This window comes from Rhinolophus sinicus, chromosome 16 (genome assembly GCF_057876585.1).
Source record: "Rhinolophus sinicus isolate RSI-liver-muscle chromosome 16, RSI-T2T, whole genome shotgun sequence".
NCBI classification, from domain to species: Eukaryota; Metazoa; Chordata; class Mammalia; order Chiroptera; family Rhinolophidae; genus Rhinolophus; species Rhinolophus sinicus.
In genome coordinates this window covers 147,090,889-148,194,415 of record NC_142516.1, presented here as the reverse complement: position 1 = coordinate 148,194,415, position 1,103,527 = coordinate 147,090,889, and the positions used below count along the sequence as shown (strand labels likewise).

The window sequence follows — 1,103,527 nt, the reverse complement described above, 5'->3', positions numbered from 1 at the left end:
AAGTATTTTACATTTTTGACCTATTTTTCAAAATACAACATTTTTTATTTTTTAAAAAGTCGGTTTTTGTGATTAGCAATGACTAGCAAGTCTTCCTCTTTATAATTACATTGTCTTAATTTGAATTTTATAAACAATTTTATTTCTTAAAGTTAAGAAATAACTTGCTCTTTCACACTCGTCTGACTAACTGCAATTCACTTATGTGAAATGTAGAAGTTTGAGATGATTTCAGAAACAGTCTGCTTACATCTCGGAGAATATTCATCTTGTATTTTAGGGGCTCAGTGCTTGCTGCTTACAAAAGCAAATCAGATACTGATACTGTCATTAAATTTAGAACTAAAATTACTAGCTGGTACTCATGATGTTGGTGAGTTCTTAACATTTTATGTTGATAAACTTTTTTTAAAAAGCAAAACTTGGTTTTAAAGAGAGACGGAACTCTGGTTATTTTTAATTTCTCACATAGAAGATTTAAGGTAGAAAAGTTTCTTGCAAATTTATTTTATATATCTTACAATATATTTAATTTTTTATATAGTATAATACTGGAAAGGTACCTTTGAGATAAGCTGGTTGACTACACAAAGAAAAAGTTTTATTAAAAAACTCCAGATTCAGACACTAAGCTAGTTTTGTTGGTCCAAATTAAGTTTCTTCAATTTTATTTTTCCTTCAGTGAACAGTTGGCTTAGTGATTAAAAGAGTCATAATATTGTTTTGATGTAAGTTTTCTTTACTCTTGGAAGTAACTATATTTCATACTTAAGCAATGAAGAGGCAATTTGAAAAATAAAATTATTAAGGGAAAAGACTTTAAGGGAGGAAAGATGGAGACTGAAAAGGAAGGCAAGACCAGTGGTGAGAAGGGTAGTGGAAGAAAAGGCCTTTTCTTTTTTTTCTTTTTTCTTTTTTTTTAAATTTTATTTTATTAAATTTATTGGGGTGACAATTGTTAGTAAAATTACACAGATTTCAGGTGTACAATTCTGTAATACATCATCTATAAATCCCATTGTGTGTTCATCACCCAGAGTCAGTTCTCCTTCCATCACCATATATTCGATCCCCCTTACCCTCATCTCCCACCCCCCACCCCCCACCCCCCTTACCCTCTGGCAACCACTAAACTATTGTCTGTGTCTATGAGTTTCTGTTTCTCATTTGTTTGTCTTGTTCTTTTGTTTTTGGTTTATATACCACATATCAGTGAAATCACATGGTTCTCTGCTTTTTCTGTCTGACTTGTTTCGCTCAGCATTACTCTCTCAAGATCCATCCATGTTGTCACAAATGTTCCTATATCATCTTGAAAAGGCCTTTTCTTCACGACTTTTATCGTGACTCCCTGACTCAGCTGCCATGATTTGTTTAGGAAGTTCTCCAGGGTAAAAGCACTGTGGTTAAATATGGCATGTGGAGGTGGTTGGTAGAATCTCAGGAGCCTTTTCCTTAGATTGAGTGTACCCCAGGAAAAGAACAGTTGGGTTACACTGTAATCTGAGCGCCATGACTGGGTTTCTCTGAGCCATTGTGGAAAATCACACCCCAGAGGATAAAGGGCTTCTGGGCTGGATGTGGAGAAGTTCTGCTTCTGATAAACCAGAATTGTTCAGAAAACCAATGAACCTCAGCTGTTTGGAAAGGGTTTTTAAAATCCTCATTAATAAAGATCTCTTCCTTCAGACTTTATAGCGCAGTTATTTACCAGGTGTCTGTCTGCCCTCTACTAAGATAACAGGTAAGCTCTTTGGGAATGGGTTCTATCTGACTTAACTTTGTTGCCATGATGCTGTGAACACAGAAGGCAACCCTGTGTTTTCTGAACTTTTTTTCTTGTCACTTCAGAATTTATCTAGTTATGACATTTTCCTCAGTGTCCCAACTCTTGGCTAATTTGTCAACATATAGTCTTAATGCTATTTAACACTCGAAATTTAAGTTTTTTATACAATCAGTGCTTTATAGGAAGGAGTGACTGGAAAGAGTGTCATTTAGGTAATCAGACATTTTGAGGAAGTAGTTGAATATAGACGTTTGTGTGTCTATCATAGCATATGAGGTACAAAGCTTGTACATACGAGTAGTCAGCCCAGAAGTTGCTATCGTCAGAAATGGGCATGTGATTCCTTTGTTCTATTTGCTATTTGACTTGAAAATTACCAATACCTTAAATCTGTGCTATCAATACCTCATACTTTTACATATACTGGCTGAAATAATGTGATACCATGATTCACACAGCAGTTTAAAAAGTATAAAGCATTACAGGTCGTAGTTAAAGATCTTTTTTAATCATTAACTTTAGAACTTTATAAAGGCCTGCTTTTGTTTTTTAATGAACAGAATAAATAAGCTGTTGACAGGATGAATTTCTCACCTTCTGCCTATGGATAGCAAGACATTCTGGTAGGTCATTAAAATGTAAATTTATGTCATTAAATATATTTCCATATTTGTATTTTTCTCCTACACCCAGAATAGATGTTGGCCAAAACATCATACCTACAATGAGATCTGTATGTTGAAAATAATGCTTTGCTTTCTCAGATATTTTTGCTTTCATAGAACCAAAGAACCTGTTTCCTTATACTGATTTGTTCTCTCCTTTAATGTGATTTGAAGTCTAAACACTAAAAGTCATTGTTCTGGCCATTTCCTCTGAAGCTTTTGAAATTCTATTGGACTTCTGCTCATTTGAACTTCATATTTTCATTTTCTCATTTAATTATCTTTTTTCCCTTTCATTCTTTGACCCACTGACATATTTGACATTCTCATTAATAGTGAATTATTTTGTAAAGAAGAAAACATGAGCTCCAAAAGGTCTTATCAATTTCCTTTGGATATTTTTAGAAAAAAAAAGAAAAAGTCTAGGCCACATGAATGGTATTGACCATGATAATAACACTGTCATTAATTTCTCTGAAAAGAGTTAAAACTATGATAGATACAAGTCAGAAATGATAGATTGCATTCACTTTTTAAAAGCTAGTTTTTATTTATACCTTACAATGACATTGTATGCATAAAATTCAAATCTGATTTTCTTAAATATAAGCTACTTTTTTTTTTTTTTTTTTTTTTTTGGTTGTTAGCAAAGAAAATCATAGGCATCATAGGCGGGTGGGTTAGAGTGAAGAAGTCTTGTCGCACGTACAGCAGTAAATGAAGGTGGTAGGGCCAGAGTTAGGCACACTTGGTTTTCTGCTTTGGCAGTGCTTAGGAAGGAGCTCGGGACGCAGAAGACAGGACACCTTCTGGACTTCTCTGCCCTGGATGATGTGGCTTTGAAGAACTTTGCCAACCCCTTGGCAAAGGAGAGGGGACCTGATGAGAAATCAATGAAGCTGCAGAACCGACATGGTAGAATCTTTCAGGACATCAAGTCACCAGGTGGTAAAGACTGGGAACACCTGAGTGCAGTAGCATTTGCTTTAATGCAGGAAATGTGAATCAGTTGTTAACTGGAACTCCACAAAATTGCAGCCATCAAAAATGACCCCTACTCACATGACTTCCTTGAGACCCATTGCATGACTCTTATCAAAGAATTGCACAATCAACCCCTGCAGCAAGAGGGCCAGGAATCTGGTGTCTGACAAACACCCTGGGAAGCAGTGGTAACTAGAGCCAAGGTTCAGGCTGGCTTCTCCAGAGCCGCACAAACGGGTGACTTTGGACCTTTGCCAATGCAGTGATGCATCTTTGGGTTATCCTTAATCATTCTAGAGACAGGACACCCACCTTTGTAAACCTGCATAGTGTGTACGAAGTCGGACAATTAAGTTCACGAGCTCATCCTAGAAAAAGGGCTACAAACCTCATTGCTGAATATCACTACAGTCACCTTCGAAGTACTCCCCTTCGGAAGCTATTCACTGACGCCAGAGCCTACTCCACCCTTCAAAGCAATGTTGGAACTTTTTTTTCTGGAATGGCTATCAGAGCTGTCATCGTATTACCCTTGATGTCCTGAATGTTATCAAAATGTCTTCCTTTCAAAATTTATCTTTGGGTAAAGAAAGAAGTCACTGGGGGCCAGATCAGGTGAGTAGGGAGGGTGTTCCGATACAGTTATGTGTTTACTGGCTAAAAACTCCCTCACAGACAGTGTTGTGTGATCTGGTGCGTTGTGATGCAAGAGCCATGAATTGTTGGCGAAAAGTTCAGGTCGTCTAACTTTTTCACGCAGCCTTTTCAGCACTTCCAAATAGTAAACTTGGTTAACTGTTTGTCCAGTTGGTACAAATTCGTAATGAATAATCCCTCTGATATCAAAAAAGTTTAGCAACATTGTTGCAACAAGTTCATGAACTTAATTGTCAGACCTCGTATCATTTTTGGTTCACGCTCAGGGCATAACAGTACTTTGCATGTATGTGCGACATGCAAACAGTACTTTGCATGTAGTAGACATATATTTGTTGATTGAAACTAGGAATTTAGAGGACAAGTGGTACTGATTTTAGATGTTTAAGTTGTTTGATAAAATGACTTAAAGATAACCTTTTCAATATTTTGTTTAGCTCTCAGATTCGAGAATGTGCTACTTTGATTCCGTAAAAATCACACATTTTAATGTGCATCCAGCAACATTGTCTTGTACACTTGTCCTATGTTCATTGACAGTTGTTCAAACAAATCAGCACTGGCACAACTTGGCCAGCTCCTCTCTACACTTCGTTTGAACTGTTACCCATGGAACCAGCTCAAACATAAAGCTACAAAGAGGCTAATTGAAATCAGAATGCTGGGTCATTTCTCATTCAAACAAAACAGATGGCTCTCCTTGCCACACTTCTGCCAAACTTGGGGGGGGATGATTAAATGCATTTTTAACTCCCACACATTCTCACTTGTTCCTTAAAGGAATTACACACAGCTACTGAAATGCAGGGGCTGGGATTTTTTGAAATAGAACTCCTTTCCCTTTATTTTGAAGGTTTAAGAAAAACACTAACAGGGATATTCGATATTGACAGTTTGAACTTACATTTGGAATATTTGTTTTAATTTTCACTTATTTTAATTCATTTTTTTACCTTTGGAGTAGGTAATCCACACATACGGTAAACAATTCAAAATGTACAAAAGACTATAGAGAAAAGTAAGTCTCCTTTCACCCTTCAGTCACTTGCGTTCCCTCCCCTCCAGACATCCACTGTTAACGGTTTTCTGTGTTATCTTCCCAGAAATGTAACCTTCATTTTAAATTTATCTACAGAAACCTCTTGTTTGGATACCTATGTAACTGACAGTATTAATAGTATTTGGATTCAAAATTGGCGTGATGGTTTTAAGAAAGCAACTGTGGAGGTTATGTCTTTATTGCACAGTGTGTTCTGCGTGTTAGTACAAAGCCACACTTTATTAAATGATACCTCAGCGATAGTAAATATGTAAAGTGGTATGAGCCACCTCTTAGGACCTGTTTGGGAAACAAAATTTGAAGGGAAAACGCTGCTCCAAAGCTCAACCACCTGTAGTCGCCTTGCCAGAGCCCATCTAATGTGTGTGTCATGTCATTCCTTACACACAAATGCGGCCCCGTATTACTGATCTTTGAAACACAACAAAAACAACCTGAGGCCTGGCTGAAATGTGCAGTTGGCAGGTTGTCTTGATGCTTGCACCCCCCAGTTTGCCTCAGGAGCCCACGGCTCCCTCGACTTTTCTCTCCACCTTCTCCACCCACCCACCAGTCTCATCAAAGCTTCATGTCAGGGAAATTCACAAAATGGTTTACTTCTACCTTACAGAATTTTGTGTTGTTTTTTTAAAATCTGTGTCAGGGCAGTTGCCTTTTTAACCATACAAGTAACTGGAATGAGCTTTGTGTCCTGGGAGGGAAAAACCCAAGGATGAGTGTGAACAGGTTGTGGGGGTACAGTTTCTTCTCAGGACCCTTGATACTGCCCCACTATGAAGCGGACAGTGCTTCTAGAGCAGGGGTGCCCAAATTTTTTTCAACGTTTTTTACCAAGGCCCATATGCGGTAAAATACACAAACAGCCGGGCCACTCACTCGAGGTGAAGTACATATTGCCTCACCTGGTTTATTTAAGTAAACTAAATATATTTTTGGAATTTGCTGCGGGCCAATTAACAATGGATTACAGACCGCAGTTGGCCCACGGGCCGCAGTTTTGGCACCCCTGTTCTAGAGCAACCCCACCGGGCTGGTTTGAAGGCAGCCCCTGTTCTCCTCACCTGTCCTCAGGACCATGGCCAGAAGCCCAGGGGTATGGGTGCCTCAGAGCACACTCCCAGCCTAGGCTCTAGGTGCCAGCAATTCCCCAAGCACATGCCCTGGCACCCAGCATGTCCCTGGGGCTGAGGAAACCTAGCCCAAAGTGGTGGTGGTTCAAGGCTCCCCTGAGGAAGGAGAAACGGGGCCTCACACAACGCCGAGTTGGCCTCTTCCACTGGAAGATGTAGCCTGTGTTCACAGCTGTGAAAAAATCGCGATCTTTTATCCTTTCTGACTTACGTCTACATGGAAATCTGTAATCTATAGGATGCGATAGTTACGTGTGAATGAGTACATGTGACATCCTCTTGGCAAGTGACAAAAAGCTGACAGGGGGTTGGGTAAAGATGTCATTTTATACTAAGCCACAATTACCTCGGATCCTCCCAATGTTCTAGTTGCACAGATACAATGGTTTGGCCTTTGCAATGTTTATTCTTATTTTACCAGATTTTCTATATATACATTATAAAGAATAACATCTTACTCTTTATTTTCTTAAAATCACGATGTGACCGCTGTGGGACTGTGTGTGAGCGTTATGAGGGGCATGGAGAGTGCCGTTTCCTAGTCTTGCTCCCAAGCAAGAGGGAACTGGCCTGTGCTCCATTCTGAGGGTTTGAGTTGCGACTGCACAGTGGGAGGTAAGCCACGTCCCTTCCAGTCCAGCACCAGCGGGAGGCTGACCAGTGCTCACTGACAGACCTGCTGGCTGACCAGCCGCAATCTACTGGTGTTCCGGTGAACAGAAAACACGCATCAAATACACAAGATGCAGCAACTGCGTGGTAACTGCCATGGAGACAAAATACAGAGAGGTAAAGGGAGGACAAGGGATTGGTCTCTGGGGAGCCTCACCCCACCCCCCCCGACCCCCATGCTGCTTCTCTGAGAATAAGGTAAGTGACCTCTTGACTGAAGTGGAGTTCCAAGTGTCACCCTTGGTTCATGCCTTTCATTTCCATGTCTGCACTGGGCAGGGCAGGAAGCCAAAGCTGCCAGAACCTGTGAGCTCCCCATAAACACTGATGGGGTAGATCCAAATGTCTGGGGTACCGCGGGATATAGTGGGAGGGAAGTTCCAGAACTCTCTCAGCCTGTGGGCAAGCAGCAGTCCTCAGGGAAATGAGCTATCAAAACCCCTTCCTGTCTTCAAATGGAATTTGGAGCTTCTCAGTCAAAGACAGGTTTTAGAAACTGCTTGGGGCCTACGTGCAAGGAAGGCCTGAGCCAGCCTGAGCCTCCTGGTGGAATGTGGCTGAAGCAACACCCCAGACTGACTTCTCCCACATCGGGAAACCAACTCAGTGCCCCATGGCCCATGTAAAGGACATCCTGCTGTCAAATGAGTTTCTGACATGTGGCGCCCATTGGGAACAAGATGTACCTGTAATTTCTTAGTCTTTCTGGCAGGTTCTGAGGTATGTGCTGCTTGGGCTTTGGTGACTAGTTATTTCCTGAGAAAGGATGGTCTAAGGGATTGTGTCTAGTTCGCACAGAAATATAGGACTTTCTAGAGAATAAATAAAAATTCTTCTATCTCCCTTCCCATTCCACACCCAGTGGCAGCAATCAGAACTCCAACTGTTACAGAATCAAAGCACATTTCTCTATGGGGACCAGGACAGCTCTCTCTCTCCCCACACCCCCACTCTGCCTCTCTTTTCTGATAATCATTTTTTTCTTTCTTTTTTTTTGAGAGACTGTAAATTTGTATGCAGTTATAAGAAATGAGAGAAAGCTCCTGTGTACACTTTGCCCAATTTCTCCTGATGTTATCATCCTGCAAAACCATAGCCCAACATCAAAATCAGGACGTGGACACTGATACAGTCAAGATACAGACATCTCCATCACCACAAGGATCCCTCAGGTTGCACTTGCATAGCTACCCCCACCTCTCTTACACCCCTCCCACCATTCATCTGTTCTCCATGTCTGTAATTTCGTCATTTCAAGAATGTTTTATAAATGGACCCTGGCAGTATGTGACCTTGGGGATTGGCTTTCTTCAGTCAGCATAAGTCTCTGGAGGCTGTTTTGTGCAGTGGTGGTCCACTGTTTTCCTGCTGAGTAGTATTCCACAGTATGGGTGGACCAGAGTTTGTTTCCCACACTAAAAGGGTTGTTTCCAGTTCGGGGCTATTGTGAATGAAGCCTCTGTGAACATTCTTATACAGATTGTCCTGTGAACGTGTCTTCATTTCTCTGGGATAAATGCCTACGAGTGATATTACAGAGTTACGGTACAGTCGTGACATGTTTAGTTTTATGAGAAACTGCAAACACTTGAGTGACCCAGTTTCTTTGCTTTCTCGTCAGCATTTGGCGGTGTCAGTATTTTTGTTAGCTGATCTGATAGGTATGCAATGACATCTTTTTGTGGTTTTAATTTGTATTTCCCTATGGTTAATGAGGTTGGACATATTTTCTGGTGCTTATTTGCCATCTGTATACTCTCTTTGGTGAAATGTCTGTTCATGTCTGTTGCCCATTTTCTAAATGGACTGTTTTTTACCATGGAGTACAGCTTTTTACAGATTTCACTGTGGAGGCCACGGTCATTTCTGAAATTAAGCCATTAATCCTTTGGGGTTTTGCTCATTCCCTAGATCTCTTAGCCAAGGACTATCAAGGTGTGGGGATACTTGCATATGAGTCCTTGTTTTCTGGTCCGAGTGGGGTGAGGGTGGGTCCCTGCAGGAAGGGAGGCTTTCCTGTGTATTTACAGCAGCTAAGAAGCAGGGACGGACATCTTTCTTCCACTTGGTATCTGAGGGGAGGAAAGGAGGGGTGGGAGAAATTAAATTTCATAGTGACTGGCTCCTTGGTCTTGCTGTTTCCAACCGCCTTGGTTTCTGACCACCAGACCGAATGAGTTAAATCTGTGCTTATCACACGTCCATGTGCACGTGAGTCACTTGGAGAGCGTAAGAAGCAGATTCGGATTCACTGGGTCTGGGAGGAGCCCAGAGATTCTGCAGACTCACCAGCTCCCGGGGATGCAGTGCTTCCTGCTCCCTGGCCCTGGCCCATGGTCCTGGCTGAGAGCCAAGGCCTACAGACCCCTGAAATCATCGAGCCCCTTCTGCTCACAGCGGGGGAAACTGAAACCCAGGTGAGTAAAGCAGTTGGGCCACAGTCACCCACGGTGCACACACCCAGCTCCCCTCCCGCCCCCTTCCCACCTTCACTGGCAGCAGCTCACAAACCCCACCACCTGCTTAGGGAAAATAAAATTCCTCTCAAAAAACAGCCAGAAAATCTTGTCCTAAGATGTATTTAAGTCAATGAGTTAATCTAATTTTCTCCCAGGGATTCCTACAGTTTGGGGCTTGTCTTAAATGGTTTTGTGTCCAATTAGCAGACTCCAGGCTACATTGATATAAGTGAGCACCTAGTCCATAAACCCAATTTCATCAAACCAGCAAACTGAAAACTTACAGGGTGTGTGAGAGTGATATGTTACCAAACTGGTACCGGCGGTTAGTGGCTGAATTGTGTCTTCCCAAAATTCATGTTGAAGTCCTAACCCTCGCACCTCAGAATATGACTATATTTGGAGATAGGACCTTTAAAGAAATAATAAAGTTAAAATAAGATTGTTAGGGTGGGCCCTAATCCAATATGACTGGCATCCTTATAAGAAGATGAGATCAGGCGCAGACACACCGAGGGAAGATGATGTGGAGACATGGGAATGAGACAGCCGTCTACAAGCCAAGGAGAGAAGCCTCAGGAGAAACCAAACCTGCCAACACCTTGATCTTGGACTTCCAGCCACCAGAACTGTGAGAAAATACATTTCTGTTGTTTAATCCACCCAGTTTGTGATACTTTGCTAAGGCAGCCCCAGCAAACTAATCCAGCAGCTAGCTGTTAGGACGGGGACTAACGGGAAGTAGCAAAACTCCTTGGCATATTCTGCAGTAGTGTGTACTAGAGGGTGGCCCTCTTTCTGCAGCAGGGTGCCAGGTTGTAGATCCTGGTTTCTGTGAAGACGAGGGCAAGGCAAAATAGAATTCCTGTTCTCCAAATTGCACTCACTGCCCCAATGAGAGATCTTTTTATGCTTCTCCTCACCAAGCTCATTCAAAAAGAAGAGAAAAAATTCCTAGCATTATTCATAGCAGCCAAAAGGTGGAAGCAACCCAAATGACCATCAACAAAATGAGTGGATAAATAAAATGTGATGTGTCCATACAATGGGATATTACTCAGCCTTAAAAAGGAATGATATTCTGACACACACTACAACACAGATCCACCTTGGAAACATGCTAAGTGGAATAAACCCATCACAGGACAAATATTGTATGATTCCACTAATATGAGGTACCTGGTGTACTCAAATTCATAGAGACAAAAAGTAGAATAAATCTTACCAGGGGGTGGGAGTTACTGTTTAATGGGCACAGAGTTCACATTTGGGATGAAGAAGAAGTTTTGGAGACGGTGGTGGTGGTTACACAACATTATGAATGTATGTAATGCCACTAAATTGCACACTTAAAATGAAAATTACATTGTATATTCCACCACAATTTTACAAATTTGGCATAAATCTAAAATTTTTAAATATTTCTTTTCAAAAGAAGAAAAAATAATGCCCTCGAGGAGTTATACTCAGTTTCAGCTTCTTAGTTGGGCACAGCGTCTTTCTGGGAAAGGAAGGAGGAATTTTGGATCTTGGGGGAGGGAGTGAGTTCAGACCCTGATGGGGTCTCTAAAAGAGGAGATTTGTAAGAGAATTGGAAAGGTCCAGTGATAGACTTCATATTTCCTGGTTTTTCCCCCAGCAGGCTACTTTCTCATCCATTGCCAACACCAGCTTGATTTTCTCCATAGTTACCTTTGTCTCTTTTAACCTCTGAGACCTCAAGCATCCACGTCTGTCTCACCTTACTCCTCTTTACCTCTTTACGTGTTAAAGTAGAATATTCCAAAAAGTAAAATCAGGACTCTCATAAAATATAAACTGCTTGCAGGTGAAAGATTTCATTTAATTCATTAACAGAGAACCAGTAAGATGTTCAAACCAGGTCCAATGAGAGTTAGACTTACAGAGATTTGTATTCTCTACCAGACAGAATTCTTTTGCATTGTTATGAAGAGGACTCAATGACATTGCTAGAAACAGGAAACGTTTGCATGACTGTCAGTTTATAAGGAAAAGCAGATAATTAGGAAATGAATGACCTGAAAAGTGCCATGACTGTACATGGCCTTCCGATGTCCCCATCTTTGAAATACATTGTTTTGCCTGGATTCCCCAGTGCTAGAAGCTCTTCAAGAATGGATCCTGGGAGTTACCCCCAAGCACCTCTTGTGCAGAAGGAATGACTTGTTGGGATAAGGGATAAGCCATTGCCACGTAGGCAGGATCTTCTCCATCTTAGCTCGGATATTTTTATTCACTGATACATTAGTTAATATGCTTTGGGACAAATCTGGGTTTGGTTTCAAAAGAGAAAGGGGTAAAGGGTCCTGGGTAGATGTTATGGACTAATTGTGTGCTCCCCCAAAAGGTATGTTGAAGTCCTAACCCCCAGCACCTCAGAATGTGACTTTATTTAAAAATAGGGTCGCTGCAGATGTAATTAGTTAAGATGAGTCCATACTAGAGTAGGATGGGCCTAAATCCAGTACGACTGGTGTATTATAAGAACTGGAGAACACCATATGAAGGCAGAGACACACATGCAACACACACATGTGACACAGAGATTGGAGTGCTACAGCTGCAAGCCAAGGAACACCGAGGACAGCCAGCAAACCACGAGAAGCCTGGAGAGGCAAGAAAGGAGTCTCCCCTACAGGTTTCAGAGGAAGCACGGCCCTGCTGACACCTCGATTTGAGACTTAAAGCTTACAAAACTGTGAGAGAACAAATTTCTGTTGTTTTAGTTCTTTTTATTAGTTTCGGGTATACAAAATAATGTAATAGTTAGACATTTACACCCCTCACAAAGTGATAACCCTCCTCCCCCAATCTACTACCCCTCTGACATCGAATGTAGCTGTTATAGTTCCACTGACTCTAGTCCCTATGCTGTACTCCACATCCTGTGACTATATATATATATATATATATATATATATATATATATATATATATAAAATTATAGTAGACAGTCAATATTATTGGAATCTAAAGAACAGAATAAATAAGCAAACTACGCAGACATAGTCTCAGAGATATACAGGATTTCTTTTTTCTAAGGTATGATTCTTTCTGCTAAAAACTGTGTATCGAAATGTGTTACCACAATAATGCAGCAGAGCAGAGCGCTCCAAAACCCAGGGGCTTGAATCATAGCTACTTATTATTGGTAAGTGTTTCTGTGGCTGCTGAGGTTTGGCTGCCTGGAGGCTCTGCTTCCAGCGGGGGCAACTTCGTTTCTCACTGTTTCTGTGGGCAGCTCTGCTCCATGGGCAGCTCTCCTCCTCACTAAGGGCTCTGCTTTTCTCAGGTGATGGCAGAAACATGGGAGACCTCTCTAGACCTAGAGCTGGAAGTGACGCACAGTCACTGGCCAACCTCCAAGCAAGGGTCAAGGAAATATACTCCAGCATACCGAGCCTATGGAAGGATGTGGATAAAGAGATGAGGGAAGAACTGGAGTCATCAACTAAATCTATCACAGAGTCAAGTCTAGTCGCCACTGCCTGGATTTCAAAGTCTTCCATGGTCTGATCTCACTCCATTCATCCAACCCAGGGCTCTCACTTTAGGCTATTCCTCTGGGATATAGTTCATAGACCTTGGGGATCTTACAGAAGCCAGACAGGATTGGGCAATTTCAGACAGCAAACTGCGTTCTAACTGCAGGCCACACTTCGCCTGCCCCTGTTTTCCCATCACACAAAAAAAGAGAAAGAAATTTTATGGGCCCACTTGTTATTGGTAATTTTTACAAAATAAACAAATGTTAAACAAATTGTCCTCTAGGAAACAAACTAAGCCAGAGATTGTCTTATGATTTTTTGAAAATATTTTTTTGGGAGGAAAAACTCTCAAGTAATTATTTTGTCAGTAAACAATGGCAACAGTTTATTTTTGTTGGATTGACTTAAATCCTCCCCCACTTTCTTTTTGTAGATTGAGAGCTTGAATACAGAAATGAGAAAGAGGTAGTTTTTTAAATTCTTTTTTTGTGTGTGTGGTTTCTCTGGCTGGAAAATAAAAGCTCTGCATTCTTTCTGTATTCAGTGCACTTCAAAGTTATAAAAATTTAGATAAAGTACATCAGGGTTATGGTTGTTCTAGATTTCAGTCTATTTATAACTTTCTCATATTTCACATTTGTTTGACCTCAGGTTAAAGGAATGCTTTTGAAAAGCATAATGATTTGATCCTAGCAATGGATGTAGCAAAAAACTTGGGTCAATAAGTTAAAATAAAAGGCTTAAAATAAAAGAAGAAGAAGAAAAAGAAGCAGCAAAAACTAGATTTTGCAAACTTTAAGCTTAGGACTGCATGACAATAGAATTTCCCAGCTGTAGTCCTATAAAAACGTTATGGTGTAATATTCTTCAAAGTTTACCAGAGTGAAAAAGTTTGAAGTAGAAGAAACTAATTTCCTGATACTCTGAACTCATTTTCACAGCTTACATAGGGCCTCTCCTTGTATTTGTCTTTAGTATTTTACATATGTGTTTTGTTTTGCTTTTGTCCACCAATGTCTGAATATCTCCATGTGTGTTGTAGTTTTACAATACAGTATTACCTAAAATATTTGTTTCAGTAATTTAAGAGGAAAAAGCAAGTTGCAAACCTGTATATATATATATATATATATATATATATATATATATATATATATATATATATATATATGGTGTTATTTTGTTGATGAATATGTGAGTGTGTGTATTTATTTACATGTATATTGATCATCTACCTAAGGAGAGAGGAAAAGAGATGCATACACACATACACACATATACGCAAACACAGAAAAATGCATAAGGACATGTCTATAAGGAAGATATCAGAATGTTAACAATCACCTTTGAGTTAACTTGCTCCCCATGCTCCTATGTGATTTATGCTCATATGTTTCAATTTGTCTACAATGAACATATATTATTACCAATATAATATTAAAAGGGATTGTAAAAGCAGAGAGAGAGATGTTTAACAGTTTGGCCTTTTAGTCTGAGTAATGCAAAAACTCCTCTAATTTTAAGGAAACTAACGGCAAAATCTTTAGTAGGGGCCTTGTTTGAACACTGGAAATTATATGGCTAGTTGTACTGTTTCATTAGGCAAAAAATTTGAATTAAGAAAATTAGAGATGAGAAGGGATGAATCCCAATGATTGCCTTCCTCACCTGGCTGGTCCTAGGGGATTCTTTGAGCAGAAGTAAAGCGGCCCAGAATACCCTCTGAGTCTGGGCTGCTGTATCAGAATTGCATCGGCAACCTACAGGGAAGTAATTGTATGACCAGGGGTCAAGCAGATCTTGCTAAGTGAGATATTAACTTACGCTGAGAAGATTTTGCTTGTGCAGTGATATTTCAAAAAACAATCACATTTGTTGTGATATGGACTTACCCATAATACTAACAATATGCATAGGTTTAGAATTTTCTAAAAAGATTTTCATTAAAATTATAGGTAATATACAATATTATATTAGTTTCATGGGTACACCATAGTTATTCAATGTTTATATACCTGAAGAAGTGATCACCACGATAAGTCCAGCAACCATCTGACACTGTACTATGCTATCACTATATTATTGACTATATTTCCCACACTGTATATTACATCCCCATGACTTATTTATTTTTTACCTGGAAATTTGGACCTCTTTTCCCCTTTTCCTTCCCCCCTTTTTTAAATGTATCAATTATAGCTGATGTTCAATATTATTTTATATTAATTTCAGGTGTACAGCATAGTGGTTAGACATTTATGTAATTGAAGAAGTGATCCCCTGACTAGCCTAGTACCCACCCGGCACTATACATAGCTATTAACATATCATTTACTATATTCCCTAAGCTTTACTTTACATCGCTGTGACTACTTTGTAATACCAATTTGTACTTTTAAATCCTGTCATTTTTCTCACCCTGTTCCCCAACCCCCTCCCATCTATCACCCCAATAAATCAAGTATCTGTATGACACCATACGTAGTTATTACAATATTATTGACTTTATTCCTTATGCTATACCCTAGATCCCCATAATTCCTTTTTAACAATCAATTTATACTTCTTAATCCCTTCCTCTTTTTTCATCCACACCCCAACCCCCCTTCCATCTGGCAACCATCAAAATGTTTTCTGTATCTATTAGTTTACTTCTGTTTTGTTTGTTAAATTTGTTCTTAAATTCCACATATAAGCGAAATCACATTGCATCTGTCTTTCTCTGTCTGACATACTACACTCAGCACAACACCCTCCAAGTCCATCCATGCTGCCTCAGATGGCAAGAACCCATTCCCTTCCCTGACCAAATAATATTCCATTGTATATATGTACCACCTCCTCTTTACCCATTCATCCATCGATGGACACCCAAGCTGCCTCCACATCTTGGCCATTGTAAACAATGCTACAATTGACATATGGATTCATATGTCTCCTTGAAGTAGTATTTTGGGTTTCTTCGGATAAACACCCTGAAGTGGGAATACTGAGCCCTTCATTGTCTCTTCTCATACCTTTATTTTAAAGTCTATTTTGTTTAGTATAAGTATTGCTACTCCAGTTTTTTGGTGTTTCTTTTTCATTTCCATTTTCATGAAATATCTTTTCCCATCCTTTTACTTTCTGTCTATGTGTGTCTTTCAATCTGAAGTGAGTCTCTTGAAGGCAGTATATGTAAGGGTCTTGTTTTCTTATCCATTCAGCCCTCCTATGTCTTTTGATTGAGTGTTTAATCCACTCATATTGAAAGTAATTTTTGATAGATGTGTAACTTTTGCCATTTTATTATTCATAGTTTTGATTTTTTTTTCCATCTTAAAAAAGTCTCTTTAACATTTCTTATAATACTGGTTTGGTGGTGATGAACTCCTTTAGCTTTTTCTTGTTGGGGAAGCTCTTTATCTTAAACTCCTTAGATTTTAAATGATAGCCTTGCTAGGTAGAGTAGTCTTGGTTGTAGGTCCTTGCTTTTCATCACTTTGAACATTTTGTGCCAATCCCTTCTGGCCTGAAGAGTTTTTGTTGAAAAATCATCTGACAGTCTTATGGGAGCTCCCTTACAAGTTACTAGTTGCCTTTCTTTTGCTGCTTTTAGGGTTCTCTCTGTCTTTAACCTTTGCTATTTTAATTATAATGTGTCTAGGTGTGGGCCTGTTTTGGTTCATCCTGTTTGGGACTCTCTGTGCTTCCTGGACTTGTATGTCTATTTTCTTCACCTGATTAGGAAAGTTTGCAGTCATTATTTCTTCAAATAGGTTCTCAATCCCTTGCTTTCACTCTTCTCCTTTTGGTACCCCTATGACATGAATGTTGTTACACTTGATGTTGTCCCAGAGGTCATTTAAACTATCTTCATTTTTTGGGTTATTTTTTCTTTTTGTTGTTCTAATTGGGTGTTTTCTCCTACCTTGTCTTCCAAATCACTGACCCAGTCCTGTGCTTCATCTAGTCTGCTGGTGATTCCTTCTAGTGCATTCTTCATTTCAGTTATTGTATTCTTCACTTCTGACTGGTTCTTTTTTATGGTTTCTATGTCCTTTTTAATGCTTGCTATCTCTTTGTTGAAGTTCTCACCAAGTTCCTTGAGCATTTTTATAACCATTGTTTTGAACTCTGTCTGGTAGGCTGCTTGCCTCCATTTTGTTTAGTTCTTTTTCTGGAGTTTTCTCCTGTTCTTTCATTTGGGACTCATTTCCTTGTTTCCTCATTTTGGCTGCCTCTCTGCATTTATTTCTATGTTTTATGTAGATATGCTATGTCTCCTAGTCTTGGTCAGGTGGCATTATATAGTATGTGTCCTGTGGGGCCCAGTGGCATAGTCTCCCTGGTCACCTGAGCCGGGTGCTCCATAAGTGTCCCTTGTGTGGGTTGTATGTGCCCTCCTATTATACTTGAGCTTTGATTGCTCTTAGCATGTCAGTGGTGGGATTGACCCTTAGGCTGACTGGCTGTGAGGTTTGGCCATGTCCACAGCTTATGGGTTGCTGTGTGGGAGGCTGATCCCACTGAGTGGGATTTGTCCAGCAGCATCTGGTGCCTGTTGAGACCACCCTTTGAGTGTGCCACTTTGTGGGGCTAATTCGGCAGTGCTCTGCTGTGGTCTGAAGCCAACCTCCCAATATGTTGATTCTGGGGCCTCTTGGAAGAGCCTCCTGTGCAGGTCCAAGTCATCCCCTGCCTGTGACTGGCCAGAAGCTACCTGGTAAAAGGTACAAAGCAATCTGTAGTTGTTTGTTGCCTGTGCTGGAACTGGAGGCGTATAGAGAGGACACACTGCAAACTGAGAATGGCTGCCTTCAGTACCAGATCTGGGGTAGCTCCGCAAAAAGCCAGAACACCCCAAGGCCTGCTGACACCTGCCAGCTCCCTTAAGTTTCATCCACTGATAATGCCTTATGTGGTATGTGAGTTGAGTGAGGCAGGGACTCAGGCAGTCACTAGAATGGGAAGAATTGTGGTCACAAGGTTAATGTAGACTCTGGTTTGGTTCCAGCGCTGAGCCTTGAGTGACTCAGCAAAAGTCTTAAAGCACACCGAGGCCAGTTGCCACCCACCTGGGGCCTGCCAGACTCCAACAGTTTTCCAAGAATGTGCAATGAGGGTGGGGTTGGCTGCTCACAGAGAAAGTGCCTGCAGTGGTGCATGAGTTGGGTGGGGCAGGGCCCCAGCTGAGTTAGCAGAGCAGAGCAGCAGAGCTCACCAGGCTAATCAGATTCAGATTTGGCCGGATAGGGCAGGCTCAACACAAGAAAGATGGCGCCTGCCTGCCAGCTGCATGGAAGGTGGACTCCTCACTGGAAAAATGCTGACTGTCCTCCAGTCCTCTCTTTGAAGCCACACACTTCAGTCTGCCACCCACCCGTACGTCTCCGAGGCCTCTGGAGTCACTGTCCCTCTGCTGGAACCCAAGGTGAATGCCTGCGAGCGAGTGAATCTGTGTGCAGGCTGTTTAAGAGGAGGTCTGGGTTTCCTTGCAGCCTTTTGTCCCACCCGAACGGCCAGAATCCCCACTATTTTTCACAGCCAGATGTTGTGGTGTCTCCTCTACTCGGCACCAGTAACTCTGGGCTGGGGAGTCTGGTGTGGGGCACTGGGGTCTTTCACTCTTCCAGGGGAACTAAGGCAATTCCTAATTCTCAATCACCACATTCAGATGTGGGGCCTTTTCCACATCTCCGCCCCTCCTTCCAGTCTTGAGGTGGCTTCTTCTTTATATTTTTAGTTAGGACTTCTGTTCGGCTAGACTTCAGATGGTTCTCCAGGTTGATTGTTCTATAATTTAGTTGCAATTTTAATGTGTTCACAGAAGGACACAAGTCAGACATGGTGTTTATCTACTCCACTATCTTGGCTCTCTCCTACTGTTTGCATAGGTTTAGAATTTGGCAGATGGCATTTTACTTCTTATAAATCAAAAGGAACTACAGGTCATTAATTAATCTCTATTTGTGTTTCTAAATGGAGTCTACTAAAATTTAGATATCTGAGAACATTTCACCAGAGAAATTATGATAGTTTATAAACAAGGCAATCCCACAACTGGTTTTAAGAACCTACTTTGTATTAGCTGTTGTACCTGTTGCTGGGAACACAAACACAAATGAAGAAATGGACTTTGCATGCAGGGAGTTGGGCTTCTCACAACAACAGGTTTAAGAGTTGCTGTGTCCTTTTATTTTAAGTAATTCTTAGAACAACAAATAAAAATGAAGAAGACTAACTAGCGAATCTCAGCCACATGAACAATTATGAGGCTATTTTGTAGATGAACCTAGTTGCCACCCAGGATCGAGGCCATTTACACCATTGTGGGCAGGGGTGCAAAGGTTTAGCAAACGGAGGTTAAGGAATAGCTCAGAGCAATTAGATTGCATGACACCCCAAATGCCCAGTTTGTCAGGATGAATCCAAGTTTGGCTCCTGTTGCTAAAAGAAAAAAAAAATTTAAAAAGCTATGCACGTTAGTCACAAGCAAACCTGAAGGCATGCCATCTATTATCAGCAATAAACAGATTTGATTCTTTCGTAAACGAGATTGTCAGGGCCTGGGGGATTTGTCAGTGCCGGAATAATCCTCAAATCATCTATCTGCCATACCATGGTAATAGGAAATTGTCAGTAATAAGGCTGGTTAACAATTTTCTTGTCTGGTGCATTAAAGATTATTCCACAAAACCCAGAGGGTCTTAACCAAGCAGTCTTCGTTATATGGTTCAACATTACACATCTTATCAAGTCTCACGTCCATAGAGGCTGTGAAGACTCTGTCAACTATGCAAGTTGCTGAGACCTCACTCTGCGTAACACTGGCTGGGACTTCAGAAGTTTTTAATCCAATGTGAGATATAGAACAGGTACAGAACTCAGCAGCCACAAAGTTGCAAAAATGCAAATGGTGTTCCACTCCCCATGTACAAAGATGGTGTTCAGGGGGGCAGGTCGATGATGATGAAACTGTGGTTTCTTTTTTCTTTACCTTATTGTGCATGTGATTTAGTTTTAATGTTTTGAATACGTAATACATATACGTGGTTCAAAAATTCTTTGACTTCCAAAAGGGATATAGTAAACATTTTTTCCCATTCCTTTCTTCACTTGCTCTGTTCCTACCTCCCCCTTGTCATCCACAGTATTATTTTATCCTTTCAGAGTTTTTAAATGATTGACTATAAGAAAATAAACACATATTTTTATTTTACTCTTTTTTTACACAAAATATAGCATATAATACAATTGTTCCATGCATTGTTTTTTCCCTTAACAATATATCTTCTATTATACATAACAAAATAGCTTCTATATTTGTATGTGGAAATCATCTTTATTCTTACAGTTGCATACTTTTCTGTTTCATGTACCATACTTTAAAAAATTGCTTTCCTGTTGATGGACATTTAGATTTATTTTCCAATATTTTGTGATAACAAACACTGATGCAGTGAATAACCTTACCCATGAGTTCTTTCACATGTTATTACTATTGCGTTTTTATAGGGCTACCTGGTAGTGGCCAAGACAGGGCCTCTCCCCCTGACTCTGTAAGGTAATAACCAAAATTCCTAGTAGATTCTGACAGTAAGCAAACATCCTCTTTTATTTCCCCAATACACGAATAGCCAAGGAATCATTTCTGAAGCCTGGTTATACTCCTCTGTCTCTTTCGGCCTCCCCCTTATCGTTAAATGTCTCCTTCTTTGTTTCCTCCTGTCACAACTAACAACCTGGCACTGGTTGCCTTGTGTGTGTGTGGTTTTTTTTTCAGTCTCATCATTTTAAACTGCATTTGGATTGCTATCATTTATTTCTTCTGAGAAGTAGGGCAAATGTTGCTAAATGATTTCTCGTCTCTTCTTAACAAGTCAGCTTCTCAGTCATTCACTTGACAAATATTTATTAGCATTTATTGTGTCTCCAGCATCATTTTAAGCGTTGATAAAATCGTAACAGACAAAGTAAACTTAGTTCCCACCCTCATGGGGCTTACATTCTAATGGAAAGTAACACATCATAAACAAATAAAATGACAGTAATGGCAGGCAATAAACAAATCAATGCATAATATAATATCAGGTAGTAGTAAGTTCTCTGTGTCATTAATTGGTTCAAGGGTGTAAGTCCTTTTCAAATGACACACAGAGAAAGTGTTCCAATTCTCTTGTGAAATTTCTCGGAAGCTGCTTCCTTTCGAAACTTTCATGCTCAAGGAAGTTCTGGCTAGAGAAAAAGCTTGTTGATTCTGTCTGACACTGACAGAGAGGCCTGTGGTCATCTGAGCCATATACTGTCACTTTGGACTTACAGATGGCTTTAAAGGCACTCTTTAAGAAGTGGTTTGTATGTGGAGGTGCTCATGGGAAGGTTTCTTTTACGAGGGGTATTAGTTTCTTATTGCCGCTGTAATAAATTACTACAACCTGGTGGCTTAAAACAACAGAGCTTTATTATCTCACAGCTCTGGAAGTCAGACATGCGAAATAGCTTTCATGGGGATAAAAACAAAGTGTCTGCAGGGACGCATTCATTGTGGAGGGAAGAAGCCATTTCCTCTCCTTTTCCACCCTCTAGAGGCCACCTGCTTTCCTTGACTGGTGGCCCCTCATCCCTCTAAGCTTTATTCCATGTCACATCTGGTTCTTCTGACTCTCACCCCCTAGTTTCCCTGTCTTAAGGACCCCAGGATTACACTGGGCCCTCCCAGGTAATCCAGGATAATTTCCTATCTCAAGATTTAGTCACCCCTGAAGTACCATATTCACAGGTTCTGGGGATTAGCAGGTAGACATCTTTGGGGGGAGGAGTTTGTCATTCAGCCCATCACACGGGTGATTAAGAAGCAGCAGATGGGGAGCAAGATAATTATTAGCATACAAAGTGAATTAAAATAATGGGAAATTATGTAAAGAATAATCTTGGCCTCAAAGATTCAGCACTTGGAGTTCAATGTATGTTTTGAGCATCTAAAGTGTGCCAGGCACTGTTCTAGGTGCATGGGATACGTCAGTGAACAAAACAGATAAAAAGCCCTACCCTCATGCGGCTTACATTCAACAAAGACATACAAATAAACCCGTTAACGAGTAATGGAGAAGTGGATAAGTGCTAGGGGGAAAAGGAAGAGTGGCTCAGGGGAAAGGTTGGAAGAACCAGGAGGGCGGCGTCAGAGAACTCTCTGCCTGCAGACACTAGGGGACGCTGTAGCACAGTTTGGGCGGCTGAGATTAGAAAGGGGCCTTAGTTTTTTTTATACAATTAGTATTGGGAAGCCTGAAAGAGTTTTAGAGGTTAGCTAGTCAAACTTCCTCAGTTTAGAGAAAAGCTAAGGCTCACGTCCACAATGTGGCCACTAGTTATTCTGCATTTGGCCTAAATTTGAAAGACAGTCTCCTCTCTCCCCAAGAAGGCCAGACATAGACGTCATGTTATCAAAGGCAGCTCCTGCCAGGAGGAGAGGCTGGGAGGGTTTTATATCAGAACAGCAGGAGGGAAGGATGATTTCAGAGTGTAGTTCTGTGTATGCCACTGTTGAAAAATCATTCCACAGAACTTCTAATGTGCCTCTTTCTAAGTGCAGTATTCTGAAGTCTTAAATCAGTGACTCTTCCCATCAGCCTTTGAGACTCAACTTTGGTGAAAATAACCTATATCGGTGAGACACCAAAAGGCAGGGAAAAATAGATTATGATAAAGAGCCTTTGGTGTTTATAACAAAAGAACAATGCAGCTTCATTTTCCTAATCGTTACTGCTTTAAATGGTTATTTAAGCTATTTAAGCTTTAAAAAGAAAAGTAAACCACATTTTTATCCAATATCTCCTTGGGTGTGACTATTTCCCAAAAGTGTAGTTGAGCCAATACTGTATTTCTAAAATTAACAGTGAGAGTTATTCGCGTTTCATGACAATTATAAGACCACGTGTAACATTTCTATTCAGACCTGTATTTTTTAAGGCACCAATTGGTTGACACTTGAGCATTCCAGTGGTTTACATTCTGGCCCCAGACAGTCCCTTCCAACTGCTGTGTTTTCTCTGCTTGTTTTACTCTTCCCTAACACTTTCAGACTCACTCTCCATGTCCTGGGTGGCTGTCCCTTTCTCAGCAAAACCCCAGGGTTTCCCTGCCCCTCTTACCCAGAGGGAGTTGTAGCATCCTTTCGGTTTCCATATCCCTTTTCCCCATATCACCAGACAGCCTCAGAACCCACCCATTTTTTCCTGTTTACCTGTCTGCCTCTTTCACTAGACTGATAGCTTCTTTTTAAAATCTTTTTTCTTGTTGTGGTAAAATACACATAACATCAAATTTACTCTTTTAACCGTGTGAAATGCATTAGTTGTATTACGTACATTCACATTGTTGTGCAACCATCACACCATCCATCTCCAGAACTTTTTCATCTTAGAATTGAAACACTGTACCCATTAAATAATAACTCCCCATCTCCCCCTCCAACCAGCCCCTGGCAACCTCTATTATCCTTCTGTCTCTGAACTTGACTACTGTAGGAAACTCAAATAAGTGGAATCATATCGTATTGTGTGTGTGTGCATGTGCGCGCCTGGCCGCTTTCACTTAGCATGATGTCCTGGAGGTTGTTCATCCATGCTGTAGCCTATGTCAGAATCATTCAATTAGCTTCTTGAGGTCAGGAGTCACGTCAATAAATGTTTAAGTCTGAGTTGAAAAAAATGGGTGGATATGAATGTAAAGTAATGAGATCTGTAAACAGTCTCAAAAGGAAGGTAAGTGTCCTGTACCACAGATCAAGAGGCCACAGTATCTAACTCCCTATGCCAACCTGCCACTTCACTTCCACCTTCCAGATCTTATGCAAATGTCTCTGGTGAACAATTCCAATTTGGACCCACACAGGCAAAGGGATTCTGGGAAAAGGGGTTCCATCTGAGCTGGGTCAACAATGTCAAAGCAACCACAATGCTATTAGAGTGTATTCCCAACAGGAGAAAGCTTCCATGTTGACCAGACATAGATAAGAACCAAACTCTCAGCTTGTAATTTTACATAGTGGATAACTAGAAGAATTGTCCACAGATGGTCTCTAGCTCCATATATTTCAAACTTTGTTTCTCTTCTATTAGCCACATACTTCTGGGGTTAGGTGCCCTAGGGGGCACATTGTTATTGGGATATGGCCTCTGCCCTTGTACCTTTATGCAGGTGAGTCAGTACAGTGGGTAGTAGTTATTTCTGGCAGCCATTTCTAACCCAGGACTGCTAATAATAACTAAAAACAGAAGTGACGGCAAATTACATGAACATATTCAACTAAACCTAAAAGAAATATGTCCCAGCTCAACTTCTCCTTATCTGGAGCCCCCCCAAAATGCTGCAGCCACTCCAGTGCCACTTAACACAAAGGAAGTCTGAGAGGGGGAAAGTTGGAGTAGGCAGAGAAAGGGTCTTAACCATTGATAGTTAGAACATCGTACTTTGTACAGTTTACAAAAACAAATGACCTTGTGAACACATTGGTGAGCACTTGGAAGAAGCCCGTGCAAGGCCCTAAAAATTAACTTCCACTGGCTCAGGGCAAATTCGCCTCCAGCTCTTTCTATACAAAGCATTAGTTGAATTTATTTTTGTTTTTAGTTTATTAAGAATATTTTCCAACATACACAAAATTGAAGAACACATAATAAACCCCACTCCTGATTCCATTTCACTCCTACCACCCTGATCTATGCCACCATTCCATTTCACCTGGACTGCTAAACTCACTAATTGCCCTAATTCCAATCTCACCCACCTATAACCATTTTTCCTATAATGGATAGAATGATTTTTTTCAAAACCTAAAATCAGATCATGTCTTGCCCCTGCTACAATCCTTCCAAGGCTTCTGTGGCTGAGACTGGTTTTAGCCTAACATCCTTTCTCTCCTTCTACCTCCATAATAGAACCTCTGAAGTTTAGGTGAGCACACGGAGGCCCCAAATAAAGAGTACATTCTCCAGAGTTCCTCCTTACACTTAAGTGTGGTCATATGACTGAGTTCTGACTAATGAGGTTGTGTACAGTTTCCTGGCTTGTCCTTAAAAAGAGCAGGTTCTTCCTGCTACTGTGACAGACACATGGCTGAAGCTATAATAGAATAGGTCATGAGGTAAACTTGGGAATGAAGGAAATGCATTATGGAGCAATAAGATAGAAGGGGCCTGGGTCCCTGACGTAACGGACCAACCTACCAGCCCTAGAACTCCTACGTAGACTTTTACATGAGAGAAACAAACTTCATCTTGTTTAAGCCCCATTTATTTTGGGTTTTCATCATAGTGAGACCTAATTCTAACTAATACTGCTTCTCATCACACTTAGAAGAAAATCCAAACTGCTTACCAAAGTCCAGAAGGTTTCACATGATGTGGTCCCACTCCAGTATAATCCCTCCACTTTCCCCTCGCTACGCTCCAATCACTCTGGCTTTCTTTTTTTGCTGCTTAAACACACACACACAAAAAAAGAAAGAAAAAAGGAGGAAAAAAAAACAACCCACTCCTGCCCCATGTACCTACCACCCAGCTTCAACAATTAATTACCAGTGTTGGTTGATTTTTCTAGTACCCATCACTACCACCCCAAATTCATTATTCTTTCGAGGTGTGATATTTCTGGTTCTTAGCCTTCTTTCTCAGATCTCTGCCAGGTTCTTACCCCACCAGATTGCTCAACTCAACAAGGTCATGGGTCTCATAGAATTATTCACCCTGATAAATTTCATATGTTTTTTTTTAATGCTCTTGGGGCAAACATACTTTATTTCCTTTCAGTTTTAGGGACTGTGAGTAAAGACAGATTTGACTAGCCTCAAAAGAAAAACTCTGGATCCTTTTCTCTATTATAATCTAGAAATACATCCTCCAGAAATCCACATTCTATGTAGATAAGGTTTTATAAAACTTTATTTAAAATATATCAAAATTCGAAAACAGTTCTTAAAACCTAATCTCATGAAGAAGCTCAGCAAAACCACAACAGTCCTGGTGAGAATGGGTACAGCTACAATTTCTTCAAGCAGAATCTGAAATAAATTGAATCCATTAGCAAGTAAGTCTTTGGAAGTCTTACTTTCCGTAATAAGCCTTAGGGTCGGGGCATTCTTAATAAGGATAACCACTCATATGGCAGTTCTCAGAGTTATAATGAGGCTGGTGGAACATTTTCATCTTGTATTTATTAAATATCTGCTGTTTACGAGTCGCTGAGCCAGGTGCTAGGGGCATACAGCCGTGACCGATATATCACGTTCTTGCTCTCAGAGTTCACTCTACTCCTATACTGGATGGTGTTTCTAAACCAGAGCACTAATAGCGAAGGTGGGACTGCCCGCACATCCCAAGCCCTGCCCCCTAAGTGATAAGGACTCATCCCAAAAGCTCACCTGATTGATAGGTTCCTTCCATGTTGTGAGCTACTATTTCTCCCATTGTGGGGAAGGGAACAATAAGAAAGTAAATTCACAAATACACGAGTAAACATTGTGATGAGGGCTGTGATTGAAATGATAAGGTTGCTGTGACAGTGAAATTGATCAGGATGTGGGGTGTGTGTGTGTGTGTGTGTGTGTGTGTGTGTGTGTGTGTGATACTCTAGTTTGGGTCATCTGCATAGGCCCCTTTGCACAGGTGGCAGGTAGGGTAAGTGTCCTGGAAGATGAGAAGGTGCAGCGGTGAGCTTTCTGGGGACTGCGAACAGACTGTGCAAAGGCTCTGAAGTGGCAGGGACTTAGTGAACATATAAAAACGTGGAAAGAAGACAGGGGGCTGAAATAAGATTGGAAAGACAGGCAGGGGCCAGATCATATAAAGCCTTCAGGGCTGCAGTACAGAATTTGGGTTTTACTCTGAATGCTTCCCATTAGAAGCCACCAAAAGGTTTTAAGAAGGGAATTGATGTGGTCATAATAATAAGTAACTATCACTCCTGAACACTTGCTCTGGGCCAAGTAAAGTTTTAAGCTATCTCTCTCTCTCTCTCTCTCTCTCTCTCTCTCTCTCTCTCTCTCTCTCTCTCTCTCTCTCTCTCTCTCTCAATCAATCATCTAAACTCAATATATCCTTATAACAACCCTATGAGGTGAGTACTATTTATAGTCTCATAGACAAGGAAACTAACTGTAGCACTGAGAGCTTAAGTAACTTGCCCAAGGTCACACAGCTGGTAAACTCTGTTTTAATACCTTAGCAGTCTTCCAACTGTGAAGTAGGAGTAATTTTATTTGCTGAAAGACTGGCAGGAGTTGCAGTGAAAGTTGTGTTTGCTGCAGGTGACATCAGCAAGCATTTCTCTGGCTCAGAAAACTGCCAGCAGCTGTTTTGATCCTATTACGGGCATAGGTATATGTCCCATAATGGATTAACTGTTAACCAAGCCGTGCACATGGTGAGGTTCACAAACTTTTGGCAGACAGTAATTTAACGACAAAAACAACAAATTCCTAGAAAATATGGTCTGTTCTGGTCTGGTCAATAGCCGCCTTCAAAAACCCACAAGCACGGGGAGAGTTGGATTCAGTCACCAGAAAAATCGCCCAAGAAGGAGCCATTCATTTGAACCCTCTGCTCTAAGGCCCCATGGCAGCCGGGAAGTTCCCAAGGGAGCAGGTATGCAGAGCAGAGAGGACGTGGCTTCAGGGACAGAGCGGGACGTGGAGAAAACTGCAAAACACGCATAGCGGAAGCCGGTCGTGAGAGGGGCGGGGTGAAGCTAGGGCGTTGTGGAATGAAGTAAGAGCATTGCGTTGCGGGGTGGTGTCGTGGGGGCGTGCCCCAGGGCGGGGCGAAGTGAAGATTGACATGGCGGGGGCGGGGCGCACGCGTTGGGAAGATGGCGCTACGTCTGTTGCGGAGGGCGGTGCGTGGAGCGGCGGCGACGCTGCCGAGGCTGTGAGTGCAAATCCCCAGTGCCCCGCCGCTCGGCGCGGCTCAGCCCCGCAAGCCGGGTGCATCCTCCGTGATTCCCGGCGGGAACCTTTACCGGCCCGGAGCACCGTGCGCCTTCTGCGCCTGCTCGACCTCTGTCTTCCAAGGTCGCAAACGCCCTGGGAGGGTCGCTTCCATTGCCTGTGCTTCCTTGTGAGAGGGCCCTTGCTTGGGCCCGGAAAATGGGTACAAACCTTAGATCTGTCAGCCCCAGAAAACAAAGCTGGCCTCCACAAATGGTAACTGTGAACCTGCAGATAGATGTTTTATAAAAGGGGTCCTGGAGCCAGCCGCAGAGGCTGCTTGCCTGATGAGTAAGAACACCCTCCATTCATTGGTTCAGCACAGCGGTTCCCAAACTTTTGTTCTTCGGACCCCTTCACAGGCGTGAAATTATGGAGGACTCCGAACAGCGTTTGCTCGTATCTGTTGGTTTTTACAGTATGAGGAATTAAAACAAATTTTAAAAGTAACAAACCCATTACATTTGAACACAAATGACATCTTTAATGAAAAATAACTTTTCAGAAAAAGTGAGAAGAGTTGCATGGTTTTATATTTTTGAAAATCTCTTTGGTTTAATAAAGGACAATTGGAGTTTCATGTCAGTTGTTCTGGAGGAAATTTACAAGGAAATTCTCGGCTCCTACAGACCCAGATACTAGTTGGAAAAGGGAGGAGGTCGGAGACCCTCTCCTCTGAAAGGGTGTCAGACCACACTTTGAGAACCACTGGTCTAGCATTTGTCTGTTTGCTAACTACATATACATACCATGTTTCCCCCAAAGTAAGACCTAGCCAGATAATCAGCTCTAATGCTTCTTTTGGAGTAAAATTCATATAAGACCCAGTCTTATAGTAAAATAAGACCGGGTCTTTATAATATAATAATATAATACTGGGTCTTATATTAATTTTTGCTCCAAAAGACGCATTAGAGCTGATTGTCTGGCTAGGTCTTATTTTCGGGGAAACGCAGTAAGTTACCTCATTTGATTCCCTGACCACCATGTGAAGTCTGGTGACTTGTTTATAAAGATGAGGAAACAAGCTCAGAAAGGCCAAGTGACTCTTTCAAAGCAGAGAACTGCAGGGTTACCTTCAGAAACCAAGTCTATGGCTGGGGAACTGTTTTATATCCCTGCTTCCTGAATCACCTGGTTTTTTGTATGCCACCTTCTCATTTCCTATACCCAGGCTCTGGGCTCGGGATCACCCCTGGCACCAGGGGAGCCATTGAGGTGTGCATGCAGACCCTTCCAGAAGGTTTCTTCTGGCCTGTGAAGGGTCAGCTTTTGTGGCCTGTTCAACAATGGGTCCAGTGCCCACACTCCATCACCTGCTTCTAAGACATTTGGGGCTCAGCAAACAATGCTCTTCACCTCCATTAGGACACTGTCTCATTCTCAACACACCTGCACACCCCACCAAGGCCATGGCAGTAGGCTTTTAGGCAGCGCGCTTTCCAGAGTGTATACCCTGTGTTAAATCCTCTGGTCCTGGCACCTTCAGAACACGGGGGGGGATGAGAGAAGTAAAGGTGCTGAATGTCACTTTAGAGATGCCTTCATTTGTACCCTCGCTGGGTTGCACTTCAGGGTCAGGCCAGCGGACCTGCTTCTGCTGGCTTTTTTCTTCTGTTTTTAGAGCGTATCAGCACCACTGCTGATAGCAGGGACCATTCTTGCCCCTCTTCCTGACCCTCCAACATTTCCCCGGATGCAGTGCTGTCCCAGATGCTTCCATGGCCATCCTGTCTCCAGTCCTGCTGCTCTTTGTGGCCACTGCTTATGTAAATACTCTGCCCTCAAGTTGGGGGAGCATAACTTTCCACTCTTTCGTGTGCTATTGCCAAGGGTGTCTTTTCTTTTAAGCCCTCTCAGCTGACAGAGCAAAGAAATATATGTATGAATAGTAACCCACGCATATACACACTTACAAATATTTCTATCTAAGTATCTATGTCTGCATTAAGCTAGACATGAATTCATACTGTCTCCAATTCTCGTCCATTATGAAAAGGATTATTCTAGCCTCTTCCCCTTCCTTATTTGTAAATTTTCACTTCAACAGTGAGAAACCTGGCTTTCACCATTCCCGTCCAGTTACTTAATTGTTCAGTTTCAACATACACATATAGTCTGACAATTAAGTTCACGAACTCATCCTAGAAAAGTGCTACGTACCTCATTGCTGAATATCACTATGGTCACCTTCGAAGTACTCCCCTTGGGAAGCTATGCACCAATGCCAGCGCCTACTCCACCCTTCAAAGCATTTTGGAACTCTTTTTCTGGAATGGCCATCACAGCTGCCATCGTATTACCCTTGATATCCTGAATGTCATCAAAATGTCTTCCTTTAATATTTCCTTTATCTTTGGGTAAAGAGAGAAGTCATTAGGGGCCAGATCAGGTGAATAGGGAGGGTGTTCCAATAAGGTTATTTGTTTACTGGCTAAAAACTCCCTCATAGACAGTGATGTGTGAGCTGGTGCATTGTCGTGATGCAAGAGCCATGAATTGTTGGCGAAAAGTTCAGGTCATTTTCATCTAACTTTTTCACGCAGCCTTTTCAGTACTTCCAAATAGTAAATTTGGTTAACATTTGTCCAGTTGATACAAATTCATAATGAGTAATCCCTCTGATATCAAAAAAGGTTAGCAACAAGTTCGGGAACTTAATTGTCAGATCTCGTATAGCAGTATCCAAATTGTTAGACCATACTCTTGGGAAAAAACCTTTATCAATGAGAGTGCAGTGCTTATGTAGAGTTTCTTTCCCTTTAGTCTTGCAAGCTCCCTCATTTCCAGAGTTACATGGGTTAACACGTTTTTCTCCGATCCCCTTCAGTGAGGTTGTTTCATACATTTGTAATACAGTTAGATTCTCCTGTGACAGTCTGCATTCTTTCCTGGGATCCATGTACCTTCCGAATGATTATTTTTTTAATTGCATATTTAAGGTTCACTCTTTTTGCTATAAAGTTCTGTGGGTTTTGACAAATGCATAATTTCATATATCTACCATAACAGTATCATACAGAATAGTTTTACTTTCCGAAAAATCCCCTCTGTGCTTCAATCTATTCATCCATTTCCCCTCCATCCAAACTGCTGGCAAGCACTGATCATTTTACTGTTTCTATAGTTTTGACCTTTCCAGAAGGTCATATAATTGGAGTTATACAGTATATAGTCTTTTTAGACTGCGTTCCTTCACTTAGCATTATGCATTAAGGATTTTCCATGTCTTTTTATGGTTGGTAACTCGTTTCCTTTTATTGCTGAATAATATTCCATTGTGTGGATGTACCATCGTTTGCTTATCCTTCACTTACTGAAGGACATTTTGGTGACTTCTAGTTTTTGTTGATTATAAATAAAGCTGCGATAAACATTCGTGTGCAGGTTTTGTATGGACATTAGTTTTCAAATCAGTTGGATAAATACCTACAAGTATGATTAGATTATATTTAGCTTTGTAGGAAACTACCAAACTGTCTTCCAAAGTGGCTGAACCATTTTTGATTCCAGCCATCAATGAATGAGAGTTCCCATTGCTCCACGTCTTTGTCAGCATTTAGTATTGTCGGTTGAAAATATTTTGTTTGATGTTCTAATAGGTGTGTAGTAGTATCTGTTGTTGTTTTAATATGTTAATTTGTTTTAACTTAAAATTCCCTGATGTCAAATGACATCAAGCATTCTTGTTATATGTTTATTTGCCATCTCTGTATCTTTGGTGAGATGTTTATTTAGATCTTTTGCCTATTTCTTAATTGGGTTGTTTTTTTATTGTAGAGTTTTAAGTATTATTTGTATATTTTAGATATAAGTCCTTTATTAGATACATATTTTACAAATATTTTCTCCCAGTCTGTGGCGTATCTTTTCATTCTCTTAACAGTATCTTTTATAGAGCAGATGTTTTTTATTTTCATGAAGTCAGGTTTATCAATTTTTTTCTTTCATGGATCATGCTTTTAGTGTTGTATTTAAAAACTCATTGCCAAATCCAAGGCTACATAGATTTTCTCCTATATTGTCTTCTAGAAGTTTTACAGTATTGTGTTTTATTCTTAGGTCTAGATTCATTTTGAGTTAATTTTAATGATAGGTATAAGGTCTGTGTCTAATTCATTTTTTTGCTTATTGATCCAGTTCCAGCCCATTTGTTGAAAAAGCTGTCCTGTCTCCATTAAATTTCCTTTGCCCTTTTGTCAAAATCAGTTGACTATATTTATGTGGATCTATTTCTGGACTTTCCATTCTGTTATATTGATCTGTGTATCTATTCTTTCCCCAATACTTTGCTGTCTTTATTATTATAGCTTTTATTTCTTTTTAATTTTATTGGGCAATATTGGGGAACAGTGTGTTTCTCCAGGGCCCATCAGCTCTAAGTCATTTTCCTTCAATGTAGTTGTGGAAGGTGCAGCTCAGCTCCAAGTCCAGTTGCTGTTTTTAGTCTTTAGTTGCAGGGGGCGCAACCCACCATCCCATGCGGGAATTGAACCAGCAACCTTCTTGAAAGCTCGTGCTCTAAGCAACTGAGCCATCTGACAGCCTGATTATTGTAGCTTTATATTAATCTAGAAGTCTGGAGGGTGTCAGTCCTCCAATGTAGGTCTTTTTTTGTATTATGTTGGCTATTCTGAGTCTTTTGATATCCACAGAATAGCTTGCTGACATGTGTTTGGGATTGCATTGCATCTACAGATTAAGTTGGGAAGAATTGACATCTTAACATATTGAGTCTTCTAATCCATGAACATGGCCTATCTCTCCACGATTCCAGGATTTATTAAAATCTTGGTTTCTTTCATCAGAGCATAATAGTTCTCTGCATATAGATCTTGAACATGTTTTGTTAGAGGTATACTTTAGTATTTCATTTTTGGGGTGCTATTGTAAATGATACTGTGTTTTAAATTTCAAATTCCAATTATTCTTTGCTGGTATATAGGAAAGCAATTGACTTCTTAATATTAATTTTGTTAATATCCTGAAAGTTTGCCAATCACTTATTCCATGAATTATTTTTTGTTAATTCTTTGGGGTTTTTTACATAGACAATCATGTCATTTGCAAACAAAGGCAGTTTTATTTCTTCCTTCCCAATATGTATACCTTTTATTTCTTTTCTTGTCTTATTGTATTTGGTAGTGGTTCCAGGAGGATGTTACATAGGAGTGATGAGAGGGGACATTCTTGCCTCATTCCCAATCTTAGGGAAAGCATCCAGTTTCCCACCATTAAGTCTATTAGCTGTGATGTTGTAGATGTTTTTTATTCCCCATTTGCTGACAGTTTTTTCATTGTTGTTGTTTGTTTTGTTTTGTTTTGTTTTGTCATAGTGGTGTTGGATTTTTGTCAAATTCTTTTTCTGCATCAATTGATATGATCTTTAGCCTGCTAACAAGGTGGATTACATTAATTGATTTTTGAATATTGAACCAGGCTTGTATACCGGGAATAAATGTTGGATTTAATCTGCTAATATTTTGTCGAAGGTTTTACATCTATGTTCATGAGAGATATTGGTCTTTAGTTTTCCTTTATTATAATGTGTTTATTGGTACTGATTTCTCACATATGTAGGTCTCATGTCTTTTCTGCTCCTGTAGTCCCTTTTTACTGCTTTCTTTTGCATTAAGTTAATATTTTCCAATGTAATATTTTTAATGTCTTTAATGATATTTTCACTATTTTTAAAGGTTTTCTCTAGGACTTACCATATATATTTTTTATATTGTGGTAAAATATATATAACATAAACCTTGACATTTTAACCATTTTCAGTGTACAATTCAGTGACATTATCACATTCGTACTGTTGTGCAATCATCACCACTATCTATTTCCAAAGTTTTTTCCTCACTCCAAACAGAAACTCTGTACCCATTAAGCAATTACTCCTCCTTCCCCAGCGCCTGGTAATCTAATCAACTTGCTATGTCTCTGAATTTGCCTTTTCTAGATACGTAAGTGGAATCATACAATGTCCTTTTGTTGCTGGCTTATTTCACTTAGCATAATGTTTTCAAGATTCATCCATGTTGTCGCACATGTCGGAACTTCAGTCCATTTATGACTGGATAATATTCCATTGTGTGCATATTACCATATACATCTTAAGTTATTAGAATCTACGTTTGATTTATACTAATTTAACTCCAAAGATAGAGAAATGTTACTTCTACATAGTTTTATTCTCTTATTTTTTTGGTGGTGTTATTGTTATACATACTATATTTATATAGATTTGTAAACCCAGTAATACATTGTTGTAGTTATTACTTATATAACTTTATGTCTTTTAAAGAAAGTTAGAGGAGATGTAAGCACACATACACACACACCACATATATAAATTGTTATAGTAACCTTCTTATTTACTATTTCTGGTTCTCTGCATTTGTTCCTGTGGATTTGAGTGACCATCTGGTGACATTTCTTTGCCCAGTATGTCTTTGCTCACACCCCTTCCTCAGTGCTGTTATTGACAAGTATAACACTTCTACATGTTGTAGGCCTAACAATACAGTGATATACTATTCTTTCATACAGTTGCTTTTTAAATTAGGTAAGAGAAGAAAGGAGCAGAAATGTGCATTTGCATTGTGTTTAATAATTGCATAATTACCTTTACCATTCATTGCTCTTTGTGTATGAATATGAATTATTGCCTGGGATCACTTACTTTCAACCTGAACTTCCTTTAGTATTTCTTGAAAGGTGGGTCTGCTACCATGTTTCCCCGAAAATAAGACCTAGCCGAACAATCCGCTCTAATGCATCGTTTGGAGCCAAAATTAATATAAGTCCGAAAATAAGACCGATAGTCTTATATTAATTTTGGCTCCAAAAGACGCATTAGAGCGGATTGTCCGGCTAGGTCTTATTTTTGGGGAAACACGGTAGTAGCAGCCCTGTACTTGTACATGGCCTTTTAGATTCCCAGGAATATGTCAGTGCTTTTCAAAACCCCCCATGGACATCCATTCTCCAGCTTTTCCTGTTAAGCTTTTTGGTTAACCCATTGTTTGCCCCATCTGTTATCCACCGTCTCAGGTAGCATGATTTTAGATAATTGCTTCTGATTGTTTTCAACAAAAGCCCTCAGGGGAAATGCTGTTTCCACTTTTTGAGCTCTCAGTCAGGTCAGCTTTGCAAGTGGGGTCTTCCAGGGAACCATCAGACAGGTCAGATAGTGACAATTCTCTGGGAATGGGGCTTTAAAGAGCTCTAATCCTGCCCTGCTTCCTCCAGTGGTTGCCAGCCTGCTGGTTTTCACATGACTGTGGCTGCTGACTTTCAAGGCTCCCACCAGCTGGGGCGAGGGTAGAGGGTAAGTTTTAAAAACCCACATAATTTGCTATTCTTACCAAGATTCATCCATGTTTCTTGAATAAATGCTCTCAGATTGCTGCAAGAATTTGGTTCATTTCTAGAGTTCTGCAAAAGTTGATTCTGACAATTTTGTCAATATTCTCATTGCTTTTATGGAGGAAAGGATTTTTGAAAGTCCTTTCTCTGCAATTTTGCTGAAGTCTCCCTGGCCTAGAGTTTTGATCAAGAATGGATTTGAATTTATAAAATATTTTTTCAATATCTATTGTGATGGTTATATGACTTTTCTTCTTTAGTGTGTTAATATGTTGAATTAGATTGATCTACTTTTTTTAAAATTTGAATCACTTAATATTTATTTATTTATTTTATTAGTTTCAGGTGTACAAAACAATGTACTAGTTAGACATTTATACCCCTCACAAAGTGATAACCCTCTTCCCCCAATCTGCTACCCCTCTGACATTGTATATAGCTGTTTCAATTCCATTGACTCTATTCCCTATGCTGTACGCCACATCCTGTGAATATATATATGTATATATATATATGTGAATATATATGTATATGTGTGTGTGTGTGTGTGTGTGTATATGAAATTATAGTTGACATTCATTATTATTCAGCTTCAGCTTTAGGTGTACACTGCAGTGGTCAGGCATCTACACCGTCCATGAAGTGGTCTCCCTAATAAGACATGTGCCCATCTGACACCCTACAAAATCTTTACAACAGTATTGATTATATTCCCCAAACTGTCTTTCATATCCCCGTGGCAATCTTGTGGTTACCAATTTGTGCTTTCTTATCCCCTCACTTTCTCCTTTATCCCCACCCCCCTCCCATCTAGCAACCTTCAGTTTTTTCTCTGTATCTCTAAGCTTGTTTCTGATTAGTTTGCTCATTTATTCTGTTCTTTAGATTCCATAGATTGATCAACTTTTCAAGTTAAGCTGAACTTGCAGTTCAGGAATAACCTCCACTTGATCGTGATATATTATTTTTATATACTGTTGGATTGAATGTGCTAACATTTACTTAAAAATACTTGCATCAATGCTTATAAAGAATTAGCCTGTAGTTTTCTTGTACTGTCTTGGTCTGGGTTTGGTATGGGGTAATGATGGCCACGTGGAATACAATGGAGAGTGTTCCCTTCTCTTTTATTTTCTGGAATGGTTTGTGTAGAATTGGTAATATTTTTCCTTAAATGTTTGTGCCTGGAGTTTTCTTTGTGGAAAAAAATTTGAACTACAAATTCATGATATCTGGTTCTTCTTGAGTAAGCATTGGTAGTTTGTATCTTTCAAGGAATTTGTCAATTTCATATAAGTTGTAAAATTTATGATAATCTCTTATCCTTTTTCTTACAGCTTTATGGAGGTATAATTTCCCACCATAAAATTCATCCTTTGCAAGTGTGAATTAAATAATCTTTAGTAAATTTATAGAGCTGTGCAGCCATTACCACAGTCCAGTTTTAGATCACCCCCCAAAGTTCCACTCTCCCCAAATTCTCTTGAGCCCATTTGCAGTTAAGCCTTAGTCCCACCTCCAGGCTTATCCTCTTACTGTTCATATTGCCCATAGTGCTGTGCCCTCTCTCCCTGATGTTGGGAATTCTTTCTTTCTTTTTCATTTGATCAGTCTGGCTGGCTTTATCAGTTTTATTGATCTTCTTAATGAATCATCTTGTAGTTTGGTTGATTTTTTTCCCCCCATTATTTTTCTGTTTTATATTTCATTGATTTCTTCTGTTCCTATTTTTATGATTTCCTATTTTCAGCTTACTTTGAGTTTAATTTGCCCTTTTGTTCTAGTTTCTAGACAATTGATTTTAGACCTTTCTACATTTTTAATATAAGCATTTCATAATACATTTCCCTCTCAGTGTTGTTTTAGCTGCTTCTAGCAAATGGTGCGAGATTTCTGATACTTGTAATCTCTTTTTCCTTCTTATCATGATACTCCATTTTTTAAAATAATTAGTAGTAAAACTCTAAAAGAAAAAGGGCGCAGTGACTGTGTTTAGACATAGCAGGAAGAAGTGTGCTGAATAGTTACTTCTTGCTTGATAGTGTCAAGTTAAAGAAGAACTTGGTACAGAAAAAAACAGGTAAAGACGACAGTTTAAAGAGATGACAAGTACAAGCTAAGGCACCTGAAACTCTGGGTGAGCAATAAGGAGCAGTATGTGAGGAGCCAGCAGGACTGTGTAAGAGTACTGGAGGGGCTGTGGGGGGTGACCTTTCAGAGGTCCCGATGGGCCCTTTTGTAGGGTTGGCCTCGTTTTTGAAGCCTCCTAAGGTTGTGGTGACAACCACTGCTGTCCCTCTGTACTACTGTGAGGTCATTAGGAGAAGAAGGAAGGGAAGGGACTCAAAGGGAGGATGGAAATGGGAGGAGAGGGGTGCAGAGGGGAGAGATTATAGAGTAGAGAAGAATGGAAACAGTGAGAAAGAAAGGGGAGAAACCTTTATAGAAAGAACAGTAAAAAGGAGGCAGGGGTTAAAAAAGACTGAGAAATTTTTAAATGATCATTTTGAAAATGATGTAGAATAAGAATCAACACGTGTACTTTGTCACTTGAACTGGTATTAATACGTCAATGTGTTTAAAAATGTTTACTGGTATCATTAAAAATTGACTTCGGTTGCCCAAACATATGAGAAGCTAAAAGGGATGCTGTAAACAAAAATCATATTTTGGGTTGTGAGGCAGAAATTAACTTTAAGTGGTCCAGGGAGGTAGGGGGACCAGCCTTCTCAGCTTGCCCGGGACTGTCCTGGTTTTAGCACCGGAAGTCCCACATTCCAGGAGGCCCGTCTGTTCCAGGCAAACAGGATGGTTATTCACCCTAGTGACAGAGAAGTGAAGGGCTGAAGGATGAGGTAAAGGTGATCTAAGGCGGTAGAACAGAGGTTCAAGAATTAGAGCTAGAGCCTCCTAGAATGGCTTCCTACAAGAATGGGATGGGAGAGTATTTCATGGAGAAAGAAGGGCCTCTGCTAGGAGTAGGGCTGAAGAGAAGAGCAAGAGGGAGGAGACTGAAGAATCAGGAAACACTACAAAGAGGTATACAGACCAGGAGATGCGTGGGGGCAGGGGCCACACCCTTGGGCTGCACAGACGAGCTGGTGGGAATGAGGTGTCCCAGAGGCTAGTGGGCGGCAGCCACGCTGGTGAGCAAGAACCGAAAATGACATCTGGGCCTGAATTGGAAGATGCAAATGCTCATGGATGGTTCCTCCTGGAGAAGAGAGCTGCAGGGGCAAGTCCCCAGCGAGGGACTGTTTGCTGATGCCAGGCTGTGCCTACCCTACTGAACAGCATAACCTTTGCTTGGGATCTATTCCTGATGCCTAGGCCTTCTGCTCCCACGATACCGTTACCCCGTTACAGAGTTTTGCTGCGGACTAGAAGCGCATGTGTGAGGATAAGCCGGCAGGAAGGACGTTGGGTAGCCCAAGTAATTTCCCTGGGAGAGGCCAAGGGGTCGGGAGGAAAGGCCAGAACCTGCAGATGAGCTCGACTGGAAAGTCCTCACCCCTGTACCTCCTTGGCTCCGGAGGGGGAGTTGAGGACAATCTTATCACACATGCTTTTCTCTACTCTAGTTTGAATAACTGGGGCCACCAACGTCTCCGTCCTTTCAAGGAACTTTCCTGAGTGCCCCTGCGTTGCAGAATGTTTGAGTGGCATATGCACTTCGTTATTCTGGACATGCTCCGTGGTGGTGTATGGAGGACGGAGTGTTCCCTGAGGCTTAGAAGGGGCGCGCGTGTGCTTGGTTGTGGGCGAGGCTGATGGATGACATCACACGTGGTCAGGGAGGTGCGTCCACGGAGTGGCTGGTGCCGCTCAGCATCGGCTCTTTCCAGAAGTGGCTGTTTTCTCCAGTGATGGCTTTGCAACAGCCAAGATCTGATTGACATAATTTCTGAAAACAGCCTTTGGCCATAGTTTTCTTAACCAAATATCGCAGAGGCTGCTCTGTAGGAGCTGCCATGTTATCATGACTCCTTGTGGGGTAGTCCCCAGGTGCATGTGGCTAAAATTTTAGGAAGGCAGGGAGAAGAAAGCAGAGCTCCTTGGGAAGTGATTCTTGGTAGGTTTGGTGAATATTCTTAAGATTGGAAGAGTTAGTGATGGTAAAAACAATATGCTTTCCTGCCCCTGAATGCAAGTAGAACTGTATTCTGTTGTTCCACGGTGCTTCTTTATCCCTCGTCACGTTGGTCATGATCTCGACAGGATAAGTTTAGAATTTTATTAGTCAATAAAGAAAATATCAAGGAAATGGTATTTGTGTTTTCATATAGGTCACTTGGGTATAAATTTAAATTCATTGTAATTCAAACAGGTTTAATTTATTTCTTATTGCTTGAATGTTTTATAGCTTATCAATTAAATAACTCACTTGAATGATGTAGATAATAAATGGGCCCCAGAATTATTTATTCCTTCTCATTCTTTTCCTTCCTTCCTCCCTTCCTCCCTCCATTCCTCCCTTCTTCCCTCCCTCCCTCCCTTCCTTCCTTTTTCCCCCCGCCTCTATAAGCCAGGTTTAAGGTGGCTTTTTATTTAGTTGCTTTGATTTTATGTTTTGGTTAAATTTTAGGATATTAACCTAATCTTGGCTCATTGATGTTCGCTACTGTTGCATGACTCTATCACATATATTTGTATGTATATAACCACAGTGCTCATTTAGCCTATGTCCACATTTTCTTTCTTGGGAAATGTGGGGATAAATGCCCCATACCCAAATCTGGCTACCTTACTTATGTACTTGGAGGTAGCTTCTATATGTGAACTTGCTAGGGCAAAGAGGATGGACATTTTAAGTCTTTTGAGGCTTGTTGTCAAATCACCCTCCAGAAAGGGTGATAGTTACCGGGATTGCAGTATGCTTTTTGGAGGCTTAGCTGCCCATTTTCCTTGGCTTCAATAGGCCCATGCACAGTAAAGTAAGCAGACTCTCTTGTTGATCACACAGCTGTTAGCGCCAGTCCTAGAAAGAACCCCACTGGTGGCTTTACCCTATGTGGTTTGGGCTGTCACACTGACCCAGCCTACAGGTGTTTCTGCAAATGGCCATAAATGTTCCCTCTCCTGCAAGTTCCCTTCAGGACTGGATCATATGTGACATCGTCCTCTTAGTCAGGCTTTTGCAACTGACAAAGGTGCCTGGTTTCATAATAAAGGAATCAAAGCCAACTTCCATGAGAAGCAAGGATTCTATTTTAATAGGCTGCAAGGCTGTCCTGTTTCTCTGTACTATGTTCTGACCGAGAAGACAGAGTGACTATAGTGCCCTGTAAATATTTGCAGGATATTGAAACATTTAAAAGATGACACTTTCTACTTTATTGTCCTACTTGCCACCCCCAGTAAAGCTGGGGTCACAATTTAGTGGTAGACTGTGTTCGCTTTTTAACTGAAAGTACTACGTTGGTAAAAAATTGTATGCTTTTAAAATACGGGCCTCTCTGAACCTTTTTAAAATTTATACGGTCATTTAAAAACGTCATTGCATATGTATACGTTATAACACTTTACTAGTAGTGCAGGCTTATTCTAAAGCATTTATACTTGACTTGTCTTCTTAATTAATCTCACAGTATTTTTTATGAGAAGGATGATACGCCCACTTTATTTGTTGACCAAATACAAATATTAAGGGGAGAAAAAAAAATCCGAGCCAAATGCTGTTTTCGTATGAAGACACTGGAGGGCGCTCTGGCAATGGGAGACGCATAAACTGTCTCCTTACAAGCATGCCTGTTCCAATGAGATATTTTCTGTTCATTTTTAAGACAAATGAAAGACACGTGATAGTAGAGGAAATATTTCTGCAATGATTTATAAATGGTTCCTTGAAAAGTTTATAAAATACTTAAGAAGTGGCTCTGTGCGCTGGGCCTCCTGACTACCTCCTCCTTCCTCTCGCCCCTTCCTGCCACGCTGCCTCCTTTGCAGGCCTGTCCCCTGCCCGGATCCCTCAGCCCCTTCTAGTCTCTGCTCAAATGTCACCCATCAGAGAGGTCTTTCCCGACCACCCTGGACAACATAGCACCCCCCGCACCCCCGCCCTCTGTACTCTCTTCTCCCTCACTCTGCCTAATGATTTTTCATTGCACTCACTTCCAACTGACATTTATCTGTTGTTGTCTGTCTGCACCCCGCCCAGCCCCAAATATTCATGAGAGCAAGGACAACAGTGCCTGGCCCATAGTAAGTGCCCAGTATAAATTTGCTGAATGAAAAAAGACCAGATTTAGGAAATTAAGTTTTTAAGATAGAGTTTTTTGGAGATGAGTGCCTTTTTTATTGTGGGAAAATATACATAACATAGATTTGCCAATTTAACCATTTTTAAGTGTACGGTTCAGTGGTATTACGTACATTCACAGTGTTGTGGCACCGTCACCGGCATCCATCTCCAGGACTTTTTCATCATCCCGAACGGAAACTGCACCCACTAAACAGTAACTCCCCATTGTCTCCACGCCCAAGCCCCAGGAACCACTGTTCTTTCTATCACTATGAATTTGACTCTTCTATATTCTCGTATCAGTGGAATCATGCAATATTTGTCTTTTGTGACTGGCTTATGTTACCTAGCATAATGTCCTCAAGGTTCATCCAGGCTGTTGGCGTGTGTCAGAATTTCCTTCCTTTTTTACGGTTGGATATTATTTAATTTTATGTATATACTTAATTTTGTTTATCTACTCATCCATCGATGCACATTTGGATCGTTTCTACCCTATGGTTATCGTTAGTGCATGGTTTTATATAGATCTTAGAACGTTAAGATTTTGAGTTTAAAGTAGGTTTATTTGAAATGGTGATAACATCTTTAAATTATACCAGTGAGTCACAGTTCCCCTTTGGGTGATTTCTGCCTTCAGGTAAATACTTTAAGTACAGATTAAAGTAGAAACTTAGTCAAGCTCCTAAATATCAGATTTGGTGTTTCTTACAAATGTCAAAAAAACAAAAACAAAAACAAAAAAACTCACTCAGTTCACAAGATCAAATTACGACCTCGCTGGTATAAGCAGGAAGATCCTGGATAGATCTAGATGGATACTCTGGGCTCTAATCCAGTGCTGACCCTGCATTTGGCCCTTGACCTTGTTCAAAGCCCTTGTCCAAACTGAACTTATTTTTCTCACAATTAAAACAAGGAGGGTGGACTAGATTCCTCCTGCCAGTTGATATTTTGTAATCTAGAAAGGAATTATTGGCCTAAAGTAAGAGGACTTTGGAGAATTCAGAAATACAAAATACAGCTTTTCTTCCTTCCTTCCTTCCTTCCTTCCTTCCTTCCTTCCTTCCTTCCTTCCTTCCTTCCTTCCTTCCTTCCTTCCTTTTGTTTCTCCTTATTAGTTTCAGGTGTACAAAGCAATATACTAGACATTTACACCGCTCACAAAGTGATACCCATCCCACCCCCACCCCCACCCCCAACAAAACATGACTCCTTGAGCTTTGAGTTACTTTGGTCCATTGTAGCCCAATCTGACCAGAGACTGAAGATCATAAAATCTCTGCCTCCCTGAGAATTATGGGTGTCGTCTGCACTCAGATGATGTGAATTCCCCCCGCCACCTTGGGAGGTGTTTCTGTCCATGTGTTGTTCATCCTCATCCTTTAGATCCTCGCGTCCGGAGGTGTCTCCATTGTTTCTCTCTGCAGCAAGGGACTGTGGCCATGTGCTCTGTTTAAGCCCTCAGTTCCAGTGGCTGCCGACTGCCACAGCACAGAGGGGCTGTGATTTTGAAATAATTTGGATGTGCTGGAAATACAGAAACTAGAGGGACTCAGGAGTAAGAAGAGGAGGGTCTACTCTGTAAGATGGACTTCGAAAAGTGGAGATGTGATGTCTGCCTAGACCCTGCGTCTTCTCCTGCCCTCCTGGTGACCTCATGCTGACTCACAAATGCCCCAGTACTTGCAGCAGTGCTCTTAGGCTCTACCTGTCCTGGGTCCCATAGTCGGCAGGCCACCTAGTGAGCCCAGTGAGTCTGAGACACCAGCACGTGCAAATGCCCTGTGTATAGGCTCTCTGAGGTATTGCACATTCTACCAAATGCCTTCTGCACATGCCTTACCTATAAAGGAGTTGGGCCAGTAAAGAGAATTTCTCCTTTACCAGGGAAGCAAATGTGGACATAGGAGAGGCTGGTGGTGCTTCTCCCACCCCACCCCCACCCCCAACCTCTGGCCAAGGGTCCAGGCTGTGAATTCAGGTCAGCATTGCCTCCCTGCGCTGCAGAACAGTCGGGTGACCAGTGGACCTGGCGAGAAGCCTTACCCTGAGGACCCCTACCCCCATCACCCACACACTCATACGTCCACTTCTTACTGACCTTACGCTCCCTAAGTGGACTCCAATCGTGTTACCCAGCCCCTTCCACAGCATAAATCCCCTGATGTTCTCCGACTGTTGGCGGCACAAAGTCCAGACCCCTTAGGGTAGCAGCACGGGCCTCCTCGTCCATTGCCTACATTTCCAACATGTCCCCCAGCTTGACTGGCACCAGAGTACTCAGTTCCTCACACCCACTCCACCCTCTCCCCCTCTGATTTGTTCACACTCTTCCTCCCACCCCTCATCCTTCCCCGGCCCTCTCAAACAGCAGCCCTCTGTCCCTTTCCCTCTGAAGCCCTGACCCCCTCTCATGACTCACGCCCCTTTTTTCCTCATGAAGGTTATCTAGGATCAGAACTGTGAGTCTTCTGTGATGCCGGCCTCTCCCTCTCCCACCTGCATCCCATCTGTTGTCAGGTTGGTTGAGTTTCCCCTTCAGTTATTAACTCTTCCCTGCTGTATTGGTTTTCTATTTCTGCTGTGACAGATTGACACAAACTTAGTCTTAAAATAACACAAATTTATTATTTGACACTTCTGGAAGTCAGGAATCTGAAATGGGTCTCAATGGGCTGGGACCAAGGTGTGGGCGGGGCTGCTTTCCTTTCTGGAGGCTCTAGGGGAGAGTCTGTTTTCTTGCCTTTTCCAGCTTCTAGAGGCTCATGGCCCCTTTTCTCTGTCTCCAAAGCCAGCAAAGTGGGTCGAATTTCTCTCCCCTGCCATCTCTTTGGTTCTCTTTCTTCTACCGCCCTCTTCCACTTATAAGAACACTTGTGATTATATTGAGCGCACCCAAATAATCCAGGTTAATCTCCCAATCCCAAGGGCAGCTGATTAGCTACCTTAATTCCATCTGCAACTTTAATTCCACTTTGCCATGTAACCTAAGGTATTCATCAGTTGTGGGGTTAGGACGTGGACATCTTTGGGGAGCCATTATTCTGCTTACCACACCCTGTCTTCTAGATTCAGGTTTGAGCTCTTGGAGTAGCTGTCTAATTTCTGCCCGCCTCACCTCCCTTATCACCTCCCATTTACCTGCCACCTGCATAGATATTGTCATGTAGATTCTGTTATCAAGACTTGTTGTGTCTGCCTCCAAAAATACCTCTTGCATCTGTCCCTTTCACTTTGTCTCCACTGCCACCACCCTAGTGGTCTTCTCTCTCATCTGGACCATTGGGGAAAAGGGTCTTTTACATCCCCATGTAGCCCTCCAAGCGATTTTTTAAAAAGTTAGGTAAAATTCACATAACAAAATTAACCGTGTTAAAGGGTACAATTTAGTACATTTACTCTGTGGTGCAACTATAACCTCTATCTAGTTCCGAAACGTTTTCATCACCCCCAAGCAAAACCCCGTACTTGTTAGCAGTCTCTCCCTGTCCTCTTCTCCCTCCAGCCCCTGGAAACCACTAGTCTGCTTTCAAAATGTCACTATGCATTTACATATTCTGGATAGCCATATGAATGGAATCATACAATATGTGGCCTTTTGTAACTGGCTTTTTTCACCTAGCATAATGTTTTCAAGGTTCATCCACTTTGTAGAATCTATTAGTATATCATTCCCTTGAATGGCTGAATAGTATTCCATTGTAGGTACATAGTATATTCTGTTTATCTATTCATCGGTTGATGAACATTTGGGTTGTTTCCACCATGGGCTTTGAGGCTCAACAGGGTTCAGACACTTCCCTGCCGTCACCCAGATGTGAGCCAGAGCCCTGGCCCTGCCAGTTACTAGCCGGCCCCCTTTAGTTTCCTCACCTGTACAAGGGGTTCAGGATCCTTCCCACAGAGAGTGGTTAGAAATAAAGGCGATGATGCACTGAATGCTGGGATAGTGCCTGGCTCATAGGAACACCAATAAGCAGTGGATGTAACAAAAGAAATATAGTAGCCTCCCCTTATCCATGGGGGGTACGTCCCAAGATCCCCTGTAGATGTCTGAAACTATAGATAATACTGAACCCTATCTATATCTATATCTATATCTATATCTATATCTATATCTATATCTATATCTATATCTATATCTATATTACGTTTGTTTCCAATACATAAAAATACGTGCCCGTGATACAATTTATAAATTAGGTACAGTAAGAGACTAACGACAACTAATCAAACAGAATAATGATAACAACATACTGTAATAAAATAATATGAATGGTGTCTGTTTCTCTCTCTCTCAAAATATCTTATTGTGCTGTACTCACCGTTCACCTTGTGACGCTGCGAGAGTGCAGTGCCGATGTGATGAGTGAGGTGAGGCGAATGGCCTGGGATGGTGATGTAGCATCCGCCTCCCTTGAACAAGCACCTCGGTGTCGCAGTGGATCCGATCACCGAGAGGATCCCTAAGGGACTAACGGGCGGGGAGCCTGCACAGCCTGCACACGCAGCACAGGGATGATTCACGTCCTGGGTGGGCTGGGCAGGATGCTGGCGAATGTCACCATGCTACTCAGACCAGCACACAATGCAAAGCTTGTGAATTGTTTGTCTATGGAATTTCCCATTTAATATTTTCAGACCACGGTTGACCACGGGTAACTGAAAGTATGGAAACAAAATAAGGATAAAGGGGGACTACTGTAAGATAAACACATACAAGCCACCTCCTCGGAAAAGGGGAAGATCATCTAAAGCGTGTCCTCCCTTCCACCCCCATTTTCCTCCCTCTGTCGGTTACACTGACAAATACAGCGGAACCACACGACACAGAGGGGTGCATTTCCCCCTTGTGTTTGGTCTCCCCCACCAGACTAGAAGCTCACATTCACCCGTTTATGCCCATGCCCCGCCCAGTGCCTGGCACATAATAGGCACTTATTTTTTTAAATTTTTGAATGAAAAAAATCATCATATGGTCACAATGAACAGAATTCATTACTAATTATTAACTTGACACGAGAGGGTGGAAAGGCAAACTTTCTATGTGTGAGTGTGGGTGTATGTATGTTTTCCTAGATTATAGATTTGTCTAAACATTCCTGCTAATTTAAGATGTCAAGTCTGAAGGTTCTTTCTTGGCTTGAGTTTTTGAACACAGTCCAGGGCTATTTTCAGATTCCTCAATATTCTCCTTTTTGCGGAAGAGTTTTCGAAAACATAAAGGGGTGTCTCCTATATATGCTTGTCTACATTGTTTGCCTAAACGAGTTGTGGGTAGAGGGGATACTTAATGGCAGAACCTGGCTTTACCCCCCAGCACTGAGGGGTCACTGCCAGTCTGAATCCATGCGGTTGAAAGCTCCTCCCCAGCCAGTGTTTCTGTCCCAGGCACATTCTGTTTATTTCGGCGTTTCTCATCTGTGGAACACGCTTCCTTCCCTCGACGCAGAATCAACTCAGCATCTGGAAGGTGTGTTAATTAAAAATCATGGTCTTTCAGTTCGATGGAGGCATCTTAGCAGGATCTGAAACAATATTCACTTTCCTTCTGAAATTTTCTGTTCTGTTTTTGTTTTCCCCCCACCTCTCTCACCCCCTCCCCCCGCCCCAGACACCCTGGTTATTGCTAGGGTGAGGTGTCATGGAGGGCATGAGTTCCTGAACCCAAAGGCTGATTTGGGGCGGAGATCTGCTGTTGCTCTGATGCCCGCTGAGCTGTACTCGCCTTGAGGACAAGGTACCATGTTGCCTCATCTGTGTCTCTGGGCTGTGCCTGGGTGGAACTGCTAACTAGCGAGCTTCTGAAACCAGCTGGATGACTTCACACGTTCTGTTGTGTGTGGGAACCGCTAAGCATTAGCAACTAGCCAGTGACCGGCAGCGGCGAGCAGTTTTTAGGCTTCACAGACATTTAATGTACTAAATGAGGACCCCAGGCATCAGCTGGAGAAACGACTTTTAAAGATAGAAACAGGATTGTTGACACAGGTGCATTTTGCTAATTAGTGTACTGCTTTTGAGGAATTAGTAAAAAGGTTAATATTTCCAGGATTATTGTTAATGAGGGATAAAATACTTATCTTTACAGCCATATGGTTTATTGCTTGATGTGGTTTTCTTTCTCTTTTAATGTTTTTAAATTTGGTTTTTATTTTAGCAAGGAGAAAACCGTTTTCTTGCAGGACTCATTATTGATTTTAATGGTGGTAAATGGGAAAAGAATTTACTTCGTAGAATATTTTTACAACAAGAAATTCTAGAACATATCAATGGTATTCTTTTAAAGTAAGAGGTACCTGTAACATATTTCTTTTTATTATTCAGTCATTCATTTATCCATTCTCCTGAAAAGAATGAGAATGCGCCCTTATAGGCAGCTCCTAAAAGTGAGAAGGGAAGAAAATTTCCCGAGGGCCTTTTTTAATAAATGTTTTAATTACAGTTGACATGCAACGTTCTATTAGTTTCAGGTGTATAGTGTAGTGACATTTATATAACTTATGAAGTGATCACCCCATTAAGTCTAGTACCCACCTGGCACCGTACACTGAGGGTCTTTTCTGTGCTGGGCCCCTGGAGGTTCTTTACTTGGTCCATTTCCTTTGAGATGTGTGCAGCCTAAGGTGACTGGGTCAGGGAAGAGAGCCCGAAAAGAGTAATTCTACCACTGTGGTATCTAATTCTTCAAGTAGTGAGCATAGTGCCTTGGCCAGTGGTGCGTTCTCAGTAAATGTTGACTAAACTGAATATACCAGGGGAAGTCGTAAAGCGGAGGTGGGAGTGAATGTTGGAGGGCGGTGGGGAGTATGCACAGTGTGGGGACAGAGTCCCGGAGAGCAGTTTCCAGGCTCTCGGCCTAACATGGAAAGGTGCTGGCTCGGTTATTAGATGGCCATCAGCTGTGATCCGATGGCCATCCGCTGTGGCTGGGCGGCCGTCAGCTGTTACATGTTAGCCATTGGCCACTGATATAACTGCGGTGGCTACGCTAGGGGATTAGTTGGTTGGTTGTCAGAGAAGCGGAGGCGGATTGCGGATCGTGTGGCTCCTGCTTCCTGTGTCTCCAACCCAGCTGCCAGCGAGACTATAGTGGTATGACTCCCCTATCTGTGGCTCCGTGGGTATTCCTTTTTGGCTTCACCATTTCCTGCGTTCTTGTGCAGGGAGCGGGACCAGAGACCCTGCGTGACACATAGGGGATTGACCTGTGAGCAGATTTGAAGGGCTAATGGGAGAGGGCCTGGCATACCTGGCCAAGGGAGCTCCGCATGTGCGAAGGCAGGGCAGGGCAGCTGTGAGCTGGCCATTGTGGATGGAGTGCAGGGTGCCTACTGGCAGGGGAGCTGGAAGCTGGACATGGAACTGAGTGGGGAGGTTGGCACCAGGCAGTGAATGGCCTCCAAGGTCAGCCCAGGATTTCAAATTTACACACTGTTGGCAACAGGGAGGTGGTGGAGACGTGTACTCTGTCTCGACCTCCATCGAGTGAGTTCTTCACTCTGTGCTCTGGTCTAGGGTCGTAGTCCCCTGTCATTTCAACCTCTTGTCTTTCTCTTTTCTTTCAATTACATTCAAAATGTGCTGGGAAACCTAATTGGAATAGAGAAAAAGTGAGGAAACTGCAGCCTCTGGGCAGGCTAGTTCATCCTTTCCTGCTAATGCACTTACTACATTTAAATACTTCTAGTTATTTGGAGCCTTCAGGTGACTTCATTTCTCTGAGTGCTATGCACGTAGTTTCCTACATCTGCAGTTAATTTCTTAAGAGACCTTAATGAGAAACTTCAAACAGTTTAAATGTCAATTACCAAAAAAGTGAGGTTTTCAAGTTCCAGTAATCTGCCCATATTGGTCATTGGAACATAATCCCAGGTGGATGTAATTTAAGACAGATGACATTCCAGAACTTCAGTTACAAAAACTTATACTGTATTTTTCAGGACTAACAAGCCGGGCCTATTGTTACTACACTTGTAGGACTGTCTCCAGTGCTGGTTTATCTGACAGGGGCTGGGTGCTCCCATCTTCAGTTCACTGCATTCACTCTGACCCTGTGTTTTGCTTGGTGCTTTTGAACCTGAAAAGATCCAGAAGATACTATGTGCATAAAAATGTGTTGAGACTATAGCAAATGTTGTAGTAATTCCAGTTTTGAACCCTACACTTTTGAGAGGATAAACGTATTCATGATGTACTTTATCACATATTTATTCTTAACAAATGGGTTAATCTTACATTTCTGACAGAGCAATCCTGATTTGTTTGTTTCTTGCCACTCCCACTCCCCCACCCCACCCCCGTGTTCCTTCCTTTGTCTCTATTTTTGATTAAGATAAAATGCATGAAGATAAGGAGTCAAATATGGTGATGAGTATTATTTTAACAGAAAGCAAAACCAAAAACATGCACAATAAATTAACCTTGCATTTTCTCTGCAGGTCACTTAGTGGGTGCTACATCCTTGGTCGTTTGTGCTACAAAGTAAATAATTTTTGGCAGCTGGTTTAGTTTTCACCACTTCTAAGCCTATGACAAATGATCTTAGGAGATCTTTGGTCTTAAAAGGAAAACTTTTTATGTGTGAGTTTTAAGTTCAGTTTGGTTGTTTTTGAAGGCTTTTTTTTATGTAAGCCATTTATGTGGAATTTTGTTTTATTTGAATTTGAAAATTTAAAAAAGTTTTTAAAGTAGAGTCTGCCATATTGAACTGTTTTTCACATATTTGACATTTAAAAGTTAATTTGCCTCTTCCATTTTTAAAAGATACTGAGAAACACCCCCTCTCTAAGCATTCATTATTTATTAGTCAACTGCTTTTGAAAATTGAGAAATTATTTTTAGTTTGTATGATTTTAGGTTGTTTTTTCCCCCCAGGAGAAATAATGTTACTAAACATTCTTAGACCTACTCTCTATATATTTGGCCTGCCCTATGTCACTTTCAAGGATAAGAAAATAGTCATACAAAGTTAGATCTATCTGAACATTGAATTTCATGTATTTTCTGGTAACCAGCCCTACTTTAAAGGTTTCTAGGAGTTCTTTCAAAAGCAGCTCGTTGGTACTGTATTTGGCAAGTTATGTGGTACTAGAAAAGCTTCATAGAAATGCAGAGATAGTGAATCGTGCAGTTTACAGAACCCATCAGGACATTTTTACTTGTATGCTGACGGTCACTTTTTCAAATACTTTTTCAAGTCTTTGTGTTGTGAGATACATGTGTTCTATCTCACATATGCAAAAATCACGTCTCGCTGGATTGGAATGTGAAATCGAACATTTTCCGGTAGTTACCTCTCAACATGCAAACCGACTGATACCCACTAAATTTATATGTAAGTCAGATAGAAAGGATCAGTTGCTTAATCAGCTTTATAGGTGTAACGTTGGGATGCGAATTCACGCCCCCTCTCCAGAGAGGTGCCTTGGCGCTTTTCTCCTTCTTTCTCTAAGGAACATAGTAGAGCCCCTTTGGCTTAATCAGCAGCCTTGAGAGTTGAAGCAATGATTTGACATATTAAGTGGAAAAGTTCCTTGCACTTTGAAAAGTCAGGAGGCCAGGAGTGAGAGACATATCCTCATCCTTTCCCTGGTGGCCCCTCACCTGCAAATTCGCACCAGGGTGGTAATAAAATCGTAGGAGCTCATTTTATGTGAAACCATTAGCAGCCTGAGAATTTGGGGCTAGCTGCCTCTCATACTTTAAGACACTGGAAGGTGTCATTTATAAGCATGGAGGGCCTGAAGGAAGGCAGAACAGGCTTGTAAACCTTAGCTTTAGGCTCTGGACGGTAATCAGTTTGTAATATAGTTTAAAGTCTTAGGTTATCAGCATCACAAATGTGCCGTTATGTGTTGCGGGCAAATCCCATGAAACATCTGACTGTAAAAGGGGGAAACAATGGCCAGTTATTTCCTCCTCATTATTGTGATATTATTTTCTTTTTCTGCCTCTGCAGATGAGGGTGGAGAGGAAGGGGGCCATGCTGCAAGTGGGACAAGTAGAACTGTGAATATTTTTGTTAGTTAAAAAAAAAAAAAAAAAAGGTGGCCATGATGAGCATTGTGTCACAACTAATATGGAAGTTTTTCTTTGAAACAGCTATTCCTGCACAGTCCCTGCTTCTCTGTGTGTGTGTCTGTGTGTGTTGTGTGTGGTTGAGTTGGCTCTGACTCCTGGCGACCCTGTGAGTGAGTGATGTCACCATGTCCTGTCCTCACCAGAGCTGCTCAGCTCCTGCAGACTCGTGCCTGTGGTCCTTTGTGGCGTCCATCCATCTCCTATTTAGTCTTCCTCTTTTCCTGCTGCCTTCTGTTTTTCCCAGCATCATTATCTTTTCCAAAGAAACTCCTTACAATGTGCCTGAAGTAGGACTGCAGCTTCAGTGTTGTCATTTTGGCCTCCAGCGATGTTTCAGCCTTCATTTGCTCTAGGACCCACTGGTACATCTTTCTGGTGCTCTGGGGTATCCATAGAGCTCTCCTCCAAACCGTATTTCAAGTTTCAAGCGAATCTTTTTTTTTTTCTCTTGTTCGCCTTCTTCACTGTCCGATTTTCACCTCAGGACATAGTCGTTGAGAACACGAGGCTGTGGGCGATCTTAACCTAGGTGATCGTTCCTCATTCTTCCACTGTTGTCCTTCCACGTCGCAGCCTTCTCTTGATTTCTTGGCTGCCGTCTCCATTTGAATTGATGGCTGATCCAAGGTGAGCATGACCTTGGACATTTTCAATGTCTTCACTGTCTATATTAAAGTTGTGTGTTTCTTCTGTAGTCATGATTTTTGTCTTCTTGGTATTCAAATGCAGTCCTGCTTTGGCACTTTCTCCTTTCACTTGCATCATTTAAAGTCATTCCCAATCACTGCTACTTTCTGCCAGTAAGATGGTGTCACCTGCATATGTTAAGTCATTGGTATTTCTTCTACCCATTTTCACTCCTCCTTCCTCTGAGTCTAGCCCAGTTTTTCGTACATGTTCTATGTACAGGTTAAACAAACAGGAAGTGTGTAGCTGACTCTGAATTCCCAGGCTAGAGCAGGTGACAGGCTGTGACTGTGTGACAGACAGAACCCTTGGGGTAGGGGAGTTGGGGAAGCGTTTCCAACTTCTGTTTGGCTCATAAGGTGGAGGGTTCCCTGACGTAGGAACAGGAGTCGGGTTCTTAGCCACCTGTGGGAATGACAGAGGGTCCTGACGATGGGGTAGCCCAGCTTCAGTATCTCTGCTGATGATTCCAAAAGTGGTTCCATGCCTAAAACCATGAAGAACACCAGAAGATTGGGTGAGAATTCGCGAACCCATTCTGTAGATCATGAACAGTCCATAGAATCGATCTAGGTGTAATGATGTGTGTACCAGGCTGCTCTGGGCTTTGCCTGCACACCAGATGTGACTTTAAATCCCAGTACTCCCAGTCTCTGTTGCTTCCCCTCTTTTGGGAATTCCTGTGTTATGCGAATTGCCCCTGGTCAGAACTGTCCCTCCTGCTCAGTGGTGGCCCTCCTGCTGCAGGGCTCTGTTGCAGTGAGGGACATGGGTTTGTCTGCCGCCCTCTTGCTTGTCTCTTTCTCTGGCCAGTAGGAAACATGCTTTCTGATTTCACAGGTGACCCAGAGGGGTTGCCAACCATCGTAGGCATTCAGTAATATTTCCAACCTTCATGTCAAGGTCCAGTTCTGTCCAGAGGACACATGGGATTGGTCTGGGCAGAGGAGGCCCCACACCGATAGACCAGTATTAGCTGAGGGAAACCACTATGCCCGCTGGGCCCTGCGTCCTCGTGCTCAGGTTCCTGTTTTAAGATTTCTTCCTTTCCCAAGGAGATTTTTTTTTTTTTTTTTTTTTTTTTTTTTTTTTTTTATTAATTAAAAATTATGGAACGCTTCACGAATTTGCGTGTCATCCTTGCGCAGGGGCCATGCTAATCTTCTCTGTATCGTTCCAATTTTAGTATATGTGCTGCCGAAGCGAGCACTCCCAAGGAGATTTTATGCTGACCCTCTCTTGAGGCTTTCAGACTGTTCCAGTACATGCCTGTCTGCTTGGAGCTGGTGTTTATTCATTTGAAGGCGATCACTTGTTGAGAGTTGCAAGGTGGTGGTCTCCAGTGGTGTGGCAGAAAGGCTCCACTCACCCCCGCTGGCTCTGCGAGGTGCCCAGAGATGGTTGGTGGTGGCTTCTCCACTTAGGTAGTCTTGCTTGCTGCCTCTGTGCTCTGTACCCCTGTGAGAATGGGACCCACGCTGGAAGTCGATGGTTCCCATCAAGCAGACGTGTGCTCAGATACTGGCCTCAAATCCCCATCCTCTTCTGCAGAAGCAACTTGGGGCATTCCTTGTTTAATAGTCATGTGGACCACTTAGGCAATGCTTTTCTGAGAGGGGACATAGGGGGTATTGTCCTGATAAATTGAAATGTCTCTTTCAGAGACCTCCTGTCCTTGTATGCTTCTTCCCCTTTCTTGACTCTGGAGCTTCTTCTTTTTTTTTTTTTAAAGATTTTATTGGGGAAGGGGAACAGGACTTTATTGGGGAACAATGGTCAAATTGTTGTCCTTTCAATCTTAGTTGTGGAGGGTGCTGTTCAGCTTCAAGTTGTTGTTCTTTCAGTCTTAGTTGTGGAGGGCGCAGCTCAGCTCCAGGTCCAGTTGCCGTTGCTAGTTGCAGGGGGCACAGCCCACCATCCCTTGTGGGAGTCGAACCGGCAACCTTGTGGTTGAGAGGACGCACTCCAACCAACTGAGCCATCCGGGAGCTCAGCGGCAGCTCAGCTCAAGGTGCCGTGTTCAATCTTAGTTGCAGGGGGCGCTGCCCACCATCCCTTGTGGGACTCGAGGAATTGAACTGGCAACCTTGTGGTTGAGAGCCCACTGGCCCATGTGGGAATCGAACCGGCAGCCTTTGGAGTTAGGAGCACAGAGCTCTGACCGCCTGAGCCACCGGGCCGGCCCGACTCTGGAGCTTCTTGTAACGCAAGTATGAATGTGTTTGTGAGGATGGCCTTCCGGGGGTTGAGGGAGGCTTTAGGGGGGCTGCTGCTGAGTACAGTCCCTGGAAAAATCCCTGCTTATGACGCAGGCCCCAGGCTGGTAGGTCCCAGGCTCCAGGTTCCGAGAGGTGCTGAACGTGAAGGGATTGCGGGCAGCGATGTCGCCTGTTTCACAAGTGCTGACCCGAGTTGTCCTGAACAAGTGTTTGATGGAGTCTGACTTCGCACGAAGACTTATTATTTTTGGCCTCTCTTTTCTTCACCTTTCCTTTTTGACATCCCATTCCAGCTGAGCTCTCTTGTCCCCAGTTGCCCTGGACTGTTCATCTGAGCCTCAGCACTGCCCTCTCCTGGATCCTGTTCTCATTCTTGGGGAGCAGGACACTCTGTTGAGCTCTTTCTATGCGCCAAGCACTGTGCTTTCTGTGCATGATATTAACATGAGGAAGGTATTCTTTTGCCTGTTTTATAGATGAAGAAAGTGAGATTCAGGGACGTTCGGTGACTTACCCAAATTTACACCCCTACTAAGGGATGGCGCAGGAGGGTAACCCCCATTTCTGAAGCCTGTTTGCTGACCACTACATTTCAGCCATCTAGTCTGGACACCTTTGGAAATGAAGATTCTTTTACTGTTACCAAAAGAGATAATATAACATGTCCATTAGTGGGGGATTTATTAAATAAATTATGGTATAGTCATACCGTAGTAATGATGTAGCTGTTAAAAAAAAAAAAAAAAAGGCAGTTTCTATGAATGCTGAAGTAACTTGATTACACTAATCCCCCTGTAGGAGACATTTATAAAATCTGCACCAAATATTTTTTAAAATGAACTGCTTTAAGGCACTGGAGAGCAAGCAAAATCAGGCAGAATCTGGAGCAGACTCTACCCTTGAAAGACAAAATGGGTAAAGCCTGCAAGTTTGTGGGTTTTTACTTACTCCTAAATCCTCCTAACTTAAGTGGCAAAAAGTCACAGCCTTACAGTATTGAGTGTTAGAAGGCAGAGGTGGAGACTGGCAGAACAGCCAGTTCTGCCAGAGGGGAGGAAGCTACAGGGGAGAAACCCCACAGTCTGTGTACAGAATGCCTAAAATCCTTGGCTAGCCACTAAACTAATGTGTGTAGGGAATATCCCAAGGGAACTGGTGAAAAAGCAGCAGCTGGAAGCTGAAAGAACTAAGCAGAGATCTTAGCTGCTGCCCACCACAGAGGAGACAGAGTTTAGTGTTTGTGTTTAGCCAGGTTAACTGTCTGATAGAACAAAACTCACTATACAGAATCCAGAGTCTCTGTAACATAGTAATCATGATGTCCAATGTCCTATCAAAAATCACTATATAACATATATCAAATCATTATGTTGTATACCTTAAAGTACCACAATGTTATATGTCAGTAAAACAGAAATCACTATATAGATGAAGAAACAGGGGGAAAAAGCAGTAATTAAAACCAAACTTAAGATGATTCAGATGTTGCAGTTAGCAGATTAAGATTTAAAAGCATCATAAGTATGTTCAAGAATTTAATGGAAAAATACAAGCAATGAATGAACAGAGAAAGAGAGTGAGGGCTTGCCGTATGGAAAGGGAGACTAAAGTTTTGTTTTGAATGTTTTTTTAATGTGCACATATCACTTTTATTTAAAAGAAAAAATTTTTTAATGTCATGAAATAGCCGGGAAAAATAGAGATAGGTGGTATGAGGTAGGAAAATAATATTGTCTTTGCCTTACAAAGAATTTGACAAAAATGAAGAAAATGTGGACTGGGAGTCAAGATTCTGGGTTTCTTTCCTATTCCATCAAGATGACACTATCCTTCGACAACAGCTGTGATGGAGGTGTCTGGCCTCTGATACTTTTCTCCCTTTCCTGATTCTTCTTCTCCATCCCCAGACTTCCCCTTTCATTCACAGGACAACTCCAGGGAAGCACTTCTTGCTCTAAAATTCTCTCCTCAACACTGCCATCTTCCCTGCAACCCTCATCTGGCTTAGTGCTTACTCAGATGCGAGCAGCTGATACCAGGGCCCCCGCACTGGATCTGCTCCTGGGTTCTGCATCTCAGGTAATGATGGTGCCATCACTTGTGCTGTCACCCAGTCCAGAAGCCTGGGAGTTTTCCTTCATCATCTTTTAAACAACCTAGACACAAGTAGTCACCAGGCCCTGACAGTTGACCTACATCTCAAATCGGTCTCTTCTCTCTGCCATCATTTTTGTAATCTCCCCTGCCTCCCCCAGGACCAAATTGGCACTTTCCCGTGGTTTACAGGATGAGGTCCACGTTCCTCAGAACGAGGCCTTCCTGGCCCAGCCCCTGCCTCATTTCCAGCCTTATCTTTCACACTTTAGGTTCCAGCCACACCGTTTCAGTTCTGCTTACCACACATTCACTCCAGGCTTTCTCCTGTTATATCTTAGTCTTGTATTCCCTTCTTATCTTCACCCAGCAAATTATCCTCACCTCAGCAATACTTTGTCCTAGAAGCCTTTTCTATTCCTTACCGTGCTGGACCAAGTGGTCCTCTACTCTCATAAATCTTGCTAATGCTTTTATCCTGCCCTTGGAGAGGTTGTGCAGGTTGGTGGGAAGATGACAAGCTCTAGAGTTGGACAGATTTGGTTTCAATTCTAGTCCTTCAATCCACTGTTGGTATGAACTCAGGCAAGTTATTTCATCTCCCCCAGCCTCAGTTTCCTTATCTGTCTGGTGGTGCTACTACTATTTGCCAAAACAGAAGGACTAAAGATAATATATATAAAGTGCTTAGCTTCATGCCGATTGTAGCTGTTATTCTGACAACATTTTTGGCATTGTATTGAATCTACCTGGTTAAATGTCTTTCTCTCTTACTAGACTATATATTCGCTGAGGCCAGCAGTGCTTAATAAATGTTTATGGAATTGAAATCTTGATGATAAGTATGAATTTTAAGAGAGTAGACTTGCTAAGATAAAGAAGTGATTGCCATTAACTCTAATTGTGGGACTTCATGTAATATAAAATTCAGAGCTTTATGAATGTTTTTACTACCATGTTTACCCAAAAATAAGACCTAACCGGAAAATAAGCCCTACCATGATTTTTCAGGATGACATGCCCTGAACATAAGCCTTAATAAGTCTTTTGAAGCAAAACTTAATATAAAACCCGATCTTATTTTTGGGGAAACACGGTATAAACTCCTCAAATTATATCTTCAAAGAAGCAATTTAATTTCCGCCAGCAAAACACTAACCCTACCTTTGATGAACACATTACTGTAGATCTCATTACTGTTGCTCACCCTGGCTGCAGATCATTAATTAAATGTATGGATAAGTAGGATTATTAAATTTTATCAAGGTCTTAAAGTCCTGTTAAGAAAATATCGGTTGAGTGTTCTACAGAAAAGATCACCTGTTAGTTCGTGATGCTTGAAAACAGGGGCAGGCCCTGCTGGGTCTGGCGACGCTTCAGCTGATGTAACGTCAGCAAAAGCCTGTGCCGGGCCGGCCAGGCCAGGCCGCAGTGGCCTTCTGGGCAGGGTGCGTGAGTCCCCTGATTCTCCCGGGGCGGTGTGAGCTCCTCCCCTGGACCTACGTGCCCCGCTGCCTGCTCCCCATTCCGGAATCCCGTGCCTCTTGCCAGGGTTGTTTGGACATGACTATCTACCCCCTTTTGGAGAGAGATGTCTGATTTTCAGGGCAAAGTTTAAAAGAAGACATTTTCTGGGCAGCAGCAGGTATGGTTAGCTTTGCTGTGCACGACACACCTTGAATCTTATTTTCTTGGCTAGTGTACAGACAAAATGATGGTTCTCCTGGCGAATGGGGGAAATCACGGTTCTGGATTCTCTGCATGCCCTAACCCACTGCGTTATGGTCACAGTGGCAATATGGATCATGAGTAGTAGGACAGGTGCTGAGTCTCATTGAAACCTTGTATCTTTGAAGTATCTGGGTAGTAGAAGCTGCCCAGGTTGCCATTGTGTTCATCTGAACGCCATGTACTAAGGCTGAGTGGAAGAATTCCCAAGTAGTAAGCTGCTCCTCCCTCTGCTTTGAAAATACTCCACGCAAACCCATCTTGGGAGGTGGGTCAAGCAGTGTTATCACAGCCCTCAGCCATTTCTCCCAAACCCGGCTTCTCCAATGCACTGTGCGTGTCCTGTCTTGTCAGTGAGATACGGAAAAGAAGAAATGACATTGCCACAGGATGTTACCATGTGAAAACTATAAAATTCCCGCATAGTGTATACAGGTATCTGTGAATGAGTGTGTGTGTTGTCTGTGTATCCATATACATGCACCTTCATTCATATTTCTGAACAACTTTAGAGAACAATTTCCACGCATAGTAGATACATTAACACAAGGAACACAAGGAAAGTTCATCATTCTCATCGAGCATTAAAGTCAGTTCGACAGGGCTACTAACCTGCACCTGTTAACCTCCTTCTACTTGCTTTTTGTCCTACAGAAGTCATCGTCATTGCATTTCTTTAAAGCTTTTTACTAATTCAAAGGGGCTTCTTTTTCTTACTTCATATTATTGAGATTTTTATTAATACATAATCACACGTATATATACACACCTACACAATATATGTGTGCCTTACACATTCCATAAAACCATCTGAACAAATATTTATTTACCACTTACTCTGTTGCAGATTCTGGCTAGATAGAAGGGACTTATCTGTGATCAAGGCAAAGCATCTGCCCTCCTGGAGCCAACAGTCCAGCAAAGGAATGTTAAGAAAGGAGAAAGTCTGTAGCCATACATGTGTGTGCATTTATTGAGAGCTGACTGTGTTCTGGGCACCGTGCTAACACTTTGAACATTTTTTCATTAGTCCTCTCAACAGCCTATGAGATAAGTTTTATTTATTATTTTATTATTTTATCCATTTTTCCAAGGAGGACTCTGAAGCACAAAGGTTTTTAGTTACCTGTTCACGGTTACTCAGCTACTAAGTGGAGGAGCCAGGATTTGATCCAGGTGGTATGACTCAGAGGCCCCCTTAGTGACTGTGGCGTCCATAGCTGGCTGTCATCGCACCAGGTAACCCTCCCCATTGCTAGATCAGGGAACCAAGGAGCAGAGGAAGACACATCCCCAATTTCAAAGGGGAAGAGCTGGGATCCCAACAAAGCCGGGGCTCTTTTGGCAAGGCTATGCCAGCCTGGAATCTTGTGTTTACTCTTTCACCTGAGGCTAAATTTTACATTCCAATCAATTGAATTTTGAAAAATAACTCACACGAAGACCCTGATGCTAGTGGTGATAAATGCTGTTAGAAAACCGGCAGTCTGTGAATCTTCACGTTGATGAACAGCGTGGCCTTAGAATTTATCATCCAAATATGGACATTTTTGAGAGTGAAAAGGGTGGGACAGGAGGCGTCAGCCAGGACCATCCAGGAAAACCAGGGCTATGGTCGCTGTATACACCCAGTGTGTGTGTATTGTTATTGGTAAATTGGTTACCCTTTGGAATGTAAGCTTCCCAATGCACAGAAATAACTCTACCATGCGTTAGTCATAGATTGTTTCATGAATGTTGGTAGCCATAAAAATAAATACTTGGCCAACTCCAGTTCTAGAGCATCAGCGTTTAGAGTCCTTAAAGGCGGTCTCCAAAGCTTTAGCAATCACTTAAATGCACTTACGTATGTAACAAATGAAAGCCAGAAACAAAAACCAAAACGAAATATAAACTCATCTTTTTTGCCTATACAAGGTGAGTATATTTTTAGAGCCACAAATTGGTGTACACAGTCTGAGCACATGATTTGAGTACATTTATGGAAGTAGGTAATGGGACAAAAAAATGGAAAATGAAATTATCTAGGAAAATCCCAGGCATGTGATTGCTATATAGTTAGTAGAAAATTTATATTCTTTATGTAGAGTAGAGTTTGATTAAACAAAATGATTGTAATCTGATTTTGATACTATAAAAGGAAGTTTTGAATTTTTAAAAAAGTTTTGGTGTTTGTTTTTTAAATCACGAAAACTAATGCTCAAAGTAACTACTAAGTTAAGACAATTTTCTTTTTTCACACAAGGCAATTTAGAGACTGGATAATTACATACTTAACTATTTAATATTTTTGCTCATCTCATTAAAGGTTTTAAGAACCATTTAGCTTGGAGCCAAATACATTTCACTATGGTTTTTCTGTGTTAATTGACATAAAATGTCTTTTTTAATGTTTCACTAGCTTCACCATATTAGGCTTACGGAATTTTTTTGCTGTATCAAATACCCTTTTGTGTTTTATTTAAACCCCTATCTATTAGGTTGGTGCAAAAGTAATTGCGGTTTTTGCAATTATTTTTAACCTTTTCAACTGCAGTTACTTTTGCACCAACCTAATACTTTCTTTAACTAGTTTAAATTATTGCTGAGGCTAGTGGAAAAATAGTTTAAGTGTAAAAATGTGGTTTTTCCACAGTGTTCTTTTAAGTAGTTGATAGATGTGAGAAACATTTAGCAGGTTCCCTCCCTTTCTCCCCTCTATTAAGCTGTGCTTTTGAAGAAATATTCCTAGCAGAACATACTGCAATATGTCAGAAACACTGCTATGTTACAAATGCAACATCATCTAAAAGGAAAAAGTGAGTGTGGGTTTGAAGTTGACAAGTGATGAAAGTAGACCTGAGTTGTCAATTAGAAAGTGAAGGCCTGGAACTGGTAACTTAATGGGCAGTGCCCCTGCTGTGTTGTCTGAAGGATGGTAGGATTTTTACTGCTTAGGAAACGTGTACGCATGTACCCCGATATGGACATGTACATAAATACACACATGTATGTGGGAGGTTCAAATCCAAACACTCATGCTGATACATTTCCTAAAAATGTGCCCTTTATGGGAGGACTTAGCAAAAACAATCAGTACCTGGTTTTACTTTGTTTCACATTTATTGTTTTTCTAACATAGAATTTTCATTTGTTGGTTTTATGAACCAAATTGCTAGATGACAACTGTGAAAAATATGTAATTTTTGACTGTGGAGTTTTCTCAAAATTCTTGCCCTCAGTTCCAGACTGGGAGTCTTTTCTCAGATCACCGTTGCAAGCCTACAATCATGCATTGTTTTTGCAGTTGATACAACCCTAATTGACATAGGATGCTTTTTGCTTATTTTAATATATAAGTCATGAATCATTTATAATGTGTATGTTAAAATGAACTGTAAATGGATAAAGGTAGGAACCCAAATGAACCAAATCCAATTATAGTGTGGTATTGATATTATATGCATCTTCCCATTATTTATTACACGAAAAAAATATTTCTTAAAAATAGACTTGTAACAGCAGGAAAGAAGGTACAGAAATAATAAGTCCAAGATGAACTCAGTGCAGTGAGATGTTTCTGAGATTGGTGCATTTTTTATTTTTTTTTTTGAAATGTCAAGTCATATTAAACCTTTTAAAATTAGATTTGAAAAATAACCCTCCCCAATCTTTTGAATGGAATTTTAAAATAAATGTGACAGAATGCAAAAAAAAAAGCATACCTATGGTATTGAAAACCCATAGGACACATCTCAAGGAGCAGCACCCCCCACCTCCCACCCCAGGAAGAAAGCCTGTAAGGGTCCCAAGTTTCAGACACAGTGCGAGGTGACTCTGAGGGATTGCTAGGAAGAATTCTAGGACCTCTGACTGTGGGTGGGTTTGGTTGGTAAGCCCCACACTCTCTCTTTGACAGTTCAGGACTGCTCCTTTGGCTGATGTATACTTCTTGTGAGGATGGCACTGGTCCCTGGGAATATTCAGTTATTGGCAGCCAAAGCCAGGTGTGGGAGGGCTGGCCACGGTCATGCGCAGGTTGCTAAAACCCACCCCCGGGGTGAAAACTGGAGGATTGCTCACTTCTACTCTGCTGAACTCACGTGCTCACTGGGCATGGCCTTAATGAGGAGTTTGCCCCTGGGCCATGGGTTACTCTCAGCGAGTTGTTTGTCCCTGGATTCACCAGAGTCATTCTTTTACCCAGAATCTTTGACTTTGGAGAGAAAATGCAGCAGGTCTGTATGAAAGGGCTAGGTTTGGGATACTGTGCTTCTGTCTGCCTCCCAAGGCAACTCCCAGTAGAGAGGAATTACTGCCGCCCACTTTCAGCCAGTTTGCACATTGCTCTGGGGTAGACGCCCAAGCACTGACTGCATTATACCCACGTATTCCGAATAACCAGAAACATTTTGTTTTTAAGCTTACAGATCGTCAGGCTTTTCATCCGCATGATTTGCAGCCTCTGCCTTTGTTATCTAGTATCTATAATTATCTGTATCCTCGGGTTTTCTGCCAACACCTACATCCTCACCAAGATAGAAAAGGAGGAGAAAGGAATTGCTTAAACAGGTGGGAGGCTGCACCAAGGGACACGTGCATTTCTGACAGCATTTGCAAGAAATTGTGTCATTTTAATCTTTTTATTCATAATTACATTAAAATTGAGGCATGCAATATAGAAGTTGAGTGAATATGCATCAGCAGACACCCTTTGCTCCTCAATCTGGATCATTCGGGACAATGGTGTTTTAGAACAGAGGTCCCAACACATTAATGAGCTGGAAATTAATTTATTGGGTCATGATGAGTACTTTAAAAAATGAGTTATAATAGGATAGAAACTATTCTATTCAGGAAACTTCAGAGTACATCACATATTGTTTTGTTTTATAAAATGTTTGTTTCTTTTAATATATGGGGGGGGGTTGCGTGTGTTTATAGGCTCTCAATATAAAATATGTTTCTTCCTGTGGGTTGCAGTAAAAAGAAAATTGGGAAAATGCTGCCTTAAAGGAATTTCTGATCCAGGGAGATGGCTTTCCTTAAGATGTGGGACCTTCCCAAAGCACTAGCGGTGTCTGGGTAGCTTTTGTCCTGTCGCTGTGGAGCTCCCTCAGTTTAAGTTCAGGATTCTCTCCCCATGAACACGATGTTACAGGGTAGTTGGCTGTTGTTAAAACATCAGTCTGGGACACTGTGGAGTTAAATGGCCTGTGTGAGATGTCATTTGAAACATCTTTTCCCTTTGGGAAAAATTCATTTTCTGTTCCAAAGAAGCAACGTCTTGGTGAATGTTTTTTGAGCAGACCCCTTTCATCAAGTAAGCGCTGCGTGTAGGCATTTCCTATATTATTGAATAGTAAAATCTATTTGTGCCTTAAGTTGTCTGTTGCGCTTCTTTACACTTTTTTCATTTCCGATGGAGAGTGACGCGTTCTAGAAGTTCAGCGTGGCCGGGTAAGTGGTGTTGCTGGCAGACAGCGCTTCTAAACACGGAGGCTGCTGAGTGCCAAGGTCAACGCATCTGTGTGTCTGCGCCCCCAGCAGACCTCACAAGGGTGTCTTCTTGCCCTTGCAATGATTTGTAACTTACCTAATCAGGTTCCTCGTACCACTGAAGCCACGTGGCCTCATACGATAAAATGTTCTATAGCAAGGCATGTGCACACAGGATCTGCCCAGCTATTCTCTCAGGAGGCATTTATTGAACCCCCTTTCTGTTCACGGCACTCTTCTAGGCCCAGGGATATGTGGTAAGCAAACGGGGAGAGGCCCTACCCAGGAGCTTCTCCAGCGAGGCTGCTCTTGAGCCATCTCACATCCTGGCCTTTTGGTCCATTGGGCTTGTTGGGGCTGATCTGTGCAATAGATTTACACTTTCAAAGGACAGCTGGGCCCAAGGACCACTCTGTCTTAAGTGGAGCCAGGTGTCGAGCGTGTGAACGGCTTGTAAGAGAGAAGGGACTTTCTTCTTGGGAAATGCTACAGATTCTTTAAAGAACAGAAACAGACTTTGAGAGCCCCAGCTCAATAACATATTAGTTGGGGCACACACTTGTTCATAGACAGCAGTCAGAGAGGACAACGTGCATCAAATCAAGACTTATTGCTCCGATCTCTGAAAAGTCTTCTTAGGGAAATACCCCACCCCCACCCACAGCCTCCCAATTCTATAGTATCTAAACCCTGGTGAAATCTATCCATGTCACACTGCTACCGCCAAGTACAACTCCATACTAGGAAGAACTTATTTCACTGCCTCATTTTTCTGAGGTTAAAACAGTGTGTGACGGGAATGTATGCCGATTCTCTTGGGACTAATTAAACAGATTCGGAAAAAGGAAGAAAATTTAGGATAGTTAAGATGTAAAAAACATAATTTGAGGGATAACAGCCGTCAATTTTTCCACTTGAGCGTTTTTCCAAAGGGCAGAGGGCAAGAAGCATCTTACGTCCTCTCAAAGCTGAGACACATTTCAGCATGGAGATATTAGAGGCAAATTTGGTGCCCAAGACAGGTGCCAAATTTTAATTACAGTTGGCATTTCTGAGCATGCTTTTGGCAGAGGTGGCCATCTTCTTGGAAAAGCCATAGATTTTGACACTAGCAGTATGGGTGCCCAGTTGAAAATGATTGAAAATAATTTCCTTCCTATTTTCATCATGTTGCTTGTGAGAGAAAACTTCAGTGGTTAGTACTTAAACAAGTCAGTCTCTGTTCAGAGAAAACAGTTGTTATTTGGAATTGTCTTGGTGGTTTGGTGTGTTAGCTCTGGGGTAATAATTTCTATCTCAGAGCCTTTGAAAAACCCCAGTTAAAACAATAAAATGGGATGTTTCATTACAAGAAATGAAGTTGGCATACACCAGGTTTTCCATTAAGTTCCAGGTCACAGACAAATAAAGAAAGTATGTTAGGGGGAAAAAAATCCTTTTTAAAAATAATTAGGGAGCTGTCTGTTTTGTTCACCAGATGGAAAATCTGTAGTTGTGGGTGGTCTGTGTTGAAGAGGGCATCTCACAATTGGCAGGACCATGTCTTTAGCTTTTCACGTCCTAGGACAGAAATCTGAACGCCACTGACTGTTCAGAAGGCTCTGAATATGTTTTAGCTCTTCTAGTTCTGCTGCCTGAATTTTGCCAGTTTTCTAAGAGTGTGTAGGTGAAATGATTATGGAATGCCAAAATAAGTAGTCCATTGTTCTCTGAATTCTGAAACAGTATTCCTGTCAGTCCTTGTTTTCTGTGACTTCTCTCACCGTCAATACATTATGCTGATAATCTGGTTAGCGGAACTGCCTGTGTTACTATTTAGAAGCCCTTTTTTATTACAGTAATATATTCCAGGGCAAATAGGATGGCCAAATGTGACCAAGGCATAAGAAATCATCATAAGATTATTTTTTAAAGAAGGATATTGTACTGTCATCGATGTTTAAGGTCTTTTATAAACTTGCTTTGATACGCTCATAAAATAAGTTCAGTTAAAAGGTAGGCTTTTCTTACTGCTTTCTTTGACTAGGAATAAAAAGTTACCATCCAGCTTCACTAGTACTTTTTAAAAAACCAGTAGTTTTTTATATGCATCAAAGTATCTTTTTTTTTTCAGCCCAGTCTTATGTGTTAGATGTCTTTACATTTGCCAATTGGACTTTGAAATGAATGTGTTTTATGTTTGAACATAAGGATGTATATATGTTTATATTAATATTTCATTCATAAATTTAATCCCCCAAATAAAAAGACTGTTAATGATTACAGGGGAGTTAAATTAATAAAATCATTTCAGATGCCTAAATGCATAAACTTTCAAACTGAGTGGAAAAAAAAACAAAAAAACCCTGGAACGTAAATCATTTTTCTCGGACAGCAAATGTTTGGCTGTGGATGTACTATGATATTCTGCCTATGCGTAGTAAAAATGGCAATGATTTATTAGTTCCATATCCCCCCAGCACAGATGCTTCACAGTCTGTCCCTTTTCTGGGCACTAAACAGTGGGTTTTAAAAAACATAATTTCACTCAAGTTTCCTGCTTGCGTTCTGTGTTGTACTATTAATAGCAACCCTTTGTTGCTCGTGCCAGCTCACTTCTTAGCATAAGACAGTGATATGCGGGAACCGGTTTTAACTAAAATACTTCTAATTGGCACCCATTTTTCATATGCTAGTCCAGGTGCAGTTCTGTGAAGAATCTAAACACCCTTCAAAATTATGTCATCAAGGTAAAAAAAGCTAAATGAGTGTAACAGTTAAGTAGACTTCAGTGCGATGTACCTTTGCAATGTCATGTTTCCTTTGGCAAATCTTAACTTATTTGCTGTTAAAAGTTGATTAAGGGTGAGGACAATTTGAAATAATGATGAAGGACCTAATGTGTTAAATGTTTTGCGATTCTTCATGAAAAAAATCTTTTTCAAGAGGGTAAGTCATAAAGAACCGTGTTAGAAAGCTCACTTCTTTGTCCACTTTCTCCCCCACTGCCCCAGAGGCAGAAACGACATCTCGAGATGCTCAGGTAGGGGTGCGGCTGAATCTTGCCTGGACCAAAAGTTAAGTGTGCTCTTCTGATGAGTCCGGTAGGCGAGGACGCCTCTGCGTTAAGGATGTTGTTTCAGTCGTTGCAGCGTGCAAGGCCACGGGCTCTGAAGCTCCATGTCTTGTGGCTGAAACCTTTGGAATTATCCTTGTTGTGATTCTGCCCATCTCTACCACGGCTCCCACCGTCTTCCCTCCCTGTTGTCCTCTTGCTTGTCCCTCCCCCCTATTGTCTGTCTTTCAGACGGAGTTTTTCAGAGCACAAAGCCCATAACTCTACTCTCTAAATGCTTCACTAGCTCCCAACACTGGAAAATGAAGACCTGACATGGCCATACCGTGTCCTTCATACCCTGATCCCAATCACCTTTCCAGAATCACTTCCTTCCTACTCCTTGTACCTGACCTCCAGTCACATTCAAATTCTGCCTGTGATGAATGCTGCCCTCTCCCACCCCTGACCCTTCCCATCTCCTTGCTGTTTCTCATGCTGTTCCTCTGCCTGTAATGCCCTCCTCCCCGTTTTCCACCTGCTGATCAAATACCACCTTCCTCTTATGACATCTTCCAATCAGCCACTCACCCTGGCCAACACACACCCTTCCTCTGCATCCCTCTAACTCTGTTCATGTGTGAGTACTGTTCTTTGCATCCTCTTCTGTCCCCCATATCAGATTAAACCTCCGGGAGGGTAGGGCCAGTCTTTCTGCCTGTTCGAAAGCCCAGCACTTGTCTTGGTGCGGAACGCATGGTGAGCCTTGAATACATTGTGTTTGAGTGAAATGGAATTCTGAGTTGGGGCTTTCTACCAGTTAGGCTTCTCGGTTGTAAGCAACAGACACCGGACCTGGCACTTTTAGGGAAAAGGAGATGTATTGGAAAGATATGCGCATGTCACAGAATCGATACGAAGGCAGCTCTGGGCATCTTGGTGTCAGCACCACTTCTCCCTCTTGTTTCAGCTCAGCTGCTCACTGGGCATGCGGCCAGCGTGTGCAGTCTCGGACTCTGCTCAAATGCAAGCTCCAGGTCTAAATGGGTCCGCCCAGTGGCTGTGGGAGAGCTGAGTGCTTTGGTGCCCATTCCAGCAGACTGTTAGCTGTGGCAGGATGAGACCTCAAGAGGTAGAGTGGGCCCAGTGACCGTGAGGTACCAGTACCTGTGCGCGAGAGACGGAACCTTCCGTTTCTAGTCCTCAGGCACCCTGGGGGGCCAGCTGGCGTGTCTTGCTCGGGATTCTGAGCACCCCTTTCTACCCTAAAGAGAAGGAAGTTCTCTGTCACAATGCAGTTTTCTCTAGCAGGGGTGATCATAGCCCCTGCTAATCAACATCGGTTTGCCCAAAGTGGAACCTGGGTGCAGGGGGCAGAGCAGGCACAGGCCGGTGAGGTGACAAAGGGCAGTGGGCACAGCTAACACCACCACAGCGCTCGGTGATGCCACGTCCTTTCACTTCAAAACTCATGGGCGAAGCCACGCAGAGGCCACCATTTGAGAACAGTCAGGTTCGTGGCTGGGCCCTGGAGGTGAGGATGCCCTGAAGCTTAGTTTTCCTTATACATCATCAAATTGCAATAAAGGCTAGCGCTCGAGCATGTGGAAAGGGCTGTGCTGGCACCTGGAGTGACAGAGGTGGGAGGAGTTGCAGTCACGAGCTGGGGGGACACCATCTAAATAATGACGAGCAGGTGGCGATAACATAACACTTCCACGATGAGTAAGCTTTGACCATGCGTGGTAGGAGGCCGGTGACACTGGGGGTTAGAATTACATGAGCAAAATCTCGGGAACCAGGACGGTGTGTAGTGTGCTGGGAAAAGGCAGACGAGCCGGTGAAGGCCAAGGTCTGTGCAGGGAGAGAGTGGTGGGAAACGAGGTGGAAAGTCACGTTTGGACCAGGTTGTGGGCAGCCTGGGCCTCTAGGGGAAGGATTTCAAACGTTGCTTTGTAGGAGCGCCTGTAGGTTTCAGAATGGGAGTATCGCGATGGATGTGCTGTTTTTAAAAGAGCAGGATTAGGTAACGGGCCACTAAGCATCCTCTGTCCTGGGGCTGAGAACCTGGGAACAAAGATGGCTGAAAAAAATTAAATCCTTTCTGGGAGGGAGCACCCAGGAGACTTGGATTCTGGGCTTCAAGCTACCAGCAACTCCTGGGCAAGTGTCGGTGCCTCAGTTTACTCACCTGAAAGGTAGTGGCTTATTCACCGGTATTATCAAATGAACTAACGATGTTTCATTTAAAGATGTCTGTTTAATCACCTACATCTATTTGAAAATTTAAAAATAGCACACAAGAACCTAAGATTATGTTCTTCTTTTTCTTGGTTTTCCCTTTGTTCTCCATTTTCTTTCCTCCTGGCTAGTTTTTATTAACCTTCCCTTATACTGTGGAACCCCATAATGGTCCAGATGTGTTGTGGGGGACCAACCATATAGCTTTGGTTTACTGTTCTTTCTCCTCGAAATTAGATGGATTCAGGTGATGATATGGTTGGCACAATGGGCGAGGGTACATTTCATTCAAACACATCCAGTAACTAGTAGATAAAGTGCCTTTATCAAAAATAATTTCTCTCTCACTTTCACTATGAATAGGTGGTGGAGGGCTCATGTGGTGGCTCAATGAGAACCCGGGTTCCTTTGATCGTGTGGCTCTTCCATCCTCAGCATCTTACCTAAGAAGGCTGCTTAGATCTGGCCCATCACACAAAGAATGGGAGAACACGCTCCCTCCTTTTATGGGCACTCCATACTTCTCACTGTGACCACGTCCCATCAACCAGAGCTTTGTCCCAGATGCTCCCAGACACAGGAGAGGCTGGGAAATGTCACTGTTAGCTGGGCATCCATGAATCTCTCCCCGGGTCCATCCTAGAGGACCTACACTGCCAATGTCAGTGTTTGCACCCCAGACCTGAGAGGTAGCTAACGAGTGGGCGGGGCTGGGGAGTGAGGCACAGAGCTTGATGTGCAGGACTGGGCAGGGGCGGGCCTGGCTGGGACGTGGGACCTCCACTGTGCCTAAGCCCTGAGCCCGCTGTGTGGCAGTGTGGGCCTGTCCACCCCACATGTTCTGATCGCCAGTCTGCTCTTTCTCACTGTATTATGTTGCTTTCATTTCACCATGGTCTTGCTCACTGCCAGTTTCCAAAGCAATCACATCAGAGCAATGGGTGAAAGTAAAAGTGGGCAGGGCACGGAGCCTCTAGCCTCCAAGCCAGCAGTGAGCCACATCGAGACAGGTCACAATGTTAAAATTAAGTAGTATTTCAACAAAATGTGAAGGTCTGAGGGTCCTCACTGCCAGTGCCCAACAGGCAAACCTGGGAGGCAGGAAGCTTGTCCAATTCATAATGAGTAATAACAGTGCTGCTATTAATCTTACAGGGTCAAACCCAGTGGTTAATATTTTAAACCTCACGCTGCCACATGTGTTCCAGACCCTGTACTCAGCTCATTACCTACTTTTACGCCTCAGAACAGTTCCATAGGTATGGTCCTGGTATCAGTCCCCTTTTATAGCTTAGGAAACGTGTGCACTGAGGTTTGAAAACTTGGCCAGGGTTACTGGAGAGCAGGTAGAGAAACCAGACCTGTGTACCTAGGTCTGCCCGACGGCAACCTGCGTTCTTAAGCATTAAGCTATGCTCAGCGGGCCCATCTAGCACGGGCAGGGGAATGTGTGCCCTGCCACAGAGGCCTCACGGCGTGTTCTCAGGGGGATGCCGTGCCATCACCCCTTGGCAGGCCCCTCCCTCCTGCTGTCAGTCAACGATTATGCACGAGCCCCACCCCAAGGTTGGTTCTGAGCTTCCTGAGTACGTCATCCTTTAACGCTGACACGAGCTCTGCAGGACAGGTGTGTGGTGCTTGTTTCACGTTGACGAGCACGAGACCCAGAGAGTTAAGTGTCTTGCTAGGATAACACGCTGATGCTTGGCAGAACCAGTATCCTGGTTCAGACCCACTCCAAAAGCCCGTTCTTTCCATGCACTGGCAGGTCTGTCTCAAGAACCCTCCTCCCTGCCAGGCCCAAGTAGATTGTAAACGTTCTCACTACACACACAAAGGTGGTAATTACGTAAGGTGATGAATATGTCAAGTAACCTTATTGTGGTAACCATTTTGCAATATATGTATGTACAGGAATACCTCGGAGATATTGTGGCTTTGGTTCCAGATCACCCCAATAAAGCAAGTAGCGCAGTAAAGCAAGTCAGACAATCTCTTTGGTTTCCCAGTGCATATAAAAGTTATGTTTACACTATACTGTAGCATATTAAGTGTGTGATAGCATTATATCTAAAAATACAATGCACATACCTTAATTTTAAAATATGTTATTGCTGAAAAATGCTAACCATCATCTGAGTCTCCAGCAAGTTGTAATCTTTTTGCTGGTGGAGGGTCTCACTTTCGATATGTAAAACACTCCACAATATCTGTGAGGTGCAGTAAAGTAAAGCATAATAAAATGTGGCATGCCTGTATATCAAATCACGACACTGTATACCGTAAATGTACACAATATTATATGTCAATTATATCTCAATAAAGCTGGGGGAAAAAGAATCCACAGGAGTATGGTGAGTGCTATAATATTACCTTTAGTTGCTGTCAGTATAGCTAAGTTCTTTCAGGTGCATATATGAGGCGTGATAAAAAAAAAATATGGTGAATGTTTAAATTTAAAAAATTTATTACAGTAAAAGACACATTGGCATTAATCCCCCTCAAAATACTCCCCGTCACTTTGAACACACTTATACCATTGTTATTGTCACTTTCTGAAGCAGTTCTGGAAGTTCTCTTTCGTGAGCGTCTTTAGTTGCGCTGGCATGGCTGCCTCGATGTCCTGAATCAATTCAAAACATTTACTTTTTCATGGTCATTTTGACTTTGGGGAAGAACTAGAAGTCGCACGGTGCCAGATCCAGTGAATAAGGTGGATGAGGACACACCATAATGTTTTTATTTGACAGAAATTGCTGTACCAGAATTGATGTGTGACATGGAGCCTTTCTGTTATGATCAAACAAGGTGGTGAATGCTCCTGCCAAATGCCATCCTATGGAAAGGCAGGGATCTTCAATACAGGAAGTGGTGTGTCAAACCTTAGTAACAGTGTGTGACAAGTTTCAGCTTGTTCGGTGCAGTCAGTTGGGTGTGAGCTACGGTTGAGAGAAGGTGTGTTTTGAAGTGTGCCGTAGGGGGCTGCTGGTTGGCTTAGCTGGTTAGAGCTCAGTGCTCATAACACCAAGGTCACCGGTTCGATTCCCACATGGGCCAGTGAGCTGCGCCCTCCACAACTAGACTGAAAACAATGACTTGATTTGGTCCTAGAAAAACACACTGTTCCCCAATAAAAATTTTAAAATAAATAATTATAGTGTGCCATAAATCATCCTCCATCATGACAACACTCTGTATCGTACATCACTCCTGGTATGGCAATTTCTGTCAAATAAAAATATTAGGGTGTGTCCTCATCCATCTTATTCAACAGATCTGGCACCGTGCGAATTCTGGCTCTTCCTGAAAGTCAAAATGACCATGAAAGGAAAACATTTTGAATTGATTCAGGACATCGAGGCAGCCACGACAGCACAACTAAAGACATTCATGAAAGAGGACTTCCAGAACTGCTTCAGAAAGTGGCAAGAACGATGGGATAAGTGTGTGTGAAGCGAGAGGGAGTATTTTGAGGGGGTATAAATGGCAATGTGTCTTTTATTGTAATAATTTTTTTAAAATTTAAATATTCACCATATTGTTTGATCACATCTCGTACACAAAGCGTGATTCACAGAGTGAAGCCAGGACAGTGGCCTCTCGTAGCTGGGACAGGTGGGTGAGCCAGTCAGCTCTGGGCGTCTCCCCTCCGTCCCAGGCCTCAGTGCACACATAAGTGCCTGGGCACTGCAGGATGACACCTCAGGTGGCCCAGAGGTGCTATGAGGAGGTACGCTTGAGACATTCACCTCTGTATTGGTCGCAGTAGGGATTAATATCAGCAGTATTAGTTCTCATTATTATTCATAAGACAAGCTTCCTAACTCCGTTTTGCCTGTTGCATCCTAGCAAAACGGGGTGGCATCCTCTCTCATCCCAGTAAACAACACATTGTGAGTTGATCCTCTGTGGAACTTACAATCAAAGTATATGAAGCACGGAAACTGTTGGCCTTTGCTTCTGGAGCCTGTTGGCTGCTCATTATATAGCCCTCCCTGACTGTCAGCTTCCAGGATGGCCTCACATGATAAAAACAAATACCATTTCCATCCCACTGGACTTGACTCTTTACAGAGCACACTTACACAATCTCATTTCGTTTTCGGCAACCCACTCTGAGATGTTCAGGCAGATATCATATTCCCATTTTATAGATGGGCAAACCGATGCTTTGACATTACATGGCTTACCCAAGGTCACATAGCTGGGGAGCACTTACTGCATGGCAGCCCTTGCTCTACGTATCCAAGGGCCAACCCTACTAGTCCCCAAACAGCTTTTACATGCTTTACGTGTTAAATGCTTTAAGTGTCCACATTTTCATACAGAGGGGAAAGATGCTTCTGTGAAGGCAGCACGGTCTCAAGTCAGACTCCAGCGCTTACGCCCAGCTCTGCCACCTGTTGTGAACTGGCAACACATCACCTCTCTCGTCGCATCCTCGTCTGTGAAATGGGGGGGATAGTAATAGTACCTCCCTCAGAGAATTTTTGTGAGGATTCAGTGAGATAAGTTTGGAAGAGCTTAGATGTGTGATGTAACCATTTACTATTATTATTAAAGTGAAAAGGGAGGGAGAAGGGTAAAGTGGTAATCGAAGGAAAATGAATCTCTCAGTTTACCACCACACATGAAAGACCCGGTGTGCTGGAGCTGCCTCTGATGAAGCCCTCTGAGTCCCCCATGTACCCTGGCAGGGGACTCATCCAGTACTGTCTGTAAAGGTGCCCCCACTCATTCTTCTGGGAGCCATCCATCCTCTGCTCGGTGACCCCTTCTCGGAGCAGGAGGAGATGATGAAATGAGTTCTTGTCTCCATGGGTCACCTGGGGAGAGGCCCTCACCTTTCTGAGTGAGTGAATCACTTGAGCTGGAAAGCGAAAGTTGGAATAGGTACTTGTGAGCTCACAAACTACCTCTCTTTCCTTCCTCTCAGTACCTATGGAGGAATACTGACGCTCAGTCACAGAGCTAATTATTTTCCCCCAGAAAGACTGACACCACAGAGTGGGCGTGTGTAGACAGCCAGGCTCCCTGTTTATTTAGTCTGGTCTTTCAGTGTGGTCACAATGTAGAAACATCCCCTTTAAGCTTCCCCACTTGGCTCAGAGGTAGTCTTCAGGGGGCACACCTGTGACAACATACTGGTGGTGTCCTGGCAGGCCCACCCCAACCTTTGGGATCACCCCTCTTATTTTTTATTTAAAAAAAAATTATTAAATTTATTGAGGTGACATTGGTTAGTAAAATTATATAGGTTTCAAGTGTACATTTATATAATACATCATATATATTTTTTAAATTTATTGGGGTGACAATTGTTACTAAACTTACATAGATTTCAGGTGTACAATTCTGTAATACATCATCTATATCTCACATGGTGTGTTCATCACCCAGAGTCAGTTCTCTTTCCATCACCACCCTTACCCTCTGGTAACCACTAAACTATTGTCTGTGTCTATGAGTTTTGTTTCTTCATTTGTTTGTCTTGTTCTTTTGTTGTTTTCAGTTTTATATCCCACATGTCAGTGAAATCATATGTTCTCAACTTTTTCTATTTCGCTTAGCATAATAATCTCAAGATCCATCCATGTTGTCACAAATGGTACTATTTCATCTTTTCTTATGGCAGAATAGTATTCCAGTGTGTGTATATACCACACCTTCTTTATCCATTCATCTATGGAAGGACACTTTGGTTGTTTCCATGTCTTAGCCACCATAAATAAAGCTGCATATTGCTTTGTTTTATGAGGATTTTTGTTTTCTTGGTTTATCTTATGATTATGGCAGAAAAGCTACCATTATGGGCAGGAGGGTAGGGAGACTGGAATGAGCAAACTGAGGTGGGGCAATGGGGGTAGGGAGCTGCACACAAGAGGATGGAGTGTGTCTAGGTGCTAGAATAGGGTGCAGTTCTAGGAAGACCACTAGATGGCACTCACACACAGCGTTAGGACCCTTCCCTGGCAGTTTCCACTTTGGGCTTTTGTAAAATCTCTCTAGGGACTAGCCAAAGCTTTGTATCTGCCATCTCCATCCATCCACCCCTCATCCCTCTAACCTCTCTTAATCTTCTACAGATAGGTAGACGCGCCTGCCTTTCTCTCTCTCTCCCTCTTTTTTCCTCCCCCTGAAAAACCTGCTAAAAATACCTTCAAAGCCTCCCACCTTTAGCTGCCCTGCTGTATTTTTACTGTCCTCCTAAGCAAATGTTTACATGGCAGTAAATCCATTTTTAGAGTCAGTAACAGAGGGAAACTTGTTTCTCACCAGTCATTCTGAGGGTATGTTCAATAAAAGCAATGGAAATTGAGGGGAAAGGAGTTATTTAAAAAGATAATAGGTAACAAATGTTTAAAAATGTTTCCATTAGAAATTATGGGTTAGTAACTTGTAACAAAATAAAAAAAATCACGTAAGATTAATGAGTTATTGTATCAAATCGTTTTCTATTGTTAGGGAATTTTCTGTAAGCCAAGATTCAAATGCAGCATGTCTGTGGCACGCTGCTGGACACAGGAGGGAGAAGTAATGGGCAGGAAATCACAGCTGACATGATTGTCTTTATCAGGGTGCAGGCTTGTGTAAAAGCAAAACCCCATCTTAAATTTTAATAATCTGTTCTGATATTTCAGAGAAATAAAAAATTAATTTCTATGTATCTAAAATGGATTCTGCGGCTGCCTGGTTCAATTCTCTCAGCTGCGTGGACATCTTGGCGAGCTGTTTGGCGCGTCATGCAGACGTGCACTTCTTCATCTGTGCATTTCTTAGCTGAGATAACAGTGCTCTGAGCCCCACCGCTAAGGTTAACCTGTGCGCTGCAGAAGGACAACAGATGGAAATTCTGGTTTGCAGCCACTGCAGAAAAATAAAAACATGGTCCAAAGGGAAAAGGATCTTGTATTTCTGCGTTTGAACCTTTGATCTGCATTCACATCTGAAGGGAAGGCTAGACCTTTTGGTGGAGACACATGGCTTTGCATCTGTGAAAACACAGCTGTATATAGCAAAACAAAACTAGTGGAAAATACAATGGTTTTGCTGTGTCAGGCTAGCTGCTAATGCTCAAATTCTATACAAATATTATCTTTTGATAGCACTTCCAAAAATCTTTCTTGGCTTTCTATATAATTGTTTAGCAATGTTTTATTCTTTTCAATTCAGATTTTGAGCTTTTTAGGATTAAAGCACATGGGTCTCTTTTCTTTAAAAAAGGCAGTAAAAGAAATGGCTTGTAGTTAGATCATAATGATGTTATCTAAATTCTGACCTAATTGGAGGTGATGGGGGGAAAAAAATCAAACCCTTAAGGAAAAGGTAAAGTTCTAACTTGATCCTTGATCCTGAAAAATCTTTTCGTTTTGAAGATAATATTGCACGGGCTTTGTGCTGCAAGTTACATTCTGAAAGGCCTCTTAAGCACTCTTGAAACTTAGCTGCTTTGTTTTGAGCAATTAAGATTAGTTATTGAGTGAATTAGCAGCCCCACTCTCCTTCATCTTTAAATAGTGGTCTTCAGCTAGTTTCTTTATCAGCGTTTCCCAGTAACGTAAGCCAAGTTTGTTTCATTAGGAGGCATTTGCCTTGAACCTCCATGTTTCCTTTCAGTCCCAAACACAGAGCCTAAGCTGTGTGCCTGCCTCATCCTGCCCGGTATGGTTGGTTTCCTACTATTGAATTGGCAGCCCTTTCCGTCCCTCCCCTTTCCGTTGAGGTGCTGGCCCCTCTCAGCCCTCCCCACTCCCTGGCAAACGAGTGGGGTTCCGAGAGGTGCTGGACAAGAGACGGAGATGGGTTTGATGTGTGCGCAGGAGGCCGCCTGTGAGCCCCCCCTCTGCAGAGTTGTTCCTTACAGTTTTCTGCAAGGGGCCCAGCGAAGGGAAACGATTGTGCTGTCACCCTCCCCACCCTCTCACACCGACAGCTTCGTCAGCGCGCCAGTCGGGGAAACGCAACGTGGTTTTCTGTAAGGGGGATACTTTTATTTTCATGAATAATAATAATAATAGCAGCCGTTAGTGTGCATCACGCTGCTGGGACGAGCCGGAGCTAGATCACACGTCCTTCCACGCCACAGAGAAAGTTTCCCTTTGAAGTGCTGGGTCCCGCCTCACCCTTCCAGGAGGGAAGAGGGGGAAAGAAAACAAGTGTGAAGATCTGAAGCCGCTGAAGAATGCTTAGCTGGTGTCTGTCCTCGGCCTCCCTGCCCCTCTCACGGTCCTCCCCTCCTTTCAATTCCCTGCCCTTTGAAACCGGGGGCTGGGGTGGCGCGGCCTCCCCCCGGCCCTGCTGTGGCTGCAGGCCCGTCTCCCTGCGACAGGCCGTTGGGAGGTGGCAGGCCGTGCGGAGAGGGAAGGAGAGGCACAAGAGGCCGGAGGAAGGCGGTGAGACCCTCGGTGGGGCTCGGCTGAAAGCGTTCTCCATTGTGAGGAGAGAAAAACAAACAAACACAAACCCCAAAAGCAACAAAAAAAAGCCCTCTCCCAACCCCAAACCCTCCTTCGCAGCTGCACTTTGTACCTGGGACGGTTGGTGTCACTAGAGCCTCTTCTTTTGCAATTCTAGAAGATATTGTCAAGGACTTGTCAAGCCTATTAATTTTTCAGGCAGAACAGATCAAACCTGGCTTTGATGCGGCTGTTTCCTGATTTAGTATTCAAAGGTAAAGAATCCTACCTTCTCCTCACGCTTTACATAATTAAAGAAGGTTGTTTTTTACCCCAGTGGCAAAGAGCTAGTCCTGTATAGTATATTTTTTTGAAGTAAAAGGTCTAACTTTTTAACTATAACATCTGTTCTTATGCTCTTTCCTAAATATTAATATAACCAATATTTACTTTTTGCTGGTGCTTAGTTGTATACCAGTCACCCTGCATTTCAGTTTCCGACAGATGGGGTTAGAAACAGTGTTTCCCCTCTAGCTCATTCCCCTAAATTTAAATATAGATATAATGTCTGTTCCAACAAACTGATAGTGCAATTAAAAACAAAACTCTAGAATCGTCGACTGCCCTAACTTGTTTATTACTCTCGATTTTATTTTACACTCGAGTATTCCGAAGTTCACTTACATGGACTTTCACTTGTTTCCATCTGCTGAGTTTATAGCAAATTGTGACCCTCACAACCACTTCGGGGCCTTTTGTGCCCTTATCTGTGCATTTCAATACCTTCTGGGGAAGTGCCTTGGGTTTCACTACATATGCAAAAAGCCCGGCTTGAATATTTTGACACCCACCCTCTCCATTTGTTGGTGGAGTCCTGTTTTCTATTGTCTGGTTGTTGATGTTGGCAGAAGTCATTTGTTTAACGATGCCCGGGATAGATACTATGCCTCATTCTTTATTGGAATGAAATCCGAAAATATCCCGGAGTATTTTAAATATTAATGAATGCTGTTGAAACTGTGACATATTTGCATAGTTTTATTTCCTCTTCATAAGGTGGATTATATTTTAAAGGTACTAGGTAGTAATAGTCACCAGAAGCCAATTAAAACTGCTACGATTTTATCAGAAACTTGTTTGGCAGTATAAATAATTGATATCTGGAAATAAAGCAGCCGCTCTGTGCACAGGGCCCTGCTGTATCAGACTGGCAATGTCAGCCGTCCCTGTAGCTCTGTGAATCTAGGGACGATTCCTGGGCATTATGTCGCCTGGGTTTTAAAAACTTGATAATAAGGCCACACACAAATAGATTTTTAGAAAAACATCTCCTCTGCCTAGCGATAGAGAGGAATAGTTGACATTGTTTTCAGGTGTTTGAGCTTCTTAGAGAAAAGGAACAATACCCAGGCTCCTTGTGAGCTAGGTGTGAACAGAATAAATTGAGGCACTGTCCCGACCCATCCAGCTTTTTTAAAATGATGTGATTAAAAAGGACATCTGAGAACAAATTTATGAAGTTGTTATGGCAACTGAAACACTTGGATTGAAATGTGTGTATCTGAAACATGAAAGATTGTAGGAAGCCCAGAAATAAGCGCGGCATTGTATTTGGGAAAGGCGATTGAACGGTGGTAGCCAAATACTATTCCTCTGTCGGTCGTCATTCAGGGTTACTGCCTTGATTTCCACTTTTTAAAGTGTGTGCTGATTGATGCTTTCCCAGACTGTGTCACGAAGTCACCATGCCTTGGAACAGCGTTGGCTCATTGGTGGTTTGACCTGTTGAGAACACACTCCTCGCGTTGTGCTTAATGTGGAGATTGCATTCAGAGTTGCCTCAGCATTTGCCCATAAGTTTACGCTTCTGTGTCCATATTAATAGCCTTGTTTGTGAATAGTTGCTATGGTCTTTTCATTCACTGTCTCCCTCAACCCAAGCCCACCAACAAACAGCAGCCCTCAAAGGAGTGAAAATATTTAAATATGCCCTAGAATTCTGTCCTGTCTTCTAAAAGCTGTATATCCCTTCCACGTAACTTGTTTTTACCTTAATTTCTTGTGCTTTTTTATTTTCCTTGCCAGTGCTGGCAAGAGTATGAAATAGCTTTTCTCTTAAATCACAGGGAAGGATTTTAAAAATCAACGCCTACAAATCTGTATTACAGTGTGCTAGATAATCAATACTTTAAGCCACATCCAGAATGCTTCAAATGTTTTCCGGTCATTAGATTTTGGATGGATACAGTATCCAGGAAATTGTTTTTAAAATATTATTACGATTCCTTGCAGTATGTTTGGGTTTTGTTTTTGTTTTTTATGCTTTAAAAAAAAATATAATTAAATGTCAATTATAATAATTTTAGTAGACTATCCCACAAGAAATATACTATTTTAATTGGAAAAAAGGTTGACACTGAAAAATACATTTACACTGAAAAAGTCAAATGAAATTTCTTCTTTACAAACATCGATTATTGAGTGTTGGTTACTGGTTATTTCACCTCTTTGATTTTAAGCATAATACTTTTTACTTTGAATAGTCTTAATTCCTAAAATTAAGCTAGGTGCAGCAAAGGAGAAACAAAAGTAAAATAATTTTTAGAGAATTTTATTTTCCGTAAGTCATGAATTAGTACTTTTTGCTCTTACTGAAATTACTCAACAATTTTTGGTTGGACATGAGGGTATAATATAAAAATTGCCGTTATATAAATGGAATGTTTTCCTAATCTTTAAAGCCTGAGATGAAAACATTTTTCTATTCTGTTGCAAAATTAACTGCTGTTCATCTGTCTGGCTAATTATTCATTTAAAATATTTGATTAAACCTGTGAGATTATGTGTTTTTAAATCCCTTTCTGCATATGCACATAGAAGTGATTCTATTTTGATTATAACTCCCTTGTTTGAAAATCCATAAATCTAAAATGGTATCAAAATGAAAAAGAATGTTTCAAGAGTATTAAACATAAGAATTTGGAATCTTTGCACACATTTTGCGGTAATAAATTCCCCTGTTCCTTTCTTTATTCTTTCCATTTTAAGGATTAAAAAAAAAAAAGTATGATTTTGATGCTTCCAAAATGGATACTATTTTATTTCAGGTGGGTCGTTTAATAGTTTGTTGATGTTTTCGAGGTCTCTAAACAAAGTCTATGTGTTAACAGTCTTATTAACGATGTTAAAATAGAATTAACAGCTTGTGGATGCCTCCAGAGCACAATAGCCTGTCAACCTCTCCTGCCCCCTTATAAATTGTACCCCCGCTGTCTTCCCTTTGTTTCATGCCCAATCAGCAAACTAAACTTTTGTGGAGAGAGAAGGCAGTTCAAGTGTTTCTGCGGCAGCTGAAGGGAGGAGCTAATGTGGAATTTACTGGGAGACCAATCAGTGCTGGAGGGAAGAATGACCCCAAATTGGGAAGAAGGACTTTGTTGACCTGCTTGGCTCCCTGACCTTTTCCTTGCTATTCTGTCGCTATAAAGAGGTTTACTCTGGTTGTCGGGTACTTTATGGTGCTTTTATTAAAGCTACAGAAATGTTAAAAGTTGGGGATTTTTAAAGATCCCTCTTAGCAAAGATTTAATTCTTCTGTGCGATCTTTAGTAATTTGACTACAATGTTAGCACTCAAAATCATTTTTATAAGTCTCACACAGTAATAGGTTTTTTTGGAAGGGGGAATAGAATTTCATCAATTATCTTGAGCCAAGATTGATTCTAAATCTTTTCTAGTGTCTCGTCCCCATAGCTGCTTTCATGGAGAGAGAATCTGATTAGCTACTGATGTTGGTCTTATTTTGTTGAATTTATGCTTTGAAAAAATAGATGTATACCTCCTAAGTCTGTAAAATGTTTTCTTTGTCAGGCAATGGTCATAATGAGTCGAAAATAAAGATTATTAGGAAAAGGTTTATTTTTTTCATTAGTATTGCTAATTTAACAAATTGTCACATTTTAAAGTACAGATTTATGGGCTAACCTGACACGTGGGTGATAGCATCTTATCCTTTGCCACTATGTGATTTAATAGCTTACAAAGTATAGCACATTTATAAAATATCTCCCAATTCTCCCTGAGCGTCACAGCAGCTTTGGTAAGGGATAATGAGACATCATGAAAAATTAAGTGTTTTTTAGATTGCACAAGCACTTTCCTTGTCATTTATTGGCATCATTCTCTCTTGTAATATTTTTTGTTTGCTTATGTTTACTTTTAAATGGGCCACTGTTTAGTGGCTCAAAATACAGTCCTGAGATACAAGATGCCCACTGTTAAGACAAAGAGAAAACATCACCTTGGATGCAGGACACGGAACATTTTCTTTAAACCAAAGTTACATAAAATTACTCAAGTATATCTGGCCACGGGGAATGAGATAGGGTCAAATGAACTGTGGTTTCAAAATATGATTATTTTGTCAAGGAGTCTGCTAGGAAACAGGGCAGTGTAAGCTCGTCACTTGTCTTAGCTAATGTTGTCTGCTTAGGTGAGCGCCAAGGGGACTATTTTCTTATACTTTCTAAACCCTGGAGATTTGCATCCATTGACTGAGCAATGTATGAAACTGGAGCAAGCCGGGCCTCATTTGATGCTAGCCACATGCCCTGGTGTAAATAATAACGTGTTCCAGGTGGCATCTTTTGAATGTGTGCGGCTTCATTTGGGTCATTTTACCTGGCCAAGGAAGAATATCTCTGCAGTAGTTCTCCCACAGCTGTAACTGCTTGTTATCTTTACCCTAATCACTCGTCGCTGCCCACCCCCATCCCATGGCCTCGTGAGTCCTCATCTTCCACTGCTGGACAGCAGAACCATCTCGCAACCAAGTGTAACTGACCTCTGTTTTGTGTGCCTGCGGAATGAGCACTCCTGGCCCTAGAGTTGGGGCTATGCCTAGGGATGAGTGCACCACGCTGCCATGGAGACCAAACGTCAGTAATGTGGTCACCTGATGCAAGTGTCCCGTGTATGTCTGCGTGACTTGGAGATGCTAAGAAAGCCAAAGGGATTAACAACAAACAAAAAAACTTGTCACCTTTGTGCAGAACCCAGCTGGCATCTCACAGGGACAACCGAGCTGCTTCCCTGTCACTAACGCTGGTTCCAGTGGATTCCTTTGGCTACTCTTCTTCCAGGAGCATCTGCAGGCTTGGTTACAATAGGGCAGGGGGGAGAATAAAATGGGAGCCCACTGCTGTGTCCCATTTCTTTTTTTCAAGTGATGCAGCGAGGGCTAAGACTGCAAATTTAATGACATTTTAATAATCAGTACAACTTTTCTCCTTAAAGACTCATGAATAGCATTTATTCTCCAAAAGTTCTCTCTTTCTCTTTTTTTCTGATGGATTTTTATAAACTTGAAGGAACAAGAGAAAAAGTCAGTGGTCCTAGCATTTGCCTTAGTTGGTGACCTAAGTGGATTATAACTCTTGCCTACTGACATTTACCGAGATAATCACGGTTATTGACATGGAGCTGATTTGGCTCTGAAACCAGTCCCCTAGGTGAAAAGTTTTCATGTGCTCTTAGAATTCTGAATTGGCCACAGCAACTATTAGGAAAGTAAAGTATTCAGATAAAGTCTCTGACAATTTGATTGTTTACTTCTGCATTTTAATACTTCTCAAATGTAGAAATATTTTTTTCTCTGAAACATTTTAATTCCTTTAAGTGGATACTTTGAAGCCAATTGTGAAATGCTGCTTTAGAGAGAATCCATATAAATGTGCTCCTTTAATTAATCATAAGGGAGATTTGGAGGATGTTTCATTTTTCAGTAGTTTTTGTTCCATAAAAATATGAAATTATTGTTATTATGATTACTAATGATACCTTACATTCGCACAGCACTTTAAAATTTTTAATGTACTTTTAGAAACATTATTAACTATAATCCTTGAAAGAGTTCTACAGGAAGATATTATCCTGGTTTTATAGATGAAGAAACAATAAATGCCTATACTCATAACATGACACATAGTACCATCTTGTATTTCCAGAGAATTCTATATTTTAGGAAATATATTTGGTGTGTAAAATGGTTGGAAAATACAAATCTAGGACTGACGTTATTTTGGTTCCACATAATAGCTATAAAAGATGACAAAAAAAAAAGTGAAATCATGTGAGAATGCGCAGTTTCCCTTTTAATGCATAATTACATGAATTTTGGGTTTGTGATTGCTATGTTTTCATGTTTTGTGTATAAAATGCCATAATATGCTACATAATAATAACAATAATAATAATAGAAAAATGTCTCCCCATATTTTTAAAGATAGAGATTATAAAAACAATATCATAGCAGAAGAATGTTTTTTAGTTAAAGAGTATTCTGATTTATAGTTTAAAATACGATTTTTTTCTTATGAAACTCAAAATGGGCAAAATATATTTACCCTTAACAATAATTTTTTTCTCCCACTCATTAAAGGCTAGGTAGACAGAGTATTTGTTTTGGGGCCATTTACTGCTGCCATTCAGAAACAGAACTATATTATCGAGTACAGGAAAATCTGATTAGTGTTTCTAAGAATTATTGTAGCACAGCAAGACAGGGAAGCACTCCAAGTGCTAAAGGTTAGAAACAATTTATAAAAACTAGAAAAGACTTTACTTGTTCAAAAAGAGAGAGATGTTTCTTAAGAATAATTAAAATTGTCAAGTGATAGTCTTGATTACTTTTCATTATAATACTTCCATATTATTTTCACAAAAAATATTTGGTTTTTGTGAGGGGACCAGAGGAGGAATAACTGAAATGAGAAAGAAGACAAAAAAATTTTTCTATTTTACAAGATCCAAAATCTTATCAATATAATTTTCAGTGAAAAACAAACCCATTAAAGTAAACTTTCATATGATGACTCTAAGAAAAGTCTCCACATATGCTCCCAAAGATTAAAAACAAAACAAAACAAAAACCTCTGGGGAGATAATCATTTTATGAAAAAAAGTCTATTTAGGATCTCACATCTCACTAGGGCCACTCTTAGAATCGAATCAAGCTTCATTTCCGTCTTTAATTGTGATAATCTAACATACATTTTGCGTTCTAGAAGTTTAGAGAAGGAGAAAAAACTATTAGTATTATATGTCCGGGGTTTTCGCTAAACAACTCTAACATCAAAATGGCCAAACTGTTGGACTGATTCATGTTACATAAAACAGATGGGATTCCCAGATCGTGCACCATTCAGCCGTTTGATGGAATTCGCGCCACCCTGACCAGCGAGCCCAGATGGCGCTTAAATCTGTCACTCTTTAACGACCCTACTGTTTTTAAAAAATATTTTTATATTTGAGCCCATTTGGTTAATCTGAGAGATTAATCATTTCCAAGATATGTCTGGGAAGGGACTTACTGCGGGTTTCATTTGGAGGAGTGGAGGGAGGATGAGAAGAATGAAGACACCTCCCACACACAGGTCTACCTGCTGGAAGAAACGTGGGGCAGGAGGCACGAGGGGTGTTGGGTTTGGGAACATTTTTCTAGGCTGCAAAGCTGAGAAGGCCACATGGAGAGTAGTAGGACTGGGCCTAAGGGAAGAGGGAGCAGACATTTGGGGAAGGTCTGGGGGCAGGGAGAGATGAATAGAACTCTCCCAGAGAAACTGCTACTTGCCAAGCCTAGACCCGTCCTGGCTGAGCGCTGACAACCACACCAGGGTGGTTCTGAGCAGTCGGACACTTACTGCCTCGGCATGACCCCAGAGATTGGGTCCAACATGATAAGACTTTCTGAGATGGTTCTAGAAAGAGCCATCACACATCCCACAGGGTTTTTCCCTGACGGTTTTGTTGTTGTTGTTGTTGTTTTCCTTCTTCTTTCTTAAATTATTATTCTGAGTCAGTCTACTGAAATGCTTCAGTGATTTGGGGCACGAGATACTGGCTGACTCTTCCCTCCAACATCTCTAACCTTGGATATATTTGCAGAGTGTCTGTCTTGGAATTGCTTTCTATTCCTGCTGGGACAGGAAAGGGAAAAAAAAAAAAATGAATGGGTTTGCATTATGCAGACTCGTTTTTTTTTCCATTTGAATCAGGTGTAGCAGGTGTCAAAGTACGGTGCAGAATTTACACCATTAATGTGAAAATTTCCACTGACCCAAAAAGCTACCAGGGATGGGCAAACCGACACTCATGAACCATTTAAAATGCCTTGCCAACTTTAAGGGTGTTCTTGGGTGTTAGGGCTGCTTTCAGAGGGCCTCAGCTTTGAACAGGGAGTGAGGGGTGACGGGCCCCAAGATACTGATAAGAACATGTGGTTTGTCTTGTTTTCCTTTCAGAGCCTTCTCCAACCATTTGCAGAAAATTCCACAGCCTCTTTTCACAGCACCCTTTAGAGTCAGGGAGGGGAAAGTCATAAGCCTTAAAAAAGTTGGGTATCTCCAGGAACCCTAGTTTTCCAAGTAGGAAATGTAACATTGGGTGGGGGTTTCAAATTATTGTTTCATTTTCTTCACCTCTGAAAGATTTCCTAGTTTACTGACAGCCTGCCTTCAACTGCATGGATATTATAAAGTTTCTTTTCATTCCCCATAAAGATCCCTATTTTTAGTTTTTAAGAGCTGTTACAACAGCGATAGAAATTGTATTCTGCACCCCACACAGTTACACATCTCAGGATTAGAGACAGAGTTTCTGGAACTGCAAGACAAGTTTGGTGTTAGTCAATCTGTTAAGTTTCCTTATAGGCATATTTTCTCATTCTATTATTTAATTTTAGTGAAAGGTCTGTTAGAAATTCTCGTGTGTAAATAATGCTTAAAAATAACCCACTCTCCAAAGGATTTCATGTGGAATTTTCCATGGCAGTCTAGCATTTCCTGAAATATAACTTGTTTGCAATTTCTAGACACATGCTCTAAAAATAGGCACACATCAACTCATCCTTAATGGGATGATACCTGCATCTTCTTTCAACTATTCAAATAAAACACAAAGGTGTTTGACTATTTCACATATATTAAACTGTCCTCTATTACTGACTTTCTACAATTTGTTTTTGGCCAAAACAACAGGAACAATAAAAACAAACCCTGATTCATTGCAAAAAGTAACCAACTGGTCTCTTCTAGGCCATGGTCCCTTTCTAACATTCAACCCCCAATCCTCCCATGGGAATGTAGTGCATCTCCACTCACTGAGGATGCTGAGCCATGAAAAATCTCAGTACTTGCAGTGCTTTTCATTTTGTTCTTGCTTCACCATTCTTGGAAGAATGGATCAAGGGATCCATTCTTTAAATAGCCACAGTCAGATCATGTCACTTTTCTGCTTATAATCTTTCCTGTTGAAGTTAGAATGAAATGCAGTCTTCACCATGACCTGTGAGGCCCTGCATTTCTGGCTCCTGCTGACCTCTCCAACTTTATCTTATTCTACTCTCCCCTTGCTCACTCTCCATAAGCCACACTGGTCTCCTTTCAGCACCTCTAATATGTGGTGAGCTATTTCCTACCTCAGGATCTTTGCACTAGCCGTCCCTCTGCCTGTTTCTGGCTCCTTGTTATCCTGAGGTCTTAAAAGCCCTCCCTAACATCCTAATTTTAGTATTCTAAAAAGTGAATTGATTGAAAGGAAAGAAAATTAATAGCACAGGCAGCATATGGTTATGGTAGATATTGCAAAGTGTGGCAAGTGTGGATTAATAGGAGATACAGTGGAAGACATAGGTAGGAGCCAGGCTCTAAAAGACTTTGGACTACCAGCCCCTACTGAGCACTGGGGAACCTCTGAAAGTTTGTTTTTTAAATTTTGGGGGTGACAACCTCTGAAAGTTTTAATTGGGGAGAGACACAATTGCATTTTAGGAAGATTAATCCGTATCGGTGGGCAAGATAAATTTAAGGGATCGGTTGGGGCTAGGAAGAGACTAGAAGCAGAAAAGTTAAAATTAGGAAATTATTGGAAAAGTCCTATTGGGTGGTGACAGGGGACCCAAACTTGTAGGTGGAAGCAATGTGTGAGAGAACCCCCCCCCTCCTGTCTGGATTCATTTCCTTGACTCGTGCATCCCACTAACTCACCCCCCACCCTGCGAGGCACACACTACTGACCTTACCTTCTCTCCACCTTCAGTTCTTAGCTTATCCCCTCAGACTCCCCCAAAGGGCTGTGGCATCAAGGTCAAGGACTGTGCCTTACTGTATTCTTATTTTCAGTGTCTGATAGATTAGCTGGCACATAGTAGGTGCTCAACAAATACTTCTGAATAAATGAATCAAACCTGAAAGCAACTTGCTATGCAAACTTTCAGTAATTTATGCTATAACCTTGGAGCAGTTAAGGCACACTCCTTCACTTTCTGGTCTAAATTTGGTGGCAGGAGAGCATAGTGGTTAAAGAGTATAGTCCCCAGAGGTTAGAATCCTGTCACCATATTTGTTGTTCTGTGACCCAAGCAAGTTATTTGGTTTTTCTGAGTCTCAGTTCTCTCATTTGAAAAATGAGGATACTGTTATAACAATCGAATGAGACCAAGTATCTAAACTTCTAAGGTCATTGATTGGTACAATGTTAGAGCTTTGGATACAAAGTTTACTAATAATAAGAGATACATTAGATCTTGAGATGATAAGCAATATTGTTTTATTCAGTCCCTCACAGACTATGGGGTAGCTCATCTTTTAAAATATTGGTGTATAAAATGAAACATCTGGACAACCATTACAATTTGCCCGATAGTGTATTATAAAGATAATATTGAATATATTAAGAGCTTTATAATGAGGTAGCACAAAACTCAGAAATGTTCGTGGGTGGGCTAGTTTTACCCAGCATAAACTGGAGTGGTTCCTGTGTAGCCTGGGCCAGTTCCAGCTCTCCTCTTAATCTAGTATTGGGACATGACGGGGACTTTTTGTAATTGAAAAAGAAAAACAGAATAAAAACAGTGCTTAGATGCAAACCATGCTGAAGGTCCAGAGGTAGAAATTATCATCGATCACCAATGTTTTTATTTTTAATTTTATCTCCAAGCACCACCTGTGGTAGCTACAGTTGTAAACAGGGATGGTGAGATGCTTCTTGTTGGCTCTGTCACCTCTGAAGCCGGCGCTGCTTGAGTGTCAGATCTGTCTCGTGTCCTTTAGAAGACAACATAGCTTTAATACAGAGCTATACGAGTATTAGATGTTAGCTATTATTAATGGCATTATTGTCAACGGTAACTATGTTATTAGCTGTTATTAGCCCCTTCTCAAGAGAAAGCAAATACAGTGTAGGTTACTATTTTAGATCCTTTTCTTTGGGAATTTACTTAGTCTTAATCAGAAAATGCTATAGCAATACATTTTCAAATACATAAAGTTTTGACTTAGAATATGGCGGTGCTTTCACAGTCTCACTGGCAAATTTCATATGACGTTTCTAAAATGACCTTGTCAGTGGGATTAGTGCCTTCTCCTTGTTTAAACCCAGCAAAGCATTTCGCTTCTAAGAAGACTGTGTTAGGCCGGTCACTGTAACTCCCCCCTTTTGTAGCACGGCTGTTTCCAGTTCCTCTCCCTATTTAAAGACCATCTCCACACGTCACTGCAGAGTCATGATGGACCTGTCTCTCTGATCTCCTATTTCCTGTCTGCTCCATGTGCTGGTGCTTCAGCTCTTGGGCAATCTAGAGCATATGCTCCTCCTTTACCTGCAAATTTTCGTTTGCTGGAAGAGCGTAAATATCTCAACATCCACAGTTGTATGGTAAGACTTGTGGAGCTGAGAGAATTTCTCCTGTGTCACCTAGCATGTTTCAGGGCTGTCATCAATATTCAATAGCAGCAGTCATTCTTTACCTCAAGTTTCTCCACTATTCATTTTATTCAAAAATCTGTATAGCAAAAGTTTATGCCCCTAGTTCAGAAGGTAGCCATTACACAATTGTTGGCAGGTGATGGATGGGTCCAGTGGGATCTCGGCAGTCATTCAGTCACCCAACAAACATATATCGGGGAACTGCCCTGTTCTAGGCACTTGAGAGCCATCAGTTGAACAGAACCAAGATCCACCCCGCTGGACCTTACATTTTAGCAGCCTGACAATAAACCGCAGAGATAATAAACACATAGGGCATGCATAATTTTAGGAGCTGGTGAAAGAAAAGGTGCAGCAGGGCAAAGGAAATGGGTGGGGGCGGGAGTCAGGTTGCAATTTTAAGTAGAGTGGTAAGGATATGCCCTATTGAGAAGACGAAATTTGAACAAAGGCTGAAAGGAGGGAGGGACTTACGTATCATCTGTATGCGTGTATTTTATATATGCCTCTATCTGGTAGAAGAGTGCTCTCGGCAGAGGGACCAACTCAGTGTGTCCAAGGATAGCAAGGAGGCCAGTGGGGTGAGAGGGCTGCAAAGCAGTGGGAGATGAGATGGGAGAGGTAATGGCGGGGACAGGGGAGGATGCAAAGCACTCTAAGGATTTCGACTTTTACTCCAAGTGAAGCAGAGAACCATTGCAGTTTTGAGCAAAGGAGAGATGTTAGGGATCATTTTAGGGAGGACAGAGTTTAAATAAAACTGTATTTGAGGTACCCATCAATCTTTATGGTTAACACCGCAGCTTACACTAGAACACACATTAAAGGGACCAAACATGTTAGTGATCTATACTTTTAAAAATATATGTATAACAGCTTTAGCGAAATATAATTTACATATCATACAATTTGCCCACTGCCCACATGCAATGCAGTGGTTTTCAGTCTATTCACAAAGTTGTGCAACCATCACCACAATCAATTTTAAAACATTTTCATCACCCCAAAAAGAAACCTCATGCCCATTAGCAGTCATTGTCCCCCCAAACTCCCCAGCCCTAGGCAGCCACTAGCGTTCTGTTTCTATATATTTGCCCATTCTGGATATTTGATATAAATGGAATCATATAACACGGTCTTTTGCAACTGGCTTCTTTCCCTTTGCATAATGTTTGCAAGGTTCATCCATGTTCTAGCCTCTGTCAGTACTTTATTCCTTTTTATGGCTGAATACTATTCCACTGTAGGGATAGACCACTTTTTATGTATCTGTTAATTCATGGGCTTTTGGGTTGGTTTTGCTTTTTAGCTATTATGAGTAATACTGCTATGAACATTAGTACACAAGTTTCTGTGTGGACATATGTTTTCTGGGGTATATACTTCGGAGTAGAATTAGACTTGTACATTCTCGCTAGTATTGCCAAATAGCCTATATCGTTATTGCCAAAATTTCAGGGCTAGCGTTTTAAAAATGAGACAAAGTTGAAAAGTAGGACCTAGCACACACGTTGTCTTCCTTTCTCTCCCAGGTCCCTAGGTTCCTAGAGCTATTTCAGCCATAGCTACTGTTGCGTTACTGCATTGCTAAATGAATGGATATTTTTCTTTGTTCTGTTTGGGAGCACAATACCGTAGTAAGCCGTATCAGAAAGAGCAGAGAAGGAGGGAGACTCCACCTGCCTTGGCTTGTGAAAAAAGAAGGTTATTTCAGAATCCAGGTCATCGTTTACTTCGAGCTGCATAAAAACCTTCAAGTAGATTTTCTTACAGCATCTCCAAAATAAAGATGCCAGGAAAGGCAGCCAAATAAATACAATGACTTTGGGAGGGAGGGGCAGCGGAGGAAAGACTTGTAGTTCCCTATCAGCCCTTGGATTTCCTGCTGGGAAGCACCAATTTCAAATCTCAAATGTGGAATTTTCAGTGGAATTATATTAATATGAAAGAGTTTTTATCAAATATGATCGTGTGTGTGCACTTGTGTGTGTGTGTGTGTGTGTGTGTGTGTGTGTGTGTGTGGTTTTAAACATTTCCATAATGAGTTCCCAAGTGCTTTTTTGGCCATGGCTATTAAAGCTTGTGTGTTTGCGATTTATTTGGCAAAATGCCTTTAGTGAAGAAAGGATATAGTGTTCTCTTGGTTCTTTGCCCAAAGTAATTTTGGAGAAGTCTGTGACTGTGTTTAGTTCATGTCATTCATTGGAGACAAGTCTTTGTAATTACATTTGATCACAATCAGTTTACAGTTGTTTTATCATGTTTTCATGCTGAATATCTACTCAGACATCATAGCAAAACTTAATGGCTACTGTTTTATTTGTACATAAAATGTTTTATAGCCTTTTTTTGCAGTACACATCGGGTTTCAATCATCACTGCTGCATAGTGAGGGGAAAGCGATGGATAAAGAACTATCAAAAATCCTTAACTACATAAAATTTTATTTCAGGTCACCTTGCCATAAACGATATTGAATGTATTTTGTGGCTCCGCCACCACCCGGCATGTTAACCATTGTAGAAGGGTTACAATATTTGGAGGAAACCATATGAAATGTGGGACTTAATTCACCTAAGATGGTTTACATGTGCATTCATTTTCCATTGGAAATGGGTATACCAGTATTTTGAATGGCTTCTAGGTAATAGAGGAAAAGGCAACATATTGTTTGGGGGATTTAAAAGCAGGTTATCTGCTTAACTGTAAGGCTAAACATTTTGTCATTGTTGTTTCAGCAAGTCTGCTCTAACAGCTGTGCTGTGGGGCAGAGTTACATTTCAGGATGTTATTTACAGCTACCAAATGCTGGAGACTGTCACGTAGCAGACAGTCCCTGATTCACTAATTGTGGAAGCCTTGCTTCACCAGTGAATTTGGATAAATTCACTAGTTATCTTCCAGGTGTCAATTCTCACCATTCCTTATTTTCCCCAAACGGTGGGTCCCAAGCCCCTCTGAAAACTGCTGTTGGTCTCTATAGCTGAGTCTTCCTGGTGGAAGAAGCTCCTGTTAGAAAAGTGTAATTAATGGGAAACTTTGACATCCAGCTGAGAAAATTAGTTTGCATCAAAAAAGGCAAGATCGAGGATTAAAGAAATTTTAGTCCTAATCTAATTAACACCAATTAAAAGATGCAGATGAATTTGCACCAACAAATTGTTAATTATGCACCAATTTGCCTTTTCTATGACCAAACCGAAATTAGGAAAATATTATTATCTTTTCTGTTTTTTGGAGACTTTCGAGTGGGTTTGTTACAATCATCTTTTATATAATTAAAGAAAAGGTAGGTGGTAAGAGTTAGTGTGAAATATTTCACTCTCCGGGGACTTTCATGTAGGTTAACTCTTTAAATGGAAAGTACAGGATAATTCTGCTAGCATTCATTCACTTATCAGACATTTAATGAGGGCCTACTATGTACTGGATCCTTACTCCATACAGTGAAAAAGCAAACATGGATGCAGCAACTGGTTTTTCTCACTCAGAATTTTTTAACGGTTTGTGTTGCTGATATTACTGCTCCTTAGAAAAAAGCTTGTGATCTAAATCGTCCAGCTAAGTAAACTCTGCTTTGGAGACATGGTACAAACGGAGAATTGAACTTTTTTTTAGGCCGCAAAACATGCTGTTTAATGTCCCAGAACTCCTCTTTAATAACGTGGACTTTTGGGGTATTCTGCTTGCGTCTTCCTCACTTGGCAGATCTGTGTTTCTGTTTACCAGAGTGTTACTCAGATGTCCACTGTGCGGGGACTGTCTTTTTACCTTTTGAATCGCTCTTATAGCTCCTCAGATGGTAATCTGAGTAATTGTGTAGGGGATGGTGAAGCGCAGACCTGTTATATCTGCAAATGACACATCTGTCCAAGTGTCATGTAATGAGTAATCACAACCCACTTTATAGAAACCATATTTCTTCTGTTTCTAAAATGGGAGACGGAGAGAAGAATGTCTGCTAGAAACTGGAAGAAAAGCGTATCTGTAGATTCCTCTAGCCATTAATTACATACAGAATTCAACAGCTTCCCTCAGATTTATAGGTACCTATAGTTAAATGTCATTCAAAGAAAATGTTTGGCCAACCAGATCCTGGTGTCAGAAGCAGCATTCTAAAGAGCCACATACTAAATTACTCGCTGGTCTGTGTACTTAGAATTTAAATAACAATGTCTAAATGACCATTTTTATTCTTGAGGCAATAGTTAATAAAAAAAAAAACTTAGGAGGCTCGGTTTACATTTTTCAGTAGTTGTGCTGAAAACTTTTGCATTCACAGCTTTGGCTGAAAGCAAATTGTGATAAAATAGCTTTTACTGGCTGGTGTTTTCATGGGTAATGGCAATTGGAAGTTGGCCTACTAATGGGAGAATTTCAAAATGGCAGTGAGTACAACAAATGGAAGGCATTCTTTAAAAATAATATCTTCCTCCACACATTCACAAGAGAATATCTGATGCCATCTTTGACTTCCAGAACACCTGTTGTACTTCCCTGCGCTCACACCAGCAGGTCTTAAGGATGCCGTGTGCTCTTCTGTAAAAACATATTCCCATTGCGTAGATTCCATGTAAACTATTTTGTGAATCAGGTTAGAAGGTGAGTAACGTGCCTGATGAAATGGCATTAGAAGGATTAGGATAACAGTTACCTGACCGATATTCTTGTTGCATTAAGATAAAGGGATGATACCTAAGTTGACCACGTCTTACAGAAGGCAATTTTTTATAAGGCGTCCAAAAATAATTGACAAGGACTGGTCAGCTAACAGACCAAACCTCTCACCCCTGATCCCAAACCTAGAATTTGTCACCGTTAGTAGCAAAGCTTTTTTTGTTTGTTTTCTGCCTAAGTAAGATCTTGAGTTCTTCATTGTGTTTCCATCGTTTATTGATGATTCTGCCAGAGTAGGTTTGGAATTTGGAGTGTGTTCTCTGCTGATACTACTGCGTGCTTACAGAATACCTGTGCTCCATACCCAGCCCTCCCTTTGGCCAGCAGCACGGACATGGGTGGCCGCTGAGATTAAGGGTCCAGTCTGTGGTCACTTGTGTTTCCCTCACTAGCCTGAGACCTTAGTCATATTGGTGTCAGGCTGGAACCAAATAAACAGCTTAGTTATGAAAATGCATCACAGTTCTCATGGTGGTTTACTGTGGCATGTCCTACATGCTCTCTCTTATCCCATTAAAGGAAGGAAAAAATAATTACATTTTTTTCTATAAATTTTAATTTTCCCTTGTGATTATTTTAGACCAGAACCATACCATCAGAAGATTATGAGGGGAGTCATTTGTCTGTGAACAGCGTCATTAAGAAGGCTCTAGTTTTGCAATTTACAGGATCTAAAGGGGCATTAAAACTAAATGCAATGAGTGATTCAGGGTTGGATCATGGACCAGAAAAAAAATGTACATAAGTCACATTATGGAGACAATTGATGAAATTTGAAGAAGTTCTGTGGAACAGATAATAGCATTGTATCAGTGTTATATTTTCTGGTTTTGATCACTATAATATAGTTGCAGAGTGTCCTTTGTCTGGGAAAGTAGGGGTAAAGGGGTGGAACGAATACAACTTACAAATGGTTCCAGAGACGAAAGTAAACATCTGTATAATATATGAACATCAACCAGTAAGTCAGTAGCGAGAAGGCAGCAATGACTGAGCAAATGTGGCAAAATGTTAACAGTTGATGAATCTGGGTGAGAGGTATTCAGGAGTTTTTTGTGCTACCCTTGCAGATTTTCTGTTTGAAATTACTTGAAATTTTAAAAAAATTAAAGTAGAAATGCTGGGTTCTTCCCCCAAATTAATAAACCTTCTTGTGCGTGATTCTGGAAAGAAGTCAGAGATTCTAGTATGACAGGGATTCTCAGACAGACGCTGTCACTGTGTCACAAGCAGAAGGTCAGTCGTCCTGACGCCGCCAGTCAGAACAGATTCTCCCGATGTCCATCGGCCAGGGCAGGTTTGTTATGTTCAACAGTGTAATGTGTTTCTTCAAAACCTACCAGCCTGATGGGACAGCGAACTAAATGTTCCCCTCCGAGTCTACAAATAATGAGATAAAATGTCCCCAAGTCCATTTATTTCTCACGCACACCTCCCCTGTAAGGTTGAGCTATGGGTTTAAGTGAATATGAGAACTGAATTTCGCTGTATTGTATGTTCCCTTTCAGACAGGACTTCACAAAGACCCTCTTTTATAAAGAAAACAACCAGCCAATAAAACAGTATTAGAGTACACTATATATGTGACCAATCATTTTATAAAATCTGATGTAAGCCTTCGGGCATAATTGGAGTGCTTAGCAAAATACTTTGGTTTTTAATATTTCTATGACCCTCTAAGGGGGACTTAGCAATTACTCTTAAATTTTCAAAGTGGTACATGGAGTTTTAGCTGTGTGACTTCCATTAAAGCCCATAGGAGTCTTGTTGCTAAAACATCACACAACTCATGAAAATGAGCTCCTTCTTGTGAAATTGTTAGAAGTAATGGGTGTGGAAGTGCAGTCGGTCTTCCTGGTACACTTACAGGCTTTCTGCACTTGTTTCAAATTTTATAATTTTATAAAAACGCAACAGTTCTATAGGAATTGAGAAGAAAAAAAAAGCCTATGATATGTAGTCCAAAAATGAAGGGTAGAAAAATATAGAATTGATGAAAAAAAATAAGTTCTAAAATAACTCAAGAAAATCTAAACGTTTAAAAATATGTATCTTCTTTATTTCAAAATTAATATACCAACTTCCAGATTTTTAAAGCATGCCTTAAAGTAATTCTGTTTTTTTTAAAATGACTTTTAATGACATACTTTTAGTATAATCACATATAAGGTTTTGGGTTTTCAGCTGCCTCTTCTATTGAAACCTACACAACTGAAGCATCTGAGCAAAACTTTATTCCTTCAGATCGGGTGGTCTTCCCAGGGGCTAAGCCTTCTATGTCTGGTGAGTCCCCTCTCGGCCAGGAACCTTACGCACATGCTCAGTTCGGTGGCCTGGCACAGCCTCAGCTGCTGGCCTTGCTCATGACTGAGCCCAAGGTTCTCAGGGTGCACCCCATTTCCTCTTAAGGCAGAAACATCCCAGGAGTTGTTTCCTTAGCCCTTTGGGGGACACTCGAGACCAGGAACTGCCTCAGACATAGATGCAGTTGTTTCAACATTCAGAGAGAGAGAAAGAGAAGGGGGTTGGTGAGAGAGGAAGTGAAGGAACTCAGTGACTACTTCTTGAGTTAATTACTGTTGGCTCAGTGTCAGTGGTGCTGTTTTGCTGTAGATTTTTTACTAAGCAGTATTGAATTATCATTTTTGTTCATTATTAAACGAACAAAAGATCCAATCTATAGGCCATTGTTTTCTCCTGAAATCTCTACAAATGTCTGGATAGTAGATTTTAGAATAGATTTTAAACGTAGAGAACTTACGTAAAACCAATTTTCCAACATAGCACTGAATGAATAGCATCAGTTAGGCGTGAACTGTGCCTCCAATTTGAAGTGTCCCAGCTGGAGTCAGAATTAGGGACTGTCTAAATAAGGGAATTTCAGAAAGGCAGGGGAGAATATCAAGGTACAAATGGGAGGAAATAAGCTATTGTTCCTTTAAAAAGCATAGTAACCTCGATAATGAGAGGCTATGAAATAGTTCTTTTTGTAACAGTAACTTCTTAACTTCACAGCCCTCAGAGCTCCTAGGGTCACTACTAGAGAGCCCCGGGGCTACACCTGCCTTGCATAGATTAGGGCCTGCTGCAGCTGTCTGCATTTGCAAGACTAAGGTGTAGCCCGATGAGGCCGTGGGTCTCAGCAGGGAGCGCTCCTTTGCGATCTGAATAGGCTGGCATTTCAGATTAAGATGGCCATTGCAAGCCAGCCTCAGAAATTGCAAGATGAGGCAGGTAACTATTTCCTGAGTTTTATGTATTAGACCTTATGAGGTATGAAGTGGGAACCCTTATATACGGCTGCCTTCAATTAGCCATGCCTTTCTCAATCAGCCCTGCCTAAACTATCTAGCATATCCAGGGGCCAGGCTTGCCTTTAGCTCACAAACATGTTTGTAAAGAGCGTGTGAATGTATAGGATGGTCTATTGATGAGGACAAAAGGGAATGCTCTTTGGAACCTATACCCGTTAGCATCGGTCTGTGGATTGGATACGCTTTCTCTGTAATGTGCATTCGTTTCACAGAAAATACAATTAGGATAATTCTTGTGTGTTCTCTACAGGAAGGAAGTAGTATACTGCTCGTGAATGGTAGGCTAAATGAGGGAATCATTAAAGGGTTTTTAATAGACTTTTGAACCAAAAGACGTAAGGGACTATAGTTATGTTGCCTTAATTGAGAAATATTTTGCAATATGAGGAGACGTAATCAAATTTTCATTACATACCTGGTCAGGGACTGAGCTGAATATTTCTTTAACCAATTTGATAAAATGCACATGGAAGACTTATTAGTTATGTGAGAATATGAATGAAGTGCTTATCGTCTCCTGTGGGTGCCTGAGTATCACATACTTGGTTTACTGTGTTGGGTTGAATGCTTCTGTTCCAATTTCTAATGAACTTTACCACCAGACTACTTGATCATGACTAAACCCAGGAACAATGCAAATGGAATTGCCCCCTGATGGGGAGGAATGGGCCCAGATGGCCCTTAAAAGGTGATAATTAGGAAATATAGCATATCTGAGTAGCTAGAAAGAGAGAAACTTGTTAAAGACAGTCAATCTGTTTGAAGCAATGGTCTTTCCCTTAATTATATGCATTTTTATGTAGAGTTGCTTTAAAGTAAACATTTCCCAGGAAAATTGTTTATTCGTAGCTAAAACCTCAAACTATACCTATTTTTTATTTTTCTCGTTGCTTTGTTTGAGATTATTTTGAAAATTCCTTTCCTCATGCATCTTTTGCTTTCTAGATCTGTGTAACAGACTTGCTGTGTGTGTTTTAGGGGCCGTTTTAGGTTAGTTTAGCTCTTATGCTAAAACAGTAGGGGAGAGATTAAAAGTGAGAAAAATATTGGTATATATTTGTAAACTGAGCTTTTAAAATTAAAATAGTTGCAGGATATTACAGTCTGTGATTTCATATACTTTGTAAGATTGCCTTAAATGTACTGCCTTCTTGGCATCGTAAGCTCCAGATTCCTCCTGAATATGTCATTAAAATAATTTTACATATGACAAGTTGGACTTTTTCAGCATTATATTTTTATCTTAATTAGCATATTTGCATTTGCTAATGATGTCATTCCTTTGGCTTTTCTTTAGTCAGATTTTTTTCTTAGTGTACAAACTTGGCATTACTAGGAGAATAACAAGTGAACTGAGAGTGAGAAAGTGGTGACATAAAGAGAGAGGAGAAATATGCTCAATATCCCTTCCAGCTTCTACGTGGAATGGAGGATGGTGAAGTTAGCTGTTCCTGGGAATGAAAGCAAAGCTCAAAAGCTGTAATGTCCGGAGGGCAACTTTTTCCTCGTTTGTAAAATCAGGAAGTAAAATCACACTGAAGTGCTAAATTACATTATTCCAACTATTTTGGCAGTCGTATTTTGGCAGATGAGTTGCTTTCCTGAAATTACCCAACACCATTTTTCATCCTGACAAAAGCCAGTGGTACAGACGCACCTTCGGGACTGTGGCCAAGTGAAGACCGACATTTTCCAGCTCTGCCCACGCAGATTTTGAAAGACTGTCCATAAAATAAGGCCTCACAGTCCAAGTATTGTCCCTCCCTTCCATAGCAAGCACACTGGCTGAGATGCAGGGGTTTGAGAAGCTAGGCCTTGGGGCTCAATACAAATTCACCAAGTAGCGTCTTCCACTCAAACGCCTCTGACAGAGTTTTTGATGCTTTAAGCCTAGTTACTGAAAAATAGATATTGTTCATTCTCAGTTTCAGGATTCCAGAAGCACATATCCCAAGACAGAATGGAGAAGCATCGTGCTTTCCTTCAGCACGCTTCAGGGGGAAATAGGATCAAAATGAACCCTGAGCACACCGTTTGCAGGATGTTTTGAATTGCGTTCTTGCAAATCATTGACAGGTGGTCTCAGAGGAAGTAATCTGGCCCAAACGTCTTGTTATCAATGGGAAAAAAAATTTTTTAGTGCAGGCATGCTGAAGGGAAGAAAAAGTCAAGAGGAAAATTGGAGATAAAAATCACTGCTGTCTTTAATGCCATGATTCACAGCAAGGAAGGAGTTTACATCTCATGTGCCCAACTACATCTGTAAATAAGAGTATGCTTTTTGAAGATTGTACTTAATTATTTCAACTTTAGTATTTGAGGGGAAAAAAAGATCTAGCACTGTTTACTGAACAGTTACATTTATTTACTATTACTTTCTAGATGTGACCTAACTTGAAATTTTTATCCATCCCAGAACAAGCTCTGAGGAGAAAAGCAGCTTCGATTTTTTTCAAGTGTTTCTTAAAGGAATTTAAATTGGACCAAAACCTAATTTGCCTTTTTTTTTTTTTTTTTTTTTTAACATAGCTAAAACATGATTGCTATAACAATATTTGGAATTTCATTTAACAGCAAATATAAAGAACCGGGTTGAAATAGCACAGAAGATGGAAGGCAATTAACTCTGCATTCTTTTTCAGACTGTTTTATTAATTAGCTCTCTACACTTAAATAGGTTATATCCTCTGAGCAGTAAATTGCATTGCATTTGCAAGCTTTGTGGATGAGATTTGCATGTGGCCTAAATGCTATCCACATTGTTGTGTTAAGTAGCATTTTCTCTCTCTGGACCCTCTGCCCACCCCAGTGGAAAGTTTTATTCACTTCTCTTGTTGGAAGGGAAGGTTGCATGTAGTTTGGCGCCATCTTCTTTTTTATTGTTAAATCCACTAAAGCCGATCATGCCTGGTACCAGGCAAGCTCTTTCCGGTGTTCTGGTCTGCTGAGCATTCTCAGTTCTTTGCGGTTTATTTACGTGGAATGTTGTCAGCTTCTGTCTTTGCTTTAAGAGCTGATTAAAAGGAATCTTAAAACAAATTAAAAGAAAATAGTTTTTGGTGTAAGCTTTTTCTTTCTGGAATCTTCCCTTGTCTTCCTGCCTGCCCCCCTTCATCACCACCTTTCCCCTATCCCCAGCAGCAGGTAATTTTTTTTTTTTTAACATTAAAAGTATTTTAGGAAGCACATGAATACCGCACAGCTCGGAGGATAAGAGAACTGGATTATTCCCTCATCACCAATTGATCAAATCATCAGTGTTCCAGCTCTACTGATCACAATTTGAGAGTGTCCCTGAGCAGCTGCCTTTCATAGGCTGTTGGTACTTCCACAAACCCTCCTGTCATTTCTCTAACTCATGAGCACAACTCTTGAGAGAATGAATATCAAACTTACTTATGAGAATCTACCATTTAATGGATTCCTTTTCAGGACACACTTTTCAATTCAACAGAGGGGACCCCATCTATTTAAAAAAATATAATTAATCACATACTTCTGACATTTTTCCTTTGAATTTGGAGGGGGGGAGTTATTTGAATAACAAACAAATAAACCCCCCTCATCCCAAATAGCTGTCAACCGCCCACTTTTAACAAAAGCTTTCTGTCATACTGAGTCCTCCAGTGTCCTGTTTGGTTAGAGGCAGCAGGGTGGTGTGGACACTGCAGGAAGGTTTGGGTGAATAAGTACTTTCTGGATTTACGGTCTCTCCTGATTAACTCTTAGATTGCTGCTTTGAGTTTCTCAGCACTGTGACTGCCCCACGCAGAATTTCCAACATGGTAGCCTCTTCTGCAGACGCCTCTCCCTTGGTGCCTTGACATAGCCGGCACCAACATTTGGAAGCACTCTGGCTTTCCAATGGGCTGAAAGCAGAAAGCTTAGGCATTACTGCTTGTTTCCTTGACCTAAGGCCATTTTCTTAACGAATATCTAAGTTGATCTCGAGGTGTAAGTAAGCTGTGCAAACTAATTTTTAGACACACATCTTTAGGATTGTAGTTCAAACCAACTCTTATATAAGGAACTCTGATTTATTGTTTGTGGAGGAGGTAGTCAGGGATCAGAGACCCTCCCTCTTGCTTCTCAGTTGATGTTCCCTGAAGGAGCTTTCAGAGCCCCAAGTTTAAAATGCATTTTTGTGTAATGAAATAGGACCAAAATGATCTTTTAGAGTGAACCAATGAAATTGCCACGGTTGGACCAATTTTGACCTATAAAAACGGCACCAGAGTACTGAAGATTTTTTAGTGTAATAACACCTGACAAGAAAATAGAGACATAAGAAAGCTTGAATAATTGAACTATAAGTTCATTATAAGCAAATAAGACCTCCTTCGTTCTTTCCTTCCTCCCTCCCTCCCTCCCTCCCTCCCACCCTCCTTTCTCAATCACCTGTTGAGTTCATTCTATGTGCTGCTGGTTCTAGGGATATAAAGATAAATGGCCTAAGGACAACTAAATAGAAGCTGCTCCATGTGATGGTGAGACAGACCCCAAGAGGTAATGGGAACACAGAACAGGAGTTTCTAGAATCCTCAAAACCTGAAATCCACACTGCACAGAGCTCCAAGTCCCTAGTTTTTATAAAACTGTTTCTATGGACTGTATCAAAGTATAATCGTTTCAGAAAGTGGAAACTTAGAGTCTGTTCTTCCTGGCCAGGAGGTACCAAAGTGAACAGTGAATCCAGGGACTTATTTGTTTTTTTCATTCATTAGTTCTTCGTTTTAAGAAAGTGCTTAGAATCCTTACTGTTCTTAATACAAGCAGGTGAATATAACATATTCATTTAGTCACATTACTCCCAACCTTAAGCTCCTGTAGCATTTTTAAATAATAGTTTTATTGAGATATTATTCAAATACCATAAAATTCACCCTCTTGAACTGTGCAATTTAAAGTTTTTTAGTCTATTCACAAAGTTGTGCAACAATCACTACTATCTAATTCGAGAACACTTTCCTCACCCCAGAAAGACACCCCACTCACTAGCAATCATTCTCCATGTTCCCCTGGCAGCCCCTGATCTACTTTCTGAACGTACAGATTTGCTGATTCTGGACATGTCATATAAATGTAATTGTATAATTGTGCGCTTTTGTGCCTGGCTTCTTTTATTTACCATAATGTTTCCAAGGCTCATTCCTGTTATAGCACCGATCAGCATTTTATTCGTTTTTATGACCAAATAATGTCCTGTTGTAGGAATATACATTTTACTTATCCATTCATTCGTTACGGATACTTGGGTTGTTTCCACTTTCTAGCTATCATGAATAATGCTGCTATGAGCATTAGCGTACCTTGTGGGCACACATTTTTCAGTTCTCTTGGGTATACCTGGGAGTAGAAGTACTGGGTCATGTGGTAATTCTGTGTGTATGTAACATTTTGAGGAACTAGGATGCATAACATCTTGTGCCTATGTTACAAAACTAATTATGAAGCAACTTACAGTCAGTTATCATTAGGCCTGTCTCTTCCACTAGGTTTTGAGTTTCTTGAGACAGGTTGTTCTTGTTCATCTTTGAACCTCTCTCCCCTGTCCAGCACCCACCAAGTCACATAGTAGGTTCCCAGGAGTTTGTGGAGAATGGAGCCGAGTAGTGCAATGTCCTGTTGCCTATGGCATCACCAACACTCCTGAGACTCAGATTCTGACTTTCTCCCTCTCTCTCTTCCCTGTAACAAGCAACAGCTTCTCAGCAATAGAAGAAGCTCCCTATTGTCCTTGGAGCATTCCAGCTGGTTGCTGCCTCCTTATCTGCTGTGGGGCCTTCATCTGGATCTTGGGATTTCTCCAGGCTGCAGCAGTTACGACTCCGCTCATTTATGCAGATGCTTCAGGAGAGATTATTTTAAGCACCAGTGAAGCCCAAGCAGAGGCAGGGCTGGTGGAAACCCAGGCATTTGGGTATCCGCTCTATGTTTGGCATGGTTCACATATCTGTGTGAGGGGGGTTTGGACAAGGAGGCCCTAAAATGCCTCACCAGGCTTTGACTTGGACATTGTGTGGGAAGTTGAAGAAAGCTGGTTTTAAGACCTTCTCAGACGGCAAGAGGAGTATCTTCATGATTTATCCTGCTACCTTTCACTTCGAGTCTGTGATTTCTAATAACATCTATTTCAGGTTGGATTTAAGAGACGGAGCTGACCTCTACTGAATTGGCCACCTTTGATGTTACAGTACTGAGGAGGGAAGGGACAGATGGGACAAAAGTCGTAATTGCCCAAATTTACAATAGCTTCCCAGTAGCAGCCGGCACAAAAGAAATGTTAATGCAATAAACTGCAAATGGAAGGAAGCTAAGCAGGATTTATGGCTGGTGCAAACCTGCATCAACTCGCTGGGTCCTCCTTCCTCTCTCCATGAGGCATTTCAATAGTCGCAGTAGAATCAGCTCATTTGAAAGTCAGTGACCGCTCTGCATCTTTCCCCCATTATATGCGTATGTCTTGCACCCCTGAAACAGATTCCTGCAAAAACCTGGGAAATCTGACAGAACATTTGGGGAGAGAAAAGATCAGTCATTTATGGCTCCAACCTGAAACCCTGGCCATGCCAAGAGCACACATCAGCTGTGAGCATATGCATTACAGCTGCAACCAAAGCACGCACTCTTCTTCTCCTCTGAGTTGGGGATTTCTGCAGATACAACAGATGGCCTGAGTGCTTCCGTGTTTCAACCACGAAGTGAGAGGGCAGTATGTCATTCTCCAGTCAGGCACTTACTCATCTGTCAGGGCCACTGCTATAAATGGCTGTTTTTCACATTTGGGTTCCTGCAGCTTTCATTTCCATTTAGACTCACACATACCTTTACCTGTGTTGTAACGTGTAGGTTTTCGTTGTCTCCTTGTCCAGACTGCTGGCCTGTTTGGTTTTTTAATTAGCCGAGGAGCACAATCTAAATGGAAAATTGCTTTCTGAGATCCCAGTGCTCTGGTTCCATGCTGTGAGGGGCTCCCTGTAATTAAACACGTTTTGAGTTGTTCTCTTGCCTATGTGCTGTGGCTGTCACTGCCTTTCCCACTGGCTGGAGAGTTCTGTTTCGGGCCTGAGACTTAATATCAATCAATTAAGTATGGGGATTTTTTCCCCCCTTTGGTAGTTGGGAGAAAGCAATTTTTATGCCTTTTAGGGCTAGGAAAATGGTCAAGCATTGTTAGGCACAGAGAAGAATCTGGACAGGAAGTCACAAGATGGGGAGCAAATTCAAAAAGTCCTTAGTCTCAGGTTCCTGGTCCCCACAGTGAGGAGAATGGAATCCCCTCACAGAGCTAGAATTCCTTCTAGAATTATAACTTTCAAAATAAATCGTCTATATTTAAAAGTTCCTGCTACTACTTCAAACGCTACACAAGCAGCCCCATAGAGCTGGCAGCGAAGGACACATTGTTGGGGCCCCTTCTTTGTAGGGGATCAGTTCAAAGTAATTAACAAAAGATGAAGGAAGCCTTTATGAAGTTTTGGCTTAGAGGTTGAAAATTTAAATTTAGAGAAATGGCCATTAGAGAAAGTCTGCCGTGCTATGTAGAATGGCAATCTCCCCTCTGCAATTGTTTCTAATAAACAAACACGTGGACAAAGTTATGGGGCATATAGATACCAAAACCATGTAATAAAGATAATTCGTTAGGAAAAATGATTGGAATTAAAATCCACTATTCAGGTCCTAATATAGAAGACACATGTCACACGGTAAAAATCAATTTGATCACTTCCTAGGAAGCCTAGACTCGGGAAAGAAAGAAAAAGATAAGAATGAAAAGCAAGATGAGAAGAAGGAAATACCTGTAGGCAAAAGAGCCACACATATTCAACCTTTACTTTTTTCAAAAGTACACAACTATGTTTTATGACCTACATCTTCTTCTGACACTATCTCCTCTGTGATTTGTAGCAGAGCTCATACTTTTCAATGTATTTCTACTGTTGGTACTTTCCCAAAACGTGGCCATTGCACCCCAATGCCCTGAACCATTTGGTCGAGCTCTTTGAGCTGCTTTCTTACTTTTGAATCTCAGTCTATATTGAAGGTGTGTGACCTAGAAAACAGAAGGGATTCGGATGTGGATTTGGAGAAGCCCTGAGTTGTAATTGCAGCACTCTGGTTTCCTTATCAATAAAATGAGTACAATCAGTTTTGGAGGTTATAGAAAACTGTACGGACAGTGGGGTTGTTTGCAGCAACCCTCCCATTGCATTTCACCTCAGAGGTCATAAGCTTGTGATTTACTCTCACTTGGATCCTGTTTTGTGCTTATGGTGCTTCTGCTTTACGCCCATCGGCTTTTGTATCTCAGGGTCAGCAGGCCACTGGGTCAGAAGGTGTATTTGGCGACATGCATTTGGTTTCATGTTAATAGGAAAGTGATTAATTAAGAATGTTAATGTGGTTTAACGAGAAATCTCATGAAGCCTCACAGGACTCATGAAACACCAATCCATACAGCACTTGTACAGTCATATGCTTCTGAACGTTTTGAAGATAATTTGTCTGGCTGTATTTTTTAAATTGTTGGTATCAGATGGACTCAGGATGGTCATGCCTTGATGGAGTTTCTAGGAGAGGGATTAGTGTCAGCTCTGCTCCCCCTCCCCAGAATTCCATTCAAGCTATAAGTAGTCATGCAAAGTCATAGGTTAAATGATTTGGGAATAAAATGTCATTTGACGTGACAGAAATGAACCCTCAGAGACCCACACTTCCTCTGGGACTTGCTCTCACTTACAGCTCTCATGTTAAGTAATTTTATGAGCCGAGGCAAGGAGGGGCATGAGGTGACAAGGGAAATATTTTTTGCTAACGTTTTAATCCTAATCACAAAATTGATTGTGTGCCTTTATATGCTTTTGTAGTTACAAAGCCCTGGAAGACGATGAAAGTAAAAATTAGAATGCATTGTTTTCCTTCCCAGGTGTTATTTAAAGCATTGTATGAATTGTCAAAAAGATTAATTGTTGTGCTTGCAGCTAAACAGATGATAAATTTTAAAATTATATTATTAGTGTGTGTCAGCATAAAAGCTCTGTGTCCCAAGTGTGTCACCTTTTTCTGTTGCTGTTGACAAGGTTCACATTTTATAGCACACCGCCAGAAGGTGTTGACATATATTCAGATCACTGATTAAATGTTTTTAAAACGTGCCACTCAGAAACTAACCCTGATGTTCTATGAAAGTCATTTTTAGGAGTAAGATATTTTTCTTCGCCGTTGACACAGAAGAGATTTTTTTAAATTGCCATTTTTTTCCAAAAAAAAACCCAAAAACACCTAATGTGGTTACATTTTCCTATTGTAAATTGCAGCATTCTTGTTTCTTCTCCTCTCTGTCACAGGAAGGGCAACAACACGGGTGTAAAAATATCACTAGGAAGGTGCTAAATGGCTACTTGTAACCCCCCTGGCTGGGCACAGGACGCATACATAGGAAAGTGAGGATGGTTCTGAGGTTGTAAAGTCTGCTGTGTGGCTCCTTCGTGGTTCAATGCTGCGACAGCCCTGGTGCCACAAAGTATAACAACAGACAACTTTTACACGGCAGAAGCCTCTGTATTCCTTTTCACTCTGTAATGCTTGAAGACGTCACTGCTCATGGCTCTTCGCATTTTGTGGATGAGATGGGCTGGTCTTTAGACCAAGGTTTCAGTGAATCCAGATGACTATTTGCTACAGTGATAAATGTAATGCCTCAATAATCAACATTTTAACACTTTTTGGTGTTAAGGTATTTGTGGGATACTTTCAATATGTCTTGTAACTTGGAGCCCAGCACGAATGAATTTTAAAGCAAATGATGTACCGTTCATTATGGAAAAGTCAGATTCCCCCCTCCCCCCGATGGTCAAGTTTCCCTTGTCGATGCCAGTTTTGGAGCGTGAATTTTCCCCTCGGTGCAGAGGAAGTTGACATTGCTTCAGTGATGTCGCAGAGGATGATGTAAAATAGCCATAAGCCCATGTCTAGTGTCACTTCACCCCTGCATGCTGCAAGCTTAGAGATGGTTCAGTGACAGCCTGGGGGGACCAAATTTCTAAATGATCTCTGTGACCAAAAGTATGTAGGAGGTGACTTATAGCTCATGGCAGCAATAATGATAGCAATCGTTTACAGAGCACTTAAAGCCTATCAGGAACTCTATTCACTGCATGTCTCATTTAATTCCAACAGCATAACAGCTATGCGAGGATGTATGTTTATCCCCATTCTCACAAGGCAGTGAAGCAAGACTCAGGCCCCCCCAGGTAGTGGGAGCCAGCATTTGAGCCCAGGTGTGTCCGATTTTAGCACCGCCTTCACAGTCATTCAACAACTACTTATTGATTATTGTTTTTCCATCACATTTGTCTTTTTAATCTGTTTTTAACTTGGTTGACTTATTTGGGGCTTAAAAAAATTGGCTCATCATTGAATAACAAAGCTTCATGGAGAATTCCCTGCAAGTTCAGGATAAAAGACTGTCTGAGAACCCTGAGGATGAAAGCAGGTGTGAGGGGCAAAAGATTAAGATGCTCCCTGGAAAATATCTCTGTATGGGTCCGTCTCATTTACTGGAGGCATCTGGAGATGCCTCTAGAGCGTCTGAATTTATAGCTGAACACTTGGCTCGGTTACACGAGGAGCTGATAACACTGGTTGACCCCACGGAGGTGAACTGGGGACAGAGGGATGGGGTGGATGAGAGGAATACCGTCCCCATGAACTCTCTGGTACCTTTCTGGAACCATGTGAACATAGTGGTTCTTTTTAAAAGCAAAGGACCCTTTCTTTTAAAAAGCCACTTCCGGTAATCCAGTTGAAAGGAAAATTTCACTGTATCCAGACTATCATGCAAATATCAGTAGTTCTAAATTTCCTCTTTTATTTTGTGGGTTGCTGTACCACCTAGCTTGTGTCTCCATTTGTACCTTTATCCTTTATTTCCTGGGCCACCATCTCCACAGTGCTTTCTCGATTTAATTAACCACAGCCTCTTAGAATGAACTCAGTGATTTTTTTTCTTCCTACTTCTCAACACTTGGTTATTTCCCCCCCTCCCCTGCACTACAATTCAAGCCGTTGTTCTCAGTCTAGTTGTGTAGGAAGTAGCTCCCTGGTCCATGCTGGTATTATGAGCTTCGTGCTCCACCCGGCTAAGGTAGTCGGCAGCCCACGGCAGCCCACGGCAGCCCACGGCAGCCCACGGCAGCCCACGGCAGCCCACGGCAGCCCACGGCAGCCCACGGCAGCCCACGGCAGCCCACGGCAGCCCAGCTCCAGGTGGAGCCCTTGTTCACAATCTTAGCTGTAGAGGGTGCAGCTCATTGGCCCATGTGGGAATCAAACCGGCTACCTGGGCATTAGGAGCACAGCGCTCCAACCACCTGAGCCACCAGGATGCTCCTCAACTCTTGTTTATTCATATGTGGATTTCTGTGGATAGCATTTGTTTCATAAATATGTTTTTTTTCCACATAGAAGATTTAGTCAGAAAAATCTCTCTCTCTCTCCATATATATAGAGGTTGCCAAAAAAATGTATACACATTTTAAGATAACATCTCTTCCCTCAAAAATGTATCTTCTAGATTTAGAGTAGAAAGGAGAATCTGGCTTATTCTTCTCCTATCCACTGGTTGGGAACTTTTCTACTTTTATGTCAACAGGCATAAAAACTTGTGCACGTATGAGAATGTCTAGCATTCATAAAGATATGTAGAATGCCTGTATGTTCCTTAAATTCTATCTTTATAAAACAAAACCAAAGCTTATGTATATAAATATACTCCGTGTTTACAATTGTCAATGACATATAGAGAATGTGGTTATCATAAAGGAGAAAAGCACTTGTTGATGTTTTTATGTCAATACAATAAGTGAGTAAACCTTCTTTAGCATTGATGACGTTCAGCTCTTTCCTTCTCTGTGTCATTCATTTCCTCCAAGCCTTCAGATGTCTTTTCCTTTATCTGACACATTCCAGAAAAGGGTAAAGGAAAGATTTATTCCAATTACTTTGATGTTTTCCTACTCTTTTTGGAAGTTCAATGACTCAGTTATAGGCATGTTCTTGGAACACTTAAAATCCAGTTCTGAATTTTAAAATAGGCTAATTGGCATAGGTTGGTTTCCTATAAATCTAAATCATGATTGTAAACTAATTTGGATGCTAATTAGGACTTACATAATCATATAGGTTCCTCAAAAAATTAAAAATGCAACTACCTTATGACCCAGCAATTCCACTTCTGGGTATTTATTCAAAGAAATCCAAAACACTAATTCAAAAAGACATATGCACCCCTATGTTCAGTGCAGTGCTATTTACTATAGCCAAGCTATGGAAACAACCTAATTGTCCATCAATAGACAATTGGACAAGGCAGCTGTGGTACATATATACAATGGAATAGTACTTGGCCATAAAAGTGAAATCTTACCACTTGTGACAACATGGATGGACCTAGAGGGTATTATGCTAAGTGAAAGAAGTCAGACAGAGAAAGACAAATACCATATGATCTCACTTATATGTGGAATCTAGAGAACAAAATAAATGAAAACACAAACAAAACAGAAACAGACTCATAGATACAGAGAACAAACTGATGGTTGCCAGATGGGAAGGGGATTAGGGACTGGGTGAAAAAGGTGACGGCATTAAGCAATACAAAGTAGTAGTTACAAAACAGTCACGGGGATGTAAAGTACAGCATAGAGAATATAGTCAATAATGTTGCAATACTATAGGTAGTGATACTAGACTAGTCAGGGGGATCGCTTTGTAAATTATATAAACATCTAACTACTATGCTATATGTCTGAAACTAATATAAAATAATATTGAATGTCAACTGTAATTGAAAAATTAAAAAAAATAACAATCCACTTACTGACTTGTTTGTCTAATGCAATGCATTTCCTTCTTCGCTAGGTTATGTATTCATATTGACCTGTGAACAGGGAAACCAACCAATGTGTTGAGCACTTTCTATGCACCAGGTGCTCAGCAATGTACAGACAATCCCAGGAGGAACAGGTCCACAGCCCAGGATTGGGGCCTGTTTGACAGTCAGCACTCAAATTTCTGTTGTTTAAATTTATGAAGTTAATGTAAAAGGAAGTAGCACACTACCATAGGACATTTCATTGTTCTAGATTATTAAATGCTTTGTTGTCAACAGACCTACTTCTTTCAGGTCACCCTAAGCTTAGTCTTATCTCCCTTGCATTGTCCACACAGCCAAACTCAGAAAACAGCGAGGTGACTCAGGTACCTAAGGCACAGCTGCCTTCGCAATATTCAGCACCTGCAAGAATGCATGTGCTCGCAGCATTATGTTTACAACATTTACAATGTTTACAACATTACATGTCAACAAAATACAATGAAGACATTAAACATAGAATTACCATATGATCAGCAATTCCAAATCCACTTCTGGGTATATACCCAAAGGAATTGGAAGTAGGGACTCAAACAGATATTTGCACACCCATGTTCGTAGCAGCATTAGTCGCAGTAGCCAAAAGGTGGAAGCAACCCACGTGTCCATTGATGAATGAATAGGTAAACAAAATATGGTATATCTATAAATGGAATATTATTCAGCCTTAAAAAGAAGGAAATTCCGACACATGCTACAACATTGGTGAACCTTGAAAACGATATGCTAAATGAAATAAGGCAGGAGGAAGAGGACAAATGTTATGTGATTTTACTTGCGTGAGGTAGCAAGAGTAGCCAAACTCATAGAAACAGAACATATAATAATGGTGACCAGGGGCTGGAGGACGTGGCGAATGCAAAGTTAGTGTTTAACAGGTAGGGAGTTTCAGTGTGGGAGGATGAAAAACTTTTGGAGATGGATGGTGGCGATGGATGCACAACAATGTGAATGTACTTAATGCCACAGAACTGTACACTTAACAGGGGTTAAAATGGTAAATTGTATGTTGTATCTATTTTAAGAACAAAAATGTAAACAAGGCAAAGCCACTGGAAAAGATATAATGTGCCCCTGAGCCAAACATACCCAGAAGAGCAAAAAATACAAAACCTGTTTCAAAACTTTGTGTCTATTTAGTCGACCGTCCTCTCGGTTTCTTGCCTGGTCTGCATCCTGAGCGACCTCTGTTGAATGGGCCCAGTTATGAGGAGCTCATTTTCAGTGAGGCACAAGGGCTGCACTATGACAGAGATGGCTTTTAGATTCTTAGTAAATTTGGATTATCAATGCCATGTATTTCTGAGACAAAAACTTATCAATAGAGTATCATGTGGAAGGTGATATGGAGTAACTGCATCTTTCTCGGGCATTCAGCACTAAGACAGTTGATAAAGGGAAAGTCACATATTCTCAAGTTCAAATCTCTGACAACGTTCTGTTAGACCGACATGTCACTAACTTGATCACAGATTTATTTTCTCTCCAGCACTGGAGCACATTTCCATTCCTTCCGCTTTGTGCCAGAAGGAGAAGGTGGCTACGTTCAGAGTCAGAGACTCCTGGAAAAATGTGTATTTTGAAATTTGATTTTAAACAAAGGCATTAAGTCACACTTAGCCCCCAAGACAGGATAAGAGGCACGGAGGATGTGGGAGACTTTCACAGACTCATTGATGTCTTTTTTTTCTGCTTAGTGAATTAAGGGGCAGGCAGAGCCACGCAAACTCTTTAACATATTTATGTGTGTCTTTCTCTTTTGACTTTTTTTTTTTCCCCAAGTGCAGTTAGCTGAATTGAGTACTTTAAGTGCAAATGCGAAATGCCCTTTTTTCAGGAGAGGTTTGGCCTTAATTTTTGGATTAATGATTTTGAATGATCATTTACAATGATGTGTTATAATAAAACACATTTGAAAGCTTGAAGCACTAGTTACTAAAAAAAGTTCTGTAATGGCAGCTAATCTTGTTGCTGCTGAGATGACAGTTGACCTTGGATTATTAGGGAGTTGATAAAACCTGGTGATTTGTGTAATTGCCCAAATTGTGTTTTTCTCAGGCTAGCTTCTCAAATCTCATCATTTCCCTCACCTTTGAAAATCATTTCAGAATTGTTTCATTATAGTTGGGGCACACACAAATCATTCATGCATGTGTCTCCTGCCACCAGCCCCATTCTGTCGGACCCCAACGCCTGCATGCTCTCTGATAGATGCCATTGGACACTCACCCTGGACCTAAACATGCTACTGGAAATCTGCTGTGTGCTTCGGACAAGGGCCCCACCTCACTGTACAGGAATCTTCAACCCACCCCCCCCTCAGTTTGTTCATTCCCCAATCGTGTACTTCATTCATTCACTTGGGCATTTCTTTATTGATTCTATTACAAAGATACCTGAAAGGGTAGAACCTCTTTTATTATATACAGAGTAAAGGATAGCGGTTAGCACGTTGGACCCATAGGGACCAGATTCTGAAATCCCAGCCCCTTTAATTACCACTGTTTGATCTTGGGCAAATAACTTCTCTGTGCCTCATCCTCATTTATAAAATGCCGATAATAGGTTAAGAGTGTCGCATGAAACGTGCACAGCACAGTGTCTGGCACCCACTAAGAGCCCAACAAATACTAGCTGTTGCAGGTTGAATTATGTCCCTCCTCAAAATTCATATGTTGAAGTCCTAACTCTTAGTACTCAGAATGGACCTTATTTGGAAGTAGGGTTGTTGCTGATGTAATTAGTTAAGATGATGCCATCAGAGTGTTCCGTCATCCAGTAGGACTGGTGTCCTTAAATAAAGGGGAAATTGGGCCACAGAGACAGACATGCGTAGAGGGGAGACTATGGGAAGAGACATGGGGAAAAGATGGCCAGCTGCAAGCCAAGGAAAGAGGGGCCCGGAAAAGGTCCTCCCCTCGAGCTGAGCCCTCAGAAAGAACCAACTCTGTCTTGATTTCAGACTTGTAGCTTCCAGAACTGTGAGGTAATACGTTTCTGTTGTTTAAGCCACTCAGTTTGTAGTAGTTTGTTATGGCGGCCCTCATAAATGAATACAGCTCACATTATCAGCCTCACCTGTATTCTCAGTGTTTCTCATTGACCTGAGAACCTTACTCTGCCTATTTCCTGGCCAACAGGAAATATATTTGCTCCTTTCCAGCTTGTATATTTTCTTTTCTTTCATATGAAATAGCAGGCAAAAAAATTCCTAGCAAAAGCAGGTGTTCAAGAAAATCCCCGTGCCCTTTCGTTCCCATGTCTTTTCCTAAAAAGTTGCAGTTGAAAAGTTTGTTTTCTTTCTTACCAGATTTCTTCTGTCTCAGCTTGATGTCTCTTTCTTTGAAAGATCATAACCCATTATACATTTTTAACTCATAGAGATTGCCCACTCCCAAAGTCCTGACGAGAGTTTATTTTGTAGGCTTTGATGTGTGAATTCTTTCAATAAAAAGGAAATGCACTGCACAGCTCTATGTAATGAAGCCATATGAAAGCTATGATGAGAAGGGAGCCCTCTTACTGCATGTCAGGAGCAGACTTCACTCTTACCTATCTTTAACTGGGTGGCTTGGGTTTTCCTTTGTTTGTTTTTAAAGAAACTTGAGGTTGGACGGTGTTTCTCCTTCCCCTCCAGAGGCCCAGAGCAATGTGGCCAGGTTGCATTCTGGACTGGGCAGCGCTAACATTTGTTCTTCCCGGGGACCGTCTGCTCCTTTTCTCTGCCCCAGTGGAGCTGGGAGAATAATAAAGCTGTTATTATTTATACTGCACAGCATTTTAGTCAGTGGTCTTTGTCATTGAGATGTATGAAGTCAACGTCAGATACAAGGACATTTGTGAGTTTTTATCCAGCCAGGGGAGAGAGGCAACAGGGGGTTATTTTTCCAGGAATGTTGCTTTTCCAGACCCCTTCAGCTTTCCCAGTCCTTTCCTTTGCGCTCTTCCTAGCCTGTCCTTTCTCGAGCTCTACAGTGACTGCTGAACTTGCCCTTGCCTCCCTGCTGCCTCCACCACCCTTCTGTTCTGCCTCTTCTCAGCCATGCTGTCACCATAGATGCCAAACAGTGTCCGGGCCACTGGGAGATCTGCTTAATGGTCAGATTTCTCCACAGTTTGTCTCTAACGTCTCTCTCATTTAAATATCCTTTTCTCTGAGCAAAAAGAGTCATCGTTGGTCCAATAGGGCAGGCCTTGACTCAAGCATCACGCCTCTCAATTGGATACCCGTCCACTGGGAAAGGAACCCTCTTCCTTCCACCCTAATGTTCTCAGATGAGGAAGCATTCTCCCTCTCCAGTGTGCCCCTCTTCATTTCTTCCTTCTTGGGGAATCTTGGCACACCAGTTTAGCCCCTCTCTCTCTTGTTTTCACTCTGTGCCCCTTTGTGGAGATCTCCCCCCTGCCCCCAGCCTACAAAGATATACTGCACACATCTCTGTCAAAAATGGAAATGAAGTAAAACATAAACTTTCGTAAGTTGCTGGCATGCCTCCCAAGTTCTCTTGATGCCTAACTTCTTGAAGAGTGGTCTGCATTCACCTACTGTATATTCCGTTAACGTCCCATTGAATTCTCTGCCCGTTGGGAACGTGTTCATCCCCTCTAACTCTGAAACTGGCCTCAAATGCTTCCAGAACTGCCAAATCCAAGCCGCTGTTTTTAATCCCCATACTAGTTGAGTCTTTCCAGCTCTTTGGTGCTATAGATCATGCCCTACTTCCCAAAACTCTCTCTTCCCTCTCCCCTCGTGGTATTACGGATGCTAATCTCCCTGGATTTCCATCCTGCTGTCTGGACATTCCTTCTTGGTTTCCTAAAAGGGGTTTTCATCCTTCCGTGGACCTTAAAATCCTGAGACTGCCCAGAGCAGTCTTTTCCCTCGATGATAACAAATTTTTCATTTATGATGGTCTCAGAATCTTATTTCAACCTGGATGTTTATATGGCTACTTAATTTAGTGTGTACCAAACTGACTTCATTAGATTTCTCAAAAATATCTTGTTCGTAAATAATGGCTTGGGGTCAGCACTTACCGTGTTGTGTTGTGATTTATCCCTTTGTATGTCTGTCAACCTAACTAAAATTTGAATGCCATGAAGATAGGACTTGTGTCTTTTTTACCCCCCACAAAATCTGTGCTTGATTGTTGCTGATGTACGGAAATGCTGCTTGATTTTTTAAAATGTAAATTAAAACTTTTATGGTATATAACAGGAGATACGGAGTTTGAAAAGTCAAGTAATTCTCTAAGGCCTCCCAAACTCCACGTCTGGCTCCTCCCTCCCCAAGGGAACTGCTGGGACCTCTTTTGGCTGTTTTATCTGCATGCACTTCTATTCTTATAAATAATATACTGTTATTCTTGATTTTTATTTTAATTTTAGATATTATCCCTTGACTTCTTCCTATAGAAGATGAAGACATAGTTCTCTTTTGTAATACTTTATCGCTGTGTAAACACTCTTCACACTTCTGTGTTTATACTGTGCCAATGAAAATACTGTCCACAATGGAGCCACAGAGTACATATCATTGTTTCCCTTCTTGTACAACATTTTTCCTGTTTCATACAACTTTTGTTCCCTTAGAGTTTGTCATTGACTCCATTTTATATTAACTGAATTTTCTATTTATTTATTTATTTATTTATTTATTTATTTATTTATTTATTTAGAGATTTTCAATTTTCTGTGGGAGGGGGAATGTTGGGAGACAGTGTATTTTTCCAAGGCCCATCAGCTCCAAATCGTTCTTTAATACAGTTGTGGTGGGTGCAGATCAACTCCATGTCCAGTCACCCTTTTGAATCATTAGTTGCAGGGGGTGCAGCCCACCATCCCATGCGGGAATTGAACCGGCAACCTTGTTGTTGAGAACTCGCGCTCTAACCAACTGAGCCGTCCGGCCGCCCCTGAATTTTACTAATTAATTTAAAATAAAACTAATTTTTTATCCAAGCCTGACAAAATCATCCATATTAAGCAATCTATCTATTCCACTTTGAAGAGAAATTTTTTTAGGAATCCCTTCTGGAGCCTTCTATCCTGAACTTTTTGCTTTCTAGACCAGCTGCATTTTTATGTTTCTAGGACTTCTCTTATTTCGAATCCTATTTTTTGCCCATTTTGTCACTGTGTCTCCAAACTATGCCTCCTTTCTTGCCTTATTCTTCATTTGTTGCATATCTTCTAAGTACTTATGTGAAAAGGGGTGCACAAAAGGTTAAAAAAAATTTGTAACTTTATGTATGTGAAAATGTCTTTGGTGTTCTTCAGACTTCGTGGAGAACGTTTCCCTTGGAAAATATGTTCCTTTAGAATGTTAAAGGCATTGATTCCTTATCTTCCTGATCCTTTTCTCAATATGATTTTTTTTCTCCCCACTTGGACATTCTAAGATCTCTGTATCTCTGGTCCTCTCAAACTTTGCAGTGGTACTTTGGTGGGGGACATTTTTTTTTTTAATTATGCTGGTGTTCGATAGGCCTTTCAGCCTGGAAACTCTTGTCTTTCAGTTCTGGGAGCTTTCCTTGTGTTTCTCTGATAAATTTATTTTCTCCATTTGTTTCTGACTCCTCTTTCTCAAACCCTCACTGTTTGAATGTTGGACCATTTTTATTCTCTCATTTTTTATCTTTTCTATTTTCTACCTTTTTATTCAACTTTTTTATCTTCCATTACTGTCAAAAATTTATTTTGCTTTTGTATTTTTATTTCTGACAGCTTTTCCACATTCTGTTTCTTTTATAAATAATTTATCTTTTTTTAGATGTAATATCTTATTTCTCTTAGAATATTAATAGTAGGTGTTTTGTTAGTTTCTGTCTGCTTTCTGCATGGTCTGTTTCTCTTGATGCTATGCATGGTTGTTTTGTTTATCTTTCATGTTAGTGCTTTTCATCAAATGTTGGATTTGTAGTTATCAGTCTATATTTAAGAACAAGGAACTTACGAATAGATAGAGTTCTTTGTGGGTGCTAATTGATGAACCTCATTGTAGGACTATCAGATGGCGACTTGACACCTTCACTAGGGGATCACCAAGCATCAGTGTCTGTCAGGCCATTCTCTTGGGAAAGGAATGCGCCAACCTCCGGCTTCCAGCTTCCGGGGATAAAACCTGGCTGCCAGCGTTCTGGAAGCCAAGGGGGAAGGGTCCTGAGGAATCCTCACCATTTCATATGCAAACTTTCACTTAATCCCAATTTTCACCTCCTTGACTCCCTCCTCCTCATTGCTTTTGCATCCACAAATTGGAAGCTGTTTTGGTTCAGTTTCTTTAATTATTTCCTTTGCCCTATTGGAATGGAGAAGTTGGTAGGGGGAGGGTCAAAGTGCTCTTTATACGGATTTTCAAACTATTGTTTAAACTCACAGCCCTGCCTGCAGAGAGGTACCAGGACCCCAGTTCCTAAGCTTTCCCAGAGTTTTGTTGTGGAAATAATTCTTTTTGGCTGGCCCACACCTCTTTGGCCCCAGTACTATGGGCAATTAGTAGTTAGGTGTTTCGCCTGTTGATTCACTTTCCATTTTCCAAATTGGTTGACATCTGTTTTAAGAGGTTTTCTTCCATTATGTCTGTTTCTGTGGATTTATACTCCTCCCCCCTTTAATGTGGGTTTTTGAAAGGAAGTGGAGATAAACATTTATTGATCGGCCATGTTTTAATTTTAGTGTTTTAATCTAGTATTCAGCCAACTTTATGAACTTTTATTAGTTTTTCAAAATTATGAATGATTGTTGACTTTATTTTTAGTTTCATTTATTGTGGTAAAATATGCATAACATAAACTTTACCATTTAAACAATTTTTAAATGTACACTTTGTTGGCATTTAAGTCCATTTACATTGTTGTGCAACCATCATCCATCTCCAGAACTTTTTTCGTCTTTCCAAACTGAAACTCTGTACTCATTAAATAATAACTCTCCATTCCACCCTCTCCCAGCTTTTGGCAACTACTGTTCTGCTTTCTGTTTCTATGATTTTGAGTACTCTAAGTACTTTACATAAGAGGAACAATTTGCCCTTTTGTGACTGGCTTATTTCACTGAGCATAATGTCCTCAAGGTTCATCCATGGTATAGCAGGTGTCAGAATTTCCTTCCTTTTAAAATCTGAATAATATTCCATTGTATGCATATACCACATTTTGCTTATCCATTTATCTATGATGGACACTTGGGTTGCTTTCACATTTTAGCTGTTGTGAACAATGCTGCTTTAATTGGCTGTACAAATCTCTCTTCAAGACCCTGCTTTCAATTCTTTTCAGTATCCCCAGAAATGGAATTGCTGCATCATATGGTAATTCTATTTTTAATATTTTGAGGAACTACCATACTCTTTTCTGTAGTAGCTCTACCATTTTTCATTCCCACCAACAGTACACAAGGGTTCCAGTTTCTCCACATCCTCGCCAGTGCTTGTTATTTTCTGATTTTTTGATAGTAGCCATCCAGTGGTGTGAGGTGGTATCTCACTGTAGTGTTGATTTGCTTTTTCCTAATGATTGGTGAGGTGAAGCATCTTTTAATATGCTATTGGCTATTTGTATATCATATTTGGAGAAATGTCTATGCCCATTTTTGAATTGTGTTATTTGTTTTTTTGTTGTGTTGAGTTTTAAGAGTTGTCTATATATTCTAGATGTTAATCCCTTATCGTATATACGATTTGCAAATATTTTCTCCCAATCTGTGAGTTGCCTTTTTGCTCTGTTGATACTGTCTTTTGATGCGTAACATTTTTAATTATTGAATTTTGCCAAATGTTTTTCCTACATATTTTGAGATGTTCAAAATGCTTTCCTTCTCTAATCTGTTAATCAAATGAACTATGCTATTATGTTGGTACGAAAGATATTGCAGTTTAAAAGGTTAAAAATAATTGCAAAAACTGTAATTGCTTTTGCGCCAACCTGATAATGCACAGATACAGAGAACGTTTTAATGGTTGCCAGATTAAGGTTAAATTATTCTTGCATTACTAGTATAAAACATAAGTTTTTTCCTGTGTCTGAATTTGGTCTGTTAAAATTCAGGAATTTTGCATTTGTAGTTATAAATGAGACTGGCCTATAATTTATTTTTCTTGTATCGTCCTCTTTGGTTTTTAAAGTCTCTTCAAAATAAATTGGGAAGAATTATTCGAGGAACTTTACCTCTTAGTTCTATTCTCTGGAACAGTTTGTATATGTAATAAATTACCTCTTCCTTAGAAGTTTGTCAAAACTTGTTAGAAATTAACTGTACAATTTGTGTGTGTGTGTGTGTGTGTGTGTATTTTGACTACCAATTCAATATGTTTAATAGCATGTAATCTCTTCAGGTTTCCTAGTTTTTATTGAATCATTTCTTTGTTTGTTATATTTAATTAGGAAATTATTCATATTGTTTTTTTCAAATTTATTGTCATAAAATTATTTCTAGCATTCTCCCATTACTTTTAATTTCTACTGCATCTGTAGTTTTAGTTTCTTTTTCATTCTTAATGTTATTTATTTGTGCTATCTTTTTCTTGACTTTGCCAGAGGTTTGCCAATTTTGTCTTCCCAAAGTATCAGTTTTTTTATTTTGATGTTCTTCCTTATCCTTTGTTAACTATTTCATTAATTTTCACTCTATTTTTCTTATTCTTTCTACTTTTTGGAAGTAGTCTTTTGCTCTTCTTTGAAAACAATGTCCAGAGTAGAAAACCTATCTTATTAATATTTCACCTTCTTTTATAATATATGCATTTAAACTTACTGATTGCCCCTAAGAACTACCTTAGGTAGTTTACAAATTTAGTTATGTAATATTTCGTTTTCACTATATTTTAAATATTTCCTTTCAATTATAATTTTTTTGATCCATGAATTATTTAAAAGTATGTGTTTAAATTTTCAAAATAACTGACTTCTGACCTCACTGCACTGTGTTGAGAGAATTTGGTTTGTACAAAATCCATTAGTATTTCTTGAGGCTTCCTTTCTGACCCTGTAAATGGTCACATTTTGTAAATATTCCATTTGTACTTGAAAAGAAAGTGTATTCTCTAATTATTGAGTGGACTAATCTTTGTATGTCGATTAGCTAGTGCTTATTAACATGCTGTTCAAATCTTACCAACTTTTTGTCTTTTAGACCTATCAGTTTCTGCATTTGACTGTGCATTTGTCAATTACTTCTGTAATTGTGATAATTTTGGCATGTATTTCTTGATTTTAATTTTAATTTTAGACATTATCCCTTGACTTCCTCCTATAGAGTTTGTCTACAATTTGAGGAATATTATTTCTTTCTGATAAAGTGTTCTTTTTATCATTAGATAATGATCTTCTTTATACCTAAGGATGTTTTTTACATTAATTTTATCTTATTTGATATTAACATTAATTAATTCAGTCATTCATTCTGCAGTGTCTACTGGGAACCTGGTCTATGTCTGGCACATTGTGACTAAAACAGGCAGCATCCCTTGATGATGTTTATCACCATATTATTTTTTTATTTTTAACCTTTCTGTGTCCTTATGTTTTAGCTGTGTCGCTTATAAACAGTATGTAATTGAATCATTTTTTCTTTACATTTATCCTGTCTTTTAACAGAGATATTTAATATTTATGTTTGTTTTGATAACTAATGTAATCAAATTTATGTTTTCCACCGTGATTTACTATTTTTATGTACTATGCTGTTTATTTGTTATATTTCCTCTTTTTCTGCTTTTTATTGGATTTACTTAGCTTTATTTCTTCCTTCTATTTAATTAATTTATTTCCTTATATTTATTTGGAAATTACACATTCTTTTTTTGTGATTATTACTTTATAAAGATTTTTATTAAAAATATAGCTAACATAGAATGTTATATTAGTTTCAGGTGCGTACCATAGTTATTCAACATTTATATACTGTGTTTCCCCGAAAATAAGACCTAGCCAGACAATCAGCTCGAATGTATCTTTTGGAGCAACAATTAATATAATTATATAAATAGTATAAGACCAGGTCTTATATTAATTGTTGCTCCAAAAGATGCATTAGAGCTGATTATCTGGGTAGGTCTTATTTTCAGGGAAACATGGTACCTAAAGAAGCGATCACCACAATAAGTCCAGCAACAATCGGACACCAATCACACTATTACAATATTATTGACTATATTCCCTATGCTGTACATTACATCCCCATGATTTATTGTTTTATACATGGAAATTTGGACCTCTTATTCCCCTTCACCTTTTCCTCCCTTTGTAATTTTTCAATTATAGTTAACATTATTTTATGTTAATTTTAGGGGTACAGCATAGTGGTTAGACATTTATATAATTTAAGATGTGATCCCCCTGACTAGTCTAGTACCCACCTGGCACTATACATAGTTATTACCATATCATTGACTATATTCCTTATGCTTTACTTTACATCCCCATGATTATTTTATAATTACCAGTTTGTACTTCTTAATGCCTTCATTTTTTCACCCTGCCACCCAACCCCCTCCTACCTGTCATTGCAGTAGACCTGGTACCCATCTGACACCACACATAGTTATTACAGTATTATTGAATATTATTATTCCTTATGCTGTACCCTGCATCCCTATGACTATTTTGTAACAGTCAATTTGTTTTTCTTAATCCCTTCCCCTTTTTCACATCCCCAAACCCCTCTTTTATCTGGCAACCATTAAAATGTTCTCTGTATCTATACATTTGATTCTGTTTGTTCATTTGTTTGCTTGTTCTTTAGATTCCACATATAAGCAAAATCATGTCGCATCTGTCTTTGTCTGACATAATCCTCTCAGCACAGTACCCTCCAGGTCCATCCATGCCGCTGCAGATGGCAAGAACCCATTCTCTTCCATGGCCGAGCAATATTCCATTGTATGTATGTACCACCTCATCTTTATCAATTCTTGCATCGACAGACACCCAGGCTGTCTGTATATCTTGGCCATTGTAAATAATGCTACAATGAACATATGGATGCACGTGTCCTCTCGAAGTAGCATTTTGGGTTTCTTTGGATAAATAAATACCTAAAAGTGGGATTACTGGGTCCTTCTTTGTCTCTTGTTATGTCCTTCATTTTAAAGTCTATTTTCTCTGGCATAAGTATTCCTACCCCAGGCTTTTGTTTGTTTGTTTCCATTTTCATGAAATATCTTTTTTCAGCCACCCTATGTCTTTTGATGGAGTATTTAATCCATTTACATTGAAAGTAATTGTTGATAGATATGTAATTATTGCCATTTTATTATTCATATATATATTTTTTTTCATCTTACAGCAGTCCCTCTAACATTCCTTATAATATTGGTTTGGTGGTTTAACTCCTTTAGCATTTTCTTGTCTGGGAAGCTCTTTGTCCTTAAATTTTAAATGATAGCCTTGCTGGGTAGAGTAGTCTGGTTGTAGGTTTTTGGTTTTCATCACTTTGAGTATTTTGTGCCAGTCCATTCTGCCCTGCAAAGTTTCTGTTGAGAAATCAGCTGACAATCTTATGGGAGCTCCCTTATAAGTATTAATAACTAGTTGCCTTTCTCTTGATGCTTTTAGGATTCTCTCTTTGTCTTTAACCTTTGCCATTGTAATTATTTTGTATATTGGTGTGGGCCTGTTCGGGTTCATCCTGTTTAGGCCTCTCTGCGCTTCCTGGGCTTGTATGTCTATTTCCTTCACCAAGTTAGGAAAATTTTCAGTCATTTCTTCAAATAGGTCCTCAATCCCTTGCTTTCTCTCTTCTCCTTCTGGTACCCCTATGATGCAAAGATGGTTAGGCTTGATGTTGTCCCAGAAGTCTCTTAAGCTATCTTCATTTTTAAAATTCTTTTTTTTTTTTTTTTTTTTTGCTGTTTCGATTGGATGTTTTCTGCTACCTTGTCTTCCAAATTGCTGATTTGATTCTCTGCTTCATCTAGTCTGCTGGTGATTCCTTCTAGTGCATTCTTCATTTCAATTATTATATTCTTCACTTCGGATTAGTTCTTTCTTATGGTTTCTGTGTCCTTTTTGTGCTTGCTATCTCGTTATTGAAGTTCTGACTAACTTCCTTAAGCATCCTGATAACCATTGTTTTGAACTCTGTATCTGGAAGGTTGCTTGCCTCCAAGTGACTTTTATTTTTTGTAGTTTGTTTTAAATGAGACATTATTATTGCTGCTGCTGGTATTCTTTTTCTAGTAAAGACTCCTTTATATTTACTTACCTATTTATACCCTCTTTGCTAATAATTGTTTCTTGGATCCCATTCCGTTCTTGATTCAGTCTCCTTTATTCTGAAATAATAATTCTTTGGTCACATCTCTCAGTAAAGTTCTGAGAGTAGTAACTTCTTTCAGCCTTTGTTTGTGTAGAAAATGCATTCATTGTGCCCCTATTTTGAATGATAAATTAGTTGAATTCAAGGCTAATGGTTATTTTTTTCAATATTTTGAAAATATTGTTTCATTATTTTGGGGTTTATTTTGCTACCTAGGAACATTATATTACACAGCACAATTGTTCTTTCTTCATGAGTAATCAGTCTTTTCTTTCTCTTCTTTTTTTAAATTAGGTATTCTATATATTCATTACTGTGTGTTTAGGTGTCGATTTGTCTTTATTTATCCAGCTCATGACTGGATAAATACTTCTTCAATCTGTGAACTTAAATATTTCTTTCAGTCCTGAAAACATCCCTGTTACAAATCCTCATTATTTCCATTCCCTCTTAGACATTTATTGCAATGTATCATTCCACCCGTTTCATTTCCTATCTTCATGACTTCCATCACCTACCTCTCTGTATCATGTTCTGGAGGTTTCCTTTCATTCATCCTGTAGTTCACGAATTCTTTTGTCAGCCATGTCTAAGCTACTGTTTTACTTATTAATTTCATGACGGTATATTTTTCCTTTTAAAAATGCTATTTGATTCTTTTTCAAATTAATTTTTATTTTCAGTGCTGTCCTATTTTTTCAGTGGTTACTATTCTTTCTTGTATCACTTTAATAACTTCCAACATATGTCAGATTCTTTCTTCCAACATATATCAGATTCCTTCTTAGGTTTTCACTTATTTCTAGTTCCCAGGTACCTAATCACCCTTACGTTGTACTTGCTGACCTTCCTGCCTGGTGGTTTATGTCCTCACCTGTTTGGGACTCATATTGTAAGCCCTCTTCACCAAGGGTTGTTTTTACCTCTAGGAGTCCATGTGCCCTGGCTTGTGGAGACATTTTTGCAGCACTGCTTTGCATGTTTCTTCTGCAAACCAAGACTCAGTTGTTTTAGACTCTTGAACTCAAGTTTTGCAATTATAATTTCTCTCTTTTTGACTTACAACGCTTCCAGGTGGTGTAATGCCTGCACTTGCTCTTAACACACACTCATGGTTTTCATGACTCCTACAGAAGGCTTTATTTATTTTCACAGAGGCCACGCCAGACCTCAGGCTGCCTTACTATTTCTTTGGTGAGCATAATTCTAGTTCCTACTCATGTATTAGACAGCTTTGTAAGGGGTCCAGTTTTGTCCAGTTCCTTCACCTTGCACAAACCCAAGCTGTGCCTCCTGTCCCGGGCAGGTGCTGACACTCAGGCCCCTAGTCCTCGTTCCAGGGCTCACACCCCTCTGTGAACACAGCACCAGCTCCAGCAGCACCAGCCCTTCCTGCTTTGTTTCAGCACTTGAAGATTTCCATTTACTTTTTCTTTCAAGTTCAGCTATACATTAAATCTTTTCAAACATATTTTTTGCTTTAGATAATCCAATATTTCTGTGTATGTTAAGCAGGAGTAAGGTCTGTATGGATTCAGCCTAAATCTTATTCATCTTTGTACTTCTCGGCCCAGAAGAGTAACTGGTACATACCCAATGCTGGATGACTGGCTGAATGAATGAATGATTTTTTTTTTTTTTAATCCAGAAGCAGATGGAAACAGTGTCCCAGTGAGTAATGCCTCTTATCTCTCCAGGGGCACTGGAGCAAGCAGAATTTAGTTTTCCATGAGGACATAAGTGAAGAGCGTTCTCAGTAAACAAAATGAAGAGAGAATAGGACTTTTTACATGCTTTTTCTTCAAGTCCTGGAACAATGGGAACGTTTGCTGCCTCACAATGCTTGCTCTCCAAAGGTGGGCAAAATGGACCGAGAAGTGAGTTCCTCGACCGTTTGCTGGTGGCTCCAACACAGCATCCTTACCAAGGGGAAAGATTAAAGCATCGCCGTGAACAGGACGCTAGGCCTGTTTATTTCCCTCTCTCTCCCCTATTTTGAGAAAAGTGTGCCTTTGATGAGATATAGCCATGGGCTCTTGTTTTACATTTTACGTCAACCACCTTTGTTAGAAGCTGGTTATTGATGCCGTGCCCTGTTTTAATTCACACTTCTCGGCTAATCAATTACAGCGTTTATCCATTAATCAGGCATTCTGACAGGGTCAATAACTGCTTTTTGGGTTTTGTGAGGGGCTGCACGTTATCAAGCAAGGAATAATGCCCAGGAGCTGACTTTAAAACAGTGTGACTTTCCCAGGCTGGTGGACTTCCGGAGCAATAAACATCTAGTGGGGATTTCATATGGTGGTTTTTTAATATATTTGGTTGATGGGATTTTCTCACTGAACACTTCATTAGCAGGGCTCAACATTAGTGAAGTGTGGACAGGTGTACCTCTGTTTAAGAAAAACAGAAACATCAAAAGGTAATTATTCCCATCACATACAAATGACTGCATTTACCTAAAAGCATTAAATCATGAGCTTCCTTCATTCAGATTAAGTGTTTACAAACAATGTCTTCTTGGCCGTGGGGTTTGAGAGCAAAGAAACTTCAAGTCAAAATGGTTGGAGCTACAGCTAGATGAAAACCAATCCAAAGTCTAGAGCAAATATCTCTATAATTATAACGTGAATCAAGCAGGAAATATTTTATAAACAAAAGCTGAGTTTACATACAAATTTCCCAAAGCCCATCTTTTACATAGAATGTTTTAAACCTTTGTGTCCATGTCCCCATGCATGCGTCCACACATTTTTTAGGACCCCTCAACCTTTATAATTTGTTACAACAGATTCAGATGTCGTAAAGTGTCATAGAAATGAAAACTTTTCATTTTAGCAAGGGTAAGAAACGGAGGGAATAACGTTGAATCGGAGAGTTGCTGTCTGGGTAGTTAAGTTTACCATTCATAATGGTGGCAACAGGTTTCAGTGATCTTTTTTATGACAGATGTACCAACATTTAATTGTTTTCCCTCAAGGGTGGAGAGAAAAGACACTTCTGTAGATTTTTCAATTCTCCTACATGTCATTTAGCTGTCCTCACCATTGTCTGAGCTCCTTTCTCTCATCCTTTTTGCTGCAATGAGTTGTGTCATTCCCTCATGATCAGCACTTTTGTTGTCTTTGTTTTTTGCTGTACCTCAGAAGTCCATCTTTTCTTTCATCTCCTTCCCATTCATGCATGAGGGAACAGTTGCGCCCTGTTGTGGGGATGTTCCGCTGGGTTTCAAACAGTAGGGTTTCTTTTTATTCTCTTCTAAGTCGTACAATGGGGCTGAATGTCTGTTGCAGAATGCACACACTAATATGCCAGGTTATTTGGTTTCTAAGAAGTCAATAAAAATACTACATTTAGGCTGAGTCCTTGGCTCGCTTTTTCCGTTTCCCTTTCAAGTCTTCTGTTATAAATCTGTTTGTTTCTGATCAGAAAATATAATCTTCCATATTAAATCAAAGCGTGGAATCAACAAACACTTAGAGAAAAATGTTCCTGGCGGTGGAGTATTTTTCACACTAGCAGATTTGGCAGGCTGTACCCTCCCTTGATAAGAGCTGCGAAACAGCCGCCAGAGCTCATTAATGGCAGCTACAGCTTGGAGCCGATGAGGAAAAGAATGGCTCCCAAGTTAGTCTTGGCAAAACTTTCCGGTGTAAGAAGCTAGTACATCTCTTCGTGTAGAAGTGTGCAACTCTGACTGTTTTCGTCCAGATCACCTTGCCCCATTCTTGTTTTTGGGGAAGGTGTGAGTATGAAGGTACCTAGTTATAAACACCGACCCTAAAGGCCGTCCCAGCAGTAAAAGGCTAAAGACATAAAAAGCTAGAGATGCCTTAAGACACTTTGTTCTCAGATTCAGGAACAATCTTCAAAATCCTCCTTAATGAGGTCATAAAAGAAAAAAATGGAACAAGTGTTCCTTGTGTATCTCACTGGGGCATGCCATCAGGGTCACTTGCCACCAGTATCCTATTTAAAAAGGGATTGGGGTAGTTCAATCAAGCATTGCATTAAGAGGGAGACTTTGATTAATTCCTTCTCTTTTCTTTTGTGCCACAGATAATTTCAGTAAATTTGTGATACTTTCTGCTTAGCCTTTGCTGAGGCTTAACGTTCTTGGTGCGTCATGCTGAGTGTTAGCATTTATCTGGCCTACTTGGCTATGGCGAAGAGGAGTGGATGCACAGACAGCTCTGTAATCTTTGACAAGCAGGGCCGGTCTTTAAACCTGACCGTTATCTGAGATCTTGGCTTAGGGAAGAGCCCACTCTCAGGTTGGTGGCAGAAAGAAATCTTGGTGTAAAAGAAGGAAAGACGTAACAGTAAGTAAGACTGTGATTTACCGTGGTTAACTTTTTTTAAAGGTACTGGATCTGCCTCCTACTCAGAAACTCACAGTTTGGGGAAGTTTCAGGAATGGCTCTCAAAGGCAACAAAAGCAAGTAAGGGACAAATGAGGGCTACCAGTGTGTGCTGTCACTGAGGCTTCTGTAGGAGAGTTGGAGATTGGCCCCGGGCTGGTCAGGTTCAGGTAGAACACTGGATTCTATTGTCTTTTTTTTGTTTGTTTATTTACCATCTTTGTTGAGAGGCCATCAGAGATATGAAGGTTTATTTTAGTTCTATGCTATAGAAACCCAGTGGTGAAAGTTAACTTTCTTGGTTAAAGCACTTAGTTAAAAAAAAAAAAAAAAAATTCAGTCACATACCAATTGGATTTCGGAGAGATATGTTTCCTTTTTTGCAAATGCCAGGTCTATTAGGTATCCATACATTTAGGTGTCATTGAAAAGTGGAACTTAGGTTCTGATGGACCAGAACGGCTCCCGGGGGGCATTGTGATGGTGTGTAAGTCCCCTTTTGTTTGTGGTTTAGTCGCTATATACACTTGATCGATTTTTAGGGCTGCTGTTTTCTGCGCCGTGAATTCAGCCACTACACATATGCATGGAGGCAACAGGTTAATAGTCCAGACTTAAGAAGATAGTTTTGGGTATGGATAGATAAAATCCCAGCTTTTCTAGTTGAAACACTTGTTTTTCAGTTGAAAGAGGCATAGTTGAGTTTATTATCATGAAATTATTCATCAGGTATGTTTATGTAAACCAGGCAAGATGTCAGAATTAATTTTAGAGTATGTTTCATGGTAATTAACTACTATCTTGCTAAAGGCGTAATAGCCGATCATAAGAGTGTTTTAAATTATTATTTTAAAATGAGTAAGATGTTAGACTTCTCTTGATTCTTTTCTGGTACTGTTCCCAGATTAAGGACCCAAAGATGAACCTGTTTATTCATTGAATGTTATTTATTAAACTCCGACTTTCTGCCAGGCTCATAGTATTATAACAATATTGTTATAACTGTCAGTGTAATTGGTTTTTAACTTATATGTGCAACTATTATTATACATAGTGGACACCCTAAATATCCTCGTTTTTGGTAATCAGCTTTACCTCTCGGTGGGGGTGATCGTATTTTCTCTGAAGCATGTCTGTGAATAGATTACTCAGACCTGACCATAGTTCTTGAAATGTTAACTGAAGTAGCGTGATTGATATATTTTTCCAGATTTGAAACTGGAGAGAGCCATGGAGGCAGAATGGGGTCATGGAAAGAACACAGGCTGTCACTTACTTTTCCTCGGCTAAAAGGGAAGAGCCGCTGCTCAGGGTTTCGTGTGAGAATTAAGTTCTCTGAATGTGCTAAAGCAAGAGCTTGGCCCACACGACGTCCCTTCCCCCACACCCTTATTCCTAAGTAATAGGTGTCTACAGGACATCAAGAGTTTACATTCTGATTCCCATCATGCACCCTGAAGGCCAAGGGAATTATCTGGTCAGTACTTCTCTGTGCCACCAAAAAGGGAGCAAGGTTGTATATTCAGACTTTTAGGTCCAAAGAGTATGCGCCTCACTTGCTTACTTGAAGCATAACGGCAGATATTTTAACTCTTTGCTCCAGTGGAAATCTTCCCAATGTTGCTTTTCTCACAAAATCAGCGTGGTGATTGCTGAGAAGAAAGAGGCTACAAGCCTAACTTCCTCAACAAAGTCAAGACTGCCATCGTGTTTCTTCCAGGGCTGCGGGTTCTGTTTCAGATAAAGGTTTCAGGGCAGGCCGGGTAGGAGGTCCTCCCATGAAATCAGAGGAGAGCATTCTTCCCGGCACCTCATCTTCTGAAGCCAAGTGGAGACAGGAATGACCACGAGCACATTTCACTCTCCCCCAAACCTCCTTCAGGTCAGGTCTAGGATCCAGAAAGTCAAAGTTTTCTTTTGAAACAGGCAAGTAAGAGATCTGGGCTTTAAAACTTACCTAGATCGCTCTTCCATAGCAAACGTAATAAATGCTAGCTGGAGGAAATTGTCCTTTATACCTCACACTAGAGCTCCCGGGACATACATTCTGGTCTTTATTTACAAAAAATGTTAATATGACAGATACCATTATACTGCTTTTAATGTTTTGTAATGAGTATTCCCCAAAACCCATTCAGTATAAACTGGGTCCTTCTCAATACTTAATTTAACTAGAGCAGTTTTTGGAAATATCCAAGACAGCTGTTCTGTTTTGGAATGCTGAATACTTCTTTGTGCATAATTATGTTCTAGAAGTTCTATAGGGCCTCGCTATGAGAGCCGATCATCCAACTGTCTTCCTGTAGCTCAGGTTGAAGCACTGCGTTGAAAGGTCTTTCTCATCTTAAGCTGGAAACAACTAGCACTGAAAAGAATGATCTGGATGGATTCCTCGTGTCTTTTAAGAAACGTGACCACTAAAGGAGGAAGAGAGTATCAGTGTGCTATGATATGCCTCACACGTTGCTGGTGACCAACAAAGGTACTCAGGCATTTCTGTGGAGATAATATATATGTGACCTCACCTCCACTTACAGGTCATTTACTAAGCCTTTCTTCCATGGCCTTTTCGATGGGACTCCTTTGTCAGCCCTCTGCCTGAGTATCAGTTGTGCTTAAGGAGATGACACAGGAAGTGGTGGTTGGAGTTGCTTGCCATAACTGTTTCTCTGAGGCGTGGTTCCATCTGGTCAGTCAGATGTGTGCCTTTGGACACGTGGGTCTGTTTGGGGCTGACTGTCTTCAGAGTTTGATGGGCTTTGGAAATGTACCTAAATGGAAGGAGGGGAAAGAGAGGCCAGGAGATACATCCTCACTCCTCTCCTCCAGAGGAGACCAAAGAAGTGGCAATGGCCCATGGGTGAGTTGCCCAAGAGCCATTGAATAGATTCTTTTTCTTTCTCAGTCAATTAACAAGTGTGATTTTCATCTGTTGATACATTTTAGGAAGAAGGCAGAAAGAGGGCCACTGCATCCTGGACCACTTTCAGCCTGTACTTAAGTGTTTTGCATGTGTGACAGTCCTGTCTACCAAGTGCCACTGCTCCTGACACCCCCCAATCAGTGATGTGTGAATATTGTTAGTGTCGTTGCCAGACCAGCCGTCAGCCAGAGGGTGGTGGGGGAGGTAGTGCTGTTGGGTCCCATCTTTCCAAGATCTTGTCACCTGGCTCTCCAGGTGCACCTGTGGGCACTCAGGAATTGGCCTCTTGGGTGGGCAGCTAAGGCCTCAGGGCCTGGGGTAATGTAGCCATTCCATATCTGGGTTTGCCTTTCAGAAACTGACCAGCAGAAGTGGTACAGCCAAATGCCACCACAGTCTGCCCGTGCATGGACAGCATGGCAGGCACCATGGCGGGGGAGGCACAGTGCATGGGCTTATTGGGGGCAGCCACGGCCCTGGCCGTGTCTAGGAAGAAAGCAGTTGGCTACCTTGCTGACCTCTGTCTTAGGGAGGGCCTGGGATGCCACATGAAGTACTTTCCCTCCATCCTTCTCAGGACAGGCCGTATGAAACCCAAGAGGAGGGATAAGATGATTCCACCCCTGTGCGGTGATGGGCAAAACGGGGCCAGGGTGCCACATACATGCCCCAAGGCCCAGGAGCAGGAAAACAGCCCAAGATGCTGCTGCAGGGACGCTAAGGGGCAGATGCCACAGCCTGGAAACCGTGGTTGGGAGGATGGCGGCACAGAGCCAGCCCGTGAGAGAACCCAGGAGCCGCTGAGCGAGCTTCCCTAGGAGGGAAGGAGGGTCGTGGGTTTGCTGTACTTTGTTAACACAGACCAGATATTGGCAGGTTATACTATATGAAGAAAAATAAATGTGGATGGAAAAGTTATATGGATTGGTACAGTCGAAACAGGGCTAGCAGAGTCTTACTTAAAAGCTGAAGATGACTGCAATTTCTTTACTTAAATAAAAAGCCTAGCAGAAGAATAAATGACTCTCTCACTTGCTTTAAAAACAAAAGGTAGAATGCCTCAAAGCATTTAAGTGAAACGTACTGATGATTCCACTGAACGAACAGAAACATTTACAATTGGTTAGGCTGTGATAGGTGATAAAGGCCCATTCACTTGCTCTTCTAATTTAAAAAAATGCTTTACAATGATTATTATCAATATCATACAATGAAGGAAGGGAACTTTATTTCAAGCTAACTTAAGATAGTTGGCTTTTGCATTCATTTATTTATGCATTGCTATATTTAATTAGCAGCTATTATATGCCAGGTATCGCACCAGAGTCGGCGAAAAGAATGCTTTCAAAAACCATGACTCCCTAAAATCATGGCTCTTAAAATCAATCCTTTGTCTCTATTGCCACCCCACCCTCCAACTATTATCTCCTGTTCTGTGCTATCATTGTGATCAGAGATTTAGATTAAATTTAAAATCTTGTAATCCCAATGATATGATATGCAGTAGGGATGGTTAGAGAAATGAAAATCTGTAAGAAATTTTAATTGCTAGGGAGTTGGCTCTATCAGGGAAATGAACAGACTTGTCCATGTAGACATGGAGGGCAGCTCAGACTGACCTGAACCCCTGTTGTAATTTGAATGCTTGAAACACTTTCCATTTTATTGTCAAAATTACTGCCTTAACTTCCTCCTTCTCCTCATTTGCCTATTTCCCTTGCTTTTTATCTCGTGCACCTCCAGTGTACGACACAGTGGTGTTTAACTACTTCCTGAAGGCATTATTAGTCCTCAGGAGCACTGGTTCGTTATAGATGCAGATAAATAGGGGGGTTCGCCCCATCAGCTGCAAGTTGGACTAATTTGGAAAACCTGGCTCCTCTCCTCAAAAGAAACAGCTCATGCTCCTTCAGACACTTCTACAACATAGCTGTGTGCATTTCCCTATTCATTCTGAACAACTAGAATCTGGGGGTCCTGCTTGATTAGCTAGAACTGGAATATACTTCACGAGGGCAAAGCAGCTTTACCTAGAATGTCTGTCCGTGAAAGGTGGGGGAAAGCTGAGTAAGTTCTGTCTTCCTTTCTGTTTCGGGCATGCTTTCGACTTTTCTTCTCTATGATTATTACTGAGTGGAATGTAAACTTGAGTCTTTCACCAGATGTTGTCTCGCCATCTTAAAGGGAAGAAGAAAGTTATAATGGCTGTTTTGAATGTGCTCGACTTTTATTTTGTTCAGACCCAAAGTGAATGAGGCAGAGAGGCTAAACTCTTTTCTTGTTCCATCTGAGTAAGCATGAAAACCTACAATCCTTAATCTTTTAAAAGAAAAATAACCCTCCTCTGTTTGTGGGATTTCTGATTCATTTCTTCCACCCTGCTCCCCTGGTCTGCATTTTTTTAGTCAAATACTGTCTGGACTTTTGTGAGCCAATAACCTCCCACCTCACCTCTCCCCTCCTCCTTCCCCACCCCCTTCCCTGTGGTCACACAAAGCAAGGAGCCCACAAAAGATGGCGTTTCTGGGTTTTGTGTTTAAAAGGAGGCTGAAATACTGGATATACTTAGGAACACAAAACTGATCTGTTAAAACTTTAACCAAAAAGAAATTTATTGGTGTCAGGATAGGGAGAATCAGTAAAGTAAGAGAAATTGAGATTAAAAAAAAAATACGACAGATAGAAGAAACCATAACATTGCTTTTTGTGATTCACACCAAACCGACTTTTCTTTAGTGCAGCACAAACTGGTAGGTGTGGCAGTGACTTCAAACCTCCCAAGTTAACAAGTGATGTGAAATAAAGAGAATCCCACAGGAGGGGAGCGGAGGCTGGAGGCTTCCTACTTGTTGCTGTCTCTGAATAATAACCAGGGCTGGTACACTCATCTGTGATTTAAGGCCGCACGCAGACCTGAGGCCTAACCATTTCGCCCTGTTGCCGTGATTGTGTTCAGGGCACTTCTCTGTGACTTGGGTCCTGTGTCTGCGAAACTGGCTCTCCGGGGTATACAGATTTATCCATGAGTAAACCCTCAGAGAAGAGTTTTAAACCGGGCCATGGGCCAAATCCTGCCCGCCATCTATTTTTGTATAGCCCTCAAACTAAGAATTTTTTTCTATTTTCAGATGAATGATTTGATGATAAGGATAGTTCATTAATTTTGAACTCCATTTAAGCAAAATGCTATCCCCCTCCAAAAAGGAATGCCATTTTTCTCACGAGTAGTACAGTATTACCAAAAAATTGTACTCAATTTAATTTTGAGTTCTGTCAGTACAAAATGTATGGAAATTTGCGTGCTCTCTTGTTGTACAATCCCTATTTAATATCCCCACGTTTGTCTCTCAGCTCACAAAAAATCTGAAGTATTTACTTATCTGGCCTGTTCAGAAAAGTTTGCTGAGCCATGTTCTAAACTGTTACATGTAGAGACAGTTTTGAAAGGGGGAAAAAGGCATTTTTGTTATCATTCTTTGCCTAAATCTGTCGATTTTCTTTTTAAGAGTTTTTCTGGCCAAGGAGTTGGTGTGCGTTGGCTTGTGCAATGCCCTGAGGAAACCGGTGTCAGTTGTGAAATGGGGCATAATGTAATCAGCAGCTGCCTGTTCGAAAATTTAAAATTGTAGAATAAAATAAACCTGTGTTTCCCTGTATAAAATGGGAGGCAATAATAGTACCTAGTTCGTAGGATGGTTGAAAGGATTTACTGAGATAATACAATTTAACAAATGTCAAAAAGAAATAAAACAAAGTCTGCCACTGAGAACTTGAGTTTGTTTGCCTTAGTATGAGTCCTGGTACCTTTATTTTAACATTTTGTATCTGTGTACAGACATACTATCCCTTGTACACTGGAGGTACCCAAATAATGCTCTCATAAGCTTCAGGAAATAACAAAATATAATCTGGTTGTGTCTCTTTTCAGCATAATTTTGATTTTAAAGGAAGACCCTATTTGTTTAAATTAAAATTACTACTTAAGTCCTATACATTTCTAAGATGATTTTTAAAACATAAATCAATCTTATCAGAGAGTAGAAAGGGAGGTGTTTTTTTTTTTTTGTTCGGAAAATGTTAGGATGTTGGCTGTCACTATTTTGGTCACCATCAGACTATGGGAGCAGAAAAAGGATCTTGGTATTTCAAGTAGCTAGATACCTGGGAATCTGCCCCACCCCCACCCCACCACCGCTGCCACCACCAAGCACGAAGCAACAGATAAGAATTAGAGGTAGGCATGACATTTGCAAAGAAAGGAACATCGCTGATGACAATTGAGAGGAAATCAGTGGGCTTAGGCCGCCTGTGCTCTTCTTCATTCTGCTGTGCTCACAGTGTCCTTTTTACCTCTGGAGTTTGTCCTCCCCCCTCCAAGGCCCTACGCATTGTCACCACCTCTGAGAAGCCTTCTGGGAATGCCTGCTTCAGCCCCTGAGTTCTGTGCCGTTGTTTTACAACCAGTGCTGCATTTGCTCTCTTGCCTTAGAGACCCCTGTCACTGCAGCTAGAGCCCTGCTTCCCCCAGGGCTGAGTCTTTCCTCATCTGCATAGCCTCAGGCCTGGCTTAGGTGTCCAATATCTATTTGTTGAATCAGTGAAATACCAAATAAAAATTTCTCTAACATTGAAATAAAGTGAATGGCAAAATCCTTTTGATTTTCCTCTCTTTTTAGATGGAGATTAATGTGCATAGGTAATCATGAAACATTATTGTAGAGCTGATTACAAATTCACAGATAAGGCAAAATTTATATATAGCTTGTCAAGCTATTAAATTCTCAAGACCTGGGGACATCAGAGAGGAGATATAAATCTGACTTCTTTATTTTCTGCTGTGCCAACCCTTCAAATGAAACATGGAAGCAGCTCCCCAGTCCCCTTGGTGGGTGTGTTCCCCAGATGTGGCAGAGTGCCTGCCACCATTTCTCTCTCTCTCTCTCTCTCTCTCTCTCTCTCTCTCTCTCTCTCTCTCTCTCATGCCTGAGTAGAGTCCTAGGCGACACACTTCCAGACCTACATGTTTAGCTCACAGAAGTCCGGGAAGGGTGGGGAGTGTCTTCTCCTTAATGGTCACTATCATTGATTGGGCTTCCTGTGTGTGAGGCACTTTATCAGGTGTGTTACACGCATCATTTCATTGACTTCTCACAACAATCCTGTTACATCCAACTCATAATAGGAATCTAAGATATAGAGAAGTTCAGTAACACACTTACGGTGTCACCAGATCCAGGGCTGCTGGATTCCAGAGCCCATGCCCTTCAGGGCTCCCCTTTCCTTACCATTCACCTCTTTTCCAGGGAAGTGGAAAAGGTCTCTGGAGCTGGCTAGTTTGGGAGTCATGACCATTGGTTTCTCCTCAAACACAGACTGGAGCCATCATGTGGGCAAGCTTATAATTAATTGCTGCCTTTGTTGCTTCTCTGAGCTCAAGAACAGCTGAACTCTCTCAGAATTAGGAATTGTCCTGGTCGCCAGGTGCCTCATTCCTCTCACAGTTCAGAGTGGAATCGTCACACACCTGTGGACATGGCTAGGCTGAAGGTGACAGGTGAGGCAAAGTGCAACTCAAGTAAGCCCTCCAACTTTTAGAAAAGGGTAGCTTCTGTATACTTCAATTTCTTCTAACATTTTTTTGGGGGGATCATATGGAATCACATGCCAGTAAAATCCATTGAGTGCCGCGTGCTAGAAGTTCCAGGCAATGAGAAATGAGCTTCGTGGTAATTGAGAATGAAGCTAAGGAAGAAAATTTTATTGTTAATCAAAGACTTAATTGCCTCTGGGACATTTTAAATAAATGTCATGCCGTACTTGAGGAGTGATGTTCTGCAAGTGAGATGCAAAATTCTTTAATTAAACCATCGTGGGTATTCCCTGATTGAAATATCTGCCTTTATCTTCATAGTTAAACCTTCATGATTCATGTAACAACTCAATCAGGGATTGAGTAAATGAAGGACTCCTTGAAAGAACAAAATCCATTGTATAAAATTGATTGAAATTATTTCTGGGACAGTCTTCATGGTACTTATTTGTATTGATCAGAGCATATTTTGGTGCATTTTCTATTTAGTGGTTTTGTAGAGTAAGCTATTTATCAGCCTGCAGGGGACAGATTGTGGCTATGGGATAGCACAGGGCAGAAAGTTCTTAAAAGAATTTGTCTTAGAAATGGAACAAAAGTAAGGCTTTCTTGGCCATCAAGAAACCCACTGGTGATGATTTGGGTGGTCCCTACAATTAACCAGGAAGGAAGTTGGTAAGTCGTTCAACAAACGTGAGTGTGACCATGTGCCAGACCTGTGCTAGATGCTGATTAACTTGTTTCAGTGTCCATGAGCCAGAGGGCCAAGTTCTTATTGCCAGCTAAACAGACCCAAGACTCAGACCCAGAGACTCTGATTCAGAAACAGACTAAAGAGCTTTGTTGGCTCTCTCACTGTGCTTGGAGAAAAACAAAAACAAAAAATGAAAACAGGTATTCAAAAGTTTTGACTTAATAGATGCTCATTTTTAGTGGCAAAAGAGGCTGACACGGAGCTCAGTGCATTTTTTGAGCGCAGGAATGGCTTGTTTTTCCAAGCTAATGCTGGGACTTCATTTAATTCTTAAAAAGAGAAAAATTGCCATCTGAAATTACCAAATCCTGAAACATACAGTCACACATTTAAAAATTTTTATTTAGATTGAGTAATCAGCAAATAAATAAGTCATCAAATAATGATGTTTTATAGAATGAGTTCATATTGAAACTTTTACCTTCCATTTTCAGGGTTCTTGAATTGAAAACAACCAAACCCTTTAAAAGCGGTTTCATATTCAAATAAACACACTTACAGACATACCTTGTGAACTGAGTACTTGAAAAAAGGAAATGAGAGAAGGAAAGAAAAATATTTGAAGTCATATTTTCATAAAGGCTCTGTGGTCTTCAACACGTGTTGGCCGATTCAGGCCAGGCTCGGAATGACAGGTCAGGCTTTTGCCTGCTGTCTTGGAACACCCAGCCAGTGTGTCCTGTGAAAAGCCTCTCTTTTTCCAGAACCCTTGTTACGGGCACATAGAAAACCTGTGTGGTGCCCACTACCTGTGATGGGTTACATGTGAAATCACACTCAGTTCTTCTGCAGTGTCTGGAAACCTAGCATTGTGGTGTCACTGTGAGGATAGAAATTCCTTTAGAATTCTACATGATGATTCAGAGCGATGAATTCTGTCCTAATTTTCATGCCCCAGGAAGAACTGTCTTTGTACAAACTTGGACAGGGACAAGCATATCTTCACATAGTCTGTGAAAAAAAGGAAAATGTGCCATGCACTCCCGAGCAAAACTAGCTGCCTTGCTCCTCAACCTATTTCCAAATGATTCAAACTTATTATTTAAAGAAATATTTGTGAGTCCAGGAAACTGAAATGATATTAAGTGTTCTCTCATCAACATTTTTTTTGATTCTTTATTGTCATATAAGACATATTTATGAAATCACTTTCTCAGACTCCCGTACATCTGCCTTTGGGAGCGCAGTGGTCAGAACACATCCCAGGAAACTCGCCCTCTGAGCTTCATGTTGCAGGACTCGGGTGTTTGCAATTTTTGCGGCTACATGGGTTCTGTTTGATCCTTTTCACTCTCTGTCTGTCTTGTACATTCTATGTTCTGGGCTTGCGCTAGTTCCTGCGTGGAGAGAAGGTATCGTGAATGACCTGACGTCCATATTATGACTTAACGAGCTGGAAAGTCCATGTGTATAGATTCTGCATCTCTCAGACTGAGATTTTTGATTCGGCGATGGGTTGCCTGTAGACACTTCCCGGAGGCTTTGGCTGCTTGAGACACAGATTGTAATCACAGTAATTAGCACTGAATTTTCAAGTCCTGCTCTCCAGCTTGACCTGGCAGCATTTAGCCAGCGTACACACAGCTGGATCAATGGCAGGAACGGGAGGGCCGGTTGTGGGGCAGCCTGTGGGGCGCCCCATGGGGGGGGGGAGGTCCAGGGAAGCGTCAGGGACAAGGGAGCAGTGCGGAGACCGGGGTGGGAGAGGAGAGAAATATGATATTGATAAAGCACCTGTTCGTGGGACTTGTTACAGGAGACAGATTGTAGGATAGACTTTTGCCTGAAATTCATCATCAATGAACTCGTTTTTCTCTCTCTTGCTTAGTTCAGTTTTGGGTATTCCTAAAATGTCCCGTTAAGAGAAAGTACCTGCCTATTTTAATCCAAGGTAATGAAAGAAATTGTAGGACACGAAACAAACGTTTTGATGGATCAAAAATGAAGTGTTGTTGTCATTGTTTTGAACTTAGCGCCTGACCTTCAGGTAGCTTACCTGGAGCAGCACCTTGTGGCAAAGAAGCCCCGATGCCCAATTATGAAGTAGATTATCTGGGAAGTTGTATGGTGATGGTGGTGCCCAGCCACAAGCTCAGGGCTACTTCTGGCACCCACTTCTCTTCTCAGTCCCACAGACTGTGTCACCTCATCAGGGCAGCTAGAAGGTAAGGGTGATAAAAATATATAATGTAGCAGTGGGGGGATGTCAGCCCCATGACCCCCACCCACTGAGGGTTAATGATATTGGATGGCTACTTGAAGGTGGACTGAGCGATGAATGATAATTAAACTTACAGGAAATACTTCAGTTTACAACACAAAACCATTTGAGCATATACAGTAGCTCTCATACTATGATCAATATAATTGAAAAAGCATGGACGGCAGATTTTCTTTAAAAATGACAGATTTTTAAAAAGTTTGATTCTACTAAATACAGAAACACAGTTGGTTCCATTTTACCGTTTTGCATCAGTAGTTTGGGTAAGGTTAAACTTTTGAGGGAGTACGTTGGCATTTTCAGTTGTAGGCTTTTGCACACACTTATAGTGCTAGAATATTTGTGTGGAAAAAGGACGATTCTGTGTTTAAATGAACTGTTGTTGGATATCTCACTTGACAAGCATTTTATGATTTGAGTGTTAAATCATATGCTCCTCACATACTCACACATAGTAGTTTTCAGGCCACAATGACATTGCCACTAATTTGTACCTTAGGAAGTATTTATAGATGCTGCTGTGAAATGCTGTATTTTAGTGATGTGGAGTGGAGCATTTCCACATGTCATCTGCTTCCAGAACGCACGTTATCCTGGGAGTAACCTGGTGTCTTTCCTGAAAAGTTCCTTAGTATATCCAGTAGCCCATTCAGGCACTCGCTTAGCATTTTTCCTGAAATTCTTTCGTAAATCAACAGGAAGACTTCTTTCCCGTTTTTTTTTTCTTTTTCGTTTTTTTTATAAAGAGGGGAAATGATGGTAAAACTTAAACACACATTGTTATTTTTACATCTAGTTTTACATCTGTTGAGGAGTTGTGTTTTTACTTTAAAATACTTTAGCCAAAAATCAAAACCAGAGAACTATGCCTGTTCCCAACCTTGTGTCTATGGTGGCTCTTTGTTAAAAGCACACAGCAGAAAACACTGTGTTAAACTCCTGTTGGCTTAAAAAGCCAAATATGAAGCCTAAACGGCTCAGGACTTAGTTTTTTTTTAATGATTTAAGTAAATTGCTTTAGAAATCTGGGCCAAACTTTAAAAAAGTACTTCTCACATCTTGCCTTTTTAAGTAACTGTGGAATTAGACACACCATAAATTTACTTTGTATTTTTGTAATAAGTTTGAATTTTCATATAGCCTCTACTTTTATGTTATAGATCCCACAAGGCGGTTTCATTTCATGTTAAAGAGACCCAGCCAGTAATTATTACACTTTTTTTCCCCTTATGTGCAAAAATTGGATTGGGACAGGGACTGATAAATTTGGAAAGCTCAGTTTTCTTTTTTTCCCCTCATTCCTTTCCTTCTGTTTATTTCATTTTGTAGCTGGGAATTGTGTGTGTGTGGGGGGGTTGTTGTTTTTATTTCTGACTTTTACTCGCCCTCTTTCTTTCTTTTGCCTTACAGTTTGCACTAGGAGAGCGTGGTGAGTTCTTTTTGTTTTGTTTTGGGTTGGTTTGTTGTTTTTTTGTTTTATTTGCATTTTCCTCCAGATATTGTTGCTGACCAAATTTAAAACAGTACAGTGTTTAGGAACCCTGCAGGGCCATTTTAAGTATTTGGACCTGTAAAGGGCCCCAAGCAGTAACTACCTGAATTGCTTTTAATTACACAATATCGCTGCATCATTTTACTTCAGATTCTTTTTTATTGATGCTGCAAGGCAATTGTAACCGCGGATGATGGGATTAAGTGCCTCTTGAAGTGACTTTAGCTTCTTGTGAGAACAAAGGGAAAGAGAAGAACACTTAGTCCTTTTTTGCCTGAGCTGCCTTTTTCTTCGCTTGCGTATAAAGAAATACAATTAACAAACATTATCCCCAGAGGTAAATTGAAATGTACATGCAGACAAGAACCACTCTTGACTGCAATTAGACATATATGATCCGAGGTATTCTGGCCATTCATTAGTGCTAATTGTTTGAGAAACAAGCCCAGAACAAATGATTAAAATGTAGGCGACATAACTGGGATTATTAGCATGTGTGATAAAATGTGCGCTCTGCAGCTGTACCAATAAAACGCTTTGGAAAGTGGCTCTGATTAGACAAATGCTTGGTTTGGCTCTGTGGTGAGCTCTTGGTGTTTGCTTAAGACCTGGTGGTGTTTATAACAAACAACTTCTATCTCTCTTTCTTAATTAGTGGGAATTACTATGCAAATGTTGGCATTTTGTAATTTAATATCCTATCGTTTTTCCCGGCTTTTGGGTTGTTATTGTAGTCTACTGGTCTTGCTGGGAATGAAATAAAATGAGTTCTTAGGTTTTTGCTTCTTTGCTTTGCTTTCTTTAAAATGCCGGATGCCATGGAGACCTACTGCAAAGTTTGCTCTCTTACTTGTTTTTGAATAGTCATTCATCAATCTAGATGAATAGTTCTGCTAGATGCTCTAGTATTTGGAATTTGTATCACGGTCACCGAGATCTGGCCAAGGTAACCTAGTCAAACATAAACTACGTGGGAACTGGTTGACCCATATGGACAGTCAGCATTTTGCTAAGTCTTCCAGCCTCCCTCAAGTTAAGTGACCGGAACCAGGGTGAAGGCAGAAGGGACCAGTGGAGTAAAAAGCAATTCACAGAGTTGGATGGCAATTGAACTCCCCTTGGGAACGCATCTAGGAGTCTGGGATTAGCAAAGAAATGGGAGCTCAGCTAAATGGGAGTCAGTGAGAGGTTTCAGAGGCACAAGTGGGAATGGAAAGAAAGAAGATATGAGACGGATGAATGGAACTCGGGGGCCAAAGAGGACTTGGGAAATGTGCCAGGGAGGTGGAAGCTGAAATCCAAGGTTGGCTCTGTCTAAGAATGGATGGTTTAGGTCTCCTAACTTGTAGCTCAGTGTTCCTCTGTCCCCTGCTTACATTTCTGAAACCAGAATCAGAGGAAGAACCATTTGGAGATTGTCCATTTGGTGCCATGAAAACCTGCAACAACTTTTCAATCTCAAGTGGCCTGTTCTTGTCACCCAACAGATTTCTGAGCCACCTACCTCTTAGCATATCATTAGCACTTTCCAAAGGAAGACAAGTATCAGTGTTAGTCTAGATAGAATATAAGATTAAATTAGCTTGTAAAACTAATTAATGCATTCCAAAGACAAATGCAAAAAATTGTCTGGTTATCTTGCTCTCTGGATAACCCATTTCATTTCTCTTGCAATTATCACAAAAAACTGTGAGTCAAGTCACAAATAAACCATGACATAGATTATTATGGACATACAGCTTGTGGGAAGGATTCTCCTCTTAATTTTAAATTTTATTCTCTTTGTATTTACATTAAAAATGCTACTCTGTGAGTCTGACTAGTTCATTCCACTGAAAACTAAATAATAATACATATTCAATAAAAGTGGATTGGGGGAGGGGACTAAAAAAGGAAAAAGAAGCGGCTTTTCCTTTTGAGCTGGTGTATTGCTAAGTGTGGCACCGAATTAAGAAAAAACCTTAAGGGGCCCTAAAATTAGAGCAAGTTCTAAGAAGTCTTGCCTTAAATAGATATTTAAAGGAATTAGTGGCAGTAACACATTAAACATACTTTAAAAAAACTATTAGAATAAGCCTTCATGATCATATCCATATGTTTAGTTTTAATTTTCATCACACTTAGCTCTGAATAATTAAAGAGTAAAAAAACAATCTAATCTTATTGTGGGTCCCACACAATCAAAGCCACATACACGTGATTTGTGATCACAGCTTGTATTCACAGCTTTCGTGTGTGTGGTATGGGTCTGGCAATTAGACTCAGAGTGTGTTTCTTCTAAAAATTGTTCAGCGTTAGAGAGAGATCAATATTAAATTCACCCAAAATCTACAAATCAGGATAATCAAGGGACTATGGCTAACAAAATATCAGAATTCTAAGCTATGTAACATTTGGCCTTATTTGATTGAGATTGACACTTGAAAGGAATTTTTGAGAGACTCTAGGAAGAAGAAAATGGAGATTCCATTAACTAGATTATTTTCATGACAGTTACTAAAAATAAAAAAAAAGCCCACAAAAAAACAAATTAAGAGAACTATTTTCTCAAAATTACAGTACCGTTTTCTGGAGGAAAAAAAAATTTTCCCATGATTACTTTCATATCAAAGAACCCCGTCATGGGGGAGATGCATTAATTTGACAAATTTAGCAGCCTTTGAGCTTTTGAAGAACTCTGTAAAAAAATCCATGGTTACATCTGTCAGGTTGACAGTCTTCTTTCATGACCTTTAAAAAAAGTTAAGGAGAAATTGATCTTTCCAGCTCACATTTGCTTAGTTACCTCTAAAGCGCTGTACAAGCCAGGAAATCATCATCTCAGCTTTAAATTTATTATTTTTTGAGATAGAATAACCCAGTACTAATGGAATCTCTAAATGGGGAAATGTTGTGAATTTCTCCTTTGTGAAACTTTCTGGTGGTGCTATGGTAATAATATTTCCTATACTCTCCACTGGCTGTTTCAATACATTAACTACTAAAGATTGTCTTTTCTGGTTTTAGAATCAATCTTAGGCAGGAATGCCAACAATGAACAATCTAAACAGAAGGCTGTGCTCCGAATGTTCACCTTTGGCCAGGAATGGAACAAGTATGCTCTTTATTCCTGCCACGCAGGATTTCACCATCAGAAATCCCAAATCATCTGCATAGAGGCCAGGGGAGGTTGGATGGCACGTCCTTTAGGTTTTAGTTACAATCCACCGAAGGCTCCATGTTCTGTGCTTGACAGGTATTATCTCTCACAGTTCCTGACGCTGGGATTATACTAGGAAATACATTGATCACATCTCTGAGGAGAGAGGGTCCTGAGTGTCCTTCCTGGATCAGGTTCTCAGCAGCGTCAACAGTTCACTATTAATGATCAACATCTTTGGGCTTCTTTGTGTTTCCAGGAGCCCTGGGTTGAAGCTGCCCAGAAACAGAGGAGAAGCTAATCGCATTGTGCTCTTCAACGTGTTCAGTGGAGGAGGGCAGGTTTCCCTCTTGACCTCGGTGTCACGCCAAGGAAAAAAAAATCCCTCCAGTTTTCCGTTTAGATAAAACCCCTGCTCCTCCTTCTCTCATTGAAAGAAGAGCAAGAAAGTGGGATTACGGTGAATACCCACCAACAGGCACATGCTCTATTGTCACCCTCTCTTCAACACAAAACAAGGAGCTTTGTTGAAAAACAAAGTTCCTCTCGCTCCGCTTCCCTTCCCTGTTCTCCCTTCTTTGCCCTCACCTTCCTTTCTTCCATCCCACTTTCTTATCCCCCACAACCTCACCTCCAGGACCCATCTCTCCCCTCCGTCCTTTCCTTTTCCTCATTATCTTCCTCTCCCTCACCTCCTCTCAAATATCCTCTCCTCTGCCGTCTCCCTCCTTAGTGTCCATTGGGCTGATTTAGGCTTAGCTTGTATAGAACTCTCCCCTTTGTCTTCCTTGCAGAAAAATGGCAATGTTTGCCATCAAAGATGCTACTAGGGGTAGAGTAACTCTGAATGGTGCCACTGTCACATTTATTAATAAAGACTAAGCCATATGGGATGTAAAGCTGGGTCTTTGTCTTCATGGAAAATTTGCCCTTTTTATGAGATCCATTAATGGTCACAGAGTTATCGGGACTTTCCCTGTTCCTGGAACGTACCCGACTCACAAACTGTGTGCCTACCTGGAGAACTGGACTTCTGTGGTCATACCAAGCGGACTCCTGAGTGGCAGTGAGGGCCTGCTGGCACACAGCTTCCTGTCCACGTTTGTACAGCCCACAGCCCGTACTGAGCAAAGGCCAGCTCATGGTAGACTCAGTATTTATTAGATGCGTGATCAGTACTGAATCTGGTCAATACATGTGTGTTTATGGAATGACAGCATGGATGTGACAAGGAAAACAGATTTGGTAACTTTAATTTTTTTTCATTGTGGAAAAATGTACATAATATACAATTTGCCATTTTAACTATTTTAAAGTGTACCGTTCAGTGGCATTAAGCGCATTCTCATTGTTGTGCAACCATCACCACCATCTCCAGAACTTTTTATCCTCTCAAACTGAAACTCTGTTCCCATGAAATAATAACTCCCCATTTCCCCCATCCCATTCTACTTCCTGTCTATGGATGTGACTGCTCTCGGTACCTCAGACAGGTGGAATCCTACAGTATTTGTCCTTTGTGTCTGGCTTATTTCACGGAGCGTAATGAGCAACTTTAATTTCTGACACGGATGTTTGTTCGCTTTCTCATTCTTTGTGCGAAAGGACCTCCATCATGGGGGTCACTTGCTTTGCCCCTTGGTATTCTGATGGTCTGAGGAGGCAGAGGTCTGCATGGAAATAGCATGACACTTTACCAAATTGGGCATAAATCAGGATTCTGTTTTTTTCTCTACTCCTGCTAAGTAATAGATGCCCTACCTTTTCCAGGAGTTCTATGGCAAGGATGGGCCAGGAGGAAATTCCCTCACCAGTGCCCCTCCTTGTACATGGAACCCCACAATGGCTGAAAGGCTGGTCCACAGCTTGTGGGGTTGTCTCATCCTATGTATGTTCTGGATCCTTCCTTAGAAGCAAACCCACAGTGGACCACAAACTGCTATCCTATGGGTGTCTACTTTGGACACTAAAGACTATTTTTTCATTTCAGTACAAAATAGAGCACTGGATGAAGGTGTGATGTAATTGCTTCATGAGCGAGTTTGCCCTGAAAATGTCTTCTGGGCTTTTCTGAAGCGGGCTGCACGCTTATTTGTGTTTGCACCACATGCTAATCTCACAAATGGCCCTGTTCTGCCAATGAGAGGACAAATAGCTGTTCTTTTGCTCTCGTGCCCAGGAAAGCTCCCCACTTCTCTGTGCACTGTTGCCATAGGAACTGAAACAGTTTTTCAAAATAGGGAAGGAATTTCTCTGGGTACTTGGGAACTTAGTAAAGTGAGAATATAAGTAAGCCTCAATTATTACAGATGCTGGCATAAATACCTAGTTATTAATAGTCATAGCATGGTTGAAATTTGTAGGTGAATTTTACTGTCTCTTGGGGTGGGGGATCAGGAAAGGATCAGTGAATGGGCTCTTACCTTCACTCTAGTTGCACAGATTCTTCTGTAAGCATCAGAATTGTCATGTGAGCTCAGACCCGTGGGCCATACCACATAGAACTCAGTTTTCTCAGCTTATAATCTTAGAAGAGGCTATGACAAGGCAGTTATGCTCCTTCAACTCCATCAAAGTATTGAAAATACAGCCCCAAATTGAGGAATCTGCCAGGAATCTGTCATATAGCTGTGGATCTATGCAAACCTTTCTGTAAAACTTTTTATTTTCAACCTGTATCAGCTCTTAGAATCAATTTCTTTACAAGAACTGAAAGGGACATATCATTTCTGTGTGGTATCCTAAATGGAAATTTATTGATGTATTATTTTAAAATGATGCTTTGTTTTCTTATTATTATTTCTTATTTTTATGAACAAATGGGAATTTACCAGAATTTATTTAAAGGCCAAGGACACATAAAAGATGATTTTTTTTTCTGGTTCCAAAATAGCCCTTTAGTCATAACTGGACTTGAATGCAGCATAAAATATTTCAAAATAATATTTAAATGGAAATGTAAAGTGATGTGGCTACTGTGGAAAGCAGCACGACAGTTTGTCAAAAAATTAAATATAGAATTACCATATGATCAGCAATCCATTTCTGGGTATATCTACCCAAAGGCATTGAAAGCAGAGTGTTCATAGCAACGTTATTCACAATAGTCCAAAGGTGGAAGTAACTGAAGTGTCCATTGATAGATGAATGAACAAGATGAAGCATATACATATGATGGAGTATTATTCAGCCTTAAAAAGGAAGGAAATTCCGAAATATGCTACAACGTGGATGACATTCTAAGTGAAATATGCCAGTCACAAAAAGACAACTACTGTATGATTCTACTTCTCTGAGGTACCTAGAGTAGTCAGATTCATAGAGGCAAAAAGTAGAATGGTGTTTGCCAGGGGCTGGGGGATGGGAGGGGAGAATGGCGAGTGATTGTTTAATGAGTACAGAGTTTCAGTTTGGAAAGATGAGAAGTTCTGGAGGTGAGTGGTGGTGATGGTTATACAACGATGCAAAAGTACTTAATGTCATTGAATTTCATGCTTCAAAATGGTTAAAATGGTGGAATTTATGTTATGTATATTTACCACAACAAAAAAATATTGGACATGGCAGGGGGATAAAATGATAGAATATATAGGTCAGCTCGAGGTGAGGAATGCTGATCTTGAAGGATTGACATGACTCATGGATTGTTTCATTATTGCTCACATAAGGCCGTCATAAAACTTCCCCAGGGCTTCAGATCTCTAGCTCCTTCCATGGCCACCTTCACTGACTCCCTCACCCCTCTTTTCCTTAGAAGGTCACTTCCTGAGAATTGCAGGGACTTCCCTTTACCTTCGCGCTTTTCTCAGAGATCTGACCCTCTTGCCATCACTGGTTGTCTGGTGATGACTAGAATCAGACCGATCTGGGATTGAAAGCAGCATCTTGCCACCAGGCCCACTTCCTGGCCTGTGTGTACCAACGTAAAGCCCTCCTTTCTTCCCAAGTCACCAATGTATTTTGAAAAGTCTGTTAAATTTTCTGACAAAAACATTATATACTATTACAAACTAATTGCTATTTTAAAACCTCCAGTTGCTACAAAAACACATTTTACCTGGATAAAAATACCTTCGTTAAATAGGCCAACAGTGCGTTAGCCTAGCACTTGTAAACGTTATATGTAAACAGGGATCTTCCTGGAATATGAGTGCATTACAACTTCCAAAGCAAGACAACATGAGCACTGACAGGCAAGATAGAGGCTGGATTGACTGATATTTGTTAACCTGGGATTCTGTCTGGACTGCCTGCAATGTAGTCCTTCTTTCTCAAGATTTGGGAGTTTCCCTTCAGATCTAGTTCATTGAATGTTTTTAATGGTAAAAGAGTTTGTCAAGTACCTTTTCTGCATCTATTGAGACAATTGTATAGTTTTGTGAAAACTGTAAATTTGAGTAAAATTGGCTCCAACTAAGGGGAAACGTGTTATTGGAAAATACGTAGAGTCAATAAGACTCAGCAGTTCACCCTCATGGGAGATGCTAGACTCGGCCACACTAAAACTCACTTGACGCAACTATTTTGTTACCTCAGAGTTTACGGGTCATGAGAAGCTACTAAGTTGTAGTAAAGGGTATGTCTTTCGTGCCTTGTAGCTGTATCCCTCACTGCATTGCGCTGAAGACAAATAGAAAGTTCCTGCAGTAGAGTCTGGGACATGAAAGAAAGACAGAGAAGGTAGAAGTGAGAGAGAAATGGCAGGAGTGGGCTCTCAGGGGCAGGGCAGGGCCCTGGGGACAGGGAGCCTACATTAGACCGCTCTAATTAAACATCGAGGTCTAGCTCCATAGATATCCTTCATACGCTGGGTGGAATGTAGGCAGCCGAAGTCAGAGGTGCCAAAAATATAGCTTCATTTTCTATAGTCAATCTCATTTTGACCTGAAATTTCCATTCCTACTCATTGGTAAGAAAAAAAAGTAACTACAAAGTTGACTATTCCAATGAGGGTTTCTTTCTCATGAGCACAGTCAATACTCAGTTCAGGACTTCTGCCTCCCCTCTTCTTTCCGGGGGCCAGGGGTCCAGGGGCGGCCTATAGAAGGACATCATGCAGCCTCCTCTTCAGGCACATCCTCATGGCCCTTGGCCACTTGTCTCTGGTGCAGTACTAATGGTTGGTGGACTCATGGTCTGTCCCCGGGGTATAGGTGATGCCCAGGGTTTGTCCCCAGGCTTTGGCCAAGGCACCTCTCTCACCGGTGCCGCTTAGGGTGACACAGCAGTGTCCATCATCCGGGCCCAGCCCTGGCTGTGGGCCCTGCCTCCTCTGATATGGGCACCTCACACCTGCACCGTGATGCCTCCCTTTCAGGGACACTGCAGACGGGTCAGGTAGAAATTTCTGGATTCCTTGCATATCCTGGGGGATGGGGAGCCTCCTGCTCTCACACCTCTTCCGCCTAAACAATCCTACTGCTTTATCTCCTCCACTGCCCCATATTAGAACAGAGCCTCCATGAAGTCTCCTTCCAGGGTTTGAAATGGGGAGTTGGCAAACTCCTTTTCTGCTCTCAGCGTCCACCCTCGCTGATCTTGGGTGTTTCATCCCTGCTCTAGCCACCTTTGCGACATGCATGTTCCTGGGATGGAGAGGGGGCCAGGCAGACTCCCGGGTCTCATCGCTCACACATCCCCCCCCCCCCCGCCCCCCAGCTTCTGTCAGCATCCAAAGGGACTTCCTTTACTTCAAGTCCCCCATCCTTTCTCACTTTGCCTCCTAGGAGCTCTCGGTTCAGGCCCACAAACTTGAAAATTAGACTGACTTCCTTCTCTGTTAAAAATGGCAAGTTTGTTATCTTACTATGGGCTTGATATAAGAATGTAGTTTGAAGCTCTAAGCCCAGCAAGGATTTCTTGGTGTTCACCTTCCACCCCCCAGCCCCAAACTTTTGCAGTGATTTAGTGGGTGGGAAATGTAAAGTATCATGATTTCCAAGTGAGGAAAACTACCACTCCTCTCAAAATTACCATTCCCGTCACTTGATTAGTAGAAAGTTGCATAATTGGCACCCAACTCCCCTGCCTAAATCTGGTAGGATTATTGGCAACTGTTAATGACCCACAACCTGAGTCCTTTCTAGGATCAATAAAACACTTTGGTTGTACTTGCAAACCCTGGTGCAGAGGTTCTCATCCTTGGCTGCACTTTGGGGTCTCCCTGGAGCTTTAAAGAAACACTGATGCCTGGAATAACCACAAGGCTCAGGTTTAATTGGTTTGGGGCGTGGCCTGGAGGTTTTCTTTTCCTAAGTTCCCCTGGTGATTGTAATGTGCAGCTGAAGTAGAGCCCCCTGTACTCGCTCTCAGCTAAGGAACCACTAACTTGCGGTTCCAAGTCACCTACCAAATTGCAGATCTGCAAATGGACATTAGCTTGATTATTATTCTATTTCTAATACGGTGAGCAGTTTGAGGGTTAATTTTTTTTTTTATCAGAAAGACTTTTCTTTAAACATGGGTTATTGTTTTTTCAAGTTTGCTGGATTTTCAGTTGTGATCTTACTACTGTCACGGCATCTATGTGTATATATTGGTTGCACGTGACTCACTTAAGAGAAGTTTTTGTTGGAGCAAAATTTCCTGCATTAGGGCAGTGGCTCCACATAGGGTTCATCTAGGGAGGTTGTTAGAAGGCCCAGGGCCTATGCCTCACCCCGGACCACGGACCATGGCTGGGGCCTTAGTGTCAGCGTCTTGAAAGCTCCCCAAGTGATTGCCATATGCCCCCAAGTTTGTCAGCCTAGAGCAGTTTCTCAACATTTCATGTGCGAAGCATCCCCTGGGGATTTGTTAATATGCAGCTTCTGATTCAGTGAGACAGGGCTGGGGGCTCAGATTCTGCATTTCTAACAAACTCCCACGTGACAGGAAATGCTCCTGTAAGAGATGGGCGATACTCACAGGAGAACAGATAAGAGGCCAGTGGTGCTGGCTTAGGTCGGAAGGACCTAGAGAGCGTAAAAATAACAAACAAACAAACAACGTGAGCCTGGGTCCTGTCCCGGTGAATTTAATTTGATTTCGCTGGGTGGGGTCCAGAAGTTGACAGTTTTTAAAAGCTCCCCTGGTGATGGTTTTATTGACTCCCAGATGGAGAACCCCTGCAGCACTGGGGATCAGCCTTGACTCCAGTTATAGAAATGATTAATAAATGGCATGAGAGGGAGGAGGAAAGGGTGATGACCAAACCAAGGCCAAGAGGGGGCCCCCTTCCAGCCAGAAGAACCGCTGGACCTGCTGAGGGATGTGTAATTGAACGAAAAGTTCCCCTCTGTAGCGAGAACTGAGAACTCGCCGCCCTAAGCCTACCAGGTTTTTTTCAACTCATCTTAAGCTCTTGTTTTGCATATTGTTTGAATACATTTACATGTTGACTATTAAGAGGCCCTAACTCCAAGTATGTAAGATAAAATAAGTCCGGATCTTGTCACCTACTGCAATGGTATTCATACACAGCAGTCGGTGCTTAACACAACTCAAGTAGGGAACAGATTTTGAAACAGCCGGAGATGGGGGGAAAGAGAACATACCAGGGAGGAGGGGGGTTTGGGGAAGCCATGGCAAGCCCCTGCCCCCTGCCCAGTGATAACAGCCCCCTTCTGGACCTCAAAGAGAAGAACAGAACCTGAGCCTGATCTCTCCACACCCTTCTTCTCTTTATTAGTCCAAACAGTTTGGCCATTTTCGATGTTTGTCACATTCAACGGTCGTCATGCACAGGCCTTTAGCCTTCCTGACCCGGCGTGGAGGCCATCCTTTGGTGTTCCTCCCTGAACTGTCTGGACATGTCCTGTTTCTTTTGAGCCGACTGCCCATAGTGCTCAGCATGGTGTGGGGCAGGGCCACTGCGTACATTGTTGTAGGGTGTACCCCTATTGGGTGCCTCCCGAGGGACATGAGGGGGGCTGAGTGTCAGCTCATCTCCACTCACCAAAGCATGCTAACTCAGGAGCAGGAGGCACCTTGTGTCCTGCTCCCTGCTGGAAGGCACGAGGGCCACCGTTTTCTGATTTGCACAAAGGTACCTGCCCTGTGTAGTACTGGAGGCCTGGTGCAGGTCACCCCGTGGATGCTTACTATGTGCTCAGTGAATGAATGAATGAATGAATGAATGAATGGCTTGGCGGCTACAGTGGCTGGATCCAAAATGGTGGTCAGAAGCTATTTCACACGGAGGAAATCTCAGTTTTCATGAAAGTCAGTTACCACTGCAACAGAGATGACCACACATTCAAGTTGGCAGAAAATGTGGAAAGAAAAGGTGAGACGAGAGCTGTAGGAAGGACCCTCTTTCCACGACAGCTGTTCTCATCCTCTCTTTGGTTATTACACGTGTGGTTACAACAAATCCTCATGAGAAGTGATTCTGTCCTACGCATTTCCTAGCAAATACAAATTTCATCTCTTTTAATTGCATTTTTGCCATTTTTAAGGAAATGTATACATTGCAAATTCTGGTTTACAGTATGAATGATAGGTGAAATGTGATTAATGCAGTTACATCATTATATTTTCTCCCTTTTTCTAAATAAATCAGGTATTTTCTGTCAATGCAAAATGATGACAGATAGTTCAGGCATTCTTCAATTAGCAGGCCATAGTATGCTTTATATCAAATAAAATGTTTTGTAAGACATGTATACTTTTAAAATCCATCATAACTCACCATACCTCACATAGCACAATGCTTATTTGTGGAAAAGTAAGACTCAGACTCAAATTTTAGGGTTTATGAAGATCGGCTGCAAGAAGGAATGTGGGGGCCCACCCAAAATTGGTAGGCTGCAAAGAAAGTGATTTTTCTTGCGATTCATTGTCACAAGGCACACTCGTCATGGCAAAATGCTACAACCATTCAAAAGATTTGATGGCATTAACTTGGTATAACTACCAAATAGAGCTTTCACTAAGAGTACAGCGGACATGTTTTTGAAAAGAGTGTTGTAGTTTAACCAGGGGAGAGTGAAGCAGTGCATTACCAGTTTGCTGGTGCCTTAACCTTTCCTTCACTGGAGTCTAATATTTAGCTCTGTCTTTTATGGACAAGGCCGGCTTCATGGATGTGCAACTGGGCTTAGAAGTGTCTAGTGCTTAGATGTTCTTCTATCACCATCTTGAAATTTGTAATAAATTTGAGCATGGGACTCTGCATTTTGAATTTTACACCGGGCACCACAACGTATGTAACTGATCCTGATTATGAAAACTGATTTCACCTTCCTTTACCATATATTATGGTTTTCCCAGGATCAAGCTATGGACCAGGTGAGGGGTGGGGTCTAGGGTGAGCCAAAGGAGCTTCTGGCCAACCCGTCTTGTTTCCTCAGGAGGGTGGACTGAGTACAATAGGAAAGAGAAGGAGAGCGCAGAGGTGAGGAGCAGGGAGCAGCTCCTGACAGCTCAAGTTTCTCAATTAGGGGAACCGTACCTGCTCCCGCTGCTGGCCCCACCCCCACATCAAGGAGCTAATATCTGCAGGCCGTCGCTAAGTGCTTTATGTGCGTTGTTTCCTTTAACTTCATCCTCTCAACAATGTGAACAATGTGTATAGTTTTTATAAATGTATGTAGACTCTGAAGTTTCCAGTAATTAAGTTCCCCACCATTACAGAGCTAGTAATGGCCCCACGCACTGTCCGTTCTACTCAAGAAGTGGCCAACCATCCTGGGCTTGTTAACACGGAACTTGAATCACTTATTTGTCAGGGAGAGGGCCACAGACTCGTGCTTAAATAGCTTGTTTATTCTCTACTTTTTATTTTACTTCTGTGTAATTGTAGATTGTCTTGTTATTTAGGATCTTTTGGATACAAATGTCTTCCCTTTTTCTCCACGGATGATATCTGGACAGTATTCTAAGACTGGAAGTGTTTTTCCAAAAAGAAACAGGGACACCCTCCTTCTTTTCCTAGAAGATTGTGTCAATAAACAGTGTTATATGTTTTCAAAATCTCAGCTGAAATGACAGTTTGTTTCTTGGTTATTTCTATTAGTACTGTTTTCCTAGTTTTATGTGATTATGTTCTGCCTCAATTAAAAAATATGATCTGTTTTCTATTTTAAGTTTGCATTAAAATCAGTGGATTTGACAAAAACTTTCAGTAAATTCTATGCTGGACTAACCCCAATTATGTCTCTTTCAGGAACGCATCTCTGGCAGCTGTGTCTGGGCATGGATATAGTTCCTCATCCAGTCACAAGTACATTCCCCGGAGGGCAGTGCTCTATGTACCTGGAAATGATGAAAAGAAAATAAAGAAGATTCCGTCCCTGCATGTAGATTGTGCGGTGCTCGATTGTGAGGATGGTGTGGCTGTGAACAAAAAGGTAATGGCATGATTTTTTTTCTTAGGATGGGAGAAAAAAATGGATCGAAATTTGGTGCTTTCTTAGTAGTATTGCTCACTATTTGGGAAGACTGCACTGTTCTCCCTTTTTGCTGAAGACTCCACTGTTCTCCCTTTTGCTTGACCCAGCCGTGGTATGGGTTCCTGATGTGTGTGTCTCTTTTCTCTCAGAGAAAAGAAGAATCCAACCAAAATGTATTTAAAATCATGACCTTCAATATATGACTGTGTGTACATAGAAAAGAGACATAGAAACAATCCATTTTGGCTGTGATATTTGCTAGTTTGGGAGAGTGACTTAATCCTAGAATTGTGGTATAAATTTTTCAGACCAGTAAGATGCAATTAGAAATGTATTTCTTCTTTTTTACTACCAGGTATATTGAGTAGTGGCCTTATCTTTTCTTGGGCAAGTGGCAAGAAAATACGGGATAGTCTTCTATGGATAAGTCACCATTTTCCTTACTTAATTAAAGGGAAACTATACACAGAACCTTAGGGTTGCAGGTTTGGCTGATTTCCTCATGGCCTGACCAGAGAAACGAGCCTTAGAAAACATCCACTTGTCAAAAGATACAAAAATTCTTGGTGGTGGCATCATGGATGCTTTTGTTTCATTTTGGTTTGCTTAACTTTATTTTCCAGGTTTTCATAATGAACATGGATGTTTTCTTTCCATAATTAGGTGAAATATGTAAATAATTATTAGGTTGGTGCAAAAGTAATTGTGGTTTTTGCAATTATTATTATTTATTATTATTATTTTTTAGGAGGGCACAGATCACAGTGGCCCATGCGGGGATAGAACTGCCAACCTTGGTGTTATTAGCACCACACTTTAACCAACTGAGCTAACCAGCCACCCCTTTGCAATCATTTTTAACCTTTTAAACCATAATTATTTTTGCACCAACCTAATGTAACAATAATTAATGTTTGCACGGGACTTTTTAAGTTAAAAACAAGCTTTCATTGGACCTTTATCTATCCAGTCCCTAGACAGTAAAGTTGGGCTGGGAATGGATTGAGGGGCTGGGGGTCCAAGCGAGTTGACCACCTGAATTTAGGCCTATTTGGATTATTCCTTGTCCTAAGTGACCTGATATAGCATGACTGTACTATACAGTTTTCTTGATTAATTGCTTTTCTTGGAGATTCTAGCAAACAGATATTTGCCTCAATTTAAAAAAAAAATTAATTTCTGCCATCTTCCTAATGGCCAAACCAAAGTTTTCTAAGTGTTTGGAAAAGGACTAGAATAAGCATGTGGAATCTAAAGAGTTGGTGTACTCAACGTCTTTGGCATGCCCTAAGGAAAATACAATTAATCTTCTTTCTCCCAGAGATTAAGGTAAATCAGCCTTTTCTTGCAGGATATAATGTGATTCCCGTATGCTCTCTTCCAAAACTCGTGTAGTGCACTCTAAGATTAGATAGTAAATTGTAATTTCAGTTGTTCGTGACCCAGGGCAATTCACTTTACTTCTTTGCCTCAATTTCTTATCTATTCTGTGAGATGACAAAATCTTTTGTCAGGCATAGGGATTATTACAAGGAAAAAATGATCAAACGCTTGGGAGTAGCTTCATTTACTATAGGAAATAGATTAGATAAATCCTGTAGTAATCATGATAGAGGGGAATTTATTTTAGCATTGTAGCAGTGAGCCATCAGGTAACCTGATAAACTTTTAATTACATTTCTTCACAAATCTTGAGGCTATCTTCCCATACCCACCTGAGGGTGTTTCCTGCCACCCAGATGAGTTAGAAATATGGTCTGTTCTTGCCTCACATTTCCTTCCTGTTCATCTGTGTCCTGAAGTTTATCTTTGAACCCAGAGCCACTACTTAGGAGGAACCTAAGGAGGGAAGGGGAGAGGAGAGTTTATGATGGGCCTGCCTTCTTGGTGTCTACTTATATGTTTTCATCGGGATACTCCAGTTCTTTTCATGCAATTAAACTTTGCATTAATTGCTAGACACACTGTTTTACGCATGCTGAATTTTCATTCAACTAAATTCCCCCCTTTCTTATCCACAGAAAGTTCTGGCAAGCCAGGCTAGTCCTGTAAACAAAAATTTATTCTTAAAATCTCTATCTAGGATTTATTTTATCTCATATATTTCATTTCATAGTCCTAGCCTGTCAAGGTCTTTTGGGACTTTTATTTCATCATCCAACATTTATGTTATTTGAGCATTTGACCGCATACTTTATGAAAATGTAACAAGTTTCTGATGGAAATATTGAAGAGGCTGGAGCCAAGTGCTGCACCAGCATGCCACTAGCAACTTCTATTCCACTTTATTTAACAAGCATTTATATAGTGCTCACTAAATGCTGGGCACTGCTGTAAGGGCTTTAATTTGCATAACAACCTAGTGAGGTGCTATTATGCTCTACAGATAAGGAAATTGAGGCATGGAGAGGTCAAGTTCATGAATCAATACTGTGAATATGGTTATTCAATCACCTAACTCCCTAAAACCCAATCTTTTCACAAGGATGCTGTAAGAGATTTTTATCTAATCCCATTTCAAAATGAAGATACCTTCTCTATCTACCTGTCTAGAAATACCTTCTCCCATCACACCTCCACCTGACCAGGAAAATGAGGTTAGGTAGATGAGGCTTGATCTTGAAGAACTCATGTCAGTACCCAGTTATTATCACCTCCTTTTAGAAGTGCTGGAGACACAAAAATGGGAAGAGCTACCATTACTGAGAGTTTTCAATGTAAGAAGTGCTATATTAAATGCTTTATATATCTTACTTCATTTAACCTCTGAAATACGTCCAAGATCTCAGTGCCATTAAATGGCAGAACCAAGATTTGTATCTTCTAGAATTACCACCAGAAATCAACCTCAAATTCATCTGTCAGCATATTCCATAATTAACCTTTCCCCCTTTGTTGCAAAGTTAGTTCCTGGGCTTCTCTTTATCTTTTGGTACATTTGTGTCCTCTATGGTTTCTCAAAAATTACTGACAGGAGCTCCGTGTTCACATTTGCAAATTCTTTCAGTGTCCTTGGATTGTAATCCATTTAGACCTAGGGACTTCAATTCATTTGAAAAGTCCAGATAAATCTGAAACTTCTCACCGTATCTCGTATTCTTATTCTTTTTTCTTTCTTAAAGTCAGCTCCTTGTCATGTTTCTTGTTTGAATATTATTCTTGATGGAGGAGATAAAATAGAGGCTATTTTTAGTGAGTTTATTTCTTACGAAGAAGAAATCCATGTTAAAATTCTCATTTCCAATGATCTAGTTATATATCTAGTTTATTAACTGAACTATTATTGCCTAATTCAACTTTGTTGGCATTATTAAAACTTCGTCACTTTATTTTGTATCCCATTTTATTTCATTTTTATTAGTAGACTACCCAGTACTCTGTGGAGTATAGGCTTATAATGAAAACAATAGTTTTCACACAGCAGTTTATAAGTATATAATACCTTCCAGCAGGTTCTAATCCTGTTCTGCTAATCCAATTTGTGTTTAAGTAGCTCCTTCATGTCAAGGAATGCAATACCAGCTCACCTCCCCAAGAGGGGATGATGAAAAGACCATCTCCACTCCCCTCTTATCTTCTCCTTTTCCGTTGTTAAATACATGAGGAGATGCAGGACTGTCTAAGCCCCTGCTTGCTGGGACACAGTGAAAATAAGCCAAATAATCAGATTTCTGGTGAATCTCCATGACACTTGGGTGAGGCCAAGAAGGTGGGAATGAAGTAAATAGAGTCAGGATTCTAGGGCTACTATTTTAGTTAGGTGAATATTTAAATAGATATTTAGATTTATTTAATATTTAAGTTCAAATATGTAAATTTAAACACTCAATATTTAAATAAGTATTGAATACCTGCTCAACCAGGCACCATGGCAAGCAGGACAGGAGCAGAGATGGTTGCATAGTCCCCAACCTGGAGGAGTCAAAGGCTGGTGTTGAGACAGGAAACAAAGTAAATAATTATAATCTAACAACACAGGTCTATAAGAATGCGTACTTTTTATTATCGTTTGGTTCTAAGTATTTTTTAATTTCCATTTTGAACTCTTGCTTGAGCCATGAGATCCATAAGAGTGCTTCCCAAACGCTACGATGAAGAACTAGTTTGGTTATTTTCAGTTGTTGTTGTTGTTACTTTATTTCAGTTTAAAACATTCCCAATCTGTTGTGGACTGATACTTTTGTAAAACACATAAACAAAAGCAAGCAAAAAAGAATTGCTAGAAAATTAAATGCTGTTTGGGTGTCAAGGCAATATCAAATGCTGTAAAAGTTTCTAAATTCACACTCCCCATTTCAGACTTACCTCCTAGTGGCGTGCTCATGGTCAGAGTTTGTGGACCAACAATGGTCCGCAGACCACAGTTCAAAAGTAGCAGGGACTTTGAATTTTTAAATGTCCAAGTGTATAGCAGATTTTTAATTTATTCTTTTGTTACTGACCTCTAGCTTAGTTGCATGATTGTTAGAAAATGTGATCTGAATGATGCTAATTTTTAGAAAGTTGTTGAGTCTCGCTTTATGGCCTACTACATGAGCTATTTTTGTAAATGTTCCATGTATGCTTAAGAAGAATGTATATTCTGTTTGCTAGATGTACAATTCTATATATTTTCCATTAGACCAAGCTTGTCAATTATGTTGTTCAAATATCCAAATCTTGACTGATTTTCATCAGTTTTATATGTCAGTTATTGAGGCTAGTTGAAATCTATCGTCCAATGGAAAATTTGCCAATTTGTCCCTGTAATACTATCAATTTCTGCTGCTCATAGTTTGAGCCTATACATAGATGTATACAAATTTAGAATTATCACCTCCTTCTGGTATATTGAATCATTTATTATTATGCACTGGCCCTCTTTATCCCATATAATGCCTTCTGCTTTCAAGTTTGTCTATGTGGTATGACATGAATACACCAACTTTCTTTTGGTTAGTGTTTTCCCAGTATATTGTTTTCAGCCTTGGCTTTCAACTTTTCCATATCTTTATGTTTTATACATGTCTGCTATTGTTTTTAAATTTTTTTATATCAATGTAGACAATCTCTGTCTTCTAACTGGAACATTAATCCACTTATTTTTAATGTAATTATTGAAAAATTAGACTTAAATATGCCATTATATTTGGCCTATTTTCCTTACCTATTCTATGTTTATTTTTCTCATCTTTCTTGCTTTTTAAAGATTATTTGACTTTTTTGTTTATTTTCTTAGTTTATTTTTTCCTCTCTTAGTTTAGAAGTTATGATTGTATTTCTAGCTTTTATTGGTTACTCTTGAAATTTTACCAAGTATACTTAACAAAGGCTAAAATTAACGTGTATCTTCTTCCTAGACACACAAGAATTTTAGAAAACTTTAAGTCCAATCATCTCCCTTGCAATTTATGTTATTTTTGTCCAATATTTTAGTCAACTCTTTTAAACCAATGAAATTTACATGTAAATATATGTATGTATAATATATGTATATATATTATATATAATATACCGTATACACACACACACACACACACACACACACACACACACACACACACGGAGGGTGCCAAAAAAATGTATATACATTTTAAGAAAGGAAAAAACTGTATTAAAATTGTAATGCTCAATATATACCAATAATGAAAGATGAATGGAAGTCACGTTTGACTTTTGCAATTACAAAAGGTGCTCAAAGTGGTTACCATCAGCATAATTTTAATAGTTTTTTCCTTTCTTAAAATGTGTATACATTTTTTTGGCACCCTCTCTATACAGTATTTATTTAGATTAACCTATGTATTTTACCACTTTCTCTGCTCATTATTCCTTTTTGCATCTCAGATCTTCTCTCTGAGGTCATTTTTCTTTCCCCTGATGTATATCCTTCAGAATTTCCGTGTAGCAAAGGCTTATTGATAGTGAACTCTTAGTTTTTGTTTATTTGAAAATGTCTTCATTGGCTGAGTAGATAAATCTAGACTGACAATTATATTTTCTGTCTCCTTGTCTCTCTGTGCTGCATTCTGGGTTAGTTCTTCATACCTAATTCTCTAATTATATATGTAATTCATATTTAATTCTCTAACACTTTTCTAATTCTCTTTTCAGTTGTGTCTAATCTGTTTAACTCATCCTCTGAGTTTTTAATTTTAGTGATTATATTTTTTCATATATGGAAGTTCTATTTGATTCTCTTCATATCTGCCTGGTATATTCTGAATCTGATAATTCCAAGATTTTTGCGTCTAAATTGCTTTTGTTGTTCACTGACTCATACTCATGGTATGAACCCATATTAATTGGAATTAATTCTTGGAAATTCTCTTTGGAGTGGGAAGTTTTTCCTCCAAAGAGAATTTGTGTTTGCTTCTGCTTTGAGTCAGGGATATTACTAATCTAGAGTCTCTCAGTTTATTCTCCCCACCTTTGTCGTCATCTAAGGCTTAGTACCCTGGTATCAGGTCTGATATAGGCATTTGGTTCCTAGCGTTCTCATTTTTCTGACCTCTCATAAATCAGAATTCAACTCATTTTTTTGTTATTGTTTTACGTTGGCCTCTGGAGAATTCCCTTAGCAATGCATTAAGAAGTACTTTTGTTGAAATGTATCCATTTTATAGTAAGATGGCCCTGGAGAGAATGTCATCTGCCATATTGTCAAAAGTAAAGTACCCATTATTTAAAAATTTTTTTATAAACATAAGTAAAATTAGTTCCTTCTTACACAAAGAGTCAAATAGGTATGAAATAAAGCAGCCCCCGAACCATTCCCCTCTCCAGAGACAATCCCTTTTACCTCTTTTAGCTTATTCTTGTGGAATTTACACACCCATCTCTCTAAATAATACATATCTTGAATGGTCTTTCCAATTTTAGACATAATATTGACTCTTTGCTATCGGATTTCTTTCTTTTCCCACTAGTATCACCCTATCCCCACTATGTGTAAGCCATCTCTCAGTTGTCCCAGTATAATTATACATAACTTTGATGAGATTTGTAGTGAGTGTAAAAGCTATTTAGAGATGAACTATGTAGTAATAAACTGATTACCTTTCCTTTTATGCCAACCTACTATTTTTCCTGGAATTCATAATTACCTTCTTTTTCTCTTTCTTTTTTCTGACTTATTTTCTAATCATTTGTCACTAATTTAACACCCACCTCTTCACTAATTGTCTAAATCTAAGTATGTTCAGAAGCATCCAGTGTTTTATCAGTTTCATCTTCTTGGAGAAATTTCTCTTTGACTCTTCCGATCCCTTCAAGTCTCGACTGAATTCCCTTCACTTCTCTCTTGTGTTGACTCTCCTGTTTTTTGTATCCTTTGGCTTTGTATATCTGGGTATGTTTCCTTGTTTGGGTGAGCATATCCTAGTAGTTCTGGAGAGAAGGTTTCCCTCGGAAGCACAGAAGTAACTCCTATAAACATAATCTCCTTTTTTTCTAATTTGATTTATAAAGAGTGGGGATAGATTAGGAGTATATGGTCATGAGGGGTCTTACACTGACCCTTTAAAAAGTCAAAGGAGGAACTCTAAATTGTGACTCCAGAAAAGCTTTTTTGTGGGAACCTAAACTAATAAAATCTGGGCTGTCGTTCATGGGCAACTCAATTTGATACCAGCAACCCAATTCAGTGAAAAGGGTAGAGCACTTGGCAACAAAAGACCCATTTAAATTTCCCATTTTAACAGTATCTAACCAGGGAACTTGCGTCCTATAATCTAATGAGCCTCTGTTTCTTTATCTGTCCCATGAGATTGGTGATAATGAAACCTGCGCTGCCCACCCTAGGACCAGCTGTGAGACTCCAATGGAAAAGCACTTCGTAAACTCTCGAGTACTATATAAATATTGCTTTTTTGCTTTTTTTTTTTTTTTTTTAAAGCAGTTTGTCATTTTTAAAGGAATAAAGCTTAGGAAATTTAGGAGAATGGGGAGGTAGCATGTTTCTTTAAGATGTCTCTTTCACATAAAGGAACATATTTGATGGTCAAGAACACAGACTTTAGAGCCAAACCGTCAGTGCCTCGATTCTGTTAACATCTCGTCCTAACGGTGTGACGTTGGGTAAATCACTCCCTCTCTGGGCCTTAGTTTCCTCTTCTGTAAAATAAGGGTAATAATGGTCATAATAGTATTTATTCCACAGAATTATATTAAATGTGCTGATATTTTTTAAGTACTTAGAACAGGGCTTGGCACATAATAAGTGTTTGATGGATACCTAAATAACTATTGCCAAAGGCCTGATGTATCAATTCAAGTCTCTGATGATTGCTTAGAATGCCAAGGTTTACTAGTATTGATTCATACCTTACATTCCTGACTGTCACAGGGTCACATATTGGCACAGGTAGCTTTTTGCTCCAAATGTCATAGAGTTTGCCAATTTTGCTATTTTTTTAACTTTTTCCCTCAAATACTGTAGACAAAGAAAAGACTCTAGAGACAGCAAAGTGTCACTTTTCCTCTCAAGCTTCCTCACAGATTTCTTAACACTATGGGGCTAGAAGCAGCTATCTTAGAAAGCTCTTACTTATTTTCTCCCCCTCAGGAAACCAGAGAGAAAAATTCTCTTTCTTAAGCAGTTAGGCAATAGCTGTTTACTTTGCATTTCTCTGCCAGGTACTTGAGCTATTCTCAGCAGGAAGGGAGTAAAAAGAAGGTAGAGGAAGGAAGGTGGCCAAATCTGCCTTTGAGCGCCTGGGCCACCTGAGAACAGTTCAGAGCAAGAGAGAGCTGGGCTGGGGTCTGGCTTCTGGGCAAGACCATGTATCATGGCTTTTTCCGTTATGGGAAACTGGAGCGGGTGGGAGGGCCCCCACAGGGGTTAGGGCTGGAGTATCTGAAGAGAGTGGCCCTCACCAGTGTGAGGGAAGCCCCTGACAGATGGGGGTTGCAGCAGTGGCTCCCTTCTCCACCACCTGCTCTGCCTGGCAGAGGACCTAGGGCTGCCAGGAGGGCTGTCTTGTCAAAACTGCCCTTCACTATGAAACGCAAGAGGAAGCTTTCGCCCTCTAAGCAGCAGTCCGTTCTTCAGGAGTTCCACAGGATCACTCACCGGGCTGTGTTCTCTGAGTGCTTCTGCTCCCTCCATCCATCTTGGATATCAGGACACATGTCGGGCCTTAAGGAAGTTAGTGGTTGTGGAGGAGACAACACTGTAGAGGCAAGGGGAGTGAGACTGTGGCCCTCCCCAGTAAGGAGTTCCAAAGTACCGCTTCACAAACAATAATTCGTACAAGGATTCCTAGACCTACCTGTCAGACTCTGCAGAACCTTCAGTCACTGCATTGGCGACTGTGACCTGCTCATTAAGAAACACCAAGTATCGATCAAAGTTGTTGGCTAATTATTAATCTTCAAGTAATATGAATATGATTTCCTGACACTCATCATTTTAAACCAGTTAACTCTTGAGTTCCTCTGTAATGCCTTTAATGCCGTACAGATAGAAGGTCCTTTTCTACCCCGAGCCTATGTAGTCTCTCTAATTTGTGCTCTCTCATTTGGCTTCCTTTTGCGCACACACTTGCACATACATAGACACTAAATCCCCATTTGTACTTACCATATGCATACACAAATCCATTTGGCTAAAATTTAAACACCTCAGTGCTGTCACTGTGGTTGAAATAAATTAGTAGACTAGCGAGGTGTACTCTCCCCACAGGGAGAAAGCTAACTGATGAGCAATGGCTGATCAAATGTGTGCAGGGGCGTGGGGCGCTAACTCCTCTTCAATAGGGGTGTGAAATTAGGATGGGAGGGTCCCTCTCCCAGGGGCTTTGCCTTTATTAAAAGACTTGAGAGGCTGGGAGATTTCTTCAATAGGAGCTAGGGTATCTGTAAGTCTTTTGGGAATAGTATGGAAAGCTGAACTGTGCTTAGAAACTCTGCAAGGTCTTTTTGATCCTTCAAGGTTCTGATATAAAAACCTATCCAGGTTTTCATAAAAGTAGTAAAATGTTTTCAGTCTTTTATCAGTCTTTTCATACCTTTAAATTACCTTTCCCCTTTTGTGTAGTAATTGTTTTAAAAACCCAGAAAACAAAACAAAACAAAACCCCTCCCCCCCCCTCATTGTTTTATTCTTCGCAACAGGCATCTCGAAGAATTCGAATATTTCTATCAGGGTCATAATAGTCCGCAATTTCCATTTAATGAGCTTAACAAAATTTCTTTACAAAGAGATGCAGGCTTCAAATTGCCACTTATTTCTTTTCCTGCAATTCCTAAGAATCCAATTAAGCAAGACTGAGTATGATCTCTGATACGATATACCTGACTACGGAACGCCGGCCGAAGCAATAAAACAGATCTTTGAGCTCCAGCTCAAAATTAAGATCGAAAGAAAGGAACCCAGCTTAAATGAACAAAAACTTTATAGAACTGGAAACTGTAGCCATTTCCCCTGAAATGAAGTAAGAAATAGCTTGGAGATTGTAGTGAAAATCATTAAGCTTACTTATTCCGGGTTTAGCTACCAATTAAAACCTCTTCTTTTTTTTATCTGGAGACCACAGGTGATTTTCACAAAATGAGCCCATGCGGTTTCAGTGTGCTAAATCTCTGTGACTAAAGAATCAAGCATACGTAGCCACCACCAAAATGAGGAGGAGACAGCAGGAAATCTTGCAGACCATCACGCTTGATATCAAAGGATAATATTGTTTTTCAACTTTTCTTATTTTGGTGGCCACAATTCATAGCAAAGTGTTTTCAATAATAAATGGGTGGGACTATTTTAAGGCATAATTCAACATTACAATTTAGAGAGATAATTAAGAAATAATATCATACTTTTGCCATGTATTTTTAAATGCATCAGAGCTTCTCAAGTTGGTGATGGTGGTGGTGGTGGTAGTTTAATTCTTATTCGGTACCTGCTGTGTAGGTTGGGGAAGATGATGTTTTAATAGGGAAAGAAAATTGTGGTTTGTCAGGGGCAAGTGTTAACCCAAGGCATAGCCTGTCTTTCTACTAGAGATATGCTATCTGTTTCAAATGTATTTTTGTAATTTTTCAAATGTGATGCAATTGTGCTAGCCATTCATTGATCAGAAATTAACCTCCAAAAGATAGCAGTTGGGCCCTGAATTCCCAGCCAAATCTAGTCTAAGAAGCAGTGTGTTGTTGGGTAAAGTATTGTTTAGCTCCAGCTAACTAGACCAATAAGATTTCCAAAGAGCAAAAGCCTAGAGAGAAGATGAACCAGGGGTTTGGCCTGAGATAAAAGTAAGTTCCCAAAGACTTCTCAAGTTTTTCCAATAGAGGGTGAATTCTTGGAGCCTCTCAGGGTAGAAGAACAAAGCTAGGGTTGAGCTCTGTTAGGCCTATTTCTCTAAGCCTAGCATCCATACTGTCTAATTGCCCTTCCCTAGTAGCAGGGGAAGGCTGATGGTCTGGCCCAACTGGTGTAGGTTTGCAGGGCACAGGGGGTGCCAAGACCTCTTTCCTGGAGCTGTGATGGATGGATGCATGGAAGAAGGCAAAGCAGACAGAACCAATAAATGGAAAAATAGTTTCAAAGAGGCTGTCAGAGCAAAGGGAGCCTGAAATGTGTACGAAGAGCCCAAGTCTGGAGTCAAGACATGAGAGGGTTGGGGAGAGCCAGACCAAGAGCTGCCATTGGTTAGGGCAGTCATGGCTCTCTGGGCTGGGAGCTGTGACTGGGCTTTTCCATATTTTCTCTGGAGACATACTGCATACAGGCCTTCAACTCTCAGGGTCCGATAGGGGACAGGCATTATCACACATATCCTCCTGGGTTGTCTGAAAGATGACAGCCTCCTTGAATTTTGGCCCATTCCTGGGCCAAAGGCAGTTCCCACAATCGTTCTTTCCAATGTCTGCGCTTTTCAAGAGGATGGACCTGGGAGCTGACCATGGTGCTGAAGGTATTCTAAGACTAATACAATACTAGAGACCGTTTAGTGAGTACTTCTTGTGTCTCAGCACTACAGTAAATCATTCCATTTACCCAGTGTATTCATGCTGTATATGCTACCTGCCCATTAGTCACTTAGTAGCCATCTAGATTATCAGATTGATTATCAGAGAGAGAAAGCGAGACCACATTCACATAACTTTTATTACAGTATATTATTATAATTGTTCTATTTTATTATTAGTTGTAAATCTCTTACTGTGCCTAATTTATAAATTAAACTTTATCATACGTATGTATGTATAGCAAGAACATAGTATATGTAGGGCTTAGTACTATCCCCATTTCAGGCATCTACTGGGGGACTTGGAACATATCCCCCACAGAAAAGGGGGGGCTACTGTATTTCTAAGTTCTTTGCACGCATTAATTCATTTCATGCTCACAACAACTCTATGAAAGAGGTGCTATTATTATTCCCATTGACAGGTAAAGAAAGAGGAATATACAAAGGTTAACAAACTTGCCCAAGGTCACATAGCTAACAAGTAGGAAGACAGGCAGTCCACACCCTAGAGCTGCACTTTTGGTCACTACACTTGCTAATGAGAATTATTAATGGAGCCATACCAGAACGTGTCAAATTTTCACTTGTCCAGGTATCATGCTAGCAAAAGTGAGCCACATTTCCCCATCTCAAATTGCCAGGGCAGGTTGCTGTGGGTTGGCATCTTGGAGAGCCAGACACCACAGTGAAGACTGGTTGGAGGCACATAAAAGTTAGTGGCCCAACTACTCCATCATAACAGCCATCACATCTTAATGTAATGACTTGTTGCATGTCTGTTTCCCTAGTGGACTGCCAGCTTTGTGACGAGGGTGCCATTGTATCCACCACCGCTTACCATAGTGCCTAGTACATAGTAGGTACTCAGTAAACATTTAATGAATAAGTGAGTCACATGTGATCAATATAATAACTGTTATAATGCATGTATTATTTAAATATTAATAGAAGCACCATCAATCTGTTAAAATGTAAAAAAAAAAAGCACCATGTTATAGAAATTATATTTCCTTTATAATTTCATATTTGTTAGGACAATCCTAGGAATTAGATGATGTTTGGAGTGCATCTTAATCTTTTATAGATGCATCTATACAGACAAAATGAAACAAAGCACTAAGGTCATGATTTAGACAACTTGAATGCCTGAACACATGTATGATTGAATTTTTGTTAATATGTTAGGTTTTAAATCTTGCCCTGTATTTTAGATTTGAGTCTTGTAGTATCTCAGGAAGGTAGCTTCACTGACATGAAAATAACTCTGAACATCTCTGTTAGAAGGTGTATAAGCATTCTGTGGTAATAGAGTATAAATGGCAATCATAGCACATTCCAATCAAATGTTCCATTTTGGAGCTGAGATGATTGCGTATGTGTTTTTTATTTTAATCAAACCATGTTTTTGTCATGTTGTATTAACATGTAGAAGATTTCCATATCTGCCATATTAACTCTTTTCCAGTGTGTGTGAGTGTGTGTGTTTTAAAACAACACTCCACAGCTGAGCTCTTGGAGCACCGGCCTATTTTGACAGGTCCCCTTAGTCCATGTATCACCAAGCTTGTTCTCTGCCAATCTGTTTCACATGATTCTGTGGACATGTGTCGCGCGCCTGTGCCACTTGCAAACACCCATACATTATTACAATAATAATTGGGTTTTGATGCGACTGGAACTCAGTACTACCAAGCTGCCAGCATTTCCTTTTGGCTACCAGTACTAGGCAGGAAAATTATAGTCTAACTGTCTTCCTGTTTATTGATAAACAAAGTGGCCAGCCCAGCAATGGAGACTGATTAGCAGTTTGCACCCTTTGTGAAAGGATAAACAGAACCCTACTGTTTTCTATGTTTGACTGCAATTTGCATCTTTAAAGAGGTTGGACTGCCCTGATATTCATGTTCAACTTCCTAGTGCTTGGGTATTCTTTGATATGTGTTACATGTCAGCTTCCTTGTTTTCCTCTCCATCTTGAAACAGTATTTGCCAGCCTATCTCTTTTCCCATCTAGCCTACCGTGAGCTTCCCAATAGTCCCCTGTCTGAAGCAGGAGGGGTGGGAGGGGCAGGAGAAGAAATATGTCTGTTTCACCGCGCTTGAATTTTACATCCAAAAAAGCCCTTCAATACTGACTCAACTCGATTTGTGAAGAGAAGGTGATACAGGAATGAAGAGCCAAAGACAAAAGGGAATCTGCTTACCACTCTCTTTGGCCCGTGGGATCATTTCCCAGCACGTTCTTCCCTTAACCTTCACCCACCCTCCAAAACATGCCCTCCTCCTTTGTAAAGTGAAATATGTTATTAGCCTTCTACCTTGAGTTTGGTGTAGTGTGTGTTCTATTCTGAAATTTACTCTAACCTAATTAGGTTCTTAAACTAAAAACAGACCAAATAGTTAACTCCCCCTATAATTATTTTCAAATGAAAGAAATGAAGATCATTTTAAGTTGAATTTGCATGATGGAAAGGGAGCATTAATACATGTAAACATGAATTAATCTGTTTAAATAAACTTTCCCCATAATCTTTACCGTATGTAAACAACATTTGTTCTGCCTTAGAGATATTGTATGATTGGACCCATGAGACTCCAGTTATCCCACTGAACAGTTTCCCTTTATAACTTCAAAAGAAATGTTATGTATTTATTGGAGGTTGTAGGGTGTTAAGTGTAGTTAGATGTAAATTGTACCACAGCTATTTTGTTAATGCCAATAGGGATTAAATTAGATTTTATAGCTGTTGTAGAAGTCTATTTGATAGCTAACAAGTGGGATTTTTAAATCCTGGAAAACATAATCCTATTATAAAACAGACAGCTGAATTAACATTACCCAGAAAAGGTTCTCTTCATGGATTAGCATTTTTTGACAATAACAAAGAAAATAATCAAATTCTATGGGGATATTACATGCTTTTCTCAAAAGTCAGAAGAGCAAATTGGGAAAAGGGAGTAAGATAAATGACCAAACGTGTTATTACTTAGACTGTTTCTTTTTAAGAAAGCATGGAGGCTGGGAAATGAAGCTGAGTGTGGCCTTGTCTAAATCCTGGCACAGGCTCTGGAGTTGGCAATGTGGCCGTGCTGATTTACATGCGGGCGCCCCACCTTCAGTCATACATAGTTATTTGCATCAGTAATTCCCTACTTCTGGTTTTTCATATGGTCACCAAAGCAGGGGGAAAAAAGTCACTAGGAACCAAAGTCTATGAGCTAAAACACAAGTTGATGGCGGAACAAACTTCTGCCACTTTCTATGAAATCAGTAATAATTTTCCAGTTATTGTTAGACCCTAGATCTGAGAACTTTAGAACTGGAAAGAGTGTTGACATTAATCTTATTTCATTTTTATAGTCCTATTCCAAATTTTACTCTAAACGCTATAGAAAGATGGATCTCTCAGTCTCTCTCACATATACACTCATGCACACATGTACAAATATACATATACACTTAGCATGTCTGGGTGGCCTTTTTATCTTTAGAGACTTAAGTCTTAGCCATTGGCTTTGGCTTGCTGGTGAGGGTTGTTATTAGAGCTTGCAGGACTTGCCAGTTTTCATTTGCACGGGTATCATCTTAGCAGTTAATCACATGGGTATCAATCACTGGCATATCATTGTGTAAGCTAATTGCACGGGCATCAATCACATGTGTATCGGGAGCAAGTCATCACCTGAGCCTCACCTCCATCTATACAGAGGACGGTAATTGCATTAGAAGCAAGGACGAGTGTGTCTTCGTGGCAGATAGTCACGTGGGTATCAATCAGGTTAGGTATGTTAGATAATCCTGTGTGTAGCCATCACATATACTAATGGGGATAATTAAGTGGAGAGCAATCATATCAACACCTTGGTTTTGTGGCAGAGGTTTACATGTGAAGCGATCACATCATGTGTTTGCTTATGTCAGAGAAGAGTCGGGGTGTCCCTGTGCACACACCAGGTCAGGGGTCACCTGATGCCCTGAAGGGCTGAAGAAGCCATGCTGCCCACGAGGCCTTCCTGCCATTTGAGCCTCTATTGTTTTAAGGCTTTGTCGCCTACAAGAGTGGAAATACTCCCGGGAACAGTGTGACTAGGTATAGAAGACATCTGTGGTTTGCCACGGAGCATCCTCTTGCCTTCAGGAGTCAGCTGCTGATTTCCATTCCCAGTCCATGTGGCCTGGGTGTGGCTTCAACCCTGATAGAGTCCGGGTTCAAGGCTAACCAATATCAGTGACTGGCATTCAGCGGGCCACATTGTAGCGTCCCCGGTGGTCTAGTGGTCAGGCTGCGGCACTCTCAGGTGGCCACAGTGACTGACTCAGGCCAGGACACATGACAGTAGCTGGTCCAATCAGAGTGAATCTCAGTACTGTTGTGGGAGACAGCGGCGAGGTTTGGTTTGTTTTGTTTTCTCACAGTACCCCATTGCTGCAACCATGGGTACCTGGGGAGTCCCGTGTGACCAGGGTCTACCACATGGAGCCAAAAAGGAAACCTCCACAGAGAAGTTGGGACTGAGGGATAGAGAGGAACCCACCCCACAGAGAAGTTGGGACTGAGGGATAGAGAGGAACCCACCCCAGAGAGCGTTGTCTGGACCCTATTCCAGCAGGCCCTGAAGCGAAATCCCTGACCTGAAAACAGTCCCTTGTGCCATTGAAATCCCTTTTGGCGTAAGCCGTTTGGAGGTGGGTTTCTGCCCCTTGCTTTAAAGAGAGTCCTAACTGATAGGATACATGTATCCGATCCTTTCCTGACAACAAGGTTTCATCAGAGCAGGTCTGTGAGAAGGAGCAGCTCCGAAGGAGGCAGTGAGGGCAGAGGGGAGGCTGGCCTTGGTTAAAGAATAATCACCATCGACCCCTGCCTGGGCCTGGAGCTGCACGTGGCCCTGTTGCAGTGCCCCAGTCTCCTGCCTCTAAACAGCTGAGCTCAAGCTGTGAGGAACGTTTACTAAAGACCTTTAAATGCAGTCTGAATGTTTTCTCTTTTCCCCCTGCCTATTCTTATTACTTTGATATTAAATACAATGTGTGAGTTATGCATCATCGTCAAAGTGCAGTTTCAATTACCAAAATAAATGAAAAAATATGTAAGTGTCTTCATGGCAAGAACCATACCTTTCTAAGGTATTCTTTTATTGACATTTCAGTGGACAGATTTTTTTGTTTTATAAGACTGAACGCTACATCTGATGATTATTGATTGGTTCGGAAAGAGCCAAAAGTTTTAGAAAAGAAGTAACAGAAAGAAATCTCCTTGACCTAAGTTCATAACAGTAGAACTTATGTCAAGGAGATTTCTTTAACCAAGGCCAGCCTCCCATCTGCCCTCACTTCCTCCTTCGGAGCTGCTCTTGAATAGAATGTTTCTTAGAAAAGCTAAGTGGAATTTATATGCTTTGTTTACCAAATTCTGTGTGTCAAGCAGCTTGTGCCTTTTCTCCTTCAGTTTGTATTTTTATTGATACTATCACTTGCTGCGTATGCTGACGTGAGAAGTCAGAGGTTAATGGGCGTATCATAGAAACTCCTAAGAAGAGAACACAGGTCATTGCAATTTACTTATAATCTTAAAACTTCATTTTAACTTAATAATTCTCTTTCTTTCAAGCTTAACTCAAACGTTAGAGATAGCAAAATGTACCACTTGTAGTTTGGCATTCAGCACTTTTTGGGGGGTCCAGACTCCAGTGGAAGTTCAAATAAGCAATAGGATGACCAGTAAGAAAGATAGACGTATTCACAGACGAATCATCTGTGAAGTCCCTTTCTCCAGTGATGCGCACACGTTCTCACCTGCTGCAGGAGGTATTTGTGAAACAAGTGCCTGCATGAATGAGTGGCTGAACAAATGACTGCTCTCTGGCTGAGAGGTGTCCCAGGGACTTACAGTCGGGTGTGAGAGTTGTACAATTGCCTCTCCACTCCAGTCTTCACATGTGCCCTCCCCTCTGCCCTGCGTCCTCTGAGACTCACCAGGAGGCTCCTTCCTCCGGAGGCCTTCCAGGGCACCTGAGAGCGGTTTCCCGGCTCTGTGTGCTCACTGGGCTTTCCCTTCTGGAGCATGCATCGCACCTGTAACGCTTGTGCAGTGGTTGTCTGCCTACGACCTGGAAAGCTCGTGAGGGCAGGGACTGGGTCTGGGTCCCAGCGCTCGGCACTGTCCTGCCTGTGCCACTTCGCTGCTCTCGGCAGAGGTGGGGGTGGCACAACTGTGCTGGAGCCCCCCCACCCCGCTCTGATATTGAGCATCAGGTCATGAGTTTGGGGAACATCCCAATTCGAGGGCTAAGTCTGACTAGGCCAAGGAAGGGTAATTCAGTCCTTGCCAGCAATCACTTTGTATAGCCTATGGGGTATGTGGAATGGCTTGCTGAACGTTTCTCCTAACGTGTTTTTTCCTCTTAAAAGAGAACATGGCAAATGAGTCTTTCTTTCCTGCTAACAATGACAAAGGGGCATGTCGCCATGGTTACTGCTAAGGACAGCCTGCCTTAGAACAAAGGCAACATTGTGGGTGGCAAAGTGGGTATAGAAAGAATGGGCATCCTTGACATTGTTGAGGGGCTGGCGAAGCCAGCCCAGAAGCTCCCCCACCACTGGATGTTGTCACATAAATGTCCCTAGTGTTTAATTAAGCCAGTCTGAATTGGGTTTTCCAGTCTCTGCAGCCTAACATATCCAAACTGAAATGGAATTTTTGTGGAAAACATATGGGCTTTGGTGTCAGATGTATTGGTTTTGATTCTCATTGGTGCAGACTTAGGCCTGACTTTCTTAATAGATAGAGTGGAGAGAGCAGTACTTCTCACATGCGTTTGATACGTGGATTAAATGATACTAGGTATTAAAACATCTTCCAGAATGCCTGAGACAGATTAAGTATTCAATAAATGTTGTTTCTTTTCATTTAGGAGATGTTTCAGGTGTTGATCGTGGGAGTCCAATGGGTTGAATTAATGAACAATGAAATGATTAAAACCCCAGGTCGTTTGCATATGAACTGGCAAGTAGTTTGCAATCTAGCATGGGAGTCAGACATAAACAGTCATAATTCCAGTGGGGTTCCACAGGAGCCCTAATTGGAGAACAAGTCCTGCTAAAGGAAGGTAAGAGTCCCGGTCGGACCCCATCTGAAGGCTGGAGTTCAAGTCTTGAAGCCATAGACTAGAGGACAGGACCAGGTGGAGATGCTGAGGCCGTTAATTCTGAAGGAGACTTGAAACCAGAAAAGACTTCAAGGAGGAGGGAGTAGAACTAGTACATGCAGCTTCAGAAGGACAGACCCCATCAGCACACGACTAGGTTATAGATTTTCACTCCACAGGAGAAAGAATTGTCAGAGAATTAGCAGTGCGCACATGGGAGAGAGGGCATCAGCAAAGCAGAGGCCTGCCTGAGCACCCACTCATCAGGAAGTGCCCCGCAGGAGCCTGGGCCATCTGTCCCCCAAGGGCTCTTGCATAGATCAGAATTTGACACTGAACTGTCAACTAGACTCTTGTTTGGACAATGGCAGGTGGGTTCAGAGAGCTTCTATTTGTTTTGTTTTCCCCACACTCCCTGGATGTCCAGAGTGATCTTGTACAGGCATGCAGAGTAACGGGATTTGTGTAGCTGCAGTGCAGTTCTTAGGGAACGGGAAGGCCTACCTGCCCTATCGTCCTTCTGTCTCACCTGCCATCATACCTGAAATTTTCCCATTTTCCTCATCTTTCACCTAAGGCATTGCCTCCAGAAAATACTTGATAAGATGTCAATATAGTGCTTCGTACGCTGTTCATACCCAGGTAAGTTGTTACCTGGGAAGGACACTAATACCATATGCTTTTCTAGAATTATGATAAAATATGCATAACATACAATTACCATTTTAACCATTTTTAAGTGTACAATCAGTGGCATTAAGTACATTCACATTGTTGTGCAACCATCACCACCATCCATCTCAAGAATTCTGTCGTCATCCCAAACTGACTCTGTATCCATTAAACATGAACTTCTTATTCTCCCCTTCCCCCCAGCCCTTGCTATCCGCTATTCTACTTTCTGTCTCTGCGAAGTTGGCAATTCTAGGCATGTCATATAAGTGGAATCATGAAGTATTTGTCCTTTTGTGATTGGCTGTTTCACTTAGCATAATGTCCTCAGGGTTCATTCATGTTGTAGCTGTCAGGATTTCCTTCCTTTTTAAAGATGAATCAATATTCTATCATATGTATATACCACATTTTGTTTACTCATTCATCTGTTGATGGACCCTTGAGTTGCTTCCACCTTTTGGCTGTTGTGAATAACGCTGCTCTGAATATTGGTGTGCAAGTATCGTTTTGCGTCCCTGCTTTCACTTGTTTTGAATATATGTGTCATATCCAGAAGTGTATTTGCTGGATCATATGGTAGCTCTATGTTTAATTTGGGGGGGAACTGCCATGCTTTTAATACTATACGCTTTTTAAAAACCATATATTATCCAAGGAGAAAAGAACAAGTTCATTTTGGTGAGAGTCAGAAAGAGTAGGTGTCCAGATCCTATTGATTAAAAACAATAAAAAGTGAAAGAAGCACCGTTACTGAGGAAGAGACTCGGGATCCTAAAGCTGGGAGGATGGAAAGGTGAGGTGCAGAGGGAGACCCTGTTGAGTACCGGCAGGGACTATTCCTCGGTGCTTTTGCATCCATTAACTTACTTAATCGTCAAAACAACCTAGCAGGTGCCTTTATTTTTATGGCCAAGTCTTATCAGTTATTTCAAAATTTTTAACTTTTATTGCTTTTAATGGCAATAAAGACTATTTTTAAAGGGGAAGCAGTCCTTCTTAATGCACCAATTTCATACAAAGTTTGCATCAGTTCTCCCTGTTCTTTTTCAGTCTTTGTCCCTTTGCAACCATAATTTTAACATGGTTGCATTGTTATAATTTTATATTCTGCTTTTTATTACTACAAAAGTCTATTATTTTAACAGATATGTAATATGCATCAAGTGATTTCATTTCAATTTAGTTAACCATTCTCTTACTGCTGAATATTTAAATTGCCTCCAGGTATTCACTATAATTTTGTAATAGTTATTATATAATTTTATTATAAAATTATTTAACTTAAAATTTTATAATTCTATCGATAAAGAGTTTTGTGTATATCACTTTTTCCTTCTTGGACTTATTTCTTTTTTTTAATTGAGGTATAATTGACATACAACATTATATTAGTTTCAGGTGCACAACAGAATGATTTGATATTTGTATATATTACAAAAAGATCACCACCCTACATAGTTCCAGAATTTTTTTTTTTTTTTAAGTTTAATGTATTTTAATAGCAAACTTACAGGAACAGCACAGAAGACAGACAACATTAAAAACATGTACTTGCATGTAGGACAACTCAGTTAGAAAAGTATAGCGAATGGATGGAATCTACTGTATGATAAAAATGCTACAAACACCATTTAGTTGCCATCAATAAGAAATTTACTTGTTTTTAAAAAATCCAAATGCTGGCATTGTCCAGAAAAATTTAACAGGTTTATTTATAATTGTTATAAAGTTGAACTGCTGAAACTTGTTCTCTGAAACTTTTGACTTGCATTAATGCTTTGTCCCCACATTTATATTAAAAATTCATACACAAATGAAAATGGGAAAACTGCCAATACCTGATTTCTGTCCCCTGTTTTTCCACTTGCAATCATATACTTAGGTACCTTTTGACCCCATGGAAAAAATAATAAAACTAACATTCAGGAATAACTAACATAACAGGAAGACCAGAAAACTTTCTTTTTTTTTAAAGAATGAAATGTTTCCCATCATAGTGGATTCTTAAGCACGTTCTCCACGTATGCGGCGTGCTAGCTGGATGTCTTTTGGCACAATTGTTACACGTTTGGCATAGCTAGCCCACAGTTGGTATCTTCAAAAAGGCCAACCAGCAAGGCCTCACTTGCCTCCTGCAAAGCACCAATAGCTGCACTCTGAAAGCGCAGATCTGTTTTGAAGTCCTGAGCAATTTCTCGCACCAGACGCTGGAAGGGAAGTTTGCGAATCAGAAGTTCAGTGGACTTCTGATAACGTCTAATTTCACGAGTGCCACAGTACCAGGCCTGTAACGATGAGGTTTCTTCACCCTTCCAGTAGAGGGCGCACTCTTGCGAGCGGCTTTTGTAGCCAGTTGCTTCCTGGGTGCTTTACCACCGGTAGGTTTGCGGGCAGTCTGCTTTGTACAAGCCATGGTATAGAGACCTCCTTACTTACCCCACTTCTCCTTCGGCTGGAGCTCCCAGAATTTTTTTTAATGAAAACTTTTAAGATTTACTCTCTTAGCAACTTTCAAATATCCAGTGCAGTGTTATTAACTATAGTCACCATGCTGTATTGTATGTTACAGCCCCATGACTTACTAATTGTAGAACTGCAAGTTTGTACCTTTTAACCCCCTTCACCCATTTGGCCCACCCCCACTCCCTTGTCTCTGGCAACTAGAGCGTGACTCAGCAGCAAAGATCTGATTTGGTACAGAATCCAGTGGGATAGCATTAAAATATCTATAAGAATTGGAACTCAACACGCCCATGTTCATATAGCAGCATTATTCACAATAACCAAAAGGTAGAAGCAGCCCAAGTGTCAATGATGGATGAATGGATAAACAACACGTGGTGTATCCATACCATGGAGTATTATTCAGCCTTAAAAAGAAAGGAAATTCTGACACATGCTACAATATGGATGAATCTTAAGACATTCTTAGCATGAATCTTAAGACATGCTAAGTGAAATGGCCAGCCAAAAAAGGGCATATATGATTCCACATATATGAGATACCTAGAATAGTCAGATTCATAGAGACGGAAAGTAGAATGCTGGTTGCCAAGTGCTGGGTGGAAGGGTGGAATGGAGAGTTATTATTTAATGGGTACAGAATTTCAGTTGGGGAAGATGAAAAAAGTTCTGGAGATGGATGGTAATGATGGTTGCACCACAGTGTAAACGTACTTGGTGCCACTAAATTGTACGCTAAAAAATGGTTAAAATGGTAAATATTATGTTAGGTAACATTTACCACAATAAAATATTATTAAAGAGGAAAACAATTGAGACCCAAGCAAGAATATGAATAATATAAAAAGAGGTTAGTTGAAAAAAGTTAGCAGCAATTTGGTTGAGAAAGTTACAACTCAAAGCAGAGGAAGGAATTTGGTTAGAGTGTAATTTAAAACCAACTCTATCTGAAGGGCATAAACTTTAAGTTCCCTGTTGCTGTGGCAACTGCAGGAGGGCTCAGGGTTCTTTCGGCAGAGGATGGGTCACTTAGGCCTGGCTGTGCATCGGGCAGAAATCTCAGTCCCTAATAAGGTATAGACTGGCAAGTATTTGAGAAGGTTTTGCTGGTTAGGTCAAGCATTTGAACCGCTTAAAAATAAAACGAATGTATTAAATTCATAAATGAAGCTTTAAAAATTTAAGGGAATTTAATAAAGTTGTAAATGGCACCAACTGAGATGTGAACTTACTTCAATCTATTCAACTTGAATTTAATCCATTTTATTTGTAAATAATGAGTGTAGGCTAAACACAAAGGCTCAAGGAAGATAGATTTTTGAGTTGGTTATTTTTAAAACCAAAGTAGCCTACTTGGTCTTTTCTGTGCACAAAAACTGCCCTCAGACATTGAAAAATAATTCATGTCGACAGCTCCAATCCTCGTCCTTTCTACTCCACAGGATAGTCGTGGATTTACTTGTTGGTTTCTCCCACCAGTACATAACTCCTTGAGGCCACAACCACGTTTGTATCCTAAGCACCTCCTACAGCGCTAGACACACCAAAGGCGCTCACCAGATGGTTGGGAGAAGTGGCTTGGGGGGAAGAGATATGCTGGACTTTATCCAGATGCTTGCTTGTCAGTGTTGTACACACATACCTTCCAGATACTACCTGTGACAACTTCTGTTTTGATATCTATGTGAACATTTGCTAGATAAAGCGATCCACTTATTTTAATGGATTATCATACACACATTTATGATAACTATAACTGACCTAAGAAATGATAAGCCCATGATTTATTTCATTGTTCTCCTAGGAACTTTATGCAGTAGTGTCTACACAATGAGTGACTCGTCCACGTACTCTCCGAAAAGCAAAATGTTACTTTTGTGAGACATCCTTCTGTGAATGGCCAGTGTCACACAGAAGACCATCCGCTACCATGCTGGGCCTCCATTCACATCTCTGAAGTCAAGAGGCACTGCATTTGGATAAAAGCATCAAGATTTCAAGCTTGGTAGCAAATAGAGAGCTCCTAAAGCATCTCGTGAAAGTTGGGAGGAGAAATGCCCTTTCCCTGAGATGGGAGCTTAATCTTCATGCATGGCTTCCACTTTTGGCACCTTTCCCCTCATGGTGGGACAGATCCTGAAGTGAGGAAAGGAATGGCTATAGGCCCTTGGCTGTCATGCTGTTAGTGATTAGCTGTTTGCAGCAATTATGCCCTTCCATCCAGGGTGTGACTGACGTCTGGCACCTCTGGTAATGAGATGATTTCCAGGGCTTGCATATTTAAGGCTCGGCTGGCTTCCTCTTGGCCTTCGCTTGCTGTTCTCCTTGGCAGCTTCAGAGTTTACTGACATTATTACCAAGGTGCCATGTTCCTCTTGGCCAACATGAAAACTCAGCGAAGACTTGCCAGTCTGCCATCAGACAGAGCCCTTGGAGCTTCAGGAGAGAAATGTGAAGCTCTGTAGCCACCGCTGACCTGCCCTCAGAAAGTGGAGATACTGGCTCACTCATCTGTACTGTCAAGAGTAACCCACGTCTGAGTTTTGCCAGCAAGTGGAAATTTCCATTCCACACTGAAGTAGCATATGAGTTGTTTTTCTTACGTAGGAGTAGCATTGTTTGTGAGGTTGTCATACCAGCTAGATAAATGATTCACTTCATAACTCATCAAAATAATTTTGAGGAACCACTCTCTGGTAACACAAGGCCGACCCTAGAGATGATGGTGGTGAGCAAATAAAATGGAGTCCCTCCTCTCACTGAGCTTGTGGGCTGATGAGAGAGACACTCAACAGCCCAACGGTCACTAACGTAAGTGTGTAGTTGTGAGTTGTGATAGGTGATAGGAAAGCAAAGTACAGAGTGTATGAGAGTATAAAGCAGGACTTCAGACTGGAGAAGAGTTCCTGTGGAAATGGGTTTTGAACTGGGATCTGAAAGGATGAAGGAGAGATAACTAGACTAAGGGTGTGGTACAGCGGGGGAGATGGAACAGAATCTTTGGGCAGGAGGAGAGGTGTGTACAAAGGACCAGGAGAAACAAGAAGCCTATGAGAAGGACACTGAGGCCAGAGTGCCCAGAGCGGGGGGGTCATGCAGGATGATGCTAGAGAAGTGGGCAGGGGCTAGGTGCTGCAGGACGGGGGGCCATAGTGTGGGCTGTCCATGTATCCTAAGGGTCACGGAAGGCCACTAAGTGTTTTAAGCAGCAGAGATGGGTGTCTTACAAAATATCATTCTGGGTGCAGTAGAATGGAGTGGATCTGGGCAAGGGTGGATGGGAAAGCCATCCACACACTGTCACATGGTCAGTGAGAAGAAACGAGGGTGAGGAGGAATATGGCGGATGTAGGAGACAGGATTTCCATCCTTCCTTCCTTCTCCTCCAAAGCTAACCTACCCTGTACGCTCCAAAAGAAACAGAAATGGGTTCTTTTTCATAGAAGACATTTCTAGTTTTCTAAGTAAAATTACATCCTCCTGTCTCTATGGGGAAATCTCTCAAAGAAACAGGTGCCTACAATTCTAAGCCAGACGAAAAATTTTAGGAAAGCCGTGTTCCAGTTCTGAAGGAGCAAAGGGCCTCCTCATAAATGCAGTAGACCCTCCTGTGCCACTCCAAAACCCCTTCATCCATGCTCATTAGAACCCCCAAAGTGATCCAATTCCCATTAATCCCAAAGCCATCCAAGCAAGGTCACGTTTATAGGACTCCCTCCGGCAATAGGCCAGAAAACAATAAAAACAGATGCAAGCCCCGCTGTGGCACAGAAGCCCACTTTGGAAACCAGGGGGTCAAGTGCCCATTATCCAGGTAAGCAGGCTCTCCCTGGGAGACGAGAAGTGCACGTTGACATGCCAAGCAGAGAGGGACTGGAAATCACAGGGGCCACCTGGGAAAGGAGGCCTCAGCCAGGCAGTACTAATAAAACCGGACAATGCCACAGAGCTGGCGTGCCTAAGCCAGGAGCAAGGGAAAGATGGGCTAGGGGAGGAAGGGCCTCCCTTCCTCCAAAATCAATGTCCCTGTTAACTTGGGCAGAAGAAAATCTGACAGCTCTGGAAACCTGCCCATCTGATGAGAAGGAGGAAGCCGAGAAGCGGCTGGAGCCCGAGAAAGCCCAGAGATGCAGGCACGATCAGTTGCCCATTGGGGACCTGGTGGCAAGCCCACTCTGCTCTGCTTTTACCAAAGCCCACGAGGACAGGTGCTGCTGCCAGCCCTCACCAAGACATCCCCAGCTGCTTCATTACGTGCCTGCCCCTCCGGTGATCCCAGCTGGATCTGTTTTAGAAAGAAAAAATCCGAGAAACAAACAGGGTAGTCAGCTTCTGAACCCACGCTCCCTGACGTCTGCAGTTTGGGGCCATTCCGTTTTGTTATCTGGGATATAACAGAGAGGCAACTGCAAGAACTGAAATCTACAGAGATACAAAAGTCTGGCCAAGAAAATTCTAGTGCAAAACCACCCTTGGACTGATAAAGTGATACTCTCTGACTGGCTCGTGATGTTTATTTAAGGCCACTTGTGTGAAGAGAGTAGTAGAAATCCACAGTCCTTTATCCACGTTTCCCAAATCCAAACAGCTCTGAAAACCAAAAGTTTACTCAGCAGCAAAGCCTGACCTAAGTGGATGTGAGACAGTTTGTAGGCTCTGTCGCCTCAGCATAACTAGTCATACGTTTTGCTCCAGGTTTCCAGGAGGGTTGATCTAAGATAGACTGTATAGGTGCTGTTTTACCTTTCAAAAGCCCAAAAAACTCTTCATTCCAAAACACCTTTTCCTCCCAGGTTTCCTAATAAGGGGTTGCAAACTTGTATTGTCATGGGTTTGAGGACTTGAGGTCCAGTAGACAATCAGGAAAGCCAAGGACAGACTAAACAGAGCCCTTTGCACTATAAATATTTCATAGACACATAGATGTTTGGAGTTGATGGTGTTGCAGAAGTCTCATCTCATATAGCCTAAGTCCGAATTTTAATGGAGACAGCATGTGGTGAATAAAGCATGGGTGTGGGAGTCAGAAGGTGCCTGGATCATTGTTAATGACCCCTGTGACCTTGGGCAAGACTTCTTCCTCCCTGGGTCTTATCCATAACATGAAAGACTTGGACAAGAGGATCCCTAAGGACCCTCAGTTTTCAGATTCCATAATTCAATGAACTCTACAGGACGGCTATGGGACCGAGTAACCAGAAGCTCAGAACCGTCCTTGAAGTGGGAAAAACAAGAACATAGTTGCATGTTCCGGTCCGTTAATAGGGATGGAAATAACACAAGCTGGTCAACTGAGCTTCTGCAAATCACGCCACCATGTATGGGGCTATTCACAGACCCTTGGCGGCTGGGCGATCAATACACCCAGGACGCTGGATGGAAACCTCCCTGGCAATGAGTGAGGCTGAGCAGGATCCCTGTTGCGCCGAGGCTGTGACATTGCATTCTGCTGAAATCAATTTGGCTCCGTTTCATGCGTACCTAGCAGATTTACCAGATTGTGAAAATGAATGTTTTCTATGCGCGTGGCTGATTTTTGCATGCATCTGTTCACTCATCTAAACCTTAGTTACATGCTGCTAGGAGAATGAAAGGCTATAATTTCTTCTTTTCGAAGCAGAAGTGGTAGAGGCACCATGATTTCTGCTTTACAGTTCTGCACCAAAAGGATGAACCACTTTTCTTTTTATTGTCTCAGGGAAGAAAAAAAAAAAAGAAGTGATAAGGCCCCATTTTCGTTTCGATTTGCAAACGATCCTGACCTCAATGGGAGTCCAGTGCCTGTGAAGATGGTCTTCAGAATACAAATATCCAGTGGAATGCGAACAGGAGTATTTAACTGTATCATTTTCATGTGACATTAATAAGCCCTTGCTAGCTTGTCATGTTTTCATTATAGATGATAGTGTTTCCTTCAAATGTCAACGGTCAAGTGCAAGAGCAGTAACACTAGTATTTATTCAGTACTTTAATGCTTTTGTCACCATTAATTAGTCAGCCACAGATAATTTCTGCTCCATAGCTACTGGAGTCCTCAGTATTCGTGAGGACAATATGCTCTCGTGACTAATAAATAGGATGGACTTTGGAATCAGTCCCACTCAGATTTGGGCTCTGATTTGCTGGGTGTCCAGCCCTTGGCAAGCCTGTGTCCTCATCTGGAAAATGGGGATAGTGACAGATTACCACAGAGAGTGGACATGAGGATTAAATCAGAATGTGCATAGAAACTGCGTCACCTGTAAGTTCTCATATCTTAGCCGCAGACCCGGTGACAGCCACTTTGCCTTCCCCTGAGTCCTCCAGCGTCTGGAGATCACATCACAGCACAATCAGCTACTTAAAATAGACACATTGCCACAAACCAGGATCCCACCACCTTCCCGGACTCCCTCTCCGCTTCGTTCTCAAACTGCTAGCACCTCTCCATGTTTCATATTTTATTTTGTAGAGAAATTTTGTTTTCTCGGTCTCGCTCCTAGTCCATCCCAGTTTTACCCTGAGGGCTATCTTTCCACTAGCAAAGGGCTCAACCAGTTTGTTTGTTTGTTTTTATCTGAACAGTTCTTTCTATCGTTTCTACCCAATGTAGCTTAACTACATTGAAGGTGATTAAATTTATATTTTTAAAAAGACTGTTTTCTTCCTGAAGAAATCTGACACCAGCCTTTCAGTTTCCATTTCTTCCCTCCATATCACACAGATATTATGGGTTATGGCAAGTCCTGGTTCACAGGCTGGCAAACCCATTGGAAAAGTAAGGAACTTACCCAAGGTCATGTGGACGGAAGCAGACGCCTAGCTCAGAGAATAACAATCAAGCTTCCTAGAAGATTTTTTATCCCAAAGGCAAGGTTTCCCCTTTCCAGTGTAGAAATAAAAAATAGGGGAAAGTGAGCCATTGTACGCCTCCTGAAGCACAGGTTTCTGATGCTCGGATGGGCAGTGCACCTGCCTGGGTTGTCCCACTCTGCCTCTGGGGGGAGGCGCTTTAGACCCGATTGCTCACTAGGACACTTGGGGTCACCCATGGAACAGTTGTGAGGAGCCTCACTCCCAAGAATAAGGTTAGAAGTCACAGTCCCAGAAGAGAGTTGAAACCCAGCCTGCAGCAAGATAAAACTCATTCGTGTGTGTGTGTGTGTGTGCGAGAGAGAGAGAGAGAGAGAGAGAGAGAGAGAGAGAGAGAGAGAGAGAGAGAGAGAGATGATGGTATGTGTGGATGAGGGAATGGGTAGACCTATAGATGGTTCAGAGCAGGCTGATAAGCAGAGCAGCCTGGCAGAATTTAGTATAGTTACAGTTATCTATATTTAGTAGTTTCTGAATTGTCGTCAAACAACATAACATAATTATGTTCATAATGACGATCTCAGTATTCACCAAGTACCTAAATGTTCAAGGTATTGTACTGGTTAGTTTTGGCAGAGGAGAGTAAGATATAAAATAGCAAACTAATTTTTCTCATTGTTCATCTAAGCCCTAGCTATAACTTAGATATTTAGCATAAACAACAGTCACCAGGCCCCACCAAGGACCAATAAGATTTGGTGATCAGTTCTGATTTGAACTGATTTGTTCACCAAATGAGAACGTTTGACATCAAAAATGCCAAACTTGGATCTGTTTTCCAGGATTCTGGAACCTACCCCAAAGTAATATTGTAATGTTTAAGGTATTTTTGCTTGAAAATGGCTCCCAACGACATTGGCTCATTACTTTCACTGGTCACAACCACAATGGAATGGACCTGAAAAGTTGGGCAAGAGCCTAGTAAAACAGGCCCCAAAGAAGATAAATATGCCAAATCTTTTCTAGTGCCTTCTGGCTGGGATTTCTTGGGAAGTGGTAGGGGGTCTTACTGTGTGCTACAGGTAGGATTTGATTTTTCTCTTACCCATCAGTAATGGGATAATGCCTAAGCAAAGATGTGCATGACACTGGAAATATAAGGGTCATGTAATTATGTCAGTATTTGCTCATTCTTTCTCAGCCAAGTCAGCTCTTAGCCAAATTCTCTTGTTCCAGAACTTTGGATTTATCCCTGGTAACTATTTCCTTCCCAGAGATGATTTTCATTGAGAATACAATGTGTTTTTAAAAAGGAATCAGACTGTGTATATTGGGAGTCCTTAGATGAAGAACAACCGTTTTGTTCAGATTTCAACATGTAAGTCTTTATCTTTAATGTGTATGTGTGTGTGCATGTGTGTGTGAGAGAGAGAATGAGACATGAAAATATAAGTAAGCACTGATCTAATACGGGAAAACTTGGAATCTAGTTCTTGCCCTACCTCTGGTTACATGTGAGAATTTATGTGGCGGAGATCAGCCAGCTGTTCACCAAAACCCACTTACACTTCTTCCTGGCACACAGCTGATACTTCCCCCGCCTCTCTTGCAGTTATATATTGCTGTTGATTAAGTTTTGACCCACAGAATGTGGGTGGAAGTGATATGTACCACTTCCAGTTCTGACTCATAAAAACTTCACTGTCCTCCATGTTTATTCTCCTTGTTGATTGTTAATAGCCAGAGAGAGAGATCTTGGAAGTTGTGAGTTAATGATAATAGAGCCACTGACAGGCTGGGTCCCTGAAGATTGCGTGGCACAGAAGGCACAGACCCTGTTCTACCCACCACAGATTAGATTCAACATGAACAAGAAAGGAGCTGCTATTGTGTTAAACCTCTATGATTGTGGGTGTCTCTGTTATAGCCGCTCACTTCACTATAGCTAAAATGTGAAGCCATTTACCCTCTTCAGTTTCTATTGCTGTGAGGTAGGATTCCTTTTTCTTTTTATTGTCATTATTTTTTCTTATTAGTTTCAGGTGTACAACACAATGTACTAGTTAGACATTTACACCCCTCACAAAGTGGTAACCCCCCATCTACTACCCCTTTGACACCATATAAAGTTGTTACAGTAACATTGACTATATTCCCTATGCTGTACTTCACATCCTATGACTATATACACATATACATATTTATTTATATATTTAATTATATATGTATTTTATTATAGTTGACATTCAGTATTATTCTACTTTAGCTTAAGGTGCACACTGAAGTGGTTGGGCATCTACACAGTCTATGACGTCATCCTCCTGATAAGTCCAGTGCCCCTCTGGCACCTACATGATTTTTACATTATTGATTATAGTCCCCACACTGTATTTCATACCCCCCTGACTATACTGTGACTACCAATTTGTACTTTCTAATCCCTTCACCTTCTCCCCCATCCCCACCCACCTCCCATCTATAGCAACCATCAATTTTTTCTTTCTATCTCTGAGTCTATTTCTGTTTTGTTTGCTCGTTTATTCTGTTCTTTAGATTCCACATGTAAGTGAGATCATATGGTATTTGTTTTTGTCAGCCTGACTTATTTCACTTAGCATAATATTTTCTAGGTCCGTCCATATTACAGGATTTGCTTTTTGCAAAGCTCCATTTAATCCACTTGAGATTGAAATGTGATGTGTGTAAAAATACTTTCCTTACTCCATATTCTATTCCAGCCCTTCCCCATGCACTTTTTACTTAGTTGAAGTAATAGTTTAAATATAATTTTATATTTCGCTCTTTTCACTTAAGATACCACAAGCATTTTTCCACGTAGCAACAGTCTTCATAATTATAAATGTTAATGACTGCTTAATAGTCCTTCAAGCTGATGTACTATAACTTCTAAAATAAATACGGAGATGCTGCTGTTATACTCTGCTTGAGAAAATCCAACTTATTAAAACAGTTAAATCCAGGAGGTGACTACTTCTAAAGTTCAAGGAATTTTTCCCGTCTAAAGAGTTCTCTACATGGGAGTTTTAAATACTGAACTCCTCTTCTGATTCTTTGGTATAATTTAAATTACAAAAATGTAATACAGCTTCAGCTACCTACTATCTGAAGAAAGTACTTGTGTTTTATATCTATACATTTTGACGTTTGCATACAGTGGCTGCTGGGTGCAGAGAATCCCAGCCTCCCTAAAGCAGAGCCAATGCAGGTGACCTTCCTGAGTGTCTGACGTTCTCCACTTGCAATGGTCTCACCAGGCCCTGAAGATCGTGCCAGGGGCAGGGATGGACGTTACATTCATGTGTGCTCACACTTATATTTGCATCCATTGTTTTCACATATGCCCATATTTTAAAAGTATAACGATGATAATAGAATAATAGAAATTGGGGGGAAAAAACACTCAGAAACGTATCACAGTAACAGTAGATATGCTGCTTAAACACTGTTTCTCCTTGCTGTATGCACACAGAATGTATACCTAGTTGTATTTGTCTAAATACAGTTTTATTTCCTCCTTTGGTCATGTAAGCCTCTGCAGGGATCATTGTCAGCTTGCATCACAGTCTCAATCTTAGTACAAAACTCCCCACTATTTAAACTCTCACCATTGGAGTAGTCACTATAACCACTTGTAGAAACTTTTAACCCAGAATTTACCATTTGGGTCAAAAGTCCAACATGGGTTTGCATGTGTGTGCTGGCAAAAACATTTAGGTTTCACATGGATTCGGATGAGAGGATTGGAGGGTGTTCAGCTGTTCTCCTGCCGGGACCTCGCTGCATGTCATTTAAATGTGTGCTTTACTCCTCAAGTCCATCTCGTGTTATTAAGTCTTCTAAGAAAGTTTCCTTAGCATGTTGTTTCATTATTTATGTACATGTTTAATATGGCATAGAATGAACACATGTTGTATCGACTAGTGTACAGTATCATGTACTATAAAAAACACACCTATGAGTGCTCATTCGTTGTTAAATAATTAGATAATTCATGTCTTAAGTCCTTTACATTATGTAGAAAATACTTGGTGGGTTGTTACACAGGCAGTTAAACTTTAAAAAATGTTTTTTGAGGGAATCGATTGGGGATTTGGGGTGAGCTGGGAACACAGTATTGTTGGTTCCAGTTATAATGATGGAATATAGCCTCTTGCTACCCAAAAATGTAATATTCAGCCATTTTCAAGGAATGGATTAGATATTGGATATTGAAGGATATCTATGTCTGACCCCTTAGTGTGCTCTGAGCATCTTAAAAACAGGAACTATAATGTTTTTGTCTTTGCCCAACATCTAACACAGTGCCTGGGACTTAATTGGTTGAGTTCACATTAGTTTGTAAGTGAATGAACAGATATCGTAATTTATGCAAAATTGCTCCTGTTACTGAATAAGCATATTTCTAATTTTCATTTTCTATGGAATATTAGGCTTGTTGCTCTTGTGAAGGGCATAGCCAAGAATTTGGTGTATGTTGCAAGGCAGGTCCAACATACTACATGTATGTATATGAAAAGCCCTCCTTCTTCCTACTATCGCAGCTGAGCCCTATGGTTTACTGTGATTCTGTTTACTTTTTTGTTTTTGCTGAAGTTAATACTTGCCTTGGTTTTATTTATTTATTTATTTAGAAAATGTTTATTAACTAAAGTCTATAGTTTACATTAGGATTCAGTTGTTGTTGTTGTTGTTGTTGTTGTTGTTGTTTGGCTTAAACAACAGAAATCTATTTCTCACAGTTATATATGTTGGAAGTCCAAGATCAAGGCGCTGCCAGATTCGGTGTCTCCTGAGGGCTGTCTTCCCGGCATGTAGACAGCTGCCTTCTTGCTGTGTGGCCTTTCCTGGGTGCATGTTCCTGGAGAGAAAGATAGGATTCAGGCTTTGTGTTGCACAGTCTGTGTGTTTGAACTACTGCGTAATGTCGTGTATCCACCATTTCAGTATCATACAGAATAGTTTTATTACCCTAAAAATTCCCTTTGCTTCACCTATTCACCCTGTCCCAGTGAACTCCCTGGGAACCACTGATACTGTTACTTCACTGTAATTTTGCCTCTTCCAGAATGTAATATAGTTTCAATCATGTAGTATGTAGCTTTCTCAGACTGACTTCTTTCACCTAGCAATATGCATTTCAGGTTCCTGCATGTCTTTTTGTGGCTTGATAGCTCTTCTTTTTATTGCTGAATAATATTCCATCGGATGGAAGTACCACAGTTTCTTTATCCTTTCACTATTGCATTTGTTTTATTTTCTATATATCACTCACTAATTCAATCCCAACTAATCCCAAACTCTCCAATAGAGTTGTAAAGTGTCTTTAAATATGCCAAGTAATCTGTTAGGTTTTTATTTGTTCATTTGTTTTTTCCCTGACATCTCCATCCACTGCTCCAGTCTGTGCTGGCTGCCCACTAAATTGTTACCTGGTAGTTTCCCTTTCTGTTATCCTGGGGAGTACTTAAGAAGTACTTTGGCCTAATTTCTGACTTGGATCTTCATTTTATTGGAGCTCATGTATTTTTATTTCTTGGTTTATTCCCTCCTTTTAATGCAGTACATCCTCGAATAACTTCCTCAGAAAGGACACATGGGAGATAATTTTTTAAAAAGATTTGGCATGTCTGCACGTCTTTGTTCTATCCTCACAGATCAGACTTTTCTAGAATTAAATCCCAAGAGGAAACTAGTTGGCTTGCTAGTGGCTTAATATAAGCATGCTATTAAGAGATTCCTGAATGGTTAGCATTCTATTATTTCTTATATCTTTGTCTAATTTTTCTTTTCTACTAGCTTGGAAGCCTTCTGACTAATAGCCCCCCCCCCCCACCTAATCTTCTTGTAAAATAGTTTGAATTGACACATTTCATTAATTGAACATTAGAAACATCAATACCTGTGCCGAAATCTATATTATAGCACAAGAATGGTTGTATTCACTTATTAACACTTTCTTCTCCACTTCTGGATTAAAACAAGTACAAAATAATTAGAGACTATTTCTGGCAAATAAAACAGTTAATAGTTGAAAAGGTATGTTTTAGTGAAGATTGTTTTATAAACACACCTCTTGCTGCCAAGATCTTAAAGTCTCATTAATTAGTATAACCCCAGCCTCCCCTTTCCTCTTCTATAACTTGCTTTCATCTTCCTCCATCTATACACACTCACATGAGCACACACTCCTTACTCTCTTGCTTTCCCTTTTCCTCTTTATCTCCGTCTGCATGAGTTTGCACACAGAATTGGCTTCCCTTCTAGCTGTTTTGTCTCTGTACTTCATCAAAAAATATTTTCTGCGTCTCTAATTTCATCAAGCTATGCCTGACTGAGAATGTCAAAACCACTGAGCAGAAGTGTTTAATCCAAAGTTGGCTCTGCCAGTGGTGATCAGCTGAGGAAACGACCTCGAATTTTTTAATTATTTGTGAGGACGTAAGTTTTCACTTTATGGAATAGATTCACATCCTGCTTCTCATTCCCTGCTCTTTATTGTGCAGAGACCTCCCACTGATTTCCAATAGCGGTCTCTGCTCCAAGAAAGACACGTGGAGGGGGAAAGGTACCTGGCCATATGTGGGATCACTGCCTTCAGTGATGGTTTTCCTAAGCAGAGAGTCATTTCATGATTTATCGGACAGTCCGATTCTGGCCACGTTTATGTAACTCCATAAACTAGGGTTTGAAAGTGGAGCTGGTTACAGTAACAAGCCCCAGAGTAGTGTAGGCCGCTCCAGGTGCAGCGAGGGGCAGAGAACTGCAGTGCCAGGGCCTGCCTAGCCCTCTGATGGCTGTGTGATACCAGGAAAGTCTGTTAGCCTCTCTCAGCCTTCATGCTGTCATCTGTAAAACTGGGAGAAAACCATCATCTTCTCAAAGTTGCTGCGAGGAGAAAAATAAAACAAGTATATGCAAAAACACTTTACAAATGATAAAGTACCATGTAAATGTTACTTATTATCAACTGACCTTAGAGAGAAGAACCAAAATGGTATGTTTTTATTCCAGGGGTGTGTTTTTTTCTTTTGATTTTGTCTTTAAATGAAGGATGTTTTGTTGTTTAAAATATTTTATAACTGTAGAAATGAGGAAAGGGACGATTTAGAATATAATTAGCAGGGAAGGAAGCTTATATTTCTCTGGGATGAGAACACCTGTGACTTGTTGGCCCAATGCAACACATTCAGAATCTCGTTTCATGAGGTTTGCCCACATGTTGAGAGCACATACTGCTCAAAGGACACAGTTGGTGAATATTTGAGAATTATGATGACGAGCATGTGCCAGGAACTAACTGGTCAGGTGGGTGCCACAGACAACCATTCATATATTGGCTATAGTTGGAGTAATTGCTTCAGAGACACTGGTCTCTGAACCAGAATGAAAACCATGAAGTAGGTGGACTTTCTTCCCCTCTATTTTGTCTTGTTTGCCAGGCCCCATTCTGCTCACCATCTGTACAAGGCTCAGGGTCTGCAGCCCTCTTCCATCGAGTATCTGGTGAGGGAGACTATGTATCATGTCTCATTTGATGGAGTGTGGTTTGCAGGACCCTTCCAACAGGTTGAGGTCTAAATATTCATGGACTGAAGACACGTCTTATTTGGGGGGAAGAAAGCTACTGAGGTGATCTGCTTTATGTGTCCACATGGCTAAGCTATAGTATCCAGTTATTTAATCACACACTAACCCAGGTGTTGCTGAGGAGGTATTTGGTAGATGTGCTTAACATCTAGTCAGCTGACTTTATGTAAATTAGATCACCCTGGATAATGTCGGTGGTCCTTAGCCAATCAGTTGGAGGCCGTAAGAGCAAAATTTGAAGTTTCCTGGAGAAGAAATTCTGCCTCAGGACTACAACATCTACTTGGTTTTAAGTTTCCAGCCCACAGGCTTGCCTTATAGATTTCGAATTCCTTAAATATCTATCTGTCTGTCTTACCTATCTATCATCCATCTCCGTTGGTTCTGTTTCTCTAGAGAGCGCTGACTGATACAGCTTCTCTCTATCCAGAATTTACCTTTTTCTTTAAGGTTGTTGTAACCCAACTCTCAGGGGTCTGGGGTACAAAATGTTTTGTTTGTTTGTTTGTTTGTTTGTTTTAAGTAGGAAAATCAATGGCATTACTAGAATTTCAAGCCATGTAAATTAACTCCAAGTTACAGTTCAACTCTGATCTTCTTAAAATCTATTAAACTTTGACATAACTGAAGTACATTTTTTTTAATACTTAGCAATTTTATCTCATCAAAAGTCAAAAGTTCAAAGCATCTACATTCTAATCCCGTATCTGCCTCGGTTCTTATAACTATTCGGTCTCTAATTATTCAAGTGGGGAGATGGTCTCCCCCTTTGAACACATGCCAGTCAGTAGGGAATCTCAATATACCAACAAGGCAGCAGTTGTCCCAGCATGCTGAGGCAACAGAACCCAAGTTGTAAGCTTCATGTTTCAATGAAGTCGTCTTTCCTTTGAAACTAAACTTGAAAGATGGTGATCTCATAATTCAAGGTTTCGGGATCACTCAGGAGTGCAAAACTCATCCCTGTTTAAGTTACTTTTATTTGTCGGGCCAGTCCTGGAATCCTTTCATACATGCTAGTCACTTGAACTCTGTGAATCACAAACATTATGAACCTCCGCTCTGACCACTCCCAGCAGACCAGTTAAGGTCTGGCTTCTGTGAGTCATTTATCACAGACTTCAGCGTTACCCATTTCCCCGTGGGGTTACGTGTGAGCCTTTGCAGTTGCCCGTGACTGCGTTGTAGATACACCTATCGATCGCCCTAATTCCCAGACCTGGTGGCCTGCCCTTCTGTCTGGCTTGGGTGAAGCAGCGTGGAGGCACCACGTTGGCCCCTAAGGGCTGGGGAAGAATCTGGCGCCACTGAGCAGACTTCCCTTAATGGTAAACCTCCAGCGAGTCAGTGGCCTCCAAAGACGCCATGCATGTGGCCTTGTTGATGAGTAATGTAGTCATGGTCACACAAAAAAGTCCCCTGTCTCCGCCTTAGGACTTCATGCATGGCCCATTATCCTGCTGCAGAGAGAAATTGGACAGGACCTCCCTTCAAGAGCCTGTCAGCCCTTGTCAGTAATCAGCCCAGGGTCTACTCAGCATGATTGGAGGTACTCACTTCCACCCCCACCAACTACACTGCCCGCTCTTAGCCCCCGCCACCCGGGGAGCCCCACACCGGGCCAGGGCAATCAAGCTGGGTCGTGCAAAGCTTGCCATCAGCCAAGCTCCTGAAATATTTATATTTACACAGGCAGGGCTCAGACAAAACGTTGGTCATTGTCACGATCTGTGCATTGGAAGAAATACACATCAGAAAATCACATAGTTTCCCTCTCCCTTTTATTCAGAGATTTGATTTTATTCACGCACACGGGAAAGTCACAAGGCCCCCTCACCCCCACCCCCATAGATGCCCAACTCAGGATTCAGTGACAGCACATTGCGGGGTGGGTGAGCACAATGCATATATTTATTTTTAAAGATAGCATAACATGACACCATAGAGCTTTTGTGGCTACCTATTTTGTTTTGAACTGTTAGAAAACTAGAGAATTAGCAAGAAAATCTATAGAAGGGAAGGGAGGCGGGAAGAGCCACATTTTCAGCTAAGATGGATGGGTGTACTCCAGCCTCAATTAGCAAGTGTTCCCAAATATTTCCGTAAACACACCTTAGACATGGGTTTTCTGAGAGAAGACAACAATAAAAGTCTGAGGGTTAGGTGAATTTTCCCACAGTAGTGACAGCCGTCCCCACAGAAATAGCTCAATTTATCTCAAAACTGAAGGTTTCACTAGCTTGTACCTCTCATCAAATTGGTTTTGCATGGATGCGAATTATTTTTAAGTACTCTAAACTGGTATCATTTCCTAGCGGCAAATTATTTGGGTGTATTTTGAAGCTAATTAAAAGGGAAATGTCCTATTTTGTAAACAGCAGCATTTCTACATTTTAAAAATCAGATGTTCTCAGTGGGAAGCAGGATTTTGTCTTTGTCAGTGTTGGCTATTGCTACATGCATCCCAGATTGAAAATCTAAATGAAATAACTACAAGGAAAGGCCTGGGGGAAGTTTATGTTGGAAAAGCAGGAGGGAGACACATACACATATATAATACATAGACGATTTATCTGAATTTAGAAAGCCTTTTCATGTTGTGTTTTGTTTTATTTTTTTTCTATCTTGCTAGTTACTTGGTATTTCACTGTGAGCATTGCAAACATGGAGGGCTGCAGAGGTGCCAGGCTCCATCATGGTGTCCAAAAATTGGCTTTGTGCATATGCTAAATTAGAGATTGGCTGGCAGAATCAGTTCACAGATCCTGGATTGGCAGGGATTTCTCAGCAGAGAAGACAGGGCCACAAGCCCACAGGATTCACACCAGCCAGCAACAATGCAACATGCTCCATCCCACAAGCCAAAACCCATTTTAAAATAAATTCTGAATCTTCATCAGGCATCAGGTCCAGCCCGGGTAAAATATTCCCCAAAAGTCTAGTCCCCTTTCCTGTTGCATGAGGAAGGGATTGCGCTGAATCTTACATGGGCCAGAGCTTGGAGATTTTTCACCAAAGGAGCCAGGTCATTTCACGAAAGGACCCAAATCATTTCAGTGCATCCTGCATTGAATAGGCTGCCTTAGCATTGAAGGAGGAAAGTAAGAATTATACATAAAAAAACCTTTTTGTTTTTATATTCCTTGGAAATAAACAAAACTGCATGATGGTTCTGATGCAAGAAGAATTAGCGCAATGAAGAAACATATTAGGCAGCCAGAGCAGATAAGTGTTTGCCAAAAGGATCCACCATCTGGGACTTTTTTGCTCAGTATCAACTAGAAAATGCCTCTCTCATTGACAAGTAGCTAGTTGACGGATTTATTATTCCCAAGAGATATACCTTATTCTATGGACAATGATGAGTGTTTTTTGTTGTTATTTTTTGTTTTTTTATTAAAAACATTTATTTTCTAAGTGTGTTTTTCCAGGACCCATCAGCTCCAACTCAAATAGTTGTTTCAATCTAGTTGTGGAGGGCGCAGCTCACTGTGGCCCATGTGGGGATCAAACCGGCAACCTTGTTGTTAAGAGCACCGCGCTCTAACCAACTGAGCTACTGGCCGCCCCGATGAGTTTTAATAATTTTTAAAAAAAAATCTTTTTTTTTTCGTTGTGGTTGACCTTGGGTTCCAGCTTAATCTAGTTAAGCACTAGAAAGGAAGTGATGAGACTTATTTTCTAGGCCACGAGGTGTTTTTGACTGAAATGATGACATCTGAAAGTTAAGGAACACTTGTAAGTGGGGACAGTAACTTCGGTTACTTTACCTTTCCTCTAAAAGGTATAGTGAAGAATCAAGAGTTGAACTAGGTGACCTTAGTACCTAGTTCGCCTTAATGTGAAAGCTGGATCACAGCCTTGTATCTTCAGCTACTGTCAATCATTCACTCACCTGAGTGTGCAAGCTCTGTGGCATGGAGACCTTTCTGCCCATAGCACACATTCACTAAATATCATTGAATATTTTCATTGGGTTGTGTCTCCTTAGTCAGTTTTAGTTGCTATAACAAATACCATAGACTGAGTGGCTTAAACAGCAAACATTAATTTCTCACAGTTTTGGAGGCTGGGAAGTCCATGATCAAGGTGCAGGATGGTGTGGTTCCTGGTGAGGGCCTGCTTCTTGGATCATAGATGGTCACCTTCTTCCTGTGCCCTCATTTGGTGGAGAGAAAGATCATCTCTCTTGCATCTGTTCTTATAAGGTCACTAATCCCATTCAAGGGCTCCACCCTCATGACCTAATTACCTCCCAAAATCCTCACCCCCAAATACCATCACATTGGGGGTTAGGGCTTCAACATCAAGATTTTAGGGAGACACAACCATTCTGTCCATAGAAGGTAGGTTATCTCATCGGATGATACCAATGAGGCCAACGTTTAAAGATTCATTCAGGTAGGAGCAAGCTTTGCATCACATTCTGTATTGTGTGTAACAGAGTAAAAAAGTACTTAAATACGTGTTGGGAGACTTGAGTTCTAGTCCTGGTTCTACCCCCATTATGCTGAGGGAACTTCAGCAATGTGTTGTTCTCTCCTTGTTTCTAAAATGACTAGATAATTGCTGACCTTTCTTGAGCCATAAAATTGTATGATTTTATGATTCCAAACCTTTGCCAACCATCTGAAAATGCATTCTCTGGATGATGAAAGATGTCTACGAGGCCTAAACGGAAAACCCAGCCATCTTGGTGGGAAGAATTACTCTAAGCACAGTGATTCACAAGTGCCACCTTCTTCTTCCCGTTAACATACTCTTTCAGTGGAGCTGAGAGGCAAAAGGGGAAAGAATAGGCACTGATGCACAGAAAGAATGGGGAGGCTGAATGCGGCTCCAGAGAGCACTTCGGTCTATCGTATTCAGAGAGAGAAGAATGGAAAAGGGAGAACTCACCTTTATTAACATACTATTTTCTAGTATTTCTTTTAAGGAATCTTTCAGTCCACTGTTCATTGAATAGGCTTCCGGTAGTAGATGGAATGATGGCTTCTCAAAAGATACGTCCACGTCCTAATCCCTGGAACCTGCAAACGCAGTCTTATTTGGGAAAAGGGTCTTTACAGAAATGTAGATACAATGTCAAGGTGAGATGATCCTGGGTCATCTGGGTGGGCCCTAAGTCCAATCAATGACAAGCGTCCTTATAACAGACACACAGAGGAGAAGGGCACTTGGAGACAGAGGCAGAGATTAGAGTGTGAAGCCACAAGAACGCTAACAGCCAGCATAGCTTGGAGAAGCAAGGGAGGGGGCACAGCCTACCAGACACTTTGATTTCAAATTTCTGGTCTTTAGAGCTATGAGATAATAAATCTCTGTTGTTTTAAGCAGCCAAGTTTTGGAATTGGTTATGGCAGCCTTTGAAAACGAATATACTGCCGATGAGTGCAGTTTAAAAGATGGATGTAATTAATCGGGAACTGCAATATCTCTTTTTCCTGTTAACATCATGGTCAGTTGTACTAATAATAAAAATCAGACAACCCTGACTTAACACATAAAATAATATTATATTAAATAGGGATATTAGATCCCTCTTGAGATAATCATTCTTTTGCTCACATGATAGCGGTCTATAAATACCACCTCCTGAATGAGCCAATATTTTCTTACTTTTTTTTTTTTTTTTTTTTGTATAAGGAAAACACCCCACTATTAGAGAAACGGGCTTCATTTTTATATTCCTCTATGCCCGGCCTTGCTTTTGTAACTTCATTTCTGTACCAGATCCACACTCTTCATTAACCTCTCCATTCTAGGGTATTTCAGCTTCATAGAACAGTAGCATCAATAACATTCTGTTGTTTTATTATACGTTTACCAAACAGTTGACTCTGTTCTTTTGGCCAGAATTTGTTGGCCTGTTCTCAGAGCTCTGTCTCAATACATCTTTCAATCACTGTTTTCCAACATAGTTTTCATTTCAAATTTAGAAATGATGTTAATCAATTTACTAGTTCACAATTGAGGGTGACTCGCTTACAATGCTTGTGACAAATAATAAATAAATATTATTTATTTGCAAACGAGTGATTTTTAAATAACAGCACGTTGTGTGCTTGCTGGCTTTTCCCAATCCAATTTCAGTATCTGAGCAACTTTGCTCTGGTGGTTGACTTCCACTGGGGAAACTATGAAAGCATTTAACGTGTCCTGGTCTTGGGTCTTCCTGACATTTCCACATTTCCACGGTGCCCACCACTGGATTGTGCCACTTGTTTCTCCTTTCCTGTCTTAAGATGATCTCTTGAAAGAACCCACTTTAGACTCCACTGTTACCTTATTCCAATTATTTTATATAAGCTTTTTCTTATTATTCTATTCAATTCAACAAACATTTATTAAATACCTACAACATGCGAGCCAGGTAGAAGAAACCAACATACAGATGGGTCATTCAATAAATGGTGGTAAGGAGTGACTTGGACTAGGTGTGAGCCAATGTGTTCAGATTTGTGTAAAAAGTGAGAAATTCCCTGGAAAGTAAGTTTATTATCAGACACACTTCTCTAGTCCTGAAGTGGACCAGAGAGCTCAAGAACTCATCCCTTAATGGACAGGGCAAGTTGGCTATTAACTGCTTGTCACAATCAGAATTAGGAACGTGGGTTTTTATAATAACTTTTGATTTCTGGTAGTTATAAAAAGGGAACAAAACATCAATAATGGCTCCATCTGAACACAAATGAAGGCCAATTAAATGTGGGAGATCTCAAATCAAAACTGTTACAGAAAAAAAAAAGGAGGGAGGGGAAGAAGGAGGGTAATTAAGAAAAAAAGAAAAAGAAAGAATGCATCATATAACCATTATATGTTAATGGAAATATTTAGCAGATCTTGAAATACTATCATCTATTATTTCATTACTTTATATTTCTTTACTCCACCGGTTCTTATCATTTAAAGGGAAAGAAGGATTAAATAAACCCTAAATGTTACATTATACTAGAATCTTTTTTAAATTTTTTTTTTTAGTTTCAGGTGTATATATTAGAATCTTTCAGATGCTGCCATAACTACATAATGGTCAGTCCAACTCCAGGGTTCAGCATTAGAAAGCCAGTTCATTGCTTTTACTAAACTCTATACTCAACTCAGTTTTTATAAAAAATGTAGGAGATGTTTGTATCTCTCCCTGTTGACTCTTTTGTCTTATTGTTCAATTGTTTGAGAAATTTGATGCTCAAGAGTTATAATTTATTGAGGCCCTAAACAAGTACATCTAAAACCAAACTAATCATCTACAAACATGTGCTCCAGAATTCCACCTGTTGTTCCTCCTAGGTCTTCTCCCTCTGTTGTTGGAACATACTTTCCAACTCCCAAAACACACACAGAGGAATGAGAAAGGGAATTATCCAGGACCAGCAAAAGTATTGCCAGTCAAAGCCTAGGGCTCAGAGGCCGGGTAGCAGAGTCTGTCCTTCTGTTGTTACATTCTCGCAGATGATCTTCTTGCCCCAGCTGCATGCTCTCTTCTCACCATCACCCCCACCCTCCATGTACAAGGGATTATTGTCTTCTTTTGTGTTAATGTATAGGCTCAGCTGCTATAATAATAAGGTCCAAAGCTATAGTGGCTCAAACCAAATGAAGTATATTTCTCAACTAAGTGCAGAGGCAGGTGGGTGGGCCAGGCTGGTAGGCAGTGCCCCTTCTCAAGGTCTTCCAGAAACCCATGTTGCTTCTGCCGTGTTGCAGTGACACCCTAACCTGCATGGCTGAAGCTGGCTCTGTACCATGTTTGAATTCTAGCCTGTGAGATGGGAGAAGAGAGAGTAGAGACAAGTGGCTTTCTTACGGGACTAAACATTACACTCACCATTTCTGTTCCATTTACATCCTAGCTGTGAGTGGGGCCGGCACATGTAGGCTTTAAGTGTAGACCACGTGCCCTGCCAAAACTCAAAGGAAGAGGTGAGAACGGATGCTGGGGCTGTTAGCTGTCTCTGCCACACCCCTGTGCAATCACTGTGTGATGTCTTCCCTATTATGAGCATACATGCACCACCCTGCACTGCAATTTTTCATTTCTGTTTATTGCAAAAAAGGTAAGCCCCACCCAAACCAATCAAGTCAAAGAAGCCAAATATCAAGAATAGCAAAGAAATGAATTGCTAAATACTAAAAATGGTTCATCATATAGCTTCTTAACTGTAAATGAGAAATGGATCTCAACAATTAACAAATATTTTTTACTATTTCTGATTTGCCCTTCTCTATATCAGCTGGTTTTAAGTTCTCAAACTCCCAGTGCTTTTATGTCCATTAAATGTTTTATTAATACAGTTTAAAGATGGTAGGCATTATCTATTCTTTGATTGTGCATAATTCAATAGTAGATGTATGCATAAAGGTAAATAACACATTTCAGCTAATAAAAAAAATATTCCATCTAAAATGACAAAGATTGAAAGCTTTCATATTCAAAACTAAAGAATACTCAAAACATTAGACATTTTGCACTTTTCTACCATAAAATACATACTAAGTTGAAATATTAGGCCAGCACTATGTTATTATTTCTATGCAAAACGAAGTAATAAAGGTGCACATTTCTATTATTTGAAAGAGGAGGTTTTCGTGAGACAATTGACCAGAGTAAGTTTATACAGAGAAAGTTGAATGTTAAAGCCAGAAAGATACTCAGAGCTCATCTTGCAGGTTTATAAACTGAGGTCCAAAGCACCTCAAATTTTTAACTCAAGAATTCTACCATTTGTGCCATATATTCCATGGCAGATAAACATGAGTTGCCAAAACTCATGTAATTCTGAATACACATATTGTTGTTTAGCTTTGGAGAAGGCTAAAACTGACTTTTATGGAATATAGTAATCTTCCCTTATTACTATAAGTTATTACACATATAACATTCTTAAAACCCTTTTGAAAAACTGAAAAATTGGTATTAAGGATGGCTGGATTTAAGAAGACTGCCATAAAAATCACGTTGTTTAACACACTGAATGGATGAAAAGTTAGTCTAACATGGGAATCAAGCAAAATGTTTACCAGCTTTCTTAGGAGTCACCTGTATGGCCAGCCAGCCAGACGTAATGCCTTCAGTCTGGACATAACATCCAGATAAAGGACAGTGGGAGCCCCAGATTCAAGTTTAGAAATGCTACCAAAATAGTGTTTGTTGCCAAAATATATTAAATATGGCTTGAGAAGTCAGCTTAAATGCAATCCACATTTGAATCTTTAAAATCATCCTCACTTCTAGACCATAACCTTAGCAGATGGCAAAGGAACAAAATGGAACGTGGTCCTGTTTTGTACTGACAGACTAGACCATTTCAGATTGCAGTAAGTCATTTGCTGTCTGCAACCTGTGGCCTTCTAGTTCTGCTGAGGCACTGATTCAAGATTCCAGGGTTGGGATTTCTAAGTTGGAACAAAAACATTCAGCAGGTTGCTATTTGTGGGTTTTGGGTTTGTTTTTGTTTTTTTAATACACGAAGGTGTGAGTACACTAGCTGACCTGCCTTCCTGAAGAAATCAGCTGTCTGAAGGCCACAGCAACCATAGGAGAGTAGACTCTTGATATTTAAGATCCGATTTCATATAAAACAAAAGGTCTAAGATTTGGTGGACAAGCTAGCTCCCATTATCTGTGAGTAGATTGTCCCCTTGGGGGGCTCTCCTTAGTGTCAAGGGACCAGCCCCTGTGTTTTCCTTTCAATTATGCACTGGGGGCATGAACTACAAGATACACTCCCTGTCCTCATGTGGTTAGAGTCCTGGTATGAGGACACTGGGGATTGAAAATAGATCAAGCTAGTATGAGCTCAGAACCAACCCCAAGTGAGTGGGCACCAGGAAATGGGAGTTTAAATTTGTACAGCCCTTTTTTAAAAAACAATTTTAGTATACAAGTGTACGTGTTAAAATGAGCATATGTGTTTTTTTTTAAAATCTAACATTGATTTACCACTTATGTTAACACCATTGTCAATCCTCACCAATCCCTGAGTCAGGGACTTTTACTGTCCCCATTTTTCAGATGAATAAACTGAGGCATAGTGGAGTTAAGAGACTGTCCAGTCTCTTACAGAGCCAGTCAGTGGGCACAATTGGGAAAGTAAACTAGGCTTGCTGGATCCAGAGCTAGTTTTGAGAGAGTCTGTGAGAGTTGGGATTTCATGGCCAATCCTTTGGAGCCTAAATGAGCATGTAATTTGACCTAGCATTTGCAATTCTAGGGTTTATCCTAAGATATATTCAGACCAGTGCTCTAAGATGAATATTCTGGGATATTTGTTACAGCTTTCTGTATAATCTTTTATGTATCAGGGCAAATGATTTTCTTAAAAACATTTTCTTTTCTGTAACTTATTGTATTGTCAGAATATAACACATACAACATATAAAATATGTGTTAATCGACTATTTATGTTATAACTAAGGCTTCTAGTCAACAGTAGGTTATTAATAGTTAAGTTTTTGAGGAGTCAAAAGTTATACTTGGATTTTCTACTGCACTGTGGGGTTGGCCCCCTGAGCCCCTGCGTTGTTCAAGGGTCAACTATAATTCCATTTTTTTGCATATCTATGTATATGGTTTTTAAATCTTTGGTTCTCATTGCCTACCTATCATTAGAGGAAAACAGCATTGTGGTATGGACAGGGGATTTTAACATGGTACTGATATCATGAAGAAGAATTTTAGTGTTCGTGAACCCAGGCGTGTGTTGCCAGGTGGGGTGATTTTCCCATTTCCTACATGTCCGGAGGCCTTTCCTGGCAGAACTTCTAGCCCAGGAGACTTTCATCTTCATCTTGCACGAAGGATACAATTGGGTTCTGATGCATGGGTTATCAAGCCGCTGAGCATCCACACAATCTGTTATGCTAAATCACACCTGGTGTCTGCAAAGAGAAGGCCCTGGCAAGCATCCTCACCACTGGGACAGAGGCCGCGGACTCCGTCCGATGCCAAAACACGGCCGTGTTGCAGGGAGCCTTCTGAGAGCCTGGCTCTCCGGCACGGTAAATTAAACTGCTTGTTCTCACGTTAAATGCTTTATGAAAATTTACTGGGCGCAAAAAGAGGGAAGAAAACCCAAGTGGTTCCACAGTGAGCCTGCCTGGCATCAGTGAAGGAATGAAGCCGCCGAGAAAGTCAACGTGAAAAGCTGGCACGAGAAAAAGGTGTAAAACGCAATGAAAAATCAAATGCCGGCGCCAGCATCGCATCGTTTTACTAGCATTTTCTCGAGGAAGACAGTTGTAGAAGATCTGGGGTACATGAGCAGGTAAGATGACACGGGGCTCTGCCACTTTCCCCACGGAACCCATTTTCAGAGGAATTGTGGCACGCTCCAGTGGAGTGCAAAGGGGAACCTCCTCCCACGTGGCTTGGTCCTTGAGAAGGGAGGGCCCATTGCTGCAACCACAGTTCTCACAGGGAAGACTCTGCCTTTCTGTTTTTTTAAATAAAATGTTCCAATGGCCGTAATCATCCTCCATTCTTTAGTTTTCCACATTAGATTTTTCTTTTCCTTTTATTGATTTTGCAATAGGATAAAATAGATAAAGAACGGGATGGAAAAGTTCTACTTGTAAAAATAGTTGTAAATTTGGCACCTAAAAAGAAACCAGATCTTTTTTAATTACCACTTTCTTTAGGAAATAATTAGGAAGCAAGACAAACAGCAACAGCAAACCATGGAAAACAAATGATTAGCTCCTATCAAATGAGGGCGCGCGTGTATATTTGAGCAACAGAAATCAACATATGCAAAGGTAGAACCAACCGGTGATATCATGCAGGGAGTTTTAAAATTCCTTCTTAGCTTTAAAGCCTCTCCTACCTTCAAAGTAGTTTGTGAGGATAATGATGCCGTTTAGTGCGCTGCGAGAAACCTTTCTTTAGGTACTATTTCTGCTGTCACAGAGCGTATGCAGTTACCTGGTTTCTTCATTCGGGGCTGCCAGGGAGACTAATTAACACGAAGGAATCTAAAGAATCCTGTTTGGGACGCTGCTGGGCCACCGGGTAAAGCTTCCTCCCCAGAATGAGAAGTCAAGGCCTGGAGCCTGCGTTCGCTGTGTTTGTTTCATTGCGAGGCTGTACCTTATCATTAGACATTTGCACTTCTGTCTGTAAGCTCTTAGAACCTTCTGCTTATGGAGACAAGATTCTTTGTGTCAGCACCTTAGAGAAGCGTTGCTGAAGCAATTGGCGCACAGACAGAAATCCCTGACGGGCTGCGCGCTGGGCGCAGAACCCCCCTTAGTGCGGCCCCGGAGAGAAGCAGCCCGACCTGCCTCCAAAATTTAGTGATGGGCACGGAAGTGTAGAAGCTCTGGCTGTTTAAAAAAAAACTGGTTCTTCACATTTACATTAAAGAGGTTAATTTGGATCATTTCTAGCAATGTATCTGAAGCCGGCTTGAGGGCTAAAGGAAGTCAGTAGCCAGAATAGGTTGTGAGCGTCGCAGTAAAACTGGTCAGTCCAGGACAGGTGACACGTGTGTTATCTGAGCCACGTCTGCAACCGTGGCAAGGCTGCATCGTTTAATTATGAATCGATCACTCTCGATTTATCATTAAAAAAAGAATGAAAGGCCCGCGGACCCTGCCCTGTGTGGGTAATCCGTGGCACCTGTGGCAAACGAGTGTTTTCATCCTTATAATGAAGAAAGGTAGGTGCAGAGCCCTTTGATGACACTGTTCCCTTTTGCTTGTTTATTTTTATTCTCCCACGCAGACTGCAACCCAGCAGGGGGCTTTTAAACCAAAACAGTTAATTACCTCCTCTAACCCAGAGAAGTTGCAAAACACAAATATAGCGGGTTGAGAGGAAGAGGGCAGCTTTGCTTAGGGCTGTGTTATGCACCAGGTGAGAAGGGATGGCGGAGGGAGACCAATTAGAAGGCCCACGGGAGGGAGGTGGCCAGTGTCCCCTCTCCATGGTACTTTACATTTCTTTTTCAATGTATTGTACTGTGAATCCCCAGATCAGAGATCCATGTACAAGCACCCAACCAACCCAAAGATAAAATTAAATCGCTTTGGGGCGAGAAGCCCTCGCGACAAAAGCGCATGCTTCACGCTCCAGGGAGGAAGGAGTTACCAATGAACAGGGCAGGCTCAAGCAGGGACTTTCGCCACTTAGGGACGTTCTCCATTCGAGGGACTTCGGGGCACCGACCTTCCTCTTGTCCAGGCCAGGGCAGCCGGCAGCTTCCAATAAGGAAGGTCCTTTCTCAACTGACCCGCGAGTCGTGTCCCGCCACCCCGTCTCCCTCTCGTCCCCCAGTGTAACAGGCCTCAGCCCTTTGTTCCTGAATCGTGGGCTCAGCCCTGCCTGCTTTGGAATCTCCTGTCTTTTTGTCCATCTCCTGGCACCAGCACCTTCCCCTACCTGACTTCATATGTTGCGACCATCTGCCTTTTTATTCACTTACACTTCCTGCCTCTGATCTTTGCCCATTTCGGCTCTCTGCTGGGTGCCACCCTCTCCTCTGCACCTATTGAAATCTTCAACTCCCCTGCCCCCATCTCAGCCTGACGTGGTCCCTGCTGTCTGTAAGTCCCATGGTCCTATTCTTTGTTCCACTGAATTGAACTGTTATTTTACTTCCTATTCTGTGGGTCTTTCATTGCCACAACTATTAATAGATGATACATTCCTCTATTGATTTATGTATCAATATAAAGGTGATCTCGATATCTTTCTCTACCCCCCCCACACACACACACACAGACACACACACCCAGCATAGTGGATAGCGTTTGATTGATTCCTCTCCTACTGGTTAAATATGTTAAATGCACCAGACCAGGGCATCAGGCAGAATCTGGGGATAGTACTCAGGAAATTTTCTTTTCAGAATCACAAAGAATCACAAAGAAAAGGAAACATCCTATCAGTTATCTAAATGTTTTCAAGTATCTGGGCTATGTCAGCAAGAAAGCCAAACGCCAGCCACTTGCCAGTCAGGGGCTAGGGCAAAGCTGAATGAAGAGGCTGAGGAAAGTAAGCCCCTTCTTTCCACTTAAGTTTTCTTTTCCCAGAGAATTTCCATTGTATTTTGTTGAAAGACAAAGACAGAAAACACAAAATAAAAATATCATAAGCCTCCCTACCTCACACCATATTAAAATAGATATAATCAGACCTAAAATACATATAATCAAGGGCCTAAACATTAGAGCTAGAACTATAAAACTCTTAGAAGAAAACATAGGTGTAAATCTTTGTGACCTCGGATTAGGCAATGGTCTCAAAATGATAACAAAAGCACAAGCAACAACAGCAAAAATAAATAAATAAACTGGACTTCAACAAAATTATAACTTTTATGCCTCATAGAACACCAAGAAAGTGAAATGACAACCTACAAAATGGGAGAAAATATTTGTGAATCATATATCTGATATCCAGAATATATAAATAAAGGACACTCATAACTCAACAACAAAAAGCTCAATTTCTAAAAATGGACAAAAGATTAGAATAGACATTTATCTAAAGAAAGAATGCTGATGGCCAATAAGCACACAAAAAGATGCTCAACAGCATTGGTCATTAGAGAAGTGCAAATCAAATACACAATGAGACACCATGTCACATCCACTATAATGGTTATTAACAAAAACAAGTAAATAAATAAAATGGGAAATAACAAGTGTTGTCAAGGATGTAGAGAAATTGGAATTCTGGTCCATTGCTGATGGGATGTAAAATGATGCACCCGCTGTAGAAAACAATTTGGCAGTTCCTTAGAAAGCTAACCATGGAATTACTTTATAGCCCAGCAATTCTACTCCTGGGCATATACCCAGAAGAATTGAAAACAGAGATTCCAAGAACTACTTGTGCACCAGTGTTCATAGCAGCATTATTCACAATAACCAAAAGGTACTCAAATGTCCATCCACAGATGAATGGATAAAAACATATGTAGTATTTGCATACAATGGAATATTACCAGCTGTAAAAAGGAATAAAATTCTGATACATGCTACAACATGAATGAACCTTAAAATATTATGCTAAGTGAAATAAGCCAGACACGTAAGGACAAATATTGTATGATTTCACTTATATGAAATACCTAGAATACATAAATTTATAGATACAGAAAGTAGATTAGCTGTTCCCAGGACCAAGATGTAGAAGGGAATGAAGAATTATTGCTTCATGGTTACAGAGTTTCTGTTTGGAGTGTTTTGGAAACATAGTGGTGATGTTTGCACAACACTATGAATGTAATTAAGACCACTGAAAGGTATACTTAAAAATGGTTACAGTGGAAAATTTTATATGTATTTTACCACGACTTTTACAAATTGCCAAAGGATCTACATAGACAGTTCCCCAAAGAAGATATAAATATGGCCAATAAGTACATGAAAAGATACTCAACATCATTAGTCATCAGGGAAATGCAAATCAAAACTACAGTGAGCACAGGGAGACACTCCACATACACACTAGGATGGCTATATATATGTATATATTTTTTTAATATCGTAACAAGTGTTGGTGAGGATGTAGAGCAGTGGGAACCTTCATACACTGCTTGTGGGAATGTAAATTGACACAGCCACTTTGGAAACAGTTAGCAGTTCCTCAAAAGATTAAACAGAGTTACCCCATGACCCAGCAATTCCAGTTTCTTCTAGGTATATACTCAAGAGAAATGAAAACATGTCCACACAAAAATGTGTACATGAATGTTCATAGCAGCATTTTTCCTGATAGCCAAAAATGGGAACAACCTAAATGTCCATTAACTGATAATAGATAAGCAAAATGTGATATATCCATACAATGAAATATTATTTGTCAATGAAAAAGGAAGTACTGATACGTGCTACAACATGATAAACCTTGAAACATTGTACTAAATAAAAGAAAACAGTAACAAAAGACCACATATTGCATGATTCTATTTCTATGAAATGTCTAAAGTAAGCAAATCTATAGAGACACAAGGTCCTATATCTATAGAGACCTAGTGGTTGTCTAGAGCAAGGGGGAAATGGAGTTACTGCTACAGAGGGTAGGGTTCCTTTTGGGGGTGATGAAAATATCCTAAAGATTGTGGCAATGATTGCGTAACTCTGTGAATACACTAACAAACATTGAGTTGTACACTTTAACCAGATGAATTATGTTATTTGAATTTTACCTCAATAAAGCTGTAGAAAAAAAATCACAAGTATAAAAATAATCTCCCCAAAATTATTGTCACAAGTAACAAGTAAAATGCAGCTTAAATCACTAACCAGTTTCTAACACTTTATTGTGGAAATATTCAAATATATGCAAATATAAAGAGAACAGTGTAAAGAGCCCTCATGTACTTATCAATCAGCTCTAAAAATTATCAACATTTTAGAGGTATTTTTAAAATTTTTTCAAAATTTTGTTACAAAAATTTCAAACATTAGAAAAGTTGAAAGACTGTTCAGTGAATACCCATATATACCTCCCATTAATGTTTCACTCTGCCTGCTTCAATGCATATTTATCCACTCTCTGTCCCTCTATCCATCCCTCAATGCATTTACTTTTTAAATTCATTTCAAAGTAAGTTGCAGAGAGTAGCAGTATACCTCCCCTTAAATACTCTGCATGCTGCATACCACTGATTAGAGTTCAGTATTTGTTTCCATTTCTCTTTGTTCTTTTGAGGTAAAATTTATATACAATGAAATGCACAAATTTTAAGTATACATTCTGTGAATTTTGACAAAAGTATAGGCCTGTCTGACTCAAGTTAAAGCCATTGATTTACTATATTTTAAAAATATTTTTAATTGCTCAGAGACCTTCAAAATAAATTATTTTCATAAATTTATTATATATTAGTGTTGTTTTTGTAGGGTTTTCTCTTTCCATTAAATCTCTGATGGGGGCAGAAATGCCAATTACGTATTATGCGCTACCCATCCACACACATCCTAATTCTTCTCAGTTTGTTTTTTTTTAAATGAAAACTGATTTGGCATTTTAACTATAAACCTGTGTAGTATGTATCTCTCATAACTAACACATCAGAAACTTTTCTCTACCAAAATCCACATTTTCATTGTAAACATGGAATATTACATGGAATGTAATAAGTTGTGGGATGAATCAATAAATGAAATTTTTTTTACCTTTTTCATTGGGGTAAAATATATATAACACAAAATTTACCATCTTAACCATTTTTAAGTATACTATTCAGTGGTTATTAAGTGTACTGATTCAGTGTACATTCACATTGTTATGCAACCATTACCAACATCCATCCCCATAACTTTTTTCATCTTCTAAACTGAAACTCTATACCCACAAAAAAATAACTTCCCATCCTCCCCTCCCCTGAGCCCCTGGCAACGACCATTCTATTTCTGTCTTTACGATTTTAACAACTACCTCATATAAGTGGAATCATACAGTATTTGCCCTTTTGTGACTGGCTTATTTCACTTAGCATAATGTTTTCAAGGTTCATTCATGTTGTAGCATGTGTCAGAATTTCCCTCCTTTTTAAAGTTGAATAATATTCACATTTTGCTTATCCATTCTTTTATCAATGGACACTTGGGTTGCTTTCATGTTTTAGCTATTGTGAATCACGCTGCAATAAACATGGGTGTACAAATAATTTCTTTGAGATTCTGCTTTCAATTCCTTTGGGTATACACCCAGAAGTAAAATTGCTGGATCATATAGTAATTCTATGTTTAAATTTTTTTTTGAGGAACCACCATACTATTTTCTATTGCAGCTGTACCATTTTACATTCCCACCAACAGTGCACAAGAGTTCCAATTTCTCCGCATCCTAACCAACACTTGTTATTTTCTGTATTTTTTTTTTAATAGTAGCCATCCTAATGCATCTGAAGTGGTATCTCATAGTTTTGATGTGCATTTCTCTAGTGATCAGTGACATTGAACATCTTTTCCTGTGCTTATTGGCCACGTGTATGTCTTCTTTGGAGAAATGTCTGTTCAAGTCCTTTGCCCCTTTTTGAATTATGTTGTTTGTTTTCTTTTGTTGTTGAGGTTTAGGAGTCATGTATATATACTGGATGTTAATCCTTTATCAGATATATGATTTACAAATATTTTCTCCCTTTCTGTGGGTTGCCTTTAAAATTTTTTTTTAATTTTTAAATTTTCATGAAGTCCAGTTTGTCTACTTTTTCTTTTGTTACCTGTGCCTTTGGAGTTACCAATGAATGAAATTTTTAAACCAGTTAATTCATGGTATGTTCAATATTGTTGCAGATTTTCTGTTTTCAGAAACAGGCAAACCAAGATTTGTTTTTCATGTGGAAAAAACAACGGGATAAAAAAACAAAACTCAACATTGTCACTTTTCCAAAAGAAACACTACCAGGTTGTAATAATCAATGAGAATTTACTTGCCTTTTTTCCCAATGCGGTCACTACAACACTCTGTGATTATAGTAAATTTTTATACATTTATAAGAAAAATACAAAAATGTAATTTCCTAGTGGTGACCTATTTTATGTCACAAACACTTCTATTTTTCAATATAAATGTGTAAAAAGAAGTTATATACAAAAGGAGAACTTAAATAGAGCAGTTCACTCAGAGTTTATTTTAAACAAAACATTCTGAAATTTTTCCAAAAAAAATTTCATATAGATGCTGATATCAAGGCCTCTGCCCCAAATTTGTTCCACTCCATGCCTGTGACATCATTTTACAAATTAGATACACTGGAAATGAAATGAGATGGACAAATTTAGAAAGGACAGAATTCACTAGTGTTTTTTAATATGCGGCATGGCAATTTGCCTTTTGCAGGACGAAAATATTAATTACCCCTTTTTAAAAAATCACAAACGTTACGCATTTCTCTGGAGTCTAGAAAGCCTCTCGTATTTCTTAATTACCAAATCTCGGTTCAGCCACACAGCTTTCTTATTGCTTCTGTTGCATCCAGGGGTCATCTTCGCGATTTCCTCTGAAAACGACTATACATTAACATACAAGGTTTGGGGGTAGGGGGGTGAAAGAAGGGAAAGGTGTTAATTCAGATGTTATGAAACTGTGATAATGCTATTATTGAAAGCATTTATTTGGGTCTGTTTATACTTTGTAGTTTTATAAATAAGCCCAAGGGGCTCTTCCTGGTTGTCACAATCCTCCTTGAATGTGGTATCCTGTCTGTCTCTTCCTATCCGACAGTAGAATTGATGCCGCTCTAATCCCTGGAAGTTTGGAACTAATGAACTGACTGCTGAGCTGCCGCCACGGAGCTTGGTCCCAAACTATACCGTACTTCACACTCGATTTATTCTCCAGATGGCGAGACTGTGCCGCCCTGCCGCGAGGGACCACCTCTTCCACTGGCGTGTAAAAGTGGACGGATGTTGTTTTCTTTGCAGATTTGATCATTCTGAGCTAGAAACTTGCAAAGATGATTAGTTATTAGCTTTAATGGGTGCCAATTGGACCAACTGCACGCATATTTTCTCCTTTAATTTCAGAGTCTGCAGGTCTTGGTAATGGTTGATTTATCTGCTTTCTGACGTCACCGGAGCGTGTCTCTTCCCCAGGTGATAAGAACCACTCTCTGAAATCATAGCACGCCTTGGTTCCTAGCCCAGACAGAGGCACATAATACAGTGGCTTATGTATCAGGACAAGTTTATTAGCCACTGGTCCACTGCACTGAGCAGCCCATGGCACGAAATATTGATTGAGTGCAGGAAATTTGGTAACAGCCCCTTTTTTTAGAATAGAAGCCTGTGAAGGTCCGATCTGTGCCAACTTTCTCTGTGACCTCTGCAGAGCCCACCTCTGGAATCAAACATGCTACAGAACACTATGGCAATTAGTCTCTGCAAAGATCTAATGTAACTGTTGATAGAGGCCTTAATTCCATTATTCCGTCTTTTCCAGGTTGTCAGATTTTAGGGGGACAAGTTCATCCTGCATGTGGAACACTTACCACGGCTGTCCTGTAGTGTGAGCACATTTAGAATGGGGTTCCTTGTAAACCTCACTTTGAGCAACCTGTTTTGCAACTAGAATGTAAGATACACACACACACACACACACACACACACAAGGTCTTTTTTGAGTGGCCTCTTTTCGCTTTCATTTTCTTTTCCTTCTTTCTCCAGGGAGCACTTCCCCGTAATCTCAGCAGATCACTCAGATAGCCTTCTGAGAAGGGTTGTCTGCCAGGCTGTGTTTTACTAATCCCCATAACAAGATGGAAATTAAAGGATGGTCAGGGCTAAACAGGAGCCAGAGAAAAAAGAATGAAAATGTGAAAGGGAGTGAGGTGATGGAGATGAGAGAGAGGTACAAGATGTGAAAGATAGTAGCAAGAAGCAAGGTGCTAGAGACAGGGGAGGGAAAGAGAGAGAGAGGGAGACAACAGACTGAAAAGAATTTCTTTTCTTTTCACAACTGGATAGACTGGCTTTCTCTAGCTGAACACCCAGAACTAAACTTAATTGTTCTTAGAAACTGCCTTCCTCTCACCCAACAGATGGCATGGGTGTGTTTGCTAGCACAGTAACATATTTCACCATTAAAATACCAAAAAGAAAAAAAAGAAATCAACATGCTTGTTGGTTGGTGTAAATCCAGTGAAGTTGTTGGATATTTTGGGATACATAGCGGAGAGATGCACACTTAGTTTATGTAAATTGAAACAAGCAACAGCCTGTTAAGAGGGGTGTTGTGTGGCAATATACCTCCAAAACCATCCTATTTTTTGTTTGTTTTTTTGGAAAAGTACAGAATGATGAAGTGAAAAGAGCTTGGTTTTCATTGTGAGCCAGAAGGAGAAAAAAAGTGTAATAAAATGCTGAGTATGCACTGCTCATTATTACAACATGAAAAGTACTAATCAGATTATGCCTAAAGTTGGAATTAGGTACTTCATTTGCAGCCAATTTCACAAGGGCTGAATTTTACTAAGTAAACCAGAATGTGCCGACACCATGGCAATCTGACTTTAGATAAAAATCACAAATAGGTTTAAAACATGAGCTTTAAACACACAGTCCTGTTCAAAGCCAAGTGAAACGACAAAACAGCTTAGAGGTCACATTTTGTTTGACACTGATATTAAACAATTCAGGAAGCTGACGTTGCCCGTGATCTTGCTTCCTTGAGCACACATGCAGATTAAAGAATGGAGACCATGATTCAAATAACTCTAGTTTAAAATTGCATTTCAGCCTAAACGATCTAGTTAGTTCCCTTCCATTTTGCATTCACTCTGTCCCAACCATCTCTTCACAAGCCCGACCTGCTTTTGAAAGAAATCCTGGAAGTTGAAATATTTACAAACTTCAGCAATCCCAAGTTTGTAGCTGTGCAGGCTACATGCAACGTAATGCGTTTTAGGTTCTCTGAGGCCACGGATCTAAATACACGCACTGCCAAAGGGCTGGAAACATTTTCTCTCACCAGCGCTAGACAGCCTTAGAACCATGATATTGAGCCAGCTTCCGCTTTTCACCTTCAGGATTTTCATAGTTAGTGGATGTAACAAGATGGCATGGTAGAGCAGTGGATGAGTGTTACAGCTGTGGACTGGCCAACAGCATCGTGTGGAACCAAGGCACTGTTGGCTGCATCGTCCCTCACTTTAACTAGCGCGAGCTCTCTCGCTTTTGTCTGAGCTTGGTCTAATTATTGGCAGTCGGAGCTCTTTAAATCAGGACTCCACAGAACTGTCTTAAACTGATCCTATGTACTCTGTTTCCATCTGACCTGACAACTCTAAGCTACTGTTTCCTCACACTGTTTAACTCAGACCACATTTGGAAGCCTTCCCTGCTTCCACTGGGTCGTAGACCTACATCCGTCTGGTTTAAATCTACTGTCCTGGCTTGTCTTGTTGATTAGACTTAGACTCAATATTGGCTCAAATAATTCTTCTTTGTCTCTGTTTTGGTTTGCTATTTCCCTAGATAAGTATTGCTGTTCAAATGGCTGTATATTGTTAAGACTTTTTTTTTTAAACCACATTCATCAGCAGTGAGAAGCCTTAAAGTTTTATTAGTATCATAAAAACCCTTCCCAAATGAAACTACTTTTGATACATGTTCATTCTGACAATGAGAATTTGTTGAGGGCTCTTGGCAACTTGGAGGAATTTGTTTTTGAAACTGAAATTGGCAGGAAGTAATGACCGCAAAGTGCTTTATTTCCTCAACTCCAACCCCGAACCCCTCAATGCCCTCCTTTCTCTCCCCACTCCCTCACCTTCATCACCTCCAACTCAAAGCCAATAAATAACATGTTTGGTTTCAGACAGTTTTTCTGGGAACAATTCACATACTGAAGCAGACTTGCAACCTTTCAGCTTTTCTTAACTGGAGCAAAGACTGTCAAATCAAAGGAAAAAAAATTGTATTTGTCTACCACTTCATGAAGGGGTTTTTTTTGGTGATATTATGGCTTTCCATCTGAATAAGTTGGTGCTTTTTTGTAGTGTGGAGTGTCATTTTCCTGTGAGCGCCTTCTTAATTGAATGTCAAGATTCAACTCAGTGGCAAAAATATAAAAATTTTTTAAAAGCAAGTAAAAAAGCATGAAGCATGTGGAAAAAGAAAAACAAAAATTTTTTCCCCTGATGTGACTATGCTGACAGATGAGACTACCGTTATCCATATATTATCTAGCTTCTTATATTTATTAAATGAGAAATAGCAGGTGGAAGACCTTGGAACCCTGCCTAGTACTTAGTAAATGCTCAATAAATGTTACCTATTAATTATTTTACCTTTGCAATTGGAAAGCAATACCAATGAGCAAGGTGACTCTACTTAGAAAAACCTCAGTATGTATGATAATGGCTGTCATCTATGGTATAGTATATCTTGAATGAAGAGTAGAAACCAACTGCTTCCCTATCAGCTTGGATGACTTGGTTCAAATGCCATTTATTTGTTGGACAGGCGATTTGCAGATGCTGTACTGGTGCTCAGACTCTGAATCCACATGACAGTTTCACAGATGGTTGGATTGTGTTTCCTCTCAATGATAAATAAACTTAGGAGGTACATTTGTTTTCTATACTTACAGATTGAAGCTCGATTAAGAATAGTAAAAACTCTTGAAGACTTTGATCTGGGCCCAACTGAAAAGTGTGTGCGAGTCAACTCAGTGTCCAGTGGTCTGGCTGAAGAAGACTTGGAGGCCCTCCTGCAATCCCGGGTCCTTCCTTCCAGCCTAATGCTACCGAAGGTGGAAGGTCCTGAAGAAATCCAGTGGGTGAGTAGCTAATGCTTTGCTTTAATTAAAGACTCAGGACCAGCTAAGAAGGAGTACCAGAAAGGAAGGATTTGGGTGCTGCCGGTTTTGAAAATGCATGTACAGAACAGAAAGGGAGTTCAGAAAAAGGAGTAAACCCAAGAGACCATATTCTTTACATAAGGAGAACCTGGCTTTGCCCAAAGTGTTCTACAGAACAACTCTACTCCTGAAATGATGCTTCTGCTCCCTAATCAGATTTGTGGTTTGCACACAACAGCCATCTCACTCGCCTTTCCAGAGCAGTCCTTGGAAAGTAGCTTGCCTGAGAATTGCATCACTTCTTACATCCTGCCAGGCCCTAACCCTCACCTGGGAGGGTGGTGATGTAAATGGCTCTTGCCCAGATTCGTTGGAAGACATCATAGATTACGAAAGCACATTAGCCACAAATGAAAAAATGAACCTAGAGGGGGAGAGGTAAAAGGTCACTCCTTAGGGCCAACAGAGGAATAAACAGGAAGCTTTTAACTAGTGGTTTTAATTAGCACAGATATTATTTCCTGAACAGTTCTCTAGTTCGTCCTTTTTAAATTGCTGACAGGTGTGTTTGTGTTTCATGACAGACTTTTCAGCCAATAAAAACCTGGCATGTCAAATTACTTAAGAAAACTTTGAAATGGGCCTAATTATGCTCTGATTGTTTTAATTGTTAAAGTGGGGGGGAGGCGAGATTGTATTTAGGGGTTGCTATGATTCTGCAGATCTCTGCTGAATAAAATAACACTCCATTGTGCCACTCCAGGGCAGAGGGCCTGTGACACATAAGTGCTGGACGCATGGTAAGGGCATGTGGACAGTGGTGATTTTGATGCCACATCTGGGATTATCTCTGAGGCCATGGCTGCTACTGTAGCAATATGTTGAGTAGTTGTAACACCTGATGAAACTGTTCACCTTAACGCGTGTAGATAGGTTGGACCTGTGCTTTCCTATGTCGTGGCCGCCTGCCACATGTGGCTACTGAGCCCTGGAAATGTGGCAAGTCGAAATTGAGATGTGCTGGAAGTGTAAAATACACATGGGATTTTGAAGACTTTGTAGCATGCACCCCCCAAAAAAAAGAATGTAAGTTAGCTCAGTAATTTTTTGTACTGATTACATGTTGAAATTATAATATTTCGGATATATTGGGTTGAATAAACATTAAATTCCCCTGTTTCACTTTACTCTTTTAATGTAGCGACTAGAAAACTCAGAATTATGTATGTAGCTGACATTATTTTTCTGTTGGACAGCTCCCTGTTGGCACCTTTTTGAAGCCCTGTGCTCAAGGTCCCATATTTACTCTCTAAACTGGAGTTTTCCTCTCCAAGGTCACCCCTCAGAGGCTGGGAGATATTGGTTATATAGTCGGTTAATATCTTCGAGGGCTCCTACCCCTTTCGCATGTGTCTTAAGTTGATTGAAATGGAATCCGAAGTCACTGATTCCTTTTGGTTTCATAGTTAATGCCTATTTATCACCATTATTACCCTCGTTTGAGAGGGGAGGTCCCACCCCCGCCTTGAGCTATGGCTTCTGTTCTTGGTTTTAAATCCCTGGATGTGAGGAACATACCAAAATCTAAATAGGATTTCTAGTTAACAGAAGTCTTTTGGGCTGTTTATTTTTTCCTCTCCGTTTGTATTTATGTGAAGCATAAAACCCAGAGCCTGATGCACAACTGAAAGATGGGCTTCCTTGTTTTCTTTTGTGTGAGAATCTCTTGCTGGCCTTTTGTCGCTAGTGTGGGTTCTTGTTTGACTGGCACGGCTTATTGGACTATAACAAGCGTGACTCTGCCTCCTTTGTCGTGGGACAATTCTCCCACAAATCCCGAACAGTGTGCATTCTTCCAACACACTATTGGGTGTGCACTGGAATTGAAAGAATTGCTGAGCCCTGCTACTTCATCTCCTCCCCAATCTCTTTGTGATTTTTCTCCCCTTCTTTTCCTCCCCCTACCCCCCCAGCCCCCTCCACCTCGCTGAAATGAACACTTTACCAGGCCGGAAACATTTAATCGTCTCCTTTTGAAAAAATTAATTGAAACTTCTCCACTAGTTACCTTTTGTGTTAGTACTTAATGCAATTTTTTAAGAAAGAAGGGGAGGAGGAGAAGGAGGATGGGCTAGAATATTTAATTTTTAAATGCTCCTATGGGCTTAAAAACAAAAGGCGTTAGAAATTTTCTCACTAAGAACAGGGAATAGATTATAAAGTGTTTATCTAGTTTTAAACTTTATCATTTTTGTAGTCATAACTATTAGCCCAAAGAATGGGGCATGTAACATTATAAGTTTTTTGTTTTGTTTTTAATGAGAAAAAGAAATTCTTCCACTGCGTATGTAACACCAAAACCACTAATATTTCACTACCTACTTTCTAGCTTCAATGTGACATAAATTAGGTTTTATTTTCATTTACATGGGATACTCTACATTTGTCCCCTTCAATCGTAGCCTTCTCGTCTTTCTTGCTATTTTGGTTGAGTTATGCCTTCCCTTGCAAACTTACTAAGGAGGTGATGATGATGGTGCCGGAGGAAGGGAGGGGGCAGTGAGAACAACTGGGAATAATTCTTCATTTACTGAAAGCTGTGATTTATTTTAGCCTAATTGTAAAGTTACTGCAAATTGCTCAAAAGCTTTTTAAAGATCCCAGTGATTAGATTTTTTTTTTTTGGGGGGTGCTGCACAAGCAAGGAGGGGGCGGCTAAAAGGGGAAATAACACCTCTAATCCTGCTTCTGGTAAATAGGCTGCCAGCTTTTAAAATGAGTTTCCTTTCTATTAGTCAGAATATTATGCTAAGCCTTAAGCATTAGTTTTTTTATGTTGCCATAGCAGCCCTATTCCTGCAGGGTGGTGACCTGCGATGATTACAGTACAAAGCTTATAGGGTCTTGAAACCCCCTTTGAAGATGAAAAGTCTTTGATGGTTTATATTTATGCAAATCTCTTAGATATGATTTACCCAACTGAGACTGAATGGAGAGATGATTAAAATTCCCTTTTCCTTTGATATCCATTAATGGCTGAATATTCCTTAAATTTAAAATGGATATATATGTTTTCATCTTTATTTACAAAAATATCTTTGTCATACCTGTGTTAATTTTTTTTTTATCTCCCCACATCTTATTAGATCTAGATAGACATGATAGATTTACAATGTAGAGTGTGGTGGGGTTTTTTTCCTTTTGAAAAGGGGGGGGGGGAATCTGTGCAAGAGCTTTTGTGTGTTTCCAGATGATAGATTTTGGAATTTGGGCTACCCCACTGGCAGCACCGAGCTAGCTGTGAACTGGTCTCATGGAAAAAATTGGCGAGCTTTGGTCTTCAAAGAATTAAACTTCCTTTTTAAGGTCTTCCTAGGTAAGCTAAAAAAATTACGAAGAAAACCCTTCTGAACAAAGGGTAATCATGGTGCTATAATGAATAATATGGATTCCATGAAGAAGGCTGCTGCACACTTACACTGATGTCAGAGCTGGGTATGAAACAAACACAGAATGGCAGGTAGGGCAAGACTGTATTGTTTCAGAGGCCTTCCACTTGCATTTTAAGAAGTGAGGGCGAGAGGTCTGAAGTAAATACGGTTTCAAGGAAAGCATTTAAACTCAAGCATCTCTCCGTCCACTTCTAACTTCTAGGCCTCAAATTGCTCTTTTAGAAAAAAAGAAGAAAAAAAAACCCAACAATTTACAATGCTTGGGGTTTTACTATTTAGTTTTGTGAGAACTTTCTTACCTTTTTTCTTTGGGCTTTTCTCTCTCTCTTTTTTTTTCTTTTGTGTGGATGAAAGAGGCTGGGATATTACTTCCTCAGGTCAAAGACTTAACTACTACTTCGACATCTACATTTCAGTGGTTGTACATTTTTGCCCCACTAATCATCTATGACATTTTTTATTTTAGTTTTCAGACAAATTTTCATTCTACTTAAAAGGCCGAAAACTTGAACAGCCTATGAATTTAATCCCTTTTGTGGAAACTGCAATGGGTTTGCTCAATTTTAAGGTAAGAAAACCATCATGTGGCTAAGAAGTTAGTATTTTATTTATTACCTAAAGAGAACTTTTGTTTTCAATTTGAACATCTACTTAAAATATTTTTCTAGAAAGATTTCTAAGCAAAGTAAACCTTGAGCATAATTTGTTATCTGTAATTATCCAAAACCAGGTTGTCAGCATCTTAGAAAACAAAGAAATTGGTTAAATAGCAAGGAGAAACTTCCCAGTCCTAAATTTTTAAATGAAATATTTATAGATTCCTAGCAATGACTTTAATTAAATAACCACTTTGTAAATATATACTTTGAATTATTACATTTATAGATTAAATGTGCATGAAAATGAAAATTTATTTTGTTGCCCTTATGAATTAACTTTCAATTATTCTTTTGTAACAATTGCCTTTTATTGGAAAATTTTCTGGCCTCTTGGTAGCAACATTATCCATAATGTCTAGTTGATAGGATTACTATTTGTTAATTAGTATATACCAATACTCTGTAGCATATTATTTTAATTTACTACATTAGAACATAAAATATTTCCTAATATACATTCAGGAAGATTAGCTGAGTCAAGTGTCTTCCAGCATTGTATGGTTGCATGGAACTATTTGCCTTAACAAATTCATAGCTGGCTTGTAAAAAATCCCTTTATCAGTCCCTTAAACTATTTTCCAAAGTACGCCTTACATTCCACCTGACTTGTGAATGTTAGTGTAGCACCCCATCTCAGAGGACAGGAAAAAAAAGAAATCCCTAAGAAAGAAATCTCCAAAACAAAACAAAAAGATAGTTGAATTGTACTGGAGAGGTAACACGTGAGCAAATGCTCCGAGAGGAAACTGAGACCCAGTGGAGCAGGCAGGAGGGGTGGAGTGCAAATGTTTGGGGAGCTGCTTCAACCCTCGTGATCAAGCGTGTTTACACCACTAACCACAAATTCCTCCAGCCCACACTAGAATTCTGGGAATATAATCGAAGCATATCCCTTAAATGCAGCTAGATTCAGAATAATGATTTAATATTTAGTGCTATTTCACCGTTTTATTCCACATTATACTTAGAAGCACTTACAACCCCTGAATTAATCAGCAGTGTCCTCCGTTTTTCAGGTCTTCCCCACCCACCTACATTAGCATGCCGCATCTCCACCTTTGTAAATTCAATTATGTCTGCAGTGAATGTTATTCACCTTTATTTCACACAGAAATGTCGAAGTTGCTAATTAATACATCTTGGATAACTTGTTGCATTTTTATTTTCCCCTCTGGCATTGTAGATTTTTGTATTGTATATCTTTAATCCTAAAAGCATTTACTAAGAAATCTTGATCCTAATGCAAATAATCCAATTACTTTGATTTAAAAATTCTTTCCTTCTCTCCTGTGGCTTTATGTGTATTGTTTCAGAGTCTCTTAAAGCAAAAACAAATTTTGGAAAAATACAAATAACTTACAGTGCAATCAAAATGAGTTAATTCAAAATTTCTCTAGAAATTGGATGACTTACAATTTGAACATTATAGCTATATTAACATATGTTAATAACTATATTAATAAAATTCATTAAGCAAAGCAAATATATACAACATACTTATCTTGGACAATATTAAATAGTTTTCAAAAGGGCTGCATTTTTTAGGACTGCTTTCAGCCAAACTGTGTTAAGAGTTAGAGCTTTCTGTTACTGAAATATATCATGCTGCTTCTTTCTAATTCGTGCGTTTCTGTGAGATTTGGTTCTGTTATGCTCTTTTACAGGCAGTGTGTGAAGAAGCGGTAAAGACCGGGCCTCAAGTGGGTCTTTTTCTAGATGCAGTCGTTTTTGGAGGAGAAGACTTTCGAGCCAGTATAGGTGTCAAAGATTCGTTCCTCTCTCTCTTCTCTCTCTCTCATTCTCTCTGTATATGTGTATATGTTTTTTCTTTGCCCCTTCACAAGCCTACATTTGCATGACAACGTATATTTGCCAACCATGACAATGGTTTTTCAGCTGAATAGGCAACACTTCCTGGTAATTTAGGACACCTCATAGTTGTCCTGCTTCTAGAACATGACATTATTATGTCTGTTCATTTATAAAATAACTAATAAAAAGCCTGTTGCAGCCTCAGATGTGTTCAGAAATATGTGGCATCTACTTTGTTCATAATAAGTATATTATGTTGCTTAAATATTTTTTCACATCAGTCTGAGGACTAACTAAGCTTCTAACACAAACTTAAAGCAATTTCACATTTGCTTAGAATAATGTTCTATATTAAATGTAGTATGTAAATATTATTTAAAATAAATCTTAAATCCCTTCTAAAATATGTTTCAGAACTCTTATTATTATTAAATATTCATTGAGATAGTATGCTTGCTTTCACTGATCTTCCCTGTCCCTTGGGTGTGACGTCTCTGGTCTGCGTGCGTGTATAACTGGAGACTATGGGTGCATCTCGAAAAGAGGCCAAGTTCACAAGTGTTTCAGAACCACACTACCAGTGACCCGAAGACAGGAACTTTTCCTGAGCAAATATAAACAGACCCTCTCCCCAGCACCCCCACCCCTGGAGTGAAAAAAAGGAACTTATTTTAATACCAGTCTTTCCTGGAGACTTTTGTGTCTCTGACAGTTTAGTGGACACTTGCTGCTTCTCTCAGAATGAGTGCCCTTCCATTTCCCCAAGTTCTCCATCCAAACCCTGAAGCTGCAGGATTTGGCTCAGAATCTCAGTTATAACAGGGCATTGCAACCACAGCGCAAGAAATTCTGTGCTCAGTGAGAGAAGTTAACCGTTTCCTTGCACAGCTGCTGGGCCACCTTTTATGGTGCTGTCTTTGGGCTGACACTTTCCAAGCGCTGGCAAGAAGGAGCCATATCAGGAGTCATTTGTGACCTATCGAGCTATTGGTGATTCTATCTCTCAAGGGGGGGAGGGGCCTTTTCTTAAAGCACACGCAAATAATTACACTGAAAGATGCCTTGCAAGTGACACACAGGAGATTTAACTCTCCCTCCACGCATCCCTCTCTTTGTTTACATTTGAATCATCGTTTCTCTGGGGGGGCAATTCCCAGGAAGACACAGGTCTCTGCAAACTGAGTTTTTATAATAGATGTATGTATGGGTTCAGTTTCCAAAGTTAACGGCTCCTTTTTCTATCAACATCCCATTTTCAGGTGCAACAAGTAGTAAAGAAACCCAAGATATTCTCTACGCCCGACAAAAGATTATTGTTGTAGCGAAGGCCTTTGGTCTCCAGGCCATAGATCTGGTGTACATCGACTTTCGAGACGGAGAGGGCCTTCTCAGGCAGTCGCGAGAAGGAGCTGCAATGGGATTTACTGGTATGATTCTTGATGACATCTTAGAAAGCAGTGCCTAGATTCACCAACATTCCAGGACAATAGAAATTTAACCAGAAATGACTGTTTCTAATGTAGCCAGGTAGCTCATATACTTATCCCATTACTTGACACATGAAAAAAGACATCCAGGGCAAGAACCTGCTAAACAAATTGTCAGGTTTTTCTTTGGCTCTGCAAATCAACAAACAAATCACTCATTTTATTTGCTCTTTATATTAGGGACCATTTTTTTGTCTGTCCTCTTAAGGATTTTGCTGCAGTTTTTGCTGACATGAGGAGAGGGATGAGGCTATTATTGAAGAGTTTTTGGATGAACTGCCAAAAGAATTTGGGTTGATGGGTAGAAGACAAATTTCCTCAAATAGTCCAAATAGTAATTCATTTCTGAAAAAATGTTGGTGATATCTGTTCTGATTTTTTTTCCACTCGTAACTAGGTTTTTATTCTTCTGCCACTTCAAGCCCCTCCTTTTTCTCCCACTGCCTAGTAAGTGTCTCTGCACCTGGCGACACCTACGGGCATTGGCTGGCACTAAGACAGCGGGTCCCTCGCAATCCAGGCCTGGAGTGCAAGCGGATATCTGTTGATTGGTGTGCCTGATCACCCAGGTCCCCAGGAGCCCAGGGAGCAACTGAAAATTGTGTTTTTGCAACAGAAATCTATTTTTTGAGAAACCAAGATAGGATTCTATACCCAGGCACGTCTGCAGTTGCACACACACTCATTCACACACGTGCAACCGTGGATTAAAAAAAAACACTATAATTTGCTTCTTATTTGTTCTTCTGCTGCAAGTTCTAAGAATCTTATGATAAAAAATGTGCCCAGATAATACGGAAAAGAGACAAGCATCCATGCTATATCCCTTTTGTATATATACCAGGGGTGCCAAAGAAATGTATACGCGTGACTTGTGAATATCTTTTGTTATCGGTATATATTGAGTATTACAATTTTAATAGTTTTTTTCCTTTCTTAATATGTGTATACATTTTTTTTGGCATCCTCTGTATATTTGATACGTGTCCAGTTAGGGGTTATGGAAAGAAACATTTCATAAGATGAACTTAAATATAAGACATATCTTAATACTAGATGATGATTTAACCCAAAATAAAATTGAAAGGCTTCAGAAATCATTTTAAATGTTATATTTGCATCAAATAAAGCTCTGACATTTGATTTTGTGTTTTTAACATGAAGAGTTAAAATGTGATCCCCACAAATTTGTTTAATACATAAATAAGTAAATGAATATGATCTTTCATAGGGAAATATTTTTGCATCATTGAACTATTCATAAATGGATCCTCCCTACATTTAATAGTGGCTGAGAAAGAGAATCCCTCCACCCTGGCCCTGGGGTTGCCCTGGTCCCTGTGGCCTGTTACACCTGCCTTTTCCCAACAACCAGTTAGGATGCAGCCCAAATGGAAAAGTTGGAGAAAAACTCCATGAAATCTATCTAATAGAGCCCGATGTTGTTGGTCTAAAATGTGTGGCATTGGCTGCCAAGCAGCCAGATGTTGCTCGGAAATGGGCACTAATGCAATAAAAAACAGAAAACACTGAATTGACGTGGGCCTCTGTCACCCTCATTCAGTATAACCTGGGTGTCCTCTGCTTCCTCTGGGGTAAATGTTTGCTCCAGAACTTTTTATAAAAGAGTTTGAGAGTTTCTCCAAGATACAGGACTGAATTAAATTGGTCCCTAATTCAATCGCAGAAGACAAGTTATTTCAAATCAGATTTAAATTTCTAGACTGTACCCAACCCAGCATGAGGAGCTTATGGGCTTGGCACTATTGTTTCTCAACAACAGGGAGTATTAAATCACAAAAAAAAAAAAAAAAAAAAAAGGAAGTGGGGAATGGGGAGGCACAGAGGGTGCAGTGCCCGTTATCTATTCAAGTGAACAAGTCAGTAAAGTAGGGAGCTACATTTTATAGCTAGTTTGCAATTTTTAGAACGAAGGTCTTTGTTGTCCCAATTATATTTCCCCATACCAATAGAAGGTAATTAGTCTGATAAGATATGAGATTATTTGTAATATTTTTAAATAATAAATGATTTAAGGAGTATTTTAGGCTGCTCATGATCTGTTTGTCCTAATTATTTGTCATTTAATTGCCATACCTTGGGCTTTGCACAAGAAGGGAAGGGAGAAAGGACAGGAAGGAAGGGAGGAAGGAAGAAAGAAAGGGAGGGAGGGAAGGAGGAAGGAAGGAAGGAAGGAAGGAAGGAAGGAAGGAAGGAAGGAAGGAAGAAAAGAAGGGAGGAAGAGAGGGAGGGAAGGGGGAGGGACGGAGGGAGGGAGGGACGGAGGGGCGATACATATCCTATTCAAAGCAGGTGGTTGAAAGGTTTAAATGTCAATGAAAACAACATGTTATCCATAGCACTGATAAGAAACACTCAGTCTATGTTATAAATCCACATGGATTTTCTGTACTTTGAAAATTTATATATATTTCTAATGAGGTGTAGTTTTTTAAAAGTTAACCATGCATCAACCAGCAGGTTATAGTTTCTTTTCTGCAGTCATTGTTTCACAGAGCCACAATCCATGTAGATAGATTTTAAATCAATGCGTTGGCTGTATAAGTGGCTATTAATTTCAGGAATTATTTTTATAAAAAGAAACCAAAAATTAATCTTGGAATAAAGCTTTAACAGCTGACTTGGTCATCACAGTTACTCTAGTACTTCATGCTGAGAAGAAAGATTATAAATATGAAGCACTATAGGTTTTCTTCTTTTTTTGCAGTCTTTTGTAGAAGACAAAAATGACACCATCATACAGTTACCTAAAAGACTTGACAGGTATTGATTTAAAGCACGATATATCAAGTGGTACTGTAAAAAGGATTTCATGGTCATAAATTTTAATGTCTTCCAATTTTGTACCCTCTCAGTAACTTGTCAATAACAACTCTTCTGTATAAAATATTTGTTTCACTTCCACATGGCATTAAAGTCTGATGCTCAGTTGTTGGGGGAATATAAGACTCAACAAAAGATAACTTCACACATGAATTTTCATCAATTTCTAAACACTGACATATCTTAAAATTAGCCTTATTATCAAAATATGGGTACTTGCAAGCCATCAATAGTTTAACAGTATTTTAAATAGTTTAGGTTTTGCTTCTAAAATTATAGTGTCTGTACCAAGAAGTTCCCATGAAATCTGGCTTTTTACACATCAGTGTAAATTATGTACATAAATTATAAAATTCAGCACTAACAATTAGTACAAAATGACTACCAGAACTGACATTCTTTATTAATAATATTGTAACAACTATTAGATTACTTAAATATAATTTCAATACCTACTATTGAAAAAAGCTCCCATTTGTCATCACTGATGTTATTTGTTCCCAGAAATTATTCCTCAAATAATTTAAAGCATCTTTGTTTATTAGGGTTTGAATGTTTTATTAGGTTGGTGCAAAAGTAATGCAGTTTTTGCTATTTTAAACCTTTTAAACCGCAATTACTTTTGCACCAACCTAATATTAGTATGCTGACAAATAAGAATGAAATAGCAATGTGAGGATGGTTTAATTATGCCACTGTAAGAAAATATATCACTATATTTATTCACTTAAACTCTTTTTCATGAAAGACTAAAAACAAGTTTTTTTACAAGCATTGTTCTTTTTTCTGTTTGATAGAATAATGACAGCAACAGGAATTGACCTTTTCTAAAACATCAAGGATATAATTTAGACTGACTAAATGTTAAAACAAGTATTTCAAAAGCAAAGCTAATTGATATACCAACAAATACATTTAGCAGAGTAAATTATCATTAAGTGTACATTCATTTTTAAAGAACCAAATATGTCCATGATTTTATCATGTAATAAAATATAACCTCATCATATTATAACATTATGTCTCATTTTATTAATGACTGGTTAGATTCCATTCTTCCCTGATTGTTAAACTGTTTTTTAATGACAGCAGGATTTCATAGAATCCTGTGCCTCTTACTTCTGTATAATGTTTTTATTTAAGATTCTTTCATTTCAAAAAGTACAAAGCATTTTTAAAGCTATTACTACACAGATAAGATTTCATCTGGGGTATCTAACTATCTATATAAAAGGGAAATATCCATTCTTCATTCTATAAGAAAAAAAGGGAAAATCTGGTTATATTTTAGGATAGAGAAACTTTCCGTAATTTTTATTTAGACATTTTTAAATGGAGTAATTTAGAGACCACAGTGTTCAAATCTGCCTTCTATTTTACGTTACTGAATACAATTTTTAATTGAAATCCAATTTTCTATTAGTGATTAGAAATGGCATACTATATTTACCTAAAAGAAAGAAAATTAAATATGGTATTATCAGACACTATTTGATATTAGTATAGTTGTAATGTCTGCTTCTGTAAGCTTTATGAAAACAGACTACTCCTGAAAGAAATCATGGAAGGAGGGATAATGGTACAAAATAAGCCAAAGACAACTTATAAAATTAGAAAGAATTAACATAATTTTTTTCTTCATGAAACTCAAAATAATCACTCTAATTTGCAGACATTATCCTTTAAATTTCCAGCCAAAGCAGTTATTCAACGAGCTGCCTAGTCAATCCACCTGTAACTAAAACTGAGAGATTATCTGCACCAAGGTGGCATTTCTATAGGATCGGAAACACAATTACTCCCATTGTTGTATTTGTTCTTACGTGGTATTCTGGAAAAGGCTGCCCGATTGTGGTTATTTTCTTTTTAAAATGTTCTAAAATAATGAGTTATTTTACAGACAGTCTGTGAGGCATTCAGGAGCCTCGCGTGGTTGAGACATTTTGTTTGAACATCTGTCTGTTGTTCTGTGTTTCCACTGTTATTAATCTTCTTGTAGGTAAGCAGGTGATACACCCTAACCAAATTGCAGTCGTCCAGGAGCAGTTTTCTCCATCCCCTGAAAAAATTAAGTGGGCTGAAGAACTGATTGCTGCCTTTAAAGAACATCAACAATTAGGAAAGGTAAATGTGTTATTCATGCCTTGGATGAAAGTGATGTTTAAAATACTACAGAGGAGAATGGGGGAAAAAAAGTCAATGATTTAAAAAAAATAACTCATATTTTGGTGGGGGGTGTTGTATTGGGGGTACAATATTCATCAGTGATACATTTCACCCAAATCAATTTGCCCTTCCGTGTTCCTAAGCATTTCACCCATCGGCTCTCAAGTTTCTCATTTTATTCTTTTCATAAACTATATTGGCAACCTTCGAGAAAATAGAACTCTGTTTAGTTTTTCTCTATAGACTCTGATGCAGCATTCATATGAAAATAATTTTAGATCAAAGTGAGAGCAAGTTGTAATGAAATAAACACAGTTTGATCAAACGGTTCTTGTGGAGAGAATAAATAAATTTCAAGTTATTTTAATTTTGCGGGGGAAAAGTACAAAAATCTCCTCCGGTTTAGTCATTTAAGAGTGGGAGGTTGTATATGTGTTTGTACCAATTTCTGGACCTGAGATTTGGATAGAATGGAAAGCAAATTAACACTGGAGTACGGTTGTTCCTAATTTAGTGCATCATTGAGCCCCGCGTTTCCTGCTCTGTGGGTTTCTGCTATGTAAATATTGCAGTGGTGATGCGCAATCTGTCTCCACTTTGTGCCAGTAACACTTAAATTAGGTGTCGCCTGAAGGAAGATTTTATGCTAGTTGCAGCATTGTCAGTTAATTATCTTAAAGGTTATTTGCAATAATACCGGGTGCCTCTTTTTAAGAGGATGGGGGGAAAGTTGCATTTATAAATCTATCCTAGAGGTAAAAATTGTGTATCTAAACTCCGCCTTGTTACATAAGGAGTTAGGTTTTGATACCTACCGTGCCGAAGTACTTAAGGGGAAAAAGAATGTTGAAACATTATTAAGGTTCTAAGGGTTAAACAGTTCCCTGTACAAAAAAAAAAAAAAAGACACAACTTGTTTTCAGTGTGACATGATGTGAGAAATGTCACTTGCACTTTTCACTGACAGTTTAAACACCTGAAAACCCCAGGACTTGGGAAAGTGAGTAGCAGTATTAAATAGGTCACTCCCTTCCTCTCACTATGGATACCTGCCTTCAATCCCGACCATGCACACTCGCTCGCCCACACACTCACACCAGCACACCTTTGCACACTTAAGTGCACACTTGCGCTTAAAATCAAAAGGCAGAATATGTGATATGGAACCATCCCATTTGGACTCATACCACTTCCAGGATCAATCGCATCCTTCCGTTTCAAATCAATAGTGGCCATCAGCAAAACAGCGCAGTTCATAGAAAAATATTTTTAACTTGACATTGTGTTTTATGTCCACTTCTATATCTTGACCCAAAAACCCAGCTCCTCAAACACCAGTATTTACCTAGAGAGAAGAGCCATGTACCTTTTCATTCATTCATGCAAATAACTCGATCCACTCTATTCTCTTGCGTGCTTGCCTGTGTACACACTCACTAAATGTCCGACACCTCTGTGTGTTCCTTATGCCAGCTGAGGACATCATGTGATAAATCCTACTGAAATAATAAACTGAGGCAGGATATGGACCATCAAAACGGCAGGCCAAGCAGAGTTCCAGTCTGGGCCAACACTGCCCCCATTAACCGTCCACATTGGTTTCACATTAGATAACATCAAAGGATGCCACTTGGCATTGTCAGCAGCTAGGGGTATGGGAAGGCTTACCCTAAATTTCGGTAGCCAGCAAACAAAATTCAATCTAGAAACACACTCTTTTACTGGCATTTAAGTTTTTGAATGAAGAAAAAAAAAACCGTTTCCATTGTATCTTGCAAGTGTTGTTCCCAGGGAAAATCATCTCAAAGTGTCCTTACTGTTTGGTGATGGCAACTTAAATGTTAAATTCTGAACTTTTTTTGTTTTTTTTAAATAAGAAATTCCCTCTTGTTGGGGCATAAGCTTTCACAATGATGTGACAGCTTTTCTTAACAGAGAACCGTAGAAATTAGAGCAGAAGGGAGACTAACTATTAGGTCATTTCTTCCCTGCCCCATTCGTGTAGGTTTGTTTCCTACAGCAAATTCTCCTGGTGCTTTGTCCAGCAAGGTTTAAATGATTCAAGTAATGGGGCTTCCAGTGGGGACATATGGTTATTTTATCCAGTTCGCATGTTTCTTTCACTTTGCCCATAAATTGGTCACAAAAATTGGGTCTGCAGGAAGGTGACTTTGGGTCTTGAGGGGTCTTGGGGTTTAAATAATGTAGGTTCTGTTTGTACCGATTTAGTCTAAATAGGTTGCTCAGTTGTGTAAAGTATTGCTTCCAACAAACACCTAATCTGTTTTATTTCAAATGTGAATCACTGATGAAAATATACACCCTCGGATATTTTGTCCAAAGCACAGGTATCTCTGTCAATGGTAGGAAACTGATGGTTTATGTCCTAGTGAGACACTTATAAATTTCTAAAGGACCTTTTCCCCCCTGATGAAAATTTCATTCACGTAATGTTTTTAAGTAGAAATGACCCAAGAAGGCAAAAATGATATAGCTTTGCTTTTCTCTATTTCCTGCTCTCATCTTAAATTATATTCTGCCCTAAGACCAAAGGTATAGCTGAAGTTCACAGTTAATGCTGGATAAACACCTCATCTGTGTTTTCTATAGTAATAATATTTATTATTGTTATATAGTTATTATTACTCAAAAATAAAAGTTCTACCTTTTCTTCCTGTCCTCTCCAAATAACAAAATTCATGGGAATACTTAGATCACGAGGAGATAAATGATTGGGGTTCATTCAGTCTTTGGTATCACATGAATTTTTTTGTTTTATTTTAACTGGAAGTTCTAAGGAAATAAACTTTGATGCCCTTAGTCTAATGTAGGGTGAAAATACTTTACATTAAAAATAATAATCAGCTCATATAACCTGTCACTGTTTGGCTGGTAATGATATTTGTGACTGCTTTGATTCAGGAAACTGAAGATATTTACAGGCCAAAGAATTTTGCCTGGTACAACAGTTCCCACTAATAAGATTTAGACTATAGACTGACATTAGGGACTGAGGTTATCTTCTATTAAAATCTGTTGGAAAAATGTTTAAACATTCCCCATACTCTATGCTCCTATTTTAATTCTCATAAGCTAAAATAGTTCTGACTTAGCTGACATCAGTTGTGAGGTATATACCTGCAATATTAATCAAACTTGATTTTTTCTTCCATCCTTCTAGAAAAAAATATATTTTGAGATGCAAGCTGCATGTCATTAATCACTTTAGCTTCAAATTGTTTACTAAGATACTTTAGCCAGGATAAATCACTTCCATGTGATTTGTTTTAAATTTATAAAGGATTTTCTTAAAAGTTAATTTCATCTTTGTCATTTTTTCATAAAAATGCTCATTCCAATAGTATTTGAAAATTTTCCATCAGCACTGAATTTAGTATTGCTTATTAAAAAGTATGATTTTAACAGATTTCTTTTTTATCGACTAAGAATTGTATGTAGTATGAAATTGGATCATTGAAATGGAAATATCTTGAGCAGATAATTACTTTATATTAGTTGATGTCAGTGGAAACTATAATTTGTTTATAAATAAATACATGTAATATACATATTTATATTATATGTATATTCATGTTAGGCATATTTTTTCATGTCTATATTATAAACTCAATGCTAAATTTTTTCTCTTTCCCTGTTCATCACTTCTTGAGCAAAAATGATAGCTAAAGGAAATACTTGCTTTTTTAAAATGATTGATAATCCCAAGAAATCTTAATATAATAATTTACCATTTCTTTCCAAATGAAAGCTCTAACAGAAAAATGTGAAAGAATAGCAAAATGTAGTAAGAACAGCAAAATACATTACATGATCAATTTTTAAAGGTACTTTGCTAGAATATTGATATCTCTATAGTATCTAGCTACAAATATGGCTTTGCTTCATATTCAGTTTTCCAAGAACTCTTTTACTCATATCATTGATATAAATGCTTTATTTGGTTTTGCAAGGATTTCCTTAACTTTTTTCACAATTTTTTGTTTGTTACATCTTCACAAACTGGCTAAAAATCAAGGAAGAGGAAGTGTTCATCTTTAAAATCTAGGTTCAAGTAACAATTATGAAGGTCAAAAACAAGGTCACTACCTGACATAGCAACTGTAAACAACCCACATAACTGAAATATTCTAATTTCACTGGAACAAGCAATAATGCAAATTAATAAGTTTATATTCATAAACAAATCCTCTACTGGAATATAAATTAGGAACTTATATCTTAATAAAGAATGAAAAAAGAAATTAAGAGTTCTGTTTTCCTCATGTAAGTCTTTTCATCTCGAAAATTACAAAGAATGAAACCCCACACACCGATATTGGAAGCAAATTATTTTCATAGGTATCTATTTTCATAGATTAGGGCTCACACACCTTTCATTTGTGTTTCCAAATGCAGGGCTTTACAAAAGAAATACTGTTTGGTCCAGATGGCCTTCTAGAAGGCTCCCTGAGAGAACACAGAAGTCTCTCTAGCCAAAAATATTGTTTCCGCTTATTCAAGTGCCAAAATTCCCACTGCCACTCTTTCACGCAGATCAAATAAACCATCTACAGATTTGGTTGTTGTCTTAGTCAACTGAAAGGGTTGATTCTACGAATAGACAACAGTGCACCCTCCCACACCCAGACTTCCCACCACCGTGGCCGGTTCCCCCTTTATTTGTAAGCAGGAATACTAAAATCAGAACCAAGTGATTCTAGGGAAAATGAAAGATGAAGAGATATAACTTTACTTTTGAGATTCTTACACATTGCTTTTCTCCCTTTATTTCCTTGTTTATTTAATACTTTTAGAACTATATGCCATAATTTTGACTTTAAAAAGTCCAATTCTTAGAAAAGCTGAGAGTTGCCAATAATGATTAACAACAAATTGCAGATTTTTAAACATTTAAAGCAAGGCAAGACAATTCTAGTGTTGATCATATCCTATTTCACACAGTTTTAGTGTCAAATGGCTGGTTTAGAATTAGAGGACAAGAGATTTTATACGTAGGTTAAATCTGATAACTTTTAAAGTTGTTTGCTTCATCCTTACATCCTTAATTTATAACACATTATTAAGGATATTTTAATCAAAATATTTTTATTCTGGTTTATATTTTTCAGGATTTTTTTTTTTTTTTTTTTGCTCAGTGTCAATGTAAAAGGGTAATTCTTTTAATTAGATGAAATCTCAGAAATTTTCTAGTCAAATCCCTTCCGTTTACAGCTTAATACACCAAGACCAAACAAGAGTTTGGAAGTTGCCCAAGGTCAGGGCACAGCCCCAACCAGATAGAGCCCCGACCAGAATTCTGGGCTCACTTTGTAAATAAAGATCTGAGCATAAATGTGGTTTCAGTTGGGTCCCAGCGAAGCCCCACGTTAATGACCGAAACTAGATTCGAGCACAGAGTATCTGTGTGCCTTTCCAGCCATTATTCCCCACAGCGCTCCCTCATTCACAATTCTGTCTTATACTATCTACCCGCCTTGCTCCAGAAAGACTTCTTGGCTCAGATCACTGCGAAACCCATCCTGTTTTATTAGTCATCATTCGTTCGATTTCCCAAGGTAGACAGGAAACTCAGAACTAGACTGGGAGCCTTTGGCAAAGAGGCCATATCTAGCCCCGGCCTCAGTTTCATCTCCCTCAAAGGACAGGTTCCCAAAGTGATGTCCTCAGTTACACCTGTGGTTGCACAAACACACCATGGCTTTCAATGCCTTTAATAGCAAGATCCAAATAAGGGTCAGGAAAGGATGGTTTTACTCCTTGGATATCTTTCTCTTTTCCCCGTATAGTATTTCTCCCTCTTAGTATGTATAGCTCTGTATGTGTGTTTCTGTGTACGTCTTTCCTGTTCTTCCCTTGTTTTCCTTTCCATGAATTCTTTTTTGCGTCCTCTTTTTCTATAATTATATCTTTCTTTCTTTCTCACCACTTCATCTCTACACCCCACCACCATCCCTTGCCTTCTCTCCTTTAACTGATTATAAGAGAGAAGTTCGGAGCATTCTTTTATTTTTTGTTGTATATATTAAAGAGTTTTGTATTTTTTATATTAAAAGCAAGTAACTGAAATTTTATTTTATAAAATATGTAAGTCAAGATTTTCTACTATAATTCTCTTATTTTTTTTCATTATTGGTTAGTGGACCTCAATGCAAAAAGGGAGGGAGCTTTTCTCACCACTACCCTAGAGATTAAAGAATTCTCTCTTTTGTATCACTTACCTCCCTGCAGCATTTTGGACAGAAATAGGTACACAATATACATTTAGTAAATACTATTTAGCTAACTGGTTTCTAGTTTCTGACAGTGCTAAAAAGAAATTATTGTTCAACTTTCTTTTAATTAAAATTTATTGGGGCGACAATGGTTAGTAAAATTACATAGGTTTCAAGTGTCGTTCTACTTTTAACAGTATATATGATACTGACCTTTTGTTTCCTTCTAGAAAAAGTGAAAGAAAAATTTTTCACCAATTATTTCATCTGTTATTATCAGTTAGCTGTATATCAGTAAATCCTACAAAGTTCAAAGTGCCTGCCAGTTAATATTTGTTCATTTAGATGTATTTTCCAAAGAAAGAGTAAGTCTGTAGTGTATAAAATAAAAGTTTAACATTATTGGTCTTAGCTGCAAGCTGCTATAATTTCCTTCATTCTCTGCTTGTCTCATAGGCAATACCAGCTTGAATGTGACATAAAATATTCTAAATTAAATAAAAATATTTACACGTTTATCTCAGTGCTAAAAATAAAAACATTTTCAAACAAGATTTCTAGGTTCAAAAAAAAACCAAACACCTGTGAGTGAGGTGATAGTTGCAGAACTCTAGATAATTACTAAAAATCAGTAAATTATACACTTACCAATGGGTGGATTTTATGGTATGCAAATTATACCTCAACAAAGCTATAAAACTGAGAAAATTAGCACAACATCTTATTTACTAGCAGATGTGGAAACTCCCTTAGATTTTGCAATGTGCTTGTAAATCCAATTTTTTCACCTCCGTAGGTAGCTTTCCATGTGGCATACTTGGCTTGATTTTCCCAGATTTCCTTATCAAAAGCTATTTAAAACAAAGACTTGTCTATTTCTGTCTGATCATTCTGCCTGAAAATATTTAAAGATAAATCTTGCTGCCTACATTTGGTGAGCTCTGAGAAGAATTTTAAGAACACAAGTCACCTTTGGTCTCCCCTTTCCATTTGTGAAGTAAGGATGGCCCCCAGTCCACTGCGACCCTCCATCTGGGCAGTAGACAGCTCTGGACTGGTCACAGATTAAGATAATTGACCCAAACAGTCACCTCAGCTCTCCTCCCTACTGTTCAGCCGCCTCCACCTTCCCTGCCAAATTCATTTTCCAAACCTTCTACTGCTTCTTTTTTCCCTCCTCCAGCTTCCTAAAACTGTTGGTAAAGTCCCAAATTAATCTTACAATACTGTTTCTATTTTCTACCTAGAGCTAAAGCTGAATCGTTCCTTTTCAAAGAGCAAAATGGTAATGATGTCTATGCATTTTACACCTACAATATCCACATTCCAAGGCATTTCCTCCTTTTCAAACCCATCAGGTCTTTTGTCTTTGCTTATCCTTCGGCTTCCTTGTCCTGCTCACCCTCTGCTGAAACCTCGGTCCTTCCTTTCACTGCCTCCCCCAGCATAAGCGATGCTCCTAATTTCAGGTCACTTGCATTTGATTAGTATCTCCTCCAGCTGATGTTCTTAAGTTTTTTAATTCTTTTAAATATATTTGTTTTCACATACTGATGCTGTGTCAAATATATAGCAGCCCTGATTCTAGTTTCTTAAAGGGGCGATCCAATCTATGATTTATAAGAAGTTAGAGGGAACAGGAAGCTTTAGGCAAGAGTCGGCCTCTACTCATTGCATCTTCAATAACGTTGGTCTCTCCGAACCTTTAAAGCTACTCTGAAATCATAAAATCCTGTTATAATTCAACTGCTCTGCTTCTCATTGGGCCTTTCTGTGATACGTGGAATGGAATCATCTCTTGCGAACAGCAGCAGCAGTGGTAATAGCAGCAGTGGAGGTAGCAGTGATCGTGCTGCTGGTAATGGCCATCAGATAGAGGTGGTGATGGTAGGGGCAGCAGTTTCAACACTGACATGGCCCTGCGTGGTGACAGAATGGCAGTGGTGGTAGCAGTTGCAGCTTCCATGTACTGAGAGCCTGGTATGTGACAGGCCATTGCATGTCTTATTTAATCCTCATGATAACTCTACAAGGGAGGTATCATCCCCACTTTACAGATGAAGAAACTGAGGCTCAGAAAAGTACCATTATTTCCTAGCAGTGGATCACACACAGCTAGGAAAAGGAAGAGCCTGGATTCAAATCCAGTTGTAGTTGACCCAAAAGCCCATATTCCTAACCTCTGCGTTAAGGTGCCTCAAAATGGGACAGCCCAAAAAAGCAAGTCCCTTTAGCTCCATGTATCTTTGTGTACTTTTTGTTTCAGTTTCAGCTACTGAATACCACCTGAGAATGTGCCCATCTTGCAGAGTTGCCTATTTTGGTTTGGTGGAAAGTCACAGAGGGGCTGCTTGGACAGGTGGTCCCTGGTGTCCTCTCAGGCCAGCACTGACCTGGCAGGTGGACCTGTGCTGGGGAGCGTACAGGGCCCTTCATTCCATTCTCCAGTGATGGTTCTGTGTTCTTTTTTAAAGCCAGAGAGCTACAGGGGAAAGGACAGGAGGCATAAGGAGGGAGCTTCTCCAGGCTTTTCCACCTTTCAGAATTTGGAAAATAAATCCAACAGGCTGCCCAGGACACAGGGTCCCGCCCCCTCTGAGGCCCTGCTCTGAGGCAGGGCTGAAAGGACCTTCCAAAGCAGTTCAACAGGCCCAAATTGTCACTGCATTCTCCAGTCAGGTATGAAATTAACCCCCTTCAGATATTCCAACTGTTTCATTCTTAGGAATCATTTAAAAGGCTTCCCCATCAAAGGCCACGGAATGTCATCTGTCAGAATTTCAGTGCTCGTGGTAACGACAGATTAGCCCAATGTGAGTTCTTGTCCGTGTTGAGTTACTTCAGTAGAACTTTTAGAAATTTCACAGAGATACATTAAGCATCTGTAAATTCTCTGGCCATAGGAGTAAATGGCTGTTGAATTTTAATTGAAAATATTATGAAAATACCTATCAAATTATCAGTACATTTTAAAGTGTTTTTAAAAGGAAAAACATGTTCTCTATTTCCCAAGTCTTCAGATATTCTTTTACTCTCTTAAAAGATGTTTATCCATAAAACAAAGTGTTACTGATATCCAGAAGCATATACAAGGGTCAGGTGTCACCTTTTTTAATCCTTCTTATAAATGCTTTGGAATTTTGAGGACTTAAAATGTCATTCACACATTTATTATTGAATTTTTTTCTCACTGAAAATATCCTTTGGTATTTCTGATATTAAGACAATTATAGTAAGAACTCTCAAGTGGAAACTCAGGATGGAAGCATGTTATATTTCAATAGTCCCCAAATTCAGTTATTAAAATTGTATTTTCACATATTTGCTTATCTGTACCTTACCTAGATATTATTTTTTTCAGTCTCATCCTAAGTAATAATATCTCTGAAATAACAGTTTAGATATGCTAGTTATATTTTTATAAATGATATCAAAATAAAGTGTTAAAGTATATATAAAACAAATATAGATTATTTTTTATATTTAAATTTTCTTTCTAGAATCATCACCAGTATCTCAGTTAACAGCCATACTTTGGGATATATCAGTTAGTACGAACAATATGAGATTTGGGAAGAAAAGCCTTAAATTCTCATCCGGTCCTTCTCATAAGTTCCTTTAAAAAAAAATACTGATTCAGTTCTTGCATCTGTAAATCAGAGACAGCCAGCCATTCCTCCCTTCCTACAAGTGAGAAAATGTCTTTGAAAATATTTTATAAAAGTGTAAAGTACTATCAGATGAAACCTCTTTTTCTGATAATGGGTCTTCCTAGTAAGAGTACAGTCTTCCCGTTTGTAATTTGGAAACGCACATTCCAGGGCTGAAGGCTATAGTTAGAGTATAGACCACAGTTGCTGAGAGAATCTTCCTATTTCCTCCTCAAGGGAGAGTGAACACCCTTCTCCCACCGCCAGCCTCCTTTCCTGGCTCTCAGATCTGCGGATAGAGGGTCATTCCATCCATCATGGTCCCACTCAGAAGCAAAGCTGAGCCAGACCCATCCAGCTCTTAGCTTTCCCATTGTTGGGTCCCCGGACCACCCCTGGACAGAGGGAAAGTGCCCAGAATAAAGGAAAGGAAAGAGGTGGTTCAACTTCCTCCCGTTGAGGGACAGGAAAGTGTAAGTCTGGGGCCCACCAGGGCAGCAAGGACAGAGGGACCCCAGTGGGTTCCAGTCCTGCTTCATAAGCAAAGACAAGGCTTAAGTACTTTGTCGTAAGGGAAGTCAAGCAGCTAATGAGTAGCAGAACCAATGTTTTAAAATGTTGTCTGTCTTCCAGATTGCTCTGCTTTAGGCTAGATTTGCCTCCCTTTCCTCGGGCCCTAGAGAAACCCCTTCGTCCACAGACAAATCCAAAGAAAGATGCAGTATCTCATACTGTGGTCCTTCATTTTGCTTGATCTAGAGTCATTGATGGTCAGAGGCACGGGTGGCTCTTGAGGTACAGAGAGAAAGCCTGCCCCACTCTCGGTCTCACTGTGCTACTCCTAGTTCCCCTCTCTCTATTGACCTTCATTTGACATTTCTGACCTTATAAACCTCACTTTAAAAGTACCTATTCCTTGACGCCCTTCCCTGGCCAAACCACCCCCATTTTGATGGCTCCTTCTCTCTGTGGCTCCTCCATCCTTGTACCATGTACCTTCTACTTACTTGCATTTTAACTATTAGGTCATTTGCCTGAGCTAACCTGACCCCACCCCAGCATCACATTTGTTGGGGTCAGTTACTGTATCCTACTGGAGACTCAGCAAGTGTTACCAACTGACCAATGTACGCGTATATTACCAGACCAGGGAAAGATCAAATGGTGCAGAAAGACGCTTGCAGATAAAGGAAAGGAGAAATGTAAGACAGATTCTATCTTCCTATATCATTCTTTCTTTGGTCACCCAGCTCAGGACCCACAAGAGAGCCTAGCTCCACCCCAAACCATGATTTTTGGGTACTGGGTTCTAGGGATTCAAAGATATGTGAGACATGGTTCCTACCCTCAAGGGCCTCACAGCATAGTGAGAAAGACAGCAGTGTAAACAAGTAATTACAACAGAGTGTGACAAGGGCTATAAAGGGAGGCTGTGTACAGGATGGAAGGAGATTAGCCCTACAGGAATATCCAGAAATGCTTCACAGAGATGGCATCTTTTGTGCATTGCAGCACCAGGAGGACTTTGCCAGAGAGACTAGGAAAGGGCCCTCAGAGCAGAGAACAGCATGTGGGAAAGGGTGTGTGTGTGTGTGTGTGTGTGTGTGTGTGTGTGTGTGTGCTTGCTGGTGGACTGGCAGGAGACAAGGCTGAGAGTAGAGGCAGGGCCGAGTCCCATCAGGGGAGCCTAAGGGTTCCTGCCGAGAAGATTGCACTTGATTCTGTAAATCCAAACAGAGCCAAAGCAGGGTTTAAGCAAATGGATGATCCTATCCTATATTTTAGAAAAATAACAATCCAAATTAGGAAGGTGCAACTGCCCTATAAGTAAATGTCCCAGCACTCTCTCAGTGATACCTCTGCTAGCCAGCCTGGGAGCTGGGCAGCTTCCCCACTGAGCTTTGGGTGACAGGCCACCAACCTTACATCCTTAAAAGGAGCATCATAACCAAAAGGTGAGAGCACCAAGGCCATACGAGGGCCTGTCCAAGGACTCTCCAGGTGTGATAAATTGAAAAATGGGAAAGAAAGAAGATTGTCAGAGCATCATCTTCCCCCATCTGGAGGAGTTTCAAGGAGCAGTTAACTCTATGGGGAAGGAAGGGCTACATCACGCGTGGTCATGGCTGGGCCTGAGAGATGGTAGCCAGTAGAGATAGAGCCAAGATCTTGAAGAGAAATTTTATAATGGCCAACACTGACTGAAAGTTTTAAGAATTCACTGGGAATTGTTGTAAGGGAAATAATTAATCAGTTAGGTGTAAGACTTAGCATCACAGAGAAGAGTGTTACCCTGAAAAAGGACTGTAACAGCTATACTCAAATACTATCATTAATGCCGACAGAAAAATCCCTCTCGTAGGGAATCGCAGTAACACCATCATTGGAAGCTGCCAGAGAGAACTCCCTGAATGCCCAAAGAAGTTATTTGAAAATAAAGTGGGTAGGGAAAGCATTCGATCAATTTATGGTTTCCAGAAAATTACTCTTTTACTCTAGAGAAAGCAATTCTCAAGTACTAAGTGCCAGACATGCAAAATATGTATTTCTCACAGGTGTGATTACTCACAGGTGTGATTACTGTTGTCATCACCACCACCATCATCATCAATACTTTTGCCATCAGATTGTAAGTCAGATACCCCCCATGGAGAACTTCAGGATCTGATAAAGTTCTTGTTATTTCAATGCCTATCTTACCACCAGGCCATGACTGAGGTGTTAGAAAAACTACAGCCCTGGGTTGTCGGTTAGCTCAGTTGGTCAGAGCGTGGTGCTAATAACACCAAGGTTGCCAGTTCAATCCCCACATGGGCCACTGTGAGCTGCGCCCTCCTTAAAAAAACAAACAAAACTACAGCCCGATAGTAATCGTTTTCCGTCCTGTGCAGCTAACACCCATGCTAAGGTGATACTGCCCTTCACTTCCAGGAGCCTGAAACCAAGGTCATGTATAGGAAGATGTGCCAAAGTGATCGACCAGTCATTTTTTACAACTAACTCAATAGGTAATCGCTGAATAAGAGCCCATTGCACAAGGAGCTCCCCGGCAGCTCTAGCAGGGACACAACGTCATACCTAAGTGAGCGGTCCAAACTAGCAGAAACTGATGCTGATTGGAACGGGCAGCCATTTCAGACCCTCAGCGCTCTGTGCCCATCACGCAGGCTGTTCCTCTCATTCTTCTTGTGTTCTGTGGCACCTGCTTCTTTCTCCCCATCTCCTCCAGCAAACTGGAAGCGCCTTGAGGGCAGGGATGGAGTCGTACCCATATCATAGCCGGCCTAACCATTTCTACTCAGGGGGGATAAAACGGAGCTCCTCAAACTTCGGTATGCATCAGAATCATCAGAAAATTCCTGGCCAAACCACAGGCCTTCTGTGTCAAACAACATAGGGTCCAGCCCAAGAATCTGCAGTTTGACAATCCCCTCGCCCCCCGCCCCCTGCCCTCAGATGATTCTGATTCAGGTGGTCGGGGAACCCACTCAGAGCATACGTTTCAGGGGATAAGCCTGGAGCACATGCTGTGGATCAGATAGAGCCAGGTTTTAACCCCAATTCTGTGCCTCCTACCCGTAGCTACAGGGCAGACTTGCCCAGGTTTCTTAAGCTCTTCGTGCCTCCGTTTCCTCAGTTATAAAATGAGGATAAATACAAACTCATAGAAACAACGCAGAATGGTAGCTGCTGGGGCTAGAGGAGGGGACATGGGGAGTAGTTGTTTAACAGGTACTGAGTTTCACTTTTTGTTTGTTTGTTTTATTTGTCTTTTTAAAGAGTTGTAGTAAAATATAACTAACATACAATATTATGTTAACGAGTTTCACTTTTGCAAAATGAAAAAGTTCTGGAGATGTGTTGCACAACACTGGGAATATATTTAGCCCTACTGAACTGTACACTTAAAAATGGTTAGAATGGTGGATTTTATGTTACGTTGTTTTTACCACAATCAAAAAGAAATAGAAAAAATATTGCTTATGCAAATGAGTAACGGTGTCACAGTGGTGTTATGAGCATTGCATGAAATAAAGCATGTCCCGTTCCAGGAACAGTCCCCAGACAGCAACTGCTCAAAAAATTACAGCTATTATGATTTTTGTAGTCATGGTTGTTAAGGTTTTTAACCATGAATGAGTTACTTTTTAAAGGCATTTTAATCCAAATTATAGTCTGAATCTTCAAGCTGATGAAAGTGTCCTTTGCGTTTGGAAATGGTACGTGCGCCAATTTCTCAGGAATGCACTAGGCTGTGAAAGTGAAACTTACCTATCACTATTTATCAAGGAATGTTTCAAACCCTCCCCGCAAATCCAAATAGCTTTTCACAAACTGTATTTTTCTAAAGCCGGACCAACAGAGCATTCACATTTCAGAGGTAGATCCGTGTGCTAAAAAACCAACCATATTCTAGGTCGATACGTGAAAGCAGGAGGATATTGCTACTAAGCCGTGTGACTCCTAACACTAGTTTGCAGAGATGAAGGAAACAAAGAACAATAGTGTTGGATTTTGTTTCCCAGCCTAAGCTTCATAAGGGAAGTCAAGCAAAATCTGCCACCGTCGAAGAAAGAAATGATCTCTCTGGCTTGAAACACTACATGAAATGTTTTGCATCTTTGATGTGCATGTGGAACTCAAAGCAGATTCGGGGAACATGGCATAGACCCAAAGCCGTCATTTTAATTCTTTGTGCATCGTTTTGATTTCGTGTGCATCTATGCTAATGTCGTCCTGCCAGCCTATGATTTAAGCCTTCGCAGGACAGATGTGCGGTTTTACAGGCCCGTAATCCACTTGGTGGGCGGATAACCAGGAGGTCTTTGGTCTTCATCATTTACTCCAATAAGGAAACTAGACTATTGCCTTGTAAAACAGCATGAGTCCCATGCCCTGATTTCACGTGTCATGCTAACCCACGGAACATCCTTGGAACTTCTAACCAAATTCATAAAATTCATCAGGGTCACAGAGATGACCAAAATTAGTTCTAGGCTAAATGAAATTAGGCAAAGGCCAATCTGGAAGTCTAAGTAGTGAAAATAGGAGGGTTGGAAATGACTTACAGTGTAGGATTTTAGGCCACACAGGTGTTCCTATGAATCAGATTTATCGTTCTGAGGCTGAGAAGGTTAAGCAATATAGTCACGCGTCGCTTAACAACAGGGATATTTTCTAAGAAATGCATCGTTAGGCAATTTCATCGTTGTGCAAATACCACGAGTGCACTCACACACACCTAGATGGTATAGCCCACTACACACCGAGGCTGTATGGTGTGGCAGCCTACTGTTCCTGGGCTGCACACCTGTATAGCATGTGACTGTATAGGCGATTGTAATGTGCTGCATTATGGCCTTACAATGGCTATGGCGTTACTAGGGGACAGGAATTTTTCAGCTCCATTATAATCTTTTTTTTAAGACAATTTTTGTGTTTTGTTTGTTGGTTTGTTTAAACTTTTATTTATTTCAAGTGTGTTTTTCCGGGACCCATCAGCTCCAAGTCAAGTAGTTGTTTCAATCTAGTTGTGGAGGGCGCAGCTCACAGTGGCCCTTGTGGGGATCGAACCGGCAACCTGTTGTTAAGAGCACCGCGCTCTAACCAACTGAGCTAACCGGCCGCCCCTCCGTTATAATCTTATGGGACCACCATCGTATATATGGTCTGTCATTGCCAGAAACATAGTTTGTGGCGTATGACTGCATTGGTGCAAATGCTAATCCTAGTGACTTTTAAATCTCTCTTGATTGAAAAATAAATTCTGAAATCATTGCTAAGGATTCCCTGCCAATTTCTTTTAACCTCCATCTTATGTATAACTCTATGTTATTGTGGGAAGTAAGGATTTTCAAAGAGCCCAGGAGATCCATCCCAGAAGTCCTGAATAATGGCATTGACTGTTGACAGGTAGTACTTGTGAAATCCAGAAATAGATGGCTATATGTGCAAACAGACCAGCTAGGATTATGAGTGCTCCGATCCACCTCCAGGTCTCAAAAGACCACCTGCTGTCCACTCACACCAGCATCTTTGCCAACAGGTAGAAGGAAGGAGAATTGGGATGAAGAGCTGTGATTACAGAAAGCAAAAAGAAGTGATTAAAAGAACAAAAATAACTAGCCATTAACTTCAGATTCTGGGCATGCTGCCTCTGTCCGTTAAATTTTTTCTGATGCGCTGAGGGAACTACCTTGTTATCTTACTGTGGGGTCTGTGATGAAGACTTGAAGTTCTGAGACCCAAGCACTAGCTAGCCCCGGCTCTAACTTTTCCTAGCCACGTGACCTTGGAAAATCACTTAACTGCTCTGGGCCTCCATTTCATCTAGAACAGGACCCAGATCACATGACACATTCAATAAGTATTTGCAGAAAGTTTTAAAAAAGTGAATCTGTAATGGAGATAAACCAGGAGATCTCAGAGATTCCTTCCAGTCTCACCATTTGTTTCTTGTTGTTGTTACAGGCTCATGTCCCTTGTCATTCTAATCTACTTCTGCAAGTTTGTACCAACAGAGGAATCTCTTTTTACTCAGTACAATCCTACCTTACATTTTCTCATCACATGTTAGTGTTACCCTTCAATTATGTTACAGCAAGGAGGAAGCATTTGGCCGGTAACTTGATCATACACTTAGTTTTTTCAAACAATAATCAGTTGCCAGAGCATATTACTGTTTTCAAAGTTCTATGCAATATTTCAAAACCTATATAAGGAATTATTTACATTTTCCTGCCACAATTATTTTCTGCTTGATTTCAAGAGTTAAATGAACAGTTTCCAATATGTGTGTCTGAAGTTTTTCCACTCCATTAAAATGCTAAAGGTTTTTTTTTCCCCTTTTCAGAAGGGGAAAAAAAAAATCTTTCCCCTGTAATTTACATTGGCTTTCTCAAAAGTTGGGTAGGAAAGTCAGTATAATTCAGGTGGAATCTAAAATGTTCTTGTACGAGTGTGTCGAAAGGAAGCCTATAATTTCTGAGTGTTTTTTCAGGAAGTTTGTATTCTCTGTTTTCCAGGGAGCCTTTACTTTCCAAGGGAGCATGATCGACATGCCATTACTGAAGCAAGCCCAGAACATTGTTACGCTTGCCACATCCATCAAGCAAAAATGATCTGGTAAATGAGGCTCTCATCAGGTGGGCTGAACATATACAGTGGGTTTCTTAAAGACAAACCATAATACTCAGGGCAACTTGTGAGCATGCCAGATTGCAACCTTTCTCCATTTACAGTTCATGTTGATCATAATTATTTTTGTTGTTGTTAATGCACTGGCCAGTGAGTCCTCTAAAAATGAACTTTCTTCGTTTTGGTTCCAAGTTTATGATTTTATTGTTCATGAATGTGTTATAGATGTGGACTTACAACGTTACAGGGAGATAAAATAGTGGGGGAAGATTGGCTGTGAGGGTAAGTTAGGTCTTAATGAAACAGGTCTTTCGCACACACAGTACTCCCTTCACCCTTCTCACGTTAGAAGTTCCCACATTAGATATTTCCCACATTGTTCATTTGTTCACTCAACCCCATAATTTTAAGAAAGGCCAGCCTTTTAAAAAATAATGACGAAATGAAGGGGTTGTGTTTATTTCACTAGAAAACTGATAAAACACCAGAGAGGGCATTGAAAAGTTGATTAAGTATCATACTGGTTTATACAGATATCTCTAAAAAGAATTCTTCAAAGCTGATCACTGTTAACCCCCACCCCCCAGAAAACAAAACATCCATAATCCTTGCACTGCTAGATGATGACGATGAAAGCCCTCATCCTGGGTGAATGCTTTGGGTAAACAGTTACCAGCATTAAAAAATAAATGTTCAGAAGCACAAGACTGTCCATTCTCCCCCTATATTTCCCCGTTTAACTGTTTGCCATTGAGGCCATTTCCCCTGTAAATGTATGGCCGGGACAGGGCCCCCTCGGCAATAAACTTGTAGCCTCTGCGAAGACACAATGCAGCCGAGCTGGTGCATATGGTCCCCTCCGAGATTTGCATCACATTAGAGATGCTGCTACAGGTCGTATGGGTGGTGTGGTTAACGGGCTTAGTAAAGCTGTTTTGAAGAGGTTAACCCAGCTTGTAGGAAGGGTAAATAAACATAACAACCAGCCATTCTTCCCTATTCAGCATGTGCTCTTATATTGAAGGCTAAAGGGTATTGAAGCTGCGAAGGATCAACTTGTGTTTGCCAGAGGACGCCAATGAAATTTGAAACACCAACAATCAGAGATTTTGTTTCTGCTCCTCATTAAATCATGAGCTTTTGTGTTGAGACTCTGGACGACTGTTCTTTAAGAAATTAACAGAATGGGAAGTTTTAAACTCTACACCAACCTTTTCATGACCTACACAGCAGCAAGGCTGCTACTCTTAGACAAACACCGCAGGGAAGGCTGTTCTGTTTATTTAAATTTGTAAATAGAAAACAGTTGTTTTTTATCTTCAGTTTTCGCCTCCTTCTATGCCCTTTTTGTTTATTTCCTACGCGGCCCCTACTATGTATCCCAACAAGGGGTCTACTTTCCCCCTACCTCTTCCATTCCTACAGGAAGCCCAAGAGGGGAGTAGAATTGAAGTTATATACAAGGAAAGGCACTGTGGAATCAAACCAAAGAGGGAGGGTCCCATACGCCATCACGCAACACCCACCCACCCACAGCTGGGCAGGAAGTGCACAATCCAGTTCTGACAGGCCAGCAGATGAACCTGACCCAGGCAGGATGGTTCTGGGGAAACACATTCTTGAGACACCAACTAATATTCCCAAACATGGGATGTGAGGAGACAGCTCTCAAACTGAGAAGATGTGCCAGGCTGGGGTACTGGCCTGCCTTGGGCAATATCTCCCCTCCTTGGGGCACCCCCTTCACCCACTCAAGAGCACTGTCACCCTTCACCTTAGTCACCCTGTGCTGCCTCAGAGGTAGCTGGAAAGGAAGGTAGCCCCATCCTCATGGGGAGGGGCTAGAGGGAGAAAGATGGCATCTCAACCAACTTCCGAGATGATTGTCCTCCAGCCAAACTGGGCTTCAGGACTGCGGACAGGGGCAGTGCGTTGCAGTTACAGGAGAAGCAGCCCCCACCCCATCCCGCTGTAGGGGTTGTGCCCACCTATGCCAGTCGTCAGGTGTTCACAAGGGTCATCCAGGACCATAGGTGTCCCACAGTCAGACCTGTGTATTTAAAATGCAGAAACACAGGAGGACTGCTCAGAAGACAAAGACCTCCTCTCCTTCTGACCTGTCTCACACACAGACACTCCCTCAGGGTGCTAAATGTATAGGCAGGACCTGTCTTAAAGAAAAAATAAAAACCTTCCTTCATCTTTCCCCATAGGCAACCGCACTTCAACCCAAGTGTCCTTGCCGCTCTCTGTGTTGGTCCAGATAACCCCTCCAGGCTTTGGCAGGACGAAAGGGCAGATGTTCTAGTCTCCACCCCAGTTACACAGGCAACCCCCAAGCTCTACAGGTGGGCCTCAAGCCCCTGAGCTCACCGACAGCCAAAGCCTCCCTCTAAGGGCACCTCTGGTGCCAGGGTGAAGGCATTTGGACCTCGGGAAAAGCCATCCCTTCAGCCCCGTCTCTGGGAGGTGCAAGAGCCTGGGTGTGGCTAGGCCTCCCCTCCCCCATCACCAACAGGCCTGTGGGGTCCTAGGTCCCTGACCATGTTGGACCAGTCACCATGCCCTTTATCACAAAACCTCGTTGTTCAAATAAAACCACCTTGTTGTTTAAGACTCTCCAAGCGTCAGATTTATCGTCTTCCTCATAACCCCTGGTCCTGATTATGGTAGCATCATGACAGTGGGACCCAGTAGAGCCGAAAATCTACACCAAGTTCCCACTCGGGGTAGAGACCCTAATCAGAGCCCCAGAAGAGCGTTTAGTCAGGGTCAGAAACCCGTTGTGCCTCATTTCTTAAAGAACAAAATTCCAGGACAGGAGGTGCTGGGAGACCAGAGGTATCACCGCTGTTTTCCCACCTGCATCTCTGTGGAGCCATGGGAGGGGGCTGGTATCACAGCGAAGGTGGGAGGGCTGGAAGGCGGGCAGGGTGAGCTGCTCCCACTTGACATGATGGCAATGCCCAACCTGGGGGATTCCTCTGAGCTAGGAATGGACCACAAGAAGAGGACTTTGCAGTAATCTGATTAATTAAAAACCATACCTGTTTATATTTTGTGTAGCTCATCACAAGCCACTGCACCACATCACCCCCCTTTTATTAACTCTTGGGGGCTAAATTATGGGCAACACTATTAAAACATTATCAGAACTAATGAGAAACAATTACTTAGAAAATGAGCCAGGACAAGATTGAGTTGAGAACATCAGTGGTGATCACTGCAGATTAGTTGAATAAATCATCAGGTGCAAAGCAAGACTGACTGTATGTATGCAAAGCCCTGTCACGGGAAAATGAAATTGAGACCTTTTTTTTGCATAATTTTTTCATTAATCTCAATAGGACCCGTGTGGTGTAGATTGTTTTATTCCCCTAATACCTTGCCTGAGGGGGGGTGTCCAATAATGTCTTCATTGTTTTTACTGAGGTCTTAATGACAATCTGTGACAACCTCATTTTAATGTATAGAGGATTATATCAATACAACCATGTTTTATTGAAATGGTGAGGCAAACTCCGGTGGAGTCAGGCACTGTCCTGGGAGCACAGGTTGGGAAGTTCCTGGGCATCTATCTGGGAACTGGTCCCTTCAGATTTCCAAGTGTTTTATCACAGGCTGTCCTTCCGTCCTCTCCTCCAGGAATGGGCTGGGAAAAGTGTCCTCAAAAACGAAGGCTTCACGGCTTCCAATTTGAATTTGAAAGTAACTCGTTGCCTGGCACATTTTGCTGGGTAAATGGAGCAGACTTTTTTTCTGTCTCTTTTCCCCCCTTTTATTTCCCCTTTTCTAGACTATGCGTGTTATTATTATCATTAACACCTTTGCTCCAAAATAGTTTTGCGGGAGTTCGGGAAACTGACTCACCTTGGAAACACTGATTTTCCAATGATGTCTTTAGAAGTGGAAAAAGAATACACGCTTTTTTATTTGAAGTACATTCTGCTTTTACGACTTCCGTTTATCTTGGAAAGCTAAATGTCTTCCGTGGGTTTTATTATTATTATTATTATTATTATTATTATTATTACCTCTAGTACTTGGAAGGCAATCGGTGGTATGATACAGGTTATGGGGTTACCAGCAGGATCTTGTGTATGTGAATGCTGGCGGGAGTCCCCGAGCGGGTCTGTAACCTCAGGGGTTCGGCCACTGGCTCGGGGTCACTGTCCTCCCAGCCCAGGCGCCCTCCCCCAAGAGGGTTTCAGATGCAACTTAGGGGGAAAGTAATTAGCTGACCGCAACATTTAAACGTGAAAACCTTAGCCTGTCTGTCTTTCTGCGCTTTATTTTAAATCGGGGTGGGCGTGGAGGACTAAAAGAGCGAACGAAATGGAAAATAAATGACTTTCAAATACCTAGCTTCGTACCTGAAAACTTGCAAGGTGGGACCGGGCAGCTTTTTGCTGTTCTGTGACGGGTGATTTTGTTGTGATTGGAAGTTTGTTTGTATTCCAGCAATTATTTGGCAGCAGATTTCCTTCCGAATCAATAAGAATTGCCAAGGACATAAAGAAAGGGACGTGTAGGAAGGAACCGAAATCCTCCTTAGCCCCTTTTGTGGTCGTTGTTTGCGGCCGATGGAACCCAGGGTCAGCTTAGCGAGCCGAAGCCTGCAGATTTTTTTTTGTTTCTGTTTTTTAACAGAATCTTTTGGGATTTGTTTGTCGCTCGCACCCTTCCTTTTTCAATTTCAGTTTGTTCCCCCCACGTTGTAAGTGACCGGTTCGGTTCTGTTCGCTGCTTCCGGCGAGGCAGGTCGGAAGGACGTGCGCCCGCGGGGCCGGGACACGCCGAGCCCGAGGCCCCCGCCGCCCGCGCCCCCCGAGGCCCGAGGTCGCGGAGCACCGTGCGGAGAACGCGGGCCCGGCGGGCACCGACCGCACCCGCGGGGGCCGCTCCCAGCGCAGCGGCGGTCGGGGCGGCGGGTGGGGCAGAGGCAGGAGCCCGGTGGGCCCGGACTGCGGCCCGGCTCTCCCGCCCGCCGCGGCCGCCCGGAGCCCGCGAGCCTGTCGCGCAGCCCCACTGTAATGGTGGCAGATCAAAGGTTGCCCCGTGTCCCCGCGGAGTCCGGGACAATCCTGCGCCTTTGTGCGCTGTTGCTAGGCGCCGGGGAAACTAAGAGAAAGTGTCAGGAGCATGTTAATCAGACTCGTTACAGTGTAACAATAACGTCTCTCTCGGGTCTCCCAGGCCCGCAGAACCCCCGGCGCACCCCGCACACAGGCCCGACACCTGCGCGGGGCCCTCGCGCCCTCCCTGGGGACCCACGGGCCCTTGTGTCTTTCCAGCCCCAAAGTTGGCGCCTGGGTCAGGCGCAAGAACGAGGACCTAGGGCCCGTGCAAGCGACAGGCACATCTCCGGGGTCCTGTTCTCCTCGGCCGGAGCCCCGCGCCCTCAGTCTGCTCCGGCTCAGAGCCAGGTCCATGGGATTCACGGCCCGAGGGACTTACGGAGGAGCCGGGTCCCCTTGCTTTCCAATCGTGGAGTTGAATTGCCCAGGTTATTCAAACATGGTATTGGCAATCAAGAGGAAAATGAACATTCTGTTCCGGACAGCTTTTGGTTGGAGAGTTTCTTCAAAAACCTCTAAAATCAACTTTGCCGATTTTCCTTTCAAATCCATAGAGGATACTTTAAGTGATGATCCCGAGTTTAAAAAACAAGAACCTTGCTGAAAGATTTCTCTGAACTTTTTCGTGAAAATCACTTCATTCATTCATTTATTCATTCAACAAACATCTGTTGAGCCCAACTAGGTGCCAGGGAGCTAGTCTGGAAGTCTAGTACTGGTTCTGGGTGCACTTTTAAAATTAAGATGCTCTTGTGTGAAGTCAAAGGAGCAAAGGCGTAAAATAAGGTTAGATGCCATAACCAAAAGAAATGCCATTCATCCGCTACAATAGTGATAATAACAAGAGGTGCGAATTAAGAATTTAACAGGTTTGAAAAACTACACACCATATGCTTTGAAAACCATCCACGTTTCCACCTATTTTATCTTCTCTCTCCTTCTTTTGGTCCATAGGAGCTCAGCCAGGCTGCAGTCCTGCAGCCAGAGTCCTGGCTGAGGTCTGAGGAGTAAACTCAGCCCTTCTGTGTGTTTGTAAACAGCCTGTCAGCCTTGTGAAGGGAACAAACACTCTGCCTCCTCTTAGACTTACAAAGAGAACTGCAAATCTGTGCTCAGGCTTAGGGCAGAATTTGGCCAAATTGAGGTGCTTTTCTCCAATGAGTTCTTGTTCAGGAATCAACCCATTCAGGAAGGTCAGAGGGGACCACACTTCCAGGGTATAATTGCTGAACCCTAAGTCAAAGACAAAGCTTTCTGTTACCAGGAGAAGCAGAAAACTCACTCTCAAGTCACCTGTGCCTACCTATAGACAGAGGGGGAATCCTGTTAGACTTCTCCATTGGTCAAAGTTAATCTTTCTAATACTGTGTGTGTAACACGTACACATAGAAAACTGGACATGGTCCCAGAGATTAGTCTGAGCCCTGGAAGGAACTTTAGTGATTCCCTTCATTACAGAAATGAGAGAGCTGATATACTAAAAACTCCATCTTATGAAAAACAAGAGAGACCAAACAACTATCTCATGATGTTAAAATGTCTAGCTAAAGGGGAGAAATTCGATGCAAAGGAACTTGATTTTATGGTCCACATAATGCCAAATAGCTGTTTTGGCTGGGCTTTGTTTTGTTTTTAAATAATGAATCAAATTGCCTTAGTTATTCAGACACAGCAAAAGAATTAAGAGAAAAATGAACATTCCATTTCAGATAGCTTTACGGTGGAGAATTCCTTCAGAAGACTGCACACTCTAGGCATCTGGCTTAATTTATTATTATTATTTTTAATGGGCTCCTTTGAGTTCCATGGAAGGAAGAATATAAAAACCAACATGAACTTCTTCTGGGAAAACTGTGTTAATAACCCAAACTCCCAAATGAGGAAAGGAGCACGTCAGTTTCTTCCATTGGGTTTCCAGGGAGTGGAATTCCTGCAGCAGCTTGCATGAGAGCTCTGTGATGCTTCTTACAGTCTGGAATGAGGGAGCTCCAGCCACTGTGAGCCCCACCAGCATTTCCGTACCAGTGACGCTTTGCCTCCATCAAAGGGCCCTGGCCACCATGCAGCCGGACATGCCTGGTTGCAGCGCCGGACACTCTTTCGCAAAGCCTTTGTACAAGCTCTCTCCATCGTACCCAACAAACTCCTAAGCATTCTTCAAGACACACCTGAAGGCCACTTCTGTGAGTTCTGCCCAACTCCCCAGACACAATTTGCTGGCCCTCCCCTAGTCCTTCCATTGTATTGGATTGTACTGTTGTAGTATTTTTTGTCTGTGTATCCCCAAAATAATGTGGATCCTTGAATATTAGGCCATTGTCAATCATCTCTCAATCCCTCTCCTGCTTATCTCTCACCCCCAGCAAGAACTAGCTAAAAGTGTGTTCATTAAAATTAAGAACTGAGTCTTTCCTCTTTGTTTTCGATCCTGGCTTTACGATTGTTATATTCAGACAAGTCATTTATTCTCTCTGAGTATCAGTTTTGTCAACTATAAGAATATTACCTAACGAAGAGTCACTATGAGGAGGCTGCGCAATCACCCAAATCCCCCTTCCGGAGTCCTCACTTGCCTGGCTGGGGCAGTGAGTGCATCCTCCTCAGCTGGAGACAGGGGCCTGGCCCAAAGTCTCCCCCTTCCCAGGGCAGCCTGCATGTGGGGACAGAGTCCCAGAGAGCAGTTTCCAGGCTCTCGGCCTTATGTGGAAAGGTGCTGGCTTGGGTAGTAGATGGTCATCAGCTGTGACTAGTTGGCTATCAGCTGTTACCGATTAGCCATTACCTACTGATATAACTGCTGTGGCTGAGCTAGCAAGCACAGATTGCAGCTAGCAAGTGGGGTTGGTTGGTTGGCAGAGAAGCGGACAGGTTGCAAATCGTGTGGCTCCTGCTTCCTGTATCTCCAACCCAGCCACCAGCGAGATTATACTGGTATGAACCCCCTATCTATGGCTCTGTTGGTGTTCCTTTTTGGCCTCGCCATGTTCTGCGTTCTTGTGCGGGGAGTGGGACCAGAGACCCAAATGACACCCTGCATGACACTGCATCTGGTAAATTTTATGTTATGTATATTTTACCACAATTAAAAGAAAATAATCTTTAAAAATAAATGAATGCCAAATAAAGATTTTTTTAAAAACTATAATAAATACAGTACTTTTTGAAAAGCACCTAGCATCATGCTTGGTGCATAGCATTCCGTAAAGCTCAAATATTTCTATCCAGGGATAAACCCGTGCTGCAGTCCAAGATGGGAATCCTACTGCAGCAAAGCTGGCTGGAAAGTGAATTTCTACTACATGAACCCCATTTTCTCATTTACTTTATTGGTAGGTAAAGGAATGCTCTCACAGGAAAACATTGGTGGTGCCAATCCCAGGCAGCCATGTGTATTCCAGGGTAGTTTGGGGCTTGTTGTTGTGGTTGTTGTTGTTGTTGTTGAGAATCTCCTACTGCCACTCCTGGACTATGGAAATTTCTCCTACTCTGGAGCATTCTGACGAGAAACATGTTATCGTTTTATCTAACCACCTGACTTGGTAGAGAAAGACGCTGAAGCTCTGGAGGATTATGCAGTACCGACTGCTGACTGAAGGGGGCTCCATTCACACAGAAAAAAATACAATGTGAGTGTACCTCCTGGAGTTGTCAATATTGGCCCTTTGAGGGGACTTGCTCAAGGTCACACAACTGGCAAAACCAAGACTACAACTAAAGTCTCGAAATTAAACCACTAAACCACACTGCTCCATACCCGAGAACGCCTCAGATTTACGGTTTTACATTAAGTACCCTTCTGAGGACGCTCCAAATGAGTTTTATGAAAAAAAAGAGAAAATAGCTAAAGCGTCTTTTCCATAACTGCCTCCCTCAGAGACAGTGCCTGACCCCGGCAAAGATATTTGGGCTCACAACAATGCAAACAACTAGTCATCAAACCCAGCATGGAAGCTCTGCCACCAGGTAAATACTACCTCGCTGTAGGCCTTCACAGCCGTCTGGCCCCTGTAGGCCCGGATGGTCTACTGGAGACTGGTCTAACTGGCAGGAGAATGCCTTGGGTGGTCTAAGGAAAGGAGTCGTAATGGAAGGACGAGGGAGCAGGATGTAGACCTCAAGGGCAGAGGTTGTAGTAACTGAGCTGTGTTTGCTCCCTGGGCCTCCTCTTGGCTCCGCCCTCACTCCTGCGGCCCCATCCCCATGGCTTTCATCAGTCTATGTATTACACATAGCTCATTCTCTCTTTCCTCTGTCTACTGTTGTCCGCTTCCACTTCCCTTTTCCTGTTTCTTATTTTACCTTCGTTTATCTCCTCACAATTCCAAAAGCAAAATTAACAAAAATATAAGAAAAAAAAATTTTTTTCTTAAATTCTGTAGGCTCCATGTTGTCCTTCAATCTAGTTGTGGAGGGTGCAGCTCAGCTCCAAGTCCAGTCGTTGTTTTCAATCTTTAGTTACAGGAGGCTCAGCCCACCATCCCATGGAGGGAATTGAACCCACAACCTTGTTGTTGAGGGCAACCTTGTTGAGAGCTCCGGCTCTAACCAATTGAGCCATCCAGCCGCCACTCAATAAGCTCAGCGGCAGCTCGTTGTCTTCAATCTAGTTGTAGAGGGCACAGCTCACTGGCCCGTGTGGGAATCGAATTGGCAATCCTGTTGTTCAGAGCTCGTGTTCTAACCAACTGAGCCACCTGGCTGCCCCTGTAAAAAAAATGTTTTCCTAATTCTGTGTCCATGTTTTGGAAGTAAATCTAGTGTCTTAAGTTGTCAGTGGCTTGCAGGATGCTTCACAGTCCTTCATTTACTATGAACTTGGCACAGGAAGTTTATTAGCCCATTTTACTGCAGAGAGCCTGAGTGCAGAGGCCCGACCGCTCATACTGTACTTTGGGAATCAAAGTAGAAATGTCAATGAGGCTGCTAATTATTCAGTAAATTACAGATTGCTGCCAAAGCTGCTATTCCTAATGTCCTCCATTTGATCACGCTGTCTTAATGCAGAGCCAACATTCAGATTCTGTTTAAGTGATAAAGAAGATGAGGATCTGGCAGGTCAGTATTGGTTCTTTTTGTTTCAGTAGAAACTATTTGAGTGCAGCCTGAAATTCACAAGGGAGTCCAGAATGATGCTTATAAGTAACAAAGTTTAAGGTTATAAAATTTGATTTCTAGCCTGTTCTTTACCTTATTCCTTTTGGGGGGGACGTTACCAGAAAGGTAACTATAAATGATTATTTATAAAAACAGATATTTTCAAATTAGAATATTCTATTTTAGATTATTGAGGAGAGGACCACAAAAAATCATTTTTTACAACTTTGCTTTGTAAAAACCTTTTTAAAAACCAATCAGTTTTTGTGTCATCTAAGGAATTTTAAATTGTGAAATATATTTATGAGAATATTTAAGGTAAATATTTTCAAAATAAGTACCAGATGAATGGTCACAAATTTGCATTCACTGCCTCTGAAAATGAGCATATTTAAAATGGCTTGTTCAAATGGCGCCATTGGCCGTTTTCCTCCTTGTCAAAGAGCATATGTGTTAGATTAGTACTCAGAAAATCTGAGAGCATGTTTTCATAGCCTCCAGTACTGCGTTTATAAAAATCATGATGATTTTCGGACTGCACCTTCATTTTTTGAATTTTCAAAACTTGTCCCTTTTTACTCTTTTATTTTCTTTCAACCAAACAAAGACCAAAGAACCCCTTTAAGAAATTTTATACATTCCCACAGAGTCCCAGTTTGTTGACCTTCAGGCCACAGAGTAAAACCTTTCTTTTAAGTCAAGCATTCCCCATTGGGAAGTGCTCCAGCTTTTTCTTTTTATGAGGAATTTTAACTGCTGGACTTAATTTAATTATTGTATTTTGTACATACTCCCAGAAGCCCCAGGGCATGAGCTTGACTTTTTTTCAAAACTTTCAAATGAATATCTTTAGAAATGCACATTTCTGATGGTAATGTTTCTTCTTTCACTTGTAATTCTAATCTAAATACCAAACATAGATCTATTTCCTGACTTATTCATGGAGAGATTACAGTCTCAGCATCTCTTTGCCACAGATGTTCTTCCTCAGTAGACATGGGATGTAGTCATCTGAGTCCTTAGTGTGGACACCTAGCTTTCATAACAAGAAAATAAAATCCATCTCCAGTTGAACTACATTTTAAAAACTTGATGGTTCTGGGGACATAGTCTTCAAGAAGAAGGTGTTAGGTGCACATTGCCCTGAAATCAGTAGCCCATGGCTGCAGTCTGCCACCATCCATCTCTGTAGTTTCTGTGAGTTACTACTCCCACATCAACTGCTCCTCCTGGACCCCAGCAGAGGCTCATGTGTGAACACACACAGACACACACACACACACACACACACTCACACTCACACACGAGTTGTCATCCCAAGCTAGTACCGTGTTTACCCAAAAATAAGACCTAGCCGGACAATCAGCTCTAATGTGTCTTTTGGAGCAAAAATTAATACAAGACCTGGTCTTATTTTACTATAATATAAGACCGGGTCTTACATAACATAGTATAATATAATATAATACCAGGTCTTATATTAATTTTTGCTCCAAAAGACACATTACAGCTGATTGTCCAGCTACGTCTTATTTTCAGGGAAACATGGTAGCAAAGATTCAGTATCTTCATTTCTCATCTATCTTGATACATAAACATTTTCATTTGGTCCTTTTGATTTCCACCTGGAAATCAAAAATTTCACCACATCTTGACTCTCAAAAGTAAAAAATACTTTTTTTTTTGTAATTGACTAAAAACTCATTTAGGAATATTGAAATGTGGACAAACATAAATTTTCCAAATTCATAAGATCTGCCCAAAATATTTCACGGGGGTTGGGTCACTTATGAAGTTTCATTTTAGGATTCTTAGACCGCTGAATTTAGGAAGATGTTTTTCAGCAGAATTATCTGCGAGTTGAATCTGATTTTTTAATTTACTTTGATTTTAATTTTAAAATTATAGAAATCTAGCATTTTGGTGTGAAAGAAAGACTTTAGAGATTATCTAGGCTGATGGTTCTGGACCCTGGCTGCATATTAGAATTACCTGTACATTAATACCAGTGTCTGGGCCCCACCGAGACTCATTAAATGAGACTCAAATATGACCTGTCATTTTGCAGATTAAAAAAGTGAAAAACAAACAAACAAAACCCGGAAAGATTAAATGTGCCTTTTATATTAGAAGCCTAAAATACATAACTATAATATGATTTGGGAACTCCTGGCCGTGCTAAACTTTAAAAAGCAAACACTTAAAACAAAGTTTCCATAATTATGTTTTGGGCCACACTAATTCTGTAATAGTTGCTTGATTCCCCCCACGTGACATGCTTTCTAATTTTATACACATTCACATCCTCGACTGATCACTGAAGATGTGGGAATAGACATAGCCTCGAAATGTCTCACATTTAATTTTTAAAATAAGGTACATTTGTATGGATGGCTGCCTGCCTATATATTTCACTTAAATTTTGACCTGTTCGGTGGCAGGATCATATTCTGAAAATTTATTTTTCTTACATATATGTAAAACATATAGGCGAAATGCAATTTTTGTCTGAGTGTCATCTGAAGATCTCAAAATACCTGAACGGTGGAACTTTACACTGTACAGTTTTTATTCAAATGGAGGCAAAGGGATATCAAATAACTCATTCGAGTGACTCCCAGTCCCATGAAGATAGGATTGAGCTTAGCCACCATCTCTGACGGCTTCGGGACAGCAAGAGAGGATATGCTGAGCCAGGGCTCCTTCTAGTAGGAAGCCTCAGCTAGGGGTTCAGGGGGCCTTTGAGCCATCTTTGTAAACACTTTCCCTCACACTGCCTCCCCCAAGGACAACACCTTCCTCACCTTCCCCCCATTCCCCTAATCTCCCTCCTTCTCCCCTTTCCCTGTACAGAGATGGTGTGCTTGCAGGTCACGAAGGGAAAAGGAGAGCTCCAGTCCTTTTGACTTGAGGGCCTGATTCTCTCAGGCCAGGACCTCCCCGGAGAGATGCAGGAAGCTTTGATCTCAATTATCTGCCTTGGGCTAAAAGACCTCTGGTTGGCCACTCTTCTAGAATCCTAATAAGGCCAGGACCTGGGATCACAGATGCAAACCTTTTTTTTTTTTTAAACCAAGGGACTGAGATGCAATGATTAAAGCTACAGAGTTACTACCAGACAGTAGGTTAACATATGGCAGACCTACGTAGCATATATTCATTCGTTCACTCCTCCAGCAGCTATTTATTGAGCTTCTATTATGTGACTGTGTAAGTAACATCACTGTGTTAGTGAGGGCTAAGAGAGTAATCCTGGAGGTGGCCCTAAGGCCCCTGTGGTCCAGTAGTTCCATCAGAAGTGAAAGCAGGGTGGACAGAGGAGGCTTTTCTTATTCGTGTTCTCTCCCCTCCCTCCCTGCCCTCACCCCCAATTCTGTTCTAATTATTCTTCATTATCCTTTACAAAAAACACACAAATCAACCAAGAACTGTTTCCAGGTCTGAGACCAAAAAAAGGAAGAAATCTAAAAGTATCTTAGAGGTAGATGCTCACGCAGCCATAAAAAAAAGAATGTTTATAAAAAGATTTAAAAGTTTTAATGGCAAGGAAAACCACTGAAAACAATGTTTGTTTTTTTGTTTTTTGGTTTTTATTGCCTATCAAATTCATTAATCATTTTTTGAGTGATAAACCTCCAAGGACCAGCACACACAGGGCTGGTGTCAGTATGACCAGGTACATTCCTCTTAAAAAATATTTGGCAATGTGAATCAACAGACTTATTGTCATCTTGTTGTGCCTTTTAAATCTAGATCTAGGAATTTATGCTAAGGAAATGCTGTGATCCTAAATACAGAAAAAGCCTCATTCCCTACTTAGTTCTCAGTTGCATTATTTAAATTACAGAGGACTGGTTAAGTAAACTGTGGGACATTTACTTGCTGGAATATTAGGCAGCCACTAAAGCTGGTGTTTCTGAAGAAAAGAAAATGTGTTTAATATAAAGACAAGTTCAAAAAAACTTGTTTAATATAAAGACAAGTTCAGAAAAACTGGACCGCCTGGCTCCCCCACTTAGCTGAGGAACCTCGGGCAAGGTACTAACCTCCCTGAGCCTTGTTTTTATTTTCTGTGAAATGGAGGTAATAGTAACTAACTACCTCATAGGATTTTTATGAGACTTATATGAGTTAACACATATAAATAACCATACTTGACACATAGTAGGTCCTTGACAAATGTTAGTGCCTATTATAATTACAATGTGAGTACAACCGTGTTAAAAAGAAATCATAACATCAGAAGAAAACACGCCCAAAAAGTTAGCAATTACTATGTTTGGATGACAAGACTATGAGTGATTTTTTATTTTTACTTCCTTTTACATTTTTATATTTCCAAATTTTTCATTAAATATATACGTACCTACATCAAAATTTTAAAACTCAGGTTGCAGCTAGTTACGAATAAAAATCTGTTGAAGCCCTGCTTTTGATCATTATATGATTACACCCTATGACCCTGAATAGAGAAGCCCCACCACATAATTGTCCTATGGGCTGAAACATCCTGCTGCCAGGACTCTGGGCATGAGCTGCCAAGGGGCTCCTTCTGACTTGGGCACCATGGTCATGTTCCCTCACTAGGAGGACAGCCTTGGCTGTGCCGGGGAGAGGAAAGCACTCAGGACTCACAGGAAGTGACCTGAGTTCCAGTCTCAGCTCTGCCACTCATTCCTTGTGAGTCCTTGGAAACAGCATTTTCCTTCTCTGTAAGGAGGAATCTCTGATGCAATTAGCAGCCTCAGAGGATCAGAAAAGCAGTCAAGGACATTTTTAAGATCCTGCCTCGGTGGTAGAAAAAGAGATCCTGAAAAATATAATGCTCCACTCTCCAATCTCGGCATTCCTTCTTCCAGGGCAGAGGGCCAGTCTGCTCTGTTTAGACACCTGGACCTGGTGCCAAGGGCGGTTTGGAGGAGGGTGCATGTCTGACCGTTTGTGGAATCATTCCTGCTTCCAAGCGGCATGCTGCAAGCAAGCCTTCACAGAAATACCAAAAGGCAAGTGTACTATCTGTCTTCACTTAATAATGCTTGAAGTTTTCACATAACAAAAGGAGATGGAACAGCCTGCCCTCGCGTTGTGGAAGCCCAATAATTCTTCCACTGACCCTACCAAAAGGGCTCTCTCTTAACTTTAAATATTAGATCTGACTAAAATGGGCAACCAATGCCCCTTGGTAAGGAAAGTAGGAATAAAATGACTGTTTGCAACTTTATTTCTCACATGGTATAGTAAGGAGGGAATTGATAATTAGCAATAACAAATAAGCTAGTATTATTCTTTGTAAAATGGACATATGTGTCAAATTTAAAGACTGTCAACATCATTTTTCTACATCTATTCTTGTGAGGTTAAAATTAAACTACAGAGACAGAAAGTTTATCTAATTTGTTCATTTCGTAGATCTAGTGTGGTAGTTGCCCTTAATAAATTTTTGCTAAATTAATCAGTTAATGAATTAATGTACAAATAAGAGATATTCTCCTCTGTATTGTGTTAGATGCTGGGGATACAGAAATATGTAACTGAGTCCCATCCCTAAAAGCTTGCTGTCCTGGAGGAGCCAGACACACAAATAGAAAAATGATTCAAGTACAAACGTGATTGATTCCTAAAGTCTACCACTAATAGTCCGTACTCATGTTTAAGCTCCTCTTATGTGTCATAGTAAAACATAATCCCTTCCTTCAAATTTCACAGTCTAGTCTGGAAAACAAACATGAAGCACAAAAAGCACAATACCACACGGACAGCAAAACAAAAATATGTACACGATAGAGAGGCAGTTCACTGTCATTTACTCATGTAGACTCTGGTATCAGACTGCCCGAGTTCACAAAGCTGTATGACCTTGGACACATTGCTTAGCCTCTCTGGGTTTCATTGTCCCATTTGTAAAAATTAGTATAACACTGGGAGCTGTAGCACAGGGTTGTTATGAAGAGTAAATGAGTTAATATCTTGTAAAACATTCAGGGTAGTGCCAGACTTGTACTAAGTACCAAATATAAATATACATGAAATAAATCTTTCCTCTGTTCTCTGCATTTTAAACTCTCATTAAGAACTCTCTGTTTGGGTTTCTCTTTGTGCATGTCTGATTCTTCTTCCCTAATAGGACTTGTGACCAAAAGCAACTTCAAAGCTGAGGACTCAGGTTACTAAGGGAAGGAAAGGTTAGATTCCTGTTTGTGGAAAATAATGAGCACCTGACCGGATGAAAACAATTCTTAAAGCAAAGAAACACCTAAACCAGGATTGTATTGTAAATTCATTCTAAACAACAACTACTTCCCCTCCCTGGTCCAGGACAGACATTACTAATCAACCTCAGTGTTCTTTCTAATTGTGTCTAAATTCAGGCTCAGAAATACTTTCTAAACAGGGCCCCAGGCAGTGACTGCTGACCAGGGCCTGCTGGTGTCTCTGGACTAAATCTTACCCTCTGGGCCTCAGGGTGGTTTTTCCCAGTGCCCTGCCACAGGAGCCACCCATACAACTGCCCTTCTCACATGTCTGAAGCCCAGCTCCCAAAATGCCCAGTCAACCTTGACTCCTGAGAGAATACAATGGAGCAGGTCCTACTTTGCCTCCCCTTGTGTGTCCATGGCCACTAGCTACCTCTGTGACCTCAGCTATGCAAGTTACTTATCCCTCTCTGAGCCTCCAATTCCTCTTGGGTAAATAGGACCTGCCTCCCAGATCGCTGCAAGGATTAAATGTCATATGTAATGGTACGCAGCTGGAGTGGGCTCTCAGTCAATGGTGGATGCCATCAGTGTTAAGCCCAGCTCTGTCTTCCCCCCAGCCAGGCACAGTGCCTTCATGACTCCACTGCCAGGGTCCTGGCATAACATAAAACAGGGCTGGGATGCTCCTGATGCTCCTGTTTAAGCCACTGTTGCCCCCCACTCAACATTAACTGTTGATGAACTCAAGGTCACTTGGGAAGAGTGAAGGCCAGCAGTGGAGCAGTGGTAGGAGGGGTGAGGGGTGGGGAATGAAAGGATCCCCACACACGCAGGGAGTCCACCCAGTCCCTATGGGAGGGGACATTTGACTCTCAGAGAGGTGCCTTTGGTGCCTTTGGGGATGGGCCAGGTGGACAGGACCGTCTCCAGCTCCTCTCTCTCTATTTGCTTTAAGACTGGAAGGAAATATGTATGTATGTGTATATATATATATATATATATATATATATATATATATATATATATATATATATTTGTATTGTATATGTATAAATATATATATTTAATTTGTATTGGGGAATATTGGGGAACAGTGTGTTTCTCCAGGACCCATCAGCTGCAAGTAGTTGTCCTCCAATCTAGTTGTGGAGGGTGCAGCTCAGCTCCAAGTCTAGTTGCCGTTTTCAATCTTTCGTTGTAGGGGGCACAGCCCACCATCCCATGTGGGAATAGAACTGGCAACCTTGTTGTTGAGAGCTTGCGCTCTAACCAGCTGAGCCATCTGGCCACCCATGCCTTCTCTAGCTTCTCCTAATTCAGGGCTGACTTACCTCTATTTCTGGAGCCACTTTCATTACCTCCTCCCAACTGGACCTCTGTATGAAGGCCTCAAACATGAGTTCCTGTCCCCTCTTCAATCAGGAGGGCTGGTCCCTGAGAAGCTTAGCCTTGGCCTTGTATCTCTGCTTCATCCGCCCTACTCTGACTCTCTAATCCTCTCTGACTCAGCCTAACCCTTTCTGACTCTGCCTCCCCTCTCTGTCTGACCCCTGCCCCCACCTCACCCCTCTGATTGTGTCACAGCCTGCTCTTACCAAGTATGTATGTGACGTCCCCCTACCATCACACAGAGGAGCAGATCCTGCTTTCCCCACCCAGAGAAAGTAGCCTTGCATCCTTTGGACACAGCCCATGCTCAAGGACAGCAAATTAGTCAAGGGCTGGCATTTCTCAGTTATCCACGGAACAGCCTGTGACCCTCCTCTCTTCCCTGTGCCCATCCCGCAAGTCAACTCCACCAAACCCAGGGCTCTTCATGTAAAGACTGTCAATAGTTCCATGGTAGGCTTCTCTTCCGAGAGTTTACAAGTCAGCTGGGAAACAAAATGAGCCCAGGCGGAAAGTTGCTTTACAAGGGAGCAAATCCGGGCAGAAAACACAGTGCAGCGGGAGAGAAACTCAGCATTGAAATCTTGGCCAATTTAATGTCTACATTAAAAACGGATTTGTGTGGAATGCAGCCGCTTCCTTTAATTGCTCCAAATAAATATCCTGGGTAATTTTAAGCCATATATTACCAAGGAAGTGCTTAGGGGTATTGTTTGCTGAGAAAGGCGTTACATAAATTGAAACTCCTTTTGCTCAGAGCTGAGTCCTGAAAGTTCATGCAGTGAGAAACATTTCTCACCGTGCACAACTGTGAATTGTATATAAAATTAAATTTTCTGATTAAAATCTGTATTGTTGGCCCTCCTGCTGGTTGCCACCATTTTGCTGAAATAAGATACTATTTGTGGTAATGGCAGTGAGGGAAACCTGTTATCACTGATTGTAAACTGGCTTCACTCCTACGGCTTAAAAATCTGGAGAGCTTTATTGTGCAAACATTGCATTTTCCGTACAAATATTACAGAGCAAAGCTTTACTACTGATTCATCAGCCAGGGTGTAAGCAGGTTTACAATGTGAGCCCAACTGCCCTAAATCTCCTGCACACCCAACACTGGGCTGCAGTTAGGCCTCAGCAAGGTGGATGATGCCACCGGTAGGAGAATGAAACAAGCCTTTATCATCGTCTGCTTTTTTTTAATTTAAAAAATATTTTTTCTTCACAAGGGCATTATTATTTGAGAGAGGGAGGAAGATAAAGGGAAAGATGAGGCCTAGGAAGAGTTCGAATCTCAGAGCCCTCTGGCCCCACCTGTGCCCCAGGAAACCAGCCGTGTTGCCTTTTAAGGATTGACACCACCACCCCCAGTGCCTCTCCCCCGACTGCAATCTCCAAACCCCAGTTCTGAGAATCGGCTTTATGAAAATCAGCTACAACTCCGCACAGCATTACTAACAGAGGGTTCCAAGTTAACAGCTTCAGTTGACAAATACAGATTCTGAAACCAAGAAAAATGAGGATTTATTTTTTTCCTAAGAAGACGTGTACTCAGAATTAGAACCCTGAGGGCTGGCTTTTCATTTCTCATTTTCCCCAGCTTTCAGTTTACAAGTGAACGCTCTCCAAAAGTCAGCATCAGCCAGGCACACATAAATATTTTTTATTGCCTTCTAACCACAGAATAGATTGTCCCTCTCTTACATTTTGTAAATCATTTTGTTGCTTGGGTAATACAAAATAGATTTGACTTACAAAGAAAGATGGGGGCGGGGCAGGGAGGAGAAAGATTTAGCAAAATGATTGATCCATAGTAGTATAGCTCATATTTTGACAAATAAAAATGAAGCCAAAATGAATCGATTTCTTAAGGAACAACCTAGTCTGAATACAAGGAATCTCACCAAATCTTTTTCTAGAAAAGAGCACTGAGGTTACAGGCAACGCCAGTGCTAGAGTAGAATAAACTCAGCCACTTCCTCTGAGGGAGCAAATGCAAGGGAAGTGGGTTGAGGTAGATGGGTCCTCAAAGACAAGAAGTTCAAAGGCATAGACCACCCGGAAGGCACCTAGGTAAATGGGTCTGATCTCTCACACACCACCCTTCTTTGCTCGAAAATCCAATCCTAGATATTCATATGCATTAACCTGAGCTGGTCTCCCCTGTGGGGAGAATTGCTGGGGACAAAAACAGGAAGTGCCCCGGTTGGGTTCCTGACTCAACCCCCAAATGTAAAGCCTTGCCTATAGAACAGAGTTTGAGGAAACAACTGTTATTATGCTTACTTCTGTTTCAATTTCATAATTATTAAATAAATTAATTTACAAATCTGTGAATTAGCTATCTTTGAAAATTATTCTACTGGTTTTCTTTTCTCCCACTAAACTTCTCTTATATTTTCCAGTCTTTCATAGTTTCCACACATCTAAATAGTTCTAACCTGAGCATTTTACATGGTCATTGGGGGGGAGGGGGGAGTGTTGAAAAAGAATCTGTTTTCCCTTTTTTTTTCTTATTTAACATCCATCTACAATCCCTCTGTTTGAAAACCAATAACAGTATCAGTTGCAATATTTCACTCATTCATTCAATAATTTGTCTTGAATTTACTGGGTGCTAAGTGCTAGGCTATTAATCCTCTTTCACTCAAGAGTTCTGCCAGCCCAGGGAATACATCAGAACTCTTAGCTTGACTGTCTTTTGAACTAGGATTTAAAGATCCCAGAAGAATCTACAAAAGGAACTCGCACCTGATGAGGCATCCTTCTCTCAACTTTCCTCCTTTGTCTCACTTCCTGCCCCTTTCCAGTAACCCAGCATCCCTGTTCTGCTCTGGGTTCTGCTCCCCAAGGGATTCCTTTCCATGGCTCCATTAGCTCCTCTAGTCTTGACCAAAGATGGAATGCTTGACCTCTCCATGCCTCTGTCCAGACTTTGCCCACATTTTTGCTCTAGTTCTGAGAATCGGCTTGATTTCTTTAAATAGATTGTTTTTAAAGAAAAACCGTCAATATTTCACTGACTTTCCACACTTTGTAGCAAGAAGACACGTCTGTCCTATATAGAGCATAAAAAGTCAATGACAGGACAGATCCATCTAAAAATGACTCACGATTTTAATAGGCTGCTTATGTGCCCAACAAGCACAGCCAGAGTGGGCCAAGCCTGACAGCAGGGCAAGAGGGGAAGAGCTGGGGCAAGGAGGACCTCCAGGGACCAGTGGTACTGTCACCATCACGCCACCACCACCAAGGCCCTCACGTCCAGGTTTACACTGAAGAGCTAGACAGTGGGGCCCAGCCCCCATTTGGGGGTATTGTTGGACAGTCCTAAAAGGGATGGCAGTCTCGGTCTCCCTCTCAAGGAAGAGGTGAGTCCTCAGACAGGAACCTGCAATTCTGATAGTTAGCCATAACACAGTTCTCTTCCAAATCGGTTCCCCAAAGAGAAGGGCCAAGCCCCATCTCCCCATGAACCTATTCTTCCCCATCACAGACCACAGAGACTCCAAGGTCATCAGGTAAATAGCTCTGATGGTATCACTCTACTCCGCAGCCAGATGAGGAGTTGAAATCCTGTTGTTCACCAGCAAGAAGGAGATCCAATGGGTATAGCATGCCAGGCTTATCCACCTTCTTCCCACTTCATCTCTCCATCTTTCTCCTGGTATCGAGTATCTTGTTTCTACTTCCTTCTACTTCTTATCCCCTTCCAGAGTTCTAGCTCTTTCTTTTGGATTGGCTGACACCAGAGGGCAACATAATCTCACCTACATGTCAGTTGTTTCCTTTCACCAGTAGAGGGAAGAGCTTGAGAGAACCTATAAGAACTAGGAGGTATGTGCAAATTATTTGGAAATAATGGAATTAGCTAGTGTGATAGAACAGCTCTCTCAAAGGCATGCCTTGCCAAGACATTCTGTTCCCGTTGGTAAATAATCTGTTATAAAAACTGTTTAAATGCGTATTAACTCACCAGAGCACGACACTGGCAAAATATCCCTCCAGGCTGTATTTTGCAAAGACACAACTTTCATGTGATGTGAGACCTGAGATTAAACTAACAGAAGTCATGCATATTTCAAGGTAACACTGATGCACCATCCCTTACTCACTATTTAGTCTTTTCGATCTGGTTTTTATTTTGTTTCAGAAATAATTGGTAAGGCGTTTAGCCCTGAATGTCTTGTTTTGAGTACCTGTCATCGTAGCATTCTAGGTGCTTTGAGAGTACAGATGGACTTATTTGGGCAAGTGAAAATGACTATGAACCAAGGAGCAGAGCCCTGGGGGCAAAAAGCATCCAAGCAGCCCCTGTCAAACTGGGAAGTCCATGCCCTGGCATCCTTCACCACACCCTGCCCATTCTGCCATGCATAGTGAGGAAATTAAAGAAGCTTCCATTTGAAAAACGTTTGGAAGAAAGGGATTTAGAAATTAAAATTGTGCCATTGAACTGACCATTTACCAAACAATCACCTGCACCAAGTTAACAGGAATACCTTTCAAAAGCAGACAATGTAGAGAGAAGCAACCTGCTCAACCACTGCAATGGCTCAATGGTTTGCATCTAATTACATGGCCTGGATATTTTCTGCTTGGTGTCCCAGGCTTTGAACCATTTCCAAAGCCAGAGCTTTATAGAAAGATCTTTTAAAACCCTATGGGTCTGTGATTCTGTCCTTCTTTAGGTGGATTTTTTAATCTGATTTGCTGAATTTATCCATATGACTTTGCCTTCATTTCTTCATCAACACTCTTTCCTTGATTAATTATCTAATGCAAGAGTTCTTGTCCAGAGGTCCAGAAGTAGACGAGCATTTCCACAAATCCTTTGAAATTGTGAGCAAAATTCTATGCGTATACACATCATGGTCTTTCTGGGGAGAGAGGCCCATAACTTTCATCATATTCTAAAAGGGCTCCATGACCTCCATCTTGTCACTGTGTATTCATGATGCTCACCAGACCAGAGTTTCCCCAATCACAATGAAAGAATGGGTTACAGACGTGAGCCTGAGCCTCTCATCAACTCAACTCTTGGGTGGCTAAACAGGGCCAGGAATGGCTGGAGCTTCCAAGCTAGTCATTTCCTGCCAAGAGCTGCCCAGTTGCTATAAAAATATTGTTTTCTCTGTGTGCCACGGTGGATAAAAGGTTGGAAAGCACTGCAGTAGTCTTTTCACTTTTATCCCATCCACTGTCTTTGCTCTCTGCATCTCTTCCCTCATTTCCATGGCCTTAATTCTCCAAAGAGAAGCTTGGCATTGATTTGGCCACCTCTGCTCAAATCTACGCTTTATATGCTTTACCAGGAAAGAAAGTCATGTGGTATCTCCCTTTGCTAAAAACGCTCCTTGGTAGTGCAAGCTTGGAGCATGCCTTGTTGGCCACATGGTGGTGAGACCAACTCATTCCCCCTTTCCTGGGCTATTACTTTTGCTAATCCAATGTGTTTGCCCTTTTTCCTGCAGTAGCTCTCCCTTGCCCATGAGTCTGGAAGAATCTCTATGACAGTTCCCTAAATGGCTCCCAGCTTCATGCAGATATTCCTCAAAAGCACTTTTATGCAAAGACTCTTTCAAACCAAGAAAGACATTAAAATCATATACAGAACCTACGTGTAACCATTCAAACTCAGACATGAACAGGGTAGGCAAATTCCCATGACTCCTGGCTAACATGGAGCACCCCAAAATAGTATGTCCTCCCAAGCCCTCCCCTGCCTAACCCCCAAAACACACAAAAATTCTCATGTTCCATGACCAGACAGGACATCCAGGGTCAGTCTCATTACCTATTGCTCAGATCTCACTATTTTACTATCGACCATTTTATAATTTTGGCAAACTGAGAAGTATGCCATTCCCTTGGAATTAACTTATGATCCGGATTTTTATGTGAGTTCCAACAAAATGTTGACAACTGTCTCCTGCACTTCAACTATCCAGTTGAAAGTCTTGATCACCAAATTATTAAATATTCCTCTAGCCCACACCAGATTTCTATTAGGAAATTAAACTATCTTTCTTCATTTTACCAGTTGGCCAAGCTGACAGCCCAAAACGTCAACAAGGGTTTCTAACAGCTTCAAAACTTCCTTCCTTCTTACCTGAACCACCTGATCCTAGACATGTCTCTGACCCATAATTTCTTAGTCAACACATCATTTCAAAAATATCTTACTTTTGAGAGAAAAGACATTGCTGCTAAACCGTAAGGAACTACAAGTATATGTTTGTTAAATATGTGAGCATAGTGTTCCAATCAGGAGGTTATATGGGATAAAATAAGGAGTGTGAGGTGGAAACTGGGTGTAACCGTCCTCCTGGGAGAGCCCTGGGAGAGTCTTCTAAACCTGTGACTGTCGCAGAGGCCCAAGGCTTGCAGATTTCACTTTGCTACCCAAGAAAAGTCCAAGCCCACGAAGAAGTCTTTAAAAACGAAAAAACAAAAAAACAAAAATCTACCATCACCAACTCTAAAATAAATGAATTATTCTTACAATATTTCCAACTGTAGTTAGAAAGCTTCTTCCGCCATCTGGGTGCTCCTTGCAAGTGCCACTGTCAGCATGACAGACCGTTGCTGAAGCGCATTTGTACTTAGATGAGCTACTTCCTTCTTAATGAAACTGACAACCAGACTGAATTCAGGATCACTTCACTTGGAGGGTAAAGCCCTGGAAAATCCTTCAAGAAAGCAGGCATATCGCTTTTCTATGTATTTTAGAAATAGGAGGAAATAGTTGAATAAATTGCTGCCTAAAAATCACTAGCAGTCACTTGAAACCTTTTTTTTTTTTTGCCAATATCTGGACTTACAAAAAGCTATGTGATGGTATCTCCAAAATAAAAAATAAAGAAAAGATTACATTTTCTTTTTACAATAAAACAACACGTAGATTTACAACTTGCAAAAAAAAAATTTAAATCTTGTTTTTAAAGTATTTGTTGAACTGACAATGAAACGCTGCACTCGCAGCTGCAGTCATTGTAACAATAGATTTACTAGTTATTATCACTAACCTTAAGTGTATATACCAGCTTTCGAAAGGGGAGATGAATACATTTGGTGGGGGGCTGGTGGAATATACACAGTAGAGATTTGCAGGATGATTATAAATAAATGAAACATTAAGCACACCCCTAACCAGTCTCTTATTCAAATCGTATACAATGGAGGTCGTGCTGTTTTAAACTTGATTTGGATTTCTGGATCCCAGTTCTCAAGGGCCTGAAAAATTCTGTAATACTAATGATTAACAATATTCTTTATTTTGTCAAAGGGAGCCACTTGAATTTAGTTCATGGTGATGTTTGTTTCCATTTTCAATTCATTTTAATGGCTAAAGTTTGAACTGCAATGAAAGCTTCCCTCTCCTTGTATTTTTCATTTACGCGTGAGTTTCAAAGTATAATGTTTTAACATCATTTCATTTTCCTTTTGATCAACCCAATAGCTAAAGTTTCTTTGATATACACTTCGATTTTTTTGACCATCTCTAAGTAAATAAGAAACGCTTTCTACTTGATACTAAGCTAATATGTTTTTCGACACGGGGTTTTCAAAGCATAAGCATCAGTTTGCAAATCCCCCAACAGAGTCCTGTAAGGAATAAGCCATAGGGAAACACGTGTAAAGTAACTGCTGTGTTACCAGGTCCAGGATATAAAAGTCTGCCTGGAACCCCAGATGATGACCTTTCATTTTCCAATATATGGTCTCTCTTAAAACATAAATGCACAATAAGAAAATTAAGTAGAGAAATAATTCCATATATAGAATAGCACCGTGGGTTCCTGGATTCTGCAAGGTTCCAAACCCCAATTATGTCATGCTGTACCAGAGTTGAGTGTATTGTGTGTCACCTTCTCTTTCCTGACCCACCCACCCCCAACTGCTCCTTTGTGTCCCTGTTGGTCCCTATATGACCTTCATTATAGTACCCGTCACACTTAAACTGTCCACACCACTGGCTTCCACATTTGTGTTTCTGGCCACACAACAGACTCCTCAAGAGTGGGAGTGAGTACCTCTGTCACTTGTATCCCCATCAACTGCCATAGCCCTTCTGACAACAATGTGTTCACAAGTATAGAAAGAACAAATACCTGGGTTCTCCAGAATCCTTGTTTTGCTCTAAATCCCACTTGGCACATTTAGCCTGAAGCTACTTTCCATCTAGAACAAGGATAAATCAAGCCTTTTAGATTTTCTAGTAAAGACCCAGGTGGTGAGAAATACCAGTACTAATGCCCAAAGAAGTGGGAGGAAGCTAGGAAGTAGAGACATGTGCTCAGGGTACATTCAGGACAGGAGAGAAACAAAGTAAATGGGAGATGGAGACACCGACGAGGTCATGGAGTGAGTGGGAATCACACAAAGGTATGGAGAAGCCACACAGGAATTGTGACACGAGTGGGGACATTTCCCCTCTTGCAGCCACTGCCCCAGCAACACAAGTGCTGGCCCTAAACAATCCACTACCCCTGGACTGTCGGAGGCCTTCCTTTCCATCCCAGGCTGCCTGGCTTCTGCTGCCTGAACAAGGTCTCCAGCTTCAGACCTTCTCCCTGCCTTTCCCAACACGCATGCCCAGACCACTGTCCCAGGACTCTGCCAGGTGACAGCCAGCCAGGCACTCACACTGGCGTGTTGTGCTGCTCCTCCCAGTGACTCGGTTCCACGTTAACAGGTAACCTTCCTGCTGGGGATGTCAGCCCGCCCGACAAAGGCCACCTTTGGGGCCAGATGGACATTTTGGTGCCGTAAAATCTCACTGTCAAGGTTGCCACCTGTCTCCAAATAGGGTCTACACCCAGGAAGAGCTAAGAATCCAGGGAGTACAAATGATTTGGTCCTATACACTCCAATTGCCAGCTCCTTAAAGGAGGGTCAGTTATTAAAAATTCAACATGTGCCAGGCATTGTGCTGGTCATGACTTTTGTTTAGAGACTGATTCTTTAATGACTCCTCTAAACATCAGTCCTCAATGAGATACCATTTCTCACCCATTAAGATGGCAATTCTCGATGCAAATTTTTTAAAAACAGAAAATAAGTATCAGTGAGAAATTGGAACCCTTGTGCACTGCTGGTGGGGGCGTAAAATGGTGCAACTGCTATGGAAAACAGTATAACGGTTTTTCTGAAAATTAAGTATAGAATTACCATATGATCCAGCAATTCCACTTCTGGGTATAGACCCAAAACAATTGAAAGCAGGGGTTCAAACTTGTGTGTCAGTATTCCCAGCAGCAGTATTCACAGTAGCCAAAAGACGGAAACAACCCAGATGTCCATCAACAGATGAATTGACAAATAAAATGTGGTCTATCCTTACACTAGAATATTACTTAGCCTTAAATTGAAGAAAATTCTGACACGTGCTACAATATTGACAAACTTATGCTAAGTGAAAGAAGTCAGTCACAAAAGGACAAATATTGTATGATTCTACTTACATGAGGTTCCTAGAATCATCAAATTCATAGAGTCAGAAAGTAGCACAGTGGTTGCCAGGAGCCGGGGAGGGAGCCATAGGGAGTTACTGTTTAGTAGGTAGAGAGTCTCAGCTTGGGAACATAAAAACTTTCCGGAGATGGATGGTGGTGATGGTTACACAACAATGTCAGTGTTCTTATGACCTAATGACCTGAACTGCACTCTTAAACATGGTTAAAATGGTAAAGTTTATATTATGTATATATTTTACTACCATCTTTTAAAAAAAAAATCCACCTCACTTCTGCCATCCCTAAAACCTAATGTTATCTACTCAAGCACCCCAAAGAGCAATCATCTGGGACCGCTACCCATACCCCTAACTTGTCCCTGGCCTGTTCGTTCGGACATTGTCCCTCTCTGCACCTCTGGCCACCAAGCCCAAGGTTGGTGCCTCATCTCCCCATTGTCTGTACCTCGGCTTTTCCACACTGACCTCACAATGGCTGGGCCTTCTGCCTTTCTGGGGCCTGTGTTTGTGCTCAAATTCCAGCTCCCCAAACCGAAGAGTAAACCTTACACTCCCTCAGGAGGGAGAAGTGGACAAAAAGAAACATAAAAAAACTATTTTCATCTTCATCTTTAGACAATACTCTAGTAATGTATTAAGTGCTTTATGTGCCAAGTACTGTATTAAGCATTTTGTTAATCAACTCATTTAAATTCACAAAACAATCTAACAAGTTAGTTCTCATGACCATTATCCCCATTTTATAGATGAAGAAGCTGAGACTTGAAGATGATAAGTCATTTGCCTAAGGTCCCAAAGCCAGAGAGGCACAGGTTCAGGATACTAAGCGAGTAGTCTGACAGCCCGTGTTAAGCTACGATGACACGCCATAAGAAATCTTTTATAAACCTCAATCCCAGAGGACACCATCTTGATTCTTTCCCTCACTGATGTTAAAGTTAGTATTTGGAAAAGGAGAAAATGTTTGCTACAATCTGACCACTGCTCATCTCTGAAAAAGGAGTCACAAAAGGCCAGATGGAAGCTAAAGGTCCCACTGTGTAAAAACAGTAAAAACAAATCTCCACGTAACTGGATAATAGCCCACTCTAGAAAATGCTGAGGCCAGAGTCTCAAAGCAGACTATTTCCTGAGCTCTGTTGGCCGGCTAGTTTTAAACCCCAGCATCTAATTCATAATGTTGGGAAAGCCTTTTAGGAGGGTTTCCATAAAGGCAGCAAGGACAGTCAAATACTGGTGTTTCCCAAACGCAGGTCTGTACGACCGGGCTACCTCTCCAGCTCACAAGCAGTGCTTAGGTGTTTAATTTGGAATTTGATCGCTGCCTAAATTTCGAGATCTCCTGCAGGTGCCGCACACAAAGAATCCTCAGTGGCCACTGGCAGAAATGCTTAGAAAAACAATCCTCCAGGTTGTTGCAATCACAACTACCACTTTCACTCCCCGCCTCCCTGTCACAGAAGAGGCTGTTTTGACTTGAATTACAGGGGCCCATGTGGACTACCTGCGGTCCAAATGTGCGTGTGACAATGGACACTCCTTTGCTGGCAGTCCGGTGCTATTTCAGACACTGTTGGACAGATGGGCTCTGTTCCGAGTGGGGACGATCCATGCCTCAGAGAGGAAATTTTTATAGGGTTGTCTTCTCCCCATACAGAAAATGTCCTCATCACTTTGCCAAGGTGGGGGCTACATGGGGACAGATCACTTCTGAATAGAGGATTGACAGTTTCTCCTCCTCACATTCTCTCTCCCATCTCAGGGCCTAGACGTAATTGCAGGGATCCTGGTTGTTTGCTACCCCCCCCCCCCGCCCCCGCTCAGCTCCTGTTTCTGCCATGTGTGGGGCATGTGCTTGGAGCTCAGCAGCTGTTGGAACACAGTAAATCCATTCACATACTGACATATCCCAATGACTAATACGGGCTTAGCGAGGAAACAGAAGCATTTGACAAGCAGAAACAACTGAATTACTTTTGGAGGGGTGAGGAAATGACACCCCCAATGGGCTTTATCTCACCATTTGGTTTGGACTGGGGAGCTCACCGTGGGAGGCCGCCGGGGATGTCATCCCGGCATCCACCATCATTCATTCTGAGCAGAAGAGGAGCCGGGCCTGTGTTTGGAAAGCAGAAGTAAGAGGTATGAGGAGGTGGTGGTTTGGCGACCATCCTGGACATGAAGAAAATAAATCACTCCAACTCAAATACTTGAAGTAGACGCAGTGTCATTTGCAGTTTGGAGTGTGGGTATTGAAACCAGACAGAACCGAGTTCAAATCCTGCCTCTGCCACTTATTCTATGACCAAGCCATGTCACTTCCAAGCCTCTGTTCCCTCCTTTGTAAAATGGGGATAATAATAGGATGCCTACCTAATGGGGCTGTTAAGGAATGAATAAGACGATTGTATACTCGTAAACCACTTACGTACATGTGTGTATAAAGCCTGATATAGTACAATAAGCACTTAACAACAGGTATTAATCCCAACAGTACATTTTAAATAGAAGACAATGAACTTTGTATTTGTTCACACATGCAGATAGGTAACATAGAAATCAAAATGAAACTCGACCCTTCACTGCTTCAAAACACACTTTCTCGCCAAGACCCCCACCCCCACCTGCCTCGGAACCTCCGCCACGAGGTGAGTTGGAGAATTGCCTAGGTTTCAAGATGTCAGGGCCCCACTAGGCCACGTGTTCTGCATCAGACCTCCACAAACAGGCTCCTGCCTAACGTGGAACACCAGTAAGGACATGTCCCCACACCATACCCATAAATCACAGGGCAGCGATATGCATGGATCTTCAGCCATGGTGTCTGGGACGTTTCATCCCACAGAACCTACTGGACTGGATATTAATGAGTATTATACAAAGTGTTATATGCTGCATCAAAGGCACACAATTTTATTCTCTTCAACAGCAATTATGATAATCTCCACTTCTGACGTGTACCAACTGATGAGGTTCCTTCCCTTTTGGACACTGAAAGGCCACCACTCAGAACCCACCAGAGCCCCTCCACAAGCCAGTGAGAGGAGGGGAGCGTGGCTTGTTCACACCTGCTCTCTAACCCAGGAAGTCAGCCAGGAAGGTCATGGATTTGGTACGTTACAACCAATGCTGATCAAATGAAAACAGGAATTACCCAAGACTAATAATTAGTAAAAAACTGAAGAGAATATGACAAGGAGAGAAACGTGAATCTGATAACGCACAAAGGAGAAAGTGGAAATCTTGGGAAGAATTTGACTTGTTTCACGTGGGTTTCTCCTGTGGCCATCTCCTGCTGGCCACACCAGGGCAGGGCTGTGCCAAGCTGTCCACTGGTTCTCCTCCCCCCTACAGCTCTAGCTGACTCTTCTTGTCCTCTCCTGGCCCTCCCATGGGCCTCTGGCCAGTACATGTGCATTGCTTTGGTTCTTCCTGTGAAGTGCATCACTAAAGAGGCTTCTCACTTTCTGTGCCATTTGCAGCCCATATTTTTTTCTTAAGTCCAAAAACTATGGAAATTTATGTGCTTCAGGATCCTCTCTATGCCATAACATCCCAACAAACACTCAATGACTGCTCTCTTTACTGGGCCCTTTTCTCCACCTTCTTATCCTCCACCACTGACATTCCTTATTTGTTGTGGCCGCTGTAAACCCAGGCAGCATTCGAGTCTTGCACTGAACCAGGGTAACTTAGCCTATACTGAACCTAGTGTCTCCAGATTTCCTTTAAGCCGTCCCCCTTCCATTAGTTCTAATCCCATTCACTATTTATTGACACCGATCAATGCCAAACTGTTTGAAGATACAGGACAGAAGAAGTTCTGAGGGCTGCCACTTCCTTATACCTCCCTGAGAGCTGTCCCTGAGAATGTAAAGCAAGAGAATTACTGAAACACATTTTACGGATTTATTATTAATTGTCCCATGGGCGGGTACAGAAAGTACCAAGCAAAGGAAGGGATACATGACTTGTGGTCACTGAAAAGCTTTCAAGTGTCTGCCCAAGTCCTCAATTTATGTCATGAATAGGGGAACCAAAATGAGGACACAAAAGATCTAGAGATTAGAGAGACAAGGGGAAGGGGAGGAAAGAGATGTGGGGACAACAGCTTAATGAGGAATGGGAACTGAGGGAGCTGGGAGAGGGGAAGAGGAGGAGCTTTTTTGAGAATGAAGCCAAAGTCTGCTGCCAAGCTGTGGCATCCAGAAAAATCTCATCAGTCAACATGAGTAAGGGCCCACCAGTAGAAAGACAAACACTGCTTCTGTCTCAAGAAACAGAGGCATGGGTGGCCAAGGAAAGCAGATTCTTAACATCTGGGTAAGGGTCCAGTAACACCAATTCTGAAACATGCTACCAAGAAAGGGACATTGGGGGGCAGCTGGATGGCTCAGTTGGTTAGAGCGCGAGCTCTCGACAACAAAGTTGCCGGTTCAATTCCTGCATGGGATGGTGGGCTGCGCCCCCTGCAACTGAAGATTGAAAACGGCAACTGAACTTGGAGCTGAGCTGCACCCTCCACAACTAGATTGAAGGACAACTTGGAGCTGATGAGCCCTGGAGAAACACACTGTTCCCCAACATTCCCCCTAAAAATTTTTTTTAAAAAAGAAAGGGACATTGGGGCAGCCAGAACATTGTTGCTACAGCAACACATCTTAGAACCCACTCTCCATGGAAGAAAAGAAGACATTTGGGGGATGGGAAATCAGCATACATCTCAACACACACACACACACACACACACACACACACACACACACACACGCCCCAAGAGAAAACAAAAATGGTAACTTGCTGCCTGACAACACCCAAGTAAGGCAGAGATAATGACTGCCCCAACCAGTTGTAAAAGGTTTCTTCCCTACTCAATTGTTGTGGGCTGATTTCTATTTCCTAGTGCAATTTATTTGGGAAAATGGGCCTTGTATTGTTAATAGTTTATGAATTGGCCAGAACCATGCAGACAATAATGAATAATACAAACCTGATTTTACAGATCAGTAAAACACCCCTTGGCTGTCACTCCTTAGTATTTTCCTTTCTGCTCCCAGAGTCATTCTATCTTTTCTTGATTAGCATGCATGAGCCTCTTCTTAGTGCAAGGGACTAAATTCAACAAGAGATGCAACGGTTGTTTTCCTTTCCTAAGGATTTCACAGGTGGCTTTGGGAAGTGTCAATCTCTCCATGGTGTACCAGGGAGGGGAATGTAATTGTTTTCTCAATGGCAGAAGTCCAGATGCGTGAGTTTTTCTACTAATTCTCACTCTTTGACCATGAATTAGTAATTTCCTGGTACTTTGTCTGATCTGTATACCAAAGTCAGTAATATGCCTTTTAGAGAACATGTAAAACTTAGGGTTTTCAGACCCTAAGTTTCAGACCACTGGGTGAACATGAGATAAATCAACTAACAGGAAATAAAAAGGATTTGGATGTTATGTGAGCTATATGTGTCTTCAAGTAGTATCACCAATCTTCATCTCCTCTGAATACTTTTTTTTGGTTTTTTAAAGACACAGTAATTCTGATTGGCCTCTAACACAGGGGTATTTAAACTAGACATGATTCCAAAAGCAACTTGCTAGACTAGCAGGGCAGAATGTTCTTCTTATTAGGAAACTGAATTGTCTTCTGAAAAATTAAACAATGAAAGTGGTGGTTAGGGCTGGGGGAGGGGGCAAGGGGGAGTTGCTCTTCAATGGGTACAGTTTCAGATCTGCAGGATTAAAAGTTCTGAAGATCCATTTCCCAACAATATGGACATACTTAACACTAGTGAAGTAAACGTACACTTAAAAATGATTAAGATGGTAAATTTTATGTTCTAAACTTTTTTTTTTACCACAATAAAATAAATGCAAATGTTGAAATAATTAAACGAAGAGGACCACATGAAAACAAGTGTGGGAATCATGGAAACTGTTATAGGACAGTTTTGCTTGTTTCTTTCCATGGACAGTTTCAACACCTGTGAACTTCTGCCAACAAAACTCAGTGCTTTTGTAAGAAAGGAGTTCTAAAGAAATGGTGGTGTCACTAGTGTGGGGACAGAGTCCCAGAGAGCAGTTTCCAGGCTCTCGGCCTCATGTGGAAAGGTGCTGGCTCAGGCAATAGGTGGCCATCAGCTGTGACTAGTTGGCCATCAGCTGTTACCGGTTAGCCGTTACCTACTGATATAATTGCTGTGGCTGAGCTAGCAAGCAGTGGATTGCAGTTAGCACGGGGTTAGTTGGTTGGCAGAGAAGCGGACGGCAGGCTACGGATCATGTCGCTCCTGCTTCCTGTGTCTCCAACCCAGCCGTCAGCGAGAATATAGAGGTATGACTCCCCTATCCATGGCTCCGTGGGTGTTCCTTTTTGGCCTGACCATGTCCTGCGTTCTTGTGTGGGCAGCAGGACTAGAATCCCTGCATGACACATGGTGCAGCGAGCAGGGTATGGTGCCGGCCAAAGCTCTCTGAAGGGAGGTGGAGCAGTTTGTGCACGTGAACACTCAGTCTCAGGACCCCCGTGGAGGGGAGGAAAGACATGTATGGCTCTCCAACCAGCATAGGCTGGAGAAAGCGAAGGTCTTTGTGGCCATGTGGGCTGGGATGTGCTTGCTGATGCAGCCCAGATGTGGAACTTGTAGTCTCAGGAGGAATGCTTGCTGAGTTGTCCATGGAGGATGTGGGTGAGGTCAAGGTCGTCCCTCACCCCCATGTTGGGGAGGACTTGGAGCCCTCGCTCGAGGGAGTAGGCACACATTGTGAGGCCAGCACATAGCCCTGGCGAATGACTGTGGATTGTGGGGAATTGCCTTCCATCCCTGATTTGATGGACTGCTTGACTGTTTGCTTGGGAATGTACCACCATGTTGGGGTACTGGTGGATGCTATTTCCTGTGTCTCGCCTGGCTGCCAGTGAGACTGTGGTACAGGAAAACCCCTTGTTGGGGTGCAGGCGGAATTTTACTTTCTGTGTCTCGACCGGCCACTGTCGAGAATATGTGAGAATCCTGGCTGTGCCCAGGAAGTCTGGCTGTGCCCAGAAAGACTGGCAGTACCCTGAGAAACCATGGTTGCACCCAGAAAGTAGGTAGACATCGAGGGACACCCCCTGGGACATTATTTGAACTGGATTGGCACTTTTTCACCTGAGCTGGGTTCCTGACACAGGGCCCTTCACGGAAGACACTTGTCACGTAGATTGTGAGGTGAGAACCTGTAGAGGTAGAGTGTGGGGACAGAGTCCCAGAGAGCAGTTTCCAGGCTCTCAGCCTCACGTGGAAAGGTGCTGGCTCAGGTGGTAGATGGTCATTAACTGTGACTAGTTGGCCATCGGCTGTTACCAGTTAGCCACTGGCCACTGATATAACTGCCGTGGCTGAGGTAGCAAGCGCGGATTGCAGTTAGCAAGTGGGGTTGGTTGCCAGAGAACTGGACGGCAGGCTGCAGATCGTGTGGCTCCTGCTTCCTGTGTCTCCAACCCAGCCGCCAGCGAGAATATGGTGGTATGACTCCCGTATCCATGGCTCCGTTGGTGTTCCTTTTTGGCCTCACCGTATCCTGCGTTCTTGTGCGGGGAGTAGGAGCTGAATCCCTGCATGACAACTAGCAATGTCCCCATAAATAAAGATAAGGGTGTTGAGAGATGATTATTACCTGGCTCTCCCCACACCTGTGCCCCCCAGCTTGGCATCACTGTGGTTCCCCATCAGAAACGTCCAGAGTGAAGGGAGGAGAGGAAAGAAAGAAAGAGGCTTGCATTTACTGAGGGGCACTGCCAGCTGCTTTACGTACACTCCTGCATGTAATACAACAAATCAATTCAGTGCTTATTTATTCTATCCTTTTTATCGATAAAGAAATAGAGGCTCAGAGACAGCAAATACCTTGCCCACGGTCACGTGACAAAGACCTAATTTGTCTATCTCCAGAGCCCATGTTTTCTCCACAATCATTTTGCCCTTGACCTACAAAACTACAAAACCAAGAGCCGACTATCTAGAGCCCTAAAGTAAATAAGATTTTTTCCTGCACCCCATATAAGAGCCTAATCATAATATAACCAAAATTTGTTTGGAAAAGCAACCTCAAGAGTATTCCCTAGAGCTGAGATCCACCTGCCACCCAGGGTGCTGCAGAAATGGGTCACAAGTGTGCCAAGACCCTGGGCACCCCCTCAGCTGTCAGGGAGGCCAGGGTGCAGCCTGTGACACTGGAGTCCCTGAGCCAGGGCCTTTCAGATTGTGAGCAGCTTTATTGTTTACCCTATTGTGTTAGAAAACATCACTTCATGCGAGTGCCATATGTGACAAAAGCTGGGTAGCACTCTGCCTTAGGCTCCAATTCCACCACTTTGTATCTGCACAAGCTTACCTCTCTGTACCTCAGTTTCCTCATCTGTAAAATGGGAGTGGAAATAGAATTCACCTCATGAGGGATTTGTGAGAATTAAGTAAGATAAAATAGGGTGGCCGGTTTGTTCAGTGGTTAGAGCTATGCTATGAATAGCACCCCTGGAGTTGTGCAGCTCTGCACCCCTGACCATTAGCTTTGCATTTTAATCTATGAGAGTGTCCTTCACAGTTAAACTCCAACTTACTTCCCCTGCCTCATTACCTGCCACTAACTCCTAACGCCCATTCCCATTGGCCATTTTATTCTACACTCCAACACACCAGGCCCATCTACTACCCCTTGAATTTGCATGTACTCCTTTTGCCTGGAATGTTCCCCCTGCTCTTGTCTGTTTCCATTCTTATTCACCCTTTCAGTCCAGTCTCAAAGTCTGATGTCCCAGCAGAGTTGCCTCACCTGCAGTGTCCCCAGAGCCCTTTGCAAATACTACTCTATTAGAAAACACAGCACGCTCTCGTGTGGCTCACACAGTTCATCCACACACAGGCCTCACTTGCTGCACTGAGTTCCTTGTGGTCAGAATCTTAGCCTTCTTGGCATGGACTTGGCATGGACACCCTGCTCTTGTGCCTGCATTTCCATCGACCTCACGTGTGCAGGAGATAAGTCTGAGTAGGACTCAATATTGTCAAAGAAAAGTTGGGCATACCAGGCACGCACACTAAGTTCAGGATCCAGAGAATACCCCTGACCATGGCTGAGTGGGGCTCAATTCCCCTGACACGGTACTAAACACACCAAAAGATAAGGTGTGTCCCGCGAAGGACCCCTGGCATTAACATCCACTGTCCCATGATAGAGCGGAGCCAGCAGACTGGCAGTGCGTATCTAAGTTGGGCTTTGTTGGACGTGTGAGAGTAAGCACCAGGAAATATGGCCCAGTTTCTCTTTGGAATCCCTGCCTTCATTATATTTGAATCTCATGTCTCTATGCTTTGTTTCAAACTAAAAATCTAAAGCCTCTCTTTTCTGTTAGTATTTACCTGACAGTTCTACATACTGCATTAAAAACTCTCCGAGGACAAAAAATACACTTTCACATAATGTTTAGGGGCCTGTTACCCCTAGCCTGTCTTCATTTCTGAATATCCTGGAATGCTTCAAATAACAAAGAAGAAAAGTACCAAAATGTACTATTTGTGTGCTAAATACTTAGATAGGACAGAGATATTACAGAGAAAAGCAATAGGCACCCAGAGGTTTCTCAGTAGTCATGTAATTCATACCTAATGCCAATGGACCACCAAATATATCGGCACAAACTCGATCACACCCACTACATGTAACCTCCATGCACAGTAATTAAATTGTCAAAATGCTCTCTCCATATCTGCCCGCCCCACTAAATTGGGTAACCACAGGACTGAATTTAATAGTGTTTCCCTTTGCTCTGCTGTGTCTTATGCAAATTCAGGAGTAGGTCTGTCTGTTATTCAAATGTTTCTCTTGTAAACATTCACTCATTTACTTAATATTATCTACTATGGACCCCATATAGTCATTGATTAAAGAAATTCCTGCTTATCCTCTACCTCAGAATTTCTCAAGCTCAGCTCTGTTAATGTTTTGAACCAGATACTTCTTTATTGGGGGAGTGGGGGGCTGTTTTGTGCCTTGTAGGATGTTTCACAGCATCCTTGCCTTCCGCTCATGAAATGACAATAACACCCCCTTCCACAGTGGTGACAACCAAAAATGTCACCAGAAGACAGTGAAAAGAGAGTGGTCACTGGAGTTAGGGGGGAGGGAGGGATGAAAAGGCAGAGCACAGAGAATTTCTAGAGCAGTGAAGCTACTCTGAATGAAACCATAATGGTGGATATGTGTCATTATGCAATTGTCAAAATCCATAGAATGTACACACCAGTCTGAACCCTAATGTAAACTAAGGACTTTGGGTGATAACAATGTGTCGATGTAGGTCCATCAATTATAAAAAATGTACCACTCTGGTACAGGATGTTGATAATGGGGGAGCCTGAGGGGGGGCAGGCAGTAATATGAGAACACTGTGTACTTTCCTCTCAACTTGCTGTGAACCTAAAGCTTCTCTAAAAAACACAGTGAATTTAAAATAAAAATTTTTTTTAAATTTTTAAGTGGAAAAGAAAAAAGGTTTCCAGACATTGTCAAATGTCCCTGGGGGCCCAAATTATTTTTTATCCTGTTATATAGGCATTGTTCTGCTCACAGCAAAACATTTTTTAAAAACTTGTGGTAGATATACATAACATAAAATTTACCACTTAACCATTTTTAAGTGTATAATTCAGTGGTATTAAGTACATTTATAATGTGCAGCTATTACCATCATCCATTTCCAGAACATTCTTATCACCTCAAACAAACTCTGTACCCCTTAAACACTAACTCCTCATTCCCCCTCTCCTCTAAGCCGGGATTTGAGTACTCTGTGAATTTGACTACTCTATGTACCTTATGTAAATGTAATTTTACAGTATTTGTCTTTATGGCTTATCTTGTTCAGCATAATGGTTCCTCTATATTGTAGCATGTCAGAATTTCCTTCCTTTTTATGGCTGAATAATAGTCAATTGTAAGGATATTCCACATTGTGTTTGTCCATTCATCTCTTGATGGTCATTTGGGTTGTTTCCACCTTTGGGCTACTGTGTCAAATGCTGCTAGGAACATGGGTATGCAAATACCTGCTCAAGTCCCTGCTTTCAATTCTTGTGGGTATCTATCAAGCAGTGGGTCTGCTAAATATGTTTAGATGTGCCAGTTTTCAGATCACTTTTTGGAAGAGAATTCACGACTATTTGGCTGGTAGTAACCGGAGAGCAATACTGTGTGGGTTGTGACTTTGAGGGTTCACCTCTGTCTTCTGCCATTCATTGCCTTGGGCAAGTTACTTAACTGCTTTACAGTCCGTTTTCCGCTATACAGAAAGAAGATGATGAAAATGGTCCCTTGCTACCTGGCTTGAAAGTCAGAAATGAGGCAGGAAGTTTATGCGCGACCTCCAGCACAGCTGGCTGCCTGTGGTGGGTGTTCAGGCAGCACTGGCCATCCTGAGACCTGGCACAGCCACAGACATTGCCAGTCGGGACCATAGTCCCCGGCATGTGGAGTGGCTAGGGCAGACCCTGCGTGATGCTGCCCAAAGTCTCGTCTCCGACTCTCCTTCCCCTTTTACCGAATCGTGAATGCGTTTGGAGGGGTCCCCTGACCAGTAGAATACTCATCTCCCACACACCTGGGCCGCTGAGTGTGGCCATGTGACCCAATTCTAGCCAAGGAACTGAAAGAGAAAATGTCTAGGTGAGGCTTCTTTTCTTAAAGAGTCTCTTTGTTTTAGTTTTTGGATATGAAAACTTTCACATGATTTGAAAATCAAAAGTGTGAAATAAGGTCCATTCACACTTGTCTCACTTCCGTGCCTGTCTCCCACACCTTGTTCCCTCCTCCTTTAGACATAGATGTTTGCTTTCTGTTTTCCTCGCAAACATAAGCTAGTGTAGGTATGTGTGTATTTCTTTCCTTCCTTTTTTACAGAAAAGGCTATATATCAATATATCTATAGTCATATCAATGTGCTCCTTGTTCTCTGTTTTTTATTTCATATTCTTGAATCTTAGCGGTCATTCCTTAACTACATGTGTAGTGCTTCCTCATTTCTTCTTCATTATATAGTATTTGATCGTTTAGCTATTACGGATTATCCAAACAGACTTACTGATGAACATTTGGGTTTCTAGTTTTCTTAATCATCATCAATGCCACAGTGAATATGTATGCGTCATTTTGTATTTATGTCTGATACCCTTTGGGATGATTCCTAGAAGTGGGATTGTTGGGGTGAAGGGTAAATATTATACATCATTGTGCTCTAGCTTGCCAATTTCTCTGCTGTGGGAGTTGCACCATTTTGCCTTGCACAGCTTTTTGTTTGTCCTTTGCTCTTTTTCTGTCGCCTTTCTTCCACCTAGGACACAAAAGCTGATTCTGGAAAGTACAGCAGCCTTCTCACACCCTTCAGGATGAAAGCCACACCCTAAGTATGGCACAGCTGGAAGCCAAAAGAGCCCCCCAAGACTGTGACCCATTAGTCCAGTCCTCCAATGCCTGTTATGTGAGAAATACAACCCCCTCGCCTGGGTAGTTATTCAGGTTCCCATTACTCACAGCCAAGAACAATCACAATCATTTAGATACTGAATAAATCTAGTTAAAATTATGTTACATTAATTGAAACACTTGCAACTCATTAGTTACTTGGTACCTACTACAAGCTCCACTGTCCAATACAGCCACATGTGGCCATTTAAATTCAAGATAAATAAAATGAAAACATCTGTGCCTCAGTTGCACAGGCCACATTTCAAGAGTTCAATAGGCTCAGAAGCCTAGTGGCTACCATATTGGATGGTGCAGTATAGAATATCGCTATCATGCAGTAAGTTCTGCATTGCTGATACACTTTGCAGTAGTACTGAGGCATCGCTCTATGATAACCATTTAAAAAGCTGCCATTCTGATGAACTCCTCTTCTTCTAAAGTATTACTAAAAACATAACTCTATGTGAGACTAGGCTTATCTATCAATCAGTTAATCCAATGTTATGATGACCTGCCTCAGCTTCTTCCATTATGGAAAAACCCACTCCCTGTGGCTTTCTGCCTCCTCATCAAGGACAACTGTGCTATGGGAGATGGCTCTGCCAATGTTCCCTTCTAAGGTGTAGCCTTATACACAGCGCAAGTGCGTCCTTCCAGAATAGAATGTATAGCTGCCCCCCCAAAAAAAACTCTATAGATAAAATCAGAAAACACAATCTCCAGAAAAGATAATCCGTGTATCGTGAAGAAGAGATGATTTCATCAATAATGCAGAAAATAGCCCAGCGATGTGAAAAGGACCAAAGAGGCGAGCTCAGAAGAAATTTCAGAGTAGAGAGCCGACAGTGATTGAGAAAAGGCCCTTCCATCTCCATTTCAGTTTTGAAGGGAAACGTAAGGGCTGAGATACAGAAAGCAAGGACGACGTTTGCAAATTCCTGAAGCTTTGGGGGTTTTCACACAGTGTGGATGCCCATATTGTGTGATCAGATAAAGTGGAATCATCTGTCAGCCTGTCTGTTCACATAGTTATGCTATTCATAGAAAATGTACCTCTTTCCCCAAATAAACACCATATGCCTCTTCTCTTACCTAATTGGGTGCGTGTATCCTAGGGACCTGTGGCATGCAAGGGGAGGAGGCAAAGCCAGGTGACTCAAGTGACCATTTTGGGCTGTTCTGTAGAACATTCTTCAGGGATGTCACGAGCAATAGGGAACCATATTAAGTAATAAATCTGAAATGAGGTTTGACTCCTGCCATCTACAGCATCATAAGAAAGAAAAGGAAAGATGTGCTATCTTTTGGACCTCCCCCCGCCATGCCACTGCCACTTACACAGCCTGACATTCATGTCCACCACTGTAGTACCTAAATCGGAAATATGTTTACCTTCCTTTCTCCCCTTCTTCTCCCTCACAAAACCTGTGTAACTCAACTGCCCAGCCACTCTGTGTCTGCACCCAGACATTGCCGGACATTGCCAGGAACACTCCACCTGTGGTTCCCAAGGGCTGGGACCGGGGAAATGGGGAGTTACTATCTAATGAGTACGGAGTTTCAGTTTGGGATGATGAAAAGTTCTGGAGATGGGTGGTGGTGATGGCTGAACAACAATGTGAATGGACTTAATGCACTTAAAAAAATGGTTTAAATGGCAAATTTTATGTCATGTACATTTTACCACAATAAAAAAAAGAGTTAAGAAAAACACTCAGTGTTATTGGGTGGTGTCACTTGAATTTCAAGTGCACAGATAACAGGTGGACATTTGGCACTGGACATCGAGCCTGGTATACCTCCCTAGTTTTTTCACTTTCCCTCTCTCGAAGTGACTATTTCATGTTTTCTCCTGTTGCCTCCTACACTCTATCCCTTTCCTCACTCTTGAGCTTCAATGAAAAATTTCGAGCCATCTGCTAGAAGCCCCTTATGTTCCCACTGGCAAGACTGCTAGCCCACCCCTACCTCTAGCCATATTTTATGCCTTCCCTCCTGTTATTGTGGATCAAGTGCTCTGCTCTTATAAACTCTTCTCTGGGGGGCGGGGGGAGGAGAAATAGAGAACTATTGCTTAATGGTTAGAGTTTTGGTTTGAGGTGATGGAAAAGTATTGGAAATAATATAATCCAGTTGTACGATGTTGCAAATGTAATTAAGGCTAGGAATTATATTCTTAAAAATCGCTAAAATGGCATATATATTTTACCATAATAAAAAATATATATTGAAGAAAACCTAGTCCCTTGACTTGGGCTCTGCATCTCATGGGGCTCCAGAACTCCCTCTTGCTCCCACACCACTGACTTTTCACAATCTCTCTCTCTGTCTCCCCTGCCCCCTACGAGGCCAACTGCACCACCATGCAACCATCTTCCACAGCTTCCTATCTTGAGAAAACTCCTGTGACCCTCGTTCCCCACCGTACTCTGCTCCCTTCACAGACATTCTCTTGAAAGATTTTTAAGTCACTCTCTTTCCTGGGCTCAGCCACCCTTCTACTATTACCCATCCATAGAGACTGTCCCCATTAAAAGTCATATAAAAGTCATCGACAAGTTCTAGGTCACCCAATCAGCTGAACCCTCAGCCCTCTTGATAGACTTTTGACTCCCATGGCACCATCCTTTCCTACCTCACAGAGAGCTCCATCTGGATCTTGCCCTGGTTGCTCTTCTACCTGCTAACATATGTCCAGGACTATTTTCTGGGCTCCCTTCTCTTGTGCACTCATACAATACCCCTGGGTGATCTCAGTCATCGTGGTTTTAAATACCAATAAAAATCAGTATGCCCCAAATCTCCAACATCTCCCTGAATCTCTAGAATTGTACATCCTCTGTCTACCTGGCAACTCCACATCAATGACCGTCTGTCCCAAACCAGCTAAGGCTGCACAAATGGCACGGCTAGACTCAAATCATTAGTCATTTCTTTCATCCTTCTCTCTCTCACCTCTCACTATTGATTCAGCAAATGCTGTCAACTAATCAACTAAAACTTACCCCAAATCTGTCTCCTTTTTTCCATCTCCATTTCCCCATCACGTGGACCATTGCAATAGCTTGTTCCCAGGACCTCCTGCTCCCCTCTTGCCCCCAAAATAACAGCCAGTTCCCCCCCAGCCCCCAAAGAAGTAAATGACATCATTCCATGCCCTGGTTTAAACCCCTCCAATGGCTTTCACTGCATCTCCAATGACACATAAACTCCTAACATGATCTAAGTCCAGCCTGTGTCTCTCCAACCTTATCTTGCACCATACTCCATCCCATTCACTATGCTCCACCCATGCTAGCCATCTTTCTGGTCTACTAACTCGTGGTTCTCAACCAGAGGTGGGTGATTTTGCCCTCAAGCAACATTTGACAATGCGTGGAGACATTTTTTATTGTCACAGTTTAGAGGGAAAGGGGTTACTACTGATATCTAATGTGTAGAGGCCAGGGAATGGGGGAGGGAGGGGAGTAATTAAGTTTAAATGAGGTCATGAAGGTGAGGCCCCGATGATGGATTTCGCGCCCATATAAGAAAATGATGAGACTTTGCCATGTGAAGATACAACTATGAGGTAGCCATCTACAAATGAAGAAGAGGTCCTCATCAGACACCAAATCTGCCAGTATCTTGATCTGAGACTTACCAGCCTCCAGAGCTGTAAAAAATAAATGTTGTTTAAGCTACCTCATCTATGGTATTTTGTTACAGCAGTCTGAGCTAAGGCAAGTGCTAAAGTTGAGAAATCCTAACTGTTAAAGTAACTGGATGCCAATCTCATTCCTACCTCAGGGCCTTTGCATAAACTATTCCCTTGGCCTGGAATGCCCTTCCTCTACTTTCTGCATGGTTCACTCCTTCTAGTCATTCATAGCCCACCTCAGATCTTATTTTCCCAGAGAAGCCATTTCTGATCACCCATTCTGATTTTCCAGAATACACTAACTGATAGTTTTCTTATTTTATCTGTTTATCATCTGTTTCCACTAAAATTAAGTTTCTTAACAGCAAGAATCTTATCTGATTTGCTTACCAGGGCCTAAGAGTGCTCGCTGCATACGTAGTTGGTAGTCAATGAATCCTTGGGGAACAAATGATTTTCCAGTTGATTTAGCTTGAATTCGAAAATACATGTGTGTTTCAAATGTGTGCATTGTAGAAGTGATAGGTACTGCAGGGCATTTAAAGCTGATTAACACAGTTACCACTCTCAAGCAGCTTACAATTATATAAGAAGGATAAAATGTGCTGTTACACACCTGAGGTAAAGTAGGATACAGGCTCTAGGGAAATGGTACAGCATCATATGGCGAAGGGCACTCACTGAGTTGTAAGATAATTCATGCGAGATGACTAACAGTCTTAAGACTGCCATAGGGTTGACAGGCAGCATCATATAAGGGTCAGGAACATGGACTCTGGAGCCCAGACTAGAGAGGTTCAAATCCCAGCTCAGCCAATTCTAGCTGTATGACCTTGAACTAGCTTTTTAATCTCTCTGTGCTTTAGTTTGCTCATCTGTTACATGGAGATAATAAAAGCCTCTGCCTCATAGCCTTGTTGTAGAATTAAATGAGTTATACAATATTATGTAAAGCACATGGCTACAGAGGACACTGTATGTCTGACTACTAGTATTCAAAGAAAGGAGTGATGACACAGGACTTAAAGACTGGGATGGTGGAAGGGCTGACTTTTGAGATAAGGTGAATTTGAATGAAAAGGATGATGGTGGCCTTCTCAGTGTAAAGATTATATTATACATCAAAAAATATGTACCATGCCCTGGAGTGTTGCTTAGGAATAGGGCCAGGCAAACATCCTTTTTTTTCTGTTCCCCCATCTGTGTAAAGGATTCTTTTTGGAAAGAGAATAACGGATGGAATCATGGTCATCTGCTGACCCCATCAGAAAACGTGAGATATCTGGTGACCAAATTGCAATATCACTTTCTTTCTATTTTATTTTTTTAACTTCTGTGCAGTATGCTTAAATGATCTCATTTGGTTCTACACTTACCACTGCGTGAGCTTAACCTTCTGGGTCAGTTTCTGCCCCCTGAAAAAAGAATAATAAATTCTACCCACTCTACTTTGGAGAAGTAGTACATGAATCCAATTCGTTCATACATATATGCAAGGCTTAAAGTGTTAGGTAGATGCAATGTAGATATATTTTCCAAAAACACCACCTAGGGTTTTACTATCATTGAAATATGATATGCAATGCTTTTTAATGTAGCTAAAAGTAATTAAATAACTTTGAAAACCTTTTTTTCCTTCATGTTTCCGAGAAGAAAAGAGAAAGTAGGACTGCAGCTAAGAGGCTGGGGTTCCCAGACCTGGGCAGAGCCAACTACATAAGTGTTTCTGCCACAGATCAGGGAAGACCAGCTATTCCCTCCATTACATGCTTCTTGGGTGTCCTCTGCGGCTATCCTGTTAAAAGGCAAAGCCAGACATAGGATCCATCCTCAAACGGAAATGGCAACAAAATAGCCTCTCCTTATTTCTTGAAAAGAAAAGAAAAAAGATTTCCTTTTACTGTTTAATAAACAGGAATCTGGGAACCTCTGGCTCCGTCCCACGCATTGTGATGTTGGTGAAAATTCTGCGGGACTATCAAGCCATCAAAATCCTAATATAATCTCTGAAAGGCAAGCTTGCTGCAGGAGTCACTAAGAATTTCTTTAGTTTGTAAATGTCTCAAAACACATCAGTCTATATTTTTTAGCCTTCCCGTAGCTTTCTTTTCTTTTCCCCCAGTGATAGGACTGAACAACAAGGATACCCCCCTAAAACATAACTCCAGGGATAGCGAAGGAACTCAGCAACTCCCATGGGAAGAACTCTGGCCTCGCGGTGGAGTGGCCCGGCCTTTGCTGTCCTCCCAGGAAGCCTGCCAGAGCAGACCAGAGGCAGGAAGCCAGTTTCCAGCAGGAGCTAAGCCAGCTTCTCCCACCTCCTAGAGGTTGAACACCACTCTCCCACCTCCTAGAGGTTGAACACCACTCGGACTTGCTGAGTTTTATTCCCAGCAGGTGCCCCCACAACAGGCTTTCTTTTTTTTTTTTTTTTTTTTTTTTCAGCGGCAGCTCAGCTCAAGGTGCCGTGTTCAATCTTAGTTGCAGGGGGCAGAGCCCACCATCCCTTGCGGGACTCGAGGAATTGAACTGGCAACCTTGTGGTTGAGAGCCCACTGGCCCATGTGGGAATCGAACCGGCAGCCTTCGGTGTTAGGAGCATGGAGCTCTAACCACCTGAGCCACCGGGCCGGCCCCACAACAGGCTTTCAGGCAAAGACAACACCAATGGCTGAAAGTAAAGGCCACAGTGGGGCTTCCAATGGGATAAGGAGACCACACCCAGTGGAGGAAGGGAGGGCTCAGGCTGGGAAGGACTGATCCGGGGACCCAGGGTAGAAATGCTGAAGGCATCCAACGCTCCTGGTCTTTAATCAAGAACCAGATGAGAGCCAATGTCCCACTCTCCAAAGCTCTGGGAGGTTGAGGGACGTGGAAGATGGGCGTGAGCATGTTATTTCAGAAATCTCCCCAAAAAGAGATGGGTGAGTTAGAGAGAGTGTTGCCTGCCCCCATTCCCTCACCCCAACACTCCAAAAAGAAAAGAAAAAAAGAAAAGAAAAAAGAAAGAGTCTGGAGGAGACAAAAGAGAAACTGGGATGGCACCCGTGAGTTAGGACTGAAAAGCTCTGTGGGGGGAGGGCGGGGAGGAAACGGCTCTGAGATGGAGCAAGGAGGCTGCTGCTGGCAGGAGAGGAGGGCTGGCTGTGTGCTTGGCTGGCCGCAGCCCAAGAAACCTTAACTCAAAGGAGTCGTTTGAGTTTAATCCTCCCCCAGGACTGTGGAAGAGGAAAAAAGGAAAGGGGAAACAAGTCAGAAGTCTCGAGAGGAAGGAGCTTTTTGTTTTAAAGAACTACCTCTTGGGCCTGTCCCCAATTTTCTGGTTTTGTTCTGGTTTAAAAGGAGAAGTTTTATATCACCCATGAGAGTCTGCATTTTTGTGGGATTCAAATATTCCTTAATTAGGTGTTGTCTCTTTACCGAAAGAAAAGACGCCTTTTATTTCATTTTACTTTGCCATTTTAATTTACTCCCTTTCGTGTTTAATAACTAGGTAGGGAAATGTTAAACAGCTGCTGTAAAATATTACAAACCCCTCTCCCTGGGAACGATTGAGAAGGAACTTTCTAGTGCTATCTCCCATCCTAGAGAGGAGCTTGTGGGAGGGGACCCAGAAATCCCAGCTTTGGGGTAGAGGCTGGTGGGGGAGGGGACGTGATCTTTCCTTCCGGACCACTGCGGTCCCGCTCCCACCCCATCAACCTTCTTTTTGGGTTGCTGTTGGGAGCAGGAGTGCAGGGGTGGTGGATGTTTGAATGGAGAGAGAGAGTTTCCTGGAAGCTGAGAAATATCCATCCATCTCCTCCAAGCGACCTGCGCGTCTCTTTTCTTTGGCACCACCGTCCTAAGGAGGGCTGAGGCTACTTATCCAGAACTAGAGAATTTGCCCCGTGAAATTCAGGAGAAGAGAAAAATCACAACAGAAAAGCAGAAATGGCCAGGAAAATGTTTGGCCTTGATCAACTGGAGACTGGCTTTCTTATGGTGTTCTAAGTTTCAGGAAAATGACAGAAAGGGAAGGGGCTATAGTTTTTCTACAGCTAAAAATGTAAGGGGGGCATACTCCCAATGGAGTTCTGGGCCGTCCCTTCAGCAAAGGGTCAGCAGTTGTCTGAAAATTGCAGAAGCTCCCCAAGGGATCTGGAACACAAATTTGCGGGGCACCACAGGGCACCAGTTTCCGTCTACTGAGCTGTGTATGATGCTTATACGCTCATTTTGCTGGCAAAAGAGCCTGTCATAAAATGTAATACTGACTATAAAACAAATCAGCGCTTTGAAACGACTTGCTTCAGATGTTTTCATAAATCCCTAATGGCTCAGGCACTGCCTGCTATTGATAATATTAATGTGTTAATAGTTCCTGTGAAGCAGGAGCACTGGGTAGGGCTGGACACACACACACACACACACACACACACACACACACACACACAGAGGAATACCATGGAACTGGAAAACAATGCTTTGGCTCTCCCTTGAATTCCAGCTGCACTTTGTTGACCCTAGAACACCAGATCCAAGTGAGATATCTGATATTTTAAATTCTTGGCTGGAGCTCCCCTTTAGTTTGAAGTGTTTTACATCAGTTCATAAAAAAGTATATAGGTACATCTGTGCATATAAAAACATGTGAGCACATCCGTGTTCCCAGAAGCATTATTCACAGTAGCTAAAAAGTGGAAACCCAAATGTCCATTGGCAGATGAACAGATAAACAAAATCATATGTAGAGATATATCTATTATCTATATAGATGATAGGCAGATAGATAGCCACGCATTGGAATATTATGCAGCCATTAAAAAGGATGGCGGTCTGATGCATGCTACAACGTGGATAAACCTGGAGGACGTTATGCTCAGTGAAATACGCTATACACAGAAGGACACATGTCGTACAGTTACGCTTACGTGAGGTGCCTCGTGTGGTCAAATTCACAGGCACAGAAAGTAGCGTAAAAGTCAGTGGCCACAGGAGGGGGAATAGGGAACTAGTGTTTAATGGGGACAGAGTTTTAGTTTGGGAAGATGAGAAACTTCTGGAGATGGATGGTGGTGGGGGTTGCACAACAATGTGAATGTACTTAATGCCACAAAGCTGTACACTTAAAAATGGTTCAAATGGTAAGTTTTGTTATATATATTTTACCAGATTTTGTTAATGAGGTAGAAAGGCAGGTGAGTAATAGACATTAGTCTTCTCTACACCTTCCCATGTCCTCTCCTATCTGAGTTCCCTGCACAGGGCCCACAGTTCTGTCCCCAGGGCCTCAGAGCAGCCAGCTCCAAGGGAGGCTCCCCCTGCACCCATGCAGGCCTTCCTTTGCCCTTAAGGAAATGAGAAGTTTCATGTCTACAATTCCCCAGACACCCATCTGGTCCAGGGAAACCTCCCCATTAAAACTCCGTTCTAACCTCAAAAGAGAAATTAAGGAACCAAAAATGATACTTTTCATGATGTAATTTCTCTGCTGCCTTCCTAACAGACATTCAGAGTGGAGGAGTCTCAGAAAATGAACACTCTAATCTCCTTGCCTGTGGCCAAAGCTCTTTCCAGGCTCATTTCTGTGTTTGGACCATGCCAGCCCTCTGATTTATGGGGTGGATAGAAAGGTTCGAGAGAGTCAACTTTAGAAATAACAGGGGGAGTGGGTGGGTAGGGGTGGCACAGGTTAGATTGCAGCGTTTTTCCTGGACTTGCCTTTTCTGTGTGTTGGGGTTCTTCCTGGAAAGCACTTGCCTAGAATCACTTGATGATTTTGCCCCTCAGAGATATGAGCAGAAGAACCTGGAACTACTAAAGCTGTTGAGTCTGAAGGCAGAAAGGGTGGCCCAAACTGAGGTCGGTGCTACCCAGAAGTTTCCTCAGTAACACAACAGACACTAGACCTAGGCCACAGGGTTTTTAATGCTTGCTCTTTGGGGCCAGTTTATTTAAGAACTGGCCAGAAAAGTCAACCCTTTACCCTGTGCCCTAAAGGGAGACAAACATTGGCCTAACCCAAGTCTCCAAGTCTCCCCTAAGCGCTCCCTTAAATTTCCCTTACACATCATTACCCAAACCGAGGCTGCCAAGAGCTCCTGGGTTTTATCACACAGGCTTTGGCCTAGCTTTCCAGCTATCGTATGTCAGTGCCAGGTCGTCTTCTCCCTGCCAGGTCAGAAAGATGAAACCTGCAGCTGGTGATGGAGAAGCCTGTTCAGAACCCTATGTAGGGATGACAGAATGTGCCCATTAGCTCCAGGCTGACAGGCCCAATGGCATGGACTCCAGACAAATAAGAGTGGGCTAGTAAGGAAGGGAAGCCCCATTGGAAGGAGGTGGGGAGCAGAGCACAGAACTCCCACTATGGAGGGGCCGCCTCAGGTAGGGCGCCAGCGATGTGCACACCCAGTAAAGTCAGATTCAGAACGGTCTGAGAAGTGAGCCAATGGGATAAACCCTTGGACTTGGAGCAGGGGGAGAGATGCATAATCTGAATATCACTAAGAAAACTTTGCAGCCCACAGCCAGATTTTCAAAATCAACTGCTTCACCAAATTCCCTGCCAGCTCATAAAATGCTTGCCTGATTTGCCTTCCTTTCTGCAAATGATGCTATTCTATTAAGTGCTGTTGGAAGTGGGAGGGAGGGAGAAGAGGAGAGAGAAGTCAGGGGTGAATTACATTTAAAACTTATTTTAAATGTAATCTCTCTCAGTTTTGTTTCCTTCAAGGCTGTCATAAATTTGGTTGGGTCCTGGATGTGTAGGCCCTGATAATTTGCAGGTTGGATTTAAATATGCTGTAAGTGTGTGTGTGTGTGTGTGTGTGTGTGTGTGTGTAGACTTGTCTGATCAAATATACATTTAATATGCCTAGGTATTCATTATACCAGAGCAGAACATGTGCAGCAGACTCTAAGCAGTGTTCATGTTTACACTATTTGGAGATATATTCAAGAAAATAATATTTTACTTTATGTATACACATTTGATTTTGCTCCTTGTAATTTTTCTGGATGCCTGACTGTTTTAACTATTCCAGCAGCGGATTGGGGGCGGGGAGGGGGGCAGTATGCCAAGTTGCAAAGTGCTTTTATATTTTAAAAGGGGCTTCTTTCTACCTGATTGCTGACTTGCTGGTTGATGGGCCTTCTCTAGATCCATTTCCTGTGTTTCAGGCTGACCCAAGCTCTCAGGCCATCCAGGGTGGATAGGCAGCAGCTGGGGATCTCAGGAGGCTCTCTGCAATACCAGGCGGACTATTTGGAAACAGGGTCTGAGCTGCCACCAGCCTCTTTCTCATCCTTGTGTCCAGCAGGCAGAAGGATGTGTAAGACTCTGGGGTAAAGGGCCAAGTGAACTTGTGAGTCAACTTCGCAAAAAGGAGGACAGAAAAAGGAAAAGAATGAGTGCAGGATGGTGAGACCTGAGGAATAGGGGAACAAGAATGGGGGACTGAGGACGCTGGAGATTTAAGACCCCCTCCTTGGAGCCCAATGCATTGTCATGGGTATTGGCTCACCAGACAGGCCTCAAGAGAACCCAGGTCAGGGTCCCTGGTAAGGTAAATTTCCACTCCCAGGGGCACAACCACACTCAGCTGAATCCAGAGGCCTTGAGGCCACACGTCAACCCTCTCCCTATTCCCACCAAGGACAGACCCTGCAGCCATGCGACCACCCACTGATGCACCAAGTTCTCTTTGGGCCCACTAGAATACAAACACTCCAAACTGATTCAATTTGTATGGACTCACCAACAAGGCAACAACCACCTTCACACATTCACTGCCTCCAAATATTATCCTGAATCAAACAGTCCTGACCACAAAAACCAGTGGAGAAATTTAGGACCATCTTCTCAAAAACACACAGGTCCACCTAAGAGACCAACTTCATGGATTCCCTGGGAACACTGTTTCTTCTGGAAAATCACTCATGGAGTGTGTGTCCCATGGGCCTTTTCCTAACCTCACAGTTGTCTCCCGAGAGTAGCAGAGCCTGATCATCGGGGACCCATCGCCTCTCCCGGCCCTCCAGGGGCACCCTGCATTTCCTGAACTGGGATCGCTCGCAGAAGTCGGGACTTCTCCATTGGAAATCGGGTCCCAGGCAAGGGCGCGGGGACTCATCGCCTACGTTTCTGGCCCGGGGAGCCGAGATTCTTAAGATCCGCACAGTATTTGGCCCGCACTGCAGCGTGTGGGGAAAGGTGATTACTCTCGAAAGGAAACAGGACTCCTCGCGGAGCCATTATTCGTGTCTTTCTGCACGCGCAGGATCTGGCCCGGCTTTCAGCAACTCCTCCTCCTCACTAACCACTAGCTCGTAATCTGTGGGTCGCGGTGGGGCTGCGCCCGAGGCTGCAGTCCCCAAATTAAAGCACTTTTCCATCCCAGACACCCAGCGCGCCGGCTCCCCACGCGCGCCAGGCCGGTACTCCTGCTCCCGATCCCCTCTCTCCGCCCAGCTCCCCGGCAGCTGAAATGGATGTGATTTCACGCAGACCCTGCGCGCACACACACGTGCACACACACGTGCACACACACGCATTTCCCCTCCAACGCCGCCCGCATACACGCACGAGCCTAGACGTTTGCCTTTTGTGCTCGCTTTGAAGGACGTGCTTTCCTGTTCCTGGTTTCCTCTTTTCGCTCCTTCATCTTTTCTTCCTTCGCTGCTTTCCTTCTAAGTCCCCCAGGCCTGTCTCATTCCCCTCCATATCCTCTGCCCCGGTGGCTTCCCTCTCTCTCCGCCGGGGAGGAAACGGGGCCGCGGAGACGCGCCCTGCGCGCGGAGTGAGGGAGGTGTTCTGCGGCCGCTGGGACCGCAGGGCTGGCCTCCGGCCTGCGCCCTGTTTGTTTTCCCTTCACCCCCTGAATGCTAGATTAAGACGTAAAGATTACCCAGGCCGAATAATGCCGGGAGTCAACACTCCAGCAAACAAAAGTGCTTGCGCAACTCCGTCAACCCCGCTGGGACCCCGGCCGCAGGCTGGGGTAGAGAACGCGCTCCTCGCTGCTAATTACAAATAAATGATGATGTGCTCACTAAGTAATTGATTTAATGAAGTTCCTATGAAACTATTAAACCCGGGTGGAGGTCAGGCTGGAGGCGCCCCAGAGCGTCCATTGTGGGCTGTTTAACTCCACCAGGCTCCTCGGAAAGACATCGGGGCTAATAGGTGAAGTCACAGCTGTTTGCACTGACTTCTCCGAGCGCCCGGCCGGCCGCGGGCACCCTCGCACCCTCCTCATGTCGCGCCCTCGTGCCCCGCCGCCCGCGCCCCGCGCTGGCCAGCTTACCCACGCCACTCCCAGCCCAGCCGCCAGCTCCCGAGGGCCTCTCCAAAGGGATCCCGGGTCTTGTTAAGAGCGGGAAGTTGAGCACTGAACTTGTGCTCACCGCCAGCAGTCGGCGGCGTCCACCGCCGCCCACCCCTCCCGCCTCACCCCACCCAGCCGCTTCGTTCAGGAACTTCAGCCAGTGTGCCACGCAGGGTGCTCGCGCGCTCTTGGCAAGGTGCCTGGAGCCCGAGTGTGTGCCCAGTGCACCGGCTAGGGCGGGGGATTTAGTTGTGTGTGTGTGTGTACATGAGCTCACGACCGTGCATTCCAGACCAAAAGCCCGTGTTTTTGCATCTCCCACCCTGGCCTGGGGCCTGTTCGTGCAAAAAAGTAGAGGCAGGGAGATGGGGACTGAACAGAAAGGTGCAAAAAAGATCACCCTGGTCGGTGGTTGGGCCTGGGAACCCCAGTCTTAGGTTTTACAGACCTGTTGGGGCTGGGGGGGGGGTGGCACATCTCTCTCCTCCACCCCAATGCCCACCTCTGCCAGCTTCGTGACCAGGCCAGGCAGTTCTGCGCCCTAGAGGGAGCTTCCAGCTCTCAATCTTGGCAGAGGGTGTAGGCTGCAGGCCCAACCAAGTTTGTGGACTGACAGATCCCAACTACCTCTCCTCCCCCTGCCAGGCACAAAACCCAGTCAAGCAGGAAGGTAGGAACTGCTTCTCCTGCAGGATGGCTCTTGGTGGAATACATGACTGCTCCCAATCCAGGAGGCTGGAGGGACCCCTGAGGGGACACACCCTGAGACTCAGACATTGTAAATGGATCTAGACTTAAGGGTGCTAAACCCCTATACCCAGCAGCAAGGAGCTAAATCACACTCACAGGAAAGAGCATTTGACTGCATCTTCTCCCACCTCCAAGGGATCTTGTGATAAAAGATAAGGCCCATCTCCATCTGGAACTCCACAGCAGGAGACAGAAGCTCTCATGGAGGTTCTGAAGGCAAAAATCAACCTGCCTGGGTACCCTGCACCTCTCCACCCAGACAAGTCTTGTCTCTTCTCATCAAGAACTGATAAAGAACTGATAGTTATGAGTTTCTTAAGACATGTGTTTCATTTATGCCACAGTTAGTGGCAATAAGCTTCATATCTCCCTTTCTTTAAGGTTGGAAATTTCCAGCTGCTGAAACTAACTTCCATTTGATTTTTAAAAAAATTTTATTGAGGAATATTGGGGAACAGCGTGTTTCTCCAAGGACCCATCAGTTCCAAGTTGTTGTTCTTCAATCTAGTTGTGGAAGGCGCAGCTCACTGGCCCATGTGGGAATTGAACCAGCACCCTTTGTTCAGGGCTGGCGCTTTAACCAACTGAGCCATCCAACTGCCCCACTTCCATTTGATTTTGAATCAAATGAAACACTTGGAATTGGAGTGCAAGGTGTATTTTGGCCTGGCTGTTGGTGCCCTTAAATGGAACTCCACTCTTGTCTGGATCTTTGGACTCAGTGAGGGTCTCAGCTTCCAACTCCTTGAGGGAAATATTGACAAAAATCTTCTCTGAGTCTTGCTTGAGGTCTCAGTTTCACGATCTGTAAAATTGGATCTCAGGTCCTTGGCTGAGGCCCTTTGGGCTTTCTTTATTTGTGATCTCTAGCTCCTTAGGGAGGAGGAGGAAACCAGTAAATAAGGCTGTGTGCACCAAGCCTTTGTCTTGATAGGAGCTAGTCCCTTTGTAAAATAACGCCCTGCCTGACTGCCCAGTGTATTTTTGCAGGGCTGGGGGGTTTAATTTTCTCCAAGCAAGAGCAGACTCGAGAGTGGATGTTTCAACCCACCGAGTCCTGCGTGGCTCTTGTGTGCTAAACAACACTCTCCAAAATGTGCCAAAAGCAGTGCACCCAGTTCCACTCCCCTCCCTGCCCAGGGCAGATGTTCCCATTTTGTTCCCGCCTCCCCTCCCCTCACCCTAGCCTCTCGTATTCCTTTAATGCCTGCTATGACTGCGTCCCTGCTGCCCTTAACGTAGGATGGGCCCATCTCTTCAGCCTCCAAATGAGAAGTGACATTTGCACTCGTCTCAGCCAACGCGGGAGCAGAGCGCGGGGACACAGGCCCATTGACTGAGACAAGCCGAGGGGCCGGCGGGCTCCGCGGCATCCGAAGCTGCCTTAATTAATACCATCTTAAATAGTCCAGCAGCCACCGAAGACAAAGTTGAAGAAAGCCTTTAAGGCTGAGTGCCCCTCGACAAGCTCTTTTACCCGGTGTCATTCAATATTTAATGCTCCCGCTTCTAATGCTACTACTGGTGTTCCTTTCTCAGCAAGGACATTATTTTTTCACGGTGCCCATAGCCAGGGAAAGCCCTTTAGGCAAAGAAAATCAAAATGTTTGTTGTTTTGGATGACTTATAACTCTTGTTTAACACAAGCACTTTCAGGAAAGTATAACAGGCGCAGCCTCCAAAGCAAACAACACAATCCTTGTGACAGAGTCGGACACAAAAAGCACATTGTCTTGTGGACTACCCCTTTTCTCTGGTGCTAGATGGGGGCCTGTCTCCGAGTGAAGACCACGATGCCATTTCACTTTTGAACTATTGTTTTTGAGTTATGCCATGTGGTCAAAAGGAGAGAGAAGGGGGTTGTTTCCAGGCTCATAAGACAAACGAGTTGCCTTTTCATTGAAATCCCCCCGCGATCCTTGAAAACGGAGTTTAAATGTCACCTCCGCCTTTCTAATGGGCACAGGGCTGGAGGCGACCCTTCAAAGCGCCTGGGTGATAAACGACTCTTATTAAATATGGCCGGGACTGCTGGGAAAGTCCGGCGCCCGGCCAGCACACAGAAGAGCGCCCCTGGCTGGAGGGCCCGAGAAAAGCCGGGAGCCTCCCCTGCAATTGGACGAGGCCGGGGCAGCCCAGGACCCTGCTCAGGCTCAAGGGTTGGGGTGGGGGTTGGTGGCTGAGGGTAGGGAGCCCGGGTGAGGGGGGCCAGATGTAGTACAACTTTTTATCTGCCGCCCCCAACACGTCCGTGCGCCCCCATCCCCAGAGACTCGGCGTGAAAGGTTGGTTCGTTTCCCCCTGACTTCTTTTTGTCCGTTGCCGAGTGGCGTCTGCAAGTCTGAGCTGCAAAGTTACTGATTTGCAGGCTGCATGTTAAGGCAGCCCATGTAAGTAATTTCTGCAGGCACCCCAGCAAAGGAGAACAAATCGCTGACAAAGGCGAGCGCTTTCGATTCAGCGGCGTCGTTAAGGCAACCCCAAAGTATTCCTCCTATAATAAGTTCCACTTCAAAGGGTTTCTCATTCAGCGGTGACTGCTTCGCACTTTTATTAAGTCCGGGCTTTTTCACTCGGAGGAATCATCTGTTTGGTTATTTTTCATCGTGTTTATTTTTCACCATTCACACAGTACTTGTATTAAATAAACAAAGAACAATCGCTCTGCAAATAAAAGTACTTAGGTGGGGAGAGAAGGAATAGGATCTGGCGCTCCTGCCCCTCTCCCCTTCTTCTAACATTACCCACCCCACCCCCACTCAGCTTTCTCTCCTTTCCTCATTCTTTCTCTTTCCTTTCTCTCTAGCTAGGAGATTCTATGGAGGAATCTTAACAAAAGTAGATGGAAACACATGTATATTATTATGTCACACATATAGTATTATATGTGTAATATTATATGTAAAATATATATTTCCGGTGAGGTGAACACTGACTGAAATAACTTGGCATGAAAGTAAAGGTCACTGGAACTGTATCTTAATAGAGTGTCTCGAATCGCTGTGGTCCCTCTGCCAGTGACTCTCCTGGCCCTGCCCATTGCCATAGCAATACTGATGCTCTATGTGGATGTGCTGTAAAAGCAGTAGTTTGAATTTCAAAGAACATGCCTTTGAACTTCTCCCTGCCTGATTAGACACTCACCGTGTGTGCGAATGTGTGTGCTCTGGAGTGTTTGTACGTGGGTGTGGGCATATAAATTTCTGTTCAAGGGGAAATGTGCGGGCAACCCAGGGCAGTTGGTTTCACTGTGGGTCTCCTTAACCATCTCTCCAGCCCTGAAAGGGCAGTTTTCCCTGGCCATGTGTCTATTTTGGTAGACTACGGGTGGACGGGCAAGCGGGTAGTGTGGGGTGACAGGCTGAAAGTACTAATAAGTGTCAGGATTGTTTTGTTTCTCTTGTGTTCAGCTTTCCTTTCCTCTGACTTAAGGTGATCGTTTGAGACGCCACACCGGCTCTCCGTCCCTCTGCACCAAGTTGTATTTCCTAACCAAACTGGGATGAAAAATACTTCAGGTGAACATCTCTTGTCCTATCTCATAGAGAAAGAGATGTTAGGTATGTATGTGTGTAGGAAGGTAGGTAGATATGATAGATGATAGAAAGATCGATAGAATGAACCACTGTCTCAAAAAGCTGCCACAAAATGCAAGATATAAATGACAAGACTGCAAGCAATACAAATATGATACAAATATGACGTTTGCAATAGTTGGGCCTCGGTTTCAAGTTTGGGCCTCCTCCTTTCCTGTCCCCAATGCTATCCCTCTTGTGTGGCCATCTCCAACTCCTCAAAGAATATAATTCCCATCCCCAAGCTCTTTCTCGGTACTTTAGATTTTAGGAGCTTTACCAAACAATATCTTACATGGGGGAAAATATGCACAAACTACATGACTATGTGTTTGAAGATTCTCTTAGCCTGGAAAACAAAGGTAGATGATTTAAACAGTGTCTGCGAAGGCCATGAGGGCCACGTTTTGCCTAGGAAAGATGAAGTCTTTGATGATAGCCAACTTAGTGTCAATAAGTGGCTTTCTTTGAGACATAGTCAGATGGGAACGTCTTGCTTGCCAATTGCCATAGAAATCTTAACACACCATGAAGATTGTCCAAGCGCCAAGCCTTCCGTTCTGGACTAAATTACTTTGAAGTGGCGCAGGACGAGCAGTGGTCAATTTTAACTCTATAGACTGGACAGAGAACGCTGGGAGTAGGATATTGTGCGTTTTAAAGCAGAAAATAAGAAGGGGAAACTTGTTTTATACATTCTATACAAGGTTCTGCTCATTGTCAGTTATCTTTTATCTTTTATATTTCCCATGAATGATTCATGTCTTGGTGGCTTTGTGTCACCCTTCTTTTCACAGGAAACTTCATTAGAGAGCTATAAGTTTTCCCATTGATTGGGGCTCTCATTTATGAGTGTTTTTTCTTCTTCGTGTGCTGGTTATTGTTATCTGGCTTAAGAGAACTCTTTGCAACCTGTTTCACCTTTACTATATTTAACAAACCTGACTTTTAAAAAGCATTATAACCTTTTGGAGAACTGGTTATTGACATTACTACCAATTTTTTTTTTTTTAACTATTTGCCTTTTATCAGTTTTGTATCAGCTAACATAAAAATAGGCAAACATTCAGCCATGTTAATGTAGATAGCTGATTATATTAGTTTAAGCCACTTGGGTATTTTGTTGCCATCAAAGAATCTAATTTCTCCTTAACACTTGCCCCCAAATGCTAAGTTACTTATATCCACTCAACTTCCAAATAAACCACAGTAAAATTGGATTTGGACACCCCCCCCCCCCCCTTACATCTTACCTGATGTAAGAAGTACTTGATGCCCACTACATAACTTCATTCAGGATGTTTTAACTCAATACCCATCTCAGCTCCTGATTTTGCCTGTGTCTGAAAGCCTGTCTCTCCATCTTTTCCTCATTCCTTCATACTTTCTGAAGTGGCTAGGCACTAAAAGAAACGCTAAAATTCACTTTTCACTGACTAGGATCACTAAGGATATTAATTTTAACAAATGAATGCATTATCTCCTAAGATTTATGCTAGTCTCACATGCAACCTGCAGGGCTTAGTCTTCATAAATATATTGTGTTTTCTAGATTAGATTATAAATTAAACTAAGCTGTAAAAATAATATTTTATTGCTTGGGGAATAAATATTGCTAAGAAATAAAGAGGTCAAGGGAAGAGAACTACTGTTCACTGTGTCACCAACCTGTTCTGTTTGGAAGAGAACGGCAGAAATGTGTCATTATGTCAAACGTAAGCAATTCATAGGAAGAATACTTTTATTAAATTTTTTACTCCATAATCATTCTTGCTTGCTATCGAAGGTACACGTTTTAAGTTTTTTATTTTAGGTGTATCAGGAACCCAATAAATTTGTGGCAGTTGACCTATGCATGGCAAAATACATAAAATACATATTCCTTTGTCTCATAATAAATAAACCTGTAGCATAATAAAGAATAGTGCAAACTACCATTGAAAAAGTTGTATAAATAAAACAACTCATTACAAATCAGGAATATTTTGTTCTAATAAGTTTACAATACATAAATTATCCCCCCATAGTTAATACCTTATCTTGCCTATTTGAAAGAGCTTTGAAAGTGAATAAGAAAATCAAATAAACTTTTAAATGTAGAATTATTTTATATTCAAGTTTTATGGTCTTTCTTTATAAAGGAGGGTCTGCATGTTTCATATTCACCGTAATAATGTGAAGACAACATTGAAAGGCTTTCAAAGTGACAGCACCATGCACTGTACTAGTAATATATCTAGAAACTATATATAATCTCATCAACACAATGCAAAAAAGACATGCAGGAAGAGTCCTGGTTTTCACATTACGTTGTTCATTCAAGTAAGCTTAAAAATATATTTTCCCATTTTTCTCTTTTTTTTTTTTTTAAATAAACCATGGATCATAAACAACAATCTTTCACCAAAATGTATAATATAATTCTTTGGTGTGTTTTGAACTCTTCCAGGAAAAAAAAGATGTCTGAAAATAAATTAATTCAACTGTACAAATAATAGTGTTCACATACAAGTTATTAACAATGACAAGACTACATCAACCACTCACAGCACACGAAACAAATTTCTACAAACCCTGGGGAGGGGGTGTCTTCAGGGTCTCTGAGGATAAATTAGTGCTCTTTAGTATATTTGTATGATGTTTATGATGGACTACATTTTGCACACGATGTGTTGTACCAACCAAAAATAAATTGACTAAGAGTTATTGTCCTAGGTCCTTGACCTTTTTTATCCTAGTTTGACAGCTCTGGCAAAGGTCACGCATTCATCAGTGTTTGCTAGTAACTATAAACCTTTTAAAAATTTTAATATGTATAGCAACTCCCTCCCCTCTTTTAATGTAAATCATATACATCACACACTGTCATTTCCAAATGGTACAGAGTTCAGTGTGCTCAGTGCTCAGGTGGAAGAAAATGCATTAAAATGCACTTTCAGGCATCAAAAAATAAAGGCTTTTTAAAAGGTTGATACAAGAGTATAAAAGTGGTTAGCCTATTTTAAAAACAACAGCTTTCAAAAAAAAAAAAAAAAAAAAGGCATGTTGCCAACATCACACCTTAGACCTGCCTGGTAATTCTGGCATCCCAAAGAACTTATGATCTAAAACATAATCTCTTTATTACACAAGAAGTTTGGACACAGTAAAGAGGCAGCATCTGCGATTTCAGATTTAAAATAAAACAGGAAAAAGAAAGCACTTGAATTTCTTCTATTTTATAAAATATCACAGTTTCACAGTTGTCTATTGCAGCAGCTTTTTCTTCTCTCCACTTTTGTTTGAACAATCACAGTAGCACAATATATGGAGATGCACTAATGTTGCTGCATCTTTTTGTTAATCATACAAGCAGGATATTGAAGAAATAATCCTGTATAAAAATACTGTTTAGATGAGATCAGTAATAAAAGAGTGGAAATGAAAAATTACAAGCATCAGAACTTAAGAGGTTTTCATAAATATTTTTGGACACAGGTACAGTCCAAGATCTGGTGGCAATGCAGCAAGTGTGTGGTTTACAATCAAGAGGCCTTTGCAGAATTAGGGCCCAAAGAGGAGGTGAAGAGGCTTCAAAGGAGCCCGTGTTATGGTGTCAAAGGCATTCACGAGGCACTCTAGGAAATGCAGAGGGCCTGTTACTGTGTTGAGTTCTGACTTAATGCTCTTTCTCTCCCCTTTAAAAAAATATATTTATTGCATTGCAATGTGTATCTCAATTAACTAATCTCTCCTTTTTCTTGGTACAATTTGTTACCAGCCCTGTCCCCCTGCAACATATAAGTCCAGCTTTTTGTTGTTGTTGTTTTCTATTTTTGAAAAGCCCAAATATCTTAATTAAATTAATTAAATGTACAAACACCATAGGGTTTCATACTAAATAAATAGGGCTAATTAGACGTGGTGGCAAGTCTGAGTCACAGATTTGTCTCAGGCTCGCCATTGTCTCAGGTTAGGATATGGTCCAAGGATTCCCACTTATTATTAATAAATTCTAATGTATCGTCCGCACAACTTCAGAGTTCCCATACATCTCCTCGTCTTCAGACTCGGAAGTGGTTCCATTGCTGGAAGGTGTGTGGAGGTGGCTGGGGGCCCCACTGGCCTGGCAAACGTACCACTCATTGAGGTTGGTCACCTGAGGGGACAGAGTGCTAGAGCGACTCCTGCTTGGGTCCAGCACAGGGGACAAGGGGGCACCCACTGGAGTCCCCACTGATGAGTAACCAAGGGCTCCTGGAGAAGGTGGTGGGGACTTGCAGTGAATCTTCATGTGCTTCCTCAGAGAGCTCGGATGAGTGTAGGATTTGTCACAGCCTCGAATCTTGCAATAGTAGGGCTTGTCACTGGTGTGGACATGGGAATGTTTCTTTCGATCACTGCTGTTGGCAAACTTCCTGTCACAGCCATCAAATTCACATTTGAAAGGCTTTTCTCCTGCAACAAAACATAGGAAAGGTTAACAATTGCTTTTCAGAGACCTCTCATTTGAGAGAGGAATCTTGGAGAAGAAATCAGGATACATTTTCCCACTCTCTAGAAGACCAACTCCCAGCCTAATTCCTATTACTAATTCCTATGTTCCAGGATGCAACAGGGAAGGAATACTTCAGGGATGGGCCTGGTGACCACTGGCCTGGAGGCCCTCCTTGGACCTGGGGTTGTGAGAGGCTAGATGTCAGCCCCTGCAGTGTTATAGGGGTCGGGGGAGAATGCCTAAAGCATGGTCCAGGATGTAACACTGAAACCTAACCAAGACCCCAATACCCGTTTCATCACTCCCCTCAGGCTCTGTACATACAAAAATACAAAACAAATGCTGATAAAATACTTCTAATACCACAGCTTGGGAGAAGAATATAAGAAAAAGAAAACTGAACACATACACTAAATTGAAAGTAAACTGGGAGTGGTATAGTAAAGTTATTACAAGGGCATTTTGTTTCAGTGTTCCTCCACATTCCACTGATGGAAAAGGAAGGGAAATAAAACAAAATCCCGCTCTCGTCAGAAATAAAGGCACCTGTGAAACACACACTCCAACCACTAGATTTTTTTACAAGCCTAACTGGGCAGAGAATAGGCCATTGGTCTCTTCCTTCTACCAGCTTTCCTCACAACTTGCAGGGCAATTAAGAGCCTAGCGGAACAGAGCCTTAACAAACAGTAATAACACAAGCCTCAGCCAGAACCTGGCATTTACCTGATGCCATAAGTAAACTTATTCTAACAGCTTTCTACATTGCTTAATAGTTTAAAAAAAAAAAGCACTATTTACCAGAGTCTTTAAAAATTCTGTAGATGAGCTCCTTTAAGCTACTCTAACCACCCCAGGAACACAATACCTTTAAACACAAGGGCCTTAGTCCCGGAAGTGGAAATGCTCAACAAGACAATTAGAAATTCAGCCATACTACCTACACCTTGGTATTAAAGAGCAAAAAAAGAAGACAGCAGGTTGACAGTATGAATTTTCCTTCTGATCTTAGTATCTATGAACTTGATGTATCTGAGTCCATAATCGAACAAGTCACCTCATACATTACTGTATGGGTATTTTCCTCATATTTAAATGTTTTAAAAAATAAAGCTGGATTTCTCCACATTACAGAAGTTACTGATGACACACAAATGACCTTTCCTTAGTTTTGGGTAATTTGTTTTTAAAAAGATCTAGTTTAGTGTGTGTAACTTATTGTAGTAAATTTTCTTAATATCTTCATACAAATATTTCAGTGTAATTTTGTTATTGTAAATTTCTGCTTAATAACTGCTTCAATGCCAGAGTATGTTAGCACAGCTCAAAGCATTCAGATGCTTGGAATATAACTTACCCAACCTGAAAATTTTGTTTAAAAATAAAATTTGATATTATTCACATATACCTCCTACACTGATCTATAGGGGCGGAAACACAACATAAACACAATGATAATCACAACCTTCAAAAATTCTGTAGATGAGCTGCAACAAAGTTAACTGATTTTTATCGCAACGTTGGTTATTTGTCCTGGTTTCTATATTTTACTTGAAGTTAGAGATAACACTAATTTACCGTTATTCAAAAAAAATTATAATGTTTCTTCAATATGAATATTTAAGTAGTTTTATTCATCCTATGCAAATGTGCAATATTGTTTTTTTATAATTTTCCTGTTTCAGTACAAGCTACATATCCTGGGCTGTGAAGAAATAAACAGCTTGAACATTGCTGGCTCCACCACTGCACATGATAAAGAGAAGCAATTAAACCCAGTAAAGGGGAGATATGCAGTGCAAAGAAAGGTAGAAAATTAGGAATAAAAAAGTGTAATTAAAAAATAGCAAAAAAAGGGGGAGGTGACAGAATTGAGTATTCAGGGGGACTGAGGAGACAGTAAGCAAATTCTACCTAACTAGAAAGGGTGAGACCCCGGTGTTTACATTTCAGATTCTGACATAGGGGTCACGTCAATTTAACAACTTACAGAGTTTTAAAGAGTAATGGAAGCTAGGTGTGGGCAACAATCAGTTCCTACCAGTTCCCCCTCCAGAGAGAACTCCAGTCTGGCCCAGAGAAGGTTATAAAAGGAATCAAGGGCACGTGGGTCAGGAAATGGGCCTTGGGGAGTGGCGGGGGATTATTCCCTTTGATCATTCTGTTCCGGGGGGATCCCGGATAACCCCCAAAAGAGAGAGCGGTGTGGTAGGGAGGTGATTCCAGGATGGTTCCTCTCTGCCCACAATATTCAATGGCTAATGGGTCCAGGGACCGCCAAAAACACCAGGCGCGGGTTTGAGTATGAACAAGAGATGCTTGCATCCCTCCCCGAGGGACCCCAAGAGTGATAGGCCCAACCGGCCACCACAGCCCGGCGTTAATGCAACCAAGCGCACAACGTGAAACCAGAAAACAAAACGGCCCTGGGTCCCCTAGGCGCCCCAGGTCTCTGCACCTCACCCCACTCCCAAGCACGCGCGCACGCCCCCTCCTGGGGGGCAGCGGTCCAGGGCGGCCGGAGGCTCGGGGTCCCATAGGGGCCCGAGGGCGGGGACCCAGGTCAGCTTCCGCGCCATCAGTTTTCAGTTCCTTGCTTTACCCGGAGGAAAGTGCCCTCGGCTCCGGGCAGCTTCCCGTCCTGCGAAGAGAAGGTCCACTCCACCTCCGAGGCCTAGAAAGGTGGAAGGGCCGAGGCCGCAGGATCCGCTTTTAGGGGCTCCCTTTGGGGAGGTTTTCACCTCCCGCGCCCGGCGCGCCCCTTCACGGCCCCAGGTCCCTGCTAGATAGGGAAGTACTGGGCACAGGGGTAAGCAGCAGGTTTAGTGGGTCAGGGGAGTTTTACGAGAGCCCTGCGGGAAGTTTCCTTTAGGAAAAATCATTAAGCTGACGGATCCGATTAGAAAAGAACTAGGCAGGCAAACGGAGCTCCGGGGAAAACGTGCTCCCGGCCCATCATCCGCTAGCTCACACGAGGCCTGTCAGGTGTCCTAGACTGGAGCGAGGCCCGGGGCTCCCGCCTTCGGGCCACCGGTTCCTCTCGCAGATCCCCGGAATGCCCTCGGTCCCCGCCGCTGGCCAGGCGTTGGGGCCCACGCCCTGCGGCTGCCTCCTCGCCGCCGCAGCCGATAAATCAGCCAAGTAATTACTGAATGTAAACTCCAGTTACTTAAGTATCCTCCGAGGAGTAATATTGTCTGTCCTTATAAATCCCGACTGCGGTAGCGCTCATCAGCGCTTCCGCCCAATGCTCTTGTCCGTTCAAAGAGAACACACGACCCATAGAGGCCATCCCACCGCCCCGCGACGCAGCTGCCTTCACCTGGGGCCTTTGCACCCCCAAAGGCAGGGCTTGGTGTGGGTGGGAGGGGTCCCCACGGCGCCCGGGGCTTCTCCTAAATTCTACAGGGGCGGGAGGAAGACCCCAAAGACCGTGGGAGGGTCTCCAGCTCCTTCAAGTAGAACCTTCTTTAAAAGGGCAGAAGCCAACTTCTCCAACACCTTTTAGGCACGTGTGATTAAGTGTGTGATGGCAATGTGTGTCGGCGCGCGTGCGAGTATGGGCATGCATGAAGGTGTGTAAATGAGTAAGTGCGAGTGAGAGTGTAATGTGTAAGGTGAGTGTGTCGGGGCATATGGCTGTCCCAGCAGTGAGGAAGGGAGGTTGTATAAGGGAATATGGGTGTGTGAAGTCTGTGATGTGTGTGCACGTGAAGGTGTACGTGTGGGTGTGAAACAGTGGGTCAGTGTGAGTTGGGGGAGGTGTCTGTGGGCCCCGTTCCTTTAGTATTTTGCACCCCACCCCGAAAGGAAAGGTCCCCCTCCCCTCCTGAGGAGGCCACACGGAGCTGGGCCTGGTGGACTCAATACGGCAGCAAATCCCACGCGCCCCTCGCACGCACGCTTTTGCGAGCGAGCGTCCGCATGGGGCCTGCCACCGGGTGAGTAGGAAAAAGGCTTCAGGGCGGCTTCGGCTGCAGCTCCCTTTTTCCCATCGCCCTCCCTAAGTTCCCGGGGCCGGACGGATGGGGGCTGCCGACCGTCCTGGGCGCCTTCCTGCTCCGGTTGCTGCTGCTTCTGCTCCGGGGCTGCGGCGGCGGCGGTTGGAGCGCGTTGCCGGTCCCGGCGGAGGGGCTGCGGGAGCGCTGGAGACTCCAACGCGTGGGAACCCAGCGCGGGGCCTGTGTGTGCTATCGAATTACTTATTCATAGAAAAAAAGGGGGGGGAGAGAAAAAAAAGAAGTCACATGTCCGGGTTATACGTATGCGAAGAGAAGCAGCAGAAGGAGGGAAAAATTAAGGCGAGCAGGAGAAGGAGGAAGAGAAGCAGCGGCGGAAGCGGCGGCGGCGCGGGAGGCGGCGGCGGCGGCGCGGCCGGGGACAGACACCCACCTGTATGAGTGCGCTTATGGATCTTGAGGTTCTCGGAGCGCGCGAAGACCTTGCCGCAGCCCGGGAAGGGGCAGGGGAAGGGCTTCTCGCCCGTGTGCACGCGGATGTGGTTGATGAGCTTGTATTTGGCCTTAAAGGGCTTGCCCTCGCGTGGACAGTCCTCCCAGAAGCAGATGTGGCTGCTTTGCTCGGGGCCGCCCACGTGCTCCACCGTGACGTGATTCACCAGCTCGTGCATGGTGCCGAAAGTTTTGGAGCAGGGCTTGGCGCCGCCGGCCGGGGGCGGGGGCGGCGGCGGCGGCGGCCCGGCCAGCTCCTCAGGGTCGATCCACTTGCAGATGAGCTCCTGCTTGATTGGCTGCCGCATATAGCGCAGGAAGGCCCCAGCCGCTCCTGGGAGGTGGGGGTGGTGCTGGTGCGGGTGCTGCGCGGGCGCCGGCGGCGGCGGCGGCGGCGCCGGGGGCGGCGCGTGGTGCTGCAGGTGGGGTCCCGGCCCGGCCGCCGCGGCGGCAGCTGCCGCTGCCAGATTCAGGTTTAAGTTCACTGCTCCGTAGCCGTGCAGGGCAGCGGCTGCAGCGGCCGCTACCGCCCCGTAGTGCGCATCCCCGGAGCGCGGCGCGAAGGGCGGCTCAGCGCGGCCGTACAGCTCAGCCGCCGCGGCTGCCGCCGCCGCCGCCAACCCCAGGCGCATCTGGCCGTTGAGCGGGTGCGGGTGGCCGCCGGGAGCTCCCGGCGTGTCGTGCAGCGCGGGGAAGAGCGCTGGGCCCCCGCCGCCGCTTCCGTCCGGGCCCGCGTAGGTGCCGCTGGCCGAGATGAACATGCCGGAGGAGTGGGAAGGCGGGGCCAGGTGCTGGGGGGAGACGGTGCCCGACCGCTGCTCCCCTCCGAGCGGGGCCCCGTGCATGGCCGCCGCGGGGGCCGTGGCGGAAAGGTCCCTCCGGAGGACGAAGTCCCTGCTGTGGCCTTTGCCGCTGCTGCCGCCGCCGCCACTGTTGGTGGTGGTGTAGCCCGAGAGGGCAGGAGGAGGAGAAGGAGGGGGAGGGGTAAGGGGTGAAAGGGAGGGAGGAAGAGGAGGGGCTGGGGGCGGGGGCGCGGAGGGCAGCGTGCTGCCGCCGTCCGCGCCGCCAGGATAGGTGTGGGCTCCGGGGTGCGCGACCGAGGCTGCAGAGCGGGCGGCGGCCGCGGGAGCCTCAGGCTTTCCCGTGAGTGCCTGGGAAGGAGGGCTGAGGCCGAGCGTGCTGGCCTGGGCCATGTGCTCGGGTCCGAGCGTAGTGATGGCCACGCCGGGGTCAGCACCCAGGTCCCGGGGTCGGAGGTGCGTGGCTGTGGCCCGGAGTTGGGAGTGGGCTGGCGGGCTGGCCAGCGCTGGGAAGCCTGTCATATTCTGAAGAGGCCTGGCTTGAGCCGTTGCCAAATCCACTAATCTCAGCGCTGGCAGGTTCCTCTTGCTCAAAGGGGGCTCCATCAGAACTACACAATCAGACCCATAGACCCTCACTGGGGGTACTTTCCCCCCCTCTGCCCGCCTCCAAAAACACGTATATATTAAGCACTCTTTAACTTCTTTGTCCTGGCCTCCTAACTCTGCTTATTCCCGTTCCCACTCTGTCCTCCAGCGATTGGCAGAACGAACATCACATTTGAGCTGCACAGTGGGACCGAGATTTTGGAAATGGCACGGGTGGGATTGGAGAGAGCTGCGTGATTGGCAGCAGCCGCGGCTGCCCGATTGGCTCTCTTTCAGGCCCTTGGCCCAGCGGGGATCCGCCCCGGTGTTCGCGGCCGCCTTTGCTTTCGCTTCGCGCCCCCTCTTTCCCTGGAACCCTGCGTCCCCGCCTCCCCGGGGATGCCCAAGTTGCACTTGCAGAAAGTTTGCGCTGGGCGTGCGCGCGCAGATCTCTGAGTTTCCCTGACGCTTCTTGCAGAGAGCGTGCGCCGGCACGCGGCCGGAGGGCGCCGGGTGGCTTAGGGCTGGTGACCCCCCCGGGGACAAAAGGCGGGGGGAGGAGCCCCAACTTCAAATACCTCCGCTTCACCTCACGCAGCGTCCCTTCCAACATCCAAATACTTTCTACCTCCTCCCTTGGAAGAGCCTTAGGTAGTTCTCAGAAGGAGGAGGGTGAGCAGATGTTCGCCCGTCATCGTACTTGTAGAGGTGATGTTAGAAATTTCTTATTTGGGAAGGATTCCCAATCTGCCAAACGCTCAAGTAGGGCTCAGAGATTGGAGACCGAATGAGGAAGGATATTAAAAGACCTATTGGTTGCAAAACAATTTGAGTGATTTGGCTCCGCAAAACAAGTGAAGTCAAAATAAATCTTTCCCAAAAGGACCCGTTTTACCTCGACATTTTAGCTCATGAAGTCCTTTTCAACATGCTTCAAAAGAGTTGGCTCGAAGTGTAATCTCACTGCTCATCGGTTCTAGATCTGCCACTTCCAATTAGATCTACCGGGGGGAAATCCTCGGGCAAGGATTCTAACTTTTGCCTCTGGCAGATAACAGTGGCAGGGCAGGCCAAACATCATCTCTCTAGAGGAAAGCGGCTAAATAAACGTATCCTTTAAGCAGAATTTCTCCTTCCGGTCCAGAGCGCACTCACATATGTACCTCAGTTCCTTCGAAAGGACCACAAATTAGAATTGATACAAGAAAATATTTTTAAATCAAGCAACATCTTCACTATTTAAGAACAGAATAAATAATCTTTTACCATGTTATCATTTTCTAATAAACTGATCTTGCAGGAGAGATGTCTTATTTTAAGACTATGAAAACTGGCTTTAACAAAAGCGCTCGAATCCCATATCTTGTTTTGCCATCAAATCAGTTTAAAAGGTGAAATAGGTTCCTGCGTCACTTTTTGGGGAGTACTGTGGCATCCCCCAAAAGTTTACAGTTCTTAATGCCCTACAGTGTCACGTCTGCTTTTCAAAATGAAGCATCTTAAATGTTTGTGATGTTCCACAGATGCTCAAAATTTAAAGCCAGGGCTTTTAATTTTAATTTTGCTGTTCTGCATAAAATTATTTGTAAAAAAGTTATAATGAGTGAAGTGTGATTTTTTTTTTTTTCTTTTGGGGTCTAAAACATGTTGCCAGCTTAATTCGTTTTCAGTCCCAGTAAAAACAGACTGCATAAAGCCATCGTCTGGAAAGAGGTAAGATATATTTTTCAAAAAAACTGATTCGATAGCCCCATTTACTTGGTGTGAACAATGTTTAACAGGGAACTTCCCTGTGAGCCAGGGAAATGTCATTTCTCTTATAAAACTGACAACCAAACAAAGAAAACAATACAATCAAATTTCAAATGGGGTTTTTCTTTAAGTTTCAATGAAATTCAAATACGGGGAAATAAAGGCACTAATGTAAACACAACGAAAAAATTTTAATAAATAACAGTGACAAAATCCACATCTGTATTTGAAGAGGACATGTCCTTTCACAATCTTCTTTTCAAAGACTTAAAATATCTCAAGCCAACCAGGCAAAAGTGGGGTGAAGCTGGTGCCATCTCTACGGATGTTTTATGAAGAAACCATCATATTTGCAATTTTCACCTCCATCTCCATTTCCTCTCAGAATATGTCAAATGAGTTATCTTTATTTGAATTTCTTGACAATGAGTATCAGTACTTCCATCATGGCAGCTTTGCGTTCAATCCTGCAGGTTATAAGTAAAAAGAAAACAAACCAAAAAAATAAATAAAGAAGGAAGAAAATAAACACAATCTAGCCTTTAATATGGACTGTTGAGCATTTTTATTGTGCAATAAAATGGGTACCTCCACCCCCTTCAAAATAGCTTTTCCTCAAAATTATAACTGCTTTGTTTTATTGAATTGCTGAAATTTAATGGTTTAATGAGTGAAGGCATGAAGGAAAGGCTGTAAAAATGTGAATAATGGTGCAGCAGAGCCATGCGGAATCTGGAACCCGCCTCCTTGTACAACTCTTGTTAAACACAGCGTGATATGTATCTGTCATCGATTTAATATGTCTTAATTCAAATATAGCTCCTTGATCAATTTCTTTTTATAGAAGCCTTAAAAAAGAAAAGACTTTCTTAGGAAATAACAGAGATTTGGGTGGCGATTAGAAAGAGGGATTTTTGCAAAGTGCTTTTAATGAATATTTGCAAATTTGTGACCAAACCCAGACCCTAAAAAGATAATTGACTCAGGTAAATCGACTTGAGATGCTAATTCTTGAAAGCAAGAACTGGGAGCAAAATTTCAATCAACACCAATAAGCCGCCGATAAACCTCCTGCCAATTAAACCTGAGAAAAGGCCTAGCTAGATGGTCATCAGGAAGGCTCGCAGTGGATTTCCGGCATTGCCATTCTTTATAAAAGAGCTTTTTATTTTGTAGACACGCTTTTTGTTATTGTGATGACCCGCCTGACCCCAGGTGCGCTGTTTCTTTTTCAGGCCATTTGGAAGCCAAATCAAATCTCCTTAACATCCCGAGTTTCTAAGGACCCAATAACTGTGTCACACTTTCTAACTAAACACCAACGATTTCCAGGGCTTTGAAGAAAATGATACTAGTTTAAAAAAAGTAAAACGGGGCTATGGAAGTCGTTATGGTAGTTCCCCTTCTGTGGATTTAGCTCCATATTTTCGCGGTAGCGCAGGTCGTCAGGGCGGACCCTCAAAACTCTTGCCCTAGTCTGCGCTTTTGCAGCAGAGGTGCTTGTGTGGGGGCAGCAACCTGGCAATTCATGGAAATTGCCTTTCTGGAGTTAACAGGTGCTCTTGGGGGAAGCATCGATTTCCAGACTTCACCTTTGCACCCCGAACTCTAACCTCCTCCCAGCTACCAAACAAAGGCGCGACGAGGTTGGGAGGTACAGTAAACGCCGAGCTGGCCTGAACCCCGGGGCCACGCCGCGCTCTCTGGAGATGCCCAGGCTGGTGCTAACGACTTCCCGCTGCGTGGAGGGGGACTGCGGCTCCTCGGTGCCCTCCGTTCGTCACTGAACACAGCCAAGTTTCCTTGCTATGGGTGTGGGCAATTAATAAACTCTAAGGGAAGTGAATTGGACATTTCCTGGCTTTTGAGCCTTCGTCTGATTGTGTCTGCAGGCGGGGGGAGGGGGTAAGCTGAGGACGGTGAGGTGGATAAGAAAGGAGCTGAGGACCCACCCAGCTGCCTTTTATTGCCCTTGGAATTGCTTTACGGCTCGGTCGTCCCGAGTGGTTTCTGCGAGGGCGGCCTCCTTGCAGAAGGGCTGTGTGCCCGGCGGATTTGGAGCGCCAAGTGCCATTTGGGCCGCGCCAGAGGCGGGTTCAACGGCGAACACGGTGCCCCAATTTACCCGAGGGATCCAAGGACTTTGAAGCCCAGCCCAAGGGCACCAGTGGGTGCTCAACTGGGAGGAGGCTTACTAGCAGACATTGAAAAAAAAGAGGGGATACATTCGAGAACTATCTAAAGCCAAGGTGAAGTGGGCAAAAGGCCCACAGCTGCATTTTATTTGAGCTTTGTCACAGCCGGAAGTGATGAGGAGTTTGGGTGCAAGGGATTCTCCCAAATCAGGCTCGCCAGGCGTCTAGGCTGTGAAATTCCCGGCCGCCTGCACTCGGCAGGGACCAAATCCCCACCCTCCCGCCCTCACCACTAGCGTTCTGACCCTGTGGGAGCTACGACCCGGCCCAAAGGCCTTGAGTGCTCTGAAGCGCCGCGGCCCTCTGAGCGCCCGTAGAAGTGTTGCGTCTCTTCTCCTCGCTGAGCTCGCGCTGAACCCTCAGGCCCCACGGATACCAATGGGGCTAAGAGTAACCAAAAATGTGCTTTTTGCTATTTTTGCTAAAGTTTGTGATCTCTGTCCCATGTACATTGAATTAATGAGGATTTTGTTGTTGCTGTTGCTGTTGTTGTTTAAGCAGAAGATTGGTACTGTGTGGCCTTGACTGAAACTTTGGATTTCTTGGGTTTGGGGTTTGTTGGTTTGTTTGTTTGTTTGTAGTAGATAGCCAAGAACTGGATGTATCCCATGTGCACCTAACTTGAGTGGTTAAAAGCCCTTGAAAAATTATGGCTCTCTTTACTTCCCCACTACTAAAAAATAAGCAGAGTAAAATTGGCCTGTCATCAAATAATCTCATTTGGTTATCAATCATTTTTACCTTCAGAGATGTGGGTAGTTGCAGAATGGCCTGTGATCCACATTTGAACATTAGGATTGGTAATTTCTTAGGCAATGCCTAATTGTTATGTTTTTAAATGTGTTTATAAGGTCAAAACAGGAACCACAAAGCTCCCTTATGTGTTCACGGTTCATATAACCACCCGATATTATTTACATTGGCTCCAGGATGTCTTCTCCCCTTCATTCTTTCTCCTTTAGGATGTTTTTGGATGGGGGATAAAGGAGGAACAGAGGTGGTGTGGTAGGTTTTCTTAAATCTCAAATTTTGTGGGTAGTCCCCCCCTTCACACCCCTTCCATATATATACTTCAATATTTGAAAAATCTGTTGAGATAAATCAAATAATGACACGTTGATGGATTTACTTGTGTAAGCAATATGGTTGACATATGGCATTGTTATTTATGAATGACAGCATAAATTGTATTACAAAGTCTATTGCAATAATACTGCAGTTTATTGGAAAGCTGCTTGCCTGTCACTGGTATTCAACTTCTTTGGATGTAGTTCGCCTGGGAGCCCAAAGGATAATGGTCCTCAAAATAATTAAACATATTCACGTAAGCTAATGCTTCCTGTTTTTCCGTTTGTTTTGCAGTAGTAGACACACTCCCATCAGGAAAGAGGAGACAAAGTAAGGATGAGTTTCTTCCTTTTGCAAAACCACAACCACTGTCACCTATAAATGTTAGTATCTATTTTTTTGAATCCCTCATGACAAATACACAAACATCTGCATCCCTATCACTAAACTGCTGGTGAGCATATATTTTATATAGAGACATTTTATAAGCCCAGTTACAGAATAGTAAATTTTAACTGTAGGAAGAAGTTCTTTTAGCCGACAGGAGAGGGCCTTATCCTATGATACCTTCCCACCTCCAGTCAACCTCCCCCTTCTTAAAAATGGCATTTAAAGGTTACAACATTGGCTGAGATTTTCACGATTTCCCTTTCTTTTATATTACAGATTTCCCCTTCTTTTACATTACACGTCTCTAAAGCTCTGACAAAGAACTTTTGTTCTAGGTGGATTTTATGGAGGGGGCTCCTCCACCACACATGTGGTCTTTCATGGGTCAGGGTCGCCCAGCCCAGGAGTGGCTGAGAGGGCTGAATCAAAGGTGACCTGCAACTTAATATCCTGTTGATGATCTCCTTGAATTTATGAGTCTGTGATACAGAGGATGGTGCTGAAATCCTGAGAAATCCTTTTTTTTTTTTTTTTTTTTGGTCTGGTGTATATAGTATATAGACAACTGATTCCACTTTTGTTTCTCCCATCTCTTCCCCCATTTCCATCTCTTTCCTTAAGAGGAAAATTAAAAGTTTGAGTGGTATAGCTACCCTGTGTTTCTGTTTTCCAGTTTAAAGGCTGGTTTTGTTTGCTTGTTTGTTTTTGGCTTCCCCTGGCCAGCAAGATATACCTATGTGAGTGTATTGCGTGTACATATACGTTGTTTTTTTATGTATTTGTACACACAAAATACTCATCATACTACAAAAGAACTCAGTCAACCGTTCACAGAAGCCCACAAACTAAATGAAGTGCTCAGTGAATAAGTGCCCAGGTATTTGATGGGATTTTCTGTGGTTTGAAGCCGACCCGAATTCTCTGTCGCACTGCCATTCTCTCCACTTGCCGGGAAATGGACGCCAGCCCGGGCGCCTAGGGGCCCACCTTACAAGGATATCCACATACAGCCCAAGAACCCACTCTGGCCAGCCTTGGCGCGGGTCCCGTGAGATCTCCAAAGAACAATTTTGGAAAACTTACGAAGAGGGGAACATGTTTGCTGGATGGTTGTGGGTCCCGCGGGTCTGACACTGCCACAGCGGGCCCTTCCAGAAACCTGTTGAAAAACTGAATTCACTCACGGTGCAGAACGGCGCTTGGCTTCTTTTTTCCCTTCGGCCAAGGAACCCAAACCTACTTTTGAGGCAATGACTCTGAAAACCTTTGCAGGATTTTCCCCCCTTGCTTTCTTGCTCTCTCCCCCCTTTCCTTCCTTAAAATAAATAAATAAATAAATAAATAAATAAATAAATAAATAAATAAATAAATAAACTGTGTCATGAGGAAAAGGGGCTTTGCGGTTTGTAGAGAAATAAAGCACTTCTAAGAAGGGACGGCGACGTGACTTTGAACTTGGCTCAGCTCCTCTGTGTCCTGCAGAGAGAGGAGAACTGGAGCAGGGAAAGAAAAGCTGGGAGGGCCCAGCATGCGGGGTCTCCGGCGGGAATTATGGCGTATACCCCACCGCCCTGCCGCGTGCGGCCCCCGGAATCCAGCGCCAGCGAGCGCCCAGCCGCGCCAGCCCGAAACGCGGGCACTGCAAAAGAGGAATCAAAGCGAAAGGAGAGAATGGGGCAAGAAGGAGAGGGACAGAGGAGTGGGGAGGAGGCGAGAAAGTGGGAAAGGAAAAACACTTGAGTAAGTCTGATGGCTTGAAAGAAGGGGAAGTGAGGTTTTGGACGTGCAGGACTGTTATTCTCACGATCAACCTCAAATATTTTCTTTTGGAAATATTTTTGGAATAAACTTTTCAAATTATTCTACCCCCGTATAAATTGATGAATAAAGCAAGCAAGTGTGAAAGGCTGTGCATTGGGCGATGTTTTTATTCAATGTAGCAAGGCAGCCTTTCTGATAGATTTTCTGTTTTCTCTGTCTTTCTCAGGTCCCTCTCTGCTTAGGGGGCAGTTTGGCATCTGCCTTTCCACCCCCCTTTATACAGAGAGAGGAAAGTGAAAAAGAGGAACATTTCCGCCTTTCAGGGAACGAGAATCTCCAGCTTCCAGGCAAACTCATGGGCTTTCAGACAAAATGACCGGGTCTCCTCCCTTCTTCTTACACCTCTATCACATAGCGGAGGTGGGGGTGGGGACAGCGGGAGGGCAAAGGGCTCCTTATGCAAGGGGCTGCGGCCAGCTTCGACCTTCAGAGACCCGCTTAAGTCGGGAGAGGCTGCTTGTATTGGCGCCAGAGAGCCCAGGTTCTGCCAGCAATAGCGAGCTCGAGTCGTCTTCCCGCGTTTTGTCGATTTCATTTCAACATGAAAATTTGAAGTGCATGTTGATTATTTTCTCTTGCTTGAATTTTATTTCAATTCCCAGCAATGTGTAAATAAAAGTTCTCTACGCCAGCTAGGTGAATCAAGGGCCTGGCTTCAGGCCTTCCATTCACACCTTCTCAGCCTCCGGGCCCGTGGTTCGCTCTCTGGTTACCTCGGGAACGCAAGCTTTTCGCTACAGGGCAGGAAACGTCCGCAGCAGCCAACCAGGGGCTCAAGGGGCGGCCGGAGCCCCAGGGCCGAAAGCCAGACCCGGTGCCGCACAAGGAACAGCCTCGCGGCCCCACCACTACCCCCAGGGTATGGGGGGCGTTCTCCACTTCTGGAGGAGTGACAAATATCTTCTAGAAACCCTACCAATCTGGACAGTTCTTCCCCGAAGGCCCTGAGCCTGACCTGCCGCCAAACTCCAGCCTGAGCCTTACTTGGCCGCGCGCCTCGGGCATCCCCACACTTCCCACCCCACCATGGCAGCGGCCCGGGCTTCTGGGCATCTACCCCGAGGGTGACACTGTCTTTAAACGACTTCCAAACAACCCCTCCCTCACGGGGCCGCTGTCCAGTGTTTACTGTTGTAATCGGAGCAGGACGCGAGCGGCGGGGGAAGTAGAGCGCGCGGAGCGGCGGGTGGGGGCCACCGCCGGGGAGTGGGGCGGTGTCTGGGTGAGTGTCCAGAGAGTTGGAGGAAAGGAAACGTCTGGTTTTATCTAGGCCCACCATCCTGCACCTGTGTTTTCAAGACCACAGAGCAAGTTTACTACGTGGGTAGGAGAGCGATAGGGAGCGTGCAAACCGATCCCGAGAGGCGGCGCGCTCCCCACAGGGCCCGGGGCCTGTAGTGCACCGGAGCGCAGGTCCTCCCGCTCCGCGGCTGGATACTAGCCATGTTCTCGAGCGGCTAGGGGTACCCGCTTTCGGTGCCCGCCGGGAGCGGCTCGGATCCGCTAGGTGTCGGTGGCCTCTACTGAAGGGAGCGAGTGTAGGGTGCCGTCCCCTCCCCGCCCGGCTAAGGGCGCTGTAACCCCGCGGCCCGGCCTGTCGCCCGGCTCAGGGGAGCTCCGCGGCGGGCCGGGACGAGGAGCCGCAGGGCCGGGCGCGCGGGCGAAGAGCGGGAAGCTTGCAAGCTGCGCCAGCAGACACAATCCGCCGCCGCAGGAGAGGCTGGGAGCTTCGGGGGCGCGGGAGAGGAGGGGTGGACGGGCCACGGGGCGGGGGCGCCCGATTGACGGGGCCACAGCAGCCAATGGCGGCGCCCGGAGGGCGGGAGCCACCGTTCGAGGGGCGGTGTGACCGGGAGGCCCGGCTGGGAGCTAGAGAGAGGAAAGGAAGGCCGGGGTGGGAGACGCGGGGGCTAGGGAGGAGGGGAAAGGAAAAGGAGGAGACAAAAAATAAAAAATAAAAGGCTGCGGCGTCGGCGGCGTCCACTGAAATAAACAGAGGCGGAGGCGGTAGCGAACACAGCCCTCCTTAGCCGAAAGGGGGAAACCTGCTTTGGCCTCTTCGCTTTTGCTTGGACCGCGGAATCCGCTCGGTCCTCGCGGGTGCGACCGCCGGCTCCGGGTCCAGAGCCCCGGGCCGACTGGCCGGAGGGAGCGAGAGAGCTAGCGATCACTTTTTTTATTGTTGTTATTGTTTTACGGCCCAGCCTCCCCCTCCTCCCCTCCCTCTGCCTGTCTCCTCCCCCTCCTCCTCCTCCTCCCGCACAACTTAAAGAAAGAGGGAGCGACGCGGCAGCTTCCTTCATCTGGGGGAATTCGTGGCCGCTGCAAGTTTACTACGCCAGGCGCAGCCAATGCCTAGCGCGGAGGACGAGGAGGGCTAAACACCGCGGCTCCGGCGCGGAACAATACCCGCCGCGCGCAAGGCGGCGAGAGCAGGGCGGCGGGGGAGGAAACGGCCAACCCAGAGCGCAGCGAAGAAGGCGCCCGGCCTCCACCCGCCGCCCCAACGCCCCCGCGGCGGTCAGGTGGACCTGCGGGCGCGCGGGACCTCGGCGACAAGCGCGGAGCTCGCCTGTGTCCTTTCCTCGCCTGTCGCGCACGGCCTCGGCGCTCCGGCACCGTGGCCCCGCCACTGCACTGATTTCATTTTGCGGGAGCCTCTTGTCGCTGCTGGCCTGAGGTCCGTAAGGCGGAGGAGAGAGTGAGTGTGTGCGTGAGCGCGCGAGTGCGTGCAGGGGTGGGGGCTGTGGCGCTGCGCTCGCCCCCCGTCGGCCCCCCTCTCCGCTCAGCTCCCCACACCTCCCTGCTGCTCCCTCCTCCCGCCCGCCCTCCCCTGCCCTGCCTGCCCGCCCCCGCCGCAGCTCCTTTAATACACTTTGGTTCTCCGCCTGGCTTTGGACTCTTCTCCTCCTCCTCCACCTCCTCCTCCTCCCGCGCCTCTGCCGCCGCCGCCGCCGCCTTCTCCTCGTCCTCTCAGCGCCTTCGCTTCTCTCCCGGCCGCCCGAAGTAGATCCAGGCGGCGGCGGCGGCGGAGGCGACGGGAGCAAGGAGAGCGGCTCCCGAGGTTGAAGCCGCCACTACCACCACCGCCTGCGCTCGGAGCCAGGCGGCCGCTGGCCGCACCGCGCGCGGATCGGGAGTGGGAGTCTAGAAGGCGAGGGGCTCGCCGGGGCGGGCAGGAGCGCTGGCCATGCTCCTGGACGCGGGGCCGCAGTTCCCGGCCATCGGGGTGGGCAGCTTCGCGCGCCACCATCATCACTCCGCGGCGGCGGCGGCGGCCGCTGCCGCCGAAATGCAGGACCGCGAACTGAGCCTGGCGGCGGCGCAGAACGGCTTCGTGGACTCCGCTGCCGCACACATGGGCGCCTTCAAGCTCAACCCGGGCGCGCACGAGCTGTCCCCCGGCCAGAGCTCGGCGTTCACGTCGCAAGGCCCCGGCGCCTACCCCGGCTCCGCTGCGGCTGCTGCCGCTGCCGCCGCACTCGGGCCCCACGCCGCGCACGTCGGCTCCTACTCTGGGCCGCCCTTCAACTCCACCCGGGACTTCCTGTTCCGCAGCCGCGGCTTCGGGGACTCGGCGCCCGGCGGCGGGCAGCACGGGCTGTTCGGGCCGGGAGCTGGCGGCCTGCACCACGCGCACTCGGACGCGCAGGGCCACCTACTCTTCCCGGGCCTCCCTGAGCAGCACGGGCCGCACGGCTCACAGAATGTGCTCAACGGGCAGATGCGCCTCGGGCTGCCCGGAGAAGTGTTCGGGCGATCGGAGCAGTATCGCCAGGTGGCCAGCCCGCGGACCGACCCCTACTCGGCGGCACAGCTCCACAACCAGTACGGCCCCATGAATATGAACATGGGTATGAACATGGCAGCGGCCGCGGCCCACCATCACCACCACCACCACCACCCTGGTGCCTTTTTTCGCTACATGCGGCAGCAGTGCATCAAGCAGGAGCTCATCTGCAAGTGGATCGACCCGGAGCAGCTGAGCAACCCCAAGAAGAGCTGCAACAAAACTTTCAGCACCATGCACGAGCTGGTGACCCACGTCTCCGTAGAGCACGTCGGCGGCCCCGAGCAAAGCAACCACGTCTGCTTCTGGGAGGAGTGTCCACGCGAGGGCAAGCCTTTCAAGGCCAAATACAAACTGGTCAACCACATCCGCGTGCACACGGGAGAGAAGCCCTTTCCCTGCCCCTTCCCGGGCTGCGGGAAAGTCTTCGCGCGCTCCGAGAACCTCAAGATCCACAAAAGGACCCACACAGGTAACCGCGGGGCCCGGACAGGGACGGGGTACGGAGCGAGGATAGGCTATGGTTGGTTTCCTGAGAGAAACGCACCGACCGCCAGCCCCTGCCCTGGGATGGGAGGTGTTTTTGTGTGTGCGAGAGAGCCAGCGACTTGTTTTTGTTGGAGAATGAAAGAATATTACTGGGCTGGGTTTTTCCATGTGCGGAAATTGAATTTTAAATAACCAGTGTAACATCAAATGTATGCTTTGGGTGATGCAATTGCTTCGTTTGCTCAGCCCGGTTAATAATTTCCGTTCTAAATAGAGCGCACAAAATAAAACGACTCTCCAACTCGGTGCCCGGGAATGGAGCCTAGAGAGGATTTGCCAGCTTGTCTGAATGTTCTTTTCTGTTCCGGGTGTGTGTCTGTTTGAGTGGCTTGTGTGTTTTCCCACTTCTTTTACTCGGGGTCCAAACGCCCTTCCCGGAACTGTTTCCCATTAAATGAGTCTGGGGTAAGCCGAAGCTGTAAAGCATTTCTCGTTTTTAAAGCCCATCGAGGGGTGGGTCGCGGCGAGGCTTTATGGTGGGTTCACAGTAGTTTGCGAAATTTTCTAATGGGCACCAGAGGGGTTGCGATTCCAAACTTGGAGCAACAACTCGGTCAGCGAGTGCCCGGGGCAGCGCGGCCCCGAGGCATAATCGCGTGACAAGAGAGAGCCGCAAAAGAACGCGCCTCTTGCCTCATAGATTATTCATCTATGACCAGGTCCCAGCCAAATCGTGCCAGACGATTTCCTAAAAGAAAGCCAAATGTTTTAGCAACTTCCCCCGTCAATATTTACTCCGAAGTAGGGATGCGCCAGCGGCCTATTGTTCTCTTCCGGGAAGGGAGGGAGGCGAGGTGCGAGACAAGCTTTTAACAAGGTTTAAAATTTGAGAAATTTATTTGCATGAAATGCTTGCTTTCGAGTCCTGTGTCTGAGCGGATGTCTTTAAAAAACAATTTAGGTGCTAATGGAATTTAACGTTAAATGGTCCCCTTCCCAAGTGGAACAATGTTTGAGTTCTCACACCTCTAAATGACTCCAAGCATTTGGAATTCTGGCAACAGGATGCAGGGGCCGCCAGAAAATTAAACAGGGAAATTTTGAAAGCCTTTACTGTTGCCCCTCACCCCCACTGCCCAGCCTGTGCCACTGCAATCCATAGATGCTGCCGTATGTCTAATATTTACCTTTTCTCCAACTTATGTCTTAAAAACTGGAAGTGAGACTAGAATTATAGTTAATTCAATTTGCAGAATTTTGGATGAAAAATACTGGCTCAGTCACTATCCACAGCCTGGTCCCCAAACAACATACAGCAACTCCAAATCGAATTGCCTACTGGCCCCAGAGACGAACCGACAGCAGCCCAGCATCCTGTGTGATTTTGATAATGCCCCAAATATTTTGTCATAATAACAACTTCATGGCGAGACTAACTTGTTGGAAGCTACAAATCCAAGGAGCCCTATAGAAAGGCGGACAGGGCCGGGTGCTACCCCAAATTCGTTATAAATTTGAGGAAATGGGCTTCAGTCTGGAAGCAAAGTAAAATATGAAATAAATGAGCAGGACTGTCAGATGGGAAGGCGGTTAATTTCATCTTAATTTTGCCACAGAGGGGACCTGACCTGCTTAAGGGACCCAGGCCCTTCTTGCCCCTTTTACCTCGTCACAGAGGCCTTGTCCCCTCCAGGGTGGGTGGGAGTTTGGGGGGGTGGGGGTGGCTCTGAATGTTCACAGCAAGCGCCCATGTTTGCGGTCCACAGGGGAGAAGCCGTTCCAGTGTGAGTTTGAGGGCTGCGACCGGCGCTTCGCGAACAGCAGCGACAGGAAGAAGCATATGCACGTCCACACCTCCGATAAGCCCTATCTGTGCAAGATGTGTGACAAGTCCTACACGCATCCCAGCTCACTGCGGAAACACATGAAGGTACCACCGGGGTGGCCAGGAGAAGGGCAAAGCGGCGGGCCGCGGCGCCGCCTCACTACCAGCCTGGGCAACCTCAGGCGGCCTGGGAAGGCGAGGGTTCCCCGAGGACAGGGTGGCCGGGGTGCATTTCTGGGGATGCTCCTCCGGGGGCCTGGCCCCACAGCAGCTGCACTCACACCCAGTCCCCTTTGGTCTCCCCTCCCGGCTTTTGTGTTGCAGGTCCATGAGTCCTCCCCGCAGGGCTCTGAGTCCTCCCCAGCCGCCAGCTCCGGCTACGAGTCGTCCACGCCCCCCGGGCTTGTATCCCCCAGCGCCGAGCCCCAGAGCAGCTCCAACCTCTCCCCGGCGGCGGCGGCTGCAGCGGCAGCGGCGGCTGCAGCGGCGGCGGTGTCCGCCGTGCACCGGAGCGGAGGCTCCAGCAGCGGCGGTGCAGGTGGCGGCGGCTCCGGCGGAGGCAGTGGTGGGGGCGGCGGGGCAGGCGGCGGGGGAGGCGGCAGCTCTGGCGGGGGCAGCGGGACAGCCGGGGGGCACAGCGGCCTCTCCTCCAACTTCAATGAATGGTACGTGTGAGGGGCCAGGGCCTCTCTCCCTTTCCCAGTCCCCACCCTGGCGCAGCCGCCCTCCGGCGCTGAGGGCACCCTGTGATTGTGTTGCTAAAATTATGAATCTGATTTTTATGATGATGAAAATGATTTTACCAGCAGAAGGGTTTTTAAAAGTATTTTTTTTTTCTTTTTTAATGATCTCGGCATGAAAAGCAAAAATAGCCCTTCCGGCTCTCAGAAGCAGAAAATATAAAATAAGAAGTAAAAAAGAAAAAAAAAGAAAAGAAAATGAAAACCCATAAAAATATTGAACAACCCCCCCCCCCCCTTTACCCATGCCCGCTTTCTTTCCCACTCCATTCCCAGTCTTTTGATAAACTGTGTACATAGCGGACTCCTTCCTTCTCGAAGTTGGTTTTAATGGCTACTTGGTGTATAGAAGTCTGTCCATTTGTAACTCGGGATTGCGTTCCTCCCTGCCTTCCCTTCCCTTCCCCAAGTGATGGGCTTTTTCTTTTCTCATTTTAGTTTACCCAGTTTCTTTTTAAGTAATGTGGAAGAAAATGGTTTATTTTGTATTGTGGTATTGAATATTGTGTTCCTTTCTATGAGGCAACTTGATTGTAAACTTCATGCAACTATAGACTGGAAAAAACGAGCCGTGCCAAAGTCTCCCTTCTGTTTCTTCAACACACTGATCCACAGCACACACATACACTCCACCACCAACGCTTGTGAATGTATTTTTCTGTTAGCTGGGTTTACATGTGATGTTTTAGTGCTTTTGCAAGTTCAATTTGTTAGTTCCTGTATGAAAGATTGTGGGGGTGGGGGGGCGAATAAACGTCGTGCCATTAGCTTTTTCCATAATAACACCCTTCCTTCTGTAAATACCCGTTACCATATTTATCCATTTGTAATTAAATTATGGTATTAACTTGCTACAGAGGAAACAATATTTATAAAGAATGTTTCTTAACTATAAATATGTACAATTGTGGGCATAAACTGTTTCAGATTTTTTATTTGAAGGTTTTAAGTGGTTTGATCATTTCTTGTGATATGTTTTGAAAGTAATGCATACAGAAATATAATAAAATGTGTTGAAACTGCATGAACATACTATTTTTTTCTAGCAAAGTTATTAGAAAATGGGAAGAGGCAGCTGAGGGTCAACATGGTTATGGATCAGCTGCCTGAATGAATGGGAGGCACCACCTCAAATTCTGGGGAGAAAGGTGTATCTACGCATAGAAACCAGGGCAAATTGCCCCTTTGGCAGAAAGTCTCAAAATTCTTTTCTATGTCCTTTGTTTTGTAGCTGAGAGTGAATTAAATTTTTGGAAAGCCCCTGTGAGGAATGGCGGCAGGAACCTTCAGAGTTTCTAATGGCTCCATTATCTGAGGGAATGCTTTTCTTTCAGCTATTTGGACTGGATTTAAGAGCACTAAATATTTCCTTATTCTTTGTTTTCCTTCGTCCCTGCCCCCTTTCCTTTCCTTTCCTCTGAAAAGCTGAGGTACAGTTATTTTTAATTGCATGTTTAAAACTGAGCTGAGTACTTTGTTTTTGAACTTGGCCCAATGATTACAGTTTAAGGGACCATTTCTACCAAAAGTTTTTTCTGGAAATTTTTAACAGAGGTTACTCAAGAAACCCTGCTTATCTGCACAGCTGCTGCACACCAGTAAGCAGAATGTTCAAGGGAAGGTGATAGACTACATTTTAATTTAGGGAAGCAAGAAACCATTGGCCCAAAATGAAAGAGAACCTCTTCAAGGATTCAGTGAAATAGAATAAAATAAAAAGACTAAATTAAAGTAGCCAGGTGGAAGTGAGACAGAGCATCAACCACCAGCTTTCTCGAAGGTTTGCAGTCTCACCCCCTTCCCCTGCAAGAGTATCAGAGAACTTTCAAACAAGGTGTTTTAAGGAAGAAGGCAAAAATAATTTTAATAAGGTAGGAATGGGGAAAATTCTTTTTAAATCCCTGAGTATCCTTGTAGCTCCCAGAGGCCCTGGCTGTCACCCCCAGTGGTGAAAAGATTTGGGCTGCAGCAGGGACACCTCCATAAGATGGCCCAGCACGCACAGAGCTCTGCGGGAGGAGACAGAATACGGGTGGCTGCGGCGGAGACCACTGCTTCTCCTTCCCCTCCGGCCCTCCACTGAGCCACAGGGCCAGGCAAGCTAGGTCGGAGGGCAGCTTGGGGAGAAAAAGAAAGGCAACCCTGACCTCTCCGAGGCCAATATACCAATTCAGTGGGGGAGGGAAAGACTCCAGCCTAGGGGCTCTGTGTGTGTGTGTGTGTGTGTGTGTGTGTGTGTGTGTGTCCCAGAGGGTGACAGACGCCGGGCTAGTCCTCCCCAGTGGGCCCTGCGAACTGCCCAAGCGCCAACTCCTGAAGCAATCAACCCCCTATTAAAATCAAATTTATAACCCCTAATAATATTAAGGAAAATTACTAAAATAATTGGCATATGTTACTGATCCTTGGGAGATTTCATTGAACACATTATTAACAGGAAAATCCTTTAGGGTGTTCCAACGCCCCCCACCCTTGGGGAGGGGGTGAAGGAATCAGATTAAAAATTCGTCATAACTTGTGCAAGAATGGGATGGTCTATTTTAAATGTCTTCAACTGTGTGGGTGTCGTGTGTGTGTAAATTATTAGCTTTGAGACACCTCCCAAATCTAAGAAGGATGGAATGATGGGGGGGGGGGGGCATTAGTATCATCAGCTCAAGGCCTTAGGGCTTTTCTTCTCATTTGGGGGAAGAAGAAAAACAGCAAGAAGAGGACGATCTCATAGCCTTGGCTTGATCGCTTTCCAGATCTGAATGTCCGAGCTCTACGAAGGACCCCTTTGGTCTCGGCGTGCTATCCTAGTTATCTGCAGGATGTACAAATGGGAAGGGGGATGGCTTGAGGACGAAGATCACAGCCTGGGAGCGGTCTCCTAGATCACCCCAGGATGTGAGGAGCGGATGGGAGCAGCTTTTCCGCAAAATGGCTCCCAGTTCTCCCGGCCCCTGCGTCCCATCGCTTTGTGCAAACAAGTCACCGACCCGACGGCGAGGCCCAACCTTAGTCTTTCTCTTCCGCCCTTCGAATCCCAGAGACATGATGGGGTGAAGGGGATATGGCAAAAGTGTGAGAGTATCAAAGATGTCATAATTGCTCAACTTAGAACGCGCGCGGGGGCTGGAGGCCCAAGGTCCTGCGCTCCTGCGCTGCAATGAGGCGCCTGGGTCTGGGGATGGGGTGGGCGTGGGGGGGTGGGGGAGAGGTCAGCATCTCCCTTCCCCCAGCCCCTAATCTCACCGCCTAAACAGACCTGAATTCTAAGCTGCCCTTGCCTTGACTCCAGAACCACAAAATGAAGCCCGTCTTCGCCTCCCTTAGGGAACCAGAGCTGCTTTGTGGTTCGTTGCCCGCCGGGACACCCGACTGCCGCAACCTAAAGACTGTTTCTGCTTGTCACCGCCATCAACTTGAACTTCAGAGCGCCCAAGCTCGCTCGCTATCTTCGTGCTCCGCTCCATCCACCACCGAATAACTGCCCTCAACTTGAGAGTCGCTTTATCCGGAGGCAGCTGGAACGCCCCTCGGGAGACCCGTCATTATTATTATTAATTATCGTGATCCTCACTGCATTATTAATGACTACAATGATAACTGGCATCGCTATCAGCATCTCCCGGTTCACTGATGTCCCCTGAAGTCCCAGGCTGGCAGGAGGTCACTCCTAGAGCAGAGGCCGGGTGGGTTCTGCTCCGGGCGCGAGCAAGGGAAGGCTGCTGGGGCCGAGGTCCCGCGGGACGCGAGTAAAGGAAACAGGTCCTAGGTCCCGCACACCCTGTCGTACGCTGTCCCGGCCCCTTTCCTTTCTGCTGGCACCTTTCCTCTTCCTCCTACTCCCCACCCCTGGCCCCTTTGTCTCTTTTCAGGCGAATGGTTTCAGTCTCAAGTGGTGTATGTTCCTCACAAAACTCGGAGATCAAGGGCAGATCACAAGCTGGACTGGAGGTTCGGGTTTCCCTGTGTTCCTCGTTGTTCTCCCGCATCATGGAGTGGCTAGGAAGGCCTGGGCTTTCCAGGCGACTTGTCGCCCGCCCAGGTCGGCAGGACTGGGGAAATGTGTTATGGTGGGTCCCTGATGAGCGCACTACAGTAGCATACCAGGACACACGGATACCCAAGTACTCACTAGGGACCCAGGTCCTCCCCTCCCCTTCATCACGCCATCGAAACAATCCAAAGGGCACGCTAGGCCTGTGTCCAAGAGCTAAGAAATAAAGGCCTCAAAATAACCCCACCAAGACTTGGTTGAACCCTTGCATGCGTTTTTACTTAAATGGACACGTGCCCCGGAATGCGACCGTTAGGATCCAGAGTAGATATTTATTTATTTATTTCAACAAATACTGGTGAGTTGATTGATTGTCGTTTGGTAATATCGCTCCGGTTACACAGAAATGTGGAGCTTCGTCGCCCACTGCTACCCCCAGCAGACCTCCATGAAAGGTTTCTATTTTTAACTTGCAGCCCAGAAAGTGGCTGAGAAACGTTGCCCTCCTCTCTAAATTCCCTCCCCACTCCCCACCCCCAACAGATTGTTGCCCAGTTTTTATTTTAGGGAAGAATCTAGATCCTTTCAGAATGGATCGAGTGATCCCGCCTAAACCCTCAGGCGGGTCCCGCTGAGCGCCTAAGAACGAAAAGGCAGCTGTAGCAGGTTGAACAAGGTGTTACGAATGACCACTTATGTAAACCAAAAGCAGGGCAGCCCGAGGGTTCGAGTTCATGGTCAAGGCTGTGGGGCGACAGAGGCCGCAGTGTCCATGCCCCGCCCCTGCGCCGCCGCGGCCCAGATCTCGGGCGGGGAACCACCGGCCGGGGTCTTCCCGCTCCCTCCCCGCCTCCACAGGGCCCAGTCCCGGAACTGTCCGTGCTGGGGCCACCTTGTCGCCCTCCCACGTTCCCCTTTTGTTCCCAGGGGCGGACGAGCTTTTGAAGAGGTGACACCTCTCTTGGTCTCCAGACCTGCGTCCTGCCCTTGTCCCGCATCCAGCATCCCGCCTGTCGGGCCATTAGGAATAAGCTTCCACGAAACTCGCAGGCCAAAGCTGGGGGCGCCCCTTGATTTGCGTGCGTCCTTTGACTTGCGTGCGTGCATACAGGCGGGCAGTCTCTCTCTCTCTCTCTCTCTCTCTCTCTTTCTCTCTCTCTCTCTCTCTCTCTCTCTCTCTCTCCCTCCTTCAATCTCTCGCCATGCCCCAACATACACACACATACATGCTTACATACTTACCTCCTTCGGTGTCCCCCCTCCACGGACTCGCGTGGGTGGGATGGCCCTGAGTCACAGAGATTGGGGGTTGGTGGCGGGAGGACCCATCGAGAAATGCTCCACTGACCCTTCCACTCTTTCCCAGCTCTCCCATCTTCCTCCCGCCTCCCTCCGAGATGGCCAGGTGCCCAGCGCTGTGGAATCAACTCGGTTTTCGGTGTCCACAGCCTAGGTCACACTTCCCAAGCCCACGCCTCGAGCCACCAGTCTGAGACTAAGTTGAGTGGGGCTACAGCAGTTGGGGTCCCTCAAGCCCACTTCCCGGGGAATGTGACGGGCCAGACTGTCCGGCTTGCCCTTGGGCCCTCTGACCTTGGGTGTCCACTGGGCTGGGGGAAGCCCCCTCACCTCTCAGTTAAACCAGGAGAGAGTGAAGGAGGAGCTGACTACTACGCCTACCCCCACCCCAAACACACACACACACACACACACACACACACACACACACACACACACGCACACACACACACCTCTCTCACTCACCTCCCCAACCCCTGCCTCAGCCTCTTCCTTTCCTAACCACCTGAAGCCATTTTTTTTTTGTCCCTGAGGCCAAGGCGGTGGTCGTAGGGAGCAGGACGAAGCGCCGCGCCACTAGAGAAGGTGGGGGGTAGAAATAATAGTAATGTTAATGTCAAAGATAACCATCGTAGTTAACGCTCTGCGCCTGGGCTGCTCCTTAGAGGCGGGCGGAGGCCTGGGGAAGCTCCTGACAGCACCGACGTGGGGGAGGCGTGGGGTTTTCTTGGGGGTGGTGGTGGAGGAGTCTTTTATGTTGTTTCCCACAAACAAAATTTTGGTCTGGAACCTGGCAGAGCCGGCGAGGGCCTGGCCAGGAGGCGCGCTGGGCCTCTTGCTGCAGACGCGGCTTGTTCTTTTGCTTTTCTTTCTCCTGGCCCACTGGGCCCACAGTGGTTGGTGTGGCGGAGTGTGGTTTCTCGAAACTCTTGGAGTCGGTTGGGTCTGTTTGCCCGCTGCCCTCCTCCCTTCCCCCCCCCCCCCCCCCCGCCTGTTCCCTCTCCCTCTCCCCGCTGGCAGATGAATGGTGGCTTTAATGAGCATGGGCGCGGCGTTGGCCAGGCGGTTCTGAAGATGCTCTGACCTGTAGGGAGGGCGCGAAAGGTCAGGCTCACGCAGGGCCCGGCTTGGGCTCCTCCCAGACCCACGCTGCTCGGATATTGATCCTGCGAGAAAGATAAACAGAAAAGCTGGACATTCGGTCTTGAATACTAATGAGCCAGGGTAGGAGTTTTAATTGCTATGGACTTCCTTTTTCCAGTTAATCTTTGTTGCAGACTTCGCTGGAGTCAGTCTTTCGAGCTCGGTTTTGTCTCCTTCTCTCCCCGCCCTCCTCCTTATATTTTCATTTGAAAATGCCCAGGCGAAAGAGACCCGTGTCAGCTTGACTTGCTGCCTCTCGCAGTGCCCGTGTGAACGCGAGAGCCCGCAGCCCGCGTTCCCAGCGTGGCGCTTCTTCTGCTCACTAATTCTGGAAATGTAGGGGATCCTATAAAATAAATTGTTTCAATGTGGCTTTGGGGAGTCTGCTTCTTGACTTCCTCACCCTTATTGTTTCAAAGACTTCGTGTGTCCTTGGCCATTAAACTTCCTCTCGACAATTGCATCTTTTTCCCCAGGCACTGAACTCCTTTCTACTCCAAACCGGTGCATTCCGTCCCCAAACATGCTCGTTTCTCAAGTCTCCAGGATTTGGCAATGGCTTTGCCAACCGCGGGGTCTAAGTGTTTCAATCTAGCAGTGATTTCTTAGACAAGCTAATTCACCAGTTTACATAAATGTAGTGTTTTCTTTGATACCTATAAACAACAGTGGAATCTGAGACAGAGACCTAAGAGAATTTCTAGAAAGATTTCTACCTCCATTCTTGCTATGCATCTGATAACTTAGTGATACTATTTTTCTTAAAGCCATTCTTGAATTAAGTTTTCTCTTGAAGCTGTATAAATTGACTGTAAATCCCATAAAGCAGTTTTCGGCTGTGTGATCAGGAGAAAAAAAAAGCAAGCCTGTTTCTGCAACAGGCTATGTAGAAATGTGTTGAAACCCAAGGCAAAAAAAAAAAAAAAAAAAATCAGCTGTACCAGAATAATTTCCAGTATTATTCTGATCCTTAAAGTTTTGGACGAAATAAGCCCATATTTTACATCATTGCCAATAGGTCCCAGCATTGAAGTCTCCTGAGGATTCTATTTCACTTACACTTTTCAGCCCAAACTTTTTTTCTTCACACAATGATTTATTATGTAGGTAATTTTAGGGGATACAGTTTACAGCTTGAATTATTAGACTGAACACCTCTGGCTGACACCACGACGCCTTTTTTTTTCTGCCTGCAGCTGTGAGTCACAACCCCATTTTCATACCCAACCGCTGCACATTCCTTCACAATGTATATTTCCTTCTTGCAAAGATCAAACATGCTTTGGTCAAAGTGTTTATTTTAAAATACAGGAAAATTAAAACTAAACACAGCTCTACTGAAAAATCCCCAAATGTATCATATTTTCCTCCTCCTGTGCCCACAAAAAAAGTAACAAATTGCACCACTTTCTAGAATAAAATTTCAAATCGAAGGGGAACACACAGGCACATACAGACACAATTTTCATTTTATTATTGAAACACATTGGGGAAACCCTCCACTTCTCTTCATATTTGAATTACTGTGTGGATGTCTTTAGTTTTTAACCATAAAAATACCACAAGCAAAACAACATATCTTTAAGAAGATGCTGACAGGCATTTACTTTTTTCGCCTATCTACACACTCCTCATTTCTACGTATTTTCCCCATCTTAGCATTTTTCTTTTAATTGTATTCCAGAATATAACTTCAAGGGGAGAAGAATATTTTGCCAAAAGGAAGGGGATAAAAGGAACTCAGAAACAAGTTAACATTTCCCAAGCATCTCAGTAGGTCTTTGGTGTGTACATGTGTTTCCTTTTTCTCTTCAAACTAAGGTGAAAAATAACAAGGTAGAATGGTTCTTTCTTAGCACCTCTGTCGTGTAAAGTGATTTTAGCTGTGGATTTTGGTGGACAAGCTGTTCTGCAGCCCACTATCTATTGCTCTTTTTGAGCTCCTCTCGACTCTCATGTGAAAGGGATATAGACTTCAGCCGCTCCTCTCTGAGGCAGTTTACTCAGCTTCTCAAGCCACACAATCCTTTAACAAGGGCGAAACTGTTAGGCTGTTTCTAATCAAGTTTGGAAGCTGAATCTTTTCCCTCTGACGACTGTGCCCGGGGTGGATCCGGCTAAATGTCTGGCGCTGCGGGCAGCAGGCTCAGCAACCCGTTTTTCAGACACAACACCAAAGAATGGCATTGAAAGAATCGCGTGTTACAGAAATGTTTAAAAATATTACCCCCCTCCCTTATTTCTCCTACTTCTGAGCTAAAAGGCAAAAGAAGCCGAAAGGAAATTCAAAACGATATTAATTTACCTACCTAAGGCAGACCAACAAACTAGAAAGAGACTTAATGCTTTGAAAATGTACTCTACAGAATCTTTCAAATTAGAAGCTGCTTAGGATCAATTTCAGTAAAGATTTTTTTTTCTATGATTCGATTGGGTAATACTTTTTTAGATATTCGTGACAATGAATTAACAGCTAGTAGTCTCTTTCAAGGAAGAATTTGGGAGGCATATAGAAAATAATCTATACGTCATCCTCTTCTTCCTGTTCTTTAAGGGGAGGTAAATTATAGTACATACTATTTAGATTTTTTTTTTTACTTTACAGAAATAAAAACATATTTAGCCTTCATATATCATTGAAAATTCTTTGCAAGAGTGAGGAATCAGGGATTTTCAAGATGAAGAACAAAATAAGGAATCAGATTAGTATCTTCTTCTAAAATAACATTTTTTTTTCTCTGTTGGGTTTTCAAATGATCTTTTGGGAGATATTTTTATTTATTTGAACAATCTCTTCAAATTAAAATGCATTAAATATTTCCCCCTAGATAGCTAACTTCTGACAATCAAACGTTTCTAAAAGTTCTAAATGAAAATCAAAGACTTTTTATAAAGCCTTAGTAACACCATTTCATGTCACAGCCAAACCAATTTATCTGAACTTCCTTTCATTTTTGGTAGATTACCTGATACATCAAACAAAACAAAACAAAAAAACCTCACCTTGAAAATGTCAACTGTTCTGTCAATCTTATGAGAAACTAATTTCATGATATGCAATTGGGGTTTATGATTTCATTTACATTTTTTAAATCCAAGGGAATTAATTCAAAAATTGATTTGGACTAGAGAAGAGACATCAGCAGGTAAAAATCTTAAAGTATAAATCAAACACATCTCAACTACCTCCAAGTACATACATACATACATACAACTTTCTTGAAAAAAGAAAAATGTCTAAACTGAAATCAGCCATCTGACTTCAAATACCTTCTAGGAAAGTCTAACATAGGTATTTTACAATATCATCTAAAGTTTCAGGGTGACATCTTTCTAAATCTTCATGTGATAATTTACTAATTCAGAATGTAAAAAACAATTGGCTTTATTGGGCAAAATATTGCTTCATCTATTTGTTAACAGATATTTTGCATAGGGTACTATTGTAATTTATGTAAGTTCTCTTTCTTTTGGACAATTTTTTTTTGGGCACTTGTAGGCAGTCTACTATTCTCTTGTGCCCCCAATATTTTTGCACTGGAAAGTTGAATGTTGGGCACTCTGAGGTTGATAATCAAACTGATTGCCTTTCCTGGAAGCAAAAGATGTCTCTCTCTGACAGATGCTACTTTGAGGGTCTTTTCTGCGAAGCGTTTCTCAGAGGTAAATTAGCTTCATCATTTGCCACTCTGTTTTTCTAAGGTTTGTGGTCCAAGTGCCAGCCCACCCTGAAACATACCATAGGTTCTGTTTCATAGTGGCAAAGCCGCCTACTTCTTTGCTTCAGGTTTCGTTTTGTGTTTAAAATACAATAAAATAAGTTTTAAAATCATTTTTAAGAGAGCACTTTCAAGAAGCACTTCCTTTCTTACAGCCAGACAGCGCTGCTCCCCAACCTCTTGGCTGGAACCCTTGCTTTCGATTTGTTTGTTTCACGCATTTCCCTGAAGAACCGGGCTCTTTGCGCTGTTTAATTCTGCTTTAAAAATGCATCGCTGTGCCCTGAATCCTCTCTGAAGCAAATTGCTATCAAAAGTGTATCAGATTCGTTCCAAATGTGGCATTTGAATCAATATTCCCTTGCTAGAAATATTTTTTAAATTGTTTTTAGCATAAGAGTCCACACTTTTGCAATGTATTTTTCAATTGTAGTTCGGTTGCCTGTAGTTCTCATGATAAACAAAAAGTAGCGATTACCGTCTGCTTGGACCTTCCTTCATTATTATTTTTAGCCGGTGTATCATTACCTAACTGGTATGGGTTCTTCTGTCCAGCTCTTGATGATCTAGTTGAATTCTAGACATTGTGCCAAGAAGTGTATTTGAAGCAGATAAGTACTTATAATACAAATGCGTTTTGTTAGACCTGATGGATGCTATTTTTCTTTTAATAGGTTTGTAGCAAACTAACACAATAACACAATGTATTCCTTTTCAAGGTACATTGTTGAAACAGGTCTATTAAGAGCGCGTTGAGCTATTTCTCGCTTCTATTGAACAGTCTGTTGCTCAAACACAACAGCCAACAAACGCCAGCTGCCTCAACAAAAGTAGAAACCTAACCCTTTTATGTAATGTTTTAACAGAAAGGGTAGCTCTGTTTAATTAAAAACATTGATGATTCAGTGAAACAATGGAAACTCAAGTTCAAGTGGTGCTCTATTGATTTAAGATGATTTTTACTAGCAATGGGTATAATTCATTTTCCCCCCAGCTCCCTCTTGTGTAAAGGGGTTCCTTCTTGGGGCATTATTTGGGTGAATAGGAAAAGACAGCGATGGTTATTGCCTTAGAAACCTGATTAACACACGTTGCTTTGAGGATAAGGTGTTTAATTTATAAGTGCACCCCATATTTTTTTGTCAGTTTATTCGCGGTGGGGAAGCTTTGAAAGTAGCTCCTCTCAGCAGGTTAAAAAGTGAAGTCTGCGTCCTGGCATTTAAATGTCTTTGTTATTGTGTCAAGCAAGTTGTTGAAAACCGCATGCTCGGAATACTAAGGTTGGGCAGCTAGATGAGGCAAGTTGTGTGTGTGTGTGTGTGTGTGTGTGTGTGTGTGTTGTTTGTGTGTGTCTGTGTGTATGTGTGTACACACACGCGCAAGGCTGTGTGTACGACGAGGACCATTATTTTCATCAGCTGTTTGCTTGCCCGCGCCCGACTGCTCCTCTTTGCAGAACCGACGGCCTCCGGGCTTTCAACTCTGGAAGCGAAGCAAGAATTATTCCTCCATTGATACTCCCTGCTTGGGAGCGTCTGCCCTGGGGAGCGAGGCTCGGTCAAGGGGACCCCTGGCAGGGGAGCACTCGAGGGCTGCGAGGTTCCGGGTTTCGTTCTCCTGCGATATCCGCGAGGAAAGCCCGCGAGGGGCGCCAAGAGCCCTGCTCCCGGTGGGAGGGCGGCCGTCTGGAGGTCAAGGTGGGCGGAGGCAGGTGCGTCCCTCTGACCGGCAGCGGCGCCGTCCGAGCGGCGCTCAGCGGCTGCATTTCTCACTCCTTCCTCCCAGCCGGGCCCTGAGGCCCGGCTTCACAATTCGGGACCCTTGGGAGGCAGCTCCCGTCGACCTCCCTCCCGCAAAACAACGGCCACGAAAGCCCGAGTTCGCGAAGCCGGCCTGCGGGCCACCCCCAGGGCCTCCGCGCGGGCCCTTCCTCCGTAAGGAACCCTTCCCTGCTCCGCGCGCCCCCGAAGGGGTGGGGCGGGGGGCCGGGGCGCTGGCCTCCTGGCCCCCTGGGTCCTTTCCGGCGGTCGTCCTAGGCCGGGGGGTAGGGCCAGCGGCCGAGCGCCTCGGGCGTCGTTCGTCTTCGCAGCTGCCGCCCAGGCCAGCCCCGCGGCCTTAGAGCCGCGTCCTGCAGGCCGCGCCGGACCCGGGTGCCGCAGTTTCCCCTGCGCCCGGCGTCCTGCGCGCCCAAGGACACAGGGTGCACGGCCACCTTCCGGGATTTGGCCTTGCGGGGCGCCGTGCGCCCCAAGGCCCGAGGACGGTGGCCATGAGACCTCGAGGCCACACGTGGCCGTCCGTGCCGCCTGTCAGGCCCACCGTCTCCGATGAAACCCGGGGAGAACACGGCCAGAAAAGGAACCGAGAGGGAAATGTCCACATGGGGCCCGCAGGCCTTAGTGAACTATTTAAGCTGTTCCTGGTGTTTAAAGAGGTTTTTCAGTTTTAAAAGAATGTTGTAAAAAAATATCAGCCCTTGTTAACTCCCTCATTATATGCCTTTTTCCCCTCAGCTGAACAAGCCATATTTCCTGAAACTGAGGAGCTATGTAAGTGTTTAAACATGTGTCAAGTGTCTTATAAATAATACAAATTCATAAAGAAGAGGAAGACATTTAACTGATACCTGAAGTACTTGGCATAGCTACATTTCACTATTGGGTTGTTTTTGGCTGTGGAATTGTAGTGAGAAAACTACTCGGAGATTATGTGGCATGTCATGAAGCCCTTTCCTTTTCTCAGTTTACTCTCTTTGAGTCTGTACTCATCCCTATCTAGAAATGCCTTTGCGCATTCCAGGAAAGCAATTCAAGAGGTCTGCAGAGTCTGTATAATATAGGCTTACTCCTCAACTCAGTATTTTGGAGTCACCTCTCTGTTTTTTCCACTCAGGCCCCTCTCTCTCAGAGTGTCTGCTGCTGTGACATTGCTGACATCCCACACCCCCCATGTTAGGATAGGGTTAGTGTTGCTTCTGGCAAAAATGACACTAGGAGAGATGAGGTATGGGCATTACATGTGGGTTCTGGGCTAGCAAATCATTTAAAACTTTTGTGTTCATTCTCTTGCCTAGAAAAGCTGAGGAAAGATGTTGCCCTAACACAATTTGAAACCTCAGAGGAAGGTAAGTACAACATATTATTTTACAGTAAAATGACATATTTTGAAATTAGATTAAACTTTAGAGGTATCCCCGTACTTTAGTTCCTTGGATGACATTAGTCATCTTGGTTGTCATTTTGTGAAAGATTTCGGTGCACGTTCTATTTATAGCTGTTAAAATGTCCAAACTAGAAGAAAATGTAGACATTTTCAGTTATTAAACTAGTCGAATGTTTTCATAAAGTCAGAAGTATCTTAATTTTAAAACATCATACTCCTAGTGAGTGTAATTATCTTCAATGTGGTTGGTTAACAAAAATTGACTACATTGCAGATTTGAGGAATAGGTTACCAATTCACCCTCCCAAATAATATTCCCTCAACATTCTCAATTTGAGGCTTTGTGTCTTTCCCTCATACCTTGACCATATTGTTAAATTAGTCCTGATCCTCGCGCTGTGTCCTTGGTAAAACTCCCTCCAGATATTTCTAGGGTGCTCAAGAGATGTCTTACGTATTTTCAGTATCAAGTTTGGTGAGCTACCAGATTTAATAGTTAGTAGTATACGGCATTTTAAATCCATTCTTCAATAATTTACCTTCTTCTGTAGGTTTTTTTTTTTTCATGCCCTTTGCCTCATCTGCACGCACTGTTGCTAGTTTTGGTGGGTGTTGCCCCTCTTATCAAGCATCTCTTTTGTGTGCATTGTTGCTTGCTGCTTCTAGATGTAGCTGGTGATGAATGTATGTGTAATATGGAGATGCTAAAGCTTTGCAGTGTTCATTGTCAATTATCTGTGATATATTCTGTCAGAGGTTCCAAAATGGTCTGCAATGTACTCTGTCAGTGGTTTTAATATAGACAGGTATTTTCATTTTTATTTACCGCACTCTCTCCTTAGAACCTAGATTTAAATCCATGGTAGTTTGAGCTAGGGATAATGCCCAGTCTCAGGAACTATGGTACGTTCAAAATTACTCATCTCCTTTAAGCACCAAGACTTTGTTTCAAGATCAAGCAATCTAATCTTCTTTTTGCTTAAGATAATAAGTTTACTCCCAGGAGGCTTCTCAGTCTTTCATGTAAATAGACTGCAGGTGGTTGTTTTCCTGTTCTTTCAGAGTTGCTCAGATATGCATGAACCCAGATAATGGAAACAGCTTAGACTATATAGCTGGGGAATAATTGGGAATATTCCCCTTCCTAATAAATTCACTCAAAGTTAAATCTACATACGTACTAATAAATTCACATATTGGCAGATGAAAACTTTGCTGAGTTTAACAAATGCCTTTTTGATGTTTAAACAGTCCATAGTAAGAATATCAACCATCTGTTGAAAGCCCAACAACAAGTTGTGAATAATCAATGCATAGATAATTCATTCATTTGTTATTTGTACTTAGACATTAACCAGTTGTCAACAAGTTGATATCTAGTCACTCTTTTAGATAAGCCTCTGTTGCTAAACTCAGATAGGGCATTTTTATTTTGATTTTTAAAAAATTTTATGTGTCACTCCCAATTCTTTACGAGCACATGGTGCCTCTTTATAGGAAAAGATGTACAACATTTAGTCCACTGTCAGGTAGCTTGCTCTTTAATGGTAGAGTTAAGGCAATTATATACAATGACTAAATAATACAGGGAAAGTAATACTAAAGTATGGAGAATGACTAAATAATATAAAGTATAATAAGTGACTTAATAGAAATGCCCATGACTTGTTTTAGGATGTTCAAAGATGGACAAGGTAACATCACAAACTGTTAAAGGTTATATATTAAGTTGGTGCAAAAGTAATTGCAGTTTAAAAGGTTAAAAATAATTGCAAAAACCACAATTACCTTCGCACCAACCTAATACAAGGAAACAACATTCAGGCTAGCAGCATACTTCTCAACATTAACAAGGGATATCTAAAGACAAATAATATTTTAAAAGGGTTGAGAGAAAATACTTGTGACCCAGAATGACATACCCAGCTAAGCTATTATTTAAAAGTGAGGGTTAAATAAAAACATTTTCAGACAAAAAAATAGGAATTTACCACTTTGATAATTATTATAGAAAGTTATAGGAAGTACAGGAGGAAGAAGTCTGTTAAATCCAGAAGAACAGAGTAAACTGCGAGAAGAAATGATGCATAAAGAAGCTGACCATTGACAGTGGGAATATTGAAACAATTATTGCATATATAAAATAATAATGGTGCTGACTAATTTAGGATGTTTAAAAACATGATGGGAACATAACTTACCAAAACAGAGAGAATATGATGTAGAAAATAAATATGAATAGTTCATGATAAAAAATTTCAGCAAAAGAAGGCATCTTCCTCAACTAGATAAAGAGTATCTACAAAAGAACAACAACAACAAAACCAAACCAAACCAAAACAGAACAACCAGCTGATATAATACTCAAAGGAAAAGACTGAATACTTTCCCCTTAAGATTTGGAACAATATAAGGATGTCAGCTCTCACCTGTTTCTATTCAACATTGTATAATATTATACTAGAACCTAACGTATTTATCTGATACATTGCTTTAAGAAGAAATAGAAAACCTATTATGAACATATAATTATTAAACAGATGGAATTATTTGTTTAAAAATTTTCCATAATAAAACACACCAGGTCCATAATACTTTTAAACCTTTAGGGCTCAAGGAACAGATAACTCCTGTTTATACTAACAGTTTAATAAAATTTTTAGAAAAAGAAGGAGAATTTTCCAACTCATTTGACAAGGGTGATAAAATTTAGCAAGGATAGTAAGAAAAAGAAATTTTATAGCCTAGTTTCACTTATAAACTTTGTTTTTAATGCAAAAATCCTAAATAAAACATGAGCAGATTAAATGTGGCATGTATAAAAAGTACAATCTTAGTTGAGGAGGATTTATCCCAGGGATTCAAGGAAGGTCTAACAATAGAAAATTTACTGATATAATCTACCACATCTACAAATTAAAGGAAGAAAATGATATGATCACCTCAAAGGATTCAGAAAAATGTTTTGGTAAAATTCAAAACATATTCATAACACAAATTTAATAGGAATGTTAAAGGAATTCTGTTAACAGGATAAAGAGTATCCTGTAAAACTCAGAGTAAGCTTAAGAAAATGTTCCCTTTTAAGTCAGAAACGACAAAGATGCCAATCTCATGACTGGTGTTTCACATTTTACTATGCAGGGCAATATTCTATGCAAGGCAATAAAAAAGAAAAAGAAATGAAAAACATAAAGACTAAAAAGCTATGAACAAAAGAAAAGAAGAAAAAGAAAATAAGCTCTCACCTACCTCCCCCCCAAAAAAATAATAAAATAAATAAAACCACAAAGGCTAAAAAGGAAAGTCAAAGTTGTTAATTTTTCACCATGATTGCCTATATAGAAAACTCAAGAAAACCAAACTATTAAAATTAATACATTATATATTACAGAATCACTATACAAAAGACTCAACATTTCTATATACTATTATAACAACGAACAAGTTTAAAATGCAATTTTTAAAAAGTATCATAGAAATAGTGAAAACCTAAGGGACTTTGAAATGTATCTAACAAAAGATGTTGAAGATCTTTATAGGGAAAATTATTTTTAAAAAGTTATTTAAGTACATAATATAGGGACATAACATGCTCATAAATGGGAAGATTCAATTTTGTGAAGATGTAATTTCTACCTGCATTAATTCATGCATTCAGTGCAGTTCCACTATAAATTCTAACAGTTGTGTATGTGTTTGTGTGTGTGTAATTTTGTAGGTGAATGTTAATATTTAAATGGAAGAGTTAAATGTCAAGAGTTGCCAAGATAATTTTGAAATATAATGAAGGATTTGTCTTGCCAAATATAAAGAATTAGTATAAAGTTTTACTAATTTTAATAGTGTGACATTGGCACAAGGTTATAAGCAGAGACCAGTAGAAGAGAAGACAATGATAATTTGTTATATGACAGAGGTGGCATTATAAATCAGTGGGATGGAATATTTAATACATAGTGCTGCAACAATTGGCTAAGTGCACATAAAAACTCTAAGTCCTTACCTCAACTATGCACAAACCATATTCCAATATGAAAGTCTGCATTTGAAAAGCAAAACCTAAACATTTTTAGAAAAAAAAAAAAGAATATCTTTACGATTTCAAGGACGATTTCTTATACTAGACACAAAGAGCAGTCTCTGTAAAATAATTATTCTTTGTATGTTATCTACAAAGAAAATCTTTCTTAACACGTTGCGCACGGCGGGGTTTAAATCCCTCGTGAAGATTCTCGTGATCCGCACGCAACGTGTTAAACATATTTTGTGTATTTGGCCAAGTATCTATAAAAATGATAACCCAAATGCAGTGGCTGATAAGATAGACGTTATGTCTTTTCTGTAACAGTTCAGGGTAGGTAGATGGACCTTGCTTCATGGAGCCATCCTGGAGAACCAGACTAGTGGGGTGGCTTTGGTATCCTCAACATGTAGCTTCACGAGGTTTTCTCTAGTTTCTAGCATTTAACATGACAGTGTGAAGGAAGGTGAAGAGACTGTGATCATACACGCCCCAAATTTTAATGCCTATAAGAGGAGGCAGCACACACTACTTCCAGGTACATTCCTTTGTTGGCAACTAAGTCACCAAACTGCAAGGGAGGGTGAGGAATGTAGCTTAACTGAGTAGACATACGAGTATGTCTAGCTTCAACTATTACTGTGGAAAGAGAGAATGGAGGTTGGACAACTAGCAGTCTCTAATAGCTACATTACATTTTAAAATTTCTTCATAATAAAAAAAATCATCAAAAAATTGAATACTCAAACCAAAGACTGCTAGAAGTTATTTTCAAGGCAAATTGGTATCACGAATATACCAAAGGTGCCAAAAAATGTATTAGGCTGGTGCAAAAGTAATTGCGGTTTTTGCAATTATTTTTAACCTTTTAAAGTGCTATTACTTTTACACCAACCTAATATACCGGTATGCATGACTTGTATTCATCTTTTGTTATCGGTATATATTGAGTATTACAATTTTAATACAGTTTTTTCCTTTCTTAAAATTTGTGTACATTTTTTTTTTGGCACCTTCTGTATATAGACTTCTACAATAAAAAATGAACAACCAAATAGAAAAATGATTAAATAGCCATTTCAAAGAAGAGGAAACTACAATGGTTAGTGATGCTTATATTTGGTAGTAATCAGGGAAATGAAAATTAAAACAACAGGGAGATACTAAACATATTTGGTAGCTCACGTTATTGGAGAACATGGGGGAAATTGAGACTCTTATTCATTGTTGATGGGAATATAAATTAGAATAACTTCTTTTCCAAAGACATTTGGAAATACTTAAAATGGCAGCAACTGCTGGTTGGTAGTTGCTTATCAAAATATCAGTATCTGTTCTAAACCCTGATTTTTAATTGGTTACATGGCCATGCATTTCCCATCCCCCCTTACACGCAGGTGTGGCCATGTGATTAAGTTCTAGCCCAGTTCTGGTACAAAAATGTCTGCTCTAGAGAAATTCTTAAGACATTTACCCCAGGAGACATGTTCAAGGATTCGTTGCATCACTGTTTGTCATAGCAAAATAGTGGAAATATGTATCACTTGACAGGGAAATGAGTACATAAAATTGTGGTTTATTTATACAGTAAACACCATACAGCACTTAAAGTTAATGAACTGGATCTATATGATCAGCATGGATCTCAAACATAATATATGAAAAAAGTAGGTTTCAGAATGATACATGCAGTATATTATTTGTGTAAATTTTAAAAACATAAAACAATAGTGAACATGTAAACATACAAAACCAGTCATGAGAAGAATGCATAGTAACTTTAGGATAGTGGTTATCTCTGTGGAGATAAAGAGCATACAGGTAAGACTAGTTGTATCTGTAGCATAATTTCCTTTTTTTTTTTAAAGGTGATAGGAATCAAATATGGCAAAATCTTAATATGTTTGGATATCATTTAATTTTGATATTTTCTATACGTTAGAAATAATTCACAGTTAAAAGATTTAAAAATAAAGAAATACAATCATTAAACTGTTAAGCTCTTGAAATGTATTTCATAGAAAGATTAAACATAAGTGCTTAAAGCTAAGTTAGCTATGTAGGGTGAAAAAGTAGGACAGGCAAGATAAAATTGATGAGACAAAAGACGAAGGAATGATCACACTGAACTAGAGGGCTCAGAAGGAGGTGCGGATTTTAGGGGAGAAGATGATGATGCATTTGGCTTAAGGTTATTAAAATTCATATTTTAGTTCTTTTGGGATATCCTAATGGAGATATCAAGAAGGCGAATGGAAGTGCACAGACTTCAAAGTTACCTTTATGGCCATGGGCCTCACAGGAGTGGAGGAAATGCTCACTACAGCTTGCTGTGCTCTGGCTCCTGCCCCCCATTTGCTGGTCTCCGTGCCTGGTGGCTACCCCACAGTAGAATCTCAGCAGTAAATATAAGCCTCCATGCAAAGGCTAATGGAGGCTTACTCCCAAGAACAATAAGAAGAGCGTTTTTTCCCTCCCATAACTTTATCATCAAATACTATTTTTTTTTAAGTAAAAAATCCCTACAACTACAAACATTTTTTTGAAAACTAAAACTTGAAAGCAACATAGTATAAAAAGTAAATATAATATTTTTCCACCTCCAACAATTTTTAAATTATGAACAAACCTAGTTTTTGTGCAAAATTATCTAATGCAGCTTCCATTTTTTGAGTTGCTTACATTTCTATCCTAATCAGTAGTAACTCAGTTAAATGTTGTTGCCTCATTGTAATTAAGAGAAAGGATATCTTGCTATAGATACAGGGATGGATTTCTCAAAAGTAAAATTCAAAAGAATACTAGGTCTCATAATTAAGTTCGAGAACTTGTTGCAATGATGCTGCTAACCTTTTTTGATATCAGAGGGATCATTCATTATGAATTTGTACCAATTGGATGAACAGTTAACCAAGTTTACTATTTGGAAGTGCTGAAAAGGCTGTGTGAAAAAGTTAGATAATCTGAACTTTTCGCCAACAATTCATGGCTCTTGCATCATGACAATGTATGCACCAGCTCACATGGCACTGTGTGGGGCAGTTTTTAGCCAGTAAACAAGTAACTATATTGGACCCCCTCCCTACTCACCTCATCTAGCCTCCAGTGACTTCTTTACCCAAAGAGAAAGGAAATATTGAAAGGTAGACATTTGGATGACATTCAGGACATCAAGGGAAATACGACAGCTCTGATGGTCATTCCAGAAAAAGAGTTCCAAAATTGCTTTGAAGGGTGGACTAGGTGCTGGCATCGGTGCATAGCTTCCCAAGGGTAATACTTCAGAGGTGTCCATAGTGATATTCAGCAATGACGTATGTAGCACTTTTTCTTAGGATGAGTTTGAGAACTTAATTGTCAGACCTCATACACGAGTAAAAAATGTGCTTGTGTAGCAATACTTTATAATTCTCTCAGCAAATTTATGGATTATTTTAATGAATGTAAGCAGTAATGACATTGCTAAAAATTGTGTTAGATTTCTTGGCATTTTCTTTTGCCATCTTTTGTATATTTCTCACACTGGAATTTTCCTCCATTGGAAGTATCTGTAGAAGGAAGAAAGGAAACAAGTCAACTACTATACTTGGCCCTTGAGATTAGGGAGCAATTGTAATGAATTATTGATAAACTAACACAGGCCATGCTAAAATCTTTTGAATATACAAAACCTATATGAGGAAAACTTTAAACATTAAGTAAAAATAAATAGAAATAATAAAACTCATGCATGACAATAAATACCACAAACAATGTGAAAAGACAAATAAGTGGGAAAAATATTTGTAATTCATGTCACAGAGAGGTAAGATCCCTAACATACAAAGAATTTTTAGAAATAAAGAACAGAGTAACAACCCAGGAGAAAACTGTAGAGACATTTTAACAGATAGTTTCAGTAAAAGAAGTGTTTTAAATATGTGAAAAGATGTTCAACCTCACTCATAAATTAAAACCCTACTGAAATGAATCATTTCTTACCTATCATATGGGCAAAAACTCAAAAGTTTGATAACACAGTTTGTTAGAGAAATGGTAGGAAATTGCTGGTAAAAGTACAAAAAGATACAAACTTTATGGAGGGAAGTTTGGCAATATACAGTGGGTGCAAAAAATGTATACACGTTTTAAGAAAGGAAAAAAACTATTAAAATTGTAATATTCAATGTATACCGATAACAAAAGATGAATACAAGTCACGTTTGACTTCTGCAATTACAAGAGGTGCTCAAAGTGGTTGCCATCAGCATCCAGACACTTCTGATTACGGCAAACTACTGCTTGAGCAACGTTGACCAAAGTGTCCACTTGTATACATTTGTTTGGCACCCCCGGTATGCAAAATTTACATTTGTATTTTCCCTTTATATTAGTTTTCTATTGCTGCTGTAACAAATTACCACAAATTTAGTGGTTTAAAAACACAAATTTATCTTACAGTTCTGGAGGTCAGAAATCTAAAATGGGTCTGTAGGGCTGCATTCCATCTGGAGACTCTAGGTGAGCACCTGTTTCCTTGTCCTTTTCCAGTTTCTAGAGGCCATCTAGAAACTGGCTTGTGGCCTCTTCTTCCATCTTCAAAGGCAGTAGAATAGCATCTTCTGCCCTGTCTGACCAGCCTCCCTCTTATAAGGGCACCTGTGATTACATATAGCCCATCCAGATAATCTGGGATGGAAGTAAGGAGGTCCTTAACTTAATTACATTGTAGTGTTTCTTTAGAATGCAAAGTAACATAGTCACAGGTTCCTCGGGTTAGGATGTCCACATCTTTGGGGAGCCCTTACTCTGTCTACCACAACCTTTGATATAGCATTTCCACTCTGAGGAATCTATCCTACAGATACATCTACATATATAAGGATAGCATTGCTTATGATAGCCAAAGATTAGAAACAATGTAAGTGTCCAGTAAGAGGGGACTGGTTAAATAAACAATGGTATGTCCACAAAATACAATGTATTGTAGCTGTAAAAGGGAATGAGGAAGATTTTGATGTACTGATATGTAGCGAGATCTCTAGGATATATTAAAAAGTGAAAAAAAGCAAAGAGCTGAAAATTTTATATATTATGCTACCTTTAGTATAATGGAGGAAATATGTTTTGCTGGTGTTGCATAAAAGAATACTGGATTGACAAAAAATGAATAAAAATGATTAACTGCACACTGTAAGAGGGATTAGAGAGGTAGCTGAAACCCCTTAGTGAATACGTTTTTACATTATTTTGATTTTTGAATCATAAAAATATATTACATAGTAAAATTAAGGCCTCGTGAAGCACACAGCTTACCCCCTCTACCCTGAACACGTTTTTATAAGGCCTAACTTCAAGGATGCTATGAGCCATTGGCCTGCCACCAAAGTGCCTGAAGTTTCTAATTTGGGTCCTTGACTTGAATTAAGGGGCTGTGTTCAGTGAGTCCCAGTTAACATGCAAATGTGTAACATGCTAATCCAGATAATCATCCATTTATACTTTAATATGCTTTAGAATCTAAAGTTTAGTTAATTAGTTTTATGGAATACTCAGAAAAGTTCTGATGGAAGTCGGGATTGGGAAATGTCACAATAATGGGCCACAGTGTGTTCTAGGGGTGCGCCCTTGGGCAACTAAGGGGCAATATGAAGGTACTTGAGTGCATGAGGTTTTGTATTGGGGGGAAGGATATCAAACTTCATCTAAAAGATAGTTTTTCCTTTAATTTAGGTTTTCATTTAGCCCTGTCTGGAAAACCATGCTTTCTGCCCTATGCCACATATTTTCATTTCTCCTTCTTAGGTACATTTCAACAGAACTAAAGAAAACTTGGGTTTGTGTCTTAGCCCTGATGTTTACTAGTCAGGTGAAATCAGACAAGTTATTAAACCCCCCCTGATTCTCAGTGTTCTCATCTATGAAATGGAGCAAAAATTAAAAGGTAATTGTGAGTATCCAAGTTAAAATAAAATACGTGACAATATGGCTAAGCCTTGGACAATGAAAGTTGTTACAGTCTTTTTGAAGAGATGTGCAATCAAGTCATCTTTGAAATTTTGAAGCTGGAGTCAGGAAGCGGGTAGGTCCTGGAAACCTTGGACCTATCTGCCTGATTTCCTAGTCAGTTCACAGGGAAGTTTCACAAAGAAGGCGTGAGTCATTCTAAACAATGTTGTAGAGGAGAGACAAGTCAAGCACCTGGAGGTGAAATGGAAGACTGGAGAGCATAGGAGTAGGTAAATCAAGATGGAGAGCCTAGAGAGAAGCTGAAGCCAAAACAGAGCAGAGATGAGAACCAAACTGGCGACTAGGGAGAGGCATAGTTATAGAATAGGACTATTCAGGAGGAAACTTGAGAACTCGTGGTGCAGTCTAGCGGGCAACTGTTAGGCCAGACAACACATATACCTGACGGACAATAAAAAGTTGTCAGTAGTTTTCTCAAGCATTGGTATTTATACAGATCAGATTCCAAACAAACTAGATTAAATTCCAATGTAATTACTACATACTTTTCACTGCCCTCTTTCTTTTTTTAATTGTCATAAAGGAATTGATATTTATCCCTCCATGGTCAAGGATTGTGTATTGCCATAATTTTTAGTTGCTTATGGTACATTACACTCAATAAATATTAATTATTGGTGATAATATAAATACTAGTAATCCTTTAGATTGTAGATTTAACACTTTTATCTTTTGTTTTCTCCTAATTTTTTATTTTGAAGCTTTTCAAATATATTTGGATGAACTATTTGACATCGTGAAACTTCACCCCAAAACCTTCAGTATGCAGCTAATAAGAATTAGGACATTCTCCAATATAAATATACTACCATTAGCACAACATAGATACCGTCTGATATTCAGTTCATATTCAAATTTCTTCAGTTGTTTCAACAAGTGTCTTTTATAGCTTTTTTTAAAAAAAGATAAAGTCAGGGGCAGCTGGATGGCTCAGTTGGTTAGGATGCGAGCTCTCCACAACAAGGTTGCTGGTTCAATTCCCTCCACGGGATGGTGGGCTGTGCCCTCTGCAACTAAAGACTGAAAAATGGTGACTGGACTTGGAGCTGAGCTGCACCCTCCACAACTAGATTGAAGGACATCTGCTTGGAGCTGATGGGCCCTGGAGAAACACACTGTTCCCCAATAAAATTAAAGAAAAAAAAGATATAGTCACAGCGTGGCTGGTTAGCTCAGTTGGTTAGAGTATGGTGCTAATAACTCCAAGGTTGCTGGCTCAATTCCTGCATGGGCCACTTAGAGCTGCGCCCTCCTTACAAAAAAAAAAAAAAAAAAAGATATAGTCAAAGTCTCCACATTGTTATGTCTTCTTCATTAAAAAAAATCTAGAATAGTCCCTTTTTATTTTTTTATTACATTAACTTTTTGAAAGGTCTAGGCTACTTTTCTTATAGTGTGTCTCAATTTTTATGTTTGATTGTTTCCTCATGATGTCACTTAACCTGGTCTATACCTTTTCTATAAATGTGCTGTAAGTCTAGAGGCTTGATTAGACTCAGACTAAATATATATGTCAGTTTACCCATTATTAGTGATGCTACATTACTAGGTCACTTGGTTAAGGTGGTGACTGCCAATTCTACCATTTTCTTCTTTAAGATCTATGGAGTGATACTTCAGCACTGTGCAAATATCCCTTTACCAGTGAGTAAGCACACATTTACCTGTCTTACTAGGTGTGCCTTGATGTAGAGCTGATGCATATTCATAGGTTCAGACTCAGAAGACACCTCCATCTAGATCATTGGTTCTCAACTGGGGGTGATTTTGTCCCTCAGGGGACATTTGGCAATATCTGGAGACATTTTGGGTTGTCACAACTGGTGTGTGCAAGACTGTGTGTGTGTGTGTGTGTGTGTGTGTGTGTGCACATGCACGTGTGTGTGCGCATACTATTGGCATCTAGTGGATAGAAGCCAATGATGCTGCTATGCATCCTGCAATGCTTAGGAAAGCCCCTCACAGCAAAAATTATCCGGCCCAGAATGTGAATAGTTTCACTGTTGAGAAACTTTGGTCGAGATTTGTAATTAAGCTTCTCTCTCACACAGTTTGTTGACCTTTTTGGAGATGCTAGTAAAGTTTTGGAGCCTATCTTCAGCAATGGTAGAAATCAAGCAGATACTAGAGTCCATCAGAATTTTTCCATGTTTCAAACCAGGTAGATTTTTACTATCCACCTGTTCTGTCTTTCCATTTCTTTATAGGTATCTTCTCAAGAATGATTTAAATTGCTTCCCTCTACTCTCAATACACTTATAACATAAGGATTAAAAAAAACACCCCTACAATTAACATACTGAAGCATTTTTTTTTTTCTGCTTTTGTGTTTCCTAGAATATTTTGGAATGTCATCTTTAAAGCCCCAGAGCCAGGGGAAAAAAAATGGAGAAAGAAATATCAAGTTAAGAATTCACTGTTGGAAAAATGGCCCAGAGAGAGTAACCAGAGTTCAAGAAGGGGCAGAAGAGTGCAGAGGGCATTTCCACTCTAACACCTGTAAGTTATTAATGACCTTTGAAGTGATTGTTGATGGAAGCACTTGTACATTTGAGCTGCTTCATATGTATACTTAGTGTATTCAGAGAACTGCCTGGCTTCTGGAGCCCTGAAATATCTTCAAGCTGCATCAGAGATCAAACAGCAAAACCCATGACTTGGGAATATCATGTAGCCATATGACATGTGGACGGGTCCAGAGTATGAGAACTGATGCCTCAATAACTCTACGGTATATTTTTAACTCAGAGATTTAGCATCGCTTCCCTAACTTTTAAAGTAGCAATCTGAGAAAATAATGTCCCACAGTTTCAAGATAAGGTAGAGTTTTTATGCATTTGTTTTGGGTTCCTAGTCTTATGGGTTGGAACATAATTACCTTATTTTCATCCAGATTATCAGTAGCTAGCTTGTACAGCATTTGCTTGTTTTTGGTTTTTGCACTCCTGGGACAAGGACATTGCCTTTCCCTATTGAGAACTGAGTCAACAATTTTGTTTGCACTTGACAAGCATGGAATCACTTCAAGTCTACCTTTTCTCTCCTGTAGTATAGAGCTAGTACATGAATGCATTCAGTGGCCAAAGTTACACTTTTGGAGGAAGCAGCAAAATGTGGAGGTCTGTGGCTTTAATTTTTTTCCTATCAATAGTTCTTAAAATTATTTTTCATGTTTAGAGCTAGTACATGAATGCATTCAGCAGCCAAAGTTATGCTTTTGGGGAAAGCAGCAAAATATGTAGGTCTGTGACTTTATTTTAATTTTTTTCCTATCAATATTTCTTAAAATTATTTTTCATGCTTTTTCACCAACATATCTTTCTAACTAGAATCCCAGCAACTATTGGCACGACATGGTATTAAGAAATAATCCTAAAGAATTCAGTGGGAAATTATAGAATAATGATTTATTTCCAAAGTATAAATTTTACTTCGCATTAGTAGGCAATAGTTTTAGGTGAATAGTTTGATTAGAAATTGAGGATTAGAATTTAAGAATTTAATTCTGTTGGTCATTATTTACTTTTTCCTTGTATTTGCTCGGTTTCTATAAAATATGAAAAATTGAAGAAAAAGATATGACATAGTATGTATCATTATTCTTTTACATTATTCTGTATAAGTGAGAAGGGGATAAGTAAAAGGGAATAGGAAGAAGGTAAGGGCAATTATTCTAATATCTGGGGTCTTATCTATTGTCGTGGTCAGTAACTTTTCTTTATCTTTGAAATTTTCATTATTCTTTATGAAAGAGATTGACTTAGAGAAATACCAAAAATTGGCAAGGATAGTACAAGAAAATAAAATTATAGGCCCGTTTTATTCATAAATCCTAAGTGAAATCTAAGCAAACTGAATCCAGTGATGAATACAAATGACAGCTACATCATGACCAAATTGGAATCACCCAGCAATGCAAGTTTAACATTTGAAAATCAATTTTATTACAATTAATATATGCAATTTACTAGAGTAAGACAATAAAAGATAAAAGCCATATGATCATCTCAATAAATGCAGAAAAATAAAAAGGACACTTTAAACAAGCTAGGAATATAAAGGAACTCCCATAACCGGATAAAGCCCATCTTCCCCCACCCAAAAACCACAGCAAATATACTTACTTATGAAATGTTAATAACGTTTCTTTTATGTTAGGAACAAGACAAAGATGCCCCAAACCATCATGTCGATTCAGATTTTTTATTAGGGTTACTCTAAAGTAATGAGAGAAGAAAAAGAAGGTATAACATTTGCAAAGAAGAAACCAACATTTAAAAAAATGATATGATAGTCAATGTAGGAAAGCTAATATTCAACAGATGAATTATTAGGATAAATAAGAATGTTTAGCACGGTTTCTGGATACAAAAGGACAATTAAAAACTCAATTACATTTATACACCAGAAAAACTGTTAGAAATAAGATTTTTAAAACATTGCATATAACACCAAAAGTTATGAAGTAAATGTAACAAAAAGAGTTTATTCAAGAGGTCTAAATAAATGTAGAGCTTTTTTATGTTGATTGGCAAGACTTAGTATTGTAAGAATGGTAATTCTGCCCGAAGAGTCATTGAAATTTCAGTGTCCCCAACAGAGTTTTTCTTTGAATTTAAGAAGCTGAATCTGTGATTGATATGAAACAGCCAAGGTCCAAGAATATCCACGACACTCCTGAAGAAATTGAGGTTGCTACAAGACATTAAAGTTTACTCTACAGTTACAGTAATTGAGATAGTGTTGAACTGACACAGGAATAGAGAACAAGACCAGTTGAACAGAACAGAGAATCCAGAGTCAACCCCCTGCCCCACACATGTGGACATCCAGGGCACTGCAAATCAGTGGGCAGAAAAGATGGTTATTCAAAAAATGGTGCAAGTACAATCCAATTGGAAGAAAAACAAAGTCAAAATATATGAAAAATTAATTCCCAGTAAATTAAAGATTTAAATATGACAGGCAAAGTGATAAAACTTAAAAGATAATATCTGTTAACAAAACACAAAAAAATTCAAACTAAAAATGAAAGATTAATCAATTTGATTATATCAAAATGAAAAAGTTCTATTTCAAAAAGATGTCAAAAAATGAAAATATAAACTACACACTGGGAGAATATAATTTAACATATATAATTGAAAAAGGATTAATATCCAAAATGTATAAAAAAATCTTTTAGATCAATAAGAAAAAGAAATCTCAACAGAAAAAAGAACAGGTACTTCATAAAAGAGAAACACACACAACCCATACATATATATGAAGAAGTCAAATTCATTAGTAGTGAGGGAAATGCCAATTAAGCCATAATAAGATAGCATTCATATTTACCAGAATGGAAACATTTTAAAGTTGGATAGCACCAAATGTTGAATGATAGGGGTTATGGAGCAGAATGATCTGTCCTACACAGCTAGTGGGAATTTAAATGGCTACAATCACTTTGAAAAACATTTTGGCCTTATATAATGACAATTGACAATAGTAGTCAACAGGAAAGTGGAATGCTGGTGCCTACCAGCAATTCCACTCCTAGGAATGTATCCTTAGAGAAAGCTCATGCACGTGTTTATTGAGAGACAAGTGCAAGAATATTAACGGCAACGTTATTTAATAATGATAAAAACATAGAAGCAATACAAATTGTTCATCAGTAGTGAGCTGGATAAACAAATTATGGCATAGGCATACATTGATCTGTTTTATAGCAATGAAAATTAAGGAACCCTAGCTGTACTCATGAGTATGAATGAAGTGAATCTCAGAAATGTAGTATTGAGTGTAAAAAGCAAGTCACAGAAAAGTAAATATATTATTCTGTCTTAGTCGGTTCAGGCTGCTGTAACAAAATACCGCAGACTGGGTGGCTTATAAACAACAGAAATTTGTTGCTCACAGTTCTGGAGGCTGGAAGTCCGAGATCAGGGGCCTGCTGGTTGGGTGAGAGCCTGTCCGGTGGTAGACTTCTCCTTATGTCCTCACTTGGCGGAAGGGGCTTGAGAGCTCTCGGGGGCCTCTTTTATAAGAACACTATTCTCATTCATGAGGGCTCCACACAAATGGACCTAATCACCTCCCAAAGGCCCACCTACTAATACCATCTCCTTGGGGGTTAGGTTTCCACATATGAATTTTGGGGGGAATAAAAACATTCAGACCATAGTATATTCTATTTGTTTAGAGTGTAAATTATAAATTAAATTATACCTTGTTAAATTATACCTTGTTAAGCTCTATATACATATGTGATAAAAATGTGAAGAAAGGGATTGAACAATTATCACAAAATTCAGGATAGTGTTTACCTGGGGTGGAATAATGGCAGAGTAATTGGAAAAGGCACAGCATGGGTAAGGGAGTTCCTAAAATATCGACAGTGTTTTGTCATCCTAGGCTATATCCTACTAGGTACACAGGTGTTCCTGTTATTATTTTTCAAACCGTGTGTTCATAATATACACTTTTCTATTTGTGTGCTATTTTCACATTGAAATGGCTACAAAGATGAAGGATTTGTTAAAAAATCAGATGCATGACTCTTGGTCCTTTTACCTTTAACAAGGATTCAAATGGGTAGTGTTCTTGATTTTGAAGAGAGATTTTTTTTTTTTTTAAATAAAAAGTTCTTTATTTGGAAATAATTTCAAATTTACAGAAAAATTGCAAGATTGGTACAAAAACACCTGTTTATGTTTTATACAGATTCACTTATTGTTAACATTTTATCTTGCCTTTTTGTTAAAGAGAGATTTATCATCCCTCTCTCTCTGTATATATATATATATATATATATATATATATATATATATATATATATATTTTTTTTTTTTTTTTTTTTCTCTCTATAGACATATTTATTTGACATCTTATTTGAGAATAAGCTGCATACATCACACTCCTTTTCTTTCCAGATACTTCATTGTATATTTTCTAAGAAAAAGGACATTATCTGTTATAGAACCACAGTACATTTATTAACTTCAGGAAATTTCGAAACAACACTTTACCATCCACATTTCAATTTGTCAACTACATAATGTCCTTTATAGCATTTGTTTTTTTCCTCCACTAGAGGTTGCAGTGTACTTATCGTATTTAGTTGTTTCTTTAGTCTCTTTCATCTGGAACAGTTCCCAAGCCTTTCTTTGTCTTTTATAACAATGATAGTTTTAAAGAATGCTGAAAAATATTTGTTTTTAAGAGAACAATTCTTATTTTGAATTTGTTTGCTGTTTTCTCATGATTATATTCAGTTTATGATCCCAATCCAACATAAATGATCTTTTTCTCAGAGTATCACAACTTGAGTGCATAGTATCTATCTGCCTCTCATTGGTTATATTAATTTTGATAATTTTGCCAAGGCGTTACAATTTCTCCACTATAAAGGAGAGACATTTTTAAAAGGCTTTCTTTGGAGAGAGCTGTTGGTGGGCTTTGAACCCTGCTCCTGTCTCAATAGAGGTAGACATGTGATTTCCTCCTCACCTCAAGTCAAAAGAGAGAGGTTTCAGTGAGACCACGTGGAAAGCTTAATATGTGTCCTCTGATTTTACCAGGTCACAGTTCACTGGTGTCTGACTTCTTTTTAGGAAATCTAGACATCAAGAGAAAGGCTGGCTTGCTGCTTGTAGGTGGAGCAAAGGAGAGTTCCTAGTAGATTGGAATCGGCCTGTTCTTCCAGTTTGTTAGGCAACCAGTGCACGAATGTTTCCCATGAACCAGAAGTGAAAGAGAGCCTGTCAGGGGTCATTGCATGATCTGACTCAAAGGCCACATAATGGGCGAACAGGCTCAGAGAGGAGAAGCTGGCAGTCCTGTCGAACTCCTAGTGGTTGGGAATGAATGAAGGGATGGAGTGCATCCTTTCAAGTCAAGGGAACCACAGATGAATTCCAACAATGGTTTGTGGGGGCTGTTTTCGGAGAACCCACGAGGAGCCCTCAAAGAGAGTCAGCTTTAAATATCTGCAAGCATAGAAAGCATGAACCCATTTTATGACCTTACCTGTAAAATAAGAACATTGCCCTTCTCTGATGGGTGGGTCAGCAAGGAAGGTTAGTAAAATTCCAATAAGGAAGCTTGAAGAGGGGAAAGAGGGCCGTGCTCCCCTCTGCTACTGGAAGGGGTTAACCCGCTCCCAAGCCCATCTGTGGGATAGGACAAGACCTACCATTAAGTTAACTTCGAAGCTGTCATTGTTTTATGGGCTCTAACATTTTTATTTAAAATGGAATTGAGACTGTGATTTAAAGTAACTATAGGACCATTAAATATGTAAGACAAAAGTCTTGTGACATGCTTTAGTTTTCATTGAGAAGCAGGGGAGAACATAGCTGAATAAATTTTATTTATTTACCTGTCTGAAAAATCTATTCATTTTAATAGATAATACATTACATGATTTAAAATAAAAATATGAATAGTGTACACTTTTTTCCTCTTGCAAAACTGAAACGCTGTACCCATTAATCAATAACTCCTCATTCTAGCCCCTTTCCTCATTCTAACCACCTTTCTACTTTCTGTCTCTCTGAATTTACTCTAGGTACCATGTATAGGTGGAATCATACAATATCGTCTTTTTGTGACTGGCTGATTTCACTTAGTATAATATACTCAAGGTTCATGCATGTTATAGCATACAAGGTGTGACATTTAAGTTCACAAACTCATCCTAAGAAAAAGTGCTACATATCTCATTGCTGAATATCACTACAATCACCTTTGAAGTACTCCCCTTGGGAAGCTATGCACCAATGCCAGCACCTAGTCCACCCTTCAAAGCAATTTTGGAACTCTTTTTCTGGAATGGCCATCAGAACTGTCGTATTTCCCTTGATGTCCTGAATGTCATCCAAATGTTTTCCTTTCAATATTTCCTTTCTCTTTGGGTAAAGAAAGAACTCATTGGGGGGCAGATCAGGTGAGTAGGGAGGATGTTGCAATACAGTAATTTGTTTACTGGCTAAAAACTCCCTCAGACAGTGCCGTGTGAGCTGGTGCTTTGTCGTGATGCGAGAGCCATGAATTGTTGGCAAAAAATTCAGGTCGTCTAACTTTCTCATGCAGCATTTTCAGCACTTCCAAATAGTAAACTTGCTTAACTGTTCGTCCAGTTGGTACAAATTCGTAATGAATAATTCCTCTGATATCAAAGAAGTTTAGCAACATCGTTGCAACAAGTTCAGGAACATAATTGTAAGACTTTGTTCCCCACACTGTATTTCACATCCTTGTGACTATTTTGTAACTACCAATTAGTACTTCCTAATCCCACCACGTTTGTCACCCCCCTCCCAAGCCTCCTTCCTTCTAGCAACCATCAGTTTGTTCTCTGTATCTATAAGTCTGTTTTGTTTGTTCATTTATTCTGTTCTTTAGATTCCACATGTGAGATCATATGGTATTTGTCTTTCTCAGTCTGACTTATTTCACTTAGTTTAATAACCTCTAGGTCCATCCATGTTGTTGCAAATGGTAAGACTTTGTTGTTTCTTCTTTTTTTTCTCTTTTTTACGGCAGAGTAATACTCCATTGTATAAATGTGCCACAGCTTCTTTATCCAGTCATCTATTGCTGGGCACTTAGGTTGCTTCCATATCTTGACTATTGTGAATAGTGCTGAGGTGAACATACGGGTACATAAATCTTTTCAAATTAGTGTTTTGGATTTCTTCAGATACATGCCCAGGAGTGGAAATGCTGGATCATCAAGTACATCTATTTGTAATTTTTTGAGGAACCGCCAAACTGTTTCCCATAGTGGCTGCACCAATTTTCAATCCCACCAACAGTGCACGAGGGTTCCCTTTTCTCCATATCCTCGCCAACATTTGTTGTTTGTTGATTTATTGATGATAGCCATTCTGACAGGTGTGAGGTGATATCTCAATGGGGTTTTAATTTGCATTTCTCTGATAGTTTGTGATATAGAGCATCTTTTCATATGTCTGTCCTCTTTGAAGAAATGTCTATTCATGTTCTCTGCCCATTTTTAAATCAGATTTTTTTTTTTTATGTTGAGCTGTATGAGTTCTTTATATATTTTGGATATTAACCCCTTATTGGATATATCATTTGCAAATATCTCCTCCCATTCAGTAGGTTGCCTTTTTATTTTGTGAATGGTTTCCTTTATAGTGCAAAAGCTTTTTAGTTTGATGTAGTCCCATTTGTTTATTTTTGCTTTTGTTGGCTTTGCCCAAGGAGACATATCTAAAACAATATTGCTAAGACCACTCTCAAAGAGTTTATTGCCTATGGTTTCTTCTAGGTGTTTTATGGTTTCAGGTCTTATATTTTAGCCTTTAATCCATTTTGAGTTTATTTTTGCATATGGTATAAGAAATTGGTCTGGTGTTTTTTACATTTACCTGTCCAGTTTTCCCAACACCATTTATTGACGAGACTGTCTTTACCTCACTGTATAATCTTGCCTCCTTTGTCATAGATTAATTGACCATATAGGCATGGATTTATTTCTGGGCCCTTTATTTTGCTCCATTGATCTATATATCTGTTTTTATGTCAGTACCATGCTGTTTTGATTATCACTGCCTTGTAGTATAGTTTGATATCAGGTAGTGTGATACCTTGAACTTTGTTCTTCTTTCTCAATATTGCTTTGGCTTTTCAGCGTCTTTTGTCTGAACCAGAAATTCTTAACTGAGGTTATGCCATCACTGAAGGTTTCTTTTGGTCACCAGAGATTCTTTTCAAGTATCAGAGTCTTCAAATATCTCTTTTTCTATCTCATTCTTTGGAATTCTCATTTCTTTTGGCACAGACAAGTAATAGGAAGAAAACTGGTGTTCCAGGAATGGGACTCAGTTCAAAGCCGTGGGCAGTGGTATTTCCATCTGTGCGGAGAACATCAAGCAAACAGAGTTTCTCCAGAGGTCTCTCACTCTCTTCCTTGGCTTTTTAAGAAGAAGTCTTGTGAAAATATCACCCAGTGTAAGTTCATCTGAAACTTCAGAAATCACTGTGCTTTCTGTGTTCTTCCAAATGTACTTAAAAATGCAATACATACCTACTGAAGCGTGAACTGTTGTAATAAGTTTTCAAGGAAAGTATGACTTCGTCCATGACCCGAACTCCTTCTTCAGAATGAAAAGACTTTATAGTGTTCACTCCCAATATGATTTGCCGTCTTTCTTGAAGCCAGTAAGTTGGGACTGTCTTCCATGTCACTTACAAATGTCTGGAAACTGTACTGTACTTGAACCTCTTTTAGCTGCCTCAGCAGGGTGGCAGCAACTAAGCTGGAATTCAGGCCTCCTGACCAAAGGCATCCAGTATTTCTGCTTGCCATCAAATGTTTCTTAATAGCATTTTAAAAAAGGATCCAGAATTATGCATGTATATAAAGAAGTAAAAATAACACAAATAAATCTACTTCCCCAGATTAGGATTTCCAGGTGGGAATTCCTGCCTGTTCTCAGGATTTTTTTACTTTCCTGTTCCCGAATCCCAAGATATAAACTATTTTCTGTTCTCCACGATGAATCATTTCCACAAAGTGACGGCCGATACTACCAACCAGTTGGGTTCAAGGAGCCGATTTTCCCTATTTCCCGACCAACTTTTCTTGGGATTCGGGAACAGGAAAGTGAAAAGAATTCCTGAGAACGGGTGGGAGTGTCCACCTGGAAACGCTACCCCAGACAAACACTAATTATTTTACCCCGACAGACTCCTAGCAGGTATTCCTTGTTTGATTGGGTTTTAGTTTTAGGGATTGTTCCCCGTCTTTTGCATCATCAGTTTTTCTCCTCTATACTGGATCATTTAAAGCATGTACATATCCGTATATGCTGCAATATCTCTCATGTTCTATTCCTCACTCTCCTTTATAGCCAAAGTCCTTGAAGGAGTTGTCCACACTTGCTATCTCCAATTCTCCTCATCTTCTCTTCACAATTTCTATTTCAAAACCTGGGAATAGTTCCTCAGTGCTGTTTTAGAGGGCATGCAGAGGTTCATCTCTACAGTGATGATTTGTACCATTTCCACTGATGCAACTTTGCCATTTCGTTTTAAATCTAAAACTTCATAGTGTCTCCAAAAGAAAAATCTGCATTTGAAAAAAGGAGTTGGGGCATCCTTCAGTTAACAAGACCTTTAGCTTCTAAACGCGCAGTCCCAGATCTACCTTCTATCATGTCTTTAAACAAAGGTGTGACTCCATAGTGGTCTCTCCCCAGGAATACATTCTTATTGGCAGTATCCAATAAAATAAATGCAGACACCGCATCCAACATACAAATTATTTGCTCAGTTCCTCCTTTGTCATAAAAATGAAGCATTATCTCACCATTCACTCTGGTCTAGTAATCAAATTCAAAATGGTGTCGCATCTCCTTATGGTTGTAGATTTCACCACTGTAACAGAGCCACTGAGAAATAAGCATATTTCTTTGTTCATATTGGCTGCATTCCAAACACGTCATCAACCACCACCAACCGGTGAAATCCGAAGTGGCAGTTGGTGTATCCATTGACATTCTGAGGACGAAATGCATCTAGACATCTGTGCGCAATCTTTATAGCACTCAGACACTAATCGGAGAGACAGTTGTCACTGCCCAAAAGGGCCCAAATGGCACACATGCTGAAGTGGAGCTACAGGCTCTCTGGGCAGAAGCAGGTAGGCTAGAGGGAAGAGTGGAGGCAAGGGCTGTGGGCTGTCTCCATTGTTTGTTTTTAATAAAAACATATCTAGATATTGATAGTCTTTTCTTAGATAAATGCTAGCAAACTGTACGTACTTTTCTCTACCTTGCTTTATTTTCTTTCAACAATATGCCCTAGCAATTACTCGACTATTGCATATAGAAATTTTCCTCATTCCTTTTTATAGGTACTTAGTAGTACCTCATTGTATGGATGTTCTGGTACATTGTAAGGGGGAACAAGGGTACCAGGAAAGCCTGGAAGCATGGGAAACCTTTTGGAAGAGGAGGTCTTTTATTTTGCTAACCTGTGGGGGCACTTGAGGGTCCCAGAAGAGGCATGATGGTGCCAACAGAGAGATGATCAAACATTATTAACACAAGATTGCTGGTGGTCTTACATAATAAACCGTTTTGTTCTCTGAGCTGAAGAGGAGCATAAGGATTTGAAGTAAGAAATAGGTTTTCCCTTTCCCCCTGGACTTCCTTATTTTACACACCCTCTATTATTCCATTAAGTTTTGAAGCAAGCCTAGAATTAACCTAGAGAACAGCTATCTTTAAAAGGAGAGGAATCTAACAGAGTATCAGGGAAATCCTGCTTTTCTCTTTGTGAAACCACTTTCCTGATGGTTGTTATTTCTCCTCTGACTACTTCTGGAATCAACTCATTGGGCAGATGAGGTGGCCCTTCAGAAGTCTCTGAATTGAGTAAAAATAACTTAACTCCAAAGCCCTGTTATACACTAGATCCCAAAATTTACTATGTAGTCTATTTCCGATCTCTCATTATGCTCAGTCGTATTATCCAATAAAGCTTACTAAAGACAGTGTCTCAATGAGTACTATATAACAGCATAGCTGGCAACATAAATATATGCAAAACCCTCAGTGGAGTTAATAGAAGAAAAAATCAGGGAAATGTTTGCTCTTCTGTTTACCTCTCTGTCAGTCCACTTCCTCACCTCTCCTCAAAGAGAAGGGTTGTTAATTGATTGGTCATACTCAGTTGGCCTGGTCAAATAGAGGATGGAATCACCGGGCTTTAAAAGGTTATTCACAAATCCTGTATGAAGAAGATTTTGAAAGAGTCTTGAAAAATAACAAAAGTAGGATTAAACAAAAATAGAAACACATTCCTTGTTTTTTGATGGGATCAATCACTATCATAAATGTCAATTCTCCCCAAGTTAACATATAAATTTAATGCAATTCCAAAAGAAATTTCAGTGAAATTTTTCCTGGCACTGGATCCTAAACTTCATATAGAAAAATAAATAAGCAAAGAATACCAATGAACGTCTTCAAAAGGAAGAGCAATAAGAAGGAACTGGCCTTACCGCATATTAAAAGTTGCTATGAAGACCCTGTAATTACAACAGTGTGGTGCTGATGCCTGGCTAGACAGACAAACTAATGGAAACGGTTTTAAGTACATATGGAGAGTTAGTATATGACAAAAGTCGCATCTTAAATCATTGAAGGAAAAGATTAACTTTTAAAAAATGGTGTTAGCCCAACTGGAGAGTCATTTGAAAAAATATATATTTGGATTTATGTCCCTTACTTTACATTAAAATATACTCCAAATAGATCAGTTATTTCAATGTAAAAAACGGAAAACATAAATTCAAGAGGAAGACTTATGTCCATTTCTCTGTAACCTGGACATGAGGAAAGCCTTTCTAATTCAAATTCCAGAAGCCATAGAGAAAGATTAATACATTCAAATACATATCTAACACACACACACACACACACACACACACACACACACACACCCCGAGGGGGCCAAAAAAATGTATACACATGACTTGTATTCATCTTTTGTTATCGGTATATATTGAGTATTACAATTTTAACACAGATTTTTCCTTTCTTAAAATACGTATACATTTTTTTGGCACCCTCTGTATATACATATACATATATATGTGTATATATATATATACTTTACCTTAGCAAAAACATCATAAGTAAAGTCAAAAGATGACAAATGGAAAACTGGGAGAAAATATTTGCAGTTTAGGGCCAGCCTGGTGGCTCAGGTGGTTAGAGCTCCGTGCTCCTAACTCCGAAGGCTGCCGGTTCAGTTCCCAATGGGCCAGTGGGCTCTCAACCACAAGGTTGCTGGTTCAACTCCTCGAGTCCCTCAAGAGATGGTGGGCTCCGCCCCCTGCAACTAAGATTGAACACGGCACTTTGAGCTGAGCTGCTGCTGAGCTCCCGGATGGCTCAGTTGGTTGGAGCGCGTCCTCTCAACCACAAGGTTGCGGGTTCGATTCCCCCAAGGGATGGTGGGCTGTGCCCCCTGCAACTACAATAGCAAATGGACCTGGAGCTGAGCTGTGCCCTCCACAACTAAGACTGAAAGGACAACTTGAAGCTGAACGGCACCCTCCACAACTAAGATTGAAAGGACAACAACTTGACTTGGAAAAAAGGCCTGGAAGTACACACTGTTCCCCCAATAAAGTCCTGTTCCCCTTCCCCAATAAAATCTTTTAAAAAAAAAAATTTGCAGTTTAAAATACATGAAATAGCTAATTTCTATCCTAGATAAATAACTCAAAAATATAGTATTGATAGATGCTACAACATGGATGAACCTCTAAAACATTATGCTAAGTGGATAAAGTCACAAAAGGTCACTTATTATACAACATTGATATGAAACATCCAGAATAGGCAAATCTATAGCTACAGAGAATAGATTAGTGATCACCTAGGGCTGGGTTGGGTATGGGTGGGGGTTGGGAATGAGGTATGACTGCTAATGGGTATGAGGTTTCTTTGGGGTTATTAAAAAATGTTCCAAAATTATATTATGGTGATGGTTGCACAACTAATATAAATATACTAAATATCATCGAATTATATACTTCAAATAAGTAAACTTTATGATATGTAAATATCTTAATAAAACTGTTTTTTTTTTAAGATAAAGACAAAAACCCAGTAGGAAAATGACCAGAAATGTTAAGAGATGGTTCATAGAAGAAGATGAAAGGCAAATGCCTTTCAAGTGTTTGAAAAAAGTGTTTGAAAAAATACTCAGCATCATTCCTTATAAAAGAAATGCAAATTAAAATATACTGAAATACTCTTCTTCACTTACCAGATTGGCAGTGTTGGGAGACGGTCCCCAGGGTGTTTCTATATATCTAGTGACAGCTTTTGTTCTCAACTATCTTTTCAAGGATGTTTGTATAGCACACATCCTGGGAGGACAAAAATAGTGTCTCCCTTTGGGACAGAGAGCAGATTTATTTCCTGACCAAGATAGTAAAGATAATATTTTCCTTTGCGGTAAAGATTGGACAGGTTTTTTAGCTGCCCCTTATAAGAATTGGGGGTTTCCTAAGTTTGGTGTTCCTCTGCTCTGACACAAACCCACCTGGGCTCAGCATCCACCTGGGCCACTCCTCCTCATCCCCATGGGTCTTTGGGGGCAAGTCGAACTGATGCCAACATGAAGCTCAGGCTCTTGCGCCGTAAATAATGGGTTCTCTTGTCTCTGACCTCGAAATCTAACGTCTTCTGGCAGCACCCACAAAACCATGTTTGTCTGACTTGTTAGTGTACAAGGAGGGTAAAATCTCACACCCTTCCCAATTCTTGACCAGCAGAAATCTACAAACTTGGCAGCACACTCTGTTGATAAGCCTGGGGAGAAACGGGTATTCTCACACATTGCTGGTGGGATTACAGAAGGGCAAAACCCCTCTGCAGGGAAAATTTGGCAATATTTAACAAAATTATGTGTGATTTACCCTTTGACACTGTGATCCTTCTGGAAACCTAACTGAAGATATGCAAATACAAAGTGATATGCACTGTGCTCTGCATTGTGAAATTATTTGTAATAGGAAAAGCTTGTGGACAAGTCCAACTATCTATCCATAGATGACTGGTTGAATAAATGAGGGCATATCCACACATATACACATATGCAAATACTTATACATGTATATACAGTATGTACAGTATAAGTATGTATGTGTGTATATATATATATACACACACACACTTTATATGCTTATTTTGTGAAAAAACAAAAACAAACTTTTGAAAACGGAAATAGTTACTTATAGAGGATGGGTAGAATGGGTATAGGGAATAAGGGTAGGAGCAAGAATTCTCTGAGTGGGGCCGGCCCGGTGGCTCAGGCGGTTAGAGCTCCGTGCTCCTAACTCCGAAGGCTGCCGGTTCGATTCCCACATGGGCCAGTGGGCTCTCACCCACAAGGTTGTCAGTTCAATTCCTCGAGTCCCCCAAGGGATGGTGGGCTCTGCCCCTGCAACTAAGATTGAACACGGCACCTTGAGCTGAGCTGCCGCTGAGCTCCCAGATGGCTCAGTTGGTTGGAGCGAGTCCTCTCAACCACAAGGTTGCTGGTTCAACTCCCGCAAGGGATGGTGGGCTGCACCCCTGCTACTAGAAAACGGCAACTGGACCTGGAGCTGAGCTGCGCCCTCCACAACTAAGATTGAAAGGACAACAACCTGACTTGGAAAAAAGGCCTGGAAGTACACACTGTTCCCCAATAAAGTCCTGTTCCCCTTCCCCAATAAGAAAAAAAAAAAAAAAAAAAGCTCTGAGTATCTTTTTTTATAGTTTTGATTTCTGAATCACAATTACATATTCAAAAAAAAATAAAATCAAATAAGAAAAAACAAACCCTAACATTGAACACAGACACAAACAAATGAACGGAACTAAATATAAAATGTAATCACACTGAGAAAACAATTGAAGTAACTTTGGAACATAGACTACTGTAACATTTTCTATATAAACTCTCAAGGAAAAAACTGCAAAAGTATTTTGAACTGCATTCGATAAGTTTATTGTTGGTAATCTTGTTTTTGTACTTTTGTATATTATAAAATAAAAATATACTTTTGTATACTATAAAACAAGTAAAAAAGTAAAAATTAATGTTATTATGGATCAGAATTTCCAAGTTAAGCCAAGTAAAAAAGAACTATAATATTAACTTTGAATTGCACCTATCAATATAAACTGAAATATATGTATTTTTAATTCAAAAAACATTTATTGTGTACCTACTGTACATGTCAGACATAGGAGATATAACAATGAGTAATAAAGGAACAGTCCCTATGATGATATTTATAGGAGATATATATCAATTTCATAATTGCACAAATAATTACAGTGGAATTAAGCCTAGCATTTCGCCAAGAGTTACACCATTACCATTCAACATATGAAGTTCTCCAGCCTGAAAAGCAGCCCAGCCTGAAATTGCAGCCTTATGGTTAAGCCAAAATGCTTAGTGCCCACTTTAAGAAAGAATAGGTACTCAGAGTGAGGTGAACTTGTGCCTGAAAAGAAACAACTGGGATCCCTCCACCTGTGTGGGAGTATCAGTTTTCTAATGAGAGGAGTTAAATGCACAGGCCTGTGTCAAGATGCCCAGGTTTGTACTGACAAGCAGTGGTGCCTGCCTTTCCCAGACGTGAGAAATGTTTGTATCTTCCCATCTCCTTCTAACAAGAAACATCCTGCTTTGGAGCGAAACAAGGTTGTGAAAGAAAAGCATAATTTCAAGCGAAGTAAATTTTCAAAGGAAATAAATGTCCAGCAGGACCTTGAGTAATAAAATAGTGTCACTCATCAAGATTGGTCTGGTTAGTGCCAGTGACTGAATTTATTTTTAAAAGCATTTAATGTAGAGATGCTACATCTAAGCCATTTGCTAGCTGTTAGTAGTTGCCAGTAGAGAAATTATGAGCCAGATCTAAAGCAAAAGAACTCAAGGTTGAGCTTAAGTAGATGCCAGTCTTGCAGGGTGTGTAAAGGTGAGATAACCTCTGAATATGTGCCATCTGTTTCCTACTTCTTTGTAAAGCTCTGTTACTGTGAAAATTTAGTTACAAACACTAGTACCCATGAAAGGTCCACAAGTGGAGATAGGACTCTCCCTTTCTAGTACAATATGATAAGGAATTTCAGATTTCTGGTTTTCTGGCCTATTGAGGTGTTTGCCATCTAAAAAGTCACTTAATGGTTGAGTCTAATTATCAAGGGAACCAACTGATAACTAGAAACTGGTACCAAGTGAACCAGGGTGGTCGCCAAAGGAAAGTGAATACAAACTCAACAGTTGGTTTAATTGCATGTTTTAGCCACGTCATAAGCAAATTGTAGCCAGTATTGGACATAAGCCTAGAAGTGACTAAGGATGCAAAGGGCAATATTAGGGATGGGGATGGGTAGTTTCTAGGCAGTGGTGTGCTGATAAGCATTTAACAATAGATTCTCTGGGAGAGTGGGAGTCGAGGAGGCCCCGATTGTAGTGTTTGCTGCTTTCCATTGTGTAAGTATTTCCACAGGCTGATTTCAAGCTACCCAGGATTTAACAAACAGCTGGCAAGATTCCTGACAATTTAGCAATTGATTCTCATAAACCGTTTCTATTTGGCCTCAGCAAACCATTGCTTATAGGTACCATAGTTAAGAGGTAACAAGCTGTTTGTCAACAATCCAGAGCCTTACACTGAAAAAGGTGAAGGAACATAGGAAAATTAGAAAACATGCATACAGTGAAATATGACAATGTATAGCTCCAGCTCCCTGAATTCCCATCCCATTGTTGGGACAATTTTATACAATCCATTTGGAGGTGCTCAGAGAAGCTTTGCTTCTATTGTCTTTTCTCTCTTTACAGTTTTGGCAGGATTTGGTTGCAGGTAGGTGGGTATGCCATAGAAGCATCTTTGACTATGTTTTAAAGTGTCTCCACTCCCCTTGTTGGATTAAGATGGTCACCAAGTTGTATCTGCTATGGTAAAAAGACTGAAGATCTTGCCTACTATGTTAATTAGCACTCTGGGATTCTCGCTTGAAGTACGACACACAATTAATTTAGAAGGATATAATCAATGATTACCTTGGAAGAGAGAGAACATGTTATGGCCAGTAAGGACATTGATGAACCTCCAGGTCCTTTGAAGTCATAAATGTACTATGATTGTCCTTGATTGACAATGGTATTGAAAAGTAGACTCTAAATAATTTGTACACAATTACCAATTTTAATGTTTAGCAATTGGGTATCTCAGTAATCTTAATCCAGGAGGTGGGGGTAATAAAGCAGAGCTGAGGAGGTCATTGGTAAACGTGCAGAAGTGACTATCTATAGAAGGCCCTGTGGGCTGGTCAGGTGGCTCAGATGGTTGGAGCGCCGTGCTCCTAGCTGTGTCCTACACAACTAGACTGAGAATGGCTCAAATTGGAGTGGGGGGTGGGAGGCGGAAGAAGGGGGAAAAACAAAAAAAGAAGGGCCTGCTTGCAAGGTTGGCGGTTGGCTCTTGGTTGGATAATAGGGTGTTCCCACTATACCCCACTGATCAGTGTGGGCCATTGTACTTAGATGGTGCAAACAATGTGGTTTATGCTGAACACCTGCTTTCCTTCTGGGAATCTTCCATGCTAGGCAGAGGGCGTCTACATGACCAGCCCCCAATAAAAACGTTGGTCACTGAGTCTCTAATAGCCTTCCCTGGGCAGAAATATTGCATACACATTTTCATTGTTGGGGGAAAAGTGTGCTCTGTGTGACCCCTCTTAGGAAGTGTTATGGGCTGAATGTATTCCCTTCAAATTCGTTTGTTGGAGACCCAACCCTGGTTATGACTATATTTGGAGATAGGGCCTTTATGGGAGTAATTAAAGGTTAAGAGGTCATAAAGGTGGGACACTGAACCAGTAGGATTAGTGACTTTATAAGAGATAACAGATCTCTCTCTCTCTCTCTCTGCTTGCATACATGTGCGTGGAGAAAAGGCCATGTGAAGACACAAAAAGAAAGCCATTTATAAGCCAGGAAGAGAGCTCTCAACAAAAACTGAACTGGCTAGCACCTTGGTCTTGGACTTCTAACCTCCAGAACTGTAAGAAAATAAATCTGTTGTTTAAGCTACCCGGTCTGTGGTATTTTATTATAGCAGCCCTAGGAAACTAATACAGCTTCCCTTGGGAAGAGTAACCTGTTTTTCAAATTTATAGACTAGCATTCCAATACATTATTGCATCCCTTTATTACTTATGTATGTGTTCTTTCATGAGATTGTTACACATATTTTAAAGCTTTGATAAAAATGGTATCCAACTGTGTATATTTTTCTGCAACTTGTGTTTAGTTTATTTATGTTTTTTTCCCCCTCCATCTTTGTGGTATTTATCCACATGGACATTTTTGCTCTAGTTCTAGAATGATGCAAAATACTTTCTAAAATGCAAATATAATATCACTTCCTGGGTTAAGATGCTTCAGGTTTCCCACCTAAAGAATAGGGATAAAAATAAAAAACACAAGCACCTGTAGAGAAAAGGACCAGGTATGGCAAATGGAGTTGTCTTTGAATGTTTTTGGATGGGAATCCCTGCGTTGTTGAACCTTTTGATATCTCAAGAGAAGTAGAAAATTTGGAATTTTATGTAAAAGCTGCCATATTTTGAATATAGTTAACTAATTCAATTTAACACACACACACACACACACACACACACACACTGAAGACCAATGTAGCCTTGTGCCATATATGGCTCACTTTTTGCCACATTGTGATTTCTGGCCTCAAAGATAAAAACCACAAACCTCATAGTATAATATTTACTTTCTTCAAGACCTGGCCCTTCCTTTCTCTTCAGCTTTGTCTCTAAATACTTTCTTTGCTCAAGTCCTACTATTTGTGATTTGTGTTGGAAGTCCTTTACCCAGAATATCATTTCCCTACTTTTCAATTACTTTTTTTATTTTTTTTAGTGGTGATCAACTTTTTTATTTTGGAATAATTTTAGATTTATAGAAAAGTTGTAAAGACAAAATACAGAGAGTTCCCATGCACTTGTCACCGAGTTCCCCTAATGTTAACACCCTCTGTTAACATGGTACATTTCTTAAAACGAAGAAAACAACACCGGTGCCTTATTATTAACTAAACTTTAGACTGTATTTGGATTTCAGTGGTTTTTACAGGTTTTCGTTCCAGGATCCAACCTAGGATACTGCATTGCATTTAGTCATCATGTCTCCTTAGCCACATCTGGTCTGTGATAGATTCTGTCTTCCCTTATTTTTCATGACCTTGACAATTTTGAGGAGTCTTTTAAACATACTTATTTAAAATTTTCAGCTTTAATGAGGTATAACTGACATACAAAATTGTAAGATACTTAAAGTGCACGTCATGGTGATTTGATATAAGTATACATTGTGAAAGGATTCACGCCATCTGGTTAATTAACACACTCATACATATTTTTATTTTTATATTCATTTTTCTTGGTGAGGAGCAATTAAATTCTGCTCTCTTAGCAAATTTCAATTCTATAATACAATTATTCTCACCATGTTTTCCATTAGATCCTCAGACCTTATTCACCTTACTGTTGAAAGTTTGTACCGTTACTAAACTCTCCTTATTTCACCTGTCACTCAGCCTTTGGAAACCACTTTTTAACTCTCTGTTTTTGTGAATCTGACTTCCTTTCTTATTGTTTGGATTTCACATATAAGTGATACCATGTGGTATTTGTTTTGCTCTGTCTGGCTCATTTCACTTGGCATAATGCCCTCAGGGTCCACCCATGTTGTTGCCAATGGCTGGGTTTCCTTCTTTCTCATGGCTGAATAATATTCCATTCTGTCTGTCTATCTATCTGTCTATCTATCTATCTATCTATCTATCTATCTATCTATCTATCTATCTGTCATCTATCTATCTGCCTGTCTATCTACCTAGAGAGAGGAGTGTCACACCAAGTGTAGTCCAGCAACATGTGCCATTTGGCCACATTTATACAAGGTGTGACCACAAAATACAGTGAATGCTGCTGCGGAGTGCCATCCAATGGAAAGGCAGGGATCGTTGAATCTTAGTAACTGTGTGACAAGTTTCAACTTGTTTGGTGCAGTCAGTTGGGTGTGAGCTACGGTTGAGAGAAGGTGTGTTTTAAAGTGTGTCTTAAATCATGGATCATGAACAGTGCATGAAATTTTGTTTCAAACTGCAAAAAAGTGCTAAAGAAACACAAAATGTTAAAATTAGTTTATGGTGATCTGCAGTGACCATAATCTGGCACCATGCAACTTCTGGCTCTCCCCAAAGTCACAATGACCATGAAAGGTAAACGTTTTGAATCAATTCAGGACATTGAAGCAGCCACAACAGCAGAACTAAAGACACTTATGAAAGAGGACTTCCAGAACTGCTTCAGAAAGTGGCAAGAAAGATGGGATAAGTGTGTTTGAAGCGAGAGGGAGTATTTTGAGGGGGATTAATGGCAATGTGTCTTTTACTGTAATAATTTTTTAAAAAATTTAAACATTCACCATATTGTTTGATCATACCTTGTATATATTCATTCATCTGTTGATGGACACTATCTGGGAAGAAAAATGACCTCTACCCTTCAAGTTCTTCTGGCTGGACTAATAATCAAATTAATTAACACAAAACAGATTAGCAGGAGAAAAACAAAGTTTAATAACATGTATACCTCCTGTATACTTGGGAGACAGCCAGGAACACTGAGTAACTCACCACAATGGTGGAAGCCATTACCTTAAATACCATCTTCAGCTAAAGACAAAGATGTTGGGGGTGGAGAGTCAGTTTTGGGAGGTATCAGGAAGCACAGTACACAAGGGTAAGACTGTCAGGCAGATTAAGTCCACACCTTCTCCACTAATTGTGAAGGCAGGCCTGGTACAAGGAGGGAAAGCCTTACAGGTAGCAATTTCCCTTACAAATGTAAATGTCCTTTTACAAAAGGTAACTTCTACTGGGTTCTTAGAGCTTCTCCTAGATGTGCTGTTTCTTAAAATTTACCATCCTAAAATAATCAATATGCCAAAGTCCATATTTTGGGGTGGGAAACTCTGCTACCGTGTTTCCCCGAAAATAAGACCTAGCTGGACAATCAGCTCTAATGCGTCTTTTGGAGCAAAAATTAATATAAGACCTGGTCTTATTTTACTATAAGACCGGGTCAATATAATATAATATAATATAATATAATATAATATAATATAATATAATATAATATAATAATATAATATAAAAGTTAATATAATACCGGGTCTTACATAAGACCCGGTCTTGTACATTATAAGACTGGGTCTTATATTAATTTTTTCTCCAAAGATGCATTAGAGCTGATGGTCCGGCTAGGTCTTACTTTCGGGGAAATGGTATCCTTCAACACTTAAGTTGTTTCCATATCTGGGCTATTGTGAATAATGCTGCAATGAACAGGGGCGTACAGATATTTCTTCAATATCCTGTTTTCATTTCCTTGGAATATATACCCAGAAGTGGGATAGCTGAATCATTCTTTTATTGATTTTTTTGAGGGACTGCTATATTGTTTTCCATAGTGGCTGCATCAGTTTACATTCCCATCCAATGCACAAGGGTTCCCTTTTCTCCACATTCTCATCAACACTTGTTATCTCTTGTCGTTTTCATGACAGCCATTCTAAAGGTGATATCTCATTGTAGCTCTGGTATACATTTTGCTGATGATTAGTGATTTTGAGCACCTTTTCATGTACATGTTAGCCATTTGTATGTCTTGTTTGGAAAAATGTCTGTTTAGTGCCTCTGCTGATGCTTTAATCAGATTGTTTGTTTCTTTTTTCTATTGAGTTATGTGAGTTCTTTATATATTTTAACTATTAGCCTCTTCTCAGATTTTTGATTTGCAAATATTTTTCCCCATTTTGTAGGTTGCTTTTTCATTTTGTTGATGGTTTTCTTTGCTGTGCAGAAGTTTTTAGTTTGATGTAGTAAAGCTAAAAACAAACAAACAAAACAAAACCCAAAACTTATTTTTGCTTTTCTTGACTTTGTTTTTGGTGTCAAATCCAAAAAATCATTGACAAGACAAACGTCAAGGAGTTTACCACCTATATTTCTTTCTAGGAGTTTTATGGTGTCAGGTCTTATGTTCAAATTTTTATCCATTTTGAGTTGACTTTTTGTGTATGGTGTAAGACAGTGGCTCAGTTTCATTCTTTTGCATGTGGCTGTCCAATTTCCCAACATCACTTATTGAAGAGACTGTCCTTTCCCCTTTGTATATTCTTGGCTCCTTTGTTATACATGAATTGACCATATATACATGTATTTTGGGGCTCTCTATTCTGTTCCACTGATCTTTGTGTCTATTTTTATGCCAATACCATAGGTACTCCTTTGATTACTATAGCGTTGTAATATGGTTTGAATTAGCGAAAGAAGGCTGATAATATGGTTCCATGGTGTTAGGAACCTGGGCTCCTCCTATCTTATTGCTCTGATATCTTCAACTCAGGGCTCCTGTCTTGTGGGTTAGGATGGCTACTCCAGCACCAACCAGCATATCTTCTTTCAGGAAGGAGAGAAGGGCAAATAGACGGTTTGCCCCTACTCTTTAAGGGCACAATCCTTACATTCCATAACCCAGCCCTTAGTCACATGGCCACACTTCTAATAAGGGAGGCTGGATATTGCAGCCTTTAGCTACGTGGCCATGTGTTTATCTAAAACTCAGGAACTCTCTTACTAAAGGAATGAGTGGAGAATAGATATGATTGGAACAAGTAATTTCTGCTACAAATGCCTTTCATGAAAAGAACTTCTGTAAGACAAAACAGACAGGATCTAAAGAGAACAATCAAAAGGGTTAAAAATTGGAGGAAGAAAAAGCAAGAGAAAAGAAAAGCAGGTTTCCTCAGTAGGAAATGATTCCAGTCTTGGATACAAAATGAGAAATCCTGTGAAACTGATACTCGTTTTCATTTTGTTTGTCATGGGAGTTCCTGCTTACATTTTAAAATCCCATTAAATGTCACTTTTCTGATACCTCCAAATATTTTGTTTGTATCTCTATTGGCATTTGCCATGCTGTAACACATGCTAGGTCATTCTTAGCTTTGTAACTCCTGCAAGGTGACTCTGTAGGAGTAGCAAAATAGTTAAGAGCAGAGCCCCTTTTACTGGCCTATTTATAGGTGAAATGACCTGGTGTTTGAGATTTGCTTTAAAATACTCCAACAAAGAATAAAAAGGGAGAATAGATGAAACAAGATTGATAAAATGTTGATTTATTGAAGCTATGTGATGGGTGCTTGGGGGATTATAATATTGCTTTTTTTTCTTTTTGGTGTATGTTAAAAAATTTCCAAAATAAAGCAAAAGACTAGTCCCTAAACACAACCTGCGTTCGAAACCTAGTTTTACCATTTACCAGCTGAGTGACTTTCCATAAATTCAGTTTCTCAAAATCAGCATAATATATAAACCATTAGGGTTCTCCTAAAGATTAAATGAGACAGAATTTAGGGGGCTGGCCGGGCGGCTCAGGTGGTTGGAGCGCTGTGCTCCTAATGCCCCAGCGGTGGCCAGTTCGATTCCCACATGGGCCAGTGAGCTGCGCCCCTCTCCAGCCAAGACTGAATAACAGCTCTCTCTGGAGCTGCCCTGAGTGGCTGGCAACCATCATGAGCTGCTGTGGGCTACCGTGAGTGGCCGGCAGCCATCCTGATCGTGAGCGGCCGGCGACAGCTGCGGTAAGCTGCCATGAGCTGCTGTGAGCAGCCTGACCGGCAGCCCCCGGGGAACCGCAGGGCTCATAATTCCAGCATGGGCCAGGGATAGACTGAGAAACAATGGCTTTAACCAAGGGCAGGCAGGGGCGAGGGGAGGCGGAAGGGGAAAAGAGAAAAAAACTTAAAAAAAAAAAAAAAAAGATTAAATGAGACAGAATTTGAGACTTGTAGCACAAGGTCTGGCCCTTAGTAATTGTACTAGTAAGGCTACCTGCTTGCAAGCAACAGAAACTGACTCTGGTCAGAAACTGACTGGATAGAAACTGACTGGTTATGGCTAATGCCCCTCACACACAGGTATTACAGAGGCAGAGGTAGGACTTGAGCTCGCATCTCTGATTGCTAGACCTAGAATGTAATTTCTGTATGTTACTGCACTTGTCCAAAACCTTACCTTAGTTTGGTATTTTGCGATGTATGCCTTCAAACACACAAGACCATAGTTTGGGCACATGTCGGTAACTTAGAACACTCAGGACTGCAGGGTGATCACGGGGTAGAGGTGACTCCCTGACGTTGAGTGGCCTGGCTGCATGTCGGCTGCAGAGTGGACGCTGGCACAGGGCTTACCTCAAACAGGCGGGGACTAAGGGCTGCCAGAACTCGAGCGTCTTCCCCGCCTCGCTCACTCCCGGGGTCGGGTCCCGCCGGCAGCCCCGCCTGCCCTCCCGCCTCCCTCCGGGTCCCAGCGCGCGCCTTTACAGCTGCGGGGCTCGCAGCTCCTGAGGTTGAGCCCGTCCAGCTCCAACCCTTCCTGCGCGGCAGGGGGCGGGGCCGCCGATCGCTGGCTCATGATTGGCCGAAGCGCTGCCTCTCCCCTTCTCCGCCCCCTTCGGAGGGGTGAGAGGTCAGCAGAACGCCGGTAGGCCTGGGCGACAATGGCGGGGCTCTGGGTGAGCGCAGCATCGCTGATCTCGGCGGGACGGCGTGGGCAGCGATCGCCGCATCAGCTGATGCGGAGCGCAGCGCTGTGGACCCTGAAGGTGAGGAGCGACGAGACTCCCCGCGGGCCTGGACTTCACTGGTCTCCCGGGCCCGCTCCGCCTGGCGGTGCCCAGTGCGGGAGAGAGCGCCCGGGTGGCTCCCGGGCGACATCCGCGGCCCCAATTCCGCGGAGGTCCGGGCCGCTCGCTCCCTTCCTTCTGGAGGCCGCGCTGGACTAAGGGCAGAGTAGGCGTCCCTTGCTGCAGCTGGTAGTCCTCCGAGGATCCTGGGTGGCAGAGGGGCCCGGAGCGTCAGCAGGCATGTTTTCTGCTCTGTCTCTGGGAGTGGCTGACAGCCATCTGGCAGCAACGTACCTGCATTTCTCTTGCAGACGATCTTGTGTCTTAGGGCTCTGGCTTAAGCTTTCCAGGGTGTATTTTTAAGGGTCCTTACAGTTTCTGTTTTCTCTTGCCTCTTTCCTACTTTGAAGGGAGCTGTGGATTGCAGCAGAAGTGAGTTTCTCTCAACTTTTAAAGTATACGATGTCAGGATTGCTACTATCTTTTACATTTGAGTTGAAAGCCTATTTTAATTGCATTACATCCTAGTATACTGTATATGCGTCCTGTGAATTTATTTTTTTTCTGTTCTGTTCAGCCTGAATTTTGTACTGTTCTAAAACACATTTTAAACACATTTTCACCACCGTTTTGTATGTCCTAGGGTTTCACGGTGGCAGCCTGAACTCATGTTGGAGTGTATGTATGTGGCTGTTAACACTTTTTCTCAACATGGAGTCACTTGTAATTTCTAAGCAAAGACTACCTAGCTTACTTTGTGAATAGGGTTTATTAAGTCACTTGAACAAATTCTTTAAAATGAAGGTCTCCCTGAAAACCACCTGTCATTTGGTTCAGTCTGGTTGTTAAACTTCCTTTGAAAAACATTTTAAAAATTGGCACATAACTTGGTTTATTGTCACTGAAATTTAGAGTTGGACGATACTTTAGAGATGCTCTGGCCCGTCCTACTCTTGTAAAGAGGAGGGAACCCAGGTGAGCAATGTGAGAGCTGGAGCTGACCGTGGCAATGGAAGTAAGTCTGCACTTGTATTTCCTTTGTGTCAACTTCAGAATGCAGACAATCAAAGAGCATGATGTTCTTTGTGTCTTGTAATTTTTACCCTTCTTTAATCTTTTAATCTTTGTTGGCCACATCAATTTCAGTTGTCAGACTGATGTATTTACATAGGAGGCAGCATGGTGTACGGGAAAGGCATGGTCTTTGGAGTCACACAGATGAAGTGTTGTATTATATTCGACAAGTCACTTAGTTGGGCCTCAGCTTCTTCCTTTCAGCAATTTTTCCAAGAAGTCTTTATTGAATACTTCCTGGGTACCATCTCTAGGGAACAATATCATTTCTGCTCTCTTAGAAATTTTAGTCTATTAGGGAGAGGCAAATAAGTGTAAAATGCTGTTAGAGGAGAAGTCCTGGTGCTGTAAGAAAATGGAATGGAGGGATTTGACCAAGTCAAGATATTGAGCTCTGTGTCCTACATACCGTTAAGATACTTTACTTGAATTAATTTATTCAATTCTCACAAGAGCAATATAATCCCCATATACAGATGAAGAAATTGAGGTGCATGGTGTTATGTGACTTGCTCAAAACTACAGAATTTGTAAGTGGCAGAGCGAGGGTTTGGAACTCTGGGACCTATGCTCTTATTCATACTGCTTGTGTAAAGTAAGGGAGTGTTTTCCTTTAGAAGTGATAAGTGAAACAACTTTTGAAGGACAAAGTGACTTTTCTAGGCAAAGAGAGAGGAGATGAGTGTTATATGTGAGAGAATAACACATGCAAAGGTCCTGTGGCTAGAGGGCATGACAAGATAGAAGAACTGAGAAAAGCCTTCTGAGGCTAGATGGTGCTGGGGAGATAGATGAGTCAGACCACGTTGGGCCTTTTAGCTCATGCTATTAGGTTTGGTCTTTATCTTATAGCAATGGGAAGCCATTCATGTTGGAGGTAGGAGGGATTACACTGCCATATTTTAGATTGGAGAGGCTGAGAGAGCAAAGTTGTTACTGTATTTACTGTAAATGCACTTTATCATACAGTTACTGTATGATATATAAGCTTTGATTTTTCTTACCTGGTTTTTTCCTTTCAACATGTTGGCAGCGATTGCATCTTGTCTATTTCTGTGTTCTTAGCACAGTGTTTGACAAAATGGGTGCTGAATGTGTGACAATACTGATTGGAGTAGAGAGTTATGTTTTGCCAGTAAAGAATTTCTCCTGGAGGTGGGAAGAGTCTCTGTGGTTCACTAACGCTTTAGGGGAACTTGAGATGCTGCTTAGCTTCTCTCCGTGCTTCTCTGCTCTGAACTTGAAATATGCTCCACTGAGTCTATGTTTGAAGCAGAACCTTTTGCAGATTTTATTCCTCCCGTTTCTTCCTCCACCTCTGCAAACCATTTGGTTGGAAAGCAGACTGCTAATTCTAGACTCTGGTCTAGAGAATTCTAACCATTCTTTTAGCCAGTTAACAGAATTTGTTTGCTTTTAGGGTGTATGTGGAGTTCCCCTTTTAGCCTTTACTTATTTGTTTTGTGTATCAGCTTTTTATTTTAATTTTTTTATTAGTTTCAGGTGTAAAAAACAATGTAATAGTTACACATTTATACACTGTGTCAGCTTTTTAAACACATTCTATTTAAATACCCAGTTTTTTCTTTTGTCTACATTTCTCAGTGGCTCCAGGATGTTGGGTTTATGGTAATTGCTACAGTTTATTGAACTTTTTATGCCTTATATGGGTTTCATATATTATGTCTTATCCACATAACAACTAGGTAAAAAAATCCCAATTTTATATAAGAGGAAACAAAGCTCAGAGCAATTAAGTAACTTGTTAAGGATACAGTTGGCTGAGGTAGGATTTGTATCTTGGATGGCATAACTCCAAAGCATGGCTTTTGTCTCTCATTTGAGTGGTGGTCTCATTATATGATGCATCTACAATGCTTGAATGGGTAAGCCTTATGTTCCCTAGAGTCGATGATTTTCTTATCTAGTCAGGGGAAGAGATGTTTAAGTATTTCTGTATACTTTAGAATTGCCTGGAAGTAAATCTTTCCAACATGTTGATAGATTTCTGATAATCATTTGGGAAAAAAATCTTCTAAGATTATTACAGAAACCAGTTTCTGGTATAATAAAATGCTTATGGACATTTATGTATTTATACATATGCTTTTTGGATTTTATTTTGTTCTTAAGAGGTTCAGAATAGAGGAGTGATTGGTAAAACCCTTTTCTAAATAAGGGAAAACATGGTGATATTTTTGATCAAGACAGTGAAGGAAATTAGTTGTCTAAATGATTCCTATATAAAAAAATGGGGGTAGGGCCGGCCCGGTGGCTCAGGCGGTTAGAGCTCCGTGCTCCTAACTCCGAAGGCTGCCGGTTCGATCCCCACATGGGCCAGTGGGCTCTCAACCACAAGGTTGCCAGTTCAACTCCTCGAGTCCCGCAATGGATGGTGGGCTCTGCCCCCTGCAACTAAGGTTGAACACGGCACCTTGAGCTGAGCTGCCTCCTGGATGGCTCAGTTGGTTGGAGCATGGGCTCTCAACCACAGGTTGCCAGTTCAATTCCTTGAGTCCCACAAGGGATGGTGGGCAGCGCCCCCTGCAACTAAAATTGAACACGGCACCTTGAGCTGAGCTGCTGCTGAGCTCCCAGATGGCTCAGTTGGTTGGGGCGCGTCCTCTCAACCAGAAGGTTGCCGGTTCGACTCCCGCAAGGGATGGTGGGCTGTGTCCCTCTGCAACTAGAAAAGGCAACTGGATCTGGAACTGAGCTGCGCCCTCCACAACTAAGACTGAAAGACCAACAACTTGAAGCTGAACAGCACCCTCCACAACTGAGATTGAAAGGACAACAACTTGACTTGGAAAAAAGGCCTGGAAGTACACACTGTTCCCCAATAAAGTCCTGTTCCCCTTCCCCAATAAAATCTTTAAAAAAAAAAAAAAAAAATGGGGGTAGATGAGAGAACAGGGTTGAAAAAGGAAATTTGAGAAGGGTTTTTTTTTTTTTTTGTAGAAACATAATGTTTCATTTTAGGTATCTGGAGTTAGATGACTACAAAAGTCATATTGAGTTGCTGGGAAGAAAGAGGGAAACCATTGGCTGGTTTTTGGGTCAGTGATCTGAGGTAAGAGTTGGAATAAGTGAACTCTGAGGGAAATAGTGGGTGAATTAATACAGTTGGCCCTCTGTATTTAAGAGTTTTGCCATGGATTCAACCAACTATGGATTAAAAATGTTCAGAAAAAAATACCATAACATTCCGAAACTTGAATTTGCCACATTCTGAGCACTATTACACTGAATCCACGTGAACGAAGTGATAGGTAGTCATACTCTGCTGCAGCCTATATGCAAATATAGGTTATATGCAAATACTACACCATTTTATATAAGGGACTTGAGCATCCAAGGTTTTTGTTATCTGTGGGGAATCCTGTAACCAATCACCCATGGATACCAAGGGATTTAATGGAATAAACTCAATCTTATTACCATAAATTAGGATTTGAAAGGAGGAAGAAGAGACAATAGGATATAAAGGAACAGTTTGAGAGGAGGCAACATAGCATTCATCCATCCATCCATCTATTTAGCTAGAGATGTGGTTATCTATCCATTCAAAAAGTGTTTGTAGTCTGGCCCGATGGCTCAGGCGGTTAGAGCTCCATGCTCCTAACACCAAAGGCTGCTGGTTCAATTCCCACATGGGCCAGTGGTCTCTCAATCACAAGGTTGCCAGTTCGACTCCTTGACTCCTGCAAGGGATGGTGTGCTCTGCCCCCTGCAACTAACAATAGCAACTGGACCTGGAGCTGAGCTGTGCCCTCCACAACCAAAATTGGAAGGACAACAAGTTAACTTGGAAAAAGTCCTGGAAGTACACATTGTTCCCCAATAAAACCCTGTTCCCCTTCCCCAATAAAATCTTAAAAAAAAAAAAAAAAAAATTATACTTCTCCACTTAAAAAAAAAAAAGTGTTTGTGGAGCATCTGCTAAATGCTTAAGATATGCACTGAACAGATCAGAACAAACTAAAACACATTGCTTCACCATGTCCCTGGCCCCTGGCGTAGAGACATGAAGGAATAAAAATAAAGATTGAAGGAAGAATTTAATAAAGTTTTGGTCTTTAATGAAAATAATTTCAGTAGTATTGTTTTGTATTGAAGATACTCTCCAATAGTTGAAGCAAATATATACTTAAAAAAAAAAAGAGCATTTGTAGGATTAAAAAAAAAAAGTTTATATTTATTTTGAATTCCTGTTGACCTTTTCATTAATGAAAAGGACCATAAACTGTGATGAGATCAGTATAATAAGATAAAAATGAAAGTGAATTTCAAAAATGTTAGAAGATATAGACTTATAATTTCAGTCAGGAAAACTAATACAGCATTCATGGGACATACCCGGTGGCTTACAACAACACAAATTTATTCTCTCACATTTGTGGAGACCAGAAATCTGAAATCAAGTTGCAGCAAGACCACACTCCCTTGGAAGGCTCTAGTGAAGACTCCTTCCTTGCCTCTTGGAGCTTGGGGTGGCTCCAGGCATTCTTTGGCTTGTGGCTGTACCACTCAAATCTCTGCCTCTGCCCTCACATAGCCTTCTCTCATCCTTCTCCCTCTGTGCCCTCTCCTCTTCTTTTAAAAAGATACTTGTCATTGAATTTAGGGCCATGACAGGATCCAGGATGATCTCATTTCGAGATCCTTTAATATAGCTACAAAGACCCTTTTTTCAAAAAAGGTCAAATTGACAAGGTCCAGGACATGGACACATCAATTTGGGGCCACCATTCAATCCACTATCCCTACTATGTGTCAGATACTCTTTAGTGCTGGGGCCATAATATTAAACACGTCTGCTTTCATTGTGGTTATATTTGAATAGCGGAGACTGACAGTATTCATATACATAGATAAGGTCAAAGAGTGGTAATTGCTCTGAAAGGGAAAAAAAAAGATAATGGGATAAAGTTGGGGCGTGGGGTTCGGTGGGGGCTACCTAAGGAAATAGAAGTGACATTTCTGAGCATGTGGCATTTGAACAGAAAACTGACCCATTTGCCATGTGACTATCTGGGAGACTAGCTTTCTAAGGGAAGGCCCAGGCAAAAGCTCTGAGATGAGATTGAGTTTGGTGTAATTGCATGAAGAGGTGGTGTGGCCAGTGTGGTTGGAGTGGAGTGAATGAGGGTGGAATGTTAGGAGATGAGGAAGGTAAAACAGTCACTTTGGAGCTTATGTTAGAAATTTATCCTAATAGAGTCCATTAAAAGTTCTAAACAAAATGGATTTACAAAATTGGAAAGAGTGGATTCAGGGAGACCAGCCGGGAGACCATTGTGGAAGTTCAGGCTAGAGATGGTGGTGGCTCACACCAGCGTGGTAGCACCGAAGTTGGTGAGAACTGGTTCGACGTGGGATGTACTTTGGAACTACAGCCAATAGTACTTGCTGTTGGGTTAGAAGGGACATGTAAGGAAAGAGAGGAACCAAGGACCCTTAAAAGGAAGACACAAAAGGCCACATGTTGTAGGACTCGGTTGACGCGAAATGTCCAGCATAGGCAGATATAGAGACAAAAAGTGGATTAGTGGTTGGGAGTGGGGATGGGACTGCTAACAGCTGAGGGGTTTTGGGGTGATAAAAAAGTGTTCTGGAATCAGATGGTGGTGATAGTTCCACAACTTTGTGAATACGCGTATACTGAAACCACTGAGTTGTATATTTTAAAAGGATGCGTTTTATGGGATGTGAGTTATATCTCAGTTATAAAAAAATGACTCTGAAGGCACTGACCTAAGCCCCTGAATAGTGTGGTGTTTTAGAGATTAGGAAGGCTGAAGCATGAAGATCAAGACACTAGTTACATTAAAAAACTTGGGTTGAGTTTATAACATACAGAGGATGGTTCATCTTGTTTGTCATTTGTGGGGTCATGTAATGGGTGTGGGACAGGGGAAGTCGTCGGAAACCACTTTCTCAGGTTGATAGATGATTCTGGGATTAACTGAAAATGGCAGAGGAGAAAGGAGCTGTGTTCATATTTGATCATCAAATCACCTTCAAATGATTCTCCTTTTTACAGCTGAGGTTAAGTAACTTACCCCAGGTCACACAACAGTTAAGTGGTAGATCCACGATTCAAACTTTGATGTGACTTCAGCACCTTTATTATACCATGTTAACCAACTTAGTAAAAAAGAGAAAAGGGAAATTTATATGTTTTGGGCACAAAAACTAGTTTGAGCTTCATAATAGTAATGGAAAAGAGGAATGCGCTAAGCAATAAAGCTGTTCGTCTCTTATAGTAAAGAGCATTTGTTCATCAGGATAAACAAGCCTTGTCCTAACAATTCAATAAGTACCTTCTTTGTTACTCATTTTACAAAAAAAAAAAAATGCAGTGATATTTCCCATCTCACTGGTTGCTGTTAATCTGGCACTTTATGAAAGTTATAGTTGTGTAAAAACAGTTCTGTGGAGGTGGGGTAGGTCGGTTTCTTCGAAGCAGAGCCTGAAAAGGGATTTTGTGTAGATGGTGGTCAAGAGAAGAGTGAAGCAAGCGGGACACAGTGTGGAGTAAAAGCTAAGCAAGGAAGGGGCCCCAGTTGGAGACTAACTTCAGTCTCATCCCCTGAGGAACTCGGGAGCAGTGGTTCTCGGCAGCAGCATTACTTGGGAACTTGTTAGAAATGCAAGTTTTCCAGCAGCACCCCAGGACTGCAAGTTAGAAACTGGGGGGTGGAGGCCTGCCGTGTGGTTTTTTTTTTTTTTTTTAAAGATTCTATTGGGGAAGGGGAACAGGACAATAGTGTTTACTTCCAGGACTTTTTTTCCAAGTCAAGTTGTTGTCCTTTCAATCTTAGTTGTGGAGGGCGCAGCTCAGCTCCAAGTCTCGTTTTCTAGTTGCAGGGGGCACAGCGCACCATCCCTTGCGGGAGTCGAACCGGCAACCTTGTGGTTGAGAGCCCGTGCTCCAACCAACTGAGCCATCTGGGAGGCAGCTCAGCTCAAGTTGCCGTGTTCCATCTTAGTTGCAGGGGGTGCTGCCCACCATCCCTTGTGGGACTCGAGGAGTTGAACCGCCAACCTCGTGGTTGAGAGCCCACTGGCCCATGTGGGAATCGAACCGGCAGCCTTCGGAGTTAGGAGCACGGAGCTCTAACCGCCTGAGCCACTGGGCCAGCCCTCTTGACTCAGTTTTGAAGATAGTTTCTTATTCAAAGCAGAGTGCATCTTGATAAGGAATTAACCTGTTAACAGAATGGTTTTACTGTTATTCACTTGAATCCACTTGTGGATATGTTGAGAGAAACTGTAGTTTTTTGCAGATCTAGTGTTGAAATTGTTCTTTAAGATAATCGCTACTGGATTTTACCAGTTTTGGCTGTGCACATGAGGTCACGTTTAGAATGTGAAAGTAGGCTCTATCTTAGTTTAGAGAAGGATATTCGTTTCCCTGTTTCCAATGGCTGGAAGCAGGTATCCATTTTGTCTAAAAGCTGTACATTTCACCCTTTTTTTGTTAAAAAAGCGTAGATGACTTTGTATGCTTATTCTAAGATAGCAAAACCATGCTAGCATTTTATACATTCTCATTTAATTCTCATAGCTTCCTACGTCCTAGATAAGTACTGTTGTTACACCCAGGTTATATATGAGGAAATGTCCTGTATATTTAAGAAATGTTTGAGCCAACATTGGAACCCAGGTCAAAATCTGTCTGAGTCTAGAACAGAGCTCTTAATTACTACATTATTACTCTAAAGGTAACTCCCAATGATCTGGTATGATTTTAAGAAAGAAGGGGATTTTTCCTGCATAATTAGATTTAGTTTTTGTGTATAATACTTTACATTTCCTTGGTGCTTTACAGTTTATAAAGGCTCCTTTAATCCTTTTAACAATTCTGTAGGAAAGCAGGGGAGGTGTCATCACCTACATTTTATAGGTGGAAACGGGAGTCCAGAGAAATGATTTGCTCAATGTTGCATAGCTATGGAGCAGTAGAGCAAAGAGTTCACCCAGGTCTTGTGACTCTGAAGGTCATGCTACTTCCCATGTGTTAGCAGGCATTTCCTTTCTAAGTGTGGAAAATATAGGAAATCTTTATTCTTGCAGAAGATAACTAATGCAGTATGTTATTGGGAAGTCATTTTGCACATGCTGACCTTTCTCCTTTTGACTATGATAGGCTAAATAGTTTTTATAAATGGAGTTGATTAAAGTTTTCCCTAGAACTCCCGTTGCTAGGAAGTGTCTTAAAAGAATTTTGGACTGGGCTTGTAGCCAGTTATATGCTTAATGAAGAACAATAAACATAATTCTGTGTATAAGTCCAAATTAGAAGATTTCTGCCAACTTATTCCCTGCAGGGAAAAAAAAAAAATGTTATAGTTCTACAAAACTGTCTGATTTTTGACCTGTATTCTTTTTTTTTTTTTTTTTTTTAAGATTTTATTGGGGAAGGCGAACAGGACTTTATTGGGGAACAGTGTGTACTTCAGGACTTTTTTTTTTTTTTCAAGTCAAGTTGTTGTCCTTTCAATCTTAGTTGTGGAGGGTTCTGTTCAGCTTCAAGTTGTTGTCCTTTCAGTCTTAGTTGTGGAGGGCGCAGCTCAGCTCCAGGTCCAATTGCCGTTTTTCTAGTTGCAGGGGCACAGTCCTCCATCCCTTGCGGGAGTCGAACTGGCAACCTTGTGGTTGAGAGGGCATGCTCCAACCAACTGAGCCATCTGGGAGCTCAGTGGCAGCTCAGCTCAAGGTGCCGTGTTCAATCTTAGTTGCAGGGGGCAGAGCCCACCATCCCTTGCGGGACTCGAGGAATTGAACTGGCAACCTTGTGGTTGAGAGCCCACTGGCCCATGTGGGAATAGAACCGGCAGCCTTCGGAGTTAGGAGCATGGAGCTCTAACTGCCTGAGCCACCAGGCCGGCCATGACCTATATTCTTTATAACTTTGAATTTCCATGAAAGTCCACTAGAAGTAAACAGGAACAAAGAGAATGTTTATGGGCTGACTACAAACTAATCCATACTCACTGTGGGAAAGGCCCAAGCCCTTGTTTCTCCTTAGTACTTGTTCTGCTCTTACAGTTCTGTCTGCTGTACCGTTTTCACTTCTAGTTACCTGGCTGACCAGGGACATCCATGGTTTTTAAAAGTTTGGACCAGGTTATCACCAATTCACATGTGTACAAGCTGTATGCTTTCTTTTTTGATAATGGTGGTAAAATATAGTCCCTAAGATCTTCAGAACCAAGTATTTTTAAATACTAATAAGATTCCAAAAAGGTTTTGATCAGTTAGGTATAGTGCTACGTGGTTTCCTACATTTTGGCCAGGTGTAACTTATAATACAGTTGGTTTAGTTTTAAGAATTGTGTGGCATAGATGTTTTATGTTATTTGTATAATTTCCTGAAAGGAAACATAGTATACATTGAGTCAGCCAACCCAACATTTCTTAGAACTTGGTGGCTTACACATTTCTGAATTGTTCTGGGATTCAGAAATCTCCTGTTGGGCCAAGTGTAACTCAGTCTATTCTTCATGAGCCCATCTAGTAGAATCCTGAGGTTTTTATTCCAAAGGTATCCTAGAACCCTAATGTGTAATTCATATTTATTAGAATCTATGTACAGCTGACCCTTGAACAACACAGGTTTGAACCGCACAGGTCCTCTTATACGTGGAGCTTTTTGCAAGAAATATAGTTGGCCCTTTGTATGGTGGTTTCAAAGCTGAGGATCCAACCAACCGTGCATTGAAAACAGTCTTTTGGCATTCGCACCGCAGATGGAAAACCTCTTAGGTTGGCTGAACACACGGATGCGAGGGCCCAGAGTGGAGTGAAAACTTAAACGCGGATTTTCAACAGTGCAGGGTTGGACATCCCTAACCCCTGCGCTGTTCAAATATCAGCTATCATTAGCTCTATTTCCACCACGTAGCGCTGCGTGTTTGTTATTTTTTTTCCGTTTTTTTTGTTTGTTATTCTCAGAGTAGTTCAGCAGTAAGTGAGATCCGAGCCTCTATCTTCTTGGCCCACACATTGGGTTGGGATTAACTGCATATCCTTCAACAATTATCAAATGCTTGCATATGTTAGATACCCTTTTACTAAGCTTTGTTTTTTTGAATAATAGTGGTTTAGGTTAATAAGGGACCCTAGAGAAAAGTCATCTAAGCTTAAATTTCTTAGAGAGCAGAGGGGGTTAAAAGTGGTTTGCTCCAGTTGTAGAAATAGCAGGCTGAGCTAGGATTAGAATTGAGGTTTCTTGACTTCCTCTCCCAGAGTTCTTTCCCAGGTGGTATGCTGCTTTTGGAAGTGTACCCTTCCCCAGACCTAAATGCCACTGTTTATTCTTTCTCCAAAGCTGATTAGAATACCTAAAATGTCTGTCCCAGATTGTGTTTTGTCTATGGAAGACTCACAGTTGATTTTTTTCCACCAGGAATCAGTTATACTCTTTATTTGTTAGTGATTAAAGACATATGTATGATTTTGCCTTTTGTGAAAGGATGTGTTGACATTCCCGCAACAGACCATTATATACCTTACAGTATTAGAGAAAAAGTGGAAACTATTTTGTGTTCCATTTTATTAAATTGATAGGAAGCTGGTATGCTATATGCTTTCTTGTGTAAATATCGTGGTGCTACCTTGCAGCAGAATAAATGTGAGAAATTTCGAGGTAGCTTTTGCCTCTCATTCCTAGTTTTTCTGTATTGGCTGAGGCTATCAACATAAGACATGCTTTTTAGGGGAAGGAATATTCTTTATCCTAGTAAATTGGATGTAAGAGTAAAGTTGCTAAATTATAGCTATTCCGCTGAAGGCAGTGGAAGACTGAATTTTTATTTGAACACATAGGGAATGGTGAGATCCTCTTAGTAAACTGTTGTTTTTTTCACCCCAAACCATATCTTTGCATAGACATTAGTGTTAATGTGGGAGGTGCCACTATTTTTATCTTAAAATAAAAAACTTCAGAATGATTTTAACAGGCCTATGTTTAAATCTTGTAACCATTACAGCCTAGCCCTGTGACTTGTGAAAAATTAAAATTCTTGAGACTCAGTTTTCTCATTTTAAAAATAACGGTTAATACTCTTGAACTCATAGGGATGCGTGGAGGGATAGGAGAGTAAGTTTTGCTCTTTAAAAGGACAGGACAGAGTAATAGTTTTCTTCCCATTCTCAGTTCATTGTTCACTAGTCTTTTACTTGGTAGTGTAGGCTTGATTCTGTAAAGTGTGTCTTTTGTATCTATTATCTTCACTTTTATATAAAGGTTACATTTTGTAATTTGGGGATTGATATTTTAAAAAATAATTGTATAAATCCTTGAGTTCATTTAAAAATGTTGCTACAAAAACATTGTACTTTTTTAGTTGTTATCCTCTTAGAAAGTTCTGGGAGGTAGTAGTTTTGCCTCCTCTCTCCTTTTTGGGTCTAGCTTTATCAGTGACTATTGGGTAAATTGTTTTCCTAAACCTTGCCTATAATTTTTATTAGTGATTATTCTTAATGTTTTAAGTTCTTAAGATATGCTTTCCCCACAAACATTTATAAACAATGAATTAGAAGTGAACTTGATTACCTGATTTCTATTAGTATTACCTTTTCCCTTTTATCTGCCAAACCGCTTTTGTACCAGAAAAAAATAAGAAGCCATGTTCAAGACATCAGCAAATAAAAATTGATTTATTTTCTGGCCATTTAAAATGGAAGCTCCTTGACAGCTAAGACTTGTTTTATGTTATATAAAGTCCTGTGTGGTTTGTGACATTCATATTCTGCCATGATCAGAAAGAAAGATCTGTCTTCACATTTTATTTCATTCATTGATTTTTATTATATTTTTCTGGCGATTGTTATGATGCCTTTGGTTTCTCTTGCATGCTAAGGGGATGTCTGTGGTTATGATTTACCTTCCATAGTTGTGGCATGTTGCTTAGAACTATATATGTTGATTAATAAAACATCTTAGCTAGAAGCATACTGGAAGCATTACTGTGAAAAAATGTTTCCGAAAACCCGTTCAAATACCTGTAATTTATTTCATTTTTTTCTCTCTGTAGCATGTTTCACACTGTTCAAGACAGCAGTTGATGGTGTCCCGTAATCTCTGTTCAGCGGGATATGATTCTAATGAAAAAGTAAGTATTTTAAAAATCTTTCCACAGCCAAGTTATAGTGGTTTTGCTTTCTTGTCCCCACATTGTGTTCTGTGGACAGGTTAAATTTTATTAATGCTGTGTAATGATTTCTTGCTTTAACATAGGTTTTGTATTATAGGTGCTCAATCTTTGTTCCTTTTTTCATTGTGGGCCACAACCTGAGTCTTTAATTTTGTATTTGTATCTATACCAAAAATTGAATACTTTTACAATGATTCCCTTGTTTTCAGCAGAATAACTAATACAGTGTTCTTAAAGACTGGGGAGTTGAGAGATTTTTGATTAAACTATTGTTTTTTCCATTTACTTAATATTTACAATATTTGCTTGATTGAAGGCAGTTATGTGTATTGTAAATTTTGGGACAAGGGAATTCCAATTAAAATCCTAATATATGATAATGTTTGAGGCTTGTAATAGAGATAAAGGAACTAGAAGTGGTGATTAGAGATAAAACATGATTTGGTGTGACAAAGGCATCAAAGAGGGCAGAAGAAGAATTTTGGTTGAGATGCTTCCAGTTGAATTTTATGAAAGTAGAACTGATATGAATGATTGACAGTGAAATAGCCGAGATGCCTTCTAACTCATCTGTTGAAGTATATGAAGAAGAAAAGGTTTACGTCATTACAGTTAATAGAAATATAATGTGGACACAGTTACAGGGCATATGTATAATTAAAAATTTTCTAATGGCCACATAAATAAAAAGAAACAAATGAAATTAATAATATATTTTAACTCAGTATCTAAAATGTTATTTCAACATATAATCGACATAAAAGCTATCAATGAGAATGAGATACTTTAAATTTTTTTTTTTTTTTTTTTGGCATCAAGTCTTTTAAATCCAGTGTATAATTTACACTTCTGGCACATCTCAATTTGATTAGCCACGTTTGGAGTGTTCAGTGGTCTCGTGTGGCTAGTGGTTAGTTTATTGGACGGCACAGGTCCAGAGGAATTAGCTATGATAAACTCCCTGTTATGAAATCCATAGTTTAATATAAAAGCTTCAGCATAGACAGTAGGCCTTGGGGTACATGTGTGTATGTACATTTCTGCACACATGTGTCCAGTTCCCATTTAGAACTAATCAGCTTTCCTAATTGGGAACACTGTAGAAGTGGTTAGCTAGCATTTATTTAAGAGGCCACGTTCAAGGGTGGGATGGGGAGGGGAAATACTACAGCAGTTCAGACATCTTTTTCCTGTAAACATCAATAGCCTTTCTCATTAGCATAGTAGGTGTTAGAAATGGGCTCTTATTGATGACATTCCTGGTATTCACGATACGTGTTTTGGCTATTATAGAAATTCTCAGCCCCTGAATTAGAGGTCTATAACAACCTAGCTGGCCTTTCATTCTTTACTTTTAAGGCTAGAACCTAAGCTTGATCCCTGTGTGAAATAGTCATGTGTTCTGCCACTGGGTTAGGGATTCTTGTTAACCTGATTCTGACAATATGGTTAGTCAAATCAGAATAGTGATGCATTTGCTTCAGGTGAAGCTTTCATGCAGGCTGTTGGGGCATTACAGAGTGCAGGAAATTGAGACTTCCTTGAGCTTATCCAGCAGATTTTAAGATTGTTATGTCTGTTAGTAAATGTATATGTGTGGCAGAGTTTGGTTTAAGACTTATTTTCGCTACAACCTCATAGGAATAGCCAACTGGCTTATCGCATTGGTGGCCGTTGATAATTACGAAAAAAATAAATAAATGTGTATAACTGTCTTGGTTTAGGACATTTTAAAGAGAGTCTCCTTCCCTTAGAATCCACTAAGCAGGTACATATTTTTTCGTAGATATCTGAAATCAAATCTGCTGCCTGCTATCTTTGCATCTCCTTTGCCCAAGGTATTTGTGGAGAAAATGTAGTGTCCTCAGTCATTTCTGTGATACACACTGACTGGTAGTACAGGTGCATATTCAGACCAATTGGTAGACTTGCCCTTCATTTAGGGTACAGTTAATCGGACCGCTCTATTTCCAGGGATTCTTGCTGTCTTTGTAGCCACTCATTAAATACTGCACTGGTTTGTATATTGTTACTGTCTTAACTCTGGGGGGACCTAATCTTTGCTAATACATATTTGTTATGTTGATTCTCTGAAGTTGCCATTGACTATTTTCTTCACATTTTATCAGTAACTCACATCAAGTCAAAATTAAATCAGGTGAAATTTAATCATTACTAAAAATATTATTTTTTGACTTGAGTTTTAGCAAGTCAACTTGTCTCATGTATGTTCATGGGGAATAGGGAAGATTTAATAGTAATTTGCTTAGAGAAAGACCAGGAAGTTTCAGTAGGCCTTAAGTTGATGTGAGCCAGTATAGTACCACATTTCCCCCCAAATTAGACCTAACCGGAAAATAAGCCCTAGCATGATTTTTCAGGATGACATCCCCTGAACATAAGCCCTAATATGTCTTTTGGAGCAAAACAATATAAGACCTGGTCTTATTTTCAGGGAAACATGGTACTATGGTGGCCCTGCCATAACAAATGTGATCTTAAGTGGTATTAATAATACAGTGTTTAAAACTTGCACCGTTATACTCTCATCACGTCATGTCATGGTATGTTTTGGCATGAATACCTGGGTGTGAACTCCAGCTTTACCACTAGTTAACTCTGTAAGTGACTTAAGCAAGTGATTTGGCCATATCAAGCCTTAGTTTTCTCATTTGTAAAATGGGGATATTATCAGAACTGACCTCATAGGACTATTATGAGAATTAAATAGTGCCCAGAAGGGATTTTTCACAGTACCTGGTATATGGCAATCATGTGCCCTAAAGGTCAGCTGCTCAATATTATCCTTAACAAAACTATTTTGTACATTTGGAAACTGAGGCTCGATATCCATAGATAGTAAGTGTAAGCTAGGTGTAAGCTCAGGCCTGGCTTTCTCCCGAGCTGACAGATTTACCTTCTGTGCTATACCCCTTCTCAAGGGTTTGGTGAGACTCAGTGTCTGGAGTTCTGCTGTTATTCCTCCAAGTACCCAGTGGAATGGGTCAGCTCAGCCCTTCTTGATTTCTGAATGGAGTGAAGTGTCTGTCCTTGGTGGTTTTAGAACCCAGCAATGAAGATCTAAACAGCGAAAGGAAAGAAGAAAAAAAGGATAGAGAATGGATTAAAAGAAAATAACTTTAAGAAAATCCTCAGGAAACTTCCAATGTGTTTCTTATCCTGATGACATCATTAGTACAGCTGTTGCAAAGTTCTTTATTTCTCATGGTACCTAAAATCCCTTCTGTCTTCAGTGACTCAGGTTTCTGATTTAAAGGTGGTCTCTCTCCCCCCTGCCTCCCCAACCATTAGAGTATCTTCAGAGTGCCTTATATGTGGCTCTCCACATACAGGACAAAGTTCCAGTTCCTTAAATGGCATACAAGTCCTTTTATTATCTGGCCCTTTTACTCTAGCTTTATTTGTTACCACTCCCCATATATATTTTGCGCTTGATCTTTATGTAGTTTTTAGTGCTACCCTCTGCTTTCAGCGTTACTGCCTTTACCCGTGCTCATCAGTCTGCCTTCTCTGCATGTAACAGACTCTTAGACACGGTGGTATTATAGCGCTGCACATATTTTGTTGGGATTGTGCCTTATTGTACATTGAATGCACTTGATGTTTACCTATAATTGTTAATGCAGAGGGGGAGTTTTAAAGTTGGTTTAACTTTATTTGTATACCCTTTTATATGCATAGCCTATCTGGAAGAATATCCAGGGAACTGGGAATAGAGGCTGCCTTTGGGGCAAGGGCCTGGCTGTCTCTACAGCATATCCCTTTTTGACCTTTTAATTTCTGAATCATGTATATCTGTTATTTATTTAAAAGAAAATCCTATGTATGGAAGATTAAGTCCTATGATTAGCTTTATTGAGTTCATGTATTACTTGGTACTACATTAATAGTCCTGGATTAGTTAGGGTTCTTTAGAGAAATAGCACCAGTAGGAGATATATATGGAGACTTATTGGCTCACAATTAGGGAGGCCGAGAAGTCCCACAGTCTGCCACATGCAAACTAGAGACCTAGGAAAGCTGGTGGTCTAATTCTAGTCCAGATCCAAAGGCCTCTGAGAATGAGGGGAGCCGATGGGGTACATCCCAGTCCAAGAGCAGGAGAAGACGGATGTTCCAGCTCTACCAGCCAGGCAGAACAAACCTCCCTTCTTCCACTTTTTATTCTGTCAGAATCTCAACAGATTGGCTAATACTTCCCCCACATTGGGGAGGGAAGTCTATTGAGTCCACTGATTCACAGGTTAGTCTTACTGGAAATACCCTCATATGCATACCCAGAAATAATGTTTAATCTGGGCACCCTGTGGCCCAATCAAGTTGACATACAATTAACCATCACAAGTCCTGAATAGAGATGTGTCAGGTGCAAATATTTGTTATGATATTTTTCCCTGATAGATGGGGGTTACACTTCTTGATTCGTAGGACTCTGGCTTGTGGCCCAAAGGGGTGAATAACAATAGCTGTAGCTAACACCTATCAAGTATATACTATGTGTTAGGCACTATTCTAAACGCAGTTCATATTCTCATAATCTTTTGTGGCAGGTGCCATTATTACTCTAATTTTATATACCAGGAACTGAGGGTTAAGAAGAATGACTTGCCCACAGAAGAACACACAGGAACAACATGTGGTAGCGTTGGGATTCCAACCTGGGCAGTTTGGCTTTAGACTGGCTCTTAACCACCATTCTGCCTGTCGGGTAGAAATTAAGATGGAATTCTTACTTAATCCCTATAATGTTATCATAATTTGTTATATTCACTACAACAGTTGTTTAATGTGTAACTTAAAGTGTTTGTGCTGCTTTTAGCAGATGTAGTGTTTAATACTTAATAAGAATTCACACTTTAAAATGCAGTGCAAGAAAGTATAGACTTTTTTTCTTAGTATGCACTTACTGTTTGCAGGGACTTACTCATGACCATTTGGGTGTAGAAAGGTAGATGATTTTGCAATCTCAAGCCTGAGGGGAGATTAAGGTATTTTAATGGCCCATCTGTTCAAGGCTCTGAATGACTCAGGATTATATCAAATTAAGAGTTCTATCAAGTTAGGAGTTTACCTGTTTTTAAGGCAGAGGCTTTGCCTCTGTTGGGTGGAATAAGCCATGTGTCACATAAAGGTTAATCCAAAACTTTGAAGGCCTTTTCCAATTCTGAGAGCTGTGACTCACTGTTGGGTTAAAATATTGCTTTAAGTTATACAAGAATACTTTTAAGAATATATATATAACTTTTTCTTTTCTTTTAAAAATACAAGTAAAACTTTTTTATAGTTTCATTTAACTTGTATTAATTCACTAACTCAGAAATGATTGTATACTAAAATGTATTGCATTCAAATTACTTATTGTTGTGTATGTGTTTCTTTAAAAAGGATTGGCCTATATAGTTTTAGAGAAGGAAGAGAACCTTATTAAATAGTGTCCCATTAGAATGCTATCAGTGTAGCTGTTTTGCATTGGGTTTGCCTCCAGAACAGAGGTGTCATGAAAACCACCTCTAAATCTAAGCCAAAATGGTAAAGGAAAACTCATATCAACACCATTGACAGTGGACACGTAGATTCTGGCAAGTCTACCACTGCTGGTCATCTGATCTACAAATGTAGTGGGATCAACTAAAGAACCATTGAAACATTGGAGAAGGAGGCTGCTGAGATGGGAAAGGGCTCCTTTAAGTCTGCCTGGGTCTTGGATAAACGGAAAGCTGAACGTGAGTGTGGTGTCACCACTGATATCTCCCTGTGGATATTGGAGACCAGCAAGCATTATGTAACCACGATTGATGCCCCAGGACACAGAGACTTTATAAAAAACATGACTGTGCTGTCCTGATTGTTGTTGCTGGTGTTGGTGAATTTGAAGCAGGTGTCTCCAAGAATGGGCAGACCCGTGAGCATGCCCTTCTGGCTTATACGCTGGGTGTGAAACAACTCATTGTTGGTGTTAATGAAATGGATTCCACTGAATCACCTTAAAGCCAGAAGAGATACGAGGACATTGTTAAGTAAGTCACCCTACTTTAAGAAAATTGGCTACAACCCTGACACAGTAGCATTTGTGCCAATTTCTGGTTGGAATGGTGACAGCATACTGGAGCCAAGTGCTAACATGCCTTGGTTCAAAGGATGGCAAATTACCCGTCAAGATGGCAATGCCAGGGGAACCAGGCCACTTGAAGCTCTGGATTGCTTCCTGCCAGCAAATCATCCAACTGACAGTCCCTTGTGTCTAGCCCTCCAGGATGTCTACACAGTTGGTGGTGTTGGTCCTGCCCTGTGGGCCAAGTGGAGACTGGGGTTCTCCCGCCCGGCATGGTGGTCACCTTGGCTCCAATCAACGTTACAACAGAAGTAAAGTCTGTTGAAATGCACCATGAGGCTTTGAGTGAAGCTCTTCCTGGGGCTTCATTGTCAGGAATGTGTCTGTCAAAGATGTTCGTCATGGCAATGCGGCTGGTGGCAGCAAAAATGACCCCCCATTGGAAGCAGCTGGCTTCACGGCTCAGGTGATTCTCCTGAACCATCCAGATCCAAATCAGTGCTGGATATGCACCTGTGCTGACTTGTCACACAGCTCACATTGCTTGCAGATTTGCTGAGCTGAAGGAGATTGATTGTTGTTCTGGGAAAACCTGGAAGATGGCCGAAGATTTTGAAATCTGGTGATGCTGCCATCATTGATATGGTTCATGGCAAGCCCATGAGTGTTGAGAGAGCTTCTCTGATTACCCTCCTCTGGGCCGTTTTGCTGTTTGTCACGTGAGACAGACAGTTGCTGTGGGTGTCTGTCGTGCGGGGCGGCCTGCGGGGTCTCTGCTCCTGCTCCCCACACAAGAACGCAGGATATGGTGAGGCCAAAAAGGAACACCCACGGAGCCATAGGTAGGGGAGTCATACCACTATATTCTCTCTGGCGGCACTATACTCTCACTGGAGGCTGGATCCACACTGTCCGCAAACCGCCATCCACACTTGCCAGCCCAGCCGTCATCTCCTTGCTAGCCCCCATTCTCTCTCTTCTCCTTCTCTTCTCCGTAGCCGCAGCAGTTATATTAGTGGCTAATGGCTCAATGGCTACAGCTGATGGCCATGCAATCACAGTTGGCCATTTACTACCTGAGCCAGCACCTGTCTATGTGAGGCCGAGAGCCTGGAAACTACTCTCCGGGGCTCCGCCCCCACACTCCACCCCTACAGGCTCTCGCCTCACAATCTACGCGACAAGCGTCTTCCGCGAGGGGACCTGTGCGAGGAGCCTGGGGGTGAATGCAATATCCTGGACACAGCCAGGCTCTCTGGGCACAGCCAGGGTTTCTCAGGGCACCACCAGTGCTTCTGGGCACGGCCAGACTTCCTGGACTTCTTAGGGTACCACCTGTCTTCCCGGACACAGCCAGGGTTTCTCAGGGCACCACCAGTACTCCTGGGCACTGCCAGACTTCCTGGACTTCTTAGGGTACCACCTGTCTTCCCGGACACATCCAGGGTTTCTTAGGGCACCACCAGTACTCCTGGGCACTGCCAGACTTCCTGGACTTCTTAGGGTACCACCTGTCTTCCCGGACACAGCCAGGGTTTCTCAGGGCACCACCAGTACTCCTGGGCACAGCCAGACTTCCTGGACTTCTTAGGGTACCACCTGTCTTCCCGGACACAGCCAGGGTTTCTCAGGGCACCACCAGTACTCCTGGGCACAGCCAGACTTCCTGGACTTCTTAGGGTACCACTAGTTTCCCCGGGCACAGCTAGGATTTCTCAGGGCACTGCCACTTTCTCTGGGAACAGCCACACTTCCTGGACACAGCCAGGGCTTTCAGGGCACTGCCACTCTCTGTGGGCACAGCCACACTTCCTGGACACAGCCAGGGCTCTCAGGGCACTGCCACTCTCTCTGGGAACAGTCCGACTTCCTGGGCACAGCCAGGGTACCTTCAGGGCTCAGCCAGACTTCCTGGACTCAGCCAGGGCTCTCAGGGCACTGCCACTCTCTGTGGGCACAGCCACACTTCCTGGACACAGCCAGGGCTCTCAGGGCACTGCCACTCTCTCTGTGCCTCTCAGGGTACCCTGCTGGAACAACAGCGACTCACAATCAAGGTGCTTACATATTCTCAATGGCGGCCAGTCAAGAGACAAAAGCAAATATCCCCCAGTTCCACTAACAACAGTTCCCAAACAAACAGTCAAGCGGTCCATTAAATTAGGGATGGAAGGCAATTCCCCATAGTCCATAGTCATTCACCAGGGCTGTCCTGGGGGTGAGGGACGACCTTGACCTCACCCTCATCTCCCACGGAGGACTCAGCAAGCGTTACCTCCTGGGACTACAATTCCTGCATCCGGGCTGCCTGAGCAGGAACTTCCCCGGCCCACAGGGCTGCAACGACCTTCGCTTTCTCCGGCCTGTGCTGGTTGGGGAACCGTCCATATCTTTCCACCTCTCCACGGGGCTCCATCTCTCCAGCAGCTGCATGGCTTTTCCTGTGCTGGTGGGAGAAACGTCCATGTCCTCCCACCCCTCCACGGGGGTCCAGCTCTCCGGCAGTTGCTCCTCCTGGTCTTCCTCAGACTGGGTGTTCACACGCACAAACTGCTCCACCGTCCTTTGGAGAGCTTTGGCCGGCACCATACCCTGCTCGCTGCGCCATTTGTGGTGCAGGGCGGCCTGTGGGGGTCTCTGCTCCCGCTCCCCATACAAGAACGCAGGATATGGTGAGGCCAAAAAGGAACACCCACGGAGCCATAGGTAGGGGAGTCATACCACTATATTCTCTCTGGCAGCACTATACTCTCACTGGAGGCTGGATCCACACTGTCCGCAAACCGCCATCCACACTTGCCAGCCTAGCCGCCATCTTCTTGCTAGCCCCCATTCTTTCTCTCTTCTCTTCTCCTCTTCGTAGCCACAGCAGTTATATTGTGGCCAATGGCTCACTGGTTACAGCTGACGGCCAACTAGCCACAGCTGATGGCCATGCAATCACAGTTGGCCATTTACTACCTGAGCCAGCACCTGTCTATGTGAGGCCGAGAGCCTGGAAACTACTCTCCGGGGCTCCGCCCCCACAATCCCTATACCTGACCACCCCAGTCATTCAGTGGTGGAAGAATAGCCTTAGAACTGTTTGTCTCAATTGGCCATTTAAGTTTGATAGTAAAAAAAAAGACTGGTTAATGATTACAATGCTTGCTAAAACCTTCAGAAGGAAAGGAGAATGTTTCTTGGACCATTTAGGTTTTTTTCTTTTTCTTTTGTGTCTGTGGCAGTTTTTAAGTTATTCCTTTTTTAAAATCAGTACTTTTTAATGGAAACAACTTGACCAAAAGTCTGTCACAGAATTTCGAGACCCATTAAAACAAAGTTTAATGAGGATAAGAAAAAGAATGCTATCAGTGTATATATGTGGAAATCAAGACCTATAGAGATTGACTTGCTCAAAGTCAAATAGGTCGTTAAGTGACAAAGCTGGGCTTAGAATTTAGGTCTCCAGCATAAGGGAACTACAGAATGGAACTCCTCTTTCTGTTATGTGTCCTCAGCTGCTTCAAAATTTGATAGCTATTCCAGCTTAACATTGTATTTAAATAGCATAACCTGCTTGATCTGGGAATCTTTGGATATAAGCAGAATTTGTAACTGTTTTGAGTTATTGAAAATATCATTTAATGCTATGCCCCAGTCCAACAGAGATAGCATATAAATTATATCAGAGTTTCCTTTGATAAAGAACTCATGACACAATTTCCCTGAATTTAGAAAATAAATCAAGTGGACGTTCTTAGTTCACTTATAAATGATTGAACCTAGTCAATTGATACTTTTGCAGAATAATTATAGGGCCAGATCCTACTAGATGAGTTTAGTAGCAGCCTGGTTATAAATGAACACGTGTAGTTTTTAGTACTACTCTGGGAAGTAATGTTTATTAGGATTATGTCCAATGTTAACTGTGGAAAGAGTTGGTATTTTCTGGTCCCAAAGGGAGAGTAACTATTGTGTTTCTCTTTTCAGACTTTTGATAAAATTCTTGTTGCTAATAGAGGAGAAATTGCATGTAGGGTGAGTAGAATTTTAATCTTATTTTCCATTTTACTCTGAATTTTATTATTAAATCCCTTTAAATATAAATCATTATTAATAGATAACATTATTGTATTTTAAAATAGGTTATTAAAACTTGCAAGAAGATGGGCATTAAGACGGTTGCTATCCACAGTGATGTTGATGCTAGTTCGGTAAGTATATTTTTGCTTTATTTAAATCCTGACCTTATTTTGGGTTAAATAGAAAAAAAGTGAAATGTGTAGGTTTTTTTTTTCCTTTTTTTCCCTTTGGCCTAAAAAGGGCATACACAATTAAAAAACAAAACAAAACAAAACAAAAAAACCAAAAACGACTTAATTACTCAATCTTGTATTTTGCATTAAGCAAAATGGGAGCATTATAATGTCTTCAATGGATGTCTTAACTTTTTTTTGTTTTAAGGCTTTAAAAGCCTAGGATAGAATAAAAAAAATTGCTGGACTGATTGCTGGTCACCAAGTAGATGTAAGCAGAGCATGAGAAAGTTAGATTCAAAGATTAATGAAATGTTTTTATGTAATGCTGCTTTATGAGAGCACATTTCCCGATAGCATAACTCCAGTATCACTAAGATACTGCTGTAATTGTTTAACTGGCCTAAAAGCTTTACTGTGTTCAGCTGAAAGTTTGATAATGAAATGTAGGCTAATGCTAATTAGACAGAAACAAAAAAAGGTATAGCATAAAGCAGTGAATGATAAATAATTTTATTTGGGATTTTTAACACAACAGGCATTTTTTTTTAGCAGTAATGAGCTATGAATGAGTAGAAAAAAATCCCAAGGGAAAAGAATGTAAATCATTGGAACTTTATGGAATGAAATATAAGTAGATGAATTTTCATGTACGTTACTGTTTTTCATTCTACTTTTGCCTATGGAACCTATTGGTAATGTCAGCTTTTATCATAGTAATTTAATATAAAGAATTTTCAATTTTTGTGATTTCTTATTTTATCTAGAAGTATGTTGTTCATTTTGCCTCTTTGTGACTCTTCGTTTTTTAAAAAATGGAAACAATTACAAGCTACTCTAATTTCCCCAAAATAAACGTTAAGTATTTATCTAGTCTATTTGATAGGAGTTTTTAAAAATACTCAGTTTTTACTTAAAAGCAATTAGATAAACTTGTTTTCTATATATTCTCTTTGATATTTTTGAATATTGGTTTCTGGCTTCTTTACTAATAATTTGCTTTAACTGTGATAGTTTCAATAGTTTCTATTCCTCACAAGATATTCATGAAAGAATGAGAACTATTACTTTCATCTCTTTCTTGATTGGCAAACTAAGGCATTTATTAACAGCAAACTCCTCTAGAAAATAGTTTGTCAACATCAAGCTAGTTAATAGATTTAAAATTATTTTTTCTCATTTTGTGTTTATTTTTAGTGTATTAGCTCAGGAGACATTTTCATTCGTGGATAAGTTAAGAGAAAAATGAATTATTGACACTGACTGTTTTTATTTTTAAGTCTCACAGTAACCTTTCACTTATTTTTTTGCTACATCAAAATATAGTTAATTTTTTACTCTGTGTTCTCATGGAGGTGACTGTTGGCATGGATAGTCCACAATTATTTATTTTATTTTTTTTCTATATATTTATATTTCAGTGTCAGTGTTATAGAATAATCTACTTCTGTTAAGTTTTTGCTCCAAATAGCACAACTAACTTTTCCCATTCTTACGTTTCTAGCTTTGTACTCTGATCTAGAGATAGACTGTCAATTTCCAGGTTTTGAAAAAACTAGTTTCAAAAGAGTTTGTGTAAGTTTTAAGTCTTGGTCATTCATAGCTTCTTAAAGCACAGGTGGTGGTTTAATATTTTAAAGACTTTTAGCTACTTTATATAGTGAGTATACCAGAGATTATAATACATATTTTAGAATAAGATTTGTCAGGCCCCACAATGGAAGCAATGAATGCCCTGTCAAAACTTCCTTTTAATACAACCTACTTTAAGTTAGTTTCTGGAAAGATACTATAAGTAAAAGCAGGATGATGATGGTTAGAATGTTCCAAGTTTAATTTAAGCCTCAGGCATAGCGCCAAATCTGCTGTTTGGTTTCTGGTTCAGTCTCAAGAAAGCTAAAAAGGTGAATTCCTCTAACAGCATATTTTGCTTCCTTAACATGTGATCACAAAGGTTACCATCATATCTAATCAGCTTTACAATATTGATTATAGGAACAAGTCATGCTATTCAGATGTATTGCTAATGTTTCAATGTTTATTTTCAGGAGGTGAGCAACTTGGAGTCAAAAAACTTGTATGCTTTATATGTTAATTTCACAAATTGAAATGTAAATATTGTTGCAGTAAAAAACAACGGCAACACTTGATTTTAAATGCTATTTATGTTTTATGTTAAAAACAGCTAATTTTTAAACCATTAAGTAGGGGAAAAGACTAACAGTTACTACAACTATTAAGTGATAAGTCACAAAGAAGGAAAGCTAAGTAACTTACAAATAATTAATGTTTAATGGAAAAGAAGTTGTTTTATAGAGAACCCCAACATATAAAACAACTTTTAGGAAACCACGTTGGCAGTAGTAGTTGGCTGATGATTGTGGTTTACTTCCATTGTTTCCCTTCTCCCATCATGTTCTTCAAAATTGTCTTCATTATTCTTGTGTCTTTGCTTTTCCATGTGAATTTTAGGATGAGCTTGTCAGATTACAGACACCCCTCCCCACCAATTTTTAGCTACTATGAACATGGCTTCTATAAACACTCTTGTGAGATTCTTTTTGTGAACATGTGTGTGCTCTCATTTCTCCTGAGTATAAATACCTGGGTGTAATTGTTGGGTAAGTAAGGGGTGAGCAACCTTTTTATATTTGGATAATAAATATATTATCTGTCCAGATAGTAAATATATTTTAGACTTCGCAGGCCACATACTGTCTCCTTTGCATATTCTTTGTGTGTGATGTTTTTTTTATAACCCTTTAAAAATGTAAAAACTATTGTTAGTTTTAGGGCTGTACAAAACAGTCCTTACATTGGATTTGGCTGATGCATGGGTGGTACTTTTTTTGACCCCTGGCATAAATGCATGTTCAACTTTATAAGAAACTGTCAAACAGTTGTCTAACATGGTTGTGTCATATTATACTCCCACCAGTAATGTATGAGAGTTCAGGTTCCTCCACTTCCTTGCCCACACTTGCTGATATCACTACTTTTGATTTTTGCTGTTCTAGTGGCTTTATATGTTATCTCATTGTGGTTTTAATTTAGATTCCCTGATTTTATGTTAAATTTGTTAAATTTAGATTCCCTGATGAATATTGATTTTGAGTACTTTTTCGTATTATTGACCAATCATATATATTAAGTGTTTGTTCAAACATAATGAAAACTTGAGAAGTACAGTGAATACCTATATACCCTTCACCTGTGTTCACCAATTATTAACATTTTGACACATTATCATATATTTCTATCCACTTATGTGTGTGTATAAATATAATGTGTATATTTTTTTTTTTTTTACTGAAGAATTTGCTAAATAACTTATTGTTTGTAACTTATGTGATAAGTAAATTATAGACATTGTGGCTTTTCACCCCCAAATACTTCAGTATTCATTTCCCAGGAGTAAGGAAATTTTCTTACATATCTATAATACCTTATCATACTTAAGAAAATTACCAGTTATTCTATAATATAATCTAACATGCAAACCATATTCAACTTTCCCCAGTTGTCTCCAAATGTCTTTTGTAGTATTTTTCTTTCGTCTGCAGTTCAATCAAGGTTCATGAATTACATGTGGTTATTATGCCTCTTTAGTCTCTTAATCTAAAATAGTCCTTCTAGAGGCAGCTGGTTGGCTAAGTTGGTTGGAGCGTGGTGCTCTTGACAAGTTTGCCGTTCAATCTCCACATGGGTCACTGTGAGCTGCGCTCTCCACAACTAGATTGGGATGACTGCTTGACTTGGAGCTGATGGGTCCTGGAAAAACACACTTAAGTAAAAGTTGAGAAAAAAAATAGTCCTTCTACCTTCCCTCCTTTTTTTGATTTTTCATGATGATGTTTTGATGTCAAGCCATGTGGCTTGTAGATATTTTGGATTTGTGTGATTATTTCCTCATAAGTAAATTCAGGTTAAATAAATATTAAGTGATATTATATCATATCAAGAGGTTCACAATGTTGGATCGTTCTGTTGGTTATAAGTTTGAGTGCTTCGTTCACATAGCAGGTCTCCATCATAATGATCCATTTTCCTTTCTTTTTAAATTAGTTTTTTGGAGTGACTCTTTGAATCCATGTGAATATTTTGTCCCCCAACAACCTTGCATCTAATACTTTTGCATCCAGTCATGAACATTGCCTGACATATGATTACTTTACTGCATTTGTTCTCTTTGTTGTCTGTTGAGAAATCTGTCAGTCTACTGCTCCTTTTTAAATCTGCCTGGGTTTTTTTGTACTTTTTCTTATGTATTTGAGTCCTTTTTTCATGTCTTTTACTCATTTTTCGTAGACTTATTTTAAAAGTTCAATGATATTTCAAGTTTCTAGGTGTCTGTTTTATTTCTGACTCTCCCTCACAATGGATTGTTTGCTGGTGTGTATAAATTTTGGCTTGTCACCTCATTTTTGGTGTCTTTATTGTTGAATTCCAGCATGGTTTGAGTTGTAGATATGGCCCTATAGGTGGGTGTTATGTTTGTTTCTACCAGGATTAAAATTAGTCCATTAATCTGGGACTAATTTTAATATTAATTTCTTGGCATGAAGGTTGCTGAATTATGAGATATTGGAAAAAGCAAAATGGAACTACAAATACTCATGCATTCACGGAGGCACACATGCATGCATTCTTCCTTCTGTTGAATAAGCTCATGGTTTCTAATTTCCAGAGGAAATTTTTTTCCTTTACTTTGAACCACAGTTGATACTGGTAATGATAAGTATTTGCCCTCTCCCTACTTAGTTGATTAATTCCCTCCTTCCTATTTCACTGAGGATGTAGTCTTTGAGTAACCTGGCCTTATGTACGGAGTTTTCATTCTAATATCCAACTCACGGATGCCTTGTTTTTCTGAGGGTTGAAACTCACTTCTCTAGATTATTGAGCTCGTCATGTCCACTCACCAAGATGAGCAGCAGTATTGGCGCTAGTGGATACTATCTGGCTTTTTGCTTTCTCTTTGTTTTTGATCTCCAAGGATTGCTTGTAGGCTTTTTGTAAGCCAAGCTGTTCATTGAAAGGATGTTTGTTATATTTAATCTAGGATTTTAGGTGCTTCTAGGGATGGTTTGCAGGTTAGCTAGTTGTCTTATTGTGGATTGTCTTAAAATAGTATGACACTCTATTCTCTGTTGAGGAAGTTCTCTTTCTTTCTTTGAGAAGTAAAGACTGATCTAGAGCAGTCTGAAAGTCAGACTTTACCCAGGAAAACAGCTCACATATACTGATGAGAATAATGCAGCTGCATCCGGGCAGGAGACCAGAGTCAACAAGCCTTGTAAAGTACTCCAGTGGGAAATGGTCAGGTCAGGAGAAACAAAATGGGAGTTAAGCCTCTTATCAAGCCATGAATTGTCTTTTATGAGTCATTCTCTAGACCTGTTATTCTTTAGAAAGGTTTGTAGAGAATGGCTTATGAAAGTAAGCTGGTCCTAGTGGAAGACTGTATCCTACTGGGATTTTAAAAGGAAATTGTGTTGTATCTGTAGATCAATTTGGGAAGAATTATCTCACCATTTTTAAGCCTTCCTATGCATGAACATAGATATTTCATTTGATGTCATTCCACTTGTTTAGGCCATGTTTTCTTTTAATAATGTTTTATAGTTTTCAGAGTATAAACTTTATACTTGTATTGTTATATTTGTTCCTAAGTATATTAGTATTCTTTCTGATGCTACTAGAATTGTAATTATTTTCTTAATTTCAACTTTTATTGTTAATTGCAAGTATATAGAAATACAGTTGGTTTTAGTATAGTAATTTTGTGTCCTGCAACCTTGATGAATTTGTTATTAGTTCTAATAGTTTTTAAAAATAGATTCTTTAGAATTCCCTCTAGAAGTTCATGTCATGTACCAATAGAGATAGTTTTTCTTTTCTATTGGGATGCTTTTTATTTCATATTCTTGCCTAATTTCCCTGGTTTTAACTTCCAGAATGATATTGAATGGAAGTGGTGAGAGCAGACATCCTGTCTTCTCCTCATCTTAGGGGGAAATCACTCAGTATTTCACAATTAAGTTTGATTTAGGCTCTGGGATTTTCATAAATTCTCATTATCAGGTTGAGAAAGTACTCTGCTATTCCTAGTTTGTTGAAATTTTTTTTTCTTTTTTTTTGGTCATGAATGAATCTTGGCATTTTTCAAATGTTTTTTCTGTGTCTACTGAGATGATAATGTGGTTTTTGTCCTTTATTGATATGGTATATTACATTAATTTATTTTTGGATGTTAAACCAGCCTTGCATTCCTGGGATAAATCACACTTGATCATGGTGATTGTCCTTTGTTTATGTTGCTGGATTCAGTTTGCTAGTGTTTTGTTGAGAATTTTTCATACATGTTTATAAGAGATGTTGATATATAGTTTTCTTGTTATGTCTTTGTGGTATCAGCGTGATGCAGGTTTTATGAAAAGTTGGAAAGTGTTCTCTTTTATTGTTTTTGAAGAGTTTATGAACTATTAATTATTCCTTAATTGTGTAGTAGAATTCACCAATGAAACCATCTTGGTTTGGGCTTTTCTCTGTGGGTAGTTTTTTTTTAAAATTACTAATTCAGTTTCTTTAATTATTAATAAGTTTATTCAGACTTTCTATTTTCTTTTGAATCAGTTTCTATAGTTTGTGTCTTTCCAGGAATTTGTCCATTTCATCTAAGTTTTCTAGTTTATTTTGGTACATGAATATTCATAGTATTTCCATATTTTTATTTCTATGAGGTCGGTAGTAATGTCTCTTTCATTCCTGATTTTAGACATTTGAGTCTTCTCTTTTTTTCTCGGTTACTTTAGCTAAAGGTTTTCAATTTTATTGATCTTTTCAAAGGACCAACTTTTGGTCTCATTTGTTTTCTCTCTTTTTAATTCTCTACTTCATTTACATTTACTCTAGTCTTTGTTATTTCCTTCATTCTATTTGCTCTGGGTTTAGTTTGCTCTTTTAAAAAATAGTTTCCTAAGGTAGAAGATTATGTTGTTGATTTGAAGTCTTTTTTAATATAGGTGTTTAGCTATACATTTTCTTCTAAGTATTGTTTTAGCTGCAATCTATATGTTATGGGATGTTGTAACTTCATGTTCATTTCTAAAAGTATTTTCTGGCCTCCCTTGTGATTTCTTCTTTGACCCATTTATTATTTAGGAGTGTGTTGTTTAACTCCACATATTTATGAGTTTCTGTTGCTTATTTCTTTTTATTTTTTATTTTTTTTATTTTTTGTTTTTTATTTAGTTTTAGGTGCACAAGACAGAGCAAAACTTAGACGTTTATCATTTACATCCCTCACACTGTGTGAACCCCCCCTCCCCCATCCACCATCCCCCCGTACGTTCCCAAAACCTCTCACCTTCCCCTTATTCCCACCCCCCCGCCCCTCTAGCAACCCTGTTTTTCCTCCATGTTTCCAAAACTGTCTCTGATTAGTTCATTCACTTATTATTTTCTTTAGATTCCGCATATAAGTGAGATCATATGGTATTTGTCTTTCTCTTTCCGACTTGTTTCACTTAACATAATGTTCTCTAGGTCCATCCATGTTGTTGCAAATGGTAAGATTTCTTTCTTCTTTATGGCTGCATAATACTCCATTCTGTTGCTTATTTCTAATTTTCTTGTTTTGGTTGAAGAACATGCTTTTTATTGTTTCTATCCTTTTAAATTTCTTGATGTTTGTTTTGTGGCCTGTTTTTATGTTTTATCATTTATTGTGGAGAATGTTCCATTTGAACTTAAGAAGAAAATATATTCTGCTCTTGTTGGAGTGTTCTATAGATGTCTTCTAGGATTGTTTGACTCAGGGATAGTCAAGTCTTCTATTTCCTTGTTGATCTTTTGGCTGTCTTATTCATTATTGAAAGTGGGGTTTAACATGCTTTTAATCGTTTAAAAAATTTTGTTTTGCTCAATTTACAAAATTGGTGACAAGTACTTGTGTACAGGACCATAACTCTGTGCATAAGAGAGCCTGAATAAGGTAAGATATTATTAACTGAGGGACTCCGTTATTATATAAGAAATGGAATAGAGTATTCAGACTTAGAGATTCTCACAAATTTTTTTTTTGCAATTTTCTAGGAGCAACAACTTTTGACACTATTTAAATTGATCTAGACTTAGAGAAAGAAAAATAGATTTCCATTAAAAAAAAAATGAAGCCAGCATCATAACTCAGGAATCAAAATCTGGCAAAGATAGTAAGCAAAAAAAAAAAAAAAGAATAAAGAAAGAAAAAAATTTTTTTTATATATATTGATAGAAGAATCCTAAGTAATAGGAAATTGGATAAATTAATTTATTTAAATCATATGCTGCAGCCATGCAGAGTATATTTATGACATTTCAATATGGTTCAATATTTGACTATTAATTTAATTGAATATGCTAATAGGTTGGTGGAGAAAAACTGTGATCATCTTGCTAGAAGCCTAAATGTTATTTAAAATTCACTGTCTTCTCCTTGTAAAATCCTTAGTGAAACAGGATTAGATGAATATTGCCTTCCAATAATAAAAAAGTTATACCTCATAGGAAGCATTCTCATGAAAGTCAGGATGAAGAATGATAAATTTACTATCTCTACTACTACTTAACAGCACTCTAGAAGTGCTAGGTAATGTAGGTAGGCAATGAGTTATAAAATGGTGGACAAGAAAGGCAGAAATAAAAATGTAATCGTATTGAATTTCTAGTTACACAATCAACTGAATAACTCTTTAAAAACAATAAAAATCTCTCTGGTAGTTAAAAAATAAATATAAACATATAGTATACACACACGGTGCAAAAAAGTGTATACACATTTTAAGAAAGCAAAATCCATTAAAATTACGCTGATGGTAACCGCTTTGAGCACCTCGTGTACTCTTGTAATTGCAGAAATCAAACACGATTTGTATTCATCTTTTGTTATTGGTATATATTGAGTATTACAATTTTAATACAGTGTTTTTTCCTTAAAATGTGTATACTGTTTTTGGTACCGTGTGTGTGTTTATCAACAAGGTAGAAAAATATAACGTAAAAATATAACTTCATAGAATCAACGGAGAAGATAAAACACTTTTTTTTAAATTTGCCATTTTAACTTTTTTTTTGTTTTTTAAAGATTTTATTGGGGAAGGGGAACAGGACTTTATTGGGGAAGAGTGTGTACTTCCAGAACTTTTTTCCAAGTCAAGTTGTTGTCCTTTCAGTCTTAGTTGTGGAGGGCGCAGCTCAGCTCCAGGTCCAGTTGCCGTTGCTAGTTGCAGGGGGCACAGCCCACCATCCCTTGTGGGAGTCGAACCGGCAACCTTGTGGTTGAGAGGACACGCTCCAACCAACTGAGCCATCTGGGAGCTCAGCGGCAGCTCAGCTCAAGGTGCCGTGTTCAATTTTAGTTGTAAGGGGCGCTGCCCACCATCCCTTGCGGGACTCGAGGAATTGAACTGGCAACGTTGTGGTTGAGAGCCCGCTGGCCCATGTGGGAATCGAACTGGCAGCCTTCGCAGTTAGGAGCACGGAGCTCTAACCGCCTGAGCCACTGGACCGGCACCGATAAAACACTTTATGCTATGAATTTGAAATGAAATTTGTAGGGCTTTATACGAGGACTTCTTGATTTGTATAGGAAAATTGAATATTGTAAATGCTAGTTATTTCTAAGTTAATCTACATGTTTTTATTATATCCTAATAAATATAATGTACTTTTAGACAGGGGAATTGACAAAGGAGTAAATATGCAAGAATAGCCTAAAAAATTCTGAGGAAAATTGAAGAGAGGACTATCGTAACAGATATTAAAATATAATACCTTATAAAGTAGAAATAATTAGGACCACTCCATAAAATGTTGGAGCAAGAAGAGTCATGTCTGTGGCATAAATTCATTAGATTTTAGACAGAGAGTTGATGTGGAGAATTTCTTAATTTGTTGAGGAGGGCCTTATTAATACTGAATTAGCTGGCAGGACAGGTGGATTCTAGGGTATATGCCACTAATTTATTGTGAATTTAGGTAGTCTCAGAAAAGTTAAGATATATAAGGAATGAGAAATGTTTGATGGTTTTAGTGACTGGGACTTTCTAAATGGGAAGGTGGATCCTACTTCATTAGTTTGAATAGTGAGAGCAAAGAATTTGAGAACTTAGAGATTGCTGTACTCCTCAGAATGCCTGTTAGCTAACTTTATTTATTGATACCTTTATTTATCTATTTATGTTTTTAAGTAAAAAGACTAGTATGCCTTTCCATAAGAGATAGCAAAATATTGTTATATCTCTCTAGTTAGTTATATCTGTATAGTGTTTTTATTTAAAAAAAAATCGGATTGATTCTGTACTTTAACCTTTGACTATGTACCCTAGCTAGATTCCTAAATTGAGCTTCTCAATATGTTGTTGCTTTGTCTGTGTACAATCACATTGGATTTAGATGAGAAATAGCTGGTATTTACTATGTTAAAACCCAAACCTAAAGTCAGAGAAGTAGGCATTGTGACTCACATCTTAGCCAGGCAGCCTGCTGTTTGAAGTATGATTTCTGGTGAGTACTGCAGTCTTAGCCTTAGGATTCCGTAATGAGATTGAGTGGGGTTTCCTGCGAGCACTGGGGGATGATTGACAGAAAGGTGAGGGGAATCATCACTTAGCATGCCTACCCTTGATAATATTTCCCTGCTGTCTCGGGAGGTACCGAGGACAAATAGGACTTCGTGATGACTGTGTAATTAGTGTATGTTGGTTCCAGCTGAACAAACTGGAGGGTAATGATCAGGTAAATGGAGATGGAATACATTAATGTAGGCTAAGGTATAAAAGACCTTAGGGAAAAACTTATCAAAATTTTATGGGGTTGTTAGAGTATCTTTATATCTTTTCATATTTATATATACATCTGTATATATATATTTATTTATATCTTTGTTAGGATATCCTCAATTCTAGATGTGCATGGAGATGAAAGCAATTTAAAAGTAAAAACTTTATGCATTTACTTTTTCTCATTTACATGATTTACTTTTGAAGGTACTTTTCAAACTTTCTATTTGGAAAGGAGTTAAAGTTCTTAGTTTTTACAGAATCATTTCACAAGATCCGTTAATGGACTCATTTGCAGCTAATGCCATCATTGATTCTCAAATAGGAATAAGTGACCAGGAATAAGTGACCAGCTTTGTAAAAGGTTTTTTGGGGGATAACTGAAAAATCAGGTGACCTTTTATTGCATATATGCATATATGTGTAGTTGAGACAGTGTATTTAAATAACATTTTCTTAAAGTGCTTTTACATTTTCTTTTGCTTTTACTAGTACAGAATATTTTAAGATGATGGCCAGCATGGTCCATGTTTCCCACTTGGTCTTAATTATGTCAGAAACATTTCCAGTCATTTAAATTGCAATAGAACATTTATAGGATTCTTAATTCATTCTTACAAAAAAGAAAAATACTAATAGTTGTCTTTGTTCAACATGAAATTTCCTTACCAGCAACATCAAGTTCCAAAGGCAAAGCTTCTGATAGTGACTGTAATACTGAATTTAATGGGAAGGAAGGAATTGGTTTCATTAATGTGATTTTGGACCTTGGAGTTCTGGTAATTAGGTGATTGAAAGAGGTTTTTTTGTTTTCTTTTTCTTTTACGCTTTTTAAAAAAGTTATTTTAAGTGTGTTTTTCCAGGACCCATCAGCTCCAAGTCAAGTAGTTGTTTTAATCTAGTTGTGGAGGACACAGCTCACAGTGGCCCATGTGGGGATCGAACCAGCAACCCTGGTGTTACGAGCATCACGCTCTAACCAACTGAGCTAACTGGCCACCCTAAAAGAGTTTTAAATGGCATACTTGCTTTAAAACTTGCTGTGGCTCACTTTTTTCATAAAACTTAGCTTCTTGTAACCTTTTTTGGATTAAGAATACAATATACTTACCTATGCAAATTTAAAACTCAAGTTTTCAGTAAAGAACTAATAATCAGGAGAAGAAAACATGTAAGATGTTTAGACATTTATTTTTCTTCTATTTTTTATATTTTTATTGTCTTTGGATAAATATATTTTTCAGAAACATTATACTATATCAATTTAAAATGTTTCCATTATCTTTGGCTTGCCTAAATTACTTTCTCTACATTTTTGGGTAAAATGGAATAGGATAGGCTTCCTGGTAGGAATTTGTTCACATTAATATGGCTCATCAGGGACATTATATTTAATTGGAGATCCTGCAGAATAGTAGCAGGAGGCTGAAGAGAATTATTTAGCATTAGCAATGTCTCGTCTGGGAGTTGTGCACTAATCAAGGAGCTTGAGTGTTAGCAGTGGGGATGATGGGAATTATGACGATTATGACATGTAAGCATGTCTGTATGCGAACTGGACAGGCAATGAGTTAATCAAGAAGTATATTAAATGGCTCCCATGCTGATTCATTATTATCTACCATAGTGCCTGTCAAGTTGTGTATTTAAAAAATACAATAATTGCTGAATTCAGTATGTATAAATTCAGCCACCATTCTTTGCTTTTCAAGAAAATAACCTCAAATTACCTAATACATATAAAAATAGAAAAATGTGTAAACCCTGCTGACTGTATGATTTGCATGTTATAGTATCTTTTTTTTTTAACACTTTAAAGTGATCCTTTAATTTTCAATTCATTTGAAAATCTGTTCACTTTGCCCTTTTATATATTTGTTGTAAATACATTTTGGCTTCTACTACATACAGGGTTTGGGTTCCAAAACTATATATTTTTCACAACGAAAAAAATCCAATATTTCAGAAAGACGGTAATATTTTTGACACAGGAAGCTACAGCCAAATCAAAGCATTAATCTTTTCCACCATCAAAATGCTCCAAAATCAGGAGGTGAGTGTGGTGTAGTAGAAATGTCCTTTGCTCTAGTGGGTGGTCTCTTTGTGCCAGGTAGACCCATTCTGTGCCCAGCATGGTTAGAGCCATCTGTCATGAAACTATCAGTTAGAAATGCTAGAAATGTACATATTTTTTGGAAATGGAACTAATAAATTGAATTCCTTTTAGAAAATAAATTGAAATGCAGCATAAATCCATGAGCAAACTGGATTATATCTGCAGGCAAATTTATAGAGTCACTGTACAGATGAACACATACTTTTTTTTTTATTGTAAGCACTGCCAAATTTAATAAAACTTTCTACCAAACTGTGACCTTCATCTATTAACTTAATTAAAGCAATATTATGGGTACTACTCAAAGTGTTAACCTGTGGGTGGTTGCTATTGAAATCCATTATCTGTGGAGTCAGTATTAGTGGTCAGCTGCATCAGAAATAAAACTTGCAACCAAGACCCTCCCTTGGGTGCTGTGAGCTCAGCAGGTTAAATTGTCAAAATTCGTTAAAGCTTCTTAAAAAACCGATAGTTTAAGCCCCCTGGAGTTTAAGGTAAACCAGTCATTCCAGTCAGGAAGGACTCCAACTTTATAGAGCAGCAAGGCAAAAATTACATTTGGACAGGAAAAGGGATCCATAACAGTGTCTTCATGTATGAATTATTTGTTCCTATGTGTTTGTGTACCTTGTTATTTAACTTTAATTAAAACATTTCAACTTCTTTTAATCTATGGGAAGTGTCTTGTGGACATTTTCCTTTCCAAAATCCCAAGACCTTCTCAATTTTCTTTAATAAGAACTTTGTTCTTATGCTAAAAGTTTAATTTAACAAAATAGTGAAATATTGTTAGTACATCATTTTGTTTTTGTATATTTTAAAATTCCTGGTGAATTTAAATAGCATAATTTGAAAAGGAACATTGTATTTCATAGTAAGTAGTACCTGATGGCATGAAAAAGTACCTGCATGGATTAATTTTTCTCTAAGCGTCTATTTAAGATTTAGAAGTTTTGTAGTCTTACTGAAAAAGCATACATTAAATAAAAGATTTGAAAATATAGCTTGTCTTATAAATAGTATTTTTGATATTGCAGTGTTTATAAGGCCACAACTTGTATCTGTTACAGCCTCACTCATTTAAGACCTCTTAGTGGAGAGAAAGATATCATTCTAAGTAATAACTATCACTTATTGAGTAGCTACTGTATACTAAGGAATCAGAATAATTATGTAAGGGAGGTATTATTGCCATGATTTTAAATTGAGATAATTGGGACTTCAAGACGTAAAGTAGGTTGCCAAAGACCATTTAGCTAGGTAAGCAATGGAGCTGAGATTCAAATTATGTGTGACTCCCAAGTTGTACTCTTTCCATTGTAGCATATTGCTTCCCATGCTAAGCATATGCAAAAGTACCCTTTCTCCCCCAAAGAAAGTGAATTTTATCACTTTGAAGGCTGGGTGTTTATTAGTGCTTGTTGTGGGCCAGATGCTATGCTTGTTGATAGAATTAGAATAGTGACCTGGTGCAACATGATTTCTGCTCTCATGGCACTGAGTGGTAGAGATGGAAATAAAATAAGAAAACATACAAATTAGTAATTACAAATTGTGGTGTTATGAAGGAAACAAACTAATTGCTGAGAGAGAATAATGGAGGACTCTTCATTAATAAGGTGCTCAGGGAAATTCTCTCTTGAGGGGGTAAACTGTAAGCTGAGTAGATGAGAGTTAGCTCTTAGGTAGGCAGTGAGCTAGGCAGGTGGGACAGCATGTGCAACGGCCCTGAGCCAGTCCAGTAGATTGGGACCTAATCCTGAATCAGCACCGCTTAGCTTGTGTAGGCACTCATTTGCTAGCTCTTGATCTCTAGCTCTAGCCAGTGCATCAGTGCTACTAGGGACCACTACTTATGCCACTACTTGCTGCTGCTACTGCTCAGTGGTCACCATGTCAACTACTAAGTTGAAGGAGAAAGAGGAGGAGTGTAATAGGCATCTTGAGGAAGATAAAAAGCTGTCTGAAGAAGGGAGATGGCCAATAGTGGATTTATATTTGATGTATCATTTTAGTTGGAGCCTGTTGGAATTTTCCTTTACAAAATCCCAAGACTGTCTCAATTTTCTTCTTTAATAAGAAGTTTGTTCTTTTACTTATACTAAAAGTTTAATTTAACAACAAAATAGTGAACTACATCAGATATAAATCTATTATTGCCATTTTCAATTATGCATGTATTCAATATGTTTATTGCAAAGCACTGTCCAGATGCCTGGAGTAGGGATGGTCTGTCCAGTGGAGAATTTGTAGGCTTGGAACAAAGGGCAGGAACCTTGTTTGGGAGGTTCCTGTGGGAGACTGTTAAGTCCAGGTAAAACTGTAAATGAGTAGTATTTTTAAATGTCTAATTTTGTAAACTGTTTAGTTGTTCCAAGTCTTCCTGTGAATTAATCATATATTAATTTAGTTTCCAAGTCTATAACGTATTCCCCAAATGGATGTTAGATATTTTAGTACAAGGGAATTTATAATTAAATATAGCAAAGTAACTTCAGTGAACTATTCCAATTAAGTGTTATAGATCCCTAGGCTACACTGATGAAACTCAGCTGGGGTGCTGTGCATGGGGGAAGCAGTTTTAAAACGACAAAAACCTATCTGTGAAGGGATTCATGTAATTTTTCCTTTCAATAAGAAATGCCTCCACATGGTTTTTTAGTTTATTTTTCTAAATGCGCTTTTTTTTGGGGGGGTGGCAGTTTTAGGTTCATAGAAAAATTGAGAGGGTTAAAGAGAGGAAGTTAAAGAGATTTCCCATATACCTCTTGTCTCTCCACATATGCATAAACTCCCCATTATCAACATCCCGCATCAGAGGGGGACATTTGTTGTAACTGATGAACCTACAGTGACACATCATAATCACCCGAAGTCCGTAGTTTACATTAGGGCTCACTCTTGCTATTGTACATTCTATAGGATTGGACACATATATAGTGACACAAATCCATTATTATAGTATCATGCAGAATGTTTTCACTGCCCTTAAAGTCCTCTGTGCTCTGCCTGCTCATCCTTCCCCATCCTCTAACCCCTAGAACCACTGATCTTTTTACTGTCTCCATAGTTTTGCCTTTTCCAGAATGTCATGTAATTGGGATCACACACTATATTTCCTTTTCAGATTGTCTTCTTTTACTTAGTAATATGCATTTAAGGTTTCTCTATGTCTTTTCATGGCTTGGTAGCTCATTTCTTTTTAGCACTGAATAGTACTGTATTGTCTGGATGTACCACACTTTATCCATTCACCCACTGAAGGACATTTTGGTTGCTTCCAAGTTTCGGCAATTAGAAATAAGGCTGCTATAAGCATCTATGTGCAGGTTTTTATGTGGACATACGTTTTCACCTCCTTTGGGTAAATACCAAGGAGTGTGATTACTGGATCGTATGGTAAGAATATGTTTAGTTTTGTAAGAAACTGCCAAACTGGATTCCAAAGAGGTTGTACTATTTTGCATTCCTACTAGTACTGAATGAAAGCTCTTGCTGCATCCCATCCTTGCCAGTGTTATCCGTGTTCTGGATTTTGTCTATTCTAATAGGTGTGTAGTGGTGTCTCATTTAAATTTGCATTTCCCTGATTACATATGATGTGGAGTATCTTTTCGTATGTTTCTTTGCCATTCATATATTGTTTTTGATGAGATGTCTGTAAAGGCTTTTGGCCTATTTTCTTTATCTAGTTGTTTTCTATTTGGTGAATTTTAAGAGTTCTTTGTATATTTTGGATAATAGTCCTTTATTAATTGTGTCTTTTGCATATATTTTCTCCCAGGCTGTGGCTTGTGTAATTCTCTTGACATTGTCTTTTGCAGAGCAGACATTTTTAATTTTAATAAAGTTCAGCTTATCAGTGATTTCTTCCATGGATTGTGTCTTTGGTGTTGTGTCTGAAAAGTCCTTGCCATAGCCAAGGTCATCTAGGTTTTCTCCTATGTTATTTTCGACAAGGTTGATAGTTTTGTGTTTTATATTTAGTTCTGCAATCCACTGTAAGCTAATTTTTGTAAAGGGAGTAAAGTTTGTCCAGATTGATTTTATTTTGCATGTGGATGTCCAGTTTTTCCAGCATTGTGTGTAGAAGAGGTTGTCTTTGATTCATTATATTGCCTTTACTCCTTTGCGAAAGATCAGTTGATTATATTTATAGAGGGGTCTATTTCTGGGCCCTCAATTCTGTTCCACCGATCTCTTTGTTCTTTCACCAATCCCACTGAAAGTGATGAAAGGGCACTTTGTTCTTCTCCTTTAATATATATATATATATTTTTCTCTGATGATTAGTGATGTTGAGCATTTTTTCATACGTTTATTTGCCATTTGTATGTCCTCTGGAGAAATGTCTCTTCAGGTCCTCTGCCCATTTTTCAATTGGGTTGTTTGTTTTTTTGTTGTTGAGTTGTTGAGTTCCTTGTATATTTTGGATATTAGCCCCTTATCAGAGGCACTGTTTGCAAAAATCTTCTCCCATTCAGTTGGTTGCCTCTTTATTTTGTCGTTGTTTTCTTTTGCTGGGCAGAAGCTTTTAAGTTTGATATAGTCCCATTCATTTATTTCAGCTTTTACTTCCCTTGCCTTTGGAGTCAAATTCATAAAATGCTCTTTGAACCTAAGGTCCATAAGTTTAGTACCTATGTTTTCTTTTATGCAGTTTATTGTTTCAGATGTTATGCTTAAGTCTTTGATCCATTTTGAATTAATTTTGGTACATGGTGACAGATAGCAGTCCAGTTTCATTCTTTTGCACGAAGCTTTCCAATTCTCCCAGCACCATTTACTGAAGAAGCTGTGTTTTCTCCATTGTATGTTTTTTGCTTCTTTGTCAAAAATTATCTGTCCATATTTATGTGGGTTTATTTCTGGGTTCTCAATTCTATTCCATTGGTCTGTGTGTCTGTTTTTCTGCAAATACTACGCTGTTTTGATTATTGTTGCCTTGTAGTACCAGCTAAAGTTAGGGAGTGTGATAACTCCAACATTGTTCTTTTTTCTTAGGATTGCTTTGGCTATTCGGGGTCTTTTGTGGTCTCCTTTAATATGGTGTTGGCTATTGTGGGTCTTTTGCCTGTTCATATAAACTGTAGAATAAGTTTGTTAATATTCACAAACTATCTTGCTGGGATTTTGACTGTATTGAATTTATAGATAAAGTGGGGAAGAACTGACTTCTTCCTGTCTCGAACACGGACTGTCATTCCATTTATTTAGTTCTTTGATTTCATTCATCAGAGTTTTGTAGGTGTCCTCATATAGATCTTGTATATGATCTGTTAGATTTATACCTATTTTACTTTTGGATGTGCTAATGCAAATGATATTGTGTTTTAAATTTCAAATTCCACTTGTTCATTTTTGGTATGTAGGAAAACAATTGACTTTTCTTATATTAATCTTGTATCCTGCAACATTGCTATTAGATCCAGGAGTTGTTTTATTTATTTATTTATTTATTTATTTATTTATTTATTTATTTATTTAGTTTTGTCTATTCTTTCACATTTTCTACGTAGATGATCATGTCATCTGCAAACAAAGATGTCTTATATCTTCCTTCCTTATATGTGTATAACTTTTAGTTAATTTTTAGTTCTTTTTCTTTTCTTATTGCATTGGTTGGGGCTTCCAGTATGATGTTGAAAATTGGTGATGAAAGGGCACATCTTTGCCTTGTTCCTGATCTTAATGGGAGAGTTTTGAGTTGTTTTTTTTTTTTGTACCAGTAAATATGTTAGCTGCAGGTATTTTGTAGATAGTCTTTACCAAGTTGAGAAAAGCTCCTCTATTTCTAGTTTACTGAGAGTTTTTATCATCAATGTGTATTGGATTTTGTCAGATTCTTTTTCTGCATCTATTGATATGATCATGTGATTTTTCTCTGTTGATGTAGTACATTACATTAGTAATTGATTTTCAAATGTTCAAACAGCCTTGCATGCCTGTAATAAATTCCACTTGATTGTGGTGTATAATTCTTTTAATACATTGTTTTATTTAATATGCCAATACTTTGTTGATGGTTTTTGCTTGTATGTTTATGAGAGATATTGGTTGATAGTTTTTTTTTATGGTTCCAATTTTAAATAGTTTTATTTAAGTTGCATTTCCACTTTACAATACAGTGTTTATAAGGTGCATCATTATTTCCTTTCCCTGTGCACACAATCCATATTCAAGTAGCAAGAATGCCCAGTTATTTACTATATAGTAGCTCGACTTTAAAACTGCCATGGAATTTGCTACAAATTTGAGTCCTGCCATATTTTGTGTGGAACAATGCTAAATGTATGCTCAAGGTTGGCTTAATCTACCTCTTTAATGGTGGGTCCAGAAGAGGCACCGCCAGAAGGAGGGGCTCCACCACCAGGGAAACCTCTAGGCATCCCTTCTGGCATGCCTTCTGCACCCTGGTTCAGCTTGGTAATGATGGAATTGTAGACTTTTTCCAGCTCTTTCTGATGATGTTCAAATTCTTCCTTTTCTGCAGTCCGACTCTTATCAAGCTAGTTATGACTTCATTGTACTTGTCAAGAATCTTCTGTTTGTCCTCATCATTGATCTTGCCTTGAATTTTTTCATCTTCAACAGTTGCTTTCATTTTGAATGCATAATTCAAGGGAATTTTTAGAAGACACCTTGTCCCTCTGCTTCTCATCTTCAGCTGTGTACTTCTCAGCTTCCTGGACTATGCACTCGATGTCTTCCTTGCTCAGACGATCCTTGTCATTAGTGATGGTGATTATATTCTCTTTTCCTGTACTTTTATCCACAGCAGAGACATTGAAGATGCCATTTGGCGTCAATATGAAAAGTGACTTCAATCTGAGGTTCCTGTGACTTCAAACTTGCCAAGCAGGTTGTGATCCTTGGTCATGGCCCGCTCACCTTCATAAACCTGAATGAGGCTGGTGGTCAGAATAGGTAGTGAAGGTCTGTGTCTGCTGGGTAGGAATGGTAGTATTGTGCCTTCTGAGGACAGTCATGACTCCACCAGCAGTTTCAATGCAAAGGGAAAGAAGGAGTGACATCCAACAGCAGCAAATCTTGAACATTTTCAGGTTTGTCTCTAGATAGAATGGCTGTCCCTAAACAGCAGCCTCGTCAGGGTTGATGCTCTTATTTAACTCATTTCCATTGATGAGTCCTGTAGAATTTTCTGAGTCTTGGGGATACGGGTAGAACCACCCATCAGGACAATAATATGGATCTGGGGCTAATGGAGCTTGGTATCCCAAAGGGCTTTCTCTCCAGGGTTCAGGGAGCCACGGAAAAGGTCTGCGTTCAGTTCTTCAAATTTGGCACAGGTGACAGAGGTATAGAAGTTGATTCCTTCATAGAGTGAATCAATCTCAGTACTGGCCAGGGTGCTGGAAAAGAAAGTATGAGGTGTGATCAAAACATACGGTGAATATTTAAATTTGAAAAATTATTACAGTAAAAGACACATTGCCATTAATCCCCCTCAAAATACTCCCCTTTGCTTTGAATGCACTTATCCCATTGTTCTTGCCACTATCTGAAGCAGTTCTGGAAGTCCTCTTTCATGGTTGCCTCGATGTCCTGATTCAAAATGTTTACCTTTCATAGTTATTTTGACTTTGGGGAAGAGCCAGAAGTTGAACGGTGCCAGACCAGGTGAATAAGGTGGATGAGGACACACCGTAATCTTTTTATTTGACAGAAATTGCCATGCCAGAAGTGATGTGTGACACTGAGCCTTTCTGTCGTGATCACAAAATAAGGTGAATGGTGCTGCTGAGTGCGATCCAACAGAAAGGCTGGGATCTTCAATGCAGGAAGTGGCGCATCGAACTGTAGTAAGTGTATGACAAGTTTCAACTTGTTTGGTGCAGACAGTCGGGTGTGAGCTATGGTTGAGAGGTGTGTTTTAAAGTGTGCTGTAAATCATCCTCCATCACGACAACGCTCTGTGTCACACATCCCTTCTGGTATACGGCAATTCCTGTCAAATATGGTGTGTCCTTATTGACCTTATTCACCGGATCTGGCACTGTGGGACTTCTGGCTCTTCCCCAAAGTAAAAATGATTTAGGACATGGAGGCAGCCACAACCGAACAACTAAAAACTCTCACGAAAGAGGACTTCCAGAGCTTCTTCAGAAAGTGGCAAGAACAATAGGATAAGTGTGTTCAAGTGAGGGGGAATATTTTGAGGGGAATCAATGGCAATGTGACTTTTACTGTAATAATTTTTTCTTAATTTAAATATTCACCGTATTGTTTGATCACACCTCGTATGCTGAGCACATTCACAAGCAGTACAGAGGTGCGGCAAGCTCTCTTCTCACTGTGTCCTTCTGCTTGTGCTTGAACTCTGCAATAAAATGGTTGACCATTCTGGTTTCCAAGTCTTCTCTACATAACTGGGTGTCCCCAGCTATAGATTTGACCTCAAAGATTCCGTCTTCAATTGTGAGAATTGACACATCAAAAGTGCTGCCTCCCAAGGCAAAGATCAGCGTATTTGTTTTAGCTCTAACCTTTTTGTCTAAGCCATAAGCACTAGCAGCAGCAGGTGGCTCATTGATGATTCTAAGTACACTGAGACCAGCAAAGTTCCAGCATCTTTGGTAGCCTGACGCTGAGAGTCATTGAAGTAAGCAGGTACTATGATGAAAGCACTGGTAACAGTCTTTCCAAAGTAGGCTTCTGCAATTTCCTTCATTTTTGTCACAACCATAGATGACATTTCTGCATAGAAACTTTTTGTCTCTGCCTTGTATTCTACTTGGACTTTGGGCCTGCCAGCATCATTCACCACTATGAAGGGCCAGTGCTTCATAGGGGTTGAACAACAGCATCATCAGATCTACATCCAGTCAGGTGTTTGGCATCACAAATTGTGTTGGTGGGGTTCATTGCAACTTGATTCTTTGTGGCATCACCAATCAATCGTTCAGTATCAGTAAAGGCGACATAAGTCGGGGTGGTTCGGTTTCCCTGATCATTGGCAATTATTTCCACGTTTCCATCCTAAAAGACACCCACACAAGTGTAGATGGTGCCAAGATCAATGGCAACTGCAGGTCCTTTAGGTGTGGTTGTTTGAGTGTATGCGTGACTTGCAAAGAAGGAAGATCCCAACAGCTGCCCCCATGTTCAATGAGTGGTTGATAAGTTTTCTTGTCTGCTTTTGGTATTGGGGTAACTCTGGCTTCATAGAATGAGTTAGGAAGTATTCCCTCTGCTTATATCTTCTGAAAGAGATTGTAGAGAATTGGTATAGTTTTTTTCTTAAATGTTTAGTAGAATTCACCAGTGAAACCATGTGGACCTGGAGCTTTCTGTTTTGGAAGGTTATTAATTATTGATTCAATTTCTCAAATAGGTACAGCCCTATCCAGATTGTTTATTTCTTCTGGTGTGAGTTTTGGCAACTTGTGTCATTCAAGGGTTTGATTCATCGCAACTAGATTATTAAATTTGTGGACATAGAGTTGTTTCTAGTATTTCATTATTATCCTTTTAATGCTAGGAGATCTGTAGTGATATCTCCTCTTTCATTTCTGATATTAGTAATTTGTGTCTTCTCTCTCTTTTTCTTAGCCTTGCTGAAGGCTTGTCAATTTTATTGATCTTTTCAAAGAACCACTTTTATTTTGTTTCTTTTTTGGGGAATATTGGGGAACAGTGTATTTCTCCAGGGCCCATCAGCTCCAAGTCATTGTCCTTCAATCTAGTTGTGGAGGGCGCAGTTCAGCTCCAAGTCCAGTCACTGTTTTCAATCTTAGTTGCAGGGGGTGCAACCCACCATCACATGTGGGAATTGAACCGGCAACCTTGTTGTTAAGAGTTTGCGCTCTAACTAGGTGAGCCATCTGGCCGCCCCATCAAAGAACCAGCTGTTGATTTCATTGACTTTCTCTATTGATTTTCTTTTTAAAATGTCATTGATGTCTGCTTTAATCCTTACTATTTCTCCTTATTTTGCATATAAGGTGCTCTTCTTTTTCTAGTTTCTTAAGGTGGAAACTTAAATTTTTAGATCTTCTTTTCTAATATATTATTTCAGTACTATAAATTTCTCTTTAAGCACTGTTTCCACTGTATCTCACAAATTTTATTAAGTTGTGTTTTCATTTGCATTTAGTTAAAAATATTTTACAATTTCTCTTGAGGTTTCTTCTTTGACCCATGTGCAATTTAGAAGTGTGTGTTTTTTAATCTTGATGTATTTTGGTTTTCCAGTTATTTTTCTGTTGATTTTGAGTTTAATTCCACTGTGGTCTGAGAGCAGACATTGTATGATTTGTACTCTTTTAAATTCATTAAGGTATGTTTTATGGCCTAAAATGTGGTGGTCCTTCTTGGAGAATGTTCCATGAAAGCTTGGGAAGAAAGTGTGCTTTGCTGTTAGATGGTGTAGTCCATAGATACCTGATGGTGTTGTTGAGTTTAATTGTATCCTACTTGGTTTTCTTATTGCTGCATCTGTCCATTTCTGATAGAGGGGTGTCGAGGTTTCCAGCTATGATCATAGGTTCATGTATTTTCTCTTGCAGTTCTATCAGTTTTTACGTCATATAATTTGATGCTCTGTTATTAGACACATACGCATTATGGATTATTATATGTCTTGTGGACGAATTGACTTCTTTATCATTATGTAATGCCTTTCTTTATCCTTTATAACTTTTCTTGCATTGCAGTCTGCTTTGTCAGAAATTAATATAGCTATTCCTGATTTCTTGTGATTAGTGTTAGCATGGGATACTTTTCTCCATCTATTTACTTTTAATCTATTTGTGTCTTTATATTTAAAGTGGGTTTCTTGACATGTAGTTGGGTCTTGGTTTTTGATCCACTATGACAATCTCTATTTTTTAATTGGTACGTTTAGACTGTTGACATTCATGTAATTATTGATACAATTGAATTCATACTAACCATATTTGTTACTGTTTTCTATTTGTTGCCCTTGTTCTTTGTTCCTGTCTTTGTCTTCCACTTTCTGCTTTTTGAGGTTTTGATTAAACATTTTGTAAGGTTCTATTTCTCTCTTTTTGTAGCATATCAGTTATATTTCTTTTTTTAGTGGTTTCCCTAAAGTTTGCAATATACATTTACAATGAATGAGTCTAGTTTCAGATAATGCTATACCACTTCATTGGTAATGTATCTTATAATAACAAAATAATCCTAATTATTCCCTCTTATCCCTTGTATCATTGCTGTTATTCATTTCATTTATATGTAAGCATGTATATAATATGTGCATAAACATATATAATCAAATGCATTGTTGCTATTAGTATTTTGAACAAACTGCTATTTGTTAGATCAATTAAGAATAAGGAAAAATAAATTTTTAATTTTGCCTTCACTTTTTCCTTCTTTGATGCTCCTTCTATATGTAGATCCAAGTTTCTGACCTATGTTTTCCTTCTCTCTAGAGAACTTATTTTCACATTTCTTGAAAGGCAGTTCTATTGACAACAGATTATCTCAGTTTTTGTTTGTCTGAGAAAATCTTTATTTCTCCTTTACTTTTGAAGGGTAATTTTACAGTGTATAAAATTCTAGGATCATGGGCCCCCCCCCCCCCCCCCAATACTTTGAATATTTCACTTCATTCTCTTCTTGCTTGCATGGCTTCTGAGGAGAAGTTGGGTGTAATTCTTTGTTCCTCTATAGATTAGGTTTTTTTCCCTCTGGGTTTTTGCTTGACTTTGTGTTTGATTTATTTGAAAATGATTTGCCTAGCTGTAGTTTTTTGGCATTTATCCTTGTTGGTCTTCTCTGAGCTTCCTGGATCTGTGGTTTGGTGTCTGACAATTAGGGGTAAATTCTCAGTCACTGTTGTTTCAAATATTTCTTCTGTTCCTTTCTTTTTTCCTTCTGATATTCACATTATGTGCATGTTATGTGAGGGCAGATTTTGTTAAGAAAACAAAACGGAACAGAATACTCTAGATTATTCCACAGTGGTTCCTTTTCCCTTATTATTACCAGAGCAAAAGGGAATATTTTGCTAATATTTATTGTGAGAACCTGGTTGAGCTTCTGGAGGTGAAACTTATAAAAGTGTGGAATCCTCCTATGACTGGGTCTCTGTGGAGTTTTTAACTCTCAGACTTGTAGACACTGAGCCACCAGCAATTTGTAAATTACCTTTCAGGTTTTCCTACCCTGGCACTGTTTCCTAGGCAGTTTCTGCTCATGAGTCTCTGCTCTGGTAAGTGTGGTTCCTTGCATTTATCTGTCTCCAGCCATGGGTGCCCATGCCCTGTGTCCAGACCTCTCTCACAGACCCAAGGACAGTTGCTTTGTCAGTCTTGTCAGCTTTTTATTTGTTAGGACAGAGTGGTGACTTCTAAGCTTCTTTACATGTGGAACTGGAAATTAAAAGTTTCACACAATTTGTTTGGGGGGTGTGTTAAAAATTAATTTATTTTCAATTGTATAATCTGTATAATAAAACTTTACAATTTTAACCATTTCTAAGTGTACAGTTCAGTGGCATTCAGTATATTTGCATAGTTTTTCAAGATGAAAAATGTTCTGGAGATGAATAGTAGTGATGGTCACACATCAATTTTAAAGTGATATGATTTTTTAATTTTTTGGCAGTGTTTTAAGGTTTTCTAACAGATTTATCTATCCTTACAGTATTTTATTTAGCTTACATTATATGGATTTATAGGGAATAACAGATATTCAGCATTTCACAAGTATCGATTGAGCACATGCTCTGTGAAGGACCCATATCTTTTGATTCTGACACTAACTGCCTGGAGTTAGCACAGATCCCACAGGTTGACAGGTCAGTCCCACAAGGCTACCACCACTTCAGATGCTGGTCTTAAGTCTGAGGTTGTCACCTGTACTTTTGACTAAGTGGCTTTAACTCAGGGATTCCCACAACCCCCTCCTCAGGTTTGTTAATTTGCTATAATGGCTCATAGAACTCAGGGAAACACTTTACTTTCACTTATTGGTGTATCATAAATGATATTACACACAATATAAATGAATAGCCACATGAAGAGGCCCATAGGCCAAAGTCTAGAAAGGTCCCTGTAGAGTTCAGGTGTACCTAGCATGTGGATGTGTCCCCCAACCCAGAAGCTCTCCAAACCCTTTTGGTTAGGGCTTTTATGGAGGTACCATTATGTGGCATGACTGATTAAATAATTGGCCATTGGTGATGTCCCCTTTCCTCTCCGTTGAGATGGGGGATGGGGCTAAAAGTTCCAACTCTCTAATAAAGCCTTTTCTGGTTCCTTAGACCCCCATCCTGAAGCTGTCTAAGGGCCCCCAGCCACCAGTATCTTATTAGCATACAAAAAGAAACTCTTATCACTCCCAGATTCCAAGGATCTTAGTAGCCCTTGTGTCAGGAACTGGGGTCAAAGACCAAATATTAGAACAAAAGATGCTCCTAGCACCCCTATCTATCAGGAAATTACAAGGATTTTAGGAGCTCTGTGTCAGGAACTGAGGGCAGAGACCATATGTATATTTCTTCTTATGTCACAAAGAAAAACACAATGGGAATTTATCCACCCTCTTGGAACTATAGTTTCATTTGCAGAAGAATGTTCCTTTTCTGAATGTTTTGGCTCCTGCAGGCTCCCGTTTCTGCCATAGAATACTGCTGATATAGCTGTAGAATTACTTAGGGGCTGGGGCACAAAATAATGGAGTTAAAAATAAAACAAAAAAACAACCTGGGAGATTTCTGTAGTGTTCTAAGTGTTAGGAGCCTCCTTTTCTTCTTGAGTCAGAGGTATAGGGCTTCTCCTGGAGTTCTCTCTGCCAGCACCCCAGTGCCTGCTCTCGGTATGAGGCTTTGTCGATTAGGCAGGGGGATCACAGAGGAAAGGAAAATGCTAAAGCTCACTTCTGGTTTATAGTAATTTGAATTCTGTTCTTCCTTGATCTGTCTGCTACTATTATTCACTTTTCAGAGTTTGCAAATAGTGATTCATGTATTTTGTTCAGGTTTCATAGCTGCATTCAGTGGGACAGATAGGGTGGAATATGCTTATTCCATTTTACCTAGGATTAGAATGGGGTGTTTCTTAAAAGTCACTGAAAAACAACTGTGGGAAGGAATTTGCTGCAGCTGAATGGTTGGTTGTATATTATATATTATGCTACATATCCTGTATTATGGGAAAAGTTTGGTTAGATAGCATTCGAGGAAAAGAAGTTTTTATTGTTGATAGCACTACTTGTTAAGCTTCATCTGAGATTAGTGGGAGAGAAAGGAGAGTGTTTATAGCTAATTGCTTGAAATGGCCCAACTGCAGCAACCCATACATAGTAAGCTGCTGTTAAAGATGGAGTATCACATTCCTCACATGAACATTGTTTTCTTTTTGTAGAAAGCAAACATTGAGAACCACTGACTTCCCAGTTAAAGTTCCAACTCTTTCCTATGGCATTCAAGATTCCTTTCAATCTCATTCCTTCTACTCTATCATTCTCTTTTACCATCCTCTCCCATCAATGCTTCCTTATACACGTTGATTTTTTTCTTTTTTTCAAAGATTAAAAAAAGTTTTTTATAAAAATGTATTTTATATTTTTATGGTTACATAGGGAATATTGGGGAACAGTGTGTTTCTCCAGGGCCCGTCAGCTCCAAGTCATTGTTCTTCAATCTAGTGATGGAGGGCACAGCTCAGCTCCAAGTCCAATTGCTGTTTTCAATGATTAGTTGCAGAGGGCGCAGCCCAACATCTCGTGTGGGAATTGAACCGCAACCTTGTTGTTGAGAGTTTGTGCTCTAACCAACTGAGCCATCCGGCTGCCCCCTTGTACACCTTGATTTTAAGCCATTTCACAGATTTCTAAATAGACTGGGGCCAATCAATTTCCACAATGTTGAATGTGCCTTTTCTCTGTTGGTAATTCCTTCTCACTTTTTTCCCATTTATTAGGAATCCAGTTTTATATTTCAGTAACTGAGTCTTCATGAAACCATTTTTTTTGTATTACAACTTGTACATGCTTTTATTTATTACTTTTATTTGCAATTCGCATAGAAATCTGTCATTTGTATTAGGTTGAACTGGAGGGGAGGGGAGGGACTGCGATTTACTATCTCTTTATATCCTGCTGTAGCACAGTAACTGTGATAAATGTTGGATTGAGTCAGGAAAGATAGAGGGAAGTGTTCAGGCTTTATTTAATTGTAAAGTGATATGGTAGATAGGACAGAGAATGGTTAAATTAGAAAAAAGAGTGCAAAGCAGAGACCTGTATGGTATAAATGGAATTAGGAAATAATGTTTTTAGGGAAAATGTTTTGATTACTTTGAGTTTTTCTTTTGGTGGGGTAGCTTTTTCTCTAGTTCTTTCTGTCCAGAGAGCCAGCTGCCACCTCTGTTAAGGTAGTGTTTTCCTAGGTTATGTTGTCCAGATGTTTCTTGTAATTTGAATACATTTATCTACTCTTTCACACAACAGAGACATGCTAATAGCTTCACCACACATTCTTCCCTTAACCAGCCAGCCATTGGATTTGGAGAAAAGTAGATTTTTGAAATAAAAGTAGTTGTAGCCATACTAAACCATTGTTATTTTCCTGTAGAGTACCAGAAATTTTCAGGAGAGAGGAGCGTTTAGGTAGCTGATTTTGCTATTTTTAATATTCATCTGAAGCTCTTGGTGAGAAACCAACCAATTGTTGACTGTAAATCAAGTATTCATGACTTTGTGAACACCTGGCAGCAGTACTGGATAATCTGGGGAATGATACCTGAGGTTAGAAAGCCAGCTTTTGGAGTTCCTAGGAATTCCTTGATAACTGGTAGAATAGATACTATGAGAAGATCCCCACCATTACAATGCACGACTAGAGGAATGGCGGTAACGTGTGTTACCTACAGCCAGATTGCATTCGTGGTTGTAATAAGTTAGGAATTGCGTGATCACTTTTGTGTAGCCATTTTTATACCAGAATAGATTCTTAATTAGGATTTGTTGATATCTTTCATGACAGTCTTAAAAATAAGTTTTAACGCTTTCATTTTAGAAAATATATTAATGTTCACAATTTTTGACTTTTAAGTTAAAATAAAAATTCACATGCTGTATTTCTGTGGTAAGACATACAAACTTTTAAAAAGTCCTTACTTCTAATTCAGACTGGTGGGATGAGTTAGACGTCATCATTCTGCCCCTGATTCCCAAGGTAGAGAAAGACTTAAAAAAACAAAACAAAAGAAGAATAGCAAAACAGAATTCTGATGGAAAATGGAGGGGGACTGTGGTCCTGGAAGCTATGAGGAATTTCTGAAAGATAGACAGCAGATGGGATCATTCAATAGAAAATCCCAGCCTAAAACACAGGAGAAGATTGCTGTAAAATGTTGGAGCTGCTCCAGAAGAGCAGGAAGGGGGATCTGGGGCAATTGACAGGATGCCTGGTTAGGAAACCTCATTATTATCAGGGAGATTCTTCCACGAAAAGTGTCTATCAGCAGGAGGAATTGTAGATAATCTGGTAGAGATGTATTTTGGAATTCTTTAGTAATTAAAAATAATGAGGTAGATCTCTGCATATTGACAAAGAACATCTCTAAGACATAGTCAAGATTGAAAAAGAACTTGTAGAATGACACATACAGTATTGTAACATTATTAATGATTTAAAAATCCCACACTAAAATATTTTATATTTTTATAGTTACATACATTATATAAGAGCATAGACCAAGGATTCTTAACAGGGCCTAATTGACATTTTGTATTGGATAATTCTTTGATGTGTATAGGTGGCTCTCCTGTGCATTGTAGGATATTTCAAACATCCCTGACCTCTACCAAACAGACACCTGTAGTGTCCCTCCAAGTCACAATTGTGACAACCAAAATTGTCTCCAGACATTGCCAGCTGTGTCCTGTGGAACAGAATTGCTCTGTTGAGATCCCCTGGCTTAGACAAAAGTCCAAGCGTGCATACGCACCTGAGAAATGATTCCTGGAGAAAGAAAGGCAGTGTAGTGGGGATGGAGGTCTGGTGGGTGGAATTGTTAGCTTTATTTTGAACGAGAACAATGTTAAGGTATTATGAGTAATTAAAAAAACACACAAATTAAACGATACCTTTGCTTCTTTATATCTCTTGTATTAAATTTAAAACTTTTTGATGGTTGAAAGAAGAAATAAAGATAGTTTACATACATAGAAATAAACTTAAGTGTGTATGTGTGTATGCATTTACACTTTCAATTATTTCTCTTACAAAAATATAAATGTGCATACAGATTGGCCTATTCAGACTAGATGATGGCAACTTGTAATACCTACAAACTGGAAACAGTGTCCGTTGATAGGGGAATGGTTGAGTAAGTTATGGTTTACCCATATAACTAGAGATATTGCATAGCAGTTAAGCAAGTTGCAGAATGTGGTGTGATACAATTTATGCAAATTAGATCTTATGCACAAAACCATGCACTTTTATGTGTACATATACATATGAAAATGCTTAAGTAAGTCTGGAATGACACATGTAAAATTGATAATTGCTTTTAACGTAGAAAGTGAGACTAGGAGACTTCAACAGGGTCATGGTTATCTTTACTGCTTAAACTTTTTTAAAAAACCAAAATGGAGTACTCATACATTACTCGGGCAAATAAAATAAAATTAAAAAAAATATGAGAACATCACTTGCTTTTATGCATAGTGTCATTATTTAGTGGCATACATTGATCTGGTGGATCTCCAGTAGTGCTTTGAGATCTCATGATTTTTGATGGCTATTTGTATTTTATTAGAACTAACATTTAGCTATTCATACGGTTTGGAAACACTTTTTTTAAATATACTGATCACAATGGAGATTATCTCTTAATCCTATTCGTAGAATTTCACACTGCCATTGTTTCCAAAATCTGTATTTGGAAATATGATAGATCTCTGCATTTGTTAAATCTGCATTATTAGAATCCTAAATGCATGTGTAATAGCTTTCTTTAGTAAGTAGAAAATGATTACATGCTAGAGCTGAGCCCTTATTAAAGGTATTTTTTGTTTCTTTTTGTTTTCCTTTTTTTCCTCCTTGTTGCAGTTTTTCTTAGATGGTGCTATTTGTATGTGTTTTTACTTTATAACTAAGTTCTACAAATACATTCTTTGACAATTGCTTGTCAGTGATAGGCTGGACATTGTGATGAATCTATATAGTTTTTAAATGTTTTTTTATTGTCATGCATAAAATTTACCACTTTATTAATTTTTAATTGTACAATTCAGTGGCATTAGTACATTTACAGTGTTGTGCAACCGTCGCCACCATGCATTTCCAGAACTTTTTCATTGAATCTCAATAGATTTTGTAGCATGTCTTTCTATTAATTGTCTTTTATCTTCATGGCCGTATCTTTGGCTGCCGATAGTGGTCTTATTTCCATTTTAGGGACTTCTAGTCAGCTTTGTGAACCTAGGCACACATACTCTTATCTGTTAGGTATTTCTCTGAGGAACGGTGATCTCTGGAAAGTTTTATCTGTCTGTGGTCAGAAAGTTTTATTGAATACTTTGGGTGTGTACTGAGCTTCCCAACAGCTATAGAGAAAATAAAGTCAAATATCCTTGCATTTCCTAGCATTACAGTGAAGCCTTAGTTTTTCTTTCTTTTCTTGCATCACATTTACCTTTTGACCCAGGGAAGTTTGGCTTCTATTTCTGTTATTCTACTAAATTGGTCTGTTCTGGAATAAACCCTGCTTCCACTACTGACCATCTTGATAATTGTGATGTGCTGGGGTTGACCCAGAAGGTCTTCTGGAGCTGTCCTAGAAGAACTGACACATTGACTTCAGTGCTTGGCATGAGATGTGACCTGCCTGCAGGGGTACTGTCTCACATTACTCACACTGTGAGTATGCCTGTTGGGTGGAAACGAGGTCACAAGGGAGCCTGGGAAATGTTCTTTTATGCTCTCTTCCCTCAGTAGTTGAGGGAGGCAAGCTAGGAAGGAGTGTTGGAATGGTCATTTAGTGAGTCTACCTGCAGCATTTGCTGTGAGAAGTTACTAACCACTATCAATTATTTTTAACATTCTAAGTTATGAAATTTGTTTTTTTCTTCTCTCCCCTACCCATAAACCAAGCACAAATGACCAAAATAACTAAAATAGTTATATGCCAGGGAAGTACCCCATGTCATAGAAGGTGGCAAGGATTGAACTCCACCTGTGCCAGAAATAGACAGCAAGACTTCATCAATGAGAGCAAGACCGTTGACTGCCTTCAACACAGCAAATGGTAGGAGTGTCAGCATGGTGGCATTGGTCACCTGCTCACAAATCCCACAGAGGGATGTGATCGGTCTATTTAGAGTAAACAAATATGGCGGATTGTGTCACAGCTAAGAACACAGGGCTGTCAAGAACTGCAAAACGTCTGAGATTTTATTCTACTTGCACTGTAACAGCCTATCACAGTTTAATGGATGCTAATAGAAGATAGAAGATTGTTGGGTCAGAGATGAAGGATGGTTTATTAATTAACAAGTTTAGCAGTGATCAGAGTATCAGCATTTTTGTCCTGGTTCCCCAAGCCTCAGTTCCCACAAGGTGTTATGAAGAGGGTCATATGCAGTGGTTTGTAGAATAGCAGAGGAACCCTGAACTTAGGGTTCTTCTTGTATGATGAATCTTTTATAACGGGCTGTTAGCACCCCTGCCCTTTGCTCCAGAGTGAGACACTGTCCTTCTCTTTTAGGGTTGTTGGCTGTAAAATACTTCTGCAAATATGCAGTTGACCCCTGAACAATACAGGTTTGAACTGTGGGGGTCTACTTATACACAGGTTTTTTTCAATCAATACAGTCAGCCCTTCATATCTGTGGGTTTCACATCTGTGAGTTTCACATCTGTGAATTCAACAAACTGCAGGTCAAAAACAGTATATTTGCGTTCCCAACCTTAGTTTCTCAACTGTGGATTTCCATGGTTGAATTTGTGGATATGAAGGGAGGACTGTAGAGTCAAAAATTATATGTGGATTTTCGACTGGCAGGGGGTGAGGGTCAGTGCCCCTAACCTCTGTGTTGTTCAGGGTCAACTATAGGTTAAAACAAAAAGTAGTCAGTGCCTTGCTCACACGACATGCAGAAATGCAAAAGACTCATGGAAAATTTTTGCCAACTAGGGCCAAGGATTCAGCACCTTTTGTAGGTGGCAGCAAACAAACCAGTGCCGCTCCCTCAGGAAGCCAGCAGTTCTGTAATAGTCACACTGTGGTTACCTGTCTTACTTAATTGCCTTTGTGCCTACAGAAACTACTCAGGCTCAAGGGATGGTTTAGACTTTACCATTTGGGGCACTTATCAAGGATGTTTGGGGTGCTCAGGCTCCCAAAAGTGTGTAACTACCAATTATTTCCCTCTCTGACTCTCATAAACTTTAAGATTGACTTGGCCATGTCCTAAGGAAATCACTACAGTAAGTCCCCTCTTAATGTGGTCTATAGGTTCTGTTACCTTAAGCAAAATGATGTGTAATGAAACCATAGGCTAATTTTACCATAGGCTAATTGATATAAACAAGAGTAAAATTCCTGTGGCACCTCATCAGTGTTATAGCAAAACAATATTGAATGAAATGACGTTATTGGAGGACCTGTTGTAATTCCATTTCACTAATTTAGTTCTTCTCATTAATAAGAACTGAGTGTGGTTTGTGGTAGTGATTATATTAGAGATGTTATTACAAGTGATAGATGTCAGTATTACAAAATACAGTGGTATAAATAGGATGACTTTCAAATGTTCTCTCACATAACATCTGGCCATGTTAGGTTAGGGAGGCCAATCAATTTCCGAGGGGCTCTGGTTCTTGCTGTTTTGTTGCTCTGCCATCCCGTAGGGCATGATGGGCAAACTTTTTCTGTAAAGACCCAGATAATAAATATAGGTTTTGTGTACCATGCAGTCTCTCTCCCAACTCTGCCATTGTAGCACAAAAGAAGCCATAGGCAATAAGAAAATGAATAGGTATAGCTTTGTTCCAATAAAACTTTATTTATAAAAAGTCACTGAGCTGTATTTAGCCCTCACTGTAGTTTGCCGTTCCCTGCCTGAGAGAGTTGCTTTAGTCTGCATTTGGTTGCAGCAACATCTGTGTTCCAGATCCAGGGAAAGAATATAGCTGACATTCAGAGAAATACCGTTTCCCCGAAAATAAGACCTAGCTGGACAGTCAGCTCTAATGTGTCTTTTGGAGCAAAAATTAATATAAGACCCAGTATTATACTATACTGTACTTATATTATATTATATTATATTATATTATATTATATTATATTGTATTGTATTATGTTATATTATATTATATTATATTATATTATATTATATTATATTATATTATATTATATTATATTATTATACCCGGTCTTGTATTAAAATAAGACTGAGTCTTATATTAAGTTTTGCCCCAAAAGACACATTGGAGCTGATTGTCTGGACAGGTCTTATTTTCAGGGAAACACGGTATGCTTGTGTTTATGTTGTAAAAGTTTTGGAAGTGGTACGTTTCAGTTTTTATTCCAATGACTCAAACTTACTCATTGATGTAAAAGAGTCTGATAAATCTGGTCTCTGGCTGGGCAGTCATATGCCATGGGAGCAGGAGAACAAAGGTTTTTGGGCGTAATACGCATAGTGGTCTGCCACAGTGTTAAGATGTCTGAAGGATTAAACAGAGTGACATAAACCCGTGGTAGTTTAACCTTTTAACTTATACTCTAGGTCCAGTCAGTTCCTCTAATCAGGAATTGGTACTCCAGAGATGGATTTTAAAAGTATATACAACTTTCTATATCTCAGTGAAAATCAAATTCTTAAGTAAATGGGTTTTCATTGGTGAAATTAGTGGCTTAATATTTAGCAGTACGAATATTAGATATGGTTGCTTATTAGTGAAATTAGTGCTATTCAAGGTATTTGGACAAAGAATTGCTTTTATTATAAGTTTTTAGCAAGATATGGAGTAAGAGAGTAGCTAACCCCTCACCCACTTTAAACTTCTTTGATATTTACCATTATCTCCAAAAACTTCATTCATTCTTTCTGTAAAAATTTTGTTTTTCAGTGTGGTAAGAACACTCAACATGAGATTTATCCTTTTAACAAATTTTACGTGTATTATACATTATTGTTGACTATGGGTACAATGTTGTACAGCAGATGTCTAAGCACTTATACGTCATCTTCTTACTTAACTGAGACTTTATGCCTGTTGATTAATAACTCTCCCCCCCAACCCTTAGTAATCACAATTCTAGTCTTGATAGTATGAATTTGACTATTTTAGGTGATAAAAGTGAACCGACACCTTGGCCTGCTTAACCATGTTGCTGGGAGGACTGTAGTTGGAGCTGGGCCCCCTGTTGACTCTCTAGCCCTGAACTTTGTGGTAACTTCAGGGGGAGGGATGCTAATAAATAGAATAGCTATCTTGGAACCTGGCCATTATTTTCCTTCTTCACGTGGGAGCCAGTTGGAGTCCCGGGTTGGAGGAATGTGTTTTCCCCCTCTGCAGCGGTGGTTTTTGTTTCTTTTTCCCAAATAAACTGTTTTTCTTGTGGATTTATCTGGAGAGTTATTTTTTGCCAGTTGACATAGGTACCTCAGATCAGTGGAATTATGCAGTATTTGTCTTTGTGTCTGGTTTATTTCACTTAATGTAATGTCCTCAAGGTCCATCATATTGTAATATACTGCAGCATTTCTTTCTTTCTAAAGGCTGAATAGTATTCCATTGTATGGCTATACCATACTTTTTTTTAATCTATTTATCTGTTCTTGGACATGTAGGTTGTTTCCACATCGAAGCTGGTGTGAATAGTGCTGCAGTGAACCCGGAGATGCTAACTTCTCTTTGAGATCCTGATTTCATTTCCTTTGGGTAAATAGAAGTGGAATTGCTGGATCATATGGTAGTTCTAGTTTTAATTTTTTGAGGAACCTCCATACCATTTTCCACAGAGGCTGTCCCATGTTGTTGCCCTAAGTTCCTTCACAACAAAAACAACCATTTATGAACATCAACACTACCTGGCAGTCTTACTAGATTTCTCCTGTACGTTTGCTTTTCCATGTTCCCAATGACCGTTTCTAGCCTTTCTAGTCCTGCACTGCCAATGACTCCCTTCTGTGAGAATGTGATCCTGTCTCTTGTTTCACAGATCAAATGGAAATTAAAGGCTCTGTCCTAATTTCTGCTACCAAATCTATAAACCTGCCTTCATTTATACCCATTCTTGGCATCCTTCTGCAGTCGTGGCTCAAGAATTTCTATAGAGAAGAGCTTCCAGGCAACAGTGACTGGGGAGTCGGGCTTTGGAGGCTTGTCTTGGAGTGTGTAGCAAACACACTGTTTTGTCAGTTTTCTGTCTTTATCTTCTGTTTTTCCTGCTTGCTTGCTTTTCTCTCTCTCTCTCTCTCTCTCTCTCTCTCTCTCTCTCTCTCTCTCTCTCTCTCCCTCCCCCCTTCCGCTCCCTCCCTGCCCCTCCTCTCCTTTTCCCTCCCCTCCCTCTCCTTTTAAAATCCCAGCTTGCTTGTATTTATTGCATTTGTGTAGGAGAAGATGAGTTGTGTTCCTCCCCCATCTCCTGACTCCCCCTACCGCTTAGCTCTGCCACCCAGTCCGAAACCTTATACTGTGAATTGTTTAATCTCTCAGGTGTTTTTAGCTTTTTATATTCTATAGATTACTTCCCAAAGGCATTTGTTCAAGAGTTTCCTAGGCTAAAAAAGTACTTAAATTCTTTCTCAGCTATCACTGCCTCTCCCAACCTTTACAACCAACCATATCAACACCTCCCACTCCTCCCCCCACTGCCACTGATTGCTATTTCTTCCCCTGCCATTGTGTCTCTGCATGGTGGCACTGTTTTGGCTTTCATACTTGATATCTCCTCCCCCTCCATCCCTGCCATCTTTCCCTTGATGCTTGTGCCAGGGGTCAGTGGAATGAAATTATGGTTCTAGTCATCCTGCTTTTCATTCTTTTGTTGTTTAGGACATCCTCATGCATTGCTGCCAAACGAAGACTAGACAAAACTTTGTTTCAGTTCCAGGATTGAGTCAGGGTCAGTTCCATTTTGTGATATAAAATCCAGATTATAGGGCGGCCGGATGGCTCAGTTGGTTAGAGCGCAAGCTCTGAACAACAGGGTTGCCGGTTCGATTCCCACATGGGCCAGTGAGCTGTGCCCTCCACATCTAGATTGAAGACAATGAGCTTCCTGAGGGATGGCCAGATGGCTCAGTTGGTTAGAGTGTGAGCTCTCAACAACAAGGTTGCCAGTTCAATTCCTGCATGGGATGGTGCGCTGTGCCCCTTGCAACTAAGATTGAAAATGGTGCCTGGACTTGGAGCTGAGCTGCGCCCTCCACAACTAGATTGAAGGACAACTACTTGGAGCTGATGGGCCCTGGAGAAACACTGTTCCCTAATATTCCCCAATAAAAAGTAAAAAAAAAACACACAAAAATTCTATTCCCAGATCCTCAACTGTACCGTTAAAAACAACAACAAAAAAACCAAAAAACCAGATTGTAGAAAATGGATTGGGAGTTTTGAAACAAAAACCATTTTTTTTCCCCTGTAATTTTTAGTTTTTGGTCTTACTGCTTTGAAAATTATGTAAATTGTAATAGAAGAAAAATAGTAAAGTCATTAATTCTGCCATCTAAAAATTGTGAATAAACGTGTCGTGCTACACATGCAATTTTACAAAATGAAATAAAAGTGAATGTAATATTTACTGACTTTAAAAAATCATTTTCTAGGGATCAAATTGTCTTTCTAGAATGCATGTGCCAGAATGCTAGCCTGTTGACATTTGTATTAGTCTCTTTGGACTTTAGACATTTTGTATAAAATAGAGAGATGGGTTTTCTTTTTTCCTCTTAGAAACAGAATTTTATATGGTTGTTTGAAACGGATTTTTTTCTCTCCAATTCTTCAAATTAAGATTGATACAGTTGACATTCCTTTCTTTAACTTTTCAGTCTTTAAGGGTGATTTTTGTTTGTTGGTAATGTTAGAGAATTTGGTTAGATTCGGTGGGTACTGAAGTCTGGCCAGACTTTGTGAGGCATTGCTGTGTTCCGGCAAGGAGCACATCTAATTATGTCATCCTTAGTGTTCTACCTAGTGCTTGCATTGAAGGATTATCAGAAGGAAAACCCAAGTATTCATGGTCATGGTAAATAATGCCCATGTCAGTGCAGGTCTTGTTGAAATGTTAGGTTTCCAAAAAAATGTTCCAGTATGAAAAAATATCTTTAAAGCTGCTTTTCTTCCTTGTCTTTTATAATTTGTACTAGTTTAGAAGGTATTTAAAAGCTTTCACTCAGATCTAGGTTAGTCTACTGTTTAACACTAAGATGCAATATATTTCATAAGGATAGGGACTAAGCAGAATATTTCTAACGGCATCTGATGGACTAATAGGAATTTTGCACAAATTCATAGTTTTGAATTCTGGCACAATTTTAACCTATCTATAGCCAAGTGTGTGCATTCATTTTAAAGAAGTCAATAAAGAAGATAATTTTTTTTCAGTCTTGTAAGTTGAAAATTACACCATTTGTTCTGATCATTATTTGTAAGATGATAGGCTGATACAAGTAATTTTCTTCTCTATAAAGAATACAAAAATTCAAAATATAAAACTAAACGATTGTGGAGGAAACTGATAATTTTTAGAAACCTCTATTAGGAACTTTTCTAGTGTAAAAGTTTATGAAGATTTGACTGCTCTACTGAGAATCTTAGTACTTAAAATCTTTTTTTCTTTTTGAAACTGTAGTTAGCAATATGCTAGTCAGTTGCTGAGTTTACCTCAATTTAAACTTTCCATGGTGTGTATATACTATTGAATTGTATAGAAAGGAGTTTATATTTTTCAAGATGTTGCAAGGTTAGAAACGTAAATATATCTAGTCAGCTTAGTCAAGTAAGACATTCTTCAGAAGTGCATCTGTACTGCTTGAATAGGTTGTTCTATATTATTAAATCAAAGAAAGCACCTCACCCATTTAGTACAACAATAACAACAATACTGCATACACCAAAATTGAAATTGAGTTTCAAAAGTTTTTAAACTGCCCTTTCCTAGTTGACTCATACATATCTCCTTGGGAACTGAGGAAACAGAGGATTCTAGTTTTTTCTTTCAAATGGCTTTGCGCAGCATTTTTGCTGGTAACGACCCTGCGCTAGCCCTTCTACCCTAAAGTAAGGTTTGTGTCTGAGAAATAGAAGAAAAGAAACCAACTGATTCTTTAGAAACACCATGTATTTTACTTTTCTTTGTGAAGTCCATAAGCAGTCTTGACCTGCTGTATATGTATAATTTATTTGAATATTTCTTCAACTAATATTAATCATCTGCTAAAATATGTTAGGCTTTCAGCTAAATTCTCAATATGATTACGAAGAGTTTGTGATAATATAGGAAAAATATTATGTTAGTTAAAAAACAAACGGAGGGGCCGGCCCGGTGGCTCAGGCGGTTAGAGCTCCATGCTCCTAACTCCGAAGGCTGCCGGTTCGATTCCCACATGGGCCAGTGGGCTCTAAACCACAAGGTTGTCAGTTCAACTCCTTGAGTCCCGCAAGGGATTGTGAGCTCTGCCCCTGCAACTATGATTGAACACGGCACCTTGAGCTGAGCTGCCTCCCGAATGGCTCAGTTGGTTGGAGCACGGGCTCTCAACCACAAGGTTGCCAGTTCAATTCCTCGACTCCCACAAGGGATGGTGGGCAGCGCCCCCTGCAACTAAAATTGAACAGGGCACCTTGAGCTGAGCTGCCGCTGAGCTCCCAGGTGGCTCAGTTGGTTGGAGCGCATTCTCTCAACCACAAGGTTGCCGGTTCGACTCCCGCAAGGGATGGTGGGCTGTGCCCCCCTGCAACTAGCAATGGCAACTGGACCTGGAGCTGAGCTGCGCCCTCCACAACTAAGACTGAAAGAACAACAACTTGAAGCTGAACAGCACCCTCCACAACTGAGATTGAAAGGACAACAACTTGACTTGGAAAAAAGGCCTGGAAGTACACACTGTTCTCCAATAAAGTCCTGTTCCCCTTCCCCAATAAAATCTTTAAAACAAACAAACAAACAAACAAACAAAACCAAATAAAAACACACACAGAAAAAACCAACATGTTAACTGTGTGAAATATACTAAATACAAAAATATTTAAAAAAAACAAACAAAAAACAAAAGGATACAAAATTATGTATGCAGTATGGTTACAAAAGTATATTTAAAGAAAAGATTGAAAGTAAATAAATCAAAATACTATTAAGATTCCCCTCCTTTTTACTTTTTTTATTTTATTTTATTGGGGAAGGGGAACAGGACTTTATTGGGGAACAGTGTGTACTTCAGGACTTTTTTCCAAGTCAAGTTGTGGTCCTTTCAGTCTTAGTTGTGGAGGGCGCAGCTCAGCTCCAGGTCCAGTTGCCGTTTTCTAGTTGCAGGGGCACAGCCCACCATCCCTTGCGGGAGTTGAACCGGCAACCTTGTGGTTGATGTGACATGCTCCATCCAACTGAGCCATCCAGGAGCTCAGCGGCAGCTCAGCTCAAGGTGCCGTGTTCAATTTTAGTTGCAGGGGGCGCTGCCCACCATCCCTTGCGGGAGTCGAGGAATTGAACTGGCAACCTTGTGGTTGAGAGCCCACTGGCCCATGTGGTAATCGAACCGGCAGCCTTCGGAGTTAGGAGCACGGAGCTCTAACTGCCTGAGCCACCTGGCTGGCCCTCCTTTTTGCTTTTTGATGCATGTTTATTATAGAAATTTTTGATGTATAAATATATACATATGTATGCACGTGTACATCTTTTAGTTTCTTCCCCCCATACAACTTTTAGTTCTCATATGTATTGCTAAGATTGGAGAAGATTTTATTTCGTGTAGTTAGACTTTTACCACAAAGACAATGGCTTAACAATGAAAGTTGTTAAGTAAATTGGTATCCAAGTATACATATGCATTAACAAGCTTTTAGACCATAACACTTGTGGGGACAGAGCCCCAGAAAGCAGTTTCCAGGCTCTCGGCCTCACATAGACAGGTGCTGGCTCAGTTAGTAAATGGCCATCAATGTGATTGGATGGCCGTCAGCTGTAACCAGTGAGCCATTGGCCACTAATATAACTGCTGTGGCTGTGCTAGCAGAGAGAAGAGAAAAGAATGGGGGCTAGCAAGAAGATGGTGGCTGGGCTAGCAAGAGCGGATTGCAGAGAGGCGGATGCTGCCAGCGAGAATATAGTGGTATGACTCCCCCATCTATGGCTCCGTGGGTGTTCCTTTTTGGCCTCACCATGTCCTGCGTTCTCTTGTGGGGAGCGGGACCAGAGACCCCCAAGGTCGCCCCGCATGACACACTCTTCTGGGGGAGATTGAAAAAAAGGAATTTAAGATACGACCTCTGCCTCGTAGGACACCATGATGTGGTGGAGGAGCATGTATAAATTGTAACAGACAATTTGTAAAGCAGTCTAAATGACATTGCTGGGCAGGATGTGATTAAATTCCAAATTTTGCACTAAGTACTGTTGGATTTCAGATTAAAGGAGATGAAGCTGAAGTACTTGGGAATGAACTAGTAACAGAAGTGAAACTTTAAGTACATCTTTAATAATGGGTAATATCTGGAGGGAAATAAAATACATACAGAATAAGTGTGAATTTAACTTTAAATACTTTAATGTTAATGTATTCTTTTTAAAGGATTGTTCAGTAGTCAGTTTCTTTCTTACAGGACCCCCCCCCCCAAAAAAAAAAACCACACACAAAAACCCACAACCACAATTATAGCAACAAAACTGCTAATAATAGGATGTGAACTAGGCAGAGGGTAATAGAGGAGGGGGCATTCTGGTCTGAGGGAAGAAGAGCAACGTGAGGTTGGGAATAGCAGTGCACAGACAACCATGAGGAGAGCCTTGCTTTGAACATAGGAATGTTTAGGATCCCACTGTGAGCACGGCTGCCTTTCCTTGAAGTGGGTTTTTTAAAAGAAATTATAGAGTGTATGTATTTGAGTATTTTATTATATAGTAAGATATTGATCGTCAAATCCCTCTGACAAGTATCTTTTACCTTTTAATACACAATAAAATTTTTACTGAATTGAAAATATATATTGAATTGATAAAGAGAACTTGGCTTTCTAAAAGATGACTCTCTTGGTTTACTTTTTTGTAGATCTCTTTTAAAACGAAGTATTTCTTAAAACATTACTTCACAGCATAAAATATCACTTAGCAATAACACAAAAGCTTTTGCCACCTTTGACTTTTGGTGAGGAAGTGGGGTGGGTCAAAAATGTCCAGGTATATGTATGTGCTCCAGTTTTTATATTTGTCTTGTAAAACAAATTTATACTGATTGGGAGTTCCTTAAATAGGAAAACTGTTAAGAAAACCCATTTCAAAAATACGAGGTGTGATCCAACAATACAGTGAATGTTTAAATAAAAAAAATCTACTGCAGTAAAAGACACATTGCCGTTAATCCCCCTCAAAATACTCCCCTTTGCTTTGAGCACATTTATCCCATCATTCTTGCCACTTTCTGGAGAAGTTCTGGAAGTCCTCTTTTGTGTTTGGCTTTAGTTGCACTGTCGTCACTGTTTCGATGTCCTGAATCGATTCAAAACGTTTACCTTCCATGGTCATTTTGACTTTGAGGAAGAGCCAAAAGTCACACGGTGCCAGATCCAGTGAATAAGGTGGATGAGAACACACCATAATATTTTTATTAATATTGACAGAAATTTCCGTACCAGAAGCAATGAGTGTGTTACACGGAGCCTTTCTATGGTGAATCCTGCAGCTGAGTGCCATCCAACAGAAAGGCAGGGAGGGATCTTCAATATGGGAAGCGATGGTATTGAACCTTAGTAACAGTGTGTGACAAGTTTCACCTTGTTCGGAGCAGTCAGTTGGGTGTGAGCTACGGTTGAGCGAAGGTGTGTTTTAAAGTGTGTCGTAATCATCCTCCATCATGACAACACTCTGTGTTATACATCGCTTCTGGTATATGGCAATTTCTGTCAGATAAAAACATTATGATATGTCCTCATCAACTTTATTCACTGGATCTGGCACCGTGCGACTTCTGGCTCTTCCCCAAAGGCAAAAAGATTCAGGACATGGAGGCAGCCATGACAGTACAACTAAAGACACTCACGAAAGATTACTTCCAGAACTGCATCAGAAAGTGGCAAAAACAATGGGATAAGTGTGTTTGAAGCAAGGGGCAGTATTTTGAGGGGGATTAATGGCAATGTGTCCTTTACTGTAATACATTTTTAAAATTTAAACATTCATCATATTGTTTGGTCACATCTTGTATATGAATCCCTTCATCATTTTAAAAGAATAGATTTCTTTTAGAAGTAAACATTCTTTTCGGTATTGAATGACCAGCCTCTGTTAAACAGAAATAGATTTCAAACGTTTTACAGTGCATAGTCTTCAAATGGAGCATGTGTACCTGAGTTTTGAGTAGGTTTATGACTTAATGCATATATCAGTTCTTTTAGCAATAAAGATAAAATGGATGAGGATCAAATGTGAGAGTATTTAAATGGTTCTTAAGATTTTCTGGTTCATTTGTAGTGATATTGGACTCTTTAGTCCTGGGCTTTAATTTGTGCCTGGTGCTAACCTGATGCTGTGCAGGGACATTCACTGAATCCCTTCATTCAATCCCTCTAATTATCCTCACTTTCTGGAGAGCTTGCTAGAACTGGGATGAGTGCTTGCTATTAAAATATTGGGCTCCCCTGGCTACATGTAACAGGGTAGTTTTGATATAAAATTTATGTATAGTGGAACCCAATGAAAGGCTAAAGTCATTTGCTGTGATTTAACTTAATCAAATTGGTAGAGAATATTATGGAAATTGTTTGGTCAGACAATGGATTAGGCTTGTAATAAATGAAATCATGGTTAATATAGTTTCTCAGCTTATTTGTTCCATTGTTACTTTTTAGTGTATATTCAAAAAGAGATCTGACTGCATCAATGATATGTGAAACTATCAGATTTGCAATTTTGTGTATATTTGCAGATGATGGCAGTTCTTTTTGCTGGGAGCATCTATTAATATAGAGATTTGTCTCTTCAGGTTCATGTGAAAATGGCGGATGAGGCTGTCTGTGTTGGCCCAGCTCCCACCAGTAAAAGCTACCTCAACATGGATGCCATCATGGAAGCCATTAAGAAAACCAGGTCCCAAGCTGTGAGTCTGAATGAATCTATCTGCTGCAGCTGTTTCATATGTAATGAGCAGAAAGCTAGAGTTTGTATTAAAAGGAAAAAAAAAAAAGAACGATTGAAAATGCTGTTGCAGTTAGTTCATGTCACATGAGTTAAATGTGGCCGAATTCGTTACTGGAAATCAAAGGCTTTGTAGCATCTGGCAGTGTTGGTGGCTGATCCTGCAGGTGGCTGCTGGATTCAGCTTTCACACCAGGGAGCGGTTTCAGTTCATTTCCAAATTTGCTAGGAAAAAAAATAAGAAGAAATCCCAATTAGTTTTGAGTATTAACCCTTTCAGTGTAATAATAGCATTAAAAAAAATTCTGTATTATAAACAAGACTTAAAATAACCTAGTTAAAATTCTGTTTTAATTACTTAAAAATTATGTACACCCAGTTGTACTTCCAGAAATATAAACAATGTAATTGGTAATTAGTTTAATCACATCAATAGATAACTTACATGGAGAAATCAATAATTCTCCCCACCCCCAATTCTGTTTGAATGAAGTGTGTGTGTGTGTGTGTGTGTGTGTGTGTGTGTGTGTGTGTTAGTATCAGAGAACCAATTACATATAATGTTAAAAACTATGCAAAGTTATCTCTAAAATTGGATGGAAGCAGCCAACACCAGCAATTAGCCTGGAGTGCTTCAGTTAGTGTTTACTTTCTTTTGAAAGAAATGTTTTAGTAAGATGCATGTTTAAATAAAAAACTGAATTCATGAATCCGCATTATAGATGTTTACAGTTTATTAGCAGAGTTAATGAAGGTAAAGCTCTTAACCTTTTAACTATAGCTTGTCAGAATGCAATCTTTAGTTGAACATTTATATAAAATAAGATTGATGGAGTGAAATTCATCCTGTGCTGTGGTAGTTTACATTATTCTGTACCATGTTTGTAAAGTTTGGTTTAGTTTTAAAAAATCTTGGATGTAGCTACTTCTAGATTACTACACTGGCCTCTCCAGAAATTTGACTTTCCTTAAAGCAGAATTTCTACTGGAAATATATTTAATACTGACTGATCATAGAGTGGCTAAATTTATGTTTGGCCACTTGTGGTAGAATCAAAAATTACTTGATTAGAGCAGGGTGGTAGAATTTAGATTGTAGTGGTGTGGCTTGCACAGCATAGCATAAAGAGGCTGGGAATGGCTAAGTAGGGTGAGGAGGGAAAGAAGAGTAAACATTAGAAGGAAAAAAATTCAGAGTACAAAAAAAAAGTAAAACTAAACTTTCATTTTAGTTAGATTTGACAGCAACTGCTCATTGGGTAGTGGCTGAGTACATTCATGTCATCAGGAATAAGATGTTAGTTGGCTTAGTGGCCAGGGTTTTGGAAAGTAGCAGTACCTGGTACTGTAAAGAAGGGGAATTGAGTTTTTTGTTTTTTAATCTGTCTCTCAAAGCGTTTCCATTAACATAATTCTTTGACCTACCAGCCATTAGAAAATTCTCCAAACTTGTGGCCATAGTTAGTCCCCATAAACAGAGTTTGAGTTATTTCGAATAGTGTAGTCATATGCAGGTGGATGGGAAGATGTGTAGGTAGATGGCCCTGACTACAGTTAGGACATAGATAGTGTATCTGAAGTGAGGGTAAAATAGGCAGTTTCTTGGAATTTGACTTTGTACTTACGAATGTGAGTTGGAGCTGACCAGTATGTAAGAGAAGTAACCTTACTCAGGGCCTTGAACAATAAACACATTAATACACTTTATATTTTGCTTATCAAAATTTTGCAATATGGTAAAATTAAAAGTGTTTTTTGTTTTCATTTCTAAGGTACATCCAGGTTATGGATTTCTTTCAGAAAACAAAGAATTTGCCAAATGTTTGGTAAGTTTGTAATGAACTGTTAACTTATATTTCAGAAAGCCGTATAATTGTGTTGCTTTTGTAAATGTGAGTAGTGATGAATTGTAGAATTTTAATTGACCCAACAATTCTTTGAAAATAGTTTGTGAAAAGAGCAGAGTTTTTATTCTGTTACCTATCTTGATTTGAAAAGTAAAAATGGAAAAGTTATAAAATTGCCATTACACCTAATGAGTGACAGCTAGTTTGTTAAATATTGCATGGACTTTGACTTTTAAATTTGTAAACTTCAGATTTTTAACTAAATATATCAGTGAGTCCAGTGATTTATTAATTATTATACCATGGGCAAGGCATGTGAAGCCAGAAGTAAGATTTTACTTTTTCTTTTTAATGGCATATGGTGACATTTAATATCAAATCTTTCTACCTTCTCTATTTTGGGAAAAGTATTTATTTATTTTTTTAAAACAATCTGAGTATTCTTCTGATAGCACAATTCTAGTTAGGTGAATTAACCTTATTTGCTATTAAACTGATTTTCCAGGCGTGTTTAGTACTGAAACCTTAGTTTTCAGGTACTAAAATATGATTATGAATAATGTGTCCAAAAGCTCATTAGATCAATTGTCCTAGGTATTAAGTTATCTTAATTTATTATTCTAGTATGTTATACTTTGTTTCTGGTGGTGTATTTTGTTCTGGTATGGATTCAAAATTATTTATGAATATAATTTTCTAGGTAAAATTTCCAGTCAAAATCTGTAAATTTAATTTTGGAACAATTCTTAAGATCATAGAGTTCTAGCTTAGAATTATCTGTTCTAACCAATTTATTTTATAGATTAAAAATTAAGGCCTAAAGAGGGTGTGATTTAAGATCACACAGATGGTGATAGTAACAAGTGTCGGGAGAAGGTGGATTTGGTGGAACTATCCAATGGTCCAAATTTACCAGGTTTTATGCCTTATATTCACATTTTCCTATTTACACCCTTTTTTATTTTTTATCTTCTTGTCTGAAATTTTTGGCTGAGGTTTTGTCATTATGTAAGAAACAGATTTGCATATAATACTTACATTTAAATGTATTTGTACAATATACTGCGTTAAATTTAAGTTTTTATAGGTGAGGAGTCTCTGAACTATGATCCGTGGGCCTGTTTGTAAATGAAGTTTTATTGGCAGACAGCCATGCTCATTCATATACGTGTGGTCTGGGGCCGCTTTTGCTCTACAGCCGCAATGCTGTGTAGCTGTAGCAGAGACTGAAAGGCTTGTGAAGCCGAAAATACTTACTGTATGGCTCTTAAAGTTTGCAAACTTCTGGTATAAATGAGTATCTGAGTCCCAGAGACGTTAAATGACACGGTCAAAATATTCATTCATGCATTTTTTCATTCATTTAAAAAATGCTTATTTAGTATCTATGTTCAGGGCATTTGAGAAGTATATAAAAATGAATCAGATGTGGGTCCTGCTCATGAGAAGCTTGTAGTCATGTTGTGGAAAATAAGACAAGTACACAAATGACTTCGATTCAGGAAAGAAAATATTACGAAAGAGTTCAAATTCTCTGTAAATGAAGATAAGAAAGATGATTTCCATTAGGGGTTTCATGTTAGAGAAAAGAGTGTAGCATGTATGACTACCTTCCTTTGTCACTGATTTTCTTTCTAATCTTATTTCTTCCATTTCCTTTTATCAGCGCTGTGACTCAGCCAAGCCAGACTATATGCTATTGCCAAACATGGCTGGTTCTTTCCTATCCATGCCTTTCATCACTCTTTCCCCAGTGGGCAAACCTGTTCTCTCCTCCCACATTTCCAATTACTGTGTGTCCTTAAAGGCACTATTCTCATGTTACCTCTACTAGCACAGTTTTCCATATCCTTCGGGTGAGAAGTAATCCCTTTCCTCTGTCTTCGAGAGCATTTAATTTTTCCCCCCAGATTTCTTATTTGGTATACCACTTTCCATATTATGTTAAAATTGTTTCTGTATTTTAATGTCCTCTTGAGACAAGAGACTTGGTCTTATTAGTGTTTGTTTCCCTTTTGTTAGCTATCCTAACGATTTCTACCTAGTAAGTTTAATGAATGTTATGGAAGGATTAAATGAATGTTTTTAGATGAAGAATTATGAAATAATAACCTGCAAGAATACTTTCTGCCTATCAAAAAGGACTGTTTGTAACTAGAAAACACACAAAAATTGTGTGTTTTTGTTTACTATGAATATATTCAGCTAGTGCTTTTTTGGGGGGTGCGTCATGGCAAGATTCTTATCTGGGATATAATTTTCCCACCATTAAAGTCTTTAACCCTTGGAGTGTTCCATTTAAAATGCTCCTGTTGGAATATCTGGTTATGGATGGTAAGTTCATAAAAATAACACAGTGAAAATAAATTGTTTACAGATTTTATGTCATATAAACATTGTTTGTGTGATTGGTAACTAACCATTGAAGTTTGATAGTTATTATTCCAAACTGGATATATTCTTAGAAACCTGATTTCCAACATAGTGGTGATAGATAACCATGTTAGTGGAAACTTTTGACAAGGAACACTAGTAGAAGATGGAGTTTTTTTTTTTTTTTTAAGTTTCATATGATGCAGTTGCCTTTATTGTAATAATATATCTTTATGTTTGAAATTTAATCAAATATGGAGCTTCCCCCCACATTAATTTCTGATTGTGTTGTTTTTATTGCTGTTCAAAGACCAGCATAATATTTATTCTGTTTATAGGAAATCTATTTGTGCTTTATGTGATATATTACTGTCTTCAGTGAACAATGGTGAATAAAAATGATTTGTTGAATTTTTTTCTGAATTTATAATATATATTTGCTTTAGAAAGTATACAATAAACCAAATGTAAAAGAATGCTAAACGTTGTAAATTTCCTTCACAAGACTTTATTCTTTATGCTTAATTTACACTGAGATCAGATTACATACAATCTCTATTGTATATTATTAAGATAAACTCATATCTTGTTTGTTTTTGCTTAAATAATTCAAAAATGAACTGTTAACAAAGTTACAAATAATCCTCATAAAGAATAGCAATTTTCAGTGATTTTAATGTACCAAGCAAGCAGATTTTATTTCCAAGTTTTTTCATTCTGTATTTCCTCTCTGGACTCCTTGTATTCTGAGCAGTAAAGGAACCCTGATGAGAGGCTGTGAAGACTGTTAGAATTAAGAAAAGAAATTCTTAGAATTTATGAAAGAGCTTTGAAAGTTAAAACTACTCCTGGAAAAAGGGGATATTGGTTTAAAGGGATTTCATAATATTCCTAGTTATCTTTCTGGTTTATATATATATTTTCCATATTATATCATATTTTAGTGCAGCACAGCATTATAAGTTACAGTAATTAGTTTATGTGAAATTTTTTGTTAGACTTAATAATTTGCGTTTCGTGTTTGTGTCTTATCCATGTATTTAAAAGGTGTGTGTATATATGCATGTAGATTGTGGGTTCTATCCAGAATGCTCAGCGTTGAGGGTATAAAAAGGGAACTCTGCAGCAGAAAGCTGAGGTTTGATGAATGTATTCTTTTATCTCCTTTTGTTGGAGACTTTTAGCAAGATAAGGAATATAACTATTGTGAAAACAATAAAATGTAATTTTTTTATCCATTGGATTAAACAAAAATTAAAAAAATAGCTATAACATCCAGTGTAGGCAAGTGTACAGGTAAAGTGTCTTCTTGGGAGTGTAAATTATTTTAGCTTTTTTTGGCCAGAAATTTGTTAGTATCTATCAAAATTCAAAATGTATATATTCTTTGACTTGACAATTCCACTCTTAAGAATTTCACCGGTAAAGATATACTTTGAAAATATTCATTGTAAGGTTGTTTATAATAGCAAAATTTGGAAATAGCTCAATTTTTTCAAATGAAGAGAATGACACCTACCCTGCAGAGTTGTTATAAAGATTAGAAACAACATATATAAGGAACTTAGCACAAAGTCTGGCACTGCCTGGCAAATCACCTTAATCATTATAGGTGTTAATAATTATTAATTGAGTGGATGATTAGAGCTATTGAAGAGATTTTAGGAGTATAAGGTAGTTAAAATTAGTGTTTTGGGGAAATTTATCTGATAGTTTTCATGTATCTTTTGGGAGTTTAGATTTTTTTCCCTGTTAAGGAAATTAATAATTTGATGTAATTATACTACTAATGTGTTTCCCCGAAAATAAGACCTAGCTGGACAATCAGCTCTAGTGTGTCTGTTGGAGCAAAAATTAATATAAGACCCTGTATCATATCATATCATATCATATCATATCATATCATCATATCATATCATATCATATCATATCATATCATATCATATCATATCGTATCATACCGGGTCTTATAGTAAAATAAGATCGGGTCTTATATTAAGCATTAGAGCTGATTGTATGGCTAGGTCTTATTTTCGGGGAAACATGGTATGTACATAAGCATGATACTGTAGTTTACAGAACACTTTGACATATATGAATTCATTTCGTGCAACCATTGAAGCTGGATATTAACTCTGTTTAACAAAAAGAAAACTGAGACTCAGGTGCAGTGACTTGCCCACAATCACACTATGCTAGTAAAGTAGCAGAATCAGGACTTAACCGAGGATGGCTGACTGTAAGTACAGAGCACTTTTAAAAAATGCTATATTGGAAAAACAGCACTCAAATAGCAGCTGAATAGTGAAGACCAGATAACTGTAGGGAAGATAGCCAAAGCCCATAGAAATCTTTCCTCCCACTTTAATAGTAATATAAGCAACATAGGCAACACATGATCAGTTTGTACGAAAGTGACTGTTGTGTGGATAGAAACTATTAGGTTGGTGCAAAAGTAACTGCGGTTTTTGCAATTGCTTTTCACTTTTTAAACCGCAATTACTTTTGCACCAACCTAACAGAAGAAAGCCTTTTGCTAGGTCATTGGTCTATAGTTATGAGGTTGTAATCCATGGTGTGTCATTATAGTTGTGAAGTGGGTTTTAAGTACTTTGTAACTAATGCTAAAATTCTGAAGTTAGCAAGTTTACCAGTGATTTTATTTAACAATGTTTTTGTTTTTAGAATAGTTTAGAGTGGATTTAAAATGATTTATGTGATACTGTGTTTACTCATCTGAAAAAAAAAATTTTTTTTGAGTAGGAGAAAAGGAGAGGCTTATAACTTGCAAGCCCAGAGTTGTATATTTTATAAATGTAGGCTGTAATATGGGTAGCTCATGGAAGTATGCTTTGTGCATGACTTTTTTATGTGTGTCATAGCTTAATAAAGGTTGGGAAGTGTTACTACAATGTATTTTGTAGACAACTAGTTTGAAGTACATAAATTTTCTTAAGTACATAAATTATTAGAATTTCCATTTTGGACAGAGATCTTTGATTTTATAATTAAAAATTTTAATTTTTGAGAACCCTAAAATTTTAAGAAATTTAAGTCATGTGTGTATATTGAAAAATAAGGTTTCCTCCATTTGTGAACCTCTGACCCCAGCCCCCAGTTTAAACCCCTAGAGGCTACCATTGCTACCATTCTCTGGAGCACACGTGTGCTTACAGTTTTGTTACAGGTTTGTTATATAGGGTACTCTTATTTGCTGAACTTGGGTTTTATTTGTTTATAAGAAAATAACTTTTTTCCCTTCCCCCAAGCTCTTAAAAATAGATACGAAGTATCTACCCACAGATACACTTGTCCCTTTCTCATTTAATCTTCATGACAATCTGTGATACATTATTTTTATTCCTGATTTTATAGAACAGAACAATAAATGCCATGCCCGATGTCATATAGCTAGTAGATGAGAGTATAGAGTCCAACAAAATAACTATATGATTATAAATCCCATGTTCAGTAAATGTTCCAAACTTCTTCTAAGATGAATTGGAACTAGACTGGATTGTTAGTGGTTTTTCAAAAAAATTGATTCCTTTAGCTGGCACCTATTTTTGCTATTGCTTTTTTTATCCCCTATCGGTGTACCATTGTTAAAATCTAAAACAATTATTTCTTTTGTTTTTCTGATCTCATGATCTTGGATGCCAGTAATGTAACTGTCTTCACTTAGATTTGCTGACTTTATAAATAAAATACTTGAGTGAGCTGGTAGAGCTGTAGAATTCAGTCATTGATTGATACCTTTTACCTCTCGTAATATTCTTCTGTTGAACTAATGAAGTCTCCCTGGATATAGAGGAGAAAGTTCGGTGACTCCCTTCCTTTTGACAATACTTTTGTAATGTATTTCTAATTGTGACTCTTAAATATGTCATGTTCAAAAGAATTTATGAAAACCTATGAAAGAAAATTCGTAAAACCCTTCTAACAGAATGTCCTTTGAAATGTTTGGGGACATGTTTCTTTTCCTGCATTTTGGATTACAGTTCAATTTATAGAATATTTGTTGAAGAATTTAAAGATGACAATGAGTAGAAATGCTCTAAAGTGGAGACCTGAAAATAAAAAAATCTTCCTTTATTTTTTTTAGGGAGTCTTGTAAGGATGTAGATAAGGCAAATACATTTAGAGTTGTGTGTTTTTGGGGAGTGGTTTCAATAGGGAAGTTAAGAATCTGGGATTTCTTCCCTTTAATTGAGGTTAAAACAATTTGGATTTTAAATTTTTTTAACAGAGAATTTCTTTCCTTTTCTTTTTTAAAATTTTATTGGGGAATATTGGGGAACAGTGTGTTTCTCCAGGGCGCATCAGCTCCCATTAGCTTCAGTCTAGTTGTAGAGGGTGCAGCTCAGCTCCAAGTCCAGTCGCCGTTTTCAATCTTTAGTTGCAGGGGGTGCAGCCCACCATCCCATGCGGGAATTGAACCAGCAACCTTGTTGTTGAGAGCTCGTGCTCTAACCAACTGAGCCATCCGGCCGCCCCAATTTGGATTTTATACTCTAGTTTTCGTTCTGTCTCTTCTTACTGTCTGCTTGCAGTTATTAACAGTCTGGAATCAGAGTTAAAATTCTTACTCTGGCACTTCGTAGCTAAGTGATCTTGGACAAATTGCTTAATGTTTGACTCTAAAGACTCAAGTGTCTTGAACTTGATATGTACTTCTGATTGGATGATATGTACTTCTCCACCTGACTCTTTATATTGGAAATATGCCTCTTGTAGCTAACCTGTAGTTGGGTCATGCTTTTTTGATCATTCTGATAATCTGTATCTTTTAATTATAGTGTTTAGTCTATTGTGTTTTCATTTGCCTCTGTTTATTTTCTTTAATAATAGCTTTATTAAGATAAAATTCACATACCATAACACTCTGTTTAAAGTGTACAATTCACTGATTTTAGTATAGTTATGGAGTTGTGTAACCATCACCACTGAAATTTCAGTAAAATCTGTTAACATTTAATAAAGTGCCTGGGTTTATGTCTACCATTTTTATTGTTTGTTTTTTGGTTGTTTCCTATTTTTCTCTTCTGTTTTTCTTTCCTGTCTTCTTTGGATCACTTTAATGTTTGAAATTCCATTAAAATTTATCTGTTGTATCTATTTTTTACATTTTTTAATGTAAAAATGTGCGATTTCTAGGATTACAATATGCATCCTTAACTTTCTGTGTTCTATTTAGAGTTAATATTATACCAGTTCAAGCGAAAATGTAGAAATTTTGAAATTATCTTATCATCATTTCCTATAATATGGTTATCACATATATTTCACATGCACATCTTATAAATTCCACGGGAAAATGTCATAATTTTTGCTTTAAAATGTTTGAAGAGAGGACATTTCCTTCATTAAAGATCCAGATATTCAGTTGAAATTAAGAATGACTTTTATTTTGGTACATTTTTAGGGTACACAGAAGAATTATTGTGTTTTATTTTTATTTTTCATTATGTATGTTTTTAACTGTAAATCCTATATAACAAAATTTACTCATATCGCCATTTTTAAGTGTACAATTCAATGATATTAAGTACATTTACCTTGTGCAACAATCACTACTATTAATCTCCATATCTTTTTCATCATCCAAAACTGAAACTCTATATTCATTAAACAGTAATTCTCTAGTTCCCCCACCACTACCCCTAGTAACCTCTGTTCTTCTTTTTGTCTTTATGACTTTGTATATTCTAGGTAACTAATATAAGTAGAGTCATGCAATATTTATCCTTTTGTGTCTGGCTTATTTCACTTAGCATACTGTCCTCAAGCTTCATCCATGTTAAATCACGTGTCAGAATTTCATTGCTTTTTAAGTCTGAATTATAGTCTGGCGTATGGATGTACCACATTTTGTTTATCCATCATCTGTTGATTGTCACCCAGCTTGTAAACAAGTACGTAGATGGCTGAAATCATGCTATTCTTTTGCATCACTCAAGAGGCTTTCAGTACATACTTGTTTTCTCTTTGTTAGGTGAGAAAAGTTGCTGAATTAAAATTTGGAATTCTGGAAATAAATGTAGAAAGGGCACTTTGAGAAGCCTCCCTCTGGTTTTATGTTGTAAAGCTATTTTTAATTTATAGTAACTTTGTGGTCTCTTAAATTTCATTTTCATCCATTTATTTTTATGTAACCCCTAAACTCAGTAGGAAAGATTTTCTTTTTGTTCTAGTAAGGTAATAGATTGAGGATATTGTTGGATTAAATGAAGTTATGTTAATTATCATCGTTACATATAGTTAATGATTCTTGTTGCCCCAAATATGTTCTAAAATTAAACTTTTAAGTGCATGCTATCTAAAGTGGGCAAAGAGGCAGAAATAATGAGGTGATTGCTGGACCTTATCTAAAGATATTGTTACAAGATTCCTGAGGCACAGTATGTGATATGCTCATTTGCTAAGTAGAATATTCTTTTCTTGTCTGTGCGCACTTCCCAACATACTTATGGCATATTTATGTGCACCCCTGTGTGTGTACATGTGTGTATTTTCTTAGCTTTTTATTCAGTCCTTCACATGCTAGTTGTTGAATACAGGTGTTAAGAGAAATAAGAACATATCAATTAAAAAAATTGTGTTTTGCACTTCTTAACCATTATATTTTATTTATAAGGAAATGTTTTGATTAATAATGACAGCTTTAGAGATGCTGTTGCTGATTAAATGCACAATTTACATAAAATATGTTGGCTGTATAGATAGAATTGGTTATACATTTATATATTAGTTATAAAATCAGTATATTTCACTAAGGTAGCACACATTAGCTTGGTGTTTGATATTATTGTATACTGGCATAATATTTAGGAGGCTAACTTTGTTGCACTACTACTGGAATACAAATTTAAAATCAGTTTAAAAATAATTGTTGAATCTGGGTGATGAATAATGGAATTCATTATACCTCTCTGTCTACTTTTGATTATGTTTGAAACTTTTCATTAAAAAAATCTATTAAAGGAAATTCATTAAGCCCCGAAGAATGTTTTTCTCTATCCTATATTGTTTTGGGAGGCCAGATTATTGGAGAGCATATAATGAATTCAGGGTTAATTTGGTTGTCTTGAAGAATACATATGCATAAGGAGATTTTAGTCATTGTCTTTGAAATGTTTTCCTGTTATCAAAATGTCTGGTTTTATTCTTCTTCATTACTTATACTTGTTATTTTTATGACAAGGAGAAAGAGAACAACATTTTGTCCTTATCCTTTAATATTAACAGAACAGGCACCAAATTAAAATCAAGGTATACTATGTAAAAACATAGTATACGTTTTTTCCAGGTCATCTTGGTTTATCACATCTTGACTCAACTATGGCTGCCATAAAAGAGTTAGCAAAGAAGTACCCTTCTTGTGCCTATGAACTGGTTGTTAGATTAGAGGGAAGATATAAAAGGAAGCTCCTTCCTGGGTGATGTCAGTTACCAAAAAAAAAAAAAAAATAATCCACTGATCAAAGGGTGGATCTAGAACAGTAAGGAGTAACTTTCATTATTTCAGAGATCACATTAAAGTTTTTGTTTTATGTTCCTTGATGGCAAGCTACTTCTGCTAGGACTATCTGTTACATAGGACTGCATTTCTCAAAGAGCTTTTACCATGCTATGTTATGATGTGTGCTTTCATTAAAATCTGCAGGGCACATTTATTGCCACAAGAAATGATAACGTTTTGATTCATTTATGTTTTGCTTATAATAGAATAAGAATTTGAGAAATTAAGTTCGTCATTTGTGATATTACTGTGTTCTATCATTAATTCCCAGCCTTCACAGAATATCCGTTAACACTTGGCCCAGTTTGGAAAAATGATGTCGTATAGTAGTAAGAGCAGCTACCACTGCTGGTAAATATATTTTTTAATTGCAAGGAATTAAACAGGAGAACTCACTTGAGTTCACCTAGCAAAGGGTAGAAATTGATGTGGATTAATTTTGAATGGATTACAAAAATGGAAAAGAAACCATTATTTCATTTACATGAGAGGTTTATCTTGTACCTTCTAGCAAGTGTGGGAAGGTGCCAGACATTGTTCTAGGTACTAGATATAGTCAGTGGTGAACAGACTTAAACTCAGACTAAAATCTGAGTTTTCATGGAGTTATTTTCTAGTACAGGCAGGGAGATAACAAATGAATTAACAAAGTCAGATCCTGATGAGTGCTATAAAGGAAATACAGTGAGAGATGCCGGAGAGCGTTGGTTCCCAGTGTGTTCTGGGACACCTGGATATCTTTCAGAGACTCTGCCAAGTAAAAACTGTTTTCATAATAGTTTTTTCCCCTGTCATTCTCCCATGATTATGCAGTCGAGTTTTCCAGCGGCTACATGGTGTATGTTATCATAACAGATTAATGCAGACCAGATAGGAGAATCCAGCTGTCTTCTATTAAGCCGGATTTTAGAGATTTGCAAAAATGTAAAACATTTCCACTTGTACTAATTTGTTATAAAACTGTTAATTCTAATTAACTTTAAATAGGTTTATTCTTTTATAATTAAATGGTTTTAAATGTCTTCATTTTAATGCTGTAAATATTGATAGATATAACAAGCAAAAGCTCTTTGAGATGATCAAATTTTTAAAACTCTCAAGCAGTTCTGAGCCTAAAACGTTTGAGAAACACTGCCAGAAGGTGAATGGATGGCCTCTTTAGATACAGTGGTACAAAAAATTCTTTCTGAGAGGGTGACCGTTAAGCTGAGATTTCCTAAGAGAAGTGCGTTCTAGGCAGAAAGAGCAAGATTTCTGACTACACTTCCCCAGCCAGCTTACACATTGTCTGGACTTCATTACTTTCATGTCAAGTCAAGACTGTTACTTATTCATCTCTGAATTCCTGTTGTTTACCATCTTACTAGTCATTAATAATTCTTTGCCAATTTTAATGCAATTGCTTATATACATTTCCAAACATGAGACAAACTTCTGGAAGGAAGCTTAATCTCTTTGCTATTCATACCAAGCTAATTTGAAATATATTTTTATTACTTAAAAAAATTAACAAATATTTGTTAGGATCTATTATTTCCTATTCTTTTTGCATGAAAAATCATATATCAGATTTCTATATATATGGATTTTAGTATAAAATGGTTTTGTCTTCCATACCTATTAATGGTGAATTTGTTTTGCAGTTTTTATGCTTTGGAGTTTTAATTTTGGCCTATATTAGTGTAGTGTATAAAGGCTCCGGTTTTTATTATCATTCCTGCTATTATCACCTTTATCACACCATTTAGAAGCAAAAGCAGTTTTAAAAGTGAATAGTAGAGAAAAAAGGAAATAATGAGTGTAGATAAAATAAGGGTACAAGCAACAAGGTCGATAATGACCATGATATGAATGGATGAGATTTTTACCCTTAGCAAATCATTACTTTTTTTTGAGTTTGTACTGTGTGCCAGGCACTATTCTAAGCACTCTATGTATATTAACTCATTTACTTTTCATAGTAGACCTACAAGTGGCTAGTACTATCTTCACTTTATAGGTGTAAGAAGCAAAAGGAAGTTGGGTTTAAGCAAGTTGTTCAAGGTCACACAGCTATTAGTGACAGCGCAAGGATTTGAACCCAGGCATTGCCTACACTATTAACTTCTGGGGCAATGTGACCTCTGAAGAAGAGATTGTACAATTTGTTGTAGAGCAAAACAAAATAAAACCTTAAAATGTTTTCAACTCTTTTTTTTCCTCACCCATCGTTATTTTTTCCCTGTAAGACTATAATTTTATAATTTGTTACAATTTTATAATTATAATTTGTTAAGCCTATTAGTGTCTCTAGCTTGTAGAACTTTTCCAGACCCAAAGGGACTATATTATAAAGAGATTAAAACCAGCAATGGGGATGAACTATAGATATTGAAAGATAATAAATAAGGAATAAGAAGAGAGAAGATAAAACAGTTCTCTCTGAGGTGCCAAAAAGCAACCAATAACACAGAAACATATATCCTCTAGAAGGCAGAGAAAGGTTTCTATCATCTGAGGAAATTACCTGGATAAGTACATTTTCTTCAACGTAAAAGAAAGTCAAATCTCCGGCTTTGTATAGCAGGTATACTTTTGAATGAAAGAAGACTTTGTTAAATGGGTCTTTGATAGGGGAAGGATGAGGACTTGGATTCCTGGTGAACTGATGATTCTCTTGTTTGGGGATTTTCAAATATTATAATTTGTTAAGCCTCTTGGTATTTCTAGCTTGTATAACATTTCCAGTCCCAAAGGGACTATATTATAAAGAATCACCTGTAAAATTATATTTTCACATGTGCTTTTTTCTTTCAATCTGTATATATCTTACGTGTCATCTCTAACTTACAGATTAAGAAACTGAATCAGAAATATAATGATTTTCCTAATCACATACTAATAGGTAATCAGTTCTTTTGACTGAAGTCTATTTTTTCAGGCCCTGAGGGTTCTAAAAAGCTCGAGTTTAGTTGTGCACTATTATATGGAAAATTTAAGTTTAACCAGAAACCACAAAGAGAAAAAAATAATCATTCTTTAAATATTTTTAAGATTTTAATATTATGATTAATTTTTTATGGGCTTTAAGAATCTGCAGTGCTTTTTAGGTCATCAGAGAAAGATAAAATTATAATCAAATGTTAATATTATGAGTGCTTACTGGTATAGTATAATAAATTAACATTAATACCGTCATTCATTCTAGTGACACATTTATTTAGAAATTTTCATTTAACATTTATTTATTTTAATTATGAAAATAAGTTTAACAGTTAATAGGTATTTGATGTCTGTTCACATTTCAGTTTTGATTTTTCCACTGGATATTGTACATTGGATTATGGTCTATTATATAGTCTATTATAGAATAAACTGTATTTTGTGCTTCAGTAAATGAGCCCCTCCTCATATAAACCAAATATTTTGTTTATTTTGAGATGTAAATCATCAGTTTATATGATTTATAATTTTTTCTTGACAAGGTTCTAAAGTTTTCAGATTCTTGCCAGGTCCCTGGTGAGCTTTAGATCACTGAGTCTAGAATATTTTGACTGAATGAATAAATCAGTAGATTAGTCCCTTGTTGATTATTTTTTTTTTTACAACCAAAGCCTACCACTTTTACAATAATGTTTTGCACAATATTTTTCGTCAACGAAGTGTAAAAATTTCATGTTTGTCTTAGCTTTTCAGTCTATGAAGTATTAATGTGGTGACAGGCCTGCTCTGTTACTGTTTTGCAGCGAGCTCTTTTGATTGATGTTGAATTGTGGCTTCCCGTGCACACAGGGTTAAGTAAAAAGGTTGCAGTCATCTAGCAAGCATTTTTCCTTTAATGTGCTCATTAGTGGTGGCAAGTCCAGGTTTCAGCACATGTCAGTAATTTACATTTCATTGCTGAGTGGCTGCCCTTGTTCAAGAGTTGTTTCTAAGCCTGATGAATATATATTGGGAATAAACAGAGTAGATGAATTGAAAGCCAAATACCCTGCCAGGCCTTTCAGTTGGATCTGAAGCTTCCAGTGGATCTCTGATTAGCAATGCATGAAGCAGAATGAACATGCAAAGATGAGGCCTACAAAAGTTGTCACAGGTAGGCTATCCCCTTTAATCCCCTTTTTGTGACCACCTTTACATTTCATCCTTATCAAATTCTCCTTTCACGGCAGCCTTTCTGTTAAAGTGCAAATACTCTGTTAGACCTACTAGGAAGTGAACAATAGAGGATCAACCTGGTTCCTTCACACCCTTCTAACTATTAAGCCAAGTCTGATTGTTATGCACTGAGTCGACTGAAGCAAAGGGCTTGATAGGCCTTACGGCTCCTAGGGACCTCATTATTGCGATTGGGATCTCTGTGGTGATTCCTTCTGGGATTCCGTTTGCCCTCTTTGCCTGATTGGTACCAGCTTGTTCTGGCTTTTGAAAGCTTGTGTAGATCATTAAAGGGTAATCTGTGGAGGCTGTGGTCAGTGTTGCTGGACATAGGGACAGCGCTCACATTGTCTTTGAAATTGAGGTGTTTGGGAAAATTCCCAAGTTTTTTTTTTTTTTTTTTTAGAAAAACTAGATATATTATAATGAAACATTTTTAGAACTCGGGATTTTATTCTAAGTTACGTCATGCATAGATGGAGTAGCATTAGGAAACACTAGCCTAGCTATCTTTGGAAGATTAAAAATGTAATTCTTTATACATTTTAAATTTATTTCCATATAGATGGAAAATTGGGTTTATTGCAAGAAAGTATTAATACTGCAAGTTGTGTTTGGATGATCTTCTGTTGTCTATTTTTGGTTTTAAAACATTGAATTTAAGAAGTTTTGTTCGGAATTCATGTTTAGAATCAAGAGTGAATTTATGCCTAACAATATGGTATTAAAAGACATTGTAAAATATCAGTACTCAAATCAGATTATTTTATGATAAATTCAGTTGGATATGATTTAGCTCATGGGTCATTTAAACAGGAAGGCATGTTAAGCACATTTTAAGTCGTTATATTAATTTTTTGTTAGCTGGAGTTTTAATAGAGAAGAAACGTGGAGCAGCGTCATCTTTGGAAATTATTTTATGTGCATGAAGATAAAGATATGAATCTTGAGAATAATAGTTTAGTAATGTTCTGATCAGTATTTGTAGCCTTTGCAAAAATGTAATAATAAACTTACCTTCTAGATGACTACTTGAAACTATTCCTTTTGGATGCTTGCCAGATAAAAGCCTCATGGGATTAAGTTCTGGAAAATCACTTGCAAATTTGTGGGGGGATATCAGTGACTTTGAATATTTAACTGTCCAAACTGTCATCTACATACATTCTGTCTCTGCATTGGGTAAAAAAATGAGAAGTTTGTCATCCAGTTAGAATTAAAGGTGACATCTGCTTTTAATTGGTGTTTTATTTTCTTCCAAGTCAGTAAAAATTCAGTAAGACATGAATTATCAAATTTTGCAATGCTAAGCAACTTGTCAAGTGACAGTAAGCACTACCTTGAGCCCTTGTACAGATGGGAAGTGTTAAAATGTTGATTAATTGTCCAGAGTTCTGATTATGGTTTTAGAAGGCTAAAGCTTCTGTAACCATTGCCAGCTTTCTAGTGTCAGATAGTATCCATTTGTTAATTTTGTAGGCTCTTTTCAATTACTGGCAAATTACCTCTTGTATAATGAGAATTTAACTAGTATTAGTGATACTTGGTCTGGTAGACTGAGGATCAGATAAGGCAATGGAGAATTCTTCTGTTTGTCAAGTCTATTTTTTAGTAAACATCTTAAATTCTTTTTAATAGAAAGATTGAAAAAAATCTAAAAGTGAGTTTTAAATGGTATTTTCTTATATGTACTCATGATGTGTTGAGAAGAGAGTATCTGTTTGAATCTTGGCAAAGGAAGCCTTGCATGGGTTCCCTGTTGAAAAAGAAAATTGATGTTTTGTTTTTTGTTTTCACCATTTCCAAACCATTTTAACGTATAAAACATAAAGATAAAGAAATCGGTTTCTTCAAGAAGAACATGTAAAAATAACTCAAGGCTTCAAAAGTTTCTCAGAACTAAAAAAGACCAAAGAAAATATTCCCATCATGCTAAGTACAGTTTACTTTTCTAGTTACTGAAAATTTCTGCATGGTACCAAGTAGTCTCTTTATAGAAAGTGTGCCTTTCAAAATTCAACTGTGAAGATATTCCTTTTTTTTTTTTTTTTTTTTTTGCTAATTGTTAATCTGAAAGTGGAGTTTCTCCTTTTCCTGTTTGAATAGATCTGTATATTGGAGGTAGAATTCTGTTTTAAAAGTGGTTAGGACTTGTGGCAACATTTCTCAGATTAGTTTCTTAATAGGACTAGACTTTAGTTTAATTCAGGTTTTCTTTTTTGTTGCCCACTTATGAATATCTGATAAATGTTTTATGTACTAGTTTATTTTTGCTACCAGAAAATCATTGGGTTATTTAATTTGATTCAGAAAGTCTGTCCTGTTCAGTTACATGGATGTTGTGTAGATTTATTTCAACTTAAAAACTAGAGAAGATGCTTATGTAAATTAACTTAATAGTTTTACATATTGTTGATAAGTAGCATCTTAAACCCAAAGGCCCACTTTAGCAGTTCTCATACATTTTTAGAAAATAGTTCAAAAATAGAAACCTTAGATCCTCTAGCTAAATAAACTATACAAAACATAGTCATTTTGATGCCTGATAACTTCAGGGTTCATTGCCCCTGTACATTTTTCAAATTATTTGCTTCTCAATACATAAGGCTTTAATTTACCTCCTACTGACAAACCCCAAATGGGTTTTTAAGAATTTTGAAAGTGGACTGCTATAGTAGTTGTGCTTCAGTGCTGGCTTTGATTGCTGACAGAATTTCCTAAGACACCCCAAATTTAGAAGGATGGGAGGTTCAAGCAGCATATTTTGGGCAAATGCTAAAGTGTTTTTTTCCCCCCAAGATACAGATTTACTGTTCTATAATATTTTTCTTTCCTTAAATCCTGTTTTAATGCCTGTTTATTAAAAAAATAATAATTTAGACAAAGATTTAACCACATTTTTTCACTGTTTTTGTTTGTTTGTATGGTCTTCTTTTAGTTTGAATTTTACATAATAATAAAGTTAAATATTTGTACCTTGAAGAATCCTAAAGCATAATTATTGCTTTCATAAATAAGTTTGATATTATTAGTAAGTATAATTTATATACTGATGAAGAATACCTTAAACCTGTGTTCTCTTAGAGGTGCTCAAAGTGACTTTCATGTCATTTATTTATACTTGTTGAGTTTTTAAGGAGTAGGGAAAACAGTTGAGACCTGTATTTTACTGGAAAGAAGACTGATGCTTACAGCTAACATTTGAATTGGGATAATGATTTACTTTTTTGGCCCTAAGTACTCTCATGATCTTTTAGGAAACAGATTGTGGTAGACCTGACTTGTTAATCATTTCTGTATTTTCAGCTCAGTTTGGTCACTAATACTTGTTATATTGTTTCTCTTTGCCTCTTTGCATGTAGTTCACTGTTGTTTAAATTACCCAGCGTTCTTTATCATGTGATCCTGTCACTCTATTGACAATTGATTGGATCAGGGATTAGTGTCTGACCCAAAGGCAATCATCTATAGAAGGGTCATGGCCCACGGTATGTGGGTGGGGTAGGTGTGGATGTGTGTGATGGGGGTTTTGGGTAGTGGTGGTGTGCAGAGAAGGTTGTGACATTTGAACTGAAATAACTGAAAGATGAGAAGGAGCAGTGAGCATGTGCAACTCTGGGGTAAACCCTCTCCAGGCAGAGGGACTAGCAGGTGTAAATGTTCTGAGGCAGGAATGAGATTAGCATATTGGACTGAGAGAAAGAAGCTGGTGTGGCAGGAAAGTAATGAATGAGGAAGCATATGGTAGAGGATGGCGTTGGAAAAGTAGGCTCAGGGTTACTGAAAGAAGATGGGATTGTAATCTAAGCAGCTTTGGAGAACTGTTGGGAATTTGAAGCATGTAGTGACATAATGTGATGTACTTTATTACTATAACAAGAATACATATCAGACTGAAGAATTATGTGATTAAAAGTAGTGAATGATAATAGAAGTAGAAAAATTTAAACTATATACTAAATATGACAAGAAACTGTGCCCTAGCAGAAGAGAAGTTGAAGTCTCATGCTGGTCCACCTATGAAGTCCTCACTCCTTAATTTTGTCCTCCTGTTCTTAGGATGCCTCTCTCTGTGAAAGCAAAGCTATCTTCCAATTTATACTTAGCAACTCATCTACTTTGCAGTCTACCCCACCCTTACCTTTAGAGGTAATACCAAGAATCATTCCCCTTCTCACAATGGTTTATGTCCCTAAATCTGGATTATTCATTCTTGAAACACACTTGACTAAGACAGCCCACGGGAACCTTTGACCCTTCAAGTCCTAAGAACATCTAAGGGATAGGTGTGGATACAAAGGGAATAAATGCTGTTCCAGTTTAAGGTGCCTATTATAAATTTTGTCTCCTACGGTATCTTCCCACCAGTGGTAATTACTGATACACTTCCTTACCTTTCTGTCTGGCTAGCAGGCGATGGTTACACCAGACAAGTATGCTTAAATGAATGCTTGTGTGTGGTAGGCGTGCTCGTATTATATTCCAGTGCACAGTTTGCCTCTCCAACATCATTTCCACCACGAATGATTTGTTTATCCCATTATGATCATTTTATCTTCGTTGCCATTTATTGATTTGGGGGTAAATCAATGAAGGCTTAAGCCAGTTTGGGCCATTGAAACATGATGAGAGGCTTTCTTTGGGATTCCTGGGAAAGAAACTTTCTCATTCTTAAGAGAGACAGGCATTAGTGCTTAAGCTTTTTCTTTCCCTCCCTCCCCTCATGCCTTTGGTGAATGAGAAGGCTTGGTGCTGCTGGCAGTTATGTTGTGAGCATGTGGATAACTATCCTAACGACAGAGCTGAGTTACAGGATGGGGCAGACCTGAGAGAATGGCAGAGAAATCCAAAATTGGGAGAGACTGAAGAATTTCTGTCTAAAAGTGTTGATTGGGTATATGTTGGTGGAGGGGAAAGTAGGGATGTGTAATGGGTTAGTAACATTTTGTACTCATAAGAGAGTTATAAATGGCCTCGTGGGGAAGTCAGATGGTGAAATGATTACTTTTGATGAAGGAGTATCTAGAAAACTCTTAGGCTTTGAGGATTTGATACCCTCAATTCTCTCTTAAGTAGGCATTTATAAATATAAAATCGCTTCTAAGCGATTAAATATAAAATCGCTTCTAAGCGATTAAATATAAATCGCTTCTTAGTCATCTCTGCAAGATGGCTGTTTAGCTGTTCCTCATACTTATGACTAGAATTTCAAACCTTTTTTAGGCCTGCTGCAGCCCGCGCAGCCAGGAGGGCTCAGCCTGAGGGGGAAGGGCGAGGAGATTGAGAAGAGACAGGAAAGCTGGGATCGGGAGGTCCACCGTCCACGGATGGTGGAGCAGTGGTGCAGTCTTTATTTCACACACAGTTTTTATACAGCCTTAGAATAATTGTCTATACAAACAAGTATTAGCAGAACAAGCAGGTATTATTAGAACATTTTGTTTTGTGTATTAGCCAGTTTGTATGTCTGTGGCTACATTAGTGTTATCTTGTTCTTCCTGGGAAGATTGCTGAGGCGAGGCTTCCCATGGGAATGACCTTGCAGGCAGCAAGGCCCTTGTCAGCTCACAGCCCGCTCCCCACAAGGGCAGCGTTTGGCAAGCTTTTTTTGTTAAGGGCCAGGTAATAAACATTTCAAACTTTGCGGGCCACATTATTCAACTCAGTTGTAACTACATAACAGTGCAGTTGTAGTGTGAAAATAGCCCTAGACTATAAATGAAGGAGCATGGCTGTGTTCTAATAAAACTTTATTTGTGGGCACTAAAATTAGAATTTTATATAATTTTTAACATGTCATGAAATACTATTTTTTTCAACTATTAAAAACGTTGGAGAGAAATGGACTATTTTATGGCCTGAGTATAGTGTTTGAAACAGCTGCATATCTGTACAAATATATTTAGTCTAATACACATTTACTATCTTGTTCATAAGGACAGATGTAGTTAGGGCTACTAAAAGAGACTTTGGGTGACGTGAATAAAAAAGCACATGGTACAGTTATTTCTGCTAACGGATGGGGAGTGTATAGTAATGTGGAAAATAAAATACAGGGATAATATACAAGTAATATGAGAATGTGTTGTATAATTTAAATGTATAGGGCCTACTAATTATATTTACCAACATTAGATTTACATTCTGTTTGGTGCATGTCAATCGAGAATGTGGACAATGAATTCAGAAATGTCCACATTTCTGAATTCAGGAATTATTTTTAAAATTTAAAATTTTCTATGGGTAATTGAGAGTTAATTACATTGAAAAAATATATGTAAAGTATATTAACTTATGTAAACAATGTTAGATTTGTAAAATTTCTGGTTTTCCCAAAAGATTTGAGTTATGCTCTAGAAGAGGCAAGGAATTCATTTGTCCAACCCCAAATATAGTGGTTCAGAATTTGGCAGCCTAATGGATACAGAGTTGAAGGTTTAAAACAACGAGGTTTAAAAATACTCCGTTCTCTGGGTGTTTAGCAAACTAATACTTGTCTATTGTTCATGTTTAAATTTATGGATTTAGGTATTATCTTTTGTGATGAAAAAATAGGAGACAGGTAAACATGTAAGATGTCTTATCGTAATGAGATTGGCATAGGAAGAAGGAATTCTTGGAAATAAAAGTAATGGGACATGCGAAATAAATGCGAGAAGAAGTTTTTAGGCAGATACAGAAATTAGTGCCTTTTTCAGTCTGCCCATTTTCATAAAGCTTTCATAAGGTGGGCATAATGTATGTACTCTCTGGTTGACCTATGGCATCCTCCCAAGTTCTTGCAATAGAAACTTAAATTATTTTAAAGAACTTTTTTCTATTTTATTTAGAAATTTATAGATGAGTCAGTTTAAAACAGTTATTTTGCAAATCTATCTTGACCCTTTAACAGTATCGACAATGATTATAATTTTTTCTTGTTTCACAATACTGTAAGATTCTAATTTTAAATCCATAAAATTACACCTTTTCAGCCTAAGATCATTCCTGTGCTTGTCTCTCATCAAAAAAAAACTTGAAATCAATTTACTTGTTATTAATTTGAAAATTCTCTGCTAGATTGGACAACCATATTGGAAAAGGACTGAATTTCTTTAGGGCGTTGTTACAGGTAACCTAAAAAAGGTAGAAGAATATATTTCTAATTGGTTTCATTTCATGAGGTGTTGGCCTTTATTTCTAAGTTGGTCTTAGCTAGAGTCTTATGATAATTGAATATTGCTCATGGCTGATTAATATTATATCATTAGATCACTGTTTTCTGGTTATATGATGGGTGGGCCTCAGTGTACTGTGAAAATGCCTTGGCATGTCATCCTAGATCATGGATTTCATCTCTGATGGCTGTTGATATGTTCCGATGACATTTAATATTCTCTCTATTCAACTTTGAGCATGGATATTGAAGCTAAAAATTTTAAATGTCTTGAAGTTTATTTGTAATTAAATAGCATTGTTAAGTTAGAATTGAAGTTTTTGGTCAAGTAGAGTAACTACAGTGTCAAAATTGAACTTTAAAAAAAAATTTTTTTTTTTTACTTAGACGTTTATCATTTACATCCCTCACACTGTGTGAACCTCCGTCCCCCCATCCACTATCCCTCTGACATCGCACACAGCCATTACATATCCTCTGTCTCTATTCCTAATGCTGTACTCTGCTTCTTGTAAGTATATACATACATATATATACATATACATACATATATATATATATATATATATATATATATATATATATATATATATATATATATAAAATTACATTTGGCATTCATTATTGTTCAGCTTTAGCTTCAGGTGTACCGTGCAGTGATCAGGCATCTACATCATCCTTGAGGTGGTCTCCTAAATGGGACAAATGTCCATCGGATACCCTACAAAATCTTTACAACATTATTGATTACGTTCTCCAAATTAATTTTCAAAACCCTGTGGCCATCTTGTGGTTACTGACTGTTTTCTAATCCCCTCACCTTCCCCCTTATCCTCACCCCCCTCCCATCTAGCAACCCTCAGTTTTTCCTGTATGTCTCCAAAACTGTTTCTGATTAGTTCATTCACTTATTCTTTTCTTTAGATTCCACATATAAGTGAGATCATATGGTATTTGTCTTTCTCTGTCTGACTTATTTCACTTAACATAATGTTCTCTAGGTCCATCCATGTTGTTGCAAATGGTAAGATTTCTTTCTTCTTTATGGCTGTGTAATACTCCATTATATAAATGTACCGCAGTTTCTTAATCCAGTCATCTACCGATGGGCATTTTGGTAGTTTCCATGTCTTGGCTATTGTGTATAATGCTGCAATAAACATAGGAGTGCATAAAGTTTTTTGAATTAGAGGTTTGGATTTCTCTGGATAGATACCTAGGAGTAGAATTGCTGGGTCATAAGGTAGTTCCATTTTCAGATTTTTAAGATACCTCCATACTGTTTTCCATAGTGGCTGCACCAATCTGCAATCCCACCAACAATGCACAAGCGTTCCCTTTTCTCCACATCCACGCCAGCACTTGTTGTTTGTTGATTTATTGATGATAGCCATTTTGACTTGGGTGAGGTGGTATCTCATTGTGGTTTTTATTTGCATTTCTCTGATGGTTAGTGAGGTTGAGCATTTCTTCATATGTCTGTTTGCCATCTGTATGTCCTTTTTAGAAAAATGTCTCTTCATGTCCTCTGCCCATTTTTTAATTGGGTTGTTTGTTTTTTTGGAGTTGAGTTGAGTGAGTTTTTTTAATAAATTTGTGATATTAATCCCTTATCAGATATATCATTGGCAAATATCTTTTCCCCTTCAGTAGGGTCCCTTTTTGTTTTATTGATGGTTTTCTTTGCTGTGAAAATCTTTTTAGTTTGATGTAATCCCACATGTTTATTTTTTCTCTCACTTCCCTCGCACGAGGGGATATATCAGTAAAGATCTTACTCTGGGTAATGTCTGTGAAGTTTCTTCCTATATTTTCTTCTAGGAATTCTATGGTTTCAGATCTTACATTTAAGTCTTGAAGCCATTTTGAATTTATTTTTGTATATGGTGTAAGGAGTTTGTCCAGCTTCATTTTTTTGGCATGTGTCTGTCCAGGTTTCCCAGCACCATTTATTGAATAGACTGTCTTTACCCCACCATACATTCTTGCTTCCATTGTCATAGATTAAATGGCCATATAGGCATGGATTTATTTCTGGACTCTCTATTCTGTTCCATTGATCTATGTGTCTGTTTTTATGCTAGTACTATGCTGTTTTGATTACTGTAGCCTTGTAGTATAATTTGATGTCAGGTATCGTGATACCTCCCACTTTGTTCTTATTTCTCAAGATTGCTGAGGCTATCTGTAGTCTTTCATGGTCCCATATAAATTTTAGGATTATATGTTCTATTTCTATGAAAAACGTTGTTGGTAGTTTGATAGGAATTGCGTTGAATATGTATATTGCCTTAGGCAGTATGGACATTTTAACTATATTAATTCTTCGTATCCATGAACATGGTATGTGTTTCCATCTATTTGTATCTTCTTTCATTTCTTTCTTCAGTGTCTTATAATTTTCTGAGTACAGATTTTTTACTTCTTTCGTTAAATTTATTCCCAGATATCAAAATTGAACTTTTAAAAAGGAAACATATTCTAAACCACAGTGATTTGTAACATCAGCAATAGTACTCCAAAACACCTCTTTTTTTGTTTTGTTTTGGAAGTGTATATTTAAGGTAATAATAACATGAGTATACTATTTAAAATCTGTCAGAAGTACTTTGCAGCACATGGCAGTAGTGATAATACAGGTGAATGTGATATAGGCTTTTTAAGGTTTCAAGTGCAGAGTAGTTTATCACTAGAAGTTGTATTTATTATTGGTTTGGTGTCTGCTTTGCTGGAAACATTTTCAGGTCCATGTAAGAATGTCTCCCATAGAAGTTGCATTCTGGTCGTCCTGCTGACAAGTCACTTATGTGCAAAATGAAACTTATCCTTGTAATCAAATCTGCTTTTTGGTTCCCTGTTTCAATGAAGTTTTCTGGTCTGCAAACTTATAGTTATCTTTGACTGCAGTCTTCCCTTGCACTTCCTAATTTAGTCATTCTCCCTAAATCTATCAGTATGTCTATTATTAGTATTACTGCAGCTTTTATCACCACTTTTCTCTCTACTAAATTCCCACTGCTGTTGTGTTAGTTCCTCACTTACTCTTTTCCATCCGGACCACTGACCTCCCTCTGTCTTTCCTCCTTGGAGCCATCTCACTACTGCTGCTAGCCTGATCTTCCTGAAGTGGTTCAGAATTCCTCAGTGACTCACTAGAGCCTGTATTCCTCAAGCTGGCATTCGCAATAACTTCATTCTGTCTGTCTTCCAACACTATCTGTGCTTACCACTCTAATTTCTGTTGTCAGAGGATACTGGGTTGCTGTACAGTTATCTCTCAGTATCCATGGTGGGTTGGTTCCAGGATGACCCGCTCCAGTTCCCAAATCCGAGGAAGCTAAGGTCCCTTATGTAAAATGGCGTAGTATTTGCATATATGCTACAGCAGGGTATGCCTGCACAACACTTAATTTGTGTAGATTCATATAGTACTCAGGATGCGATAAATTCAAGTTTTGCTTTTTGGAACTTTCTGGGCTTTTTAAAAAAATATTTTTGATCGAAGGTTGGTTGAATCGGCAGATGTAAAACCTTCAGATACAGAGGGCCAACTATATTGTGGTGGGCATTTAAAATTTTGTCTGTGCAACATCTTTCCTTCTTTGAGAACAGTGTCCTGCCGCTTTTTGGAAGTGCTCTTGCTTCTAGTTTAGCCATGTGATGGAAGGGCAAGCACGTATGCAAGCAAACAGGGTTTTAGGCTGAGAGGAAGTAGCCGTTGAGAGGAAGAGAGGAAAGGTGTGAGGAAGAGGTCAGTTGAGACTCTTCAGGAAGAGTCTGATTTAGTTGTGGCTACGGGGCCAACAGTGCATCAGCATCTCAGGACGCATTAAACAGCTACATGCGGGAAGGCGGGAGGGGAGTGTAACTGTGACTTCTAAATTCCTTCACACTTATGTAGCGGTTTACTATGGGTCCCCTCTGTCCTAGGTGCTTTACATATATTAATTCATTTAATCCTCACAGATACAGAAACTGAGGCACAGTTGTTAAGTAACTTGTCCAAGGCCAACCATGGAGTTTATGGTAGAACTGGAGTTGTTCAAGCAGGCTCCTGCTGTTAACCATTACACTCTACTTCTAACTACTGCCTTTCTTTTATTCACAAATATAATTAAAAACCCTGCCTGACCATTGTTTTGTATGATTCAAGTGGCCTGGGAGATAATGGGCGTATAGATGCTATCTGTCATAACTTCAAAACTTTAAAAGGTATGTGTAAGGGTGGTGATAGCATACATTTGAAGGGAGTCATACTGGCTAATGCAACATTTTAAGAATATTATTCTGCTGAGATTAATGTTTTACGCTTATTGGGTAGTTGATGAAAATGAAACTTAGTCTTCTATATACCATGTCAATTTTTTCCCTCATCAGTTACCAGGCTTGACTTCAACGAAGGGAGAAGATTGCATTCTCAAGTCTCATTTACCTAGCAGGTTAGGAAGACCGTGGTTGGGCTTTCTGAGAGAGACAGAAATATCAAGTGATCTGAGCATGTGAAAATCATAGCAGTATTTAATATGAACTGAAGAGAAAAACTATCTGATGCAAAGGGGGGGGGATTTTTATCTGGAGAATCCCTTTGTCTTATCCGTGTAGGTGATGATTGAAGCATTGACACTTCACGTATAGAGGTATCATTCTAAGAAGCTTATGCTGAGTTGGCTAACAAGGTTTCCATTCATACATGCTTTATTCCAATTACCATTATCAGTTTCCTAAAGTGCTCTATACTTGCTCTATCACAATACCCATGCATTACTGTGGTTTCAATTGCTTGTTGTGTTTGTATTGTCTTCCTAGTTGGTTTGTCCACTAAGAGGAGGCAGTGTACCTCTGTCTTGTCCATCGTATCCCTAGATGTAGGCAGTGCCTGACACTGAGGGGGTACTTGGCAGCATTTGTAGAGTGAATGCATGACATTTAGTGTTGAGTAGGATACTGAGGAAGTCTAATTGAGATCTGGTTGTTTTAGGGTTTAAGAGAAAGAGAGGAGACCCTTTTGAATGATCACTGGCCGTGTGTAGCGTCATCCTTCTCTGGTGATTACAGACTCTTTTGCAGACCAGTGAGAGGTGTTTTCCCGTGTACTTAAGTGTTTGTTTCCCGGTGCTACTTTTCCAAATCCTCGTTGTCTTTTTTCCCCCTCAACTGCTGTCCTTTTATGAAGCCTTCCTTGATTCCCCTATTGGACTCTGTTCACAGTAAGTGCATGATTTTTCACCTCTTTTAGTTCATTTACTACTCTCTACCATTTATTGTTTTTATTATTTGGTGTGTATTTTTTGTTCTACTAGGCTGTAATCTCCTCATGTGCAGAAACCAGGTCTGCTCAAATCAGCATGCTTCTGAGAGTAGACAGGGGCACTTGTCAGATGGGGTGCTGGGGTACTACCCTGTTTTCCCAAAAATAAGACCTAGCCAGACCATCAGCTCTAATGCGTCTTCTGGAGCAAAAATTAATATAAGACCCCGTCCTATATTATAGTAAAATAAAACCGGGTCTTATATTAATTTTTGCTCCCAAAGACGCATTAGAGCTGACGGTCCGGCGAGGTCTTATTTTTGGGGAAACACGGTAGGTGTGTCCTTGGACTGTGCCCAGCAAACCTGCTGTATGATTACTTCCCAATAGTCTCACACATTCTTTGACTTGTTCAATAAACATTGGCCATCCGAACCTGTTCACAAGCACGTCTGATGGACATGGAAATGCAGCAGAGTCACAAATAAAAACACTGGTTTGGGCCTTAGTTTTGTTTCTGTCACGCTACCGCTTAGTGGCTGTGGGCAATTGATTTCATCTCTCAGATTCTAATTTTACTGACATGTAAGTAGAGACGATTACTTATGTCCTGCTATGTTTTAGTTCTTTTTTTAAAGGAGAAAATGATATTAAAAAACCTTTTAAAACTGCCGTGTTGTACCATGTAAGATAATTACTGTGTAATTCTAGACTAAATTGAAGACTTTATAACTTTGGAAGAAAATTAGAATCTGATGACTGAAATGTTTATCATAAATGATTTTTAGGATAAAGTAAGCTTTAATACAATCCCTTGTAAACAGTGCTAATAAGTAAGTAAATAAATATTGTTGTTACTATTAGTATGATTGCATTCCTTATTATTTTACTCCCTTCAAACTTTAAAAATATGTTTCCCACTTAGAGATAAATTGATCTCTACTTGGTCATTCTGCTACATCTTATTGTTACTCACTTCACTGCGTCCTTGTTAATAACCAAAATAAGGTGAAAGTGGCAGGTTAAATTCATGCTGAGTAGTGTGAGGAATTACTCAGTTGCTCAAGGCAATTAATTGGAAACCATGATCTCTGCTTTTCTAGCATTCCACTCAATATTTGAAATAACCTTTATAATGTAAGCTATACTAGAGTGCAGCAATTAAATGTGCTAACAAAAAAGAATATCCCAACTATAGGTAGAGCATGCTTTATTCAAACCATATGACTCTTATTTCCATCCAATGGTGGGATCGAAAACTTGATGTGTTCCAGAAAGTAGTAAATTAAGCAAGGAGTGTGGAAGGGCTTCTACTTGTAGTAAATTTTAAAAGAAAATCATAAATATTTTCAAAGGAAATAGAAAAAAATTACATAATTCAGATAATATCCCAGACCAATTTAAAAAGTTTTAAAATTAAATTTAATGTCTAATATTTGGAATAAACAAAAGATCACCAGCCTTTCATCAGTTTACCAGCTTATTATTCTCATTCGCCACTAATAGTAAATATTAATGAACTGTGAAGAATGAACAGGAAGGTGAGTCATGAAGCATCTACATTAATATCCCCACATGCTAATTGAAGTATTATTAAATCTTAAATTTTTTTACTTACACTGTAAAATTGCTCATCTAATTTCATAGTCGTTTTAAGGTATATTCCAAAATTGAACTGGAAAAATATTAACCTTCAATCCAAAAGTACCAATTAATTTTGGTATTCATGAAGTAATAAAAATAATTAGATCATGGAGAAATGAAAGCAACTTATGTTTAATATCCAAAATTGTAGGGATATAAAATAAAAGTATTTTATGTGAAACAAAAGAAGGAAATTACAACTTCATCACTAAATAATTCCTGTGACTAGTTTACATAAGGAGAATTTTAGCAATACATACAAAATTATAAATATGAAGCTTCTTACCTCATCCTCTTTGAAGATACATCTAAAAAACCCAAAAACTTTAAAATGTGTACCTGCATCTTTAATTAAAGCATTATTACTATTATAATATAAAACAAAAATAAACTTCTTGAAACCACCAGGTAGCTGGCTGAGTGATAAATTTCACAATTTCATTCAAGGAATTTTAGTGATGTTGAACTGATTAGCAATAATTGGCTAAAGTATTTTTTAAAATGTTCTAATATTAAGATTAGAATTTCTTTTCAAAAGAGAGGCTAAAATTCATCCCAAAGCCTGACTTTTTAGTTAACTCAAATTTTTTCAGTGTTACTGCTAAAGAAGTTATTTAATTCATTTTCTCTAGGTGTCTTCTATATTGCTTTTCTTTGATTCTTGCCAGTGCAACCAGTTTAAGATTTACATGATAAAGGAAATCTGTGGAACTAATCATAGAAACCTCTTTCTGTTTTTTCACATAACACCTCGAGGCACAGAAAAGACAGAATACTTCATTTGCATTCTTAAACATTAGGAACTTAGAATGAGTCTTTCAGCTGGAATTGTTATTGCATCTAATTTCCTGGAGGGAAAAAAAAAGGTTAACAGCCCACTCAGGTTTATGTTAACTTATCTCTTTTTAGTATCCTAATCTGCACAGACCGTAGTACGTTGAAGCTTAACAGCCCAGCCACTTTCTTCTTTACAATCAATTAGAAATTGAACTAGATCTGAAAATAGGTGTCAGTGTTGATTACAGGGAAATAAAAAGAAATCAGGCATGCACAAGAGACATGGCAAACACTAACAAACTTTAATTTTCTAAAATAGAGCAATTTCCAAAATTAGTATAGAATATAGTAACTAGAATTTTGAAAAATAAAATATGTTCCCCGTAAGCTTGAAAAGTTTATCCAAAGTGCAAAGATATTCAGAGATTTATAGTTTGTTTATTTAAACATTTTATTAAATGTAATATGTACCCTGATCTCTTCTTTGCTTTAAATATCTCAGAAACCCAAAATATTTAATAAAAGAAATTTAATAATTTTCTGACTTAATAATAGCTGAAAAATGGAGGTTATTCCATTGCTAAATATTAGAAATAGAAAGTGTTCTAATATTCATTTCCTATGCATGAAAAACAAAGTTTTATATTTAACTATATTCCTTAACTAGAAAACCTTACTTCTGCCAATTGTTACAGCAGGGAAAGTTACCACTACTCTATTTCCCTAACTAAATATTGTACATGGCTATCATCTGGAAGTAATAATATTACTTGAGTGTATTGTGTCAAGTAGGCACTGAATACAAAATATACATTAGACGGAATGAAATCCAGATACTGGTAATATTGAAAGAGAAAGATTCCTTTGGTTAAACTAAGTCACAGTATTCACAGTGTACCAAAAGTTAAATATAATTGGTAATTATGTCATTACATTTTAGTTGATCTTGCAATTAGCATACCAAACAAATTAAAAAACTGTGTTGGTGTATAAGTTTATATTTATAATTTTAAAATAGAAACTTTGTCCCCCCCCCCCCCCACTACTCATCCCCCATAACAGTCAAGTTCCTTAATGTTCTTATCCTAATGAGTCATATAAATTGGGTTCTTAATTTACAATAAGCTGACTAGCACTTAAATGACTCCTGTAAATGTAGGGTTTGGAGGCTGATGGTATCCCCTTTTCTCCGGTTGTTCTTCACTTCCCTTTACGGATGCCCCACTGTTGGTGTTGGGGGAAATGAGTTAGGATTCATATTCCAGTATTCTATAATCATTGCCCGGTCGTAGCTCGAGGCCTGGGGCTTCCAGTACAGTGTGAATAGTAGTGGTGGAAGGAAGTACTCACCCATACTTTGTACTTAAGCTGGGAGTAAAGACCCAGTCGACTGGTATTTACTCAACTGGTATTTTGAGTTTTATTCGGAAACTACAGTAGGAGTGTTTCTCCCATATGTATGTTCAAATGTTTTCCTTTTATTTTAAATGATTATTTAAGAAGTATACTGAGTGCAGGTTAAAACTAACCACCAGAATAGGTTTCAACATATATTTCAAAAGGCTTGGAGGAGGAGCCTTCCCTCTTTTACACAATAAGTCTTTGGAGCCCAAGTGCCAACTTGCCTAAAATTCCTTCCTGAGCTGTTTCTTTGTTTTTAACTTACAAAAAAAGAAAAACAAAATATACCCCCCCCCAAAAAAACCCCAAAAACTGTGAATATTGCATAGACTACCAGACGTGGCCTCACTGGAAACAAAACCATATTAAATAAGAAATCTGTTTTCATATGTATATATGGTCACGGGATGTAAAGTACAGCATAAGGAATATAGTCAATGGTGTTGTAACATGTATATGACGTCAGAGTGGTAGTAGATTGGGGGGTTATCACTTTGTGAGGGGTGTAAATGTCTAATCATTATGTTGTTTTGTACACCTGAAACTAATAAAAAAAGAAACAGAAAAAACAAACCTGTTTTCCGGTTGGGTCTGCTACATTTACAATGTGACCTAAAGAGTAACAAAATACAGCTTCTGGCACTCAATACACAGTGAGCACAGTTTGTCAAAGGTGAGATAAGTGGAGGTAGTGAGCAGGAGAGGAGTTAAGTGGGAGGAGGATGAGTTTTCTACATTGATTTCTGGTTTCATTGTGGATTGGACAGCAATCCAGTTCTTTATACGCCCTCCGCCGCTGGTACAGGTGGCCTGATGGACTGGTTTCTATTGCTCTGAGAGCACAGTCTCAGCTCATTTCAGCAGTGTTCATGGCGTTGGGAAGATCTTTTTATTTGCAAATATTAATAAGAAGGGAATTCCTGATCAACCCTCTGCCACCATCCTCATGAGCTCTTCTTGTGCCTCATACAGAGAACAAAATTTGGGTGTTTTGGGAGTAGCGGCATTGCAGAGGCTGGGTCCTATCCTGTCTGTCCATGTTCTAGCCAGTGAACCGATGTTTTAGTACTTTCCAGTTTGCACTTTAACCTATAATGCTAGTAGTTGTTACCATTTCACCATGCTTCACTTTGTACAAAATAATGGTTTACTGAAGCATCCCAGCCAAACATGAGAATGTACTTTTTTCCTTAAGCCAAAAAAGCCCTTGAAGAGGTTAGCAAACTGGTCTGAGAAACATCTTACTGGCTATGGGTACTGCTGCGGCAGGTGTTGGTTTCACTCCTACAAACTGGTGGCTACTCTGAAGTTGTTTTCAAAATTTTTATTGTAAGGTAAAAGACATATACAGAGAAACTACACAAAACAAATGTGTGGCTTACTTAATGTGAATAATCTTGTAATCCTTACATAGATCCAGACATTAGACATTTGCCTGTCCATGTGACCCATCTCAATCCTAATCTCCGATCTCTCCCTATACTTACTGACTACTTTGACTTTTGTAGTAATCATTTCCTTGCATTTTAAAATAATTTTATTGTCCAATGTGTATCCCTAGACACTATGATTTGTCTTGCCCATTTATTTTCAACTTTGATGCGAGTATGTCTTCTAAATTTCTCTTAATCCACAGGTTCTCCTTGAATACCTTCCTTTTCCTTACAATCTGTCTGTTGAAGAACCTTGGGTCATTTGACATAAAGAGTTTCTCACAGTCTTGACTTGGCTGATTGCATAATTGTGGTGCAGTTCAGTGTTTTCCTCCATCCTTGGCATTTCTTACAAATTGGCACCTGGATTCAGAGACAGGATCAGACTCAGGTTTTGATCCCTTTGGCGAAGGCTGCATGTGAGGCACGTGTCTTGTTAGCGTTTTGTAAGATCTAAGCAGACTTCCATGCTTACTGCTTATATCTAGTACTTCACTGGATTGCAAAATGGTGATATTTTAATTCTGAAGTCTTTTTCATTCATTAATTAGAATATATGTATAAAGAGACCCTTAACCACATTTATTGTTTGGTTACCTAGTGGTATAATTCATATAGAAAGAGCAAGATAAATGTATAATTCTTTACCTTTGTTTTTGAGGTAATAATTAGTTCCTTATCCTTCAAAGTTAACCAGTTCTTTTTAAAAGTATCAATTATGAAGTCATAGAGTCAAACCTATATTGTCGATTTAAATCTGTTGGAATTATTAGTGAAGCTCAAGTTGTCCCTCTTAGGCCAGTGGGGTCTAAGTTCGCTCATGGTCTTTTTGACTTGACCTTCATGATCTTTTATATCTTCCTTGCTCTGTGGTCTGACAAGATACCCTAGGCTCATGTTTTACATTTCCTGCTCCAGGTCTTTAATCAGCCATCTTTTCAAGATACACTGGTTTCTTTTAATGGTAGTTAAAACTAGAGTCAGTGGTAGTCAGGGTCATTGATACTGACAGTCATTGTTTCTCGGTCCTTTTAGTTTATGGGACTAGGAAATAAAATATGTGTATTAACAGGTTTTATGTTTATTACATATAACATATGTTATATTAACAATGGTATATTAATATAATATGTGACATTGATATATTCAATACATGTGTATGTAGATATAATGGTAACACCAAATAAGACATATATAATACAAATTTTATATATAATATAGATATTATATAATAAATATACTATATTAATAAAATATGTAACATTTTCTAATATGTAGTATAGATAACAATATAAAAGTATGATTAAACATAGTCTATATTTTATGTGAGGTAAAAATAACTCCTATGTTCATAGTAATACTTTCAACTGAAATTCAGGATAGCAGAACTTTTACTTAACCTCTTCTTTGTTACCTCTTTATCTTCATTTTTCCATATTTAGAATTTTGACTCTCAGGGACAGCGAAAATGCTAGAAATCAGAATACCTTGTAGGTAACTGTTTGTCTAGCCAGTGGTACACACACAGTAATCTTACAATAACAATATTAATACAAACATTATTACTGAAAACTTTAAAAAAGTTTTACACATTATTTCCCTATTCTTTCCCCATTTTTTAAATAGTTGTACTATGTATTGTCAGAGAATATAGCTGTTATATACTGTACTCTCTCCTTAGCCTTCATTTAACTTTAGTTCTACAAATAACCATGGGCCCTTTATGTTGATCTGTCTTTAATCATTTCGTTTCCCGAAGCTCATTCTCTAGTACAGGAGTGGAGAAACCTTTTCTGTAAAGGGCCACATAGAAAATATTTTTGGTTTTGTAGGCCATACCATCTCTTGCAAGTACTCAGTCTTATCCTGGTAGTGAGAAAACAGCCATATAACATGTAAACTAGTGAGCATGCTGTCTTCCAATAAAACTGTCTTTGTGTTATATGATTTAGTCATGATTCAGTATTCTTAACATTTTTTCCCCCCAAACAGTTAAAAATGTGAAATTCATCCTTAGACTGTGGACTATACATAAATAGGTAGCAGGCCAGATTTGGTCCACAGACTGTTGTTTGCAAACCCATTCTATTAGATTTCTCAGAAAGAGATCATGAGTTCTTGCTTGTTGTTACATTTTCTCTGCCCTTTATACTTGGAAGTCAGTTTTCTTGGATTTAAAATCCTTGGCTCATGTTTTCTTTCCTTGAATATCTTATTCAATGGAGTCCATTTTCTTTTGGCATAAATTATTGCTGTCAAAGTCTGGTGACACTTAAACTTCTCTTGGATAAGTCACACGTTCTCCTCCTGCCCTTTCTTAAGTAATATTGCTAGCGTATATCATGGTGTTGGTTGTTCTTTGTTGAACTTCTCTGGTATGCTGTAATATGCTTTCAATATGTATTTTAAGGAAATTTTAAGGAGATTTTTTTCTTTTTTCCCCCCTTCTCCACCCTCCCTCCCCCTTCTGGTTCAAGCCATTGTTTCTCAGTCTAGTTGTATAGGACATAGCTCCCTGGCCCATGCTGGTATTATGAGCCTTGCGCTCCCCCAGCTGAGGCAGTTGGTCACCGGTCATCGGTCGGCTGCTCACAGAAGCCCATGGCTGCTCACGATGGCCGCCAGCTGCTCCTGGCGGCACACGGTAGTCCTCGGCAGCACACAGCAGGCCGCGGCAGCACATGGAAGTTCATGCTGACCTCTGGCTGCTCACACAGCCCAGCTCCAGGGAGAGCCGTTGTTCATAATCTTAACTGTAGAGGGCACAGCTGACTGGCCCATGTGAGAATCGAACCGGCGACCTGGGCGTTAGGAGCATCGCGCTACAACCACCTGAGCCACCAGGCTGGCCCTGAAGTTTTTTTCTTTGATAGTGGAAATATACTTGATTTTAATACCATAGCTGCCAGCAATATACTGGTTCCAGAGAGATGAAAGGAAATACAAGCATTCTATACGCTTTCATTTGCCTTTTCAAGTAATTCTAAATAAAATATTCCAATTCTGTTTAATATTACTACTTAGGGAGTTGAAATTTTGTCCATGATAAAAATATAATTTTACAGGCCCAATCTTAATAATTTGTAAAGAATGGAATAAAAAAAGTCCACATAGCATATCAATAATGAATGCTTTCTTTTCTTTGAATCAAATACCATAATCAGTGGAAGAAATTGGTTAATCGATAAACTTGATGAAATGTGTATCAAAATGTTCATGAAAAAAATACATTTGAATTTCTTACAATTTTTACTTTGTAGATATTTTCTAAATGGATATTTTAGATGCACAGAAATAAAAGCTATCTACATGTAATGCCGGAGAGATTCAAAACTCAAGAAGTATAAATACCTAAATTCTAGAGTTAATTAACTTAGGATAAGAATAAAAGTCAGAAATCTTTTAATTGTATACAGATTGCTCAAGGGTTTAATGATAAATTGTGTATGCCAAAGTTACCAAGAAATAAAATCTCACATGAATTTTATCACAAGTCAACAATCCTAGTAAAAGATTAGAGAACTGTATAGAAAATCTGCATTTACTTATTTTTGTTTTTTTTTTAAAGGAAGTCATATCAACTGAAATAGTACAGAGCTTTCCAATTGTGGAACCCCAAGATTTCTCAGAATCCCTTGGGAAATAGTGAGAGCTTCCGTTCAGCGTTTCCTTGTTGGTTTAAATGAGGAGGTAATGATTCAGTAGTTGCAGAAATAATAGCAAACGATTTCCATTATGTCAAAGCATACACTGCATGAATTACCATGAAAACTTTTATGTCCCAAATCTCCTAAGATTTTAAGGTATGATCTTTCCATAGATGTAAGATGGGGTAAAAAGCGTGTTGTAGGATCATCCTTTTACCTAGCTTTTGTCCATTTGCCAATCTCAATGACATTTGACTAACTTCACTGATAAATAAGATCTGACTTTCTACATAGAAAAATAATTCTGCCTTCATCAAAATCATAACAGATAGACCTGCCTTCCTTGGACATTGAGACAGCCAAGTGTAATTGTGAGGTAAATTAAACCAACAGCAGCAGCCGCAGCAGCAGCAACAACAGCAACAAAGAATAAATGCTGCTCTTTCCTCATTAGCCCTCCACTTAGTCTGCCATTCACTTGAAAGAACAGATAGCCCTTCTTTTTAATCTTTTTCATACTTTAAGCTTCGAGTCAAGGTTCGCTATCACCTGAATGCCAAGGTACCACTATTGTAAAAAGATGTGAAAAGTGATGATAGTTGTCTGTGTACTGGTGCAGATGTAACATTTTCAGCCACTGAAGCTACTGCTGTAGGATTTCTCAGTAGATAACCTGATAGTGCTTTTTCCTGGAACCAGACAAATCATCATTCACTATTTAATTACAAAAAAGTTGGTGCCTAAACTTTTGATCAGCAGTAAGGAGTTCTAAGAAAGGTACAGGAAAAAAAAAAAAAAAAAATCTCCCTGAGCCAAATGGATATAATATGGAGCTTTCCTTATCTTTCTTTACTAAGCTAATTACTGATTAGTTGAAAAACAAAGTGTGCTTATAAAAATCAGGCTACTTCCATAAAGCTAGGGATTACTAAATGTTAGCATATCCGAAGGGGGGAAACATTGCCATTTTAAAGCAATATACTTTAAATTTCAGAAATAGCCTATGAAAAATAGCACTTCTTAAACAAGTTAGGTGTAAAAATTTACCAAAAACGTGTGAGAGTCACAACCCCATCTTTGGAGTAGTACTAGAAAGTCCATTAAAAACAAAAGAATAAATACAAAGCAAACCTTTGTTTTATTTTCACCAAGTTCATCCTCATTTGTTAGAACATGAATAATTTTTGTGTAGGAGTTTAATTTGAAAAACAAACAAACTTGCAAAGTGCTATTCCTCACTGTGGCTGTAAAAAAATTTAATTGACGGAAACGCAATGATTGAGATTAGGCAAAACTGCAGTAAATACGTACTCCCCATAACAACTATAATTTAGTTCAACAGGAGTGACACAGCCTCTACTCAAAGTCTAAGAGTAGATGGCGGTGGAATGGGAAGGATGGTAACCTGTGGGTTTTATCTCGTTTTTAATATAGGATGGATAATAGATTATCCACATTAAATATTCTTTAGAAACAAAATTATACTTGACATTTTGACAAACCCACCCAACATTACTTAAGTTAATTTCTGTGTTAATTTTTACATTACTAATCATTGTACTGCTATAGCTAAATCAACTAAATATCAGTTTATGTAGTTTTGCTGAAAGATCCACAAACAGCAAGGTCTATGCTCATCTGAAAAAGAGCTTTTTTAAAATAAAGGAAGAGAGCAATAATGCTCCAAATGAATGACACTGGGCAAAATACATAAAGCAAACACCACATTTAGACAGTATCAGGTGCCCATTGGTTTCTCTTATATGGGTAAAATGCTTGAGGAAGATCTTGAGACTATCATCCCTCCCTCTAAACTTTTAGCTTCTACATAGTGTCAGATATTATAATTGGTATAAAGGATAAATGCTTTTGGGAACAGTGAAAATCCATGTACAAAAGTAAGTAGCAAAATCTTTAGTGACTTTCTGTAGAAGGCTCTCTTCTCTGGTGTTAACACCCTTTAATACATATCCAGGATAGACTAAATTGAACCAGAGTATTTTGATACAGTAGTAATCCTTTTATATACTCTTACTAAATATAAAATTCCAAAAATGCATAAATATTCCTTGTGTCATGCATTATGAAACAGTTTGGGGCTGACTGATGAAGTCATGGTTACTGCTTTAACAGTTAAACATTGCACCTCAAAAATCTTGCCATTGATACACAGTGAATGCACACAATGGTGAAAACTTTAGAGAGATGGCAAACTACCTCTAAAGTGAAAAGTTTGTGATGAAGTGTCTGCAAATTAGAGGAGAACAGGATAATGGGTTTGGAGATATAGGCAGGGTAAAATAATTTTAAAATACTACTGCTTAGAAGTACATATTTAAAGAAAGCTATTATACCTTGTCTGTCCTTTATCCTCATCTTGCATAAATGCCATGTTCATGCAAAATAAAATTTCTACTTTATAGGAAGAGGAGTAGTCTATTAGGAAAAGCACATTTTTAGGGAAAGATGTGAAGACATCTTTCTCGTAAGTGCTATTTTACTTGGTAAATCTTTTGGCTATATCACTATATGCTATTTCAACCTACTTATCACTGGAACAGGTATTAGTGAACTCATCCCTACTATAAGTGTTAGTTAAGTGTCTCCAGATGCCAGTCATTCCTTTTGGAATATCAAAGTTGTGATAATTTTTGGCCACCACCTTGACTATGTGCAGTTTGGGCAGCAGGCAGCCAATGTAATTTCATTGCCATTCAGAAATTTACATGCGGAAAACTTAATGTTCTCTATACTATTCTCATCAATTTCATCAGAGAAGGGAGATTTCCAGATAGTCATTCAGTTTCCGCAGTGTTTTCAAGAGCCCTCTCTCCAATGCTTCATTAGCCTCTGGCCTTGGATTCTTAATATATGCAGAGAATTTGGCAAAGACGTCCATTCCAGCAGTATTTGATTCTGCGTGTTTTGGTGGAAGCTGTAAGTACTTGGGAGGGCATAAGACTTCCTCAAGAAATTCTTCAATCTTATTTACATCTGTTTTGACTTCACTGTTGAAAATTATAAGTGGTGGGTGGGTCTCGGGAGCAAAGTCCTGCAGGCCTGTAGGCTTCCTTTTCAGGTCAACATTTGTGACACCAAACACAACTCCTTTCAGCCAAAGAATCATGAAGAGCTTCTGGGAAAAGGGGCAGTTTCCTCTGCTTTCACCATCACTGCCAGCCTTGACAAAGAGCTGGATGATAGGCTCTGGCTGGACTCTGTCCTCCTCCGTCATCCCGTCGGTGGCATCGACAATGCCATGGCCTGCTCAGCTGGGCTCCGCAGGAAGCAGGGATAACAGCTCTGCTTCCACTCCAGGGCTGCTCTGGTGCGGGTTCCCGCCGCCTCGCGCCTCCCTGGACCAGCCCGGTGTCCTGCTCGCCTAGGCCCCTCGGCCACATCCCATGCCTTGCGTGCGACCCGGACGTTTTCTTGAACTACGGTTTTTGTTCTTTTTCTCTGCTTTAGTTTTCTTCAAAGATTCCTCTTATCCATATGTTGGATGGTCTTTGTTTATCTTTAGTATTTGTCATTTTCTCCTGGATCTTTTAAAAATTTCTTCACTTTTTGATATTTAAATTAAAAAACTTTTGCCCCTTTCGTTTCTCCTATTTCTTTAAGGCATTATCTGTTTTCTCTGTTCACTCGTATATTCCTCTGTTGTTTAGTCTTCATTTCTGAAATGATTTTATTTTTCATTTCTAGTTCTGTCCTGAGATCTATCATCTCATTTCTAAGCATCTTTAATTCTGATTTATGTTATTTCATGTTTTCTATCATTTTAAAATGTCTTTCAGCTTGTTTTGAAACAGGTAACAGTTTTGATATGTTGTGTTGGCATGTTTTTCTGTTGGTGCTTTTTCCACCCCCTCCATGGATGTAATTCTAATATGTATGTGTGTATGTATGTATGTATGTATGTATCTTATGAAAACATTGTATGGGATTTACCTTGATACTTTTGTTTAGTTTTATGTGTGAAGTTAGTTTTCCTGTATATATTTTTAATATATATTTATTATATATTTCCTTTATATATTTTAGTTTTCCTTTATGTATTTTTTAAAATCATGTCTAAGAATTTCAAATACTTGAATAGAGAAAGCAGGAAAAGATTTATTCTGAGGTCTTGAAAAGATGAATTAACCTTGTAATCTATTATTCTTTTTGATGCTCATATTGTTATAACCATATTCAGTGGGTAGCCCTTTCTGTCTGCTACTGTGTACTTTTGAGATAACTATTTTGAAAGCTTTCTCACTGACTCAGTGTTTTATCTCACGTGCTGCAAGAATCCTGGAAGTGGCCTTTTCTACCAGAAATCCTTTCTTCTTTTAGTAGGGAATACGTTGAAGTCCAGAATCTGGATCCTTTGAGTAGTTGAGCAGGTTTTCCGTGGCTGTGTCTCCTGTTTGACCCTGGTTTTACCGTTAACTAAGTAGTAATTCTTGGTGAGCCTAAAGGGTATACTTTAAAGAAAATCTGAATTCACAGTACAGCAATTTACTAATTTTTACAGATGACAATTATTTCTGTCCTTCATTTGTAACATAAAGCCTATTGTAAATTAATTCTCATTTCCCTAACAAATTGTTCAAACCCAACCCTTTCCCCCATTCTATCAAAGTTTGACCATAACCATAAAAATCACAGGATTTAGAAAATGAAAAAAATCTTAGAGCAGTGATTTAAGCTTTTCATAATTTCTTTCCTGTGTATCATTAATTCGTTTTCCAATGATGATGATGAAAAATGCTCCCTTTTTTCTTGACCCTAAGACATTTATCTGCTTTCAGGTATTTATCTTTCATGGTAAATTTACGAGGACTTTTAAAAGGCATATTTTTAGAAGTAAATTTTGATATGCTATGGATAATTAGATGGATGACAGAAGATCCAGGGTTTCAGGAGAGTATTGGAAGATTACTAGTAGATCAATTCTATCCTTAAGTTCTAAATCACACAAGTGAATTTGGTCAAGAATTCAGGACTTTTGAAACATGCTCCCTCATTTTGCAGTTACCATACTGTCTTACCCTGATCTCACCCTTGCTTTTTTGGTCAAAGAATTATGGGAGTCAGGAGCTAGGGGTACCCTTTAATATTTTGCTTTAATTATATTTAAAGACTAACCCAAGGAGTACTACCAAAACATAAATATAAAGGAAGTTAGTTCATTGAAACATCTGTTCAAATAGTTACCTGGCTCACTTTGGCTCTTTTTCTTTTGTGTTAAATGAGACAAAGAATAGTCACTAAATACTTGATGTGAGCTTTTTTTTCCCTGGTAATTTTGCATTTTAAGGTGAGTAATTTTCCTCCAATTAGAGTGCATGAGAAAAATCTGGTTAATCAGTGGTTTCTGGTCGTTGGGCTCCTGTTAATCAGAAGTTTTACTGTATAATTGTAATGTATTTTGGATGTTCTCATTTGTTATTTCTTTTGGATGTTCTCATTTGTTATTTCTTTAACTCTCTGTCAGTGTAGGTATTCTGATTGCTTAATTACATCTGCCTAGCATAGGGTATTTAAAACAGCATTTATAATAAAAATTCCTCCATCTTAGCAAGTAAAATGAGAATATAGAAAGACAATTGATAATTAAAACATGATTGTTTTCTCTTGACTTTACTTAGTGTTTGGTGGGTTGGAGATTTGGGATAAAGAGAAATGAATATGATTATTGCTATGGTCACAAATGACTGGCTTATCCAGCTGGAGACAGAGTATGTGCACATGCAGGCTTGCCACTTTTCCTGTTACAGAACAAGTCCACTTTTCAGGTGTTTTACATTTTTGGGGTCTTAAAAAGATTTTTTTTTTTTTTAAGAAAATAAGGTTGTGTTAAAACTATTATACATACAAACATTTGATGGAGAAGTTCTTTATGAGCATCTGTTATGGCTGTAGAGGTTTCTTATCTAGCATTCTGGCATTTGTAATACTGGTAATTTTAGTTATTTGGGTTCCTATAATGTATTTTGGGGTCCTGTGGACCTAGCTGTTTTATTATTCTAGTGTTCTCTTTTTATCAGACTTTGGATAGGGGACAAAACTAACAGTTGTGGCATTTAGCTTGGTGTTTTACATTATTATTTTATTCAGTCCTTTAGTCAGACTTACAAGTGGTTATTATCCCCATTGTCCCCACAAAGAAACGGATGTTTTAAGCTCAGAATTTTAAAACGTCCCAATCTTCTGTCTTGCTTTTGGACAGGAGGGAAAGAATACATCCTGAGTTTAAACGCATTGGCTTTTCTGTACATTTTATCTGAATGATTTCGTCTAGAACTTTTAATTCTCTCCTAGATTTGATGCCTTTGAAAATCCATGTCTCAGCCTGGACTTAAAACCTCTAGGCGGCTCTTTCTGCCTCCCGAACATGGACACTTGACTTTCTCACAGGCATCTCAACTCAGCATGTGCAAAGTTGAGGTTGTCATCTCATCTCCAAATATTTATCTCCTCATGTATTCCTTTTGTTGGTTCCACATTCTACTTCCACCTCCTTCCCTGGGTGGGTTTAATTCTCTTGGGCTATAGTGGCTGAGAGAGCAATCTGAGCAACATACCGCAGTGGCTTCTCTGGATAATGCTCTCCTTGGGAGAAGGAAGCGCCGTTTCCAAGCCAAGAGACCTTTCAGGCAGCGATGTCCGTAGATACCATGTGAGACATCAAATACACGATTTATTCTTTATACCGACCAAAGGTCACGGGAAAATCTACATTTTGGCCCCTTACTCTGATGATGCCCAGCATACAACCTGCGTTTTTCCTTCATGTTTAACCTCAGTTCTTTACATAATGACCTCATCTTTTATCTCAGCCAGCCCCTTCCTCTCTAGATCATGCCCTTCGCTGGCCCTAACTACATAGTACTTTGTTGTCTCTAATTAGTGTTTTCTTCATTAGTGTTTTGTTGATTATAATATATGATATGGAGGTGGATCCATTACTGGGGAACTAAATGTTATTTATACAGAGTAATTTTTTTGAAATCATTGCCATACATGGTAAATTCCCACAGTATTCTCGACTCATTTCTTATAGTCACAAGGATACTGTGCTTTATTTTGTCTGTTTCTCTGAGGTATCAGTGATCTGTTCATAGTCCCTTGAATTAGTTGATATCTTGTGGTTTTCATCCAAGTTACCACCGACATTTAGCTCAAAGCCTGGCGCAGAGTCGGTATTCAATAAAAACGGTTATTTGTGTCGAACAAGGCACTGTGCTGTAGAGTATTGAGAATACCCACGATTTACAAGGCATTTAAAAAGTGAACTTACTAATTAGATGGGATGGCAGGATACTGTGTATAAACGTAACACCACAGAAGTTGCTTTTCCAAAGAGTACTGTTAATATCAAGCAGGAGTGTTCATTGTTTTTATTTTTCTTTGACCCGACTTCGTTTCATATATCTTTGTGCACACTTCCTGTATGCAATACAGTATTATATATTTTAATGTATTGGTTCAAATGCTTACTTATAAATTGTTTTTTGGCATGTAAATAATTAGTAAGTGTATGTGGGGTTTTCTTTTATAAAATTGTGACTCCACATCAAGCACTGTAATGTTTTTGTTATAAATTTCTACTTGTATTTCTCCACAGGCAGCAGAAGATGTCATTTTCATTGGACCTGACACACATGCTATTCAAGCTATGGGTGACAAGATTGAAAGCAAATTATTAGCTAAGAAAGCAAAGGTTAACACAATTCCTGGTTTTGATGGAGTAGTCAAGGTGAGAAACTATTTTACTCTAATAGTACATGTCCTCAGGTCAAACATTTTGTCAAAAGCGTAAGATAAAATGCAATTATTGCTTTTTAAAACATGCGTGTGTTGGTTTAAAAAAATCAATGTTGTTTATACCTGTATTATTTTAAATGGCATAAGTTAAAAAGAGCAAGAAGCCTCTTAACTGTTGTATTTAGTGATTGGTATTGGCTCATACTTTCACAGGAAAAAAATTGGTGAGGATTTTATTTAATGCCGGCATATATTCAATGTTTCAAACATTATGATGTTCTCTGTGTATCTTTATATTGAGCTTCTGTCCATATGCATAACATGTAAAATGTAAACATGGTTCTGGTGAAAAGTGGTGTAACTGTGGACGGCTGTCTATCCCAAACACAACTCCCTAACCAGCACGCAGCTTTTGCAGCTGAAGGCTTCTGAGGAAGAAATGCAGAAATTGGAGTGTGTGTCTCATCTCCCCTGCTCCCCTGCTCCCCTTGGAAATAATAATAATAATAATTATTATTATTATTATTATTATTTCATTAGAGTCCCTGTGTGGACTTTAACCTTGTGATTGGAGTTAGTCTGCAAGAACTCGTCACCTCAGTGTTTCTTACTGTTACTTTCTGAGCTGGGCAAGTCTTCCTGCAGGATCATTTAATGCATTAACAGGACAGTTAGAATGTTTGGCCCCTGGTTAACATTTTCAGCTTCTTGCCCATATTTACCTTAATCTGTACTCATTCATTTTTCTTTTTATAAGACAGAGGTGTTCACCATCCTTTGAAAAGCCAATTCTTCCTTTGATCTTCCAGATATACCCTTTATAGCCTTTAGGGCTTATAGTCTTCATTGCTTATCTTTTCTGTATTTAAAAACTCTCCTTGTTTTTAAGATCTTTTCCATTGCCTTTGCTATTAAAAATGAGCAGTCACTCAACAGATATACTGATCCCTGGGCTAAATGATAAATGAGATACCCATGACCCCTCACTTCATGGTGTTGCCAGTTTATTGGAAAGAAACGTGTGTTCCTCCTCTTCAGAGAGGACAGAGACCCCTTGTCACTCCCCAACTACCGTCTTAGTTCTGTCTTTCCTTTCACAGCCACAGGTCTTAAAAGAATTGTTCTCACTTTCTCTCATTTCCATACTTTTCACTTCATCTTTAATCTACTGAAATTTGGCTTCTTTCTCATTCCCACTGAAAGTTCTCTTACAAAGGCTATCCACAGCCTATTCCTCTCACTAAATCCAGAGTATAATTTTTAATCCTAGTCTTACCTCAATCTCTTGGAAACATTTTGAGTCTCTTGGTCACCCCTTCATTCTAGAAATTGTCACTTTTGGTACATTACTGAGTTCTAGTTTTGTTTTTGTATTTTTTGGCTTGTTTTGAATATTCCTTCTTAGTTTTCTTCTTATCTTTGTTCCATAAATGTTCTACTCAGAGTTCAGAATAAAACTAAGCCTAAAGCCGCTCACAGAAAGTGAGGAGACAGCAGGGGTCACAGCTACTTCAGGGTGTCCTCCTAAGTGCTGTCCAAGGGTCATAAAGAGCCCATCTCTGAAGTCTCCAGTGGACTTACCCTTCCTTTGCTAGCACAATGGGATTAGAGTACAACCTGTTTTCACAGGAAAGGTTTTGGTGGTAGCCTCCCAAGAATTTGGTCCATCATTTACCTTTTTTCTGAGCCTCCCTAGTTTCCTGTGTAATTGGGGGTCTCAAGTCATCTTCTCCCCTTTAATCCAGTATTTTCTATCTGCGGTTCTTACTAGCAATATGAATCAACTGGTATAAATCTGGGGAACCGAGATTATAATATTCTCAATTTCTCTGTAAATTTCTGTCTATCTTGTGTAGGCTTTGGAAAGTCTTTGGTAATGCCTCTCAGTTCAGAAGGAGACCAAGGCTTTAATTAAATCCTAGATGTTTGTCCTATTCTAACAGGGGCTAACTCTTAAAAGGTGATGTTGCTTTGAGGGTTTCTGCCCGGCTAGAAGAGAAGGGGAGCAGGTCAGAGAAAGGAAGATCAGGACAGGGGGAAATGGAGGAACATAGGATGGAGGGAAAGGAAGAGCAGGATAAAAGTTTGAGGGAGTTTGAAGTTTTTCACATTTTTCATTTGGCTTTTTCCTATACCTTCTTCTTCCTGATGAACTTTGTCTTCCTTGTGAATTTTATAAGGAAACAATTTTAGAATCTGAATTTCTTTTGGAAGCTTCCTCATGGTAATAAAAAAATGTAGAACACTAGGTGCTGAAAGTTTTGCTTCCTTTTTTCCCCACTAAGGTTCTTCTCAAATGAACCATTCATATCAAAAGCTTACAATAAGGGTCTACTGTTAATTCTAAATGATCCTTGGTGAAATTATGCCACCTAGAAAGATAAGAACATGAATTTGAGTTAGATTTAATACTTTTAAGGAGGAGAAGTCTGACTCAGAGAGAGCACAGACTTAGCCTGAGAAAAACTCATGAGAGTCTTGTAATGGCACATGAAATGTGTTTGTGTGCTTCACGTCTTGGACTCCCAGCCTAATGGTTGGCCGTCGCGAATTGCAGACATGACAATGTGCAATGCCTTCCGGGGGTTAAGATTTGGAGGGGAGATCTCTCCCAGACCCAGACTCTGTGGACAAAACATGTCAGGACAGAGGAAAGTTCTCAAGATTTTGATACGGGTTTCAAGGCAAATTTTGTCCTATTTGGATACCTGTCTGATGAAACCTTCTGACCTCACTGGCTCCTGGAGCCAGCTTAAAGATAAAATGACAGGTCCTGGGCCTGTCTTCTTCCACGTGAACTTTGTCGTATGGGCCTAGAGCAAAAAAATGTTGAGTTTGTTGCTAATAGGGAAGGTTTGATTAGTAATCAGTAAGGTTTCTTCTAATAATAAACGTTTTCAAATCTGATCAGAAAATCAAAAGTTTCCCCATTCCTAAAGTTCCTGAAAAGGAAATTGGAGCTCTCCCCAGTGTGATTCTTTCGGACCCTTGTGACTGGGGAGGCCCCTGAATAGGGGGCTCAGGTGGGCATCCGAGGAGCACTGCAGTTTTTGAATATAGGATTTTGAACTGTGAGTATTGGCAGGTCTTGAACAGGTTTCAGTGGAAGCTCCCAGACTGCCTCAAAGTCATGGTGTCCTTTCCTGTCGTGAGTGATAAGCTTGATTTGGCTAGTTCAGCAGGTTATTTTGGTTGTCTTTTCTGGGAGGCTGCATTTGGCAATCTGTTTTTGAATTTGCAGCCTCTGTTAATTTGGAAAATAGGGAAAAATAGAAAGTAGAAGAAAACAAATCCACTTATCCTTTCAATGTAGTCTCCTTGTATGTTTTAGGTGATTTTTAAGATCCTGTTACAATCTCAGATAATGATAGGTTCTCATTACCTGTGTTGACTTTAACTATGGTAAGTTCTTAACACCTGTTGTCTGGATTAATTTATTTAGCCCCAATTAAACCTGCAGGTTATAGTTTTCAGATAAGCATTTAAAAATGTTTTTAAGGAATGAATGCCTTTTTGTTCCCCTTAAGCTTTAATACCAGTTTTATTTCTAATTTGCTTTTAATTATTTCTGATGTAAGAGGCTGTGCATATTTTTTTCTATTACATTTGGTTATTAATTTAGATTTCTTGTATACTAACTCCACATTCATTTGGAACAATACTACTTTCACATTTGTTAGGTAAAAGATTACTTTTGAGGATATCTATGCAGACAGAGGTTCGCTGATGCAAATAAATAGTGTAAATTTTTGGAATACCTTGTGGTTTTAGCAACTGCATTAGCAGTACTTTTGCATTGGAAGAATGTATGTGCTAATTATAGATAATTCCATCTTTCTTCAAATCGATAGGGTTTAAGAAAAATTAGCCTGTGTTTTTGTTTGTTTGTTTTTAAGAATCTTAGCCTGTGGTATTTTTAAGACTAAATTCTTTTTCTTGGCAATTATATTACAGTCTACTTTTACCCCCCAAGTAATTTTCATCTCTAACTTGAGTAAATTAATATGGTTTCAGTTTGTTAATTTCTCTTTAAAACTTTTGCTGTTTTCCCATTTGAATGTTTAGAATGTTATATGGAGATGATTTACCACACTCTTGTAAAACATTATGTATAGTAATGTTGTAATAACTACATATGGTGCCAGGTGGGTGCTAAACTTATGGGGGGAATCATTTTGTAAGTTATATAAAGGTCTAACCACTATGCTGTACACCTGAAACTAATATAGTGTTGAATTTCAACTGTAATTGAAAAAAATTAAAAAAAACCACATTGTGTGTAGTACTTACGGAGTCTTCTGGAATGGTTTTCCTTATGTCTTGTTCTTGAGTCATCCTTTCCATTAGAGAGAAACTAATGTTCTTTTAAAATGTATTTCTCTAGTAATCACCTGGTATTAGGTATTTGCCTTTAAGTTTTGCTTTATTGAACATCTAATTAATTCCACCTCTGGAACATGAAAGCAGAGTGAAGAGTATGGATCTGACGCTGTTGGAAGATAGGCTTTGGAATCCCTGCACACCCTGGTTTCAAAGAACTCCAAGTCCCCTTATGGAGACCTACAAGTAGACAGACAATTTACTACATTTAATAATGCTAAGCTCAGAGTGCACGGGGCCCATGATGGAGGGGCATTGGGGGTATCATGGCAGATCTTCCAATGGAAATGATATCTAAGTGATACTTGAAGTCTGAGTATTAGTGAGTTAGATAAAAAGTGAGGCTGATGATGGAGACACAGCTCTATGGTCAGTAAAATGACCTCATTGTAAAAGCTTGGTCGTGAGAGACCACAGGGGTTTTGGAAAGCTGCAGGTATGCAATGTGAGGGGCTGTAGTAAGACAGCTGGAGAGAGACTTAGAATCCAGGTATGTATGGCGTTGAATGCTGTGCAGCTAGGTTTGGTGGTAATTTTTATGACTTTGGTAACCTCTGAATGGATTCATGTAGAAGAGTTAACCTGATAAAATTGCAGAATTCAAAAACTTATTTTAGTTTGTGATACGGAAAATGTATTGGAACAAGGCAAAACTCAAGGTTGTTAGATGAGTTAGAGTGATCATCCTTTAATCCAGGCTAGAAATAGTAGTGGTGCAAAACAGAGTAGTAGGATGGAGCAAAGTAGCTGGTATGGAGATAGATGGTGGAAGCGGAATATGTAAGATCATGTGATCTGTTAGATGGCGGGTGTGAAGCAGAGGGAGAATGAGCAGTAATTAAATTGCCACATTTGTTTGTAATACTTATCAGCGAACAGACTTTGGGGGGAGTTTATTAAACTTCTCTGAGTTCCTGTTGTCTTAAGAGAGAAAATAATACCCATTTATATCTTAGAGCACAGTATGCTAATATATTTGAATGAGATTTGTAAGTTATGCAGTGTAGGTTTAAAGTTAGTAATTGTTTTTATCACCTAATTAGCAGACTTTAAAAATTGTGCTCTTGCTTTGGCAGAAAGAGCCAGACAACAACAACAACAACAGCAACAAAACTAGTGTGAAAGGAATTAATAAAACAAAAAAACCAAAAAATCGAAAAGTTATACCCTAGTACTTAAAAATACAGTATCAGACATCAGTATCCCTTTTCCCTGCTAAACCAAGAATAACTTTCCTGATGATGCTTCAAAGATCTTTTATTTTTGAAAAAAGATTCAAAAATTTTTCAATTGTAGTTGACATTCAGTATTATTTTATATTAGTTTCAAATGTACAGCATAGTGATTAGACATTTATATAATTTATGAAGCGATCCCCCTGACTAGTCTAGTGCCCACCTAGACTAGTTCTTACTATATTACTAACTATATGCCCTATACTTTACTTTAATCCCCATGACTGTTTCACAGCTACCAATTTGTACTTTTTAATCCCTTCACCTTTTTCACCCTCCCACACCCCTTCCATCTGGCCACCATCATCTTGTTCCCTGCATCTTTGAGTCTGTTTCTGTTTTGTTCGTTTATTTTGTTCTTTAGATTCCACATATAAGTGGTATCAAATGGTATTTGTCTTTCTCTGTCTGTTATTTCACTTAGCATAATACCTTCCAGGCCCATCTGTGTTGTCTCAAATGGTAAGATTTCATTCCTTTTTATGGCTGAGTAATATTCCATTGTATACATGTAGCCCATCTTCTTTATCTAGTTGTCTATCATCTTCTTATCCAAGTCTAGCAACTTGGGTTGCTTCCAAATCCTGGCTTTTGTAAATAATGCTGCAGTGAACATAGGGATGCATATATCTTTTCAAATTAGTGTTTGGCCTTCTTTGGATAAATACTCAGAAGTGGAATTGCTGGGTCATAGGATAGTTCTACTTTTAATTTTTTGAGGAACCTCCATACTGTTTTCCATAGTGGCTGCACCAATTTGCAATCCCACCAACATTGCACAAGAGTCCCCCTTTCTCCACATCCTCACCAACAGGTTGTTTGTTGATGTATTGATGATGGTCATTCTGACAGGTGTGAGGTGATACCTCATTGTGGTTTTAATTTGCATTTCTCTGATGATTAGTGATGTTGAACATCTTTTCATATGTCTATTGGCCATCTGTATGTCCTCTTTGGAGGAATGTCCATTTAAGTCCTTTGCCCATTTTTAAATTGGATTGTTAGTTTTTCTGATGTTAAGTTGTATGAGTTCTTTATAAATTTTGGATATTAACCCCTTATCGGATATATCAGTGGTGAATATCTTCTCCTATTCAGTAGGTTGTCTTTTCATTTTATTGATGGTTTCCTTTGCTATTCCTAAACTTTTCATTTGATAATAGTCCCATTTGTTTATTTTTTCTTTGGTTTCCCTTGCCTGAGGCAACATATTAGAAAAAATATCACTAAGACCAATGCCAGAGAGTTTGCTGCCTATGTTTTCTTCTAGGAGTTTTATAGTTTCAGGTCTTGCATTTAAGTCTTTAATCCATTTTGAGTTTATTCTTGTATATGGTGTAAGAATGTGGTCCAGTTTCTTTATTTTGCATGTATCTGTTCAGTTTTCCCAACATCATTTATTGAATAGATTGTCTTTACCCATTGTATATTCTTGCCTCCTTTGTTACAGATTAATTGACCATATAGGCCTGGATTTATTTCATTTCTTGGCTCTCTATTCTCTTCCATTGATCTATGTCTGTTTTTATGCTAGTACCATGCTGTTTTGATTACTATAGCCTTGTAGTATAGTTTGATATCAGGTATTGTGATACCTCCAACTTTATTCTTTATTCTCAAGATTGCTGTGCTATTTGGGGTCTTTTGTAGTTACATATAAATTTTAAGATTATTTGTTCTAGTTCTGTGAAAAATATCATTGGTATTTTTATAGAGATTGCATTGAATCTATAAATTGCTTTGGGTAGTATGGACATTTTAATGATGTTAGTTCTTCCTATCCATGAACACAGTATATGCTCCATTTGTTTATATCTTCTTCAATTTATTTCTTCAGTGTCTTATAATTTTCCAAGTACAAATCTTTCACCTCTTAGGTTAAGTTTATTTCTAGGTATTTTAATTTTTGTTGTTGATGGAATTGTAAATGGGATTGTTTTCTTAATTTTTCTTTCTGATAGTTCGTTATTGGTGTATAGAAATACAACTGATTACTGAATATTAATTTTATTATCATGCTACTTTACTGAATTCATTTGTCAGTTCTAATAGTTTTTTTGTGGAATTTTTAGGGTTCTCTATATATGATATCATGTCATCTGCAAATAACAAGAGTTTTACTTCTTTTCCAATTTGGATGCCTTTATCTTGTTCCTGATCTTAAGGAGACGCTTTTAGCTTTTCCTTGTTGAATATGATGTTAGCTATGGGTTTGTCATATATAGTCTTTATTATGTTGAAATGTCTTCCCTCTATTCCCACTTTGCTGAGAGTTTTTATCATAAATGGTTGCTGGATTTTGTCAAATGCTTTTTATGCATCTATTGATGTGGTCATATGATTTTTATCTTGAATTTTGTTGACGAGTGTGTAGTGTATCACCTTAATTGATTTGTGGGTATTGAACCAACCTTGCATCCCAGGAATAAATCCCACTTGATCATGGTGTATGATCTTTTTAATATGTTGCTGAGTTCAGTTTGCTAGTATTTTGTTGAGGATTTTTGCATCTATGTTCATCAGGGATATCATACTTTAATTTTCTTTTTTCGCATTATCTTTGTCTGACTTTGTAATCAGGGTAATGGTGGCCTTGTAAAATGAGGTTGAGAGCCTTCCATCCTCTTGAGTTTTTTTTTAGAATAGCTTGAGAAGGATAGGTGTTAATTGTTTTTTGAATATTTGATAAAATTCACCTGTGAAGCCATCTGGTTCAGGACTTTTGTGGGAAGTTTTTTGATTACTGATTCCATTTTGTTAGTAGTAATCAGTGTGTTCAGATTTTCTATTTCTTCTTGATTCAGTCTTGGAAAATTATGTTTCTAGGAATTTATCGATTTCTTTTAGCTTGTCGAATTTGTTGCCATGTAATTGTTTGTAGTATTTTTTTTGCAATCCCTTGCATTGATGTGGTGTTAATTGTCACTTCTCTTATTTCTGATTTTATTTATTTAGTTTTTCTCTCTTTTTTTTCTTGATGAGTCTGGATAATGGTTTATCAATTTTGCTTATTTTTTCAAAGAACCAGCTCTTGGTTTCATTGTTTTTTGTGTGTTTGTTTGTTGTTGTTTTTTGTATATATTTTTAGACTATTTTGTTTATTTCCACTGTGATCTTTATTATTTTCTTCCTTCTACTCACTTTGGAGTTTGTTTGCCATTCTTTTTCTAGTTCCTTTAGGTGTTTGGTTAAATTGTTTATTTGAGATTTTTTTTTTCTTGTTTCTTGAGGTAGGTCTGTATTGTTATGAATTTCCTTCTTAGGACTACTTTTGCTGTGTCCCATAGATTTTTGCTTGTTGTGCTTTTGTTTTCATTTGTCTCAAGGTATCTTTTGATTTCTTCCTAGATCTCATTGTTAATTAATTCATTGTTTAGTATTTAGCCCCTATGTGTTCCTGTGTTTTTCAGTTTTTTTTCTTGTAATTGATTTCTAGTTTCATACCATTGTGGTTGGAGAAGATGCTTGATATGGTTTTAATCTTTTTAAATTTATTGAGAATTATTTTGTGGCCCTAAATACATGTGGTTTACCTTGGAAAATGTTCCATGTGCACCTGAAAAGAATGTATATTCTGTTGCTTTGGGGTGAAATGCTCTAAAAATATCACTTAAATCAATCTGATCTAATTTGTCATTAACGGGCAATGTTTTCTTGTTGATTTTCTGTCTGGAAGATCAATCCCTTGATGTCAATGGGATGTTAAAGTCCCCTAGTATGACCGTATTACTGTCAATCTCTCCCTTTGTCAGTTAATATTTGCTTTATAGATTTAGGTTCTCCTATGTTAGGTGCATAAATATTTACAATGGTTACATCCTCTTGTTGGATTTGATCCCTTTATCATTGTGAAACGTCCTTCTTTGTCTCTTTTATAGCCTTTGTTTTAAAGTCTAGTTTGTCTGATATAAGTATTGCTACCCCAGCCTTTTTTTCGTTTCCATTTGCATGAAATATCTTTTAATGTCTACTAAATTTTAGAAGGATTTGAAAGTATATTGAAACAAAGTCTTCTGCATGAGTTGGGGTTATCTGGAAAATACAATCAGCTAGTATCTATTTCCTGAACCCAGGATTGTTGAAAATTTTGCTTTACTTTATATATGAATGCAATGACTTTTTGCATACAGATAGAGCTTTTGCCCATTGTGTCTTGAAGCAATAATTTTTCTGGTGGTGGTTGTTGCAAAAACAGTCATTGATTTGTTCTAGAACCAGGAGAAGAAAGCAAACTCCTAAGTAGCTTCCCATATGAATGAATAGTAAGACGCTCATCTAGTGAGTTCAGAATTCAGGCTTGGTAAGTCAGCTGTATGTAGCAAGTACCGTGTTTCCCCAAAAATAAGACCTAGCTGGACAATCAGCTCTAATGCATCTTTTGGAGCAAAAATTAATATCAGACCCAGTCTTATATTACAGTAAAATAAGATGGGGTCTCACATTAATTTTTGCTCCAAAAAACGCATTAGAGCTGATCGTCCGGCTGGGTCTTGTTCTTGGGGAAACAGGGTAAGAAAGGAGAGGTGTGGTCTAAGTCATGGATGGTAGAGTCAGTATGTGACAATAAAATCACTGTAGAAATAAATTGGGTGTTTAGCATCAAGGAGAACTATTTTAATTTGCCTGTCTTTGTTGTAGTTTTTGCTTTCCTTCCCTGCCTTCCTTCCTTGCTCACCAGCAATAATGAGTACACAGATTTTCTGATCCGGTGAAGTGCAGTGGCGATGCATGTGCACATTTTCTGCAGTATGGTAGTGCTAATGTTCTGTATTACACAGGCTCAGCGCATGACTGCTAACCACAGCATATGCAATCAAAACCAGTCAGGAAAGGAATCAACTTGGTAGTTGGGGGTGGTAGACTGCCCATTTATCACAGGTTGCCAACCTTAATGGAGTGCTTACTCTTTGACAGACACTGTTGTAGTGTGTTTCCGCCTTGAATAATTTCGTCTTTCTCAATAACCATATGAGATAGATATTGTTATTATTCCCTTTTTAGAGATAAAGAAGCCAAATCCCAGAGAGGCACACTAGTAGGTAACTCGTTCAGTGTCACAGAGCCCGTGCTGGGTGGGACTCAGCCTTCTGGCTCCAGCACCTGTGCTCTGTGCTATGGGGCTTTGTTGCTTCTCAGGTGGGTTTGGTAGAGTAACAAATAGGCTTGCAGAAAAGGCACGCAATTTTTGTTGGCTCCTTTTTATATTTTTATGATCTACTTACACGTATTTGGTTATAGCATCTTCACCCACCCCTCCCATCGTATTCTCTGTAAAACAGAATTTTTACTGTTTTGTTCTTGGGTTGGATGATTAGAGCTCACTTAATGTAAATTGTGCTAAAATAGAGTAATAAAAGAAATGGTTACAGGTTCTGTTGACTTTCCCCCCCTTTTTCCATTTTTTAAACTGCTGTTTTGGAATTATATAGCTTAATACTTTGCTGCAACCCTTCCCTCATCAGTGTTGCCAATCGTTCAGTAAGTTCAGAATCTGAATGCAGCGTTCTGTAAGACTGGCTGGGGTTACAGGATGAACCATAGGGATTTTTATCGCTTAGAAGAAGAGAATCAAATGATACTGTTGCACTGTTCCTTTTTCTTACCTTCTGATTTGAAGCTGTCAGGAATGTATTATCACTAATGTTTTTCATTTATTTTTGCACTTTTCTGTGTTTTCTCAGTTTTATTACTTTTGATATGACTACAAAAATATTCTAAATACTTCAGTTGAAAATTGCATAAGGGAGTCAGGACCATCAAATTTGCTTTATTCCTGTTTTTGAAATTTTTGTATTTGACTTTTCTTCTTTCTTTAAGGGGATTATCGTCCCACCTGTTAGAAAAATTATTTTAATAAAATACAGAATATTATTGAACAATACTTGAACAGTGCTTGCTGTTTTAATCCCTCTAGTATTTTCTCATATTGTATTGTATGTTATGTAATTATTAGATGTGAGAACTATCTTAAGAATGTTCGAAAGCTAAGAGAGTGTTTAGCAGAATCAGTTCTGCTTTGTCTTCAAATATTGCCAAGTTGGATTTATGAAAAAGGAATGATGTTTTGCTTCAAAGAGATGGGTTTTATATAAATAAAGGGCAAATGTGTTTGGTACCATAAAGTTTAATAACTTATCTCACACTTTTATTAAATAAAGTTTAATATTTGTAAATTGAAATCAACCTGCTTTCTATTACTTTGTAGTATAACTTAAACTTGTGGCCCTTCAAATTGAAAACTTATTACCACGTAAAGTTTGATAGTTTGATGAAATATGTAATGAAAAATGACAGTTTAGATATTACTATCTGCACATATTTTTAAGAATAGGTTTTGTGAAACCTGTTTCAAACTTTTGAAGTTGCATGATGCAGTGACGGAAGTGTTGGAGAATTAAGAGGCAAGGGTAGATATGGGGTTGGTTTTGTCCAGTGTTAACAGTATTTCATTGAATGTACTTTGTCTTAAACTGAGGCAAAACCCAAGCTTGTCTGTTTCTTGAGCCCCTGCTCTGAACTATTGTGTGGTACTTCCTTGCTATATATCACTTTGATATGTGAATCTGAAGAAGCTACTACATCTCCTTGGTGTAAGTTCACTCACTTATAACATTGATGCTCTGGAGATGAGCTGTTCTGTTGACATTAGATTCGATCATTTAGGAGATTGTCCTATCATAATAGACTTATTTCTGTGGAAGCTGATGGATAGTTGTTTATTCATTCAACAAATAACGTGTTGATTGCGTTGATTTACTAAGCTCTGGGGGTTCAGTAGAGAGCAAGACAGAGCTAGTTATTGCTGTCATGGAAATTAAGTGCCACAGGGCTGTCACAATTGAAGGACAGAGTGTAAAGTGATTACACAGCAATGGTACATAACCTGCTGTCGGAGGACTGGAAAGGCTTTCTAAACAAAGTGACATTTAGGTGAAGCCTGAAGCATGCACCCCTGAGTTCAAGCGAAAATGGTAATTCTTTTCTCACCTAGACTACTTCTTCCCAGTTGGTACTTTCATTCTCTGTCTCTCTCTAAGCTATTCATTTGTTCATTCCTTTATTAATTCTTTTCATTTAGCAACTGTTTATTGAATAACTACTGTGTATGTGCCAGGCACTGTTCTAGGCATTTGAAATATATCACTGAACCAGGTAGACAGAGATTTCTCTCTTTATGGAGCTTACATTTTAATTGGATAGAGAGATACAGAGGGTAGACAATACACATAATAATAATAATAATAATAAGTAAATTATATGCTAAAATTTTTCAAAATGCAGACAGAGCGAGGCCCCTCATTTCCTTGCTCTTCGGCTAAAGTTCAGTGTCTTTAATGCGGCCTGTGAGGCCTGCTTCACTATATATACTGTAGGCTCATTCTTCAGGCCCCAAGCACCCTGACTGTGCTCCACCATACTTCCATTCGTTAGGTTTCCTTTCAAAGTCACTGTGTCGGAGGAGTTTCCTGCAACTCTGTTTTTGAATTAGAGATCCCCTGTTGTCACATGCCTTCTTCACCTCTTCTGTGTAACATGCATCTCGATAATGATTTCTTAGCTGCTATGCAATCATATTTAAGGCCTATCTTTTTTTTTTTTTAATTTTATTGGGGAATATTGGGGACCAGTGTGTTTCTCCAGGGCCCATCAGCTCCAAGTCGTCCTTCAATCTAGTTGTGGAGGGCGCAGCTCAGCTCCAAGTCCAGGCACCGTTTTCAATCTTAGTTGCAGAGGGCTCAGCCCACCATCCCATGCAGGAATCTAACCGGCAACCTTATTGTTGAGAGCTTGCGCTCTAACCAACTGAGCCACCCGGCCACCCCACGGCCTGTCTTTTCTGCTAGACTATAAATTACATGAGGGCTGGAATGGTGACTTTTTCTCTCCACTCTTGGGCCTTCAGGGCCTAGTGGCATATAGTAATAAGAGTTGGTTTGGTGAAAGGAGGTAGAAGAGGAGGGAGTTTTTGGTTGAGCCAAGTAGGATGTGTGTAGGCTGGGGAGGATGCTTGGGCTTTGGGGCGGGGAGTGAAGTGCGGGGTGGAGAGGGACTGGGGATGAGACTGGGGGCTCAGGCAGGCAGGATCAAGAATTGAAACCAAGTTAAACAGTGTAAATTTGGTTCTATGGCAATAGGAATACTAGTTTGTTTTGATACCATTAATTGCCCTGGAAATACTTAATTAGATAATTTGAATAATACTTTCAAGTGTGGTTTATTTAATTGTTAAATTATGAAAGTAGTATGAAGTATGAAATTTTGCTCTTTATGCTGAGAAAGTTCAACATGTATCTAAGGGTATGCAGTGATACAAAGTTCCCCCTCCCCCAACTCTCAGTCCTACTTTTGAGCAGTCACTCAAGCTGAGTTTTTTGTGTATATCATCCATAAGCTTTAATGAGCATCCAAATGTGTTTTTCTGTCTTAATGTAGATAAGGTCCTGTTATACATATTATCCTACAACGTGCCCCCCCCCCACTACATACTGTTATTTTACACATCTTTAAAGTTTAAGAGTAGTTTTATAACTTAAATCTGAGTCATCATTCCGCTTCTTAGAGCCAAGGCATTGGCACTCCACCAAATCCCATAAGGCCCTGCGACAACAGGCTATGCCTCTACCTCTCCTTCATCCTTCCACTTCCACACTGTGCTTCAGTGTTTGCCTCATGGACTGTTTTTAAATTTCTAGAAGATGCTAAGTACCTTCCTAATTTAGGTTTCTTGTGCAAGTTGTTCCTTCTGCCTAGGATCCTTCCCATGGCATTTAGCTGTTGTTTTCGTAGGGGAACAGAATTTATTATTTTCAGGTTTTCGTGTGAATTTTACTTGAGAAGGCTCTTTTCTGTGCAGTCTATCTAAAACAGGTTCTCCCTCTCACACTCTCCCTCAGTACTGTTTTTTTCCATGTAACATTTATTTCAATTCTCAATTGATTTGCTTACTCTTTTCTGTTTTGTTAGGCTGTAAGTTTCATGAGGGCAAAAACTGTTTCATGTAGTATTGCCCAGTAAATATTTATGGACTGAATGTGTGAATGGATGAATAAGGACATATGGATCAACCTCATTTTTTTAAAGGCTGTGTAATATTCCTTTTTTTTAAAAAATAAGCATTTCTTGGAATCCAACTGATGGCATATGCTGGGAGCAAGATCTCAAATGCTCCCTATATTCCACTTTATATATGTACCAAGTATGGTACCAGTTCCTTATTGAAAGTCTTTTAAATTATTTTTCTGATTTTCATTTATCAGAACACCACCCACAAATTGAAAATAATAAATGTCTATAAATCTTTCCGTGTGCATGCATGTGAGTATATCAGGTAGCTTCCTAAAATTGAAACTGCTGGGTTGGAAAACATGTCCTCAAACTTTGGAAAGATACTGAAAATTTCTTTTAACAAAGATTGCACCATTTTATAGAGCACCAGTAGTGAGAGGAGGGCTTGTTTACATTCAGATCATCAAACTTTGGCAGATGAAAAGTGCTGTCTCGTTTTTTTAAATTTGTATGTCTATAATTATGGCTAAAGTTGAACATATTTATTCTTCTTTTGGATTTTATTTTATGTGAACTTCTTATTTAATCTTTTGCTCATATTTCCTGATGATTGTTGGTCTTTTTCTTGTTGATTCAAGTTTTTTATTAATTTCTTTCTACCTGTAGCTTTATGGAGAAGTTATGCTGTGTGATGTGTCAGTACCCCTGAATTTAGAACTATATGGGGGTTTTTATCTTTTTAAAAGTAGTTTTATATACCCTGATAAGAAAACTAAATGTGCTTAAGAACATATTGGAAATGAGGGTATTTAATAGTTAATTGTTGAAACATAATAGTGTTTTAATGTCCAGTATATAATATGTCCGCAATCAAATATTTTGGCATGAATGAATGACAAGCAAAAAATCAATTTTTAAGGAAGTTGGATTTTATTTGGAAGTTCGTTTAGTAGAATTTGCTCTTCATAGTAAGAAAACTTAAGCATACTGATTAGTTAAATGTCAAGATTGTTTTGTGGCAGTTTATTGAAGTGTTGGATTTGTGGCAATTAAAGAACTTTTAGAAGTTTTGCTTTGTGTAAAAATATGTACTGCGGGTGCCAAAAAAGATGTATACACATTTTAAGAGATGTTATCTATACTCAAGCAGTAGTTTGCCGTAATCAGAAGTGTCTGGACACTGATGGTAACCACTTTGAGCACCTCTTGTAATTGCAGTAGTCAAACATGAGTTGTATTCATATTTTGTTATTGGTATACATGGAGGATTACAATTAATACAGTTTTTTTGCTTTCTTAAAATGCATATAAATTTTTGTTGGCACCCTCTGTGTGTATATGTATGTATATATATGTATGTATATATATGTGTGTGTATATATATACACACACACACATATACACACTCACACATATATACACATTTATAACGTGTATATACAAATAAACGACAAAATGCAACTAATGAATTCTATGAATTATCTTTTAACTTCTGCCTGTTAGTTCTCTCAGGGTGACGAACTTTTTAGAAAGCAGTTTATTTCCTCTCAGAATATCTTTTGCAAATATACTAATACACCTTTGAAATAAAAGACATGTTAAAAGTTTCCTTCTAGGCTTCTTATAATCCAGTCTCCATCAGCCAGCACTCTTCCTGTATTTTGTTCGCGAGGCACTAATTGTCCGCATTTGGCAGGTTTAACACTTCCTGACAGAGAGGCTATTAAGGGGAAGTATTCTCCAATAACTGTCACTGGCTTGAACAAAGAACCTTCAAACTCAATGTGTGGAAACCACTAACATTCTTAAATGACCCTTTTCATGGATTTTTATCCCTTTAAGCTAAAATTTGGGGAATGTAGGGTCAGCGAAAACAGCAAGGTGTAATAAAGCAGTAAACCTTGATTTTTTGGGGGGTAGAGTGGGAGGTATAGATTTATCTCTGACTTGAAAACAATTGTTATTTGGAAAATCTCATTAGCAGATGTGACTGGTTGGAGTAAAAAAAAAAAAAAAGACTTAAAACTGATGTCGCTTTCAGGACCGCTTTGAACTTAACAAGCACCTATTTGTGGAGCAGACTGGCTAATGAAAGGAAATTAAATTTTTCTGACAACTTCCCCTGCCAACCTCCTTATCCAGGGGATGTTATTAGGTACTGAAGACTTTTAAGGAAGATTTTTTTTTTATTAGACATAAATGAACCAGTTATAAACATCCCCTGCTCTCCCTTTTGGGGGACGATTCTGACATGGTTATTCTACATTTTTAAAGTATTAGCCTTAAAAGCTTAAAAAATACTAGCCTTCACTTTAGTATTTTAAAGTTATTTTCTAAAAAATTCAGGCATGCTCCCACTAGTGGTTTCAAAACATTGTTGTCATTCCTTGTGATAGTTACTTTATGTCACTAAATTTTAGAAAAAATTAAATTTACTAAGAATCTTGGATTTAACACCTTTTTTTCAGCTTTCCCTTCGCTGTTTGTTATATGGGGAAAAGTATCAGGAGTGGCCTTTTTTGGGCATGTTAGGTGACAGTTAATGATAATGATATGGTTTAGATTCAAGGGAAGTTTTTGTCTTTTCAGTGGCATTGGTTGATATTTACCAATAATTAATCCTCACATTCATAAACTCTTACCTTGTACTGTTTCAGAATGCATTTTCTTTCCTTGGCTTTTGGAAGTTTCCCCCCCATTAGTTGGTTCGTAGAATTTAAAGTTTCAATTTATATAACAAAATATAACTAGTAGAGATAAAATACTGAAACAAAGATGAAATAAAAAAAGAAAAAAGTAATGAAGATTTCTAAAGGAATTTTTTTGAGAGGACAATTGGCAATTCCTATAGATACTGGAAATTTTTCATTTCTGGAAAATCTTTGAGCTTCTCCCAAACAATAGAGAATCAACTCCCCCTGCTGTCAGAATCTAGGAAAACATGACATGTAAATATCAGGGAGACAGAAACAAGCTGGCTGTGGACAAGCTTTAATGATCTGATTTACGATTCAGTATTGATTGTAAACATCTAAATTCTGCTGTTAAATTCCAGCAACTGCACCAAATCATTTGGCAATTCTGGTAGTGCTTCCTGCCAGCTCATTTCAAACTGCTTTGAGTTTCTTAATATAATAATGATGAGGTAGAATTTACATTCCACTTATGGTATTAATTTTACATTTCTCTGAATGAAAAGAGTTAGAAGGTTGTAAAATTGAACATTAAATGAATCAGAGGAGACAGTAGTGCAATATATGACTGCCCTAAAGACATTGTGCAATGGCTGATGGGATTAATGTTGGGTCTCATTTCCTGCTTTTACAGGATGCAGATGAAGCTGTCAGAATTGCAAGGGAAATTGGTAAGTCCTTAAATTAACTTTGGTAGAGTTTCTGTGTCTTTCAGCAGATATGGTTGAGTAAACATGTAATAAGGAATTCCCATAGAGCAAATAATATTTTAATAGTTTTAGGTTTCTGATTAGTTGTCGCTCTGAAAGAATTTATCAGCTGAATTACCATTTTCTGTTATTAAAGTGAACGTTAAAGAGTAATTTGACCTTAATTATAGCTCTTTTGTAAGACGAAATCACTGGATAATTAAAAGAAGGAATTGTCTTAAGAGTTCTTGAGATTGAATTAATGTAAATTTATATGTATATAATTGAATGCAACTTATTAAAGTTAAGGACATATATAATTAAAATAAAGATGTCATATTTGACAAGGCTGTTCAGGTTTTTACTTTTCCTAAGATGTTAAATATCAATTTAATAATCTTGCTAGGAAAGAGAAAATAGCATGTGAGAAATTAGAACTGAATATTCTAAATTGGATTAAAAGGTAAACTGAAGGACATTTTAATGACTTTTACTTGACTGTTTTAGGTATAATTATACCCGGCTAGTGTTTCTCAACCTTTTGTTTTCAAAAATATTCCTGGAGCTCATGACAACTATTGTATTTTCAGTATCTGCTATTAAGATAATGTACGAGGGCATATTGTTATCATGGTTTAGCAATGCTATGAAATAACTTCACAATTTTATTAATCAAATTAGTATTTGTATGTATTTGACAGAAATTTGTAGCTATATGAGCGAAATTAGATAATGCTTGGTAGTCAGGAATTCACTGCATCTTCTTAGCATTCCTACACTGATAGGGCAAGCTTTTCAGCCTTCTGTGTTAACATTTCCTTAGTTTTGTTTTCTCATTCAGATTGGTCATTTAGAATCATATCATTCACTTGGGGAGCATTTGGTTTGGCAAACTTCACATAGTTGTGATATGTGGGAATATCTTTTGAGCCTGAAAGTGACCACTTCATTAGTAGATATATTCTTTGCAATAGGGACAGTCAAACTTAGCAGTTCTTCAGTCATCTAAAAAGATGTTGATCTTGTTGCATCCCTGTTTTTCGTTGGGTCTGGCCAAATTATTTGGGTTTGGCTCATTGTTAAGTGTGTTTTGTTGTTTGTTTTGCAAATAATTTCTCTTACTAACACAGGTCCTAGACTTAAGACTAGACCCTAGAAATTGTAATTTCTCCGAATACATCCGTCATCTCCTAACTAATCATTTCTTCAGATTCATCAACATTTTCAAAAGAATTTCAGTACGTCACAGGAAGATTTGCTAGATTGCTGAAGAAGTTAGTACATGGAACTGATCTGTGGTTTATTTCTTTGAGAAAATTAAAAACTTCACTCTGTGGTTTGAAATCACTGGCATTCCTCGGAGCCTAAGAGGCATGTAGCGTACCCACTGGCTCTTGAGGAGACTTTCCTAAAATTAGTTCATTTTATTCTATTGTATACTTTTAGATTTCAACAGTAGTCTTTCTACTTCCAGTTTAGATACTATTGTTATCTACGAAATAGGATATAATAATACTATTATCACAATAATACCTACATAAAAAGGACAATATTTGGAGAAATTTAGAGAAATGAAAAGGGATTAGGAGAAAATCTTGAATTACATTGGAGTGCCACATTTTGAGTTATGAATCTTCAACTCAAGCATTTCCTTCCTATGAAGGGCAGCTGTAGATTACTTTGCTTGCTTTCATGTCTTGTCTTCTATCTTTTAAAAATAATCTGTGACCTTTAAAATAACCAGTGAGTCATGATGGGACTCTGACCAGTTCTCATCACTTGTTTTTTCCCCTTAATATTTTAATGCTGTGCTTTATCCCCCTTTCAGTTTTTTTACTACTGAGGTTACCTAATTCAGTCTAAGGCTATCTTTATATTGGGCACATCCTTTCCTATCTTCTAATTCTTTCCCAGTTACTTTTTCGCATTTGTGAAATAAATGATTGTGATAATGGCTATTTAGTATACGAGTGCTAGTGGTTTACTTATGTTGAAAGAAAGGGAAGCCATAAACTTGAGGTGAAATAAAACATAATAAAGAACCAGGGTCATCAGCTTTATAAAGCTTTTGGAATTTCCCTGAAAATCCCTTCTGAATCACCATGGAAACCTCCCATAAAACCTTTTTCCCTCAAGTGCCAGCTTCTAAAATAAATGGAATTACATATTATTAAAGTCTCTTGGTTTTCTGTATTGTTTGGTGATTCATCAGTATTGTTTTATTAATTTTGTTGAGATACATCACATTTTAACTACATTATGATTTCGATGGGCCTTTCTGAGTTTATCTAAGCGTTGAATTGACCATTGATTCCACGGGAAAGTATGTTCCTGGTTCTAAATAACTGAATTATGATCAAACCTTCGAACCTATCCATTGTAAGTTGTGATTGTCTACGTGTCATACCTACTCATAGATTTCTCTGTTTTACCTCTGTGTTACATGGTGAAAATGAAATCGATCATCTTTTATGTGGTTCCCTCCTCTCTCACATCTTTACTTCTCTTCTGGAAACAGGAACCTATGCTGCCCAAGGAGGAAACTAACTGCTTTGAGCATTGATGAATTAGAGGTCTTTTACATGATAGTAGCTCTTGTTTATGGAGCATTCTTTCCATGTAGTGGGCACTTTGTGAATGTTATTTCTAATGCTAATTCTTGGGTTAATTATTTTCATTTAAATTTAAGAAACTAAGGATTAGAGTTTGCTCAAGGTCACAGAACTACTGAGTGGTGGGCCTGCTTTAAATTTAGGTTCATTTAACTCCAAAAACTGTGGATTTTTCATTGTACTTTGGGAAAACTAATGGGATTAAAGGATGAGAGCTAAAATTTGAGTCACCACTTTGTTTAAAGTACTGTAAGGCACTTAAGCATGTTATATGTGGAATTAAATAGATAGCCTCTTATCAATGACAGGTGAGAGACAGTAAAGACTTAATATGTTACTTCCAAGTACTTGTTTTTTGGTTTTCCTTGTCTCCCTCATTCTCAATCCTGATGTTTTTCCTTTGACCTCTCTAAGTTTAAAGATACAGGGCTCCTGATCCCCAGTTTATCTTTAACCCCAGAGACAGATAACAGTAATCAGTGACCTTGATTTGCATTAAAGTTTGATCATTTTACTGGATCAAAGGTCCCTAATACAGTCAAGCCAAAATTGATTTCTTAAAAGGAAAAGAAACTAAATCTAAAACCTGTTCTTTAAGAACTTCCAGATTATTCGGATTCTTTTGGCTGTCTTTCTTACAGTCGCAAATCAATTTATGCCCAATTTAAATAAAATTTTTTGATCCTCAGGTCCACCATACTTCAGACCTGCTTTTTCCACCGTTTCTACAGCTCAGTAAATGTCACTCCATTCATTCAGTGACTAAAGCTAAAACCCAAGATCTATCCTGGTGCCTTTTTTCTTGTCATCCTATTGTCAATCTATCAATAGATACTGTCAATTCTTCATTCAAAATATCTCCCATACTGACTACTCTCTATCTTTACTACCAACACTCTCCTCCAAACGACCATTGTCCTTGCAGGGACTATGACAATGGTTTCTCTACTTCTTTAATACTTCAAAGCCATTCTTCACATAGCAGTCAGTGTGATATTTTAAAACTCTAAATAATAAGGACACATCCATCTCATCCCACCCCATCCCTGCTTTCAACCTCTCATGGATTTCCACTGCACTTAGATAAAAATCAAAATTCCTTACCCTGACTACAAAACCCGAATGATTGGCACCTGCCTTTCTCTCCAATCTCATCGTATACTACGCACTTCCTTGCCTACTATATACTTCAGTCACACTGGCTTTCTTGAACACACCAAATTTCAGGGCCATAGAATAAGATGTTTTTGGAGAGGGAGAGGAGCCGGGAATACTCTTTACATGGATGGCTCCTTGTTACCTTTCATATCTTGGCTTACAGGTCATGTCTTCAAGAGAAGACACTAATATTACCACTTGGTCGTTCTGCCACCCATATTCTAAATCTCTGCATAGTATTCATGACTTTTGGTTATTTCTCTTGTTTATTAACTTTTTCCTCAATATATTATTTTGAAAAATTTCAACCATATGACATTTTGAAAGAATTTTACAGTGTGTACCTGTATACGCAACACCAAGATTCCACTATTAATCTTTTGCTAGATTTGCTTTATTACTTTTATCTATGCATTTGTTAATCCATCTCATTATAACTGCATTTCAAAGTAAATTGCAGATACCAGTGTGCATCCCCCTAAATACTTCAACATACTGTCATTAATTGAATTCAGTATTAATTGAATTCAGTAATACAATCTTACTTGAGGAGAAATTTATATACAGTAACATGAACAAATCTTAAGGCTTTATTAGCTTATTTTGATGTATACATACATCTGTATAACCACAAAACCTACCAAGATAATGAGCATTACTGTTACCCCAGAGAATTCCCTCATGTTCCTTATAAGCCAATCCTCACCCCACCATGTTCAGAGGCAACGTGTTCTCAATTTTTATACTAAAGATTAGATTTTTTAAAAATGCGATAAAATTTAAGTACTATAATATTTAGCTTTTCAAAATGTATAATTCAGTGGTTTTTAGTGTATTTACAAGATTGTGCAACCATCACCACTAATTCCAGAATATTTTGTTTACCCCCAAAAGAAACTCTGTAGCCATTAGTATTCATTGTTTATCTCCCCAGTCACTGGCAACCACTAATTTTCTTTCTGTCTCTATGGATTTACCTACTCTGGATATTTCATATAAATGGGATCATATAACATGTGACCTTTTTTGTCTGGTTCTTTTACTTAGAGTTATGTTTTCAAAGTTTATCTGTATTTTACCACGTGTCAGTACGTCATTCCTTTTTATGACTAAATAATATTCCATTGTATGTATATACCACATTTTGTTTATCCAGTCACCTATTGATGGACATTGGGTTCTTTCCACCTTTTGACTATTGTAAATAGTGCTGCTATGAACATGTGTGAATATATATTTGTTTGACTATGTGTTTTCAATTCTTTTGGGTATATACCTAGTTGTGGGATTGCTGGTAATTCTATGTTTAACTTTTTGAGGAACTGCCAAACTGTTTTCCATGGCAGCTGAACCACTTTACATTCCTATCAGCAATGTATGAGGGTTCCAGATTCTTCACATCATTGACACCACTTGGTATATTTTTTTATATTATAGCCATACTATGTGTGTGAAATGCTATCTCACTGTGGCAGATATTGGCAGAGTGGATAAAAAACATCCAACTATATGCTGTCAGTAAGAAATTTACTTTAGAGACAGAAATAGATTGAAAGTGAAAGGATGGAAAGAGATATCCCATGTAAATGTAACCAAAAGAGAGTTGTGGCGGCCATACTAATACCAGAGAAAATACTTAAATCAGACTTCAAGCCTAAAACTGTTACAGGAGACAAAGAAGACATTATATACTGATTATTATACACATATATGCACCAAACAGCAAACATCCAAAATATATGAAGTAAACATTGACAGAATGGAAAGGAGGAATTGACAGTTATATGATAATAGTCGGAGACTTCAATACCACACTTTAAATAATGGATAGAGCATCTACGGAGAGGATTAGTAAGTAAATAGAGATCTTGAAAAACACTATAAACTAATTAGACCATATATATGTATATAAATGTATACATACATATGAAAAACACTTTACTCAGCAACAGAAAAATACACATTTTCCTCAAGTAACCATTAAAAGCAAGGGTAAAAGAGAGAACGATTCAGAATTTTTAAAGGAAAAAGGAAATAATATCAAATGGAGAAGTATCTCATAAAGTGCATTCCTTGTCTTGCAATGTTCCCAGTACTTAGATTGATGTAGAAATATTCCTCTGCCCCTTTTATTTAAATATCTTCATGTACTGCTCTTCTCTTAAAATAATGTGAGGGTCCCTGCATTAAGTAATGTCTTTTATCCTTGCAAGTAATTGTTTTATATTCATTTGGTTACTATTTTATAATAAAATTGACCATGGGTTAGTTTCCTTTATATTTCTAGTATTTAAGACAATGCTCATTACATAGTATGTATCAGCAAGTGGTTATTTGGTGAATGAATTCAAATAGAAATTTATACATATATCTACAAATCATGCACATTTTAAAGTCCCCCCCCACAATATTTATAGATAAGGATTTGATAATTATCCTTTTCCATACTTATAATATTTGTAATATCTGTAATTTGTAATAGTATTTTTTTTTTAATTTTTATTGAGGAATATTGGGAACAGTGTGTTTTTCCAGGACCCATCAGCTCCATGTCAAGTCGTTGTTTTCAATCTAGTTGTGGAGAGTGTAGCTAAGCTTCAGGTCAAGTCGTTGTTTCAGTCTAGTTGTGGAGGGTGCAGCTCACTGGCCTATGTGGGAATCGAACTGGTGATCTCTGTGTTAGGAGCACGGTGCTCCAACCACCTGAGCCACCGGGCTGGCCCCGAAATGTCAACTTTTGACTGAATCTTTCTTTTCCTTTTTCTTCTAATTTCTGGTACCCATGACTTGTACCCATCTTATTGTGCAGAGACAATAAGAAAGAAAGGGGGTTAGGGGATGGGTGAGAAAGGTGAAGGGATTACGAAGTACAAATTGGTAGTCACAAAATCTCACAGGGATGTGAATACAGTATGGGGAATATAGTCAATAATATAAAAACTGTGTATATTTTCAGGTGAGTACTAGACTTACCAGGGGGATCACTTCATAAATTATATAAATGCCTAACCAGTGCACTGTGCACCTGAAATGAATATAAAATAGTATTGAATGTCAACTATAATTAAAAAATTCTCGGGATGTGAAATACAGCATAGGGAATATAGTCAATGGTATTGTAATAGCTACTATATACAGTATCAGATGGGTAGTAGACTTTTTGGTGTTATCACTTTGTGAGGTGTGCAAATGTCTGATTATTATGTTGTTTTGTACACCTGAAACTAGTAATAAAAAAGAAAAAGTAGGGATGAGGGACTGGGCTTTTTTGATATTATTTAACATCAAATATTAATATGGAATTAATGGGGAATATTCATTTCCCTCCTCTTCAAATGGCTAGGTCTTGTTTCTCCACAGCATGGTGACAGCATAAAATATGTATTATCTAAAGTTTAATGACTACTTTGGCATAAGAAATTGAGTAGAAAACCTCATTTTTATATTATTTTCAATTGTAGCTCAAAATTAGATTAAGTTTGTGACTATAATGTCATTAACGTCTGTCATTTTTCTCCCTCTTTCCCAATTGTTTTGTATTTGGCTTGTTAGATTTTTGTGAGAGAATCTTATCTTCCTGGGTTATGTGTATTCACAGGTCTAATGCAGCACTACCTCCTTTTGGGGGACCATGTTGTATTTCCCTTATTATATATTGCCTAACAATTTCTCACTTTTTCTGAACATATAATAATTTCTGGTTGACAAATTATTTTATGTGTTTTGTTTCCCCGTCTAGTTTCCTGTGACCAAGGACAATTTCCCAATCTTATTTTGAACCTCACGAATTACTAGATAGTCCAGGGTCCATAGTGAACAACTAAAATGAGATTAATACTGTATCAAAATAACTGCAAATTTCCTCATCCTCAGAGAGAGCTGAAAATAGTAGAGATATGGGGTGTGGATATCATACCTCTTGTGGTTTCCTGTTTACACGGATGAAGAGTTTTTGATGGTGAATTGATAACGTGTTTTTTGGGGAATATGGACCCGTTTGTTTAAAGAAAGACCTTAAGTTGTAAAAAGGATTTCCTAGGCATGCCCATTTCTAATTTTTAGATATTATTTCTTCACTGCTTAAAAATAGGCTAATTTTTCTTTACCGATTTCAATTTAATTCCTTTATGTGACATTCATGTGAGGCTGCAGCATTGAGTGAAAAAAATATTGTTTTTGTCAGTCTCATGCAGGAACTATGTCATTCAAAAGTATGAAGCATAACTTGCCCCCAACGTATGTTTTCAGTTCTCGTTTCCTCTGTCATCCTACAGATCTTCTCTACTTCAACTGAATTGTTTCATTCATTTCTTAAACTTGTCCCTTGCTTCCCGCCTGTTTTATTTCTGCTATTCCTGCCTACATGTTCAAATTCTGCTATTCCTTTATAGCCTCATATAAATGTCCCTTTTTAGAATATGCTTTTCTTTCTTATTTCCTTTTATCTTACCTTCCTATGATCCTTTTCTCTTCTGAATTCCCAGTGATTGAATTATTTGGGCACTTTCCCTCTTCCCATATTATAAGGCTCTCAATACGAAAAAAGTATGTTAATCTTTCTTCTTCTCACTGCACTTAGCAATGCTTGTAAAATGCTATCCCACATCAATCTATCCCATAAAAATATAACTAACATCGGAATTTAAAAAATTGAATTAATTATGAAACACTTAGGAAGCAAGTGCCATTTTAACTAAGTTGAAGTTAAGAGTGATGTTTTGTGGTTTAGGGGTCAAAGATCTATGACCTTTGGTCCTGTCTTCCCTTTTTCTCTAAGATCCTATAGCTAGAGTTTAGTTCTATTAGAGCATCACAGGCCAGGAAGAGTCCTTTAAGGTTTCACTACTGACCTCTTCTTTCTACAGAAAAGGTTATAAACAAGTGGTCTCAGACATGAGTATTTCTATCTTGTTTTTTCAGAAAACCTCTAAACAACTAGACTTTATAGCTTTTTTTGCTAAATTGCTATAGGTGACTCATGCTATCAAAATTTTCAGTGTATTAATCTAAATATTCAATCCTGTTAACTAACAACAATTTTATGGTTTTATTTTCTCTTACAAAACTTCAAAACTTACAACGGAAATGCCATTTGTTTTGGGCCTTTGTATTTTTTGTATTTTCATAGTATCCGCTAGTATACGCATTTTCTGTTGAGTGAATGGAATAGTACAATAGCTTCTCCACTGATATCAGCAAACCCTGGAACTTCTGCTCCACACCATAATATAATAGTCATGGCTTGATTTTCCCCAAAACCTTCATGTCACTTCTTGCTGGTAAAAGCTGCAGGGGTTTCCTGTGACTTTTCAGATAAAAATACCTTACGTACCTATAAATCATTACTTTTGAAACAAGGGAGTTTAATTTGTTATGCATGCAAACAGCAGTTCTGGGGAATCATAAAGTGTGTGTGTGTGTGTGTGTGTGTGTGTGTGTGTGTGTTAATACTGTGTAAGTTGCTTCATATATCTTTGGTTAATACTGTATCTACTTCTGTTTTTGGAATTGATTGTCAAATTATTTATGTTTTCTTAGCTTCCTATTTCATTACGGGGAGAATGTTATGTTTATTGATACAGTGTTTCTTTTTTGAAGTGATCATATACTCATTTATAAAATACATACAGGATCATTACACTGGTGTTATTTTCCTGACTCTCAAGAAAGGAACTTTTAAATAAATTAGTTATTGTCTTCTGCGTTATTGAACATGTGGTCAGTTGTCATGTTCATGCATCCAAATGATCAAAGTCTGAACTTCTGTCTAATTCTTCCCTGCTGTTAGGCTACCCTGTCATGATCAAGGCCTCAGCAGGTGGTGGTGGGAAAGGCATGCGAATCGCTTGGGATGATGAAGAGACCAGGTGAGATGCTGTCCAAAATATACTTTTGATGAAAATTGCAGTTACTAGAGTTTTATTAAACTGACAAGTAAACAGATACCAAAAGCATAATGGAATAATTACAATAACTATCTGATTTTTACCCTTTTAGATGGGAAAAATATGAAATTATGCAGAAACTAACTTATTTATATTTTTGATGATGATTATCATATTATTAAAAGGTTTTTAAATTTTTTGAACATTAACAAAGGATTGTCTTTTTGTTTTTACTATGTATTTAAAAAATTCGTCATGCTGTTTTCTAGGTAAAAATTTACTAAGATTTGGTTGTACAATTCTGAATGTAGTAAAAGATTTGAACCAAATATTCCCCTCCCTTCTCCCTTCCCTTCTTTTGCCTCCTCCCTGCCCCACTCCAGTTCAAGCCTTTGTTTCTCAGTCTAGTTGTGTAGGACACAGCTCCCTGGTCCATGCTGGTATTATGAGCCTTGTGCTTCCCCTGGCTGAGGCAATTGGTCTCTGGTCATCCGCTCACAGCAGCACATGGCAGCTCTCACCGGCTGCTGGCCACTCACGATGGCCGCCATCCACTCATGCTGGCCGCTGGCCACTGGCCACTCATGCTGGCCACTGGCCACTGGCCACTCCTGGTGGCACACGGTAGCCCACGGCAGCCCAGCTCCAGGGAGAGCTGTTGTTCACAATCTTAGCTGTAGAGGGCGCAGTTCACTGGCCCATGTGGAAATTGAACTGGTGACCTCGGCATTAGGAGCAGAGCGCTCCAACCACCTGAGCCACCGGGTTGGCCCTGAACCAAATATTTTTAAAAACATGCATAATTTCATTTGTTTATGTATTACTCAGTATGCACTTGCTTTTCTTTGCTTTTCTATAAAAGTAGTAAACTACTTTGATAATTATATAGTGTGAAATATATTTCCTTTTGTATTTGAAATTGTTCTATGTCTGTTATGCAGTGCACTCTGTTGTAAATTTAGAACACTAAATTTATTAGTAATTTCAGAAATTAAAAGTAACTTTTAAAACAAAAATTTAAAAACCCAGTGCATTGACATATCATAGTGATTAGAAAATAATTTTTTGAAAAACTGCCTTGTATGAGCAGATTTTAGAGGACTCTCTTCTTTTTAGGGGACCCTATTCTTATTTATTTTCAGGTTTAGCAGTAAAAGGGATTTATGTCATTTTTTTTGGAGGGAGGAGATGAGATAAAAAAAAATTGCTGAATACTTGTTAATGTTGCCTTTTCTGCATTTTCTCTACCTAGAAGTAATTTGATCTTCCAAATGGTTAATTCTGCTTTCTCCCTTTCTTCCCTTTTCCTTCCGTCTCCTTCCTCTTTCCTTTTCCTTTCTTCCCCTCTCCTCAAAATCTCTTAAAGACAGAAATCTGGAGTAGTTGATGTGAAAGTTGTCAAGTACAACCCTAATTCAGAAATTAGGTTCTAAAGTGAACAAGTAAGGTAAAAATTTCCTAGATGCAATATATTACCCTTTAAAATCTAATGGGAAGACACCATGTTGCAGACTACGCATCTAGTTTTAACACTAAAAGAAAATTGTCTCAGAACAATATTGTTTCTTTGTTTGAATGTCAGAGAAAGTAATTGGCTTATGTTGTGCGGTAATGATATATGACACATATGGGTCTTTAAACCTCAGTCTCACTGAGTGGCACTGATACCAGATATTGGCTGACATAACATCAGATTCTTCTCTGCAATCTCAAGCTTACCCAGCAAGTATAAACTCATTGCATAGATGGCAGTATTTGTTGAGAGCCTACTGTATGACAGGAACTTTTTAAATAAGACTTCAGGAATAGAGCAATGAATAAAAACAAAATAATTTGTTCCTCCATGCAGTGTATATACTAGATCAGGAGTTCTTAACCTTTGAATTCACAGATCCATAAAATTCAGGTGCGGTTCATGCATCTGGATGAAGAAGAAAAGTACATGTTTCTTTCACTGGCATCTAATAGGAATTTTGTGTGTCACCTAATATAGGCAACAAACTAGAATAGCAGTAGTATCTTTGGATGGAACTTTTTACCACTTAGGAAATCACATACAGACAGTAGTATTACATTACAGTTGTTGTAGATACCTCTAAGTTACAATGATTATTAGACTTGTTGGAACTTATTAATGAATAAAGAACTACATACATTATATCCCAAAATTGTTTTAAAAAATATTTTGATACCTATGTTTGAATATAATTTGTTTCCTGTGCAATCTTATGCATTTTATTTTAGGCATTTTAAATCACTTTAAGCCTTATTTTGACGAAGTTCGTATGTTGCCTGATTCTGCAAAAGATCCATGATATAAATAAGATTCAGAAATCCTGTTCTGGTAGGAATAGACAAACAATGAATAAAATCAAAGGAAATCATATACTATTGTGGAAGGTGATAAGTAGCATAAGAAAAAATAAAGGCGGAAGGGAAGAGCCGTGGGGAAGATTGGAGGGAATTCCCATTCTAAACAGGATGACGGAGTTGTCCTCACTGAGAAGGCAGAGGAAAGGATCCGCGCGAGGGAAGAGTAAGTGTGGAGGACTTGGCGTTGGAGCCTGTTGAGAGATCTAGGAGCAATAAGGTGGCTAGGTGGTGAAGGGAGAGAGGAGTAGAAGGAGGTGAGGCAAGAGTTCAGGTGTTGAAACGATTGTTTTGGGTGGAGTGGGGGCAGATTATGTTAGGACCTTGTAGGCCATTGTTAAGTGAGATGGGGAGCATTGGAAGCTTTTGAGTAGAGAAGTCACAATCATGGAACTTCAACAAATTACTAACATTATATACAGTTTTTTAATTATAGAAGATTTCAAACATACAAAATGGTAGAAGAGTATAATGAACTTCCATATTAACTAGTTATCAAGATTTTGTGACTTAGGTTTTAAAAGGATCACTGTTTGCTATCTTGAAATAGACTTAACAGACAGGAGTAGATTCATGAACTCTGGAATCAGGGAAACCAGTCCAGAGGCTGTTGCAATAATCCATGCAAGAAAAACAGTGATGGTGGCTTTCATTGGTGTTATGGTGGAGGTGATAAGAAAATAGTTTAATTCTGAAAGTAGAGGCAACAGGATTTACCGAGTGACTGAATATAGAGTGTGAGAGTACTCAAGGATGATTTGCAGTTACTTGTTTATCTTATTTTTTTGCACTTACTCTCTCTTTGGTTTTAGGATTGATTTATATGCATTAAATACTACGTATGCTGCAACACTTCTTTACTTGAAAATTTCTTAGGAAAAGCTGTGAGGTTAAAGTCAGAGTGACGGTTTTTATCTTCAAAATTGAAGAATGCTTAATTGAAGAATGGTCTGGTTCTTAGCTTCTCTCTGGAACTCTGGCTTGATTCCTTTTGATAGTGGAGATTTACTTTTATATTACAGCGCATTGGTTAACTATGTGGAATGTTTGAAGTCAGACTGGCTGGCTGCTGTGAAACAAGCATAAGGGGAGGAGGCAAGCTTAGTCCCATTTTTACCATATAATCCATTTTATTTGGCTTTTGTCTTTCAAGGTTCAGGTGTTGAAACTATTGCTTGTGCTTTATTTATATAACTCCATGGGTGGCTTGGGCTTCCTCACTGTATTGTGGCTGTAATGCTTCTTACATAGTGACCCAGGGGTCCAAGGGCAGTTATTTCAAATCCAAGTGGACGCAGTATCATTTTTTATGATCCAGTCTCAGAAGTCACACAGGTTCCTTTATTCACACCATATTCTGTGGAATACCAGTTAGCACAGATTCTTCCCAAATTCAAGAGGAGGGGAATTAGACTCTGGGAGCAGCAAGATTCTTAGAAGAGCACGTGGAATGGGTGATAGCACTGTGACCATCTTTGGAAAAGACAATCTGCTACAGTCTCTTTGTAGAAAAGAATGATGTAATAAAGACATTAAACACAACTTAATGGTTTTATAAGAGATATGGCTTTTATGAACTTTAATTTTTTCTTGTTGTTTTCCCTTTTTGTATGTATGGCACTTAAATGGCAATTTCACTAAAAACCATAGCACTTATTTTTCATTATTCTTCATAGAATATCAGATTTCTTATCAGTCAGTCATTTCGCCAGGGCTACTGTTAGTAACATGTTCTTTTATGGTGGGGATTATTCTTCAGTTTCTTGTCAATGAAATTTGCTGTGCTGTTGTTAACCTATGGATTTTAATTTAGAATTCAGAAAGCACTATATTCATTCATATATCCGGCAACTTTTGGTAAATAATTTAACTGTTTCTTGGCCAATAAATGGCACACTGATTCAAAATGTGTTCAAATGATTAATAAAAATACATACCTAAATAATTTTCTACCCGCAAATGTTGCTCTCTTCAACTTGATAAATAAATCATCTCTGAAACTTTGTAGAGATTAAAAAAAGTATCACACTATTTCAATTTAATGATACATGCTTCTCATTTTAAAAAGTTGTTCTATATCCTGTTTGTTTGGAAAAATCAAAACTACTTAAAAACTGAGAGAACAGTTCTGAAAACACCTAAATATTTGTCTTCTAGAGTCACCAACTGTTAATATCATGCCACACTGCATCTACTCATCCCGCTCGCCTTCCCTCCTTGAGGAAGAAATTGTTTTCGCATTTTCCACAAAAATTTTAGCATTCTTTGGAAGGAAAACTTAGTAGCAATTAATTGCTTTATTATTTTATCCTAAGGAGTGTCTCCCTCTTGTAACATCTTTCCTTGTCTTCCTCTTGTAACATCTTTCCTAAGTTTTTTTCAGGGAAATAGCATCTAACCTCTTTTAGAATCTTTATAATATCTGACAAATTTAAAAAAGAAAATAGTGTTTCTTGTTATTTTATTATAATTAGGTGAGAAGGTTGTTGAAAGTAGACTCATGTTATCATAATAACCTCTGGCTTTCTTTTCCCAATACAAATTTAAACACAGTGCTATGGCTAAAATGGGTAATTTGTCATGTCTGTATTTTGGACTACCCTACTAGACTTTAGGTGGAGGCAATTTGTTTTATTTTTGTATTGCCATCACCTAAATATGTACAAGGTACATAGTTTCGTGATTAGTAAATATTTCTTGAATGAATGAGTGTAACAAATTTATGTTCTCAATGCAATTTTCCATGAGCTCCAAAATATGTTGGTGATGCTTTCATACTTGATACTTAATATATTTGGGTGACTTTGATTTTTTGCTTGTGGTGTTCTTCGTTTAAATGCAAAAATTAAAACTCTCAGTCATTGCAGCAGAGATAAACTATAAAGTGCTATGTTTTTCTTTGTGAATCATCGTATACCATCAAATAAAAAAAGATGGTTATGTGGTATTGAAAACAATGGTTCATTGTGCTTTAATTTCTTTGAGGTTTACAGGCTCCTGAGATCTAAACTCTATTACCCTAAATCAAGGAGGTAATGAAGGACTGAGAAAACCTGATATCTTTTCCCTGAGAACTCCTGGAAATAGGATTTCTTGCAGCATGTTCTGAAATTTATCTTCTAGTCAGAGTTTACTTGTAACGTTGTATTTTTCAAGCACAAAACGAAATAGTTATTTCTAATATTGCCAGATGGAGTGTTTACATATTAAAGGATTAGAAGAATTTTAATGTTGTACATAAATACAGCTATTTAATCTGAAGGTTAAGAAACTATTAATTATATGGGAATTATAAGGGAATTAAATTTTATATTCTGAATGTATCAATGAATAGGAAATAATGTAATAATATACTCAGTTTTCGGTAAGCAAGTTTGAGTATTCAGTAGATTGAATGAGCCCATTTTATAGTGTGTGAATTTAGTAAGCATATTTAATAATAACAATTTAAGTTATTATAGTTTGGGAATAACATATATAAAGCAATAATTAAGTCCATATTTTTATTTTGAAAATTGTACTTTTCTCTTTTAATTATTAATTTTGAAAAATTTTAAAGAAGACAATATAATGATTGGTATTGTTGTATGAAGGCAACTGCATTTAAAGATGTTTATTTAAACTATCAGGAAATGTTCTTAACGATCTATTGTATGTTCATTTGCACCGAGTTTTGTTTGCTGTAGTTCTGCCCCAGTTGTGCAGTTGGCCAGATTCTTTACATTTTTGAGTGTGTCTTCCGACTTTTGAGTCAAATGGATATATACATTTGTATTTATTTTATTAGTGGAATTAAAGTATATTAGGGTTGAAGAAGTAAAATTTTATATGATTTCTTGTATGCTTTATTAAAAATATCTCGTTTTTAACAGATGGTGAAATAAGTATCACTGTTCCTGTTTAAATATAAAATCTAGAATCAAGGAAGTTAAATCACTCATCCAAGCTCACAAAGCTAGTGAGTGTAAGAGTTGTAGTTCAACCAAAGTTAACTTAGTTATTTGTACATTGAGTTTTTCTCTGCTTTGTTCAGAAGTAAGCCAAAATAAACATTTAATTATTTTTCTTTTATATTAAGGGTTGCATTTGTTCTGTTTGTTTGACTGTTCTTCTCTTTTTCTTTCCAGAGATGGTTTTAGATTTTCATCTCAAGAAGCTGCTTCTAGTTTTGGTGATGATAGACTATTAATAGAAAAATTTATTGATAACCCTCGTCATATAGAAATTCAGGTTGGTTCATTTTAAGATGCTTTCTAATTATTATAACATTAAAATAATATAATTTATTCCTATTATAAACATATCCTTTCTTCCATTTAGAATGATTATGAGTTATTCTGATATGCTTGACTAAGTACGAAATAGAGAACATACATAGAATGGATCACCTACCTTTGGAATCTGATACACTTTTTGTCGAAGTACCAGAATGTTGGTTCTAATGGGGAATGATAAAAAAGTCCAGTTCTAGAAAGAAGCTATCCCAACATGTCTGACCAGGCTGAAACTCATTCATTCTCCTTGGATTGGGCCATTTGAGGTCATTTTTAAAAGAAAAGTGCCAGACTTGGACTCTTGTATTATTTCAGTTCACCATATGTCTGTGTGGCTCACTGTGATAGGTATTCTGCTATGAGCTGGTTGTATAAAGATGAGGAAATCATTTCTTCTACTCAGATTAAGATTTTAATCCAACTGTTAAAATGGTTGTGGGAGTGTGGATTTCAGCAAAATGAAATGGGTTTCTGAAATAAAACATAGAAGAAAAAGAAAACAAGTCTGCTGAAGTTTTCGTTTTTCTGTCAGAAATGCCTTCGTGCTAATGTTTGACGTTATGGCTATGAATTGATATGTAACAATTAAATTGATTAAATATCATATTAGAAGTCATACTGAAATTTAAATATATCCTTTTTCTTAATTTGATGTGGACAGAGAACCAGAAAACTAAATGGAAGGCTATTTGCTGCCCTTGTCCCTTCTGATAGGACATAATATAACAATTAGATTCTGTCATTGTGTTTGAGTATTATTTTATGTAGACATTTATAGGTAGATCCTCAAATTTTCCAGAGTGGGAAAAAATTTGCAAACTTACATATATATAATCAGTTTGCATTTTTAAAACATTAGACATGACGTATTTCTTTCTGTGATGAGCATGTTTTGTTTTTAGATATTCTAAATTGATATATCACACATATACAGTAAAGCTACAGATCTATGTGTACAGTTCAATAAAAATTTTTATATTTACATATGTCTGTGTAACAACCATCCAGATCTATATAGGGAACATTTCTTTATATAAAAAGATTCCTTCCTACCATTTCCCAGTCAATCCCTCTCCTTGGCTATGAAAAGTAACTGCTATTGTGACATCCAGTATCACAGATTATTTTTGTTTGCTCTTAAACTTCATATAAATGGAATCAAGCTGTACATACTTGGTTGTGCCTGTCTTCTTTCACACACCATCATATATTTGAGATTTTTCCATGAGGCTGTGTGTTATCATTAACTTTTAAAAATTGCTCTATGGTGTTCCATTGTTTGAATAACCCATAACTTATACATTTTCCTGTTGGTAGATCTCGGGTTGTTTGTTTTTGGATATTATAAATAAACTGCTGTCTTTTTATGGACATACGCATTCTTTCAGATATACTGAGGAGAGATATTGTGGGATTACATGGTAAGGCTATGTTTAGTTCTAGTAGATACTGTGGTTACCCTAATGTATACTCCCGCCAGCAATATGGGAAAGTTTGCAGTGCTGCCATGCTTTCCACCATTTGTATTATCAATGTTTTCAATGTTTAGCCGCTTTGGCAAACATGTAACAGTGTCTCTTTGTTTTAGTTTGCATCTCCCTGATGACTATTGATGTTGAGCACCTTTTTATAAGTTTATTGACCAGATGGATATCTAATTTTGTAAAGTGACAGCTTAAGCCTCATCCTTGCCCTGCCCTCCTTTTTCAAATTAATTTTCAAAAATTATGGAGTGGTCAGATTTATGTATCTATTTTGTTCATGAGACCTTTGCCAGATACATGTGTTGTACATATCTTCCCCCCATCCTTGGCTTGCCTATTCACTTTATTATATCTTTTGAGGAATAGAAGTTCTTAACTTTATTTAAGTCCATTTTAAGTCCACTTTGCATACACAAGTTAAAAGCTTTATTGTTTTAGTTTTGATATTTATGTCTCCTACTCTCCTTGAATAATTATTATTCGGGGGCGGGGGTTCATGTGAGGTGGAGTCTAAGTACATTTTTTTCCATTCTGATATCCAGTTTCTCCACCATCATTTATTGTGGTGATCATTTGTTGTAAATTAAGTGACTGGTCACTTTCTTAATTATTTTGGTTTTATACTAAATAAAGAAATCTGGTACTATAAGTACTCTAAATTTATTGTTTTTCTTCAGATAATTTTGGCTCTTTTTAAGTACTTTGAGTTTACAAGTAAATTTTAGCCTTTATTTGTCAACCTATCCATTCTATCCACCCTTCACAGCCCTGTCTATATCCCCCCACCATCCAACACACACCTGATGGGATTTGGATTTAGAGATTATTTTGGGGTGAATTGACATCTTAACAAATTGAGGTTTCTAATCCTTGGATTAGAATATCTTCATTTATTTAGGTCTTCTTTAATTTCAGCACTGTTTTGTAGCTTTGAGTATAGAGGTTTTGTTTATCTTTCATGAGATTTATTCCTAGGTATTTAACAGTATTTGACACTATTATAAATATTTTCTAAATTTTATTTACCCATTGATTGTTGCTTGTGTATAGAAATACAATTGGTTTTTACATATTGATCTTGTATCTAGTATCCTTTCTAAATCCACTTGTTTATTTTCTGTGTTTTGGTTATCTATTGCTGAGTTACAAGCCACCCCAAAATGCAATGATTTGAAACAACTTTTAAGGTTGCACAACATGAATGTACTCGATGTCACTGAACTGTACACTTAAAAATGGTTACAATTGTAAATTGTTATGCATATTTTGCCACAGTAAGAAACAACACATTTAACTATTTCTCATCATTTCATGGGTTGATTGGGTTCTCACATGGTGTCTCACATGGTTTCTCTCCATTGGGTCAGTAGTCATGTTGGGGCTTTTACTGCTTTGGAACATCTAACATCAAGTGCATTGGAGAGTTGACTTGAAGATGAGCTCAGCTGAGATTCTAGAGTAGCTGGCTCTCTCTCTTTCCCTCTATGCAGTCTTGGGAGCACTTCCATATGGCTTTTCCATGTGACCTTTCTATATGGATATTCAGACTTCTTACACTACTTTTCAGAACTTCTTGAAAGAGTTGTTCTACCTTTTCAAGGTTTAGGCTCAGACAGGCACACAATCATTTTTGTGACATTTTGCAACTTACTTGGCCAGCCTAGAATCATTGCCATATGGAATTATGCAAGGGTGTGAGTACTGTGTTTTGTGTTGTATTGGGGGCCATCTTTGGATATTAGCTACCATAACCAATTTCTGACACCCCCCCGCCCCCCAGTGATCATCATGTCTTTTCGTAGCAGAATATACCCACCTTCCTTTCAAGACGAGGATCTCATCTACAGACTTGGTCTAGGTCTGCTTGAAACTTCTTGTATATGGTCCCTCAGCAACAGTTCTTCTGGTGGGAAGACCTCTGAATTTAAAGACAGTCTGTGACACTCACTCATACAATGATGAGGAAAGGATATGGCACTGCAATAAATACTGCTATTCAACAAGGTAGTAAAAGGAAGGCACACAGTATTCATTGGTTGTTAACAATTGAAAACCAGCAATTGAAGCGGAGAGATTTCTTAAGAGGTTCTTGTGGTAATTCTAGTGAGAGAGGATGGCAGCTTGGGTCAAGGTGTTGGTAGTGGAGGTGGGTAGATATGATTGAATTCTGGATATTTTGTGAAAGTAGATCAGATATCCTAAAAGATTAGATGTGATATGTGAGAAAAAAAGAATAAGGCATCAAAACTTTTTGGTTTGGGGAATTTAGGAGAATGGGACTGTTTTTTACTGAGATGGGAGAAACTGTGGGAGGTGCATGTATTATGGAGGAAATCAATTTATGATGTTGGACAAATCAAGGTTGAGATGCCCATTCAGTATCAAAGTGTAGGTGTTGATTAGGCTGTTTGATATTTAAGTCTGTAACTTAAGGGACATATTTGGGGTGATTTTTCTGTATTTCTTGTAACTTCTGTAATTCCTAGGAGCAGAATTAATTTTCTCCTCTCTATCTACCCCATCTAACGTTTATTCGTGCTACTGAAAACTACTTATGTTACTTTATCTTAAGCTGTCTGACTTTTCTAATAGACCAAGAAGTTATTTAAAATTTTTTTTAAATAATTAAAATATAGTTGACATGCAATATTGTATTACTTTCAGGTGTACAACATAGTGATTCGACATTTGTATACCTTATGAAGGGGAATAAGAGACCAAGACGTTCCTGAGGGCAGAGACTAGGTCTTATTCATTTGCTCTCCCCCAAACCAGGCCAGTGCCTTTCCCATTACTAATGCTCAATAAATGTTTGTCAAATTATGTTAAGTAATTATATATTTACATCTGCCTTTTAGTTTATTTTAATTAGCCATGGCATATAGTCTAGGTAATATTTTTAAATATAGGTGAAAGTTTCTTTCCAGTAGCTTAAATCGGCAACACCCATGTTGCCCATCTCTGATCTACACTTGGATCTGTTTTTTATTTACTTATTTTCTTCAAATTTCATTTATTTACTTATATTAAGTAATTTGTTCACAGGATAAAGAGTATTCAATGAAAAGTAAGTATCCCTTTCACCCTTGTCTCCAAGTCTCCTGGTTTCGATTGCTGTCACTAGATCTTGAATATCCTGCTGTAGTCTATGAAGTATATATGTGTATATCACCTGCTATTTTTCACACAAGCTATAACATACTGTGTGCTTTCTCATGCTGGAACTGGGCACAGGGAGTTTGAATGGCACCACTCTGTGTAGCTTAAACCACATAGTTTTTCAACCAGGACACTACTGACGTTTCGTGGGTTGGATCCGGGGATGCTTTGCATTATGTGGAACAGACTATTATGATGAAGGTTCTTTTAGTAAGCAGTATTTCTGGGAGATTTTTCCATATTGAGTACATGTGTATCCGTAAGGGGCTGCGTTAAAGGTTTTTAAAAGCTCATGATACATTTAAGGATTAACTTCTCTTACCAGCACTTTTTATTCTAATGTTGTCTGTTTACTAGTTTCTTCATTTATTTAATGGAATAAATAATTGTCACATTATTTTTGTTGACTGCCTAGTAAATGACAGAACTTTTAAAAGAGAACTGGGAGACTATGCAGAGTTTAGAGAAAAACTCTTGATTCTATCTGTATATGAATCTAATATTTTACAGTTGGAAATATTTCTGAGAATTCTTGGTTATTGTGGCTTTATTTCTTGGAGACTAAGTCTACTTTCATTTCCTTGTCAACTAGAATTAAAAAAGAGGTTGAGAGTTATGATGATTTAAAATATTTTTAGATGTACTTCATGTACCATCTTTAAGAGTCATAGAAATAAAATCCCACCTTATTGACATTTCATTACTGTAATGTTCTCCTTTGGAATCATTCTTGAGGGTTAGATAGATTAATTTTTATTCCTAAAAATTAAATTTGCAGTCATATATTAACTATTCATTTTTAATCTACTGTATCTGTTATAACAATGATCTTTTTTTATTTGATTTTTCTCAGTAGTCATATAAAACATTAAGATTATATTATCTGCCATTTATAATGCATGAAGACACAGAATGACTTACCCAGGAAGTTTGCATAGCTGTTGGGAGCTAAAATTAGTGCCTAGTTTTTTGGTTTTTAGGACAGCTTTTTCCTCTGTGAACTTAATATATGAACTCAGTAATAAGCATCTACTCTTGAATCTTGAAAAGAGATGAATCCATTCCTGAAAATCAAACATTCTATGCAAAACATTAACAGAGAGCCTGTTTTAGGGTTGCTAGATTTAGCAGATAAGATACATGTTAAATTTGAATTTCAGATAAACAATGATTTATTAAAAAGTAAAAGTATATCCCATGCAGTATTTGGGACATATTTTCATTGTTTATTGAAAATTCAAATTTAAGTGGGTGCCCTGTTATTTTATCTGGCAACCCCAGCTTATTTCCCATTATTAGAAATGGGAAAGATCATAATATGTTATATATTAACCCCAGACCTTTTACTAGTTTCCTATACCAAAAATAAAGCACAATAAAAACATCCTTATATAAGTAACAGACTACGTACTGGATGTAAATAAAATAGCATTTCCCGATCAACAGGCGTTTAATAATGTTAACAACAAACAGATGTTTGAAACAACACGCGCAGCTCCCCTGCGCACCGGGGACATGTAGAACGTACATCCTTTTTACTGATGCTCATTGTACTTCACAAGATTTGTATAATTGATGCTGATATTTTACCTAGTGTATTCAATGTGAAACATGAGAATTTTTTTAAGTCTTTTGATAAAAATGTTTTGAGTTTAGGGTTTGTAAATATAAAGTTTTCCTCTATTAACATCAACCAAAAGAGGAACGTATATGTTCTATGAGGTTTGAATATAAAAAGCCAAAGGGTGTCACATAGAGAAAATGTTAATTGGGCACATGCTGTATGGGTATGGCTCTATATTTTTTCAAATGGTATTGCTTTTTCAGGTTTTAGGGGATAAACACGGAAATGCTTTGTGGCTCAATGAAAGAGAGTGTTCAATTCAGCGAAGAAATCAGAAAGTGGTAGAGGAAGCACCAAGGTAAGAGTTTCTCCTAATGAACATTTATAATAGTCTGCTTGTATATATTATATTTCTTTTCCACTTTATTGGCTAAAATTGCTTTAATATTCATGGTAGAATCTATTAATGTATATTTTTATAATTAAAATTTGCCACAGATCTTCCTCAGTACTTTATGCATGAAAGTGAGAGAATACTTGCTAAAGAAGTTGGGTTTTATTAGAGGAGAAAGCAGGGTAGATAACTAGCTATGACTCCCACAGGCTTCTAGGTAATATAGACCCCATGGGTGTTTCTGGGCAAGTGGAATTTCTGGGATTCATGCCTTCTAGGCTCTCCTATTGGTGATGGTTTTATAAAGTTAATCCTGAATTTATCCTACCATGAAAAAGCTTCTGGGGCATGATTCTTAGAAATTCCATGATTTATCAGAACTGCTTTGGGCACTTCTCCAAGCTACCTTTCATGTGTTTGGTATAGCAGTTTCATGGAGATTTATTTCTAATTTGATGCTAGGTTGGTATTTGTAGATATTCTGGTTTTCTCTTAGTTCTTAAAAATCCCCAGCTGAGTGTACATTGTTATTTTTAGTAACCAGGCTCTAAGGCATATAGCCAATTGTAGCTTTAATCAGCATGCATAGTCAGTGTGCCTTGATATAATGTGTGTGTAGTTTCTGAAAAGAGTAGGTGTGAATATGAATGACTTTTTAATTATAGGGTAATGGTAAAAATAAAATCTTACTTTAATTAGTTTTTAAAAATATGGTATTGTGCTTTGGTTTTAAAATAAGGTCCCCGAATTCTTTGGCGCGTCTCTCCTTGAGGAGTTGGGGGAGAGTTCTATGTTCCCTCCCCTTGATTCTGTGCCCTGTGACTGCGTGACCAATAGACTACATAGAAATGATGCTGTGCCCAGGCCTTAGGAGACTGCCAGCTTCTACTTCCTGTCTCTTGGGACACAATACTTAAAAACCAGCCACCATGCTTTGAAGAACAGTTCACTGCAGCCTACATGGGGTGTGGCCCCCAGCTCATGGCCCAGGACCAGAATGTAAGAAGGAAGGAAGGAAGGAAGAAGAAAAGGCAAAAGAAATACTTCTCTGTGTTTAGGAAGGTTCCTGGAACCTCCCTGTGTTAATTACTTTGCGGTGATCTGGAGTTAGTCTCTTTGCTAGAGAGACTGGGGAGTGTCTTTTTGCCTTAAGTAACCATGTGCTTAGCTAACATTCTAGTCATGCGGAAGAAGGGGACAGTGGATGCTGGTGGAACAACAATAGTCTCTGAAACTTCTTTTTGCAATTTTGTGATTTCTGTTGTATTACTTCCAATATAATTAATTCTCTTTTTATTGAAAACTCACTCAAGTCTTACCTGGGATAAAAATGTTTCAAACTGGAAACCTTGAGTCATGATTTTTGTTTCCCTTTTTTCTCTTTCTAGAATTAGATTTCATATGAACATCTTGTCTATTTACAGAGAAAAAAGAGGAAAATTTAAAGCAGCAGGAATCAAATTAAAAAAACTAAAACTGATTATTAATAGTGACTTGATGGGTATTTGTGTACTGTGAAAGAGGAAAAAAATGGAATATGTGGTTTCCAGTTCCTAGAGTAAGAATTTACCAGTGTGCTTTGAGTTCGGAGATGAGGTTGCTTATAGCGCTATGTATCACTAGCAGTTTATGATAAGGGAAAAGACAAGACCAGACAGAGTGAAAATAGTTTTACTCAACTGCACTTGAGATTCTTCAGATGTTATGATGTAATCTTTACTTGATTTTCCTTCTTTTGGTTGCATGAATTTTGTTAGCCAGTTATTGTTGAAATGTCATCTACCCTGTATCTGTTAGGTTAATGCAGAACTATTATTTATAATAGGCAAATATGACTCATAACACCTGAATCCAACGATTAATCCGAACATGACCAAATGGAGACAGTAGGAAGTATACTTCCCTCCTGTGAAATATTCTTGCCTTTCCACAACCAATCCAACCTAAATCTATTCAAGGCTCTAGATCTAACCAGCAGTTTATAAGAAATGGAAATATAACATGAATGTTAAAAGACCTTGTGGGGGGTGCATGCAGCTGAACCCCAGAATGTGAGGAAAGAGGCAGGAAAATGACCAGATCTTGGCATAAAAAAGGGAAGGCAGAAAGAGGATATTACAAGTTAAAAGAATCTTGAAGATGTAAAAATCAATCAAACGCAGTGGCTGGACTTACTTGGATCCTGACTCAAAGAAATTAGCTATAAAAAGATCTTTAGGAGAGTATCAGGGAAATTTAAATATTACCTGGATATTAAATGCTATTAAGGAGTTCTGATTATTTTTACAGTGTGATTATGTTATACAAGCGTCCTTATAGAAACAGATGCGGAAGTTTTTAATGGATAAAATAATACCTAATTTGGGATTTGCTAAAAAGAAAAATGGGTTGACCTGGTAGAAGAGTGGATATGCAGCATAGATAGGACAAGAGTGGCAATATAGCAATAATTATTACATATGGGAAACAGGTACATGCAAGTTTATTATACTATTCCATAATGAAAATTTTATAAAATGTAATGTTAATTTCATTCATTTGAGAATAATTTCAATCCACAAATAGAAACATAGTCAATGTTTTGTTTCTCAGAGCCTATTTTGTATAGAAGCAAAATCTGTGAAAATGCAGGAATTATTCTTCTCAGGGTTCACTGGAAGCATTTCAGCTTTAATTGCCTGCTGGAAAGTGATTTTCATATTGCAAAACAAAAGTTTTGAGGGTTTATTAGCTGTACAGTCCGTTCTTGTTATTTGTGGTAGTTGGGCTCTGTAAAGTCACTGTAAACACTGAATTAGTGAATACTGAAGCGTTGCGCCCAGGGGAAATACAGGGTTAGGTTCCTGCAAGCCTCTGGTTAGAGCATTTTCACCAACTGATCATTACATACTTTGTTTTATATGCGTTTCTGTTGAAAGACACCTTATTTAATATATATTCCTGATTCATTAACATTGAACTCAGTCCTGGCGAGCAGCACCATGACTCATGCCTGAAGGAAGCTCATTTATCATCCATGTTTTCTCCAGAAGGCACATCACAGCCTTGCTGCGCTGAGGAACACCAGCCCAACACTCAGGGGCCATTTTAAACAGTGAGCTCACCCTAAACTCTCCCCCCCAAAACTGAGAAAAACGTGGCTACACTGTGAAAAAGGCAGTTGTTTTACAGTATGAGAGCTGAAACAAGAAGGAAAAGAGTAGCCTTGTTTGACCACAGCTGAGAGCACACATGTTGGGATTCTCAAATTTTTTGCTGCTCTGAGCTTGTTCATGATTGACCATCCATGAAGTGCTGCGAGTATTAATTTTTGGGGTTAAAATAAATTTTAGATAATTTGCAAATATGGAATCCATTAATAATAAGGATTAATTGTATATGTTAGTTTCCAAGAATTTATTTTTCTCCCAATTTTAGCTTGAAGTAATTCTGAATATATACGAGATCAGACAATTAAGTTTGTGAAACTTGTAACTTGTTTTGGTGTCAGACGGATATTCACTATGAATTTGCACCAACTGGACAAACAGTTAATCAAATTTACTATTTAGAAGTGCTGAAAAGGCTGCATGAAAAAGTTAGATGACCTGAACTTTCACCAACAATTCATGGCTCTTGCATCACGACAATGCACCAGCTCACCTGGCACTGTCTGTGAGGGAGTTTTTAGCCAGTAAACAAATAAGTATTGGAACACCCTCCCTACTCACCTGATGTGGCCCCCAATCATGTGACTCCTTTGTTTACCCAAAGAGAAAGGAAATATTGAAGGAAGACATTTTGTTGACATTCAGGATGACCGCTCTGATGGCCATTCCAGAAAAAGAGTTCTAAAATTGCTTTGAAGAGTGGACTAGGTGCTGGCATCAGTGCATAGCTTCCCAAGGGGAGTACTTCAATGGTGACTGTAGTGATATTCAGCAATGAGGTATGTAGCACTTTTTCTAGGATGAGTTCACAAACTTAATTGTCTGACCTCGTATATTAAATTTTACTAATTAAAAACTACTGAGGTGAAGGAGTTGTATGTTTTATAAACCGATTGAAGTTGCAATATAATGTGGAAAGTTCAGTTGAAGTTGATTTATGTAAACATGTGCTTAACAATATGTATTATAAGCATATGTAAATCATATAATATGAAATCTTAAATTGATACAGATGATCATATCTGAGTAAACTTTAAGAAAATTTTTATATAGTGCACACAAAAGATAACTAGATTTTTGTTCAAAATGTAGACTACTCTTTCTGTATTTGTAGCATTTTTCTGGATTCTGAGACTCGAAGAGCAATGGGAGAACAAGCTGTAGCTCTTGCTAAAGCAGTAAAGTATTCTTCTGCTGGAACTGTAGAATTTCTTGTGGACTCAAAGAAGAATTTTTATTTCTTGGAAATGAATACGAGACTCCAGGTAGCAAAAACTGTTTTTTTATTCCTCTCTGTGCCTCTCTAATTTACCCTTCCGGGTGGCTCTTTGTTTTATAAAAGTAAAAAATCAACTTCGTAAAGTGTTAAATAAAGACTTAAGTTTTTATGCCTGTGCTAAGACATCTGTTAGGAATGACAGGTAAGTGCAGGGTTAATTTAATGGTCAGTATGTAGCCTCTGCTTCGTTACTATTAATACTTCATAAGGGAAATTCCACTGGTTTCTTTCTTGAACCTCTCTCGATGAACCCCATTAGTCAGGGTTCATGGGTTGTTAAGAGATATTACTCTAGATATGATAGACAGAAAAGGATTAAGTGCTTATAAATCTTAGGGAAGGGGTCAAGGAGGGAAAGGTACCTGGAGTGAGCTTCCAGGGATGACTCTCAGAACTATACCACCAACCTGGCTTCCAGGGGAGCAGCCACCTCTGCCAGGTACAAGGTTGAGAAGCCAAGTGGCTCCCCTGCAACTGTTGACTTCAGGGACATACTTCCTCAGTTCCAGTCAATGTCTCAGGAAGGCACTGGTGCTACAACTAACTGGTGGCTTTCTTTTCTTTTATTGAAATTGTAAACTGTAAATACACATAAAATACATAGAACACAACATATAGTAAATGAATTATTAGAAAGCGAAAATCCATGTAAGCATCTGCTGAGCCTTGAAATACAAAACCACCAGCACCTGGGCCCCTCCCCCCATCAGTTATTCCTCCTCCTTTCCTAGCGCCGTTTACTGCTCTGAATTCTGAACATCTCTTTGCATTTTTGTATAGTTCTTCCTTTGAAATGTACATACCTAAGCAGTATAAATAATTTTGCCTATTTTCTTTCTTCTTTCCTTTTTTTTTCAACTTTGAATCAGTGAGATCATGTATAATTTTTTGTACCTGGCTTCTTTTCTCAACATTTTGCTTAGGAGATTCAACCCTGTTGTTTTATTTCTCTCCTGTATGATACTCCTTTGAAGAAAACGGCACTATTTATCTATTTTATTTTTGTGGATATTTGTTTCCTGTTGTATGCGATTTGTGTTAGTTTGCTAGGGCTGCTGTAACAACTTACCCTTAAAGAACAGAAATTTATTCTCTTAGTTTCAGGGGGCAGGAGTCTGAAATCAAGGTGTTGACAGTCTCGGTTTCTACTTGGGGGCTCTAAGGGAGCATATCTGTTCTATGCTCCTCTCTTAGCCTTTGGTACCTGCTGAGATACCTTATTGGCAGCGTACTAGTAACTCCAAATTCTGCCTCACTTGTCACATGGCCTTCTTCCTGTGTTTCTCTGTCCAAAGTTCCTTCTTTTATAAGGACCTCAGTCACTGGATTTTGTGCACACCTTACTCCAGTCTGACCTCATCTTAACCTGGTTGCATCTGCCAAGATTCTATTTCCAAATAAGGTTGATGTAGGAATAATTCTGTGAGTGCCGGGATCGTGTCTCGCGAAACCGAAGAATGGAAGCACAGACCAAGGAGAGGCGAGGAGTGTAAAAGAGGATACTTTGTTAAAAGCAAACAGTTGCAGCTCCCGAGCGAGAGGGTGGTTTCCCAAGGTGGGACAAAGGCTCTGGTTTTTATATCTTCCCTTGCCTGCTTGGAGAAGGGGGCTGGTGCCTTTTAATGGAATTCATCTATCAGGTTTGTCCTGTTTGCCCATCCTGAAGGGATCAACGAACCCATTGCTATCTGTCAGATCTATTCCGTTTGTCTGGCTAAAAGGGATTTATGAGATAATTTATTAACTTCACGGTGCATTCTTATATTTTTGTCCTGGAGTGAAGGGGCCATTCTAGAGCCCGGAGTTTCAGGTTATGGCTGCCTTTTGTTTATTCCACCAGGGACCTCCCTTGTCTGCCTAACAACATGCTAACTGACCTGTCTCAAGGTTACAGTCACAGGTTCTGAGCAGACATGCATTTTCTGGAGAAACTATTCCATCTAGTATACAATTTACAATTCAAAAAACACATGTGTGAGGAATTTATTAAGCTTTACGTACATGTTGCATACACTTTTCTCTTTGTATATTATATTTAACAATGAAAAGGTTTTAAAGATAAACAAATGGTCTGTGGTGACATAAAATCGATTAGTGATTCCCTAGTACTGAGGGTTGGGGGCCAAGGGGTGTAGGACAGTAGAGAGAGCAGTAGTGACATTTATACTTGAAAATAGGATCAGCTCTTCTTCCCTTTGGCTTTCACTGTGGGTGGAGGTGGAGTTGAGACTCCAGGCCGGAGCTGAGTCAGAGTTAAGTTTTTTTATCACTGTGCTTATCTTTCATTAACCCCTGGGTTGCGGAGGGTTTTTCCCAGTTCCTATTCCACCTTTAGCTTTAGGATTTTCCTCCCATCTTGTGTTTCACAAGGTGCGTCTCATGCTCTGCCTCTTTGCCAGAAATGGACTCCTCTTACTTGTTATCGGACCTTAGTTAGCCGCTGGTGGTTGCAGGTAGGATGTTTTCTGCTGTTCTCTTTCAGCCTTGGTTTTACTCAGTCCTGTGTCCTTGGATCTTTAAGGCAGGTTTTCCTCAATGATCCCGCTCTTCCGCTAGTGGTGGGGAACCTAATGGTCTGGGTCCAAAGTACTTTTCAGCCTCTTCCCCAATGGCTATCTTCTACATGATATATCTTTTTTCATCCTTTTACTCTCTACCTAGCTGAATTCAGACATTTTACATGTGTCTCTGTAAGCAATGTGTATTGTTTTTAGCCAAGTTTGATAACCTTTGCCTTGTATCTGGATATTTGCTCTATAGAAAGTTAATGTAAACTGCGATACATTTGGGTTTAAATTTACACTCTTTTAAAATGCTATTTTTGTTCCAACTCTGTAATTATTCTTTTTTTTTTTTTGGCTTTTGCAATCCTATCATTTAATTTTGTGCCTGTATTAGTTTGAGAGTTATATACACTTCTAATCTATTGGTAGAATTTATCCATACATTACAGCATACGTCCTTAACTCATTCAAGTCTGTTATCAATCAGTACCTTTCCACCTGTCCCACCAGACTGTGTTAAGGACCTTGGAACATTTTAATTCTTTTTATCCTCTCCTGATTTCACAGGACATTTCTCTTATTCTCTTATTATTTTAAATAGCTGTCATTCATTCAGTTCTACCCACATATTTACCCTTTCCTTTTCTCTAAATTTATTTCTGGGCATTTCTATAAGAAATTTAGATGTTTTGTAAGCAAAATACTTTTTTTCCCTTTGCTTTCAACTACTACCACACTCACTAATGGTCACCAAATGTATGAATGTTTTCCTGTAGTGACCAATTCTGACACTAGGTGAGTGTCCTACAATTCAATTTAGTTGAGTTGAGTCTGCTGGAGGTAGCATCAGATCCCACAAGTTAAGGGCTCAGTCACACAGCACTGAAGATGCCAGTCATGAGTTCCAGCTTCTTACTTCTACTTCTGACGGACTAGCTATAAATCGGGGTTCCCACGACCCCCTCCTCAGGCTTGGTAATTTGCTAGGACAACTCACATAACTCAGTGAAATACTTATTTACATTTATTGGCTTACTATATAATAAAAGGTAGGATAAAAAATAAAGATAAACGGCCAGATGAAGAGACACATGGGGCAAGATCTGGAAGGGTCCCAAGCACAGGAGCTTCTGTCCCCATTGATTTGGAGTATGCCACCCTTTCGGCACGTGGGTGAGTTTGCCAACTCAGAAGCTCTCTGAACTTGAGGGATTTTTATGGAGGCTTCATCATGTAGGCATAATCAATTAACTCATTTTCCAACCCTCTTCCTTTTTCCAGAGTCTGGGGGTGGGGGCTGAAAGTTCTAAGCTTTCAATCTTAGCTCGGTCTTTTTGAAGACCAGCCTCCATTCAGGAGCCCACCAAGAGTCACCTCATTAGGACAAAAGGTGCTCTTATCACTCAAGAAATTACAAGGGATTTAGGAGTGTTGTGTCAAGAACCAGGGTGAAAGACCAAATATTAGCAGGAACCAGAGGCAGAGACCAATGTATTTCTTATTTCACAGATTTGCTTGTGGTAAACTCTTTGTTGACAGCCAGTGACTTTATTTTGTCTTTACTAATGAAAGGTGTTTTTAGTCTGAAAATTCTTAGTTTGGCCAGTATTTTTTTCACCTTGTTAAAGGTATTATTCCTCTGTCTTTTGTTATTTCTGGTGAGACTTTAGCTCTCATTCTACTTTCTGCTTATTTGAAGATAATTACTTTTAAGTTTTAGTAGCATTTATGAATTTCTTTTTTTTCCCTCAGATTTTCTTCAGTTTTTCTCTGATAAATGTACATAAATATACTTGGAATTCGTTGAATTTCTTCAGTCTGCGGATTAATATCTTCTGACACTTTTTGAAAATTGTCCACTATTATCACTTCTGACATAATCTCTTTCTCATTCTTCTGGAGATATATATATATATATATTTATATTTATATATATATATATATATATATATATATATACACACACACACACACACATATATATAAAACACTTTTATGTTAGAACTTCTTAGTATACCTTTTGTGTTTTTTACCCTGTCTTTGATATTTTTTCATCCTTTTTGGACATTTTCTTCTGAGCTATCTTTCTTACTATTCTTGAGCTGTATTTAAAATTACTTATTCATTTCTTTTCTAATTTCATTTGTTTATATTTCTAGAATTTCTGTTTGGTTCTCTAAAAAAATATGACTTAAAACTTCTCATCTCCTAATTAAAGTTTTAAATTTGGCATTTATTTCTTTGAACATAATTAGCTTGTTTGTTTTGTAGTATGTGTCTGATCATTTCAGTATCTGAAGTCTTAGGAGTTTTGTGGCCTCTGTTGTCTATGCTGCTTCTTGGTTGTGATGTCTAGTTCCTTGTGTGCCTTCTTAACTCTATACTGATTACGTTAAAAATTGTTCTCATTAATAAATTGAAACCTAGAATGATAGATTCTTTCATATAGAGATTTTTCCATTTTTCTGCCACAGGCCTGTGCACAGTTGTGGATTGTGACTACAGTGATGCAAGTTCAGAGTGTGAGGTTCCTTGTATTCCTGAGGGCATACAAAGTCCAGCTGCAGTTCAAGAGGATGGTGGTTTTATGCCAGTTTACTCTTACCTTGACGTTGCATTCTTTCATGGTCTCACCTTAAAGTGGGGGTGGTCAGCAATGTCCTCTCTTTTGATAACCCCTGGTCTTTGTGGTGGTATTTTTAATTTCTTGATGCCGCCAGAAGGATAGCTTAGAATCATAGTTGTTTTTTCCTGGAATGTCAAATGCCTTTAGGCCAAAATGGTGTTGACCATTGGATTTGGGTCTCTTTGTTTTCATTTTTGGGTTTTAGCTAATAATTCCTTTTTATATTCTTAATTCTGATTTTTTTTATGCTCCCCACAACCCCGCACGCCTTCCAGTCCAAGTAATTGTGAGCACAGGTTCCAAGAAGATGTATTTAGAGGTACATGATGCCTGTAGATTAGATAAATATGTGCCCTGAGTCTCAACACCCCCCAAAACAAAGATCAGCAATTGGATGTTGGGATACTGTTTCAGAAAACTCTTGAACTCACACCCATTCTTGACAGTGGGAAACCCACAGAATGATGGCCTGTGCCTCACTGCTGCCTTACTTTTCCCTTCCAAATCACATGCATCTGAGTTTGATTGACACATCCAGGTCCTCATCCAGTTGCACTGAGAACTGCAGCTGGAAGGGAGTCAGGGAATAGGGTGTTTAACCTTCTGTAATCTGTAGTATAGCAGAGTAAGCTGCAAGGAGTTTGGAGTGAAGGTCGAGTACCAGTCCACCATTTTCATATGAATATAATCACCAATATAATCACTTAACCTATAAGTTATGTGTGAAAAAATGAAAAACATTACCCTATTGTAATAATAAAGTATAACTACCAAATGATTTTTATATACTATGGTAGAAATTATGTATTTAGATGCATTTTGAGACTAATGTCATAAATATTTATAGTTTGTATAGGTATTAACTAAGTAGTTGTTGCTCAAAACTTATGATACTTCCTTTTGAAATCAGTTTTTTAGCTTGTACTCTGTTGTTGTGAATATCATTAGAAATGACAGAATTTTTGCCTTTTGGATATTAATTTGATTTTAATTAAAAATGCCTCTCTAAATTATCTAAGTAGGTAATTAGCTGAGAAGTCACGTTTTTGATCAAAATGGAGATTTATTATATCATGACTTTATTTATGTCAGACTTTATGAAGCTATGAGAGTAAGCTTGTAATATGATTCTGAAGGCAATTTGAAATGCCTGTAAAACATTTGTAGTTTATTCCAGGTACAAGAGATACTAAATTATTTAATTTCGATACTTTATCATAAATTATGGAATTAATAACCAGTGTCCTTTGTAAGGACACTTTGTTACTGTGTTTTTGTGGGGTTTTTTTTTTTTTCCCTTTCATTTCTGGCTAATTTATCTCAGCCCTTAAGTTTTTTGTAAGTTTGTCTCATGGTTGTTTCTGATACAGGACCTCCAAAATTTAATATTTATATCAAATAATTCTATGCAGTCAATAACAGTTAGATATTTATCTTTATCTTGGGTGGCTTGCCAGGAAATTATGTTGTATTAATATAGTCTCAAAAAAGATTAAAAATGAATTTCAGAAAAAAATTTCATAAAGAATTTCATGAGATGAGACCTGCCAGTACCAAACTCTGTGTTATTTAATATCAAACTTTGATACATTTGTGTCTCCCATTTAATGTTTAGTACTTCTTTTCTCTTTTGCACTTACTGCCAGTGACAGTAATTCTGTCAATTATTAGACAAATTGATTCTGATTTTTTTCTGAATGCATCTGTAAGATGGGCTATTTGGTGGTGGGAGGTTGTAACTGAATGGGGGCATGAAAATAGAATCTTGTATTTCATAGTATTTAGAAAGCCTTTCTTACATATTTCAAAGACTTCTTTTTGATATTGTTTAAACAATTCAAATGTTCTTTTAACAGATTACCTCTTTGAAATTTCTTTACTAACCTTAAATTATAATACTTAAGGAACATTCACAAATTCTTTATCTTCTAAGATATATGTTATCTCTAATTAGTGTTTCAGTTTGAGCCTGGAGGGCTATAATTTTCTTTGTTCCTTTTTTCCCCCTCGAAATTTCTTGATTGAACTGTCACTTTTTCTAAAAGCTTCAGAATGTATACTTTTATTCCCCTGGTAACAGAAATGTGAGAAGCATCTTCACTTTGCTAGATTTCCTTAAGAGTGAAATTTGAAATAACAAATAGAGTTTTTCCTTAAAGAGATATAACACTGAGAAAGTCACCAGGTTTGGTACATAAATACTTGGTTCAATTGACTGGTTTTGTTTTCAGGCTGGTCAGAATTTATGTATCAGAATAACCTATATGTTTGTTTGTTTGTTAAGTCACTGGTTTTCTTTGCTTAAAGACAAAATTCAAGTACTTTAGCATCACAAATCCCTTTTCCCTGTGCCCTTAATCTCCCTTGGGAGCCCCTTTTCCTGCCAATGCCTTACTAGTTAGGAGAGACTCCTTTCTTTACCCCAATGTGCCTTTCAGTTTGACCTCTGGGTGCCTTTACCATGTGACTTTCTTTGCTTGGACTGGTCTTTAGTCACTTCTTTAATAGAAACTCACATATAAATCCACCCTGTCACATCTCACCTGTTTCTGCATATGAAAGATGGATAGACACGTAGGAGAAATACTCTATCAAAAAATACAATTTTGTTAAAATGTTATTTTCATGAACTAAATTATATGTAATTTTGCATGAATAATTTTAGTTTCTTACTTTATTGAATGGTAATACTAACTATTGGTAATACTTGGTAAAAGAGAAATCCCAAATAGTTGAAAAAAGTATCCATTGGAAAAGTAAACTCCATATCACAAGTACGTATTTGGTTTCGTATCTGAGCTAGAAAACTTTGTTTCCTGGCAGGATTAACAAATAAATGTAGATATGAAAGCATCACAGATATGATTTGTAGCTATTTTTCCTTTACCTGTTGCCTGTCTTTTTGACATTGGCTGTTGTTTTTTACTTCTTATGCAGAAAATTTTTGTTTTTAAATCTTGCCGTTGAATTTTTCAATCTTTTTGATCATTTCTGGTGTTGTCATATATGTAAGCTTTTCCTGGTCCATGATAAATTAAACATTTTTTCCATGATTTCTTCTAGTACTTATTTCCTCTTTCCTTGGAAAATTTTCACTTCATCTGGATTTTATTTCATTTTATTTTTTAAACGGCTTCCTAATGTCACAACCATTATAGAGTAATCATTATTTTATGCAGTAATTACAAGTCACCTTCATTATACGAGTATACCGAATTTTCAAATGTATGCAGATTTATTTACTTGACTGTTTTCTTTTTTTTTTAACCTTAACCTTACCATTTATTCATGTGCTAGTACCACACCGTTTTAGATGTCTTGTCTATACATTATAATACAGTATTTAGTAGGACTGTGCCTTTCTCATTACTTATTTTTCCATATGATGATTTTGAATTAATTTATATTTAAGAGAAGAAAAAGAAATTAAAATGATGAAATTGCTAAGCTATTAGAAAAATGTTTCTAATTTTACACAGAGATATTAATTCCTAAAGAATGTTCTTAATAAAAAAAATCATTATGAGAAACATTTATATTTTTATCATGATATTTCTTCATATCCCAAGTTGAAAGACTATATTGTTTCCTTTTTACAAAAATGAATGGAAATTGTCATATTTAATCTGGCTGTCTTCCCTAACTCTTCATTTTTGCTGTTTTTATTATTAGTTTTACATTATTGTAACATAATAATGTAATTATTTCTTTTCTGTAGGCATGAGTCTCCCAGTGTTTTCATCTTATTTTTATATTTTAACTTCTCCTCATGGTCACCACCAGCGTCTTACCATAGCTTCACGATTCATCAATCTTCATTTTGATTCACCTTATGGTTAGGTTCTTTCTTGTTCTTTCTTTTTTAAGCCGAGCTCTTATTTTTGAGAGGTCTCCTTGGGTACTGCATTCATTGAATTCTCAGATGGGTGATAAGGTTATGCTTATATTTGAAGGCCTTTCACTTGGATATAAAACATGGGGTTTGAAACAGCTGAATGAACACGTTACTGGCTTTTTGACCCAATATCAATTCTTCAGTAACTATCAAAACCCACAAAAAAGAAATAGAAAGAAAGGAAAGAGAAATACAGGAGAAATGAGAAATCACTTGGAAGAAGGAAGACTTTGAATTGATGTGTGTGGGGAACTACAGCTTTGGGCAGGGAACAGGCAGGGCTGCTACGGGAAGAAGAGGCAGGAGAAAGCTTTTGCTTGTCTGCCTTTATTTAGGGACAATTATTCCCTCCCTTTCACAGGAGAGCCTGGTATTGATGGCTCTGACCAATTTTAATGATTTTAACTGATTCTTTTAATATTTTTATATCTTTTTAATAGAAAAACCAATATTGATCCTTCTTGATTTTCTGTTCTTTTTCCTATCAGCTTCCCTTTGTGAAAGATGACATCTGTCATTGCCCTCCTTGCTACACCCAATGCACAAAATGCACACTCTTACTATCACCATGTCATGATTTGGGCTAGTTCAGTGTTTGGGATTTTATTAAGACCAGAGTGTGAAGGCTCTTCACAGCAGCCATGTGGTTACCTAAGATTACTGTCACTTTTGTGCACCATTTTGTTTTCTCTGCAACTAAAAAATGTGTTTGTTTTTTTTGCTCAGTTTTCCATATGCTTATCAAGGGTTTAACCACAAATTTGTCCCATGTTTCATTAAATTCAAACATGTTGAGTTTTCTGTCACTTTTGCCTTGTTGTAGAAATTTCTGGTTTCCTTTGACTTGCTATAGTCTGTCCTCTACATTTGAATCTTGTCTTCTAGCTGAGATTTACCCGTCTTGTTCTGAGGAATTCTTACACTTCTCTTTTTTAGATTTCTTTTCTCCTGTACTTTTGACTTAAACACTGTTGGTTTATTCCCTTTTTTCCTAAAGCATATCTTTAAGTAGCTTCCTGAGAATCAGTGAATAGTAGCAAAATTATATGAGAATTTGCATGAGTGAAAACGACTCTATTAACTTATTGTTTAAAAAAACAGTAGTTTTTATTGTGGTATAATTTGCATTTCGTAACATTCACCCATTCTGAGTATACAAATGTAGTAGACTGAATGTATCCCTTTGGAATCAATATGTTGAGATACAGACCTCAATGTGATGGTATTTAGAGTTGGGGCCTTTTGGAGGTGATTAGGTTGTGAAGGTGGAGATCTCATGAATGGGGTCCGTGCCCTTATAAAAGAGGCCCTGGAGAGCATTCTTCCCCTGCCGCATTGTGAGGACAGCAAGAAGCCTGCCATCTGAACGAAGAAGTGGCTCCTACCAGATGCTGAATTGGCTGTCACCTTGATCTTGGACTTCCCAGTCCCTATAACTGTAAGAAATAAATTTCTGCTGTTTCTAAGCCATCCAATCTCTTACTGTGTTACAGCAGCCTGAATGGACTAAGGCAACCAGTCAATGAGTTTTAGTAAATTTACAGTCATGCTCCTAACAGCAGAATCCAATTGTACAACAGTTCCGTCATTCCAGAAAGATCCCTGTACACATTTGCAGTCACTCTTTTTCCATCCCCAGCCCAGGCAACCATCAATTTACTTTCTGTTTCTAAAGATTTGCCTTTTCTGGACATTTTCTATAAATGAAATCATACAATATGTGGTCTTTTATGACTGACTTGTTTTCCTTAGCATAAATGTTTTTGAGGTTTATTTATACTGTAGTGTATTCCAGTAATTCATTCCTTTCTATCACTGAATAGTATTTCTTTGTGTGGTTTCATATATCTTACTTATCCACTCACAAGTTGGTGAATATTTGAATTGTTTCTAATTTTGGGGTATTATGAATAATGCTGCTATGAACATAGAAGTCTTGTGTGGACAAATTGTTTCATTTCTTTGGGGTGGGTACTTAGGAATTGCTGGGCTATGTGGTAAATTATGAAACTGTCCAACTATTTTCCAAAGTGACTGCACATTTAAGAGTTCTAGTTTCTCCACATTTCCACATCCTCTTGAACAGTAGTTGTGTGTTTTTGTTTTTAATGATAGCCGTTCTAGTGGATACTATTTCATTGTGGTTTTAATTTGCATTTCCCTAATGCTTGATGATATCAAATCTTTCTTCATGTACTTATTGGCCCGTTTTATATCTCCTTTAGTTGAAATGTTTAATCATACCCTTTGCCCACTTTAAAATTGGTTTATTTGCCTTATTATAGAGCTGTAAGAATTCTTTATATAGTCTTGATACAGATGTATGATTTGCAAATACTTTCTCCCTGTGGCTTGTGCTTTTATTTTCTTAATGGTGTCATTTGAAGCACAAAATTTTTAAATTTTGATGAAGCCCAATTACCAAGCTTTTTTTTTTTTTTTAATAGATTGTGCTCTTGGTGTCATACCTAAGAAATCTTTGCCTAAAAGATTTTCTCCTGTTTTTTTTTTTTTTCCCTCCTAGAAGTTGAGTATAGAATTCTGGATTGCAAATAATTTTCCTTTAGCATTTGAAGGCCTTGTTTTGCTTTATTTTAATTTCTACTGCGGATATTGAAATGTATCCTGATTCTTGATCACTTGGTAAAAAAATTTTTTTTAACTCTAGAAGCTTGTGAGATCTTTTCTTTGTCCCTAGTTGTGGTCAAAACTGCTAGTTGGTCAAATCTACTGATAAGGAAAAATGGCTTTTATCTTTTTATTAACATTATAGACTTTTGATACATTTTCTTTACATTCCTGGAATAAATTTTAATTTCACATAGTGATTTTTCTTTGGTATGTTGCTGGATTTTTTGTGCTAATATAATTAATTTGAATTTTTATTTTTTAAATAACTGCCTTGACCTGATTTGAGTAAAATAAAGTTATATGTATATTTGGAAACTAACTGTAGGAATAGTTTCTTTTTCTAGGGTCTAGTTAATACAGTCATCCACTGCTTAATGATCGGGATAAGTTCTGAGAAATGCATTGTGAGGTGATTTTGTTATTCTGTGGGAACATCAGAGCGCACTCACAGAAACCTAGGTGACTTAGTCCCCTACACACCCAACCTGTATGGTGTAGCCATTGCTTCTAGGCTGCATGCCTGTAAGCATGTCACTGTACAAAACAACGTGAGATTAAATCAGCACAAGAGAGAATGATGCAATCAAGAGATGCAGCCAGCATGTGATGTATGAGGCTGCTGCTGGCGGGACACAGCATACTGTTTACCAGCAAACTTTAAAAAGAAAATAAGTAGAAAGAGTACACTCCAAATAAATAACATAAAAAAGTATAGCATAGTAAATATATAAACCAGCAACGTAGTTATTTATTATCATTATCAAGTAGTACGTGCTGTCCATAATGGTATGTGCTGTACGTTTGTTTACAACAGCATCGCCACAAGCACGTGAGTAATGCGTTGCACTATAGCCTCACTATATGATAGTGAATTTTCAGCTCCGTTGTAATCTTATGAGACCACTGTCATGTATGTGCTCTGTCTTTGACAGAAACATCATTATGCGGCATGTGACTGTAATAGGCATCATCTGTTTTTTAAAAATTAGAACTCAGATGTGAATCCACTTGATAATGGTATCTTTCTCAGTGGTAGGTCTTTAGACATCTTTCTGATCCCTTCTACGGTAGATTTCCAGTATTTTATGAGGTAATAACCATCTTTTAAAAATCAAGGTTATTAAAGGTTATTGTTTATTCTTCTATGTCTTTTTTCTTTATTTACTGGATCTTTTTGATTCAGAAAGAGATATAAGAAGATCATCATAACTTAAAAAAATAAATTTTTTAGAGCAGTTTTAAGTTTACAATTAAGTACAAAGAGTTCCCCTATACCCGCTTAACTTCCCCTTCCATTTCCCATTATTAACATCTTATATTAGAATGGTATATTTGTTACAATTGAGCCAATATTGATACATTGTTATTAACTAAGGTCCATAGTTTACATTAGGGTTCACTCTTTGTATTGTACATTCTATGGGTTTTGATAAATGTGTGATGACATGTATCCACCATTACAGTATCATGAAGAATAGTTTCACCGTCCTAAAAATGCTTGCATCCAAGACATCTTTGCATTTCTTTCCTTGGCTCTTTTCACTCTTGTGTCTTTCTTTCCTTTCTTTCTTTTCCCCTTTGCTTTCTTCTTTCCTCTGCTCCCTCCTTGTGTCTCTCTGCCTCTCTCTTTTTTTTCCTCATGGTAATTTTCAAACATATGAAGCTGCTGAAGAATAGCAAGAGTAAAGTCCCATGAATCTGTAACCTCGCTTCATGTTTACTTTACCATATTATTTCATGTGTGCCTTCTTTTCCCTGTTATCTATCCCCTTTTAACTAGAGTATTTTAACACAAGTCTCAGACATTACATGATTCCATTGATTACTTAAGTATACATCTCTAAGTTTTCATTGATTTCTAATAATGTTTACTTTACATATTTATAGTAATTTGATACGTGTAGATTTATGACTATTTTACATGAATTGTGTGCCTTTCATCATTATATAATATCTTTATCTTATTTAAAAGTTTTAATCTTAAATTCCGGCTTGATTCTGTTATGTTGCATGTAACTGTGTACTCTGACTCTCTAACGCTAAAGATCCTCTGAGGCAAATTCATACTTCTATGCTAATTTTTTACTTTCTTTGTAGTTTTCCTCTGTTTTCAAAGCCCCTTTTTAGCTTCTATATACACAGGCCCCAGACATATCTCTCATTTACTATAGCTTCCCTATCTTTCCCCTTTTTTGAGATTTCTGCCCTAGTTCATTTGTTTAAAAAGTACATGAAATTTCCTTAACTGGACTGTATGGATGATATATCCTGACATGTCATATCCTCAAATATACTCGTATTTCTTTAGTCCTGAAAGGGGAATGGTACTTAATAGATTATAGGATTCTTCGGTTTTTGTTTTTGTTTTTTAATAGATTGTGCTTTCTACTGTGTTCTAGGTTTTCAGTGTTAAGTCTGACATCAGTCTGATTTCTCTTCCATTGTAGATAATGTAATCTGGCTGTCTGAAAGGTGGCCCGATTTTATTTAATCACTGGAATTCAAGGTTTTTTTTTCTCAACCAGGATACACCTAGGTGTGTGTTTATATCCATCAATTCTGCCTTTTACTTCATGTGACTTTTCAGTGTACAGATTCAAGTGTTTCTTCATGTCAGGGAATACTTCTTTTGTTAACTGTTTTCTTTCCTCATCTATTAGTTTTCTCCTTCTGGAACTCCTGTTATTTGCAGGTTAGGTGTACCAGATAAGCCCTCAATCGCTTGTATCTTTTCTGTCATGATTACTCCTATTTTGCATTTGTATTCTGTTTTCTTGATATTATTTCTTTATACTGCTCTTCCAGGCTACTAATCTGAGTTTCAATTAATTCCATCTCAGTGATCATCTCCTTTGAGTACTTGGCTGAATTGCATAATTGAGAAATCATGTCATTTTCCCCCAGAAAGTCTACTTGTGTGTGCATGTGTTGCTACTATTTAATCCATCTCATATTTGGTTTTCCTTTTTTCCTGCTACCTTCTGTTTTTCCCAGCATTATTGTCTTTTCCAAAGAATCCTACCTTCTTATGATGTGTCCAATGTAGGACAACTTTGGTTTTGTCATTTTGGCCTCCAGCAATGTTTCAGGCTAAATTTGCTCTTGGACCTACTTATTCTTCTTTCTGGCAGTTCAGGGTATCCGGAGAGTTATCTTCTAACACCACATTTCAAATGAATTGATTTCCTTCCTATTATCCTTCTTCACTGTACAAACTTTCGTATCCATACGTTGTAATTGGGATACGAGGGTGTGGATGAGCCTAACCTTGGTCTGTAATGAAACATCTTTGTTCTTGGTGATCCTTCCTAATTCTTCCATTACTGACCTTCTGAGTGTCAACCTTCTCTGGATTTCGTTCAGCCTTCTCCATTTGTATTGATGACTGAACCAAGGTAGGCAAAATCTTTAACAATTTCAACGTCTTCATTTAAAGTTGTGTATTCTGTAGTCATCATGTTTGTCTTCTTGGTGTTCAAATGCAGTTCTGCTTTGGCGCTTTTCTTGTTTTACTTTGATCGTTTGAAGTTATTTCAAATCATTACTACTTTCTGTCAGTAACATTGTCTCATCTACATATCTTAAGTTTTTGATATTTCTTCCACCAGTTTTTACTTCTCCTTCTCTGAGTGTAGCCCAGTTATTACTTATTTTCCGGATGATAAACTGAACCATAAATTAATTAATAACGAGGCGATTTTCACTGATACTCTTGAATATAGTCATTATTTTCAAGGTGAGTGTCCAGGAATGGTGTATTGGGGCCTGAATATACTTTTTCAAATTTGTGTTTGTGTTTGTGATTGTTAATTTCCAAATTCGGTCATTTTTAAATTTTAGTTTTTTGGAAGAGTGGCCTTTATATAGTCTACAAATTGTATAAGAGTTAGAAAACTCCCAAATAGAATGAAATAAGGTCTTATGGTAATTAAATGCCCAGATGTAGTCAGCTGGCTATTCCATATCTGTGAGAACAGAGAACTAATTGTCCCACTTTTGTTAAACCTTAGTCAGTTGCTTCTGTTGATTGCTACAGTGAAGGAGAAATCTACTTTTGCCCTGGAAGAAAAAGTGCAATAGAATTGTTAAAATTTTTGGAGGCCAAACACCTCCACATCCCATCAGAGATAATTCTATATAATACAGGACCTTCACAGTTCAGAAGGATTTTATAAACACTTTCTTAGCAACTTGATGGCGAAAAGGGTAAGTCCTTTGCTATTCATTTATTTAAAAATTGAGAATTATTGTAACTCAAATTTAGGTTTGTAAGAATTGACTACAACTGAACCAATATCATATTCTAATTTCAGAGCAGTTTTAGATTTAAAAAATATTCAAGACTTTCCACACTAAAAAAGTTTGATCGTTTGTGGAGTTGGAGTGTCAGACTGAGAGAATAATTGGTGAAAATAGAAATTATAGGGAAATGAATTTATAACTAATTTGTAAAATTCCATTCTTGCCAAAAGGGATGTTTTAGATCTGGGCAGAAGTTGACCTTTTTGATTATATTTAAAGTCATAGAGGCCAGGGTTCTCAGACTGGCTAGAATAAGCCAGAACTGGGATGTTTTGGAATATTTGATGTCAATCTCCTAGGAGACTGAGAATACAAAGTAGGGTATGTTATACTTTCCCTTAATATGTATTCAATCTTATTAGAAAGATGAAGGAAAGAAGTGTTTATTATAGAGATATGAATAGGTACACTTGTCAGGCACTTTCAGTTAGGTTTTTGTTTTAAAGCATATTATAAACTGTTTTGGTGTGTTTGAGTTCTGGGCTCTTACCTAGTTTCTAATTTTTCAGATTTGTTCCTATATTAGTTTCCTAGGGCTGCAGTAACAATGTACCACAGACTGGTTGGATTTTGCAGCAGATACTTATTTCCTCACAGTTCTGGAGGCTAAAAGTCTAAAATTCAGATGTTGGCAGGGTTGGTGTCTACTGGAGGCCTCTGTCTTTGGGTTGCAGATGGAGTCTTCTTTCTGTGTTTCATATGGTGTTTCTTCTGTTGTCTTTGTCCTGATCTCTTCTAAGGACATCAGTCATGTTGGATTAGGGCCCACCCTAATTAACCTCATTTTACTTTAATTGCTTCTTTAAAGACCCTATCTCCAAATACTGTCATATTCTAAGGTACTAGAGCTTAGGACTTCAACACATGAATTTCGGGAGGGGGGTGTAGGGGGAACACAATTCAGCCTATAACAGCTCCCTTATCCTTTGTTATCTGATTATTTGTTTTGGGATGAACAGGAAAACTCTGTAATAGAATTGGTTCAGTTTTCACTGCCACTCTTGAATATAGCCTTTATTTTCAAGGTGAGTTTATAGGAATGGTGAGTTGGGGCCTATTTCCCAACATGCTTTTTATTTTTGAGTCCTGAGGATCAAAATCTAATAACTTTAGATCTTTATTTTGTAATCCTGTATTCTCAGGAGGTGAAACTTCAGAATTAATAGGTATGTGTTAGATTCTGTTCTGGACAAATAATGTCTGTAAACTGAAAGAGCAGAACTGAAAATAAAGGCATCAGTTTCCTATTAGGTGGAAATAACAACAAACTAAAAAGGTAGAGACCTATTATGCCACTTACCATATGAAACTCAATTTATATAACAGGACAATTTCCTCATATTTCAGCAGGTAATCACACATATACTGCTTTGCTGAGTTGAAGCAAATAAGTTCTGCCTACAAAAGACAGCTTTCACAAACCAAGTCTTTGTAATATCTGTCAGTTTAGAATTTGATGTATTTAATAAAGATGTTACTTAAAATTGTATTAACTTAAAATCACATTATTAAAATATTAGAACTTCCTAATATTCACTCACCTTCTACCTCTTGTGTTTCATATGCATCTCTGTAAAATGACAGTGGAGTATTGAGCATTTGTGCACATGGAGGGAAATTTAAATTTCGGTGCCATACAGATGTTAGTTATGGTATGTACGCTGGGTCTCCCAATTTTGGGAACAGTTTCTGCTTTGACTAAGCAATTGGGCCACTGCTCTCCCCATTACTACCAACAATTACTACCAAACATCCATCCATTCAAGGGACTTTGAATACTTTTCATCACCCTCCTCTCTACTGGCCAACTTAACACATATTTCATCCATATGACTTCACACTTTTTTGTGACTTTTTTTCTTTTAAACTTCTGTCAATGTTAATTTTCATTTGCAGTTAAGTGGGTAATTAAAATTTGCCTGACTCTTGCTTCTTTTGAGGAATACTTGCCTGTTATCAAGTTACCTATTCTTAAAATTTTAGGACTTGCTAGGTAAATAACACAATAAAACATTTAAAAGTTTAAGTCAGAGAAAATATATTTAACAAATTGTTTGCTGTTGATCATTTTTATTTATACACAATGGGAGGATTCTGCTTGAAGAGAAAATAAAGTTAAGTCAGTTGTCTTTATTTTAATAATATTTTATAATACAAAGGCAAACCTCTAATTCCTGCTTTAATTTTTATTAACTTATTTTGAAATTATTTCAGATGTACAGAATTGTCCATCTGAAAATTGCACAATTGCAAAATATTACAAAGAAGTTTTGACCATCCTTCACTAACATTTGCATTTGCTTTATCCTTACATCTAGATCTGTATCTATATATTTATATCTGTCTTCTTTACCTGAAACATTTAAGAGTAAATTGCAAGCCTTGTGCCCTTTTACTCCTTTCCTAAAAACAAGAAAATTCTTTTTATTACCATAGTACCATTATCAAAATTAGGATATTAACCTTGACATACTATCATCTAATCTGTGCATACTATTCAAATTTCATCAGGTGTCCCACTAATGTCTATTATAGTAAAAGAAAAATTCTCATTCAGGATCCTGCATTACATTTACTTGTCATGTTTCTTTACTACTCTGTCTCCATTTGGAATATTTCCTTAGTCTTTTTTTTTTTTTGGTCAACTATAATCTTTATATGATTTTAATGACCACAGGGCATTTATTTTACAGAATGCCTTTCATTTTGTGTTTGTTTGCTTTCTCATGATTATATTCAGGTTTGCCATTTTTGGCAGGAATACTACAGAAATGATACTGTCCTGTTCTGAGCAGCACATAGGAGACACACGATGTCTATTACCAGTTCTATCACTGGTGACGTTGGCTTGGTCAAAGTGGTGTCGCTCACATTTCTCCACCAAAGAGTCACTGTTTTTCCCTTTGTCATTAATAAGTATCTTATAGGGAGCCTTTTTGAAACTCTGGAAATATCTTTTACTCCTTAGTTTTAGATACTTCCTACTTTGCATTTAATGAGGAATAAGGCTAAAGATTACAGTGGCAGAATTTATGATTATAATTTTTAGACTTATGAAGGTAGGTAAATGACAACACAGTCCCAGAAAGATTGTTCATTACTATTGAAATTTGATACATTAAGAACTAAGAGGTGACGTGAAACCTAATTTACCTCACCATTGCATTTGAAAATCTTAGTTATTTATTTTTTGGGAAATATATTTGAACCAACAGATTAGTAAGAGAGAGTGGCAGAGGTATAGACACAAACACTGACAGTAGTGACAACTTGATTGTGATCAAGAAGATAAAACTAAATTAATATAGCAAATGTATAAAAAGCTAGCTGACTGTGACCACCTAACGTAGGCGTATAGAACTATACCTACTCCTTCTAGTCCTGGAATGTGATTATGTCCTGTAATACAGTATTTGATGATTATAGTTATATGTACCTTTTTGAACAAAAGAATTCATGGTGAGATGGGGCATTGCCAGAGCGGATTGCTTTATCAGCTATTAATAGATCCTGCAGAGTAGCATTACCTTGATGAATATATCCCAATCAATAATTTGCCTTTGAGGATTCAGAAATTCTAACTTAGCAATTCTTACTCTTTCTCCTCCTTCTTCTCCTTTTCCCTCTTCTTCCTCTTCCTTTTCCACTTCCTCCCCCTCTTCCTCTTCCTCTTCTGGTTAGAGCTTAACTTTTGCTGACTAAATCACAAGATTTTTATATGCCAGAATGTCAATATATTAATCTCCATTGCATAATCTGACTATCTCGTGGGTCCCTTTAATCATATGTTTCTTTCAACTAGCACAGATGGGTAGGAAAACGGTGTATGAACCAGGTTCTGGTGAGGATAGTTTCATACTATGGGCATTTAGTTTCATATTTGGAATGTTTAAGGCATTGTTTCTGAAAATGTGTTCCATAGAATTGGCAACACATAAAGTACTGGACAAAAGAAGGAGGCGTGTGGTTACAGAAGTGCTATACAGTATCCTCCTCTTGGAGAATCTCAAGGCATATTGACAGATTAATGAGCCCGAGGAGTCTTTCTTTAAAAGTAACCCATTTAATTTAGGTTAACTCAGTGTTTCCCAAGTAGAAGTGACACAGAACACTGACCTCTCCACCCCGCCACACATATACATAGTTATATGTACCTCAGAAAAAATGTTTATTAGCATCAGACTTTTATAGTAAGATTTTCCTTCTAGGTGGGATAAGATGAACATGTTGGCTTACTAGACACCAATGTTTGACTTTTTTTTGTATAACATGTTGTTCCAGTTAGCCACTTTCACTTTCTGTTGATCTCCCCTCCCTCTCTTCTGTTCCTTCCTCCCTTCCCTTCTTTTTCTTTTTAAAGATATTTTTAAAACTTCTATTGAATTATATTTTGGCCTGGGAGCCATATTGTCTCTTCATATATCTGTGTTCTGATGTCTTAAAGTATTGAGTTTAACTTGCACAGGAGACTATTTCTAAATTCTCGGGGGGATTGGGGATATACATTGTTTATTTAAACAATGTTACACTTAAAAGATTCCTGATAATAATAACACAGGGCCTAAGGGAAATATTTCACATATCTTGTTGAATAACTTCAGAATTCTATTAAAATATATTTAGAAAGATTTCTTTAAAAAATATTTAAAGATATATTAATAAGTTTTACTTTTAAAAAGATGTTTCTCTTACCTGAAAAAATTCAGGCATATTAGACTGTTTTATAGACTTTAACAATACTTGAACCTAAGTGGATATTTTGTAAAATTCTGTAAGTAGTGATTTTGCCTTGAGCAGTCAGTTATTTTAATTATCTACTTAAAATTATTTTATTTTGAAATACTTGTAGCTCACTAATTTAGATTGTAAAATGTTGTTACGTTTCTGTTATATACTATGTTCGATTAAAGTGGGTCCATTTTTGGATTCCATTCATGGGTCTAATATACTTTTTTCTAATGTAGTTATAGAGAGGTATCTAAGGTAGCACAGAGCCTTATAATGAATTTGGTTCTTTAAACTTCCATAATAATATATTTTATAAAAGACAACAGCACATAATTTTATAGCTAATTATATTTACTCCATGCTTTCTTATGCGTCTTTCCATGAAGAAGAACAGGAAGGTCAAATAGTCTCTGGAGTAACATAAATTCCAATGTTACCTCCACCACTTACTATAGATGTGACTGGATTTGCTGCCTCATGCATCCATTCACTATATATTTATTTGTCTAGTATGTATTATGTACTTTTCTGAGCACTAGACATAGAAAGATGAAATTAAAGCATTCACTTAGCTTTTAAAATTGTTTTCTCACCTAACAGAGATGTGTGAATAGAATTGATACAAAGCCCTTGGCACATAGTAGGTTCACCTTTTGAATACTTAGAGTGGCAAGATGCCTTTTCCCATGAAATTTGTTTCTAGCAATAATAGAGGGGGCTTTACAATTGTTCCTTTCTTATTATACTCATCATATAGAATCTTGTTTCTCGCAAAACCACAATTTGCTTTCAAAAATGTGTTTTTAAACTATCTCGTAAGATCGTTATTTAGTGTCACATTTATTTTACAAAGTGTAGATGCTTATTTTAGTGATGATTTGTCATTAAAATTATGTCAAAATGTCTTAAAATGTTGTTGAAACTGTAAACAAACTCATAACACACACAGAGCTAATTATGGATGCCATCTGTTTATTTTTACAAAGCTTTTTTTTTTTTAAAGACCATGGCATTGTCTGCTTATGATAAGCTTCAAGATTATTATAATGACTAAGTCCTGTCCTTCAATTAGTGTGGTTGAGGATGAGAAGACAATTCGTTTGTTCACTGACCTTTTCCTGTGTCAGAGTGTATGAAATATGACATGCCATGATAAAGAAACTATTGTGAAGTGCATTTAGAACATGCTTAATTTTTATGAGAAAAGAGATGGGTAACAAAGCAGCAGATGTGGCCAAAGTTTTATTTAAATTTTTCAAACTTACTCAGGTCTTTAGGTGAAAGATTATCTGCTCTTTACCAATGCTGTAAGTGGCTTGATTTTAGCTCAGTTAAGCTTAGGAACCTGTAAGCCATCGATCCCATTTACAATGATGTGTATCCCTGTGAGTATCCCTATGTGTCAGTGCATGTTTTTGTACATGTGTATCCTATGTGTTAGTGTGGAAGGCCAGGGATCCCCATGACAGCATCATCCAAAGTAGTTATCAGCAATTTGCTGAGAGAGCACAGTGATTTCACTGGCTCGGTTTTGCTATTGTGCATGCTAAGCACTCCCCATGTAAGTCTGGAGGGAAAACAACCTGCAGGATCCATCTGCTCCTTTCTGCTACACTGCATTGATGTAAGAGTACGCTAATCTGGTTGCTTGTCAGGACAGGTTAGTGAAAGCATGCAAGCGGCTGAGACTTAGGCTAGACTAGTGCTTTGGAAAATCATAAGCTGCCTCTGTAGATGCCATGCTAAGTGTAGCAGAATAGGATGATTATCAGCCACATTGAGAATTGCAGTTAAATATGTAATTCTCAGTTACAAAGCAGTTTCAAAATTTAAAGTGTTAAACATTGCTGGACCACAGCTAATTAAAAATGGGGAAAAGTAATACAGATGGTTTACAGATACTTCTTTGGTGTTAGTTTTTCTTATCATGCTTTGTACTATATGGTGTTTGTTCTTTAATTTTCTCTCTTGGATTTTTAGTCAAATATGAATAAATGTTAAATGTAATTAACTTTATTTTACCCAGAAATTGTTCTTGCTTATTTCTGTTTATTTGCCTTTTCCTACACCTATTGACTGGCAGATCTTGGCCTTGCAGGTTGAACATCCTGTCACAGAATGCATTACTGGCCTGGACCTAGTCCAAGAAATGATCCGTGTTGCCAAGGGTTACCCTCTCAGGCACAAACAAGCTGATATTCCCATCAACGGCTGGGCAGTTGAATGTCGGGTTTATGCTGAGGTAAAATGAATGATGTTGGGAGGAAGGATGGTGGTTGTATCCCAAGTCATGAGATCTCAGGTATAACTAGACAACAAAATAGAGTTAGGGTTTTAGAACTCTTTCAAGTATTTGATTATATAACTCAGAATCGAACCAGAGAAAAGGTTAGATAATTTTGACATAATCCAAAATAGTTCTAAAGGATTGAGTTTAATTAATTTTCCTGGATGGAGAAATGGTTACAGATCAGTTTAAGGGGCAACAAAGCATTAAATATTTTTGTGCTACAATGGACCATTGTTTTTGTTTTGTTTGCTTGTTTCAAACCACATTTGAAATAAACAGAAGCATTTATTTCTGTGTGTGCATGTGTGTTTAAAAGGCTACCCTGGGTATACATTAGTTTTAATTCAATATTTACTTAAATTTTTTCCAACAGTTTTTTTCCTCTAAAAAGTTCATACCTTATGTTTATGTAAAAGTAATAATTTAAATTTAAATTGCAAAGCTTTTGATAAAACTTTTCATTCATAATTTTAAACTCGTCAATACTTTTACATTATGTTATAACTATATAAACCAGATAATAAGCCAGTCAACTCTAAAACTGCTTTCTTCAAATGATTAAAATTAGAATGCAATGAAACATTAATACTATCTCTTACTTTCAGAGCTCTGTCTGTTGGAATAAGAAATAAATGAGCAGTATCTGTGTTTAAGAATACCGGAAGTTGTTTTGAAGTATTTTTTAAGGATCTTAAAAAATATGTTTTGGCTTTTTTATTGTTCTTGCTTTTTATTTTAAGTTATATTCTTCCTTATTGTTATGACACTGAACTTAATGTAATATTTATTCTGATGAGCTAAGATATTTACAAATGGAGCACATATCTAGTAGCATGTGCAAAGTTTCTTTTGAGGTCTTTATTTGAAGAACAGAATTCTCAAATTTTGCCATATGTGAGCTGTTATGAGAGTAAGAAAAAACAAATATCTTTAGTGTGCTACATTTGTTGCTCTGAACTTGACTATGTTTTGATGTAGTACCTAGGTTATTTTATTTTTGCCTGAGGCATTCTGAAAAGATTAATAAAAAGTTGGAATTTTTACCAATTTGAATAAAATACAAAGAAGATAAGGCTAAATTTGCTTATACTTCTCTTTAATTTTTAAATACACTTCTAAGTTGTCTAGAGTGAGCATAAGACAATATTCTTAAATCTGTGACTTGGTAAATGCTGTATACTGAAAATCGACTTATAAATGCTTCTTTATTGTATAAGTATTTAACCTTACTTGTGCTGATTTATATTTCAAAGACTGTGCTTCCTCTCCTTTGAACTTTCAGGACCCCTACAAGTCTTTCGGTTTACCGTCTATTGGGAGATTGTCTCAGTACCAAGAACCAATACATCTACCTGGGGTAAGTCATTAAGCTATAGTAGCAAGTGAAAAGTTAAAATCTTGATTTATGTCACATTTTATGTTAAAGCGTGTGAAAACCAAGTAAATTGAAGGACAAGTGAAATTCATGGGGAATCACACAGTTTTTTTGTTTTTTACTATTTTATGCCTTATGATGTGCAGGAAAGTCAGAAATCACTTGGCGGGAAACCTGGGGACTTCTGACTTCTAAGTAAATGATAGCTTGCAATGTTCCCAATTCTTTGGAAAATTGTAATTAAAAAGAACATGGAATCCTAAGAGTGGGAACTGACTTTTCTATGTTACAATTTAACCTTTTCAATAAATCTAATCCAGCTTTCCTGTATAATCAGATGTCAAGAAATTCAAGCACAGAATCAGCTTGTTAATTGAAATGGATTAAGGAAAACAAACTACTTCATTCTGTTAAGTGTCACTGACTTTAAGAAGTACATATTTCCACCAGTTAACGAAAAGTGATCACTCTCTACTTTATTCCATAGTTCTACATTTATTAGTTATTCATTAAATAGTTTTTGGTGCATAAAAAGAACAAGGACGTACCCTTTCCTTTAATCAAAGTAATAAGTGTGTATATATATGACATGATGTTAGCTGGTGGATGACAGGGCTGTACCATCTGTGAATATGATTATTCAGTTTGATTACCAGCATGAAGATGGTGAAAGATTACAGGAAGAATTCTAAATTTGAAGATGTTATTGGATATATGATTTATTTCACTTTTTAAATTGTTTTTGCCCATGTGCTTTCTAAAGGGACTTGACCCTTTCTAGGCTCGGAGACTCCACGCTGTGTTCAAAGCCTGAAGGCAGAAAAAAAAATTGTAAAGATTTAACAGGCATTATGTGACGTTAAATAGCAGATGAGAAAACAAGTATCATAGGCACGCATCTAAACATTTTTTTAATCAAACAAAAAAGTATTAAATAAGAATTCATAATGATTACACTAGTTGTTAGAAGTTTTCACCATGTTGTAATAGCTAACAGGATGTCAAACATTTTGCCCTCGCAAGTTTTGCAATTTGCAATTTTCAAACGTGAGACCTGTTGAAAGTACAAGTGATAATGGACAAACTATACCCCCTACAGTCTTTGTCCCTCCAAATCTTTCTTCAATTAATGCTGCAGCAGGAGTTTTATGTAATAACATTTGCAGTTGTGAGCCATCCATAGAAAGAAAAAACAATTAAAATGCCTTAAATGTTCTGCTTACTGCTGTTATTTGCTTGTGAATGTTGCATGTCAGCTAAATGGACCAAGGAATAGATAAAGTGATTGGGTGCGGGAGAGTGCACACTAAGCTTTGTCTATCATTATTGCTGGGAGCAATCAAATTGATGTCAGCAGGACAGTAGATGCGTTGACAGCTGTAATTATGTATCTCCATGGTGATCACTTTTGGCCTGTCATGGAGGCCCATGAGTCCCTTCCCTTGGAAGCATTTAATCAGATTGGGCTGTCACTTGTCAGGTAGACATGGCGGGCTGGGAGTTGTGCTGAGGGGAGGGAGAGGTGAATCCAGAATGAAGGGTGGGAGATGGCTGATAGTTTCACAGGGTCCACTGTTGGTACAGAAGAAAGACATTTAAATTATGCCAGAGGTTTCTGAGCAATGGTTTGAGACTCTCATACACCGGTGCTTGGGTATTGGTGGAGGTGCTTTTTCCTCCTTGCCTTCTTAAACTAGATTAGTCATTTTTAACGTAGGACACCCTTTGCGGCTCTTTACCATTTTGGTCACAAGAATACATCCTTTATAGTTAAGTTCCTGTTTGTACTTTTCACATCCTTCTTTAAGCTTAAAATTTATTTATATGGCAAAGATGAAGATTTTCTTTTTTTATCTTTAGTCACCATATTTTGTGAATTTGTTATTTTCAGATGGCAGTTGTGTCCTGCTCAGAAATTTGGGTATAATTCCATTTCACTTTATTCTTAAAGCTTTTAGTACAAAAGCTAAATATATATATATATTTTTGTAATGCATTTGTTTCACATAGAGGAATGGAGACTTCATTTGACTTTTAATTCATTGTTAGAAATTTTTGAAAGCTGATTATTATTGGGCAAAAGATGCATACACAGTAAATTATAAATGGGAGTTTTCATATTTTGTTACACTTTTAAATTGAAAATGTTGATTTGCTTATAAAAAGATATGTGTTGATTATATATATATGTCTTGATTTTACCCTTCATATTTTTAAATTAAAGTGATATATTTAATGTGATCATAATTTTGTTAAATAACGAAGAGCCCTAGGTAGCTTAACTCTTAGGATGGTGTTATTCAGGGTAACTAAAATTTTATGTTATGACCTAAAGGAGAATGTGATAAATATTCATTAACTATGTTATTTTATCAGTAGGTTGAACATCTACGTTCCACACTAGTTTTATAGCAGTTTTTATAGCGAGTAGTAGGATATGTTTGAAGTCAAAATTTGAGAATTTGTACCAATCTCAATTTTAATCTCAGCTGTAGCAAGCATGCTATGGTTTTAAATAATATATGCTTGTAAAATTAACTCTTTAACTTTTTTGCACTAAAATTAAGAAAATGCAAGTTCAGAGATGTCTTTTCTGTTTTGTAACTTGATTTCCAGTTGCCATATTGAGACTATTTGAATGTGGGGAGAAAGTAGATTATTATTTTATTGCTTTCACAGCTGCCCCATTAATTCTTTCCAAGTTTTTTATAAACACTGAATTTCATAGAATTTCAGTTTATGTACTGAAGTATGTTTTTAGAAAACAGAAAGGCAAGTATATTTTAAGTGTGCTGAATGACTTTCATTTAAAATTAAGATTTTCACATGTGAATGTGAATGCAAATACAGATATCCATAATTTTGCTTGTGTTTGCAAATACCGAAATAAAAGCGTTGTGGGTTAGTTAAAATGTTATCTTCTAAAACCTTACAAAAAGAATTAATAATAATGTGACTTTTTTAAGAGACTGAAACTATGCTTTATCTTTTGATGTCACTGTATAATAAAGCCATCATCATACCCTCATGTGGATATCCTAGACAAGAGGTTCTACATGTGGTCCCTTGATAATTGCCTAAATTAAAATAGTAAAGGCCTAACAGCCGCTGAGTTGACCTTTTTCTGCCTTGCTGCAGACAGATGAGCTGCTGTTTATTAGGAAGGCTTCATCCCACAGGTGAAGAGCTACGTGAGCTTCCGCTCTTCTCTTCCCACCCCTTTGCGATGTTGGGCATCAAAGTCCTGCTGTTCTCGCAGCTTCCATTAAATTCTTCCATCCTCAAGACCCCTAGGACATGCTTGACAGTCTTAAGTATTTTGATTAGCTTTTAAATACTTCAGATTCCAAAACTTAGGCACAATAATTTAATAAATACTTTATCCGCAGCAACTGCTCATTTTAAAAGTTTTACATGGCTAACCTCTGTGCCTTATTGCTGGTATCAAACTGGGAGATGAAAACAAGAATCAGCGATGTACTAACTAACTTGTTGGCTGGTTAACAGCAATCAAGCTCTTCAAAAGAGTATTTTGAACTTGTGCTATTTTTTTTCCCCCCATGAAAATCGCAAAATCAGAACTCTAATTGGGGCTGTGTCCTTACAAAGCAAAGCCACGAGAAAAGCTGTGTAAACATTAAAGTCTCAGGGGACTAACAGTAACAGAAAAAAAATGTTTTACAGTTGAGAGGGTGAGGGAAAAAAGGAAAGTGTTACAGACATGAAAGCCACAGGACCAGCGTTCCTATGGAGCTGATGAGCAGAGCTCCGAGTCCTGCTGCCTGGCTTGACTGGGGTCCTCATTGGAGCTCTCAGAAGGGTACAGTGGGGAGCGTGATTAGAAGGGGCATCATTCATGCTATGCTTCAGTTGGAGACACCATCAAATAGCTCCAAACGCATGCCAGGATAGTGATGTATAAAGGCTTTTTGTTTTTTCCTGTTTCATAGTTCCTTGACTTAGTGGGAAAACAAAAAGATCTATCTATATATATGTTGGACTGCATATTAACAGGTCAAGATAATTTGGTCTCTATATATTTTTAGATTGTTTTTCTGTTTCCCAGAAGCTGAAATGTTATTTGAGATTGAAATTATCCATCTGTTCCATAGAAATTAAATTTGTTGTTAGCAAAATATCTGCACAATATGAAGTTAATTTCATTTTTTTGTTTTTTCTTCTAGGTCCGGGTTGACAGCGGCATCCAGCCAGGAAGTGATATTAGCATTTATTATGATCCAATGATTTCAAAAGTTAGTTTGATTTCTTAATGATTTCTTTCAGGTTTTTTTTTTTTTTTTCTGAAAAGGCAATGGACGTATTTAATTAAAAAGTCTGAAATTGGTCCTTTATCTGTATCATGTGTTCTAATTATTATGTACTGATGGAAAAGTAAAAGAGCAGATTTTCTTTCTTTTAAGAGAGAAATTTCAACATCATGTTAGTTTGCAACTCTCTCCTCCCCAAATAGTCAAATCAAACTACCACACCTCCCTACCCAATAACAACCTTATCTAAACAATGACACCAACCCAGCTCATTGCTGTGAGAAAGAGTTAAGTTGTTCTTTTGGCTATTCCTGAAAATGGCCTGGGATAAAAGTAATGAATGGCAGGTGATATTAAAGAGTTTTGGTGATAGGCTGTGTTTATTAGAGTAGTTTTTACCTTTTCAAATTTTACAAATAACTAATTACATATGTAGAATTGACATAGTTAAGTTTTATGTCTTTCTACCCACCTGTCTTTTTGAAATTTGACTTTCCAGAATAAATTAACAACTCTTCGTAAATCTTTAGATCTTTTAAAATCTTTAGAGTTTTAAGATCTTATAAAATGTATAATTCTGACTGCAGTAGTTAAAACTAGGTTTTATTTAGAAAATACCCCCCTTTTTTTTTTGAAGGTTTAGACCTGTATTGAACAATGACTTCTTGACTAAAAATCCTTTTCTCAAGATGGGTTTTCCCAAAGTATACTTTTTTAGGATGTTTCAGTATTAAAAAAATTTTTTTCTTTTTCTTCTTTTTTTTTTTTACTTGTTTTTACACTTATATTTTTAAAATGAACTTCAAGTATTTTGCTTGTTAAAGAAGCACTAGTTTAAAAAATACATAGAAATATTATAGATTGATTTTAATAGACACGATTTTATTTTTAGATAAATGCATTTCTCTACAGAAAAATGGCCTGCAAATTAATTTCCAAACTGGCTTGATATTGAAGAACTAATAAAATGTACTAAAATAATTGCAAACTACAAACTGACCAGAAGAATTACCAAAAGAATCTTTCATGAATAGTTGGGGTCTTATTTTACGGCTTAATTTATATAGGATACATATAAATAGGCACAAAATCATATAGAACAGTAGGACCTTTCTCTTTTCTAATATAAGAACTCTTTGCTTCTGTGCTGTGTTATTTGTAAACCTTAGCTATTTAGGGTGTCAAACTTGGAAACTACAGAAAAATAGGGAGTGAGAAAAATCTTGCCTAATCTTCCACTAGCCCAGATGGTTCACATTTTGATCTTTCTTTTTAAATGTTTTTATGCTTGTTTTTGTTACATTTTAAAAAATCTTAAATAGCTCTTTACTATGAGAGTGAAATACAGGAGAAAAGTCTGAAATAGCTTGATTCTAGTATTCATTTTCTTAGAAAAATCTTAATTTACATACTTTATATTAAAAAATCAAACCACTGTGAAATTTCAAGAGATTTTCTGGGAAATCCGTTATGAAATATTTTAATTTTTACTAGTATGAATTGTTTGGTAGAAAGATTGATCTGTAAACTATCTATATAAATCTTTTTTTGTTTGTTTGCTTTTAGCTCATCACATATGGTTCTGATAGAACTGAAGCACTGAAAAGAATGGAAGATGCACTGGATAATTATGTTATTCGAGGTAAAAACAAATATTTGAGGTCCTGTTATCATACATGGCATCCAGTGCTAGGAAACAGCTTGAAGATTTACTAGTTAGCGAATTGGATAACATTTGCTTCCTGTGTGTTTAAAAGGAATAAGAAAAACTTGAATTAATTAAACGACATACAAATAAAGAATATGCATTTCATTTTCTTTTGCAGTCCTGTACTTTACACCTATATCTTACATTAAGTTTTTAATTAAACTTATGATATATGACATTTCCTAGATGAGCATTTAGTATTTTATAGCTGTGTATTATATGCAACATGGTTCTTTATTCTGAAGACTTCAGAATAATAATAGGAAAAGTCTTCAGAATAAAGAACCATTGGCCAGTGCAGTTTGAGAGCAAATTTGCTATATTATTGTCTTTGTATTTTTGAAGTATGAAACTTGAAAATGTATGGAGATATTAAATATAGTGGCCTTCATTTGACTGACTTGAGGGTAGAGGAATAGCTCTTTGCTTGTGTGAATTAGAGCAAATTGTGGAAGATTTCCTAGCAAATGCAATTTTGTTACCTCATGTACATACAGGATAGTTCTAATACCTAACACAATGTGATTCTACAAGACTTTAGGGTATGTGGTGATAGCAGCAGCCATTATATTTAAATAATTAAAACAAAGTTATATTTCTTTTAAGAAGTAAATTCTAAATGTTTTTAGAAACTTTCCATTTATAATGAAAAGATCATTTTACTTTAGCCCAGCATAAATTATCATCAGCTTCAGAATAATGGACTTTAATAGCAAATTAAAAGTGTAAAATATAAGTTCACTTTGAATTATGAATGAATGATATGGGAAAGACCAGACCTTATATAAACAATATTGAAAGCCCATTTTAGATCATTCCCAAACTGTGTGCTGAATTATATGTTTTCATTACGCCCTGTTCTGCTGCTTCTCCAAAGCATTTACCATAACTGTAATTAAAGAATTAGCTGTGTAATTAATTGCTAAATGTTGGATTATCTCATAAGAATTTTAGGTACATCACGGCAGTGATGGTATTTATCTTGTTTATTTATGTATTAGCAGTGCCTGACACATGGCAAGTGGTTAATATTTGTTGAATGAATTAATGATTGAGTGATAACAATTCCTATTTCAAGGAGTTTCTAATAAGCTTGGTATGGAAAATATATAAAAAAAGCATAATGTACATTGGTAGGTGCCTTTATAGTGGAGTGAAAAAGTGTAGTGGGAATTCAAACGTGGAGAAGGTATCTTTCTTTTATTATCTCTCCCTTTTGGCCCTTTGAAAGTAATGTGAGTACTGATTTAGGACTCATAGGTAACGCTGTTGAGAGTACCTCACTTTGTGCTTCCTTCAAACAACACCCCAGAGTGGCAACATTTTCTAAAAGACTGGTAACTACTATGTAGGTGAAATAAAAGGGATGAGCACACTCAGGCATCTTTGGAGTGTGACTTGCTCTAGTGTTGTCTTTTGGGAAAACGGCCTGACATTAGATGTTGAAATAAAAGTATATACCCTTTGACCCAGCTGTTCAGTTTTCAGGAAATCTATTTTGCAGACTTAAAGGACTGAATTGTGAGATGTTGACAAGGACATTTACAACAGCATTGTTTGTAGTAGCCAAAATTTTGACCAACTAGTGTCCACCACATGGGTGAATGATTGAAGAAATGACTGTGCGTCTTCACTATAAAAACTATACAGCTATGACTTGAAGGCATGTTGATATGAGTTGTTCAAGTAGAAAAGCAATTTAAGAGTAATGTGTTGCACAATCTCATATTAAACTACCTTCCCATCCTACAATGTTTGTAGTTGTATTTGGATGAGCACAGAGAAAGATGTGGTTGTATACACATCAGATTGAAACATATAGACATATATACACATATTATATATGTATAGGAATATATTATTTTGGCTCAAAAAATTTATCAGAGAGGGGTTTTTTCTTGATACATTGCCCTCAGACTTTTTATTTTAAGCATTTTCAAACCTAGAGAAAAGTTGAATGACTTTGTACATTGCACATCTATACACTCTTCACCTAGATTGTTAAGGTTTTCTACGTTAGCTTTTTTCCCTGTTTCTCTCCCATTCTCTGCCATCTCCTTCTTCCTCCTCACTCTTCTCTTCCTCCTTTCCTTCCTCTCTCCCTTCCCTCCTCTGTTTTTTTCTGAACTGTTTGAAAGAAAGTTGTGGATATTATGACACATCACTTCTAAATACTTCAGTATGCATCTTAAGAGTAAGATCATCTTTTCACAAAACCACAATGCCATTTTCACACACAAAGAATAAACAGGAATCTCATAATATCATCTAATGTACTGTCCATATTCAGGTTTCCCTATCTGTCCCCCAAAGTGTCTTTTTAAATTCTTTTTTTACCCCATCCATGGTCCAGACAGAGTTTACACATTATTTTTGGTTATGTCTCTTAATCATCTTGCCCTCTTTGTATTTCGTATTATTAATGTTTTAGAAGAGTCCAGGGCAGTTTTCTTATAGAATGTATCACATTCTAGATTGGAGTTTTAGTATTGGTCTGATGAAGGCACTTGGGAAATGAGCTAGAAATACGGGAGTTACAGTTGGAATGCAGTTTAGTTTGAACTGGTGATTTTGAATGTTGTGCAGTTACTGAACATTAGATAATTTTGGGGTGTGACTGTGGCTCTAGATAGCTAAAGGGGAAGATTAAATTATTTGAAATGAGATCCTAAGAATTGAGTGGTGAGGATGTTACATGGGTCATCCATACAGGGTGACTTGTGTTAGGATCAGAAGGAAGGTCACGAGCCAGGGAACAAATTCTGTAGTGAATATTGGATTGTGGCAAGAATGTTGATAGATGACAGGGAATTGGAGATGATTTTATGACCAGATAAAATAAACCTTAAGAAAATAAGTTTCTCCAAGGATTAGAAGAGGTAATGTTCTGGAAGTGGCAGTGGATCACGGTGAGGTATGTGAGGTTTGCTGGAGAAGTGAGGTCCTTGCGAGCATTGAGGTTTTCAGGTGAGGCAAGGAGGTGGATGGAATGTTCTAAGGAGATAATGAACCAACAGTAGACTTGACTGCTGATGACAGAGCGACAATCTCAGAAGATGTGGCATGACTTGGAAAAGAGGGAAGAGGTGTTTTGTGGAGGTTTGGTTTTGGGTCAGCTGAGGTTCTGAGGATGAGGGATGGCTAGAAAGCTTATACTTCTGGTGATGAATGCAGAGTCCCTGAAATACCCTGTAGGAAGGTGAGCACTTAGGTTCAGAAACATAGTCTCAAAGGTATTATGAGGGGGCTGGGTCTGTACATTTCATCAACATAACTTCTAATTCTATTTACTTTTCTGTAGCCCTGCTGTCGTCTGCTACCACTGTCTATATTGTGGACTAGTGCATATCTGCCCGAATGGGTTCTCTAGAAATACCCTTTACTGGCACCAATCCATTCTTTAGTATGGACAGAATAAACTTCTAAAAGTATAAACCTAGTTACCTCTTCTCTGCTTAAAACCCTTTAGTGTCTTCCTGTGGCCTTCCTGTGGACTCTAGTCTCATGCACACCACTTTCTCTCATGCCCTCTGTTTTCCTACTTGACTGTTGTTTGCATTTCCTGGGACTTGCCGTTCTCTCCCCACCTGAGGACCTTCATAGTTAATCTATAGTATAAGCAGCTAGAACAAAGAGAATAAAAAATACAGTGACCTAAAAAAGATACAGTTTAATATCTCTCCCATGTCATAGTCCAAAAAGAAGGTTGTCGGGCTATAGGGTGACGCTAAGCTGATGGTTAGGCTTAGATTTTGGGGTCCAAAGTGGCGGCTTTCATGTCCATCATCAGGCGTCAGCAGGAAGGTGGCAGGCGCAGGGGAGTTTACGTGTTTTTTTTTGTTTTTTTGTTTTTTTTTCCAGGGCACAACCTAGAAAACACCCTTTATTTCTGCTTCTATCCTATTGGTGTTTAGTCAGTCATATGGCCATAACTAGCTGCTAGGAAGATGATATCAAGGTGGCCATACTAAGCTAAAAAGCAGCATTTCTCTTATTAAGGAAAGGGAGAGTAGATATTGGTGGACAACTAGGGGAAATAAGAATATGAGTATATACATGTATGTGCTCGTTTGTGGGAAAACACATGCATGCACAAGGCCAGAACTGAAAAGATGGCATACCAACAGGAGGTGGAAGGGGGATCTGGTGGTAATGATTGTGGGATGGGAAGCAAAGGACGTGGCATGAAGGGGAGAGACTTCTTTGATTATACATTGTATAATTCTGACTTTTAGATCCATATGAATATTTCAAAATAAGTAAATAAAATCATTAATGTTCTGGGGAAAAAACTCAAAATGGAATACAAACAGAAAGAAATGGACAGTATTTAGAGGTGAGAATAATAGAATCATTATTATATTATGAAAATGAAAGGAAAAAAGCTAACCTAAATAACTTTTAACAGTATTTTGACAAGATACCCTCAGTCTAAAGATAAAATATATGTAAACCAATATTAAATTCTGGTTAGTAGGTTTGTTTTTCCTAGTTCATGTGTTAGTAGTTCTGAAACCAGTTTATGTACATTCTAGGATTGAGAAATAAATACACGTATTGTGGATAACAAGAGTCAAGTTTCTCACTGTCAGAGAAAGGAGTTACAGATATGGGAATGGATAAAGGTAGAACAAACCCTGTGGTGTTTAATTGAAATTGGAGGTACTGGTGTGAACTCATGGTTTTTAACATATATTGAAAAATAAATATAATTTTGTTGTTGAGTTATATGAGTTCTTTATGTATTTTGGATATTACCCCCATATTGGAGTTGTTTGCAAATATCTTCTCCCATTCGGTTGTTTGCCTTTGTTTTCTTGATGGTTTCTTTTGCTGTGCAGAAGCTTTTTAGTTTGATATAGTCCCATTAATTTATTTCAGCTTTTACTTCCCTTGCCTTTGAGGTCAATTGTACACTTGAAACCTATGTAACTTTACTAACCATTGTCACCCCAATAAATTTAATTTAAAAAAAAAAGTCTTGGGCACCTGGGTGTAGGCATCAAAAGCCTCCTGCCACTGTCAATCAGATGTGTTAAGTGCAAAAAAAAAAAAAAAGAGAGAAAAGAAAGGAAAAATAAACATGTAAACATATTTTATTGTGCGCATGTGTGTTTGAACATATATACACATCGTCTAGCTCAGGGTTTCTCAACCTTAGCACTATTAACATCTTGAGATAGGCAATTCTTTGTTATGGGGAGGCTGTCCTGTGCATTGTAGAATGTTTATCAATATCTTTGGCCTCTACCCACTAAATGACAGTAGCATCTTCTCAGTTGTGGCAATCACATATTTCCAGACATTGCCATATGTCACCCTGGATTGAGAACCACCAGCCCTGCCACAGAAGCATTGACACACATAGCAATGAGCACACCAAGCACACAGATGTTGTTTTCTAAATACCGTTCTCCCATATATGGAATAGGTATTCTTTGATAACATGGCCAATTTCAGGAAGACTGTAAGATGAGCCTGAAATATCTTGTACAAGAGAGTGATCGAGGGCTCAAAAGATGACAGCATGTCAAAAAGACCCAGGAGCCATTTTTAAGGGGCTCCGACTGGCCGATCTGGGAAAACTTCAGCAAGAAAAAGTAATGCTAGCAATGGATTAAAATCTTTGGAATAAGATAAGGGTCCATGAGTTCATACAGGTATAAATAGATAAGAAAGATAATTGAGGGAGCAGGCAAAGCTCTTCCTTACAGTACATTTTAAACTAATATGAGGTGTGATCTAAAAATACGGTGAATGTTTAAATTAAAAAGAAAAAAAACTTTATTATGGTAAAAGACACATTGCCGTTAATTCCCCTCAAAATACTCCCCCTTGCTTTGAACACACTTATCCCATTATTCTTGCCACTTTCTGAAGCAGTTCTGGAAGTCCTCTTTCATGAGTATCTTTAGTTGTGCTTTCGTGGCTGCCTCGATGTCCTGAATCTACTCAAAATGTTTTCCTTCCAAAGAGCCAGAAGTCTCATAGTGTCAGATCTAGTGAATAAGGTGAATGAGGACACAGCATAATGTTTTTATTTGACAGAAGTTGCTGTACCAGAAGTGATGTGTGACACAGAGTATTGTTATTATGGAGGATGAAGTAAAGACACTCATGAAAGAGGACTTCCAGAACTGCTTCAGAAAGTGGCAAGAACGATGGGATGAGTGTTTCTGAAGTGAGGGGGAGTACTTTGAGGGGGATTAAGGGCAATATGTCTTTTATTGCAATACATTTCTAAAGTTTAAACATTCATCGTAGTTTTTTATCACACTTTGTAAGTGTACAAAAATCGGCACTTACCAACACCACCACCAACCACCAAAAATTGTTTAGGTAAGAATCATCAGTGATGGATGGATGCTAAAATTGATGGGTGAAAATATGATGGGAAACTTGTATTTGCAAAGTTTCATTAGATAGCCCTAGGAGATAATTAATTATAATGGGAAAATAGTACCTTTAAAATTGAGAAACCTAGCAACTTACCCAAATGACCCAAATTAACATCACTGGTAATGGGACAGGTGAACATCATGTGCCTCTTGAGCTGATGCACTGAAAAGAGCACGTCATTTCTGTGACATTCTTGCCAAAAATGTATAACCTGAATATAATCACAAGAAAACATCAGACAAACCAAATGAAAGACAGTGTACAAAATAAATGGCTTGTACTCTTCAAAAGTGTCAAGGTCAAGAAACACAAAGAAAAGTGGATCCTTTATCTGGATCAAAGGAAACTAAGGACACATGACAACTAAATGCAGTGTGTCATCCTGGATTAGTTCCTGGACCAGAAAAAAGTTGTTTTTCTTTTGTAGTAAAAGTCATAAATGGAACAATTGGTGAAATTTGAATAAGGGCCATAGATTAGACAATGATACAGCTATCAATGATAATTTTCACATTTGGTCATTGTACTGTAATTATATAAGAGACTTGCCTTGGTTTTAGGAAGTGAAACCAAGTATTTAGAAGTATTTAAAGGTTAAGTATTGAGAGGTTAAGTCCATCTTGTCTGTAACTTACCTTCAAATGTTCAAGAAAAAAATATCTGTGTGTGTGTGCGTGTGTGTGTGTGTGTGTGTGAGTGAGTGTGGAGGGAAGGCGGGGGGCAGAGAGAGAGAATGAGAAGGAATGATAAATAAATGTGGTAAGATGTTAACATTTGGAGAATCTGGGTGAAAGATACACAGTAATTCTTTGTAAGTAGTATTTTTGGTGAATTTTCTGTAATTATTCCAAAATAAAAAGTTTTATAAGTAGGTAAAGAGGCACATACAACCCTCCCTCCCCAAAGCTAACATTTAAGGAGTAAAAACAGTTGCATTTGCAGTTTGTATTTATATATCATCCATCTGGCTAATTCAAAAGGATACAGGAGTTTAAAAACATTTTATGAAGGACAGAAGAGGAAGGACAATTTACTGTCTAGTTTGATAACTGCTTTAGTTGTTCAAATATGATATTTTCTTCCTAAGCCGATAGTGAGCTTTTGTTACGATAAAGAATCTTTAGAGGAAAAATGTAATTTGGTTCAAGTTAATTTCTGTGTCCCCATGAAATAAGCAGTGGCTTCTGGCCTCTGTTTGATCCTGGCGGTGTGTAGAGCTAATGTCTGGCCAGTGTTTTGGAAGCAGCAGGTAGTCAGGAGAAAGCTGCTCCTAGGGGCCCTGTCTTCTGTGGGCTGGTCATGATTTCCCATGCAGATGGGACCTTGTGAACTTTGGCAGGGGTCAGACTCAAGTCCCAGTCTAAAACTCAGAGTCATAATTTTTATGAGTATGTGATTAATAATATCATTAAAGTTATAAATTAAGTCTCAGAGAGTACCTCTGCTATCCACTTATTGTTTGAGCAAGGATCAGTTTAAACAGCATTGTCTTTCCTGGGACATGGAAAGAAAGTTAACTAAGTATAAAATGGTGACTTTCAAATATGTAGGATATCTTTGAACAGTTCAGTGAATTTTCCCATTTATCTGATCTTTTGAGCTTTTAGGTATGAAATATTTTTTCAATTATTCCCGTTTGGCTTTAGAATTAATTAATATGCAGTAGATTTTGGAGCAGTTGAGGCACCTAGGTTTTGATTGTCTGCCATTAGCCATTGTTTTACCTTACAGTCCTTAGGAAAGAAAAACAATGACTTGGTTTTATAGACTAATATGTAATATTTTATTCAGAGAGCATTAAAAAGAAAATGACTTTGTGTGTTAATTTTATTCCTGAAACATCATTTATCTTGATAAAAGTGTACATTTTCACTTTCTATTTACTATTCAAGTAGAAAGATTTTTGAAAGTCCATGCTTCATTTGTGTGCTTGCGTAGCTGTGTTCTTTGAAATCCAAAATGTAAACTAATATTTGCATTCAATTTTTTTGCATTACGTTTTCTAAAATCAGTACCTCTTTTTCAGCTTTCAATATGGAATAAAAATACAGCATATCATTTATCCTGAAACATAGCATTTACATTTTAGTTATTTGGATGTCACCAGTCACAAATTGATCACTGGGAATCATAAAATAATCTTAGTTTTGTTCAAGTTATCATTAACTAGATCTGAAAGCTATGTTGTATTTTATGGAAGACAGTGCTGATGCCAACTCTTTTGCTATTGGCCACACAGAGAGCAAGAAAATTTATACCAGCACTAGGCTGTAACAAGAAAGCCAATAAGGTTAAATATGAAATATGAAGTATGTAAAGGAATAATATTATGTTTATTTAACTGGAGGAGGGAAGGATAAAAATCCTGTGAGTTAGATTACCTTTCTAAGTTATTTACTATTCATGTAAAAAGGCATATAAATCAAAACATTCTGAATTATTAATTTGTACATAAGAAATCCTTTTTTGGAAATAAAATTACAGCGACACCTTGATCTCTTAACTTTCATCCTTTCCTGTAAATTATGCACATATGATTTACGTACCACTGGTTTTGTTTTGCATTTCTGTTCCCCACTCTGTTTTGGATACATTCCCATTGTTGTCTCCCGCCGTGACTTCTGTGTTCTGATGGACATGCATTCTAATATGCCTGCTCTTCTGAACTCTGATCATTTAGATATCATCAGTCTTATTTCATAGGCATCTCAAATTTAATTTGCCCAAAACTTTGCCTCTTAACCTGTCCCTTTTCTGTAAATGGCATCCCCTGTCTTGTTGCAGAGCCAGAAGTTTGGGTGTTGTGCTCGACTCCACTCCCACATTCTTGGCACCCACCAAACCACCAAGCCCTGTCTGCTTCCTAAATCTCTTTCAAGTCCAGCTGCTTCTCCTTCTGCATTGTCCGCACCCTACCTGTGGTCTGAGGCCTTGCCATTTTTCCACATGTCTCCTGCAGTCGTCAGCTAATGGTTTTTCCCATCTCCACTCTTACCCCTCCCCAATCCTTTTTCCGGGAGCAGCTTGAATGATTCCTGGAATGCACATAATCTAGTCATACCTACCCTGTTTCAGCCATTCTGGCTACTCCCAAGGTAAAGCACAGTCCTTCCGCGGCTCTCAGACCCCGAATGCTCCGTTTGAGTTTTCAGGTGCCCTGCTTTCCTCTTTGCTCATACACTGTGCCCACGGTGCCCTTCCAGCCTCCTCACAGAAATGCCTGGTAGCACCCATTTGCTTTGTACAACACTGAAAAGTCTTACGTGCTTTGAGTTTCTCCCTAATGTTACCCATCTTTGTATCCTTCTTCATCATTCTTTGTTTTCTTTCCCAGCCAGGAGAATGTGTGTAAGTCACAAATCTTTTTCCTTTTCCTGGAACACCACATCTGTCCTTTCCTGTCCATATCAATCTCTCTCCAAGCCATCACCCTTTCTTCTTCAAAAGTGCTGTAGTTTTGTCTGTTTGTAAAATCTATGACAAAGGGATTCATTTCCCTTTTATAGCCTGACCTCTTTCAAGGAATCTTTACGTTAAATTCTTGACTCCCCATTTTATCTTTCTATGCATTCTAGCACATCGCCTCCAATTGCTTTTCATTTTTGTCTGTCCAAGTGTCACCTATAATACAGGCAAATGTCACAGTTTTGCAATGATTCGTTAGGGATATTGGTTTCATCGGAAGTTTCTTATACCTTCCGATACTTTCCCCATGGAAATATACATAATTAAAAAGCCCCTAGAAACATTCATTATTGAATATGAGCTAAGTCATTACCCACAGAGCAAGGTCGGGATAACTGCATTTTCCCTGGGCATATGCTATAAAAGGGATTTATTAGATCATTATCTATATGTGATAACTTCTTCCATGGCATATTTGTGTAGCTAAAGGAATAATATTAATATTTGAAATTTGGAACTTTCTTAGAGAAAGTTTCTTAGAGAAATGTAGATTGAAAGTTGAATTTTATAAAATTTTAGGCACATAATATCTTCTGAGTCAGAACAGAGATGCTCAGAATTTTTCATGTGGTTGCTCGTATGGTCTGTTGTAAAGAAATGCATAGAAAAATGCCTAGAAGGATATATTAGGTTGTCAACATTGGTTGACTTAGAAATAAGAAGTCATATTGTAGAGATATACCCTTCTTTCCTATACGTATGCATTAGCATACAGGGTAACCTGCTATCATCAAGATTCTTAAATACAGTGGTATAAATAAGAAATTTATTTAATTCTGGCTAGTTCATGCTGATTGGGCAGCTTAGTGTCCTGTGGTCCTTCCAGGAGATACACACACTGTCCAGCCCTGTGTGCACATCCATCTTGCTTGCTCACTTCATCTGCATTGCCACATCTGAGGTCCTGCCATATCAGAAAGCTCATAGGAAGAGGGAAGGAAAGGAAGTGCAAGCAAGCAATTATTTTTTTCAAGTAAGTGAGGCTGGAGTTGAATACATCACTTTACAGTCCCGGTCTAGGAATTAGTTTGTCATGTCTAGCTGTAAGGTACCATGGAAACAGAGTCTGTGTCGGTGTATGGTGTGAGTCAGGGGTGAGTTTCTTTATTCCCCAAATGGATATCGTGTTGTCCAAGCATTTATTGAAAAGACATTTATTTCCTCATTGAATTGACTCAGCAAACACCAGCTTCTTACGTTTGAATTTAGAGTTTTATTGCTACCTCAAGTTCAGATGTATTTTGTGTTACTTGAAGTGAAGGAGATGAGTAATCTTGCATTTGTTTTTGCTAGGTCATAGGACACTGATGATAAATTTCTCATGATAATAAGAATTAGACATTTAACTTGCAATGTTCTCCAACTCAATCTGATACCATTTTATTTCTAGGTGTTACACATAATATTGCATTACTTCGAGAGGTGATAATCAACTCACGCTTTATAAAAGGAGACATCAACACTAAATTTCTTTCTGATGTATATCCTGATGGCTTTAAAGGTTTGTATGTATTGAAGTATTTCAGTGTATTAAAGTTATTATTTTTTATACTTTATTGTAATGTATACTTTTTTCTGTTTTAAAGTTAAGGCCTTTGGTCTATATTAAACGTGATTTATCAACATACAGTATCCTAGACTACTGACATTCATGATTATGAATATTCATGGGTGATTCATGAATGTGTAATAATCTGTCATTTTGTTGAATGAAAAATTAAACTATGAATGTTGTGCTGGTTCAGTTTTGAAGCAAACACATAGACAGAGCATTAGCCTACCTGATTTTCTAGTTTCTGAAGGTCAATTCTGCTGATATGGGTATATGCAGGAACTCGTTTTTAATGATTAAAACTGTATAATTATGGCAATTTCAGAATGCCAGATGATAGTCCTATTAATGAAAATCAATATGTCTAAGAAGATGGTGGTTTTTATGCTGAAAAATGAAGTTTGAATAAAATAATGAATGAAATATGAGGTATAGTACTGTGAAGTTATCAGTGAGGGATTCCAGGTAGTAGAAAAATTGCTCATCAGGTGACAGACAGAGAAAACCGTTTAAAGGGATATTGAGAAATCTACAGGACGTGTTTACATGAATCTTAATAGAAATGTTATATAGGTGAAAGCCAGAAGCCTCCACATATATTTCCAATGAACTTGGGGATATATGACGATTAGATATTCTCTCACAAATTTCAAGTGTTCTTTACATCCATTTAACGGGTTTTAGCATATAAAATTACTTAATAATTTTAGGACCTGTGTATAGATTCAAGTCAACTTCATGTAGTTGCACTGTTGAATACATTTACAAAGTTGTTTCTTACTTCAGAATTTGCAATGCAGTTTTCATAAGATTAAATGGAAATTACTGATTTCATTCTTCTTTCCAAACTTCAGTGTTACGAGGATTTATCTTTAGTACCAAGGGAAATGAAGACTGTTTCTATTTGGGAACTTAAACAAAGACTAATGAATTATCAGATTATTTTTCCTGAACTTTTAAATTTTTAAAAATATAAAACGCAATCTTAACATTATTGCAGTTTTATATTTGTGTGATTATTTCATTAATATCTGTTGTTTACATGAAGCCAGCAAATACTTATGTTACTATTTTTTATTGTATTCCTAGCTACTACAAAATTCTTGTTTACCATATTTTTATATTTTGGACACAGTCATTTCAAAGTTCAATCATGATTTCCATATGCTTTCATGTCTGCTTGGCTAATGTGTCTGTGAAGACGATACAACATGAAACAGTAGACAGGAGGAGACAATAGGTCAAAACTTCAAGGAACATTTAGAACAAACATGTTGTGTGTGTGCATGAGTATTTATATATGTGTCTATATATGTGTATATAATATTATATCCCATTACCATAGAGAAGATAATGGGGAATTTAAAATTTCTAATTGGAGTTGATTACTATGTGCTGTACATTTAGCAGTAATAGAAAATATTCCAAATTCTTAAAGGGACTCAGAAATTCACCTAAAACCTAATATTGCAATTTTCTACGATAAACTTAATATATTACATTTCCTTTTTTTTTTTTTGGTAGGGAATTATCAACACCAACACAATAATTCTGTTTCTTATGCTTATGCAAGATAGTAACACAATTTTTAAATTCTTACAACTTATTAGAGGGGCCTTTAGTAATTTTTAAACTTGAACTTCAGTTTATGTGTGAGGAAGCCAAAGCACAGAGAGATCTAGGCTAAATAACCAGTAATATAGTAAAGCCAGAAATTGAGCTTAGGAGTTTTTGACTTCTCTTTTAGTATTTGTTCAATTGTGCTAGAATTCAAAGTCATAACTCACAAACGTTTTTAGAGTACGCTCTATGCTGTCTCATTGTCTATAAGGACTTTAAAAGTGCACACCTCTATTTACCGTTCTTCATGTCTACCTCTTATTGAATTCTCTCATATTATTTTCATGTCAGTTCTTCTCTGACTGGCTGCTATCTCTTGTTCTTCATCTTCGGATTACTCTGTTTCCTTTTCCTTATTTTTCCCCAGATCAGGTCTTAGATATATTAAACTGTATCATTTTGATTGTTTGATATATGTGCCTGAAAGAGCAGCAGGAAGTGGCAACTGAATTAATCCAGGATCTTCTCCATATGTTTGAGGCTGGGTCATTTTGCCCCTTTGGGATTACCCATCTGCTTCCCATCTGTCCAGCTATCCTAGGCACTATGCATAGGCAAGTGCTTATTTTTATGATTGCATTAAAACTTTCTATTATGTATGTTTATTGTACAAAGTTTATTTGTAGATCTGGACAGTTACTACAGGTTCTTAGACTGAACTTTGAAATGATGGTATCTAAAATTTAAAAATAGGACACACAAGAATTTATTCTTATTGTCAACTTATTAGTTTTCTAAAGTTGGAAAGCTATTTTCCTTTAATTAGAAAAATAAATGAAAAATGGGGAAGAAGATATTTTGATTCTGAAATAAAGGAAAAATGAAGATATTTTAAGAACTGTAATTTCAGTTGGCCTGTAATGAACATTTTGGACTTATTTCTCTGTTTCTTTATTACACTTCAACCACCAGCCCCGTCAAAAGAAATGATCAGAGTTATCTTTCTCTTCTGACAAGTTGCAAAATTTTTATAAAAATTCAGTTCAACGTAAGAAATATACCATTAATTATACTCCTCTTTTCCCCACTGAATTTAGTCAAGTATTTCTTTACCTTTAAAAGTGGTACTATAATCTATGGACTGAAGTGTTGGCTTTAAGAAAATCCAGTCATTAATGTCATTCAACAAATAATTGACATAGACTTTAGAAGAAAATCAAGGATGAATAGTATATTTTCCCTGCTTATAAGGAGCTTACATCACCAGAGAAATAAACTTGTAAAAACTAATTACAGGACAGAATAACATAAGTGCTAAGTGAAGGTACAAGCAAAATATCTTAGGAGCAGAGAATAAAGAAACAGTTCTGATTTAGGGAATCAAGGATGGTTTCAAAAACAAGATGGCTTTAGGCTATTGATATATTTGTCCAAGGACTCTATTTCATAGGTCCTGGAGCCATCAAACTTCCTCTGCAGAGCCACTATGTACACCTCCTCCTAATCTATCTCCTTTGATATAAAGTTGGTAGTTTGAAATTAGCCATGGAGAGAGTATTTACAATAAGGAAATTGACAAATGCTGCACACTGGGGCAATTCTCTTTTCTCCATACCCCAGTCGGTTGTTAAACAATTACCAGTGAACTTCCATCTAACCCTTTGACATGACTGTTGAAAGCAAATAGAGCCATTAGTGTACAAAGGAAAAGGATTACTGATCTAGGGAGGAAGACCTAGAAGAATCCCTGAGGACAGGTAGTGCTTAGTTTTATATTAGAATTGCTGATACAGGAGCCAAATGACAGAGGTTATTGAAAAATAGTAAGAAAGCTTAAGAATATTACTTAGAGGACAAAAACTTCAATGAACTAAAAACAGTGATTTTTAAAAATATTTCAGCAGTCAAAGTGAAAGTTAGGATGGTCACTGCTAAGAATCAAATTATGACCCAAAGGAATTAATGGAAGAAGTATCTCAAAATATATAGCAAAAAAGTAAAGAGAATGAAGTCGTGTGAAATAAGAAGATGTGGAGTGAAGAAGATCCAAGAGATTTTATGTGCACATAATAGAAGTTTCATGAAAAGAAAAGAGACAAAGCTAAATTTTAAAATAAATAATAGGGGGGATTGTTTTCACTGTTCTTAAGAAAGCCTTGAAATGTTGGGAAGACTCATGAGTTTCAGACAGGATTAATAAGAAAAGTAACACTGCTAGGCACATCAAGAACACAAAACTCATTAAAGCTTCTAGAAAGAAAAAAACCAAGTCATATGAAAAGAATGTAGGATGAGATCATCTTCAGACTCTATAAACTGGAAATTAGAAAAATCTTTCTTTTATTAGTTTCAGGTGTACAACGCAGTGTAATAGAAATTTATACTCCTCACAAAGTGATAACTCCCCAATTTACCTCTCTGACATCGTATGTAGCTATTACAATACCATTAAATATGTTCCCTATGCTGTACTTTACATCTCATGACCATTTTGTGTGTATGTATTTAATTATAGTTGACATTCAATATTATTCTACTTTAGCTTCAGGTGTATAGCGCAGTGGTCATGTATCTACACAGTCTATGAAGTGATTGCCCTGATTAAGTCCAGTGCCCATCTGACACCCTAGATAATCTTTAGAACATTATTGATTATATTCCCTACACTGTATTTCAAATCCCCATGACTATATTGTGACTACTAATTTGTACTTTCTAATCCCTTCACCTTCTCCCTCATGCCCTCCCCCCACATCTAGCAACCATCAGTGTTTTCTCTATATCTCTTAGAAAATCTTAAATACCTCCTTCATAGGAAAGAACTTGACCCAAGAATGCCATACCCAACTAAGATATCTTCATTTGTCAATATGAAAAAAGATCATTTTAAATAAAGATTAAGAAACATATCACTATATATACCCTTTCTGAGGAAATTACCAAAAAAAGTACTTTAACCAATATGAAGTAAAGATTATAGCTTAAATATACACATTTTCCCCCTCTACTACATTGAGTTTTTTAAAGACACAAGTCCATAAAGAGAGGAAATAGCATTTTGGAAAATGAAAAGCTGAAAGATGACTTACACAAAAATTAACATTTATTAGACTTAGAGTTTACATCCAGAGAAGTGTAATGAAAAGAAAAATCCCATCTCTAGATTATCTCTGTTACTTGTGTTTTTTAAATGTTTGTACATCAGTATTCTTCTCCTTCCTGGTCTTGTCACTCTCCCCAACAGTAACCACAGTACAGTTTCCAGAACATAATTTTATGCATATAACAGTATGTATGTGTATCCTTTTTTCATATCAGCACTTACAGTGAAAGGTGATTCTTGATTGACTTAGCAACCTAAGAAAGTTGACTCTTAAACTACCAATGTGGAAAACTGAGAAGTAGCTTATTTGCACTGCAGCACCCCTCAGAAGGCTCAGTAATTATTAGTTTCAGGGACCTTGGGAAATCACTAAGGATAGGACTATTGGTCTAAAATCTCGGGAAGATTTTCTCCATATCTCCTCCCTCACTCTTCAGGGTGAGTGTCTGTCCTCCACCCTGGCAAAAGCTTTGAGATTCTTCTCCATAGAGAGTAAAATACTCCCTGTACCACAGGACACCAGACACAGTTGGACGAGGATCGAGTGAAGATGGACGTGCTCAGCCCTTGCTTCCTACTTGGATGGAAATCACAAAGAAATAGTCTGACTCAGTATGAGAAGGAACTGTCTAATGATTTGTGAATCCTTGAAAAAATTTGTCAGTGTCCCATGATTGGAAGAGTTCTGTAGATCCTAGATAACATCTTCACTCTGCTATAGAGGAAACATCCGCACTGCAGGGGAAATGAAGGAGATGATCTTTGCAGCCTTTCTCTGTTAAAATTACCGGAGCAATTCTTAAACAAATTGTAGAAACAAGTTTAGTTACATTGTAGAAGTAAACAAGTCTTCAGCACTCTTATACATCAGAAAAATTTATTGGCACTCAGTCTTTGGTAAAATTTGAGAATCAGTTCGAGTATTGGTGAAAGGGTTAAAGTTGATATGTATCATTTTGACTGTGAGATGTGATGAATGATGATGGATTTTATTTGGAAACCTCCTTTCTCAGTTGTCTGAGTCAGTGCAGCTAACAATTTATTAGACCAAATGAAACACTGATTCAACATTTTGCGGTTCTAAGGATTCCCATAATGTATTGCCTTTTTCTCCTGATGATAATATGATGAGCAAATGTGTCTATTTTTTCTATTTGACTGTGGACCACTATGAGAAATATATTCTACATCATGACTTAATGTGCACACACAGGAAAAATACTAAGTGGTTTTTTTGTTGCATAGTTTGATAAACATGAGTCTAAAACAGTTTTAATCAAAGTGAGATCGTAGACCTGCAGCATCAGCATCACTCTGGAGCTTGCTCGACATGCATTCTTGGGCCGCACCCCAGACTTACCACCAGCCAGTCTCTGCGGGTGGAGCACAGAATCTGATTCTGATGCGCAGCGAAGTTTAAAAACCACTGGTCCTCTTTATTCTCCAAAGAGCTTTTGTGGGTATATCTATTGCTATTTGCTATATTATACATTAAAACTTAGGAACTTTAAAAATATTTACTTATTCATTTTTAAAGTAACAATAATAAATCCATTATATGTTGACACCAGAGCAATGATGTCATCACGTGTCATATATCTCTTGGATCAGGGAACCTCCGTGGTAGAGTCCTGAAAAAAATGAGAGAAAAAAAGCAAATAAATCTTAGCATTATGAAAATAGTTTTGACCTTTCAGGCTCCTGAAGGGCTCTTGGGAGATTCCCAGTAGTCCCCAGGCCACACTTTGAGAACTGCTCTTGGAGACTGTATGTTGTGAGAAGAATGAGACCAAATTTCTGTAATCCTCATATAGGGTAATTAATTATGGAATCATGGGATGTTTTCATCACTGCTTAAGTGTTGGGGGGAAATCAGGAACTTTTCAAAGCCTGTAAGTGTGGTTTATTAGGCCATGGAGGGGCCTATGACTGAAATCCCAGAACCAGTTGATAGATCCCACATTGGTGTTATAGTTTATGTAGCTTCTAGGTTTGTCTCAAAGAGGGTTGGATTACTGGGGCTTTCTCTCCCCTTCAGTTTCATGACACACTGCACCTTTCACTTTCAGGAAGTACCAGCCCATAGAAAAATGTGCTGCAGATCTGGAAAGTGTTTATATTCTAATTATGAATATTTTTAGTCATTTCTATTTTGAGTAATTTTTTTAGACACAATGTTCAAATTCATTTTTTTCAAATAAATTTAAATACCTACTCAATCATTTTTTCTTTTGTGAATTGTACAAGTAGCATCTTATTGCTGCTGATGACCCAGCATTCAAATTGGCCAGACTGTACTATTTAATACTCTATTATTTGTGTATAGCACTGTGGTAAATAAATCGTGTTAGAAATTGTGGTGAGACTCCACAGTTCCCAACGGGAACCTGTTAACCTGCAGACCCTGGAGTACTGAACTCTGTCTTGACTCATACTTCTTGATGCGTTACACAGGTAGAGCAGATCTTCGTGCTGCACAACACCCAGCCAGACCAGGGGTTCTAACTAGGATTTGCTGGGCTAGACCACCGCCCCCAGGTCCTGCTGTATTATGGTAGGAAGTGAAGAGGGATCAATTGGTTGGCTGGTTGATGGGGATTCAAACCCTGACTGCAGGGAAGAGTATTTTCTTTTAACCCTCCACACTACAAAACGTGGCCTCGCCAATGTCCTAGACCAGTAACACTACCTTTCTACTTGCCTGTTATCCTCATTCTCTTTAAAAGTAAAGTTGGAGGTAGGGAGTGACAAGAGAAGCAGATGTGAGGAGCCTGAAGCTTTACCTAGAGATCTCTTTCTTATTTGTAATCGTTTTGTTCTGTGTATGATTGATATCTTTTTTTTCCCAATTAGACTATAGACTTCCAGTGAGCAAGGTTTTTTTTTGTTTTATTTGAATAATCCTGTACCCTCTGTCCCCCCCGCACGCCCCAGTGCCTAGTACAATACTAGCTCCATAATAGACACTTGATAAAATACCTATTTAATGACTAATAATTGTACAAGATAGAAACATAGATGTTAACATTATATATGTATGTAATCGACTGGTTAATTTCCCTCAGGACACAAGTTAACAGAGAATGAGAGAAGCCAGTTATTGGCCATCGCGGCGTCATTGTTCGTGGCATCCCAGTTAAGAGCACAACATTTTCAAGAACATGAAAATTCAAGGTATGTTATATCTTTTAAACCAGAATAAATGAGCAGAAAAATAGTGATTATCGAATCTGCATAGTAAATAGCTAGTAACAGATCTGATTGATCTCAGTTCCAGAACTTATTATGAGTGATTGGAGAAGTATAAGAAAGTGGCAGTGCTTAAAAATGGTATTGCTTTTATTTTGTTCAAGTGAATTTTTTAAATTCAGAAAATAAAAAAGGATGTTGGCCTTTAATTTGGACATTATTAGAGGTAAGAAGATATTCTGAAACCTTATGGAAATTTCTTCTAGTAATTTGTATTTTTTAATTCTGTTTTATGACTTTGTTAATCTTGAAAAAAGTTTTGAGAAGTATTATAGTACTTCTCAAAAATTTAGGAGTGCTCTTAGCAGTTAAAATATGTATATATTTGAGAAATTCATTTCTAGGATACAGGAAGCAATTATTAATAACATCAGTTAAGTTAGTTATTTGTGAGCCCTAAGTGTATGTTTTAGCTTCCTAGTGAACTAAGCAAAAGGGAAAACATGCTTTATCCAAGGGCAAATAAAACAAAATTGTTGAGACATTAATGCTCCTAAATGACAGGATTATTTATTATAAATGTCTGGTTACTTGATAGAGTAATCCTACTTTAGCAAGTATAATCCACTTCTTGCTAGAGTGATGCTGTTGATAAAATTATGTTACTTCAACTTCTTTTTCTTTCCTTTTGCTTTTCTACAAGAGGAAGAACAAAGATTAAAAAGGTAAAAAGATGGCAGGTGACCAAGCAGCTCTGAAGAGCACAATTCAAAAGCTTACACTACCCCTAAAGAATTAGGTAGAAGAAAAATTAATTTGAGTTCAGTCTATATATTAATGGCTAATGTAGTTTTACTCAGAAAATCTTGGAGTAACTAGTCCTCTTTTTTTGTTCTCATTCTCAAGACAAAGTATAGGAGACTTAACAATCTTTTTTAAAGTTATGATTCAGTAGATATCTAGGGAGAGATTAGAGAAAATAGAATTATCAGTAAATTACTAACTGACTGGAAGGAAGAGGAAAATGGGCAATAGAGACATGAATCTGGTTCCTTTTTTCCTATTTGTGTTGTCCAGGGTGGTAACCACTAGCCATGTGTGCCTATTTGAATTTAAATTAAAAATTTAGTTTCTTAGTCACATTTCAATGTCAATATCAATGTAGTTATTAGTCACCTTTCTATTTCCAGTGCTCCATAGCCACTGCTGTATTGTAGTTAGTGGCTGTTGTATTGGGCATCAGATAGAACCTTTCCATCATCACAGTTCTACTTTCATCAAGCCCTGTTGGGACAGTGTTGTTTTGGAGGGATGTATGTATAGGAGAGATCCTAGATTTTGTTTTAAAACCAGAATGATACCTTGTATTATTTTTTATTATTCTATTGGTAAATACAGTATTTATATCCTGATTCCTTTACCTTCATATGTTATTTGGCCCTGATTATTTCACAAGTCCCGGGTATAGCTAATGGTGAACTAGTTTGACCTTTAAGAAATGTGTTCAAGTTCTTTTCAGAGTGCTGATTTCATTGGTAAGACTCTGAAGGTAAAAAAGACAAGAATGAAAATTACCTATAATCCCACAAACTCTTTAATAACCACTTTTAACATTTTGATATGTTCCTTTCCAAGTATGTATTTGTGTGTATATATACGAGGTCTGGCAATTAAGTTCACGAATGAGTTGCTAGTCTTTTTTTTTGATATCAGAGGGATTACTCATTATGAATTTATACCAACTAGACAAACAGTTAACCAACTTTACTATTTAGAAGTGCTGAAAAGACTGTGTGAAAAAGTTAGACGACCTGAACTTTTCGCCAACAATTCATGGCCGTTGCATCATGACAATGTACCAGCTCACACGGTACTGTCTGTGAGGGAGTTTTTAGCCAGTAAACAAATAACTGTGTTGAAACACCCTGCCTACTCATCTGATTTGGCCCCCAATGACTTCTTTCTTTGCCCAAAGATAAAAGAAATATTGAAAGGAAGACATTTTGATGACATTCTGACTTCTTTCTTTGCCCGAAGATAGAGGAAATATTGTAAGGAAGACATTTTGATGACATTCAGGACATCAAGGTAATATGAAGCTAGCTCTGATGGCCATTCCAGAAAGAGTTCCGAAAATTGCTTTGAAGGATGGACTAGGTGCCGGCATCGGTGCATAGCTTCCCAAGGGGAGTACTTTGAAGATTTGAAGGTGACCATAGTGATATTCAGCAATGAGATATGTAGTACTTTTTCTAGGATGAGTACGTGAACTTAATTGTCCAATCTCATATATATGTCCATATATATTTATATATATGCATACATGTACATATAGACACATAATTAGAGTTATGTGTATACTGGGAATATAATTTGACTTCTGTTTTTTTTAATGTAGTATTATGTTGTGACTATATCTTTTCTTTATTCACTAATCTTTGGAAATATATATATTTTTTATTTTACAGAGAATTTAAAACATAAGTAAACCTTTGTCCTTCAAAAGATAGCATCAAGAAAATTACAAAACAATGTAGCAAATGGCAGAATGTATTCAGTGAGATATATCTGATAAAGAACTTGTATCTATAATGTATAAATAATTCTTACAACTCAAAAATAAGCCAAACAACCCAATAAAAATATTGTCATAAACTCTTTATCAAAGAAGTTATATGAATGGCAAACAACTTGATGAAAAGATGTTCAACATCTTCAATCATTAGGGAAATAAAAAGAAAAATCACAGTGCTACCACACTACACACTCATTATAATAATGTAGATCAAGTGGTGAGTTTTTAAATAAAGGTGGTATATCCATACAATAAAATACTACTTAGCAATAAACATCAGTGAAGTACTGATGCATGCATCAACATGCATGAATCTAAAAAGAAAATCATGTGAAGAGAAAGAAACCAGTTAAAGAAAACTATAATGTATGATTTCATTTATTTGAAATTCCTAGGAAAGGCAAAAGTGTAAAGACAGATCAGTGGTTGCTTGGGTGCAAGTGTTGATGCCACAGAATTACTTCTTTCTATAGTCTGTGTCCAAAACCATAAACCAATAATTATTTTAAGTGCATTAGTCTGTTAAGTAAGGTAGAAAACAAAATGTAGAGTTCCAACCAAAGTTACAATACTAGCTTTTAGTCTCATAGTTGGTTTTTTCTAATGTATTAATCTCTTAAGTCATGTGGAGAACAAGAAGTGGAATTAGACGCTGTTGTTACTAGCGTTTATAAGTGTCCATGTATTTGTCTTTATTGAGGTATTTATTTTTTCATGTGGCTTCTTGGTATTGTGTGCTTTCATTTCAACCTGCATAACTGCCTTTAGCAGGTCTTACAAGGCAGGTCTATTGGTCATGAACTCCCTCAGCCTCTGTTCATCTGGGAATGTTTTACTTTCTCCTTCACTTTTGAAGGACAATTTTACTGGATTTAGGATTCTTGGTTGACAGTTTCTTTTTTCTTTAAGCACTTTGACTATATCAACCCACTGCCTCTGGCCTCCAAAGTTTCTGATGAGAAATCTGCTGATAATCTTATTGAAAATTCCTTGTATGTGATGACTTACTTCTCTCTTGCTACAATACTTTCAAGATTCTCTCTTTGTCTTTAAAAGTTTAATTATAATGTGTCTTGGTGTGGGTCTCTGAGTTTATTGTACTTGGAGTTCATTGAGCTTATTGGATGTTTATTTTCATTTCTGTCATCAAATTTGGGAAGTTTTCAACCATCATTTATTCAAATGGTCTCTCTGGCTCTTTCTCTCTCTTCTTTTGAGACTCCCACAATGCCTCTAGAGGTCTGCTTGATGCTATTCCACAGGTCCCTTAGGCTCTGTTCACTTTTCTTCAATCATTTTCTTTCTTTTTTTCAGACTTCATAATTTCTATTGTCCTATCTTCAAGTTGGCTGATCGTTTCTTCTGCCTGCTCAGTTCTGCCTTTGAATCTCTCTAGTGAGTTTTCATTTCAATTATTGTATGTTTCAGCTCCAGAATTTCTTTTTCATCTCTCTCTATTGCTTTATTTATATTTTCATTTTGTTTACACCTTGTTTTCTTGACTTTCTCCATATCTCCCTTTAGTTCTCTGAGCATCTTTAAGAGAGTTGCTTTGTAGTCTTCGTCTTGTATATCTGCCATTTGGTATTTTCCAGAGAAGTATTCTGTTGATTTTAAGTAGGGCATACGTTCCCATTTCTTTGTATGATGTGTGATTCTTTTTGTTGAACACTGACATTTGAATCTAATAATGTGGCAGCTCTGGAAATCAGATTTTTCTCCTTCCTCGGGGGTTACTGTTTTTGGTTATTTTTGTTTGTTTATTTGATTGTTGTAGACTATCTCTGTGCCAAGTATCAGTCTGAGATGTAAACATAAGGTCTTTTCAGGTCTTTTTTGAACCTTTCCTTGGGCATGTGGTCACTTTCTAATTTTCCTCATACACGTAGCTGTTTTTGAATGTCTTCGTGTTTAATGTCTGGCTCCTGAAAGGGGAAAAAGCAAAAACTGAAGTCAGGGGAAAGGGGCACTGGCTCTTCAGCCACAGGAGGAGGGGCTTGCAACAGTGAAGTGAGGTGCAATAACAATGGCTACTCTTCTCTTTGTCTTCACCTCTGTAATCAGAAGCAGCAGTCAGAGCACAGATCCCCAGTATTTGGAGGACAGAGTCTTTGTTGCCCACGCTAGCTTTCACAGCTATGTGCAAGCTGATTCAGGAATAAGTGCACAGCTATATGCTATGTACCTGGGGGTGAGGTAACGGGTAGCTGCTACAGTGCTAACAGCTGAAATTGACTGCAATTTACCATTCAAATTCCCTGAAAGTTGCAATTGGATTCCAGAGTTCCAAAATAGTTACATCAGACGGATTCTGCCAGTGCAATTGTTGTCTAGGTAGGAAGACAGACTCCTGGTGCTTCCTACTCTGCCATCATCCTAGAATCCTCCTTCTCTGATATTACTGTTGAACTCATTACCCTTGAGAAGTTACAAAACATTATATTAATGAAATATGTAGGCCAAAAGTCCAGTTATGTAGATATTGTGCACATCTTACCTGTTAGCAAATCATTATTTATTTTTGGTGAGTTTCATTTTCTGTTGAACTTATCACTTATTTAGTAGGCCAATTTATTGTGAAATTGCTACCACCTATAACAACAGAGACCTATACCATCTAGCAAAGTACAAAGCATAATCTTGTTTAGGCAAAGGGACTCTCAGTGAGTTTTGCTTGTTCGCTAAAGAGGTCCAGACACCACAGCTGATGGTTGAGTGTTCACATTTTGGCTTCAGAGTCCTGTTTTCATTATTGGCTTGGGGATGGAGTCTAAGAGTCAGCCTCCAGGTGTGGCTACATATTACTCTGTCATGGGTGTACTCATGTAATGTTTATGCTTCCAAGCCCAGTAGCCTGCAGCCCTTCCTTTGTGTTGCTTGTTTTGGCTGCTGATTTTATTTTCCCAATTTCTCTGTGGGTTTTACTCTTTCATCATTTATAACTTGGAAAAAGACATTAATAATATGTACCCATAGTATTTGGATAGTAAAAAGATAGCAGTGCATTTTAGAAAAAAAGAGAAGTTAATGTCTGAAACAATAGCAATTTTTCTTAGGATGACTAAATTTGGTGAACATAATTAAGTTTTTACATAAATACATGTTGACTTACCGTGGTGTTATTTTTCTTTATAATTGTTCTTAAATACTTTTATGGACAGAAATGAATCATTAAAAGTTGTGTTAAACAATTGCTTCATGTTATTTGAAGCTACAATTATTTTGTTGGCATTGTGGTTTGGTGTAATTTGTTTTCCTAACTGATATTGATTGGAGGAAAAAATAGTAAAGAAAACAATTTAGTCCCATTCAGTAATCTTTTATTTAGTTTTGCTGAAAAAGCCTGTTTTCCTTAGGTCCAAATGTTGTTGTTCACAAGTCAAGATTTGCCTTTCTGAGCTAGGCCCTCCCCTTGCTTTACTTTGATTTATGTCCACCTCTGCCATCCTAAGCTTCTTGGATGCTAGTGAGAATGCCACTCTGTCTCCTGTAAATTTCTGTATTTCTTCCTTTCCTCATTGGTATTTCTGCATCTGTTGCTTTCTTTTGGTAGGCTTGGAAATGGTGCAAATTGGCCTCCAGCCTTTCTTATGCTTTATCACTCAAACTTCCTAATCCATGATTTGATCCTTCTGTTAAACTATCTGACTAATGTATCATTGTAACGGTGATCACTTCTAGAGAGAGCCAGGGCAAGTTTTCTGGGGAGGGTAATAGCTGGTGACCAGTTCTCTCCCCTCACTGAGGGCTGTTTTTCGTCCCCAGATTACTTTTCATGTTGTGAGAATTTGGCAGGGCATGTGGCTCAGTAAGCCCTTGACTCCCTTTTAGGTGTCAGTCCTCAGGGCTAAGCCATGCTGAGGCTGATGTGGGCATTGTTATCTGTTGTTATATATTAAATGTACTTATTTTAAGGTATTTGAAAGTAAATGTTGATTCCCTGGGTTTTATAAAAGTATTATTTTTTACTGCAGGTACATAGTAAATTATTAGATTTTGATGGCCTCTTTTTGCTTGCGTTTTGCTTCCTTTTCTTTCTTCCTTTGCCTTTTCACTGTTCCCCAGAGGATGTGTTCAAAATCCTAAACACTTAAATCAGCAACATGTAACTCTGATCCATTTGGAATTCATTTATATGTATGTTGTGAAATGAGTTTCTTCTTTTTTTGTGATTTGGTAGTTTACTTATAAAATATTTCAACCTACTCCCCCCAAAATAATATCTCTTGCCTCAAGGATGGCAAGACAGAAATATATGAGTGTCTTAGTCACTTTGGGCCATATAACAAACCATAGACTGAGTGACTAAAATAACAAACATTTATTTCTTACAGTTCTGGGGGCCGGAAGTCTGAGTTCAGTGTGCCAGCATGGCGGGGTTCTGGTGAGGGAGTTCTTCTAAGTAGCAGAAAGCTTATTTCCCATATCCTCACATGGTGAAAGAGGGCAAGCTGGCTCTCTGGCCTCTACTTATAAGGACACTAATCCCTTCATGAGTACTCCACACTCATGACCCAACTACCTCCAAAGCCCCCTTTTCCAAATACCATCACATTGGGTATTATATTTCAACATATGAATTTGGGGGGATACAAACATTCAGTCAATAACAGTGAGTGTATGCTTGCTGTCAAGTGCTCTCTCTGTCTCTCTCTCTCTCTCCCTTCTCCTCTCCCTCTCCTTGTCCCTCTGTCCTTCCATCCCTCCATCCCTTCCCCTCTCTCTCACCCCACTCTCTCTCCTCTCTCTTCCTGCTGCCCTCCCTTTCTTCACTCTCTCTTCTTTCCCCACGCTCTGTCACTTGTGTGACTTGCATGCACATTCACAAACACACAACACACACATATAAGTAGGTGTGCATATGTTATATAAATGCATTCTGTGGTTAGTAGAAAATACTAAAATTTAGAATTAGAAGTCTAGATTGTACTCACAACGATACCATTTTTTAGTAATGTGACCTTAGTTATATTATTTTATCTTAAGCTTACCTGTAATGGGAGTAATATGTATTTTGTCCTGTTTCATATACTTTTGTGAGTTTAATTGATCCTGTATAATTATGTTTTAATATCCAAATTCTTTCACCTAATTTTTATAAAGAAATAAGAAATGAATTCTATGTTGTTGTATACAACCAAGTAAATGCTTTCTAGATAAGAAAAAAGAAAGCTATCAAGAAAAGAAACAGCATTTTTTATTTGTTTATATCAAATAGCTATAAATATGATAAGAATGTAGAAATTGGGATCTAGTTATCTTCAGTGAAGTAAATAATAAGATGTCTTGTATTATAATCCAGCAAACGAGACACCATTAGAATTGTTTTTAATGTTACTTAGTCAGATCATTTGTTTTCTTTTTGATTTCTTATTTTGTTTTTAAAAATACCTAAGATTATATCAAATATTTACTTTATTCTATTTCTACTCTTACATAGTTTACTTTATTACATTGCCATTTTGTATTTTAAATTTATTTTACAGGGTGATATGAGGTTGAGATCTAATTTTACTTTTTTTTATATAGTTAACCAGTAGAATCAGTCCCATTTATTGACTTGTCTATTCTTTCCTTATTGATTATTAAATCTCACATTCATCCCATGAAAAATTCCAAATATATTATGATCTCTTTCTGGGCTTTTCTTTCCATTTCCACTGTTTGTCATTCTATCCTTATGTTAATAATTGATTTTCTTTTCCAAAAATTTATTGATCATTCTCTGGCTGAGCTTTGAAAGCACTTTGATATTGGAATTGCCCTTAAAGTTATAGTAAATTTGGACAGAACCGACACCAAATGTTGAAGCTTTTTAAAAAATAGATGACTATATTTATTGAAGTCTCTTTGTTTCTGTCATTAAAACTTTATAATTTTTCTTACTGTAAGTGTATATTTCTTGTTTATTCTTAGGTAGTTTATATTTTTGTTTTGTTATTCCTAGGTTGTTTATGAATGGGATATTTTTCTCATTTTGTAAATGATTTGGTAAAGAGACACTAATGGTATTTGTATTTCTTTTTTTATTGTGGTAAAAAACACATATAATTTACCATCTTAACCATTTTCAAATGTACATTACATTAGTGTTAGCTGTCTACACAATGTTGTGCAACAGAGCTTTAGAACTTTTTTGTCTTGCAGAACTGAAACTCTATAGCCACGGCCTGACTTCCCGTTATCTCTCCCCCCAGTCTTGATACCCAACGTTTTAGTTTCTGTTTCTATGAGTTGGACTACTTAGTATTTCTTTTATAACAATTCTTCTTTCTAAACTTTTAAAAAATTAGTTTCAGGTGTACAAAGCAACATACTGGTTAGACATTTACATTCCTCACAAAGTGATAACTCCCTCCCCGCAAGCTACTACCCTTCTGACATCTTATATACCTGTTACAATAACTGACTGTCTTCCTTACGCCATACTCCACCTCCTGTGACTATATATATATATATATATTTACTTATAGTTGACATACAGTATTATTCAACTCCAGCTTCAGGTGTGTGGCTCAGTGGTCATGCATCTGCACAGTCTATGACGTGATCCCCTTGATAAGTCCAGTGCCCCTCTGTCACCCTGCATAATCTTTACAGCATTGTTGATTATAGTCCCCACACTGTATTTCACATCCTCATGACTATATTGTGTCTACTAATTTGCACTTTCTTAATCCCTTCACCTTCTCCCCATCTCCTCCCCCCTCCCATCTAGCAACCAACAGTTTTTTTTTCTATATCTGAGTCTATTTCTATTTTGTTTGCTCATTTATTCTGTTCTTTAGATTCCACATATAAGTGAGATCATTTGGTATTTGTCTTCCTCAGTTTGACTTATTTTCACTTAGCATAATATTCTCAAGGTCCATCCATGTTGTTGCAAATGGTGATATTTCATTCTTCCTTCTAAACTTTAAGAAGTCATTATAATAACTTTTTATTTGATTTCAAGAGGGACAATCATATAACCTACTGAATCACTTGGAATGCTTTTGGGTACAAGTAACTGAAACCCTGATTCAAACTAACACTGTTCTTGCCTCACGTTGAACAAGAGGTTCAGAGGACAGATGGGATGATGTTCGATACTTTCATCTGTTGATGCCACTTCTCTGCCGTTCGCTTTGCCTTGCTTCCTTCTGTGTATGGCCTTTATCATAAGGCTGTGATAACAGGACAGCTGCAGAAGTTTCAGAAGTCAAATCTAGATAAGGTTCAAAGGATTGTTTCTGTCTCTAAGAAGAGAGGAAACCTTTCCCAAATGTTACCCTGCTAGCTATTTCTCAGTTCTCATTAACCAGAAGTAAACCTCCTGTGCATTCCTAAACCAATCACTGAAAAGGGAATTGGATTATCATGATTATCTTGGACTATTTTTCTGCTCTGAAATACATGTTGAATAATCAACTAAAGTGAGCAGTACATCTTTTAATAGTAACCCATGCCTTCGTTTTTATGAGTTATAGTATTTATTGTTTATCTCTTATTCTACTGGCTAGAACTTCCAGTATAGTTTCATGTCTAAGAGCACAGGCTTTTGTGTCAGATACTTGGATTTCTCCCTGGTTTTGCCAATTCTTAGCTATTATCTTAGGATAAATTATTTCACCTCTCTTGGACTCAGTTTCCTCATTTGTAATGTGGAGATAATAGTAGTTCTTAAGGAGTTTTTGTCAATGTCAAATGAGATATATAATACTTAACATAATGTCCATCAAATTTTAGCTATCCCTCCCAATTTTCTGATTTTTTGTTTGTTTGTTTGTTTGTTTGTTTAATCTCTAATGACAAAGATTCTAGTTCAAGAGTAGTGGCAATGATATATATTTGTTTAATCCTGATTAACTAGAATGCCTTTAGTGTTTCAGTATCTACGGGTATGTTAGCTGTTTGAAATAGTTTTCATTAGGTTAAGGATGTATTCTTTTATTCCTTATTGAATCAGAGAATTAGATATGAATATTAAGTATTATTACATGTCTTTTAAAATCAGCTATTGATCATTATAAGAGTTGAGTTAGGAAACTTAGAGAATTTTGCAAGGAAGAAATGACTTGAAAAATCTTATCCTCATTGAGCTTACCTTCACATGGAAGCAAAACAGATCAGTAACATACGTAGTACCTCAAATGATGATAAATATTTTGGTGAAAAACAAAACAGGAAAGGGATATAGAACATACTGGGGGTGGATGGTAGGGTGATTGGCACTTTTAATTTGCATTAACAGGGAAAAGATGGCAGGAAGGATTAGCAAGATAAGAAGATTCACATGAGAGCAAAGACCTGAAGGAGGAAGGAAGTGAGCCATATGAATATCTGCTGGAAGAACTTTCCAGTCAGATCAGACAGCAAATGCAAAGCACCTGAGGTCAAAGTATGCCTGGTCTTTCTGAGAAATACCAAGGAGACCAGTGCAACTTGAGAGGAGTAAGCATGCTATAGAGTAGTAGAGATGGAAGTGTGTTAGGTAGGTTGTTGGAAGGACTTAGTTTTTACTGTGAGTGAAATGGGAGCCACTGCAGGGTCTTGAGCAAAGAAGAGCATGATGATGACACACGTATTAACAAGACCATTGTGGCTGCCATGTTGTAAGCGACTATATGAGGGTAAAAGTGGAAGCCAGGAGACCAGATAGGAGCTCTCCACATTAACACGTCAAGAAGATGCGGCAGATCCAGCAAAGGAGACTGAGAAGGAACAGCAGAGGAGACAGGTGGCAAAGTAGGTCGGGGTGGAGCTCAGAGAGCTAAGTGAAGAAAGGCTATCAATGAGGTAGGAGCGTTCAACTGAAATATGTCAAATGTGAAGAATGACTATTAACCATTGATTTTTAGCAATGTGAAGGTCATAGTAGACCTTGACAAGAGCAGTTTTCAGAAATGTGATTGTGCATCCCACATCTCTTAAACACTGTACACGGGTACCCAGAATTCTGTTAGGCTATTTTATTGCATTCCCTCTATTCAGTCATTTGGGCTAGGAAAATTAGATCATCTTTGGGTCTTTTGGCTCCTTCACCTGGCACTGAAATTTCAGAATGGTTGGGGTGGTGCATTGGAACCAGCACTGAGTGAGGTGTCAGGAGTCAGGATTTGGGTCCCAGTGCCACTACCAAGTATCAAGGTTTTACAAGCCTTTGTGCAAATGTTTCAACTTTTAATTCTAGTTTCCTCCTCTGAGAAATGGCGATGTTGGAGTGGATAATTCCTGAAATCGTGTTTAATTCTGATCCTATTTGACTTGCATGAGGCAGACGAGTTTACTTTCTGGTTTCTACTTTGACCTTCTAGTTTCTCTTTTGGTATTTGAGGAGAGGTTAAAGACTCAGGAAAAGGAACACCTTCACTATGGGCTATGATTATGCTGATGAACATACCTCAGCCTGAAAGGTTTTTAGAAATGAAGCATTCACTTTTGTGGAGGATTACTTTGGGTGTATGGAGTCAGTGTATAACCACTACTTTGAGCTCAGACTTCATAGAACATATCAAGTATCTTGACTGGCTCCAGAGCCTGTCATCAGTTTAACTCTTTTAGTTTCAGTAGCATAATGGGAAATTATATTCACTTGAATTGCAGTCATTGTGTCTACATTTGTATTGTATTTTCATTCCTTATCTGGCTTCCTGATAAAATGGACAATCAATTTTTTAGTGATTTTTACCTGACAGATGCAATTATATGGGTTTTTTTTCCTTGCTATTAAAAAAGTGTTCTTTCCTAGCTTTAGATTTATAATTCATTCATCTGTTAAGTTTTCAATTAGAAGATAAAAGTTTAAAGGTTTGGAATATGATCTTAATCTTGAAAGATAATAACATAAAAAGAAACATAAAAAAAGTAGCCACGTGAAAATAATTTCCAAGTGAAAGCAAGTATTTTTATACAGTTGTATATTGGCTCTTTTACTTACATGTCTCTGAATTTAAAAGGACATATCAAATTACTAACACATTTATACCATCTATAACAATAAAACACAACTTTTATATTACACTTGTTTCATATTGGTTCTCAGATAAGCTACTTTATTGTAACAATGAAGTTGATGTTCTGATAATTGACTGTATAATAAAAAATAATACTTTGGGCGTGTATTTGTGAGCATACAGAGCCCTACTATGCCTTTGGAAATATCTACTTTCATTTGAGCAAAGAAATCCCTTAAAAGTAGCAAGAGGGGAAAAAACTCTAATTCAATCATTTTCTTTTAAGCTTTCCTTTTTTGCAATTTCTGTTGTGATATTTTCATTTATTTAATGAGGCTGTCTTGGATTGATTTAGAAATCTGTGTGAGATTAAGCATAAAATATTGATTAAGTGGAGAAGATGTAATATTTATACATTTTTTACTAAATATTACATTTTAAAATATTTTTCTTTTCTTTAATTCTACTATAAGAGCTGAATGGAAGACAAAATAGCCTCATTATTGTAGGAGAATTTCTGTGTTCCCTGCAATGACTCCAAAAGCTCTTGCACACTTCATCAGTATTATTGTAATTCTTTGGCTGCAGGATATTTGGCAGCTGTTGCACCCCACTGACAAATCCTATTCATACTTCTTTCCCATTCACCATTGCCATTGGAGAATTGATTTCTCTCTCCTCTACTCTAACCTTTCCCAATTCATTTTGGATTGTTCAATGTGAAACATTTTAATTTCATATCATACAGCTATTCAGCTCACAATCCCTTTTTTAACCTGTCACCAGGGTAACAGCATAGCATGCTTTCTTTAGGCAATCAAGTTTTTATTTCACATGCTTAATGTTGCATTAAATGTTTGCATTGTTTAAGTCCCCCTGCCCCAATACTTTGAACTCTGGATATGTTTTATAGAATAATGAAATCCTTGATTTTTGAGTCAAATCTAAATCAATACTGCATTCATAATAAAATGTCAAATGCTTAATTTACATAATTCAAAGATTGCTATTAAAAAATCCAAGTTAGCTGATCTGTGTAAGGGAATTTTCTGTAGGCAAAGGAGGAATATTTATATATTTGTATATATAACCTTGTTCCAAGAAAAGTAGTTAAGGATGGTTTAGAGAGATTTGTCAGTGAGATCAGTAAAAATTTAAAAGTAATAAAATTGGTGCAAATGGAAAAATATATCTTTTGAAGTCATGCCTTGATTTTTCTGTATAATGGTTTTTTCTGTGTGTGTGTGTGTGTGTGTACCATAATGACTTATGTATTTGTTGATGGGTGAAGTAGTGTACTACAATAAGATTAAAATCTCTTCTAGGAGATTGATTTGGGCATTATGTTTATTAACATCTGTTCATCAGTTTACTTTAGTACTACCATTTTCTTAAAATAAACAATTTAATAATGATAGATTAGTAAAGGTGAAAATGCATATATTTAGATCTTAGTCTTTATATTAAATTAAATGGACTTAAATTTTCTTTATAGTGCTACGTTTTAATTTTTATCCCAAATAATAGTTACAATGAAATATTTTTCTGTGAGTAAATGTTTTGAAATTTGGAATATTCTAATAAATATAAAGAAATAGGCAAGGAAAGGAAGAGCAGAGACTAGTAAACTATGTTGTTTGAAAGCACTGTTATTTGAAAAGATATTAGCCTGGCAATGTCTTCATATACCATTATACGGTCTCTAAAGTTTTTACCTTAATGTATATGATAAACTCTGAATTAAGCTGCCCACTTTTTTTTTCTTTTAAACTATCTGTTTATTTTACCTTTAAAAAATCTTTTAAAAAGTGTGTGTACATATATACGTGATCCTCAATGTAGTGCTCTTTGGAATTTCTGGTTTGTAACAGTGTGTCAGACTAGTTTCATATATTGCATGCTCATATGTAACAAATAGCCCTGGATCTAGATAACACTGGTCTTCTGGAAGACCAGTATTTTGATCATCAACTTTAAAAAGGTCACTTTCTTTCAGTAAATTCCTGAATATATAGTTTAGTGATGATAACTAATTCTGAAGGTAAAAAGTTATGAGACCATTACAAACATAACAAATAGTACTCACTCCATGCTGTAAGAAAATACTAGAATAATAACAAAGCAGTTTCTGCCCTTTAGGAAACTTAAAATAGAATATAGGATGGAAAGATATTAAACAGATAATTATCCACTCTGAAGACTGTTAGCAGAAAAGACCAAGTTGTCCTGGTGAAGGGAAGGGATCTCATTTGCAGGTTTGAAACATTATCAAAATGTTAGATTTTCAATAAAAAGTTACAAGGCATGCAGAGAAACATGAAAATATGACCCATTCACATGATGTCAATAGAAACTGTTCAGGAGGGGGCCGAAATGTTTTGCTTATTATACACGACCTTAAATTACCTCTTAAAAATATGTTCAAAGGACTAAAGGAAACCAGATATGAAGAATTAAAGGATAGTATGGCAAACATGTGTCATTAAAGAGAAAATGTCAATAAAAAGATAGAAATGATTTTTAAAAAGCAAATAAAAATTCCACAGATGAAAGTACAATGCCTACAATGGAAAAGTACACTAGAGGGACTCAACAGTAGATTTGAGCTGGCAGGAGAAACAACAAATTTGAAGATCTGTCAGTTGATTTATCCTGTGTGAGGAACAGAAGGTGTGTGTGTGGGGGAACACAGAGCCTCAGAGACCCATGGGACACCATAAAATGTACTAACGTATACATGCTGAAGAGTCCCAGAAGGAGAGAAGAAATATAAAGCAGCAGAAAGAATATTTAAAGAAATCATGGCTGGAAAGTCCCCAATTTTATGAAAAACATTAATCTGCACAGTCAAGAAACTTGTAAAACTCTAACTAGGGTTAGCTCAGAGATCCACACCTACACACATCAGAGTTAAACTGTCCAAAACCAAAAAATCCTAAAAGTAGCAAGAGAAAAATGACTTATCATGTAAAAATATTCCTTAATAAGACTAGGAGTTCATAACTTATCAGATACCACTGAGTCCAAAAGAGAATGGGATGCATATATAAAGTGCTGGAAAAAAAGAATGTCAACAAAGAATACTACATCCAGCAAAACTATCCTTTCAAAACTAAGGAGACGTTAAGAAATTTCCAGGTAAATAAAACCTGAGAGAATCTGTTGCTAGCTGACCTATCTCTCAAGAAATATGAAAGGGAGTACTTCAGGGTGAAATGAAAGGACACTAAACAGAAACTTAAATACACACAAAGTAATAAAGAGCACTGGTAAATATTACTACATCAGTAAAAATAAAAGGCAGTATAAATGTATTTTTTATTTTGTAACATCTTTTTTTTTTTTTTTATGATTTAAAAGACAACTCCGTAAGTCAATAATTATAAATATAAGGCACACAATATATACAGATGTTTAATATTAAAAGTGTTTTTGTGTGACAGGAAGACAAATGAGGTCAGAGGAAATGAAGCTATATTGAAGCAAATTTTTTGTATGCTATTGCAATTAAGTTAGCATTAACTGAAACTATACTGTTTAAAGATAAGGTCCTAATTGTAATCCCCAGGTAACCACTAAGAAAATTGCTTTACAAAGTAGTCAATGAAACATCAAGAGAATTAAAATGGCACACTAGAAAATATCTGTTTAAACAAAAGAAGGCATTAATGGTGGGATTAGTGCAGGGGTTCCAAAACTGCGGCCCGCGGGCCAACTGCAGTCCGCAATCCTTTGTTAATTGGCCCGCAGCAAATTCCAAAAATATATTTAGTTTACTTAAATAAACCAGGTGAGGCAATATGTACTTCACCTCGAGTGAGTGGCCCGGCTGTTTGTGTATTTTACCGTATATGGCCCTTGGTAAAAAACATTGAAAAAAGTTTGGACACGCCTGGATTAGTGGAACAAAAAAAGATAATGACATATAGAAAGCAAAAAGCAAAATGGCAAATGTAAATCCTACCTGATCAATAAGTATTCAATGTAAATGGATTAAACACACTAATCAAGAACAGATATTGGCAGAATGGGTAAAAAACAAGATAAAGTACATGCTTTCTATAATAGACACATTTTTGATTTAAAGACACAATGTTGAAAGTGAAAGGATAAAAAGACTTATCAGACAAGTATTATATTTGTAATGCTGATATTATTACTAATACTAATATGAGAGAAAACATTTTTATGACAAAAATTGTTACTGGAGACAAAGAGGTATATTTTATAATGATAAAAGGGTCAATCCATGAGATATCTATAACAATTATGAACATAGGTCTTCACTTACCTCACTGATAAGTTCTTAGAAACTGACTTTAAGCAAAATGACATATAATGAATCCAGTTTCACCATAGACTAATTGACATAAATAAGAGTTAAGTTCCTATGGCATATTTCTGGTCACAAAAACATCACCGAACTTTTAAATAAAGATACAAAAACACTTTTAATATTAAACATTGAAATAAATGTGAGCTATACATACATTTTGGAAGGACTAATACAAATTTTCCAACCTGCTTATTCCTGTTCAGAGTTGTGGGTGGCTGGAGCCTATCTCAGCAGCTCTGGGCGCAAGTTGGGAACCAACCCTGGGCAGAATCCCTTCTTTTGCAGTGTGCACTCATACAACACTGACCCTCATTCAGACTGGGACAATTTAGACATGCCAATTCAACTCATGTGCACATCTTTGGCACCTGGGAGGAAACCAGAGCACCCAGAGAAAAACCATGAAGACATGGGGAAAACATGCAATCTCCAAATAGACAGTGGCCCCAACCTTGAATCAGTTTCTTTTCTCATCAACAGTATAACAAAACAATGTTAAATGAAATGACATATTCAAAGACCTGATGTATATGTCCAATAACACAGTTCCCAAATATATGAAGCAAAACTGAGACAATTAAAAGGAGAAATCAACAATTCAACAATAATAGTTGGATAATTTAATATATCACTTTCCATAATGGATAGGACAATGAGACAGATCAACAAGGAAGTAGAAGACTTGAACAGCAGTATAAACCAAATAGATCTAATGGATATACATAGAACAATTAATCCACCAGCAGACTGTGCAACTTCTTAAGGGCATGGGTAACATTTTCCAGGATAGATCATAACTAGCATATTTTACAGTAGTTATTTCAGCCATAAAATAAGGCTCATTAAACTTAAAACGAGGCTCATTAAATTTAACAAGATTGAAATCATACAAAGTGTGTTCTCTAACCTCAACTAAATGAAATGAGAAATCAACAACAAAAGAAATTTGGGAAATTCACAAGTATGTGAAAATTAAACAACTCACTTCTAAATAACCAATGGGTTAAAGAAATCACAAGAGAAATTAGGAAATATTTTGATACGAATGAAAACAAAAAATATAATATCATATTCAAAACATATGGGATGCATCTAAAGCACTGGTTGGTGACAAACTTAGAGCTGTAAACACGTTAAAAAAGAAGAAAGGTCTCAAATCAATCACCTCATCTTTTACTTTAGGAAAATAAGTGAAGAAGAGCAAACAAACTCCAAGCAAACAGAGAGAAGGAAATACTAAAGATTCAAGTGTAAATAAATGAAATGGAGAAAAGAAAAACAATAGAGGAAATTGTGAAACCAGAATTTGGTTCTTGGGAAAATAACACAAATGACCATCCTTTAGATAGACTGGCCAAGAGAAAAAGGGATAATACTCAAATTGCTAAAATCAGTAATGAAAAGGGGGAATGCATGCTGCCCTTCCAGAAATAAAAAAGATTATACATGTATAATGAGATCAGTTATATGCAAATTAGATAATTTAGAAAGATGCAAGCTACTGACACTGCCTAAAGAGGAAATGGAAAATCTGAATAGATTTAAAGAGCTGAAATTAGTCATCACAAAACTTCACAGAAAGAAGACCCAGGACCAGATAGCTTCACTGGTGAATTCAATGACATATTTAGAAGGAAATTAATTAATACTAATCCTTTACAAACTCTTCCAAAAATAGAAAAAGTAAAAAATTTGCATCTCATTTTATGAATCTAATATTACCATGATACCAAAGGTGATAAAGATGTCACAAGAAAACTGAAGCCCAATATCCCTCATAAATATTAATGTGAAAATCCTCGAAAAATAGCAAACTGAATACAAGAGTGAAAAAAATGATTATACACCATATTTAAGTAAGATTTATCCTACAAATACAAAATTGATTTAACTTCCAAACATCAGTCAATGTAATATACCATGCTAATGGAATAAAGGACAAAAATCATAAGATTATTTCAATAAATACAAAAAAAACACATTTGACAAAATCTAGCAGCCCTTTCACGACAAAAACAACAACACTCAACTGAGTAGGAATAGAAGGGAACTTCCTCAACCGGATGAACACCATCTATGAAACCTACAGCTAACTTATTCAATGGTGTCTGACTGAATGTTTTTCCCCTAAGGTCAGGAATAAGAAAAGCATATTTGTTGTTACTTTTCCCCCCACACTGAACTGAAGTTCCCACCTAGCGCAGTTTGGCAAGAAAAATATCAAAGTTATCAAGATGGGGAAGACAGTAAAACTCTGTAGATGATGTGATTTTTTTTGTGTGGAAAAAAGGAATTCACACAAAGAAATCTATTAGAACTAATAAATGAGTTCTAAAAAGGTTGCATGGTTATAAGAATGATATGTAAATGCCAGTCTTATTTTCATACAGTAGCAGTATACAAGCCGAAAATGAAATTAACAAAAATTTTATTTATAATAGCATCAAAAAGGACACAATACTTAAGTATAATTTTTTAAAAACAAAGTGCAAGACTCGTATACGAGGTGTGACCAAACAATACTATGAATGTTTAAAGAAAAAAATTTGTTACAGGAAAAGACACATTGCCATTAATCCCCCTCAAAACACCACTTCTTGCTTTGAACATACTTATCGTTCTTGCCACTTTCTGAAGAAGTTCTGGAAGTCTACTTTCGTGAGTGGCTTTAGTTGTGCTATCGTGGCTGCCTCGATGTCCTGAATCATTTTGACTTTGGGGAAGAGCCAGAAGTCACACAATGCCAGATCCAGTGAATAAGGTAGATGAGGACACACCATAATGTTTTTATCTGACAGAAATTGCCGTATACCAGAAGTGATGTGTGACACGGAGCGTTGTCATAACAGAGGATGATTTACGGCACACTCTAAAACACACCTTCTCTCAACCGTAGCTCACACCCACTGACTGCACTGAACAAGTTGAAATTTACCACACACTGTTACTAAGCTCCGACGCACTGCTTCCCATGTTAAAAATCCCTGCCTTTCCATTGGATGGCACTCGGCAGCAGCATTCACTGTATTCTTTGATCACAACAGAAAGACTCCATGTCACACATCACTTCTGGTATGGCCATTTCTGTCAAATAAAAACATTATGGTGTGTCCTCATCCACCTTATTCACTGGATCTTGCACCATGCGACTTCTAGTTCTCCCCTAAAGTCAAAATGAGCATGAAAGGTAAACGTTTTGAATTGATTCAGGACATCAAGGCAGCCACAACAACGCAACTAAAGCCACTCACAGGAGAGGACTTCAAGAACTGTTTCAGAAAGTGGCAAGAATGATGGGGTAAGTGTGTTTGAAGTGAAGGGGAGTATTTTGAGGGAGATTAATGGCAATGTGTCTTTTACTGTAATAATATTTATTTAAACATTCACTGCATTTTTTGATCACCCTTGTACACCCTCGTCGAGGATGGCTATAATCAAAAGATAATAACAAAATATTGGTGAGGAGATACAGAAATTGGAACCCTCACACATTCCTGGTGGGAATTTATGAGTAAAATATTGCAAACCTGGAAATAATTTGGCAGTTTCTTAAAATGTAAGACATTACCATATGACCCAACTTAGCCATTCCACTCGTAGGTATATACCCAAGGGAAGTGAAGTCATATGCCCACATAAATGTTGTTTACAGAGGTTCATAGTGGCATTTTTTTCATAATAAACAAATAGTGGCAACAATCCTAATGTCCATGAAAAGATAAATGGATATATAATATTAAAATATGGTATATTTATAGAATGAAATATTACTCATCAAAAATAAATGAAGCATTGATACTTCCTACAACACTGATAAAGTTTGAAAACATTATGTTAAATGAAATAAGGCAGTCACAATAGACCAATTGATTCCATTTGTATGAAATATCTAGAAATAGCCATCGCTATAGAAGAGAAAGTATATGAGTATTTGCATAGAACTGCAGAGGTTGTTGGGGCAATATAGAGTGATTATTAATGGGTCCAGAGTTTCCTTTTTGGGATTATGAAAATGTTTTAGAAGTGTTTGCTGTGGTGAATACAAAATTCTGTGTATATACTAAAATACATTGAATTGTATACTTTGAGATGGGTTAAATTTATGATGTGTGAATTTTATGTTAGTGGCTGTTTAAAATTTTAAGAAATTGTTACGTGTTGTATATTTTCTCTGGAATTTATAATTGTTATATGGAAGTGGCTTAGTTGGAAATAAATTACACTGCCACTTTTACAGGAACTGGAACTTTTCGATGTTGTTTTAACTTTGAATCACTCACATTCAAAGGCAGAGGAGGAAAGAAAGGAGAGACTACTGGTTCACAAATATGTACCACTTCTACTTTCCAGGTAGTAGCCCAGGAACTCTTGACATCCCTACTTGCAAAGGTTATTCATGTCACTAAACTGAGAGCAATCATATAAACATATTTTATAATTATGAGAAGAAATATTCTTAAAGAAGACTCCATCATGCCTTGAAGAAAGATACAATGATGTCTTATTTTAATTCCTAAAATTTGAACTTCTGTTATAGCATTTGGAAATAAATATGCAGAATTATAAGTGAAGCCAATCTGAAAAGCCTACCTTTTGTGTGATTCTAGCTATATGGCATTCTGAAAAAGGTAAAACTATGGAGACAGTAAAGATCAGTGGTGGCCAGTGATTTTGGGGGCAGGAAGGCAGGTTGAATAGATAGAGCACTGGGTTTTTAGGGCAGTGAACCTATTTTATATGATATCCTAATGGTAGATACATGTCCTCATACGTTTGTTCAAACCTCTAGAATGTACAGCACAAAGAGTGAACTCTAATGTAAACTATGGATTTTGGTTAACAATATTGTGTCAACATTGGCTCATCCATTGTAACAAATGTGCTACACTAATGCAAGATGTTGATAATTCAGGACACTTGTGTCAGAGGTAAGGTGAGTGAGGATATATATGAACTCCCTATACTTCCTGCTCAAGTTTTCTGAAAACCTAAAACTGCTCTGAAAATTAAGTATTAATTTTAAAAAAAGCAAAAAACTGAAGGTAAGAGATTTTAAAGAATATTAACCAGCAAGCCACAGAGGGGGAGGAAATATTCACAATTCATAAATGTGACAAAGGCTTTCTATCCAAAATAAAGGACTCCCCCAAATCAATAATAATAAGGCCTATATCCTAATGAAAAATGGGCAAAAACTTGAGTACAAGTGGCCAATAAGCAGTAAGGTTGAAGTACTCAACATTATTAGTCATAAGAGAAATGCACATTAAACTATAATAAGATGTGGTTTCTCAGCCACTGGCCTGGCTAGAAAGTAGAAAAACTAACACCACCAAGTGGTGGCAAGGATATGGAGCAAATTCCATTGCGGTGGGAGTAGAGATATGTTTTAATACTTTGGAAAACTGTGGAAGTTTTTATGAAACTAAACATATGTTTACCACAGTATTTTCACTCCTGGATTTTTTATCCACAAGAAAAGAAAACATAGGTCCTCAAAAAAGACCTGTACAAGGAATATTTATTGCAGCTTTATTCATAAGAGCCCCTAACTGGAAACAACCCAAATATCCTTCAATAGAAGGGTAAACTAATTTTAGTATGCTTGTACAATAAGTACCACTCCGCAATAAAAGCAGAATGAATTATTCAGCATGATTGAACCTCAGAGACATATTGGGCAAAAAAAAAATAAAGCCACACGTAAAAGTACGTATTTTTGGAGTCTGTTTATGTGAAACTTTAGTCTAAACGATGGTTCAACTGTTGGGTGGAAGGGGCATTTGTACTAGAAAAGTAAAAGGTGGAACATAAAATTTGTGGATTTCACTGTATGTAAATTGTATGTTAATATTTAAACAAATAACAGGGTTGTTGAAATAATAGACGAGGATTTTAGATATTACACCCAATGGTGATGATGATAATTCTTCTTTGGCATTTATGTGCCAAGCACTAGTCTAAGCATTCTATTTTGCTTTTATCTCATTTAATCAACACGTCAGTTAGGTATTCTGACTGTCTTTGTCTTGAGCCTGTGGGGGTGATGGCTACTCTAGATTGCCTTCCCGGGCTACTTGTCCCCAAGATTTAAATTGAGAACCTTAAATCATTTTTGGTGGAAGAAGGAAATAGGGTGTGTATAATTTTAAAATATATAAGATTATAGCAACATTATTATTTGTTTCTAGGTTCACTTGTTATCATTTGTAATGCTAATGACACTAAACTTGGGTGTGTTCCCTATTTCTAGGCACTATTTTGTGGTACATGCTCTTCTACAAGGACTCATATAAGCAAATGTACACATTTTAAATTGCATATAGGCAGAATTCTATTCCTCCACTATGACATTTTCTAGCTTTGAAGGGATTCTCTGAAAGTGCTGCTTTTATCTTTCTTCTACAGTGATGAACTTTAATGTTGGAGTGTTGTAAGTTCTCACATAATAAGACTTAGATTTTTGTTTGGTTTGGCAGTAGACTTCTGTTTAAAATTCCTTTAATCTGTTCATTCCATGCTTTTTACATTCATCTTGATCGCTGATGGCTTCTCTGCAGAATTTTACAAGAATTTATTGCACTAATAAAACTTGTATTTGTGACTCTTCCTCCATCCCTACTTCCTAAAAGTGGATTTTTCAGTGAACTGCTGAATTTTTGTCGTCTTTAGATTTCTTTTTTTTTTCCTGGAGGAAATAAGAAACAATTCATATGCTAGATCTAAAGTTTCATTAAAATTGCTTATGCCCTGTCTCAGGCATTTAAAGTGGGCCATCTGTCTAAACATCTCTCTCTTTTTTTTCTGATCATTTCCTCGACTTATTCATGAGCCATGGGAGGGCTCCTTTGTAGTCTCCACGTAGCTGGTTCTGTCTACCCCCACTGAATACATCTATGTGCTTGCATAACATATCTTTTCACCGTGCTGGAAATTCTCTGAACTTGGTTCAGATGAATGGCCCACTTTTCTGAAGGCCTTTTTCTTCCTGCGAAGATTTGTATGCAGAAGCTGACCTCTGCGGCTATGGAATGCAGCATATTATTCTTGATCATTTTACAGACCACCCACTGTGAAAGTTATGATGAAGGATTGCTTAATGATTCTTTGACCACTAACATTGTTTTAACTCAGTATTTCACTCCTAAATAGGTAATGGCACAATTGAAAACCGGCTTTTCTGAGTGTCTGATAATATGGTTTTGAGATGCTTATAATCCCTGCTAACTAAAGATGCTGTTAGTTATTTTTACATAAAATCTGCTTTAAAAAATGGCATGTAGTAGCAATGTATTTGAGTTAGTATTCCTTGTACTTTTTTGATTAAAATATTCTAATAAGTTAAATGTATTAGCATTAACATTTGTGACAATTAGCTGATAGTTTTTGTCATAAAATATAGAAAAATTTAGTTATGTTGACCATATTCATTGTGGCTGGCTGATGATAATCAAAGTAGACAGGTCTGGGTAAGAGCTATTATTTGATTTGTTTTGTGAGTAGCTGTTCATGGGAATTACTTTTGCCATTTTTTTTTGTGGGAGGGGGTTGCTTGTGGTTTGAAGCAGTAGCTTCAATGATACCAGCTTTGCAGATAACTTAGTAAGTTGTATAGATGAAATTTTTGATCAGATGGCAGCCTCGTTCACCAGATACCTACTTCAATAAAGGAAGCTGTTTTCTGTGTGTCATTACTATGGTGAGTTGAGTGAAGCAGCTCCAAGAGTTCCCCCCCTCTTTTCAGAGAGTCATTTATAAAAATCTTGTCTGAGACTATTTTAGATATGCTGGCTGAATGTAATTCTTTTTTTAAATTTAAAATATAACTTTAGATAATTATTACCATTAAAAACATGTTTGTGCTGGGGGAATTGCTATCAATCATTGTTAGTGTTGTTTCAATGATTTTGTAGAAATAGAGCATATGTACTTTTAGGTTGGTATGTATTATCTTTATAGTTTATTATAGTTGTATTTCTACTGCAGATCTTTTTATATTTATATGGGCATATATGCTCAAACCCATCTATTTAAAAACAGAACAAAACAAAACTACTTTCAAACTTACATAAAGCCAGAAGGAATCTTAACACGTTTTGTTGGTAGAAGAGTGAACTCTTAAAGAGATTCCACAGTTTGACCATTTTTTCTTGATATCTCAAGGTCTTGCTTTCACAGTAAAGCCTCTTTCCTATAACCTACTAACATATTACATTAACAGAAATTGTTAGAAAAGTGCCATTTCAGGAGTTGTGTGCTCAGAAGAAGCAACAGCTTTACCCTGTTACTTCCCCAACTCTTCTCTGATCCATTATTTTACAAGTGCACAATTTTTGGCTCAAAAGGAGAAGAATTCCCTGGTACATGGCTAGTAAGAGAATGGGCTGAGATTAGACCTCCTCAGCATTTTAACTCAAAAGAGCCTGTGCTCTTTCCACAAGATCCCTCTTGGGGCAGGTTATAACATATATGAAACAGATGTGGATCAAAATAAAACAATGGGAAAATAAATAGTAGTTAGGTTCAGTACTATCTGACCACCATCTCACCACCATCTGTAAGATTGATTTCTGTGGGAAAATGTGTTCCGGGTTCCAACAGGATGTCAGGATCAATAACTTCCCAACTCCTCTGGAAACAGGGCTTGTTGCCTAACTTAAAGGGGTCTCCACGCTTTCTTGAAAGAGTTACCTCCATTGGGCCACTAAGTTGTGAAAATATTAAGCACATAATACAGGTTAAATGGAAGGGAGATCACTGAAGTTTGTAGTATGGTTAGGAAACAGTTTATGAGAGAGAGAATATTATTGAAGAATCTGTGAGTTTGAGAAACAGAGAGCAGGCATCCAAGTTTCTTTAAAGGGATTTGAATTAGGGGGGAAATATGAGTATAGCCCTAGAGTTAGGACTAGTGATAATAATAAAAGTTAACGTTTATGTGCATTAGTTAATTTAATCCTTAATACATTACAATGAGGTAGATACTATGATTAGCTTAATTTTGTACCTAAGGAAACTGAGACTTAAACAGTTTGCTCAAGGTCAGAAGTAATTAATGGCGGATCTGGGTTGTCTACCAACTTTTGCAGGTCACCTGAGTTTATAACCACGGTGCTTAGTTCTCCTGATCCTCTTAGCTTGGCTTGGCTAAAGTTTATGAAGCAAACTTTGTCAAGTTTGTAAACCACTGGCTTGGTTTGTGGAGCAATTTAAGAGCTTGGACCAACCAGATATACAAGTCAGAGAATAATCATCAGAAATGAAATTGGATACAAAGATTGGGGCCTTATTTTTAAGGAACTTGAATGGTAGGTAGCTAATTAAAATTTAACCTGATGTGAAGTAGAAAACCATGGAACAATCCTGAGCAGGAGAATAACGTAATCATCCAGGAGAGCCAAGATTTAAGAAAGCCATGTTGCACAGTAATCTAGCTGAGAGGGTGTTTTCTGTCATCACAATACCCCGGAGAGGTCAGGGAGGCAACCCCATTTGAAAGCAAACAAAGTGAAGTCTAGTGAGGCCATGTACCTACATCATCCAAGAGCGGCCCAGTAGCAATCTAGGAGCTCAAGTCTCACTCAGTAACTCATGCTCTGTCCCTGGGGTGACTTGGCCTCCCTGTGCAGTGTTCGCACACAGTAGATGCTCCTCAAGTGCTTTCACACTTCCCCACCTGTGCTGGAGGCTGAGGATATAAAACTAAGGCATGATCGTGGTAGTCTTTTAGGAGCCCACGGGCCAATGGGAGAGACAAACAGAAACATGCCCTGTGGAAAAGGTGCCCAAACAGGTGGAGTCGGGCACAGAAGTGCTCCGCCCTCGTCTTCCTGTACCTCCGCTTGAGTTCTCTCCCCTCTCCCTCTTGTGTGCTCCCCTGTTGTTCTTTCTTGCTCTCAAGTGTGAAGCTCTGTCCTCTGGAACAATCCGCTTCAAATTGCCAAAAAAAAATTTTCCAAGTCTACAGTGTGCACTATTACTGATTTGTCGATGCATTCTTTTTACTTTGATTTTCACTTCCATAGTATTTAAAGCATTTCTTTATCTTCAGAAAATAATGAGTAGTGGGCTGAATACAAGTAGTCACCTACATTATCAATCATCCTGTATTAGACATTGTGTCCAGAAGTGATGTGAATATACTGTGTTTCCCCGAAAATAAGACCTAGCTGGACAATCAGCTCTAATGCGTCTTTTGGAGCAAAAACTAATATAAGACCCGGTTTTGTTTTACTATAAGACCGGGTCTTATTTTACTATAAAACCGGGTAAAATATAATATAATATAATATAATATGATGCGATGCGATGTGATGCGATGCGATGCGATACAATATAATATATAATATATAATACCGGGTCTTATATTAATTTTTGCTCTGAAAGATGCATTCAAGCTGATTGTCTGGCTAGATCTTATTTTTGGGGAAACAGGGTAGTCAAAGTTTTAGTGATGATGACTTTTTTATAATTGACTATGTGGAGAATCCTTATGAAATCAGTGTGTGTGTGGGGGGGGGGGGGCGATTAAATTAAAACATAACCTGCAACATTTTTTCAGAACTATGGCTTAAGCCAGAGTCTGGATACTACATGTTTATTGCTTAGTAAATATTACTTCACAACTATAAATAATGTAAACATACAATACTTAGGTTAATTCAGAAATGATTAAAATTTTGTAAATTTAAAAATTGTGTGAAACATTTGTATTCTAAAAATGTTTTTGTCTCTGGCTGCTTGACCCAATTTGTCTGGACTATTAATATTGATAGTACATAAGAAAAGACCTGTGTGTGAAGACCGGCATCAGTGATGTTGTATCTTATCAAAAAAAGAGACAAAAAATGAAACTTTTGGAGGTGGTGGAAAGTTTATTACCTTGATTGTAGTGATGATAACATGGGTGAATAAATATGTCCAAATTTACCAAGTTGTGGATGTTAAATATGGGCAGTTTTTTGCCTACCAATTATTGCTCATTAAACTTGGTAAACAGAAAAGACTAGCTAGCACTGTAATTTTTTAAAAACAGTCTTGGACAGTAACCACATATTGAGAAGAAATTAATATTACGTAAAGGAGGTTAATTTTTGAAGGACTGTCACAATTAAGCAACTCAAAAAGTAGATGATGGTACCAGAATGATTGCTGTTGTCCTTGGAGTGTCTGTTTCATTTTTCCTTTTTAAAAGTCTCTTTAGTTTAAATCTGAAATCTTTTTTTCCAAGGGTAGAACCTTTTAAATAAAATGTTCAAAAATATAGTCTTTGGTAGTTTTACTTTGCACACTTACTATTAAAAAAAATCAGTTAACTGAGAAAGAATAATATAAAATTATTAACTTTTTCTTTTCTTTCTATTTCAGAGTTCCTATTGTTAAACCACAAGTGGCTAACTGGGAGCTTTCAATAAAATTGAATGATGAAGTCCACGCTGTTGTGGCATCAAACAGTGGGCCAGCGTTCTCCGTAAGTTTTCTTTCTTTTTTGGTAATCTTGACATTATGAATATTTAAAACAATTTCTAACATCTTCAGTCATTCTCATCTTTTGAATCTATAACATAGTTATGTATTTGTTTCATCTTTAGGAAGCTGAATGTAAATGGAAATTTTTGTTCTCTGATGGCAATTAGGAAATACATTTCTAGATGTAGCCACATTCTAAACCCACTCCCTGATACCTGATTCATTTTTCTTTTGTTACTGAGATACTTTTGGCTTTGTTATAAAGAAGAGCATCTTTAATTATAATTCCAAACGTATGATAGCTGTGGTAGGTAACCATTCTTTTAAAACAAGTAATCTGAAACCTCATATAACATTTTCTTGAGATTTCATGTTGTGAGACATTCTTGAGGCTAAAGTTATCTTATGGTCACATTCCTTTTGTTTTGAAGAACTTAAACCCTTTGGATAGTATCCATGACAGAACTGCTCTAATTCTTGTCTGTACTGAACAATGTTTCAGTAAGACTTAGTGTTTGTACTGAGGTATGAGTAATATGTTTAAATTCTATTGTTTGCCATTGCCAGAAAAATACCATGAAGAGTTACTATTTTAACTAGTGTCATTTTTCACTTTCAGCATGAACCCACAGAAACTGCTATATAATTAGCATAATAAATATTATATTCATCTACATTTCTTTTCTCATGGCTAAGTGGCACTGCAATGTCATTTTGTTTTGGGGAAAAATGACTTTTTATCAAAAGATTTAAACAGGATATGAAAATCAAAATAATATAATTTCACTGAAATAAGACCTGCTGAGGTTTTGAGGTGCATGGCAGTTTCTTGATCCCAGCTAGAAAACACCACAAGTCAAGAATTAATGAGAATTCATTTATTCAACACATACTTACAATGTGCTGACTGTGTGCTAGATAAGTGCTAAGCGGTTACACTGGAGAGGCTGATGTTCTATGTAGTAGTCAGTAACAAGGAAGTGAGATTAATTCATGAATTAAGGATAGTCTCCTTGGTTGTCTTTACATTTTGTAGTTCCTTCTATATGCCAAAATTGCCAAAGAACTTATTACTAAAAGATATTTCACTCAAGTCCCTTAAAATGAAAGCTATGATAGAGTTTAAACGGTTGTTCTATGATATATTTTGTGACAAACTTATGTGATTCTTTACGTTCCTCCTTTCTATATGATCATTTAAAAAATAGTTTTATAAGTGCACAGTTAACTGTACATCAGGTTGAGTAGCAAATTATATGTATTGAATAGTAGAGAGTATTAATATAATGTAGCATTTTCCTGGGGGAAGGTTAACTTTACAAAAATGTAGACTTTAGCATAATTTTCAGTTCTGTCCTGAGTCACCACTGTAGTGGTAATCTGATACCCCAATACTATGTTTTTCTAAGCGGTGCCTTGCGTTAATAAGAAAACTGCTCGGGTTACTTCTTAGAGCTGCTATTTCTCTGTGCTTGTTTAGATTCCATGTTGAAACACTAGAGACCATTGGCCTGACAGCTCAAGTGGTGTCTTTGAATTTTTACTGTAGAATTATCTCCTGTTGCACTTTTCAGTTCCTGAGGAGAGTAGTGCTGTTTTAAAACAATATCAAAATTAATGCATTAAAAAATTCCTTGAAAGATATCCACCTTGATATATAGTATCAAAAACTACTTCCCATATTTATTGGCTTAGCTATCAGAAGCGTCAAACCTAATAAAAAGAGACTACTTTTGATATATATTCCTTTTTCCTAAGCATATTTGTATTGAGCTTCATTCAGCATTGGTATTACGAAGGTAGTCAAGTTGAATAGTGAAGAGTAAGTAAAGACTCACTGGTATGAAGGTTTTAATAGTGTGGAACCCTGCTTTTGGGGTCTCAGAGGGGAGAGGTGTGACTATGCATATTTACTTTGTTTTCTAGATCACCTACTGCCACATCACGAAAAATTAATTAGCCTAGAGCTGACAGTTAATGAGCACAGAGCTAGTACAGGCAAAGTCATAGTTGTTTAGCCCACAGTGTGCTTCAGATATTCCAAGGTTTAGAGTTCTTTTATTTAGTGAAAAAAATTAACTTATAAGATATTTCAAGTTAGGAAAGTACAGCAGATGTACAGATCTTCCATACAGATATCCTATTAAAGAAAAAAATTATCGATACAGCTACATCACTTCCTTACACCATCCTACTCTGCCCTTTTCCTCCCCACGGGTGAGCGCTATCCTGAAGGTGCGCTGTGTCCTTCTTGTACATGTTGTTACACACATTCACTATGTATATACTCGTATGTACCATAATAGTGAAACGTAAAGTGAAAATATAAATACTTAATGATATTATTTATGTAAGATTTAAAAATACACAAAACAAAACCAATTCCATTTACACTAGCATAAAAATGAATAAGATACTTAGGAATAAACTCAGCGATGGAGGAGAAAGACTTGTACACTGCACACTACAATACACTTGAAGCTACAAAACGTTGCTGCAAGAAATTAAAGATGATGCAATAAATGGAAAACCATTTCATGTTCATGGATTGAAAGACTTAATGTTGTTAGGATGTTAATACTACCCAAAGCGATCTACAGATTCAATACAATCCCTATCAAAATCCCAACCAAGTTTTTGCAGAAATAGAAAAATCCATCCTATGATTCATATGGAATCTCAAGTGGAATAGCCAGAGCAATTTTGAAAAAGTACAAAGTTGGAGAGCTCACATTTCCTGATTTCAAAACTTGTTACAGAACCATAGTAATTGAAACAGTGTGGTACTGGCATAAGACAGACACATAGACTAATGGAATAGAATTGAGGGCCCAGAAATAAACCCTTAGTTATATGGTCAAATGATTTTTGACAGGAGTGCTGAAACCAGTCAAAGGGAAAAGACAAACTTCTCAACAAAAAGTACTGGGAAAAGAGGATATCCACATGCAAAACAATGAAGCTGGACTTTTACCTTACACTATATGCAAAGTTAACTAAAAATGTGTCAAATAACTAATTGTAAGTGCTAAAACTGTAAAACTCTTAGAAGGAAACACAAGGGAAAAGCCTTATAACACCGGATTTGATGGTGATTTCTTGGATAATGACATCAAAAGTACAGTCAACAAAAGAAAAATAAAAGATAAATTAGACTACATCAAAAATGTAAAACTTTTGTGCATCAAGGAACACAATCAACGAATGAAAAGGCAATCCACAGAATTGGAGAAAACATTTGTGTATATCTGACTAGGAGCTATTATTCAGAATGTATAAAGAACTCCATCAAGTCAATAGCAAAACAAACACACTAACCAACTTAAAAATGGACTTGAATAGACATTTTTCCAAATAAGATATACAAATGGCCAATAAACACATGAAAAGATGCTCAATATTACTAATCACTAGGGAAATACACGTCAAAACCACAATTGGACACCATTTCACAGCCTTGAGGATGGCTGCTATAAAAAACAAAAAATCCAAAAAATAATAAGTATTGGCGATGATGTGGAGAAATGGGAAACCTTGTGTACTGTTGGGGGAGTGTGAAATGGTACAGCTTCTGTGGAAAGCAGTGGTTTTTCAAAAATTTTAAAGTAGAACTACCATATGATCCAGCAATTCTGCTGATTATTTATCAAAAAAAAAAAAAAAAAAAAATGAAAGCAGCGTTCTGACAGATATCTGCACACCCATATTCAGAACATTATTCACAATAGCCAAGAGGTGGAAGCAACCTAAGTGTTCACGGACTAATGAACGAATAAACAAAATGTGGTATATCCATACAATGGAATATTATTCAGCCTTAAAAAAGAAGAAAATTCTGACACATGCTACAGCATGGATGAACCTTGAGGACATTATGCTCAGTGAAATAAGCCAGTTACCAAAGGATACTCTATGATTCCAAATCATACAATACCCAGAGTAGTCAAATGCACAGATACGGAAAATAAAATGATGGTTGCCAGGGGCTGGGAGGAGAATGAGGAATTGTTGTTTACAGAATATAGAGTTTTAGTTTTGCAGGATGAAAATAATTCTTGAGATGGATGGTGGTAATGGTAGCACAAAAATGCGTGTATATTCAATACCACTGAACTGTACACTTAAAAATGATTAAGATGGTACATTTTATATTACCTAAAATTTTAAAAATACACAAACCAGTGTAAATTAGTATTTTTAATGAAAAATTAAAAAGTGGGGAGGATGAAAATTTGGGGAAATGAAGAAAGCACCGTAGACATAAGGTTAAGTGAAGAAGTAGAAGAGGTGAAGCATTTTACATGTTTTAGGTCTATTCTGATCTGAATACAAGTGTGAGAATGAATAGAATAAGAATTAAGTATGAAACATGGTAAACACAAAGTTGAAATATTATTTAGCTTATTAAGATGATAAACTCAAAAGTATCAAAAACAAACTTATTTTTATTTATATTATTTTCACAATTCCCTTCTGGATTCCTAAGATGGTTTCCATTTCTCTTTTATTCTGTGTAATGTGAAACTGGACAAAATAGTTCATAATATTAAGGAAAAGTTTAATGCATTTGTTATCTCAAATATGATGAAGGACTAAATTCGTATTGAAGACAATTCACTTTAGAGAAAAATGTCAGAGTGCTCTTGATGTGAAGAAAATTAGCTTAGGAATTCAGCCTTTCCAAAGATGGAAAAATGAGTACTATATATGAACTCCATTTTTTTTTTTTTTGCCTGATAATTCATGTTAATTAGTAATAAACTAGAAAACATTTATATATGATCCTAGATATCATTTGTTACAGTGAACACTGATTGACATTTTTCTAAAGACCTTGTAAACTACTTCTTAAAAATTACCAGAATTCTTAGACAATTGAATTTTGGCATACCAATATAAGTTTTGTGCTAATGGCTAAAAAGAAAAAATCTAAATGATCAAAAGCAACATTTAGTATGGTCAAGGAAAATAATTTTTTCAGTTTTTTTTTAAACTTTTCAGTTCATTTTACTAAAGGAATTATTTTTTGTCTGTTTTTTTTTTTTTATAGAAAGGTCAAAACTTAACTTTTTGATAGACATAAAACTTTGCTGCAGTTTTCGATTACAATCAGAATCTTTTCCTTCTTCCAATTTCAAGTAAGTTATGTATTGATAAAATTTACATTAAAAGTTAAATGTCAGAGATCCACTTTTAGAAACTGCAGTTCTGTGGAGCAGACCAAGTATAATTGGTGAAAATTGTAAAAATCTCTGTTTGCAGATGACATGTGGTTGTATATAGAAAATCCTAAGAAATTCATTAAGATACTATTACAATTAATAAATTTAGCAAAATAAAAATATAAAAATCAATTGTATTTCTATTCACTTGCCATAAACAATCCAAAAATAAAATTATGAAAATTAATAAGAGCATCAAAAGAATGAAATACGTATGAATAAATTTAACAGGAGTGCAAAATTTATCCTGTGAAAACTACAAACTGTTGAAAAAGAAATGAAAGAAAATCCAAATAAAGAGAAAACATTTCATATTCGTAAGTTGAAATACTGGTAAGATGGCAGTACTTCCCAAATTGGGATGCAGTGTAATTCTTATCAGAATCCAAACTTTATTTTTGTCAAAAATTGACAAACTGATATTAAAATTCATATGGAAACCTAAGGGACCCAGAGTAGCCAAAACAATCTTGAGAAAAAGAACAAAGGTAGAGAACTCACACTTCCCCCTTTCTTTTTTTTTTTTTTTTAAATATATATATCTTTTTTTTTATATACGATTTTTTTTATTGGGGAAGGGGCGCAGGACTTTATTGGGGAACAGTGTGTACTTCCAGGACTTTTTTCCAAGTCAAGTTGTTGTCCTTTCGATCTTAGTTGTGGAGGGTGCCGTTCAGCTTCAAGTTGTTGTCCTTTCAGTCTTAGTTGCAGGGGGCACAGCCCAACATCGCTTGCGGGAGTTGAAGCGGCAACCTTGTGGTTGAGAGGACATACTCCAACCAACTGAGCCATCTGGGAACTCAGTGGCAGCTCAGCTCAAGGTGCCGTGTTGAACTCCAGTTGCAGGGGGCACTGCCCACCATCCCTTGCAGGACTTGAGGAGTTGAACTGGCAACCTTATGGTTGAGAGCCCACTGGCCCATGTGGGAATCGAACTGGCAGCCTTTGGAGTTAGGAGCATGGAGCTCCAACCGCCTGAGCCACCGGGCCGGCCCACACTTCCCCCTTTCAAAACTAACTAGAAAACTGTCTTGTAATAAAGAGAGTGTAGTATTTGCATAAAGATAAACATATGGATCAATAGAATTGAGAGTCAGAAATAAACCCATAAATGTATGATCAAGTGATTTTTGACAAAGGTGGCAAAATAATTCAATGGGAAAAGAAGTCTTTTCAACAAATGGTGCTGAACAACTGGGTATCCACATGTTAAAAAAATGAAGTTGGATTCCTACCTCATATTCATATTGAGTTTGTGTATCAAAATTAATGTCAAATGGATAAAAGATTTAAACGTAAGAGATAAAATCATAAAACCCTTTGAAGAAAACATAATGATACATCTTTGTGACCTTACCTATGGCAGTGGTTTCTTAGATATGACACTAAAAGCACAAGCAACAAAAGAAAAAAATATATAGATAAATTGGTCTTTCTCAAAATTAAAAGTATTTGCAAATCATATATTTAGGAAAGCACTATACTTGAAATACATAAAGAGAACTTACAGTGTAATAATAAAAAGACAACCCAATTAAAAATGGGCAAAGGATCTGACTAGACATGTCTTGAAAGAACATATACAATTGCCAACAAGCACATGCAAAGATGTTCAACCTCATTAGTCACCAGGGAAATGCAAATCAAAACCACAGTGAGATAGCAACACACACCCACTAGGATGGCTACAATCAAAAGTCAGAGAACAGCAAATGTTGTTGAAGATGTAGAGAAATTGGAATGCTCATAGATTTTGGTGGGAATGTAAAATGGTGCAGCTGCTTTGGAAAACACTGGCATTTCTTCAAGTGGCTGTGTATCTGGGTTATCCAGAACCTTGACTCAGATCTAGCATGAGTATTTAATCATGAATATTAAGTAAGTATTTTTAGACTTACTTATATCCTTGTTACTATGGTAGATGTATTTTACCTTCTAAATATTTCAAATTATTTTTCCAAATAATTATTGCCTGGGCTGGATGTCAGCAACTCAAAGATGAATTAAATAGGAACACACACACACACTCACTCATTTACCCTTCTGCAAAATAATTTGATGACATTCATCAAAGACTTTGCAAATATTTATATTCTTTGGTCCACTAATTTCATTTCTAGAAATCTGCCCCAAGGAAGCAATGAAAAATTGCTAATATGAATATGATATTGTGTTGGGGAAAAAAAAGAGATGAGTTAAAGGCAGTTTACATTGGCGGTATCCACATAAACAATCTCTAGTTAGGGTGGTAATGGGAAGGCAGACTTGAAAGTAATTAAAATATAGTGATAAATGCCTTAATAGAGGTGCCTTCAACTAACTCAGTTCAGGAAAGAAAGAAGAATACACTCAACTGCCTGGGGGAAGGAAGATCTAGGGGAACGTGAAGTTGTACTTGAGAGAGATGACTAAATGACTAACCACTTAGACCGTAATTTATGTATGAACCAGGATTTGCCTCGAAATCATAGTATAGGAAAAACACTGGGAAGTGGTAGCATAGGAGAGCAAAGTTGGTTGAAAAATCAGGTATCTTCTCTAAGTAAGTAACTTTAACGTCTTCTTAGGGAAGTGTATGCTTCCTTTATTTCAGTATTTGTTTTCCATAAACAGTAGAGTGAGGAAACGATTTCCCAGTCTCGTTCTAGTTGCATTGTTATTTTTGATATTTATTTTAGCCTGTTCAAAGCTATTTTCATGAAGCAACAGATTATTTTGGTCTGTTTTACTGAATGTGTGCCTTGCTCCAGGCACGGTGGTAAGTACTTTACAAACAACCTTAAGTGAGAGAGTAGTTACCTGGAAGGTAGATGTTACTAGCCCTAGTTTACAGATGAGTTTGAAAAGTGAGGTTGAGAAAGACGAAGAAAGCCGAAGTCACACAGCTTGTGTGTATAGAATTTAAGATTAAACCCAGGTCAATGTGATTCCAAGGCCTGTGTACTAGTACCTCTCTGTATTTAACTTTACAAAGTAGTTTTTTGCTAGACAAAATTCTGATAAATAGTAGCACTATTCTGGAAAATTAGCTCTGTTAGACTGTGGATAAATCATTGTTAGTAAGAGGAATAATACATTTATTTCTAACCAGAATAGTTTTGTTACACAATAAAAGGAATTTTCTTTGCGATATGTTGAATGTTAAAGTTCCAGTCATACTATTTAAGAATCATGGAAGGCATCGAAAAAACATCAATAAATCACATAAGTGTAAACAATGTACCTACTTTTAAAAAATACAGAGTTAAGAGTAGCTGTTATTAAGTATTTTTAGTATCTCATTACCAGTTGTAGATGTTAATGTATTTTTCAAATTAGTGTTGAAATTCAAAATACTGATTTGTAGCAGTGATTTTACAGTTTTATTCAAGTAACAATTTTTGAGAGCAGTATAAGGTTTGAAATAGATAAGATTTTGCATCTAAAAGAGTTTGTGCTTTCATTTTGTTATCTTGACAATGTTCTTTTCAGTTGACGTAAAATTGTCCCATCTTAGGATGCCTGTGGTGGAAGGGAGGGAAATATTTTGTAATACTCATATCATTGAAATTACCACCCCATATTTTTCTTCTTAAAGAAAGACTATGGTGATGACATAAGAATAAAAAATAATAATTACATATGGGTGTATAATAAATAATTATATACGCATTGTTTGATGTTTTCTTTCTCAAATATAGCCAATCCTTTCCCATTTGTTCTACCCCATGTATTTTGTTCTAGATTTCTTGATTAAGAAAACATTCCACCAGTTAGTTTTGATATTTAAAGAGCACTTTGAAATTTAAGTAGAGCTATTTAAGTATTTTTACCTAACATTTGATACAGGTTAAGAATGAAATGAACTTAGCATATACCAATAAATAATTTTGTGCACCAAGTACTATTTTCTTTGTTTTCAAATCTCTGTTCTTTTATCCTATTTGTAGAGGAGAGAGCAATGCTAAATCATATAGTTACTGGAATTTTTATAGAGACATGATAATAATTATGGTGGCTCTCTTAAAGAAATAGTTTTCAAATACGTAGAAAAAATACAATATTATTATATCTGTCCTTTTGCCAGAATGGTGAATTTTTAGAATAGACTGTTATTCTTGAACATGAAAAGAACATTAGCAAACAAGGCCAGTTCATTATTACATTTCTACCTAATGTAGGCTTTTTGTTAAAAAATTGTCTATGGCTTAAGTGAACAGTAGGCAGCCAGATAAAGAAAAGAACATTTTTGTAGTAGCATTTTAAAATGAATATCATAATACCATTAGGGGCTTTTTAATAAAGGAGTGTAAACCTATTTAGGAAATTGTCTTATATGTGATAAATGATAGAAATTTGAAGTAAGTTTTTGAAGTTATGCAAAATTTTATATTTAAAACTTTACATTTTTTTCCTTCCGACAGCAATTCAGTGGTTATGATCATGTAAACTACTTCTCTTGTTAGGTAATTATTTTTTTACTTAGACCCCTCCCCCCATCCGCTGCCCCCAGTTTAAAAAAGTATACTAAAGAAAATAGAAAAAACACTATCCTATTTAAGGAAAATATTTTCTGTTAATGGATTTTTTTTAACAGAAAAACATAATATTGTATACACATGAAATCACTTTGGCAAAAACATTTGTTTTCTTGATAAAGTAATTTTTCCATTTGAGAAGAAAATTACTAGGAAAATAAGCGAAGGTAATTGCTAAAAAAAAGTTAAATTTTTCTTCAAGAAATATGAAAGCATTGTAAGGAAAGACAACAGGCCAGAGGGAAAATTTGCAGCTCATTTTAGTGATGAAAAGGCACTGTTCTTGGTATATTAAGAACTCTTACAAATCAATATGAAAAAGATCTTTCACCCAAGTGAAAAATGGTCAAAGATGGTTTACAGCAAAGGACATATAAATGGCTCCTGCTCATGAGAAATTGTGCTACACCACACACAGAAATTCAGGTATTATAAAATTATGATATACCATTTCCACCTATGTTTTTGCAAAGGTGAAAATGTGCGAGTCCTCTAAAGAAGTAACAGCTACTCTTAACTCTAATTGTGTACTTTTTAAAAGTAGATACATTGTTTACATAATATTGTATACACTTTTGTGATTTATTCATGTTCTCCGGATGCTTTCCATGACTCTTCCATGATTGTAGGAAAATAAGCCCTCCTACATTGTTGGTGGGAGTACAAATTATACAGCCTCCAGGAAAAGCAATTTGACAAAATTAATTTATACTATCAGGTATGTTCACGTGTAGAAGATGCATAAGAATGTTCATGGCAGTTTTGTTTGTAATAGCAGAAGATTGGACACAACTAAAAGGTCCATCAAAATGGGATAATTAAATAAATTTGGTGCATCCATAGCATTGAACTACTGTGTAGTTGTGAAAAAGGATCTGAGCATTCTTTGTGCTGATTTATTAAGTGACAAAAGCAATGCACATTCATTTGTGTAAAAGAGTATATGTACTTATGCTTGTTATGTGTTTAGAATATCTTTGGAAGGAGCCACAAGAAACTAATACTATGGTTGCCTTTGAATTCGGGAGCTGGATGGCTGACCCTATGACAAAAGTGAGAATACATACCTTATATTAGATGTCTGTTTAGTACTTTTTAAATTTTGAACTCTTTTTATATATTATGTATTCCAAGCAAACAACAACAACCCCCGCCCCCCCGCCCCCCCCCCCCCACACACACACAAATACTGATTTTTAGAGGTTTCAAAACTGTGCAGTGTGAGGGTCTGGAAAAATGTGGAACTCTAGAAATAATGGAATTTTAATTACCTGCCAAGAAACTCCTGCAGTGCTTAGGCCATCCAGGGAAGTAGTCGGAGGACCAGCTGGCTCATTGAATTAAGAGCCGTAGCATTAACATATAAGTACACATAGTACCATTATGGAAACCCCTTCAGCCAGCACTCTGAGCTTGGAGGTAGTTGCTGGTGATCACTTAACTGATTGTCCACGTTTAGAGGTTAATCTAAATGAAGAAACTGGCAAAAGCAAAGAAAGAACAGTACCATGAGTGAGAGAAAGGAAATTGAGTCAGAGCAGCTTCGGAGAGCTCCTTCAGCAGCCTGTCATTTTTCCTTTTTTTAGGTGAGTAAACTACCAGAGAGATTACTATATAGAAGAGCTAGAGACATGTATGTCTTGCTAGTAGCAAAAGGTAGTGAGAGCTTTCTCTAAGTTTTCTCAGGGTCCCAGAATTCATAGTAATTTCATTGTTGCTGAAACATCACTGTGGAATGGAATTATTCTCCCCTACACTTGGTTTAAGGAAGAAGGTCCAAAAGTAACAGCACTTTCCAATGTGACGACATTACCTCAAGCTAAAGAGTATCTTTTCAAAGCAAACTCATCCAGATCAGCTTGATGTCTGATAGGAGGGGGTCAGATAAACGAGGTTGTAGAAAAATCAAGTCTGAAGAGTAACCTTGCACAGCTTGATCTATTTACTTGTTAAATGCAGCCTTGTTTAGTGGGGATGGTACTGCACTTTTGAACCATAGGACTGAATTTTCATAAAAAGTTGAGGCTCCTGCCCATGTAATCTGGAAAATTGCTTGTCTAATTGGGTTCACAGTTGCACCTGTATCCTCTTGAATGACTCAGTCATGTTGTGCTCAGTCATGTCAAGAGTCAAGTAACTTGTTTTGTGACTAAATGAAAAAAAGTAAGTTATAAAATCCAGTTACTTTGGAAATCAAAGACATTAAATGGTATTGGTTGTTACCATATTAGAGTTGGCAAATACTGTAATTAAGACTTCAAGGGTTTTAATATTATCCCCTGGTTTCAGCTACTTTCTGAAGAATTTTATTTAGAATAAAACATGCAGTATTGACATCAGGTAGTCAGGCTGAATCAGTTCAATTTTATAAGCCCTTATAAATTATCTATAGTAATGTAGTATCCTGTTATAGACATGGGTAAAATTTCTACCACAAAATTTATTTAAAAAACATTTTATTCATTTTGATATATTTATTGCCCCCTCAAACTTATTTATAAATAAAATGAACAGCAAAGCAAACTGTTGAAGTGCCTTTTCTGAGTGACTCAGCCATTAGATGAATTCTGATATATATATATATATATATATATATATATATATATATAGCCATTATACAATTACAATTTCAGTTGTATTATAGTTTAATAGCTGTTTATTGAGTACGTCCTATGACATGGGTCCTGGAGAACCAATAGTAGTCAAGAAAGATGATGTCTGCACCTCCTTATAGAATTTGTCATCTGTTGAGGGTGACAAGGGCAAAAGCTGTGTCATTCATGGAGAACAAGTGAGTGACAACACGGAGAGATGGGCACTGGAGAAAACGTGGGGAGCCCTAACCTGGTTGTGGGGTGATTGTGAAACGCTTGAGGACAGAAATAATGACCAAGCCGAGACCGAAAGAAGGCAGGTCAGATTTCAGAGATGAAAAATAAAGAAGTCACTGCGTAATATTTCATAAAATTTCTCACTGTTCTTCAGGAAATCATCTTATGTCCTATTCATAGTGACTGTTCTTAAAGTTCAGAGACTGGTAATAAACTAGCATGACTGTTGTCAGTGTGTGTAGACTGAGATGCAGGAGCAATCAGGACATGGTTTGGCTTATGTCTCAGGCTGGCATGGAGGCCCCGTTGCTCTGCAGGCCGTGGAGCCTCTGAAGGGGTCCTCTCAGGGCCCGCCTTCCCCCTTGTTCTCGCTGACAGACCTCCTCTTCCCTAGTACCTTTGCTCCTTACCTTTAAATAATTCTGGACTGAGTATACAGTCTTTTTAGTTTTGTTTTAATATTTTAATCGTGATACAGTGGACATGTAACAGTTTCAGGTGTACAACATAGTGATTCAATATTTGTATATATTTCAAAATGATCATAAGTCTGATTAACCATCACCACCACACAGTTACAGATTTTTTTCTTGTGATGAGAAGTTTTAAGATTTACTCTATTAGCAAATTTCAAATATGCAGTACAGTATTATCAACTATAGTCACCATGCTGTACATTAGATCTCCTTATTTATTTTATAACTAGAAGTTTGTACCTTTTGACCCCCCCCCTTTTCTCTCATTTTACCCATTCCTCACCCCCGCCTCTGACAACTACCAGTCTATTCTCTGTATCTATGAGCTTCGTTTGTTTGTTTGTTTACAACATGTAAGTGAGAGCATACGGTATTTGTCTTTCTGTGACTGACTTATTTCACTTAGCATAATGCCTACAGGATCCATCCTTGTTGTTGCAAATAGCAAGATTTCCTTCTTTTATTTTTTATTTTTATGGCTGAATAATATTCGTGCGTGCGTGCGTGCGTGCGAGCGTGCGTGCGTGTGTGTGTGTGTGTGTGTGTGTGTGACATTTTCTTTATCCATTCATCCATTGATGGACACTTAGGTTGTTTCCATATGTTGGCTATTGTAAATAAGCTACAATGAACATAAGAGTACATATATCTTTTCAAGTTAGTGTTTTCATTTCCTTCAGATAAATACCCAGAAGTGGAATTGCTGGATCATATGGTAGTTCTATTTTTAATTTTTTTGAGGAACTTCTATCCTGTTTTACAGAAGTTATAAGAATTTGGCCAACTCGTTGAATAGTAGAGAACACAGTAGGCCTGAAAGATTGAGTGACTCACTCATGGTTCCTTGGTAAATAAAAAGAGCAAAGCCAGAGACTCTGGGGTCCTTGCCTTTTTATTGAGCTCTCTGCAATGGGAAGAAAGTCTGAGTTTCACAACTATGTGGATGGTATTAGTTTTATCTCTATATACCATATTGCAAAAAAGTTGAAGTATTGAATTTCCCGTATATAGGGAGCTTATGGCCTAATAGTGTTCCTTAAGAAAAAAATGTGATTGATCCATATGATTACATGAGCTCACCATAACTAATTACAGGAAGTTAGAAAGGCTTGGTAGGATAAACACTAAGACTACTTTTTTCTGTTGGGATAATATTCCAAATTCTGAATATAACTTGCTTTTACCACTCCATGGTCCAAATAATGACTATAGGAATATTTTTTTCAAACCAGTAAGTTTTTAAAGTTTTGAGCTCTTGCTGTCTTTTCTTAACTACTCAAGAATCTTAATTGAATATCAAAATCCTGGTTTTCTGCATCAGCAATAGAGTTAACTGTGCAACCATGGCTAATTATTTTATTAATTTCTAACCATTTCCACTCAACAAATATATGAAACATTTTAAATATTGATGCATCTCCTGTTGTTGTTTTTTTGAGGTCTTGTAGAAGATCTGCAAGAAAGAAATCTCAGCTAGTGAGAAGGAAAAAATGTTCTGCCTTAACTCTGAGTTTTCAGTAATGCAATAGTGTAAACTCTTAACATTACTTTTATGGAGCTTTGTAGTCCATAAAAATAACACTGTTATAGGGCCTCGATGTGCGGCGTTTGTGACTGAAGGTTTTGATGTCTTCGCAAAAGGCAGACTAGTGCTTTCCTTTGAAATGTGTGAGGCAGTTTTAGATGCAGCTTCTCAGATGGATTTAATTAGTCCTTCATATGACTGGATGTCCGTTTGTTGCGGCTGAATTCTCATTTCATTCACCCATAACTAGAAACACCTCGCTTCAAACGGGTTTCTTCAAAGAAAGAGAGGTTTAGGGTTCTATGTTTTACTGCTTTTTGATGTTGGTTTCCCTTTAACTGAGAAGACCTTATGTTTACACAACTGTTATTATTAAGAAAACATAGCTTTCTTCACTGAGGTTCCTTTTGTATCTGTGCTGGTTATTGGTGGAAGTCAGAGATCTGTGGAATAGATCTTGCTCTGTGGGACATGAGAGCAGCTGTGTGTTTGCATATTTTGCTTACGAGAGGCGTGAACCAAAAATATGGCATAAACTTGTGAAATAATTCTCTAAACCTGAAATTTCAATGCCAGTATACTGTGGAATCCAGTAACTGAATATGTTAATAGGGCAGTGGTTTCAGAAGCTTATGATGTTAACCACTAAACCAGAGCAAGTCAACAAACAAGGGTTGACATTATTCAAATAATAATTGGGTTTTGATTTACTCTGTCTACAGTGTGTGGCTCATGGTATGCAATAAACACGTTGAAAGAATGAAAACATACATTCTAGTAAAATTATATATTTTTAAAAATGTATCCTACTACTAATATTAGGGGTTTAAAAAAATTATTCTTAAACCTTCAGATTTCATTAGACTAGCCACTTGAATTTATCCTGAAAATAATGCTCTTTCTTCTCTTTTCCAGTTAGTATGTCTAGGGTCTGGCATGCTTTATCATCACAGCAGCTTTTATCTTCTATTACCACAATTCTAATTACATTTCAGGGGGTTGTGATCTCTTCCAGAATCCTGGTCATTGATTGTCTTTAAGGATGAAATGCTTCAGGGGTGGGGAGGGGGGGTTGGGCTGCTCACTCCTGGGCACAGATTTGTGTCTCTGTTTCTCTTACTCTAACATCCTGATTTGTATAAAAATCCTAACTACTCAAACTTCTTACTGCTCTTTCCTTTTTGTGGAAAGACAAAGTTAATTTAGACTATTCAAGCATAAAATTGTCCCAAAGCTTCAGATCACACTGAAAAATACATAGTAATATATCCCACAAATTCTTTTGGTGTCTTGTTTCATTATTCCATCCAAGAATCTGTAGACTCTCAGGCTTATAGCATTTCTGCCTTGTTGCTTAGCCATAAGTGATCTTTCCAATCTTATTCACCAGACCCAGTTCTACATAACTGTGCCAGTTTCTAAAACTCAAAGGTCAGAGATGTATCATCATTGAAGCTATGAAAAAAAAAGATCAACAAAGGCTTAATTCAAATTGTTTTTAAAAAATATTTTGAGCAAGGTTAGCAATAAATCAGAAAAGGATTTCATTGAAAGGGTCAACATATTGTTGGGAATTGATCTCTGTGTTCTTGATTACGTGTTTTGTGACTTGTGACTATTTTGTGGAAATCCTGGTGTTAGAATTGTAGACATGTGGCTCAGGAATATTTTATTAAATTTAGGTAAATTTAATACTTAAAAATTTTTTTTATGGATGTGATTTATTTAAGGTGTTCTTTTAATGGACCTGCCTTTAGAATGGTTACTTGGTTTCATAGCACTTTATTTTTTACAAATGCTCAAAAAAATGTTGGTAGAAATAGAAAGTCTCAAGTACAAAGGACAGAACATGTGAATTTTTATTTACCGTGTTTCCCTGAAAATAAGACCTCACCAAAAAATAAGCCCTAGCATGATTTTTCAGGATGCTCGTAATATACAATAAGCCCTAATGCATCTTTTGGAGCAAAAATTAATATAAGACCCGGTCTTATTTTCGGGGAAATACAGTAAGACTTATTTTATATTACGAGCATCGTGAAAAATCATTCTAGGGCTTATTTTCCGGTGAGGTCTTATTTTCGGAGAAACACTGTGTATCAATTTGCAAGACAACTTGTTAGGGAACCCTACTCGAAGTAATAAGTAGCATAGTTATCACATCTTCTACTCTGCAAACTGGGCCATCTTATAAAAAAAGAAACATTAATCACATTGGATATAGGGACATACGGTAGGTAGTCCTATTCTTCCTCCATTATGTTCAGTTGTAAAAATTACCTGTCAGCATTTATTGACATGTTTAGTTTGGGGCCAGGTAAGGGGTGGTGGAGAAACAATAATGTAACATTGTGTTTAAAACAACAGATTTTGAACAGGAGATGAAATTTACCAGTCACTAACCAATTATGTAACTGGAAAAGTTACTTAATCTCTCAGCCACTGAAGTAGTAGTATTTTATGTAAACACTGGTATATAGGAAAGGCTGTAAGTTAGATGGACTTGAGTTTAAATACCAGTCATGAAACTGCTGACTATGAAAGCAGTAGAAGTTACTTATCTTTTCTGAGCCTTTGTTTTCCTCATTTGTAAAGTAGGGTTAATATTCTCCACGGTTTCTGTAAAAATCAAACGAGCTGTAGTGCAGTGGCTGGCATGTAGTAGGCACTCAAGAAACGATGTCTCTTCCCTTTTCAATATATAGACATTTTGTTTTTTAAAAGAATGTAAAGTAGCTTTTACTTTGCAAGCAGTCTTTTTCCGTTGTATGAAAAATTCGTGGAAAGTTCTAAAAATAAGACTAAAAACATACACATGTAGACTGGCAAGACCTGTTAGTATCGAGTAATATTGTAAGGTTCTAATATTCTTTAGTTAGTAACGTATTATTCATTTATTTTAGGAAGCCTTTGTTGAGGCTACAACAAGAGGTAATTTTTACCTCTTGGTGATTCACTTTGGGACATTTTGTCAAGTGAGACTGGTAGACTAATCACCGCTGGCCTCTGCCCCTCCCCCTCCCCGCCCTCAGAACCCTGCTGTGGTTCGCTCGCCCACGAAGCCTGTAGTTCCTCCTTCCCCCACTGTGGGGCGCGCCTACACTGTTAAGGCACAGGGCTGAAGGGATCAGGCTCTTTGGGGCGTCTGTCCCTTCTCAATTGAGAGCCTTTCTCTTATCCGTGGACACTCTTCTGTTAACAACTCCAGGCGTCATGGAGTCGCCACAACAATGGTGATTATAGTGACCATTCTTTGCAATAAAATATTGACTCTTGCTGTTGGATTTTCCGTCCAAATGAACTTATCAACAAATACCTAAATTGGCGCAGTTGAAGTTAATTAGATCAACCTGGGTTTGAATATGCTGTAATCCTTTGCTACCTGTGGAACCTTGAGCAGTTATTTTAACTTCTCTGAGCCTCAGATTTGTCATCTATAAAAGATAGTTCATAGCATCCCATTGTCGGATTCCTCTGAGGATTTGGTGAGTTTAATGTTTATTAAAATACCTGACCGATGTTAGGCCTTCAGTGCATGTTCCCCTTCTTTGATGTGGACTCATTTTTCTGAACAAGTGACAAAAAGTTAGATGGCTCCACAGAAAACCAAGGGGCATTCATTATATGGATATTACCACTACTGGAATTTCTGTTCTGATTCAGTGTTGTTTTCTTTTTTTAATGTATTCTATTTCTAAGGGGGACATGATAAAATAAACCATGCCATTTTGAAATTTAGCGCGAATGACTTTGGGCATGGCTCTGCATGGATGTATTTGCTCTTAGCCATGTTTATCACGCCAGCGTGATGATGAGTTTATCCTGCTATTGCCCCAGTTAGTTACTTGTCTTTTTATTAATATTAAAACCGCTGTTTACATGTGCGATGTATAGTTATCCTATGGAACAAGAGTAAGGAAACTAGCTGAAGATTAAACATAGCACAATCCTCTGTTGTTAATAAGCATAGACAAGTTCATTAGTAGCTACCAAATTCACCCAGTTGGACAAAAGGTGCTTATATTTAGCTGTTAAAATCTAGTGGATTCCTTAGAACTGGCTTAATGTATCTCTTTAATCATGAGGTTCAGTGAGATTAACAGGAGAGTTGTGGATTAATGTTTTCATGATCAGATTTGAAATGAGGTTTGGAAGAATTTGATTTTGTTTATAGCCAGCTACTAAAAACACCAAGGAAATGTGAGAGCCAGTGTGATTGGCAAGGTTGCTAGGAGTGGGTATTGTTTTCCATTAGTTTAGCATATCCAAGATTGAAGAAAGATTTGTTCAGATCCATTCCACACTAGTGGTATAGGTGCATTAAAGGATGTTTTAACCAAAAGTTTCATCCAATTCCAGTCTTTTAGGTTTAATCTATTCCATTGGGTTTTAAATGATCATATATTCATGCCACACCACACCACACATTGAGAACTTTACCTCAATGGGGAGGTGTTTCCTTTTTGTTGAGCTTAGAATTAAGCTGCAATATAAGAAATATACTAATTTACATGGAGGATAGTCTTGTTAGCATTCTGTATATATCATTTGCTTATTCAAGCATGTAAAACTTCAACAAGAGGAGGTAATTTTGCTTAGATTTCTTGATTTGAATTGTTCTACTATTTGGCACTGGGTGGAAAAGGAAAAAAAATCATATTGAAAGCATTGTTCTGTTAATGAAGTTGCTTATTCTTTTTTGTGCCAAATTTGGCAGGTAAAATTACCATTTATTTTACTTGCTAGCGCTGGAAAATAGATTGTTGAGGAAAAGTAGCAATTTAAGTAATGGCACTAGATGGAATGTGCTACATTATATACATCTCCCATACTTTTAGATACTGACATGCAATTTCTGTTTCTCTTTAGTAAAGTACTTTGTCTTTAACTAGTATATTACTTCCAGTAGCTTTATTAGCTACCTGCAATTTTCTTCAATTGTGAAATGTTTAAAATACTATGTTGCTATTAATTTAAGGATACATTTTGATATAAGGATAAATTAACGATTGTATTTTGTTCAGGCTATTTCAAAAGTATTGCATGCTTTTTAATTATGATCAATTGTTTAAAAATTTTAAAGTATAATAAATATATATATATATACTTTAATATGAAGATATATGCTTAATATCAAATCCCAGATGTTCATGATTTCTTACATGTTAAATGTACTTTGCTCTTTTACATATGCTTTAATTTTTGGTTTGCAAATTCTAAAAGAGAAATTTTAATCAAAAATATTGTTCTAAAATGAGAAGCATCTCATTCAAAATATGAATAGTTGGCTTTTAAAAATAAATCATATGCTTAAATGAAGTGAATAAATTTAACATTTGTGAAACTTTGAAGTAAATATATAATTCACTAAATTTCTTATAATTAGATTTTTCCCTAGTTATAAAACTTCAGATTTAAAAAAAAAAATATGTACTGTTATAGTTTATAATATAATAGCTAAACTTGCCCACCTCCCAACAAAGAAGTCCTTTATAGAAATCAATTTGCAAAATACATTTTAAAAGAAAGCAAATTGGTGAATTTGTTCACTTGCAAGTCTTCACACAAAAACAGGGTTTTCTGTGTGGCTGAAACTTACAACTATCAGCCACTTCTCTTTGCCCAGGAAACTAACTGGTAGGCAGGTGCAGATGTTACGAAATCTAACATCGCAATTGACACTAATTGGCATAGCTGTTGGCAGTCTTATCAGAAAGCAAAGGGCTGAATGGTTGAATGGGTTTAGAGAACTTAATGATAATAAGCATTTTTGTATGCATCTTGAATTACTTTTGTGACCCAGACTAACAGAAACACTTCATTCTGACCTCATCCTAAAATGAATAGAAATGATAGAAAGCATGATATGCAGTGTATATATGTGATTACTGATTGTTTTTCGGGTAACCTTTCACAGCTTTCTGCTGCATTGCTCACTTTCCACTTCCTCCCAGCCCCTCCCAGGGCTCAAAGAAATCAAAGTATATGTGTGGAACAAAAAGAAGATAACTATTACTGATTGTTAAATTATTATTTTTTTTATTGATATTGTGCCAAAAGCTTGATGTGTGTTGTAGGACTTAGGTTAAACTTAAGAAAAGGTATTCATTGAATTTATGGATGAAACAATAAGAAGTCTAGGATTTGCTTCTAAAATAGTCTTGGAGCAGGTGGGCGAATCATTGGAAATATAGAATGGCTTGAAGTGGATAAGTTTTGAACTTGGGGCATGGACATTAAAGGGTTTATTAAGCTGTTCTTGCTGTTTTTGTATATGTTTGAAATTTCCCATGAAAAGGGTTGTTGGTTTGTTTGTTTGTGTTTAAAATGCTCTGACCTCTTACCCTCTGTACTTGCCAGATCCTTCCCAATACCTGCTTTAAAATTTTTTCCTAGTCCCTTTTAGCAAAAATATTTCATCTAAAGTGAGAGAGCTACATAACCCAATAAACTAACCTGTGTGCTTATGTACAAATGAGTTAATTTTAGACAGTGTGGATTTTAATAGGTGCTTTCAAAAGACTCTTCCTTAATGGAAAAGAATGACTCTCGGGGTGGGATTTTTAGTCACTGGGGTGGGTCCTTGTGCCTGTTCTCACTATATTTGGAGACCACCCCTCACAAAAGTGTTAACAATTTTAGGTATGTAATGATTGATCTTAGCTTCTTTGTGCTAGAAGTAATGATGTATTTTTTTCAGTAGAAATACCTTCCATAAAGAGTTTTTCTTTAGGTGAGTTAGGAGAGGGCATGACTGTATTGTGTAGCTTATGTGTGCTCATGTAGGTTTTTCTGTGATTTTGGTCCCTCCCCACCTCCAAATAATTTAAAATTACGTGTGTTAAAAATTAGAGTTGAGTCATTACCTTCAATCAAAGGTCCCTTTTGCAAAGCGGTATCTAGGCAGAGATGCTTCAGTTTCAAAGTTAGGGGCTGACAACAGTTACTGTAATCGTTCTTTCTATATAAAAATTATTATATCGATGAGTAGTTTATGTAAATTTGGTACTGTGCTGTTCATCACTGTTGAAATTGCTTCTTTTACCTGCTTTTGGTCTGACCTGAGAATTGATTTCAGTTGATTCTTATTTCAAAGTAGCATTGCTTGAAATATTTTAGGTTTTTAAAATAGCTTTCTAAGAAATTAAAATACAAAAAGAATGTCCCTATTTCTTTTTCAGTTTGTATCTCTGGAGGGCCAGAAGAATTAATGTAGTTTGCTCATTAATTTTTTTGTACTATTGCCAGCCGTTCTCCAGCCATCCCTTTCCTTGTTAGTTTTCAGTTTGGTCATGATAGGTGTATTATTTCTAGTAGCTGCTACCAAAACTGATATATTAGCCATACCCTTTTTCAAGGCTCCTGGAAAAGTGCCAGTCTTATTCTCCTTTCAGTTTGGGAGCATAGTTTTACAAATAATAGAATGGTCTTGCTTTGTTCACAGTCATCAGAATTAAAAGGATTTATCTAACAATTTGAATAGATAAATTTTTTTGTGTGTAGACATGAAAGTGAAACCCTAGAAATGGGATAGAATTTTAAGTGGCGTTTTAAATTTGTTTTTGAAATTCTTTCTTTGTGTCTCTTTTTTAAAAAGAGCTATGGTTAAATATGCTTGGGTATGATGTGTGGGTGGGGGATGGGGTGTCCATCTCTGATATACTAGATCCTGTGCAGATTTTGTATCATAAAACAGCTTAATGCAGTTCTTTATATAGTTGGAATAACCTTAATCTCCCATTATAAGCACATACCGATTTTTAAATATAATTATTAATACTTTACAGGACATTATGACGAAAAGTATTTTTACTTAAAAGTTACTTTATTAGTCTTGCCAAAAATCTGTCTTGGGAAATTTTGAATTAGAACAATGTCAGTGGTCAGCAATCTAAAATAAAAGCCACTTATCTGAATAACATGCAATAAGAGTATGAAAGTGAGTCATTATGCTTTTGTCTGCTTTATGTTATGATATTTTTAAGTTAAAAACAGCTTTGGTAGCTTTTTAGCTACCAAATAAATAAAATTTAGATTTTTCTCTCTCACCGAATTAGCTTTTATTTTTAATATAATAGATATTTATCGAAGATCCCCCAGTCTTCAACATCAAAACCGCGTGAAGCTTTTTGTGAGGGACATGAAGGAATAGGGCACTCACCCACCCTCATGAGCTGCTGATTTCGTTGAGAGGTGTATGGTCAATACACTTAGGATCGTGACGTAACGCATAATGTGATGAGTGCCTAGAGGTACAAAATGTTATAGAAACTCAAAGAAAAGAAAAGCACTACCCAATTTAGCAGAGGAGTGGGGATGGTCTAGGTGGGTTCAGGGGGGATGAGGCAGAAAGTTAAGAGCAAACTTGACAAAGTTAATAGCATGTGTAGTAGGTAATGAAGAATAGATGGTAGTCGTCTACTACAGTGAGTTGACTGTTGCAAGTTTGGGAAATAGTAGGAATAAAAGTTCAGGGACTAGGGCCTGAGCATGTTGTTGAATATAAGAGAAAGAGAGAAAGAAAAGTGGAATAATATGTTGTTAAGTACTGAAGACCTTGAGGGCCATGTTGAGAAGTTAACATTTTATTTATTAAGCAACCAAAAGCCAAGAAAGATTTTTAGTTGAGAAAACTCATGGGACACTATATAACCACATTTTTAATGGTCAATGGAAGTAAATAGAATTGTAGCTGACTGGCAATAGGGCTTTGGGAGAATTTTCTATTTGAATGGGTTGCTAAGTAGGAAAAGAAGGAGTTTGTATTCGACTAGTTGATTACAGAATTTGGGGAGATCGATGTCAGCATTAGTGGGAGGAGAAAGGGCCAACCAAGCAAAATTTAGTGAACGTAGTGTCTTTTAGAATGCATCAGCGTTTGTCAGCCCCACTTGTGATATGACTCAGCCTGCAGCCCATCCCTCCCTGTGGCCACATGGGCTTGGTAATTAATGACAACAGCAGGGTTTGGGAGTCAGAGCCACGCAGATGCAGAAAGAATGGGCTTTGATGGGAATAGATTGTGATGTGCAGCCCCCATGGCTCTCTCCACACTGTGGCTTTTAGTGGAACAGACGATTTCACAGAACTCAGTGTTCATTTGGAAATGGACTTGACCAGTAATAAAGTCCAATTAACTCATTAACTGACAATCATGACTGTCCAAATAGTTGACCAATAGATTATCTGTTTTCTTTAACTTTTTACCATGGAAAATTTAAAGTATATTCAAAATTGAGAGAATAGTACTATGACTACTGTGAGCTGCTCGTGGTTTATCCTTGTCTTTTAAAAAATTTCTAGAGTATTTTAAGGCACATACTACACATCCTATAAATTGGTGCTTTTTTTTTTTTTTTTAAGTTTGTTGAGTTGCAGATCTTTCAGTGTCCTAAATTACCAAACCTGTGTCCAGTGGTCATCTAGTACACTGTTCCTTTTTTCTCCAAAGAGAAACCTTTTTCTTTTTAAATTTCACATACTGTCATGTCAGTTGACCTTTTTTAGGTAAAGCACTATCATGTTCTTTTTCTAATACGTACTCTTTGAAGTATTATGAAACATATTTAGGGAAGATGATATGTATATTGTACAAAATGAAAAAAGAAAAAATCTAGCGAACTTATTAGTAGATAATAGAAGACAGGTTTCTCACTGTCAGAGAAGAGAGATACAAATGTAGAATGGGGAAAGGCTGAAATGTACCTTGTGGTATTGGATTGGAATTAGAAAGATCAGTGTGAACTCAATTTCTTATATGTAGATATAGAAGCAGATTTACGTGTATTTACTTAGTGCCTAAAGTGACAGTGGGCAAACTTGGCAGAAACCATCTTAACCATGAGAAAGTCATTGCACTGGTAATGGCAAATTGACATCATGTGCCTCCTAGTACAATGCTGAAAAAAGCACAATATCACTGCCTTAGTGTTCCTGGTAAAAATGTGTAATCAGGAGGAAATAGTCTCCAAATTGAGGGACACTCTACAAAGTAACTGGTCTATACTCTTCAAAAATATCAAGGTCACAAAAGACAAGGCAAAATGAAGGAACTGTTCCTGAGGGACAGAGACCAAAGAGACATGACACCTAAGTGCTAGAGCATAACTGAGATGCTGGATGTACCATCAAGGGCATTACTGGGCAATGGATGATGTTTGACTAGGGGGCTTGTGGATCCATTGGTAATATTGGATCCATATTAACTTCCTGATTTGCTGATTGAACTTTACGGAGAGCACCCTTGTACTTGGGAATGCATGCTGAGTAGTGGGGGGCAATGAGACATCATAACACTTGTTCTTTACTGGCCAAAAATACTAATAACTTGGGAATCTAAGCTTAATCTACTATTGCTACAATTTTTATGTATGTTTAAAATTATTTCACAGAAAAGGAACAAAATAAAAAATACTTTCCCCGACCATTCCTTAGGATGATAGAAACTGACTGAACTATTTTTCCTATTTCATGTTAGGAGCAATGAAAAAACACTGGTAACTTGGTTAACCTTACTTACTTGTAATGGTTATGCCAGTGGTTTATAGAGCTAATAAGCTTTTCTGTTGACTGTTTACAAGTGCATTACTTATTATGATCAACTTAATGGCTAATTAGATTTTTTTACCAGGGTCTTCCTTGAGTTATAATTGATACTTACATAGTAAAAGGCTGACTATTTATCCACTGGGTGGATTTCATGAGTAGTTTTGGGGCATCAATTCTTACATCTTACTGTTATCAAAGAAACTGGGCTAAACCATGATAGCAAAAAAAAAAAAAAAGGTTATTTTGTTCATGCTTATAAACCATTCTGTATTTGGATTTGTAATTCATGAGAAGTTTTAAGGACATAACATATATACTACTTCTTTTGGGAATAAATTTTGCTACCAGAATTAAAAAAATATTAGGTTGGTGCAAATGTAATTGCGGTTTTTGCAATTTTTAACCTTTTAAACCGCAATTACTTTTACACCAACCTAATACAAACATAAAACTATCAAATATGTTATTAGTATTGCAATATAGAAAAGAGATAATAAATATCTCAGTATATGTGTTAGGAATAATGTCACTGATGACCACAGAGCCTGAGAAAAGAGTGCAGAACTGCTAGATAATGCTTGGAAGGTAGGAACATAGATCACAGAGTATCAGATATATTCGTCATTGGCCAGGAGAAATGGGCTAGGAGGGCAAACTGTGTGTGTCTAAAGGTAGTACTAGAGTGCTAAATAGTCACAGATAGTATGAAGGAGGTAGGATTAGGAAATAGCATATTAATAGTTGCAGTGTATGGGAATTTAGGAAGAGGGAGGACTTAGAAATTATCGTGAAAGTCCTATAGCCTGCTTGGATCATGTGTGGGTTCTGTGGTGGTGAACAACCAGCTTAGGTAAAATGAGATTTTACTGGAGGACATCTGTGGCAGTGAAATACATATGAAAAGCAAAAGAGGTGCTAATAGGAATCAAATGATGTTATGAATGAACAGTAGAGGAACTATTAATGGAAACACAAGAAAAATGGAAGAACAAACAAAAGTAGGTATGTTTGAAAAAGAAAACTAGATGGAGAATAATTATTGTGGCAGGAGTGCATAGTATCACTAAGTTGAATTACCAAGAGCAGCTAGCATTTATTGAGGGCTTATTATGTGCCAGGTACTAGTCTAAATACTTCGCTTTACTCCTCACAAGTACTCTATGAGCATAGATTTTATATATGAGAGACTGGAGACACGAATGATTAGGTAACTTGTGGAGCTGATAGTCAGAATGCTTGTTCAAATACAAACATTCTGACTATTGATGACTATACTACATAGAAAACACAGGATTCCATCATGATTTGGTAGATTTGTTAGAAGTAAAAGCAGCTTCAATTGCTGCTTATGCTAAACTCATCTACCTGGAGTTCTTCATTAAGCTGATATAATTTAGTATTATCTGCAGAGAATGACCTTATCACACCAATCCAAAAGAAACTACTACTTACTATAATTAAACTGTGGGCAAAATAATGTAGGATGTTTTAAAGAAAACCATACAATTGAAATTAAAGTTATTACTGATCAGTTAATGAGGTGATAAACAGAAACTAGTCAGCATGGCTGATAGTAGATCAGTACCTAAAATTTGTTTTTGCAATTCACGTCCTTTGAGATATATTTAATTACATTTATAACACATGCATATTTAATATAATCTTTTGTGATAGATTAACATATCTTCACTATTATTATGTCTAATTCCTCTTGATGTTTTTGTCATTATTGCTTATATATTTGAGAGAGAAATAAAAATTGTTTCCAAGCTGTTAGTGATAAAGGAGAAACTTATGAAAAATGGTTATCTCCTTTTGTTTTCAGAAAACAAGCATCTTATTTCCCTCTGAAAGAGCACTGGGGCTATCATAACTGTATTTTGGAATAATAAAGTATTTTAGTAACTAAAGCAGGATAAGAATACCTACACTTTTTCTGTTATATTAAGATACAAGACAGTTCATATTGAAATGTTAAGAATCATTAATTATAATAGAATAAAAATGTTTGAGATATTTCTGTCATGTTTTAGCTGAGAAATAAATGTTGAAGCAAGTAATTTAGCAAAGTTATTACATCTAAACAATAAGAAAATTATGTGCTGCTTATTGTCAACCTGTTAACTTGTAGAATTTTAAAAAAAGTATATTTGTGTTTCACGTATCCAGCAGTTGATGTAGAAGTCAGTGAACTATAATAATGTTAAACAAGCAAAAAAGTTAAAAGATGGTAATATCCCAATTTAATTAACTACATTTTACTTTTGGGGAGTCGTACCTTATCTATTTGATATATAATTTAATAATCTTATTTTTTGTTAGCAGTCGTTAAGAGATAAGATCCGAAAAGAACCAACACACATCTTTATCTCTAGAACAGTCTTCTTTTCTTTCAAGGTATAAATAGTAGTATGCAGTGAGTGATTATACAAATACTGTATCTTTGTATTTAGATTACATTTGTTACTTTTGCTTTTAACAAGTGGATTTAAGGGAAATACTCTGAGGAGAATTACAAGATAATTGTTTCTATAATTTACGTAATTTATATGGCTCTTTAATTTCCTTATATGTGAAATAGGAGGAGAATTGTGGGTTGGAGTATATTATTTCTAGGTTTTTTTCTAGCCTAATAGTCAAATCAGAAAACTGCAGACTTTTTCCACTTTTTGTGCAGAGTGATTATTTTTAAGATATACAAAGAGAGCCTATGAAAGGGCCTGGAACTAGTTATTCCTTTCTGAGAATTAGATATAGCTGGATCAAGAAATCTTCTTTATCCTTCATACTGTTTTCAGAAATAGAAGCAAGATATACGTATGATCAAAGTCTTTTTTTTTTTTTAAATTTTAAATAGTGGAATACCTTGATTTTTATCTTAGATTTAATTCTACATAATGTTAATCTTCTTAACATTTGATGACAAAAAGGAATTTAGACTTTGTGTATGACAAAAAAGAAGACTTGTATGGTGAATCAGAAACACAGCCTGTATCTTCCCAAATTTATATTTTTTTTGGAATTGCTTTTTGGCAAATATTTTGTTTTGTAAGTTTTACATTCCTAATGTTGAAAAAATTGTTTAGCAGGTGCCTACTGCAATAGAAGCTATAATATTTTGACTGTGTCATGAGGTATCTCTGAGGAAGTGCTTTTTTTGTTTTTTAATGGTAAAGGATGTAAGTAATCTCTCTCAAATGTCAAATTAATTTAGGGTGTGTACTTTCTTTTTCCCTTATGATTACGTAGATAGGAAAATTGAATGTTCCAAACAACTCATGGAAAATGTTCCACATCAACATTTGTACCAGAAATGCAGTTAAATGCTTTTAATGGAATACAAAGTTACAGGTAGATTATTTAATATGAGAAAATGCTTTCTTGAAATAGGAAAGAAACTGTTATTGAACTGTTATTTTAAATATCATAAATTATATTATTTTATCTTTGAACTGTTATTTTAAATATTATAAATTCTATTATTTTGAATAATTTTCAACTAAACTGATCTCTTAAGCTGGGGGAAAGTTATCAGACAATAGAGCATGTTAAGATGAATTTCATGAATTCCACCCAACATAGCCTTGCTCGGATTAATTCAAACTTATAATGTCGATACTTTAAGTAGAATATAATCTTTAAATGATTACAGGATGGAGAGACATATGATGTCCTTATATTAAAGGTTGCAATATTACACATCTCTTTGCATTTTACACTTTTTAGAAGCAGGCAGGACCTCCATTTGGTTGTTGTCACATTGTATTTATTTCCCCTTTATCCATGATTTTGTAAATGATGGGTTTTATGGTTACAAAAGATTATTCTGCCTGTAGTGAGGAGGACCAGTTGGAGATACAGAATATAGGCAGGCAGTCTACTGCAGTAGTTCAGGTGAGCTGATGGCAGTTTTGGGCTAAGGTGGTAGTGGTGAAGATAGAGAGAATTGGGCTATTTGAAAGCCTCTCCAATCATCTGTTACTCCTAAATCGGTTTCCTATGCTCTTCGATATAATCTCTCCATTTCCTCTCTACCCTTTCCACCGTGCCCTTTGTATCTCTTTCTTTGTCATCAACAAACTCCCCTGTATTCTCAGCCTTTTCTCTGGATGTTCCATCACTTACTTGCCTTCACCAAAACCCAGCAGTAGTTTTTCTGTCACACCACATGCACCTCAGAGAAGAGAGGTGGGATTGTTTTTTCCTAGTATCATTCTAGACCTCTGTTCCCCTTCCGCTTGTGAAAACCTTCTTCTTTGAAGCTCACATCATCAGTCTACATCACTACCTCCCCTTCTTCTTGGCAACCTTCAGGTTTCTTCCTCTGCTTGTAAAGGCTTTCATGGTCTGTCCTTCTACCTCAGTACGTTAGTCCTTATATTTTCTATCCATCCGTGGACCCCACTCCTGGTTCTCCATACTTTAGTCACCTTAGAGTCCCTGGCCTGTAATTATAGTCATTCACTTAACAAATACCCTTAATTTCCCTAACCCCTTCATTCTTCCATCAATCCAAACTCAGATAAACTCAGCCTCCCACTTTCTTTATGGCTACACCACACAAAGTAGCTGAGTATTGCTGGAGAAAATCACACTTTTGCTGCGTTTCTGATAAGCTCACTCTTCTCCCTTTTCCTCAGTGACTCTTTTATACCTTGACTACTCTGTTCACACTTCCCATTTTTTACTGCCTCAGTTTATGTTATTCCTGAGTATCCTGTATCTCTCCACTACTAATAGTGTAGACCTAATCACCATAATTTTTATTTTTGTTTCAGCTAATTCATTCTCCAAACTGTAGCCAGAAAGATGATGATGTCACTCTCCAGTTGGAATCCTTTAGTGTTTCCCAGTGCTCCCCACTCTCTCAGGGTGCCATGTTCTTTTTTTTTTTTGAGTTCTGCACACTGGCTTCAAATAAGCTAAGCTCTTTCCTGCCTGAGGGATTTTATTTACATGATATTCCCTCTGGAATATTCCTTCTGTATAGTCCCACTCACCCAACTACCACTACCACATTAATTCCTACTCTTCACACTTAGCTTTAGATCACTGCCTCAGAGAGGTCTTCCTTCCTGTTGAGAAGTAAATAATAGGGATTAAGTAGCAAATACAAAAATTGCTGAAGATTTATGAACTTTCAGAATACACTTTTAGCAGCCAAGTTGTAGAAGGTTTTGGGGAAATATATGTGGTAAGAAAATAGGTACAGAGCACTTTTTCTAGAATCTGTCAGAAAAGGAGAGAAATGCTTTGGTAGTTGGATTGCGTAGTGGCTGAATTGCACATGTACTGAAAATATGGGAGTCCTGTATGTGCTAGAAAGCAGAGGGGGAAGCAGCCAGTGTGTGAGATACCAGTAAAGGAAAAGAGATGGTTGATGACGTAAGAAAATGATATGATATGGCCAATTCTAATAAAGGAAAGGAGATGGTTGATGACGTAAGAAAATAAGAGGACTTGTGTCTCATGGCTTCAATTTTGGTAAAGAAAAGAGGTCATCTGCCAAGAGTGTGGATCAGTAGTATATGGTAATTAATATAAATTTGGTGAGCTTGAGTTCTAGATCTGTTTAAACTAAAGACATAAATTCTTTATGTTTGGGTTAGCATTTCTAAACAGTGCTATGTCTTTGGATTGCTTTTGAAATACAGAGTTTTAAAATAATCTAAACTATTCAAGTATTTCATAGTGCTAGAACATTTCCACAATGTTTTCTGCCTTGAAAGGTGTGAAATTTTATTTGAGCCCCAAAGTATTATGTCATTTGTCACTTTACTCTTGGTCTATTTTTCTTTTTGTCCTCACACTGAATTTTACTTAATTTGTTAGCTTTTGTTGTTAAAGGAAAGATCTTAAAAACTCTAACCCCAGACAGATGCTTGAGCAAAACAAAAAATCTCTTTCTAGTATTAGAATTGGCCATATCAGAAATTAACTGTCTCTATATAGCTTAAATAAAAGGGCTTTGCAATCATAAAACCGTAGAATTAGACCTACAAGAGATCTTCAGCATTGCTGGTTCAAGTCACCCATTTTCAGATGAGAAAGAATTGAGAAAGAGAGAGATGGTCTGAAATACATTGTAAAAATGGGTACAGATGAAATCAATAAATCTATGACCAGAGAAATTGAAATGAGTATTGCTTCATTAACCAAAATGAATTTTTAAAATGACTACTGTTTATTGTGTGCCTGTTGGTGAAACGTCTAAAGTAGATATTGACTGCATGCTATAATGCATGCTATATATTTTTTAAATATATAATATACGCATACAGGACAAAATTTAAAAGCATGAATGGGTTTGCATTGAAAAGCAAGTCTCCTTTACATCCCTATCCCTCAGCCTCTCTGCTCCTCTTATACATTAGTTCAGAGGTTGTCAATGCATTTAAAAACACCCTTACAGGGTTTTTCTTCTTAACAAATGATAGCATACTATATACATTATTTTGTATTTTCTCGGTGATGGTTTCTTATCAGTACCTATAGAGATGCCTTATTTTTAAAAAGGGGCGCTAAGTACTTACATGCTACAAGATACATTTATATGATATGTACTTTAAGGACATCTTGGCTGGGTATAAAATTGGGGGCAACATTCGTTTTTCTTTTTTAAGTATTTAGATCATATCACTTTGTGGTTTTCTGTTATCAGTTTTGCTCTTGAGAAATGAGGCTGACCTGACGTTTTCCTTGTTTGTGCATGATTTCTTATTTTTGCCTAAATACCCATATAATTCTTTATTTTAAAAGTTCCATAAATATCATTATTGTGCAAATGAAAGGTTTTATTTATTTTGAAAGGTTATACCTTATCACCCTATCATATCTTTGAATTTACATTTATTTTTTTTCTTTTTAAGCCTTTGTGAGAAGACTTTTCTATTTTCTTTGGATCCCCTTTCTCCCTCCTCCATATCTATTGTTTTTTATGTAAATTGCTTTTATATTGTTGGTCTTTTCTGTTTTGTTTTGTATGATTTCTCCATGTTCTTCTCTTTCTTCTTAGTCACACTTATTCTATTTTGGGTTGCTTCTTAATGTGGCTTTTATCTCTATAATGTTATTTTTTTCTTCATTTTTTTTCCTGAGTTCTACCAGCTTGATTTTCATTTCCTTCTGTTGTTGTATAATTTCTTCTTTGAACCTTTGTTTTTCTTCTTTGAGCTCATTTTTTTTAAAGAGGGGTCACGTTTCCTATGGTTGTCTTTGAGACTTTGTAGAATTATTTATCTGCACTCTTCCTGTGTTTCTTTGAGTAGTTAATTTACCTTTTTCTCTTTATAAAAATGTTTTTTGCAATTTTCATGCAAAGATCTGGTATTGGTTATTTTCTGATTGTTATTTATGTTGCAATAGAGTAGGTGGTTGGGTATAAGCATGGGCAGCCTGCAGCTTTTTCTTGTCAGAATTGTTACCTGAATGCCCTCTCACCAGATCTGTTATTTTCATTACCCTGGATTTCATTTCCCATCAGTTTTTGGTTTTGAAAAGATAGGATGGTTCTTTATGTCAAGTTATCAGTGTCATAATAGTGAAATGCCACTTCCACTCTACATCTGCTGCTCTAGTCATCCTTGGTTCAAGAATTAGGTGTAAACAATATATGTGGCATAATAACAAGAATTCTTCAGTTCAGTCTGCCCCTAACTTTCTATGGTATTAAAATGTGGTTCAAAGAAACATTCTCTACCTCTCGTATGGCTTATACTTACATTGAGATTTCACTCCTCTAATGATAGCATGAATAGAATCATTGCATCTGCTGTTCAAAATTGTTTTTTGGAGAAAACAATTGTTTACTGCTTGAGACAGTGACGGCATATGATGGCTTTCATCATGTTGTCTTCCTTCAAGTAGAATTTGCAGATACGTTTCATGTTTATGATTTGGAGTTATGATAGCTTCCTTGCTTCAGTTACAGAGTGAAGTTGCAAAATGATACTCATTGCTTACAAGATGTACAAGGAAATGTAGTTTCTTAGTTGGTTATCATGTGTAATCTTCCTCATAAGCCCTCTACCTTTAATAAAGGGCAAAGGGGACACAAAGCTTGGTGATAAACAGGATCTTGGGCTTTTGATAAACAGTGTCTTTCAGGTACCCTAGTGCCTCAGGTTTCTTCCCGTTACTCCAGCTTCCACTGAGGTGTGGGCTCTGGTTGCATGTATTACTTAAAGGGGCCTCTGGGAGGTGGTTAGACTTCTCTTATAACTAGAGAGGAGGGTAGGAGAACTCAGACCCACACTGTCCCTACAAGGCTTTGTTGCAAGGACCTGGACTGGTGACTGTCCAGTAATGAGTCATCCTGTTTCTCATTAAAGAGGCTTCTGCTACCCGTAGTCCTGTTTACTGTTTCCCTGCAGTCATGGAGTCCCCTGTACTATGTGCTCTTTGTCCTGATCCAGACCTTCTCTAGGCGTCTTACTAGGACAGGTAGAAACTTCTGGATTCCTACCATGATGTACTTGTATCTAGCCTCTTCCTCCATCAGTGCTGTACTGTTGCTCCTATATCTTGTTAGAATGCCATGAAACCAAGTACTGATCTTTACTAGCAGCCTGCAGCCTTTCCTCAACTATGTAGACCTCTAGCCCAGATATTTTTAGGGTACTTGATACCTGTCAGAGTGTTTTCACCCACTCTCGGCACCGCCTTCACCCCCATCTGTTCCCAAGGGTCCACACAGAAAAGAAAATAGGGAGAACTCTGATCTCTGATGTCTTCCTCTTCCTGTTATTTTTCCTTCACGTAATCCACAGGGACCCAATAGGACCTGTTTTATAATTTTCACATTCTGTCTGGAAGGATCTTTCCTTCTGTCGTTTTTGCCAAGTTAACATTATATCCACTCATCTAATAGCATAAGATGCAGGGAGAGAAATCAATTTTTCAGGAAGAAAAGATAAATCAGTTAGTTCAAAAATACGTTTTTAAGAGAGATTTTTCTCTGTATGTTTTTATTTTTTTAAAGTCGGATTTATTGAGGTATAATTATATAAAATTTACCCTTTTTTAATTGATAATTTTGTTGTTTTGATACACAGATATAAATATAGTTGTGTAATCACAACCAAAATCAAGATTTAGAACATTTCTGTCATGCTAAAAGGTTCCCTCCTACCCCTTCCTACCGTATTTCCCTGAAAATAAGACCTAGCCAGACAATCAGCTCTAATGCGTCTTTTGGAGAAAAATTAATATAAGACCCGGTATTATATTATATTATATTATATTATATTATATTATATTATATTATATTATACCCGGTATTATATTATGTTATGTTATGTATGTTATAAAATATTAGACCCAGTCTTATATTGTATACCGTGTTTCCCCGAAAATAAAACCTAGTCGGACAATCAGCTCTAATGCGTCTTTTGGAGCAAAAATTAATATAAAACCTGGTCTTATTTTACTATAATATAAGACCGGGTATAATATAATATAATATATAATATAATATAATGTAATGTAATATAATATATAATACCAGGTCTTATATTAATTTTTGCTCCAAAAGACGCATTAGAGCTGATTGTCCGGCTAGATCTTATTTTCGGGGAAACATGGTAGTCAAAGTTTTCTTCCTACCCTTAGTCACTAGCAACCACTGATTTGTCATGTAATGTCATAAAAGGGAATCATACAGCATATAGTCTTTTGTGTCAGCCTTCTTTCCCTTACTGTAATATTTTTGAGCTGATTATTGCAATTACTTTTTCATTGTATGTATGTACCGTATTTGTTTATCCATTAATCAGTTGATTGGACTTTTGGTTTTTATCCTGTTTGAGGCTGAAGTAAACATTCTACACTATACAAATATTTACAAAGTTGTGCAACCATCATCAAAGTCAATTTTAGAACATTTTCATCATGCCAAATTAAAAAATCCCATTATCCATAGCTGTTTCCCCTCAATCCCCCCTCATCCATTCCCATCCCACCTCCCTCCCCCATCCCGGCTCAAGGCAATCACTAATTTACTTTCTATCCCTATATTATAGGTTTTTATCTTCTGGACATTTCATGTAAATGGAACTATATAATATGTGGTTCTCTATGACAGGCTTCTTTCAGTTAGTATGTTTTCAGGGTTCACCCATGTTATAGCTGTATCTGCATTTCATTCTTTTTTCTTGCCAAATAATATTCTATTGGATGAATAAATCACATTTTGCTTAAACATTCATAAAATATATTTTATTTCAGATTTTAACATAATTTGAGTATATAAAGTTCTTTTCTTAATTACCCTTCATATACCCCCAAAAAATGGCAATAGCAGTTTCATTTTGTCTGCCCTGTTGTTTCGAAATTAATATCAAATACAAATTTTCAATGATTATCATTCAAAATCTTTATTTATAGCTTCTAGCTTTCTTTTTTAAACAAACATAACAAAATTTGTATAATTGATTTTGAGCTTTTTTAAACTTTTAAATTTAGAAGTCATTTCAAAGCAAATATTTTTAGTTTTAAAAGATATTTTTAGCACTTAGTATTTGTAAAACTAGAGTTTCTTTGAAAATCTTTCATTACATAAGATATTTAATTTGGGGGGAGGGGTTAAATAGGATCATTTAAAAATGTATTATAACTGATGTAATCAAACCTATGGCTTTTTTACTCAGTTCTGTATTATATAGTGTTTTAATAGTAAGTAATATATGAGATACCATGATTATCTGACTTTATTTTTAAAATTCATTTAAGGGTTGGATAATAAAACCATTCGAGACAGGGGGAGAAAATATTTAGGAACTGTCATGACAGGTATATTGGTAGAGATTTTCATATGTTAATGTATTTAATTTTTATAGCACCCTTTTGTAGATATTTTTACTATAGTATAGTTTTGAAACTGACGCTCACAGAGTAAATACTCCAGTTTAGTAAACAACTCTAAACTTAGTAAACTAGCTTAATAAGACATCAATATTAAGTGAGACTCAAGCCTGTATGATTCCAAAACCATTGCTTTTTTCCCCTCATTATCTGAGTTATACTGTAGGGAGGGCACTAAACCTGGAAACACCAGCAAGTGCATAATATGTGTGCTGCTGAGATTCCGTTACATAGCCAATAGCATATCTTTGTTTCCAGACTTTGTGGTTATACTATAGGGGGAATACACACACACACACACACACACACACCACACGAGGTGTGATAAAAACCTACGGTGAATATTGCTACCGAGTACCATCCAAGGGATCTTCAATACGGGAAGCAGTGCATTGTGCCTTAGTAACAGTGTGTGACAAGTTTCAACTTGTTCAGTGTAGTCAGTCGGGTGTGAGCTACCGTTGAGAGAAGGTTTGTTTTAAAGTGTGCCATAAATCATGGATGACGAATAATGCATTAATATGAAATGGGCAAACTGCTTCATCTTCTATCATGACAACACTTCATGTCACACATTGCTTCTAGTATATGGCAATTTCTGTTAAATAAAAACATTACAGTGTGTCCTCATCTACCTTATTCACTGGATCTGGCACCGTGTAACTTCTGGCTCTTCCTCAAAGTCAAAATGACCATGAAATTTAAACGTTTTGAATAAGTTCAGGACATCGAGGCAGCCACGACAGCATAACTAAAGACACTCACGAAAGAGGACTTCCAGAAATGCTTCAGAAAGTGGCAAGAATGATGGGATAAGTGTGTTTGCAGTGAGACGGGTATTTTGAGGGGGATTAATGGCAGTGTGTCTTTTACTGTAATAATTTTTTTTTATTTAAACATTCACCATTTTTTTATCATACCTTGTATGTCTCTCTCTCACACACACACACACACACACACATCTATTCAAACATGTACGTCAATATGTATATGTACACACATATTCTTCTAAACAGTATAAGTTCGTGTGTGTCTTATTTTAATGAGTGTTTTTTTAAGAGAAGTAAGTGATTGTTAGGGATAATATATATGTTGGCTCTGCTACAGGTTTATTTTGAAGTTTTAACAAAGTTAAATAATCTGTTATGTTGTTTACTGTAGACTTAAAATAATAGGGTTATTTTTTTAACCTCTCATATTAAAGAGTTAGGGAATGAGTGAGTGAAAAGGAAGAAATTACTAATAGTACCTTTTATTTTAAATTAGCTTTGATTTATTTTTCTTTCAATTGCTTTCATATTATTTCTTTGGAAGTTAAAATTTTTCTATTCAGAATATCTGTTTTAAAAGATTATGGAGGTTTTTTTTGGTATCTTCATGAATGATAACTTGATGAAATTAGTCATTTATTATCAACAAAAATGTAATAGAACTTTACAAAGTTCAAAATGGACTTTTAATATTTAACACCAAAGAATTTTGCCTAATTAAAGCTTCTGTTTAATTACGATAACAATGCATAGTCCTTCATTAAAATTAACACAGAAAAGTTCTTTCTTGGTCCTTGGAGAGGATATTATATGCAGGCCCTGTTGTGTGGGTTGCAAAATGTCACTGGAATTTATATGCATTACTTGTCTAATTGCAGTAAATGTAGCATGTCCAGATAGGTTTGGAGTTAGAAGGCTGTTTGTTACTTACTGGAAATTACTTGAAACCTCAGTACCAAGAGGCAGCTGTGCCCAGGTCCTTCATCTCTCCCCAGAGATGGCTAAGAAGACTCTTGTTGGACCCTGTCTTTCATGGCGGGAGCAGTAAACATGACAGGTTGTTTGGGAGCCATCTGTTTAAAATGGCTGCTGCTTTGTATGCAGCAATGAACTTGAGATCAGTTTTCTGTCTTCCTTTATGGTAACAGTCTTATTTGGTGTCACAACAGGTGGAAGTTGATGGGTCGAAACTAAATGTTACCAGCACGTGGAACCTGGCTTCACCCTTATTGTCTGTCAACATTGATGGCACTCAGAGGACGATACAGGTAAATATTCTGATGCTTTACTTAGAGGACTCCATTAAGTCCAGAATCCTTCCCAGTACCTGCGTGGTTAATATTTACAGATATGATAGGGAAAAGCTGCATTTTATCCATCTCATACATTTTATAGTTGAAAACAGTTTTTCTTACTTTAGAGAATCTTAAGTCTTATTCTAAGGAATCAATGTTTTCTTTTTTTCAGGCAATCCAGAGAGGTTAGTATATTATACTTTGTTATAAATAAAGCATCCTGTATGCTTTTCTAAAAGTATTAAAAGATTAGTAGTTTTCTTTGCCATTGTGGAATTTTAATTGTAAAATATGACTGACTTTGTTACCTTCCTTTTCTGTGTAATTGAAATTGTGTAGTATTATATCAGCAGAAACATAAGCAAGCTATTCAGGTTGACTTGTCTAGCACATTGATGCCTTTTAAAAACTGAGTAATCTTAATTTGTTAACCTCTCCCAATATAAAATTTCTTGCATTGAGGAGATGCCTTGAAATCCAGAGTTGATTTGAATATTCTTTGTAACAGTGACCTCCATTTTAAAGTAGGAAGCTATGACAAGAGATTCTGCTAAAATTTCTTCATCTAACCTCATAGTTGAGGTTTAGGCTTCCAGGAAAAACAAAACAAGACACGATAGAACATGTAACTGTCACATGCAAATAAAAATCATAAACCTTCCAAAGCATTTAATCTCATTATTTTTTCTTGTTTTTAATGAAAATGTTCTCACATTTCCTTAACTCAATTTTACATAAGAAACTGATTTTTAAAACCTAAAGAAATCAGGAGAATCACAGATGGAGACTGCTCTATACCAGATTCATAAGTACTTCTGTTAGAGACTGTGCAGCAGAGGATTCCAGTATTCCCCAGTAAATATTTGATGATTAAACTAATTTCCAAGCAAGTTCAATTGGTATATTACCTACATAGTTCTCAGAAACGTTAAACTCTCAGTAATGAGCCTGTATTTTAACTTTGGTTTTGTGACTTGTCCCAGTATATTTTTTTTCCCTAATATTTTCTTTCCTATTCTAAGTAGGAGGTTAAACACTTGAGACCCTTGAAAAAAATATCACTGCATCATTTTACATAACTTCGATTGTAATTATGTCTTCAAAAAACATGGTTTTGTTATACTTGGTTATGTTCAATAGTATATACTCTGCACTGAATGTGCTGTGGCTCAGGCATTCATGTGTTTGGTCAGGGGTACATACTATGACCTCTCAGTATTGAATAGAGAGGATACAAAGTCCTAATCTTTGTGTCAAAATATTTTCAGCATCCTTCTCGTTGACTATGCAGATAGGTGTCTTAATGGCACTTTTACGTGTAGAGTTGCTAGCTAAATTAACACTGGGTATGTGTTTAGAATACTCCCAGAAATATTTTCCAATGCATAGGGATAAGGTTCCATAAATCCTTTTTCAGTTTTATAAGTTCTTTGCTTAAAAAAACCAAAAGAAAGTTAACGTGAAATAAATGACCCCCTCAAGGCAGACTCCTTGACTCTTTGGAGGAGGTTATTGCTTTCAGTTGCATGTTCTCTGTTGGAAGGAAATAAACCCGGAGAGGTAAATGGTATACTGAAAAAAAAAAAAAAGTCATTTACCTAAAGAAAGGTGAGGACAATTGTTCCTTATCAGACCAGATAAATTAATTTTATTTACTTTCTATGGGCATTAACATGCAGTGTTGACTTTTTATCTCCAAAAATAATGTGGTCCCATGAACTTGATAACAATTATCATCAGAATAAATAACACATAGTGCTTACTGTGTATCAGGTACAGTTCTAAGCACGGTACATATAGTAACTCATTTTATCTTCACAAAAGCTGTTTAAAGTAGGTACTGTTATTTATACTTTTGTAAAGGAGGCAACTGAGGCTCAGAGAAAGTACAGTGACTTGCTCAAGATGACAGCTACTGAGGGGTAGAGCCAGAGTTGAAATCCAAACAGTCTTGCAGAGGATCTATGCTGTTAAGTATTCCACTGTGCCGAGGCAAGCGAAGTCACTGCCCTATGATCACAAAGCTAGGAAGAAGCTGAGCAGAAATTGGAACCCTGGCAGTGTGACCCCAGACTGGATGCTTCTAACCATTCTGCTATAATAGTACTTTTCAACTTTCCCAGAGAGTTCTTCAAATAATAATTTACCTCTCATTCATGCTTTAAGCCAATGATACTCAAACTTACTGTGCCTCAGAATTAACTAAAAAGATTGTTGGACCAGCCCTCAGTTTACTCCGATTGAGTTGGTCTGGCCTAGGCGTGCATTTCTAATAAGTTCCTAGGTAATGCTGCTGCTGCTAGTTCATGGTCCACAGTTTGAGAACCACTGCTTTAAACCTTTGAAATCAGAGAGTAAGCTATGGAATGATGAGCAAAAGTGAGGTAAGTAGGAGCCAGGTCATTTGATGGCTTGTTAAGTGCATAGTGTGGCCTCTGCTGTATCTTTAGGCCAGTGGGACCCATGGGAGAGTTTTAACTAAGGAAGTGATGATGTGCACAGATCCGGAGTTTAGAAAGCGCTCTTTTTTTGTTTGCATTGTAGAGAGTGGATTGAAGAAGAATGAGACTGGAGGCAAAGAGAGAGCTTAGAAGGTATTAGAGAAACAGATGGGAAATCATTTTGCCTGGAAAATATTAGCAGCAGTCAGAATAAAGAGCACTGTGTGATAAAGATACTTGAAAGAACGACAGGAGAACGAACTGGTGGCTTCACAGTGTTCTTTGCTGATTTCTCTTCCTCCTGTCCTTAAGCATGGGCAGATCTGCAAGGTTCATTCCTAACCCCAGTTCTCTCTATGCTGACTTCCTGGGCTGCATTATTGCCCAAGAGTTCCATTCAGATCAATACCTCCGAGCAAATAGCAACGAAACTACTGTTGTGTATTTGGAGTTCTCTTGCACTTGTTTTATGGTAAATTCGGAGAACTATTACTACGGGTATTTTTTTTAAGTGCTTTTACCATAATAGCTGTTCTTTTTTTTCCTGGATTTTCGGACATACATTTTAACTCTTTATTATTAAATGTTTTATATACACAAAGTAATATGTGTTAATCTTATAAAAACTGTAGACTAACGCGGTGAGCCTGTTTACCGACCATTTAGATTAAAAAAGGAAACCTTACCAGTACAATTGACTTTTCTCAGTGCAGCCTCAGATTAAACCCTCCTTCCTCCTGCCCCCAGAAGCAACCACCACCCGGTATTTAAATTTATCCCTTCCTTTTCTTTAGGGGTATTTACATATATGGTAAAACTGTAAAGAATATATTAGTTAGCTATTTGTGTTTTTGAACTTGATGTAAATGGCACCATACCCTCCATGCTCTGTGAGTTCCTTTTTCCTCCAGTATTATGTTCGTGAGTTTGGTCCATGCTAATGCATGCAGCTTTACTTTATTTCCATATTTTTAAGTCATATTAATATACCTCAGTTTATTCTTTCTCCCCTAAGTAGACATCTGTGTTATTTATTTTATTATCATAAACAATGCTTATATGAACATTCTTCTACTGCATGTTCCCTCTTGAAGTAAGAGTTCCTCCAAGGAACGTGCCAGTAGAATGTCTGGGTTGTAGGGACTATGCACCCGTGATCCTGCATGGTAATGCCAACTGGTTTTCCCTATGTGATTATACCAGTTTATATGCCCACCAATATGAAGATGATATTAATATGAATAACAAGCTAATCTTACTGTATGCTTTCTATATCAGGCACTGACTCTTCTAAGCACTTTATTGTATTAATTTATTTAATCTTCACAGCAATTCAATAAAGTATGTGCTCGTGTTTTCCCTAATTTTGCAGTTGGGGAAATTTAGGCTTCTAGGGGATAAATGGCTTGCCCAAGGCATTCTGCTAGTTATTGGAGGAGTCAGAATTTGAACCCAGGTGTCTGCCCTTAACAATTTCGCTTCATATCCTAGTGAATTACTATCGGACTACTTAGGCTTTTCCCGGCTAGTAGATTTAAGTGGTATCTCTTTGAGGTTTTAATGTGTAATTCCCTGATTAATGATTGCAGTGAGCATTTCAAAACATATTTATTTATTGACAGTTCTCTTTTCTCTTCTACAAATGCCTGTTCATGGCTTTTGCCCAGTTTTAAAAATGCGGTTGTCTTTTTCTTATTGACTCATAAAGGTTCTTTATATTTTGTGGATTGTGATCCTTTGTTATATGTGTTAAAAATAACTTCTCCCAGTTTGTAGCTTGTATTTTAAATTATATGTTTTTAATCTGAGAGTAAATATTAGAATTTTCAATCTTTTCGTTTATGGTTTATGTATTTTGTATTGGATTAAACAATCCTCTTCTACTCCCACACTCATAAAGATACTCACCTATATTTTTCTTCTAAACCTTTTAAATTGTGCCTTTTCACATTTAAATCCTTAATCTTCCTGGGATCGATTTTGTGTATGGTATAAGATCCGGTTTTACTTTTTAAAATACGGATAGCCAGTTGTGCCAGAACTGTTTATAGTCATGGTTTTCTCCCCTTACTAGCTTGCCTCCCTCTCACCTTTCCAACCCCGAAATTCTTTAAGAGGCTTATTGTTTCTGTGAAGTATTTCTCAATTAAATGTAAACAAAAGTATGATTTTATTCCCTTTTCATATGAAACTCTGGTCACTATATTTGCTTTCATGAGCTCTATGCCAATCACTCCCTTTCATTTTTCATCTCTAGGGAATCCTTAGCTACTTAAAAAGGGTGTGTGTGTTGTGTATGTGTTGTGCAGACCAAGGGTATCAGATGGCATTTAAGATACACCTTACGAAAGCATACTCATGAAATGGGAGGTAGATTGGGAAGCCTTCAGGTAGGGAAATAATGCTAACTTAGCATGGGAAAATAGATTGGAGGAGCCAAGATATGAATGGAAGGTTAAAGAGTCTGTGCTTTTCAGTTACCGGTGGAGATATCATTGAAATGATTTTTTGCAGCGGAAAGTAATGTTCATCAAAAAGCTGTTGTGGAAGGTTAATGTGTCTTCATAATAAAAGAGGGGCTAAGAATTTGAAGGGGTAGTGGGGAAGGAGTTCATTTAGAAAATAATCATATTTCTTCACTCATGAGGTAACAGATCCTAAAGTAGGGCGCTAAAACTATACAGAGAAGGGGCAGTTGAGTTTGAAGAAGTTGATGATGAGAACTTGAAACAATTTGTTGAATGCTGCTCTATACATACAATGGATGACATAAGGACCACTAAATCCTAAATCCAACAAATATTGGTCCACTGCTTTGACTGTTTTCCTTTCTTTCTTTTTTTTAAATATTTTGTTGGCCTTGGCAGGCATTGTTAGGTGGTTATCCTTTTAAAAGAAAGGTTTTGAAAGGGAACGCTGCATTCCAGGCTTTTACAAACCAAGCCACCAATCATGTACCAATTTCTAAAAGCAGGAAAAAAACGATAGAAATTTGGAGTTCTATGCCAATCTGAGATTAAATCTGCTGTTCTTTTGTTAGATTTTTCTTCAACACTATTTTGTAACCTTAACAGGATTTTAAAAGTTGTATAAAATATACATAAATTATAAAATATAAAATTTACCATTTTTAACCATTTTTAGATCTATAGTTCAGTGGCATTAAGTACATTTGAATTGTTCAACCATCCCCTCTATCCATCCATAGAAGTTTTTCATCATCCCAAACTGAAACTCTGTTCCCATTAAACAATAACCTGTGATTCTGCTTCCCCCAAGCCCCTGGCAACTCCCATTCTACTTCCTGTCTCTATGAATTTGGCTATTCTAGGTACCTCACGTAAGTGGAATCATATCGTATTTCTTATTTTGTGACTTGCTTATTTCACTTAGCATAATGTGTTTAAGGTTTATCCATGTTATAACATATATCGTAATTTCCTTCCTTTTTAAGGCTGAATAATATTCCATTGCATGTATATACCACAATTTGTTTATCCTTTCTTCTGTCAATGGACATTTACTTTTTTCTACCTTTTGGCTGTTGTAAATAATGCTGTTAATAGCATGGTTGTACAAATATCTCTTTGAGTCCTGGTTTTTAGTTCTTTTGGGTATGTACCCAGAAGTGGAAATTGCTATATCATGTTGTAATTCTAGTTTAATTTTTTGAAGAACTGTTTTTCACATCAGCTGCACCATTTCACATTCCCATCAATGATGTACAAGGATTCCCTTTCTCCAAATTTTTACCAATGCTTGTTACTTTCTGGTTGTTGTTTTTATTTTTATAATAGCTATCCTAGTGGGTAGTGGTATCTCATTTAGATAGTTATTGAAAAAGCATTCAGAATATTTTCCAATACTTGCTCTGCCTTCACCTGTTTTATAGTATAGCCAATTCACTACATAAATGGAACTTTTTTAGTGCAAATAGAAGCAACTTTCTTACAACTGTTCTTTTAAACCCATTCTCTCAACTGATTCTTTCCTTCTCTACATAAAATCGTGTATAATTCTCACAATCTGTACAGTTGCTACCAGGTAATAAGCAAGCAATATTCTATTTGGAAGAGGGTATATTTAAAAGTCTAGTTTATTGTAATGTCAAAAACAGGCGAAAACTAGTAAAACTTCTAGATTGAGAAATTTTTATAGGGAAGATGAGAGAGTTACTTTCTTCTTTGTTGCTTTATAATCTCTTCCACTTCTTACCTGCTATCTGGGTCTCTCCAAATTTGCAGTGGAGGGTAAAGATAGGAAGTACACAGCAGGAAGAGCCAGCAGATGTTATCTGGTATTCATTCTTTTGGGTCATGGCAAATGCCCATCGATGGCTGGTGTCTTATGTAGATCTGGGGGAATTCCTCATCTGCAGAACCCTAATGCCTGCTCTGTCTTTTCCAGTTGCCTTCAGCATCCTATTCTCATCCTTCCAGGTGTTCCTGTTGGGCAGGGTCTCTCATAATGACCCAGCCCCCATCTCTTTTGCATGATCCACATCTGAACCAAAAGAAACAGTTGTAAATCCTTGCCTCGCCAGTCTTTTCTCTTCTTGCCCTGTCACCGAAAGGATTGCTTGTCTTCTCTACGTGTCCCTCCAAATCCAGGAGATACATAGAAAACCAAGTGACTCTCATGAAATCCCTCTGGCTTAGCTTAAAGTGTTCAACTTCAAATTCTTAGCATAAGACTCCTCTCATTAATTTTTAACTTCTTTCATAGTCTCTTGAAGTGGGAGATGGGCAAATCCTGGTTTCCGTTTCTTATTATGTCCTACCAGCTAGCCTAGTTGTCATCTTCCTTAAGGATAAGTGAGTATTTAGCAGCTACTTAGTTTTATTGTTGAATCCCTGTGACTACATAAACAGTAGCATTTAACACCTTTATCTGATTAGGTGATGGGATACTTGGGGAGGAAACATACTTTTGCCTTAGGAATTTTCTCCCTATTCATCCAATCAGATTACACTGTCTATTCACCTTCCTGGTTTTCACTCGTAAACTTCATGAGCTTAATTTTATCCATTAGTTTCTTTAAAAATAAATTGTATTTTGGCATGTACCACCATTTGAACACCAAATTTGATAGGTTACTAGCTTCCTTTAATTAATCTAAATTGACTTGCCCTTGAATTCCTACTAACTTGCTGAGTTCCTGGCACATGGAAAGGCTCAGTAACTGTGGATGAATGGATGAATGAATGAATGGACACTCACCTTGCATTTTTTAATTTCACAAATAACCTTCATTTTAAGATTTAGATTTTTTTCTAAGCCTTCATCAAATGGCCTTCTTAGCCATTTTATCAGTTTTCTTTAATTCCTGATCTTCCAACATTTGCAAAATCCATACTCTGTTAGATAACATGGCTGGTTGAATTCTGCAGATGCAGAATCACTGTAGTTTCTGTGAGAGCATAGAGAAACGAGGGCTCCCAAGGACCTGCCTACTGACGTATCTTGTATATCAAGCACGTTTCTTTCCAGTTGAATAAATGTCTTTCTTACCTTCCTTCATTTGCTCTGGGTAGCTCCTGAGCTGCTTAAGACTAACAGTGGAAAAAAAGAAAGACTAACAGCGCTATGTACTGACAGGTATAGAAAAAGGTCCATCTCAGGCTGATTTCCTCCTTCTCAGAGGTTTGTGCATGCACTGTTTGTGCCCTCCTTCGCCCTGTGTCACTAATTATTCAGTGCTCAGTCAAGTCTACCCTGCATTCCAATTTATCCAGTTAGCGGCTTTAAGTCTTCTCTTCTGACTTCAGGAAAGTCATATATATTTCTGGACAAAAATTCTAATCATTGTTAATAACTTTTTAAGTATAGAGCTAGTGATGCATCTATCTGAAAGGAGGAGGAAGTCATATATTTTAAAATGAAATCATTTATAATAAATAACTGGGATCTAAACACTGAAAACTCTTAAAGGTCCTGCTTAGCATTTTTATAAGTTTTTAATGTAGTTCTTCCATATAACAACTGAACCAGGTTTTTCTCAAATATCATCATTCAAGAAAAATAATAGAATTTCACATTTATTTTCTTTTTTTATGTTGGTTATATACTAGCACTTTCCTGCTATTTTCATAGCAAATGTTGAGTCCGTCGGTAACAATGCTCATTAAATAGGTCTTAGTGGTAAGTTTAAGAAACTAAAAACCATTTCTCATTTTTTTGTGGGAAGATATATTCTGATTTCCAAATTACTCATTTAAAAAGTTGGGGAATAAAGCAACGTTTCTAACAGAAATCTACTATGAGCCATATATATGCAGTTTTAAGTTTCTTAGTAGGCACATTAGGAAAGAACAAGTGAAATTAATTTTACTAATCCAGTTTATTTGAACCCAATTTATCCAAAAGGTTGGCATTTCTACATGAAACAATATAAAAAAAATATTAATGTGATACCAGAAATGACACATAACGCCTGGCATGTGTACAACAATAACTTAAGTAATGGAACAATTAAAGTGAAATCTAGGCCCTAACAAAACAATGAAGTTGTGTTTGATAGAAAAATACATTACACTGCTTCTGAATTTAAATTTAAGCTAATTAAATTAAACCGAAAAATGCGTTTTTCAATTGCATTAATAACATTTCAATTTCTCAATAGCCACATGTGACTAGTGGTTACACAGTTAGAAACAAAACCTTTTATAAATCAGGGAGAGTTTATAGACGAAAAATACAAATATTCTTTTTTTAGTGTTCCCCCGTGTGTCAACCACAATTTTGGTTTTTCTTATTTAAAATTAGAAATAGATGCGTTAAATTCATTTTTAAATGGAAGATGAATTTCTCATCGAGTTGACAGCTTAATTTCGAAGCTTAACAAAAATTAGAACTATTTTTTAAAAATGGAAAGATTTCCTGCCTGTCGCATACAATTAAAGTGTTGAAACAAAACAAAAGATTTGCTGTGTTCTATACGTGTTGAGCTCACTCTGTTTTCTCCACACACCCAGCATCTTCGTAGTGTGGAACGTGCGGGATGAATAGAACTTTTTTTTTTTATTACTATGACTATACTCTATTACTGTGAAGCAATTTTTTCTACGCTTGAAAGAGGCTCTTCAATTTTACTTTGAATAACTCAAATAGTTTTCTATTTCTTACAATGTAATTTGTCCAGTGGGATTTAATATATTGCTTCTTGTTAGCATTTTACATACTAGATTTTCATTTTGCGTAGTCATGTTGTTTGAACATTTGCAAGCAGAGCCGACTAACTGCTATTGGCCTGTTTCTTTGTGTGGCATGATTTCTTCCATCCACCTGCTCACAGCAGGTTGTCTACAGGCCTGAAGAGTAGCTAAATACTTTTGAAAATATCTTCAGATCCTGCTAAGGTCTAACAATTTCTGCATTTGTGCACTGTGAAGCTATTCATGGTGTACCTTTAAAGGCTGTTTTCTTTTTATTTCTCATATTCTTGTTTAAATATTTTCTGGAGAAAATAAATTTATTATAAATAATAGTACAAAGCTGATCGCAGCACTAGTGTATTCTACATTGAATAGGTCATTGATAGTCAACTAAGTGGAACTAATTTTCTATGTTAAAGCAGACAAATTTGGAGTAGTGTCACAGGAATCTCATGTTATTTACTACAGAATACCAGATTAAATGGATTACTTGTGAATTGATTGCAGGGTTAAATAGATTATATAACATGATAACTTAAAATGTTCAATGGGACTGTGTAACACAGGATATTATACAAGCACATGAATATGATAGAAGAGATGTTATTGTGTTTGCAGATAGTAGTATAACTACTGACATAGTTATCAGTTATCAGTATAACTACTGATATATTCGCAAATGCTTGCCCACACAGAATTTAAATAGATTTTTTTAAGTGAGCCTTTATTTTCTGGTTTTGAAGAAAATGAATTGATCTTCACACCACTTGAGAAGAAGTTAAAAATAAGTTATTTTCTCAGCTTTTTAGATGAAAATAACTCCACAATCTCTGAGAACTAGTTTTAATCCTAATAAATATGCGCAGATGCTAAATAAGTATTTAATAATATTTTAATTAGAAAATGAAATGAAGTGACTTATGTTTTTGCTTATACTTTGCTTGTAGTTGGAATTAATCATCTTATGTTTTTAGTTCCAAAATAAATGTTTTCCATGTTTTTCAGATGTTTCTCCCCATCCTTACCCCTTAGAAGTAATTAACTGTTATTTTGTACTATATGCATGTGATTACTCGAGTCATCAGATGTAATATGAAACCACCTATTTAGGATGTATAGGATACATAAATATGTAACTTAGAATAAGTAGAGGTATTTTTTTCTAAAGAAGTAAGAAATGAAACAGTAATTATTAATCATCTTTTTACATTCCTGAAAACATCTATTAAAGTTACACATCTTAGAAACAAGTCCACCAGTAGAACAGAAATAACTCCTTTCACTATGCTTAAAAAAATTTAATCACAATTTAACAGCTGTGATGTTTTTGCAACTATAATTTAAAATATTAATTTTGGTGCAAGTCTACCTGCTTTTATAACATAGTCCTAGCAGTTTCTCGTCTCTAGTGGCATATGTTTTATGATTTGGTGTTGCTTTTAAAATTTTAATGTAATAGAAAAATGTCTTTCTGAATCCCTCCCCACCCCCACACATACTTTTTTCTCCTCCACTCTGTATTAACTAGAAAATGATATTTTAGTAGCTGCCAGAAGAAGAGCATTTTAAATAGTATAAACACTGATTGTAGTAAACATGGAAAATAATGCACGCAGCTGCGCTGGAGACCGATAAGACAAATCCCACAGTAATGGCCTTTAAAACATATTATCAAGTTGGAAATCAGTGAGGGGAAAAAGAAAACTATTACTATTTCTTCCTCTTACTGTTCAGTGAGATTACTTTTAAAGGTGAAATTGCCTCTGATTTTATTATCCTAGGAAGATATTTTTAGAACATTTGGTTTATTATTTTGTGAATATTTTTGCTTTTGTTTGAGTGCGCGACTTTGCTAATTTTATATGAATTTGATTCTAACATGTTAAAATGACTTTGTTAACAAAGTCTTCTTAAATAGTCTTTTGTTTAAAGAAGCAAAGGAGTATATTTTGTAAATGTTGGAGCAGACTATCAAAATAAGAAGGAAATCTCTAGCTATGAAGTGCCACTTAAAATGAAAAAGGGGTAAAATATTTGGAGAAAATATTTTAATAAGGATGGAATATATTTCATGAAAATCAAAGTCTTAATTTTTTTTTTTTTTTTTTTTTTTACTTTTTGCTGTTAGCTTATCAAGCGGTCAGTTCATATTTGTTTTGGCATGCCTCATTGTAGGCATTGAATACTTTGTTCTTTGTGGATTCTAAAACCTAATTGTCTTAATCCTAGACTGTGGGAAAAGTGTATATTCCTGTTTCCTGTATAGAAGTAAATTACAGTTTTGAATGAAGTTTTATTTTCCTATTTTTCGTTACATTGATCCTTATTGCTGAGATAGGTTAGGTTTGGGATCTTTCTCTGTCTCTCCTCTCCTCTCCTCTCCTCTCCCCTCCTCTCCCCTCTCCTCCCCTCCCCTCCCCTCCCCTCCCCTCCCCTCCCCTCCCCTCCCCTCCCCTCCCCTCCTCTCTTTTCTTTTCTTCCCTCCCTTCTTCCCTCTGTCCCTCCCTCTCTTTCTATGCAAGCATACAGATTGTGGTAGTGTGGTGGGGGGAAAAAGGCTGATAGTCATTATGTATGTAATTATAACCTGCTTTAAACTGAATGCAAAGTTAGGGGCAAATTATTGGTACTTGTATCTATGGTTTACATATTCATTGATACAATTTGTGTTTTTAATGTGAAAATATAACTATTGCCCTTTTACATATGGCAGAATTACTTCTATTTGCCTGAGAATCAGTCTAACCCTTGCAGGGTAAGGAAAAGGAACTATTGTATGTTGTTTTTTTTAAAGATTTTATTGGGGAAGGGGAACAGGACTTTATTGGGGAACAGTGTGTACTTCCAGGCCTTTTTTCCAAGTCAAGTTGTTGTCCTTTCAGTCTTAGTTGTGGAGGGTGCAGCTCAGCTCCAGGTCCATTGCTAGTTGCAGGGGCACAGCCCACCATCCCTTGCGGGAGTCGAACCGGCAACCTTGTGGTTGAGAGGATGCGCTCCACCCAACTGAGCCATCCGGGAGCTCAGCGGCAGCTCAGATCAAGGTGCCAGTTCAATCTTAGTTGCAGGGGGTGCAGCCCACCGTCCCTTGCGGGACTCGAGGAATCGAACTGGCAACCTTGTGGTTGAGAGGATGCGCTCCACCCAACTGAGCCATCCGGCAGCTCAGCTCAAGGTGCCGTGTTCCATCTTAGTTGCAGGGGGTGCTGCCCACCATCCCTTGTGGGACTCGAGGAGTTGAACCGGCAACCTTGTGGTTGAGAGCCCACTGGCCCATGTGGGAATCCAACCGGCAGCCTTCGGTGTTAGGAGCTTGGAGCTCTAACTGCCTGAGCCACCGGGCTGGCCCCTATTGTATGTTTTTTAATGGCTCTTACATGGAAGGTAATGTCAGATATGACCTAAGCTGAGTTCTAGATTTTGGTGATACAGCAGTGACCAAGACTTACGTTGCGACAGGGGGCTGTAGATACCAAACATGCAAACACATAAAAAAGATGCTTTGAGTCCTAAGGTCGATGAAGACTATAAAACAGGATAATTTGTAGAAAGTGACTAGAGAAGGTAGCTTTAGCTAGGGTGGTGGTTAGGAAGTTCTCTCTGAATAGCTCACATTGAGTTGAGATCTATGAAGAGAGGAAGGCAGCCAAGCAGAAATCTGAGGGAAGAAATTCCCAAGTAGAAGGCATGGCAAGTGGAAAGGTGCTGAGACAGGAAAAAGCTTGGTTTGTGTGGAGGCCAGACGGAAGGCCAATGTCTTGTGTAATTTTGAGAGCGGAACGAGATAGGCAGAGACCAGATCATGTAGTCCTTATAGGCCAAAGAGTTTGGGTTTTATTCAATTCTTGTTGTGAAGCTTTTGAAGGGTTTTTAGATAGAAGAAGGATATGACGTGATTTAAAATCACTGCTCTGAGGAGGATGTGACCACTGCAGTTATCCAGGGTAGGGGCACTGCCCCTGGTTTAGACTGGAAGTCCAGCTCACTGCCTGTTTTTGGATGGCTCACAAGTTGAGTGGTTAATTACCTTTATAAATGGTTGGAAAAAGTTAAAGGAAAAATAATGTTTCATCACACATGAAAAGCATATGAGATTCAGATTTCAGTGTCCATAAGTACATTTGTACCAGAACACAGCCACATTCATTTGTGTGTATATGTCTTTTTGTTTAAGTAGAAACTTAATGCCCTGATTTCCCCTCACACAGCAGTTCAGTGGCTTAGCAGTGGTAAAGTTTATTGTGATATTTTGTGTGCTTAGGACCAAGACTAAAATTTTTCTGAACAAGAAGAACCACCCTCAGCCACTATTATTAAACATTAAATGACTCTGAAAATTAGCTTATGTAGCAGACTACTTATAGTTTCTTAAGGAATTCAACCTCAAATTGCAAGACAAAACAGCGCTTACATGCAAAATGCATACTGTAGTAAAGTCATTTTGACAACTAACATTTGGATCACAACTAATGTCAAGATGCTTTTCACACTTCCAGGGCTGTCAAAAGATTAAAACAAGAAGCAAACTACAGTTCCAGTAGCAATTTTTAAACCGCAATGTAAGAGCAAAGGAAATCTCCATATTTTAAAATCCATTTAACTGTACAATTGAGAATCTTCCCCCTAACTTCCAATTAAAAATTTTTAAACGGTAGTATAATGTTATGCTAAAGGCAAATATCAAGAGAAGAATCGAACAAAATTCTACAAATGGCTTCCAAGTGATGACTATGCTCGAGTGAAATCATATGCATGTGGATTGATGTCGGTACTTGGCAGTACCTGTCTATGGAAAGACACTGGCTTTGGCGGGGGGGGGGGGGGGCAACATTCAAAATATAGTAATAATTAAGCACTTGTTTTGTAATACTGTAATGCCGAGTCCTTTTGATGTGACCCCAGTCTTTGACCGCTCCCTTTTTTTCTGATATGACAAGACATAGAAGCCCCATTTCTGCCCCAAGCCTTGAATCAGCCATTTGTTCAAGAAGCCTTGATTTCTTTGAGCGGGAAATGATATTTGTAGACAACAAATGGGGTGCTAGGGAAGTTGGTTGCTACTAGGCCTTTTCAGTGTTTCTGGGGAAGATTCAGAAACTGCCACTGCTGCCATCTTCTCAGAATCCAGTAGCCACACTTTTCAATCAGAAAATTTCTAATTCTGACGAACTGTTATGATTGAGTCTGTTACTGAATTACAGAGGTGATTAATTGTGCTGATTCTATACTGGCAATATGGACTGGATCCCGTGGCTCTTCTTTTCTGCCACAGGCTGGGATGTGTCCTGGTCTGGAAGTAATGGGAATGCTCTGAGTGTTTTCCTCACTGCTGTTAAAACCTCGGCAGTGTAGAAGTAATCAGGTTATTGGACTGTTCATACACAATCGAAATCATTCTACATCACTTCTTTTTCCAATTTCTTGACAGCTTCACCTCTAATCCTCTCCAGTTAAAACTTCTGCTAGACAATTAAACATTGAGAGATGTTTAATTCACTCTTTCACCGCATGGAAAAACTTCAGAATTCTTGGTGAAGATTGATCTTATGTTTCTGTTTCTGCAGTGCTGTTGGGGTTAGGAGGAAATGCAAGAAAATGGGTCTTGTCCTTAAAGAACCCACCACAGCTAGTTGATGATCTAGTCTAAGACATTGTAGAGACATTGCATCCTGCACAGTCAAAATGGTTGGGTTGGGATTCTTATTCTCCTGTTGCAATATAGACAAATTACTTTTTATGTTCCTGTACCTTTAATTTCCTCATAAGTAAAACAAAAGGTAGATTTTCATATTTGTATGCTTTTCAAATTCTGTGTTTCTATGAATGAATCATGTTTACTTCTACTATTGTGTTCACTTAGCCCTTGAGGTCTCTGACCTGCGTGAGTGTAGTAGCATTTTCCTTGGCCTCCCAGCCCAGTCCTTCCCCATCCTTCCTATACATCCTCAATCGTACCTCAGACCATCAATCTTTCTGAAACATAAACATGTTACTCCCAGTTCTTAAGCATAAGAACTTTGTAAAGTATGAACTCTCTCTGTACAAGATGTGACCGGTACTGTAATCCTTCTCAGTTTCCTTTCTTGCTACTTCCCTTCATCAACCAAACCTATTTCTGGCTATACTGAACTACTCACCATTCTTTAAACTCACCATGCTTTTTCTTAATCTGAAATTTTCATAAACTGTCTCATCAGACCAAAAGTTTCTCTTTTAGTTCCCTTTTGGAGAATTCCTGCTCATTTTTTAATACCCAGCTCTAATGTTTATCTGCAAGTCTACCTTAATCTTTCTGGGCATTTTACTGGTCTGGCCTCTTATCCTGTAACACATTGTACATTTTGTCTTATGGATTTATCAGATTGAATTATATTTCTCTTAGAATTCTGTTCCTTCCTTTAGTCTCCAGGAGGGTGGATCTTAATTCAGCTAGTAGTGCTCAACACATGGATGGATGGATGGATGGATGGATGGATGGATGGATGGATGGATGGATGGTTGGTTAGATGGATGACTAAAGTAGAAGTGCCAGTATTAGAACCTAGGATTCAAGACTCAATTCTTAATCCCTTCGGACACTGAAGAAAAGAGTCTACTTTATTCCATTCTGTATTATTTCTTTTTGCGTTTATTAAGTTATACATGTCCATATAGAAGAATAGGAACAACAGATAAGCCAAAAGCAAGGTCAACTAATAGCTTTCACCCAGAAATAGCAGTTAACTATTTAAGTGCATTATTTGTGCTAGAATTTTATGTAAACCTGTAGAATTTTTAACAAGATTTATTCTGAACATACTGTTTTGTTCTTTCTTTTTGCACTTAGGAATATACTATAAACATATTTCATGTTTCCAAAAATTTTAAATGTCTGCATGAATACACCATAATTTATTTGACCAGTTTCTTTCGTTTAGATTGCTTGAAATTTTTAGATTCTATAAACTACACTGTTGATGACATTTTTGTAGCTATGTTTTTCTTCCTATTCATGACTTTTTTCCTTAGGATAAATTCTTACAAGTGAAATTAATGGATAAAAATACTGATTTTGTTTTCTACACTATACCACATGACACTGAGTATGCTAGTCAGAGTATTGAGTCAAGTCACTTGATAATATTTATGGGTAGGGGTAAACATTTAAACATTTTGGTATCATTGTGCATTAAACTGCTTTCCTTTTCATTGATCTAACCTCCCTCAATCAAGAAACCTGCGACTCAGAGGTTCACTCTGGGTTCTTTTGCTTACGTGATCATAAAGACTGGAGTTAGTAAACCTATACTTCTTTAAAAGGAATAAAGTAATAGTTTATGCATGTAGTTAAGTGAAGGCCACTAATACTTTCTCCAGGGCTACATCTGGGAACTCTAAAAAAACTCGCAGCTACTTAGAACTGTTTTATTTGTTTGCACAGTCTTTGAAGCCACTGGATCCTCTGATTAGCACAAGAAAGGAAGAATTTTGAAGAACAAATTAGGAATAAATAATCCAATTTTACTGGTGAGAATTGTCTGGAAGAAGTATAATTTACTTCCAGTGTACTATTTAGTAATCTAATTTTATTACTAAACTAAAATTCAAATAATTAAGAAATGCATAGACAATATTATATTTAGTTTGAACTTATTAACAAATAAATCATAACAGAGGTCATTTCTCTTTTTACTACTTTCTGGACATAGAAGAATTGCATTGTTCTCATTAGTATTTTAAACAAATGCTAAGTCATTTTTTTATAATGACTTCATTGAGATATAATTCATATACCATACAGTTCACCCAAAGTATATAATTTAGCATTTTTTGGTTTCTGCATAGATTTGTGCAGTCATCACCACAATCAATTTTGGAACATTTTCACACACCCCAAAAGAAACCTCATAACAGTAACTCCCCATTTCCTCCCAACCCTCCTCTCCTTGGCAACCACCAATTGATCTTTCTTCCTTTTTAATTAAATGGGAATTTAATCTGTATTTTATACTTGATTTTTTAAAAATGTTTGGTGAAGCATAACCACTTCCAGAATTAGTATGGCATGTTAAGACGTAGACCAATTGATAAGTAAATAGTTATTTGACTGAAAATACAATTTCTTTATAAGGAACTTCACATATATTTACTTTTGTATGTAGACTATTATCCAAGAAAAACAATGGTAATTTAAGAGTTCAGACATATTAGACACGTCTTGACTTCTGGACATGAGAAAGATGTGGAAACCTTTCCTGAAGAAATTTTTCTTTCTTTTTCTCTAAACTTTTCCTCCTTGCTTCAATGTGGACTTATTTCTCAAATCTCAGTCTGACGACATGTTTCACATAAGACATTGCAAGGGATCATTTCCTACAGTATCTGCTATTAAGGTATAGGCCACTTCTTGAACTGTGTCAGATGATTCTTCCAAAGATGTCTCTTATCCAAGCACTAGTCTAGCTTTTTCTTGAGCAATCTGAAGAAGCCGTAGTGCATCTTTTCTTTCCTGGACAACTTTATCAAATGTATCCATGGAATCTACTACTTTTTCTAACCATTCCAGACCTGGCATTAGCAATCTCGGTCACTTGGCCTCCTGCTCTAGAGTTTGGAGCATGTTTCTTTTTTAGTAGGACATACCAAAGCTTATGTATGTCTTCATTACTTTTGTTCTTAGCTGCTAACAGATCCATGAAGCTCCGGTTTTCACCCCTCCCCCTACCAATTCCTCGGATCATCAAAAAATTCTCCTAGTACTTTCCTCAGCAAAGTTTTATAAAATTATCTGCACTCATGAAAAGATGTGATAGTTGGTATAGTCTTAGGCAACAAACTAACAGAAAACCTGCAACTTCTGCTAGCTGGGGCCTGAGGAGTTACTGACAACCTGAAAGTCTAGGGCAGCCGAGATTCTTCTGTAAAGAATAGCCAGAATGTACCATTTTACTTCCTGTCTCTGAATTTGCCAATTCTAGATATTTCATGTTAAATGGAATCATATAACATGTGGTTCTGTGGTAGCATGTATCAGTACTTCACTCCTTTTTATGGCTAAATAATATTAAATGAATATGTCATATTTTGTTTATCCATTTTTCACTTGAATTATTCACTAATAGGAATAATTCTGATAGGAATATTCATGCACACATTTTTGTGTGGATGAGAATTAATTTTATACCTCTTTATTTCCCCCCAGTGTCTTTCACGCGAAGCAGGTGGAAGCATGAGCATTCAGTTTCTTGGTACAGTGGTAAGTGTGAAAGAATTATTACTTTGTATATTCTTCTAATTTACAGAGTAAAAAAAAGTATTCAACTAGTTTTCCCCCATGTGTTTGATCTTGGCTTCATCATGGTTTTATTTTGCTATTAAATGAGATATCTTTGTATAAGAAGTGGGTTCTTGAATGTGTTAGAAAAGTTTCCATGGTAAAATTCTTTTAGCAGTTTCTTATTAGAGAGGAAATAGTTTTTAAAAATATTTGCACTTTGTTGAGTATTTTAAGTGCTTTTTTTCTATTGGAGATTTTCTCCCAGTTTTTGTAATAAAAATAAGGACTCATGTATTATATACAGATGCTTTTGAAAATAGTGACCTTGGTGAGTTTGTTTGCTCTGTTTTCTTTGTACCTTTCTCTGTTAGGTCCTTTCAAGTCCACATTTCTAATGAAATTGAATCATAACTTTGTATGTTGAATATTTTTTCACTTAAGATCCTGTTAATTATTTTTCATATTGCTGTAAAGAATCAGCATTGTTATAATGAAGCTGTATTTAACATTCTGATGAGTAGATGTGACATGTTTTACTTCTCCATGAATCCCAACTATTAGATATTGGAGTTCAGTTACCCCTCATTTTTGCCATGACGAATGGTTTTCTAATGAACAACTTCATGTGTTTTGCTTTTCTTAAGTTTTGAATTATTTTCAAACGTGTATATTTTCAAAATTGTAGAACACATTTCCTCTCAAATTGAGTCAATACCATGAATAATTTTATGGGTTAGTATACGTGTTGCCAATAATTTCATAACTCTTCAGAAAGCCACTCATCATACACTTGAATATTATTTTGCACTTTCCCTACTATTAGTTAATTTTCAAAATTATTTAACTATCTGCTGAAAAAAAATATAGTTATTACTTTTATAATTATATTATAATTTTCAAAATAATTTTTCTGTTAAAAAAGGTACCTTGTGTTAATTAGCACATCTCTGTTTGTTGCTATTGTATTTGAATATTTCTTTGTGAATTCATTTACTAGGTATCATTTATAGCCTTTAAAATGTCTGCATATGTACCTTGGGTACCTTGTTCAGGTTGTAAACTCACCATGGGTATTTCTGTTAGTTCCCTATGTTTATTGAGAATATCAGAGGAGAGGCCTGGGGCTTGGGTCAAAGACGGAGTGGTTTTGTATCCATTGAGATAGGAAGGATGTTAATAATAACATGCATGTATAGTTTATACGTATATGTATAGAGGTGTAGTAAAGTTTACGGATTAAAGTATATGTATAGTAGTGTATGTATATACACTTGCCCTATGTATCGTGAATTTTAAGTGTTGCACCTGAGACATGTGGTTATTCTTGTTTTCCCGCTTAAGAAAGTATTGCATACTCTTTTAATTTAAAAATTTAAAAATTTAGATATTTACATGCATGTCATAAGAAATTGTATTAGGATTCTCCAAAGAAACAGGACTAATAGGGTGTGTGTGTGTATGTGTGTGTGTGGGGTGTGTGTGAAGGGATGGAGGTGGGAAAGTGGTTAATTTACATGATTAATTTATGTGATTGTGGAGTCAAGTTCAAGTCTTCAGGGCAGGGAAAGAGAGCTGCAGTTCGAGTCCAGAGACAGTGTGCTTGCAGGATTCCTCCTTCTTTGGGAGGTCAGGTCTTTTTCTTCAACTGATTGAATGAGGCCCACCCACATTATGGAGGGTAATCTGCTTTATTCTCATCTAATGTTTATTCTCATAAATGTTAGTCTCATCTAAAAAAATATCTTCATAGAAAAATTTAGAATAATGTTTAGCCAGATATCTGAATACTGTGACCTAGCCAAGTTGACCATAAAATTAAACATCACAGAAGTACACGTCCTACCCCCAGAGGTATTTAAGTTATGAACAATAGATATGTTCTTCCAGAAATAGAATTACGCATTTTTTCATACAACAATAAATCTTGTATGTCTTTCCAAGTCATTGTATAAAGATCTATGTCATTCTTTTTAATGGTTACATAAAAGGTTTTTCATACCTTAGTGCTCATGCTGGAAAGGGTACTCAGGTTGTCTCTGCCACTTGATTTCTCTCCTTGGATTCTAATAGATTTCTCAGTGTTTATATATTGAAAACTGAGTCTGTGCTAGCCACAACCCACAAAAAAGCAAAACAAACATTTCTCGTGCAATGTTTCCTATCTCAGAAAATGGCAATCTGAGCTAAAACCTTGTATTTTTTTGATTCCTCTTTGTTTCACCCCTTCCACTGCCCCCATCCTGACCCAAGCCTTCATCATCCCTGATCTGAATTATTGCAGCAGCCAAAGTCTTCAGACCTCTGCCCTGCTCCCTAGGCTATTACTAATATATTAATAGCACTTAACATGATCCTTTTAGCGTACAAATCAAATCTGGTGGACTTGCTGCTCTTCTTCAAACATGTGGCATACCTCAGGGTCTCCTCATTTACCTTTCCTCTGCCGGGACCACCTGCCCCCGAAACCTGCATAGTGGGTCCCTCCCTTTCTTCAAGCCTTTCCACAATAAGCCACTTCCTCCTAGTCACACTGTTTAAAATTACGACCACCCTTTCCAACATTTTATTTCCTCCTTCCTCCACTTTAATAAAAAAAATAAAAATTGAAAAAAAAAATAGTTTCAGGTGTACAAAACTGATGGTTCCACTTTATTTATTTTGTAGCAGTTACCACTACTTGACACACTTTGCTATTTGACATATTTTACTTTTAAAAACGCATTGTCTGCCTTTCCCACATGAATGAAATAAACTCCATGAGCGGAGGGCTCTTTGTCTGTTTTGTTCATCACGCTATACCCAGCGCTTTGGTGTATGGTCAGCATTCAGTAATTATTTGTCAGATGAATGAATTAAACTGACAAGCATGGGGCCAAAGTATTGGGTGTGAAAAGGAAATGTGAAAAAATCAAATTCAGAAACAAATGAAGAAAAAGAAAAGTGTTGGGGGATATTTGGGACCTTAGAGATTAATCCTTGGTCCTCACATAAGGAAATTATGCATCAGAACACATAACTTGTAGGGTTTAGATGATGGGGGAAAAAAGAAAAGATAACTTGCTTTACCCAAGATTTCACATGTGGTTTGTGGGTAGAGCCAAGAAGGGTGCTTAGACTTCTCAGCTCTCAGCTCAGAGCTCATCCCATCAGCAGATGCCCCTTACCTTTATTTCCTTTCATCCATCTCAGGCACTCAAAACACACTACAAGAAAAATACACACACATATATACACACCACCTAAATAGCCCACAAAAAGTCACCTGAAAAAAAGGAGAAGAGGAAAGGAGAATTTTATGTAATTGATACTCCTCTCTTCCTCTAGTAGATTCCTTGCTCACAAATCCCAAAGAGGCTCTGCGTCCATTTTGTTTATACGCTTTATACAGAGCAGAAATGCCAGTTTCTAGAGTAATTACTCTAAAATCCTACAATGCAGCAGTTTGGACAGCCAGTGTAGTTTGTTACAATGCATTTTTTTCTATGTATATTATTAGCTGCAATAGGTCAGTATAGAAGAGGGAAAGAAAAGGTTTTGAGGTATAATGGGACTTTTACAACAAATATAGAATGATTTCTAGCTAGCATGTGCTGCTTCAATCCAAATGAGCTAAAGCAGATACAGCTTCCAAGACTTGCAGCTCAGCAACAGCAGTAGCACATCACCTGGTAAAGGTGAGACCTCCCAGATACACATCTGTCTTTGTGAATTTTCTATACAAGTTGTTTTTTGTTTTTTGAATATTGAAAATGTGCCCTTCAATGTGCAAAGAAGAGTTTAATTTTAGACTAAAAGAAGTACTTTAGTTGTATCAATAAAGTTACAAATGTTACTGTTTCAACTTAGAGAAGGTACAGACTTAAAAATGACTTCATTCATTGTTTTACTCACTCTGACCTTTAAAAAAAATGCATTTGTTATTTTCATTTTCAGTAATACAAATCACATTACATTTTAAAAGTTTGGTTTTGTTAGATATTATGTAAATATTAAATACCATATAAAGTGTTGTATACTTTACATATTTATAAAATATACATAAAGAATATAAAGTATGTTATAAAGAATAATGGTAGAACAAAGACCTGTATACCACCATCATGGAATATATTTTACATATATATGTAAAATTACCTTTGAAGGCTGCTGTGTGCTCCTCCCCAATCCCGACACACTTTCTTTCTCCCTCTTCACTGAGAATTTCTTCCTGATTTTTATCACTCCTTGCTTTTCTTTTAAGCTTTTCTGCATATTTGATTCCTAAATATTATACAGTTTAGTTTTGCATGCTTTCAAACTTGACACACCTAGAATTACTGTGACTTGGTTATTTTGCTCTGTGTTGTTTGTGAGACCCATCTCTACTGTTGATGGACATTTGAGTGGTTTCCAGGTAGTTGTTGTTGTTTTCCTGTAACTCTCAATGCTGCCACAGACATCTGTGTACATGGGTACATGTATCCATATTGCAGATATGAAAGAGTTTCCCTAGGGTTTATGTGTATTAAGTATGCAGTGAATGAGTTCACTTTAGTCCGCATCTTCACTAGTACCTGCTAGTATCATGCCTCTTAATTTTTGCCAGTGTAAATAATGCCCTCATTGTGGTTTTGATTAGCTTATCCTGATTGTTAAGGAGGTGTAACTTCTTTTCCTGTGTGTATTAAGCATTTCTGTTTAACCTCCTCTGTGGAGTACCTCTTAACACCTTTGGCCCGTCCATCTTTCTATGGAGTGAGACCACGTGGGTATATGAACTTGGTCCATTTATGTCATTTGGATTTTTCATAATAAGGCAAGAAAGGTTAGGGTGGGACCATCATCTCCTTCCGATTATGGGCTATGAGTGGAAGTGACTCTCAGGAGCTGTAGAGGCCTGAGCTTTTGCCCTACTGGAAACCGACAGGTAAGCGCACTGCAGTTCCATGAATGCTGGTAGAAGACATGAGACTCCAGGGTCAGACATGAAGGAGTTTGTTACAGCAATAGCAGTAGCCAGAATATCATTATTTTGCACCATTTCCATGAGCCCTCTTTCCCATAGGGCAATGTGAAGATAGCAGGATGGCATCTGCCCACACATACCATGAGTTGTGTTATAGGAGAGCAACTTGAGCGTAGGGAACCTTGTCTTTTATAACGGGCAGTGAGCACGCCTCCCCTCTTTTCTGGAGGGACACACTATCTCCGTTTGCTTATGAACATCCTTGACAAACTGGTCCAGAACAAAGAACAGTCAATGCCTTGCTCACAAGAAGTGGAGATGTGAGAGGCCCACTGAGAAGTGACAACCATATAGTGATTTGTGTCACTTCAAGACCAGGTGTGAACTCTCTAGCGCCCTACTTACTGTGTCCGCCTCGAAAGCTGTGTGTTTGCTTGCTGAGACTTCATCAGCGTGGGTCCCTGGGTGAATAGTGGGGCTGAGTACTGCCACCCCCAAGTTTCAGTGGACTGAGATTTCAGTGTTAATTTATTTCTGAACATAACCTAGCTTATCCTAATACACAACCTTGAAACATAAAGGACTATCTTCTATTCATAGAACCCCGTATTTACTTCAGATTCATCTATCAGGCATAGATTTAAGATTTGGTAGATTTATTCATTCCATTTTAAAGCTTTTGGCTCATCAACATTCAATCCAAACATGAGGTCTTTCTTTTCTGTATGCTGTTAGAGCTTTATTTAAAAATTATCAGGTAATTTTTTGTATAATGAAAGGCAAAATCTTCAGAATTAGTAGAATGGAGCATTGAGAGATGAAATTTGACCCAGAGGAGTGTACTCGACTTGGGTGTACGTAACAAATTTGAAACATCCCATTTTTCCCTTCAGTATCTATCAATTTCATTGTTATTCCCAAAATATAGTATATAGGACTTTATGTTCATTTCCTAGAGATACCACAACAAACTGGGTGGCTCAAAATGACAGAAATGTATTCTGTAGAGTTCAGGAGACCAGAAATCTGAACTCAAGGTGAGGACTGGGTTGGTTCCGTCTGGAGGCTCTCAGGGAGAATGTTTCACGCCTGTCTCCTGGCTTCCTGTGGTTGGTTGCCCACAGTACTTGGCATTCCTTGGCTTGTAGCTGCGTCCTTCCAGTCTCTGCTTCCATCCTCACATGGCTTTCTTCCCCGTGTCAGTGTATATTCATTTACATAACTCCAAAGACATCAGTCATTGACTATAAAGTCCACCCTTATACAGTAACACTTCATCTTAACTAATTACATCTGCAAATACCCTCTTTCCAAATAAGATCACATTCTGAAATTCTAGGCAGACATGAATTTTTGGATGACATTGTTCAACCCAGTGTATACTATATGGGCATGAAAGCATATTTGATATATATGAAAAGTTAAAAAAATCGCTCAGGCAACTTACCTTAAAATATATTTTATAAACAGAGCATTCTTAAGTCTATGCCTAGTTAATATACTATCAGACTTGAGTACTGCCACTTATTTGTCCAAGTATTTTCATACCATTATCACCAGGTATATGACTGGTATTATGTATTCTATACTTTGTGAACATGCTGAAACACGGATGAAGGCCATGCCTAATTTTTTGAAGACAAAAGTGAGCATGCAGAGGCTAAATGACTGTTCTATGCTAATAGCTGGTAGAACCAAGGTGCAAAACCAGGCCTATCTGACTTTCAAGTCAAGCTGTTAACCATCAGAGTGCCTTACAAACAAATTGTTTTACTGTGTAATCCAGGGAGCTCTTTGCAGTAACTGCTGAGTACCACATCTCAGTCAGCTTGGGCTGCTATGACAAAATGCCATAGACTGGGTGGTTTAAAAAACACATTTATTTCTCCCAGTTGTGGAGGCTGAGAAGTTCAAGATCAGGTACCAGCACAATCCTGGTGAGGGCGCTCTTCCCGGCTTGCAAGTGGCCACCTTGTATCTGTTGTCTGCACAGGCAGAGGGAATTCTAGCATTCTGGTCTCTCTTGCTCTCCTTGTAAGGGCACTAATCCCTCATGAGGGCCCTGCTCTCATGAACTCATCTAACCCCGATTACATCCCAAAGGCCCCACCTCCAAATGCCATCATACTGGGGCTTAGGGCTTCCACGTGAATTTTCGGGGAAACATACATTTAGTCCATAATATACCCTAGTTGGTAAGCTAAATATTTTAGAATCTTTCAGGATATCTATGCCTATTTGAAATGTAAGTTGTCTGGGTTTTGTTTGTTTTGTTTTCTTTGCATGTTTTTGATTGAAGCTGTAAGTTTGTGTATATCAGGTAGCATAAAGAAGCTCACAAAGAAATGGAAGAGGCCAATTTTTTTCCCCAAAAGTGGGAACATTTTAATATATATTAGTAAAATGAAAAAAAAAAAAAAGGATAATTATTTTGTAATAATAGCATCAGCACCTAACATTTTTTTTATTAGTTTCAGGTACACAAAACAATGCAATAGCCAGACAGACATTTCACCCCCCACAAAGTGATAACCCCCTTCCCCCAATCTACAGCTCCCCTGACATCATACATATCTATTACAATTCTATTGACTCTATTCCCTATGCTATATTCCATATCCCGTGACTATATATATTAATATGTTAAATTATAGTTAACATTCATTATTATTCAGCTTCAGCTGTACACTGCAGTGGTCAGGTATCTACACCGTCCATAAAGTGGTCTCCCTAATAAGACATGTGCCCATCTGACACTCTACAAAATCTTTACAACATTATTGATTATATTCCCCAAACTGTCTTTCATATCCCCTTGGTAATATTGTAGTTGCCAATTTGTATTTTCTAATCCCCTCCTCTTCTCCCTCATCCCCACCCCCTTCCCATCTAGCAACCATCAGTTTTTTCTCTATATCTCTGAGACTATTTCTGTTTACTTTGCTCATTTATTCAGTTCTTGAGATTCCACACATAAGTGAGATCATATGGTATTTGTCTTTCTCTGTCTGACTTATTTCACTTAGCATAATGTTCTCTAGGTCCATTCATGTTGCTGCAAATGGTAAGATTTCTTTCTTTTTTATGGCTGCATAATACTCCATTGTATAAATGTACCACAGTTTCTCAATCCAGTCATCTACCAATGGGCATTTCGGTTGTTTCCATGTCTTGGCTATTGTGTATAGTGCTGCAATAAACATAGGGGTGCATATATTTTTTCAAATTAGTGTCTTGGATTTCTCTGGATAGATACCTAAGAGTGGAATTGCTGGGTCATAAGGTAGTTGCATTTCCAGTTTTTTTGAGATACTGATTTCCATACTGGCTGCACCAATTTGCAATCCCACCAACAGTGCACAAGGGTTCCCTTTTATTCTCAACCTCACCAGCACTTGTTATTTGTTGATTTATTGATAGCCATTCTGACCGGAGTGAAGTAGTATCTCATTGTAGTTTTTATTTGCATTTCTCAATAATTAGTGAGGTTGAGCATTTTTTCATATGTCTGTTGGCCATCTGTATGTCCTTTTTAGAAAAGTGTCTCTTCATGTCTTCTGCCCGTTTTTCAATTGGGTTATTTGTTTTTATGGTGTTGAGTTGAATGAGTGTTTTATAAATTTGGGGTATTAACCCCTTATGAGATGTATTGTTGACAAATATCTTCTCACATTCAGTAGGCTGCCTTTTTGTTTTATCGGTGGTTTCCTTTGCTGTGAATCCAATGTTTTACTTAACCAGAATTCCTTACTTGAACTATTTTTCACAAAAAGGATGAATATTTTATTACGTCAAGAATGCAAAAGTTACCATTTTATTTCAAATTTTTGTATTCTCATCATTGTTTATATTTAATTTTTAAAGTACCATTATTTTTAAAGCACAATACTATTAAGTCAAACATATCTCAGTAAGACTTTTTTCTTATCAAAACAATGGATATTGCCTGAAAGAGAAAATAAGCTTAGACTACGTTGAACAGCTTCTTCATAGCTGTGCTATTGGCATTTACCCAAGGACTCTTGAGGAACTATCAAATTATATGTCTTTGAAGCTTAGCCAGAGATCTTAATGAGACCAGATCATGCTGAAGTTCTTCAAGCTAATTTAAATCTCAAATTGTACATTTTAAATTAGGTTTTTATTGATAATAAATATACTTTATTTCTTATTAGCCTAGAAAGCTTGAGTGGTAATATCAGTAGAATAAACATGTTTTACAAAGATTTACCATTAAGATATGCTATTAATATGACCCTTGATACACTAGCACAATTAGATTTCAAAGTAAGCATTTACGAAGTAACAGCGATTAATGACAACCATCGAAAACAATTTTGAACTCCATCAGTTTAACTCAGGAGGGTAAACTTAATATGATAATTCATCTCGTTGAATTGTATCAGCTTAGCAGGAAAGTATGTAAATATGTGACCCTTACCTAGTTTCTAAATGGATGCTGTGCTGATAGATTTATCAGTTCCATTAAAGAACTTTGGGGAACTTTGGAATTTCAGCAATTGTTCCCTTGGAGGCTGAAAACCCAACCTGATCTCATACTGGGACCATTCTGGTCGGCATATTTCCATAATTTGCCTTTGCTACTAATATGACAGCAAGACACAAATAACTGTTTCTAATAATATCAGATGGAGTTGTGGAGGACAGCATTTTAATGTAGTAAAAGACCTCCCCGTGGAGTTGTTATTGCTACTATAGAACAGCAGCTACACAGTTGCAACTGTAGTCTCTTAATTGATTCGTTTAATTAGCAAGAGCTCAAGCTTGGGCTGTATCTTGTCATCTGATATCATAGGACTCGAAATCTGCATCATTCGTATTTATAGGTATATAAACATCAAAAAGTTCTACTTCTTCTGAAAATTTACTTTTGGATGTTGAATTTTAATAAAGTAAACTCCACTTGTTTGAAATCCAAATAATTGGAAAATGAAAAGAACTAGGTTTGTTATTGTTTTTCTTCATCGGTACTCTTGAAAAGTAAATGATGTCGTGGACTTTTTGTTATTATTGTCTTCCAAAAATAAACTTCCGGAGAACTTCTGTGATCTTCTATACCTTATAAATCCATAAACAGTCCCCCTATTTACATGTCTGACTCATCGCTAATCTTCATTTGCCTTTTTCTCCCTTTTCTGCCCCATCCCTTGTCTGTATCAGTGAGGTTTCAGGAGGAAGCCTCATTCCCCTGGGATGTGCATGCTCGTCCATGTCTCAGCTTTTGCAGGTACCCCGGGTCCTGCTAGCTTAGGCTTCCCACGTGTGCCCACCCCTATCAGGGCATCTGGCTGAATTGCCCCTTGGGACTTGCCTACCTGACCCAGCCTGCACTGGTCCCAATTTTCTTGGATGGGAAAAAGACAGGAGTATGGGAAGTGTCTCGCATAGAACCCCAGAGCCTTCATCAGACAGCCATAGCACACAGGACTCCCTCGCCACTGGGTCAAGTTCGCCTTGTTCCTAACACTTCCCTATATCCAGCCATAGAAAGTAGGTGGTGGCCACAGGCGAGCCATTTTGTGGAGGGTCGATGCTATCTGTTCTTTAGATACATTTTAGAACACTAAGCAAAAAGTAAATCTATAGCATCCCACCCTTCATTTTCCCCAAATATGCAAAATTTCAGGCAAAATGAGGGTAAAATAAGATTTTATAAAATGAACTCTAAATGCAGTCTTCATCTTGAATATCAGTTTTGTGGTAACATGTGTTTTGTGCGCCATGTAACCAACCTAAGAATGGACTTTTGGAATGTAACTAAGTACTTTTTAGTAATTTAGCATGCTGTGTTCAATATGAAAGTACAATGGTCAATATCCTATTGTGTGATGCATTTTGAACAAAAATGTAAAAGAAATGACTGCTCCATCGCGTGCTAGGAAGTATGCTAGATAAATGTGACTTGGTCTCTGCCCTTAAAGAACATCCTGGTAAACAGACAAATTGGTCTCCTGAGTACATTGTAGGTGCCAAGATGGGTTATACACAGGCTGATGTGGTAGCAGAGTAAATTGTAAATCTATTAGCTTTGCGTTTTTTTCTTTTTCTGGAACCAAAACTGTTATCAGTAGGTAAAGTATAGATCAAAGGGCATACATAGCTCTCTGATTAATAATCTGCATTTCATATCTAATTAAACATTACGTTTCTTTAAGGAGCATAAAGCATAGCATTTATTGGTAGTCAGTCATCTTACATTGATCGATCATCTTTTATGTGCTGGTTAGAGTTCTGATAATGCAAAAGCAAAATATATCCCTGCTGGCAGTGAGCCTACTGTCAACAAAGGGTATAAAAGTGTTAATGTGATAAAAGTGACAATAGAGATTTGTGTGAAGTAGAGGTAATCTGGGGCTTAGGAAAAGGAAATGGTGGAATTGTGAAAAGCTTCCCAGTGAATGAATGAATGAAATATATACATATATATGTACATATATAAATGAAATAAATAAATATAAATAAATAAATATATATATATATAAATGAAATATGTATATTATATATTATATATACGACTTTAAGATGAATAGAGTTTGCAAACAGGGAAAGGCCTTTCAGATAGGAGGGAGTAACATGTGCAAAGGCTCTGAGATAGCGTATTCAGAAAATACTTTGTGATGATGGTAGAGAAAGCAAAAGGAATAAACTAAATGAGGGTGCCCAGGTGTTTAAGGAAGAGCAGGTTGGCTGGTGAGGGTGGCAGGTAGGTGGCCAAGATCCATGTGGAAGATGAAACCAGAGTGGCAGGAGCGAGATGCTGTAGCAGAGTAAGACCACAGACCACACTAAGGAGATTGGCCTGTCTTCTCTAGACTCTGGAGGATTTGAAAGAGAGTCACAAATCACCTGAAGTGTGTTTCGTTTTGTTTTGATATTAAAGAGAATGTGGGAGCAGGCAAATAAAAAAGAGGATACGTTTGAGAGCCTCCTCCTGAGGTTCCAGAGTCCAGTTGTATGTATTGGGCAGAAATGAAGATGATTCTGCGGTTTCTAGATGTGATCACTGATGCAGTGACTGGAAGGAGAAAACAGGAAAAAAAGAGAATTATACTAGGAAAATGGTGGAATAGATAGTGAGTTGCAGTTTTGACTGTTTTAAGTTTGAAATGCCAGAGAGACATCCATGATGTCTTGTCTGGAGATCAGGAAAAAGATTAAACGTAAGCATGTAAGTTGGTGCTTTGTCACCGTGTAGAGATGAGGTGTGAAGCCCTGCAGCAGACGAGATTGCCCAAGGGGACAGTGAAGAAGGGAAGGACAGGCCCACAGTGGACCCCTGGGACATGGCCATATCTCAGGGGAGGCCCTAGCCCCTCTAATATAATCAATTAAAAATGACATTGTCTATTGTCCAAATCATTTGTATTATATATGGCTATTGGAAGCCAACTTAGTGTAACCTCAGTAATGATTTCACAGTGTCCTAGGGTGTCACTAATTATTTCAATGTATCTCAAAATCCTGCTGCCATCTGCCTAAGATCCTCAAACTGAAATTAATTTTAATGAATAACATAATGCCTTACATTTGTATGTTGCTTTAGGGTTGTAGAATGCTTCTTTGATTCCATTCACTTTCTAAGATAAATAAGCCATACAGCACTGTAGAATTAGTTGTAAAAATTAGACATGCCACACTCTTTGAAACGTTGTCAATTTAAAATAGTTGCAATTACTGAGTTGTAGGTTCACAAGAAATTTCCATAAACCTCCAGTAGGATGTTTGTGACTGTTGAGTAGGTGAAAGTAGGGAAGGGAAGCCTAACTAAAGCTTCATTCCTCGCATTTGAATCTCAGATCTCCCACTCACTAGCTTTGAACTTGAGCAAGTTACTTAACCTCTCTGGTCCTGATTGTCTTATCAGCAGACGATTTACTTTTATGGAAGTAGTGAAGGTTGAATAAGAAACTGTTTGTAAAATGCCTGAAAATAGTAGGCGGTTGGCATATAGTTGCTCAACTATTATTACAGCATCCCCAAAATATCAGTGCAGTCTCGCTTTGCTTCATTTTTGCCTTGCTTTCCCCCTCCTTTTTCTTGCTTGCTTGGAGACATGCTGTCATCTGAAATTTTAATCTCCACTGAGATCACAGTTCATCTTCAGTCTACAGAAAAATTGAGAAGGAAACTATTTCTCTTTTATTTGGGAAGTCTAATTTTTGTTCATCCTATGGTTATAGCCTTCTCACACACTAAACGTATTTGTCATTGAATGCTAAATATAAAGCACATATTTAAGCCTTGTGGTAGCAAGATGCCTAAAAGCATGGCTTCCTTGAAGAATAAGGAAGTTCACCAAGCACGGTCTTGACCGGGGAAGACTTAGGTGCCTCCTGTTTGAAAGGCAAAATGCTTCTGATGCAGGAGTTGTATGACGGTTCGGATGGGCCTTCTTTTTTATATCAGCCTCACTTTGAAGTGATGTTATTTTAGGTCGGCCACTTAAGGCCACTGTGGAGTAGTAGGGACTGCATATTGCTGAGCTTTCCTACTTACCAATTATTTCATTGTTGCTATTTAACTTACGGTGAGAAAGGTGAGAATGACGTTGACATGGCAGCTCTTTTCTCATAGAAGCAAAGTCTGTCAGTGGTTCTCAAACTTGAGCATGTTTAAGAATCACCTGGAAAGCTTGCGAAAATGCAGAGTCCCAGGCTCCATTCCCAGCTAAGCTGACTCCCTAGGTCTGAGGTGAGGCCTTTGGATCTGCATTTGTAAGAAATCAATTTAAAACACACCAGGACTAGGATTTGGAATTTATTTTGACACTGGCTGTAGAATTAGTGTGTAGTTTAAAAAATGGGTACCAAAAACCAGATTATATGACTGGCGCTGTGAGTCCAGCATAGCAGCAGTGTGCGGGATGTTTCTTGTTATACTGAGGGGGTAGTCCAAGCATTTGATTATTTGAAATGTTAATTGATTAGTGTAAATGTCCATGGTATGTATTGTGTTTTTTTTAACCAGGGAAGGACAAGATAGGACCTGAAGTATAATAATTAAATTCATAGTATCATCAACGGGGTCTTTTAAGTTTACTTATCAACTGTGTTTCAGATTTAGTCAGAATTATTTCATCTTACACCCACAGGACAGTCATTTTTTTTTTTTTTTTTTTTTTTTGCCTAGAGTCGGATTTCTTAACCTTGGCAATAATGACATCTTGAACCAGATAATTCTTTGCTGTAGTAGACGGTTCTGAGCATCATGGGATGTTTAGCAGCATCCCTGGCCTCCACCCACTACGTAGATGCCAGAGCACCTCCCAAATGTAACAACCAAAATTGTCTAATGTCGCCAATGGCTGTGAGGGGTGGGAAGGGGCAAATCGCCCCTAGTTGAGAACCACTGGCCCAGACAAGTGTAATAGTTGGGATTTCAGAGTCTTCTTTCCCATCTCATTAATAAGTATCATGTTGTAGGGATGAACTCTCTACATCAGATATGATGCTTCTCAGTGGTCTGAAGCTTACAAAGTCTTATCTATATCCTGACCTACCCAAATGCCTTATGCGGAGAAAGCAATAACAAACAAGAGGCAGCCTCGCAGTTGATTTGCTTTAGGAGCATATTTAACCATTGGCAGTGTAGGAATGTGTGTAAGGGTCACTCTTTCTTAGTCTTCCCATAGTGGAGCATAAGCCAGATCTGCCAGGGACAGCCATTCCAGAAAGTTAGGAGCAGGGTCACATAGTTTCTGTAATTGCATTCTGTTTATTTGACTCCATTTGCCATTGGAGTATCTGTACTCTTACTGTTTACCAAAGACCCTCACGTCCCGAGTCAACAACAGCAGTGTACAGTTAATACCTGGTCTCAGAAGCTGCTCCACTTCATTTGGTCCTCAATTTTGTAAAAGGCCTATAATCTTCCTGGTGAGATGTATCAAATAGAGTATGTTACAAGCCTCACCTCACAGTGGTATCTGCAAAGAAGTATTTTTCTGTTCTTTTCCAGCTAGCATTTAATTGTATAGCTCCTTAATATTTTGTGGCACTTTCCCCCTGTGCATAGAAATTATATGGCAGGATGCCTGGCAAGGTATGCGAGTGTCAAATAGTAGTCAGTATCTCAGGTATGCCAGCATGTTTTATGTGGTGTAAATTCTCAAGATTGTGGGGGACAGCTAAAGTAATTACTGAGGTACCAGTGTTAATTACCCTAGGTAATTACCAAGCATCAGGGACATGTGAAACTGTGAAGTGCCCTTGTTTGAAATAGAACCACTGCCTAATTTAAGGGTACGGACATAATTAGTGCGTAAGCTCTGACAATCACCCTTTGAGCCCTCCTGTTCCCGCCCTGTCTCAGCTGCTCAGTCAACCAGTCTTTAAAGTGGTGGCCAAGGAGACAAGCCTCCCTGAGTGGCTACAGTGTGCCCAACACTGTACATCACCTCATGCTTGTCACCTCCTTTAATTCTCACAACCGTTGAGATCATCAGCAGAACCCCCACTTTCTGTGCGAGGGAACGCCTCCACTGTAAGCTGTGGGGCTCACACAGTACGCGCAGCCACAGGATTCACACCCAGACATAAGGGAGAAGCTTGGCTTCCTTCACACCAGCGTCTGGGGGGCCGGGAGTTAGGTCTCCCAATGGCCCTTTGCACTTCCTGTTACTCCCTTTGCGTGTCCTTAATGAGTCCTCACTGCCGTGGGAGCAGCTGGGTGGGGGCTGGGGACTAACCTCCCTCTTCCGTGTTGGAACTTAGAGCCCAGCCACTTAATGGGTACAGTGCTAAAGGGGCTTCCTCTGCTTCGCCATGTGAATTACTTTTGTATTGGGGGGTGGTGTTCTTTAGTGCACAAGGTGATATAATATTTATCCAAGTAATCATCTAGATATTAAAAACACATAAAATTGCAATTTGATGTACTTGATTTAAAGCCTTTCCTCTCAATTAGAATGTTAGCTACGTAGTATTTAAGCTGATTAGGGTGTGGAACACATGTTTAAGTGTGTTGTTCTTATTTAAGTACGGAAGCCCTCTCTCTCTACCCTCCACCTGTCTGTTCAACCAAGTTTGAGCCCCCTTGAAGGATTTTAGGAATAACACAGGTAGTTTTTGAAATATAGATGCCAGGCTGTGTTTTCTAGTGTTGCAAATCTAGACCAGTGGTTCTCAACCTGGGTGACTTTGCTTCCCAGGGGACAATTGACAATGTCTGGAGACGTTATGGTTGTTACAAATGGGGGGCTGGTACTGGAATCTAGTGGATAGATTTTCTTAAATTTATCGTAAGCATCAGTAGGGATGCTTCTCAACATCCTACAATAAATAAGACAGCCTCATACAAAAGAATTACCCAATCTAAACTGTCAGTAGTGCTGAAGTTGAGTTCTGGTCTTGGTGGTAATTATGGAGGGGCACGTAAATATCTGTGAGCATCTCCCCAACCTTTACAAAGCTGTCTAATACTCTGCAAACTTACTCTTGTATGTCCTGGATACACAGTACACAGCTACCCCGCCCTATTCATTCCAGAGAATCACACCCGCCTCAATGTGTACATTGAAAGAATAGGCATCTTTATATTAGAGAAAGGACTGGGCCCCACGTACAAGAAAATAAATGTCATATATATTGTTTTACATTTTATCCTAATATTGATGACTCTCTGTGTGCATTTGTGTCTTCATAAAATTTTTACCAGCATATCATTCCTATACATGAAGTTTTTCCTTAATCAGTCTGTGTAGTTATGAAAAGGACTTGAATGTTGTTTTTTATTATATTTAAATTTCCTTTCAAAAAGAATAAATTTTTTTACAGTTCAAGCTTGCCCATCAGTAGAGTTTTGTTTTTGGATCAATTCTGTTAATGCTATAGCTACTCAGAGTAAAAGCTCAATTAGATATTGTTGTATCAATTTATAATTTGTTGCAAATAAACCTACATAAATACATGATGTGTGCACACAGCATGTCTGAGCTTTTGGCAAATCCTGTACCTTCCCATAGCTCTGGGTTTGAAGGTGGGGTTATAAGGACGTAGGAGTGGTGCCCAGGCAGCAGCGAAGTGGCCTCACTCACTCAGTGACACCCCCACACACACTGTCCTGTCTATATTCTGGCCTTGGGTGGTTCTGCAGATCTGGTGGTCCTGACTTAGGGTGTTCTGGAATCTACCTACCGGATTTTAGTTTATGGAGGTGACTGAGTGCCAATACGGAGAGGTTAAAGCCATTGAAAGCTACTTATATTTCCCAAGGAAAGGGGGTACCCCACACTATGCAGGGCCTTTGGGAAAGCACCAGGGTTGGTCAGGAGGCAAAAAGGGGAAAGCCTAGGCAGGAACTGTATTTGGGGTTTCTGAAGGAAAGGCGAGGTAAGGCAGGGTAAACAATGTAGGATTGTCCAATCTGTGGGCTTTGGGCGATAGAGGAGGTCTCTAGGTGACTGGTACTGGCCCCGGGATGCTTTAGGCAAGGCCAATAAAAGCTTGGTGTGGGAGTTAGATAAAGGGATGGTTAGCTTGCATATGAAAGGCATGCCCCCAGGTGAGTTCTTCCCCATCTGTAGGAGTTAACTGGCTCTGAGACAGTCTTTGCCGAGGTCTGTAAGGCCCCCAAGATGTCAAAGCATTATGAGACACAGAAAGCCTTTTTTAAAAGGACGTGATTGTTACACAGAGAACCTGGAAATAATCAGATCGAAGGGAACTGACGGGCAATACCGAAACTCACCAAGATTGTCGTCTAAACCAGACTGTGTGTTTATGGATTTGAGGGGAGGAATATTTCTTCCAGTAACCAAATCTTTACGTCTTCCCTCCAGAACATTGGCTGATTTGTGGTATCAGAATAATTCGGAAACTAGTCCGAATAATTTCAGAACTAGTCTGGTTTACGCGGTAATCAGAGCTCAGAGAGACATGGTGCCCTACTGAAACCTGCTGAATCACTTCTGACCTTCAACAGAACACCCTCCAGCGTCCACCTCCTGGCTGCCCCTTTTCTGTGCCTCAGTGCTGTTCATCCTCCCGCAGAAAGGACTCAGCGCAGCCGATCAGGCCGCAGCCACCTGAGCTGTGGGTACAGAGTTACACTGGACAGACTGTCGTCCTGCTTCCCATAGGCTAACACACTGATCACTTTGTGTGGAATTCTCAGTGTCCCCCAAACTCTTTGATCATGCACTTTCACAGATGGTGACGGCACTTCTTTGTGGAGTTTTACATGCACAGCTCTCAGAAGTTCCTACAAATTTTCCATTTCTTAGGTAACCCTCTGTAATACATTTCCAGACAGAAAAAATATTCCATAACAAGAGCCCTGCAAGATCTCATTTCTAGTCCCAGTAATGCTTTAAAACTGGTTGTCTGACCTTCCTAAACCTCTGTTTTCTTTGTTGTAAAATGAAAGGTTGGGGTCAGTGACCTCTAAAGTCTTTCCCAGCATCATCCTGCTCTGAGAATGATTACATTTGTCACAATATACAGTTTGCTTCGCAACAGTAGCAAAACATCACACATGCAGCTTATTATCATTGTCTATCTTTTGATTTCCTTGAGTTTTTCAGTCTCATTTGGGGAGACATCACTGGCTTATCACACAATGATATTGTGTCCTGCCCCTTCATTTCTGGGGACAGTACATTGTTCTGCTACAGGCTCAGTGCTAATAATCAAGATTATATATTCTGCTTACTGTGACTTTTTTGTGGTTTCCAGGGAAAAATGCAGATGCTTTTCAATTATTCTAAGGGAATTTTGATTAACCCCCTGGGTAGAGTTCTCTCTACCACCTGCCATGGAGAAGCGAGTTTTATTGAACAGAAGGTATAGAATTGAATTGCTCATATCTGTTTTCTTTCTGGTGCCTATAGTATTATTTCAAGCTAAAGCATTTTAATAAATATTTAATAAATATCTGTCTAAAATAGGTCAAAACTGTTAGAAACTAAACCTCTTTTGTTCCTCAATTTCAAATGCAAATAAGTTCATTTGATTTTGAAGTGGAATTTCTAACTTAAAGACTCACCTTTTTCTTTTATGTGTATAAAAAATAGTTATCTTTGACTGGAATAGTCAGCGTCCTGCTTACTATATAATTCTGAGGATTAGCCCTTGGAAGCAATTTCCTTAAATTTATTGCAACACTGTTGTTTTTGTTCTTGTAGATATTTTGCATGTTTACCACTTTTCTCTCTTGTATGTCCATTTTTACCTTTTGCCTGTGGCCAGAATACTTCAGCTGCTTGATTTATAGAGAATTTTCAACTGGCTGCCTCTAAGGCCTTTTTAAGAAGCAGTTTTATTGAGATATAATTCACATTCCGTACAAGTCACCCATTTAAAGTGTACAGTTCAGTGGTTTTCAGTCTGTTCCCAGAGCCGCGCACTTACCACCACAGACAGTTTTGGAGCATCTCTGTCACCCCTCGGAGCAGCCCCACATCCACTGGCATCGCTTTCCATTTTCCTTCAGCCCTGCCAGCTCCTGACAGAAGCCAGTCTGCTTCCTATCTTTACTCGTATGTATTTGCTTATTCTGGAAATTTCATATAAACAAAAACATACAACATGTGATCTTTTGTGACTGGCTTCTTCCACTTAGCATAATATTTTCAAAGTTCATCCATCTTGTAGCATCAGTACTTCATTTTTTTGCCAAGTAATATCCGATGGTGTGGATAGACCACAGTTTGTTTATCTGTTCTTTAGTATGGACGTTTGAGTTGTTTCCGTCTTTTTAGTTTGTTATAAATAATGCTGCCACGAATATTCCTGTATATGTTTTTGTGTGGACATAGTTTTCTTTTTTCCTGAGTGTATATCTACAAGTGGGATTTCATATAGCAACTCTATGTTTAATTTTCTGAGGAACTTCTGGACTGTTTTCCACTTTATATTCCCATCAGCAATGTATGAGTGATTTAATTTCTCCACATCTTTGTCAACTCATGTTATTATCTTTTTTTAATCAGGGTATAATCAACTAATTTCAGGTGTACGACATAATGATTCAGTATTTGTATACATTGCGAAATGTAAGTCTAGTTAATATCCAATGTCTATCTCTTTAATTCTAGCCAACTAGTGGGTATAAAGAACAGACTTGTTTTTAAATAATCTCTATGTAGGATTCTTCATTTCCCCTAGAACTCACAATTAAGGCAAAAGTAGCCAAAACTGTATGTTAGTTGTGTTGTGTTTTATTTTGTTTAAAATAAACTTAACTTTAATGAAACAACAAAGCAGTACATTTAAATTATTGTATGTTTTCTATTACATTGTTGTCTCTTCCTTGAATCAAATGTTTTTCATATTAAGCAAGCAGTTCCTTTCATTCCCCTAGACTTTTTTTTTAATGGTAGCACATACTGCGCAAGAAGGTCATTTCATAAAGAGAGGAAAAAGGAATAATCAGCATCGAAGACAAAGTTAATGCTGTTTGTGTAATTTTTTAATAGGCATCTTAAACCAACTACTAATATTTTCTGCATGTTACTAGGCAGTTTCCTCTTATTGCCTGTGAACAGATATTTTGCTTTGGAAACTCAGGTAGTGAAAATATTTGTCAAAGCTTCAAATACCAGTGCTTTTAACTCCTTAGTCATTTAAGTATTAATCCTGTTCTGTAGACCACCTGCACATGTTTGTAAGGGATATCATAACTGATACTGTATTTAATCAGCACTAATATTGTATAGAAGGAAAAGCATATTAAGTACCTTTCCGAGTCACTAGTTTAAAATTAGCAGAACCTGGGAAAGAAAAGCCCTTGTCTGTGCACCATTGTTATTTTGCAGATATGGAAGTTTGTGATCCATTACTCATTCGTTCGTTCATTCGTTCGTTCATTCATTCATTCAACAAGTGTATGTTGGACGCATATATATATATATATATATATATATAATGTGCCAAATAATGTTCTAGGTGCTGGGAAATGGACCAGGTTCAATAGGACAGAAGTGTAAATCACAAGTAATATTCAATGTACACAGTGTAGTAAGTATAAATTCATGTATGCACAAAATCACCTTTCTTAGCTCCTCATAGCAAAACCAAAGACCCTGAGGTCTGTCCTCAGAATACCCTGTTGGAGGGGCAGGAAGGAGGACGAAGATTTCGGTTTCTGAAGTTTTTCACCTTATTCTCGCTTTTCAAAATAAGAACCATTTTTTGTTTGTTTGTTTTGTTTTGTGGTCTTAAGTGTCTTCCCACACATGGAAAGATCTTGCTTCCTTTTTTGAATTTCCTTGTGGATTTTATAGTGTGACTTCAATTATGTATTTCCCATCTGTTTGTAAACAAAAAGTAATTTACATGTTGATAATGGGGGAGGTTATGTATGTGCGGGGGTAGGGGGTATATGGGAAATCTCTGTATCTTCCACTTACTTTTGTTTAAGCCTAAAAAACTATTCTAAAAAATGAGGTCTCTTTTTAAAAAAATCTAACTTACCGGGTAATGACTGAGGGCATATGACTTTCAAGTCAGGCAGGCACTTATTTGTTGGCTATTTGATCTTAGACTTATTAACTCTCTCTAAGCTCAGTTTCCGGGTCTGTAAAATGAGAGTAAAATACCATCTACCTCGTTAGCTATTGGGAGAATTAAATGAGAGAATGCATGCATGACATGTAGTATGTTTCCTGACACAGAATAATCACTCAAATTTAACTAGCATTGTGGAAATATATTTTACACCCAGGAGTAAAGTTTTATTCATCTTTATGATATGCGATCCTGGGAGCTTTCTAGTTGACAGAGCTGTTTCCTAAGGGTAGCTAATTTAGATCTAGAGTCTCTAACTCACACAGTGTGACTTGTTCTGTGTTTCTTCATTTTCATATGAACGTTTCTGTAACACTCAGTCTTTTTCTCTGAAATGTCTAACACATGGAAGCCTCTGGTAGTTTGTTAGCTGTGTAGAGTGCTGGGGATGACAGCTGTCCTGTGGCAGGCGTAGTGGGGAATGGAAGTGTGGTCCTGGGGACCAGAGGAGGATGGGCAGTGAAGGGGAAGGCAGAGACCAAAAGGGATGCAGAGACAGGGAGAATTGGTTTTCTCACTGCGGGTGACTTAAGCTTGTCTTTAGGCTGAAGAGAAGGAGCTGATAGAGAGGGGAAAAGAGTGTAGCTGAGGAAGCAGGATCCCAGGGGAGACAGCAGGCCCTGGTTCAAGTGGATTGCCTCATGGAGAACAGGAAGAAAGTTACTTCTCTAGGCTGGAGGGACAAGGTGAGAACGAGTGCAGATCTAAGAAGGTTTGTAGGGCGGTGGGCTGCTTAAGGAGCCCAGTGGACCCTTTCTGCCTTGGTGGACGTGTTCATCCAGTTAGTAATAGTTATTCTGTTGACACAACAAGCTTTTCTATTTCAAAACACCAGTTTTTGCACAAATTTATTTTACCTTACATTCTTTAGAGTAAAGATTCCTACTATTTTTAAAGCTACATACCTTAGGTGCTGTTATAATGTTTTTAATGATGGAATTAACAAAAAATTGGCTGAATTATCCAAATTTGACTTTGTACTAACATCATGCTTGGCTTACTCAACCTCCCTGAAGGTCAGCAAGAGATGAATATGGCCTAGACTGGTCTTTTCCTACATTCATCACTTAAAAAAAGAATGGTGAGAACAAGCCATCTTTTACTTTTATAATTTTTAATCCATCATTAAAAGTACAACTTGCTTTATGATCTAAAGAAATACCATCTAAGTCTTTATATGAGGAACAAAAGTGAGCCTTTCAGAAAAAAAGGAGCAGAGCTTAATCTGCATTAGCCCTTTGATGTATTTCTAGATTTTACAAAGCTTCCCACCGTCCCATCCACATCAAGACACACGGAGTCGTCTGTCCAGTGATGCCACTGCCCTTTCCCTCTCATCGCACACGGAGCTAGGGGCACCGTTGTGAGTGGGCCAGGGTGGGCCATCGTGCCGGCCTGTGTGACTGCACGCGTGGGCTCCTTGGGAGTTTCCCTTCTCCCGACTCCTTCTCCAGGTTGAAGACTCTTAAGTTAACAATTGGTTTGGAAAAATAAACTATGTCGCCCTTTTGCTCTTTTGATCATTTCTTCAAAATGTGACTGTTATTGATGTATCTAGAGGACTTTATTGAGAAGTGGAAGAATGCTTGCTGAAACAAGGCATGAAATCCTGTTTGAATTCTTACCATTTTTAGTCCTTTCATTTCATCACTTCCTGTGACCTGGCATTTAATTTTAGAGAAGTCGCTGAACTTTATTTATAAGATGTAGCAGCTTCTTGATAAGCACATTTCCTTGAGTTGTGATGGTGAGAAAGTGATGGGTTGCTGTATGTTTTTAATGCTGTTTCTATTGATCGACATGATTGCCCAAGCAGTGCTTTGGGCCAGCTCGTTTCATAGACGGAGGAAAACAATCCAGGTTTCAGTTTCAGAAATGAAAAAACAAAACCAAGAGGAAAAGGAAGCAATTCGTTAGCAGTGCGCTGCTGTGCAGAGTAGGATAACCTGCCTTCAAAGATGTTTGTTTTGAGCTCTGTAATATAATGTTTAATAAATAGTTTACTTCAAAGGACCTCACTACAAGAACATAGGCAGCTTTCCTGCTATTCTTGTTCCTGGTTCAGGTTTACTATAAGTAGCTCATATCCGGTCCTCTGTGGTCTCAGGTGGTCGTTTGTGTTTATGATCCTAATGCTAAAACTGTAAGAACTATGGCCCTATTTTAAGTCATTAGCAAATACGAAGTGGTCTGCAGGAACTGCTGGGGACCCTCCTGAAACCCGTGACACTTTGACCCATCCTAAGGAAAGTACTCAGAAGCTATAAGCAGTATGCCTGGGAGCATGTCCTCTAAAAATAGAAAACTACTAAGGAAGGAATAGCAAAACTCATCAACACGCATCTAAAGTTTTTGATGTATTGTGATCGCTCCTGTACTGCCATTCCAAACTTCTAAACATTGTGTTCAATATCCTTGAGATAAAAGCCTGAGGTTACAAAGATCATTGGCGATGTTTGAATTTATTTTCTTCCTGTAGATATACTTGCTGTACGTAGAATTAGAGCCCACTATTAATATCAATTTCTTCTAGATATTACCAGATATCAATAAATAGTTGGAACTCAAAACACTAGTGGAACTCCAAAAGCAACATTGTTTTTTTCACTATAAATTTTAACCCAGTGCTATTTGGTTCTGGGTGGAGCCTGGCCATATCCATTTTGAAGCGGCTCCCCAGTGATTCTGGGGAATACCTCTGTAAAACCACTACGATAAAGTCTTGTTAGGTATGATTTTGTTATTTTTTATTGCTCACTATTTGGTGTAGCGATAAAGCCTAAGGCCATTCTAAGAAATACAGACTTGGAACAATTTCACACTGGCTTACTCCTCCCATTCCTATTCTCCCTGTCCCTGTCCCTCTCCCCCTCCCCCACCCCCTCCCCATCTCTCCCCCTACCCCTCTCTCCCTCTCTCCCTCTCTCTCTCTCTCCCTCTCCCTCTTTCTCCTTCTCATTCCTCTCCCTCTCCCTCTCCCTGTCTTTCTCCCTCTCCTTTTCCTCCTGCTTCCTCTCTCCTCTCTATGTCTCTAAAATGGAAGAGAAAGCATTGTTCTAATTTCTAGCAGTCTAGCAAGAGCTGCTGAGGGGTGAAGGGGAGGAAAGGGAGTGAGTGGGTGTATAGCAGGGAGAAACTGTCCACCCCATTGCTTTCATGATAGTGAAAAGGGTTGATGGATAGGGTCTGTTCCTGCATTAGACACATTGTACTTTAAAGCACTGGCTGGTATGCTGTCTCCTTCTCCCCCATCCTTTGTAGTTTTGAATATTTACCCAGAGCCAACTCACTGTGGCTCTGGTAGGGGAGTGAGGTGCTCTGTCAGTTTCTAGTTGTGACTTCTGAGACCCAAATTGAACTTGAACACAGATACTCAACCACGTTATAACAGCCATTTACAAATCATCCATTCATGTGTATCAAACATTTCTAGAGTTTAAGTATTCATGGGTCAGTTCCTTCAGAGGAAGCGGTGCATACCAACATCCAGGGTAACTTGTAATAGGAGTTTCTTCAAGAGAATTATACCCTCTTTGACCTGGCAGTCCCAACTCTAGGAATTTATCTTAAGGACTTGTTTTTAGTTAGGGTCTTTTGTTTGCAGGAGGGCATTCCTGCAAATAAATTTAATTTCCTAAATTTATTACCAGGAAATGGGTACAGAAGCCTTTGGAAAAGATCAATCATCCAAGCCCCATTAACTGGTGGAGTTCTGGACCCAAGGAGGCCCAGATCATAGTAATAATAATATTGTAATTGTGAGAGCTAACATACCGGGGGTGCCAAAAAATCTATACAAGTGGACACTTTGGTCAACATTGCTCAAGCAGTATTTCGCTGTAATCAGAAGTGTCTGGACGGCTTTCACTTCCTGTACCGGCTACAGTTTCTGCCGGATAACTGTGGGCTCTATGTGGCCGCTGGAAACCTATCAGACCCTCATCAGCCATTCTCTAAGTCATGCTCTCCCTGAAAGCTGCCTCATTCCTGAGAGAGAATCTGACTGGCCCATCTCATCTTTTCTCATTTAGATATTTAGAGGGTCACTAGATAATCTGAGGTTTGGTGGCTTTTAGTCCCAGCAGCCAACACCAGGGATAGGAGGTGGGGCTTACTTATACTGCCACCAATGGTGACTTAAATGGGAAAAGGACTGAGATGGAAGTCCACCATGGGAACTAATTGGATGAGCTCCCAAAGATATGTGTCAGTGATACTCACCACAGTGTCGTTTATATTAGCAAAATAATTAGAAACTGCCAGACTGTCCATCAACAGGTTTGGTTAAAGAAATTATGGTAGTCCATATGGTAGAATACTAATATGCAGCCATTAAAATCATTTAGGTCAATGTTTGTTAACATGGAATGAGGCAATATTAACTATATTGTGACATGAAAGAGTAAGGTTAAAATGATATGCACTAGGATACTAATGTATTTCAAAAACACAAACTTGGAAGATTGAATCCAGGAATATTAATAGTCATTTAATTTGAATAGAATCTTCTTCATGCTCTTCTGTTAACATCTAATTTTTTTATAGAGAATATATATTGCTTATATATTAAGCAGCATATTTGAAAAATATATCAAAGTATAGAATTTGTACTAATTAAAAGTAGTTGAAATAAAAGATATTGATTATTGAGGAAGAGAACAATGCAAGTAAGACATAGAGGCTGCAAACGACAAATAATTACTTTTACCTGTATAACAGAGAAAACAAATTAAGGGCATAAAGGTGTGAACTTAATAATAAAGCAGTGTTATTATTAAGAGCTGGAAAAAAAACGCATTTATTTAATGGAGTAACACTCCAGATTTATGGTGTCTGGAAGTAACTCACCATGGATTTTTTTTTTTTTCAACTTGGAATAACTGGAAAAAACTTGAGAATCACTGAATGAGGTCTGATTAAGTTCATGACTTTAAGTTTGTTGACTCTTAATTTACATAGAATTCCAATTAACTGGTGTGCGTATGTTTAGGACAATTTTGCCAAGCAATGTGATAGTATCCTGTTTCCCAGAAAATAAGACCTAGCCGGACCATTAGCTCTAATGTGTCTTTTGGAGCAAAAATTAATATGACCCGGTCTTATTTTACTATAAGACCGGGTATAATATAATATAATAAATATAATATAATATAATATAATATAATATAATATAATATAATATAATGTAATGTAATGTAATGTAATGTAATGTAATATAACCAGGTATAATATAATATAATATAATATAATATAATATAATATAATACAATACAATACAATACAATACAATACAATACAATACAATACAATACAATACAATACAATATAATATAACTGGGTATAATATAATATAAGACCTGGTCTTATATTAATTTTTGTTTCAAAAGATGCATTAGAGCTGATGGTCCGGCTAGGTCTTATTTTCAGGGAAATATGGTAGTACTTCAAAAAAGATATGTCAGATAAATTTGGGAAATGCTAGGTTAAATTAAGCAATATTTTTTTATTCCAGGACTTCTCAGTCTTTACTGAAAAACCCAGAAAACTATAATCTTATAGGAAGTACAGTTGCAGGTGACTTATAGGACCTCTCTCAATTAGAATAAGCTAAATAATGTCCTCTGTAAGTAGGAATTGTCTTACTTCTATGTAGGAATTATATAATACATTTTGGAAAGGTGACCCACTCAAATGTTTCAAATACATAGGCACTTTTAAAATATAGTTAATATATTTTTTAAAATACTGGTTTACCAATAATTCTATAGATTTTTAAAAAATACTTTTAAGAAACAATAGCTCTCCGACTTGAGGTTTTGAAAATTTTTGCAAGAGTTATCCCTTGAAGGTTCACAGTACACATTAGCATTTTAAAGTCGTTGAGAAGTGCTGTAGTAAAGAAACCTGTTTCCCAGTTTTCCCCAAGACTGTTTTACCATGGGCCGCCTCCTTATGCCCATCTTTTATTTTGTCCACATTACCTATTAACAAGCCCTAACAGTAGTGTTCCTGGGAATACCTTTGGGAGACACTGGTCTGGGTCAGGTATAAACTACAGCCTACCGCTTGCTTTTGTACATACAGTTCTATTGGAACAGTCATACCTACCCATTCGTTTGTGTTTTCTCTGTGGCTGCTTTCACACTACCATGGCAGAATTGAGTAGCTGTGACAGACACAGTATGACATGCAAAACTTAAATTATTTACTATTTATCTGGCCCTTTATAGAAAAAGTGTGTCCACCCTGCCTTAGATGATCAGTTGCACGTAGTTGTTTATGCAAATCAATTTTACCCTCTCCTCTTTGTGCTTTAGCACTAATACGTGCAACTTAAAAGCTAATACAGGTATGTGTATGTGTGTGCATATACAGCACCAAGTTTTTCAGATAACATCATTAACCAAGAGTGGATAGAAAGGCAGGCAAACTGGTTCATTCTATTTATTGTGTCAGAAACAAAACGCACTGGACAACTGAGAAGATAATTTTATCCAAGCTATTGCAAGAGGGAGAATGGTTATTAATGAGGACTGTCTCGTAGAAAAGGAAGGACTTGGGTAGTACAGAGGCAGGTACGCAGGGAGCTATCATGAGTCTTGTGGGATTCGCGAAGAAGGGTAGACAGAGAGTCTTGTCTAAGTCAGATGGAGGGAGTAGCTCTTTGCCTTCAGCCATGTACCAGACACAAAAGAGTGGAGGATTTGGTAATCATTTCTATTTTCCAGAAGCACAGGGCTCAGGGAAAGTTCAACATGGTCAATTGTCAATGAACTCAATAAACTTTATTAAATACCTACTTATATACAGTTCTGGCACTAAAATGTGGTTGTTTTCTAAGGTTCTATCCAAGGCCACCTCTATCTTGTTTTGTATTTGGTCTTGCATCACTTCTCTTGCCTGTATCATCGTCAATAAAGTTTATAATGAGTCATTGTTTATTGAAGTAGAGATGGCAATCATGAAGCCTGCTATTATGAATTAGAACAAATATACATCCAACGTTTTTTAAAAGGAAAGTGAAATCTATGGAATAATATAACAGGATTGGTTATATACCTGTTTTCCACTGATGTCTTACTATTATCCTCTATGGGATATCATTTTTCCATCTGTGAAATCTCCATAATAAGAATGATAGCCATAGGTATAATTTACTTTTTGAATCAGTAACAGGCAGCAGCACAAATTCCACTCAAGACATCAAGGGAAAATATGACCTTCACACTTTGAAGGGAGATTAGTTCCTTTTAGAACATGTACACAATATGATAAATATCTGAATGGCTTAACTCATAAGAGCCAACCTCTGATTACTATGAACGAGGAGGCACTCTTCTAAACATTTTTATGTTTTATTGAAGTATACTTTACAGACAGTAACGTTCACCCCCCTTGTAAATTATAATTCAGTGATTTTTAGTAAATGTATAGAGTCATGCAACTGTTCCATAATTTAGTTTTAGAACATTACCATCACCCCAAAGTTCCTTTCTGCCTGTTTGCAGCCAATCCCGGCTGCCACCACCAGCCCCAGGCAACGACGTTTTGTGTTCGTTAACCAATTTCCTCACAGCAGTTCTATAAGGTCTGTTACTATAATTTTCTCACTTTTACTGGTGACGGAAGTGAGACAATGAAGAGCACTCAGGGAGTGGATTCTAACACGGAGCCCTGGGCTGTCAGGGCCAGAGCCCTCTTAGCCACTGCAAACCTGAGCTTGCATCAGTCACCTGAAGGGCTTGTTAGAGTACAGCCTGCAGGGCCCCACCCTTAGAATCCCTGATTCCTTAAATCTGGGCTGGGGCCTGAAAATCTGCATTTCTAACAAGTTCCCGCTGATGCTGCTGGTCAAGGGATCCAGCTTTGAGAACCACTGTTCTGTACAGCCTCAAGCATTGTGAGAAATACTCACTCTTGCAATGAGGCTAATTTGTATGTGTGGCGCTTATTGTACCAAGTATTCTTGACAAGCAAATATTGCTACTTCTAGGGGAAAGAAATGTATGCTATGAGACTAAGTTATAAACATAACCACTCAGTCCAATCGGAAAGGTGATGTTTTCAATCGCCTCGAAGTGGCATTGCTGATTTTGTGTGTGCGCCCTATCTGTCGATCCCATTGTAACTTTACTGCGAACGAATTAACATCACATGACTGCTATTTCCATTTCAACCCTTTAAAAAGCAGACGGCTATTTACAACACAAGAAGCAGACGCAAACTTTGTTCTTATGCCTCTAGTCACAGGCAAAAATGTAAAGGGTAATTTACCCAAATAGAAGGAAAAAGGAATTTAAAAAAAAGGAAAGAATGAAAAGAAAGTACTGACTCACTGCAGACAGCTGCAAAATGTTGCCTTTGGGATAGAGGGTAACTCAATTGTGAAATAATGGTCACAGCTCACACCCTTAATAACTTTTTCTTAGCCCTCGAGAAAGCGTCTCCATTTAATGTGCGATGCTTGGCAGAAGGTGCTGCCCATCAGTGGCTGGCTCAGCAGGAGGCCCGGATTGAAAGCTCTCCATTTGTACAAACTCATTTGCATTTGTAACGCTTTTATTTTAAATCTCCTCTAACTGTAAATATTTTGGTCTCTTTTTCTCTATTTTTAAAAATAAAAATATTTTAGTGAATGTGAACCTAAATTTTAAAGGCCAGTCAAGTGGCTTCTCATCCTCCCTGAAAGGTACTGTGGAAACTAGCGAGTGAGGTGGAATTGTGCCCCATCAAGAACCGGCAGAGGTCAATTGGAGGTCCCATTTCAGAAGTTTTTTGGAATGTAGGGGATGAATTACTTGGAAAAGGTTCATTTGCGCAGAGAGGAGGTGGTTCAGTATGTTTCTTTTAAAAATCCAGCAGTTTCCTGCTCCTCAGTAACTGCTCAAATAGACTGCCATTTTTCTAAACATCCCCCCAAAAAAACCAGTGGAATCAGCAGAAAGGTGGTTGCAGTCACGCAGCTGAGTGCACAAGCGAAGGAACCCTGGGCTGGCCCACCTCCGTTTCTGACCATGGGTGGGGAGACTCCTGGCATTCTCAGACCTCCAGGCACTTCTTGGATGGACACAGGGTGAGTTGCCCTCCCTGCTGCACCGCCTGCCAGTACCAGACCAGAGGAAGTGTACCACAAGTGTCCTGTTTAGAGCCTTCAAGAGGCCAACAGACCCTCTGAACATGAGCCCTTCCAGAACTTTTCTGAGTGCGCCCCACCTCAAGAGGAGAGCCAACCCACTCGGAGGTAGCTTGGTAAGGCGAACATGAGCCTTGATCAGACTGCCCATCACCAGCCAGTTGTACAACCCCAGTTCCCTCCCATTCCCAGCGTGACTTGAGCAAACCCTCTGGGGTCCAGGTTTGGATGTCGAACCACATGAATGAAGACTGAAGGATTGGTCATGCACATGCTTGCAGATTGCAACCTTCTGGGCATGTGAGTGTTGCCTGACTATTGCAGAAAGTTACTATTCTATCACCATTCAGGAAACACGATACATTTCAGTTCAGTGCCTGGTGAGTGCTGTGCTCCTCCTCCCCAGACCCCCCACTTGCTTTCTGCGTCTCTTTAAACTAGACTTTAAAATGAGAGTCTGATGTGTGTCATTCAGATATAGAGAGCAATGGCAGATAAGAAAGCAGACATTTCATATTTCTGAATGTGCAGTAGCAAGTAGGTAATACGGGATGTTGCCTAACTCTCCCGCACCCCACCATTCTCCCAGAACACTGTCTCTTCCAGGACTGCAGTGAGCATCAACTTTCCCATGACACAGATTGGTCAAGATGCCAACCAAAGCAACCTTGACTTTAGATTGGAAATTCCTTCGACACATTGCAACGTTACAAATACTTCTAGCCTTATCTACTACGTATTGAAGCATTCTGCTTGGCCGCCTGGCTTTCCCACCTCCTCCACACTTTCACTCATACATACCATCCCTAGCCAAACAAACTTCCTGTTTCCTCTGCCCTTCTTCAGAATTATATTACTACAAGACTTAACCTGAAAATTTTACCTCCTCCTTAAGTCCTGTTCTGATTACCTTAGGCCCTCCCTCTGAAATTCTATGGTATTCAGTTTTCTCGACACACAGACTCAGAGAAGCTTGCTGTTGGGAGTGCCTCAGCGAGGGGCAATTTTGCTCCCCTAGGGAGATTTGGCAATGTCTGGAGACGTTTTTGGCTGTCACGACTGGGAGGTGGATGCTATGATACCTAGCGGGTAGAGGCCAGGAATGCTGCCATTGAGAAACACGACTTTCATTCATTGTTTCTAGATCGAGCCTAGATAATATAAGAATCCTATTTCCTTGTAGTACTTGAGGAGCATATTTTGGGTATAATTAAATATATTCAGTGGTGAGAGGCTCACTACTTCACAAGGCCATCTATTCTTGTTGGAGAGCTCTGTTTAGAAATTGCTGCCTCTGTTGAGTGGAAATCTGCCTTCCTGTAAGTATCTTCTGTGGCTGGGCCAGTAAATCAATTCCTTTCCCCACGTGGAGGCGTTTATAGAAAGTTCCTTGTGATTCCTTGCAGTTCTCACATCTCTAACTAGTCTTCACATGCGGCCTGGTGCCATGATTTACCTCTACATGTGCATGTGCTCCAGATATCAAGGTCAACTTCCTGATTATAGATAGACACAAAGTCTTCTTCTTCTTTGCGTCATAGCCCTGTAGCAACTACAGTTGATTTAATCGTGTCATGGAGAATGCTATCTCTCTGTAACAACCAGCCAGACAGCGGTGAAACCACTGCTGCAGTGACCATCAATAGACTACAAGTTATAATCCTGGTACTACTCACTATGTATTGTCCCTTATATTTTGTGTATGGTATTTGTAGTATGATTGCCATTAAGGCGGAGATGGGTCTTTTAGTTTGTAAAACCTGTGAGAAAAATATTTATTTGTAAAGTAGATTGATAGCTCAGCATTATATGCACTGTTCTTGCTTCTCATTTACCACTACACAATGAAGAAAATACCTTTTACTGCTCTACTGTCCAGTTTGTTGGGTTAATTTGGGAGCTAGTGTCAGTAACCTGGAATTGTGCCAACTTCCAATTAGCACTCTCTGTAACCACTGATTTCACTTTAAGTGTAATTACTGCAGATTTTCTCATCTACCCTGAACGTAGTGTACATGTTTCTAATCCCATACTTTATTATTCTCATTTAAAGGGAAATTTTTCTTTGGGTTTTTTGTAATTAACATTTTTTTTAACTTATCATTATATAATGTAAGACTTAGAGAAAAGTTGCAAAAATAGTACTAAGAATGTCCATCTAATTTCACTGATTCCCCAAATGTTAACATTTTATTGTGGTTGCTTTATGGTGTTTGTTCTTTCTCTCTCATTGTTTTTCTGTGAACCATTAGAGAAAGTTGCTAACAATAATTAAGCAAGTATTTCCTAAAGACCAGAGAACAACATTCCCTTATGTAATCATAGTGCAGCAAATTAACATTGATACAGTGCTATTGTTTAATCTACAATCCTTTCCAATTTTGCTAGTTTTCTTACTAATATCTTTTACAGCAAAAGAAAAAAGTTTTTCTGGTCCAAGATCTAATTTAGAATCACACATTACATTCAGTTTTCATGTCTTTACAGTCTCCTTTAGTCTAGAACAGTTTCTCAGTCTTTCTTTGTAGTTCATAACCTTTATATTTTTAAGACAGGCCATTGATTTTTGTCAAATGTCCTTCAATTTCAGGACTGTCTGGTGTTTCCTCATAATCAGATTACATTATACATTTTTCGTGGGAACACCAAAGAAGTGTTGTTGTGTCCTTCTCAGTACATCAGGAGGCACATATTTCCATTGGTCCCATTCCTGGTGACATTACTTTGATTACTTGGTTAAGGTGATGTTTGTCAGGTTTATCCACTGTAAAGTTACTACTTCTCCTTTTTCTATTTGTCTGGAAAAGGAAATAGACACTTAAGCTGGTAATTTCAACATCATACAGTAGCTGTTAAAACAGACAGGTAGCCAGAGTGCTGTGAAAGCCAGTAAGTGGATGTCACCCACCCTGGGAGTTAGAGGAAGGCCCCTGACTTGATGACACCTCAAGTGTTACTTAAGGAATGATTGTGTGTCAGCCAGGGAAAGGAAAATGGGGAGGATATCACCATGAAACTACATACTGTGTTCAGGAAACTGCAGTGGTTGGCAGCTTGAGCTCTAGGATTGAGTCCTCAGATCATGGAACCCCAGCATGGACACCTGAGTGCAGGAGATCTCACAGGATGTTGGAAGCAGAGTGCTCTCTGTCCCTCAGGATTTGTGGGGTTGCTTGTCTCTGAATTTCATAGTCCTTTCTCCCCTAATTAACCCAGAGCCAAAACAGCAGAAAAGTGGGGCATTCATGGGAAAAACCACAGTAATTGATAGTCACAGAAGTTGCATCATCAGGGTGTCCATTTTATTTTATTGCACTGGAAATTGATTTCCTTCTCATGAAAGATAAAAATAATATTTGCAAAACATTATGCCACTCTTGCTCTCATTTTGGAGTATAAAAATTAATGAAAGTTGGGGAAGGGGGAGGGAAAAAATTAATAAAAGTAAAAATATGAAAAAGTGTGCAAAGAAAATGAAAAAATTAACCAGAATTTGGCTTCGAAGTACATATCCAAGAAGCCTGCTATTCTTTGGCTTGAATAAGAAGTTAAAATTCTGGAATGGTAAAGCAGTGTAGCCTTTCAATCCTCTTTGACACTTAGCCAATTAAAAATTTTTATTTTAGTGGCAACATGTGTTGACTTACCCAAGCATGAAATAGCAGATATGATCAGAGTGGCCAAGAGTTTTCCAGGCTCTTGTCAAGAACCCTGTAATTCTCCAAGAGTCTTCCAATTAAATTCATGCCAAGTCAACTCCTGTGTTCTTCTATCAGGTCATTTTTGCAAGGTAAACATTAGTGATACTGTCAGCAAGAAAAGGATTGTGAACCTCTGTCTAAATTTCAGTGACGTCTAGGCAGAAATAAATTTTCAAAAGAATTCTTCGAGGTTTTCAAGACTGCATAAATATTTCACTAAGAGAAATTGCCAAGTTTTAGGACTCTTAATACCAGCTCATGGAATCTCATTCTTCGGCAGTGGAACTTCTCATACTTATCTGCTTTTTCCTCTCCTTGCTAGGGTGGAGACATCTGTCGCTTGGCAGGGTAATAGACAAGCTTGTGGATGCCTCAAGACAAATTTTTTTGGTTAGGACAAGTAATGTTTTGATAAAATTCCATCTTTAATATCATCCTTCTCATGATAAAGAGCATGGGTTGCCAACGTTTCCAGGATTGCCCGATATTCGTTGCATCCACACTTCTCTGCTGAGAACTTGGCCACAAAGAAGCATGTTTGTTCCATCATGTTAAGTGACAAAAATAATACCAAAGTCATAGTCCCTGATGGAAACAAATCTTAACTATATTTGACATTAACCAAAAAAGTTTTTTCTTTCACAGATTAGAATTTTCAAAACAACGTAGAAATAAGGAAAAAAGTACTTTGTATGTTTCTGTTTCATAGGTCGCTTGAGACTTTTCTGGAGGCGCTAGGATTTTTTCTTCAACTTAAGGGTCTCTAACATACAGTGTTGAAGGAATATTCAATTAAATCATGTGTCTGTCATTTGGAGGCAGGAATAATAGACTCATTTCTTTTTTGGGATAAGACAGATGATATTTGAAACCCATCCTCAGATCACTCTACCTCTAAATTTAATTGAAGTAAGAAATTTGGCAAGAATGGAGTCCCACTGTCCAGGAGAGGAGCTAAACACTTTTAGTTCAAACCTTTTTCTTCTGGGACCTTCTTCTGATTTAGGTGATTTGTTTTCAAATGAATGGAGTAACCAGACCCTCCATATTCTAATAAGAATGTAGAAAAGTTGAAAGTCAAATAAAACTCAGCCTTGTTTAGTGTATAATTTCCTCTTGCAGATGCCAGACCGAAGGCAATAGTGATCTAGCACTTATATTTGTTATCATTTGTTGAGACTAAAATTCACCTTGGGACATGTTTATAAGTTTTTTTTCGTATTGAAGTTTCATTACAGGGGACTTATACTTAATAAATTTGCATAATAGCATATTATTCCATTTGAAGTTACCTTGACAACTTTTCTGGGACTTTTTTGCTTCCCCATAGTTTTTAATAAACCAGGAGATCAAATGAACACTCCCCGAGTTGCCCAGATATTGGATACTTGTGGCTGGTTTTAGCTCACCTAAAATCTGTACACATTTAAAGAGAGCCCTTCTCCCAGAAGATACTTTGAGCCCAGTTGTATTCTCCAACCTCAGAAGGTTACGTATGGAACTACAGAGGCCTTCAATCTATATTTACATGTTTCTTTCCCTAATCTCATTCTTCTAATACTGGATGTGATCTAACTCAGGGACAGCAACATTGGGATCCAAGAAAAATGAATGGGAGGGTAACTATAGACACCAAAACACTCCCCAAACTTTGTAACTTGAAATGGGCAAGATTGAATATATACAAAAGATACATTAAAGATGTTTGTTCTGTAAACCGGGTTATACCACAGACTTGGTGGCTTAAACAACAGAAATGTATTTCCTCACAGTTCTGAAGTCTGGAAGTCCAAGATCAAGGTGTTGGCAGGTTTGGTGTCTTCTGAGCCTCTCGTCTTCACTTGCGGATGCCCGTCCTCTTTCTGTGCCCCTATGTGGCCCTTCCTCTCTGTGATCTCACTCCTGGTATCTCTTCCTCTTCTTATAAGGGCACCAGTCCTATTGCATTAGAGCCCCACTCTTATGATCTCATTTAACCTTAATTACCTCCTTAAAGGCCCTATCTCTAAATACAGCCATACTGGGGGTTAGGGTTCCCACATGTGAATTATGAGGAGATACAATTCGTTCATAACAAGAGTCATGATAATAGCTACTATTATTACCTGGGCACTTTGTGTGCTGGCAATTGTGCCAGACAGTTTACATCTTTTATCTAATTCAAATCTTATTATACCGTGTTGCCCAGAAAATAAGACCTAGATGTACCATGAACTCTAATGCGTCTTTTGGAACAAAAATGAATATAAGACCCGGTATTAAATTACATTATATTGTATCATATCATATTATATTTATTATATTACATCACATCATATCATATTATATTATATCTGGTCTTACAGTATATTAAAATAAGACTGGGTCTTATATTAATTGTTGCTCCAAAAGGCGCATGAGAGCTGATTGTCCGGCTAGGTCTTATTTTCAGGGAAACACGGTAGGTCTACAAGTTTTTTGGGTTTTTTTTATTTTTTAACCACAATTTAAGAAAAAAATTCTACAAGACAAGCTGTATTCTCTCATTTAACAGATGAGGAGGAACTGAGGCTAGAAAGTGAGGTGACATACCGTAGGCCATACAAAGTTAAGATCTGAATCCTAGTTTTATGTAGTACCAGCTCTATACTCATAACTTCTTAGGTCAATCTGTTATTATCATGTATGAAGAAAGAGTATGTCACTCAGAAGATCTTTCAACCTAGAACAAGAGTTAAAGAAGTGTTCTTTAACAGCATATGTTCAGCTGAGTACAGGGAGAGAAAGGCTTCTCAAGGGACCCCAGCTAAACTCCTTGCTGTATAGATTGGATGTTTGTGTCCTCCCCTCAAATTTCTATGTTAAAACCTACTCTCAGTGTGATGGTATTTGGAAGTGGGCCTTTGAGGGGTGATTGGGTCATGGATGGGATTAGTGCCTTATAACAGGAACCCCAGAGAGAGCCCTGGACCCTTCCACCATATGATGACATGGCAAAAAGATAGCCATTTATGAACCAAAAAGTGAATCCTCACCAGACACGGAATCTTCAAGTCTTCCCTTGACCTTGGACTTCCCAGCCTCCAGAACTGTGAGAAATAAGTTTCCGTTGACTGTAAGCCACCCAGTCTGTGGTATTCCAATAGCCTAAATGGTCTAAACCAGCCCTTTTGGAAAGGCTGTTTCTTTCAACAGTGAAAAAGGGTGCGTGGTGTCCATACTTCTCCAAGTGTGGTCCCAGGTCAGCAGCTTCAGCATTTCCTGGGAATTGTCAGAAATGCAAGTAGAAACCGAGCCCTGAATCAGAAACTCTGGGCGATGCCCAGCAAACTGTGTTTTTACAAGCGCTGCAGGTGAGTTTCAGTGCTTCTGGGTTGAGAACTACTCACCGCTCATGCTGTCAGTGGAGAGCACTGCTTCCAATTAGATGATGCCTCTCCTGCTGGTTCCATATTTATCAAACAACCACTGACTGTAGTTTATATACCTACACTACAGTTAAGGGGTGTACTAGTTTCCTTTGTAAATATATTTCTGATTGCAAAGTCAGAAGATGGTTTACACATCAATTTCTTAGGAGCTTGACGAGTAAATCCATCTAGGTGAGAATGATCCAGTCTAAGCTTATAGAGGGAGCCTAGTTCCTAAGCCTATGAAACAGGCCCGAGACCTGATCCATGGGAGCCTGTCCCTGGGCTGCTTCCGTGCAGGACTTACAACCCAAAGGTAAGAACTGCAGGTCACCAAATAGGTGATATTCAGTACTCCTGGTCTCTGGATTATAGATACAAGTGAAATGTTTCCTAGTTTTATTTCATGGACTACTGTGTATTATTATTTAATTGTAATAATGAAAGGCGTTTTTCAGTTTATTAGAGAGCTCTCACAAATGAGTCTATAGGGAAATGATCCTACTTCTATGACTAAAGCTCGTGATGATTGCTTTTGGCATTTCTGGTCTTCCAGACTGAAAAATCACTGAGCAGTGACAGTTTAGAAAGTGTTGTGTTCACTGCTATGAATATTAGTATTTGAGATAAATACATACTCTTATGAGACTGAAGGACAGGAGCTTCTGGGAAATTATCATGGAGTCATTGCAACCAGGCAGAGTTATCTGTTATATACAGATAACAAGTCACACTGTCGGGGTAATTATAAAAGGGGTAACAACATTGAGAAAGGAAGAGGGAAGTAGAGTACAGGATTTGTCAGTGCAGCTCTGGAAGGGGTTGCAAACCCAGGGACTAGGAGTTATGTTTACAAGTGGGCCTTACTGACGTAGAATCTGCCGGCAGTTTCTGGGTGTAGGCTGGAATCATGTCTCGTGAAGCCGAAGAATGGACACAGGGTCCAGGGAGAAGCAAAGAGTTGTAAAGGAAGATAGTTTATTAGAGGCAGGAGAAGAGGTTGCAGCTCCCGAGCGGGAGGGGGTCCCAAATGGGGGTGCCCCATGACTGCGGCAAAAGTTCTTACTTTTATACCTTCTCTTGCCTGCTTGGGGAAAGGGGCTGGAGCCTTCTAATGGAATTCATCTATAAGGTTTGTCCTGTTTGCCCATCCTGAAGAGATTAACGAAGTAACCCATTCCTATCTATCAGATCTGCTCCTTTGTCCGGCCAAAAGGGATTTGAGATAATTTATTAACCTTAAGGCGCAGTTCTCATATCTTTGTCCTGGAGTGAAAGAGACATTCCAGAACCTGGAGTTTCAGGATATGGCTGCTTTTTGTTTATTCCACCAGGGACCCCACCCCCCACCCCCTATCTACCTAACAACATGCTAAGTAATCTGTCTCATTACTGTCTGGGAGAAAGGAGCTGAACCCTGGGAAAGAGGGGCTGACAGGGCCAGTTGGGGCTGCTGGGCTATATTCTAGAGTTGTCATGGGCAGAGGCTGTGCATTATTGAGAGAGATTTGGAACCACACCAGGGTATGTGGGGATTTTCCCTCTGCTTCAGATGAGCTAAGCATGTAAAAGGAGAAATAAGTTGCCTAAGGTTCTTTCTGTCCCTCTGTCAAGGATGTTAAATGGCAAAATATCATGGATTTATCCCTTTATAAATAAGCTGTCTTTATCATTGTATTTTATCCATTGTGAAAGCATTTGTAAAAATAGATATGTCTATTTTTATAGATTTGTGTGAGTAGAAGATTTACAATACATATTATTAACATGCTTTCAGTGGAATTGAAGTAGAGAGGAGAGGTTAACTTGTTCCGTACACCTCTTTACTGTAGGACTTGTACAGAAACCCTGTAACTGTTGTCCATTCCATAAAATACATTTTAAGTTTTACAAGAGCTCTCACAGTTCACTCAGAAACTCAGTCCCCAATTCTCCTTTATAGTAAATCTCAAGTTCCTCAACTATGAATTCTCTGGACTAGTTGACTGGGAACTAACCCGGTGATTAAAGTGTTGGAACTTTCAGCCCCATCCCCAAGTTCCTGGGAGGAGAGAGGGACTGGAGGTTGACTTAACCAATCATGCCTGTATAATGAAGTGCCATAAAGAACTCGAACTGAAGAGATTTGAAGAGCTTCCCGATTGGTGAACACGTGGAGGTGCTGGGAGGTGACAGGCCTGGCGAGGTCATGGAAGCGCCACACCCCTTCCTTCATGCTTTCCCTTTGCAGCTCTTCTATCCATCTGTTCCTGAGTTGTATCCTTTTATAATAAACCAGTAAACTGTTTTCTGAGTTGCATAAACAATTCTAACCAAGTATCAAATCTGAGGCAGGGCTGTGAGAGCCTCCAATTTACAGCCGGTCAGAAGCACAGGTGACAGCCTGAACTTGGCGATTGGCATCTGACGTGGGAGGCAGTCAGTGTGGGACTGAGTCCTTAGCCTGTGGGACCTGTCACGGTCTCCAGGTACTGTCCGGACTGAATTGAATCGTAGAACACCCAGTTGGTATCCAAAGAAACTACATAGGAGAATTGCTTGGTGTGAGGAAAATGGTCACATGTTTGGTGGCCAGAGTACTCTGAGCAGAGCAGAGTATGAAAAAGGGTTTTTTTCCCTTTCACTTAATTTCTGCTCCATCCGTAGACATGTATTAATAATAACAGAAACAGTCATAGTAATGGCTATTAAATACCAACACGATATCTACTGTGTTCTGAGAATTCCTCATATAAGATGCACTTAATCCTCACAACCACCTTTTGAAATTGGCACTATTATGACCCACAACTTATAAATAAGGAATCCCAGACACAGAAAGTTTAAATAACTGCCAAGTTCCTCAGTGGAGTTAGAAGTCATAGGTGTTTAAATTTTTTTTTTTAATTAGTTTCAGGTACACAAGACAAAGTAATACTTAGATGTTTATCTTTTGAATCATTCTCCTTGCCTGCCTCCCAACCTGGGAGGGATTTTTAAAGAGAGGGGCTAAAATAAAAAAGCCTACCTCATATTGATCGCCTCCTTTGTAGGACTCATATTATTTATATTGTGTCATTCATGAATATTTTTTCTCTCTAGCCAAATGATGGTGTTTAAGATCAGGAGCTATTTTTTCCTATTGATTTTATACTCTTCTATTGCCCAGGTATGCTTGATACATGGTTTTTGAATGAACCAAGCTTTCTCCAATTCACTATGCATCTCTTCAAGTGCCTAAGGAAAGGCTGACCATAGAGTCCTGCCCTGCCTGATCTAGAAGCTCTCCTACTGTCAGAACCAACTTCCTTCCTTTGATCTTAGAGTGAGATGTGGGGTTTGCAAAATTTAATATTTGCTCCTATATGTGGAACCATAGAGCTAGAATGATAAGAATTAGAAGTTGCTAACCTCAGATGTTTTATAACATGCAATTAAACAAAATGAAATCCACCAGTGTCCGTTCTTGGACAACCAGGTGTTTGGGAAGGAGACGGGAAATGATGTTGGTGAATAGTTACTGTCAGGCACTTGCTAGTTACTTTGCAAATCTTTGTCAATTTAATCACCCCTATCATTTAATGTATGTATTATCTTGATTTTAGAAATGAAAATATTTGTTCTGAGAAGTTAGGTCTTTTGGCCGAAAGGTGACATCTGTTGGGATGTCAAACCTCAGGTTGTTTGGCTTCAAAGGCTCTTTCACTCTCCTCCGCTGCTTCCAATATGACCGGGTCCTCTCTTCCCTAGATTGACCACATGGCTTTGCAGGTCTCATTTACCTTCCAGTGCTGTATGTTCTGTATAATGTGCTATATGCAGCATCCCAGAAGTCCATTTAGTAGCTCAGGTTTCCAAACTATAAAATTGCTTGCTACATAATCCCTCGATAGTGTATCATTCCCAGTACTTGGGACCAGTGGTTGTTGGGTTGTGTAGGGAAGGAAAACGTTCTCCTCTGTCCTCTTCAGTGTCTGGAGCCTTGCAAATTAAACTGACAGAGGCAGATTAACAAGAGAAAACAACAGATTGTGTTTCATACTTACACATTGGAATTCACAAGGAAATGTGACTTAAGAAGGCAGTTGGAAGGTGGGGCTGTACACTTTTAATAAAGGGCAGTAAAATGTGGAGAAGAGGTTTAGATAAAGGAAAAGAGTTTGGGACTTCTCAGGTGGGGTGAGTGTGGGAGGGTAGCTAGGAAGTGTGTGATAGGTAAGTGTTGTTTACTAAGGTTTATTATGCAGCCAAGAGTTGTCTCTAGAGTAGTTCTCTTGGCACTGGAGTGGTTCCCCTGGTATGGGAGAAGGAGACACCTTTACAAAGGAAATTTATGCCTTGCTTTTAGGCAGGAAAGGGAGGGCGGAGTGTTGTTGAGTCCAGCTCAAAACAATCCTGATACTGAAGTGGCACGTTTTGAGGTGGCCTAGTATGATCCTCTTTAGTTGTTTTCCGCTTTGATCTTAGCCAACAATTTCCTACACAGTGTTGTTATCATCTCTCCCAGCTTTTGTTCCCTTTGTCTTATGTATTTTAGTTTCTGAATTTCTGAGCACTACAAGCCAACACCCCGGCATATTAGATTCTGAATTTCTTTAGTGAATTCATAATAGCAAAAATAGTTTATCATTTAAAAAAAGAAACATATAAAGTCAAAAGTGTTGTTGAAGAGTCCCTGGCATTGGCACCCTTCCCAGGCTTCGGGTGTGCCAAGTCGGGACGAACGGACTCACAAGGGAAGGCCAAGCTCCCGTCTTCCCAGCGTTCACTCATTCTGTGCCCTGCAGACAGCATGCCTTGAACTCGAGATGAGAAAGAACGGTTCATATAGAAGAGGAGGAAACAAAGGGCTGAGGACCATAGCAAAATGGTACACTTCCCTACCTGTGTGCTCATTTACATAATTGTGTTTTTATAACATTTCCTGTACTTTTCTGTAAGCTGATGCTGCTCTAATTATAGATTTTCAAGAGAACACTTCATTGTACCCCAAATTATATAGTGCTTTAAAAAGGTACCTTCTTACTGGTTTACCAAATACCTTATAAACTCGTAATTACATAAGACAATTCAGGATACAGAATAGAAACAGCCTGCATTGTTAACAGATGTTGGTATTGTTACCTAATTGAATACAAGGCTTTCAAAATCTGTACTATTTGTGTGTGTGTAAAAAAGAAAGAAATGACTCATTACAGTCATAATGTGTCACGGAGACTCCTGATGAAACAGAACGCACATGTTCTGTTTTGTGAGTCTTGTACAATGCATTGTCAACGGACTTGCTTTTGTGGATTCGAAAGTGCCACTTATTCCAGCAAATTACCTTTGTGGCGTATGTACCTGCTTGTTAGACAGCTTGTGGGCACCTGGGCAAAACAGAGGCTGGGCCCTTTTATCGTGGCACACCTGCGCATGGCGTCCCCACAGTGACAAGCACCGGGGAAGTGGCCCCATTAATAGACTTGCTCCTTCAGACGCCCACTGAAGGGCGTCTTCTTCCTGTGGACTGGGAGTGGGGCTGGCGTCCTGCACCGTCGCTGCTTTTCTTTGCTATCACTTTTGGGTCTGTCTTAAGACACAGCGATTTAAATTACAAGGAAGATAACCTCAGTGGAGCACAACTGAGGAAATAAATCCTCTTAAGTATTTATTGGGTTTAATGTTTAATTTTCAATTTTCAGCTCCATTGTTAAGAAAAGCTTCTTAGGATATTAGAACTGGAAAGGCCCTTGCGTTTCTGATTTAAAAAGAAAATTTTAAAAAATTGGGTTGATTTTCATATTATGGACAGACATCCCCATATTTTCCTCTCCAGGGGAAATTGTCTTTTGGGAACAAGCCGGAGATACACACAAACCCTCATTCCTTCCAATGTTAGCCGTAAGGTAGTTCTTCTCTTCTCTAAGGGAACCTTCCCTTTTTTAGCAAGTGTTTTGAAAGATGAGTTGCTGGAGTGGGCTTCATGTATTTTTGTTGTTTTGTTTTGTTGGAATTTTCTTTCCATCTCTATTTTTGTGACTCTTCCCTTGAAAACTCTCCTCCATGCGATTGTTGCTCTTCGTGGTACATTGACTGCTTCCAGCAAAGGACTGAAGTTCACGAACCAACTTAGCAGTAAAAAAATAAAAGCTTGAGTATAAATTGATTCATAAATGTAAGTGGACGAGTGTTGAAAGTGATGTATTATGTCACTGCAACGTATTGACATTATCAATTATATGTCATTAAACAGCTAAACTAGCTGAATGATTTACTTTCTGTTTAACTGCCTTTCTCAATTAAAGGGAGCAAATGCGAAGGAACTGGGACGCAATATCAGAACCCATATATTTTCTTCTGTTAACACCAACATCGCTGACATGCAAAGTGAGGGGGTGGTGTTGGTGTTTTGCTGCGGGCTGTACTGCTCTAGTTTAAATGGTCTAAACAGCGATTAATGATTGGGAGCAGGCCCATATACTGCTTCCACATCTTTTCTTCTGTGCATTTCCATTGTGTCACGTAGCAGCAAGCTTTGGAGCCATTATTTCAGGGTAGTTCACACTATTTATTTTGCTGACATTTTCTTCCATTGCAAGAGCCCTTGATGTTTCTTGATATTTTGTTTTTAAAAAAATATTATTTAGCATAATGATCTAAACGTCAAACTGTTGAATTTGCAGCAGCAATACAGGTGTTCTCATTTCTGCAGTCAGATGTATAAGGGTTATTCCCATGGTGAAAGGTAGACTGTTGCCCCCAACAAAGAAGCTCTAGACTTTCCCCCCCAAGTTTCAGTGGTGATAACTTGAACCAGACATTTTAGTTTCTTGGGACATTGTTTGATTGTCTTGCAAGTTAATATGGTATTTGTATTTCACAAGGCTGAACTATACACAGTATTTCTCAAATGTGCACTGGCAATAGACGGGTATGTTAACTGACTCTGAAGTTGAAAATTTGAGCCATTAACTAACCTGCTGTATTTGTTCTATGTGTAAAATTTTGTTATAACAGTGCTAATTACTAAGCAGCTGAATTTATGGAAAAGTGCACAGCAGTAATTTGCACCTTACTGGTGCTTTGCTGTTTAAAAAATCGTGAACACATACACAAGGTGCATGCAATTGATTTATGAACTTCCGAAGATCATGTTTCTCTATGGATTTTTAACAGTTGAATTTTATAGCATTTGGTTTCTATATTTGTGCTTCTGAGATGCTCATATTACACCGATAAGAGCTGTTGAGTGCTGAGTAGGACATTTTGAACAGGAAGAGTAGCGTTTTGCAATAAGACTGAAACTTTTAAATTACTGCATGCTTTTATTTATTACTTTTTGCTAGTTTTGGGGGTTGGAGAAGAAAAACGATCTCCTTTCTGGTTCCTTCCTATCGATGTGAAATCATGAACTGGAGTAGTCTGCTGTGTTTTGGTGATGGTGTTAAAACCGTTGCTTCAATGGCAGATGGAAATGGTTCTGTTCTGTTGGATTCACAGCCTGAATAACTGCTTCTACGTAATTAGAGTCTATAACAGACCTACACCAGCAGTTTTGTTCTTTGTTCTGTTGTGTTTTGGTCTGTAACAGCAACTTCAAGTCTTGGGAAAGAATGTATTTTTGCCCTGTAGATGGGTCAGAAACATCTGCTTCAGGTAGTATACAAGTGTTACTTATTAACCCAGGAGCCAAAAACCCAAACAGGGAGTTCTGACTATTTGAAAACTGCACATTCCCTGTTTTTATAAGTGTATATTTAGATGAATTCCACATAACTCTTATTTGGATTTCTGGCAGCCAGGAATTTTTTTTTAAATTTGTGTTTTTTAAAGGGAATGTGAAAAATTAAATTTTCTTTCCCAGTACAAGAAGTTTTTCTGTACTTTTAAGAAATCCTGCTCATAGGCAGAAAGGAAAGGTTTCAAAGGAACCTCATCTCCATATGGTTTTACTCGATAATCCTTTATCCACCGTCTTCAGCTCTCATTCCTTTGCTTTCTTGCCTGTGGCTACATTTCTATCTCTGCATCAATTAGCACAGTGATTTATACAACAAGCAAGCAGTTTAGAGGTAATGGTACACAATTAACATCTCATTCCACCATAAAGGGTATGCTAAATACCCCAGTCATTGCTTTCTCTGCCTGGAATTGAAATAAGTGTTTGTCCTAATTCATATGCTATCTGATGTGAAGTGGGCCTGCTTTGTACTGCGCTACACCATTAATCTAATTATAGATAGCTGCAAATGAAGTGCTGTCTGAGCTGGGAGATTGAAGAAAATAGCCTTTTGTCATTTAGCATGACTCTGTGAAGCAAGATCACACTTTCCAGGGCAATACTGCAAAATGGAAATCTCAATAATATTGCTGCCTGTTGCATCTTTTCTAATTACAACAGCATTGTAAACACGACTGGGCGCTGATATAAATAGAGCTGTAGATATGCTGTCATGTGGGTTGTCGGAGAAAGTCCTCCGAGTGCTGTTGGATTAAATGATGCATCCTGATTGACAGCTACCTTGAGACTGTGTAGATGGAGTTGTCACAGCATTCCGCTAACAGGCTGCTCTGGTGACTGCCGCTGCGCGAGGCTTTCACTGCTGTCTGCTCGGTTCACCTTCTTTGCCTGGGCTGTACCTCCAAAAGAAGGACAGCCACAGGCTTCAGTTCTGTATGTTTCCAGTATTGTTTCTTGGAGGTTCTTGTCGGTTTGGTTTTGTTAGTCCTGAGGTCGAAGTAGAGGGGAATGTATTTTGCCTGGCTTTGAACCCTTGTTTTGTTTTTCCTCAAGTGTTAATTGTGTGTCTCACAAAGAATTTAGGCAAGGAAGAGAAGGTTGGATTACATTTGTGATCCCACCTAAGTGTTTTACTTTACATCTAGTGTTTTTCTCTATATTTTTGACATGCTGATGTTTGTAAAGATGTTATTGTTGCAGCTAGTCATTTCTGTCCCTTTAAAAACGCTGATAGTCCCCCCAGCCCCCCCTCACGTTAGGAAAGTAGACTTTGAGGGGAGTATTTGACTATTAGGTCTCAGTGCTACATGGTGAAAATGAAGACAGCTTAATGTCAGAGATTCTTGGGTCCAGAAGGTGTAAAACTTAGAATAAGAAGAGCTCCTTGTGTTTGAAGAAATGGATTGGCCATCTCACTGAGTGAGGGCCAATGAACAGTATATGGCCAATGCTTCAGGCTGTTAAGATAATTGACGTAAAATAATTCACAGTGAAGGTTCATCTTCCAAGGTTCATCATTTACACTGACTCAATATTGACTGAGATGGCTCCAGTTGACATGAAAAAATATTATAGTTAATCAACTGTACATGTCCTCATTGTTACTGGAAGAATGATGTAGAAACGGAAACCAGAGCTATCCTACTTTCAGAGGAACAAAGCTAGAGGCTTGGGAATCACAACTGAGAAATGTATGTAAAGCAAACCAGAAGTACTCAGCTTGCAAGGAGCCCAGAGACCCCTGAATCATACAAACCCATGAGCATGTGGGGTGTGTTAAATCGCTGGTGAATCTGAAGGCCTTTGAAAGAAGCATGTGGGTTTAAATTCCATAAAGAGATCCATGCACTGAACTCAAACAGACACCAGCAAGATGGTGTTTCTTGTGAGCCTCTGAGAGGAGTGCATCCGAAGTGAGGGTGGCTCCACCCTCTGGGGAGGCGGGAGCTGTGTGTGTTTACAGCACAGGTGATGTGTCCATTTGCGGGATGTTTCTGTTAACTAAGTCTGGTTCAAAAGCATCTATTGCTCCGAAACCATGACTGGCTCCCTCCTCTCTGAGCAACCACGGTGCTCTGCTCCCACCTGTATGTCTTGCGTCAGGTTCCATGTTAAGAGCTGTATGTTAACTGTTAAAACAGTTCCATGTGTTCTTTTTAATTGTCCATCTCTTGTAACTTTTCTTCCTAAGCCTTTCGTGTCTTGTATGATTCCCTTTTCTTTCTTTCTTTTGAATTTTTTTGGGGAGAGATTTTCTTGCTAGACATGGTTTTACATTGCAGACACCATAAAATCAATTTGCTTAGAGATGTGGGCGGGGTCATTTTACCATAATTAGATGGTTAGATAACACCTCCTTCCCTCCCGTTATTGTCTACATGGATTGAGGAGCATAGCCAGGCTCAGCCCACAGAGAGCACCTGTTCTACTTACACAGTGAGGTGTGTTTTTCAAGAACTTATTAATTTGACTGTGGTTTGGAGAGCACTTCCCTAAACCCACAGAGTGAGGTTCCATTTACTGACGACTCACAGCTACTGGAGCAACACGCAGCTTCTAATCCCTCAAGCAGACGTCTTGCATGACCTTGCAGGGTGAGGACCTTCTGGCTCCTTCTAGGACTGTACTTCCCTGTCCTGTCAACTAGCCTTTGAAATCTGGAACTCCCACCACCAAAACATCAAGTTCGTGGTTTGTCTGCTTGAAAACAATAACAACAGCTTAAAATCAACACTCTCCAGGGAAGTTTTACAGAACCCATTAGGAATATTTAAATGCCTAGCATAAAACCAAACTCTGCACGCGGCATAGGGCATTTTCCTGAAATCTCTCAACTAGTTGGCTGCTCTGCCCGTGCCCCCTAAGAATTCAGAGAAAACAATAAATAGCAGTTTTGATCATAAGCTTTGAAAGCCCTGGTGTACATTCTTAAATGACTTCTTTTCTGGGGCATCAAAAAGCTTTTACGGTTCTCACCAGGCAATTCATTCTGATGGGCCCATATGCTGCACTCCGTTTCGATCCCATCCTGGCAAGCGCCCCCGTGTACGCTGCACGGGCGGGCGAGCCAAGAGGTTGTTTTAAGAAGGCGTGTTTGTGTGGGCACGCTGAAGGGGTCAGGACAACATCAAAGGTAACCTTAAAAAGAGAACCCTCTTGCTGCCTCCTCTTTTTATATTCAGAAAGGTCATTTCTAAGCCAACTACTTGCAACAAGGCGTCTCCTGAGGCATTTACCCCGTTGTTATTTTTCGCTTGTGATTACAATAAGTCGCTTATCCCCCAAACAGATTTAAGAACAATAAACAAATACAAAAGGAAAAGGAACATCTCATCAATAACAAAGACTGCATCTAAAGGCATTGAGTTTTGTGACTCTTTTACATCTCTTTCCAAGCAAAGCAGGAGTCCTACAGGGAAAGGAATCCAAAAGATATGAACATTAAAAAAATAGTAAAAGGATCCAGTTTTAGTCAGGATCTTGTCATTTCTGGGGAGAAATGGAGCTTATGACAATCTTCGTGCTTTATTTATATTAAGGCTTGTTTGTGATATAGTTAAAATTAGTTTTTAAGGGTATCTGTCCGCTGTGGTGAAACGTGATAAATTATATTATCCTCAGTGTAGAAAGCTACTTCCCCTGAATTTGGAGTTCACATTTTGAAGTCAAATTGTGCAAAAAAAATAAAATAAAAAAAGATCTGTATGCTACACTGAAAACTAGACAGCTGGGCCCAATGCTGATCACTCACGGAAAAGAAGCCGCTCAGGGCGACGCCAGCTAGAAAAGTAACTTTCCTATTGACTCTGATGCTTCTAGTGGGGTTGGGTTTTCTAAGACACGCAGATCACAGATACTAAAACTGTGCAATTTCATACAATTATATTCTCCCTCTCTCTATCCCCCCCCCCCCCCGCCAATAGATTTAATGAAGGACTTTGAGGTACAATTCCTTGTTGATAAATAGTCCCTCTGCCCAGGATGTTATTAGACTGACAGCAGAATGCACTCTCCTTGCTTTTCCCCCTTGCCACTTATGACTCAGATGCATTTTAATAGGAGCAAAAAGCTTTTATTTGCACTGTAATTTCACTTAAGGATCATATCCTTCAAAAACTGGCAGACACTTGTATGTCTGGATTGCAAAACACACACTCAGGAGTAAAGAAACGTGCAGAAGACATTATTATTCAACCTGTCACAGCATTGTAAATCTGCTCTGAACTTAGGCCATCAAAGCTCTTCCTTGGGGCCCTCCCCACCCCTTTTTAAATAGGCCCTGTAAGGAGCACACTTAGAGATTTCTACTGTCCCTGTACTGAATTAAAGGATGAATGCTATTTTTCTCCTGTGTCTCTGCCATCCTGGTGCCCACAGGAGGCTTTGAGTTACAGCAGCTTTTTTGAACAAAATGGAGGTGCCTTGATGCTGCGTCTGTCTACCCAAGGGAAATGTGATCTGGTAGGAATCCAAAAATCTTCAGGTGGTCGTTCATACTTCACCAACTAACACTTCCTCAAACTATTTTATCTCGTTTCTGTTTGGATAGACCAAACTGAGGCTCATATGTTTATTCACAGAGATCTAGCATTTTTTTCCTGCTGGACAGAAATTCTCTATTAGAAATGTTCTGTTTGACCTGCCTTTAGTGTGCCCCTAATTGTCTGAGAGCCACCTACAGACGGGGCCGTTAAAATGCTTAGCTGTGCAATTGTTTTCTTGCAGCGGTTTTAAACTCTGGATATTATTGTTCATTGATACAGAAGATAGTCTCATTATATTTCATCTGTATCTACCCTAACCATCTTGTTACAGAAGACTATGTAATTCTGTACCTAAAAAGAAAAGCTAACATTTTCAATCGTGAATATAACATTTCATATCACAGGAAAAAATTTGTATTTTAAGTATTATTTTGCACAAAATGAACACTGACATCCTTTGTCTTAACTTATTGATACGTAGTACAGCAGCTCTCTTGGGAGTGGGAAATTAGAGACAGCAGTCTGCTGCCATCTACTGGTGTGTTTTCACAGTCACCCCCTTTTTCCGTTTGGCTGACCCAGCTCATGGAACTTGCGTTAATTGGAATAAGTTTGTAAGTGGTGAAGGGAATACAAGGAAAATTCTCACTGTTTTCTTTACCAAGTTTTCAGATGTTTTTGTTCATGATACAGGATAATGACTATTTATCACTAATTAATTACTGGAGGAGTTCTTTCAAGAAATTTCTTGAATAACTGGCTCATAACATATGCCAGACACAGACTAACATATTTTGGTTTTTGTACTATTAAAAACCATGTGACTTCAAAGGTGTTATAAATTTAAACGCTAAAAGCTGAGTCTGAATGAATGCTACTTTTGAGGAAAAGTTCGTCACTGAAACCCTTTTATGTTTTTTTTTTTCTTTAAGTACAAGGTGCATATCTTAACCAAACTTGCCGCAGAATTGAGCGAATTTATGCTGGAAAAAGTGGTTGAGGACACAAGCAGTATCCTTCGCTCCCCGATGCCTGGCATGGTGGTGGCCTTATCTGTCAAGCCTGGGGACATGGTAAGGAGAGTGCCTGTTGGGGGTGGGGGGAAACCGAAGCGTGGTCATGTCCTGTGCAGTTCTTTCTTGAGTCATACTACCTCTACCAAACAGCGAAATAGCTTTTGTGCATTCTTGGTCTGTTGCACATTTGATTTCGGTTAGTAACAATATCTGAGTGCCTCTCCCCTCAAATGATCTGGAACTGGAGCAGAAATAAGGCCGGATTCACTCTGTTATTTGGCAAATTTAGAGTTTCAAGAAGTATTTTATTTAAAATTTTGATTTACTCTCTACTTCTCTGTGCTTGAAGAACTCAAGCTAAAAAGTAACCTTCCGATGTGGAACTTTCTGCATGATTTTTGAAAGAAATGGGAAAGGAACTAAGGAAAGTTAATTCTGTAATCTGTGTGGTACAGAGCACTTCTGTAGCTTGATAAATAAAATTTAGGATCACAGTTCAAAGGTTTTTATCTTGACCCTGTGACATTAAGGTACAAATCAAAGTTATATTAGTATTTCCATGCATGTTCAGTCTAAAGATAATATGCTGTGGATAAATTGGTAGGATACGTGCATTTTCTTAGAGCACTGTTAGAAATCTCTATTGATTAGCAACAAAAGTAAAAAGAAAATAATTAAAGATATAAACAGAAGATTTCTAGGGGCACTTAAGTACTTGCATTTTTATTTATGTACCAGAAAACAACACCCAAACATGATAATCCTTAGTGAATGATATGGTAATTCCATTTTTATCTCACCTAGGTCATAGGAGTTTATATATTTTCCTGTAAAAATTATATTAACATTGCCTCTGTATTTCTTTATTAACATAAAGTTGAGGAAAAACTCATGAAGTTGGCATTAGCTTCTAGAAAAGTATTTACAATAAATGAATAGTAAGAAAAATGATCCTTTTCAGTTGTTTGAATGATTAGCCCTGAAATTGACATATGATGTATGTGTTGAATATAGGGGAGGGGTTCGCCTTGTATTTCTTAATTCTAAAGATTAGGGTCATAAGACGATACACAGAGCATGCCAAAAAAATCTGTACACATTTTCTAAGAAAGGGAAAAAACTATTAAAATTGTAATACTCAATATACACCAATAACAAAAGATGAATACAAGTCACGTTTGACTTCTGCAATTACAAGAGGTGCTCAAAGTGGTTACCATCAGCGTCCAGATACTTCTGATTACGGCGAACTACTGCTTGAGCAACGTTGACCAAAGTGTCCACTTGTATACATTTTATTGGCACCCCCGGTATCTATATAGCTCCTTGGCCTTGACAGTAAGCACACATCCACTCACATACTACATTATCAGAGCAGTCAGTGGAATCTTCTAGTGACTAGAAGTGTAGGTTGGTAACCAGTGCGAGGGATTTATTTTTTTTGTTTTTTCATTTTCCATCTTAAGGTTTGTCTGGAAGCCACATAGGTTGTATACTGCCATTCTGAGCTTGTCAGTCCTAGTTATGTGGGTTTAATTATAAAATCACATGTGTGCTTTAGAAAAAAACGTGTTTAACTGCAATCCTTACTTTTCCAGCACCTGAGTGAGAATCTGAGCGGAGGGAGGAAGGGAGGGAGAGAGGGAAGGAAGGAGCAGAGGCTTCAGACTGCAGTCTTGCTGCCCCATTGACACCAGCCCCCCAGGGCAGAGAACAGGGAGCACGCAGCCTTCTGCTTTCCCCTCGTCTAGTTTCTCCAGATACTGCGTAGAAGGGTTTAGCCTTCATGCTTTCCATTTCCTGGTTACTAATTTAATGTGGGAAAGCAGGGCACTTAGTAAAATGGAACAATGTGGTGTCAGTCCTTGGTTCATTGGGGTAGCTCAGATATTGAAAGCCGCCATCAGTAATTAAATGTGGGTATTCAAGAATGGTTTAATTTGAGAACTGACTGGGCCTCTATTTTATGTATTCCTTTAAAGTCAGAGTACATGATTGGGTGGGGTGCCCTAGGGACAGCACCTCATCCCTGCGGCCTTCACCTCACTTACAAATGCTCTGCTCAGCATGCCTGTGCCTAGGCTGGCCCGGGAGGGCACGGGCTTGCTTTGATTCCTCTTTCCAGCTTCCAGCACCGCTTCTGGTCCTTGCAGAACTTCCTTTTATAGTCTGTGTCATTGTGTTTTGATAAAACTGTTTTCTCTTATTATTTGTGAAAAATGTCCCAAACCGCTAATACCTAAACCAAATGCAGGGTGAGACGCGGAATCGTCGGCTCTTATAACAACTTGTATCGTTATATCTGCCTTGTGTAATTAAAACACGAGAAACTTTCCTTGGACCAAAGGCATGGCACTTAGTTGAGGCCGTTATAAGAAAATAATGCTTGTAACTTTTAAGTTTTGCGGTTTAAAATTATTTTAACACTGCAGGGCATGTTGTGGTGCTCTCAGCAATAACAATAGCTGAGCCAAGGTTCCACTTTTATCAGTAGGAAGAGAATGGAATCAATCATTCTGTATTTTCAAGCAAAACAAGCACCTAAAAAACAACTAAGGAACTACAAGTATTCTATTTTTCTTTGAAATGTTATTTTTTATAGTTTAAATTCCAGTTATCTGTAATTTTTATATTTAGCTGAGTAAAACTTGACGGATCTTAGAAGGGTGGGCCTGGCAATAATGTGTCACAAAAGTGTCACATAAATAATAACAAATCTGTTTTGTGACATAAACAATTTTAACTGAGTTAAAACCTCAGGACAAAATAATCTGGGTGGCGTTTTAAAAGTAATAAATGCACTCAGAGAGCTTACTGGGGAAAGGTCTTCGCCTCTCTCATCACAGAAACTGGATTTTACGCTAAGTGCTTAGTTCGTGTTCACACAGCAAAAATCCCTAATACTTTTCAGTGTCTATTACATCTTATTTAACATTAAATGTGGTGATAAACTCGGTTTTCTAATGATTATATAATAGCCTTTTGAATATGTGTGGGGGGGGATTCTCGTTCATAAACAATAGAATGCAAACAAGAAACAAAGTAGAACTACATTATGAACATCTAGAGTCACAGATTTTCTTCAGAAAACAATTGATAAAATAACTTTTATATGCCTTCTGAAAATATTCTTAATGACTGATTTTCATTTCATTTCGAAAAACACCCATTTTTCTGTACATTGAGTACTGTCATAAACTGGGCACACTTCCATAATCAAAGTTAGCGTTTTTATAACTTGTTTGAATTATTAAAACTTCTGTGCATTACACTTACAGCTACTGAATTTGTTACACAATATTCATTTGACTTTGAAGTATAAAATAAAGTCATTATGAGCGCATTTTTTTTGTTGGCCTTTTGATATCAGAAACAAAACAAAAAATACAAATAAAGATGAGGCAACCCAATGGGGTATTTTGATACTGCATTTAATTGAGATTCTTTCTAGTTATGTTGAGATTCTGCAGTCATCGCAGATTTACATCAGAAATATTCATCTTATTTAATATATCAAAAATTAAGTGAGACGTGAACCGGGAGCAGGCTGTATACCATTTACATTTCTTTCTTTCTTAATTATTACTTTGTGACTTATTATATTGTGAAAGCAGGTGAAATAATAGATTAACATTAAGTACCTGTTGGTGGTTTTTCTTGCCATTTAGTCTGTCAAGCATTAGTAAGACAGACTGGAGTATTTTTGTGGGGCCAAGAGGAGAACTGACCTTAGCAGCAGGTAACTAGGTGTTTGGGACTGTTGTCAGACCAAAAAAAAAAAAGAAGTATACTATAAAATGCACCAGTGCAAACATAAAATTTGGGATCAGTAATAGGAGTACAAGCCAGTTTTTGCCCTGATGTTTTTCTGCTCCCTGCGTGTATGAGCCTCTCCAGGGAGATGGATGGCCACTGCTCACCAGACACAGGTGCCCTGTTTCAGCCCATGATAGCACTCCTCCCCTCAAGACCATTGGTAATTGAGCTTAGAGATGATCTTGGAGAAACCTCAAATAAATTTGGTGAGAGGCCTTTATTTTTCATTTCTTGAAGAAGCAGGATTTGAAACCGCTTTGCATTTCGGTATTCCAGGCGAGCGTGGTTGGATGGGGCCTCCTGACGTGCGTATCTGGCAGTGACTCGTATCAGTAACAGCATCTTTCCCTGGCAGAGGACCTGGCCTGGCTGTTTGATGGATTTTCCAGTTTCTGGATACCTTGATTTACAATCATAAAATAATTGCAATAATTAAATTTACATATTTTATAGCAGTGGTTATTCAAGCAGTTTACTTGACAAGATGCCAGTTTTTCATCCAAACCTCAGATTGTATTCCACAGCATGTATAAATAGATTCATGCATTTATTAGTAGTTTTAAACTTTAAATTATGAAATACTACAACATACAGAAAGTTATGGAGATAAGGACAAGTACTCATATGCTCTCTGCTCACCTTTCCCACAGCTGCTTCCCATTTTATTTAACAATAAAACACTGCTTGTACAGTGAACTCACCCTGGGGCCTCTCCCCAAATTCTTGTCCTGCCTTCTTCAGATGTCAAGGCAGTCCCAAATTTGGCCTTTTTATATTTTCCAGGTAACATTCACTTTTAAACATTAGGGGTCATTTTTGTTGGTGGTAACAATTTGGGAAGTTTTACAATTTAACTTGATAATTATCAATATAAGAGAAGATATTTTTATAGATCAATCAATAAATATTCTTCTAGGCGAGTCTTCTACAAATTTGGCATTTGATTTTATTGTTCAAGGAATGATCTACTTGGGATAATAGGGTATAGGGGATGCTATCCTTGTTTAAAATAGTTTTGAAGACAACAGTTCTCAACCTTACCAAGATTCAAAACATTTTTTGTCACCCTTTTGCAAAAGAAAAAGAAAACCATTCACTGACTCCTTCAAAAGAGGGTATCTCACAAAGGTAGAGAATCTAGACTGATTTTGTAAAGATATTATAAATGACATCAATTTTAACTAGTTCTCTTTGTAACTAAAGGCTTTGGCTCCGTTTTACGCATAAGTTAACTTAGAGGGCAGCAGGGTGTAATGTTTTTCTTCATTTTAAGGAATTTTAAGAAAAACTGGACTCGTTTTATATGGGTCACAGCTCTGTCTTCTTTCCCCAGCCTCTCAGCGCCCTGCTTCAAGACCCACTGCACAACTCCAGGGGGGCAGCTCCAGGAGAGGGGCAGGGGTGAGCGTGGGCAGACGTGCGGACCCCACGTCCCCCAGAGCCAGCTCCTTGGTCTTGTATGTTACCTCGTGAGTGAAGCAGCTGGTTCACAACCCCATTAAAGGACGCCTTAGACTGGAGATAAGGGTTTGGCGGCATTTCTGTCACCTGCTTTCTCTTTGTAATTTGATGATGGTTCCTTCCGTCATTGCTTAAATACGGCACGACCTCCCGGGGTGTCTTCTCCCTCCCTCATTACATGAAGATGTTGGGATGTGAATGCACACTTCTTCTTTAGAAAATATCAGGGGATATTTATAAACCAGCCTATCTTACCAACTCAGAAAGAGGAAGTTGCTATAATCAGATTCTAGCAGTGCCTTTTAACCAAATCTGAGATGCCTTTTTCTTATGGCTGTTAACTGCGTCTGTCTTCAGATCTAAGGGCTTTAAAATGCATTGCATTCAGGCACCTGTGTTCTAAGTAGAACAGCCTTTAAAAATGTAATTGAAGGATTTTCACTTTTGTGGAGTCGTCAGCAGGATTGATATTGATCCACGCTTTCGGGTGGCCCGGTGCAGCAGAAGGGGAGACTGCAGCGGGCCGGTAAGCCCTCCGAGCCTTCTGTCTAATTTGGCAGAAAAATACAGAATGTAGGACAACAAAAGAAGGCTTCTTTTTCCATAAAAATTCTTCCTCCCACACACCCCTCTTCCCCAAAAAGGGGACTTAATTTTTCAGCTGCACGCAGTGATTTGGTGCTCACTCTTGCATTGAAACAGTTGCTGTCTGAACAGGCAGGAAACAGTTTTCTTTTAATTGCTGAAATCATTCGGAAGTGCTTCACGCCCTGCTCCTATACAGCAGATGCTGTGCATTAATTGGCCTGCGTAGAAGTGACCCAGGGTTCCTTGCAGCGGGCCCAATTTTAGGCAGAGGGTTTAAATAGCTTATTTATTATTTTGTATAATCTGGCGTACATTATGTGCTCCTGCACGTGCCGTATTTCATGGTCTGCAGTTTCTAATGTCATGTGGGTTTCAAAACCTGTGTTTCTCTGGTAATGTACTAGCAGCAGGTAAGCTGAAAATACCATCCATCAGGAGCTAATTTTTTATCCAGATACTCCAATGACTGATGAACCTGTCTTTTGTATGAATGTTTAGCACAGTAGAAAGCCATATGCCACTGGCACAGTTTCCTATGCATTCTTTACCGTTGCTAGAGAGTAGGCTTACGGGGGGGAAAAACCCTCCATGCCATTTCTGTCCTCTTGCCTATATTTAAAGGATAACACCTTTAAAACAGCGCAGGTTTCGGATGACAGAAGCGGGTAGGCGCCGCCTTAAAGGAAATCTGACTCCCCAAATCATTTTCTTTATCAGAAATATGACTGCACACTCTTAATAGGGAACCTTGTTTTGTTACTCCCCGTCTGTTCAAAACAGACCTTAGCCCATTAGAAGGGCCTCCCTTGTGTGGGAAGACCACAGCTGTTACTGTAAATCTCATCCCGTCACTGTATCACCCCCATTTTGTGGCTCTGAAGGATGAAATTGAGAAATGGAATACTGTGCAGTCATCCTTTACATCTCCAATTTTAGGCCTTTGCCATCATTTTCATGCTTTTATTCCAAATCAAATAACATTAGTGAGCTACACCACCTTCTGATGAGTATCTGGTACTGAGCACAGCTTTCGGGTCTGTACTTCTGGGGGCTTCCTTTTATGTTTGGTGGAGCTCTTCCCTCCTCCTTTCTGTACTTTCTCTTCCTTTGAGCTTTCTCCCTGTGTTTGCAATCTGAATGATACAAGTTGCCAAATGTGTCCCAGTGTTAGCATGTTTTCCAAGAGCGACATGTGCAGGAGAAGGTTCTGTGTCTTTTAATCTTTGGGGAAGGAGTGGAGTGAACTTGGTAGAAGGATATTGGGAGCTTTAATCAGAAATAAGAAGTGTTTTAAATCATTAGCACAACAAAGCATACTATAAGCTTGAAGATAAAAGTCTCTGGGGAAAGAGTCCTCTGAAAATAAATGGAACTTGATAGATTTCCATATCATTTATAACTTCCCTTAATTACACTTGGAAGACTTGCCAGTAAAACTGGAAAATTGGCAGCCTATATCCATTAGAGTCATTTTGCCCACCATGGCAAGCAGCTGGCTTTACTGGATTTTATTTCCCATCACTCACAATTAATCATCAGCTGGAGATGTCTGAAAGTCTTCGGCACGGAGCGGTGCCGGTGACATTCAGGCCTCCTAAACGTGCTAAAATCTGCTGAGTAAATGGGCCGAGTCTTCCCTCCAGCTTCCTCATTTTAGGGCAAGGCAGGCACCAGCTTAATGAGTGCGCTCTGATAATCGGATGCGAATGTGAACCCTGACCCTGGTCGAAGGAGGGCATGCAATCAGCCGGATGAAAGATAGAGGATTCAGGCCTCCAAACTACACCAACTGGACACGGAGCTGAGAATTGCATCAGGCTGACGAGGTTTATCAGAAAGACTTGTGAGGCTTGTGACCATTTTGTAAGCTGAACGTTGGAGACCTCCTGTCACAATCATTAAGTCTTTATCAGAGGAGTCACAAGTGTTAGAGAAGTGTACGTGCACAAACCCTTCAGTGGCAGTGCCCTCACCTGTGAGCTGAGGGAAACTGAACTTAGGCACCCTGTGTGCTCGCTCACTCAATGCTTATGCTTTCCGAGCACACAGGGAGATCCGGGAGGCGCTGCCACTAGCTCCCCAAGCTCCAGGAGGAGAGGGGAGCCGGCACCCCTGGGACACGGAGGCTTCCAAACGGTTGCGGTGAGAGGCCTGTGTAGTGCCATCTCAGTATTGTTGGAACTGGAGCCCACGTGGGGCCCAGCCGGCCGGTGGGCCCCCCGCCCCAGTTACAGCCCCGTCTGCATTCGTTGCTGGATGGTTTGTATCATACTGACTTCTTTGACTTGGATTTTTGAGGGATGAAATAACTTGAGTTTAGATCAAGTTCATGTGTGTATACATGTGTGCTTGGGTACGTATAAAATGATTCTATTGACCAAAACATCTCTCTCTATTTTGTGGGGTGAAGGAACAACTTCCAAGAGTTCTTTCTCTTTTAGGGACGAATGAGTGTAAACAATACAAAACAGATTGCTATAAGTGAACAGAGAGAAAGAACTGATTAAATTTTCATTCACAGCTAAATAATAGAACCAGCAGACACATGGAAAGGAACTAGGGAGAGAAAACAGGAATGAAAAGGAAGAGGGAGCTGCGAGGATGGAATCCTGCCATTCAGTGCCGTGCTGTGGGTCTGGCAGACGGGCGGTCACTTCAAATCCAGAGGCACTTTCTTTGAAGTCCTTTTAATCAAATTGCCAGAGTCACACAATCAGAGAGAAGGGAGCATTGTAACTTTGGGACTTTCCCACCTCTCCAAATTATCTTTGGCTAAATCAGAGGTTTTGTTCTTCTGCTTAATGATTGGGGACCTATCACTTGCAGTCCCTATATATTACCCATTTACAAATCACACGCTACAAGCACACAGAGCCAGCCACGGAAAATGGTCAGTGGGCAGCGACAGCGGGCCCCACAGGCTCCGGCAGACCCTGGTCTAACCTCCAGTGTGGCTGGCCCGAGCCCAGCCATCCTTCCACGTGCTTCCTACACTGTCAGGTTGGCCCATGTTCTCTAGCGTGACCATTGGAAAGCTTCTGGTTCATTGCTTTTTCATATTTGCATTAACTGTGAATTCACTTACTTGAAGCTCCCATGAAGAAGCAGTGAGGGGCGCTCTGGTCAGCAGATGCCGAGCAGTGAAGTGGGCTGAGCCCCTGCAAAGGGGCAAGGTGGTGCCCACCTATGAGAATCCCATGGGGCTGAGTGCGGGGAGATGAGGGCTCTGAGCAAGCCGGGCTCTCAGACCCCGCAGAGGAAGCCTGGCTGGGTGGAGGGTGGGAGCAGGCACACACGGGCCCCATGGTCGGCACTCATCCATCTGTGAAGGAAAAGAGCTACCAGAGCCCTGAGGTGGAGAGCTGACTACTAATTGTTAGGTGGAATTTCCATTGTTGGATTTCAGATCCATTTCCCAGAAAGTCATGCTGGTCCTGTTGCCAGAATGCCCAGTCCGTGGGCTGAGATGCAGTTTCCTGAGGCCAGCTCTGGACCCTCAGCCTCTAGGTCCACCAGGGTTTTGCATGTGGAGCTAAATGGCAGGTGCTACTCTGGGGAACTTGCCCTTCTCCCATCTTGTCTGGTCCCTGCCTGCCACTGGAAAGAGAAACAAGAAGGCTCTGAAATACCAACTCGAGGGAGTAACTGTTCTGACACCGGACACCCGCATTGTTTTTGAGCTGCCCTCATTTCTCTCCCTCTGCATGTTGAAGAACAGCAAGTTTTGAAGAACAGCCCTTGTGAGTTGACTCTTCACTCTCCATGGAATGCAGATGCCAGGTGAAAACGAATCAAAAAGGGCAGCAAGCACAGTGCTTCAAGCCCAGCTCTCCAGCAGTCTCCTCCGTGCCAGCTCCGAAGCTTTGGCATCTCCTCTCTTCCTATGTTTCTGTGCCAGGAGAAAGCAGCCCACCACCTGATCACGGAGGAAAGGAATGCATAGGGCTCAGGCAGTCCCACTGCCAGCAAGACAGCTTGTGCCCCGCGGGGGGTCGGGAGGGGGGCTTGGAGATCATCTGGGGATTTCAGGAAAGAACATTCTCCAGGCGCTTGTGCGACACTGGACGAGCACAGCCACAGTGGGGTGAGTGTCCAGGAGCCCCACACTAGATGCCCACCAGCACCCCAGATAGCCGCTGGTTACTCTGGGAAATTCAACTCTCCCTTATCAAAGACTGGGAGACTTTTTCACAAAGAGAAGAGGAAAAATCACCCCAGCTCCTTGGTGCTTACCCATCAAGGGCAGAGAAAAGAGAATAAACAGAACAGGTTTTAGTCACAGCTGACTCCTGGGTGGAAGCCCCAGGTTTAGCCCCAGGGGTTTTTACCCAGCTCCGCATCAGAACATGAAGCTTGAGCCCATGCCCGCGGGTATCCGTGCAAGGAACGGGCACAGCTCCCGATAGCATCCCCTGCACTGGAAGATGCTTTCTGGGAGCCCCCTCGCTGTTGGTATTTGGCATGTCTTGAAAAGGTTGGGACAGTGGTCCCCGGGGCCCGGATGTTTGGTTGTTTCCAGCTCCCCAGAGCTGTAGATAGAAACTCTACGTTTTGGTAACAGCTTTACGAGATAAAAATTCACATACAATTAAAAGTCTGCACTTCAGTGGTTTCAGCCTATTCACAGAGTAATGCAGCCACCACCACAGTCAATCTTGGAACATTTTCTTCACCCTAAAGGAAACTGTGTACCCATCAGCAATCACTCCCCTTCTTCCCTCAGCCCCTGGAAACCACAAACCTTTGTGAGTGTAGAGATTTGCCAATTCATTTCATACAAATGGAAACTTGTGGCAAAGGCAGATTCAGAGATTCACAGGGGAGGCCCCACAACCCGCAACCCCCGATCCTCCAATATCAGGGATTTTTTTCTGATGAGACTTAGTGACAGCAGAGGGGATGGCCTTTCTCTGCTGTCCCTCAAAGATGAACTTGGAATATGAAGTATTTATTAAAGGTTGTTGCTGCTGTTTGGATCAAATTTCTGCATGTTTGACAAAGAATCTCTTCATGGCTTCACTCTTGAGCATTGTCGCAAAATTAGAATGCTTGTAAAACTTCTGCCCATTTTTATTTTCCAGGTATCAGAAGGTCAGGAAATTTGTGTAATCGAAGCCATGAAAATGCAGAACAGTATGACAGCGGGGAAAACCGGCAAGGTATGTCCCCAAGTTCTCGCCAGCCCACGCCGAATCTGTGACAGGAAGCAGAACTTCCACTTTTGAATCTTGGGTGGTTAGGCCTGAAAGGGACCCTAGAGGTGATCCCTTCCCACCTGTCCCTCCTGCAGACGAGGACACAAGATTGGGAGCTCATTTCACCCTGTAATGCTGCGTCCCTGCCTCCTGGAGAGAAGGCCTTGCAGGAGTGGATGATGTTCAGGTAGCCAGAGAACAATTGTTCTTCACCCTAATGTCTTTCAAATTAAAGGGTCTTTCATTTTTAATGTTTACATCTGTCTTAGAGGCACTTAGTTATCTGAGACTTAGGTGACACAGCAGGAAATGGTTTTAGAGATTGCAAAAATTAATGTAACTCTTCAAGATAATTTCTCCACAAAGAGAACAATTCAATTTTAGATCAGGAGGAGCTGAAAGCCCCCTGTACACATCTGGGACTTAACGATTTAGGGAGAAAAGAGGAAAAGATGTATTAGTACTAAAATTTACTAAAATTTCTTCAATGTATTTTCTCCTTGAAGAAAATAGCAAAGTCATTTAAAACAGTAGCTTCACTATTCATTCTGTGACTAAAGACACCATTCACAATAGAATGATCCTTTTCTAAAGGACGATTTGATAAGTGTGGAGTGAAGTGGGGTGAGGACAGTGGCATAGGCTGACGTCATGCGCTGTGAACACCTGGAAAGTGAGATCATACCTTGGGGACATTGGGTGCCCTGGCAGAGAGGTATTGTCAGCTCATAATGTAGTTTGCATCAGAGAGACACAGGCTCCGTCTGTCACCCCAAACCAAAATGAAATTGATGTTCAGAAAACAGGCCAAGTGGGACGCTCCGTCTGGTCCCAGCTGGGAGTGGGGAGGCCCAGCGCATGGCCGGTGGGCTTTGATCTGCCTGGCTGGCCAGGCTGGAAGACGGCTGTGACCAGTCTTCGTGGGGTTTGGGGAGGAGAATGATACGATTTGCGGATTTTTAAGAATCATGCTTTCTACGTCTGATTACTTTTTAAAAAGTAAACAAAAAAATATTGGTTTCTACCCTTGTAAAAATTGTTATATTTGTTAGGATTATTTAACATTGGTGCTATATCAGCATCATGAAATTTCCATCCATGATGAGAACTTGGTCTCATTTTGGGGCTGCAGAATATACATCAGATGTGAGCCAGGGGCCCGTGTTGCTAGATTGAGGTACTAACACAAAAATGAATTTGGGGGGTGACCGGTTAGCTCAGTTGGTTAGAGCGTGGTGCTGGTAACACCAAGTTGCCGATTTGATCCCCACATGGGCCACTGTGAGCTGCACCCTCCTTTCAAAGAATAAAAAAAAAAAAAGAACTTGGTCATAGCTCCCTAAAGGAGCAGAGGGCCCATGTCTGTCAGTGTGATTTATGTCCTCGTGGCCTGGGTCTGTCTCATGGTGAAGGCTTAGCTGCTCCCTGGTCATCAGGAGCCCAGAGCTGCTTTCAGGGTGTTGATGGGCTCCGGGAGAATTTGCACTGTGGCCTGACCTAGTAGCTGGAGTCCTTCCTGCCTGTACCATTTCCTCCTACCCCCCAGCAGGGCACACCGGGAGTGGCCAGAGCCCTAGCCCAGAGGAGCGGGCCCTGGGGAGCCAAGGGGGCTGGCAGTTCTTACCTGGAAGGACCGGATTTTCCTCCCAGACAAAAGGCACACAAGGGAAGCAGATCCTCCGCTCTAGTAACTGCAGTACCATGAAAACTATATCCTACACAAATATTGGGCTTCAGACCATGAAAAGCAGCCACTTCAGTGCACATAGCACCTGATGAACAAGGCCTGGGAAGTAGCCATGGCACAGCCTGAAAGAGCCTGGGCTGGAATCCAAGGGAAGAAGGCCCTCGTGCCCTCTGGCTCATAGCGGCCAGGGCACAGAACCCAAGTCGCCGGCACTGTTCCCAATCACCACCTACTAGTTTTAACCCATTGTTCATTTTGACTCCCACGCAGTCAAAGAAGTCCAATGGCTGTCTCTTCCCTACTCCAAACCCCTGCCTGCTCATTTTAAATCTGAACACAATTTGGGAAGCAAAACGTGACTAAAACTGGGAGGAATGAGTAGGCTGACGGCACAGTAGCAAGGTGGCAGGAGCTCAGTGCCTGTTCTACATCCCGCCACAAAGTACGGTCCGTGCAGCCGCCCGTCTTCTGAGGATTTCATTTCCCTTCAGAAGGACGTTTACATCAGGCTAGAGAGTTTTTCTGTTAATTAGTACCTGGGTTGACGCTTGTGTAATTGTTTTGTTTTTAAAACTAAACTACACCATGAACTCTCATAATATTTGTACAGCCTGGAACTGTGGCGAGACTGGGAGGGCTGGGCATTCAAGAGCTTATCCAGCATCAACACTTCTGGCTTCTCGGTGCTGCCCAGACCCCCGAGTGCACCCAGTGCAAGGGCCAGCCAGCAAACAGCAGCAGAAACCCCCGTGCACCAGCGACTTGTAGGACAGACAAGGACGGGAGAGCCAGAGAGGGGAAGGTGGCGAGTCACAGCCCTCAGAGGACGTCCCCTCGCATGAGGGCCCCTCTGACTGCGCGAGCTGGGTTTTCTACCTGTGCTCCAAAGCCTGCCAGGCTGTCTCTTCACTTCCAGAAACGGATGACGAGATCGCTCCCTCCTGGTCTAGTTAATAATTCTTCCCCCTTCCCCCCTTTTTTTTTTAAATTCAAGGTGAAATCGGTGCACTGTAAAGCTGGGGACACAGTTGGAGAAGGAGACCTGCTCGTGGAACTGCAGTGAAGTATTTATAGCCTTTCAGTCATCACCCAATTTAATTAGCCATTCGTATTATTATTCTTTCACACTCAATTGATTCAAGCATTTTGCAGGAACACCCCTGTGCAGCAGATTTTACATGGTCATATTTATTCCACATATAGTCAAAACCAACATTCTGCCAAAAAAACCAATGGAAATTTTTATTGATATAAATAATTGTACATATGATTTGTACTTCTGCTGTGAGATTTCCTAGTGTCAAAATTAAATCAATAAAACTGAGTATTTGTCTAAATATTAGTTTGCCCTTTTTTTGAATGAAGACAATGTACACAAGAGGCTACAGGCTGTGCCAGTAGACTTTAAATACTAGCATTTCATTGTGATCCTTTTAAAAATTCATCTAAATCCCAGGTTTTGCCTTCAGTTTCATTAAACTAGCATTTGCCACCTTATAATCTGATTACCTACTTCATCCCGATTGAGGACCTAACTATTGTTTGTGGTTATTTGTAACTTCTTAAGCCCGGTGGGCACTGGTGATGATTCTGGAACTCCCCCGTGGGGCTCTGATGGGTGAGTGCTGGATCTGCCTGTCCCTGGGGCATCACCATACGGACTCCTGACTCACACGGCCCCCGCTTCCCCATCCCACAGGCTCTGCTCGGGCGCCTTCAGCCCAACTGCAGTGGGTGGGGTTGCCATGAGCTCATCAGCTGATACCCATCCTGGCCTTTTCGTGTTTCTGGGAAGCAAATTCCGAATTAAGAAAAAAGGGCTAAAAATAATGCTCATGTTGTTTGTGCCAGATGCAGCTAGCGCTCATAGTCTACCATTAAGGTGAAGAGTAAGTGAGCTCTCCCAACGGAGGACGGGGTTGCAGAGGCTCAGCAGCTGCGTTTGCACTGGTTCTGAAACCCTGGAATCCATTTCCTACGTGCTGGTGAGTAAGCGGGCAGACTCGTGCGCTGACTGGAACCTGTGCTGGCGGATCGGACGGAGGTGGGCAGTGACGAGCACCTCGGCCGTGCTGAAATTATTGTAAGTGCTGTGTGTATTTGGAAGCTGAGCTTTCTGTCAGGCCTGAAGAACAAATTACTAATATGTTGGTTCTTCTCCGAAAGGCCCACCCCCAAATGCCGCTCCTGTGGGGGGCGCAGGCACGGTGCCTGTTGGGCTCTGGGCTTGTGAGTTTCCATCTGAAACCAGCAAGTGGGTGCTTGTTATTTTGCTAGATTAGAATGAAAAGAACCTTCTACCAAATTAAGCAGGCCCAAAAAAAGGAGCAAAGCTAGCACCAACACTTTTATATTTGATTTCCTAAAACATCTAGTTTAATTTTAAATGATCATCTTTAATAATCTCTTCTTTAATAAGTTTGATATGAAAAGTGTGAAGAATGATGTTATTTATATCCCAACACTACTCTAAAATACAGCATTTGTCTTGAGGTTTTGAAAATCACACTGAGCCATCCCAGATCAGCTTAAAACATTTTTTCCTTGGTGCTACAGGTCAGAATCAATACAGAAGGGCTGCTCAAATCTAGCTGCAACACAAAGTCTTTACATTCACTTTAAAGGTTACCTTCAGATTAAAGCAAAGCAAAAAGAAAACCAGAAAGAAAAATATGATAACATAAGAGTTCCTGAAATGTCATTTAGGGGAATTAAAAATCCTAAATTTTTCTTATCCAGTACATTCACGCCCACGATGCTCTTTAAGCAGCGAACAATAAAGCAGTATCGGATAGACAGATTTCAGGGCACAATCTTCTTATCAGTATGTCAAAATAATTTGGGAAATCGGCGGCCACTACAAAAGAGATGATTTTTTTCCCCACAGACTGAGTTTTACAAACAATTGTTTCAAAGGGCATTACTACGTTTTTGTATTCAGTGAGTGCAGACCAAGCTGAGGTAATCTCATAATCATCAGGGCGCTATCTGTCCTCTGGCTGGTGAGCATTCCTCCCCTTTATCTGTTTTCCCGTGGATTATAGCGAAGCCCGTGCTGCCCCAAAGAGTCGTAATTGTGGTGGTACGGGAGGTGGACCCACTCCGGCGGGTAGGTGGCCGTGCTGTACACGAAGCACTGCAGCGTCCTGTCAGCAGCTGGAGGCCCCTGGGGGGTGCTGCGCGCGCCTTCCCACTCGAGGACCTCAACCCTCACCCAGGTGCGCTGGTACATGGTGGGGCAGTCTTCGAACTCATCGAGGAAGCGCAGCATCCGCTCGTCCACAGTGTAGATCTCGCCCACCACACAGTGGCCCTGCCCCGGGAGGTTCAGCAGATGTGGAATGTTGTGTTCTCCGGCGATCACCAGCGGGTAAGGCTCCACCGTGTGGCCCTGGCCCTGGAAGGTCGTGCAGCCATTAGTATTGTCCAGCAGGACCTTGTGGTTGGGCTGGCCTCGCTTCAGGGTCCCGTACACAAACACGTGGGCCATGCGGGCCAGAGACACTGCAAAAGAGAAAGGAAGCCGACTGGTGGGTATTACACGCCGCAGAGCAACGGAGAGAGCTTTCGCTCTCCAGGGGGGTGGGCAACCTTGTCTGGGAAGGGCCAGATAGTAAAGGTTTCAGGTTTGCTTGCAAGCCGCTGCTCCCAGCCCCCAGCACAACCCTGACCGTTGTGTGGTGGGCTCTGAGGTTCCAGGAAACACCACCTACCCTTTATAGTTACTTTTCCGAGAAAAGGCATTCATTTTGAGAACATACGTACTTGCCATTTGAGACAGCCTGTCTTGGGATCAAATCCTGCACAACTGCTGTTTTTTTAGAGCAGTTAGTTTTCAATCTTTTTAAAAGGACTTTAAATATTACACAATACTTACTATAGAAAAAATAGAAATAATAAGCAAATATAAATAATGTATTGTGTGTGTGTAGCCCAAATAGTCACCTGTAATGGGCTACAAGAACCTAATTCAGGTTTCAGTTCTAAATTTACATTCTAGTCTTGGCAGTATGACCCAGCCAAGTTTTAACAATTCCACCTTTCGGTGTTCCTTTTTCAAGGTCCTAGAGGGTAATGATGCTTCCTTATGACTCACTGTGACTCATCACAGTGACCTTGGCTCCAGAATGAAGGTAAACATTTATTGCTTGCCTGGGTCTGGGCCATAGATTGTTATGTAATCGACAAAAGTGATTTGTGTAAAAGTGACTCAAACAGAAATGGAAATGAAAGTCGAACAGGGGTGGGCCCTGTTCAAAGCCTGGCATTTCACTGCCCTACTTGCCCGATGCTGTGTAATGACGGCAGGCTTCTTCAAGATAGGCGTTGGAAACGAGACACCCTGTGCAGGAAAACAAAAGATGTGTCCATCTGCTAGCAGCAACCAGAAGAAACACCTAGAGGATGACACCCCCTGGACACCAATCACATGGCCAGTGGCCCTTGAAGAAGTCACACTTAATTCACAGGTCTTTCACTTTCTTCTCAGCAAACAAAGGCTGGTCTGGGGGTCTCAGCCTTGCCCCACCTCCTCAGGGCATCTGGGGAGGGTGAGTGGTCCCAACAGACCAACACATCTGACCACTTGTGCCCATCTCTTCCTCTCCACTGCCTTGGTCTCCATCACCAGCACGTGGAATGTTGAGCATTCCATGGGTTTCAGGCTAATTGCACTTGAAGAGCTTGGCCCTGGGAAAAACACAAGGCTGGCCGGGCACATGCAGTCTGAGCATCTGACAACACTGAGACTCCTTGAGCTGGGCAGGGATGGGATGGGAACTCATTAGAGTTGTGGGACTTGAAGGGGAGGCACGCCTCATGTATGAAAGTCTAGGTGTCAATCAAGAAGAGCCCAGAATTGGAGGAGAGAGGAGGAAGAAGCGGGAGCTTTGGAGCTGCCGGTGGCAGAACTGCTGCTGGGGGATCAGAAGGAGGGCGCTGCGTGCCTGGGAGGATGCAGAGACCTGAGCGAAAAGACAGACAGGTCAGGAGAGAACCTGGGGCCTGCCCACAGAGAGTAACAAGGGCAGTGCGACTGTTTACAGAGGTGGGCTGGGGAGAGATGCAGAAAAATGAGCGCCAAGACGACAATGGTGGATTTGGATCAGACTGTGCGGCAGCCCTGGAGACCAGACATTTGGAAAGAGCTGTCCCCAACTTCTGTCTCCCACACTTGCATCCTGTCTTCTAGAACGATCTATCAACAACTCCAGGTTGTACCCAGGATCTGCAGTTTCTCACCCCCTTGTCTATCACCCTCACCCAAGGGCTGTCCCCCAGTCCCCTAATGCGGCTGCTCTGTTTCCTCGAGCCTCTTCCCATCGCAGCCCCCAGAGGGTCCTGGTCAATCTCGGCTGCAAACTCCATGCCTCCCTTTTGGTGCCAGCTGGCCCGTCGCCTCATCTCCCTCCTGCACCCTTGGAGGAACCCTGCGGACGCCTGCCCACCCCAGGGCCTTTGCAGTCACCGTTCCTCCCTCACCCGGCTCCTGCCCCTTTACAGAGCGGCTGGCCTGAAGCAGCACCCTCCCAGTCCCTCGGTCCTTTTACGTCGCCCCGATTTACTCTCTTGACGGTAGGTGTTCCCAGATCACTGCTTGCTTTGTTCGCTACCAGAATGTGAAGAGCTGGAAGAGAACTGGAAACCATCTCGTCCTATGGGGCCAAGTCTCCGGCTGGCGAGGACTGAGGCTGCACAGCTGGGCAAAGCCAGTCAAACGAGACCCGCGCCCATCACTGGTGTCCTACCGTTTCCCCTCTTTGGTTAAGTTTTAACATTTTCCATAATGTAAAAGGCAAATAACTTTACAAGAAAAATGAAATTTCCTACCCTTTCCCACTCCCTTGTGGTAACACTTTTAAGCCTTTTAACGGTTGCATTTGGTATCGATGTCCATATTGTTGGTTACTTCACTGCTTACTTCTTGATGTTTTACATTATGTCCCACCTTTGTACCCCAACGCAGGTGAGCAGAGTGGTTTACAGCACAGACTTCAGAACCAACTCACCTGCGTTGAAATCCCGACTCTACCAGTTTTTAACTGTGACTTGAGGCAAACCACTTGAGCTCTCTGTGCCTCGGCTTTCTCAACTGTAAAAGGAATAATGGCTCCCTGCCTGGGAGGACTGTTGTGGTAGCCGCATGAGTTAACACACACGGACACGCCTGCACATCCGGTAAGCCTGCATTCCATGTTCGCGGGGTTACTGATGCTAGAGAAGCTCTATACCCACGCCCCAAACACAGGCGTACTCGTTCTGCCCCACATTCCTGCAACAGACTCACATCCCAATTTTGGTCAAATCCATATTCAGCATTAGAACTATGTAAACACTGTTCTCAGATAAGGCACATAGTGTACTATGATTAATTTCCTTTCTTGGACAACTTTTGTTTTTCTTGGAAAAACGGCTTCAGCTTTTTTTTTCTGCTCTTTGCTCAAATTTCTCTGACAGTAACCCAGCCTCACATTCTCTGAAAGCACTGTAAGAATCCTTTCAGCCTCGACCACCCATTGGTTCCCATTTCCCTACAGCCTTGGCTCCCAGAGCCCATCCTGCTCCAGCCTGGGCCACGGTACCGCTGCCATTCGGCACGTCCCTCCATGCCATCGGGCTGCCCTGGGCTGTCCCTGGGTCCCATGGCCCCTACTTGGTTGACTCCCTTATTTTACTGAGGCTTGGTTTCCCACCCTCGATTAACACTGTGGCTGGGTAGAGAATTCTATAAATGATTTCCTTCAGAACTTTAAAAAGGCATCAATTCTTTGTCTTCTAATTCCCCAAGTTCTTGCTGAAAAGTCCAGTTCCACTGGGGTCCATAGTCCTTCATACAGGACTCAAGCTTTTCTCTCTGAAGGCTCTTAACGTCTTCCTTTCTCCCTTGAATTCTGAGGTTCTATAATGATGGGTTTTTTTTCATTCACTGTGTCAGAAATTTCCATCTGAAAACTCATTATCTTGGATCGTGGGGAATTTTCTTCACTCTCCTTCCTTCTTGTTCTCTTTCTGGGATCTCCAGTACTCAGATGTCACATATCCTGGATTAACCTTCCAATTTTCTCTTTATATTCTACTTTATCTTCCAATTCTTCAATTTTTGAATATTTTTGCCGTCATAGTTCCAAGATCTTTTTCTTGTTCTCCATTTTGTTACCATCCTGTTCTTTCACAGCATAATACCATCTCCTTAAAGTAGGGATGATATTATCATGTTTGTTTGTTTGTTTAAGTGTTCCTCTTTCCCTGCATTGACTCTATTTCTCCCAAATTCCTTTCTCTTTGTTTTGGGATGTGTTTCTTTAAAAGGTTTTCTTTAGAGGTGCCCGTCATCCTTGCCTGGCCTTTCATACTGAAAAGGGAAATACCATATAGGAAATGCAAGCTCTGTGTGAGCCAGGGGAGCCTGATGGTTGGCAGACCTTGTGTGGGGGCTCTGAAGACAGGTTTTGAGGGGCCCCAGACAACAGAATTTGTAGATGTGTGGGCTTTCTCTTCATCCTAGTTTTCAGGGTGCCACCTCGCCCACCCGCACCCTGCTGGCCCTGCTGCTCCCACTGCCAAGCCTCTTGCTAAGCCTCTCAGGACAGGAACCCGCCTGCGCTCTCCTGGGGTTCTGCTCCCTGGACAGACTGTCAGCCTCTCCTCCCTGCCCCTGCTGTTTCCACACACCCATGGCCCACGAGTCTGGAGCTTCTCTGGCATTCCGGGCACCTGTCAGCTCGTTTCTCACTGGCTTCTGACCACATAGGGATGTGGGCTTCTGGTTTCTCCAGGCTGCTAAGTGAGTTACCACTCATATCTGTTTTCTAGCTTCCAAAATTTTGTTGCCCTCTCCCCCCTTTTGTCTTTCTGGGTCAGTGGAGTGTCATTTAAGGCATTAGCAGGGATAGAAGCCTGTTCCTCCCTGGCTGCTCCCTGGCGAGCCCTCCACTGCACCACCAGCACTTCCATAGCGCCAGGTCTAGCCCCCGCCTGACGCCATGCACAGGTGTCACAGTGTGACTGACTCCATTCCTTATGCTGTACCTGACATCCCATGACTGTTTGTATAACTGACAATTTGTACATCTTAATCCTTTCCCCTTTAACATTTCTTGTAATACTGGTTTAGTGGTGATGAATTCCTTTAGCTTTAGCTTTTCTGGGAGACTCTTTATTTCTCCTTTAATTCTAAATGAGAACCTTGCTGGGTAATGTTGGTGGTAGGTCTTTGTCGACCCTCTACTTCATCTGATCTACTGTTGATCCCCTCTAATGTATTCTTTATTTCAGTTATTGTGTTCTTTACTTCTGACTGGTTCTTTTTCTTTTAATGGTTTCTATCTCTTTGGTGAGATTCTGAGATCACCGAGTATCCTTATTACCAGGGTTTTGAACTCTGTATCCGGTAGATTGCTTGTGTCCATTTCGTTTAGTTATTTTTATGGAGTTTGTCCTGTCCTTTCATGTGGGACATGTTTGTCTCTTCATTTTGGCTGACTCCCTGTGCTTGTTATTAAGTGGAGCTGCTATGTCTCCCAGTCTTGGTACAGTGGCCTTATGTAGTAGGAGCCCCATGAGGCCCAGTGGCCCAGTCTCCCTGGCACCTGACCCAGGTACACCAGCTGTGTCCTTTATGTGGGTTGTATGTGCCCTCCTGTTGTAGTTGAGCCTTGATTGTTGTTGGCACATCAGTAGGAGGGATTGACCCTCAATGCTGACTGGCTGTGAGGACTGGGTGACGACAGTGGAGGAGCTGTGGTGCAGCGGCCGACCCCACAGAGCGGGACTCACTTTAGCGGAGCTCTGGTGCCTGCCCAGTCTGCTCTCCAGGTGTGTCGTCTGTGGAGGCGGTTGGGTAGTGCTCTGGTGTGGTCTGAAGCTGGCCACCGGATGTGTTGATTCTGTAACTTCTTGGGAGGGGCTCTGGTGCCGGCCAAGGTTAGCCACCATTTTTGCCTGGCGTGGGGCCACCTGGTGGGAGCTACTAAGTGACGTGCAGTTGGCTGCCACCTGTGCTGGACTTGGGAGAGCTTATGCTGTGAACTGAGATCGACTGTCACTAGTGCTGGGCGTGGGATCCTTGGGGGCAAGTCCGCGCCTTAATCATACTTAACACTTCAGTAGTGCTAAGTACATTCACATTGTGGTGCAACCGTCACCACCATCCATCTCCACGGCTCTTTTCATCTTGCAAAACTGAAAATGTTCCCAATAAACAGTAATTTCCCATTTCCCCCTCCACCAGGCAACCGATGCTACTTTCTGTTTCTGAGTTGAACTACTTAGTGAGGTAGTGAAATCACATACGTCAAATTATCCAACATTTGTCTTTTTGTGGCTGAATTATTTCACTTAGCATAATGGATATCCAGTTTTCCAATTGCTGAAAAGACTGTCTTTTTCCCCATTCTCCCATTGGTCTTGGCACCTTAGTTAAAAATCATTTGGCCACATATACAAGAGCTTATTTCTGGGCTATTGTCTTCCATTGGTCTGTATACCAGCGGTGCCAAAAAAATGTGTATACGTGACTTGTACTCATCTTTTGTTATTGGCATATACTGAGTATTACAATTTTAATAGTTTTTTCCTGTCTTACAATGTGTGTACACGTTCTTGGCGCCCTCTGTATGTCTTTATGTCAGTGCCACACTGTTGTGACTTCAAAACTTACTGCAAAACTACAGAGACCTCCAACTTTATTGTTAGTTTTCAAGATTTCTTTGCTTATTTGCAGTCCCTTGAAATTCCATATGAATTTCAGGGTAGATTTTTTTCTATCTCTGCAAAAGAAAAATGTAGTTGGGACTTTTGATAAGAATTGCATTAAAGCTGTAGATTGCTTTGGGTAGTATTGACATCTTAACAATATTTAAGTTTTCCAATCCATGAATATAAGATGTGCTTACATTTATTTAATTTCTTTTAACAATATTTTGTAGTTCTGAGTGTAAGAATCTTTCACCTACTTGGTTAAGTATTTTCCTAAATATGTTATGCTTTTCAGATTATTCATTGTTAATGTATAGACATGCAACTCATTTTTGTGCACTGATTTTGTATCCTGCAATTTTGCTGAATTCATTTATTAGTTCTAACACTTTTCTTATGGAAATGTTAGGGTTTCTACATATAAGATCATGTAAACAGAGATAATTTACTTCATCCTTTCCAATTTGGATGTCTTTTATTATTTTTTCTTGCCTGATTTTTCCAGATATGACTTCTAGTAATATGTTGACGAAAAGTGGTTAAAAAAAAAGAAATTCTGTTTTGTTCCTGATCATAGAAGAAAAGGTTTGTCTCTCACCATTGGGTATGATGCTAGCTGTGGGCTCTTTCCTTATGTTGAGGTTTTCCTTCTATCCTATCCTTTTTACCATGAAATGGTGTTGCATCTTGTCATGTTTTTTCTGACTCAATTGTGATCGATGACTGTGTGGTTCCCCATCCTACCTCATCCCCTTCATTCTGTTAATGCAGTGTTTTAACATTGATTTGCCTACATTGAACCATCCTTGCATTCCAGGAATAAATACCTCTTAGTCATGATACAATCTTTGTAATGTGTTGTGAAATTCTGTTTGCTAGTATTTGTTTAGGATTTTTGCATCAATCTTCATCAGGGACATGAATCTGTAGTTTTCTTATACTGTCTTTGTCAGGGTAATGCTGGCCTCAGTGAATGAGTTTGGAAGTGTCTCCTTCTCTTCAATTTTTTGAAAGTATGTGATGATTTGGGAAGAATGGTGTTGATTCTCTTTACATGTTTGGTAGAATTCACCAGTGAAGCCATCTGGTGGGTTTTCCTTCATTGAGAGGCTTTTGATTACTGAGTCAATCTCCTTACTAGTTATAAGTCTGTTCAGATTTTCTATTTCATCATGATTCAGTCTTGGTAGTTTGTGTGTTTCTATGAATTTATCCATTTCATCTAAGTTATCCGATTTGTTGGCATTCAATTGTTCATAGTATTCTCATATCCTTTTTATTTCTGTAAAATGGGTTATAATCCCCCTTCTTTCATTTCTGATTTTAGTTATTTATATCTTTTCTGTACTTTTCTTAGTTAATGTAGTTAAAATCTGTTGATTTTGTTGACCTTTTCAAAGAACCAAGTCTTGCTTTCATTGATTTTTCTCTACTCATCTCTGCTCTACTTTCTATTATTTCCTTCCTCTGCTAACTTTGGGTTTAGTCTTTTATTTTCATTTTTGAGTCCCGTATCTCTGTATATACTCTGGTTCCGCCAATTTCCAAGGGCTGCCGTGAGGGTCACAACCAACAGAACATGTGTAAAGTCTATTACAGTGGCCAGATCCTCTCAGAACCGAAGCCAACGCTACCTCAGAACATGCCTGTGATTCATTCAGGCCAGAGCATATCAGTGCCTCCTGACGCACCCCAGCCCTGGGAGGACGGGTGGCATTGCCACTGCAGAAGGAGTAGCTAACCTTCTGAGTCTCATACATTAGTATGTCTCCACCCTGTCCTCTTCTGCCATGTAGTTTCTTCTATGGCACTGGGTTATGGCCAGAGTCTTGGATAAAATGCAAGAGATTGGTTTAATAAATAATGGATACAAATAGCTGTAGGTGACCAACTTCAGCTTTTCTGGTGCAAACTGAAGAGTACACTTAGGAGTGCCTCCAGGTCTGCCTTAATGTGAAGCAGATGCTCCCAGGTAGGCATGTTCTAGGACCTTATGTTCCGGCCAGCCCTCAGCATTCTAGAGATGGACACAATGCATGGTAAGTGTAAAATGCACTGTGCACACCAATGGCCTGAACCAAATTCCCATCTCCACCACTTACTTAGCCACTGTGGGTCTTTGGGCAAGTATTTAAACTCTCTGAGCTTCTATTCCTGCTATGTAAAACTGGGTTCATCCTGTCTCCCTAAGAGCTACTCTCTATTGACTGCGGACTGTGTGCCAGGCCTTAGCACCTGATGAGGATTAATTCCTCCTTCACCTTGACCCTGTTCCCTAAGTTCTCTACCCTAACTGAAAATATCTGCTAGTTTACATTCTTCTCAATGAAGCTCCTTAAAAAAGAATGCATAATCAATGGGAGAGAGAAGCAAACCATTGGTTGTGGCCTTAATGATTTTTCAGAGCCAAGAATACCTGGGAAGCTGATATTACATAGAAATGATCATGATTAGGCCATAAGATGTTAATTCCAAGTCTGTGGAAAATCAATTCAGTAACTTTCTTCTGCAGAAGAAGATAGTTTCCATAAAAGACAAGCCAACAAAAAATTAAATTTCTTTTCTAGGAAATAATGTAGACTGCCACAATGACCAAATTATAATCTTCTATGTTTTATCTATTGAATTGTATCCTTTATACTATTTGCTTGAGAATAGTACTTATGTAATATAAAAAGAAAATTAATATTCTGCATTTCTGGCTCCTTTCACAAGAAAAACATCATTACTTTTCTGATTGTATTTTGAACAACAAACACAGATCCTTCAGGAAGAAACTCATCCCTGTGGGGCTTGAGAAAGGATCAGAGTTAAGCACTGAAACAAGCAATTAATTCCCATTAGAGGATTAAGGCACTCATGTTCACTTTGAATCAGAAAAACGAATTGTGAATAAAATCATGTACAACCAAGAGGTTACTTGTCAAAGTTAATAAATTAGAGAACTGAAGGGCAAACTGGAATGTACAGAAGTTGAGCAGCCACATGAAGCCCCGGCAAGAAAAGTGGTAGGGTTTTGTATTCAGGAGATAAGATTCACCCTCCTCAAGATTCCTTAGAAGCACGGTGTGTCGGGGGGCGGGGTGATGGCTTCTGCCATATGGTGCTGTTCTTCCTCTAATAGACACAGCCTATGGAAAGAGGTCCTGTTATGTCACCATCACCCATGCATGAATTCCTTATACCATGTTTCCCCAAAAACAAGACCGGTCTTATATTAATTTTTGTTGCAAAAGACACATTAGGGCTTATGTTCAGGGGATGTCATCCTAAAAAATCATGCTAGGGCTGATTTTCTGGTTAGGTCTTATTTTCGGGGAAACATGGTAGTATCTTACCATTAATATACAGACTCAATGAATGAGACATGTGAGTTGTTAATTCAATCGGATGAATTTTAGTTTGGGGTTTTTGAGCCAATTCTAAATGAACTCAAGCAACATCTGTAAACAACCTGTAAAGAACTGAGTGGGAGGGTCACTGCTGTGGGCAGCACCTCCCCTACTTGGGAATCACAAAGCTGACCCTTGTCGCAAACCCAACTGCTCAGGAATAATGTGGACAGCCAGGGGTCAGCACGGAGGTGGAACAAGCTCGGATAGTCTCAGAAAGTTTTACTTCAGCAAAATTTGGCTATTTAACATTGTCAATATTTAAGAAAACAAAAACACTCATGGAAATGTCCATCTGGCCTGGCACTGCTGGAAATGCCTCTGTCACTTATTCAGCAGTTTTCTTTCTTGAAACACAGTCCATCTATAGTTTCATATTTCATCACTTAAGCAGAAATTGAAAGTGATTACGAGTCCTTTGCATAATTATTAGACTTTTTTCCTGCTTGATTTTTTTTCTTAGCCACCTGGTGGTAAGAGTGTAAAAGGCAGGATTTAATTAAGAGTTTATTATGCTAGTCTACAAATGAGAACTACCGCACATGCCTAAACCACATTTAGGAAGATACACACACCAGGTGAACCAAACAAGAAAAACACTAAAATTTAACTCTTCTTAAACTAATCTACAAAAGGATTTAAATGGACACGAGCTTCTAACATGAAAACAACCTTTAAAAAAAGGTGTCTCCCTAAAATATTCATTCCGTATCTATTAAAATTTAATGATACAAAGAAATGTTAGCAAAATCTGTATGCCATCATTTCAAACTGTTTTCTCTGAGTGGTAAAACATCAAGCTACTAACAATGCTTAATGCCTGTTGTCAAGATTGCATTAGAAAAGACAGGTGAAATGACTGGATTTGGGTCACACGAAATTAAGGCCTCTCAGGGGCCAGCTCTGCCACTCCCCACTGGCTAGACAATGGACTGTTTCAGAACCAGAAATAACCTGCCCTGAAGAGCTGCCGGGGAAGCGTCCTCTTAGTGTCTTTCCATTTGCTGCATGAATTAGCTTTCATTGTTCAACACCTTCTGTCAAAGTCGGCTCCAGCAGAACCGTGGCCCCACCAAAGTCATGAAGGGCCCCCTGTCACAAGTGAGGACCAGTTTCAGTGAAGCCAAGTGCTCTCCTAGTCCCTGCGTGGCCACCAGCAGCCTTTCGCAGCCGTTACTCAAATTTTAGTGAAAAGCACATGTGATGCTGTGCGTGGCTGCTCTAAAGAGGATTTTTCTTATTTTATAGAAACCTTCTCACATCTCAGTCAAGTAGCCACTTCTCTCCCTTTCTATTGTAACATTATTTTCCCTTGAGAAAATGCCTGAGTGTCCGATATAGTTACACATTAATTCTTCAGAAGTTTCTTAGAACTGTAGGAAACAGGTGAAAAAACAAAGTGCCTTGAACTTTAAACTGGAGCTTGGCCTGCGAGTATGAAGTGCTTTAAGGTCATGTCACTCGCCCCTCAGAGCGGCTGGCGGGCGGCGGGCCAGGCAGGGCTCGGCCGCATCCTGTGGCCGCTTTGATGCCTTCATTCTCTTGCTTGCTAGTTTCTTTATAGCAACGACAAGGGCTTCCTGCCCAGCCAACCCCACTGCATACCCCGGAAACGTTTATGCCAAAATACCTTTCTTACGTTAACCCAGTAGCTCGGGTGAGATGGCGGCGCCTTTGAAATCACATGTCAGGTCCCCACTGGAAGTCACTCCCTCACACTCGGAACCTTCCCGGGACCCTGCAAACACACAGGGGCTGCACGGTCCCTGATGCCACACTGGGTCTTCTGAATGCTGCTCAGCAACCATTCCGTGGGCTTTTACTCTTTGGCCCTGCCAAAAATATTTGAAAAGAAAAAACTTCTAACGTCACCCCACTTTAATGATGATTGTGTTGCCATCTTTCAAAATACAGTGACCAACAAAAGAGACATGACCATCCCCCCACGCCCTCTCTGCAAGTCTGGAAACGAACAGCAGGAAAATCCCCAAACACTGAGTCAGGGAAAGGGCTCTTTGGAAACGAGAGAATGGTGAACTGGCCAGGCCTGCCTGGGCCATGGCCCCCAAAAATACCAGGCACAGCTGGGAGCGGAGGTGCTGCCAGCCCCCACAGCTCCCAGCAGGAGGCACAGAAAGCTCAGGAGAGGCCTGGAACCGCCAGCCAGAGCAGAAGGCGGTGGAGACAGTACTCGGCGCTCACCAGCAGGTCTGACAGCCAGAGAGAGGTGCCAAGAGTTATCACAAAGAGCCCACCTGGCTTGCGGGTGTGGCTTCAGGAGCACAGGCTCCACCTGCTGGCCCACCTGTGGCTCGGGGCAATGTGAATAAGGCTGGCTACCGCGATTCAGAGCATTTACTGTGTGCCCCACGCCAGCGCTTCACTTACATTGTCAAGTTAACACTCAGCACAAAGAGAGCTCATTCCCTAGCTTCTTCCCATTTTACAGATGGGGAAACTGAGACAGATGAAGTGACTTCCACAGATGACCCAGTTAAAAGCAGCAGAGCAGATGTGTCTGCCTGCACACCTCCTTCCTGCCCTACAAAGGCTCCCCCCAACTCTGGCAGGTGGGTGCTCCTCTCACTGCCTCCTGCCCCAAAACTACGGAACAGGAACAACTTCCGGCCACCAGAGGGCCCCAGGCAGTTGGTGGCTTGGTCCACTGCCCCACTCCAGGTCGCATTTACATCCTCATCTGTGAAGCACCCATTGGCATTTACTGAGCACACACCAGTGCAGTCGGCCTGGGGAATCAGCACTCAAAAGCAGCCACTGTCCTGGAATTCTTAATAATTTTCTCTGAACTTGTGTAAGTGAAGTCTGATGGGCACAAGAGCATACTCATGAGCAGAGGAGATCGGCACAGCCGTACCGGCATAGCGGTCTCCATGCCCCAGGAGCATGGGATCCTGGGAGGCCCGAAGGGTGAGATTCAGCGAGACAAGGAGGGGGACAGGTAATTGTTACATCTGTGACTGGGTCAGCCGGGAGAGGCCACCCTTTCCACTCCAACCAGGCCTGGGGAAGACGGGCCTCTCCAGCTGTCATCTCCCACCCCGGGCCTGGCTGCACTGGCTGCTGACTGAGCAGAGACTTCCACAGTTGGCTACTAAAAAATGCAGCAAATGATTTGCCTTCTGGAATATTTTTGCAAGCCTGCTGGAGGAGTGTGCAACTTCTTACTCGCTTGCTGGAAGTTGCTCAAAATACATTTATTCTGCCTGGAGCAAGCCAAGACCCCGCATCAAGTCTGAACCTGCAGTCCATTCTGCAGGGCACGGGAAGGGCCCTCTGGTCTGGCTGAAGGCAGGTAACTCCCACTCTACTTGGATGCCCCCAAAAGGTAATTATTTTTTATTTTTTTATTTTTTTTGGTGAGAACTCAGGCACTAAGTAATGGAGGGAAAGAGAATGACGATCCATTAGTGTATTATTTAAAGGGTTTGTTTTACAGAAACATTTTAAGACTACATTAACTTAAAATGGTTTCTAATTGACTATTTAGCTTTCTTAGATGAGAAATGGGGAGTTTGGGAACACAACTTAAATTTAAGTTATAAGCAGCACAGAAGAAGAATTACAAAATAGTACACAAAGCCATTCCCTTCTAGTGGTTTGCTAACAAAATACATGTCCTAGAAAGGAGAAAGCATTACCTGTTTAAACAACTCTTAGATAACTATTTTTTTTAAGTCAGACCTTACCCCAAAGTGACAAATAAAACAGTTACAAATGCAGGTAAGCCCCTGGCTAGACCTGGGCCCATGGCTTCTGCATCTAACAATTTCAGCTGTGGAGGAACAAGCCTCCCAGAAGGAGCACTGGACCAAGGCCATGGGATCGGAGGTGACAGACAAACACTGCTGCCTTCAAAGGGGCTACCTTCAGAGGGCAAGGTAAGGCCACAGCCCAGGTGGGAGATGCAGGTGTGCTGGACTCAGCTCCCCTGACACCCAGGATCCACAGGAGAGCCAACCAGGGGCCTCCCCGGGTGACTCCGGACAGAATGAATTAATTAGTCAGTGAGAAGACTCTGGAAGATAACTACCAAATACCACTGCTAGACGTCAAACTCAAAAGCTCCGGAATACCGCCTCCACTACAAAAGGAACCCCAGCACTGCTCCGAAACTACCAGGTGGCCCCACCTGATGGTCTGTCTGATGCTCTTAACCCAGCTCCCTTGCCAGCCCACGGCCCAGTAAAACAAAATCGGGGATAATCCAAACTCCATTTCCAGGGGGCTCTCGCATTCAGGACTCAATTCTTTTGGTAAAAATAACAGATTTACCTTCAAAATTACCTTTTGCCAAGAATATTAAAAAACACGTTTAAATTTTCAAAAAGAGGTTGGCTATCTGGAGGTAGTCAGGCTGGAGGAATGCACATCTAGAAAAGTTAACCGCCTGCATTAGTGCAACAAAAGCATCACCCCTGCACACACACACACACACACACACACACCTCTATTTTTAAATTTTTTTTAAATGAAGACTTTTAAAAAATAAAACACAGAACTCAAAATTAAGCCTGATGAGTGTTTTGACTACCTGTCCCCACAGCATTCAAATCCTTTCAGTGCTTTTCTAATTACTCCCCAAGTAAAATTCAATTAAAATAGCTGAGAGTTAGGTAAAAACTGAATAACAAGAAGGGGAGTAGGGGAGGAAATTAAGGGCATGTTTCTGAACATGCTTTTAAGTACTTTACATAAAGTGGCTCCATTTACTCACATTCCTATGGGTCCTGAACTCACAGCTGAACACTGCTGACAGCAATCAGAATTCTTTGAGTCCAAAACCTCTAGAAAAATATGTTGTGTTGGGGTGACGGGGCTTCGAAAGGAACTGGATGCACAGAACTAACTGAATCCAATCCTTGTATACACTACCGCCCCCCCACCCCAATCCCACTTTCAAAGCTACATTGTGGCTGGGAGCTGCTGACAGAAGCCCGGGGTTCTTTCTTAGGGTTCTCTAGTGTTTTGGGGTGCATCCCAAGGCCCTAAATATTACCAAAAAGCACAATTTGGTCTATACTTGGCTCTTTAAAAGCACTCAAAAGCCAACACATGGTCCACTCCTGGCAGAACAAAATCCGTTAAAATGTTAAAAATCCCCTTGTAATGCTTTGTGGTTATCAGAGAACAGATGCTGTTATATTCAGTTTAAACACTTTTTCAAACTTATTTCAAAAACAACAGAGCAGCTTTGTTTTTCATTATGGAACATTTTTTAAGTTTACAGTGTTCTTTCAGTCATGATCAAGAGCTGGTATTAACTGTTAGTATCACAGGAACTCCCCCAGAAGAGGAAAAAGCAATTCTCCCCCTACCCCAGAAGGTCATGCTTCACAAACCACCCAGTACCTAAGGTTTAATAAAGTCCTAACTGAAACCCCTTTAAAGCTCTGTAACTCTTTACTGGTCCTTTGAATGCCCGCCCCCCCCCCCCCCAAGGACCAGAGCCCCCGGGCTCTGCTGTGCAGTGTAAACCTGGTGCGGACCCCACCAAGCCACACTCGCCCAGAGATGACCCTTCAAAATTCATGCAAACTCAGCATTCTTTTAATATAATGATTTCAATTATTTCTCAGTTAAGGGATTTATCTGACCCCATCTTGGAATAAAGAGTTCTCCAGCGAGCTGGTCCGTCTCACAGAGGGGGGCAAGACCAACACAGCCCAGGTGGACTACACCTCCTCCCCAGACATTAGCACCCAAGAAGGAAAGGAGGGGTTTCCCAGACTCCCTGTGGGTGTGAGAGCAGCTCTGTGGCTGTGAGAGCAGCTCTGTGGCTGCCCTGCTGGGCTCTTTCCTCCTGCCTGCTCTCCCTCTGGACTGCAGAGCTTACCCCTTCTCCAGCGCCGGGGGAGCTGAGAATACAACCCAGCCCCACCCAGAGCTTTCAAGAAGACACATATAGAGACCCGTGGAAACTGGCTTGAGCCTAGTTCATTCATTTGACCTATTTCACCAAGAAAGAGAAAGACAACTCATTGTAGGAGGCTTTCAGTGCAGAGGATATCTGGGAAACGATATGTTCTTCCAATCTTCCAGCAGCCCTGCAAAGCAGGTGTTATTGTCCCATTTCACACATGGGAAACGGAGGCTCAAAGGAGTTAATTTAACTAAAACAGCACAGCTATTAAAAATGACATAGCCTGGATTTAAAGTTAAAGCTTAAACCGAAACCCATGCACCTTCCCCCAACGCACATTGCAGTCAACAAGGAGAAAAACACAGCAAGTTCTTGGTGTAGAAAATACTGAAGCTCTCACTGGTTTTCGTAGCAAATTACCAGTGTGCAATGTGAAATTACTGTTGCTATTCCCTGCCTGTCACGCCTGTGGGAGGGGCTGGGTTTTATGGCCTTCTCTTTTCAACTCTCACAAGCAAAGCCAGATTTAAAGTTTTTGTAAAGCAAAAAGCAATCCACCAGTCACCAAGTTTCTGTTACTATCATCTGCCAAGTGTTCAGTACTTTCAGGCTAGTTGAAAGGTCATTCATTCATTCACACATTCAGTATTTTTTTGAGCATCTCCGATGGACCAGGTATGCTAAGTGCCAAGGACATGAAGAGACACAAAACAACAGTCCTTGTTCTTAAGGAGCTGCTACAGTGTAACTGGAGACAGCTACATGACGAGATGCTTGTAACACTGTGGGGGGGCCAATGAGCCATGCATGGGGAAGCAGGGCGCCCTATGTCCTGAAGGAGAGCACTACCTGAGCAGCAGGGTCTTTGAGAAGAAACAGGAAATAGGCGGGCACAAGTCAGGGGACGGTGAGGGGAGAAGAGGGCGGTCTGAGCAAAGGAGACAGCCTGGGCATGCCTGGGAGCCCCAGCACGGCGCGGGAGACTGGGGGAAGGGCAAATGAGGGAGGCGGGGCTCAGGCCACCAGGGACTCTGGATTTCAGCTCTGTGTGCTGGGGCTTAAGGGGTGGGTATGAAGTAAGGCTGAGAAGTGACACGGTAAGATCTGTGTTTCTAAAAATGACCTAGTGCAACCTCAGTGAAGACCTTTCGACAGCATCCCTGAAAGCTGAGCCCGCGTATATATACTCCAGGCAGATGCGCCACAGAAGCGTGAACACAGGTTCACCAAAAAGACATGTATAAGAATATTTCCATCAGCACCACATGCAATAGCCGCAAACTAGATCCTACCCAAATGTCCATCAACAGTAAAATGGGCTAATAAACTGTGGTATCTACACCGTGGAAAACTCTATAGCAAGGAGAACGAATGGACACACTACAGGTAACACCACAGATGAATCTCACAGGCAATGCTGAGTGAAAGAAGTCAGACAAAAACAGCACATATTATATGATTGTATTTGTATGAAAGTAAATAACAGCCAAACTAATCTCTGCTGCTGGATGTCAGGATGTGGGTGCCCCTGGGAGGAAAGCAACGGCTGGAAAGGACGTGATGGCACCTAATCTACGTGCTGGTTACATGGATGTGTTCCTATTATGAAAATCCATCACACTGTATGATTTCTACACTTTTCTGATATATCTTATACTTTCATAAAATATACATTAAATTTTTAAAAATATATATCATAACAGAGTAGAGAACACCTTTGGGAGAACAAGGCTTACAAACATGGAAACCACCATGAACAAGAGAAAAACACAAAATTAAGTGCTACATATAATTCAGTGAAATTCAGAGGTGAGGGAGAACAAAGCTTCATAAAAGTGGCCTGGCCTGAGCTGGACAGAGAAGCAGGATAGTCCCCTGGCTTTGAGATGGGAAGTGGCCAACCCTCTGTGATGCCCTCACCGAGCGCTGCCAAGGGCACGAGCGCTAAGGCACATTCCCCAGGGCTACAGAAGGCTCCAAGTCATAACACAGTCATTCTCAGACTGAAGACCCTTCTATTGAAGAAAGAGTTAAATGATGCCAAATGGAAGCAAAGAGAGAAACTCAGAATGTGGGGCATTCTGTGGGAGAAATTATTCTTTTTAAAGTGATGGTTATTTCCCTTAGATTAAGAGATCTAAGACCAACCGCCCCGGGTAATATAAAGACCTTGTTTGGATTCTGATTTGAACATATCAACTGTAAAATGACATTTCCGAGACAATCAGGAAAATCTTATAGGTATATCTAGATAAAAGATGATATCACAGAATCATGGTTAAATTTTGGGGGGGCATGGATAATAGCATTATAATTCTATAAGAAAATACTCTTATTTTTTAGAGATGCTTATGGGAGTATCTAGGGTTCATGAAATATGTCAGAAAATTTTAAATACTTCAATAAATCAAAAAGATTAATGAGGCATGTGTGACAAAACCTTGATAGTTATTGAATCTGGGTGATAGATAGATGGGAATCATTGAACTATTCTCTCTACTTGTTAGATCCTGCCACCCCTACCAAAAATGGTAACAAGAGACAAAGGTCATTAAATAATAATAAAGGGTTCAATTTATCAAGAAGATATAATAATTGTAAATATATATGCATCCAACCTCGGAGCACATAAATGTATTAAGCAAATGCTAACAGATCTGAGTGGGGAAACACAACAATATGATAATTCCTGGTGACTTCAATACCCCATTCTCATCAATGGATACATCATGAAGACAGAAAATCAATAAGGAAACATTGGACTTGAACCATACTTTAGACCAAATGAACCTAACAGCCATATATAGAACATTCCAACCAATAGCAGGAGAAAACATATTCCTCTCAAGTGTACATGGAGCTTTCTTCAGGACAGATTGTATGTTAGGTCACAAAAAAAGTCTTAGCAAATTTAAGAAGACTGAAATGATACCAAGTGACTATTCTGACCACAATTGTATGAAACTAGAAATCAATGACGAGGAAAGCTGGGAAATTTATAAATATGTGGGAATTAAACAACACACTCCTGAATAACCAATTAACCAAAGAAGAAATCAAAATAGAAATTTAAAAAAAATCTCCAAACGAGTGAAATGGAAATGCAACATACCAAAACTTAGGGGATAGTGGAAAAGCAGTTTTCAGGGAGAAGTTTATAGCAATGAATGCCTATATTAAGATAAAATAAAGACCTCAAATAAATAACTAATTCTATACCTCAAGCAACTAGAAAAAGAACAATTTAAGCCTAAAGTCAGCAGAAGGAAGGATACAACAAAGATTTGGCCATAAATAGAAACCAGAGAAAAACAGGAAAGATCAACAAAACTAAGAGGTGGTTTTTGAGAAGGCAAAATTGACCAAACCTTTAGCTTGACTAAGAAAAAAAGAGAGAAGGCTCAAGCAGATAAAATCAGAGATGAAAGAGGAGATATTACAACTGATACCACAGAAATACACAGGATCATAAGAAACTACTGTGAATAATTATATGCCAACAAATTGGATAACCTAGAAGAAATAGATATGTCTCTAGAAACATACAATTCACCAAGACAGAATCAGGAAATTGAAAATATGAACAGATCAATAATGAATAAGGAGATTGAATCAGTAATCAAAAACCTCCCAACAAAGTCCAGGACCATATGGTTTCACTGATGATTTTTACCAAACATTTAAAGAAGAATTAATGCCAATCCTTTGCAAACTCATCCAAAAAATCAAAGAGGCAGGAACCCTCCCAAACTCTTTTTACAAGGCCAGCATGACCCTGATACAAAAGCCAGAAAGCAACACAACAAACAAACTACAGACCAGTATCTCTGATGAATACAGATGCAAAAATTCTCAACAAATATTAGCAAACCCAATTCAACAGCACATTAAAAGGATCATACACCATAAGCAAGTGGGATTTTTCCCTGGGATGCAAGAATGGTTCAATATACAGAAACCTAGAAGTGTGCTACACCACTCTTCTCCAACATGGAAGTCCTGGCCAGGCCAATCAGGCAAGATAAATAAAAGGCATCCATATTGGAAAGGAAGAAGTAAAACTATCTTTGTTTGCAGACTATATGGCTTATATACAGATAATCCTAAAGATTCCTCCAAAAAACTGTTAGAACTAATCAACGAATTCAGTTAAGTTGCAGTACATAAAAATCAACACACAGAAATCAGCTGCATTTGTATACAATAATGACAAAATATCTGAAAAAGAAATTAAGAAAATAATCCCATTCACAAAAGAGACAAAAACAATAAAATACTTAGGAATAAAAATGAAGGAGGTGAAAGATCTGTACATTTAAAACTACAAGATTTTGATGAACGAAACTGAAGACACAAATGGAAGGCTATCCCATGTTCATGTATCAGAAGAATTAGTCATGTTAAATGTCCACACTACCTAACGATCCTCCCTGTTACGGACTCACGTCCCTGCCATCATCACTTGATCCCATTAGATGGTTATAGCTCACCTAGGGGGCGCGGGGTGGGGTGGGGGGGCTTGTTACAGACATTTCCATTGTTTTCTCATAATCTATCTTTGTTTTCCTAGCCTCCTGCCCACTTGTGTGTGTGTTCCTGGCACAGTGGGATTATTCTCTAAGGAATCCGGACATGTGATCTAGTAAGCCTGCTGTACGTGTGGGAGAAGCTTTCATACCGGGAATGTCTCCACCAATCCAGGCTGCTCACTTCCCCCATCTCCCCGGAACGGCGGGGCGTCATCTCATCAGCACACGCTCCACCCCAGACCACCCCACCATCACGCACTGTCTGACCGACCTATTCCCTAGAAACACCTTTTCTGCCTGACTTTTGACTGAACTCATAGGTAAGCTCTTGGCTATAGTCACCTATGTCTCATTAAACGTGAATATTCCTGGGACATTTTAACCTCTCAGTTTCAGTATTTCAAATTATATTTCTCTTATTAACTCACCATTAATTATCTAAACTGCCTTGAACTCTGTTTTATATTACCTACCTTTTGGTTCTTATTTTCTGGTATAAACGAATTTTCCATATTAGTTACTAACTGCCCCAGATTGCTGCTTATTCTTGACTGTTAGTGAGACCCACCTCTTGGCTCATTACTCCCATGTCTGACCCATTTTAGAGCTTGTCTTGCCACTGAGGGATCTTCTGAGACATCAGGCCTATCTCTGGTGATATGAACACCCAAACGATGTGATTTTGAAACGTGCAAGTGGTCCTCTTTTGCTATCTTCCGAAGAAAAGCGAATTTGTTCAGCAAACATTCCCTGACTTCGAAGAGCTCGGTGGGGGTGCTGCCCAGAGATGCTCTTCACACCTGTACCCAGGGCCCTCGCTGGGCAGAACGGCTGTCCAAGGGGGGAGCTGGCTTCAGGATCAGACAGATGCTGCTAAATGACCGAACCCCTGAGCCGCAGTGTCCTTCTCTGTCCAATCGTACAACCCTTCACAGAGGTAGGGCGGCCATCTCCTGAGGTAGCACAGGTCAAGTGCCCGCATGCAGCCCAGAACGTGGAGGTACCCAACAAATGGCAGTTTGTATAATACGAATCCGTTTGGGAGGCTGTACCAACAAGTTACAAGCTGTGACTTGTAACAACAATTATTATTTCTGGAGGGTGAGAAGTCCAAGGTAAAGGCACTGGCAGATTCAGTGTTTGTGAGGGCCCACCTTCTGCTTCCCAGACAGTGTCTCCTCGCTGCGTCCTCACACAGAAGGGGTGAGGGAGCTCCCTGGGGTCTCTTTATAAGGCACGAACCCCATACATGGGGGCTCCACCCTCAGGACCTAATCACCCCCAGTGGCTAGGATTTCAACATATCAATCTTGGGACACAAATATTCAGACCACAGCAGTTATTTTGAACGAAATAATAAATAGAGAGATTACTAAATTTGCTCAAAAGATCACTCTCCAGTCTCCCTGCTCTGAGAAGATACCGGAAAACTGAGCCTTATTGCCTGGGGGCTTCTTCCAGGCTGTGTGCAGCTGTGGGATTCAAAAGGAAACTCCCATCTTGCCTACCTCACAGGCTCTGCCGCAAGGCTCAAAGTACTGGAAGTACATGGAAGCTCTGTGAAATTTTATTTTCCCAGATGACAAGCCTCTGCCCACTTCCGGTGTGGTCCTCCAGTATCACACATTTGACAGCAGAAGCTCTAGATATTCTATACAACTACGCTCAGTGGAGTGTAACATCGTGATTTCCGTTCTCATACATGCAGTTTGGTTTTGCACAGAAAAGCAGTATTTTCCTCGCATAAACACCATCATCTCTAACTCTGACTGATAATCACGAGCAGCACTCACATAGCACTTACTACAGGAACCAGGTTTACGTCTAAGCACTTTACGTATCTCAGCTGATTTAATCCTCACAGCAACCTTTATTTCCACTTTACCTGTGAGGAAACTGAGACACAGTAGGTAAAAAGTTAACTTGCCCCAAATCAAACAGCTACTAAGTAGCAGAGCCGTTCTGACTACTCTTAACTACCTAGAAAAATGCGCTGCCATTCCCTGCCCTGGCTTCATCACACACTAAAAAATAAAACAAAGTCACAGGGTTCTTCATCTTGAATTGCAGTGAAACCTTTACATAATCCTACTTAGATACATCATACGTTCACATCTATTATAAGCTGAATTGTGTCCACCCCAAAATTCATCTGTTGAAGTCCTAGCCTCCAGCACCTCAAGATGTGACTGTATTTGGAGACATGGTTTTTAAAGCTGTGATTAAAACAATGGCATCGGGTGGGCCTCCTAAGAGGAGGAGATTTGGACACCAACATGCATGGCTGCAGAGGAAACCATGAGAAGGCACAGGGAGGTTCCCCCCACCCCAGTTCCTTTATTTCTTACTACTTCACATTTTCAGCAAACAAATCAACTTGCAAACAGGGTTTATTTCACACTAATTTCACATTAATGTATTATCTGGATTTTTTTGGCCAAAAAAATAGGGAATTCTCTTTAAATAATCATCTCTTCATTTCATGACCAGTCCACGGGGAAATGATACAATAGCAAGTTTTAGGACATGCAGGGGACATATCACCAACCAGTCTCTAAGCCGGGGAAAGAGGCCTCAACAGAAACTAACTCTGACATACTTCGATCTTGGACTTCTCGGCCTCCAGAACTGTGAGGAATAAGCTTCTGCTGCCCATGCTATGCTGTCCGTGGGGCTTTGTTACGGCAGCCCGAGCAGCCTTCGGCAACGTCAGCACAAAATCCTGCCAGGCACCAGCCGCCCTGCCCTGCATTCTCTATGTGGGGACCTGACTTTTCTCTCAGCCTCCGCCAAGTACACTGAGACCTGGGAGCCTCCTGGCACCTTCTCGGATGTGCTGGGGCCTCACATCCAGGCTTGCTCAAGCTGTACTCCCTGCTTTCTTCTCCAAGCCAGTATGTCCCCCAACTCTCTCCTTAACTGGCATCGCTCCTGAGGCTGCCTGCTCAAGGCGGCCCTGCGTCACCCTCCTTTCTGCGGCCTCTGCCCATATCCACCTCTAAACAGTTATAATCCCAATCAGGACTCTCCCTTCCAGGACACCACCTCCCCTCACACACACACACCTTCACCCCTAAGCTACACTGAGCTTCCTGAGGCTGAGCTCCAAACCCCGCACATCCATCACCTCCCAGCGACAGCCAGGATGCCCATGTCCTGTCCAGCTGCTTGGACTCCAGCAGCCTGGCTGCACTCCTGTCCTGTGGTAATTGCAGCTGAGCCCTACCTACATGGTCAGCGGCTGCTCCCCGAGCTCGCCCCACTTCCCCCTAACCCCAATCTTCTGCTACCTGGAATACTACATTTACACTTTCCTGCCCATCCTTAAAATCCCAGCTCAGGTCCTGCCTCTGTCCCTAAGACTTCTCTGCTTGTTTGCATCTTAGTGCATTGGTCACATTCTGTCCTACGTTCTGTTTTTTTCCTACTAAATTCCTGAAGGATAGGTGACACATTTTAACTTGCTCCCTGTAATGCAACATGGATGGAGAAAATGAACTCATTCACTTGTTTGGTCATGGGAATTCTCCATTAGCCAATTTCTTTTCTCTATTTTGATCACAAAGAAAGAAATGACAACAAAACAACTTCCAAGTAGGTATTTACATATAAAACGGCCTCCTCTCACATATATAATAGAAGCTACCAGGGAGTATTAGCACAGTGTAGACATACACATGCTGTACGCCTACTGCAAGCAAAGAACACAGAGAGGATGCCTGCCCCAAGAAGCAGACACTCAGCAGCCTGAGCACGGACCACCCAGTGCATGCTGGGCCGGCAGGACAGAGACATGAGCTGTGCCGTCAAGCTCAGTCTAGAAGGAAGGTGGGGCACGTGATCAGAGACCTCAACAGTGGGAAATGATATGAAAATGGAGTTGTAAACAAGGTATCCTGATTGCTATGGGCTGAACTGTGTCTCCTACCCCCAAATTCACATGTTGAAGCCCTAACCCCCCAGCACCTCAGACAGAATGTGACTGTATTTGGAGATAGGCCCTTTAAAGAGGTCTTAAATTAAAATGAGGTCCTAAGGGGGAGCTGAATCCAATCTGACTGGTGTCCTTACAAGAGGACATTTGGACAAAGAGAGACACCAGGGGTGCACGAGCACGGAGAAAAGGCCGTGTGAGAACACAGAGAAGGCAGCCGTCTGCAAGCCCAGGAGAGGCCTCAGGAGAAACCTGCTGACACCTCGATCAGGACTTCTGGCCTCCGGAACTGGGGGGGAAAAACCTCTGTTGTTTAAGCACCCAGTCTGAGGTACTGCAATGGCAACCCTAGCAAACTGATATAACTAATATAATAATATGAGCTGTGATACAATGTCGATGAACCCGGAAACATCCCAGTGAAAAGCAGCCAGACACAAAGGTCACGTTTGATTCCACTGATACGAATTGCCCAGAGTCGGTAAAACCACAGAAATGAGGAGTAAAGATGGGGGAGTGGCTGCTTAATGTGCGTATGTTTAAGGTGTACACGGTAACTGTGATGATTTCATATATTTATATATTGTTAAATAATTACATCACGTTAACACATCCATCACCTCAGTTACCGTGTGTGTGTACTTAAGATGTACTCTCTTAGCAAATTTTAAGAATACAATACAATATTTTTAACTATAGTCACCATCTGTACATTAGATCCCCAAAACTTACTTATTTTATAACTGACACTTTGTACCCTTTGACCAACGTCTCCCATTTCCCCACTTCCTGGCCATCACCATCTACCTCTGCTTTTATAAGTTGGACTTTTTTAGATTCCACATGTAAGTTTACTATATGGAACAGTACGTTCTCACTCAGCATTGTTGATAGGTCAAACCTGCAACATTAAGCAAAACAATGTATAATGAAATCAATTTTACCATAGGCTAACTGATCTACACGCGAGTTAAATTAAGTTCCTATGGTCATAAGAACATCACCAAACTTACAGTGACCCAAACACTTCTAATATTAAACACTGAAATAAATGTGAGCTGTACACACATTTAAGACTAAACTAGTAAGAGAATTATTTTCCAACCCACTGATTCCAGTTTAGAGTCAAGTGGCCAGAGCCCCTCCCAGCAGCTCGGGGCACAAAGCGGGACACCACCCTGGACAGGACGCCCTTCTATCACAGGGCACATTCACACACACCCACACTCACTCAGGCTGGGACCACTCAGACATGCCGGTTCATCTGTGTACATTTTTGGGATGTGGGAGGAATCAGAGTCCTCAGAGAAAACCCATGCAGACATGGGAAGAACATGCAAAGTCCACACAGACAGTGGCCCTGGGCAGGAATTGACTTTTCTTTTTTCCTCATCAACTTATAGCAAAATAACATTGAATGAAAGGACATTATTCGAGGACCTGCTGTGTCTGACTTACTTCATTTAGCATAACATCCTCCAGTTCATCCATGTCATTTCAAATGGCAGGATTTCCTTCTGGTTTTTTATGGTCAAATAGAGTTTGTGTGTGTGTGTGTGCGTGCGTGTGTGTGTGTGTGTGTGTGTATCCTTTATATTATATATAAAATTCCACTGTTTTACATATATATAATAATGACCAGCACTTGTGAAATATCATAGAGAAAAAGTATTATATATAAGTATATATATTATATATATAATGAATAGTATACATACACACATTTTCTTTATCCATTCATCTGTTGACAGACACTTAGGTTATTTCCATATCATGCCTATTGTGAATAAGGCCTTTCAGTTTTATACTGATGCCATTGAAGAATTATTAACTTTTGATGTAAAGAGGATTCATTATGTTTTGTAGACAGTAAAAACAGGGAAGGTACTCTAATTCATTTTCACAAGATTTTCTAGAAAACATTTTTGCTTAACCTTCATCTATATGGAAAGTTCACTTAACCAGAAAAGTGAATTTTCCAAATATTAGAGATTTAACATGTGTTACAAACCTGCATAAGCTTCCAGTGTCCAAGATATACAAAAAGGAATACATAAAAATAAAGATAATACAAAAAACATCTTAGGAGGGCCGGCCCGGTGGCTCAGGCGGTTACAGCTCCATGCTCCTAACTCTGAAGGCTGCCGGTTCGATTCCCACATGGGCCAGTGGGCTCTCAACCACAAGGTTGCTGGTTCGACTCCCGCAAGGGATGGTGGGCTGCGCCCCCTGCAACTAGAAAAAAACGGCAACTGGACCTGGAGCTGAGCTGTGCCCTCCATAACTAAGACTGAAAGGACAACAACTTGAAGCTGAATGGCACCCTCCACAACTAAGATTGAAAGGACAACAACTTGACTTGGAAAAAAGGCCTGAAAGTACACTGTTCCCCAATTAAAAAAAAAAAAAAGTCCTGTTCCCCTAAAAAAAAAAAAAAAAAAAAATCTTAGGAGAACTAAAAAGTAGCCCTTTCCAAGTTTAGTGCATATTAGCCTTTTAAATTTCCCCATTATTTTATGTAACTATGAGGCTGTTCTCAAAACAATACTGCTGAATGCAAATTTTCTAGGAGCATTATGTTTTCACTCTTTCATGATTCAAGGTCAGCCTAATTATAAATATTAAGCAACAAGAATAACCATTTCAAACACGTGTAAATAAATTACATTGTTACATTTCAACACCTGGTGTCACCAGGATAATGCAATACAGGGCTACAACAGCTCCATGCTGAGTGTTCCCTGACTTGGTGGCAGTCAGGCCTATGGGGAGAAAGACCCAGAGGCCCAGGTCACACCTTCCAGAAGCGTGACTTCATGACATCCCTAGGCATTTGCTATTCCCAGGAATCACATGGTTTTAAAGGATGGTTTTTATGTGTTTTTAATTTTGAACAAAATGATGTAAGGAAAAGATTGGAGTGAAATAAACCTGAAATACTTTTCCTCTCTCTAGACTATTTCACAAGTGTGGGCCTAGACACCTCCTCCTCCCCAGTCACGTGACTGCCCCCCACCCCCACCCCCCGCTAGTGCACATCTACTCTCAAAATTCAGTTAATCCTATTTAGATTAGCTTGCTAAGGACACGCCTGAAATTAAAAATCCAAACTCTCTGTAAAAACATCATTCTTGAATTTGTGTTCAGGTTGGACTTCAAGAAAAAGGGAGATTTCAGGAAGGAAAACAAAATCCTTCAGACATCGTGAGTAAAGACCTTAGTGTTGACTTGCAAGAGGCACTGGACAGAATTGTAAAGCCTGGTCCAGTTCAGCCACGCTGACGATCTGAACAACGTTCACTCACACATTTACTGACATTCTATCCAGTGTAGTACTTTTAAGATAAAACTGAAAAATGTACTGCCCCGATATTTCACAACTTGAAAAGGTGTTTTAAAAATGAGGTAACTACCTAGTAGCTCTCACTTGTTTTCCAGCAGCAAATGGACCCTGTAAAACCCTTCTACAAAAGCTGGTTTCTAGCCAGTGAAGTCCAGGAACCGATTTGCTTAACAATAAGTAGTAAGAATGCAGTGGGCATCTCATAAGATGATTCTGATGACGAGGTCCACTATGGCTGGCTGCACGTAGAAACCTGGGAGGCATTTAAACCACCTGGTGCCCTTTGCCCTTCTTCCTGCCCTGACCACTTCTGGGCCATTTCACATCGATACTGAGGCCTCTTCCTTCTGTCTCTTTTAATTATATCTTGGATGACCATCTCCCCATGGTCTCACTGCCTCTAGGCTTGCTCTCACCCACCCTCCCCACAGATGCCTGCAGACCGTGGCCCTCCCCGTCCTGGGGATCTGGTGGGCAGCCTCTCAGATGGTCTGACGATCCTATCCCCTGGCATTTGTGTTCTTGTGTGATTCCTGCCCCTTGTGCAAGGCTGGGTTTAGTGATTTGCTTCAAATCAATAGAATACAGAGGAACTGACAGGATGTTACTTCCTGTTAGGTTACAAAAAGTCTGTGGCTTTCATCGTGGGGTTCACCAGCGCTCTCCCTCCCTCAGATCCCTCATTCTCAGGAAAGCCAGTTGCCATGTTGTGAGCCTCTTTAAGGAGAAACCCACGTGGAGAGGAAATGAGGTCTCAGCAGACAGCCAGAAAGGACCCAGGCCTGCTAGCTGTCCTGTGAGTGAGCTCAGAGCCTCCTCAAGTCATCCTGGAGACGACCACGGTCCCAGCCAACACTCGGACTGCAGCCTTGTGAAGGACCCCAAGCCAGAGCCACTCATCTAAGCAGCGCTCAGATTCTCACCCATCGAAACTGTGAGATAATGTGTGTTTGCAGCCACAATGTTGGGGGTAATTTGGGAAACAAATTCATAAAGGTCAAGTCTAAGCCTCTTCATGCTGCTCACAAGCCAGTCACCGCCCAGCCCCCTCTCCTCCTCCCACCACCACTGTTCTGCGGGTGGTGTGATCTGTTGCCCTCTTTCTCACAAGGTTGCCAGTGCCTTTAAGCCCTGTCCTCTTTATTCCTCAACATGCTGCCTGGCAAAGTCCTCCTCATCCTTGTAGGTTTCCAGGTCATTTCAAACATCGTCTTCCCAGTATAATCCCCTTGTGGGCAGAATTGGTCCCGCCACCATGTCCCATAACATGGACGCCATCTGCTCTTGCCTCTAGCTGCTGAGGTCTCTGCTTCCTGTTTGCTGAGGTGGCCCAGGCACCAGCATCGGAGCTCCTCAACTTTCAGCCCGAGGACTCGGCATGTGGCAGGTGTCCAGTAGATGTCTGCTCAGAGAGTCAACATTCTGGGAGTTTTCCCATATGGTCATGTCTATTTCCTGCCAAGACATCATTACAACCCTTACCATTAACATAGGTTTCTTTTTACTATTTTCTCTCAAACCCCTTTCAAGGTTTTTCACTGGTCCTTATAATTCTCTTTATAGCAAAAGGACCCAGTGCACTTGGTTGTTATGTCCTTTAGTTTCTTCAATTTGGAACAATTCCTCAGTCTTTTTTGACTTTCATGATCTTTTAAAGATTTCAGGCCGTTTATTTTGCTGAATGTCCCTCAATTTGTTTTTTTTCTGATGTTGCCTTGTGATTAGGATCAGGTCATGCATCTTTAGCAGGACTCTTGGAAATGTTCTGTTCTTCTCATTGCCTCCTATCAAATAGCACAGGATCTCAATCTGTCCCCTGTTTCACCCTGATCACTTGATAAAGGTTGTGACCAGCCCGGCTGCTCCACAGTGAAGTTATTCTTTTCCCCTTTATAGCTGGTATTTCCTAAGGAGTTACTCTGAAGCTATGTAAATATCTCAGTCACCACCAAACTTGCCACTTGTTCATTTATCTATTTGTGTCTGTACAGACTTATGATTTCTGTTTTATTCAGTGAGCTATCATCCAATGTGATCATTTATTTTGATGTTCCAATTGTCTTCAATTTGGATAGACAGACTAATTCCAGCGAGCTTCTCTGTCCCCTTGACCTGTGCGCATCATTCTTTGGGCACTTCTTTACTTTCTAGCACAAGATATTCCAGGCTCATCTTGGGCTTTCCTTGTCCCTGGCCTGGAACCAGCCATTTATCCAAGAAACCCTGGTTTCCATTTTGTGGAAAATGTTATTTAGAAGCCAGTCTGCTGTGAGGTGTGCTTATTGCTCTTGGGGTGTTATCTGCCCACAGGCTCCCTCAGAGGAATAGAAACAACAGGTCCTCGAATAACATCATTTTGTTATAATGTTGAAGAAATGCTATGAGAACTTAACTCTTGTTTACATCAATTAAACAAAACTGGTTTCATTATACATCATTTCACTTGAAGTCGCAGAAACTACCAACGATGATGTGAGGATGTACTGTCCACGTATATCCATATATACATACACACATGTACCCGTACAGAAATGCACATTTACATCTATATTTATTGAAAACCATGAGTTCACACCAACACACCTAACCCAATCCACAGCACAGGGTTGATCCTAGTTTTCTACATTTCTGTATTTGTAATTCCCTGCTCCAACAGTGGGAAACCTGATTCACGTGCTCTTTAGTAGTTACGAATTTGATCAATCCTTCCGTATGTAACTAATTTCCGATCTCAGCCCCCACCATCTCCCCTCAATGTAAGCCCTCCTCTCCCTGATCAGGCTCTGACACTCCACATCAGGATGACCCTCCCAGAGGATGGCCTTTTTATCCCCCTCAGGCTGGGACTCCCCACACCAGATACAAGGGGTGGAGATCGTGACTTCTCTTTATGGGAGAAGCTACAAAGTCGCACTGCAGAGGAGCATGCATGGGGGGTGGTGGTGGGAAGCATTTGTAGCCATTTGTGTAATTGAGCACACCAGGTTCCTCTGTGTCACTGCTAGCATGTGGCTTCCATTCTTAAGGTCCGCTCATTAGAGAAGACAGTTGGCAGAGCACTAGCCATAATGTCTGCCTGCAAAGGAACAAGGGCCCTACACTTCCAGCTGAGTCAGGTTCCTTCCTTTGCAAAACTTCCCAGAAGCCCCACACATTACTTACTCTCCTTTACCATAACTTGAAGCACGTAGTCACTTTGATTAAAACTGGGCATCAGTAACTGAGGATGAAGGGGAGAATGGATATTTGGTGGTGACTACAATTTCTGCCACTCCCACTTTTTATAGTTACTGACCAACATCCTGTTTTCGGAGGTTACTGAGGACCTCAAATGAATCTCCTGAAGTATTCTTGACCTTTACCTATCTCTAGGTTTATAAAGTCCCAAGGTAAATCATCCTAAGTGCACAGGAACTCTTAGAGAACCTTATGTGGCTGCACAGACGGTACATCACTACTGTTTTGTTCATCTAAAAATCTCACGTGGGAGAAAATGTTGCAATGGGCCTCTCCAAGAGCTTGCTGGGAGCAGATCAAAACTCCAGCCCCAAACACCATAGCATTCAAGAGAAGTGGGGCAAAGAGCAGTGAAAATGGGCAAACCTCTCTGCCAAGCCAAAGAAAAAGGGAGACGGAAAAAGGGGAAATAATAACACAATGGAAGATAACCTCAGAAATGGGGTGGTGGTACAGGCTGGGAGGGGGATTGGCACGCGGGAACCACTCTTTGGGAAGTCCCAGAAACTTGTTTTGCAAAATCACCCAGAATGTAAGCCTTGATATCTTTCAGGTGAATTCATCTGAATCGATGCTATTTCTCTGCAAGGAAAACCCAAAGGACTGTTATTTAATGGCAAGTCACTACAGAAGTTTTCTATTTATAAATTATTATAGCAGTGTAATTTTTGATGTTGTTCTAATATCCTTCAGATCATAGATGTATGGTGTTATTCCTGGAAGCAGGAAAAAGCATGGTGTAGAAGAAAACATACTTTAGAACTAGATGTATTTCACTACATAGTCGGGTAAAACCCTGCCACCTTTTAGCTGTGTGACCTTGGCCAAGGTGTTTCAACTCTCCAAACCTCAATTACCACCTGAAAAAAATTAGGGTAATAATGCCACATCAATGACTGATGTATGAGGATTATATGAGATAATGTATATAAAAATTCTGGCACACGATGATTTTAATTAGTATCAGTCCCCCTTCTGAGCTAAGGATAAGTCATAGAATTATTAGAAGGACTGAACGACAGAATGGACCACAGATACGTAAGTGCCTGGCATATAGCTTGTGTCCCATAAATTCTAGTTCCTTTTAAACTTACTCATGCATACAAAAAGCCATAGCCTAGTTATCCACTGTAGTTGAATGGTGTTCTTTCATAAGGAAGTTTAACATTTTACACACAGAAAAAAATTGCGTGAACCTTCTCTGCACTAGTGAACACTGTATACCAAAGATGATACAGCATACTCACGTTCACGTTCACTGCAGCGTTATGCACAATAACTTAACTAAGAGGTGGAAGCAATCCAAGTGTCCATCGACAGAGGTGTGGATGAACAAAGTGTGGCATCTATATACAACACTCATCCTTAAAAAGGAAGGAAATTCTGACACCCGCTACAACCTGCATTAGCCTTGGGGACATTATGCTCAGTGAAATAAGCTGGTCACAAAAGGACAAGTACTGTATTGTTGCGGAAAAGCAGCGAGGACCGAGAAACTCAAGCGGCTCACAGAGGGCAAGGAGAACACAGCTTTACACTAGTGGGCCCAGTGGGATTGTTCCCAAAGAACTGAGCACTGACTGGGGTCAGGTGCTTTGTTTTATATGTTTAGGCCTCCAGGTTGGGGGGGAAATCTGGCCGGGGTGCCAGGGAGATCCGTCCCTAGCAGCTTTGATCCCTCAACTTCGTTTTGACAGGGAGGCCTCTAACTATGGTGCCTGCGGGAGACAGCTCCGATAAGGAGGGAGGAGGAGGGGGATTGAGCTCTTAGGGGGGCCTGCAGGAAAAACCGTCCCAATAGATTCCCCCCTGTTGGTGATTGGAAGGGGAACCCCGAAAGATCATCATCCAAACAGAGAGCGACAGCCCCGCAGGCAAGGGCGTGGGCAGTCGTTAGACGGGAGACGGCACCTTCGATGAAGTGGACAAGGTTAGCAAAGACGTATGGGCCGATGGCAGTAAGGAAAATGGAGAGTAAGGGGGAGTCAGGAAGTCCAGGACTGAAAGCTAAACCCCAGGAGGCGAGCTCCTCGCAGCGCTTCTATATGCGATCCCCGGAGCTCATGGACCCTGGTGGCAGGGATCCCAGGCTGGCTTATGTAGCAGCAACATTCTTCTTGGAGGAAGAGACAGGTCCCGCACTTTTTGGCCGTGAGCAGATCCAGGGCTCCCCAGTTTATGAGGGCGACTGCCGCCAGGCTGGAGAGTTGGGTCTGGAGTGACGTGAGTGAGTCTGCGACCTGCTCCATGTCATCATTGATTTCTTGAGAAAGTTTGTAGTAAAAGTCGATGGAAGTCCCAAGGCCGGAGGCACCAGCGGAAGTCCCAAGGCCAGAGGCACCTGTAAAGATGCCAGCACCTGTGAGGAAAAGGATGAAAGCCGCCTGGAGGGTGCGAAGGGAAGGAAAGACCCGAGACTGGAATTCAGCGTCAGCAAAACGGGGCAGAAGGAGAATGAAAATGAGGACGTAGCCACCTCTACTATGATGCGCTCCAACACCTGCATGGGTAGCTTCTGTTACAGAAGAGAGTGCAGAAGGGCAAAGGTGCAGAAAAGCTCTGGCAGTGGGTGTCGGGAGCCTGGGCGAGGCCAGGGGGCAGGTAACAGGCTAAGTTGAGGCAGGAGCCAGGGGGCACCGACCGGGCCGGAGACGATGGAGGCTCTGAGCCGCGGGGCAGGGTCCTGGGCCTCTGGGAGTTTGGCCCTGTGGAGGGAAGTCAGGCCGAGGCCACGGCAGCGAGGCCGGGGCAGTGCAGCCCGAGCCATTGCAGCAATCTGGGCTGCCGCAATGTCGCGGAGGGCAGTGCCCTGGACTCCACCGTCATCGGAGTACCCGGTTTGGGCTAAGTAGGTCCAGCAGACAGACCCTCGGGGGAAGAGATTGCAGGGGAACTGCGAGGTCTGAGGCTCTTGTTCCGGACCCCCGGAAGCAGGGACACTTCGAGGAGAGACCTCAGGGGGAAAAGGCAAAGGAGGCCTAAGAGCCAGAGGGCCTGAGGCCAGATGAGCACGAGCAGAGGAGAAACCCATAACAGAAATCAGGACAGGAGGAGACCCCGCTGGGTGGGGGTCCAATCAGGCGGTCTTCTCAAACGTGGTCTTCAGTGGCTCGGCGGGCACTGGACGGGAAGTCCGGGCAGGCTGGTCCGACCCTGCTCGCTTGACTCAGGAGTGGTGAATCCACGGTGTGTTTCTGGAGACCTTAAGTACAGTGAGGATGACAAGGATTACTGTGCATGGGCCTGTTTATATTGGGCGGAGGGGCTCACGTCTCTAATCTTGACTTAGACGCTGTCACCTAGAAGGTGGGGATGGATGGGGGTCCCTAACAAGTCAGGAGTTCTTTCTAGTAGATGTGAGTGCAGGCTCGTAAGGATCTTTCCTAGGGCGATAAGCTGACCTGGGAGTCACCTACTACTCTGAGGTTGCCTGGGATGGATGATAGCAACGGGGGAGGCCGGCCATAGAGAATTTTAAACGGGGGAAAAACCATCCTTTTGAGGAGTACACCAGGAGCGGAGGGCGCCTAAGGGGAGTAGATCCATCCATCCCAGGGAGGTTTTTTTTTTGTTTTTGTTTTTGTTTGGCATAGCTTAGACAATGTTTCTTTGAGGGTATGGTTCATGTACTTTACTTTCCCTGAACTCTGAGGCCGGTAGACCGTGTGAAGCTTCCAGGAGACATTGAGGGCTGAGGCCAGAGTCCATAGTACATCTGAGATAAGGCTGGTCCGTTGTCCTGTGAATGGTGAGGGGTTATGAAATGATTATGGCTGGAGTCCTTGAAATTCTAGCTCTTGTTGCCTAAGGCCATATGTTATATAAGCAGCTAGGAAGAGTTTGGGTGGAAAATTGCTGTCAGTGCAGCTGCAGTCAGCCTGAGACTCTGAGAACAAGATTACCCCTGGATTGTCTCATAAGACAGCAGAACTGTGGCTGGTGCATCCAGCACTGATATCGGCACTTCGATTTTCCCTAGTGTCTTCCTCTTCTTCCTTTTCAAACTCAACAAAATTACAGGTCAACTTTTCTTTTCCTTCCTGCTGATGGAAGTAGGTGAGCCTCCCTTTTACAGGTGGGTTCTCCATCTGGTAGTAAGGTAACATTAGAGCCAACACGATCTTTGTTTGGGAGCTTGAGGAGAAGTCATACGTGCATCGCACTTTTATAAGAAATGAGAAGGAAATAAGAAGCAATAAATCTGTAGCTGCTGTTTAGACGAACCAAGTAACAAAGAAGCGTGTCCCAACACTGTCAGGCAGAAGCCAATCAGCACAGGGGCGCCAGACCTCATTAAAAGACAGGAGATTCACAAAGTCAGCCTTTTCCCAAGCAGCTCTCAGTAACTTTCTCAGGTGTGCATTCAGGGACACTGAGTACGTCGTTTGCCTGCTTCTCAGTTTTGCGGCAGCAGTTTCCTTTGGTATATACTATGGCCTTTAAATAGTCCCCAAGTTAAGAACCCAGAGACGTTTTACATATCGCTTATCATGCCGCACCTGGAATACCAAAACTGTCGTGGAGTTTGTAAGCAGAAAACACCTCATATGAAAATTAAAAGTTAACTTGTACGCAAAGTTTAAATGTGGTCTTTAAGTTCCCCTTTGCGGGAGTGAAAGGCAACCGTTTCCCTGGCTGGGAATTGAACCTAGGTCACCCGATTGCCAAGTGAAAATTCTACCACTGCACCACTAAGGGAGCACCAAGTATAACACCGTCAAAGAAGGAGAAATCCGGAGGCACGCAGCTGGGCAGAGCCTTCTTTTTCTCTCTCATATTACCTAAGCAAAATTGGTTTTACTGTAGTTTGGGGGCTGGGCAAGACCCAGGCTGCGCTCGCGGAGCGCGGGGGCAGCTGGGGTGGCCGCCAGGGTGCTCCCGGGTCCCCAAGCCAAGCTGGGGATGGCTCCGCCAGTGGCTGCAGTCGGGCCACGGTTTTGTTTAGGTTTGCAGCACGGTAGCGTGGGTCGAGTCGGCAGGGGGAAAGTCCCCGGGCTTCTTCAGTGGTGACCGAGCAGGGAGCAGGGACCCAAGAGCGGCCCTGGGAGCTCTGTGCTCTCAGCTTGCGCCACCCGCACTTGTGTTTCGGGGAGGGGAGCTTAGGCACCTTCTTCCTGGTGCTGCGGACAGGGCTGGAAGTTCCAGGACCAGGGAGAGGGGACGGGGGTGCCGGGTGCTGACCACCGTTGGCTCTTGGCCCCCTCCCCGGAGAGGCTGGTGCATGGTAGTTCGAAAGGGGCTGTCTTTTCTTCTCCCCTGGGGGCCCCCCTACGAGCTGCGTCCTCTTTCTGCCAGGCTCCCTGGGGCGAAGGCCAGAGGGTGTAGCACCACCCGGTGCCCGGGTCCAATCTTGCTGAAATCGCTGTTTCCCAGGACTGGGGTTGGGAGGGGGAACCAAGAGGAGCCTCTCTCTCCTCCAATACATTGCTGTTCCGCTGGAGGCAGCTGAGTTTGCAGGCCCAGAGGGAGCCACCGTGGCTATTGCTTCCAGGACGCACAAGAACAGAGAAAAGCGCACTGCATGCAAACTCCTGCTGCCCCCAGGCCTGGCTGGCACCCTGGCCGCACCAGCTGACGACTTTTATGTTGGCTGCAGGGTGCTAACGCGGTGCCTGGGGCCTGGGTCGCTTCCCGTCCCGTTTGCACTTGCCCAGAATGTGGGGTTGTGATTGTTACTCTACGTTCCAGAGGTGCCTCTCGGCGCTCCTGCTCGCGCTGTGACTCGCACTGTCCCCAAACACAGTGGATCGCGGCTCCGCGAAATGTTTTTCTGGCACTCAGACGTCTGTCCTGAAACATTCAGTGTTTTCTTGTGTCCTCTTGGTGAAGGGGCTTTGTCAGAGGGGCGTTAGGAGTTTCTTTCGGAGTCTTGGTTACGAGAATCCTGCACTGTCCCTTTTTACTAGAGCAGAACTGTACCCCAAAGTGGAAGGATCCTGGCAATTTCCAACCAGGAGTTAATGTATGGAAACTGACCGGGTGACCAGGATTGCCGGTCTCTACAATATAAACACGCCGGATGACGGCCAGGTCTAGGGTTCCCTCTGACAGCCAGCCGACATTAAAAGTGGGCTATTCTAATTCACAGAGGGTTCTTAATTGTCCTGGGGTCATGTGGACTCTATAATCTCCACTATAACCCTTCTTAAAATTCTTTAACATACAGTCTAAGACTGCAGGCTTACTTTGCTTACCTCCCATAGCGTACGATGTCGCAGACGGGGGGGAAGGGGATTTACTCAGGTGCTGCCCTGCTGGCGTCCCTCGCAGGAACTTAGGAGCATTTTTGGCTACAGTGTATTGTGAATAACTTCACAGACCAGGCCACTCCATGGAGTGAATCACTGTTATGACAAATGACGCTCTTTGAGAATCAGGGCGAAGCATATCCAGGTTTCTATAGCCAAAGCAATGGAATCAGAGAATCAGACACACAATCACTCACACACCAGATTGACACCCTCCCATGGGTGTCCCTGACTGGATAGGTTATAAGAACCTACAGGGAGGTGATCAGGCTCCCCTTCTGTCACATGGGACAGGACTGGCTATGGACAGTGGCCTCAAGGCTTACCTGGTCCAAGGGGGGATCCAGCTGGTTGTCCCCGGTCCCTCTCTGTGGGTCCAGCTGGGGAGGCGCAGGCTGTGGCTGCCCAGGGAAGCCCGGTCTGGGGTCCGCCAAAATCGGCGGGGCGCGCCTACACCCTTCTCGGGCCTCCCGTTGCTCCACGGCCCGCCTCTCACCCCACACTGGTGGCACAAGGGGCCATCGCGGTTGGATTTCCCGGTCAGGGAACCAAAATGTTGCGGAAAAGCGGCGAGGACCGAAAAACTCAAGCAGCTCCCAGAGGGCAAGGAGAACTCAGCTTTATTACACTAGTGGGCCCAGTGGGATTGTTCCCAAAGAACTGAGCACTGACTGGGGTCAGGTGCTTTGTTTTATATGTTTAGGCCTCCAGGTTGGGGGGGAAATCTGGCTGGGGTGCCAGGGAGATCCGTCCCTAGCAGCTTTGATCCCTCAACTTTGTTTTGACAGGGAGGCCTCTAACTATGGTGCCTGCGGGAGACAGCGCCGATAAGGAGGGAGGAGGAGGGGGATTGAGCTCTTAAGGGGGCCTGCAGGAAAAACTGTCCCCACAGTATGATTCCACTTCTATAAGGTACGTAGTCAAATTCATAGACACAGAAAGTAGAATGGTGGTTGCCTGGGGCTGAGGGGAGGAGAAATGGGGAGTTGTAATGGGTAAAGAGTTTCTGTTTTGCAAGATGAAGTATTAGGTTGGTGCAAAAGTAATTGCAGTTTAAAAGGTTAAAAAAAAAAAAATTGCAAAAACCGCAATTACTTTTGCACCAATCTAATAGTTCTGGAGATCTGTTGTACAACAATGTGAATATACTTAACACTACTGAACTGTACACTTAAAAATAGTTAAGATGGTAAATTTTATGTTGTGGGTTTTTTGTTTTTATTTTACCACAATAAAAAGTGAGAAAATTATTTCTTTTAAATGATGTAACTTGTAAGCTGTCATTATAATGCAGGGTCATCATACTGAGTAATTATGAACCGAGCTACAGATAGAGCTATGCAGTTTGCTGCACAGAGCCGAATCCATATTAAGCTTCAGGAGTAACTCTAGAGCCTGCTTTCTTGAATAAAAATCTGGGATTTTTTAGGAGTCAGCTGCTAAAGGAAAAAGTAGAATTTGACATCTTTCATATATTTGCTATTAGCATTGGAGAATTATAAAATGTTAAAGCTGGAAGGAACTTGCAAATTACACTTCGAAGTTTAAGAAAGCGAAATTTAGACTTTAATCAAATGAAATGATTCGCCTAAGATCATACAGATAGTAATTATGAGAAGGGCTGGAAAGAGAAACGGTCTCCTGGCTTCCTCTCCAACGCTGGTATACAATGGACTTAGCCCTCTAGAATTCCTCACCTCTGAACTGCACTGTTCAATATGCTGCCAGCAGGGGGCAGCATGTGTATTAGTCTGGTATTCTAAAGCCCCAGATTTAAGGCCCAATATATTATACTATCTCTTCCGCCTATGCCCCCAAAATATATGTGCATATTTATAAGACTTTATTAATATCAATAAGCATAAACTTTAAATAACATCCATAACTTTTTAAACAACAAAAACTTGGGTTCATCCTTTCTAATCCTTCAACATTTTTTTTTTCATTCCAATCCTAATTGATGTAAGGGTCAATTAATATGTTAGTTTTAAACCAAAAATGCCTTAACCACAGAAATCTATCCCATTTCTTTCCATTTTGAACCAAATTTTCCTAGTTGACCAGGTCGGTGAGGCTTCAGACCACAGCAACCTCAAGCCCCTCTGGCAATTTGTCCTCAATACTCCTTTCAGGGTCAGGCTTAGTTTTTCTTTCAAATGTCCCTATGGTACAAAGGAAGGTCTGTCAATAGGTCTAGCCCTCCAGCAACTTTTCAGAAGCAAAACCAGAGAGAGTCTAGTCACAGAGTAAAACCTCTATGGCCACCATTCTTCCAATTAGATGACAGTAATTTCAACTCTGTTTTGAAATGAAACACTACCAACCCGAAGCTGAAACCACAGCAGCTAATGGGTAAGACTTGAATTTAAAGACAGGCCCTCCCAGCATGACTTTGTGCACCTGACACTTTCACAGTTTCATCTAACGTGAGGGTTAAGGGACGAGAACATTAGCAGTGACATTTTGGTAATTCATCCAGGAGTCAACTCCATACTTTTAAGCAATAGTGACCGTGGTCCCTAAATCATCCAAAGAGACACACATGATCTTTATTTCACAAACAGAAATTTCAAATTTTTTTTTTCTTCAACATGCTTTAATAAGGAAAAAGGTATTCAAATACAAGCTTTTACTACTGCCTCAGACACATGGGAGCAGTCCATTTTAAGACTAGTTAAGAGACATCAAAGAAATTATTCTCGGCTTATATCCATTTGCTCTCATGTAACTAACTAGTCACCGATTACTCTAATCCAGCATAAAACTAACGGCAAAAGCAATTATGGCACTACTGGTTACTAATGGTAAAACAGGAGCGAGACTTGCACAAGGTACAGATAATAAATTAATTACTACAAAATGCATCATGCATTCAAATACCATTCTGCAATCCTTTGCCAAATATGATGTGTCAACTGATGAGATTTAAGAAAGACTCCGATCTATATAATATTTTGGTTTTAATTTTTTTCCAATATAGAATATTTACCATATTGAAATGTAGACTATCACCAGAAAACCAGAAATATTTATTTATAACAGGTCTATAAAATAAATTTGATTCAGTAATTTATTCAAGAATTAAAAACAATTTGTTATAGTACCCAAAAAACTGAAATCAAATAATTAAAATTAAAAACAACAAACCCATTAGGATGGCTCAAATGAAAAGAAAAAAGACAAAAAAAAGAACCTGACAATATCAAGTGCTGAGAAGGACATGGAGCAACTGGAACTCTCACACACTGGTGGTCGGCATACAAATGATGGGGAACAGCCACTCAGGGAAACAGTTTGGCAGTTCCTTATAAAGTTAAACAGACACTTACCATATGACCCAGCCATCCCACTCCTGGGGATCTGCCCTAAAAAGATGAATACTTTTGATCAAATAAAAATCTATATACAAATGTTTACAGCAGCTCTATTCATCATCACCAAAAACTGTAAAGAATCCAAATGTCCTTCAACAGTGATTGGATACATGAACTGTGATACGCCCACGAGATGGAATACCATTCAGCAATCAGGATACACACATGGATGAATCTCAAAGACATCTGAGTGAAAGAAGCCAGTCTCAAAGGTTCTATATATAATTTCATTTATGTGACATTCTGGAAAAGGCAAAACTTATAAAGATGGAGACTAGGTCAAAGGTTGTATGGGATTGAGGGAGGTTAGGGTTTGACGACAGGAGACAGAATAAGGGAGAGCCTGTTTTGTTTTGTTTTCTGGGGTTTTGGTGATGGAACTGATCTGTAGCAGGACTATGATGATGGCTACATGAATCAATCAATTTTAAAACTCATAGAATTATACAACAAAAAAGGTTAATTTTACTTTATGTAAATTCAAATAATAATAAGGAATGAAAGAACGAGAGCATGCAACTACTCTAAAACGAGTTAAAAATAAAAGGTAAGAATAAGAGCTCTGAAGCTACATCAATAATTATTATTAAAAGACACTTAAGAGAGCTACAAACCAAATATAACAAATGGGCTTTGTTTTGATGCTGATTTGAATAAACCACAGATGTTTTTTAGACAATTGGGGAAATGTGAATACAGTATTAGATGGTTATTAAGGATATTTTGTTCATTTTTAGGTAGGACTGTAGTTATGTGAAAACTAAACTTTTAAACAAAATCATACTAAAATGTTTAGAGGTGGAATGGTATGATTTATAGTATTTGCTTCAAAATTATCCAGAAGCAAGCAAACAAACAAAAACTCAAACAAAGGGGGGTGTGGTGGAGGGAGACGGGCAAATGGAAGAAGTATGGCAAAGCCAGGATAGTGCATGATGTCTGACACTGCGCTGCTATATGAGGGCTCGCTGCACTCTATTTTTCAGTATGGCTCCAAATGTTTAAAATTAAATGCTGAGAGAGAAAAATACCACTGACTTAGTCTTCATAAATACTCCCAAGAATGCCATCTAACTGTTCTTTATTCATTTATAAGATATACTGATTTCCCCTTATGATTTTCATTAGGCTTTGATAATTTGCATATAACCTTACAGAAAACCAAATCAAGGAAGAAAGAGTAATTCACAGTAGGCAGTTGTGATTCTTATCAAAAATAATGGCTTAAAGAATGCTTTTCAAACCTCATTTAGTGCTCATAAATTAGTAAAACCATCATGAGATGTAGAAATATTAATAATTTTCATTAGCTTATCCGCTGCATACTCTAAAATACAGATGATACTAACAGGAAGGGGTAATTAACACTCAAAAAGTTTAAAAGCACATGTAGTAACCTGAACAAATGGACAAGAGAACAGCATAATATGAGAAGCATCTCTCTAATTTAGTCTCCCTCACTCTTAACTTACTCTGGCGTAACTCAAAATGTCAGAATTCTATAAAAACACTCCCAACTAATTGGAAATGAGTTCTTTTTAAAGGCTGCTTATTATGTAGAAGAAACTATTGGGCAATCAGAATGAGGACGGCCCAGTTCTCACCTAATCAGCATTAATAGATGAGAAAATACTAAACATTTTAGTATGTATTTTGTTTAAAATATTCCAACAGTGTTTAAGGCTAGAGAGCAAAAACAATTACACAGGTAAAAATAACGCAAAAAACTAACAGGTAAAATAGCTGCAGCAGCAAAAAAACCTATCAGGGTGCAAAGACAGGAGTGTGCTGTGGGGAAGATGGGGGTATACATACCGTGTTCCCCGAAAATAAGACCTAACCGGAAAAATAAGCACTAGCATGATTTTTCAGGAGGACATCCCCTGAACATAAGCCCTAATGGGTCTTTTGGAGCAAAACTTAATATAAGACCCGGTCTTATTTTCAGGGAAACACGGTAGGAGTGAATCAAAGAAGGGTTCAGTCGAGCTCTGAAGAGCAGGTGACATTTCACACACGAAGCCAATGTCCCCTGTCACTCAGAAGCCTTGCTTACCAATGCTGAGGAAGGAGGGGGCAAGAGTCCAGAGCACAGTCTAGAGCGGAGTCACCCCTCAGCGTGGACGAGCAATGGAAACAGGCTCCGAGAATGATTACACCTGTGGTAACGCATCTGACTGTCCCCAAACGTCAGGAGAGCAGCCCTGAATCTGCAGCGGCATGTACTAAATGCATTACAAGGTGAGGTGACTGTATAAAGCCCCCTCGCTCCCCAAAGATGCCCATGTCCTAATCCCCAGAACCTGTGAACACTTTAGCTTGCCTGGCACAAGGGACTTTACAGATGTGATTAAGGGCCTTGAGATCCAGAAATTATCCTGGATTATCCAACTGGGCCCAGTCTAACCACATGAGTCCTTAAAAGTGGAGGAGCTTTCCTGGCTCAGGGCAGAGAGGTATGCAGACCTGTGACCATAGCAGAAGGGTTCCAAAGGGATGCCATGTGCCTATCTTTCAAGGTGGAGGCAAGGGGTCAATAAGCCAAGGAATTCGGGCAGAAAGCAGGTTCTCCTCTACGGCCTACAGGCGGGACACAGCCCAGCTGATGCCTTCATTTCAGCTCAGTGAGATCTGGCAGCACTAGGAAATGAATATGAAATCAGACAGGCTTCTCCCAGTCATGAGGCCTTGTTCCCGTGTCCTTTCTCTACTGCCCCCTTCCCCTCTCACTTCACCAACGAGAAGGACTAAAAGATGTGATCTTCCTCATCTCATATCTCCAGACCCTACTTAAGCAGCCCAGGAGAGGTCATGATGCCTAGCCATACATTCTCTGACCACCTACACCTCCCCACCTTAGCCCTTGCTAGTTTGCGATTATTCTCTTCTTTAGAGTTTACATTTACTGAGCAAATACTAAATGCCAAGCACCATGTACAGGATTGTTTATAGGTTTTCTCACTCAATCCCCCAACAACCCTATCAGCTAGACATGATTGTTATGCCCATTTTTTAAATTAAAAAGTTCAAAATCTCCCGGCTAGTAAATGACAGAGGCAGGATTTGAAGCCAGGCAGTCGGACTCGGGAGTTGGTCCCATTAACCATGACAGTATTTATCTCTTAAGTGAGAAATTTAGGTTCCAAGATTTTGTACATTTGTTAACACAATACGTCCAGTCTTTAGCAGAGAGACAATAGTTGCTGAATATGAACAAAAGGGACAAAGATAGTTTCTCCCTACTATTCTTTTTATAAAAGTTTCTATTATGAGAAGTCAAATATATCTAAAAAGAGAATAATGATACAATTATCCCCCAAATACCCATTCCCAGCTTCAGGACTTATCAACATAGGGCCTATCTTAATGCCAGTATTTAATCAATTTTATATTATGTTATCTGGTAAAAATAGTTGCCTTCATTTCAATATTATTTTTTTTCAGAATCACATGTTCTTATCTCTCATCACTTGTTCATTTATCTATGTTAACACAAACTTTAAAAAAAATAATCTTGAAATGGCAGGTCTTTCTAAGCAAAACACAAAGCAAGGAAACTATAAAGGGGAGACTAGTATTTTCCCTATATAAAATTAAAAATTTTTGCAAAGCATAAGTATTGTAAACAGTAAAAAAAAGGGGGGGGAGGGGATAGTTCTAACATACTACATGACAAAACATTAGCATTCTCAGTGTATCAAGAATTCTTACAAATCAGTAAGAAGATAACCACATTCCAAAGGCATGTTGTCTGGAAAAATAGGTATAAGGATGAACAGTTTCACCTACTATAAGTGACCAAAAGACAAGCGCTTCCACCTGGCAATATTTGTCAACATACTTTCTCTGGTGCTCTAGAGTTTAGGAGTAGCAAACATTATAGAACAAAGGAAAAAACAATTCTCACCTGTAAGTTTGTTTCTTCAAAACTGTGTGGGTCTGGAATCCAGCACCGTAGTAAATCTAAGAGTCTGAAAGGCTTTTGACTTCAGAATCCTTCCTAACAGGACACCTGGACGAGTGCTCTCATCACACAGCAGGAGAAAAGCCAACGGACCAGGTATCCAGTTCTCGGTCCTGCTGGGCAGGTGAGATGACGAGATAAGTGAAGAAAGACAAATGTTTAAGTGACAAGGGGATTAAAAACAAAACCAAATCACCCAACCCTGTTGGAAGGCATCTCAGGCCCTGGGTGGGGGCCCAAGGTGGGAAGGAAAAATGGGAAAATGAGGTGTGGCAGCCCCCCCACAGGATACCTTCAAGAGAAGAAAGTTCCCATTGACCTGGGGGGGGGGGGGCGGCGGCTCAAAGTTCTCAGCCTCCTTGAGAAATAGCAGCTACATCCTCTCCTTCAAGTAAGGAAAATAAGATAAGAAAAGAAAAAAGTGTATTCTCAGCCATCAGACAAAGACGACTTGAGAAAAAATGAGCTTCCTGGATTAAGGTTTCCCAGTCTCTTAAAGTCATAAACTTATACTGAAAAAAATTCAAACCACATCTGACATATACTGGTCAAAAATGGTGAACCTGAACCTAATTAAGCCTTTAGATCTAACTTCCAGCTTACAGAAAATATAGGACAGGGCATAGAGGAGCAAGCTAAACCATACTATATAAGGAGTTAAATAAATCCAGAACGTGAGGCAACCAGTCGACACCAATAAATCATTGGCATTAAAGAAACCCACGGGGACTGCTTTAGACAACAGTCTCCGCAAACTATGGCCCTCACGTGCAGGCCACCAGCGGAGTTTAAGACAAAAAACTTTGAAAACGAAATTTTATTGGAACACAGCCATGCTAATTCATTTACATATCGTCTATGGCTACCTTTGCAGGCCAAGGCAGCTGAGTAGTTGCAAGAGAGACCACATGGCCTGCAAAGCCTGAGAGTTAATGTTGGGCCCTTTCCAGAAAAAGTTTGCCAGACCCCTATCCTAGATGAAAAGACGTTTGCTCCATGCTTGGATTCCAATTCACACAAACCAACAGAAAGAGTAAGTGAATTTCTGAAGCAATCAGGGAAATTTGACTGTGGATTGGGTTTTAGAAAACATTAAGCAGTTATTGTCAATTTGATTAAGAGGTGACAATGGTATTTTGGTTACAAAAGAAAATGCCTCTTTTTTCAGAGATGCCTACTGCACATTATTTAGGGATGAAATATTATGTTGCTGGAATTTAAATTGCTTCAACAACAAAATGCAGCAGCACATATGGCCAATAAGAGAAACTTTTAACAGAAACTTTTAACAAACTGTTAAATCTACTTAGTGGACCTATGAAAGTTCATTGTACTATTAGGTTGGTGCAAATGTTAATTGCGGTTTAAAAGGTTAAAAACAATTGCAAACCGCAATTACTTTTGCACCAACCTAATATTATTTGTTTTTGTGTTTGCTTTAATTTAAAACAAACAGAACATTGATCAAAAAGTTGAGTTTATTGCCAGACAGCCTCTCTCTCCAGGCACACCTCCCACCCCATCCCTCTTTATACTGGGTCCAGCCTCAGCGTATCACGTGCTTTCCTATCTCTAAACGTGGTTACATTTTAAACTTATCTTTGCTCACGGTGCCTGCCACCAAGAATGCCCCATTCCACTCCTCCGCCTATAAAAACTACTATCTGCTCAAGGTCCAGTGCAAATGTGACCTTCCCCGAGTCCTCCTGTGAGATTTCATCTCTGCTCCAACTGCCCCTTTGACATTCATTCCATCCTTCTGAACATTTTAGCTATTTACCACGTCTGGTACCTCATAACGCCATACAAATCCCAAGACTTTTAGTAACCGGGTCTTTTCTGTAAACTCATTGGAGGGGTGTAACACTTACAGAGTAATTGCTGCCTACACAGGGCTCAGGTCCAATCTAAACAAGGCTTTCTTGCCCTGAGCAGTTTCACTGACAAGAGAGGCACTTTCAATTAATGAATGAGTTCCTATTAACTGATGCTCTCTTACTAAAATCTCTAATAGCTAAGATTTACTCATGACAGAAGAATGTTCTAGAGAAGACTGCTAAGATCGCTTAATTTTGTCCTCTTATGGACACCTTTCCTTGGGACCTGTCCCTCTGCAAACACTGCTGCCTGCCTTTCCATGCCAGCCTGTAGGGGTGCCCCACAGCCTTATAAAAGCCCTGTTAATTGTGGGTACAAAGCCTTTCAATGACTGCACTTGGAACAGCTGACATGGGTTGGAACTTGCAAGAGCTCTTACTACTAGATAAAATAGAGGAAAATGAGCAGGTAATCTTAAAACGGAAACAGTATCAGTTTCTATCCCTGTTTTAGTCTATTCCCTGCTGCCCATGATCTAAGGCCAGCATGAATAACCACCCTCTGGACCAGTGTTAGTAGTCAGAACCCTCATTAGCAAGGTCAACTGGTCCAAAATATTTCCAAACCAAAATCCACCAATTAGAAAATTTAACTTTGCAAACTCAGCTTTTGAAATACAAATGCTTTCTACCAGGTAATCTGCTTAGGAGCTCCCAGTTTCTCCTGGGAGTCAGTTCAGGAAAACAAAGCATTTGGGAAAAGGAGGGCAAACTGCAGGAGCTCTTCATATTAGCATTTCAATCAATTGAATGAGACTGAGGGAGACAGTCTTCAGTTAGAGGGAAAAGTACAGAAGGACGTGTGTGTTTAAGACCCACACTTTACATAGGTCAATCCAACTAACTGGAGATACCCTTTAGTTTTTAATACACGATTTCTCCCGGGGTTATTTAGTACAATGAATAACCTGCTTTTAAAAAAATGGCTACAAGTCCCATGAATTTTCTTATCAGTTCAATATTAACAAAGTAAGCTTGGCAGCAAGGAGGTGTGTATAAAAAGAAAAAAGAAAAAAACGCACTGATTTAGGGTTTCCACTGCAATTGTGGTGTTAATCTTTGGCCAACAAAGCGAAACAGCAACCACCATATTTTGTAATCAAGGCAGTAAGAGCAATTGTTCCAAAATTTCAGATATGTCACTAACGGCTCCAAAGAAAACTAAGCTCATAAACTGGCAAATGCCAGAAGTTTTGAGTTTTCTGTTTGTTGTTTGTTTCTGTAGCTTTTGGTCTTCTCACAACCAGGAAGCTCTAAAATTAAAAACAATTCTGCAAAGTGTTAAGCCTCAGTCACTGAGCAATCCTTTTAGAACTACCTTCTGAAGGGTCTTCACTTTTTCCCTTAAGGAAGAAGCAGTGTCTACACCCGAAAGCGGCTCCTAACTTTGCTCTCGCCCATTCGGGCAGTGGCGGCCGCTTCAGGCTGCGTGGAGCCCATCGGTGAACGCGCCTAACGGCCCAGTGTCCCGTCCGCTCCCAGATTGTCCCGCAGGCCGCCGGCGTCCCCTTCCCGGCCCAGGCTCCCTCCTCCTGCGGGCCCCGGACTCAGCCTCCGCGCAACGCGCCGCGCAGGTAGAGACAGCCCGATTCCCCGGGGGCCCCAGGGTATGGAGCGGAAAAGATGCGTACAGGGGTGGGGACGGCTCCCGGTCCTTGGTGTGGCCCGCACCCACCCCCTCACCTTTCACAGAGCGCGGCGCCGAAAGAGAGATCGGGCGGGGGCGGCCGAACGGAAATTAAGGGCACAGACTGGCGCAGCCGCCCCGATGAGGCCGCCCCCAGCGGCGCCCCCTGGAGGCGGGACGCGGTAGCAGCCCACCCCGGCCATGCAGGTGTCTGGCCCGCTCCTGAGCCATGCGCACACCTGGGGCACCCCGCTGCAAACAGGTACGCTTTAACACTTCCCACCTGCGTGCTCATGGCCCGCATCGACTCTGTGTTGGACCCAGACACATCTGGGGACACACCACATCAGACACACACACACACACACACACTTTGAAATGATCCCACACCTGGGGGCTGGGCATGCATCCTGTAGAACCCACAACATATCACTGAGGCCTCCATAGTCAGTGCAGATACCATACTGGATACAGCTAATCATATAATTTTTTTTTTTTTTTTAGTTGCATGGGGCAGAGCCCACCATCTCTTGCGGGACTGGAGGAATTGAACTGGCAACCTTGTGGTTGAGAGCCCACTGGCCCATGTGGGAATTGAACCGGCAGCCTTCGGAGTTAGGAGCACGGAGCTCTAACCGCCTGAGCCACCGGGCTGACCCCAAATCATGTAATCTTGATACTGCCACATATTACCAATTCTCCCTTTTTAAATGAAACTGTGGTTGTAGGAGCCAATGGAAGAAATGATTTACTGTCTTCTGGCGCCTAAGACTAAAATTGAGCCCAGAAATCAGAGGAGTGAAGACCAAAAGCTTAAGGAGATTTTTTTCCCTAAAGACTTTGTTGATTCTTGGCTTAAGCAATGTTACTTTGGGGACTCAGGGGATGTGAATGACACAGATGGACTGAGGGCTACTTCTGTCCCTTCAAATGTGTAAGTAGTTATTAGACTAGCAATAATTCCCCTTAATCATTTTCTGCCACTTTCACTTTCTCATGTATGTGGACGAGTTGAAATCTTATTACAATCTGGTTTTTATTCAGACGTTTCCAATAATCCTGATGTGGCTATGTTTTGAACAGATATACAATTCCAAAAGAAATCTAAAAGCTCAGAGTCATAAGCCATAATTTTCATAGAATTCTTTCTTGGGAAGTTCATGATTAAATTGAAATACACAAAAAATCCTGTCTAGTGTATATATATTTTTTATATATTAGGTTTTACATTAGTTATTTATTTTATTTTATTTTATTTTATTTTATTTTATTGGGGAAGGGGAACAGGACTTTATTAGGGAACAGTGTGTACTTCCAGGCCTTTTTTCCAAGTCAAGTTGTTGTCCTTTCAGTCTTAGTTGTGGAGGGCGCAGCTCAGCTCCAGGTCCAGTTGCCAGTTGCTGGTTGCAGGGGGCACAGCCCACCATCCCTTGCGGGACTCCAACCGGCAACCTTGTGGTTGAGAGGACGCGCTCCAACCAACTGAGCCATCCGGGAGGCAGCTCAGCTCAAGGTGCTGTGTTCCATCTTAGTTGCAGGGGGCGGAGCCCACCATCCCTTCCAGGACTGAGGAGTTGAACCAGCAACCTTGAGGTTGCAAGCCGCCCATTGGCTCCCGTGGGAATCGAACTGGCAGCCTTCGGAGTTAGTAGCACGGAGCTCCAACCGCCTGAGCCACCCGGCCGGCCCTAGTGTATATTTTTAAAGAGTAGCAGTAATCATCTTTTTTGTCTAAGGGAAAAATGGTTGTGTTTTTATTTATTTATTTTCTTTTTTGAGGGAGGGAGATCATGTCAACAAAGGAAAGTGAGGCATATACATGAATAAATAATTCCTCTGGTAAAGGAAAATTAAAGATGGTGACAAGGTGGCTAGATGATGAGTGGTAAGGGCATTTACTGCCAGGTAAGGCTGGGAGAGACTGATCCAACATAGATTAGGCTCTGCGGGATGTCTTCCATTTAACTGTCAAAAAATAACTCATAGACAAAGAATTTAAAGCAGTAGTTTTCAAAATGTGGTCTCAGACCAGTAGCAGCAGCAGCACATGGGAATTTTAAAACACAAACTCTCAGGTCCCACCCAGACCTATGAAACAGCAATTCCAGGGGAGGGCCCAGCGCTGTACATTTTAACAAGTGCTTCTGATGCCTTGTCAAGTTTGAGACCCATGGATTATTGAAGATTTGCTCCAGTTATTCTCATAGTGTACTGTGTATGAGAATCAACTGAAGATCTTGTCGAAAAATGCAGATTGTAGTTTGGGTACTCCAGAGTAGGATCGAGATTCCACAGGATTTACTTGTGTATTGCACACATGAGGGCACCGTCACTGTGAACAGAGCTGCCCAGCAAAGGCAGGGGGTGGGGAGGGTCTACTGTCAGAAAGGCAAAAGGCATATAGTTTCCTAAGGAAACTGATCATTAGTCAGTTTAGAAGAGTCCTTGTCTTGTCAATGTAGGATTGGTGGGTTACACAGGAACCTTTCGCAACTCAACTGCTCTGGTGGGTTTAGGAACTGAGATGATTCAAGGAGGCTGTCAGATTGCATCCAAGTGTTACAGGTGAGTCACTCCCTGATAAAGGTTCTGCCTGCCATCAGCTTTTTTCTTCGTTGTGGTCTGTTGCTCTGCCATCTGTAATCTCTGACATCCTCCAGACTCAGGATCCTACAGCAAGCAAATCTCTATGCCAGGGTTCAAAGCTCAGCAAGCATTTGCTTTACCAACTCAAAGAATTTAAGCTAGCAAAATGTCTTTACCTGGAAATACCCAGTTCGGCCGTTTTTGTTATCTAAATCCAAGCAGGTAATTGCCAAGCTCTGTTTTCCAGACTTTGGTGTATTAATAAGGTAGATCCCTAATTTATAGTTGACTAAATGCACTGCTACTTAGTATTATGCAAAAGATGCCGGTCTTATGTCCTTCCCTACGCCTTCAGCACTGCAAATATCACACAACAGATGGGAACATATCTTCTGCATCTCTTGAAATTATAGTTACAAGTGAACAGAACAAGGAGACTATATAAGGAGCTTGAGGTCTAACTAAATAACATGATAAAATCTGCTGAAATATTTTCAAATTATTCTAGTAAATCATTTTTAAAAATCATCTTTGGCCATAAATAATCTGCAGCCTAAATCCAACCTACCACTTTTTTTGGTAAGGCTCATGAGCTAAGAATGAGATTTACATTTTTAAATGCTTGAAAAATAATCAAATGAAAATACGACACATGCAAATTATATGATATTCAAATTTCAGTGTCCGTAAATAAAGTTTTACTGAAAACACAGTTGCAATCATTCATTTATGTATTGTCTATAGTTGCCACCGAGACCGTGAGGCCCATAAAGCCTAAAATATTTACCATCTGCCCTTTGACAGAAAGGGTTTGTCTACCCTGCCCTATACTCTTTTGCTCCAACCTCTATTACAATCCCTACCTCCCCATTCCATAATAGTTAATTTATATGACCATCAACTTACTGGACTGAATTTCATGAGGGCAGACCTGTATTCTTCATGTGAGTTCCCAGCACTTCCCACTATAGTACATGGAATAGGTATTCAATAATATTTACTTAATTGAAGTTTACTTTTTGATCATTTAGTCTATGTAAATCAATACTAACTTAACAAAAAGGCTTCACAGTTAAACATAGGATTCATTAACTAGGCTAATTTAGAAAATGTTATGCAAAAAGTAATATATATATATATATATATATATATATATATATATATATATTGCAAATAATTGGATTCCCTGCTTTCATTTCTAAACCTAGCTCTAAAAAATTGTTGTTTAATTTGAAAGCAGCAGGGTTACTTTTTCTCTTTTCATTCTGTCAAGTTATTTTACTTAATACAACAGGTCTCACTGCTAAACAATTTCCATGGCAAAGAAATTAATGAGCAGATAAAACCAACCTCATGAAGCTAAATTCATTCACATTAAACTCAATCTGGTATTTCTGGAATTAATGTTTTAAAGATAATGTGCACTGCTGTCAGATTATTTTAAAATAAGGCATTGACCTTTACTCCACAAAAGATGCAATATCTTTTCTAAAAAGTCTATGGAATTTTCCAAGCAATTGAAGTTGAGATGGTCTATGCTATTCTTGCACCTATTCTATAATTTTAGGAATAATAAAGACTGGACTGAAGCACTATGTGAGATTATTTTATTAGTTTTGGGGAATAAATCCTTATTCATTAATAGGAGCACAATTGTAAGAACTCCCAGAAAAAGTAATCTGACAACCAAATATGCCATGCACCACAAAGAAAGCTAATTATATTGTAAAGAGGCCACAAACCCATCTCTAGCCCTGTAACATTGCTGCTAGTCTTCTTAAAACTAGGATCAAGTTATTTGGTCCTGCTCTCCAAACAGTAACTTTGTAAAGAAAATAATGCTTACCTGGTGCCTAGAAATGTAGACATTAAAAATGAAACGTAGCTTGGTTCCCATGAGCTGTCAATGTAGGAAATGAATACATATTAAGGGTTCTTATGTGCCTGGCACAGTACCCTTTTCTCATTGTATCCTTTACAGAGTAGTATGAAGCAGGTATTAGCACTCAGATGAAATATGAAATATTCATATTGAGCTCCAAGGCGCTCAATAACCCACTCAAAGGAACACTGCCGTTAAACGAGAGTGTCAAGATTTGAATCCATATCCAGCTGAACTTAAAACTTGTGCTCTTTAACATGAGGGCTGAAGCAGGGAAGCTGGGTAGGATACTGTGAAATGTAGGTGATCTGGACTCATAGTTTTATATTTGAACCTCTTTGTGAAAAGTGCTATCTCCAATGAATAACCCTCTACGTGTTCTATCCATTAAGAGCTTTTATATACATGATCACATTTGATCCTCACTCCTGCATTGTAAAGGCCAGGTAGAGAATTTCCTCTACTTTACAGATGCGATGACGAGGTTAGATGACTTGCCCAAGGTCATATGATTAGCATGTGGCCTGTCTTGGCCCAATGCCACTAATGGCCCAATGGTAACTAATCAGAGACTTCTAGCACAAGACTGTCATTGGACAAAGTCAGATTTATTGGCTTGTTGCAATGGGGAAGACAGCATATCAGAGAAACCCTGAGATGCCTCACCAAAGATGAAGTTCAGAGATTTGGGGAAGCGAAGGAGGTTAGGTGGAATTTAAAGGAAATAAGTGTTTCAAAGGCTTGAGGCAACAGAGGGCTGTGTGCAAAGGTCCCACATCAGGTCTGGACAGCAGAATGTACTCAAAGTTCTGTGTCCTTGGAGACTAAAAGTCCTGATGTGGACAGGTGTATCCAGAAACCCTTTAACTGAAGCTCTCTACTGGGGCTTGCAACCAAGGCGGTGTGTCTGTGACTTGGCCCCACCAGGTGGAGCAGGATGTTTCATCCTTTCCGATGATTTCAAACAGCAATGTTTCTGATAGTCAATGCTTTCCAGAACAGGTTTCTCAGTGAGTAAGAGAAAGCAGTCACCACCCCACCACCCCCAGAAGGGCATTATTTGACACATTACAACTTCAGTTGTCATGGGAGAAATGTGGTTTCCTGTTCACTTTGCAGCTGTCCTAATCTGTGCTAGCTCAGCCTGATGAATGGCAGAGCACAGTAGTCTTTTCTCATTTTATCCTTTCAACAATAATATGAAGCAGTCTGAGCTACTTTTTTCTTTACCAGACCGTATCAGGACTAGAAACCTTCAAAATATTTTATTTCCACAAGTGTGCTGGAATTTCAAACATTCTTACATTTCACAACAGATTTTTTAATGAGGATTTATATAAGCATCCCAACGCAGCTCATTTTTGTAAATTTTTACAGTGTACTTCTGTACAGTATGAAATTTTACAGTATACAGTGTACAGTATAAGATGTAGTTTAAAAAAATGTTAAACATCTAAAGATGTTTAAAGACCACTGGTTTAGTCCAACCCTCTCATTTCAGAGGTGAAATTAACAACAAAGCAAGCAGCACCACCACCACCATTATTTTCATTAGAAGCAACTGAGGCATACAGTAATTGAGTCATTCCAGGTTGAATGGGAACTAATGGCAGGATTATAAATGTTTGTGTTTAATTGAATTATTGAGGATTAAAAAATGCTTTAGGCCTGTGAAGTTAGCTTTAGGATAGATCTCACACTCCCGATCTCTGTTCTTTCTACCTTATCACCTTGTTTGCTGATGTCTGCCCATTCCTGGACCAGTAATGTAAATGCTATCATCCATATACTTTATCAGAAAGTTCTAGAAATGAGCTGTTTTGATAGTCCTCAACATAAATCTCAAGTCTATTTATCATAATTAATGCTATCAAAATATAACTGCTGAGGCAAAATTGTTTTTAAGTAATAGATAAATGTGCAATTTAAATCTACAGGGGAAACATTTTCTCAAACACTTATTACAAGCAGAAAGCAGAAAGCTTTATTGGTCCTTGAAAAATGCCACATATTTAAAACTAAAATGATCAGAAATGCAGGATGTTCAAGCCAGTTTTGATAAACAGTGTAGCAGTTTTAATGTACTTGTTGAACTAATCAGACTTAGAACATAAGTGATGAAATTTCTAATCTCAGGTTGTTTCTGGCTCATTTAATTACAGAATAAAAATTTCAAAAAAAGGGTTAGCCTACCTTCAATTATTTATTGAATGTTATCATATGCCAAGCACTGGTCTAGGGCTTTATATCCCTTTTCTCATTTAAACCTCCCAATAATTCTGTGGAAAAGGTAGTATTACCCCTGATTTTATAGATGAGGAAGCTGAGGTGCTGGATGACTAAGTTACTTGCTGTAATGGCTTCCTAGGGCTGCCACAAATTACCACAAACTGGGTGGCTTTAAACAACATAAACATTTTTCTGGAGGCCAGAAATCCGAAATCAAGGTGAGGGCAGGGCCATGCTCCCACTGAAAGTTCAATGGGAGGATCCTTCCTTGTCTGATTCGGCCTCTGGTGGCTCCTGGTGTCCTTTGGCTTGTGGTAGCATCACTTCAATCTTTGCCTCCATTTTCCCATGGCCTCCTTTTCTCTGTGTTGTCTCCTCTTTTTACAAGATGCCAGTCATTGGATTTAGGGCCCATCCTAAATCTGGAATGATTTCCTCTCTCGATCCTTAACTGATTGTATCTGGAAAGACCCTATTTCCAAATACAGTCACATTCTGAAGTTCCAGGTAGATATAAATTTTGGGGGGACACTTAAATTTCAACCCACCACACTTGCCTAAGGTGACATAACTGGTAAATGGAAGGATGGGATTCAAATCCAGGTGGAATACAGATTTTCCTTTCACATTCATTTGGGTGCTTTGTGCACCCAAATGCCAGCTATTTCCAGACAGCCACCAAAGAGAGTGACACAGCATATAGGATTTAGTGAAGATTTAAAGGCATGCATTGCACAGCAGTTCAGCCAATAATCTGAAAAACACTGCCTCTCGAGTTCTTTTCACTCAGCATTGTTCTGGGGTCCCCAGCCCCCCCAGCATCTTTCTCATCTGTTGGGCAAAGCAATTTAGCAAGTGCCTTTGGATACCCGAGTCTCCCTTAGGATGTCTCTTTCATACCAGCACATCTTATCATAACTTTATTACAAACACATCCATGGCTCTCTTGACTAAAGGTTTTTCTATGATGTCATATGTATTCCTTTATTTAGAAAAAAAATATTTCAAATAATGCAGAGATTTGTAAAGCAGAAGGTGAAAAGTTTCTTTCCTCCCCATCTCTTATTACTCAAAAAAAGCCAATGTTAAGATAAACCAATTTCTACATGTTTAAAGAAAAGATTGGAATATGAAAAAACAAGTGAAGAGGCTTAATATATGAGAACATTTTCTTGGCTCCTGTCTCCATTCTCTTTCCTTGTCTGTTTCATTCCAACCAAACTGTCCCACATGAGGCCCTTGTTCCTTCTACTTGAAACTAGAGATCATCTGCTGATCTGTGTTTTCTAAGAAACGTTATCCTAAAAGAGGTCGCAACGAAAATTAATATCTTCTTGGTAGAATTTGGAAGTAGGAGAGACCATTTAAGACAAGACTGTGTGAGATTTTAAAATGAGGCTGTAATATTCAATAATCATAATTAATATTTATTAATGAATATTTCAAGTAATATTAAATGTCTTTCTTTACTGAAAATCAGGGTTTCTCAACTCTTGGAATCTTTTATGTAGGTCAACAGGGTAACTGCATCCCAGTTTCCCCATATCTATATACAATATGGCTGACCCTTCAATGGAGTTTGTGTCTCAGTAGAACTCTTCATTTCCCCTGGATGCTTGGAAAAGCCTTTACAATAAATGAGGCCCAAAGGTGAAGGCAGAGGCAACTGAATCAATATCTGTTTCTATGAAGTAGCCAGAAAATTCTACTTTATTCTGTTTCATTGCCTCCAGGAGAAAAAAAAACAGATTCACCAAATGATGGAGAATTTTGAACATAGAAGGAAAGAAATGTTCTGACAACCTGTGACTCTTGCACAGCTGCAAATGTGAAAGTTGTGTATGAGTGACCAGAGGGCCTAGTGACTTCCTGAGAAGTCCGCTGGAGAGGGGACTGGTAACAATGCTTAGTCCTAGATGTCTACACCAGCATGCCCAACCTGGGTACATAGTAAGACTGAGGTAACCTAAACTGTAAGCTTCCCAACGGCAGGAATCCCATCTGTTTTCATTTTCTATCGTATCCACAGCAGCTAACACACTGCTAGTACACAATCAGTGCTCAAGAAAATATTTTGATAAAAGTAATAACATAAGAGTAGCGTGAGGGATCCTGTGATGGAACTGTTCTGTATCTTGACTGTGGGGACCACATGGATCTACACACGTGATAAACACTGCACAGAGCTAAACACTCAAATGAGTACATGTAAGACTGGTGATTCTGAATAAAGATGGTGGATGTGTCAATGTCAGTTTCCTGGCTGTTGATAACGTATCATAGTTATGCAAGATGTTGCTATTGGAGGAAACTGGGTGCAGGGTAGATGAGATCTGTCTATGATTTCTTACAACTGCATGTGAAGCTACAATTATCTCCAAATAAAAAGTAATATGAGAGGAGAAACCATCTCAGATTGGGGACATCAATCCAAAGTGCAGTTGGATGGGAATCAAGATGGACTTTGGCTTTGAAAAGCTCTTGTACTCTGTCTAGAAGAGAGAGACCATCAAGGGAGGAGGTACACTAATCAAAAAGACAGACACTTGTGTGGAAATTTAGGAGTGGAAGCTCACCTGAGGAGGATACAAAGAAACATGGAGAGCTGTGATATTACTGCAGCAGTTAGAACTATCTACTTGGTGAGGTAGGGGAAATGAATAACAGGTCTCAAAATACAAAACATATTCAGACATAAATGTAAGACTGCATCTAAACAGGGAAGAAATTGTAGCAGTAACACACATTTAACAAGAAAACAACCCCAAATACCTTCTTGCTCAGTATCACGGAGATGAAAGATGATGATTAGAAATCTCAGATTTCCCCAACTGGCAATGTCCCCACCCCATGTTTGTTTTGACACCTCCCTACCAAGCCCCCTACTATGATTAACAATAAAAATATTAAAATGAAAAAACATGCCAAATAAAGAGGAACTAGGAGACAGCCTTCTAACTTCATTCTTGTTAGGAAGGACCCAAGGAATAAAGAGAGTGGTCGCCTTAAAATGGAAAAAGAAGGGGAAAAAAAAAGAGAGCCAACATGGTGCACTTCCAAAATCTGCAAGATAAAAGACTTTCTGAACTATCAATCAAACTAATGACTGTTTTCTCTGGAAAGAAGACAACTACAATGGAAATCCTGGGAGATGGAGTGGTGAAAGCTAAGGGGATTCATTTGGTAGGCAGGGGTCCCAGATTTGCACGTCTAGATTTGACACTAAAGTTTTAGTATCAGAGGGAAAAAGAAAAAATGAATCCTATAGGGGCTTTAACAGGAAATATTTTTTCTTTACTCTCAAGTACTATTTTAAAGGAAGAAATTTGCTTAAAAAAAAATCAGCAAGTGTATAGTGCATCTATCATTTGCCAACCTAAGAACTGTAAGAACATAAATAAGAATAAGGCACCTCCTGCCCCTAAGAGATCCATAAATTGTTACTGTTATTTGGGGACCATTTAAGAAATGTTTGAAACACAGCACTTTTCTGATGTATGTCAATCACCATCACTTTCTTTTCTGATGTACCCGAACCACTATAAGTTACAATTACTGAGTTACATATCGACGTAGATCTGCCACCAAAAATCTTGAGTCTAGAGAATCAAATTCATTTCAATATGGGATCTGTTCACCCCATTCTCTGAACTTGGATAACTCTAGTGCAATTTAATTAAATGGTCCCTAAAGCCATGTTGAAGCCACAAACTAGAAAGGATGAATTGGTCTCCTTGATTTCATTTTACAGGAAAGGAGGACACAAAGTTTTAACTTGAAAATCACCTATTAAGAAGGCTGTATGACAGTTTTGTACCAGTTTGTGTAATAATTTTACTGCATAAGAAATTACAGAGATTGTATAAATCAACAGTATATGTAGAAGCATGAAACAAAACAAACATGATTATTCTGATCAAAGAAAATAGGAAAAATAATCCAAGTCTTAAAAATACCACAAACTCCCCAAATGTGGCTTCTTTTGAGAGAAAATTACCTCTTGCATTTTCTGGATATAGTAATGACTGTGATTCCATTACGTCAAATGGAAAACTGCTTTATAGTTAAAAACATAAAGAAGCAACTTACATAGATGTTTAGCCCTCTTCATATTGGATATAACAAAATAAAGACATCAGGCTGCCTGCTTTTGCCTAAAGCATGACTTGAATTTTCTATTAATTGTGACAGTTCACATAGAATACTACATAATTTTCTCTGTTATGAAACTGCGCAAGTTGGAGAATCTCAAAAAATATTGCAGGAGTGAACTTCTTCCTATGGGGGAAAAGTATATAAATATACTAGATGTTAACATTTCCATTCTTCATTCAATGATTTGCACTATTCAAAACATAAAAATACAAATAAATATATTTCCTTACAAATGAAGTTCATAGTACATTGTTTAAAAAAAGATTAAAAAACGAAAAACCTTAATTTACCCTTTGTTGTCATTAAATAAGAAGTCTAATATACAGACCCATTTGATATTTATATACATTGTAGGAGTCAGTTGGTCATTTCTTGTTCACAGTTGATGTTCAATAGTGCTAGTCTCTGCACACCACAGCTCACATCCCATATGCAGCTTTAATTCTACTGTAAGTTGCTCAAAATTCTTTTTTTTCTCTTTTTCTTTTTAATTAAAAAAGACTTCATTCTTGGAATTTTAGAATTTACATTTGCGTGGTCTGAAAAAAATACAATTTCAATGCAAAAACCACATCAAGCATTCAAGAGTATATTGCTGGTGCTATAATCTTTTTGCATGTCTTTGTTTCCACAGGAAAAAAAAACAGAATAAAATAAACATGTAAGACTTTTAAATGTTTAAACGTAACCACATAATATTAATGATATGCCTCATGCGCACACACGCACACGCGCACACACACACACACACACACACAAACAAAAAATAAAGGAAAAAAGATCAGACGTCTTTCTTTTGCATTTGTTCTAGCTTTCTTCTTAGGAGCCCATAATTCTCCTTGGTTCCCAACGCAGTGGGGTCAAGCTGCAGAGAGATTTCATAGTGTTTTTTGGCCAAGTCTAGATGTCCCCAACGATGATAAAGCACAGCTGAAATAGCAAGAGATGAATTTCATTGGAAAAGCTTCTGAATAACTTGTGGTATTCCCAACCACTTGTACAAAGAAATATTAAAGAACCTCTGCAAACAGTTTTCAAAAATCATTGTTTAAAATAATATTGTTTGTACCACAAACTTTATTTATTGTAATCACACTCCCTCGTGATTGTCTGTTTAACCACCCCCAGTTACTCCTGGGGTTCTTCGTATCACTAGGCATGATCCATTTCCCTACAGCAACATTATTACATAAAGAAAGAAAAGGAAGAGTACACTAAAAGTTTCTCAATGCTGCCATGAAGTTTCCAGGAAGCCAGGCTGAAAGAGCTGGGCTCCCACACTGCTTACTGACTATGTAGACTAGGCCCACCTGTTTACTTTAAATAAAGATTCTCTTATACATTGTGGCAAAATAATAGCTTGTTTATTGCCAGCTGGAAATAAGGGCTCTAACATCAAGATCTGACCATACGTAAAATGATAGTTAAAATAAATCTATTAGAATGGTAAGCCTCCAATGATTATGATTTTGTAAGTAAAACTAACTTTCTACATTGGCAGAAGATCAACCATCGATGCTTCATGATTTTTGTGATGAGAAGCTACAGCGTCTGTAGGGAACAGATTTGGTGAAAAAATATTCACAGGATTAAGCAGTCTAGACGTGAACACGCTATTCTCTAAAGATCTTAATTATTGAGATGTAAAAATGGAAGAAAGGAATTCTAGGGAATAAATCAACATAAATGCATTTTTAGCCAATGCACAAGGGAACGTAAGAAAGCAGAGACCAAGCTAGAATGGAAGGTCCACGACGGAAAAAGGGAAAAGTATGTAGGTTGGACAGCAAACTTCCAAAGTACACCTCAGTTTAATATTCTAGGATCCTTCACACAAAGAAAGAAAATCTGAATTTTATCATCAGAAGGTGATGGGGGGGTTGGGGGGTTGTTTTGGACATACAATTAAGATCTGTAAATATGACTTACTTAGCTACCTTTTTTAGTGTAATAATTTCTTTTAAAAACTCACATTTTGAAATCAGATTATAAAGGACAATAAAGGCTAGGTTTGAAAAAACTACCAACATTTGATTTTACAGAAATACGCCTATTTCATTAAAATTACGGAGAATTTCAATATGGTTCAAAACGAAAAATTTCCTTACCCAAATTGCCATGGTAACTTGCAGTATTTGGATGAGCTTTAATTGCTTTGAGGAATAAAGTTTCAGATTCCTAAAAAATGAAACACATAAAAAGGTATTATAAATGATACAAAATCGATGAACAGTTTTATTGCCTATGGTTTCCAGATTCTTAATGTGCTTGTTTTGTATCACTGCATCCTTCTTCCAGAAACACTCAGAAGGCCCAGCAGGACCACACCTGTTGAGAAGAGGCTCCAAAGGGTGAGCAGGGCTGTATGTGTGACAGGGTAAAATACAGGGTGTGAGGGGCAGTGGAAAGTGATGGTGGCTGCAGAGAGGGCCACTATGCTACTGCCACCTGTCTCTCTGCAGTGGCAGGAAATCTGCAACTTCAAGCAAGTAACTCAGTTCAGGGTGCAGTGGAGAATGAACAAAGGTCAAAAGAGAGAAGAGGGCTGCTGAAGACACCCATGGAAGTGTCATTTTCAGTCGGCATCAATGACTCATTTCCAGGACTCTCAAGGTAGAAGATGGGGCCTACTTAAAGTACCCCAAGAACCCACAACACCCTTGGCACCCTAGAAGCACCCCACTCAGCTGGAGAAAACTAAGCAGAGACGGCCACCTGTCATCTATGCCTTGCAGCACTGCTTATGATCATGACCAAATGCCGCCGATGTGGGTGAGCTGAGTTCTGCATTTCCTTCACATAGTACTCATTTCCCATGGGGTCACTAAGAGGCACAGCAAGGTGTTTTCTTACCTGATCATTACTGGCCATGGCTGGCTGGCTGGTCCCTTTCTACCATAATGCGAGAAATAAACAAGCCTAATGTTTTTGCCGACATCTGTCGGGGCAGCTAGTCACGCCATCTACATCCGTGTCCCTAATCAGGATCAAACGCTGGCCTTAAACAACCAGAGCTGGCGGTTTGGGGACATGGCTCCTTCTACCTGCTCCTTCTGTGAGTTTTTCCAGGTGGCTTTCCTACTCCAGGATCGTGCATTATATAAAATATAAGAAGACCAGTTTACTTGCCCCATGATGGCCTGTGGCACTCACAAGAAACCAGCTGGGAATTTGGGCAAACATCTCTGAAACCACCACAGTTCTGACAACAGCTGGCAGAGGAAGATTTATACTTGAGAAATGAGTGAATCAAGATATCAGAATAACATCAGGATGTCAGCAAACATCACTCAGAAATCATTTCAAAGTTAGCAATTTACATTCCAAGTTTCAGTAGCTGAAACTCCTTCAAGGAAGCCTAAGATTTTCCTACCATCTTAGGTATGCAGAAAAACCCCCCACAAAAATGGATTATATAGATTTGTAGTGGCTTCTAAGTAGCAGGGCTGTTTTTGATAATTTTCAAATATTTCCATTTAAAACCTAAAATTTGAGAAATAGGAAGGCCAGGGAATTTAACTCTACTTTAAAATGTTCCTCTACATGCAAATGTGTCAACTAGAGGAAATTGATTTAAAGATAAAAAGAAACTCAGGCATTCTCTAGAGGATGCTAGATTCATTTCTTGATGCCTTTAACTAATTTCTCAAATTTCTGAGTGCGGGCATCATTCAGGAGAACGTGCAGTTGCAGGCAGGTTTGGGGGATGCCGTGGTGTTCAGGGCGGTGTGCATAGGGAGGGGCCCGGGGCTCATACCCCCATTAGGGGCTGCTGCTCTGGGCCAGGCAGAGCCTGAACCCTGAGGGGGAGGGGAGGCGGGGCGGTGATGAGGAGGCTGGGTGGGAAGGAGTCGGAAGAACAGGAGGACCAGCAAAGTAATGGGGGGAGGAAAAATATTTGTCAAAATTTCCGAGCCTGGAAGATAGAAAAATGTTGACAAAAGAAGGGGTGTCAGAGGAAAAGCCGCTTTGGGGCGGGCAGTGAGTGCTCCCTCTCAGGTAACAGCGGGGCAGCCCTGAGAAGAGGCGTCAGTAACCCCTGGAACTGCTTCTGTGCCCTGGGAGGCAGCCCTGGGAAACAGGGCAGGGTCGGAGGCCTCTTTAGAATACGAATGTCTGCAGGTATTTGAAGCCCATGAAATGCTCATCTATTAAATCAGGTGTTTTAATGACCCCGTTCCGGAAAGCAATGGACTGTTTATAAACTGATCTTCTGCGGAAGTGTGAGGATGCTTAGATACCCAGGTAACCAGCTGATTTATGCCAAGAAACAAATAAATAAACTTACATTTTGAATCGGGGATATTTTTCTCATCAGCAGAAAGGGAAAATAATATATTATTTTCTGAAGTGTATTAGACAAAATATTAGGTTGGTGCAAAAGTAATTGCAGTTTAAAAGGTTAAAAACAATTGCAAAAACCACAATTACTTTTGTACCAACCTAATATATTTGACAAAGGTTTAGGAAACACATGCGACAGAGAAAGGCCTCGCAAGGGAATGAGTGAGGGTCTTTATGTCTAGGCAGAGAGGGTAGGGCAGTCGGAGGTCATTTCAGCAAACTGGCCAGCAGGGTGGCTCCATCACCACACCAGCATCCTGAAACCAAGGACCAAGTTTCACAAGGGACACCCTGCCACCTGCCTCAACTAGGGAAGGTAACGTGGTCCAACATGAAGTTGAATCCATGCATCACACAGGAAGAGAGTAGTTTCCTCTTCAATTTGCCTTCCTTTCTTCTGGTTCATTCCAGAAAAAAGTCTCCATTTGGTGGTAATGGGGGGGCTACAACCTCAATGCCTGCCAATCTCCCTTTGAAACTAAGAGAAGGCAACCCTCAGACTCAGAGCTTTGGCCAGCAATAGTAGCTACCCGAGAGTTACTAAAATTATTTTATTTTCAGTTACCTTATATTTATAGTAATGGTATATTTCCACTTTAATATATTTACCTGTGTTAAAAATCTAAAGGAAGATATCAAGTAAATAATAGGATAAGCAGTCGGTAGGTGTGGCCAAAAAAAATTCATGAAGGTGTGGTATAAATGTCTGGAGTTGGGAAAACTGCTCTATAAATGTAGTCTGCTTTGAAACTCCAGGGCCAGTGGAATAGGCAATATAGAAAGAGGAATTAGGATGAGAAGCAACATTTTAAGTACTAAAAACATTACTTTTTATTTTTGCTCTACCACATTAACCATAAATGGGAAATTAAATGGTAATAAGTAACATAAATTCTAATAGGTCTTAACGATTCTTAGAGTTTCATTTAATGATCACTAAACTAAAATTAATATTATGTGTATATAGTTATATATGTTATATATACATATATATAGTTAACCATTTAATGGTTATAAATTATGTTCTTGTGCATGTTTTCTTAGCACCATCTCCATTTTACAGATGAATAAACTGAGAAGTACTCAAGTGATTGCTGTTAGGGAGGAAGGGCTGCTTAAGTAACACGGGTACAGTGAGAACACGAACTTTTGCACAGCAAAGTCTCAAAATAGATTCTGGAAGCTCGAACATTTCAGAACCAAATGTGAGACGCATTCAGCCGTTTCACAGCTACTGAGGGGACACGTAACAAGAGCCATGAGTATGATGACAGAAAGGGAGATATAAAAATAGGACTTGACGACGACCGCAAGAAGTCTCCAGGTTCACGAAAGAGAGTCACCAAAAGTTGATGATAATCTGAACAGCAAATGCTTAGGTGGAAAGACACCTGTCCTGACGAGGACGACGACAGAGCTGGAGGGTCTGCTCACTCTACCCCTACAGGCCACCATCATGCTGCCTCCTTCCAGAGCACCCCCACCCAGGGCTCTGCAAGGACAGGCCATAAGCAACTGACCAACAGCAACAGGTATCATTTCTGCATTAAGAGAGAAAAACCCAAAATAGTGGTTTAAAATTCCAAGTGTTGAATTTTTAAAATATATGAAGAGAGGGCTTGGTGGCTGGTGCCATGGCTTGGGGTGTAACGCCACTTCCCTCATTTTGGCAGCTCCTAAAGAGCTCAGAGTAAGTTCCTTAGTTCAGATTTCATCTTCTGTTTCCTTATCTGAGGCTCAGTGCCCTGGCCTAGACAATCAGGATGCAAAATGTGTACAGAAATGGGAAACCCATTTGTCTCTTCTGCTTTACAGAATATTTTCTACTTTATCTGGAAAAAAGAGAACAATGTGAACTAGAAGCCAAATGAATCCCAGGTTCTGTCATATTAATAGAAATTCTAGTGTATAAGCTGTGGGATGGTAGAAAAATCAATATAATGATTACATAAGCTGAATTTTGAAGACTCGCTGTAGCTGGTCCCTGGACCAACCCATCCCAGGATGACGCAGATGGCTGGAAAGGTCATTAGAAGGGAAACCCACATATCTTCCCTCCTTCCCTGCTCTCCATGAGTAGAGTCATAAAAAATAAAACTTAACCCCTCACAAAGTCATCTCTGGAGCAAAATCTAGAAATGCTAAAATGTATACTGCAGCTATGAAATAACCTGACATGCAAAAATGAGAGAAATGCATGAAATATTAATATCTGACTATTGTTATACGAAATTATACTGATAATGATATCTAATGAGCAGAACAGGAAAAGTAAATAACAGGACAAATATGAATTCATCACTACCTTTTAGGCCTCATGTGATCAAAATGAGATACAGCTCCTGATTCTGAAAGAAAATATTTCTCTCATGAAAAGACTAGGGCACTACTTCTAAAAGCGTTTTTCGGAACATCTGTGTTAGATACCCGGGATGCTGGTTAAACACATATATCCCCTGACCTTAGACAACCGACTAAGCCAGTATCTCTTGTGGGGAGCACCCTGGGCATCTGTATTCTAACACACTCCCTTGGTGATTCTGATGTACCATATTAAAGCTTGAGATCACCAGTATTAGGAACACTGAGTCCCCTTCAATATACAGGGAGCTATGCATCTCTGACTCATAGTCTAGTCCTGGCTAACCCTTAGGACCCAGTTAGATAGAGCCCAGATGAAATATTTTCTGCTTTTCATTGGTCAAAAACTTCTGGCACCTTGCAGATGACCAACAATAACTTAACTCTGGATGAGGAAAAGCTGGGAAACAGCAAGAACCAGTCCTGTATTCACCACGGGCTGTTATAATTTTTGTGCAGAAGACAGTACTTACAGATAAACCCAGAGCTCCAGCCCAACTGCAAGAAGCTGAATCAAAGAGCTTTGTGCCAAGGTGGGAATGGGGCATCTGCTAGGATGCACTTCTTTTTGGGCCTTTCCTCCCCTCTCCATGTTTGAGCAATGGTAGTGAATTCTGATGAGAAAGAACATGGAAGTGGACCCTGCAAATCCATCTTTTGGGCAACTTCTCCAGGAAGCAAACTGACCAAGCCACATTGGTGTACTGCTACCATGATTTGGGCCTAATTCCAAATTTAACTCGGTAGAAGTAACATTTATGGCTTCTGTCAGGTGCTGGCATTGATTGCAAGAAATCGCAGCCTGCAGTTTACATACCTTATATTTCTGGGACTTTCCCAGCACATTTGCCAAGGAGAACATCAGAGAGTGATCATTAGGTATTAATTCCAGTGCCTCTCTTCCAACTGCTTCAGCTTGGGCTAAATTACCTGTGAGTGGAAAATGGAAAAATAGAAACCGAGTTACTAGTATTTTGGTCTCTCCCTCTAATTAACAGGGCTTATGTGCATTATACACAATGATCATGAATAAAGTACTTAAGAAAATCAACATAAAACATATCACACACACACACACAAAGTGATCCTATCAGTTGCAAAGCCACTGCAACCCAGCACAATTCTGACATAATGTACAAACAGCTTTTGCTTACATTCTGTAAGAGCCTATAAAACCTAGTTTTAATTTTCCCTCAGATACCAATTATACCCAAATTAGAGAAAACAAGTCTGCAGAATAAGAATATAACAGTAACACTCTAATAACTGAGTATTTATCATATTGAAGCACACATCCTATACTTTCCTTAGAAACAAGTGCTTATCTCTTCTCCACATGGCTTAAATGGTTTACTAGCTCTAGAGTCTGCCAAATTAAAACTATCATTTCTTATGGGATGCTTGGATTTTTCAAATTGGAGAAGCAGAGCAACTCTTAGTTGGTGGAGCCTGTTATGGGCTAAGAAAGCAGATCATCAAGTCTATTAGCATTATATCTAAAATAAGAGTCTCGTGTAGGTTTGAAGGCATCGCCTTTGAGTACCGTCCATGAACTGTAGTGCATGGACCTGGCACCATCCATTTCATAAGCCCAGCAGCCATGCTTGCTCAATTCTGGGTACTTCCAGTGTCCTGGATGAGGGCATTGCTAGCTACATAACAGGCTTCAGAAGAAATGAGATATTAGCACACATCTTCCCCATTACTTAACACCAATTGTAAGGTGTCATTTTCCCAAACATTCATATTCCAATAGGCCAAAGGAAATTCCATTTTCTAGAACATTGTTGTAGTACAAAATATTGAATCCCATAATATTATTTTTTAAAAAAAACCTCTACCACACACTAGGAAAAAATCCACAAGAATCTACATTTCCTAATTATTCAATGGTACTGTACCATGGGACAATTTCCTTTGACTTATTTAATTCCCCTTTCTGTACCTGTATTATCAAGGAGTATGATCATGTTGTTCCAAGCTAGACTGTGCTCCGGTTTCAGCACAGTAGCATTTCTCCAAGCATTTAACGCGTCCACGTGACGATTTAGATCTGCATACTGAAAATAAAGCATAGACCCCCCGAAAATCAATATTCTACATATTTTTTTGCTTATTCTCTCTAAGACATAATGAAAACCAAACCCAAAATCAAACAAAACTTAACCTGCATATATTCAGCTTCCAATTTTTCATATTAATTCATTAATCCTTAAAATAATCTGAATATAGTAGATAACTATCCCCATTTTACAGATGAAGCAACTGAGGCACAGAGATATTAACGTGTCCAAAGTTATACATCTAGAAATGGTAGAGTAGGGATTAGAACCAGGTAGTCTAGCTCCCGAGCCTACAATCTCTTAACTACACCCCATAATTTAGTGATTCCAGGTGTCAAATCATATTTCAGACTAAGTTAAAAACCTAATCATTAGTCTTTTTCTAGAAAGACTTAACCTAGTTCATCTATGGTAAGTTGTTATTTGACGGTAAATGAAGTATTTAATGTGATTACAAGCTAAATGTGTCAAATTCACCTTGTGAAGAACTGTCTAGTACCCTCTTCCCACCTGTATCTAAGCTTCATAAAAATCTATGAGTAGATTAAATACTGTGAACACTCTGGAAAAGTCTTATGTGCTGATGTAAAACCCTGGGCATTTGGAGCCTGTTTGCCTCCTTTAGGAAGGAAAGAGTTATCTGTTGCTTTCTTTTTTTTGTAGTGAATGTTGTTTAACATTGATAACAGAGTACAAAATGGCTGACACTCAATTTGCATAGTTAAAAATGCACAGAGGGTGAAAGTGATGGGTTTTTTAGCAGGTGACCTTCTTACCCTTTTTAACTCAGTTCAAATTTACATCTCATCTCAATGAACTTGGTTCCTTTAACTGCAAAAAGTACAAATGATAACAATTTATCAAAGTTTAAGGCTATTTCCTTATTATTTTCAAGTCTGTCTTCATTAGAAAACAGAAACATTTTGACTTGCCCTATGACCCACACAGCAAACAGGTGGCATATTACACGCAAAGGGTTTAGTGAATTATGGAAACATTTACAAATATCCATTCACTAAAGATGTCAGAATTTCCCATGCGACTCAGGAACTCAAGTTACTATATTTTACTCTTTAAATAAGGAAATGATATGAAAAGCTCAAAACCTTAAAATAATTTAGGCCACTATTTATACTAACATTTAATTGTCTCTCTATATTTGATGTTCCCAAAGATTTCTTGTTCATTTCTCTCCAGCAAGTGACATACATTTGAATAGACAAAAATCGGTGATTTTTTTTTTCTAACAAACCCAGGAAAACCAACATAACTTCATTGATGCAACAACAAAAATATTTCACATATTTTGCTCTTTATTACTATTATTATCATATTTATTGGAGAATAACAACAGACTGAAATTTACTTTTATTTTGCATCACCCTTTACCCTTCTTACAGCTTCTATACAAAGGGAACAAGCCCTTTAAGGGAAGCGGAGAAAAATGATGATTTAGCAAGATCTACCCATCCAGAAAGTGGACGGGTAATGTGCATGTTATTTATATATTAGTCCCCTGCCTGCCCTTCTGTACTCTGCAAACTGCACTTCCCAGGGTCCTCTGCCACTGGGCTCTTTGTTAAGTTTCTGCCAATAGGAGTTATCAGGTGGTGGGAAGAAGGGAGTAGCTCTTCCCCATTCTCTCCATTCACTGTCTCCTTTCTATTCCTTGGCAATGCCTCTTCTCAACAGTGCCAAGGCAGGAAGCAGTGGTCCTTCCTTCATGATCTTAGCTCTGGAAGTGGTGGTAGGTCCTGGGATGGTGGCCCCTTAAATTCTGGTGGCACCGCTTTCTCCTGTTTGTTTCCCCAACCCTGTAGGGTTTGCTTTTATGCTCTGAGTTAATATCACCTTTTTATTTTTGTTCTTCCAGCCTTCCAACAACTGTCTAACCAATTCCCTGCACTGAAGCTTCTCTATTTAAAATACTTAGCATGGTTTTTGTTTTCCTGAATGGATCCTGACTGATACAACTAGTCCTTGCATAACGAATTGTCTGTAGTAATGTCTTCAGTCTCTATTACTGTGGTTCTCTAACATTAGTAACGTGTCCCAAATAATCCAGCTTTTGACAGTTCCTATTTCACAAAGAGTGGCATTATATTTCTTTCTTATCTGCGTCCAAAAATCAAAACACATTTCTGTCTTCTGTTACTAAACAGTACTATGGAGGTTTTTTAAAACGAAACTTTTAAGTTATTAAGTTCCTCTTATTCGCCAAGATACAAATATGTTGGTTGAGCTGTTCAAGATTAAGCTCCTAATGCTTTTACGCTATCAAGCAGGCCAAAGCTGGATAATTAAACAATAGAAAGCAAAGCCTTTAAATAAGCAAGAACAGTTGGCAGAAGGAAACACAGGAAGATCGTTTCACTGTAGCTTAATTAATAAACAATATACACAGAGAACAGTACAAGGTCTCCATCTATTTAATACTACACATGGTCTCCTATGTGAAAGTGGGAATGAATTCAAAGGACTGGAACACATGATAAAATCCTACATTTTGAATTCCATCTTCTTTTCTTGGGATATAACTCTTTCAGAGGCTCATTTAGCATAAATTCTTTATTTCCCAAATCCCAAGGAATTGCAGTGACAGGCAGCTACTAGGAGAGGGAATAAGACTGTTATGTATTAGAGCTTTAAAGCATAACCTAGAAGGCTGTAGGCAGATACACGCATTTTGCAAGCAGTGATCTAAAAGAAGAGCTACCTCCAAAGAAGAAGAAATGGAATGACGGAAGAATTCACATGGATATCAAGTATGCTATGTCACACAAGTACTAGTAGAATAGACACAGTAAATAGAGACAGTAACCCCTACAGTAACCATCAGTGCAAGGACTCAGATAACACCCAGTTTGCTCCCATCCCCCACCTAGTCCCTAATCTCACTTCATTAACTTTGCAAGGGTCCACCCTACCTTGTATGTGATTGAATTTTTTGGTCTCTACTTATATCATTTACTGTCTTTCCACCCCCTTCTCCAGAGAGAACAATGTAGGGGATCAAAATATGTTACCCCAAATATGTCACTTTGGCATAAGAATTATTGCACTGAAAGCATTTGAGATTCAACAGATACAGAAAGAAGCTTTGCTAGAGCTTCCCTTATGTGACTACAAGCAGACATTTCTGGGAAATGAAGACTGCCATCAATTCCCATTTCTGGGGAAGTTTTACGCCACGACCAAGACATTCCTGCACAAACTTCACTTCATCTGTTTCCCCCATGTATTCCTGCCACCCTTGGGAGCCTAAAACCTGTTTGTCTTGTCGCTTCTCTACAGATGTGCTGTTCTCTGTTAAGATGCTATATAAGTCCAAGTTCTAACCATCCCTTTGAGTTATTCATCACTGAGTTTCTCCCACATGCTTGCTGCATATGTTAATACACTGTTTTGTTACTCTGTCTGTGGTCAGTCTAATTGGCACGGCCCCAGTCAGAGAACATAACAGGGTGGAGGAAAAAGTTTTCTTTCCTTCCCTACAAATTTATCACTAGAATAGTTTTAGGACTCCTCAAATCTTCAGGTTTCATAGAGAAAGTTGTTTCAACCTCAAAGCATGTCACTAGATCATAAAGCACAGAATTTTAAAATGTAAAACATATAGGAAATGCCTACAAGGTCAGGTGGCTCCGGAGAACGCTTCCTGGGACAACAGGAATTATCTTGCTATCAATCTTCCTTGTTCAAACACCTTGCTATTCCATGGATTCAATCACGTTCCTGCCACCTTACCTCTGTTTTCAGGGAGAAGTAATTCCTCTCTTCCCCAGTAGTGTTAAGTATATAGAGATGGTATCTTCCTATGATATATCATAACTGAAACATGCTATTTTTTGAATAATAAAAACACACAAGCCACTTCACTTTAAAATGTGTAATACAAGCAGCATCTGCCCATTTAAAGCACAGAATTGGAGAGGTAAAACTTCACCATCATTAGCCACCTGTTCCTACCACCTTGTTTCATCCATTCATAAAATTCTACCTCCTCAACTCACGAAATCATGGCTATCCAGTTCAGAAACAAAGCAGCGAAGACCAAATGCATTCCCATCATGGTAAAACTGAGGACTGGTTTTTCCATAAACACCAAGCAGTTCATGTTTTCTAGGTTGCTCCCTGCGAACTGTCTGTTCTGCTCTGACCTGGTCACTCTGCTCAATGTTAGGCAGAGCTGCTTCCCAAATGCAGTATCAACAACAGGGTATTGGATTTACCAAAACCAATTGTGTTGGTTTGTTTTTGTAAATACAGATCCCCTATGGAGCTTTTGACTCCTTAAATCTGAGACAGTGGGATGACTTGGACGTACGACTGCTTTTGGGAACCACCGGTTTTGATAACACAAGACCATGAGACTTCGGGCCTTTAAAATGAGGATAAACTGGCATCTCTTTAAAACAACATCAATGCAATTGTACCTGTGAGGTCAGGCTGTGTAAAATCTGTAATATTATATAAAAGTTTCTTTTAAAAATCACATCACTATACAGGTATTCTGGTTTCGCGCAAATGAGCAAACAGTTTTTCCCTTAACAATTTTACTTAATATAAAAACAAAATATATTAGGAACATATGTACTTGGTTTCTTGAAATCAAAATTAAAGGGTGGAGTGAAGGGAAACTATAATCATTCTTTTTTTTAAAGAGTTTTGCTGTTTGTGGGCAAGTCTTTTTTCCTCCCATGTCTATTGAAATATAATTGGCATATAACACATGTAAGCATAAGGTGTACAGCATGATGATTTGATACATATATGTTGCAAAAGGATGACCACAGTAAGGTTAGTTACCACCCCCAACCTCTCACTAGTGTGTGGTTATTTTCTTTATTAAAAAAATCAAGAGCTATAATGACTAAGCTGTACATCCTCCTAGGGGCTTTTCAGAAACAATGGCAGAATCTATTTCACCATCATTTATCAATATGTTTTCAGATTTATCAGATTACTGAACTTAATGTATAGCTACGGCTACAATATTTATTTGAAACAATAAATTATTTAAAAAAGAAAATCAGAGATATTATATCTTTATATTCTGCCAATAACTAAAAGAAGAAAGTCACTATGGAACACATTATTTCCTATTTCCATCGAATAATCTCAAAGCCTTTTCAAATAAATCCCGTGCCCCACTCAGCGTTCTTTTGTAGGGGGAACAGTTATCTGCAGGAAGACCCTGGGATGCAGGGAGCTGTCCCTGAAGAAGGAGAAGACAGAAGCTCAGCAATCATATTATGGGTTTGTTTTTTTAATCTCAGTTTTTATTCGTGTTTTAAAAACAGAGAAACTGATGTTTATCAGGAAGTTACCCCTTGGAGTACTGTTTTACAGGGCACAGGGGACTTTAAAAATTGTAATTTATTCCTTGGTTTGACCTCTTGCCTTTGTGATCTCTTACACTTGGCTAATTCAAGTTGGATTGCTCTCTAACTAGTGCTTCAAAAGTTAAATAATAAGGAAACCCAATAGCTATCTTCAAATGAGATAAACCTATGTGAAAGAACTTTATAAGATGGAGAGTGCTAGAAGGGGTGTTACTACTGTCATTTTACTATAAATAAAAACAAAATGGACCTTTCCTTCTGCAGCCACAGACCGCCATACACTTACCAAACGCCCGAGGTTGTAGTAACAATCTGGGTATTTCCTTCTGTGTTTGATTGCTGTTCGGTAACTTTGCTCAGCAGCTTCGAATCGTTTCAGGCTGTTCTGCACTATGCCTAAATTCATCCATGCAGCAGCAAAGTCGGGCCTGGGAGAGCATTTTAAAAAGGTAAACAAGGAAAAGAAAGGCTCAGACCCCAGAATGCAGGCACTCATTTCTTTGCCACTAGCATAATTATAAAAACAATGCTTACTGTATTTGTACAGCCAAAGACAGCAGCTCCTCCGCTTCCTGTAGCTCATTCCTCTCTTTTAAAATATTTCCAAGATTATTCATGGCATGAACGTACTTGGGATTTAATCTGGAAGTGGAGAGAAAAACCAAGCCATCTGTCAATGCTCAGTGGTCTTCACTAAACTCTCAGGAATTGGCAAAGATATCTTAAGTTGGGGCCTTAAACAGGATAGGCTTTTTAACCCTAGAAAGTTAGAATAAGACACGTATATAAATGAGACAAGATGCTTGCAGTACCTCACAGCTTCTCGGTAATATCTGATAGCAGCTGTTTGATTGCCTTTATCAGCAAGGTTTTTGCCAACATTGTAGTGAACCTGAAAATATAGATAAAAACTTGGCCATCAGCTCATAGATTTCTTTATTCAGAGCAGGAATATCTATTATATCTTCTAACTGAAAACAAAAGGTAGTGGTATTAAAAAAACAAAACAAAACAAAAACCCACCCACCAGAACTTTAGGTAAAACCCTTCTGAGGCTCAGCCAGAGGCCTTCTTGTCCTTAATCCCCCACCCTGTAGGAAAAAATCTGAAGACAGAGACATAACAAGCAGATGATACCACTGAAGTATAACAGAAGGATATTTAACTAAAGAACTCAACAGAGAAAACTGGAAAATCAGGACGTTGGGATGGTTTTACTGCTAAACCCTCTCTGACTCACACACCCATCCCCCAATAGGGCTGAGGGGATCCACCATTCTACTTTCTGTTTTTATGAATTTGACTATACTAGATTCGCAAATCAGTGAACTCAGATAGGATTTGTGTTCTTATGGCTAGCTGATTTCACTTAGCATAACGTCCTCAAGCTTTATCCATGTTGTAACATGTGTCAGAATGTCCTTTCTTTTTAAGGCCGAATGACATTCCATTGTATGTTTTTGCATTTTGTGTATCCATTCATCTGTCGACAGACACTTAGGTTGTTTCCACATTTTGGCTACTGTGACTAATGCTGCTATACACATGGGTGTTCAAATACATCTTTGAGATCCTACTTTCAATTGTTTTGGAGATATGTGTGTGTATATCTCCATTAGAATTGCTGAATCATCTGATATTTCTAGTTTTCATTTTTGAAGAACTAAAACGGTTAATTTTGTGTTACGAGAATTTTACCTCAATTTTTTTAAAAAGAGATTTTAATGATTGAAGAGGGTGTTAAAGTAGACTATAAGAAACAGGGCTCACAAACCTATCGGAAATTCTCAGGTCATCTTAATGTGAGGGTACTGGGGTTGCCGACTTATGGTGTTTTCTCAAGTGTCCATGGGCTCAGAATAAATTACGAGGAAAGGAGCTGGGATCCAAACTAAGGCCAGGACCTTATTTCCAACTCATGAGGACTATTATCAAAAGTGTTTATTGATCATCAAAAGCTCCTTTTGGAGGCTTACAATGTAAAGGCCAATAGCAATCTTAGAAGAGATGATGCTACAGAAATTCATTCAGTTGGGTGTGTTAAGCGTGACTAATAACAATAACAGAAAGACCGGCATAGGTCACGTGCCTGGGGTCATCTTGAAGCAGGTGCCGGAGTTGGCACTGAATACGTATGGTCTCTTCTCTTCACAGCAGCCCTGACAGGTAGCTGCTATCACCCTCCCTTCTGAGCTGAGGGACTGCTTCCGTGTTGTTAAACATCTTACCCAAGGTTCTGGTGCTGAATTTCAACCCAGGGTCCAAAGCCTATATGTCTTCTCACTGTATCACCCTGGTGTTGATTAAACATAGGACTGAATACCCAAGGCAATTTCTACACCCACTCAATCACACCATCTATTACTTTTTCTTAAAAGTAAAATGTTTCCTTTTGTGTGTTAAGGGCTGAATTATATCCTCCACAAATTTATAAGTTGAAGTCCTAAACCCCAGCACTTCAGAATGTGACTGTACTGGATCCAGGGTCTTTAAAGAACTCATTAAGTTGAAGTGAGGTCTTTCGGGTGGGCCCGAATCCAATTTGACTGGTGTCCTTACGAGAAGGGAAAATTTGGACACACAGAGAGATACCAGGGATGTGTGCACACAGAGGACAGGTCATGTGAGGACACAGCGAGAAGGTGGCCATCTACATGCCAGGGAGAGAGGCCTCAGGATTTATCAGCTCTGCCAACACATTGATCTAGGACTTCTGGCATCCAGAACGGTGAGAAAATAAATTGCTGTTGTTTAAGCCACGCTGTGTGTGGTATTTTGTTATGGCAAAATAATATATTGTGAAATAGAATAATGGTTTGAACATATTCAAGTAACAATACATCTGAACACTTCAAAACTCCTTCTGAAAATATAACCACATCCTGCCTCATCCATCTTAACCTACAGTTAGAGCACATTTTCAAAAATACTAGTATGTCTGGAAAGGTATGGAGCAGTGCAACATTCTTTAAGTGTATACGTAACAGAGATTTGTTTTTAACTGCCAATTTTCAGTTCCATACATTTATTTTTACCTAATCTAACAAAAAGAATCACAAGCAAGGATACTGCAGGAAATAGAAACGTGTACTATGGCACAGCACACTGCGTCATTTAAACTTCTTGAACCAAAGTCTTGTCCATTCGTAGATATTGTCATCTTCAAATTATAGCTTGGAGGCTAGTTAATGCTATGGTTGGCCGCACGTTTTGAAAAGTATGCTCCAAATGGTTTGATTTCCTGCCTCCCCCAGCCCCAGCCTGGAAGTGTTACTTCACCTCCTGTCCCACACACAAAAGAACAGAATCTGAGAATCCAACCTGAGTGAAGTGCTTGTGGTCCACAGAATACAAATACAGCTCTGAGCAGACTTCAACACGCCTCCCGCCTCTTCTGCCCCTGGGCTCCTGCTGCTTTCCTTTGTTATGGGGAAATTCTGTTTTCTCAAAAAAAAGCTCACACACTGGAGTTCAAGTGCCCTCTGCAGCACAGACGTGTTCTGTCATATACCCTGAGCGCCAGAGACCAGAAAAGCAGGGAAGAAGGGACACTGCAAATTCAGACTGCAGTTATTTCAATGGAACTAGTTAAAGATTTGATCTGGTCTGAGAAGGCAAGATATCCATAATTGAGAACTGTAAACAGGTTTGCCTAGAGGCTGGACTTAACCTATGGCTTCTATGGAAGGAAGTATTTGAACAGAAAACAGTTGCCTAGATAACCCGGTGTAAAAACAAAACAAAACAACCCTGACAGTTTACTTAAAATAGTGTTTAAAGAATGAGTGATTTTTGTTTCCATGGAAGATAAAAGACTGAAGACGACTATTTATTCCTGAACTTTCCCCTTAGCCTTTGTGATTCATACTGAGGCAATGAACCAGCACAAAAGCCACAGATAAAACCAACAATTGCAACCCAATCACATGTAAATATAAAGGAAGTAAAAGCGTCAGTAAAGAAAGGCATTTTTAACACCAGTGCTAAAACCAGTTTGGTTCAAATATTCTGCCAATGGTTGATGTTAAACTTACAATGTTTTAAATACATAAATATCCTCTAATCCATCCTGGGTCACTCCCTAAGGAAATACCTCATTGTGGTATATGATTCTGTTCAGTGTTAAAAGAATTCAGAATTTTATCACCCAGTTCATACAAAGTGCCACATACTTTAAAGCCCTTAAAAACTAAAAATAACTAAATGAAATTAGATACTTGGACTCTCATCCGTAGTAGGTTCAAGGAATTTAATTCCCATTTGGCTCAATTCAATCACTAATACTGAGTGCCTACCATATACAAGGCACTGTGGGTAATTCAAATGTAGACCACACACTGGTACTACATACATGGATATTACAATCTTTTGAGAAAGAGGAATCTGAGTTTGTAAGTCTGGGCCTAATCTAAAGCCAGGTGTCAATTGCTTACTTAATATTCAATGAATATAAAGTGGAAACCAGTACAGAAAACGTATCTCCTGTAATGGAGTTTAATGAAACCAGTGTCTTCCTAATGAGATCTCTTCCCTGAAATCAACCTAGCTTTTTTTCCAGAAAACGGAAGTAAAGATAATTTTACTACATTTCAATTTATAGTGGAAAGTTAAAAACAAAATCTCTGTTTTGCTCATGCTGAATGGTATCACTGAAAACAGTTCTTAGAAGGGCCAATTACCACCAGGTCCACATTGAACTTGTACGTACATATGTTTTAAATTAAAGAGAGAAAACGACAGCGTGAGACATACAGTAATTGTGTGCATGCCCATGTGTGCACACCCTGTGTTTTCTAGCCTACAATGTATGAAGTCATATTAGTACTAGGGCAGGCAGACAGGCTCAAACATCACATATGTCCCGTCTCCACCCTACCCCACTTACTAGGTAACCTGGGCACCACACCATACGAGGTCTCGATCTAGTCACATAGATTACTAACCTAGATAACCTCTGTTCCATTTTTGTAGGCCTCAGTTTCTCCCATTTGGAAAAATAAAGAAAATAATAGCCTGTCTCTAAAAACCTTACAGGGAGGATAATGGAGATTAATTATAGAGCCTCTACAAAGAAATTTGAGTTCCTTGTGGGGAAGAACTATATAAATAGAAGGGATAATTACTACTATTCAAACATAAAAGTAAAAATAAAGCCAATCTATTAACATTTATGAAATTAAATCACAGGCAATTTATTTTTAGTAATAAAATAAACGGATAGGTCAGCAAATCACATTAATGATAAAAGTTTGAAATAATTCACTTTTACCCAAGTCTCCTAACTGTAAAACATGAACAAGATTTTTTAATCCAGGAAAAAGACAAACATGGAGTCAGCACCTTTTATACTATTCTTTCCTTCAAAGTCACAATAAGATGTCAACTATTCATTAGATTTATTTATATAATTTTACCTGAAATCATTGCTTTTTCTAAATACATGTAAAAAGGAGACAGAACTCCTGAGAGCGCTCTTGTTTTTACCCCCCATGATCACATATGCAGCAGCCTATGAAGCTGTAATTCTGATGACCCAAGAGAGAATGAATCATTAGTTAATAATACTAATGATCGATACTAACAGAAATTCTTCTAACCCAACTCCTTGGCATCCCGTTTTGAGCAAGTGACATTCCCTTTTTGTCCTTTAATGTGACAACCGAAACTAACACAAGCCTAAGAAAGCGGATGTTCCTTGAATACCTATGTTCTAACTGCCACGCTAGGGCACTTCACACATCGTATTTCATTCAGGCCTCACAACAAATGCAGGAGGTAGGCATTATGCCTCCTTCTACAGATAAAGGCACTGAAGTTTCAAAAAAGTTTGGTTTTGCCCAAAGAGACACAGCAGGTTAAGCTAGAAGTTTAGATTCATGAAGAAAACAAGTGAGACAAATTCCTACCAGACTGTTTCAACAAAAATATGGCTGATTTTAAAGTCTATACATTTATTTGTACCTAATCTAACAAAAGGCATCACAAATAGAGAAACCCCAGGCGATAGAAATGTGTACTACTGCACACCACACAGTATAAGTTAAACTTCCTGAACCAAACTGCTGTCCGTTCATCTTCAAGTTGTAGGTTGGAGGACGTGAGTTAATGCTAGGACCAGAGCTCGTGTTTTCAAAAGTGTGCTCTGAATGGCTCCACAGCGCACCTCCCCCAGCCCCAGACTGGAGGTGTGGCATTAGCTCTTCTGCTGTCACTTCAAAAGGTGACTGGACCAACTGGAAGATGAGGAAAACCTCATTTAAGTAATAGGCCGTTTCGTGAACATTGTCTGCTTTTAATTATTTCTTTTGAATTATTTTGGCTAAGTGGCATTTTAATAAATTTTATCAAAATCATAAAAAAAAAAATAGCCACAAAGAAAAACACAAGTATGGTCTTATGCTAGATTTTGTAGGGAGATCAACTTTCTTCTTATTCAGCTGCTGAACTTGAAACATTTCCTAGTAGCACCTTTCTAAAGAACATGGCCACTAACATACCTTAGCGTTGAGAGGACACACAGATAGGGCACTTCTGAAAAGCTGTTCTTCACTTCGCCACTCACCACTGCGAGTCATGCATCTCAGCGTGTTTAGGAATAAAATTCCCAGGACGAGAGCAGCAATTAGCTTCTGAAGAACAGAGAGACATGGTCAATGTCATTAGGAAATCCGTCCAAACATCTTGGTGATGCGTGGCGCCACTCCTGACCAGTACCTTTTTCTTAGTGTGTTTACTGAGAGCTCCAAATCCAAACGTCAGCAGCATGCAGTACCCAGCACTGGGGAGGTAGAGGACTCGCTCGGCCACCACAAAGCCCACTCGGAAGAACAAGTTACTTGCCGGAAGAAATGGGATGATGAGAAATCCCAGGCCCAGCGTAAGGACCCTGGAAAATGAGAAGTGCTTAAAACGACTATTTTCCGACTTAAGAAGTCTGACTCAACATTAAAAAATAATATTAAAGGCCTTTCCCCCTCATGCCATCAATTGAGAAAAGGTAGCAGCAGCAGCAAAATGTTGTCATCAGCAGAGAGGGTTTAGCCTGGAAGTGTTAGAATAAGACATAAAAATCTTACTAAGGCACTAGGCATCAAGTATAAGGATAAAACTTACAAGTCACACAATTCCTATCAATAAGGTTAGCATGACTGTACTTGTGAGGGCTTATTAATTCACCTACTCTTAACTACACCTCAGACCATGTACGTATTGAACAGCCCAGTAGATATTGGTCTCAATTAGTTCAGTATAGTTTTCATGGGAACCCTCCCCCCAAACTTAATGGGAATAATAATAACTAGCTTAAAGTAATCTGAAATAAACTAATATCATTTTGGGGGCTACATCTCCACAAATTTCAGTCAAGTAAAAAGAAAGCTAGAAACGAGGCTATCATTTCTAATATACCATATGACATAAGAGTATGAATTGGGAAGCTAGGTCAAATTCGGTGGCTTCTATCTGGAACCTGTGCCTACAGTATTTTAAAAATAAAATCTTATTACATGTGTCTAAATGACACTGGGACAAAAGTTTGTTGCTGTTTAGAATTATGAACCAATTTAAGGCACAGGTAAACTTGAAACTTAATTTATTTTGAGAAATTACTAAATCTAATTCCATAAACACTTATGTGTAAAGGAAATCATCTTAAATAGTTTTCTTTCTCATGAAACACATTTGTTTTTCCCCAATTATTTCCTCAATAACCTTTTCTTTTCTTTCTTTTTTTTTTTTTGGTGAGAAAGAATAGTCTCTTTGGGGCAGCAGTTTATTTTGTACTAAGCAACAACAGAAGGAATCACTATAGCATCCACCAGGGTTTTCTGAAGGAGAATTGTGAAATAATGGGCACAACACACATCAATTACACTCTCTGTTCTGACCCTAAATTACTCTTTACCACCTACTGAGAAAAGGATCTCAAAATGCTACTTCATGGGGAAAGGGGGCGGGGGTGATAAAGCAGTCATCCATACCCTCTCCTCCAAGTTCACTCCCCACTAGTTGAAGCCAGCGATGGATTCCAAATGGATGAACTCATCCTAGCGAAAATATGTATTGGAAATAAATGTCTTTAGACATTACTTCCATAAAATCGTTAAAATGATCAGTGCTGGATTTAGCAAAACGCTTCTGACTCAACCCAGTGTGGAAGTTAAAATTCAGCGCTGCCTCTTACCTTCTCTTGTGACTGTCTTCAGAGCAGAGGGCTTGGCATATTAGGCCAATTAGGCAGAACCAGAGTGCTGCTAGCGCAATTACCCTCCAGTCACCGACTGACTTAATGAGGGGGATGCAGCCCATTGACCAATCAAAACACAGCCACCAGGGGCACAGCAGCAGCCAGGCATTCAATGAATAGTAGTAATTATAGTTTATGGCCTGTCAGTCAAAATGAAAACAAACATTTATTTGATACTGAGGTTGAAAAAAAATACATATATCTCCTAACTTCACTTTGGGGGCATCCATATGTTTCTGTTCGAGGAGAGCAGTTGTATAAAACAAAATGTTGCCACTTTCTACATTGGACATGGAACTATACTTTGCAATGTATTAAATGTGTTCAGATTTTACTAGAGAAAAATACTGCATAGCTACCAGACTCTGCTATACAGTTGTCACACTTCTGATATGACATCACTATGTCTGATGAGTGATACCCCAAAGTCTGTGACCCAGGAAATTTGAGGCCCATGGGTCACGTATGTGCCTAACAATATAAGAATAGGATTCCATGGTAATTCTCTTGATTCTGTCTCTGTGAGATGCACCGCTAAGAAGTTGAGGCTTGACACCCTTGCCTTCAGAAAAAGCAAACCTTTACAATAAAGAGAGTCTTGACACCATCAGATTTTTAAAGATACCACCAATATTGTTATATTTTGTTTAAACCCTGCTCGTCAATTTCCTCTATAACAAAAGTAACGGGATTAGGGGGACACTTCATTGAGGCTGGCAAGAAACTTGAGGTTAAAAGGAACCACTCTTTAATTTTGATTAGAATGGAAACACAAGGGGCTGCTCTCCTCTCGATGACCTTATAAAAAGCTGCTTTCATCCTAGAATATCCTTCATAACAGCACACAAACGTGTAGGTGTTCCATTTATTAGGGATCTCGTGGGTGTGCTGTGGGGTGAGATGAGGAGCACGGATGAAGGACCTGGGCGTGTGGCGGGCAGACTCACAGAACTCACCCTGACCAAAATGCTGTCGGCAAAGGAGGCGGGGTTGTCCACCTCGGTGAATGCTGGGGGGCCGGTGCCCATGATTTTCCAGCGCATGTAGAGCACCCCTGCAGCCCCCAAGGCCAGCAGGGTCATTCTGAAGAGGAGGCCCCCATTTCTGAGCACGCCAATGTTCTGAAAGGACAACGCAAAGCCCTGATGTCACCGATTTTCAAATAGAAATGTGGCCAAGCCAGGTACAAATGTGCAACAATTCTGCCTGAACTGCACTGACACTGCGCTTTAAAAGGTTGGCTAGTTTAGCATTCAAAATCACAAGAAATACTTTGAAATGGCATTTTAAATCAGCCGGTCCTTGACATTTTCCATGTCTGGGCTGCAGACAAAAGTATATACTCACCTCTAATGACTTGTCCTTATGTAGTACCTTCTGGACAATTTCCAGAACATTTAATTTGCCTATCACCAAGATGTCAAAAACTGCATTTAAGCCCTAAGGAAGCAAAACAAGGCAATCAGTGGTGGCAGAGCCTAACTCTGATTAGGTAGCAATTATACCTCACAATTTTACTATTAAATCTAGACAAGGAATGTAGTAGATTCGGTAATTACGGAAGACCTCTTCAGCTCTTAAAAACCCCTATTGTTTCTATGAAATCAGCTCATGGTACTATAGTATAACAAATGTATTAGCAAGTAAATTCCTGTTAGTCCTAATTTCATAGTCTGTATATAAGAGTACGATAAGATTTGGGATAGCTAGAAAGTTGGACCTCTGCAGAGGTCCTTCCTTTTCTCTTTCTTCCTTTACTGTAAAACAGTCCCTTAGTTGATACAATAGAGTGGTTACCTGGGCAGTTATTATGCCTAAAATCATAAAGGCAGCCGTCAACCTTGACATCCCAGCCACAGAAGTAATTACGTCTTAAAAACCTCCAGTGCTGACTGACTGGCCAGCGTAGCAGAAGCAGGAGCAGGGCATATAGAACAGTCTCTGCTGGCCCTTTGAAGATCTCTCAGGATCAGACTCCTAATTGCCCATCAGCTTTCTGTGCTTGCTGGGCACACACCATACTGAATTTCCCAGCTTCTCTTGCAGTTAAGCATGGTCATGGGACTGAGTTCCAGCCTATGGGATGTGGGTAGAAGTGATAATGCCCCATCTTGGAGATTTGGTTATAACCTGTGCATGCACCACTACTCGGTTTCCCCACCCAGCTGGCTGTGAGGGAGACAAGGGAGGTGATCAGGGTGACTTTGGAAACTACACACTGACGGTGACAGAGCCTCTGCCAGCCTGGGTAACTGTGTGGAGGGCAGTTACCTCTGTCACCTGCAGCACCGCCCACGACTGTTAGGTAGATGATACATGACTTCGATTATGTGATGATGCAACTGGATTTTGAGAATGTGATACTGTGGCTCCACCCACGTGAACAGCTTCCATTACCACCACGAAAGTTTCTTTCTAGCAGGTGAAAGCTGCTTTTGCAGCTATTAAACCTATAGCTACAGGCTGAAGGCTACGCAAGCCTTGGATTTATTCTATTGTCTACCCTGCAACAGATGTTCCATAGATGTTGCTGCTGCAGACAATGTCATAGAGCAGAGCTCTCTGTCCAATAAAGTGGTCAGAATACATATGGCGTTATTGGGATAACGCTGCCCCTGAATGACTTGGGTCTCTTTAATACGGGGATTTGTGACAAAGGAGATCATACATCATCAGAAACCCGTGGTAATTTGTGGTTTTCAGAGCAAGGATGACATGCCTACTTAACCCTCTCGCAAAATGCTGGGAGCCATTAATTATCCAATACACGGGCCAGCGCTGGGTTAATCATTTCAAAGAATCCTGATTTTATTCACCCGTGTGATATATGATTTTAGTGGGTCACAGAAGACCATTTCTGCCTGTGTAAACCATTTTCTAGAAGGCAGAAGCTCCCTGTTGAGCTGCCGCTGCTTTCTTACGCTGTTTGTTTTTCTGCCTGTGAGCTATAGGACAGTCACCAAGGGGTGACAGGGTCATGTCGTCCTAAGGACTAAGTAAAACACAGGTTTGGCACTCCCTCCCCTTTCCCACTTAAATGCATCATCAATATGTCCACATTCTTATCAAATTTTTGAAAACAGCTAACTTTCCCCATATCGTTATAGTCACATAAATTCAACCTAATTCTTTAGTGCTTTTCAAATATTAATGGGAGTCACCTTGAGACCTTGTGAAATGGAGATTCTGATTCAGCAGGTCTGAAACCCTAAATTTCTAATAAGGTCCCGGATAATTCTGATGCTATTGGTCTTTAAACCACACTTTGAGAAGCAAGGGTTCAGGGTTCAGGATCTCAGTAGGATGGTTTTGTCCCTCAGTGGATGCTTGGTAATACATGGAGACATTTTACGTTGTCCCCGCTGAGGGGGTTCTACTGGTAACTAGTGAGTGGAGGCCAGGGAGTGTGCTAACAATGCATGAGACAGCCCCCCCATACAAAAGAAGATCCAGCCCAAAATGTCAATAATAGCAAACATTGAGAAACATTGGTTTAGAGCAAACATTTAAAAAGCAACTCATGAAATTCAAGTATCTCTGCACAGCAATTCTTTCTATACCATTTCCTAGCTCGCTAACCTTGACATTATAGATTGAGTCCAATAAAACCACTGATCTTTGCCTTTACTTGTGTCAAACCCTGAATAGCTCTTATTGCTCTTTTTCACGGTATTCCTATACGGACCACCCACATCTCATATCTTTGTTTTCCATTTCTCCCCCTCTGCTCACATCCCTAATTTCTAGATTTCCCTCTAATAATGCAAGGCAGAAAATTGGCTAGAATGCAGGAAAGGGAAAGTGGATTTCAATGCCTCTCCCTTCCTGGGCTTCGGTTCAGATCAGATGTAGGAGGTGTGCACCTTCACTCTTCAGAAGTCCTCTCCTCTTCTCTTTCACATTTCTAGTCAAAGCCAAGTATAACATAACAAACACGCAATATTTGTTTAATCAGGACCAGAAGCATTGAAGGGTGGTCAGTCCACTGTTACATTCAGGACTGCTGAAATACGAGAGCATCCAAGAAAACTCAAACCATTCTTTTATCTTTTTCTACAGGACCTCTCCAAGAGACCTAATCACCACTCTATAAGAACTCCCCACTCTCCATTTCTACCAGTTGCTAATGCTAGCCAACTGAAACAGGCAATCCCCATATGAAACACCAGGATTGTGAAAGCACACACACATCATTAGAACGGTCTATGACCGTAGGCCAGCAATGGAGCGCCGTAGAGGAGGTCACACGGGCAGGGCCAGCCCATCTTGTCTCTATAGGGAGGCAAAGGTGTGTACAGAGTAGGCCCTGACTGCCTCGGTCTTACCAGCACGGTGATCCCTTGCTCTTTGCACAGCATGGCCATAGCTCCCAGAAGGATACTCAGCAACACCCAGAATGTAGAGTGGGTTCCCTCCTTGTTACCTGCTGATTAAAAAAAATGACAACGGTAGAAGTCATACAACACAGCTCAGTCTTGTTAGCATGAGGAACTAAAATTCCAAGCAAGCACCTTACCTAGCTACAATTTAAAAACAGAGTCAACTTCTGACAGCCTTTCTCCGTAGGCGAGTATGTTAGACCCCTACGTTTCTGGTTAGATAACACTCTCTAAATGGTACACACGTCCCTCTCAAGGTGTACCTTATCAGGATCAGGTGCCAGAGCCATTGGGGACACTGTAATGAAGCCACGGCCACAGAGACATTTCATTGTAGAGTCCCCATGGGGCAAGTTCCTTCTCTCCGACCTGCCAATCATTTGATAGGCCATTCTGACAAGTTATGTTGAGAACTCCCACTGAGAGTGTAAGCACTGCATTTGGGTGCATAATGACCTCAACACTTGCTGCTGCTGTCACAACGACAGGAGCATGGGAAGGCCTGAGCAGCTCTGAGAGTCTCTCCGACTCCATGGATAGCCTGGTCTCTCTGAACATCAAGTGGTGTGAGATGGGTCTGCTCTGCTCCCAGTGTGGAATAGCTCTGACCTATGAAGAACACAGGACCACTGACAGGGCTGGCATCCACCTAGCACTGGACAGGTAAAGGCATAGGGCAGGCTGGGCTGCCAACCTGCATGGGGACTCAAACACCTGTAACAGGAAGCCAAAACACTTGCGCCGGTATGGCCAGGCTGTTCAAGGGCCCACTCAGCTTGCTGAGAAAATGTCCTCATTCACAAACAGGCTCCAGCAGCAGGAGACATTGGAAGTCAAGCAGAAAGGATGCATGGGCTAATTTTTCCTGACTTTTTTTGGCTTTTCTTGGGAATCTCTGTATATCAAATTTCCAGGTTTAATGTACAAAGAGGCAGGATATAATAACAAAAAAATTTTTATTTATTATAGTTGAGGTACTTTAAGGCTTTCAATGAGGCCAGCTGATCAGTAAAAGCCTTATTAATTTGGATTCCACTGTCTCATAAAAACACAATGAACACTCTTGTTTTAAGCCTTTCTAGTCCTTTCTGCTGCCTACAGGATAAAGGTGACCCTACTGAGAATGGCATTTAAGACCTGCTGACCTGGCCACATGACATCTCTCTGGCTTTTCTGGGCCTATATTTCAGGCACACCTGCCAACACACTCTCACTTTGCTTTGTGTATTCTGTTCTTTGGCTGCAAGGCCCCTGGCAAAATCTTATCCATCTTATACAGATGTCAGATGTCACTTAAGCTGTGAAATGGCACCCCCACCCTCCCAGGCAGCCACCTTTCTCAATTCACTTCTTTCTCCACAGTTAGACCAGCAAATGGTCTGCATGTCTGACATCCCTGAGAATGGGGTCACGTACCTCGGCCTCCCTGGTTAACCCCCTAGACTAAGTGAGGCCCAGCTGCAGCACCCTGAACCGAACTTATCACAGTCTATCGCTACATTCTTCACACAGTTTATTACAAATACTTGGTTTCCTGAATTTCCCCTAGATTGGGAGAGGTGGGGGTCTCTCAACCTCAACACTACTATTTGGACTGATTAATTCCTCGTGAGGGCTGCTCCATGCATTGGAGAATGCTTAGCAGGACCCCTTGCTTCTCCCCATTAGACAACAGTAATATTCCTAGCCCTCAGTTGTGACAATCAAAAATGTCATAAGCTTTGCTAAATGTCCTGGGGGCAGGGAGAAAGAAATGACCTCAAGCTGAGACCACTGCCCTAAAATGTGGTCCATGGACCTGCCCTTGAACCCTGTTGGAAATCAACCCTCAGGCCCTGCCCAGACCTGCAAAGTCAGAAGCTGGAGGGTGAAGCCCAGCAATGTGCCTTTTAACCAGGGGGCAGGTGATTCTGATGCAGCTGAAGGTGGAGAAGCATCACTCTAGACAGGAAGCTTACTCACATCTCATCTCTGCCTCAGGCCTGGCTTGTAGGAGCAACTCAGAAGTTTTTCTGACGGAATCTACGGCCTCTGCCTGACTCTGGGAAGGCGTGGTCAGAGAATGAAATGCCTGTCCACCGTCCACCGAAACAGGCAATAAGCGCACAACTCACGGAACCACATCGTAGTGAACGTTGGAGTAAGTGTCTTAGAGGGTGTGCATATAATCTCCTTTGCAGCAACGGATGCAGCGACGGAAATGCTGAAGTCTTTTCCATAATGCATCCAGCAGGGGGCCACGTGGCCTTGACTTCAGTAACTTCTGAGAAGGGTGTTAACTTTCCACAACAGCCTATTTCATTTGTAAACTTTGGACTGCTAGAATCTTCTTTTCTGGAATGAGCCCACACCTGCCTCCCCAAATTTCAGGTCTTGGTTGTGCCCTAGAGCTCTGTCTCTCCAATTGTTCTAGGAGCACAGCGCCCGGAAGCCAAGTTCTCTTTACTGAAAACCATTATGTATTGGAATGTTTAGCTCCATCAAGCAAACTAAGGATAATTTTACTTGCAGAAATTAATTACAGCATATGTATGTAATACCAAAAGATCACAATTCTGAGCCACAAAAATAACAAAACCCTGTTCAATTCATCATGATTGCATTTGAGTGTTTACATATTTATTGGAACTTATTATTTTCTTTTGGCATTTGCTGGCAATCATTAGCAGACAAGTGTTTGTAGACACCAAAGCCTTTGAAAAAATTATGACCAAAATAACCTTAAAGCTAACATGTTGGCTAATTCCTTTTAGGATATGATTTTGAGAAAGGCTCCACACATTTTAGCAGCAGAGCACAGGGGTCCAGCTGGCAAAATGGAGGTGATCACAGCTCACAATGCACCATGCCAGGGAGAAGGTCATGCCTTCTGACATATGACAGAAATGGATGGCAGATGACACGCTTAAGGCTTGTGCCTTGTTGGCTCGGTAGCTCTTTCTCCCATAACACACCTTCCTGAGTCTGTGTCAATCTACTTTCAGGATTTTCTCATGTTAGCAGTCTATATGTAAATAGACACCTTTAACTGTAAACGAACCCATTAATTATCACAGGGTCTCCTCCACAGATAAATGTGGTAAAAGACACCCCCACTCCGGCTCCTATGCCACACCAGGCCCAGCCCATGTCCACTAAGCATTAGGCTCAGTTAGTTCATGAGAAACCAAATGGACCTCTTGCCCCATTACCTAGATTTGATTTTTTTAAGCTTCCCCCACTCCCACAATTTGTGTTCATACCTCTTAACAAAACATAATATTATTTCCCAATGTAATGTTCCCTGTTCTTAACATTAAAAGCAGGTCCCTCGATCATTTTACATTTCTTCCTAGAAAAACTGAGTTAGCTTGTATTTTACTTGACCATAACATGGATTAATATTTCTCCTATGGACCAGTGGCTTTGGGTAAGAAAAAAAATTCCTAGCTCCTCCATGAAAATACCCAAAAGATGGCTCTTGAAAGCATTCCATTAACACAAAGTTAAATTACTACAGGGATGAAAAAGTCATGGGCTCATTTTCCACTTGTCTGGAATTTAAAATGGCTTTCTCCTTAGATGTCTAAGTTAGAAAATTCACTGAACACAGAAAAACAACTTATATAGAAAACACAGCCTTCAGATTTATTGATAGCTTTCTTCTTACTCACTCCAAAATTTCACCACACTTCTCAAAACCCAAATTTCTGTGGGGGACCCAGATTCCCACTACCTCTCAAATCCTCTATTACGATTCTTCCGGAAGAGTCCTACTCTTTAGTTTTCTCTTATACTTCTGATTTGTTCCAAACACATCCAGTATGAAAACATATGAAAGATGAAGACAATGTGACTTGGCTGAAGAAGTTTCTTCAGTTTCAGTGATTATTAAATATTAAAGTGTCACTTCTCAGCAGTGGCAATTTCCAATCAAAGGCAAAATTTCAGGGGGTCAGTTATAAACCTAGTAATGACTCCACATTCAGAAAACCATTTTAGACCACTAATGTCCAGAAGAGTAGCCATTATAACTAATGAGCACCTGAAATTTACCTAGATACTGTTGAGACATGTCATGAGAGAAAACACACACCTGATTTGGAAGATTTTGGTATAAAGGATGCAAAGTATTTCATAATTTCTATACTGATTACATGTTGAAATTATAGTTTTGATATATTGGGCTGAATAAAATGTACTGGTAAAATTCATCTCCCCTACTTCCTTTTATAATGTGGCTACTAGAAAATTTTAAATTGTATGGGTGGCTCACGTTGTGTTTCTACTGCACAGTCCTGCCTATAGCATGTGCTCAAAGATGCAGCTCAAAGAGGAAATGATCGGCACATGGCTGTATTCCAAGTCTGCCTTTGAAAACCTGGAAAATATGAAACGAGTTTGTCTATTGAAATCCAACTCTTTCTCCCCCCAGTCCCTACCAGAGAAGCCACGTGATACTTTATCAGGAGTCATAAGACTAAGCTTTCACACACACTTCAGTTTATCCAGAGTCTAAACTGGAAACTTAACAATATTTATAAACTACATCGTATAAATGAAAGGGTCTCTTTACAAATGTGTGGTATGTATGTGCATGATAAACCAAGGCCAAACTACAGGGTGCTGACAAAGTGTTTCGAGTACTCGGGGTGAACAAGAAAAGATTCATAAAAATTAAATAATCAACTGGGAAGCTGGTCCTGAGTTTGGGGACAGCCCAGCCTAACAGACTTCTGGTAACGCGACCTGCTGTAGTATAGTTTTACCCATGTAATTGCCCAAATTACGATTTTCTTTGAGTTTTGATTTGTCAAGGTGACTTATGCTAATAATTGCCAATATACAGCACAATCTAGGGAATTTTGACTGTGTTTTTGTGACTTTGCTCTTATTCAGTAACTAATGCAAACCATTCTTTTATTTCCAAGTTTGCGCATTTTAGTAAGACAACTGAAACAGACAATGGCAGGTCACCTTGCATATAGATGGCACTCAATAAATACCCACTCAATCAGTAAATAGTTTCATTTATTCCCATGTCTATCAGGAGTCTTATTTAACTCCCATATTTCTTATGCAGTTATGAGATGTGATTCAATACCAAAAAGTTAATAATTTGTTTAATGTGAACAAACACAGCTAAAAGTCTTTTCACTTTTAATTTAGTCTTTGAACCTCTTCACAATAGAATAAAATCCATCACACAAGAGACTCTTTAAAAAAAATTGTTATTAAAAAAATTACATAAGGACTATTAAAAGGCATAGGAAAAATTGATTTTAATTTTAAATGTAGAAGTAACTGTTAAAAACAGTAAAAATAAATCCTGAGAGGCAGATGTCACCTGCAGTGCACTTGCATTTATGAATATTTTTATTCAAAAAAAACTTCCCCAAATAGGGAATTCTAACTGGTGCATAGCTCTATGTAAGCATCTCAGGATGTTACCTTTACCCAGAGTTCTCCATTTTACCTCCATTCAGTCTGCTAAACTTGAAGTACCAATGACCCAGGAGAAGAGAAAAAAACAACAAAAAACTATTTTGACACCATGCGACATCTCTCATCACTTAAGAAGACAACTTGCTCTAAGATAATTATTCATTATTAGCAAACATCAACAGTTTATGATCCAGAACTTAATAATAGAGATGGGCCTAGAAAATATTTTCCTTGTTTCTGTATATGTCTCTATTATCAAAGATAATTCAATCACTTAGGTAAATGGAGGCAAAGGCTAATGGAGTGGAGGGAGCACAGGAAAAAAAAACCCCAACCCAAAATGTACTAATAGAAAGACACTTGTCAGTGCTAACACTCATAAGTGCCAACAGATGTGATCAATTTAATGAAGCATGTGCCTTGGATTTGGCACTACTTTCCAGTGGGAAGATCTTTCAGAAAAAGCATCACATTATCTGAGCTACCCTCTTCACCACTCAATGCCTGGCATCTCCACCGTCTTGAAATTGGCATGTCATGTTGTGTGTGGGAACCACGCCACCCTGACAGGTGGCCCAACTCTCTCTGCCAGAATGACACAATGAGCATCAGATTCTCGTTCCAAAAGTTGGAGCCAACCAAGCAGTGCTTCTACCCGCAGAATGAAAGAAGTCAGACATTGCCGGTCTACATGACAGGACCGTTTTGGGAAAATCAAGCAATGCAGAAACCAAAGAAACATGAAGGCAGAGAGAGAGAACACACACGAATACCACTGTCACAATTCAGTCGGCAAGGGCCCCAAAGCAAAGGTCCTACACTATGTGAATTACACAATTGCCCTATTTTTTTTTAAGCTATGGTAGTGTGATTCTAAGTCAAACAGAAGCCTTAAGTCAGAATGAAGACATGAAGAAATAACTTTTACTCCCAAGAGTAAGAGTTATCTTGTTTTAGCTACCTGAATTATAAGGAAAGCAATACAGCAAATAAAGTTTTAAGAATGTAAAACAACTGAGATTTAAAATCTTGTCTTTTATAATAGATTAGAATTTAAAATGGTTGTTCTAGGTATGTAGCAAATTCCTTCCCTAAAAAGATTCTCTCTTCCCCACTATAAGTAATTAAATTTCTCTTCCTGGTCCTAACTCCCATGAAACAAGTATTTTAAGGTATAAGTTTAGTTTTAGCTATTCTAGAAACTTATTATGCAGAGAGATTATCTATTTCCAATCCGAACTACAGACTTTAAGAGAGATGTAAATATCAACAAGATGTCACATCATAAGAGTAATACTTTTTGTTTTGGGTATTCAGAAATAATACCCAGTGCACCATCGACTTCATCTGACTTTGTGTTTTTCTTTTTTTTATAAGAAAATGTGTGCTTCCTTTATAAGGACATGCCCTTTCTTAAAAAGGATTCTGTTGTAAAAGATCTTGCTTGGAGATATTCTATTTAAATGCGTGTGCACGCACACACACACACACACACACACACACACACACACACACAAAAGGCAGACAGAAATGTTCTGTTAGTAGATTTTTCTTATTTTCAAAAATGTCAGGATTCCAGAGGTTAGCATAGAATTGCTTGTTAACAAACTCAGGCAGTTGAAAATTGTCCAGAGCTTTATAATACAGATACCACATCTATAAAGAAAGCTAATGAGGTTATCAAAAAGAAATGTATCCTCTGAAAGGGCTTTTTAACTAGTCAAATCATTAATTTCAGAGCACGCCATTTTTTGTGCCCTTATAAAAAAATATTAAATCTGTTCCTCTGTAAAAACTTTTCTTGAACTTCAAGTTTATATGGAACTAATGCTAGACCTTTTGTTTGAATTTATGTTCAGATCCAAAAAGAACAAAGACCAGGTCACTTTAAACCTAAGTTGAAACAATGAATAGCACTATTATTGTATCCAATAAATACTGGACTGAACTTCCACTATAAAAGAGCTTTGATTCTCAGTTGAACACTTACAAACATGTGGACAACATGAGAAACGGGGACAAGGAATCATCATTGCCATGACATGTGTTTACCACTTGGTGTTTTTTTTTTTTGCAGTCCACACTGACTAGATAGGGCAAAGTAAAAAAATGTCTGACTATTTCTTAAGATATCACAAAGACCAAATGAAAATACATACACCTGAATGTCCATGAGTATCAAGAGCTTTCCTCTGTTGGACTCAAAGAAATTTAATAGAGAGTAAATGGAAGAAATTAGCAGTATAAAATAGAACTACCATATGACCTAGCAATTCTGCTTCTTGGTGTTTATCCAAAGGAAATGAAATCACTATCAAAAAGATATATGCACCCGTATGTTCACTGCAGCATTATTTACAATAGCCAAGACATGGAAACACTCTAAGTGTGTACTAACAGATGAACGCATAAAGAAAATGTGGCACATTCAATATTCATACAATGGAATATTATTTAGCCACAAAAAGGAAATCTTGCCATTTGTGACAACGTGATGGACCTTGAGGGCATTATGCTAACCGAGATAAGTAAGACAGAAAAAGACAAATACTGTATGATCTCACTTTTATGAGGAATCTAAAATAAACTGAATTCATACAGAGAACATTGTTGGTTGCCAGAGGCGATGGGGGGATGTGGGCAAGATGGATGAAGTTAGTCAAAAGGTAGACTTTCAATTATAAATAAGTCCTAGGGATCTAAGGTACAGCATGGTGACTATAGTTAATAATACTGTACTGTATATTTGAAAGATGCTGAGAGAGTAGATCTTAAAAGTTCTCATCACAAGAAAAAAAATTCTAACTGTGTGTGGTGGTGGATGTTAACTAAACTTATTGTGGTGATCATGTCACAATACATACATATAGCAAATTATTATATTGTACACCTAAAACTAATACAATGTTATATGTCAATTATACCTCAATAAAAAATAATAAACTGTACATTCCAGGGTCAACAAAGAAATTTGCAGTACAGAGTTGTAGTCATCAGTTCTGCATAAACGCACCAGAAAAGAAGGGTATGCGTACTGAATGCCTGTTGTGAGGTGGGTACAAGGAGGGAAAAGTTAACAAGGACGTACAGAGAACCAGACAGGTGTTCGGAATAATGGAAGCTCATTTTAATCAAAATACACTAGACCGTAAGCCCTTCAAGGGCATGAACTGTGTCTTCCTAGTTTCTGTATCCATAACACCAGGAACTGGGCCTGTACAAAGGATGCCCTTACTGTTTGATTAATTATTGCTAACAGAACGAACGGCCGAAATTGCTAAGCCTCTCCGTGATTTTAGAACAGAATCAAACACAGTGTCTTATTGTGAATACCTTAACCAGAATTATTTTTACATACAGAGTTCTTAACTGCTTCTTGTCTGTGAAGGTATTACTAGTTGGTGAAAACTTTGCTCCTCTTAAAAAAGACTCTCAGCCACCATATTTATGAAGTTGGACCTTAATGTGATATTTAAGAATTATGCCAGAGTTATTCTCTACAAAGAAGTAGTTTCTATTCTTAGCACGTTTGAAAAGGAGTACGGAGAATGTGAAACTCAGAAGAGTTGCTGAAAACATACTGCCTCTGTCAACAGAGACTAAAAAAGGCTCCACTCACTTCCATCAGCACTGGTTTGGGGGATAATGAGACAAAGGGGGATTTGGGAGTTGTGAAGGGGAGGAGAAGGGAAGAGAGGGGAGGAGGGGAGGGGAGGAGAGGAGAGAAGAGCAGCTGGCAGAGGGAAGGGACTGTTGTGAGGTTGCCCAGCTGAGGGGCAAGGAGGACAGGGCTGGGAATCCGGTTACAAAGTCCCATCCTGTTCTGCTGGGTCCTGAGGTTACAGCAGGTAGGTCTCAAGGCACAGAAGCCTGTTGGTTCTCTGAACCCTGTTAGGGAGGAGTCAGAGAACTGCCTTATGTGTGGGACACAGGACTTCCCCCAAGTAAGCTAATAACTGAATGTTAGTCCCTCTCTTAAGAATCCACATTGTTCTGTGCCTACAGACCTGCAACAAGCTTGGGAGGCAGAGTTCAATCATTCCATGGGTTGTCTGCGAAAACAATGAGCGGGAACTGAAAATAGCAGTGAAAACCAATTCAAAATGATCGAGAGTGCAGCTTGAAGGATGGGTGTTTTCAGCCATCCACTTTAAACTCCCAAGAAAAAAACATTCTGATCTATAACTCAAAGCCTGCATGGGCAGGTGGATGCAGTCAGAGGACAGAAAGGACACAAAAGTCCACGGCCAAAAATAACTTTCAGGGTCAAGACCCTGAGGCCTGGATGCATGCAGAAGGGCTGCTCTTAGAGCTTTATATTTCCCAAAGACTAAATAAGCTGTCGGTGACTGCAAAGGACCATACCAGTATGGAGGCGGGTCCACAGGCTCCATTTTAATCCACTCTTTCCTTTTCCTAAAGAGGGTTCAAGTGAACAGAAAAACACAACCTGGGAAGGTCGGGCGGCCTGTAGACAGGTCAACAGGAAGGCTTCTTCAAAGGCTTCCTTACCCATCCATTTGTCTTCTAACTCTTCTAAGTAACTTCAATCAAATGAAAATCTATTCATAGTCTTAAAAGGGTTTTCACAGAAGTGACATCTACCACTGCTATTGTTGTACAAACATTAAATATTTCCAAGTGAGCTTTCTCGAAAACATTTGCATCCCTAACATGAAAGGCCTATAACAATTTCTTTATAAAATCTCTTTACGATTTTAAAGTAAACACATTATAAATGTTAAAAGAATGCTACTAGGCCAAGAAAGAAAGGTTATAATGCTACTAGCAGGTAATATGTTTCCATTAATACTGAAACATACTTCACTGATTTCTCATATATCAAAGTATTAATTGAAAAACCATCACACATTAGCACTTTTACCTTTGTTTCCAAAAGCTTTATTAAAAAAAAAAAAAAGTCTACCTTTTGTATGGGTGACTCTTGGAAATAATTTTATAATTTACAAATGAATGAAAAATAGATACATATATCAGAATATGTATCTATGGGAAGTGGAACAGAGAAAAGGTTAGTAAAAGGATCCAGGAAAACATATAACATGTCTTTAGTTTTTTACCATTTTATGAGAATACTCCATTAAAGGAGGCTAACAAATGTATCAGTTCATTTGCTAGAAGGATTTTTAGTCTCCTGATTGCTTTTCCATTATTTCATAAGAATAATTTTTAGAATCAATGAGAGGTTTTATATACCTCCTAAATAATGTATCGCACATATGTTAAATCTATCAACATTTAGTACTTTCTTCAAAGAGCCTGTCTGATGTCTTTGAAATTCATTCAGAATATGGAGTAGTTACTTTAAAGGAAGATATGTTAAAATTAATAAAATGATACTTCGTGAAACTTTAGAGCTGTCTTTGAGAAAAGCCAACAGACTTAATTTTCAACTTTCTTCATGAAAAAATAAGACTATTGATACATTGTTATCCTACCTAACTGCAAATTCGGATTTAACTGTTTAACTGCCAACTTAAGAACACGAGATACCATTGTTTGCAATGAACAGAACAGTGAGGCAGTAAATGGACCCCCCCCCCCCTCCCCTAAGTGATTCAGGTCTTAATGAAAAAGGCACACCATGGTGCTGAATGTTCTCTGAGGCTGGGGCAGGTGCAATTCCCTACCGCACCAGATCCCTGAGGGCCAAATGTCTCTTGGCAGTTTTAAGATGATCATAGGTGAGGAGATGCCCACCCCAGAAAGAGCTGGACATGCCTTATTGCTGTTACCTTTCAGTCTTGGGAAAAATCACTACCACTATTCTCTGTACTTGAAGCTGTTCTATTGAGCTGTCCCCAAACTCTCTGATGTGTCAGAAAAATGATGAGTCACAGGAAAAAGCGGTGGCTTTATCTGGGTAAAATAAAATAATAAGAAAACAGGGTGGGGAGTCATTGAGTGTAACCAAGTCTTGAGTGAGTATGGTACAGTCTGGGGCCACTAGGGTCACCCATCTACTGTGTGTCAGTGGAGTCACAGGTTTGAGACAATATGTGCTCCAAGACACACAACCTGAGCCCTGTGGTCAGCCTGGACATGACAAGATGGGGGAGGGGCAGTGGGTTAAAATATCTCACAGGCCCTTCCTAATCCACCCTTGAAAACTATTGATAATTTCTATATGGATGTTCTAGGCACATAACGATAAATATCTAGAACATCAGAACAACACAGCCTGTCCTAGAAGAGTTTGGAATCCTGTCTAAGTCCTTTTGGGGGTGGGGGGGAAGGTTAAAGGGAAGTTGTCTACTGCTTTTTCAAGTCTATAGGGTATACCCATGTTCATAGCAGCACTATTCATGATAGCCAAAAAGTGGAAATAACCCAAATTCCCATTGACAGATAAATAGACAAGCAAAATGTGGTATATACATTCAAGGGAATATTATTCGGTCTTAAAAATGAAGGGAATTCTGGCACATGCTACTGCATGGATGAACTTGGAAGACATTATGCTAAGTGAAATAAACCAGACAAATACTGCATGATTCCACTTTCATGAGGTACCGAGAATAATCATATTCATGGACAGAAAGTAGAAAGGTAGTCATCAGAGGCTGAATACAGGGGAGAATGGGGAATTACTACTTAACTGGGTTTCCGTTTGGGAAGACGAAAAACTTCTGGAGATGGATGGTGGTGATGGTTACACAACAATATGAATGTACTTAACGCCACTGAACTGGTACATTTAAATATGGTTTAAACAGTCAATTTTATGTTATGTACATTTTACCACATCAAAAATAAGGGGGAAAAGTGCACTGGGAATTAAATAACATAACTAATTCTTTGTTTTGTGTCTGTTAGGAAACTCCCAGTAATTTATAAGACATTAAAAAAAAAATCACAAGAGAAGAATCTTGTCTGTATGCCATTTTCACTGTAGGACAGCATTTCTTGAAAGGTACACTTGTTTAGAAATGCTTTCAGAATCCTTCAGAGCAAACAGTAAGGTAAGCAGCCTTACGAACGTCGATTTTGGGACTGATACCACTGGTCCCGAGTACAGGGAAGCAGACGAGCACAATGCAGTTGGTGGTGGCTTTGAAGTTAGTAAGGCAGACAAGCCTTACTGTGAACGTGCTTCTGCCCTAAGCAGCGAAATGACCCTGGGGAAGTATTCTGAGTTCTGCATCTGAAAAATGGGCAAGTAACTCCACCTACCTTAAATACTGTTACATTAATTACATGAGAAAAATATATATGCATCTACACACGTGTCAGCCGTTGGTCACTAACTGGCAGCTATTATTAACAGCAGTCATCTGTGTTCACAAGTAAAACCTTTCCTGCTGGAAACCCCTATTGTTACTATAAAAAATGTTGGGAACCACTCATATGGTGACAGCTTCCCTGTGAATCATCTGTCCCAAAGGTCAGCAAACCTTGTAAAGGACCAGGCAGTAAATGTCTTAGGCTTTGCAGGCCAGGCTTTGCAGGCTTCTATCAAAAATTTTTAAACTCTGCTGTTGTAGGGCAAAAACAGCATAGACAAAATGAAAACAAGTGGGTGTTCCTATGTACCAAAAAATCTTTACATATGGTCACTGAAATCTGAATTTAATGTAACTTTTTATATGTCACAAAGAGTTATCCTACCCCCTCCACCCCCAACCATTTAAAACTGTAAAAATCATTCTTAGCTTGTGGACTACATGAGAGGACAGAGTGAGCTGGATTCGGCCCAGAGGTTCCTGTTTAACCACCCTGAGCTCTCCCATTTCGCCAGCCCCAGCACACACAACATCCTGAAGGAGTGGTCTGTCCTTCATTATTAACAAGAGATTAATTCACAGCAGACATCAAGACTTCAAAGTGCAAGCATTAGTATATGACGATGATGTTAAGGCGCTGGCAGCCTGGGACTACACCTACGCTTTGGGAAACACTGTGGAAAAGGCTCAGGGAAGCCAAAGTACAGCTGCTTGTGCTCCAACCACTCTCTTCAAGCATTCCACAAGAAATAACCCCCCTTGCTTTCCTTTCTTCTCCCTTCTCCCCCCTCAAAATACAAATAATTGATTGTGATACAGAAGGAGAGAGTTCTCCACTCCATAAACTTCTAACTTCTTCAGGTACAGAAACGGAATGTATAACTGTTGCTGGAGTGGGCATATATAACTGCTATATAAGCTAAGTGCATCATATCCCATTTCTACGATAAAACAATTGGGAAGGTATGATATGACTTGGACATGATCAGAATCCATACAATGAGTAGAGTTAGAGTTATACAGGGATTTTCCTGTATCTCAGTGAGTGTACTGCTACTAACAATCCGGCAATCGCTCCCTACACACGCACCCTCCCACACAACTGTCATTTCAACTCCAACCACAGTGACTTTTTTTTTAAGTATTAATACCACTCTATTGAAAGCACAAGAATCTCATAGTCCAGGTGCATATTCACAGCTAGATATTTCAGCATTTTTCTGTTTTTCTCCACGAGGTTTTAATAAAAAAGAACCAAAAAACTCTTTTTTTCCTCCAGTTTTGTTGGAAATAAAATTACAAAAATCAATCACAACTGCTTTAATACCAAGAGCAGAAATTCTTGGATTCACCACCCAACAGGGTGCCCCCATGTGAACACTGATGTATAAACTTTGTATTAGGTTGGTGCAAAAGTAATTGAGGTTTAAGAGGTTAAAAATTACAAAAACCGTTATTACTTTTGCACCAACCTAATATTATTAAAAGAACAATGGAGTGAACAAGATATCTACAGAGAACTTACCCTTTTCACCCACATTCCCTCAAATGATAAACTTATATAAACGAATATTTTCCCACCTCAAAATTAAGAAGGCAAACATCATGCTTACTTTCTCTAAATGCTTTACAGTAGCCCAGGAAAGATAACAGAAAGAACAGGGCCCCCAAGAGGTCTGCACGGCCGACAACACCAGCAACCTTAAAAGAAGGGAAGAAAAAAGATTTACATTAAAAAAAATTTTTTAAAACAAATCCTAAACTCAGGAAATACTAACAATTCCTTAGAATATAATGTGTAACTACCCAAAATCCCTGTGGTCTTATCTTACAATAAGCTCTCTTATCACTTTTGGTCTAGACCTTCAGTTAACTTCTATCATTCCCAAGTGTGTGCACAAGCAATAACTAAAACGACAGTCTTTTCAGGGTAGTTTCCTGCTACACTGGTTAGATATGAAACATCGAGGGTGATTATCCATTCTGATCATGAATTGCTGGTGCATGCATGTGGCCACTCGAGGTGTCATGCAATGTGGAGAAGATTGAACAAGCTGATGAACCCAACCTGTGAAAGCCACCCCCATGAAAAAACCTCCTGAGAAGGATGCTAAGGACAAACAAAGGTTCAACAGGCCTAGAATAAGTACGCCAGTATGCCAGAGGGTTAAACAGTACTATTACTGCAGGAATGAAGCGAATATGCGATGAAAGTTCTTGAATACTCGGCCTGTAACTCACTCAATCAGGGATGCTGTAAAGTCAGCCATGCAGCGAAACGCAACAGAGCCTGACACACAGTAGGTGCTGGCTCACTGTTAGTTCCCCTCATGACTTCTGAAGAGTGCTTCCGTAAACATGAGGAGCAGAAAGGAATGGAAAAGGGACACAGCAGCTCAGGCTGAGGCAGGGATGGGCTCCACAGCAACTTGGTGAGTGAGAGAGCAGCTGGTTCTGTGGGACTCCCGCCAGGACAATGAGAGGGAAAGGAGGGGTATTTTCCAGCTGTGGCTAGCGACAGGGCCTGAGGATGGCCCGGAATCCCAAACCCTTCCAAAAGGCAAAGTAGGCGAAGCCAACCCAGAGAAGCTTATCCAAAGGGGCCTTTAGATCACGGAGGTCAGGAGGAAGAGAGAGTGAGGAATGTGGGGGTCAGAGAACAAAGCTCCTTGCAATGAGTGAAGGGGAGGGAAGTGGCTTGGATAAATACCAGGATAGGGGCGAAAACAGCCAGCCTAAACCACATCTTACCTGGGTACTTGCACTAAAATGAACTTTAAACATCATACATTTATTTTTAAAACAGTCTTCATTTGCGTAATTGGTGAAGATACATCCAAGTCTTAAGCAATGTACATTATATTGTCTGACACAAAGAAAAACAAATCTTAAAAAGTATGGCAAATGTTTTAAAGTAAAAAGAGTAGTTAGTCCTTACAATGAATTTCTGGCATTGTAATTAAAGCGATTCCATAGAAAAAAATGATAAAAGGCTGTCTCAGCAGCAAGCACTGTGTCTACCTGCTTGGGGGATGGGCACTAGTACGAAGAGACTCATGGGGAGGAAAAAAATCTGATTACAATTGTTCAACTATTTTTCTTCTCTGATATTTGCATAATACGTGTTTTCAGGGAAAGTTTTTTTTCACAAAGGCTATTTTTTCCTTACAAATAACCTGAAACACTCATGTCAGGATTTTGAAGGAGTTTCGAACAAACCTCCCCAAGATGTGCCACTTTGGACTGTGGATTATTTTAAGCTGAAGACAATCGAGACTCTGTGGGCTCAGGAGAAACTTCTGCTCCTCCCTTAACTACCTAGAATAATCTAAATTGAAAATGGTGCCCATAATGAATTATGACCAGAAGTAACTTTTTATGATCTCTCTATAGGGCAGGGCAAACTTCTAATTACTGAACATCTGCTCTTATCATCCTGCAAATTTCCCTCCTCCCCTGCAAAGCCCCACAGCATTTTAGGCATCTCACATCATTCCTTGGCTCAGGAGGCCATATATACCGCATGTGCCCTTTCTGTCTCTGAACCTCTCATGTCTGTGGGATCTCTGACTCTCTCGTGTATGTAGGGTTCCTGTACGTATATACATAATTAAATTTGGTTATTTTCTCTTGTTAATATGTCTTATGTTAATTTAATTATTAGACCAGCTTAAAGAACCTTGAAGGGTAGAGAAAAATTTCTGCCTCTCCCACAGTTTTCTGGAAAAATTACTGCAATCCCTCCAAGTCCATAAAGCAGGGGTCACTGCTGATTCCCCACTGGGAACAATGTGCACAGGGGGCATAAGAAGGAATTAGAAGAATGGGAGAGGGTGCATATTTCCCCACCTAATCACTTCAGTATTAAACTCTGGGTTTGTTGGATGGGTGAAATTATTACAGAGGCTTGATCTGCCCTCTTTGATACCCGCATTCAGGCAATTCGAAGTCTTCAGCAATGCTCCGAGAAAAAGGAAAGCCTACAGTTGCACTGGTGTCCTCAGGGAACCCCTGGGGCTGCCATCCTGATTTCCAAAGAGACAAGAGGCTACGCAACCCTTTCTCTTAGCTCACCTCCCTCTTCTGGTGACTGGTCTGTTGGAGGCCTTATACATCTGCAAATACCCCAGAGCAATTTAGGGCAGCATATTTGAAAATGAGAGACATTCATACCATGTGGGGAGCAAAAACAAAAACAAACAAAAAACAAAACCTGATTACAATTATTTAATTACCACTTGGGAACTGGGAGGTTGGAAAACTAAACTATCAGGTGTGACTGACTCATCTGAGTTTGCCTGGGACTGCTCCCATTTTAAAATGGAGAAAGTCCTGTGTTCCAGAACCCCTTCAGTCTTGGGCAAAGTCGATGGCTAGTTACCCAGAAGGCTGCAAAATGTAGGTTCTTATGTGCAATGAGCAAAAACATTCTCAATGTTAATGTCAGGACACAAATCACATAAATGTTAACACAAAAAAATTTACATTAATAAAACTTGGAAGGGCCTACACTGCCACTGCTTTCCTTTCATAAATGTAAACAGAAGCAGCACAATTACTGCCCAAATCCCCAGTCCTCATCCCAGGTCAATGCTGAATTGGGGTGGGCGGTGGGGACACCGCCCAAGGCTGTCCTTACAAATCTTGGCCATGCCCACAGCCAGAGCACAGGCCTGCTTCTCTGGTACTGGCCTGGAAACCTTTGGGAACTCTCCTTCTATTTGGTTCCTTGGGTGGTCCTGCTTTTTGCTCATTTTTAAAGCTGGGTTAAGTGGGAAATACACGAGGGTGTAGCTAGGAGGAAACTGAATACTATTTGTCAAAACAATGAACGGTGAATATACAAATTACCTGTCTTAGGAATGCTAATTTTTAATGACCCATAACTTTTCCTTGCAATAGGAGTTTGAATGGCTTTCAGGGAATGGAGGTGTGGAAGAAATGAAGAAATTTCTTCAGATGTTTCCCTTTTTCCTATAGCTCGACTTCCTTTGGCTCAATCTGAAATATCTCAAATGTAGACTTTTGGGGTTAACATGTTCCCAGATTGCATTTATCTGGGGCTTTGTACACATTTCAAACTTTTCTATAAACTAACTTCTCAACATTTAAAATCAGAAATTTAGAAAAATTTCTTTGGTTAATAATTCAACCATTTAATTTTGCTTTTAATATCACACAAAATTAGATAAGGACCAAAACAGTAAACCAGTATTTTTGCCAGAGATTCCCTTATTTCTGATCCATGTGTATACTATTTCTAGGTCCCAACAGACACTGAGACCATAAAGAGAACTCACACAGAAAAAAAATTCTATTTGATCATATATATACATACATATATACATATATATAGCTTACAACAGTTCTCAGCCTGCCAATCCCTTAAGTACTCTGAATTTGCTGAAATAAAAAAATTATGATAATTTTTTAAAGCTTTACAGTAATAAGATATTCACAGAACATTATGAGCATAATTCCACAACCTTCTTAGTGCCAAAGAACAGGTAGTTTAATAAAATCAGACGCTAAAGGCAGGAATTTTGCTCAACATTTTGAAACTTAATTTCAAGATGCTCAATACAATTGGTTAATATGTAGGTATTTAAATACATATGAGATGCAGAGATCTATTGTGAAGTAATAAAGTACATGCAGCATTTTATACTAGGTACTTCACGCTCACACAATGAATGACTAAAATCAAATCTTTCCCCCCAGCAAACATGGTGATTTACATTTTCAAAGGGTTCTCACGGAGTGGGAGGTAGTGTGGTTCCTGAAAACCCCATACAGTTTGTGCCAAATATATTAAGCAGCAGCTCAATGAAATAAAGGCATGGCCCACAGGACAGCAGGTTAGGTCCCTGCGAGGAGCTGCCAAACTACCTGGGCCAAGTCTATTAAGGGGAGGAGGATAATACAGAGAGTGAAGAAGAGGAGGAGGGGGAAGGTGGGGAGAATTCATGAGAAATTCCACAGCAGGATGTAGCGACCCACTTTTCAGTTCAATTCAAATTATGCCGGCATCTCCTCTGCATAAACCTTGGACAACTGGATTTTAAGTTCTATCCTTATATCTAACCAGCTACATGACTAATCTGGGATAAGTCCTTATTTGTCCTCCAAGTCCATTTTTTCTTCTGTAAAGTGAAAATTGTAATGCTGCCCCGTCTGATCCCACAGAGTTTTTACGACAATCACGATAGTATGAGAAAGTATTTTGGAAATTATAAATCTCTCAGTTAACATAGGAAAATTGCATCAGATCCTTTGCCGAAGAAAGGTAATCTCAGCGCTTAGACCCCTAAGCCAGACAACATTCAACATTTATACCTTTACAGCGTAGCCATATAAGCAAAACAGAAAGTGTCACCAGGGATCATAGCACACTGCCATGATAAAGTCTTCACCAATATGGGACGCCTCATTTTTTCCATGAGAGAAACCTGCTGCATCTACAGTCATTTCAAATGTCTGGCAGGGCATGGCTGCGTATACTTTCTACAGCTCTAGGAGTATTTAAAGGAATCCTGATTTAGGAAATGAACTGACACATGCCCAGCTTCTCGTCCTTTCACAAGTGCAGACGCTGTGAGCAGACAATACTTACACACTCGGTGTGTACTGGATGTACGGCAAACAGCAGTGCCGCCAGCAGGGACGATCTGGGGGCCAAGTTTAACCTCCGACCTTTACTGGTGTAGTGCAGGCCACCGAACAGCACTGAGAAGACGTCCACCATGAGCACCGAGATGCCACCGTGCAGGAGGATGTTGACCATGTGGAAACTCACAGGATGGAAGCCTCCCGACAAATAATAGTTAATCCTGTAGCAAAGGAAGGGTGCTCACACCAGATGCACACAGGCACGGGAAATAAAACGCAAACCGTCCGAAGGAAAAGGCTGGTGAGTGAAAGTATCAAAAGGAGAAGAGAAAGACTTTGTGTAATTTTAGTAAAATAGCACTGAGATAAATAACGCCTGTCAAGTTAAGAAGATTGAAGAAAGGTAAGAATATAATTAACTGCAGAGGGGAGAATGGACGATAAGGGGACCTCTGTGGAGTGGGACAGAAAATACTTGGAGAGGGAAAGCAAAAGAATTTTTTAAGTGCAAACAAGGCAAGACTGCATTCCAAGAAGACATAATACATTGCTCATGGCTACCCCATAGGGATCTGGATTTAAGATAGTCATGTAACTTGCTTACCCCCCACGCCCTCCCCAAAAAAGTACTCCTTTACAGTTTGTCCACCAGCCTTCTGAACAATGAACACTTCCTCATTGTCAGGAATTCTTATTTCTGACTAGTTTTCAATTACCAGCAGTTCCAATTCATCATTTCCATGCTTCTTTGAGAGATCCATACACAAGTATTGAATGCATCCAAGAAACAGCTATGAATGGAAACTTTGTGTGGTGACTAAATCTATTTAATGCAAACAGCTCCCTAATTAATGAGGAGGTGGTGAGGTTGTTTTTAGCTTCATTTTGTTTTTGCCTATTGACTTAGTAACAGTAGGAGGACATAACTTTTTTTGTAATGAAAAAAATCATAATTTCATTAGCTGTCCTATCTTGCCTTAACTCATTGTTTCCTCAGTAACCAGCAAAGGATCCAGCCTCCAAGAACTGTACAAAATGGAACACTTCACCAATTTGCATGGCCTCTTGCACAAGCAGCCATGTCAATCTTCTCCATGGTTAGCATCTGCAGCGCCAAAGTGGCGCCTGCAATGAAGTCTCCTCTCGCACGCTCTCTCGTCCTGTGACCTAACTCCTAACAGCTGGAACTATCATGTACTGCTTGGAGCCCCTCAGAGGTGAGTGGCTTATACTTCCCTAGGAACCCCTGACTTGACTCACGGACTCTGGAAACCTTGTCACGTACAACCTGGTACATTATCATGCACAAGACTTGGGTGACCCTCCCGTACAGCCCACGCTGTCATACCTCACCTGAAAGTCAGGACGGTGAGAGGTCGGTAGGACTTGTGGCTGGTGTTGCTGGTAAGCCGACTGCCCCAGAAGTCATGATGCCACAGGTCCCCGAGGGGCGTTTCTGCTCGGAGATCCTGCAGGAACACAATCAGAGGACATTCTAGACAAAGGAGTCATGACTCCTCACCCCATATCTAAGCCCTCACCAAGTCTTCTTCTTTAAAGTTCTTCATACCTTTGTTCTCCATTTCTCCCACCAGTCCTGGGCCAAGCCACCATTATTTCTTACCTAGGACACATGCAGGCCTCCTAGAGCGTCTCCTGTACCCTCTGACATGTTTTCCACATTGATCTCTCCAAAATGCAAATCAGGCCACTCCACCCACCCCTGCTTAAAACACTGCAACAGCTCTCTCCTCTTCTAGGACAAAGCCAATGTCTTGATGTAGAATCCATAGTCTGGGGTACACTGGCTCCCACCAAACTCTGCAGGCTCACCTCTCAGACTTGGTGATCCTGCTAATGGCCTTTGTCCAGTCCCTACACAGCTCCTGCGGTCCCCCATCCCAAAGGCTTTGCATGTGCAGGTCTCCACGCAGGTGGTTATCCCTCAACTCTTCACAACTCGGCTCCTCCCGCAGTTCATATCCTGGCCATTTAGCTATGACCTTCCTGAGCTGATGCAATTCCCCTTCTGTGGGTCTTGGGGTATCTTGCATCTATCCTCATAGCGCCTGGCACACTGCTGATTTATAATCATATAACTATTTTCTGTCTGCCCCACTGGACTTGGGCTCCAAGAGGCCAGGGACACATCGGTGTTTGCTAGGAGTTTACAGAAGGTCCTCAATCTATACTGAATGAATAGATCATATAGCAAAAGGAGATCACTATTACCTTTTCTCATATCCAATACAAAAGTTAATTTACCAAAAATATCCCAGTTAAAACATAAGTGTGGATAAACATATACAAGTTTCCAATTTTTTTTATCATGAACTAAGCAAACAGTACAATTAAAGAAAAAACAACTTCCACATAATTTTTTAAAGGTAAAGATCACAAAATATTTAAAAAAAACACTATACCTTCCTTACTACTAAGGCAATTTAATTTGGTATTGTACTGCAGATGCTTAAAAATGCACTTTTTTTACATTTAAGTATGAACCTAGATTGTATAAATTGTGTCTAATAAGAAGGCAGACACGGTCCTGTAGGATAAGTAACAAAACCAAATATTAATTTTCTGTTTAAAGCATAATTAGATAGGAATATTTTAGGGACTAGAAATTATGATGTACTAAGTAAACACAGCATGGTATATCAGTCAAGACTCTTCACCACAGTAACCTAAATCAACTCTGATTAACTTAAGCAAAAGAAAGGAATGCTTAAGGGGATTGCAAGTCTCCCTGACTACCGTGGGCTGGAAAACCAGGTCCAGGGCTGTGCAGCCAGATGCACGCCCCCAAATCACACTACTGGACAAACTGCTGAGGCTGCCCGGCTGCCTCCAGGCCCCCTCTTCTTTGCATGACTAGCTCCTGACTCCACCAGGTGGGCACACCTGACAGGCGAGCCTATATCTGTGTCTGCATCCAAACTGGACAGTCGTTGCAGCTTGTAACAACGAGAAGGTGGGGAATGCCCCAAACAGAGAAAAGATGTCAAATCCTGGCTGGCCCAAGAGAATAACCAGGGTTCATGACACACAGTAGAGTTCAGTGAGTCCTAGCTACTTAAATGCTTGCTGACTCAAAGGGAAAGACTTGCGAAGAGGCAAGAGATGCAAAGTTGGTCACCTGATACTCACTTTGAGGGGGAATTTCACTTCCATTGGGTATCAGCCTCAGAGGCCTTGAGCATATCAACCCCCTCTATGAGTTGGTTAGATATTTCCTGAAAGTTCTGTAATCCATCTACCAACTGAGTTTACTCAGTTACAAAATTGGAAGTCCATCTTCTTTTGCACTGTCCCAGGAGTTCTGTTTAGTTGTGAAGGGGTTGGGTAGACGATCTTTCCCTCCATTTGAGCAGAAAATGAACACCAAAGTTCTAAATATTTGATTAGGTGTAGCCTACACAGAGCAGCGCATGCTACAGGAAGAAAGGTCAATCTTTCCTCATAAAGATTTATGGAAAAGACGTGTTTTGTCTGAAATTCCTGATAACTCCACTGTCTCAAAGAAAATCATCATCTCAATGAAAGCAGGCAACTCAACACTACAAGGAAGCATCTGGAAAACAGTCCTGAACACCAATAAAACCCAGTAACAGCCTGTTTCACATTACTGTAGGCATGGTGCCAACGAAGGAAGGAGCGCCTTTCATTAAAGAGGAAAGAAAAAAGGGAGGGCTAGTGAGTTAACACAGGGGCAGTGTGAGGCTCTGCAAAACGCTGCCAAGACAATGCACAGCAGAGCCACGACAGGGCTTCCTCTGCCTCACCCCACACCGAAGGAAAGAGAATGATCCCCACACTAGGGCACCCGCACATCCAGTGGAGCTCATGCTTTGCCCTGCCTTGCTCACCAAAGTTCTTCCACATAGGTTCTGAGTTCACACTTTATATACCGTCATTAATAAAAGCAGAAGAGTCAAGAAACGCTCAATAAAATCATGATATTTAAAAAATAAAGTCATATCCTCCAATACTTGTTAGGAAAGCAATTCTGGAGCTATGAAGCCACGGATGTGACATAGTTGCTTTGAGCTACAAACTTCTTTTTCTCTTAGGCAGTTTTAAAAAGAACTGAAACAGAAACAGCTGCAACAATTGCTGGGTGAACTTGAATTACAAGGGAAGAACTTGAACGAAAAACAAGCATCAATAATGCTGTAGTTTGTGCCATCAAAATGGAGAAAATCAATCGCAATGTATTACAAATAAAATATCTGCAAGTCATTTCCCCCCTCCCCCTTCCCCACACTGAAAAAATGTTTGTCACATACAGAATTTTTTCCAACATTTTCATTATGAAAATGACGTTTTTCCTCATTTGGTAGAATCCATGACTTCAAAAATTTAAGAGCATTCAACAGTGTTACAAAGAGTTCCTACAGTTGCATTGCTAGAGAGAATGACAAGGAGAATGAGAGAGAGAGGTGGAGAGAGGGAGAGAGAGAGAGAGAGAGAGAGAGAGAGAGAGAGAGAGAGAGAGAGAAAGTATATTCCTTCAAACCTTCAAACTCTCTTTACTGGTTAAGGCACACACATAAAATATCTGCTGAGTAACTACATTGTCACCAAGTAACTACATTGTCACCTGTGTTATTTCCACGTTCTTTCTCCTCTGGGCCTTCCCTCTCTCCATGAATCTGTTTCTGATTTTCTTTTAGCTCCCTTAAATCTTTTTCTTCCCTTTCCACAAACCTATTTCTTCTTCCTATCTCTAGTTAGTGAGTGAAAGAGAGTATCACTTTCCCTACACCAATATAGCAAGCTCCCACTGATAGGGCAAAACTGGCTGGGAAATTGCAAATTCAGCACATTTGCGTCTCCGAACATGAAATGGCAGGAACTGCCTTATCCATGGGCAGCACGCTCCCTGTCCTCTAGCAGCTGTCATCAGACTGTCATGACGCTATCAACGAAGGACAAAGAAGCAGCCCGCTTGCTGCTGAGGACGTAACTTTTGGTGGGTGATCAGACTCTTCCATCATTGCAGCAAATGCATAATTTTTTTTTCTTTTTTTGGAGCGGGGGGTGGAATAGTTCTGGCCCATAGTTCTGGAAATTTGTCACAAAACCTGAAATACTTAGTCTAAGATTACAACGCCCTGGTCATGTAATCTTAGAATGACAGTCTCTCTGATACAGGTGTGGACTGGGGCCTCACATAGGGAGGGTAAAGCCAGAGGTTAGGTAGCGGTTGGAGACCCTGCTGTCAGCAAGAAAAGGAGCCCTACATCAAGATGCTATCTAAGAGAGACGGAAGTGATGGAAGGAGGACTCTGGGTGGTGAACACACAATGTGATATATACATGATGTATCACAGAATTGTACACCTGAAACCTATGTAACTTTACTAACCATTGTCACCCAGATAAACTTTAATTTTAAAAAGAAAAAAAAAGTAAAACAGATGGAAAATCTAGAGCATTATTGGGGTCCAGGAAAATGTTTAACCTAAGTTTAACAGAAAATAATTATTCAACACAAACTAAGACTATTATTGAGACATAGGCAAGTGGTGAACATAAGTTTATCAGGAATTAATTTAGATACAAACCTTATTGTTAATAATAGCTTCAGAGTCATCAAAGACAAAATCTCCATCATAGCTACGTGCGAAACATACAAGGGAAACAAATCCCACTACTAACTTAGCCCAGAAAGGAGGAAGAACAGAAGATGGAATGATGTCATCCAAACTGGCCTCCAACTCGGCCATTTTGAAAACTGCAGGCTGTCAGCCTCTGGCTGCAGCATTATGCTGGTTAGAAATCTGTAAGAAAATAACATGACAGAAATACTCATCAGTGCATTGTTAGGAATGTTTCTCCAGTGTACATATTTACCTTAAATGAATAAGAGTTAGACAGTCATTTTTTTTTTTTTTTAAGATTTTATTGGGGAAGGGAAACAGGACTTTATTAGGGAACAGTCTGTATTTCCAGGACTTTTTTCCAAGTCAAGTTGTTGTCCTTTCAATCTTAGTTGTGGAGGGTGCCATTCAGCTTCAAGTTGTTGTCCTTTCAGTCTTAGTTGTGGAGGATGCAGCTCAGCTCCAGGTCCAGTTGCCATTGCTACTTGCAGAGGGCACAGCCCACCATCCCTTGCGGGAGTCGAACCGGCAACCTTGTGGTTGAGAGGACATGCTCCAACCAACTGAGCCATCCGGGATCTCAGCGGCAGCTCAGCTCAAGGTGCTGTGTTCAATCTTAGTTGCAGGGGGCGGAGCCCACCATCCCTTGCGGGACTCGAGGAGTTGAACCAGCAATCTTGTGGTTGAGAGCCCACTGGCCCAGGTGGGAATCGAACCGGCAGCCTTTGGAGTTAGGAGCATGGAGCTCTAACCGCCTGAGCCACCGGGCCGGCCCTAGACAGTCATTTTTGCTGCAATCTGAGAGCATGTGCTCTCAAAAACTTGAAGCTGTGGTTTTCCAACTCTAGTGGGCAGAAAAGTGACCTGGAACACAAACTGATTCTCCTGGGCCCAACTGCAACCTACCACGTTGGAAACCCTTGGTTTTCTGATGCTGAACTGTCCTTGAGAAATACTGATTTAACGGATTCCTATATTCATCAACCCCATAAAGGAAATCAATTTTTATAGTTCTGGAACCAGTTTACAAAGTTAAAAAAAAAAAAGTTACCATCTTAATCCAATCAAAGAAAAATCAAGAAATATTCACTGCGGGGTCTTAGCACCTTGTATGTGGGGGCGGGGTATGCAACATGAATCTGACTCTGAGAACTCAAAACACTCATGCCGGTTAGATGAAAATCTGGGAGAGAGTTTCATAGAGATGATGAGGCAAGGCATGTGATCGATGCCTGTTCAGTGGTTCACACACAGACAGTAAACAGAGGATGGAGAGAATGTTGTAGACTCATTGATTTGGGAAAATATCTTATTCCAGAAAGGGCTGAGCTGTATCTGAAAGAATAGAGACTATTCTAGGTGAGGCTATGACCTTCAATATTGGTGAGAGAATCAAGTTAAAAATTTACACTTTTTTTTTAACTTTTCTTTCAAACAGGCAAAATATTAAAGCCAGAAATGTGTGCCTCTCAGCCATGCGTTTTATGTAGTTCTGTGGCCTTGCGTGTGTTACCTATCCTCTCAGAGTCCACTTCCTGTACTACTATGCAAAGCATAACTTCTCAGCAATGAGAGCTGCCTAAGAGCTTCCTGGCTTGGAATTCGCCCAAAGAAATAACAAACTACCTCCCCAAATCACCTTTTATCTGTCCCCATTCCCACCACATCCTCAATAGGTGCTTTCTTTGGATTTACCAGGATTATGTTCGGGTCAACTCCTCAGGTTCCAATCCTATGTTCCTTTGGACAAGTTACTTAACCTCGCTAGGCCTCAGTTTCCTCACCTCGAAAGAGGCGATAACTGTGCTGACCTCACATGGTTGTCAGGAGGGTTAAACAACATATCCGACTAAAGTGCTTAGAAAGACTGCCTGGCTTTAATGAATGCCCAGGGGACGTTAGCTTTAGTACAAGTACTTTCTTCAAGGAGGGTGAAAGCACAGGCACAGAGCTATTTTCTTTTGAAAATCCCCTTTAGTATTTGGTTTGTTGGTGCTGAGGCTCTTGTCTTCCTGAGTAAGGGACCTGCCCCCATTCCTTTCATGCTGAGATGGAGGACGATCCCAAGCCCCTTGATTGGCAAGGCAGTTTAGACAAATATTTGCTTCTAGGTCGCTCAGGGAATACCCCAGATTATGGAATCAATAAGTCAGCCAAATAGGCCATCTGAGGTCACAAGCATCCTTGCAATAGGCTTCTCTAGCTGAGTGAATGCGGAGACAGATCCAACAGTCACACTGTCCCTTTCCAGGTGCTGGAAAGAGATCCAGATTTTCAATCGAGAGAGGAAAGGCTCTGCAACTTTCACTGCTGGTCCTTTGAGCTTCTCCACCAGATGTAACTCATGCTCTCAGCAAGTGCTTGGGGGGGCGGGGGGGGGGCGAGTAATGGGGGAAGGGGAATTCCAGCTACCTGCTGCCTTTTTTTCTTTTCCAGTGTAAGGACAAATCATTGGTTAAATGCAAATTACAGCTACAAACACAAAATAGGTCACCATGCAGGCCCCAACTACTATGTCTACATTTCAGCTAAATTACTCCTGCTACTTAAAATAAATAAGACTTAATAGTTAGGAAGACACCATGACTTAACATGGAAGGAATAAAAAAGTGTTCTTTGGTTTAAAAAGTTAATGTGGAGGAAAGCAAATATTGTATACCAGTTTTAAATGCACAGCAGAGTGAACGCGATACATGGTCTTGATGTTATCTGCTTTAGGCCCAAATATTTGAGCATTATTTCACAAATGGTTGTCATGAGGTTCAAGTGACCTTACAGGAAGAATATTGAACCAGGAAATAATTTGTGCTTCTGAAATTAGTTGTCAGGCCTCACTGTCATTTCAGATTGTCTGTAACACAGACTAATCATTTTCATACTCAGGCAACAGTTGAGATATATGGAAGGCAGACTGTGGACCCCAGCATCTGGGGTGCCCTGCTGGGCCAGGCCTGGATGCCTGTGGCGTCAATAGAAAGGTTGAGTCAATCTCAGGACGATCCCCTTCCTCTTCTGCAGGGCCTTCAGAGAACGTAGTCTTACCCTGTTCCTGCCCTCCACATTATTTCTCCATTCTGGTTGGTTCCCCTTCTCGTAGCAGTTTCCCTCCCTTAGTATCCAAGGTTCCCACGTCTTTGCTGCCTCTGAAAATACTCACAGATACCGTTTTCGTTTAAGGCATTATGGTTAATGTGTATAGTGAATAGTTCAGAAAAATACTGCGGATTAGCAAGTGCAACGAAAGCTACTACAGCATGTTCGGAACCCATACAAAGTTCTCAAAGACCAGTGATTAAGAGCACGGGCTCTGAAGCAGACAGATTTGGACTTGCTACTTGCATGATCTTGAGCTACTCAGTCTTTCTAAGGATCAATTCCACATCGGCACAACAGGGTACCACTACTTACTTCAGGGGGTTGTGGTAAGGATTAAAGGAGAAAATATATGGAAATAATTTAGTTCTGGTTATTGTTGCTATTTGGAGAAATTAGTTCCTGATGCCTAGTAGTCCCTGACTTTCTGTCTTGGAATCCCCGTTGTTGCCCATCAATTGTCTACTCCTGTAGATTGCTTACCAAGGCCAGCAGTAGCCCATCAGGTGATCTGATGCCAGTGAGAAAAAGGTGCCCTTCTTTTGGGCAGACCCAAGGCATTGCTTCCCTGGCCAGGTGTCTGTGTGTCCTGCAGAAACTTCACAGCCACATATACTGATCCTGTTCCCAACTCTGCTTCCCCCTATGGTAAATGGCCTTTGTTCTTCAGTGATCGGAGCCAGGCTCAGCAGTCAGGTAAAAACATCCTGCCCACATGAGGTGGTACAGATAGGGGGACCATTCCCCTCCCTTTTTTTTCCTTTTTATTTTTGCACCCGGGTCATGAAATAGGAAGGGACACGTTCCATTTTTCTTCTGATGGGCCCTTGGCTGCATTGCCCTGTTCCTTGTCTCCAGGTGATGTCCTACCTGGGAGCCCTGGCTCTTGGATGTAGCTGGTAAGTTTTTTACATGGAGTGAGAAGAAGGAAGCCCCACTGTGGCCTCAGCCTCAGTTCAGTCCAAGCAGTGCTCTAACCAGTTTTACCAGGGATAAAGTTGGTGCTCTGATGCCTATCTGACATCTGTGCCCATTTCACACTGTGTTCAGAATTAAGCAGCCCTACTAGCAGTTGAATTTGGAACAAAGCAGAAGTCTCTTTATTCTCAACTTCTCCAACTTCTCATACCAGGCCTCTATTTTCAGGGGGTTAAAACAAATGAATCAATCATCAATGAAAAGGTCAAAAAGACCTGAAACAGGGCAGCCACTCTGCTCCCAAAAACAAATATTACTGAGCTGTGAATGCTGGGGACCCAGTGACTGCTGAGACAGCAGCCTGGACTGCAGGAAACAGAATGGCAGATCAAACCTAAAAAATGAGCAAGCCTGGAAAAATGAGCAGCACCCACCTACGACAGAAAATGCTTCCACATGCACTCAAAGGCCTGCTGGCCTCGGGCTGGCCTTTCTACCTCATCAGTAACAATCCTTCCACACGCCAGCTGCCCTCTTGCCAGGCTGCAATGAAACAGAGCCTCTGGATATCAGATTAAAGAACTCGATCGTTTCTGACCCAGTATCTGGAGACCTGACCTGACTGCTCCTCCCTTGGAGCCCTCATGGCAAGAGAGACGGTCACCTCAACCTCCCCCCAACCACATAGCGCTGAACAAAATGCTAAAGTGCTATCTTTCTCCAGTGATCGCCTTCCCGTTTTTCAATTCAGTGACACATGAGGCCCATGCCTGCCTATAGCAAGAATGACTGCGTGTGGTTACACATTCACAGTTCCACTGTCCCAGAAAGTTTCCAGCTTGCCAGTAGCTTGTAGCCATTTTCCCGTGGAAGTCGGTCTGCTTTACTTTACCCGATCTCCACCTGGGGCACGCCAGACGCGGTCGGGACCGCAGAAAGAAGGGAAAGGGAGGGTACCCAGGAAGTAGTCACTGCAATGGTTTCTCAAGGAATTCTCCCCGTTCATCTGCTCTCCCAGGGAAAGAGCAGAGTAGGACGATCCACAACGTGCTGGCTAGATCTTTCCTCTAACTCCTCCCTTCTTTTGTGTGTGGTTAAAAAAAAAAAAAAAGAAAGAAACAGACACAGCCCACAGTCACAACATCAACAAGACCAGAAGCCCGCGGAGTTCACAGGAGGTGGAGCGGCTGTTGCTCGGCTTCCCCAAACTCCAAGCCTGCGAAAGGGGAAGTGGCGGCTGGGTGACTCCCCGGTGCCCCGGCGGGTGCACGCGGCTCTCCTGCCGCTCAGCTCGGCAGCCAGCGTGGAATAGCTGTCACTCGCTGCTCTGCAGGGGAGCCGCCTTTAACCCAGGGCAGACGGCCAAGCGGCCCGGCTGCGCCCAGCCACCGCCCGCGCCACAGACAGCTGGCGGCCAGGCGCAGGGTGGCGCGGGGCCCCGAGGCCAGGTGTAGTAGGCGCCCGGTGCGGAGCAGGCAGGGTGATCACTGCCCGGGATTGAGGGAGCGCAGGAGCCGCAGCCCAGTGTGCGGACAGGGGGAGCACGCACCCTCCGCAACGCGCCCTTTGTCCCGCGTGCTGCTTACACCGGGGCGCCCGGGGCCCGCGTCTCCCGTGACCTCGGCCCCAGCCGCAACCCGAGTCCCGGAGCCAACTCCTCCAGCCTCGCCGCCGCCGGGCCCGGGTCAGCCCGCGGAGCTGGGGGTGCGGCAGCAGCGGGGACCCAGCGTCCACTCAGCGCCCAACTCTGCTCGCCCCGCAGCGTGCTCCGCCCAGCTCGGCCCTGCAGGGGCCGCCCCGCGCGTTACCTGCAAGGAGCCCGAGCGGCAGCAGCATCTCCCTCCCAGGCGCGAAAACTCCCGCGGCTCTGGTCGCCCGCCCGGAGCTGGGCAGGGGGAGGGGCCGCCCGCGCCGCACCCCCCGCCCCCCGTCGCGCCCCCTCCAGCGCCGCGCACGGCCCTCACCGCCCGCAGCTCCCCAAGCTTGCGGGCGGTCACTCTCACACTCCCGCCTCGGCCCGCCCTCTCCTCGCGCCCATTGGCTGTTTCTGCCGTCACTTTCAGCTGCAGCTGGTCCCTCTTCAACCCATTGGCGGATGCGTCGGTGACGTCAGGACAGAGTTCTAGTCCGCGGCGAAGGAGCCGCAGAGACAGACTCCGCGATAGAGGAGTCCGGGCGGGGCCGGGACGGGACGGGAAGGGGCGGTCCCAGCCTGGCCGGGTGAAGCGGGCTGCGGGATCCAGACCTCGCGGGTCTCTGCGGGCCACCGCAGGCCGGTCCTTTCTCTTGTTTTCCGCCGGCGCGGGGCCTTTCCCTACCTGTCTAGCGCTTCTTGCGCTGTCTATGGCGTTCCGTGGACGGGCTGCAGCCGCCCTGCAGGAACAGGAGCTGGATCGGAACAACCAGAACTCTAGACTTCTTCCTGTCCAGGAGGAGTTACTTCAAATGTGTGTCTCCACTTTCTGTCTCTCAGAACTGAACTGAAACTGCATTCTTCCATCCAAGGCCCGGCTGCCCCAGCTTTTGTTTTTAACAGATCCTCTTCCACGGCCCAGGGTCTTCATTCTGCTGACCCACGAACCCTGCTGTGGCGCTTCTCCTGGCCGGATCTCCACTCCCAACCTGATTGCCACTCTGACTCCCATTCGCAGACTACTTTGTCTCCTGCTTTAAGAAAAAGAGAAATTTAGCCACTTTCCACTGACAAACCTACAAACCTACTCCTGATTCCACCCCCCTCACACACACTTTTTTCCCAGTATCACAGAATCTGATCTAACATCGTCAACCTCTACCTCTTGTCTGGATCCCTATTATTATCATCATTTAATCAGTCCCAGGCCTTCCTGTACTCCGCATACCTTTCTAGCAGCTACCTTGCCTCTCTTAGCTAAGTTGTTGACAGAGCTGCCTGCACCCACTCTTCTAGTCTCCCAACTCCCCTTCACTTCTTGGTTTCCACACTCCATTGAAACTGACTTTGCTGTCGTCACCAATAACACCCACAATCACTAAATCCAAAGGACGCTCACCCTCGTTTTACCTGATCTCAGCAAAATGTGCATTACATTCCTCCTCCTTAACACATACGCTTTTTTTTTTTTTAATTGGGGAAAGGGAACAGGACTTTATTGGAGAACAGTGTGTATTTCCAGGACTTTTTATTGGGGAACAGTAGTGTTCCCCAGTAGGACTCCATCAGCTCCATCCAAGTCCAGTTGCCGTTTTCAATCTTATTTGCAGGGGGCACAGTCCACCATTCCTTGTGGGAGTCGAACCGGCAACCTTGTGATTGAGAGCTCGCACTCCAAACAACTGAGCCACCATGCCACTCAAGAGCTCAGCAGCAGCTCATTGACTTCATTCTAGTTGCAGAGGGCGCAGCTTGCCGGCCCATGTGGGAATCCAACCGGCAGCCCTGTTGCCCAGAGCTCGCGCTCTAACCAACTAAGCTACCTGTGCACTCCAACACATATACTTTTGGTGATGGCATACTCTGCTCTACTGCTTTCTGTCTCCTTAGCTTACTTACCTGCTTCTTGATAACCTCCAAATGACATTTTTAGGGTCTCAGTGCTTTCCTTTCATGTCACGATTTTCCCCTGCGTGATTTAATTCACTGCCTACGTTTCAATCAGTATATCCCAAATTCACAACACTCATCCTTCTCTGACCTTCAAACCCATTTGTCTATCTGTTCAGCTTCTCCACTTGGTTGTGTCATGTAACTACCGCAAATGGAACACATCCCCAAAGGAATGCACGCTTTCACTGTCTGCTACTCCTCAGGTCTCCCTGTAATAGCGATTGGTCCAGTATTTCCCAAACTCTGCCTTTGCCCTTAGCACCTAACAAATTAACAAGTCTCTACTTGCTAAGTGTCTATCAAGTCTGTCCACTTCTTTCCATCTTCACTACAACATATAATGCTGTGCTACTGTGTCTTCCTAACTCACATTCAGTGATGTCACATTGGTAGATTGCAAAGGGCCACTGTGGGATTATTTACACCATGGAAATTGACAAATGTTATGAATCAGGGCTTGATTAGTTGTTTTGCTGGTTGTCGCCAGACTTAAGAAAATGATGGAGAAAATTTTAATAATGCTGATTAAACTTAAAATGTGTTATGCTTAGTGCTGAAACGAAAAGATTTCAGTTTAATGGGCTTAATTTGCACAAGAGTGAGAAATAGTTTAACAGATCACGTATCAGAGTGACTGACAATAAATTTATTGAGAGAAGCAGATTAAGATGCAATTCCATTTGTGAACTCATGGTTGAATTACAAACATCGGTTGGATACAGATACAAGCCTTTAGCAAAAATCAACAAAAGTATTCCATAAGAACCCACCAACTATAGGAATTTGTAATAAAGAGTATTTGCATATTTTACCGTTATTTGTAAACTGTGTGCTACACATCCATTATATCAGTAACATTATATCTGTATCTATATAGATATAAATGTTGATATAAATATCTCCAGAGAACCAGTTTTTAAACACTTACTAGCACACTACTGATTGACATAGTTAGATTTCCCAGTGCAAAGTGAAAATAAAAAAGTTCTATTTAGTTTCACTATTGTTTTTCAGTTCTATACAGACAATGCAATCCTTATTTCCTAACCCCAAGACAGTTTGCTCTCACTGTGGCCCCTCTTGCATGGCACTGCTCCCTGTTGCTCTTAGATTGAAGGCCGAAATGCTGCTACATGATCTGGTCCCTTGCCTGCTGCTCCTTAATTGTCTCATGCCCCATCACCTTTGTTGGCTAAGCTCAGCCACATTGGCTTTTTATACTCCTACTGTGTGCTGTGCTCCTTTCCATCCCGGGCTGCTCGCACACGCTGGCAGCCTCCTTCCTGCCCTCCTCTGTGATACCTGGCAACTCTAATTTAACCTTCAGGTCTCTGCTCAAATGTCAATTTCTCAGAAAAGCCTTCCCTGAATTCTCTCTCCAAACACCCTCAAGTCCCTTTGTGTATACTCTACCCTCATAGTTCTTATCACAATTGTAACTAACTAACCACATGATCATTACATAAAGTCTGTCTCCGTCATTAGAGGCAAGGACCATGTCTGTCTTAACACCGGCATCCCCTGCAGCTGCCATGCCCACCACACAGCAGATACTCAACAGTGTCTCTCTGAGAACATTTCTGAAAGTCATACTGCATGTTATTGGCAATGCTGGAGTTAGAATTGGAATCTCCTGATGTAATACAGTGGTACGCTGCTCTATAAACTGCAGAGCCAGGCAAAATCAAAATGATATCATACCATGTGCCAAGCAAGCACAGGGGCAGGCTCTGTGGAGAATACAAAGGTAAACCTGGCGCTGATTCTGCCTTTCACAATCTTATGGTTTAATAAGAAGTATAAGATGCAGAGAATACCTCCCTGCTGCTGTTCCGTACACTGTCCCCCACCCCTTAGTCCCCACTCTTGGACAGGAGCTCTGGGGTCACCGTCTCACACAGAAAACATGCTGGGTGAGCACTTAGTGTGTGCCAGGCCCTGAGCTAGACCCTTTGTATATGTTATTTTTAAATTTCTCACAAAATGTCTATGATGCGAATACCATTATTCTCATCCTACAGATGAGGAAAAAGAGGCTCAAAGGTCCAGGGTCAAGCGTCCAGTGTGTTTCTCAGTGGAGCTAAGACTGGGTGTACAATTCAGGGATGTAGTTGGATATCTAAAGAACCCCAAAATGCCTAACAAGGTTGATATCTGGGGCTGGAAAGAACTGGAACCGAGAAGATGGTAATATTGTCTTTTCCCCTCATAGAGTCTCCCTTTCTGTCAGCCGCAAGTGTCAAATGTTGTTGGTGGTAGATGAGCCATTTGAATCTTTTGTGGCGGCAAATATATAACTTTTTGAGGACAGGTGCTGTGGGTCCTTTGCCCAGCTGCCACTCTGTAGTCTCTGATTGGTATACCATGAAGGCTGTTGCTGCTATCCAGTGCACACACAGTTCTTTGGTGGGACTGCTAACTGAGGTGGCAAGCAAGAAGGGAACCCCAGAGTCCCTTTACACTTGCACTGTTCCCAGGGCCAAGGGGACCACGTCAACAGGGTCTGCCAAGTCAGGGGATGCTGTGGACACCTCTGAGGGCTGTGCCCTGCATAACTCCAGAGGGCTCTATTCACACAAATGGCAATGCACCCCATTTGTACACATTTTAGAGCCCCAGGACTTCCCAGAAGCCAAAATATTTCAACCATCCCTCAATTCTGCAGCCAAACCAGATGAAAGTAGTAACCCCCTCAGAGGCTCAAATGGCTCATCTTCCTCCAATGACTTTTGATATCTGCTGTTGAGAAGGGAGAAAGGCATTTATTCTTACCCACCTAAGCCTGTCCCTGCCCACCCCCAGGTAACATACATGCACTTAACAATGATTGTCACAGCTAAAGCAGAGTACCATGGGGGAATTTTAAGGCAAGTTGGAGAGTGGAGCCATCTGACAAGTGGATGCAGAAAGTGTTTGTGGGCAGGTACACATATAATCCTTGTACCACACTGTACCATATGTTATAGGCAATCATATACTTTAATCCTGGTGTATCCACAGCTTGGAGCATCCCAAATATTCACATGTATTTACCTACTAACTCATCATTTGCAAACACCCCACATTTTTTTGCCTTGACTTTCCATAGTCTTCAGTACAACATAATAAACACAACTATCTTTTCCTACAAATAAACTGCAATTTCTTTCAATGCCACTGTGACAAGTTGTATTTCCTCAATATTTAAAACAAGTGTATTTTTTAATGAGTCACTTTTATTTTAAAATCTTAACTTTGAATAAAAATGTCTACTTTGCAGTTTTGAATATAGTAACGCTCTGGTCTACATGAAATGGGACTTACTTAAATGGGAGGCTAATTATTTATTTACTTACCATTTTATTCATTCAAAAAAAATTTTGCTGAATACCAGTTATCTGCTAGTTACTCTCCTAAATACTGAAGTTTCAGAGCTAAACGGTTCACGCTCTTAGGCATAGAAGCATGGTGGAAATAGATAAATAAACCAAAAGTTAGAATCAAATTTAGCAAGGGTCTGACAGAGGAATTTTAGGGATTTGTGGGTGTACTGAAAGCCCAATGTGTAGGGTTGGAGAAGGGAGGAAAATAAGAGGGTGTTAGAACAGTGCTACTCAGAAGTTTGGTTCCTGGGCCATGTCAAACCATAATATGCTTGTTACTCATCTGCAATCTGCAGTGAGATAAGTACACACATTGTGAGTCATTAGAAACTTTGTGGCAACCTGATAATGCTTGGGGAATTTATTAATACCAAATTTGGGCTAGTATTTTCTGTGTCTTTGTTTAAACTTTATTTTTATTCTCCCTTATTTTTACTGTATTTTAAGTAAACATTAGTCCATGATGGACTGGAAATAAAAACCTAGATCCTTTACCACAGATGGTTTGAGAAATCCCAGGTTAAGGGATGTTTTCTAAAGGAGCAGATACCTGTGTTGGTTCTTGAAAGATTAATAGTTATTAACAAGTCAGAAATTCTAAGGGCATCCTAAACAAATGAATTGGACTGAACAAAAATATAGAGACATGAGAATGTGTGATACATTTGTACAACTACAGATGTTTGGTTGACCTGGTCTATAGGAATTGGAGATAGGTGAGTCTGAATGGATAATGTCAATGGTCATCAGCCCTGATTGACAAATTTTTCCAGCTCTCTGCTTCCCAGACACATGGTAGGATTGCATTGTCTGTCCTCTCTGCAATTAGGTATAGCTCATGTGACTGGCTTTGGCCAATGAAATGTAGGCAGAAGAGACATACGTCACTTCTGGATGGAGGATGTAAAGGGCCAGTGAGAGTTATGACATTCCGACAGCTGTGGTGATCATGAAAACATGTCAATGTAGAGTCTCCATTAGCCTGGGTCCCCGAGAAACCAAAATGAGCAAAGTTCTCTTCCAACCTATGGGGAGCTGTAGCACAGAAAGATACACATACTTTTGTCTGTTGAGCCACTGAAATTTTGGGATTGTTTGTTACCACAGCAGAATCTAATTTATTCCGACTGATCTAAGTAGTTAGAAGTCAAACAAGAAAAGCCTCAGTGCCTTTAAGGAGTTTGTAGTTTACCCTAAAGGAGATTAAACACATGGGAAGATTTATAAACAGGAAATGACATGATCTTATTTATGTTTTTAGGAAGACCACTCTGGCAGCAATGTAAAATAAGGACCGGGATGGAGTAAAACTAAGGCAGGGAGCTATCTAAGTAGATAATTATGGCAGTGCATGGGAGAAGTGATGCTTGTGAAATGAAATATTTGGAGATAAAAAGAAGGAGATTTGGGAAATATTTAGTAATTACAACTTGCAATGCTTAGTGTTTGACTCTGTGTAGGAAGTGAAGTAGAAAGAGAAGTCTAGAATGATTTCCACACAGACTTTTAACTGATTCCTGGGGCCACTCACTAGGGCAGCAAACACAGAAAGAGGAGGCAGTCTGCGGATGTGGACAAGTGGTCAGTGTGGCATAAGCAGAGTTCGAAAACCAGGGTTTAACTGTAATGCAGTCTTCTTTCCCTAAATCACATGGGGTGGGGGGTGCTGAGTGGATGGCCATGTGGAAGTTCTACTGGGAGGAGTGTTTGTTGGATAGGTAGCCACCAGTGTGTTTTGCCCGATGGCACTTAGAATCAGATAAAATATCAAGGGATACATTTATTTTGAACATACAAAAGATTTTAGTGTGTTTGTACGCTAAGAAGTAAGAACCAGAAGAGAATGAATAGCTAAGAAGAAAGTGTAATCCAGAGTTCCGGAGTACAGGTTGGAATCGATCCCTTTTCCCTCCTTGAACTAAAGTGAATTGTACTAAAGAATATAAACCTCCCATTTGCGTATTGCTTAATTTTTTGGGAAACAGCTTATATTTTCATCTGTTCACTCAAGTTCAACAAGTTAGCTGTCTACTCTATCCTTAAATGAATTACCTACTTTCTTTTATTTCTTCTAACTTTTCCTTTTTTTAAGAGACCCATGCTCATCTCTACTTTTAGGATTCCCAGATTTCCCAAGAGTTGGTGAGAATGTTTGTAGGTCAATCAATATTTGCCAAGTGTAAATATTTTTTGATATAAATATAAAAAAGGCTTTGAAGTGAATGCTAAGCAGTTTTTTATTTGCTTAATCTTAAAGCATCATATTTTACATAGTATTTCCATAAATGTTCATTGTCATATGCATTTTCAACACTAGGAATGCAATAATAAATTAAGCAAACAAATTTGTGTAGCCTATGTAGTTATATTGGAATATAATCTTTAAGTCCTGAAATAACTGGAGAAAACAGTGTGATGTCAGAAGAGGAATTAAAAAAGTAACACACAGAACTTACTCTGTATCAGTGCTGCCCTAAGTATGCATACGTTATGCATATTAATTCATTTGGTTTATACAACACCTTGTAAGGTAGATCTACTGTTATTGTCCCCCCTTTTATAGATGTGGACACTGAGACACAAAGAGACTATAGAACAGCGTATGTGGTAGAGCTGGGTGGGATTCAAGGCCAGGCAGCCTAGCTGGGAAAGGATCGTGATTTAACCAGTTCACTCTTCTGCCCCTGCATAGCCTGGGTGTAAATCAAGAGTTACAGAAACTCCTCAAAACCTGCATCTTTTTCTCGTCCCCCTTTCACCTTTCTAAGTCTTCTATTGCCCTTCCCCCGGTGTCTTGTTCTCTTCTCCTTATCCCAGCTGTCTCTATTTAAAATAAATATTATAATGTAGTAATTAACAACAATACTCGTTCATCTTCATTGATAGCTTAGTATGTGTCAAGTACATGATACATACTTTCCTGGATTATTTTATGTGAACCTACTAACTGCTTGGAGTGTGCTATTGTTACGCGTAGATGAGGAAGTTACATCTTAGGGATGTTAAGTAGCTTGCTCAAGGTCATGCAGAAACCCGGGGACAGAGCTGGAATTTTCACTGGGCAGCATAACACCAGATCCCAGTGTTTTGAATAATTACTCAAGATTGCCTCCTCTTTGATTACTGTTTCTTCAAATTTTTGTTTTTCTCCTCCAAAATACTAGAATCTTCCCAATATATTCCCTTTCCTTGAATTGACAAATTTTTGCTCTAGCCCAAGTTTTATGGTCTTAGTGCAAACCCCACCCTCCTGCCTACATTTTTAGTAACTGACTACATTTCCGTAATTATCCTTTATTATTTACGAATTACATTTATATGGAAACTCTCACGGAATTTGGAGGGCACTCCAGTACCTTGTGATTATTGCAGAATTTTCCTTTGGTCTTTTTGTTCATATTTTTTTCTACCTTTGCCTGGCTTTTTTGTTCATACCTTCTTTTTTTCTACCTTGACCTCCTGAAGACTTTCCCACTTACCTTCAGGACCTAGTTCAAGGACCACTTTCTTCGTAAAGCCAGCCTTTCTCAAACCTCCAGGTAGAATTAAGTGTGCCCTTCCTTGGATCCTCAGTGGATCCCACAAAACTGTAAGACTCTCTCCAGCTTGTTAATTGCTCTTGCAGAGATTTGTTTATAAATATAGTATTTTCTCTATGATTTGGATAGTATCTGATTCACTTTCTATGTCCTCAGAGCTTAACACAGTAGAAACTCAAAAAAAGTGTTTGGTGAATTCAACTTGCAAATTCAGTCGTACTGCCCGTGAGGAATACTTTCGTGTGCATAGAGACCTAAGTATGTTTAGCCTGGGGGATAAATACCAAGGGGCGTATGGTCTTAAATATCCCAAGTCTTGTCAGATTCTCAATTAAGCACAATGAAAACTAATGGGTAAGAGTTGGAAGGAGATTTTGCCTCAGTTTAAGAAACAATTTTCTAATAGTAAATATCTTAAATGGACAGGTTACTTTGTAAACCGTCTTGAGTTCCCCAACAAGGAAAGTCTTCAAACACAGGCTGAACAAGCCTATGACAAGTATACTGAGGAAGCAATTCTTTTCGGCATTCAGAGGGACACTGAATCAGATGACCTCAAAAGGACACCATGACCTTGACAATTCTGGTGTTGTTAAAGAATAATTTTCAAAAAATTGAAAATATGACTCCTACACGTATAGAATAAAGACGTGTTAAAGATTTTATTCAACTTTCTAATAAGAGACCTAGAGAGATGGTAAAACCAGATCAATAAGAATTAGAGGAATAGGAATTATCTCCACTAGAAAAGACATTCTGATATAATTGCTGAATTTGAGATAAAACTGGTTAATGCCCAGTGTGTGTTACATGTCATTGAGTCAGTCCCACTCCTGGTGACCCTATGAATGAGTGACGTCACCATGTCCTGTCCTCACCAGCCCTGCTCAGCTCCTGCAGACTCATGTCTGTGGTTTTTTTTTTGTGGTGTCCATCCATCTCATATTTGGTCTTCCTCTTTTCCTACTGTCTTCTGTTTTTCCCAGCAGTCTTGTCTTTTCCAAAGAACCCTGACTTCTCATGATGTGCCCAAAGTAGAACTGCTTCAGTTTTGTCATTTTTGCCTCCAGTGATGTTTCAGGCTTAATTTACTTTTGGACCCACTCGTTCACCTTTCTGGTGGTCCAGGGTGTTCATTGTGTTTTCTCCAACACAAGGTTGGATATTAATGTCCTCCAGGGCAATAAAATTGTAGCCTTTAGGGTTATCCTCATTACCAGATAGAAATTATTTGTGTCTCTACTGAATAAGGTCTACAAGCTAACCCATAACTTCATAGAGATGAAGCTCTTACCTGATAGTAAGTAGATAAAGCAAATACAGTGTCAGTCCTCTAAAAAAATTAATAATACTTGGATGAGTCAGTGAAACACTGACCCAGGGTATTAACTTCCGAGAGCGGCTATAATAAATTACCCTAAACTGGGTGGCTTAAAACAACAGACATGTATTCTCTCACAGTTCAAGAGGCCAGAGTCTGAAATCAAGGTGTCTCCAGTGTTGGTTCCTTCTGGAGGCTGTGAAATAGGATCTGTCCCGGGCTTCTCTCCCAGCTTTTGGTGGTTGCTGGCAATCCTTGGTGTTCCTTGGCCTGTAAACCCACACTCCAATCTCTGCCTCTGTCATTACATGGCGTTTAGTCCCTGTGTGTCTGCCCATTTCCCTGTTTTTCCTCTCTTATAAGGTTTCCAGTCATATTGGATTTAGGGCTCACCTTACCCCAGTACAACCTCCTCTTTAACTAATTACATTTGCAAAGGACCTATTTCCAAATAAGGTCACATCTGAGATTCTGGGAAGGACAGGAATTGGGAGTGGGGTTGTGGAGGAGCACTATTCAACCTAGTATACCAGTAAGACAGTAAAAGAACATGCCACCTACTTTTATGCTTTTTTATTTACAATTTAAAAAAAAAAAGATTTTATTGGGGAAGGGGAACAGGACTTTATGGGGGACAGTGTGTATTTCCAGGGCTTTTTCCAAGTCAAGTTGTTGTCCTTTCAATCTTATTTGTGGAGGGTGCTGTTCAGCTTCAAGTTGTTATCCTTTCAGTCTTAACTGCAGAGGACGCAGCTCAGCTTCAGGTCCAGTTGCCGTTGCTAGTTGCAGGGAGCACAGCCCACCATCCCTTGCGGGAGTGGAAGCAGCAACCTTGTGGTTGAGAGGATGTGCTCCAACCAACTGAGCCATTCGGGAGCTCAGCGGCAGCTCAGCTCAAGGTGCCATGTTCAATCTTAGTTGCAGGGGGCAGAGCCCACCATCCCTTGTGGGGAGTTGAGGAATCGAACCGGCAACCTTGTGGTTGAGAGCCCACTGGCCCATGTGGGAATGGGACCGGCAGCCTTCGGTGTTAGGAGCATGGAGCTCCAACCGTTGGAGCCACTAGACAGGCCCTATTTCCAATTTTTAAAGACTTTTTTTAATAGTCGCAGTCATTTACTTTCCCAGTCTCACTGATGTTGCATGTATGTCAGTGTTAGTCATTTAGCTGAGGCTATCTTTGTATTTATTGCTGTAATACAAAGGGAGATACTAAGTATGTGTCTAATAAAAAAGTAAGGTGTAGTCACATAGGAATGCTTAAATGTAATGATACAAAAGGCTTAATTTCCAGTGCAGGTCTCAGGTTACTCAAGTACTGTTTTGGGAGAAATCGTTTTCATGAGCTGTTTTGGTATGTAACATGTATATGAAATTATGAAGCCTGATTCAGGAGACTAGGTCTTGACACAAAGAACAGAGAAGGGAATTGTAAATTATACAGGCAGCTTCCTGCCCTCCTTTTTTTATTTAAATGAAAGCTTTTTAATAAGATGTCCAGTTAGGAAGAATTTAGGATTTTATAATAGAGAAGTTACCAGCATTTATCTAGCTTAGCCTCTTCAGTGAGTCTCTTTAGAGTAGATACTTTTGGGGGCGTGGTGGAGAAAGATGTCCCTTCAATGGGCTCTCTTAGTGATACAAATGTTAGATGAGTAGGGATCCATTACTCTGGGGGAAGTTTCCATGGTAATTTAACAAGAACTTTTTGGCTAAACTTTGTTCCAAAAGCCCTGGTTGGCAGCGATGGTTACTGAATTAGGATGCTGGTAGATTTGAGAGGAAAGAGACTGAGACTCTCCTCTCACTCTTTCACTACTGAGATTCCATGTTCTTGAGGCTTTTTCTGAATCAAGATGGCCGGGACCCAGCTGAAGTCAGTTGAAAGGTCACCGAGGACTCAAATGAGAATATCTATCTGTCTATCTATCTATCTATCTATCTATCTATCTATCTATCTATCTATCTATCTATCTATCTATCATCTGTCTGTCTATCTGTCTTATGTATTTAGGTGGGGAAGTATCTGGGCTGGTGAACTAGGCTCAGCACAGCCTTTAAATATTTGCAGCTTTCCTAAATCTAACTGGTCTGGCAGAGCGTCATGCTGAGAAAAATGGCTGAGCATGTGGTTGAACTAAAGGTGATATAATCTTAAGGTCCAAGTATAAGAGCACAGCTGTGTCTGAAACCAAGAAGCCCTAACTACCACTGGGCATCCTTCGAGAAAGATGATACTGGGCTTGATCTGGAAAACTCAAATTTCCTCTGCCTGATTCTGTGGGGCTGAGCAATTGAACTTTGAATTCTTGGCACTGAGATGGGGGGTATAAGGAAGATTTCAAAATTTCATTTTTATCACAAATGAAATTTCTGATAAATAAGGCAGGTAAGGGCTCAAGCAAGAAATTAGAAAACTAAAAGTGATAACCTCAGTTTTCTCCCAAGTTGATAAAATGGCTCAACTGATTACAAAGCATCCAGTGACATTTTTGCCTGATTTTCTTGCTACAAGTCACCCCAAGGTAAGTGAATCTTTCCTTTTTTCTCTTCCTGATATGAAAACTCTGGCTTTTGGCCTAGAATTCTGTTATTCTTATTTCTGGAAACACATTCATGAAAATTAGATAGAATAATCTTATCCAAAACACATGAATCTTATTCAAGACACACATTTGGTTTATTTTCTTTTGGCATTTTCCAAAGTGCACTTTGTGCTATGCTTTATAGTGTTTGTTTTACAAAATGCAGAGATGCTGTCCTCTTTCCCAAGTAGTTGATATCCAAAAGGCTTAGGTATAATCTTGAATTGTTGCAAATGCTGTTATTATTATTGTTTTGGTAGCTCTTTTCAAAATTAGCTTTATATTATAAAATGCTACATATATTTAAAATGCTACTTATTATAAAGCAGAAAAACAAAGAGAGAAAACACTAGAAATTCTGCCTCACTATGATAGCCACATTGGAGCATATAGACAAAATGTAAGTATATGTACATAGCTTCATAGTGTTAAAAAAAAAAAAAAAAAAAAAGACCAACGATGGAGTCACTTGTGGTAAGCCCCACTAAGACTGAATACCTAACCTAACCGTACTTTCAGTCTCTCCCAGGAATAGAATTTTAAACCAATCATTTTGGAATTTTTTGATCAACTTTAATGAGGTTGTTTGCCTGATAAAACCCTCTGCCTTCACCTAAAGGAAGGTGACCTTGAAATAATCCACTCCTGTAACTTCCTTGTTCTTGTGCCTCTAAAAACCTTCCATTTTGTACAGCTCCTCAGAGATCCCTTTATGTGTTAGATGAGATGCTGCCCAATTTAAGAAAACCAATTAGATCTTTAAATTTACTCAGTTGAATTTTTTTCTTTAATAATGTAAATATATATTACACATGTTCTGACACTATTGTCATTCCTCAATGATTTGTCATGGACACCTTTCCAAATCCATAAATCTAGATCTAGAAATCACTTCTGATGAGTGGAGATTATTACATTGTCTACACCATAATTTACTTAATTAGTTCCCTATTGAGGACCATTTAGTTTTGCTTTTGATTTTTTCATCATTATAAACAATGCTGAGTATCTTTGTGCCTCCTTTTTTCAAATTTTGGTAATTATTATCTTAAGGTAAATTCTTTGAAGTGGGATTAGTAGTAACAACAGGCAAACATTTTGCAAAAACATTTCTAGAAAAGTTATACCCATTTATGTTTCCTGCAATAGTCGTAAGAGCCTATTACTCAATACCTGCCAAAACAGGTTTTGTCACTATATTTAATCTTTGCTAATGTGATAGACAGGAAAAGTTTAATTTTGTTTCAAAAATGTTATAAATGAAATATTTAAAAATTTAAATTTATGTTTTCTGTACCACCCCAGTATTCAGTTCTACTCCCTAAGATTCCCTATTTTAAATATTTCTATTTTTATTATTCATAATGACTATTTCTGTAACTGAAGATAATACTGTTATATGTATGTATTTATTTATCAGTGTTAGAGATCATATTGACTTCCATTGAATTATCAAGGATATGTGTTTTCATGGCCCTTTCTGCCTCTGCTTTTTTGCATCTACTCCTGCTGTATCTATTTTATTCCACATGAATCTAGAGGTAAAAGTCAATATTTATTTGGATTTTTAAAAAAAAATAATAATCCACTCATACAAAGCTTTTATAAACAACATGCATTCCCAAAAGAGATTGATTAGTTTATACTGAAGCAAAGCGAATGATATTAATGGGTACATAAGACATTCCCATTTTCAAAACCTCCCTTAGCTTCCTGTGTTTAACTAAAGAGGGCAACCAATTCTTTGTCATTCGCTCTGTTAGAAGACGGACTTTATTTCCCCTCTCTTTGACTCTGGGCTGGCCTGATGACTGTTTAACCAATAGAAGTCGGTGGAAATTAACCGGTGTCAGTTTCTTTGATGACTGACAGCTTCTGCTTCCTCTCTCTTGGAATGCTTGCCCTTGGGATATCCCCTCTTTAACTTGGCCACCATGATGTAAGAAGCTCCAGACGACATGTGCCCACCCAAACTTCCAGCCAACTGTCAGCATCCTCTGCCAGCCATGTGAATGAGGCATCTTGAATATCCCAGTCTACTTGCGTACCCAGATGTTTGCAGTTCTAGCTGCCTGTGATAATGTGGAAATGAAAAATATATCTAATAAACTTATGGATCTGGTTAAGGAGATTTCAAATGAGCTCCTAGATGTCTTCAGACTCAGCTCACATTATGTGGGGCAAAAAAAAAAAATCAAACAAAAAAAACCACTCGGGTGAGTCGAGTCCAGACTTGGGTGGAGTGTTAGAGAGCAATACATACCTGAAGCAGCTGCCCAACCACTGGATTTAGCCTTCATCTCATCCCAGCAGCGCTCTCTTTTGCTGGCCCCTCAGCCACCCCCTCCCCATCTCTGGCTCTCCTTTGTGCCACCACCATCATTTCTCTTTCTTTCAAGAGGCAAACTGGCTAACTTCTTCCTTTGGTTTCATTTAAAATACCTTTCCCCAACCTGAAAACTTTATGCATGCTGAACCAGGTTCTCAGTGGGCAGGAACTTACCAAGGCATTCTTTCAAACAAAGTCATTTCTCTCTTGCAGGAGAATAGTGGTGAGTGAAACGTTCTCTGCCAATGAACCACACATAAGCTACACTCGTTGCTTCTCCTGTATTGACAGCTGAAACCACTTCTTATCCTCCTTTTCTGTCTCCTCTTCTCGTTCCTCCTCTTCTTCTTCCTCTTTTTCTGCTTCCTTGTTTTTCTCCCGCACATTCCTTTGTGTGCTACGAGGAGATAAAACTGTCAATGATGAGATGCCCTGTTGCTCTTTCAGACCACTCACCACTCTAATTCCAAAAAACAAATTACCTCACTGCAGAACTGTGAACCCAGAGTTGATAAATAAGCATTAGATGATGATGGAAATTAATTAATCAGTGAGTTAATCAACACATTTGTTAAGCATTTGTTTTCTGCAAGGCACTGAGCTACCCAATGGGGAAGAAATGAAAGATATATGACATCACTTCCTACTTTATTTCCTTTCCCATTGTTCTCAGCACTGTGTGTACATTGTAGTAACTCTCATTCTAGTCTATTAATTCAAACATATTTACTGAGTGCTTCCAACGTGCCTGGCACCATAGCATTACGCACCTTTAGGATGCTTCCTTCTGCTCTTTACACTCTTTCCTTGTATTAGTTTCCTAGGGTTGCTGGAACAATGTACTACTAGGTGGCTTAAAATAATAGACACTTATTCTCTTGAAGTTATGAAAGCCAGAAACCTGAAATCAACGTGTTGGCAAGAGCATTTTTCCTTCTAAAGCCTCTAGTGGAGGATCCTTCCTTGCCTCTTCCTACTTCTGGAAGCTCCAGGCATTCCTTGACTTGGGGCAGCATCACTCCAATCTCTGCCTGTTTTCACATGACTGCCTCTGTGTCTGTCTGTATATAAATGTTCCTCTTTTTATAAGGACACCAGTCATATTGGATTAGGGCCCATCCTACTCCAGTAAGAACTCATCTTAACTTGATTATATTATCAAAGACCATATCTCTAAAAAAAGTCATATTCATGGGTACTGGGGGTTAGGACTTCAACGTGTTTTTTTTTTTTTTTTTGGGGGGGGAAACACAATTCAACCCACAACACTCCTCTTTTCTTTTGCTCTTCCACTCTGATTAAGCTTCTCCTCTCTTTCTACTCCCCATTCCATAACTTTTGCCCCTTTTTTCCACACATTTGTACCCTCCATCCTCATGCACTTCCAACCCAGATCAGCCTTTCTTTGGTTTGCAGGTGCATAGCAAACCCAATGTCTCTCCCATGGTGACACTGGCTCCCTTGGAGGTGGGTCATAGGGACTCAGAGGTATACAAAGAAGGCAGAGGAGCTTTGCCCAATGTCTTTAGCTTGACAAATGTCTCAGCAATTGCTTTCTCTCTGCCATTCTCTCAGTGTCCTGCATCTCGAATATACCACCCACTGGTAAACACCCTGGAAGGAAAGAGCTGAGAAAAAAGAAAGGAGATAAAGATGAAGAAATTCTTTACATAATTATAGCAGGCAATTAATCTAATTAAGTGATACTATTCAACTACTTCATAATACCTGCCAAAATGTTATTGGATTTCCATGAAGTACAGCAATATATTTCTAAGTAAGTGGAAAAAGATTACGGCTCTTAACTTTGGTAATAAAACTGTTAATAAATCCTTCAACTCCACCTCACCTATTTTATATTTCCTCCAGTGGGTCCTGCCTTTATCGACTGGGGTTTGCTGTTGGTGCCTAATCCTTGAGTGATTCCAATTAGAGCAACCATGAGAGCTGATGCATATACGTGCTGATGAATATACGGTACTTTATCAAGCAGAACTAGCTTCTGATATCGAAGAGTTAATGCCTCTTGTGTCTACTCTCTTCCCTCAATCACACAAGAGATGGTCACATATTAATGGACGCAAGTGTATTATCTCCACTATTGATGATCTATTCTCCAGCGTCTCTCTCTCCCACATAAAGGGACAGGAGTGGATTTCACCATCCTGATTTCTAGCATCTTAGGTGGGAAAATGAAGACAGCTGTCTTGTGGTAACACATTTCAAACCAACTCCTGCAGGCTGTGAGCCAACTTTGAGGCAGGTAAGAAGGGCTGGTTTATTAGTTTGCTAGGGCTGCCATAGCAAAATACCACAGGCTGGGGTGTGTGGCAGGGTAAGGGGTAAGAGGACTTAAACAACAGACATTTGTTTTCTCACAGTTCTGGAGGCTAAGTCCAAGATCAAGGTGTCAAGGTGTCGTCTAATTTGCTTTCTTCGCAGACCTCTCTCCTTGGCTTCTGATGGCTGCCTTCTCACAGTATTCTCACATGATCTTTTTTCTGTGTACATCTCTGGTGGCTATTTCTGTGTCCAAATTTCCTTTCTTATGCAGAAACCAATATGATTAGATTAGGGCCCACTGTAACAGCCTTATTTAAACTTAATTACCTCTTTAAAGGCCCTATGTAGTCACATTCTGAGGTGCTAGAAGTTATGGCTTCAACATATGAATTTTGAGGGAACACAATTCGGCCCATAACAACTGAGTTTGCCAAGACTGGTTGGTTTTGGAAGACGTCTATGCCTTCTAATGTGGCTTTATTTCCTTTTTCCTGTCTTTATCCCCACCATGCTGAGCCTTGATTGGGTACTTCACTGATGAACATTGTGTCAAGAGACCAGAATTTTTCTATCTTCCTTGTTTACCCTTGAGCTTGTGGCTTTCATGTTCATGGTCATATGATGGCTGCTACATCACCAGCAACCAATATCTGCATTCCAGGCAGATAAAAGGGGACTAGGGAAGAGCAGAGAGGAGCCTAACCAAAGACTTTTACCTATACTTTGGTGGCCAGGTTTGTGGCATGCAACCACTCTAGTTGCAGAGGAGGCTGGGAATGTAAGTATTGTGTTTGCCCACTTCCACTGTAGAGGGACTTAATGTTGAAAATTAGCAGGCAGATACTGTCCTTTCTTTTGACATTTCATCTCCAGAACTTCCAAAGCAACCTCTTTGACCCCCGAGAGGCCTGGTTTTGAGTTCAAGCAGCTTCTTCTGCAGTCTTGACCATGGGTGGAAGTCAGCAACTGGCACCCCGCTTGGCCAGCCTGATCTGGGGTGTGCGTACCTTGTTTGGCTGTGGTCTCTTTCCAAGTTGCACCTTTTCCTCTTTTGTCTTTTTATCCCTACTGCTGGTCCCAGTTATAGAATGTTACTTCTGTGTTTGATTTCCATTCCCAGCTTTATTCCTGCCTTCCAGAGCTTTGCTATCCTCCAGGTAGACTGGTAGGGACTGCCCTAACCTTAGTGGAATCGCGCTACTTATGAAGAAGCCTGGGTCTTATTGTCTAACCACCTGGACTTCCAAGTGTCACCCACACAGGAACCCAGGGTCACTGAGCTCCCCGCCCTGCTGAGCTGCCTGCTCCCCCTTATGCCTCAGATGCTCCCCATCATCTAGGCCTGGGATTGGAGACGTCTGTGCCTTGTGCATCGGGCCTTGTCTATTCAGCTGACGTATCACTATTGGCTGGGCCCACTTCTCTCTCTCTCTCTCTCTCTCTCTCTCTCTCTCTCTCTCTCTCTCTCTCTCTCTCGTTGGTTAGGGAGGGCTTGTTGAAGCTTCTGAGCTGGGCTATGAACGATGGTCAGGATTTGGGCAAGTGAAGATGAGAAGGTCTTTCCTCTTGACCTGAGTAAGTCACCAGGTAGGAAAGCAGGTATGGCAGGCACTGTCACTCCTCCACCCAAATCGTCTAGATCCTTTTACCTTTTATTTTCTTCTACCCCCACCCACCTGACCTCTACACAAACTCTGGTGTATTTTGCTTCCAACAGCTCTGCATCGTTGACTCTTGGAGGACTGCCTTTGAATTACTGGAGAAAGCTTTGCCTCCTCACAAAGATCCAGAAATGCCTGGAGTTTATATCTCATCTTTTCCGCCCGCACACAGCCAGCCCTTAGCCAATGACTGGCTGGTGTGGGAGTAGGAAGGCTCAACAAACTTTGCCTCTGAGGCTTAATTTAAACTTAAGACTTTCCTGCTAGATCAGGCCCATGGTCCCTTGACTCCCCTCTGTGGGTCTGTGTTGGAAATCATACCCCTTCGTGGCTTTTCCTTTCCCTGTCTAGTTTCCTCATTAAGTCATCTGCACACAGCCTCTGGGGAACCCCACCTAAAATAGTAAGAATGTGTGTGAGGAACAGAAATAACTCACTTTAACTGCAGTGAAAAAAAGTAAGTCAGAGCAGAGTTATAGGGGGCTTTGAACATCAGGCAAGGCGTCAGTGATTTATTCTACAGGGAATAGCATGTCACTAGTAGTTTTTCAACTGTGAATCGGCCTGTGTATGAAGAGGATTAATAAATGAATTAGAGTGGAGGGAATCTGGAGGCAATAAGCTGGCTAGAATGCTCTTTTAATAATCTTGAGTTACTGAAGGCTTAAAATAGATTTGTAGGATGTGGCAGCAGGAGGTGAAGGATGGGAGCACATGAGAGAGGAATTTTGGAGGCTGTATTAGAACAATGTGGGAACTAATACTGGGGGTGAGAGAGAAGGCTACAGGCTGATGCCAAGTCCTGAGTCTTGGTGTGCGGGGAGATGGGGAACTGTATACAGAAATCAGAAACACAGAAAAAAGGGCTGGTTTAGAAGGAAACGGTGAATTTGTCTCTGTTGAAGATCTGCCGCGTTGAAATATTTTAACCCAGAATTAATATTTCTTTGCCTTGCATGTTTCATGATTTATCTTTCAGGAGCCGATAGTGTTTTCCAAGTCATCATCTTTGATAATTCTTAGGTCATTATGGCTTAATTGTTGTTTGATCATTTTTAGCCTCAGCTTTTTAACATCAAGGGAGAGTTCACAGGGAAAAAAATTTCATTGTGATGACAGCAATTTTCACGGAGCTCTGTGTCTTCTTCTTTTACAGGTTCTTGGATGGCATGCATTGCATTGAGATAACACCTAATGCCAACCAAGCAGTGAGCTGTGAGAATTGAGCTGTTAAATGGCTACATTTAACAGTAGGGCTGAGTTTACTGTGCATTTTGAAAATTAACGATGTCCTTCTTCATGATCCTATGATATACTAATCATTCTACAGAAGCAGAATGGGTGAGCTTTCAGGCCTAGAAACTCTGAACAATAAAGACACAATATGACCAGTGCATTACTGAAACCATTTTTCTTACAGACACATTACTTAGCTTTATTGTCAGTGTTATCTGAGATTGTATTTTGCTTAGGATAATAAGCCTTTGTACCAAGAACTAGGAAATACTCAAAGACGCTTACTTTTAATTTAAACACAAGTTAAATGTATCATCCCAGAGTGGAGACATCACCATTGTTGTTAGCGCATCTGGGGTTTATTGCTTTCCAAATTTACATGTTCTTTGTGCTAGAGGAGTGTGCTGTACCATATCAGCAGCTCTCTGTGGGGATCTTAAGGAAAAACCTTGTATTTAGAAAACAAGGACCAAACCACTGAAGGATGATGCCTGAATTAGTTGAATCATTCGTGAGTTGATTTAGACCCATGAACATTTTTGAGTACCTACTATGTGCTAGGCATAATGCTACACACTAAACACTGGAGATAAACAGATGAATAATGAAGCGTGTTCCCTGCTGCGGAAAAACTTTTAGGCCAGTCGGGGTTAAAGGCATCAGAAATGGATAATTCCAGCGCAGTGGGGAGTGGTACATGGGGGCCAGCCACATCAGGCTGCAGAGAGGAGGGGATGCTGCTGGAGGTTACAGAAAACCCATTCCAGTTCTCCCTCCCAACCTGCATGTTTCAACTGGGTTGAGTATGCCTTACATCTGGCAGCTTAAGATGGGAGAATATTCCTCAAAAATTTAAAGATAGAATTACTCTATAACCCAGTAATTCTACTCTTAAGTACACACCCAAGAGAAATGAAAACACACGTCCACACAGAGACCTGTAGCAGCATTACTCACAGTAGCCAAAAGGTGGAAACAACTCAAATGTCCATCAGCTGAAGAACGGATAAGCCCAGTGTGGTCTATCCACACAAGGGAATATTGCTGAGCCAAAAGGCGTACTGACACGTGCTACAACATGGATGAATCTTGAAAATATTATGTTAAGTGAAAGAAGCCAGACACAAAAGATCACGTGCTGTATGGTTCAATTCATTTGAAGTATCCAGAACAGATAAATCCATAGAGACAAAAAACAGATTTGTGCTGCCTGGGACTGGGGGGAGGGGAAAAGGGAGTGACTTCTTAAAGGGCCTGGAGTTTCCTTTGGGGGTGAAGAAAACGTCTTGGTACTAGACAGAGGTGATGTTGCACAACATTGTATATGTACTAAATGTCACTGAATTGTGCACTTCGTAATGGTGCATTTTATGTATGTGAAAAGAGAGAAGAGAAAGAGACCTATTTATTTGAGTGTCCAGACCAAAGCTAAAGGGACAGCAATTAGGCATTCTTAATTCTCTCACTTGGGAAAATTCATTAAATAGGGGAGAAAAGAACTTTTCAAAGTTAACCTTGGTTTGTGGTAAGTTTTATGCCACAATATACTCACTCTTTGAAATATGAACAAAGGTAGTTTGTTTCTTACTGCTCCGTTTCCAGGGGAAGCGATGTGTAACAGGTGACCACTTGTTCTCCATTTCTTACCTTACCTTCAACTCTAGTCGAATCTCTTAGTCAGTAGGATTTCAGAGGAAGCTTTCCAGAGAAGAAAGTTTCTGTCTGAATAGAGCATTAAGGGATGAACTGGAGCTACTTAGATGAAGAATTTGGGAAGGAGGAAGCATAGAAGGTATTGCAGTTGGAGGAAACAGTGTGCACAAAATAATGTTGCATGAAAAAGTATGGTATATTTGGAAGAACTACAAGGAGGTCATTATTACTGTATGGGAAGGTGAGACAGGTCAGAAGATGGGGTTGTACAAGTCAAAAGGGAAGGCCTTCTGTGAGATGCAAAGGTACTCTAGAAGGAATGGTGCTCTGAAACGGCTTGTCTGTGTTCCGGCTGATTCTGCACATCTCTCAACTCCGAGCCCAGTGACGTCACCTTGGTAGATCAAAATTGTCCAAAGTGAGGGCTCCATGGGTATGTAAACTGTATTTAAACAGGGCCCCAGGTTTGGCTTAGTGCTTTCTTATTGCTGTCTTGAAATTCTGAATCATTTTTTAACAACTGACCCTCCATTTTCATTTTGCACTGGGCCCTACAAATTATGTAGCTGGTCCTGGATGGGCAAGTATACACTATAGAAACTGGCAAATGCTACACCTCAGGGCATTCCCCTCCAGAAGAACCAGTTGTCAAACACTGGTCAGCACACACCACTGTCTGGAGGGAAGCCACCGGAAGGTGTAGTTCCCAAGGTGTGATTGGATGGGGAGCAGGAAGTTAGGGTAGTGAGAGAAAAGATGTCTAATGAGTTCCTGGTTTGGGAGATAAGATGGTAGCAAATTGTGGACTCATTTACTAATGTATCAAAGAAATATGTAGGGATTCCCTCTTCTGCCTCAGGTACTTTGCTAAGCAGTAGGGACCAAAAACAATAGAAGTCAGTTTTGGGGAAAGAACGTCAGGAAGAGTAGCCATTAATCTGAATCATGAAGTAGAATAGAGGTTACGTGCAAGAAAATCTGGGTCCTTTTAGGGAATGGCACTTAGTCCCACGTGGCTGAAGTTGGGTGCTTCTGGGAAGGTGGAGAAGAGATTAAACAGTGGTCAGGCGGGTGCCAATTACCAAGATCATGGCCACAATTTTGACTTATTTGGCAGGTGGTGGGGAACCACTATAGGAAGTAAGCAGAGTAGTGATGTGTCTAGATTTTCACTGTTGAAAAATCCTCTTTGCCAGTGTGGGAAGTAGGAAGTAGGAGTCAGGACACCAGCGAGGATGCATTTACAGCTATGCAGGATGGAGATGAGGGGTGCCTGCCATGCTCAGGTGGCATCAGTGGGAAGAAAAAGAAGGGAATTGTTTGAAATATTCAGGTAAAAATTAGAATTTGATGCCTGGATACAAGCAATGAGGGAATGGAGAGAGACTAGAATTACGCCCAGGTTTCTAACATGGATATCTGTGTGGAAAAACAAAGAAAAAGTAATTTTAAAAGGTTGAAGGATCTCTTCTGTTCTGGAAACCATTCTACCTTATTTTGCTTAGAGAAGGCATAGTAGTCCCACATAGACAATCAAAATCAAGCCACAAAAATGTGCATTTCCATAAAAACATGCTACAGAACAAAATTATACCAGGAAACTGTTGCTTCAATACAAATGCATCTTGTTTTTAAGCCGACTTGGGAAAGGTAGACACAGTTCCATTTTATAACAACAATAAATGCTGATTGATGAATACAGTCTGGTTATACTCAACACCTCATGGCCCGCCACCTTCATTCAGACAGAATTCAGGCAAGTGAAGATATAAGAAGATGGTGAAAGGATAGAGATATAACTGAGGGCAAATTGATCATGAGTTTAGTTTGGAGAGTTGTTAGCATGTGGAGGGAAACTTTGCTTAAAATGGAAGAGTATACATATTGTCCATTTAGAATTTTGTGCAAAGAGGAAAAATAAACCCAATGAATGAAAATGAAATATATTCAATTTACTTCTACAGACATGTATGTGAAGTGATTCAATTTCATATTCAAAATGTGTTTGTCTTAGACTTTGGGCATTGGAAGCACAAATACAGAGATTTGATCTCTGTCCTCAAGAAATTTATAAACATACCCATAAACATCCAACTATAATAGATGAGAGAGTGAATATAAAATGGACAATGGCCAGACCTATGAGATAACATTCATTTATAAAAATGAAATTCCAACTCCAAATCTGTGACCACCAGCTCAGGAAACCAAATCATTATCCACAGTAATGAGCTCAGAAAGCCAGCCTACTATCTGTAAGTCAGACTTGCAGGAAGTCAGCCCACTCTCTCTAGGAACCATCATTATAACCCCTAGAATGGCTGGCCTCAAATGGCCAAGACTTGATTCACATCTGACAGCTTTCCTAATTTTTTTTCTCTGCTTCCACTTAGCACCAACCAGAGAAAGCTGAATATGCTCCCCTAACCCATCACACAGAAGGCCCTGCTCCTACGGTATTAACCCACCTCCAGCTTCCTTAGGCCAACAGCCTCTGATCAGGGCACACCAGGAGCCTTCCCTTTTTCCTCTATAAAGCGCTCCCACTCCTCTGCCTGCCTTTGAGTGTCTGCCAAATGCAAGTGATGGTGATGGCCTCCCTTCCCGCAGCAAACTCTGAATAACTTTTGCCCATTCTTACTTGGCAGATCTTAGTTTATTTCCAGGTAGAGAAGGCCAAATAAAGTAAGTGCTAAAAATACCTACACATTTCACACTGTGTGGTAATAAAGGAAAGAGTAAATCATTCTGTTGGAGGTGGTAGGGAAGGCAACCTTGCAGTGACTAGCTGAAAAGCACCCACTCCTAAATAATTTCTCTTTTAAATTCTTGTACACTAATGTTAAAACAACCTGTAGACTTTCCATGACCTGAGAGATGCTGTTTGACCCCCAAAAGGAAGAGCAGTCCTGGTGGCTACTGCTTGACCCTCCTCCTTGCTGGAGGCTGGAAGTATTAATAAAACTTGAATCACTGAAACTGGCAGCGTCTTATCTAGATTTCAGGAATTCTCTTTTAGATATGAGCATAAACCAAAACACTCATGTTTGAGTGAGAAGGGCTATATTTTAATTACTATTTGCTAAATGGCTTTTTAAGGTATTTATGATTTTTTCAGCTCGATTTTCTCCCTTTTTTCACACAGATAATAGACGCTGAGGTTCCTTGTTCAGAGGAGGCTTGTGGCTGACTGACTTGTTTCCAAAACCTAAAGTCATTGAGAAGAGACGGCTGTAGATCTCTGAGGGGAACCTCCAAAAAGAGCATTCTGCTTGAAGAGCTGAGGCAGTGGAGAGAGGGGGGAGGTGTGATGGAGTTTCTCCCTGTCCATCCGAGCCACTGTCCACCGCAGATTAGAAAGAATTGAGGTAAGAGGAGAGAGAAGTCAGGGGATCTTGGAGGAGGAGGTCTTGGTTCTGACTTCTCAGAAATACCTGGAGACACTGAAGGATTCAAGGGAGCGGTGGTAGTGGCGACACAGTTCATTGAAGCAGATGAGATTCTGCATGTGGATGGCAACAGCAGAGACTGATCGCAGAATCATGACAAACCTCCGTAACCTTGGGAACCTTCAGGGAACCATCTGGAAACTCTCAAAGTGATTGAGGTTACCTTTTCTACCAGCCTTGCATTGCCAGCATTGGAATCAGAAGTCAGATTGATTTCTATAAAGAGAGGGGGTGTTTCTTGCACCTGAGTTTGTGTACTGTGATTCATGGATATTTATATGAAGTTAACAAAAATAAAGGGACGATAGAATAAATACTTAGAAATTATCTCGCGTTGCTTGTGTGTGTGTATAAGTTCGAGGTGTCTGTATGTGTGGAAACACTCATGACTTGCAGGGATGAGACGAAGTAGGGGGATAGATCAGTTATCTAGCCACCCACTAGGTGGTGTCAACGAGCACGTTTGTTTACACATGTGCACAGATTTCTTTGCCCTTCCTGTTCCTTTTCCTTCTTACTGCTTTTGCCGCTGTTCTTTGTGTCAGGATTCTCTTAGCGAATTGGGTAAGAAGTTAGACTCCCTGAAGGACATGCATTGAAAAGGACTTGGAAGCAGAGTAGAAATTGTGAGTTAGTTGGGAAATATGAAATCTTTATTATATAAACTGTTGATGCTGTTTGTGTTATCTGGGTTTATAGAAAAGAGAGCTAGAACATACTTCTTTTGGAGAAGGAATGTTTCAAAACAAACATGATTTAGGAAAACATTTTGCCTACATCTACAAATTACCAAATGTGATTTTATTAAAAACATTTACTGTGTTTCCAACAGCGGGACTAACTGGTCCTGACTTACACCATGCATAGGTGACCGCGACTTTGCAGCCCGTTATTGTTCATGCTCTTCCACCAGCTGTAGCAAGGGAGAGTCTCTTTGGGGCCCTAGAGGGGACAGACTGGAAGCTGAGGTATGATTCTGGCAATTGTTGGTACCATATGCTGGGGGCAGGGCAGGGTATGGTGGAGACCAATTCACCAGGATGGAGGATTTTTTTGCGGGAGAGAGGTAGTCAATTCCTGGAGCATTGTATAATTATGGCACCACACCAGCCTGTGGGCAAGCACCTGGAGAGGGAGCCAACAGACTCTAGGTCCGAGGACCAGATTCTCAGATAGCTCTTCATGTCATAAGTGGGAGATCTGAGCTCCTGGCAAGACAAAGATCAGATTAAGGAATCAAAGGGGTGCGGGAGGTGATTTCCATTGCTTGGTCTCGTAGAGGAAGGAGTTTTTGGGTGCAGAGAGCTGGCCCTGAGCACAATAGATTCTGCATTTGCTTGGCAGCAAAGGACTCTTGGGTGGTAGTGGTAGATGGAAGGACCCCCCCATAGATGTCCACATCCTCATTCCTGGAGCCTGTAAGTATATTACGTTACATGGCAAAAAGGACTTTGAAGTAGTTAAGATTTGTGCTTGATAAGCAGCTGACATGAAGATAAGGAGATTATTCTGGATCATGGTGGGTAAGAAGTGGGAGAACCAATGTGGTTGAACGAGCCCTTAAAGCAGAAAACTTTCTCCGGCTGGAATCTAAGAGAAAGGGTGGAAGGAGACGTCAGTATAAGATTCTAGCATGTGTCAAGATCTGATCTCCCTAAAAAAATCACCTCTGATGATCTTCAGCCTATCCTGAAAATTCTATTCTATGATTCATTAATTTATTTATTTACTTGTTTGTTTGTATATGCTATGTACTTCCAAGAGCCAAAATCCAAAATCCAAAAGCCTTATAACAGAAAAATGAAGAAGAGGAGGTGATTTCTTACCAGAAATTTGCACTGAGGGATTTTTCATGAGGAAAATATGAAAACCACGAACACAATGAACTGTGAACTTTCTGGCAGAGGGAAGGCAGTCTCAGTGTAGGGTAGAGTATGCCGTAGATAAGGCAGCTAGGATAGACATGGGCAGTCCTAAGGGAACCCCCAAATCACTTGGAAAGTATAAGAAATGCCACGTTATTTTCTACCTATTTTGATGTCCTCTAACTCAAGAGCTACTCACATGTATGCTTTTGGTTTTATTTTTTAAAATTTGTTTTTAATTATAGTTGACATACAATATTATCTTAGTTTCAGGTTACAACATAGTGATTCAACATTTATATACTTTATATCAGGTGTATGTTTTTAAATTTTCAGGTAAAAATATTTTGGGGTAAAAATTATATGGTAGGCATTGAATGGGGACTGTATGATACCAATTGTTCAGAAATGTACTGAACTTTGTGTGGTTTGTTGTAGAGCTAATTTTTCAAACTATGAAGTGGCTGTTTAAAAGAATGTACATTTTCTGCTTTGAAGGTTTAAAGGTTAAGGTTAAATTGTTTAAAAAACAATTTTTAAAATCTTGTTAATTGGGTAATTAAACCCCTATGTATTCTTGTTTGGTTACTTTTTTTAATTTGTGGTCTGCTTGAAGAATATACTTCAAAAGAGGTACGTTAAGACCTCTTCAAAGTTTTTTGCTCTAAAAGAACTTTCAGAAAATTGCCTCTCCCGCTGCACATTTTAAAGATGGCGTTTAAAAATATTCACGATAAGTTTGAATAGTTCCAAAGAATGTCATTTCTGACTAAAAGTAAACATAAGTGCCTCTCACTATCCAAATCTATATAATTCTCGAGATTTGGCTGCGGAGCAGTGAGAATTCAGAGAATGAGGGATTAATCCAAAATCTGAATCCCTTTGGTTCTGAGCTCAGATGGTGTGCGTTTGGCTAGGGGGTACCTATATTGATATTGCTAATAACGATGTTACTAAATTATAACTGAAACACAGAAAAGGGAACAAAGCATAATTGTACAGTTCATGAGTTTCTACAAAGTGAACACACCTGTGTAACCTGCGCCCAGATCAAGAAAAGAGCATCATCAGACTCCAGAGCCCTCGGGACCCCCTTCCAGTCACTGTCTGCTCTGCCCCAGGAATGGCTCTCCTGACTTCTCACACCACTGTCGAGTTGGCTTGTTTCTGAACTTTATATGAATGGAATCATGTAGCCTGGCTTCTTTTGTTTGGCATTAGTTTGTGAGATTCAATTGTACCAACATTTTAAAGTAAACCTGTTTGTTAGTCACAGTTTTAAATTCATCCAATGGAACTTAAGTATCATAATGATTTGACATATACCATCATTTTTTACAAATACATACACAACACACCTTCCCTAAACATTGGAAAAATTTATATTTCCACTTTCTCCTTGACTTGAATTTCCATTCCACTTCTCCCACTGAATTTTATCCTACTATGATACAGTTTTATGCTGGAAAATCTTTATTGCTCACCTTGTTATACTTTTTTGCAGAAAAATTATGTCTATTGATTGCAAATCTTATTTCCTGTGAGAATCAGACTGTTAGAGATAAGTTTATTCTATAGTTACAATTTAAATTAGAACATAGTTGATCAAAGTAACAATATATTACAAATTTTGTAAAACATAAAACTATATTTCATTGGAGTTGTTTCTTGTGGTTGTGATAGGCAGAATAATGGCTACATCTTAATCTCCAGAACCTGTGAATACATGAGGTTACACGGCAAAGGGGAATTAAGGTTTCAGAAGGAATTAAATTTGTAGTCAGCTGACTTTGGGATGGGGAGATTATCCTGGATTACCCAGGCCGAACATAATCACCAAAGTCTTTATAATTGGAAGAAGGAGGCAGAAGAGAGAGAGGACTGGAGACATAGCAGCACTAGAAGGACTCTACCTGATGCCACTGGCTTTGGACATAAAGGAACTGGGAGTGCTTGGAATATGAACAGTGCTTAGAAGCTGGAAAACACAAGGGACTGGATGTTCCCCTAGAGCCCCCAGAAGGAACTCAGCTCTGCAGACACCTAGATTTTATCCCCGTGAGACCCAGTTCAGACTTCTGACCTCCAAAACTGTAAGATGATAAATTTAATTTGTCTTAAACCACTAAATTTGTGGTAATTTGTTACAGCAGCAATAGGAAGCTACTAGTTGAATATAATCTATTGCTAAAATGAGATTGGGTGCAGCATCAATTTTATGTTTAATTCTTTTAACATAAGTAGAAAAGTTTAAATATTTTATAAGATAAACTGGCATGAAGAGTGACTATAATAAAAATTTCATAGTATGATGTAATGAAATAATCCTGTAACTTCCTTGATCTGCAAGAAATCATGTTAATTTTATCTGTGGGTTTTGTCAGAAGTATCTTAAACTATAATATTTGAGAAAATTCCAGTTATGATAAAAAAAATCGCATCACTTATACCTTTCACTATTTGAATGTTTTTCTTTCTAGTTACTAAAATATCCTAGGCACAAGTATTGAGAGCAGCTGAAAAACATTGCTTATGTTAAAAAATATGAAAAAAGCCATTTTGTTGCATTCAATATTTCTTACAAAAGCTTTTTGCTTTGTTCTTCTAAGAAATTTCCTTCAGGAGTGAGACATCCTTTGACAATGGTCTGGGATGTTAGAGGCAACACAGATAAAAAAAATTTTACTCCCACCATGCTTCTCCACTCTAAATCTAAATTCAGCACATCCCAATAGGGTATAAAATTCTTATTTTCTTACAAGATAAGTTGACAGACATGTGTATATTGAAGGAGAGACGGGCCCTGCAAAGTGTGTGTGTGTGTGTGTGTGTGTGTGTGTTTGTTTTTTGGGGGGTTTTTGGTAAGGGAGACCATCACCTTGAGATGGTGTGGGCAATGTCTCAGAAGGAGAAAATCACAAGGAGGATATTTATAGGATTTGGAAGTCAGGGCTCATGGGATTTAAGGCCGGTCTTTCAAGGCGGGGAAGAGATTGGGATTGGGCACAGTTCCTAAGTAATAGTTTAGAATTGGTGGACACAGTGAAGCTTAAAGAAAATATCGATATGTACATTGTTGTTTGATAAATGAGCTGTTTGCTCAGATGAAAACACTATTGTCCAGAGAGGACAATTGTTTGCCTAGATGGGCAAATCATTTGCCCTGACAAATTGGTTTTCATGAATTTCCTGAGATAAACAGCAATTATTTATTGATTTACAGCTCTATCTTTCTGGGCAAGGATTTCCTGGAACAATTAAGTCAAATTGAAACAAGTGGTCATAGTTCTTGGTCCCAATATGTAAGCTAGGTGGCCACAATTGTTCTCTATTTTTGTGTCTGAATAATTTAAAATTTTTACCGTACTGGGTAATGAGTTTAGAGACTTCATGTCTTACTTCAGTTCTAAAAATTTCTAATCAGTTATTTCTTTAACTTTTATTTACTTTTAATTTTCTCTAGGTTCTTCTTTTATAATTCCTATTATATGGATGATGAAATTAGATTTAGTCTCTAAATTATTCTCTTAATTTTGTCTTTTGAGCAAACTCCGTGGCTCCATTTTCCAATTGACTCGGTCCTCAACTGTGCCCATTCTGTTTTATCCACCATATTAAGTTTTTGATTTCAGTAATTATAATTTTCATGCCCAATAGCTTTTATTGGTTCTTTCTATTCTTTTGACTGCCTGTATTATTTCTTTAAATCTTTGATATAGCTATGTCTTTTTAAAAAACCCTTTGATGAAGGCACCATTCAATCTGCTTTTTTTTAAGTTTTCTCTTCCCTACTCATTTTTACCCCCTCTATCTTATGGTGTTGGCGCTCCTCAAATATTTGATTCTTGATTATGTACCTTAATGTTAAGATTCCCTGTTACCAGATCTGCTGTAACAGTCTATGCAGATTGGTTGAGGAGGTGTAAGAACACTATCTCTGATGAGCATGGCAGAGGCTTCTGTGATGTCAGGATATCTCACAGATGGTCTCCGAGGCATACCAGAACACTGCCCTCTCTCTCGCTCCCAGACTTCCTGTGCCTACTGCTTTGTGGAAGGCTGTGCACTGATGCTCTCTGCTGCCATGCCTAGGGAAGAGGTGTGGATGCCCAACGGCTGCCCTGTCTGCTGCTCTCACCTTGGTGCCTCTGAGCGGTCTCCTCCTCCTGAATCCCCTTTCCTCTTGGTCTGGTGTATCCTTGAGGCTTATAGCTGGATTCTCCCACCCTCATCTTGGGCTGCAGTTTTTCCTCTTTAATTTATTCCTGCCTACTTTCTAACTTTAGGAGATTCTTTACAGTTTCTGGGTGATCCAGAGTTTCCTTCTTTTCAACCATAATTATGTATTTCTTTACTTTATGTCTATCTAATTTCTATGTATTTCACGTAGGAGAGATTGGCAATCTGTCGTGGAACACTTATTTCTTTATATCAAATTAAATTACAGTCTAAGCCACCACTTTATCTGGTTGGCAAAAAATTCATTCAGCTATTTTGGGGTAGCCTCATTTTATAGCAAAGTCCTGGAGGCATCATATGTAGAGATAGTTATCCTGGGAGCTGATCTTTAGTCTGCCTCGGTTACCATTGCCAAGGCCCATTGCTTGTCTGTTACTGCTGTACCACCATGGCTTCAGAAGTCTTTGCCTGTTCTGTGCCCTATGCCTGGAGTCCAGTATCTCTATGTACAGCAGCAAGGTCTAGACCCCAAGGTCTAGCCACCTTTGTTTGCCATTATGAGGGACATGGTGGTGGTTTCTGAGTTCCTGTCTCTGCCCCTGTTCTAGTTTTCTAGTTTAGGGGACTCAACCTTTTTTTTTTTTGTATTTATTTCCATTTCTTCTTCATCCTCCCCCACTCTTTCCTAGACACCCATTTTCTCCTTTCCATCCTCAGGATGTAATCTGCAGAAGAGTGGTAGAAGCCTACTTCTAAGGAAAGGAAACACAGAACCTTTCCTATTACGGGCAAGGAAAAAAATCCACCAAATAAAACACATAGCTTTCATTCTTATTTGTTCCAGTTACTATTACACCATGATTAACCACACAACTCAGTGATAATTAAAAACAACAACATTCTATCATGTTCACAGACACTGTGGATCAGGAATTTGGATAAGGAAAAACAGGGATGGCTTGTTTTTGCTGCGGATATCCAGATCCTTAGCAGGGAATACTGGAAGGCTGGCACTAATCCAAGGCTAGGGGCTTGAATCATCTGGAAGCATCTTCAGTTACATGTTTGGTGTTTTGGTGCTGACCATCAGCTAGGATCTCAGCTAGGTTATTATCTCAAACACCTATATGTGTCCTTTTCATGACATCTCTCCACATGGGCTTCCTCACAGGATGATGGCTGGGTTCCAAGCACTAGCTTCCTAAGACAGCAAGGAAGGAGCTTGTGGCATTGCTAAGATCTGGCCTTGGCAGTCACAAGGGGTCACCCCCAGTTACTATATTGGTGAAGGCAGTCAAAGATCTACACAAGCTCAAGGGGAGGGGATACAGACTCTTCCACCCTGGGAAAAGTGTTCTAGGTAACAAAAAACATGTGGGATGGGACATACTGAGGTGGCAATGTTTGGAAAACACAATCTGCCAGAGGCCACCCTTTGGCAACAATAATGCATCTTCCTTCCACATGTAAGGTATTTTTCGCCTCCCCAGGAACCACGATATAAGCTCTTCCATAGCATTGTTAAAGGGTGGCTTGAGTAGGGGAGATTTTCCCTACCACATAAATCATCATCTATCTCCAGAAACCCAGTCAAGATAAACATGTCATAAGTAAAAACAGTGAGCACCTCTGCAGATACTAGAAATGTCTTCAGGGTACTAGAAAAAAGATAAACCTTCTATCAGTAGTCCCAGAAAGGCCCCCAAATAAGCATATAATCTGATTAAAACCAGCGTGCTTGTGTGCAAGCATGATGTCAAGGTCTGTGTCCAGCCTGCCAGTGCAGCCAAGTTGTTCCTCCTGGGGAGACATTCTGGAGCTGCTGCTACACAGCAGTGAAAACAAAAACTTAATATATCAAATTGTCTTGCCATACATTATTCATCAGAAACAAAAATGTTGACTTAGATATCTGTGGGTGGTGAGATTATTAATTTTTTCAAATGTCCTAAACATTCGAATTTTTCAGTTTTCTACAATAAAGAGTATATAAAACCACCTAGGACACCCTCTGTGTCCGACCCCCTGTATTTCTACCCAATACTCATCCTCTCGTCTTTTCCCTTTTTCTTCCTTCCCTTTTCTGCTCCCCTCCTTGCTTGGGGGACTGACCCCTATATACTTGGTCCTCCTGCCATCTGGCTTCTGGTTGGGTCTGGCCAATGGGAGGAACTGGCAGGGGATCAGTGACCAAAGCAAAGAGTGTTTGGAGTGTTCTTTCCCTGTTCAGTCTGTACCGTGACTGCATCCCCTACGAGTGCAGCTCCTCTTGATGCTCGGTTTCACTGGGCTGAATCACACCATTTCCTCTCTTCCTTTGCAGGCCAGGGGTGGTAATTACTTCTCACTGTTCTTCCTGGTGTCTTCCTATCCTCTAGTTTCCCTTAATGCTGCCCACACTTCTGTAAGTAATTCTCTCTATTATTATAATTCTCTCTATTATACATTAAATTCTCTCTATTATTTCAGCTGCATGGTCCACATTTCCTGCTGAGCTGCTGTCTGACTCACCATTGAAGAGCTCTGTCATATTGCACAAATCCTTTACTTCTTGGGCTTCCATTGCTTCATTTGCAAAATGATGGATTTGGACTAGACTGTGTTTCTCAAATTTGGTTCCATGTTAATTGTTCTTTAAAAAAAATGGCTCCATCTTTATGCACTGCTGATAAGAATGTAAAATGGGAATGGGAAATGGTGCAGCTGCTATGGAAAAGACTATGATAACTCCTCAAAAAATTAAAAATAGAGTTACCATATGATTCAGAATTTCTATTTCTAGGTATATGTCCAAAAGAATTGAAAGCAGGGTCTCAGATATTTGCACACTCATGTTCATAGTAGCATTAATCATAATGCCCAAGAGGTGGAAGCTGACCAAATGTTCATTAACAGGTGAATAGATAAACAAAATGTGGCATATACATATAATATTATTAGGCCTTGTTAAGGAAGGAAGTTCTGACACATGCTACAACATGGGTGAATCTTGAGAATATGCTAAGTGGAATAAGCCAGTCACAGAAAAACAAAGACTGTGTGATTCCACTTACATGAGATACCTAGAATAGTCAAATCATAGAAATAAAGTAGAATGGAGGCAATCAGGACTGAAGGGAGGCAGAAATAGAAAGTTGTTGTTTAACGACCATAGGGTTTCAGTTTTGCAAGATAAAAAAGTTCTGGAGATTGGTTACCTAACAATGTGAATACACTTAACACTACTAAACTTTATACTGAAAAATGGTTAAAATGATAAATTTTATGTTATATATATCTAACCATAATTAAAAATAAAAAAAATTGAAAAATATGTGTTCCATTTCAAAAACAAAAGGGGCAGGGAGTTCCATGGTTATATCGTGTTAAGAAAAGCTAAGTATTATAGTTGCGCTGTTTTTGTTTTGCGATTTCATAGTACACAAGGTCCCTGAGAAGTCTCGCGTTGCAAAAACCTGAATTTACTCTGTATGACATCATTTCCTAGAATAAACTGACCATGGAGAACATAGTTTTGGATGTAAGTGAAGGAGATAATCTCTAGGGTTCATTGTGGTTTTAAATCCTATGATTCTTTTCTCAGTCTGAAAAGAGTCAACCCCAGACATTATTGTTCCTGACACTTATTTGCTGCCTTTTTATGCACTCTGGGATTTTCTTTGCCATAGATGTGTCTGGACAGTGACAGATTGGAAACAATCTTCTTCAGTGACCAGAATCTGTGCTGACAGCCTTGGGAGCCCAAAGGAAGCTGTGTTTATTTCCTTGGGCTCTCTGAGTATCGGGTGGAAGAAGGCTCCTCAAAATAATTGAGCTTTGCTTGAGTACATTTTGTATGTGAATGGTTTTCAATTATTTTCCTTGTTAATATTAATGCAGATCAAAACCCACAAAAATATACTCCTAAGAACCATTCACATTCCCTGTGGAATTTTATTGTATTTTATTTGAGTGTTTTATGGACTGGGGGATTTTAGCAAGGAATTTTTGTTTTTCTTTGTAATTATGTTTAGTACACTAAGTATCTGATTTGTTATAAATTGATAAAGTTCAGTCAAATTGTACATAAATACTTAGTCTTTCTAGATTTCCTTCTAAAGGTAATTATTTGGTAATTAGGAAAAATCGTAATAGATTTTATTTTAAAACTACTTCAAGGAGCTCAATAGGAACAAAATTCCAGAGCAATGATTATACCTCATTCAGAAGAAGACACTTGAATCAAAATAAATATTTGTACTACTTGATTCCTAGCATTGAATTGTCCTGGTAAGCAACCAGGAAATCATTTGGCTGTCATAATGACATCTTCTTTTTTCTTTATCCATCTCCCCTTACAGAGTCTAAAAAAGAGGGTCATTGGCTTTCCCAGTCTCCTTGCAGCTGATCATGTTCTACGTACTTGAGAAAACAGGAAAATACTTGAGGAGCTATTTTTCATAGCCTGGTTTCTGCTTCTTCCTTCCTTCCACATTGAGCTGTGAGAGTACGATGTTTGGGGCTGTGGCAGCTACCTTTCCAGTCATAAGGAAAAAGCCAAAACCTCACAGAGTGGTTGACCCAGTGTCCTGGATGGATCAGCTCTGGAACCACCTACATGTAGACTTCTCACTATGTGTGCTAACTAAATTTCTATAAATTCAATTCAGCAATCTTTACTGAGCAGCTATAATGTGTTCAGCACTGTTCTGGGTACTTTAAAGACATCAAAGAACAAAGATCCTTGCCCTTGTGGAGCTAGATTCTAGCTACTCTTAGTCAGATACTGTCACCTGGAGTCTGAAGCATCTCCAAATGCAGGTTGGGTGCAGCAGTGATGTGCTAGAGGTGGCTCTTCCCAGCTTGTAAGGGCTGATTGTTAAATTTTCAGAAAATTTGAGAATGAGTTGTTAAACACAGCCATCATTAAAAGTTGTATATATGTATACTTATATTAATTATACTAAACAAAATTATTACTTCCTACTTTTATTATCCTTAGAGGTCAGTTATATTTATCATGTATTTATATGATACAAACAGGATAGAATAGTGTGCTACTGTGCATCTCTTCCCAAGTCCACATTCAATGTCACTTTGGGAGCTTGAAATCTGCCATGCTGGAAGAATTTGTGCCATAGAAGTTGACAATTGCTACAAATTAGGGCTTGATTTATTGGTTTAGTGACCGTCTAGGCTTCAGAGATGGAGAAAATATTAATAAAGCAGATTAAACTTTAAGATTGTCATATATGTAGCCAATACATGTGTGACTAGCACAAAAATTTGAGAAAATATTCTTCCAGCATTAGAAAAGTATTATCTGACTCAGCCAAGGAGTTGATCATGTCACCAAGGATCAAGTGAAACCTTGACTTGTACCACTGCCCTATTCTCCTGTGTGTGTGCTCCAAACGTGACGGTGGTGTTGTGTGTATTCTCCTGTTCAAGCTGAGCTTTCATTGATTTTGGCTTGTTAGTAGATGGGATTGACTCCTAGGCTGACTAGTTGTGAGAACTGGCTTTGCCCACAGTGGATGAGCTGCTGCATGAGGGTTGACTGCTCAGATGAGGCTTGGCCCCTATGGGCTCCGGTGCCTGTAGAGAATTCCCTCTGGGTGTGCCACTTGTAGGTCAAACCTGGTAGTACTCTGGTTTGGTCTGGAGTTGGCCTCTGGGTATGTTGAATCTTGTGCCTCTTGGGCTGGTTCCTTCAAGTAATCCTGGTATGAGTCTCTTAGCTGTTGTGTGTAATGAGCAGAAAGTCCTTTGATGGGTTATAGATGTTCAATTTGTGGTAAGCTCTGGAGGAGAACTCAAGAAGACCACCTCGCTGCCGCTATTCCTATAACATCATCTCTAGTGAAGCCTTGAGACACAAATGTCTGACAATTAAGTTCGCGAACTCATCCTAGAAAAAGGGCTACATACCTCACTGCTGAATATCACTACGGTCACCTCTGAAGTACACCCCTTAGGAAGCTATGCACCGATGCCAGTGCCTAGTCCTCCCTTCAAAGCAATTTTGGAACTCTTTTTCTGGAATGGACATCAAAGCTGTTGTCGTATTACCCTTGATGTCCTGAATGTCATCAAAATGTCTTCCTTTCGATATTTCCTTTATCTTCTGGTAAAGAAAGAAGTAATTGGGGGCCAGATCAGGTGAATAGGGAGGATGTTCCAATACAGTGATTTGTTTACTGGCTAAAAGCTCCCTCACAGACAGTGATGTGTGAGCTGGTGTATTGTCGTGATGCAAGAGCAGTGAATTGTTGGCAAAAAGTTTAGATCATTTTCGTCTAACTTTTTCACACAGCCTTTTCAGCACTTCCAAATAGTTAACTTGCTTAACTGTTTGTCCAGTTGGTAAAAATTCCTGATGAATAATCCCTCTGATATCCAAAAAAGTTCAGCAACATCATTGTAACAAGTTCACGAACTTAATTGTCAGACATCATATGTACATATGTATTTGCAATAATTTTTTTGGAGAACCAGCTCTTAAACATTTACCAGAATACCAGTTGGGTGGGACAAAAGGGGAAGTAAAGTAAGAAAATGAGTAACAAGGGGGATTGCCTGACTGAGCAGCCCAAGCCATTCTGAAATATTGCTCTAGAATCCCTGTTCTTAGAAGCCCACACGTGAAACCAGGCTTTGAAACTAGCAGTGTGAGCAATTGTTCAACCTGACTGGAGAAATTAATCTCACCCCACTGGTTACTGAACCCACCTAAATAGTCCCCTACCAGAACTATAGAAATTATGAACCAGATTTTGATATAGCATATGTGATTTGGACTATGAAACTGTTCAGAGTATATGACCCCAATCTTTCAGAGTTGGGAACATGAAGGCATTCTGGTGCTCAGGGTGTAATGTGTCTTTCTAATATACCCCACATGTGCTGTAGTGGGCTGTGCCCACGGAGCAACAAGCATGTTGAGAACATAAAGCACAAAATAAAAACACAGACATAAAAAGTGTTCTGAAACTTCCTTGGTCAGTTTCTCTTTTATGAGCCAAAACTTCACTGACTTCTTTGCTATATGTGAATATTTTTTTCCTTTTGGGGAAGTAAAGATGGACTGAACAAACTCTATTAAATAAGTTACCACAGAGTTCTATATATCCTTCTTCAAAAGAGAAATGTTTCAGCCAGAGAAGAACATCTAATATTTGTAAAATTCCTTAGATAAATCTCTTCTTTGTCTAACTATTTTGGTGACTGATGTTTAATGGAGCCATTGAAGAAAGACTGCCCATTAAGCCTCATTAAATGAGGTAACAGAGAGATGATGGATTCACCATAGCCCACATACTACCATAGGAGAATAAAGGGGTCAGCACCTTCTGTTTGTGAAGCAGCTGTCTAACAGTGCCCATGGAACCGGGCTGTCACTTGTCTGCATAAACTTCTTTGTCTATTACCAAGAAGAGCCCAAGCCTACTTGGATGATTGCAAAAGAAGAAATTCATCTCACCAACAAAGAGCTTTATCCAGTGTGGATAATTTGTGAATGTTGTTATCACTGTCTAAGGTTGAGGAAAAAAAAAAAAGAATTGTTAACTGTTTTCAATTTCTTAGTCTATTGAAACTTTCATCTCATAACCTTTTGCTCTCATCCCATTAAAAACAAAAATCCCATGTTTTTATTAGAATTACCATGAATGGAGTGTAATGATTTGCATTCTTATATATTAATGTAATATCTATTTAATGCATATGTACTTAATAAATCAATACTCTTTATTCCTTGCTGATTGATATTAGAAAAACCTTCATTCAGACAATAATTTTTAGCTTATACCATCACTACTAAGAGCATTCCTGTTAGTGAATGTGTAAAATTGAAGCAATATGGAGAAATCTGCCCTCATTACACCGTTGTTTTCCCTACCATTGAAGATAGGAGATTGTTTTCTAATACACCGCACAACTTCATTCAGGACACATTACTTTGTTAAGCTTTTGGTGGGCAGAGTCTAACCCAGAGGTCCAATCTCCCTTGATCGTAGATTAAAAGGGAGTAGAGAAAGGGAGAACACAACTTTTATGGAGACAGACAATGAAGACCGGTAAATAATAAATATTTACCTGATGGAGATGAACCCGGCTCACTCAGAAGTCTCCCTGGACTTAATGCTCCTCACTTACAGAGCACTTACATTTCATTTCCATCATTATGGAGAAAGGAATCATACATACGTAGTAAAGTAGAAAAAAGAGTTGGCTAGATCCAGGTGTACATTTTCCTTTTGCCACTTACTGTGTAAATTTGGCAAGACACTTTTGTTTCTCTGAGCTCCTATTTCCTCATCTCTGGAATGGGGAAAATAATACTATTTGTGTTTATTGTGTTTATTACATGAGAAAATATTTTTATGGCCTGGGACTATGACTTACACAACAAACATTAAGCCAGACTCAAAGTTGAGTAAGAAATGACCCTTGTCTTCAACTAATTTACAATCTAGCAGGCATTTGAGAACAGATTTACTATGATTTAGTCATAATATATGATGTCTTGCTTACCTCTAATTGATATTATTGCATTATTTTAGTGAGAGATAGTATGGTTGGAGCTCTACAGGGAGAAGAATGGAGACATACTCGTATGTCCTTTGGGACGGGGTGCACGTGCGCTTAGACCTGATCAAATGAAACATTTTGAGATTAAAAACCTAGTAATAACCTTCCTCTCTCTTATTCTGCTCCTACCTTCACCCCTCAAAGAAAAAACAAAACACTCAACATTAAAAATCATAGTAGTTACAACCCAATTAGAAAAAAACGGGCAAAGGATTTAAAAAGACATTTGTTAATGGGCTGAATTGTGTTCTCACAAAATTAATATGTTGACATGCTAACCCCCAGTACCTCAGAATGTGGCAGTACTGGGAGATAAGGTCTTTAAGAAGGTTATTAATGTTGAATGAGGTCAGTGGGTTGTGGGCCCTAATGCAATAGAACTGGTGTCCTTGTAAGAAGAGATTAGGACACAGACAGGCACAGAAGAAACACCATGTGAAGACACAGGGATAAGATTGCCATCTGCAAGCCAAGGAGAGAGGCCTCAGAAGAAACCAAATCTGCTGACAATTTTTTTTTTTTTTAAAGGAGGGCGCAGCTCACAGTGACCCATGAGTGGATCAAACCAGCAACCTTGGTATAGTTAGCACCATGCTCTAACCAACTGAGCTAACTGGCCACCCCTCTGCTGACACTTTGAACTCAGACTTCTAGCATCCAGAACTATGAGTAAATAAATCTCTGTTGAAGATACCCAGTCTGTGTTACCTTGTTAAGGCAGTGCTAGCAAACTAATACAACATTTCTCTAAAGAAGATATACAAATGGCCAATACGTGCATGAAAAGATGCTCAATGTCACTAGTTGTCAGGGAAATGCAAGTCAGAACCATAATGACATACCCCTTCACACTTAATAGGATAGCTAAAATTAAAAAAAGGAAAATATGAAACCCTCATACACTGCTGATGGGAATATAAAATGGTGCAGCTCCTATGGAAAAGAGTTTGGCATTTCCTCAAAAAGCTAAATTAACATATGCTCCAGCAATTGTACTTTTAGATATATACCCAAAAGAACTGAAAAGGGACTCAAACAGTGTTCATAGCAGCATTAGTCACAATAGCTGAAAGGAGGGAACCACTAAAGTATTCATTAACAGATGAATGGATAAATAAAATATGGTATATACATACTATGGAATATTATTCAGCCACAAAAAGGAATAGAATTTTAACACACGCTACTACATGGATGAACCTTGAAGATATTATGCTAAGTCAAATACACCACACACTGAAAGACAAATATTGTATGATTCCACTTACACAAAATATCTAGAATAAGCAAATTCATAGAGACAGAAAATAGATGAGAGGTTACCAGGAGCTGAGGAGGACAGGAGAGAATGGAGAGTTATTGCTTAATGAGTAGAGAGCTTATGCTTGGGGTGACAAAAATTTCTGGAGATGGATAGTGCTGATGGTCGCACAATTTGAATATACTTAATGGCATAGAAGTGTACAATAAAATATAGCTAAAATAGTAAATTTTGTTGTGTAAAAAAATTATTCTACCCAAAATGGCTAAAATGGCAGATTTTATGATATATATGCCCTATATATATATATATATATATATATATATATATATATATATATACACTCACACACACACACACACACACAATTAAAAAAAATTAATAATGTAACATACCAAAACCCATTATATGCTTTATATGGGTGAATTGTATGGTATGTGAATTATATCTCAATAAAACTGTTGGTAAAAACCCTTCCAAACCTGTAGTGGTTGAGAAAAGGAAGGCAGCAGAGAACGGCAGGCTAAATTGAGGAGCCCACTGAGACTTTCCTTATCTTTTCTCTGACTTGCTCTAATCCACTGATGAAGCTCTATGACCAGGAGATGAGCTGAGACCATTACACATTTCCTTCTGTTGTGGCCTTTCTTTCCTGAGCCTGAACAATTTTGAGATTGGAAGCGGCATGTCTAGCGATGGCTTTCCTGGGCTGCTCCAGCGGGAGCACAACTTCCTGTTCACGGCTTAGGCTCATCTCACGTGTCTGAGTCAGCCTCACATATGACCAGGTGGCACCTGCTTTATGTCACTGCTACACGCACCCCTTTAGACTCTATAAATTTGGATTTCGCATCAATAAAGAGCCCAGTTTTGGGGCCTCTAAGTGGGATCGTTATTTACTGTTACGTATTGTGACTCTGTTTCCCCCTCCCCTCTCCCTCACCAGGGCTGTAGGATAGTATTTACTTCTGGGGCCTGATTGAAAGGCAGTCCTTCATGATCATAAAAAGAAGTTGAAATCATCTCCTGTGATCCAGCCTGCTGCTACCAGCTGCACTCTACGCTTTTACATTATGCATGATTCTCGACTGCTTCTACTGGAGGAAAAAGATACACAATTCCATTAGAGCTTCCCAGCATTATGCTAAGCATTTCCAGGCTACTGCTGCTAATTAATGCGAATATAAAACTGCTTACATATTTATGTCTCAGGAAGTGCATCATGAAGGTGGCACAATGGCCCTCTTATTTAGGACTGATCAAGTCAATTTAGAACTGACTGGGAAGCTACGAGTTATGACTTTGCTGTGGATGGCTTTGGCAACGCCGCTCCACGTTAGTAAACAGGACATAACCCACATAGATGACTTTCTCTGCCAGGGTTGCTGCTGCATACACACATGTGCCCAGGCTATTTTGTGATCTCCCTTTTCCCTCCTGCTATATTTACAGCATCTGATAACCAGTGTGGGTTTGGTAGCTGTGTTCACTTGTTCCACGGTCTGTTGACCCATTTGGGTTACAAGCTCCACCCTGAATTGCACGTGTAACTGCAGCGAACAATGATCTCCTTCTTCCTTTTGTCTTTCTGCGTCTCCCTTCCTCTTTGCCTCCACTCTGCTTTTCTTTCAGCTTAGAATGCACTCTCTTCTCTCTGTCTGCTGAAATGTACTCCTTTTTCAAAGTCAAAGAGTGGAAATGAGGGACTGAGGAGAATGAAAGAAGGAAGAGAGGAAAAGCCAGTAGAAGGAGGGTTGCTGGGCTGGTCACTGCTCTGGGCAGCTGGACTCAGTCCCACTGGTTCTTCTGAGGAGCGGCAGCAGAGCTGTCCATATAAGGATGGTCTCACAGAAGCAGCTATCCTGTGGCTCCCATCCTGGGTTGCCTCAGGGGTAGGAACTTCTCCCAGGACTCCCAATCTATGCACGGAGGTGGACGGAGTGGGCTCCTTCCCAGGCTCAGAGAGGTGGGTGAAAGTAAAGACCCTGGACAAACAGTCAGTTGAGTGAAAGTAACTTGGAACTGCTGTCCACAGCTGCAGCAGAAATCTGAGCTGAGGAGGGCACGAGAGGGAACTGCTACCTCTATCTTCTAATAAACGGGAAGAAGTTCCATCTTAGCCATTGCACCAATCCCTCACCATCCCAGGACACCTGGGTGGCTACATATAGATTTGTGCCCACTCTCCTCATTCTGTCACCTCTTCTCATTGTCACCTTAAACCTCCCCCTGAAGTTTTCTCATTCACTGCTAAATGCCAGTTCACTCATGATCATTGATTCATTGATTCATTGATTCATTCATTCATTCATTCACTCATTTGTTAAGTGCTTACAACAGACCAGGCTCTTTACTGGTGCTGGGGATAAAAAGAGAAAGGACTATGTCTTTCTTAGAATCAAGACATCAAGACATGTCCCTGAAACAGACCACAATGGGAGGCAGAGTGCATGAGATAAAAATGTCTCACTCACTTATCTCACAAATATTTACTGAGCACTCCCTCTGAGCCAGACAATCTTTTTTTATTTTTTTTATTTTATTTTAACTTTTATTTATTTTAAGCATGTTTTTCCAGAACCCATCAGCCCCAAGTCAAGTAGTTGTTTCAATCTAGTTGTGGCGGGTGCAGCTCACAGTGGCCCATGTGGGGATAGAACCGGCAACCTTGTTGTTAAGAGCACCACACTCTAAACAACTGAGCTAACCAGCCGCCCCTGAGCCAGGAAATCTTTAAGACACTAGGGATTCAGTATGGTGCAAAACCCATATGATCTTTGCCTCTCTGGGCTTAGAACAGGGAATGGACAATGGTCAGTGATCTTGAATGCTATAATAATTTACAGAAGGGGAAGAGCATGCAGACTGGAGTAGTTCAGAGAAGGCTTTCTTGGAAGAGGAAATGCTTGAGCTGGACAAAGCTAACTAGAGTGGCCAAAGCAGAGATGAACCTCTCCCTCCACAACTCCTCTTGGCATTCTGACATGGGTGCTGTATGTCTTAGGTATCACTTATTCCCTCTGTTAAAATGGTTAAATATCCTTCCCAACATTTCATCTCCATCACAGTAGGCTATGGCTAGTTGTGGAACGGCACCATTCGTTGCTCAGGGCAGCAAATTCATGACCCTAGGAAGCCAGAGAGAAACGTGGGGCATGCCCTGAATACAGAGAGGGATCTTTGACTCATGGTAAGGACAGCTGACATGTAGAACTTCAAAGCAAGAGGAAACTTCTGTTTTGGGGTTTCTTTAATACCTAGATTTCACAAGATGGTAATATGCCAGGTGCAATTTTTGTTGGGAATTTTGCATGGCAGATAGACCATGCTTGGTTGGCATGGGCTAAGGGATTCTGAGTGTTTTTTAACATTCTATTCTAGACCTTGAATTGGACTGAACTGAAATCTCTGAACTGAAGCCCCTAGCCTGACGAGAATCCGTTTTATAGAGCTTAGGGATCTTTCAGAAAACCTCTGTGCAATCCCTTCACTACTCACATGAGGAAGCTGAGGATAAGAGAAGGGAAGTGACCTGCTTAGGTTCACATGCTGGTAAGAAGTAGGTCAGTGAGAGCCTGGAGTCACACTGTGGGCTAGTGAGAAAGATGGGTTACGAGGCAGAGCAGCCCACCAGGGGCCTGTGGTACTCACAGAGGGGATGAAGGTGGAGTGTTACACAAGTCCCACCCCAGGCCCACCAGGTGCCAAACCTGGATGACATCAGAATCATGTGGGAGAGTTTCTAATGTGAAATAATGGGTTTCTGGACTCCACGTGTTATCAACTGAATTGTGACCCCCCCCCCCCCCCCAATTTATACGTCAAAGTCCTCACTCTCAGGGTGACTATATTTGGAGATAAGGCCTTTAAGGAGGTAACTAAGATAAAATGAGGACATAGGGTGGGACCCTCATCTGATAGGACCGGTGCCCTTATAAGAAGAGGAAGGGACACCTCAGCATGCAGGCTATTAATTCCCAGCCTCAGAGCTCTGAGAAATACATAAATGACTGTTATTTAAACCTCCCAGTCTGTGGTATTTGTTAAGGCAGCTGGAGCTGACTGAGGCATCACCATTTATTGTTTTTGCAGATTGGCATGAGGGGGTGGGGCTCAGAGATTTGAATGTTTGAAGTTCCCGTGGTGACTCCAAAGCAGGTAAATCATGAACCTGTCTTGGCAAATACAGATAGTTCAACCCTCTCATTTGACAGCCGTGGAAATAGGATCAGAGAGATGATGTCATTTGCTCAAATCTTCTGTCACCCTGGCCACCTCCCCATGGTGCTACTCCAATCCATTTCCCACACAGTGGTCAGAGAGATGTTTAAAACCATGAAATAGATCAAAACATTCCCTTGTTTAAAACCCATCAAGGGCTTGCCATTGTATGTAGGATAAAACCTAAAACTTAAAAAAAAATTTAATTAAAAATTTATTTTAAATTCTCATTTTGAAATAATTTTGGATTTTAAAAATAGTTGTAAAGATAGTACAAATAATTCTTATGTCCTCTTCACCTAGCTTCCCCAAATGTTAACATCTTAGAAAACTGTAGTCCAACTATCAAAATCAGAAAATTAACATCAGTGCAATAGTATTCTCAAATATGCAGACTGTCGTCAAATGTCACATTTGACGACAGTTGTCCCGCTAACATTTTTTGGATCTAAGATCACATGTTTAGTTGTCTTGTCTCTTTAGTCTCCTTCCATCTGGAAGAGTTCCTCAATCTTTCTCTGTTTCTCAAGATCTTGACATGTTTGAAAATTACAAACCACTTGTTTTGTAGAACGCCCCTCATTTTGCATTTGCCTGATGCTTTTTAATGATTAATTCAGATTAAACATGTTTGGCCACAATACTAGGTACTCTGTCTTTCTCAGTGCTCTCTCCCTATCAGAGGCATAGAATGACTATATATATGTCATTATATGTTTGTGTTAACCTTGATTAGTTAAGCTGGTGTCTGCTAGGATTTTTTTCTTCCTTTCTTTTTACTGTAAAACTATTATTTTCAAAATACAAAACCGGTACCATGATCAAAAGACATCTCTATCTACTGTCACTCTTCTTTCTTTCAGTTCCTCAGACGCACCAACTTCTTTTCCACCTCATGGCCTTGGGTCATGCTGAGCCCTCTTCCAGGACCTCCTTTCCCACCCCCTTTGCCTGGTTGGCTCCTTCTCATCATTTAGGCCACAGGCTTTCTGGGCCCCACATCCTAATCTAGGTCCTCATAAGACTCTTTTGCACTTCTCCTTCATAGCTTTTCTCCACATTTTAAATGATAAAACATTTGTACAAAGTCTTTCTCTTCAACGAGACCGCAGACTATAGTAGGGGAGACAACTGGTCACTTTCGTTTACTCTTATAGGTGTTGAATCCAGCACAATGCCTGACAGACTACTCCATTATTATTTTTACTAAAAGGTGCAGAGTACAATTTTTAGACCCACCTCTAAACTTTAGTGAATATACCTATGTAAGGACCAGGACTTTGGGCTAATCACCCCCACCTCTCACAGTGTTATGAATATTGACCCGTGTTTCTTTTTATGTTTTTTTCCTAATGCTTATTCCTTTGAACACAGTATTGTCAGGACTTGGGTAGGTTGGAGTGGGAGACGAGGGGAGCAGCTGTCCTCATGGGCTGTGTCAATGAGGCATGGTCAAATGTATGGGACTTGGGTAGCAAGCTGCTGGCATTTCACAATTATGAAAGCAAGAAAGTCACCCAAATATGGAATGAAAGTTCCCTCCTACCTCTGGAAAGTATATTGAAAATTACCTTACTTAACACAAATAACATCCTGCCCCTTACCTGCAGTCTTCTGCTACACACACACACACCTGCCACAAAGATGGCAATCGTGGTGGCTTGATTTCAGATCAATGTATCCCTCATTCCCTGCCTCAGGCTCTTTGCTTTGAACAGAGATTTAGAAAACCTTTTTTTTTTTTTTTAAACAAACCCTTTCTTTTGCTACCTTTTCAATTGTAAATCGAACTCTCCTACTGGGTTCTGATGTATGTCTGCAGCCTTCCCCGAGCTTCTTGGCTGCTACCCAACTGGAACTTGGGTAAAAATAAATGACACAAATCGCATTTTCTTATTTTCCTTTAGCTGGCTGAAGGTGTAGAATGGTGCAACGCTCCTTTTGCTCAGCCTGTTACTCCATTTTCCATTCTTTCCTCTCACTCTCTCCCTGGCATCCCATCCATCACCCTTGAGACTCCCTGCAGCCCCATCCCTCCTCCACGGGTCCTGGGGCTGCAAAGAGAGAGAGACTTTGATGAACTTCTGAGCACGCGGAGCACACTTGTGTTCTGCCAGAGCTTCACTGGAAGCTTGGACCTTCTCCAAGACAATGGACAGAGGGTGGGACTAAGGTCAGTGAAACATCGTTTTTCATTTTCCTCTGCGGTCTTCCAAGTCAGCGCTCTGCCCTTTGTCTCCTCGCTGGGTGCTCATCTTTGCTGCCACTGCTGGTTGTCTCAAGCTGCAGAGGTCATAAAACCTTTCAGTGGGTGCATGGGGGCAACGACATCTGCGTCCCCTGCCACTGGGGCTTGCCAGGCATTCAGGTTGTTCCTGCTGAGGGACAGCAGCTGTTCAGATGGCCAGCAAAGTTGTGTAAGGTGAGAATGCATGTGCTCCTCCGCACTGGAGACTTAGGGAACCCCAAAGGCTGTCTGGCTTCTCCACTTAGCAGAACGACGTGCCCTGAAGTGAAAGATGAGTACCCAAAGAATCGCATCATTTAAAACCCTGCCGAAGAGGACAGTGCTAGCAAGGACCCCTCCAGACAGAACTGTCATGTGCCAGCCAGTGCTGAGGTGAATGGCACGTCCCCAAAGTTAGGAGCCTGTAGGACACACATTGCAGAGAGAACCGCGAGCTATTGGAGCATCCATGACAGCTGCTGGCTGTTTTCCAGTAATGCAGCGTTCCCTGCAGCAGCGGATGAGATACTCATGAAGAATTCAGAATTGATTGGTATGGAAAGAAGACAACCTTTACATTGTCTGAGTATTTAAAGCTTTAGTTAGTTCACACATTGCTGACTGGATGGCATTGATATAGTCAAAATCCAAGAGAGAATTGAGGAAATTACCCACATTATTCAACTCACAGAAAACACTTTTGCCCAATCAGCAGGATATTTCTTTCTAGTGAAAGTAATTGGGAGCATTTTATGGTTCCCAATTATATGCCTCATGTTCTCAGTTTATTTGGCATTTGGAGATACGGCCCATATTTTCAGAACAAATCTGTTTCCAGGGGCATTTCCCCTAAGAGATATGGCTTTAGCTTGTCCACTACTCTCTCCAATTCTTCTACACGTCTAGGCTTCAATATATTGTATGCTAGAAATATGGATGCATGCATATGTGTTCTATCAAAAATTAAATTGCACTTCACATTTGATTTTTCTCCGTGAGAGTTGTGAACGTGTGCTTTGTAAAGCCTTGCTGCTGGCCTTTGGCATTTGAGTGGCTGGCAATGTGAGCATTGTCTTTAGTCGTATCTGAGTCCATCTGGGCTTCTATAACAGAATCCCATAGACTGCTGGCTTATAAACAACAACAACAGCAAAACTGTTTATATCACACAGTTCTGGAGGCTGAGAGGTCCAAAATCGAGGCTATGGCATATTTGGTGTCTGGTGAGAAAGCCCACTTCCTAGACGACCATCTTCTTGCTGTGTTCAGATAGTGGAAGGGGTAAGAATGCTATCTGGAGTCTCTATTTTAAGAGCACTAATTCCATCATGCGGGCTCCACCCTTATGACCTCATCATTTACCAAGGGTCCCAACCCCTAAAAATTAGAATACCATTAGAATACTATCACCTTGACAATTAGAATTTCAGCACATGAATTTGGGGGAGACATAAAATTCAGTCCACTACAGGTGAGGAATTATATGTAAATAGAGCTTATGATCCTGTTATTTGGTTGGAAACTGAGCTGCTTCAAATCTGCAGTCAAATATAAGAGTGAGAGAATCAGCGTCCCCATCCTCCCCCTTCCCTGGGAATGGAAGCCACAATCGCAGATTTTCTTTCTTTTCCGTTCTGCAGCTCTGCAGGCTAGATGGTGGTCCTGATACCACCACACAGGTCCTCAACACGCCTGCCTTTTTTTGTACATGTATTTCAGAATTTCATATTCACTGTTAGAACCAGAAATACTTTTTTCTTGCTAGCTTGAATTAAGCAGTTCTGGAAATGCTACGGCAGAAGGACAGTTTTCTCTGTGGTAATATGCCAAGAACACTGTAAACTCAGTAAATATGTTGGATTGCATTGAACACAAATACATACCATGGACACTTAATTTGCACAGTGTGTTTTCCAAGTGCTTTCCTAACCTGTCGTTATACATGTCATAACTTATAGCACCTTTGACAGACATGATCAAGGGGTCTCTTCTTCCAAGAATGGAAGAATTCATCTAAAGAAATTGGTGAGTTTTATTGTCAAAGCCACTAGCCGTGAGAATTCATGGAAGAGTGGGAAATTCCCTACACACAGGACAACGGACATTTGTACCTTTACTCACTATACCTGGAAGTGACTAAAATGCATCACCCACAATGAACAGCCTGTTCTTCATCTCTACCCCTCACCAGTCTCCATGTGGCCTCTTCTGTATGTCCTTAGTTATAGGACTTCTGTTCACCTAGACTTCAGGCGATTCTCAATTATAGTTCTTCTGTAGTTTACCTGTAATTTTGATGTTGTCATGGGAGGAGGCGAGTACAGCGTTTACCTACTCCGCCATCTTACAAGGTCTTGATCTTTTGGGCCATTAAATTGGTTCTCAGTCATAAGCATCTTCTTTCAATATATGTAATGAATTTTTAAATAAAGATGTCAAGTGTCTTAATCAGCTTGGGCTGCCACAACTAAATACCATAGACTAGGTAGTTTAAACAACAGGAACTTATTTTCTCACAGTACTGGAGGCCAGAAGTCTAGGAGCAAAGTGCTACCATAACTGTTTCTGGTGAGAGCTCTTCTCCTGGCTTGTAGTTGGCTGTCTTCTCTATTCATGGTAAGGCTTCAACATATGAGTTTTGCAGGGGACACAACTCAGTAGATATCATTAAGGATTTTTTGTTTTTTCTCTTTTAAACTTCCAGAATGTATTTTCAGTATTCTACATACATATTCTTAGGCGTTCATATTAGCTATCTGTTAAAAGTTATCTTTTGGGTCTTCTACTAGTGCTTCTTCAATGGGAGGCCTGATAGCCAGATGTTCCACACCTGGTCTTCCTCCCTGCTTCTCGCTCTCCCTTTCCCAGGTTACTGAGTCTTCTTAAATAGTTATGAGTTTATATAGTCTTTACCTGCTCACTTGGGTTTTTTCTTTAACCCTTGCAATGGTCAGGATGTTGAGGCCTCCTGAGCAGCATCAAGCTGGTGAACCCACAGTGAAAAAACTGTGTCTTTGACAGTGATGCCAGGGATATTTCAGTCAAGAACATAATACAATTGAACTCAGCTTTCCTGGGGTCAAGAAGAATGAGCAGATCCTCCAGAATCTCTGCTGTAAGTGGGCAGATAAAGAACTTTCCTGAAAATAATCCCAGGCTCTGACAGCTGAGGGATTGCCCCCACCTCAAGTTGCTGCACACCTCTCTGTTCAGCCGTGGGCTTCTTAGGTCTCCCTGGGTACTGAGGAGAAGAGTCCATACTATTCTTCCTTTCAGAGATGCTGGGAAAGGCCATGGCCTCAAAGCACCCTCTAGACTCTTCCAGCTTGACTGGTGTCTTTTGCTCCAGGGTATTAAGGTAGAGAGGGAATCTGAAACATGCACTCAAACTACCACTTTCCCAAGCCCATGCTCGTAGCATAATGAGTATTCTGTTGTCAGAGGTTAATTTCTGTGTTAGTATGTTTTGCATCACACTTCTGTCAGGTGTGGAAATGGCATGCTCTACTCTCTATCAATAGAGTTAGGAGAAATATGAGTACAGGATTGGGGTGAGGCAGAAGTCCTGAAAGCTGTGCAAAAAATTGAGGTCACTTGCATTATTAAACCTTAAGGCATTTTTAGGTATAGAGTGTCTCTGAACAAGGAGTCGTTCACTGAGAATAGTTAAAAGAATCAACCAAGATGCCTTTCATAAAACACCGAGGAAGCCAGGGACATTTTTGGACCAAGGCAGTTGGGGTAGAGCGGTCTAAGTAGCATCAGTCCCCAGAGATGCAGGATATGCAGGAAATGGCTGCTGCTGGGTGACCTGGGACCAGGTCTGGACTACTGGGTGACATTGAGAGAGAGCCATCATCCCTCTGTGGTGTACAGACGACACATGCTCAAAGGAGCCTGGTAGAGGGGGCAGGTGGGCACTAAAATTCTGAGAAAGGGGTTGTTTTGTAATTTATTCACTCAAAGGGTACCATTTCTTAATTCTCACCAGTGTGACAGAATGCTAATGATGACTGCTGGAATCTTGGATAGAATTAAATCATAGAACTGAAAGTTATTTTGCTGCATCAAATGCAGTACGTAGGTAGTTATGTAATGAGATGTATTACATGTTATGTGGTCTTGGACAAAGAGAATGGTGATAGACTTTAAGAAAGTAACCTCGAAGTTTGTGCCATGCACATTTCTATCCACGTAGGGATCACAATAATAGTAAGTGCTCAGTTAATACTTACTGAATGCCTACATGCACCGAGACATAAATGAGTGTTGAAAAATCCCTGAACTCTTTCTCTTTGGAATATTAAGTGTGCTGATGCCTCTGTCCACTCTGCTCACCGAATTTCAGTGCCAAAGTAAAATTATAGTATCACATTTTTCAATGTGTGAGAAAGGTTCCTGTGGTAGGCGTTTGAATAGTTCAGAAGGCAAAAGCTTTAACAAGAGGGCTATGCTACAGCAATAGGCCATATGGTTTTCAATGCTGGGGGCATTTTATAGATGGGAATGGAAAACATAAAATTCCCACTTTTAGTTAGGAATTTATATCCTGGATTTCAGCTAAAATAAACAAACAAATGAATTAAATAAAATAAAAATAAATTGTGTTTCAAATAATGCCGTGCATATCTCTGCAGTTTCCAAATGTGCTGTAATTGAATTGGAGGAATTTCTGAGAACAGATGCTAACCCGTACATTACATATACCCTACAGTGAGAAAAATGACAGACTTCGCTCTACTTGCCCAAAATCCATTTAAAATTTAAATTGCCTTAATTGTTGCATATTTTTTATGCAGTATAATTGAACTTTACAGAAATATCCAATGGAAAACAGTAGGTTTTGTAAAAGGCTTCAGGGCTTTGGTGTGTGATAAACAGTAACCACACCTATTGCAAGTGACTGTCCAACTGGGATGAGCTTTTCACCACATTTCTTTTAAGAGAAAAATGTTATCACCTGCATAACTCACCATTATTTACATTCTAATCACCCTCTAGTGATGAAATTCAGACGGAAGCATTTTTCATAGGACGATTTGCCATGGCAACTCGAGTTGGGTGAGGCCCTTCTGCTGGCTCCATCTCTGGGCCCAGCAGAAGGTAGTAGGGCTCGCTCTTTCTTAGCTATCATTGACCTCCCGCTAGGATATTCATCTTCTGATGTGCTCTTGGTGGCAAATGAGACCAGAAAACCCCTACAAATTCTCATTTGGAAAGAAGAAAGATAGTTGGTTTCTAATCGTTGGAAGTGCAATTACATGTTGATAGACACTTACAAGGCTCTAAAAGCAGACATTAATAAAAATCTATATAAAACCTTATTTCATGCAGTCTGAGAAAGCTAAGCAGGATATGTCACTATGGAGCTTCCATTAGCATGGCAATTCCTAGACTGCATCTTTGATCTTTTGAAAAAGTTCCTGGGTTTTCAACTAGTTATCAGGAATGACTGAAATTGTTGGTAAGAAAATCTGGCTTTGGTAACTTTGTTGGCGGCTGTAAACAAAGGAAAGGAGGCTTTCCAGGAATGACTGGGACCAGTATCATTTATTTTTATATGTTTCAGAGAAAACATACAACTACTGAAGTACAAATGAATATTGAAGTGGAGGTCCAAGGGCTAATGTGATTCATTCATTACCATGGCCACTCCTTATTTATTCAAGAGTGTCTACCACGGGCTGGGTTCTAGGGAATATTAAACTAGACATCTGTGTCTTTTGATTGTAGACAGTCTTGTCTATTATCTGATATAAAAGTTACCTTAATCTTAAAGAGATTTTCATACAAGGGGGAAGAGAGGACAATAACAATTAGAAAAAAATAAGAAAGGAGGAACATATATTTAAAAGTATAAATATATACACATAAACAGTGGACAAAATATCCAGCTGTCAAAAACATTACAGAAGTGATGAGAGTGAGTGGAGTTAAAAAGAAGTAATCTGATTAAATTTCACAGAGGAGACAGTTTTAGAATAATTGGTCATTATTTTCAAGGAGTATAAATCGATATGTTTAAATATTACAGATAAAAGTGAAAGTCCTCCATATTACCACCTCACACAATAGTATTGAGCAGAGTCCTAAAACTTTTTAATACGTATCTGATTATACATTATTGCAAACAAAATTTTTTTATGAAAATGGGATCCTAGCACACATAATGTTCTGCAACTTGCTATTCACTAAACAAAAGTAGTATTTTGAAGTCCTATGGGGACGACAAGAGTCATTTGAAAGGTAGAGATATGATCACATGGATGTAGAGCAAAAGAAGAGAAGGGAAGAGGTCCTGTTGATAGGCTGTGAGCTTGTTCTGCCAGAGCTGGAAGAAAGGCGCAATTACCGGAGACCCGGACAGCGAGGCTTTACTTTCATTAATGCGATAATATGTATTAATGGGAAGTTGGACTTGATTTACATTTCAATTAGATTAAAAAGGCAAATGGGACGTCTTCTAGTCTATGAGAAAGATAGCAGTGTTTGAGCAACGTGGTTCTGTTCACAAACTGAATAAAGGAGGAGAAACCAGAAGGCATGGATGCTCCAGGATGCACCACAGCGTGCTAGTGTCAGCAACAAAACCCCATTTGCTTTTGGCTGTTTCTTCCTGTGTCCTTCTGAGTTCAGCTAAGATGACCCCTGACACAGAGAAATGTTTCAGTTCCCCCCGGCATTTCCTTTTTCTCTTCACTTTCATTCTGACACAGACTTAGGGAGAATGAGGGCTTGGTAGACAAAACAGTGTAAGTTCGTGCATTCTTTGAAACGAATTCTTGATTTTCCTTTGAATGTTTTCTGTTGGATTTGTGGTATGGAAATGGCATGGAAAAAAATGGCTTCATCATGCTGCTCATGTAATTGTTCACAGCAGTGCAGACATCTTCCTGTTTTGTTCTCAGAGCCTGATTCCAGATTCAGTTTTCTGTTTATCTTGACGGCAAATAAAAACATATAGTCTGCGTATATCAGATGATTCTGCTCAACAGTTCTCAGGAAAACAAAAAAATCCTAAGCTGCTTTTGATTTTGTGACACAGGCTTTGTAACTGAGTTAGTGAGAGAAGCATTTATTGAGTGCGTCTAGAATAAAATCGACACTCATAGCGGCGTGAAAGAGAGGTAATGTAAAACACAGTTTGCACCAATTATTGTTGTGACAAGCAATTGAATGTTCACTGTAACAGATATTCTGTTTATCATATTTCATACAAGACTAATTTAAAGTTGTTTTGTTCTTAAAGCGAAAGCTATACAATACATAATACGCGTACAAGATTTCCATTACATAAACAAATAAACAAAAAACTCTGCATTGTTATGTTTTTATTTTGTAAAACCTAATGAACCTAATATTAATGAACCTAGTATTAATGAACCTAGTGTCGAGACAAGCAGTTTTCAGTCATATTACGCAGCCTGGGAGAACCTGAGGAAAGAAACTATTGTTGTCTATGTCAATTGTGTTTGATTCTATTCCATCTCGTTAACTGAACAGTTACTATGTCTCAGCTGCTGAGCTACGTGGTTGTTGTGCATCGTCTCTCTTAATCTCCATATCAAACCCTTTGGGACTGATGCTATCTGATCCCAGTTAACAGTTTGTCTTATGTGAACCAATGGCCTCCACCAAAGAAAAAAGAAAAATGGAGAACTGAAAGTTTTACAGGCAATTTGGGTTTTCATAGAACCTCTGTTTTCTGTGTACAACTTTCCCTCATCATGGTTTCCTTGGAAACAGGATTTTTGTTCTATGACCTTTGCCATTCTCACTCGTTCCCTCCCCAAAAAACCTCATTCATGCTCATGGATATAGTTATGCTCTAGGTAGATTTATATTCCCAAATTTATAGCTATAGCTGATCCCTCTCTTCTGAGTGCCAAACTCACACAGCCAACAGCTCATTAGCTTTTCCATTCGATGTCTAATGGACACTGCCGACCAACTGAACATTCTCCAAACTGAATTTCTGAGATTGTCTCCAGAGTCTGTTATTCTAGTTGTTTTAGTTTGTTTGGGCTTCTATAACAAATACCATAGAAAAGGTGGTTTATAAACAACAGAAATTTATTTCTCACGTTTCTGGAGGCTGGAAATCCAAGATCGAGTCACCAGCAGTCTGGTGAGAGCCTGCTTCCTCGTTCACAGATGGCAATCTTTTCATTGTGTCCTCACATGGTGGAAGGGGCAAAGGAGCTATCTAAGATCTCTTTTATAAGGACGCTGATCTTCTTTATGAGGGCTCTAACTTCGTGACCTAATCACCTCCGATTGGCCCCACCTCCTAATACCATCACATTGGGAGTTAGGATTCAACATAGGAATTTGAGGGGGGACACAAACATTCCGTTTATAGCACTGGTGCCTCTAGTTTCAATAAACATACCACATTCTACCAAATTTCTCCAGTAGAAACCTACGGTAGTTAGTAAAGCCCTCCTTTTTTTTTTTTTGTCATTTTCTACTTCAATTAACCACCAAGTTCTATCAATTCCGCCTCTGAGATAGTTAAAAACTTTCCAACTTCTCCCTCTATCCCTAATGCCATCATGTTAGACCAGGCCTCTATCATCTTGTTTTGGATAATGGTCTTAATGTCATCTCAAAAATCTTTGAGGTTATCAATTACACTTATTTTAAAGGCTTTCATTTGATCTATGAACTCTGACTCTAGAATATTTTTTCCCTTTAATGAGCAAGGGCCCTCTTTCTCACTGGCTTGGTTTTCCTCCTGTGTCTGTTAGTCTTTTGGAGACTATCCTGCTGCCTGCTCTGTTTAGCTTAGCTTGCCTTAGGTGATTGTAATAGCGGTGGCGGGTATTATTTGGATAACTTGTCATTTCTTTTGGGGGGGATTCCTGTCCCCCTGGAGTTGGTAGCGAGCCTTTCCAGTCTCATGCTCATGCTCATGAATTCATCAATACTCAGTGGGCAACAACTATTTGCCAGATATTCTTAGATTTGAGAGACCCAGCAAGTGAACAAAGCAAACCGTTTCTGTAGCTGCCCAAGTTTGGAAGGGGCAGGAGTAGTTGCAGTTCTGTAGCAATTACCCTGAAAGTTGCTCAGGGCTCTTCCCACTTTTCTGATCCTTGGCTCAGAGCTTAAAGTTTCTCTTGCTCTCTTCTGGGCTCTGATTTTCCCTGTAAAATTTATCCTATTTACATTTCGGGAATTTATTTTAAAATTTCTTTTTATAGTCGATGCTCAAACATCCTTCTTTTTTTTTTTTTCATCTTTCTTGATTTAATCCTCTGAAGTAGTCTTCAAGAATCCACTCCTGACCCCTTCTGCCTAATCCATTCATCATCCTCAAGTGATCTTCATAGAACGTTAAGTTGATTATACTCTCCTTAAAGCATTTCAAAATTTTCCTGGTGCCTGAGAACTAAGTCCAAAATTCTCAGCATGGCCTTTCCTTACTTCATCTAATGCTATTTCCCCCCCTGATCTCTCCAGCTAAATTACTTTTCTTAATTTCTGAAATATACCATTGTTTCTGCCACCATGAGGTCTACAAATGTTTTGGTTGCCTAGAAAAGTATTTCCTTCTCTTTAACTAATTAGTCTCAACCTAAACATCTCTTATCCCAGGAGCTTTGCCAGACCCTCCCAATGAAATCAGTTCTTCTATTATATGTTCCCACACCACCTTATATATCTTCAATCACAATCATCTGTTTAACTATTTGAATTTACTTATTTAATAATGTTTATCTTCCTTGCTTCATTACAGGCTTTAAGACTATAGGGGACAAAATTGACATGTTTTTTAATACTTGGAGCTGTTAAATAAATATGGTTGACTAACTGAATTGCATATGTTTTTCCTACTGTTGTGGTCAAATGACTGACTGAATTGCAGTCAGGGCTGTCCAGAAGAACTTTTTGTGATGGTGGAAGAGATCTGTATCTGCGTTGTCTAGCAGGGTAACCAATAACCACACGAGTCTACTGAGCACTTGAAATATGGCTAGTGCAATTGACAAACTGAATTTTAAATTTTATTTGGCTTTAATGAATATACATTTAATTAGCTAGAAACTACTATATTAAAGAGCACAGGATAGATATTTCTACCTTATAAGTCACATTTCTAAGTCAGCATAGTGTTGGGAGATAATTCTCCATGAGTCTCATGTTTCTGTCCTTGCGAGCTCAGTCAATGATTGCTCTTTGTTTCAGATTATCTTTTCAACATTTTATCTTTTCAACATATCTTACCTACATTTGTAGAGTGAACAAACAGCCTTAGAAAGTAGAGATACTGTCTCCCTGTAGAACAAAAGGCAGGTGGGTTTATTGCCCATTTAAAAAATTTGGTTTCCCTAAACTTAAGTTTCATCTCAAGTATCATAACCAATTGCATGTGTAGGTGTCACCTGGCCCTTTTCACATCATCCTGTAGAATTTGGGGCTTGGGGAAGTGGCTTGGAAATACCAATAAATTGGCTGCTGCTATTGCGGTGAGTAATCAACGATCCTTTGTCTCCCACCCAGATGTTTTTTTGTCTTCTACCAGCATCCATAAAATTGTGACAGGCTAATTTGTTAGCTTCCCAACAGGGTAAAATCTTAGACCCACCAAAGTTCTTTTTTTTTTTTAAGGTGAAAGTGTTGAAAATTTTAACTTTCAGTTTAAAAAGCTTTATAACCATGGTCCACCACAGTTCTTGACACATAAACAAAACTGAAGCTCCTAAGTATTTTCCTCAGGATGTTTTTCAAGTTTATTTGTTTCCTGAATGTTCTTTTTCTTCTCTTCTTTAAACTGCCTAGGAAAAGTTTGCTTTTGTTAATGTTCTAAATTCAGCTTTTATTTTTTAAGTGAAGTAAGTCAGCTTGAGAAAGAACAATAACGTATGATCTCACTTATATATGGAATCTAAAGAACTGAATAAATGATCAAAGTAAACAGAAATCATCTTAGAGATATAGAGGAAAACCTAATGGTTGATAGATGGGAGGGAGGTGGAGATGAGGGAGAAAGGGAGGGGATTAGAAAGCATAAATTGGTAACTACAATATTGCCACAGGGATATGAAAGACAGTTTGGGGAATATAATCAATAATGTTGTAAAGATTTTATAGGGTGTCAGATGGGCACATGTCTTATTAGGGAGACCATTTCATGGGCAGTGTAGATGCTTGACCACTGCTGTGTACACTGAAGCTGAATAATACTGTATGCTAACTATAATTTAATATACATATAGTCACGGGATATAGCATAGGGTATAGAGTCAATGGAATTGTAGCAGCTATATACAATGCCAGAGAGGCAATAGATTGGGGGAGAGGGGTTATCACTTTGTGAGGGGTGAAATGTCCAACTATTACATTGCTTTGTACACCTGAAACTAATAATAAAAATAAGTAAATAAATAAAATGTACCAAACGAGTTGGAATTGCTATTGTTCTTCAAAATATCTCTAATTCTCACGTAGTTAGGCATCTGAATAGAGAACTACTGAAATACCATAAGATTTTATTGAAAAGTCTCATGTTTGGCCTTTTTAGCTATATCAACACAAATAAGTGCTTGGAGTTTATTTTTTTAAATGCATGTTTATTATGTTATTTGGTAAATCACAATGATTAAGGTGAAAGAAACAAAGGGAGATATTTCCCTTTTGTTTTATTTTTTGAGGTATACTTGACATATAACATAATATTGGTTTCAGGTGTACAACATAATAATTCGATATTTCTTTTTAATAGTTTAATAGTTTAATAGAGATTTTTCTTTTTAATAGTTTATCATTCCTAAAAGAATTATTTTCCCTAAGCATAAACTTTTTAATTCAAATGAATTCAGCGAATATGTACTGAGGGCTTTCCTCTAATGATCACTGCTTTATAATAGAACATCTATGTAAATGACTATTCTTTTGAAACAATATAGTTAAGAATCTTTATAAATCTATTATGTTTCACAACCTTTGCTTTCAGCTTAGCCACCAAGGAGTAAAACTCGGAGTAAAACACTTGAGGTGTTCTGGATCCGAGAGATTTCTTATAACCACTCAGTAAATAATAAATGTGTCAACTCCTTTTACCAGTGCTTATCCTGGGCGACAAGTAGGAGCCAATGGAGATTTCTTCCTACATAAGCAGTGGATGCTCTATGTGCTGGGGGGGGGGGGGGGGGAGGAAAAATGTTTTGTCTCTGCTTTTAAAGAAGAAAGAGACAGCTGCCCTTAATCCTCACCTCAAGCCTTTTGGTGCGTATATAAAATCCCCCAGGAGCTAGGCAGCCCTGTGTGGCTCGCTCCTTAGTCCAGCCCCAAAAGATAAGCCTCCAGTCTCCCCCAACCCCTTTGGATATAATTTTTGTGTCTATTCTGGGGTGCAATGGTTTGAACTTTGGGGAGATAAAAAAAAGTTTAATTAACTTTTCTGAACAAGTGGCTACAGATCTGGCTCTCATGGTATATGGAAAGTCCCCGAAAGCTGGTGCTTTCCTAGAAGAACTGGAATTGTTCTTTCCATCTGAGATGCTTGCGTGTAGAAAAGGCATCAACCAGGTGATGGGGCTGTCGTCTGTAAGTACAGTAGCGACAACAGAATCACTACTACCAGAATGAACAGAGGAATATATGCTGACTGTTTGTAGGGTGGGATGCAGGAGACTCCCCCCGCCCTCTGTTACAGAAAAGCATCTTTCATGTGCAATTTGCCAACCATTGATATAACAAGAACAAGTAAATGGCTAATAGTTATTGTATAAACGTACTCCTATTAGTTGTGTTTAATCTGTTTAAGTGGGTTGTTTCAGTTTTTCACTTTGGAAATATGAATGGTATCAAGTTTATTTACAGTACAGGGAGTTTTGGTCGCATCTTTATTCTATGATGCTCTAGTTCAGGCATTGGCAAACTTTTTTTGTAAAGGGCCAGATAGTAAATATTTTAGGCTTTGCTGTCCACATATGGTTTTTGTCTCATATCTGTCTTTGTTTATCTTACAACTGTCTAAATAGGTAAAAAAAGAAACATTCTTAGTTTGTAGGCTGTACAGGCCTATTTCAGGATTTGGCCCTCCAGGGAATACTTTGTTGATTCTTGCTGTAGCTCCACTTTCCTTCTCTATTTCCATTTCCCATGCTCCAAACGCCTAACTTGGGGAAGTTGAAATCATCATTATATTCTTACTCTTCAGTGTTCAGATCAGAAAAGACTATAGCCACACTATAGTAGTTGATAGTTGACCTTTATCATCGTCCTAGTGATATCATTAAGTCACCTCGTCTACATAGATTAATACAAAGCTAAACTGTGTATATTTCACATCAGTCAGATAGGATTTGGAAAGAAATATTCACAAAGATTCTATTACTTTGGAAACAAGAAAAGAATAGAATATTTGCTTTCTGATTTCTGAGAATTACATTATTCATTATAAGTTAGGAAAGTGACAAAATAAGCATTGAAATCATATCATCCAAAAAACATGTCATTGAAACATTTCCTTTTTTGTATAATCATCCAGCCATAGTGAGAAGAGGCTCCAGGCAAAGTTGTTAATCAGCATGCAAATAAGAGTTCCCAAAAGGTTAACTTTCCCAGGCACTTATTCTTGGGTCTGTATTTGTTTTGTGGCTGGTCAGCAACTTTTGAGAGGCTCTCACCTGATGAAGAGATAAGGATAAATGTCTAAGGTATAAACATGGCTAACATCCCAGTGTGGCTGCATGAACTCCTTACCTCCTAAGAACATCTGAAACCCTCTCTTGTTCCCTCCTCCTGAAGTGCTTTTGTCTAAAGGCTTTTAAAATTAAAGTTTCTGTCTGTGTTTCATGTCATCTTCCCTCTGTGAGTATCTGTATCCAAGTTTCCTTTTCTTGTAAAAACTTCAGCCATATTGGATTAGGGCCCACCCTAATGACCACATTTTAACTTAATCACCTCTTTAAGGACCTTATCTCCCAATACAGTCACATTCTGAAGTACTGGGAGTTAGGATTTCAACATTTAATTTTGGGGGAAGACGCAATTCAGCTCATAACAATACTGAATCCAGAAGCCCCACCCTGGGCATCTTGACACATTCACATCGGAGACCAAGAGAGAGCCCTTTCCTTTTGAAGTCTACTATCTGGTCACTGGGCTAGGACACAAATCATTTTTCCAGTAAATGGCTATGCCCTGTGCAGAGGGCCTTAACCTCTAAGGGCCATAACTTCATAAGATAAGGATCATATATTGAAGTCAGCAGGAAAACGAGTTCCTCTTTTCCCTAAAATGACTGACTAACCAAATAAGCTACATAAACACAAACCCCTTCCAATTAAAAATATAAACTGAGAATGCATTTTAATGGTGGAAATCAAAAGCAGCAATGTGAATGGAATATTACCTTTAATACTCAACTTACTACTGATAACCTTGTCTAGCCCCAGTTATTAAGATGGAAATTTTTGAGAGGAAAATATTGACATGTTATGGACAAGACAGACTTATCACAGAATCATGGCCATGAAACAAAGCTCAGGAATCATCCAGTCCATGTCTTGCATTCATATCCCATCCTGAACAATTGTTGTTTGATGTCCCTTTTTGTTATTGCTATTGTAGAGGTTATTGTTTTAAAGCTCATCCCCTCTCCAGAAAGAAAAACGCAAACTGAAAATTTGATGTAGATTCAATTTTGTCCTTTGACATTGTTGATATATTTCATGATATATTTCAGCCAACATGCAATGAGAAATTTTCCAACTTAATTTTCTTTGCATGTTCCCCTCATTCCTACCAGAATCCTATGTCTGAAGACTGACAGAACAAAACTTTTTCTAAAGATAGATAGGCCAAAAGAGACTTGGGAAGTCCCAAAGGCGGGTTGGGGATATGCTTTCCAAACTACATTCTTTTAAACACAAGGATTCCACAGAGGAACCTCTTTAGAGGGTTGGAGTCAGGCCTGATTCAACTAAATAGTTACGTTTTTATCTGTCTTAATTATTCAGATATGCCTAATGTTTCATTTGGGGAAAAAAAATTCTGTTCCCAAGAAAAAGAAAGCTTGAAAGACATTGAAATTATCAAAGTAATGTTATAGACTGACTTAAATTCATATTGTCCAATGACTCAAACCTTAAATCTGATGGAAATAAATCATATTATTAACTATAAAGAAAAACCACAGCTGCTCTGCAGAGAATAGCACAAGAGGAAAAAAGAGACTTCTGTACCAGGTCTAGGTAAAAGGATTCAGCTGAGAGAGTACATCAGCCACTATAATCTAATCATGAGAAAATAGCAAACACAAAATAAGGAACATTTTAACAGGGTGAGGGTAGCCTGTATTCTTCAAAGTTATCAATATAATGAAAGCGAAAGTAAGGCTGAGAAACTGTCTGCTTTAAAGGATTTTAAAGAGACATCACCTCTACATGCCATGTGTAACGTTGGACTGGCTTGTACTGAAGGAAAAAAATTCTATAAAGTACCTTTATTAGGTGATTTGATAAAGCTGAAAAATGACTAGGAGATTAAAGTGTTGTATCAATTTATCAAGTTATTAAATTTCCTCAAGTTGACAATTGTACCATGATTGTAAGAGAATGTCTTGTGGATCATATACATAGAACTAGCTGTAAAAGCTAAAACTATAAGGCCCTTAGAAGAAAATACAGAAGTAAACTTTTGTCTCCTTGGCTTACAAAGGATTTGATTAGATATGTTTCCAAAGAAGATAAACAAATGGCCAATAATCAAACAAAAAGATGCTCAACATCATTAGTCATAAGGAAATGTAAATAAAAACCAGAGATACCATTTCACACTTACTAGAATAGCTATACAGTAGTCCCTCCTCATCTGTGGGGGATACTTTCCAAGACCCCCAGTAGATACCTGAAACTGTTGATTGTATAAAACCCTACATATGTATACTATGTTTTTTTCCTATACATACATACCTAAGATATAGTTTAAGTCATAAGTTAGGCACAGTAAGAGATTAACAATAACCAATAATAAAATAGAACAATTATAACAATATACTGTACTAAAAATTATGTGAATGTGGTCTCTATCTCTCTCAAAATATCTTATTGTACTGTACTCACCCTTCTTGTGATGACGAGATGATAAAATGCCAAACCTATTCCTGAATCTGTGCAACCACCTTTTACTTGTAGTAAATGGCTTAGTGTCACTCATTTTAGGAAATCTGTTTCTGAAGTCTTTGTATAGGCTTGGTCAATGTTTTCTGTCTCAACACATTGCTTTCAATTGAAACTTTTTCTCTTCATGTCTTCTACACACAAATTTAATGTCTTTTCCATCTTAGTTAAGCACTATCATGCACTTTGGCCATAATTTTAGCAGTTTGAGGTGTGACAGCAAAACTAGCATAAATTTCTTTTTCATTCCTCACAATCCCTACTGTTTTTTACAGCCAAATGTTATGGAGCTCCTCTTCCCAGCAACAGTGCTCTGGACTAGGGAGCCTGGTGTGGGCTGGGGTCTCTTGCTCCTCTGAGGGATCCTCCACGGCTGAGGTATCCCTCCTGGTTCTCAACCGCCAGCCGCTTTTTTTTTTTTCATCACCACCTCTCCTACCAGTCTGGACGTGGCTTCTTTATATTCTTAGTTACAAAACTTCTGTTCAGCCAGACTTCAGATGGTTCTCCTGGCTGATTGTTCTATAATTTAGATGTAATTTTAATGTGTTCATGAAAGGAAGCAGGCAGGGTGTTTTTGTACTCTGCAATCTTGGATCTCTTTGTTGTCCTACTACTTTCAACAAAAGGAAAAATGCACAGACCAGGTAGGGTCAGTCCCACAGGTTAGTTACCCTCCTGTCCACGGAGAGTTTAAATTTTTCTTCTGCATACTCCCTGTGAATATTTGGCTTTTGTTTTAATAAGACAAGTGATTTCCTTAGAAGACTAGAGAGGAATAAATGCTGATGCTTTAGGAATTTGAATAGAAAGAAGGACTTAAAACTTTTTTTCCTTGTGGGTTTGTGCCCTCTCTTCTGTCTTGCCTCGCTTCAAGTTCTGCTAGTGCCACCTCAGATAAGTGTTCTTACATGTGCTTACTTCTGTTCTCAATGATCATTGCTGGACTTTTGCTCAGATGCCTCTGGTAAATACAACCTCATGGTGGTCTCCTTTTTCATTCCATTTATGAGGTGAAACACCCCCAATCATGATGCTAAACTAAGAATGTTGAGACATCAGCACTAAGGGGAGTGAAATGTGTGGCCAATGGCCAGGATTTTGTCTACTAAAGTCCGATAACAGTTCTCTAAGTCTCATTGGAAGGTCCACAAAGGTTTCCGTGCTCCCATACCTGCCTTTAAATAAACAGTTTTCCTTCAAGTACTAGTAGTCCAGGTAAGTCAAGAACGGTTTCTATTACCATTTTATGTATTTGTTTGCTTGAAGAATGAAATTGCCACTGAGTTTTAATGTTTTTCTTCTAAATATATGTATAAAGTAGCTGTAAACATAGTAATTTAAATACCTTTTAAAAAGAATTTGGGAGCTTATCTTGTCGAGTGGTGGCCCATTCTTCTGTTGACCAAAAGAATCCATCAAAAAAATCCACATTAATGCAGCCCATTCCCTGGTCAAACAGCTCCAAAGTTAGAAGATACTTCTGTCCTCATGTACCTTCCATTTATGTGTTTATATTAAATTCATCTGAGGAATTTAAAATAACTGACTCTCAATTTTGAGAACCCAATCTGTTTAATTGAGACTTCCTACAAGTTGAAAATGCCTACTGCTATGGTTTGAGGAATATATGCTGGAAATAAGAAATTATTATAATTAAAGAAAAATATCTCTCATATAAATGTCTTAGCAGAGAGAAATCTACTTGTGCGATGAATAGAGGCTGTCCTTGGGCTGTGATCTCAGCAAAGCTGAGCTGCCAAGAAGGCAGCTGAATGGCGCATTTGTCAGCACTCTGGCAAGTGACAAGGAATGGAGGAAAACGTACACAAACTCCCCTCACTCCTAAGGCCACAAGCAACCCCTTTGATCTGTGAACAACTCCAAATCTGACTTCCTAAACCAGCTGGGGCAGGAAGGATTGTGAAGAGGAGACAGTCTCTTTCCAGAAGGTATAGAAAGAGGAATGAGCCACTCTTTGAGTGGCTATGGCTGTCTGCCAGCAAGTCACCTCTCCTCCTTGGCTCAGAGGCGATAGCCACGTGGTCTTTCTAGGGAAAAGAGCATGGATGCAATAATGTCCCCTACCACACATGAAGTAAGAGAAACCCTTGATAACATGAATAAGGAAAAATCTAGAGAACTCTCCCAGGGCTGAGGCCTCTGGTGAAGAAAACCATTCTCCACAGCTGCTTGCTGAGCACAGAATCAGTACAAGTTGAAGGGGAGAATTCTGTTGACTGCATGAAGCTTTCTTTCTCAATTATAGAGTCACTTTCCTAATGTTCATTGGGTGCAGTGTTTTCCTTCCTGGGACTGTGCAGCACAAATGCTGACAAATTCTAAGCCCCAATACTCCTTTTTAACGGCAACATTTCTTCTGAGTTAGAGAAACTTGCTGTTTCAGGCTCTCTCCCTCCCTGTGTGTCATAATTAGGATGACAGCTGAATTTACTTTAGTTACATTTTGTGATGGCTGCTTCTGGACACCCCAAGTCATCAGTAAATTTTCTCCGCATCACACAGTAGGATGGCTTGTTTCTGGGAATGTCCTGGGAGATGGCTAATTCTAGCCATCATTTCTTGCTTTTAGTAATTTCTCCTTCCATTCTGGAATAGCAATTTAGTTTCCCAGCTTGTAGCATCTAACAATGGCTTACAGACTCTTTAATTACTTGTATGTGGGGTATGTTCATGTACATTTGTTCAGAGAAGAAACATGACCAGATTCTTATTTGTAAGACATTTATTATTTTTCTTTCTCTGTACTGATTCTAAAGATTGAAAATACTTTTAATTTCAATGTTAATTCTTTGCATATGGTATTTATGTCTTTAATATAAAATGTATTTATTTATTATATGCAAGTGGTTTCAATATTGACCCTTTCAAAATAAGGAATTTCTTCCATTTTTAACATTTGAGAAAAATGTGCTCTTTTTGGGGAATGATTTCTGCAATAAATATGGTTTATTTTAATTTGTGAAATAAAACGTGTCTATGTTGGGGAAACTGACCTTAAAATGGTTCCCTGCCATGTGGAACTGAGCTAAAATGGTGGCCCCAGCAGAGAGAAAAGTCCCCAGCCTAAGCCCCAGCCCACTTCCGCATAACCCTCTCCAAGCCACACCTTGAGCCAATCACCAGACAACACCTACCCCTTCCCTGACTCAAGGAAGTCCGCAACCCATAAAAACCTGCTCAAAACCTTGCTAGGGGCTCAGTCTTTTGGGAAGGATCCCGCTGAGCCCACTGGCGTAATAAAGCTGTGTTCTCCCTAATCTCTGTGTGCTGCTTGAGTTTCTCGGTCCTTGCTGTTTTTCTGCAACATCTACAGTAGAGACCTCTGCAAGTAACAATAACAGCTAATTTATTTTTAATTGCTATTTGCAGAGAAATTTCATTTACAAATTATACGTGATCTTAATTGATATTCACAAAAACTTAACGAGGCAGGATGCCTTTATTCCTTTATTCTTTTATCAATTCAACAAATGCACATTAATGGCTATGAGGTGCTGGCACATTGTGAGTTGCTATTGATACAATGGTGAACTAGGTGGATCTGGTCCCAACCTCATGGAATTTACAGTCAAGTATGAGCAGGTATTCCTAACATTCCTGTTTTTCAGCCAAAGCAGAGTTCAGGTAGATTTGCATCCATCGGTAAGGCAGAGTCTCTGAGACCTCATTAAATACAACTGCCTGGTCTTGTGGAGGTGAGATGGTTGGGAAGGAAGCATAACTCAAGGCTGCCTCCACAGGGCATTTGTGCAAGGAGGAACTCAGAAAGTACTGGAAGCTGTGTGCAGACCATTGGGAAACATTCCCTTTGAATGTGGGATTATTTTTGAAAGGACCCAAAAGATAAGATTTGATAATTTTGATTTAGTCAATGAAGGGTGTTGTCCCTCTCTGGGTGCTGAACTTTCATGAACTGGAGCGAGGTTTTGTGTATCTATAGACCTCCAATCAAATTTCTTTGTAGCCAGCTCCTACAGAAAGGTTTGTAATTATTCCACTGAGATGAGTAGAGGTGTACTCAGGTTCAAATATCATATTTCTGATTATTTCCCTTTAGGTAAGAAGAATTACATAGATTTTACTAGTTGTGTGACTCTGGGAAAATTGCTTGAACTTTCAGAATCTGCAAATGGGGAAAATAATAGCACCTTCTTCATGGGGATTTTAGCTTAGTGCTCACCACTTAGTGAGCATTGACCAGTTGCTCACAATTGCCCGCTTGTTGCCCTCTGCTTTGTCATCACCAAATTTTAGTCAGCCTTCTCTTTCCTACAGTCCCCTGAACTCTTTACCCCCATGCCAGAGACATAGGCCTTGTCCAGCTTCTCAGTTTCTCCTGGGAAACAGCTGGCTACAGCCAAACAGGTTTCCGGTCAGACCCACTGGTCTTTCCCCTTGCTTGCTCAGGTTATTCTCCAAAGACTGCTTATCTCTGCTGGTCTCTTTTACCCTATAAAAGAAAACCCTTTGGTCACAGCAACAATCCCCTTCCCTCTATTGCAATAGTTCCTTTCCCTCTCTTGCAATAAACTTTTTGAATAAAAATCTCTCCTTACTAAGTCCTGATCAGTTTTGCCTTTGACAGCACTTAGGAAACATTAGCCAGTAAATATCAATGGTATTTTCGATCAGTTTGCCTGCTGTAACCAGCATCCAGATTCAATGAGAGAAAGCAAGGCAGCCTGGGGCCAACCAGCTTCTATTTGAAAGTATCCACTGCACTCAGATGTCTCGTCCTGAGCAACAACAAGGGTTGTGGGGAGAGAGGAGGGCAGCGCAGGGTTAAGAAAAGACAGTAGCCATGAATAGAGTTTAAGGCCAAGGGAGTGTAGCCTCAAGGACTGGGCGCCTAGGCCTGCGCATTAGCTTTCATTAGTTAGGTGCGGGAAGTAAAGGAGATAACATAACAGGAAACTGATTCAATCCAATCACCCTTGCCTGCAGGCAGCTTAACCCTAAGTCTCAGGATGTTTGTACTTCCCCAAGGGACAAAACCTATATGCATATGAATAGATGGAGAACACCTCATTGGGTCTCTTCCCTTGTAGGTTGTGGGAAGGAATGCAGCCATTGAGGCAGAGGCTTTCCTTAGCCTGGGGAAGGTGGGGGGCTGTGCCCACCTCTACGAACCCCATGGGTTCTCCTGTTGGTCCCCACTCAACTGCACCTGGCTTGAGTTGTCCCACCCACCCACACCGTGGGGAATCTTACTCGTCATTGGCTGACCAGCCATCTTTTTGGGGCCAAATAAGGAGACATGGGGTGCAAACACAAAGGTAAAGCAAAGTCCTTGAAAGGATCCGTCTCACAGACTCTCCTTTCTTTAGGGGCAGGCACAAGGAGACAGACTGGTAGGCTGCTGTGTGGCCACACTCAGAAATTGCTTAAGGCTGAGTTTTCAGGTCTGAGTACCTTTCCAAAACACCTGGACTTCAGTTGCTACATTTCGTTTTCCAAGCAACTGAAAAGAGATGATATGTAGTCCTTCACTCTTTTATGTCTGAACAGTCAGGTCCCTGCTTCGTTCAGGAAGAAAATGAGTTCCTCTTGAGTTCTGTTTTAGGGGCACTCTAGGCATGCACTGCCCAGGCTGGGACCATCTGAGGTGTCTGCAGGGTATTGATGGTGAGTCACTGCAGGTCAGAGGCCGGCCCTTTGAGGAGCTGGGCAGAGACAAGCCACCCAGCGAGCATGTCTACCTCTTGCTAGGCTCAAGGCAGCACCATTCATTTCTGTGTTGGTCAGCTGGCCCTCAAGGTCAAAATTAGATCAGACAGGAGGCAGAAAGCCAGTCTGTGGTTTGGCCTCCTGTGGTTATCCTTCTTCCTGGAATTGTTTTGCTGAATTAGAAGAAGGAGAATTCTGCTCAGAAATTTGGCAGAAGGCAGTCTTTCAAGTTTAAGGGTCGCTGAGATCAGTTCTAAGAGCAGGGAAGGCGAATGAGTAGGAGAGCCCCAGTAGGCTCCTTTTATCCCTCCTGATGGCTTAACTCCTGCACCAGTTTCTCCTGGCTTGGCAACCCTTCCCATAAATATCACCTTCCTTTGACGGAGCCTACCTGTCTACACTACATAGACAGAGGGAGCCACGAACAATTGCAAACATCTTTATGACTTTTCATTTGCAAGGGAGCAGAAATTTCCAAGTGGGGGAGATTTTATTGTCAGGGCAACTCATGTCTAGACTATAAAATGCTTAAGGTTCAGCAAGTTCCTTCATGACTGACAAACTCTTTTCTTGACCAAACTCCATAGACAGGTTCCTCTGAGCCCTTTTGCAACTAGGCCCCATCCTTAGGTCTTCTCCTTATAGGAGCCCAGTTATAACAAGAATCTGGTTAAGTTAGTCTAGTGAGAATCTCCCATCCTCCATATATGATCACCCAGGATATCTGATCTAATTTTTTCATCCTCTACCATCTCTCAGGTCATGTGTGATCACCCTGGCCTGCATTCAGCAAGAGTCCTGTTAGGTCAGTTTAACCAGAATCTACAGAATCTACCTGCCGTCCCTGATATTTCCTCTTAGTAATTTCCCATCCACTGACACCCCCCCCCCACTCCTCGACTATACATCCCTGCTTGCCCATGCTGTAAGCAGAATTGAGCTGGTTTTATACTGGTTTCTTTTCCTTTTGCAATTGTTGCTGAATAAAATCTGTTTTTAGTGCTTTACTTTCCAACTTTTTTTTTTTTTTTTTTTTTTTAGCAACTACAATAAAGGCTCTACAAACCATGCTTTAGTTGTTGATGATGATGGCTAGGCAGTTACCTTTCTTTGAATTGGTTTTATTCCTCTCAACTCAATTTTTTAGTATTTCTTTTCTAATGATATCTATCCTTTCTCTCCCTAATAACAAAATCCCACTCAGACAATTTTTGATCACCTAGTTGAGTTTTGCATGCCTAAAGCAAGCTTTCAGAGCAACTGGCCTCCCAGAATAAAGCGACAAGGCTGTATTGTAGTTCAAATTATTATATAGCAGTCGCCAGTTCTGTTTTGATTTAAAGTCTTGTCTCTCATAATAGGAAATAGGATCACAGCTTATCTCTGACTGTAAGGCTTTCGAATGGCTCTGTAATTCAAGGCTTATCTCTGGGAATATATGACTTTAAAACATGTAAATCTTTTCTGAGCTGTGGTAGGTTGACATCTTTTTGTATTAGACAGGGCTAAGCTAAGAAGAAGAATGTCAGTTTTATTTTTTCAGGTTTTCTTATGAGCAAATTCTACCCTGAGGGCATGGATTTGACCAAATATATCTGTTCTAGGTTTTCTGATCTAGTATAATTAACTTGGTATTCTGTTCTATTTGGATAGTTTATTGATATAGGTATAAAAAATAGTGATGACAATTACATAAAAATCTGCAATTACATAAAAATCTGCTTGCTCAATTACATAAAGATCTGCTTGTCTGGAGCGTAGTCATAAGATGTTAGAGTTAAGGAATAAACTTGTGTCTGTAGCTCCTTTACAAAGCCCATGGAGTCATATTTTTGATTATTTCTATTATGCCAGAAATATTCTACATGGCCTTTATTCATCTATTTTCAGTCCAGGAACCAAATATGCTTACCAGGTTTCCCCTTGCAGTACTTGTAACTGTAAGGTTTATCTTCATTCTCTAAGATCCCTGTGTGTCTTAGAGTATAGTGGACTGGATGGCTTATAAACAACAGAAATTTCTCACAGTTCTGGAGGCTGGGAAATCCAAGATCAAGGAGCCTGCAAACTGAGTGCTTGGTGAGAGCCTACTTCCTGGTTCAAAGATGGCTGTCTTTTCGGCGTCCTCACATGGTGGAAGGGGAGAGAGAGAGCTCTCTGTAGTCCCTTTTATAAGGGCACTAATCCTGTAATCCTATTCATGGGGGCTCCACCTTTGTGACTTAACCACTTCCCCAAGACCCCATCTGTTAATACTATCACAATGGGAGTTAGGATTTCAACATATAAATTTAAGGAGGACACAAACATTCAGTCCATAACAGCGTGTTTGCCTGTCCTGGCCTGCCAGTAAGTGCAAGTCTTGGCTTCTTGTAAAGGTAGGACTCCGTAAGACACGGAGCAGGCATTAGGGTCGTTTCCCCAGAGGTTTTCGTGGGCATCATTGCCACACATGAAGTATATAGTCCTTGTTCCTTAATAATGGGCTGGTCATACTCAATTAAGTGGGGTTTAAATGAGGCAATTCTAGAATGGTTATAAATTTGGTTTATCCAATTATATCATTACAAAGACAGATTTTTATTGAACTTATGCAAATAACTATATTTCCATGAGAAGTAAAGGGACTTAGTGAAGATGCTTTAATAGCTTGGATTAGGTTTGCAGACAAAGCTAATGTATGAAGTGTGATCAGAAAATATGGTGAATGCTGCTGCTGAATGCCATCCAACAGAAAGGCAGGGATCTTCAATACGGGAAGTGATGCATCGAACCTCAGTAACAGTGTGTGACAAGGTTCAACCTGTTTGGTGCTGTCAGTCAGGTGTGAGCTATGGTTGAAAGAAGGCGTGTTTTAAAGTGTGCTGTAATAATGGATCATGAACAATGCATTAACATGAAATTTTGTTTCAATTTCTGTCAAATAAAAATATTACGGTGTGTCCTCATCCACCTTATTCACTGAATCTGGCACCGTGTGACTTCTGGCTCTTCTCTAAGATAAAAATGACCATGAAAGATAAATGTTTTGAGTTGATTCAGGACATTGAGGCAGCTACGACAGCTCAACTAAAGACATTTGCGAAAGAGGACTTCCAGAACTGCTTCAGAAAGTGGCGAGAATGATGGGATAATTGTGTTCAAAGCGAGGGGGAGTATTTTGAGGGGGGTTAATGGCAATGTGTCTTTTTACTGTAATAAATTATTTTTTATTTAAACATTCACCATAGTTTTGATCATACTGAGTTTATATACAGTACAATGTTTACTCCAGACTCATCATTCTTAAGTTCCCTTCTCCGTTCATTAGCTTATATAACATATTAAGATTTTTCATAGGGTATTTTCCCTGAATTCTGAAGAGAGATTTGGAGAAATATACCATTCAGTGAGTGTTTTCTTGCAGTTTACATAAGGTTAACCTGACAAGAAAGAAAAAATAAAAGGGTTTTTTGCCCTCCCCCTCCCCCAATCCACAGCTTTAAGAAAAAGAACACAAACAAACTACAATTATCCTTTTCAGTTCCATTTAGTCCTGCAAAGTTGATTCCTGTTCTGTTGGATCTTGGGTCAACAGTTGGTTATCACAAGGTCATCTGCTTCTGGGCTATAGAAGTCCTGGAATCTAATCTTGGTTCCTGGGACAGTCTGACAGGTAGGGACGTCACCCACAGTGGCATCATAAATATCTGAAGACTGCTCTCCTGAGGCTATAACTCTTAATATTTCCAGATTATCATTCTTTTGATATTTCTTTCAGAAGTTTCAGTTCCTGATCTGTAGCTTGTAGCAGGAAAAAGGCGTAAGGAAAAAGGGGGAACCACATTTTGGTGATAAGACTGAATGATTCCAGTTAATTTATTACAGTAATGTCAAAAAACCAGCACCAGACCCTTGCTGATGATGGCAAGCTTTTATTCAGATGACTGGAGTAGGGGAGAGAGATTCCAGTATCACCTGAGCTCAACTCCAAGTAAGACAAAGGTAGCTGAGGTTTTTAAAGGGAGAACAGAGAGGTAATGAAAGGGGGCTATAGGGAAGTGAAAAGAGGGGGAACAAAAAAGATACTAGGGGGGATATAGGGAAATAGAAAGCTGCAGAAGGGGAGTAAGTGGAGAATTACTGAAAATGGTTTAGCAATGTAGGTTGGGACAATGTACATTTTGCGGTTTGGCAGCATTGTGTTTTTTTGGGCAAAAACTCGGCATGAAGGGCTGAGGTCACCTTTAGGGACATGGTGTAGTACAGGTATGAAATTTGGTCAGTTCCCTTAGTACAGTGTTCCGACAGTTCAGTGTGTCTTGTGGGAGTTCCCAGTAACCAGCAAGAATAGAGGTGAGCACAAAGAATAGAAGTGAGTAGAATTCTCTTTGGAGTATAGTATATAACTCTTTTGTAAGGACTGATTATCCTGAGTGTAAAAACATTATGCCATCAAGGACACTGACAATTCTTCAGGACTTTAATCCAACTAGCAAAGAATATTTTAAAAACAAGCCTATTTTAAATTGAGGGGAAAAAATCCTAACAATTAATTTGTTAAAAAATGAATTTGTTAATATTTAATAAGCCAATCTTTACATTTCAATGTGTGATTGCTCTGTTGGTGTATGATGATGAAACAATTCATATTAACAACCTAGGTATAATTTTACCTGTACCTAGTGATATAGGGAATTGAATCTCTGTTTTTGACTTGATAGTCCTCATACTATTGACTTGGTAAACAGGTTCTATCTCGCTTGCAATAGTGCTGTGTTATTTGAAAATTTGGATGAAGCCAACCCTGATTTTTTTTTTTTTTTTTAAATATTTTATTGGGGAAGGGGAACAGGACTTTATTGTTATTGGGGAACAATGTGTAATTCTAGGACTTTTTTCCAAGTCAAGTTGTTGTCCTTTCAATCTTAGTTGTGAAGGGCGTGGTTCAGCTTCAAATTGTTGTCCTTTCAGTCTTAGTTGTGGAGGACGCAGCTCAGCTCCAGGTCCAGTTACCGTTGCTAGTTGCAGGGGTGCAGCCCACCATCCCTTGCAGAAGTCGAACCGGCAACCTTGTGGTTGAGAGGACTCGCTCCAACCAACTGAGCCATTCGGGAACTCAGTGGCAGCTCAGCTCAAGTGCTATGTTCAATCTTAGTTGCAGGGGGTGGAGCCTACCATCCCTTGTGGGACTCGAGGAATTGAATTGACAACCTTGTGGTTGAGAGCCCATTGGCCCATGAGAGCCTGGTTTGTGGGAATCAAACTGGCAGCCTTCAGAGTTAGGAGCATGGAGCTCTAACTGCCTGAGCCACCGGACCGGCCCCAACCCTGATTGTTTTGATACCTTCCTTATTCTCAATGATGCTGGGATGGATTCTGATCCCCTACAAAATTTCCTGCCCTGCCCTGCAACACCTTTCTTTGTCCAAGGTTCCTGGATTTTACTGGTTCCTGGAGTGTTCTCAAGATATGGTGAAATATTTACAGTTTCCAACGATTTAAGGACCCTTATTCTTTTCCCGACTCACTTCTTACCCTTTGCCTTAGAGTTCTGCCCTTTTATTTTCAGGTAAGCCAACCAAATAGTTGTTTCCTGAGGGCCCATCAGGAAGGGCTTAGACATTTGTATTATTCCTGTCTTTTTATTTCCTGTATTTTTAATGCTTTGACATCTGGAGGCCTTGCTGGCACTGGAAGGACTGTCCTTCCCCGGGTTGGCCAATTCCTAGAGATAACAAATGACTTACCAGTGAGTATGTCTTCCACATGCAAAGCAACCAATCCAGAGTCCATAGCCCCAGCCACCTCCTTTACTGAGCTCTTATATTTGAGCCACTATTTACCTGCCCTAATCACCCACGGTGCAGTGTGAGAAAATTAGGGACAGCCTCTACACCCCAGAGCTTGCCGGAACTATTCAAACTAACCAGTCCTAAGCCTTTTTACCTCATGTATTCCTTCCCACAGAAACCACAATAAAGGCTCTTACCCATATTTCCCCCTCATTCCCTTTGCCTCTGGACCAACCCTAGCTCTCCCTGTGTGGCCCTGCATCATGGGGGATGTGCCCCCTCCTCTCCAGTTCTGTGAGTATAACAAACTATCTTTTCAATGACCTGTTGACCTCACCATATGTGAATAATAATAAAACCTACATTTAAAAATAATGATAGAAACACAAGGTGTTACTACCTCCCCTGCAAATAGATGGCAATCAGCCTCCTCCACCCATCTCAAAGGAAGAAAAATACTTCTCACTCTTTCTTCTTCAGTTAGTCCACCCAAGGACGGTAAGGAGGGACTTTCCGTTAGAGCAAGGAAGTTGCAGGAATTTCATTCTACCAGATAAGATTTGGTGCATTTCTATTTTTTTCCCTTTCTTCTGCCCCCCTCCCCCCGCCCCTGCCACTCGGGTTCAAGCCATTGTTTCTCAGTCTAGTTGTGTAGGACACAGCTCCCTGGCCCATCATGGCAGCCCAGCTCCAGGGAGAGCTGTTGTTCACAATCTTAGCTGTAGAGGGCGCAGCTTACTGGCCCATGTGGGAATCCAACAAAAGACCTGGATGTTAGGAGCACAGCGCTCCAACCACCTGAGCCACTGGGCCAGCCCCCATTTCTATTTTTAAATCCTCTTCCTCTTCTTGTTTTTATTGTATATATTTAAGGTGTATGACTTGATGATTTGATGCATCTATAAATTGTGAAATAATCACTTCAGTCAAGCTAATGAACATTCATCGCCTCACTTGGTTATCAATTTTTTCATTTTGTGGTACAAACACTTAGGATCTACCCTTTTAGTAAACTTCAAATACAGTAATACAAGTATAGTATTGTTACTCATAGTCACTATGATGTATATTAAATCTCCTGAACTTATTCCTTTTGTATAACTAAAACTTTGTACACCTTGATCAACATCTCTCCATTTTCCCCTCCCCCCAGCTCCTGGTAACCACATTCTACTCTCTGCTTTTATGAATTTGACTTTTAGATAAGCATATAAGTGATATCATATGGTATTTATCTTTAAGTATCTGGCTCATTTCACTTAGCATGATGTCCTCTAGGTCCATCCATGTTGTTACAAAGAGCAGAATTTTTTTTTAAGGCTGAATAATATTACACTGTATGCACATACTATATTTTCTTTATCTGTTCATCCACTGATGGACATTTAAGTTGTTTCCTTATCTTGGCTACTACGAATAACGCTGCAGTAAACATAGAAGTGCAGGTATCTCTTCAAGATCCTGATTTCAATTTCTTTGGAAAAATACCCAGAAAATAGATTGCTGGGTCTTATGGTACTTTTATTTTCAGTTTCTTGAGGACACTCCATACTGTTTTCCATAATGACTGTACCAGTTTACACTCTCACCAACAGTGTACCAGGGTTCCTTTTTTCCACAGTCTCACCAATACTCATACTAACTACCTTTTTTGTTCTTTTTTTAATAATAGTCATCCTAACAAGTGTGAGGTGATAGGTGATATCTCATTTTGGTTTTGATTTGGATTTCCCTGATGATTAATGATATGAGCACCTGATGACCATTTGTGTCTTCTTTGGAAAATTGTCTATTCAGGTTCTTTGCCCATTTTCAAAGTAGAGTATTAGTTTTTGTTTTTGCTATTGAATATATGAATTTTTTATATATGTTAGCTATCAACCCTTTAGCAGATATATGATTTGTAAATATTTTCTTCAATTCTATAGGTTGTCTTTTCATTTTGTTGAATGTTTTCTTTGCTATGCAAAAGCTTTTTAGTTTGATGTAGTCTCTCATTTCTTTTTTTTTTATTTTGACAATCAATATTATTTTATACTAATTTCAGGTATACAACATAGTGGTTAGACATTTATATAATTTAAAAAATGATTCCCCTGACTCATCTAGTACCCACCTGGCACTATACATAGTTATTGCCATATCGTTCACTACATTCTCTATGCTTTACTTTACATCCCCATGACTATTTTGTAACTACCAATTTGTACTTCTTAATCACTTTACCTTTTTTTACCCTGTGCCCAACCCCCTCCCATCTATCCCCCTGATAAATCTAGTACCCATATGACACCATATATAGTTATTACAATATTGTTAACTATATTTCTTATGCTATACCCTACATCCCCATAACTACTTTGTAACAACCAGTTTGTACTTCTTAATCCCTTCCTATTTTTTCACTTACATCCCCAATCCCTCTCCCATCTGGCAACCATCAAAATATTTTCTGTATTTATAAGTTTGTTTATGTTTTATTTGTTTATTTTTTTCCTTAGATTCCACATATAAGTGAAACCTCATTGCATCTGTCTTTCTCTGTCTGACACTCCACTCAGCATAATACCCTCCAGGTCCATCCATGTCGCCATCAATGACAAGAACCCATCCCTTACCAAGCCGAGCAATACTCCACTGTATATATGTACCACCTCCTCTTTTGACATTCTTCCTTTGATGGACACCCAGGCTGCCTCTACATCTTAGCTATTATAAACAGCGCTGTAATGAATATAGGATGCACATGTCCTCTCAAAGTAGCATTTTGGATTTCTTTGGATAAATACCCAGAAATGGGATTATTGGGTCCTCTTTGTCTCTTGTTAGCTTTTGTTTTAAAGTCTATTTTGTCTGGTATAAGTATTGTTACCCCAGATTTTTTTTTTCATTTCCATTTTCATGAAATATCTTTTTCCATCCCTTTGCTTTCCATCTCTGTGTGTCTTTCAATCTGAAATGATTATCTTGTAAGAAGCATATGTAAGGGTTTTGTTTTTTTAATCCATTCCCCCCATTATGTCTTTTTATTGAAGCATTTAGTCTAGTTGCATTGAAAGTAATTGTTGATAGATATGTAACTATAGCCATTTTATTATTCATAATTTTGATTCCTTTTTTTGTCTTTTCTTTCTGTAATACTGGTTTGGTGATGATGACTCCTTTAGCTTTTTCTTGTCTGGGAAGTGCTTTACCTGTCTTTTGATTATAAATAATAGCCTTGCTGGGTAGAGTAATCTTGGTTGTAGGTCCTTGCTTTCCATCACATTGAATATTTTGTGCCAATCCTTCTGGCCTGCAAAGTTTCTGTAGAGAAATCAGCTGACAATCTCATGGGAGCTTCCTCACAAGTTATTAGTTACCATTTTCTTGCTGCTTTTAGAATTCTCTTTTTGTTTTTAACCTTTCCCACTTTAATTATAATGTATCTTGCTATGGCCCTGTTTGGGTTCATCTTGTTTGGGATTCTGCACTTCCTGGGGCTGTATGTCTTCACCAGGTTAGGAAAGTTTTCAATTATTGTTTCTTTAAATAGTTCTCAATCTCTTGCTTTCTTCTCCTTCTGGTACTCCTATGATGAGAATGTTGGCATTCTTGATATTGTGCCAGAGGTCTCTTAAATTATCCTCATTGTTTTTCATTTAATTGTTTTTCTGGAGCTTTTTCCTGTTTTTTCATTTGGGACATACTTCTTTGTCTCCATATTTTGGCTGCTTCCCTGTGTTTGCTTCTACGTATGAGGTAGATCTGCTATGTCTCCCAGTCTTGGCTGGGTTGTTTTATGCAGTAAGTGCCCTGTGGGGCCCTGGCACAGTCTCCCTGGTCAGCTGCTTTAGTTGCTCCAGAAGTGTCCCTGTGTGGGTTTTGTGTGTCCTTCTGTTATAGTTGAGCCTTGAATGCTATTGGCATATCAGTGGGTGGGATTTATCCTCACATTGATTGGCTGTAGGGTTTGGCCATGTCCATAGCTTAAAGACTGCTGTGTGGGAGGCTTACTCCACTAAGAGGGGTTCGCCCCAGTGGGCTCTGGTTCCTGTTGAGACCATTCTTTGGGTATGCTGCTTGTGTGGCTAATTGGGAGGTGCTCTGCTGTGGCCTGAAGCCAATCTCCAAGTATGTTGGTTTTTGGGCCTCTTCGGAAGGGGGCTCTGGTACAGGCTCAGGTCACCCACTCCCTGTGGCTAGCTGGGGACTACCTGGTAAGAGCTAGAAGGCCATCCACCCTTACCTGTAGGCACATGGGAGAGGTTATGATGTGAACCAAGGACATCTGCCACCAGTACCAGGCCTGGGGTAGCTCTGAAAAATGCCAAGATAACCCAAGGCCGACTGCCACCTGCCAGCTGGCTTAACGTTCAGCCACTGATAAAGCATCATGTGGTACATAAGTTGCATGAAGCAGCGTCTCAGGGAATCCCTAGAGTGGGAAGAGTTGTGGTCACCAGGTTAGTGTAGATTCCAGTTTGGTGCCAGTGCTGATCCTGAAGCTACTCAGCAAAAGCCTCAGCACACCAAGGCCAGTCACCGCCCGCTTGGGTTCTGTCAGGCTCTAATAGTTTTCCAAGACAGAATGGATGCTCTTGCATAAAGTGCCTCTGGCATTGGGGGAGTTGGGTATGTCAGGGTCCCAGTGAATCATCAGGAGAGAGCTGTAGCGCTCACCAGACCAATCAGATTCAGATTTGGCTGTAAGGGTGGGAAGAAGGCTCAACACAGGAGAGACAGCACCCACCTGCTGGTTGCACAGGAGAAGGACTCCACATGGGAAAAATGGCGACTGTCCTTCAGCCCTTGTCCTGAAGCCACATGATTCAGTGTGTATCCTATATATGTCTGACACCCCTGAGTTACTGTTCCTCTGCTGGAATATAAGGTGAGTACATGGGAGAGAGAGAGTCTGTGCATGAGCCCTTTAAGAGGATGCCGTCCATCCCACCCAGATGGTTGGAATCCCCACTGTTTTTCACAGCCAGATGTTGTGGGGGTTCCTCTTCCCAGCACCAGTACTCTGGGCTGGAGATGCCAGTCTAGGACTGGGGTCCTTTGCTTCTCTGGGGTACCTCCTCAGCCAAGACCTTCCTCCCTACTCTCATCTGCAGGTGTGGGACCCATTCTGCATCTTTGCCTCTGCTACCAGTCTTGGTGTGGCTTTTTCTCCATATCCATAGTGGTAAAACCTCTGTTCATCCAGACCTTAGATGGTTCTCCACATTGATTGCTCTGTAATTTAGTTGTAATTTTAATATGTTCACAGAAGGGAGCAAGCATAACATTCATTTACTCCACCATCTTGGATCCTATTCTTGCTTTTTTTTCCTGTCCTCTTGGCGTCCTATCCAAAAAATCATTGCCAAGACCAATGTCAAGGAGTTTTCTCCTAGGAGTTTTATGGTTTAAGGTCTTATGTTAAGTCTAAAATAAATTTTGTGTTGATTTTTGTGTATGGTGCAATATAAGGGTTCAATTTCATTCTTTTACATGTGGCTGTCCAGCCTTGCCAACAGCAAGTACTGAAGAGACTACCTTTTCCCCATTGTGTATTCTTAGTTCCCTTGTGAAAGATTAGTTGACTGTATATGTATATATATATATATATACACACACACATATATGTATATATATACAGGCTTACTTCTAGGATCTCTATTCTGTTCCATAGGTCTATGATTCTGTTTTTATGCCAGTACCACAGTGTTTTGATTACTATAGTTTTGTAATATACTTTGAAATCAGTAAGTGTGATGGCTCCAGCTTTGTTCTTTTTCAAGTTTGTTTTGGCTATTCAGGATCTTTTGTGGCTCCATATGAATTTTAGGACTGTTTGTTTTATTTCTGTAATTTTTTTGCTTGCATGGGTCTCTGGGAACTCTCCACTGGACTCCCATCTTCCCACAAAGGTATATCCATGGATGGTTGTCAAAATTGATGCTTCTGTGGAGGTATGAGGGTTGGAATATCTTATTCTCCCATCTTATTTATGTCACTTTCCTGAGTCCTCTCTTCATGTATTAAGAATAGCATTGAACTTGGAGTGGGAGGCTACCCTGCTGTGTCCATCTGCTTCTATGAGCTTTTATGAGACCCAACTCCTCAGGGTCTTATTTTCTGCCTCCATTTATAAGAATTTTGTATTATATCATCTAATTCCTCTGAATCTCTTTCTTTAGGTTTTAAATTTACCAAAATCTCATGCTTTGATGGACATTAGAATATTTCAGTTTTGAACAGAATCCAAACAAATGAAATGTATATGTATTTCATTTTTGCTGATAGAAAGTAATTGGCAGTGGCTCTTCTGTTTTACTTCCAGAGCACTCTTAACTCAAGTGCTTGCTTTTGCCAATTTCTATTTGAATACAAAGCAGAGTCTTTCCACTTTTCTCAGCACCACAAAACAAAAGGCTCTTTATTTATATATATATGTTTCTCATTTATGATTTGCCTAGTTTTCACTCTCAGTAACCAATTTATCACTGTTATGAAGCTTTCAGTCACATCTCTTTTGCCATTACCAAGGGCTGTGAAAATGGAATCCAGTGGTCTTTTCCCCTTTGTGTCTTTGTCTATTTTACCACACAGGGCTTTGTTTTGAATTATTAAAATGGTGTATGCGGTAGAACATTTCCACTGGAAATATGAAGAAAGATAAACTACACCAGGACTTACCGGCTTTCAATTTTGCTGTGACTTATTTTATCTTTGTTCAATATCATTTCTTGCTCTTGGTGAGAAATAGAGCTCATAGTAAAAATAGTCTCAAGGGAAAATGATATAACATTATTATGCCCAAAGCAGCAGATGCAGCCAACTTCCAGGTTACTACACGAAAAACATTTCTGGCTTTGGTTTCCATTGCCTTTTGGTTTCACTTCTGGATATTTCTGGAGGAGATGGAATATTCCATTCTAATTAGTAGACTGAGAAAATTGTGTAACTAATACAGTTATGTTTTTTTCTTGAGAATATTTTTATGTATCTTTGTGGAACATAAAAATATAATAAACATAAATATAATTTATAGACATATTCATGAATGCAGACATGAACGAAAGTTTAGTAGAATGCAATTATTTTTAACCTTTTAAACTGCTATTTCTTTTGCACCAACCTAATAACTAGCACTTCATTAGTAAACCTAAGACCATAAAGAAATGATAGCTTTTGTAACTATTACTATTCCTATACCTGCTTTGGAGCTTTGCCATATTAATATACAAAGGCCCATTGTATCTACTTTCCTTTCAACCATTCAAGATTCATTATTACCCTGACAGGAGCTGTGGAGGGACAGATGCATTAACTCCTCTCTAATTCTTTGTTCAGACTAGACCCAGTCTGTTGTGAGTTGAAACTGGCTTAGGTGTAATTAGTTGGCTGCTGTGCTTGCAGGCCAAAAAAATGATAAACTTTTTAACTCTGATAGTTCCTAAAACAATCCTGTTGTCTGTAGTAAGTTCCAGCAGCCTCAGTTCATTCTGGGACTTAGTACTCTTAATTCACATGGGATATAATGAAATGTCTTTGCATAGATTTTTGATAATGCTTAGAGCTATAGCACTTAGCTGCCACAGGATAAGTGGTATCAAATAAAACACAAATCTGCACTTAATAAAGAGGGACTTGATTCCAAAGGGTTATTGCAGGGGGAGAATGTGGTATATGTGGGGGAGAATGCTGTAATGTAAAGTCTGTAAGTGTCTCAAGAGTGAGAGGCAAAAAGGATTTTTCTTTTATCGGGAGTGGTAAACAAGGCTAGAAAGACTGGGTGTGGGGAAGTAATGGGATATATGGGATCAGAGTATATTTGATCCTGAGGTCAGCTATTCTCAGTCTGCTGCTGCTCAGGCTGTGAATGGGCCAAAGTTCAGGGGCTGGGAGGAAGGATAGAAGCTTAACCAAAGTTTGGTTTAAACGCATTTTGTACTGATTCATCCTTGGGTGCAAGCAGTTCAGCTAGTCTTTTATGACGCCAAGAATGGGAATTGAAGAGTCTGTGTCTGGCCTTGTCGTAGGCTAACAAGAGGTCATTCTTGAGTCTTATCTAAGCCATAGTAGGACAGGAGTGCTTTGTAGTAAGCCACAAAAAGTGAAGGGATTCCTTAACCTTCACTGTTTTAGGGGCTCACTGGGCTCAGATAAAATCCAACATTGTCAGTGGTCATGCTTATAAGTGAACTGGTATTTCTATAAATGCCAGATGCCAAGTCATGTACTAACTTACCTGGGAAAAGGTGGGTCATAAGGAATATCACCTACAGGCATGCTTGCACTCAAGGAAAGGCTTTTGTTTAGGGGAAAATATTGCTTTGGAAAGAGAAAAACTCTCCTGAAACCTAAGGAAGGAACAGACCAAGACCTTCGATTCTTTGCTAAAGAAGAGCAAAGACGTGCTTCACAAGGCAATTTTAATGGAATTACGAGAGGGGCTTAGATGGAGAGTAGGTGATTATTCCAAAGTTGAGAATGGGTATCGTGGAAGATAGGTTTTATTTTCCTTTTAGTGTGGTCTATGTTTGCTAATGCTTATTTATGATGTTCATTTCTGTGTTGCATTTGCTTGAGCACTTGTAAATAAATACTCAGTATTTCATATGTGTAGTAAATGTGGCCATTCTGCATGTATTCTTAGTGGTTAAAACCTGCCATGTCCTGGCTTTGATATATCGTAGAAACCAGCAAGAATTCATCTGACAACGAATAAAATCAGAGCATAGCCCAGAAGAAGATAAAATCCCCGTTTTGGGCTTGTCCCATTCTAACCGGTGACAGGAATAGCAAACCAAGTTTATGTCATCTTCTATCATCTGTTTTAACAAGATTTGTGCTTCCAACATCATAAGCTTCAAGTGTTACATACAAATTATAAAGACAACCTGACACACAGTCCTTTAAATATACGTGTATTACACAGATTCTATGTTTTACACAATTAAATAAGATAATCATTTTATAAGGAAGAATTTTAAAACACCAGTGTATACATAGTTATTACTCTGTTGATTACTAAGCTTTGACTGTGTGTACTTGAAAACAAACTTTATAAAATTGTAGCCCATCTTTTGTATTTACATGCATCATAGAGAAATTTTTCTGTGCACAATTTTTGTAAAATTGCGTGGGACCTTTATTTTGAAATCTATTTCTGTGCTGCTATCAAAGACATTTTCTCCTCTTCTCCTTTTTGTTTTATTTATTTTTATTTTTTGGCCTGGTACGTTTAATCTTTCATATCCTTTAGCTTCAGTATACATGAATTGATGATTGAATAAATTAAGGCTAAGCATACTGTTCTATTCTTCTAAAACCTGTATTTATTGTTGTGATTTATCTGACAATTTACACAAAGTGCTAGTTAGTACAGATGAAATTATTAATTCTTCAGAGAATGAGGTGTTCAACTGTTTCCACAGCTCCAGGCAAATTTTCCACATTCATATGCAGGAATTACACAGACCACAACTTGGTTTTTGAATTAAAATGCATCATTAATGCTAATTTTAAGGAAGTCTCTATATTGTACTCCTATTTAACCAAACATCACATTTCCTCATTAAAATATCAGCATCCATAATGAAGTACTTTGCTTTATAATTTAAAATGTCCCACTATGTTGAATGCACATTTGAACATTTAAATGTAATTCTGCTAATGTACTGATTAATTTATGTTATTCTCTTCCACTCACATGGCAGATTTTAATTGCAATTAGTTAGCTGCTGTTGGGTCTCAGCATGCTGAAGGCTGGGGGAAAATCTGATCTCAGTGGAACAATTACCAGGACTTTTGAGCAGGGCTGGTATTACAGGGAGCGAGAGGAACCATCAAAGTTGTGAATCTTAATTCTCTTGGTAATAGCTATGCTTGGGGGTCCAGCATTTGCTCTAAGGAAAAAGGCAAATAAATGGGAATTATCTGAGCACTATAATACAATTAAGCTGTCACAACAACTTTGGGGACTGATCTTTTGTACTCTTTCCACGTCTGTCCCGGCTGCATGGGGGTTGGTGTAGCAGGGAAAGTGCTCTAGCTAGCATCCTGGGCTTTTGATGTGGGTGATGTATAGCTGTAACAAGGCATGGGGTACAACACCTGCCTTTCACTCAATGTTGTTGAGCTACAAATTCAAATTCATGTAATTAATTTTAAAAAGCCATTGCCTTGATCTTCATAAATATGCCCAGGATTCAAATGGAAAACCTTGAGGGCCGTTTTCTCAGGAGGATGATAATAGGGCCAAAATGCAATTTCATTAGGGTCTGCTACTTGTCCATAAATGAGGCTCCCCCCCACCCATACTTTATTTTGGCGGCTGCTATTACCAGCTGCACTGCTACATTATTCAGAAAATCTGCTTGCTTACTCTGCAAACAAACTGCCTTGGTTCAATGAGCTATTTGTAATGCTATGCTAAGCTTTGCAATATATTGCTATAATTTGGTGTAAAGCACTTTTAGTTTTTACACTGGTGATATTATCTTAACTATAGGACACTAGTGTTTATAAATGAGATGAAAACATAGTCTCTGCAGTATTCATTATTAGTGAGGCACAGAGGAGGGTGCTCTGGGCTCCTTGAACTTGGGTTCTAGTCCTACTTCTGTCACTTCTCAGTCCCACTGGACCTCCGTGTTCTCAGCTCTTGGTTGGGGATAATAAGGAAAGATTCTTAGCTCAGGGTTGTTTACTGGGGCACATGAAAAATGCAGGTAAAAAACTCTTTTGAACATTAGTTGCAATGTAGGTTTAGGCCTTGATGTTAGATTAGTGTTCTAGCTTCACTTTTTATTGTTGGAGTGTTTTAAAAGTCTGCCAAAGACTGTTATGCTCATTCTTTATTAAGTCATTTCTAATAACCTAATAAATAGTAGAGTTAAACAGTAAGAGTTTTAACTGTGGTTAAATAGAGTTTTCACAAAGGATTATGAAAGCTGAATCTATCCCATGTTCAATAAAATGCAACAAGATTATAAGCACCCCAAAATCTCAGTGGTTAAACACAACAGAAGTGTATTTTTAGCTCTTGGTACATGTCCAGGGGGCTTTGTTGATTGTAGTCACACAGGGACACAGAATGACAGAGATCCTTCCTTATTTTTTTTTAAATTGTGGCAAAATACACATAAAATGAAATTTATTATCCTAACCATTTTTAAGTATTACAGTCAGTGGCAGTAAGACCATTCACATTGAGTAGTGGTCCCTCTGTGATCTCCCCAGATACTTTGCTCTATCCAAGACCTGAGGGCTCAGGGGATGAGAGAGAGAGACCCAATGACAACTAGGGCAAATTTACCATTAGCCCAATGGAAGAGGGCTCAGAGCCAACCTTTACTTCACTTAAAGAAAGAGAAGTGGCACACTTCACATACAGAGGGACCTATGCAGGCTGAGTCATGTCCACTTTACCAGCTAGCGTCACTAGCTCTTCACTTTGGAATCATTGCTCACAGGCAGGTTGACCACACAGATTGATTTATGGAGAGAGAAAGAAAGCAGTGTCCTGAGCCAATGGCATATATTTTCTTCACAAATTTGTTCTTAAATTGTTGCCATTCTCAGAAGCCCAAAGCTCTCTGCAGTCAGAGAGCAGATATGGGAGTCTCTGTGTATGTGCTCATGTGTGTGTGCGTGTGTGTGTGTGTGTGTGTGTGTGTGTGTGTAGCAGTCTGCTAGGGCTGCCATAACAAAGTGCCCCAAACTTGGGGGCTTAAGTCATAAAAATTTATTGTCTAATGGCTCTGGAGGCTATAACTTGGAAATCAAGGAGTCAGCAAGGTTGGTTCCTTTTGAGGGCTGTGAGGGAGACTCTGTTCAGGCTTCTCTTCTTGGCTTGTAGTGACCGTCTTCATGTTCACATGGCATTCTCCTTGAGTCTGTCTGTCTCCAAATTTCTCACTTTTTAAAGGACGTTGGTCATATTGGACTAGAGCCTGCCCTAATGACCTCACGGTAACTTGATTACTTTTGTTAAAAACCCTAACTCCAATAAGGTCACATTCTGAGGTACTGTGGCTTAGGACTTCCACATAAGAATTTTGGGGGACATATTTCCACTCATAACAGCCTGTGCTATGTATGTATGTGCTGAAGGATGGGTTGGTTCTTTTACTGAACAGAAACCTCTTTTAGGGCCCTTCTAGCCTGGAACAGAAGGAAAGGAGCTGGGTCAGCTCAGCCTCCTACAAGTCAACTGGGTCCTGCTTTTTCCAAAGGCCTTTACTGCCTCTTAGCCACTTACAGAGTGGAGAGCTCTCCTATACTCCCCACCACTCCTGTTTATTTATTTTCAACTCCATATTATTAAAGGTCATGGGGAGAAGGAGGCAAAACTGGTGGCTCCTGACCACTCAGTGGGTGACTGAAACACCCCACGACTGGGCTTTCAGCCACCCTTCACCAGTTCCATCGCTTCCCGACATGGATGCTAACCACTCAAGCCTCCGGGGCAATGTAGATGTCCAGGTGGGCCAGGTGGGCACTGAGTGTTAAGTCCCTACAAAGGGGAGCCTTTGTTCTCCAACTTTCTTTTGCTGTGTGGGAATGTGAGACTGTGCTGACAGCTTGCCTGGAGTTTTATATGAAATCATCCAATTTTTAACTTTGGCAACTAATTAAAAACAAAAAGTCACCCCAGTGTATGGGTTGAACTAAACAGAACCTGTGGCGTGTGGGCTGACATTGTCTTTCTAATTGACGGGTATTCTAATCACCACATATGGGATTTGGAGTAAGACTGATTTGGGTTCAAATCCTGGCTCTTCACGGCAGTAGGCTCACTGTTGCTGGACTATGTTTTCATTAGGTAACAAATATAAAGTTTCCTTTTCTTCTTCAATTTATTAAACATATTTAGCAGCAGTTGGGCCCTGGCAGATATAAAGATGGGTGTGACTTTCATCCTCATTGTCCAGAGGAGTAGTCTCCTATATTTCCTGCCAAGTCTGCACCCCTCACAGTTTTTAAGGTTTGTATATGGACCAGGAAAGGCTGCATCCCAGCTAGCATCAATCATTTCCTTCCCCTCTCTTTAGGAACTTTTCCTGCTGCTTTCCATGCATGCTTCCTTTATCCTAGTTTGCAAGATCATTACTCTCCCCCTTCTCTGAGCATCTGGCCCACTTCATTATACCCTCTAGAGTCTACGTCCAAAATGTCTCTCCGCCTTCCTCTCCACATCCACTGTCTTAGGTCATCATCATTTCTTAACTGGGCGTGAGTCATCCTAATGGTGTTTCCTGTGTCCAGGCTTGTCTCCTGTACTTTGAAAATCCCCAGGCTCGCTTAATAAAAAGACATCTGATTCACCTTGAAGATGGTGGGGTGGTTCTTGGTAGGAAGGAGAGGGGTATCTGGACCTCATGTTCCCCCACTTGCATCCTGGAGATTTAGCTTTTCCTTGGATATACCATAAGTCATAGCTGCTACCTTTCCTGGCTTTCCTAGCTCTATTTTCCCATTGCCATTTCAGGACATGGACCATTCATTTAATTTTGGATCTTATAGATGAGACCAGGACTGACATGGAAGCACCTTAAAAGCCTTTCTCTCTATGGGAAAATAGAAATGACAGTACAAGGAGCAGTAATGTACTTGTTAACGGGAGATGTTCAGTAACCTCATGAGACCTGAGATGCTTCCTGTTGGTGTCTGTGCTTCTCAACGAGGGCAGAGACCATGTTTTCCCTTCAGTCAGGGATCTTCTTTCCCTTTGATCTCACAACAAATCCCTCAATTCCTGCCCTAGAATCTCAGTCTTCCCAAGAAGCTGATATTGGGACTCCATTCCCTTTGGGGCAACTGCACCCATCACCTAAAAGGGTGTGACCTAGACCTGCAGTCTCAACATAAAAACCACATCCAAAAATGTTAGTCTCACCTCAGGACAGGAGCAGCATGAACAGTAGCAGAGGCATTATTTTCTTACATCTTCCTAAAATGCAAATGCAATCAAGTCAACTACTGTTTATGACCCATCAATATGTCTCCATTGCCTTCTGGACAAAGTCTAAGCTCTTTGATCATATCTTTCTATGAGGCTTTCCAACACATACAACATTTTCTAGCCATATTGAAATGCTTGATGCTCCCTGAAGGCATTACACTCGCTCATGTTGCTGAGCTTTGCACTTGCTGTTCCCCCTGCCTAGAATCCTTCCCACCTAGCCAAACTCCTTTTATCTTCAAGAAACAGCACAGGCATCCCCTCCCTCCTCTGTGAGTCTGTTCCTGACCTTACTCCCTTTATCACTTTATAGAGATTAACAATATTTTAGATCCCAGTATTTTCCTAGCATTCTTCCAAGCTCTTGGGAAACTTTCTCTCCAGGACTGTCAGTGATGGAGGAAAGGATGTGAAACCAACCTCTGGCTTTGGTTTTGCTGTAAAGTCAGTTCATGTGGGAGAGAAGGTCAGTATGATAACTAGAGACCTAAAATCATATGAGTGCCATATTGGGATACCATTGCATTTTAGCTCTCATAATTAGAATGCATTTTAAGATATTCCCTAGATTAGATTTCTGTTCTGGAAGCATGGGGCAAACATACTCTGGGGAACCCTTCCACTGAAAAACAACTAGAGTGTAAATCAAACCTACTTTTTGATGAATTGTTTACTTTGAAGGATGGAGGGGATTTTCCCTCCCTGCCTTCCCCAAAAGAGCAAGCTGTGAGTGACTCTGAGTAGTAAGCTAGCACAAGAAAAGCGTTATTCTGGGAGCAAATGCCAACAACTGCATCTTGCTCTATGATTGAGTACTAAACTTAAAGCCACCAGCTGGAGGGCAGCAGGCCTGGTGACTTGGCATTGACTGACTGGGGAAGTGCTTACTGGCTAAAATGCACAGAATTAGGGTAGCACAGAGCTAGACATCACAAGGAAGACCCTGACCTTGGGCTGGGGGGCTGTAAGCCTCATGGTTTGGGAATGATACAATAGCAATAGGATGTGACAGAATTTTGGCTCCAGCACTGGTCTGTCAACTCAGTGTTCTTGGATGAGGAAGTACAGCTCATCCCCTGGCATGGTCAGAGGGCTGCAGGCCAAGCTTTGAGTTTGACTAGGATTGATTTTCTCAAGCTCCGAATTGTGGCTGGATTCCATGGACTTTTGCAGGTAGCCAAGTCCTTTTCTAGGAGGCCAATCTTTAGGGAACCTGTCTTGGACAAGTTAACCCTCACCACTCAAGGAGGATAGCGTCACAGAGGTTGAGCAAGCAACAGGAGATGTCAGGAACAATCAAGAAGATTCAAAAAAGAACAAGATAGAACTTCAAAAAATGAAAACTATAATTGTTGAAATAAAAAGAGGAAAAAACCTCAGTGGGGTACAGAAACAGTGAATTAGATACCCCTAAAGAGAGAATCACTGGAAGATACGTTAGAAGAAATTACCCAGAGAACAAATAGATAAAGGAGGAAATATGGTAGAAAATTTAAGGGGGAGCATACAAGTAGAATCAGAAGTTATATGAAAAATCTAAGTGATTCTAGAAAGAGAGGATAGAGTAAGTCAAGTGAAGCAATATTTGAAGAGATAATTGCTAAGAATTTTCCAGAATGTTGAAACAGATAAATACGTAGATTCTGTATCTAAATAGAGCATAGTGAAACTTTGGAATACTAAAGCCAAAGAGAACATTTTAAAGTTGTCAAAGAAAAAGATCACCAATGAAGAAAGACAATTAGAGAGTAGACTTGTTAGTAGCCACAATGTAGGATGGAAGACAGTAGAAGAATTACTTCATGAGAGGAAAATAAATGTTATCTTAGAATTCTGTACCTAGGAAAATTATTTTTAAAAAATGAGAGAGAGGGCCAGCCCGGTGGCTCAGGCGGTTAGAGCTGCATGCTCCTAACTCTGAAGGCTGCCGGTTCAATTCCCACATGGGCCAGTGGGCTCTCAACCACAAGGTTGCCAGTTCAATTCCTTGACTCCCGCAAGAGATGGTGGGCAGCGCCCCCTGCAACTAAAATTGAACATGGCACCTTGAGCTGAGCTGCCGCTGAGCTCCCGGATGCCTCAGTTGGTTGGAGCGAGTCCTCTCAACCACAAGGTTGCCGGTTCGACTTCTGCAAGGGATGGTGGGCTGCACCCCTGCAACTAGCAACGGTAACTGGACCTGGAGCTGAGCTGCGCCCTCCACAACTAAGACTGAAAGGACAACAACTTGAAGCTGAATGGCACCCTCCACAACTAAGATTGAAAGAACAACAAATTGACTTGGAAAAAAGTCCTGGAAGTACACACTGTTCCTCAATAAAGGAAAAAAAAATGAGAGAGAAATAAAGATATTTTCAGATAAAAAAGTGGGTAGGATTTACCACTACCAAAGTATCATCAAACCACCCTCTGAAGAGAGTATTTCAGGAAGAAGAAAAGTGATCACAGAAGGAAGGTCTAAGAGACAAAAAGGAACGGCAAACCAATAAAATGATAAACATGTAAAAAAACAAAGAGTTTCCAGATAAAAGAATAATAATTAATTTTAAGTTTTAAAAAAGAATGAAAGGACATGTCAACTTTAAGCTTGTCAACTATATTAGGGAAAGGATAGTGGTTATATCAAGATGCCCTGAAATCCTTATACTATGGTGAAGATGTTAAGATATAATCTATTATTTGACTTTGTTAAGTTAAATAAATATAAATTAAATATATGCATAGTATAACTTCAAAGGAATACTAAAAGTACAGGTTTAGGGTGCTTTAATTTCCAAGCCAGTAAAGGGAATAAATGAAAAAGTAGTATGAAAACAGAAACCCTCAGTCAATTCAAAAAAAAAGACCAACGAAGAAGAAAAAAGAGGCATTGAAGGTTAATAAAGGAGAATAAAGGAAAGAGAAAGCCAAATATAAATTAAAAAGTAAGATGGTAGAAGCAAATTCAAATATATAATTAATCCCCCAAACAATAAGCCAATTAGATTTATAGCGTAAAAGAAATTGTCAGAAAATGTCAGCTGGCAGGAGGAGGAGGGTGAACAAAACATCTAGTACTATGATATTTCCACAGAATACACTTATAAGAACAGAAAGATTGAAAGAAGATGGAAAACTGTATACCTGTCAAAATACAATTAAAAAGAATCCCAGGACAGCCAGATTATTATGAAGGAAAAGTAGACTTTAAGACAAAAAAGCATTATTAGGGAATGAGAGGGTCAGTTCTTAATGAGAAAGATTCAATTCACCAGGAAGATTTAATATTATAAATGTATATGCACATAATAAAATATCTTTGAGATATATACAACAAAGATGAATAGAACTAAATTGAAGAACTAATTGACAAATGCACCATCATAGCGGGAAATTTCAGTAAGTCTCTCTCAATTATTGGTATACTAAGCAGACTTAAAAATGGTAAAGAACATTTGCATAAAAATTACCATGCTTAATTTATTGAACATATGTAGAACTTTGCTTCAGTGTGTATTCTTTGCCAGCACACTTGGGACATTTACAAAAATTGACAGTATAGTAGGCCTAAGGCAAGTATCAAGTACTTTCAAAGAACTGGTAATATTCAGATCACATTCTCTTTCCACAATGCAATTAAGTTAGAAATCAATAGTAAGAAGATTAAATTGAAAAAAAAATCCCCATACATTTAGAAATTAAACCACATGTATAAATATGCCAGTGGATCAAAGAGGAAATCATAATGCAAATGAAAATGATGATCCATAGTTGGGAATCATCCAGTCCAATCTTACATGCCCTTGACCCAGGGAACCAGGTAGCGGGTATGACTGTGAAGGCCTGACAATGGCTCTGGGAAGCTCCCGAGAAGCATTGATACTGAAACAATTAAGGCAGAAGCAACCAAATCTTTGACCTATGGAGATTTTAGATCTCTTTTTTTTCCTTATTTAAAATTAAATTTACTGGGGTACCATTGGTTAATAACATTATATACATTTCAGGTGTACAACATTATAATATTACATCTGTATACTCTACTGTGTGCCCACCACCTGAAGTCTAATTTCCCGTCTCCATATATTTGACCCCTGTCGTGCGGGAGACCCTGCTCGCTGTGCCATTTGTCACATGGGGTGTCATGCGAGGTCTCTGCTCCCGCTCCCCACATAAGAACACAGGACATGGTGAGGCCAAAAAGGAACACCCACGGAGCCATAAGTAGGGGAGTCATATCACTATATTCTCGCTGGCGGCAACCGCCTCTCTGTAATCCGCTCTTGCTAGCTCAGCCACCATCTTCTTGCTAGCCCCCATTTTTCTGCTAGCGTAGCCACAGCAGTTATATTAGTGGCCAATGGCTTACTGGTTACAGCTGACGGCCAACTAGCCACAGCTGATGGCCATCCAATCACAGTTGATGGACATTTACTACCTGAGCCAACACCTTTCTATGTGAGGCCGAGAGCCTGGAAACTGCTTTCTGGGGCTCTGTCCCCACACCCACTTTGCCCTCTTCATCCTCCCTTCACCCACTTCCCCTCTGGTATATAATGTAAGACCTGAAACAATAAAATACATAGAAGAAAACAGAGGCACTAAACCTATGGACCTTATTCTCAGAGGAGTTTTTGTGAACTTGTCCCCAAAGGCAAGGGAAGTAAAAGCAAAAGAAATGAATGGGACTACATCAAACTAAAAAGCTTCTGCACAGCAAATGAAACCATCAACAAAACAAAAAGGCAATCAACTGAATGGGAGAAGATATTCCCTATCTATACCTCTGATAAGGGGCTAATATCTAAAATATATAAAAAACTCATGCAAGTCAACAACAAAATACCTAACAATCTGATTAAAGAATGGGTAGAGAACCTGAATAGATACTTTTCCAAGTAAGAGATACAGATGGCTAACAGATATATGAAAAGATGCTCAACATCATTAGTTATAAGGGAAATGCAAATCAGTTCTCGTTTTTGACTGGTCAAACAGTTTAAATTTCCTAGCTCGGATTGCTTCTTCTCTATTAAGGATAAGATCATTTCTATGTCACATCGTGTAGTGCTGGGAAAATTGCCCATGAAGCAGATCTTATGTTGGAATACCATGTTGGTAGGATATCCTTACCTGGTTTTGGGGATGCCTGCTGGAGTGTAAGCCCCAAGTAGGCATCTGTAGTTTATTATATATTATATGTAGACAGGGCCTTCTGGGCAGCACGGGAAAGGGTATTTGATGCCTGGAGGCAGCTGGCTGCAATTTTATTACCATGAAGGTCATCTTCCACTCAAGTGTTCAGGCTCACAGCTGAAATCCCTTTGAACTGGTGAGCTAAAGGAAGTGACTGTAGCCTGGGCTTCTCTCTTCTTCCAAACCCCACTTTTATTTCTCCACTTTCAGCTCCTACATACCCTGCAGAAGGACAGGGAAGGAGACGCCCACATTGGTTTGCCTGCCTTAACAATATGCAAGGAATGAGGGCATGTCTATGCCAAGCACTGTGCAAACCTGTAAGTCCAGTGATCACCTGTCATTTAACCCCAAGCTTCTTAGTACAGCGACCTGGAGAAATTCTATGCTGCTTTCCAACAATCTGAGGCCCCGTAATGCCAGGATAGGACTCACCAACCCACCTTATTTTTCAACTTACTAAATTTAGAGCACAAGTCTGTGGATGATATAGAATCTTTCATCTATTCCTAGTTCACTGAATCTAATTCCTTCAAATCATTAATGAACTGATACATCCAAAATGATTAACTTCCAAATTAGAATAGAAACAAAGCCAAACCTCCCACTTCCCAAATGAAAATGCTTAAATGTGGCAAACTGCTACGTGAGACCAAATGCTGATTATTTCAATCTTTTGTGGATGGTGCATAAACATGACCTCCTTAAACCAACTTTTTGTGCAGATGGAATTGGACCTGCTTAAGGTATCCCAACTTGGAAGCCCTGTCTGGCTTTCTTATCTGACTTTTGAAGTACAGCTAAATTTCCTAGAAATCTAAACTCTGTTGTGTGCCTTTTTCAGGTGGCTAGTGGCTGGTATTTACCTCTCGATATGGAATAATTTACAAACAAATTACATCTCTAACCAAATTAGGGTAAAAATGCTCTTGACATACTGTTGTGCGGGGCGGCCTGCGGGGTCTCTGCTCCCGCTCCCCACATAAGAACGCAGGACATGGTGAGGCCAAAAAGGAACACCCATGGAGCCATAGGTAGGGGAGTCATATCACTATATTCTCGCTGGCAGTTGGGTTGGAGACACAGGAAACAGGAGCCACACAATTCTCAACTCTCACTGCGCCGCTTGCAGGCTCAGCCACCATCTTCTTGCTAGCCCCCATCTTTCTCTGCTAGCGTAGCCACAGCAGTTATATTAGTGGCCAATAGCTCACTGGTTACAGCTGACGGCCAACTAGCCATAGCTGATGGCCATCCAATCACAGTTGATGGTCATTTACTACCTGAGCCAGCACCTTTCTATGTGAGGCCGAGATCCTGGAAACTGCTTTCTGGGGCTCTGTCCTCACACATACATTTCATAATCAGTTCAAAATAGGCAGAGAAAATATGTATCTTTCTCTTAACAGGTGATTTTCAAAAATGAATTGAGTTGAATATTTGTGACTTTGACGAATAATAACATCAATTATAAAAATAGCCAAAGCACACTCCATAAGCAAATGGGGACCTAAGATTATTGTGTTTTATTCAAGCAATATCTAGGTTCTAGAATAAGGAGGTGGGAAAACACAGATGCATTACTGGAGGCAAGAAAATAATCCAAACGGATACAATTCTTTTCTATCCCTGACAAAATTGATATTATATCCCTGTCTCTTTTCCCACTTGCTCCTGGCCAATATCGCTGTAATTAAAAGCCTCCTTCCAAGGAGCTCAAAGTGCTTTGGAGACATGGTCTAATTAATCCTCCTCACTCGTCGGTAACATCTACAAGCTCTAGGCCCTCCTTGCTGGGGGAACCAGGCAGCCCCATTTAGGCAGCTCTCCTTGAGCGGCTTATGAAAAGTGACAGCGGCTGTCAAAACCAGCCTCTCTTTTCCAGAAGCTGTGAATACAGCCTCTCTTTAGTGCCAGCTGAAGGGCCAAAAAGCCATCAGTCAGCAACAATAAGCATAATCTGCAAATTCATTCTTCCACATAATGCTCTGTTGCCTCAGTTGGCAACTAAGCCTATAGATAGGTAGGGGTGTGTGATAGAGACATTCAGCCAATTCATCTTCCTAAATAAATCTATTTTGGCCTCAGACGTTTCTCTGTTCCTATGCATATTATCACCTACTTGCTGTTTCCTGCTTCTCTTCCAATTTTCTCTTTTGTGAGGTGGGAGACACCATTAATGTATTGGCTGTATTGATGATTATTATGGGTTCTATTTTCTGTGCAATTCTGCTCCTGATAGTGTAAACATTCTCTTGGCCATCTCAACCCCAACAGCATGTTGGGCTGATGGCTTCCAGCAGCACTGCCCATTGCAATTCTGCATTTGCTTTCTATACCAGATAATTGGAGTCCATCTTAGAAGCCCCAGAACACTGTCTGTCTGTAGTAAGTATGAGCACCTAATAAATGGATTTTGGATGAATCTCATAGATAGATTGATTAGTTTGCTTCTATATACTTTTTATTTTCCCATCTGTCCTTTTTTTCCCCTCACCCATATTATTGAGGTCTATGAAGGTGATAAGACATTGGGACAGGCTTCTAATTAAGGGTGACAGAGTCAGTGCTTCATAAAATCCTAAAGAATATTTTAATTTTATTACTTATTATACCATCTGATAGTCATATACACTTTGGTACACTCACTACAATCTTTAAAATAATACTGTGAATAAGATATGATGGCAAGCATTGACTTCATGTTACATAATGAAATGATGCTCACTCAGAGAGGTTAAATTCAGATTTGCTCCTTACAATATCGATTTTCTTGACACTCTCTTCTGTCTGTCCATTACTACCTGTCATTGATTCAATAATTGTTTACTTTATATCTTTTTTTGGTGCCAGACACTGTGCTAGATATACAAAGATGTACAAGATACTGTTCTTATTCTAAAAAAGAAAAAAAACACCATATTTTATATGGGAAAGGGTCATGTAAAGGATTGATGCAATTCTGTGATTGAGGCTATCTATAATCAGCTGATATGTCCAAAAGGGAATTCTTCAACTGTAAATAGAATGATAAGCAGAGAAAGGAATTACATGAGATTAATGCTTACCATCCTATCTTTTAAACAAATTAATTAATTTTATTAGTTTCAGGTATACAGAACAACATAGTGATCAGACATTTACATAACTCACAAAGTGATAACCCCAACAGGTCTACTACCCACCTGACACTACGTAATTATTAGAACATTATAGACTACCGTGTTTCCCCCAAAATAAGACCTAGCCTGACAATCAGCTCTAATGCATCTTTTGGAGCAAAAATTATTATAAGACCCAGTATTATATTATATTATATTATATTAAGACCAGGTCTCATATTATATTAAAATAAGACTGGGTCTTATATTAATTTTTGCTCCAAAAGACGCATTAGAGCTGATTGTCCGGCTAGGTCTTATTTTCAGGGAAACACGGTATATTTCCCCATGCCACACTACACATCCCTGTAGTGCATATCTTGACTATTTTTTAAAATTATAGCTAACATTCAATATTATAATATTTTATATTAGTTTCAGGTATATAGCATAGGGGTTAGACATTTATATAATTTATGAAGTGATCCCCCTAATAAGTCTACTACCCGTATGACACCCGTATGTAAAAACATACATAGTTTTTACAATGCCATTGACTATATTCCTCATACTGCACTTTACATCCCCATGACTCTCCTGTAATTATCAATTTGCACTTCTTAATTCCTTCACCTTCTCACTTAGCCACCCCCACCACACTGCTCCCATCCAGTAACCATCAGTATGTTCTCTGTTTCTGTTTTGTTTGTTCATTTATTTGTTTTTAGATTCCACATATAAGTGAGATCATATGGTATTTGTCTTTTTCAGTCTGATTTAATTCACTAAGCATAAAACCCCCTACGTCCATCCATGTTGTTGCAAATTGTAATATCTCATTCTTTTTTATGGTAGAGCAATATTCTATTGTATGTATGTACCACAATTTCTTTATCCAATTGTCTGTTGATGGGCATTTTGGTTGTTTCCTTATCTTGGCTATTGTAAATAGCACTGTAGTAACATAGGGGTGCATATCACTTTTTGAATTTGTGTTTTGGATTTCTTTGGTTGAATACCGAGGAGCGGAATTGCTGGGTTATAAGGTAACTCTATTTTTAATTTTTTGAGGAACCTCCATACTATTTTGCATAGTGGCTGCTCCAATTTGCAAACCCTCTAATAGTGCATAAGGGTTCCCTTTCCTCCACATCTTCACCAACATTTGTTGTTTGTTGATTTATTGATGATGGCCATTCTGACAGGTGTGAGGTGATATACCATTGTGATTTTAATTAGCATTTCTCTAATAATTAGTGACGTTGAGCATTCTTTCATATACCTATTGGCCACCTGTGCGTCCTCTTTGGAGAAATATCTATTCAGGTCCTCTGCCCATTTTTAATTGGATTGTTTGTTTTTTTGGTGTTGAGCTGTATAAGGTTTTTTGTTTGTTGGTTTATTTTATAGATTTTGGAAATTAACCCCTTATCAGATGTACCATTGGCAAATATCTTCTCCCAATCAGTATGATTGTTTTCCATTTTGTCGATAGTTTTCTGTGCAAAAACTTTTTCGTTTGATGTAGTCCCATTTATTTATTTTTTCTTTTGTTTCCCTTGCCTGAGGAGATATATCAGTAAAAATATTACTGAGGGTAATATCTGATCGTTTACTGCCTATGTTTTCTTCTAGGAGTTTTATGGTTTTAGGTCTTACATTTAAGTCTTTAATCCATTTTGAGTTTACTCTTGTATGCGTGTAAGAAGATGGACCAGTTTCATTTTTTTTTTTCTGCATGTAGCTCTCCAGTTTTCCCAGCACCATTTATTGAACAGACTGTCTTTACCCCAATGTATATTCTTGCTTCCTTTGTCATCATAGATTAAGTGACCGCATAAGCATGGATTTATTTCTGGGCTCTCTATTCTGTTCCATTAATCTATGTTTCTGTTTTTATGCCAATACCGTGCTGCTTTGATTACTATAGCTTTGTAATATAGTTCGATATCAAGTAGCATGGTATCTCCAGCTTTGTTCTTCTTTCTTGGTAGTGCCTGGGTATTGGGGTCTTTAACGGTTCTGTATACACTTTAGGATTATTTCTTCTTTCTGTGAAAAATGCCATTGCTGTTTTGATGGGGGTTGCATTGAATCAGTGTGTTGCTTTGAATAGTATGAATATTTTAACTATATTAATTCTTCCTATCCGTGAGCATGGTATATGCTTCCATTTATTTGTATCTTCTTTAATTTCTCTCTTCAGTGTCATAATTTCCTGAGTACAGGTCTTCTATAATACTTCCTTGGTTAAATTTATTCCTAGGTATGTATATTTTGTGATGCAATTGTACATGGGATTTTTTTATTTATTCTTTTCTTAATTTCTCTTTCTGATAGTTTGTTATTGGTGTATAAAAATGCAACCAATTTCTGAATATTAATTTTGTACCTTGCAACTTTACCAAATTAATTTATCAGTTCTAATAGTTTTTTAAACCTTTCAGGTTCTCTCTATATAGCATTATGTCATCTGCAAATAATGACAGTTTTATTTCTTCCTTTTCACTTTGAATGCCTTTTATTTGTTTTTGTTGCCTGGTATCTGTGGCTAGGACTTCCAGTATTGTGTTAAATAAAAGTGGTGAAAGTGGACATCCTTGACTTGTTCCTGATCTTAAGGGAATATTTTTAGTTTTTCCCCATTGAGTATTATGTTAGCTGTGGGTTTGTCATATATGACCTTTATTATGTTGAGATATGTTCACTCTATTTCCACTTTCCTGATAAGTTCTAAATCATAAATGGATGCTGGATTTTGTCAAACATTTTTTCTGCATCTATTGATATGATCATATGATTTTTATTTTTCACTTTGTTTATGTGGTTGTATCATGTTAATTGATTTGCAGATATTGAACCAAACTTGCATCCCAGAAATAAATTCCACTTGATCGTGGAATTTATGATCATGGAGTAAGATCATGGTCAGATCTTTTTCATGTACTGCTGAATTTGGTTTGCTAATTTTTTTTTGAGGATTTTTGCATCTATGTTCATCAGGGATATTGATCTATAATTTTCTTTGCAATATCTTTGGTTTTGGAATAATAGAATAAGCTTGGGAGCTTCCCCTCCTCTTGAATTTTATGGAATAGTTTGAGAAGAATGATGTTAATTCTTTTTTAAATGTTTGGTAGAATTCACCTGTGAAGCCATCAGGTCCAGGATTTGTTTGTTGGGAGCTTGTTGATTATTGATTTTATTTTATTAGTAGTAATCGGTTTCAGATTTTCTGTTTCTTCTTGATTCAGCCTTGGAAGATTGTATGCTTCTAGGAATTTATCCATTTTCTCTAGAAGGTCCAATTTTTTGGCATATAATTGCTTGTAGTATTTTCTTAATTTTTTTTGTATTTCTGTGGTGTCTGTTTTCACATCTCTTTCATTTCTGATTTTGTTTATTTGGGTTCTCTCTCTTTTTTTCTTGATGAGTCTGGTTAATGGTTTATCAATTTTTTTTATCTTTTCATAGAACCAGCTCTTGGTTTCATTGATAGTTTGTATTTTTTTAAGACTCCATTTCATTTATTTCCCCTTTGATCTTTATTATTTCCTTCCTTCTACACACTTTGAGTTTTGTTTGCTGATCTTTTTCCAGTTCCTTTATGTATAAGATTAGATTGTTTATTTTAGATTTTTCTTGTTTCTTTCTTTTTTTTTTTTTTTTTTAAGTGTTTTCTCCCAGGACCTATCAGCTCCAAGTCAAATAGTTGTTTCAATCTAGTTATGGAGGGCACAGCTCACAGTGGCCCATGCAGGCATTGAAATGGCAACCTTGTTGTTAATAGCAAGTGCTCTAACCAACTGAGCTAACCAGTGCCCCAATTTTTCTTGTTTCTTGAGGTAGGCCTGCAATGCTACGAATTTCCCTTTTAGGACTGCTTTTTCTGTGTCCCATAGGTTTTGGGTCAATGTGTTTTCATTTTCATTTGTCTCAGGATATCTTTAGATTTTTTTCCCCTTGATTTCATTGTTAACCTATTCATTGTTTAGTAGCATGTTATTTAGCTTCCATGTGTCTGTGTGTTTTTCAGTTCTTTCTTTTTTCTTTTTCTTTTTTTTGTAATTGATTTCTAGTTTCATACCATTGTGGTCAGAGAAGACACTTGATATGATTTCAATCTTCTTAAATTTATTAAGACTTTATTGGCCTAACGTGGTCTATCGTGGAAAATGTTCCATGTGCACTTAAAAGAATGTATGCTGCTTTGCAGTGAAATGCTCTAAAAATATCTCTTAAATCCATCTGGTCTAAGTGTATCATTTAAGCCTGCTCTTTTCTTGTTGATTTTCTGTCTGGAAGATCTGTTCATTGGTGTCAATGGGGTGTTAAATTCCCCTGTTATGATTGTGTTACTGCTGATCTCTCCCTTTATGTTGGTCAATATTTGTTTTATATATTTAGGTGTTCCTATGTTGGGTGCATAAAGTTTACTACTGTTATGTCCTTTTGTTGGATTGATCCTTTTATCATTATGTCACGTCTGTCTTTGTCTTTTATTATATAAGTAGTCTTTGTTTTAAAGTCTATTTTGTCTGGTATAGTATTGCTAAATGGAAACAGTATTTTGTTTGTTTGTTTCCATTTGCACGAAATATCTTTTTCTACCCCTTTAGTTTTTGTCTATACGTGTCTTTCAGTCTGAGGTAGGTCTCTTGTAGACAGCATGTGTATGGATCTTGTTTTCAACCCTATGTCTCTTGATTGGAACATTAATCCATTTACATTTAAAGTGATTATTGATAAGTACATAGTTTTTGCCATTTTATTATTCATATTATTGATCTTATTCTGTTTGTTTGTTTTCCCCTTCTTCTTCTTAAAGAAGTCCCTTTAACATTTGTTGTAATACTGGCTTGGTGATCATGAATTCCTTTAGCTTTTTCTTGTCTGGGAAGCTTTTTATTTCTCCTTCAATTTTTAACAATAGCCTTGCTGGATAGAGTAGTCTTAGTTTTAGGTCCTTGCTTTTCATCACTTTGCCACTCTCTTCTGGCCTGAAAAGTTTCTGTTGAGAAATCAGCTGATGATCTTTTGGGAGCTCCCCTGTAAGTAACTAGTTGTCTTTCTCTTCCGGCTTTTAGGATTCTCTGTTTGTCTTTAACTTTTGCCATTTTAATTATAATGTGTCTTGGTGTGGGCCTGTTTGGGTTTGTCTTGTTTGGGACTCTCTGCACTTCCTGGGCTTGTATGTCTATTTCCTTCACCAGGTTAGGAATGTTTTCAGTCATTATTTCTTCAAATAGGTTCTTGATCCTTGCTACCTCTCTTCTCCTTCTGGTTCTTTTATGATGCGAATGTTGTTATGCTTGATGTTGTCCCAGAGGTCCCTTAAACTATCTTTTATTTTTTATTTTTTTGTAACCTTAGCTTCATGTAATCTGCTATTGATTCCTTCTAGTTTATTCTTCATTTCAGTTATTGTATCCTTTTTTTCTGACTGGTTCTCTTTTATGGTTTCTTTCTTTCTTTCTTTTTTTAATTGAGGTTTTTTTTAAAAATAGAGTTAATCAAAGAACATTTTGGCAGACTCGATGAGACTTGAGCTACCTCTTTAAGATTATTTGGCTTTAAAAGAAATGTCAACTCAGCACTTCATTTCTGAAATAAATCAGTGAATAGAGAAAAGATGGTTTATTTGGGGAAATTCTCCTTCTACCTTAAAAATTAGCTCTACTATGTAATATACAGCATTGAAGTGCTGGAACAAAATATTAAAGTAATCCCCAAAGATTCAAAATTAACCCCATCATCACACTCCAGAGTAATCTTTGTTCATGGAAATGGAAAAAATTTACTTTCCCTTTACACTTGCTAAGTTTCAGTGACCAAAGCTCCAGGACTGTGGAATATGAAATTAAGGCAGCAAAATGCAGTCTCAGAAGATGAATTTTCTGATTTGACTTGTGTGGCCTCGAGCAAAATCTCTGAAATTTGCTTTTCCTGAAAGCATAGATTGATTTCCAAATATTAATTTCTCTAGGCTTACCATACAGTGAAGAACTGACAAATCTGATACAGTATGAAGTGAATATCATAGATTTTTTTTTTCCCGGGTATGAATTTTGGCCTCTATTTGTTTTGGGAGTATTTGAAGACACATTTGGCTGTTTGGAGATATTAAGGTTGAAGGTGACTGACATTTCTCAAGGTCAATGCTGTTCCTTGCAGAACACAATAAAAGCTTGCAGGAGGCTGAGGGCTGTGTGAGAAAATTAAGTATTGATTGAGGGAGTAGATATGATGTTGTGCAATGTAGTCATTAGGCTCAGTTCATTGCTGTTAATTTGAGGTCTTGCACTTTCTCAGAAGATTACACCAGTTAACAATACATTACTGAAGGCTGGGGCACTTTCGTTCTCTGATCGCTGCATCCTCTTTTCTCAGCTGTAGAAGACTGCTTTGCCCAATCGATATGCTTTTATTGAACAAAGGTTCATATAAATACTGAGCTCAAATATGATCACTTTCAGGAGTTTGTGACCCTTGGCAAAGTCAACTTTGCTTCCAAATACTCTTTTTTTATCAAGAAATTGGGAATCCTGCACTTAATTTTCCCCATTTCCAGTTCCTATGAATTATGAGGCCTCAGAAAAGAATTAAAAAAGATATTTATTCTTTTGCTTTCAGTGATCCTCTCTGGCAGTGCCATTTCCAATAAAGTTGGAATGGATCCTGAACATGGGAAGGGGTTGGAAGTATTAGCAACTCAGAACAGCAGATGGAAAAAAATGCTCCATAAAATCTTAGAACTGGAAAGAGCCTTAGAAACCACTAGATCCAGTTCTTCTGTTTTATAGATGAATGAATCCATATCCAAAATGGTTATGACAACTCAAACTTCATTGCTAGTTAGTGGCAGGACTGGGAAGGTAATTGGAGTGTCTTGACTCTGAATCTGGTTCTTTCCGCTGTGTATTCTGCCCGCACAAGTGCCTCAGAGTCAATAAGCTCTTTATGAACATTTACACTTATAAAAATCTAAATTTACATCAGATAACTTCCCCCAACCCTTAAATGTCATATACAGCTAATATACAGATTTCTGAAAACTTTGCACGTGGTTTTGTAACATTTTCTAACAACTTTGTTTTATAGAGAGTGAAGTTTTTAATTGTTCTCACTCCATTGATGACAAAATTTAGATCCAGAAAAGCTAAGTGGCTTGTTTCAAATGGCATAGTCATTTATGACAGACAAGTAATACCGGTACCCACGTGTAGGTCTTTATGCTCTTAATTCAGTGCTCTTTCTACTGTTCTTTTTTTTTGTTTTACATTTTATTTATTTATTTTTCCTTCTATTGTTCTATGCAGCCTCTAAATGTGTCTTCCTGTAAGATTGTAGGCACTTAACACTTCTCTAGTAATTTTTTCCCCTTCCCCCAAACCATAGGCTCTGGAAGAGGTTAATGTGTGCTTAATATTTTAGCATACACTCTGACTTAATGCTGAAATTTAAAATTGAGGAGAGAATGATAATATTATTTCTGGCTTTTTCTGGGCATGGCAAATATTGTGCCAGATCACTTTACTCAGTGTTTGCCAATCTATTTCATTATGACTAAAACGAACATGACATGCTATATGTGAGTCATTCATTAATCTCTCTCAATTTACATTTGGTTAAATGTTCCTGGAGGCAGCCTGCACAGTGAATACACACTGCCTCACTTGTGATAGGAACCATAATACCTTAGAAACAGTGTGCCTTCCTCAGCTGTCCTCTGGGACCAGCTCTTTCTTTCCTGAAGTCACTCTGGTTGACAAGGGCTTGCAATGTGGAGCTTCTTTATGAAGCGATTGCAGTTTATCTTTTCCAATCAAAGTGGGAACAATTTGTGCTTTTTTTTTATGACTCCAGAGCTGCCATAAATTGGGGTAATAGATTTTTCAATGCCTACTAAGAAAATTGCATTGGGGAGAAGATTAAAGTACAGGCTGCGAGCTGTGAATGCAGTGCCTCTTCATCCTGTTCCCTGTGCTTCCGGGGCGACCTAGAAAACAAGGCTGGAGGAAAGCAGCTTTAAATTCCTCATGCTAAATTAGTTCTGAGGTGCTTCTGGGCAAAGACTGCCAACTGAACTGTTTTGAAAGTGGAAATATTTATAAGGAAACATAACAAAGTAAAATTTAAGTCCCAAATTGCCACGACATGGAAGTGCTAAAATTGCAATTCTGGTTATAGTGACACCTCCAATTACTGGAATGTGAAGTAATACCCTTTGGAAAATGATTTCACTTTGAGGAAATGAATACTGGCTAAGGGTTATAACACACACATCAGGGGCTTCCAATCCTCTCCCTGGTGCTACTGCTGACCTCAGACATGCAAATTAGACCCACCAAGTCTGTTTCTCCCTCTAGAGGCCACAATATTCACCAACAAGCCATGCTATGAGCGTATGCATTGCATTGACTGTGAAACATTGTCAGACAACTCTAGAAATGAAAGCACTGAGTACAGAATAGGAATTTTTGCTGCAGTAGTAGCAATTAATAGGAAGTCACTTTAAAACCCCCGTGCTATCACCCTCTTATGCAGGCGACTCTAATTACCATTGCTTCGAAAATAATTCTCTAGAGCAAAGAAAACTTCTGACACAAGCTGCTGGTTGCTTTGATCTTTAGTGAATAAATTCCTTTGTTCAACAAATCTTTACTGCATACTTACTGTACAGTTGGTGTGCTTGGCACTGAGGACACCCACATGCATGTGACCGGTGTGGTCATTTCCCAATCAGATAGTAAGTAAATGTGCAGTTAGTTCTCAATATTCAGAGTAGTTTTGCTCTCTAGTCACTGTACACACTGAATTAGTGAATATTGAACCATTGTGCCTAGGGGAAAATACAGGGTTAGATTCCTGTGGGCCTCTGTTCGTCAACTGATTAATACACAACCTTGTTTTATGTGTGTTTCAGTTTAAAGACTATAACTCATGCCTGAACAAAGCTTACTGAACACATGTATTTTCTCTATAGGCAGCACTTTCACTAGGCAGCACTTTAGTGCTATGTTTGGGGGCCATTTTAAATGGCAAAACCATCAAGGAAAAGCACAAGATGTGAAAAATGTGGTACTGAGTATATTGTGAAAAAGACAACTGTTTACAGATTGAGAGTTGAAACTAGAAGGGAGAACATCACCTTGTGCTCTCCTAGCTGGGAATGTGCATGTTGGGTGACTCAAATTTGGCTTCTCTGAGTATGTCCATAAATGGTCATAAAAGTGCCCCAAGAATTAATTTTGGGCTTACACCTACATTTTAATGAGTAGGTGAATTTGTAAATACAACTGTACCTGCTTCATTCTCAACTTCTTGAACACTCTGACCTTCAAATTAGGACCGCTCAATCTTTAGCTGGAAATTCCCCCCATCCCCACTCCAGACATATCCTAAATAGAGTAACAGGGCGGCAGGAAGAGGTTTTGGTCAGAAAGTTTCTGGCTTTAGGATCCACTGTTTCAGTTGGGAAGTTGAGTTCCAAGAAACAGATTCCCTTGAGTTAACTCATGAAAAGGGATTTTTCTTAAAAGGACACATTTGAAACTAAAGGCAGCTTGAAGGACCAGCTGTCTTACGACTTTCGTGACCATATAGCTCTCTTTCTCCAGGCATTTCTGTTCTACCATCTGTCAGCTTCATCCTTTTTCCCACTACGTGGCTGTCTCCGCTTAGTTATCACTTCTGCTTTCTCTTAACTCCAGCTTGAATGGTGCTCATCGTGGCTGTTTTGTCCCCACTCTCATTACCTTGTAGTTTGAGCTCTCTCTAAACTGACCCAAATTCTCCATGTTTCCTAACTAAGCATCAAAGAGGGGGAATTCGAGGGTCTCAGCTCATTATTTGACTTCAGACTCTGTCTTGGCCCTTCCCCAATCTCTGGGTTGGCTCCCCTTAGGCCAGGTGCCTGCCTCTGAGCTGACATGGCTGGAGCAAAGGGTGGGATCATGTGATACAAAACCTAGGCATCGCTAGTAGAGTCAATCTTGTCTTTTCCTTGCTCCCACGTGACTGATCCTTGCGTTGTAATTCAGATCCTGAAGTCTGAAATCACAGTATCAGCAGGGCTGTGCTCCCCCTAGAGGTTCTCAGGGAGAATCCTTTCTGCCTCTACCAGTTTCTGGGGGCTGCTCGAGTTCCTGTGCTTGGGTTCTCATCACTTTAATCCTGCCCTCTCTCCTCTTCTGTGTGTGCTAACACTCTCTGCCTTGATCTTATGTAGATACGTACGGTTGGCTTTAGGATAATCCATGATAATCTTCCCATGCCAAGATCTTAGCTTAATCACATCTACAAAGATTGTTTTTCCTTATAAGGTAACATTTACATATTCCAGGGATTAGAAATGATATCTTTGGGTGGCCATTATTCAACCTACTGCATTACCTCGTAAGATTGTTATGAAAACTATATTTGTTCATTCTTGTAAAGCTTTTAGAACTTGAGATTTGATAAGCACTCAACAAATGTTACCATTTCTATGTGTGAGGAGTCCCCCATCTTATGAATCTTGGTGGATTGCCAAATTGCCTCCCATTATAGATGCTTAAAATGCCAGATACTTGCTTTCTTTTTTCTATGGGAACAAGGAAGTGTGCCCTTAACCAACCTGATGCCTCCATCCTGTACAAAGATACTGGGATCACAGAGGTTCCAATGTGATGGGTTGTCCTAGAGGAAGCAATGTCAGTTTCTGCAGCTCACAGTGGCTGCATTCCATGTCTTGTGCGGCATCATGTTGTGGAGAAGTGGGTCCTTACTGCATTGGTTTTTAGGGAGGGATTTAGCTGTGGTGGTTACTGCCTACCCACCTTGGTTCCTGGTTTTGCAGCTGCATGGTCCAATATGATAGACACAAGCCACATGACTATTTAAATTCATACATTTAATATTTGTTTAATGTGCACTAGCCATATTTCAAGTGCTCAATAGCTAGGTGTGTACTGGACAATACAGATATAGAACATGTCCCATCACGGCAGATAATTCTGTTGAATAATGCTATTCTATGGCCTTCCAGTAGTTCTTTGATTTTCTCAATATTTTTTTCAGTAATGTTGTTACTTAAATCAGGGGTAATTTCTGCAACAAATATTTGTCTGCAATAAATAATCTTGATTACTTGATACTGATAATATGAGGATGATTAGCAGCAAAGTATTATTATGACTTACTGTTGGGGCGGAAGTCTCCTTTTAGAGTACACGTCAAGCATGCTTGCAGAATTGAAATCAGATTATGATGCCTGCTCCTGAAAAATGATCAAATCATTTTGAGATTGATGTAATTCCAGGGACCTGAACATACATGTCTTACGTGGGAAACTGAATGCTCTCAGCGAAACTCAGATTAAGGTATATATCTATTGATTAGTAAAATGCTGCTTCTTCCATGCCATTGAGCATTTAGTACAATATTTTGAATTAATCACTTGGAAAAATCTATGACACTTTGCAAAGTATTTTATAATCAGTTTTATTAATCACTTTGTGTCCTTCTCTTTGATATTAATAAAATCAACCCTAATAGCACAATATTTTTAACACGTTACAAATAAGAAAATGATAGTAGGTAAATTGACAAAGGAGATGCATAATATTGTGGATTCCTGAAAAGGTGGGCAGCATTTGCCATGAGGCCCTGTTTTTATCTCCAATCATCTTTTCTTTGCTGTCAAATTACTGAGGCCAAGGTTAGTTTTGTCCAACTATCGAATGTCCAGGGACATTGACCAAGCTTTGCAAGAATTCAGTATTGAGTAGAATTTGTATTTATTTGTGTGGTATTTAAAACAGTATTTTAGTTTAGTTGTACTTCTTATTCTTAATAACATGCTCAGAATATTTTAAAGGAATAAATCCTAATTCTGCCTTATCATTTGCAAATGTCATTTTCATATATATTGAGAACTGAGCCCTGTCTTTTGATGATGTGTAGCATAGCCCATATCTTGCATATGATATGTGAAGGAATATAGTAAAAGGGGAATACTCTTATACAGGCAATTCCTTTACTAGAGCTCAATACATTTTGAATACAAACTGGCAGTAAGTAACAATATAGAGTTTTTCTTCTTATATTTCACATCTAGTTTTCATGAGGAAAGCTACACTTTCATGTTTATTGTTTTACGTGATGTATGACAATGAGATCTAAGATGGAACATTTTAGAAATATATAGATTACCGATATCACAATATTATGTATAATTTTTTCTTGAAAAGCCCTGATCAGTGATGGCAAGTGTTGGGGAGAGGGGTCTCTATGTGGATTACTAGGGATTGAACACCAGTGGCCAAGATAAGTGTGAAGGGAGTGCATGTCCTAGGGCAAAACAGCTGAGCTCTGACCTCCGACAGACAGATTTCTTTGGGAGACATAACTAAATCTCTGAGACTCCTCTAATATCTTAAGAAAGCTCCTCCCTCCCAACACTCACAAAATAATTGAGACTTGATTTCCATCCCACTTACAGCCAAGTCATATTCTATCTAATTTCCCAGATAAAAGAAAGATATTCTTTTCTATACTTTGAATGTTGTAAAGCAAAATTATACTGGCCTTTTAGTGAATTAAGCAGCCATCTTGGTTTTATATATTCAAGTGATTTTTTTTTTTTTTTTTTTTTTTTGTAGTTAAAGAATGTATCTGCTATGCCACTTACTACTTTTATTTTGGCAAGGAAATCAACCTTCAATTTTTCTTACAACCCTCCTGGTTACCTTGAGGGAATTTTCACTTTGATGAGAGTTTTGTTTTATGGCAGCAAAATATACATTACATAAAATTTACTAATTTAATCATTTTAAGTGTACAACTCAGTGGCATTAAGTGCATTCCCAGTGTTGTGCAATCATCACCATTATTCTTTTCCAGGACTTTTTCATCATCCCGAAAAAGTCCCATTAAACAATAACTCCCCATTTCCCCCTCCTCCTTTTAATTTCTGTCTTTATAAATGTGACTATTCTAATTACTTTGACTATTTTAATTCCTCATATAACTGGAATCATACAACATTTGTCCTTTTGTGTGTGCCTTATTTCATTTAATATAATGTTTTCAAGGTTCATCTATGTTGTAGCATATGTTAGAATTTCATTCTTTAAGGCAAAATAAATATTTCATTGTATGCATATCCCACATTTATTTTTATCCGTTCACATTTCATTCTATTTTTGTTCTAATTCTCTTCTAGGCTGTGAGTCTCTGGAGGGCATAGATAATACATAATATATCTTTGTATTCCTAGCACCTAGTGGGGTTGAAGGAAAGAATGAATGGTTTCTATTGATAATTCAACTGATAGGCAAGGAATTATAGCTCATTCATCATTTGGAGGCATGTGAACTTGCCAGTTGACCTGGATCTACAGTCCTGAAAGATAAAGCTGTCATTTCCTGCTATGTCTTAATAGGATAGCCTTCTGGAGACCAAATGCTTAATCCATCCCTGTGTCTTGAGGGGGAGACCATGGCAGACCATGACAGGTCCGTAGCTGTCCTTAGTCTGAGATTGGATTCACAGAAAGGAGAGCAGAAGGGGCTCGGGGGCAGAGCCAGACAAAATTCAGGAAGGGAAGCCTCTGACTCACTGTTTCACAGTGTTAGACGAATGTAAGTGCACAAATAGATTTTGAAGGGAAATGTAATTTTTGCCTTATCTTGCATTTTGCAATCCCTTCCTTTAGCCCAGTTAATCGGATGTAGCCTTTGGAGCAGATCCAATACTGAATGGAATTAAATACAAGTTGATCCTGTCAACCGAGTCAAAGGTGGCCTAGTAAGTGATCTGCTTCAGACTCTGAAAACAGCTTAGGGAATTTCTACTAACCCAGGAATAGCTAAGCTACCAGGCTGTATGACAGCAGAAAATATTTGCTTTAGTCCTATAGTTCAGTTGTGCTTTTCATCTTTTTGTGTCTAGGGCCCATGTGTACATTTATTTCAAGTTTGACAACTGTCATATATTAATGCCAGAGAAAGAAAGCCCTGGTAAAGAGAATTGTGGATGGCAAAACCAAGGCAATTTATAAATTAGCAGAGGCTGTGGCTCCCATGAGAGATGACATTGGTACCTGGAGGCAGACAGACCTGGATTTACCTTCTCAGCTGTATTTTAGTAGCTGGGTGACCTGAATTTCCTCCTTGTGGGACTGATTGGAGGATTATAATATATCTATGTGGTGACAATGGGTGATCACTGATTGTCACACAGTAGCTTTTAAAATTACTGGTAAAAATTATTATTAAATCTCTATTAGACGAGTCAGCAATGGGTCTTGGAAATAGGTCTGGCCATTGGAGAGGAGGAATAAGGAGCTGTAAAGATGCCATCATTTGAAGACATTCAGGTACATAGGGCTGCCAGATGTAGCTAATAAAAGTGCAGGACACCCAGTTAAATATCAATTTCAGATAGGCAACAAGTAATGTCTTTTTTAGTTTAAGTATAGTTCATTCAATATGTGGAACATACTCATACTAAAATATTATTTGTTGCTTATCCGAGGTTCAAATTTAACTGAGCATTTTGTCTTGTAACCCTATAGGTATGTATGGCACCTTATCTAAAAGATCTATTTTAGATTCATTCCTGTGGTTCTTAAAGAGGTTTTTTGGTTTTCTAGGGCCTTTCTTATCAGTTTAAGCTTCAATCAGATATAGGCAAATAATGGCTTTCATGACACCTAGTTGAGAGCAAGGCATTGTGGAACTGAGGCCCTAGCAAAGTGCTGGAGCTATTTGGGGTGTGATAGAAAAAGAGAAGTGCAAAGAGTGTTAGCACCTGGGAATGGGCCTGTTCCTTGGATGACTCTTAGTTTCCATACCCAATCTTCTTATAATATGGCAAGTCTTTCATTTTCCCTCATCAAAGGGCAGGATTATACCTCAGGGACAGGGGATGAGGGACATGGCAGCTTACCTCAGATGTACACGCAGTATGGCCCTGGCAGCGGCTGCTTGCACAGCTACTATTGTGCTGTCCAAACTACAGGCTGAAAGTACCACAGAGATTCTGTCTGAAGGATAAAGGGGGCCGTGGCAGGCATAATACTGGTTTCAGAGATGGCTTCGTCCCTATCCCTGGAAGCTGTTCCATGGCGAAAAGGAATTAATGTTACATTTGGAGTTAAGTTTGTTAATCAGCTAACCTTAAACTAGGAATATTCTGGATTTGCCAGATGGGCTCAATGTAATCACAAGGTCCTTAGAATGAGAAGAGGAAGGCAGAAGAGAATCAGAGAGATGGCAGTGAGAGAAAAACTTGACCTGCCGTTGCTGGCATTGAGGATGGAGGAAAAAGACCAAAAACTAAGGCGTGTGGGTGGCTGCTAGAACCTGGAAAGGGCAAGGAAATGGTTCCTCCCCTAGAGCCTCCAGAAAGGGGCGACACCTTGGCTTCAGCCAGTGAGACCCATTTCAACTTCTGAAATGCAGAATTGAGAGAGAATAAATGTGTGTTGTTTAAGGTCACAGAGTTTGTGATAGTTACAGCAGCAGTAGGAAACTAATACAAGGACCAAGGTAAGAAAAGAAATGGCCAATGAAATGACTCAAAGAATTGGGAGTGTGAGTATGCACGGCATCTTAATAGACAACTTAGGTAAGAGAATTGTCTAGACTCAGAAGGGTAATTGATCGAACACACATCCTGCCCACACAGGACCATTAAATAGAGGCCAGAGAATGTCGGAGCTGGAAGAAATTCTAGGAATCATCTAGTCCAGGCTTTTCATTTCTCAGATGATACATCCAGGCTCAAAGAGACATAAGTGCTAGAGTTCACAGAGCAAAGTAGGGGATAAGCCAGGGTGAGAATTCTGTTCTCCTGACTCTTTGGCCAAGAATCCCTGCACCACATCATGCTCACAAAATCATTTTACAGATGGAGGGGTTGTCTATTTAAACTTCAAGGAAATCTTTAGGAACATTTTTCAACTGTCCAGTGCCAATTAGTGAATTGAACTCAGAGCAAGATAGCAATTCCACTTCCTGGGCTCCCCATGATGGTGTCTCGGCCCATTGGCTCCTCTCCCCATTCTCTTATTTGGACCCACAGCTGCATGACCTCAGTACTCTGCTCACCCACTGTACTTGCTCAGAGAAGCAGAGTATGGTGTTAAGAGAGCATGTGTGGGCATTGGGTCCAGATTTATTGATTACTTAGCAAGTGTCACACTGTTCTAATTACTCCACGTATGAATTCATTTTGTCTTCTTGGTACATCTGAGATATAGGTACTGACATTCCCATTTTACAGATAGGGAAACTGAAAGCTCTCAGTTTTTCAGCCTTTTCTTTTACTTGCTGCTTCTACATTTTCAATCATTTGTTGAGTTGTCTTTCAGATAAGTCACACTTTTGCTACAGAGTTTCTAGAGACAAATGTGGGCAGGTGGCTGCTGAAGCAGGAGGGACCAATTACAAATGTTCCAGGGGGCTTATAAGCAAGCAGACAGAAGCTTTTATTCTTATCTTGTTACGAAAAAAAATAAAAATGTCTGTTGAATGGATTAATAAATGAATAACATATATCTTGAATAAAAACAAAACAAACCAATCAACTAAACAAACAAAAAAACAAATGACCTGGCGCAGCTTCCTTTCAAATACTCTGAAAATAGCTCAGTCTTTAATATGGCCTCATTTGAAAATAAAGTACCAGTGTGAAATCTCTTCCAAATTCTGGTTGGTCTTTCAAGCACAGCAGACAGGTAATGACTACTAATTAGTTAGCTATTGATTTTTGGGGGGTTTGCTTTCTCAGTGTGGGTAAATGAAATTCTCAGTGATGCTTACTTTGATTTCCATAAGCTTTCTTTCAAGATCTTTTAGGATTCAACATTTTTATATTATAGGTATGTTTAATTGGAAATTTGCTTTGTTGCTACTATTTATAATCTATACAGGATTAGATATTTAGTGTGGAAATATTCCTGTGACTACATGACCCTTGAGGGGTGTAACTGACAGTTCCCTACAGAATCTGGGAATTATTATTGCTGCTGAATCCCCCATCCGACACACACCATCGTCATCCAGCTGGCTAGATAGTCACATACTGTAGTTTGATGTGGAGATTTGTTTTCAAATGAACTCTGAGATTTGGAAAATATACTGATCCTCACTAGCTAGAGAGAATAAGAGCTTTATATCTTCGGGCATTCAGAAAACTGAAAATAATCACCCTCATTCCTAAGGATAAAAAATAGCTGATACCAACTAAACTTCTTTGATTTTTCTTCTGGATAAGTTTTCTAAGTCTGATATAGGAAGGGAATTTTACTTCATCTACATAGTAGGAGGAGTGGGCTGTTTAAGTTGTTGGACTTGGTTTCAGATGGGAATTATAGAGAAATAAACTTATCCTGTTCTCTCTATGTGGTTCTGTGCCTCTAGTGCCAAGAACTGCCTGGCAGGGTTTACCCTCAGCTAGGAATAATTAGCGTGATAAAAGCTATTTTAAAAACATCTGTCTACAAACTTATGAGTGGAGAGAGATTAGATGGAAAGGGCTCAGAGAAAAATCACAAAATGATGAGAATCTTGGAAAAGAGGGCTTATTAGTAAGAATTTCTAATTATTCACAATACAAGACTAATTATTCACAAGACAAGACGAAGGAGATGAAATAATGCTCCTAAAGTATACGAAGAGTGGTTTTGCACACGTGATAGATGGGCAAAGGACAGGAGGCGATTTTTCTCAAAAGAACTAATGGTTACTCTACCTTATTAAAAGATAGTCAACGTCACAGTAACAGAAGTTGAAAACTAAAGAGAAAGTGTGGAATTGTTTTTCATGTGTCACACTGGCAAAGATTGAAACTATCTGCTCTCACCCAGCAGGCTAGGGTGAGGGAGAAGGGGATTCCCTTTGTCGTGGGGGGGGGGGGGGGCGTCCGGCAGGGTCTCTGCTCCCGCTCCCCACAAGAGAATGCAGGACATGGTGAGGCCAAAAAGGAACGCCCACGGAGCCATAGATAGGGGAGTCATACCACTATATTCTCGCTGGTGGCTGGGTTGGAGAAACAGGAAACAGGAGCCACACAATTCTCAACCCTCATTGGGCCGCTTGCAGGCTCAGCCACCATCTTCTTGCTAGCCCCCACTTTTTTTTTTTGCTAGCGTAGCCACAGCAATTATATTAGTGGCCAATGGCTCACTGGTTACAGCTGATGGCCAACTAGCCACAGCTGATGGCCATCCAATCACAGTTGATGGCCATTTACTACCTGAGCCAGCACCTTTCTATGTGAGGCCAAGAGCCTGGAAACTGCTTTCTGGGGCTCTGTCCCCACACCCTCACTCCCATGTCTTGCAAAGGTTGGTGAGAGTTTGTCTTAGTCTTCTCCAACTGCCATAACAAAATACAATAGACTGGGGGTCTTAAGCAACAGAAATTATTTTTCTCTGGAGGCTGGGAAGTTCGAGATCAAGGTGCTGGCCAATTGGGTTCCGGGTGTGAGAGCTCTCTTTCTGGCTAGCAGATATGGTAGCTACCTTCTTTCTATGTCCTCACATGGCAAAGATTCTCTCTCTCTCTCTCTCTCTCTCTCTCTCTCTCTCTCTCTCTCTCAATCTGTCTCTCTCATTCCCTCCCTCTTTTTCTAAGGGCATGAATCCCATCAGACAAGGGACCCAGTTTTATGACCTAATCACCTCCCAAATGTTCTATCTCTTAATACCATTACTTTGAGGGTTGAGCTTCAGCATATGAATTTTGGGGGAAACAAACATGAAGTTCATAACAGAGCTTAAATTAGCCAACTTTGGAGGACAATTAGGCAATATATAGCAAAGCTTTAACAAAGAGCTGTTGTGTGGGGTGCCAGGCAGGGTCTCTGCTCCCACTCCCCACAAGAGAACGCAGGATATGGTGAGGCCAAAAAGGAACACCCACGGAGCCATAAGTAGGGGAGTCATATCACTATATTCTCTCTGGCGGCATCCGCCTCTCTGCAATCCGCTCTTGTTAGCTCAGCCACCATCTTCTTGCTAGCGTAGCCCCAGCAGTTATATTAGTGGCCAATGGCTCACTGGTTACAGCTGACGGCCAACTAGCCACAGCTGATGGCCATCCAATCACAGTTGATGGCCATTTACTACCTGAGCCAACACCTTTCTATGTGAGGCTGAGAGCCTGGAAACTGCTTTCTGGGGCACTGTCCCCACAGAGCCTACTTTTTCCAGTAATTCCAGTAATAGGAATTTATCCTAAAGGAAAGCTCGGACCAGTGTTCAAAGTATAGCTTTAGGTTGTTCACTGCAGTGGTGCTCACCTTAGAGGGATGTTGGAAATGCTGAACATATCCATCAATCTGGGATGAACTAAGCGAATTATGATACACCTATACCAGTGGTCAGTAATTATTGTTAAAGGGACAGCTAAAAATATTTTAGGCTTCAGAGTCAAAAGACAAAATTGAGAGTATTATGTAGGCACTAATATAATAATTTAAAGTGTAACTATTCAAAAATATAGAAATCATCTTTAGCTTGTGGGTCATACAAAAACAGGCAGTGGGCCAGGTTTGGCCTATAGGCCTTAGTTTGCCAATTTCTGGTCTATACAGTAGAATACTATAAAATTATGGAAAATAATGACATGGAAAGATGCCTATGATAAATTATTAAGAGGAAAAGGACATGTGTAATATGAATATCTACTATAGCATGTGTATATGTGAGTACATACAAAGCAGCATGTACAGTATGATATTTTTGTAAATATCAATTTTTGTGTATGTAATGTACATATGTACATACAAAATCTAAAAGGCTACAAACAAATATCAACTGTGGTTAACTCTTGGTTGTAGATTGTGGTGATCCTTATTTTTTTCTTTAAAATTTCTATATTTTCTCATTTGGGGAAGGCAATGAACATAGTTCTAAAAAGCATAAAACTATTAAAAACTCCATAAACATTCCCAAGAAACAAACACAAGAAAAAACAGTGTTATTATACAAAAGATTGCTAAATGCTAAGTATTTATATTATGCCTGAATTTGGGAGTAGCAAATAAAAAGAACTCAATTTATTTTTCAAATGGTAGATTTAGGATAACATCTTGACATTGAAAGGGTTAGCAGGATTTTTCCCCCCTCCATGTCTTAGAAAGTTATTAAGTGCAAATTTGGAGGCAGGGAATGGTCTGATTAAATTCTCAATACTCTTTCCAAACATCTAATCATTGCTATTGCTTATGTTAAATACAATTTTTAGAATCCACACTATATTAAGAGTCTTGCAAAACAACCTCGGTAAGGATGGAAAATCTGTTGATGTTTTCTGCCATAAAGAAAATGGAAAAAATTTAAGTTTAATCACAGCTTTCAGTTTTAATCTGAGAACATGGCAAAGCCAGTGAAAATACAGTCATCTAGCCAGAATAAGAATGTGGCCAGGCAAAAAAATTTCAGAAACGTGTCACTAAGCTATTGAGCTAAAATTAATACATAACACATTTTTCATCGCAAATGAATTACCCAATGGTTGCAAAATATCCTTCTTGGATGCAGTCTTTAAAATTAGCGTTTTAAATTTTTGTCCCCACCATTTGAAGACATTTTTTCTATGAATAGATTCTTTGAATTGTCCATTATTTGTAGTGATAGCAGCTTCTTTTCTATGGGAAATGTACGTGTGAGCATACTCGTATGTCCAGTAAAAATTTACTGAATGAGTAGTGGTCCCTAACTTTGAGGAGTCTTTAGTCTGGTAGGGAAATAGACATTTAAATGTTTTGAGCTACATATTTCTGTTCTATAGCAAGGCCAAACAATGATAACAATAATAATAATAATAAAACATTTGATTTATTAGGTACTTACAAGGTCATGCACAATACTAGATAACACAGGTATTGCTGCACTCATTTTGAAATATGAAAAAAAAAATTCAGAGAGGCAAAATAACTTTTAAAGTCAGATAGCCAGTAAGTGGTAGCAGAGGTCAGATAACAGACCTGTTTTTTTATTTTTATTATTATTTTTTTTTATGTTTTAGGTGTACAAAACAATTTAATGATTAGACATTTACACTCCTCACAGAGTGATAACCTCCTCCTCCAATCTACTACCCCTCTGACATCGTATATAACTGTTACCATTCCACTGACTCTATTCCTTATGCTGTACTCCACATCCGTGACTATATGTATGTGTATATCTATATCTATATCTATATCTATATCTATATCTATATCTATATCTATATCTATATCTATATCTATATCTATATCTATATCTATATCTATATCTATATCTATATCTATATCTATATCTATATCTATATCTATATCTATTTCTATCTATCTATCTATCTATCTATATATATATATATGAAATTATAGTTGACATTCATTGTAGATGCCTGACCACTGCAGTATACACCTGAAGCTGAAGCTGAATAATAATGAATGGCACAGACCTGTTTTAATTTTGTGTATCTTCTGCTCTGCCAAACTGCCCACTATAAGGACAAATATAAACTACAATTGTATTATCTATTAGTTTGTTCTCATCAATCATTAGCACACATAATGCTGGTATCTTATTCAATTTGGGTTACTCTAAGAGAATACCATAGATTGGGTATTAATAATATTAACAGACTGGGTATTAACTAGGTTAAACAACAATTGATGTCTCATAGTTGGGAGGCTAGAAGGCTGAGATCAGGGTGACAGCAAGGTCATGTTCTTGGTGAGGACCCTCTTCCTGGTTACGTTCTCACATGGGCTCTCCTTGCCACATCCTCTTTTCATAAGGACATTAATTTAATTGAGGGGGGCTCCACCCTCATGATCTCATCTAAACCCAATTATCGCCCAAAGACATCACCTCCAAATATCGTGATATTTGGGGTTAGGGTTTCAGCATAGGAATTTGGAGAGACATGAATGTTCAGTCCATCGCGTGTAACAATGAGTCAGTTACTTCTACAAAACCATATCTGAGAGGAATACTATGAATCTGAGGAAACCATTATGAAACTGTTGAACTCAGGACTCAGTTTTGATTATTAAAAGACAGCAGCCATATGCATTGCCTCAGTGAACATTCACTGTCATCAGTTACTTTTCCTTTCTCACAGAAATATGTTCTCGGCACGGTGCAGTCCTTGGGGATGGATAGCCGCTCTCGATCTCTGGCCCTCAGACCCTTTGTGATGTGTGCTGCAGACTCAGGTCTCAGGAGGTCACATGCTTGCATTCACAGACTGCTGCCTCTGAAGCAAACCCTTTTGCTGCCTGATAAATCATTAATTGCTTCTTAGGTAATCTTTTGTTCCAAAAATGTAGCATTTGCAGTATTCTGTTTAAATGGTCTATACAGAAACAAAATTTGAGCATGCAATTTCATGAACAGAAGGGGGAAATACCAACCAACCAACCAAATAAACAAAACCCCACTCTATTTTTTGCACATAGACTCTAAAATACATTCTAATCTTTGCCTTTAAATTTTTAAAACTGGGAGCATCGTTCATCTCTCATATTTTCTTGATAGTTGTTTTTTAGCCTGGGACAGCCTTCTTTCACTTGTTTGTACACTGCCTTGTTCTTCACTCATTTATTTATTCCCCCATCATTTGTTGAGTGCCTGCTCTATGCTAGACATCGTCCTAGACATAGGGCACAAAGCCAAATGAAGATGATCTCTGCCCTTCAGGAACTTTGACTATGTTATATAGTCACAACATCTATATTGTGATCATGAGACATCATAATGTAGGTGAAAAATGGAAATCTATATAATGGTTAGAAATTACCACAATGATGCTGGGTAACGCACCACTCCCAAATGCAATGGCTCTGAAAAACAATTGTTGACTTTCACTAATGTATCTACGGGTTGGATGGTATGTGTCCATTTTCTAGGGCTACCATAACAATACCACAGGTAGGGTGGCTTAAACAACAAATTTATTTTCTTACAGTTCTGGAGGCCAGAAGTCCAAGATCAATGTGTTAGCAGGTTTGGTTTCTTCTGAGGTGTTTCTCCTTGGCTTACAGGTGGCCACCTTCTTTCTATGTGTTCAAGTAATCTTTCCTCTGTGTGTGCACATGCATGTGTCCTAATTTCCTCTTTTTATAAGGATATCCGTCATAGTATTAGGGTCCACCCATATAACCTCATTTAATTTTAATACCTCTTTCAAGGCACTATCTCCAAACATAGTCACATTCTGAAGTATGAGGTGTTAGGACTTCCACATATGAATTTCGGGGGAACACAATTCAGCCCATAGCAGATGGGGTTTAGTTAATCTAAACTGGGCTCAGATTGGCTTGGTAGATGTCATGTCTCTCAGTCTCCTGGAGAAGTGGGTTAGCTGGGGCATATTTGTCTCAAGGCACAACTTGGAACCTTCCAGAAGGATGAGCAGAAACATTCAATGCCTCTTAGGGCCTTGGCTCAGGACTTGCACACTATTACTCTCACCCATATTCTAGTGGTTGAAATAAATTCTATAGGCAAATCTAACTTTAATGGGATGGGGAATAAACTTTACCTCCAGTAGAAGGAACTGCAGAATCACAAGACAAAGTGTGAAGACACAGGGAGGTGTGAAGACCTGGAAACTAATGCAGTCTATCCCAAAAGTGGAATGCATTAATTCAGTCTGAAGTTTTCTCTACCTGAAGAAAACTGAATATTTATTTTGCTTCTGAGTATTTAACATTGAGTAGTTTTGTTCAGGTTCTAAAATGGGTGCTAATATGTGCGCACTATTTGGGTAGTTTCAAAATTCTTTTCTGAAACAATTACATTCGCAGTTGTATTAGATGAGTGAAAATGATCAAAAGCTCATATTCAGTTGTTTCACTCAGTACATAGAACAGCATCTATCTAGATAGAGAGCAATGAGGCTGATGTCCCAGGTTCTGATGCACACGTAACTGCTGCTTACAGCCATGGAGTATCTCAGAAGGCACTCCATCTGATGTTTGGGGACCAACAGATGTTCATTGTCATGACTGTGAAAACCTTTCAAAATGGATGCCCCCCGACAAGGGGTCAGTCTATTTAGAACATCATGATTAGTTAATAACGTGGTGTGAGTCATTTAAATACCCTGTAAGCAACTGAAGTGGAAGGAACACTGTGAAAAACGGAAGTATCATCCGTGCATTTGCTGAGAGAGAAAATTGGAACGGCGCCTCTTGTAGTTACCTAGTAGGTAGATATCTTGCAGTATACACCCCAGCTCATCCAGGGGGCATGGGCTCCCCCAGAGATAAAGAGGGAAGGATTGCTAGGTGGGAGATTAATGTCTGTGGGATTTGCTATTCGACAAAAGAGACAGAAGTAAAACAGATTGGGCCACCTTAGGGAAGAAAAGGAACAAAATAATTACAATAACTGAAATAGAAAAGAAAAACAAAGGCAGGGATATGAGAAAAGGCTAGATTAAAATTTTTTTAGAATGACTTTTCTGGCCCTTGGGGCTTATGGTTATATTCTCCAGGGTCCAGGAGTTTTATTAAACTTTTCGATCTTTATATTTTCACTTCTCTATATTTGATGGCAAGCTGGGTGACCCGCATGACTATCTTTTAACTGAATACTGCCTGGAAATTTCAGGCCTGCATTTGCTTTTATATTTACCATTATATTTGTGCTAAACAAAAGCCCCTCAAAATGTGTTAAGACATTGGATGAAAAAGTGATTCATAGCAGTACAAATATGAAAAATGTGGAGGTTGGATTAAGTAACACGTGACATGTAGCTTCTCAACATGGAAAAAACAAACATATTAAAGTATTGATGTCTGTCTGATCCTGAATGTGTACATACCTCTTTGTAATAATTTATTAGCAGCAATTATAGAATTAAATGTGAAATTATAATTAAAAAAAAAAGACATTGTAAAGGATTCCAGTATTGTGTTTTTGGATGCACTATGAAATTATCAGACCCATTGATAAAATGGATCAGGGTTACATTTTAGTTCAATGCTAGAAAGGAAAAATAACAATAGCAGTAACAGTGAAAGCTTCTATGGTGATCCATCTTGCTTAAAGTCAAAAGAACCAAGCCAACAATAAGTGTTTAATGTTTCATGTTTTTAAAACATTACAATAAAATTATTTAAATAAATACCAGTAGTATTTGAAAATTTCTTTTCTATATAGAAAAGTAATTTGTTCATAAGGTTGATGAAAGAAGGAGATGATAGGAGATAGGTAAGGAAGTAAAGATTTTTCTAGAAGGAGGATAATGGATAGTCAAAGAGGATATATTAGTTTCCTATTGCTGCTATAAAAATCACCATAAACTTTGTGTTGGAAAGAAACACAAATGTATTCTCTCACAGTTTTGGAGGTCAGATGTCCAAAATCAGTCACATGGATTTAAGGTCTATGTGTGAGCATGGCTAGTTCCTTCTGGAGGCCCTAGAGGAAAATCTGTTTCCTCACCATTTTCAGCTTCTGGAGGCCAGCTGCATTCCTTGGTGCATGACCCTTTCCTCCCACTGCTCCTCATGTTCTATTGTCACATCTCCACTTCCTCTTGTGACAGTCTTACCTCCCTCTTAAAGGACCTGTGTGATTACATTTAGGGCCCACCTGGATAATCCAAGATAATCTCCCATCTCAAGATCCTTACCCTCATCACATCTGCACAGTCCATTCTGTGACAAAAGGTAATGCTCAAAGGTTCCAGGGATTACGATGTGGACATCTTTGGGGACCATTATTCAGCTTTCAGGGATAGTTATATTAATACCCAGGTTAGAAGAAGAAATGTGCAACAGTGTTGGGCAGGAGAGGTAGATTCTTCATGGAATAATGTATCCAATATTAACTTAATCATTTGACGGGATGGATGAAGCAATACTTGTCTCTTTAGAAAGAAGTATTGAACATAAAGAAATATTGGGAAAATAAAATTTTGGGAGAAGAAAATATAAGGGTATTGTAATTGTGTTTTTTTTGAAATGTAGAAAGAGATATGAATGTTAGTAATCAGCCATTCTTCTTATCAACAAATACTGGATGTTAGTAACCACCTATTATTTTAAAGATAGCAGAATATGTCAACCAAAAATATGATTCTCTGGCATAAGGATTATTTTGAGCTGATTATTTTTGAGAAACAACAGATATAGGAGAAGATCTGAAGATAGGGTAGAAGTTACCCTTTGACAAGGGAAATTTATGTTTACAAACGAAATCTTCAATTGTAAGAAGAATAGTTCTGTGTTCCAGGAAGGGAAGGACGGCTCTAAATCACCAGAGAATATTATCAATGGAGACGGTTTAGACTTAAATCTTTGTAACCAACCTTACTATTGTTTACTGTGCTTTTCCTGGTAATCTCCCATAACTCAATCCCTCTCCCCCTTTTTTTATTTTGTCTTTTGCTGAAAATAGTATTTAAGGTGATGGCTTGGGCCATCTCAGGTAGTTACTCAGTGTTCTTGGGTCTCTGCCATGTATACATGAAGTATGCATGTTAATAAACTTATGTTTGTTTTTGCCTTGTTAATCTGTCTTTTATTGTTGGGGGTTTTAGCCAAGAACTCAGAAGAGTAGAGAGGAAATTATTTTTCCTACCCTACTGTTCACATAAACAAGAGCAATATTTGTTCAGTTTCCAGAGAAAGGAAGAAAGCTCCACTGTTTTTTTGACTGAATGAAATTATTAGCTACTGGTATAGATTGCTAACAAATGTTTTAGAATGTTCTGGAAAATGTTAGATGAAGTGGGAACAGTATACCATGGAAGGTAGTGGGAGACAAGTTAGAGAGACACAGTATGATATGGATTTAGAAGTTTTTGAAGGCCGTGAGTCATAGCTGGCCATTTTTTAGCGCCCTTCAAAAAAATGAGCTTGTTGGCTGACAGTGACTGGTTATGTGTTGCAGGGAGCAAAGTTACAAAACTCTGTTAAGATTCTGTTGAGGCTTGGGTAGTCACGTCCATGTTTACAATAACACGGTGGGGTAGGGTCGCTGATGCCCTCCTTCGCTGTGCATAGCAACCTCCCAGAGTAAGGCTCCTGCCAGGAATGCTGCACTAGTGCAGGCTGTGTGCAGCTTGCTCAGAGCCAGCTTCACATATACGCAATCTGAGTGATCACACAAGGCCCCACTCTTAGAAGGGTCCTGTGTTCCCTTTAATACTCTGCTCTTGCCGTCTTGAAAATCTTAATCATTTGAGAACAAAGGAGCCTGCATTTTCATTTTGTACCTGGTCCTGTGAATTATTTAACTGCTCCTGCCTGTACAACCTCATCCAGTATCTGTGTTATCAAGCCTATCCAAATTAATTTAAAAAAAAGAAAAGCAAGCATAGTCCTGAAAATCATGTCATAAGGACAGTAGAAACAGCAATTACAATAGTCGCTATGTCCTAAGTTATTACGTCAGGCACTGTTAGGCAATATTGCCCTTTTTCCTGAGCAGCAACCCAGCCAAGTCCATGTTATTGCTCCTATTTTATAGAACAGGAAGCTGAGTCTTGGCTGCAAGAAAACTTGCCCATACTGTCTCAGAGCTGGTACACAGCAGAGCCAAAACCAGACAGAAATTTGTGACTCCAAAGCTATGCTTTATCAATATTAACTGTCTTCCCTGTCACTTCCCTGGCAGGCATAGTAGCTTAGGAGGGATAGCTGCTTTCTTCTCTGTTTTCATAAGGGAATTTGCTTTACTTTTGGACATCTTCAACTGCAAGAAAGTTCTTACTTGTTCTGAAATACAGAAAAATTTCATACACAGGGATACTTCTTGCAGCAGTGTTTAAATATATAAAATGTTTTGAAGCAGTCTCAATAGCCAACAGTATGTGGTGGTGCATCCCAAAATGGGCTGCTATAGTGTTAGAAGATAAATTAAGGCATATTAATTTTTTAAAAAGTTTATTTGAGCAAAAATTGATTTGAATTGAGCAGCAATAAACCAAAAGTGGTTAGGAGCGCTCCACCAAGAGTAGCTTGGGGAAAGAATTTCATAGAGAAAAAGTAGAAGCAAAGAAAGGAAATTATTGACTCACTATAGCTTAAGACCTAGTTGGCTGTTTGTGATTAGTTGTCCTTAGCATTTTGATTTCATAACCTTGAAGCATTTATAGGCTTAGGTTTGCTTACATAGGCCACCAAGGCATTATAGCCACCTCAATCTAATGGCTTCCTTGTTTAATTAATTCAACAATAGTTATGTAAATTGCATTTATAATGACTTTATTGATATAGAAAATGATTCTTATAACGTAAATAAACTATGACACAAAATTGTTTATTTAGACTATGCAAAAAGTGTCTAGAAAAAAGATTTGAAGGAAATATACTAATAGAGATTATCTCAGGACTAAGGGTAATTTTTATTTCTTCTTTGTGCTTTTCTGTGCTTTCCAAATTTTCTACAATCAATGTAAATTTTATTTACAATTTAAAAAGATGGGTTGAAAATATGTTGTTACTCGCTCAATTAATATTTATTGAGCACCTATTATGTTCTTGGCACTGGCAATGTATAAGATCAAGTCCTCTCCCTTACTTAGCTTATAGTCTATAATTCTTATTTTGATGAAATCTGTTATCATTATTTAGGCATCCATATCAAGCTAATAGGCATTATTGGATTCACAGGACACCAAAACTGTAGTTTTTTTTTTTTTTTAAATAAACTGTTAGGTCATTTTTGTTCTTGGAAAGTTGATTTTTTTTTTCATCAGATAGGCTCGGTATCTTGAAATGTTTTTATTTCAGGAGTTTTAATTCTGACAGAGTATATTAGTTGTTCCTTCTAGTGTCAAGACATTTACACATTAGTCAAACATACTTTCTCTGACTTTTATAGGGAAGGAAATATCTCTTCCCCTACCTTCGGTTCTCTTACTGGCGGCCCTTTAAGTTAGACTGACATAAGACAGATGAACAAGAGACAAATGAACATAGGCTTATTAACATGTGCACCATGCATGTAACATGTGGGAGCACCCAAATGAAAGGTTTGATTAGAACTTGCATTTATATAGCATCTTAGCAGAGGAACAATACATTTTTAGAGAAATGATAAGACTAAAAGAGACTTGTGTCCCTAGGGGTGGCAAATGGTGTAAAGAAAATACATAGGAAATTAAAGGTGGATTAAGGCTATTAGAAAAGTTTATGTAGATTCCTCTGGTGCCACCTCCAGGCTGATGAGGGCCTAATGTCATCTCCAGTGATTAACTTTTTTCCTTGGTAGAGAGGGGAAGAGGGACGCCTTTCTAAATTTATGTCCTGTTTTCAGCAAATAGGAGGAAGGTAGCAAGATTTCCCTGCATTTGCTACTTAATTGTCTTCAGCTCAAAACAATTCTTATGTGAAAGAGACATGTTTTGGGGAGACATATTCAGGTTTCCTTTACTTTATCCAGGCCAACACTACAGATATTGATGGAATGGTCTCAAGTATGGAGGTAGCGCTTACCTATAAGTTTATATCTTCGAGTCCCTGGTACTCTAATAAATTCTGGGTGTGACTGTTCAAACAGCTGGTTCATCTACTAGGAAGTCTCAAAAGATTTTCTCCAAAGCCTTAATGACAGTGAGATATATGATATTTATGAACTTCTCCTGTGAAGCCAGTTTTAAAACTCTCTCAAAGAAAGAAGAGGTCATTTGGGCATATCTTGTTTTTTGAGAACCCACACCACTTCTTAGGATCTGCTGCCTGTGTGCAAAGTATTTTCTAAATACCTACAAACCATCTGTTAAGTAACTCATTATAGAATTTCGCAATGAATAATATTAAGTTTGTCTATCTACGGTTGGAGAATTTGCATTTTTGTAACTCAGAACAATATTTTCTCATAATAAAGTTCTTGAGGGGATGAATGGAGAAACAAATACCTTGATCGGTGGTCCTTAAGATGAAAAATAGTCTCTAAGCCTGATTAGCTAGAAGGCCATGGAGTGTCTTGGCCTGCTCTCTGTGGTCTGAAGTTCCTCACAGAAAGGTGAGCTCTGTTAATTAAACACTCTTCATCTAAAACAAAGCTTGCCAGCACAGGCAGATTTCAGAACAACCATAAATGTGAATTTTATTTTGCATTTAAAAAGCCAGCTTTATGCAATTGGCACGTTGGAGAAAAGATTGATAGGGGAACTTCTTAAGAACAGGAGAGGGGCTGGTAATTTGCATATTAATTTATGTACCCAAAATGAATGCAGACAGCCATAAAATGCACTTGTAATAATTATACTACTATTGAACTGTGGGCTTTTAATTAAACAGAATGTTTTTATCTTGTGTTTTTCACGTTAGCCACGTTGCTATTGGTGTCAAGCTGTTCTTGCAAATCAAAGCTTTGGAGATGCTTGATCCCGGGCATTCATTGCTCTGAGGCCCACCGTGGCCCGCATTCCAGGACTGTGGCAGCTGGCTCTGGTGCTCTGGGCAAGCTCTGGGCACCTCTGCTTTATGCACTCTTTAAAGGAGGGCACTGGAGACCCAGCTCAGTCACAGCGGCATGGGACACGCATGACAAAGCCCCGGCTTTGGAAATGAGAAAGAAAGGAGGCTTGCAATCTGTGAGACTTTTAAATAAAGCAGAAATGAAACCCTGGGTGTTCTTCTTGAGACACTTCTGCATTATTTGTTTGTCAGTGCTAGCTATTTTGATCTGCATCTACAACATGGGCATATCAGTGTCTAAGGCAGACGCTGTGCTATACAAACGATTATTTTCACACATTTCCATGCAGCAACAAGAATGCTCTTTTCTCCTCTTTTTTCTTCAAAAAGGCTGTTAAGTGGAGCCACTTGTGATTGATGTAAACGACTGGCATTGTGTTTTGATGTTCTGGGCTGGATACTCCTGAGCTTCTTATTTTTTACCCGAGTTGTGCTGTCCCAATCCGTTATGTTAATGGCAACAGAAGACACATCCAAGCCAATGACAACCAGGCATGTTTTCCAGGAGGAGCTCAAGGGCACTCGAGTTGGGGTTGGAGAATGTCTGTTGATATAAAATGAGTAGCACGCAGGCACTGTTCAAGTGTCCAAGGGAATCCACAGGGACAGTGACGTCATATATATATGTGCAAGGTTTTATTGTTCACTATGACTTGTGCTGCAACTTGCACGCCCAGAGACTTTTAACAACAGCTCTGCACTATATTGGTCTCTTGGTTTCATGTAACACAGACAACTTTTAAAGAGGGAGTTTATTTTAAGAGAGCACAGTGTTAAATTAATTAAACAAGGAGGCCATTAGACTGAGGTGGCTCTAGTGCCTTCGTAGCTACTAAAGAAAATAAAAATCTAAGCTTGAAATGCCTTAAGGTTACTAAATTGAAACTTAAGGATACCCAATCACAAACAGCCTATTAGGCTTTAAGCTCTAGCCAATCAGTAATCTCTTGCTTTGCTCCCGCCTTATCTCTATAAAAGTCTCTCCCCAGCTCCTGTTGATGGAGTGCTCCTAACCACATCTGGTTTGGTGCTATCTGATTTAAATAGATTTTTGATCAAATAAACTCTTAAAATTTTTAATATGCCTCAGTTTTTCTTTTAACAACAGTAGGTATGCTTCATACAATGTAAGGGCAGGGATGGGGCAGGCATTCAGAAACAATCATTACAGGAACAAGGAATTTGGCCAAAACCCAGGGAATGTTCTGCTCATCTCTTGGTCCCTGTTTCTGTGTTGTTTGTTCTTTATTCTTTTCTCTTGGCAGACTGGCTCTCTCTGCTCCTCTGTCTACAGGGTAAACAGAGCCAGAGACCACTGTGACCTTCCAGTTGCTGACCCAGCCTGAAAGCATGTCTCTGTCTCTGTCACTCTTTGGCTCCCTCAATTCCAAATTCCCAGAGGAGGGACCCTGGCCCAACTTGGTTCAATTATCTGCCCCTAATCCAATCAGCTGTGCCCTGGGGCAGGGGGAGTGTGATGAAGTAGGAGGGTCTATCTGCCTGTGGGAGCAGGCCAGGCTGAGAAATATGGCTGTGGACTGTCGGGACAGTTGATGGCACCCATACCAGGTACCTTTATCTCTGCCTCTACTTCCTTTTAGTGTGACACTCTCATTGACTCCATCTAGGGATTTTCCTAATAAGGCAGAAGATCATAAAAAGCAGGACTATGATGGTGTGGTCTTGGTGCAACATATTTTTTTTAAAAGGTAAGGGAGCTCTAAATATATTACATGCTCTATAAATGAGTCACTTTGGAGAGCATCAACGTAACCCCAGTCTGGCACCCAGAATTTACAAGCTAGGAGGGAGCTGAACTGGGTTGTGATCTCTCAGGCAGAGTCCAAGATGCTTCTGAGAGCTAGGGCAACACCAACACAGCATTTCCCCCTCCACAAAAGAAGAATTTGGTCAGAGAACACTCTGAAATTAGACCCATCATGCACTGAGTGGTCCATATAAAGACAGTCTTTATTATAGTAAAGATCAAAATTTTGAAAGTAGAGTTACAGATTTTATCTGTGACTCCCTGTAATCTCCTACATTTTAGTTTCTGCTTTGTCCTATAACTTCAAGCTCCCTTCTCTCTCTTTTTCAGTGCCCCAATTGGTTTCAATGAAGTCAGATATTTTATGGCTTTTGCACCATATTTTCCTGCAATTCTCAAAAGTTGCAAACATTTTTTTTCAAGCCATGAAATTAAAAGCTAAAGGAGGGAAAACCTGCAACTGTGAAGTTTTAATTATTGCTATTTTGACATGAATTTTCAGGGAATAATCAAAACATAAATTTCTGTCTAACCCAATAAACCAAATAAAATAAGAAACCACGTTGTTGCCAGGATTCATTAGGGAACTTGGAATTATTCTGTCACCTTCATCTTTATAAATCCTGAGTGATATCACAGAAGGTTCAGAGGTATCACCAAGGAAATACACAAAACGGGGGCTAATCATGTAATTTGGTTTAAAGTATAAGTTCATGTCTGGCTTTCTTTCTGTCTCACAGTCAGTCCCATAGCACTTTCTATCTCCATAGTGACACAATCTATTACATATTAAAATCATGTGCACTCATATCTTCTTTTTTAAATAGATTGTAAGATCCTTGAAGGCAGGGTATGTGTTAAAGTATATAATTTGTAACTACAGTCGACCCTTGAACAGTGTGGGGTTAGGAATCGTGACTCCCCTCAGTAGTCAAAAATCTGCATATAACTTTTAACTCTACAGTCTGTCCTTTGCATCCACAGATTCAACTAACTGCAGATGGAAAACAGTATTTTCCACTTGCAGTTGGGCATCTGCTTTGGAGATGGGAAAAATACTCTTCCATTCATGACTGGTTGAATTTGCAACTGTGAAAACCTTGATACAAAGGGCTGACAGTATTTATTGAAAAAAAAATCTGCATATAAATGGACCTGTTGCAGTTCAAATCCAGGTTGTTTAAGGGTGAAATGTATATAATTAGGTATTGGCTTACTTTTTCTTTCTTTGGTCTCCTCTTCAGATTCTGTGGGTACCTTTGAGTGAACCTATTACATTGCACTCTCTTCTCCATCTACATTTTGGATTTCCAACTGGAAATATGATGAAAAGAGTCAAGAATGGAAATATTACCCTGCTACTAATGGAGGTTAGGGTATAGGACTGGAAGACATAGGTTAATGTCTGAACCCAGATGGGTGTGCACCTTCCTTTTCCCCCTGTTTAGCCCTTGGGAAACCCTCTGAGGAGAAAAATTAGAGTCTTTATAGCATCATGTCTTTAGTGGATGTTTGAAGCTCACACATGTGGTGTCCTTCCTCCAAAGTACCCCATTAGTGAGTCGTAGCTTCAAGTTTGCTTCTGTAATCGTTGTGCTATGTGATGTCAAGGTATTCACACTGGTCAGGACTAGGAATGCCATGTTTCACCATCTGCAGTGGGGACACCAGCTGTTGCAGGAAAAAGCCTCAGGCTCTAGGGCTGCTAAGATTTTGTCTTTTGTTCCCTAACTGAACCTTCTTTGAAAAGAGCAGTGCCTGTCTCCAGAAGGATCCAAGGAGCAAGTCGGGTAGTTTTCCAGTGCTTCTGATACCCACTTTACAGAGGTGTGGTTTGGTTTGGTTTGGTTAAGACAGTGAGCCATCCCCTTGGATGCTGTGGTGTTGAATAGAACGTTTTCAGCATGAGCCACAGGAAGGAGAAGGCACAATTTCTTATTCAGAGCAAAGCTAGTCAGAGGTGGGAATAGAAGGAAAAGCTGGCTGTTTTTTGTGTTTGTGCTTTTCCCTGGAGTATCAGTTTGTGATGGCTGCTATAACAAGGTGCCATAGACCAGGTGGCTTAAACAACAGAAATTTATATTCTCACCGTTCTGGAGGCTGAAAGTCTGAGATCAAGATGTCCTTGGGGTTGTTTCTTCAGAGGTCTCTCTCCTTGGCTTGCAGAAGGCTGCCTTCTCCCAGTGTCTCACATGGTCATCCCTCTGCGCAGGTCTGTGTGCATATTTCCTTTTCTTATAAGGTCAGATTGGATTAGAGCCCACCCCCATGGCCTCATTTTAACTTGATAATCTCTTTAAATACCCTATCTCCAATTGTAGTGTAAGGTACTGGGTGTTAGGACCTTAAGAAATGAATTTTAGGGGGACACAATTCAGCCTTTAACAGTTCCCTAGACTAGGAAGGACCCCTTGAGAGCATGGACTGTGTTTCACTCAATTTCATACCTCCAGAGCCTAACACAGAACAAGTCCCACGTCAATGCTCAACCCTTTTGTTGAATGAATGAGCTTTGATTCTCAAAGGGAAAACAAAAGCAAATCTGGTGTTTTCCTCTGTGCTCGCTGTACATATCCCCTGGCCCCAAACTGAAATCTGGATAACATGTTGAAAATGTACCTCTGGGAAGAGGAGGGTAAACAGGGAAAAGAGAGAGGCATACCAGATGGGAAAGGTATGCTGGTGCATAGCAATAATAGTAATAGCATATGGCTTATTGTTCTCAGTATAATGCTCTTAACTGTATGATAGTTGTAAAATGGAAATATGCCCATGGATGGATTGTGAGTCTTACTTCATAATCAAGTCTTGTTTCCATCAGGTGATAGAAAACAGAGAGAAGACATGTGCCCTCCCAGGAGTTGTCATTCTCGCTGTGTCCAAACAGCCCCAGGCCTGCTGAGTCGCTCAAGGCTCCAGCACTTGTCTCTTGCTTTCTTCTGACCACCCTCTTGCTGGTTGTTCCAATCCAGCCAGCTCTGCAGAATTTCTCGGCCAAACTGTGGTTATCCCATTCTTAGAATAGCAAACTGCTTGCAAATTTGAATTCATTTTCCCCCAAATAGAGAAGAAGTAGGTGCAGATATGTATAATATAATTTATGAAAATACCTTCATAATTACAGGAAAGAAGTGAATCTTTTATTCATTTGAATTTTTTTATTCATTTATTCATGTATGCATTTGACATAGCAAGAGTCTACTTACCTGCCAAAGACAGAGTTAGGCACTATATGTCTATGAAATTATTTCCTTATAACGTTGGTTTCCTTTCTGTATAGAAGTAGGTCTTTGCAAACTCTAAGTCAATGCTTCTTATACTTTTCTGTGAATGATATGCCCCTGGGAGCATATTAAAAATGCAGAGATTCCTAAGATTGTGATTCAATGGATCTGGTGAGGGGCCTAGGACTCTGAAGTTTTACAAATACTCCAAGAGATTCCCATACGAGGTGGTCCATGGATGAATGCCCTTTGAGAAACACTGCTCTGGGGCTGGAACTACAAGTCGACGATGGTGCTGTCCTGACTTTAGCCACATTAGCATCTTGCTCCCTTGAAGTTGGCAGCCCATGGGAAAAAGTGTGTCTGGGTGGGACCTGTAGGGTGGGCCCATGGGGATGGAGTATATGTCTGTAGGCTGGAGAGAGGTGAGGGGTAGGGAAAATGAAAGGGGCCTCCCTCAGCCTGGATTTACCTTCCCTGTCTGTTTCCTCTGAAAAGTCTCTAGTTCCAATGGCCAGGCCACACATTCCTTTCTTGGTTTTACTTTACTTCATGCAGCTCATCAGAGTTTAGAGTTAAAATGTTCTAATGGAATTTGATTTTCAGTGAAAATGTAATTAAATTGCGTGGCCCTTTGACTTGGGCCTTAGAGCAGCTTCTTCTCCGTCAGTGATAAGGTGTGAGCTGTACTTGGAATTCCCACAGAGTTTTCTTTGCTGCTCTGAGAAGCAATCGTTTTCATACCCATTATTTCCAGCTTAGTTTAAAATATTTGCGGTGGAGGGAAATGGCTTTTGCTTATTATACTGGGAGGTCTTTTGTTGTGATCTGAGACTTCTGTGTTTACAGAATGAATATTCCAGCTCGGACAGACAGTTATTTTTGTCCCCTTCCTATGTTGAAAAGTAAATGGGAAGTAAATCTATGATAACTAATAGGGAACTGCACCACCTATGGCAACTCATTTCAGCATATAAATTTGTTTTCTTTTACCTTCGACATAAAAATCCTTTGTAAGTCTCCCTTGGTAGTATCCAAAATTGCATGTCTGATCTTTTACGCTCCAATCACTCCTGAAAATGTCCCTGCAATTTCAATGCTGTCTGGAGCAGTGACTGTCCATATTCTATGGAAAGGTCTAATGGAGGGAGAGGAATAAACATTATGGCAATTATTACTATGAGCTTTTATTTTAAGTGGCAAAGCCCAAGATTTCTATGGAGACACAAGTATGTGAAACTATTTTTTATGGTCACATCTAAGCTGGGCAATAATAGTGTGTCAATAAACTTCAATCACACTCAAGAAAATATTAAAAGTGAACCTCGAGTGATACTCAATAAAGTCTACAGGCGCATTTAGAGTTATATAGAACAGTGACATCCATCTGGTATTTTCGGTGACTTCTAGTCAATTACTAGATTTCATCATGTGTAATCCTCTTTTATCTCCAGTTCCTGCTGGTGTGGTAATTCTCACTCTGTTACATCTGTGGCTTTACTGTGAATTTTTATCACCTACGAGTCAGTGCATCCCTTCCCGCCCTCGGATGTTGTTGAACTGTATCTGTTGAAGGTTTAATTGCAAGCAAGGTGTATAAAATATGGATTTAGAGAGACATAGGAAAAATGTAAAGTGATTGGCAACATATTGGAAAATGAGCATGCTTTGAAATAAAAGATTGCATTTCAGGCAAAGTATGGATTCCATCAGAGCATTGGACCTGGAGTTTGCAGTGTTCTTTTTAGAGGGTAAAAAGTAAACAAAAGAAAATGAAAACAAGAAGCAAAATCAGTCTTGTCCAGTGCTGGTCTTTTGGAAAGGAGATTTTATACACGTTTTCCATTTGTGTATAAAGTGTATTTTGTGTATATGAAAATGTACATGTGTACAAATGTTAAATGCATATGTTTATTTGTATAAACGTGATGAAACATATACTTCATATTTTGGAAAGGTGACTATATATTTTTTTAACAGACTTTATTTTCTGGAGCAGTTTTAGGTTTACAGCAAAACTGAGAGAAAAATACAGAGAGTTCTTGTATACCCTCTGTCTTCACATACACACAGCCCCCCGCCTTCATCAGCAACCCCCACCAGAGTGGTATGTGTGTTATACTCAAAGAGCCTACTTGCCACCCTGTTATTACCCAAAGACCATAGTTTATACTAGGACTACTCTTGATGTTGCATATTCTATGTGTTTTGACAAATGTATAATAATGTGTATCCACCATTATAGTATCCTACGGAGTATTTTTAGTGCCCTAAATATCCTCTGTGTTCTATCTACTCATTACTCACTCCCAACTTGCACAGTCTGACTGTCCTCATCCCATGATCCATGCTCTATTATAATGCTTATCCATCCCTTCTTCCTTCTCTCTCCTCTTCTTCACCCTCCATTTTCCTCCATCACCTCCTCCTTCCCTTGTAACCTCCCTCTTTCCCTCCTTCCCTCTCTCTCCCTCCATCCCTCTCTTCCTCCTTTCTTCCCAAGACTATTTATTGTGCATCAACAATGTGCCTTGTTCTCTGCTAGGTACTGGGAATTTAGTGGAGAGCAATACAGACATGGTATCTCTCCTCATGGAGCTTAGAGTATGGTCAGGAAAACAGATTTAAAAGTGTTTACCAAATAAAAACATAGTGACGTAATTGATGGGAATAATAAGGGAAGTTTGCTAGGAGAAGTAACAAAGGAAAGACCCATATTAGGGATTTGAAGAAGTCACATTTAAGCTGAGATCTGAAGGAAGAATTACAGTTCACCAGGGGTGTAGTGTTTTAAGTGGAGGGAATATGTCCCCTTCAAGGCTGGGAAGCTCCTCAAGATGTCTTGTGTTTGTTTGCTTTCAAATAAACTTCATTTTAGAATAGTTTTAGATTTATGGATAGCACAGGATAGATTTGCAAAGATAGTACGGAGAATTCTCGTGTACCCCTCATTCAGTTTCAATAAGATAATCTTATTATCTTCCTCCTAGGGTACATTTGTCACAAATAAGGAATCAACATGGGCACGTGTTATTAATAAAACTCCAGACATTTTTCAGAGAGCACCAGTCTTCCCTTAATGTTTGGGTTCTGTTCCCGGCTCCAGGCCAGGGCACGACATTGCATTTAGTCATCATGTCTCCTGAGCCTTTCCTGGTTAGTGAGTTTTTGACTTGCCTTGTGGTTTTAGGACCTTGGCAGTCAAGTATTTTATAGAATGTCCCTCATTTTGTCTTTGTCTCATGTTTTACTTGTGGTTAAACTAGGGTTATTGATTTTGGGGGAGAAAGACAACAGAGGTGAAGTTTCATTCTCATCACATGATGTCTAGGGGACACGGCACATGCTATCTACATGACTGATCACAGCTTTCATCACCGGGCTCCGGCAGTATTTGCCAGGCTTCTTCACTGTGCTCACAGCCCCCCGCCCCATCACCTCTGCTTTCTATTCTTTACATGTTGGAAGCAAGTCACTAAGTGCAGCCTATGCTCAACTCCTTGCATGGGGAGTATCTACATAAATTATTTGGAACTCTTTTGTATGGGAGATGTGTCTCTTCTCCATTTATTTAGGTGATCATTTATATCACTACAGATTCATTAATATTTATTTTATACATTGGATTATCAGCCAATGCTATGTTATTTTGTTGCTCAAATTGTTCCAGCTTTGGTCATTGGGAACTGCTTCAGGTTGGCTCCTGTGTCCATTTCACGTGCTCCCATCTTTTTTTTTTTTTTTTAACATTTCCTGACTTTCTGGCACTATAAGATGCCCTAGAACTAGCCATTTCTCCAAGGAGTCCTGATTTCTTTTGTTGGAGAATGCTATTAGAAACTAATATGTGGCACTAGGTGTACTCATTGCTACTGAGGTGTCACTACTTTTGGGCCCTCTCAGCTGAGAGAGCAAGAAAACATATGTGTGTATGCTAACCTGTATATATATATATATACATACATCTATAAATATTTCTACATGTAGCCATCTGTATCTATATTAAGCTAAATATGAGTCCCTACTGATGTCTCTAACTGTAATCCATTACTACATGGCTATTCCAGCCTTTTTTTGCTTGTCCATAACCTCCCACTCCAATAGTGACAAACCTGGCTTCCAGTCTCTGTTGTCCATTTATTTAATTGTTCAATTCCAGTATACATGTATCATGGTTTCAGAATAGTTAACCTGTTCCCCTGTGGGAAAAACTTGATCAATTAGAATGCCATATTTATGTACATTTCCTTTTACCTTTAGTCTTGCAACCTCCACTCATTTCCAAAGTTGTTTAGTTCAGTACCTTTTTTCCTAGTACCTTTGAGTGAGGTTATTTCATACATTTGTAATGAGATACATATTTTTTTGTCCATTCCATCTTGGGACATCCTGACCTCCTAAATCATTTTTTAAATTTGCTTACACTAAGATTTATTCTTTGGCCTATAAAGTTTACGGGCTTTACAATTGCATAGCATCATGTATCTGCCACTAGTGTACCATGCAGATTAGTTATATGACCCTAAAAAAGTGCCCTGTGCTTCCACTAGTCAAACACTCCACTCTTTTTAAGCCCCTGGTAACCATTGATCTGTTTTCTGTCTTTAGAGATTTTCCTTTTCTAGAATGTCATACATAAACTCTTAGGGTAGTTTTTTTTTTTTCCGTAAAGCAAAATGCATTTAAGATTCATTTATGTTGTGTGAATTAATAGCTTGTTCCTTTTTAGTCAGAGTAATATTCCATTTTATGCATGTAACACATTTTGTTTTTCCACTTGCACATTGAAGGACATTTAGGCTACTTCTAGATTATGGTAATTATGAATAAAGCTGCTACAAACAATTGCACATATCTTAGTTCAGGCCGCTATAACAAAGTATCATTGATGGGGTGGCCTGTAAACAACAGAAATTTATGTATCACCATCTGGAGCCTAGAAGTTTAAGATCAGGGAACCAGCATGGTCAGGTTGTGGTGAGGATCCTTTTTTGAACTGCACTGCTGACTTCTCATGTATTCTCACATGGCAGCAAGCAAGAGTGGGTAGCAGGCTTTCTGTGACTCTTATTAGGGACTAATGCCATTCATGAGGATTCCATCCACACGACTTCACCTAATCTTAATTGCCTCCCTAACTCCCCACCTACTAATACTATCACACCGAGGAGGACAGGGTTTTAATGCACAGATGTTGAGGGGACACAAAGAAACTGCCAAACTGTCTTCCAAAGTGACTATACCATTTAGAATTTCCGCCAGGAATGAGTGAGAGTTTCCGTTGCTGGATATCCTCGTCAGCATTTGGTGTTGTCAGTTTTTCGAGGTTAGCCGTTGTATTATATGTACAAAATAGTATCCTCAAAGGTTTATTTTTATTTTAAATAACATTTAAAATAAAAATAAACCTTTTGACAGTCAATATTATATTAGTTTCAGGTGTATATGCATAGTAGTTAGACATCTGCATAATTTGTGCAGTGATTCCCTCACTTAGTCTGGTGCCCTTGCCCACCCAGCACTACACAATACCATATTGTTTTGATTACTATAATCTTGTAGTATAGTTTGATATCAAATAGCATGATACCTCCAACTTTGTTCTTCTTTCTCAAGATTGCTGAGGCTATTTGCAGTCTTTTGTGATTCCACGTAAAATTTAAGATTATTTTTCTAGTTCTGTGAAAAATGCCATTAGTATTTTGATAAGGAATGCATTGAATCTATAGATTGCTTTGGGTAGAATTAACATTTTAGCAATGTTAATTCTTCCTATCCATGAGCACAGTATGTATGCTTTCATTTATTTGTATTTTCTTCAATTTTTTTTTTTTAAAGATTTTTTTTTTTATTGGGGAGGGGGAACAGGACTTTATTGGGGAACAGTGTGCACTTTCAGGACTTTTCTCCAAGTCAAGTTGTTGTCCTTTCAATCTTAGTTGTGGAGGGTTCTGTTCAGCTTCATGTTGTTGTTCTGTCTTAGATGTGGAGGCGCAGCTCAGCTCCAGGTCCAGTTGCCGTTGCTAGTTGCAGGGGGCACAGCCCACCATCCCTTGCGGGAGTCGAACCGGCAACCTTGTGGTTGAGAGCCCGCGCTCCAACCAACAACTGAGCCATCCGGGAGGCAGCTCAGCTCAAGGTGCCGTGTTCAATCTTAGTTGCAGGGGGCAGAGCCCACCATCCCTTGTGGGACTCGAGGAATTGAACTGGCAACCTTGTGGTTGGGAGCCCACTGGCCCATGTGGGAATCGAACCGGCAGCCTTCGGAGTTAGGAGCATGGAGCTCTAACCGCCTGAGCCAGCGGGCCGGCCCTCAATTTCTTTCTTCAGTGTCTTAGAGTTTTCTGAGTACAGGTTTTCTACCTCCTTGATTAAATTTATTCCTAGGTGTTTTTTTTTTTTTTTTTTTTTTTTTTTGATGTGCTTGTAAATGGGATTGGGTTCTTAATTTCTATATCTGATAGTTCATTATTGGTATAGAAAAATGCAATTGATTTCTGAATATTAATTTTGTATCCTGCTACTTTCCTGAATTCATTAAGCAGTTCTAATAGTTTTTTCTTTTTTTTTTTTTTGGTGGAATCTTTAGTGTTCTTTCTATATAGTATTATGTCATCTGCAAATAATGACAATTTTACTTCTTCCTTTCCACTTTGAATGCCTTTTATTTCTTTTTGTTGTCTTAACTGCTGTGGCTAAGACTTCCAATATATGTTGCATAAAAATGGTGAAAGTAGGCATCTTTGTCTTGCTCTTGTACTTGAGGAAAATACTTTTAGCTTTCCCCACTGAGTATGATGTTTGCTGTCGATTTGTCATATATGGCCTTTATTATGTTGAGGTATGTTCCCTGTATTCTGACTTTACTGAGAATTTTTTTCATTAATCAATGCTAGATTTTGCCAAATGCTTTTTCAGCATCAATTGATATGATTGTATGATTTTTATCCTTTATTTTGTTTATGTGGTGCATCATGTTAATTGATTTGTGGATACTGAACCAAACCTGCATCCCAGGAATAAATCCCACTTGATCGTGGTGTATGATCTTTTTAATGTATTGCTGAATTTGGTTTGCTAATATTTCGCTGAGGATTTTTGCATTTATGTTCATCAGGGATATTGGCCTATAATTTTCTTTTTTTTGTAATGAATGTCTTTGTCTGGTTTTGGAATCAGGGTAATGGTGGCCTCATAAAATGAGTTTGGGAGATTTCTCTCCTCTTGAATTTTTTTGAAATACTTTGAGAAGGATAGGTGTTAATTCTTCTTTGCATATATGGTAAAATTCACCTGTGAAGCCATCTGGTCTAGGACTTTGTTGTGATTTTTTGATTACCGATTTGATTGGATTAGTAGTAATTGGTCAGTTTAGATTTTCTGTTCCTTCTTTATTCAGTCTTGGAAGACTGGAAGACCATATTTTTCTAGGAAATTGTCCAATTTGTTAGCATATAATTGTTCATTGTATTTCCTCATAATCCTTCATATTTTTGTGGTGTCAGTGGTCACATCTCCTTTTTCATTTCTGATTTTATTTATTTGGGTTCACTCTCTTTCTTTCCTGATGAGTCTGTTTAAAAGTTTATCAATTTTGTTTATCATTTCAAAGAACCAGCTCTTGGTTTCATTGATGTTTTGTATTTTTTAAAAACTCTATTTTATTTACTTCCGCTCTGATCTTTATTATTTCCTTTCTTGTACGCACCCATAGGCTTTGTTTGCTGTTCTTTTTTTAGTTCCTTTAAGTGTAAGGTTAGATTGTTTATTTGAGATTTTCTTATTTCTTGAGGTAGGCCTGTATTTCTATGAGTTTCTCTCTTAGGACTTCTTTCACTGTGTCCCATAGATTTTGGGTCATTGTGTTTTCATTTTTATTTGTCTCAGGGTGTCTCTTGATTTCTTCTTTGATCTTGTTGTTAACCCATTCATTGTTTAGTAACATGTTATTTAGCCTCCATGTATTTGTGTAGATTGTAGTTCTTTTCTTTTTGTTGATTTCTAGTTTCATATCATTGTGGTCAGAGAAGATGCTTGATGTGATTTCCATCTTCTTAAGTTAGCTGAGACTTGCTTTATGGCCTAACAAGTGGTCTATTTTGGAAAATGTTCCATGTGCACTTGAAACGAATGTATATTCTGCTGCTTTGGGGTGAAATGCTCTAAAACTATCAATTAAATTCGTCTAGTGTAGTGTGTCATTTAAGGCAACTATTTCCTCGTTGATTTTCTGTCTGGAAGACCTGTCCATTGGTGTCAATGGGGTGTTAAATTTCCCTACTATGATTGTGTTACTGCTAATCTCTCCCTTTATGTTGGACAGTATTTGCTTTACATATTGAGGTGCTCCTATGTTATGTACCTAAGTGTTTACAAGGATTATATCCTCTCATTGGATTGATCTTTTTATCATTATGTAATGTCCCTCTTTGTCTCTCATTATAGCCTTTGTTTTAAAGTCTATTTTGTCTGGTATAAGTATTGCTACCCCACTTTTTTTTCTTGAAATATCTTTTCTAATCCCTTTACTTTCAGTCTGTGTGTGTCTTTCACTCTGAAGTGAGTCTCTTGTAGGCAGCATAAGTAAGGGTCTTGTTTTCTTATCCATTCAGCCACCCTATTTTTTATAGTTTTAAATTTTTTTCTTTTTCTTTTTTTTTTAAGGAAGGCACAGCTCACAGTGGCCCATGCAGAGACTGAATGGACAACCTTGGTGTTATTAGCACCATGCTCTAACCAACTGAGCTAACTGGCCACCCATCAGCCACCCTATCTTTTCATTGGAGCATTTAATCCATTTACATTTAAAGTAATTGTTGATAGGTATATAGTTATTACCATTTTTATTTTTTATCTTTTTTATCTTTTTTAAAAATTTTCTTAAAGAAATCTTTCTAACATTCCTTGTAATACTGCTTTGATGGTGATGAACTCCTTCCACTTTTTCTTGTCTGGGAACCTCCTTATCTGTCCTTTGATTCTAAATGATAGCCTTGCTAGGTAGTCTTGGTTGTAGGTCCTTGCTTTTCATTACTTTGGATATTTCATGCCAATCCTTTATTGCCTGCAAAGTTTCTGTTGAGAAAAGAGCTAACAATCTTATGGGAGCTACCTTATAAGTTGCTAGTTGCCTTTCTCTGGATGTTTTTAGGACTATCTCTTTGTCTTTAACCTTTGCCATTTAAATTACGATGTGTCTTGGTATGGTCATCTTTGGGCTCTCTTGTTTTGGACTCTCTACACTTCTTGGACTTGTATGTCTATTTCCTTTGCTGGGTTAGGGAAGTTTTCAGTCATTATTTCCTCAAATAAGTTTTATTTCCTTCCTTTCTCTCTTCTACTTCTGGTATCTTTATGACGTGAATTTTGGTACATTTCATGTTCCCAGAGGTCCCTTAAGCTATCCTCATTGCTTTGGATTTTTTTTTTCCCATTCTGATTGGGTGCTTTCTACTACCTTGTTTTCTAAATCACTGATTCAATTCTCTGCTTCATCTAGTCTGTTGGTAATTCTTTCTAGTGCATTCTTCATTTCAATTATTGTATTCTTCATTTCAATTATTGTATTCTTCATTTCTGAATGGTTATTTTTTATGGTTTCTATGTCCTTTTTTATGCTTGCTAACTCTTTGTTGAAGTTCTCACTAAATTCTTTAAGCATCCTTATAACCATTGTTTTGAACTCTGTATCTGGTAGGTTGCCTGCCTCCATTCATTTAATTCTTTTTCTGGAGTTTTGTTCTGTTCTTTCATTTGGTACATATTTCTTTGTTTCTTCATTTTGGCTGCCTGAGCCTTAATTGCTGTTGGCATGCCAGTGGGTGGGATTGACTCCCAGGCTGGCTGGCTGTGGGATTTGGCCATGTCCACAGCTTATGGGCTGTTATTCAGGAGACATACCCCATGGAGCAGGATTTGTCCCAGTGGACTCAGGTGCCTGCTGAGACTGCCCTTTGTGTGTACCTTTTGTGGGGCTAATTGAGTGGTGCTTTGCTGCGGTTTGAAGCCCGGCTCCAGGTATGTAGATTCTGGGGCCTCTTGGTAGGGTCTCCAATGCAGGCCCAGATCAGCTGCTGCCTGTAACTGGCCTGGAGCTACCTGGTATGAGCTACAAAGTGATCCCCATTTGGTGCCATACTTTTAATCTTTTTTTCTTTTCTTTTCTGGTGTGGAATCTAGGCAATGCCTTCTTTTTTTTTCTTAAATTAGTTTCAGGTATACAAAACAATGTAATAGTTAGACATTTATACTCCTCACAAGGTTTTAACCCTCCTCCCCCAACCTACTACCCCTCTGACATCGTATATAGCTGTTACAATTCCACTCGCTCTATTCTCTATGCTGTACTTCACATTCTGTGATCATATATATATATATATATATATATATATAATTATAGTTGACATTCAGCTTCAGCTTCAGGTATACACTGCAGTGGTCAGGCATCTACACCATCCATGAAGTGGTCTCCCTAACAAGACAAGTGTCCATCAGATACCCTATAAAATCTTTACAATATTTAGGCAATTCAATCTAAATAGCCTACGATCTTAGTTATTATTTATCATTTGAGATTATTTTGATTATTTGAGAAAATCAAAATGAGTTGAGATGTGGGAGATAGAACCGAAGAGGAAAGGAAAATCAATGTGAAAACTTCAGTATTAGAAGAAAACCGGGAAAATATGACTTTAATGTTCAGTTTACAAGCTTATATTAGGGATTAGTATTTAATGGTTAATTATTTGAACCTCTGTAAGTGTGTGACTTCCAAGTTAGAAAGTCACCTGGATCAATCAGCTTTATCTTGGAATGTAGCTATTTCATTTAAGCTACTGCCTTTTAGAGAGATTTGAGAGGTTCTTTCTTTCCCCAAAGTGGGGTTTTATGGGGGAAAAGAATGTGGCAGGCCACCAAAGTGGGGCCAGCCATATCACTTATCTATTTTGTTCATTGTTTTCTTACACTTTTCCCTGATAGTGATGTAAAATATGAACACACTTCATAATTTATGGGGAGAGAAGAAATTATATGTCACATGCAACAATCTGGTAAATATTTATGAATTTTCTGCTTCTTAAGATGAGAGTGCAAAAATAACTTAACTTCTGATTGTATATTAGCAATTACTATAGGAAGACAAGAAACCCACAGTCCTAAAAAAGGTCTCTGTGTCTGCACAGAAATGTTCCTGTTCAGTTGTCTCTCCCTTTTGACATGCTTGACTCTTCTGTTTCATTACTGTTCTAATAAACCCCAAAGCTGTGTTTCAACAGAACCAATACAATCTCCAATCAGTGAAGATATGATATATGGTAAAATGCTTTCTACATTCTGTGTGGAGTGGACAACAAGCAAGAAAAATACCCTTTCTTTCATTTTAATTAGAATTAGAAGCTTCCCCAGGCTGGTTACCTCAGTAAGGGAGAGTACCCTGCAGAGGCTGCGTTCTGACCCTCCCACAGACCAGTTAATTTTGCTTAGTTCAGTAACCACAGCTTGTGTCTCTGGCTCTGCAGTTATCTGGAGAACACATCCTCTTAATCATTAAGGAAATGGAATGTTTGAGAGAAAATGAATGACTGAGCACGAATGCATCTGCACTTCTGGCAAATAAACTCTAGACGCTATTGGTATCTGTGGTCAGTACCATTATCTCAATAGCCAAAGAAGAGAACATTATATGGAGAGAATCCCACTTATTATCTCTGTGATAATGACCTTTCCTGACCATTCAGAGCTTTAGCTTTCTTATCAGGAGTTGGCCATTAGGATTTAATCATATTATGTCTGTAAAAACTCTCAAAATGCAAAATTGGACTCTACTATGTTTTCTCTCTATGGAAATTAATCTCTTGCCATGACAATAACTTTATATGGAAAATATGCCTTCTATTTATTTCAAGAAATAATATTTGGAACTCATTCCAACTCAATGCTATAAACAAGTGGAGGTGTTCAAAAGCTCACTTTGAACAGAAGACTATGCTTGTCTACTAATTCTTCACCCCAGAGTCGTTCAGACCCAAGGCCCCATGTTAACTGGTGCAGCCCTTGCTTCTGGTGTGGCAGAAGAGGGTCTCACGTGAGTAGACATGTTCTGCCTCTTCCAACCCACTGTACTCCAGTAGGAGAGCTGACCTTCTCTTTTCTCTCTATACTGCTTGCTTCGATGAGTTAATCCAAATTTGTGTCATTAAATTCTATCCCTCTGCTGAGCATCCCTGAATGCTTATCTAGCACTGCTGCCTCCCATAACTTGAAGACCCGTCTCTATGGCTGCATACTTGCCATCTCACTTAGATGTGTAGTAGGCATCTCAAAATTAACATGTTCTGAACTTGACTTGTTATTTCCCAACCTGCTCTGCAATAACCAGTTATTCCTGCTGTTAATGGCAACTCTAGTCATTCAGATGAAACATCTTGGTGTTGCTTTTGTTTTGAAAAAAGATTCAGACATTTGTTAAAAATAGTAAAGCAGACTTTACTCAGGGTAACTACTACAATGGAGTTTGCAGTAGGGGAGAGAGATTGGGCTCAACTCTGAATACAATGAGGAAAAGTGGGAGTTTATAGCCAAGCAATAATGCACATTAAACAGAAAACTAAAACAGGATAGTGGAAAGGGAAAACATGTCAGAAATCACAATCTACGTGAATGACACAGACTCTCAGAATTGAATTTAAACCTCCATTTATGAGCTGTTTATACAAGAGGCAAATATAAAACCAAATGATGCAGAAAGTTTGAAAATAAAGGGAAGGAAAATTATATGCCAGGCAAATGTTAATAAAATAAAACAGGAGTAACAATGCTAAAAATGACAAAATATAACTCAAAGGTAAAAGCATTGAGAAGGAAAAAGGAAAGATGCATTACATTAATAAAACACCTACCAAGAAGATAGAAGAATCACGAAGCAATTTAGAATTTTCATCATAGCTTTGAAATATAAATAAAGTAAAAGAATAACTTGAAAATCTACATTCATAGTGAAAGATTTTAACACTCCTTTCTCACAAATTGGCAGATCAAGTAGACAAAAAATGAGGACACAAAGTATTTATAAGATTTTGGGGGGCACTGGGTGAAAATTGTACTGCAAATATCTATCTAGAAGAGCATAAGGTTTTGAAAAAACAAGGAGACATATGTGCGGATGATAAAAATAATTATATGTTGTATACGTATTGTCTAAACATAAAGAGTCAATTGAGAACCCCAGTCCACTTTCTAATCTTTCAACACATCTGGACCCTGACATTGCATAGAAAGGCAGTTCTCAAAGTGAGAATCCAGGGTCAGCAGCATCAGCATTATATTGGAATTAGTTAGAAATACAGATCCTTGGGCCCCAGCTCCAGACATTTGAATCAGCAACTCAGGAAATGAACCCAAATTTAACATACCCGCCAGGGGCTTCTGATACCAGCTCAAGTGTGAGAACCTGTGGCACGGATCTAACCTCAGAAGCTTGACTGCCTTCCTTGGTTTGTAGTTCTTTAAGGCAATAGAAAAATAAATCCTTACACATTGTTTACATTTCTGTTCCATTATTTCAGTGACGGCCTGCTTCATAGTAAAGCTCTGGTTCAGGAATCCAGGTTTTAGGTCACTCTGACACAGTCTCCTGAGTAATTATAACCTGACCTTTTATAATTGGATTTTACTTAAGTAAAAAGAGGCAAACTAATAAGTGGCTCTCATGCTGTGAATATTAGAAGTGCAGAAATTTTAAAAAGAAGAAATATGAGGTGTGATCAAAGTATATGGTGAACGTTTAATGGTATTTGGAGATGGAGCCTTTGGGAGGTCTTTATGGTTAGATGAAGTCACGAGGGTGGGTCCCTTATGATGGGATTAGTACCCTTATAGGAAGAAACACCAGAGAGTTTCTCTCTCTCTCTCTCTCTCTCTCTCTCTCTCTCTCTCTCTCTCTCTCTCTGCGATTTGCCATATTGCAAGAAGATGACCATCTGCAAGCCAGGAAGAGAGCTCTCATCAGAAACCAACCATGCTGGCACCATGATCTTGGGTTTCCAACCTTCAGAACTGTGAGAAAATACATTTCTGTTGTTTAAGCCATCCAGTCTATGCCATTTTGTTATGGTAGCCTGAGCTGACTAAGACATATTTATTCATAAAACTATCCAAAGATGTATATCAAACACATCACATTGGAAGTCTGTGAAAGGGAGGGAGATAGAAACTCTAGGGGGAGGTTCAAATGATAAAGCAAACATATAGAGAGCATACACTGGTGGAAATACTGCAAAACTTTCATTTTCCTCATAGTCATCTTTGCTAAGGATATACAATATTGGTTTAAACAATATTGGAAAGAGAACCCTCTGAGGTTGTATGAAATGCAATCTATTTGAGAGAGGCTAAAGAACAGATTATGTCCCGGGTAGAGAGATGGGCAAACATGGAGCCTATCTAGTATACGTACTGTGCTGTTTAAAGGGTCCGGTGACAATTAGCTTGGTACTTATCTTGTGCCAGAAGGAAGTCATTTCAGTTAACTCCAAAGTGGTTTTGTGCAGATTGCTATAAACGACACTTTCCTTTGGCTGCAAATGTCCCTCCCCAATCCCACTGTATCATTAAGAGGTTGTGAGGAAAACTTATTCCAGGCTCCCTGGGAAACAAGGTGATCAGGTCATGAGAACAGAGAATCTTTCCTTGGGGGTAGGAGGACCCATGAGCAAGATACGAGCTGGCAATGGTAATACAACAGTGTCCTGTGTTCCTGCCTTGGACAGGTGCTGTGTGTTTGCAGGGAAGAACCAGAGAGTCTTGTTGGAAGGCCTAGGTCCTGCTCATATGACCCTGAGTAAGCCAAGCAACCTCTCTGCAGATTAGTTTCCTCTGATTTCTCTGCCCCACCCATCTCGCATTGAATAAGAGAAAATGATAATAAAGAATGTTTTGAAAAAGCAAAAACAACAACAACAACAACAACAACAACAACAAACCTATCCATAGTAAGAAATCATCATTACTGTAGAGTCACGTGCAGGTGAAAACCAGAGTTGGATATGACCTCAGGGAAAGGGAAGTAGGAGGCATCACTGAAAACATTCATCCCAGATCTGATTTAGATCTTTAGTCTTGGAGTCATTAGGAATTGGGGTCCATTCCATGGACAGCAGAGCCTAGCCTCGTCTGACTAATGGAGTGACCACAGATTTTGGTGAATGGGTAGATAAGTGAAGGGACATAAAGAGAGAAGAAGAACTGTATTCCTCCAGAAGAATAAGGACCAAAGAACAGGGGGAGTTGGGAACAACTAACTAAGACAACCTAAACCTAGAAATATTGGTGTGATTACAGACTGTACCAGGCCTGATGCTGTGCTCCCTGCCGGACGTAATCAAGCAATCCGGGGTAAAAGCACCATGACACTGGCACTTACCGCTGATAACCCCACTTGAAGAAAATTTATGCCCTGACATTTCCTTTTCCTTTTCCTGGCAACATTTATTCCTGTATTTTGGTTATCTTGTTTGTTGGACTGCACTGGATGAAGTGTAAAAAGAGGGCAGTATCAGAAAATACATAAGGTAAAAAAAAAAAGTCTTGACCAAGAACTTTCCCTCTGGTGAGCAGAATTCTCAATTTTTGGTAGAGGAAGCTAAAGATAAATCTGATTTCATCTAATAAACTGTAAACCACAATCCAATAAATCACAATGGCTGGATTAGGTGGTAGGGGTTTAGGACGTAAATGGTTTTGCAATGAAAGGCTAACTATCTCCTGATTTTCAACATCTCTTGGAAAAGTTATAAAAATGTATTGAGTCCATTGCATCCATTTATTTCTGGAAGTATCATATTTAACTTATGAGGCCGTCAGCAGAACCATTCATAATTCATCCAAGTTACCTTCAAGTCATGATGACTAGTGTCCCTTTGATGTAGAACCGCTTACAAACTACAAAGATTGACATTTCCAGCATCCAGAGAGATTGTTTTCTAAATGTCATTGTTTATATTTATATTCTATCAAGTTCAAAGACTTGTAAAGCCAGCAATGCTGAGTCACTGTTGTTGAGCACTGTTATTGAGCATGTGCCCAGCCTTTCATGTGTATTATCTCCTTTAATCTTCGTAATGGCTTTCTGAGACAGGCATTAGTATCCATATTTTACAGATGAAGAAACTGGTCTTAGAAAGTGGATATACCTTGCCCAAGTTTATATCAGGAGGAAGTGGTAGCGTTGCAACTCAAACCAAGCTTTATTTGCTCCCCAACTCATGCTTCTACCCAGGGAACCATGCTGGTCCTAATGTGAAAATGGATATTGTATTAGTTTGCTAGGGCTGCCAGTACAAGGATCATGGACTGGGTGGTTTAAATAATAGAAATTTATTGTCTCACAGTTCTGGAAGCCAGAAGCCCAAAATCAAGGTCTTGGCAGGGTTGGTTCCTTCTGACTGTAAAGGAAGGATCTGTTCCAGGCCTCTCTCCTTGGCTTATAGGTGGCCATCTTCTCTCTGTGTCTTCACATCATCTTTCCTCTGTAAAATGTCTATATGCAAAATTTCTCTTATCATAAGGATACCATATTGCTTAGGGCCCTGATGACGCCTATAAAGATCTTAACTCCAAACACACCACATTCTGAGGTGTGGAGGTTAGGAGTTCAATGCATGAATTCTAGAGGGGACACAATTCAGCCCATAAATATATGTAGTCAATTTATTTTTCTAAGAAGTTGCACCACCGTTTACTTTAGGAATGTGACCTTTATTTGAATCCTTCTGACTGGAATTTTCAGTAGCCAAATCAGAGTTTGAGTTGTGTCTGATTTGTATTTATCCTCTTTAAAGCTGAACTTGGAAGTGCCACCTAATAGTGGTAACCGTGGCATGGAACCCTGGCTACCTTGTGCAAAGGGATACGTGAAAAAGATAGACTTAGGGTATTTTAGTTCATCCACTGTCTGAGCCATCATTCCTTCTTGTCTCAAAGGACTATTTAGAGATCAATTGACTAAAAATTGCAACATGATTGGGTGGTTGGGAATTGGAGGCATTAACACATATTCTTCCCAGTACCTGGTATAAATTTTAAGTAAAGGTTGGTACGTTGATGCCTTGTGTCTTTATGTGGAGGGCATATTTTATTTTGATTAGATTTGAATGGAAAAAATAAAGGATCTGGAACAGGCTTTGGGGTTTGTGTGTGAGTGTGTGTGTGTGTGTGTGTGTGTGTGTGTGTGTGTGTGGAGAGGTATGTTTGATATGGGCAAGTTAAGAACACAGAAGTAATGCATCACCTAACAGAAATAGCAAACATTAGTTTGCCATGAGGGAGAAGAAAATCCATGAAAAGAACATCAAAGATGATCTTTGTTGGCCCTGCTGACCTTTTCAGACACAGAGACCTAAATCTAAATCTCTGAGAGCAGTGACAGGCTCTCAGAGGATGGAAGTTTCAAGTTGGCTTCTTTCCTCATTTTCCTAAAGATAGAACTTTGGAACATTCTGAGTCTCAGTTCTGTTTTGCCACTGCTTCTTTCTGGTGTCAGGTCTTGCAAAACATTGTGTGTGACAAGGGGCTCATCTATATCTGTTTTAGAAAGGGACACACATCCCAATCGTGGCTGTCTCAGCTTTGCTCTGCCCCCAGGACTGGAGCTCTAGAGAAGTCAAGCTGAGTGATATGCAGCTCACTCAATCACCTCGTGCGTTCTCAAAACACAAACACATTGTGTCTGGTAAAGGTCACATAGTAATCACAGTTCTTTGTTGAGGACAGAACAGCCTTAATTATCCCATGGGGACACAGTGCAAAGGGAGGAAAATTCTGTTTTGTCCTAGTTTTAGAGTATAAATCTTGTTCTTGTTGATGGCTCACCATGGCTCCGTGTCTGAGCCTTACATGGGATAAGGAAACTGAAAGAGTATTTAGAATTGTTTATGATCATTAGGTAAAAGACATTCATTTCCCCAAAAGAAATCTTATTCTGCCTCCGTGCAATTCTGCTCTTACCCAGGAGTACAAAAGGTACAGTCCTTGTGCCCTCGTTCATGAACAGAAATCTCTGTTTTCTAATCTCTAACGCAGCTGAGTTCAGGGTGAGATGAGATTTCAGCTTTTTCCTCTGTTACAGTCAGGCTTTTCAGAAAGAAGTGTTAATGGATGCAGAAACACTTTTACGTGGTTGGCGAATTGTTCTTGTAGGAAGATCAGATGTAATGATCCTCATAGGAGTCAGTCTAGTCTTTAGGATGAAACCTGCCAACATTAAAGCTTTGCACAGTGTAAATACCTGCACCTTTCTAGCTTGCCTCCTCCCTGAGGTGCTCTTTACAGTTCACTGTTTTCTCCTTGTTATGTATGCCCTTGGGTTTGTGTGTTTGTTTATTTATTTGTTTATTTATTTTTAAAAGATCATTAACTCCTGAATGGAAAAATGGTACCTTTCTAACATACCTGGTTTTGTATTTATCAGGATACCATAGAACTGTACAAGCATCTCAACTAGTCACCTGTATGAAACGGTATTAAAACATATTAAAAAGATGCTGGGAATTGCATTTGAAACTCCATGGACAGATCTTGCAAGATAATTTGCCATCCAGCTACCTTAGAAATGCTAAAAAGAACAGAGAAGATGGGTTTAATATCTAACTTCTTATGAGAGTAAAATAGGAAAAGAAAAGGACCCTAAGAGATGGTCTAGGTACTTACTATATGGTTTCAGCTGCCCTAGAGGACCGTGGGTCTACAGAAAACAAGGAAGGCTATGGTCACTTGTCTGCTGTGCAGTGGAAGGTTTCCTTTGGTTATCTCTGGTCTTTTTGAAGGACAGAGTAGAACTGGGGCTGCCTGTTTACTAGCCTAGCTGAGAGCTTGAGAAGCTTGTATCTTTGGTATAGGATGAGATACGGATCAAGAGTATTAGTTCTCTATTGCTATGTATGTAAAAAGTTACCCCAAAAGTTAGTGTCTTAAAACAGCAAACATTTACTATCTTATAGTTTCTGTGGGTCAGAAATCTGGGTGTAGCTTAGCTGGGTATCTCTGCCTGCAGGTCTCTCCATACGCTGCAATCCAGGTGTCAGCTGGGCCTGCGGTCTCATGTGAAGGCTTGGCTGAGGGGGATCTGCTTCCTAGCCCAGTTATGGGATCGTTGTCAGGAATTCTCACTATCTCATGGGCTGTTAAACCAATGGCCTAAGTTTCTTGCTGGCCACTGGCCAAACATTTCTTTTAGTTTCTTGCCACATGGGCCTGTCCATAGAGTGGTTGGCTGGCTCAGAATCAGCAAATGAGAGATCAAGAGAGGATGTCCAAAATGGAAGCCAGTGTTTTTGTCACTTAGTCTCACAAAGGATATCCTATAACTTCTGCCACATTGTTTTCTTATAAGTGAGTTGGTAAGTCTAGCCAAGACTCATTAGGGCAGAGGAATGCCCAAAGTTGTGTCTACTAGGTCAGAGGATTGTCAGGGACCATCTTAGAGGATTCCCACCATATCAAGGCAGAACAATCGAAGAATAGCAGAGATCAGGTCACATGAGCAGAAATATGGAGAATCGAAAGACTAGTAATGAAAAACAAACTCATAGGTGTTTGGGTTTCAGAACAGATAGCCAGGAAGGACAGACATGAGACAATGAGATCTTATGAACTCGGATAAATTTTGTTCAACTCATGAAAAGGACAAAAGCCATAGTTCATGTAGCTTCATATTCACCATCGATTCAGTAAGTGCTATGCCTTATAAATGTTTGTTGAAGGCATGAAGCAGATCATTTCATATTTTTTCTTAGTTACAGTGATTGATCTTTCTGTTTCTTATAATGGTTTAAAGAATTTGAAGCTTTTACAGAGTAAACCCAGATAAAATCAGTGTTCTGTGATTAGTAGGGTGGCTATAAATATGTCGTACAAATATTTTGCCAATATTCACTTTTGAGAGTGAAAGAGTGTGCTATTAATGACTAAGCAAGGCCAATAGGTGTATACTAAGGTCTTCTAGGAAACTGGGATATATAGTCATCCTAGTTTCCTAAACTCCCTCAAGGTGTCCAAGGACCTGAGACAGCCCTGCAATGACTCCAGAATCCTCTGGTTTGGGGAAGACCTAGGAATCCTGGGCCAGAGAAGACACAGAGAGGACCCTCCTCCTCCAGTTTGGGCCATAGCTACCTTGTTTGTGGAATCAGTAGGGAGTGAGACAATGTCTCTCTTTCACCTGAGAATTGAACCCATTACATTTTCCACCACTCTGGAGATCTATGTAATTTTGAGGGTCTCCTGGGTACAGTGAGTAACTGGAGTATCAGTCAACAAATGATTGTATAGATGAGCAACTGTTCCTGATCCAAACTCAAATTCTGACTCTGAAAACCACTTTATCCTATTGGCTCCTCCTTTTCCTTTTCCTGTGACATTTAAAGGAAGTCTCCTTTCTCTGCAAATAAAAGTAAACATCTCATGCTTATGGTGATGGAAATAAAGATTCTAATTGGTTTTAACTATTTTGTAAACAAGACATGGCAGATATGGCTATTTACCCTCAGCATTTATCACAATATTTACAGAGACCTAAATTCTCATCTCAAAATCAATACCTTTTGATGCTGTGAGGTTGCTTTTCAAGCCATGTCTGTCATGATAGAACTGCTCCTGATGAGGCAAAAGCATCATGTGAGTAAACCCCTATAAGGAACTGAGATATGCATAATTGTAATCTTGAATGTAACAGAAGAGAAACTATTCTCAGATGACATAGAGGCTGATGCTCTGAACCATTTGCTTTTCACTGGCCAGTGGCTCCCAGCATTTCCTGGGGACCTCTGAGGTTGAATCTGTGTATATATCTTATAAGTCAATGATCTCTTTCCCTCACCTTGAGCCAACAACTTAGTCTAACAAGAGGGGAAATACCCTCATCTGCCCATGTTAGCCTTTCTCCTCAGCCAGAAGTATGAAACTAGAAATTGTGCTCCTGACTTAACTCAGTTGATATTTTTAGGAAACGTCTATCTTATTTATAAAGTTGGAAGGAAAGATGGAAACCATGGAGAAAGATTTTTATGGTATGGTCATGGCAAAATGACAAATTTTACAGTTTATCTCATGTAATGGAAAGAGACTCTTGGATAGAAAGTCTTGAATAATTTCTTTTACCACAAATTATGCACAGATGGATAAATGGTGCTTCTTTAATGAATACAAGTAAAAGTAGCCATTTAACCCATAATGTTATGTCAACAGAGTTGTTATGGAGATGAAAACAATTGGCTGAAAATGCAAAGCTTCCCTTGGAAGAAGTTCTGCTGGATTAGGCCAGTTTCTTTTGACATGCGTCAGGAGTTGTATTTCCATGGCAGGCTCAGAATTTCACAGCTTCTGTGGCTTGTGACATTCTGATTTATGTGGAGATTAGAAAGGAATGACACACTAGACCAGAAAAGCCTGAGCACAGAACGAATGTGCCACAATTGAAATCAAGGATGCTTGTTTCTTTCTGAGGCTCCACAGAAATCCCTATGGCTTACAAATGATATTACTGTCTTAATCACATTATAGGGCTTTGCCAGTGTTTTCTTGATGTATCTCAGAAAGGTCCATCTTGGAGAGTAGACTTGCAGTGGGCACAAAGCCTGGCTTCTATTTCTTTGGAAGAGAGATTCTTGAAGGGAGGAGGTAGCATGGTGTGGTGGAGAGAAACAAGGCATGAGCTACAGAAGCAGAGAACTTGTATTTAGACTCAGTGTCGATCTTCCTGGTTGTATGACCTTGGGCAAGTCAATTAATATCTCTGGAGATGGGTTTCCTTACCTGCAAACAAGGAACGAAAGTTAAACCTACCCCGAAGATGGATTGGTAAATGGAAGCTTGTTCATAATATGTGGTAATTAAATCTTTTATGTGTGATGCAATTCTCAGTAGTTGTTATTATCAAAGCATCCAAGGGGCATCCTCCAGATAGTGTTTGGGGTGGTCTTTCGATGTATTAATATTTATAACATAATAATATTTATATCTTTCCAGAATTAAAACTTATATAACATCAAAGTGTGGAAACTTATTTTCATTAATTCTTGCAAATTTTGGGGTGGTGTGGCAGGAGGAGATAGGAAAGATTAAGGAAGTCAATAGAGACTTACATTGTTATGAGCATTTCTGTGGATTAAAAATAATTTAGAGAGTTACGTTGGAATGGAGGTAATGTTCTCCCAATCTGTAGGCTGCTGGGGCCTGGGTGGGAGTTGGAAGAGGTCTTCATTATTTCCTGTTCTTGGGAGGGAGGAAGTTAAAGCCATCTCCATTGCCGTCTAATATGTTTTTTGAGGCACTGTTTCAAAAACTTGGAACACCCCCTGTCCACCCCCATCAAAGGCTGATTGGTAGTCTTCCTCATCCTCCAAGCTCAATTGTCAGGTATCTTTCATCTGTGATGTTAGTTCCATACTTCTCGAGCCAGGTCTGGCCACTAAAAGTGATCATAAGCCTCAGCTCACCAGTTATAGCCCGGTACCACTGAAAGCTTCTGCTTGGCCAGATCCATTCATGACACCAGCATCCTTCCCTTTCTCTGCTAGTTCTCCAGTTTCTTGTTGGCACCTGTGCGGGGCTGGCTCCTGTCTCTCACGCCTCCCAGCGGCTGGCTACAGTCCTGAGCCCCAGTGCCACTATCTGACTTAAAGCATTGTGTGCTGCTGGCCTTGTGATGCTAACAACACATAGTGGCTCTTTGGGATTTCACCTATTGATCCCTGTCTCTTCCAGCTTGAGTTTGGTCTTACCACTTCATCCGTCAGACCCTGGACAAGAGATAGTCTTCCTCGTACCAGGGCAGCTTGCTCACCTCCATCCAGTATGGACCCAGTCTCCTCCCCATTCTCTCTAATTCTTACTTCAGAAGTCCTAGCATGCCTCATTCTTGAGAATGTCCTAGTGACTGGTAAAAAGGAAAACGCAGTTGTGTTTCTTTAGCTGGAACATCATGACAGCAGCCTGAATGTAGTGGAAGGTAGTAAACTTTGGGTCAGATACACTTGGGTCCAAATCCCAACTCAGCTTTGTCTCCTTGAGCCGATCACCCAGTCTCTTTAGCCCACATTTCTTTACCCTCAGATGTTGATAAGGAGCCTACATTTTCAGGATTGTTGTAAGGATTAAATGAGACGAGGTATGTAAATTAGCTGATACGTAGTAAATACACAGCAAATGTTAGACATTACTATTGTTATTATTACTATGCTAATAACTAATTACTGCTGAAAAGAACTTAGATACCTAGCACCACTTTCTAAATAGGATTCCTAAATAACCCCAGCCAGGAACCCATGGAAGGTTTTCATAAAGAATCAAAACGTTAAAACACTTAGTAAAATGCATTAATTCTTTCTGGAAGGAGAATAGCTTTTTATTTCATGGGGGAAAATAAACAACCCTTGGAACTCTCTAGTTGAAACATGTCAACAAGTTCCAATGAAAACATGAAGAAGGATTATAGACTACACTACGGAATCAAATGATGAATTACGACTAAAAGTAAGCAGATGTTCAGCAAGTCAGTGATTCATTGAAAAAACCGGTCTATTGTGTTGTCACTATTGCTCACCTAGACTCAGTAAACTAGACATAGAAAAAAAAATCTAATGTGTGTAATTTATCTTTGAGACATCTTTGTATCTAATAAGCACACAATGTCTGGCCCTTAATGGTCGAGATGTTTTTGTTTCTTCAGAAGGTAGACAGGTTGGTATAATGACTACAAAAGAATGTGAGACACAAAGAGAAATGGGCATCCTCTCAATCTGGCAAGGACATGATGGGACAGGAATAAGGTGGTGGGGGCCAATCCTTCACAGCCTCATCACCAGCTCTATAAGGACAGAACACACTGTGTGAGGATATTGGCATCCTGGCAGCTGAACGGCATCATTTGATTCAGCCACTTGCAGTCAGACTATGTCCGCAGAGGAAGAGGCGAGACTCTTCGTGAGAGTCAGACATTCTCTGACTTGAGAACGAAGTACAAAATCATTCGAAGTTTTTGATATGTCACAGTGTATTGAATGCCTACTTGAGATACATGCAATCTTCTATCACATACCACTCCACTGAAACAGCTTTCACCTAGTTGATCAATAATTTCTTTGTCCATTCAAATTTATCTCCTTCCAATTCTCATCCTACTTGGCCTCTCATCATTGGATGATGTTGAATGACTCTTCCTCCTTGAAACTCTCATACACCTTTGCTTCCGAGTTTTCCTCCTATCTCCACGGCCATTTCATCCTATGGAAATCATTCTTTCCCCTCTGAATGGCTTTTCCTTATTCTATAGCCATTCTCCCATTCTTCTCTCTCTATCTTAACAAATATTGATTGAGCTCTATGTACTGAGTAGCCAGGCATGGAAATCAGCATGTTTTAAAGTCAAAAGACAAGAGAGTTTGTTGTGTTTACATAGTTGAAAGAAGCCCGGGATGGCTTCTTTAGCAAGAGGAAGAGCACTGAGAGACGGAGAGATAGGCAGGGGTCATGTTGGGTGCAGTCTTGTGAGCACAGTGTGGAAAATGAATTGGAATCTGGCCAGAAGAGAAGGGGCCAGAGTTCAGAGTCTGGAGTCCATTGTGGTATGCCAGGAGAGAGAGAATGATTTGGGCAAGGATGATGCACTGTGCTAAATAAAACAAATTCAAACTAGGGAAGGAGAGATTTTATTGGAAAGGATTATTGCAACTGGCGGAAAGAGGAACTATTAAAATAGGGTGAACTTTCTGGCCATAAGACCTGTAAACATTTCTAAGGTCAGGCAGATAAAGGCTTTTTTTTTTTTTTTTTTTTTTTTTTTTTAATAGAGAGAGGAGCGAACAAGGCTGGAAAGAACTGAGTGTGGACAAGTGGAATAAATGAGAATGGCATGAAAGGACAGCATATCAGAGAATGTTTTACCCTCAGGTCAGCCTATTTTGGGGAGGGGGCTTTTAGGAGGGGCTGTATGCTGATTCAGGCTGAGGGCAAGTCTAAGTTCAGGGACCTGGAGGAAGGAGAGAAGCTTAATTGAGGTTGATCAAGTCAGATTAATGGACATTTTATTCTGAATGATCAGTGGGGACAAATAATTCATTTAATCATTTATGAGGCAAAGTGGGAATTTGGAGGGTCTGTGTCTGGCCTTGTCATAGATACACAAGGGGACATCCATGAGTCTTATCTATGTCATATGAGGAAGGGGGTTCTTTGCAATAAGCTGTTTTCAGGAACATAAGATGATAATGGGATTTCTTACTCATCAGTGATTTACTTGAGCACAGGACTCCAGTAAAATTCAGCATAGTCAAGTGGGTCGAAAGAAGTAAACATGTTTAATAATCAGAGGTTGACTTCATAGGGTTAGCTGATAGATTAGATGTCAGGATAAAGAAAAGAGAAGAATTAAGAATGTTTTCCAAGTTTCTGGCTGGGGACTGGATGAGTGGTCATGTACAAATGAAGACAGTGGCAAAGAGGAAAAAGCAATTGGGTGTGATTGAAAGATGGAGGAGATGCCCATGGGGTATTTTCAATTTCTATTCCACTCATACCTTCTTGGTCATCTTTTTTTTTCTTCCCATTTTATGTCTTAAATATATCTGAAAGCTAACTTTTCTGCTACTGCCTTTGTTCAAACTTCTATCATAAGTTACCTGTACTATTACATTAGCTTTCTACCAGCCTCCTTGCACTTGTTTGCTTCTACAGCCCCGAATACATGTGTCACATTCCACTGGGATAATATGTCTAAATAAATTATAGCATGTCACTTATGCTTTCAAAAGTTTCCCAGTTGCACATGTCTTTGGTCCTAGTATAAAATTTCTTTTATAGTCAATGGGCAAACTTTCATTTATCATTCAAAACTTTCTTTAAACATTACCCCTTTTGAAGCCATGTCTCACCCTTCTCCCTCCCTAACTGAGTTAGTGTCTCCTTTTTAAAATGTATCTTCACATTCTTTTCCCTTCAATTTTTGGTTTATTTCTTTTATTGGATTTATGAATTCATTTAAGGAAGGACAAGTGTCCTTAAATTCTCTCTCCCCAATGTTGGTAGAAGTGCTTTGCATATACTAGGTACTCAATAAATGTTTATTGAACTGTTATTGATTAAACTAGTATAAGTGCATGGAGATCTATTTGAAAGGAGTCTCTCCAAGGTTGTTTCATACCAGTTGCTCAAACTCTACTTTATCTGATAAGTGAAGGAGGTTTCTTCTCTAGGTTGTGATTTGAGGGGAGTTGTGACTTTCCCCACCTCATAGTGTTTTCAGTATCTATTGAGGTGCTTCATTTGGTTGTTTTCAGATTTGTTCTCTTTCTTCTGGTCTCTCTAGAATTGTCATGAAGGGGTGAGCCATGATTTCCCCATGCTTTAGTGTGAATAAGTTCATCTGGCAGCTTTTCTCTCCAGCAAGAGAGATTATCTTATGTTTGGGGAACGGCAGGGGGACAGAAGGAAGGTGTGAAGAATGCTGAAGGCCATGTGACTTAAGCCATGGTCTCTATTGGCTAGCCCTGCTTAGCAGCATTATTTCTTACTAGTCATTTGTTGCACCCATTGTTATTATGGGCATTAGCATTGCAGGATGGGTTTCAAAATATGTTCTGTGGAACCTTAGCTTTCTGTAGAGGTGCTTAGAGACTCCCACTCTTACTGGGTGGGGATGGGCACATGGCCAGTGAATTAGGTCCCAGGCCTCTTACTCCTACCGCTTTTCAACCAGGGTACCCCCTGGATTCAAACCTGGCCTCACACTTACCCCATCTAAGCCAGTTATCCATCCTTACCTATTTTATTCTATTTTTCTAAATGTTCATCTTCTTCCTGGCAGAAATGGGTTCTACTTTTCCCTTCAACTATTTTAGTGCACAGAGCTCACAACTTATTTCAGCAAAGATGTAACGGGAAATTTTCCATCTTAATTCTCTTTGCCTTGTCTTCCCTACGATGGTCCTGATTCTGAAGATTGACAGGAAAGACCTGATTCTATTTCCCCAAATGCATAAGGAGTGAAAGGGGCTCAAGAAATCTCAAAAACAGACTAGAAACATACTTTGCAAACCAGGGTCTTTTGTGATCTAGGGCATTGCGATGGCACTTCGGGCCTCCTGCGGGGTTGAGAGAATTGCCTGCATCCATGTCTTAGCCAAGCAGCACTACTTTTATGTCTTTTAATTACTGGGGCTTTGTGGAATATTTCACTTGAAAACAGGGTTCTGCTACTTAAGGGAGTTTGAATACCACTGGCCTAGAAGATTATTAAAGCTAAAATGTGCCCATGTTCTTTCTGAGGAGGCCATGATAAAGTGGAAGTTGTTATAATCTTTTCATTATATGGAATGTAAACTATGGCTCATGAAGCACAGAGGGTTGAGCTATGATGGCTTTTCCTCAGAACAGCAGATCTGAGTCTCTCCTACATGAAAGAGAAGAAAGAATCTTAGTTGCTGGAAATGCATGATGCACTTTACGAGTATGCATGTTAATGCCTGTGTCAGGGCAAACTTCTACCAGCTGTCTAAACATTTACGGAACCAAATAATAGCATGCAAGATATGTGGGTTTCAGATATTTGCCATCTTAGAACAGCACTTAGTCATTAACTTAATCACAGCTGCTATATGTCAGCCGATGTATTTTGTTTGTAAACAATGCATCTGCTCCAGGCAGCCGAGCTCTGCTGTGGTAGCGTATAGCAGGCTGGTTAATGCAGAGATGAGCATTCCAAGCCTTTGAAACAAACAGAGCCATCTCTCAGACTGAGCCTGTCGACTCAAGTGCTGCTGTCATGGTTTTTCTCTCAACAGAATTAGATGTTCAGTTTTGGGTCGCTCCCTGATATCCAGGACCATGTGTTCATTTGAGATGGGACATATCCCCCAAATAGTTCACTGTTTACCCTTTGTAATGGATCAAATGGTTGTGTCCGCTGCCCAAATTCATATGTTTAAGTCCTAATTCCCAATGTGACTATACTTGGAGACAGGGCCTGTGAGGAGATGATAAAGGTTAAATGAGGTCATAAAGGTGGGGTGAGCCTGTTCAAGTCTTTTTCCCTTCAAAATAAGTTGAATTGTTTGTCTTTTTGTTATTGAGTAGTCGGAGTTCATTACATATGTGAGATATAAGTCTTTGTCTGATATATGTGTTGCAAATATTTCCTTTCAGTCTGTGGTTTGCTTATTCTTCTGTTCAAAAACTTCCTGCCGTGCTCCACTGTCTGTAGACATTTTTCTGCCACTCTCTAACATCTCTTGCACCCATGAAATTGGTTTACTTCTCAGCTTCCAAAAGTGCCATACTCATTCTCAACTCTATGGCTTCACCTCAGCTCTGCCCCTGTTTGGACACCTGGCTGCCATCCCTTCCACCCCAGGGTTCTCTCTTCCCCAAGTGGTTGTGGCATTTGTTGTTTATAGCGCTCATCTTTCCATACCATCAGACAGCTTGTTTATGTTAGTGCTCTATATCAGTGTGTTTTGTCTCTCCCCCTGGATGCTAGCTCCTTGATGACAGGGCATGCTTCTTATTTTTTCCTACTACATCCAAAGCAGTGCTGTGCAAATGTACTTGGAACCCTATACATGCAAGTAGTTCTGAGTAGATCCTTCAAACAGGAGGCTTTGGAGAAGATCCTCATTTAGTTTCTTAGCCCAATACAGTTGACTATTTGCAATTTCTTCCCTTATTTTAGATGAGCTTTTGAGTCAGTTTTGTACATTTGTGCAGTTTCTCTACCAATTTATGATGTCTTTTTATCTCATAGTTCCAAATAGTTCATGAAATAGGTGTAGATTTTGAAATACAGATGACCTTTTATGAGACATTATACATTATATTCAGGCTTGCTTGAGGGAATTGAACAAATTGCATACTCTCAAAATCAGAGTTTCCAGAATATCACTGTAATAAATTTGGGGGAAATAATGAGAAGAAAAAAATAACTTCTTACTCCTCTTTTAGTTATGAACGTAAGGTGTCTTAAGGGTGCTAAGTCGGGTTCTTAGAGATCATATTGACACCTACATCAATTAACCAGACAATAACATTTTGAGGATAATGTTGCTGCTTTTTAGGAGAATGGAAAAATCTAAGAGTACTGCAAAATGCTACCCCCTTCTTTGGAAATTTTCATAGTAATATATTTCTGTGGTTTCTTGGGTGTCTCTTTCTACATGGCCACATTGGGAATTCTAGGGTATCATAGATGATCCATTGGAAGAAAGAGTGAAAAGCATGTCAGGAAGTTTTCAACTATCTACTGTTAATTTATTTAACAAAAATTGCTTGATTACATACCACTGAAAAGACATTGATTACATGCTCTTGAAAAGATAAGAGCTGAAGAGTCTATTCATGCTTTGGATGATTGGGGAGCATAGCCCTAAAATTTGGAGATAATTTAATAGAAAGCAACTATGCTATCTGACAAAATGTCTAAATGTCTCTCAATGCCCTCTCAGAAACAGCTTGGTGAGAACAGTGGAGAATTGGTCCAACCAAGCACCACATTTCCTATGTCTTTTTAAAGTGAAAAAGTAGGTTTGCATGTGCTCAGGGATGCAAAAAATAAATGTGGCAATTTGCTTTTAATTGCCATAGATATCAGTGACCTGATTACAGGTTACTTTTCAAATATACATTGGGACCTTAATCTACTTTCAGGAGATAAAATAACTATACTAATGCATATTTTTCACCTGTTCTCTAAATCTGTTTTCCACTTAGCACATGCTCTCTGCCCTGGATAACTGACATATAGGAAAAATATCAAGGGCTTCCTTGTCCTCTGGCTTTCACTTAGGGTTGACCAGTGGAGACGCTGACAAGACATTGGAGGGAACAGGAATATGAGGTCATTTTTTTAAGCCCCTGGCTTCCTGCCTGTGAGGTCATTTCCAGTCTGGCTGTGTTGCTTAATTGAACGTCATTGCTCATATCAAGGTGGCTTCTTAACACATCTCTCATCTTCCAGGTGCAGATAACTGCTTTTTCCACTCATCCCCTTGGCCTTAGTATGGTAATAGTTCTGGCTATTAATACCAGGTTATCGTCTTATTCCCGTGGTTCCCTTCCTTCTGGCCCTGGCCTTTGTAAACAGACCCTTTCGATAAACCTCAAATGATCTTGTTATGAGTGTGCCATCTTGTTAGTACCAGAGCTGATATTTCACAGTATAAAATTACATTCTATTTACCATTTTTAAAAAAGATGCAAATAAATTCACAATAATTAAAAATGTGCCCAACCATTTCACACCCATCATGATGGCAATCATCAGAAAATGGGATATAACAAGTGTTGATGATGATGGGAACCCTTGTGTATTAATGGTGGAAACATAATATGATACAATTGCTATGGAAAACAGTATGGCAGTTCCTCAAGAGGTTAAACAAAGAATTGCCATGTAACACAGCAATTCCATTTCTAGGTATATACCAAAAGAATTGAGAGCAGAGACTCAAAGAAAATGTGTACCTGTGTTCATAGTAATATTATTCACAATAGCCAAATGGTGGAAACAACTCAAGTATTTATCAACAAATGAACAGATAAATAAAACGTGGTATGTTCGTACAATGGAATGTTATTTAGCCATAATAAGAAATGAAATTATGATAAATACTGTAATATGGATGGATCTTGAAAACATTGTGCTGATTGAAATAAGCCAGACATAAAAGGACAAATATTCTATGATTCCACTTAATATGAGGTAACTAGAACACTCACATTTATAGAGACGGAAAGTGGAATAGAGATTATCAGGGGATGGGAGGTTAGGGGAATGGAGATTTTTTGGTTTAGTTGATACAGAGCTTCTGTTTGGGATAATGAAAAAGTTCTGGAGTTGGATTGTGATGATGTTTATACAAAATGAGAATGTACTCAATGCCATTGAACTATGTGCTTAAAATCATTAAAATGAAACATTTTATGTGTATCTTATTGTGATAAAAATACCCGCCTCCCCCCTCCTTCCCATGTATCCAAACTGAAAGCAAGAAAGGGAAATCTGCATGTGCCAAAATCAAGGGCAGATTTAGGAGCAGGGAGCAGATGCTGAAAGGAAATGTCTTACAAAAGTAGTGAAAGCAGATATTAGCTGATACATGTTTAAGCAGTGGTTTCAACCTTAGTTGCACATTGAAATCACCTGGAGAGCTTAATAAACTACTGATTCCCGAACCCCACCCCCAGAGATTATGATTTAATTGGATTGGGCTGGCTTCAAGTGCTTCCCTAACCAGGGGCTGGGACTTCCATGGAAATGAATCCTCTCTGAATGAGTTCACAGCCAAAATTAAAATTACATGAGGAAAGGAGGGCAGGTCAGCAGACATAAAGTAAAGGGAATATTTTCATGTCCAAACAAAAGAAAAAAGAACAATATAAAAGAGAATTTAAAAATAAATGTACTTTAAAGATCAAAGATTTAAAGGAAGAAATAGAAATCAGAGTAGAAACTTGATATTGTAACAAAGAACAAGCAGATTTGGAAAAAAAACAAAAACAAATAAAAATTCTAGAAAGCACATGGAGAAAAACCAAGCAATTGAAAATTTGAAAGAGAATGTATAAGACTTGAAAGAGAACTTGGATGTAACACGCTCCAACATATTCCTAATAGACATTCCTGAATAGAAAGAATGGAGGAGAGACAGGGTGGTGGGGAACATTCTATATTGAGGAAAGATACAAATTATCAAATCGAAGGAATATACAAGTCCTAAAAGAATAATAATTTTGGAAAAGTGTCGTGCGGGGCGGCCTGCGGGGTCTCTGCTCCCGCTCCCCACATAAGAACGCAGGACATGGTGAGGCCAAAAAGGAACACCCACGGAGCCATAGGTAGGGGAGTCATACCACTATATTCTCGCTGGTGGCTGGGTTGGAGACACAGGAAACAGGAGCCACACTGTTCGCAACCCTCACTGCTCCGCTTGCAGGCTCAGCCACCATCTTCTTGCTAGACCCCATTTTCCTGCTAGCGTAGCCACAGCAGTTATATTAGTGGCCAATGGCTCACTGGTTACAGCTGACGGCCAACTAGCCACAGTTGATGGCCATCCAATCACAGTTGATGGCCATTTACTACCTGAGCCAGCACCCTTCTATGTGAGGCCGAGAGCCTGGAAACTGTTCTTTGGGGCTCTGTCCCCACAAAAAGTTACCCTAGATACATCAAAATTAAACTGTTAGAAAAAAGAATTAAAGACAAAGAGAACATCTTACACTCTCCCTGAGAGGGAAGACTGATGATTTGGAAACCATGGCGCCTAGATTGACATCTGCTTTCCCTCAGCAACAAACAGTGCCTGAAACTGTCTTCAGGAGACTGAGAGAGAACATGCATCATCCTGATCATTTAAGAGTCAAGGCAAAATCTAGACATGTTTAGATCTACACAGGAAAGGAAAGGTACCGTCTCTTGGCTCTGCTGCAGGAACTAACAAAGAAGGATGTCAGCAGAAGGTACATTACACAGTCTTTTAAACTAAATGAAAGCCCTACCTATCAATGCTTGGGGATGAGCTAAAGCATTTACTTAGGGAGAAATTTATAGCGTTATATGCATGAATTAGAAAACAAACAAACAAAAAATTTTGGGAAAAAAGTATGCAAATCAAGAAAATGGACAAAGAAAAACAGAGTAATCAAAAGTAGTAGGGGATATATAATAAAGATAGAATCAGAAATTAATGAACTGGAAAACAGAAATGACTAACAAAGTTATCTAAAATGTATAGAGCAGTCAAATGGTATATTATACAGAATATATATGTATGTATGCATGTGTGTATGTATCTCCTCCAGAAATCAATAAAAAAGCAAAAAAAAAAATATAAAAGAACACAAAGGTTATGAGCAGGCATTTCATATGAAAGGAAACATATGAAATAGTTAACAAACATGAAAAGATGCTCAGCCTCACTACTAATTAGGAGAATGTCAATTAAAAATTTGACATACCATTTCACACCCATCAGATTGTCAAAAATTAAATGAAAATCTGTCAGTGCAAGTAAGGATGTAGGGAAGCAGGAACTCCATCCACCGCTGGTAGGAACATACATCGGTTCAATGACTTTAGAGAGCAATTTGGCACACAAATTGCTGAAGCTGCACACACCCAGCATTCCCACTTCCAGGTGAATTACCTCCATGTTCACTGCAACACTGCGTTTGTTATAACAAAAAATCAGAAACTTAAATGTTCATCTATAGAGGGATGGATATCCTGGAACACGGTGAAATATTTAAGATGAATAACCTAGATCAGTATGGATCAATATGTGTTGACATAAAAAACAGTGTTGATGTGCTAAGTGAAATAAGCCAGACTAAAGGACAAATATTGTATGATCCCACTTGTATAAGCTTTCTACGTAGAACATGCAAATTGATAGAGACGGGAAGTAGGACCGTGGTTACGAAGGGCTGGATGGAGTGGGAAATAGGGAGTTATTGTTTAATGGGTACAGTTTCTCTTTGGGATGATGAAAGAGTTCTGGAACCAGATAGTGGTGATGGTTACACAACCTGTAAATGCACTTAATGCCACTGCGTTGTACACTTAACATGGTTAAAATAGTAAACTGCATGTATGTTCACAATAAAAAAATGTAGAAATCCATAATGTTGAATGAAGAAACAATTTATAGAAGGATAGCTACATGCACTTATTTAAAGACATGTAAAATTGTTTATGACACATACGTATGTATTCAAAGTATAACAACATGAATAGATAGAATATGCACCAACGTCAAGATAATGATTTCACCAGAAAGGGAGCAAAAAGTGGGGGCTTTAATTGTATCTGATATTTCTTAAAAAAAGTTCTGTGGGAAACAACAAAATGTTGACCCTTAAGTCTTAGTGGTGATACTTGTACATGTGAAATAGTTACACTTTTAAAATGCAGAATTTTGGGGGATGTTCTGATCATCTAGTTGATTATATCCAAAATTTACAAAATAGGATAGTGATGGGGTGGAGGTGGGGAGGGAAGGGAAACTGTCAGAGTTCAGGTACCACTCATCTCTGAAATGTCTGTTTACATCTTTCTTACTGCAAATAATTTAATTACTAGACATTTCCATGTATTGTGCTGGACCAGGTGTGACAACAGTGGTTCCTGTATTTCAACAAATGAGGGTGAGCCTGTCTTTTGTGGAAGACTTTCCATACAAGGTCCTCGAGTGAGGGAAATCATATGGCGCCTTATGGCTGGATGAATTGTACATGGATTCTAGCTAACTGTAAATAACCACGAACAAAGAATATCTCAGTAGCCAATATTTTTCTCTGCTGGTATCAAATGAAATTCATTTGGTATCAGCTGGAGTTTTTATAGTGCTAATGGAAGTTATTTTCAGTTATCACGTCAGTCCATAAGTATACAAAGGCAGCAATTTCACTGGTAATCTGGAGATCAGTTTGTATGTAGGGGGTATGCTTTAGACTGTTTCTGCAATGTAAGCTTTTATCTTAAGAAATGTGGGGGGATCATAACTAAAAAGGGAATGATGAAACAGAACATCCAGCAAGGGCTAAGGTTGGGCTTGGCAACATTTCATAGTGTGAACATCTGAACTCCGAGATGTGTGGTGTCCAGGAAGCCCTGGGCACAATGGGGAGCTCGTGCATCTGAGAACTCATTCCACCAAATGTTAGTTAGCTCCCCTCCTCATTCCAATGATAGCTCTTTATGTACTGACAGATCTTGCTTCTATGCAGCTGCTATTTGATCTCATTCCATGGGGGAGAGGAACGGAGTTGGAACCATCAATTTTGGTTTTTTAATAAGCTCATGTAATTCTGCCGTCCTCCCACCAGGTACAAGCATGACAATGGAGCCCTGTAAATAAAAATCTGCTCCCTGCAGGACTTTAATTAGTTATATTCTTCCAGCAAACAGAACCCCCATCCATTGTGAGGATAGTAGGTGTGGAGGGGGGAGGATCAAAATGCAGTGACGAGCTTGTTAGCCCGGAGAAGGGCAATTGGATGTTGTCCCTTCTGAACATGGACATGTTAAATGCCTGAGATATTTGTACCAAATATCATAACTGATAGCATTGCAGAAAACGAGTTCTGTAGTAAGGACTCAAGAGCCAAAGGGATTTTTTCCCCCCAAAGATTAAAGGAAGGTTCATCTATTGCCATTACTTGCTATGTGTCCAACTCTTGGTAAAAGAGAGCACTGCTTCTAGAAGGAGTAAGCAGAATTGTACACCTAAAAATGGTGACAATAGTAAATGTTATGTTATGTATATTTTTTCACAATAAAAAATACATAGAAAAAATGAGGAAGCAAGTAAATAAGGGTTAATAAAGGTTATTAGGCATGAACACCATACCACGTATTGTAAGGGGAGTGGTAAAGATTCCTTGTGATAGGAATGCTGCCATAATTCTTTCTTATACCTTTTTTCCCTCGTGATCTTTTCCCAGCTCTGAGTAGAGTTAGCCTGGCTAACAAATGTATATTGAATAAAATAAAAGATATGCTCCCTGTTCTCAGAGAACATGGCAGAAAGAGCACTATTTTACAAAAGGAAAAAAAAAGTCTAAGAGGAATTATTTACCTACATGTCTATATCCTTTGTGTGAGTACATCTGGAACGCATGGGCTGGGTCTACTGTATCCTCAGCCCAAGTTCATGGGTGTGCAGCGGGCCCCCACCACTGGGACTCCACAAGACCCCTTTACCAAGCTGGTGCACCAGTCCACCAGCTGCTGAGAGCTTTGGCGCTCATAGCTTACAGTTGCCCAAGGTCAACAGAGAGCCACCCCCTAGTCCCTTCAGAGGGTTGCATTCTTGATTAGATCTATTCTGTTCTATATCACTATTCTCCTTCTCCTCCTAATAGTGGATGGGTCACCTAATAGTGCAGCTTCTTGGTGGAAAGTTGAGGTGGTTTATAGCAGTGGTTTCAACTGAAATATACTTTTCAAAAGGTATATGAACGTGGAAAGTTTTCAAGGAATCTGTGATTACATCCTTAGATTCTCAGGCGTTTTTCCTACAACTCATTTCTGGAGAACTTGCCTGAGTTCATAACAATCCTTTTCCCAATTGCTAAACCAAAAGCAGACTAACCCATCCCAGGTCTTCCCCATGGATTGGAAGTGTGAAAACTTCTTGAGCTTTCAACAAAAGGAGGCTTCTTCTAAATATTAATGAAAGTTCAACAAACCCATGCGGATTCCTATATTTCTCTTAATCACTATTTTATCGAGGGTGAAATTAGGTGTTTTAGACCTAGGTTGGAATGTTCTGGTTCCGATATAGGAATAGTGAGAGTTATGACAGTTTCTCTTTAATGAAAAAGAGACTTCATCTCTTCCATTCCTTTCTTTCTGCCAAAGACCATAAGATTCTGTGAGAGCAAGGCAAAGTGCTCTTTAAGAAACATTGAATGCCAAAAATGATCTTTTTTTCACATATTTAACTGTAAGCAATTCTTTTCAGCTATTCTTAGAACTCATCCTTAGTCTGTTTTATTAGTTGGAAAGGAGAGAACTTTGAACAGCCTGACAGTAGGTTAGTGTCACAGAATCTTTTAAATGTAAGTGGAAAGCTTCTAGAACTACCAAAGTTTTTAGAATACATTACATACAACCCTTAAGTAAAACTTTTGTGCAATTTCTTTTACATTCAGTTTAATTAGATAATTAAAAGTTATTTTATCATATATTATAAATTATTTATTGTAGGTATAGTCAGTCTTAAACTTAGTTCATATTATAAAATATTTAATATTTTCAACTTCTTGTTAACCTAAAATTATATCTGATAGCTGCCAAATGGGTTAATTTGTAGCAGTATTATATTAATAGATGATTAATTTCCAATAAAAGTTTTCTTTTAATGATTATTAATTATTCAAATTTGAAATATATTGACATTTTTGATCTGATGTTTACTAAAAGTAATGATTACACTGTATGGAAGAATTTTTAATACTTAGAACATTATAATCACAGGAAATGAAACAAATTTTAAAAACTTAATTTCTATAAACATATTCTTATTGAATAAAGAATGATGGCATGATTAATATAAGACTTTCAAGCATTAAACTTTATTACATAAAGTACAAATCCAAAGGAAGAGTAATGGAAATACAAATAAAAGAAAGGAAATGTAAACATTTTTGAAAGTTTAGAAAGCTTGTTTATCTACTATTAAATTGAAAATGGTGGTGTCAAAGCTGTAGAGTCTGAGATTTTAGTCTCCTGGCAAGCTAGCAAGTTAGTCTGGCACAGCTTCATGGAGGCTGGTAGAAGACATGAGACTCCTGGGTCAGAGACCAAAGACTTTATTATTCAGGGTATGGCAGGAAGTATGCACTTCATGTCTGGGCTGGCCCACCCATAGCTGGCAAGGGTGTGATGGCTTTGTGATGTGTCTATTTGCCTAGGCTGCACTATGTTTCCCAGAATTATCTATCCTGGGTGGGAGAGTTGCAGGGCCTAAGGGAAGTAGCCACCATTTTGTGGCTCACACGACTTTCCTGATCTAGTTCACCTTGTTGGTGTGAGGCAGCAGGTATTCCACCTTCCCTGGGATCTTCTTCTAGCTTCTCTGACTCCTGGACCGGGTTTATGTGTTCACCTATGTGATGAAGGGCCCAGTTTCTGCAGGATCTCTTTGTCACCAGGATCAGAAGCAACAAGAAAAAGCAACTGTCTCCTAACAGGTGGCTTTCAAACCATTATGCAACTTAGATTCCATTGTATATGCTTAAAAGGATGCAATAGCTTTCATTTTTAAATCTCAGCATTTACTATGTACTATAAGTCACATTCTTTACAACTATGTAGGTTTATGAAGAGAAGTTTAAATGTCAATGTCAACTTTAAATTGAGCAAGGACGTACAAAATTTTTCAAAAATAATTTTAGAGGGTATGTGAGGAATCAAGTTGGAGACTCTTGGTTTATAGGATGGTCTTGGTTTATAGGACAATCAGATACAAGCATGTGGACCTCTGATGTTTCTGGTGACTCAGGTGGCATCTGGCATCATGACAGGACAGGGGTCATCCATACCCCAATTCCTCTCCTTTAGAAACTGTTCTGTGAGATGATTTCTAGAACTTAATTTGAAAAGAAAACGATTTAATATAAAACTTCCTCATTTGAGCAAGAAAAAACACTTTTGATGATGGTGATGATGTAAAATTTCCCTGCATAAAAACGCGATCAGTAGTGATGGTACAAAGCTACTGGATTAGTGCACACCTGGAGATCTGGGGAGAGTGGCCTGCCTGGAGAGATCATGGAAGCTCCATACCTCTTCCCACATACCTTGTACTATGCATCTCTTCCAAGTGGCTGTTCCTGAGTTATATTCTTTTATAACCAACTTGTGATTTAGTAAGTTAAAAAAAAGTGGAGTTACAGTAACAGGAACACATAACAATTTTAAGAAAAGTGGTTGAGCTGGTGGCAAGGGTGCCTGTCACTTTGTTTGCCCTAACCATGCTTGTGCCTACAGAGTCTGCTCCAGGCAACTGGATTGGAGTATACATTTGGTCAATGACAATCTCTGACCTGCATATTTATAGCAGGAGATGTGGAATTGAAAGACCTGATGTCAGTTACACTTTCCGTGTGGTTTTGGGCAAGTCATTTAACTTTTCTGACTATCTACATCTCTAAAACAGTGAAAGTAACAGAGCTGTTATGAGAACTAAACTAAGGAATGTATGCAAAAATGCTTCATAAAATAAAACGTACTATAGAAATTAATTTATGATTCTTACCATCTTCTCCTTAGACCTTTGTTTATCTACATCCTTGTTTAGGGTTGTGTTGGAATATAGACTTGTGCATTCAGCCCCTCTGTGTACCCCCAGCACAACATTTATTAACAAGAGGTGCTGATGGCCAGCTATGTGAGTGGCATGTTGATCTGTGTATAGTAATCAAGTCCAAGGCGTGTGGTTCTTTTGGTTTTGTTTCCAGATCATGTTTAGTCTGCTTGTGTCTGCATCAGTGTCTGTGAACCAGTACTCATTTGAACAATTTTTGTTTCTTTATTTTCTGTCATTTCACAAGACAATTTCCCCCAGACTTGACGTGTGAGCCTGAACAGACAGCTAGCACTTAGATTCATTACCTGTTGCGTAGCTATACCTTATGGCCTCCAGTGTGAGGAAGAGTAAACACAAGCTCCACTGTGGTCTCAAACTCCAGGTCCTGGCTCCTGTGGTTCAAACCTAGAGACCTTTCAGGCAGCTGTCACCGGCGATTTTAGCACCAGAAGATAAACTCTGTAGGGAGAACATTTTTCTCTCACCCATTTATTTGAGAATGAAGGAAAGAAAGGTGACTTCTAAGGATTCCAGAACCCAAGCCTTTTGCTTGAATTTATAAAAAAAATCAAAATATTGGTTAATGCATCTTGTAGAATATGGAAACAAATTGAAATTCTGGGGCCATAAGCTTCTAAGTTCCACAGACATCTGTATTAGTTTCCTGCGGTTGTTGTAACAAAGTACCCCACAACTGGGTGGCTTAACACAACAGAAATTTATTCTCCCACAGTTTTGGAGGGTGGAAGTCCAAAATCAAGGACTCAACAGGCTTGGCTTATACGGGGGCTGTGAGGGAGAATCTGGTCTGTGCTTCTCTCTTGGCTTCTGGTGGCAGCTGGCAACAGTTCGAGATCCTTGGCTTGTGGACTCCTCACTCAAATCTCTGCCTCTGTCTTCACATGGCCTTCTGTCTGTGTCCAAACTTCCCTGTTCTTATAAAGACCCCAGTGATATTGGATTAGGGGCCCATCCTACTCCAGTATGACTTCACCTTAATTTAACTAATTACATTTGATGACCCTATTTCCAAGTAAGTTCACGTTCTGAGATTCCAGAGGTTAGGACTTTCACATATCATTTTTGGGGGACACAGTTCAACCCACTAGAATATCTAAGCACTGAGTATTTGTCCAGGAGATCTCCTACCTGAAGTATCCCCAAACAACCAAGACTTAGGTCTAAAGTCACGTGTTATTATTTTCAACTTAAACTTTTGTATTCTACAGTGCTTTCATTTTTGTGATTCTTTTATTGGGAAAAGTTAGGAAAGGATTTCTCAGTAAAGATTTAATAAGAGACATTTAATTTGGTCATGGTTTCTACATTCAGAAAGAAAGCACATCTTGTAACACAAGAGATAAGATTGTCTCCTGTTACAGTGGTCCTCTGGTTATCTGCAGGGGATGCTTGTTGAGACCAGTAGATACCTGAATCCACAGATAGTACCAAACTCTACACAGACTGTTTTTCCCCCCCTATATATACATACCTATGATAAAATTTAATTTATATTAGGTTGGTGAAAAAGTATTTGCAGTTAAAAGGTTAAAAATAATTGCAAAATAACCGCAATTACTTTTGCACCAACCTAATAAATTAGGCACAGTAAGAGAAATAAGGGTTACTTGAACACAAGTATGGTGATACTGCAACAGTTGATCTGATAACCAAGACGGTTGCTAAGTGACTAACTGGGGGGGAGCATATATACGGTAGTGTAGGTACATTTTACAAGGGGATGATTCATATTCCGGGCAGGGCGAGATGTCATATGCTATTCAGAACTGCACACAATATTAAATTTATGAATTGTTTATTTCTGGAATTTTCCATTAATATTTTTGGACTGCAGATGACCTTGGGTAACTATAATCTTAGAAAGCAAAACCATGGATGGGGGGGGGGGGCTACTATAATTCCTTTTGGTTAGTGAGAAATATCCTATATGACCTTAATTAGACCTTCTATGATTCATTTTATTTTTTCCCCTCTATAGATTATCTCTTAAAAGCAGTTTGCATTTGTGCTGTTGCAAGCATCAGGATTATTGGATCTTGCACTTAAAGCTGTGACTATTGATCTGAAAGATATTTTCTTTTCAGGACACATAGTCATTGAGTTTTTCTATCTGGAGATTGAATTTCTGGTAAAAACTAAAGAACTGTTCTTCATGTTTTTGTTGTTTTAAGCATGGAATAGATGAACATTAACATAACCATTTGGCTATAATTATAAATACATCAGATGTGATGCAGTTTTAATTATACAAGACCAACTGAAAATGCAAAGCATGAATATGCGATTTTAATTAAGATACATGCATAATTACAAGGGTACCTCTCACAGGGAAAAGCATGGGAAAGTTCATTTTTGCTCCTCTTTGCCCCCCTCTTCATTTAAATGCTATTCTTGTTCATTAAGTCCCCTAATATCCTCAGAAATGTTCTGCTCTAGTTTTCCTTTATTGCTCAGAGACACTAGGAGCTAAACCCAAATCTAACTAAAAGCCAGTGAGAGAGCCTGCCTGAAAGCTTCACTGTGTTTTTAGGAGAATGGCAAAATGATCCACACTGTTTTATTTGTATTGTCACCAAGCAAAATCTCCACAAAAGCAGATCTCTGACCCATTAACTACTTGTTGAAGATATTTACATTAATTTATAAATAGTAGGAACTCTATTCCACTATAAATTTATAAGAGCTTCATACTTAATTTAAAGATTGAAGTCTGCCCTTGATGCAAATCTCTGTTTGTGTGAATCCCCATGTCTACATCCTCAAATACATAAACTTTGCAGATAGATAGTGAAGAATACTAAGGTTCCATAAGTACTCATACCAGTAATATTTCCTTCAGAATCACCTTTATTCTCTTTGAATTGTGATTAAATATCTGTTTACTTTGTTATTAAATAACATGAAAGGTGTGAGTTTCTTATTATTAGATATAGCTATCAAGTACATGATTAACCTTTAACAAATATATTAAAACTTACAAACCAATGGCATGTTGCCTCCTTTAAGTTCTCCTTGCGGAGATAGGCCAATTATAATGATATTTCTCACATCAGGGAGACTTAACAGCTTGGACCACTAATCTAGGTGTTTCTGGAGGCAGTTCAGAGCAAATTCTTCCTATTCTTTCTTCTTCTGGGCTGATCCTAGAGCTACTTTTATCTGCAATGTTAACGTAATGCCTGAGCTTTATATTCCTTATATCTGATATCCATGCATTACAAAAAGTATGCATATCATTAGACATTAGTGTTGGGGTAAGCTTTATTTATTGCTACACAAAATTCTATTCCCATATGATCAGTTCACAGATTTTGTTGTGCAAGCAAAAACTGTTCTAGTGAAAAAAATAAATTAAGGGGGAACACTTTCATCAATCTGGCTAAAACCCGATTTGGGATGATTCATGGAATTGCCTAGCAACAAAGCACTTTTATTTTACAATACTGAGTGCAATTTGACTACTCAAAACACAATGAGATGAAAATTTTCATTTGTCTGCTTAAAGATTTTCCACTGTTATTGCAAATGTCTAAGTGGATTATTTCAGAAACACATTGGAATTAAAAACAACAGCAGCCTCCTTTTGAATTAGTGCCTTTTTATTGTATAGAGCATCTTTTGGGGGAGGGAATTTTGTTATTCAACACCATTTTAACGAAGAACACACTGATCATTCTGAAGATTATTTATCAATAACATTTATTGAAAACATTTTCCTGGATTGAAAAGATCTGTTGCTATGGGAAAGAAGTATTTCATTAAACAGTGCCTTAACAATACAGAGGCATTTGCGCAACCTTCCGCGCTGCTTTCCCAAGAATGTTTGGAGTCGTTATGACGAGCAATCAGCAGGAATCGAGGCTAGTGAAGTGGTTGGTAGTTTAAGTACCATCAAACTTGCCTTCCCAACGTTACCATTCTCCTTAATTATCAGCCACTAAAATGATTATCCTGGGTCAGTTTGCCATACAGAGGTTTTCGAGAGCCTGATTGTGTGTATGCATCTGGTTCCGAGAAGGGTAAGAGGGAGAATTGTTGCAGTGCCCGTAGAAGGGACAGACTTCTGGGTCATGTGACAAACGCTTGTTTGCCACCTAAAGCTTCAACTCAGAGATGTTCTCACTGGACCTGCTCTGAGAACTGGATGTGAAATGCCCGATAGATACACGTTTTTAATCCACATGCAATATACGCTTGTTTAACTGGGAGGGATGGGGAATGAGCACTCTGTTTAATCTAGTTTTATTTCATTAAAAGAAAATTAAAAATGTATTTCATATTAAAATGAGTGAACACGATTACAATCTGATCTCAACCATCAGCTCTGGGGAAAGCCTTTGCTGACCATCCTATCTCCTTTCACATCCCACCCTCTTTCTAATCATTCTCTACTCCCAGTCTGGATTTTTTTTCCCCCATAGCACTTAACACAACCTGACATGATCAGGAGTATTATGGCATTACATCCTTATTGCCTCTTCTCTCTAGAAAGAGAGTTCTGTGAGAACCCGGGCACTGTGTCTGTCTTATTTTCTGCAGTGTCCCCAGCAGCTAGACTAGTTCCTGGCACGTAGTCAACCTCAGTGCATTTGTTTACTGAAGGGGCAAATTTCAAAATCTTAGGGTCATGAGCAATAAGGTTTTCCAAACTGTGTGTCATGGAAGATTATTTCTATGGAATTTTAATAACTATTACGTGATAAAGGGAATCTGAGGTCAAAAATATCTGAGAAATGATGGGATGAACACAGCTAAACAGATGTTGTAAATGTAAGATTTCTCAGAATCTTTACAATGCTAATTATTTCCTCACAGAACCCTCTTTTTTTTTTTTTTTCCTTGTGGAGTATCTTGACTGACATTCAGAGCAATATTGGGAAATATTGCTGAATAGAAAATGAAGACCTTTTGGTTGCTTGGGATTATTGGTGGTTTGGATTCCGTATAAATAGAAATATATTACAGGAGATTAGATATAGCCCCTGAAATGATTGCCACTAATATTGTGAAGTGTGTGTGGCAGAAAGGTGGGGTTATGATTCATGAGCCTTGGGTGTTGTTGAGTCCTAATCTTACCACCTTGCTCATTTCTTTAGCTTCCTAGTTTCCTGAGAACAGCTCAGGGCCATGCAGCAAAGCATGAAGACAAGAGAAGTGAGAGCAGCAGCTCTGTTTTTACATCATGACCTTCTGTGACTTCCATGTCTCAGCAGCTTATTCATTCAATAGTAAGATGCCTTGTTCTTTCTCTACGACAGCCCCTTTTACTTTGCATTTTAATCACAGATGGTTTCTATTTAAGAACCACTTTTTGATCTTCATCTTGCACATATATTTTTCGCCTGTACTTTGACACATTTAAAAAAATATCTTTGACTTCTTATGGAATATTTGTTTTTTTACTTTTCTCAGTCATGCATTTGTTTCCTCAATCAATGCTATTATTTTATAATAGTGTCTTTTCCAAAACTGAGTAATCACATGGTTTTTCTCCCTCTAGTCGTGTCCCTCCAGATATTCATATATTGAATTTGATCCTATGCTTGTTCTACCTCAGATATTCTCTGAGTCACTTTTTATTGCTCAGAGGCTGGTCTAATTTGTTTCTTCCTTTGGCACACTGTAATTATTCTATGGAATGGTAACTTATCTCATCAAAAAAGCCCCCAATTTTTCACTTGGTCCTAGTAAATTATTTTGCCACTAGGTAGAATTCTACCTTACCACTAAGTAGTCTCATTTTGCCTCTTTCTCTTTTGAGTAAATATTTCCTTCTACTCTTATTGCTGGTTAAGTGGTCTATGTCTGACGTTCATGATTTGCAGGCCATGAATTTTAGTGCATCACTGAGTTAGTTCCTGAGTCCACATATCCACTAATCATTGTCTGCAAGCTGAATAAAAAATGTCACGCATATGTATGGATTAGCATTTTTCAAATGTAAGTAGACATTTAAAATGAATAAAATTCAAATTATTTGAAAGCATTACTAAATCCATAGAGGTTTGCTTTGATTGTATTTTCTTGGTAAAAAAAAAAAAAGTTATAAAAGTATAAATACTATTTTACAAGGACCTAAGAAATGTTTTAAGGGTTAAAATGTTAAAGAGACTCTCATTTTTAATCTAAGAGACTCCATGTTACTTCCCTCTAACTGTAAGATTTTTCCCTACTATAGTATATGTTGTCCCTATACATACTGCTATTCCTGTTCCTCTCTTGCCTTTAGAATTTATACCCAGTAGTGTACCAAATGGTTTTAAAATGTACGGTGTCCATTTGCTATAATAATATTTTTATTCATTTTTTTATACATTGAAGATATGTCTGTATAGAGCGCACACTGAGTGGTTCTCATTCCTGGTTGTGTGTGAGCATCACCTGCAGGACTTCAAACACTACAGAGAACTCTTCCCAGCCTCTCGTCCACTGGATGACATCTCTTGGGCACTTCTGTTTTGAAAGAGTTCCCTAGGAGATTCAAATGCACAGTAAGTGGGGAGAAACAGCTGCCAGCTGTAGGTCAGGCATTGTGCTTGGTGCCCAGCCTCACAGGAGTGAAAAAATTAGTCTTGGAAATCATCTCCTCATAGAGCCTGGTCTTAGGGGAATCTCACAGCAACTTCTCTTTGAGTTCAGTCAGCTTGTCACCAATTGCCCTGTATTTTGAGACCCTTCAATTATTGCACAAAAATGACTGACTTAATTAGAAAATGCCAGACACAAATGTTTGATTCTTGGCCTTAAAAGCTCAGATACCAGACTGTCTGGCTCTAAACTGCATGCTTGGGAGAGTGAGTGCACAATACCTGGCACATAGATAATAATCAATAAATATTTGTGTTTAATGAACAATCGAGTGAAAGAGCAATGCTTGGTATAATGGACTTGTTTGCCAACTTCTAACTTTCTATTATTTGTAGTGGGGAAAAAGTGCCCAGAGGAAAAATTCCTGACTCACAGAAAATGCTCACTTGCAAGCAAGGCTGTTGCTATTACATCTTCCAAGTCTATTAAATTTCAAGCATATTATAGTTCTTACTGCCAAAGATTACAAATTGTCTTTAATTATGAGATGAATAAATTAAGCTTAGGCTTCTTCCTATTGAAGCACTTGCCAGTTCTTTCTTCCCTCCCTCCCTCCCTCCCTCCCTCCCTCCCTCCCTCCCTCCCTCTTTCCCTCCCTCCCTGCCTCCCTCCCTTCCTTCTTTCCTTCCTTCCTTCTTTTTGGTTGTTATTGTTCCACTTTAGTTTCTTTCTTTTCTTTCTTCTCTCCTCTCTCTCTCTCTCTCTCTCTCTCTCTCTCTCTCTCTCTCTCTCTTTCTTTTGCAGGGCTAAGAAAATTTAAATTCTACCACTTGTTTGCTAGATGACTAGCAATGAAAATTGGGAAAGTTTGGGAAAAGTTTTTATGCCCCATATTTCCTCATCTGTAAAATGGAAATAACAACATCTACCACATGTTGTTTTAAGACAATAAATGACATAAAAACACATTTAACATGATTACGTAGGGAGTGCTAAATAAATATAAATTGTATCTAAGTGTACTCCATTATTCTTACTTTACAGATGAGGACAATGAGACCTAGAGAGTTTCACCAACATTCTCAAGGTCCTACAGCTACCTAGGACTTGACACAAGCTTGGGATGTGGTGGCAGAGGTAGGAACCATGGGGAGGGGTGTACCTCGATTATACAGGTAGGAACCATGGGGAGGGGTGTACCTCGATTAAACATAGAAAGGTGGCAGAGGTAGGCCTATATATTAAGCATGTGTAAATCTGTAACAAAATTTCTGAGACTAGAAGTGATAATAGTAATAGTGATAATAATAGCTGATAAGAATAATAGTCATGAAGAAAGTGACTACAGGTAAGAGACACATTATGACTTTGGCTGCTTGGAAAGCAAATAGAACCAGGAGGAACGGTGCATTTGTTATTTATTTCAGAATTACGCTGAACAAGAAACCACTCCAAAACTCAACGGCTTAAAATTGTAAGAATTTACTGCTTTTGTTTCTGGGGTGAATGACTAACTATCAGGAGATCTGGAATGGGTTCAGCTCGGATGACTGGGATGGCTCTGATCTGCTCCATATGTCTCTCACCTTCCATCAGACAGACCAGGCATATTCTCATGATGATGGCAGAGGGCAAGAATGAGCAAGCACCAATGCACAAGTGCTTTTAGGACTTTATTTGCAACATACCTGTTAATACCATTGGTCAAAGCAAGTCGCAAGGCCAAACCCACTTTGGGAATGGGAAATGTGCCTTGATTAAACCTAGATTCGATTTTCCATGAGTGGCTCCCAAGTCCATTGTTCTCCACAACTCTTATTTCTTTCCTGAGATGTCCTTATTTTTACTCCTTGCCCGCTTCTGAAGAGGGGTTGGAAAATGTACCCTTTGGACAACTTTCTCAGCCTGCTTCTTGCTCATAGAAAGTTCAGGAAGCAGTAACCTTTTTTCATTTTGAATTTGGTTCCTTTTCCTCCAGGGTACTTCAGTGTCAAAAACCAAATCCACAATTCTTTGCAGACATAATTCTCTCTACATATTTAATCCCAATGTTTGGTGCCTTTTGTGTTACCATGGGACAATGTCCTTAAGTATCTTGAAGGTCCTTTTGTTGAACTTAGTCTACAACACACCACCTTAATGAGCCAAGAAGCCTTAACGAAAGATCTCGCAGGCAAACTGAATTTGGTCTTTACCCATGGTGATGTCTTAATCTGAGAATATTTTACTGGCTTAAAAGGCTGGAGATTAAAAGCAGTTTTATTTTCTAAATTAGCAGAGTATAGCATCTCTATATTCTAAGTTCAACTCGCAAGTTGTGCAGTTATTTTCTGAGTTCATCTTTTTTCTTGTAATATTCTATTATGCACTATTAGTTAGAGCCAGCTGATACTTTCAATATTCTGCTTTGAAATTTCTTTGCTGAAGTCCAGAATTTCATCAGCAATATCTTCTCTCTTCCATTGTACAGTTTACTACTACAAGAGCATGAATCACCAATTTTTCCATCCATAAGAGGACAGTTTTCTTACCACATTTTCTAGGTTTCTTCAACAGTTTCATTTCCATTTTTCTAGATCTACCTACCACCTAGTCATAAAGTCAATGCCACATATGTACTTTAGGATTTTGTCATAGAAACACCTCACTCTGTGTATTGATTTCTGAGTCAGTTATTTATTGCCACAGTGGTGCTACATAACCACCAGCCCCAAACTCTGTGGCTTAAATAACGTGTTTATTACTTATGCATTTAGTTTCCTGGGTGGGCCTGTATATTTGGAGATTGGTTGGCTGTCCATTGTTCTAGGACAGCCATGGCTGGGATCACTGAACAACTTAGTCCTGTCCCACAGGTCTCCTGTCTACCAGCAGGGTAGCCTGGCTAAACTCTCACGGTCATGGCAGTGCTCAAGAGCAAGCAAGTTCCAACATGCAAGTGCTTTTCAAGACTCTGTGTCATAATGGCAAGCATTCCATTGGCCACAGTAAGTTCCACGGTCAAGTCCAGGGGTGAGGAATAATACCCTGCTCACTAACAAGTGAGAATATAGGGATAGGTAAAGGATTTGGGACATTCGTGTCATTGATATGCAGATGGAAAGTTGGAAAGGATATTACCTCTAACACTGGCCCATGAAGGACAGACAGTTGGGTAATCCAAGATCCAGTGTTCAACTAAGAATCAAGCACAACTTTCCAAATTAGAAGAGATAATCAAGAGACCAAAACAGATTCTAGTTTGTGGCTGATGTGGCTGAGTGCCAGGCCATAACCTGGCAAAGGCCCAGTCAGTCTTGGCTTATGGGAATGAGAACCTCATGGTTCCCACAATATGTCCTATTTCCTTATGATTTTTAAGCAGTATTTATGCTGAGCTAGGTACGTGTTGTGTTTCTGCAGTCCATGGTTCTTTATTAGAAAGTCTTTTTGATATCAGAAGAGAAGGTAGGAATCTAACTCAGCAGTAGGGAACCATGATTATAATGGAGATAGGTCAGACAGCAAATGAAAGTAAAATAGTATGATCTAGGGCAATTTGTCTTTGCATGGAAAATAACTCATCAAGCAGCTAGGGTACACTAAATGTGGAATCTGGTCTTCTACAGAAAGGACTGATGAGAACTAGCAGAATCTGAAGGCCCTAATTATGCTAGTTGAGGTTTAAGGTTAGGTTCTGTCCTATAGCAGGGGAAAACAAGTACTATACAGGGAAATAAGTGGACTCTTGAAATGAGGAGGCAAAAGGGCAGGGCCTGTCACAGTTGAGAAGCTCATTGCTGGCGTACAGGCACCAGCTGTACCAATGATAGCTTGGTGGAGATTCCCTACTTATTGTTCAACTAAATCAAAACTTTTTTCAGTAGCTGGAATGTGTTGGGTCCTGTAGACTTTCATATTTATGAAATGTTAGTACATACATCACTTCACTTGATGCCCAAACCCTGTAAGGTAGGCACAGCAAGCAGCATCATCTCAAATTTTCACGTGAGGAAGCTGGAGCTCAGAAATGTGACATGACTTGCTCAACATTACTGGGCTGGTAGGTGATGAAGCTGGGTTTGGAGTCCATTGATTCTCACTTTGGGCGCTCTCTGCCTTAATGCAGAATGCTTAGTGAGGAGCAATGTTACTCTGGTAGGGTACTGCAGAAGAACTTTCTTGAAGAAGGACACAGAGTGTTCTTTCCTCATGTGGATTATAGAAATGGTACAGAGGAAAGGTCAAACACTGATGGGAGTTTTCCATTTTCCAGACATCCCTGAACAGTTCATTTTGGTAAAAGCAGAGAATCTGGCACATTCATATATATGCTGACAGGAAAAATATATGAGGTCTATAGATCAGAGACGGTTTATTACAAAGCAGTGTAGTACCTATACCTGAGCTCCAATCCCTACAGAGCTGCATGGTGAGTTATCTAAAATGTTGTAGCTAAAAAGAAATAAAAAAATAAAATGTTGTAGTTAAACCATTATAGGTCAAAGAAAATTACTTTTCCTTCTGAGTGTGATCAAGGAGGCCCCACTGATAGGAGTGTGTGTGGAATTAGTGGCTCGGAGGGAAGATGGATGTGAACTGGGAAAAGCAAGGATGAACCAGGAGCTATGGATCCTAGCTGGATTCCAGGAGGATGGACTGGAATCTGTGTTGGTCTCTCATAGCCTTTAACCTCGACCGGGAGCAGCTGACACACTTTGTCAATGAGCTAACTACTCTCCTGGCCTCAGAGTCACAGAAGTTGAAGGTGGGGATTCAGCAGGACCTAGAGTTGCTGCGGGCCAACAAGCAGATTAGAAATGTCAGGGGCTGCAACAGAGCTTGCAGCCCTGTTCTGACCTTCAAAGATTAAAAACCAACATGACTGCTATTTCACTTCCTTCTTCCAAATCACCTGCAAGCTGTTTCTTGCCCTCCCTTTAGAATTACACACACACACACACACACACACACACACACACACACACACACACACCACACATGAATTCTGGGAAATGTAGTTTCAGCTTATCTAAATGGGCACAGTCCTGATCCCCACCCCCTGATCTGTTTTGACTTGTTCATTAGGCTTGGGAGACACCTCTGATTACTCCCTTCATGAGGCTCTTTCATATGAGCTTTCAGACGGTTCCTAAATCTTTGAGCCTGCTCTTCTCTGCAGTATGCCATCCTAAGACGTCTTTTTCCTTATATGTTTGCCACTCTTGAATCATCCTCTTTCTCTTCCTTGTGTTCTCTGAGACTCCCTATCACTCTGTAGTTGATGTGGCTGAGTGCCAACAATAACCTGGCAAAGGCCCAGTCATTCTCGGCTTAGGGAATGAGAACCTGAGGGTTCCCACAGTATCCTATGTCCCTATGATTTTTGAGCAGTATTTATGATGAGCTCGGTGCATGTTGTGTTTCTGCAGTCGACTGTTCTTTGTTAGAATGTCTCTCTCGCATACATAGTTACTGAACCTGGTGCTGACTGCATCCCCTGATTTCCAGTAGGTCAGTATTTTTCCAAACAAAGAAGAGCAGTGTGCCTTGGCACAGCTGCTTGGTAGTTTTCCTAGAATGCTAGGAGGAAGCAGACATTCATTTGGTTTCTGCCAGTCTCTCTTTGTCTAAATTGTCCCATTTGGCTTGGACTGCTGGCTTTAGTCTGTTAGAATAGCGATGTAGGAAACTGTTCCTCTTGGTTTATGAGCTTGAACCCAAATGCATCAACATGTGCCTTAGCAGGACAGACATTTACATAAATATTTCTGGGCCATCAGATCTCTGTGAACAGCATTTACACGTTCCAGATGTAGGGTATGAATGTGCAAATCCCACGTGGAGATCACAGTTCACTAGCTTGTGGATGGCCCCCCAGAGAAAAGAAGTGATTCCGTATAATGACTCTGCAAACTGTAGACGAGAGACCCAGAAACCACCATTCTTTAGTGCCATTTAAAATGTGGGAAAGAAGCCACATTTTTGAGGCAAGGAGAACTGCATTTTCCTTTCCATAATAATAAAACAAATCTTTAGCATTTTGGAATAAGCAATATTCATCTCTCAATTAGCATTAACAGCTAATCAGGGTGAAGCAGGGTAGTGGAACTCTCGTCAAACAGCAGGCAGCTTGTTTTATTTTTTTCAATGCCGCTTAAAGATTATTTGAAAAATCTCCTTTGGAGACCAGTGTGCAGGGAGCCACGTACCCTCAGTCAGAATTTAAAGTGATCCAAAATACAATATTAATGATAGATGCAGAAGCTCACAGTTTGGCGCTGGGGTTTAATTAGATAAGCATTGCAGCTGTTTTTGGGTGGCGGCAACTTGATGGGATGCAAAGCTGTTCTGTGACTTCCCATCTACAGGATATCTACTGAAGCGGAAACAGAAGCAAGCTACTAGGAATTGTCATGACTTTTTTTTTTTCAGTGCTGAAATAAGTAGAAGTCTGATTGTGGAGGAGGGAGAAGCATTTTGTAATTAAAAAGATGGGCTTGGGTCTTCTATCTCATTTGTCAATGATCTGAACACCTGTAAAAACCAGCTTGTGCAGCCAAGCCAAGATTTGGCAAGGTCACATGTACAGAGCTTATGCATGTGGCTTTCTTGGTCCATACCACTTTGCACGTACAAATCCTCTTGCCTCAAACCTATCCTTCACCTTGCAAGCATCACAGTTATGTAATGTCTTACTCATGCAGACAAATACCTATAAGAGCTGCTTTGCAATCACTCTCTGTCCCTGAATTTGAACTGGATCAATAGCATTTCATTTCACTGGGTCAAAGAGATTGTCAACATTTAATTATCATGGGTTTGGAATTTCTGTGTCCCAAGCTGGAAATTACTAGAATGCACTGTATAGTGTTTTGTCTATAGCTAAGTTTCAGCATGTGCTTTCTATCACATGAGACAGCCAAAGAGAATACTGTATCAAAGCTCATTGTAAATTAAATGCACAAGACTGTGAGAACGTGTCCCACAAGAAAGACGCTCAGAGCTCTGCACATTTAAAATGGTATTGTTAAATTAATCTTTAAAACATTTCTGTCCAATAAAAAGGAAGCCTGTCTAGGTGTTTTGTGTTGTGAAATAATTATAATAGCCATCTATGAAATAAGTTCTTAATTACTATTGTCAATATAAACAAAATATGACGTTACACATGAATGCTAAGTATTATTATTTTTGTTGTATAGGTAAAGCTTCACGAGCCTTCTCATCATTGTTATAAATCAATTTGTGAGAATTTTGAATAAACCTGACTCAGTGTAGGTAGGGGAGAATGAATCTTTTTGGAGGTACATTAACTCTGTCAGGTTATTAAATCGTCATTCCTTGCACTGAGGAGGGATTTATGCACTGCTTTCTTCCTTCTTGTTAAAGGTGTTGAAAGGTGTGCAACTCAGAACTAGAAAATTTGAAAAACTAGGTTCTGGTTGGACCCTTTTCTAGCTGCGTGATCTTGGTCAGTGTGCTAAGCCTGGAGCCTCTCTTTACTCATTTGCAAAGTGAGAACAGTAGCTGCTTTCCTCCTTATCTCTCAGGGCAATTATGAGGATCCAATTGGATGGAACATGTCTACAGGTTTAGACCTGAAGCTAGGTGTGTCTAACATTCTGCAAATACACTTGTAATAAATTATTGGTGGCTTCCATGAAGCAGTTTCCTACTGTCCATGCCATAAAGCTACTGAGAACAGATGACTCTCAAACTTTCCACTGAGCAACGGAAAAGCTGTGTTTGGGTTTCCAAACTTTTTGTAACGGTAATACTCTTACCACCTGTCTTTTCTGGGGAGGTGAGGAAGGTTTACAAAATTATTCACATAGATACAGAGATAAGGAAAATGAGATTTTTGCATGATTGAATGAATTACAAATCAAAGCTTGGACCAAGACTTTCTGGCCCCAAGGTGAGTGTTACGCCCTTAATAGTGGATTGTCTCTTCAAAGAGTCTGCAAATAAATGGAAATGGAGAGGTGGACTATCAAGGAAATATGTGGTTAACTTTGGAATTGAAGAGTACAGGTGTTCACAAAGCAGGTAATTTATTAGAGTAGATCAATAAGCTTAACAGCAGGGTTGCCATGAGTATGCTATAGATAACTTCCTTGTGAGTTGGCTATACTGTGGATTTTTAAAAAGTAGAACATACTCCTGTTAGTTGCATGCAATAATGATTGTTGATTGCTTGCAAGTGATGCTTCTATACTTGTTACCTTGATAAAATAATTGATTAAACATATAGTTTCTTTGTGTCTTTTCTAATTGATGCTGATGGAAAAGCTGACAACAGTAGGATTATTACAATACTCCATCAAAATCTCTGAGGATAAAGATGGATTACAGTGCTTTAAACATCACCATACGCCCTAAAGGCAATCAATAAGAATTACTGTTGATGGATTTAATTGATGAACCAAATGCTGGTGGTATGCTGAGTGAGAAAGGTAGCCATGAATATTTTGGATAAAGGAGATGGGTGGAATGCAGGAAATACATTTAATGCATAGGTAATAAATGCGGGTCTTGAAATGTACAGACAAGCACTTAACTTGTAGAATAAGGTAATCATGATGAATGACAACAGCAATTACTTTTATTTATTGGTGCCTATTCATCTTCCATTCCAGTAAAGTATCTTTTCCCCAGCATTCTAGCTTGGATTCTCTTTTCTCCCTCTACATAATACTCTCCTTGGGCTTCATTATTCACCCTAAGGCTACATTTTCCACCTGAGTAGCAATGACCCAATTCAAGCAACCTCCCGCATACCTTGGTCATGCATACATCTGTACCCTGCCATAGCAGTTTTCACCGGCCTCCATTACATCAGGCAGTTGGAACCTTGGATCTGAACGAGATGGCCAACAGATGAGAAGGGCAGAGGGCTTATAGTCAAGGGTTAAGGAACCTCCACATTTTAAAGGTTAAGTAAGTAAAAGAGGATTTTAGAAACATAACAAATGAGTGGCCAGATGGGTAGGAGCACAATCAACTGTGTTACTGTGGAAATCCAAAGGAAGAAAGTGTTTCATGAAGAAGGGTCGGTCAGGAGGACTGAGATGTGGGGTGGGATGAGGGCTGAAAAATGCCTGTGGGATCAGACAACATGGAGGCCACTAGTGAACTTGAGCAGAGCTTTTTGGATGAACTCAAATGGGTAGAAATTAGATCTCTGTGGATTGAGAAGTGAGTAAGAGCTGAGTCAAGGGAAACAGAAAGTACAGGCAAATATCTCACCTAGAGTTACTTTAAAGATCAATGATGCCACTTTCCCATTTATTCCCTTGGAGTCACAGTTAAGACAAGCTGTGAAGGATTCCATCCAGAAAGGCCTCCCATCCATCTGGAGCTAATGCTATTTCTAGCACTTGGTGAGACTCCTGGGAACCAAACAATCCTGTTGCCAGCCCACCTGGTCTAGAATTTCCAGAAGCAGCTTGCTTGTTCCAGAGAGATCCACGTCCTTCAATCCATCAGCAACCTCAATCCATCAGAGACTTCCAGGTCTAGTTCTGTGGAAATTTCCAGGCCAGTTATTTTCCCTATAACTTATCCATGTTTTTTGTTCAAACTGAAAAAACGCTCCTCCAGTCACCATCCTTTCCGAAGTCCCAACCCCTTGTGGATCTGTGTTTCTTTTTACCTAAACCAGATGTAATCGTTCCCCTCCTAATGTTTCCCACTATACACTTCAGATCCTCTACTTCATTGCAAATGACTTCATATACCCCCTTAACCTAGTCACAGATGCTTCATTCATTTCCTGGCTCTCAATGAAACCTTCCCTCTCAAGTGGACACTCTAATTTGGGTTGGGGTCCTTCTTGCTCCCCAAGTAACTTGCAGATCTTTACTCCTCCACAGTACCATCTGATCACTCCTCTCTTTCAGGGAGCCCCTGAGCTCACTGTCAATCTTTTCATCTCAGATATGTAGAATCCATCTTTTGTCCTAGGTTCTTAGCAACTTTTCTTCCTCAACAGACCAGGAACTTGATAGGACCTACCATCCAAATATATTTCAAAGCTTCCCACTTCTCTGCTTGCACCTTTCCCAGGCTACCATAATCTTTTACCTGGGCTGCTATAGCCTTGTAAATCAGCTTCCTGTTCTCCTCTTGCCCCCATAGTCAATTTTCCATTCAGCTACGAAAGGAATCTCCCTAAACTGTATCACAGTATGTCGTGCTCCTACTCAAAACCCTGTTGGAGCTTTTCATCATTCTGAGACAAATCCAAAGCCTTTTGGGGTCAGCCCCTGCCCATATCCCTGCCTTATCTCCTACCATGTCGCCCTTGGTCAGACTGTTTGCACCATACTGGAATCCTTGTATTATACCAAGTTCATTCCCTTCTCATGGCCTCTGCCTGGAGATCTCCCCTTGCAGATATCCACACATTCCATTGTTCCTCATTCCATTCAGCATTCTGTTCAAATGTCAATGATCCAGAGAGCCCTCCCTTATCACTTTATCTAGAATAGTCCCTTCCTCTCCCTGCTTCCAACATCACTCTCAGCATGACTCTGTGCAAACTTGATAGCCACAATTATAGTGTCCATAATTTTTATAGTGTTTGTTTAGTCCTCTTTCCTCCATTAGAACCTCAGTGACTTGAAGGAAGGTATTTGCTCATCTTGCTCACATCTGTTTTCTCAGCACCCGGAGCTGAGTTCAGCACATCATATGTGCTAAATAATTTGTGTTGAGTGAATGAATGAAGAAGCTCACAAGCCTTCAGTGTCGTTAGTCTGACATTTTCTTCCCCATGAATTTCCTATTGAATTCATACTCCTTCAAGTCTCAGCTCAAATGCCACCTCCTCCACAAAGCCCTCTGTGATACCTATGCCCGCTCCAGCAACACCATTGGAATGAACTTCTTCTTGCTTAGTCAGTCCAGCATGTTACTACTTTTACTGAGAATAAACATGGTTTGGCTTAGAGAAAGAACATGGGCTACATGGAATCAGGCAGACCTGGGCTGATGAAGAGTCAGTGATTTACTCTGCATGACCTTGGGTAAGTCACTTAACTTCTCTGAGCCTCAATTTTTCCACTTTGGAAAGTTGATAATATCCAAATCAGAGGGCTGTGGATGCAGATTCAGTGAAATGGAGGCTGGGATGCGACCAGCATACGCTCAGTGCTCTGTAAATACACCCTTACTTCTTGCATCCTGATAGGCATCAGAGTTAGTTGTTTTTCTCTCTCATTAGAAGAAAAGAAATGTGAGGGCAAAGATGACACCCTTGTCAATATAATATCCCCCAGGGGGCTTAGTACAATGTTTAGAAGCGCTCATGCTCAAAAAATGTTTGATAGGTTAAGCCCATTTTTCTCAGCATGTTACCCCCAAATTTGTTCACTCCTGGTACTTACAGAAAGTGGTGATGTTTGTATGGAATACTAGGGTCACCTGAAGGGCATTTGGGGGGCATCAACATGGGGTTCGGTGAAAAAATGAAGTGCATTTTCTTTCCTTATATGGTAAGGACAATTAAATATTGAGAAATACATTAAATATTTTACTTGTATAAAACTTTAAGTTATAATCTCCTTCAATTACTGGGCTCAGGAAGTTTACAGAGGATGCGATCAAAATAGAATTCAAAAATAAGTTTTCGTCATTTTGAAAACATTGTGTTTTACATTTTTTAAGTCACTGTAAAATATTTCAAGCATTTATTAACTTCCAGGACACTGGTAGTCTGTTCTGGGGAATGTCTATTAGGATGATCAGTATTAGTGAATATTTATCTAAAGTTCCAGACTCTTTTCTAACTGAGGAAACTGGCCACAGGTGGTGCCCTAGAGGAGGGCAGACAGCAGGGATCAGGACAGCGTGTCCCGTCTGCGCCCAGGAACCTGGCTAGCAATCAGCAATCACATTGCCTAAATATCTCTTGACTTTCATCTGAGCACAGTTTTCTCTGTCTTTACTTTAAAAAAGGAACATTGATCAACAAAAGTGCTTTGTTAAAATGCAGGAATGCCCTGACAAGGTTACTGATGTATTTTGGGCATGACTCATGTTTATTACTCTGGGTTTCTGATTCTGGGTAGCATGTGGGTTGGCCTTGATTGCTGTACCATTCTGGAATGACTTTGAAGGATACTGTTGATTCCAAGGGACCCACTGCTTGCCAAAACCGTGTTCCAGGAAAAGAGATGGAAGGGAAGCAGAGAGGTACATCCTCAGGGATTGGAAAATTAGACAGACGTAGCCATCTGTTACTGCTCCCACCTAGCTCATGGGCGGCTGTTATCACGGGGCTATTTTTACAGGTGCATATTTGTGTTATGTTTGCCCTCCACTTGTCTTTCTGGGTTCATTTGAACTACCTGAGGCAATGCAGGGAGCCCTTTGGCTCTGTAAAATAGCGGGATGGTTCAGAGCCCTGCCTGGTAGGAGGAGATCTATCCTGACATTCTGGTATACTTCCATGTCTAAGGATGGGAAGGACATTTGGTGGCAGAGGTGGGAATGAGGGCTCAATGGGGCACTAATTTGGCTAGATGAAAGATTCTGAGCAGACACCTTGGGATATCTTCAAGATAACTTCAATTCCTTCATATCTGCAACGAAAATACTTGGGAGCCATGCTAATCCCAATAAGACAGAGTAAAATCAGAATAAAGTGAACTCACATATATGTGGGCACATAAATATTTCTACCTTTACAATCTAACCCTACAAGTGGTTGTATACAATGGTCCAAATCACCTGGGCCTCAGTGAAACTTCTCTCCAGCTTGTGGCTTCATTTTGCTTTTGGAAGTTTCCATTTAGAGGATGCTCAGGTTATAAACTCTTGAGAGTTCCAAGCTTTCTTTCTGTGTGGAACAGATTTTTATCACTTATTAATGTTCCTCTTATATTAAATGCAACACAATTATTAAACATCTACCATGAAGCCAGCACTCTGATAGGCACTGGGGACACAGCGCTGGATAAAAAGGCCCAGTGGGGAAAAACAGAAAGTCCACAGTTCACCCAGTATGGGGTGTGTTATAATGAAGGTAGTAGAGTGCACCATGGAGAGAAAAGAGAAAAATTCTAAAATCAGCCTGAGCTGCCAGGGGAGCTTCCTATAAGAGGTAATGCTTACACTTAGATTCCTGTCTCTAAGAAAAAGTAAGTACTAGGTGGATAAGGGACATGCAGAGCAGAGAATAGAACGATGGTCCAAGAAGATGTAGCAGCACATGCAAAGGTCCTGAGGTAAAAAAACAGTCTGGGCCATTGAAGGTAAAACAGCACATGTAAAGACCCTGAGGTGTGAAACAGCCTGGCCCATTCTAGGGACAAGGGACAGCAGGTAGTTTGATAAGGCTAGAGAAAAAGTTGTTTAGAAGGGGGAATTGTAGGTAAGATAGGGAATGTAAGTAAGTACTAGCTCATGAAGGATCTTATGTGACAAGCCAAGGACTTTCTTATGAAAGCAACGGGGAGATGATAAATTAGTGTGAGTAGGTGGTAGCATGGTTATAGGCTAATTTGAGAGCAATCAGCTTGGTGGCAATGCAAAGGATAAAATGAAGGGCATTAAATTTGAGGCAAAGATGATCAAAAGATAATGAGGGTCTGAATTATAGAGGTGCTAGCAGAGATGGAGAAGAGAAGATTTGGAGACATATTTAGAGAAGGCAGTACGGACAGGACTTAGTGTCTGCATACATATTAATATCAGGACCAAGGAAGAGTTCAGGATGACTTCCAAGTGTCTATGTGGGGTAACTGGTACGAGGAAGTGGTGGTGTTATTAAGGGAGATATGAATTCAGCGGAAGGGGATAATAAATGGGATGGACAAGAAGAAAAATTTCATCGGGGTAACTCGAGTTGGTATTGCCCAATAAATGTTCCTCAAATTCCACTTTCTGCATGATAGTACTCAGCTCAGAAAAGAACCCCACTGGTAGATGAGGGTAAATGGGGTCAAATATATGGTAATGGAAGGAGAACTGACTCTGGGTGGTGAACACACAATGTGAGATATACATGATGTATCACAGAATTGTACACTTGAAACCTATGTAACTTTACTAACCATTGTCACCCCAATAAATTTTAATTAGAAAAAAAAGAACCCCACTGTCTACAGAGTGAGCCTGGCATTATATAGCTTTGCGAACTGGCTCCTTACATACTCTTCTGTTCCCTCTTCCCCATAAACTCACTAGCCTTCCATTTCTCTCCCTCGTCCATGTGTACTTTTCTTTAGAGGCCTAGTTAAAGCCTCACCATCCTTCTATGGCTTCTCTTAATGAAGCACCTAATGTAATGTCCCCTGGACAGTAGCGTGTGACATTTTATATTATTCAATGTCTGTCTTCTACCTTCTGTGTTGGAGGTGGGGGCATCTGACATGGTGGGGTGATCAAGTGTAGGGGACATGAACATAGCTGGCTGGCTGAATGGAAATGGTCCGTATCGGAGGGCACTAGAGGTTGCTGACTCTCTGTTTGAGTCAAGTAGTGATGTGGGCTGGCCTATGGGGGTGAGGAGACTCACTCATTCTTCACATTGGGCCTCTTGTTCTGGCAATAGCACCCTTTTGCTAGAATGACCTATGGGTTTGGGATGCTAGTGTTTGCAGAGGGACAACCACCAGATGTCCTTCCTCCCTGGGTCAGCTGGCCACTCCTGACCTTATCAATGACACACATATTCATTCTGCTCTTCCTCTCCTTTCTCACTTTCTGAAGTACCACGGCTGAGCACGCTGGGGGGCCCATCTCTGACGGGAAATGTAAGACCCCTTGGTCATCCAGTGCTCTTTCCAATAGAGGGCAATGCTGCACTTCCACAGGCTGGCCAGCACGTTGACCTGGGCGCTGTGGTGGACGGTTACCAGCCGTCTCCCATCCTCCATCAACTGAGATTTTCCCCTGTGCACTTGGCCTTCTTCATATCAATATAGGAGGCTCTATATAGGAGAGTTAATACACAGATATATTGGGCTACGTTTGCTCTTACGGGCAGACGCAGCCATAGCCATTTAGTACCTAGCATTTGGCATATAATAGATGCTCAGTAAATGTATGTCATTTTAAAGGTATGTGAGGAGGTAAATTTGCTTGAAACAATCATATTTTATGTATACATATATAAGTAATGCAGTCCTATTTTCATTATGACGTTATTATTTTCAGTACCTGTTACATGTCAGGCATTATTCCAGGCACTATTATTTCTAAGCCTCTCCACACTTTCATTAAGTGTGGTCATCTTGTTTCAGACATGTATTTATTGAAATTTCATGAGGTTCAGTTAACTGTCCAAGGCACAAAGAATGTTCTGAGCTGGGGTTCAAATATAGGTTTATTTTTAGCCACATTCATGCCCTTTCATGAGCTTATTTTTGCCTGCAAATATTTTTGACAATAAAGTCTCTGTGTAAGTCAACATTGCCACATTCTCCTTGGGTGTGTTTGGCACTATCCGATGTTTCCCCCCCTATACACTTACAGGCCCTGTGCGTGCTCAGACATGCACACACATGCATGCATACACACACACATATTTTCCTCATCTTCTAACTCACTCATGCTCTATGCTCTCCCGGGAATGGGATCCTTTCTGTTCCATAAGATGTTTGGTCCTTTCTTTTGTGCTTTGTTTGCGTGTATGTGCACACTATTCCATCTTATTGGAGTTTTTGGTTTTTTAACAGTCTTAGGAAGAAATGCCCATCAATGTGTGAAATGTTGATAAACTGCCTTTTGCTAGAGTTAAATAGTCCAGCTATTTTTGAAGAAAAGAAAGCTAGTTCTCTCATATAAATCACTGTTTACTGAGTCCTTTCCCTGATATGTTGTTGGTCTTCATATTTTTCCTGTTATTTTTTATTCTCTTTTAAGGCTTTCTTTCTTTAATATTTTCCTTTTGCATCTGTAACTTCAATATTGGGGTTTCCTTGGAGACTTCTTACTGTAAAATATTGAGCCATTGTATTGTAGGGCAGGGTAAATTATTGTGGTGAGATCAATTTAATGGCAAGGAAATGTTTATGTTCCAAGACCAATAATCACAACCCATTCCTCACTGGCTTCCCCGCTTCTAGCATGGCTCCCCTGCAGTCAATCCTTCATGCAGCTGCCAAATTCATTTTTCTCACCTGCTGCTCTGACAGTGTCACCTCGCTCATCAAACCCCTATGGTGGCTCGCTATTACCCTTCGTGTCCATCCATGCCCAACTCCATCCCCTTAGCTTCAAGACCCTCATATATGTGTGTGTGTGTGTGTGTGTGTGTGTGTGTGTGTGTGTGTGTGTATAGTCTCCCTCTCTATATATAGTCTCCCACCTTCTGGACCTATCCAACATTCTATTGTAAATGTGTACACATTATTTTTAGTGTCATTCCTCAATATGTCAGGAATCCATTGTGAGCATGCCAATGGATTCCTAACAGATTTCTGAATGCTGCTTCCTTTACCTCTAAATCCCTTGCCAAGATTTCCAACCCCCAATTCCACTCTTTGTCAAGGATTACCTGCTGAAATTTCACTTCTACCTCAAAGTCATTTTCATCTAATAGATCAATAGTTTATATTCTGTACATTTTATTTATTTTTTATTTTTAATTGTGGTGAAATACACATAAAATTTATAATCTTAACCATTTTTAAGTGTACAGTTCACTAGTGTTTAGTAAATTCACATTGCTGTGCAATGAATCTCCAGAAGTCTTTTCATCTTGCAAAACTGAAATAGTCTTCTCATTAGTCTTCATATTTTCCCTCCTTTTTTTCTCTTTTAAGGTTTTCTTTCTTTAATATTTTCCTTTTGCATCTGGGACTTCAATATTTGGGGTTTCCTTAGAGACTTCTTACTGTAAAACACTGAGCCATTGTATTGTAGGACTGGGTAAATACTGTGACTTATTTTGGAAATGAAACAATAATTCTCCATCCTCGCCTCCCCCCAGCTCCTGGAAACTACTATTCTACTTTCTGTTTCTATAAATTTGACTACTCTAGATACCTCATAAGACTGGAATCACTCTGTATTTGTCTTTTTGTGACTGGCTTATTCGTGACGTAACATAATGTCCTCAAGATTTTATCCTTGTTGTAGCATGTGTCAAAATATTCCTCCTTTTTAAGATTGAATAATATTACATTGTATGTATATACCACATTTCGTTTATTCAATCATCTGCTGCTGGAAATTGAGTTGCTTTTACTCTTTGACTATTGCAAATAGTGTTGCTATGAACATGGGTGAATAAATATCTCTTTGAGAACTTGCTTTCAATTCTTTGGGGTATATATCTATTTGTACATATTTAAACTGAAAAATATTGTTTTCAAGATTTGGTTAAAGAGGAAAAAACAAAAGCAACCATATAGTGAGTTCCAACTGATTCATAGTCTGAGATGTGCTAATATTAAGATAGGTTGTATCTGCTTCAGAATCCAACGGTAATAAAGGAATATTTCACAATGAACTATGAATGGCATTTATTTGTTGACTGATTCAAACCTCAGAAGCAGTGGGAGAGATGCTAATCTGAAAAATTGTGGAGTGAGATTAGCTGAGTAAGAACCTATACTTTAGGTTTTAAGTGTCTTAGCTCTTCTTCATTTTATGGCACTTACTGTAGCTTTGTGATGTCAAAATAATATGATTGTGGTAGACAATATGGAAAGCCCAGAAATGTGTGTGTGGTCAGTTTGGTAGGTGAAAAGAACACGTCCCTTTCCTTGCTAAGAGATATCCCCCCAGGTGATTCTGATTGCCTCTCCACATCTCTCATGGGTTGCTCCAGGTGTAGAGACAGCCCCCGGGAGCTGGTCTAGAGTACATGCAAGTTATAAGGATGATTTTTGTCTCTCTGGCATGGGATCTCTGCTAAATATGGCTCCTTCCCTCTCACTTTATATGTGACTTTACCTTTGACTTAGTCCTCTTAGGACAAAAAGAGATGGGAGAAGAGGGCACAAGGAAAAGTGCACCAAGGGCAAAAATTGCCCTCTAAGACTCACAGCAGAGCTGGCCCATCTTTTCATTTTCCAAGCAGGAGGCTGCTTGAGGCTATGCTCCAGAAGTAGAGGCCTGTCCACATGGAGACCAGATTTTGGACATCTCTGATCACACATAAGCTACGGTACCAGCACCATAGCTCTTTGTCCTTGACCTTGACCCTATTGTATGACACCTCTCCTTAGATGTGCCTGCTTGTGGCCTTCAGCTCTTAGCTACTCCTAGCCTGTGCCACTGTACAGGTCATGTCGACGTTCTCTTTGTCCTGCGGGAGTTGTTTCATTTTCCCCAGTGAGGTTCGCCTTATGTAGCTCAGAATTTAAACCAACAAACAAAAAACTTTGTACTTCCGTTTTCTTTCTTCAGTTCCCCAAATATAGATGCTAATATTTCTTGAGATGATTTTGCTAGGTAAGAGAAGAGTACTACAAAACAAAACATTTGAAGCACTTACTCCCCCCAAACCCCTCACATGTTACTTTTTATGTCTTCATCTGGCTCTGATGGCAAATTCGAAAGAAAAGGAGCTGGTCTATCCACTTTCCCTTTTAGCAGAGCCATGGAATTTCTCATATTAGAGCCAGCCTGAAAAACCCTATCAATAATCAAGAGCAAATTAGAGGCACCATTCTCATTTAAAGTTAAGGTCTCTGTGGGATTAAATTGGAAAGCCAAGATTCCTTCATTTTTGGCCCATCTCCTTTCTCTCTCTCCAGGGTTTTTATTCTTGTTGCCATCTCATCTTCCTGCTTAATTCCCAGTCTCCATATGCCATCCATTTTTCTGGACTTTTTATTTTGGGATCTAGGATCTGGAATTGGCGCTCGTCCTCACTGTTATTCACAGCAGGTTAAAGGAAATGAAAGTAATAAAGGGGTTTGAATTCCTACAGGTCAGCAATTTGCAGAGCAGACCTCTTACTTCTCTTTAGTATGGAGCAAGATGTATATTGATAGAAAACTGTTGAAAAATTATGTGAAAGGTTCTTTATGCTTTCTATTCCCCAAATAATTAAGATATGTTTTCGCTGCTGTATCTTATTTTCTATCAGAATTTCTTCTGGTGGCTTTTAACCAACAAGACCACAGCTTTTGACATAAACTCATTAAAATGAATGAGGAGACCACAGGAGAAAGTCCTAAGTCACTGATATTATATAATGGACAGAACAGAGGGACCTATGCTGGGTTCTGTTTATTCTTTCAAGTCTGTAAGCTGTTGACTCAATAAGACCATGGCTGGCATCTTAGTGGAAATGACCCGTGCTTTCTTCTTGGTCATCTAAACTGTGGTTTCTACCTTTCTGAGTGGTTTGGAAACCTTTCGCCTATATTGGATTCTCCCTAATACACTATTTCTAGTAGAGTGAAATGAGAACTAAGCCAGGGGATGTGTCTGTGTGTGTACACAAATAGGGGATGTGTCTGTGTGTGTACACAAATAAAACCTACTTTAATTTTTACAACTACCTAGAAAGTATCTATTGTTATCCCTCTTTTATTAATGCAAAGCACAAAAGTCAGAGAAATGAGAATATTGTTTTGACATCTCACAGTAAGTGACAAAGCTGGGATGTGCACTAAGGTTTTCTACTTCCGAAGCGACATTCTTTTCATCTGTATCATGCTGTTCATTGGGTTGTAAAGACAATGATTATCAATCAGCCCCTTACCCCACCATTTTCTCTCAAATAAAGTCTGGCTGATAATAGTTACCCAACAGTTTTTAATTTCATTTCTTCCTTCCCCTTCCTCTCCTATCCAGCCAATTTTCTTTGCAGAAAGCACTCACAGACTATCAAAATTCCCCAAACAGTTCAAATCAGTTCTGTGTGAGAGCAGAATATAGAATCTGTCATAATGTGGGCCACCCCAGAATTATGTTTTTATACACTATGCTTTTCAAATTGGGGCCAATCAACTTGTCATTCATTGAAATGTTTTCAGCACAGATTATGCTGACACATGGAGATGTCACATTTATAGGAAAAGTTTAGAATATGATAATTCCACTGGCATCCATTTGTTGTTAACCAAAGACAAGGTTATTTAGATGCATCGAATGTGGCTCGTTTGGATCACTCAGCTACTTGTGATTTTCTCCAGGCTTTAAAACAATTTCTTCTACAAGGATATAAAAAACAAAACTGCATCCTTCTGTAAAGTGGGAAAAAATGATTAAATATACTATAGAGATTGGAGAAATGGTAACATATTCAATCAATTGCAATGTCAGTAATAAAGTTTCATCTTACAGTGCGTCTGAAGTTCTGTAATAGGGTTTCTACCATATGAAGTTGGGCAAGGAGCTCCTTGATTGAGGGTCCTTTTGGGTAAAATGCAGGGTGACTGGTTATTTTTCTTGGAAATAAGATCAGTGCAGATTTGTGGGCAGCAAGAGGGTGCTGAGGATTTAACTTGACCACCATGTTTCACGTTCTAGAAAAATCCAAGCTTTCACTGTAGGAAGTATGTCAAGCTGGGATGAATACCATGCCAGAAGGTCATATCTCAGCCAATGAATGTCTGCTGAAGTCCAGACTTGTACACCCAACACCCTTCTCAACATGTCCTCCTTGGTGGACTTCTTACACTCTGCTTGTCTGGAACTGACCCTCTGTTTCTCCCTCCCAGATGTGTCCACATAGTTTTATGTCTTCAGTGCTTGGTAATACCATGCTTCCAGTTGCTCAGGCCAAAAACTTGAGGGCTTTCCCTAATTCCTCTCTTTCACTCAAACCTCATACCCAATTCCTCAATATATTTTGTTGGCTTTGTCTCCACAATACGTCCAGATGCTGGTCACTTCTCAGCACCTCCACTGCTAACACTTTGGTCTAAGCCACCATCATCTGAAGGCTGGATGGCTACAATAGCCTCCGACTGTCTTTCCTCTTCCATCCTTGTCTTGGACAAACTATTATCAATCTAGCAGCCTTGTTAAAACCAAGGGCAGATCATGTTCCTCCTCTTTTAAAACTACTGGCTCCTCGTCTCCCTCAGAGTAAAAGCCACAGTCCTTCCAATGACCTGTCCGGCTCCACTGTCTTACTTCTGTTCCCTCTATGGTCTTTGTGACAACCATGCTCCTCCGTTCCTCCACTCTAGCTGCAGTGGCTTCCTTGTTTTTCATCTCCACCACCAAAACTACTCAGCATTGGTCTGGGTCTGGATTCGTCACTGGTGTTCCATCAAGTGTCTTCATATCGTGTCTTTTGAGTATGTTTGAAAAATCATCACAACACCTGGAGAAAACATAACCCATCCATCCAGTCAATCAATGAAACAAATCAGTTCTATTTCTAAAATATGTGTCTAATAGGTCCTCTCTTCATCATCTTCACTGCCAATAATCCCGTCCCCCACCGCCAATCACCACCATCAAAAATTGTTTACGTGTGGACTAGTGCCTTGAAGCTCTGTATTGTCTTGTCTTTCTGCCTGGATGTGCTTCCCAGAGATATTCACATGGCTAGTTCCTCACCTCTTTCAAGTCTTTACTCAAATGTCTCCTTCTCAAGAAGTGCTGTGTTGACCACCCTATTTAAAATTATACCCTGCATAGTTTTCTACTAGAGTGTGACCTCCATGAAAATAGATGTCTTTGTGTTTTTTTAAAGAAACTACGTATTCCAGAAACTTAGAACAGTGCCTGGCAATAGTAGCTACTCATTGCATATTAGTTTAATGAGTGAATAAGCTAGAAAATCCTGGTTCCAGAATAGGATTTGACATTGTAGGACTTTGGGCAAGACATTTCTGTCTCCTAAAGTCTGTCTTTTTCACATAGGGAGAGACTAGGTTCTGAAATTCGTACTTCATGATCTCAGGGTAACTCTGAGATTTTCATGAAAACATTCCAAAAACTAGACCTCACTATGATATAATGTGGTAAAAGGGCAAATGTTGCAGAGGTCGTGGATGGCACAGTGGGCTTTTGCTCAGGCCTGGAGCTGCCCTGCCTATCAGACCACACTTTCAGTATTGCTCCTCGAAAAAATTATCCTTACAAAGTCTTATTAAATTCTAGCTTTGGGCTAATGTGTAGGTGCAGTCTGACTGAACCAGGAAAAGTTTGGACCATGGAAGGGCAAGGTAGCTGCAATGTTTACATACTCTTGGTGAAAAGTCATTGCTATGGAAACTTTCCACATTGTGAGAGTGGCTGCCAGAACGAGACAGCTAGATCCTTGCAATATTGAAAACCACACGTCATATTTTTATGGGCTTTGTGATCCAACCGTGTGTTGATGTAATTGTGCTCTGAAGTTCAAAAACATTGTTACCTGTGGTTTAAAATTTTTAAAATAAGTTCTTTAGTAAAAGTATTTGCAGCAGAATCACCATTTCCTCAAATGAATGATTTGTAATTAGAACAGATTCACGGATGCTTTACAATTTCAAGAATCCTATTTTAAAGGGTTCTTCTTCATTTTAAATGAGTTTTCTTCCTTTATGCATTGTGCTATGTGCCTTTATTAACCCTAATTAAGATTTTTAAGCAGCTTACATATATAGTAAAAAGTTTTACTTGCCAAAGTAGTATTCAGCCATAAATAGAAGGCTTTTTCTAGAGAGGAGAGAAATGATTTTTACTCATTTATTTATTCATTCAATAACTATTGATAAGGCATTTACTATGTGTAAAATCCTGTATTAAAGGATGAAGAAACAGTAGCCTGCAAATCCTCTAGTCCCTACCCTTTTTCCTGGAGTAGACAGTTTAGCAGGAGAGAGAGAAATCAAACAAATACACACAATTGAGTTATAATTCTGCTAATGTTGCAAAGGAAAAGCAGGACACTGGACAGCAGGAGACAGGCTGGTGAGGAAAGAGGCTGCATAACCCTTCCAAGGCAGGTGCTCTTTCACTCGGGACCTGAAGGAGTAGGCCAGGTAATGACAGAGGTGGGGCTTGTGTGAGGGACAAACATTTAGATGAATGGGAGGAAATGTGTGAAGATCCTGGGGTGAATAAGAATGAAAAGAAGAGCAACAGACCTGGAGCTTCATAGCAAAAAGGAGAAGGCCAATAAACCTGGGGGGTGGGGGGTGGGGGGGAGAAGGGAGGGTGGCTAGACCATGCAGGTCTATACTTCTGAATAATTTCAGAAGTAAGAGGAATCCTTTGAAAGGTGTCCAGCAGGAGGAGAATGACTTGATTGGATTTTATTCTTTTTAAAAGATTGCTCTGGATGGTGAGTGGAGACCGAACTGGAGGTGGGGTGGGGATGGGTGGCAGCGCTTATGACCTTCTGCACTAGTCTAGACAGAAATAATGTTTTTGGTGGGGGTGGGCGTGGTTTTGGGCTGTGAAAATGGGGAAAAGAGAACCCATTGGACACAGATTTCAGGAGAGTCTTGTCAGTGGGTGGACCAGATGTGTAGTTTATGCTTTCTCCAGAAAGTGTTGAGATGATTTTTGGAGCAGAGTCAAAGGAAACTAAATGAAGACATCCGAGGCAACATCAGTAATGGGTCCAGACTCAGACTGATAATGATGAATTCAGCCTCCAGAGCTCAGTGGTCCCACGTGACACAGGCCTCAGAAGTCTGATTTCCTCAACTCCTTGATGTCCAGTTCACAATGTGGCCTTTGTGTACCCCTGCTTCCACCTGCCCACCTCAGATTTTACTTCTGTGGCGGTTTCTGGAGAGTGGTTATTCTCCTATGTGTGTCTGAACAGGACTCATTATCCTCTGTTCCCTAAGAACAGATCCTTAGATCTGTTGAGATTTTCTATTCCTTCCTGAGTCAGTTTTGGTAATTTGTGTGTTTCTAAGAATTTTATCTAGATGATTTTAATTTCTTGGTGTATAATTGTTCATTTTTTTCTCTTATAATCCTTTTAATTTCTGTAAGGTCAGTAATAATGTCCCCACTTTCATTTATGATTTTAGTTACTTTCATTCTCTCTCCCTTTTACTTAGTCTAGTTAAATGTTTGTCAATTTTGTTGATCTTTGCAAAGAACCAACCAACTTTTGATTTTCTTGATTCTATTTTTCTTTATGTTCTTTTTTGTTTACCTCTACTCTAATTTTTATTATTTTTTTCCTTCTGGCTTTAGGTTCATTTTGTTCCTCTTATCTTAGTTCCTTAATATGTAAAATTAGATTGTTGATTAGAGCTCTTAATTCTTTTTTAATGTAGGTGTTTACAGTCATAAATTTTCTCTGAGTCCTTTTATTACATCCTATAAGTGTTAGTATGTTGTACTTCATTTGAATTTGTCTCAAGGTATTTTCTAATTTCCTTAGTGATTTCTTTTCGATCCATTTGTTGTTTAAGAGTGTATTGTTTAATTTATATATACAGAGGGTGTCAAAAATGTATACAAATTTTAAGAAAGGAAAAAGCTATTAAAATTGTAATACTCAATCCATATCAATAACAAAAGATGAATACAAGTCACGTTTGACTTCTGCAATTACAAAAGGTGCTCAAAGTGGTTACCATCAGCACAATTTTAATACAGTTTTTTCCTTTCTTAAAATGTATATACATTTTTTTTGGCACCCTCTGTATTTGTGATTTTTCAGTTTTCCTTCTGTTATTCTTTCTAGCTTTATTTCATTGTGGTTAGAGAAGATACTTTGATGATTTCAATCTTTTTTAATTCATTGGTTTAGGACATAATATGTATATCCTGGGGAATGCTCTATGTGCACGTGAGAAGAATGTGTGTTATGCTGCTGTTGGTCAGTGTTCTGCATATGGCGACTAAGTCTAGTTGGTTTATAGTGTTGTTCAAGTTCTCTAATTCCTTATTAACCTTTTGTCTATATATTCTATCTATTATTGAAAATGGAAGGTATCAAAATCTCCATCTGGTATTGTGGAACTATTTCTTCTTTGATTTGGTTAATGTTTGCTTTGTATATTTTGGGACTCTTTTGCTTGGTGTGTAGATGTGTATAATTGTTATATATTTTTGATGAATTGACACTTTTAATCAATATATAATGTCTTTCTTTGTCGTCTTTAACTTAAAATGTATTATATTGGATATTCATATAGCCAACCCAGCTCTATTTTGGTTACTACTTGCATAGAACATCTTTTCTATCCTCTATGTTCAGCCTATTTGTGTCTCTGAGTCTAAAGAAAGTCTCTTGTAAACAGCATATAGTTAGCTCATTTTATTAAAACCTATTTTGGCATCTCTGACTTTTAATTGGTGAGCTTCATTCATTTACTTATAAAGTGACTACTGATGTTGCAGGAGTTACTTCTACCATTTTGCCTTTGTTTTTATAGGTTCTATATTTTTGCTCATTTCCTCCAATATTGCCTTCTTTTGTTTTTGAGTTTTTTTTCTTAGTGAACAATTTTGGTTCTCTTTTCATTTCATTTACTGTATTTTTAAAAATCTATTTTCTTAATTGTTACCATGGGAATGAAATTACAGTTATTATCTTAAATTAATACCAATCTAGTTTGAATGATACCAACTTAGCTTCAACAACAAGCATTAACTCTACTCCTATCCAACTCTCTATCTCCTTTTATGCTGTTATTGTCACAAATTTCATCTTTATACACTGTGTGTCCCTTAGCATACATTTGTAATTATTGTTTTATACATGGTGTTTTAAATCACAATGAAAGCAGAAGAGGAGTTACAAAGTAAAAATATAATAATACTAGCTTTTATATTTACCAGTGACATTTTCTTTTGATAAAAATTTAAAAAAGGAAATCTGCCATGTTCAAGTTTGTCTTAAGATATTTGGGTCATGTCAGCTGTTAGGCTTCAGTTCATGGTGAGTAGACATGCCAATATATTGAGGGCAACATTCATATATTGATACAGAAAGTGGAGGGCTTTGCTTTCAGCCATCTATACCCACAGTTTGCCCTGGCTTTTCCCAGATTCAATTTTTTTAAAAGAAAAAGTCTGTGATTTTATCTTTTCTTCTTTTTCTTTCCTTTTTCTGTTCCCATTTCCATTTTCTATCTTATTCCTCTTCTTTCTTTCTCCATGGAGAGTAGACACCTAGTTCTGCAACTTGTGAGTGAAGGAGTTTATCTACAATTTTCAATTGAATTCTCCCTGTTTGGAGTCCCACGTCTTAGCCCATGTCTCATCTCTGTGATTGCTGTCCCTAGTATCTCTACCTGTAGAGAATCTCTAGAGATCTACAGGTGAGTCTGTCACTCCTCTGTCTGTGTTCTGGGCAATGGTTTCCTTTACCTTGGTTCATCAGCCTACATCCTGACAGGACTTATTGAAATTTCCTGTCAAACGACCAATCCCCTCCCATAATAATTTTATGTTGTGGGTTCTATTAATCAATTCTTGCTTCAATAATGCTGTGTAACAAATAACCATACTATTTCTCAGTGACATAAAACAAACTTTTTTTCCCCTCACTCATGGATCTCCTGTTTAGTTGTGGAAGTTCCTCAAACTATGTTCCAATTATTTTATTCATTTAACATAATTTAAGGTGCCCTTTTTCAAATGTTCCTTTTGTCCTTTTTTTCTGCAATCATATTTTGCAGAAAATTCATTTAAAACTAATTTAAAATAAATGTACTGAAGTATATTTAGGTTGCCATTTTGTGACCTTGTTTCTGAACCAAATGTAGCAGAATTACTGGACAGAATAACGTCTGTGGCCACTATTGCAGAATTGCTATTTCTAGTCAATCTTCAAATATTCTAACAAAAGTATCACAAAACGAGAAAACCTAAATCAGTGTTATCCATCCTACCTGCATATAAAGTTATTGGCAGCATTTTGCTGTGTAAATAAGAATCCTTTAGCCCTCGATCAAATGGCTTATTTTCCTGGAAGGCTTGAGGGCTGGACAATGTCAGCTCAAACAAGCAAAGTTGTACTTGAGATTACTCCAGACAAAATTGAGAAATAGTTCTTCCCTATATGTAGGTACCAGAGTCATGCAATGTCTCATGCTCCTCTGTTCTGAAACCCTCTGTTCTGAGGGAGGAAATGTTATTATCATGAAGTTCTCAATGATAGAACATTGTTAGCCCTCCCACGACTATTTGCATTTCGGCAGAAATCAGGGTCTTAAGCTGAAGAAATGAGGTAATGCCATTTTTGTACCAGCCAAGAAAGACAAATAAAGCAAATGGCCTTTCCAAACACTGTGACATCTAGGGGACAGAATCAGAAATATTTCCAGTCTTTCTAGACTTTGTGTATTGATTTCACATCTCAGGTTTGATCTTTTTTATGATTTTATTCCTTACCTGCTATTTTGGCTAGAAAAAAAATAGGTCCTGTATTGTTTTCCATTAATAATGCAGCTCGTAGCTGTGAACATTAGGCATTTGGTTGAGAATTGGACCTATGGTTTGTGTTTTCAGATTAGTGCTTTTAGTGTCCAGGTCCAGTTCACTGCTTGCTTAGTTTGCTTTCTTCCAGCTTTGAGTTTTGGGCTTCAGATAGTTTGTCTGTCTTGGAAATATTTATTGATAATTGACATCACTCCCACTTTCCAAAAAGATTTGAGCAGCACACAGTATCAGATAAAGTGATAATAACACTTTAAAAATAGTAGTCAAAATTAGAAGGTATGTAGTAGCAGCAATATTACAAATAACAGGCTTTGAAGGCAGATGTCTTAGGAAAACTAACCTTTCTTAGTCTTGGTCCTTTTTATGTAAACTGGAAATAACAATCATACTTGCATCTTGGGTTATTGTAACAAAGTACTTAGCTTGATGCTAGCACACTGGCACAAATTTAAAAATAGAAGTTATTATTATCATGTGGCTAGAAAAACAAATAAATGTACCAAAATCTCAGGCTTCACTAGTTCCTATGATTTTACTGTTTAATTATAGTTTCTTGGAAAGCCAGGGTAAAATATGGATGCATTAAATGAGATAATCCCCGTAGTTTTATGGAATATGACTTTTGCTGGCCAAGCCTCTCCTTGCCACAGTACAACCCCAATAATTCTTTAAGTTTAAAAAAGGCATGGAATTCTTAAATAGCATTTTTATTAAGATCCAGTAGAAGCCAGGGTGGGAGTATTGATTAAATTTCATGAGTGCCCACTTTGTACTGACACCTGTTTTAGGAAATGAGCATATCTGATTTCATTATACTCTCAATAATTCTATCAGATAGATATTATTTATGTCAATGTGCCAATGTGCTAGCATCTTTCATTTATGGATGAATAAATTAAATTTAAGAAATTTAACTAAATTCACAGTCATTTAAACATTTACGTCTAGAATTTGAATCCAGGTCTGTTTATGCCAAAGCCCATGGTCTTTCAATGCCAACATTCACCTACCTCACCTATCCCAGAGCACTAAGTGAATAAGGGATCAGGGAGTCTACAAAATGTTTAGTTATGCCTAAGTCACCGATGAAAAAAAAATGTTTTCGTCTTCGTTGACATTGGCTGCACATGTGGTGAGATTTCCTGGGTTTCTCTCTGACCTCTGGCTTTGTTTCTTTTGTCATCCCCACGGTCTTCATCTTGGACATTTTCTCTAACATTTTTAGGATTCAAAAGTAGTATAATAGTCAGCCGTGTATTCTAATATCTAGAATATACTGAAATCTCCCAGTAGGAGGACATGCATGATTTTAGTAGAAAAAAAGAAAGCAGATTGCAGTTCATTTTTCCTTGTATTCTCACTCCTTTTCTCTGTGTGTGAGTGTGTGTGCATGTGTGTGTGTGTGTGTCACTGGCAGCTTGACTCCCTCCCCCAATTGTGACTTCTATCATAGTTGCTATTTTGTTTCTTTTCTTTCTGGGAAGAGATAAATTTCTGGTATATTTGCCTTTGAAAACTCTCCCTCATAAACCCATAACACACCTTGACCTTCTACCTACCACGTCTTTTTAGTGTCCCCCCACAGTGACAACACCTGAGTCAAAACCATCTGCTAGAGTTTTCATGTCTACCCACATATTCAATAGCATAATATTATCTCCATTATCTGATAAAAGAGGAGATATTATTATAGCTGCATGGAAAATGTACTTTCCAATAACACCTCTATTGAAACTTCAGAAAGTGTTCTTCATATGTTGATCCATAAAAACACACACTGTGATACATAGATGATGTATTACAGAATTGTCCACCTGAAATGGATGTAACTTGACTAAGAATGGTCACCCCAATAAGCTTTAATTAAAAAAAACCAAAAAACAAAAAAACCCCACAAGAAATGCTGTTTAAACCTGGAGGAGCTCCTTCCAAGTTTGGTAACATGTTCCAGGCTCTCTTTGCATTCTTCTAATGATTAAGTGTTCCTGTGGTTGAATGACTTCAGGAAAAAGGGCAAAGCTTTAGTAAGCACAGTGGTGATGGTCAAGCTACAGTCTGGGAGAAAATATTTGCAATACATACATCAAACAAAAGGCTTGTATCTAGAATACAAAAAACAAAAATCTCATAACTACAAAATGAGACAACAGCCCAACAACAAGCAAAGTAGGCAAAAGGTTTGAACAGATACTTTACAAATGAAGATGTAGGAGTGACCAATAAGCACATAAAAAGATGTTCAACATTGTTAACCATCAGAGAAGTCCAAATTAAAACCACAGGAGATACCCCCGTATACTTAATAAAAGGGATATTATTAAAAAGATTGACAATACCCAGTGTTGGCGAGGATGTGAGGTAACTGGAATGCTCCCACACTGTTTATGGGAATGTAAAATGATACAGCCAAGTTAGAAATAGTATGGCAGTTTCTTAAAAAGTTAAACACACACTAATATATAACTCAACCCCATACTACTTGATATTTACCCAAGAGAAATGAAAATTACATCAACACAAAGACTTTTATATGAATGTTCATAGCAGTTTTATTTGTAATAGCTCTAAACTGGAAACAACCTATATATGTCCATTGACAGGTTAAAGGGTAAACAAAATGTGATATGTCTGTACAAGGGGATACGACTCAGAAATAAAAAGGATCAAACAATCCATACATGCAAAAACGTGGGTAAATCTTAAAATCATTATGCTGAGTACATACTGTGTAAGAGTAACTTGCTAGACCATTTTCATGTGAGAGAAGAAAGCAGGAAAGGACACCTTGAACACGTAAAGTTTGTGGACTCAGAGACAATAGCTTCCATAGCAATAGGAGACATCATCCCAATAGTAAAAATAAAAGAGGAGGAAAATGGTGGCCTTGGATACTAGTGAGCACAGCTGAAGTGAGTGTTGGGGATTCCTAGAACTGTTTTTCAAGGTATGTTTTTAGACTGGCTGGAATTTCTGTAATTGTGGACAGAGATGGAAACAAAATATTCTGTTCATGTTGCCTCTCTAACTTCTTTCAAAATGTTATACTTGGGAAACACATATTATAAATATAAATAATAACCCAGCATTTTCATCATTCAAAACTGAAATCTGTACCCGTTAATCAAGAACTCCCCATTCTGCTCTTCCCCTAGCCCCTGGTAACCACTATTCTACTTTCTGTCTTTATGAATTTGCCTATTTTAGCTACCTCATACAAGTGGAATTATACATATTTGTCCTTTAGTGTCTGGCTTATTTTACTTAGTATAATGGCTTTATGCTTTATCCATGGTGTAGCCTGTATCAGAATTGTATTTGTTTTAATGGCTGAATAATATTCCATTGTATGTAAAACTACATTTGTTTATCCATTCATCTGTTAATAGACACTTGGGTTGCTTCCACCAAAATACCTAACCCTAACCTTAACTCTAACCTTAACACTAACCCTGCCTGAGTAGTTTTGGCTATTAGGATTGATGCTGCTATGAATCTCGGTGTGCAAATATGTGTACAAGCTCCTGCTTTCAATTCTTTGGGGTATATTCCTGGAAGTGGAAGAACATATCCCATTCTTCTTATTTAATTAATTAACTGATTTATTTTTGCTCACCTTTTCCTCATCTTCTAAGGAGTGCTTGACCTTGGCCTTCTCAACTCCCAGGCTGATTATGAAGTAGAAGTAGGAGAACAGACAGAGAGAACCAAATGGTGGGAAGACAATGAAAAGCTTTCCTGTTGGCATGGTTAAGCACTAGGTATCCTTTTGTGTTGCAGAATTCAGGTAACAGGCAAGGTGCAAGTAAAGCTAAGAACTAAGGATCTCCATAATAAAAAGCTAAGGTAGGCGAGAGGAGGTGAATATCAAGGGCCTGGCAATGGAGAGGCCCTGGAGCAGTTGTGGGATGCAAGGTGTGGAGGAAGGAAGCTTCTTAGAAGTGTTGCCGCTGTGCGTTGTGAATTGGAACTGTTACTTGCTCTTGGATAAACCTAAGGTTTGGAATTACACCTAAATTTATTTTGATTGTTGGATTTGATTTCAAGGCATTTGATTCTCTGTGGAGACTGAGTCACACGAAGCCCCTAAATATATGAGAGATACACCTGAATTTGCCAACGTAGCTAGTTTCTGCTATTACAGTAGCAAATCCCTAATACTTTAGTAAATGAAAAAAAGAATGAGGAAAACCACTCAATTAGATGCAAAATTCTAAGATTATAATAAAACATTAATTCTTTTTTCTTAGGACTCTAGGCTACAAACTTTTAATAAAATAAATGTAGCTATGGGAAGACTATTTTTGTTGCCTGTAGTACAGGCTTTTAGTTCTGGCTTTAACTAGTGTTGTGTATTTGAATATTCATAAGTATGAATTGCAAACTCAAAAATCAGGATAATTTTCTGTATGTTACCAACCAGAAACAATGTCACAATTTATTTAGAGAAAACAATATGGTGTGTGGGATGGAACGAAGTTATGGTAACAAAATTTTCCTAACCCTAAATCGGGCTGTGTTCTGACACATGGTCTGATAAGGCAAAATATTTTAAATCAGTAGAGTCCCGAAAAACCCAGGACATATGGCTGCCTTAGTTTTGGTACTAAAACAGGATCTCTTACTCAGTTATGATCTTTTCAGTAAAGTAAACAGCATTACTTCAATACAGTCATGGATTCCTTGATTTATTGATTCAGTTGCTTCCTATCAAGGTGTAGAATTTTTTCATTGTATGTTTCCAGACTCATCTTTTGATTCTACATGCTCTCACAGCCAATCCTCAACCCATTTTAAATTACTTAGTTTTGGCGTACGAATATATGACTTGCTCCCCGTATTTTTGCACTTGTAGGTTCCTTTCTATGGAATACCCTTCCTTGCACTCTGCCCAGATTACCTCTGCTAATTCCCCTAGACTCTATGTAGACATCATCTCCCAGGGGAAGATGTCTTATATCACCTCTTATACTTATCATTTTGTCTTGGTTCTTTCTCTGTGCCTCCATGTTATCCCTGTAAAACTTGATTGCAGTATATTTCACATTATATTATAAATATTGACTTGCTTCTTATTGTCTTCCCAAGATAGTGAGCTGTTTGAGGGTGTATTAGTTTGCTAGGCCTGCCATAACAAAATACCACGTGGGTGGCTTAAACAACAGACATTTATTTTCTCACAGTTCTGGAGGCTGGAAGTCCAATATCAAGCTGTTGGCAGGGTTGGCTTCCTTTGAGTCCTTTTAGTTTGGCTTGTAGATGGCGGCCTTTTTGCCCTGTCCTCACATGGTCTTTATTCACAAAAGAGTCCCTGGTGTCTCTTCCTTTTCTTATAAGGATACCAGTCATGTTGGATTAGGACCCCATCCCTATGTCCACATTGAATCTTAATTAACTTTTTATAGGTCCTATCTCCAAATACAGTCACATTGTGGGTTATGGCGCTAACATATCAATTTTGGAAGGGAACACAATTCATTCTATAACAGAGGGCAAGGACCATTTCTTATTAGAATTTATATCTCTGTCTTCTATTCAAGTGCTTGGTACTCAGTAAGTAATCAACAAATACTTATGAAAGGATCAAATAACAAATGGATGAGTAAATAAATAAAATGAAAGAAGACTCCTCTGATTGTCAAGGATTGAAGGAATTAGAACTTAAGAAAATAAAAGATATTCAAAGGGTTGATAGTTGAAGCTGTAGTAAAGCAGGTGATGTGGGGGGGGGCTGTAGAGAAAAAAAGAAAAATGCTGCAAATTTGGAGGGATGAAAGAGAGATGGGTCACTGAAAAGATGATAATGAAGATCAGTATATACTGAATCTGAAATACTGAGTTTATGATATAAGTAAGGAAGGGAATTAACAATGTTGAATATTGAAGGAAGATGAGGCTATTGGATTTAGTAAATTAAAAATCACTGATGTGGGGCCGGCCCGGTGGCTCAGGCGGTTAGAGCTCCATGCTCCTAACTCCGAAGGCTGCCGGTTCATTCCCACATGGGCCAGTGGGCTCTCAACCACAAGGTTGACAGTTCAACTCCTCGAGTCCCGCAAGGGATGGTGGGCTCCACCCCCTGTAACTAAGATTGAACACGGCACCTTGAGCTGAGCTGCTGCTGAGCTGCCGCTGAGCTCCCGGATGGCTCAGTTGGTTGGAGTGCATCCTCTCAACGACAAGGTTGCTGGTTTCGACTCCAGCAAGGGATGGTGGGCTGCGCCCCCTGCAACTAGAAAAAAACGGCAACTGGACCTGGAGCTGAGCTGTGCCCTCCACAACTAAGACTGAAAGGACAACAACTTGAAGCTGAAAGGCACCCTCCACAACTGGGATTGAAAGGACTACAACTTGACTTGGGAAAAAGTCCTGGAAGTACACACTGTTCCCCAATGAAGTCCTGTTCCCCTTTCCCAATAAAAAACAATCTAAAAAAAAAAAAAGAGAATAAAAGTTGTGCATGAATCTGTGGGGTCCCCAATGGCATGCTACCGTGGTGTTATGGTACAGTGCTTGGAGTCTAGGGTGAAATGGAGAGAAAGTGGTGAGAAGGCTTGCCTAGACAATGTAAAATAAGTAAAAATCTAAACGGTGAGCAATTCCAGGATGTTGTAGAGGACTTTTACACATAGCCCTACGCATTCTCCAGTTATTTGGCAGGAATTAGTTGAAGTCGAGTGGGACATGTAAAATTGGAGACTAGAGAGGGTCCAAGGGACTAGGGGTTGGGGTCGGCAGGGAGCATGTTTGGTCCATGCAGGGAATGGGAGACATACCAGGCCATGCTTTCTGTAGCCCCTGGTGCAGATTTCAGGTCCTTCCTAAATTTCAACTCTCCACTCCCCTCACCCCAGAGTGAATATTTTATTGTGACCACACTTTCTCTACATAAAACTCCTTATGAAATGAAAACTTGGGATAAACATATATATATATATATACGTATACTTTAATAAAAAGACAAGTCCTTCATGTTCTTTAGCAGTTGTCCTCATGGTTGTGTAAATACGGACTCACATCTGGTGATCCCATCAGCCCTAAGAGGCCCATGACATTTAGTCCAATATTCTAATGCACAACAAGAGGGGTCCTAAAAAGGTGGTGATTCCAATGAAAGAATCCTGTGCCACTGGAAAGCTATAGCTAGAATGGTTTTCTTAACTCAGAAGCCAGGTCCCTCATTTCTACATATATTGTCAGATACATGCTTTGTACATTTTTAAAGTAAACCTGAAAACATTCTTTTTACTAATGGAACCGTTGAATCAAGACTCATTTTAACACTTGGGTTATTAGCCCCTGACAAGCCTTTCACACAACACTGGGTTTTTAATCTACACAAAACCCTTCTGTCACCATCATCATCATCTGTTGCTTCTATCCCAATTTCTCATATTACACACTTTCAGCATCATTACCCCAAATTAGAGAATTTCAGACAGAATTGTCTGTGAAAATATAGGAGGTAAAAATAAGCTATTATAGGCTGTTGATGTCATCCCGAGGCCGTCTTTGCTACTTTTCTGTTCATTTTACTGCACTTAACCCACTAGAAGAGGAAGTGAACTATAATCAAATGCAATTTACCAGTGCTAATGGAGGGGAGAAGAGGCACTGGTAACATAAGATAGTGAATAATAAGAGATGAGTGTAGGAAAAAGACAGCGTATGCATACATGTCTTTTAGATACTGTAAATATTATGAATATCTGCCCTAATAACTTTACAATTCAACTGGAGTGGTCTGTGGCCTAGGACGGGGAAGGTGGTGAAGCAAGATTATCCAGGGATAGTATACATTTTGGACATTGGCACAGGCAGGGAGAGCTGTGTTAGAGAATAAAACAAGCAGAAAATTGAGAGCTGATTTATGGCCAACTACAGTGGAAAACAGGCTGGTGATATATTTGATCCATGTCTGTGTATCATGTTCATTTTCTCATTTAAAAAATTGCCATACTACTTTTTTTCTGTGACTGATTTTTCTCTGAATTACCTGAAAATAGACCTTACTTTTCGGTGAACTCCAGGGGAAATGTAAAATTCAGTATGGCTCTCAACTTTGACTCCTGTAGAACTGGATGTGAAACTTATTTGGCACATGTCATCCTGATAAAGGGGAACCAATCCTGACTGTCCTTCAAGGAAATGGCTGGGAGACAGGCTGTGGGTGTCTATGGCTAGGACACAGCTTTCTTTGTATCCTGACATCTTATTTGTATAAAAAGGCATGGATTATTTTGCTAGACTCTGTGAATAAGTCAAAATAAATCAAGATCTGCATTAGAACCAAATTCTTGATTACTTGTTTTCATTGGATTTGCTTGGGTTGTACATACAAGTGGGACAAAAAGGGCAAACAGAATGTCAAGCCAAGAAACCACCTCTTTTTATATATTTTAACTGTAGCAAAAAGTCAGCCATATAGGACCTTATGGTTTTAATGACTTCGAATGTGAGACAAATCTAAGTGTTGCCAGTTTTTCCCTTTTTAAAATGTCCTTTCCTCCCTTATTTTTAACTGTCACCTATGGTATCATATTGAACCATGACACATTCTTCATCCTTGAAAGCTCATATTCCAGAGTCGGTTTCTTATTATTTGTTTGGTTAAGTGTCACCTTCCAAGACCTAGTTATTACTACAGCCAATTAACTAGTTCACTGGTTCATGAAAGCTGTAATGCTTCTAGAAGCAATAAAATTAAAGCGTGGTCTCCTTTTAAGAGGCAGGGAGAATTGGTGGGAATTTCTGTTGTTGCTCTTGCCACCATTAACTGTCCTTCATGTTTGAAAAGCCCAAGGTATCAGGAGCTTGACTGTATCCTTTGATATATGAGAGACAAAGCCAGGTATTTGGAACTGGCAACTGATATTTTCAAGAAAGTCTTCATAGAAGAGAAGATTTTTTTACCCTGATAAATATGGCAGAAACTGGTTAGCTCTTAGCCAGATCTACTTCTTCTTGCTGAGCCCAGAGTTAGATCATATTTTCCAGCCCCCCTGTCTGGGTGTGGCCACATGACTGAGATCTGATGGATTGAATGTGCTAGAAGGCAGGCGCATACTTCTAGGTCTGGCTCCGTGGTCTTTCCTTTCTGGCTTGACACAGACAAAGATGGTAACTTGGAGAACCTGGTTTTGAAGATAATTGGAGCCATAGATTGAATGAGCTTGGGTCCCTGAATCCCTGCTTAGAGGTGATCTGCCCATGACTGAAAACAAGCTTTATGTGAGCAAAATAAACATCTATTCTCTGAAGCCACTGAGATTTAGGTTTTTTTGTTGCATCCTTAGTTCTTCCTTAACTAAAACTCTAAACCAGCATATGCCTGAATTTAATACATATTTTGACATCATTTTACTCACCATGGCAAGCAATTTTGATTCACCTTTGTTAAAACAAAGTTCTATACATTTGCAAAAGTCATGTAGTCCAAATCCTTCTTAAGACAAGTTTTTTTCTAAAAGTCAGTTAATATTAGTGTTCAGAATGTCTCAGTGTGCAAATTACTCTTGAAAATATTGGTTAGGGATGGTGGTCGTAGGCTAAGATTAATGGGGTCTCTAATTGAGGAGGGAAAATAAATGTTTAATAATACAATACTAAAGGAACATATCAAAAACAAAAATAAATAATTTAAGTATACACACTGTGTAAGTTAATGTTCAGAATTCTAAAAAGTATTGTTATAAGAGGTGCTGGGGAGTTTTGAGACTTGCCAAAGATACACTAAGATCCAGGAGCTAAACCAAGGTGAGGAACCAGTATTGAACTCATGGAGCTGAATTAATTTCGGTTTCCTTCTGAGGCTGCCTTAGGCCTGGGGACAGAGACAGAGATATGATTTACAGTTATAGTGAGAGTGACAGTGTTTTTCACCCAATGTCCCGCCCAGGAGGTTCTCTTTCACTTTTACTAGAGCTCTTTCTATTAGGCTCCCCAGACATACCTTAGCCCTTACAGATTTGCATGAAAATAAAAACCACCCACATAAGAAAAACAAAGGCAATTTATTCAGAGCTTGTTATAGCAAGAGAGTCAGCCACTGTTACTTGCAAATTGGCAAAGACTCAAAGGCAGGCAGAAGAGTGGGGCGCAGAGGATAAAAAGGAAGGCTCCCGGTGTGCCTTGATCCGAGGCTGTTGGCCTGCGGAAGCTAGGGGCAGCTAACTAGTATCAGGGTGTCCTATGTGCTTGGTTAGGGGTGCATATTTACCTTTCTCTGCTTGGTCCCAACTTGGACATGAGATCAAAAATCTGGGAAGCTGTCAGTGATTAATTAAATCTTGGCCATTTAGGGCCAATTGTAAGGAAGTCATTGTTTAGCTTCCTGGATTGTCACTAAGAGAGAGTGGTCTGGCTTCCTACCAGTCTGACTGATAGCAGGCTGGCTTCCCGGGCTGTTTAGTGTAGACAGAGGGCTGGTTTCCTGGCCAGGCTGCTGCAGGTTAAGGCTCAGAGTCCTATTTGTACATATGGTCTGGTCATTGTCCATTTGCATATTCAGTCTCTCCTTTTATTGTTTGCTTATTTATTTTTAGGAGCACTTTTCCTAAACAGACCCCTTCTTCAAGGAAGAAGACAGAATAGTAGCCCCTTCCACAGTCACATGAAATACCTCCCTCCCTACTGATCATTAATCTGTTCCTGAGGATGGTACCTTCACTCATGGGTGTCCTTCCTACCTGGGAGCAAGTCCCCTTGTTCTCTTGGGACACCTTTCCTGTAGAGACTTGGGGGTAAAATTATCTCTACAGTTTTCCCCATAAAGTCTTAATCTCATCAGTCCTCAAAACCTTTTTCCTATTTCTGTTTTTCCTGAGGGCCATAACGTTCTCATGCAAGCTTGTCTACTGGTGGCTGCCTCCTGTGAACTGCCCCTGGGTGGCCAGGAAAAATAGGTCTCCCATTATGACAAGAAAGAAAGAAAGAAAGAAAAGAAAGAAAGAAAGAAAGAAAGAAAGAAAGAAAGAAAGAAAGAAAGAAAGAAAGAAAGAAAAGCAAAAGAAAAAGATGAATTAAGGTGAAAAAGCTCTGCAAAAAATTGGATATGACTATTGGATATAATTTTGTGTGTAATTTTCTTTTTGAACCTATTGGCTAATTCTGTTTTTAAATCAGAAATGGACTGGGCCAAAAGAAGAATCTAAAATATTTTACATTTCTTTCTTATGTTCCTCTTTTAGCTGGTCAAGGCTAATGACAGAAAACCCCCTAACTCATTTAGTATTCTGGATGTTTAAAAGACCCTCAAATTTCAGCTCTTTGGAAGCCCAGTGTCTTTAAATTTGCAAAATAGGCAGGCAGGACATTATGCCATGTTTCTCTCTCCCTGGGGCTCATTTCAGGAGTTTGATTAACTCTTTGGTTCAGCTCAGCAATGAGAAGCTGAAGTGTCTGCTTACAAGAAGAGGTAGGGGGCATTCAAATGAGGGCTGCTGTCTGCCAAGATCAAAGAAGCGTTGCACATTTTAAAGAGTCTAATTCGTAGGCCCTTGGATATTTGTAGCACTAACATGAAGACTATTTGGTCATAAGTGGCCACTTGAGCAATCTTAGGGTTGGGCAAAGGCTTCTTTATTTCAGAAAGTGCCTCTCACTGGGAGGAGGGAACGTGAAGTGAGGGAGCCCTCTTTTGGACAAGGAGGGCTAAAGATGAAAGTGAGGGAGAGTGGGAAAGCCCGCAGTCAAGTCTGGGAAGATACATAAGCTAAGGACTCTTGGTTTGCTTTTATTGGCAGTAGGTACTCAGAAGAATAACGGTCTGCAGATCATGGGAAAACCAACAAATATTTTTAAGACAAAAGGTAAAAAGTCTGCTACTCACAGGGAGAAACTTTTCAAAAATTATCTACAGTGTAGGTGACGGGGTTAGATTTTTCTCCAGGAACTCTAATGGTGGGAATGGGGCGGGAATGGGGTGGGTTACCTATGTGTTGGAGGAGCTGGGCACAGGCTGCCCTCTGTGAGGCATAGCTGCCATCGGAATGTATTCCATTATGGTCCTGGGTCCACTTCCTTGGCTTTTCACCCACAGCAAAGGTGATCCAAGTGAACATAAGCCCTGGATGCCCTGAATGCTAACTCTGCTGAGTGTGGCTGGCAGCTCCCAGCAGGCTCCCAGGGATCCCCACGGCCTGGTATTCACACCTCTGCTTAGTCCCCTCACCGTGAATGTGGGCTGCACTCAATGACACTTCTAATGAACAGAAAACAACGGAAGTGCTGGGATGTCACTTCTGGGTAGGGTTATAAAAGACTATGACTCCTGTTCCCACTTCTCTTTTGTCCTCTGACTTGCCTGCTTCACGAAGCCAGCTGTTCTGTTGCAAGCTGCCCTGTGGAGAGGCCCACGTAGCAAGGCAGCCTCCTGCTAAAGGCCAGTAAGGAGTCCAACAACCTGCAAAGAACCGAATCCTGACAGTAAGGGTGTGCGTAAGCTTGGAGGTGGGTCCTTTTTCTGGCAAGCCTTGAGAGGACGATGGCCCACTGTCCCCTTGATTTCTCCTTCAAGCTCTGAAGGAGAGGGCCAAGCGAAACCATGCTCAGGTTCCTGAACTCCAGGGAATGTGAGATAATAGATGCGGTGGTGTCTGCAGCAAGAGATAACTGACACGTTGAAGTATTAGTATTTCACTGCACCGATCTCCTTTCTCCTTGACTCTGTACATCCACCTGGCTGCGGAGTCCTGTAGCGATTTATCTTTCTTCAGAGTTTTCACCTCTTACTGCCTCTCTAGTTTTATAGCCACAGTCCACTGCGAGGAAAGATTGAAAGTTCTTGGAAAATTATAGGAAAATAGGTTAAGAGCAGAATGGCCTCCAGCCACTTGTCCTCATTACCCAACCTTGGTTCTTCCAGGGCATCATGTCTCATTTAGCTGGGCACCAGTTAGATTGCCTTTGGCTGCAAGTGACATCATAGCTGAGAAAACAGTGTATTATATAATACAGGATTTATTTTTCTCACATAACAAAAAGTCTGGAGTTAGGTGGTCAAAGATGTTATTCAAGCAGGGTTTGGAAAACCTTGTGAAAAATCTGAGAGTATTGTAGGCTGTGAAGGTCATGCAGACTCTGTTACAAACACTCGACTCTGCCCTTGTAATGCAAAAGCAGCCATAGACAATAGGCAAATAATAAAAGGCAAATAAATTGCCACCATGGGCAACAAATGAGCTGGCTGTCTATTAATAAAACTCTATTTATGGACATTTATATGAAATTTGAATTTTCATATAATTGTATGTGGCATAAAATATTCTTTTGCTTTCCTCCCAACCACTTAAAAATGTAAAAACCATTTTCCTTGCAGGTTGTATAGAAACAGGCAGCAGGCTGGATTTGCTGACCTTCATATTTATCTCTTTCTACCTTTCTACACTCACATTCTTAGTGCGTAGTTTGGTTTTCATGGACACATGTTGACTGCTACTGCGCCAGTCATTGTGTCTGCATTCCAGGGAAAAATAAAGGGGGAGGGCAAGGAAGAAGGAGTGACACCTAGATCAGATCCTTAAATTTTGGTTGGGCATGCTGCAAAGCTGATCAAATCTGTGGTTCTGTTAGTAAGAAAGAACAAGAATGGATGTTAGAATGGCAGATAGAATATGCCACAGCTGAATTCTTGCTTTACTTGCTTGTATGTGATCCAGAGGCAAGATCCAAATGCCTATTTCCTATAATAGCATAGATCTCTTGAAGCCTGATTATGCAAAATATTACTGCTCCATGTTCCAGTGGTAATTCATGTTATATCAGAGCACATTGGTGAGCTCCAGAAATTTCATGAGCAAGGGTTTCAGAAATGTGACCAGTGATTTTTATTACCCTACAAGTTTTCAATGCATAGATATGTCACCAGGATCAAGTTGATGTGAGCACATTTAAAATACAAATGTAGCACTAGCTAGTATGTGCAGAATGAGTCTTGCCTTCGATAGTTTGTTATGGCTAATTTCACAAAAGTAGCAACTCAAATGCTTATGGCAGTACTTCGTAGTTCTTTCCTACTTTGAATCCTTAACTTTAACAGGTTCCCTTGAAATGGATTGAAAATTGGGAATTGAGGTAATTCTGTTTCGTCGTTAGTGTTTGTGCACAGTCCACAGAAGTAGCCGATTTAGGAAATGTTTGCAGACACTGACTAACCCACAAGAGAGGGAGCAGTTAGCCTTGCTCTTACACTGTGAGTGGCTAGAGAGAAGTCAGGGTCTCTGCCCATCGGCGTTGTCTGCATATGAACAGGACACTAGATTCTGTGGCCCTACAACTATGACACGTTCTAGAAAGGACAGACCTTAGGTGGCAAATTAAGAGAGGGCCCTGGCACATTTACTGGGCTATGGACATACAAGAACAAAATCTATGAATAAAATAGCATGACAACGGTGATAAATCATTGGAGTACAGCCATTGACGTCTGGCCCTCTGACTAGCTATGAAACTCAAACAAGTCACTCATTTCTCTACATCTCGGATTTCATTTCCCAAAACTTGTTCCATCTCACTTTAAAATGACATAAAAGAGCATATAAGAGCACAGGTTTTGGCATCAGACAGACTTGGGTTCAAGTTTTGGCTCTGCCACTTTCAATCTGGGTGAGCTTGGATAAGCGGCTTGATCCGCACGAGCCCCAAATCCTCCTATTATAAAATGGGACTAAGATGATCTGTTTCCTACTTTGTTTTCAGGACAAAAATGAGAAAAATACGTAATGCTCTTAGCCTAGTACTTGACAACTACGTACTAGTAAGCACTCGGAAAGTATGTTCACCTATTATGATTCTTTTTGTAGAATCTTTTTGTACTTAATATTTGCTAAGTTCTTTTGTATAATACCCTCTGTACCTAAAGCTCTGCATTTAAATCTCCACTCTGACAGTCACTTCTTCATTAGACAAGCCCAGTCAGCCTTGCACTATATTTTGGAATTCTCTTCCCAAAGAATAGCTGACTTGCTGAGCACTTAGGATGAGCCAGGCATTGTCTTAAGTACTTTGCATGTATTATTTCACTAAGTCCTTACAGGAACTATGTAAGAAAGGAATATTATTTTTCCAATGTTAGAAATGAGGAACTGAGGCACAGTGAGGTCATCTTGTCTGAAATCAGTCAGCTGGTAAGTGATGGAATGGGAATTTAAACTCCAGGCCAGTGGTTCTCAACTTCAGGTGTTCTTTACCTCCACCCTCCCCAGGGGACATGTGGCCACAATTTCCTTGTCACAACTCAGGGAGGGGCTACTGCATCTAGTGGGTAGAGGCCAGTGGAGCTGCTAAACATCCTACAATGCACAGGACAGACCCCAGAGCAAGGAATTATCCAGCACAAATGTCAATGGTGCCACAGTTGAGAAGCCTTTCCTGGGCTCTCTGGTTCCTGAGCTCATGTTCCCAACTATTTTTTTTTTAATCCAGTTTCCGTATATTTTCTACCACTAGAACAATGATAATTTAACGACAAGGTGATCATTTTTTTGGTTTCCTCAGATCTTATATGCCATTCTGAAAAACTTTAGGAGTAACTAATCCGAGAATGATTACTATTTGGTTTTTCAAAGAGGTTAATTGTGAAATAAATACTATTTAAAATCTAAATATAATATAGTACCAGAAAAAAAAATGTCTCCCCCTTTGATTCAAACATAGCAAGTTTCTGTGAGTGCTTGCTGAACTTGAAAAAGAATGCTAGAGTGATGCTTTAGTGAAAGTTCAAAATACACATGGAGGTGGCCTCTGTGGACGATGACAGTGCCAGGGAAAAGAGTAGACATGAATCAGATGCTTGCCAGCTTTCTCCCAATGCTCAAAGAACTAGTTACATGTGAAAGAATTCACAACAGACCTGGAAGAATACCAAATACACCTCTGAGGTAAAAGTGTAAGTCCAGAAGTGAATCCTTGAATTTCCTTGGCTAGGAGGTATGTTCCTCCCTCCACCCTTCAACCATTTGTTTATTACGCTGGGATCTGGATGACAGCTGTGAAGGAGAGAAAGAAAGTTTTGCCTTCATGGGGCTCATGCTTTTGAATGAGACAGAAGATAAATAAAAGAACAAATACATATATAATTTGATATCAGATGACAAGTGCCATGACGAGAGCTATAGCAGAAGAAGGTGTTACAGAGTGTGAGGGCAGGGTCCTTGGGAAGACCTTTCTAAGAAGGTGGCTCTGAATAGAAATCCAAATAAAGTGAGGGAATGAGTCACACAAAAGCATAGGGGCAGGTGTTCCAGAAAGTGATGCAGTCTGGAGACAGGAAAGCCTATTTTTTTTTCCCTCCAGGAAGAGCAGGAAGCCCAGTGTGACAAGAGAGAAGTTAGCAAGGGGAGAATGAGAGGAGGGGAGTAGAGGAACCAGACTTGCAGGGCCTGCAGGCTGTGGAGAAGAGCTGAGACTTTATTTCCATATTGTAGAAGGGGGTTGGAGGATGATGAGCAGGGAATTGATGTGAATGAATGTGTAATGCTTTAAAAAGATCACTTTGGCGGCTCTGTGGATATCTGGCAGGGGGGTCAGTAGTGGAACCACTATGACCAGTAAGGGGTGTGTTCACTTATGGTTACTATGGCAGAGTCGTCTTCTTCAGTCATTAGAGAAAAAAACTGTGATGAAGACAGATTTTGGAGTCCCTCAATCTTAAGTCCGAATTAGGGCTGTCATTTAGTAGGTGTGCCACCTTGCTCATCATCTCTGAGACATATTTCCCTCATGAAATAAAGACATAAACAGTTATATCACATACTATTGAGAGTGTTGATTGAGAAATGTATGGTAAGCACCTACCAGGGTTCCTGGCATTAAATGTCATAGGCATTTAATAAACGTGTTTTCCACTCCAGCAGAAGACTGAATATTTGTGTCCCCCTAAAATTCACATGTTGAAACCCTAATCCCCAAGGTAATGGTGTTAGGAGGTGGGGCTTTTGGGAGGTGATTAGGTCATGAGGGGAGAATCCGTGGCATTGGGATTAGTGCCCTTATAAAAGAGACCCCAGAGAGTTTTCTTACCCCCCTTTCATTCATGGGAGGACACAAGGAGGAGACAATTGTCTATGCACAAGGAAGAGCTTCTTCACTAGACACTGAGTCTGCCTTGATCTTGGACTTTCAGCTTCCAGAACTGTGAGGAAGAACAATTTGTTGTTTAAGCTACCCAGTCTATGATATTTTTGTTATACTAGCCCAAATAGGACTGAGACAGTCATTTTTTATCAGAGAGGACATCTCTAACCACCAAATATAAAATGGCAGCATCCCCTAACACCAAGTACTCCAAAGTGCCCTCACTCAACTTTATTTCTCTCTAAGCCCCATCAGGAATGGGAGGGCCATAAAGGCAAGGACTTGGTTTTTTGGTTACTCTTATTCCTACTATCTATATTGGTGGTTGACATAAATACTTATGTCTCAATTGGTATCTGATGAATGAAAAAAACCTGAATGCATTTGTTTGAATATTTATTAAAATGAGGACCTTGAATATGAACCCTTGGTAGTTCCAAATTTTGACCACATCAAAAGCTTCAACTATCATCCAGTTAGTGGTCAGGGCTGATTTGGCTGATATGCATGACTCAGCAAGAGGCTGTTTTATTCACTACGCTAGTTATGTGCTTCCCAAATCTGAATGGTGCAATAGGATGGATTATCTTGCCTATAGATAGTTCTTTAGACTAGAACAGACAAGAAAGTTTGCTGTCTTTTTAGAATCTCTGAAAATGTTTTGAAGAAATATTCATGGATAAGGAGAAATAAACCCCTTCATCCTTAATTCTCTGGTATGTGAATTTGGGCTCAGAAATTGATGATCGGAAGCAATTCTTGTTGATCAACCTGACAAGAGAAAGTTTAGGAAAAGAGATACAGGAAGATTCCAAAAGTGAGAACTTTTATAGGACTTTATAATTTAGTCTTCCAAGATACCTTAATTCTCTAAGAGTGATAGAAAATATTTCTTGGAGTGAATTGACAAATAAAATGACATTGGTCTGAATGTAAAACGGGGCCGTAATGATCCTGAAGGACTGAGGTTATTACTTGGGTAATGACGCTCTTTTCCCCCTGTCTTTTCTTGATAGGTCATTTTTGCTGTTAGTAACTAGAACAAGAGTTAAAATGCATGTGGCATTTCTGAAATAACCATTTTTTGCTGAAATGTTAGCACCATAATAAAGTTTTAGGGAAAATATGAGGCCATCTTTCTTGTTTTCTTGTAAGCATAGGTAGTCAAAAGGCTTGTTGTCAGCTAAGCCAAAGATTAAATGATTGCAAGCTAGTAAAAGCATGTTTTTAAACATTCAGTGAGCTGATATCATGAATGGGTAGGGTGTTAGAAGGATGAATTATTCTTTTCACACATGCATTCAGACTGTAGGGAGCCTCTCATAAAATATATTTATAGAGAAGTTTCATGGTGATTGACATAATTTCCTTTAAATTTCAAATATGTCTAAATATCATGTCATAAATGCCAACATCCAAGTTATATGATAAAAGTAAAGTCATTTTCACAAGAATAATTTTACATCGAATAAGGGTCAAGTCCTTTAAATTGTTCCTTTGACAGTGAAAAATTCATTATAGAAACTATGCTTACTTGAACCTGAAATAGGATGAAATTGTATTTGAAGCATCATAAAGTGACTGATTGAACAAGCCACCTGTTATACTTGAATCAAAGTTCAAGGTAATTGCTTTTTACTTGAAGAGCACACCTTCACCAACAGTTAGTGTAAAGAGTTAGGGAAGAGTAAAATGTATAGAATTTATGAAGCCTTGTGCAATGCACTATTGGTGAGTGGCATATGAAATATTAACCATACAAGCATAAATGTTTAGCACTTTTTACTTTACAAAGTATTTCACATCTACTAGCTTATTGAACACACAAAACAATCCTCAGATTTGACATTTATCTTCTGCCCATTCAGGGGTATTTAGGGAGGTATTCTAAAACACATTGCTCTGAAGTGTCAGAGCCTGGGATCCCTTGCATTTTTTTCCCTACCATGTCATTTGCATATTTAAGTTTAGCAAGCTTCTTGCATTATACCATAGCATCAGATGTTTAAGACTGGGTATTGTAGATGTGTAAATTAAGATGGTAGAAAAAGCTCACATAACCACAAAAAGGTGATAAAAATTTAAAAATCATTTGGAAAGCCACTATAGTTTGCCTCTGTTAAAATATTAACTGAGGCACATTAAACATTTTAAGAGTTTATTTGAGCAAAAATCAATTCTAATCAGGAAACACCAAACTAAATATGATTAAGAGATCTCTACCAACATGAACCGGGGAAAAGGCTTTTATAGAGAAGAGGAGAAAGCAAAGTGCGGAAGTTATTTGATTAGCTATAGCTTAAGCAGTTGCATTATTGGGGAAAGCCTAGTTGGCTTTTTGTGATTGGTTATCCTTAGGTTTTGATTTCTTAACCATGAGGCATTTCAGACTTTGGTTTTGGTTTGCTTATATAGCTTACTAAGGCATTCAAGCCACCTCAGTCTAATTGATTTCTTGATTAATTAATTTAACACCTTTCTAAACTCTGGACTTAGAAGTCTGTGTGTTATTTCTTGTGTGTGTGCAATGAAGTTCACAATAACGAATGATTGTAGTTAGCTGTTATTAACACGTTGCGTACGGATCACGAGAATCTTTGTTTTTTCTGAGCGGATTTTTATGAGGGATTTAAACCCCGCCGTATGCAACGTGTTAATAATCAATATTGTAGAAATACAGCAACTAAAATGATCTAAAGCCATAAAAATAGCAATTGCAATAATAATTACTATTGTATTAATAATAAGAGTTAGTAAGGGACCTATCTTAGCTGATTAATAAGGAAACACGTTCCAAGGAATCTTTTGGAATTATTTTAGAAGGCACTTGGACAAATCACTGCTAAAGAAGACTGTCAAGATGTCTGTTAATCCAAAGTCATTTCTTCATAGAAAACTGATCCGAGATTTTATGAGCTATAGTAGTCCTTCCATTAAGGATGTGGTGAGTTAAATTATGAATGTGTTAAATTCATAAAACAGTTAAATTATGAAACAGGGCTTCCAAGCTGTTTAGTAAAGGAAGTGTTGATTGACAGGGGGTATCTCAGTAGGCAAGCAGTGCAGCACCTTCACATATAGAAGGCTCATGCATGTGCCAGACTGTATGTTGGACCCTGTGGTACAGACATGGGCATCTCATGCAGCTCAGCATCTCACTGGCCTTCTCATTAGAGCCGACCTCCCTGGCATGCCCATCCCCTATGCCATGATAGAAGAATATAACCCCTCTCCCAAGATGATGCTTTCAGAGGCACCAGACATCACACAGAATACTTGAAAAGACAAACTCAAGGCCAAGCAAATCGTTTTTCTGGGTTGGTATTGTTTTGAAATTCCACGTTGCTACCATGGATCTGGTAATGGAAGATGGGAACTGAGCTTAACTCCAGTGCTATGTTTCTCATTTGGATGTTACCTCCAGTCAGCTCCCCTACACTTATTAAGATGGTCCCAACCCAGATCTTTTACGCTTGCATGCACATGCTTCCAAGTTCTAAGTGTATCACCATCATAGACACACTTACTAGTTTTGCCCCGTGTCAGTGGGCCTGTAACCTCTCATTGTCTCTGCTGTCTTGTAGAGCTCATGTAACTACAGCTGAGTACAGTCCACCAGCCACAAGCACACTCTACTCATGTTGTATGTTATGTAGGGCTCATCTCTTAAGCACCAACCAGTGTATTGTATGTACCTGCTACTCATCTTGTGCCCATGGCCTTGTCTCACTTAAGGAATCAGTTTCACCTCCGTAACACTGAACAATAAACCATGTGTGGAGTAAGGTATTTGGGTTTGTATGAAGGAAATTTTGTAATTTAGTCTACTGAAAACTTGAATTTTATGCTCTTTGATAACATCTTAAATTTTCCTTCCTGGCAGTGTCATATTGCAAAAGGTGTCAGATGTGTCATGTGTCACTCTTGCATCCTCCCTATTAAAGGAGAACTAGCAAGAAAGAAACACTCACAGAGCTGCATCGCTATGGTGACGTGTAATTTTCCACAACACTGACAGTTTGTGGGTATAGCTCCCTCTGAAATTCTTCCCAGGTTCCACTTGCATTTTCCTTGTTGGCATAATCCTCCACACTTTTCTTGAAAGCCATTATTTTTGCACTAATGTCTTATTTTTCAACAGTGACTTGCCTCAGTTATATCGCAACTTCTACATTGTAAGATATCACTAATCCAAGCTATTTTGTGACAGGGTTTGCATGCATCCTATAGTCCCGATAGACTGTTGCATTTTGAACAGCGTTATAAAGGCTTTCATGACACTCTTGCAGCATGAACTAGATGATAAGAATAGCTCCCTGCTTTTGGTAGCTACTATGTGCAGGATTCTTTATACATAAAAGTCTCGTGTTCCTGACCCCTTCCATTTATTATGTGGCAGTCAAGTGTGAGCGCCTGTCCCACATGACTGGGGGTCCCCTCCCTCACTATGCTCCTCTAAGGGTCCTCAGGACTAGCTTGCATTCTGCTAGCTACCAACATCCAAGTAGTTCAGCTCTGTCAACTGCTGCTCCCAGTTCTCTCTGATCACAGCAGCTTTCCACCACCACTTCCCCAAGGGAAACTGGAAGGTAGTATAAGGACATTAAAAATGGAAAAGGAATCTCTCAACATCATATGTCACTGCATCTGAAGTCCATACACCATATTCCTACATGCAGTTTCCTTCAGTATTCTTGGCCTGACCTTTTGCTGGGGCCCACTCCTCCTGAGCGGACACCTGTGTTTTCATGCCCACCTCCTAGGAATATCTGAACTCTCCAGCCATTATCATTATCCTCTCTGTCGTTGGTGAACTGCCTATTTAAGTCTTTTGTCCAATTTTCTGTTAGTTATTTATCTTTTTGTTTGTAAGAAAGAGATGAGTGAGATTGTGGGACCCCCTTATCACCAACCTAAGACAACCAACCTTCATTCTGCAACTAATAAAAATAAAGAAATGTAGAGGAAAATACAACAGATATTCAAAGTAACTGTTTGACTTTAGTTTGCAATGAAACAGACTTGACAGGCAGAAAGGAGGCTGTAACTTCACTTTCTGTGCTCTGAACACATCTCAGAAAGTCTGGGTCACTCCTAGTGTTCACTTCTGGGGCAATAAGATATAGGCGTTTAGAGTTAATTGCACCATGTTATATAAATTAAATTAATTCTTTTTCTTAAAGCTGACTAGTTTTCAGTTTTGTAATACTGCTCAAAGTGGAATTGTCTATAGAAACAGGGTCCATCAGAAAGTAGTTTTGATTAAAGACATTTATAATATACAAGTGATTTCCACTTCTATTTACTATTTTCATCCCTGAAATCAATGCAAGTATCTTTAGTCTGCAGTTGCTGGAATCTACCTTCTTTGTTTTAAATATGAAAACATAGTCAGCGTGCATTCTTTTTGAAAATTAATTTTTAATCAAAGCATAGCACCGTATAGAAAAGTATCCATGCTATAAGTGCACAGGTATCCTTCAGGAAGATATGTAGGTGTGTGGTGCTTTGTCATGGAGTGACAGTGGCTGGGAAGCCCCAGTGTGGGGGCGTTTTTTGCTTCACACCACAGCTCCGTGAAGATGTTGGTGTGCTTTGGTATCTGTCTTGCTGGGCAATCTAGACTCACTGGCTCATGCATAGCCCTGGAAAAGGAGACCTTTGTTAAGGTTAACTGGGTATTTCATATTAGAGGTTTGATCAAATCACAGGAGCTGGGACCACTTTCTCAGCAAAGCATGACAGTGAGTGCAAATAGCATTTATTTCAGGAAGGGAAACGAGGGAGAGTCACTTGTTTGATTCAAAGGTCCCAGTTCTCTATAAACAATTGAGCATTTCTCTGAAGGTATGTTCTTTTGCTCATTTCTTAGTTTTTTTTTCTTCCTCTGTACCTCACTTTCCACCTCTTAAATAGGCTAGATCAAAATTCTAACTTCTCTATGGAGATTTTTTTTTGAGCACCTCAACTAGAAATATTTCCTCTTTTTTTCTCAACTTCTATAACATTTTGTTTATATCTTTCTAATGGCTCTTATGATGGTCTATCTATCTGAGGACTCCTGGGTATTCTTAAAAACCCATCTCAAATATCCTCTCACTATTAGGCCTTTACTGACTCTCTTATGTTTCCATTCCATGTCCATGTGCCTTGTGATAAAGCTTTAGTTGCTAAGCAGTGAGGTGTGTCTCTTTTTGTATTCCAGGCCCCAGCTCATTGCCTTAGCTAGCAAACATTTTTGAGGTTGTTGTTTGTGCATTTGTCTCTTCTCCTTATTAGACAATAAGCTCCTCAAACTTCTTCAACTTGTGGAATGAACTGCTATTTGGTTACTAGCCTGGCTTGCCATATTTCTGTTTGCTCTCAGATCCATTCTTCACTTTTCCTCTACTCTGTTCTTCATCCTCTCACAGATGGCAGATCCCACAGGGTGTGTTTCCTAAGCTCCCATGTCAACTGGCTTCTGTCTGGTTTGGCCAATGGGACACATTAGTGGGAGCTAGGAGGGTGGGCGAGAGGGAGAAGCCAGGGAACATCCCCGCCTCTTTTTATCTTGGGTGGCCTCTCCAATAGCAGCTGTGTCGTATCTGTGGCTGTAGCTCCTGGTAGGATGCAGTTTCTGCTATGGCTCATCTAACAGGTGAGCCCAGTTCCTGGGATATGTGATAATACTGCTTTTATTCCTGAGGCTGAGGAATAGAAGAGGTTTCGGCTATAGATAATTTCTAGGTTCCCTTGCCATTGCCCATCTCTTTTGGCGTCTCAAATTTTCCTTTACCTGAGGTATTGCAATGACCTAGGGTGGTTCTTGTTTTTCTAACTAAACCCTGACTCAATTGCCAGTCCTTGTTTTTCACAGGCTGATCTTGGCCTTCCACTAAATTTATTGTTCCCCTACTCTCTTTTGGACATTGTGATAGGAAGAGGTAGAGAAATAAATCAGCAACTTCAAGGAACAAATATTTCAGTGAGGAAAAATGGTATAGTTTTTGGTGTAAAGAAAAAATCTGGAAGCAATTGATGATTCGTGGAATCTCATAAAGCTTCATAGAGAAGACAACATTGAAGATGAGTCTTGAAGGATGAGTAGAATTTTGACAAATGAAGACTGAAGGAGAGAGGAAATGGTGAGGGTGATACTTGGCAGAAGAACTGTTACAGGTAAAGGAAGAACAGCAAGGAGGTGCCCAGTGTGTTTGGGAGACATGTGAGTGGGCTGGTGTGGCTGGAGTGCAGGGTATTAGGAAGGTGTAGTAGGCGATAGGCTAAAGAGAACGGCTGTACACTGATGACTCTTAAAATTATGTATGCAGCTCACATCTTTCTCCCCAGCTTCAGATCCCTACCTCTGCCTGCCTACTGGACATTTCCACCTCACACTCAACATGTCCAATGCTGAACTCATCATATTTTCCCACATGCCCTCCAGTCTTATCCTCTTCCAGTCCATACATCCCACTGAGGCCAGGAAGATTGGTTCAGAATGCAGGTATGGCAATATTTTGTCTCTTCTGAGGACAGGTTATGTAAATACTAAAATACTTGCATGGTAAATAGCTTCTATCACAAGTCCCATGCTATTATAAGTCAACCAGCCACCATTGCCTCCTTTGGGATCACTTGATCTACTCACAATTTATTAATAAGTGGGTAGTGGTGGCTCCATTGCTATAACTAGAATCTGTGCTGGTTGGGCAGTGCCCATGCCAAAACAGTTTTTAAATATTTTGAATATCACCCCTAGTTCCAGGGATGAGAAATTAATTCAGAAGGGTATTGAAGTGTATAAGTTTGCTGGGGTTGCCAAAACAAAGTCGTACAGACAGGGGGATTAAGCAACAGAATTTTACTTTCTCACAGTTCTGATGGCTAGAAGTCCAAGATCAAGGTGCCAACAGAGTTGGTTACTTCTGTGGCCTCTCTCCTTGGCCTATAGATGGCTGCCTTGTCTCTGTGCCTTTAAATGGTCTTCCCTTTGTTTGTGTCTGTGTCCTTGTCTCCTCTTGTTATAAAGAGAGAAATCTTTTTGGATGGGGGCTGTCATGTGGGGCACCCTGCTCACTGCACCATTTGTCATGCGGGGCGGCCTGCGGGATGTCACGTGCGACCTCTGCTCCTGCTCCCCACATAAGAACGCAGGACATGGTGAGGCCAAAAAGGAACACTCACGGAACCATAGGCAGGGGAGTCGTACCATTATATTCTCGCTGGTGGCTGGGTTGGAGACACAGGAGGCAGGAGCCACACCGTTCGCAACCCTCACTGCGCCAGCGCTTACAGGCCCAGCCACCATCTTCTTGCTAGCCCCAATTTTCTGCTAGCGTAGCCACAGCAGTTATATTAGTGGCCAATAGCTCACTGGTTACAGCTGATGGCCATGTAACCACAGTTGATGGCCATTTACTACCTGAGCCAGCACCTTTCTATGTGAGGCCAAGAGCCTGGAAACTGCTTTCTGGGACTCAGTCCAGAAACTCCACCCCTACAGGCTCTCGCCTCACAATCTATGCCACAAGTGTCTTCCGCGAGGGGCCCTGTGCGAGGAGCCTGGAAGTGAATGCAATATCCTGGACATAGCCAGGCTTTCTGGGCACAGCCAGGGTTTCTTAGGGCACCCCCAGTGCTTCTGGGCATAGCCAGACTTCCTGGGCTTCTTACAGTACCACCAGCCTCCCAGGACTCAGCCAGGGTTTCTCAGGGCACCACCAGTACTTCTGGGCATAGCCAGACTTCCTGGGCTTCTTACAGTACCACCAGCCTCCCAGGACTCAGCCAGGGTTTCTCAGGGCACCACCAGACTTCCTGGACACAGCCAGGGCTTTCAGGGCACTGCCACTCTCTATGGGCTCAGGCAGATTTCCTGGGCTCAGCCAGGGCTCTCAGGGCACTGCCACACTCTCTGGGCACAGCCCAACTTCCTGGATACAGTCAGGACTCTCGGGGCACGGCCACTCTCTCTGTGCCTCCAGGGTACGGTGCTGGAACAAATGTGGCTCACAGTCAAGGGGCTTACATATTCTCAATGGTGGCTGGTCAAGACACAAAAGCAAACATCTGCCAGTTCCACTACATGGTGGTATGTTCCCAAACAGTCAAGCGGTCCATTAAATTAGGGATAGAAGCCATTCCCCATAGTCCACAATCATTCGCCAGGGCTGTGTGTTAGCCTCACAATGTGTGCCCTCTCCGCAGGCCGAGGGCTCCAAGTCCTCCCCAATCTGGGGGTGAGGGCCTCAGCAAGCAATTCCCTGCCCACAGCGTTGCAAGGACCTTCTCTTTCTCCAGCCTATGCTGGTTGGGGAACCGTCCATGTCTTCCCACCCCTCCACAGGGGTCCAGCTCTCCGGCAGCTGCTCTTCCTGGTCTTCCTGAGATAAGTGTTCATACGCACAAACTGCTCCACCACCCTTTGGGGAGCTTTGGCCGGCACCGAACCCTGCTCGCTGCACCATTTGTCATGCAGGGTGGCCTGCGGGGTGTCACGCGAGATCTCAGCTCCTGCTCCCCACATAAGAACGCAGGACATGGTGAGGCCAAAAAGGAACACCCACGGAGCCATAGGCAGGGGAGTCGTACCATTATATTCTCGCTGGCGGCTGGGTTGGAGACACAGGAAGCAGGAGCCACACTGTTCGCAACCCTCACTGCGCTGCCGCTTGCAGGCCCAGCCACCATCTTCTTGCTAGCCCCCATTTTCTGCTAGCGTAGCCACGGCAGTTATATTAGTGGCCAATGGCTCACTGGTTACAGCTGACGGCCACGTAATCACAGTTGATGGCCATTTACTACCTGAGCCAGCACCTTTCTATGTGAGGCCAAGAGCCTGGAAACTGCTTTCTGGGGCTCTATCCCCACACTCCACCCCCACAGGCTCTCGCCTCACAATCTACACGACAAGCGTCCTCCGTGAGGGGCCCTGTGCGAGGAGCCTGGGGGTGAATGCAATATCCTGGACATAGCCAGGGTCTCTGGGCACAGCCAGGGTTTCCCAGGGCATCACCAGTGCTTCTGGGCACAGCCAGACTTCCTGGGCTTGTTAGGGTACCACCAGCCTCCCCGGGCACAGCCAGGGTTTCTCAGGGTACCACCAGTGCTTCTAGGCACAGCCAGACTTCCTGTGCTTCTTAGGGTACACACAGGCTCCCTGGGCACAGCCAGGGTTTCTCAGGGCACCCCCAGTGCTTCTGGGCACAGCCAGACTTTCTGGGCTTCTTAGGGTACCACCAGTCTTCCCTGGCGCAGCCAGGTTTCTCAGGGCACCACCAGTACTTCTGGGCACAGCCAGACTTCCTGGGCTTCTTAGGGTACCACCAGTCTCCCTGGGCACAGCCAGGGATCCTCAGGGCACCACCAGTACTTCTGGGCATAGCCAGACTTCCTGGCCTCTTAGGGTACCACCAGTCTCCCTGGGTACAGTCAGGGTCTCTCAGGGCACTACCACTCTCTCTGGGCTCAACCAGACTTAGTGGACTCAGCCAGGACTCTCAGGGCAGTGCCACTCTCTCTGGGCACAGCCAGACTTCCTGGACACAGCCAGGGCTCTCAGGGCACTGCCACTCCCTTTGTGCTCAGCCAGACTTCCTGGGCTTCTTAGGGAACCACCAGTCTCCCCTGACACAGCCAGGGTTTCTCAGGACACCCCCAGTGCTTCTGGGCACAGCCAGACTTCCTGGGCTTCTTAGGGTACCACCAGTTTTCCCGGAGACAGCCAGGGTTTTTCAGGGCACCACCAGTCCTTCTGGGCACAGCCAGACTTCCTGGGCATCTTGGGGTACCACCAGTCTCCCTGGGCACACCCAGGGTTTCTCAGGGCACACCAGTACTTCTGGGCATAGCCAGACTTCCTGGGCATCTTAGGGCACCACCAGACTTCCTGAGCGCAGCCAGGGCTATCAGGGCACTGCCACACTCTCTGGGCACAGCCCAACTTCCTGGACATAACCAGGGCTCTCAGGGCACAGCCACTCTCTCTGGGCCTCCAGGGTACAGTGCTGGAACAACAGTGGCTCACAGTCAAGGGGCTTACATATTTTCAATGGTGGCTGGTCAAGACACTAAAGCAAACATCTGCCAGTTCCACTACATGGTGGTATGTTCCCAAACAGTTAAGCGGTCCATTAAATTAGGGATAGAAGCCATTACCCATAGTCCACAGTCATTCGCCAGGGCTGTGTGTTAGCCTCACAATGTGTGCCCTCTCCACAGGCCGAGGGCTCCAAGTCCTCCCCAATCTGGGGGGTGAGGGCCTCAGCAAGCAATTCCCTGCCCACAGCGTTGCAAGGACCTTCTCATTCTCCAGCCTATGCTGGTTGGGGAACCGTCCACGTCTTCCCACCCCTCCACAGGGGTCCAGCTCTCTGGCAGCTGCTCCTCCTGGTCTTCCTGAGACAAGTGTTCATACGCACAAACTGCTCCACCGCCCTTTGGGGAGCTTTGGCCGGCACCGTACCCTGCTCGCTGCGCCATTTGTCATGCAGGGCGGCCTGCGGGGTGTCATGTGGGATCTCTGCTCCTGCTCCCCACATAAGAACGCAGGACATGGTGAGGCCAAAAAGGAACACCCACGGAGTCACAGGTAGGGGAGTCGTACCATTATAATCTCGCTGGTGGCTGGGTTGGAGACACAGGAAGCAGGAGCCACACTGTTCGCAACCCTCACTGCGCCGCCGCTTGCAGGCCCAGCCACCATCTTCTTGTTAGCCCCCATTTTCTGCTAGCGTAGCCCTGGCAGTTATATTAGTGGCTAATGGCTCACTGGTTACAGCTGACGGCCATGTAATCACAGTTGATGGCCATTTACTACCTGAGCCAGCACCTTTCTATGTGAGGCCGAGAGCCTGTAAACTACTTTCTGGGGCTCTGTCCCCACATTCCACCCCAACAGGCTCTCGCCTCACAATCTACACGACAAGCATCTTCCGCGAGGGGCCCTGTGCGAGGAGCCTGGAGGTGAATGCAATATCCTGGACATAGCCAGGGTCTCTGGGCACAGCCAGGGTTTCTCAGGGCACCACCAGTGCTTCTGGGCACAGCCAGACTTCCTGGGATTCTTAGGGTACTACCAGTCTCCCTGGGCACAGCCAGGGTCTCTCAGGGCACTACCACTCTCTCTGGTCTCAACCAGACTTCCTGGACTCAGCCAGGGCTCTCAGGACAGTGCCACTCTCTCTGGGCACAGCCAGACTTCCTGGACACAGCCAGGGCTCTCAGAGCACTGCCACTCTCTCTGGGCCTCTCAGGGTACTGTGCTGGAACAACAGTGGCTCACAGTCAAGGGGCTTACATATTCTCAATGGTGGCCGGTCAAGACACAAAAGCAAACATCCGCCAGTTCCACTACATGGTAGTATGTTCCCAAACAGTCAAGTGGTCCATTAAATTAAGGATGGAACCCATTCCCCATAGTCCACAGTCATTCGCCAGGGCTGTGTGTTAGCCTCACAATGTGTGCCCTCTCCGCAGGCCGAGGGCTCCAAGTCCTCCCCAGTCTGGGGGTGAGGGCCTCAGCAAGCAATTCCCAGCCCACAAAGTCGCAACTACCTTTTCTTTCTCCAGCCTATGCTGATTGGGGAACCGTCCACATCTTCCTACCCCTCCACGGGCGTCCAGCTCTCCGGCAGCTGCTCCTCCTGGTCTTCCTGAGATTGCGTGTTCATTCGCACAAACTGCTCCACCGCCCTTTGGGGAGCTTTGGCCGGCACCGTACCCTGCTCGCTGCACCATTTGTCATGCAGGGTGGCCTGCGGGGTGTCATGCGGGAATCTCTGCTCCTGCTCCCCACATAAGAACACAGGACATGGTGAGGCCAAAAAGGAACACCCACGGAGCCATAGGTAGGGGAGTCGTACTATTATATTCTCGCTGGTGGCTGGGTTGGAGACACAGGGAGCAGGAGCCACACTGTTCTCAACCCTCACTGCGCCAGCGCTTGCAGGCCCAGCCACCATCTTCTTGCTAGCCCCCATTTTCTGCTAGCGTATCCACAGCAGTTATATTAGTGGCCATTGGCTCACTGGTTACAGCTGAGGGCCAACAAGCTACAGCTGATGGCCATGTAATCACAGTTGATGGCCATTTACTACCTGAGCCAGCACCTTTCTATGTGAGGCCAAGAGCCTGGAAACTGCTTTCTGGGGTTCTGTCCCCACAGGGGCCCACCTCAATGACATAATTTAGTCTTAATTAACTCTATAAAGATGCTATTTCCAAATAGAGTCACTCTCTGAAGTACTGGCGATTAAGACTTCAACATATGAATGTGGCATAGGAGGCACAATTCAGCCATAACATGAGACCAAAGCCTAGAATGTAAATTCAAACCACATTGGCAAAACCGGTTTAAAACCAAAATGCAGTATCAGGAAAGCTGAGGAGGTGGGTTAGTGGGAAAGAGGGAGGTTACCAGAGGAGTTTAGCAGCTAGAGCGCTATGTGGAGGGGTTTGACAGACCCTAAAAGTTTTCCTTGATAGTAATGGGTCAAGAGCTATTTGAACATAGAACATTTGGGGAGTCAGGTTAGATGGTTCTGGATTATGTTAAGAGAAAGATGTCTTCAGGACTTCAGTGGGAGATTTGCAGGAAGCTGTTGGAGGTCAGAGGTTTCAGCTGAGAGGGAGTGTCCTCCCTGGAGCACAGAATTAGTAGTCAGTCACACTCAGTCGTTACTGGATCTCACTCCCACCCCCAACAGTGTGGGGGTCTTTCTCAGGAAGTGCACAGATCCCAGCTTGCTCCACGGACTGTCCTCAGCTACCATCCACATTATGCTTATTGGGGCCCATTGTCTATCAATCAGTGTCACCCTGAAATAATACACTGGGCTTCTTGTGAGTCAGCCATCGTCACTCCACTCAGAGATGCTGCCCAAAGGATCTAAATTCAGAACCATTAATTAATTCCTTCCCAGCATCCAGGGCGTGTTGAGCTCAAACCCTACTATTTCCCTTCATTGCTGCTGGCTGGGTAACGTCTTACAAGTTTCCCTTCTAATTTAGCAATGTCTTATTTGACAAGCATCTAGATCACCTTACTCACCCTTGCTTTTTTGAGCAGAAGAGAGAAAACAAGAGATCAAGGCATTGACGCATCAGCCCTGAGGAAAAATGGCAGAGATTACAATATGTTATATCTAGATCTACAATTTGCCTAAGGACGATAATGGGAAATTAAGTTGCCTTGGTTTGGAAGTCAACAGTCCTTCTGTTTTGTTCTGGTTGTGCAGCCTTATAAATGTTAAGGGCTTCAATTCCTTCAGGCAGTTACAATTAATTTCAAACATTGGAAGATTCTGTGTATAAACTGTCTGATTTAATGAGGGAAGTCAAAAGGGGAAAAGAGGGGGGAGTTTTTTGCAGTAATTGGTTGTCACATTTTCCACATTGACTTCCTAATCCATCCCATTGAAAGAGTTAGGTTTTCAGATTATAGAAGACCCTGGCAGTACAGTGTTATTTAAGAGAAAGAGACGTAATAAGTCTCAGCTATACCCAGAGAGGTTCCCAGGAGGTTGCAGCCTCCCAGTCTGCCTGGTTGTTGCTGGGGTGACGCTCTGGCTCCCAGGGCTGTGTGGGAGACAAGGGTACCCCCCAGCTCACCTGAAGCTGTGGAGTCATGAACTGGGGAAGGAAGTTTTAATTGGAATTTTTCAGTATTAGATTTTCTGGGGACTCTATTCAGCCTACATTTCAACAGGGAACTAAATCCTTTCTGTACATGAACAAACTAGAAAAGAAATGTCCTCTCCAGTAAGGTCATCTCTGAATTTGAAGAACCCTGAGGTAAAGTGTTGTATTACTTTGTGAGGGCTGCCATAACAATGTACCACAGACTGGGTGCTTAAATAACAGAAACTGATTTTCTCACAGTTCTGGAAGTCAAAGATCAAGGTATTGCAAGGTTCATTTCTTCCGAGGTCTCTCTCCTGGGCTTGTAGATTGCTGTCTTTTCCCTATGTCTTCCCGTGGTCTTTTCTTGGTGTGTGTGTCTGTCTTAATCTTAGAACAAAACCAGTCATATTGAATTAGGGTCCCCTTTCATGACCTCATTTGACTTTAATGACCTCTTTAAAGACCCTATCTCCAAAGAGAGTCACATTCTGAGGTATTGGAGGTATTGGGGTTGAACCTTCAACATATGAATTTTGCGGGACATGATTTAGCCCATAAGAGATGTGTATTTTATTTTCCAATAAATTACAGACGCTTTCCCTCTTACTCCTTTTTCCTTTTTCACCATCTCTGTATTTCCTGTGTCAGATGAGATAGTAATTTAAATTGGCGGCTCTCTCTCTCTCTCTCTCTCTCTCTCTCTCTCTCTCTCTCTCTCTCGCTCTCTCTCTCTCTCATACACGCTCGCACGTGCAGTCTTTCCTACCTCCAAACCATTTTCTCATTATTAAAAGCAAAAATGCATTCTTCTTTCATATACAACTTCCTACCTATTTCTCAAAGGAGGCCAACAAAACTCTATTTGGTCATGCCTGAATTAAGCAAAATCCAGTAAGTTCCATGAAAAATCTCTTTTGATACCTCAGAATATTTCACAGAGGAGAAACCCTAGAGGAGGCTGTGGCAGAGATGGCCAGGTCACAGGTTGCTGAAAGAGCCAAGTGACTCTTCAGTACAAGATACATGTGTTTCTCCTTCCTCTGGGGCTGCATTAATTAGAGGAAAACATTTACTGGCTGATCTGGTTTCTTGGGTGTCATTTCAGGCCTACTCTTGCAGATACATACCATTATGACTCCACTACTCTGTTGATGTGCGAGAGGAGGTGATGGGCAGGTGCCTAATGGTCATTCTGACAAATGAGGACATACATTTTAGAGTTGTCTGTCCATAGGTGGTAGTTAAAGCATGAATGTGCATATCAATTTCCCCAGGGAGAACATTTGGAATGAGAAGTAAAAAGAACCTATGAAAGACACCTGGGGAACACCAACATTTCAGATTCAGAAAAGGAACCTGCAAAACAGGAAAGCAGAAGCCAGAAAAGGGAGAGACAAGCCAGGAATGGGTGGAATCTTGGAGGTGCAGGGTAGAACAAGCATTTCAAGAAGTGCATGGCCAAAAGTAACGGGGGCTGCTGAGCAGCCTGTAATTCCTAAATAGGTAGGACTAGGTGAGGATTTCTGGAAGGCTCCCTCTACCTTTCTCTGCATTCACTCTCAAGGACTTTCCTAGGGGTCCTACCCGGGGGGGTAAGGATGGGGGGAGAAGCTTTCCCTGGCTGCTTTTATTTAATAGTTGGCTCATGGGGAATGATGGAGTTGGGAGATGCATTGGTCATCTCTTGAGCACCACTTCAATGCCCCAGGTCCCATCTCTTATTTTGGCTACTGTGGGGTGACCTGTTGTGAACCAGTTCCAGCCAGCTTCCTGCAGGTGCAGCCTGGTAGCATTCACCTCAGGCTCCTGCACATGGCTCTCGCTTTGTGCCTTGGACTTCTCTGTTGTTGTCCCAGCCCATGAGGAGCCCCGAGGACCTGCTCAGCACTCGTTGAGTTAACTCAGTGCACGGGAGTGATTCCTCCTAGAGCAGCCTGTGATCAGAGGGGCACAGCAGCCAGTGCTCGGTGCTTCCTCTTTTCTCCTCCTGGGACAAAGTTCCTGCAGAATTAAGCAGTAGGTTGTCTATAGTGGTGGCCACCTCCAACTTGATAAACACATCTTTATGTCAACTTGCCCTTTCTCTGCTTTGCTTCCTCTCTTCTTGCTCCTTGGATCTCCTCCCCAGTAAAGTTCTTGCACTCAGCTCTGGGGGGAATTGAAGTTAAGAGAGTCAATCTGTATTTCTTTTTCTGAGATTTCATTGTTAGAATATAGGAATGCAATGGACTTTTGTATGTTGATTTTGTAGCCGGCAACTTTACTGTATTCGTTGATTCTAATAGCTTCTTGGTGGCGTCTTTAGGGTTTTCTATAGCATCATGTCATCTGCAAAGAGTGATAATTTAACTTCTTCATTCCCAATTTGGATGCCTTTTATTTCTTTCTCTTGCCTGATTGCTCTGATGAGGACTTCCAACATTATGTTGAAAAGCACAGGTGATAGGGGACAGCCCTGTCGTGTTCCTGAACGTAGAGCAAAGGGCTTCAGTTTTTTACCATTAATTATGAGATTAGCTGAGGGCTTGTCATATATGGCCTTTATTATGTTAAGGTATTTTCCTTCTATACCTATTTTATTAAGTGTTTTAATCATAAATGGATGTTGTATCTTGTCAAATGTTTTTCTGCATCAATTGATATAATCATATGATTTTTGTCCTTTATTTTGTTTATGTGATGTAACACATTGATGGATTTGCGGACGTTGAACCATCCTTGTGCCCCGGGGATGAACCCCACTTCGTCGTAATGAATAATCTTTTTAATGCATTGTTGTATTCGATTTGCTAGAATTTTGTTTAGGATTTTTGCATCTGTATTCATCAGAGATATTGGTCTGTAGTTTTCTTTTTTTGTGTTGTCCTGACCAGGTTTTGGTATCAGGGTAATGTTGGCCTCATAAAATGCGTTAGGGAGTACTGTCTCTTCTTCAATTTTTTGGGAGTTTGAGCAGGATTTGTATTAGATCCTCTTTGAAGGTTTGGTAGAATTCACTAGTGAAACCATCTGGTCCTGGACTTTTGCTTTTGGGAAGGTTTTGGATGACTGATTCAATTTCGTTACTGGTGATCAGTCTGTTTAGATTTTCCAGTTCTTCATGGTTCAGCCTTGGAAGGCTATATGTTTCTAAGAACTTGTCCATTTCTTTTAGGTTATTGAATTTGGTGGCATATAGTCCTTCATAGTATTCTTGGATGATCCTTTGTATTTCTGTGGTGTCCGTGATAACTTCCCCTTTTTCATTTCTGATTTTGTTAATTAGTGTCTTCTCTCTTTTTATCTTAGTGAGTCTAGCCAAGGGTTTGTCAATTTTGTTAATCTTTTCAAAGAATTATAAGACATTTTTGAAAGAAATTGAAGAAGACACAAAGAAATGGAAAGACATTCTGTGCTCATGGATTGGAAGAATCAATATAGTTAAAATGGCCATATTACCCAAAGCCATATACAGCTTTAATGCAATCCCCATCAAAATCCCAATGGCAATTTTTAAAGAAATACAACAAAAAAATCATCAGATTTGTTTGGAACCACAAAAGACCCTGAATAGTCAAAGCAATCTTAAGAAAAAAAGAACAATACTGGAGGTATCACACTCCCTGACTTTAGCTTGTACTACAGGGCTACAATAATCAAAACAGCATGTTATTGGCAGAAAAACAGACACATAGACCAATGGAATAGAATTGAGAACCCAGAAATAAAACCACATAAATATGGACAGATAGTTTTTGACAAAGAAACTAAAAACATACAATGGAGGAAAGACAGCCTCTTTAATAAATGGTGCTGGGAGAATTGGATAGCCATGTGCAAAAGAATGAAACTGGACTGCTGTCACCATGTACCAAAATTAATTCAAAATGGATCAAAGACTTAAGCATAAGACCTGACACAATAAACTGCCTAGAACAAAACAAGATCTAGAACAAAACATAGATCCATACTAAACTTATGGATCTTGGTTTCAAAGAGCATTTTATGAATTTGACTCCAAAGGCAATGGAAGTAAAAGCTAAAATAAACGAATGGGACTATATGAAACTTAAAAGCTTCTGCACAGCAAAAGAAACCATCGACAAAATAAAGAGGCAACCAACTGAATGAGAGAAGATTTTTGCAAACAGTGCCTCCCATAAGGGGCTAATATCCAAAATATACAAGGAACTCATGAAACTCAACAACAAAAAAACAAACAACCCAATTGAAAAATGGGCAGAGGACCTGAAGAGACATTTCTCCAAAGAGGACATGCAAATGGCAAATAGACATATAAAAAAATGCTTAACATCACTAATCATCAGAGAAATGCAAATAAAAACCACAATGAGATATCAGCTCACCCCAGTCAGAATGGCTATCATCAACAAGACAAATAGTAACAAGTGTTGGAGAGGCTGTGGAGAAAAAGGAACCCTCATACACTGTTGGTGGGAATGCAGACTGGTGCAGCCGTTATGGAAGGCAGTGTGGAGGTTCCTCAAAAAATTACAAATAGAATTACCATATGACCCAGCAATCCCTCTCCTGGGTATCTACCCAAAAAATCTGAAAACATTTATACATAAAGACACGTGTGCTCCAATGTTCATTGCAGCTTTGTTTACGGTGGCCAAGACATGGAAACAACCAAAATGTCCTTCGATAGATGAATGGATAAAGAAGTTGTGGTATATATACACAATGGAATACTATTCGGCGGTAAGAAAAGATGATATAGGAACATTTGTGACAACATGGATGGATCTTGAGAGTGTAATGCTGAGAGAAATAAGTCAGACAGAAAAAGCAGAGAACCATGTGATTTCACTGATATGTGGTATATAAACCAAAAACAACAAAAGAACAAGACAAACAAATGAGAAACAGAAACTCATAGACACAGACAATAGTTTAGTGGTTACCAGAGGGTAAGGGGGATGGGAGGTGGGAGATGAGGGTAAGGGGGATCAAATATATGGTGAAAGGAGAACTGACTCTGGGTGGTGAACACACAATGGGATTTATAGATGATGTAATACAGAATTGTACACCTGAAATCTATGTAATTTTACTAACAATTGTCACCCCAATAAATTGGAAAAAAAAAGAGAGAGTCAATCTGGGATGAGCTGGATTATTCGAGTCAGAGAGCAATTAGGGCCCCATTGCTGGTGAGAAGAGGAATGGTGACAACCCTTGGTAAGCAATAGCTACACTGAGGCTTTTGCCTGTATTATTGGCTACTGTAAACTCCTTGCTTTTAAAGAGCTTACATGATTAGATTAAGGTTGTCAACATAATCTCTATCTTTAACAACTCTAAGTCAACTGATTAGTAACTTTAACAACATCTCCTGAATCCCTTTTGCCATGGTTACAGTTCCAGGGATTAGGGCTGCAGATCAGGGGTCATTTAAGACAAATACCATATGATCTCACTTATATGTGGAATCTAAAGGAGAAAAGAAATTAACAAACAAAATGGAAACAGACTCATAGATATGGAGGTAACACTGATGGTTGCTGGTCGGGGAGGAAGGTTAGGGAGCCGGATGAAAAAGTTGAAAGGATTAAGAAATACAAATCAGTAGTTACAAAACTGTCATGGGGATATTTAAAGTACAGCATAGGGAATATAGTCAATAATGTTGGAACAATTATGTATAGTGCCAGGTGGGTAGTAGATTAATTGGGCAGATCACTGCATAAGTTATATAAATGTCTAACCACTACACTGTACACCTGAGACTAATATAAAATAACATTGAATGTCAACTGTAACTGAAAAAAAATAAATTTAAAAAGAAAATGTAAAAAAAAATAAAAATTTGCTATTCATATGCCTAGACCACACAGTTTACAAGTAAGTCATAGAACCAGATTTTGAACCAGGTTTGTCTGACCCCAAAGCTCATAGTAACACTATTTCCTAACTTGTCTCTCAGTGGTAGAAAGGTACGTGTCATAGCGAACGTTATAGTTCTCAACAAGCTTTCCCATTTATTATATTGTTTGGCCTCATAATAAACTCCATATGAGGTATGATTATCCCTTTATATGAATGATGAGACTGGGGATTGAGAATGCTTAATTACTTGTTCAGGATGCTATAGGCAGAAAATAGCAAATTAAGGAGTGAAGAACAGCTTTCCTGATTCTAAATCCCATGCTTTTCCCTTTACATCATCACGATTCCCTAATGTCTTGCTTATAACATTGTTATTATCTAATTGGGAAACAAATTTACTGGGATAGAATAAAGAAACTAGCACAGCAATTACAGATTGGATGCAAACGTCTGCATGCCACAGTGGGCCCTGTGCAGGAAAAGGGGCCCACCTGTTACGTTAATCGTGAGATGGATTCTGCCCAAATGCAAAGAAATATTCCATGCAAGACATAAAAATTATTGTTCTTCAATAAAATAGTCAATGAATTTTTAAACATAATTTAGAAAACAACCAATTCATGAAGTGAAAACTTTTTACTGACATTGCAGGTCAATCAAGTAATTAGTTTTGAGAAATGACAGGATATATATATTTTTTGACATAACATATTTTTAATAAAAAGCTACATTTAAAATTTTTTTAATTAGTTTCATGTGTACAAAACACTGTAATAGTTATACATTTATCATTTATAGCCCTCGCAAAGTGATAACCCCCTCCCCCAGTCTAATACCCCTCTGACATCACACAGTCATTACATTTCCACTGTCTCTATTCCTTATGCTGTACTCCGCTTCTTGTGACTGACTATATATATATATATATACACACATATATATGTATATGTATATATAAAAACAGGCAGAAAAACAACTATATATACAAAATTATAGTTGACATTCATTATTATTCAGCTTCAGGTGTACAGGGCAGTGATCAGACAGGATTTTTGCAAACAGTGGGGAAACATCTGAAGTTTGGGATTGGGGAGTTAGCCCTCCACAGAAAAAAGCTTAAAAGAGATCATAGAAACATCCTACTGCCAAGGACTCTCTTCCCATTCATTCTCTCGTTTCTAATGCAAAGAAAACAAATTGGCCTGAAATGCTGTACCTACAATCAAATAGTTAAGATTCTTTTAGAGGTCAGAATGATTTCCATTTGTTAGGGTTTTCCTGGCATGGCCAATTAGGAAGCCGGCATACAGAGCATCTCTCACCTGAGCCGCCAGATAATTGAATCATTTTTTCTCTCTTCATGGGGCAAAAGTTGTATCTAGTGAGAAACTATCCCTACACTGCCAGTTCAGAAGTTATTTTATATTTAAAGAATGGTCAATCATTTGTTCAAATAAATAAAGGTTAGATATTCAATAGTATCTTGGGTCTGTTTCCATGTCATCTTTTTTAGATGTAAGATCTATTTCAATCTGGGATACAGTCTATGATTTAAACAAATTATGAAAAGAATTAGACCTTAGTCAGGTTATTGTGTTAAGAACCTTCAGACCTTGGAGGATGAATGAACGCAAGAGAAAGGTTAGCCCCATGGGTTCCTGGTTGGTGAACAAACACGTCAAAGGAAAACCACATTACTTCCTTGGACAACTTCTGACATTGCTACATTCAGTTGATTTGAAGAGAACTGAAAGGATAAATATGAACAGGTTATAAACATGGAATTCTATCATTACATCCATTTAGCTGGGAAATATATCCCTCTATTTTTCATGAGGTGTGTTGTTTTAATAGTATATGCTGGTAACAACAGTAAATACCCACTCTATAATTTACAGCACTATCTTTCTTAAATTAATATTTCTAGTGTATTTGACAGAAAGCACCATTTGTCTATCATTTCCATAGACGACTGTGGTCTCACAGGCAGAAAAACAAGGTGAATATAAAAACAAGCTGGAGGGCTAAGTGGATCGTTCTGTGCTTTTCATATTGGTTTGAGAGCATATGGTCTTTCCCAACCATGTATTTGAAGGAGAATTGGGTATCAGAACAATGTGGATGGTGATGAAGAAATAGAAGATGGGCCAGAGTGGTCAGTAGTCTATGTGACAAATGGCACCGTTGATGTCATGATCTCAAAATGAATGTATCCATGCTTAGTTGTGGGCAGGCAAAGATAATTAAGATACCATTGCCTCCATCAGTAATATAATAACAATGGATTAATATTCTAGAATTAACACTCTAGATTTGCTCATTTAGGGAAGGCCATAATATACCTCCATCACAATCATTTAAACAAACGCATAACGTGGATATTCTCTCTAGAATGTTTCTGATGAAATGGCTTCTGTAGGTTGCAAATTGGTGCTTAAGAACCATTGAAAAACAGGTTCTGACACTCATTCTTTAATTCAAATGCAAAAATGGTCATAATCATGTGGGATTTATTTATACCAAGGAAAAGAATTAATAAATTGACATGGCATTTATTCCAAATCTATCCTTGATGCCCCATTTTGGAAAATCGATGTCAGCTCTACTCTTATAAATGGGAAAAAAACAGAAACAAACAATAATCAGGCCCTGATACCAGCTGTGGCCCATGAGCGACCAGTCAATACAAGAACCAGCTGGTTCTTCCTTGTTCAGTCTTCACATTTCCAACCAGAGGTTTTTAGGTTTCACTTTCTGTTGAGTCAATTGCTTGAAGGGAGTGAAAAATCTTCAAATTACATTACATATCACTCATTTCCCTTTCCTATAGATTTTCCCCCCTCTCTCCTTTCCAGGGGCATTGATTTTCTTCCTTGGGTTTCTGAGAAAGCTTTGCTCCCCAGGCACCTTCATCTGGCTAGGAAGTATTATTCACACTTCTCCTGTGGGCCATGCAGATGTTACACCTGCTGCTAGGACCTCTACACAGTAGTCTGAATTTCTGAAGGGAGCCATGGAAAACCTTTGAAGAAAAGTGATTTAAGAACTCTGATCTCTGAGGATATAAAGGCTCTCATGGGTGCTTGCTTTATCTATCACTGTGTGTTAGACAGTGCCTTTTGTGAGATTCTACAGCTCTTCATAATTCTCTGCAGACTGGGAATAGGCTCAGAGGAGAAATCGCACTCCATCTTGAGGTATACTGAGGTGCCCTGAGGATGTCCCATTACCGCATCCCATACAGCCAACTCATTACCTCTGGCTGTGAATAATGGAGATTTTATGAATGTAATGACAGCGAGGGTGAATGAAACACTTTGTGAACATAGAGCTGAATAGCCATTATCAGAGATAATAATAGCAGGTATTATTCACCTGTGCTTTACAGGCTGTAAAATAAGCTCACAAACACATCTTATTTGATTCTCACAATCTCAGTGAGAGTCAGGTAAAGCGGGTATCATTCTAATCTCACTTTACAGAAAAGAGAAGCACTGACAGGTGAAGTGACTTGTGCTCCTGGGAGACCTGCCCTGTGCTCCTGGAAAACAGCGGTGGTCAAGAAATCCCTCAACTCTCTTGTTACGGGAAATGGCTTCCTGCAAAGAAGTGCCCTTCCCCTGTGATTTAGATTTGACTCACTGATGACCTCCTTGTTTCCCTGTGTCAAGGCCAGACACAGACCCTCAATTCCCATTCTTTGCCACACAAGTGATTAGCTGAACTCTTTGACCAATTGACACAAAATACCTGCTAACTTGACGTGGTCAAAGGTTGGTCACACTTCTCTTCTTCCTCCAGGCTCCTGAACTTTGACCCTCCCTAAGCCTGAGCCAGCATCTAAATGTAGAACAACTGTTCCTTATGGCCCATCTGAAGAATTGGCTATTTCCAGGGAAAGACATTTCCTAGTCAACTATCCGATCATGCCATCCACCCCCACCTACCCACCCAGTTTGGGATGATCTTACAGTTAATGCTTTCTTCCTAATGCTATGGTCTTTTGGAACAAAGTCCCTCCTTACCTAAGTCAGGGTTTGGTTTTTCTATCTGGTGGGTCACAAACTAAGGAGCAAAGGTCCTCGGTCACCCACGTGGTCTGACTGTCACACCTGCCAGTGTCCCTGACCCCAGGCCCTTCTTATTTCAGGCTTGTTTCCCATGGCTCACTCTGTTCTTGCAGCATTGCACCCTGCTGTAGTCTCTGCAATAAAGCTCTATCACAGGAAATGAAGAACAGTCCCAAACAATGTCTGGTGCGCTAGGGAAGATTTATGCTGCTTTCTTTGTTCTGGCATTTTACCTTAGCCTGGGAACATGTCATCGCTGTCCCACAAAGAACTGAATTAAAGGGAGGAATGGAACAGGGAGTCAGGTGGTAAAAATAACAAATCTTCCCAGTGGCTGATGTTGTATGTGGGATGAATGCCAGGGATATCAGACACTCTTATTTAGAAGTGAATTAAAAATAATCCAAAGCAATTAGATTCTGTTGAGTTTAAAGAGCAGTGCTGAGAGCCACACATGTGCCTATAAGCTATTTAGAGATGCTGGAGATACAGAGATGGACAGGTGAGTCTTGCCCTTAAAGCTTTATGGTCTTATGGAGAATTTAGAAGCACAACCTGGACTGGAGAAGCAAGCTTCAGGTTTACCTCCAAACCAGGCAATCAGCACTTTAATAATTGGATAATGATCTCAGTAACGGTGTAGCTTGTTGGCCCACTTCATTCTTTCTTCTTTTCCACAATACCAACTACAGTAAAAGGATTTCAGGTGGAAATTCTGAATTTTATTATCACATAGCTTTATAATGATGATAATCTATCAGGTTTGTTGATTCATGTGTGTGGCTACAGGTCACCACACATTGGGTAATCTCAAGTTTGCTCTGGAGAAACCTTTTCAATAAGCTACCTGCAACATCACCTGCTTTTGTGGCTGGGTTCCATAAAATCCAATATATTCTGAAGGATGTGATCAATAATTAGATGGCTTCAGCTCATACACAGGCCAAGAAATGAGGCATCTAATTAACAGTTAGATCAGGGTGTGAGGCAATTGCAGAAGGGGAATGGAGATCCTGCCTGGGCTAGAGGGCCCCTGGATAAGGGAATAAGGGTTGCTGGTGTGACATGTTGACATGAGGTAGCTGTACGAGGTGAGAACACAGCCAGGACCTTCAGCCTGTGCTCATTAGGGTGTCACAGAATTCCCAATTATCTTTTGACTTGGCCTTGAGCAAGGCCCCTTTTCATTGCCCTGAAAAAAGAGTCAATGGATCAAAAAGAATACCCGATTTGGCTCTGAAGCTCAGTGGGTAGAACACAGAAATGAGGCACTTCTGCAGCCAGTGAGGGCCATGGAAAGGAGAGCCATGGAGGCAAAGGCAGGTTTCTGGAGTGGGGCAGCTTGGTACCTTGCACAGTGGTCAGGAAGCAACGATTTGTGAGACTAGGACAACACAGCCCTTGTAATGAATCCCTGAGTGATGTTTCAGTTAATCTGTGAGTCTCACCAAGGGTGTCAAGAGAGCTCAGACTCCTTTCTGTCTCTTGGCTCAACAGGAACAGAAAGAGGCTTTTCTCTCCTCTGTACCGGGAGAGCCCATGGCTGAGTGCCCCCTGGTACTAGAGGAGAGAACTGAGTTCACTGAGACAGCTTTCCCTGTGATACGTGGCATATATTATCAACCCGTGGCAAGCTTGATGTTCCCTAGTTGACTGTTTTGTTGTTGAGCTTCTAAAGTTTCCCCAGGTAGGGCCCTATGTTATATTTCTAATGTGGAATGCAGACTCTGAAAGAAAAGACAGTAAGACAACCGTCCTAATGTTCCTGGGACCAATTAAGACAGAGGAGGTCAAGACTGTACCTGTGGGAGGTGATACATCTCTCAGATCCGTTGACGCAGGTTGTGAATTAGGATTAGTGCTCTGACAACAAACAACCACATTCAAAACAAAGTTAGTGCAACTTCTCTCTTTCTCAATTTACTTTCCCTTCTTCCTTGTCACGCCAGAAGTTGAGAGAACAAAATCAGTTCTTTACTTGTTGTTCTAGGGAAAAAAGACAACTGCTTGGATTCTGTAGGCAGATGAGTGACCATATCTAAGTTTGTGCTAACCAACTACAGGTAATGAAATGATGCTCACTGTGATAGTTAAATTAATATGTGTTGATTTGGCCCCGCTGTGGTGCCTCGTTGTTTGGTGAAACGCTAGTTGAGATGTTGCTGTGAAGGTATTTTTTAGATGTGATTAACACTTAAATCACAAGGCTTCAAGTAAAGCCAGTTACCCTCCATAACATGAATGGGTCTCATTTAATCAGTTGAAGATGTTAGGAGCAAAAAACAGGTTTGCAGAAAATGAAGGAATTCTGTCTCAAGATTATCAACATAGAAGTCCTGCCTGAGTTTCTAGCTCGCAGATATTAGACTCAACATTGCAACATCAACTCTTGCTTGAATTTCTAGCCGGGCAGCCTGCCGTATAGATTCTGGACTCGTCATCAACTTCCACAATTGCTTGAGTAATTCCTTAAAATAAATCTCTCTGTACATATCATATTGGTTTTACTTCGCTGGAGAACCCTGACTAATACACTCATTCTGTCTATTCCAGATGAAGTTCTCTCCCTGCCCAGATGCATTGGCTAACACTCTAGCCTAGTTGTCTGCAAGCATGAGATAAGCATGATCTATTGCCAAGAATGCGGGCTATCACAGAGACTATATTTTTTTCTCCCATTGCCCTGCTCCCTATCCTTTGTCCTTATCTTAATCTTTCCCACCTACCCTTATGCTCCAAGAGTGTTACCTACTTCTATACTCTTATGTCTGCAAAGTCAAAATTAAATAAAAAATGCGTAAGAGTATGCAGATAATTCAAACCGAAAAGCTCCCTTTCTGTAATATAATTTATGCGTACAACTCTCTCCCTTGAGATCTTGGCTAAAGAATAATTTTCTGTAAAATGTTACTCTGCTATTTCTGGCAGTCCTTGGTCAAGTGGCTGATTTGTGTTTTTAGATGGTTTTGACATGGCTTAGAATGCAAACATATCATCTTGTAATATGTATTTATTGCAGAGAACCCATGGGTCGTAGCCCATTTCTGCACCTACAGGTGGGTTTGATCTTGTTTAAATGCTAAACATCTCAGTGGTTAGTCAGGCATTAGGAACACTGCTAGGAACCAGGCATCAAAACAAGTGTTGCCACTTAGTGTTATTTTGGGGTCACCAACCACATCTATAGAAAATGGAGTGACAAATACCAATTTGTGAAAGGAAGATAATGAAGCTACATAATTCCTCTTGTAGGTTGGTTGATTCTGTAACCAAGCCTTTAAAAATTGACATTGACATTGCACCACTGCCTGTGAAAGGAGAATGAGAAGCAACATCAAATCTGTCTCCAAACAACCCATCTGTGGCTTACTGGACAATGATGCCAGCCCTCTAAACATTCAAATGGGATTTAGATATTTACTAGGCATGTACAGGAGAATTTTAAAGTTGAATGGGTGACACAGTGTTGAGGCAAAATAATAAATATTACCTTTAAACCAGGTAAACTGCCAATTGGGACAACATGGATGACTCTCGAGGGCATGCTGCTAAGTGAAATAAGCCAGAGAAGGACAAATACCATATAATCTCACTTATATGTGGAATATAAAAACAAACAAACAGAAAACCAAGCTCATAGATACAGAGAACAGATTGTTGGTTGCAGAAGTGGGAGTGTGGGGGTGAGCAAAATGGGTGAAGGGGGTTAAGCGACACAAACAGAGTTATAAAAGAAATAATTCATGGGGATGTGATGCTCAACATGGTGACTATAGTTAACAATACTTTATCACATATTTGAAAATTACTAAGAGTAAGTCTTAAAAGTTCTCATTCAGCCACTAGCTTTTGGGACCAGGTAACAGGATGTATTTTAGATTTTATTTACATTTTGATAAAATACACACATTATAAAATTTATTATTTTAACTATTTTTAAGTGCACAGTTCGCTAGTGTTAAATATATCCACATTGCTGTACAATAAATTTTGAGAACTTTTTCCTTTTGTAAAACTGAAACTCTATTCCTATAAATAACAACTTGCCCATCCCTCAGCCCTTGGGAGCCACCATTCTACCTTGTTTCTATGAGTCTTACTAATCCTGATACTTCATATAAGTGGAATCATGCAGCATTTGTCCTTTTGTGATTGGCTTATTTTGTTTAGCATAATGTCCTCAAGGTTCATCCATATTGTAGTGTGTGTCAGAAGTTTCTTCCTTTTTAGAACTGAATATTATTCCATTGTATGCATATGAATTTTATTTATCCATCAATGGACATTTGGGTTTTTCCAATCTTTAGGCTATTGTGAATAATGCTGCCATAAACAAGAGTGTACAAATATATCTTTCAATTATTTACCCTGCTTTAAATTATTTTGGATATATACTCAGAAGTGGTATTGCTGGATCATAAAGTAACTCTATTTTTAATTTTTTGAGGAACCATTATCCTGTTTTTCATAGTAGCTGCACACTTGTACATTCCTACCAATAGCGCACGAAGATTCCAATTTTTTTACATTCTTGCCAACACTTTTTTTGTGTGTGTTTCTTTCTTTTTTTTGGTTGGTTGGTTGGTTTTATTTAGTTGTGTGTGTGTGTGTGTGTGTGTGTGTGTGTGTGTTAACAGTCATCCTAAATGAGTGTGAGGTCAAAATGTTATTTTTGGAGTTAGTAGGGTGGGAGTGATACAACATGAAAGGAGCTGAGTTGATTGGGAAGGTTTCTAGCTGTGAGTTTCCAGGCTTCACACAGGGATTAAAGGTATCAGTGTTGTGGTGGCTTTTTCCATGGATTGATTCATAAAAGTAGACCTCCCTATTAACTCTGGAAACATTGATCTTGTGTGTTTCTGAGGATGGGAAAAACTCAGAATTATGTGTCCTAATTAGGATTTGGGCAAGGCTCACAATTTCTGTCCTCTGAAAAGCTATTCTGTGTATACCATTGTCAGGGAGACAGACTATTATGGGC

The 1,103,527-nt window shown here is 39.7% G+C and overlaps 7 protein-coding genes, 3 long non-coding RNA genes, 1 other non-coding gene and 5 pseudogenes across 34 annotated transcripts; 6 read left to right on the top strand and 10 right to left on the bottom strand.

Moving 5' to 3' along the window:
- The first annotated feature begins 27,711 nt into the window (after positions 1-27,711).
- CLYBL (citramalyl-CoA lyase) lies at positions 27,712-259,826 on the top strand. 18 transcript variants are annotated; one of them, XM_074329490.2, is made up of 10 exons: positions 27,712-27,831; positions 154,041-154,224; positions 213,952-214,140; positions 218,080-218,181; positions 219,937-220,030; positions 221,344-221,511; positions 226,415-226,539; positions 235,293-235,493; positions 243,490-243,589; positions 258,633-259,826. In XM_074329490.2, the coding sequence occupies exons 1-9, from the start codon at positions 27,773-27,775 to the stop codon at positions 243,583-243,585; spliced, it is 1,218 nt and encodes a 405-aa protein (XP_074185591.2). In that variant the 5' UTR covers positions 27,712-27,772; the 3' UTR covers positions 243,586-243,589; positions 258,633-259,826. The 18 variants fall into 18 exon arrangements, 17 of the variants coding, with proteins under 17 accessions (XP_074185591.2, XP_074185588.2, XP_088648916.1 ...); XM_074329487.2 differs by having other exon boundaries at positions 243,490-243,609; XM_088792790.1 differs by lacking the exon at positions 258,633-259,826 and adding an exon at positions 250,389-251,084.
- Positions 53,376-53,482, bottom strand: LOC148755118 (U6 spliceosomal RNA). Its single transcript, XR_016019511.1, has one exon. It is a non-coding gene; the product is annotated as a U6 spliceosomal RNA (small nuclear RNA).
- On the bottom strand, positions 175,505-176,608 carry LOC109459608 (histone H3.3A-like; annotated as a pseudogene).
- On the bottom strand, positions 195,939-296,392 carry LOC141571018 (uncharacterized). The gene is made up of 3 exons (XR_016019160.1): positions 296,258-296,392; positions 272,855-272,950; positions 195,939-202,499 (listed from the first exon to the last, which is right to left on the bottom strand). It is a non-coding gene; the product is annotated as an uncharacterized LOC141571018 (long non-coding RNA).
- Positions 296,393-302,326: 5,934 nt separating this feature from the next.
- On the bottom strand, positions 302,327-311,295 carry ZIC5 (Zic family zinc finger 5). The gene is made up of 2 exons (XM_019754215.3): positions 309,473-311,295; positions 302,327-305,040 (listed from the first exon to the last, which is right to left on the bottom strand). Exons 1-2 carry the CDS (start codon positions 310,935-310,937, stop codon positions 304,598-304,600), a joined length of 1,908 nt encoding a protein of 635 aa, XP_019609774.3. The 5' UTR covers positions 310,938-311,295; the 3' UTR covers positions 302,327-304,597.
- Positions 311,296-321,042: 9,747 nt separating this feature from the next.
- ZIC2 (Zic family zinc finger 2) lies at positions 321,043-326,013 on the top strand. Its single transcript, XM_019754216.3, has 3 exons — positions 321,043-322,407; positions 324,191-324,354; positions 324,574-326,013. Exons 1-3 carry the CDS (start codon positions 321,336-321,338, stop codon positions 324,922-324,924), a joined length of 1,587 nt encoding a protein of 528 aa, XP_019609775.1. The 5' UTR covers positions 321,043-321,335; the 3' UTR covers positions 324,925-326,013.
- Positions 326,014-330,256: 4,243 nt separating this feature from the next.
- On the top strand, positions 330,257-351,907 carry LOC148755117 (uncharacterized). Its single transcript, XM_088793444.1, has 4 exons — positions 330,257-330,379; positions 336,592-337,069; positions 338,209-338,259; positions 350,668-351,907. The coding sequence occupies exons 1-4, from the start codon at positions 330,257-330,259 to the stop codon at positions 350,904-350,906; spliced, it is 891 nt and encodes a 296-aa protein (XP_088649570.1). The 3' UTR covers positions 350,907-351,907.
- Positions 351,908-358,915: 7,008 nt separating this feature from the next.
- On the bottom strand, positions 358,916-359,674 carry LOC109459602 (asparagine synthetase [glutamine-hydrolyzing] pseudogene; annotated as a pseudogene).
- A 570-nt stretch (positions 359,675-360,244) lies between these two features.
- LOC141566967 (asparagine synthetase [glutamine-hydrolyzing] pseudogene) lies at positions 360,245-361,066 on the bottom strand (annotated as a pseudogene).
- A 14,417-nt stretch (positions 361,067-375,483) lies between these two features.
- PCCA (propionyl-CoA carboxylase subunit alpha) lies at positions 375,484-733,492 on the top strand. Its single transcript, XM_019754213.3, has 24 exons — positions 375,484-375,623; positions 388,766-388,843; positions 398,931-398,978; positions 399,086-399,154; positions 443,288-443,401; positions 445,212-445,265; positions 488,240-488,371; positions 506,328-506,364; positions 515,941-516,019; positions 522,535-522,637; positions 529,152-529,246; positions 533,546-533,696; positions 556,495-556,638; positions 557,969-558,043; positions 562,246-562,314; positions 563,896-563,971; positions 575,292-575,402; positions 583,182-583,290; positions 611,519-611,621; positions 649,539-649,637; positions 668,438-668,491; positions 719,325-719,465; positions 730,355-730,432; positions 733,150-733,492. Exons 1-24 carry the CDS (start codon positions 375,519-375,521, stop codon positions 733,216-733,218), a joined length of 2,193 nt encoding a protein of 730 aa, XP_019609772.1. The 5' UTR covers positions 375,484-375,518; the 3' UTR covers positions 733,219-733,492.
- On the bottom strand, positions 483,122-483,885 carry LOC109459603 (chloride intracellular channel protein 4 pseudogene; annotated as a pseudogene).
- On the bottom strand, positions 667,018-668,330 carry LOC109459599 (large ribosomal subunit protein uL29m pseudogene; annotated as a pseudogene).
- GGACT (gamma-glutamylamine cyclotransferase) lies at positions 722,861-783,425 on the bottom strand. 6 transcript variants are annotated; one of them, XM_019754208.3, is made up of 4 exons: positions 783,314-783,425; positions 779,697-779,866; positions 775,745-775,780; positions 733,371-735,659 (listed from the first exon to the last, which is right to left on the bottom strand). In XM_019754208.3, the coding sequence occupies exons 3-4, from the start codon at positions 775,758-775,760 to the stop codon at positions 735,175-735,177; spliced, it is 501 nt and encodes a 166-aa protein (XP_019609767.2). In that variant the 5' UTR covers positions 775,761-775,780; positions 779,697-779,866; positions 783,314-783,425; the 3' UTR covers positions 733,371-735,174. The 6 variants fall into 6 exon arrangements, 2 of the variants coding, with proteins under 2 accessions (XP_019609767.2, XP_019609769.2); XR_012495477.2 differs by lacking the exons at positions 733,371-735,659; positions 775,745-775,780 and adding an exon at positions 722,861-723,624; XM_019754210.3 differs by lacking the exon at positions 775,745-775,780.
- Positions 735,659-760,298, top strand: LOC109459607 (uncharacterized). The gene is made up of 4 exons (XR_012495484.2): positions 735,659-738,332; positions 747,158-748,589; positions 755,695-755,973; positions 756,259-760,298. It is a non-coding gene; the product is annotated as an uncharacterized LOC109459607 (long non-coding RNA).
- Positions 780,100-784,300, top strand: LOC148755116 (uncharacterized). The gene is made up of 4 exons (XR_016019157.1): positions 780,100-780,786; positions 782,980-783,204; positions 783,323-783,519; positions 783,762-784,300. It is a non-coding gene; the product is annotated as an uncharacterized LOC148755116 (long non-coding RNA).
- Positions 784,301-793,763: 9,463 nt separating this feature from the next.
- Positions 793,764-851,688, bottom strand: TMTC4 (transmembrane O-mannosyltransferase targeting cadherins 4). Of its 2 annotated transcripts, none has more exons than XM_019754227.3 (18): positions 851,549-851,688; positions 845,694-845,909; positions 841,477-841,592; positions 840,128-840,344; positions 835,128-835,215; positions 820,793-820,893; positions 817,815-817,907; positions 817,424-817,588; positions 816,405-816,607; positions 814,937-815,108; positions 814,720-814,851; positions 809,035-809,114; positions 808,757-808,864; positions 808,509-808,650; positions 802,760-802,874; positions 801,632-801,744; positions 796,218-796,287; positions 793,764-795,039 (listed from the first exon to the last, which is right to left on the bottom strand). In XM_019754227.3, the coding sequence occupies exons 2-18, from the start codon at positions 845,853-845,855 to the stop codon at positions 794,891-794,893; spliced, it is 2,226 nt and encodes a 741-aa protein (XP_019609786.1). In that variant the 5' UTR covers positions 845,856-845,909; positions 851,549-851,688; the 3' UTR covers positions 793,764-794,890. The 2 variants fall into 2 exon arrangements, with proteins under 2 accessions (XP_019609786.1, XP_019609787.1); XM_019754228.3 differs by having other exon boundaries at positions 820,793-820,890.
- Between the last annotated feature and the right edge of the window lie 251,839 nt (positions 851,689-1,103,527).

Bases quoted from the DNA above. Each gene is read 5' to 3' on its own strand.
- CLYBL (XM_074329490.2), top strand. From the start codon at position 27,773: ATGGCGCTACGTCTGTTGCGGAGGGCGGTGCGTGGAGCGGCGGCGACG. The intron at 220,031-221,343 runs GTGTCAAAGATT...TCCCATTTTCAG, and splicing joins AGACTTTCGAGCCAGTATAG to GTGCAACAAGTAGTAAAGAA. The intron at 226,540-235,292 runs GTAAATGTGTTA...TTTTAAAGCCAG, and splicing joins AACATCAACAATTAGGAAAG to AGAGCTACAGGGGAAAGGAC.
- ZIC5 (XM_019754215.3), bottom strand. From the start codon at position 310,937: ATGGAGCCCCCTTTGAGCAAGAGGAACCTGCCAGCGCTGAGATTAGTG. The intron at 305,041-309,472 runs GTGGGTGTCTGT...GTTTTGTTGCAG, and splicing joins CCATAAGCGCACTCATACAG to GAGAAAAGCCTTTCAAATGT.
- TMTC4 (XM_019754227.3), bottom strand. From the start codon at position 845,855: ATGGCCGAGTTGGAGGCCAGTTTGGATGACATCATTCCATCTTCTGTT. The intron at 814,852-814,936 runs GTACTGGTCAGG...TCTGTTCTTCAG, and splicing joins GTAAACACACTAAGAAAAAG to AAGCTAATTGCTGCTCTCGT. The intron at 808,651-808,756 runs GTAAGCATTGTT...ATGCTCTCCCAG, and splicing joins TCTTTGGCTGTACAAATACA to GCCCGACTTTGCTGCTGCAT.
- LOC148755117 (XM_088793444.1), top strand. From the start codon at position 330,257: ATGGCCCTGAGTCACAGAGATTGGGGGTTGGTGGCGGGAGGACCCATC. The intron at 337,070-338,208 runs GTAAGGAACCCT...TCTCTTGCCTAG, and splicing joins TCCGCGCGGGCCCTTCCTCC to AAAAGCTGAGGAAAGATGTT. The intron at 338,260-350,667 runs GTAAGTACAACA...TGTGTTTCCTAG, and splicing joins ATTTGAAACCTCAGAGGAAG to AATATTTTGGAATGTCATCT.
- ZIC2 (XM_019754216.3), top strand. From the start codon at position 321,336: ATGCTCCTGGACGCGGGGCCGCAGTTCCCGGCCATCGGGGTGGGCAGC. The intron at 322,408-324,190 runs GTAACCGCGGGG...TGCGGTCCACAG, and splicing joins CCACAAAAGGACCCACACAG to GGGAGAAGCCGTTCCAGTGT. The intron at 324,355-324,573 runs GTACCACCGGGG...TTTGTGTTGCAG, and splicing joins CACTGCGGAAACACATGAAG to GTCCATGAGTCCTCCCCGCA.
- PCCA (XM_019754213.3), top strand. From the start codon at position 375,519: ATGGCGGGGCTCTGGGTGAGCGCAGCATCGCTGATCTCGGCGGGACGG. The intron at 443,402-445,211 runs GTGAGTCTGAAT...TTCATTTCTAAG, and splicing joins AGAAAACCAGGTCCCAAGCT to GTACATCCAGGTTATGGATT. The intron at 529,247-533,545 runs GTAAGAGTTTCT...CTGTATTTGTAG, and splicing joins GTGGTAGAGGAAGCACCAAG to CATTTTTCTGGATTCTGAGA.